This window comes from Molossus molossus, unplaced genomic scaffold (genome assembly GCF_014108415.1).
Source record: "Molossus molossus isolate mMolMol1 unplaced genomic scaffold, mMolMol1.p scaffold_m16_p_18, whole genome shotgun sequence".
Classification (NCBI taxonomy): domain Eukaryota; kingdom Metazoa; phylum Chordata; class Mammalia; order Chiroptera; family Molossidae; genus Molossus; species Molossus molossus.
Genome location: NW_023425353.1, coordinates 50,026,836 through 51,180,268, shown reverse-complemented (window position 1 = coordinate 51,180,268; position 1,153,433 = coordinate 50,026,836). Strand labels below are relative to the sequence as shown.

The 1,153,433-nt window shown below is 40.1% G+C and overlaps 1 protein-coding gene and 1 non-coding gene across 6 annotated transcripts; both read right to left on the bottom strand.

The window, feature by feature from the left end:
- Positions 1-172,735: 172,735 nt before the first annotated feature.
- Positions 172,736-172,808, bottom strand: TRNAK-CUU. Its single transcript has one exon. It is a non-coding gene; the product is annotated as a tRNA-Lys (tRNA).
- A 147,649-nt stretch (positions 172,809-320,457) lies between these two features.
- Positions 320,458-979,386, bottom strand: RBMS3 (RNA binding motif single stranded interacting protein 3). Of its 5 annotated transcripts, none has more exons than XM_036266543.1 (15): positions 978,713-979,143; positions 826,133-826,302; positions 776,060-776,118; positions 696,653-696,744; positions 562,216-562,373; positions 545,857-545,936; positions 451,127-451,233; positions 431,113-431,159; positions 421,153-421,249; positions 418,877-418,927; positions 381,253-381,363; positions 372,962-373,009; positions 332,128-332,208; positions 329,764-329,891; positions 320,458-322,078 (listed from the first exon to the last, which is right to left on the bottom strand). In XM_036266543.1, exons 1-15 carry the CDS (start codon positions 978,785-978,787, stop codon positions 322,072-322,074), a joined length of 1,311 nt encoding a protein of 436 aa, XP_036122436.1. In that variant the 5' UTR covers positions 978,788-979,143; the 3' UTR covers positions 320,458-322,071. The 5 variants fall into 5 exon arrangements, with proteins under 5 accessions (XP_036122436.1, XP_036122433.1, XP_036122437.1 ...); XM_036266540.1 differs by having other exon boundaries at positions 320,491-322,078; positions 826,133-826,305; positions 978,713-978,972; XM_036266544.1 differs by lacking the exons at positions 320,458-322,078; positions 372,962-373,009 and adding an exon at positions 434,222-434,260 and having other exon boundaries at positions 329,655-329,891; positions 826,133-826,305; positions 978,713-979,386.
- Positions 979,387-1,153,433: the final 174,047 nt, after the last annotated feature.

Below are 1,153,433 nucleotides of genomic sequence, written 5' to 3'. Positions count from 1 at the left end.
GTGAGGTCTACATCACTCTTGTCAACTGTGTGATGTGCTAAAATGTCTGGTTTTTTTTGCTTCTGAACTCTCATTATTAAGTCTCTTTTCTCCTCCTCCTCCTCCTCCTCCTCCATCTTCTTCTTCTCTCTCTCTCTCTCGCGCTTAAGCACATGTTGTTTCATATGAACTGTGCTGTTTGCACCTCTTCAAAATAAATTTCTCACAATTTATCTTTGGGAAACCACCCCCTTCCTATTCTCAGTTTATATTTTATAGGTGTCTCTGACGTCAGCCTGTGACTCTAGGAGAGGACACAAGATTCATGACTGATTAATGAGTTTCCTGGTTTTTCTCTAGTTACAAGCATTGGGTTAGGAGTGCATCTGTGGCCAAGCCTGGTCAATCTGATTAAATAAGCACCATCTCTGGTATATCAGTCAGAGTCTAACCAGGAATCAGATGTATACGGTAATTTGAAGAGAAAGATTTCCTATAAAGGTTTACTGTGTATTATTAAATGATATATGGGGAATTAACTAAAAAGGAATAAAAGAGAAATTTAAGAATATCCTAGGGCTGAGGGAGCATAGCCAAGAAAGGAACAAATTTGGTAGGCAGAAAGTTCTCCCCAAAGTCCGGATTCAGCCCTCACTGGAGGGGGCATGATTGTAGCTACTGGGTGATGAGGAGATTTCTTATGTTGCTCAGACTAGAGGTGGTCCAACTTGGTGGGCTGTGGCCAGCAAGCAAAGATCCACCTGTTGGGGTGCCCATGAAATTCACTAGGAAGTTGCCTATAGAAGTGGCTGTAGAACTTGTTGATACTCAAGCTGTAGGAGAGTTGGGTAGTGGCTTTGGAGTCCAGTGAGAATACCGAGAAGCTACACTGGAAGTTGATAGTAAGTGAGCTGTAGTACCTATGAAACTCGCCGTGAGGAAGCTCACTGTGTCACTATTAGAGTCGGACGATAGTACACTCCTGAAAGCTGCCCACAGGAGTGTGTTCTATAGATCTCACTCCTGGAAAGCCACCTGAGGGTATTACCCTCCACTGAGTTCACAGCATGCTAGCCCAACAACAGGAGCTAGACAGCCAAGCACGCTTCATCCAGGAAGAGAAGCCTTTTACTTCTCCAGGGTCACTCATGTACCTTCTACTGTCAAAGCCTAATGTCATTCTAGCTGGCAAGGAAAAATGTCCGAGTACCACAAGGAGGACGATGATGGCTGGATTTGAAGCTGAGAGGCAATGAATTATTGACACATCTGGGATTTTATTTAATACTAGAAAAGTGATACTCTTAGGTCTACTGACAAACACTCAGAGCAAGATGGTGGCCGTCTTGCCACCAGGAGGGGAAAGGCTACTTTAGGATAAAGCAGAAAAAAGCAGCACTGAGAGGTGGAGAGAGGTGAGTTCCTGACAGCATTGTTTGGGTGCTTGAATCCAGCCATGCCTTCAACCCACGTACACTTAGACTTTTGAGTTATGAAAACCGGTCACCCCCTGCCCTTGACTAAACTGGTCTGAGCTAGATTTTAGTATTTTACAGTCTAAAAGGAGTGCTGATCAAATCTTTAATAAATCTTGAAGTGTTAAGCTCAGGTCAGTGCTGTTTCTCTAATCTGGATATAGTGTGTCTCATTCTTTGACTCTGATTCCTGGATACATCATCACGGATGCTGAAGTGGTTTAGGATCTAAAAAGCTCTCTTTGGGCTGGGAGCTTTCTGGAACTTACAATGGATGCTACTTTTACATAGTATCATAAAACTTCTTAGGTGCAAACCTTACACTTCCTGTGCGATGCCCTTTGTGGGTGTATCTCAGGCTGTTCTAGTTTAATCATGTCATTCACAATATCATATTAATTACTGGCACAAATGAGGTTGAGGGGGTTGAGTGACAGGGAAATTGTCCCAGTAGCGACTGTCTCAATGAGAGATTCTAGGTTTGGGAGCTTGAGCTTTTGTTATTTTCGATTTTAAGTAATTGCTGGCTGGATGAAGTATTTAGAGTGAGCCAGGATACTGAACAAAACCCAAGGTATTACCTGGCCTTTTTGAACTGAATAATTTCAATGTGAAAGAGGAATGAATAGCTGTAATATGGTCCCATAAACTTAAATGCTTGCAATTGAAGAAATTGAATTGTTTTTGATGGGTACTTTTTCCTATTGCTGTTGAAAGGTAATTTGCTTGAAAGTCAAAGACAAGGGGAGAGAATTTTGTTGAACACGCGGAGAAATGGTTTCCAGGTGAACCGTCAGCTCTGCTCCATCATCTCAGTGTCCTCAACCAAGGCTGAGTTGTATCAATAGCAGTCGCTCGTGTAATCTGACAGGAGAGGCATTGCCTGGTGGAGAACATTTCCAAACACGTGATAGCCCAGAAACTGCTCTCAAATAACCTGGCACTATTCCCAGAGATGACAGCCTCTATTATATATATATACACACATATATATTTATACACACACACAGAAAGGAAAGATTTCTGTATTTCCTGTATTCCCACGAATTTAGTCCAAGTCACAAAGCTTGCAGCAGAAAGGAGCTGATGTTGGAAGAAGAAATAGAATTAAAATATCTATCTTATTAATATTGACAATTTTGAACATTCTTCAGAATCTTTGGTCTGAGTAGGGATCGAGTGTGAAATATGAAGAGAAACAAAGAGAAGGAGCGCGGCAAAAGTGGGGAAGAGCTATTCGAGAATTTTCCTTCTGCGTCAGGAAGTTGATATAATAAAGATGAGTAGAGAATTTCTTCTTTCCTGATACCTTTCTTTTAGAGAGAAAATCAGGGTGTCAATGGAAGCAGACTATTCACCTTGAGAACTCTGAAACATCAGGGTAGATGATTGGGAGCCCTTCATACGGGAACATAGACCTTCTACGAGCAATGATGCATATTCCAAGATTTGAGCCCAGAGCTCTCTAGCAGGAGGGAGATAAGTGGTTTCTCCAACCTGTGGGAAAAGAAAGTTCACACTTCCTTGGAGGGCAGAACATCCTTTCTAAGGAATGACTGGTCTTAAAGATATCCAACTAACACACCTGAATGTTGTATAATTGATGTTTCATAAAAGCACAGGCCCTTGGGGAGCTTGATCTAAGTTCTTGTAAAAGGAAGAATCTTTAAAATGAATCTTTAAAAGAATCATTTGGCCCTTGGGAGACCTAAGAGAACTGTGATTATTGACAAGCCTACCTACCTAAGGTAGGTTAAGTGAACTCTGCTCACTTTATTTGTCTTATTAAAAAACTAGGAATAGCCCAGTTGTCAATTATTAGATGAATAGATTTAAAAATGTGGTATATTCATCTAATGGAATACCATTCACCAACAAAAATAAATGAGATGGTGATGCATATTAAAATATGGATGAAACTCTAAATAATTATGCTGAGTGGAAGAAGGTATATGATTTCACTTGTATAAAACTCCAGAAATACAAACAAATGTATAGTTATGGAAAGCAGATCCATAGTTTCTTCAGTATTCGGGGAGGGCAAGAAAGGATGGGAAGGAAGAACTACAAAGAAGCACAACGAAATTTTTGGGAGATGATGCATATGTTGACTATCTGGTCATGGTGATTGCTTTACAGGTGTACACACATGTCAAAGATATCAAATTGTATGCTTTTAAACATTATAGTTCAATTATGCTTCATAAAACTGTTAAACATATAAACAAACAACTCTGCTTCCTCAGTGGCCAGAACAATTAATAGTGACTTTGAGACCATCTGGAAAGTAAAACTTCCAACTTCAGGAAGAGGGTGCATTTTATGGAGATGGTGAGGGAACTGGAGTGGTCCACTGGCAGAAGAATAGCCATGAAGAAGCTACAAGAGTTTCCACAGTGGTCAGAGCTACTGGGTTGGGAATCTTAATGGTGAGACCAAGTGAGATTTAGGAGCTAAAGCAACTAACTTTACTATTGCCATCCAAGTGCTTGGTTATAGGTAGGGCTTGAATTGCGGTCAGGGCTAGGAAAAGATTACACAACAAATGCAAGAGTGAGTGTGGTTTTGCCATGTATCACTATGAGGCTGGGATGCTAGGAAGAAACTGGAAGGTAGGAGGATCAATTTCATTGGTCTGGACCAACACCTAAGTTTGTTCTGGTTCAATCCACAAACAGCAAGGCCTTCCTCTTTGTCTTCATTTTTATTGAGAAGGCATTTACCAGTCAGGATTGTACTGTCCCAGGGACAGATGAAGCAAATGAAGAAGAAACATGACTATTTTCTATCCCATGCCATGTATAGAAGAAATAAGACTTCCTGTAGATCCAGAGGACTGAACTTAGAGTCCATGGGTAAAAATTATTAGGTGGTGGTAGCTCTTGATTTAATATGGAAAACTCATTAATAATAGTGGGTATGTTAAAAATAAAAGGGCTGCATTGTCATTGCAAAGCAATCTCTTTGTCAGCAAGATCATTGGAGCAGAATATTGTTTCCACACTTTGTGCTCCCTTAAACTAAATTATGTATAATTTGATTGATTAATTCAGGAACACAATCTGTACTACACAGAGCACTATTAGTCATAACATAATAACTAACTGTGTGCATAGGAAACACAATTGTCACAGGAAGCATAATAATACACAGATGTCTTAAGTGGCTGCTTGCTTACTTTGCATTGCAGTCCTTTGTTTGGTGTCAGCAATCACAAACTGTGTTGTAAATTTGTGTATTTTTGCAATCTCCTTTAAATTATGCTCATTTTTAAACTATGCAATACAGGTGATATGAAGGTATACATGGAACTGTGTTTTGCTCAATTCAATTCATTGCCTTTATGACACAATTTTTAATAAAGTGAAATTCATTATGATTACAACTCTAAGAACTCTAGTGTCACAGCCCCATAGAAGGGCTGATCACACTGGGCAATATGGACTCGATCTTCTAAGGTCATTGTCAGTTATTCAGTTGTCTGATTCTAACAATCTTAGAAAGATTAATTAATGGAGATGGAGTTCTTTCTATTGGGAACATTCTACTAATAACATCCCCTCTCCATTTTTTGTCTGGATTCGTCCTTATTATTTAGGTCTCAAGTCTGAAACTCTAGGAGTACATTTTGGAGAAAAAGGATCAATAGTTTGGTTTCAGCTGTGTTACAATTTTAGATGCTTCTTTGACACCTCAAAAGATGTGAGTTGGGCCCTGGCCGGTTTGGCTCAGCGGTTGGAGTGTTGGCCTGCGGTACAGAGAGACCCGGGTTCGGTTCCCGCTAAGGGCATGTACCTCGGTTGCAGTTTGTCCCCGGCCCTGGTTGGTCGTGCGGGTGGCAGCCACTCGATGTGTCCCTTCACGTCGATGTTTCTCTCCCTCTCTCTTCCTCTCTCTCCCTCCCGCTCTATCTGAACAAAAAATGGAAGAATGTCCTCGGGTGAGGATAAAAACAAACAAACAAAAAAGATGTGAGTTGGAGGTTGAATACCTGAGCCTGAGTGTAGGGAAGAGAGAGCACAGTGTAGCTGGTACATATTTATGTGAGATTAGGTGAGACCACCCAGAGAGAAATAGCGGAGGGAGGAGGGCAGAGGAAGCACTCTGGGCTTCTCTGACATTTAGAGATCTAATAGAGAAGACAGAGGTTGGACAGCCAGTGAGGTGGGAAGAAATCAGGTGTGTATCATGTCACAACTGTTTTGGGAATAAAATATTTCCAAAAGAAGAAAAGACTGAAACATAATTTCTGTGCTATTTTTTTTTTTTAACCAAAAATGCATAACTGAATCTAATCATGGGCAAACATCAAATGAGGGAAAGTCTGTAAAATAATAAATAGCATGGAGTCTTCAAATATTTCAAGAACATTTATGATAAGAAAGAGTAAGAAACTCTTCCAGATTAGAAAGACTAAAGAGGCATGACAGCAGAATGCAATGTGGGATCTGGGATTAGACCCCTATATAGAAATACTATTGTTTCTTTTGCTATTAAAAAAACAATATTGGTGAAATTTGGGCAAGATCTGTAGATTTGATAATATTTTTATATCAATGTTTATTTTCTGATTTTGATAACTACTGCAGTTGTGTAAGGGAATGTCCTTTGCTGTTAGGAAATTCACATGGGAGTATTTAAAGATAAAAGGTCTATGTCTGCATTGTGTTCTCAAATAGTTCAGAAAAGATAATATTTATCATCTATCTATCTATTTATCTATCTATCTATCGAAAGATAAAAAATGTGACATTTTAATTTGGAAGAATATAAGTGAAGGGCAGATGATAATTATTTGTACTATTTTTATCACTTTTTGCATCTTCAGTTATTTAAAAATAAAAAAATTCTGAAAATTTTTGAAAAATAGAGGAGAAAATGAAAGTATAGGCGTTTGTATCTGTCAATCACCATTTTATAGATGGAAAGATGTGGCCCTTAGTGGCCCTTAACGCCCATCATATGTTGCACATATGTTATTTAGTCTTACACCTGATTTTTAATCTTCTTTCTGCTTCAGAAACTTAGACCAAGGCCTTTAAACTCAGGTGCCTTAACCATTTTTCCCATGGAAGGATTTCCAATGATCTTGGCTAGAATTAAGCCTTGACGAAAGACTACTTCAGTATGGTTTATGGGTCTTTTCTGCTTGATATATCAGTTTATTAAAATGTCTTTCCTCATGAAGGGATTCTTTGATACATTAGAAAAACAATAGCATTATTGTCACCCAACCATTTCATTCCAAGAGCCAGAGCTATATATAAGTCATAAGAATGCATTCATAAGACTTAGAAAACACAGCTTTGTAGGACTGACAAGAAGACGTTTTAGTATCAGAACAAACGAGCTTTCTGAAGAGAATGTCTTTGGGGTCAAGAAAATGGCAGCTGGATCTGTAGGAAATTCATAGCAGCACTTTTCCCCTTTAACATTTACAATTCTACAGAGGCCAAAAATTACATCTTTGTTGCCCTCAGATTTCTTGGCTTCTCAGACATCTGAGTGATTGCTTAGTTGTCCCTCACCAACAAAGACTTAACATGTACCAGAGAATTTGAGAACAAATTCCTCAGACCTTCAAACCATGGATGACTAGAGAAGCCAGTATCTAGTAAGTTAGCCATAAAATGAACGTGAACCACAGAATATTTGGAAGGTTATCACAGAACGTGCCCAGCACCTGTGGAGCTTGAAGGACTTCTCTTCCAACAGAAAGTCTTTAGTTTTCAAGGGGTTCAGGAGACCCCTCTAGCTACGCTGCAATTTTTCCCTAGCTGGAGATTTCCTAATTCTTCTTAATAGCTAATATAAATCACAAAGTTTCATAATGGTAGACAGGCATCCTAGGGTTGGCTTAATGTGGATCATCTAACAATTTGCAGTACAACCTACTGGGTAACTCTGCATAAGTTATTTTGATCCGTTTATGCAGCATAATGATAATGGCTTTTGTAAATTGCTTGTTTTTCCTTTTGTGTGATAGATTTACTGCTCAGGATTCTGAGGGGACTCGGAGCCTCGTAACTTTGGAGAACTAATCAAGCCTCGCCCTTTTGTGTTAAAACATGAAAATTCTCATGAATCAGGAAAATGCCCTTTATATTTCCAGAGCTTATGCAATCACAGGGCACCCATCAAAATATCTGTCTGCTGAGAATATTTACTACTATTTGCTTCCTTATTAGCATTTCCTAACAGGGTTCTCATGTTGAATAGTAATTAATGTTTTATTCATGGAGAGTAATTATTTTAGTTGGATTAATAATCAGGCTTCTCCTAGATTGTTTTTCTTCTATTAACTCAGAAAAATATACCAAAATTAAAGAAAATAATAACTAAAACTGAAAGTAGGGTAGGCCCTTGTTTAACTTTACCCAAGGCAAATGAATGAAAGGTATTACACCTTTATCTACTTTCCTTAAAAATATCAATAAATATTTATCAAATAGTCGCTGGGTACCATTATATACACTCTGTGGGGGCAATAAAAAAGTGTATGATGTGGGCCTGGCTGGTTGGCTCAGGGGTTGAGCATCAACCCATGCACCAAGAAGTTCCCAGTTTGATTCCTGGTCAAGACACATGCCTGGGTTTTGGGCTTGACCCCCAGCAGGGGTCTTGCAGGAGGCAGCCAATCAATGTTGATGTCCATCTCTCATCGATGTTTCTACCTCTCTCTTCCTTCCTCTCTCTCTAAAATCAATAAAAAACATATTTTATAAAATGTGTATGATGTGGGTAGCATATTTTAAAGCTAAGTTTGCTACCCAATCATATCTCTCACTGTTCTTGGTAAGGTAGACTGGTTGGTTTGCTGGTAGAGTAAATATAGATGTTAATACCCGCATATAAATACACCATACTTCTGTCTTTGTAGTCATAAATTTCAGTGACTTTTTCTTGAAGGTACATCTTTGTCAGATAAATATCCCCAAATTGGACTCTCGGTCTAGTGACCAGGAAATAACAAGGAGAGATGAAATTAAAATTAACATGACATCTATTCATGAATTTAGCCTGTTGAAATGGAAAGAAACTTAAAAAGTTGCCTCATGAGCCCTGGCAACTTTTTCTCAGTGGTTAGAGCATCAGCCCATGGACCAAATACTCGCAGGTTGATTTCGGTCAAGGGCATGTACCTTGGTTGGGGTTTAGTCCCTGGCCCTGGTTGGGGTCGTGCAGGAGGCAACCAGTCAATGTGTCTCTCTCACATTGATATTTCTCTCTCTCTCTTTCCCTCACATTCATCTGAAGATAAATGAAAAAATATTCTCAAGAGAGAATTAAAAAAAAAAAAGTTGCCTTATGAAATACATTTCTTAGTTTTGAGTTTCTTCTTCAATCAATAATTGTCTTGACTTTGAGTAGTTGGATTTGATATGGCTTGGGATTGGCAACTCACTACCTCCTAAGAAATCTCTGTAAAAAGGCTTTTTCTTATAATTGAGATAAATAGTTTTATTATTGTATGACAGGCACTATTTTACCTTAGCTTATACTCTTTGGCTTAATGCCTAGATCTTGGTACCATAGAAAACAAGTCCAATTTTTTTTCATATGATACACATTCAAGTATCTCAGGATGGTAATGACACTCCTTTGTGCAACCTGTCTTCTCCAGGTTAGAGATCTTCCAATTTCACTGACCCTCATAGTCTGAAGTTTCTTCGTCATCATTTCACCCATTAACCAGTGTTTCTGGAACCCAGCTCCAGATACAGAACTGACTGTGTCCCTTATTTTTCATACTGTATTTCCGTGCGTGCTCCCTAAGACGTAAGTAGTTCCCGTTTTTGGCAGCTACACTATATCATTTATATTGATTTATTTAATTAGCATTTATCAAGAAATTACTATATACCAAGTACTCTTGTATACAAAAAATAAAATAAAAATGAAGCATGGCCTTGACATGGAGTCTGTATTTGTGTAAGGTCACCAAACATGATAAACTCATGACTAAGTATAACCCGCTGTGCCCCATGACCTGCTCTGGGAGCCTGGGAGAAGGCCTGGCTCCATGGTTGTGCTGTGGCCAGCAGTGAAATCAGAAGGCTGATCTCAGAGCCGCAGTGAACTGGACTCTAGAACATGACTGCTTCCGAGCCAAGAAGATGGCCGATGAGTTGGAATGTTCCAGGAAGATGCAAAATAGAGAAAAAGAAAAATTTGGAAATATGAGGTACATTTCAACGAAGGCAAATGGAATAAGAATCAGGGGTCAAAGTCTGAAAGAAAAGACAGTGGCTGGAAGGGCATGCTGGGGCCCAACAGTGAATTATGGAGAAAGACATTTAAAGTTTATACTGTAGGTTCTCACCACTCAACATGTGGTCTGCACCATCACCACCACCTGGGGGTTTGTTAGAATTGCAGTCTCAAAATTGCTGAACTAGAAACCACATCTTCCCAGGGTTGCCAAGTGGTTTGTGTGCACATGGAAGTGTGAGACACACTGTTAGAGGTGACAGAAGGCACTTTGTGTGGAGTTTGGGGCAGAAAAAGAGGTGAAAAGAAAAATGTACAATGTTTGGGTTTACCTCATTTAACCCTTACAATGAACTTCTATTACCTTCTCTCAACAGAGACTGAACTAGGTTCATTCTATCATTCAAAGTCATGATTTCATATGTGGCAGAGCAAGACTTTAGACTCTGGTGTTTCTAGATCCTAAGAATGTCTGGCTCCTTTCTGTGACGGAGGGATTTCATCAATGTCGACTATGAGAAAGTTCAATGTAAGAGAGTCAGTGAAAGGGGTTGAACCTCCTTCCTGTCCATTGTAAATTCCTTTTGCTCTTGTGAAACCCAAATAAGATGTTTAGGGAATGTGTGGAAGGGAGGTGCTTAGAGAATATCTCTTATTATTATGAACTGAATCCTAGAGGCTTCATTACACTCATCTTTGCAGCCTATGTTTACGTAACAAAGTATCTCTGTGCTCCCTTTTCCTTTTAATACCCACGTATCAGCTATCTGAGCTGTCACCCAGAGTGACTGTGGAAAGTCTGATCTTTTATTTTATCCCCTCTCCGAGCATATCTGAGAATGCCAGGGGGTTGCTTGCATGTTTGATGATTCCCACATGGCTTTCACTTGTCAATTTACCAGCCATCTGCTTCATATCTCCTTCCTCAGACTTGTTTCACCCTCATAACGGGGACAGGCCTCTCTATTAATTCTCCAAAGGACAGTTAAGGTCAATGTTTGAGAAAAAGAGCAGGAAATTACAATGCAGAGCATGTAGTTGGATCCTGAGCAAATTTTTGGTCTCTACCACATGGACCTTCTCTTCCTTTAACTTCAGTTTCCCTCACTGTTTCAGGGGCTAACATCACTGCTCTGCACACTAATGCAGTGCTGTGGTCACCGCCACTTTGCCCGAGACAGGCTCCCAGCGTCCTCTTGGGCTCAGCAGGGGGGAGAAGAATTCTTCTCTTCCTCAATTTGAGACCTTTCTTTCTTTCTTTCTTTCTTTCTTTCTTTCTTTCTTTCTTTCTTTCTTTCTTTCTTTCTTCTTTCTTCTCTCTCTCTCTCTCTCTCTCTCTCTCTCTCTCTCTCTCTCTCTCTCTTTCTTTCTTTCTTTCTTTCTTTCTTTCTTTCCCAGCATTTGTGGAAATGTCAGTGTTTATTTCCATCTCTATCCTAAGGGTATAAATTGGCCTCCACATCTAAATTAGGCAATTCTAATACTTAACATTTCATTTCCTATTTGGCTGATTCAAGCTCAAAAACGTCATGGGGGGAATACCAAGCTGAAGGTAGTTTCTCCGGCACTTCATTCTTTCTGATGTGGCTTGGTCTCCTAATCAGTAAGATGTTACTTTTTTGAAACGTGTACAAATTAAGAACAAATACCTTTCTTGAAAAGGGAAGTCTAAAGTCTAAACAACATTTAATATCTTGGGCTGAACTTCCCAGGGACAGTGAGTAGATATTTAAATTATGTACATCCACATACCTCAGAGGGCTTAGTAAGCCCATCCTACCCTATCCATTTTGATGAGCATGTGACATCGCTCATAGAACAGGTGTATTTATGAGTGGGAATATGTGTGTGTGTGTGTTTGTGTGAAGTAGGAACCACAAGATTAAAGAAAAAAAATAAATCCATCTACTTTCTATATTCTTTGACACCATGTTGACACAATAAATCATGGAATCTGGCAATATCTAAACACTGATTCATAGCTCCTGCTTGATTTAAAGGTCATTTAATTAGAAGCACTCTATATTAGCGGTTGAGGGACTGGTACACATACCCTAAAGACAAATTTTCCATCTACTTTGAAAGCAAAAACTTACTGCAATCCATCAATGGCACTGCAAGCTTCAATAGTTTTAATATTCCCCCCGCCCCATGAGTTCCCTTATTACCCATGCCCTGTTTGCTTTGGATACAAGATGAGGACTGCATTTATACCTCTGAAAATTATTCAGGTTATGTTTAGCCACAGAATAAGTTTTGTGCTTCCACTGAATGGAATCTATGTTTTAAATTTGGAATGTGGAGGAGTAGGGAGAAATGAAGGAATGATAATTTGTTGAGTTTTATGCTTTTCAAGACACATGCCCTTATGTGCCAAGAAGCTATGGGCCTTAGTCCCTAAGGGACTCACAGACAACACTGAGAATATAATTTGAAGGACCTGATGTATTCTTTCAAACTTTTCATGGACCCCTTCACGAAGACTCTTGGTTTAAGATTATTTCAGGGCAATGGGTATAAAAAGTATCTTGGTGTCGGCCAGTGAAAGAAAATATTGATGCCTTTAAGAAAGAAGATTTTGTGTCAGTGAAGAGTAATTTCCACCATTTCTTACATCATATACAAAAATAAATTCAAAACAGATTAAAGACTGAAATGTAAGATCTGAAATCATAAAACTTTAGGAGAAAACATAGGCAATAAACTCCTTGGCATCAGTCTTAATAACTTTTTAGATATGTTTCCTTGGGCAAGGGCAAGAAAAACAAAAGTAAATGAAAGAAACTACATCAAATTAAAAAGTTTCTGTACAGTGAAGGAAACCATCAACAAAATGAAAACCAACCTATTGAATGGGAGAAGATATTTGCAAATGATACATCTAATGTGTTAATATCCCAATTCTGTAAGGAACTCATACAGCTGAATTCCTCTTCCCCCAAGAAAGTAAACCTAAGCAATGCAATTAAAAAATGGGCAGAGGACCTGAATAGATGTTTCTCCAAAAACAACACACAGATGGCCAACAAATATAGGAAAAGATGCTCAACATCACTAGTCATCAGAGAAATTCACATAAAATCCACAATGAGATACCATAATACACCTGTCAGAATGGCTATCATTTAAAAATCAACAAATAACAAGTGCTGGCAAGGATGTGGAGAAAAGGGAACCCTCGTATACTTTTGGTAGAATTGTAAATTAGTGTAGCCACTGTGAAAAACAGTATGGAGATTCCTCAAAAAATTAAAAATATAGTTGCCATACAACCCAACAATACCACTTCTGGGTCTCCAAAGAAAACAAAACCACTAATTCAAAAAGATATATGCACTCCTATGTTCACTGCAGCATCATTTACAATAGTCAAGATATGAAATCAACTTAGGTGTCCATCAATCAATGACCGGATAAAGAAAATGTGATCTACAATGGAATATTACTCAACAATAAAAAGGAATAAAATCTTGTCATTTGTGGCAATATGAATGGACCTCCAAGATATCATGCTAAGTGAAATAAGTCACACAGAGAAAGACAAGGACCATACTGATTTCGTTTATATGTGGAACCTAAAAAGAAAATAAGAAACAAACAACAACAATGAATTAACAAAACAAAACAAGAAACAGACCTACAGATCCAGAGAACAAGCTTATGGTTGCCAACGTGGAGGGCACTGAGGGGATGAGAAGAAAAAAGATTATTCTTAGCATCACCTTCTCGCTTCAGTCTAAGGGACAGAGGAACTTTATCTGTTGCCATGATGGTGTTTCTGAGGCCAACCAAGATGCTGATTAGATTTATCCCTGTACTAGTTAATGCTGGACGCTTTCGGCTTGAATGGCCTTTGAAAGTGGATCGGAGCTGTATGTCAGTGGTTGGATACGGCTAGTTTCTGTGGTTTATTCTTCACAAGGGAGCCAAGGATAGCAGGATTTAGTTTTATTTCTCAGGGAACAGCTATTTCCTTCTTCACACACACACTTACTCCCTGAGTGATGGTGTGTGACAGTAACTCCTGCTCCTTGAACACTTGCAAAGTGTTTTATCACTGTAGCCAATGGAGGTTGTTTAATGGAGGCTTCTTCACAATTTATCTTTTCTTTTGGTAAAAGGATAATTTGAGGATGTTCTCCAAAACCTGAGAGAGAGAGAGAGAGAGAGAGGGAGCACATGAATTAGTCACATTAGGATTGTCAGTCTGTAGCTAGTAGGAGATTCTGTGTTTCTCAAAGTCAAAAACAGAGGGTAGGGCAGGAATGAAATCTTTTGTATTTTTAAGCCATTGGCAAAACATTCCTAGGTCGTGGTGCTTAAGCAGCTTAGATTTCAGAAGGTGTTTCTCTGAGGCATAGGTGTTTGGGAAGCAAAATTTTTACAAGAACCTGTAGGGGCATTTAACTCGATTAAATGCCACCTCCCTTCCAACCTTGAAAGCTTCGCTATTGCTATATCTCTGATAAAGAGGCATGAATCTATAAATTCTTCAAATAAAGACTCACATGTTAAAAATACAAAAATAATTAGTTCACGGAAGAGTGGCAGTCTGTGCTGTCCTGGTCCAAGTCACCAGCATGTCTAAGCAGGTCTGGAGCTGTGGTCTCCCAGGGGGTCTTCCCTTTTCTGCCTTTGCCCTTGTGAGTCATTCTCCACAAAGCAGTCGAGACAGCCTTGAAAAATGCTGTGACTGTCATCAAGCTGAAAACTCTCCAGGACTCCACATTGCACTTGGAAGCAAATCCAGTGTCTCCTGTGACCTGGGTGGCGGTTCTTGATTTGCCCTACTTCTCGGGGAGTTCTCAGTGCCCCAGCCCCACTGGCTGCTTGCTGTTTCTTGAACAAGCCAAGTTCATATTTCTTCTACTTGCTATTTCCTTTTATTGGACTGCTTGTCCTCTACAGATTTGAAAGCCTAGCTCTATCTTATTGAGGTCTCAGCTCAAAGTCATCACCTCCTAGAGACCTTTCCCGGAACATCCCATCAAAACCAGCCCGCTCCACCCTCACTCTGAGTCTTGTCATTCTGCTTGTTTTGTTTATATCACTTATCACTGTTTAAAGATACAAAATCATTTTATTTTGTTTACACGTTCTTTTTTTTTTTTTTAACTCTCTCAATAGGATCTAAGCTCCCTAAGAGGAATGTTATTTTATTTGGTTATATCCCCAGTCTTGAACATAGTGCTTGCCACAGAAATTACTGCTCAGAAAAGCTCTTTGGACTACTGAATGAATAAAAGTACTAGTGTTTAATGATATTTCTTTCACATACTCGATCTCATTATGGAATTCTGATGGACTGAAAAAAAAAAAGCCTATTTGTCGACTCCCTGACCCTCCCTTAGAGACAGTCTCTCATCTGAGAAGTGGGCATGCTAATAACAAGGGATGATACTTTTATTGAGTCCTTACCGTATTCCAAGCTCTATGTAAACATTTGCAGGTGCTATTTTGTTTGGTTCTTACAACCACCCTTTCCCACCCCCCATCACAACTAACCATTCTGAAGATTCAGAGAGATTTGGTCATTGCAAAAGGGCACACACAGAGCTGGGGTTGAGGCCTCATGTAAATCTGAACTTGAAACCCCAGGGTCTTAATAGATATACTAGGTGGTTTCACCATTCAGTATGGTCGGAAGGACAAAATGAAGCAACTGTGTTACTCTCATTGAATTTTTCACACGCTCTTGGAATTATGAACACATATTGCCTTCACCATTAGACTGGGAGTCACGAGATACAAACATGCCTTATGTCCCCCGTGTGTCTCCAGGACCCAGCGCAGGATTTAGCACAGAGCTCTGTCTCCTTCCTGACTCCTTGCTTCCTTCTCCTCGGGTGGCAGAAAGGGCACGTGTCATAGCAAAGGCATTCCCGTGGAAGGGCTGGGAGGCAGGGTTTCTGCTCGCTCGGAGCTTTCCCTGGTTCGGCCTGCTGTGGTCCACACTGCCGCTCTGCCAAGCGCTCGCTGGGGCTGCTCCCAGGCAGGGTAGGCTGAGTGCCGTGTTTAGATCACAACTGTAAGGAGACAGGAGCTTTAAAATCCTAGACAATAGCATTAGCTCCATCTGAAGCACATTGGGCTTGGCTGCATTAACTCCACAAGGGGCAAGAACAAGACCCCTGGACACACACTGTATTTAGGTTTCATGGTGTTAATTTCCCACAAGGGGACAAGAACGCGGATCCAGGACCAGTAGGTGCCACCTACTATTGAAGTTCTGGGGGGAAATGATTTAGTTCTTATTTATTTGCTTGGTTCTATATTCGGGCCCCAAAGGAAAATGTAAACAGCTGTTCTCAGCTGTGTGCTTTTTTGGTTTATTAATGTTTTAAGTGTGTAATTTGTGCAATATGTAATTTCTCTCTGGATCCTTTTATTTATATAGATAGTAAACAATACTGCGAGAGTAAACACACCAGGGTGTATTAATCATTCCTGGCGGGTAGGGAACTGCTACTCGTTTTGCAGAAGAAAGGGAATAAAATTGCAGGAACATTAAATGGCATGCCTTGGACCAGTGGCTCGAACAAAGGCCAAACCTCAAACCTCCCTCGTTAACTCAGTAATCAGAATCAGATTGTGTGGGAGCACGTTGGAAAGAAAATGAGGAAGCAGGCTACTTTCAACTAAAAGAAAATTTGGAGAGTTTTGAATTATTTACCTTGGCTGCCCTCTGTCCTCTAAATGACCTTGGCTGGACAGCCAGTTGGGATCCTTAAGGAGGATCTCCTATTCCCTAAGCAAATAAGACTTTCTGTGCAATCAGAGGAAGTTGAGTATTAGGGAGATAGAGGGTGTGCTAAACCATCTGCTTTTTTTTTTTTGCTAATTTCACTTTTTGATCTGCAAATGGCCATTACCAGGGAAATGAAAATAGAGTCACTCTGTTGTGGAAAGTTACAAACTATAGGAACATGTAAATGGATTCCTTTCTGTATGTTGAGATTTGATTGCATGATTTAAAATTCTGAAAATTCCACACATAAATCCTGAGCTGGTTTATTCCTGGCGCTGCGCAGAATCATAGGGCTGGATGGCGTGCTGGGGATTACCCAGAACCGTGCTCTAGTCTAACAGATGAGGAAACAGCCCCGAGAGAGAGAAAGAGAACTTCTTGAGGTAACAATTCCGCTTGGGAGTACGACTGTGCCTTGAATCCATTTTGCTTAAATCTTAGTACTCTTCTCAACTTTCGATTATCATTTCACATCCCCACCATCAATGATTTTCAATTTCTTGCATAAAGTCGTTCAACTAACGTACTTCAAAACACAGATTTTTGGACTCTTCACCCGCTCGTCTTTCCACCTTTGGCCATACTATTGTGTATCGGAAATTTTTAAACAATAAATAAGAAAATCTAGAGTAATAGTGTACCATTGTGCTTCCTTGCCTCCAGACCCCATTGTACAAAGTGACATCCTAATTTCTGGTTTTAGGGTGAAACCATTTCATAATGGATTTCAAGGTGAACCACAGAAAGAGTCCCAAGGCATTTCGCTTAATGGAATTGATTTTTCCGAGTTGTCTCTTTTGTTCTGAGACACCTTGGCAACACACTCAGTGGAAATGAGGATCACATTAGTATTAATTATGTATTATAAGCTGTAACCATTTACACAGAGAAACAACAAGAGCATTATTTGGGCATGTTTATTAATTTCCCCAAAGCTATTGTTTAGTACTTGACTTATTATCCACTAGTCACGAAAGGAGATCAGAGAACATCTACCTCCCATCAAGATGCAGTGAGAAAGTGTGGTTTTAAAATTTCTTCTAATTTTGAAAGATAATACTATGGTGTTTTACTTTAAAATTACATCTAGATCTCTCTGGAATTTTTTTCTTAAATGTTCTTTAGTGGCAACAGCTAAAATATTCAGAAAAGAAAGTCCCAGAAGAGTCCTGGGGGAAAAGAAACAGAAAGTTGTTTCTACAAGTGAAACTTCTTTGCTATGGGTACCAGACTTTTCCTTATAGTTCTGGTGAACTGATCACAGTGCAGAGAGTGAGCCCCACTCTGCAAGGACCACGGGGTCATTACCAACTAGGGGAGAATTGGTCCGAACGGCGATCCAGAGGTGCCCATGCTGAACTGAATTAATGATATTGGGGCATAATCATTGAATTTGTTGATTACTCATGTTCTTCTTATTTTCAAAAGGACTATGAGGTGACATAATGAATTCACAGATACATTGAGGGACTCATACGAGGAGCAGAAAGTTCACCGTCACATGGAGGGCTCTTCATGAACAGGCTGCCTGGCTGGTAGTTCTCAAGGGCCTGTCCCCACCTGGTCCCTCTGCAAACTCTGAAGAGTCCCTGAGTCTTTCTCTCAGGAAATGACCCCTATGATTCATGCCAGGACATGCAAGTCTTCTTTCCTTTCCTCTCCCAACTCTCTTTTAATTCAAAGTACAACTTCTACACAGCGAAATGCCCAGGTCATAAGTACAGCATTGGATGAGCTTTGACAAATGTGTGCATCTGTTTGACTCGGATTCCAGTGAGAATATGGAACATCTCCAGAAAGCTTCGCTGTGCCTGATATCTTCTAGGAAATAAATTGTGGCTCTTTAAAACAAAATAATGTATTTGCTTTTCTTGGTTACCTGACAAGACTTTGTGGCCTCCTTTGGCAGATGCCGGGAGTCAGGAATATGGGAAAACACCGTTTCCAGGGGCCTCGGCTGATTCTTCCATGATTTTCCGGGTAGTAATTGTCACTGATAATATTCAATAAGCTTTGAAAATAAGATGGCTGGTCGGAATTCCTACATTCTCAAAATAAAACTTCTATTTCACTTTCTGTAGGAGCAATGGGTTGATATATATGAAGCAGAATGGTTCCTAACACCAACCATGTTCCCCGGCTCCAAGACAGGACTTATTGGGAGCTGCCTTTTGATGTCTCTCCCTCTACTTAAGCAAATTCCCATCTCTCTCCAGGGAGTGAAGTTAATTTGAGGGAAAATATGCATTGAGGAAATCAAGTTTCACATGAGTAACCGGGCAGAATTCTGTGTTTTTGGCTTTGAAAAGTCTTTGCACCTGGTATGGCCTTCACGCCATGGAGGAGCCTGGTCGCATGACAGGCATGCTGTAAGTTGCTCAACCAAGGTTTTTTGGAGAGACTTTCAAATGCTCTAGTAGAGCCCACGTTGACGTTAAGGCAAGCAGTTACTTAATATGCTTAGTCTTTGGGGACCCGAGCAATATGTAGACATCGCCCACAAAATTCCACTCCCCCCACCAGGCCTGTGAAAGTACTCGTTAGGGGAAGAAAGAAAATTGATCCTGCTTTTCAAAATTAAAGATGCCTTTCCATACTAGGGCCTCCCGAGAAACATGAACTTTCTTTAACTACAGTAGTGTCAGCAGCGAAAGGACTAGCAGGGGAGTTGCTCTGACACAGGGCTGAGGTGCTATAGGTTATTTTAGATTAATGGGCTTCTCTGATTTCATGCCCAAAGTCCCCAACAATGGATGTGGATTTTCTTCAGTCCTGGAACCATCATACCTTCCCTAGGTCTGTTTCGAGCATGATTCTGCTGGTACATGTTGTCATTCCTTTATCTGGGACATATGTTCTTTTCTTTTCTTTTATGTTTTTTTAAAAATTATTATTGATTTTTTAGAGTGAGAGGAAGGGAGAAGGAGAGAGAGAGATGAAAACATCAATGTGAGAAACATTGATCGGCTGCCTCCTGCACGCCCCATGTTAGGGATGGAGTTCGCAACACGGACATGTGCCCTGACGGGAATCAAACCGGGACCGCTCGGTCCACGGGAGGATGTTCAATCCACTGAGCCACACTGGCTGGGCTTTTCCAAAAAATAGAAAAAATATCCTCAGGTGAGGATAAAAAAAATAAAAATAAAAATAAAATAAAAATAAAAGATGCAGGATGAAAGGATGATAGTTTCCTACTGGGAGACTGGTCTGACTAAAATTCGTTGATGGATTTGTAGAAACCCTTTGCATAACTTCAAGAACATGTTCATTCTCAAGTCACTACAACTATAAAATAACCCTGTTGAAGTTTTAGGAGAATGTAAGTATGAAGCTTTGAGAATATGATGGTATTATTTATGAGGTACCGTGGTGTAGAACACATACTGGACTGGGAGCCTGCAGGCTGGTGTTCTAGTCTTAACTTCACCACTAAATTGGAAGTCATTTGCAAAACAGGAGGATTAGAAAGAGATATGTTCTGAAATATTTTCCAGCTATAAATTTTTATGCAGACAGATAGCATAAAATCAGGTTCTATTTGATGAGGAAAAAGTTTAAATTTCAGCATTGGCAATAATGATGACCCGAAACCCACATAAAAACTTTCACCACAAATTTTTAATAGAACATGACTTCTGCATTTGGCAATGATGGAGTAGCTTATACAGGCCAATCGTTCTGCTTAGATGCCTATAAAAGCTGGGGAAATTGCACACACACAAATTAAAATCCCCAGCTGTCTGAAAGTCTTAGAGAGCAACTGTGATTTTAAAGAAAAGTGCATCATGGTGATGCTAATATTCCTGGTTCCTTTTCTCCTTGAGGTATTTACTAATTTGTAAGAGGTGTGCGGCTAAGAAGCCAACCAGAAAAAAGATAGCTCAAGCCTTCTAGAGTCTCACTAGCTTGAGGAGACAAAAACTGCTATTCAAGTTTATTAAACTAGTGGGAATTTGAGGGTCTACTGTCTCAGGAAAGAGAACTCCAGAGAAGTGATTTTACAACACAGGTTTTACCCTCTAAACATTTGTAAAATTATAAATTGCATGTAGTTGAAGCATACTAGAAAAGTAGGAAACGGACGCTAGCAGCTAAAATGTTAATTAAGCACAGCTTTTTTGGCAAACTCATGATGCTGATGAGACAAAAATGGAATTTTAGAGGACTTCAAAGGAGGTTCCTGGTAACTATGCCAAGATCTCATTTGAGATGCCTGGGAAGCTACATCCTCAGAATAAAACAATAATTAGAAATAGACCAGCTCTACCTGACTGGTGAGGCTCAGAGGTTGAGTGTTAACCCCATGCACCAAGAGGTTGCAGTTTGATTCCTGATCATGGCACATACCCAGGTTGTGGGCCAAATCCCCAGTCAGGGTCCTGCAGGAGGTGGCCAATCGATGTTCTCTCTCATCTATGTTTCTATCTCTTTCTCCCTCTCACTTCCTCTCTCTCTAAATCAATAAAGAAAAAGAAAGAAAGAAAGAAAGAAAGAAAGAAAGAAAGAAAGAAAGAAAGAAAGAAAGAAAGAAAGAGACCAGCCCTCACAAAGACAGAAATTCAGGCTTGAATCATCTCAATTCTTGATTGGATCAAGGTGATTTGCCCACAATCTACCTAATAGAAAAAAAAAAAAATACCTCTGAAGAAAATAACAGGACGTAGAACTTGTGCAATATTTTATTCACAATGCCCAGCATTCATTCGAAATTATAAGATATGCCAGGAGACCTGGGAAAATAAATATAAACTAAGAAAGTAAAACAATAGTCAAGGGAAACAAGCCAATAGGTGATCCATATATCGGAATTATAGTCATGACATTTAAAATAAATACAATTTCTTTGCAAGGTGATGAAAATATTCTAAAATTGATTGTAGTGATCATTGTACAACTAGATGAACATACTTAAAACCATTGTACTTTACATATTAAATGGGTGAAGTGTACTATGTGTGAATCACATTCTAAATAATAATTTAAAAAAACCTAGAAAACTAACCCACCAGAAAAATATAACAATATTAAATTTGTATAACCCAAAAAAGAAGCATTAAAATATATAAAGTAAAAATCAACAAAATTAAAAAAAATTATATAGACAAATTCACAGTCATAATGACAGACTATAACATACTCCTCTCAGTAACTAATAGAGCAGTTAAACAAAAAGTAAAAATATAAAAGGAAATTTATTAATTGATCTAATAGATACATATATATCACTATACCCAATAAAGCAAACATTTATATTCTTATATACTGAGAATGTTTAGCAAAATTGAACATATGCTGCGCTAAAAAGTAAGTCTCAACCATTTTGAGAGGATTAAAATCTAACATGTTATATTCTCTCTATTCAGGATGGAATTAAACTAGAAAAAAAATTATTAAAAGGTAAGTAGAAATCCTCAAATGGTAGAAAATATTTAAAAATAAAAAGGAGAAACATCTGTTACAAAAATAAATTCATTAAATAAAAAAAATAAATGCTTGTTTCAAATGCAAAAAAATATTTATACATAACTAATGGATCAAAGAAAAAAATCATAATGCAAGTAGAAAATATTTTAAGCTGAATAAAATAAAAAAATACATTACATTAAACCTTTTAGAATATAAGGTAAAGCTTTGATTAGAGGAGAATTTAAAGATGAGATTGGATGTATTTGAAATTAAGAGAGTGAAAGTTAACAATCTAAGTAGTGCTTCAAATAATTAGAAAAAGCAGCAAATTAGATACAAAGAAGGTAGAACAAAAATAATGATAAGAGAATTGATAACATTAATGAAAATATAATAGAGTAAAAATTTGTTTATTTGGAAACACTAAACATGATAAAACTCTGGTTTGACAGGTCAAGATAAAAAAAGTGAGAAGTAAAAAAATCACCACTAAAATGAGTAAAAGAAATAATATTATAAATACCATAGACATTAAAAAGCTGAGGATTTTATAAATAACATTATTATAATAAATTTAAATCCCTAGACTGAATGAAGAATTCTTAAAAAAAAACTTCCAAAAGTGACACAAGAAATAGAAAATTTGAATAGAATGTTATTTATTAAAATAAAATATTTAATGAAAAAAACCCAACAAAGAAATCATCAGACCCAAATAGCTCTGCTTAATTTTTTCCAACATTAAAGAAGAAAAATGTCAGTTTTATACAAACTTTAGAAAACAAGGAGCACTTTCAAACTTATTTTATATGGCCAGCGAAACTCTGATAGCAATTTCTAATGATGACATTACAAGAAAGGGTCATTATGAGTCAGTCTTTCTTATGACCATTAATAAAAACAAAACAAAACATAAACCTAAAAAACGAAAAATAAAATTTTTGCAAATGAAGCCCATTGATATATGAAAAGTATAACATCACAACCACATCGAGTTCTTTTCAAAAAAAGAAGGCTAATTAACATTTAAAAAATCATTTAATTCAAATTTACACATTAAAAAAAACAAAGAAGAAAATTATATGATTATCTCAATAGGTACAGAGAAAGCATTTTATGAAATTCAATATATATCTACAGCTAAAAAAACCTATTAGCAATTTTGAGTACACAAGAACTTTCTCAACCTAAAGAAATGTATATAATAATCTCTGGCAGGTGTGGCTCAGTTGGTTTAATGTCATACTGTGCACTGAAAGGTCACCAGTTCGATTCCTGGTCAGGGCACGTATCCAGGTTACTGGTTCCATCCCTGGTCTGGGTAAGTGCAGGAGGCAGCCAATCGATATTTCTCTTTCTCTCCCCCTCTCTCTAAAAAAATCAATAAAATCATATTTAAATAGATATAGCTATATAAAACAAAGGGTATACTTAACAATGAAATATTGAAATTATCGCATTAAGATTAGGAATGAGGCAAGGAAGGTCTTGATCACCAGTTCAATGGTAGGCAACATCCAAATGGCCCCCTAGTGATGCCTTGATCCTGGCACTCATGTTCCTGGTTGATCCTCTCCACTTGAGTGAAGGCTGGACTTGTGGATTCACCTCTAACAAATTAAATATGGCAGTCACGATGGGATGATACTCTGAGATTAGGTTATGAAAAGACTGTCACTTCCACGTAGGCTCTCACTCTCTCTTGTTCTCTCTGAAATCACTCTCCACAGGAGAAGCCAGCTGCCATGTCTTGACGTAGACTTGTGAAGATGTTCAAGTGGTGAGGGAGCTTGGCCCGCCAATGAACAGGTGAGTCAGTCTAGAAAGTAATCACCGCTTCCACCTTCTCCGCTGAAGTCTCCCACAACCACAGCCTTGGCTGACTGGTTTGATTATATCTCACGAGGCATCATAAGCCAGAGGCTCTCAGATAAATTTCACCCACATGCTTGGCCTAGGAAATAATAAACACTCGCTTTAAGCTACTAAGTGTAGAAATAATTTGTTATGCAATAATAGATAACTAATATGACTTCTGTTCAGCATTGTCTTGTAGGTCCTGGAATGCTCAATAGGATAAGAAAAGATACTATCATTGAGTATATAAAATAAATACATTTACTACAGATGTAGGCTACAAGGTCAATATATAAATAACAATCTCATTATATTTATATAGATATAGGCATAAGTATATATTAACAATGAACAATTCAAATATAAAGTTTGAAATAGATTTAAAAAGCACAGATAATAAAGAAACTAATAAATTAAACTTCATAAAAATTAAGAATTTCTATATCATTAAAAGAGTGGAAGGCAGGTCATGGGTTGGGAGAATGTATTCATATATATATATATATATACTCAATTAAATAATGTATTCAGAATATATAAAGAACACATATAAATAAAAAAAAAAAGAGAGTCCACCTATATAAAAATGGACAAAAGTCTGGAATAGGCACCAAAGAAAGAATATCTAAGTAGCCAATAAACATATGAAAACTTCTCAATGTCATTTATCCTCAGAGAAATGCAAATCAAAACCCTAATAAGAGATTATTATATATCTAACAGAATGGCTAAAATTAAAAAATATGTATAAAATATTCGAATACCAAATGATGGTGACAGTATGGAAAAATGGGACTTTTGTATATTGCTAGTGAAAGTTTAAATGAATACAACCACTTTATTTACTCTATTTTATTTTATTTTTTACTGAATTTATTAGGTTGACACTGGTTAACAAAATTATACAGGTTTCAGGTGTACAATTCTATAACACATCATTTGTACACTGTATTGTGGGTTCACTGCCCCAAATCAAGTTTCTGTCCATCACCATTTATACCCGTATACATTTATACCCGTATACATTTATACCCGTATACCCTCCCTCCCCTCCCCCTGTGATCAGCACACTGTTGTCCGCATCCATGAGTTTTGTCTCTTCTTTGCTCTGTCCTTCCTTTCCCACCCTCAACAGCTGTCAGCCTTCTCTGTCTATAAGTTTGTTTCTATTTAGCTTGTTAGTTCATTTTGTTCATTAGATTCCACATATGAGTAAAATCCTATGGTACTTGTCTTTCTCTGACTGGCTTATTCACTTAGCATAATATAACCACTCTAGAAAACTGCTGGCAGTATCCAAAGTATATTTATGCCTACCCTCCCACCTAGCAATTTCACTTCCAAGAGTATAACCTGAAAGAGAGGTTTATATATGTACATCAAAAGGCATGGAAAAGAATGTTGACAGCAGCCTTATAAAAAAGTACCACAGCCCTGGCCAGTTTGGCTCAGCGGTTAGAGCGTCGGCCTGCGGTCCGGAGAGACCGGGTTCGGTTCCCGCTAAGGACATGTACTTCGGTTGCAGTTTGTCCCCGGCCCTGGTTGGTCGTGCGGGTGGCAGCCACTCGATGTGTCCCTTCACGTCGATGTTTCTTTCTCTCTCTCCCTCCCACTCTATCTGTACAAAAAATGGAGGAATATCCTCAGGTGAGGATAAAAGAAAAAAAAAAAAGTACCACAAACCGGAAGCGATCAGTAATAGAATGGATGAATAAATTGTGATCTGGTCACAAAATGGAATACTATACAGTCAAGAAAATGAGTAATTACTGCTATAAGAAATAATATGAATACATTTCAAAATCATTATAATGACTGAAGAAGAAAAAAAAACAACACCTAGAAACAAAAGAGTCTGTGGCATTATCCCATTTTATAAACCAGCCAAAACTAATTTACAGGGTTAGTCAGAATAGTTGTATTCTTTGGCAATGATGTGGGCTGAGTATGAAGGAAGCTTTTGGGTTATCATAATATTGTAACATTCTATTTCCTATTGTGGGTGGTAGTAACACGAGTGAGTTTATGTTGTGGAAATTCTTTGAGCTCTATTGATTCATGCACCTTTCTCAATGTATGTTATACTTCAGTCACTGTTGACTAAAAATTTCATCATAAATCTCATAATTTTTCTTGTCAGGGTAAATACATGAAGCCCAGGGGCAGTGAGATCAGAATGCACGGTGTTGGCAGGTGAGGGAGCCAGTGGGGAGAAATTCGGGAAAAGTTGAGCCTGTTTGCCTGTCCCCTCTAAAGGGGTCAGTCACTATAGCCTCTGGTGGCCTTGTGGGATGCAGGTCAGCTTTGACGCACCATCTGGTTTTTCAAGGAAAGTCAGAAATTCACATTTGTATGTGAAATCTCCTGGCTTTTAATGTTGGCATCAAATTAGGATTTTTAAAACCGCTGTAGACTAAAACAAAGACATCTGCAAACTAGCTTTAGTCAGTGTGCAAAGTCAGGTCTAGGGTGTCAGCACAGAAACCTGAACCGCAGAACTGGAAGCAAACTGGATCAAATAATCGCTCACTCTCATCCCTAACGTGACACATTGTTCTTTGAAAATTTCACCCGTGTTCGCATTGACTAACTTTTCAAGCAATTTCTACTTTATAAATGTCCCTCCTCCCTCCCTGATTGTCACAGCTGTCCATCAAAGCCTTGTCCAGATGTCACCCCCTCTGCTATTTTCTTTGCTTTCTTACTCTCATGGGGAACGAACTGCCCCATAATCTAGACTCTGTGTCCATCTTCTATCATTAAACTTTGTGTAACATATTATAGTGTTTAAAAAAATGTCTCCGTATTTGGTTTGTAAATGCTTGAGAGCAACTGACATAAAAAGAAAATTACTTGGGTATTTTTTTGTTGTTGTTTGCATGAGGCAAAGTAAATCACTGTAGGCAAAGCAGAGCGCAGTAAGCATTTGACAGCATTGTCTCCTGTGCGGCGCAGGCTTTTAGAGCCAACGGTGCACCTGCCAGCTAGACTCCCAGCAGTGAGGTCCAGCTCTCTACTTCCTTCTTACCACAGGCTTAGCAGGAGGAGCTTCCTTGAAAATCCTTATAAAACAAAACCTTTGATTAGCAAGAAAGGACTATAGCACCCATTCATTTACTTGGCATAGATTTGGGAGATACAGTAGCAAAGAAGTTAGGAAAACATTCTGCCCTTGTGGAGCTTAAATATCGCTAAGGGGAGAGAGAAAATAAACAACTAAATGCCATTATCTTAGATTGTGCAAAGTAGAGGGAAGGAAGGAAACAGTACACGGTGACGGAGAACAACCTAGGTAAATCAAGAGCAGGTGGAGGAGACACTTTGCACTGGGTGCCATGGAAAACCTCTCTGAGAAGTCTTTGCAGCTGAGGTGAGAAGGAGTCAGATATGGGGAAGTTTGCAGACAGAACATTCTGAGTACGAGAACCGATGGTGCACAGCGAGTGGTTGCAGGAAAGGGAGTGAGGTCAGTGGGTGGGGCCCAGTGGCAATGTGAGAGGGAGGTGCCAGGTGACCTTGTATAAATAGGCAGAGCCGTGTCCCACTGGCCTGATGCCTTGGATTGTGTTCTAAGTTCAGTGGAGGCCCGCGTGTGTTTTTCTAAGATCGTTGATCACTGGGAGGAGCAAGGTGGCAGGGAGAGCAGAGATGGACATTCAGAGAAAGCGACTATTGCTCCAGCTACGTCGAGGGATGGTAACCGGCCTTGGTGAAGACAAGGGGGTGGATTGGAAGTACATCTTGGAGGTTGAAAAGATTGATTGTGCTGATAGAGTGTGGAAATGGGGGGATGAGAGGAAGGGAGGCCTATTTTTACTTTTGAACCTGAGCGAGTGTCCTTACACGGAATGGAGGAAACTAAATGAGCAATAGGTCAGAGATGGACATTGGAAGTTTGTTCAATCCATTGTAATTGGATGATGTCTGTTTGACATGCAAGAGTGGGTTACATGTACCACTGTGCTATCAAGGGCCTGGATGAAGGAGAAGGAGAGACAGGAAGAAGGCGTCCTACAAGGCCATGGACTCTGGGCATTTGCACTATTACTGGACAAGAGAAGGACCAAGCAGGTGACTTAGAAGGACAACCAGTTGTGTCAGAAAAAAGCAAGGCAGGTGTAGACTCACAGAAGCCCAGAGAGACAGTACATTATGGAGGAGAGAAAAATGAAAGTATAGTCTTTTATCAGTGACAACTCTATAACATGGACAATAGAACCTTACACAAATTCCTCGTCTTGTCCGGCGTGCCCTTGCCACCCTATCATCAACCAAAGGGACCAGCAGAAATGGGGTGAGGGTGGGTAGACTCACCAAAACATTGTTTCCAAATCAATACAGTGCTCTCTCTTCCCAAGACTACAGCTAATGAATACAATTTTGACTAACCCCAGGACCAGTATTTATTCCCTCTGGGTCATCTCAAACTTTTCGATAGTAAGAGAAAATCACAGGCTTTAGAATTATACACATCTGGGGTCAAATTCTAGCTGACTAGCTTTTAAAAATGAGTTATCCTTTGTAACTCATTTAAACCAACAGAACATGATAAGTCAACAAGGTAAGTTATAAAGCTTCCAGGAAGAGGCTGGTGGCTTTCTCTCTCCCTTCCCCTTCTTCACGGTACATGAAGTATTTAGCATTGCCCCTGGAGCCTGGGACATATTTTCCTATTTCATGAACTGAAACCTGTTTGAAACGAACTTTGAAAGAGTGACTTTGTGTGTTTGTTGGTAATCCTGGAAGGCCACAAAGCAGAAAGACTAGTCTCCTGTGAAAGGAGAGTTTATTTAGGTGTTCAGTGGATATTTTAGTCTTGGTTTCTAGAGATAAGATCCTACGGTGCCAGGTATGGTTATGATTATATAATGCTTTGTTGCTTCTGCACACACCGCAGTACCTTAGCATCGCCAGGCTGCAGAGGGGGACATGTTTTGGCCATCTGAGAAGAGTTATGAAACTGAACCAGAATCAGGCAGGCCACAGAGAGCTGCTGGTGGTGGGGAGAGAAATCCCAGTAAGCTTATTATTTGGGGGTCCCACCTCAGTCTTCTGCTGTAAATATGTTCTTCTTTTTAGAGAAGCACAGTCTCCCCAAAGTCCAATCCCACTCTAAGGTAATGTCTATCATTAGCTCCTTCCTGCCTTCATGCTTAAGGCTTAGAAAGCTCCCTACTATAAACATGATAAAACAAAGGGCTTGTTTTACATCTGGGCTGTTTTCCTAACTGAATTTCTCCCAATGAGTTTAACGAATGTTGATTCAATTTATAGACAGTGCTATTACTTCGATAGCCCCCAAGCCTACAAAACCAGGAGAGGAAAACACTCTTATTCCAGGAGGTAACATGTAAATGCACCTCCCCTCCCACGTGTTTTCATTTCTCCTGGACTGTGTGCCTTATTTTGTTCTGCCCACACGAAATGGACATGCCTGGTGCTGCTGCACGAAGCCAAGGCGATGATGATATTTCAACTTTGAAGTCTCTCCTGAGTCAGTGTGAAAATAAAGCCAAACTTATTTTTTCCCTGCTTGAAATGAGATCTGTTCCCCTGCACCCCCGCTCCAGTGTGTGCCGAATATATTTTAAATATTGAATCTCGAGGTTTCTGACCTCTTCTTTGGCTAGGAAAAGGCAGGGTGGGATATTATTTATATGATAATTTCGCTGTCCCCAAGCTGTTCTAGCTGGAAGGGTCCATCCGCCTGCCCAGCCTGGTGCCAGAGCTTGAAGGAAACCGTAAGAGAAAGAGAAACGAGGGTGAGAGCGTCCTGGAGCCTGGGGTTTTCTGGCCCTGTCATTCCAGCCCACTTTATATTGAGCAGACACGCCTTTTCAGAGAAATGAGCACGGATTCCCCATCCAGAGACACTCCCGACATAGTCCCGCAGCTGATGCGAGGCAGATGGGGTCTGGGGGAGGGGCAGAGAACAGTGCGAGAGAGAAATGCGAGAAAGAATGGAAGGTGGGAGGGCAGCTACTCAACAACCTTTCTTTCCCCATTTTTTTCTCACAGTGGGCACACTGGGAAGTTCTTCTCACATCATCTCCTGCGGGATACTTTTAGTGGTTCCCATTTAATATGCTTTCCATTACAGGATGAAGTGGGAGCTCAGGAAAGTTGAGGAACTTGCTCCAAAGCACATGCTCTTTAGGAGGTAGATCAATTTCAGCCTGAGTCAGCTATTTTTACAATAAATCTCCTCTTTCTCAGGTAGCATTCAAAGTGGATGGAAAGGTGAAGGAGAAAATAGACTGTGAAAAATGTAAAATTCTATCAGATAATATATTTCACATATTTAATACTTTTAAAAAATTGTGTTTGTGCCTAGAATCAAAATATTGGAAATTCAGTAAGGTATAAAAGAAGAAATTTAAGTGGTCTGTAATCTCAGCATCCTCAAATAATCACTATTAATTTTGGTACATTTTATTCCAGGGTTTGAAAAAATTTGGTATTCAGCTATGTGTATATATACACATATATTTTCAAAATTGAAGTCATCTATTTATAATCTGAGTTTTTTTGTTTGTTTTAATTTTTTTTTTTTTATCCTCACCCGAGGATATTCCTCCATTTTTTGTACAGATAGAGAGGGAGGGAGAGAGGAAGGGAGAGAGAGAAAAACCTCGATGTGAAGGGACACATCGAATGGCTGCCACCCGCACGACCAACCAGGGCCGGGGACAAACTGCAACCGAAGTACGTGCCCTTAGCGGGAACCGAACCCAGGTCTCTCCGGACCGCAGGCCGACGCTCTAACTGCTGAGCCAAACTGGCCAGGGCTGTTTGTTTTTTTTAATCATCCTCACCTGAGGACGTTTTTCCATTTTTTGTTCAGGTAGAGTGGGAGGGAGAGAGAGGAAAAGAGAGAGAGAAACATCACACACAACCAACCAGGGCCGGGGACAAACTGCAACCGAGGTACGTGCCCTTAGCGGGAACCAAACCCGGATCTCTCCGGACCGCAGGCCAACGCTCTAACCGCTGAGCCAAACCGGCCAACGCTGAGTTTTTAACTTAATATATCATGACCATTTCCTTTTGTCTATGCATATTCTATAGCATGATTTTAAATAATAGAGTTATTTATTCAATTTAAAAAAAAGTTTTATTGACTACATTCTATGCCCAGGCACCATGGAAAGACATAGGGATTCCCAATGGAAAAAAAAAAAAAAAAAGTGATGTCCTAGCTCTCAGGCAGGTAATAAACAACAAATAAGTAAATAAGATAAATACAGAATTTGTTCTATGTTCTACAAAGCATTTTGAAGAAAATACATGCAGAGACTCAATAGGAAATAACTCTATTTTTGTTAAGAAAGTCAGAGAAAGCATTGAGGGTGTAACACGAGTTGAGAATGAAGGAATTAAAAGAAAGCAAACAAACAAATTGCATTTCAAGCAAAGGAACAACAGTCCAGACAAAGGGCCCCCCAAGTGAGAAGACTTGAGACAGCGGAGATCTTGCTCTGTTCAAGGATAAGAAAGGCCTGTGCTGCTGGAATATTGTGGGTAGAGGCGGGGAGAAGAGATGAGCTAATGGGTGTAAGTTAGGAGGAGACCACACAGGGTCTTGTGAGCCATGAGTTTGGATTTCATTCCAAGTCCCACTGGGAAGCTATCAAGAGTTGCCAAGCAAGGAGAGACCTGATTTGATTAAAGAATTATAGGCATGAATTTCTCAGGGTCAGACTCTGGCCTGTAAAAATAGAATTTATTTCTTTACCCAATGTAATTTCTGGCTTTTAGCCTCAAGCTTGCCCAGCAGCAGACAATCAAATCTACCTAATTGCACGTTTCTCCCTGTTCGTTGCAGTGACTTTTCAGTAAATCCAGAAGTATGATTCAATCGTATTCTGTCCTTGCCTCTTCTTTTTTTAGGAAGAAGGGGCTTATGAACATTGAGTTGAAATGTGTGTACACGTGTCATGTGTGTACACCATGTTGTATATGATAGCAGTGGTGTAGTTGGCTCATTGCTTCTTTGATGGCGTTCCCCATCCCTGTGGGTGAATTGTCCACGTGTTCATGCTGGATGCTGGCCATCCATTTTGGCCCCACGAACATGGCTCTGGCTTCACCAGACTTCCAGTCACCAAGTACTTGCTCCTCTCAGAAGTCAGGCATCATTCACTCAGCCGGGCTTCCCTCGGACCTTCCATGACCTTCTGTCTGGTATAGGGAGGGATCAGTGGTTCTTCTGCACCTTTGTGAGGCCTAGGGCATGCGGGCTGCTCTAAGACCCTCACACGGTCCACGATACTTCTCAGTCTCTTTTCTAGGCTTCTAGTGACCTGCAGTTCCAACAAGCAGGACTATAGGTTCATTCTATTCTCTGCTTCCCAAATGAAAAGAAAGAGTTCCACTGGACATAGGCCGCAGGGCAGAGGCCAGTAGAGGTTAGAAGAATCCTCCCTTCTACGCATGATAAAGACTGCCATGTGCATTTCTCTAGAGCGCCCTCGTCTGGTCAAGGATGGTTCCACACATGATGACGGTGTGATGGCAGAAGCCAAACTTGGGAGCCCGGTGTCATAGAATATTTGACGTCGCTGTGGACCTTTGTACAGCACTGAGTACCCATCCCATGCAGCTAGCAAGGGAAGAGGGTCGGCAGGTACATGGCATGTACATTTGGCAAGTTTTTGAAGGGGGCCCCATAGCTTTTACTCCAAGCTGATGGCAGTTATTGGGTTTTCTTAGGTATCCTCCAATTACTTACTCCTTAGGTGGCTTTTGCCTTCCTTGCTAGGAAATGAGAATTTTGTTGTTCCTTTTATGCTATATTGTCACATATACTTAAAGTTTTGGCCATATGGTTATGCAATTTGTTTTTTGTTTCCAGTGCAAAATTATTGTCTCTGTATGTATATTTTCAAATTTGGTTGGGAAATTTCTTTTTAATATTCCTTGTTTATTTAAAATATTCTCGGTAAGTATCATCCTATATTTTTAGAAATGAATTTTTATCATCAATTTGCCAGATTTATAAAAAAACAAACATTGAAATTTTTTAATGGAACTTGTTTTCATTTTTAAATTTTACTTGATGAAAATTTATTTTCATTCCAGAATGTTGTGCATTTCAATATATTTTATTTCTATTATAAAATCATTTTGCCCAATTGTTTTGCTGAGCATATTTCTGGGTATTAAATACTTTGTTTTCCATTGTGAAAGTAATCATTTTCTACTGCAGCTATTGGTTATTACACGTGTATTTTTTTTCCAAGCATTTTCTTGATTGTATGAAATGTTCCAGCTGATTCTCTTCATTTTTCTAGTCAAAGGTTAGGAACTATAAATAATAATTATATTTCTTCCTTTGCAATGTTTAAACATCTTACTTATATTTCTTGTTTTATGTTATTGATTGAATCTTTTAAAACAAGGTTTAGGAAAAGGTAGTGGCAGTAGTTAAAATCTTTTTCTCCTTATTTTAATAAGACTTCCTGGTATTATATTCTTATATGCTAAGGTAGCTTTAGGTAAATGTTTCTTCTATTTCTAGTTCAAGATTTTGTGTGTAATATATTGGTATTCATCAAATGACTTTTTAACATTACCTGGTTTTTCATTTGATATGATAAATTATAATTTTTACTAAGAAATTATAATGCAAAGATAAGATTTTCAACAATGTCCTAATTTCTCTTAATGTATCACTTTTTAATAAATGACTGAATCCAACTATTATTTTAAGAGCTTAGTATTTATGTAGATAAGTGAGATTATATTTTTATTTTAACTTTTTATTGAAGTATAGTATTCATACAGAAAAGTTCACATATTATAAATATATAATGAAACAATCATTTGAAATTCATTCTTATTTTATTTCATTTTAAAATTTTATGTTTTAGTCTTCTCTGTTAGATTTTAGTCTCAAGATTAGACTCATTATATAAAATGAGCTATAAAGCTTTTCATCATTTTCAGTGAGGGAAAAAGTATATAATATCAAAACTTTCTGTCCCTTAATATCTTGAAATAACTAATCCATAATATCATATCTGAGCCCAGATCTTCTTTATAAACCTCATTTTTTTGGTAATATTTTCCATTTATTTCATAGCTATTTGTTTCATATTATACCTGTGTATAATTTGTACTATTTTGTGTAAGAATGGGTAATAAGTGTTATTTTCTTACACTTTGAAAGCAATATCCATTTCTCTGGTTATACCATATTTTTAAACTTAATTTTGTGAATTTATGTTTTCTAATCTCTTTTTGATATACATTTGCCAGAAAATTTTATTATTTTCCTTCAAAAACTTGTTCTTTGATTTATGTAATCTATTTATTTTAATTATATATTTTCTGCTTTTAATTTTATTAATTCCTTCTGTTTCAGTGTTCTTTCTATAACTTCTTTACTCATTTGTGTTTTTTTCTTATTTAATAATTAAAACACTTGCTCAGCCAGTGTGGCTCAGTGGTTGAGCATTGACCCATGCACGAAGGGGTCACTAGTTCAATTCCTGGTCAGGACACACACCCAGGTTGTGGGCCCGATCCCCAGTGGGGGGCATGCAGGACCAGCCAGTCGATGTTCTCTCTCATTGACGTTTCTATCTTTCCCTCTCCCTCTCTCTAAAATCAATCAATAAAAATATATATATATAAAAAGAAAAAAAAAAAAACATTTGTAACATTAAAATATCTCTGAGAGCATGTCATATGTTCATATATGAGTTCTAGTTTCTTATTTTCTAAAAATCCTGCAAAGGCTCTTGATATTGTCTCTGAATCAAGAGTTCAGAATGCTTTGAAGTTTCTAAGGTGAGTTCTAGTTCTTTTTAAACTTAATAAAAGGGAGACTCTTATTTCCATTTCACGTAATAGAAGTTCTAAGAGGGTTCATAGCCAACAAGTTGGTGTTCACATGGTTGTCCAAAGTCCCAAGATTCTTCTAAAGTTTTACATCAGCATCACTTCTCCACACAAATCCTCCTAAGTGGTCATGTGTCGTTCTCAGGGCATCACTCGGAAGGCACATGATGTCCATCTGACATTAGTTGTGATCCTCTAGTCAAGATATTATCTCATTTATCCACTGTATATTTAGGATTTTTCCCTCTTTCAACTAATAAGTCATGTATAGGGAGATACTTTAAGACCATGCAAATAGGCTGGCTGGTGTGGCTTCAGTGGTTGAGCACTGACCTATGCACCAAGAGGTCTCTGGTTTGATTCCTAGTCAGGGCACATGCCTGGGTTGCAGGCTCAATCCCCGGTAATGGGAGTGTAGGAGGCAGCTGATTGATGTTGATGCTTCTCTCTCTCATTGATGTTTCTATTTCTCTCCCTCTTCCTTCCTCCCTGTCTAAAAATCAATAAAAAGCGTTTTAAAAATAGCATGCAAATATCTTGGTCTTTATGAGAAAAAAAATTCTAGATTTAGTGTTCATTGATGGCTCTTGACTGAGAACCAACCTTTATTATAATCAGTGCACACTGACTGATTTTTAAACCGGTACGTTACAGATTGCATATGTACTAGTTATCTAGGCTTCGGCGTCTCTCTCCTCTGCTTCCAAAGGAATCTCCTAACCTGACCCTTTTCACTCCTTTGCCCCAACTATACATGACATAAAATTCTTTTTCTTTGTAGTCTTTCCTTTCCATCATTAATTTAAAATTCTATTAAGATCAAAGAGTCTCAAAATTACAGAGAGTGATACAATGAACTCTCATTTATCTGTCAAGTCACCTCAGTAGTTGCTGAAATTTGGCCCCATTTGCCTCATTTATTCTTCTCTCTTTATTTTTTAAACCTATCTCTTTCTATATTACATGCTTGAAATAGTTTAATGTAAACTCTGTGACTTCCTTCCTACATATTTCAGTATACACTATTAAAACATATGGACATTTTCTTAGTTAACGAAAGAATTACGTGGATGGAAAGAACCAGTAAAGTCCTTTGGTTTCCTGATGAAAAACCAGCTTTCAGTCTTTTATGAGTTCCTTTGCCGGACTCATCAAACTGAGCCCAGATAATATGCCTTGTGTTGTCCTCAGGGAAGATGCTTGACCAAACAGCAGTTCCCCTTCACCGTGTGTTTGGCTCAGATTTTTTGACAGAGGAAATACCAGCAGTATTTTAAATATATGTTCCACTGAGCAGAGAGACAGAGAGAGACAGAGAGAGAGACAGAGAGGGAGAGAAACACTTCCAGAAATATGACCCATCTAAATTACTATAATTGTTTATAATAAAATACTTTTCTCAGAAAATTTCTTTTAATTGATTCTTGCGTACCCATGTGCAGATACCTGTTAACAGATTGTTCAAGAATTACATGAATTGGCATTAGAACATGAAGTCTTATAGATCTATCAGGGAAGTCCATTGCCAAACTACTTAGCTACTTTAAACTTTCGTGCAGTTCAGGTATAACCAGAAGCTCCAGCGCCAAGCTGTATGACCTAGGAAGCCTATCAAAACCCCTGCCAAGGAGACAGGGTTTTTCAAGAGGGATGCCAGAAGAGGTGTTTTCTAATACTGGCACTCGGAATAGAGAGGGGCCAGCATAGTATCACCAGCCTAGGGATGTCGACCTGGAAAAAATCAAGGACCATATTGATCAGTTCTTATAAATCAATATATAGTCTTTAAGAAGAGGGGATTCATTTTGATGTTGGTTCCTTTTGCTGTGCAGAAGTTTCTTAGTTCGATGTAGTCCCATTTATTTTTTTCCCCTCAGTTTCTCTTGTCCTAGGCAATGTAGCAGTAAAAATTCCACTAGGTGTGATGTCTGAGATTTTTCTGCCTACATTTTCTTCTAGGATTTTTATGGTTCCATGGGTTACATTAAGTATTTTATCCATTTTGAGTTTATTCTTGTGTATGGTGGAATTTGGTGGTCTATATCTAGAGTATTCATCCAACTCAACAAAGGAAGACAAACAATCCAATTAAAAGTGGGCAGAGGACCTGTATAGACACTTCTAACAGGACATACAAGTGGCCAGGACACATGAAAAAATGCTCAACATCTCTAATAATCAAGAAGATGAAAATTACGCCCTGGCCGGTTTGGCTCAGCGGTTAGAGCTTCGGCCTGCGGTCCAGAGAAACCCGGGTTCGGTTCCCGTTAAGGGCATTTACCTTGGTTGCAGTTTGTCCCCGGCCCTGGTTGGGTCGTGCGGGTGGCAGCCAGTCGATATGTCCCTTTTATGTCAATGTTTCTCTCACTCCCCCCCCCCACTCTATCTGAACAAAAAAATGAAAAAAAAAAAAGATGAAAATTAAAATGACTATGAGATATCACCTCATACCTGCCATAATGGCTGCCATCAACAAATCCTCAAACAAGTGCTGGTGAGGGTGTGGAGAAAAGGGGACTCTAATACACTGCTGGTGGGAATGCAGACTGGTGCAGCCACTATGGAAAACAATATGGTGTTACCTCAAAAAATTAAAAATGGAACTTCCATTTGACCCAGTGATCCCACTTCTAGGAATATACTCTAAGAAGCCTGAAACACCAATCAGGAAGAATATATGCACCCCTACGTTCATAGCAGCACTATTTACAATAGGTAAGATCTGGAAACAGCCCAAATGTCCATCAGTAGATGAATGGATAAAAAAGCTGTGGTACATATACACAATGGAGTACTATGCAGCTGTAAGAAAGAAAGACCTCTTATCCTTTGAGACAACATGGAAGTATCTGGAGAGTATTATGCTAAGTGAAAAAAAAACAGTCAGAGAAAGACAAGTACCACATGATCTCACTCATTTTGGGGACATAATGAACAAAATAGCTGTCTACCGAAAGAGATCCAGAGTCATGGAAGTAGGGAACAGACTGACAAATCTCAGAGGGATGGGGTGGGGGAGGGTGGAAAGAGATAAACCAAAGAATGTATATGCTTAGTATATAACCAGTAGACACAGATACTAGGTTGGGGAAAGCAGGAGGGTGGTGGGAGCAGGAAGGAGGGGGTCATTGGGGGAAAAGGGGGACATCTGTAAAGCTTTCAACAATAAAAAAGGTTAAAAAAAATGAAGGGGGAATTCAAATGTTCTTCCTGTTTAAAGTAGTGGCTCTAATAAGTGATATTTGTTAGTTTTTCTTAATGTCTTCACTCAGTAAAATTAAAAGTTGCAAATCTTATGCCATGTCACCATTTTATCATTGTGGATTTTGCCTCTCTTAGATTCCTAAAGACTGGTGGCCTTAGTGTGAGAAATGTGATCGTTTTCAAAGTCTAGGGTCTGTCACCTCTAGCTCTGTGTCATCAATCTGCATGTCTCTTGCATGTCGCTCTATTACTTTTCTCCCTTCGAGGACATCTCTTTACAGAAAGAACTGTCCCCTGGCTTCATCAAGGGCCATGGGCAAGTGGCAATACAGGCTCCTTCGTCCACCCAGAGCCTTTTCTGGACTGGAGGGTATGAGTCATTGTACTGCTCCCTTCCCCGTGCAGGGAACAGGGCCTGCGGAGTGACGTTGGATCAGCGGCTGCAATGACAAGAGGACAGAGAGAAGGGGAGACACTTAGGATACGAACAGGTGACGATATAAGACAACTGAAATAGTACTCAAAAAATCTGATCTGAGAAAACTCTTTTCTTTGGTGGCAAAAATATGTCTTTTCATTAGAACATACTACTTGAACTCTCTCCCATTTTGTTATAGCTGTGCAATTTGGGGCTCATATGCAATGATCACAGTTAGCATAGATTTTCTGTTCTCTCTGTCATAGTCCCCATCATTTGATCCTTTTCCCTACTTCTAACTTTTACAGTGATAAACTGCATCAGGTTTTTTTTTAATTAATGGGTTTTAAAATATTTTCTCACCAAATCTTGGTTTCTGGATGGCATTGAATGAATAGGAAATTTTTACTTTTGTTCCTGTTTTCCTTTTAAACTTTTTAAAATATTTACTTTCTTCCTAGTGGGAAGAGAACATTTTAAACCATAAGAAGCAAATTCAGCTGTATTTTACACTATCCTATAATATATGTGATACTAAATTGTGGGCTCTCATAATCTCAAAGTATTTCAAGTAGTGGAATGATGAGTATCAAAGGGATTGTGTGTGTGTGTGTGTGTGTGTGTATGTGTGTGTGAGAGAGAGAGCAAAGGTGAGGGGGATAGGAGAGGGAGAGAGAGAGAATTTAGAGGGATAATTCCTTAGTCTTTTTTGTTTCCTTTTGTCAAAAAAGAAAACTAAGTTATTATGTCTGTAGTTTGTATGTGTGCCTGTGTGCACAGAGAAAGTGCCTTGTACGTAGGTGAGGCTTGTTCTGTGCAGGACAGCAGGCACGATGCTTTTTGCAGACAGGGAACACTTTGTAACGGGAGAAAAAGGCGAGGGAAAGTCACAGAAAGGGACTCGGTGCACCTGCTCTCAGCCCCCCACTGGCGCAGATGGCTCAGTACTGCGCACGGGGAGCATATGTGCCTATAAAGGGATTGCCTGTGTAAACATCCTGAGGTCCTCTGAGAGGCAGGGTGGCAAGGTCTGTTTGGAGTAAATGACCGCTCTTGTTTCCTGTGGTCAGAATTGGAAGAAAATAATCTGTTGCAGGAGTCCTCATCCCTTCTGGGAAACAGTGTTTCTGGTCTGACCAAGAGATGAACAGATTTGAGGACAGAAGCATGGAGAAGGTGGGTGGACCATTGTTACAATGACATTTCTGGCAGAGGCTGCTCATCACTGCCCAAAGCCACTCTTCTCTTGGTGGCAGATCATATCTCAGTATTTTCTGTCCTTTCATCTTAGTTTGGGTTCCCAGAAGGCGACCCTGAAGTGAAGATTCAAGTGCAAGAAGCTTATTTGGGAGGTGGTCAGAGAAAGACGAATGTGGGCAAAGCAAGTCCAACCCCACCCCCGTGTAGACCGTGCGCTGCAGAGTCACCTGATCGGAGGGACGAGGGAGCTGGAGTTCTCGCTGGTCGAGAGCCCCGAGAGACGGCGTTGCTTCCCTGGCATCGGGAGCCTGTCTAAACATGGACAGGGATGGCTCCCCGCCGCAGCTAGACGCGAGGCCCACATGTACTGAAATAGCAAAGGCCGTGAGAGTACTCGTAGCGGGCTCGCGTGTCTACTTTACCCTCCACGTGGAAGGAGTATGCAACCTGCCCTGTGGACTTCCAGCTTGGATATGCAATGCATCGCCGTCTTCTCTGTGTGAGGACTGTATTTCTCTACTCCATTGACATGAAACTTTGGCCAGTGAAATGTGAGCAAAATGATGCGTTCAAGTTTTTTTTTTTTAGCAAAAGCTTTAAGAACCACCACAGTTTCTTTCTTCTACTTTGTGCCCAGCAACACACCGAAGAAGAACTGCTCGTTAGGTCTGGGGCCTGAGATGAAGAACATATGGAGCTGAGTCTCAGTATAGTTAGAATGAGAAGGAAATAAAAATGGTGGGTTAAGCCCCAGCAGTTGTGAGGTTATTACGGCAGCATAGCTAGTCCATCCTGACAACTACCTGTACCTAAAAGCAAGTGGTTGAGGGGAAAAAAACAAACAATATGTGTGGTATTGGCTTTGTGTCTGGGCAGACAATGTCAAGGAAACTGTCATCCAACTTAGGCAGTAGTGAGACATTTGATAAAACTGTCAGCAGTAATTTGGAAGGCAGATAATAAGCTAAATGAGCGGGTGGCCTTAGGTGAAGAAATTGGCAAACAGAATCTTCATTCTCACATATGGTGCAACTGGCTGAATTTCAGAAGGAGGTGAGCTCAGAAAAATCACTGTTTTGCAAGTAGGAAAGGGAAAAGAGAAAGTCCAGAAATGTCAGGACTTGCAGTGCTGAGAAACCTTGGTTTGTAATGACAAAAACAGAAGGTCCCTGGTCCTCTAATGGGTCTCGGAAGCTACCGCAACTGCCTGGACTTTCTAATTCAGAGTCCTTTTCTTGGGGAAAGAAAAGCAAACTTTTATCTTTTTAGAGCCACTGGAATTCCTGGTCTCTATTACTAATATCCGAATGCAAATTTAAACTCATATGTTACAGTCCAAAGACCCGGAGGAGTGTTTGCTCCAGGGAACTTCGATGGATGACTCCGGAGAAACTGGTCTGGGTTTGATCAATGTGCGTTCACGTGGAAGGAGCTGGGGCTAGGGGTCGGCACTGGGTGAGAGGAAGAGCATGGGCCTTATGCCAGTGGATGCCGCACAGTGGTTTGTGGGTGGGGTGGCCGAGCAGCAGAACAATGAGCTGCCAGCTTAGCTACTGATTACCTGGAACACCTGCCACGGGCTGTCTTCGGGCTCACCAACAACGGCACGTAGTTGAGCTACTTGCCAAACTAGAAGAGGGATTTTATGTTGTCTGCCAATCAGTAGGAGAGATCCTTCAGGACTGAGGGGTCATTTTTCTCATATTTTCATAGCAATTCTTCCCACAAATATTTGTGGCAAAGGATGAGATGAGAGTTGTTGATGTCACTTTTGTCACTATCCACCTCTTCTTCCTCATCTATCCCTTTAGTGATGGAGTCTTCTTGATTGCCTTCTACAGATTTCTCTTTTGTTTTGTTAATCCCCTCCCGAGGATATTTTTCCATTGATTTTTAGAGAGAGGGTGGAAGAGAAAGAGGGACGGAGGGAGAGAGAGAGAAACAGAGAGAAACATTGATGTGAGAGAGACACATCGACTGGTTGTCTCCCACATGACCATCACCGAGGCCAGAGATTGAACCTGCAACCCAGGTACATGCCCTTGACCAGAATCGAACCCACGACCCTTTGGTCCATGGGCTGCCATTCTAATGGCTGAGCCAAACCAGTCAGGGCACATTCTATAGCTTTCTGATGAAAAGTATAGAACCCATGACATGGAGAACATTATGAAAATTAGTTTCAGGTTCTTGACAAACAAAGCAATGTTGTTCAGCCACAGATGGGGCCAACTTAGGGCAGCTGTGGACCGGCTACGGAGGCTGAAGTACACCTTTCCCTTTGCAAACAGTCTTCAGCTCTGGGCTGACAGAACTGTAAAAGTATGAACATGACTGTCCACATATGAGTAAACTTTCTTTTCTCAGGGTCTGTTAATCATTTATAAAGAATTACCATGTTTGGCCCTGGCCGGTTTGGCTCAGCAGTTAGAGCGTCGGCCTGTGGTCCAGAGAGACCCAGGTTCAGTTCCCACTAAGGGCACGTACCTCAGTTGCAGTTTGTCCCCAGTCCTGGTTGGCCGTGCGGGTGGCAGCCACTTGATGTGTTCCTTTCATGTCGATGCTTCTCTCTCTCTCTCTCTCTCTTCCTCCCACTCTGTCTGAACAAAAAATGGAAAAATGTCCTCGAGTGAGGATTAAAAAAAAAATATTACCATGTTCAGTTAGTAAAGAAAACCTCAATAAATTCCAAAAACAGAAATTGTGAATTCAATCCTGTCTGATTACTCAACAGTGAGACTTTAAAATGTTTGAATTCCATTTTCACAACATGTAAATGTCATTAAAAAAAAAGTCTAGATGAAAAAGAGAAAGACAAGTTCCATAATAAGCAGATAGAAAATATTGATCTTGTTTAGATTCTGATTCAAACAAACCAACTGTAAAAAATATTTTGAGACAGTTGGGTCAAATTAATTATGGACTAAGAATTAGATTACACCAACGATGATAAAGGACCGATTCTTCCTCCCATGATTTAAATGCTCATGATAAAAGAAAGCACAGTGGACAAGAGCAGAGGACTGGGCTGCCGTTGATAAGCCATCACAGCCTGGCCCTGCCACGTCTCAAACACCATTTATAACCATCATAACAGCGTATGTTCTAGCCAGGCTACTGTACTTGAAATTCCACAAACATACTCCCCTCTTTCAGAATTGACTGCCTTCGCAGGAGTTTGTCTGCAATCTCTTTAACCCTTCACCTGGCAAAACTACCCTCTAAGACTTAGCTCAAAAGTTGCCTTTATGTAGTCTTTCCTCAGCAAATGTGGCACACAGGTTCCGGTGCTACTACGTTTTTATAATCCTCCATGGGACTGGATTTATTTCTTGGAACATCTATTTTTTTTCCCACTGTGTCCTGTATATCCCGCCAGCCATCACCTTACTCTGTCTGTTTCCTTCAAAAGAGAGTAGTCTCCATTTATTTACCTCCCTTTACTCTGCAATTTATTTTACCGTTACGTACCCCCCCATCTCTCCAGTGTACTGATTAACAGTTGTCTCTAAATCTCCTAATCTTCCTTGACCTCTGTGTCATCTTTGAAAGTGTGCTCACCATCTCTTTCTGGGTCCAGTTTTTATTGATTGTCTCACTTTGACAAGTCTTAACACGGCTTCCTCCTAAAAGCAGATGATGAAACAAGCTTGTATGCCAGGAGATCGTTTGAGGAGGTGAGCCATGGCTGGGTGCGTCGGAAGAGTAGAACAGGCAAGAAGAAAAAGCCGATCCAAGGGTGCAGCCTGGACTAAGTAAATCACGGCTGTGGGCCATGGGCCTCCAGCTTGCTTAGAACTGTCTCAGAAGCTTTGCAGGTATCCCTGAGAAGGTTCCTCCTGAAGGCGGGGAGAGGAGGATATTTATCTACCAGTCCCCACCCCCTCTGATCGAGGACTGTTTCACAGCTAGGGCTGTGAAGGAAGAGTCGGGAGGATATGAGATATGAAAAGGGGAAAAAAAAAAGGTCAGGGGTGATATGCAAAGAGCTCAAGTAACATTAGTGACCAAAAGCCATTAGGTGTACAGTTGACCTCTTCGGAGTTGTCTTTGAAGGGAGTTGCTTGATCTGGGAAGCAGCTTCTGTTGCCCTGCCTTACCAATGAGGTTAAAAATGTCCCTTCGGCATCAAGCTGTCCAAGCCTAGGTCAAAGATAGTTACAAAACTTTGCTAGCAAAGCCAATTGCTAACTCTTGACAGTTTTGAGAGAAGCTGAGTTTGAGTACAATCCCTCATTCTCTAAGAAAGTGGATCAAAAGGAGTTATTTTTCAGATTAAAAAAAAAATAGCAACAGCTTTTTGTACATGGTGACGATCCAGTAGAAAGGGAGAATTCTTTGGAACAAAGTCCATGACTAGGAATGGGGATGGGATCTGGTACACAAGCTTGGTGTACGATAGGCACACACAATATTTTGTCATTCTTAGTCTACATGATCTCTCCCAATAAGCAGGAGCAATAAAACCAAACTGAACGCCCCCTCTAGATTCTGGCTTGCAGGAGGGCACCCACTTGTCCCAGAAAGTCACTTTTTAGGCAGCCCAAGCTCCAGTCGATTGTCAACAGCTCAGGAATGTGGACCCAGCATTGCCAGGTCCTTCTACTTTTCAAAAGAAGCCTGAAACCCTGATTTTATGGGAGAGCCTCCAATTTTTCAATGCTCACAAAGAATTCAGAATTAAATTTTTTTTAAAAAGCACTCTGCAGGCCAGAGCACATTAATAGATTGAATCGATTTGTGGTCTTTGCCCTAGGTAATCGCATCCAGGTTCGCTATTTTAATTAACATCTCCTTCTCCACACAGTAGCTGGAGTGAATTTTTAAAATACAAATCTGATTGTATCATTACCCCGCTAAAAATCCTTACGTGGCTTTCTTCTGCAGACTGGAGAAAGTTTAAACTCTATAAAACAGCTTTTGCATGATCATGCCTGAGCTCACTTGCCCGGTTTCAGCTCTGGCCATTTTCCTCATTCGCTCCAGCCAGTGGAACTTCGCATAACTTCTCAAGAGTGCCATGTTCAGCCTTGCTTCCTAGTCATTGCACATGCAGCTTCCACTGCTTGGAAACATCATCTCTTCATCTTTTCTATTGACTCCTCAGATCTCATCTTCATTTACTTCTCTGTAGGCTTTCTGTCCCAGCACCCTCCCTCCATGCCACGTCCAGACCAAGCCTCTATTCTAAATCTCTCTATGCTCTCATCACACCTTGCATTTCCTCTAAGGGCTCTGAGCATCCTCTACTGCATTTGCCTTCTTTAAAAATCCCTTAGACTCAAATACTTTTGGGGTGTAGGGGCATTTTCCACCTTGTCCGCTGAGTCAAGCTTACTGACTATTATGTGGCAGACACCAAGGAAATCCATGATCAAATTTGGTGCTATCCACAACTTGCCACCAGTCATCTGTCTCTCTTAAGCTCTTTAGAGCTCTTCTCCCAGTTATTTCTGGATATCTGAATGTCTACTGCATCCTCAAATTCGATGTTTCCCTCCAACTATTTTTCCTCTGAATTGATGATACGAAAGTCCACTCAGTGATATGGGTTAGAGAACTGAAGTAACCCTCGCCTCTCATATCAGGCATCACCAGATTCTGTTGAGTGTTTCTGGACCATCTCTTGAATTGAGCTATTGTTTTCTTTCTCATCACTACTGCCTTAGAGAAAACCTTCTTTATGTCCCACCAGTACTGTGTGTGTGTGTTTGTGTGTTTATATATTCAAAAACATCTCCCTATATCTATCATTCACTCATCTCTGCCTTTTAGTCTACTCTCAAATCTGCTGTCAAACCCAGTCATCTTTCCCTCTGCTTTTAATACTTCCTTGATGCCTCCTGGGTCTTTAGGTCTAGGTCAAATGCTACAGTAGATTCCTGCCATTCATTCCTATGCACCTATGATCTACTGTAGCTTAAATTTCTTCTGGCTTCCCACCTCACTGCCCCGACTTTACCCATCATGCTCTAAAAACATCAAGCCTCTTATCGTATTCTAAACATAGCTCTATACTGTTATTTTTGTCAAAATGCTGTTTAATATCTCCAGAGGAACTATTATTCATCTTTTGAATTTAGCTCAATACCTCCCTTTTCCAGGAATTGCTTCTTTAATATTTCCCTCACTTTTTATGAGCTGCCTTTGATCCTTGTTTATATTTCTTTCGTACTTATTTACACATCTGTTTCTTCCTCTAGACTCCGAGGTCTTTAAGAACAGAGACTGGGCTTTACCCATCTCAGTTGTCCCACTGATGAGCGCAGCAGCTGCGGCATGGTACCTGCCTTATCGACACTGTCTGGATAAATGAATGAATGAATGAATAGGTCCCATTCTTTGGCCACATGTACCTCAAATATACCATTGATTCTGAGAGCACTGAAAACCCTCATTTGTATTTAAAGCATTACCAAAGCATTTAGTTTTAACTTACCAGGAAACAATTAAACAGAAAGGATCCTATTCTTGATCTTGAAGTCAATAAGCATTTATCTGCTCATGTCTGCTGCAGAGTAACCAGGAATGTCTAAGTGAAATAGTGAGTAAAACCAGAGCTTCCTTTGCTGTCTTCCCAGCTTCCCTGTCAGAGGTTATTTCTTGTGCTCTGAAATGTTTTGCCTTCTAACCTTCTACCTGACACACAAACACTTCTCTATCATTTCTTATTCCCAAGACACACTTCATTTGCTGGTCTCTAACAGAATCATAGGAACTTTGGTCAACAATAATCTTTAGAGGATATTAAAATTCTTTTTGGAACTCTCGGTCTAAGAGGAATAAATCTGATGAGAATAAAGGGATAGAGTGTTTGAAATGGACTCTGTTCCAGAAAATGTGCCATCTATGTTCTGGGGAACCAGAGATGACTTCACATCACACTTTTTTAATAGTTAAGAAATAGGCAAAACCCTCAGACACTGCCCACGGCTCCACTGCTTGGCAGTTCGAGCCCAGTCTTTCATGCTGCCACTCACAGAGTCCCGCAAGGTGTCGGGCAGGGAAGAGCTAATAGTTTCCCACCACACTTCCAGAGGGAATTCTTGCCATTGCAATACCATATAGGACTTAGAAGTATAAATCTCTGGCGGTAAAATTTTGAACATGAGGTGAGAGGAAAATCACACGATGTCTAATTACAGGTTCATTATCGAATCATGGATGCCGAATGGTACGTAGGAGAAAACCAAGACAGACGGACTTTTTGTAAGTGTTCTGTTCAGAACTTTAGAAGGACTAGACGGGGGAGCACACGAACCAGCTCTCGTTTTCACGTGACTTAATTTGTGATGGCATCTCATAGGCCATCCTTCTTGTCGCCAGGTTAGATCTTCTTCCCTTTAGGTGAACAATACGTAGTGTGGGTGCCCTTTGGAGGCGATAGCAATGGTAGTGTCCCCCACAGCTGCCGCCTGAGAGGCTGCAAAGGAGGATTAAAAAAGGGCTGACAAGAATTCGGAGTCGTAGCTAATCGACAGACCTGGCTTTGTTCATCGCAGTGAGCGTCAAACTGCAAATGTTGCTGAGTGCAGTCCCTCTCTGGGTCCGCACACTTGGTTTCCAAGTCAGCGTAACAGCACTGATGCCCTCCCGGCACACACCTTCCCGCCGCTCTTGGTTTTCTCCTTCCTTTCTGTAGCTATTTCCCCCCATGTTTTCTGTCTGGGGTTAGAGTCAGGAAACTAAATGATAACCACTGCAAACTAATGAGATGCTAGGCACTGGGAAATACACACTATTTTATTTCATTATTAAACAAAGGACGGTAATGTCCACACTCCCTCTACCGAAAGGGAGACCGACACACAGAGATTAAATAATTTGCCAGAGATTTTAACAACTAGTAAGTATGTTCCAAGGACCACTCTATCACGTCTTTGACAAGATTATTATGTAGTGGGCAGAGACTTCGTTTCACCAACTCAGGTGTGCAAGAAACGTTAACTTTAGTTTTCCATAGAGAACAGAATTTCCACTATAAACCCTCCATCTGGCCAGTTAATGGAAACTTTCATTCAATCATGTCTGGATTCCTCCCCCTCATCCTTTCCTTGGAGTAGTAGACATTTACTTTGGCCAATTCCTCTCCTCGGTCCTTTTCTTGGAGCGGTGTCAAAGTGCGGGTGAGCTTCTGCAATAACGTCAAAGCCCCAAGGGAAGCATGCCACCTGGGCCATCGGTTTTCCATGCAGCCGCTCACTGGGATGTCTTCATTTCTGCTTGTCTTTAGGTGCTGATTCACGGGGGTCCTTCCTGAGTTGGCCCTAATAACCAGACTCTGCCCCAACAGCCAGGGTCCTTCGAGTCCCACGCTTTCTCAATGATCTCCCAGCCCCCTCTTTGGATGTGGAATTATTCTCCAGATCTGAGGCACACTAAACTGGGAGACTTGGTCTGACCACTGGGGACCCTCTGTCTATCATTTCCAGGCGCCCCGTGGATGCAAGCGCACTTCCACCGCTCCTAAGTGACAGTGTGGCAGTGTCCCCATGAGGCTGCCTCAACGCCACCTGCCTGCACAGACCACACAGTCATTTTTTCCTGCAAAATGTAGCATAGGTTTCCCTGCACTGGAACCTCCAAAATTATCTGAGGTTCCTGTTATAGCTCTGTACCCCAAATTGATCCCAGAGGAGGGGCCGGTGCCAGCCCAATCCTATCTCAGCAGTCTACATAAGCTCTCCGCCCCTTGATAACTCTGTTCAACCCCTGAGGTCGTTTAGATTATGGGAAGGTAGTATGTCCTGAATCTAGTTCTCATCAAATCCTCCTTTTCTCCCAATTCTGCAGTGTATTATATGCATATAACTAATTTTCCTTCTTAAAAATCTAAATTTGGGAAAGAAAAACATTTTATTTCTATTAGCATTTCCATCCCTTCCTGGAGAGAAGGATCAGGAAGTAGCAAGAAATACATTAAGGAAAAGCACATTGGTTAGTTTTTCAAAAATGTTATTCCACCACTTTCCACATAAAGGGATATTTCATAAGAAGCGAAGCCTGGACTGTGGTTGCAATGGAAGGGGCCAGGGGGGTTACAGTGCAAATGAAACAAAAATAAATCCTCGAGAAGGCTCACCGGCACAATGTGAGCCGGGAGCAGTCAGGAAGGGTTAACCTGGTCCACCCGGCGATGCAGCCCACGTAGGTGTCCGTCCGCTCTACTTAAGTACCTACGCTGGGTCAAGCTCAGCGCCACGGACTGTTGAAAAATTGCCTTTTATCCTCTCCATGAATCTACAAGACAGGTTTTATTATCTTCATTTCGAAGATGAGGAAAATTGAAGTCTAGTGGATAAAATGACTTGTTCCAACTCACCGCCCATAATATGTTCCAGAGCTAGAGAGATTTAGAGGAACAGACACCTGTCACACAAATGCTCCCCAATAAGAAGCCAGAATTCCACAACAGGAGGAGGACTATGAAAGGAAGAAAATGCTCAGCTCACTTCGCTTATGATAATGTGTAGAAATTTTAAAAAAATTCTTAAATCATTAAATCTAATGGAGTATGAAAAATGCATCATGATCAAATAGAAAGGAAATTTAGCATTAGAAGATAGAGCTGTGCTAATTACCTCCAGGGTTGGGGGCAGGGTGAGGAGTGGCAGGCATCCAGGGCGGGGTATTTAAGGAGCATGCGCTCTCAGGGCTGAGTGCTCCTTACATTTTGTGCCCTGAGCACATGACTGCCTTTCCTTAGTCCTGGCTCTGATGACCACATTTGGGATTGGGGGAAAAATAAAAATTCACATCACTGTCTCTTCTCCTGTGCAAGCAATGTTAAACCTCAATACCCTTTATGTGAGATCCTCAGAAAATAATGATCAAAAGGACAGTTATTTTTATTCCCAAAAGTTATACATTCAAAACTTACACATCAGCCCTGGCCAGTTTGGTTCAGCAGTTAGAGCGTCGGCCTGCGGTCCTGAGAGACCCGAGTTCGGTTCCCTCTAAGGGCGCGTACCTCGGTTGCAGTTTGTCCCCGGCCCTGGTTGGGTTGTGCGGGTGGCAGCCACTCGATGTGTCCCTTCACATCGATGTTTCTCTCTCTCTCTGTTCCTCTCTCTCCCTCCCACTCTACCTAAACAAAAAATGGAAAAAATGTCCTCAGGTGAGGATAAAAAAAAACAAAAACTTACACATCAAACATAATAGAGAAACTTTAGATTTTTTTTTGTTTGTTTTTAGAATACAGAAAAAGACAAAGAACCCTATTATCACCATTATTCTTTAACATGATTTTGGAGACTCTGTCCAACTGAAGTGCTAGAGGTAACAAACATAGGAAAGGGAAAAGATAAAAATACATTATTTGCAGATGACTTTATCATCTACATAAAACACTAAAAAATCAAGAAATTAATATGAGAGTTAGCAAGTTGTTTATCTTCTGATGAACAATAAAAAACTAATAGTGTTCTTTCACAGTAATAATGACCAAGAAATGATAAATAAAAAATAAGATACCATTCCCAATACTAACAAAAGGGCTGCAATATTTAGGAACTAGCTTAACAAAGACAACAAAAGAACCATGGGCAAAAGTTTGTTAGCTCAACTGTAAGACATCAATCAAAAGAGAAATTGGAATAAATGGAGAACTATACATTGTTTACATTTTCAATAATCTAACACTATAAAGATGTCCATTCTCCAAAAAACTGGTCTATAAATTCAATAAAATTCCAGCAAGATTTTTAAAAAGAAAATGACAAGCTTATTTTGAAATTAATAGAGAAGAATTGACATCATAGACAATATGAAAAATAAGAACAAAGTATAAGGGCTCGTGTGACAAAGGTCTTTGTGACAGTGTGGTGGGAGAGGATTTTATAAATAAGCACTGCTCCCCCTATGATAAATAATAAAGGAAAAATTAATAAGCTTGACTATGTCAAAATGTGAAGCTTATGTTGAACGAGGGACATAAACTCATTTGGCAGACAGATGGCATACGGGGAAATGATATTGGCAAAATGTTAAGAGCCAGGAAATATCAAGAGTTTTTAAATCAATAGGATTAAGGGGAGAAAAACACTAATAGAGATACGAGCAAAGGACTGAAATCGGCATTTGCCCAAAGGGTCAGTACTGGGAGACAGCATTGCATTTGGAGCAAAAGCCAAGAGCAGTAGCTTCTAGAGGCACACATTTAATTTGTCGTGGACTCTGAACGTAGTCGGCGTGTAGATGTGCTAATGGTGAATGCGGGCAGCTGCTTCCCCGTGGCGTGTGCTACAGAGACGGCGCTGAAAGCCACCCCTGCCACGACAGGAGGCTCTACTCTGAAATGCAGAGAGTGGACGGTGCAGGACCCAGCGCTCCCTCCTCCACAAAGGGTCCAGTTGCATTTTACTTACCTTTGTGCCTTATGTTGATTTAGTTTCCAAAGCTGGGTAAGAGTGTGTTAATATTATCCTGAACTACTTTATTTATTTATTTTTCTATTTTTTTTTTCCATTGATTTTTAGAGAGAGTGGAAGGGAGGGAGGGAAGGAGAGAGAGAGAGAGAGAGAGAGAGAGAGAGAGAGAGAGAGAGAGAGAGAAATCAAAGTGAGTGAGACACATCAATTGGTTGCCTCCTGCACGACTTTGACCAGGGCCCAGGATTGAACCTGCAACCTGCAACCCAGGTACGTGCCCTTTCCTGGGAATCAAGCCCACGACCCTTTGATCCATGGAATGATGCTCTAACTGCTGAGCCAAACTGGCCAGGGCTATCATGGACCACTTTAAATAAAAATCTAGGCAAAATAGACATGAATTTAAAATAGTTTTATGCTTTTTATATTATCCAGTTTATTTATTGATTATAAACCACTGAAGATAGAGACAATACCACATAAATATGTATATGCACATATATGTAACATATATGCTATATTAAATCATAATAATTCTATTAGATATAATAATATATTACTAAATATGAAAATACATATAATTATTTTTTCCCCTCAGCTCCCAATAGTAATGGAATTGGTGAATATATGGACTTACTTCCCCCAGGAAAACACTAGGTAGCAGCTCCTGAGAATCTAAGTCTTCTGTTTCTATTTTTTAAGATTAAGTGCCTGATATTCTCTGCCGGTGAAAGTGCAGGATTCTAGAGGAGAAGGTGAAGCGATGCCCGCAGTACACATTTTTGGGTTAAGTCTAAGCCAATTCATGTAAGCAATGCGTGGGGAACATGATTATCATTCTGGGGTGAGTGTCAAGGCCTGAGGCATTGTCCTGGGACGGACGAGGATGTATGTGGCAAGGACTTTGTAAAAGAACTTAAAAGTTGAACCAAAGGGACAAAAAAAAAAAAAAAATAGTGTTCCAGTTGTGAGCAGGTTTTGAAACTGAACTTGGTTTCAGCAGTCTCAGGCGGCCTGCTGAACACTGAACATGTGGAGAAAGAAAGTAACATGTATCCCACTTCCCATACTTATTAACCAAATAGCCTAACAAATGTAAACTTGTAACTGAAAAGCTTAAGTTGTACCAATGTGTGAAGTAAAGAAACATCTTATTTTAAAAGAATCTTGTGAGCATTGGGTCAGTGAGGCTCAGTTAGCTCCGTTTGGTCCTGGGCACCAAAAGGTTGTCAGTTCAATTCCTGGTCAGGGCACAAGCAGGCTGATCTCTGTTAGGGGGTGTGCAAGAGGCAGCTGATTGATGTTTCACTATCACATAGATGTTTCTCTCTCTCTCCTTCTCCCTTTAAAAATAAATTTTAAAAAAGAACCTTGAGCCTGGCTGTTTTGCTCAGTGGTTAGAGCATTGGCCTGCGGACCAGAGAGTCCTGGGTTCAGTTCCCGCTAAGGGTGCGTACCTCGATTGCAGTTTGTTCCTGGCCCCGGTTGGGAACTGGGGTCGTGTGGGTGGCAGCCACTCGATGTGTCTCTCTCACATTGATGTTTCTCCCTCTTCCTCCCTCTCTCCCTCCCGTTCTATCTGAAGATAAATGCAAAAATGTCCTCGGGTGAGGATAAAAAAAAGAAATTTGTGATTTTCAAAGATGATCAAGGTCCAGATTTGATACAGCAATCAAAAAGGGCTTGAACCCCTCTAGTGTGGCATACTTCCTTCCATAGGAAAGAAAACGAAAACCTGAAAAATAATTTTAAAGAAGTACACCATTTTTTCTCTCACATGTAATCTATCAACCCCATTTTCATTATATTTACAAATGGTTTCACTTTTCTTCAAAGACAAGATGCATTTAATTAATGTCTGTTTGGACATTAAGACCATAGCAACCGAAGAAGAAAAGAAGGAGGAGGAGGAGGAGGAGGAGAAGGAGGAGGAGGAGGAGGAGGAGGAGAGCAACAACAACAAAGCAACCATTTTGTAGCAGTTCTATACCTTTTGTTTTACAAATAAATTGGTTCATAGTTTTACTCTGTCAAAGAGCGAGTGTTTTCAGACAAAATGGGTGCAAACCCGCATGATATGACTGAAATCATTTGAAGATTTCTGTCTGGAAAACTATAGTGAGGATAAGTATTTGGAAAGCTGGTATTATCCAAACCAAAACAGTCTGACCCTGACTCCCCTCAAATTATTTCCACTAGATTACATTTGTCACTTGTTATCCAGACACATTTGTTTTTAAACTCCTCTCCCAAGGATATTTAGAGAGAGGAATGGGGAGAGAGAGAAAGAGAGAGGGAAAAACACCAGCACAAGAGAGAAACATTGATCAGTTGCCTCCCATTCAAACCTCGACTAGGGATCAAGTTCACAACTTGGGTATGTGCCCTCACCAGGAACCGAACCTGCAAACTTTTGGTGCTTGGGATGATGCTCCAACCAATGGAGCTACCCAGCCAGGGCTATACAGACATCATTTTAAACCACAATAAGGTGATTGGCTCATTTGCTATGTCTTTATAATGAATATTTTTACCTGAACAATCATGAGGAATTCAGTACTGGATAATATTTTTCTATTTGTTTCTTAGAAAATAATACAGATATTTCTCCCAACTTTTCATTAGTTGTACCTGTAACTAAAAAAGCAATTTGGTACCCCAAATGTCAGTATTAGGAAATGAGGCTTTACTCATTGGGGAAAAGACAAGTAATTTGGATAATTAAACTTGAATTTTGCCCTGGCTTGACCCCTTGTTAGCTGTGTGAACTTGACTGTCACACTTCATCTCTGTGAGCCTCAGTTTCCTTCCCTGGACAATGCTCACGTCACAGGGCATTTGTGAGGAGGGAATGATATCACACTCGTGGGAGGCTCAAGCTAGCCATGTGTGAGCTGAATCCTGTCCATAGACACGGTTTGCTGGGCTTATACAAAGTTTAAATTTTTTGACAACATTGAAAAATTAGACAATTCCGATTTCTGTCTTTTTGTTTTCAAACCGAACATTGCAAAACATGCAACTGGCTAGAACTGAGGATTGGCATAGCTACATTCCTACCACTGCCTTTTGTCTTGACTCATCCTACCCAGTAAATGTTCCCTCATAAAAAGAAAAAAATCTGGCCCTGGCCGGTTTGGCTCAGCGGTTAGAGCGTCGGCCTGCGGTCCCAAGAGACCCGGGTTCGGTTCCCGCTAAGGACATGTACCTCGGTTGCGGTTTGTCCCCGGCCCTGGTTGGTTGTGCGGGTGGCAGCCACTCGATGTGTCCCTTTCACGTCGATGTTTCTCTCTCTCTTCCTCTCTCCCCCTCCCACTCTACCTGAACAAAAAATGGAAAAATGTCCTCAGGTGAGGATAAAAAAAAAAAAAAAAAAATCTGTTAATTGATTACCCTGGTGACATCCTGTTAAAGACCATTTTCTTAGAAAAAGTGATCTTGAGCACAAATAAAAATTCAGTACACATTAAAGGGAACTAGTGAATGTTTGAAAAAGAGGAGAAAGTAGATGTGTACCTAGGTGATAGAATGTTTATATGTGTAACTGGATAGTTAAACACAGAGACAGGTGTATTTCATAGACATGTAAGACCACCATCACTTTTACAACTGACGTGTGATTTGGAGTCATCCACAGATATAAATGAACCATTTGCCAGGAAAATTAAGTAATCTATTTGAGACACTATGATGAGTAAATTGCTCTGTGGCTAGTGATTAGTAATAGCAAACGAGAATTTATCCCTGACACAGTCAGTGAGCATGTAGGCACCAAATGGTGTTACATAAAAGCTCAGCTGACAAAAACATACAGTGTCCTGATTCTTCTCAACCGATCAGAGTTTTCTCCAGCAGCCAATGCAAGAGGGTAAGAATAATTTGATGAATTCTAACTTTGGATTCAGATGTATTTTATCACCATCTCCTATCACTCCAGAGATCTATTTTTATTTTTTAAATACTTTTATCAAAGTATAAAATTATACAGAATATTGCACAAATAAGTATACAGTGATAGAATTCCCACCAATTGAGCACCCCCAGATCAACATCCATGAACTTATACTCAGAAGCACTGCAATCTCTGTATTCCCTCCAGATGCCGCCCACCCACCTCCGTCAAGGGTTTTAGTTATTACGACTTTAAATACTTTTGATTGCTTTTGCTTGTTTTTGAACTTCATATGCATGGAGTCATAAAATAAGTACTTTCTATGTGTCCCTCCTATATCAAAATATTTATAAGATTCAACTCTATTTTCAAGTGCATTTGTAAGTCTATTCACATTGCTAAATAGTATTTCACTGTGTAAAAATGCCATGATTTATTTATGTATTCTACTGTTAATGGACATTTGGGTGGTTTCCAGTATAGGGCTATTATAAGCAGGGTTTCTATAAATATCCTCGTACATTGTTTTTGGTGCATGCATGAATGCGTATCTTCTGAGGTTTCTGTATTCCTCGGGTCCACTCTAAGAGGTTTCCCGTCTAATTAGAGTGATGGGAGTCAATCATGGGGCTGTCCTCATAATCCTGTTTGAGGCAGAGATTGGCTTGGGCTTCCAGTATCGTTGAGTTGCGCTCCTGTCTGTGCTCCTGCTCATCATACGCTTGGCCTGCCTGGACCCTCTTCTCTGTCTTCATCTCTGCCACCTGACCTCTCTCTCATCTGACTGCTTGCTGGCTCTGAGGCACTGATGACATTTTTTGGGTCCAGATCATTCCTGTTCTACCCTTCTTGCCTCTCTTGTCATTGTTTGCCATCTTAGGCTAAAGTGCTCCGGTCAGTGATCCCAAAACAGTTTTTTAGACTTTGGCATATTGGACAAACTTCATTAAAAGAGCTACCATGCCATGTCCTAGCCACATGGGGACGGAGAGCAGAGAAGATAAGAGCACAGGCTATGGAACCAGACTTCCTGGGTACAGACTCTGGCTGCCATTTACCAGCTGTGTAACAACGGTGGGCAGATTTTCGCTGTGCCTCCATTTTTATAGTGATACAGTTTAGAAATGTCTACAATAATGCTTGTAATAAAATTCTCTTTTTTCTAACCTACTTTTATTCTTTTGACCTTACCTTGCCTTTCTGGGTTTGTGCTGATAACTCTCCCTCACCTTTGCTCGCCTAGTTCCGCGTCTACCTCCTTGCCCTCCGCAGGCATATCTCGATTAGCATTATCCTGCACGACAGTTATCCCTGCTGAGGCGTGGTAACAAGAACAGCATCTGTCTTCCGAACAATAGCATACTTTCCCACGCGCTTCTCCATTTAAGGCCCTGGCTGTATTTGCTTCCTGTTGCTGCTTTAATAAATTGCCACAAATATAATGGCTTAAAACTACATAAGTGTATTATATTCCAGCTGTGGAGGTGAGAAGTTCAAAATAGGACTCAAGGGCCGAAAGTCAAGGTGTCAGCATAAGATTTCTTCTGGATTCTCCCAGAAGCAGCGGTTTGCTTGCCTTTTCCAGCTTTACGGGCCTCCTGACTACCGTGGCTTGTGGCCCCTTCATTCGTCTTCAGAGCTCATTACTCCAACCGCTATTTTTGTTATTACATCTCCTGTCTCTGTCCCTGGTCCTCATGCCTCCCTCTTCCAGGAGCCCTTGAGCCTCTGGCAGGCAAACATCAGGAGAATGCTCTGGGTGTGGCAGTGCCTCCCACTTGAATGATACCACCTCGTGCCCAGATGATGAAGACTGCTGTCAGCAAGCGCCTGTTCACACTGACGCCCTGCAGTTGGAGGCCTGTCTCTACCTCACTGGAAAAGAAACAAGTCACTCTGGAGCATGTTATTAAGCGAGGCGAAAAGTTAGAGGATCATTTTTCTGCATGGAAGTGATTGACTTGTGCAGGAAAACAAAGCCCGGCTCAATGAGACGGCGTTTGAAAAGTGAAGACAATGAGCACACGTGCCGTTGTGCACATCGCTAACAAATATGTTATTTAGTAGGCTGTCCAGAGGTGAAAGTTAAAACAGCTTTGTGGGGTTTCTGCTGCAAACGTATAGACAGCTGTTAGAAGTGATGGATAACTAAGATTGTTTAGGGGGATCTGCTTCAGAGCACGTCTGAGGTCATCGGCGAGTGTCAGATTGATTTTCAATAAAAAAAAAATCACCGGAAATGAAGAAGATAGAACAACTTTTTACTGGGCTGTATTAATAGTGTAAAACATAATAATGAAATAGCACATACTCACATGCCGAGAAAAATAAAAATTTGTAGAGCTAATACCCAACAGCCCGTTCCAAAATACTTGTCACATTTGTACAAAGTTTTAAGAACGTGTCTCTACCATCTTAAGTCCATACACAAGCATGTAGAGAATCTAATAACAAAACGAAAAAAGAAAACCCCAACAATGTTGAACTTAAAAAGGGGATTTTATCCACTCTACTTTCTTGTCTTAAAAAACTCCCCCTCCTCCCTTTACCTCAACCATTTTTCATCTAACTCTCATTCTGTCTCCAGGAAGGTTGCTAGACTTTCTAAACAATTACCGGTTCTACCCACATTTATAATCCATAGTATTATATATTTGTGGATATATGTATATATAGTATATGTAATATAAGTATCAGTTGGGCTTACCTCCCAGGAGACCACATTGGGGCAGGTAGTTCTAAGGGTTCTGTCAGTGAGTTTGGGTCTGTCCATTCTTATGTTCTTTTATACTCAGCACAGAGCCTGGAATATAGGAGCTGCTCCAGAAATACCTGATAATATGGGAATAAAACCAGATCATTTTCCTCTATTATTAACTGAAGATAATGAGATAAGAAGTCTGGTGCTTTATCTGAAGACAGTAGAAATGACTGTTGGAACAAACACAGGAATGTAAGAACATATTTCTAGAAAAGAGTAAAAGGGCCCTGGCCAGTTTGGCTCAGCGGTTAGAGCGTCGGCTTGAGGTCCGAAGAGATCCGGGTTCGGTTCCCGCTGAGGGCACGTACCTCGATTGCAGTTTGTCCCCGGCCCTGGTTGGTCTTGTGGGTGGCAGCCACTCGATGTGTCCCTTCACGTCGATGTTTCTCTCTCTCTCTCCCTTCCTCTCTCTCCCTCCCACTCTATCTATACAAAAAAAAATGGAAAAATATCCTCGGGTGAGGATAAAAAAAAAAAAAGAAAAGAGTAAAAGGAAAACAACTAACGAAAAGCAGTTGGTGCTATTACTTTTTTCAAAATTCCAGTTCCCACTATAAAAAGCCGGTCAGTTTGCTCAGTGACATCCGCTGCCTTCGGTTGCATTGCTACCGGTTCCCCTGGTTCTAGGGAACGTCTCAAAGACAGGCCCTAGCCTTGCTGAGCCAGCCAATCCTCAGCACGAAGGAACCAAGACTGGAAACTCCCCACCGCTCCCTGGGCTTGCTGACCTCTGGGAGACCCTCCCCTGGGCACCGAGGCTCCGCCCTGTAATCCAGCCAGGTTATTCTCCTCTCCTGCAGCTCCGGGGCTAACAGTGGGCCTTAGATTTCAGACAGGTCATTTGGAAAATGATGTTTAATCTCACTAATGTCTAAAAATAACATTCATCTAAAGCTGGACAATGTTGTGGCGAATGAAAAGAAGTAGAAACATGAGAATCAAGAGCAGATAATGGCTTGGGGATGTCAAATTATAGAACTGATATCCAAGCCAGGCTTTCCTGTGGGCTGTGTGACTTCATCTGGGAATTCACATTTGCATTTTCATTTACATGGTTTCGAAATCATTACAGCTTTCTTTTTGTTCTCAATTTGAAAACGTACCTCTTACAAATTGAACTACTTGAAGACTTGGCTTTGAAATTAGAAAGAGAGTAAATTAGCAACTTTGTGGTAGTTTTTAAAATTGTCCACACATTTTTTTTGACTCCCCTCTCATCAAGAATTAGGATCCATGTTCCCTGTTCTTAAATCTGCAGGCTCTGGCTGCCTCACCATGGAGCAGAGTTTCTTTTCTTCTTTTTATAATCCTCACCAGAGGCTATGTTTATTGATTTTTTTTTTTAGAGAGGGGAAGGGAGAGAAAGAGAGAGAGAAAGAAACATCAGTGTGAAAGAGAAATATCAGTCGGTTGGTTGTCTCTCATATGTGCCAGACTGGGGATTGAATTTGCAGCCTGAGTATGTGCCCTGACTAGGAATTGAACCCACAACCTTTTGGTGTATGAGATGATGCTCTAATGAACTGAGCCTCCCAGCCAGGGTGGAGCAGGGTTTCTTGACCTCAGCACTACTGATGATGTGAGCCGCAAGGTCTGTGCTGTGAGGGGCTGTCCTGTGCACTGTACAACGTTAAGCAGCTATGCTGGGCTTGAACCACTAGATGCCAGTAGCCCTCATGCCCCAGTTATGCGAACCCAGAGACATGGCCAAATGCTCTGTGGAGGCAACTTTGCCCGTGGTTGAAAACCACTACAATAGAGTACGGTGGAAATGAGGTTAGGGAACTTTCTGAAGCTATGTCATAAAAGGTCACTTAGTCCAGCCAGTGTGGCTCAGCGGTTGAGCGCCGACCCATGCACCAAGAGGTCACTGGGTCGATTCCTGGTCAGGGCACATGCCCGGTTGTGGACCAGATCCCCAGTGGGGGGCGTGCAGGAGGCGGCCAATCAATGTTCTCTCTCATCGATGTTTCTATCTCTCTCTTCCTCTCTCTAAAATCAATACAGGAAAAAAAAATAAAAATAAATAAAAAAGGTCACTCAACACACTCCTGGTTCTCTTGGGATACTCATTCTGGAGGAAACCAGTTGCTGTGAAAGTCCAAGCACCCCGAAACTGCCGTTCCTGGAGAGTCTGGGTGCTGGGAGTGACGATCCCACCAGAGCCCAGGAGACAGGCCAGCAGAGTCTCACCCACTCTTGACCTGCAAAGTCTGTGAGAGCACACAATGGTGGTTGTTTTACCCCACTAAGCGTGGGGTGGTGTCCTACCACAGGAACGGACCTCGGAACAGAACCCCTGGAAAATGGGAAGAATGTCGTCTACTTAAGAAACAGGTTTTACTTGAATCACTTAAGTAGCAAAGACCCAGGTGCCCATAAGCACGTGCTCTTCACACTCAGTTATTTGGGTGTGCTCTCGTGGTATGCTGAGAAACTGGCATCTTAACCTTGTTCTAACCCCTCCCCCTGCCTTTTTTTTTTTTTCTCAAGAGAAAATATTTCAAAGATGTAAGAGTTAAAGAAAACATCTGGTTTATGGGAAAATTGCAAGAGCGTGCTTCTCCCTCCCCTGCTCCTACAACTCCCAGGGCGGAGCATCGGCGGCTCCTCAGACCTCAGCAACCAAATCAATAACAACAGGCTAACATAATCACCCTGGGAGAGGGCAGGCTGGGCCGTTATTACTTTATTAAGAAGGAGCAACGTGTGTGAAAAGACCGCATCCAGCAAGGCCGGGCCTCCGCATGCTGAGTTGGAGGAATTAGGATCACACCCCGAAATGGCAGGAAAATGAATGTTTGCTTTTTCTGCCTCATTATTTGCTTAGTGATACTTCAGCATGTCGCAAAGATAAATGCCTTGGCGGCGGGTCTATCAGTCTATCTGCCTTATTTGATTTTACAAAGAGGAATGTTCAGATGTTAAAATATTTGTTCTCTTTCACTCGCGATTTACTTCATTTTCTACACCAAATGGAATGACCCTCCGAGGTAAGATTTGGAGCACAGAAATTACTCGTTGTTCATCTGGCTCAGGTTCTGTGATAAGTTCTTGGCGCGTTTTCATTATTTTATAACCCCCACCCCCCACCCCCCGGAGGTGTTTTGAAACGAAACGATTTATCCCCATTCATGTTCCTCAAGAAGGTCAAGATAAAATGTTTAGAACTTCAAGCCTTCCACACCAGCACGTTTCCCCTTCAGTTTTCCACAATGGACGTTCAAGAAGCATCTCAGGTGTGGGGTGGGATGTCACGGGCCAGTTCACCCCCTGGCCCTGGTCTGTTTCCCTCTCGTCCTCTGTCCTCTGCTTTACCCAGCACTGCAGAGCTGAGCCTGCCCAGCCGCCTTCCCTGGCTCCTCTGCCCCCGCCTCGGCCTTGTTCGGCCAACAGGGGGCACTGGAGAGAAGGGAGGGGGAGGGAAGGGAGAAGAACCGGAGCATCTTCCCCTCTGTGCTCCAGCAGCACCCCGGCAGGACCCCAGCTCTCCTCTCCAGCGGCTGCAGCCATAGGTGGAGTTTCAGTCTAGCTCCGATAAGACCGTCTCCTTCGCTGTCCTTCCGGCCCCAGGGCTGGTACAGCTAATATTCCCGTTATTGAATTTCATCTGATGAGCAGCGAGATGCAGGTTCTGCTTTCCTCCCTGGACCCTGACCAATTCGGGGAGAATCTAGTTCCGAATGAAGCCCAGCCTGAGACCTGCATCTTACACACCAGGTTTTAATAGAACATTAAAAAAAAAAAAAAAAAGAGGAAAATTTGTATTATTTCTTTCTAGTTAGTTGATTGACTTTACAGTTTAGGTCAGAAACCTTTTAGAATAATATATTATCAAATCTAGAAAAAAGCAAAACCATGTTATAGTGACAGAAAGCCCATCAGTGGTGGTCTTTGGCCAGGAATGGGCGAGATTCATTGCAGAGCATAGGGGAACTTTTTCAGATGATAGAAATATTCTAGATCATGACTTTTTTCAAAAGTCATTGAACTGTGTATCTAAAATGGGACATTTTATTGTATGCAAATTATACTAGGGCTAATAGCAGCAAATATTTCCAAGGTTCTGTCTGTGTCATTTATTTCTATGGTATTTCCCTGATGATGGGTCTTTCCCTTCTTCCCTTCTGTATTTATTGATTTGAATACAACTGGAAGAAGAACAATCTCTTCTCCCATATTCATTGATTTATTCTGTTATTTATTGATATCAGTATGGATTCATGGATGTTTATTCCTAGGTTAAAATCCAATTTTGTTGCTCACATTTTCCCAGTGTGGGCTGTTAAAAGCCCCTTCAGGTGGGCTCCTGTGTTCTTTTAAGATCCCCCTGACCTGTTTGAGTATTTTCTTACTTTGTGGCGTCACTTTCTGTTCACGATGCCCCAGCCCTGGAATTATTCATTTCTCCAAGGAGCCCTGGTTGCTTTTATTTGACTACAGTGTTTAAAGACCAGTATCTGGGTGTTAAATAGTCTCATTGCTAGTGGGATGCTATTGCTCTGACCCTTGAAGCAGGCTAGTTATTTTGTGTATGTATACTAATCATGCATGGACACATCTCTATATTTTTCTACCTCGATATTAAAAACCACAAGTTAATACTGCTAGCTCTGTTTCTAGTCCAATGGGGCTGGTTTTAGGCTTCCCCTTTTCCTTATTTATAAATCCTTTCTCTAACACTGAGAAAGCTTAGCTCTCACGCTCTACAATCTATTTACTTTTTTGTTGTTGAAGTCTAGTGTAAACATAGTTTCAGAACTGCTACACATTGCCCCTGCTTAAAAGCTAGGACGGATCATTTACTAACGAGATTATGGTTTTTATGCACACTTATTTTTGTCTTTAGCTTTGCAGTATCTAGTCATGGTACCATTTTCCAAAGTGACTTTGGAAAGTTCTGTTCTTCCCATACCCTTCAGTGTGGTTCTGTTATTCGTGTGTAATTCACTTAGGCTCATTTGCTAGTGTTTGTATTCCACTGAGAGTCACCCTCGTGTCCTGGTTGCTTTGAATTATTTGTTTAATTTTGAGCTACGTGAAGGATATATGAAATACAACTGTGGTTCTAAGCATCAGAGTTATATCAAAAGTTATATTCAAGGAAATGTCTCTCCCTTTTCACTCCGCTACCCTAATTCCACATTTGCAACCAAGCTCTAGTGTTTAGTTTATTTTTCCTGAATTCCTTCTTCAAGAATGGAAAAAAACAGAGAATCATCATTGGACACTGGTGTGTTATCTTATATTCCTTTCTCCCATAAAGTGTAACATGCTACAGACAATACGTGTGGGCTTTGTCTTTTTTCACTTAAGAATATGTTCTGGAAATGACCCCATATTAGTTGGAGGACATTTTCCTCATCTTTAAAATGTCTCAGAGCTGCATAGAACTTCATGACATTATGCCTGGTAATTATTTATTGACTTTCAGACGCTATAAAACTTGCCTTCTTAGAGCTGGATAGTTTTGTATTCCTATAAATATTCTTAAGCTTTGTACTGGGGTGCATTTAAGTTACCTGGAAACAGTTTCATCCTTTAGAGTCTTGCTTTAAACTTTTGTTGGGCAGAAAGACTAAAAGCCCTGGTGGGCTGGGACCCCCTGGGCATTTACCCACTGCTCCAGGGAGAATGGGCTTTTCTCACTCTGGCAGATAGGAACTGGCGGGATTTCCAGACCTGTGATGTTTTGTGGGGTTCTTTCTGGAGTTCTGGTAATTTTCTCGCATGTATGCGCTGACCAGGATTCTGTATATTCAAGGGAGACACCCTGGGGAAACCCTTGCCCTCTCGTGTGTGCACCCATCTCCTCTCCAGCATGCTGTCTGCAAATTCTGTCCGCTTTGGTTTCCCCTAGGCTCTTACCTCCATCTGCTCCACTCGGAGTTCACCAGGCTGCACCTGGAAACAAACGCTCATGGAAGCAAGACGAAGCAATTGTGAGGTTCACCTCATTGTTTTCCATCACTCCGGAACCGCCGTCCTTCTCTACGTGATGTCTACTATCTCGGAAATTTTCATTTTGTATATTTTGTCCACTTTTTTTATTTCAGGAAGAAGGTAAATCTGATCACTGTTAATTCATCTTGGCTGAAAGTGGATATCTCTGTCATAGTAAGTGGAAAAGTTTTATTTTTCAATTTCAATTTCCAGTTGTTCATTATTAATATATATAAGTACAAGAGATTTTTGTGAATTGACTCTGTAGTTTGCAAAATTGCTAAACTCACTTATTAGTTGTAGTAGGGTTTTTTTTTTTGGTAGATTTTTTAGGGCTTTCTATTTTCTATACAGATCATTGTGTTGTCTGTGAATAAAGACAGATTTACTTCTTCCTTTTATTTATTTTTCTTGCCTTATCTATGATCCCTAGTACAATAATAAATATAAATGGTGAGAGTGGATATCCTTGCCTTGTTCTTAATCTTAAAGACAAAGCCTTCAGCACTTCACCTTTAAGTAGATGTCTTCTGTTTGTTTTGTTTCTGATTTTTCCTTAGGTTGAGCTTGTAATTGTAGCTTTTTGTGTTTTTATTATGAATGGGAGATAAATTTTGTTAAATGCTTCTTATTCATTTTCCAAGATACACACACGTTTTCTTTCTTTTTCTGTTAACTTGATAATTTACACAGATTAATATTTTTATAATAGTTTTATTGGGCTATAATTCATGTATCATACTGTTCATCATTCTGAAGCATACATTTCAGTGGTTTTTAGTATAGTCGGGAGGTTGTGCAATCATTACTGCTGTCTAATTTCAGAACATTTTCCAGTAATTGATTTTTGAATGTTAATCTAACTGTGCATTTCTGAGAAAAACACACTTGGTCATGATGCATTATTCTGTATATAAACTGATTCAATTTGTGAATATTTTCTTAAAGACATTCCAGTTTATGTTCATGAAGGCTATTAGTCTGTAGCTTTTCTATTTTTTTAAATTTTTTCTTTTTACTCTTTTTCATAGTATTTGGGTTTTGCTGGCCTTCTAAAATTAGTTTGGAAGTGCTTTTTCCTCCTCTATTTTTTAAAAGAGTTTGTACGTAATTAGTATAATATTTTCTTTTCTTTTACGACTTCGATAGAATTCACCAGCCAATTAAGTCATCAGAACTTAAAATTTCTTGGTGGGATCATTTAAATTAAAATTTTAATTTCTTTAGTAGATAGTTTATTTCTTTTTTTTTTTTTTTTAATCCTCGCCCGAGGACATTTTTCCATTTTTTGTTCAGGTAGAGTGGGAGGGAGAGAGAGGAACAGAGAGAGAGAGAGAAACATCGATGTGAAAGGAACACATCGAGTGGCTGCCACCCGCACAACCCAACCAGGGCCGGGGACAAACTGCAACCGAGCTACGTGCCCTTAGTGGGAACCGAACCTGGGTCTCTCAGGACTGCAGGCCAATGCTCTAACTGCTGAGCCAAACCGGCCAGGGCGATAGTTTATTTCTTTGTGTGTGTCTAGGGTATTTTTTGAGTAATTTGTATTTTTAAATTTAGGTTGTTGAATTTCTCGACATAAAACGATCCCTAATTGTGTAGTTATCTAATAGTGTGTTTGAAAATTTTTTCTTAAAACATAGTGGCTTAAACCACCAAGAATATATGACTTGTACCTCTAAAGGTTTCTGTGGACAGCAGACCAGGAGTGGTCTGACTTCACGGTCCCGGTTCAGGCTTTTCCATGAGGCTGTTGCCGGGTGCCGTTGGTGCCGCAGTCATTGATGCTGATATCGGGGATGGAGGATCTGTCTCCAACAGAGCTCACTCATGTCCCTGGCAAGTGGGTGCTGGCTACCTGAGGTTCCCCAAAATTGCCATTGACTTCTCTTAGAGAGAGGGGCTCAAGAGACTAAGGGGGAAGGGCCAGTGTCTTTTGGATCCAGCCTTAGAGGCCAGATATGGTCACTTCCGCCGCTGCTATTTGTCACACAGGTGAGCCATGATCTCGCACACAAGAGAATGCTGCCCTTTTCTTTTGGGAGTATCAGGCTTTATTCTCAGAGGCAGTTCAATTACTTTAGAGTCGACTTGATCCTTCGGAAGCTTGTTTTCAAGCTTTGAAATGTTATTACGGTGAGTCTAAAGCTATGGCTAACACTTAGCCGTTAGCCACATGCAGCTCTTTATACTTAAGTTAGTTAGTATTAAATACGATTAAAAATTAACTTCCTCGCCCGGCTGGTGTGCTCAGTGGTTCAGCGCCGACCCATGCACCAAGAGATTGCCGGTTCGATTCCCGGTCAGGGCACATGCCCAGGTTGCGGGCCTGATCCCCAGCGGGGGGCATGCAGGAGGCGGCCAGTGATGATCTCTCTCATCGATGTTTCTGTCTCTCTCTCCCTCTCCCTCTCTCTCTCTCTAAAATCAATAAAGAAAAATAAATAAATAACAAAAACTAATTTCCTCTGTCACACTAGCCATACTTTGAGCACTGAAGTGCCACATGCGGCTACTGGATGGCACAGTACAAATGTAAAACAACGTTGTTGTAACTGCAGTGGGTTCTCCTGGAGAGAGGTGGTCTGGAGCAGCATGTGCTCCAGGACTAGTTTAGTCCTGTTACTTGCACCATCATTTTCCTTGGATCTCTATCGAATGCCCTGGCATTCACGAAGGACTCTCCCCGCTGCCTCACCAGAACTCAAATCTACCAGCTTTGTGAGAGCCCTAGACACTGGTCAGTTTACAGATTTCCAGTCTTTTCTGCTCAGTCACACGGATTTTCACCTGACACATACGTTGCTTGGAACTCAGCAACAGACTTGAGACCCTCATGCAAATCTCTGAAGTTAATTCTCTGCATAGCTTCCTCCTTTCCAGAATTCTGCTCCACAAATTGCAGCTGCCTCAGCCTCCCTGAACTCTGACCTCTCTTGCCTCACCTCTGTCTGAAGCCGAGACATATGTGGGTCGCCCTCCCTACACTGCGGTCTGGACTGTGCTCCTAGGCAGACAGCTGTGGTGATTGTAGGACTTCCTTCATTAGGTCCCCTGCCTCAAGGATCCTGTTGCCCAATGTTGGAAGCTGTTTCATGTATTTTTGTTTTCTAGTTTTTATAGTAGGCAGACCATTCTACATTTTAAAGATCATAGTTATATATATTATATATATGTATATGTGTGTGTATATATATGTATATATACATACATATATGTGTGTGTGTGTGTATAAAATCTACTTTTAGATTTTTTTGGAACCACAAATGGGACCCCTTTTCAGTGAAAGCATATGTCAATCTGAACAATTTACCATGGGATGGGAAGACACTTTTGAGAAGTGTTGGTTGAGGTGATGAAGAGAGGGTGGTTAAAATAAAGATACACACACAGGACTTTCCTGAATTCAGCCTAAGCACAGAGGCATAATTGATACATCAGAGTCAAGAGGCTCATCTGTTTGATTGAAGTAATCAGGGTAAGTGGTGATGAAAGGAGACTTGACTTGGAGTGGTGAGCACACAATGCAATGTACAGATGATGTATTATCAAATTATACACCTGACACCGATATAATTTTATTAACCACTGTCACCCCTAATAAATTCAATAAATAAATCAATATATTCAAATAAAAAATAAAATGCATATTCTGGGCTCCCACCCAGACCTACTGAATCAGACTCTGAATATAAGACCCAGAAATCTTCAATTTTAATAAAATCTCCAAATGATTTTTTTGCATGCCAAAAAATTAAAAAAGAAGAAGTCATCAGGAGACCAGAATATAACAGAATATGAATAAAAACTGGTCTTCATGTAGATATTGAGTTTGAAGGAGCAATTCTATATGATCGGTGTTAGGGTGAAGCTGAGAATTTTATTAAAAGTAGAATAATGTTGATGTAAGAACATCCAAACCTGTAGAGAATTTTTATGAGTTTATTTGAGCCAGAACTGATGATAGTACTGGGAATCAAGATCTCAAATATCTCCAGAGGAGACACAGGGGTCTGGAAAAAAGGGTTACTTCTGACATTTCAAAGGTGTATTACCCTAGATGCACAAAAACAATGGACAGGGCTTGCTCAAACCTTTTACTAGAAGAGTTATAGGCCCCAGGGCATGCTAACTACCATGACCTGCCCAGTTAGGAACTTATGATCAGATCACCATAGGAGTTTACTTTTAGTCACTGGACTTCATCTGTTTTATTACAGAGGCCCCCCACCCCGACCCCCGCTTTTAAATCTGCAATAGATAAACCAATTGTGGTGTATTCATACCATAGCTTACTGTACACCTGTCCACGGTATGGACAGACCACACAAACACCATGTTGAGAGAAATAAAGAAGACAGACGTGAAAGAACGATTTTTCTTTTTCCTCTTTTGCATTTATCTTCAGCTAGAGCGGGAGGGAGAGAGAGAGAAACATCGATGTGAGAGAGACACATGGAGTGGCTGCCACCCACACGACCCCAACCAGATGGGGACAAACTGCAACCGAGGTACGTGCCCTCAGTGGGAACCAAACCCAGGACTCTCCGGTCCACGGCCAACGTTCCAACCGCTGAGCCCAACTGGCCAGGGCCATGACAGAATGATTTTTAAATTCCCTTTATATGAGGTTCAAAACTTAGCAAAACTTAGCAAGTGTATTGGAAGTTAGAATCATGGTTAACTTTGGGGAGAGGGGTAGGTATTTTGACTGATAAAAGATATACCAATACTTCTGGAGGTGTGGGTACTATTCTCTCTCTAGACCTGGACAGTGGTAACTGGGCGTTTACTTTGAGAAATTCATTGTGTGATCATTGAACTGCACAATTATGTTCTGTGTACTTTTCTTTATGTGTGACAGATTTAAAAACGAACAAGAAAACTTTTTAAAAAATATTGAATGACCTAAAACATTCAAATCCCTTATTTTTAAAATCAAAACAATTTTTCAATAAAAAATAAGTATAGATTTACCCTACAATGGAAAGCAATGTTAACTATTCAACTAGAACTTTGCAGAATGTTCTACAAACACTCTTTCTCCTTAAAAAAGACATATGAACAGAATGTGAGCTACAAATAGTTTCTGGCTATTAATTGAGCAATTTCAAGTTAATTGTTTATATTGATGTATTTTTTATTATTGTAATGGACAACCCGATGCATTTCTCATAGTAAAACAAAAAGAAATTTAAAATGTTGGATGAATGAAGAAGTTTTAGTTATTTTCTGCTGTGTCTCCAGTGCTTAGGACAATACCTAGCACATAGTGTTATGTAAATATCTGTTGATGACTGACTGAGAGAAAGAGTAAAGGAATATTTGAATAAAGTAAATGTGTATTTGAAGAGAAGATGATGATCTTATTAGGGTCTGGTCAAAACTTTTACTTCATGCCTATTAAATGCAGTGTTGCAATTGTAAACACGTTTTAACCTCCTGGGTGTTTGTCATTCTTGTTGCCTTGGGAACTGAGTCCAGGCAGAAAAAACAACACAGGCCAAGGCAAGGGTGTGGGGCAGCCTGGTTATACGTGGGGAAGAGTGAGTAAGAAGTTTCTGCTAAAGAGTAGGGGCAGCAGGGAAGTAATGATGGACGAGGATGGGAATCGTGGAATGGGGATAAAACAAATGGGTGATACTGAACATCAAATTGTGACTTTGCAGTTTTCATTCGAACTTTCCCACGCCCATGTTTCCTTTGTTCCACTTCCCAGTGCCACAGTGAAGGCCAGCAAAGGCCAATGAAATGACCTGGGTCCGTAACAATGTCTGCATAATTTCCCCCCAACCAGCAAGGTTTTCTCTGAAATATAACTAAGTAGAGAACAAGGAATCTTTTAAAAAAAAAAGGAATCTGATTGCTACTCAGTGCTTGAAAATATGACTCAGTCTTTTATTCATTCCAAATGGATTCACTTTTTGTTGTATAAATGTCTGAAGGTTGTGGGAACTTCCTTACCCTTAGCCTGGTCACCACTCTAAATTTCATGGCTTTGAGCCAGCCTGGTTGTGTTCCGGCTAGTTTGGCCCAGTCTCCCCATGCGTCTAAACAGCTGTCTAAAACAGTGATTGTCAACCTTTTTCATCTCATGCTGCATATGAACTAATTACTAAAATTCTGCAGCACACCCTGAAAAATATATTTTTTGCTGATCTGACAAAAAAATAGGTATAACTTTGACTCATTCACACCAGATGGCCGTTTTGTGTTGGCTGTTGTCATTTTAAAATTTGACAGTCTAAGAAAAAAGAGGTCAGTGCTTCTGCATAAATAGTCAGGTCTCGCACGTTTTAAAATTTCTTGGGGCACACTGGTTGAAAATCGCTGATCTGAAACAACAGAGAACCATCGAGTGCCACCTGGACTGCGTTGCTGTTATGCGTCTTAATGAAATCAATCATATATACTTAAGAAAAGGATTTTATAGATATAAAGCAAGCAGTACAAACCCAAGTGGTCTCGCTCCCACTGAGCAGTGCTGAATATGCAATTGCATTTTGAACAACAGGTATTTATAAACCGGGCAGAATGCTCATGAGAAAATAGCTCTCTAATTAAATAAAAGGAGAATCAGTGTTTCTTGTTGCAGAGATTGTTGGTGGGATTAAAGGATTGTTGCACCCAGCACACATAATGAGACCTGGCTGCCTGTCCTAGAATTCTGCAGCGCCCCCTGCTGAGAGAACCCAAGCCCTGAGACCAACTCAGCTTCACAAAATGGGAGGATTAGGACAGACCTTGACCATCGCTCCCCCTCTCGCTCATCATCAGCGCCACCGTGGAGCGCTGTGCTGTTTCAATACTGTACCAAGGTGCTGGGCTGAGAGACAGAGTGAGGCAGGAATCCAGTCCACAGGCTGGTGCCAAGCCATGCCCCTTGGTACCAAAAGAGTGCTTTGTTCTAAAGAAGCTTTCAGGACCGACAGGGGCTTGCCCATCTCTTGTACTGAAAGTCCTCTAAGGTTAGGGACTCTTTCAGCCTAGCTGAGGCCTAATGTCACAGCTCTAGTACCCAGTGCCAGGACCCTCTGCAGTGGTCACCTGTACTCCTTGAGGCATGAGCCTAGCACCCATCACCGATTTTGTCCTGCCTGAAGACCCCTTTCTCCAGCCGCTGGAACTGACGGCATTGTGAAGTCTGCCCATCCTCAGGACCCCCTGCACGCTGTCCCTTCCAGTTGACTCTGTGTACGACCCTGGGGAAGCTGGGTATTGAGTCTCCTGTGGGTGCTGGAGAATGCCATAATGTGAACACTGAACACTAAATCCCACATTTAACACAAAATCTAATGAGAGGTCAGCACATAAAAAGAAAAGAAAGTGAGGAAAACAGCTTATTTTTCAGCTGCTTCCACTAAATAAAGGCAAGACCTAGGGTGAACACACTTCCCATAGTTTGAATGTCTCGTACGAATTATGACTCCGGGTTTTACATCAGTATTCATATTTATGTATAACACGGTCCCTCCATGCAAGCTGGTGACCTCCCCCGGCTCTCGGCTCAGGAAAGCTGGTTTCTTCCAGTGCCGGGGGAGAAAGCGCTGTGGAGGGCTCAGTCCTGGAAGCTGCGGGAAGTCCGAGGTCTTTCCTAGTCCTACTTTGATTGCATGCGAATTCTGTCTTCCAACTCAGAGCCTACCCCTTGATATGAAATATGAATCTGTTTTAAATATTTTTAGATTTTTATTTACCCGTTCTTCTTAGAGATTCCCATCAAGACCTTGACTCTAATGCTCGTAGGCACGGGCGGGGAGAGAAGGCCATGTCCTTCATTCTCCTCTCAACACCTTCCATGTTCCCAGTAGCTCGTGTGATAGAAGCTCCACCCGGCGGGGTGTGGAGTGTGTTTAGGTTCCTTGTGAAACACCAGGGGATGTTTTCCTCAAAACACTTTCTTTGGGCTCAAGATGGCAGCCTGGTCTGAGGTTCTGCCCTGGGGATGTCTCAGAGGCCGGTGGGCTGGGCGTGCAGAAACCACAGAGGACCAAGAGAGTCAGAGGAGCAGAAGAAAACAGAACTGAGTCCAGCAGGCCATGTACAGAGATTGACTAAGAGATGAGCTCGCTTAACCTCCGTTATCCTGGACATAAATAAATGACCAATCCGAAAATTAGAGCTGGGGTAAGTTTAGGTCAAAACAATAAGCTAAATTTAATGACTGAGTGCCAACTGTATAGCAGGCGTCCTTCTAGCTTTCACAAATTCCTAGACACGTCGCCTTGCCCAGTCTTGGCATTTTATAAATAAGGACATCAGTGGGAGACCCCTCCAACACACAAAGCTGGGCCACCCTCACTGAAAAGGTGAATGAGAGATAAAGCCACCATGCAGGGAGGGAAAGCAGGGAACATGTGTGTCTCAACCTTGACACTTGGGTGGAGGGATAAGAACTCCTTCCCTGAGACCAGGCACCCCAGGTAGGTGGTCCTCATGTTTGTTTTCTGAATTTGCACAATCAATGTGATCCTAAGAACCTCAAGGAGAGACTCTAATGTCAAGGGGTCTGAGGCTGGGTGGCCCCTGACAGCTGGCATATAAAGTGTGGTCATCTTACGGAACCAACAGCAATGATGTGGTGCCATTGATTGGAATACAAGCCCTGATTTCAGTATATGTCAACAAAGACACTGAAGTCCAAGGCAGCCATATGTCTTTTAATTTATATTTATTTATTTATTTATTTATTTATTTATTTATTCATTCATTCATTCATTCATTCATTCATTCACTTTTAGAGTGGAAGGAAAGGAGGGAAAGAGAGAAACATTGATGTGAGAGACACACACATCGATTGGTTGCCTCCTGCACAACCCCAACCGGGGTCAGGGATTAAACCTGCAACCGAGGTACGTGCCCTTAACCAAGAATCAAACCCGACACCCTTTGGTGGATGGTAGATGCTCTAACTGCTGAGCCGAACCAGACAGAGCTGTCTTTTTCTTTAAAGATAAAATGCTGGCAGTGTTTTGAAGCATCTGCAGGTGACAGAATTCCTGTCGCAGTTTACCCAGAAATACAGCCTCCTGCACATTTAGAGCCGAGCTGTGTACATAAGGATCCGTGTTTAATTGTCCAAAGCGGTGGAAGGTAATTAAAGAGCATTTCCGCGTGTTCTGCTACACCACCCTATCTCACACGGAACCACTTTGGAAAGCACTGTTCCTTAGGGGTCACTATGGGGAACACTACTGGGAGCGAGTGTCTTCAAGTGGCTGCTTCAAGGAGACCCTCCCCATGCCTAGGCGGCCCTATTGGAAAGGATCCTCGACACCACAAAGCATGCAGCTCATTTCCAGCTTTGGATCCAAGGTCCTCTAACACCCTCAAGGAAAATCCACTTTGGACAGACCTGCAGGAGGCTTACTTCCCAAGTAGGTCAGCCGCTGAGAGGCAGCCTGGGGCGGGGAGGCCTCCTGGAGCTCTGGAGCCTGGGCTGCGCCCTCTCTGGCAAAAAGCAGACCCTGCACATGCTTGGCTCAGAGGCACACATCCTGGGAGAGGCCTGTGTGACTCCGGTAGCTCCTCTCTCCAGCTGCCATGGAAGGTCAGGCTCGCCTTGGGAAGTGGAGCCCAGAATAGTTAGATATTGTCCCCCTGGGAGCCCAGGTCCCCAGAGACGGCTATTCTGGGCATCCAGGCAATGGGGGCTGGAGTGCTGGTTGATGATACCCCAAGTGCCAAGACAGAAAGTGTGTCTTCCCGAGGTGAGTCTCCTTAGCATCTCACCCAGCACCTTGGACGGAATACCCTCCGGGGATGCTTTCTGAGTAAACGAGTACACAGACCTTCATTAATCTCCACAGAAAAGATATCCTCTCGACGCTCCAAATCGTTCTTTGCACGGAGTTCTTAATATAGTCGGTCACGGAGACTGCTTTTCTGCTCTGGCTGTCAGCAAAGCGGGGCTATTATTAGCACCGCTGAGTATGGCTCCACCTGGCACGGAGTTGGTGCGCTGTGGGCTTCAAGTCATCGCGCATGATAACAAGGGGCAGTGTGCCCGCCAGTGGCCCAGGAGGACGTGCTCAGGCTGTGCTCCTCTCTGTGTGCACGTTTTTGTCCCAAGTAGGATTTTCAAGTTGAAAACATGTGACTTGAATTGGAAACTAAACAAACAAGGAATGTTACCTCTCCTTTTGGCCACGTTGTAGATAAGGATAATGCTCTGAGATTCTTTCCATCCAGGAATAGAGTCAGTATATTGCTATTGGGCTTAAAGCCATAAGAGTTATTTTGTATTCCCTTTTTTTTTTTTCAATCCTCACCAGAGGACATTTTTTGCATTTATTTTCATATAGAGCAGGAGGGAGAGAGGGTGGAAGAGAGACAAACATCCATGTGAGAGAGACACATGGACTGGTTGCCACCCACACGACCTCAACTGGGGCCGGAGACGAACTGCAACCCGAGATACGTACCCATAGCGGGAACCGAACCTGGATTCTCTGGTCCGCAGGCCGATGCTCCAACCGCTGAGCCAAACTGGCCAGAGCTATTTTGTCTTTTCTTAGTAGGCGACTCCACCAGTAGAGCATGGGACAGTAACCATGGAGGGCTCTTCTATTTACACATAGGAGTGCCATTACATTCACAATCTTTTTTTTTTTTTTTTTTATCCTCACCGGAGGACACTTTTCCATTTTTTTTTCAGGTAGAGTGGGAGGGAGAGAGAGGAACAGAGAGAGAGAGAGAAACATCAATGTGAAAGGGACACATCGAGTGGCTGCCACCCGCACAACCGACCAGGGCTGGGGACAAACTGCAATCGAGGTACGTGCCCTTAGCGGGAACCGAACCCGGGTCTCTCAGGACCGCAGGCCGACGCTCTAACCGCTGAGCCAAACCGGCCAGGGCGACATTCACAATCTTGAGGGCATCAGTAGGCCTGTGTAAGTTGTAGCAGCTTTTCAAATAATTTTCAAGAGATGAGAGCCCTGTTGCATTTTGCTGAGAATGTTTCATTTTGCTTCTTCATTCAGATACACTGCATTGGCTTCCTCAGACTGGAGAGTGATACACCTGTTCTGCAAGGGGTCTGATGGCCACTACTTGAGCTTTACAAGCTATGCAGTCTCTGCTGCAGCTACTCAACTCGGCTGCATGAGAGCCGACACAGACAGCACGTGAATGAATGAGTGCGGCTGTGTTCCCATCAAACTTATGTATGGGCACTGATATTGGGATTTCATATAATTTGTGTGTACCATGAAATATTATTCGCCCTCAGGTTTTTTCAACTACTAAAAGTGCAAAACCATTTGCAGCTCACATGCTACACAAGAACAGGATAGAGCCTGCGGGCCTTTGTTAGCTGACCCCCTGCCTTAGACACTCTGAGCATCACTATGAAGGACGCCCTGGCTTTTTCTCAGTGGCTGACTGATCCTGTTCGGAGCTGTTCACAAGTCCACCACCTGGGGCCTGCAGCTCCTGGCACTGCCCTCGGCTGCTGCTGTCCAGCTAGCCCCACCAGCCACACACATAAAATAGTTGCCATCAGGCCCTGGCCGGTTTGGCTCAGCGGTTACAGCATTGGCCTGTGGTCCAGAGAGACCGGGTTCGGTTCCTGCTAAGGGCACGTACCTCGGTTGCAGTTTGTCCTCGGCCCTGGTTGGGTTGTACGGGTGGCAGCCACTTGATGTGTCCCTTTCACGTCGATGTTTCTCTCTCTCTCTCTTCCTCTCTCTCCCTCCCACTCTATCTGAACAAAAAATAGTAAAATGTCCTTGGGTGAGGATGAAAAAAAAAAAATAGTTACCATCAGGACACTTACAGAAAAGGTTTACCAATCTCCCATCTAAGGAAGCCAATGCAGTGTATCCCATTTTTAAGATAGGGTAGAAAAAACCCCAAATCTCTACTGTAGGGCATGAATCAGGCATCATAGAAGCCATCAAAGAAACCAGATCATACAGATCGGAAGCACAGAGAGGCTAACCTCCAATGGTGCAAACACGGACCAGTGGGAAATAGTAGGTGATAGGGGCCCAATCCTCTTCCGCCTGTCCATGGTTACACCGTTTCTTGTGCAACTTTTCTGAGACATCCCACCTGGCTGGGTGTTTGCACCTGCTAAGTAGAGTGCTGTGCTCAGCAACATTGTGCCTCTTCTAGCTACTGCTTACCTTAATTTCCCGGCTCACTTTCCTCTCTCTATACTCTTGTTGCCCTAGGTTTACAACTCCTAAATAAAGCATCAGCACTTGATCCTCGCCTCAGGCTCTATTCTCTAGGGAACCCAGCTAAGACAGTCTTAAGGACATATGCAAACATTTACTCAAAGTTTCCCAGTGCCTGCCCCCCCCTCCCCCAATGTCTTCCAATCGGTGTGCTCAAAATATATGGCAGGGATTACAAATTCAGCCAGGGCCAGATAGCTAATATAAATGGATAAGAGTGTAAGGAGGGGTTGCCAAACTGGAGACCCAGGTTTTATCTAAAGAGAGAGCTTCAGAGATGATAACAGCGTCAGGCAGGGAAGAGGACTCAGTAATCCCAGAGCTTTAGTTGTCAGTCTGGACATTTGTGTGTATTTTACTTTTTTTTCTTTCCTTTATTGATTCTAGAGAGAGAGGAAGGGAGAGGGAGAGAGAGACAGAAACATCGATGAGAGAGAACATGAATTGGCCGCCTCCTGCATGTCCCCCACTGGGGATCGGGCCCACAACCTGGACATGTGCCCTGACCAGGAATCGAACCAGTGACCTCTTGGTGCGTGAGTCTACACTCAACCACTGAGCCACACTGGCCAGGCTACTTATTTTTTTAAATGTTGGAAATTAATATTAAGATTTTAAATTATCAGTAGGTTAAATATATCTATCCATGGGCTAGAACTGATTTATGTAACCTCTTGCTTATCATCCAGGGAGGCTGGGCATACAGGGGAAAGATTATACAATCAAGGAGCAGCAATGAAGGAGAACTAGAGAGGATGTCACTGAGTCACAGGTGTGTCTCAGGTATGGCTATTTCTCTCTTGCCAGTTCCCCAGGAAAATAAACAAAGTGCTCAAGCATTGGCATTTTAGGGTTTTGTTCTGTTTCTCGGACTGTGAGGTTGTGGCCTATGACTTTCGGAGAAGCACGTATGTCCAGTCCGGGGATGGTGTTCAGGACACGGGTCAAGGCAGGGAAGGGCCCCTGAGCACCTCTCTCCAGTCTCACAGCCGCTTTGCCTCTTCCCTGTAACATGCCCAGCAAGGAGGAGTCTTGCTTGCTTGAGAACTTCTGCTCACCACAACGCCATACGTTTTATTATATGTTTACATTTGTATGGCTACGAATGTTACATGCAGCTTACATGTATTTCCTCTGCCTTTAACTCTGACAATATATTGATCCCCAGGTAATCATTTCAAATTTGCCTCATCTTGCTTCAGAGTCCTTTATATTGAAGACAGTTATTTTGCTTCACAAAAAAATGAATCTTCTTGCCCTGGCCAGTTTGGCTCAGCGGTTAGAGCGTCGGCCCGCAGACCAGAGAGACCTGGGTTCGGTTCCCCTAAGGGCACGTACCTCAGTTGCAGTTTGTCCCTCGCCCTTCTTGGGGTCGTGTGGGTGGTAACCAGCGATGTGTCTCTCTCACATCGATGTTTCTCACTCTCTCTCTCTCTCTCCCTCCCGCTCTATCTGAAGATAAATGCAAAAATGTCCTCCAGTGAGGATAAAAAAAAAAAATTAATCTTCTTTTAGGTTAAAACCTTCAAGCATTCTTCCCAAGGCATTCTTTCACGTTTTTTCACTATTTTGTTAATCTTGACTGAACATGTTCCTGATTGTCTAAACCTATTAGGACCTGTAACCCTAAATTGAAAAAAATATATTATGGGAAAAAACCTGATTAGTATAGAGTAAAATTAAGTGATCAGTTTCCACATAGAAAATATTAAATTTAATTTAGTTCACCTAATACTTCATGAGTTTGTCAAGTCTCCACATCACACTGCTGATACCTGTTATCCTCACCTGCACAGGAATTATTTGTATGCATTCTTTCTAATGTGCATGTTTTTCTGAATTTACTTCATGCCTACTCTGTTTTATATTTCTAGCCACATTTTTGTGTGTGTGTGGGAGGGAGGGAGGGAGGGAGGGAGGAAGGGAGGGGGAGAGGGGGGGTAGAGAGAGAGAGAGAGAGAGGGAGAGAAACATTGATGTGAAAGGGACACATCGAGTGGCTGCCACCCACACCACCCAACCAGGGCCGGGGACAAACTGCAGCCGAGGTACGCACCCTTAGCGGGAACTGAACCCGGATCTCTCTGGACCGCAGGCCAACCCTCTAACCGCTGAGCCAAACCGGCCAGGGCACATTTTTTCTTTGCTCCACTTGCGCCATCTACTATTTTACTTTAGTGTTCAGATTTTGCAAGTTGCCGCATGTACTTTTTAGAAATAAGACAGAGTATAAAGAAGTAATATGTGAAACACTATACCCAATCATTTTTGTTCTGCATAGTTACAGAGAGCAATGTTTTTTTCTCCAAACTAGACTGGATTAGAGATTCACATTCAGTATTCTTTCGGCAGCCTATCAATTCATATTTTTTGACAGAAATGAATCCCATGGAGATGTCTACTAGGTAACATGTTATTTGTTTACTGTATTTATATTTATATGTGTATGCAGTATATACACACTTATATATGTATACAATACCTATGCATTCATATATGGATATATAAACATATGTAGATTTATATGTATAAAATGAACATACATTTCTTAAGGCATTATCAAATTCAAAATTCTCAAGGTTTTCAACTCTCAGTTTGTTGCTTTAGAATGGCTGTTTATTGCCATCTGCTTCTGTCCCATTCTTCAAGTCTACGATTATGTTTTCATGACTCATTTTGTCAGATTCTCAAATGCTCCATCTTGTCTATATCAAAGCAGCTAGCTAGTCAATAACCGGGTCGACACCCATACCAAGAGTGTGGGCAGTTGCTCTTCTAGAATTTGAATACCACCAGGCAGGGACTGACCAGAGAAACAGAACCACTAGAAGTAATATAGAAGAAACTTTAAAAAAAAACAACGGTGATTTGACTTTTCACAGTTACGGGAGCTGGTTACGCAGTTCGCGCGTGGCTGTTGTGCTCACCCTGGCGCGGGTGTCTGAAGTCAGCGGGGAAGGCCTTCGAGAAGGAAAGACAGGTGTGAATTGGGAAATAAAAAGGACAAACAAATCCAGGAGGATGGGATGGAAGCCCCAAGGACAAACTGGAATCCCATCAGCCTCTGTGCTGACTTAAAACTTCACAGATGAGAGCGACCCGCAGGAGGAATTGGGGCGCCTCATTGCTTGCTGAGCACGCGTCTGGCTGGAGAGCCGGCACCGGCAGGAGGCGATCGGTGGGAGCTGCAGGTGCCTGCCTCCTGCCCAGGTGAGCTATCGGTGCCGGGCTCTGCACTCTGCACCCGGCACCCTTCAGAGCTGTGAAATAATATGCTCTTTAAAAGAACAAACAAGCCGGCTGGTGTGGATCACTGGTTGAGTGTCATCCCGTGCACCAAGAGGTCACCGGTTCAATTCCTGCTCAGGGCACATGCCCAGGTTGTGGGCCCGATCCCCAGTCGGTGGTGTGCAGGAGGCAGCTAATCTATGTTCTCTCTCATCTATGTTTCTATCTCTCTCTTCCTCTCCCTGCCTCTCTCTCTAAAATCAATAAAGAAATAAAATAAAATAACAAACAAAACAAGACAAAAGCAAACTGATAGAGGCAACATGGGGGTGATCAGAGGGGAAGGGAAGTGGGGGGAGAGTGAAGTGGTTAAAGAAGGTCAAATATATGGTGGGTGGAAACTAGATTTCCATGGTGAGCATGAAATAGTGTATACGGATCAAATGATAATGTTCTACACCTGAAATTTATATGATGTTATTAACCAATGTTGCCTCAATACTAATAAAAAGAATATGGTTCATGCTTAACTTCCAAACCCCGCCATATATGTTTCTTGTGGTCCATGCTAACCTGAAATCATGCATTGGAGGGTCCTGATGAACATGGTTACTGCCTAGCTAAATGGATGTGTCCATTAGCACCAATCTGCAATACAGATTACCACTCAAACTCGTTTTCCCTGCAGACAGCTTGAATTAAGAGTTTTATAGTGTTTCTTCCTGTCCTGAGTCCTTGTCAGGTATCTCTGGCCCACACCCCGGCCCTGTCCTGGGAGGGCAGGCATGATGGCTTATTCCTGGCCAGACAGTCTCAGGTTTAGAAACAGATCCCAGAGGCTGGGAGAACAAAGCCATGTTGGAACCACAGCCTCCCCCAGATCGGCTGTCTCCCCTCCCCCGCTGGGGCTGGGGCTACAGCCTGGTTCTCAGGGTAGTTCCCGAGTAAACAGCCCTCACTTCCGGGCTTTCTCTCTCCAGGGTGGCAGGGGGGTATGTCTCCCTCTGCAGCAGCCTTCCTGTGTTGACAACACGGTTTGTTCTTCCCGTCTCCCTAGGGAGAAGTCGCCTTATCTTTTCTGTGCAACGTATTTGGGAGAAACACATTCTCTCCTGAAGGAATTGATTATTGTGCTTCTTGAGACTAAAAAGGAAAGCCTTTCTGGATCCAAACGCTGACTTAAAAAATCGAAATTCCTTTACAATAGCAGGAGAAAGGACTATTTTGGCGGTGGTTGGAGATACATTTTGGATCATTGTAGGCACTCAAAATACAGTGTGTGTGTGTGTGTGAGTGAGAGAGAGAGAGAGAGAGAGAGAGAATAAGAAATAAAATATTTTTCAAGTGCCTGACCTAAATTTCTTGTTTTAAATGGCCTGGGAATTTATAGGTATTGGTTGAATTCAGGGGTTTTATGATAAACTTCAATGGGCACTGAAGTGCAATTTAATTAAAAATTATCACTGCACAGGAATTATTTGTATGAGAGGCTTCTAGGCTCAGGTGCACTGGATTTGTGACAATGATATTTGTAAGAAAGAAGTTAAAAAAAAATATATATATATATTTCCTTGTAATTGCAAGAGTGTGTGTGTGTGTGTATTTCCTTGCAATTATAAGGAAATTTATCATGAACTCTGTTCCACCTCCCTTTTACAGACGGGTTCCCATCTTCTCTTTCATTCACAACAGAGGGCAATGGAGAGATACAGAATTTCCTCTCAATAATACAACTCTATACACAGGACTATTGCTCTCTTTTCCTTCCTTGATGTTTTTTCTGTGAGGTTAATTAAGGCTACAAAATTGAGGAGAAGGTAGAGATGGCTCTGGTCTTTTACTGATTAAAATAACGTACAATTTTCCTCCAAAATTGAATTATAAAGTGAGGCTATTATGCACATTTTCACTATTGAGACACGGTCTGTGAACCACAGTCAGTTGTGTGTGTCTGTGTGTGTGCTCAGTGTCTTTGGGCTCAGTCTCAATTAAATAGGTGTTTATAGAGTCCTTTCCTATGTTGAAAGCATTAAGCTCTCTTTGGAACCAGAGATGTGTCGTCAAGAATCTGCTGAATGAACTGGTGAGAGGGTCATGCAGTTAGCCACAGCACGAGCAGAAGAACCAGCTGCGTGCAGCAAGGGCAAACGCAATGTGTGTGGGGGATCTGGAGAAAGAAGAAAGTAATTCTCTGATCTTTGGATTGGAGGGACCTATCGAGGTCAGGTTGAGTTGAGTTGAGCCTTGAAGACCAAGTGAAAGAAAAAAGAGAACAGATGGTGGCTAAACCGATTCAAAGGAAAACATATTGGCATGAGCTGGACCGAGAGTTTTTGTTTTATAGACATTTCTACATCATCTTGTTTTCTTGTTTTGGAAAAATTTAAAAGACTTCTCAGGTGTATTTTTGTCAGCCAAGATATAGATCAGAACATAGGATACTAGTGATGTCCAAGGTCTAATACTCAGAGCTAACAAATCCTGAGTACTTACTCTCCGCCAAGCACTTTGCAAGGATATTCCCATTGAACCTATGCAACTGACCTTCAAAGAATTTACTGCTATTATGTCCACTGGAGACTTCAAAAGATCAGGTAACTTGCAAAAGACATGGTCAGTAGGTTGTGTAGCAAAGATTCAAATCCTGGCAATCTGAATTTGAGGACTTAAGTTCCTAATTATGCCACTACACAGCCTTCACAGAGCACTTGATGGCCTATTATTCTAATGTAGGTAGATCTGATATTGCTCTGGCCCGAGCTATGGCTGCGGATGGTCTCCAAGGACACTCATGTTTCCTGGATGTGGCTGTGGACTAGGGAGAGTCACTTTGTCCTCTCTCCTCCCCTCCATGCTCTTCATCATCCATGGGGCCTCTCTTTTCCCTGTTGCCATTATGCCATAAGAACTTAATTCTTGCCCTGGCTGGTTTGGCTCAGCTGTTAGAGCGTTGGCCTGCGGTCCAGAGAGACCCGGGTTCGGTTCCCGCTAAGGGTATGTACCTCGGTTGCAGTTTGTTCCCGGCCCTGGTTGGTCGTGCGGGTGGCAGCCACTCGATGTGTCCCTTTCACGTCGATGTTTCTCTCTTTCTCTCTTCCTCTCTCTCCCTCCCACTCTATCTGAACAAAAAATGGAAAAATGTCCTCGAGTGAGGATAAAAAACAAAACAAACAAACAAAAAAAAAGAACTTAATTCTTGTCCCAGCTCTTCTTCTCAAAGCCTCTTGCTTTTTCCTTCTGATTCACATTAGAAATCATCTGATATTAATATTCCAGTAAGTTTTATGTCAGGTTTTATTTTTCAACGAACAGAAACATCCACACATCATAATGTACATCATGATTTCAGAAGAATCTTCGAAGATGCTATATCAAAATAGCTTACACTGCCTTTATCAACTTGTGTTTTCTAAAAGGGTGACTGGCACTAGCCAAGGCCTCAAGTAGTAATTTCCTAGGACGTGACATTCATTCTTTTCATTTTGTGCCCTGGATTCTGCATTCATTAAGAAAACACATGAGACTAGCACTGAGCAATTCATGTCAGATCCTCACTGCTCTGCATCTGTGGGCTAACATCTTCAATGTGTGATCAGAATGTGGGCCAGTCTTGCCCCCAAGCTTAGGTTTCTTCCACCAAACTGCAGAAACTCGACTTTGGAAAACCAAAAGTAGTCTTCAGAAGTTCCAAGGAGAAATAGGGTTTTTCTTTTTGTTGAGAAAAATTTTTGGATGATTCAACTTCACCTAAACATAACGGACTGAGGCTTGAATACTTCTCTTTACCAAATAGCATTGGCTGCGCCGTCTAGGAACCTGGCCATATATTGCACTTCCCTTGGCATAAACTGTTCATTTTTCTTGCAGGTGGAAAATTACTCGTATTAATACAGCCTTGGACCAGATAATGAGGTGCACTTGAGCCCTCCTAGTGGGAGCAGGGCCTAATTAGATTTGCAAGCAGCCACCTGCAGGCATAAATTGTCACTTCAACACTGTACGTGCAGGGGGACAGCACAACTTCTAATGCCGTTCAGTCATCCCTACGGACGTACAGCTTGGTTCAGGACTTGAATATGCGTACGTGTGGGAGCACTTGGTTTGTATGTACAAGAAGGGGTGAGGGGGAGCAGAGAAAGGCACCCCTCTTCATTCCAGCCCAGCCATAAAATTCAAACACCGAAACCCTGACAAATGTGTGTTCCCACTGAAATATCCTAGTTATCATTTCTTGCTCAGAGAATTTGGAACCAAGTTATATACTGAAAGATTTCCCTTGGCTCACACAGGACTGGGCGTGCCAGGAGCAGTCTGAGCAGTATGCTTGCCTCCTTAGTTTCTTGGGAAGTCATTCAAAATAAAACTAATTTCGTAAAAGATGGAGGGAGACTAAATAAAGGAAACGGTGAGATTATTTCTTCATTTGAATATTTTTCTGTGCTGTACCCTTTAAAAACTATGTCGCCTAACTTATTAATTGAAGTCTAATAGGAACCAGAGATTTGAAAGAGAGAGAGAGAGAATGAAACTGTTTGATCATTTTAGTTTGGGTTTGACAGTGATTAAATTCGGGGCACCCATGGAAGAGAATGCATTTGATAAAGATCTGTCACAAGAAATCAATATCATTCTTTTCTACCTTTGTCCTTGAGTTCATCTCTCGGTCTACTTTTTAATAACCTTCTCCTATCTAATGGTTTCCTCTTGTTTGGCAACATAGGAGTCATGCAGAACTCTGATGGAGGCATCGGGGACCCTCCTTGGCCTTCAGTTTATGCTGGAAAACTCTGGAGTTAAACAGAGACTCCTGGGCCCGGTGGCCTGTACCGCCTGCTGCTAGGCCGTGACACTGGAAATGTGCCGTCTCTCTGGCATCAATTTCATCACCGATAAAATGAAAATAATGATATATCCAACTTCATAAAGTTGTCAAGAGAATATAGTGAGCTCTGTATATCAGGAGATTAACTAGTATAGTGCCTGGCATATTGGAACTGCTTATTAAGGGACAGAAATGATTGTTATTACTTTCAAGACACCAAAATGAACACTTTCTTCCTTAATAGAAACATAACCTCTAAGCTATTCAGAGGTTCTGCTTTAAGCAATAATACATGTAATGGAGTTTGTAATTTTTATCATTGAGCTATAATCACATTCAAATACACTTACGTGTTTAGTGTGATCAGTGTATAAATTATATAGATGTATACAAGTGTTGTGTGTGTATATATGCACATTGCTGTGGTCTGAATGCTTGTGCCCCCCCCCCCCAAAATTAATATGTTGAAATCCTATCCTACAAAGGTGGTGATATTAGTAGATGAGACCTTTGGGAGGTGATTAGGTCATGACGGTGGAGCCCTCATGAATGAGGTTAGTGCTAAAGAAACCTTACAGAGCCCCCAGCCCCTTCCATCAAGGGTACAGCAAGATGTCTGAAACTCAGAAGGAAGCCCTTATTTGATGAAGCTGACTCTCTGATCTCAGACTTCTAGCCTCCAGAACTGTGAGCAATACATTTGTTTTGTTTATAAGCTAACCAATCTGTGGCATTTTGTTATAGCAGCCTGACTGGACCAGGAAATATATTATATATGTAAACAAAGATTTTGGTAGGTAGGCAGATTTCATACACACACACACACACACACACACACACACACACATACACACACACACACACACACATAATCTTCTCCACAAAACCAACATCCCAATCAGGATATAGACCATTAGCATCACTGTAGAAAGTTACCTTGTATTTCTTTCTAGTCTATACCCTTCTCCTCCAGAGTCAACTACTCTTCTGGTTTTTTTGTCCCCATGGGCTAGTTTGTTTATTCTTGAACTTCCATATAGATGGAACCATACAGTAAGCACTCTCTTGTGTTACTTTTTGGTCTGGCATTATTAGTTCTATATAAGCGTTTTTGAGATTCACCCATGTTGTTGCAAGTACTGGCTATATGTTTCTTTTCAGCCCTGAGGTATTCTGTTCTATGACTACACCACATTTTGTGTGTTCTGTTTATGAGCATTTGGGCCATTTCTACCATTGTTTGTACTTTAAAGCACTGCAGTAGTGATGGTGTTATATATACTTTTGCATTAGTGGTCTTTATTCTACACCTTAGAATATGTGTCACTTTCTAGGCATTTCCAACCTAATCTGTATAGGGTACAAGACTCTAATACATCTAGACTTTCTGCTTTCAAATGGGACTATATTTCTTTTTTATTACATTTATTGGGGTGGCATTGGTTAACAGGATTATGTGGGTTTGAGGTGTGGATTTCTATGTTACAAGATCTGTATTTTGCACTGTATGCCCACCACCCAAAGCCAACTAATCTTCCGTCACCAAATGGAAATTTATATTCTCAAAGATCGATCGGTAGATGATAGACAGCCCATGTGTGGCCGTCCATTCCTAGGGTCCTTCGCTGCCTGACTGCCGCCAGTGAGCACGGTCAGTTTGTCCTGACGGACCCTCGCTCAAGTGCTGTCAGAGCACTTGGAAGAACAGAGAGCTGGTGCTTGAGTTTGCTCTGTAGTTTATAAACTGTTGTTAGGCCTGTTTGGTTAAAAAAAAAAAAGTATGCATGAAAGAATTTGGTTTGGGTCTTGTTTTCACTGTAATCTGCTCATGACAATAGGGAACAAGGCCATACCCTCATGTACCATCTACAACTAGAAGTCACAATATTTACAAAAAGAGGCATGATAATTGGGAATGACACAATTAGCTTAATAAAAAAAAATATATATATAATTCAGGAAATGTAAGTGTAGAACAGAAATCATTGTGCAGCAAAGGCTATTTTTCCATAGATCCAATCATCTTCCAATGGTACCAGGTGAGAGTTTTTCTTTAGCAAGAGTTTATGGTTGATGCTAACAAATGCATATTAAAATTTAACTTTCTATTTCCAATTCTAAAAAACATAGTTGAGCCACAGTCAGTATGTGTCTGGAGAGGCTCACCTCTTGCTGATGTTCTTGAGACTTGATCTTGTAGGTCTCACGCCTCTTACGTGCCGCCATGCGCTTATGTCTTCTTTCTTGGCCAAATACTGTATTGAGTGTTATTTTGATCCTATTATATATGTTTAGAACTATGCCCTGACATGGTTTTATCTTATTCATTTTTGGATGGTTTTGTTATTTTTGTTTTGTTCTCTCTCTTGTTTCGGAGCCGTTCAGAAGCAGTGGGATTGTTGGTTGAATCGTGTGGGACTGCATTCCCCATCCAATCAAACTGAGTGTTTGCCATTCACAGACCCTCACTTCCCAATGACCTCATTTACACCAAAATTGGAATTTTTCTCTGACACAGTTTCCTGTGTTCTCAAAGAAACTCCTTTCCCCTATATTAATTGACATTCTTCTTTTGTTAAGACTTAAGTGGTGTTATGCTAAATTCTCAAGTTTTTTTTTTTTTCCAAATGCCAGCTTGAACCTTAATTTTAAAATATTGGAAGTACTCCCACAAATGAATTGTGTTCCCACAATTTCCTAACATCATGCGTTGCTCTCGTTTCACAGATGCAAACACAAAAACACATCCTTTTGTACATAACAATTATAAATACTTTCCCAAGGTCGGGGATATTTGTATTAGGAAAGCCTTATTTTACCAAAGAACAGGATGTTCTGATTAACTGAATATTTTGAGACGTTATCATAGGTACCTCTCCAGGTTCCCACTGGAAGCCTTCTGCTCTCTCTCCACTGAGAAAGACACAAACCCTAGTTTGTTCTCACTGCCTTTTAAACTGCCCACACCCAGGGGACGCATGTATTGGCTCATTGATTCACACATTGTGAGAAACAGAGATTTATGTTATAAGGGAAATAAAAAGTTTATGACTGAAAATTTTAAGATAGTTCCAATGTGTTAATTCTAGGGCTCCTTTCGCTGTGACCCTCGTCTTGTGGTTTAACCTTTGCTTTTGACTTCCATCTCGACATTTACTTCTGTCAGCTCTAGAATTTCTGTTTTTCATTACTGGCCAGACTCCTCTGCTAGTCAGTTTCTGTTGATTATGATTATGATTATTACTCTCTTTTTTTGTGGGGGCCAGGGCATAACTCCTTGCCTCAGCCAAAAGCTAATGTTGACCCAAAGAATTGAGCTCCAGAGCCTAGGTCACGCTGTTGACCAGTAAGTGTAAGCTCCTGTGTTGAGCTGAATGTTCTCCTTGTGTGAGAAGTTAATGGGTATTTTGGGAGCAAAAACAATGCCCTTTTTTATCTTCTACATAAATTATATATGTGAACAATATTAGGTACATTCTATGCTTCAAATTATTACACAATAATTTGACCTTTAAAATGATAAGAAAACCGGGAAGTTATAAGCAACTGATGCAATTATGACATCGTTGCTGTGTTACACCCAGGAGAGATTGCCTAACAAAGTTAGGATTATGACCTTCTTCACAATTCACCCTCTGGCTCAGATCCTTGTCCTGTCATCTCCCAGAGTGCCTGGTTAGTGACCCTTGGACTCAGAAGACTGTAGCCTGGAAGGGTTGAGCCCCACAGACTGTCAAGTCAAACAGAGAGAGCCAAGGTTTTCATCCAGCTGAAAATATCCTGGGTATATTTCTTACATGTTTGAGATTTGGTTATTTCTTTAATAAATGAAGATCCAGATAGCTACTTCCTAATGTGGCAGTAAAGACTAAAGAGTCTAATATCCACACACACACACACACACACACACACACAGCAGGTAAAATGACATAGAAATGGTTATGTCAAACTAAGGGTTATGAACAAACTAAAGGTTTATGTCTTTCTCAGTGAAGAGAGAGTAGAAGGCTTCCAGTCGGAACATGGATAGGTACCTATGGTTATCCTGAGAGTGATTATAAAGCAGAATTTATAGACAGAGGCATATTTGCTAAGAGATTCATATACTATTAACTCATACATGCCAGATCATACTTAGAAATGTTGTTGTGCAAACATAGAGGAGGGGCAGAGGCAATCTAGTATGCTGGTTTGAAATGTCAGGTTATGATAACCTACTGCTCCCATCTCAAAAGACGAATATACTTGCCTCCAGGACCACACAGGTGGAGACGGTGAGAAGGGGCATCTTTGATCTGAGCATTGATAGTATTTCCTCCCAGATCTCTCAACATCCCTCCTAACTGATAAATTCTTTAATTATATTATAACCTTCAGTTTGGGTCTAGGCATGTCTTGCTGGTTTTGGAGTTATGTTCTTTCCTTAAGATAGTGGTATATTTATTTCCTAATCTATTTGGGGGGGAAGAACGCCTCTGTTTATATTTATGTGCTAATATAGTTGGTAGACTCAGTATGGCAATTAGATTTCCTATTACTCACATACCAGAAAGTGTACATAGTGACTAAAGTGTGTGTGAGATGGTTCTTAATCATCTTGAGCAGGAAGGAGCAGCATGGTTGATGAGTGATGGGTGGGTGAGGGCGTGAGCAGGGCTCAGGGTAGGCACTGAGAGCCGAATCTTTGTTGGCACTGTTTTGAATCCTTCACTATCCCCGGGCACTTAAAAAAAAAATAGTACATATCTGATCATTGTTTACCTAAACATTTTCTTATTATTTTTTATTATTTATGAAAGCGTAAGGCAAAATATACAACATCATCTCGTTTTTTGGGCTTCCCTCTTAACTCATCCGTTACCATTTTCCTTGGCAATCCAGAAGCAAGCCAACTCCTAGAAGCCAGTCCACTGAGTGACCCTTTTGCCAAAGGCAAATGTGTTTGATGACCAGCTCACCACACTTCCACTTCCCAAAACAATTTTTGAATGGATTGTCTTTCATTTTTGCCCCCATAACAGCATGCCAAGGAATCTTCAATACATTTCTGCCCTTGATTCCTGTAGCCACTAGCCGGGAAATGAGAGAAAGGAGAGGCAGAGATTCAAGAGACTGGGACACAGGGGAATATTTCACAGGGGTAATTATTAGATGTGAACATGCCTATGAATGTGTTATTGTGCAGGAGGAGATTCTAGTGACAAGCATTCTTTACAGATTCAACAAATACACATTCTGCAGTGTTTTCTTGAATATCAGACTATTACAATGATTTATTTGCACGATTAATAATACATTCTTGAAAACTGTATTAATAAGAGTCTTTGTATTTGAAAATGCAGTCGTAATTCGATTCCCCGTATCCTCTGCAGTGTCTCTCTCTTCTTCCCCACGATCCCCCTCCTCTATTCTCACTTCCCTGCTCCCTCTCTTTCTCCAGCCTTTCTCTCTTTGCCCCTCAGCTCCATCTAGAACAGTGGGGCTGTGACGGAAACAAATTTCACGTTCCCTAAAATGCAGTCAGGAGGACAAAATCACCATTCATGAACCGCAGTGAGATAGTTGAAAGATATAAGTCAATTTGATGAATCAGTCATTTGGCAAATTGGCCTTTCACTAATTGACTTTAGGCAAATTGCCCACTCAGCAAATTGACTTTGGGTGAATTCTGGGAAGAGGTAGACTGGAAAAATCATGGAGCCTGGGCAAGATTATATTTCGTAATTGCTTTGGGGACCTAGGGTAGAATGTAGTTTTGTGAACGCGACAGTGACCTGACTCAGCTGATCATTAGCCAGAACATGTAGGTGCAGCTGTTACGTCCAGTCCCGACCATTGGTCATGACTCTTGCATCTTTGTGTTCACTGGGTACCACATCAATTTTACTGACTTTAGGAAATAAGAAGTGAGCCTGGCAAAATTTATGGGAAGTGTATGACCAAAATCACCTTTAAAGTCACGGGAAACAAAGATAATTAAAGTACCTAATTACTATGTTTGGCACATTTAAAAAAATGTGAAGCAGCAAATGCTTTCTGTTTGTTTAGTGGTCCTTTTTGAAATCCCAATGCGACAACTCAGCTTCAAAGAATTACCACGTTAAATGCTTTATTCAGCTTAAGAACCACTAGGAAGCAAACACTGTTATTACTCCCAGTTTACAGGGGAAACTGAACTTTGTGAGGTAGATTTGCTCCTAGTCTTTGGGCTGGTAAGTGGGGATTCAGAATTTGAACTAAGTAGCATCACTCAATCTAAACCAGCACTGTCCAATAAATATGTAGGGGGAGGGCAAAAGTACAAGACAATAATCAATAAATAATCATACAAGAAGAAACTCTGTTTCATGTACTCAGAAACCCACTTTTGCCTACCCCCATAAAATGTGAGCCACATCGGTAATTTTACATGTTTGTAAAATTAGTCATATTTGGAAAATAAAAAAAAAATAGTTGAAATTGATTTAATTTAAATAGTATATCTCATTTCATCTAATATAACCCAAACTTTCAATATGAAATCTATATAAAATATTGAGACATTTTTTATTCTTTATTGATTTTAGGGAGAGGGAGAAAGAGATGGAAACATTGATGAGAGAGAACATCGATTGGCTGCCTCCAGCATGCCTCCCACTGGGGATTTGGTTCACAACCTGGGCATGTGCCCTGACCGGGAATTGAACTGGCGATTTCTTGGTATATGGGTTGATGCTCAACCTTTGAGCCACACCGGCCGGGCCACTTTTTATTCTTTTTTCATATGAAATCTCTGAAACCTGTTGTATGTTTTATACCTACTGCACAATACATCTCTGTCTGGACAAGCCACATTTCACGTGCTCAGTAGCCACATACAGTAAGTGGCTATTGTGTTAGGCAATGCAAGTCTAGACCCTGGCTTCTGAAAGAGTGGTCCATGGACCAGCAGCACAGGAAGCTAATGGAAATTTGAGCTCTCAGACCCACCTGTTTCTGGTGAATCAGAATCTCCATTTTAACTAGTCACAAAGAGATCGTGTGCATTGCAGAAGCTTGAGCACTGCTCAGGGTCACATGCTCCCCGTTTTACTGCTGGTCCAGGGTGATCATTACTTCCTCCCTGCACAGATGTGTATTGCATGTCTATTACCTGGCAACCCTCTGCAAGGTAACATCATAGCAGTGTTACATTGTGAACACTACATTGGCTTTGGGAGGAGGTAGATCACTAGCTATGAGGTCTTAGGATTGTGCATATTTACTTAACCACAATGAGCCTGAATGTCTGCATCCGTAACAGGAAGATGACGCTGTTATCAGTTGTTTACTAAATATCATTCACCCCTTCCTTAGTTACAGACTCTCTGTTTTTAGGTGAGGACATTTTCTCCAGAAATAGATGTGTCTCAGTCTTCTTATGACTGAGTTCTCAACAAGATGTGAGCCCTAAGTGTCTTCTTTCTAACTTCTGGAAAGATTCTTTAAAGTTTCCGATAGAGTTGAGGCCTATGCCCCCTTTCCCTGATTCTTTATTCTTTTCACCTGGATTGTGAACATGATAGCTGGAACTCCAGCAGCCATACTGAACCATGAGGTCACACCCTAGGACGGTAAAGCAGAGAGATAGAATGCTCCCAAATTCCTAGTTACAATGGTGCCTCCATACAACCCTCATTGCCTTCTTTGTATTTTTTTTCTGCGTTGTACAGGTAAAATAAGTTAATATATAGAGAAAGCCTTACCTAAATGTGTTTTTTTTAATAGATATGGTAATGGCACTCAGGAGCTCAAAATAGAGGGTAGACTATTAATAAAGTAAATAAAAATTATAATAAACATTTATCTGGCACGCCATGAATTATTTCTTGCCTTGTGCATACAGATATAAGTGCACATCTTCCGACCTACTTAAATTCATGATCGTAAAATGGTGTAGCTAATGCTAAATATGGTTACGTCTACGTAAGACTCCTTCCTTGGCTCGGTAATGAGACATTGCCAGTGGCAAAGACGTTTCTTAGTGAAGTCTATGTTTATTGAATTTCACGCAGTGTCTTCTACCTGCAATCCAAATGTCACCTGGAGCCCCACCCAGGGAAATGAGGGTTATCTTGTCTCCAACCCCAGTTCCAAGTCCCGGGAAACCAAAGCCCTGCCCTTCAGCATGAGGCAGGCTCCACTTGTATGTGCTTCTCCCCTTTCCTTCCACCCTCCTCATTTGCCCCTTCCTGCTGACAATGTCAATGCTTCGTGGGTTTTTTTCTTTTAATTATTGGAAAAAACGGAGTCATAAACTTGTGGGGTTCCTCACAAATAAACACAACCACAGCAAAGATCCCAAAGGCTAAAGAAAAAGGCTGCTTCCTAGAACAGAATCATGGAGCAAGACGGCAGACAGCATCGCCTGGGGTGAGCAGAACTGGTCCATGTTCTGCACATGGCGTTGTTGCATCTATGAGTATATGCAAGTTATTGAAAGTTGTTGCATTTAATGTTTAGAAGAATCCAAAACCAAGTATATGAGTGCATATTATATATCATATAAGAAGACCAAAAAACACATATTTATTTCTGAAGACAATGTCCTCACCTAAAACTGAGAGTCTATAACCCAGGAAGGGGAGAGCAATATCGAATAGGCAACCGATAATAATATCTCCATGTTCTAGGTGAAGACATTTTGGGTCGCAGTGGTTAAGTAACTGCACAATCATGTTACAGCTAATGATCTACCTCATTCTATATCCAATGTACTTTTCACAGTGTAAAACACTGACACACACACACACACACACACAGAGACACACACACACACGGACATATCCCAAAATGTTAAGGTGGCTGTGAATTTGGAGGTGCTAGGTGATTTTAAATGTTTTCCTTTTTATTGTGGTGTAGTATACATTCACTAAAGTGTGTCAAGTGCATCGCAACTCATTTTTCAAGCATACATTGCCTGTGTCACCATCACCCAGTCAAGAGATAAGACATGCTGAGCCCACCCAGAAGGCTCGTTGGGTCTCCTCTCTGTCCAGACCACCCTGCCCCTGCCCCCCACACATACACCTGCCTACACCCCTGCTGAGAAAGCTACTCTTCTGACTCTTATTATTATCACAGGGGTGATTTTTACTTCTATATACTTTTGTTCACTTTTTTCAAATTTTCTACACTAAACAGATTTTTTTTTGTAATTACTAAGTCCAGCAAAGTAGACAAAATGATAGCTTTATCCAACCGTCTGGGTGTCTTATAAGAGTGAGGAAAGTAATTTTCAGAAATTCCCAAACAGGCCCGTAGCAAGGAGGCCTGTAGGGCAGTAGGAGGTGTGTGCCCCGGGGGTAAGGTGAGCAGAGGGCTTCAAAGACAGAGGGGTTCCTGTGTTGTAGGGGGGCCTGGCTTTCAGCTCCAGGGCTTTTTGCCGTGAGAAGGGATCTCGGGGCTGCGGGGAGGGTTTCATCGCTCGTAGAGTCCTTTTGCTTTCTAAGCAGTAAAATCGGATTACAGGTTTCCAGAATCTGATTCTCGCTGATCTATTTCAGACCCGTATATTTCAAGCCCATCATTATTCAATTGAGAGTTTGATGTTCCTGAGGAGAGGCAAATTATTGCCTCCAAAGAGCTTTGCTGGCAGAAAGGGAAATTTCAGTGTTACGGTGGCTGGCTAATTATTTTCAAGTCTGTAGGAGAGTCGAAAGCAGCAAGACAGAGAATCTTCACTGCATCTCTCAAAGCCTTCATTTTGGATGGGGGGGTCTGGTGACTGGGAAGTAGCAATCTTGCTACGATTGAAGTTAAATTGTTACTCTTCAAAGCACCGTCTCTTGAAGGGTGCACAATGGTGGAGAATTTGTTAGGCTCAGAGGAAAGATTTTAAAATGAACTACACTTTCCCGCCTGCTACCATCTTCATACTCTTCTGACGATTCCTAAACAGCAGTTTTTATGCTGACTCCTGGAGATACTTCTTCACTTTGAGATTGTCTGTCTGTCCCCAGATTTCAGAGGCAGAGGGGAGAAGTGCATTTTCTGCTATCCTAAGAAAATAAGCTCTTCGGTGAGTCCCACCTCAGCACCGTGGCCTTGGAAATTACATGTGCTAGCTGCACACTGAGCAGCACTCTCTCTAATATGATGTGAAAAATAGGTAATAATGAGAAAAACCAGCCGGGCCGATGTGGCTCAGTGGATTGAGCACCGTCCCATGGACTGAGAGGTCCCGGTTCGATTCCCAGGCAGGGTGCATGGCTGGGCTGTGGGCTCCATCTCCAGTAGGGGGCGTGCAGGAGGCAAGCCGATCAATGTTTCTCTCTCACATGGATGTTTCTATCTCTCTCTCCCTTCCTCTGTCTCTAAAAATTAAATAAAACATTTAACAAAATAATAAAAAATAATGAGAACAAACGGATTTGGAATCAAGCAGGACCCAGTTTAGCTGGTGCTTTAGGAGTTGAAGCCCTAGGAGTGTGTGTTTTCGCCTGTAAGTTAGAAATGATTCCTACAAGATTATTCTTACAAGAGTGCTTTGGAGCCACATCTTAAGAACAAAAAAGAATCTAAAGAATCCTATGGATACTCTAGAAGAGTTGGCTTCGTCTCTCTCCACCTTTTGGCAATGATCCTAAGGGAAGTAGGAGTCTGACGGAGTTGAGAACATGTATTTTGGAATTAGGCACAAATAGTTTCACATCGTGGGTCTCCCACATGTTTTCTGTGCCACCCTGGACAGGTTACTTAGCATCGCTGGCCTATGGAATCCTCATTTTAAGAAAACAGGATCGGTATTGATTACTAACTCAGGTTGTTATGAGAACTAAATGGTGTAAACATTTATAAGGGTTTTTTAATCATAATGCCTCACACTTAGAAAACAATCAATGAAAAATAGTTTTTGTTATTTAGAGTATACCTTAACTGCTACCATATTATTCATAAAAAATGAAGAGGTGACACTCATATGTTTATGTTACATTAATTATATAGAAATGTGATGACTTTTCTAAATGTGAGAACATTTGTTAGCGATGGTGCTAGAACCGGAGCCACGGTATTCAACATTGCTGCCCAATGTTTACCCCATTGACTCCTGAGATGTAACATTCTTTCTTAACTTGGGTGTTATCTTATTAAGAATCTATTATTTGACAAACGTCAGAGGGAGGGAGGGAAGAGATAAACCAAAGAACTTATGTATATAAGCATAACCAACGGCATAGATAACAATGCTGGGGGGTGGGCGGGAATGGGAGGAGGGTGTCAGTGGGGGAAAAGAAACATCTGTAACAAAAATAAATTAACTAAATAGAAAACAAAACAAACAAACAAAAAAGAATCTATTATTTGAATAAGTACATGGAATTCCTGACATTATCTCGACTAAATGATAGCTACTCCGGTCTCTAGGGGCAGAACCCCTTTTGTGGCTAAACCACAGAGGGAACAGGTTCAGAGATGACGACGATGGTGAAAATGCTGTGAAGTTCTGTCTCCAGTTTATTTCTTTAACACCAACATTTCCATCTTCATCCACTTTGTGTATTCTTCTTACTCTGTATTCTTCTCATCTTTGAACCCTTCTTTCTTTTTTTAAAAAATTCTCACCTGAGGATGTTTTTCTATTTATCTTCAGATAGAGTGGGAGGGAGGGAGAGAGAGAGAGAGAAGGAGAGAGAGAGACACATCGACTGGTTACCTCCCACACGACCCCCACCAGGGCTGGGGATGAACCGCAATGGTACGTGCTCTTGACTGGAATCAAACCTATGACTCATTGGTGCAGGGGCTGACGCTCTAACTACTCAGCCAAACTGGCCAGGGCAAGCCCTTGTTTCTTACATGTGTGGTCTTATTAGTTTATTGATACCCTAAAATGATGTTAGAAATTTTGTCTTTTTTATGAAGGCTTATGTTTTCTCCAAGAATAGATTCTTGCCATACTTGAGACCTTTTCGTCATTACTTTTCTGCAGATTTTTGGAGAGATGCATTATACCTCTCCCCCTCCCTTTTTTTTCTTTATCCTGGGTGCGCTTAACAGGGCCATGGTGTCTGGGCTTAATACAGAGCAGATGAATTCTTGTGATTCCCTCTTTAATCCAGTTTAGACCTAGGTTGTCCTGTATAATTTAAAAGTTAATGGTATTGTGTATGTAGCCTGAGGGGGAGAATAACATGGGGAGCAGCAGGGTGTTGGAGCCCGATCACATGAGCCCATGAGATCAGGTTATTAAATTTTCAGTATTTTTGTGAGTCAGTTGTTAAAAATACACAGCCATTATTAAAAATTAAATTATGTTCATTTACAAATAAATATGTTGTGGTAAAGGTTCATCTTTCCTGATGACTGTACTGTATTTTACCATTATCCATACATATAGTTATTTAGGCCAGTTTTTATATAAATTCAGAGATATCACATGTGTTGCTTGATGTTGGCCACAGTGAGAGTTTTTACTTCACGGAAAATGGCAAATGCTGTAAAATCAGGCCTGGATTTATTGCTTTTGTTTTTAAGATATAGACTCAATGAAGTGATGGGAGAATGCTAATCGTGGAGGTTAAACCTCAATGTGTTGTGCTTTATGCTATTACATTGCGATCAGCATAAACAGTGGAGAAAATGGGTATTTTTACTTGGTAACTACTACCCCATTCCGAAAGCTGTCCACTTTATGAATAACAAGTCTCTTCGCGGTTTTCCTTTCTTCTCGTTTAATAAAGTATCAATGAACATTCATGTTGGAACTATGCTCGTTTATTAGCTGCAACTATAGTTTGTCCGTGAGTCCAAGCGGTCAGCAGAAGTGGACAAAAGTGTACCATGGGAATTAATCGATTCTTTGGAATCTATTGCATATTTTATTATCCTGAAAAACTGGAGCTATTTGGGCTTCTGTTTAACTCTTTCACTGTCATTAATTATCTCATTTCTACTTGTTGTTTTTTTTTTTCAAATCCTCACCCGAGGATATCTATCTTCAGACCAAGTGAGGGGAGGAGAGAGAGAGAGAAAGAGAAAGAGAGAGAGACATTGATATGAGACAAACATTGACTGGTTGCCTCCCGCATGACCCAAACAGGGCTGGGGACAAACCACAACTAAGGTTCATGCCCTTGACTGGAATCGTACCCTCGACTCTTTGGTCCACGGTCTAACACTGTAACCACTGAACCAAACCGGCCAGGCTCTAGTTGTTTCTTTATGCTCCTTTTTAACTCCTCCTCTTGGTTCGTTCTCTGAGAGTCAGTCATTTTATCCCTAGGCAAAATGCCTGACTTACTAGGCAAAATCGTGATAGGTACATGCTAATTACTGCTTTTAACATTGGTGGGAGTGGGTGGGAAATGATTCTGATGTTTCTATTTGAACTGTGTGCAAATCCAAAACAGAAATCCAAAATGTCTTGGGAAAATACATCTTTTCATGTATTAAAACTTATTTGTCCCAAAGGAATCTATTTACAGATGCATCAGTGTTTAGCTCGGGCCTAGATATTTGGCCCAGATGTGCTTGTTAGCTTGAGTCTCAGCATCGGCCTGGACAGAGTCAGAGTGAAGACGCATGCGCAACTTCATACCTCCTGGTCCTTCCACGTGAGCGGTCGGAGGCGTGTGGGTGCAGGGCTTACCATTACATCGGAACAGTAGCCAGCTCTATAAAACCAGTGAGCTGTTTCATTCCGATTCATTATTCACACATGAATATTCACTTTCAAGTATAAATATGCATTCTAGATGCACCTTGAAGTGGAAAATCTTACGTGCTTTATTTATGATTGAACACTAGCAGTCATTTGAATATAAATGTACGTTTATTGTTCCAAACATAAAAATATCACAATAATTAAAAGTGATTTTGGAAACTGTTAATGTTGTATATCAAATATGGTTAAGAACCTTTAAATAGTCCAGTAAATGGGGAAGTAACTGATAGAAAAGATAATACTATGAGAGAGTATATTAGTGACATAACTTTGGAAGAATCTTATATTCTTCTTGGATCAAAATGTATTTATAAAAGTGAAATAATAATACAAGGCAGAAAAAAATAAAGTTTAAGTTACATTATACTAATCAGTGGGGAGGAAAGGAGAAACATCTGTAACAAAAATAAATTAATTAATTTTAAAAAATAAAAATAAAATTATAAGATTTTTTTTTAAGTTACATTATACTATTAATCCTTAGAGTATTATTTGGTGTACTAATATTCACAATGTTAAATGAGATCGTTTTAAGAACTGTTTTTACGTTTTCGCTTATTTAATTATACTTGGGCCACAGTCTGTCAGGAAAAAAAGAAAAAGTCCTATTGAGGAGTTTTTTCCACTTGGTGAGAATGACCATTTTCCCAACATTTTATCAAATGGAAAAATCAGGGGGACAAATGTCATGTAATTGTCACTGACAACGGAAAAGACACAAATGCTCTGAATGATTTGAGCATCACAAGAATGCAATTTTTTTCATACTCTCAGCTGCGCGTTTTGAAATGAGTAGAGCAATGTGTAATATAGCAGATTTACTAGCTGTGAGCAAAAAGAGAGACATTTCCTCATTCCCTTTACCCCATAGAATAGCTCAATGACATCTCAGAAACTTGGAAACGTCTTGTCTGCACTTGTACAAAATGTTCGGACAAGAAGGAAAAGCAACTCTTGCATGTTTAAGACAAAAGCTTCTTGAAATAAAGTAAGCCTTAATATTACATTTGACAAAGAAGAAAATCAAATGAACAACAGATGGCTGCTTGGAGAGAACATTGTTTATTTGTTGGAATCTACTAAAGAATAAAACCGATTCATGCTTCTTGAGAGTGCAAGCATTTCTTACCGGAATCATTTAAGAATAAAGAATATGCATCCCATTATTCCATTCCAGGAAAAGTTCAACTTCATGGGGAGCAAGTGTGGTGAGAACCAAGTGACACACCAAACTTTATGCCGTTTTCTCCATGAAATCACAGCAGCTTCCCAGTCGGCTTGTATTTCTCCACCCTCACGAAGCCTTCGCTGATGAGCACGTAGGCATTGACCTGTCCAATTAGTTATTCAGCATAAGGACAAACTTATTTCTGACTGAGTGGCAGGATCCATTAATTATAATAACTCATTAGGAAGGAACACTGGAAAATTTTAGAGCAGGCAACAGTGTTATTTGCATAGGGAAGTTATCACCATAAAAAATGTTTTTGTAAGTGTTCAGAAATGTCTTGTGGGTCTTTCTTCACTGACATTGGCTTCAGAGGATCTTCACAAAACAACAGAGACCCCCAAAAAAGTCAGTTACTTGTCTTATGTTGATCCTAATGAGAGTTTTAGCAAATTTCAATGGGATATAAATGAAACCTTTCCCTTTCAAAATGAGTAAGAAGAGAAAAGCAAGGAGGGTGTATCTACATTGATACATATGGTGAAACAATGTCAGATTTTAAGTTATTAGACTTTTGGGTATGGAATTCTAGCTCCGCCCCTTCTTGGCTGTGTGATATTAACACTTTCTAAACCTCAGTGTTCTCTTCTGTAGCATGGTCATAGAATTGACTGTGTAAGATTACTATGATTAAATGAACTAGTCTTTAGAAAATGTTGATCAGTTAGCTATTATTGCATGACAGCCCAACAGTCAACTTAAAATAAAGACCAGTTATTATTTCCCCTGCATGTGTGAGTTGCCTGGCATGGCTGCTGCCCAGGCCAGACGTGGGTGATACCACTGGGTTCACTCACATCTCGGCAGTCAGGTGCGAAATGGCTGGTCTAAGTGGGTCTCCCTCACAGGCCTGGAGATTTACCAGACGTCAGCTGGATATAAAGGTGCTTCAGGTATCTGGGCCACATATCTCTCATCTTCTAGGTGTCTAGCTCAAGCTTGTTCTCATAGCAGAGACAGAGTTCCAAGAGATAAAGCAAATATATTCAAGGCTTGTTGAAGCGTAGAGTTGGAAGTGGCCCATCGGTACTTATACCGCGTTCTTATGGCCAAAGCAAATCATGTGGTGAAATAGAGCTGCAGTGGAACAGGAAGTAGGCTCTCTTTCCTGGAGAGGAACTGCAGTGTCACACGGAAAAGATCGTGGAAACCTGAAGGTGCGAACCATTGGACTGTTTATGCAACCTTCCACGATGTGCAGCACAAAGGTCTGCACACGGCAAACCTTCAATAAAAGACTCCTATGTTTCTATTGTGGAGTAGGTTGGAGCGGTGGGGAGAGAGGAAGTAGTTGAGGGGGGAGGATGATGAAGGAGGGTGCAGGTAAGGGACCACAATGTGCTCTGGTCTTTTAGGGGGAAGCCTGAGGTCTGAGGGTTCGCTGGACACCAGCCTTCCCTGTCTCTCAACTTGTCCAAGTCACCAGATAGGATATTTGTATCCTTCTTGTCAAGAACAGAACAGAACAGTGTTAAAATATTAAGAAATCCTCAAATTCTCACTCTGTAGCTGAGCAGAGAATGAATGATCCTATATTCCCCGAGGAGCCTTTGTCACAATGGCAAAGTGATTCATCCACCTAAGGTCACGCGTAAATTGAAATCTGAACCGGGACTTCGAGGGAGTTGCTCTCTCCCAGCTAAGTGTTTTGACAAGGTGGGATGATCCGGGTTAATAGAAAAAGCCACTTACAAAGGAGATATTTTTTATCCACAGACTTTGCTAGAAACCTTAACATGAAGATTGATAGTGAGTTGGAAAAATTACAGAGTGAAAAAGAAAGGATTTACTGAAAGTAAGGAGTATAAATTGGTCTTAAAACACTTCCTGAGCTACCAAAGGGAGCCACTGAATGGGCCAGAGGGCAGCGGAGTGGAGTTGAGCAAATGGAAGAGGTACTTTAGGAAGAAGGAAACAGGGACCAAACTGGGGACGAAGAAAATTCATTACAAACATGTCACTCATTGTAAGTGAAGAGAAACACTGTGACCTTCTCCCAGCCAAGCACAAAGCAGCCTTATCTCCAATTCTGTTCCCACACATCCAAGGTACCCCTCCAGGCCTTTTAATGCCAAACAGACCCCTCCTCCTCTCTCTATCATATCCCTTGAAGACTTATTTTATGGACCTTTATTTTCTTGCCCTCAATTATAATATATTTAAGGAGGCATAGAAGGATCCATGTTTGTACAAATGGTCCTCCGTCAGAGTCCTTACCTCCGTCTGAAAGGGACCTCAGAAACCAGATGGTGCTGGCCAGACCTGTCCCCCTCCTAATTCTCTACCCCTCACAGCTTAAGGGTGTTTGTTGACCTTGAGACCACCAGAAATAATATGTCTGCTTTCTATACCAGTTTCCTTCAAGCATGAGGTTTCTAGGATTCCCAGGCCATCTGTCTTGCTCAGGCCTCCATGCTAATGGGCCCTACAGACTGGCAAGTATCTAATCTCTCAGCATTCTCTACCACCTTCCATATCTTATTTTTTCACCGCACTTATTATCAACTGTCCTATGTATTTTACTAAGTTTTATCTGCTAAGGGATGTGTTTAATATGTTTGTTTTCTCTCCCTGCTAGAACTTAAGTTCAACGAAAGTTGGTATGTCTTTTTTGGGTTTTGTTATATTCTTTGTGTCAGGAGAGTATATGGCTCATCGGAGGCATATAATAAATATTTATTGACCCGGCCAGTGTGGTTCAGTGGTTGAGCATCAACCCATGCACTAACAGGTCGCCAGTGCAATTCCCGGTCAGGGCACATGCCCAGGTTGTGGGCCAAATTCCCAGTGGAAGGCATGCAGGAGGTGGCCAATCGATGTTCTCTCTCATCGATGTTTCTATCTCTTTCTCCCTCTCCCTTCCTCTCTCTCTAAGATGAATAAAGTAAAAAAAATTCTTGGACTAATAAGTGTCAGCACACCCCTGTGCATATTTGAATTTGGGGTGAAAAACACCTATGAGACACATTATTATTTTAATATGAGTTATTTTATAACTCAGTGCTGGTAGAAAGACAATGGCTATTGGAGTCTGATAGAAATGTTTTTCAATCCTGGTAATGAAATATGAGTGGAAATGACTTGTGTTGCTTCCAGATGAAGCACATTAGGAGATGCTGCAATACTCTTTTCACAATGCATGGTGGTGAAAATGGATCCCCTACCTGCTTGGTTTCTTAAGTGACTACAGAAGACAGAGATCCCTGCTGACCCATTGTGAGCCTATAACATTTAAAGAAAAAAAAAAAAAACTTACATTGTGTTGAGCCATTGAGATTGTGGGACTTGTTTGTTACTGAAGCACAACCCAGCATACTCTGACTGACTCATATACTGTGTGGCTTTTGAAGTTACTCTAAAGATAATGATGCTATACTAGGCAAATAATGAGAACCAGATTAAATAAGTATATAAAGCACTTAACATGATCCTTTGATTAATAGTATGAAAATAATTGCATACAGCAGAGATCAAATATCTGCAACACAACTGTCACCAAGTTTTTGGGCCTTCTGAAGTCACTCCTTCATTTATTATCCACATAAAACAGTTCCAGTCTTTTCACCACAGTGAATGCAGAATGCATTGGCTCCCCCAGTATTCTTTCAGGATAATAGGAATGAGAGATATTGGACAATAATTACATTCTCCTGGTTGCTATTTGTCATTGCTGCATCCAAAATACCACTTTTGCACTTAATTCGGTCCCGTCCGCTCACCTCCTCTTGGATTTACCAGCTGTTTTGTCTTGATAAAGTTCATTTTACTCCAGTACAAAGATAATGCCTTCTCTCCTTCCTTGCACAGCTTCTAAAATCAATGCCCTCAAAGAGTTAAAGGACCTATTACTCAGAGAGGTAATATGTCTCTTGCTCTGTCTACTGCAAATCCTGCAATGAATTAAGCACATAAGCATTCAGTAACTACTCGTTGCTTACTTACTTGTGTGTTGTAATCTTTCGTCATTTAAGTCGGGGGTTAGCATTTTTCAAAGATCAAAGGCCAGGCATTAAACATTTTTGGCTTTGTGACCCATATAGTCCCTGTCACAAAAACCGAACTACTGCTGTTGTGGTGTGAAAGTGACCATAGTCATCATGTAAACAAATGAGCATAGCTGTGTTCCAATAAAACTTTATTTAAAATATAGGCAACTGCCGGCTTTGGTTCTCGGCTTGTTTGCTGACACCTGATTTTGGTTATTCCAGTTGCCTTCATCTTTCCAGAGGACATGTTCCTTTAAGACATACCCAGAGATGTTTTTCTTCACTTCCCTTCCTTTCTGTTTCTCCAACAACTGTGCAGGCCATCTGCTGTGCTGTAGGCTCTGTGTCACATTTTGATCTTAGGAGACACAGCCCCGCCCTCTGGGCTTTCCGTCCAGGAGGAGAATAGAGATGGAAACACAGACAACAATACGGCTTGGTGTGGGAAGCTTCGCAGCAGGGACATAGGTGTTGTCCTGGAGAGTTTATTTCACTCTTCAAAAAGCCTGAGACACATCAGGCTGCTGACCTCCCAAGCACATTCTCTCCAGCAGAGACTCAAGGAAGCCAGCATCTCCGTCTTTGACAGAAACTGAATTGTTTGTCTTTTCTCTTTTAATTACGGATTGCTTCTTCCCGTAGAAAGACAGCAAGTAAAAGGCATCAGGAAGCATTTCCAAACGCTTCCTTTCAATGCCTAAATGTTGCGTTTAAGTGACAAAACCCGGGGATGGAAGCATCTATCAGAAACTGTGGCTGTGCCTGGGAGATTTCAGCAGACCAGGGTCAGCCCGAAGAGCTCCCTGCATCTGTCACAATATCACCTTACTAGGGAGTTTAACCTCAGCAACTTACAAACATGAGACACTTGTTAAAGCACCCCCTCTTTTGTTTATGTATAGGCACCATAGCAAGCATTTTGTAAGGGTGAAGACCCCTCAGACGATTCTTCATTCATTGGGAGGTTGTGATAACTCCTAGAAAAACGTGGAGTAAGCTGAAAGGGGACCGAGACCGGGCACCCTGCCAGCGTGCCCCTCCCCCACACACCCTGCTTCTCCATGGCCATACCAGATGCCTGATCAACCTCGGCGGAAGGGCCAGGTGTCCTTTTAAATTTGAAATTACAAGCAGAAGCATAAGACGGTTCTTTGTCTTCTTTGAAAGGAAGGGAATGAAGAAGGAAGGGTTTAGAGAATAAAGAGGCAGAGGCCATGGACCTGATTTGGATAAAAACTTCTCAGCGAAATCCCTGTTATGAGGCATTTTCTCTTCCTACTCAGAGGGAGAATTGGCCTCATGGACTCAGGCCTCCTCCCTCTTTTCCGGACCACAGAGAGGTCCTCAGCTGATCAAATCCCTCAGAGAGCAGCCTACCCTCTGTGCTCCAAGGACACAGCTTGACCTCTCTGAGGGAGGACAGCCACACCTCCCTGGGGGACTGTTTCCTCCGGACTTTCTCTAGTGTTATGACAACGTCTTCAAAAAAGAAAGCTTGGACCTCAAAAGGCAAAAAGTCAACCTTCAGGTTTGTGTAAAGGAAGGAAAAAGAGCCCTGGCCGGTTTGGCTCAGCGTTTGGAGCATCGGCCTGTGGTCCAGAGAGACCCGGGTTCGGTTCCCGCTAAGGGCACGCACCTCGGTTGCAGTTTGTCCCCAGCCCTGGTTGGGTTGTGCGGATGGCAGCCACTCGATGTGTCCCTTTCACGTCGATGTTCTCTCTCTCTTTTTCCCTCCCACACTATCTGAACAAAAAATGGAAAAATGTCCTCAGGTGAGGATTTAAAAAAAAGGAAGGAAGGAAAAAATGGGTTAGTCAGGTGACCAGCATGGTTTTCATGAGCCAACAGCCACAAGAAAGACATGCTGGCCTCCACTGGCGGGATTCGAACAAGGCCACTGCAAAACGTCCTTCCAGACATGGCTGCAGGTGGGTCCACTCTCCTTCCAATGGCTCTGTCTGTTAAATAAAAATTTCAGAGGATCAGGTGTTTTACGTGTTTTATTATTGTGATGGACCTTAGCCAGATAAATTCCTTTGACCTTAATGAATGTTCTATAGCTAAAATACTGCAGAGACTGGCAAAAAGCCTGCAATGTATGTCTCCTGGAAGGGGTACTTCATTATTCACTTGCCTGTAGCAGCAATTCTGCGTGTGAATGAAGAACTCCTGTAACCTTACTGCGTTCACCTCTAGGAAGAGATGAACGGCAGGGAGGCGGGCAGGAAGGCTACTGCGTGACTCAGACCACAGTTCAGAATGAAGTCACTAAGGAAGTTTGAATTAGTCTTGGCCTTGGATTGTCTCCATCCAAATCAGCACAGTGTAACTACACCCATCCCACACCACACAGAAAGTCTCTGTCCGTGTGTTCCGTGTGCTGCCTCTGGACCCCCTTGCCATTTTTCACTTGTCCTTGGAATAATCCTTGCTCTCTGTGCATATACTTGGACTTGACCTTTTGGAATCTTCCTTGCTTCGGCCGTCCATCAACAGGGTCGTAGAAATGAGTTCCCCTTTTCTACACCACCCTGCAGAGGAGACCTGGCTCTTTTGTGCTTGCCTGACCAGACTGCGATACTGGGAGGAAAATCAGTCCAGCAAGGGCAGGCGTCCCCACCGGCTCCGGAACAGAAGTGGGGGTTTATTTCCTGAAGAAGGGCTGATTGTGCTGGTTTGGGGTGATTGCAAGAGCACAGGACTGAGAGTGGGGCTTTAGGCTCGGAGAAGGGGGTAGACCGCTCTCTGAGGGATTTGAGGCTGGTGTGGTTGAGCCATTTCAAATCAGAAATGAGAGAAAGGCAGAGCAGAGCCAGGGGGGAGACTAACAGAAATACTCAGGAGGACACACATCCTGGGAGGTTCCTCGCCTCTACAGGCAGAGAAAGCACAGGGCATTGGAGTGTAGGATTCCTTTGGGTTACGGGCTGGAGAGAGTATAGCTTGTGTCTCTGAAGACAAAGAGCCAGAAAAAAACCAGACTGCTCGGAATTAGAGCCTGTTTCTATTCTCAGATACAAAATGAGCTGATTTGTCATGTCTTTGCTTTCCCCCCAGCCCTGTGATGGCCAATTATCAACCATTTCGCATGACTACAATTTGAATGTCAAGTGAGGGAGGCCCAAGGAAAGGAGCTAATAATATTCTAATCATCTGAGCCAAGTTGGCACCCACTATATCTCCCTCTTTACTCCTAGGTTAGGCTCTGTCCCAAAATGACTTTACAAAGTTTACTTTACCTCTCTTAGCCTAAGTTTTATCTTCGGGAATGTGAAGATTGTAATGTTTATCTTGCAAGGTTGTTTAAGGTTGAGTAACAGAATGAATATGAAGGCTTAAGCCACAGTGACAGATGCAAAGGAAATGGTCCTGAATGATGCCAGCGTTAGGGACCTTCTCCAAGCTCTGCTGCTTACCCTTGGGTCCTGATCTGACAGCTCTTCTCTAATGTCTCAGGTCCTGTTGCTTGGAACCCAGCTTCTGCCTCAGCGTAGGCCCCAGTACAGGGACCAACATGATCTACAGAGGCAGAGAGTGCAGCGATGCACGGAGCCTCGGAGCCTCGGGGGTTGTGGGCGACCTCCAGAGCTGGGCAGTTCTTCTTCAGAGCCTCAGAGGAAACATGGCCCGCCAGCAACTGGGTTTCGGACTTCTCGCCTCCAGAACTGTGAGAGAAGACATTTCTGTGGTGTTGGGTCATCTAGTTTGTTACAGAAGGCCCTGGAAATTAATAGACCGTTTTTAGGGCGGGTCAAAGAGCTGGGAAATAGAACACCAAATCATAGGTCATGCAAATGGTAAATAAATCTCAGCGGCTATGTATAATTCAAAGGGTAGGTTTAAGAACATTGTTAGCAGCCGCTAGAAAGAAAGAGCCAATTCTGGATGGAGGTGAACGGTGAGAGAAGAGGCATCTCCGGTGGCCCGGCTGTGCCGGAGGGAGGGAGCCCACGCCTTGCAGCAGGCGAGAAACGAAACAGGGAGCTGGCTGTGTGACCTCCCGGTGTGTCCTGATATCTTGAGATCCCCACCAGAAGGGCTATTAGAACCAAAGGTTTAACACCCCATAATCGACGGAAACATTCCACTGGCAATGCCGGGCTGACTGATTCCACAGACAGAGTGAGGATGGTTTCTATAACTAGTAAATCTGATTTACTTGTCTCATAAACATTGCTCCTAGTTACTCCTTGTCTGAACGAGAAGCAAGTCTTTGAAATGAAACTGGAGCTTCCCTCAGCGAGTAAAGAATATGCCAGGACTAGATAGTACAGGGCAGGTGTCAACAGATGAGCACGGGACAAGTGGGGATGGGGGGCCCACTGCACTGACGAGCTGGTGCACCGGCTCCGATTCTACTGATCTATTCAGCATTTGAAACATCAAGCACTCTTTAAATATTTATTTCAATTCCTGGTTGCCTTGAGGCCTTTAATAGGCCTGAATAAATCTGCGAATACTGAAAATTTGTCAGGAAATGGACTATAGTGCAGAGAGCAAAAACTCAAGGGGTAGAGCTGTAACCTTTTACTTTATTTTGGCCAAAGCAAAACATTGCAATCTCGTCCTAGCATCACCAGTTTAAATGAGTTTGCTTCTCCATTTAATTAATCAGGGGAATCCCTCTTTAATTATGTGATAAAATCTGTTGCAAAGATGAGCCTTCTGTCCAGTCAGCAAAGTGCTAGAGAGTTGTTGTTTCATCCTTTTTTCTTAATCCTTCCGTGCGACTTGCACCTCTAATTGCTTAAGACAGTAATTCAAAATTAAGATTACAAACAGACTACTTGGATTCTTGAAACTTATTATTTTTTTTTTTTGTTAAATATGTTTTTTATTGATTTTTTTAGAGAGAGAGGAAGGGAGAGAGAAATAGAAACATCAATGTGCGAAAGAAACATCTATCGGCTGCCTCCTGCATGCCCCCTACTGGGGTCGAGCCGGCCACCCTGGGCATACGCCCAGACTGGGGAGTGAACAGTCCATGTGACGATGCTCAATCCACTGAGTCACACCGGCCAGGTGGATTCTTGAAACTTCTTACACCAATGAACACAAAATTAACTGCAAACAACATATATAATAAAAGTGACATTGACTCATCTTCTACTTCCACAATTCCACAATTGTTGTCATATCTGAGTAGTGTCTATATAACTTTTGATTATTTTTAATCAACTTTTCTTGCTTAAAACTGTTTACTCAGCAAGGAAACTATATATTACCAGCATAAATGAAAAGCCAGTACCCTGGGCCACTGGCATACAGCAACTATAACTATAAATGCCTAATTATTGAAATAAAACTGTTAATTTGTGAAAAATCTAAAATCATTCAGTATACCCTCAAGGGTAAGAGTGTCCCATAATGGAAACAGTGACCAAGAACACATTTTCTTAGACTAAAAGGCTAACAGATTCATTGCATTTACCATAGGCTGATTCTGCTTCTAAGCTTGTTATAAGCTTTAGTTTATATATTTCTCACTGCACCTATAGTCCTATTATCATCTTCAGTTTGCAGACACGACATCTCAAGTCACAAAGCTGGTGAGTAGTGGAGCTGGGATGCAGCCCCAGGCAGTCTGGCTCCGGAATCTATGCACTTAAATTAAAAAATGGGCAGAGGAACTAAATAGACACCTCTCCAAACAGGACATACAAATGGCCAAGAGACATATGAAGAAATGCTCAACATCACCAATCATCAGAGAGATGCAAATTAAAACAACAATGAGGTAGCACCTCACACCTGTCAGAATGGCCACCATCAACAATTCATCAAACAACAAGTGTTGGCGAGGGTGTGGAGAAAAGGGGACTCTAATACACTGCTGGTGGGAATGCAGACTGGTGCAGCCACTGTGGAAAACACTATGGTGTTACCTCAAAAAATTAAAAATTGAACTGCCATTTGACCTAGTAATCCCACTTCTAGGAATATACCCTTAAAAGCCTGAAACACCAATCAGAAAAAATATATGTACCCCCATGTTCATAGCAGCACTATTTATAATAGCTAAGATCTAGAAACCAACCAAGTATCCATCAGTAGATGAATGGATAAAAGAGCTGTGGTACATGTACACAATGGAGTACTATGCAGCTGTAAGAAAGAAAGATCTGTTGCCCTGGCCAGTTTGGCTCAGCGGTTAGAGCATCAGCCTGCGGTCCAGAGAGACCCGGGTTCGGTTCCTGCTAAGGGCATATACCTTGGCTGCAGTTTGTTCCTGGCCCTGGTTGGTCGTGCGGGTGGCAGCCACTCGATGTGTCCCTTTCACATTGATGTTTCTTTCTCTGTCTCTCTTTCTCTCTCTCCCTCCCACTCTATCTGAACAAAAAGTGGAGAAATGTCCTCGGGTGAGGAGAAAGGAAAGAAAGAAAAGAAAGAAAAAAGAAAAGAAAAGAAAAGAAAAGAAAAGAAAAGAAAAGAAAAGAAAAGAAAGAAAGAAAGAAAGAAAGAAAGAAAGAAAGAAAGAAAGAAAGAAAGAAAATAATGAACATAACAGTCTGAGGAATAGGGTAGTGCCAGAGACATGGAAGTAGGGTACAGACTGACAACCATCAGAAGGGGGGTGAAGAGATAAACCACAGAACTCATATGCATGTACACATAACCGATGAACATGGACAACAAAGCTGGGGATGGGGTGAGAAGGATGGGGAGGGGGATGTCAATGGGGAAAAAAGGAGAAACATCTGTAACAAAAATAAATTAATAAAAAAAATTAAAATTAAAATAAAATAAGAAGTGATGCCCTGGTGGGTTTGGCTTAGTGGTTAGAACAACGGCCCACCAATCAAAGAGTCATGGGTTTGATCCCAGTCAAGGGCGCGTACCTCAGTTGTAGATTCAATCCCTGGCCCTGGTCAGGGTTGTGCGGGAGGCAGCCAATCAATGTGTCTCTCTCACATCGATGTTTCTCTCTCTCTCTCTCTCTCTCTCTCTCTCTCTCTCTTTCTCTTTCTCTCTCTCTCTCACCCCCTCCCTGCTTTCCTTCCACTGTATCTAAAAATCATTGGAAAATATTCTCAGGCGAGGATTAAAAATACATACATAAATACATAAATAAATAAATAAAAGTGATTATTTCTTTAAAGAATGAGGAAAAGAACTTGAGGCAAAGAGTATTGGGTTGAAACTTAGAATCTGCATAGTTGTCATGAGCTGGCAAATTTGACATCTGGAAATGCCCTCTGGTATAGGCAAGATGTTGCAAAGAGGTCTGTGCCGTCTGCACTGATGTGCTCTTAAAAATGCCATCCTCACGCCAGCCTTCTGAAACGTCTCCAGGTAGAATGAATCGTGCAGTCCCATGACTCCTGTAGCACTGGGAACAAGAATGACCCCACATCAAAGCAACCCTTTGAGGTGGATATGGTATTATCACCCTCATTTTGCAGATAAGGAAACGAAGGCCCAGAGAGGCTAAGTAACTTGTCCCAGGCCACACAGCTAGCAAATAATAGACCAGGACTAAACCAGGCAGTGTGGCTGCCGGCCGACTCTTAGCCCCCATGCTATGCTGCGGCCCATTCCCCACGTGCTGACCCTCTGCCAGAGTGCTGACCCTGCTGGAAAATAGCCTGTGTCTGTAGCTGTGTCCTTTGCTCACTAAAGACTGCAAAGCCTTTATCTTGTTCACTCCTCTATTCCAAATGCCAACAAGGTACTGCCCATTGTTGGCTGCATAAATACTTGACGAATTAGTAAATGCCCCTTCTGTTGATTCAACCATTTGAACGATCAGTAAGGCTCCAATACAGGTACCAGGAGAAAAGGAACTCAGAGAAGGCATTGTGTGCAGTAATCAACAGCACATGCAAAGGCCCTGAGGCAGGAAGGAACATGGTCGGAAAGAAGAAAGGAGTAACAGATTATCCTGGGATTTCATTGGCTCTGGTCTCTTTGTCCTTGGTGTTCATGGATAACTTAGAATTGACTGCAATTGACAGGTTTTCTGGTGAATGTATTCTTTGGAATAAATTGCATTACATTATTTTTATGACATTAAAATCATATTCCAAATGGTTCCCTCTTTCTCTCCTCAGATGAAGACCATTCATATAATCAGGCTATTGACGGACTTTGAAAGGTCAACTACCCTGTCTTTTTCATGTTCAAAATGTTCTGAATCAAAAACTTTTAGAATATTAAGTCCTCTTTGAAGTAGAATGACCGTACCAAAGTACTCAGGTCCAAGGTTTGATAACTGCTGAGCTACCAAAAACGAGAATATTTTTTGAGAGGTAAAGAACAACTGCAATCATTTCTTTTGGAAATTAAAAGCAGAGTTTTCCTTCCAGGAATAGAGACAGTCCTTTATGTTCTATATTTTCACTGCACTGAGACAATTCCCATGGAATTACTTAGGAGAAGGGACAGATCCTGTTCTTTCCTTCGCTGTTAAAAATAGGTCAGGATATCAGGACTGAAGTAACTGCACATGTTTATCTTGGTGTCCAATTCATCGTATTCTATTTTACAGTCTTCCTGTTTGTGTGTCTCGCTCAGGGAACCACATGAAAAACAAATGCCTAGTGAGCAGGTTTTCCTCCGAAATAGAAAAGTAGAGGTGACACGTGTCCCTCAGCAAACATGCAGCCACAGGGAACATGGGAGGAAGGCAACTTTTAAACAGACTTTTTCAGAGACCTAGATAAACTGTGAGAATAGCTGGTGCTGTTTCTTGAGGGAAGTCATGAAATGTCACCGCGTTGAAATGAATAAGGATGTAAAGACGTTGCAGAGGGCACACTCACATCCCCTGCATATGACTGTACAATGCCATGTTCACCATCGCGAAGGGCTCTGTTCCAAAGGGAGAGTTGCAAATAGACAGCAGGGATCGTGGACACCTAGTGGGTTTCCTAGAGACAGCTGAGATGATTAAAATCCCCGGTAACTAGAAAAAGAAACACTGATCATATGTATGGCTTGGACGAGATTGTCGATATGTGGCTTGCAAACTGGGTTGCTTCTCTTTGCTCGAGTCTTTGGTAAGCAAGGCTATTCGGCGTTGGCTGGGACTCTATTCACAGCAACAATCATTTGAAAGCCTTCATATTTGATGTTACTTTGTATTTTATTTTATTTTCCTGGTGGTGACTTGGAAGACGAGTGTTGGATTTTGAAAATCTTTAGATCTTAACCAAGATTTCCTCAGCTGAGTGTGTTTTAAAGGTGGCCGAGCTTGGTGTTGGGCATTCTCTACTAAGTTGTATTGGGTGCTTTACCTGTGAGTCTCATTAATCATCTCTTATTCCTCAAAATAACACCACACAGTCTCCATCTTATATGATTATGGGTCATTACCTTTAAAATCTTATCTGGAAATTGTGGGATTTTTTGTTGTTGTTTTTTTTTTAACTTTTAAAAAATTAGATATAACTTCATGTCCGGCTGGTGTGGCTCAGCGGTTGAGCATCAACCCATGCACCAAGAGGTCGCTGGTTTGTTTCCCGAACAGGACACCTGCCCAGGTTGTGGGCCTGATCCCCAGTGGAGGGCATGCAGGAGGCAGTCAATCGATGTTCTCTCTCATCAATGTTTCTATCTCTCTCTCCCTTCCTCTCTCTCTAAAATCAATAAAGGAAAAAAAATTAAAACAAAAATAATAAAAAATTTGAAATAATTTCAGATGAACAATTGAACAACAATATTTCAGTAATAGTACAAAGAATTACTGTTTGCTTTCTACTCAGATTCCCCAAAATATTAACCTTTGTCACATTTATTATTTATTCATTCTCTTTTTCTCTCTCTCCTTCTCTTTCTCTCTCCCTCTCTTTCTCTCTCTCTCATAGACACTCTGTGTTGATATATCACACCACTTTAATATTAGGTTTTTAAACTGCTTCTAAAATTTTTTGTTGCCATTTCATTTTTATGGTCTAAAATGTCAGGCCAAGAATGAGGTAATTTATCAATTTTCAGAGAACTAAATACAATGCAGTCATCATTTGCTCATTCAGCAAATGCAAATCAAGAACTGTGGTAGACCAAAGAATTTCATGAGCAGGTCTAATGAGTACCAGGGGTAGGAAAAGATGAACCTAATACCTGCTCCTTTGTACTAGTGGGGTTTATAGACGTCTATGTCAAAGGAGAACCCTGGACATATCTGTGGTGTGCAGATATGTGTGTACTCTTAACCCTGATGGAGAGAGGCAGTAAGAGGCAGAATATAAACTGATGTGGAGGTGAAATCAATACTGATGCAGCAGAATAAATAGAGTTTTGATTAATGTAATTATTTTTTGAAATTCATTTTCAATAAACCGCCTGTGAAGCTAAGGCTGAAATACAAAGTAGCAGCCCCACACCCTGCCACCTTTGTGTTTTATGAACTCTGATATCTTTACACAAGCAGTGAGTGTGTGTGTGTGTGTGTGTGTGTGTGTCTGTGTTGGGAAGGAGGTAGTTCTGAACTCATATGTCCTGATAAGGACATTTTTTATTTCAGGATCAAAGTTATATTAATATTAGAACCTTGAATTTACTTAGCACTTTATCATCCTTTCATTTAGCAATTAGTTATTTAGCATTGACTGCTCTTGGATTTATTACTTCATATTTTACTTACCATAGTGACTCAAGTTCAATGTCATAAATCCAAGAAGCAGCAGAATGGGGTTAAAACTTACTTCTACCCACCTCCAAAGCCCACATTTTCCCCTTACCTAGAGAATGGTCACTTATTGCTTTGTCTGGCCCCAAACAATGATTCCTTTCTTTATGGGTAGCTGCTTCTCTTCCAATGTTGTGATTCTGCAGGGGGTTTCCAGTTCCAATGCTACAGGGCAGGCACGTGACCTAGCCTGAACCAGCCATTGCAACCATCTCCATGTGCCCTGGTACTACTGCAGAAGTAGGTAGGCAAATGGCCCAGAGCAATAATAGCACTTTCCTAAAAAGTTTACCTCAGGAGAAGGCAGGGAAGCCTTCCATTTTCCTTTGTCATATAGTTTGTAAGATATGACACTGAAGCTGTCTGTGGCCATGGGTTCGGGTAATGAAAAAAGATGATGGAGAGAATAGTCACTGAGAAATAAACATGAGATGGAGGTGCGAGGAAAGAAGGGATGGAGGGGTGGAGGATGAGGTAGGGGAGCGGTACTGGCAACCTGACAGTGTACTTGTATCCATCAGAACTAGATGTTTCTGTGATTAGTTCTTTCTGCCTCTTCCATGACTTCTTATGGGAATGAACACATTCCCTCTTTTTGCTTAAACTGGTTTGAATTCTGCATCCTGGCTTATATATCATTGGAAATCAACATGTAAAATGAACAGCCCTTGGAGCCCCCAGACTGCGTTGGACTCCTAGCCTAGAGGTGCTTACTAGCCACTTACACTTGGGGAAGTTACTTAGCTTCTGAGAACTCCAGTGTTCTCATCCACAAAATGGGGTTAAAATCCTTCTATCCCATCTTATGAAAAGTTTTACACAAAGTCATGCACGTGATACATTTGATAAAGGGCCTACTGATAGGAATGGTAATAAAAGATATTATATTTTTTCCCCTCCTTTCTAGCCCTTGGTGTCTTTTTTGTCTGTATCCCTCACAGCTTTCCACCATCGTTTCCAGCTGGATTCTTGAGAAGTGTCTGTTCAGCCGGAACTTGCAGCATGACTGTGAGAGTGTGTGTTTAGGTGAGGACTGGGGAGCAGTGGTCAGCTGCACACCTGAAACCTCACCATGAGATCCCCCCCCCCATCTCCCTCGTTTGCCTTGATTCCCCGATCACCCCTGAAAATTTTATGGGACACTCAACCAGGAAAGCCAACTGAGTATATTTCTGACAATGTAAATTGACTACCATTGTTGAATGATAAAATAGAAACAAATGTTACGGAAAATATTGCCAAATTATTTTACAAAGGAAGAGGGAAGGACAATGAGGGAGGTAAAAGCATATTGACCTGAACCATTATATATGCGTCCACATTCAACTACCTCATCACTGCCCTTAGAGTAAATATTGTTACCTGATTTGGTAGGTGTGGAAACTGAAGGTCGTAGAAGGTAAGTTATCTGCCCAAGACACAGTAGTAGTTTGACTTACTCCAGTGACCATGCCCTTCGATCAGACTTTCCCCCGGACCAATAACAAAATAAGTGACGAGTAGGAGTAAACCAGCAGTAGTGATAAGTCTTAGGAAAAGAGTTTTTGCTCACCAAAGAGCTTCTTGTAGAGTGAGGCTTTTCAAGATAAGAATAAAACCTGAAATTTCATTTCAGATACATTTCTTAACAAGTTGAATTCTATTTTACTCATCACACTTTCCCTCCATTTTAAGGCCATAATTTAAAAAAAATAATAAATTCCACTTGTTCAAAGAAACACCACTCTCTTCATATTGCTTTTAAAGACAACCAAATGTGGCTGAATCTTTCAGAAAGGATGGTGAAATATTGCCACATGGAAAACGTAGTGTCTCCTAGAAACGGGAAAGGTCTGTTATTATTATTATTTCACTCTTTCTGAGTCATGAACTCACTTTCCACATTTAGGTGTTATTATTTTATTTTCTTAGTTACTAATGTCCTATTGTAATGCCTACTTCAGACTCTGAAAAGCAAAGAACTAGAATTTTGTCTCTTCTCTTCATACCCTCTGTCTCCTTTCACCCACCCCCCAGCCTCACACCCACCCACCCATTCATTCCTCGCTATAAACAATAACTTCTAATAGCGAGTTTATTATGCCGATTCTCCACCCCACCTCAGTATTTTCCTGGGAATCTATTTTACAAATTCTTGCAATTTGGGGACAATTTTCTATATCAAAAAACTTGCGATTGGAATGCTATTCATGTATCCCAAGCCAAAAAGTCAAATTGCTTTGCAAATGGAAATGTCCTGTTCATTTTTTAATCTTGTTAACTGCAATCATAATAATAATCATTTAGATGCTTTTAGAATGTAGCATTTTATTTGTATACTTTTGAAACAGATTTTGGTCTCTTAATGGGCATAGTGCTTTCAAAGCTGGAGTCGGTGGTTTCTGGGTTTGAATTCTAGATTTTCCACCTCCGGTCGTGAATCTTCAGGCTACTTGCTTAATTGCCTGAATCCTCAGTTTTTTTCATCTATAAATCAGGAAAACAGTAATACTGGTCCCATAAGGCTACTGGGAGAGTTAAATGAGGCTATGGGTGCAACATACTTAGCAAAATGGTACATAATCAATGGATTTAGCTATTCTCTGTCATTATCTTCATTATTATTATAATGGGGGTTATTGATAAAATAGGTGCATGAAATAATAGACTCGTATGTACAAATCATTTCACAAATGATTTAAAGGGACCCGTGCCACCAGTGAAAGCTGTAAACACGGCTGCACATTGGCCATTCAGTGATTCGGTGGCTGTGGTGGTGAAAACGCTATCCTCGCCGGCGCACGTCTCCCCAGGGCTAAGCCCCGACTTCTGCACACAGAGCATGTGAAACATCCCCGCAATGGCTGGGCCGAAGCACTCGCTGGGTATTCGACCAGGACACACCCCCACTGCAAGCTCAGCGTGGCGTCGCCACCTCCATGGCTGTCGGAAGTCGAAACTCATGGAGCGTCACCTCATCCAATCATAGGTGCCGAAGGGACTGAAAGCCCTGTAGAGCACAGTGGGCGGAAGGGTCATCAGCAGGACGGAGACGTCATGGTCTCATCAAAGCTGTCGCATAAACATGTCCTGAGCATCAGCTACACCCCAGCACGGTGCCTGGTCCTGCGTGGGCAATGAGGCACAACAGTGTCCCAGCTCTCAAGAAGCTTATGCTCATGACCGGGGTGGGGGAGGGAGGGCCTCTAGGAAAGGGGTATCAGTCATACTGAGCCGCAAGCATCTTATATCAGTGACTTAAAACAAGCTGAACAGTGTATGCACAGGAGAGACAAAGGAGCATGTCCCCAGTGTTCCTCAATATTTGTTCATTAATGTCCACTTAAGGATGCTTTTTATTTTATTTTTTACTTTATTTATTTATTTATTCATTCAGGAGGGAGGGAGACAGGGAGGAAGAGAGAGAGAGAAACATCCACGTGAGAGAGACACATCAGCTGGTTGTCACCCACATGACCCCAACCAGGGCTGGGGACAAACTGCAACTGAGGTACGTGTCCTTAGCAGAAACAAAACCCGGGTCTCTCTGGTCCGGGGGCCGATGCTCTAACTGCTGAACCAAACCGACCAGGGCTCAGGAGCCTTTTTAGATATTTTTTTCTTATCATCCCCCCTCCCCCCCAATGAAATGTTCATAGCGCAGATAAATGGATGTCTGCTTATATACTATATGTATATATGTGCTTTATACATAAAAGGAGTAGGACATTTTTGCCTTCCAAGAGTCATTTTTTCACCCCACTGTGAGCAATACCCCCCATTCAGCATGCAGAATCTTACCTACCTGGGGGGGTTCATGATACTTGGGTTCCATCTTAAAGGTAGCAAGAGGTTCTCAGACAAAGAAGGAGGAAGAACATTCCAGTCAGGGGTAGTAACAATGGTTCCAGTGGGTGAAAGAAGCTTCTGTGTGTTAGAAACTGCCAGAGCAGTTGAATGTTGGGCTGAAGCCTGTGCACGGTGCAGAGGCAGCTGCAGAAATATGTTATGACTCGGAGCCATGGTGAGCTCCTCACCACAAAATCAACATGCCCGTTTCCTCTGGATCTCGCTCGCCTGCTTACACTCTGCTCATGGAAACAGCTTTGTTTACGAGGGCGACTGTCCCTCACTCTAGCCTTTAAAATTCTCCCACAATAGAAGGAGAGGACTCCTTGCAGCTAGGGGTTAGCAACTGGGGCTTGAGACCTGCTGGTCTTCTGAATGGCTCAGCTGGGAAATCAAGGGAAATGAATCATTGGAAACAGCTGTGTGGAGTGAACATGCTTTGGCAGTTGGCCATTGTTTGCCAGTAAAAGTAGCAGCAGCCATCAACCTGTACTGAATGTTACTCACACATTTGGCTCGGCCTCTGGTGAATTTCTTAAAAGCCAATATACAGATTCTTCATGAATTTTGCTATTAACGCGAAAGCCCTACCCTTAGACAGAGAGACACATTCGGGTTGCCTATCGAGACGCAGTATTTATGTCTCAACTTTTCTCACTTCCTTTGCAGTTTGAGCAATTAAGAAAATGATGCCAGGAAGTACAGCATACATTCTCTTTTGCCTGATTTTTGCATGTTCATACTTCCTAAACCAAAGATTTGGTCACCATGCTGTGGAAAACACGGGGGAGCCGGGGATAATATGGTCCATTTGAAACCAGGACTGTTCCAGAAAATTCTGGACATAAAGTCACTACATTTTAGGCTAATCTGGGACTTAGTAAAAACAATCATGTTACAAAATATTAAAATACTTCCCAGACCTACACCTAATTACTTCAATTTCCAGAGACATTTTAACCTCCACAAACAGCACAAATGCTTCCACTGAATTTGCAAAATTGAATTCCAAACCTGTTTGTAGATTTGGCTCCTATAATCTAACGTGGATTACATCTGTGACATGCTCTGGGTTGTCTATGTTTCTGTAACATGTGGAGAAGCAGGAAGCCCAGAACAGCACACTGTAGATCATCAACCAGATATAATTATGTTCAGATGCAATATTCGTTCTTCTGGGTCTCATTAGGGGCACTCTAATTAATTAAAGAACAACAAATGTCATTGCTCAATTTTTTTGTCCCTTATAGTTAAGGCTTTGTTTTCAGAGCATGGCCCAATCTAAGTGAAAATGATCCATTAATCCCATGTTAAATAGAGACAAATACTAACAATAAAATTAAACAGCGATGCTGTGACTCAGAGGTGAAACGAGGTCCGATGCACTTCTGTGATGCAGAAGTTTCCTGGGGTCAGAGCCTGCGGTCTGGGTGGGTGCTCCAGGTAGCTCTTTTCTGGCACCTCCTTCTGAAGCCACCACCAGCGACATTTAGATACTGACATTAGCGCTATAGTCAACTTCTCTTTCCCTAGCAATGCTCTCTTTTTTTTTAATAGATGGAAATTTTAAATTATGTTTTATTAAAATATTTTAGAAAGAAAGGAAGGGAAAGAGAAATAGAAACAGGGATGTGAGAGAGAAACATCGATCAGCTGCCTCCTGCACACCCCCTACTGGGGATCGAGCCTGCAACCTGGGCACGTGCCCTGACTGGGAGTCACACCTGGACCTCTCAGGCCATGGGACGATGGTGCTCACCCACTGAGCCACACCAGCCGGGCTACAGCAGGGCTCTTTTTAAAAAAAAAATTTTTTTCTTTATTGATTTTAGAGAGGGAACGGAAGGGAGAGGGAGAGATAGAAACATCAACCACTGGGCTACACTGGCCGGGTACGTGGGAAACTTTCTCCAGCTCAGGTTCAAGTGGATAACTTTGGGTCTCCATCAGCCTTCTGATACATTGATGCACTAAGATATTTTAAAGAGAGAATCAAAGAACCATGGGAACTGGAGGGAAGTCAAGGGACAGGCTGATCCGTGTTCTTGTTCTTTGCCTGTCCTGAGTGTGGGCTGGACTCGGTGACTCATTCTAACAAGCAGGATAGGACAAAAATGAGAGGATGTGAGTTTGCAATTAGGTTATGAGAAGAAAAGAAAGCCTTGGCCGGTGTGGCTCCGTTGGTTTGGAGTCTCTCCTGTGCATGGGAGGGTCACGGGTTCGATTCCTAGTCTGGGTACTTACCCAGGTTGTGGGTTTGATCCCGGGTCAGGGCATGTACAGAAGGCAACCAATGGATATTGCTCTCTCTTACTTTCTAAAATCAATTAAGAATAAACTAACCCTCCTCTCCACCCCTCCCACCCCAAAACCTATATCCTTGGGTGAGGATTGAAAAAAAAAAAACAACTAGCTTCCCTATTGGGACTCTCCCCCTCTCACCACGAAGGAAGCACCTGCCATGTTGTGATCTGCCTCTGGAGAGGTGCACACGCCAAGAACTGGTGCCTCTGGCCAGTAGGCAGGCTAGAACTGAGGCCTGCCACAGCCCTGCGGTGAGCGCCAATGGATCCCTCTGCCCCTCCCGCCCTTGTGAAAAGCACTGAGTCACAGCCCCCCCCACCCCCACCCCCACCCCCGGGCAGTCACACCCAGATTCCTAACCACACACACAGAAGTAATAAATATTTGTTGTTTGAAACAGCTAAGTATGACTAATATATTGGAAAAGGATAAAGATAATTTAATCAACTTGTTAAATCATTCCTCTCAAAGAGCATATAAAGCAATATTGTCTTAATAAAATATCATTTCCTAATACTTTTGAACATTGATTTCCTTCTTTCTCTTCATGTTCCGTAAGGGTCTGGCAATGCTTCTGAGTTAGGGTGACATTCACAGTGGCTGTCCTTGGGGATTGACAAATAATTCATAATATTGAAGAATTTGCATTATTCTTAAATTTGTATGTTTTTAGGGCTAGATGAAACATATGAAATGTGATAAGCCTATTTTCGTTGAAAATTCAACATTGACTGTTAGAATTATGAAGTTTTATTTTTATTTGATTTAAAAAGATATATATTGTTTTGCAATTTTTATCAATTTATTTTTGTTATAGATGTTTCTCTTTTTCCTCCAAGACACTTATATTTTTAATAAATATTTTAAATTCAGGTTTAAATACATTTTAGTGTAAAACTGATATTCATGAATTTTAATGGTATTTTGCTTTTCGAATTAGTATCTTTCAGGACATATGCATAATAATTTTACTATAAATTTTTTACATTTGTTTGAATTTACTTTTATGATAAAATAATATTTAAGATTGTTTATTTGGAATACAATTACATTTTATCTTGGGGATAATTAGAAAAAATTATGTCAAAGATTTTTGCTGAAATGAAGAAAAATATAATAAATGTTATGGAGTAAATATATAAAATCTTATTACTCTCTATTTGATTACAGTATTCAGTTAAAGATGGCTGGCCCATCAACACAACACCCAGAAACATAAATTAATAATTAAATTCAGTAACGTTTGATATTTTTTGTCACATAAAATCATAACTTTATACATAATTTTCAAGTTTGTCATTACAAAGATATGTTTCATATTAAGAGGTTGGAACGTATTTTATTTTATTTTATTTTATTTATTTATTTATTTTTATTTATTTATTTATTTTTTTATCCTCACCCGAGGATATTTTTCCATTTTCTGTACAGAGAGAGTGGGAGGGAGAGAGAGGAAGGGAGAGAGAGAGAAACATCGACGTGAAGGGACACATCGAGTGGCTGCCACCCGCACGACCAACCAGGGCTGGGGACAAACTGCAACCGAAGTACGTGCCCTTAGCGGGAACCGAACCCGGGTCTCTCCGGACCACAGGCCGACGCTCTAACCGCTGAGCCAAACTGGCCAGGGCGGAACGTATTTTAATTAACAGGTTTTTGAACTTATAATTTTAGAATATTTAGATGTATGGTATGTGGACCCCATCAGTATTCTTGCTCCAAGTCCTGCCAACATTAGGAACAAGGCCTTGAAAACCCTATTTAAAATTCCAATATCATCTACACTCTCCATACACACTTTTTTTTTCCTGTTAAGGTATGCTTTTCTTTGAATTCCTTAGCACCATTTCACTTGCTATACATTTTAATTTTTTTAATTTATTGCCATTTTCCTTTACTAGAATGTAAGATTGTTTTTATTTGTTCTGTTCATTGCTGTATTCTAAGTACCTAAACAACTTCTGAAACCTAATTCATGCTCAAATTCATTTATTCATTCTTCAAGCACAAAAATAATGATTAAACATTTTTTATGCTTCAGAAACTGTTGAATTCTATTAATTGGTACTTGAAAAATTAAGATAAAAAAGAAATGAGATGATCTGCTATATTTTTATTTTATTTTGTTATTTTATTCTGTGTAAGCCAGTTTATTGCTGTCTGAAATACTTAAAGTATTTAAATATTTATTTTTTAAATTAATTTTTTTGGGTCAACATTGGTTAATAACATATAACTTTCAGGTGTACAGGTCTGTAATCCATTCTCTGTATATTGCATTATGTGTTCACCACTCCAAGTGTAGTGTTCCATCACTATGTATTTGACTCTCTTTACCCTCTTCACACACACACACACACACACACACACACACACACACCCCCGCCCATGACCCTTCCCTCTGGTGTCGACCATGCTGTTGTCTCTGTTGATGAGTCTGGTTGTTTGTTTTGTTTGTTCATTTGTTGCTTTCTGTTTTATATGCCACATAGGAGTGAAATCATATGGTTCGTGCCCTTTTAATTAGAGAAAGGAATTAGTGAGGTCATCTCATCCCTGCTCAACAAGCTTCCTCAACGGGAGCATTAGAGTACAGCCCACCCGACTCCCTTCTCACTAGAGGATTCCATCCAACCACTTGCTTCAAGTCAAAATCATAACATTGTTTCTTTGTCACCTGTTTTAGAATACAAGCAGTGACTCATAAATTCTTGAATCCCTCCTGGCAGCAAAGTTGTCTCCGGGTCCACTTAGTTCACTGTTGCCTCAGGAATCACCGCAGAGTAAAGACGATGTGGACCATGCAGTATGTGGTACGTCTCACGGTGTCAGACTGCAAAGGCTTCACGGGGTTAAATCCTTTTTCCTCCACAAAGGGAATGCACACTCGCCGAGGATGTCAAAGGCTATTTGCAATTAAGCAAGGTCTTTTTAAGGCTACTCATATACTTTTGTCAAACAGAATAAGAACTGAGCTTGGTTCTAGAGCTAAGTACAGTATTGCCATCATTACCTCTCTTTGTAGAAATTCCAGTGTCACCTTTGAGAACAACAACCATTGACTCGACACCTGAGTTTTATTTTCTATGCTGCCACTATTAGCCATGTGACCTTGGAAAAATTACTGAAGATTATGCATGCAAAATGACATTGTGAATGGTCAAAAAGTTTTAAGAGCTTTCAAAATCGGAATTAATATATAAAATTCAACCTATTTATAATTTATATTGAGTATATTATATGTTGTATAGATTACATGTTATATATTCTCTATATATAATTCAATATATTTATCATTTACATTTAGCATGTTTATTTTACATATGTATTTTCTTTTGTAGGATTTTTATGTAGAAAACAAAAAGAGGGAAGAAATAAAGAAAGTCAAGTCTGCTTAAAAAATGAGCATCAATTGTCCAATCCATGTGATTGATAGTAAATCAAATAGACGAGAGAAAAAAAAACAATCTAATTCTGCATGTAATTGGCCATTCAGTTTAGTTAAATGTAATTTGACCCCACATATGGACACATGGAAGACCATCTGCCTTGAGGTCTGTTAAATTCCCTGATTGCTGGTAGGTTCAGGCAGCAACCTCTGAGAAGGACAGAAATCTCTGCAAAGAAGGAATCTGAAGGTCTGATGGGTAATCAAAGGCCCAAGTGGATGCACAGGGGTTTTCGACTCAGGCTGCTTATAATAGCAAGAAACAAGAAATAGCCACCTGTTCAAGAGAACTGGTTAAATACAATGTGATAATGAGAGACATCCATACAGGATGACTCTTGAGAATGATGTCATAGAAATAAGTGTTTACATGGGAAGATGCTTATGACATAGTCAATAAAAAGTTAAAGTTAATGGGTATAGTTGACATGATCCCATCTTCATAGTAAAAAACATGATGTATGAATTCACACAAATATATTTTTCTTTCTTTCTCTTTGTTCTGCAGTTACCTTTGTGTGGTGGGATTGTGGGTGATTTTAATTTGTTTCCCTATGCCTATGCTTATTTAAAAAATTTTCCACAATAAACATCACTTGAGCACTAATATTTAAATAATAAACAAATAATAAAAGCAGTGACTTGCTCTGCCTTCAAGCCTTAATACCTGAGAGATCTTCAGAGTTTTCTAGATCAAGGCTTGTACCCTAACAGAGAATAGATGATTCACCCTTTCTGGCCAATGGGATGTGACCAGTTAGGGATTCTCCTGGAAGTACAATTACTGGAGCCATTCAATTTGTCTGAATAATAAATATCCTTTTCTTTATATCTTGATGAATAGCTTAAGATATTCATTCATGTCTCATTCCTTGAATCAGCTAGCAAATATTTATTAAACACCAAGCATGTATTTTATTTTTATCATCTTATTGATGGTTATTTTTAAGGATATATAAGCTACATATCATTATTATTTAAGGATTATATATTAAACACCAACAATTTATTAAATGAGCTGGCTCTGTGCTAGGCAACAGGGTTAGCAGGGGTGAGCAAAAAGAACCTGGATAGAATGGTCCTTTGTTCTATGGGAGCTGAAAAGGTCATTGCTGATGTTTGAAGAAAGCTCAGATGACTTGCTGCTGAGTTGCTGAGCACTGACTAGACCACAGGTTTTTTAGATCTTGTGCAAAAGCATATTTTTTTTTACACCATACTGAAATAAAATAAAACCCAAACAGTCAATTTTCTCCTAATGTAAATTAAAACAGAAGTAGAAAAATAGGAAGAAAACTAATTCTCATCCCTAATTTCACCACCCTAAACGAACTACTAAAAAGGTGGCATGCCAGACGTGTTTCTATAGTTCTATGTGGATAATATAATTTTGTAAAAAAGATAAACAATTAGTTAAAATAAACTGTACAATAAAATGCATAAGAATTCTGCCTGTTCTCCTTAATATAAAACTAAGTCTTCATCTGAGATAAACTACTTCATTTCAAACACTTAATGAGTTATTAATAGTTCAGAAAGTAATAATACTTAGTTCTCACATAAAATGAGATTTCATATATAGACTACTAAATGTGTCATCACAATACTCACATTTTTGAGATAAGATGAAACAGGTAGGTATTACCTGGAAGCAACACACAGTACCTTCATCACAGTCAGAATCACACAATCCCTTCATCATATTTGGCCTCTAGGTTACGCTCGACACTCTTCATGTTGACAATGTCATGACATCTTCATTCTTTGTAGGAATCCATGTATTTTTCTTTATAAAGAAGACATATATTATAAAAAGTTAAAGCTAGTTGCTCTCTCTGCTCTCCCTTCTCTCATCCAATGTTTCCCCAGTGCTGTTGACTGAGTTTGCCTCACTCAAATAATAAAAGCCAAAGGTAGATAATTCAAGATAAGTGACAAAAGTACAACCCTTACTATGTAGGAATATTTAAAAATAGTTATTTATTTATTGCATTTTTAAATGCCCTAACTATGTAGTCTGTGCTTTTATGAGAGATTTCTTAAAGACACACACACAAAAAGATGTTTTGCTCTGATCTAAAATGTCTGGCAAGCAGCCACACATATATACACATATGTCAGGTTTCAGTTGCGATCACTTGGACTTTCAATACATAGATAACTGGCTAAAATGCCCTCCAGTTCCCTTGGATGAGGAGGTACCCAGTCTTCCCTGCATTGCTGCTGCGGGCTCCTAGGGCAGAGCTGGTATTCTCAGGACCACTACAGCCTCCCAGCTCCCTGGACCTCAAATGCATTCTCTTTCCTTCCTCTGCATCCATCTTGACTTCAACCCCAGTTCATTTTTTTTTTCATCTCAAAGAAAAAAAAAAATTGTGCCCATCTAATTAGTCATGAAAGTAATGAACTTCCCTGAGCTGGGGAAAGACAGCATCATTTAGAACACAAGAGCAGGAATTTGCTTTTCAGCAATGAAAACAACTTTTCAAGGGATGAGTAGACGTCACTCTTCCAAGTGAGATTTTATTGGCCACACTCAGTCCCGGTCTCCTTTGGTCTCCTCGTTCCTTCTGCTCCTCTCAGCTGTGCTCCTCTGGCCCTCCCGTCTGCATTGCTCAGGGGTTCAAACTTCGTCTGCTGTTACACAGAGCAACTCCTTCGCATTCCACACCTGTAGCCTTGACATCTGGTCCCACCAATACCCCTGCCCCCACTCACACCCCGTCTCCGATTTCCCTACAGGGTTATCAGTGCAATTCCCAGTGAAGATTATTCTGTCCCCCAAAGACCTGTGTGTGATTAAAATATAAATCTATTTATCTATCCACACAGATTTCTTTTCCCCTTTTTATCCTAAGATGCACAACACTCTCCATGTTTTAGCATCCCTGAAGTCCAGATAATTGTGTCTATACAGTAATAGTGAACTATTTTGACAAGCAAAGGAATATGGGTCTGGAGCTGGAAGGTGGTAATTAAAACTCAAACAACATTTTTCAAAAAGGAAATTAAATTTGCTTTTGTTCTCTCTGCTTCAAATGGCCAATGCACTTTTAACAGACCCAGGCTGGTTTCCTTTATCCCTGGAGGTAATTTATTTTTTTACATTACAGGGTTATTAATGGCAGGGTTATCATCCGCTGGGTCTTCAGTTCCAATGAGTCTTCTGTGGCCACTGCATCGGCACACCCATGCTCACACACTGTGGCTCAGTGGGAGTGGAGACCCCTCGGACTACAGGTTCAGCATTCCAGCTGAACATGGGTTTTGACGTTCACCTCGATGTAGCAGTTTCAGAGAAGAAAAGTCAGTGTATAATTAAACTTCAGGGCAGTGAAGCATCTGTAAAGCAACCAGAAATTAATGGTGCAGAATCTCATTTGGAAAATGCTAAAGTAGAATGTACAATCCTGTTGGAGAAAAATCTTTGAGAGGATCTGACAGCTGGTTGACCCAAGGGCTGGATCTATATAGCTGGAGACTCCTTACCCCCTTTGCTGTCCTTAGAATGTATGATCTACCCAATGTTCCCACAGTGAAAGCTAGTTCCCAGGATGAGCCTGGCGAGAGTAAGCTGCTGTTGAGACCATCTGGACTGAATAGGTGGCTGAACCCCGTTAAGGCCTCTAAATCAACTTTTAAGATTATGGTGGGTGGTCTGAAGATCTACTGGTCTTGCTGCTCCCAAGACAAGCCTTATAAGTAAGTCCCCTTGCTTGTTTAACCTGCCAACTACCAATCTGGAGTGGACAGACAATTGTTTTGCCCTCCATGCATACGCCAGTTTGTTAACCAAAAGTCCAAACATGTCCAGAGCTGTTGTAAAGAGATGTTGTATCTTTATGACCAAAAGTGGCTACCGGGTAATGAATGATACTAACTGTGACACAGAAAAACCCAAAACCCATAATGATATGACCCTTTGGAATAAAGAGATGGAAAGCCAAGAGGTGATGGCTGTAAGAAGGGTTTCATAAATGGCGAGAGGGAAGTTTGCTGTGTTCTGTGAGCTGAAGGTTGATGGGTTGACTTGATGGGCCCATTGTGGCAAATGCTCTCAGAGCTCCCGCCACATCCCTCAGACCTCGCTCATGCTGCAATCCTTCAGCCAGTGTCTGCATCTTTGTGCATGAGGGCTTATTTTCTCAAAACCACAGAGGACGTGATTCTGTCCAGAATCAGGGGTAACAAGCCAGAAATGCTAGGAAATTAACACTCCCTGGGAACAGTGCTCAGCCAATAACTCCGGAGTGGATGTACAAATACCCAGGCTCTCTCGCCATCTGTGGGATACTTCCAAGGCATATGTTTTCCTGCACTCACCAATGTTTTCTCCATGGAATTAAGCTCTAGCTGCCCACATAACAGGTGGCTCCATGACTATCCCTTCTGTTCACTTCCTGTCACCTGCTGTTCCCTGCAGCTCCCAGACAACTACTTGCACTGAGTCCTTGTTTCAGGCCTGTTTCTGGGGAACCAAACTATGGACTCACCCCCAGACTGGGACGTTTTGGTCTCCGTGCATGCTTTCTTTATAAACAGATGAATATTATCATCATTAAGTTTCTTTGTTGATGATCTTGGCTGCTAAAAGTGATTTGCCATTAGTTTTTACAATACCCATGTGCAACATCAGACAACCATGTTATGAATAAGTGAAGTGGAAATTAGCTGATGATGTCATTTTTTTGGGGTCTTATTATTTGTACTTGGCATTTGGGTTGAGCGACTTCAGAGTTTAAACCATACTCATTTCTGGTTATTTAGTTCAGTGTCTGTGAATTTACAGCTTTGGCAAGTGACTTATGTTTATTTTTAATGGCAGATGTTAATTAATCTTAATGTTAAAGTTTTTAAATGCTGAAATATCCATATTGTGTAAAATTTTATCATTAACTGGTAACCACGGTATGATCTCATATTGTTACTTCTCCCTTTTATTGAAAGAAAGGAAAAAAAAAACTAAGTTTTTATTATTTCCCCTCTACAAACAAGTCAGACATTTGGTTAAGATAAAAAATAACATATAGTAATGAATAATGAATGCTTTAAACTGAAAAGCTGATAACTTTATGATGTTCTTATCATCAATGGTGTTTTAAAACTGAGAAAATGCATGCATGCATTAAGCTAGAAATATGTGTTCATTATAAAGTTTCCTGAAAAAAATCCAAAAAGTATAAAGAAAAAAATTAACCACCATCCCAATATTCAAATAAAAATACTATTAATATTTAAAAATATATTTCTAAACTTCCCTCTCTCTGTATTAATACTCATATATATTGGCATAAGTATGATCATATAATACATATTGTTTCATAAACTATTATTTTTACATAATAATGCTTCATGAATGTTTTAACACAATTATCTCCTCTTATTCAAAATGGCAACATCTTCCTTGATGAGAGCAGATGCTATGCAGAGATTAGTAGGTGATCAAGAGTATAGTCTTTTATTTATTTTTTAATTTAAAAAATTAATGTTTTTTACATTTAATCACTTTTTAAATTTTATTTTTTATTTTTCAATTATAGTTGACATTCAATCTTATTTTATATTAATTTTAGATCACTAGTCTTGATTGAAAGACCATCCTGCTTTGAAGTAGCATCTCCTGCCAATAGAATTTGAAATGTCCAGCATTGTATTAATTATTTTTAGTTGCTACTTTTCAGAGACTATCCAAGCATGTACTACTCTATGCCAAGAGTATCTGAAAGGTACATTTAATTAACTCTCTAATACATCTTCTTTGATGAACAGAACAGGGCTGATTAGAGCTAAAACAAACTTAGTCTGAACTTTGAGGCTTATCTTAGCAAGATAGGCTCAGGCAGTCCCCAGCAGTGGAGGACTTAGGGAGCATGACAAAAACAAAGGTGGGCCATTCTGCCCCTAACTTACTGTGTAAACCTGGGAAGGCTTCTTACGTTCTCTGTGCATTTGTTTCACCCACTGCACCTAGAGGAGGTTGCGTCTTTTTTATAATCATTTTGTTTGTCAACATTGTATAAATTGACCAGTCTGAGCTCTGGCACACTGTAGTGAACATGTATGGTGTCTCTGAACCCAGCTTTTTTGCTCCTGTTAACACAACCCATCTCTTCCTTCTGGGGAACCACACCTTCCCCACTGTTCACCATGCAGCTTGTGTGGGGCTTGCCCGACCACCGGCTCCTTGGTGGGCCATGTCAACCAGCCCAAGCCAATCAGAATACCAGATCCTTTTGATCACAATGATTGTTCCCAGGTTGACATGTGACTCAAATCAGCCAATGGGAACTCTACTTGGGAAAAAGTCTCACCACACAGGTTATGATCTGGTAGAAGGTAAGTCTGGGGCTGCTGACTACCTTTCTCTGCCATTGCTTGGGGAGAATCTGTGGAGAATAAAGTAAGCAGTAAGGTAAATACGCAGGCAAGTCGAGCCCGTGGATTCGGATCTTTTCTGTGTGGACTTATTTCTGAAAGTTTTTCAGCAGAAAGAGTCTAGGGCTCCAGGGGCAGCAGGGACTCAGAAAGCCCCCGAGGCAGTGAGACAAGGAGGAAGGCAGACCTCAGGGAGGCAGGGTGCTCGGTCTCCGCTTCCATTCCAGCCACGATTGCCACATTGCAAGCTCGTGATAGGGCGGAGATCCACCTCCGTGGGCTTTGATGAGGACGTCAGTGCACGTGGGAATTGGCTTTGGAAGACCTGCTCCTGACTCCAGCCACCCCACAGACCGAGATTTGGGTGAGAGCCGAGAGAAGGTCAGGCTGTCACATGACTGCGTTGACGTTTCCTGCCAACCCGTTTCAGCAAAGGCTTCATGTTAGACTTCAAGGAACAATTTGGCTCAGTGGTTGGAGCGTCAGCCTGTGGACCAGAGAATCCCGGGTTTGGTTCCCGCCAGGGGCACGTACAAAAACAAACAAATAAATAAAAAATAAAACTGAAATAAAATTGTAAAAATACAGACATATGATATTTCTTGCGCACAAGAATTATTGAACTGAAAACCACGCCAAAAGCATAAAGTAGGTATCAATGCATGTTGTGGGCTGTTTTTTATTTTGTTTTGTTTTGTTTTGTTTTGTTTTGAAGGAAAGGAGAAGAGCTTTGCTATGTTAGGAGCAAAGTGCTAAGAGGGTACGTGATGAGCGTGGCAAAACCAGGGTTTGTGCTCGGCAGGGGAAGAGCTGATGCTTGGTTTGCTTCTTAGCACCTGCAGGACTCACGCGGGTGAGGGTGGTGGCTGAAGACAGCCTGAGAAGGACACACCACCGAACGGTCACTCACTCCGGGGATGGGAAGTGGCCTCCTGAGTGTAAATAGAGCTTAGAAAGGAGTGGTGGGAAATGGGTCGATTCTGAAGCGACTTAAAAGTTGGGCTAAAATTATGGAGTTCATTTAATAGTGTCCATGGACAGTTTCGCAGGTGGGAGTCATATGATTGCTCTTTGGTTCAGAATAACTTTGATCACACAATTTGGAATAATTGTTACTAAAGAGCGATCCCGGACCAGCAGCATCAGCTTTACCTGGGAACTTGTCTAAAATGCAAATCCCTGGGCCCCACCAAGGAGCCGGTGGTCGGGCAAGCCCCAGCTCTGCTAAATGAGAAACAGCTGTCTGTGTGTTTAAGAAGCCCTCCGGGTGATTATGATCCACAGTTAAGAATTAGTGGAAGTGAAGGGGAACGTGCCTTTCCTCTGAGTCACCTGATGAAACTTGAATCTCTCACCTTCAGATGTTTTCAGCCAAAGGTAATGCAACCAGCAGTGTGTTAACAGGTTGCTCCCCCCATAAACAGAGAAAGACAAATGTATTCCTTTGTGTATTAAAGTGCTGTTTTTTTGTTTTTTTTTCTTCTTCTTCTTCGCTGAATTTCCCACAAACTATACATAACACACTCCCACCCTCAACTGTTCTCCAGAGAAATAAAGTAGGTAGGGCTAAAATGAAGCCACAGGCTCCTCCCACCCCCAGACTTTCCTGATTTCTGGAAGGCAGGAGGCTCTCATTCTATCAACACCTGCTCCGGGGGCATGCAGATACCTTCAGATGGTGTTTCTGCGTGTCATTCAGGGAGACATCACTTTACTTTGGATTTCTTTGAAGGTGGTTTCAAAGTTATTTGTCCAAATGTTCTTGATATCATGCCCATAAGATATTGGCAAGGAGTAAGCGTGGCATGTTCAGGAATGCTGGGGTCCCAGCAGGCAGGCAGGGTTAGCCTTGTCTGAGTGCTAGCAAGCCCTGAACACGTTGGTGCACAGTGCTGAGGCTCGAGGTACAAGGCCTCGGAAGTCTTCCTGCACTAGGGGGCGTCCTGTGCTGTGGAGGCAGGACTGGGGAACAGAGAGCCTCTACTGTCCAAGTAAGTGTCAGCCAACACTACGGTCTCAGTAAAACACAGTGCTTCTGACCGCTGGTTTTCCAACTCACTGGCTCATGCACATTTTGTTGCATAGATTTCTTGTGAATGACATCAGATACTTCTGGAGCTTAGAGGGACCTCTAAGTCGTGAAGAACTCCCCCCGCTTTCTTCCTTGACAGATGTCCCTGTGGTCCTTAACACTTGCCGAAATGGGCCACACACCATGTTAAAGAGGGTAAGGCGTCAGGGTGTGAATGTGTTGGATGGTCCCGTGTTCCAAGCATGGTCTTAGTCCACCAAAGCAGGACTGCCAAGGAATCACCTGCGAACCAGTCTTGAGACTCTCAGCAGGTCGCCCATCTCACTCTGTAGAAGGGATCAGAGATGGCAAGAATGAGGTTAGAATGATGGGGCACTTCCTAGGAGAGGACTGGTGTGGTTGTTGTGAGCTCCACCACCTTCTGTTACATAACACAAAACACCCGTGTCATTGCAGGTAGGGATTCTCTGCAGTCAGTTATATACATCTAGACCAGAGTTTCTGAACCTCACACTAATGCCATTTTGGGCTGGATAATTCTTTGTTGTGGGGGCCCAGAAGTGCAGTGTAAGATGTTTCACATCATCCCTGGTCTCTACTCACTAACTGCTAATGGCAACTCACCCATAGTTGTGATGCTTAAAAATCTCTCTGGACATTGTCAATGCCCCTGGTACACAGAATTACACCTGGCTGAGGCCCATTGGTCTCAACTCTACCGTCTGAAAATTATTGTGTGCAGGTATGCAGTGTGCGTGCGTGTGTGTGTGTGTGTGTGTGTGTGTGTGTGTGACACTCGCTACCTGCGTACTGACCAGAAAAATGAGGAGACAGGTCTTGACCTACATGACTGAGAGACCTCAGAAAGCTGGCTGTTAAAATGGGATGCCAAAGATCCCCTTCATCTCCTGTGTCGCCTGCCTTGCTGCTAGCCCCCTCCCCATGGGTTACTCTAGACTGAGCTCAGACATTCAGAGCTTCTTGAGATGGAGGGGAGGGGAGGGGTTTGTGATCTAGAGATTAGATGGGCAGGAGGTGGGGAGGGAAGGAGACGGATCGCAGGGCCAGACTCTGGTGGCAGGGACTGGGTTTCTCTAAAGCAAGGCGTGAGGCTCCCATTGGGGAAGTTTTTAAAGGTACACATTCCAGGCCCAGGTATAGTAAGTGGGGCCCTCGTGAAGAATTTAACTTTACTTGTTGCTGAATGATTTCTCCTTGGATGATGGGAACTGTCAAATTCAATGTAGCCCTGGCCGGTTTGGCTCAGCGGTTAGAGTGTCGGCCGCGGACTGGAGAGTCCCGGGTTCGGTTCCCGCTAAGGGCACGTACCTCAGTTGCAGTTTGTCCTTGACCTCGGTTGGGGTCGTGTGGGTGGCAGCCACTCAATGTGTCTCTCTCACATTGATGTTTCTCTCTCTCTCTTTCTCCCTCTCTCCCTCCCGCGCTATCTGAAGATGGATGCAAAAAAGACGGAAAACAAAAAAACTCAGTGTAAATGGTAACTGTTCTCTGTATCTAAGTTGGTGGCTACCACGTCCCCTTAGCTCTGTCACCTTCGATGCCTGTGTGCTGGTGCTGTGGGGACTCAGGAATGGGGCAGGAAGAGGAGAGCTGCCTAACGAAGTCATCATCTGTCAGCTTCACACTCTCCGTCCTCTGTGACCCTGGGGCTGGGACACCTTGTTTCTGCTTTCCAGCTAGTTCCCGGGAGGCGGCGACGAGAGGGGGTCCTAGAAGGAGTCAGGGAGACGACAGGCTGGAGTTTGCTCCCCTAGCGAGTGTCACTTGGGCAGTGCCTCACCGTCGGCTGTGGTTGGTCTAAGTAGCAGCAGTCGGTTCCAATCTGCAAGTTTTCCCTTGTTTCCCAAATTAGCTTTACGGTGAAACGCTCCGCCCCACCGGAGTCGTCAGCCCGAGCTGCACGGTGCTCCCACCTCGGAGATCTGGTTTGATTCAGCTTCTAAACCCCTAAGGTGCAGGCGGCGGCCCGGGTCGCCCCTGTTTGGAGCTCTGGGGCCCAGCTCTGCCAGCTTCCAACAGCCCCGTCCTCTCTGGGACCCGCCCCACCCCCCGCGGTGTAGCTGATTGCTTCAGTGGCTACATCTGAGTTACCCTGGTTTCCCCTTTTGGAGTTTTAGTCCTTGAATAGGTGTTTAAGCACTCCTCACAGCACATTTGCATTGTTAGCATTACCATCTGTTTTCTGTTTTGCTGGACAGGAACAAGGTTGATCCACATCATCTCTCCAATGAGACCAGCATAGTGACAGCAGTTCTGCCCCGAGGCTGTTGGTGACCCAGAGTGTTTCCAGTGAGACCAGCAGAGCGAGCCAAGGACTTCTGAGGGGCTGACAGTGACAAGCAGTGCTCGTGAAGCCAGGACCACCCTCCAAGCAGACAAACTGGGAGCCAATGGGAAAGCCGCCTCCATTCCACATCTGTGGGGAACTGTAGGTTCCCTTTCCTTACAACAAAACGGAACCTCATCAGGTAGACAGGAGAGTGTCAGTGAGTCGCAAACTTCTGTCCAGATGTCTGTCTGCACAGGCCCATGTGTACTGTGTGTAATATGAAATTCCTTTTCTACTGTGGGCCTGGAACAGAAGGAGAGAGAGCAGAGGAAGGCTGACAGTCAGAAATCATGCAAAACCAGGAGACTTCTGTGCTTCGATTTTTAATCCCAAGAAGGTTGAGCTGGGCATGTTGCTGTATAGTCTTTCAGTCTTTTTTTTATCCTCACCTGAGGACATTTTTTCCTTTTTTTTTTTTTGTTGTTCAGATAGAGCGGGAGGGAGAGAGAGAGAGAGAGACATCGATGTGAAAGGGACACATCAAGTGGCTGCCACCCGCACGACCAACCAGGGCCGGGGACAAACTGCAACCGAGGTACATGCCCTTAGCGGGAACCGAACCCAGGACTCTCTGTACTGCAGGCCGATGCTCCAACCGCTGAGCCAAACCGGCCAGGGCTAGTCTTTCAGTCTTAAGGGCTCCCATCCCCTGAGAGGGCTCTCAGTGGGAACTTCCAGGGCTGCCTGAGAAATGGAGGGTCTGGGAGGCCTGAGGCCCCCGGCCAGGCCTGGGCCCCTGGACCCTGCTGCCAAGCCCTGTGGGAGCTGCTGGATTCCGTGCCCCCCCATCCCTGCTGTGCAGCTAAACCATCATGAGCTCATCCCTCCGGTGAGGGCAGGGTCGGAATCTTCCACCTTTCTCTGCCAGCAACATTAAGCCAGCTTTTCAGTTTACAAACATGTCACTTGAAATGTCTCAGGGCCCATGTTGAATATTATTGGACTTCACCAATCCAGGGTTTCCTAGACTTTCGGGATTAGTTTTCTCTTTCTAAAACCCTACCCCTATTAACCACAAACACATACACACATGTTATTACAATTCCATGGGGCAGGCGTCTAAATTTAGGATGCTGGTGACCCCTCAGACACCAGCACCAACCAGCAGTATGCCCTCACCTCCGGGTCTCATCTAAAATATTTGCCCAAAGACTGGCAATATTTGGGGGACGTCTCAGACCTGGTTAAGAATAAAAAGGCCGCCCTGGCCAAAGTGGCTCTGTGGGTAGAGCATCGGGGCATGTGCGGGAAGCCACCAATCAGTGTGTCTCTCTCACATCGATGTTTCTCTCTCTCTCTCCCCCTCCCTCCCTTCTGCTCTCTCTAAAAAAATAAGGGGAAAAACTGTCCTTGGGTGAGGATTAACCAAAAATAAAAGGGCCTTGACACACCCTGAAAATTGAGTGAGCCATTCTTCTGGAGCTTATTCTAAAAGGATTCAGGATGCAGGCTTCTGCTGTTGTGTAATTTTTCACCAGTAAAATCCTTCCCAGGCCAGCTTCGCAGCTTGCCAGCATCTGGCCCTGTGGCAACACTGTGAATTCCTCTAGTGGCAACACTGTGAATTCCTCCGAGGGCTTCAGCAACTCCTTGGCATTCAATTGTGCCTACTTCATTTGAGGGCTGAGCTGGACTACATTGCTGAGATTTTTAGGAGCTCTTTTGTGCTAGGGATAAGAAAGGAAACAGTTACTTTAAGGGCAATTAATGAAGGGTGCAGAGAATTCCATTCACAAAAAAAAAAAAAAAAATGTAAAGGGAAAGAGATTATTTGGCTGTGAATTCACTAGGTTCTTTCAGACTCTATAAATCTGTAATAACTTTCAAAATTCCAATTCCGTGCTGAAACTTAAACGGGGTGCATAAAGGTGATCTAATCTAACATTGCAGGCAAGAAAAATAAGAACCAAGGAACTTAAATGACTTATCTGAGCTCATTTAACTGGTTATCAGCAAAGCTACTGGATGTAGCATTGATTTCCAATAGATAATTTGTCTTAGGAACATCAAATATAATCCGTTGTTGAGCAGCACACCATATGGTAGGGGGGCTGTAATTTCACAAGCATTTACTTGGCATTGAACATTTAATTAAAAATTTGCATCAACTAGAAAGCTCCTAATGGAATATCTGGCTTAAGCTTCAGATGGCATGCTTTCACAATCCACCACGCTAATGACAAGGGACGTTGTTACCCAAACAGGTAGAGAGACACACAGCATAATTTCCTTGCTCAGGTGGGTGCATGTGTAATTGTGGATGCAGTTGTGTTTTTACCGAAATGGGATTTTCAAGAAGTGCAGATGATAGACCTTCAAGGCTATGTAATATCTTTTAAAAATGGCATGATCTCTGCTGCCTTGTTGGTATTTAATACAGGAGTTCAAATACCACTGCACGTTAATACATTATTCCGTTGCAGAAAGGAGATACTATACATGTGAGTCACGAGTTGAGTGCTGATCAGACTTGAATGTCAGCTGGAGAGCTTGTTAAAAACACAAGTTCAGATCCAGTAGGTCTGGGGGCGGGGGTGGGGGGGCTGAGATTTTGCCTTTGTGACAAGTACCCAGGTGATGGGGGTGCTGCTTCTCTATGGACTATACTTGAGTAGCAAAGATCTAGTAGGTTTGCATGTGAAGATGAGTGAAAGGTTGTATGTCCTGAAGATGGAACTACAGGCACCTACGCCTTATATCTGCTACTCACTAGATAAATAATCATAGGAAAACTCTTGAATCATTGTGAGCAGAGATTTTCTAGTGAGTAACATGAAATAATAATAGTGATACTTGCTGCAAGCAAGTAAGAAAGTATAGAGCCAAGTGGTTTTGAAAAGCCAAGACCATATAAATAAATGCTACCTACAGATGTCATCCTTCTTTGTACCTAATATGAACTCTTAAGGGAGACTACTTTATGGTTACTAGTTAGGGAAATGTTCCTCCATAAACTTGTAGAGTGAGCTTCTCTCTATCTGCACTTAATTATCACATTTCCAACAGTTTGATGGAGGGGAAGTGCTCTGTAGGAAGCACCAGCAAGCACCAGAACACATTTAGTTGTTATGCATTGTGTTTGGTCTTGTTGAGATTTAATCCAACCGATGATAGTCATAGCCAGACAGAAAGGACGCTGCACACCATCTACTTTATTATACTCAGGACTTTGGAAGTCTTTCCAGACAATGATGCTAATAATTCTTATTCCTAATGTCTCCATGCTAACCTACTGACATCCCAATGATGGGTCTTGAAAAGATGCCGCTGTGGGCTGTGCAAACACACAGTGTGTCCAAGTGAACTTCTGTGTGGTTAGTGGAAATCTCACAGCTTAGCAAACCTAGGGCCCCTGCTCATCAGGGCTTCCTTTCCTTCACTGGCAAACTAAGCAGGAGAGTGCATTCCCATGGGGCCACCCACAGGTGCCTCTACTAGGTAAACAGCAGGTTTGTAAAGAGCTCTCTGTCAGCTGCCAGTGAATGCTGATGTAAGGGACAGGTTTGTCTGTCAGACTGCGGTCCCCTTTCTCTCCCCTCTCCTCCACCCCGCCTCCCACCCCTGACGGAACACTGCAATATCATCAAAATAGAGACAATAAGATCACTCCAATGTACAGTCTGTCCTATTTAAATGCATTGGGACAGTTTCATAATAACAACTTTCAACAATCCATACAGCTAATGAAAAGGAGGCCACGCTTTATTCTAAGTGACCAGGTGACAGTGTTTCATTCACACACTGTATCAGCAATGAGCACTAATGCTCAGTGTTTATTTTATAAAACTTCGCAAAGAATAAAACAAGATTAATAATTTCTCTTGATTTTATAAAGAGAAATTTCCTCTATAATGTGCTTTACCAGTGCAGTATTTGTTCTTATACCTCATTGGGGAAGAGGACAACCATAGGTAGATCTTTTTTCAAATCTTAGCTCCTACCTCTTTCTAGCAGTGTGATCTTGGGCAATTTACTTAACTACTCAGTCTCTTCCTCTGTAAAATGGGGGTAACAGTAGTACTCATGGAGTCATTGTGAGGCTTAAAGAAGATACTGCATGTGTAATATTCAGCACAGGACATGGTACATAGTATATGTTAAAAAATGCTAATAATTCTTATTCCTATTGTCTCCATGCTAACCTGCTGACGTCCCAGTATTTCCTAGCGCCCAGCGGCACACGTCCTCTGGGTGCAGGAGCTTACAGAATCAATTTCTGAGGTTTTGTAGATGTCTGGACTCAGTCAATATTGAAATGCATAATCATCGGAGCTACTATTAAGGACAAGAGAGAGCTAAGTGTTCTACATGTGTGTATTCTGAGGGCAACCCTAAAATGTACTATCTTCATTATTTGACATGCAAATTAACACAAATTCTAAAGGCCACATGGCTCACACCTGCTTAGATTTACACCCAACAGCTGTACGCTGCTGGAGTATTTGGAGACTTTGTGGAGGAGGCGTATTTTTCTTTTAGAACAGTAGACTTTGGGAAGATTATAATACCTGTGTATATGCAAACAAGTTCTTCTCTCTAAAGGGGAGGTTTCTAATAGCCTCTCAGATATGCTTTGACTTATAAGAAGGAAGTTCCAATAGGTTTTCACTTTGACAGCAAAGATGTCTCTGCCATTCTAAAACATTTATCTTGATCTTACCTTCATGCATCAAGGCAAGCAGCCATAGTGTGATCTTAGAGGTCTTCTATGGTCCCCCAAATCACATCACCACTACTTGTTCATCAAACCCCAAGCCTTTAAGGCAGTGCAAACCCATTCTGTTACCATAGATTATGTTAAACACAAAAAAGCAGCAAAATGACACACTATAGAGCAGCGGTTTGGGTCGTGACGCCTTTAGAGGTCAAACGACCCTTTCACAGGGGTCGCCTAAGACTATCGGAAAACAGATATTTCCAATGGTCTTAGGAACCGAGACACCGTTGCTCTATCCATCCCCAGGTGAGTCCGCCCACGTGCAGATCCGCCCACACTCAACATCAGGAACTGTGTTAAAGGGTCGGCATTAGGAAGGTTGAGAACCACTGCCATAGAGGAAGCATTTGTGAAATTAGAACAAAACAAAACATGTCTTTTGAGTTCAATAGATGTGCAACTGGGGTCAGCATGGGCAAGCTGATTTTAACTTCCCCAAGCCTTTTAAAAATCAGTCTAATAATAATTATCTCATGGATCATTGCAAAGATCAAATGAAATAACATTTTAAAGCACTTTACTCAGTACTTGGAATATAGTACATGAACGTAAGGACCCTGGATACCTGTGAGATGTTACAGGATGCTCTGGGGATGAGGGAGATAGGAAGTAGAGAGAAGGTTAATAATAGGAAAAGGCAGGCTTTTCAAAACAGTTGACCCTCCTCCCTGAGCCACTCATGGGGAGCGCTGTTATGTATGATTCTTCACTTTCATGGGGGCATTTTCTGAGTGTGCAGAACTGATCCCCCCTAAGCAGTTTCCCTGAGTGACTGAGGACTATTCACCTGTTCTCGACTGAACTGATTTCATTTAGGCCTCCATCCTCATCTTTCCATCAAATTAGCCCTTGAAATGTCACAGTGATGTTCACATTGCTTAATTCAACAGCTCTTAATGAATTCTCAACTAACCAATAGCATTTGAAACTTTGATTCCATTGACATCCAATTGAACCTATCCTTGAATTCCTTTCTTCCTCTTTGGCTACACATTCTTAGTAATGTTTTGCTGATTCTTTCTTATCTCCGATCTCTTTACTGTTTGACTATTCCAGGATTCAGTCTTTAGTCTTCTTCTTTATTCTGTCTACATTCACTCACTTGGTAGTTGCATTCACTCTAATTGCTTGATGACCCCATCGTACCTCCAGCTTCAACCATTCCCTTGAATTGCAGACATTTTTTCTCCACCTGAATGACTTGTAGATATTTCGAGTTTAATTTATTCAAAATTAAACCCTTCTGATCTTCAACAGCGCTATATAGTCCCCCAATAGACTTTTTATATCAGTTAATGTCTGCCTTTTCCCCCAGTTGTGCATGCCTAAAACTTCAGAGTAATCTCAGCCTTCTCACTTTTTATTACATGGCACCTTCAGCAAACCTCTCCTCTGCCTTCAAACTACATTCTAAACGCATCCAATTATTGCTAACTGTACTCTGTCTACCCTGGTTTACCATCTCTCGCCTGAAATATTGCACCAGCCTTGAGATGGATACCTGGCTGTAGCCTGGCCGTCCGCAGTCTACACCAGTGAAGCAGCACACACTCTTCAAATACCTGACTTAACATTTAGTGTGATTATATTACTTTTCTGCTCAACCACTCCAGTGGCTTCACATCTCAGAGTAAAGGGCATGGTCTTTGCAATGGCCTGCTTCTCTGATCTAGTTTCCTCCCATCCCCTCCGTCTAGTTTCCCCCTGCTCTGGCCACCCCAGACTCGAGGTTCTTCACACAAGTACGTTCTTGCCTTAGAGCTTAGACTTGCTGCCTCTGTTGTCTGAGGTCCTCTTTCCCCGACATTCTCACTTCCTTTAGGTTTCTGCTCAACTATTGCCTCATCGGAGAGGCCCAAACAACTCTAAAATAGCCCATTAACGCTTCATCTTTGCACACTGCTTTGTTCTTCTGCATAATAGCTGATGTGTTGTATGTTCATGTTTGTTTGTTTGTCTGTTTCTATCTCCCTCCATTAGCACAAAACTTTCCAAAGGGCAGTGACTTTATCCAGTCTGCTCACTGATCTGTCTCTGATGCGCAAAACAGTGCCAGGCATATAAATGAGTGAATGAATGAATAAAATGAAGGTATGTAGCAGAAACTGGCTAGAGCCCCATAGAACCTATTTCTTATTTCTGGGAATATTTTTAGTTTAACATTCACTAGTAGCTTAAGTCTGAGTGGTGACCATGCCTGATTTTTATCCATCAGAAAGGTGTACTTTACTGTTCAATTTTATTGAGATCCTATTTTGAAAATGACAAAGCCAGAAAGCAAAGGAACTTGAGTCCGTGAACCAGCAGGTGGAAGGAAGCCTACTGAACCGCACTGTATGTATAGGAGCAAGAAATACCGCATGTTGCTTTAAGCCCCTAGAAGGTGGGAAGTTCTCGTTATAGCAGTTACCTTCTCCCAACCTTGAAAAATCCTATTAGAACTAGAAAGTATTTAGATGAAAACTAATGTAACTGGAAATACTGAGGCAGAGAAAGATTATATATGTGATTTCTCTAACGAAGGTTTGCTATATAAATTACTGGTGGCCCAGTTAAATTTTAATTTCAGATAAACAATGAATACTTTTTAGTATAATAGTGCATGAAATGCACAATAAAAAGGCATGAGTCGTGTGCCTGACATTGAAAGGTAACTAGGCATCCTGTAGTGTCATTTGCTAAATGTGGTCATCTTAGTCTAAGAAGACTTGGTGACAGAGTCTTGAACCAAAGTTTAATTACCAATCCAACTTCCTTGCCATTAGTCTACCCAGAAAATCACTGGTGCAGACGCGTCCGGAGGCAAAAACTCTCAAATTTACATCATCCATCTCCCATTTACAAAAATACCTAGTAACATTTAGAAGCCTTGAGAATCCCTTCTTCTCGCTCTTGCTTCCGGGAGAGAACTGGGGTTTGAATGCCGGATATGGCCCATAGCTGTGTCTAATTCTGTGTTCCTTGCCGCTCAGCTTTAGTATGAATATCCAACAACTTTTCACGGCCAGAAGTCATTATGACTAGATAATCCCACTGATAATATGGTAGGTCAGTTTAAAGGTTAGTTCCGTAATTTATAAGTGCCATAAAAATTCATTTGTTCCCGATGCTCATTTCCCACCAGAAATCTCAACCCTCAGTGGAGCTTTGGTAATCATCTCCATGGCAACCAGTCACCGCCTCCATCATGGAATGAGGACTGTGAAATCCCCGAGAAAAGATCCAGTATTTAAATAGACCTCGCTTTCAACCCAATAAAAAACAAAACACAAGCGAAACAAATATTCAGAGAATGGAAAAATATATATGAATAAATATGAAACTGAATGGTTTTTAAAATATTTGCTATTTTTCAAGGTCTCTATGAGAAGAACTAGTGGATCACTTTATGAAATTCAAGAATCCCAAATTTTCTCTTACAGTAGTAACCTGCACTCAATGATGACAGTTTTACTTCGTTAAAAGTAAAATGGCATAAAATTATGATGCACAAATGAACTAACATTCAGATGAGTAGAAGTTTGAAATGACCTGAAATGATCAAATAGTTCTAAAAAAAATGTATTCATCATTGCAGTACTTTTCACACATGTTTTTAAAATACCAATGTTTTACTTTGGATTTTAAAAGTACAGTGTTGTGCTTTAGACCAGGGCTTGGCAAACTGCAGTCCACAGGCCAAATCGTGTCCACTACCTGTTTGTAAAAATGAAGTATTTGGGAACACACTGCACCCGTTAATTTACGCATCCACAACAGTTGCTTTTGCTCCAGAACGGCAGAACCCATACTTGTGACAGACCAGAGGGCCAGCAAAGCCTAAACTATTTACTGTCTGGACTTTTACAGAAAACGTTGGCCAATACTTGCTTGAGACCCCACAGGGTCGATGTAGGACACTGTCTTCCTTAAAGTGTTTCACTTCGCCCTGGCCGGTTTGGCTCAGCAGTCAGAGCGTCGGCTCGTGGACCAGAGGGTCCTGGGTTTGGTTCCCACTAAGGGCATGTACCTCGGTTGCAGTTTGTCCCCGGCCCCTGTTGGGGTTGTGTGGGTGGCAGCCATTCGATCTGTCTCTCTCACATGGATGTTTCTCTCTCTCTCTCTCTCTCTCTCTCTCTCTCTCTCTCTCTCTCCCCTCTCTCTCTCTCTCTCTCCCTCCCTGCCTCTCTCCCTCCCATTCTGTCTGGAGATAAATGCAAAAATGTCCTTGGGTGAGGTTAAAGTATTTCACTTCAACCTTAAGACCTGTGTTCTTAAGTATACGTTAGAAGATGTGATAGAATGCCCCCAAAAGTTGTTCTGAACCAAAAATGTGAAGAAACTAGGTGATGGGATTAAGTCCTGTTCTGACATCCTGAGTGAAACCGGAGAAGGGATTTTTCTCACTAGGCTTCTGAAAAGCAGAGGATTAATTCTGAATTGAGAGACGGACTCACCAAGGGGGCTGGGAAGAGACGAGAGTAGCAAATGAGGAGACAGAACACAAGGACTGTCGTGAACTTGACTCTTCTAGGCGATGGTTCACCACGTGCGTGGAGTGTGCTGACATTCCGGCAGCCAAAGCAAGTTTCACAGTTGAGCCTGAAGTTGAACAGCAGGGGGCTAATGGGAGGATTGCAAAAGGCAGGGACACGGGAGGAGAGAGGAAATGAGTCCATGGACTCAGCCTACCTTTCTAACACAACCCATTGCTCGTGCATTCTCTAGACACACCTCTGGCTCCGCTCTCTCCTCAAGAAAGCTCTTACAGCTACATGCGTTCATTCTGGTCCACACCTCTCCGTTTCCCCAGCTGAGGATATACTTTGTGACATTAACTCCACCTTGTCGGGAAGATGCATCACTCACCTCTCCTAACTGTATGGAGGTAGCAACTCTCTGATTGTAAAGTAAGAATTTATCAACTCGATGTCAGCAAGTTTGCCAAAAAAAAAGAAAAAGGAGAATGTTAGATGTAACATTTTGTTGACTTTATGATTTTTATAGTCTGAACCTAAAAGCCTTAGAAAGTGTTTAATTTCTTCATTCCACTGTTGCCAAAGTTTTGGGGATTCAAAACGTACATCACATGCCTCTCTCTCCTGCGTACATGGAGTTTTTACGGCTGCTGTGCTAGTGAAGGTGATTGTGGAAACATTCCAGAGTTGGCAGTGGAGTCTGTTCACACGGGCTGTTCTACATATGTATAAAAATTCCACACTGCATGTGGGAAGGAAAGGGTAGGGGTGGGGAGAGGGGGGCACTCGGGGAGGGAGAAGAGAGGAGAGGAAAAACTCCATTTCGCTCTGGTGAAAATGCTAATTTTTACATGTCTCCCTGGCGGGCTGTGGCAGTCTTAAAATTATGATTTATTGTGGGGCTCCCCCTGGCCTGGCCAAGTGCCAAATGACTGTGGTTATCTTAATCAGTTCATCTCCACTTTGTGGAGTCCCCGTTCTCATTTGGAACCAAACCAAAGGCGATCATCCGTCTGCTAGGTTTGTCCAAGCTTTTGCTTTTCCTTGAGCTGAGAGCCCTGGGGTCTAAATTGGAATATTCTGTCTGCCCAGCCAGGAGGCATGACAGGGCCCACCCGTGTCCACGTAGAACGAAGGGCGAGAAGCTGCTTAGGTGACTGTGGCAAAGTGGACCTGCATGCGAAGAAGCCAGGCTGGATGATTCCTCTCCTGCTGTCAAGCAAACTGTGGTCATTTTAAATGACCCACGTAGTTCCAGTTCAATAAGCTTTTCACGGTCCTTGTATAACTACCAGATTCCATGGTGGTATTGGCCCTGCAGCTGGAATGTAATCAAATGAACGCTCTCTGTTCTGGCCCTTCGGCAAAAAGGCTGCTGTTCAAATGGCAGGTAAAAAGACATGGTTAAATGCTGGCATGAGATTTCCTTGAGGTTGATAACAGAATTAACTTTTTTTTTTTCCCACCAGCCCTGTTAATCAGAATCTTTGTACCACTGAGGCTGGCTAATTGCACACTAGGGGCAACTAAGATTAGATTTACTTAGTTCTTTACTGATTCATGCAAAAATGCTCTCTTAGGTGTGGCAAGGGGTAACATAAAGCCGAGGCCCTAGCCCTGGTCTCTGGGGCGCTCAGCTTCGAAGGGAGGACAAGGATACACGCATGGAAAGAGAACCAATGTTCAAAGGCTGTCCGTGGTGAGAGCAAGTGAATATCCTGGGAAATAACTTTTGGAAGAATTGGATGATGTCATTGTTTTTCATGCACTTTTACTTCTCTAACAATGTTTTTCAAATGTAACCGTACAGAAAGGCACTGGGTACAACACAGGCAGAAGTGGCTCTCCTTGAAATAGCCTCACCCTTGGCCCTCAAGAAGTTTGAACGGTTGAGGTGCCCCCGACTCCGGGCTCCAGGACACATCGTTACGCTGCATTAATCACGTATCCACAAACGTCTTCACTGCTGTGAGCTCCAGGAAGGCAAGTCTTCTCGTTCAACCTGCCCGCCCAGGGCAGGGACACAGCACATGAGGCGAATGAGTCCCGAACACCCCTCTCCTCATTTGGGACAGACGTTGCTTATTGATCACAAATCTCTCTCAGTCTGAGCCTAGGTTGAGCTTCAAAACCCTGAGCCCAGCCCTGGCCGGTTTGGCTCAGCGGTTAGAGCGTCGGCCTGCGGTCCAGAGAGACCCGGGTTCGGTTCCCGCTAAGGGCACGTACCTTGGTTGCAGTTTGTCCCCGGCCCTGGTTGGTTGTGCGGGTGGCAACCACTCGATGTGTCCCTTTCACATCGATGTTTCTCTCTCTCTCTCTCTCTTCCTCTCTCTCCCTCCCACTCTATCTGTACAAAAAAAACCAACCCTGAGCTCAGAGCTCTCAGCCGCCATCACTAAGCTTTTGTGTTGACCAAGGGGAATAAATTGACTTGCCCTACCTGTCCTATCCTTTAACACAATGCCCAACAAATGTTAGTTAAAGCAATTTATTAAAAATAAAGTCTTACAAAAATAAACATAATAAAGCCTTACTTTCATAGAATGGTGAGTAAAAACTGTAGCCACACATTTACAAGAGATGCAATGTGGTAAGAAATAAGCATAAAATATTTCTGTGTCTTGATACTTCCTCTGCCCCTGAAATGTTTGATATTCTTCAGATTATTTTCCCTAATGCAACAAATTGGAATCACCGGGCTTCGCTGAAGGAGGACTGCACACGAATGCTTATTCCCATGGGTGCTCCTGGCACCCATCACCCATGATGAGGTTGCTTGGCATGGCTGCAATCATGAACAACTTTTTTTTTTTAACTATTAAATCTAAAATGCTGTTAAACTAGCAAAGCAATGGGTTTCTGTGTGCTCTTGAATACCAAACAATACTTGGATATCCATATTACCTTTTTGGTTTATAAAAGATGGCTAAGAACTCAGACCCAACTAATACCCATTTACAGAGCAAGACTTAAGTGCCAGGCACTTTGCAAGTGTTTGTTGAATGAATGAATGAATGAATGAATGAATGAATACAAAGTTGCATATTTGTCTCTTTTTCAAAGAACTCATAATCACTGTGAAAAACAGATTATTAAACATCTAATGTCTATAGCATATTTTTAACCTCTTTTCTATTCATTTAGGCTACTCTGTTCGTCTTTTCTCTTTCTGTATTGATTTTAGAGAGAGAGCACAGGAGAGGGAGAGGGAGATAGACACATCGATGAAAGAGAACATTGATTGGCCGCCTCCTGCATGTCCCCAACTGAGGATTTGGCCCACAACCCGGGCATGTGCCCTGACCGGGAATTGAACCTGTGACCTCTTGGTGCATGGATTGACGCGCAACCACCACCGAGACACACCGGCCGGGCTACACTGTTGGTCTTAATTGCCTTTCTCACCTATCTTACTCACTTGGAATAATGCTTTTTATTCTTTGAAACTTAATTCAATGTTATATTCTCCAGTGAATCTTTCAACTGCATGTCAACTAATAGAATTTAATGTCATTTCATCTCTGTTCTCTTCATCCTGTTTTTCATAGTTCAGTTATTGCAAATGGTAGCTTTAATTATGGTTAATAATTTGTTTCTTTTCCCCAATCTGATCCTTCAGGGTGAGAATTCTATTTTTCTTCATTTTATTTTTCTTAACCTTGAGCGTCAGCACATATTATGTCGTCGTCTGGATTTCCCGGAATTCAAAGCCCGTAGCAAAGGCTTATGTGCATTCTTATCAGAAAGTGACATTTCATAGACTATGAAGGAAAGGGATAGAGGGACAGTGGAAAAAGGGAGAATTTGTTATAGAGTTGCTGCTGCTGGCAATCAAGTGTCAGTGATTGCTTGATCTCGCAAGATAGACTGTTGGGAGGTCATCTGAATAATACTTAAGATAGCCTATTCTTGAGGAAAAGGATAGGAACTTCTATTTACTGTTTTTTAATCTTTTGGGGGGGTGAGTTTTACCCCACTTGGCCTGAAGTGGCTCACAGGTGCACATGGTGCATGTGTGGAAGCCAAGTGAGTTCCTACAGTGTTTAGTGCCTCTGCCTTTCAGGGACAACCCACTGCAGGAGGAGAAAGGGGCTAAACATGGGTACGAGATGAGGTATGAGAAGGTTGCACCAGCTGGAGCGTGTGTGGAGCCATGCAGAGCTGGCCTACACAGTGACGACCCAGGGAGAAGTGAGACTCAGAGGATCTCAGGTGCCTCCAACGAGCTGTGTGATTCATAGCATGTATGTCATGGTATGTGCAATTGAGTGAACGTAAAGTAGCCTGTGGTGATACTCATAATGGGCGCAGTATACATACTCTGTCATGGGAGCAATTAGTACTGTAGAAAGTACCACGGTTTCACACTTTAAACAGAAGAAATTCCATAAGAAAAATAATGGGAAAAGCACATGGGAGTTCGGGAAATGAAGAAAATTCCATCTAACTCACAGTATGGCCTGATTATAAAAGGAATGAGGTTAGAAAGTTTATAAAAGTCCTTAAATTCATTCATTCAATAAATTTTACTGAGCATCTACAACGTTCTAGGCATTCTTCTGGTCACTAGAAAACAGTAATGGAACAATCCCCGGCTAAAGGGTTTGGATTTAATTCGGGAGAGATGAAAGAGCCAGAGGAGATTTCCCTTGCAAGATAGAAAATTAAACCCTGTAGACTGTAGGGCACAAGCAATGAATAGGCAATGCTCCCTCCTGGGCTTCACCTGAAGAAGGGCTACCTAATCCGGTTACACGGGAAGCACTATGCTAGGGGAATTTAGATGAGATGCTAATCAGGAAGTGAGTTTCTGCCATGGAGCATATGTAACCCTTCCAGCCTCTGCAGGTGATGGAGACACCAGGCAGAGAGCCCCACTTAGCAAGTGAGTTGCACAAACAATAAACAGACAACATTTCAAATAAGGTCCAACATTTAAAACAAATCACCTGCCTTTGGCAAAGACTATTAAAGATAGAATCTTCCACATAAAACCACTGATGAATTAAAAAGCATGAATTTTAAAGTAACCTTTGAGCACGTAGAAATGTGAGCAGCTAAGGTTGCTCCATACATTCAATAATGCCCCTTAAACCAAGAGCTAATGAATTCTAGACCAGATCGAATAAGATAAAATCAATGCAGACTATGCGTACAGAAGGAAGAAGCTACATTGCACCATAATATATAAAGAACTCTTACAAATCAACAATTAAAGGAACATGTGATCCAGTTTAAAAGTTGGCAAAAGATTTGAATAGACATTTCTCCAAAGAAAATATATTAATGAATAATAAACACAGGGGAAGATGGTCAACATCATTAGTCATTAGGGAAATGCAAATTGAAAACCATAATGCGATATTAGTTCACACCCACTAGACGATTATGATAATAATAACAATAGAAGTGCAATATAACAAGTGCTGGCAAGGGTGTGAAGAAATCAGCATGCTCACACATGGCCGGTCAGGAAGTGAAAAGGTGCAGACCCTTCGGAGAACAGTTTGGAAGTCCCTCAATAAGGGTAATCATGTGCTTTCTATTCTTACTCTTAGGTACATACCCACGAGAAGTGAAATTGCATAACCCCAGAGAAACTTGAACACAAATGTCCCATAGCAACATTAATCATTATAGTAAAAACTGAAAACCCAAAAAGCCATAACGCAGAAAAATTTCATCAGCTGAAACAAAGTATATATTAATATACTAAAATATTATTCAGCCATAAAAAGGAATGGAATACCGGGATATGCTACAACACTGATGAACTTTGAAAGCATTATGCTACGTGAATAAAGGCAGATACCAAAAGGCACATATTGTATGATCTCATACATGAAATGTCCATCATGGACAAATACAGAGAGACAGAAAGTAAATCAGTGGTTGCCAGGGGCCAGAGGCAGAAGATGGGGGAAGAAGAGGGTGTGATGGCTGTTTTGGGGGGTGATAAAACATTCTGGAATTCTATAGCAGTGATAGACATACAAATCGATGAGTATACTGATAAAGCACTGAATTGTGGGCTTTAAAAGGGTGACTTTTACAGTATGTGAGTTATAATTCAATACAACTGTTATTAAAATATATCATTCTTATTTCAGAGTGTAAGTTTTTTCTTCATGAATTCTTTCATGATATTCACAACATTTTGAGTTAAAAAGACTTCAAAGATTTGTTCTAAACCAGCTTTTACAAACTGATTGATGTATTTTATGATGACTAAACTGAGACAGAGAAAGCGTGCGCTCCTCACCCAAGGGCACCCGATAAAAGTGAGGACGCCGGGATCTAAAGGGGGTCTATGGATGCCCAAGACCAAGCTCTTTCTGGTCCTTTATGCTTCTCTCAAATACACAATTCATAGATCTCGTTTTGTTCTGGGAAGAACGAAGGTGGCTTACTATGAACTAGAGTAAGAGTAGAACCTGGCATCAAGACTACATCAAATAGAGTAAGTGCAGAAAGTCCTGCCTAGGGAAGAAAATACTCAAACTATGCAGGTCCTATAGCCTGGGAGTCTATGTTTTAGGAAATACTGGATTGGATTAAGGATCTTTTCTAGCTGTGGCTGTTTTTCTCAGTGGTTAGAGTGTTGGCCGTAGGATGGAAGGGTCCTGGTGATTTGAGGTCAAGGGTACATACCTGGGGTGTACGTTTGATCCCTGGCCCTGGACCGAGTCATGAGGGAGGCAACCAATCGCTGTGTCTCTTACGTTGATGTTTCTCTCTCTCTCCCCCTCCCTTCCCTTCCACTCTATCTAGAAAAATTAATGAAAAAATATCCTCAGGTGAGGACTAATAGAAACAAACAAAGAAACAAAAACCCCAAAATCAAAGTAAACAAACAAAAAGAATCTCTTCTAAAATTTACACATGACACTATCATAGACCAGAACAAAGGTGTATCTTCTCAGCCACTACCAAGATGTAGGTTGAGGATTTGTGCGCAGAGGGTCACATTGGACAGACACACAGAGGGATCTAAGAAAAAACCTTTTAGAACTGAACTTCTCAGCAAATAGGGGATCTAATTTACTGCCGGAAAACATTTCTAGAGCTCTGGTTACATGCTTTTCAGATCAACCAGGATGAGAACAATAAAAATTACTCTGGAGCCCTGACTTCTATAATATTTTCACTAAAATAAATATTAACATAGCCTTGAACTTCTTAAATTTCATCTGAAAACATATTATGAAGACAAGGTAACAGAAACGTGAGTCTCTGTTTTTGGTTCATTTTCAACATCAATTATAAATATAATCAATTCTCAGTTAAAAGTGATTTTTTGAAGGATTTGATGATTGAAGGTTTGATATTAAGGAGTGTGTTTTAGATTCATAAACATAGATTAATACATTATACAAAGCTTTTTCTAATTATGCTTGGTGATAATTTTGTTCAGAGATGCTCAAAGATTGCTATTAAGACCTGTTTATTTTAAATTCTGAAATAAACGGACACATTTCCCAGAACTCCTTAAATATTAAGAACAAAACACCTTGGTGGTTTTGAATTTCCTTGTACTTAACAGTGCCAAAGCCGCATCCTGAACACGGTATCAGATCATTCCTAACCCCCCAGATCATCTGTTTATTTTAAAGTTATCAAATTTTACAACTTAAATAAACTTGAGAGTGTGTCAAATTCAATCCACTTAGTCTAATAAATGCCATCCCGAAGCAGAAATGTTGCCAGGCAGGTGCAGCTCTACTAAAACCAGGAGCAGGGATTAGGACATGTCCTTTGGAACATTTTTCTTTCTGCTCCCCTGCTCGATTCATCAAATATTTGTTGCGTGCTTACTCTATGCCAGGCTCTGTTTTTGTTTATTTGTTTTGCCTTTTTGCTAAAAAATTAAGGAGGTGAAATATTCTCCACATCACTCATTTCCTTCATCGTCCTCTTTTTCACGAGGCCAAATTTATGAGCTGTTTGCTCATGATGACTCTAAAATACAAACACACTATTAAAACGTGGTGGGTTTTTGTTGTTGCTTTTTGTTTTTGTTTTTCCTTTTGGTACAAGCAGCACCATTAATTGAGTTGGAAGACCAAATAAATATTAAAATGAGATTTTTTGATATTCAAAAGGAATAAATGTGAAACATAAATAACTACAAACTATTCTTTCTGTATACTTGTGACATACGCATGTGTTTGAGACACTAGATCTGATGAGGAAGGATTCACAAATTTTCCATCTAACTTAGCCTTACTATTTTGTTTTGTTTGTTTGTTTGTTTTCTTTATTTGTTTTTAGAGAGAGAGGGAGAGGGAGATAGAAACATTGATGAGAGAGAACATCGATTGGCTACCTCCTGCATGCCCCCCACTGGGGGTCGGGCCCACAACCTGGGCATGTGCCCTGACCAGGAATCAAACCAGTGACCTCTTGGTGCATGGGTCGATGCTCAACCACTGAGCCACACCGGCTGGGCTGACCTTACTGTTTTAATGGTTCGGGACACTGAGCAAATGGGGGTAGGTGAACTTGGACATTTAAACGAGTGGTGAGGTGTGGAGGGATGGGAGCCCCCTCCTCTCTCTCTCCACCATGCACTTGAATGGGACCGAATGGAGATGAGGTCCTCACCCATCTCAGAACAAGCCAGGTTGAAACACATCCCGTCATATACTACATTCACCACTTAGGACAGCAGTTCTCACTGGGGCCTTGTGGATAGCATTCAGGGTTAGTTGTTAACTTGGTTTGAAAGAAAATTACGTCTTTCCTTTTACTCACCTTAAACCAAGATTCGGTATTTCCTTTAATTACAAATGTTGGTGAGACACCACAGACCTTTTAGCAGTACCTATGGTTTTTTCACAGGTATTTCTATATATTGCATTTCAATTATTGCAGATATTCTCAAGTATGTTTGACACTTAACACTACTCCAAAATTGCTAGATATTGTCATTCAGTGTATGAATATAAAAGCATATACATCACTATATCTCATATTGCCATTTCCCTCAGCTTTATTAAGGTATAATTGACAAATAAAACTCTAAGATGTTTAAAATGTTCAACATGATGATCTGATATACATATACATTGTGAAAGGATTCTCCCTATATCCCACAACCTCCAGCTCCTGGCAACCACTGTTCTACTCTCTGTTTCTTTGAGGTAGACTTCAACAACAAAAAATTCTACATATAAGTGATACCATGCAGTGTTTGTCTGTCTTTCTCCAACCGACTTGTTTCACTGAGTATAATGATCACCAGGTTTATCCATGTTGTCTAAAATGAAAAGATTTCCTTCTTTTTAAGGCTGAATTATACACACACACACACACACACACACACACACACACACATATTTGCTTTTTTGCTTTTGCTGTGCAGAACCTTTTTAGTTTAATGTTTGATATAACCATACTTGTTTATTTGTACTTTTTTTTTTTTGCCTTTGGTTTTAATGTCAAATCCCAAAATCATATCAAGACCTATATGAAGGAGTTGACTTCCTATGGTTTCTTGTAGCAGTTTTAATATTTTAGGTCTTATACTCAAGTCTTTCATCCATTATAAGTTGATTTTTTTAAATATAGTTTATGGTAGGAGTCCAGTTTTAATTTCTTGCATGGGGCTGTCCAGTTTTCCCAACACCATTCATTGAAAAAACTGTTCTTTCCCCACTGAGTACTTTGGCTCCTTTGTCACAAATTAATTGACCATATATGCATGGGTTTAATTCTGGATTCTCTAGCCTGTTTCATTGATCTGTGTGTCTGTTTTTAAGGCAATACCATGCTGTTTTGATTACCATAGCTTTAAATATAGTTTGAAATCAGAAAGTGTAATGCCCCCAGCTTTGTTCCTTTTTCTTCAGGTTGCTTTGGCTAGTTGGGGGGTCTTTTGTGATTCCATGAACATTTGAGGATTGTTTGTTCTATTTTTGTGGAAAAATGCCATTTTTATGGGGATTGCTTTGAATCTATCGATTGCTTTGGGTAGTATGGATGTTTTAACAATATTAATTTTTCCAATTTGTGTGCATAAAATATTTATTTATTTATTTATTTATATCATTTTCAATTTATTTAATTTGTCTTATAGTTTACAATGTACAGATTTTTTACCTCCTTAAAATTTTTCTAAGTGTTTTATTTTTTATGCTATTATAAATAGAGTTGTTTTCTTAATTTCTATATCTGATTATTCATTGTTAATGTATAGGAATGCAACTGATTTTTGTATATTGATTTTATATTCTGTAAAATTACTTAAATAATTTGTTCTAACCTTTTTTTTTTTTTTTTTTTTTTGGTGAAGTCTTTAGAATTTTCTATATATAATATGTCACCTGTAGATAGAGATCGTTTTATTTCTTTCTTTTCTATTTGGATGCCTCATTTCTTTTTCTTGCCTACTTGCTTTGGCCACAACTTTTAGTACTATATTAAATAAAAGTGGTGAGAGTGGGCATCCTTGTTTTGTTTCTGATCTTAGAAGAAAAGCTTTCAGTGCTTCACCATCAAATGTGATGTAAGCTATGGACTTGTCATATATGGCCTTCAATATATCCAGTTATGTTTTCTCTATACCCAGTTTTTTGAGGGTTTTATCATGAGAAGATGTTGAATTTTGTCAAATGCTTTGTTTCTATATCTTCTGAGATAATATATGATTTTTACTCTTTATTTTGAGAACGTGGTTTATCACCTATTGATTTGCTTGTGTTGAACCATCTTTGCCTCTCTAGAATAAGTCCCATTGCCCATGGTGTATGGTCCTTTTAATGTGCTGTTGAATTCAGTCTGCTAGAATTCAGTTGAGGATTTTTGCATCGATTTCATCAGAGATATTAGCCTGTATTTTTCTTTTCTTGTACTATTCCTCTCTGGCTTTGCTATCAGCGTAATGCTGGCCTTGTAAAATGAGTTTGGGAGTGTTCTCTCCTCTTCTCTTTTTTTGGAAGCATTTGAGAAGGATTGGTATTAGTTCTTTTTTAAATGTTTGATAGAATTCACCTCACCTTTCTTTTTATTATGGTTTTAATGACTGTATTTAAGTATAATTGTTTTCCTTTGTCATACGTATTTTATTTCTATTATTTAGAAACTGTTCTGTAGATCGATTCAAAGGCTTTACCAAACTGCTAAAGAGATCCATATATGCTATAAATAAATACATGAACAAATAAATAAATATTGAGAGTGAACAAAAACAAAAAACATATGGTTAGAAGTCTAAAAGGAACAGTACACTTGTCTACTTTCCCCCCAGATGTTTGCCATATAAAACTTTCCACATGGCTCTCCATGTACTGCATAGAAATCACCTGGAGAATCTTATTAAAATGCTGGTTCTGAATGCTCAGGCCTGTCTGGAGTGGCGCCCAGGAATTTGCATTTCTAAGTTCCCAGGTGAAGCTGATTTGCTGGTCTATGAATCATTCTGGGTAGTAAGGTTATGAGTCTTACCAAGTTTTAGCTTCTTCTCCTTTAAAATGTTTATCTGTTTTCTCTCACTCACCTCATACTAAGCTCCAGATGGTATTTGTAAAAGCTGATGCACATTTATGTCATCAGATTTAAGAGATGGTGTTTTCCAACTGGCTGCCAGATTGCAAGCGTTTTTCATCATCAGAACAGCAACTGTCTCTAAGAAGCTCCAAAGAGAAAGCTCTGCTACTGGCTCCAATAATCAGCATGAGGGCTGTGAGTACCCTCTTTTTATCGGGGACGCTAATGGATTTTTTTTTTTTTTGTAAGGAAATTTAATAAGAAGATGAGGTTGGTGTTACTTAGCTGAAAGGGTTTTAAAATAAAACTGGATAACCACATCTTCTCCCTGCCCTCTTTGGAAGGTCAGAGCTCAATGGGAGCTTTAAAACTGCTCTGTGCATTGTTCTCCTTAGCTAAGAATGGACTTGATTAGGCAAATGGCCTTTATGTTTCCACATTTCCTATCATTGGAAACTTCTGGAAGGGAAAGATCGTTATCAAAGCAATCAACCATTGTCACAGGTTAGTGGTCCCTGGTGGCTTTTCACAAAACTGTCTCTAGGGCTTTGGTTTCTCAAAGCAACTTGGGAAACATCTGGTCTATCCAGCCCAGCCTCCTCATGCTGCATTTACAATCACACTCACTTTTGGCCGCAGCTAATTACTGACTTGTTCATGCAGCAGTCCTTAAAGAGAGAGCCCTGGGCTCCTCTTCCAGACCAGTCTCTGGATGTCTCATTTCTCTGATCGGTATTCGTTCTCTTCCAACTCATTCAACAGCCCAGTCTCATTGGTGAAAGCAACTTGCCTCAGCCACAACATATGAGGTCGATTCAGAACTGAAAACGAGATGAAATTAAATCCCAGAAATTTAAGGATGGCCTGGGCAAGGGTGACTGTTTTCAGGAATGAAAATGAGTCATTCACACCTCCTCTTCTAATCCAGTTACCAGATCCTCAGTGACTCAAATCTCTGTTACCACCACCTCAGTCCAAGCTTCATATCCTGCTCCTCTCCATGTGGCCCGAAGTCCTCGGAGCTATATTCTCTGCTCATGGCAGAACCCTGCTAAAATCTTTTATGATCCTTTGTGGCCTGGACTAAAAGACCCTCCCTTAATGGAGCATCTTAGACCCTTGGTAATCTGGCCTTTCTTATCATTTCTTCCACTCTCCAACTTCAGTCAGCTCAAACTGCTCAGTTTCCCAGATGCCCCCTGCTCTTATGTTCATTTATACCTTTGCCCAGACGCTTCCTTTTTCCTAGAATATTACCGACCCCCCTACCTACCTAAAAAAGTCTGAATCTCTGAGTTGAGATTCTTGGTAAAAAGCTTTTGTTGCTTTTGCAAAGGAAAATTATTTTCCCCTCATGCGCATGTCTTGTTCATAGCCCCTCTGCAATTCTCATCACAGGCTCCACAGGCTGTTTTCTGTCTACAGGACCGCCCGCCACACTTCGAGGCCCGGAGCCCCTGCACTGGGTTTCATTCCTCTGTGCCGACTTCAATACAGCGCCTGTCACTTCATCAGTGTCCCTTAAACGGCTGATTGACCGTTTAGTTTATTTATTTCTCTGTGTTGTTATTAACTAACTGTTTTTTAAAGGTAGCAAAAAATATCTGAGTTGTTTTTCTTAAAAAAAAAAAAAAAACAACAACCGAAAGCTCAGAAGAGCATGCAACCATGTTGACACAACCACGGCTATGTGAAATAAGGGTCTGAGTCATTGTTAACAATGACTAAAAAGCAGAAATATTTGTTTGTGAAAGGACATCTGAGCAGTGATTTTTCATTCTCTGCCTGACATAACTAGATAGAATCATTTTACTAGAACCTCAGGTATTATTTCCCCAAAGATGACTGGCTTCCGTGTGCAGACAGGCATGTTGAATTTTGGAGAAGTAAATATGATCTGATTATTATTACTTGGATGCTTTTTCCTATTATTTTTCTCTGAAGTCACAGACAAAAGTCCCATCATTGATGGATCAACTTACTTGAGACAGAGAATCTAAACTACCTATTCTGGATTTACAGTGTGCAATGTATGTTGTATTTTCCTGTAGAGACAGCTCATGGAATTTCCATATTTGAAGCCCCTTGCTATTCTGAAATGTCATTGTTTATTTTATCTTTAATTTCTTCATTCTTTTTTTTTTAAATCCTCACCTGAGGATATGTCTCCATTGATTTTCTTTACTTAGAGAGAGAGAGAGAGAGAGAGAGAGAGACGGAGATATCAGTATGAGAGAGACACATTGACTGGTTGCCTCCCACACAACCCCCACTGGGGTGGGGGATCAAACCTGCAACTGAGGTACATGCCCTTGACCAGGAATCAAACCCTTAACTCTTTGGTCTGTGGGCCAGTGTTTTTCTGCTGAGCCAAACCAGCCAGGGCTCTACATTCTTTTTTAAGTATAGTAGATATACAATATTTTATTGGTTATATCAGTTTCAGGTGTACAATAGAGTGATTTGATGTGTTTACACTTTACAGTGTATTTCTTCATTCTTAATATCTCCACTCTTGTTAAACTGGAGTTCCCAGAAAGAAGAAAGGAAAATTGAGTAAGGGGTGTCCCTTCCTATTGCTTCTTCAACTCAGCAAGAAAGCTTACATATTTCATTAGTGTTTTGATATCGAACATTTATCCTATTGGTTAATCTACAGATATCTGAATTTCACGTGGTTCCTTGATCTACACAAAACCCATTTCTACATGTGTGGCCTTCTGGGCTCTCCAGTCTTGCTATTCTTTTATGCTCTGCTCCTACATGCATTCTGTTTTAACCCTCACAATGCCCTGATAGGTAGTTAGTATTGTATCTGTTATGATCCTTCCAGCGATAACTAAAGAAGACCTCGCTAGAATTAGCATAGCATTAAAGATGGTGATGGTCTCTTACAATGGAAGACAGAGAAGCAGAAGATTACTGAAGGAAGTGCCAAGGCTGGTGCACTGATGTACAACTATCATTCAAGAAACCCCATCTCTCCGTTATGCCTTCCTCTGTACATGTGCTTCCTTCTCAGCCTTGTCTGTCATAGTTGCAAGGTGCTTGCAGCCTGCATCACTGTATAGGTACAATTACTAGCAAAGGAAAGGAGGGTTTCCTCCCTTGGATCTCAGAGGTCTTCAAGCAGGCTGCCCTGAGGTCCCACTGGATCTCATTGGATTGAGTCCTCTGCTCGGGTGCCAGGTTCAGAGAATGCTGGGGAAATGAATACCGGCATTTTCGATCTGTACTGTGGGAGTAACCCTCTGTGGCAAAGATGGTGGATTGGAGGGACAGGGACGTAAACAGCAAGTATTTTATATGTGGGAGAAACAGAGAGGGAAGAAACTTTCCCCACATCACAGAGCTCGAAGTGGCTAAGCAGGGTCTCAAGTCCATGCTCTTTATAACCAAACCATAACATACTCTAGAGAGTCACTCTGAGATCCAGCCATCTCTTGGAAGACCTTGGGGATATAAAATGACCAAAGTGTGGCCTGAGGCTCAGCTCTGCCCTCCTGGTGTTTCCACCATTCTTCTTTGCCCCTCGGGCTCAGCACCAGGCCCCTTCATGGGGAAGGCAGAGGGTATGCTGGCTGCCTGTCCCACCTTCTCTCCCCAGCTTTCCACTTGGCGTGGACATATCTCATTTCCTTTGAGTAGCCGGAAAAGTCCATCAGCGCTATTCTAGAGACACCTATGATAAGTCCCTGTCAAGCATCAAAGAAGCTTCTTTGATTGTAATACTTCTTTAAGTTTGTCAAAGGCTACAAAGAAGGACATTTTGCTAAAGAACTCAAAGGGCTTCAAAAACTATCAGAATTTTCTTTGTGGTTGCTATTTCAGATTTCTTAAATCCTCATCACTGCACTTGAAGCATCCTTACAGTTTTCAAATGATCCTTTTGAGCACTGATAATTGGCCGAGACCTACCTAAGAGCTGCAAGGAAAGGAGATGGGAAACATGGCATCCGAGATACGGTGCGCATCGCGGAGGGCGGAGGCACAGTCCCGGGTTCAGTCTGCACTTCATTAGCAGTGTGGCACCCCCGCCCCAACTCTTCCAGGGCTGTCGCCGTCGCGGGGCTGAGCACGCTGGCACGGTCCAGGAACCGGGCAAACGAGGCACCCACAGCGCTCCGGCCACGAAATACAATATTGACAACCAGTCAGGAGAATCACATTTTCTATTTTTTAACCGCCGGGCTGTATTTGGCATTTTAGCTGAGTCAAGAAAATACGCAGATACAGTAGCGTGAGGGTGTGAGGACCTGGGGAGCCCAAAAGAAATTCGCTTCACTCGTTCATAAGTATATGACCTTGAGCCTGTCACTTGTCATCTCTGAGGATCAGTTTACTCCGTTGATTAACGAAAATGCTTCTGTTTTTTCACAAGTTTTTTTTTTGGTAAGAATTAAGATAAGTAAAATAAGAAAATGTCAGTTTTTACAAAACAAGAAAGTAGTAACACTTACTTCATTTTCCCCTTTCAACACTTTTCTTGTTCTAAAATGTGCCATTGATTTATCCATTCATCATTTTTCAATCACTCATTCATTATCTATTTAGTAAACAACCATTGTTGCCAAGTTTAAAGCTAAAGTTTAAAGTGGTTTGTCTCTGGTTTAACCACTACAAATAATATATAGTCGGTGTATCAAAGGGCATTTGGTATAGTCTAGGAACAGGGTAAGCAAACCACATATTAACAAATCAGCAACCAGATTAACAAACTTTTTTTTTTTTTTTGTACACACCTTTTTTAACATTTAGACTTGGGTTCCTTTAGGAAGGACATTTGGTCTTCAGTTAGCCAGACGCCCAGGAGTCTCCACAGAGGTCCGCAAAGGTAGGCTGACAGTTGTGAGTACATGAAACACAGTTTATTCTTGTATTGTTATTTATTAATTATTGTGTTATTTTCCATACGAGCAACTGTAAACCTGCTTGTGCCCACCCAGGTATGTTTCGTACCTGGGTTCATCTCCCACTTCCTTTCCTTTCCTGGACCCTAAAGAGATTTGCGGGTGTGAGCTGAATGTAAACAATGATAATGATAGAGTGGAAAGAGTATGAATGGACACAGTTCAACTTGCTAAAAAAATATTAGCCTAGTGTTGCTGGCTATGGTGTAAATAGAATAGTGGAAATGGTCCCACGTGTATCTTATCGATGGGACTGACTTTGGCTCCCCAACTTCTAGGTGCACACCCTACAGGAGAAGAAGGCAGGCAGGTGCTCCCATCTCTGTGAGAAACACCCACCTCTTGTATGTAGATATGAGAAAACTGGAAATCAAATTTTCAAGGGGAATAATTCCTGTGCAATATATTTTGGATTACTTTCCTAGAAAAAGTGTGAACTAGAAAACAAAATTTCAAACCATTTTAATAAAAAGGTATTTCAATTATCCAACAGCTTTTGTTTACGTTTTAATTTCTTTTTTTTTTTTCACCTGTCATGTATCTTCTTTGCACTACGTCATGATTATTTTCAGTCCTAAAAAAAAGGCCGAGTTGGCCTAGTAGTGGGCAGAGTTGGAAAGGAGCCCAAGTGCAAGACCAAAGTCCGTCCTGGTCCTGGGGGCCAGTGAGTGCGGTTGTCTGTTCCGGGTTAAATACCAAGCGGGACAATTCTGGGTCTTGCAGCTCACCGACACATTTGGGACAGTGACAGCAATACCACAAACCCCCCATTTAGTAGTCCCCAGTTCTCGGCAGGGGTCTCTTGCATTTGCTCTCTTGCCCATCCATTGCCCTGCCCAGCTTTGCCAGCCTCCCTGGGTCCACTTTGCCCACCTCCATGTCCGGGGATAGGTGCTACTTAGAGAAAAAAGGCCAATCACTAATTACATTGTATACAAAGTCATGCTCTTTAATAGGACTCTGCTGTATATATTTTATTTTTCTTTAAAAGGTAGGTAGGCCTTTGCATACTTGTCTTTCTGAGGTCAGGGACTTGACCTTGCATCTCCTGCCTTGTATCCTTTATGCCTCTTCTTCTCCAATGGATTACCTGTAGCAGTCAGTGTAACAGATATTCAGTAAGTGTTGGTTTGTAAGTCAAGTTGATGAATGATCAACATAGCATTGACATTGGAAAAAGGAATCAGCAAGTCTACATTTTAGTTATAGCCACATCCATGGCTATCTTCATGATTGGGGAAGTTACTAAATGACAAGTTTGTTTGTTTGTTTGTTTTTTAAGTAGGGATTAAAAAAGTGAGGATCATAATGTCTCCCCTAGTCACCACGCAGCGCTGTTGTGAAGATCAAGTCAGGCATTTAGTATAAACACATTTACACTAATAACACTATACAAATGCCGTGTGGACAAGTAGTTTTAATAATTATTGACAAAAATGAATTCTCGTTGACCGTGGCGGAAAGTGAGCAGAGACATCCCTTCTCTGGCTGGCGGGAGGTTTATGCGGTGACGGCCCGTGGTTTGCGGGCTCTATGGCTAAGTCATACAGATGTCCTCACAGTAGGGTTGGCTCCGAAAAATCATGTTTTATGTTATAAAACTAAAATAATTTCTGGGGGAATCACCAATAATAACCAATAATAATACACAAATATGTCTGGGGCCCAGAATGCAGATAGATTAGGAGGGAAGAGAGCCTCATAGGACAGACAGAGGTGACATGCCACAAACTGGGATTACTTGGGGATGCAAGAGTATCTCTGAAAATGGACCCTGAAGCTCTGTGAACAATAGAAATGAAAGTACTCCAAATATATAATAAAATACTCCATATCTATCTATCTACCTATTTATCTATACATAGGTGATAGATACATACATATATACATAGATGATAGATAGATCATTGAAAATATTATAATATATATAAAACAAAAACAAAGTGCTTCACAAGGTAATAGCCACAAATTATTCTATAAATGCAATCAAAATTCCTGGTGATTTATGTGTGGTCATGCTACATATTATATAATAGGTATCTTCATATACTGCTGGTGGGAGTAAAAATTAGTCAAACAACTTTGGAAAAGGATTTCCAGGAGTAGAAAATTTGATGATTATGCACATATGCAACACAATCTATGCCCAAGAACCTTCTGACAAAATTGTTTGCAAGAGCCTCAGTCAGGAAATTAACCAGGTGCACATCAACAGTGGAATCGGTACAATAATTGTGGTTTTGTTTTTTTTTTTTACATGAGACTATAGTGTTGTATTTCAGCCATCAATATAAACAAGCATGGATAAATCTTACAAACGTAATGTTGAGCAAAAGAATCAAGGTACAAAAGAATACTTACAATATGGTAAGGTTCATACAAAGGTAAAAAGAAAAAAACTGTATTGTTTTGGGATACATCTTAGGTGATATGTTATCGTGAAAAGCAAGGGAGTAATTCTTCACCAAGTGTAGTAAGATAAATGGTGCCCAGCGCCAAAGATACAACCATATCCTAACCTTGGAACCTGTTGATGTGACCTTCTTTGGAAAAGATGGCTTTACAGATATAGTTAAGGACTTTGAGACAAGATCATCCTGAATTGCCAAGTGGGCCCTAAATCCAATGACAGGTGTCCTAATACGAGACGGCCAGAAAGAAGGAACGGTTCGAGAGCGAGAACAAGCATGTGAAGCCAAAGGCAGAATTTGGAGTTATAGAGCCACGGGCCACGGGATGTCTGGAGCCACCAGAAGGGGAAGAGGCACAACCAGATTCTCAGCCAGGGTCTCAGAGGAAGTGCAGTCCTTTGGCACTTTGACTCTGGACTGCTGGCCTCCAGAATTGTGAGAGAATACATCTCTTGTTCGTAGCCACTAAGTTTACGGTGATTTGCTATGCTAGCCCCACGGATCAATATGCTAGCTGGTAGCTGATTATAATGTGGCGTTGAGGGCAGTTAGTGCGGGAGACAGCGAAGGGAGGAGATGCAAGAACCTCCCCCACACGTCTGAGGATGGAAGCTCAAAGGGAACAGAGAAGGAGAAGAAGGAAGGATCTAAAATTACTCCCCCAACAAAGGGAGCATGAGAGCATGAAAATGGAATAAAATGGATACAGAGGTCTCACACTTGGTATGATATGTCTTTTTAATTTTAGACATTTTAATAGATGTGTGATATCTCATCTGGTCTTATCTGCATTTCCTTAATGAGAAATTATGTTGAGCATGTTTTTACATATGTATGTTTCGATGTTGTTTAAGTATTTGTTCAAATTGGCTGTGCAGTTTCTATTAGCCTGTTTGGTTATTGACTGACACTTTCTGAGAGATATTAACGTATTCTGAATGCAAGGCCATTGCTGGCCTCATAAAATGAGTTGAAAGCATTCTCAGCTCCCCGGTGTTCTGGAGAAGATTGTGTAGTCAAGGGACTGGAGAATCAGGAAACAAATAGACATTGAGAACAGATTCTTTCAAGATAAAGAGGCGTTTGAACGCTCATGAAGGGGAATTAGCTACTTTCTGAAGCAATGAGCTTTCCATCGGTGAAATAAATGTAAACATATATTACTATAAAGGCTTTTTAACTCAGTGTTCAATAGATTTAAGCAACCATTTTATTTTAGTTTTTCAACCAAGAGTTGTATCACTCAGAATTTATTCTAGGTATTTTGGATAGGAAGAAATGTTCTTATAGGGGAAATATATACTATTATTAGTAAGCTGGATAAATAAAGATCAATAGAGAACCTCTCAGGACGACCAGAAGTTCAGAAACTTCGGCTGTCTAAAGAACCAACATGTGTAGTTCCTTGTAAGATGTCTGAAAGCCACAGGCAAAGCTTCGTGCTGGCCGTCAGCCAATGCCCACGTACCTACCTATAGTTGTCACTAGAGAATATAGTCTCCTCATTCCCTTCCGCTTTTACATCTCATGAAGTGCCTCTCACTAGACTCTAACTAGACTCATGCAGGCAAGGGACATCTAAGAAACAGTTTATAATCTTTATGCCCATATACAACATGGACATAAAAAAAGAAAAAGAAAAAATAGTCCCAAAAAACTATGATGAGCTTAAATATCAGTAATCAGTATCTACCTCCGAGCTCACAGTTTTGCATATCAAGTGCACTGGATACTCATGGGGGGAAAATCAGGAATTCAAATTTATCAGGAGGTGCATCATTCGAGTAGTTCACCCATTACCCCATCCACCCATTAGCCCACCCATCCATTCAGTGTTTACTTATCGCACAAACATGCTATGGGAATTCAGAGGTTAAGTCCTGTGCCCAGCACACGGGCAGTGAGTACCTAGGGCAGTGCACATACACAGGGCCGTCGAGATGATGGTGTCATCTTCCATATCCAGTGGCTAGAGCATTGGTAAGTGGTAAAATTGCACCTGTTACATACATTCCATTCCATGCCGACCTTGGTGTACCAGAGAATCACCACATTGCAGTGGAGTTCAGCCAGTGGAGAGTACACAACATTCTTCTCTGCTCCCCAGCTGTTTGTATACTTAGGAAGCAAAAGAGACAGGCCTTGAGGGAGATTACTATGGACACCGTTCATGGCTAACCTTTGCATATCTAGTACGTAGCACCGTGACAGATTCATGCTGAATCCTCGGTGGACATTTGTGGCATAGTACATGAGAAGAATGTGAACTGCTAGAAAAATCTATCAGAATCTTTATATTAGGAAACTCGTGGTCCATGTAACGGAGACTAATATGCTAGTGGGGTTACAATCCAATGAGCTTCATGCTATAATACCCATAAATAATAAAGAAGCAGAGCCCAGGCACACGGGCAGAGAAGCGCTCTGCCTGAAAATTTCAGAGACGGCTCCTTTGGGGCAGTGATAATGGCAATGGACCTTGAAGGATGAAGAGGAATTTGCCCAGTGATGGGAACGAAGGACATGACAGGCTGCAGGAACTGACTCTAAAGACAGATAGAGACGCTGAAGTCACACAAGTGTGTGGCAAAAGGAAGCTGATTTTTTTTTTCAGAGGAACTGGTGGTGTGGAGCCAGGAAATAAAACTGGACAGAAAAATCTGAGCCAAACTGGAAAATCTTCCATCTCATGGGAAGAAGCTTGGATTTTGTCCCTGCTCAGGGGTTGCAAGCAAGAGGGCAGGATTCCATTTGCATGATGGGTAGACGTGGCTGGTGACAGTGTGGGGAGTGGATCTGAGGGGAAGGAGATCAGCGGGCAGGCACTTGCTGGGAAACACGTCATGTATTCTAAGGAGTGATGGCAGAACGGAGAGAGAAGGCAGATTTAGAAATATTTCGGAAGTGGTCAAAGTGGTTAAAGGAGGGGGGAATATTGACAACCCTCAGTCTTCCAGGATGGACAATGGGCTGAATGGGAAATTAGGTCAGGGATCCACACGCGTTTCCAGTATCAAGTACTTAAGACCAGTTTGCGGGCTCTCAGGAATCATTCAACTGGCTCAGCTCCATCCTTCTTTCCTTTCGTCCACAAAGCCTCCACTGTCCATCACCCTGTGCCGCAAACTGCCCTGTACCGCAAGCCCCGGCCTCCACGCTCTTTGTCCTCGCTGTTCTCCGGAGGGGGTGCAAGCAGGTTTTCTCTCCAAGGGATGTGCTGCTAATCGCTATTATTTTTAAAATAAAAAAATAGAGGCAAGTTATCTTATTTTAGAAAACTATAGAGTTCTAAAGATTGTTGTTTCTGGTAGATACTTCTTGATGTCTCTCCACGGTGGTGCTTAGAAACCCTGCTGGACTCCCGTGGTCTCCTTGCATCTAGGAGGGTGGCAATGGCTAACCCTTATCCCTGACACACCTGTCTGTGTCATCATGACCCATTTCCCAGTTAGCTTCCACCCCCTTCGGATAAGGTCGGGATAGGAGAGTGGGTTGGGAGTTGTCTCTATTGGCTTTCAGTTGTCTCAAGTGAGCAATTAGCATTTCAAGGAATCTTATGGCTGGAATCTTATTCTGAAGGAAACCACAAGTATGCATTGGGCATAAGAAGCTACGCTGGGGGGAAAAATGAATGAATTGCTGAGGAAAGAGAAGAAAAGAAGTTGTTATTCGGTAAGTTTAGATTCTGTAAGCACCATAACAGCGAATGTTTTTGATAGGCAGCTAGAAATGGGGTTAATACTGAAACGCTGTGAATTTAAACAAGTGACACTGTGAGAACTGCTTCTGATCTCAATAGCATTCTATCAAAACTGGAGAATATGAAGATCTTTTAAAATGTATTTTCCTAAAGAACGTGATCCAGAAAGAACATTGAACTAAACATCAGAAGTAAGGTCTAGTCTTGACATCCACGACCCTAAATTCTGTAGCTTGGGACTATAGAATGTCCTGGTGTCTTGGTGGTCTCATCTCGGCAATGAAGAGGTTATGCTGCTATTTACACACTTACCCAGTTCTGAAATTCTATCATTCTATATTTTCATTTTTCTCTAGTGCTTCATTAAAATAAAGTGAATGAAAACCACCAGTTACTGCACTGCTATCTAGAATTAAGTTGTACAACCCATTTTTTAGGGAAACATTTTTCCCTTTTCAACTATAAGTGAGTTGAACTTAGATTTGGCCTTGACATACCCTGCTCCCTTATTTTTTATTTTGGAAATAAGCTCTGCTTTTTCCTGAAAGTTTAGAATTCCATGGTGACTGTTAACCCAGAAGCCAACAGGTGGCGCTGCAGGTCTGTGTCAACTTTACAATCACTGGCTTCTGCTTTTTATGGTAATGGAATATCTGCACCTCTGCATTTTTTTTTTTTTTTTCCAGTTCGAAATACAAAGGGCCCAGTGAAATAGCCTAATAAGCCTCCAATCGGTATAAACCCCAAGGATCAATAATGTGTGTTAGCTGCTTGCAAATGAATCTGACTGCCGTAAAGGAGACATTCCCCAAGTTCCCACCCCCATAAAAATGTACCACCAGAAAAGTTTGCTTCTTGAAGTGGCTGTGTGTACTGAAAGGGCAGTATTCCAGCCCGGGACCATCCAGTGTGATTCCAAACATGTCATGAGGGAGACCAGGAACGGTGTTACAGCCATTGAGGTATCACCATTTAGCCAAATGTGCAGTGCAAACCATTTTTAATTATAATTAAAATGGCCCAAGTCCACGTTCTCTGGAAAACATTAGCTCATTCAAGGTAAGTTCTAGACTCAGGCAAATCCCCAAGCCTCAAGTTCCCCATTTGTTGAAATCTATGTATGTGTGTGTATGTATGTATGTATCTATCCATCTATCTTTATAGTTTACCTGACTCTTGCGTTTCATATTCACTAGGGTTGTTTACAGTGTTGGAAACTCTTCCTGTCTGGCTTTCAGGATAAGAAATCAGCTCGGTTTATAATTCAGTGAAGCAATCTGGCAGGGCACCCTTTCATGACATCCACTCTGCAGCTTGGACAAGTTGTACCAATAAAGAACTTGTCCAAAATCCCTCTGCTTAAGATCAATAGCCTAACAAAGAGTGCAGCTGTTGAATGCACAGAGGCGCAGGGGAGCTCACAGTGCAGGACGGGGTGAGTCAACATCTGCGTTTCCTCTCTGTCATTAAGAATTGGCCTTCTTTAGGGAACTCAGGCTCGCTCTTTCTCTGCAGGATTTGTAACCCGACTTCCAAAAGGGACTGGTTCTGACTGCCCTTCTGCCTCCGACTTAGAGCCTTGCAACCCTTTGGACCCTGGAGAGAGGGTAACAGAGACCATCTTCACTCAGATGAACCCGTTTCCTAAATTGCTCTGGGCCCAATGGCTTAAGCAGCTGCCCAGCAGAGTTGAGGCGCATGGACTGGAGGTCTGAGGTAATGGTTCAGTTGATCATCCCTCTCCTGTGTCACCCCAGAAAAAGTGACCCTGTGGGAAGTTCCTGCAAAAGGTAATGCAGAAAGAGGATATTTAGCTGTCAGGTGCTAATTAATAATAATAGCTGATGCTATATATCAGGTCTCTCTCGCACTTCTTACCACAATCGTGATGACAGGTATTAGTCATTTCTTTTCCAGCCCAGAACAATGAGATTCAGATAGACTAAATTAATTGTCCAAAGTTATCATCTCAATAAGTAACCAATGTGGCCCAGCCGGTGTGGCTCAGTGGTCGAGCATTGACCCAGGCACCAAGAGGTCACCGGTTCAATTCCTGGTCAGGTCACATGCCGGGGTCGTGGGCCTGGTCCCCAGTGGGGGGCATGCAGGAGGTAACTAACGGATGTTCTCTCTCATTGATGTTTCTGTCTCCCTCACCCTTCCTCTCTCTCTCAAATCAATAAAGAAAAGAAACGTGCCCTGGCCGGTTTGGCTCAGCGGTTGGAGCGTCGGCCTGTGGTCCGGAGAGACCTGGGTTCGGTTCCCGCTAAGGGCACGTACTTCGGTTGCAGTTTGTCCCCGGCCCTGGTTGTTCGTGCGGGTGGCAGCCACTCGATGTGTCCCTTTCACATCGATGTTTCTCTCTCTCTCTCTTCCTCTCTCTCCCTCCCACTCTATCTGTACAAAAGATGGAAAAATGTCCTCGGTGAGGATTAAAAAAAAAGAAAAGAAAAGAAACGTAACCGGTGGGCTAGCTGCAGGTAGCTCACACCATTATATATGGTAGAACTAGGATTCGGTGTCAAGTCTGTTTGCCTTCCCTGCTAACGCTCTGCTCGTACGAGGCTCAAATGTATGACTGTAGCCTGGAAGCACAATGAGCGAGAAGAATATGGGACTTTTTAATGCTAAGCTCAGCTGACTTAAGCTAAACTATAACTCCTTAAGATGTATTATTTTATTAATACATTACTTTTTTGGTAAATCTGTTCTGTTCTTAATGGAGATATATAAAACAATTTAAATATAAAAAAGAGATGCAGTGCACAGCCTCATTGTTGCAAAACAAAGCAGCTTTTCAAACAGCCACGTGGGTCTGTGAAGTCTGAGTGTGGGGGTGGCGTCCGGCTCCCAGGCATGGGGTACTGGGCGCAGAGGAAAGGCACACATTCGAAACGTGAATCTCGGCGTTTTCTTCTCCATGAAGAATCATTTTTCTGTATTCGTTCCTGACGTTACGAGTAAAAACCCAGAGCGACCGGCCTTTCCATCTTCCCCGTCTCCCGCACCTGGGGAACGTGTCAGGGCGACGCAGGTTGTAAATGTTGGTATTGCAGAAAGAAAAATGGTGATTATTTTTCAGCTCAGCTGTGAATTTCCATTTGGGTGATTTAGTTTCAAGATTCTTCTGTTTCCTTACCAGATAAATTCTGTGGCAGCTAGAATGTTAATGGCCACGTGTAATTGAAAACTCCTATTAGCTTAAGCTACTCGAGGCTTATTTTTCTCAAGCGGCGGTCAGGTTCGAGGTAGGCGGTTGCTGGGATCGGCTTGGACGTGTCAGTGCTGACATTTGTGACTCCCTCGGCCTCGCCTTCAGATTTGGGCAAGAGATGGCTGCCCGAGCACTAGACAGATGTCCGCATCCGAGGCAGGAAGAAGACGGAGGGAAAGACATAAATCTGCCCTCCTGATTGGGAGAGTCAAACCTTTTCAGGCATCTGCTGATACCTCCTGGGCCATCACTGAGTCACATGGCCACCCCTAGGGGCAGGGTAGGTTGGGGAAGTAAGAGTTTAGCTTTCATGGCATCTCAGCGAAAGGGGGCAAGGGAAAAGTTCTTATTAGAAAGTCTGCCACACATCCCGCCCTGTGAGAGATGACTCGGGCAGTATGTGCCTACAAATGAGCAGGTACACATAATTTCTGAGTCAGTAGTTCCTAAAGAATGGGTAGTACATGCAGGTTGTCGTTCAGGCATTTAATTCAACGAATACTTAGTAATAGACTGGACAGTACAGATAGAGTCTGCTGATAAAGCACTAGAATGTCCCTCCACCCAGGCCTTCACTGGTTGGCCAGCTGGTGGGATGACACCTGTAGCCTAGGGCTGGCCAGGAAGGGTACAAGGGACAAGGCTGTGTGTGGCATGATGCCAAGAGCATGCTCAATTCCCTTCTTTCTTGTAGTTCTTCTGCCTTTCTAAGCAAATGCCTGAAACCTTAGTGGGGCAAGATCCATTTCAACCCATTTCCTGGCTCCATTGCTCCCTTCTTTCTTAGTCATTTGCAGTGGGAGAACAATTACCAGCATGGTTGTTCAGAGCTTGGAATGTGAAGGGGTCATGATTTCTAGAGGGAAAATATATATACATATGTTAATAGGTCCTGCAAATGAAACTCAGGTCCCTTTTTTCTGCTCACTGCACCTAGAGTTTACGGCTGTATGGGGAATTTTCAGCCAGATACGTCATGGAGATGTGGCCATGTTGTCCTCGCCGTGTGTTTAATTTATTTCTTCTGTGTAGCCATCCACCTTGCACAGACTCTCAGGATGTAGACTTAGCAAGAGATAGGAGACCTTCATTCTCGCTGTAGGTGCCAGTCCAGCTTTTAATGTAGAGTTTTCCACTGTAGGTACTAGGTTCTTTCATAGTTATTCATAAGGTAAGCCTGGTCCTCTTCCTTGGATTAGTCATTGTGGATATGGCTCCTGTGGGAATCCCCTGGAAAGAAAATTGGTACAATGGAGAAGGATTAGGGATTCCTAGGTCTCTTGGAAAATATCAATAATATAGCCCCAAACACATCCTCACTCAAAGTAAATTTGTACAAAGGACAAAAACAGGAAAAATAGGGAGAGCGGTCAGAAAAAATAGCAGTATTCTGCCTCCTTTTCATGCCTCTGCCTATCCCTTTCTTAGCTCCTCCCCAGAGCAGGAGGATAGTTCATCTGATTGGTCAGTTTCAAGACAGGATTCACTCACAATGGCCAGTCGGTAGTCACTGTGCTCTAACAAACAAACAAACAAACAAAAACAACCCAGGAACTCGGGTTCCAAGCTGCTTTTGTTCAATTCCCTCTTAGGTAGGAAAACTAAAATGTCAGAGAGGGTTCCCATCAGGGATTTTTCAGACTATAATTCTCTCCTCTGATACTATATATCACTGTTACTTCCCATTTTTCTCTTTTCTTTCCATAGAGTGGCCTATGTGTCATGCTCCAAATATACCTTTACACAGAGAACACTGTGTGGGTCCACCACGGCGTATGCAACTATTAATAAAGTAGTGAGATTTTCATTTTGCTGTTGTTCTTTGTGGCCACAGGATTCAACTATCTCTGCATTCCTGATTTCCGTACTCTACCACCAAAATCTCTTAACTCTTAGCACACTCTAGTCATAATAGTATCAACCACTAATTATTCAATGCCCGCCATGTGCGAGACATTAGGTTAAGTGATTGGTTTATCACTTTTCTTCCTTGTACCACTAGAGTCATTCCCGCCCCCATCCCCCACAACATGGCACTCATTGTGATCTGAGGTGTGTCTGACAGTGCATAAGTGACAAGATACAATGCACTCAGAGGTTCTTGGGAAGTCCCCATGACAAGTGTGTAAATAGACATATAGTGACTTCTTAATTATGCATGCAACGCCCATCACAGTGTGGCTTTAACCTACTCGCCAGAACTTAGAAACTTATGCTCTCACGGACACGTTTTCTTCTCCTCACTGTTCTTCACAAGTATCACTATTCCTACTCTCCTTTCTTCCTAATTGCCTTTGTGTTTTTTCTCCATTTTTCTATATCCTGCTCATTTTTCAAGGCTCACTTTAGGTTATCAATTGCTCTGAAAATTATTTTCTGATACCCCCATTACACAGAGATGCTTCCTGGCATTTCTAAGGCATTTAGGGGGTATAATGTGCAAGGAATAGTTTTTTATTTAGTGTGGGACTAAGTTTGGGTCTAAGCAAGTGAGTCCTAAAAACTTCTATGTCAGTGACTTGCATAAGATTTTTAATCACCTATGTCAGGGAAACGTTGTCCAGGAAAGATAAAACTGTAAACTAATAAATAACTTCACTGTTTGCTTGAGGAAATTCCTACAGATCAATTTATCAGCGACAGCAGTCTTCTGGGCAAACAGCTTGCTTAGCAAACAAAATTGTGTCTCTCAGCATGTATTTCAAGGGTCTTGCCTGACTGACAACCAATTCTAAACTCTTATAGAATGAATCTGGCCCAGTTCTAGTCAGTTACTTACCTCGAAAGACACCCCTTAGACGCCTTGAACCCAGACCCCAAAGTGCTGTGACTGTCACTTCCTGCTCCCCCTCTGGGCTGCTTCTGAAATCCCACCAAGATGGTGTTCTCTCCAAAGGCAGCAAACTCAAATAAGATTATTTCTACTGTATTAACCTATTTCTGATGCTGTTTTGAGGACCTCAGCACTGGAATCGTATGTATCTGAGAATATATGACGAGCTGGGGCGGGCTGTATATCAGAAGCCCATGGGAAGGAAAACCGAAGAACCTTCCCGGAATTGACAGTAAGGGAAGAGGGACATTGGCATGGCTGGTGTAGCACCGTGTGGGTGTGAAGGCTTCATCGGCAGAGGACAGGAAACCCCCGGTCTCTGAGAAGGGCCCCTGAGCCTCTGAGAACCTCCTCCTCAGCCTTTGTCCCAGGAGAGAATAATGCTCCTGGATAACAGGGAGATTTGAGCAAGCAGAGACAGGAAACACGCATACACCCTAGAAATTAGATGCAAACCTAGCTTTTAAAATAGGAGGTGGTAGTAGTGAGTGGAACAAAGCATTTGACTGAATACACTGAACTAAGTTAAAGTTCATTCTACTCAGTGAAATGAGAGCCCAGTTAGACACTGATTGCAACTGCAGACTATTAAAGCTACAGAAAAATAACTCCGTATTTTTTGTAAACTTAAATTCACGGTCTCAACTTTCATACCTGCGATCTAAGCATGGAAAACAACTAAACACGCTGTTCGTTAACACTTTCTGCAGCGAAGGTTTAGAAGCCCTCGGACGGACGATAATGCTCTCCGGGTGCCGTGGAATTTCATCCGGCGTGGGCATCGTCAGAGCCCTGGTGCTTCCCCCGTACTGGGCGCTGCCCGGAGGAACCCTATGCACTACAAATGCCTGGTACAACTGTGGAAGACACTCAGCAAAAATGCAAATGTTCACGAGTTCCTGCAAGCCACCCTCTGAAGACGCCCAGAAATGGGTGGTGAGGAGAGAGGTAAGGGGTTGGGAACCACTGTGTGGGTCCCTGATTATGTTGACAGGCCTCCCTCTAGTCTAAAATTCTGAAGCCTGGGGAATCTGGGTTAATAATATATCCTTTCTGAAAGGGTAAGCAAAAATTTTTTTCTTTATTGATTTTAGAGAAAGAGGAAGGGAGAGAGAGATAGGAACGTCAATGAGAGAGAACATCGGCTGGCCGCCTCCTTCATGCCCCCCACTGGGGATCGGGCCCACAACCCTGTGGGAGACGGTTTGCATGGCATCCATTTTGCAAAAATCTGCTCTGCCATCTCCTGCCCCAAGGCAGGATATCTCTGTCTGCATCTCTGCATACAATGTTTCTGCATTCCTTTAAGTAACCATTTACTCAGCCAGTTATGCTGTTTGTCTTTTGTTCCACCTGTGATATTTACATGATGTTTACTTGAAATTGCTTCGGGGTGGTCACCACAGACATGCTTGGCAACAAATGTTCTTGTTTTTCTGCTTCTTGCCCTATATATACTGTGGATCTCCCCAGAATAAACGAGACTTGATCAGAGCCCTGTCTTGTCTCCATTTCTTGTGTCTCTTGTCCCTCCTCATCCTCACTCCCCCTCTAGAGTCCTCGTTGATTGACCCGCGGGCCGGGTCAAGTGGCGCCCAACGTGGGGCTCGAACCCACGACCCTGAGATTAAGAGTCTCATGCTCTACCGACTGAGCTAGCCAGGGTTGGCATCTCCCTGCAATATATCATACAGGGGTTTGAGTTCTCCTTTACTGATTTTTAAATAGGGCATAAGCCAATTAATGTCCCCTAGCAATTTTTGAAAATCATTTAGGGTTTTAAGCTTGTCTAATTTTAGTTCTAATTTTTGACACAACCCGGCATGTGTCCTGACCGGGAATCGAACTGGTGACCTCTTGGTACATGGGTTGATGTTCAACCACTGAGCCACACCAGCCGGGCAAGATAAGCAAATTTTGATACATCCATGTAGGAGAACACTACTCAGGAAATGAAGAAGTTATTGATGCAGAAAACAATACAGCTGGATTTCAAAATCATTATGCTGAGTGAAATAAACCAGAGCCCCCCCACCCCCCAAATAATACATGCTGTGTGATTTCATCTATATGAAATCCTTTAAAATGCAAGCTAATCTATATACATTCTAGAAAATGCAAACTAAGCAAATTCTTGACTCCCTAGAAAGGGGTGAAGGGAGGTATGGATCACAGAGAGGCAGAAGGATACCTTTCAGGTGAACAAAATGCTTATCTTGATTGCGGTATTGCTCCCAGGGATGTATACAAATGTCAAAATACTTCAAATTGTACAGGTTAAACATGTGTAATTTATTGTACATTAATTGTCACTAATAAAGTTATTTAAAAATTGTCATTATTATTATTATTTTTTTGCCCTTGAATTGTCCCCACAGTTCAGTACTTTCTTACTATGTTTTATTGTTTTATGTAGTCTGATCAAATGTGGTCCCTAAAAAAAAGGTTTGGTGTCATACTCGATTCCTTAATGTGTTTAGAGCAGAATTATGGATGTTGCTTCAGAAGGTCTTTGTTCAATAATTAAATACTCAGTTTTGATTCTGTTTAATAAAAAAACATAACTTAAGGATCGTGATGCTAACAACTAAGCAATAAGTTGAAGGCCAGCCATGGGAAGCCGGGCTGGTCATGATGCCCAGCCAGGTGACAAGACGATGTAGCAGGGCTCGTGGAAAGTTGGGAAAGGCTGTGGGGACCTTGTCCTCTGGGGAATGCTTGAGACAAGGTTACAAAGGGCAACCCCAAAGGGAACTTCTAAAAATACATGTTTCCAATCTTGGGCATTGTTGTCCTCTCAAAATAACGTTTGCTTATCTCTTTATAGCTTGGGCAACAGGAACCAAGCTCCTCATGCAATTAATTCTGTATGTCACTCGGAAATAAAATTTAATCAATCTAGTCCAGTTTCCTAGTTTACAAAGATATCAGAAAGTTTGGATGTGAAACCTTCCAAGAGATAGGATGATACACACACACACACACACATTTGTGTTTGTAAATATGTCATTTGGATAAGAGTGTATATACCATATATGTATAATTTAAAAGATACAGATAAAATGAACACTGAACCAATCACCCAGTTTATGACAACATAGCCTTTAAGCTCCCTGGGTGTATGTACCTGATTGGTTCCTCCTATTCTCTCCTTCTAGAGATAATTAGTATCCTGAATGTCATTAATCATTCTCATGTTTTTCTTCATAGTGTTGTTCTATTTGTGTAGGAACCCTAAACAATATATCATTTCATTTTACCTGTTTTTAACATTTTAAAGAGCATTCAATCATGGTAACTCTATTCTCCCTTGTCTTTTTTCATACAATGTTAGGTATTTGTGATTTATTTGTATTGATATGTACAGCTATAGTTCCTTTATTTCAACAGCTCTGTAATAATCCATAAGTATTAAAGTCTATAGAGGTTTAGGTAGGTTTCATTTTTCTTGTTATAAATAATTCTGTTATGCATGTTTTTATATGTCTCTGTGTACAGTGTGATAAGTTTACTCTAGAGATAGAATTGCTGGGGTTATAGGATCTGTATATGTTGCAATTTACTAGATTATGTTAAATCATTTGAAAGTGATTTCCTCATTTACATTCCTACACCCAATGCAGTACTTCTCATTGACTCATTGTCTTGTCGATACTTGGTATAATCAGACTGTACTCTTTGTCAATCAGTGGTTTAATTTGCTGGATTTTTATTTTAGTTCTACATTTTTTGTTTAGTAATGAAATTAGGCACCTTCTTCTTTAAATTGGTCATTTGTGTTAGCCTTCCTTTGAAAAACGTATTCCTGTCTTTTGCCCATTTTATAGTAAGTTGTTTGTCTTTTTATTATTGATTTTAGGGATTCGTAACATACTTTTAATTATAAAGCTTTGTCAATTGTATTTGTTGGAAATATCTTCTCTCATGGCTTGTGTGCGTGTGTGTGTTAAGGAGTCAATTTTAATGTAGGAGTTTTAATTTAAGGAGTTAAATTTAATCAATATTTTCTCTCTCTTTTTATTGTTGGAAGTATTACAAAAGTCCCCTTTGTTCCCCCATTGACCCCCTCCATCTCATTCCCACCCCCCTCCAACTTTTCCCACCCTAATGTCTGTGTCCATTGGTTGTACATATGTGCATATAGTTCTTTGGTTTATCTCTTCCCACCTCTCCTACCCCCCATCTCTCTGAGGTTTGTCAGTCTGTTCCCTGCTTCCATGACTCTGGATCTGTTTTGGTCAATAGCTTATTTAGTTTATTATGTTCCACAGATACTAAATGAGATTACAGTGATACCTCGGTTCTCGAACGCCTCGGTTTTCGACCAAATCGGTATTCGACCAGGAGATTCGAGAAACTTTTGTCTCGGAATCCGAACAAATATTTGGAACTCAAACTTCCGAGATGAGCCGAGTTGAGCCGAATGGCGTTCATTCGGCCCAGCGCGCCTTGCTTGCGTCGTCAGTGTGAGTGCAGAGAGAGAGTCACGCTTTGTGGAGAGAGTCACGCTTTACACTGAATTTAACCCTTAGTCATACTGTACACTTTTATTTCTTGTTGAGACTTATGTTTTTCTACATATTATATACAAATTAGGCCAGTAAATAGGCATTTTCTGGGGCTTGGAACGAATTAATCCAGTTTCCATTATTTCCTATTGGGTTTCATTGCTTCGGTTTTCGAACAATTTGGTTCTCGACCGTCCTCCTGGAACGAATTATGTTCGAGAACCGAGGTATCACTGTATATGGTATTTGTCTTTCTCTGACTGGCTTATTTTACTCAGAGTAATACACTGCAGGTCCCTCTATGTCATCTCAAAGGGTAAGAGATCTCTGTTTCTTACAGCTGTATAATATTCCATTGTGCAAACATACCACAGCTTTTTTATCCACTCATCTACTGATGGGCACTTGGGCTGTTTCCACATCTTAGCAATTGTAAATAGCGCTGCTATGAACATAAGGGCACATATATTCTTCCTGATTGGTGTTTCAGGCTTCTTAAGATATATTCCAAGAAGTGGGATCACTGGGTCAAATGGAAGTTACATTTTTAACTTTTTGAGGAAACATCATATTCTTTTCCATGGTGGCTGCACTAGTCTGCATTCCCACCAGCAGTGTGCTAGAGTCCCCTTTTCTCCACATCCTCACCAGGACTTGTTGTTTGAGGATTTGTTGGTGTTAGCCATTCTGGCAGGTATGAGGCGATATCTCATAGTCATTTTAACTTGCATCTCTCTGATGATTAGAGATGTTCAGCACTTTTTCATATGTCTCCTGACCATTTATATGTCCTGTTAGGAGAAGTGTCTATTCAGGTCCTCTGCCCATTTTTTAATTGGATTGTTTGTCTTCCTTTTGTTGAAATGTATGAGTACTCTATATATTTTAGATATTAACCCCTATCTGATATATCAATGGCAAATACGTTCTCCCAGAGAGTGGGTTCCCTTTACATTTTGATGCTGGTTTCTCTTACCATGCAGAAGTTTTTAGTTTGAGGTAGTCCCATTTATTAATTTTTTCCTTTGTTTCTCTTGCCCTAGGTGATGTATCAGTGAAAATTCCACTATGTATGATGTCTGAGATTTTTCTGCCTACATTTTCTTCTAAGATTTTTATGGTTTCACAGGTTACATTTAAGTATTTTATCCATTTTGAGTTTATTCTTGTGTATGGTGGTTTAGTTTCATTTTTTTGCATGTAGCTGCCCTGTTTTCCCAACACTATTTATTGAAGAGACAGTCTTTTCTCCATTGTATGCTCTTGCCTCCTTTGTTGAACATTAATTGTGCATACTGTCTTGGGTCTATATCTGGGTTCTCTGTTCTGTTCCATTGATCTATAGGGCTATTCTTGTGACAGTATCAGTCTGTTTTAATCATGATGATTTCGTAGTATAACTTGATATCTGGTATTATGATCCCTCCCACTTTGTTCTTCTTTTTCAAGATTGCATGGCTATTCAAGGTCTTTTATGGTTCCATATAAACTTCTGGATTATTTGTTCTAGATCTATAGAATATGCTGTTGGTACTATAATAGACATTGCATTAAATCTGTAGATTGCTTTGGGTAGTATGGACATTTTAATGATGTCAATTTTTGCAATCCATGAATGGTATATGTTTCCACTTTTTAATTTCTTCCTCCATTACTTTTTTCAATGTCCTGTAGTTTTCTGAAAACAGGTCTTTTACCTCTTTGGTGAAGTTTATTCTTGGGTTGTTGCAATGGTAAATGGAATTGTTTTTTAGTTTCCTTTTCTGAGTATTCATTATTGGTGTATAAGAATGCCATCAATTTCTGGATGTTAAATTTGTATCCTGCTACTTTGCCAAATTCATTTATTAAATCTAGTAGACTTTTGATGGAGTCTTTAGGATTTTCTATGTACAATATCATGTCATCTACAAATAATGACAGTTTCTCTTCCTCCTTTCAAGTTTGGTTGCCCTTTATTTTTTCTTCTTTTCTGATTGCTGTGGTTAAGACTTGAATAAGAGTGGCAAAAATGGACATCCCTGTCTTGTTCCTATTCTTAAGGGAAATGCTTTTTGTTTTTGCCCATTGAGTATGATGTTGGCTGTATATGGCCTTTATTATGTTGAGATATGATCCCTCTGTTCCCACTTTGCTGAGAGTTTTTAATAAAAATGGGTGCTGGATTTTGTCAAATGCTTTTTCAGCATCTATTGGTATAATCATATAGTATTTATCTTTCATTTTTTTATGTAGTGTATTACATTTACTGATTTTTAAATATTGTATTAGTCTTGCATCACCACTTGGTCATGGTGAAAAATTGTTTTAATATATTGAGGGATCTGATTTGCTAATATTTTGTTAAGGATTTTGGCATCTATTTTCATCAGGGATGTTAGCCTGTAGTTTTCTTTCTTTGTAGTGTCTCTGTCTGGTTTTGGAATTAAGATTATTCTGGCCTCATAAAAAGAGTTTGGAAGTCTTTCATCTTCTTGAATTTTTGGAATAGTTTGAGGAGAATAGGTGTTAGTTCTTCTTTGAATGTTCGGTAAAACTTCCTTGTGTAGCCATCCAGGCCTAGGATATTGTTTGTTGGCAGTTTATTGATTACATCTTCAATTTTCTTAGTTGTTATCGGTCAGTTCATGTTTTCTGTCTCTTCCAGGTTCAATTTTGACATTTACTATTTCTTTCTTTCCACTTGCTCTGGGTTTTCCTTTTGTTTACTTTCTAGTTATTTAAGTTGTAGGAATAGATAGTCAAGTAAAAATTTTTCATGTTTCTTGAGGTAGTCCCATAGTGCTATGAACTTTCCTCTCAGGACTGCTTTTGCTGCACCCCATAGATTTTGTGTTGTTGTGTGTTCATTTTCATTGATTTCTAGGAAGTTTTTTTATTTCTTCCGTGATCTCCTTAATAACCCATTTGTTTTTTTAATAACATGCTATTTAGTTTCCATTTATTTGAATTTTTGAGTGTTTTTATTGTAATTAATTTCTAGTTTCATGCCATTATGATCTGAGAAGATGCTTGATATGATTTCAATCTTCTTGAACTTAGTATGTGAATTAGTTTTTGTCCTAACATGTGGTCTATCTTTGAGAATGTCCTGTGTGCACTTGAGAAGACAATGAATTATGGAGTTTGAGGATGTGATTTTCTGTAAATATCTATTAAATCCATTTGATCTAGTGCATCATTTAGAGTCTTGGTTTTCTTGTTAATTTTTTGTCTAGAGCGTCTATCCATTGATGTCAGCAGGATTGAAGTTCCCTACTATGATTGTATTGCTGTTGATTTCTCCTTTGAAGTCCTCCAGAAGTTTTTAAATATATTTTGGTCCTTCTATTTTGGGTTCATATATGTTTACCAAGGCTATAGCCTCCTGTTGGATAGATCCTTTCAATATTACGTAGTGGCCTTCTTTGATTCTTATTATGGCCTTCATTTTGAAGTCTATTTTATCAGATATGAGTATTGCTACCCCAGCTTTTTTTTTTCTTTTTCTTTTCTTGGAAAATTCTTTTCCGTATCTTTACTTTCAACCTATGTGAGTCTTTGGTTGTGAGGTGGGTCTCTTGTAAAATATATATATATATATATATATATATATATATATATGATGTGGATGTTGTTACATTTCATGTTTTCCCACAGCTCTCTTAAATTGTCCTCCTGTTTTTTTCATCGTTTTTTTCTTTTTGGTTCTCTGATTGGGTGATTTTTTTCTACCCTGTCTTCTAATTTGTTGATCTGATCCCTGGCTTCCTCTAATCTGCTTGTTATTCCTTCCAATGTGTTCTTTGTTTCTGCAATGTCATTCTTCATTTCTGTTTGGTGGTTTTTCATTTCCAGTTGGCTGATTTTCATTGTTTCCATATATTTACTCATGCTGTTGAGCTTTCTCATAATCATTACTCTGAATTCTACCTCTGATAATTTGCTTAACTCCATTTCATTTATCCCTTCTTCTTTAGGATGCTCTTGTTCTTTCATTTGGGATTTGTGTCTTTGTTTCATAATTTTGGCTATCACAGCAGCATTTGGAGCCTGCCAAATTTCCTCTGTGAGTGTCAGTGTCAGTGACTAGTTCTGATGGATTTGGATGAGTACAAAAGGGACCACACTAAACACCAATGTCTAGTTTTACTTTCCTGGGTAGAGTCTCAGGCCAAGTAAAGATTCAGTTATCCCAGAACTTTTTCCTACAGGCTATTAGTCTAGGTAACTTAGTAAGCCACAGGTTGTAGCCCTCAGCTGAATGAAAAATCCCTCAGGTGGGCAGAGTAAGAGGATTTCCAGTGGGTGGGGCAATTGCTTTGCCCTGGGCTAAAGCTGCTTTGAGAAAAAAATATTTTCTGCAGTGTGGTTTATTTGCTCAGTGCAAAAATCCAGGCCTTAGGATTCACTGCTCAGGCTCCAGAGCCAGAACATCCAACACTGAGAGTCAGGCCCAAGGCTTAAAGCCTTTAGAATCTTATCTCTGCATACTAGCTCACTGGTAGTCTCTGGCTGTTAATGAGCCTCAGGTTGCACTTCTCTGGGCCAGGTGGTGTTAAATTCGCAAGTGAGGGGCAGTTGCTTCTCCCCCAGGCTAAAGTCACTTTGATCCGGCTACTTGACAGAGATGGCTACTGGAGGATGGGGGAGGGGCTCAACATAGGAACTCAGGCCTCAGCCTTCACAGCTTTGTCCTCAGAGCCAAAGCCCCCAACACTGACAGCCAGGTCCAAAGCTCAAAGTTTTTAGAGACTCTTCCCTGCCTACTGGCTGGCAGGTAGTCTCTGGCTGTTAATGAGCTCAGGTTGCACTGCTCCGGACCAGGTGGTGTTAAATTCTTGAGGGAGGGGCAGTTGCTTTTCCCCCAGGCTACAGCCACTCTGGGAAGGGGTTCTTTGAGTAGGATGGCTACTGTCCTGTGGAGGGAGTGGCTCAGCATAGAGCCCTTGGTGGCATTGTTGCTAGCTTTCACCGCAGTGCCACAATCCCCTGATTCTCCTCACACAGTTCCAGTCCAGTCTGCCCTCCCTCTGCTGGAGCCCAAGGTGAGTGGCCATAGCAGTAATTTAGTTCACTGGCCCTTCAGGGAAGTGCCAGTGTTCCCTATGCCTCTCCCCACTGGACAAAACCCCTGCTCTGGTGATATTCTCAGCCACGTGTTACGTGAGTGCCTTTCCCTGTTCCACCACTCTGTGCTGGGGAACCACCTTGGGGTTTTAATGCCTGAGTTCTCAGAGGGAACTGATCACAGTTAAGAAAGCCCTCAGCTGCTGCTCATGAGCCCTCTCACACCTCTGCAGCTCCTACCAGTCTTGATTTGGGGTCCCCTTTATGTCCCTGATTATAAGGGTTCTCTTCAGCTGCTCTTCAGTTGGTTTTCCCAGATGATTTATCTTTATTTTAGTTGTAATTCCAGTTTGGTCCTGGGAGGTGGTCTGTGTAGCTTACATTCTCTCTGCTGCCATTTTGGATCTCGCTTTCTTTTCTCTTAAACTTTGTGTTTTTGCATCCTCTTATGAAATCCTTCTCTACCTGGAAGCCATAAACATTTTCGTATATATTTTGTCTGTAAGTTTAAAGTTTTCATTTTACTTTTAAGTTAACCTATTTAGAATTAATGTTCAAGCATTAGTTAATTAATTGTATGAGATATGAACCTAATTTCTGTTTTGTTTGTTTCTTTGGATAACCCATTGTCATAACACAATTATTTAATGTTTTATCATTTCCCCAATTATCAACAGCATGAATTCATATGTTCAGTTTACTTATGTGTACTAGTCTATTTGTGGGTTCTCAGATAGTCTATTTGTCCATCCTTGCACCAGTATTTACTTGTTATTCTTGCACCAGTATTAACTTGTCCTCCTTAGATTAATATTAAGTTTTTATTTCTGGTTGGACTAGCCATCCCACATTTTTTGTCTCTCTTACCTCTCTGTTATTCATTCAGTCTGTTTCTGTACTTCAAAATAATTCTTGCTTTAAGAAACTTTATTTCTCAAGATGTCATCAATTTATATTCTTTCCCAAAGAAAAGGGATTATTTCTCAACTATGAGAGACCACAGCCTTAGAAAAAATTATTCTACATTATTCTGAGTTATTTCACTAGTGCCAATAAATCTTTAGCATTGCTTTCATCTATAAGCAAGCATTTTGGTCCCAGGAGTAATTAACCTATTGTAGACCACATCTAAGACTTCATAAATTGAAAACACTTGGCCTGGATTCCTTGGTGAGTTTATATGACAAATATTCTGCATTAATAGAGGACGGCCAACATAAGGAATGGTGCTTCTTCTCACAAAAACATATGCCTGATTATGAAAAGAGTGGACTGGTTCACAAAAATAACTAGGGTCTGGAAAACAGAGTTTGTAGCTCTGCATCCCATGACGGTCTTTAAGGACATGTCAAAGTTACTTAGTTTTTTACTTCTTCATTCATACCTAGTGATTTATTATATATGAGATTATGTAAAGAAAAGGACATAATTGAAGTTGAGATTTAAGTAGTTCAACAAAGTCCACGTATTAGAAGAAAGACTATTTCACAACCGAGTATTGAAAGGGTAGGATCCTTTCCAGTGATGAATTTACCATACTTTGGTCTCTGGCCATTTTAGACTTAGAAGTTCAATATGTTCAAAAATATTAGATTTATCTTTGAGAAGTTAATTCACATTTAACTTGCTCACAAAGACAGATGTATAATACAGAATGGCAATGTATTAATTGACATTTGGCACAGGGTTTGTAATAGTTGCCAAATCAGATCTGGAACTTCTTTGCGAGTGTGGGGTATATTTAATCAATTATTAAATAAATAAATATTAAAAATAATTGTGAACCAAGCATGATCACAAAAAGTTAAAGTAGTTGTATATGAAAGCTTAATAATGCCAGGTGTATCAGGTATCTATTATGAAGTAACAAAGCACCTCAAACTAGTGATTTAAAACATCAGTGATTGTTTGTCACAGATCTGTAATTGGGGAAACACTAAGCAGAGACTGTGTGTCTGTGTTCTACATGACAACATCTGGAACAGCCTGAATGCTAGAGGGGATCTGAGGCCTGGGGGCTGGAATCATCTGCAGGTTTACCCATCCTCATATCTGGGAGCTGATACTGGGTGTCTATCATGATAGTAACTGGAGCTTTTGGTTGGGACACCTGGAGGTGGTCCCTTTACATGGCTGTTCAGCTTTCTAATCGTATGATGACGTTGTTCCAAGAGAGAATACCCAAGAGTAAAAAGGCAGAAATGCATGGCTTTTTTATGCAGTAATTTAACACTATGCTCTCCCAGGCGAGGTAGTTGGGAAGGTCTTCCTAGGTTCAAGGGGAGGACGTGTAGACCCCACTGCTCTTTGGGAGCAGTGTCACAGTAACATCGTAACAAAAACATACAGGATGGGATAGTGGAGTTATCTTTAGAACATACAACCTGCTACATCAAGCTGTCAGAATCTAATACATCCATCTTTCCTCATTGTGATATAACTGCAACTTGGGTCAACAAATGACATTCTTGCCCTATTAATTTTTAATGAATAAAATTGACATGACTGAATTGATCTTTGGCCACCACTCATTCAGAAAATATCTAGACTAGTGGAAAGGGCAGTGGGTAAATAATCGAGACATGAGTATCAGTCCCGACTGTTAATATCAATCTCTCTGAATCACAGTTTGACAATGAAGTTTCTTTAACTCTAAAATCATGTGACATACACATACAATTTGATGACTGAGTATCTTGTTCATTTAATATATTTTCATTTGTACATTCTTTTAAGGAAATGTTAACTTAGAGGAAGGTTGTTAAGAAGGATGGTGTGAAAACTGCTGAGAGATGTAAATTTAAAAATCTACAATGCATTGCAAGGCTGAAAACCTTCAAATGGCGTTGCAAAGTTTTTGTACTGGTGTTAGAGAAGAAACCAATTTCCCACTAGCCAATGAAGAATACAGGGCAGGAAAGTAGGTCTAGAGTTGTTCGTATGGAAAATAGTATAATACTTAATAAATAAGAATACACTCTGTTTCATGTATTCGCAACTATAAACCTACTTTTGCCGCACCCTGTATATGCAGAGAAATCTACCTGTTCCCACCTTTACTAATAACATCTTCTCTTAAAGAAGAAGATAAAGATAATTTTTAGAAATCAGCAGTGCTCCTTACTAATCACTCTATTAAAAATGTACTAAGCCTCCTTTGGCTTTTTGGGAACTAGATAATTCTTTGTTGTACAAGGCTGCCCTGGGCATTGCAGGCTGCTTAGCATCTCTCCCCTCCACCCATTAGATGCCAGTAACATCCCTTTTCCCTCTTGTGACAACCAAAAATGTTTCCAGACATTACCAAATGCCTGCAGCAAAAGCATTCCTGTGAGGAAGCCACTGCTTTGGGTTGGTCTGCTGGCATTCTGCAGATTTACTCTGCTCATTCAATCAGTCGATAGCTCAGATTTTGACAGTGCAGTGAGTCCTGGCCATTGTGACTGCTCAAAACTGTAGAACAGCGGTTTTCAGTACTCATAGCTTTAGTCCCCAAGATTCTGACTTAACTGATCTGGGATGTCACTGAGGCAGGGTTTTATTGCCTTTATTGCTATTGCTGTTTGTTGGCTTGTTTTTAGCCCCCAGGGTGATTCCAGTATTCCATGAGGTGTAAGAAACAGTGCTTTAGAGAAAGGCAAGCTTCTCACTCTGGGCCCTAGGTCTGTGGGCATTTGACTGTCACCAAAACACTGAGCAATGACAAGCTTTGACAGCGTTCCTGTCTTTTCCTACCAGCAGAGTCATTCCTGGCTCATCTTACAAGTCATCTGGCCATTGTCCCCAACAGAAAAGGGGACAATTAGATAGGCACAATTATCTGTGGATTCAGAGATCAATTCTAGATCTGCGGCAGAAATGGAAAGAGATCTGTATAATTAATCGGACAAAAAGAACTAATGGAGGAATTGAAATGCATAACAAATTAATGACAAAGATTAATACTCATGATGGTTGTCCTTTGTGTGAGAAGACCCTATTACTGGGTGATATTGATATCTATTGTTGTGGGCAAAGTTAGCAAGGCAGATGTGCCGCGTGCTTGGTAACAGGGATTACTTTCAGTGGTGCTGGTAATAGCATTGTGCATTTGTGTGCCCCTTACAATCAAGTAAGACTAAGATGGATTCGATAAGAAGTGGCCTGGGAAAACCTCAGAGCTTTCCTGGTGGGTAAGTTTCAAAACAAGCATTTCATTAGTCATAGATACTTGTAAGAATTTCTCAAGTACCAAGCAACAAAAAGACATGTTTGATAAGAACTGAAGTGTGCCGGTTCTCCAACCAGGTGGAAATCGTAGTAATGGCTGGATGCTGATTCCTGGAGGCTACTAAGAAGGGAAATTCCTGCACATTTAGAATTCCAGGAATCCCCGGGTTGAGAAGTAGAATGTTTCACACGGGTTATGAAGGGAAATGGATCACAGTGGCAGGAACAGCAGCTCTTCCGAGGAAGAAAGGAGCGAGGGCTTTCTTGAGAATATTAGGTAATTTGTTGCACATTGGTAGTAGGCTGTCTGATGTTCAAAGGATGAGTCTGTTTCAAGCAGGCAGTTCCACACTCTCCTCCATACCCTCTCCATCCTCTCGCTGTGTCGGTCCTTCCTGCACAGTGGTAGCAGCACCAGATATATTTCTTCAGGAAAGACAGAAATTCATAAATTTCTCAAAGAAACAGAAATCTGTGTGAGAGTGAAGCAAGTAGAGACACCTCATCCTTTCCCACGCTTCCCTGAAGGCAAAACCTGACTCACACACCATCCTCAGCCCTGAAAAGCATCAATGAGTTCCCACGTGTGTGCGTCGGTGGGAAAACCAAGTCAGGAGATGATCCCTGAAGTGAGGATTCTAAAAAATCACAGCATTTATGATAAATAGTAGACTTTAATTATTATTAGGTAGTTATCAAAAATTTAATGGCATAAAAGAAGGAAGATAGAAGTTGTAGTGAGTTCAAGTTTTTTTCTCCAGAAATTACAGTGTCACACTTTTGGCATCAAACTCAAGGGAGGCTTTATCTACTGGTGAAAGATTTCCCATAAGCCTGATGCTCTTGTCCCCCAGGAGGAAATTTTCTATTCTGTGTCTACTTGTTTTTGTTATATTGCCCTTGTCACTGCCCTGAGGTGGAGAAGAGTATGTGACCCTTCAAAGATGGCGAGAAAGCAGGAAAACCTTAATCCTTGTCCTGTATTGGATCCGGTTGTCTGTGTGTCATTATTGAATTAGCTATATCTTGGTGTCCTTCGGTCACTAAATGGGGATTGGCAAGACTCTCACCGATGTGTTGTTACTAAGGGTACTGGGTTTCTAGGACCAAAAAGAATATATTTAAGTTTAAAGGGCTACAAATCCAAGTTATAATGAGAGTTTAAAATCCTGACGGTGGCCTGGCTGGTGTGGCTCAGTGGATTAAGTGTTGTCCCATGGACTGGGAGGTCCTGGTTTGATTCCTGGTCAGGGCACATGCCCAGGTTGCGGGCTTGATCCCCAGTGTGGGGCGTGCGGAAGGCAACCGATCGCTGTTTCTCTCACATCAATGTTTCTATTTTTCTCTCCCTTCTTCTCTCTTTAAAAATCAAAATATCGATAAAAATATGTTTTAAAATCATGATCGTAATAAATCTGTTTTAAGGACATTTTGCTGCAACATGTGTATTTTTATGATTATACTGTTAGAAGATATTTTAGACAGCAACCAGTGTCCTTTCTGACTGGACATTTTAATAACTGAAGATCAGAACGATGAAGCAATTGAAACAACGCCAACAAGACGGAGGAAGGGACAAGGCTTGAATCCACTGACTCTTGTGTTCTTTTGGCTTGTACCCAACTGAGCTAATAATGTCTGGTAAACACGCAACACATCTGTTCAGGAAGTTCTTCTATTAATCAACCACTAAGTATTTCCTGAGCCTCCACCCACGATGATAAGAATTCCTGCTAAATTTAAGTTCGACTACCTGCTCTTACGTCCCACACACAATTCAATTAGGGAAGAGAGTCTATGTAAGGGACGCCATGCGTTTGCCAAAGGACAGTACAGCCGGAAGGACTAACTAATGGTGCAGACCACGTAAAAATTAAGGAGGTCTGTGGAAAGGGACTGGTGGGTGCCTGGGCCCTTGACATCATAAACCCTCAACCCTAATTTTCATAAGGAGAATGGTTTCTGTAGTTAAACTACTAGAAAGGTCAGCGTGAACTGGCACTGTCTCATCTAGTTTACCGCTTCTCTCTGCTTCTCAGCTCTGTTTTCTTCTACCGGAGATTGATTTTCTCCACAAAGCAGAATGACTTAATCCAGCTAGCCTTGGCCTAGCAGGGGCTCATCCACACACTTTGCGACCAGGAAGGAAAAGGCTCATGCTAGCAGCTTCCCTTCCCAGTTTTTAGGGAGAGCCTGGTGTGTAGGCTAATCGCTGTGATGCGGAGTGCGTGGAGGTGCTGCAGGTCTTCAGCTGAATCAAGAATCGTCCACTGTGGCGATGGAGGTGGAATCTTACCCGTTCCCACTGATAACACAGTGGTGAGAGGCAAGAGGTGGCGAAACAAGGAGTCCCCAGAAGGAGCGAGTGCTGTTCCCACAGAAAAAGGAGACAGGTGGCTTTATGGAAGGATTATTGTCGACCCCAGCAGAGAAGCGACGGGACGACTTGGGAAGGACTGTGGCAGGCTTTAAAGGGTGCCGAAAACTTAGAATTGCACAAAAAAGAGGCTGTCTGGCAGATCTAAAATTACCTGCGTTGGGACCTAAAAGAACGAAACATCATCACCAAAGGGAAATAATGGATGGAACCTGGGAGAGAGCCTGGACAGGAGCGAAAGTTTCCTACAGAGAAATGTCAGTTGTTACTCTTACTGATTCCTCCATATGAAAACCACGCGCATTCCCTGACAGGTTGGGGGGGAGGGGGAATTCAAGTCACCAGCTCTTTATTTCCTAGTCACAAATGACTAGATGTGAATGACACCTTTCTTTCTCCAGCCACGAAGTCATAGAAAAATGTTCTTGTTTGCGTGTTTAGGTGCAATATTAAATTGCAGTGCCTAGAAAAGTCCCCTGCCTCACCTCACCTAAACCCAAGTCGAATCCACGCTTTAATCTCCCAGCGATCAGAAGCATGATGACCACCTAGATGATCTTGACAAGGACAGGGGGCGGGGGTGTTCTCTGCAATTTCCTTTTTAGTTAGAAAAATTGGAATTCATTCATAACATTGCTTTTAATCTTATCTCCAGCCCCCACGAAGTAATCCTTGTAAGTAACAAATGCACTTAGCAACCGGAGCGGGAACTCTTGCGGACATTTCCTCCCCGCGGGGGGCAGGCACAGGGACTACACCGTGGGTATCGTAGGAGTGGTATTCATACATCAGATGCTTCTTGCAGGCTGGTTTTGGCATCTCAGCACCTTATAACATATTGTTTCTATGAGAAAATAAAATTAGAGTTGCCTATTGTCTGAACAACTATACAAGTAGGGGACTCTTGTGAAGGAGCATCTAGGCCAGGCACAGGAGTCTGATGCAGGAAGGAGGAGCCATTGGAAGTGTCCAATGGCAGCGGCAGAATGAGATCAGTATAATCGGCCACTTGGACAGGTCAAGTCCTGAAGACAACTGGGTGAAGAGACTGGTATCAGAATCAGCAGCAGTGGCCTTTCATCTTGCCTTTTTTTGTTTTTTGTTTTTTTAGGTGAAGGAAGAAAATTAAATGTATAGATTCTTCACAAAGGCCATTAGAAGTATGTTTGAGAAAACCAAGACCCCTTATTTCTCTATGGCCTGATAAAATCATGTCTCTAGCTTATGGATCGTAACTCTGTTCTTGAAAAAGTCTTCCTTTTGGAGTAGAGAAAACACAAGCATAAACAGAGGCTTTCTGTTGGGATCATGCTTCAGTGAAAAGCTTTCAAAGCTCAGTGGGCACCTGCTCGAGCAGAAATGGACACAGTGGTGGTTTAAGTAGAAGCATGTCCATTCAGTTCAATGCAGTTCAGCAGGAAATGATTATTAATAATTCCTGCATCCCTTACAATTTTGCTACCAGTTTCTAAAAATAGTGGAGGCACCTGAAGAAAAAAAGGTCTTGATCTTGCCAGAAATATTTCTTTCAGAATTATAGGTGGGGGTCTCCTTCCTATAGCTTCCAACAGACACTGGGTTTTATTGTAAGGCACCTGGTCTACTATTCACATCAGAGTCCCCACAGCAGCCGGGCTTCCTTACTCTGAAATCAGCTCAACAATAACGTATTCATGAATCTATGCATTTGTATTAGTTTCCTATTGCTGCTGTAACAAATTACTACAAAAGTAATTGCATTCTTTCTGGAGGCTGGAGGGGAGCGTCCATTTTATTCTCTTTTCCAGCTCCTAGAGGCTGTCTGTGTTCCTTGGCTCGCAGACCCTTCCGGGGTTTGCAAAGCCAGCACTGTAGCATCTCAGCACCTCTTTGACCTCTGCCTCTGCCATCATGTCTCTGACTGACCTTCCTGCTTCCCTCTTTCCCTTATAGAGACCCTTGTAATTACCTTGGTTGTATCTGGATAACCCAAGATAATCACCCCCTGTCAAGGTTCTTAAGAGCATCTGCAAAGTCGCCTTTGCAATATTGGTAAAATAGATGCAGGTTCTAAGGATTGGGACATGAGCACCTTCGTAGGGAGGGGGTATTATTCTGTCTACCACACCATTCATTTTTTTAAGTGCCTATGCTATTGATCCCAGTGAAGGAATACTGGCTGAAGAGTGTATGAATTCTTGTTCATGAACCAATTCGTGTGATTAAAGAAAATGTATTGGGTTACCTGGAGGGAGCAGCATTCGCATAAGCAGTTGGTTTGGGATCATGACTTCAAGAAGTGGATGCAGTAGAGGCAGCCATTCTATTTTGCTGCATTTTCTAGCTCAAAGTAAACAAAGGACAAGACTCCCTTCGCTTCCACCTACCTGGAAGGGCCTCTGACACCCCCCTTGCCTTCTCTACCCTGTGCATTAAGCTGAACATTTAGAGCTGTTTCTTTGCATATTTTCAATCAGCTCTTAAAATTCGCTAGGACAGGAATTAGCTGGGTTTCTGCTTTTATGGTTGAAAGTATATGCTGCATTTTTAAAGAGACAAACTTGGCAGTTCCTAAGCCAGTGTAATTCCACAGTGAAATAAGGGAATGTATTAGCCAACAGAAGGGGGGGAGGGTGCCCGCACCTCTGCACGCACCCGTGTTTGATCATCCATGAGACTGACGACTTGATGTTGGACAGTCACAGCCTGGGCAGGGGTGGGCCTTGGCAGTACCTCACCACATGGTCCCCCACCTCAGGTTCTGCACAGTCAGGGAGCAAGTGTAGTGATTGGAGTTTAATGCTTCTTGCCCAAGGAACATGTAAAAGACACAGTCCTAGTGCTACCAGAAGCTCAAATATTAACTGCAGCTATTTGTCCTTGAGCAAGGTACTGCCCTTGTGCCTCTCTTTTCTATTTGCAAAAAAAGGGCAGTGCCCACCGACGGTGCCTCTGGGGTCCTTTGATTCTCTTACTCTTAAATCGCTGGTAATTGTTGCTATAACAATAAATAGAGTTGTTTTAGAGTCAAAGTCCTGTGATAGGAGTTATAACAACAAATAGTAACAAATACTTGGTTTTTATTTTTTTTTTCACCTGCATATTATAGGCATGTAGTTTTTTTACAAATAAGTTTCATTATTAGTTGGTGAAACCCTGGACCTCTAGAAGTGTAAAGACGACAAATTTATCCCTTGAGAAATTAAAACCTAATTGATGAGGCTTTATAGGTAATTATGGAGGATTGAGGCAAGATTAGAGACTCCCCCTACCCAAAATTATCTAATGGAATTAATGAAAGTAAAAATAATTTTTTAAGAAAGAGAAATTCAATCATGATCACAGTCCCATATTGTAAGTATAATGAGGTTCCGACAAGGAAAGAACGAGAGGATTCTGAAATGATTTGGTATTGTTCCTAAACTTGACTCAAAACAGGAGTAGGGAGCTGGGTAAATTTTTAAAATATTGTTATTGCCCCAAAATTGGAAACAAAGAGGATATTAGGCAATATTCATATATTTTTCCTTTTATAGAGTGAAATGGCAGAGGACGTAGCAATGTCTACTGGATAAAGACAAACAATCACAGTGGACTCAGGAATTCATGATCAATTGGTAGAATAATCAGAATCTTTTTTTTTTTGGTGGTACGTGCCCTTAGCGGGAACTGAACCCAGGACTTTCTGGTCCGCAGGCCGATGTTCAACTGCTGAGCCAAACTGGCCAGGGCATGAATCTTAAACTATCAACCATTGAAAACACTTCCGCCATCACTGCTACTAGGTAGATAATTGATAACTTTTCATTAGAAGAAACTAGTTCCAGCTGATCTTTGCATTCTTACCCCCATGTCTTCAGAATATGGAAAATGAATCAAGCCTAAACCCAACGCTCAAGCTGTAGATGAGAGGGGAAGACAAGCATGTCTTAAATAAGGTGGGAGTAAAGGGGGTCTAAGAAAAGCCAAGTACACTAAATGAAAACAAATAAATCGGCTGGAGAGGAGAGCCTGCATTGAACAGGAGCAAAGTTAAAAGTAGCCTTATAGGAACTGTGTAAGTACTCAGCAAAAAATAGATAAAAGGAAGAAAAAGCAGAGGAATAGATTGATGCGAAAACCATTTTAGAAGAAAAAAAAAAACAATCCAAAAAAACAAATGAATGTGTTATGGTTTGTAATAATAAGAACATGAATTGAACAAAGACCTAGGTGAAAACAACAATGAAATGGGAAAAAAATGGATATTGCAGAATTGAGGCAACAAATTAAGAAGAAAAATGATTACAGTATAGACACAAATTAATTGAGCAATACATTAATTGTGTAAAACAACAGAAAACACAATAAACATGATTGACAATGGAATTACTGACTTAAGGAAAGTACTGAGATAATCCCAAAGGAAAATGACAGAATAATTAAACCAGTTCTAGAAAGAAAATATTACGAAAGGTAGAGAAACTGATTCAACATGAGAAAAATTGCTACCCCTGAATGTTCCTGATCAGGTAAGGAACATAATAAATGTAACAGAAAAGTGAGAATTTGATCTGCACATTGAAAAAAAACGAATTTGTTTTAGAAGAAAAAATAGATTCACCATGATGAACAGTTAGACTAAACTCACTAAACTTTTAAAATGTATTGAAAAAAAAGAAATTCATGAGACATTGAGACAGCAAAAGAGAGAGATGTTAACCTGGCTTTCAACTTTTCCACATTGATGTTCAAAGCTATAATACAAGAGTAAAGTCTATATAATTCCTAGAGAAAAAAAAAAAAAGTGACCCATGTGTACTTTGCCCACCCTGTTGTTATAACAGCACGAAGGTCACATACATTCTTAAACATGCAAGAACGTATAGCCACACTCACAAATTCTTTGTGGAATAAAAATATTTTGTGAGTTCTTAATACTAAGAGATTTTTTAATGAACTTGGAAATGCAGATAATGACAAGAAAGATCAGTTGAAATTAAATTCATAGAGAAATGGACTTAAGAAACAGTGGGAATTATGATCACGAAATAGAATGCATATATAATTCTTACTGTGAGAATGCAGGAGTCTATGCACACATGTGCACTTAACAGAAATTAAGTGCTGAGAAGAGGACTTGGGAGGAATTATAAGAGCCTAATTCCATCATCATTCATAACAAGGGATCTAAAATAGAAACATGATTTAGAAATACAAAAAGTTATCAAAATCTCAATTGTTTTACTAATCTTTTTTCCTAAGGTTTAAATTAAGAAAAATTTTAGGAAGTAATAAGTATTGATTAAGAAATATCCTAAATTTTAAATGAGTTTTATTGCATCTAAGTTTTTTCTTCTACAGTATGATAGTATAATTGCATCATTTAATATATGGATAATTATAGATCCTAGCATCCTTGTAAAATCCCACTCCATTAGGCCAATGCCCAGGGGCATAAGAGTGGCAGTCATTCAATAGGACTCCATACAAAATGCCAAATTGAGCCCTGGCTGGTTTTGCTCAGTGGTTAGAGCATACCCTCAGACCAAATAGTCCCAGGTTCGATTCTGGTCAAGGGCACGTACCTCGGTTGCATTTGGTCCCCATCCCAGTTGATGTGTCTTTCTCACATCAGTGTCTCTCTCTCTCTCTCTCTCTCTCTCTCTCTCTCTCTCTCCGCCTCCCACTCTACCTGAAGATGAATGGAAAAATATCCTCCTTTGGTGGTGAGGATTAAAAAAAAAACCAAATTGAGAAGATGAGTAATCATTCCTGTCTATAGTTTTTCAAAACAACAGGAAACTTGTGGCACTGATTAAGTAAGATGTAGATTCTAATTCAACAAATATTTATCAAGCATCTACTATGGACAGCTATTGTGATTCTATAGTAAATTCTGGCTTATGTATTGTTTGGTTTAATAATCAAAACAATAAACCAATTTATAGACTATATTAAAATAGACAGGAACAACCCTTGTTGACAACCAGGAGCACTTGATAATTTTCCACCCTTTCTTCACCTCTATTGAATGGTTTACTGACTAGATACACACACACACAGACATTTTTTCCTTCCCTTTAATCTAGCTAAGAGGGACCTAAGTATAACGTTCATAAGAATTAGTGACAAGCATTTATATATGAAATCAAGTATATCCTATAGTGCAGGTGATTTAAAAATCTTTAGGAAAAATAGTAACTTTATGCCCTGGTTTTAAACTCAACTACATGGTAAAATGACACACCACTAAAAATTCAAATTATTTAATCAAAAAGTAATTTATATACTATGAATCCATTTTCATAGATTGGAATCTATTTACCTTATTTTTTTTTAATTTTCTTTTTTTAAAATTAATTAATTTATTTATGTTACAGATGTTTCTCCTCCCCCCCCCCACTTACACCCCTCCCCCTCCCTCCCTGCCCTTTCCCCAGCTTTGTTGTCCATGTCCATTGTTCATGCATACATGCATATAAGTTCTGTGATTTATCTCTCCCCACCACCCCCTCTTCTGAGGATTGTCAGTCTGTACTCAACTTCCACGTCTCTGAGACTACTCCATTACTCAGACTGTTATGTTTATTATATTCCACAAATAAGTGAGATCACGTGATATTTGTCTTTCTCTGCTTGGCTTGTTTCACTTAGGATAATACTGGCCAGTTCCCTCCATGTAGTCTCAAAGGATAAGAGATCTTTCTTTCTTACAGCTGCATAGTACTCCATTGTCATTTCACCTCATTTGTAATTCATCAACCTAGTGATTCATTCAGAAGGTTGGAGAGATGCATGGAATGACCTTCACCTAAGGTTAAAGTTGTTATTTCCAAGTGGTAGAAAGTTTGATGATTTGTTTTAACATTTACTCTTTTTCAAGTTTAATATTTTGTTAGAATGCTCTGTAATGCTCATGCATTGTTTTGAATTGAATTGCATTCTCCCCAAATTCTCACGTTGAAGCCCTAACCCCTAATGTGACTGTATTTGAAGCGAGACTTTTTAAATAAATAATTAATTTAAAGGAAATGATAAGAATGAGCCTCGTCCACAGGACTGACGTCCTGCCAGAGCAGCAGGAGGCTCCAGGCAGGTGCAGACGGAGGCAAGGCCATGTGAGGATACAGCAAGAAGTCAGCCATCTGCAAGAGGCCCCAGGAGAAGCCAACCCTACTGGCGCCTTGGTCACGGACTTCCTACGCTAGACCCATGAGAAAATAATTTCCATTGTGTAAGCCGCCCACTTTGTTATATTTTGTCATGACAGTCAAACAGGCTAATACAAAAAGCTCATTTTACAAAAGCTCATTCTCATTCTCTTTCTCTCTCTCTCTTTTTCTCCCTCTCTCTCTCAATCATAGTTGATGAAAAAAAAAAAAAAAAAAAGCCTGAAGACCTTTTGAGGAAAAAACTGGACTGTAAATATAAAGATACAATTGTGATAAAGCCCTAAAGAGTCTGAAAGGGACTTGACTTTAGCCACACTTACCAAGACTGCGCAACTGGCCTCAGACTTTCTCAAGAACAGGCTCTCTCCTGAGAGCATTCTGAACTGTCAATTTGCAGTCGGGTCAGAGGTCACCAAAACAGCTACTCCTTTCCATAGGCTGGCGCTTGAGCTTCGGTCTTCCCAGGAACCAGAGAGTACAGTGATCTGTTTCTTATTTTTCAAGCTTAAGATGTTTTGGGCTGTGTGAAAGTGATGGTTTAACTTCAGATTGAACTGGCTTTCCCTGGAACCTTGAGAAAATGAACCCTAGGCTAAGCTATTTCTCCAGTTGTCTATTACAGAGAAGAGGCACGATAAATAGAATTTAACTCTTTCATGAATGCACTATTTTCCACAATATATGTCCCCTGATGCTCCACAAATACATGGTCTTAAAGTCAAATGCATTAGAAAAATATTGACTACAAACTCTCTCTTTTTTTTTTATCCTCACCCGAGGACATTTTTCCATTTTTTGTTCAGATAGAGTGGGAGGGGGAGAGAGAGAGAGAGAAACATCGATGTGAAAGGGACACATCGAGTGGCTGCCACCCACACGACCCAACCAGGGCCGGGGACAAACTGCAACTGAGGTACGTGCCCTTAGCAAGAACCGAACCCGGGTCTCTCTGGACCACAGGCCGACGCTCTAACCGCTGAGCCAAACTGGCCAGGGTTACAAACTCCTTTTAAATGGATTCCTCAGGACCCTTGGGCATAAGTTCAGAGCTCTGGGAGTTCTCTATAAGAGTTTTTTGATTTTATGTTTTTTTTAAATCATCATCAAAATTTTTACATTTTCTAGATTATGCATATGACCATTTTATAATGAAACTGTGTCACAAAAGTCCAGTGTCTGTTTTCACATTTCTATTAATTCAGGCCTATATCAAGATTGCATAATACTCTGGGATCAAAACCAATTAAATTCTAGCAGAATTTCCAAAACAGAAAACTAATCAGAGAACTGTGACATTATGAGACATGTGGTAGGAGATAACACCAACCTCACAATACCTGCCGTGTAGCAAAATGTACAGCATTCACCCTGAGAGGAGATTTGGTGGGATCTCATTTTAGCGTACCACCTTTGAATAGTTTATTAGCAATATAAGCATGTCTTTATTGATATCAAATACACCATGTAGCAATAGTATTAAATACACCACAAAGAATTTTCTGTTCCTGACTCCAGAAGTAATTACATTGCACACCCACTAAGGAAATAAATAATTAAGGACTTTCATTTTGAGAATTACCTTGTCAATGTTCCCCTATAATACCATCTATTTTTAAAATATATCTGCTATTTTTGCAGCCCACACATGCCCTCATTTACTCTTGTGATCTTTTATTTTTTTTTTCCTTTCTGGGAATTATAAACATAGAAGAAAAATTGCGAAATACGGTAGACCAGAAGCTCTCTCTGAAACGTAAGGCCTTTGTGCTTCAGAAGAAAGGGTGAGTTTGGGGGAAGGACACTATCTGGCAACCGTGTCGTGTTCTGTTTCCAGCAGTTGCTCAGTTATTTCCATGCTATGAAATTCAAAAGTTAATATAATGGAACTGTAGGCTGCAAGATCACTTGTACCCATTCAGGGTTGGCTTGGTTCCTCTTCCATGTCTCTGTCCATCAATCGTTTCTTTCTAATCAGTATCTAGGAAACACATAATCAGTATCTTCTGCTAGAATTAATTATTGGTCACATTCCTTGGAATTACTGGGTCCATACGTTGATCAACCAAAGATGTTTTATCCACCTTTGTTGTTGTTCCTAAGTGTTCTGAGATCTTCTTTTTCAAAACAGCTCCTCATTTTTGTGCAAAGTCCTGTTTCTTTCACTAAAAACACTGGCCCCTGTCTTCTGTTTATTTTTTGCTCTCTTTTCTGTTAGGTCAGGGGTTGCAAACTTTTTCTGTTAATAGCCAGACAGTAAATATTTTCAGCTTTGTGGGCCATATGACTTCAGTCACAGCTACTTAACTCTGATGTTGTAGTCTAGAAGCAGACACAGATCATACATACATGAATGGGCTTGGCTATTTTCCAATGAATCGGTTTACTAAAGGGGTAGAGGGAGATTTGTCAAAGGGCCATAATTTTCAGTCTCTGTTCTAAACTTAAGAAAATAATGAATAAAATGTTTATAATGCAGACTGAACTTAAAAACTTGCTGTGTCTGTAGCCATTACATTGTCAATAACATAGGAACTGGGTACATGTTCTTTGAGTGTGTGAAAGCTATTATCCAACATGGCAAAAAAGTCACTCATATTATTGAGGAATAAGTGAAGTTCCCATCATCTTTGTTGTTTTCCTTCCATTTCAGTGGTTAACAGAAATAAAAGTATCAACCAGTCCTGGGATCAGAACAACACTTGTTTGTCAATGACCACTGTAGGCTAGCTGTGAGTACAGGAGTTTGGCAGAAGTCTAAGAAAGCAATCTACGGAAATCAATCGGCTCTGTGGAACTTACAACAGAGTATTATGTGTTTAGTATTGAAAAATTGTATGCTACACCTCCTTTTTATCACTAAACTTATAATAAGTAATAGATGATAGATAGATAGATAGATAGATAGATAGATAGATAGATAGATAGATGATAGATGATAGATAGATAGATAGACAGACATATGCATGTGTTCTCCATTTTTGAGAACCATAATAGTCACATGAAATCTACCTGTTCCAGCAGTCTATAGCAATGATTGGTCTCTGGTGACTATTATGCTCAGGGTTTTGGTCTATGGGCCAGAGGAATCTTGGTAAAAATCAATCATTACAGAATGCTCTGGGGAACATATTATGAGGTGATTAAGCTCATGATTCTAATGGAGCAAACTAACCTGAGTTCAAATCTTAGTTCTACCTCTTAGCTTTGTAAGCGAGTATTATTAACTTTATCAGTTTTTGCCCACATTTTACCATTTATCAAATAACAAACAATGATATTATCTAACTCAAATATTTTTGAAAGGCGTAATGAGAAAATTTACATGAAGAATTTGTCATAGTACCTGATAAAGGCAGCCCAACAATATTAGCTATGAATTTATAGCAATTATAATTACCTAAATGTTTCAGAGAGTGCTAGTTGTCCCCCAATATCCACTCCTTATTTCTTTATTAATAATACAGTCTCCTGTGTTTAGCTGGGCACCTGACTTCTAGGAATGAAAACTATGTTTACCAGCCTCTCCTCTAGGTAGGTATGGCTACATGTTGGAAGAAGTGATATGTGCAACTTTGAGGAAGAGTCTTTAAACAACAAGGATGCTCCCCTTTTCATCTCTTCTTCTTTTCAGTTGACTGTAATGAAGCTGTGATGTCTGGAGCTCAAGCAGCCATCTTGATCCAGAAGAAGGTGGTAACAACATTTGGGGAATGATAATACAATCTAGTGGAAGGAGTGTAGATCCCTGATGGTCATGGAGCTGCCATAAAAGTTCTGACCTACTTACCTTCCATCTTTGTTAATGTAAGAGAGAAATGAACTGTAGAGTCATTGTCTTTCTGTCACCGACAGTCGAACTTAATCCCAACTGACATACTGGGCATGTTACGTGTTACATTAGCCAAACTTACCATGTGGACTTCGTGATGGCTCTTCACAATGTTCCAACCTGCTCTCATCTCCAAGTTGGACTTTATGTCTTTGTTCTCTAGTTTCTGACCCGTTCCTCTCATAACTTTGCTTTGGCCATGGTATATGCTAAGGTAATCAACTGTCCCAATTTTCACAGGACTGAAAGATCTCCTGGAACACAGGATATTTAGTGCTGAAATAAAGAACATTCTTGACAAACCAGAATAAGTTGGTCATAACAGCACATACTGAGTAGATTAAATAATCCTCCGATCTCAACCTCTTTCTCTCTCTCTCTGCAGTTTCAGAAGCCTGGGGTCTAGATTTTTCTCACAAATAGTGATAGTCCATCTAAAATAACTAGGAGTATGTTCCTCTAGAACAGGCTAGCAAAGTTTTTCTGCAAAGAAGTAGATGGTAAATATTTTAGGCTTGTAAACCCTGTGGTCTCTATAGAAACCACTGAACCCTGCTGTTATATCAAGAAAGCAACCATAGATAGTACGTAGTAGTGGGCATACCTCTGTTCCAATAAAACTTTATTTACCAAAAAAAAAGCAATGAGCCAGATTAGCTCACAAGCCTTACTTTGCTTATTTCTGTTCTAGAAACTCCCATGCAGTGTTAATGGCTATAGTTCTGGAATAAACTCTTGAGTTTCTGGCATGCAGATTAAAATATTAAAACTGATTCATCATATTGGACCAAAATCTCTCCCTAATAATTTTTACATATGGGACTCAGCTTTTAGCCTCTGGAACAAACAGACATCTGTTGCCTCTCCACTACTAAATCTTTTCACTTTTAGATAGAGCTACCATAAAATCCCCAATAGCTGGAACCTTCACATAATATGTTTTCCAGATTTCTTCATTTCTTAGTATTTCTCTTTGTGAAACATTTTTGAACCAAATTACATTCCTGACGATTGACCCTTTAGAACCACAACAAATGAAATTTTAAGTGATTCAACTGCATAGAACTACCCTTAAAAGGTAGTAACCAGAATAAAACATGATATTTTACAAATGATCCAATCCAGCTCAGAAATACTTACTATTCAAAAATAAAATAAAGAGGGAAAGTAAGAGTTCTCATTGGTTTTGTTTTAGTTCTTTTTTATTTTGCTGCAAGAGAGAAAAAAAAACAACTAGGGATTTATTTTCATTCTTAGAGAAGGAAAATGATGGAAAAAAAGTCTTAGGATTAGGGCAGCCAACACGGGTAAATGCTGAAATTAGGAATGAACAGGCACCCCGTGGCCCTGGGCAGAGGCAAGCAACCCAAGCCCCCAAATCCCCAGAGTTTTAGAGAAACAAAGCATTGTGGGTGTTTAGAAAGATCATTTAAAAAATTGTAACAGAAACCTTAGGAATTGGGAGAAAGGGGCTCAGGGGAAGCTGGGAAAAGACTTAACAGCTGTTTAAATGTACAAAGTTAGACAGAAATTAAAGAATTTGCTTTCTAATAGGCAGATAATTCAAAGAGTTATAAAGGCTTTGATCAAGGAGTTTTCCAGGATATTAGGACAGAAGAAGCAGCAGTCGGAGCCCGTAGGCTTTCTCGTCTTTATGGGCGTGGTGAGAGTTTATCGTATCAGGACAATCCTCAAACTCACCAAGCCCCCCACCCCCATCATCTCTCTAACCCTTTTGTCCACAATGTAACATTTTTTTATTGGCTTCATAAATAGCTCAGAAGTTCTGAGGAAATATTACTCATAAATATTGCTTATATGGCAAAACTATTAGATTGGACCATGTGAAATTTCCTTTCTCATAGCTCAAAACATTTTGAGTGGAAATTTGGCAATTTCCCATGGTCTAATTTACTGTAAGTTAGGGAATTGTTTTTGTTATTCAGAATAATAGTTTACAACTTGGACTGTGTAAGATAGTGACAGGCAAAGATGTTAACTAACAAATGTTAGTTTTTAAAAAAAATTTTTCCTTTTTATTGATTTTAGAGAGAGAAGAAAGGAGAGGGAGAGGGAGATGGAAACATCAATGACAGAGAACATCAATTGGCTGCCTCCTGCATGCCCCCCACTGGTGATTGGGCCCACAACCTGGGCATGTGCCCTGACCTGGACTCGAACAGGCGACCTCTTGGTGCATGGGTCGATGCTCGAACTCTGAGCCACACCAACCGGACAATGAATGTTAGCTTTATTTTGGGACTAGTTCTTAAATAAAAGCCAAATATGTATTTGCAATGTTAAGAGCCCAGAACTTTACAATTATTTTCTCTTTGTTTTAAGTAGCTGTTGGGAAAGAAAAACTGAAGAAGCGCAAGTAAGATTTTTGAAAATGCAAACTTAGTACATGGCAAAGAACATTTTGGGAATAAAGACAATTCTCAAAAGTGACGTGAGATAAACAAATGACTGTGAGAAGCATAATATTATTAGTAAAATCTGGACACGCCACCTGCCCATGGACCCAGAGCCATCGCCCTCCCCCCGCAAAGGGGGCTCTCTGAAAAGTGGGAATGTCTCAGTTTGGGCTGCTACCACAAATACCATATGTTGGGTGGTATTTGTTTTGTTTTTGTTTTGGGAGGCAGCAAAAGTTATACTCAGAAACTGACTGTTTTTGCCAGCAAATTATTTAGCATGAGTTCTCTGTGGGAATTATAATAACTTCACAAGCCAATAGCATACAGGGTCACAGCTCTTAATGAGTGAAATAAAGAAATAACATACTCCAGCCCTGGCCGGTTTGGCTCAGCGGTTAGAGCGTCAGCCTGCGGTCCAGAGAGACCAGGGTTCGGTTCCTGTTAAGGGCATGTACCTCGGTTGCAGTTTGTCCCCGGCCCTGGTTGGTCGTGCGGGTGGCAGCCACTCGATGTGTCCCTTTCATGTCGATGTTTCTCTCTCTCTCTCTCTTCCTCTCTCTCCCTCCCACTCTATCTGAAAAAAAAAACAGAAAAATGTCCTCGGGTGAGGATAAAAAAAAAAAAAAAAGAAAAGAAATAACATACTCCAAATAAATGACAGATCAATCACACTGTTATTCTAGGCAAGAGGACAGGAAAAGAAGAGAGTTTACGTTGTGACAGAGGTGTAACTTGCTTTAGGAGCCAGAAGGAAAGTCAAAGTGCCAGGATGCTGGGGCACGTCGCTAGAGAATGAAGGCACCGGCTGGTAGGTGGGCTGAGCTCCTCACCGGGCCCTTATGAGGTTCTCACCACGACCAAGCAGAGTGGCCTCGGACACAGTAGCAGCGAATGCCCCCAGGGTGTTCGGAGAATGTTTAGGTTATGGAAGCGTTGTATCACCCTCGCTGAAACTCCCAAATAGTCCTCACGGACTCAGTCTGATAGTCTGAATATCCACTTGCCATAGTGGATTCTGCACATGTTCTTATCAGTCAGCCCCAGTGGGGACCCTCAGGCTCCCGCTGCCCACCACCCAGCGATGTGGACAGATGCAGAATGTGACATCGGGCACAGCTTGCTTCATGTTACTAGCGAAGCAAAATTTTTGTCTTGGTCATAAATAAGTGGATAAAAAACAACTTCGCTTAAGTCGTAAACAGTAGACTTGAAATCACATTAAGCCTAGGTCCAAGCGGTGGCTTAAACAACAGGTATTAGTTTCTCAGAGTTCTGGAGGCGGTGAGGGAGCCAGGATGGCTGGGTCCTGGCCAGAGCCCCCCTCCTGGATTACAGAGGCCTCCTCTCTGCTGAGTCCTCCCATGGTCCGCGGTCCAGAGACAGTGAGTTCTGGTCTCAGCTCCTTATCAGAGCATCAGTTCTGTCATGGGGGCTCCGCCCTCATGGCCTCATCTGAACTTCCAAATAACATCCCATTGGGGATTAGGGTTGCAGTATTCGGGGTTTGGGGGACACAAACATTCAGTCCCCAGCAGTGAGTATCTTTGGTTTGATATATACAAGGACTGAAGGCCCAGAGAGCAATGATAGCTTTAGACATCAAATAGAGCCTCAGTCAATCTTGGGGACCTAGAAAAAGAATGATGACTATTGTATGCAGTGGATGGCCCAGAGTGGTGATGCTCCTTAGAAAACAACAGACGTATCAAAGAAAGAAAGAAGATCCGCAGCTTATCAAGCATTCGCTTCAATCCTCACGAGTCAGAGGAGAAGCGTGTAACGATTTCTTACAGAGGTCCAATAGTTACCAGTCCTGGAGAACTCTGCCAGCAGGCATTACGTCATCAGAAAAGTAAAATGTGTGATTAAAGAAGAGCTTAATCTGGTTTTGCTCAGCGGTTAGAGCATCGGCCCATGGACCAGAGAGTCCTGGGTTCGGTTTCCACTAAGGGCATGTACCTTGGTTGCAGTTTGTCCCCGGCCCTGGTTGGGTTGTGCGGGTGGCAGCCACTCGATGTGTCTCTCTCACATCAATGCTTCTCTCTCTCTCTTCCTCCCTCTCTCCCTCCCGCTCTATCTGAAGATAAATGCAAAAATGTCCTCGAGTGAGGATTAAAAAAAAAAGAGGTTTTCTTAGCCTGGTGGCCAATAAAAGATGCATAGACATAAATGTTTGCAACGATGTCCACCCACTCACTGCCCAGGAGAGAGGACTCCTGGCACAGCAATCTTATACCCTGTGGCAAGCCTGCGGCTGTCCACCACTCAAGTCCTTGACCCCTAGAAGGAGCTGTCCTTGTTTGAATCACTTGCTGACCCTACACTCCCTGTCTGTAACTTGGTACCTGGAGTGGTGTAAATTCAGGGAGACATTTTGAACTCAATTATCTTGTCCTCTCTGTGGTTGGAATCCAAATTTTAATGTAACCTCTTGATATTTTTGTTCTGTATTTTGTCCTGTATAATAAATTAAATTTTAATTTAACCTCTTAATATTTTTGTTGCTATGCTCATCTTGGTCAATAGGAGTCTCCTGCAAGTGAACTAACCTACACTTGATATGAAGAAGAAATAATTCTGGTTTCTAAAATGATAAAGTTTGGAGCGAGACTCAGAATAATAGGAACGTTAATGTGACTTTTTGCTCTCGGGTTTTCTAGAACGGTTTCCAGACTTGGTTTTCCTAGGAAAGGTGATCTGTAACAAGTGCCCAAACAGGGATGCAGTGAGAAACAGACACAGGGTTTCCCACTTCTGTTTTTCCCTTGGTAACACTATCAGGACAAAATAAAACAAGTGAAAACATCGACATCCTCTATCACCATCATTGTACACACGTAAAGATGCCATTTCACATGAAAAAAAGGCAACATGATCTTGGAATAAAGGGGTCTTCTCAAAAGATTATTGATTATCCTGTACCTTCATTTTAAAAACAGAAACAGCCTGGCCAATGTGGCTCAGTGGATTGAGCATTGTCCCACGGACTGAGAGGTCCCTGTTAAATTTCTGGGCAGGGCATATGCCCAGGTTTCTGGCTCGATCCCCAGTAGGGGGCATGCAGGAGGCAGCCATTGGATGTATCTCTCTCACACCAATGTTTCTCTCTCTCTCCCTTCCTCTCTCTCTAAACAAATCAATAAAAACATATTTAAAAAAAAAAAACAGAAACAAAGATATATTCATGAAAACTGAAGACAAAATTTCAACATAAAAATGTATGTTATGATATGCATTATATAGAATTTTTTTGGAAACAAAGTTGTCAATTTGCATGCTCATATTTGACAGTATAAAATGAAGTGGCGTTTGACTAATTTATTTATGTAATCTATTTCTATTACAATCACTACCCAAAATCCAGCTTCACAGATTATCAGGTGACGAATGGGAAGCAACACACCTGGCAGGATTTCCTTCGATTTGGCCAGTTCTGGGCTAAGCGAGAGAAGTGGAAAAGCAGTAATCCCCTGGAACCACGGCCTCTCCTGAGCCAATGGAAGGAGGCACTCTGGGGCCAACCCTGCCGGGGGACCTGTGCTGAAATCATGCGGATGGAGTCAGGGGCCAGGGGGAGTTCCCAGAAAAAAATGTGAATGGTCGGCAGGCAAAGCAACATGCGTCCATGAAGAAAAACTATCCGAAGTTTAGAAATAAAGCACAAAGATAATTGTGACATGTGATGTCACGCTAGGGCATTGAACTTGACAAAGGATCGTCTGATTGGCCACAGGAATGTAGCTTATTTCTGCTATGAATTAGGGCATATACATATTATAAATCTGTAACGTTACAATTCTGTGAAGATGTTCATTTTAGAAAATGAAAGCAAATTCTATCTTATAGATATGCAAAAGAGGTGCTCCCCTCCCCCATAACAATGCAAATGACTTTTGTCTATTAGAGAAGATAACATAGAGGCCGTTTTATTGTGTTGTGGAACAGTAATCAGTTTTGTATTTAATATATAAATATTGCTTGAGCCTGTGTTTCATTCAATCACCATACATTTATTTTCTCTTCGGAGGTAACACATGAATACACACTCATTTCCTCTTATCTGCGCTTGAACTGCCTTAGTCATCCTGCCGGCTGCCTCATTAAAATGTTGATGTATGCTTGCTCTCTGTTTGTATAATTGTGTGGGTTTTAAGAGACATTTTGAAAATTATATTTGTGAGAATCCACAGCAGGTGTGGACCGCTCTTGGTGACTACTCAAGCCAGAGCTGTGAGGATCGGGACTCTGCGCATTCAACCCAGGAACCAGTGACTGTTCGAGCAGGATCACATGAAGTAATAAGAAAGGCATCTTGGCCCACAGTTGGAAGCCATTATTCCCAGAAGACAGCTTTCACCCATATGAACCACTACTTATATTTTAAATTTTTGCAGTAACCCAGAAACTAGATCTGAGTTATATTTATTTCCTGCCTCTCCCAGCTACCCCACAGTCAACACGTCATTACACTCTGTCCTTTTAGGTTTAACTCTTTTTCTCTCATCTATTCCTTTTACATTCTCCTTGCCCTTTTCTTTCTGCTGAGACTTCCTTCTCCTTACCTCTTTTGAACTTCAAATTATTCAAGAACTACTCCCAGATTCATCTTTCTAAAGCATAGCTGGAATTAAGTCACTATTATATATACATTTGATGACTCCCCCCTCTACCTATAAAATAAAGCATGGCTCTCACGACAAATCATTTATCTTCCCAGATCATCTTCTTCATCATTCTCATAATCTAGCCTTGTACCAAATCGAAGTTCTCATGTTTCTTTTTTCTTTTCTTTTTTTTGTGGTACGTGCCCCTAGCGGGAACTGAACCCAGGACTCTCTGGTCCACAGGCCAATGCTCAACCACTGAGCCAAACTGGCCAGGGCAGTTCTCACGTTTCTCAAACACCCCGTGGACCTCCCTGCCTCTGTGCTCACTTTGGCGAACCTGTGCTGTGGGAAGAGTATGTGCACTTTGGCAGCAGACAGACTGTGGTAGGAACCCTTGTTTCTCTGTTTGTAAGTGGTCAGGCCTTGAGAAATTTGCTCACACTTTCTGGATGGCACTTTTGGAATCTATAAACTGGTGAGCACAACTTACAGGGTTGTGGTGAAAATTAAATGGCGTCACTGATCGATTCCTGTACTTGCTCATGAGGTTTTGTGTCAGTTCATCCACAGATGGGAAATGGCAGCCACTGTGTGAGCCTGTGCAAAGCCCTGGGTTTGCAAAATTCATAGATCAAGGTCCCTGTACCCATGCCCAAGATATACATATGCTTTGTCCTGGCCAGTGTGGCCCAGTTGGTTGAGCACAACATGCACCAAAAGTCACAGGTTTGATTCCCGGTCGGGGCCCATGCCTGGGGTTGCAGGCTTGATTCCCAGTAGGCGGCACACAGGAGGCAGCCAGTGAATATTTCTCTCACGTTGATGTTTCTCTCTCTCTTCCTCTCCCTTTCTCTCTCTCAAAAATTAATAAAAATACATTTAAAAAAAAAGATATATATAATTTACTTTAAAATAATTCAGCATAGCCCTGGCTGGTTTGGCTCAGCTGTTAGAGTGTTGGCCTGTGGTCCAGAGAGACCCGGGTTCGGTTCCCGCTAAGGGCACGTACCTCGGTTGCAGTTTGTCCCCGGCCCTGGTTGGTCGTGCGGGTGGCAACCACTCAATGTGTCCCTTTCACATCGTTGTTTCTTCCTCTCTCTCCTCCCCCACTCTATCTGAACAAAAAATGGAAAAATGTGCTCGGGTTAGGATAAAAAAAAAAATGGTTCAGCATAAAACAAAAGATAATCTCTGGATGCTGGTTGGATAAAGACTAAAAGGTGAGATTTGATCAAGCCTTCAGAAAGGTTTCTGTGGATTGTTCTTGTGATTACTTATTTATCAACAGATGTCTAGTTGATAAATATCTGCCCATTACAATCTTATGACTGAAGATGAGAAAAATGATGTAGCTCAATCTCACCCATTTCAGACTTTAGATGTCTATTTTTATTTACCAAAAAGTACCTAACACCTGCACCAGTGAAATTGGCTGGATCGTTTTTGCATCATTAGGACACTCATGGCTGAGAGGAGGAGATGGTGGGGAAGCCAGTAATTACAGTGGTGAAGTATTACAGGTTTATATCCAGGACATATGAGAGCATAGAAAAAGAATATTTAAATCAAAGAGGAAAGGGTCTTGTTGTGAACCAATTCAGCCCTGTTAGGTAATTCACAATTCCTCATTTCTTTGTGGTGAATATTGGTAGCCTCCACTGGTCAGCGTAGATGAAGGCTGTACAATCTGTGCCTGCAATCTCATTACCCAGTGATGCCTTTAAAAGACAGCAAGTCTGCCCGGCCGGTGAGGCTCAGTGGATTGAGCGTCGGCCCAGGGACTGAGAGGTCCTGCTTCCATTCCCAGTCAGGGCACATGCCTGGGTTATGGGTCCAATCCCCACTAGGGGGCGTGCAGGAGGCAGCCCATCAATGTATCTCTCTCACATTGATGTTTCTCTCTCTCTCTCTAAAAAAAAATTAATAAAAAATATATTTAAAAAATAAAATAAAAACATAAGACAGCAAGTCTGGGGCCTAATTCTGCCAAACATTTAAACATTTACTTAGAAGGCAGCACACACACACACACACACACACACACACACACATAATGGTTACATAGATGTTCTGCAAGGTGACATTCCTGTTCTCCATCCTTTCAGGCCCTCAGACAAGCACCCTAGTGTGAAGGAACCACTCAGTGACATTCTAATGGGATTCAGCTGAACTTGATCTGTTCAGGTAACAGAATTCCCCCCAAAAGGTGACATGCATGACCATGCAGTAGGCCCAACAGAGTATACTTGGCTAAATTCATGCAGTTCAGAGGTGCCTGTATGACAATTCTAATCCCACATATCTAGAACCCCATTTTATTTGACCGATGAAAAATAACTTCTGACATCCATTAACAAATGAGCAATCCCCAACCTCCATGATGTTGATCTGAGATAAAGCTGACGGTATTTCCCAGATGCCTCCCGTGTGGTGGGTGGTCCATAAATGTTTGAGTTAATGGACGTATAAGGAATCATTGTAACCCCGGCAGCTCCTTCTCCTTCAACGTCTTTCCCTGTGTCTTTCAAACTTCCTAATCGAATCCCTTCCGAGGCGGTGAAGAGTGAGAAAGAATCTAGGGGGGATACCTGAAAACAGCCTTCCATAAGGAAACACGTCTTCTGCACATTCTTGTTTTATCTGAAGAAGGCATGCTACTTTTTATTCTATGTAATATTTTAAAATAAAATTTCTCAGTGGTACCAAGTTAAACCACACTAGAAGTGAAGAAGAACAGGGGTAGCTTGGAGAGACAAGAAACTAGTTTTATGAAGCATGATTTTGGGTAGTCCCTGTTTAATGATATCATTCTCATGATATCATTCATCTTTTTTTAAATTAATTAATTTATTTTTGTTACAGACGTTTCTCCTTTTCCCCCCCACTGTTTCCCCCCTCGCTCTCCCTCCCCACCCTGTCCCCAGCTTTGCTGTCCATGTCCATTGTTCATGCACACATTCATTCATCTTTTAATCTCACCTGGGGAATCTGCTTAACAGTTCAGGAGGGGCCCTACCTTTCAAATTCTAAGTCAGGATGTCTCACCCCAGTGAGCACTTTTAATATAAAATTTAAGTAATTCTGATGCAGGTTTATGTTTTTACATATGTCTCTGTGCAGAGGGAGACTCCTGATTTTTTAACACTCAAATTACCAGACAAAGAGAAACAGAGCCTTAAGGGGCAATTCTACCCTGATGCCAGGCTTGGAGCACTTGGGCCTTAAACTTTGATAAACTCAAACATGTACTCTGGGTTCATGCTGATTACGAATCTTATGGCTCAAATTTCTCCTCAAATTCTAAATAATTGTCTATGTTCTTTTTCTTCTCACTGTTTATGATTTTTAAAAAAATTCCCAGAAGTGGTGTCACTTGTGCAGTGTTGCATTGTGGGTCTCAAGAGGGTACACAAGATTAGAGAACTAATTATACTCTTCTGGGAGTTCCCTCAGTACCTTCCCACCCAGTGATTGTCAGATAGATAGATAGATAGATAGATAGATAGATAGATAGATAGATGATAGATAGATGATAGATGATAGGTAGGTAGGTAGGTAGATAGATAGATAGATAGATAGATAGATAGATGGATGATAGGTAATAGATAGATAGATAGATAGATAGATAGATAGATAGATAGATAGATAATAATAGATAGATAGATAAATAGATAGATAGATAGATAGACCATTTCAATGATTCATGAACCTAGAAGCTACCCCTCTGTGGCTAGTCAAGCTCCTTTATTTCTGCACTTCATTCAACCTTGGCTTTGACACAGAAAATCCCTCAGGATCTTACTGAGATTGTGGTAAGCTTTCTACTTGGAATCATCCTGAGACCACTGGCTCATTTCACGACTGTCAGCAACTGAAGAACTGTCATCCTTCTGTATGACTTTGAAACCACCAGTGAGCCAAAGTTTTGTGCCTTCTGCTTATTACAAATCTCCAAAAACCACTCGGCAGGCAAAGCTACTGCAAGACATCAAGGCGAGGCTAGTGTTCCATTTATAGAACAGTATGGGCTTCCTCTAGGACCAAAGTCACACCTGTGTATTCACTCAATGAAATGGCTTAGAACCAGTCAATTGTGCTCTAAAAATGCGCTGCGATTTCACGTTTTCGCCATTATGTTAAAATGTCAGTAGTGAGGGACATGACTAGCTTTATAAGATGATTAACAAATCAAGAGAGAGAGAGAGAGACTTGATAAAGAGATCAAGAGACTTGCAAACGTCTGGTAGTATATTCAAAGAAATGATTAGAGTGTAGATATTCTACCTCCACATCCACTATTCTCTACACTATTTATGATCTTTCTCTTTCTGTCTCTGCCTATTTCAAAGGGTATTTGTAAATTGTACAGTATAAGCACAAAGAAAATAAGGCATATACTTATAAAGATTTAAAAAGAGTTTATAATCCTGCAGATGAGGAGAAACATACCAGGAACCTGGAAAATAATGGAACTTGAAATTTCAACAGAACAATACAGTTGGCTTTGAGCTTCCTGGTTATCAGCAGGAAAAGAAACCAAGGTGAATCATAGATGACTAATTGTTTGAGAAAATTAACTTTACTGTTTTTCAGGAAACAGTATGAATGTCTGGTCTAAATCCTAAAAAGAATGTATAGTAGGATCCTCATAATTAGAACACTACGTAAAATATAAAGCAAATCTTCAACAGTGATAATACAAGAGAAGCAAAAATGATCTTTAAATAAACATACTATTTAATGGTAAGGCATACTATTAAATGGTAATTCAGTAAAGAGCCTTCTGTAAGAGTGGATTATGGTTCTAACACTTCGTTCCACATTTGCCATGCAGTTCTTCCCACTAGAGGTGTTTTCTTCACAACCCCTGGACTTTGGGCTAAGTCGTGGACTGTCGTGACTGAAGGAATTTTAGCAGACTGAACGCAAACAGACACTTGCAATGTTCTTCTGCGGTGGATTTATTGTTGTGCCGCTTCTATCAGCATGAGAACATCTCCCAGCCACCCTGCAGGTTCAGGGGGAGGAGAGACTTGCAGGCCAGACCCAGATCCGTAGACAGACCTCCAACAAGAAGAACAGCTGCTACCCTGGGTCCAGTCAAGCCAGCTGTCCACCACACTGCCATGGTCATGCAGGACTGTGACAGTAATGGTATGACAATAAGCCACTGAGTTTTTGGAGAAGTTTATTAATATACAATTTCTAGGCAGTTTAATTTACCCTGTTTATGTATGCCATTCTATGAATTCTAAAAAATGCATAAAGATATGAAATCACCACCACAATCAAAACATAAAAAATTTCAGCACCCCCAAAAGCTCCTGTATTCCTCCTAGTAGGCATTCCCCGCCACCACACTCGGCCCCTGTCAATCACTGATCTGTGTGTCTCTATAGTTTTGCCTTTTGCAGATTGCCATAGAAATGGAATTATGGAGTATGGAGTATTTTGTGTCTGTCTTTACTTAGCATAAAGCATTTGAAATCAGTCATGTTGTTGCATGTATTGGTAATTCGTCCTTTTATTACTGAGTAGTATTCCAATGTGGGGCTGCTCCATGGTTGATCCATTCCACAGATGATGACCCTTGAGTTTTCAGTTTTGGTGATTATGAATAAAAGTATTACAAATATTCACATACGGATTTTAATGTGGACATATATTTTACCTTGGAGTAAATACCTAGGAGCGACATTACTGGGTCATGTGGAAATATATGTTTATAAGAAATTGCCAGACTGTTCTCCATTTTGCATCATCTCCAAGATCATATAAGTGTTCCAGTTACTTCGCATCCTTACCAGAATTTGACATGGTCACGTTGTCCAATTTTACTATTTCAGTTATTTAAACAAATGTGCAGTGGCATCTTACTGTAACTTGAGAGAGCAACATTTTCGTGGAATGTTTAATTGATACAAACAGTTAAGCCGATGGGATCCAAGTGCAACATTTCCTGGTGCTCTGAACGTCAGTTACCACCGCTATTGAAGTAAAAATGGCAAAAGTTAAACTATGCTCTAATTGTTAGGACTTCTCGAATGTCCAGTGATGCTTCTCTAGCCTCCAATAGACAGGGACAATGTGTCAGTTCTTTGGAATGCAATAACTACTGTAGGTTTTTGTTCTTTCTCTTTTTTTCCCTTGTTTTTTGTTTTTAAGGTTTGTTTCACAGACTGTATTTTTTCTTTTTTTGAAAGAACAGCTCGAGTTGTTTTATTACTTCTGCTTTCTAAACAGAAATAAAATCTCAGCTAGAACCAAACCTCCAGGACCAGAGGCATGGACCTAAAGTGAGAAGAAGTCTCCTATGTTTTAGTGTTTAATTTCTTTTCCACAATTCCAGGGAAATGAGGTGTCAAAAATGTGTTCTTTTTATTTAAAACTGTTGTAAAGGTAAGGTAGGTAGTGTTTCAATAGACACCCTGGAGCATGTATGTTTTAAATGAGCACTCTACTTACCAACCATGGGATATCATTTAGCACAATATCTGTTTTAATTATTGTCAGTTCTAAAGGAGATCAGCCTACAAAATAAATGAAATGGGATTTATATGTTCCCAATTAGTTTCTGGTACAGTAGTGGCAAAATTCAGGTCACCAGTATCTGGAACTGCAACTGTGACCCATTCTTTCTGCTGAAAGTCTGTCCCAGGCCTGTGGTCATTGTTGGTTTGTTTGTTTTTCACATGATAGACACCAGTCAGCCTACTACATTTATTTATTTATTTATTTATTTATTTATTTATTTATTTATTTATCTATTATTTTTTAATCCTCACCCGAGGATATTTTTTTCCATTGATTTTCAGATAGAGTGGGAGAGAGGGAGAGGGAAACATTGATGTGAGAGAGACACATCGAGTGGTTGCCTCCTGCACGACCCCAACCAGGGCCAGGGATTGAATCGCAACTGAAGTACGTGCCCTTGACCAGAATCAAACCTGCGACTCTTTGGTCCTCGGGCTGATGCTCTAACTGCTGAGCCAAACCAGCCGGGCCAGCCTGCTACATTTTAATATAGTATTGGTCTGACATTAAGTGAACATTCTTTCCGCCAGCCCTGGTGACTCTCAAGCAACCTAAAGTTTCCCTCTCGGTAACACTTACGGGGTGATTCTGGTAGGATATTTGTCCCAAGGAGGAAAAGATTACCGGAAAGTAAAAACTGTGTTCAAATATTATGATCCTGTCACCTGAATAAGAAGAAAACTAATACTTTCTGAGAGGGAAGCACTAGGGGGAAGAGGCGTGCTTTGCAGAGTCAGATTTACCTCCATATGAGGAATAACTGTCTTCATTATTAGACCTGTTGACAGCCTCCGAAGAAAAGGCTTTCCTGTGTTTAGTAATGTCTAGGAAATGTCTGAAATCACATCATCTGAATGGAAACTGGAAGGTAATTCTCAGCTCTGGGGCTCTGTGATTCTATGATTTGCATGTCAGGGCTAGAGACATAACCTTAAGATTACTTCTCCTTCAATGTCTCTTTAAAACAGCGTTCTACCTTCCCCATACCTCATAATATCTGTCCGTCTCTCTGTCTGTTTATCTCCATCTCTGTCTCAGCGTCTATCCCTGTCTCTCCTGTCTCTATCTTTATTTCTATCTCTGTCTCTATCTCTATCTCTGTCTCTATCTCTGTCTCGATCCCCTCTGGCACAGGTTGACAAAGGGGAGGGCAGGAGCATGGGGAGCTATTTCTTCCAGTAAATGTTGTTTTTCCCCCCAGTACATGTGTCGTTGTGAGTGACAGAAACCCAGTTTGGACTGATTATGCCCAACCTCCTGTCCCGGAAAAGGGAATTAGAAACCAGTGAAACCAGGGACTGGAGCACTGCACGGGCCTTTCCATCCCGTGCCCCTGCTTCCTTCTGGGCTGGGTGGTCTGATGGTCAGCTCCCTCTGCAGAGTGGGTCCCGAGGCTTCTGGAAGCGCCTGGATTTATGTCACAGCTTTACGCTTAAGAGAGGGACCGACCATAGTTCCTGTGTACCCATTCAACAAATCCTAAAACTAGAACACGGACTGAATAAGGTGGCCACTCCTGTGGCCTGAGGCGCAAGACATTCCTATAACTGGCCACCACCGAACCACATGGCAAGATAAAGCAATTAACAGACACTGCCGCTTTGAGTTCCTTTATATAAAAAAGTCACAACACTCTATATGCGAGGTACTGCTGTAAGTGCTTTGCAAATGTGAATTCATAATCCTCATATAATCATATGATATCCTATTCGTATTCTCATTTTAGAAATGGGGAAACTGAGGCACAGAGTGTTTAAGGGGTTGAATAAAGACGAACCGGACAGAACTGTTCACATTGCACGGCCTGCTAATAGCATTCACGGTCTGAGACTATTATACTCAGTGCTACTTTCTCCGTCTTCCCGTCTCTCCTCTCCTCTCCTTTTTCTTCATGGATCTTTCTCCGTCTGCTGTGTACGATCTGCCTGTTGCCCTGTCCGTCTCCCCCAATTGACAGAGGAATAATCTCTATCTGCCGGAGATGTCAGGTGCTGGAAAATATTGGCATTTCTCGAAGAAGCGATTTGTTTCCTTTTCTCGACTGGATCACGTGCAGCTAAGTGGCTTGACTTGTGCCCCCACTGCCCAGACTTCAAAGCGATGGCCTGTCAGAGGCGAAAGAATCTTTGAGAAATGGGCATTTTCTCTATGGAAATATCCCAATTTCCATTTCTTGCTGGAAACACAGCATTGCCCCAGAGACCTGTGGCCATCAGGAAAACTGACTGAGCTGAAGGGACATCCATCTCCATTCCCAGTGGGGACACCACCATCTTCTCTAACTTGTTTATGTTGAGTGATGGAAAAAAAAAAACAAAACAACAGAAAAAAACCCTCCAAGTAAACAAACAAAACAATGGCAGAAAACAATCTGCAGCGACTCATGCATCTTTCTCCATCCATAAATAGCTTTATATTTCTCTTCCAGCCGCAGGGCCGAGCCGCAAGGTAATGAGCCATCGGGAAAACCCATCTGTTGCTCATCAGGGGAAGGGCCGGATTTATGGAGGAAGGATCCGAGGCGTAAGCCCTGTTATTGTTAATGGGAGCTGCACATCTAATTGGTCATGCTGCAAATATGCCCTGTTCTGTTCTTTCACCGGCCAGATGGATGTGCTCAGCCGCAGGGCCGGCGGGAAAATGCGCCCCGAGAACTGGGAGTGGGCGCGGACACCACCGTCAGCCGGGACCGGCAGTTCTAATGAGGATGAATAGGGCCGGGCCGTGGGCCTGATTTAAAGATGGTTTCAAAAGAGCCCAGAAGGCCCACTATGGGGATTTCTAAATGGGCTGACATAGTCCAGTGCCCTGGTGTCGACAGTGCTGAATCGTTTCAACCAGGCCCCACCAGCCCCATCATTTGAAACACCTCTACCTCCCGTTGCCTTGGAACATGGCCTGTTGGTACTTAATAATTGCTCTGAGGCTTTCTCCCCGTGGTGCTGGGTAATGGCGACTGAAAGGCATTCCTCCTAGTGTCCTCTTACCACGCGCTGGGGAGAAAGCCCGAGCTTTCAAAGGCAGGTTCCGTGTCGCACGACCGGATTTCATTCCATCCTGTTTGCATTAGATTCGGGCTACGCGTCTCCGGACAGAAAGGAGGCTCGACCTTTTAACACAGTTTCTGTATGCTTCAGGTGCTTAATGCATGTTGAATAAAGGAGGATGAAATAAACTAACTGAGTGGTAAAATCTTGGCACGTCTGGGATGAAGGGAGTTGGAGAGGTCTCCTGCGTCAGGCAGGGTTCGCTAGCTACTATAACTAACGTCTCTAATGCGCTTAGTGCTTTCGTGTCATGGTCCCAGGCAGTAGATGTGAGGAGGGGACAGGTGGTGGTGGGGAGAGCCCAGGGCCCCACACACTCATTCTCCATCTCATAGTGCCATCGGCCTCCATACCTGGCCGCCAGGGTCACCACCGAAGGGCAAGAGGAGTGAGGATGATGGGTTCTGACCACGTCTGAGAGTGAGAGGCATCACTTCCACCGGCCCCAGTCCAGTCATCTGGTCTACAGGAATGGAGCAGGGGCTGGGGAAGGCAGTCTTCCCTTACAGCCAGGAGGAAAATGAGCTGCTTTGGTGAACACGTGGAACTGTTTGTCACTGTATCTGAAACCCTTGAATCCAATCCTTTATTTGACAGATGGGGAAACTGAAGGCCTGGGACGGGGTGATTTTCAACAAGTCATATGGTAGTTTGGTGAAAGTCAACAAGAATTCCAATTTTCTAATTTCTGAAACTATTATTGCATGGGGGAAAGAAGGGAGGGGAGGGAAGGAGAGGGCAGATGATGGGAGGGAAGGGGAGGGAGGCAAGAGAGGACAGGACAGGAGAGGACAGGACAGGACAGGGGAGGACAGGAGAGGACAGGAGAGGACAGGACAGGGGAGGACAGGAGAGGACAGGGGAGGACAGGAGAGGACAGGACAGGGGAGGACAGGAGAGGACAGGACAGGGGAGGGCAGGGGAGGGCAGGACAGGAGAGGGCAGGACAGGGGAGGACAGGAGAGGACAGGGGAGGACAGGAGAGGACAGGACAGGGGAGGGCAGGGGAGGGCAGGACAGGGGAGGACAGAACAGGAGAGGGCAGGACAGGAGAGGACAGGAGAGGACAGGAGAGGACAGGGGAGGACAGGAGAGGGGAGGGCAGGACAGGGGAGGACAGGGGAGGACAGGAGAGGGCAGGACAGGACAGGGGAGGACAGGAGAAGGGAGGGCAGGACAGGGGAGGACAGGGGAGGACAGGGGAGGACAGGACAGGGGAGGGCAGGACAGGAGGCAGTGGGACGTCCTGTAAAGAGCCCCCGAGAGGAGTCAGAGCCTCAGACTGGTATTCCTGGAGCTGCCGGAAGCTTGTCATCAGCTCGGCAGTCACTCACACTCCTCCTTTTCCCTCCTACAAGGTGAGGAATGTGAACAGATGATTGCTGCTATCCCATCAAGCTCTAAGGATCTCTCCTTCCACTGAGACATCAGGAAGAAGGAATAAAATGCACAAGAGAAGAAAGGCTCTGGAGGAGGAGAAGTTGGTAGGTGAAGGGTAGCAATGAAGCAGAAGAAAACAGGCAGACGCAGCGTTTTGGGCATCACAGCTCACGAGGACGCCCGACAGGCCCATCACCCTGCAGTGGGCAGAGGTCCTGAGCATCTTCCTGGAGTTCATCTCTCCCTCCTGTTGCCTCTCCCTGCCCCCACCCAACCCAGGCCATTTGCCAACCCATCAGAGCCTCATGGTGTGAGCCTGCGCTGCCTGAATGTCACAGGCTCAAGCACAGTCCGGCCAAGGGCAGGGCCAAGGGGGAATAGCCCCTTCCCTCCCCTCTCGGGAGCTCATCTCTCACCCATTTTCACCTGTGCGCGCTGCAGCAGGACAGAGATTAAGGTGACTGTACAGGAGCCAAGGAGACTGTCCCCACACAGCAGTGATAGCAGGCCTCCGCTACAAAGCTGCTAGCAGCCTCAAATCTCTTTTAATTCTCCTCCCTTTGGCTCACTCAGAGGGTAAAGGGATCAATTTCTGAAATCAGCCTTTCCCTTAAACACAGCCGAGTGGCAGCCAAATCATACACAGAGGTAATCCTTCAAGGAGTGGCGCTTCAGGCTCACCGAGCGCTTTCATCTCAGGATTCGAAAGTGCTTTTCAATCATTAATACTTTCTCTAAGCCCGCTGCTCCCGGAGCCACGTGGGTGCTGTGCAAGGAAGGACCGGCACAGGGCTCAAGCGGAGCTCCGTCGCATCCCCACCATCCACCGTTTCCATGGATATCATGAGCAGAAATAAAACATTGCTGTAAGCAATGGGTATCCTACTAAAACAGCTTTTTTCAGACCTGGAGAGGAATCAGTTACGACCTAGGAAATCTAGAATTTCAGATTCCACTCCCCTGGACCCCCCGACAATGGTGCTAAGGCTGGATCAGTCACTTACTATCTCTGAGGGTCTCTGTCTTCACCTTTGGGTTAACGTGGCACCACTTTCTAATCACGACAAGAGATGGGATACTCTGACCTCAGACTGAAAACTCTCAAACGGGTTTATATTTGTGGAAGGTATACATTTGCACTACACAATCAGGCGTGGTGGAAATAATCACAGTTCCTTATTTTGTAACCATCAACCTAGATCAGACTGCAGTCTTTATCTCTTCAGGCTGATGGAAAGGGTGGATGCTGTCCCCAACAGAGTTCGGGAACTCCCGGGGTCCTCTGCAGTGTCAGTCACTGTCCTGAGTCTATGGTTTTCCCCAATTCCCAGGAGGATGCGCACTGGCAGAGTTCGCTCGGTTTCCCCAGAGTGGCGGCTTGCTGCTTCTGCTCGTGGTCACAGCGGCTGGCTTTGCGAACCTCGGTTTCTGGGGTTCGCCGTGTCCACCAGGCAGCTCCACTCGGGTTGCACGGGCTCCCGGGACTGCTCCCAGCAGAGGGCGTGGTATGGCCTCCCGCTCACAGGATGGACTCCTTCTAACCACTTCTTGGGTTGGGAGCAATCTTTCTTCTCTCCTTTACTACATCCAGAGTCATACCACTATTTCTTTTCCTTCTTCACTTTACGCTTTGCTCATCAAAAGTCTGAGGAGAGGAGATACAAAGGCCCCGACGCCTGGTTTGAAAAGGAGAATAGAAAATTATAGAATGAAGAGAATGTCATAAAATGTGTTTTAATAATGCATCATCTGCCCTGGCCAGTTTGGCTCAGCGGTTGGAGCTTCGACCTGCGGTCCGGAGAGACCCGGGTTCGGTTCCCGCTAAGGGCATGCACCTCGGTTGCAGTTTGTCCCCAGCCCTGGTTGGGTCGTGTGGGCGGCAGCCACTCGATGTGTCCCTTTCACGTCGATGTTTTTCTCTCTCTCTCTCCCTCCCACTCTATCTGAACAAAATATCAAAAAATGTCCTCGGGTGAGGACTAAAAAAAAAAAATAATAATAATGCATCATCTTAGACCCTGTCACTAAGAAAACCAATACAGACCACTGTGGTCTCACATGACTGCAGAAACGAGGCTTGGCCACAAAGACGACCCGAAGCCAACCAAGGCCTAGCACCTGGGGGTCTTTGTTGTCTTTTCCCTGTCACCGTGGCTCACTGCAGATGAGGCTAATGGATCCTGAGATTTACTAAATCCTTCTGTGGCTTAAGCATTTTTGAGGGAACTTTCTGAAAAACTGGGTGAATGTTTTCTTGGTCCCGTGATAGTTAAAAGATCAAAGGTGAAATAGTTCATCCAGCCCGTCCCTCACTTGAAACACTTAATCATCTTCCATTATGATCCAGCACTTTCTCTTGAGGAAGTTCATTCTGATAACGGTTTTTGGACCAGATCTAAACTTCCTCCAGTTGATCACAACATCCCCTGGTCTAGAGTCACAGAGGTTATTGAGAAGGAAATTAACCTCTTCAAGCTTTCCATTATGTACCAGACATTTTTAGGGCACTTTTTATATATGCTTCATGCATATTCTGAAAGGTAGCAATTATTGTCTCTATCACAGAGATGCAGAAAAGAGTCAAGGTGATTAAGTGATTTGCCAAAGTCAGTGATGAAAATAAACAACAGTGCTCTGGTTCTATAGCAATGCCCTTCCCACCACACCAGGCCACCTGCCGTCGAACACATAGTAACCTCCAGGAATGTCACTTTCAAGACCACCGCCATGTCCCCACCAAATTTTCCAGATTGATCATTCTCCCGTCATTATTCTGTCAATAACAAGAGCAGCCAACATTTACTGAAAGCTTATTATAGTCAAAACCTCTGGTCAACACTTTACATGGCTCATCTCATTTAAATAGCTCAAGACCCCCACAAGGCTGGTACAATTGTACCTCTAAGACTTCTCTTTAGTCATAGAGTCTTCAACTACAGGGCATGTGGCTTGGTGCTTATGAGCCTCGACTCTGGAGTCAGACCACCTAGGAGTCAAAGCCAGCTCTGTGACCTTGGATGTTGTTCAGTCTCCCTAAGTCTCAGTTTCTTGTGTGTGGAAATATAGGCATAATAATAATAACCACTTCAGGGATTATTTTTATTTTGTTAATCCTCACCCAAGGATTATTTTTCCATTGATTTTTTATTTTTTATTTTTTTAGAGAGAATGGAAGGGAAGGAGGGAGGAAGGGGGAGAGAAGAGAGAGAGACATCGATGTGAAAGAGACACATCGACTGGTTGCCTCCTGCGGAATCCCAGCTGAGGTCAAGGATCGAACCTGCAACCCAGGTATGTGCCCTTGACTGGAATCAAAGCTGCAACCCTTCGGGCTGCAGGCCACGTCTCCAACAAAACCGGCTGAGCCAAACTGGCCAGGGCTTCGGGGATTATTAAGAGGTTGAACTACCATGATCCACGGAGAAGGTCTGGCATGTCATAAATGCCTCATAAATGTTATTGGGTATCTCCAGACCTTTCATTATTGTGGTTGATGACTCATAAAGCTACTCAATTTTGTTAGTAGCTGTCTTACAACAGGGCACCACCACTTAATCACAGTAGACCAGGGGAAGTTTGACAAATATGAAAGGGAGCGATTCAATGCACTCCTGGCTTCTGACTCCCTTTAGGAACCCAGCCTTTTCTGGCTTTTCAGAACATCATATCCTACTTCAGATACACACAGAGGCTGCATCGAGCTGGAGTTTCATCGTACAGAAGAATTCAGAAAGGTAGGCAGATAATGAGACGTGGCCAGAGTTACTAGTCCTGTGCTCTCACCCACTCGGTGATTAAATTAAGGTCTTGCGTGTGCCTCTTTGGCAGATGGTTGCTCACTTCTCCAGAGGAAGTCCACTACCTGATTGCCTTTGCAATTTTAATAGCCTGCACACTTCAAAATAGCTTATTTCCCCCTGTAGAGTGTGGTTCAACCCAGCATGTCACTACTTTCTTTGCAAAGGAGAAGGTGAGTGTTCTGCAGTTTTACCACTGTGGTGGAACTTACTAATAAAATCATCAAATTAAGGTTATCTTTCTGCATCCATTTTTTTAAAGAGACACAGACGTGGTTTATACCAGGAAGGGGCTTCCTCTGTCACCCTTGGCCCCAAATTTCCAGCTCTAACAGAGATGAGGAACACAAACTATGATACTACCAGCAAATAAACATCACTAGTGGTACTTTGGATTTAAACTCGAGCCTTTATATGTCTAATACAGAGTCACACACAGAGGCCAAACAGCAGCGCTAATCCAAACTTACAATGGGAATTGTTCAACTACAAAGTGAGGGCATCTGAGGACAAAATCCTCTGAATGACACACCCACTCCCTTCCTACGCCCTGGCCAAACTTCCGGAGGAAATACCAACTGTAACACAGAGCGGTTCAGAAAGTTCTTTTTGTTTCTTTTTCTTTGTAATAAAGGCTTTCATCTGTTGGAAGAGAAATGTCAGGATGTCAGATGATAACCACGAGCCTCTGGTATTTCTCCAGGGAAATAAAAATGTAAGAAATGGCAGTTGAAATCAAGCAATCCAACAACTACACACAAAAGAGATGAGTCTCGTTAAATTAACGCTGAGCAAAAGAAGTGAGACCCAAATGTGCACACCCGGTGTGATCTCAGCTGCGTAGTGCTTAGAGCAGAGGATGCTCATCTCTGGTTAGAGGTCAGGAGAGGAGTTGCCTTGGAAGAGACAGTGCCTGGACGTGAGCTCAGAAGCCTGTGGGGTGTTGGTCCCATTCCATTTATTGATCTGGATGTTAGTTACACAAGCGTGTGTACAATTGGTGAAGTGTAATGAAGCTAAAATTATTTGTGCACTTCTCTGTATGTTATACTTTAATGAAAAGTTCACTTAGAGTCAAGAAGTCCAAAACACTAGAAATGTATTCACTGGAAACTGCCAGGAAAATTGGGTATGTCAGAGGTAAGAATTTTAGTTAAAGAAAGCGGTGTTTAACACAGCCATCCCATTCAGAGAGCCAGAGGATAATGCGGTTTTTCTATTTCCCCTTCTCTATCTTCAATTTTTGGAACATGTTGCCTTCTTGAATTAATAAGCAGGGACTTACTATCAACATGAAAGAGCATATACTATTTACCTACTTACCGAAACAGCAGAAGTGTTTCTCCCTATCTTAAGAATGGACAGGTCATTAGATCCGTTTTCTGCAGGCTGAAACATTGTTCCCTTGGAACAGGAGGCCAGCAGTGATTGTATGTTTAATTGTAACCTACCAGAGTTTCATTTTTAGGCAATGTAATGCTGTCCATAAAACAGATGTCTCTGTAGATGTTTTTCTCCAAAGGAGTTTAGCATATTGGAGAGGTTACCAGTTTCTCCCACATCCAGGTGCTGTGGAGCCCGTCAAAGAGCAACAATTTGATTCAGTGCATTTAAAGATATAATTGGCTTTATTTAGCAATTCATGAACTGGCCAGCATCCCAAGGAGCAACTAGCAGGGTGCTCCAGGGGTTGTAAAAATGGAAGGCTTTCTAGAAAAAAAAATATTTTCAAAAAGGTGGGACAGAAGAGCTATTAACAAAAGAAAAGAAAGAACTATTTTTAGACCAGGACCTCTTCTTGGGTTTGGGGGGAAAGCAGGGGCAAACATTTTTATCAGGCAGATGGTCTCTCTTTTCTATGGCTCTGGTGGTGGATGGAGAGGGCCCACCTGACATATTTCCTTATGGTGTTGACCTGAACGTTTCAGACAGGTTGATCAAGATTTTGCTTCTGAAAAGTTGAAAGAGCAATTAGGTCAGGTATTAAATCTAGGTGTGGTCTCATGGGCCTTAGCATAAGTGACGCCATTTTGGGCCTGTGGTTTTTCTCATTAACAAGCCTAAAGCACTCAGCTAATTGTTCTTCTGGGAAACCGTCCTCATCCCTTGAGGTCTGGGCTGGGAGGCTCTCCCCTGAGCTGCCAGAGCACCTGCTAACCCATCACTGAGCTGAGCATATCCCAGCTTGCAGACTACATGTTTGTCTTTCACACTCCATGCGGGCAGTTTCGCTAGAGAAGAGGTACATGTGTTACCACCGTTACTAGTAATTGACGAGAAAGGAAGCAAAAGGGGAGCCAGACACTGCTGGGCGTGGAGACTGTTTGCTTCGCCAGGAAGCTACAGCTTCACACCCAGGGACCATAGCTTTGTTCCTCCAGAGGATTAACACTCCCTTTCCCCGTCCATGTGTGGGGTGGGGGAGCCAGGGGAGAAAGGAACACGCTCAATAAAGTCAAAATGGAGTAGCGGGAGGTGCTGGACCATAGAGGCCTGTCAGTCTAACCTGGGGAGAGATCACTGGCTCAGGAGTGTGTGTGGGGTGCTCCTGAGAATACATAATTCCAGGTGAACAAAGACGTGCACTGAGCTTGCTCTCCCTCTCTCCCGCCTTCCCCCTCCCCCTCTCTTGCTCTATTCCGCTCTCCCATCTCTCTCTGAGCCACATTTGCCCCATGCATTCTGTTCCCGTTATCTCCAGCCTGGGAGCCCGTGCCCGTGCAGGTCTATCGGCCACCTGGGGCCTGCGGCACACTGCGTGGCCCCCAAGGACTATGACGCAGAAGCTCTGGGCGCTGACCTTTGCCTTGGTTGGCCCTGCTGAAGGCAAGGTTGAACCTCTTCCATGGCAAGACAGAAGGAGATGGGACATCGGGAAACCAGGAGGGGAACTTCTTTGATTTTGCATCCCAAATAAATCATCCTGCCACATCCACACTGAAAGGGTTAATAATGTTTTAAAGAGTGAAGGCAAAAGCTTGCAAGAGGTGGAAACTGAAAAGTGCCTTGCTCGCATGACCTTTGCTCAGCCTTCTGTTGAGTGCAGATTATTGGATTATTTGCAAGACAATGAATCACCCAGTAGATGCAGGATGTGATACCAGACCAGTCCAACTGCAAAGTGGACAGTGGGTCATGCAGAGTAGGTCAGGACCTGCTGGAAGCTAGAAGCTGAATATTTAACCTACACCCCAACTGTTATTCGAGGCTGACCCCTATTCTGGCTCAGCCCACCTGCACCCAGGCACATGTAACAAAATTGTTTTCCTCTCCATTAGCCTTGCGTTGTGGATGTGATCTTCTGCCGGCTCGTACCTTCTACACACCACAATCTCCTGCGCGTGAATCCTTGAAATGCTTTTCTCGTGATTCTGTGTAAGAGTCTAACTCCCACCAACAACAGATGTGTGTTGCTCTGCCTTGTGCCCTCCGTCCACCTCGGCACTCACCTGTAGCTGCAGGGGACAGGTACACCTGACAGCTGCCCACTCCAAGTGCCTGAATCTCTGTCATTCTCTGCCTGAGGACTTTCTCCGGGTCTACAGGAACTTGCTCAGCCAGGCAGGACAGTCTGATGTGTGGGAAACTTAATAATGCACAACCAACATGGGCTAGATATTGATGGATAAATGCCCCAGTGTCTTGTTATCCACTTCTATATAACAAACCACCCCAAACTTACAGCCACATGACAACATTGGTCATCACTGGGAACTCACTAATCCTGGGAGTCAGGGATTTGGAAAGACAGCCCGGAGAGCTTGTGGGCTCCGTGGTGTCTGGGCCTCATTTTTGAAGGTGCAAAGCCTCAGAGTGGCTTGGAGATCGAGGGTGGGGATCAGCAGAAGGCTGGCCCACATTTCTGGCAGCTAGTGCTGGCTACAGCTAAGTCTGGCGGTAACACACCTGCATGTCTCAGCCCCATGAAATGTCTCTATGCGGGCTGGTTTCTCACAACAGGGATGCCACGTTCTAAGCATGAACCTTCTGAGAGAAAGAAGAAGAAGTCGTATTTCCTTTCATGTCCCAGCCTCTCATGTCATATGGAACCGCTTCCACGAAAGCCATAAGTGCTCCCATACTAGAGGAGGGGACAAAGACCCAAGCTCTTGAATCAAGGAGCACAAAGTCCTACTGCAAAAAGAGCATACAGGATGGGAGATGTTGTGGCCATATGTGAAAGAAAACTGCCCTGGCCGGTTTGGCTCAGCGGTTAGAGCGTCGGCCTACGGTCCGGAGAGACCCGGGTTCGGTTCCCGCTAAGGGCACATACTTCGGTCGCAGTTTGTCCCCGGCCCTGGTTGGTCGTGGGGGTGGCAGCCACTCGATGTGTCTCTTTCACGTGGATGTTTCTCTCTCTCTCTCTCTTCCTCTCTCTCCCTCGCAATCTACCTGAACAAAAAATGGACAAATGTCCTTGGGTGAGGATAAATACAAAAAAAAAAGAGAGAGAGAAAGAAAACTATGTCACACCCCGCTCCTTTGTCCCTCACTGGGACAATTGTGCAATATGTTCTAGATGATTCTTTCAAGTGTCCCCAGCAGGACTGAGTCCAAGCTGCCTGTAACGATGAGCCATTCATGAATTCACACATGGGTGGCTTTGTTAATGTCCTTGGCTCACTTTCTCCACTTCTCTACGATCTTGTACTTCCTGGGGTCCATCCGAGTCCCAGCTGTATGGACTGCCTCCAGGGAAACTCAAATACAAGGAATTCAGTCTTGTGACTCTATAGCCGAAGTCTGATACATCACTTACACATGATTAGTGCTTAAGAAAAGTAGACTGGATGTATGGAAACGCTCACTTCATGGATTAGGATACAGAGCAGCTATTTTTAGAGCAGAAAAAAAGATTTCATATTGACATTATTTTAGAATTTTCTTCCATCCACTGACCAGAGTTATTAAGTTCTTCAAGCATTGTTGAAGCATCCCTCAGACTATCTAGAAAGTAGGATCACACTCGGTCCATGTAGTTTGACTCCTACTCCATTACTGTCTTATTCCAACACAACCATTACCACCGCCTCCGTGCCCACGTGGACTTCCTCCTCGCCGGACATGGGCTCTCTGATACATCCACTGACCATCCCTCACTCCTCACCATATGCCAATGTGGTCTTTGCCATGCTGGGCCTACAATATCCTGCTCTGGGCACCTGTGGCTGCCCATACACACAAAGATGTCAACTTTGCCTGTTTTCTCCTAATGGCTTTTGAACTAAATCATTCAGGAAGGAACACAAAGGAAAGGAAGAGGAAGTATACTGGAAGAGACAAAGTGGAAATTTTTTTATTTTTAGAGGTAATCAGACTTCCAGAAATTGACTTACATGACATAGGAGATAGGAAACTAAGAGCCAAAGAATGTTATTTATTAACTTATAATAAGCATTACAATGATTTAAGGGACCAGTAACATTTATTCTGCATGATCGGCACATGCTCATTTTGTTGTCAGACTTCATGGGAAACCAAGTCATAATCGAACATCACATCGTGATTTGTCATGGGAAAGAGCAACCACAGGCCTGGAAGTAGGTAAGATTCGTTTGGTCATCTCACCGTGTCCATGTGGACCAGGCCTACAGAGAAGTCAAAGGGATGCTTGGTGAGCATCAGATTAGAACAAGAGCAAACAGATCAGTGGATGTTAGCCCGGGATGTCAGGCTGTCCTGGGAATATTTTATAAAATACTAATGCTGAGGCCCCTCAGAACAAGCAGCTCAGACTTCCTGGGAGGCGGGGACCAGAAATAAATATATCTATCTTTGAAACTTCCAAGTTGATCATAATGAACATCTAAGACTGAGAACTATTGAGCTAAATGTCTAAATGTTGAAATGCTAATTAACATCACTTTATGGTACCTTAATGCATCCAAATTATCTGGGGATATAAAACAGCTGTTTGGTTAAGGCCTTCCACCATGAAAGGAAATTCACTGCCAGAGCTTTCAATGTTGTGGTTTGTTTATTTGTTTTTTATTTTTATTTATTTTTTTAAATTTAATTTAATTTTTTTTGGACATAACTATTTATTCCCATATTTGTTTTTTAATATTCTCACTCTTCTATACTTCCGTGTCTGATGAACACCCTTCTACCTGCCCCAGCCTTTTTCTTAGGTATTGCTGAGCCACTAATTAGTTTGTAAGTGGTCCAGGCTTATTCAGAAAGACTTCACATACCTGGCTCACCATGAATGTGTTGATTTTAATAGGAGTATCAACAGTTACCATGGGGTGGCTTCTGTGTTCCTAGCTCCACAAGAAGTACTTTTTATTTTTTTATTTATTTTTTATTTTTTATTTTTTTATCCTCACCCGAGGACATTTTTCCATTTTTTGTTCAGATAGAATGGGAGGGAGAGAGAGGAAGAGAGAGAGAGAGAAACATCGACGTGAAGGGACACATCGAGTGGCCGCCACCTGCACAACCAACCAGGGCCGGGGACAAACTGTAACCGAGGTACGTGCCCTTAGCGGGAACCGAACCCGGGTCTCTCGGGACCGCAGGCCGATGCTCTAACCGCTGAGCCAAACCGACCAGGGCAAGAAGTACTTTTTATATTTATCTCATTTAAATATAAAGTACGTAAATATGCTCCCATTTTATAGCTGAAGCCGGAAGAGATGAAGTGATCCAAGGGTACTGAAAAACCAGTTTTACTCCAAATCCTGTTTCTCCGGTGTGTCACTCTGCCTCTCGTATTTTAACTTTCAAAGACCAATTACTTTGTCTTTTCATTTGCATAGTTTTTGGAGAAATTAGCCGTAACTGTGGCATTCGAGTGCTAACTGTGATCAGTGTAATGTGATTCACTAAAAACTGGAATTTAATGTGAGTCGGGGTAATTCTGGATGCCTGCCAACGGGACTTACTACCAGTGATTGAAAAGCCAAAGGGAAGCATTCATAAACAAGATTTATGTGCGAGCCCAGAAGGACTCCGCTCAGAGTAAAGCTCACGATGGCAAATTGGAAGGGAAAACAGAGGTGATCTAAATGCGGGTTCTCCGCACCATGAAAATACATCGTCAAGCAGCCTGAGTACAAAGGCTGGAAAGAAAACTGGCCTCGGACTTGGCATTTGAATTTCTCCCAAAAGTCACATTCAGACATATTGAAGTAATACATTTAAATATTACTGGAAAATGCCTACTTATCTAATCCTCAGGTCATTCTCCAGGTCAATGTTATTATTTATATCTTTCCAGGAGTCATTGACTGATTTTTATTTTATTTTTATTACTATGAGTCATCTCTAACCTGCATTGTGTGGCAAAGAGAACAGAGAAGGAAAAAACGAAGAGAGAATAGAGATGTAGGAGGCAAGAAAGAAAATAAGAAGCAGGATTTGGAGCTAAGTGGTGGACTCAAAGCATTAGTTATTACTTAGGAGGATATATCACAGAAATGGGATGTAGCCCAGCATCTATTTCCCTGTTGAAGAAGATGGGACGTTTGTCAGGTCATTAGTACTTGCATTTTATTGTTTTACTCAGAAAAAAAAAAAAGGGTAGTGTAATAAAAGAAATTTAAGATGGATAGCTGTGGCTGCCTTTATCAGTCTAGGTAAAGATTGCTCAAAATTCTAAATTTGCTTTGTTCTTTTTCACTTGATATTTGGAAAATAATAAATCACTTGGGGACAACTTAGGTAAGTTTCCTAGATGGCTCTATGAGTATTTTAATTAAATCATAGATGCACTAATTAGTCATCATGACCTTGGGATAACAGTCTAAAAGTCACTCCAGAAGATTAGAATACCCTAAGCTTTGTCCTTTTCTTCTTTTATTCCTCTCTCCAAGGACTTGCATGTTAGAGTTCAAGTCTTCCAAGCAATGGTCTCCAAAAATATTTGCTCATGCATTTCTTTTTCTTTTCTTTTTTTTTTTTTTTTTGGTTAATCCTCATCCAAGGAGACTTGTTCATAATTTTTAGATAGAGTAGAAGGGAAGAAGGGAGAGAGAGAGAGACAGAGAGAGAGACAGAGAGAGAGAGAGAGAGAGAGAAACATTGATGTGAGAGAGACACATCCATTGGTTGCCTCCCACACAACCCTGACCAGGGCCAAGGATTGAACCTGTAACCGAGGTACATGTACTTGACTGGGAATCAAACCTGCAAACCTTTGATTCACAGGCCAACGCTCTAACCACTGAGAAAACCAGCCAGGGCTCATGTATTTCTTTAGATTTAAAAAAAACCCCAAGTTTGTGAACATACCTCTAATATTAATAAATATGCATTACCATAGGTATACAGAACCTTAGGTAATATATATACCTTATGTAATATACATAATATTAAAATGGTAAGATTATAGATAAACGAGAACAAATAAAAGTCCTGTTATTTTAATTTGGCACTCCACTTTGGAGGCCTTTTCTTACACTTTAATGTGTATATAACTCATTTGTCAAAATACAGATTTTGATCCAGTAGGCCCGAGACGTGGCCCGAGAATTAGCATTTTTAACCAGGTGATACTGATGTTGCTGATCCATAGACCACATATTTAGTAGCAAGGCTCAGAATCAAATATCACATTTTATAAATTATTTTCTCTAGCCTAGCGTATTTCAGAAAATTTAAGAGCATATTCTTGGCCCAGGGAAATCTACCAAAGGACTCATTGTCATACCACTGTGGTTAGGCTGGCTTTGATTGAAAGGGTATGTTTCAAAATAGGTCTGTGCTTCGTCCAACCCTCTGACAGTGAGTTGGGCTCCATTAGTTATCCAGACAAATGACCTGATGGATAAACTCTTTTGGCTCTTGGTCTTCATACCATAGCTTCCCTCCTGAATACAGTGCCCTGAGCTTGTGTTGGGTAACAAGCTCCTTTTGGCTTAGTGTTAACAAAACTGGCACCAGGGTGAGCCACTGTCTTTGTGCAAAAAAAAAATGTAAAGAGAGCCCTGGCCTGTTTGGCTCAACAGTTGGAGTGTCGGCCTGTGGACCAATGAGTCAAGGGTTCGATTCCAGTCAAGGGCACATACCTCAGTTGCAGTTCATCCTTGGCCCTGGTCAGGGTCGTGCAGGAGACAGCCAATTGATGTGTCCCTCTCACATCGATGTTTCTCTCTCTCTCCCTTTCTCTCCTCTTTCCCTCCTACTCTATCCAAAGATAAATGGAAAAATATCCTTGGGTGAGGATTTAAAAGAAAAAAAAAGGAAAGAGGTACCAAAAACTCAGTAATCAAGGTAGATATTAATCTAATTCAATACTTAAATATTAAATTGGCAAACTACGATTGGTCATCTGTTTTTTGTAAGTAAAGTTCTATTGGTTTCCGTATTCTTTCTGTTCTACCCTGTTGAGTTCTGCACTGTGGCAGCTGTGGGCTGTATCATACTCTTCCTGATGTCCTCTGCCAGGTAATTACAAAAAGCAGCCTTCAGTAAGCTAGCATTTAAACAAAATTTGAAATCAGAATACACAGTTTTCAGAGGAAAAAAAAATCAAATCTTTATAGCATCAATACTCTGAATTATTAAAAGCTGAAAAGAAAGATTTAAACTTTTGATGTCTTTTAATGGAATTAGCCTGAAGGACTGAATAAATGGCCCCATTGATAAACATATTACCCTAGTTTCAATCTTAAATATTGCCTAAAATCTGTTCCACAATTTTTCTGCTGTAAGTGGAATGCAAGAGGTATAGGACTAGTTGGTATTTCTACCTAAGGTATAGAAAAACTACTTTAAAATATCTACCAAAAAAAAAAAAATCATTCAAACTCAGTCCTATGACATGTCTCAACATATCAGAGAATGACCTTAAAATACATTGAATCATCCACATGGAAATTTAGATGTCATCTTTAATTTCTTCTATTTCTATTTGTCCACATTGGTAGCTAAGTTATTTCAATTATATTCTTCAAAGGCTGTTTTTGAATCTGCTTTTTATCCTTTCTAATCTTTCTCCCACTAAACCCTCACCTTCTGCTGCCTGCAAGGTCTCCTCCAGAATCTAGGTTCCTCCAACGTCAGTTTTTTCTCCACATGGCTACGAGTCGTCCTTCTAAAACAAAGACCCAGTCATGTCATCTGATAACCTTGAAACTTCAGAAAGCTTTCTGTCTCTAGTTAGACTGCCTAGCTTTATCCTCCACAAGTTTCCCCTCACACATCGGGAGAAGCAGAGTTTGCTACCCAGAAATAAGCCTTTTGCAATATTGATTATTTTAAGCTGGTTACTTTTAAGACACGCAAAAAATCAGGAAGAAACTTTGACCTTACCCTTAACTGCCTAAAAGGAATTTTGATAGAGGACCTGCCCTAGGAAGGAAGCCATCATCACAGATAACTGTAGTTCAATATGAACCAGGTGTGCTGGACAGGGAGGAACATAGTCAGGCTCTTTGATCAAAGTCCTCTCTGTGGCCCATTGTAAAAGATGGCCCAGCAAAGGTTGTTTACCAAACATTTGCTCTTCCATCTCCATGTGAATTGCCTTTCTACCCTTTGAAATCCCAAACCACTACCCCCCCCCACCCCTCTCCTTAGCTCCAGAATGGTATATAAACCTCAACTGCCCAGTGTATCAATAGGTCTTATATTCTTATGGAACCCCTGCATGATAATACATATTAAACTTGAACATTTTCTCCTGTTAATCTGGCTCATGTTAATTTAATTATTAGCCTGGAAGAATTAGAAGGCAGGAGACAAATTATTTTGTGCATCCCCCATCCCCTACCCCCACTGTACATTTTCTGAAATCACTGAGCAAGATATACTCTCTTCCTCTGGGAAATCATGGATCTCAAGGAATATATAGACCTGAAGCCACTTGGGGCTTTTTGTTTTAATGGAAAGAGAGCCTATCTGAATATAAAACCAAAGGGAAAAAAGTAGAATCAAGTGAATAAAATGAGGCCGGAGATAAAGGTACAAAGGGGAAGGAGACAGAACTGAACAGCTGAGCGGATTGCTTGAGACTTGGAGGCAGCCATGCATGAACCAGCCCGCCTCTAGATACACATCTAGATATCTTTATGTAAGTCAACAGATTCCTTTTCTTTACCCAGACTAGTTCATGTTGGGTTTCTGAGATTTGCAACTCCTAACCAATACAATAAACCTGAAAAATGGAATTCTAGTGTTGTTCATGATCATAAAATTGGCATATGTAGTTTTCTGGTTTTTTTACTGAGTTTGGCCAAAATGCAGAGCTGAAATCAAAGTTCTTGAGGGGTAAAAGATTGGGGGAAGAAAATAATTAAGGACAGGTAAATTGTATTTATTCCCTATGAAGGTGTTTTAGTTTTTTGATTTACCTGCATTTTAGAACTGTCTAAAACCAACTAGATACCTATACTTACAAATATATAGGGCTCAATATATATGCATTATATGTATGAGCAGTAGAATGACATCAGAATGTTACCGGATCTCAGATCAGCAAACTCAGTACTTGAGTTCAGCAAAGAAAGAATCAGAGCCAAGACACTCAAATTATAAGAGAAAGTTTATTTAGAAAGTCACAGAGTTAGACAAGGTGCACCAGCTGGGCTGGAGGCAAAAATAAAAAGGGGCCCTTGGAGTTTAGGAAAAAGAAAGGCAGAGATCATGCCTGGGGGAAGGAGAAGGGGAGAGGTACCGGGCAGGCTCCAGAGAGAGAAAGAGCTGAGTCCTTTGTTTTGAAGGTTTTCATCTGGAAGTCTCAGGGTTGATTGGTCAGTGTCAGAGGGTCATTAGTCATGGGAGCTGATCTTGAAGTCAGCCATGGCATGCCCCTCCGGCATTGTTGCTTTTCTGGGCCTGCAGCTGAAACTCAAAGGAGACTTACATGTTATCTCTATGGCGTAGTGCTTAAGGGAGTGGTCATGCAAGGGCTTGTATGAGAGTCTTGTGTGGCAATTTTCCATCTATTTGTTCCTCCTCTAGGAGAGTCTGCCACAGGACCAGTGACTTGCCAGTGGAAGAAAGGTCAGGGGAGGGTCTGAACAGCATGACCAATGATATGAAAGGTCAAGGGGTGTAAACTGCATGACCGATGATATACTGGGGAGGAAAGGTCATCTTCGGGCAAGGCCCTACCCTATATTTGTCTGTTGCTAGGCACCTGGGGCTTTCTGTACTGGTGAACTTCTATAAGTGGCTCATCATTCCTACTCTGCTCATGCCTGTCTAACTGCCGGTACATGTGTACTCAACACAATTGAGAATGAAACAAAATAGCATGCATTTTCCAGAGCTAGTGACTTTCCTTGCTCTACTGGCTCTAATATTATTCAGAAGGGGAAAGAAACAAACAAGAAAGAATTTATCTTCATTACCGTTTTTCTACTTGCATCTTTGCTGAGTGGCACAGTGACCTTCCTACCACAGATGCTCATAAGCCACCGGTCTCTCAACATCTGTTAATGTTGTCAGTTTGAAAATTCAGAGACTGGATATACAGCTGGACTGTGCATTTATATGGTCACAAATGGACTCTCCAAAGCCAATGGGATTCATCATCTCAACTGATTCAACTGAAAGAAGCATATGCCTTTAGGCCATTTGCTCCAGCCTGAGCTGTTAGGGAATCTGGGATGACCTTTGACTTTTGACCCCCTCCGACTTGCTGATTAGAACAAATGCACTTGTGGAAATCAACAATAGCCGTTTAAGCAAGGCGTCCATCTTTATCCTAATTACTTTACTCTTTTATTCATCAGAGTCAACTACTTTAAAACCATACCTTGTCCTCTGAAAAACCTTTTCCAAATGTAACCTACAAAATGACCACAGCTCACTTACTAGCAAAGTCAAAGACCCTGGTGTTCTCTTTAAATATTCAAACACTAAGTCTACAGGAGAGGTTTGATCAAATGCTCTTGTATAGACTTTTATTGCATTTATAGACTTTCTATCACTGTTGATATTTCATCAGGAAAGAAAATCCAGTGCTTTCATTTTGGATATCTACAACTCAAACCAGAAATCTTTAAAAAGCAATACATGTTTCTTTTCATGAACAGACATTCTGTCCTTATCATAGGGTGGGTAATTCAGGCAACATGTTGGCTGTGCTAATACTACTGAGGCACAGACTGTGGTGACAGCTATCAGCAAGTGAGTTTGTGGACATGCCAAGGGTCACCCTCTACATATCTTCTTCTCTTAATTTCATTCCCATAGCTCTTAAAAAGACAAAAAGTCTCACCTCCCCTACGTGTGACTTTCTCAGCAGCTTGCTGGCCTGTTCACTAGTTGGGTTGATTTATGATTTAATTTTATGGATGATATCACACAATTATCTGCAGATGAAATAATCAGGATGAAGAGCTGCCAACCAACATTAGGACTGAAGCAGGTTCATCCAGCACCAGCTATTTTTGCACTGTAATTATTTTTTGTTTTGACTTCATAAATTGGTCCAGAAACACTAGGTATTCCTTTCCAGCAGGGCCTCATTTGTCTAACTCAAATGAGATTATCTCATCCTGGTCCCTGTATTTCCTCATATTTCTCTTATCACTTTGCATCCAACAGTGAGACTCATAAATGATGATTTGTGGAGCTAAAGATACACAAAATCTAATCTGCCCAGGTTATGGTGCACTCACAGCCATCTCAATGAATTGTGAATCTTGAAATTTTGATTTAGGCAAGCACTTTGGGGAGAAGCACAGGATGAGAGGAGCTAGTGAGTGATCTGCAAGATTTCTCAGCACTGAGATCAACTAAATAAACCTAACCAAGGCAAAGCCAGAAATGTGAGGCCAACTGTAATTACTATGTCTACCATTCACTGAGTCTTCCATTGCTATGGGATTCTGTGATCCCAAAAGACAGGTTTTTGTTTTGTTGTTTTAATTCTACACTGCAGTATTCTGAGGAATCAATTCAGCTAGGTATTCTCCATCTTTCTTGTTGGCTCCCCAACATAAAGAAAATTGCATGCTCATCTAGCCAGTATGGCTGAGTGGTTGAGCATCGACCCATGCACCAAGAGGTCACTGGTTCGATTCCCGGTCAGGGCACATGCCCAGGTTGTGGGCCCGATACCCAGTGGGGGGCATGCAGGAGATGGCCAATCGATGTTCTCTCTCATTGTCTCTCATCAGTGTTTCTATCTCTCTCTCCCTCTCACTTCCTTTATCTCTAAAATCAATAAAGAAAAAAATTTTCTTTTAAAAAATTGCATGCTCGTTCTAGCCCCAAAGCATCACAATAGCCCATAAATGCACCTTAATTGCAATGGTCTCGAAGTTGTATGTTGGTTCTCGCAAAATCATAGCACAACATTCCAGCTGCAAAACATATTGCTAGAGTTCTCAATGCTATTATTTATTTATTTATTTATTTATTCACCTAATACTTACTTTTATGTCAGACTATTTTCTGGCCTATAAGCCACATTAAGTTTCTTTAGCCAAAGAATAACGGAAATCTATGAAGTGTCTAAAGCAGGGATGGTAGAAGCCGGGGAAATGACATAATTGAGTGAGTTGTGGAGAAAGAATTGAAGCAGTCAGTGGTTCTGTAAGGGCGGGTCCTAAACCAAGGGGTGACTAACTGGTGTTTAGTCATTCCCTCCAGGTAACTGGGCATGGACTAAGGTCACTAGAGTGTGGCAAGACCGGCTTTTTCAGATTTCAGATGAACATCCTTATTCACCAATATAATTGCCTTTGTTTTGGGGTTGGGAATGCTGCAAAAACCTTCCAAAGCAATCTCAGAAACCTTTCGTTCAGTTTCTTGAATTATAAATAATCTCAATAAAATATTTTTTGTGGTGCAAAAGGAAGCCCGAAGAATTGTCTCTACCTGACACTGGACTATTCCACCAAAATCAGAAAGATCGGTACTGTTTTGCTGTAAGATGTCACCAGGTCTTTGGAAAAGTGTCTCAAACCAATGGTCAGGACATACAATAGTTCATAGTATTTATTTATAATCCTTTTTACTTCTGTAAAAACAGTAATAATGTCAAAGATGATGTAAATGATGTGTTTCATTCTTAATTTTAGTAGTTCAAGTCTATTTTTTTGTGGTGGTATCACTGAAGATTTGTCAAATTTGTTGTCACTATTTTATCTGGAATGCTAATTATTTCTCAGAGAAGATAGTAAGTCGTTTTACTTTACATACTTCTGCCCACTTGATGTTTAGAAAAAATTTTTCTTTCTCATGATATTTAATCCTTACCTCCTTAAAACTAGCATCATAGCTGTAGGAATAAAAATGAAGCCTGGAGCAAGTATCTCTGAGAGTCTTTATTTTACTACTAAATCAAATCAGTGGTCATCCCAGCCTGAAACATTTCGGGGTTTACACTCTTTTCGTGCATCCCAGAGAGGGAATGGCAAAACAATTCTCATGTCCTCAGTTACAACCCAATCTGGCAAACTGTAAATAGATGAGACAGGGAAGTTCAATGAAGGCTGGTGCTGCGCGGCCTCTTAGCTTTTGTTAGAGAAAAATGTGTTTCCTTAACTGTCTCAAGTGCAGAGATCCAAGTTCACTTAGAGGGAAATAGAGCATCGTTGCATTAATTCAGCTTCTCTGAGTTGGGCATAATCATCTTTCTTGCTCTTCCTTGGTGACTAGATGCAGATAAGGGTAAAGGAGAAAGAGAAAAAGAAAATAACATCAGAAGATATAAATGATACAAATTAAGCTTCGAGTGACTGCATAGTTATTGTCTTATAAAAAACTGTTCAGACTTAGTTTTAATATTCCATGTCACTAAATAAAGCGTATTTAAATTTGCTTTAATAAATTCATGTTCAATACGCTGTGGGCAAACAGAATGGGTGTACCTGTCCTTCATCTTTAAAGGGAGACCTGCTGACGTAGGGAATTGGTTTCTGCCTTCTGTGCTTTGTGAGAAACCAAACATCGGAAATGTTTCCATTCTGTGCGTTGTAAAGTAGAACGCTCCCCAGTCCGGGATGTTCATCACAGGTAGGGCCCACGGGCCTGGTAGAGATCACTGGTGAAAGCTTCTTCTAGCTAACTGTTCAAAGTGTCTGACACAAGAGAATTAGCTATTGCAGCAAAGAAAAACTGTTCAAGTTCCTCCTTCCCAAATCACAAACCTGTTAGGCAAATCCATGCCTTTACAGCAGAACTTCTCAGCCTCAGCACTATCGGCAACTTGGGTTGGATAATTCTTTGTTATGGAGGAAGGGAAATGTTCTGTACATAGCAGAATGATTAACAGCACCCATACCCTCTACCCACTATATGTCAGTAGGAATACCACCCCTCCACACACACACATACAGAATGTGACAAGCAAAACGTCTTCAGACATTGTCCAATGTCCCCAAAGGGGAGAAATTGCCTTCATTTGAGAATAACTTTTCTACCCGGAGAGGAACATCAAACTTATTTGTTTAAATCACTCATATCATTCTTTTTAAACCCTGTATGAGTTTGCTAGGGCTGCCATTAAAAAATACTGCAGAATGGGTAGCTTAAACAACAAATATTTTATTTCTCATAATTCTGGATTCTAGAGGCCTCAGATCAAGGTAGATTTGGTATTTCTCTGAAAGTTCTCTCCTTGGCTTGCAGATGGCAGCATTTCGCTGGGTCCTCACGTGGCCTCTCTCTGTGTATACTCATCCCTTGTGTGTCTCTCTCACTGTGTCCTAATTAATCTCTTCTTAGGAAGACACCATTCAGCCTGAATTAAGGTCCACCCTAACCACCTCCTTTCAACTGAATTACCTCTTTAAAGGCCCTGTCTCCAAATATAGTCATATTCTTAGGACCTGGGCATTAGAGTTTCAACATATAAATTTGGAGGGTGGGAAGAGTGAGGGGCACAATTCAGTCCATAACACTACCTTGTTTGAACAAGCAGGTTTTGTTTGGGGATGCTATTGGCTAGCGATACAACTTCTGGAAAAGAACAGGTAGATTGTTTGAGAAGGCGAGTATCATAGGCTCTGCTTTCTCAGCCTACCTCCCCGACCCTAGCCCTCGGCCCCTGTAATACAGCCAACTGATGAATGTTTCATCACCTCAACTCATTTTAATTCTAAACCAGCTGTTTTACAATGATTGTGGCCGAATAAGAGGGAGACTTCATTATCCAGAGATATTAAGTAATGCTAGGTTCTTTCAATATATCCTTTTTCTTGCTGTTCATGTTGGCTGAATAGAGATATTTGTTTTTACAAATATTTGCAGCAATTTTGGAATATCAGTCAAAAGACTAGAAGATTAAGTTTGGTTAAGATGAGATTCTTGAACTTCATTTTTTATAATTTTATTTTCAAAATCCCAAATCATGTCTCCTTTAGGTAACAGGCTTTCTAATACTAATGTGTTAATACATCAAATACTATCTATTCATTATATATGCTAAAAGATATATTACCATATAGATTATTTAACATTTTGTAGCACTTTGCAAACTAGCACAAAGTTTTCAAAAAGTGTTATGTTATGAGTTTAATCTGTTGTAGAAGAAAATGTTTGATGACCACTTGGCTATTGTTGCTCTAATTTATATTCTGAAGCCTCCAGGTAAATTGAAAATCAAAGTTGTTGGTTTTTTAAGTGACATTTTGAAATACAGTGTAGGTTCATTGAAAAGAGGCACCAAACTCATTTTCCATTCCCAACAGAAATTCCTAAATGGCAAAGGCCTTAAACAAAACAAATAACTGTAAGATGCCCTAATGGCAAAGTTTTAGGAAAATTCTACGTGGGAAAATATATATCAAAAAGTTCTCAGTATAATTAGAGATGTGACTTTTTGATATATTTCTCAGTTTACTATTTTTCTATAATGAGACTGTATTAATTTTGCAATCAGGAAAAAAAAAAAAAGTTCTCCATAAAGGCTTGTGATGGCTATGGTGGACTGGCTTTGAACAAGAATCGTATTCTGCTAGCGTGCCTCAGTGCACTACAGAGCCTAACTAAATAATAATTCCATTTCTCTGCCTTATAGCTAGAGTTCTAAGTCTTTCGGTTCAACCAACCAGACTCACATCATTCAAACAACATCATTCCAACTATGTCTCTGCCTCGCTTTTGTGTTCCATGAGATTTGAAACACAAAGGTGAGGCAGAGACATAGTTGGAATGATGTCATTTCTTTTTTTCTTCTGTAGCAGTGTTAAGATTTGCTGTCTTTGTGGGTGTCAAGAGGCGAGGTATGGGACATCCATTTTTTCCCAACATGTTTAGTGGGCATGACACAGCTCTGGAGACATGGCAGTGGTTTCCTGACCCCTGATACCTGGTCAAGTTGGTTTGCTTTCAGAGCTCACAGTCTCACTAATAGCTTCCTGCTGGATGTTACAGCTCCCCTGGTAAACTAAACCCACAGTGTTTTTCTGGAGTGCATTCATGGCACAGCCCAAGACCCAAGCTCTTTTACTAATTTTCAATTCAACCTAATTCTCTATATTAAATCGCTTTCTTCTTAACACAGCTAGAAAGGCTTATTTTTGTGTAATTGAAACCCAACATGCCCTAAGCTATAGGGTACCATTTAAAATAATTAGTTGATTACTTGTTTTCTGCATTTAAAAAAATTTTTCTTTTTTTTTTTAAATTTACTTTTTTATTAATTTATTTTTGTTACAGATGTTTCTCCATTTTCCCCCATTGACACCCTCCTCCCAAAGTTTATTACTTCTTATTGGATTGCTATTTCTTAAGTAAATTATACTGAAAAGATGTAAAAAATACATATAAACCCCTATTTCTTTTTTACCTCCCAGAGCTGATAATCTGGCTGTCTTCAAAGTAGCTAAAATGCAAGGAATGATGTATGTTTGCAGTTAGAATAAACCAGATTCTAACTCCAGTTATAAAGAAGTTTGTACCAGTATAAGTAGTATGTAAGATCAACATTTAGGATTCTCACGGTTGAAATAGGGAGACAGAATCAGAAGTCAAAAAAAGGAAATAAGAGAATTTGGCTAACTGAATGCCTATTGGAGGTAGAGTTAAGAGGTAAACTGGATAATGCACTTGAGAGATGGGGAGAATATAGATGAAGAAATGCATTTGGGTTTGAGATAAAGATAATACGCTCAGATTGAACATGTTAATTAAAGCCCAAGGTCTGTTCAATGGGATAGATATTTTCTCTAGGGATGGAAAAAGCTGAGCCAATTGGGAATAGGAATGAAAAGACTTATGGAATTATTCACCTAAAGAAAAGAGATGAGATCAATAACCAGGATCCTAGGAAAGGAGAGGTAGGGAAGAAGTCAAAGGTCAGCACATCAAGGAGAAGAAGCACGTGCTCAAGTATGGAGGGCATCAACCAACCAAAATGAGTCCAAGCAAGTGAACAGTGAGAGGGAGCTCATTGACAACCTGAGTGTGGGCAGCCAGGACGCTTCCTTCACAAGGACTCTGGTGCTTTTGTCCAGGGTACAGTCCTTAAAACCAGAAATGGACAAGATGCCAGCAGAAATATCTTGGAGGAGATATCATCAAAAACTGGCAGTGAGGAACTCTGTCTCTAGGGTGGGTAAGGTTACAGATTGACTTTGGATGCATTCTTATTGAGGTGACAGTTGACATCACTGATGGCGAGACACAGATAGAAAAAAGGCACCCTCAAATTAATGGGGTGGTACAGTAGAAAACTCAGTGGATGAGACTCAAAAGACGGATTCTGGGAGATAAAACGACATACAGGACAACTCCTTTTGCTGAGGGAAGACAGGCAGAACTGCGAGTAGCTAAGGGTGGTTGACAGCATCAAATACTGCCGGAAGGTTGAAGATGAGATCGTTAAATGACCGTTGGACATTGTTAATGAAAGGTCATTTGTCACTAGTGACTTTCAAAGAGAAAATTTAGTAGCATGGCCTGAGTAAAAGAAAAAAGCTAAGAGATTGCGGAGGTCACGGGTGGTATTAAAAGAGTCTATTTTGGGCTTCCAGTGTAATCAGCAGGCAGAGATCAAAAGTTCAAACTATTTTAGTTCATATTTTTTGGCAACCGATGCCCTGGCCTCCTGCATTTTCTTGCAATACTTTTTTTTTTTTTTGTCTTGGAATAATTGACTTCACTTTTCTCTTGGTTGAAAGGTAAAACCAATGCTCTTTAAAATAACATCTGATCTATTGGAGCTGGACAGGAGATGGAAGACACAAGAAACGGTGTTCTTGCCAAGATGATGGAACAGGGTGGTCTTTTCATGTTTCTAGGGCACACATCACAACATGCAAGAGCTCGAGAAGGGAGAATGGGAGGGAGTCTTCCAGCAATAAAAGGGTGAAGGGCACGTTTAGACTGTCAGGTTGATTTTTCTCTTAAAGGCCTCTAATTGCCTGCCCAATGATGAAAGTTTTCAGGTTAGTGAGGGGTGGGGAAGAATGGAGCTGGCAATAGATTGTAAATTTGGGAGTCAGGGAGGATATTACATTTCTCTATAACCTTGTCTAGAGTACCCATTTGGAGTCTGGCCAGGGACATACATTACCCCAGCTCTCATCGGCTCCCCCTTGGACAACATGAATTCAGACAAATTCGAAGTTTGACATTAGCCAGACTTGTGTCTGTCTTAAATTAAATTAACATAGAAACACAGTGCCCAGGCAATGAGTACTGAAAAGGAAGTTCTTTAATAGCTAATATTGGGAACTAAAGGTCAAAATGAAAAGTTGTATCTTTCTATATGTATATGCATATATGTATATGCAAGTGTATGTGTCTCTGTATATGTATACGGACATGTTTTGCTTGAAAGACTTTTCCTCCAGATTAGCCACAAGACAGACTCTTTGTCATCACTCAGGTACTGGTCCAAATGTCATCTCCTCAGAGCCTTTCCCCAACAATCTCATCTAAAGTAGCTTTACGCCCTCCCTGTCATTCATCAGAACATTACCTTGATTATTTTCTCCAAAGCATTTATCATTCTGAAATTCTCTTTCTTTCTTTTCTTTTCTTTTCTTTTTTTTTTATTTATAGAGTCGTTCCTGCTTCTCCATGGGAGACAGTTCCAAGCCACCCAGTGGATGACTGAAACCACAGATACTACTGCACCCAATATATACCGTTGTTCTCTTTCTATACATGCATATCTTTTAAAAGAAGCACTTTCCAACTTCTCTGTGGCACATCTGAACTGCCAGCATCACTACTCTTGAGCTTTGGGACCGTTATTAATAAAATACGGGTGACTTGAATACAAGCACGGCTCTCCTCGGCTGGGATGCAAACCACAAGGGAACATTTTCACATGGATCATGATTGAAACTGTCCCTTCTCACTTCCATGGCTTTCAGTGATTCCTACACCCCCAATGTGTTAGTAGTAGGTACAGACAAGGTAAGGAGAAACGAGTGGGCGATCTTGCAGTTTCCCCCAGCTAGTGATAGGAGAGAGGCCTTATCACAGGGGCCAGGATCACAGAAAGAGTACGGACTGAATGAATGTGTCCCCCACTTTACTGTGGAGGTCATTCTCAACTAAGAAACTTCTTTTTTTATTTCTCCACTATTTAAGATCTACTCTCAAAATTTACTGCCTAGAAGGCAGGACTATTGGTTTCAATGCAGCCCTGACTTTGGATAAAATCTGTCTGGCTTCTTATTGATGTTGTTTTCCAATTTGATCAAAGTCATAATTGGTAAAGAAAATACACCTAGATCCATAGGTTATTAGAGTTAAAATGGCTAATAGAACTTCCATTTGAGGGTTGTGCAAAGGGATTTTGCCGAAGTTAGTAGGTGTGTTCATAAAAAAAGTATCATCGTGATTAAGAGAGTCCCCATAACCCTACTAGTATTCACATAGTATTCTGTGCCTCGTACAGTTAACACAGAGGGGTTAATTTAGCCAAGGAGCACAATGAGTAAGTGGTTTAGTAACGTCCACACCTTGGCCATCCGTTCTCCAGTTTCCAGTATCAACCATCATACTCTTCCCCAGAGGCAGGTTTCGGGTTTCTTTCCGCTATTGCTCCTGAATTTTCTAAACCCTGAAGTCAAAATAATTAATACTCTATATTCACTTAGTGAAGTCCTCACTTTAGTTTAAGTTCTGCCCAAAGCAGGGACAGGCATGCTAGGCACACAGTGCAACACGCGTGGCTAATGTGACAAAAGTCACTTTGCATGGAAGCTTTTAAGAGCAGAAGAATCAGCCTGGCTGGTGTGGCTCAGTGGTTTGAGCATTGTCCCATGGACTGAGAGGTCCTGGCTCAGTTCCTGGTCAGGGCACATGCCTGGGTTGCAGGTTCAATCCCCCATAGGGGGCGTGCAAGAGACAGCTGAACAATGTTTCTCTCTCACATCAGTGTTTCTACCTCTCTCTCCCTCGGTCTCTAAAAAATCAATAAAAAACATATTTAACAAAAAGAGTAGAAAGAAGAATTGGCAGGCAGTCTGCTGAAGGGAGGGAAAGATTTGACTGAAGCAACAAATTTTGTAATTCCTCAACATTTTCCTGGAGGTAACTCAAGAACCACTGAGAATTTCCCACCATTTGATTTAGCTGAAAAGTGGGTCATATTCTGGAGCTCACCAGGAAGCTGCTGGGAAACTCTCACCCCCCGGCACGTCTGGCTGTTCTCGCCTCCAGAGAATAATGGCTCCTACTTGGCTTCCACCTTTCAGATCAGACGTGAGTTCCTTTCATTGGCAAATGCCAAACCTGGAACCAGACACTGACGAAGATTCTGGGAAATACGATTCCTACCCTCAGAGAGCAGTGGTGGATGGTACCACATTGACAACAGATAATCTAGTTTAGTTTGGGGATTATAATAGGAGCAAGACTCAACAAAATACTTAATTGCTGTTAACACAATGCCAATCCTAATGTTTGGAAGAAACCAAAGCAATTCACATATAAAACGAAGTTAAAAAACAAACAAAAAAGGCAGACGAAACGGTCTTGCTTTTATCTAACAATGATAACAGTATAGGTAAGTGAAACAAAAGTTTTAGGAAAAAGGAAGATTCATAGATAATTGTGAAACTGATCAGCATTTTAGAAAAAAAAATATTATGCAAATGTAAAAAAGACCAACAAGGATTAAGAATTAGGTTGATTATGAAAAATTCAAATATACATTTAACTTGAACTTTCAAAATATGCATGAATCAAGGCACACATTTTGACTGGATAGATGCCAAAGAAAATATGAAATTAAACCCCTAAATGCTCTGATGGAGCAACCATTTGAAATTGACCATATGAAAAGAATACATGACATTTTCTTGTACTTTTTAGTGAATATTGCAAAGAACAGGTTTTTCAGAAAATAAACCCTTGGGTTTAAAAAAATTCTCAAAACTAGGAAGACGATATTTAATTTGAAGCCTACCATGTATTCCATTATACGCTTTAGAAATGAATTCCTACATAAGTGGGAAGAATCTATATTTTGAAGAGTAGTTGTTGGCATTGTTTTCATTCTAGTGCATAATTACGTTATCTTTATTTAATCGTCCCCTCACTTTATACTTCCACTTTGACTTCTGTTACAAACTAATTCTACTCTTTGAATGAAGCTGAGATCTCAGATGGGTGTCTATTGTCTTCTTCTAATAACCCAAATAGGGTATCTCATTGACAAAATAAGATTGGAAACAGCTTCCCTTGAAAAAGGAAAACAGAAACCATCCAACTATGCTATACCATCTCTCTGTGTATGCAAGTAATCAAAAGGCAGGGTTCTTATTTGTTTCCATCAATAGGCTTTTAACAATGGGTTGGAAAGCATCCTCCTAATGAATAATGTAAGAAAATTTTCAAAATTAAATATTAGAAAACAGCTAATACTTGCTGAGTTACCATGTTTTGGGTACTATTCTACAGACTTCCATGCTCACTGACATAATCCTTCTGACTTCCCTTTGAATTAGGGGCTGTTATTATTATTCCCATTCACAGATTAGAAAAATGGAAGGATAGAGGATTTATGGAATATGCTCAGAGTTACAGAGTGATAAGTAGAAAAGCCATGATGCAGACTCAAGTATTTAAATTTCACAGTCTGCACTCTTACCCATAACTCTATCCTGTTTCTCAACAATAATAAACTCAAATAAAATGTTGTTAAGGTACAGAGAAGTGACATACTTCAGTTACACAACATAAAAGAGAGGAATACTATTGACTTTCCTAACTATTTACAGTGTTACATTGTGCCTTTAAATTCATAATCTCTCTCTCTCTCTCTCTCTCTCTCTCTCTCTCTCTCTCTCTCTCTCTCTCTCTCCCCCTCTCCCTCTCCCCCGCCCTCTCCCTCTCCCTCTCCCTCTCCCTCTCCCTCTCCTTCTCTCTCTCTTCCTCTTGCCTATGGATGTCTGATTGTTCCTGTGCCATTTATTGAACAGACAATTCTTCCTTCTTCTAATCAATTTCTCTTTCAATTTTGTTTAAAAATCAGTTGGGCATTTTTGTTTGTTTCTATGTATGGGTCTTCTATTCAGGTCTAATGATCTATGTCTCTGTCCCTCCACGAATACCTCATACTCTTGATTACTGTAGGTGTATTATAAGCCTTAACATTAGGTAGAGTGATTCCTCCTACTTTATCCACCTTGTTAAGATTACTTTAGCTATTCCAGGACCTGCACTTTTTCATATAAATTTTACAAAAATATTGACTATCTCTAGAAAAATAATCTTTCTGGGATTTTGAGAATTGTACTGAACCTACAGATCAGTTTGGAGAATTTTTATCTATAATATGTCAAGTCTTCCAATTCACGAACACAGTATATTTCCTTCTTTGCTTTAATAGCACTTTGTAATTTCCAGCATATAGAACCTGGACATTTTTTTAAGTGTACATTGAAGTATTGGAATGAGTGTAATTGTATTGTGTTTTAATTTTCCATTCTGTACTTTATTGCTAGTATTTAGAATAATTAATTTTTGTTTGTTGATCTTATATTTGGCAACTTTGATAAATTCAGTTATTTTAGGGTTTTTTGGTCACAGATTTCTTGATATTTTTTATGTAGCCCATCATATACTCTGCAAACAGGGAGAGGTTTATTCTTTCCTTTTCAATCTTTATGCTTTTATTTATTTTTTTCTTTCCTTATTACAGTGGCTACAATTTCCAGTATTATATTGCATAAATGTGAGAGCAGACATTATTGCTTTGTTCCTAATATTAGGGGGAAACATCCAGTCTTTTACTATTAAATAGAATGTTAGCTAAGGGGCTTTGTAGATGCTCTCTGTCAAGTTGAAGTAATTACTTCATTCTTAACTTTTAGTTTTAACATGAATGGATGTTAGATTTTGTCAAATGTTTTTTCTGTATCAATTGATATAATTCTATGATTTTTCTTCTTAGCCTGTTGATATGATGGGTTACACTAATTGATTTTCAAATATTGAGCTATTTTTGCATAACTGGAGCAAACCCCACTTGGCGATGGTGTACAATTCTTATTATTAATTATTGGCTTCAGTTTGCTAATATTTTGTTGAGAATTTTTATTAATTATGTATTTTTAATATGTTTTTATTGATTTTTTTTTAAGAGAGAGGAAGGAAGAGAGAGATAGAAATATTGATGTGAGAAAGAAATACCAATCGGCTGCCTTCTGCACGCCCCCCACTGGGGATAGAGCCCACAACTTGGGCATGTGCCCTGACCAGAAATTAAACTTCTCAGTCCATGGGATGACGCTCAATACACTGAGCCACACCATTCGGACTTGTTGAGGATTTTCAAATCCAAGTTCTTGAGAGATGTTGGTCTACAAGATTCTCTTTTTGTACTCTCTTTGTCTGGGTTTGTATTAGCAAAATAATGTCCTTATAAAATGCATAGGGATGTGTTTATTCCTCTTCTGTTTTCTGGAGGAAAGTGTGTGAAACTGTTGTTAATTCTTCTTTAAATGTTATGTATAATTCCTGGCGAAACTGTCTGGGCCTGGAAATTTGAGGTGGGGGTGGGCTTGACAGGAAGATTATGTATTAATTTCCCCCCAGCTTTATTGAGATATAAGTGATTATGTATTGTTTTTAGTTTGAGGATTTGATATAAATGTAGGCATGGGAGCGGGCAGGAGGGTGTCAATGAGGAAAAAAGGGGGACATCTATAATATTTTCAACAACAAAAAATAAAAGTAAAATAAATTAGTAAGATAAAATGAACAACAACAGCACCAAAAATAAATGTAGGCATGGATATGGAGTGTGATACAGGAGCAGCATCAGGGGCCCACCCTTTCCTCTGACCTCGTACAATTTCTGTGTAACAGTCTTCCTCCCCATGGCCAGCATCACATCTGTGTTCGGGGGCTGCTGAAAGTCACCGCGCGCGCAGGCAAGCGGGCCTGGTAGGGAGGGTGGGGGTTACCATCTCCCGCTCCCAGAAGTCCTTAACGAAGGACTCACAGGTACAGGGAGGGGTACAAGGACCCCAGTTTCCTCACTCTTCACCAGATAATACTAAAGATAGTATTTTGCATCATTTCTAGAGTCAGTACAGGATTACGCTCCAGGTGTCCTTATAACATGCCCTTAGTTTCTGCTTTTTCTCTCTGCATCTCTTTGCTCCACATCCAAGTTACTTCACTTCTAGATACACTGCTTGGCACTCACATCTTTGTGTCAGAGTCGGCTCAGGGCAAAGCCCCTTATAAGACGTATAATACCACATACACATGTCTTATGCACATAGAACATAGAAATTGCAAATTGATACTATAAATTGAGAATCAGAAAATTTTGTAAGAAAAATAATATGAAATTTATACTTATATTTAGGCTCTAGGTGTGTGTGTGTGTATGTATGTTGTGCAAAAATGTTCATTCTGTAAGATGCATTAAAAGTAAATTTAGTGGAAATAAATATGCTACTTGAAACTACATTTAAACAGAATAGCATTCCAGGGCTCCAACCATGCTCTTGGCTGCCTGAGGAAACTTATTCAGATCCTAGGGTGGAAATTTGCTGAGTAGAAACAAACATTTCTCTCTTTTCCCTCTTTAAATAACATAGAAAAAAAAAAAAACAATAACAATAACAACAAGGATGTATAGAGCACCAGTTGGAAGGCAAATGGGACTACTATTTAAAAATTATGAAATAATTTTTTTTACAATACAATGATATGAATTGCAAGCTGAAAATTTGGTATACATCTTGGCTGTTTTCTATAAAGGACAGCAGGAAAATGTGTATTGTAAGTAAATGTATTGTTAAAAGTAAAGACTTATTTGGGTGTCTCCTGCTTGAGCATCCTTATATAGAGAAGATCATGAGGTTCATGCTGGAATATTATGGGTTGGTCAGGGATGTTAGTGGTAGCTGTAATTTTTGGGTCCTGTGAGATGATTCTTGGGGAGATGCCAATCAATAGAATGGGTTAATTTTGGAAATTGTTGTTAATCTAAAGGGTTAATGCTGGGAGGGTAAAAATAGATATGAGAGCAAAAAGAGAGATACTTTGCAGGTAAGCAGAGAAGGAGAGAGAGAAAACATAAGGCAAGGAAATAAGGAACTTGGAGCTACCTGAGTCTATGCTGGAAGGAACTACAAAAGCTTTACCTGGAATGTCTATGGGCTAAGTATTGGCTGGAAATACTGTGATGACGTGGATGACCTTCAGGAACATGGTCTTTGAGGTGCATGCACAACTCCATCGATCCAGACCCCTTTCCTCTTACCACCTGACCGAGGGTTTGACAGCCAAGCTTCAGCCATAGCCTTTTATATGGCCTTGTAACCTGGACTCTTTCTCAAAACTTCTGACTTTCTCATCTTCTTTCCCTTAAAGAGTGAAATTTATATCTTCACTATAAATAGAATTTTTTATTTGTGTAGAATTAGAGTTCATGAGTTATTGCACGTGCATGAACTGAGTGATCCTCACAAGAACTCTATGAAGTAGGTCTAAGGGCTTCTCATTGCGGCTTTATTACAGACTAAAGAAAGGTAACTTATGGAGGGAATTCATTTTCAAATTCAAATGTCTCTGGGAATCAGTAGCTATATAATACCTCAGGAAGAAAAGAAATGCCAGGCAGGCACCTGCTTGACATGCACGTGGGAAGAGATTAGGGCACGGAGGATGAGCAAGTGCAGGAAGCTGACTTTGTAAACTTCATAATTTGCCTGGGACTGTCCCTGAGTGGATTCTAGTGCCTCAGGGCGGGAGCACGCTCAAGAATCAAACACTTTCATGTGAACTGCACACAAATTTCCCAAACATCTCTCCAGATTCCCTGTTCATGCTGTCTGAAGTTCTGAAGAAACACTCCCCCCCTTGAATGTCGGTAGTATTTAGGTCAGGATGACTTGGCCTTGTTTAATTCAATTACTGTCAAAGGCTTGCTTTCTCCACCTAGTGGCCAGCAAAGGAAGAGTTTCATCTCCGTGGCAGGAAAGAAAAGGCAACAGAACAAACATGTGGAGTAACGGCCACTATGATTTTTGGAGTATTTGTGCAGATACTGTGCTAAGGGCTTTATATGTCATCCCTGCCATTCCCATCTTACTGAAGCGAAGAGAAGTGACTTGGCTAAAGTGACTTGCCCAAGGCCACACAGTTCTAAAGCACACAGCCAGAATGCTAACCAATGGTGTGTTTCCAAAGCTTGGGCTCTGAGTTATTAATAAATTTGCTTGTAGAACACAAGAATGCTAGACATTCTGTGATCTTTTTTGAAATCAAGTCATATGACACATTTCAGTCATCAAACTTAGCAATGAGACCAGATAGAATGAGAAGATGACCTAGGACTGAACACTGGGACTCGTGTGTGTGTGTGTGTGTGTGTGTGTGTGTGTGTGTGTGTGTGTGTTTCTAAGGGGGGTAGTTTTTTTTATTTCAAAAGAACACTTTGTCAACTTTTATTATTAAGCAGTTATAGTATTGGTTTCTCTTTCTTTGAGTTGTCTCCCAAACAGAATACCTTAGAAGAGAGTGCATTTCAAACCAGTAAGCCACATAACACAGACTTAACAGATTCCACAAAAAGCTCACCAAATAAGAGGGTTGGGTGTGCAGAAAGGAATTATAAAATATGCAACAATAGACTGCAGGGAATGCGAGAGAGAGAGAGGCTGTGTTTCAACACACTCTTATGTATTAGAAAAAGCAGTGGACCAGGATGGCCCGCAAGCCATAGTTTACTGAGATCTAAATGGCAGTGCCAAATAGACGGATATTCTTGGATGATCAAAGAATTCCCTTTGTGACAACCCAGCTAATTCTGAGGCAAGTTTTACATTTTAAAATGTATCACCTGGGCCACATGCAGATATGAGCATAAGCCCAGCTAGGTCAGCTTATATATCTTCTTAGTTTTTGCTTTTGGAATATGTGGACACTTCTTTAAATTTATATAAAAATATATTTTAATGTACATTTTAATTATAAAAGACCCCAACATATTTTTTTTAATGTTTTTCACATGGGCCTTTGAAGTTACTGCCTCCAGATTGACCTTTCTAAGACTTTCGTACACTGTTTTTATTTACTGTTTATACCACACTGACCAGATTGTTTTTAAAGACAGCTTGTTAGTTTGATTTATAACAATCTCCTAGCTTTCTGCTGCTGTGAACACACCCCTCTAAAACATAATGGCTTCATAAAATAACAGTTGTGTCTTTGCTCACGAATCTGTAACTTGGGTGTGTTTGTGTGGAGAAGGCTCGGCTGGCCCGTGTGGCATTGGCCGGGGTGTCACGACTCGAATCTGGGGAATGATTTCCAGGACAGCAGACAGGTTGATGCGGGCTGTCAGCTGGAAACTGAGCAGAGCTGAGGGATGGGGTTTTAGTTCTTCTCTAAACTGGCCTGCCCAGGTGGCCGGGGCTACCTCGCAGCACGGTGGCTGAGTTCTAAATCCTCTCCCAGGAGAACACATCCGACGGAAGCTGTGTCACGTCCTAGGAGCTGCCTCGGACTACACATCATCACGTCTGCCTCCTTCTCACCGAGACAGGCACTCACACCTAATCTCAAGGCAGCGGAACATGGGCTCCGATCTCTTGTGGGTGAAATGGCATAGTTACGGAAGTGTGGACAGGATCGGGAATACTGTAGAAATGTTCCGTAAATAAAATTTGTTCATTTTATTAGAATTTGAACAAATGTTGCACGGAGAAAACTTTTTTTAACTAAATGGTATGGTGGCATAACACAAAGACAAGCAAGAGCAGCCACGGATGTGTACAGGAAACAGTAAGGTGGAAAAATATTAAATATCTCGTGATCCAGTGGGACTATAAGAGGTCTGAAATTTAAGACCATAGATTTCAAAAGGCAAAACTATAAAACAAAAATTTAATGCTTATGCTACTCCAACTATAGACACACTCTTCAGCAAAACTTTAAAAATCAGAATTATATGTTATCATACTAGATATTTGATTTCTAGCTTTTCCCTGGCCGGTTTGGCTCAGCGGTTAGAGCGTCGGCCTGCGGTCCAGAGAGACCGGGGTTCGGTTCCCGCTAGGGGCACGTACCTCGGTTGCAGTTTGTCCCCGGCCCTGGTTGGGACATGCGGGTGGCAGCCACTTGATCTGTCCCTTTCACGTCGATGTTTCTCTCTCTCGTTGCCTCTCTCTCCCTCCCACTCAATCTGAACAAAAAATGGAAAAATGTCCTTGGGTGAGGATTAAAAAAAAGAGAGAGAGAAGAGAGACTATCTATTAATCTCACACTTCAGAAAGAAATTGAAGCAAAGAGGGAAAAACAATTCTTCTAATTCATAGAAAATAAAATCTGTCACAAACAACAATAACAACAAAAACCACCAGTTCCAGACACAAATAGTACAGGGGGTACAAGCATCTTTAAATATATTCACCTATAGACAAGGGAGATTAGTTTATGGATGAAGAAATGAGTCATTCAACAACATTTATAGTATAACTGCTTTGTAACGAGTCCCAGGAATGGAAGCACAGAACACACAATGAGCCTTCAATGAGTGCGGTTCGTGCGTCAAATAGAAACGGAGAAAACAACTCCAATGCTGGGGGGGGTGGGGGACGCAGAAACAAAGAGTGATGTGCAAAATGCGAAATCAAGTCCAGAGAAATCAGAAACATTTCCCACAGGAAGTGATGTCTAAATAGACTCTTGTGTTGATAGTAGTTAGCCAGGAGCAGATGGGCACAGAGTACACAGGGAGCAGCATGTACAAAGTCAGAGAGACGCACACGTAAACAAACAGGGTGACGTAGCCATGACTATGTGACCACTGCCGAGCACACGCAAGGCTGCGGCAACCGGTGCAGCTGGTCACGTCCACATGGGCCCGACCGTGAGGGCTTCCACTTGCCACGCTATCTTTCGACGCAGTCTTAGAGAGATATGGCCCGATTTCAAGGCTAAGAAGTGTCCTGTGGCAGCCTGGAGCCACTGGGCATCACTGTTTAGAAACAGGAGCCTGCACTGAGGCAGAACAGAGGTGACCAATTCAGTGCATGTCGTTTATGGGAAAGACGTGACCAGTCTTGGTGAATGATTAGATGTGAAGAATAAAAAAACAGAATGATTAAGATTTCCAAATGTTTGTCCCATGTTGTATCCATCTAAATACATTACCTCAAACAAAAGCTGGATGGAAGTGAATTTCCTTGTGAAAAACTACTATTTCTGAGCCCCTAACTGGAGTGTTAAAGTGCTCTGTAGAGATGCGTGGCCTCAGGAGGCATAGAGGTTGGGATATGTTTAAGGGTGCAGCCTTTCTGCCGCTTGGGTTGCTACAGACAGTGTGTTAGTTTCTCAGGGCTGTGGTAACAAAGTACCATAAACTGGGTTTAAGTAACAGAAATGTGTCTCTCACTGTTATGGAATCTGAAGTCGTACATGGATCCAAGGTGTTGGGATGGTTGGTTTCGTCTGTAGATTCTCAGGGAGAATCTGTGCCAGGCTTCTCGTCTAGCTCCTGGAGGTTGCCAGCAGTCCTTGGTGTCCCTTGGCTTAGAGACACCTCAGTCCACCTCTGCCTCAGTCTTCCCATGGCGTTGTCCCCTGTGTCTTCACATGCCATCCTCCTTTCTGTGTGTAGGTATGTCCACATTTCCCTTTTATAAGGACGCCAGTCATTGGATTAGGACCCACCTGAATCCAGCATGACTTCGTCTCAACAAGGACATCTGCAAAGACCCTATTTCCAGATAAGGTAATACTCGTAGGTTCCAGGTGGACATTAATTTTGGGGAGACACTCTTTAACCCAGTGCAGGCAGGGAAAGGGGTTTGGATTCCATGCTCCCTTATCTTTTTGCATAAAGCTCTCTTATAATCCATCTATCTTTTTGTTGCGTACAAACTAATCTTCCAAGTCTATCATTGTGGTAGATTGCATTAATGGACTCACTTATTCCATTTCTGTGACTTTGTATTTCTTTTCACTGAAGTTTATTTCTCTCGCCATGACTTTGGACATGGCCAAATAGCTTAGACCAATAGAATTTATGGAAGTGACAGTATGCTGGTGCTGAGCCTAAAACTCAAGAGTTCTTGTACATTTCTGCTTGTTTTTTTCAATGCTTCTTCATCACCACTAGAAGAGCATGCCAAGGTTTCCTGTTGCTTCTAGATCTGCCTGCCCACTCTCTGCTGACCCTCACATAATCCACAGATTCATGAGGATACATGGCTGCTGTTTTTCAGCAATCACTAGCTGATACACTCGTCATAACAAAAATACATTCACATAATATTTACAACAATAACACATGCTTTTGGAGCACATTTTTTCTATAAATGCCATCAATTTATATTTGAAGGAATATACCTAAGAAAGGAGGAGGAACCCAATAATAATGCAAAAATGGTTCACATTTATTGAAAGTTTATCACATGTCAGGTGCTTTTGCTGAACACTATACATTAGTCTTTACAGCAATCTCATGAAGCAGGTTGAAAAGAGACAAATATGAAGAACCTTGGGCCCCTGTTTCTACCTGTTATTCAGAAGCTTGACAAGGAACTGGCTCATCATAACAGAGAATGAGCTCTCTTGACTCCTCCTTTCTAACAAGGTCATCTTCCTGACCAAGAGTCTCCATATTACACATGCCCCTTCTCTGTTCACATGCAGAGCATTATGGGACAGTCCTTTTAGTGGACCAGTCTTCATGGGGCATCCAGCCCAGGACATATGCACTGAGGGCTTTGTGCTCTGATACTCCACTGCTGTACTAAATGATATGGTGTTAAAGGTATGTGTGTCCATGCCTACATTGCTCAATATAGGAAATGTTGTTATCCCATTTTATAGATGAGAAAACTGAGGCTCAGAGGGTTTCATTCAACATCACATTGCTACTAGAGCTGGGACTTGAACCTAGGCCTCTCTGACTATAAATCCTGTGCTCCCAATTATACTCCATCCTCCTTTGCCCTGTGAATACTGGCTTTCCTTTTATGTTCAGTATTCTACTATCTGCACTTTACCCATCGGCCACAGCTCTCTCCATAGTCCGCCTCTCCCACCCTCCACTCCAGCCCTCCCCGCCGTGCCAAATAGAACAGAGACCTGTCATCACACAAAGTCCTGTGAATGTTGTAGATTCATAATCAGAATAACTGGTTTTTATTGGTTTAGCTACTAAGTTCTAGGGCGATTTTTTTAATACAGCACTAGCAAATGGAATATCTCCTTTTCTGTGGTTAAGTCAGCATCACCCAAAACAAAAACTGTTGTGTGAAAATTCCAGGAATAGTATTGGCATTAAAAACTTAGAATTGGACTATGGGAAACTTGAATTTTGCTTTCTCCAGTTGTATTACTTTTTTTAGAAAATGTGTTTGTTCGATTGCTAGTTTGGTTAATTAGTTTTGTTTTTTATTTTCTATTTTGGGGAAAACTGGAAAATAAAAATCAGTTACATTGTTTTCTGTATTTATGCGTTAGCTCAGGCATATTTTTCTGAGTTTTCAAAATCTGCTCATTAAAATAAAAATTGTTTTCCTTGAAACTTAAAAAAAGCCAAATCATTACCGGTCGAAATGTCAAGAGCAGATGTATAGTAGGTATGTTTCTCAGCAAACACTGGAAGTCTTAATTACCTGAGTCAATTGGCAGATTTCAACTCTAAACCAGGTGAAGAAGCTAAGTAGCATTTTCATCATTGAGACACTAAGAAGGTGTGATAGACTGAGCCAGCTGGATTTTGCAAGCTGTTGAAAATAGTCACATATTTTTGATTTGACATATAGTCTCAAATTCCTATTGCGTATCATTTCTAGTTTAACTAAAACTTTTCCTACAGAACTGATTTATAAAAGAAATAATACTATACACTTTTTCATTAAATGTATAGCTTTGCTTTGTTACTTAAAATAGAAAATTTCTATTGTCCAAAGTTTTTTAAAACTAACAGATGCGAAAACTAACATTTATTTAAAAACTATTATGTAGCAGGAAGTTTACTTTTATCACTTCTTTTAATTCCTTCTCAAATCATATAAGAATGTGACTGTAATCTGGCTTCCCACAGGAGGAAGAGGAAGCTCAGAGGTATCTATCTACTCCAACCCTTCAAACTCATAACTGGAGAGAGCAAAAGATTCTTATGCAGGTGTTCTTGTTTTAGATGCTGTTTTTCCTCAGAACTCTGTGCCTTTCTATATTGCATCAGCCTTGAAATGCCTTCAGTAAGAAGTCGGTAAATAAATAAATAAATAAATAAATAAATAAATAAATAAATGCCCCGGCTGGTTTGGCTCAGCGGATAGAGCGTTGGCCCGCGGACCAGAGAGTCCTGGGTTTGGTTCTTGCTCACGTACCTCGGTTGCAGTTTGTCCCCGGCCCAGGTTGGGGTTGTGCAGGTGGCAACTAATTGATGTGTCTCTCTCACATCAATGTTTCTCTCTCTCGCTTCCTCCCTTTGTCCCTCCTGCTCTATCTGAAGATAAATGCAAATATGTCCTTGGGTGAGGATAAAAAAAATAATAATAAAAATAAATAAATAAAATTTTATACCTCTTTTCTCTGATTTATTATCCCCCTTTTGGGGCTATAAAAATGCTCAGATATTAAAATTTGCCACCATAATTTGTATCTTGTTCTGTGCATAAAAATTTGGAAGGAATCCAAAAGCCTATCTATTCAATTGTTCCACCTGAGAAAGAATTTCTACATTACTCTTCTTTTAAATATATTTTTGATTGTTGATAGTATGACAGATATCCCCCATTTCGCCTTCCTATTGCCCCTGCACCCACTCCCTGCCCCTGCCCCACCTCAGGCCCTCACTATACTATTGGACTCTTCTGCTTTGAGGATTCCAAGTCCTGTTTTCTTCCTTTTAAAATATTTTTTCTTTTTTGATTTTAGAGAGAGAGGGAGGAAGAAGGAGAGAGAGATAGAAACATTGATGAGAGAGAACATCGACTGGCCACCTCCTGCATGCCCCCTGATGGGGATCGGGCCCACATCCTGGGCATGTGCCCTGACCGGGAATTGAACTGGCGACCTCTTGGTGCATGGGTCAACGCTCAACCACTGAGCCACACTGGCCGGGCCCAAGTGCTGTTTTCAAGGCACCTACCACATTTGTATGGCTGGTTAGGAAATATTTCTTCCTATGAGCCTGAATCTGCCCTCTCTAGTTTTTCTCATGGTTCTCACTTTCCGGACTTAGCATAGATGTAGACCTACCTGATTTTTTTTTCTGGCATGGACTAGAAATGGTACAGAAAGACTCACATAAAATGGATTGTACTATTTTGACTACAATTATATTTCTTTTTGAAATCACTACCTTGGTGTCTCTACTTCCCACGGTCTAGTCAAAGCTAACCTCCCAGGCCCGTCTTCCTATCTGTGCGACAGGTCATCCACGATTTCCCAAATACAGGGCGGGGAAAGTAGGTTTACAGTTGTTCGTATAGAAAATAACACAATAATTCAAAAATAATAGCACAAGATAAACCTTATGTTTCGTGTACTCACAACTGCAGGCCTACTTTTCCCCCTCCCTGCCTTTCTGCCCTTCTTTCATCTGCTCTGGGAAGGTTCTGTATTCCTTACCCTGCCTGGCAGAAACATGCCCACACATCAAAGCCATTTATAACCTACTCACCCACCAAAACGATCTGCATCCTTATCAAACTAATGCAATTATTTCTATTTTTAAAACTTCCATAGAGCTTGCACTTATTTTAAGGAACATAAAATAATCAAAACTGTGTAAACATCTTGTTTCTTCTTTGCTTACATCTGCTGGCACAGCCGCCTACCAGTGGAGGCTCTATCCTCAATGCTTTGCTCCTGCCCTGCGTATAAAACAGTATTCACCAAACATGCAGTTGATGGACTTTGCTGACTTACATTCACCATCATCTAGCAACAACAGAAAGCTGTGTTAGACTAGAGAGAAAAAGAACTGTAGCAAATTATCATGCTACAGTTAGATTTTTTTTTTTTTTTTTGGCTGTTGTTGAGTTAGCTAGTTTGTTGGTGACTTTCTAATTGTTCCCCTGCTGCTTAATCCAGGCCCACCGTTCTTTCTGCCTTTCTTGCAACACTGGATGAATGCAGCACATGGACCCCTCCCTGGCGGCCCGTGGCTGAGTCCATCAGTGAGACACAGCAGCCGGAGACGGGGGGCGGGAGGAGGCCGCAGGGGGGCTCTCCATCCCTGCCCTGCACTCATGTAGTTAGTACCTCCGGCAGCAGCTCCTGTCCTTCCTGACGGCCGCCCGCCAGGCGATTCCTCGTGGCTCCCACTCTCGCTGGGTCCCGGCAATGCTGTCTTCTGTCCTTTCTCTTTCTGTCCCTGTGGTGACAATAGCTTTCTGTTATCACAGCCTCATCAGTACTTCATTTCTTATTTTTTTACATCTCTGTCCACACTTTTGTAAGTAGTCTTTTCATTCACGTTTCCCATTGCACGATCTGAGGTGAATTCTGTTTCATGTTTGAACAATGATTGACATGTCAATTAAATGAGTGAATCTGAAGAATAAGACATCTTTTCTTTCTTCACCGTGGTAGAGCATGGACGTCTTTCCCCTGCAAGGAGAAACCTACACCTCGGAGGAGTTTTGAAGCCCGTCAAGATCATTATTAGGGTCAGCAGAAGTGAAGTTAGAATGGTAAGAGCTCCTGTCCTTCCCCAGACGGTCTATCCACAGGTCTGTAATATGTCGAAGAGGGAGGCCTCAATCACTGGCTAATTCATTCGTTTGAGAAAGAGATGGTATCAGAGTTTAGAGGTTTATGAACACGAAAGGAGGAGCGTCTGGACCCGGAATAGAACAGAGGAAGGGCAGATGGAAGACAGCAGGCGGGGACAGAGCTGAGGTCTGTAGCAAAATAAAGTAGCTACATCCTGAGCCCATCAGGTGACATAGCGTTGGTTTTCCTAATGGTCCAGAAGCCCCAGGGCCAGTGGAAAGCATATCCTATCACTGTCCCAAGCACTTTTGAGACCCAGGAATGAGGGAACATTCACTTGGAGAATGATACCAATGCTGGACGAAGGACTACATCATTCCACTGAATTTGGGGATGACTCTTTCATATCAGCCGGCACTCTCTCATGCCCTTGAACCCTTGGAGATGCCCCACTTCAACAACTATCCTGTACCCCTAAGAGAACAGAACTCGTCTGCTCCCTTGTTCAATTGTATGTCCAAGAAGATGACCACAGGAAGGTGTTGTTTCTGATTTTATCTCATCATTATTTATGTGCCCATGTCTGGGGAAGGAGTAAGGCTCATTTGGGTCCATCGAGAAGAAAGTAGGATACATGTGTTGCAGAGGGAAATAAAAAACTAGAGACTGTTTATAAAGTAATTCTCCTGAAAAGTAACTAAATCCAGTCCATTGCTGTGCCTACATTTAATATTTTTTAAACATCTATCTCATTAGGATTAACTCTGGATTCTCCTGATGCTTCTTAGCCTCAGAGACCTTCTCGTTTTTAAACTGATTACGTTTCATTCCAAAAATCACCCCTCTACATAGCTGTATCTTCTTCCCAAAAAGATTTTAGATATTCGAAGGAAGAGTAAACTTTTTTGAAATTATAAAATCATGGTAACTTTTACCATTTCTCATAGATCTTAAATTTTTATTTCCTTGATTTGTCAGGTTATTGTGGTCTATATTTTGTTCTAATATTCTATGTGACTCCAAAACAAATATAAACTTGGTAACATTTTTTTTTTTTTTTCTGGAAGATCTGGGGCAAAGGGGTGGAGGGGGTAAGGAATCCTATAGGAGGTGCTTCAAACATCTGGACCTCCAGGTGACATTTTTCTTCATGGGAACAGATGTGACAAAGTGTTGGCTTTCTTATTCTCAGTGAGTTCAGCCATTGTCACTGTGCTGTTTTTTGAAATACAGGCTGCATATCTTTCCTAGAGGAGGTTGCATAACAGCAACAAACACCTTGCTTAAAGTCTGTTTGCCTAATATTCCTATCTGTCTAAGCTCTTTGATAAATTAAGGAATAATATTTAAACACAGACAAGGATGTTGTGATTCTACCTTACTATAGTCCTTATAATTTCTACTAGAAACAGGCCCTCCTTTGCTGGAACTGGTGACTGCAGGGGGTCCCTAGTCTGCCTTGGGCACAGTCCCAGTATCTGTTCCTAATCACCGAGTGCAAAGTGCCAGCCCTGGGCTTTACCCCACAGAGCACTGAAGACCTCGCCCTTTGAAGTCTAGAGCTGGAGGGAGGACAACTGATATATGGATATTGCTTCTTGTCGCATTTAATAGGAAGTAAAAGCCAAGGGAAAGCCTTGGACGGCCCTCTGCCCTTTGTTTCCCCACAATTTCCATCTTATTGTGATTAAAGGAAACAAAGCAGTCTGAAAGCATCCTTCTTGGCAACAGCTAACTGCTAACTCTCTCAGGAGCGCTTGGGTTAACATCGGATAGAGGAAGCCATATCCTGTCTCTCTGGTGCACAAATCCCATTAGGATGTCAGCATTTACAGTCACTCTGAGCAGAGCTGACTCTTACTCACTTGCTGTCTGGTGGGGAAGAAACAACATGCCCTATGCAGTCCATAGGAATTACCTGCAGCTCATGGGGGCGTCGGAGGACTCACCATTAGCGACTGCAAACCTCCCGGGTTGCTTTTAGGTTCTCAGCCTCACTCTAACTCGAGTATTGACATTTTAAGCTTTCCTCCACTTCTTGTTGAACTTTCATGTTCTCTACTCTCCAAGGGACCAAAGCAAACTGAGAACTATTCACATGAAATGAGCTTAAAAAATCAACTTGTGGCCCTGGCCGGTTTGGCTCAGCGGTTGGAGCGTCCGCCTGTGGTCCGGAAAGACCCGGGTTCGGTTCCCGCTAAGGGCATGTACCTCGGTTGCAGTTTGTCCCCGGCCCTGGTTGGTCGTGCGGGTGGCAGCCACTCGATGTGTCCCTTTCACATCGATGTTTCCCTCTCTCTCTCTTCCTCTCTCTCCCTCCCACTCTATCTGTACAAAAAATGGAAAAATGTCCTTGGGTGAGGATAAAAAAAAAAAAAAAAAAATCAACTTGTGCATAGATGTTCAGGTACATCAGATCAGAGCATCATCAATCTCTAAAAAAGGGTATAGTCTTAGGATGCAAATGGCGAACACGTCCAAAGCTACTCCTTGGTGCCAGGACCTATTTTAAGATTTATAGTTAACATTTACTCATCGAACATAAATAAACATAGCTCTGTATAAATCAACATAGGTTCACATACATAAGCTCCATCAGATATTCTCTTTTAAAGACTGGCTTATAGATTTACTCAATGCAAAGTCTTGCATCCCCACGAAATTTTTAATTGAGAGACAGCAGATTTAAATGCAGAAAACTATTCTTTCCGATAAAAAACAGAAAAAAAAAACCAAAAAACCTCTAGCCAGTTAATTTCAGGCTCGATAAGTGTGAATTTGTCTAGTTCTTCCCAAATTCCTAAATTAGTTAACTCTCGATGTGATATGACTTGAACCAGGATTTTAGAGAAAAAGAGAAAATTGAGGTATGGAATTATTGTTTCTAAAGGTTCCCACGTGCCTGATCTTCTTCGAGATAAAACCTTCAAGAATCCGGGGTCCAGGTCAATTTTCTAAATTCAGAAAGTAGGCAACAACCTGGATATGACTTATAGGAAACCAAAAGCCTTCTCTCTGCCCAGGTCCTAAGCTGTTCCCCTGACAGTGTAACCATAATCCTCTATTGGACATACCATGTGGTTCGAACATTATATTCAGGGAGTTCTTACCTGAAAAAATTGTCATTTTGGAGAAATAAGGGATTGTGAAAAGAAAATGATTTTTTTAATCCTCACCATAGGACATTTTTGCATTCATCTTTAGATGGAGAGAGGGAGAAAGAAAGAGAGAGAAACATCAATGTGAGAGAGACACATCAACTGGTCACCACCCACACGACCCCAATCGGGGCTGGGGACAAACTGCAACCAAGGTATGTGCCCTTAGCGGGAACCAGCTCTAATCACTGAGCAAAACCAGCCAGGGCTGAAATATTTTTTTAAATTACTGGCATAAGCAGGAAAAACTAAAATTTGTGGAGAAATCAGGCAGCAACCTGAGGTCAAAGAGAGACTCGGTGAGGGTTTATGTAGAAGCGGGATCCAAAACTGACTTGGAGACACTGAAAACATAACCTATTCCAAATTTTTCTTTAGGTCCATTCTTATTTGGGGTGTTAAGCAGAACAGCAAGGAGAGAATGTTGCTATTTCTCCTCGGTCCACATGAACATTATGACAGTCTGTGGGCTCTGCCCAGGCATGTCGAAACTTGGAGATGCCCAAAGGGCTTGCCTCCAGCCCTTTCTGCACAGTGCTGACCTGGGACAGAGAACACTATGTACAAGGTAATAATAGGCTACAGCGTCTCATTTAGTGGCCACCCTGTGACAGGCTTCCTGACCACATTTTAGTCATGCTTCTCTGAGCTCTCTTTCAACCAGACCTCGACCTTGCCCTGTCCTGTCTTTGGCCTGCCCAGCACAGTCGTAACAAAAAAATCGTGCCAAGTCTTCCCCCATCCTTGATAACTGATCAATGTTTTTAACCCCCCAACTTTGATTACTGAGTCCTTGGCCTGTCTTTAGCAAGAATCCTGTTTGATCGGTTAACCTTGAAGTCTCCTCTTAGTAATTTTCCATCCACTGACCCCTTACCACGCTTCTCGGTTATGAACACTCAACTGTCATTGTTGTAGTCAGAACTGAACCCAGTTTCTCTCTATTCCAACACCCCTATCACAACAGTTTTCAAGAAAGTCTCGCTTGTTTTTAGTGTCAGTGATTTTTTTCTTGAACACTTGAGTCAAAAACCAGCATGACAGGTGAATGACAAGCTGAATTTGAGAGCAATGGCCTAGGACAATTAGGCCATCCTCCCTTCTCTATAAAATTTGGTGCCCTGCCCTGGCCGGTTTGGCTCAGTGGTTAGAGCATCAGCCCATGGACTGAAGGGTCGGTCACAGGTTTGATTCCCGGTCAAGGGCAAATCTGGATTGCAGGTTCCATCTCCGGCCCAGTCGGGGTTGTGTGGGAGGCGACCAGTCCATGTATCTCTCTCACATCAACGTTTCTCCCCCCGCCCCACCTTAACTCCCTCCCTTCCAATCTACATGAAGATCAATGGAAAAAGATCCTCGGGTGAGGAGTAACTAAAAAACAACAACAACAATAAAAACTCAGTGCCCTCTGTTGCCCCTTGAAAAGAACACCATCTCCTTGGAATCCACCATTTGGAGGGCACTTATCTGTGCAGCAGTTTTATGGTGTACTATTTTATTTTACTAGTCAGCCTAAATTGGCTATTAAAACACAGTAGCAGACACATTAAGATTATTGCTGCACTGCCAGGGGTAAAACAAAGAAGGAAAAGGGGAAAAGGAAAATGTCTTCTGGTCGTTGGCACAAAGCATGTCAACCCAGTCACGGAGGCCATGGCGAAGTCCAAGGGAAATATCACTGCTGATATGAAGAAATACCAGGAAAAAAGACTGGTCTCCTGAAGCAAACCCATCAAGAAACAGATGGCTGTGGTCCCATCGGAAAAATGTTCACTAAATAGTTATACTTAGAACTGAAATACCAAGAGCTGCTTAGAGGGAAGGAAGGCATGAATAAATAACACAAACTGATAACAAAACTCTCCCCTGCTCATCTGTTGTCAGAGCTGATTTCAGGAAAACCCTGTGACCAGCAGCAGTTCCTACGGTCCTTAGTTCAGATTTGAACACTCGGAACCGACCCCTTCCGCTAGGCACAGAGCGCTCAATCGCACAGAAACACCGACCCTTTTCACAAGGGTGTACGTTTTGGTAGTGAGACCTTCTCCAGTCCGCCCACACAACCCTGGCTGCATCCACTGGGGATTCTGCTGCCTTTTTTCTCATGTCTCTGATATGTTAGAGGGCCAAGCGGAGAAGAGTTTGCCTGAAGAGGGATCCTTTTCCAACCGCAGGGAAATACTAGCCTTGATTTCTTACAGGAAAGATTCTAATTTCATCAGGGAAGACTCTGTTTATCTAGTTTGAAATAACGCTGTAGACAGAATTTAAAATCTGACTTCTGACCCAAGGTCTACTAATGATGAGCTATCCTACATTTAAAGTGCCCTTGCACTTTGGTATGCCGATTCTACTTCTAGGAATTTATTCTTCAACTATTCTCTCCCACGTACATAATGCCATTTGGACCAAGATGGTGAATGCTACACTGTAAAAGCAGCAAGAGTTTGGAAACCACACACATTTTCAGCAATATGGGACTAACTATATCGGTTTTGGTACACCTATGTACTGAAATATTATGCAGGTACTGAAATGAATGAAGTCATTTTACATATATAAAATACTGTAAATGGGAAAATTAAAGCGCCAAACAGTGGGTATGCCAGAATTCCCTGAATTCGTGTTTACTATTTATCCCTTTAAAAAAATAGAAACACAACAAGCCTATCGTAGTGGTTGTTCAGGGGGAAGTTAGTTTTATATTTCATTCTTGGTATGTTTTGAATACTTCATATTATTCATTAACTATTCAAAAATACAAAAAACATAAAAAAGTAAAACATGACAATATTACTTTAAAATTACTGACTATGTAAAAAGATAGCTCCTTATTTGTTCTGTGAATCCTGGGTGATTTTAGTCCCCATATGCACAGGAGAAGAAAATGTTCGCTCAATTTCATGGATGAATATATTAGATTTAACTATACGTAATTGCTCATATTTGACTGTTTTTAAACTTTAAAAATAGCAAATTCATAAGATTCTACCAAGTAAATACAAAAATTATAAATATAACTTTAGCAAATAGAATTGACAAGATATATGAAATATGTAATATACTCTAACCACATAGATCTTTTAATGCTATGGAATGCTAAATAATTCAAACTCCAGAAATCCATATATTAAAGGAGAAATCCATATATCAAATAGAAATATATTCAAATACCTTTAATAAAAATTAACAGCCAATGTTCAAAAATGACAACTAGGTAAAAATTATATTCTATAAAAATTACTTAAATAAAAGCAAAAATAGTAAATTATTTAAATTAACATCAGAAACCAGATAGATGTTTTTGTTACCATCAATATTCATCATTGTCTTAGAAGGTCTAATAAAATAAGAATTTAAGTAGCTAGTGTTAACACTGAAAAGTAAAATTATATATTTTTCTGAAGATCTGAATATACATCTAAAAACTTCAAAAGACCTTAGTAAAATAAACAAACCAGAATTAATAAGAGATTTTGGTAAGTTGGCCCAATATAAGATAAATATTAAAAACTAACTAACAATGAATATCTAGAAATTAAAATGGGAAAATATATCATCAGTATAGCAACAAAAGCAAGACATTTAGGAATAAATTTAATTAAAATGGATCAGGACATATGTAATGAAAAACATAAAATATTAAAGAACATAATTGTTCCGAACAAATGGGAATATATTTAAGATTTTGAACAGCAAAACTTAATTTAATAAAAATGACAATCTTTCATAATTAATATGTAAGTGTAATATGACTGCAATTAGAATCCCAACAGGTTATTGTTAATTAGAAAAATGATTTTAGAGTTTATATAGATTGAAGGCCCAGGAATAAAGAAATAATTCAAAGTAATTATAATAGGAGATTTGCTATGTCAACTATCAGAATCTACTATAATCAAACTAAGCTAGTATTAATATAAAATTGAGTAAATGCAAAAATATAAAATAATAAAAAAATCATGATGGGATTCCAGTTATTTAATAGATACATTAAAAGTGGTATTCCAAATCATTAGGAAGATAATGTTTAATAATTAGTGCTGACACACTTGGATATACATCTTATTATATTAGTTGGTCTTTTCTTGTATACCCTATATTAAAATAATCCCAGATGTATTAATTGAATATAAAAGTATTAAGTAATCAATTTTTAGAAGAAAATCAAGATACCAACAAACTCATGGTGGAGATCATTTTAAACATGACAAGAAACACAGAAGCTATTTTAAAGCATATAATAGATGTATTTAGGCATAAAAATAATTAAAACTTTTGTATGTCAAAGAGATATTGTTTTTAAAAGTGAGTAAAGAAATACTTGCTGCAAGCATGTTGTTTAGGGAACATGTAAATGCCTCTTTAGAATGGACAAGAATCAGTTGATCCAATAGAAAAATTGGCAAAATCATGGCAACAACTGCTAAAATGTCACCTTATGATTTTACTATATTTCTCAAAATAAGAAAAGAAGACAATTGGCATTTAAATAGAATAGGCATTTGTTTCTTTTCCTCCTTAACTGGTCTTTTAAAGTATGTGCACTTACTGTTTCTAGATGCCGTTGGTTTTGAGTGGTCATTTGCATGGGGATACTCTGTGTATATTAGAATTCTTTGGAAGAGTAAATACAACAGTAGCCCAAGGATTTTTGTGAATGGTCTGCCACTTTTTCTGTCCTTCAAAATGCTTTTTTTTGGTCATTAATAGTCAAAAAAGGTTGTATCAGGCAAACATATTTTACTACAATGCTCCAGGTGGGCTTCATTTCATGGAAAAGAAAAAAGATTTATGGGTTTCTTGATCTGTATGTGTTTTTGCAAGTAGTATTTTTCTTCCTGTGACTTTGGAACATCAGCAGAGACAAATGACCAAAAATAAACCTGTCCTTCCCCAAATGGGAGGAAATGGCAGACAGTTAGTAAAAGATGGTTCCACAGAAGCTGACCTAGTGATTAAGAGCAGAGGACATTAGAGTTAAGGAGATTTGTGTGTTTTTTTTTTCCCTCACCCGAGGACATTTTTCCATTTCTTGTTCAGATAGAGTGGGAGGGAGAGAGAGGAAGAGAGAGAGAGAAACATCGACGTGAAAGGGACACATCGAGTGGTTGCCACCTGCATGACCAACCAGGGCTGGGGACTAACTGCAACTGAGGTACGTGCCCTTAGCAGGAACCAAACCTGGGTCTCTCTGGACCGCAGGCCGATGCTCTAACTGCTGAGCCAAGCCGGCCAGGGCAAGAGATTTGTGTTTTAATCCAACACTTAACATTTACAAGTTGAGTGACCTTGATAGGATTATTTTATATCTCTAAACTTGGTTTCTTCAATTATATAAATAAGGAAAATACTACTTCTTCATAGGATTGTTGTAAGGATTACATGAGATAATGTATGTAAATCTCTTAGTGGAAAGATTACCTGAAGTCAAAGTAGCTCTTATAATTGTGATTATGATACTACTATCGCTAGAAGTGTTACAGTTATAACTGCCCATGCTGTTACTATCTAGTGTATTTTAATAACTATATCTTTATTATATAATATGCAGTAATTTCTTATGCTATATATATATCTGAATGTAAATTATAAATTATATATAAATGTATACATTCTTATCATTTAACAGTCTTAATAGGCTAATCACATCACTATATAAATAACAAAATATAATTATAAAAATAAACTATTTATTGTCATATAAAATATACACATTTTATACACATACTGAATACATTCATGTTTATTTAAGAAACAGAGAGACTGGCCTGCCCTAGATTCCTTCTTCTCTGCCAAAGGTATCTTCCCAGCTCACGTTGCTACCTACTGCTATTGGTTTTTTACACACATTCAAACTAGGAAATAAAGAGAGAAAGAGAGAGAGTGAGGGAAGGAGGATTTAGAGAAAGACTAGCTAACGTGAATGTGTTTGAGCAGATGCTTTAAGCTGCTGTGAATTTCAGCTTCCAGGAACATGGATCCCTGAAGGAAGGTGGGGGAAAAGAGGAGAATTCAGGGTGAACCGTGCTGCTGACTCAGAGATCTGACAGCAGGTGGCAGAGAGGGGGACTGTCGGCATATGGATGGCATTGTCTATATCCAAAGCCAGCCTGTTCTGCTCGGCCTCCACAGCTGTTTGCAGCTGGCAGGAGGAAGTGTCATCGTGTGCAGAGGCTGACAGTGCCACCATTCACTTTGGCTGGAACCTGGGTTGGCCAGATCATTTAGGAGCCATGGGAACCACTGTTTGGCACCAGCATGTCCTGGTCTGGTTGGGGTAGGAGTGGGGGAATGATGGGGTGACATTTAGCCAACGGTGACTGTTCCAAAAGGGCAGAGAGAGGCTCATTTTCCAGTTTTGGGGGGAAAAGTCCCCTCACATATTTTTCAGGCCTGAAATGTAATGAGGTAATCTTTGTAGAACTAAAATAAGTCTCCAAGTAAACATATAAGAAGGATCCAGGCTTTATTTTTAATTCTTAATAGTAGAACACTTTTCAAGATAGTAACTATCTGTCAGGACTTCCCAACATCGTAATGATGGAAGTTGAAGAGACAGTTCCTGTAGCATCTATTTATCTGTTAGGTTCAAGTGTCTATATCAGGAGCAAGCTGAGAGGGAGCTCAGCCGATGTGAACACACAACCCCAAACCATCAGGTGCTGCAAGACAGCCATGGATGCCATCCCATTTCAGTAGACTATCAGGGTAGAATATGGTGTGCCCTCACCTAATTCCTGACAATACCAAAGACCCACTCCCTCTTGGATATCCTCCTCAAATACTTTTAGTTATTCTTTAAAAAAAAATTTTTCTTTATTGATTTTGAGAGAGAGAGACATAGAAACATTGATGAGAGAGAACACTGATTGGCCGCCTCCAGCATGCCCCCCGCTGGGGATTTGGCCCACAACCTGGGCATGTGCCCTGACTAGAAATTGAATTGGCAACCTCTTGGTATATTGGTCAACCCTCAAAACCACTGAGCCACACTGGCCAGGCAGTTTTAGTTACTCTTAAAGCCCTTACTTAATACATTGAATTGGCAAGATTGAGCCTCCAAAATTATCATAAAAGGGAGCTTCAGTCCATAAAAAATAGTTTATGTCTGTGGCTTGAAGACTTACACCTGCTACCTGAATATTTTGTAATACTTGGGAAAAGTAGAAAGCTAGTGAGACGACATTTTGTCCTAGAAGTAATCATTTTTAATATTACATCGAAGTTACTTTTTAACCAGTTTAGCCAATGATCAGAGCCCTGAGGATACAACTAGACACCCATTGGTTTTGTTTCTTCACCACAGCCCCAGTCTAGTAACCCTGTGAATTCATTTTGTCCCAACATTCTAATAGGGAGCTGGTTGAATTTCATTAGCTGTTCCAGTGACTCTTACATTAATTTCTTTTTTAAGGCATAAAAAAAAATAATGCCTTCTCATACAGAAATTTCAAATTCTTTTCTTTTAATCTTTTTAAATACGTTTTTTATTGATTTTATAGAGAGAGAGGAAGGGAGAGGGGGAGCTAGAAACATCGATGTGAGAGAGACGCATCAATCGACTGCCTCCTGTATGCCCCCCACTGGGGATTGAGCCTGCAACCCAGGCATGTGCCCTGCTGGGAATCGATCCAGGACCTCTCAGTCCATGGGACAATGCTCAATCCACTGAGCCACACTGGCCAGGCAAAGTTGCAATTTCTTTATCATTTTAAAACTTCTTCACCCTCTAATCTAGTTCCGAGAGTGGGGAGCAAGTCTCAACTTCCTAGATTGTTTTTCTATTCTCCTTTTCTTTCCCATATTGTACCACTTGGCTCTTCAGCAATGGCAGGACTGCTGGAAGGAGGGATAAGGGACAACTGAATTGCTTATTGTGTACATTTACAATTTAGTCCTTCTGAGAAAAGTCAATGTCCAAAACACAAACTCTCAGTCTTCGTAGGGCACTTGTGTGGGTTCTTAGACAATCTCACAGCTCTCAGGATCTGCCACTCACAGTGGCCTTTACTGGACAACTACTTAACACTGTTCCCCATCCCAGCCACTTCCTGTGGCCCAATACTCAGCAGGTCCTGATGGACAGAATCATTTTAAGACAATCCAAGTCCTCTGTGTGGTCCACACCTCACCTTTAGGAAGCAAATACAAATCCTGGGCCCATCACACTTTGGAAGCGCAGGCACTCCCGAGTGCTGCTGCCACCTCGTTCTGCAGCTCAGCGAGACTCTATCCATCCTCTCAAACTGAGATGTTTCAGTCATAAGTACTAGCCCTCTTCTTCCACAATATGTCAGGTTATCTGAGTGGTTCTTTTAAAGTCCCTGATAACTTATGATCAGAAAGAACACCTTTCATCCCCTCCCTCTGTACAAGCGGTTCTCAGCCTGTGGGTTGTGACCCCTTTGGGGGTCGAAAGACCCTTTCACAGGGGTCGCCTAAGACCATCAGAAAACACATATTTCCTATGGTCTTAGGAACTGAGACTCCGCTCCTCTATCCGTCTCCAGGCGGGTCCGCCCATGTGCAGATAAGCCCACATACAACATGAAGAACTGTGTTAAAGGGTCAGCATTAGGAACGTTGAGAACCACTGCTCTGCACCAACTGTTCATCTGTAATAAAATCTTGTACCTTCTAAAATCTCTCTAATAAATTCTTAGTCTTTTTCTTACGTAGGGAGAACTAACATTGGCACAACTGACCCTTTAAAAATGATACTCGATTAAGGTATATTTTACATACAATAAAATGTACCCATTTAAAGTGTGCAGTAACCAGCTTCATAACCACCACCAGAGGCAAAAATTTAAAAATTCCCTCATGCCTCTTGGTAATTAATCTTCAACTCACCTACCCCCATCAATTGGTCCCAAGCAATCACTAATCTATTTCTGTCACTAGTGATTCGTTTTACCCATTCTAGAATTTCAGATATATTGGGTCAATATTCTTTTATGTCTACCTTCTTTCCTTTCACACACTGTTTCTGTGACTTGTAAAAAAATAAATTAGTAAACAGAAACTACATTTGAAATGAAGTAGAGAGGCCAGAGGGGCAGCTCTCACATCCTACATTGACTGTAAAGCATAACAGGGAGTATTCTGTTTCCAACAGCCCTTCCGAGTTCCTCTTCCCCTCTATTAACGACTTTCCTTTGTTTTAGTGGATTTGCATGTGGCCCGCCATGGTTGCCTGTTTGGATTGCAATTCTTCGTGTTCCTGAACAAACCCATTTTGCTGGAGAAATAGTTGGCTGACTTTGTTTAAAGTCAATAGGATCATTAAGTCTTGTTGCATTCTTTTTCCAGTAGTCAGTTCATTTTTTATTAGAGTAGTGTTCCATTTATTGATATACCACCATTTGTTTACCCATCGCGTGTTGATGGTTATTTACTTCCACCTGTGGCTTTTAGGAGTAAAGCTACTATGAATATTTGTGTACACGTCTTTATATGGGCGTATGTCTTCATTTCTTTGGAATAAGTACCTAGGAAAGGAATTGCTGGGTCACAGGGTAAGTCTTTGTTTAGCTTCGAGAGAAGTGGCCAATTTTCCAAATTCTTGGTACAACTGGCCCAATTTACAAGTCCTACGGAGATGGTTTTTGTTCCTTACTCTATAAGGTGGGGTTGCTTAGGCCCTGTTATTCTTATTTGGGGGACCTTAGCTGATACTCTGAAACAACAACAACATTATATTTAATTAAAATCTAAAAACCTCAGTTTAACTTTATTCCCTTAAACTATCAGAATGGAATATTTGAGAGAGCAAGAGCCATGGCTTATGTATTGTGTCCTCCCAGGTGTAGTACCTGGTCATGGGGTTGTGCTCAAAGAAAAGAGTATTTGAACAGAAATGTAGTGCCTTTAGAAGCACTGCCCGCACACTGCAAATGTAATTATTTTAGTTATTATTATCATTATTATTATTGGTTATCTAAAATTTAATCATTTAAATTTGAAGCTAGCAAACTCCATAAACCCCAGGGAAAACGGTACTGCTCTCGCCCTGGCTGGTGCGGCTCAGTTGGCCGGGCGTTGTCCCGTGTCCCGAGGGAGTCCTGGTCCTCTGGTGATGTGCAGGAGGGGGCCAACCCATGTTCTGCTCTCACATTGATGTTTCTCTCTCTAAAAATCAATTTTAAAGAAGTCTTTTAAAAAATGACAGGCTCTATATTTATCATTTTCTCTCTGGTTAGTTGTCAGAAATCTTTACAGTTCCCAAGTCGAATGCAATAATAAGGCACACGGGGAAAAGATTAGTCCTCAAAAGCACATCATTTTCCTGTCTCTCTATCCTAGGGACGTCTGAGGCTGCGCCCTGAGTGTGGCTGTGCATCGGGATTGGCACCTGGCCAGTCCTTCCCAGACTGCAGCCGGGAAACCTCGCCGGGGCAGGGTGACCTTCCAGCCACCCCAAACGCCTCTCCTGCCCCGCACTGCGTGCTGGCAGGCTTGCTGGGCGGTGACAGGGCTCGCGGTTAGAAAGATGACTTCTAAACGGTATCTCTCTGCGTCCCCACATGCTTGTGTGGGTGACCTCTGTGGGCAGAGGGAGAACTGTGGCTACGCAGGAGTCAGAAGTTAGAGTCCTGAGGTTGAAGACACACGGAAAGATGAAAACGAGAACAGCGCTTTGCAGAGGGGAGCGTTTTCCCAGGTGAAGTCAAGGCAGCTCTGAATACACCTGGAATAGCTGGTTCTCATGTCAGCGGTAGCTGGGTTGTCAGGCCCGGTCCCGCAGTTCTCTGGTCCAAAGGATGCTCAAGCTTCTCAAAGATCACAGACGTCCTTGGAAATATGTCCTTAGATTTCCCGCCAGCCTACCTTCTCCTGTTCTTCCATCTCTGGTAATTTTCTGCTCAGCCCTCTGATACAGTACAACCCTCAGCTTTAGAATCGAGTTAAGAAAAGTAGTTCCTGAAGAGGCAGAAAGCCTTTCCACAATTCATCTGTCCAAATAAGCTGTCCAGTATCTTGATTTGACAGTTTCAGTCAAATGCAGCTCTTTAGTGTTCCATCATATAGAACGATGACAGATTTAAAAAAAAAAAATCAAAGATGCTTTTATCTTACAAACGCGGGGTGGAGGATGCTGACCGGTGATAAAACTGGCTGAAGTTCCCAGGGGAAACCCTGGAAGGTTAGTTACCGACTCGGCTTTCTGATACCAGATGAACGAGGGATTTAAAATAGCCCTACACCAAGACTTGTACAAAAGTATTTCATTCAGTGAATTGTGCAAAAAAAAATTGGTTCATATGTGAATTTATTAAAGTATAATTTCTACTTTGAACCACACTCTACATAGAGGTGCAAAAGGGTTAGGGGATCCAAAAGTTCATCTATTTAAAAAGGAATAAAATAGAAGTGTGTTTCGAGCCTCAGGATGGGGAGGAGGAAGTAAAATTAAAATTAGTGGAAACGAGAACAAAGAAAAAGACCTTAGATGAGACTTTAAAATCACTGTAAAAACTTCTCTGTGGCCCTGGCCGGTTTGGCTCAGCTGTTAGAGCGTTGGCCTGTGGTCCCTAGAAATCCGGGTTCGGTTCCCACTAAGGGCACGTACCTGGGTTGCAGTTTGTCCCCAGCCCTGGTTGGGTCGTGCGGGTGGCAGCTACTCGATGTGTCCCTTTCACGTCAATGTCTTTTTTTTCTCTCTTTCTTCCTCTTTTTCCCTCCTACTCTATCTGAAGAAAAAATGGAAAAATGTCCTCGGGTGAGGATTAAAAAAAAACAAAAAACTTCTCTGCGTGAAAGGCTGTTAAGAAAGAATGTGGTAAATGTGAATGTACTAAAATGGCTGGGTCTGGCTGGTGTGGCTCAGGATTGTACATCACCCCATGGACTGAGAGGTCCTGGTTCAATTCCCGGTCAGGGCACACGCCCAGGTTGCAGGCTCCATTTCCAGTAGGGGGCAAGCAGGAGGCAACATATTGATGTATCTCCCTCATATTGATGTCTCTACCTCTCTCTAAAAATGAATATCAATAAAAACTTATTTAAAAAAAATAAAATAAAAATATAACACAGCAAGTCTGGGGCCTAATTTTACTGAACTCTCTTAGAGTCTCTAGAAGAGAATACAGGCCCTTTGCGGCTGGTGTGGCTCAGTGGATTGAATGTTGCCCCATGGGCTGAGAGGTCCCGGTTCAATTCCTGGTCAGGGCACATGCCGGGTCAAGGCTTAATCCCCAGAAGGGGGCGTGCAGGAGGCAACTGATTGATGTTTCTCTCTTACATCGATTTTTTTCTCTCTCTCTTTCTTCCTCTCTCTCTAAAAAAAATAAAATAAAAATATTTTAAAAATAGTAATAAAATAAAATAACTGTGAATTATATTTGATTTTAAAAAGCAAGGTGCATGTAGTATAGAACAGAGGTGTGTTTTGATGATATAAACCATCTCTATCCTGGGCTTTTGCATGTTAAATCATAGTACTTGCAATTTTATGAAACTTTTTTATTTATCTAGAGATTTTAGAATAAATTTAAATGGCTCAAATGGTTCTGATTGATTTAATAAACTCTACTTTTGGCCAAATTTTAAAAGATTTTTACCATTATTATAAAGGTCTTGATAATATTCTCTTCACCCCTATCCTGAACATTTTGATGGGATGCATTTCTAGAAGTGGAGTTGCCTGTCATACACTTATGCACACTGTAAAAAACTGCCTGCATCCTCCCCAAACGATCTCAACCAATGCTGAATCAGAATATACTCCCACCAGCAGGCATAGCTGTAATTCCCCAAAATTCACTCCCTCCACTATCAATAGAAGGTATTTTCCCACTATTATACATTTGAATTTGCCTTTATGAAGGTAAATGAGCCTATTGCTATGCTTTGCCCATATTAACTTGTTTTATTTTAATTCTTTTTTTATCTGTTAAGAATTATATTTGGTGTTATTTAACACGCTATCCATCACAGAGTGTCTCTAGTAAACAGAGCCTTTATTTTTCCCGTGTGAAAAGAATTCCACACCCAGGCTCCATCCTTAACTCACGGCTTTTAATCTGTTGCTTATTTTTTTATTGCCCCATGTGGCCGCACCATTGTCAGCATCATAGATGTGCTCGGGACAGAACAAAAAAGCAACAGGCTGACACCTGCAGTGTCTGTCCCATTCCCTGGAGGCCCCTCCCTCAGTGACCCACTTACTTCTAATTGAACAGCACCATGTCACATGGCAACTCTTGTCTAAAACAGAGGCCAGGAAATTAAACTAGATGTACACATTATTTCCCAGAACCCCACCCCAAGTCCACAAATAAATAAAACCAAGTTTTTCATACTGAGGAAGGAGAGAACAATGACCGCTGGATTGGCCACCAATAGTGTGGGTCACAGTTTCAACACCCTAGAAGTACTAAGCTTGTCTTCACTTTAATGTGTCTAGGTTTTTTTATTCTCCAACACAAAGGTTTAAAATCACCAAAATTAGTCTTGCAGGAATATATGAAATGGGAAGACAAATAAAAGAAGAAGTGTAGCCAGACAATAAATCTCAGCTCCAGTATATTAGAGTACGGCAGTATATATAACACTTGCACAACTCCTTCATCCTCTATTGGCTCAAATTTCTAATTTGCAAAATTGTTGTAACCATATCTACCTTACAGAGTTCTTTTGAGATTAATAGTGAGCAATGCATAGTCACTCTCTATAAGTAGAAATCATCCTCATCAACATTTTCCTGTGATCTTACAATTTCAGAGTTGGTTTGCATATCATCAGGTGCACCAAAGTCACCCCGAAAGAAATGATGCTCTTTCATAGCAGCAACAACAACACAAAAATCCACTGAAACAAATCTGTGCATCACCACTGAATACAAATGCTGGAAGTTTTCCATCAGAGAATCCCTCGTAGCATTGAACACATTTTCGAATCAAATAAACCAAACCATGCTCATATATCCCCAGATATTTGCAGATATCCAAGAGTCAGTCAGTGTGCGTTTTTGTAGGAGCTGTTGAATTCTCAGAACTGCACTCAAGGTAGCTTCTTCCAGGGTTACATCTCTTCACCCCTCCTCCAAATTCCTGTTGCTCTTCTGTCATGTTGACCCTATCTGCCATTTTCCTCGGGATTTTCCTCTCCTCTGGGGAGCTGTGTTCTGCCTTGGGTGCCCTGAGGTCCGGGAGTCTCAGCCTCTCTCAGCCTTCCCTGGGAAGTGTGTCCCCCGAGGTACTAAATGCAGCTTCACCGGCCTCCCCTGCCTGCCCCCCTTGTTTGAGAGAAGCTGCTGCTTCTTTTACATCTGACTTTTCACTTAATGAGAAGCACTGACTCAGCCCAGTGGGAGAAGTCCAAGAACAGGCTTCGGTGGGGGGAGCTCAATGAGACAGAACAAAGGAACTTCTGGCTTCATTTAACCTTCTCTCTAAAACCAAGGGCAAGTGATTTCCTCCTGGAAGCAATGCAATCCAGGTGATACTTTCAGATATGGTAACTTTGTCTTTGAATGATACCACATCAAAAGGTCCTGTTGAAGGCTTCCTATCCTGTATCAGAAGGTCTGTGTGTGTAGGAGCGAAGGCTAATGAAAGAAATTCATATTCTAGTCAAAGCTAAAAGACAAATATGACTAATAGCATCTTTAAGAAGTTATTTAACTGTATTCACCAATATTTCTAGCATTAAAGATCTGAAATTATGAGATTATTAGCACTTCATAGGAATGAATTATGCTTTAGGAAATTCAATCAATAAACAAGCCCTCTGGATATATTCGGAATTTATTAGAAGTACACATACGTATATTAGATGTCAAGTGCAAAATAAAACGGGCTCTCGGATCTAATACATTATGAAAATGCACACTCCTTTTGGTGAAAAGGAATTAAAACACACTTATGCACACACAAACAAACAGCACATCTGGGAACTTGAATCTAGTGCCTTTCATTTGACGTGAATTCCTTGATGGATGTGCGAATGTTCTACATCATCGCCCTCAACCTGCTCCTTTTCCAGCATTGCTTATCTGAGAGGGATGCAACTACCTTTTAACCAATCATACAATCCAGAAATTTAGGATTTATTCTAGACTTCCAGCTATCACTTCCTTTCCCAAGCTACCAGTCCCCAATGCCTGCTCATTTTAGCTGCTTAGCAGCTCTCAAGTCTACGCCCATCCTGTCCTTCTTCCCTCCAAACTCAGTTCGGTTCCGCCCCAGCCCTACTCGTGAAAAGTGATGAATCCAGCAGGAGTTCTTTTCAGATGTTGCCTCTAGACTGGGCTAGAAACCTTTGTTATGTCCCTCAAAAGCACTAGGTCCTTATCTTTCATGGTTGATTTTTACTATATAAATAGAGCAACCAGTATATTTTACTGCTGGACGCAAGGGCATGGTTGATGTCTTACTTGTCTTTGAACCCGTGGATTCGATCCCATGCCTGGCACATTGAAGGACATTATTGCCTGAGAGCATTTCACGGGATGCTTCCTTTGCCTTTAACACTTTCTCCAAATAGCTATATGGTTACCGCTCTCTCTTCCTTCAAATCTTTGCTCAACTGTTATCTTCTCAACGAGGCCAACTTTGAGAGAGAAAAAGAGACAGAAAACCCAGTTGTAATCTACCCCTAAAACTGACAAACATGAGGCAAAAAGAAATCTATTCTGTAACCTCATTTGTGACTACAAATATAAATATCTTTAAAAGTACTAGTAAATACTGGAAGTCTTAGCCACAGCAGACATGAAGAAAAAATGAAAGGGATCCAAATTGGAAAGGAGGAAGTGAAACTGTCATTATTTGCAGATGCCATGATATTATACATAGAAAACCCTAAAGAATCCATCAAAAATCTACTAGACTTAATAAATGAATTTAGCAAAGTAGCAGGATACAAAATTAACGTCAAGAAATCAGCAGCATTCTTATACACCAAAGATGAACTCACAGAAAGAGAAACTGAAAAAACAATCCCATTTACCATTGCAGCAAAAAAACTAAAATACCTAGGAATAAACTTAACCAAAGAAGTAAAGAACCTATTTGCAGAAAACTACAGGACATTGAAAAAAGAAATAGAAGGAGATATAAAAAAGTGGAAGCACATACCTTGTTCATGGACTGGAAGAATTTACATCATTAAAATGTCCATACTACCCAAAGCAATATATAGATACAATGCAATCCCCATCAAAATATCAATGACATACTTCACAGAACTAGAACAAATACTTCAAAAGTTTATATGGAACCAAAAAAGACCCCAAATAGCCATAGCAATATTGAAAAAGAAGGACAGATTAGGCGGGATCACAATACCAGATAGGTATAAGGTTATACTACAAAGTGACTATAATCAAAACAGCTTGGTACTGGCACAAGAACAGGCATACTGACTAGTGGAACAGAATAGAGAACCCAGAAATGGACCCAAGACACTATGCTTAATTAATATTTGACAAAGGTGGCAAGAGCATACAGTGGAGTAAGGACAGCCTCTTTAATAAATGGTGTTGGGAAAATTGGATAGCTACATGCAAAAAAATAAAACTAGACCATCAACTTACACCACACACAAAAATAAACTCAAAATGGATAAAAGACTTAAATATGACCCATGAATCCATAAAAATTCTAGAAGAAAATGTAGGCAATAAAATTTCAAACGTCATACACAGCAGAATTTTCACTGATACATCACCTAAGGCAACAGAAACAAAGGAAAAAATGAACACACGGGACTACATCAAACTAAAAATCTTCTGCACAGCAAAAGAAACAACCATCAAAATGGAAAGGCAACCCACTGTATGGGAGAACATCATTGCAATGATACATCAGATAAGGGGTTAATTTCCAAAATATATAGAGTACTCATACAGCTCAACAAAAGGAAGACAAAGAACCCAATTAAAAAATGGGCAGAGGAACTAAATAGACACCTCTCCAAACAGGACATACAAATGGCCAAGAGACATATGAAGAAATGCTCCACATCACTAATCATCAGAGAGATGCAAATTAAAACAACAATGAGGTATCACCTCACACCTGTCAGAATGGCTGCCATCAACAAATCATCAAACAACAAGTGTTGGCGAGAGTTTGGAGAAAAGGGGACTCTAGTGCACTGCTGGTGGGAATGCAGAATGGTGCAGCCACTGTGGAAAACAATATGGTGTTACCTCAAACAATTAAAAATTGAACTGCCATTTGATCCAGTGATCCCACTTCTAGGAATATACCCTAAGAAGCCTGAAACACCAATCAGAAAGAATATATGTACCCCCATGTTTGTAGCAGCACTATTTACAATAGCTAAGATCTGGAAACCAACCAAGTGTCCATCAGTAGATGAATGGATAAAAGAGCTGTGGTACATGTACACAATGGAGTACTATGCAGCTGTAAGAAAGGAAGATCTCTTATCCTTTGAGACGACATGGAGGGTCCTGGAAAGTATTATCCTAAGCGAAACAAGCCAAGCAGAAAAAGACAAATACCACATGATCTCATTTATTTGTGGAATATAATGAACAAAACAGTCTGAGGAATAGGGTAGACCCACAAACATGGAAGAAGGGTACAGACTGACAACCCCCAGAAGAGGGGGTGGTAGTGGGGGGGAGAGATAAACCACAGAACTTATATACATGTACGCATAACCAATGAACATGGATAACGAAGCCCGGGACGGGCTTAGGGGCATGGGGAGGAGGGTGTCAATGGGGTAAAAAAGGAGAAACATCTGTAACAAAAATAAAATTAAAAATTAAAAAAGAATATTTACATTATTAAATATCCAAATATAAGAAAAAATAAAAAAATAAAAGTACTAGGAAACAAAATTCAACAGTATAACAAAAAATAATTCATTCCAAACTACAAAAATGCAGATATACTTATTATTTTATAAACTGATAATATATAACCACCCAGTAAAATTTGTAAAGTACAATTGTCTCAGTGGATGCTAGGAAAGAAATGGTTTAAATTTAATTCCAATTCCACATACAAATATTTAATAAACTAGGAATAGAAGAATATTTATTAACATGAAAAAATGGGCAAACCAATGAGTAATATTGTACCCGAAGGTGAAAAAACAAGAGATATTTTCATTAAAACTGTAATCAAGGTAAAGATCTATAATATTATAAATATTTCAAGTATTTTATGGCAATTAGAACAAAAACAATGAGGGAGGTAATAAAAATAAGAGGACAATTGGAAAGAGAAAACAATATTATTAGGAATTATAATATTGAATGTATAGAAAATTGATTCAATTCAGGAGTGAAAACAAAAATCAGGAAGATATATAAAATAATAATACTGTATTAAATACTTGAAAGTTGCTAATAGAATAAGTTTTAAATGTTCTCACCACAAAAAGAAATGGTGATATGTGAGGTGAGGAAGATGTTAGCTAGTGAAACAAATCAACAAGTTACACCCCAAATTTGCATGTTTTAAAATGATTGCTGATTTAATCCCTTCATTTGTTATTGGTCTATTCAGACTTTGTATTTCGTCCTGATTCAGTATTAGTAGGCTTATGTTTCTAGGAATGTATCTATGTGTTCCAATTTGTCCAATTTCTTGGCACAGAATTATTAATATTAGTCTCTTATAATTTAAAAAAATTTCTATGGCATGTGTTGTGAAGTCTCCTCTTCCATTTCTAATTTTATTTATTTATTTCTTCTCTCTTCTTTCTTAGTCTAGTAAAGGATTGTTGCTTTTGTCTATATTTTTAAAAACCCAACTCTTTACTCAATATTTATGTATAAATTTAGTCACTATTTTCTATTGTAATTATAATTATGCATTTCTTCTAGGAAAATTAAAAACAAGTAAGAATGGCTATGTTTAAAAATGAAATCATAAGGATTGGTGTCAAGCAGGATTTAATTACTAAATTATACTATCAAGTTTTATTATTATTATTATTAAGACTTTATTTGGAGGTCATTTCAGGTTCACAGCAAAATTCAGGAGAAGGTGCAGAGATTTCCCACATACCCCCTGCCTCCCACAAGCATAGCTTCCCTCATTTCCTCATTATCAGTATCCTCAACAGAGTGGTGACAACTGATCAACCTACACTGACACGTCACAGTCACACCAAGTTCATGGTATTATGCATTCTATGGGTTTGGACAAATGTATAATGATATATATCCATCATTTTGATATCATACAGAGTGTTTTCACTGCCCTAGAAATCCTCTGTGCTTTATCTACTCTTCCTGCCTCTCCTCTCGACCCTTGATCACTCCTGATCTTGTTACTGTCTCCATAGTTTCACTACAACGTTTTTATAATGAATTAACATAAGAGTTGAGAGGCAGATTTGTGATACAAACTAGTATCAGTTGGATACAGACTATGTTGCACTTAAAATTTAATACACTTTAATGAGATATAAAAATCAGTGAGAAAAATAGGTTATTTAATAAATATTTTCAGAATATTGATTTGATGTTATCAAAAATATAAAACAATATAAACTGACAATAATGACAATAAAATTTAAGTCCTCACTTTATATTAAAATGAATTTCAAGGTAATAAAGAGTCATAAGAAGTATAATGTACATGTGGCTATTTAATTCATCTCTATAGGAGGAAGGCTATAGTAAAGATATAAACAATGAAAGAAATAAAAATATCTTCATTTGAATATTAAAAAGTAAATAATTTTTACTTATCTAAGGATGTACCAAGCTAAAAAACAAATAGTAAATATATACAGTAAATATAGTGATGAAATCATTAGTATAATTTATGTAGAAACAGCTTATAGTGAACATAAATGTATAGCAAATTAAAATAAAAGCGATTTGCAATTAGTATTGCATAGCTGTCAATAAAATGTTGAAACTGTTTAATCTCAGTGGTACTGAAAGAAATCCAAATTAAATACAATTTTTCTTACTAAATTAAAACATTCTAAAGTGCAGCTTCAATAGACCATCATTGAAATATGCATCCTTGTATGTAACTGGGGTAGAAAATTACATACTCTTTTTTAAAGCAATTAAAATATCCCTACCCTATGACTTAGTAATTCCCTTTTTAAGAATTTACTTTTAAGGAAAGAGTCTGACATATATACAGATTGCTTATAAGAGTGAGGATTTAGCAATAACTTAATTGTTTAACCTTGAAACAGCCAAGAAAATTATGATACATTAACATAATGTAACATTCTGTACAGAGGTGACAATTTCAAAATGAGTAGAGGCCAATCTGTTAATATAAACGAGTAAAGAAGGCACATCAAAGAAAACCCTATTGACAGGTCAGAACACAGTCTAAATTACATGCTGCCACTTTACTCTGAGTATCATTTAGTTTCCTTTGGGGGATGCAGGCTCGTTTTTCTGAATTTTTCTATTTTTCTAGAGCAACTGGACATCTGGATTATTTAATGTTACATTGCTCGACATTTAGATTCCTAGAAACTAATTTGAACGTATGTCTATAAAAGAACGTTAAGTCTGCTGACTCAATGTAATGAAAGGAAGATTCTTTTCAATTATTTGTTCAATAGCCATTACTATTAATTGACAGGGACAGCTTGTTTTTATAACAAGAGGAAATGCCCATAATATAAGATGAAATAGGAGATCAAACAATTGAAGGCTGAAAACTACCTGTGGACGAATGAATAGTGATTCCTTTTCTGCAGTCCTGCCTGCCCTGTCTGGTATGAACGAGGCAGCTGCTCCACAAACATTTGGATGGTTGTTGAGAAATGGGATCATGAAGGCAGCTGTAAATAAAAATATATAAATTGAGTGATAGTAAATATAACACAATATTAATATCGATTGCTTCCTACTTTCTGTATTTGGTTTTGGAACCAATACAAGAAAGGAAGAGTATAGATTTATTTTACTCATTAATGTTTTATTTATTCATTTCATAAATATTTATTGAGGGCTTAGTATTGGCTAAGAACTATAATGGAGCTAGAGAAATGAAAAAAAGAAAAAATCAACCTGCTTTATGGAGTTTACATTCTAGTTGGGAAAGACTTGTAATAAGCAATATAAATAAGTAAACTCTAAAGAGTATTATGCACTAAGTGATAAGAAATAAGAAGTAAATATTCTAAAATTGGGATCTGAGATTTGCTTTAATCAGGTATGGTAAGACATACAGAGAAAGACATGATTGTCCTGAGGAAATAAATTTATACTCACAATTCCCCAAAAAGGGAGCACAGCATGCCAAACAGACGGCGTGGAGAAGCCCCCAGGTCCACCAGGAGGCAGAAGGGACCAGAGGGAGTGCAGCTTTTGTTGGAGTTTCCGAGGAAAGTCAAGGCTGGGCAGGACGAACAGTTTGAGACTGGCTAGCTTGAATAATTCCGGTGGGCTTTGGCCATAGGAGCCATCCCTAGTTGCCTGGAGGCTGGCCCTGGGTTGATTGAGGGCAGGGGAAATACGAACTTGCTGTGAGAGAATTTGACAAAGGGGATGGTTGGAGGTGTGGGTACTGGATTGGTTATTCCGTTCTGAAAGGTTTGCTCTGGGTGAGTGCTTTGTTCTCCTATGAATTGGCTGGACCCAGGAGGGGTTGTCGCTCTCCAGTAACTGATATCACACATGTCAGAGCATCAAGATTACAGAAATTAGAAAATATAACTAAAACAGTAAAATATAGCATTGAAAGGGGTAAAGATTGAACAGAGTGGATATATTGCGATTTTAAATAGGAATGTTGGGGTTAGCCTCACTGAGCAAATAGAACATTGGGAAGAGACCTAAAGCGGATGGCATGAGCCATTTGTGTATCTGAATGAAGTACTTTATAGGCAGAGGGAACTGAAAACACAAAGGCATTTCGGGGGGGGGGGTGCCTGACGGGCTTGAGGAATAAGAAGGAGGCTGGAATGACTGGAACAATATAAGTTCATGAGGACAGTAGAAGGAAATACAGTCAGAGATGTAATGGGGCGAGAGGGATGAGCAAGTACTACAGAGCCTTGTAAGCCATTTGAAGGGATTTGACTTCTCCCTAACTGAATTCAACAATGTACTTATATATACTAAATCATGCCAGGTATGGCTTATCCCAAGAATAAAAAGATAGGTTAAAATGAGAAAATACATTACTTCATTTACCGCATACATGGACTAAAAGGAAAAAAATGAAATTATGTCATTTGATTCAAAAGCTCATGATACATTCCAGTATTTCAGACTTTAAAAAAAACCAAAAACTTTAAAGCAAAATTTAAGATTAGAAGGGAACCTCTTTTACTTCATAAAGATCATGTACCAAAAATGTATACCACACTCTAATCTGAGCAGAAGACCTTAGATATATTCCGTTTAAGACTGACAAGATCAGTATGCCCACTCTCATTGTTAATGCTTAACATGGTATTAGAACACTGGCCAACAACATAAAGAAGGAAAAACAGAAAGAGTAATGGTAATATTTGACACAGAAGAAATAAATTTGCCATTACTTACAGAAATATTATCTGCCTTAAAACAGAACACAGGAATTATTCAATTATTAAATTTAAAAATAAAGTTCATCAAGCTGTCATGTACAACATTTTTAAAGATTAGGTATACAACACTTACATGGAGAATAATGTAAATACCTAATAAAGCATATAAAATATAATTGGAGCCACTGGAAACACAATTCTTGTCCTTTGATAAAAATGACTGAATATTATAAGAAGGTCAATTATATTTGACTGCAATATCATCCAAACATTTATTTCTAATTTTAAGGAACTTAATAAATTTACCTGAGAGAATTGGAATCCACTAATCACTAAATTAACCTTAAGTAAAAAAGAGAGAAAAAGAGGAATGATTTTAATCTACTGAATATTTATATTAGCCATGGCTTTAAAAATAGTGTGATGTCGGTGTAAGAAAATTGACCAATGGAAAGACTAGAGAGGCAAACACATATAAGTATAGTATAAGTTAGTATTCTATAATGATGGCACCACCGAATCAATGAGGAAAGAATTAATTACTTGGGAAAGATTTCTCAATATTAAAATAAAACAAAACTTTTGTTTACATACTACTGCACTGTGTAGATCTAACTGAAAAGCCAATGTAAATCTTCATAAAATTTAAAAACCTATTATAAGTTACAGGAAAGTGATTCATATATATAATGTCAGGTGTACAACCCACAGGCCAAAAAAAAAAAAAAAAGACAAATGTAAATCATATCAAAGTTAAGAATTTTTGTATAAAATTGGTGTCATAGTTAAAGTTCAAAGATAAGTGACAGGCCCAACTGTTGTGGCTCAGTGGATTGAGCATCGTCCCATGGACTGAGAGGTCCTGGTTCAGTTCCTGGTCAGGGCACACGCCCGGGTTGCAGGCTCAATCCTCAGTAGGGGGCGTGCAGGAGGCAGCCGATCGATGTCTCTCTCACATCAATGTTTCTGTCTTTCTCTCCCTTCCTCTCTCTAAAAAATTAATAAAAGCATATTTTTAAAAAGATAAGTGACAGAATGAGAAAAATAATTTGCAATATTTATAAAAGGAACTGTTATACATTTGTAAAAAGACAGAAAAAACAGGTGGAAAAAAGGCAAAGAACAGTTTATTAGATAGATAGTTTAGCAAAATGGGTATCCAAAGTTTAGTATATAAAATCACATTCAAAATTACTTTTAATCAGATACATTAAAAAATTTAAAAACAGTGAGATATTGCTTTATATCCATCAGCCTGAAAAAAACAAGAAAGCTGATGATGCTGAGCATTGGTGAGGACATGGATCCCTCCCACATTTCTGGTGGGACTACAGACTGCTGGAGCCATTGTAGAGAACAGTAAGGCATCAGCAGGCAAACTTAGAAAATGTATATCTATGCTATGTTCTAGAAATTCGATTCCTGGGCACATGTTTGTGGAAGTCAATGTTGTTCATCAGATATTCTGGCTCGCAACCTGCCAGGCACATGGTAGGACTGTTCTTCTTTTCTCCTTCACCTGTGAAGATGTGTGGTCAGGGTATTTGCTTTGGTCAATAAAACATGAGTAGACATGAGGTGTTTCACTTCCGATGAATGCTCTCGTCCTAATGCTGCAGCGGTGAAGATGCAATATGTTAAGGCGGAGTCTCTCTCAACCTGAATCCTTGAGTACTACCATGAGCGTACCCCCTACGCTGAGACCTGGATTGGGTCCCCAGCATGAGTGAGAAATCAACTTTCGTGCTAAGCCACAGAAATGATGAGGTTGTTTGTTATTGCTGCAAAAGCTGGCCTGTCATAATTGATACAATATCTCAAGGAATCTATAAGTACACAAGGAGATATGTATAAGGAGTTCTTCTTAGGGTTATTGTGGATTTGAGCCTCTGTCTTTGAGAATGGGGAACGGTGGTGGATACAAACTGCCAAGACCTAAATGTCAATGTGAAGCAATGGCTAATAGGTATAGGTAAGAACATGAATGGTTGTTATTAGACAAGTACTGAGTGCAAAAAAAGGAAATAAAATGAAATACATATGACAAGACTCTATATAATTTAAAAATACAGTAATATAAAACTATCAATAAACACTTCAGAAGAACATGTACAAACAGAAAGATATACATTTAAAGATTTCAGAATTGTCAAAAGTTGAGAAGAGGAACAAAAATGAGACAGGGTTATGAGAAGAAAATACATTAAAAAAAAATACTAACCCAGAAAGAGGACATGCATGAACTGATGACAACCATGTGGCCCAAAGGAAGATAATTATTAACTCAACTATGAAATCAAGATTTAAAAAAACAAAAAATGTGCCAAGCACACTCTTATTTTCTTGCCCCCCTAAATACAATCAAGATATATCATAAAATCAGATGACCACTTGATGTGATGGTTAATTTTGGGTGTTCACTTGACTGGGCTAAAAGATGCCCATCTAGCTGGTAAAATATTATTTCTATGTATGTCTGCGAGGGCATTTCTGGAGGAGATGAGCTTTTGACTCCATAGACTAAGTAAATAAGACCATTCTCACCAATGTGGGTAGATATTATCCAATCCACTGAGGGCCTGAAAAGAACAAAAAAGCAGAGGAAGGACGAACTTGCTCTCTGTTTGATCTGGGACATCCATCTTCTGCCCTTCATTATTGGAGATCTTGGTTCGCGGGCCTTGGGAATCTGACCAGAAATTACAACAATGCTCTTCTATCCTGAGGCCTTTGGACTTTGAACTACACCCTGGGTCTCCGGGGCCTCCAGCGTGCAGACCACAGATTGTGGGGCTTCTCATTCTCGTACTTTCATGAGCCAACCACTTATAATACATCTCTTTCTATGTCTGTGTATATGCTATTGGTTTTGTTTCTCTGGAAAATCCTGACTCATCCACTTGACTAAGATAAAGTTAACAATAGCAGATGGAGTAGAACTTCAGTATATAGGAAAATACGTTTTTTAAAAAAGAAAATCACTGATTCCCTCTGATGGCAAAGATATATATTCACGACTCCTAAAAGTTGACGCATCCTCACAATATATTTTCTTCTCCTTGAGAATCTTCCAGGAATAGACTTGTTCAATATACTTTCTAAAATATACTTTTAGCTATGGAGTTTATGGTAGATTGGATTGTTGTTTAAAACTATTTACTCTCTCCTATCCCCAACAATCTGTATTAGAGGAATGCTCTTCACTCTGACTTTCAACTTGGCCATGTAACTTTTTTCAGCAAATGGGATAGCAGCAAACATGACACAATCAAAAGCTTAAAACGTGCTAGCCTGAGTGGGTTTGATCTTTCACACTTCCACCTTTGTCATGGGAGATTTCCCAAGGGGCCTATGCCCCAAGAGGGATACGCTGGAGCAGACTGAGCTGTGTGGCAGGACCAATATGCAGCCAAGCCCAGCTGCATCCTTTGCTTAAAATAAACCAGCACAGCCAAGTCCAGTGTAAACCAGCAAAATCCTCACCAACTAGCAGGGGCATGTGTTGTTTTAAGCCATTGAGTTGATTTGTTACACAGCAATAGCTAACTGATACAGAAACTGACATTCACTAGCCCTTAATAGTGAGAATGCATTTCCTCTGAAATGAATTAGTTTCTCTCTTCAATCAGAGCATGAGTTCCAAAGCTAGATAACTCCTAGAAATGAAATCAATAGTATTTGTACATCTTTAGAATTCAACTCTCAAAATGAACCAATTTCCACATAAATAACCTCAGCATCATCCACAAGGAAAACTTCTATAACTATACTCCCTATATCATTAACATAAACATAACCCAGTACTATATCATCTGTATACTTTCACGGCATCAAGTAGTTTTCCTTTTTGCACAATTAATGTTTTTAATTATTTAGTTAGTTAGTTATAGTTCTTTTTCTTTTTCCTACTTTTCATAATTCAAAGCTTAACACAGTCTGTGTCTTAGAAAAGGTGCTCAATCAATAGTCATTTTCTCTGGAAATGACTCACTAACATTGCTCACAGGTTCTTTGAGGCTAACCCCAGACCTGAGACAGCATAAAATCTCCATGTGTCCTCCAGAGAAATTGTACAGACATCACAGTGTGGTGTGACATACATCAAGCTGTATGCCGCCAACCAAAAGATTAAATTATAGAATAATATATTAGAGCAGAGAAGGAGCTGGTTCACATCACAGTTTTCCCACTTAGGAACTAGCTGCATGACCTTGAATAAGCTCTGCCTCGCTGTAAATCTGTTTTCTCATCTACCAGTTGCAAATGTTAAAGGATATGATGAGATTTCACCATGACTACCTCTTGCTTTGCCCCAAACAATACTTCTTCTGAGGATGGCACCCATCTTATTTGGTGAGCTGTACTTTTCTCTGTGCTATAACCATCTGACTTTCACATGAGGACCAGGATTTTTTTACTCTTCTCACCCCTACATAGCCAAGCTTTCTCCTGGATTTTTTTTTTTTTAATTAGAAATTAGAGACAACAACATAAGTCAGCATGAGCTAACAGTGGCCCAAAGAAAAGCAAGAAGGGAGGCAGGGTGGAGTGGCAGTCTTGTTGGCATTCAAATTCCTAGTTCCAGCCCTGGCCAGTTTGGCTCAGTGGTTAGAGTGTCGGCCTGCGGTCCGGAGAGACCCGGGTTCGGTTCCCGCTAAGGGCATGTACCTCGGTTGCGGTTTGTCCCCGGCCCTGGTTGGTCATGTGGGTGGCAGCCACTCGATGTGTCCCTTTCACATCAATGTTTTCCTCTCTCTCTCTCTTCTTCCTGTCTCTCCCTCCCACTCTATCTGTGCAAAAAAATGGAAAAATGTCCTCGGGTGAGGATTAAAAAAAAAAAAAAAATTCCTAGTTCCAGATGTTCTGAGCTCAATTACATCCTTCCCCTGACTGCAGCTTGATTTTTAAACCAGTCCCTCCTTTTGAGCTTAAGTCATATAGAACTGACTTTCATCCATTTGGAATAAAAATAGTATAGGTTTCAAACAAGACACCTTTACGTTTTTTAGATTCTCCAACCTTGAAAGTTTTAAGAAACAGACCTAATACTGGGAGAGCCCCAGATGGTTCTCATCATACAGAAGACACTTTGAAAGGGACAATTACACCTACATCTGGAAAAACTGCTATACACATGGGTCTTTGGTCTCTGACTTTGGAGTCAGTAGAGTTTGAAAACACTTCTAAATCCAAAGCATTTTGCACTTGTAAAGAGTAATCATTATTTGGTTTTCAGTCAATCACTGAAAAGCACTTTTGTTTCTAGTGCTATTAATTCTTATAATTGGTCAGGTAGGCTGTGGCGTCACCTGACTGGGCAAGAGAAAGGGAAATGTCTCTAAAATGAAGTCCAGTCTCCGAGAGGAGGATGGGTGCTGGCATGGTCAGGCGGAGAGCTGACACGTAAGGCCACTGAAGTCCCCTGCAGAGAAAGCAGCCAAACTTCAGTGCCCCGGGCCTGTCTTCAGACTTTAGGTAAAAACTGGACATTTGGGGTGTGAAGCTTTGTAGTCATGGGTGCAGTGCTTTACGTGTATTTTGGAGCCACTGGGATATTTCTAGGGCAGACTGACTATGGCTCTGGAAATTGACTCTTCTACATACAAATTAGCTAATAAAACAAACAAACAAAACACCCATCATTTCTCTTGGTTTCAAGTCATGTGGTATCCTGAGGATCCATCTTGACAATTTGTTCTGAAAGCTCAGATGTATCCATGTTTCTTTATGTTGGTTATACCTTTACATTTTGACAGTACCTTTTTTTCCAGTTCTGCCTGTGAAATCACTAAAATATGCCACAGTAATGACTTGAAGTTTTTCATGCTATTCATCATGTATGCTATTCACTGCCAACAGTAATTGTGCCTCACAAATTCTTCCCCAGAATTTCAAAACGCAGTAAAAACATTCATCATCCAGCACTTAATAAGTAGATAGCACCTAATTAGTTTTAGTGTCTTGGAATGCTTTGGGAGGGAAAAACGGCTTATTAGTAGACGTTTCTAAACATTTAGTAAGGCTTACTATACCCTTGTGAGTGCTGTGAACCTGTTAGCATCTCAGTATGTGACGCGAAGAGATTCGGAATGACTTACCACACCACCATACAATAAGTTAGTAAGGCTGGGAGTGCATTCAGGAACTTTAATTTTCAGTCCATAGCTTGCACTGCAGGACTCCATAGAATTCTTTTTAATGGTGAACAGAGTAATAACCAAAGCACCCTTTAGAACCGTGAAGGGATCTGGTGCTCGATGCAATACCTTTTATCTTGTGTGCTTGTTACAGTACCTTTATCATGATTAATATTGACAGTTCAATCCCAAAATGAAACACGCAGAAGCACCAGGACGGAATTGCAAATTCTGGTAATAAACATCACTGGCAGAGGGCCTCAGTTTAATTAGCAAGTGAAACTCCTACATTAAAGTGGGTGCAAGCCTAGAAAAGCTTTCAATATTTCCACACAGGTCTGCAAGATTTAGGATTACCGAAGGCTGAATTTTTCTGAAGGTGATTTCCAGTTATAATGATAGAGAGGCATAGTCAAAGTTCCTTTATTTTATCAAGTATTTACTTAATTGCTGTTTCATATCCATGCAGGTATTAAGTTCCCATGAGTTAAAATGAAGCTGTTCAATACTTACCAACCAAGTCAGGAGACAAAAATCATCCAAACACAGTACCTCTAGTCTCTCAGAGAAATTTAGAGAAAAAGGAGGGAAAATCAAGTGCTTAATCCTTTTCTTTTTGTCCTATGAAGTAATATTTTTTTATTGTCTTTGTTCTGATACTGGAGAGTCATTCAATGGAGGCCCTAAAACCAGTGAAGTCATCGAATTTCTATATACTCAAAATCACACCAAATAGGCTCGCTTACAATATATTTGAATTTAGTTCTTCATGCGTTATGAGATATTTTAAAGAGATATAAATAATATAATGCAGTTACTATGCTAATTCAAAAGAAAATTTTAATACAATTAAAGTTATCCATGTAATCTTGGCCCATTACCTTCCTAACACTTTTCTTCCAGAAAAAATTACTATATTGAAATTGGCATTATAGCATTTCTCTGCTTTAGTGATATGAGATTCATATATATATATATTTATATATAAAATATATGTATGTATGTGTGTGTGTGTGTATGTGTATGTCTGTGTGTGTATCATTAATTTCACTGTAGTACTGCATTCTACTGCATGAATATACCACAGTTTATCTATTTCCCTGTTGATGAGTATTAGAGTTATTTCCATTAGAAGCTATTAAGAACAATGCTGCGAAATGAGTTAAGTATACAGATCTGCCTATATATATGAGCAAGAGATAATTTAGGGTATACAGCTTCTAGTGAATTGTTGTGTTGTAGTGTGTAGTGTGTGCCTGACTGCAACTTCATTAGTTTATGATACACCCTCCCAAAAGGTTGAACCATTTAAATTTTTAATACACATAGTATCATAAAGCTTGTGCATTTTGCCAATACCCATAAAATGGAGCAACTTTTCACATGTTTAATGGCCATTGTCTTCCTCTTTTGTTAATGGCCTTTATGCATCTTTTATTCCCATTATCTCTTGTTTTTTCTTCTTTTTATTGATTTTTAAGCTATATATGTATACTCTAGATACTGAAAAATATAATCCAGGTTAGATCATAAATATGAAGGGTTTCAATAGGGAGAGTGCCCACTAAAAATGTTTCCTTGAATGTCTAATGTGTTTTTATGTAGGGAAGAGAATATTTGGCTCTTTTGGGGATAGAGATATATGTATATTTGTGATAGATATAAAGAAAACTAAGAAGACAATGAATAGAGGCAATTATTAAACTTCAGGAAAAAGAAAAACATGAACAAGAAATACATCATCAGTGTACTTATGAAGATCAATTTTAAATAATATTTACAGAGTAATAATAATATAAATACCATTATTGATTTAACCAAAAAAAAAGTGGCATCATTTTCTTTTCAAGCAGGTTTGCTTGGGGATGTGGAATATACCAGAACAGCATCCTCATTTTTCATAGCACAAAGTCAGTAGAGAACTTACATAATTTTTTTTTAAAAATCAAGAAATAGCAGTACAAGTGTGACATTTAGAAACATGAGAAAAAACAACTGAATAAATCATTAAATTACTTAAAAGCATTTGTGAAAAAGCATCTACTACAGCTATTACACTACACAGTCATGACTAGTTGCCGCTTAAGGATCTACCCACCAATAATAAATTCCGGAGGGTTCCTTAAATGATGAACACATAAGGAACGACCTGTGAGACAGAATACGGGGGATACCATCTCCAACACCACCTGTAGGGTGTTGCTGAAAAGAACGTATAGAGAAGAGTAGGTAAGGCCTGCCCCCACCCCCGGCAGCAGTGGTGGTGCCTTAGCAGCTGAGCCCCACCAGGCAGCAGCAGCACCGTGGGACCCACACACCCCATCAGTACACCAACCAGACCCGTGCACCCCCGCATGCCTATGATGACAAGCAAACATGAGCTGCCAGCTGTCAATCCTCCTGGACCCACAGCAGACAAGAGGCACGGGCCCCAAGGGCTATGCATCGGTGCAGAGCTGCTGACTCCACAGACCCCACATCAGCCAAGAACCACCTGCTGCACTGCGGCAGCCACTGTGGTCCATTACACAACGGACCACTACACAGCTGTAAGAAAGAGAGATCTCTTACCCTTGGAGACAACACAGAGGGACCTGGAGAGTATTAGGCTAAGTGCAATAAGCCAGTCGAAGAAAGACAAGTACCACATGATCTCACTTATTGGTATAATATAATGAACAAAATAAGCCAATGAACAAAACAGATTCAGAGACATGGAAGTAGGGAACAGACTGACAAACCTCAGAGGGAAGAGAGGAGGGAGGGGTAGGAAGAGATAAATCAAAGAACTGATAGGCATATATGCACAACCAGTGGACACAGACAACAGTGTGGTGAGGGCAAGGGGAGGGTGAGGGGGGAGCAGAGAGGAGGGTGTCACTGGGGGAAAAGGAGGGACATCAGTAATCTTTTAACAGTAAAGACATATTTTTTAAAATAAATAAATTAAAAATTAAATATACAAAAAAGCATTTGCTTCTGAGGGATGAAATCGCAAGTAGGGTAGGATGAGACAGGAAGCTGTTGCTCTTACTATGTAAGTAGTATTAAACCACTTTTTGAATTTATACACGTATTACTTTGATAAAAATACAAATAAAATTCATAATATTATATATCATAATTATAAACACACATTTAAAAATAACATAGGAAGCCCATGACCCAAATGTTTAATCTGTTTGTATTGTATCAATGAGATTGTAATTGATATTTATTTTCTATTTAATACTTTTCTGAGTTTTCCAAAATATCTAAAATACACATATATCTGTTCTTTTAGCCGAAAGTTGGAGTTACTGTAACCACAGAAGCAGATCAACAAGATGCTGGATTGTTTTTCAGAGGCTACAGACCCAAACTGCAAGTCCTGTAGCGGAAGCATGCTCAGAAGAGAGAACCTGGACCTCCAGATGCACCTGGAACCAAAGCCCACTCCCACCCTCCGCCCCCGGAGCCAAAGGACCAGGACAGAACCAGAACTTGAACATCGAGACTGTTTCAGAAGCCCAGGGTTCGTTGTCCAGGAAGACCCAGTGTTGACGGCCCTTTACCATAAATAGCCAAGTTTCAAAGTCCTCCAATTAAAACTGACCCACCACACTTCCACACACCTGTTCCTCCAAAGCCCTAAAACCCTTTACCTAGACCACCAAGTGAGATGCTTCTGAGGCGGCCTCAGATCCCCCATCTTCTTGGTTGGCACCTTCTGGATCAATGAACCTTTGCTTACTCTAAACCAGTGGTTCTCAACCTTCCTAATGCCGCAACCCTTTAATACAATTCCTCGTGTTGTGTTGACCCCAACCATAAATTATTTTCATTGCTACTTCATAACTGTAATTTTGCTACTGTTATGTCTTAGGCGACCCCTATGAAAAGGTCGTTCAATTCCCAAAGGGGTCGCGGCCCACAGGTTGAGAACCGCTCACGGGCATTGTGCGTTTTGGCATTTCAAAGCAGTGGGCACACAGACTTTGAACATCGTTAAGTTTTAAGACAAAAAAAGACATCGAGAACAGGGCTGTCGTTCAAAGGGTGAGAGACATGAACCGTGAAGGGTGAGAGGAGAGGTTAAAAGCAGAGGACAACTAAGAGGCCATGGTGACCGCGCCAGCAGGAAGCCATGAGCGTGTGAACGCGTGTCCATGCACATGTTAAGGGGGTCAAATGAACATGGTTTGCGGAGAGACTGGATGTGGTGATAAGGCTGCGGGGTGAGTTTTGGGAGTCCTTAAAGTTTTTGGTTTGGACAAGTTGGGGTCCCTGTCACTGAGATAGAGACTTTGTTTTGTGGAGCAAGATGAATTTTGTTTTAGATCTATAGGGTCCTTTAGATATATCAGGTCCATATTAATCACGACAGTCTAAGTGCTATAACTAACAGCCCAAATTCTCCGTGGTCTAACACAACTTTATTATTTATCCCAGCAAAATATGATGTGACAGTCCCTGGCTAGTGGACTCTGTGCTACTACATTCCTCCGATGTCGTCAGAAAAGAGGGAGCTTGGAGGATCAGGCAGGGCATCATAAGGACCAGAAATGGAAGTGACACGCACTGATTCTACCCATACTCCACTGGCCATAAGTCTACCACATGGCCCCACGTAACGACAGAGAAGTCTGCTACATATGTGCCCGTATAATACAAACAAGAAAGCCACAGCTGGGGGGGCACAAGCACTGCTTTCACTGATATCCAGTGGGGGAAATTTAGGAGACAGAAATGTGAGGCTGAATCTCCGAAGTCTGAACCAGAGAAAAGACTAAAAAATTATCATTATAGTCATGGTACTTGAAGTCAGGAGGAGACTTACAGGAACTGTAAACTGAGAAAGAAGGAATAAGATGGATCTCAAGAGAAACTGTAAGTGGAGGTGGAGGAAAGAGGCGGACAGGAAATGGCTGGGGAGAGGGTGTGCAGCCACGTTGAGCGGAGAAAGGAAATCTACGACGCTGATGTGACAAAAAGGCAAATGAGATAAGGACTTGAAGGCATCTATTGACCTTGGCAATCAGAAATGCATTAGTAACTTGAACACGAGCAGTTTCCGTGCAAGTTTGAAGGCAGAAAGGAATGATCCCGGGTTGTGGAGGAAATGGGAATGAGAAGTATGGGTAATAAATGTCTGTTTCGTTCCTTAAATGCTTTGAAGGGAAGGAGAGAGAGAGCAATCAGTAAGAACAGATACATGGATGATGGAGAACTCCATGTATTTATTCAGCAGCTATTTTATTTCCTATTTTCATTTGTCAGAAATAATCATGACCGTCTAACTGGTGTAACTTACAGCCCAAATAGATTCTGACCAATGTGACCACACTGGGTTGATATAATTCCAATGCAAAAGAACATGCTGCTCTACTCAGACGGAATGTCCATATCAAGAGTTTTAAATTACCGAGTATAACTCGTCAATCCTCCTTACTTCTTATTTGAACTGCAGGCCCCAGTTTGAGAGTCTATGTTTCCCATTAAATTGCTCAAACGTGTCAAGGCAAGAGTTTTCATAATGAAATTCCTTAGGAAGAGAACCTAAGCTTTGTACAGTGCATAAATAGTCTAGAATTTGGGCAGGCTTAGAATAAGGAAAACATGATATTGTGGGGGAGGGTAGCTGGCCAGTATGGCTCAGTGGTTGAGCATCGACCCATGCACCAAGAGGTCGCCGGTTCGATTCCCAGTCAGGGCACATGTCCAGGTTGAGGGCCCGATCCCCACTGGGGGGCATGCAGGAGGCAGCCAATCGATGTTCTCTCTCATCGATGTTTCTATCTCTCTCTCCTTCTCCCGTCCTCTCTCTCTAAAATCAATAAAGAAAATTAAAATAAAATTTAAAATTTACGTCTGCTAACAAAATAATTCATGCTCCAGGAACTGTCTATTGAATTAGATATAAGGTAGAGCAAAAGTAGGTTGATAGTTGTAAGTATGCAAAACAGTTTATGTCTGTATTATTGTTTACTAATTATTGCATTATTCTCCATACGTACAACTGTAAGATTACATTTACCTCACCCTATATTTAAATGACTTAGTAATTCCTTAATTGTTAAGAGAACATAGAAACAGTTGCAATTACTATCCAGAGTCTCGGGGAAAGGAGGAGGGTCACTTGGGTTTCAGATGCCACCGGCTGTAAAGCTATGTTCTCTCTGTGAGACACTTGTCAGACACACGCTCACGTTACTATCCAAGGTGATGGCGGAAGCTGTATCAGAACTGGGCAGTGGCTTACACGGTTAGGAAGCATCTACTTTCTCCCCACATAGGACTCATCATTCCTGAAGCCTGAAAGCCATCCCTCCGAGAAGTCAGAGCCCGGAAATCCGATGCCTCTGTTGTTTTGTGTTTTGTTTTGTTTTTCCACTGTGTCTCCCAGCCTCACCATTGCAGAAGTCCCAGGTCACAGGCTGGGAAACGGACTTAGTACTCCTTCGTAGCATAACAAGAGAAAACAGGGGGAGGGAAATCACATCTTCCCATGAAAAATGATGATCAGCTGTGAGCCCTGCCAGCCCATGAATTTCAAATGGCGCTCCATGTTCCATGCACTCTTTCTGTTTTAATCAGCCGGCAGAAGGCAGCCATGGGGGTCATACTTCACAAGCACTTTGGCTTATTGAACACTCATAGGAGACTGCAAGCGGGCGTTCAGCTCATGAAATTTGCCCCTCGGAGTACAAAAGGCGTGCGAGTAAATCTGTCTTTCCAGGCCCAGCGTTTGAAGCAAATGAGAGGGTGGTTTGCAAGCATTTGATTGTCAGAGATTCAGGGCAAAGCCTGGCTTTTCAAAAGATGATAAACTGGGGCACCGTCTGTGCTGAGCGAGGCAGGAGTTGCTGAGTGCAAGGCTGGGTCGGATATGAAAGGACACCCAGCTGCTAGTGCTAGAGAAACACCTGGGGTGACGGAGCCTTGCTTCCTTGTAGCTTCCTTGGAAATTAGAGCCCAGGACAGGCCCACGGAGCCCACGAAGTCCAAACACTTGTCCCAGATGAATCGCAACAGGCAAACTTGTAAGTGGACTTGGTCGTGGGTGCCCGTAGAAAAAGCAGCTTTCCACCACCCGATTTCTAGAAATAATTTGGTGGAAGTACATATATAAATAGAAGATTGAGCCTCCCCCCTGCCCCCTTTTTCCCCTCCACCTCAATGGTAAAAATGTCAGACGGGTATAGATGCAAATGAATATCTTTACTATAAACCCTACCTTACTGCAAAATTGATAATGCTCATTTGTTGACCTTAGAAACCTACCCTTGCTATATAATACCATAAAACCTGGATTAGCTGCTTTAGGTTATCCTACGTACCCAGACTCACAAACATGGTTGCTGGATTGTAGTCTATGGTGCCCTCTGGTGGAAAGAAATCAATATCATGTCCCCTAATTCTATGAGCCAAGGGTCAGTTTTCAAAGAAGTCTAGATTCGGTTCCTGCAGCCTTTGAAAGTTTGCCAGGAAGTGGAAGTCACCAGGTTTTTTCATTGTTTGTTTTGTTTTTTTTAATGGTCAGAAAGTCCCTTACATTTGAATGTTGGTTTTTGCCAAACATTTAAAATTTATTTAATTCTTTTATATTTTTTAATGAGTTTACTGGGGTGATATTGGTTAACAAAACTGTACAGGTTTCAAGTGTACAAGTCAACAAAACATCATCTGTACACTGCATCGTGCGCCATCGCCCACAGTGACGTCTCTGCCGGTCCCTATTTGTCCCCCGTTCGTCCTCTTCCACCTCCCACCACCCCCTTTCCCTCCGGCTGTCACCATGCTGTTGTCGGGGTGTGTGTGTGTGTGTGTGTGTGTGTCTATTTTTTCTTAATCCCTTTACCTTTTTCCCACCTAGCCCCCAACTCCCCTCCTCTCGGACAGCTGTCTGTTCTGTGCATCTGTGCTTCTGTTTCTACTTTGTTAAAGTATTTTGTTCATGAGGTTTCACATCTATGTGAGATTATATGGTCTTTCCCTGACTGGCTTGTTTCACTCAGCATAATATTCTCCAGGTCCATCCATGCTGTGACCTTGGGCAAAATAGTTCACCTCTTAGAGTCACTGGTTATTTGTCTTTAAAATGGAAATGATAAAATGTTTATGTCAAGATGGTTGGAAAAATTAAATACAGATCTTCCAGAAAAGAAAAAAAAATTATATATATACATACATATATATATGCACACACACACATATATACATCTCGCATGCCTACAACATAAAAAGTAACTAAAACACATATAATACAGCTTTTAATTTACACATAGGTACCTCAGGAGCCCTTGCCAGGGTAAAGAGAAGTGACCAGTGACTCAAAGAGGTGAACAGACAGTCTAGAATAAAAAAAAGAACCAGAGTGTCTCTGAATTTGTGGACCGGCTGGAGTATGTGTGGGTGTGTGTGTGTGCAGATTTTCAACTCCACGCAAACTTTTCAAAGGCAGAAATACTATTTGTTTACATCATTTCTAGTAAAAGAGCCCATGTTTAACTAAGTTACCATCAGGAGAGGGAACCATTCTTCAAGGATCCCTTCATCTGTTTTTTTTGGGGGGTGGTATTCAAGGTCTACATAGTTCTGCTAAAAATTTTCCATCAAGGTTATTCTCCAAGTTCTCGTGAATGACTTTGAAATTCAAATTTTCCCATCACCTTCCACAAGGAAGGCTGAGCTTCAAAAGGCCGATTTCATGAGTCTCCTTTCTCTCAGCAGCATCCTTTCCCTGGCCTGCGATATATCTGAGTAAGGTCTGGCTTGTGTCGTCAGCTGGTCCTCTTCCTCCCATTTCTCAATGCTGTGCTCTGAGCTGTGGCTTTCCCATGGAAATGATGCCAGAGACAATGGCCCCGCATTCGGGAAGACGCAGGTCTGTGTCAGGGTAGTTTCTGCAGCCTTAATAAATACAGACACTCATTAGCTGGCCACAATTTCATTCTCCCCCTGTGGGCTGCATTTCCTGGCTCGTTACTGTGTCAACCATAGATTTATCTAATTACATCCCGTTGCCTTTTTCCTTTCCGCTAAGAGCTCAAAAATTAGTAAAGGGCTGGGACTCTGATAGAAATGTCTAGAATGGTTTCTTCGCACACATGTCGGGATGCGCCTGGGACGGAGTCAATTTGGCGTCAGCGTGGATGTTTGTGTGTGTGGTTGGCTGCTCTGAATATTCAGTTCGTCTCGGATTCTGATCTAGGGACACGTCAGCCAGTGTGGAAGGAAAAGGCATAGCCCGAGGACCTTAGACTTCCAAACTCAACACTATAAATTCGAATGAGCTAATCCAGTGTTTTGTCAACACCCGAGTAGTATTTCCATTTCTCATTAATTCTACTTATCTCACATCTCCTTGTACTTTCTCTCATGTGCTGCCGACCTTTATGCTTCCATGAAAAGATGGAGCTGTTTCCTACCTGAGCATAAACTTGCATTATATGAATTGACCCACTGTCATGACTTGAACCGGTATGTGTGTGGAGAAACATTATATAAAGCTGATTCTAATCAGGATTATTTTCGCAATTCTTCTTATGAATGAGAACCCCAAATGGAATGTGTCCTCCTGTCCCACCACCTCAGAGTGTAGTCCTTGCATCAGCATCACTCATGATGGTCTCCGGCCACCCCGCACGCTCCCCAGTCTGGACCTGCTGAATCATAATGTGCATATTATCAAGATTTCCTGGTGGTTCCCGGTCTTTAAACCTCTCAGCCCTGGTGCTTCCCATCCGAGGTCCCAGGCGATGGGAAAGCAGAGAGGCCATTCCTGCTGCGTGGGCTGAGTTCCTCAGCCGAGTGACTGCGGTCCATGGACAGAGTAAATTGTGGTTTTAGCTCACTCATTTTAAGGTAGTTTGCTTCATAGCAATAGCAACCAAAACTCCCTCTCCCTTCTGCGTTTGAATCCATTTTCTCAGAGTACAGAGTTCTTCGATGGTGTATATTATGCTCCGAAACAATCCCTGAAAATATATAGAATTTTGACTCTGAATAAGAGCTTACTTTATATTGAATCCAGAGTCCCCCAAAACGAAGTGATTCCGTAGAGGTATACTTGCATAACAGCTAAACTATTATTAATTATATTTTTCAATCACTTAGACTTAACCTAAGTGACATGAGCCACTCTATCAGAATTTGGTTGCTTAGTTTGACTTTTCTAATATCATCAATGTCCCTAAATATTAAAATAAAGACATACTTCTCTGTGTATCACCGAATAAGATGTTGCTTACTACCAGTGTTACTTGTATTCCTGTTTGGAAAATAATAGTTGGGTAGAAACCTTCTATAGGGTGGACAACCCCCTCTGGCCATACCCTAATTGTGATTTTGGCTTGTCTCATTTCTGAGCTCGACAAATAGAAACCTTTCCCCTATTTTTCTAATTTCTTTTCCTTATTTTGCTCTCCCTCTCCAAAAGCACTCATTGGTTTGTACACTTTGTCCACATTGCTGTGTTTTCCTCATTTTATGTCTACGGACTAAATGTTGTACCTTGCTTAGCTCCGCTTTAATAGAGTTTACCTCTGATGAAAACCGCTCCAGGGACTCTAGCTTAAACCCAGTAAGAAGTCAATAAGGCAGAAGTGACAAGTAGAACAAATGTCTATACGTGTGAACAGTAGAACGGTTTATATAAAAAGTCAAAATGATATTGTAGTGTACAGCGACTCAAAGTCTTGTTTGAAGGCATGTATAAGTTGATTAGCTGTTTATTACTGGCCCATCACAAGTACAAAACTGGAAAATCAGCAATTAAAAACTATATAGCAATTTGACAGAATCAGTGACTACCAGTTGAGTCTATTAATAGTTAAAATTGGGATTTGTATTTTGTGTCTTTTTTATTTTATCTTTTCTAGTTATGTCTTTCTTGTGTTTTATAAAATTATTGGTTTGCAAAAGACTAAAATTTTTTTAGAAAATCATAGAACTGGCTCTTTACTACAGAAACACTTTGAGAAACACTGTATAAAAAGATAAATAAAATAGAAAATATTCTTCTTCTTTTTTTTATCCTCACCCGAGGACATTTTTGCATTTATTTTCAGATAGAGTGGGAAGGAGAGAGAGAGAGAAATATCAATGTGAGAGAGACACACCAAGTGGTTGCCACCCACAAGACCCCATCTAAGGCCCCCAACCAGGGCTGGGGACAAACTGCAACCGAGGTACGTGCTCTTAGCGGGAACTGAACCCGGGACTCTCTGGTCCGCAGGCCAATGCTCTAACCGCTGGGCCAAACCGGCCAGGGTAGAAAATGTTCTTTTAAATGGAACTCAGAATATGGTAATAAAAAATTTTTAAATTATATAATGTATGAAAAAACTAGAAAGAGCCCAGCCAGTATGGCTCAGTGGATTGAGCACTGTGCCATGCACACTGGTTCGATTCCCAGTCAGGGCACGTGCCCTGGTTGCAGGCTCCATCCCCAGTGGGGGGTGTGCAGGAGGCAGCTGATTGGTGTTTCTCTCATCAATGTTTCTCTCTCTCCCTCTCCTTTCCTCTCTCTAAAAAAATCAATAGAAACATAAGTAAAAACTAGAAAGAAATGTAGACACCAACATATATTAATTTCTAGCATCAATGATCATCGAGTAGTGGATCATGATCAGAAAGTGCAGATCGTAGCCAGAAGGTTATCACAGAAGAAAGTGGAAATGCTTTCCCCTGACTCCTGTTCCCTATTCCTTGCTCTCTACTCTGAACTCTGGCAGAATTCCGGTCCCTGTAAACGCAAACACCACCGTATCCCAACAACTTCTGCAAATTGCTTCTGACAGAATTTATTCTATCAGGGTGCTTTCAATTAAATCCAATGCTGCTGGGCCATAATATATGTAAACCTTTAGGCAACGCTTAAACCGGAGCTAGGTTTTCTGCTTAGCAGACTCAGTAAGAGATCGTTCCTGCCAAGCGGCTCTGGTCTGGCTTCAGTAATAACCAAAGTGGTTCTCATAGATCACATGGGCTCATGAGATAACTCAGACGTGGAAACACACTCACACATAACTGATATTCCACTTTGCATCCATTACCGACATGTGATGTCACTACAGGAACGCTGGGATTTGATCTGGAATGTGAGTTGGAGTGTGGATGCTGATTCATCTGCTGCCGTCTTACCATCATGACGGTTTTAAGAATCGGACATTAGGTGTGCAAGAGACTGAAGACGGACTTGGTCTCAGACACAGGGTTTTAAAGTAATCCATAAGACTTTGTTAGGCCCTGGCCGGTTGGGCTCAGCAGTTGGAGCGTCGGCCTGCGGACCAGAGAGTCCCAGGTTCGGTTCCCACTAGGGGCAAGTACCAAAAAAAGAAAAAAGACTTTGTTAGAATTATAATGGACTTTAATAATAAAGGAAACTCATCTCCTTTATATATGCTACTCCATTCATTACAAAACTAATCTCCGTTAAAGACGCTACTCCTCCGTCCTGGGACCAGCTCGCGGTTGAGCCACATGGACGTCATTACTGTCTAAGGCTACACTGCTGGCCGGAGTAGATTTCCCTCAGTCACCCCTCAGTCCACTCGCGCTCGGGGTCCACGCACCCCAGCAGTGTTCAGTCGTCCTGCACCGTCTGCTCGAAGCTCACTTCTCTCTTACTCGGTAATACTGTGTTTCTCCATCCAGCTACAAACCATTTTCGCTCGGCCCGTTATTGGCTGCTTTTCCTCTACCTGTACCTGAGTGTTTGAGTGGTCGCTGCTTTTTCTTTGGCTCAGTTTCATGTCCATTTCCCATCCTGTCCCTGCCATCTTACGCTCATGCTGTTAGCAATCAACTCTCACCCGACGTACCCTTTTCAGACCTTCCGAGCCTGGAGCTCTGCATGCACCAGCCTGGGCAGGGTTTCATCTAGACGTCTTACCACCAGTTCCAACTCGAAACGTGTTACACTGACCTCATGAACTTTGCCACAAAAGCTGTTTCCCACCCACTCGTTTTCGGAACCACTCTACCCTCAGCGGCACTATCAGAACTTGGAGGATCTTGTCTAATTTGTATCCATTCAGACACAGAATCCTTCCAACTTTCTATCTCCATTCATCACCATGTGACACACCAGACAAGCTGAAAATGTCAGTGTTCTCTGACGACAGGCATATGTTCTCATTTCTGTGAGTGTGCAGAGTGACTGGCGTTCTGACTGGGGTTGGCTGGACTTAGTGGGGAGGCTTCGCTTCCGACTTCAAGACAGCTGGACTTGGGGTCACACTGAGCATGCCTCAGGTGTGCTCCATCTGTCCCCCATTCTCCTGGAACTCGAGGCCACCTACAGTGATGAGAGACGCTCATGAGGCTGAACTGCACCATCCCATTGGCTAAAGAAAATCACGTGCCAAGGCCAAGGCTGGCTTCCCCCAGTATGCCAAGGACAGCTGCTGTTCGTGGGGGGTTATGGACCTTTGGTAAATTTTAGAAAAGTCTGAGTCATGGCCCTAGGCTGGACACTTGTGTGAATTCACCTCTAAAAGTGGTCAGGGTCCGGGTCTCAGAGAATCACCCGGGTGGGGCTAGAGCAGCGTTAGCCAGATTGATGGAGACTCTGATTTGGCCCCTACCTGTGCCTGAGGGCTGGGTGGGGGGAGGACTCAGCAGAGTAACAAAGGCCCCTGCCAGCACCTTAGCCTTGGAGAGAGCTGTCTCTCCAGCTGTGGCCCTGAAGCCAGACAAGTGAATTCCTCCCCCTTTGTCCCTGGAACTTTCTGAGCAGCTGTCCCTTCTCTAGAGCTTAAGACAGTGTTTGTGAGCAGGTGAATCTGTGCCTCGGCCCTTTAAGAGGACATCGGGCCAAGTGTCCATCAATAGATGAGTGGAGTACTATGCAGCTGTAAGAAAAAAAGATCTCTTATCCTTTGAGAGGACAGGAGGGACCTGGCAAGTGTTATGCTAAGTGAAATAAGCCAGTCAGAGAAAGACAAATACCACATGATCTTACTTATTTGTGAAATACAATGAACAAAATAAGCTGGTGAACAAAACAGACCCAGAGACATAGAAGCGGGGATCAGACCGAGAACCTCAGAGGAGTTGGGGAGGATAAACCACAGAACTTGTATGCATATATGCATAACCAATGTAGGGTGAGGGGTGGGGGCATGGGGAGGAGGATGTCAACAGGGGCAAAGGAGAAACATCTGTAGCAAACATTTTTTTAATGAAAGAGGACACCAGGGTCTACAGCAGTCCCCTGTGTCACCTGAACTGAGTTCCTGCTCATTGTCACAGCCAGCGAAGGCTCCTCCTCCCACTGCGGTGCTTTGGTCCTGGGAGCCCGGTGTGGGGCTGGGGCACCCCGCTCTTCAGTGGGGACCTCCGCCACCAAGATACCCAGTTCTTAACCTCTCACTCGTAACTGCCACCCGTGAGCGTGGGACCAGCCCATCCACGTCTCCAGCCCTCCTGCTGGTCTCTACGTGGCTCTTTAAACCCCTAGTTACAGGAGTTAGTTACAGGTGCTTCTCACGGGTGGTTGTTCTATAACCCAGTTGTGATTTTACAGAAGATTCTGCTCCCTGCCTCCCTCCCAGCTTCTGGTAGCTTCTGGCAATCCTTTAGCCTACCTGGGTAGGACAGAAGAGTGACCACCTTGGAGGACGACTTTGTAATCACTGAAATATTCACCACGCTTGCGAGCTGGCCTGAGAGGTTTTTCTTCGGGGTCAGAAGGTGAAGATTAGAAATCGGCTCGAGACCAGTCGAAGCTGCCTGAAGACCCATCCAGTAACCTCACAGGAGCTTTTCCCATTGTGCCCTTATTGTACCAGCGACATTTCTGCCCAAGACGGAGCATGTCCGCCTTTCCTGTACACCTGATGCACAGACAGCCATGTCTGAGTACTGCAGATGCTCACTTCTAAACACGCCGCAACATGCGATGCACACCTAAACACGCTGCAACCCGTGATGCACGCCAAAACACACAACATGCAATGCACGCCTAAACACGCCGCAACCCGCGATGCACGTCAAAACACACCACAACATGCGATGCACGCCTAAACACGCCGCAACCCGCGATGCACGCCTAAACACACTGCAACATGCGATGCACACCTAAACACACCACAACATGCGATGCACGCCTAAACACGCCGCAACCCACGATGCACGCCTAAACACACCGCAACATGTGATGCACGCCTAAACACGCTGCAACATGCGATGCACACCTAAACACACCACAACATGCGATGCACGCCTAAACACACCGCAACCCGCGATGCACGCCTAAACACACCGCAACCCGCGATGCACGCCTAAACACACCGCAACCCGCGATGCACGCCTAAACACGCCGCAACCGGTGATGCACACCTAAACACACCACAACATGCGATGCACGCCTAAACACGCCACAACCCGCGATGCACGCCTAAACACACCGCAACATGTGATGCACGCCTAAACACACCGCAACCTGCGATGCACGCCTAAACACGCCGCAACCCGCGATGCACGCCTAAACACACTGCAACATGCGACACGCGCAACCCGTGATGCACGCCAAAACACACAACATGCAATGCACGCCTAAACACGCCGCAACCCGCGATGCACGTCAAAACACACCACAACATGCGATGCACGCCTAAACACACCACAACATGCGATGCACGCCTAAACACGCCGCAAACCGCAATGCACGCCTAAACACGCCACAACATGCGGTGCACGCCTAAACACACCACAACATGCGATGCACGCCAAAACACACCACAACGTGTGATGCACGCCTAAACACGCTGCCACCCGCGATGCTGTAGGGCCCAGCGAAGCCCTGGGGCCGTCTGCTCAGAGCGGCGCTGCCCAGAACTGCCGTGCTCGCTGGCCCGCAGTCAAGCTCCTACTAACAAAGTCAGCTTGAAGTGTGTTTTGGCTGACACCCACCAAGTGGCCGAGCCCCAGTTCAGTGAGGTAACACTCCTTGGCTTATAGCAGTGATTTTCCTCCCGTTTCATCCCACGGCACACATAAACTAATAACTAAAATTCTGCAGCACACCCCCAAAATATTGTATTTTTTGCCTATAACACACACACACACACACACACACACACACACACACACACACAAATAGGTATAATTTGGATTCACACGCACCAGGCAGCGACTGTGTTGACTTGCCAATTAAAAAAAAAAATGTATCTAAGGGAAGAGAAGTCAGTGCCGCGAAGAGTCAGGGACTGGGAGCTTCCAAATGCTTGCTGCTGGCTGGTTGAAATCGCTGGCGTATAGCCTCCTCTCTTCAGTCACTGCCTCTATCCCCATGCGACCCTCCTCCCTCTGTGTTTCCCTGTGCCCCTTTTCTAAGGGCACCAGTGATGTGAGGTTTAGCATCCGCCCTAATCCAGTATGACCTCATCTTAACTTGACTATGTGAAAGATCCTATCTCCAAATAAGAACCCTGAGAAAGTGGCCTTCCTCCCTGGAGTGCTGGCTGGGGAGAAAACAAAGTCTCTGCTAAACACCCACCCAGACCCAGCTCCCCTGTGGAGGGAAGAAGCAGGAGGAGGAGGAGGGGGGGGAGGGGAAAGAGGAGGAAGGAGAGGGGGAGAAGGAGGGGGAGGGGGAGGGGGAGAAGGAAGGGCAAGGGGGGAAGGAGGAGGAAGGGGGAGGGGGGAGGGGAGGAGGAGGGGGGGGAGAAGAAACTTTCCTTTTAGCCTAGAGGATAAAGTAAGATAAGGAAGCAGGTTGCAGAACGGAACTTTCTTTGAAGTTCCCTGAGCCTCCGGAGACGGAGACGTGTTCTCTTGTTCCCAGCCCGAGAGAGGAGGGGTCACGCTTCATGTCCCCCTGGGTGTTTCTGTTTGCTTTGATGCAAAGAGGCCATGCTAGGAGGCCACGCTAGGAGTCCACCTTTGGTCGGGAAGATCATCTCGGAGGATGCAACACCGCGCCTGCAGCTGGCTTGTCTTCTCTGTTCATCCTGCCTCCTGTGGTTGAGGAACCAGGACGCAGTTACCTGGGAAAGGGGCTTGAGCTGGAACATGTCACTGAATGACAAGCCTTTCCAGCCGTTCTCCTTAGTGTCTTTCGAATTCTTCTTTAGGGACTGGTGCTATTTGTTGTTGTTGTTAATCCTCACCTGAGGATATTTTTCCATTGATTTTTAGATAGAGTGGAGGGAAGGGAGCAAGGGGGAGAGAGAGAGAACCATCGAGACGTGAGACACATCAATGGGTTGCTTCCTGCACAACCCCCACTAGGGCTGGGGATTGAACCTGCAACTCGGGTATGTGCCCTTGACCAGAATCAAACCTACCACCTTTGGGTCCATAGGCTGACACTCTAACCACTGAGCCAAACTGGCCAGGGCGGGCCTGGTGCTTTTTATGGAACAGAGGGTCCCAGTGACGCAGGTGGGGCAGTCCTCTACTGTCCTCCTGGCTGAAGCCCCGTCTCTGTCCCTGACCAGGCGGCTGCTAGACGAAGCCTCCAGCAAGCAGCAGAGGTTGTATGAAGCCTCGAGGGACATGCTGGGGCCGGACCATGTTCGACGGATGCATGCGGGCACCGCGGAGAACCACACCGCTGGGGCCACCGGGATGAGGCTGCTCAGACCTTGGCCCACTACAGCGAGGCGTCGCTGAGGCCCCTGGCACACACAGGCCGTGGACACTTTTCTGAAACCAAACCAGGTGGCACACCGATTAGTCAGAGCCACTGTGGTTACTGCCCTTAATGTCACCAAGTTCACTTCTTCCTGTCCTGCCATGAGGGGCCCTGGGCCCAGAAAAGCCCAACTAACCGCCTTCCTTCTTCAGGAGGAAGTATCCCGGAGCTGCTCCGCTGTCCACAGCTTGGCCTGCGGCGACTGTGCCTCAGTGCGCTCGGCAACCCCTCGGGAATCACAGGGTGCGGGGTTCTGTGACTCCGCTTGGTCGGCAGCACAAAGGTAGTGACGTTCTCGACGTCTGTGGCATGCAATCGTCCTAGGACATGGTCTTCTTGTCATTCCACTCAGAGACGCGCATGAAGTGTTCACAGGCCAGATCCCCCCAGAGGCCTGGAGGGCTTGGTGGAAAGCGACTCCTCTCTTCTCTTGTGAAGCAGGTGACAAGCAGTATCGCGTCTGAGGTTCCTGCCCACCCCGTGCCGGGAACACGGGGGGCCTGAAAGTGACCATGTCCTCCCGTCCTTTCAAGTCACTTCCAGCAGCGGGGCTGGGGTCACCGGGTCATCGCCTCCCACCTCTTCACCCCAAGCTTCTGCAAGGGAACCTGCCCTCGGTACTGCTGTCGGCGCAGGGAGCTAGTAAGTGACATAAGGAAGTCAGCAAAGGGACCCAAGTCTTAATCAGCCCGAAGCTGAAGCGGGGAGCAGAAGAGTCTTCCATCGGGGGTGCTGGTGAAGAGACTCATTGCCACACTGCGGGGACAGCGCCTGGGAGATTCAGTCCTGGGAACAGACAGGACAATCTGCCCGGGGGCTGAAGGCCTGGCACCGAAGGGAGGGCAGGACATTCCTCCGCTGGGCACCGCACAGTACAGAGCAGGTGATGTGATGGAACCTTGATACGCGCCATGAGAACCAGGGTGACGACACAGAGGGGCGGGGCCCAGCCTGGGAAAGATCGGAAAGACAATCCGATTGGACAGAGGGCCTGAAACCCCAGTAGAATCTGCTGGGAGGAGGGCCCAATCCAGGCCCCGGAAAAGTGAGAAATTTGGGTTCCCAGGACACCAAGAGGAGTTGAGTAATTTTCACGGTGCTTTGTTCTTCACCTGAGCCAGGAAGATGAATGGGGGGTTCACTAAAGCCGGGGGCAGTGCTGTGAGCCGGCCCACCCTCCACGTCCCCCAGGGTGTATTCAGTCTCCGTAACTCACAGTGAAACCTCGCCATCACGCTTCAACTTCTCCACGTGTGCGCCTTTGAAATTCTTTTCTCCGGACACCGCAAAAGGATTTATTACTTTCACCGGCAACTCCGTGCCATGGTCTCAGTTCTCCTAAGCCCTCCCAAACGCAGAGCCCTGTCAGTATGTTGGCGGACCGAGCATCCCTCAGCCCTCCTGAGCCCCTGCTCCCATCAGCATCCTTCTGCGCGAGGAAATGGGAGCGTCTTGCACAGAGGGTGAGGACAAGCGTCCCCAGGCTGCACGGGCGAGGGGCAGCCAGGTACAGCTGGCTCAGGGTTCCCAAGTCACCGAGAAGAGTTGAAACTAAAAACACAGACACCAGTGTTGAGGCGTCAGGCATCTCTAGCCAATTTACGGGTTGTGTTCCTTGCCGTAGGTGGTGTTACTTAAGCCTCCCGCCCTGGGTATGAGCTCCTCGCTTTAAACCAGTTCTGACACCAAACGTCAGGGCACTCGTCAGAGCACCTCTTAATGCGTGGATAAGATGTTCCTTTGAGATGCCCCCTGGAGTGACCAGTCATGAGGACGTTAGCAATTATCCCACCAGGGCCTGGAAAGGTGGAAACTTCTCGCTGCCCCTTCTGAGGCTCTCTGGAGGATCTGGGGTGAAGAGGCAACTGGAGAGTTTACGCGCCTCCTTCTTGCCTCCTATGTCCTAGGGATTAGTACCTGATCAGCCCTGGCTGAGTGGCTCGGGGGGTTGGAGCATCATCCCCTACACAGAAAGGGTGTGGGTTTGATTCCCAGTCAGGGCATATACCTAGCTTGTGGGTTCGATCTCCGGTTGGGGCACATATGGGAGGCAACCAATTGATGCTTTTTTTCCCTCTCCCTCTCTCTCTCCTTTCATCTCCAAAATCAATAAACATAGCCTTGAGTGGGGATTAAAAAGAAACAAACAAAGAAAAACTACTATCTAATCAAACAGACTGCCGGATTCTGTGTTTGGATTGCCCTCCAAATCTAACACTCGTTTTTCTCGTGGACTAGAAAACATTTAAGCAACAATCTCCATATACATCTTCGGAGGGAACAGAAGGGAGGACGTCTTTTCCTCAGCTGTCAGGTCTCCTCTCGGCTTCTGAGCCTGGGGAGAGTCCCCGGGCCCCCTGCCCGGGGTGAGGACGGCAGCCTCTAACAAGGCCAGCAGGGAGGGCAATCTGGAGCTGTCCGACATGCCAGCCACCGCCACAGCGCCCGCGTCTGCGGCGAACACAGGGAGAGCTGTCATTGCTGATTAGGGTCAGGTGTGGGGATGTCACTTTAACACTGTTTTAAAACCATAGATTTTCACAGAGTATCTTCTTTCCTTATAGAACACTTAACCTCCTGTTAATTGCCCCACAGAGGAAGTTCCCTGGTGGCTCAGAGGCTGGACTGATTGGAAGTCAAGGGGTGGGAAGGCCTTTGGGGGCGACAGCACCGAGGCCTGGGCGTCCGCATCCCGCTTACCTGCTGGCCTGTTAGTTCAGTCCTGGGCAGGGGTCTCCGAGGGAGGTGGGCTTGCTGTCCTGCAAGGCACGAGTTCCTCCTTGGACGAAATGATGTTGGCAGCCGGTCTCTTTCCTGCTTCTATGCTGTTTCAAAGTGATGGGAACTGAGCTGTGTTACAGATAAAATATTTGTTGTTGAAGAAGAAGAAGGAGAAGGAGGAGGAGGAAGAGGAGAAGAAGAAAAAGAAGAAGGAGGAGGAGGAGGAGGAAGAGGAAGAGGAGAAGAAAAAGAAGGAGGAGGAGGAGGAAGAGGAAGAGAAGAAGAAAAAGAAGAAGGAGGAGGAAGAGGAGGAGGAGGAGGAAGAGGAGAAGTTAATCTGTAGGGAAGAGTAAAACACACAGGTATGCCTTAGAACATTGCTGGAAGTCCTTTGCCATCAGGGACAGGGACCGAGAGGCAGGGTCCACCCAACACAATCAGTACAGCATGAAGGAGGGGCGGGAATCCTGGTGAAAGCCACATCCCTGCCACCTAGACTCAATCCAAACCCGCAGAAACGTCAGTTGCAAAATATTTAAAGCACAACGCACACTTTAGAAGCTGCTGAGTTCACCAAAGCAGTCGTTTTACACTGATCCCCAAAGGCTGTGATTCCTTCTCCTGGGACCATAGTCGTAAAAGTGCTGTGTGTACTAATCCCTCCACCCCAAATGCTATATCAACCCCAAAGCATACACCTGGGGAACGCGGTAAAGAGACCTGGTTGATCTCCAGCTGGTGTGAAAGGTTTAGAGGCAGGAAGGAGGAAAGGAGGTGCGAGCAAAATCTCCCCAGAACGGAAAGCCCCAAGCAATTTAAAGTTACAGTCAGAAGCCAAAGAAGTTGCCACTTCTGGTGCTGGGCATGCGTTTAATTTACCCCATATGCCGCGCCCGTGTTAACAGTGGTGTGTGGCTAACTTCGGGCTCTGGGTGGCCTCCTAGTGAAGTCTGACACGGGCTACCCATGTCACCCAGTGTCTGAACGCGTGAGGTGCTAGCACCCCTTCAGGGAAGCCTTTGACCCAGCCTTCCCTGGGGCCTTAGCTATTGCTTTAAGAATGTGCCTGGACTCTCTCAAGACATTCCGTTTAGGACTTTTGCTGTGTTTCTTAGCGATAAAGGATGTTAAACATTGAATGGGGCTATCACGAGAATTCACACAATCTCTGAAACGAAAGATCTTTACAACTTGAATAATGTAACCTTACGTGTAGAACGATAGATAGATACCTTGGGGCTCGAAACACAAGCAAAATTGTTGGTCCTGTCTTCATGCAGAACACTGACCTTCTAAAGGCCAAGCCACCTGCATTGATATGAAGTAAGAGTCACGCAAAATCATTGCAGGTTGTTGGAGTTCAAGATAATTACCTTGGGGGGGTGGTTGCAGAATGGATAGAAGGAGCATGGGAGACCACGCCTTCCGGGAGCCTGACATTCTGTCTCTTGGTTACCCCTGTGTATTCAGTTTGTGAAAAGCATTGCATTGATCATGTATAATGTATGCATGATTCTTTATGACGTTATTGTGTTTTAGGAAAGAGAAAAAAAACAAAAACAAACAAAGCCAGTCCACGCTGAGACAGCAGACCGGGAGGGAGGGGCGCCAAGGCAGCAGGGAAGAGGCGGAGCTGCGGAGTATTTTACCACCACTCCCCCACACTCCTTCGACTTTCTCAGATACGTCAAAGGCTGGATCTCAGTCTTTAAATTTTTTTTTTCTTTATTGATTTTTAGAGAGATAGAAAGGGAGAGAGAGATAGAAACATCGATGAGAGAGAACACTGATTGGCCGCCTCCTGCAGGCCCCCCACTGGGGATCGGACCCACAACCTGGGCATGTGCCCTGACCGGGGATCGAACCAGCGACCTCTTGGTGCAGGGGTCGACTTGCAAGCGCTGAGCCACGCCAGCCGGGCTGGATCTCATTCTTATTTTCTAATGACAATCACTTGTCTTGGAGGAATTTGTGTGATGCAACTTGTTTATTGGTGTGACTATTCTCATCCCATCTACACCTCGGGGTAAACATACCTTATGGACTTGGGATCTGCAGAAGATTCTACCCCCATTCTTCAATCCTGTTTGCAGTTCCCATGTAGAGTAATCACACCTGATTGCTCAGACCTGGCCCCCTCTGTCAGCAGCTGCCTTTAGATTACAGGACGCTGTGTTGGAGGCTCCAACAAGGCGGAGTGTGTCTGTGGATCGGGTGATTTTAAAGGGTTATCATCTGAAGCTGTGGAGAGGGTTGGCTCAAGCAGCATTGGCTCAAGCAGCAGCTCAGTCTCTGTGCTCTTGTTCTTGTGGCCTCGGAGCACATGGTTCTAAGCCTCCAGAATCCGCGCAGCATTGCCAAGTCGCTGCCTGTTAACCTCGGCTCGACTCTTGTCTTCTTCCATCTTCTCAGAGGTTCATTGTGCCCTTGACTATCAGGTGTTCCTTTCACAGGAATCTCTTGTGCTTCTAAGGGGAAGTTCAGAACTGAAAAATTAAAATCAGGTATTGCTTTTGATTGCTTTACAATTATTAGAGGATTTGCACATGATCGACTCATTGCCCATTGTATCCGGATCACCACTGTGAGAAGTAAAAAGTATGCATTGTGACAAAGAAGCCGGAGCTTAGGGGCGGGGTGTGGGGGGTGCAGATGACATACCTAAAATGAGACTCCCAGATCTTTTCCATGCCTGCTCAGTACTTTTCCATATATATATATATATATATATATATATATATATAATCAAGAATAAAATGATAACGGTGAAATGTCAGATAATAGAAAAGTTATTTGGGACAAGAAATGAATCCCTTCAAGTCAGGTCAGTGGACCCAGCACCACACAAGAGGAAAATCTTCAGCTCTGTATGTAGCTGGTCCAAAGCTTGCACCATGGAAACGTGGCCGAGTCGTGTGACTTTCTCAAGCCCCAGTCCCCACATGTTCAAGATGCGGCCCGCACTTCCCTCGCATGATTATGAAAAGATCAGTGGTAATAAACAGTAGCTGTCACTAGAGCTATGACCAGCATAGCTGATTCTCCTCCCCTCACTGTGGGTGCTCCAGATGACTTGGGAAAAGGGCAGCCATGAAGCATCTGCTCGGAAAAGAGCCGCAGCAAGGGGCCTGGAAGATCTTCCGTGTGTGCGGGTGGGAGGAGACCTGACCGCATTCAGACCAGGCTGCGTCCCCATCCACTTGGCATCCGGCCATGAACAGGTTAAGCGCTTTGCTCAAAACGTTCCCTGGTCTTAGTTCACATTCCAGGTGCTGTCATAGCCCCTGTCCACTAGAGCAGGACATCTTTGTAAACAAGAACCTGTCTCCTTTATCTTGGCATCATTCAAATATTTATGGAGTGTCCCTGTGCCAGGCACTGTTAAATGAATGAGTCAATGAAAAGTTAAGCCTATGTATTTGGTAGATAGGCTTTTTCCTTCCAGAACAAATCACAGAGATGATGGAAACAGCCAGTTATTTCTGGGATGGAAAATGTGAATTGTGTTGCGTTTCTGTGACCAAGATGATTAGAATGATGTCCAATAGCCTCCTCTTCAGAGGTCATGTAGTCTCAGACCAAGTGGGATGACCTTGGGAAAGATATTAAAAAAAAAAAAAAATGTGGCCTGGCGTGGCTCAGTGGCTGAGCGTCAACCCATATACCAAGAGGTCACCGGTTCAATTCCCAGTCAGGATACATGCCCAGGTTGTGGGGCTGATCCCCAGTGGGGGGCATGCAGGAGGCAGCCAATCGATGTTCTCTCTCATTGATTTTTTTCTCTCTCTCTAATATCAACAAAGAAAAAAAATAATAAAAATTAAAAAAATGTCCTCCACATTGGCATTTTTCAGTCATTGCAGAAGACGAAACCTTAGAACCCAGAGGCTGAGATACGGGATATGTTTTTCAAAGTACACTCTCGCCCTTCCTAGATGTAGGTCCCTGGGTAGGTTGCCCAACTTTCCAAACCTCATCTGAAAAATGGAGACAATGACAGTACCTACCCAGAGCACTCTTGTGAGGGTTGTGTGAACCCAGCTACGTGGGCACATGGCCCAGTGCCGGGCACATAGTGAAGGCTCAGTGGTGGTGACTGTGGCTCTCACAGCAGTCCCTCAGGGTACTGGTTTTGTTTGGGGATACAGAATCTGGGATCCGGGTTTGGAATCCACTGGCGACTAATGCAGCAGCGCCACCTGGTGGCCACTTTATCACAACAGTAACCGGCATCATCCTAAGGGCGGAGACAGATTCTCAGAAGGAAGATGCACCCTGTGTCTCTGGGGGTTTAAATGAAAAGGCAGTCTTTTGATATATGAGAAACGTTTCCATCCATGTTGTAAATGACACTCCTTTGCAGAAAATTTAGAAATCCTCAATTCCTCAGAGATAAGTTTGAGCTGTACTACTTTTCACTTCACTAAGTTTGGAGAGCTGCTGAAAGAGTTATCTTTGTCAGCATCCCTTTAGAAAAACATTACTAAATGTGAACTTTATTGGAACGATTGAGAGTTGACACAACATTGAGCTCTTTGGGAGAAAAATGATAAAACATTAAAAAAATACATAGATATGAAGTCAAGAAATCATGGTTTTATATATATATATGTGTATTTATATATATATATATATATACAGATACACATATACATACAAAGGAGGCCGTGTTTCCTTCATTCTTTATTCTTCTTTCTTTTATTTTCATATATTGAAGCAAAGAATTTTTTTTACCAAAAGTCCATGGATGCATTTCAGAGTGTTCCCAAATGCCCTGCAAAAATGTTGTGCATATGGGTGGTGGTGGTATTATTATCTTTGTAAATGCCTGTAATTCCTAAAATACAAATGGTCAACATAAAAGAACAATTAAAAGAAAAAACCTCTGATAGAATGTGGGTAAAATTAAATTCAAAATCTCTATTTCGGTGTTATTTTCTTATACTCTCCAGTAATTCTGTTCTTTCAGCATCTCTTCCAACTTCCTTCTCTGCCAAGAAGTACCCGGTGGACAGATACTCGTATAAAAAGGATACACACACTCTCAGAACCTGGGCACTGGTGGGTTAGCTCTCTCTACACCCTCTTAGGTCCTTTAGTCTAGAGCATGAAGATGTCACAGGGGACATGGCCTTGAGGCAGCGGTAGCCTCCAGGTACAAGTCATACTCCAGGTCATGGAACAGGCGGGGCACGGGCCAAACCAACACAGGGTGGGGCTAACGTAAGTGTACAGTTGTATGAGAAGCAGCGTTTACCCTTGTATCATTTATTAATTATTGTATCATTTGCCATCTCAACAACTGTACACCTGCTTTGACCCACACTGCCTGCTGAAAGCACAGGGCTTGTTCAATCAACGTCAAGCCCACGGCCAGAAGCAAGGGGGAACCCATGGGGCAGGCGAGCTCATTGAAGGCAGCGTGCAAGAGGCGTGCAAGGACCGCGCGGGCCGAATGTTCTGCAGTGCTCCCGTCTCCTGCTCCTCCCTCTGCTTCGTCGTCCTTTCCCGCGCATGGTGAGCTACGAGCACCAGAGTCTGGGTTTGAGCAAGGCAGGCAACAGGAGGAAGGAGCCGACGAAACGTGCTCGCTCCCTCTCAGAGCAGGAAGGCAAGGAACGGAAATTCACCTGCTCCCTGGATGAGCTGCCGTGGGTTAGAGGATGACCTCAGGAAGACCTCAAAACTACCGAATGCCTCGTATTTCTCATGTAAATTTAGTGTATCATGACTACAGGGTGCTTTGTGTATATTTAGTACATCATAAATCTATAGTGTTTTCTTGGTCTCTTTTTTTTTACACTCACATGCTCTAATTATTTTATCTTTCTTAAAGGTTACTTTGTTGTGTTTAACACATCATATTGATTTTATTCATCTCATTTGTTTTCCTGTCTTCTAGATAGAGTAAGATGAAATATTCTTAAACAATACAGCCAATGCATATTAAAGCACAGCATATTTTTGGTCCTTGATTATGAGTTTCGAATTAGTTTGGATTGCTCTGGACCAGAGAAATATAGTTTCTGATTATTTGCTGACCATAGCCACCCACAGCTGATTTCAGTTGACCTGGGATTTAATCCTTTGCAGGGATAAAAAACACAGGTGTCAAACAAAATGTTTTTAGTGCTGCATGACTCTCTCTTTCCTGGCCTTCACACAAGATGCACCAAGGGGTTGCGAGGGTTAGGCAGGTTTGGATGTAGGAGCTGGATGATCGCTGAATCTCTAAGCCTAAAAACTGGGAAGAGTGTGAGAGGTCCTAGGAAGATGTAAATGGTCTAAGAGTGATTTTCTCATGCCTCTTTGCATGAACAGAATGCTCCCTCCTTTCTCACTTTTGTTTCCACAGATGGTTCTTGGAGGGATCCTTTAGGAAGCCAGCAGTATGCTTAGTATGTACAGACATCCTCCCACCCCTCCCCCAACCCATCTCTGTAAGAATGAAGAAGAACACAAGAGCCCTACTTGGTTGGTTTTATTTTCATTTTTTATTGAAAGCTTCATCAAAGAAAACAGAAGTTTAAACCTAACATCCACTGATCTACAGAAAGCCCAAGGAATGGGGGAAATGGTAGCTAATTTGACTGTGGTACAGATGAAAATATTAAAAATAAAACCAGAAACACCATAGAATTACAGAACTTTCCCAGACGGTCGGAGACAGCAGCACACAATGCTCTGAAATTAAGTTCAAAATTAAAGATGCTCCGGCAGTTCCATGAAGTCAAATATGGCCTGAAACAAGAGTTTTAAAAGAAGCTGTGTCCCACTTTTTTTTTTTTTTTAAAGAAACTGAGTATTTCATAGCAAGTACACTTTTACCTATATATTTTTGAAATGAATATTCCAATTCCTTCTTCTTCTTTTTAAAGAAATGAAAGCATTGATTTCCATAATGGAGAACATTTTTTTTCAAGTGTCTCCTTGAAATAGTATTTTCAGTTCCTGAAAAGGATAGAATCATTCCCTTTTGATATCTGAGGAAGTAACACATTTAGGGAGGAGGACAAAGCATCTTTCTTAATCATCCAGGACAAGAGGGTTCAAAATGCAAAGCATAATCCTGAAGTTACACTTTGGACACTATTTAATTTTGAAATAAAAAAAAAATGGTTATTTAAATAAATCCACTGATGTGTCAAGGTCATTCAGCCTTAACAAGCAATGCAAAGGCAAAGAAGACCCTAAAACAATGAACTTTTTAGGAGTGGTGGTGAAAGATTTAAGATAGGGATCAGAGTGTGTATTTAACCAAGAGCTGCTATTATATTCTCATAACTGAATTTTGAGTTGACCTTTTCTACTGGTTCAAGCTTCAAACGTGAATGAAACCAAAACAGCTTTCTTTTGAGGGAAGCCAAATTCTCGGCTAGTGTTTTCCTTTCTTTATATTCTGCAAGAATACAGCCAACTCTCAATTATTTGTGGTGGATGAGAAAGGGACATCATGGGTAATAAAAATTCAGTGGTATATAATGCTCTGACGTTAATTCTTAAAAGTGATTTCCATTCCTCCAATAAACCAATACTTAACAAAAAGCAAGATAGACTGATGTAAATTTATTTCCAACGAAGCCTTTTTCCACCCTCAGGGTGACACATTAGAAAAAGGAAATAGACCCCAAGTCCTAATAGTTGAAAAGAAAAGACAAAAGAAATCCACAAAACAGATAATTAGCCCTTCAGAAATTGAGAGGGATGGCATTTCTGCAAGATTCAGTCGCGGGGTGGTTCCTAACCGGAGTGAACAACATGGAAGGAACGTGAGACCCGGGCCCGCGGTCCTTCCTGCAGGCCCCAAGCTTGTCTCACCCTCTGCTTCAGCTCAACACTCCCGGAGCGGAAGCAGCATTTCTTGAAACCATTTTCCCTCCCAGAAATACAACGAAATGAATATCGAGAAGCCAGCATCGTGTGAGTGTGTGAGTGTGTGTGTGTGTGTGTGTGTGTGAGCATATGTATTGGGGTATAAAACAGATAAAAGATATCAACAGTCTGGGGTGAGCTTCATGCCCTACATCGTTAGAGGTTTCTGGGGGGCCACTCGGGGATCTGACATTTAGGTTTTGTAATTTCCTGAACCACGTGATCTACAAAGGACAGCCATGACCCAGAGCATTCGGATGAAAAGACTAATTGTGTATTTACAACTATTCGGGTGAACACTGTTCAATTTGACTTAGACTCGCCTGTCCTCCAATGCCACAGTGGGTGCTATTTGCAAAACGAACCGGCTCATTAATGAATCTCATCATCAGTCCGCCCCAGGAGGGGGCCGTGTACAGAATCGACGACCTGTTGCAGTGTCAGCAGCCCCCCGAGTGCAGGGACGGCGGCGGTCTCAGTGAGCCCGGATTTCGGAGCACGGCAGCCACCGAAACACGAACACCAGGTCTCATCCTTGACTCCCGATGGCCGACAAGAGGACAGAGATCGAGGGCCCGTGACACGTTTTAACTTTGTTTTGAAGCGATCCTCAAATGGGCTCAATGTTGTTCTACACATACCTCAGTATTATCTGTTCATTGGATTTTATATCACATGAAAACATCCATCACTGAAATCCACTTAAGAATTTCTCTCGGCTTCTCAGCTCATCTGCAGTGGTTTGTGTGCTCAAATGAAGCATGAGACTGAATTGTCAAATGTATTTTTAGTCTCTTCCTCACATTATAATCTGTCTAGACAGCGCATTGAAACTTCTCAATTGTGAAGGTCCTATTTAAATCAAACCTCACTTTTCATTAATGGAGATTTCAGGCCACTGGCAAAGGGACATAGGTATTTAATGGCATCCCAATTATTCAGATGAAACGTTTGCGTGTTTTTTGGTCTTACGTGAATTGAAAAGCATTTTAAAGCGTTTTTGCACCTGCTGCTCACACCCTTCCATCTCCAACATGAGTGCTCTTCACACCACGTAGGTTTTCATTAGAAAAGGGTGAAGGTGAGTCATATATGCTGTCAAATGTGGCAGATCCGCTGAGGTCACAGGAAGATTTGATTCAAGTGAAGAACGGAGACAATACCTGAACAACTGACATCTACCAAGGAAACAAACGAACCCTGATCAAACGGGAGTCGGCTAGAGGACTTTTTTTGTTTTAGAATATCATGTCACTTGGGAAACTCAAGACGTGCCAATGTTCAAGGACAGTCACCAGACCCTGCGAGTATCACATTAATCCCCTTGGGGTCTATGACATCGTCAGGAGACATGGCCATGCACTGAGGAGCCCCCAGCCACGAGGCCTACTTTGCCACCCCTGACAATACCTCATCCTTATTTAAAAACAAAAACAAAGTCAACAAAAAGCAAAAAAACAGCACTCCTCCACTGCCCATGTTACTAGAGTTTGGATGAGATGGTGTTTATCCCATTTGGATTCTGGCTTTAGTTTTTTCCCTAATGTTTAGGTTAAGTTTTGGCAATTAAAATTGAAAGGAAAAATTGAATATGTGAATAAATGCTTTAAAACCGGGTGAACCAGATACTTAAAAAAAAAATTATTACAGGCCAAAATAGGATTAAAATATCCAAAATATCTTTTGTTGATTAAATTAGGATTCTGATGTCCGCACACACTGAACACATGTTTTGGTTTGTTTTCTTTTTAATACAATGCAATGCTGTTTACCTGTTGATGCTTTTCCCCCCAGACATGACTTTTAAAAACAATTATTAGGTAAGATGACAGATGCAAATGTGAACATGTGCATTTTTTCCTTCTTTGTTCTTGTTTTTGATTGAAATAAGATATTTCATAGAATGGCATGTTATAAAAAATCCAAACACAAAAAACACACATGGATACATAAAATGACAGGTAATTTCCTTTTGCCTGAAGTGGCTTAAAAAAATTGAGATCATTGAAATTTCATTGTTGAAAAAAATGTTTCTGAATGTATAAATAAAGCAGTAGTTTTGAATAGAAACAGGAAGTTACCTAGGCACATTCATCAGCCACATGGTAGCTACCTCTTAGCCTCATTTTTGATTGTGTAAATGAGACTTTCTTTGTATTACATTAATTTTTTTTTTTTTACAGAAACAAAAGAAAGCATGTTGGTTTCATATTCAAATGAATTATGCCCAGGATAATCCTTATTTATACAAAGAGTTTAGAGAGTGAAAAAAAGAAACAGAAAATACAGTTTCCATACATGCTTGCTGATACCCCCTGAAACTTGGGGTCCACTTCTCAAAGATAAAACTTAAGCACCACCCTTAAAATACATGAGAGGCTGAAGGATGGAACAGAAGAAAGTAGAAACCTAGGATTCTCTCGAAAGCATGGAAAACCATAAGGATGGGTGCAACCCGTTCGAATTTCTCTGTAGCATGTTACATTTTCTTGGCTCTATTTTCACCTCAAATTTGACCACAAGGATATGGAGTCACTCTCTAGATTTGAATTTCCAAGACATGGTGTTGCAAATGAGAGAACCAGGTCAATGTCAACGCGAGGCTTCTGTTTGTAGGTTATAAAGAGTGAACAATTGACATGTTCATAGGAGTCAAACTCATTACTCATGTTGACCTCATGGGAATATGATTTATCTTTTAATTTTTGTTAAGTTTTAAAAGCCTACTCTGCTTTGACAGTGCACTTAACGCATGCCCCTCTTCTTCCTAGACTAAGACAGGTTCCTATGACTCAGTTTGTGGAAAGAGGGTCACTTATTCGATTCTAATAATCCATTCAGAAAGCAATTCCAGGGCGTAGTTCAATGGACAGAGTTCCCCTGTCCTTAGTTTCCGGTGAAACTGTGCAGGTGGGGGGTATGGATTTCATGAACCGAAGATGCAGAGACATTTGTTACATCCACTTAATTCATTTTAGAGAAAGGTCTGCATCATTCTCAATGCAAATATATCTCCTTTGGCTTTAATGATGGATCAAACCCAATTGTTTTGGTTCTTATTAATATAAATAATTTCATATAATTTCTTGATTGTCCACTAGCATTTTAAAATCTTACCTAAATTCCACTAGTAGAACCCTCAACCGTATTGGTCCTACTTGCCTCAGAGAGTTAAACTGAAATAAAAAGGTCTATTTTGTCTTTCTTCTGACAACACCAGGATATGGAAAAAAAAAAAGGGCAAAAAGAAGCTATCCCTTCCCACTGCAGAATCAAGGTGACCATTCATGGTGGATGATGACAAAAACTAAGGTGCAAAGACAGAATCAGGAGGTGCTGGAATTGGCTGAAGGAAGACTATTGTTACAAATACAATGAGACCTTTTCAGGAGACCTCTCACCACTTAACAGAATATCACTAAGCCTTTTTTTTTTTTTTTTACAAGTGACCCTTCAGACCAGGTTCAGGAAGTGTCTTTCATTCAAGATTCACAAAAAGAAATGTCAACCTGTTAAAAAAGTGTTTTAGCTTATTGGTGGCCATCAATACAGGTTCCACTATTCACGAGAGCTGGCGAGGAACAGGAGAAGCTCGTGGAATTCAGGGCCACGGGGCTCTCTCCCTTGGCATCCATGATCACAGCAGGGGCAAGCTTCTACTGACAACAAATGTACAAAAAAAAAATTTTTTTTTTTGGCAGTATGTAAAATACCAGTGGAAGGTAGTTTAAACAAACAACAAAGTAAGAACTGGTCCGGCCATGTCGGTCAAATAAAAATTTTAAAAGAAAAGTAAAGAAAAACAACCTCTATCTTCTGGACTGCAATAGGGTACCACTTCATCTTTGGTATAAAATAGGCCATCCATAGGCTGAATTTGATCACAACTAGGAAAGACTACAGAAATTGTCAACAATTTCTCTATCTATTGCTTTTTTTGTTGTTTTTTTGTTTGTTTGTTTGTTTTGTTTTTGCACTTTTGACCATAAGCTCCTATCTACTTAAGTTTTTTGTGTTTTTTTTTTAATGCTCATAAGCTAGGTTTTGCAATGTGACAAGCAAAGCTGACTAAAAACTTTGTAAAGCTCATAAAAAAGACTGCAGATAAAAAGCACTAATGCTTTCGCTAGCAATCACGCTTTGTAAATTAAAAAAATCTGCATTCTGCCCCCCCAAACACGCATTATTTCTAATGCAGTTGTTTTTAAACCAATCTTAATAACTTTACCATAAAATGTTTTAGCCTTCTAGAATGGTTCAACACTTAAGACAAAGTTCATGAAAAGTCCCAGCATTTTTCCAATTCTTGCCGTTGCCATGGTTTCTTTTATCAACTAATTTTCTTCAAATGAAGAAAAACATTTTCTTTTAAACTGTACAGTTTTTTTTTCACCCTAAAAACTCAGAGTCTTAAGCTTCTCGTACCAGTGAAAACTGGCACAATATTTCAATTCTTTCTTGATTTTTTTAACAAGACGTTGACAGCTTGCCTCGAGAGCCTTTGACGTCCTTAAAATTAAGGCAATTAAGATTCAAGATAAACCTTACCTAAATATTTCTAAGAAAAAAAATTAAAAAAACAACCCACATTTAAACAAGAAGAAAAAAAAAAAAAGAAAGAATAGCTTAATTACTGAGGAAGACAATTTGTTTCCATTTCTGCTTGTCCACCTCTTGACATCAGATTTTCTGTTAAAAAAAAAAAATCTATCTACACCTTCAGGTAAATTCTGACTTCAAATGTTCTTCCAGATAAAATGTGAACCTTCCATGTTTTTGTTTTGCTGTTTTTCCTCTTCTGGGATTTTTTTTTTCTTTTACTTTAATTTAAAAAATGATGGCAAAAAATAAAGTCAGACCACGTGAAGGACCCATTTGCACAGCACACAAAATGCTTTGTTTTTCGTTGGGTAAAGTACAAAATTAAAAATTAAAAAAAAGAAAGAAAGAAAGAAAGCATTCCATTGACACCTGTGCAACCTGGGAGCCAACTTCTTGTTCAATGAAGTCTCTTCATTCAAGGCAAAGTTTCGAACAGACATTCTTCAGTCTTGCTTATGGTCTGTGGAAACAATGGAATGAGACTGGTTATTACATCAAAGCAACTTTGAAACCTTCTGTGCTCTTTCCCAGGGAGGCCTCTTAAAAGCTACCAAGCTCTTTAAAAAGAGCAGTCATCAAACGTTGTGAAAGCATATTGGGCCGATTAAACTCTGCCACTTTCACACAAACATATATGTGAGCCAGAAAGTATGTTCACATTAACGATCAAGGCTTATAGGTCAAGAATACCTTTCCATTCTGAAGGAATAAATAGTACAAATACACCCCGATAAAAAATACTCCCTTTGTGAATGGAACCTGCTTTTCTGTGGCCTTGCTGATGCTGTAACTTTCCTAGAAATTCTTTGAGTGATTCTATCCCTTCATAACTCCCCTGGGATCCACCGTTCGCTCAGTCAACAAATGTGTGAGTCCCTGGTACACACCAAGATGCAGCAATGGGCTGTATGTCACCTACAGTGTTCACCAAGTGTGTTCGCATTAGCTTTACTGTCCTAGGTAATTAAGTACGGCCATTACAGGGCAATGGGGTTGGGGCGCTCTTCCTCTTATTCTTCTCTTCTTCCTTGCTCATTCACCTCATCAAGACTGTATTTTATACCTTCCAGAAGTCTGGCAGAGTGGTAGGCACGCAATAGGTGTTTAACTAGACAAATGCCGCTCTTACTATATGCACTTCGCCTAGCCCAGCCCAAACAATGTCTTCTGCTGCCGTCCCATCTGTGTTGAAGGGTTGAGCTTCTAGTGGGTTGACTCGACGCTTAGCTTTTCCACCCACAGATTAGAATTTTGCTAAATCATATCAGGGGTGGTCTATAAAAAGAAGAATCTTTGAACATCTAGAGGTCCTATGTATGTAGGTGAAGGGCTCTTCCCTTAGTGCTTTGCAGATTCTTCTGATGCCTAGTTGCTTAATTTAGTAGAACCTCAGGGCTGCTGGGTATGGTCGTACAGGGGGTGCACTGTACAAGAGGCATGGCTGAGGGCTGCAGTAGGACTAAGTTCCAGCCTGTTCCTAGTCTGTTCCCCAAACTATGAACTCTGGTGCAGGGCTGCATTCAACCTGAGAAGCAGGCCTTTTTCAAACTGACAAAAAGCCCTCAGCGGCATTTTAAACTATATGCGAGTTAGCCTGGGGTGACCCAGAGGGGTTTCTTTTGCTACTTTGCAAAAAAAAAAACCTTCATATGAGACTGCTATGACTCTTAGAATCCAGATTCACTTGTACCTAGAATCATGTAAGAAAAATGACTAGTTGGTAAATTGAATGTATCTATTTTTAACCAATAGTGTAAGTCTCTAGAAATACATTTTTTTTCCTGGTTTACACAAGAAAGTGAGAACTGCGATTTAAATTTTCATAACAGCAGTAACAATAAAGGGCATTTTATTAGTAGTAGTCATGGGAATCAAGTATATGTTTACTCTCTCTCTCTGCACCTTTGCAAAGTGTAGACGTACTCCATTTAGCTCTAAAAATCTATCTTGTGTACTTTTGCATTTTTGTTTATTTCTTTGATTATTCTTTGCTCCTTCCCCCATGTTCGACTCTGGCATTATTGTACATTGAGCAGAAAATGCCTCAAGTACCACGAAGGTCAATAAGAGCTGCCCAATGAACAGTCTCAATGGACTACACAGACATAGAATGTCCACACTGCTCAGGTGTATGGTCTTGAAGCATCCATACTTATGAGCTAGGCTGGAGCTATTGTCAAATTTCATAACCTTACACAAATGCTTCTACTAGCCCTTTTCCACCACTTGTTTGATCCTTCAGGTAGTCCTACTGCCACATGAAAACAAATGAGGAGGAGTAACTGATTGTACTTTACACTGTCATGGTTGCTAGCTGAAGTTTGAAGGGAAGAAGCGTTGCTGTTTATTAGAACTGAATTCACTCCTGTCTACCTTCTCGGTGTGAAAGTGCACATTTAAATAATAATTATGGATTGCACTGATATCCATGAAACAGAAGCTTTCTAAAATGTCAAGCCTGCGATCTTTACAAACAAGTTAGACAGTGAAATTATTTTAGAAATAATTATGGTTGCAGCTTAAGAAGTATTCGTGGGAAGGAGATAATGAGTATGAAAATTATTGGCACACTGTAAAGTACTGTGCAAACCGAATGAATTATTACTCACAAGCTTAAAGGACATGCACACGTGGTAATCAAGGATATGATTTGCACATCATTAATATACTTACAATGTATAGGGAATTGGTGTTCATGACAGTTCAGTCAGCCAGAGCAGACTTGAGAATAAAAAGACCTTGCAGTGTGGGGTTGAGATAAGGGCCTTCTAAGGTCATTTAGATGTTGGAAGACCAAGAGTTAGAGTCTAAGATCAGAGTCATTTTGAGCCTTCTCATCCTCCAATATCCCCCCCCCCCCATACACACACACACACACACGCACACACACACACACACGTGTGCGCGCGCACAGAAAAGCAGATTCTGTGGTCCAGAGTTTAGGAAAAATTGCACACTAGTCTCTCACTCCTGGATTACGCATAGGCAAACCAAGCATGTGATTAGGGCACCAAGAAGGGTATCCAATCCCAAAAAAACAAAACACTGTTTTTGAAAGAATGTAATCTTTTAAATTAGTATCAAAGTCAACATCGTGTAAACAATGCCAAATTTTGTTTGACCTCTTTAATAATGTAATATGTTAAAACAAATAAAACTCTTAGAATTCCAAACAAGGAGGGCAGGACACACTAATCTTTCAGAAGTAAAACATCTGAAATTTTTGTCTGGCCCCTAGGAGGTCACTGCCGTTAGCGTGCTAATAGCTTTGACCGGAACGGCAATCAAAGAAGATTTCCACCTCCTTCAAGCAGTTTCCAGCACGGCTTCTGCAGCCTCCCCAGCCCAATCCGGGAGCCAGGGCGCCGCGGTTAACCCTCCTTGGTGCCAGAGGTCTACTGAATCTCTCCCTCTAAAGAAGAGGAAAAGGAGACTCCAGAGGGTTGGGTGACAACTAGTCAGTGGCAAGAATGGCATCTGAATCAAGGCTTTTACGTTTGCATAGTAGAATCTACGCCCCTTGAAGACTCCTGGGTTTCAACTCGTACATATTTTTAAGGTCTGCTACATAGCACAAGCAAAAACCGATAACTCAGGCAGGCCCCGGAATTCCCATGGAACTACTAAAATAAACCACAGGCTATCTTTTTTTTTTTGTCTTTCGGGGTAGGAGTCCAGAGTCCCTTTCTGCAGTAATAGTCTCTTAACAATGGAAGAAAAGAAAAAGCATGAACACAAAACGTTTTTTTTTGTTGTTGTTTTTTTCAGCTTGGAAAGTAGAATTTGGAACATTACAATATTTACTGACCTAGGTCCCCAAAACTTATCCTGCAATCTTCCCCTGTGATGTTTCTAATTTACTTTAAAAGAACGTTAGTATAGACATTATGATGTTAAATATATGTGTGATGGGTTAAACTCCTTTTCAGGGGCACGCGGCTAGCTACCCTAATCAGAATTTCACACCCCACAGGAGGTCAGCCATCATTTAATGAGGAAGGCCAGAGGTTTGTACAAGCACTTTAAACTGTCCATATCTCAATTAACATAATGATTGTTAGAAATGGGTTGCCTGATGAAAGAGAGGGCATGGCAATTAGCATAATGATGATGGAAATAAGCGGCCATTTGTGAAATCTGGAGTACTCAAGGTAATACGGGTTGTGGAAAATATTTTAGAAATACTCAGCACTCCGCATGAACAGGAAAGATAGTTTTGTAGAGAAATGTGTAGCCTGTAACTTCAGGGATTTTGCTTGTGACTTGGCCTCAAAACAAGACTGTCTGAGTCGATTTCTTGTGGCCTTTACAAGGACAATGTAGCTCTGCCTCTAAAAAATGATAGAACCTGACCTGAGTGAATTTTCCCATGGTGAGTGTTTTTTGATTATTTGAAAGAATAGAGCTGGGGCTGTATCAGGTGTGTACAGAGCAAGTGGTACAAACTGTTGTGTGCCTCCTTTTTGATGAATGCTTCTTTAATAAGTGCCTGCGTGGGTTCTCTTGCATCCCCGAGTGTTTCCTAGCGATGGTTATATAATAAAAAAGAACCCAGGTGTTGGTATGACCCAGATGCTTAGCTCAATTCCCAGTGTCTTCCTTGAATGGTTCTGAAGAATCTCATGTCTTAAGAACACACAGATCAGCTTCCCTTAGCTGAAACTGATTAAAAGCTTAAGACAGACTCACATTCATTTCTCCCTTTTATAAAATTTCAGAAGTGGCTGTCATCCACCTATTTATTTGACTTAGGATACTGTCTTTGTTTTATTCAATATTTTATTGTTTTGCTGTTTAAAGTCGAACGCTCCTAACACTTTGTAGCACTGTTGGAAAGAGGAAGTTGAAAAGGTAAACAGGACGTGCTAACATTTTTCTCCAGGTTTAAAGAAATGTCTGGCCCTGGTCAGTTTTGCTCAGTGGTTAGAGCATCGGCCTGCAGTCCAGAGAGACCCGGGTTCGGTTCCCGCTAGGGGCACGTACCTCGGTTGCAGTTTGTCCCCAGCCCTGGTTGGGTTGTGTGGGTGGCAGCCACTCGATGTGTCCCTTTCACATCGATGTTTCTCTCTCTCTCTCTCCAAAAAAAAAAAAAAAAAGTCTGCAAGGCAATTCGGTGCCTTTCACACGCCCCACATTTGAAATGTCCCATGTTTCAGGGCGCTTCTCTCGGTCACGTCGCAGCAGCGAGCCCATCCTGTGGAACGTCCTGTAACATATGGTCCTGCATGCAGCAAAAGCAGAGGTGACGTCGTTTTACCTCCAAAAAATGGTAGAAACTAACGTGAGTGACTGTTTCATTGGTGAGTGTTGTACTATGCTTTTACTCCGATGAGGACATGGGATGGGGGACTTCTAGCCTTGCTATTCATTTTCTGTGGAGAGCTCCGCATATTCAACCATGAGAATCCATGGCTCAAGGCACATAACCACAGTGCCTCCAGTGTTAAACGTGAACACAACGTTTTTATGAGGTCAGATTCAGACTTCCTCACGTATTTCAAGGAATAAAGCTTCTTTGAATGAACTCATTATAAGGATCATTCAATTCCAAGTCTTTCTCCACAAGTCACGCCTCCCTACGCCCCGATTGGATCTCATCTGCCTCTGTGGTTTAAAAAAGAGCCCTGTTCATTTTTCCCCCCTTGCAGTCTATTTATCTTGTCCATGTGTAGATCTAAATCCTGTACTAGACTGTAAATTCTTGAGGTCACGGATCCTCTCTTTGCGTAGTACCTCACTTGTATAAGGTGCTACAGGTGAACAGGGCCTAGATGCGGGGTGGATTGGAGGACTCCCCAGAACCCACGAGAGGCAGAGATGCCCTCTCTGGGTCAGGCAGAGTTCTCATCTCTCCATTGGATCATGCAATGACCATGGCAAGGGGGGAGGACGCGGGGAAAGAGCATCTCATCATCTCATCGTGGGCTGACAGTAGGGGAGCTGAAGCTGATTCAGTCAGGCAGGGAGAGGAGGAGGTTCTGGACAATTGCAAGAGAGGAAAATCTGCATCCTGAAAGCCTCCATCGAAATACATCCCTCTCAGCCAAATAGAGGATACACCTGGGAGTCTGTACCCACTTGGTAATTGAGTTGTTGAAACAGTTATAAAATCCTGTCATTTCTTCTCTTAAATCCCTGCAAAGGTTTTCTAGCTCAGTTAGCATTAAACTAAGAATAACTACTCAACACAAAGTCAAGTATCTAAGGACCAAAGGCTCTATCCAAGCTAACCTACTTGACTTCATCTCCTACAACTCTGCCCTCTGTGGCCCTGTCCACCACACTTCAACCTCAGGTCCCCGTTATGGATCTTTGAATTTCTGTTTGCTCTGTCAAGAAGGTTTTTTTCTCCAAAGCTCTCCAAGATTAGCCTCTAATTATCTTTCAGACCAGGCCTATATGACAGTCCTCCCCTGATACAAATCTTTGGTATCTACACAGTCACTTTCTATCACAAGCATCTTTTTAAGCAGTTTGCTTGGAAATTCGGTTTCTTTTTGTTTATCTACTGATTGATCCATTGATTGAGTCTACTCCTAGTAGAAAATAAACTCCAAGAGTGGAGGAGGATAAATGTGATGAAAGCTTATTTATCATTTACCCAGACATCATTAAACTATTAGCAAGAAGGATCTAGGATCACTGGTTTCCTCGTTACACTTTCCAACAGCCAAGCCAGTTTCACCTACTCACCAAGCCTTGAAAAATGATTTTGGCAGATATAGTCTCTCTCTTCTCCCACCAGCATCCCTCACTGTGCTTCCACATCACCAATCTCTTCTCCTTTCTCCATTCAATCTGCTGAGCAGACTACAAAAATGCCAATGCGTTTGGAACCTAGTGCCACAGTCTACCATATTGTTTGATGTGTGTCGAAGTGATTCACGCAGGCTACAGATGAATTCTTAAAAAGGCTTGATATACTCTGGATCTTCTCTGAAAGCTGTTATGTGATAGTAATAATCATGATGATGATGATAATAATAATACCTTATATTTGTAAGGTTAAGTCATGTTCTGAGTACATTTAATCCAAAGGACTGACTTTAGAAGCTAAACCACATATAGAAGACTCCATTACCATGATTAATCTTTCAACAACAAACCAGTCTCTAAATGTGAATTGAAGGTAATGAGAAATGATGATCAAGAAATGGCTCAACACTATGCAGACAGAGCAGATCACTTGGAACTCTCTATTAACTGGGGCTTTGATTGTTACCTATGAGGTAGAATAGTTTGCATGGCAAGACATCTGTATATGAACTAAACTTCTGTTCATTTCTTTGGTCTCACTCAATACTTCTCAAATTTAATCTACATAATTACTCAACACAACGCCAACTGCACTTTTCTTAAGTGATTTAAGGATTTTCAAGAGTAATTACGACTATGTGATTTTTGCTTTGCCATTTATTCCTGAATAACACTCTACTCTCTATTGTTCTGTATTTCATAGTACCATTTTTCATTAATGATTTCACTGGGTGTTCAAAGCAACTCTGCAAAAAGAGTGTTACTGTTTTCATTTAAGAATGAGAAATGGAGACCAAAATGCAGGCTGACTATTTAGTTTCATGTGGAAATATTAGAATATTAGAGTTTTTCCATGGGTTCATATGGTAGGTTTTTAAAAATTCTTTGTTTTGTTTGTTTGTTTGTGTTTTTTGTGGTAAAAATGGCCGCGATGCTCCTTTCTGCATCTAAGCCTTTTCGTAATGGACCCTGGGCGTGGCATTTGGCCAAAAGGGTAGCAGCAAATGAGTCATAAACAGAATTGAAAAATGTTGGTCACTTGGACTTCCTCTCTTGTTCTTCAAGTTCTGAGACTTCCATGTGAACAAGGCTGCTGAAGGATCAAAACATGTGTCTCAGTCACTTCCATCACTCAACCAACAGCCAACCAACAGCCAACCAACACCGAGAAGCACAGCTGCAAAAGGGACTGGCAGCTGTTCCAGATGTTTGAGCAAGTCCAGTCAACTATCCACCTGAGGCCAACCCGCGTCATCATGAACTAAATGAATGCTTTTCACTAAGCTTGAGATGGTCTGTATTGCAGCAAAAGCTAACAGGTGCAACATGAGAGACTGAAGTCAAGATGGCTGATCCTGAAGGAAAGAACTCGGTATAGCCCGGACTTACTTAGACTGTTGGTAAGAATATGCAGATGCATGTTCATTGGATGTGTCCACTGCTATCTGTTGCTGCTGACCACTGGTGTCCTGGGATGAAGGTGCCACTGTCTGGGGAGAGGTATCAGCAACAACACCCTAAGGAAGCAAATATGAACACAAAGCTTTATTGGCTTCAGCAAAGAGCCCTCTTCAGGTGGACTGTAGAGAACACCCCTCTTCTGTTGGGCTTGAGAAAAATTGCACTCAGCTACATGAAGCCACAATAAGCACTCAAAGGAAAACCACAGAGCATATTTGGATAAGGGCTGAGAAATTCTCCTCAATGTGCAACAAGAAGTCCCGCCATCAGAAGTCCTTGGAGCAGTCAACTCGTCAGAAATCATTTTGCCCATACTTAGAACTTTTAAATCATAGTTGCATACAACCACACTAAATGGTCATTTATTCATGAAAAATTCATGTGGGATTTCTACAAAAAGTGTATATTCCAGCATTTTCTTGGGCTACTGCACGGTACCATGTCTATATGATCTGGCAAAGCAATGAACTCTGACCTTAATAAAAATCTACACCAAAGTATGGAATTCTTTCTAAAGAATACTGTTAAGGAGGTTTCCCTTCAGCAATTTGATGTGTTTTATTTTGTTTTGTTTTCCACAATATGACCTGGAATTCATTTAGAGGTTTCAAGAAAAGAGTCAAACAAACATCCTTAATTTTGATTTGTTCTTTCTCTTCCTCTTTCATTCTCTTGATCCTCGCAGATGCTAACAAGAATGAATTTCTAAAGTTGGTCATCTTTAGGGATGCATATTGGTTCCCAGAGACTCACAGTTGGTTTTATTTGGTAATTACTAGGCCTAAAAAAGGCATCTGTCTGAATATACTCTCCTGGTTTTACTTACAGCCTTGGACACCTGCTGTGATACTGGGTTTCAAAAGTTCTTAGTCAGCGCTCTGTCACAAAAGATCCATGAGTCCCTTAGAATCTGAAAATTTTATATTAATTCAATCTTTTTCTCCCTAACACTGTTTGGTGTTGTGCATTTTTTTTCCTGAACCTTCCACCAGTATTTACTTGTATGGATATTGGTGAATTTTCAGTAAGCATTTTTACATAGAATATGAATCAGTGTTTTTCCTTATAAACATAAATTAAAGGCAATATTTCAGAGTGTATTTTTATTTATCTTAATGAAAGACTTCTTTTTAAATCCCACACTTAACTATAATCAGACTGGTTTCAATAAGCCATACTGTCAAATGTGTCTCATTATTTTATAGCCATTGAAATACTCCAATTCTGTAGATGAGTGTACACCTTTGGTGTCCAGATAGACTGATGCAAATATGTGGCAGAGATTTGTGTTTAAATGTCCAGGTTGATAAATTTCTAATGTCCTAGGTGCTTTTTGATAGCCAAATATACCAAAGAAAATATGTTTTAATCAAATAGTATTAAAACTCTGAAAATCCTATTAAAATCTGCTTAATACTCACTGACACATTCTTTGGTGCCTACAGGTGTGGAACACATACAAGATTTAAAAACTGGATGTCTGTGAGTTCCTAAATTACGTGATAGTGTCCTCTTAAACATCTGTGTTTCCCAAACCTGGGTAGCAGCAGACATCTGTCACACATCAAATGGGTGAATGGATTAAAGAAGACGTGGTGTACATATGTAAACAATGAAATATACTCAGCCATAAAAAACAAAATCTTGTCATTTGTGACGACATGGATAGATCAGGAGGGTGCTATACTAAGTGAAGTAAGTCAGACAAAAAGGGACAAAACTATATGATTTCACTTATATGTGGAATATAAAACAAAAGAGATAAACAAACAAAACAAAAACAAACTCGTAGATACAGACAAGAGATTGATGGTTACCTGAGGGAGGGGGAATGGGAGAAAGACAAATGGGTCAAATACATGGTGACAGATGGAAACGAGACTTTTGGTGGTGAGCACCATGTAGTATATACAGATGTTGAATTATAATGTTGCACACCTGAAACTTATATGTTATAAAACAATGTTACCCCAATTTAAAAAAACACAAATTCTGATTCAGTCGTCTGGGTGGTGTCTGAGAGTTTACAGTTTTAAACAAGCTCCCCATAATATAGCAAAGAAAATATGTTTTAATCATGTTGTCTTAAAACATATTTTCTTTATTTTATGCACAAAGGAAAATTTAGGCGTCGCCAAGTAAAGACACATATTTTCATACACTGAGCTTGGAATTTCACATTTCAGAGCAGCACAAACATCACACATAAAATTCCTTGGGTTATAGGGACCACAGTACATGTGGTTGAGATGAAGCTCAGACCCTCTTTCTTTAGGACAGAGACAAACTTACTTCGATAGAAACAGCTGTCGGAGGCACAGGCGTGTACTGGGGAATGTAGGTCCCTTGCATAGGAGCGGCAGCAGTCATATACTAGAGAGAATCAAAGAAAAATGAAGGTGAACTTGGGATTGCAACCAACAAGAAGAAGGTATCACAAGAGCTGTGTGGCCTGTGGCCGGTGCATGGTTAAAGTTAAACTGTATTCTGACCAAAATCAAGGCAGTTCCTATGAGCACAGAATGACCTCTTCTCCCTAAGGGCAGCCACCTCCTCAATATCAGTACGAGTTCATTCATCCCCATTCGCTCACTTTGTCTTTGTAAACAGCCTATGTCAGATCTCAAATATTTCCCTTTCTTAAATAAAACAGATTCCATGAGGGCAGGGATGATGTCCCTTTTTTTCCTTTCTTTCTCCATTTTACTACTAGCATCTATCATATAGTAGGCTCTCAACAAATTATTTGTTGAATGAATGAATCATATTGTTAGTAATAATTTGTTATTAAATAAAAACAGGAGGAATAAGGCAAGAAATACTTATGTAGCAACATTCAGAATTGGCAAATATCATCATTGTGTAATTTTCACATCACTATTTCAAACAAATAAAAAATAGTGTTGCAGATAATATTAAAGCCTCCTTTGCCCTCCTCCCCCCCCCCCCACTCCCCACCCTTTCTCATGTCAGGATTTCCTCTGCAACTTGAATTCTCCAAATTTTCTTCATCTGAATAAACAATGAAACATTCCAATCATTTTCTTTTTCGCTAAGTTGTAGCATTCAGTAACATACGTATTGGGGATAATATGTATTTTTGCAATGAAGATAAGGAGCCCCAGAAAAATTACATGGTCACCTAATGGAAAGTATAACCAATATTGCTATTTCTAATACATGTTTCCCTAGGAAATTTGAAGTTCTACTCTTTGAGAATGAAATTTTCTATCGAATCAACCATATTTCTGAGTTTCTAAACTTGATGAACATCCCAAGACTTTAGAACCAGAACCATCTAATGAAGACCAGGTTTCTCAATTCACAAAGGTGAGAGAAATTATGGTTATGGAAAATCACAAGCCTGTGAACATTTATTCTTCTAAATTTGCAGAGTTCAAAAATTAAGGCCATGCATAAATATGCAAAACCTAAATTACTATGTTCTATGTATCTTGGTACTTTCAGAATCCAAGAGGCATGATGATTCTGAATAAAGGGAATATCTGAATGGAGACTAGCTCATCAGCTGTTGCTTAATGGTTTAGAGAATTATAGCAGTAAAGCAATTCTGGAATAAATGCATCTTCACTGTAAACTATGCACTGTTCTACTGTATCTGTTTGCTAAAAATAGACACAGCCTTAATGAAACAACTCCAAACCAAACAAACTGAACTGCTCTCTGTATTCTAGTTGCTACTAATAACAACTGAGTGCAATTCATATCTGTATTAAACAGCCTTGTAACTTGGACCAAGAGTGATTGTTTGAAAGGCCTGGTGATATTAGTAATTCAGCTTTATAGTTAAAAACTATCAGAGTTTTTGTGCCCTGTCCTCTGTGATCTTGTAGCATTTATCCCCCTTCTATTAAAATTGTCCAGACTATTATCCCCTTGAAGGCATGGGCCAAGTTTTACTTGTCTCTGAATCTTTTAATACACCAAATGCCTGGTTCTCAATAATTTATTGGTCAATGGCTAAATAAAAGGATATGAGTAGAAATCCTTACTCTTCCAATGACAAATATCGCATGCCTCTTAGCCATGGATAATTCTGAGCTCATTATATATATATATATCAATTTCGCCAACCCTATAATATGTTTATATAATGTTTAAATGCATACTCTGTCCAATTCGTTGTCCTTGTGTCCTTAAGCAGATGATAAGTATTCAGGCACCTGATTGCTATCCATTTTCTAAAATAAGTATAGAATCTGGAGTCACATTTCAGCAAGTATTATTTCACATCTAGAACCCCATGGCAGGTGTTTGCATTACCAGCAAAACTGCTTTAGAGAGAACACCGGGGATAATTACAGTCCCCTGACTATTTCAGACAGGTGGTCTGACTGTGTTATAGAGGTTTTAAATAGCCTTTGATTTAGTTTTCTCTACAATGTATTTTTATAGAACGCTAGGCTCACATGAGACAAAGCTTTCTGTGTTCCAATGCATTTAAACAATGCTGCATGCTATATTCTTTTCTTTGATACTGACATGTTAAAACACTCTTGAGAAATCACTATTTTACAGAAACTGAGTTAAAGTTGATTAAACCAGCATACCTAAAACTTTTTTTGGTAGCACCTAATAATTTTGCTTAGAACTAGTGCTCTAAAAAAACATACTTTAGAAAATGTTTCTTTAATTGAATCTTAAAAGTTGTAGTAGATCTGTAGCAAGTGAGAGCATATTTTTTTTTACCAACTATGAATTTATCTAAGCAGAGTCGATACTGTTGTGGCTCATGTTCTACCCTTTGGTCATGATTTTCCAAGAGTTATAACATGCTAGTAAAAGGACAGTCCATCATGGATTTGGTTATTTTCTCTTCCAGAGATAGTAATCCCAGACTTTGGGACTGGGCCCGGTAAGTGAGTATGAGTGTCCTTTGGATAAGATGATGCCATCACTGGCATCCATCTGCAGGACAGGACTTTGATCCATCTCTGCTCCACTGTCTACATCTCTAAGGAGATGGTTCTGTGAACTAGATTTAGGAACATGGCCTGAAGCCCTGGAAAACAGTCTTCACTAGCTCACAGGAGGATCGACCCCCTTTTTTAGACCCCTTATGCCAAACAGAGTTCCTAGGCAGTAGAGTTAATGAAAAGCACATTCTGTAATTCTTAGCTAAGCTTCGTCAAATGACTCTGCATTATTCTAAACCTCATCTGTGTTTTGCCCAATAAAACGGAATCAGAACATCTTCAGGCCTCCCATGACATTCAGTGAAATGTGAATATGACCTACGCTGAAGTGCTTATGGCAGAGATTCATATTCATCTTCTGTTTAGAACATCGCTGTGTGCTAGGCAGGGTGGCTCACCCATTTCACACACTGAGAAACTGAGACCAACCTATAATGGGGATACACTCCAGTTCTTCTGACCTGTAACTCAGCACACTTTTCAGTCCACTTCATTAGCTTTGAAATTAAATAAATAAGGTTGAGAGCTTCCTTTTGATCATTCCCATGTAATATAGATAATGTTTTTTTTAATTAATGGACTTGAATAACTACAGTTCTGATTAAGAAATATAATATGCCTATGATTAGCATTTTTATTATCATTTAATTTCCATATGCTTTTTATGTTACTTTATACTAAGAATAGCTGATTTTCTTCTAGAAGGGATACCCTATATGCTTAACTTATTACTTAACTTGCTTTCATGCTGCTATTCTAAAGAGAACCAAGAGAGATTTTATAGTATAAATGAGGCCAACTCAGTTCATTGTGTCTGTTGTATGTGTGTATATTTTAATGAAAAAACAAAAACAAAAACTACTTTCGGATTGCTCTTTTTTTCTTTGTCATGGAAAAGCTAATAGGCAGTGCTTGAGAACGTCATTTGAAAATTAGAAACAGACACTTATTTCAAACAAGTCGATGCTACGGAGTTTTATGCCCTGTAAGACTATTATCTCTGGATAAACTTTTGCAATAAACCTCTTCTGTAGTAGACATATGTTTCCTAGGATAAGCCTCACGAAGTGGCAGCCTTGTAAAATTAGGAACAAGTGCTTACAGGAAATGGTTACGGCTACGTGTGAGACCACCTCTCGGCTTTATGTAATTGGTGACAAGTAACCCTGAAATTTCTTTACAAGTGCGCAGTTTGATTTCCTTAAGAGATAAACTACAGTCGGACTTAATAATCCAGGCTGCACAAAACACACTTAGATCTGGGTGCTTCAGAGGCTGATTTCATTTTTACCAGCTGGCCAATGACACAGGACCCAGGGAAGGACCTACGATATGAAAAAGTCTGCCTCTCTGACTTGATAAATTCCTTTGGATTACTTATTAGAACCATAACAAGAATGGATATGCACCCTGGAAGCTAATTTCTTTTATGGATATTTCTCACAAGCTAGAAAAAAAATCTGCCATAATTCTTTCATGAGCAGAAATTATTTTGCATTTTTTGATGTGATGATGGAAACATGACAATGACATGATATAGATAAAATGAACATGTCCATACAATGTTTCTCTGTAGTACACAGTATAAAGTCTGACATGGTTTGATACATTGTATTTTTTGGTAAACATTTTGATGATTTTTACATATTCTGAAAGTGTCAGATTTTCACGTGTACACAGGAGATCTGGATAGCCATTTTCAAAGCCACAGAATAAATTCCAGACTCCATCACTTGCTCCAAGAAGTCTAGACACTGCATCACCAAGATATTTACACAAAGCGAGGAAAGAGTGGTGAAACTGGAGAGGAATTGTGTTTTTGCCTGTTTAAGTTAGGACAAACTGTTTCTGTTACTGGGGAATCATTGATTATCTCCAAGGAAACAAAGAAAGACAACTTAAAATTTTAGTTTTGGACTTACTTTTTCTTCTCCCACAAAAACAAAACAATTAAAAATGTTTGATGGGTTTCTTATGAGGAAATGTAGTTTGATTACTTGTTGAGTGAAGGAATGGCAAGAAAGTCCACACATGTCAATTTTTGGAATTTCTGAAAGTTCCCACATTTCAATTTTTGGAATTTCCTGAAATATTTGATCAAACTTGCTCATTTGGAAGGATCATTATACTCTTTAGATAGTAAACTGGTGTTTCTAGTCCCTGCTGTAACATTAATAAATCTGCTTAACAATTTTCAGCAAGGAAAGTTGTCCAGGCTCGATCAGCCCACGGGAAGGGTATAGGAAAGTTATAAAATGAACCTCAGAAAGGAAACTGAGCAAAGAAAGCAGCAGTTGTGCTAGGTGATGCTAGCAACGCGCAGTGGAAATTATTTTTAAGATCATGGGGTACAAAGTTTCTTCTAATAAAGGAAGTTTGAGGATATAGGGGACAGCCTGAGTTATGAGTCATCAGCGTTGGGTGAAGGGCCGAGGGAGAGGTACGGTGTTTCCTCTGCTGCAGTTCTGAGGGTATATTTGAGGGTGCAGTTTTGAATTTGTATATAATCTCAGTTGGGAAGCAATACTTGAATTTGGAATGGCAAATTTGTATCATTTTGCAAGCCTGCTTTGACTAAGTAGTATGAGCTGGAAGGAGTGTAATTCTTAGATTGCTTTCTAAGTCTTTATGTCACTCGATGAATGAAAGATAAAAGACTATCCCTAGAGGAAGAGAGCCTGAGAGATTCCCCGTGAAAGGAAAGAATGCCCACTGCGGTATGTAAGGCTGGGCCCCACCTGCTCAGTTCCTCCCATATCCTTCCTGCTTCTGTCAATGACACAATGGAAAATGAAGCAAAATTTCCATCCAGAGTAGTCACAGTGTAGGTTTTTATAATGTTTTGTTAGTATTAATTTATAAAGTAGACTATTTATTCTTTAAGATGCTAATATAGAAGTAACAAAGTAGACAGGTGCTGGTAATGGAAATAACTATCCCTGAAGAGTAGGTGGTAGTGAATACAGAAAGCAGCATATACTTCACACACCAGGAGTAAAAACACTCAAAGAGAGAAGAAGGCTGGTACTGGGCTTCATTGAAATGGAGTCCAGAATTCTTAAAATTAGGCAGCCTGTTTTATCCCATTCAGTTCCCCAGAATAGCATTGAACATCACCCACAGAGGTGTGTGTTACATTATTAAACAAAAAACCACAGATTGTTGTTGTATTCCGGGGTGGGGGCATTTTTTGTCGGCATACAGCAAATAGAGTAACAAGGGTGACTCTTGGAGGTTGTTCTCAGCTTGGAAATTCACAAAATCCATCTGTGAGTAGTCGCCACCCCACGTGTTAGCAAGCTGTGGAGGCCTGCGACACTTCAGAGAAGGCAGCTTTCATGGATGTACTGGGGGAAACAGAGCCCGTTGGGTTTGAGCATGTTCACAGATCATTATGGTAGCTATGAAAATAAAAGATAATGCTATGGAAATAGAGCTGATTAAGAAATTATGTTTGCCCTGGCCGGTTTGGCTCAGCGGTTAGAGCGTCGACCTGCGGTCCGGAGAGACCCGGGTTCGGTTCCCGCTAAGGGCATGTACCTCGGTTGCAGTTTGTCCCCGGCCCTGGTCGGTCGTGCGGGTGGCAGCCACTCGATGTGTCCCTTTCACATCGATGTTTCTCTCTCTCTCTCTCCCTCCCACTCTACCTGAACAAAAAAATGGGAAAATGTCCTCGGGTGAGGATAAAAAAAAAAAAAGAAATTATGTTTTAAAATTTGAATTAGAGACACTCTACATACACACTATGAATTATCTCCTTCCCCTCCTCGCACCTTTCTGTGATAGGTAAGATAAAATCTAGAGAAAGGTGGGAAAGAAGAGAGATACAGTGATTCACAAGGACAACTCACAATTACAAATAAATCAAATAAAACTTAATTTTTCATCAGATGTCAGATTGGAGGCACTATGAGAGCATGCCTGCGATGGTGTGGGGGGGATGAAAGACTCACCGAGTTAAATGAAAAGGGAAGTGGGAAAGTAGAAGAGATGATAAGACATCATGAACAACTTTATGTCTACACATTTGACAACTTATATTAAATAGACAAATGTGTTCAATAGCACAATTTAGCAAAACAGACAAAAAATAGAAAAATTCAATAGCTCTTTGTACTAAAGAAATTGAATTCATGATCCAAAACCTCCCCACAATAAAAATTTTAGCTCCATTTGACTTTTCTGCTGATTTTCCCAAACATTTAAGAGATAAATAATACCAGTTTTACATTTTCTTCCAGAAAATAATACAAAAGGAACACTTCCCAACTCATTTTATGAAGCTAGCATACTCCTTACACCAAAAATCGACAGGGACGTTACAAGAAGGAAAATCTACAGCCTAGTGTCTCTCATAAACATTTATGGAAACTTCCTAAATTTATTTCAGGATTAAAAAGTAGGTTTAGCATTTGAAAATAAGTCACCGTAATTCACCACATTGACAGAATAAAGAAGAAAACTATACGATCATTTCAAAAGACTCAGAAATATCTTTGATAAAATCGAATACCTGGATATGAGACATGTCTTGATACACTAGTAATCGATGGAGACTAGGAAAAGAAGGATATATACCAAAAACAAACAACTAACATCACAGTTAATGGTGACATACTGAACACTTTCTATTTAAATTTTGGAATGAGAAAATGATGTCTAATATCATAGGTTCTAATTTTGTTTTGGAGGTTCTAGAAGTATAATAAGATGAGAAAAAAGAAAGAAAGAAAAAAAGAAAGACAGAAAGAAAGAGATAAAGATGAACAAACTGTCGTTATCCACAGATGACGTTATTAATATATAGACATTCCAATAACATATTTTAAAAAATTGTTAGAATTAATAAGGAAATTTAGTAAGGTTGCTAGGTACAAGTTAAAAAATTATATTTGTAGCTATCGTAGCTATCAGCAACAATTAAAAATGAAATTTAAAATACTGTATGGATAGCATCAAACATATCAAATACCTAGAAATGAGTCTGAGAAAAAGCAGAAAAACTTTCATACTAAAGATGAAGAGTTGTGCAAAGTATTGAAGGAAACTGAGGCAAGTGTACAAGGGATCTCTCTATATTATTTCTTACAACTACATGTGGCTATATAATTATGTCAATAAAAAGTTCAATAAAAAAACAAAACACCAATAAAAAAAAGATATATATCTATATATAGTCACTCAGACACTTTCCAAAAGAGTGTATTTAAAATTCAAAGTGCCAATAATCATATGAATACATACCCTCACTCACTGGTCATCAGGGTCATACAAATGATCAGTATGATGATGTAACACTGCATTCCTACCCGGCTGGCAGAAATGGAAGTCTGACAATACCAAGTGTCGACAAGAACGCAGACAGCTGGTACTCTCGTGTGCTGCTTGCAGGAGTACACATGTGTGCACCCACTCTGCAAAACTGGATGGCAGTGCCAAAGAGCTGAACCTACCACCAAGTAATCCCACTCCTAGACATGTGAACAACAAAAATTCTTTCAAATATGCAGCAAGAGATAGGTAAAAAAATATTCAGAGCAGTATTATAATTGTTCCAAGCTGAAAATAACCTAAATTCTACTGTCAACCAACAGTCGAATTAATAAATTCTGATATATTTATACTGTACAATAATATATTTTTTTTTAAAATCTTGTTCTGCAAATATGGATGAATCTTATGGCTATAATGTTGGATTTTTTGAAAAGCTGACATAAAAGTCTTCATACTGTATGATTTCATTTATTTAAAGTTTAGAAACAATCAAAACAAATCTAGGAGTCAGGGTTGTGGGTACTTTTGTGTGAATAACAAACAGGAGGGAGGTCTCTGTGAGAACAGGACCTATCACATCTTGATCTAGGTGGTGGGTACATGAGTGTTTACACTTTGTCAAATTTACTGAGCTGTAAACTTAGAAATTGTACACTCTTCTGTTCATATGTTGTACTTCTATAAAAGTTTACAAAACAGAGAAAAAGATCAACAGAGAAAGGAAAATGTTGACCTTAGATCAGAACAAGGACAATGAATCTATTTAAACAAGATGGATTGAATGGATTCAAATGCGCGAAGGTTGGGACCTTTGTAAGGTACCTAGGTTGTCTCCTCATTGTTTCTATTGCTGAGCCAATAGAGGTGACAGTGGGACGTGGTGGACTGGGAGGAGGTGTGACTTGGTTGTCTCGGTGACTGGAGAACAGATGGACCGGCACGATTTCTAGGCTGTGCTGAGGCCCACTTCAGTTGTGTAGTCTCCGAGGGAGTGTGACACTCACCGGCACTGAGGGGATGTTTTACACTAGCCACACCCAGCCGCTCAAAGGAATGGAGCAGACTGAGAACTGGAGGCAAGAAGACAAAAGTTGTACCATCAGAGAATGACAGAGGGAGAGTGAGCCAAGGGAGGTTAGGGCCCATGATAAAAAAGTGGTTACAAGGCTCTACTCTGAGATCTAAGACAGGCAAGGCAGTGAGCAAATAAAGGAGAAGCTGATACTAACAAGTAGGTAATAAACAGATAGGCAGGCTTCATGGTGTCAAAGAATGATGGCCATACGGGTCATTACAGAAGTGTGCAGAAGGAAGGCGGTGGTAGGCAGGCTGGCATGTCTAGAATTGAACTAGTGTTCGAAATTCAGATCTAGAGATGGTACAGTGGTTGCTAATGACAAACTCTAGGATACAGTAAAGATCACCAGAAGTGAGGATCTCAGAGACTAAGAGGCCAAGGTACTCTATTGTAAAATTCCAGTAATAAATATATATTCTTAATTCACTTATTAAGAACATTACTCACATTTTATTGAGCTCTTATTATGAACCAGATATTAAGTAAGCATATACTATGGTATTAAAGCATGGATTGGAGGTTCCTACAGCCCAGGAGGAACACATTTTGTTGCTGACCCATGGGATGTCCTGGAGGGTTCATTTCTCCTTTCTGATTTACATATGTAAAATATTATTGCCACTTTTACATTCACCACAGTACCCAGAGCCAGAGTAGATAATTAAATCCAATTTAATCTTTTTGTATTATTACTACTTTCTTCTGGTAGTCTTCCCATTTTGTGCTTAAATTTCTTGCCTATTTATACCTTCCTTGTGGCTTCTTAACATTTTCTAGTAGTTTTGCATATTAGTATGATTATTACTGGTGAAGAGTGAAAAGTCGCTGTAAAGTAGTGATCTCTTCAAATGAGAGAGGCTGTTGGGGTCAAATAAACATTTATTTAAATCAGTCTCTGAATTTGAAAGTATCAAGAAGAAATAACTTTAACAAATGACTCACTGAATTATTATCTGGATAGTTCTTTCACAAATTTATATGAACACACAGTCCAACAACAAATGTCCTCAACCTCTTTGGGCTCATTTAGCTTTTTCTCTTGGAGACCAGGTTTGCTCCTTGATTTTTGAAAGGAAAAGGGGTTTTGTCACGAAGATAGACAAGTTAACTAAGAAATCCCCAGTATGCCTGGAAGCTTTGCTGTTTTCGATTTAAGTCTGTGACTAAAGCATTACATTGGGCTAGGTAAAGATGCTTCAGCCAAAGTGAAAGGGAACTCATCCAGGCTGCTGCCCACAGTAAATTCCATCTTCATACAAAACATTTCCTCTCCACCATCTCAGGCCCACGCACCATGAACGCCAATCTTCCTAGTGGACTAGGGTAGACAATAAAGGAAAGTGCTCAGGGTGCCCTTAACATGTAGTTTGAAAGAATTCAGCCTCTATAAGAATCATCAAACATATTCTTACTTAATCTGATTGTTTTTTAGTCAAGAGACTTTGACAGATAAAACTTGACGTACTCAACAAGTTAGACTATTCATGTTAGAGATTGAGCCAAGATGTGTAGGGAGTACATGAAGTTGAGTAGGGAGGAAGAAGGGAGAAGAAAGAAAGATGAAGTTATGTTCTAAATAAGGAGGAAAGAATAGAAAGCAATAACAAATGGAAAACTACAAAAATAGGATATAAAGCTATTTGAGAAAAATACTTCTAAGAACTGTATATATTTAGGAGGAAGAGATTTAAATGGTACTATTCTATGTGATCACATACAACTCTGGCAAGATAAGGGCATAATGAAGCAGTTTCTGCCAGGAGGCATGAAAGACATGTATGAAGAGTTCAAATTAAAAAACCAAAAAGGGCAAAAAGATAGAAAAAAACGACTGGAAGGAAACAGACTTTCTGGTGCCAGAGATCAGATTCCACTCCTTACCACAAAAATTGTAGAATAGTTTGTGGGATGACACCTGTCAAACAATGAAGAGACAAAGGATGTTATTTTGGGGTAAATATCAACCCACTGCCACTGAGTTCTTAGACTCCTTGTAACCTACAGCTGCCCGCACACAGCCAAGAGCATGCCCTTCGTCTTTGTCGAAAGAATGAATGAATGATTAAGCATTCTGGATGAAAAACTCAAGTTGTATAATTCATAGAAACTATACAGTTTTTCAGGGAAGAGCACAGAACTCCCAGTTCTTTGTTTTTTGTATTTTTGCCTGTGAAGGTTAATTTCATGTGCCAATTTGACTGGGCTAAGGATGCTCAGACAGCTGGTAAAACATTATTTCTGAGTGTGGGTTTTTTTTCCTGAAGAAATTGGCATTTGAATTGGGAGACTGAGCCCAGAAGGTCCCCTTCAGCAATGTGAGTGGGCAGCATCTAGTCCACAGAGGGCTTGAACTGAACAAGACGTGGAGGAAGAGTGAATTCTCTCTTTTCTTGAGCTGGGGATATCGATTTTCTCCTGCCCCCAGACATCACAGCTCCTAGTTCTTGGGCGTTCAGACCCAAGAACTTACATCAGTTGCCCCCAGATTCTCAGGCCTTGTACTGGCTGCTACACCATTGGCTTCACTGGTCGTCAGACCTCAGACGTGAACGGAATTATATCACCAGGCGCTCCTGGTTCTTCAGCTTGCAGATGGTGGATTATGGGACTTCTCAGCCTCTGTAATTGCAGGAGCTAATTCCTACAGTAAATCTCCTCTTCTATCTATCTATCTATCTATCTATCTATCTATCTATCTATCTATCTATCTATCTATCTCTATCTACATACCCTATTGGTTCTGTTTTTCTGGGGAACCCTGACCAATACAGTATCTATGCCATAAATAAAATAGTGAACAAAATATGATTATAGCATGTCTTCAGTGGTTTGGTGTTTATTTGGAAGCACATTATAACATAAAATAAAGCTAATAATTATTATTGAGAGAAGAGATGAGATTTTCCTAGACTCACCAAAATTCTTTGATAGAAAATACCTGACATTTGTGAAGACTCCTGAGTAGTGCCTTCAAATATCAGGAACCTTAAGTTAATTAGAAAGGTTATAGGTTTACTGAGGAATTCAAATGGCAAGAACTACCTCAGGCCTGGGTGACAGCATCTTACTTGTATTAAGCAAGAATTTGGTAAATGAATGAAAAATCACTTTTTTGCAAGGAAAACAGCAGAAACTCAGGAAGAATAGGTTAGCTAAGAAATCAAGTTTCTTTCTTCAAAAATTGCATAATTAGGTCTGGGGTAAAGGAAATACACTTAAAATTAAGACAAAAGGAACTCTGAACCAGAAAATATATCTGACATCCTACATGTATCTGAGAATAAATTGGATCCAATTGCAAACAATTTACAATTTAAAAGAAATCTAACTATATCAGGAATAAAAGGAGACAGGACAGCAAATGTAGGGAAAGAATATTGTCCTTGTTAGAGGCTGTGGAATGCTTGTTGAGAAGTATCTCAAGGTGAGGCTGAATACCAAAATCACTTAATTTGCAAATTGGGGATCAGGTAACAGAAGGAATTCACACCTGATATTCTTCATGAGAAAATGGTAGCAAGTGCACTGCCCAAGAGTATTGCTGCAGTACTGTGACTATGGCAGTAATGAAGCAGGAGTTAGAATTAATGACAAAATGCCATATTGAATGTTCAGGTTGTCAAGGAGATCCACAGACAATGGCAGAAAGAAGGGGAGAAGACAGCATCCGTGAACATTGTGATCGTTAAAAGGGGAAGGGATCTGCACAGTTCTAGAAGAGGCAGTGGTGATATAAAAGGCTGATAACACCTTTCTCCAGCTCCCTTGATCATACGAATAAGTGAAGTCTCTATTCGAGAGGGTAGTTGAGGAAGTACACATTCTTAGAACAAACCAGATCTTAGGTAAGACATGAGGAAGAGAGGACTTTTTGCACAGTGCATAAAAATGCAGAAACGTTTGTCTTTGGGTTTTCAAAAGTGCTTTCAGAGAGATGCAAAGGAAAAGATACCATGTGAAGTTGGTAACAAATGGATGATACACTGGGCAAGCAGTAAGTGTGCCTTGCAAATAATTAATGAAGGTAGAAGCCCCGACAAGACAATTAGGACAGTGATTCAGGAGATGAGCTTAAGAGGCCTATTAGCCTCATCTCCAAGTTCCAGGCAGGCCAGTGGAGACCGTAGATGGTTTCATAAGACTGATATATAAATGTCTGTAAGTAACGCTACCACGATTACTTGTTGGGTCTGTAAACATTCTTTCTTCTCTCCACCCCATCTGCTCATTGGTAGAGGCCCTTTACTCTTGAGAATTAAAAGAAAAACTTTACATTTGAATTCAAGCTCTATCTAAATTTAAGCAGCTGCTCTCTCTATGGAACTGGACCAAATGAATAGATCTTGAGAAACACTCATTAGAAACCACCTTTGGTATTATTATTCTTGACTCACTAGTGCTTTCATAATTTCTTAGTGGACAGGGAGAAGAGATACCTACTAATAACGTTCCTTATTTTTGGTATTGATCAGAAAAGCTTCTCTGAAAGACATTCAAACCTTCCTTCCATCAAATAACCTAGTGGCATAACTAAACTTGTTTTCTTCTGGTTTTGTTTCTTGTTCTTTGTGTTTATTTTTTCTGTCTTTGAGTACATTAATTATTTTTAAGACATTAACATGCTTTGAGACATTAACATGTTAACTCAGTATTTTTGGTGATTTTTAACTTGATGGGTGAATACTCTTATTTTATAAATGCATTCCATTTGCTTTCTTTTCTGGCATCTAGATGCTTGACCATAAACTAATTTAGGGTTGACATTAGAATGTCACATTAGTTTGAAGAACATTTAAAAAGTAAATTAATCTAACACTATGCTTCAAATTTAGTAAATTAATCATGAAGATAATGATTTTCTAAAGTTAAATCTATCTTTATTGTTGAAAGTATTACAGATGTCCTCTCATTTCTTCCCTATTGACCCCCTCCATCCTGTTTCCGTCCCCTAGCCTTGACTGCACTATTGTCCCTGTCGATGGGCTACGCTTATATGCATATCATTTCTTTGCCTACCCCCCTTGCCTCTAAGATTCGACATTCTGTTCCATGTTTCCATGTCTCGGGACCTGGAGAGTATTATGATAAGTGAAATAAGCCAGTCAGAGAAAGACAAGTATCACCTGATCTCACTTATATGTGAAATCTAATGAACAAAACAAACTGATGAACAAAATGGATCAAGATAGTGATGTTCATCTATTCTAGAGCAAAAAAGAAGATAAAAAATGAAAACCTCATGTTTTGAAAGGGTTGTTGATACATATTGCAAAAGGATTTTTCAGTTGGCACTGGTGTAAGATTGCACAAGTACCATTGAACTCCCCCCCACCCCCAAATACTCATTACCTAATAATAGGGTTTTAGAAATAACTTTTTATTTAAGATTTTCAAGGCAATGTAAAATAAAATTAATGTCTGTAAAATAATGTCAGCCAATGTAAAATAAAATTAATGTCTGTAAAATAACATCAGCCAATAAAACTAGAAAATATGTCTACATTGATTAGTTTAGCATGATGATTAAGAAACATTTGAGTTTTTACCTAGAAACCTTACTTACTTTTCTTGTTGTAAAATAAAATCACACACTCCTACTTTAAAGGTTTTTCTGGAAAATATTAGTGAAATAATGCATACAAAGTTCTTAACATAGGGCTGGGTACTCTTAAGAATCTAAAAGATGGGAAATATTATTATTGGATTTATTTTTATCTGTATTATTATGATGATAAGACAAAAAATTCAGCTGAATAGTTTTGCAGGACCGTCAATCAACTTAGGCAGGAAATGCTCATTTATTTTCTTTTAGAAATTGCACTGAGGACACTTGGGGTGGACAGTAGGACACTAAAGGCTTAGGAGACAGACACTTGACCTACATGAAGAAACAGTTATAAATGGGAGAAAGGGAGGAGCCTGTTCTTCTGAGGAGGAGTGAGAGAAACCTGCAGTGCAGAGCCAGGGGAAGGGGGAGGAGGGAGGTGCCTGAGTGAGATGACCCTCGATTTATGGAAGGGACGGGCGGGTGTAATCCCACTGCGCGGAAGATGCCAAAGGGCATTTTAAGCACAGAGATGCATTTTTTAAAAATCTTCACCAGAAGATATTTTTCCATAGATTCCTAGACAGAATGGGGTGGGGGAAAGGGAGAAAGAGAGAGAGAGATGAAGGACCCTTCCCGAGTGGGGATTAATCTCACAACTAAGGTAGTGTCCTTGACAGGGAATCAACCTGAGACTTTTCTCTCCCAGGGCTGATGCTCTAACTGCTGAGTCAAACCAGCCAGGGCCAGAGATGCATCTTTATAGTCAATTGACATTATTTAAATGCTCATTATATTTCCATTACTGAACACACCTCAAGTCTTTATTAATTTTACTCTGTGCAAACTATTTGTGGGAAGTCTGGAAAGGGGGTAAATTTCATATGCGAATCAATGCACTGTGGACTATAGAGAGCAGACAGAGGTGATTTTAATGCCCTCGAAAACTGAAATACATACTGCAGAAAGCCTTGGACTTCTAAAGGGTATGAAATTGGGGGTTCCAGACGATCTTATCTGATTTCAAAATACTGGGTGATCCAGTGATCTGGGTTACATTTTTAAAAGAATAAAGTGAAATTGCATGCAATGAATTCAAAAGAGCTGATGAGTTACCCCAAATCTTAATAATTCCCATCCACTAAAAAAATAAAGGGTTTGATCATTGAGAGAAGCATGTAAGAAGTAGTTCCAAGAGGAAATAAAACTAATAGATATAAAACATAAATAAAACTTTCTTGGGGAGTGGTAGAGAGGAAGTAAAGTAGCCAACATTAAACAGAAAGCAAAATCAATACAGATACTGCTCTACTCTTAATTTTTATCTCCTGAGTTTCCTTGGCCGGGTTCCCCTAGTCATCTGTCCTTGATGTCTTTATCCTAGAAGACTTTAGTTTCTTCTTAGGGTCTGAGCACACTCCTTCACTAACTCACAAGCTACTATGGACACTCTTTTCCTAGAACATTGACCATAGATTTTTCTAGGTTTTGATCCTCTTTTTATCTTTCCTTGGACCAAAGGAACTGCTTTTCCCATATATCATTCCAAATATTTATGAAAGCCAACCATGTTTAAGATGCTATGAGTGTGAGAGAGGCGGATGTAAATCAATCTCTTCCTTACTGAATTTCATGCACACGTATAGACAATAAAAATGTGAGTTTGAATTTCTTTAAAAATATGTTTAATTTTTCTAACAAATATTTTAAATAAGAGATGTTTTAACGGAGGGATTAGTGACTTAACTGTGACTCAAGATCAAAAATAAAAATCAATTAAAGGCATAAGTGTGAATATAAAGAATGATGACAATAGGGCCGGTGCAATGACCTTTTTTTCTTACTCACTTAGTGTCCATTTCTCCTTCTCAACGTTAACCTGCATTTCCTCTGGGAATTCTTATGCCTCGACCCCCTCTTTCCCAACCATATAGTTAGAATGTGATTGACTCCGCAGTTAGTGTATCCTGGTCCCTTGTCCAGAAATGGATGGAAATAACCCTAGCAGATCCAATGAGACTAAAAAAGATGCTTACTGGAACTTCTGATAAAGGGAAGCATTTTCTCTTCTTTTTTTATTGAGACTCTAGACATGGCCTTTTCTCTTCTCTTGCTGGTATAGTGTGAGTATGTGAGTTCATCACTGGAATAGCCACCCTGCTCCCATGACAAGGCAGGCCTGGGTTTTCCATATGTGAGACTATAGAGTGTGTAGAATACATGCAACTAAGTACCAAGAAAACATGTCTTTCATGAAATCATTTAAGCTAGCTCTTCTTATGGCTTTTCAGGTGCATGAATTAATAATTTTTTTTTTTTAATTTTTTGGTGTTGTACATATTTCTTTTTTTAAAAATTAACCATTTTGAGCTGAGTGTTTAATTATTCCTTGTGGTTGGCGAGGTCATATACATTTGGGAAAAAAAAGGCAAAAGAAAAAATGAATTAAAAAATATATACAACATCATCAGCTTTGATAGAATTGGCCCAAAACATAGCAGGGTAGAGGTCACACAGGAACTCTGGGTTACCTTGCCTATTAGGCATTTGATCCTTTCTTATCCTGTCGATAAAACTCAATTGCTCATGGAACCTTCTCTGACATCAACACTTGGCTGCTTCTTTTTAATGTTTTTCCAAATCCAATTTGTCAAATTACTTTAAATATTTTTTATTACTATTTACAGCATCTCAAGAACTTTTCCTAATTAGGAGAATCTAATTAGCAAAAAGTTTTTGAGATCTCTTAGGAAACTTGGATGGAGAATGACTGCCATCATTCTGCATCTGCCTTGCAACTAATGTAAAAACAACCTGCCACCATGCTGGGATTCCATCACTGCGTTAAATGCTAGCGCATCCAGAAATTAATATTTTGCCGTATAATCAACTCTCAAGAAAGAGTTCAGAGAATCCTGAGAAAAGGGCACAGTTCGTTTTGATGAAAGAAAGAGGAACTCTAAGATTAAGAGTTGATTACATAAACCCCAGAGGTATAAAGTCCTGAGATAAAGTTTTTAGAAAAGTCTAGGTGAAGAGAATATAGAATACAGTGTGACTATAATAGAAAGGGGATATTGAATGATCTGAAACTGTCACTTTATGTGTCCTGACGCTGCACATGCCACTGGAAATTAGATCTGATGTTTCCTGGCAGTTTCTGAGATCAGTCCACTTCTTCCCTGGTTGGAAGGCCCATCCCTTCCAGGGTTCCCCAATGTGGATTTCTCCAGGTACCATTGATCTCTTTTGTTCTGTGGACTCTGGAGACTTATTTTTTAACCCCAATTTCATACAGTGTTCATGACCCACCTATCTTATTTGTATTCGACACTTTGCATAATTACTGGCCTCTTATGGTAAACTCAACAAGTTATTGTAAATAACAAATGCTATATGAGAGTGAAACACAATCTAGATACAGCCAGGTCTCTAATAAGCATTGAAAGAAAAGTCTTTGCTGTGGAATCCTACTATCCAATATCTACCAAATGATATTCCACATACAAAGTCACCTCTGGATAAACAAATTTTAAAAATGATGGAATAACTTCCGGTCAAGATGGCGGGGAGGTAACCGCGGTATCCGTCCTCCCACAACCACATCAAAGTTACAACTAAACTACAGAACAACCATCATCCAAAACCGCCTGAAATCGAGCTGAATGGAAGTCCTACAACTACGGAATTAAAGCAGCAGCCACATCCAGACTGGTAGGAGGGCGGAGGGGACGGGCTGGGCCCACACCCACGTGTGGCGGATAAAAATCAGGAGGACACCTCGGCTGGGAAGGTCCTTCCTGAGGACTGAGGGGTCTCTGTCCCACACCAGGTGCCCCACTCAGGGTTCCAGTGCCAGGAAGAGCGTCCCCATAACTTCTGGCTGGAAAAACCAGCTTCCCTGAGCCTCAGTTCCCGCTGGTTTTTCCAGCGGGAACTGAGGCTCAGGGAAGCTGACGCGGCTGGAGCCCCAGGCAGCTCCTTAAAGGGCCGGCGCACGGACTTATCGGACTCTCTCCCTCTAAGCTTGGAGGGGAGGCAGCTCGAGGGGCGCCAGAGACACACAGGGAAGAACTGAGCTGTTTGGCACTGGAGCGAGGGCTGGAGAGGGGGCTTTCTCCGGGACAGACGTGCTGTCAGAGGCCTGTGTTCCTTTGGTGAGCCCTTCCAGGGGGCGGCAGACAGTCTCCATATCTGGGACTCCAGCAACCTGGCTCACACTGGTAGCCCCGCCCTGGTGACTCCCTGAGGCCCCGCCCCGCCCCACCCAACTTTCAGGCCCACCCAAGCTGTTGCCACTTGCTTAACCATAGGATTGGCCTGTCTTGGATCCTGCTTCAGGTTTTCCTAAATTCTTTCAAACGAGCAGCATCTGGTCTCAGCGAGCCCCATACCTCTCGTTAAGTAATACACTGAAACAAACACAGGGAGGCAGCCAAAATGAGGAGACAAAGAAACAGGTTCCAAATGAAAGACAGAACAAAACACCAAGAAAAGAACTAAGCAAAATGGAGATAAGCAACCTAACAGATACTGAGTTCAAAATACTGCTTATAAGGATGCTCAATGAACTTAGTGAGAACCTCAGCGAATTTAGTGAGGGCCTCAAGAGCATAAAAAAGAACCAGTTAGAAATCATGGATACACAGTTAGAATTGAAGGAGGCATTAACTGAAATAAAGAATAATTTACACAGCTTCAATAATAGAGTACGTAAATCCAAGGAGCAAACCATCGATTTGGAATATAAGGAAGCAAAAAACACCCAATCAGAACAGAAAAAAAAGAATCCAAAAAAATGAGGCTAGTGTAAGGAGCCTCTGGGACAACTTCAAGCGTGCCAACATTCGCATCTTGGGGGTGCCAGAAGGAGAAGAGAGACAACAAGAAATCGAAAACCTGTTTGAAACAATAATGGCAGAAAACTTTCCTAACTTGGTGAAGGAAACAGACATACAAGTCCAGGAAGCACAGAGAGTCCCAAACAAGATGAACCCCAAGAGGCCCACACCAAGACACATCATCATCAAAATGCAAAAGGTTCAAGACAAAGAGAGAATCTTAAAAGCAGCAAGAGAAAGGCAGCTAGTTACCTATAAGGCTGTCAGCTGATTTCTCAAAAGAAACTTTGCAGGCCAGAAGAGAGTGGCAAGAAATATTCAGAGTGATGAAAAGCAAGAACCTACAACCAAGATTACTCTATCCTGCAAAGCTGTCATTTAGAATCGATGGCCATATAAAGAGCTTCCCAGACAAGAAAAAGTTAAAGGAGTTCACCACCACCAAACCGTTATTATATGAAATGATGAAGGGTCTTTTTGAAGAAAAAGATAATATATATGAACAAACAAAATGACAATGAATACCTATCTATCAACAATGGAATCTACAAACAAAATGAACAGGCAGAACAGAAACATTCTCATAGATACAGAGAACATTTTGTTGGTTGCCAGATGGGAGGGGTGTTGGGGAATGGGTGAAAAATTTGAAGGGATTAAGAAGTACAAATTCATTGTTGGACTGACAAACCTCAAAGGGAAAGGGGTTGGGGGATGGGAAGAAATAAACCAAAGAACTTATATGCATAACCAATGGACACAGAAAATAGTGTGGGAAAAGGCAGGAGGGGGGTGGGAGTGGGGAGGAGTGGGGTCAATGGGGGAAAAATGAGGAACATCTGTATTACATTCTACATTCAACAATAAAGATTTTAAAAAAATAAAATAAAAGTGGTGGAATAAACCACTGAGACGGTATTTGTTTTTCTTGAGAGTGAAGGTTCCTTTTCTTTTCTTTTTCCTTCTTCTTTCTTTATATCCACTATTTATTTCCCTGTAGGACTTCTTAGTCTTTAATGTGTAAATATTTATTATGACTCTGTGAGAATCTATAAGGAAAACCAATACAATTGGCTCTATTTCCCAAATGTGCTAGACCTTAGAACTTTTTTATTTTTAAAGTAACACACTAACATCTCATGAGACTGAGGAGCATTCTCTAGGACCCTAGTTTTCAAACTTGGCTTTACATTGAAATCACCTGGAAAATTTTAACAACATACTGATTGATGTCTAGGTTCCAACTGCAGATAACCTGACTTAATTGGCCTGGGTGCTAGGATAGTTAACTCTCCCCTATGACTCTGATATGCTACAAAATTATAGATCTGCTAACCTAGGGTCAGTTAGGAAATGATGCATAAATCTATTTCCTAAGGACATTTATATTTCATATAAATGACCAAAAGATTAATAAAAATTTAGTGATGATTTATGTTGACTACTCTAAATTTCTATTCTTCCCTGGAGTTGTATCTTGCATTAAGAACATGGAAGTAAAACAAAAATAAACATATATCCACCTCCCACCCCTCAAATTGAAAATAATTGTGCAGGGTACAGGTGATAAGTAAATACACGCACAATAAAAATTCTTCACAATTCCACTACACAGGAGTCATTCTGCAGACACCAGAAAAGAGAGAGGCGGGGTGGAGAAAGAAGGGGAGAAGAGACAAGGGTACGACTGTTCTCATTAGCAATGAGTCACACAGTCTGCAGACATGAAGGTCAACCTGACTCTGAAACTGGGGACTCAGTGGAAAGCTTTGTTTCTAGCTTCTTTATTTTAGAAACACAAACAGGATTAGATGCTGCCAGTTACAAAAAGAGCCTTAATATCCAAGTATAGTGTAACCCTCTTAGCTGTGTTTAGCATCAGCGGAAAATAAAAAGGGCCAACTTAGTGTCTTAAATACTTGAGGTTCAAAGGAATGTGCTAGGAAGGCAGATGCTTCTGAGATGTGTGACCACTTTTTAATCTATATCTTTAGATATACATATATATAAGTCTTGGCCCTTTTAAAAGTAGAACTTTATCTTGTGACATTAGTAAGACCTCTTTGGAGTAACCGTTTAAAATATCAGAAGCACCCTGGCCGGTTTAGCTCAGTGATTAGAGCGTTGGCCTGCGGACCAGAGTCCCGGGTTTGGTTCCCACTAGGGGCACGTACCAAAAAAATAAATAAATAAATAGTAAACAAAATACCAGAAGCACATCACACCTACGAATTACTGCAGTTATGATAGAAACCACTGTGGTTCCCTCCTCTCCAGACTAACAGAGAGAATTGAGCTCTCATTCTAAAAGTATCTCTTGGGAACTAACCATGCCATGGTAGATACACACACTGTGCCAATGTGCTAATTCCCTTTATTTCACTTTCCTGGGAGTTCCTAAATATATCATTATAGGCCATGAATCCTGATAGTTTTGAGTGTACTGCATAACTTCAAATAGGGATTTATTTATTGCTCCCCAAGGGACCTACTATATTTATATTCCAACCTAAGAAAAAATTCTGTTGGTATGCTTACTTACTTATTGGTTAATCTTTGATGAAGGATATTTTTCCATTGATTTTTAGGGAGGAAGGGAGGGAGGGAGGGAGGAAGGCACAGAAGTGGGGAGGGAGAGAGAGAGAAAGAGAAAGAAAGAAACATCAATGTGAAAGAGACACATTGATTGGTTGCCTCCTGAACGACCCTGACCGGGGCCGGGGTCAAACCTGCAACTTAGGTACGTGCCCTTGACTGGGAATCGAACCCTTGACCCTTTGTCTGTGGGCTGATGATGCTCTAACCACTGAGCAAAACAGTCAGGGCAATTCGGTTGGTTTTAAAAAATACATCATGCAGGAGGAGGGAAATCATACAAGACAACAACATACAAGAGATTTGTGGAAGGAAGGAAAGAGTTTAAATAATAAAAAATTATTAACATTCTACATTTATTCTGCCATCAGTTTAAGTCCTTCCATTGGCTTAATTAATTTATCTTCCCTCCCTTCAAACACATGCCTCTGCCTGGCTGCCTGGCTTCGGGCTGTGATTCTCAAACTTGCCTGAGTATCCGAAGTGCCCGGAGGACTTGTTAAGGAAGGTACGGCTAGGCCCGCCTCCAGTGCTGGGCTCAGGTGTGTCCGGTGTGGGGCCCAAGAACTGTATTTCTGATGAATTCTCAGGAGGTGCTGATGCTGTTTCTCCAGAAACAGATTTTGAGAACTAATGACTGGGCCAGGTGAAACAGGTAGGTCAGACACTTGGAGTTTTGCAAGGAAGTAGAACTGAGCATGTATCATGACTATCCTAATATCTCGTCAAACTCTCGTGGTATTACCTCTATTAGGTAATATCATTATCTTCATTTGCAGAGGAAAAGGCAGCTCCAGAAAGGCCACATGGAGACTCCATGGGAGAGCTGGGGTTTAAATGCTTATCTTGTTCAAAGTCTGGGTTATTTCTCCGCTGGGTGCTGCCCGCACAGCATTGGGAGGGGTGAGGTGCATCTGTTGAGGTGTCAGGTATTCATGTCTTCTCCTTCTGTCTGGTTACTGAGGGGGGCGTGGTGGGGAAGGGGTGATGAAGGGAGCCCACTGCAGAAATGAACACAAAATCTGCACTGCCCCATCCTGGAACAAGGATGCATTGGTTGTGTCTCTTGCTTTAGCATTCATTTTCTTAACACAAAAATTAGAAATTATAGAAAAAAGACTGTGAAGCCGATGTGTTTTGCTTTGGCTGACTGGTGGTATTCCTAAGGAAAGGCATTTTGGAAATGGGCCCTACACACATATATGCACTTTAACATCCCATGGAATTAGCTCTACAAATGAACTTGATGTCTAAGTGGCTTGGGTGATAAATGCCAGTGATATGAGTTATAAAGCAAAAAGATATTGCCCTGGCAGGTTTGGCTCAGTGGTTGGAGCACCAGCCTGCGGACCAGAGAGTCCCGGGTTCGGTTCCCACTAGAGGCATGTACCAAAAAAAAAAAAGATACCTTATAAAGTACAAGCTATGGGCAAAATTATTCAATTGAATTCAAGAGATTAAAAAACCTTCAAGTCTTGCCAGAACTGACCAAATTCAAGACCATCCATCAAACATAATTCCCTAAAGGAATAAAAATGAACGGGAAGTTTTATCTACATGAATGTTAAAAGAATAATAATAATAATAAATCAAAGTAGCTGTTTATTTTATATTTATATTGTTTATAACGAGAAAAACCAAGGGGAATAACATCTCTTTGAGAGTAAGAAATTCAAGAAACTAAAATCCACAGACAGAAACAATCAAAGAGAAAGGTTTTCAAAAGACTAATTGATATTGTTATCCCTATGAATACTGTTAATCTGCAAAAAAATGTAATGTCATTTAGAAAACATTAGTTAAATCCCTTATGAACTGTCAGGATAAATTAGGACAAAACAAAATGAGAAAAAGAGAGCACAAATTTTTCTGCAAGATGAAAGGGTGCCTAGTTTGATCATGGTTGAAAATCCTATTTAAGGGAAACCAGCTCTCTGTCTGCTGGCTGGCTGCCTTTTTACAATAAGCTCTCATTATAATGGTGCATCACTAATGGATTGGGTATGGTGTTTTTCCACTTCATTAATGAAAAACAGCGAAAGGCCATTCCTTGTCTTGATTATCATTCACAATGATAGTGGGGCACCTGGAGGCATGTCTTCCAGAGAATCTGCAAAAGGCATGACACAGACACTGAAAAATTAATTCGGAAAAAATGAGTAAAAAATGCAATGTTTTGGGGGACCAGTATGTTTGCAGTGGTGGGCATGTGAGGATCTGGCCAATAAAATGGGTATAAAAGGACTTTTAGAAGGTGACTCTAGGGAATCAATTATAATAATGCTATTAAGGTAGAGGACCGTGATGGCTATCCAGGGAAAACAATGAGCAACATGAGACCTTCCAGATACCTGGCATTGCTAAAGCACAGTCACACGTCTAACAGTTAGACACTTGTGGGTTCCGACCAATTTGTAAAATCATTTCATGTAAGAATCTTTTCCTAATAATTCTTCTTTCTCCAAATCCTTCCACTTTTTCTTCCACTTTCTTGTTTGTGAGGTTTTTCTTTCCCACTCGGAAAGCTCTCTTCACTCATTCATTCAAATTTCCAAACTTCTGGAGATTTCTGAGTCTGTTTTCTTCTTGCTATTTTAATCTTCTGAAGGGAAGGTTAGGGTTCTGTAGAAGGTCTGTGTACCCCATCAGCATTTTTTTTTATCCTCACCTGAGGACAATTTTTTTTTTTTTTTTTTATCTTCAGATAGAGTGAGAGGGAGAGAGGAAGAAAGAGAGAGAGAGAAACTTTGATGTGAGAGAGACACATCGACTGGTTGCCACCCACATGACCCCAACCAGGGCTGGGGACAAACTGCAACCGAGGTACATGCCCTTAGCGGGAACCGAACCCGGGTCTCTCTGGTCCGCGGGCCGACGCTCTAACCACTGAGCAACTGGCCAGGGCCTCATCAGCATTTTTAAATGTAGACAACACTTATTCAACCAGAACATATTTACCTACTCAGATGCTGCTGGGTAATAAGGTAAATACGACTCTAGAAGGAAAGAAAGGTAATTAAATACACAGTGATGATTCCGTCGCTAAATGTGATGATGCAGATACTCCTGGGGACCTAAGAGAATCAAAAAAAGTGGCAACTGTAGGACAAGACAGAGGATGAGGGAGACTTCCAAGGAGAAGAAAGGATCTGAGACAGTCCCTGGAAAACAAGCCAGCATTAGCGAGTGGAAAAGTAGAGGAAAAAGCATTCTTGGCGGAGGGGCTGCTCACAGTTATCACGTCTTTATTCACTTGAGGACCCTGGAGGCTTGGCCCATCCTGGGAACTGAAGGAGCTCATTACGCCTGGAGCACTGATGTAGTAAGGGACAGGTCTGGAGAAGCAGACATGGGGGTCACGAAGGGCATGTCGTATTGTCTGAGGACTGAGGACGATGTTTGGATGGCTGTGGGAAGAGCTGATGCAAGCCATGCTTGTTTTAGAAAGATGGTTCTGGCGGCTGTAGACGCAATGGATGAGGGTGGGTTAGGGCTTGACTCGACAAGACCAGTCAGATGGATGTCATGCTAATCCTGCTAAAGGATGATGGTTACCTAGAGTGACTTGGGGGGCGGGGGAAGAAGACCTAAATTTTAGGCCTGTTAGAGAAAATGCAGGTGTCGGAGTAGCTTAGCATTGCCTCTACATTTTCCCTTCTCTATTCATTTGGAGTGAAAGTGAAGGGAAAGTTTTTCATTGAGGGTGAGTCCTTATTTCCACCGTTTTATTTTCCTCAGAAATTTGAACTTCAGTACCACCAGGGATGACAGAAATAGCACAGTCCTTGACCACCAAACCTCCAGGGACCTACAACCGAAACGTGGGGTGGTGAGGAATGTACAAGTATCTGTACTATCTGGTGGATGACAACACGTGCTCAGAGAGGACTTTAGGAGTTTGCGAAATAAGGTGACATCACATCTGGCCATGAAAATAAGAAGATTTATGGAGGCAGTGGATGTTAGAGCTAGGTAAGATTTGACCAACAGAAACTGTAGGAATGGCCAAGACGCAATTCAAGGAAGAAGGTCAGAATGAGTAAGGCGAGAAGGAAAACGATGATGGCCAGACCATCCAACAAATAATTGTGACCAGCGAAAGAAGAGAGTTGTGGAGAGAGACAGTCCTAAAAACAGTTGGAAGAGAAGCTTGAGGGTTAAAATGTGGCAGGCTTCCAACCCAAGGCTGATGAGTCCTTCTTAATTCTTGCAGCCTTTGAGTTGTGATACTTGACTGGGAAAATAATACATTAAGAGTCTCCATTTATAGGATTTATTTAATTATAGCTCACCTTGCTCTCAAAAAGGATTTAAGGCAGCTTCCAAAGTGTATAAAACGTAGGATCAAATAAACTTGAAAAATGAGTCAAAGGGAAAGTAAGATGAAGTCAGCAAGGCTAATAAAATAAATGTTATTGAAATGATCAGAATTTGTTAGCAACGAATTACATGATTCACTGTGTCCATTAGGTAAGAAAATAAACCAGATGCATAGAAGACTAATTCCCTATATGGAGGCAAGACAGACATTTCTCCCATAGGTCTGAAATGAGCAGATACTCAAATGAACAATAGCTTTAAAGTAAGCAAAGCAAGTTTCCAAGGGCTATTTATTACAGTGTCCTTCAAGCATAAGTGAATGGCATTGTGCCAATGCATACTTCAGGAAAAGCTATTTTTCAGGGAGTCAGTGAGACACAGTCATCCAGGTAAGACAGCTTTCTGAGATTAATCCAGGGATATAATTTAGAATAACCAAAGAAAATGGATATGCTGCATATAATCCAAATACTTCTCAAAATTTTTTATTTTGTTTTAGCCAAGTTTCTGAAAGGCATGAATAACTGTGACTTTGGAATTGTTATACTTCTTGACAAGGACTTGATATGCAGCTTTCTGTGCTGCTGATTACACATAGGCCTCTGTTTTAACCATCAACTGAACTTGGCATTGGACACAGAGTGTTGAATTAAACAAGCGAAAAAGAATTCAAGAGAATGCACCCATTCCGCCCAAAATGAGCCCCCCTGTATTTGGAGGTTAGCTGCAGGAGGCATAAGGTTCTTTTCAGAATAATTTTGGGTCTGCTCTCAAGAGGCCAGTGAGCAGTCATCACATGGGTTCTACAGTGTGACATCGCTGTCGAATGACATCGGTAAGCCACCCACAGCTTTGAGTGGTATAGCATTTCTGGTATGTGCAGGCATGCGGGTTTGCTATTAGAAACAACGACTTTAGATTCAGAGATCTAATCTGACCCTCTTGCTGGCAATACGCATACGGTGGGATATTTACCTACTAAGGTAACTAAATTTTTATGTGAAGACTATCCCCTTGCAGGTAAAGTTTAAAAAGTAGTAGTCTCAAAATGTATTCAGGCATTTATGTGAAGGCTGAATACAAATGGGAAGGGTCAGGTGGGTCTCTGGGAAAACACCGCAAGAACAAAGCGAAAGGTAACAAGAACCCGACCTGAACCGAGGGAAAAGCGCCGAATGGGGAGAACAGTACATTGCATATTGTAGAGGTAGAATTTACAAGAAAAAGAAAGTTTGTGTGTCGTGTAGGGAAAGCCAAAATGTCTCTGAGGTTTAAGCAAAATTTCCTGAGAGAAAAGTGCCTCATCAATTTACAAGAGATTTCTACCCTACTCCAAGTGCGACTGAATATTAAATCATATGGTTCTCACCCAAAAAGGAAGAGCTGTAATCCAAGCCACTGTTGAAGGCCATGATAATCATAAACTCATAGTTACCCTTTACTTATAAAATCTTGGCTTAGAGAAATAACTTAGAGAGGTATGCTTGAATCCCAGGGAAATCAGCAGAAGAAACTGAATTGGGAGGAAATAATATCAGTCTGCAATTAAAAATATGAAGTTTGAACTTCCATGGGGCCAGCCAAGAGTAGTGACAGTAGATGGGGGGCTTCTAAGAGGCTGCTAGAAACACAGGCATGGAATTCAAAACAGTGGATAGAATGAGCAACACAAATTTGGAGGTCATCTACGGACAGTTAAAACCGAGGCAGCAGATGACTTCACTGGAAAGAGAATGAAAATAAAGCAAAGTGATCTAAGACCAGCACCCTGTGAAACAAGATAGAACGATCAATACCTTTGTTCAAGCAGAAGAAAAGCGACGAGTGCATAAGTATATCCTGAAGGAGGTGCGTGTGGGATAGAGGAGTCAGTGCTGTAAGACCATCAAAAAGGTAAAGACACATGAAATCAAGGACACAGAAGAAAGGGTTAACATTGTTGAAAACAAGGGGCACGCTGGACAAATACAGGAGACTAGGAAGAGAGGGAAGTGAAGAAACAGACATTTGAAGTAAACAGGAAACATTTCTGGGAGGTCAGATCAGTTATGGTATCCACTTCTCACAAACGACGAGGCAGTCATCTTCTGAGCGTAAATGACAGGACTTGTGTTTGGGACTTGAGAAGATCAAAAAGTATAAAACAGCCAAAGGAGCATAAATATGAGTGAGGGTCCAGCTAGGCTTATAAAGAATCAATATGTAGAGGACACAGAAACTTCCTTACTGGTTGATTGTGACAATTACCTGTAACAAATCAATCTACATAAAGCACTCAGCACAGCGTCTTGAATATAACGTGTATCTAAAATTATTTTTGCAATCATAGTACCTTCCATATACACTCAGTGCGTTGATGAATGAAATACATTTTGACCGATCTCATGTTTGTATCAAGGTGATTCAATGTTCAGCTATATTTTTGTCAAGCAACGTTAAAAATTGCCCATTAGGTAAGGAAAGGATTCATTAAAATCTTTCAAATTATCTTTAATTCTCTGGTAGCTATTAGGAAGGTCAAAGCATCCCCAATTGAACAGTAGCAAAATTACAGTTATGATGTAGCAACGAAAATAATTTAATGGTTGGGGGTCACCACAACATGAGGAACTCTAGTAAATGGTCGCAGCATTAGGAAGGTTGAGAACCACTCTAAGGGGAGGGTCTACTCAATTTTTTAGCAATGACAACTCTAGCTCTGCCCTGTTCCGCTCACCTACTAGACTTATTAAGACACCCAATCATTCATCCTCCCCTCACCTCCTGATAGCACCCAATGCAAAATAAACCCTCACTTCCTTAAGCCCTCCCCAAAGTCACATTGCATGAGCTCAAACTCTATAATGAGCCCTTCCAAACTTCTCAGATGCTCTGTGGTTCACCTGATGTAACGTCTTTGTTTCCGTAAGCTAGTAAACCTAACTTTATTTGTCTCTAGTTGGTTTCTGGTCTTCTCTGGCTAGTTGGCTTTAACCTTCTAGAATAAGTATGTTAAAAATCACAGCAATTATTTATTTATTTCTTTTACCAATGCTATATATTTGCTTTGCTAAAGTAACTGCTCAATTATGAATGAAGTTCCCATTTCCCGAGTCTGGAGTCCTCTGCGCTCCCAGATTGGAGTCTCTTGGGCAGACGGCTGGACTCCGAGCAGGCACAGAAGGTAATTAAATCCATGCCTCACAGGGGCACGTCGTCCATTACTCTGAACCCAACATGGTTTTGCTGTCAAGAGAAATATGTCCATTGCATGTAAATTAAAGGGCACCACTGCTTTAAGTTGTGTTTTTTTAAATTTTGTTTCCATTTTTAAGGAAACTTGATGTGAAGTAATTACAGTTTTGATACGCAGTATCTGGGTCGGGTAGCTAAAGGTTTTTCAATCAATATTTTATCAATGCTAAATCACAGTGAGTACACCAAAGTGCACAGTTTACACAAGTGATTTTTTTTAAAAATCTGGTCTGATAAGAACTAATATACTACTTGTGATATATTCCACATTATTAAAATGAATAAAAGTTAGTGTTGGAAAAGAAGAAAGACCAGACAATATCTTGGGAAACAATGAACTTTGAAACAATATCATCATGATTTTGGTAGGAACAAATATTTTGTGATCTAGGGAAACACATACTAGACAATATCAATGTCATTAAAGTATATTATGTATGATTCCACTTTCAAGTATGTTAGATCAATTCCATAAGCCACAAGAGACTAGAAGTCTCTCGTTAAATAAACTGGGAAGATTTTCAGACTATTCCAAGTGCTGCATGCAGGAAGCATAATATATTATTTGAAAGGTGATTTTATTATGAAAATGTACAAAGCAGCAGTCAGGTTGTTGTGGAGATGTACCTTCGAGTAGGTGGACAATGAACTCCCATAAAATTAAGAGTTACTTTCGACTACAGAATCATTCAAAGATCTATGCCCCTTCTATAGAAAAAAACACTCATCTTAATTCTGCCTTAAATGCAGAAATAATGACTGGGAGTGGGGAAAATTATAGAGGTCATCTCTGCTACCACTACCACCAATATAATCATCACAGTCATTATTGTCTTGATATTAATATACTCATCTTTTCCTTCTATATAAACATTTCCTACAATTATGTATATTCAAAGACTGTGCCACTAAAATTTTAGTAAATTATACAAGTTTCAAAGCAACAGGTCAAAAAATTTGGAAAAAAGGAATTAAAGACACATGATAACCGATGCATTCTTTTCCGGCTTCCTTTCAGGCATGTGTTTTAGAACTCAGGATCACAATGATTGCTCAATTTTGTCACTTTTTTCTCTTCACATTTATAAATACTACTTTTTATCTTGCTAAAAAGCTTTAGCGTTTATTATGTTCATTCACCTAAAAATAGTATAATTGTTTAACCAATAGAGAAGACATGTAATGAACTCCCTCAATAGTTCTCCTATTTTTAGATAACGGGTTTGTAAACTCTATTTTAAAAGAATATTTTGGTTCAGTCAGTCTGTCATGGCAAACATAAGGTCAGTGATACTTCAAAAGTCCTAACATACTTCCCTGAATCTGGGGAAAGAAGGCCCCACTTGTTTGCTATCTATTATGAGTCAAGCACTAATAGGTACTTTAGATACGTCATCTCAATTAACACTTATATTAGTATGCATATGAAGATGCTAATGCTTTATTATCTGTACCTAAGGAAGGAAAATGCAGGCTAGAAAAAAGGTAAGTAGCTGTCATTGTTAAAGAATTATTAAATAATGGGACTAGGAATCACATAGACCCTCTTGACTCTGAAAGCCATTTCCAATTATTATACCAGGACTGATTCCTATTTAAAGTTGCATGTGTGTGACTGAATGAAAACAATCCCTGCCTGCAAATTTTTAGATCAGATGAGCACATAACCCCAGTCATCTTTCCACTGAGACTTTCTAGCACACAAACTTCCCTGAGCCCATTTGCATTTATTTATTTATTTATCATAGAAATTAGAACTTCTGTTCTTCCAGCTTGAATTTGTGCCAGGTTTACAGAATGAAGCACTATATTAAAAAGCACCATTAAAAACACCAGCAAATCAATAAACAGTTGAGAGCAATAGACCGAACATGCTCTAGGAACATTTGCAATGCACTGTGCCTGACTCCAACTGTCCCGATAACCACGGCCAAAAGGGAAATGAATTGAGTTATGTATTTTACACTGTCAGTTCAAAAGAAGTATATCCGTTCATCTGGAGAGATACTTGCCTTGGCACTGAACTCAAGGAGCAATTCATCATTTGCTTCTTTATATAAGGGACATAAGGTAAAATAATGGACAATTATTCCACTCTGGCATCTCAAAAAAGCTAGTGACATTGTGTGTCACATACTACCCGTCTAAGAAACAAGAGGTTAAAACATTACATTTTAACTCCAAGAAAGCATTTCTAGAGGGACATGCAATCTTACGGTTCAGGTGTTTTGCTTTCTGATAAACGAATTTGACACGGAGCCTAGAGGGATGTTAGCCTGTCTATCAGGCAGTATCTCTCCAGCATCAGACGTCTCTAGCACACCTTGGGCAAGTGCTGAACCATAGTGCATTCATGATTGGATTCTCTGATGGCAACCTCAAGTGCCCACTGTGTGCTGTTGCTTAAAAAGGGACCCGTGTGCAGTCAGTACCAGATGTGCTGATTCTTGCACATGCGATTAGCTTCCTTTAAAATAGACTGTTGTCTTGAAAATGCTCTTTTCCTCTGCTGCCCTTTAAATGATTGAGGTACTAAGTGACACCGGGTGCTGCTATGCTTTGCTCTAAGCCCATGGCTGCCACTCACTGAGCGATTCTGCTGCAGAGACAGCTCTGAGATGCAGCCTTGCCCTTTGATGTGTGTGCTGCATCATCAAGTGGAATTTTGTTCTGACTCTGCCACAGAAGGGCAGTCATACCTCCAGCCATCCCATGCCTGCTTATGCAGTGTTTGGTCTTTGGACAAAACCAGGAAAGCTTCCCTTTACCTTCTGAGTGCGAAGCAAAAAACAGGCTTCAGAAGCAGTTGCCCAGGGAGTAAAGGATCCATCAAGAATAACTTTCATGGACACTAATCAACCACCACCACAAGAAAAATACCAGCCCAGGTAGTGTGACAAAGATGTAAAATATATTTTTACTACAAATCTGTTGGGATGATGAATCGCCTACATTTTCTCTAAATTTCTATACATGCAGAATTCTAAAGGCCAGCAAGAGAATATGAAACAGGATATATATTTGATTTTCCTGGTTGATAACCCTCTGTTGCTGCTACATACAAATAAATCCCAGAAAAGCAATATATGATGAGCATGTAAAAAATATAAATATACTTAAAGAGTTTTAATATTTTAGTACTACTCACTCATGCTGTACCAACTAAAATACTAAGAAACATCTCAATCTTCATCCCACTGTCTTCTACCTCTGTTTTTCTGAATTTCATCTGCTTTTCGAGAAAGTTTTAAAATCACACAAAAATGCTAACTTTAAAGGAAAAGCACTTTATGCTTATTATAAAGAATGTCACTAATAGTATTGACTTGGAATGTTTATGAAAATAAATGGATTAGAGCAGGGGTGGGCAAACGATAGCCCACAGACCAAATTCAGCTTGCTGACTATTTTTATAAATAAAGCTTTATTGGAACATAGCCATGTTCATTCATTTACACATGGTCTGTGGTGCCTTTCACCCTAGAAGACTGATTTGAGTAGTTATGACATAGACCATATGGCCAGCAAAACCTAAAATATTTTCATCTGGACCTTTACAGAAAAATGAAATTGCTGAATTTGAAGATAGACACAGGAATTTGTATCCTCCAAGTCCCTCCACTCCCCCTTCACCATAAAAATGGGCTAAATCACAGTGATGTTTATATATCAGGACAGTCTATTTGCTTAAGTCCTCTTTGGTGATTAGTTACTTGCACAGAGCAATAAAAATTGTGGTCTTTTAGGAAAAGTCTTTAAGACCTGATTTTTGTAATTTGGGGAACAATATAAATATACCAGGAGGAACACAGTAACAGCAAGCACATGCCTATTTGTCAAATATCTGTATAAATATCATGTACTAAATCCCATTCTTTATTTTATAATAGTTCTTTATAACCCTGTCCTCTGTTAGTTTCTTGCTCTTTGAAGGCAAGGAATGCATCTGTTTCATAGCATCTAGACTTGCTTCCTTCCTTGTAGCTCTACAGGAGCTCATTAACTATTAGTTGCATGAATGAATAATGAGTAGAACAAAGTCTTCTTACTTGAAGTTATTGAAAAGAAAAAAATCAATTAATTAGTACACTTAAACAAATGCAATTTTGTAATCGAAGTAGATGCACAGTATTTGAGCAAAGAAATGAAACTGATGTTCATGCATGACTTGTGGGAACATATAACTCTGTGTCAAGTCTTTTACAGTAAATACAATTTAATGGCTAATTGTTGCTAATTGGAGGTACTAATAGTCCTAATTTTTAATTAAGCAATGGAAGTCATTTGTAATTAGCTCATGGTATCCATGAAAACAGATGTTGTTTAGAGTTGAAAAAAAATAGTTTTATTCTCTGAAGTAGTTTAAACACCCCCCCCCCAATCCAAACTATGGGATAGTTTTATAAACTAATTCCCACCCAATACAAGCCAGTATAAAGATAGGCTTTAACTAAATCTTTGGTACAGCATCACCCATTTCAAATTAATGAGGCTTTCTGATGCAAACTGATGTTATGGACTAGCGAAAACAATATGGAAAAACTGGCTACTATTTTAAAAGTGAATTTTGCCTTAATTGGGGCAAATGCATCTGTAAAGGACTTCCTTCATTTTTAGAGCATAATTCCCTGGTTAGAAATATGACACTTAAGGAATTCCCTTTGAATCACACTGAGTGAAACTGTATTGTGACTTACATATACTTTTCCTGTGAAATCTTGTCATACGTTGACTATTTTCAATCTGTTTCCCTGGTATGTAGAAAGGATATGACAAAGAATGAATAGATGTTCTAGAAGTTCTGTGGGTTCCTCTTGTGCATTTTTTAGTCCTTTTTTCATTTTTCATCTTTTCCAAAAACAGATTCAAATTTTGAACTCTAAGGATTTTAGAAAAGGTGAACAAATTTTGGTTCTACTTTGGTTCTCTGTCAATAGTTTTTGCTTGATTTCATGATAATGCCCTTCAAGGAAAGTGAGCTTAAAGCAACTGAGATACAATTGTGACAACATATCATTTTTAGTTTTCATATATGCCTCATAAAATCCAACTATGAAGAGAAAAAAAAATGATGTCTTCAAGCAGTATTTTTTTTCAAATTTGCTTAAAAGAGAAAGATCTAGGAAGCTCTTTTAAAGAGTTGTAATTGTTCTGAAAAAGAAAGACTAAAATGAGAACAGACTCTTGATTTTGCATAAAAATGTAGGTAGTTCCAACCTCTGTCCTCTGTTGTTGAAATAAACTGGATAAGGTGTAGCAAGGACTTGGACAAGGAGAGGCTGCCCCAGCAAAATAAATCAAAGACCCCATTTCCCAAACTTCAACCACTTTCTTTAGAACATCACCACTCCTGCCTTTGCTCTATCCTTTCTGAATTATTATTTTTTAAAATGTATTCACTGTTTAACTATTTACCTTAGACTTTTCCTAAGCAAAGTATTCCTTAAGCTACACATTTGGTGCACTTATTCTGTTATTCAAATTTACATTAAAGTAACTATGCAACTGCTGAAATAAAAATCAAAAGTCTGGGTCCCTGTACTCTTTTTTGTTTTTTATTATTTTTTTTTCTTTATTGATTTTTAGAGAGAGGAAGGGAGAGGTAGATAAAAACATCGATGAGAGAGAACATCAATTGGCCTCCTCCCGCATGCCCACCACTGGGGATTTAGCCCACCACCTGGACATGTATCCTGACCAAGAATAGAACTGGTGATTCTTGGTGCATGGGTCAATGCTCAACCACAGAGCCACACAGGCCAGGAGGGTCCCTGTACTCTTAACTGACCAAGAATAGAACTGGTGATTCTTGGTGCATGGGTCAATGCTCAGCCACCGAGCCACACAGGCCAGGAGGGTCCCTGTACTCTTAACTGACCAAGAATAGAACTGGTGATTCTTGGTGCATGGGTCAATGCTCAGCCACCGAGCCATACAGGCCAGGAGGGTCCCTGTACTCTTAAATTAATTTCAAGTATCATGGTGATACACAAATTATAAAACACTGATCTGATAACACTTTTCTGCCCTTAATTAAATCTATATTCCAAGAGTTCTGGAAAGAATTTTATTCTTAAAAATTCTTCATTGTTTTTGTAACATGTTTCAGAAGTATGTTCTATTAGTGATCCCCTATATTTTGGACATTTTTCCTGATAATTAGCCCACATTTTATTAATGTCAAAAACAAATAAAATAAAAACAATTTCAGACATAAAAATACCCCAGCTTATATTCACATGGCTTAATTTCCTTAACCTTTGTCATCTTCACTAAATCCACTTTGGCCTCCTGCTCCCATGACCTTGACTTTGCCAAGAAATAGTTTATTATCCAAAATCTGGAATCCCAGTATTCTACTTCAGATCACTTCATAGAGTACATTGATACCTCCAGTCTCTCTCTTCCCTTTTTCTCCTGGTCTCCTATCCTCTACTGCCCTCTTTTCTCTTTCTGTTCATCCTGAAAACTATAGTTTGTCACTCAGTCTCTCTCTTGCCAACACACATTGCCCCTTTTCTGACTCCACTCAGTACAACCTTAGCCTTGGATTAATCCACCTGTCTGCTTTTCTGGCTACTTATTACTACTGTGGAAAATCAAACAACTTCCCAGATTGGTATCATAAAAATCCATATCGGTATCTATAAATGGACCCCCAGTGATGCCTTCAAACTTTCTACGTATTGCTAGTTGGCTTTCTTACTCCATAGTTTTCCTAAGTTCTGCCTCCGTGCCATCTCCCATTCACTCTCAGCTGTCATTTAATACTTCACCTAAAAACAAATAGCATTTAGCATGGAGGAAATCCTTTGACTTCCTATTCCTACATTTGCAGGTTTACATGCACATATTTCATCCCCCCCTCTTGTCCTTGTCCTCCTACATTCCTAGAAGTATCTGGCTTCCTCAGTGACCTTGTTCTATGAATCATCTCCTTTATGAATTACATCTTCAAATTTAGAACTATTTCCTGGCTTCTTCCTATCATGAACACATATTTCCCATCTTTAAAAAATGAATAAATCAATCAGTTCCTTTCTCCATGAGTCTCCTCTTGAAAGCCAAATTTATTAAGTTTCTGGCATTTGTTACATCCACTTCCTTACAGGACATCCGCTGCCTTTGCCCTTCCCCGTAAAACTGCACCATCAGGTTGACCAGTGACCTCTCTGAAACTAAATCCAATAGCTTCTTTTCAGGACTCATCTTATTGGACAGGCCTCTCTTGAAATACTCTTTTGCGTTGGCTTCTTTTGAAAGATCATATTCTTGGTTTTCCTTTTATGTCTATAGTTGTCTTTCCCAATTTTTATTTTAGCTCCTTGTTGTTTGGTTTTTGGGGGACATTTTTATTTTCAAGGATCTGCCTACTCACCTTCATTCTAAGCACATTCTCTGGGTGACATGACTTAATTCCAAGATGATAACTCTAAAACCCACCCATACCTAAATGTTATTTTCTGAGCTCCAGACACACACATCCAAATATTTATTGATCATCTCCATTTAGATGCCTCATGGACACTTCAAACTCAACATGTACAACACTGAACTTGGTTTCTCTCCAGCTAAACTCGATTCTCTTTCCTCTGGCTTCAATCCTTGCAAATGACATCTCAGGCCATTGGATTGACAGGAACTTAAGAGCTATCTTTAATCTACTCTCTCTATCCTGATATCCTTTTAGTTACTAAGTCTTATGTATTGCACTTCCTTAATATATAACAAATTTGTCAACTCTCCATTCTCATTTTCACAACTTAAGCACATGCCAACTTGATTTCATGCTTGGATTCTTGAGTTCTGATCCCCATTTTCTAGTTCTGCCTCTCTCCATTGCATTCTCCACCCTGTATCCAGAGTGATCACGTCACCCTCTAACTTAAAACTTTTAGTGTACATCTTGTACATCTATTACCACCTGGGTAGAGTTCAAGTTACCATTTCTGGTGACACTGCTTATTTCTCTAGGCTCACTTTCTCTACTCCCCATCTCTCTGTGTACCCCTGTCCTGTTGAGCCATCTGCCATAACCCAAATTTGCCATACTCTATCATTCAAGAGTCTTTGTATGTGCTGCCTTCTTGGTCTGAAACTTCTCCTCTCCAACTTATTTTTTACTTGGTTAATCCCCATGTGTCCTTAAGTCTCTGTTAAGATGTTTCTTCTCCTTTCACTAACTTCTTCTACTTGTATGCTAGCTGTTTCTCCTTTGTCTCACCATTGCATCTTAGAACAAGAATGATAAGTATAGTTGTTACTAATAACATTTGAGCTCTTATTTTATGCTAGGATCTGCTTTAAGTAGGTTACATATCTTAACTTACCTAATTCTCACAACAACCATATTAGGTAACTATTATTAATTTCTCAAACAAGTAAACCAAGCTACAGAGAAATTATATAATTTCCCCAAGGTTCCACAATGAGAAAGTTACATAATTAGTGTCAGAACTCAGGCATCTTATTGGAGAGTTTACAAACAGTCCATATGGAAGCACTTAAGACACTGTTGTAATCATCTTTTGTACCTAACTTCTTAATTGGATCATAGGTTTTTAGAGGGAAGTTGCATCCCTAGCCCCCAACACAGTAATTGCCACTCCCAGTGAATATTATTTGAATACATTTTTTAAAGTTGATATGTGACTCAGAGAGGAAAGAGTCCTACAATCAGATTTACCCTGACCCAGCCTCAGTGTTGGCCATTGTAATATTTTTGCCCAAGAATGACACATTACTTGTTGTCATTTAATTAATTATTCCACACTGTTTTCTGTCTCCATGAGTTTACATATCCTATCCCATAAACCTCCTGAACTTCCCACTCTTGTCCAACTGGTCAACTCCTATTTTTTCTTTCAAATTCAGCTCAGAATTAAGTTTATTCCTGAGTGTTTATGATCTTTCTTTTCAGACTCTAGATTTTAGTTCCTCCATACTTTATACATTTAAACATCACAAACAATAAAACCACAACCTTAAATTAGACCATGATTTTTTTTTTTTTTTTTTTTTTTTTTTTTACCAGTGGTCTATTTTGTATTCATCGTGAACCACTAGTACTTGAGTGTAGTGCCAAGATTCAGAAGGTATTCAATAAAGGTTTGATATGTTGATTGAATGAAATTAGATTGGGTAGGTCTCTGTAGATTATGAAACAAATATCTTCAAGTCTGACACATTATGATAATTTAGTTGGTTCCTACACTGACAAAGAATGGATTACTATTTGAATTGTCCAATATTGACATACTGAGAGATATGGGAAGGAAATATTACAACACCTTTGCCTGCTTTACTTTCCTGATTTGCCCAAGGGTTGAGCAAAGGATATTCCATTTTTCAAAAGTCACTCAACTTGTGCTCACTAGACAAATTTGTAAATGTTTTTTAAAGGCAAGTCTATTTTCATTTAGAGGTAGACCGAAGAGGCCAAAGAAGTCTGTGCAAATTTGTAAGATGTCAAACCACCAATTCAATCTTAACAGGGGAAAACAACTGTCAAAATCTCCCCAAATGTTCTTTTTCCTGTCACTTCTATATTAGTCCCTTCTTTTGTATTCCACTGGTGGATCTTATCACTTTTTTTTTAATCCTCAATGATATCATACCTGGGCTTTCTAACTCTTCTATGTGATCACTGTTTCTTAGTCCTTAAGTACACATAAAAATGTCAGATTACATCTCGCAAAGCACTGCTTTAATTGAGACATTTCTCTGCTCAAGAACTTTCAGTGGCTGTTGTCTATGGAATTAGGTTGGAACTCCAAGCCAGATGTTCTGCTTCAGTTGATATGTATTGATCCTGACCCATGGCTGATATCTAGTAAGTGCTTTTGATGTTTTCATTGCTGTGTGTGTGTGTGTGTGTGTGTGTGTGTGTGTGTGTGTCTTATTAAAAGTAAAGTTAGGAAAACTAGTTGAAGGAAAGTTTCAGTTTATGTCTTTCCTTATTATTAATATTGATGAATTTTCAAGAGTAGATGTCTCTTATTAAACAAAGATGCCATATATTAAACCAAGTAAAGGCTACATTACATTAAACAAAGTATACTAAAGTAGCACATTGCTATATGCTAGGTAATACACTTTGGGAAGTGATGTTTTAATTAACGACAATTTATTGAGCTCCTCAAGAAGAGCAGAGTGACTTCATACCTGAAAGCTGACTCATTGTTTCTCAATTGAACTTGTAAGTTGCATATTCATCCATGAGCAAAATTAAACAAGTCCGCAAGACAGGAGGAAAGGATTACCCTTTAGATGCTGGGTTAAGCAAACCCAGTGGCCAAGAACATGATGCTCTCTGCTTGAAAACCACTACTCAGTGGCCATGCTCTACTGACTGATGGGCTGTTCCACTCTATTTCTGGCCTTCATCTCGCGCTTTGGATTTTATGTCCTCATCATCTAACACATGAAAGGATCAAAGAGTTCAAAGCTCTTTAGGCTGCCAGTATTTTCTTCAGTTAAAAAAAAATCAACAAAAATGAAAAATTGTGCCCGTTATCCTCTTCACAAGAAATCAAAGTTCAAAGTTGAGAAAACACAAGATCTGTGCAGTTCAAAATAAAAACCCACCTTTTCACATACATATACCCTATTATAAACTGCACCACCAAAGTTTATGAAACAACTTTAATATTGCTAATTGAAATCCTCAAGACACTAACGTATTTCAAATCAATCTCTGCCACTTCGTTGTACCAGTAGAACATTGGCAGCTTCTCTTTCAATATCCAAAATACCATTTTTGGAACAAATCTGAAGTTTTGATTCATTCAACAAACAATTATATTGAGCACCTACTATGGGTGAGACACTATGTTGGGTGCTGAGCAAGCAAAATGGGATGATTTTCTGAATTCAGGAGAATTCTGGTCTCTAAAGCAGTGCTTCTCAAACTATATTTTATTAATTTGTGGTCTCCTTTGATAAACCTAAATATCCTCTTCCACTTCTCAGAAATTCTGATGGACCCTTCTAATACTGAGAACCACTGATCCACAGAACAGACTCTGTGTTCTGCGTATCCTTCACAGACCAAATGTCTTTGAGCTTTTACTTTTTAATACACAAGCGACATATTTTTTCATACAAAAGTTGAATTGGAAATATATTTTTTGAACCATGCTCTGCCCATTCCTTCACCCCTTACCCCTCGCCCCACAACTGAGATTTGAATTCCTTATGCCCAGCCCGTTGAGAATCACTGCTTTAAAGAGTCTTGGAGAAAACCAGGCAACCTCCATCTCTCCCCACCAATCAAGTCTGAAAGGAATTAGAATTTTCCTACCTGACACAACAGCTGGTGGAGTATCATAATCCTGTCTTGGGACTGAATCTTTGAATGAAAAGAGCATGAGAAAGAATGCAATGAAGTACAAAAGAAAATAAAACAGAATCTTAGCTGTACAACTTGGAAATGCCCACTGTGTGCCATGTCATTGCCTAAGCCCCCTACCTCCAAGCTGTCACGGCACTATGACCCCAGCCTAGTTTACAGTGGATGCAATGGTCTCCATAACCACCACCTTGTACATGGTGTTAGGTCCCATGTGACCTATTAGGACAGTACATTCTGTCCCAGAACACTGTCATCTTCCTCAGTCTGTCATTATTTTGGTCACTTCCATGGGGTATCAATATGAAATGTGTCCCCTTTCTGGCTGTCCCAAAAGTTCTATAGGGCAGCCAATCTTGAAGGGGCTCAGGTCACAATATGAAACAAAGTCCTGGAGATAAAAATAAACAATGGAATATTTAAAAGAGCTAAATAAAAAATTTGCACATTCTCATACTCTCTGGGGGCTGATGCATTTTGATCGCTCAGCTCTGGCTCTGATCACAGGGGTTGTCAGTCAAGGTCAAGGAGCTGTGTGTTTTTGAACAGTGAGAGAAGGCGAGTAGAACAGAATCTACTCAACAGATCATTGCTGTCTTTGTCCACAGTGTCATAACATTGGAGGTGGCAAATAGTAGGGAAAGACTAAACTACATGGCATCCATTTCAAAATCTGGGGTTATATAGGACCAAACATATCTGCTTTTTCTCTGAAAATCAGAAAGAGGGTTTGGTTTCATACAGTTCCTTTAGCCAGAGATCTACAAAAGTAAAATTGGACCTGGCCTATGGCCCAAGGCCCCCCTTTTAAAAATGGACCTAATTGCCCTTGGAGGGGTAAACTGTGTCAATGGACCAAACATTGCTCACATTCAAATAAACTGCCCCAAAACGGTTAAGTAGATGTTCTGTGCGACCCTTATTCCATTTACATGATCATTATTTCTTTAAAAAAACTAAAACCTCAAACTTCATTTTTCCATCGACTTGAAAACTTCATTTGGACTATCAGAAATTTCTCCATTTATTCTCCTTGCCAAAAAGGACAAAGTTAATCGCTTTCTCATGAGAGGACAGATAAAAAGTTCAACATTACAAGGCACTTCGACCAGCAAAAGCAAACATCGATCAAAGATTCAAAAGCAAATAAACCTTAGGCATGAGTTATTTTGTTTCTACATCAGGTATGTGAACTAGTGAGTTGATTATAATCTCCAAAGCTAGAATAAGTAGAATAATTTTTATAGGGTCTCCAAATATCTTATTAATAGTGGCAGTAGTTCCTAGTACCTTTCAAAAAACTGCAATCATACATTACTACTACAAACAAATGAAAAGGTAATTTTAAGACCATACCTCTAGATATTTTTCCAAAAATGTATTTATAACATTTAAAAATAAAAAATAAAAGTAAATCATGCTTATTGTTGTATACTTGGAGAATGCAGAAAAGTATAATGATTGAAATATAAATTATTCCTAACCCCATCAATCCAGAAACAAACATACTTGCTTTGTATTTCTTACAGCCTTATTTCATAAATATTTTTTCATATTTGATATTATTCTGCACATGTGCAAATTTACATCCTGCTCTTTTGATTTAAGATGATAAATAATCCTGTTCCTACTTACTTTAATTTCTTATAACTTCATGCACTGTTACACTCTGATTTGTGGATGGCTTATGATTTATTTAATCATTCATCTTTATTAGACATAATAATGGACACTAGCTTGAATATTTTTGATGTTATAAAGGCTTTTCTGTTACTTTAGAATATTTCCATAAAATAGCTGCTAAAACTAAAACTTATTGATCAGTCAGTAGAGTTATTTTAAAGTGTCTTGATTGTCCATCTTGCTATCAAGCTGAGACTTATATAAATTTAGATTCTTATCATCACATATTGAGAATGTTTATTTCTCACACTTTCGTGAGTAGTGTATATTATTTTTATAACTTTATTGAATGGGTTATGTGTGAATGCCTTAGTGTGTGTTTGGTTAAATTACTATTTCTTTGGTTACTATTTTTGATGTTTTTTAGCATTTGATTTCCTCTTTTATCAACTATCTATTCAAAATCCACTTTTAAACAGCAAAAACTTAATATCTGCAATTAAACTTTCATAACACTTGACTTTCCCTTCATGCTTATTTATTTATTGTTTAAAGACTACCTTCAAAGTTCATTTATGTTACAAAAAGGTTAAACAAATTAAAAAAAAAATGATTCCTTTATCTACATTTCCAGTCTTGTATTTGACTAGTGTTTAATTGACATGTTTTCCTGAAAAACCACTTAAAGAGATATCCTCATTGCCATTTATGAATTTATGATATTACTTCCTACTCACGAGTCCATTTAACATTCTGCATCGCTCTTTTTTCTTCTTAGTCCTAATACTTATATTCATACGTAACAATTGAGAAAAGACCATCTCTAAGCAAATTGAGTGATTCAGGAATTTCACCTGATCCTGTCCACATGTTAGAGTGATCAAGGAGGAAGGGTGGGACTGGAAAATGTTAGCGAACTAGGGTGCGCAAATGGAGTAGAATGACAAGGTTATCTTTGTGAGTGGCCATGGTTACACCACAGGATCCAGTGATGTCACAAATCACCAGAGGTCTGGAGAACACACACAGAACTGCAGATAAGGAGCGTGCAGAACAAAAACTTTTTATTTCTTTCAACAGATTCCGGTGACGGTGTAAGCCACTGGTGACCACCAACTGAACAAATGAAAAGGAGATAAGAAACTTGTAAAACAAGATTGTCGTGCAATTTGGAGGTCCTCATAACACAGTAAAATCCCCAGTGGGTTCTGCTAAAGCTTACAATCGAGTGATAAGAAAGGATGGTTAACAGGGCTTTGGTTCTACCCAGGGTCTCCTATGACAAAAATAAATAAATAAACAAAAGTGGAAAAGCTAGAAAATTCTTCAAGGTCAGCGGAGCCCTGGAATAAAACAGTTACAATGCCTGCATAAAATTCACTTATTTGAAGGCCTTGAAGACTCTGTCTAGCTTAAAAATAGGTAGAAAATTGAGCAATAAACATTTGAGGTAGCAAATAGTAGAGAAAGGTCAATTAAGCTACATGGTATCCATTTAAGAATTGGGGGTTATAAGGGACCACATATATCGACTTTTATGAAGATGATAAAGAAGCTTCTCTCAATATGCTTCTCTACCCAGGGATCTTAGAAAGGAAGGTGGGACCTGGCCCATGGCTTAAGGCCGCTCTTCTAACCTGGACAATTGCAACCCAACGCCCCGTTAGCCCTGCCCACTGCCTGCTGTAGGTCATTCACTGCAGCTCTCTCGGCTCTGCCCTGGAACCTGTCTGTTTCTGGAGTTGAGGCTCCTGCCTTTATCGTGACCTGTCCCTGCTCACATCTTGTTTTGTAGAATTCCAGTGAGCTTAGATGTCTGAAAGCCACTAGAAAGTTACCGGTAAGAGAGAGACACAATCAGATGATTTTAGATTGACTGGCTGTGGCAACATGCTGGAGAATGGACTGGAGCCAGCTGAGACAGGACGCAGGAAGAACAGTTAGGAGACTTTTATAATTAACCTGATGAGGCCCAGGGCAGAGTGTAGGAGTGTGGAGGAAGGGATGACTTTGACAAATGTCTAGGAGACAAAATCGGTGGGACTTGCAAAGTAACTGTACATGGTGGTGAAGGAGAGAGCCCAGAATGAGTCCTAGGTGAAGCACGTGACTCGCAGGGCAAATGGTCATGGACATGTCTTGAGAGGAAATGAAAAGCAGGAACGTGTAATGGGAAAAAGGTCAGTTGGGGAGAAAGCTTGGGGAAGCTAATGTGATTAGTTTGGGTCATGCTCGATTTTGAGATATCGGAGGGAAATTTGCATGAGATCGTTAGCAAGTTCTTGGAAAATGGGTCTAAGATTTCAAAGAAGTTAGCCTTGAGGACTCAGATTTAAGAGTCTTTGGCATAGCAAGCAGAGTTCAAAACCATGAAAATAATGATACTGCTTAAGGAAATCATGTACAAATGAGAAGCACGTTAGAAACTGAAACCCTGTCGTAGCAGCCTGTGAATGAAAAGAGGCAATGTCCAGAGAGGTCAGCCGAGGACCAGGCGATCCTGGGCAGGGGTCACAATCTGAGAGCTTTTAGGACAAACTGGATTCAATGTTCAGACACAGGGACATTTTCCATTACAATCCAAATATTTAGTTTGTCTTAAGAAATTGGAAGGTGAGGCCACCCTAGGTCTGTGTGCCTATGTAGCAGTAGCCACCTGGACTTGAGCAGTGGCCGCGTTCTTTAGATGGGGCCTCGTGTTCCCGGCTGCCGAGGGGGCCACCTCCACCTCCTGTTCACCTAGCACTCAGGCAGAGGTGTTATTAGTACTGCATTAGAAATATATCTGATTTAGCCCTGGCCAGTTTGGCTCCGCAGTTAGAGCATTGGCCCATGGACCAATGAGTTGTGGGTTTGACTCCAGCCAAGGGTATGTACCTCGGTTGTGGTTCGTCCTGGGCCCTGGTGAGGGTAGTGTAGGAGGCAACCAGTCGATGTTTCTCTTTCACACTGACATCTCTCTCTCTCCCTCTCCCCCTCCCACTCCATCTGAAGATAAATGAAAAAATACCCTCGGGTGAGGATTAATATATACATATATATTAATTATATATATTATAATTCCAGTGATTTTATATATATGCGTATGTATAATTTAAAATATAATCTCCAATATGTACTTTTATAGTACATAAGAGGTAAATATAGACCAAATTTGATTATATATTTCTAGGCTTTTTTGCCTGAACTCAGCCAACTCAAGTCATGAATGCGACTTGGCTGGCTTTTGTGAACTTCTGGGTTTACAACCTTGGAAGGGCACGTTAGACACTGAGGAAGTGGAAACGTGGAAAAGAAATGTCATGCCAAACGAAACAGAGCAAGCCAGTGAGTTGTGTTGTGAACTCATTAACTTCCTACATCCCTTCTGGTGACTTGGACCAGAGTCCCACCAGTTTGAAGCCACTAGAGGTAGGGTGGTACGGGTGGCTCTTTTGATAAGCATCTGCTAGGTTTTACACTGTATTAGGGATGTCACATATATCATTCCCCTTAACACTGGCAATTCCCTGGGATGAAAATAATTTTCTACTTTGTAGAAGAGGAATTAAAAGTTCAGAGAGGTTAAATAACCTGCCTAAGCATGCATAACTAATAAGGGGCTGAGCCAGACTTTGAACTCATTTGATTCCAACTTCCACTGTTCCTCCCATGACATCATGCCACCTTCCCAGCAGTGATAAAGTAGTTGGAAAGAAGCAATAGGTGGGAAAGTCCGATAGCCACTCCAAATGCCAATCAAAGATTCACATAAAATGAACCGATGATGGCATATTAAAGTACAAGAGTGATAGTTCGAGAAAAACGTATAGCAGCATTCTGGACACTAAACAGTGTTAGTTTGTTGAATAAATCAACAAAGTAATATTGTTTTCTCTCTGCCTTTCCAGAACCTTATGAAATTTTAAACCTTTGCAAAACATCAATTTATACAAAGCTCATAATATATGTAAGCATTTTTTAGTACAAATGTGAAGGGGGAAAAGAACGGGGTGAAAAAGCTACAGAAAATTAGGTATTAAAAATAAGCCACATACTTCAAACTTTTGCTAAGAAAGGGAAGGCTTGTATATCATTCTTGAATAATTTGGCTATTGCCAGTGAGGTGAAATTGTTGATCTTATATGTAAATGTGTTCTTGTTGAAAATGCTCAAATACGAATCATAATATATATTATTGAATCAATACTTATTATAATCCTAAATCTGTTCTACAGATTTTAGTTTATTTTTCAGTTCCCTGAAGGATCCAGTCATAATCTCAATTGAACTTAACTCTTACAGTTTTTTTACTTTGCAAATTTGAACCTCAGCAAGTCAGCGGCTTTGCTTTTGATTCAAATGAGTAGGATTTATAGTGTTTCTTGCCTCGCTTTGCATTATAACTCCCTCTTTTCTCAGATTCCACATTGTTATTCAATATAATAAGACTGCAACACTTTATTATTGAGAGTGTACGATCCTTTAAGGAGATTCAAGCTGATTTGAAGGGAAATCAGTAGTGGGCAGCATGAGAAACTTCAGGCCCCCAACATACTATGGAGTCTGTTTTGCTGGTAAATGAGCAAAGTGACTACAAATAATCCTTACTCATTACTAAAAGCTCTAGAAATATTATCTTCAAATTCTATCTCCCTGATGAAAATTAGCTATACCACAGTGTAAAGTTCAGTGTCACCTTTGATATACTTTTAAAAATCTAGGTCATTCTTATAGCTGCATAGTACTCCATTGTGTATATGTACCATAGCTTTTTCATCCATTTGTCTACTGATGGACATTTGGGCTGTTTTCAGATCTTAGCTATTGTAAATGGTGCTGGGAAAAAGAGAAACATCTGTGACAAAAATAAATAAAAATAAAAATAAATAAATAAATAAATAAATAAATAAAGGAGAGGCCTCAGAAGACAACAGCCCGGCCAACACCTTGGTCTCAGGCTTCTGGCCCAGCAGTCATGGAAACATCTCTGCTGTTTAAGCTATCTAGTGTGTGGTGCTCATTTATAATACTCTGAGCAATCCAGTATACCTTCTTAAGATGTACATCCCAATTTAAGAAAATAAGCTGAGAAAGAGTGGCAAAAAAAAAAAAGTCTAGGTCAGAGACCTAAGAAATCATTTGACCCAGCCCAAGCCTTCAGACAAGTAAAGCATCATCAACTGCTTTTTATAGGCCCAGCAACTGATGCCCTAGAGATAGGTAATTTGTTTACATTAATACAATTAAATTTCTTTATTGAAACAAAGCAACTCTTTCCATTAGGTGTATGGACTTCCTTCCTATTCAGAGCAGATTACTGAGGCCTCAGTGGACGTGTCAGATACTTCCTACTCTCCAAAAAAAGGCTGTGTGTCAAGGAAGGCACTGCTTCTAGGCAAACTTTCCCTTATAGAGCTAGTGTACAATCTGTAAAGACATTGGAAGATGATGTCAGCATAATTGTGAAGGATCACAAAACTGGTGACTGTAAGACGTACAGGCTTAAAGACCTAGAGGCATGTAGTCAAAGGGGCCCCGTGCATCATGCTCAACACTTCAATCGGACAGAAAGGGAAATTGAGACTGGATGATATTAGAACTGGTAGAAATGACAGGGCTCAATCAAGATTTGAGTCTAGAGTTCCTGCCTTCCAGTCCAGTGTTCCTTCGATAACACTTAAGCTGCCTCAGTAAAAAGAAAATATATTTTTCTTTCTACATCTTTAAAAATTATGAATTATCTGCCTTGACAATTAAAAAAAATAAAAACTATTACTAATGGTGACACATGAGAGGTTGACTTTGATTTTTTTCACTGCTTTCTATAATGGTAATTAACAAAGTTGCAGTATTCCAGGTGGTTGTAAACATTTGCCTTCTCGACTATTTGGGGAACTGTCTTTGTATGGATTAATAAACAAAGTTTTGCTGATTTCAAATGCCTCACTGATATAAAATCAAGGCTGCAATAGGTATTTTCGATATGTTTTTGTTCCCTAAGGAAAAATAATGGCTAGTCAAAAATATCCCAACTTATATATTAAAAAAAAAAACCCCAAAACATCAAGTACATTAGATTCCTTTCCTATTTTTCAACATCATCTATGTCAATATATTCAAAAGAAAGATGAAAAGAACTCGATTATGTCAGGTTCTCAATTACTTTTTACTGACTTAAACATTGACAATAAATAAAAAGCCCTGCATATTAGTCATAGTCAAGGTTGGCCCCTCAACTTGTGAGTAACTCGGGAATGATGTATTAACTGAAGCAGTAAGCATCTGGGAGAAGAAAAACAGGCTAAGTAGATTAAGTTACACTGTCTAGATTTATGCAGGTGCATGCATAAAGACGCTTTTCCAAAAAGAGGCATTATACCTGGTGCATTGCATCTTAAGAACAAGAAGTAACTCGAATTTAAATGCAGCACAATACAACCTTCACGTTGTCCACGTGAGTAAACGTGTCCCGGAACTGAATGAGCACGCAGACGGCAGCGTGTTCCTACTGGGACCTGAAAGGTGTGTCAGTCAATGCTACAGCACCAGTTTTGCTGATAATACCAGTGAAAAGAGAGAGTAGTTCATTCTATTGAAGAAGTCCAAGAAAACAAAACAAAACAAACTCTTCAACTCACCGTTCCTGTTGTGCCCAACGAAAGATGGTTCATCTGTTGTGTCAGGGGGCCCATCATGTTTGCTGGCTGCATTGACATGGGATGGTCCATTGTCGGCGTGATCACAGCACCCTAGAAACACAGACAATGTCCATCTGAAAACTCGGGCCACCAGGAAGGAGACTTTTAAAACAAATAAACACGATAAACTGTGTTAACCTCCAAAGTGTTTACTTTTTACTGAAAAGGCTAAAGTCAACTATGTATAATTTTTACATCCATCCATGTCACTTTCTATTCATCTGAATGTTTAACATGAGCGACTTCCTTCCCTCCGATGTGATTTATTTGTGATGTGTCTAAAATGCCGGTTATTTGCAACTCCAATATTCAATGTAGAATGCATTCCAAGATATCATATATATCCCTTCTCTAATTGTTCTAAATGCTAACTTCTCTGAATAAAAAATATGAATATTATGGAAATTCTACAGTTTTTATTGATATTGAATAAGACATCTGGTTTACAACATTTATCCAGGATTTAGATGGATAATTTTGATCACCTCAATACAATCTACGGTGGGGGTGATAATGCCAGTCCAGATGGGGTTCCTTCACTGGATCTCTTGGAAGGGCATATTAAAATCTAACGTAAGCATTATAAAAAAACTAAAGTGACTACTTTCCATGTTTCTAAATTTGAATATCTTGACCTACTTTCTTTGTATCTTGACACAAGACAGAGGATACTAAACTTAAATGCTGGCCAAATGCAACATTGCTATAGTTTTTAAAAAATGTAGAAATGTCAAGTGTTTCATCAAGTGTTAGGAAACGCCTACTTCTACAATATGCTTTTTGGTTTATTGTAATTGTTGAGATGTAAGAAACACTAGACATTTAAAAAAAAAACTTCTGTCAATATCCAAAGTGTCACATGGCTACGAAAGCCCAGGGCCCGGCCACATACCCTCCCCTTCCTTTCCCTGCCTTACTTTCCTGACTCAATTGACTAACTTAGACAATGGAAAAATATTTTATAAAATATTGAAAATCTAGGGTTGGATGGAGTCTTGGATATTATATCATCCAATGCTTTATTTTACGGATGATGATAGAAGCAGGAGCTCACGCTGTAACAACTCATTGAAACGCTCGTGGTAATAACACGATTATGCATCCGAGGGCTACTTTTTCTGTAAACATTATTTTTTTCACTGTGACTTTTTTTTTTCCATATACGTAAGTAAACATTTTGAAGAAATAAAACTGGGACAGATTCATGTAGATGACAGGCTCTCAGCCCCCAAACTAATTACCCACAAGCAAATGTGCGCTCAAACACTTTTGCTCAGGGTGATTAATTCCTTATGTTATCATCCAAATCCAACTTCCCAACTGTACGTGTTAAAAGATCGGGCTCTCCCTCAGCCGTTTTTATGGACTCCTCCCCGTTCACATGGAGGGGGATCAGTGGTTGAGCCAAATATTTGGAAATGCTTAATGTACAGATTCGTCCCAAAGGCATTAGGATTTTTGAGCAAGAATCAATCAGAAAACATGTATGTTATTTTAGAGGTCTTTCGCTTGTAAATATACACAGTTGTGGATTTGCGTTGTTTGAATGTTTAAGCTTCTGTGAGCTGTCTCGTCAGGATGCTTCTTGAACAAGACGTACGAGACAAACTTCTACTTATAATTCAGAGACACCTCACTATTCTTCCTGCTGTCTGAATTTCTTTACGGAAACCACCTTTATTTTATATTAAAAAACAAAAAGCACTTCCTGGCCTCTGTTTCAGCTATTTGCTGTGCCCGACCAGAAGTAAACACTTTAGAAGGAACTGGAGTTCCTCTTACATCACTTAGAGAAAAACTATACAGAATAATCTCAGAGTTAAGACAAGTCCTAAAACATCATTTTTCAACCCCAAAGTGGCACTTTCACAATATTTTAATCCTTCGCAGGTGCAAGACTTCAATACTCTTCTTGAACTTGGGACTTAGTCTACTTTTTCAGAATATTGGCCCCTAGAGACTCTAACATACAGCTAAACTGTCCCAGTCCTGGAAACCCCTCGATTTCATCAGCCTGTTCTAGTCACATAAAGATTGTTGGTCATAAATCAGAGATAAAGACCAAACTGTGTTTGGTAAGAATATTTTCTTCTCGGTGCTCTAGGGGGTGACCTCATTCTTAAGCCTTTGTTTGGAAGGCAGCATGCAAACGAGATATGTGAATATGTGACAGAGGAGTCAACACCCATGCATGATAAGAACAGAAGGATTGAATGCCTGCATTTGGAATTAATTTAGGAGGGATTGTCTGGTCTCTTTAAGGAATCCTTTCTCAGAAAGTGTCTGGGGACTCATTTGCTGACAGATGCCACAGAGTGAGTGCCGCTTCTGTGTATCAACTAAACACCTGACAATCAAAGGGAAGAGTGGGAAGGGATTTGTCATAATTCAGATTTGTAAATAGCAACAACTAGGCTCGGAGTGTAAAACAATATAAGGGAAACATTCTTTTCCTAACAGACCCGTTATTGCAAATAAATAGACAACAGAATAATAATTCTTAGGGGAGGGCTGGTAAGAACATACGTTCTTGTTCGTCGTCAATAAAAATGGTCCACGAACAAAGGAGTCTTACAAATTATTAAGAATATAAATTCCCTTAACTGTCTCAAGGGATGGGGGAACTTTACAGCCAGTGAGTAAGTGGAACCCCTTGGAGAGACAAATTTTCTTGATGGTACCTTATCAGGGAAAGACAACTTCAAGACGCTAAAGTGTTGGTTACCTTCAACAAGGAATGCTGTTTGCTAGCCACTTTTCCTCATCAAAGAATGTGCCCTGTATTGTATAGGACATTTAAAAAGGAAGAGAAAAAGAACAAAAAAAAGGGAAAACCTATGACTGTTAAGGCCAAACGAGTGCCCTGAACTATCATTGTGCCTCATTAAATATACTGTCAGATCCGTTTCTACTCAAAGCATTTAAGCCATAGACTGAAGAGTGTTTTGTGACAGATGTTGCCAACACATTAAGAGTCATTTCATTTACTTGAAATGTATAGAATGTGCTGTCTGACGGAATTTGCTTGGCAAATGGCAAGGCAAAGGGAAACAGATTTTTCATTTTAGCATCTCCGGATGTCTGGGTTTGCTCAACGTTTAAGCTGCAAAGAAAAATACTATAACATGTTGTAATTCCAATAAAAAGCACAATGACCAAACAGCTGATGGAAATGTCTGGTCTGTTTTAGCCACTGCCTCTGCAAAACAAAGCTGCTCACACTCAAGAGATGTGGGGCGGATCTGGTCTCCCTAGTTCTGAAATAAACAATTTCAACAGTCATTTGGATAAAGTTTCCAAAGATCATTGATGTGGAGTAAACACAGCTGACCTAAGGCCAGGAAAGCATCTGTGTTGTTAACCTTCTGCCAATAGTTGAAAGAAATTCCAAGTCTTGGAGAGTCCATCAATATTTTAATTTCCCAAATGGTACATAAGATCACTGGCAGATAGGGGGACGCATGTGCAGGCTCCCTTCCGACAAGAGCACGCATGGCTTGAAGCCCACGTGAAACTCTTGCAAATTTGTCGATCAGTTTCCCCGAGTTCCCTCATTTCCTCATGACGGAGCCAACACCGCAACCCGAGTGATCCCTTTAGGATGTAAGTCAGACCGTGTCACTCCTTTGCTCTGAATGCTCCAAGGCTAGCTGTCTTACTCAGGGCAAAAGCCGACAGCAGTGAATGGCCTAACACGGCCCGAGGCTCATGGCCCTCTTGCTCCTTCTCTGATTTCGTCTCTTACCACTCCCTGCATGGCTCACTCTGCTTTGGCACACTGGCCTCCTTGCTGTTTCTCCAGAATATTCCTTCCTTCCTTTCCATGGGACTCCCCTTTGCCTGGAATGTCCTTCCCCAGACAATCTGCTCAGATGCCTCTGCTCACCCCCTCTTGCCTTCCTCAGTATCGCTCGCACAGAATTTTCCTCTCTGGCATTACCAGGGCCGCTAGGGGATGACCGAGCCTGCAGATTAAGTCAAAACTTCCAACCCAGGTTCTTGAAACGACATCCTTTGAGCATGTAGAGATCAAGCCTGGCCTAACGAGGTAATCATGCCCTTCAGAGTGTATGACAGTATCTGGCAAACAACGGGGAAGGCCTTGGACATGAAACTCATCATTATCATTAGTATATTTTAATCACAATTTATTGCTCATATTTTAATGTGATGATAGAATTGTATAATGATGAGTATTAGCAGAAAGGAAAATTGTAATTTGTGTAAATAAAGAATAGAGAAATGTAAAATGGGGGGGGGGGGCATATTAAAGTCAGGACATGGAGTGTAGTGAGAAGCAGCAGCTATATGAATATTCCTGGGACGTCAGTACCCTGGTCTGGTGACACTCCAAATTCTGCGGTGGGGGCCTGCAGCAGCAAACCAAGGATTCGAATTAAAATCAGAATCTCTGGAATCTGTGTTTTAGTATCTCCAGATGACTTTGATGCACCCTAAATTTGAGAAGTCTGCTTTGTCCATAAACTACTATTGTATAAACCAATGTTAACAGTTCTTAAATACCAACAATTGGTTTTATTTTATTTATGCTGTTTCTCATTTATTTTAAACCAGCCTTGTGATAGGGCTTGAGTCTTCATAGCAATAATCCCATTATATTTTGTTTAAATATGCAGAGAGGCCAACCCTACATTTTTGATGAGCTGAAATGGGCAATTCTCTGAATAATTCAGGCCTCTGTCTGATGACTCGTGTGCTTCCATTGTGTTGTTGCACGGGTGAGAATTCCCATCTGAGCTCTCGATAAGGCCTGAATTTTAAATCTTCAGAATGTAAAAGTGGGAAGAAAATGATTTGGATACTATACGGGAAACAAAGAAAAGAAACATCACCCCCTTTTTCCTTCTTGTTGTGTCTGGGTGCCTTATGCCAAAGTGTTTGTGGCCCACGTTATATACTCTTTTCCTACTGTGATTTATGCAAAATTACAGGAGTTTCTTATAGTGATGATTCAACATGACTCAAAAATATGGTTTAAGGTCATTTGTCTTTTTTCTCACCTGTATGGTTTTCTGCCTCTCTGTCAATTTTTTAATATTTCTAATCGAGTTGAGTCTGTGTACACCGGATTATTTTTAGCCCATGGAAAGTGGAGTACAGAGGAGGATGCGAGTTTATAGGAAAACAAGTGCATGTACATGGTTTCCAATAGCAAATATGATTTAATAATCTAAATGGCATAAAGGGCGTTGATTTAATCTGGGGACTAGTTATCCAAATGCAATATTCCTGTGCAACATTCCTTGCTGGATATGCAGAGATGTTTAATCTTTCTCATTTGTGATCTTGGCATGCCTGGGTGGTTAAATTTTTTTTTTTAGCAAAGGGGTTGTTGAGTGAGGTTTAAGAAGGGCTGCAGCTGTGGGAAGAGAACAAAACAGGAGCAGGAAAGCCTCCCCCACCCCCACCCCCCCACCCCCCATTCTCAGAACCACTCATGAATCCTCAACTACCTGGATACACTCCCAACCAACTTGTAGAGGGCACTCTGACTTTACAACAAATTCTGTCTGAAATCCCGAGAGCTGGGGCAGAGCTGGCAGAGAGCACTTCAACGTGGGAAGCATTTTGGAATGATCTCTGACACACACTGGCAGCATGGGAGAATGATGGATCACCACGGTGAGCAGAAGTCCGCCCCGCCCCTCGGTCCCCCTTTAGCACCTGATCTCTGCCCTCCCCTTCTTAGTGCCGAATTGCTTCGTTCATGTGATACCTTCCAAGAGGGCAAGGTTTATGTTCACGCGTCTTCTGTAATCCCTGGGAATAGGAATTACAGGTAATAGAATTTCAAAACAGTTTTGGGGAATGACTTTTCTATATCACTGCCAACACTAAGCAGCACTTAGATAAAATGGCTAACGCTTAGCAACCTTTTTTTATTTAGACTGTTCATTCTAAGGGGCCTGAGTCACGTCTGCTTGTTCACCACTGTCAAATCACAGTGTCTTGGAGCTGTCTGCAGTATGAGGTGTATAACACAGGCTTCATAGATACCGGCTGGAAGAATGATGGAAGAACAAAATTCCAAATCAAAAGGTGCTGCTAGTCAAAATGGAGCATTCCAAAGCTTTTGAGAAAACTCATTTTCACCTGGGGCAGTGTTAAAACCGTGGTTTGGCACACATATCTGTGCGTTTGTCAATAACTTCACCCACCATGTTCTTAAAAATGAGATCTGAAATTCACTCGCTGTAAAAAGTTCTATGACTACCCCCACAGCATGTCTGCGCAAAGTATTAAAGAGTATTTGCCCTGGCCGGTTTGGCTCAGCGGTTAGAACGTCGGCCTGCGGTCCGGAGAGACCCGGGTTCGGTTCCCGCTAAGGGCATGTACCTCGGTTGCAGTTTGTCCCCGGCCCTGGATGGTTGTGCGGGTGGCAGCCACTCGATGTGTCCCTTCACGTCGATGTTTCTCTCTCTCTCTCTCTCCATTCCTCTCTCTCCCTCCCACTCTATCTGTACAAAAAATGGAAAAAAAAAAAAAAAGAGTATTTGCCCAGGTACATATTCCAGTGGCTCTCAACCAGTGGTGATTTTGCTTAATCTAGAAGGGCCATTTGACAATGTCAGGAGACATTTTGGTTGTCGAACTGGGGAAGGGGTGCCGGCTGACACTCGGTGGGTAGGGGCCATTGAGGGCAGTGGCCATCCTACAACACACAGGACACGCCCCTGCAGCAGAGAGTTATCCAGCCACAAACATCATTCATACTGAGGTTCAGAAACCACGGAACATGCAGATAAATATTCATAAGCCCCATTTATACAAAATGAGAAAGATCTGAAGCTGCAGTCATTAGAAAATGGTACCAAGTATCTATCCACTCTCTTCTCCCTACAACTAATAGCAAGTTTTAGCTTCTGCATTAAAATTATAGGTATGATATAAACCAGTTTCTTAAAGACTTGATATCTAAATCAACTGCTTAAATCCTATCAGTGAAAGGAAGTAAGTCTGTTATGTGACTTTCAATGGCTATATGATTATTTTTTAGTTAAAATCTATAGTGCTATTTATTTTGGAGATACAGCTAACTAGGGTTGGTTTCTCTCCCTTAAGTTTAGACGCATTAGATTCAGATGGTACAATATTTGGACTGCTAGCTAGAGATGGGTAGCTGTGGGCTAAGGGTATGATGTTTAGAAGCAGGGCATTTTAGAACAGTTATATATATACTTTATCTAAAGAGAAAATATCTATTAGCTATAAAAATAGTGTTTTCTTTTTTTTATAAACATTCTTTTTTTTTTTTTTTTTTTTTTTATCCTCACCTGAGGACACTTTTTCATTCTTTGTTCAGGTAGAGCAGGAGGGAGAGAGAGAGAGAGAAACATCGATGTGAAAGGGACACATCGAGTGGCTGCCACCCGCACGACCAACCAGGGCCGGGGACAAACTGCAACCGAGGTACATGCCCTTAGCGGGAACCGAACCCGGGTCTCTCTGGACCGCAGGCCGACGCTCCAACCGCTGAGCCAAACCGGCCAGGGCTTTTATAAACATTCTTAATTTTGTGTTGCTTTTTTATTCAGTTATCATTGATTAGAATTGTTTTTTTAAAATATGTAGTATTAGCCCTGGCCAGCATGACTCAGTTAATTGGGCATCGTCCCTTGTACTGAAAGACTGCTGCTTTGATTCCCAGTTGGGGTACATGCCCAGGTTCTAGGTTCAATCCCGGCGGGGGGAGTACAGGAGGCAGCCAATCAATGTTTCTCTCTTCCTCTCTCTCTAAAATAATCAATGAAGAAAACTTTAAAAATATATATAATATTAAAAGAAACTAAAACCAAATTAGTTTTAACCATGGAGTCTCCTTTAAAAGTATCATAATTAAATACCAACTGTGAATAATTATTTCAATTATTGGTTAAGTACCTATTTATACAATAATGCCATTTTGAATAAGAATATAAATATGTCACATTGAAATATTTCTTCCCAAAGCAGGTACATAGATAATTAGCATTCTCAACAATGCTTTATTGAATCCTTACGAGATCTATGCTTAAAACTAAAGAAATCAGTTTGGCAGTGACTTTTGATGTTTTTAACAGCTTCTTTAAAATGTTAATAGATCAAAATGTAAATATGTAACATTATTGAGGGAGAATTGAAAACTTGAAGACATGGGGCCCAAAGGTCAAATGGTTTTGTTGACTTTAGTGCAACAGAACAATTAGTTCTTTGGTCATTAAACTTGTTAAAATTATTGAAAGAATTTCATTCTGCAGGTGGGTTACTATATTCTTTTCTTTTCATATTTCTACTTAATGAGATCATAGGTGTTGAGCCAATAGAAATATTAAGTGTGCAAAGAAGGATCCCAGGTCTTTAGTGAGCTTCTAATGGCTTCAGCAACAAAAGCTGAATTTATGTTCATTGACTTCCCATTCTAATCCCATAATCTAAAGAAGTGTGGCTCTCAGCACAAACGTGTGTGCTATAAAAATCCATGTGATGTGTTCTGAAGATATGAAGGAATTACACTATTTGTTTGGAAAAACTAATAGTGCAACTAGGTCCTTTGTCTTTACTTTGCAGGACTCTTATGGTTGATGCCTAAGAGTACAGTTTCAAAATCAGTTTGAAGAGATTTGAGAGGAAAAAATTAAGCTATGACACTTACCAAATGAATGGGTTAGTCATAATATATTTCACTATCTTCCCTTCTTTTTAAGATACAAAGAAAACTAATCTGTCTACTCCTAAAATATAGCACATAATAAAAAAATTATGTCAGAGATATGGAGAATAGCTCTTTACCATTTTCCCACCTTAAAGATAACCCCCAAAATATACATGTCCCTTTAAAAATGAGCAGAACTGATTTTCCTCTTCATTTTTTATTCCAAGAGGGAATATAAAGGAGGCCATGTTAAACTACCTTTTCTACCAAGGTACAGTATAGATCACATTTTTATAGCCGCGTTAGCACCTTGAAAGATATTATTTCGTAATAGAAATGTCACATATTTAGGACATTGGCACTGTTGAACCAATGACTGTTGTAAGTTAATGTATTGGAGGAGTTCAAGGGCACATAAGATAATTCAGGGATGGGATCCAACCATTTTCTATATTTGCTTGTCCTGTCCAGAAGAAATCACTTAGCCTGAATGAGCAGTAGGGTCGCCCATGAGCTGTGACTTCCTATTCTAGTTCCATATGACTTCTCCAAAAGAAGGCTCCTACAGGTAGATCTAGGATGGCCTATTTAGCACAGCACACATGCTCTATGAAGATCCCGGCTTCCCATTTACCCTCTAGTCTAAGTCCCCAAGACTATGCGCGTAAAGTCTCTCCTCCCAGCACACTGAACCCCTCGTCCTTCTCTGACCCATAGTGTCTTTGCCAGGAGTCTTGGGCCTGTACAGCAGGTTTGTATGTATGTGCTATGATTAAATGCTACATTCTAGGGAACATTTCCTGTGTCTGACCCAGGTTGTTGGTCTTTTGCTTCTCTCTTCTCTCGTGATATTTGGCACACACCTTGATCATGATCATACTTTATTTCTCCCCTGGATCCTAAGTTCACTGTGCCATTCACAGTGTGCATTCATTTTCCAATGGTTCTAAAGTCTAGCACAGTGTCTATCATGAAACAGGCTATAATGGTGCTGAATAACTAAATGAGAGAATGCTATTTGCTTATCAGCCAGGGCACCCATGACTTAATTTATTTATTTTTAATTTTTTTCTTTATTAATTTTTAGAGAGAGAGAGAAACATCAATGAGAGAAAACATGGATTGGCTGCCTCCTGCATGGCCCCCACTGAGGATTGGGCCCACAACCTGGGCATGTGCCCTGATTGGGAATCAAACCAGCAACCTTTTGGTGCATGGGTCGATGCTAAACCACTGAGCCACACCAGCTGGGCAAGGGCACCCATAACTTTAAAGGGATATAAAATCAGCAACTGCATGCTGACATCGGACAAGAGTATTCAATTGAAAACAAAAACCAAAAACAGAAGCAATCCCTTGATTGGATAATAGGATGGTCTTCAAAATCCATTCATTCAATGGCTTTGCTTTTCATTAAAAGTGACTCTGTCTGACCACTGCCAGCTTGATGTTTTGTCAGTTAGTACGAGAATTCCTAAGGGCTTCTTAGAGCCACACATTACTCAAGGAACTTTAATGTCGGAGTTTGCTACATAATTTCCATTTTATGGAAGACTTACCTATACCCATTACATGGTGCAAAATGTCCTTTATATATCTCAGCCAAGACCCTGGCACAAATGCAGTGTAAACTTTGTTATTAGGACTTTCCTGTGCCACAACCCGTCGTAAAAACATATATCTGCCTAGGGTTCTTCTCAAACCTTGCCATGTGATAAGAGGGAAAAAAAAAAGCTTTATTCACGTACACAGCAATCACTTTGTATACCTCCAAGTAGACTTCCCACGAACAGAAAGTTTAAAATGCATGTCAGAAGCAGTATTCCAGGCCAGTCTTTTTCCAAATGATAAGGCAAATAGGGTTCCCAGCAGATGTGTGAATATTTACAGGCAGCGTCTTTTGTCTGGTAAAAGGTTTAGTTCACTTTAACTAGCACTCAGGACGGGGAGCTGTCATAAACCTTCTCATTAAAAACTCCTTGCTGACAAATAGGCCCCCAAACCCGGCTGGAAATCATGTCCAAGGTCTTGCAGGATTCTACTGGTGAATGGGCCTGGGATATGACTCCTTAAATCCCAGGGGTGATCAAGAGGAAAAGCCGGCCGTTATCCTACTTATAGCCATTGTTTATAGTGCAAATTGCCTAAATATGTCACCAGGCACCTTGATTCTGCTGTTACTAGGAAAGCACTATTCCTTGTCCTGCAATTTGCTGCAAAATGTACTTTCTTTTGTGGTCCCTCAGAGGACATTTCTGGCCTATTTGTTTTCTCTTTTAAGACATTTTTAGAAATTTGCCTGGTTAGAGCTGGCAACTCAACTAGACCTAAAGATGCAGATGTAAAGTCAAGACCTGATTATAAAACAAATTTACTCCCTTTAAAGTACACTTTCTATGAGTACTATTGTCACTAGCATGTCTCAAACTCAGTATATATCCTATTGATGAACTGTTTGGAACTCGAACACTGAAATAAAATATGTCCCAGTGGAATGGCCGTCTTCTAAGATAAAAATTTACATATTGGCATCCAACCAAGATATAGTCTGAGGTCTGCAAGATGTCAATTTGTATATATAAAGTTGTCCAGCAGATCAGACAAAAGCCAATTTTATATTTCTCTTCTTCAGTGCCCTACTTGTAGAAACTTAAAAATAACATCTTTTATTTAACTTAAATTGTATTGCCCTTTCTCCTTGCTCTATCCATAAGGGTGACTTTTGCTAAGTTTAGTAGAATCACCTGAAACTCTCAGTACCTTGTTCCTCAAAGTGTGGCCCAGGACCAGAGAGCATCATCTGGGCACCTGATACAGAAGGTCAGGTCCAGCCCCACCCACTGAACCAGAAGCTGCCGTTCAGTGAGGTCCCCAGGCGAGTCATATTCAAGGTCAAGTCTGAGAATATTTGCTTTATTCCTTTACTGTTTATGTCTGTCATGGCTCTGAGTAAATTTTCTATTGCATTGCTTCAAAAGAGATTCTTGGTTTATTTTTAAATTATTTTGTTAATTCCCTCTTCAGTTCCTTTTGGGGGGCCAATCAGCTCCAAATTATCTTAGTGACACGAATATGCCTCTCACACATATAACTACAAACAGCTAGATATTTAGTCCAGTTCCTTAATGTTTGCCATAGGATTTCTCTCTTTATCTATAAAATGTTTACAAGACAATTTTCCTTTCATTTCCTCTGAGACATTTTCATGGCAACCTTCAAACTAACGAAAACTTCCCTTCTTTCCAAATATTCTGCTTCACCGAGTCTGAAATGTCTATTATGGCCCAGTTAGAAGAGCTGTTACAAGTATTAAGAGATATAAAGTAGTAAGAGTCAACATCTGTATACATATGCTATAAATATAAGGTGTTAGTATGATGTTAGAAATAAAATTCTAAAATACTGCTGCTTGTTGGGCCCGCATGGAATTAATCAAAAGTGCTGAAGTTAGTTTAAAAATTAAAATTTATACAAGTTCCTTGTTTTCTTGACCTTTTGTCTGAACTCCTGACCAAAATTCCAAACTGCTCACTGAATCTAGCATCTCAGACACTTCAAAACAACCATGTCCCACTCGCAATATGTTTTTCTCTTTCTATCCTCGGAGCTCATTCCTTCTCTGTTTGCTACCTAGAATAGTATGGAAAACTGCAGGTCACCTTTGCCTTCTCCCTCTCTCTCATCATTTTTAACAAACCCATAGTCAAGTCTTGCCAATGCTACATCATAAACGTCCCCAAATCCGCTCTGTCTTCCTTTCCAGTGTGGCTGGCTAGGTTGAACACCTTACTATCTCTCATTAAGATTGACCCAATTACTTCCTGTGGAGTATCTCTCAGCCGTGGCTGAAGACATTTATTTTTTTAATGCTCTCTCCATGTTATCTGTTCCCCACAAAGTGAATCCTGTCTTTTCAACATAGATTGGAAAAAAAAAAAATCCTACATTTCCTAGACTCCCTGGCTGTTAGACTTATGTGACTTCCAGTAACCAGAGTTATCTGCAAAGGAGTTGGATTTGGAAGAGAGTTTAGCTGACAGGTGGGCAGGGCAGGTGGCATCCGCCTTGCTGGCCGGGTGGCTGTGGCGAAAGTAGCGTGGTTTCATGTTTGCAGCCTTGGGGGGGGGTAGCAGTGGCAGTAGCACCCCTTTTGCTCTTGTCACAAGAGATCTAGACGTTTGCTGTCGGCTCATTATCAGCATTTATTTGCTATCAGTTGTCCTACCATCAAAATTTTTCTTTCTGTAGCGACATTGTGAAATAAAAATATATGCCGATTTCATTGGTTTTAATTTACTTTTTTAAGTAGATGGAATGAGAAACTAAATGATTACTATTCTTTTATAATAGTTCACTAAGGTGTTTTTATTATTTCCTACTGCTCCTTGAAAGGAAACAAATATGACTTTATGTCTACTAACTGGTATGCAAATTTTGAACTGTTTATCAGCATGTGGCCATGACGGTGTACCCTTTTATATACTATTTCAGACTTCTATGAAAAGTGACACGGAGCTACGAATACACTGAACTTATTGCAAACAACAACAACAACAAATGCTCCTTCTGACTTTTCCACCACCATCTGAAATTATGCTCTTGTCTTAAAGTTATTCAAGAGGACAATGTTCAGCCTCAGTTTTTCTCCCAGCTTTTCTCCCACGTTTCCCTTAGCACCCCTTCCCTTCCTCACAGATTACATGTGCGAGACGCAGGGAAATGAATGTTCAGCAAAATTAGGCGGTCGACTAGCATCAGACATTTTCAACATATACTTTTGCTCTATTTCATGCAAGAGCAAGTCTGAAGCCATCTGCCTGCCAACAACTACATCCTTCATTCCTGTTATGGAGACAGAACCCCCACCTCATCGTTAAAAGGCAATCTTCAAAGGGACATTGTTTTTGCTTATTCCCGTTGTGACAGATGTTTTATATCATCTACCTCCACATGTGAACTCTTCTGTAAGGGACTACCCACTCTCTGCAGCCAGCTGTGGAAATAGGTCCAGTGTCGTCTGTGGAAGCTGTCGTTCCATTCTTCTGACCTCACCAAAGACCACATCCAAGAGCAGGAAAAACAAACAGCCCTGATAACTTCCTTGAAAACATTTCCAGGGCAGAAGAGAGACCGGCTTTAGACAAGAACTCTTTACAAAGTATGTAACAAAAGAGAGGCGCACTTATTTGAAACACTCAAATGTCACCAAACTAGCCAATTGGGGTAATCCCTAGATTAAGGAATCATGAAGCAATAGCATCTGTGGGCATGATTCAGCTGAAAACATCTGGTTGACTCAGAACCACTTCAATTAGCTGGAGCATGCATCCATCAATCATTTCTTTTTCTTTTGATTGTATAAAGTTCCCACGAGGAAATGTTTACACCACCAACTCATCCAACTCTTTGAAATACTGTGAAGAGACTATAACATCTTTCTTAAATGGATAGACAATTAACTTAAATTGTTCTATGGTGGAATTATACCCTGATGTTAGAATATATTTTAGGAACAAAAATTAATCTGCCTTTTCAGAAGTCTTATAGCAGCTTGCTTGAAATTGACAACGCAAAACTTTTAGTAGTAAGAATGACACCACTCTTCAATATTGATGGGGCTGCTAAAATTGTGATATATATGCCAACTGTCTAAAATGTTAAAGCCTTAGTAACTTTAAAAAAGATCGTTTGTTGATATTTAGAGTTTAGGATCAAGAACATGAGTTCACTCATTCATTCACAAATACCTTTTGAGGGCCTGCTGTGTCTTGCCCTGTAAGAACTTACAGTTAAGTAGTTAAATGACATTAATGAGATACTTTTTAAAGAGTTTCAAAAATGTAATTGAACAAAGTGTTCGAGAACATTAAAATTTTCCATAGAAGTAAACCCCATTGACAATCACAAGCCAATTTCTGTCTTCAGTCATTCTAATATTTTGGCTGGCTGACCGCTAACGTGAGTCACAGGTGAGGTACATGACTTACGTGTTCCCTGTAAATTAAGGCGTAATCTCACAAGTATGGATATTTTGCTACAGCAGAAACTGTGGGGCCCCGGAAACGGCCTGAGATCACAGAGCATGAGGCTGAAGAATAGAATGTGAGAAGGCAACAGCTCTAAAAGTGAGAGAGAACCGTCCACTGCACACACATAGGATTGTGCTTCACAATGACAATTGTTTTCTTAGTTACCAGAATCAGAAAGGTCTCTGTAGGCCTAGGTCTGAAGTCTCAAGGGACGGAAGGCTCACCTCTGAAGAGCTGGCAGTAATTACAGGTGTGTTCATTTCTGTTGTCAATCATAGCTCACTTACGGGGAGAGCCTCTGCTCTCCTTAGCTCTTTTATTAATGCCAATTATCAACCCACTTGTTAATTAAGTGGTAATATTTTATTGTGTCATTCCTCCTAAGAATTCTGCATGCACCCCAGAAACAACTGTTTAATTAATCATTTTTCGAATTTGCATGGCAGTGGAGTAGCCGACACAGCTACCCACACATTCCATGCAGCAACCTTTCTGACTATGGTGGGCATTTTGTAAAATAAAAAGAAAAAAATTTTTTTTAATCTAATTACAATTCCATAGTTTCCTCACCGGACAGACCTAATAAATATTAATATTCAGTCATCTTGGAATAAGGTTAACTTTTAAAAAATTAGTTTTATCATCACACAAAATTTAAACTGATTTAAAAGTAATGGAATTTCATTGGTTCATTATAGTCCCTGTGGGTTTCTTAACTACCATTTCTTTTACATAACATTCATTGGGGGACAGTATGAATCGAGAAATCAATGATCAAAGTTAAAAATAAAAATTGTATCCTAAGAATGTATCCTTATAAGAAATGATTTTGTCCCACACTGCTTGGTACAGCTACATCGTAGACTCAAATGGGTAAAATGATCTATTTAAGATATTTTGGGGTGAAGGTAGTACACGAGAAGGTAATGGACAAGAATTTAGGAAAAATAAATACAAAAGAATAGAAACTATTTTTTTTTTATTTGCCATATGTTTTGAGAACAACTAAATGCAATGCTTAACTTCGCATTCTTTAAACACCTAAATTGTGGAGACCAGTATTCATATTTGTCAAGTTGTTCATACTACAAAATATTCAAAAGCCAAAGTATAAATGAGTCTCCTTCGATACAGAGGAGTAAGAGACATGCTGTTTCAATTCAAATACCAAAACGTATCAGTAAAAGTGACAGTTCAATTTTGTTTTTGGTCTGGTTTGATTTTAACCTATGTGTCTGACTTTCACCAGGCCAGTGAGGATCTTGCTCCTTACCACTGCCATACACGACCTGATTTGCAAATCTGATCTCCAGAGGTGGTGGAACATTTTTCATATAGGTATATAAAAAAATAGAGAGAGAGATGGGTCAGTAATGAAACAGCCAGGCTTTCTGAGGAATCCTAGGGCTAATGCTCCAAAATCAGATCAAATCAACCAAATTAGTCCATCATTTTTGCCTGGAATCTGGGAGTGGGTTGAAGCAGGGAGATCATTCAATGAAAAATGTGGAAACAAAGTTTGTATATATAGTGGCAGAAAAGCTGATGATCTGTAGAGCTTAAGGAAGCAGGTACAGCTGTTTCGGGCGAAGACTTGAGCAGCGTACAGCGGGGTTCTGTTCGTTAGGGAGATGGAGCCTGCAAGGACCGGGAGCCCCCGGAGCCCCTGCAGCTAGTTAGGGAATTCCCTACCTGCTCCATGGGGGATCCAAAGTATCAAAATAAAATCGCATCAAAACCTGCATATTTTGATTATAATTACTAAGAGACAGGGAACTGCAATGAGAATGTAGAGAAACAATTTAAAAAAATTATAACTGGCATTAGCAACTGTAGCAGTTAATGACTACAAGCTGTGCATGAAGCAGGTGTTACATTCACCTACCTATGAAGTAGCTGCGACCGTTTGCACAGTCTGAAGCAGAGATCTCTGGAGTTCTGACAGCTGCATTGTCCTCCCATCAAAGCTTTATTCCTTCTCTTCACTTCTCTGAGGAATTATTTATCTGACCCTTTATTTTACCTATCGCTGATTTCTTGGAAGACAGGATGCAATATCTCATGCAAATTCAATATGGATTGTATGTCCCAAGAAGAGTGGACAGGTACCCATTTTTATCTTTCACCTTTATAGTGAGGCAGAAGGTCAATGAAACCCACTGAATTTGTTTTCTGTAGTATTAACATTTCCGTGTTTGCCAAATTTGTCTTCATGTTATTACAGTAGTGTAGGATTTCATGCAAAACCTCCTTAGTAGTTATAAATTAATTAGAAAAAAAACTTAAAAATCATGTAGGAAATGCTTCATTTTTATTAATAATTGTTATATTTTTATTTAGAAATATGAGCCTATATGAAAAGAGGAAACAATGGGTTACCTTTTTCTGGTTTTAATTCTAATGACTATTTTGGGTTTTACTTTACACAATAGATACTATCTAATATAAGGAAAATGGCCAAATACTATTCTTTTATTCGATTTGGATTTAACTCAGAACTCCTTGGTCTTTTTGAATTAATATGTGGGGCTTGAAAAAAGTAAGATTCTGGTCTTCAGTACAAAATTAAATTAAATTATTATACGATGCTCAAATTCCTTCCTTCCTTCAGTAATAAAGTTCCCTACGTGTGGAAAATGGTAAAAGATTTCTGCGCAGAGTTTCAGACAGTGCTTTAATTGACATAGGCCTAAAGAAAATAAAGTGTTTTTTTGTAATATGCTCTCATGGAATGTTCTCATAGTGATTTACTATGTGCTTCTAACCCATCTGTTTTAAAATGGAAAAAATGTCATTAAATTGATAACCTGAAAAAACTCTACAATATTTATGGGCCATTTTCAATTATTATGCACATTAAAAGTTAGGTATATTTACCTCAGAAGTCACCAAGCATTATATAATTTTGAGACAGTGAGAATTAAATTCTGATACTGTTTGGTTGAATGTGCCTGTCAAAATCAAAGCTCTTAACTAAATCATGTAAATTCTTTCCACTTAAAATATAATGATGGGATTGTGAACAGATGAAAAAAAAATATCTTACTTCATACACTAATCTAATCAGCATTAATGAAAAAAGATAACTTACTAATATTTTGTATTCTATGTACAAAAGGAACCAATTATAGTTTTTTTATTAATCTGTCAACTTAATTTTCTCTGGGTTAAATTATGTAACCTGATATATATAAAATTTTAATGAAGAATCAAGCCACATATAATGAAACAGAATTGGTGTTAACTGGGTTGAGACGTACCTGTTTCAGTTCTGACACCAATTTGTGTGATATTAGAAAAGGCAATTAACCTCTCTGAGTTTTACTTCCTTCGTCCATACCAATAGTACCCTATAATATTCAGGTTTATGTTTTGTGATAACATATCTAATATTACCATAAGAAGACAGAGAGCAAAGGGCTTCCCCATAAGCTAAAAAGGCAGGGCATTATTCCAGAGATAGAAAACTGTGAATTAAAAAGACCAATTCACCTTGCTGATGCCTAGAATTCTCTAGAAGATTCACAAGCTTTCCATTGCACAGTAATAGAAAAAAATGCACATGCTCAAGTCTATTCACTGACAACTTCATCTACACTAAGGTACTAATGACCAGAGGACATTTTGAGAGAAGCACACACACCATTAGTTTGATGGAAAAGCTGTTTTTATTTCCTATAGTCCCTCTCTGGGCTCCCACCAAACACTCACACACTCACACACACACACTCACACACACACACACTCACACACACACACACTCACACACACACACTCACACTCACACACTCAGTCAGGGCTCACAGATATGTGCAACCAGAACCCCATGAATCTTTAATAAAATGTAATAAAAGTCATATTCCCTAATATGCTCATTTGATGTAGCTTTCTTCTCCAATACACAGTCAGTTTCATGGGGGCGGTTTACTCTGTGTACTCTGCACTGTATGCCCGAACATAGAGCAACGCACAGTGTCTGCCACACAGTGGCTTCTCTATCAATATTGTTTAAATACAAAAACAAAAGAGAGAAAGAATGAGCTTTTGGATTTAAGTATCTCGAAGAAAGAGCATTGTAGGGGAGAGGCGAAGGATGTCGCAAATAATGGCTCAGTTTCCTAAAGACAAATTTTATCTTCTTGACATTTTCATCAACATCTAACCTCCAATAATGAACATGGACCGTCAGCGTATTTTTTTATTACTTTATTCATATTTCCCCTGTTGGAATGTAAGTTCCATAAAGGAAGGAACCTCTGTTATGTTTTGATCAGTTATGTATTCCAAGTGCTTATAATGATGCCTGGCCAATAGCAGACACCTGATAAATGTTTGTTGAATGAATAAATGAATGAGTAAATGAATAAATAAATGACTTCAATTTTATTTTTCCAAATAAGTTTATTGCCTTAAAAGCAATTTAACATTATTAGTTTTATGGGGGGAAAATATTTACTTTTTTATTATTGCTATCATTCTTCCAAGATATAGACAACAGAAGATTTCTGATTCTACTGGAAATAGTCCAGAAATTAATCAATTACACAATAATCATATTTTGGAGCTCTTGACGATCCCTTTGGACGATTCTTAAACACCTTGGGATTAATAAAATGTAAAATGCATTTTATTCCCCTAAGGTAAATCATTAATTTTCAAATGCACAGATATTTTGTATGGAAATATAACCCACATGTTTCTGCCTCATTTACATGTTTAGTGTCCTATCACAACTGTAGTCAGACATATGTGATAATTAAAAGCCTCCTTTAGGAGAAACATGTTTCTGAGCATCCAGTCACTAAGTTTCTAGTGAGAGCAATATAAGGAGTATCCAACCACCTTCAGGTAGGTTCAAAATCATGATTGTTGAGAAATTTAATGATCAAAAATTTTAAAGTATGTGCTTTCTAATGAATATTCACTGGAGTTTATTAAACTGAACATAGTCAAGAGGAGAAGGTACACCTTCAATAAGTGCTGTGGGATTTAATCATTGCCTAATCCATTTAATCTGAATAAGACCAAAAGTAAATGGAAAGAAAAGAGAGAGAGCTCCATCAGAGATTAAGGGATATAGGTAAAAATAGACTTTCATTTTTGCATACTTTTGCCTTTGTTAGGAAATCGATACTCTAACAATTTATTTCATTTTCTAGGACAGTTGTAAGAAGAAACTGTGTCAGCCAGAACATTTTTCACCATACGCCTGGCCATGTGTAATCGAAATGGACATGATCAAGTGATTGGATCATTCTGATTTACGCGGGGCTGTCTACATAACTTCATAAGCAAGGTAATTGCTACTAACAGGGCAGTCTTGCTGAACCATGGCCAATCAGGACCATAAATACTGGGAACACATCCTCGTCCATCTCAAGAGGAAAGACAAGCTCCACGCTCTTGCATTAGAAGCTTGCTCCAGGTACAGACCTAAAAGCTCTGGCTTTGTTGTTGTTGTTGTTAGAATTGCAAAAGAAAAAAAAAAAAAAAAAAACCAAAATCTTGGAAACAGTTCCAAAGTCAGTAATTATATTATACTGACCAGAGGCTTATAATTGAACCATTAATCCTGTTGTATCACAGGTATTCCACTAAAGGACACTCCTGCTGACTGTCTGCCAATGAATCACCATTCTCACTAATTTTGGACTGAACCTTATTTTTAGAATAAAGACATGAAGGAACATTAAATCTTTGAGCCACCATCCAATTTGTAAACACTTGTCTAGAGATAGGCACATACATTGAAGGATTCTTGGGAAATTTCCCTTAAACTTTCTGGTCTTTAAAATGTCAAATAGGAAGGAGAAAAAACCCCAAGAAACAGCGTGTATACAATCTTCAGGGCATGGGAAAATCCCACAGGAAAATGTGATGTTTTTCAATCACGTAGCTCTCACATTCCCCTGATGAAGCCTTTTCAAAGTGGCCACTTAAAACACTGGAATGATTGAGTCATTCTGAGCTCATACTTTCATGATCAGTAAAAATGGTTCTTATTACCAGCATCAGCCATAACATTAGAGGAAAATACAGTTGAAAGCCCTCGGTGCCAAGCCTGGGATAATCCAGAAAAGCATGAAAATAATCTATTATTGTCAATAAAGCAACAAAAAAAAAAAGAAGAAGTAATTTTTCAGACACATAAAGAAGAGACCATCCTATTTTACAAGTGGTAGGAACCCCTCAGGGATCATGGCTTACGGTTTATCGAGTTCCTATGTTTACCATGACTAACAATGAGATAAATAAACCTAACTACACAGGGGCCTCGTTGGGCATTTTTATAGGCTTGAAAAGGAGCTGATTGCTTCGGTTTGTACCAGGCAAGGGGTTGCTGCTGGGTTTTCATATTTTGTTGCTCTTCCTCTCCCCAGATTAGTGGCTACAGAGGAAAGGACATTTAATGAATAAAATATCTTTCTGAAGTAGTATTCGGGATTGGGATGACACAGTTTTGCATGAATATAATGGCAATTTCTCGGACGTTTTTATGAACTCCTATACTTGAAAAGGGTTAGATTAAATGGCCTCTAAGGTTTCTTATAATTTAAAGCATCTATCTCTATTTTCCAACTTATCACTGTAGTTAGTTCCTTAATGGAAACACCGGGTACAATTGTTTGGTTGATTCAAAACGGCATATGTTATTCAATATAATTCGCCTTAAATGTATAGGTATAAGCAAAAGTATAATTAGGTTGCTAAATAATCTTGTTTGTAAGGGGCATAACTAAGCACTTGATTTAGTGCACTTAAGACTAGTACACTAAATATAATGCTATCATATGCGTATTATTTCATACTCCTAGGTCTAAGGGCTATTGCATATATCAAGCATGGTAATTATTAGTGAAAAGTGAACGGATTGCTGGGAATCTCATCCGTTCTGTGGGAATAAATGACTCCCAAATTCATCGCTGCCACTTCTGTACGCCAAAACTCTATTTCAAACTACATATAAAAAATCTTTATCTGGTTCCACACATTTGATATGCCCCAAAGGAACTCTATCTCCCCGATCTTGAATTTATTCCTTCTCTTCCACATACTAATTCAGCTTAAGGACATTACCTTTCTCCTAGCCATAGGCTAACATCTGCTAGAGTCAGATGTGACCCATTCATCCTCCATATCCTTTCTCTTCTCTTCCTCAATTTTTCTATTTCATCTCCATCATACCCGTCATTCTTTCTCCTTCTATGCTAATTTATATCATGAATTTCAACAGTGTTTAGTCATTTTTAATCACATAAATAAGACTTTGAATATGCTCATACAAACATATATTTGTATAAAATGTATAGGTCAGAGTTTTGGCTAAATAATATCTACAGTGAAGATGGGCAAATGTGAACAGAAATATATATACATGGCATCCATCCATCTCTGTCTGTCCATGTCATGTATGATATAAATTTTTCCTTAAAAGAAATTTTATATACACATCCCAGAAAGGTAGAAAGAAATAACTTTGGAGCATGACTTTAGAATCTAGGGACTTATACATGTAGCATGTAACACAAACTCAGCATCCTAATGATTTCCCAGTATTGATTGAAAATACCTCAGACACAAGACTGAAGAGGTAAGAGGCTTTCTAGGAAAGAAAGAATCAATTTTTAACATAGACCATTGTTATGAAGAAATAGTTCTAATGTGTATTGATTAAAAATCCTTTAGGATAACTCTTTGATAAAAGGTCTCTCTTCTGAATAGAAGCTTTAAGATTATTGTTCAGAACTCAAGTTGATAATTAGGCTGATTTCCTCTGTACTAAATGAGAATTAAACAGCCCAGAACACCAGACTTGTTTTAACATGGATAAGGATTAATCCTCTTTCTTGAAATCTGCTTTCCGTTTCCCTAGCTTGTTCCCAGATTCCGTGATGTGCAACAAAGTTATGCTTATGTCAAGTGATGTAAAAAGGAACACGCACAATACCAATTTTTTAAAAAAAATACACCAACAGCGTGATGCCAACTAAACTATTTGCACGTCTTCCTGCCAAATTCCCCAGGAAAATAATTTTCTCTGCTGCTGTTATGGTTTTGCTGTCCCTTCTCAAGCACGTCTTTCACAGTCATCTGACCTTGTTGAATAACTACTATGTGACGTAGGAGACATTTGTTAGGTCTGAAGCCAAATCATCAATTTGTGCAGATACTCTTTAAAATTCTCCTAGTCCATACCAAACAAGGCCATTCTGTTCATTCAGTTTACTACCAACAAGTACATTTTGCACCTGACTCATCTTGGCAACAGTACCAGGCTCTAGTACTGCTAAACACCACGAGCACTTCATGAGCCACCAAGCGATGATGGCTGATTGGTCCCACACCCACCATCAATAATCAAAGGCACAGAATGACAGGATCTCAACTGAGTACATGTTCAGGCTCTTCAGAAAGATATGTCTTCAGGAGAATTCTGCCACAAATTGCTCAGAATCACGTAGCACCCTTCAATGAGGAGGTAAAACAGCCTTTGTCTGGATGGTAACTCTAAGTTAGATGGTGTAACTTACAAAATCCCAGCTGAGAACTGGGAAATCTAAAAGAACAAACAAACTACATGCTAGACAATTGGATTTAAAAAGTGTCATTGTTGTATCATTGGGAAACGTATATATCTGAAGAATATTAACTTAGATGCTCTAGACATTTCATAACAAAGCTGAAAGTTAACATTTGTTTGTTTTTTATTGAGAGTTTATAAAAGAAATGACCACAAGAAAAATGTTTCTCTCTACGTGCGTAAGTGCTATCCAAGGTATTAGGATAAGAAATAAATGATAGAATTATAGTTTTTTTTTCTAGAATATAACAGCAGCAAAAACAAAACAAAAAACAAACAACAACAAAAAAAACCTTCTCCTGAACATCTGAGATGCTTTCCTTTTGTCAGAGGGTGAAAGAATATAACCAATTCTTTTTAACCATTTTGGCATTGGCTTCTGAAAACTCAAGACAAAATTTTAATGCCCTATTGTAGTAAACTACCCAGAGCCTAAATTTTTAACAAGTTTATTTCCTCTGCTATATGATTTTTGGTTGTTTTACTTAACTTAGCTGTCTTTGGAGTGTGTCTTTAACTGTGAGGACTCTCAGCTTCTTTCTAAGAGCAGGTGAGTGGAAACCCTGATCACTCATTCTCCTTGGGTCCAAAGGTGGTGGCTTTTCCTTTCTTTATTCAAAGGAGTAAACAAAAGAGATTTACTGGTAAAAACTTAGGTCACATAGGAAGTACAAACTAAACTTGTTCAGATGTTACACTGTACAATTTTCCAAGTTGGTTCTTTGAGTCAGTCTGAGAAGAGTGTTTTCCTTCATTGTAGTGAAACAAGGGTTGCTGGTTGCCCTAACAGGTAGATCTACTAATTCCTCATTTTCAGAAAGGAAAACTGGATGGAGGAGACATCAGCAGAATAATCTTCTCTATCGATAGCCTTTGCCTGTAATGATCAACCATGACCACCAAATGCATGAGCGTATTACAAACACTGCACTCTGAAACTCGAAAATGAGCATATAAGATCTTCCATCCAAACCCTTCCCAGACTTCCCAGAAAGTGGAGGACAGCAGAGACGAGGGAACAAATACACTCGATGAAAACAGTTTCTTAAATACATACTAGCAAATCTGTGGCTGAAAAGCAATGAGTATTCCACATTATGAACAAAAGAGAACTTTTCCTAAATTGTTTTTTTTTTAATTTTTTTTATCCTCACCCGAGGACATTTTTTCATTTTTGTTCAGATACAGTGGGAGGGAGAGAGTAGAAGAGAGAGAGAGAGACAGAAACATCGACGTGAAAGGGACACATCGAGTGGTTGCCACCCGCATGACCAACCAGGGAACCAGGGCTGGGGATAAACTGCAACCGAGGTACATGCCCTTAACAGGAACTGAACCCGGGTCTCTCTGGACCGCAGGCCGACGCTCCAACCGCTGAGCCAAACCGGCCAGGGCCTAAATTGTTTTTAAAAACCTACTGATTGGGAATGAGGTTCAAAGAAGAGGTACACTTTTGCCTTTCTCCAAAACCTGGGTCAGCATCCAGAAGCCTGTGGTGTCTCAAAATCTGCCAATGAGGAAATAGTCTATAAAGTGTAGCCTATCAACAAATATTTATTTAGTACCTACTCTGGGCAAGGAACAAAATGAAAAGGGAAACATATTGTGAATTATATATGATAAGTTCTTAAATAATAAAATTATACTCTAGTTGGGAAAAAATAACTAGTCATATACCCCAGGATTTTGATTATCTATCATCTATCTATCAACCATTTATTTATCTACCCCATCCATCCATTTATCTATCTGTGATGTGAATATAACTTGATTAACTTGTTTTTCTAGTATAATTAATAAACTACTTCTGAAAATTACTCTCAAAAAGGAAATTTTTTAAATTCCCTATTCTAAGATGACATCATTGGAAAATGTCTTCTAAAGTGATTCCACTGAAGAAAACAAAAAACAAAAACAAAACCTCATGTAGACAAATACGTTCTGGTGTTTTTCTTAGCATATCAATCCTATTTATTGTTGGAAAAGTTTAACAAGGAAGCATATGACAATAGTCATGTGGTAAGACACTAAGCATTCTCAGGATCCTGAGGATGGTGGGGATCCTACTTCTAGCTGGATGCTCAGAGAACTAGACCGAGCTTGGCCCAATGCAGAGGCTGTAACAATTATTTTATGACACTCAAGGGATATCAAAAATAGGTGTGCATATTACACAACTCTGAGTGACGAGCTTGAGAAGGGTCATGTTGGGCACTAATGAGAAAGCTTTGCCCAGGGATGTGGGCAGATATTTAGGAGAAGATGCCATGTTAAACAGGATTGAAGGGGGGCAGTCACAAACCCTAATTCATAAGAGACATCTTCTGTGGCATAACTGTTCAAGGGCACACTAGTGTCATGCTTATGCCTCAGCATTAGAAACACCTGACAGCTTGTGGGAACACCTTGCCCTCTCTCAGATGTTCATCAGATGTAACATGTGGTGTATGGACTTTCGCCTTGGCTATATCCTAGTGTTTGTGTTGCTAAGAACCCCCTTCCCACCTGTTCAACTAAAAAACTCCTTTACTTTTAAAATCAAGTTCAGGAGTCACCTCCTCTCAGAGGCCTGTCCTGTGCCTCTAGCCTCTACTCTCTGACACATGAGTAACTCCAACCTCTTTACTTTTTCCATACTTTGCACATACTTCAAATGTTATCCATAGCTGAATTATTATAAGTATTCATTTTATGATGGGGGGGTCATCTGATCAAGAGGAAAACAGATTGTATTCAAACAGAGAAAAAAATGTAAATTTAAGTCCTACTTTGGGTAAATATTTCTCTTAAGCAATAGAAGACAAAAGTCAAAAGGCACTTTATTGGTATGTGTGTTCGTATTTTGAAAACACTGATCTAAATTATATTATTTCTTACATTTTTTACAAACAATAAAATAATAAAATATTTTTGTAAAGCATACCTTATATATAATCTGTCCCCCCCAACTCTGATACACCCGAATTTGTTGTCTGATAAAACCCAAGGCAGTCAACACCATTTACCATAATCCTGAACTGTAGACATAGCACCTACACAGAAATAACTAGGCTCTTTAGGGCTAAACTACCAGAGATTAATCTTTCAAGCCAAATAAAGTGTCCCACTGACATTCTGAGGGCAAAAAAATGGCGAATAATATTTTTTTGTTAAATGTATTGGGGTTACATTGGTTAATAGGATCCTATAGGTTTCAAGTGTACATTTCTATGATGCAAGATCTGTATATTGCGCTGTGTACCCACCACCAAAGTCAAGTCATCTTCTGTCACCATACATCAGGCTCCCTTCATTCCCCACCCCCACCCTCCTCCTTCTGGTAACCACCGCACTATTGTCTGTGTCAATGTTTTTCAGTTTTATATCCCACATACGAGTGAAATCATATGGTTCTTTATTTAGAAATACTAACAATATTTTAACCCATTCATGACTATTTGTTTAACGAATGCCCACACACTTCACATAACTGTTAAAGTTCTAGATATGAATGGACATTTTTTTTTCCAATGTGCTATGAAGAACAAGTAGTTTCATAGACTATCTATAACCTCAAGCCTTCAGAGATTTCTTAGTAGTTTTTGTTGCCCTAGAAACACTTATAAAATAAATGATTTACCCTATTTCTGTATGATTGTGTTGTCCTGGTAACTTGCTATTTTCCAGATAGTTTGACATGGATTTTATTTTAGCTGCATACTTGTTTTCTCTAGAGATAACCCATAGAAAATAAGGTTTGGATACTTAATATTGTGTTTTCAATTAATTTTATTTAATGTGCTAAATAGCTATTAATGATGTAATGTCAATGTCTTTACAAAGGAACTGGTAATTCTGGTTTACTGATAATGTGATAATGAAGAAATTTTAAGGACTACCTAAGAATACACTGTGGGTCGTGTACAACTGGAACCTTCTCTCTTAGGAGCTGTTTCAGTCTTGTGTTCAGAATACTGTTCCTGAAGTTCTAAAAAGTAATATATTGTTCCTTGTGCTATTCTTACTTTTTTTAAAGGTCCATCGTAAGATAACATAAAACTGCATGCCAAAAGACAGATCATAGGCAGAGAGTTGGATTTCAAAAGATTCCCAATTCACCACTTATTCTAGCCACTTGTGTACTTAGAGGCAGGGGTCTTGTACATCAGGAAATGTTCTCTCCAAGAAGCTTTCAGAAGCTCTACTTAAAAGATGAACATTACCTCTGAAAATATTTCTGTGCATATAAAATGTCTTTATGTACAAAGGCTTTGCATAATGATATTTTTATAATGCAGCAAAATTTAGAAATTTCCATTTATGATTGATTCATCCATTACTCTACTGGAAATTATGACTTTCTAACACATATCAGTGACAGCATTTAGCTTTTCTGTTTTACATTTTCCAAACTGAACCTAAATTCTAGACAACAACATTAGGACTATCAAGCTAATAAAAAATGTGTAGTAACGTATGTCAGATTGACTTCAATAGGCCACAATTTACCTTTACAAACAAATATTTCTCATATTCTCTAACACAAACATTGCCCTTATTGCCGGGTATGTTCGTCTCTGAGCCCCAAAATAACTTGAAATGCAACTCTATACCCTGTGTGTGTTATTTTAACCGAAAGGGCCTCTTGCTTTTTCTTTAACCCCATAAACACCACCTATCCTTTGAACTCTTCTTTTCCCTGCCCTTAGCTGGTGATAGGTACCTTGTCATTCCAGTGTTATATACTTGCTAAATATCTAATACCCTTTCTGCTGTGAAATTTTAGGTATATCATCCTAAGCACATAACAATTATCTCCACAATTAGAGTGTATGTTTTAGGTCATTATTTTTCTTTCCCTACCCCATCTCCCATGCCTAAAAGAATCTTCTGTAGATATCTGATGCTTAAGAATATTTTTATTATTTAATATTTTTCATTAAAATATGAACTCAAACTTTTCAGTTTCCTAAAATGAATAGTCAAGAATGCTCACTCTCTCTTACCACCTTTTCCAACAAAGTACTGGAAATCCTAGCCAGAGCAATTAGGCAAAAGGAAAAAACAAAAAACAAACAAAAAAGTCCAATATAGAAAGGAAGAAGTAAAACTATTTGCAGATGACATGATATATATAGAAAACCATGGAGTCCACCAAAAACATTGATAGAACCATTAAACAATTTCAGTAAAGTTGCAGCATACAAATTCAAGGTATAAAACATAATTATGTTTATATACACTATTGTTTATATTAACTATCAGAAATAGAAATTAAAAAAATAATACCATTTACAGTTTTATCAAAAAGAATTATATATATACATATATATGTATATATATGTATGTATGTGTGTATGTGTATATATATACACACACATATATATCTATATATCTATATCTATATTTATATCTATATATATCCAGAGATGAAAAAAAAATTAAGACACAAATAAAGAGAAAATTATCCTATGCTAATGGATTGAAAGCACTAATATTGTTAAAATGATCATACTACCCAAAGAATCTACATATTCAATATAATCCCTATAAAAAGTTCAGTGGCATTTTTCACAGAAATAGAACAAATGATCCTAATATTTGTATGAGCCACAAAGACCCTAAATAGCCTAAGCAATTTGGAAAAAAACAAAGCTGGAGGCATCAACGTCCTAATTTCAAACTATACTACAAAGATATAGTAATCAAAATAATATGGTATTGGTATAAAAACAGACATACAGAACAATGTAACAGAATAATAGGCCCAGAAAATAAACCCATGCCTATATAAGCAATTAATTTAAAATAGAGGATCCACGAATACACAATGTAGAAAGGTCTTCAGTAAATCGTGTTTGGAAAACTAGATAACGACATACAAAAGAAGAAAATTGAATCCCTATTTTTACTGTACACAAAAATAAACTCAAAATGAACTAAAAATGTAAATATTAGACCTGCAACTGTAAAACTCTTAGAAGAAAACATAAAGAGTAAGCTCCTTGACATTGGTCTTAGAAATAATTTTGGGGGGAATTTGACACCAAAAAAACAAAGGTAACAAAAGCATAATAAACAAATAGGACACCAAACTAATAAGCTTCTGCATAGCAAAAGAAACAAAATTAAAAGACAACTTATTACATGAGATAAAATATTTTCAAATCATATATCTGACAATGGGGTTAATATCCAAAGTGTATAAAGAATTCATACCACTCAATAGTAAAAACAAACAAGCAAACAAAAAACCCAATTTGATTTTTAAAATGGTAAGATAAACTAAATAGACATTTTTCCAAAGACATACAAATGGCCAACAGGTACAGGTAAAAGGTGTTCAACATCATTAATCAGCAGAGAAATGCAAATCAAAACTGCAAGGAGATATCTCACCTCATCTGTGAGACTGGCTATTATCAGAAAGTCAAGAGATAACAAGTATTGACAAGGATGTGAAGACAGAAAACCCTTCTGCGATGTCGGTGGGAATGTAAACTATGCAGCCACTATGGAAAACAGTGTGAAGGTTCCTCAAAATTTTTTTAAAAAGAACTACCATATGACCCAGGGGCCCACTTCTGGGTATATAACCAAGGAAATGAAGACAGGATTTACTCTGGTATTTACTCCCATGTTCATTGCAGCATTATTCACAGTAACCAAATATGGAAACAACCTAAATGTCTGTCTATGAATGAAAGAATAAAGAAGATGTGAAATATATTTAATGGATATTTTATGATGGAATATTATTCAGCCATAAGAAATAGGGAAATCTTGCCATTTGTGACAACATGGATGGACCTTAAAGGCATTATGGTCAGTGAATTAAGTTTGCCAGAGAAAGACAAATACTGCATGGCATCATTTATATGTGGAATCTAAAATGAATAAATGAATGAATGAATCCACAGTATATAAATACATAAATTTGAACTCACAGAAACAGAGAGTAGCAAAGTGGTTGCCAGGGGCTGGCAGGGGTTGTGAGAAATAGGGAGAGACTGGTAAAAGGATTTTCAGCTATAAGATGAATAAGGTCTGAGTATCTAATGTAAATTATGGTGACTATAGTTGAAAACACTGTACTATATATCTGAAATGTGCTACGAGAGTAGAACTGAAATGAATTAACGTACTTGCTCTCAGGCACACACACGATATGTGACTTGATGGATGTGTTAATTACCCACACGGGGGGGGGGGGGGACCCTTTCGACCCTTTCACAATGTGTGTATGTACCAAATCACAGTAATTACACTTAAGTGTCTGACACTATTATTTTTATTTGTCAATTATACCTCAATAAAACTAGAAAAAGTCTTGAGTAAATGCAAAGGCATTTTTTTTCTTAGAAAAATGCAGTACTGTAAATGTGTCATATTCCTAAATTTCTCTTAATATAAAAATTCAAAGTGATCCCAATAAAGATTTTAGTAAATTTTTTAACTTCCCAAATGACTAAAAACCAATACTGTGGACACGTCCTGTCCAACATATATGATATTATAAAGTGAGAGTTAATACAATAGCAGGATAATGGTTTAAAAAAAAATAGATCAACAGAATAGAATAGGGTGAAAAAATACATCCAAAGATATAAAGAGATTTATTCTATGAAAAATCTGGCAAAAAATTTTATCAGTGGAAAATATATAGATGCTTTATATGGTATAAGTTGTTTATGCTAATTTGTTACCCGTTTGGGGAAGAAAAAAAGAGTTGGATCTTAATCTCATCCCATATTACAAATGAACTGAAAGAAACAAAAATTTAAAATAAAATATACTACAAAACACAATAATAAAACATATGATGGCACATCGTTGTATGTCAATTATATCTCAATTTTTAAAAGTTACTGAACTCAAACACAAAAGTAATAACAAAAAAACACCAAACAAACAAAACCATATGGTGTTTTAAATCTTATAGTTAATAAGGTATTTTGCATGGAGTCCAGATGCTCTAACACAGGGACTGGCAAAATACAGCCTAGGAGCCAGATGTGGCCCTCATCTGTTTCTGTAAATAAAGTTTTATTGGAACTCAGTCATGCCTATTCATTTATGTATTATCTATGGCTGCTTTCACACGACAGCCACAAGCATGCCTAGGTGTGACGACACACACCATATGGCTCACAAAACTGAAAACATTTATTATTTGGCTCCTTACAGATAAAGGTATTGACCCTGCTCTAAAGGAAAAAACTGGTAAATACTAAATATATAATAGTACGATTAAAGTTCTGTGTGATGAACACTATAAAATTAAATTCAAAGTAAACCGAGAAAATATCTAGATTGTCTATGACAATGTTAACTCCCTAATTGTGACAAGATCTTTTAAAAATAAGAAGAGATCAGTATCCCAGAAGATAAACAAGTAAAGGATCTTGGAGCTGAGAGAAAAAGAAAAGAAAATCAGTCAATAAACATAAAAAGTAACTCAACTCCTCTAGGACTCAGAGAAATAAAAGTAATACATCAGCCCTGGCTGGTTTGGCTCAGCAGTTGGAGCGTCGGCCTGCGGACCAGAGTCCCAGGTTCGGTTCCCGCTGGGGCATGTACCAAAAAATAAAATAAAATAAAATAAAATGGGAGGAAAACTGTATTTAAAAAAAAAAAAGTAATACATCAATAAGATACCATTCACTATTTATCACATTAATCAAATATTTGAAACTTGAGATTACGTAGTGTTAATTGAGGTCATAGGGAAGCACTCACTCACTCAAAGTGCAGTTGACAATAATCAAATTTTAAAGCATACATACCTTTCGTGCCATCAATTTATCCCATAGATATTTTCTCATACGTGCTCAATATTAGTCTTGAGTTTTTGAGCAATTGCTAGAAGCAACTTAAATGACTATGACTAGAAAATTAGTTAAATACCTTCTGCTGTATTTATATAATTGCATATTATGAAATGTTAAAAAAAATGACATAGACCTATATGTGACTCATATAATGGCATCCAGGACATTCTATTACATTGTACTACAATATTTGTATATTGATCTTGTATATATCTTAAAAATACACACATATGTCCACATGCACATATATAGTTTCATATGCATACAAAACTAGATGGTATATACTGATTTGCTACAATTTTCTCCTGGAGGGTAGAATTGATGAGTGGAAAGTCTTTTATATTCTATGTATTCTTATGAACTTAGAATTTCATCGTTTACACTTTTTTTTCTCTAAAGTCACTTTAGATTAGTCTTGAAAAATTATTGTCGCACTTGGAAGCTACATTTAACATTGGCAAAGCCGGGACTGTTTTTGTTTTTATAGTAGTGAAGACGTCTGAGACTTTTCCGTGGAAATGATTTGTTCAAGTTCACTGTATCCCACCTTAAAAAGAGGTGATACTCAAAAGCAGCTGCTCCTCCTAAGTTTATTCTTGCTCATTTGAATTCTCTTCTGCTAGAAACGGTACATATGGGTTAGACTTGCTACTGTTTGTTTTTGCTATGTAGTTAAAAACAACAACAACAAGATTTGGCCTTGAGATATTTAGTTATCTGGTTAACTCCTTAGATAGGAAAATCACTGACTTTGATAATGAAACTTTGAGGGTGAGGATTTTTGCTTAGCTCAGGCGTTGGTGTAAAAGGGCAGTATCTGAAAACCTTGCTCTCTGAACAGAATTCTAATGATTTAAATATTTTTTCCAAATTTGGTGGTGTGCTTTTTACAGAAAACACCCCTGCAAATCTGGGGATAAAACCTCTAAAATTAAGCCTCAGGCCTTACCAGTTTGCAGGTAAAGAATGGCCAAATCACGTATTCTGGAGCTTTCTCCAAGAGCCTTTTTGTAGAGAAGTTTATATTTACTCTTTAGCTGTAAACTTATGGTTTATTAAAAGTCATTATTTAGCCATGCACAGCAACAAATCATCCAGTGATTCAATCAGGGCACCCAGCATTTCTCAGAACGCCGTAATTAGATAACCAATTTGTAATTAAGTAAAAATGAAAGCTGACCTTTCTCCTTGAGATGAAATACTGCTAACCGTATGAAGAACAGAAGATTTATGACTCAAATGAGCCTAAATAAAATTTAAAAGAATGGAACTGTGCTTCTTCTTGGGAACTACCATCTTTCCTCCTTGTCAGCACAGATTTAACCAAATATCCGACGGACTGCAACACAGGAATTTCAATTGCGAATTCATAGGAGATCGCAACGTGACAGGCAGCTCCGCGGAGCAGATATGTGGTGCAATCCATCATCTAGTAAAATTCTGTCAGCGTCAGAGTACAGCACAGAACCCTGTGCTGGGACGCAGGGACAGATAGCCGATGGCGTCGACACAGTCAGCATTTTGCCTCCCTCCTCATTTCGTCCAACAGAGCTCTCCCAGTGTCTGTTCAGGGGAAAAGCAGCAAAGTGCACACAGAAACACTCTTGTTGCCCTAAGTGGGTCTGAAAATGTTCCCGGGGACTCGATCAAGTCCCAGAGCCTAACAACTGCCGAGAACTGTTTTCTCACACAAACACCAGGGTGATAGTTCTAACACAGGCAGGGAGACTTTGATCTCTTCTTTCCTAAAAGGAAACAAGCCCCTCGGAATCTTACTTCTAAATGCACATTACACGCAACTGAGAAAACTCAGTCCCCCAAAAAGCAGACTTGAATGGCAAGCTTCCTAAATGGAAAGGGGCTGGGCCGCGCTTTCTGTTCTCTCCCCTGACTACTCCCTTACCTTCTCGGCATCATTTTGTTTCTCTCTTACAGATGTTGCTACTCCAGTTTAACCCTTTTCCACCCTGGTGAGGACCAGATGCTCTGCTCTAAGACGTGTTCCAGGAGCAGTTTTCTCATCCGAAACCTGGGGAAGGTCTGAGAATCCTTTGAGTCAAGACTAAGCGAGAGCCCTGGCGGGTTTGGCTCAGCAGTTGGAGCATTGGCCTGTGGACCAGAGAATCCCGGGTTCGGTTCCCACTAGGGGCATGTACCAAAAAAACAAAAAACAAAAAAAGACTAAACGAGAACCTGCAAGGCTCCCAGAGCGGAAGTCAAGACCATTCAAAGCGATGGTGGGAAAATATGCCTGTAATACAGAGAGCTTATAAATGAGATTTTCTCAGAATGGTAGAAGACAAAACACAAGAGAGGAGACAAGCAGGAAGAGAATCTGAATTAGGGCAACACATTTGAGCTATGTTGATACTGACACCTTGAATTTATTTGTAAAGTAGATTCCAAGAGGAACCCAATGGGCCTATTTTTTTTTTAAGTGTTAGGCGTTGAATGGTTTATTAAGTTAATGAAGTAACAATCTAAGCAATTTGTCTTATTTAGAGCCTCAGAGGCTATCCCCACCAAACTCATTAGTAAAGTAAGTTAAGGGAGTAGTATGAATGTGGTAGAAACAGGTGACCATTGCTCATCTTCAATTTTTTTTCCATACTAACATGCATGTTATATCGTTAGGCTAATCTAAGGCATAATGTACGGTCTACTCAGATAAACAAATAATAATACTAATTTACTAAGTGTTTGCTATTTGCCAGGCACTATTTTAAGAGCTTTAATATCTTATTTTATGTAATGAACAAAATGACCAGTCATTTAGGTATTATTATGTCAATGTATAACAGAGGGTGGAAAGGTGGCTTCATGAGTTTAATTGCCCAAAGTCCCATAGTTAGGAAAAGGTGTTTTATAATCTCAAAGAGCTTCCTGGCCGGTGTGGCTCAGTGGACTGTGCGTTGTCCCATGGACTGAGAGGGCCCAGTTCCATCCCACTGAGGGCATATGCCTGGGTTGTAGGCGTGATCCCCAGCAGGGGGTGTGCAGGAGGCAGTTGATCAATGTTTCTCTCTCACATTGATGTTTCTCTCTCTCTCTCTCTCTCTCCCCCCCTTCCTCTCTCTCTAAAAAAATCAATAAAAACATATTTAGAAAAATATATATCAAAGAGTCTAACCAAGACTCCCTGCTATTCATCATGAAGTCATTCATTTTTTTCAGATTCAGGTGTTTTGTTTCTTGGCCTTAGATTGCTTAAGTTATTTTGTATTTAGGTATCATAGAGTGGTTAATTTAATCTTCACTTTGATGATAAAACTAAGACCAGTTGGGGTATTTAAGCAATCTAGAAAACCAGCAAGACTGTTGCAGGGCAAGATTGTAGTATAAACTCTGTGTTTCCATGACACTGTGCAGCCAATGTTTCTATGTAAAAGACAACAAAGTGGTGGGTGGCCCAGCTACTCCTTTCCCTAGGAATCTGCTCCAGCCACATTTGAAACCAAGGGGCCTCAATGCAAACGTGATGCACAGTCTGGTCATGGAGAGTGATAAGATGTCACTGAGCAACAGCAAGAAACATCCATAAGGAAAACAAATGCACACACACACATACATGCAAGCACGCACACACACACGTATTGCTGGAGTAAGATATATGAGAAATAGTGCATTAACAAATGGTGCTGAAGCTGTGCTGGGGTGAGGAGGTGGTAACGAAGAATTTTGCTAACATCCTGAGTGATAGTTGAAATAGACACATACAAACATCTTCTCTTCTCCTCACAGCTCTAGAAATACTGTGAAGTTGTACATACTTTGACATCTGGCAAAATATTCAGATTTTGCCAGATGTGCATTCCTTTTGGCCATAGTGAGATGATGCTTGACCTCAGTGTTAGGACTAAGCTAGCATTAGTGCTCTGTAGATGAACATTATTTTTTTTAGAAGGTAGTTGTTTCCTTTGAAAAAGTCTACTCTTTAGAACTTGGCAGGACATCATCTCTTTCCCTGCGTTGGCTCAGTCTGTGCTATACATTGGTTTGGCAGCATATATTGAATTCTACCTCATGACTTGGACAGAGAAGTGTATCTTGGATTCACTGTATATTGGTATGATTTACAGAACACAGACCAGATGCACTCAGGAAGCCCCTAAGGTGTGGAAATAAGAGCAAAGAGAGGAATTTGTGAAATACGTTCTAAAGTTTTGCTGTAGTAAGCTTACATATATTTTATTCTTTAAATAAAAAACAAACTATCAAAACATTAGGAGCAACATGGAATGTTCCTGGTTTAAAAAAAAAAAAAATAGAGGAAGTTCAAATATGAAAACCAGGTGCTGTGATCCATTGAGTCCAGGAAATGGATTCCCGTGCCTTTAGCCTCCTGGTCATTAATATGTGCTACCTTATTTATATTTAGCTTTTAAAAGAGTAAAAAAGCAGCATCGTTTTTTCTTTGTACAACACATAGGTCCAATAATAACAAAGATAATGGTAATCATAATGTCACACTTAAAAAATTATTTTCATATATGCTCTTATTTGATTCTCCCCCAAACCTTGGTAAGTATAGCGACAGATAAAGAAACAAAGGCACAGACGTGAACATACCCAGAAGACTACCCCGGAGACCATGTCACACAACTTTCAGTCTAGGGCTCCTCCCCTACCTCACACTCTCGTGAGTGTGTTGCTATTGAAATCTATCTTGTTCTTCTATAGAGCTAGAAAGCCTGGAAGAACTAGACAAAGACAAATGAACTCATTAGCCTTCAGTCTAGATGCTAATGGAATATGTAATATTTTTCACTTGGGACTGATGTAATATTGTTCCACAAAATGGGTAATCTAGCAAGTAGAAAATAGAGCCTGAATATTTTTGGAAGATATTTTCCACAAAAAAAAGAAGTGAAAGGCCCTAGTTAGTTAACATAAAATATATCTAGCAACCTTGCTATCTATCTATAAATCTCTATCTATTAATAGACAACTACCTTCCTATTTCAAATATATTGCTTTTAGTCAACACTTGGCCATGATACTAAAATTCACTCCCAAAGCACACCAAACTGCATGTGAAGAAAACAAAGCATAACAGAAGGAGAGAAAAACAGAAAGGCTTGCTTTCTATAATGGATCTAATTGTTCAGAGCTCTGAGTTTCTGCATGAAGTAGAAATTCCCTATTCATAACAAACAGTAGACATTAACTAGTGAGACTGTTATGGCTGATATTTCCTCCAAGAAAGTTTATTATCTATCATCTATCTATCTATCTATCTATCTATCTATCTATCTATCTATCTATCTATCATCTATCTATCATCTATCTATCTCTGTCTAGCTCCATCTCTATCTGTATCTATTGTATACGCTTTTGTAGAGTTTCAGGAACAGCTTTTTATCTGGAAAATATGGCTGCCTGAAAGAGGTACGGAATATAACAAAAGCTTTACCCCAAAGCTTCTACGCATTACAAAAGCTTGCACTTGCATAATAGAAATATTTAGCCTCAGGTGACTGAGAACACTTACTGTTGGTTGCATAACGTATGGCGGATGAGGCATCCATGAAGTGCTCTGGACCTATGCATCAAACAGCATTTATTAGCACAAAGCAATCACAGAGGGAACTTGGTTCTTGTGTTCAGTGGAGTCACACTAGGTCATAAAAAGTGGAGTCCATCTGACTTTACATCTAATTAGTGCTCAAAGCTGAGGACAGAAAGCACATCCGTGGACCTGATTAATTTGGTCCCTGAAACATGATAAAATGTAAACCAAATTCCTACTTCTCTGGAGCTGGCTGCAGTGCCCACATGGACCAGGCTGGGACCTGGAGCATATTTCGAGGATGGTGTTGGAGACCAATGTATTAGGTAGCCTCAGGGACCTCCTGTTGAGTGGTCAACTCCCAGGGGTACCCAGGCATTTAATGAAGAAACAAGAGTTTACTGCTAAGACTTCTTTTTTTCTGTCATTTCTTTTAACTTCAAATTCTCATCTTGGAAATAAGTCCAAGTGGTAGAAGTTGGGATAAGAATTAAATAGATCAACCAAAAGTTGGGGGAAATGCTTTGGGATAAACCCAAGTTAAGCAAGTTTGTAATTTTTCCTCTCTCTCGTGGTAATTGGTATGTAAATAAAAATGTGTGCTTGAGCCAACTGCTCTGAAATGATCCTCAGCAGCCAAATGAGGACGTCATCTTGAAGAGCTGATTGCCACACAGAGAATTTTGTCTTCAATATACTCACACAAACAAAATTGCCAATGCTGTTTAGATTTTTTTTTTTTTTTTTTTTTAAAGGAAGACGTGTTGAAAGGCAAGAATCAACAACATAGGAAATTGCTCTAATTCCTTTTATGAGAAAAGAGAGCTGGGGTTAAATTCCACTTATGAGCCCTCCCAAGTAAAATCACTTTTCTGTGGATATTTTATTCATGTCACTAAAGTGTTCCACACTGGGGCTCAATGGGTGGTCTTGGCTGAAACAGAGGCCAAGATTAGGGAAAAAAATGGGTAAGAAAAGAAAACAACCCACACACATATTACAACCAGGCAGGCCTGCGTGAAGAACAAAAAGCGAACAGCTCCTGCCCAGAGCCTCATGGGTCCCAGGGAATGGCAATTAGGGAATCAGCCATTCGGAGACCCTCGGATGCAATTCACACGAAAGTCTATTCTGTTCGCCCACTGACATGTATCAAGAATCTAAGTGCAGGAAATGAATGAAAATGAACTGCTTCGGGGGGGATCAGTTAAGGAAAAATGTACATAGTCTTAAGTTTGATGCTCTGACAACTGGGACATCCTGAAATGAAGGATGTAGTGGCTGAATAAGGTGACAACTGAATTAGTAGCAGTCAGCAACATTAGAATGTTACCCCTTGTGAAACCCCCACCCCCACCACCTGCAAAATATAGAGAAACACATGGCATGCACGCGCTTGCATTCTCTCTCGCTCTTTCTCTTTCTCCCGAGTTTTAAAAAAAATGACACTAGATACTCTGTCTCTGTAACATTGATAGCGATTTCTTTTTTAGAATTGGAAGGACTATCTGAAGAACAATATGTGGTAAAGAGAAGCAGGGAGTGGTAGCACATATTTGATAACTCAAAGAGATAAGATAAGAAGTCATTTTTAAGGGAGAAGTAGGTCTATGTCAATCCACCTGTGTGCACAGGGTTAACTGGCTATAACATCTGGTTTAGGACACACACTGAGTCTCAGATTTTCTTGTGTTTCAACATGTGGAACCCCTGAGGTCTCTTTTGGATCCGAAAATAAAGTAAGCACAGAAAGAAGGAGTACTTTTTTGCCACTTTGGTGATCTTTTCTATTTCTTGGGGAAAATGATTTAACATCTATCCATGTAGTTTTGCACAGATACACAGACAACTGTGATAAAATGAGATGATGATGATAAAACATTCTGGAGTAAGGGCAGGGGATGCTAGGCATGTGTTTTTAGAAAAGACACAATAGGAAGCGTTACAACCAAAATAACAGACAACAAACACAATCGTTTCTCAGTGGTAAGACAGCGGTACTTAAGTTGGCTGGAAAGTAGCATCATCATGAAAACTCAGCAGGAAGAATGGGAAGCACAGTGGATTTTATTACTCAGTGAAGGAGATGCAGACAAGCCCTTTACGTGTAGGCTAATTGGTAACCTGAGTACTATCGCATCAGGATGTGAGTCAAGTGTTCAAGGACAATTTAAACAAACTCTCCTGTGCCTTTGCCTTTAGGTAGTCTATTCCTGGCAAGAAAGATCTCTCCTGAGGTGCAGGTAAATCGGACATACCTGGTATGTGGAGACAGGGGAAGCAGCAATGAATGGCGTGATAGATGTCTGTGGAATCATGCGGTTGGTTGCAATACTGTACGGTGAAGAATAAAATCTGCAAACAGAAAACAACAACAGAAAAAGAAGATTCATAAAGCTGCTGAATGCCTGGCTGCTCAGCAAATGCTACCAAGCATTCTGGGAAAGACAGAGCTCCACCCTCACGCCTGCCCACCACTTTCAACAGGAGCACCCGGGAGACTTATGGTATTGGAGTCCACCAAGAGAAGTAAACCGTCCTGAACAAAAACGACCACTTGGAGTCCTCTTACCAAACTGGCCACACAAAATCTCTTAGGCCTGATGAGTGTAACTGTGTTAAACCAACAGGGGGAGAAGAGCCACAGGCACTGTTTCGTCTTGTTTTTTTTTTTTAAAGGTGATGCCTGCCATGTTAAAGCTCTTTGGAAAGAAAGGCAAAATGAGAGCTCCAAGTTCTATGAAGGTGGTTGATGTTACTCGTACACAAATTGCATCTCTCTTTTAATTCAGGAACGAGAATCAGCGCCAAGAGAGTTTGGGGAAACTTGTGCTAGGCAAGAGTCCATACCCTCATGCAAAAAACTAAGCTAAATACTTTCTCCGTGACAAGAAAAGAAGTGGACAATTTGTGTCTAGGTGGAGATAGGAGGATTTCTGGATTCAGACCTCGGTGGAGATCCTGGATATATGTGATATATTTCTGTAGACCCTGTAGAAAGCATTGAATTTCCTAGTCCTTCGGGGCCCTTCATTGAACAGTTATAGAATGATGCTGAGCAAGATCTGGGTTTCACAAATCAAAGGAGGATTATCTGTCCAGAGATCTGTTAAAAAATAGCTTCTAGACACTGAAATCAGTGACATACCCATCTTTGCTCAGATGATACCTTAGAGTCCACGAGTTACCTAATGCTCAAATTCCTCAGCAAAATTTCAAATCCTGTTTCTTCCTTCATGTCTCACTGGTAAGTGAAATGCTAGAGTGGCCAGCCAAAGAACAGACAAACCCAGGTGGCCTACAATGGAGCATTTCCCTGGTGGGAAGATGTATCGGAAAATGTGTATCAGGGATCATGAAATCATTATTTTACTTTGCCATAAAGTAAAGTAATGTTGGCAAGTCAACTACTACTTTTAATTTGAAAAACTGTATTACTGAGGTTTGAACTTTGGGAACAAAAGCTTCATTAGACCTTAGGAGTCACCGATACTTTGAATAGAGAGTCTCATGGGTTACCTTTCTAAAGATGTATTCCACAGACTCACATCAAATATAGGAGGGCCAGATTTCAACGTTGCCATTTAAGGAGTAAATTCTTTGAGTTTCTATTCTGTAAAAGTCTCCAAGCAAGTACTGAGGAACTATAGTCTCAGATTTACTTTATCTAGCTCTCAATAAGGATTATAACATCAAATTATTTTAGTTAAAAAATAGCTAAAAACTTACTCCCTTACATATTACATCCTTACCACTCATACCCACTGATCTCTAAATTTATAGCTGTGCAGTTTGTAAACAGCTATTGATTGCACAGCTATTAGGATGGCCATTTTTTTAAAACAACAATACTAGTGCTGGCAAGAACTCAGAGAAAGTAGAACTGCCAATCATTGCTGGTGGAAATGGTACAGCCATTGTGGAAAATAGGTTGGAAGTTTCCTATAAAGTTAAACATGCATATCACATATAAACCAAAATCCCACTGGTAGATATTAACTAAAGATAAATGAAAACATATGTTTGCACAAAAACCTTAATGAAATATTTATAGCAGGTTTACTGATACTTGCCAAAGACTGGAAACAAGCCAAATATCCTTGAACTGAGGCAATAAACAAACTGGTACATCTGTACAATGGGCCACTATTGAGCAATAAAAAGGAAAGAACTACTGCTACATTTAACATGATGAATCTTGAGTGAATTATGGTAAAGGAAAGAAGATGCAAAAGACTCTATGTTTTATAATTCCACTTATATCACAATATAGAAAATGCAAAACTATAAAGACAAAATAGATCCGTGGATGCCAATGGCTAGGGTTGGAGAATTTGGGGTGCTTAAATCACTATGTGTTTAACAGAACTCATAGAATTATACACTATAAAGAATAAATCTAGCCCTGGCCGGTTTGGCTCAGCGGTTAGAGCGTCGGCCTGCGGTCCTGAGAGACCCGGGTTCGGTTACCACTAAGGGCATGTACCTCGGTTGCAGTTTGTCCCCGGCCCTGGTTGGTTGTGCGGGTGGCAGCCACTCGATGTGTTCCTTTCACATCGATGTTTCTCTCTCTCTCAGTGTTCCTCTCTCTCCCTCCCAGTCTACCTGAACAAAAAAATGGAAAAATGTCCTCGGGTGAGGATAAAAAAATAAAAAAATAAAAAAATAAAAAAAAGAATAAATCTATAGTCTATGTAAATGACATCTAATAAACCTGACTTTTAAAAGAAGTCAATTACTATGTAAGAAAACACCCATCCTTCCACTTGAAAAAAAAAAATGTATTGAGCAGTTACTATGTGTACCAAAAAGGGGGAAGACTCTAAAACTTTCCTTAGAGTTTCTCTATTTAGCCTCTTACATTGACTCCTGTCTGTAGGTGAATGAGTCTAAAACCCTCAGTAGCTTTCCACGGCAATGACAAAATGTGAACTCCTGAGACTGGCTAGCACAACCAGACCAGCTACTGCCTACCTCTCCAACACCTTCTCCTCCCCTCCCCTCCTAGCCAATTAGGATCCAACCACAGCCTTTCCTTTGTCACATGACCCTGCCATTCTCACTCTCTTCTTGGATCACTGAACTTACAATTCTCTCTACCTAGAATGTTCATTTCCCTAAATGTCCCTAAGGCTACCTCTCGCTCATTATTGGTGTAACTCAACTTTCACTTCTTCAGGGAGGCCTATAGCCAAAGTAGTAATCACCATCTCTGTTCCAACTGTTCTCTCTTCTTTCCTCTAGTTGAGTTTTTCATTGCTCTTATCACTCTCTGAAGTAGTAATGACAAACTTTGGGGATCTAGGTCATGGAGTGAATGTTTGTGTCCCTCCGAAATTCATATTGACCTCTTAACTCCCACTGTGGTTAAACTTGGAGATGGAGACTCTAAAGAAGCGATTAAAGTTCAATGATCTAATAGGATTAGCGTCCTTATAAGAAAAGACACTAGACAGCTTGCTCTTTCTCTCCACACGTTCATGGAGGAACGGCCAGATGAGGACACAGTGAGAAGGAAGCTGTCTACAAGCCAGGAATAGAATCCTCATCAGAGACTGACTCTGCCACATCTCCATCTTGGACCTCTCGCCTCCAGAACTATGAGAAAATAAATTTCTGTTGCTTAGAGCCATGCAATCATTGGTATTTTGTTATGGAAGCCGAGCTGACTAATACAATGTATGTATTGACTATTTCCTCCTCTCAACCGGCAGCTTCAAGAATATAGAGGACCTACTGGCTTTGTTGTCTAGAACAACTGAGACACAGTGGATACACAGTAGCTAAAGGTTGAATGGATGGATACAGAGCAGCTGCGGAAATAAGCACAGGATGGTCAGTGCCAAGACAGGGGGAGAACTGAAGATGGGCCCCTGAGCTGGTAGGAAACAGGAAAAGAACCCAGAGAAGATGGTCCAGCACCACGTAATTATAAACGCTCAGTGGAAGCTTCACTAACACATACTTTCTGAGTGTGCGAAGGTAATAGTAACCAGGGAAAGCAGTCCTTTTCGCAAAAATCATGGTTTGCATTTGAAAAGCTCTTCTATGTATTTTCTTTGACAAATGTTACTTATGAGGCAGTGAACAGAAAGGTGTATTTGGGGTTCATAATGACATGAGAAGCACCCACGACCACTGCACAAACAGCTCTTCTTTACTGTGTGGTGCTTCACTTCTGCTAAAAGCCCCGTCTCAGCCTCTTACACCAACACAGAGCACTGCACGTCGGATTTTAGCGTGGCTGGTGCATTTTGTAAAATGTACCGACTGGAGTATTAAAAATGAAAGCAATAAGGATTGGATTGACAGGCAGAGTTTACAGAAAATTCTATGGGGAAAACACAGGGCAGAAACATAAAGAAGCCAGACAAGGAAACTGATAGTAACACAGGGAACCCTTGGGGGTAAACTGATGCATTTTTGTTCTATCTGCTCTAACCCTATCCATCAAACAAGAATGGTATTTCATACTGTCTAACAAGTCCCAATACTGCTGTTGAAGTCGGAGAGTCATGTAGACTGGAAAATATACTGGGAAGAACTGGGCTCAGCACACTGTCTTGATTCCCTACTTCTGGCATTCTGACAGAAGCTCTTCCCGAGTCCAGATATAAGCCAGAGGCATTCCCAAGAAGAACTTGCTTAAACAACGGCAAGAGAGGCCGCGACCGCACCTACGGCACAGAGACAGTGTCTGGAGAAAATGCACAGCACCAGGCTCCACAGAGAAAACTGCAGAATGAGTTTCTCAAACTCTTCACTCTTTCTCAGTCCCTGACATGCATCTGTCATGATTTAAAATGACTTCCACATAATCGGCATGTTAAAAAAAAAAAATCCAAATGAGTACTTCAAGCATAGCTGTTGGGGAGCAGGAAAGAGAAAATTGACAGGACCTGCCACCCTAATGACAAAACTAAGGTAATTCTAAACATGTGACTTGATGCTGTTTTCATTTACTATAGATGCATTTGCTTTGCAAATACTAGTATAGAAAACTGATAAATTCTTTAAGAAACAATTTTCCTGGGAAGAGTTGACTCTCCTACGAGACATTCCTTTGCCAAAATTCACATAACATCATGTGTATGACAAGTATTCCTTTAATACTTTGCCCAGCGGTTCTAAATTAGAAGGGATTTTGCTCCCCAGGGGACATTTGGCAGGAACTAGAGAATTTTTGGTTGTCACAACTAGGTTGCGGGTGGCGGGGGCCTGGGAGGGGGCTGTTACTGGCGCCTGGTATGCAGAGGTCTGCAATGCTGCTAAATATCCTACAAGGCACAGGACAGCTCCCACACGAAAACTTATCTGACCCAAAGTGTCAGTAGTTTGAGGTTGAGAGACTTTGCCTTAGGAGTATGAACTGTTTCCAGGGAGGTTCACATGAACAAAATACCAAATGTCAAAGTGCCTAAAAGAAGTGACCTAAGTATGGTCTGTGTCTGGAACTCTAAGCTGGCCTTTCAAAAGCGTAATACTTCAAGGAATGCAAAGAGTTACTTGGTTTGCTGGCATTTAAAGCAAGTGGCCTGTACAAGTCCAGAAAATGCAAGTCTGGGTCACTGATAGGACATCCTTTTGCCTGCAGAAAAGTCACCTTCAGGGGATTTGGCGGTCAGCACTAATATGGTGAAATCTTATTTCACTGACGATAAAAGTAACATGAATATATCAATAACCCCAGGGTAGAATGTTTTTTACAGTAGAAAAACCACACAAAATCCTATTTGCACACTGAAATAAACAGCACTGGCTTGTCTTCTCTGTCTACAGGCAATACTGTCCGTCAGAACCGTGAATACCATCCTCAGGGTAACACTATAGCATAAGATTAATAAGTTATCGGTCATTTTTATTGGAACGCCAATGTACCCTTCACATGAGATTTCTTTGCTAGTGTAATAAGACAAGGTTTCTGTAGCACTTCATATCGAGTATGAAACAGCCGGCAAACTAATGCTATAGAACACATTCTTTTTCATATCTCTCCCAATAATGCATTTTATTCAAATAAAATAATCCAAGAGGCTTCTACACAGCGTCCTGCGCCACAGTAAAAAGGTACAAGAACGATGAGATTATTTTGAATAGAGGGATGGATAATTTCCTACCTCCCACCCTCACATTTGACAGTGATGGAATTTCATATTGGACTGTCAAAAAAGCAATAGGGTGACAGTAATAACAAATGATAGAGTTATACTGATAACTCTGAACGAAGGGACACTTTTTCTTTCTTCTCATAAGCTCACCTACAGTAAAACATACTAAGGTTTTCATTTTTCCACTGTGACCCAGACACTTCTTCACCTTCACCTTCAAAGCCGTAGACAGAAGTGACATTGGCCTGACTCTTTAAAAGCGATATTTTGGACAGAGTCAAGCAGATGACAAAAGTGACATTTTCTTCTGCCCGAACACAAACAGCACAGATTCACCATGGTCCACATTCACAAATGCATGCTCTTCATTAGCTCAAAATCAAGCTAAATGTGGGAATATTTACTTCAGTCCCGTGTGGCTTATTAATGAGGAGGGTATGGAATTCAGAATATTTAACTCTTCACACACTTTGTGTAGCTACTAGGCACAACCCAGCTACGTATTTGCTTATGATACTCAGAACAGCCTATGGCTTAGAATATATGTAGCCATGAGGTCATCAAATTTGTGCTTCAGCTATGACGTGGGAATCTACAGGAGAAAAAGACATTACCAGTGTCCCATCAAGACACTTTCCGATCCCTCATCAAATGCCTCTCTTCTGTGGTCCTATGGCCTTAATTTTTTTTTTCTTTTGGAAAAGAACATACAAACATAGACAGTGAAAATTAAGACCCTATCACTCCTGTTTTCATTGGCTTTCCCCCAGAGAACCGCTCTCACCATTTCTTGAGTACTCTTTCAAAAATATTTTATACAGCGCTGGCCGGTTTGGCTCAGCGGTTAGAGCGTCGGCCTGCGGTACAGAGAGACCCGGGTTCGGTTCCCACTAAGGGCATGTACCTCGGTTGCAGTTTGTCCCCGGCCCTGGTTGGTCGTGCGGGTGGCAGCCACTCGATGTGTCCCTTTCACATCGATGTTTCTCTCTCTCTCTCTTCCTTTCTCTTCCTCCCGCTCTCTCTGAACTAAAAATGGAAAAATGTCCTTGGGTGAGGATAAAAAAAAAAGAAAATATTTTATACACATAGAAGTTAACCAATATACAAATCTCATATTACTCCATGCTTCTATTTCAATACCATTTCTATTGTATCTTGTACTAGAATTGTCTGCATGTACGTGGTCCCTGATATGATGTGAACATTTTTCTTTTTCAAATCTGCAACACCAAAATGATTTAAAATAGAGCAATAGATAGATACTCAAAAGAAAAAAAGTGTGTTGAACTGAACTGGGTCAGCATAAAGCAGTGTTTAATAATATTAACTGAGCAAGAGTGAGTTATAACTGTATCTTTGGATACTATGTGTTCCCTGTAAAACAGGACCAGTTTCTTCCCTAGAGTACTAAATATTTCTGTCTCTGTTGGTTACTACTCTCTATGGTAGGTTTGACTGCTAGATTGAATACAACAATATGAATAGAGAATAAAATACGTTATTCTGGACATTAGTGCTAGATTCCTTAATAGGCTAAGTTATCTAAATCAGATTCTACACCTCTAAAAGGCATGTGCCAATGGTAACTCAAGGGACAGTATGCTGAGAATATATCTGTGGTTATTTTGATGTCTTACTTACATAGAAATGATTGTTCTCTTTTATTCAATGTTACCATATAACCAAAGCAGAGCAAAATATTCCAAAATGTATCTATATGAAGTATGAAATGAATAAGATTAATTAGCTACAAATTTTTTTTTAATATTACTATATAACATTTTTACGTTCTTGTCACCAACAACACTTTGGATAGTCTACAGCTTCCGAAACTTCATTCTTAACCCAGGGTATGAGCAAGTCATGGGCAGTTTGGATGCTTTGAGTGAAACTGGAGGTTGTACATAAGGAGAATGGGATTAAGGTGTCACAATAGAGACAGAGCAGGTTGATGTCAGGCAGGGAAATGGTCTCCCTAATGCCATACTGTTACTATTGGCCCCACTTCCCAGAGGAGGAAGACAAACGACTTGCCCACTCTGGTGGATGACGGAATTCGATGCATATTTGGGCTGACTGGGCTGGAGTCTGCACTCTTCACCACTGCTCGTACTGTACTAATTGTGTGACTAGCTCTGCGTGGTATGCTGTGATGTTGTTCCTTAAATGAGAGCTGTATAAAAAGAGATAAAGAAGGGGAAAAAGAAGGGAAGTAAGGAGGAAGGGAGAGAGAAATCCTGGCATGCCTGAACTCTAGGCAGAGAGAATTCCTGAACAGCAAGACACAGAGATGTACGGTTGTGTGAGGTATTCTGAATCCCACCGACGGTCCGCTGTAGCTTCGGAACCGAACCGTGTAGTTCTCCTTGTGCCACTTTCGTTAGTAAAACCCACCAACTACTTTAAACCTGGCAGGTGGATGATTTCTAAGATCACCTTTTGCTTGTAAAAATTTATTCGAAAAGCAATGTGGACATGGTTTGGAGGAGAGTTACACTAAAGGCGGGTAAAAGCTTAGTGCAGGTAGAGAATGGTGAATGAATGAACTCCACAAGTAGCGGGGGGAGGGCTATGTGCTGAAGATGCAGTTAAAAGATAGATCGGATAAGTCTTAATGATTAATTTGATCATAAAGAATGTCGGAGAAAAACCAGAGAATGGGAGTCACCAGCCTAAATGGTTTTAGAGTGAAAAGAAAGAAAGAAAGAAAGAAAGAAAGAAAGAAAGAAAGAAAGAAAGAAAGAAAGAAAGAAAGAAAGAAAGAAAGAAGGAAGGAAGGAGGGAGGGAGGGAGGGAGGGAGGGAGGGAAGGAAGGAAGGAAGGAAGGAAGGACGAACTTGATATTTGTTTTTCATTTGCATTGGTATGGTTTATGGTTTATACTAAAAAGAGTTAATAAGGGTAATGACCTAATTGGGACATAACGAGTATCCGTAGCAATACCTAATAAGCTATTACACAGACACGTGACAGTGCTCTGTGTCTGGTTATGAACTCGAAGAACAGGCCTGGAGTCTTCTGCTCCAAAGAGCAAGAGAGGTGGATGAGATCTCCGGAGAGGAGATGGTGAGAAAAGACTAATCCCTGAGAAAGATGAGCAAACGTGGGCAGGAGAGGTGGAATGAGGAGACATCGAATGAGCAGTAAGAGAGGGCAGGAAGGAGGATCCGTAAAAGATGGAGTTGTGTGATCCAAGTGATACAATTTCAAGATGGTGTAAGTGGTTTTTAAAGAGTGCCACATGAGGCAAGATTTCAAATAAAAGGACTAAAATGTCCCAGTGACAAAGGGCAGATTTGGAGCTCGTTGGGGGCCTCAGCAAGGGAAATGCCTGTAAATTTGAGATTCATACTTTAATAGGATTCTTTAGAGAAGAATACAGGAAGGCAGCATGTATGGAAGAATGAAATTGTTTACAGAGAGAAAGAAAGGAGAGACCTGAGTATATCTGTAGGCTGAAAGGAATGGTCAGTGTACAAGAAGGTACAAGAGGGTCATAAAATCAATTGGCATCCTCAGCATCTTAAATAGAATTTATTTCACGAGGGAAATATTCATTGTTGTAAATATCTAATAAGCAGCAGAAGAGAGTGAAACATTTTTGCAACTGTTGAAATAGTTCAAAGAACCCAATGTTAAACTGTTAATGTAAGAAACAGATAGAGGCATGTCACATAGCAGGTGATTTAAGGTAAAGAGACATAGTCCATCTGTGTCAATGTGGTACAGAGAGGGTCACCTACAGGAGAAGGGAGACATGTTCACTCTCAGGCATGGCACCACCCAGAGTTCACTTTAGCTGCTCAGACTGGGAGCTGAAACTTCACTCGTTTCCCTGTAGGTCTGTAATAAATAAAAACAGTTCCAGAGACAACACACAGAGTTTAATAGGGGCAGAGGCACTAAGAATGGGTCACGTGGGAGAAGCTCTGAAGGCAGAATCACTCATGGGAAGACAAAAAAAAAATACAATGTTGAGAAATGGTTTGGTTTATAGTTTTTGTTTAGAGATCTCAAACAAATGACAGATCTGAACATTTTTCTCTGGGACTGAGTTTGGAGCTCGAAGACATCTTAGCAATTAGAACAGAGAAAATGTGGGTTACTTACCCATTTTGTATGGCAGCTGCGGGGTCATAGGTCAGAGCCATGCCAGCCTGTATACAGGAGGGGGAGGGGAGAAAACAGATCTTAACATTTTTATTGTGGTGGTCCAAACATTCACTACACACAAAGACTTTTATCTTTACTGTCCTTGATTTAAGTTTATTTTCTCCTATATATTTTTCCACCGCTACTGCCAAGACAAGCATTTTTACTACCCACACACAGGATCCACCAGTGAGTTGGGGAGTTTATATTATATATCCAGACAAACCAAGGAACAATGCAGCTTAGAGGATTTCCATTTCTACTTCATAAACCATCTGCTGTCTAATCTGGTATCCTTATAATTTCTCACTATTGTCAAGACCACCTATTGTACATCTCATGGCACTAAAAAAAAAAAAAAAGTAAGACTGAATCCTGCAGTCAGGATAAAAATAAAAGCTTCTTAAAATGCATTCGACCTTTTAGAAGAAAATGTTAAGAAATATTTATTTTAAAATAGATCGCATGCCTCAGGGGCATGTAGGTAATGAGTCACAGAGAGCTTGTCCAATCCATTGCTAGTATGTGTCCTACTAAAAGTGGTAGAAAAGTTAGGTCATTTACACTTGATGGAAATTCTAGGCCTTGTGGCTAATAAGGAGGTGGTTTTATTCTGTTTCTAAAGAGAGCACTACCCCTGAAACACTACACTTCTGTAATTGGCAGTAGTTTGAGAAAAGAACATAAACTTCCATGATTGCTGAGGCACAGCCTACCTCATCCCTTCCTCACAACACCTGTATGAAGTCAGCAGGAAAATATATTCTCCGTTTTACAGATGAAGACATGAAGCCTGCAGAGGTCAAATGACTTGCTCAAGGTCACACGTTTGGAGACAGAACCTGATTCCACCCAAAGTCTTCAGATGTGGGCTCCCTTCCGCAGCTCTTGACCCCAATACCTTGACCTAGGTACTGAATGAGATCTGAGGATCATCACTAACAACATGGGGGGACTTTCTCTGTGGTCATCTGGACAGACCACCCTTTGTGTTCCAGGGCTGTCAGCCTGGTTATCACTTGTGAGCAGAAAGAGAATGTAGAATGAAATTTAAAACTGACTAGGTTGTCTTTCTGGTGCATTGTTGTTTTTTGGTGTTTTTTTTTTTGAAATGTAAAAGTGAATTAGACCAATGACAATTTCCTCGCTTTGTCAGTGCCCTGTAATTACATGAGATGTAACCACTGGGGCACGGGGTGTACAAGCCCTCCCTTCTCATTTCTTTTGTAATTTCTGTGAATCTGTCACTGTTTCAAAATTAAAAGTAAGTCACAAAAGTAAATCAGCTTTGAGGACTCTTGTAAAGAATAAGAAAAATCATTACAACTTTAAAGAAAACTGAGAAAGAGCTTTTGTGTTGGTGTTTTGTCCAGCGTGGTTGAAGGTGGTTTCCTGTTTGGCTTGTTGAATTCCTCGGGCTTCCTAGGGCAGGGCCTGACGTCCAGTCTGGCCTGCTACGTTGAAGCTTAGACTATATGCATTGTCTTCTCTAAATAATACATTTTAAATTATTGCTGAGATTGGTATGAGGAACAAAACTGTAGAGCGAAATATGAATGGGATTAGCATACAAAGAACATATATAAATTGAAACAGAGTCTGCAAACAAAGGTAAGTGATGGTCAGAAGTTGATAAAGGTGTGCTGAGAACACGTTTAATGATCACTGCATCTCACTCATGTTAAAGAAATAGGCCACTGATAATAGGTTTCCTGGTCAACTCCACATTTTCTTCTTTCCTTTTACTTGGTTCCTGATACTGCTCAAAGACCAATGCTATCTAGCCTTTCTTGAATTATACACTGTTTTAAAAATCTACATCTTTTTTTCCTTTATTGATTTCAGAGAGAGAGGAAGAGAGAAGGAGAAAGAGATAGAAATATCGATGAGAGAGAACATCGGTTGGTTGCTTCCTGCATGTCCCACACTGGGAATTCGGCCCACAACTTGGGGATGTATCTTGACTGGGAATCAAACCAGAGACCTCTCAGTGCATGGGATGATGCTCAACCACTGAGCCACACCAGCTGGACTTTGTGTATAACTTTATACACTTTCTTGAACATTCTCTTCTTATGCTGTATTTGCTCTGGCAACTCTAGATAAGATTTTTTTTTTCATTTTCTCTCATATTTTACTTGAATTACTCATGGATTATACTTAACCAATCAATTCAACCTAGGAATTAAGTAATTACCAATAAACTCTGCCTATTTGTTGAACACATATCTGATGATCAGAAAGGCTAAGGGGGCCTCTTTCCTCTGTCTTAAAGCCCCTGCATCTTTCAGAAGATGGAAAAGAAATGAAAAATGGCAACATGGTTTAGTGGAGAGAACAAATGCTTTGGACCTGGGTTTAGGTCTTAGCTCTGTTACTTTCTAGCAGTGTGGCCTTGGGCAAATGATTTCACCTATTTGAGCCTCAGTTTCCTTAACTGTTAACTGGTAGAGTTCATACCTGCCTCATCAGATCGTTGTGAAGTTTAAATGAGATTACAATTGTAGAACGCCCAGCACAGTGCCTGGAGACAACACACATACATAAATATGGAGACACAGAGCTACATAAGGCACGTGCCATGTGAGCGGTACGAACAAGGTGCTGAGGACAGAGGCCGGGGCTGATTAGGGAAGCTACCTGGAGGAGGAGCAGCTGAGTGGAGCCTTGAAGGTGACTAGGACTTTCATAGATGGAGATGAGTGTGAAGACCTACGCAGGCTAAAGGAATAGCACGGGCAAAATATGTAAATAAAAAGGGCGAGGTGATGACCCACCTGCAGCAGAACTTTGGAGGGGAGCCGTCGGAAGTAAGACTCCAAAGAAAAGGAGGGAGCATCTGATGGCCTGGCTCCTCTGGGGGAGCCACTGGACACGTTTTGAGCAAGAAAATTACACAACCGAAGAAGGACTGGACAACCAGAAACACTATGAGCCTCCAGGAAAACAGGGTAAGTCCAGAGCAATGAGCCAACGGGAGTAGGCACTGGGGGACAGGGAGGTAGAAATACTCTACAGTGAGACTGTCAGTGCAAAAAGGTAGGAAATAAAAACAAGTTTCACCCACTTCATGATTTTGCCTAGAGACAGTCCTGCCTTTCAGTACCTTTGGCAAGAGAAGACAACATGAGATAGTGTCAAGTCATGCATTTGGAACGTTTCGGGTAACAAAACAAAGCGTGGGTTCAACAGAAGGCTGAACTTCACCTGTTGGCTAAATAGCAACATACAGTAATGAGCACCTGGTTTTCGCTTCATGTGTAACAGATTGCTGAGTTATAATTCTAGTATGGTCTTAATGCAGATTTTGCATTCAATTTCCTTTTGTTTCCTTCCACAAAGGTAAAAAAGAAAATCAATTTTGCTGCTATGTCTAGCTACCCTTATATGAGGCTGGAACCATGAAATCATCATTATGTAATTACCAAATTTTAGGGCATGTTTACAAACTCCAGAGTCACACAGAAAGTAAAATAACTTGGAACAAAATGGAAATGTCACACTACATATGCTGAAAAGGGATATTTAATCCTGTCAATCTTTCCAAAGGGGCTTTTAGATGCACAAATATCTCCCATTTCTCAAATTCACATTATTTGTATGCTGGAGGCAATTATAACTTATTTAAAACAAAAAGGGGCGTTTTCGTCATTTTTCAGCAACAGCTGAATTTTGGCTTAGTATTTCAGGCATCACAGAATATGTCTAGTCCTTCCAGACAGAATCCATAATATAAGAGCTAAATATTTTAAAAGAAGTTTAAAAATATGGCTAATAGGAGAAATTAGAGTATCATAATTATTTTTAATATTATAGGAAATTCAATGAGACACATCAGTTTGACTTTGGAGCTAAATATTTGATATTCATAACTTTAAATGATTAACAAGGTTCAATGGAGGGGTAATGATTATGGAAATACTGCTTAAATATACATATTAGGGACTGTAATGCTTGGCCTCATCTGAGGAGCAGAGGATCATTGGCTATAACAAAGCCAACGAAAAGGTAGGCTGATAGAATTGTTTTTATCACTTTTCAATCTATTTTTACACTGAAATGTGAATGGAGATCAGAAAGTTTGAGGCAGTAAACTTCATACAAACAGATATGCACCAAAATTCCTGGAAAATTGAAACACTGTTTAGCAACATTTCTCCTTTTTCTAAATTCTGCCCTGACACAAGAATCATCATAGTTGGGTGAGTTACCAATGAATAATCATAAGGATTTCCAATGTTCTACGATCAGCTGTAAAGCGACACTTCAGTAAATATGTAGCGAATGTTGTATATTTTAGAAAATATTATGTACTGAATTAGCACAAGATTAATTCGGGAAGGCAAAGACGAAAAGGATAATATAGTTTTCTCGATGTCATCTTTAAGGAGCTTATTTCTAGCAACCAATTGTAATAATATTTACAACTGTTAGCTGGTGATGGTAAAATCAATAAATAAAATAAGATGAATTAAAAGATGATGTGTGTAAAGGGCTCAAAAATGAGTTATACATGTGTAAGTGCTACTATTGTAGCAAAATTTCACTTAACTTTATTTATATTGACTTATCAGTATTTCTCTTTTGATAACATGTCCTTTAGGGAAGAAATCATGATAGAAAATTATGTGTACATGTGTCAACAAATCAAATTTTTAAAAAATGTAAATCTCTGACTAGAAATAAAGTCAAAAATGTATTTCAACAATGTTTTGTTTTGTTTTTTAATCCTCACCTGAGGTTATTGTTCCATTTATCTTCAGATAAAGTGTGAGGGAGGGAGGGGGAGAGAGAGAGAGGGACAGAGACACAGACACAGAGAAACATCAGCGTGAGAGAAGCACATCGATTGGTTGCCTCCCGCAGGACCCGGACCAGGGACATACGTGCCCTTGACTGGAATCTAACCCACAACTTTTGGTCTGCGGGCTGATGCCCTAACCGCTGAGCCAAACTGTCCAGGTCTCAAGAATATTAAATGTCAAAATGTTGGGGTACATGACTATAAATGACAGTTTTTTCCTTTCATATATATTTTTTTCTGACTCTTTTAAGTTGTACATAGTGAGAATTATTTTTATAACAGGGAAAAAAGCCTTTCTTAAAAATAAAAAATAAAAAAAGCACATCATATACTTCACGACTCGTTTAAAATTTTAAATTCATGTAGGAGTAAAAGGCATGTTATTTGTAAAAGAAGCACTGACCAGAGGCCCGATTTGGAAATATGCTTGTAAATGTCGGGAAGCATTTAGCCTTGCTAGATCAATGAATGCAGATGAGCTGGGGTGGGCTGGGCGGTGGGGTTGGCTGCACCCAGAAGGATCAGGGGCAGAGTACGCAGGAGCTGATGAATAAGAATAATGATGGAAACTCCAGGGTTCATTGTACAGCGTCTCTAATGGAAGCTAGTAAGAATTCACAAATCCAAATACTGGCTGAGAATCAAGGGTTTCCCATGTGATACCAGAAGTGTGGCTATTCGAGACAGTCAGAGTTGGTCATTACCAACTGAAATGACCAGAAAACCACAACATGATTAAAACCAAGTACTGTAAACCTTTTGGCCAAAGGAAAAGGGCTTTCAACCTACTTCCTGTTACGGGAACTAATCCTAGGAAACATGATGCTCGGGCAACGTTGAGGATAGGCCGGTACTGGAGCACTTACTGAAAGGGGACGGGAGGGAATGGACTTCTGGTCATCATCATAGGCAAGTGGTAGGGTTTCACCCAGGAAAGCTCAGCCACGGCCAGGCACAGGCAGCCGACTGCACTCGGCAGGGGTCTGCTCTCACTGCCGAAAGGGTGCCATGCGTAGCTAGTCCCTCTCTGAGGGGAAGACGAGGGACCAATGAGACAGTAGACGAAGAAACTGCCCAAGTCTACAAAAGACAGACTACACTGTACGGTCCTGAGATAAGACAGCAACACCCTAGCTAACTGTCCTATAAGATTCCCGCCAACTGGTGAAGTGGTGTGCACTACACTCCTTAATTTTCATAATTTCTGAATCCAAGGAGTACTTTTATTCCAAATTATACTTGATTAACTTGCATCATTTAACCAGTGATGTTCTTCGTTCAAAACTCCTTTCCTTTGGTGACTGTGAGCCTCTCCCCTAGTTTTCTTCTGACCACTCAGAGAACAATTTCTGCCCTGGTGCTGCATGTTCCATCTGCCTTTGAGATGCCAGCACTTATCACCAGGGTTCGCCGTTCTCCTCTCTCCGTCTGGATCACGATGGCATTCGTCTTCTGACGTCAAACATTATTTATGTCTCAGTGATTCTTGAGTCTTAGGCTCAAACTCAAGTGTCTATCCTGAATTCCAGACGTTTATTGCCAAGTTAGATTAGTAAATTCAATGTATGGTCAGTGTCTTTTTCGAAGTTACCATTTTTTGTTTGGGTGTGTACTGATATAATTTGGTCATAATATCTTCTCTTACCTTTGCTTGCAATATTTTTCTAATGCATCACCCACACCATTGCACCGTGAGAACTGCTCTTGAGGGAGGTACATCTGACCGCATTATGAACCTTTCTTATAGTGATATCCTGTTAGCTTTGAAATAAAACATGGCTCACAGAGCCCTTCATGATCAAGCGTTTGTTCACCAACTGACTTCCACAATCTTCCTGTGAAATTTTAGACCCCCATCCTTCACCAAATTCAGACTACACACACCCTGCCCTGGGCCTCTGGACCTTTGCTGCTGTAGTTTTGGGTTAGAAACTAATTGAAAATTCTAGTCTTCCAGCCTCAAACTAGACATCAAGCTTGGTAAAGCCTTCTCTCTCTTCTTGGAGCATTCACTGCTGCCTTTGGTCTGTCCCCATGACACAGGGCAGGAACTAATATGATCATACTTTGCTCTGCGTGCTTCTCAGCTAGGTTCTTGCCTGTGTCCATCAAGTCAGCACCTGTTCCTAGCCCAGTGTTTGGAATAGAATGGGGACTCAATACATGTGTATTAAATAAGTTAATAAATAGCCCTTGCCGGTTTGGCTCAGTGGCTAGAGCGTCGGCCTACGGTACAGAGAGACCCGGGTTCGGTTCCCGCTAAGGGCGTGTACCTCGGTTACAGTTGATCCCCGGCCCTGGTTGGTCGTGCGGGTGGCAGCCACTCGATGTGTCCCTTTCACGTTGATGTTTCTGTCTCTCTCTCTCCCTCCTACTCTATCTGAACAAAAAATGGAAAAATGTCCTCGGGTGAGGATAAAATAAATAAATAAATAAATACGTTAATAAATAAATAATTGACTTAAAGACAATTTTGAATTTGGACTTCAGTTAAATTTGTATTTGAAAATGAAATTTGAATGTTCCATTTTTACTTATTTTATTGGTAAACTTTCCTCTGAAAAACCTCGGCTAAACTCAAATGAATGTCTCAAGAAAATGTTTCAGCCCTTGATCCGTCAGTAGAGATGGAGAGAAGCAAGGTGATTATTGAGGTTGCTCAGAGACCTTGCCCACAGAGCAGGGAAGCCAGTGTACTTGAGACAAATCAGGAGCAGGAGCCTCGGAGAAGGAAAGGAGACCGCTATCCTCCAAGTTACTGACCAAGAGGACTGTTAATTCAAAGTCATCTTTAAATCTTCAGAAATGTGTCAAGCAAATAAGCTACAAGGGATTTATCACTTTTAAAAATAGCAGCAACAAAAAAGTCAACAAACAGAGAACAATTTCACCTCCTTATGTTTGGAAAAAGCACATCAAGGGGAGTCGTGTTGTTTATACTCTCTGTCATCATGGAATTTCTCTTTTTTGGCTTCTACTAAAGCAATCTTGTCAGACAGAGAATCTCTCTCTCCTACAGCAACACACAAGAACAAGATGGAAAGATGCAGACAGAATGAAGACTAAAGGCTGAGAAAGCTGATGCCGCATGGAAAAAGCACAGTTAAAAGGGAAGCAAAGGGAAACATAACAGCATTGTATGATGTAGCTGGCTAAGGTTCTCAAAGTCTTGAGGGAAAATGCAGTTCTTGTTTGTCATTAAAACTGAAGTCAAAGTAAGCCTTGATTGATAATCATAAAAGAAAGGAAATAACATGACCATATTTTATGTGTGTACTTCTATTTTATCTGTTTAAATAAATGAAACTCATAGATTCTAAGACATAGTTTCTCTCTCTCACATTTTAATATCTGTGAAATCGGGACTCACATAATGGACAGCATTTAATAGTGTGGCAATTCTCTCCTCTTTTTTAGTGACTTTTGAAACAATATTTGATCTTTAATTGATGTCTTAGAACCAATAATGTGATGGATATAGTGTGAAATATATAAAATGCTGATGATACTTCCAGGGCAATCCTGTGCATCTCGATATGAGCAAGTCCTAGGTACCTGGTTAATTCATTCATATTCATCTGGGTCCTAGGTACAGTTTGATGCTCCCTGGAGGTTTAAATACTGATGGGGACAATCCCGAGTCTGGTGGAAGCTGGGACTACCAGAACAATGGCAACAACCCCAGAAACCTCCCAGTTGATTGATGCCCCATTTAGCTGCCTTTACCATGGAGACTGAGTCAAAGGAATACAGGGTACATGAAGATCAACCACCAGCCTGTCTCCTCGTAACTGCTTGCCATCATCTGCCTAACTGTATGCCCCTCCTAAAACCCCCAATTCCTACCTCTGCTCCAAGAACATTGCCCCATCCTCCTCCTTGAAAATGGAGACTAGGCAGAGGTCTGGAGCTCATCATTAATCACATTATATGCAAAATTACACTATTATAGGAATATACAAGTTTTACTTTTTATCTTTAATGATCATAGGTGAGTAAATATTGGGCCCAGCAACTTTAAAATAAGAACACTTAACTGAGTAAGAAAGTCTTCGTGCTGAATTACTGAGAATTCAAGTTCTTGCACCAGTGAGAACATTTCTTTTGAGATTAAAAGGATCATTCACTTTGAGCCCATTCTCTAAATTACAGGTAAGGCATGTGAAATAAATAAAAAATACATCTGGTGGGCTGCCTGCCAAACCCAACTTGCGAGTGCTGGCATTAACCATAACAGTCAACTATTCTTTTTAAGATCACACATGTAAGGACTCTCCTTCAGTTCAAGGTTAAAAAGACTATTTGCAGAATCTGGCAATGATAGTAGATATATCTTAATTTTTTCCCAAGGTCTTATTAAGGACCAGAATTAGACAACTAATTATCGAGCACTGTGATACACACAAAATAGTAATGAACAATTCTACTTTCCTGAAATATCATCAAGGATACCCTGAATCTACATGTTATTACTAAATTTTTAAAATAATTCTTTAGATATACTATTACTATTTACTATATAAATATACTAATTCTTTAGATATGGTAGTTTCTCCTTAAGGTATTTTATTTCTAGTGGTTCACTGGGACAGTAGTTAAATTACATATGTCTGAAACATAAAATTTCTAATGTTTAGTATTATAAAATTAAATTACAGTCAGTATGGCTTCAAGGCTTATAGAAATAAAACATTCTTGAGCCTCATCGTTCTTAATACGTAATAAGAAGGATGTTGACTGGTGATTGATCAAATAGTTTGTGAAAGGCATATTCTTCTTCAGAAAAGATCAATCTGAAGGCTTGGAGGCCACTTGATTGAGTTGCATTTTGTCTTCCTCACTGTTAATCATGTCTCTGAGACTGTGCCTTATTTACAGTAGCACTGGTCAGAGTGACAGCCAAATGCTTTTAAGAAACACAACAGCCCTGGCCAGTTTGGCTCAGCGGTTAGAGCGTCGGCCTGCGGTCTGGAGAGACCCAGGTTCGGTTCCCGCTAAGGGCACGTACTTCGGTTGCAGTTTGTCCCCGGCCCTGGTTGGTCGTGCGGGTGGCAGCCACTCGATGTGTCTCTTTTTTTTTTTTTTTTTATCCTCACCCGAGGATATTTTTCCATTTTTTGTACAGATAGAGTGGGAGGGAGAGAGAGGAAGGGAGAGAGAGAGAGAAACATCGATGTGAAGGGACACATCGAGTGGCTGCCACCCGCACGACCAACCAGGGCCGGGGACAAACTGCAACCGGAGTACATGCCCTTAGCGGGAACCGAACCCGGGTCTCTCCGGACCGCAGGCCAACGCTCTAACCGCTGAGCCAAACTGGCCAGGGCTCGATGTGTCTCTTCACGTCGATGTTTCTCTCTCTCTCTCCCTCCTACTCTATCTATACAAAAAATAGAAAAATATCCTCAGGTGAGGATAAAAAAAAAAAAAGAAACACAACAAAATTTTCTGTTGAGAGGTTTTCCTATGGCTGGTGACCACAGGGATAGATGGCCTCTTTCTCTCCAGATTATCTGTAGCATGGTTTCCATTACTTCCACGGCCACCTGTATGTCCTTTAACATCAATATCCTCCATGTCAACATGGCCCATTCCGGTTACTAAAGGGCCAGGAGCCTTCTTCTCTTAGGCAGATAGGTGTGTAAATAACAGTGCTATAAATAATTGTAGACATAATTAATCGTGTTAGATGAAAGACTCTTTCTTGCTGAGAAAGGTATGTGAATCTTTACATTGGGCCAAATGTCAAATGATCTTTATGAAATGATTATAAGACAACTGGTCACTCACAGATGTGTTAAATTAATGAAAATAGAATCAGGGCTTTCCCCAAATTCCTTAGACAGTTTTATACTTGTTGGTTGAGTAAAGTAAGAACTACTTGATTTTTAAATCTACAACAATTAATAATTGGCTGTGACACACTCCTAAAAAGGACAATTGCCTCATGAATCAATACAGTTACTTTTGATACCCATGCAAATTGTTTTTTACATCAATGGGAGGGGCATAAACTTAACCAATAGACTGGATCACATTTGAAAACAATAATCATTGATTCTTGTTATTCGCAGTAATTATATTGTGTAAAGTCACTGTGATTGCTGAATTAGTGAATACTGAACTATTGTTCCTAGAGGAAATATAAGGGTAGGTTGCTGTAGGCCTCTGGTCAACACTTTGACTAGCTGATTAAAACATAATGTTGTTTTATGTGTGTTTCTGTCTAAAGACATCTTATTTAATATCTGTGGCTTTTGCAATCATGATTCAACCAACCATGAATCAAAGTCATCTAGGGGAAAGAAAAATTCCAAAAAGCAAAACTTAAATTTGCCATGCTCCAAGCACTGAGCTGAATCCATGCAAATGAAGTTATATGTAGGCATACCCTGCTTTAGCCTATATGCAAATATAGGTTATATGCAAATATGCTACTTTTATGTAAGGGACTTAAGCATCCATGGATTTTGGTATCCATGGCAGTGGAGTAGGGGTCCTAGAACTAATCTCCTGTAGATACACAGAAATGACTGTATATTGTTGATTCATTAACACTGAACTCACAACCAACAGCACTACAAGTCATGCCTGAACAAAACTTATCTCTATTTTTTTCCCTATATTTTCTTCATAAGGCACATCTTCATAGATTTCTTGCACTTAGAAACCTCAGAGAGCACTTCAGCAATACATGTGGGAGCTGTTTTGAACAGTGAATTCATCAACATTAAAGCAGAAAATATAAAAAATGTGAACTTAAGTAAACCAAGTAAAGGACACTGTTTACAGTTTGAGAGCTGAGTCGGAAGGCAGAGAAAGCATCATGTACTTCATCCTCAGCCGGGAGCACCTGTGTTGGGTGACCCACAATGTTCACTGCTTGCACCTCTGTGAGTGACCGCGAAGGCACTATGAGTATTGATTTTGGGTCTGCACATAAATTTTAGGCAGTAGATACATTTTCAAATATGAAGCCAAGACATAGCAAGGGTCAACTGTATCTTTTTTCAAAGTGATAATTCCGTGAGTCATTAATACCACTATTTGTAAGGATTCTAAAATTTCCTTACACAGAATTTGGTAACATGACCCTTGATTATATTGAAATATGGAAGCTTAAAAATTATTTACAGTCCTATGGAGCCAGAGTACATATAAGAAAATGCCTGTTTCCCAAATCTTTTATTATATCTAATAAGTCACCAATTACAGCATTAGCATGCTTCTTCTGTCAAAGACAATTTCTTTGAAGGATACTGGAAAGCATTTGAGCATAAGGAGTACTTTTCATAGCCACAAGGTTTCATAAAAACTTCTGGCACCCAAAATGTATTACCATGGTATCTGCCAGAATAGGTGGGTTAATCATTCATCTTCTTTCCCTTTAAAAACACCAACCATATAATTTATCAGTTCTCAATATTGGCTCCACTCAACCATTTTCTTGATATCTAGCAATAGTTCAAGTTTTCCTTGTCTTTTTCTCTTTTTCTTTTTCTTTCATCTTCTCTGTCCAAGTCTCCTATTCTTGCCAGCTTTTAGCTTTTATGATCACATGACCTTCAAGGGAAAATTGGCTACAAATTTAAAAAGCACCTAATGTTACAGTGCTAAATAATGCTTTATGATTTGAAATGTGGTCTAATAAAAACATTAATAAAATGTGGGTTAAAGTTAAAATAGTTTCGACTGGTTTCATAAGATGTTTTGTAAAAATAAGTAAAAAATTGAGCTGGAGAATTAGGTTGGCGGCAGATTTTCCTCTAAAGAAATAACTGAAAATGACTCCTGTTTGGAAAATAAATAGACATGGCACAACATAGGAAAACAAGGAATTAAACATCTGACTCATAAGGAACACATAGCAAAGCTGGTTTTCAGATTTAAAAGCCCTGAGTTCCATTGATGATATTATGACCATTATTATTATATAGCTGATACATGAGCAATTCAAGTTTTCCAGGCACAGTGCTCAGTACTTTACCTTCACCACCTCAATGAATCCTCCCAGTTACAAAATATATGCTTTTGACCATCCTCATTCTACTGCTGAGGAAAAGGGAACTTAAAGACTGAAAATGTTGCTGTGTTGTCACTTAGCTCAGAAGCTGTAGATTTGTGATTTAAATTCTAGAGTTTTTCTCCCTTCACCACTAAAGTGCCTTGTAAATTATGAAGAAAAGCAAACAGATGTTGACATACACAATTCCTTAAAACTCAGAAAGAATTACTATTTTTGGTGGGTATAGTAGGGAAGGACTCAAGATTTATTAAATAACACCCCAAAGCTCAAGCTGCTTCTCTCAACATGATTCTCTCTGCACCCCTCAACCAGCACCTAGGGGTGTAGAGGCTTCTATCAGCCAAGCATCAAGGTGCTTTTCCAACTCTGAGCAGAATTTCTGGTTTATAAATGCATATAAATCAAATTCCCAGTTACCTACCCTGAAAAACAAACACACAAACAAGCTATTAATGCTTAGTAACATGACTAATGTGAACTCTTGTGGCTGCTGTTTTTCTGTTGTTGTTATTCTTATTATTTTGGCTTGAAATTTTTTTCACTGTTCTACAGGTACGAAGCCAGTTACAGTCACTGGTTTTAGTTCCTGAACACTAAATAATATGCTATTCCACTTTTGATCTCTATAGACAGAGAAGATCTGTGCCATTTTAGGCTCTAAGGAGGTAGGAGATCTGTCTACATGTTGACATCGTGTCCATAACATAAAATCTCATGCCTCCCGCATGGTGGGCACTCAAGTGTTCACTGACTGATTTTTGCTTAAGCTGCTGCTTCTTCAACACTGCTTTTAAAAAAACTCTTCCGAACAGAATTGATGTCTCAAAAAGAACATTTCTGGAAAAAGGAAGAAAGCAAATTGGAAGCACTGGATGGTTCTTGCTCTGAATGCTTATATCTAATATACACCGAGGGCAGAAATCATACCTTGTACCTTATTGTGTCCTCAGGACACAGCATAAAGTCATAATCGTGGAAGGAACAAATGCTTTATGATTAACAAGGGTATCGATGATAACGGTGATGAAGACACAGTTAAAATTGATCATTGTAATGCCAAATGTGTGTGTATTCACCCTTTTCCAAAAAAAAAAAAAAACAACCAACAAATTACAAAATATCCCTCAGAGAAAATGTTTACTTGTCTAGAATTGGAACATAGGATGTAAGTATTGTGTGGAGTATGACTAGCTGCCAACTCAGATCTAAAAAGGTATCTTTGTCTCAATTATGAGTGGATGTAGACAGAGCGAATATTTACACCTGATGCCTTGAGGCACAACAGGGAGGAGAGTGGGTATTTGGAATCAGGGTTATCGACTTTGCCTGCACTTGGCTTCAGACATCATAATAGCACGAGAAATCCCATTTTCCCATATGAACTTTGCAGGTCTTCATCCACTCACTGGCCCTGAAGAGACCTTTTATTACTAGAGTCTCTAAATGGACAAAAGTTATACAACTTTACAGCACAGGGAAAGTCTTCATCCACCACTGAAAAGAGCTGATTTGAGGTCTGACAATAGATAACATTGTCTAGGTTATAGGTTATAACAGATCACTCAGCTTAAGTCAGCTGTGATAAAACAGATCATTTCAGCTTTCAGCTCACTAATAGTGGATTTGGTGAGTGTATTAATGACATCTATTAATTTAAGGATATTAAAGAACACTTTGCCAGTTTATTCCAGCCCTTAAAGGTTTTTAGACTAATATGTCCAAGCAAAGCCGTAGCATTTTATTATGCTAAGGGATGCCATTTCTGGTTTGCATGAATGACACCCCCCTAGTATTATGCAGTGCCTATACTATACTCCTGTCTCTTGGCAACTCCAAATACACTTAAATAAAATGTAATCAAGAAATAATATATCATCGTGTTTCATCTAAAACTTGACTTTTAATTGGAAATAGGTAAGAAATTCCAAACTTTAGTATTCCTGGAATGCATTAAAAAAAAAACAAACTACAAACTTACTGGTTTTTCCCTTCACTATAACCTGAAAACTATTCCAGGGGACCTGAGCGCTGACTGTTAATTAGTTCCATTTGTTCATATGAATATCTAGAATAGGAAGATAATCTTGCTAAGTGTTTCCATAGTAAGAAAAAAATATCTTCAGAGCATCAAAGAGAAAATATTTATTATTCATTGCTTTTAAATTGACTCTAGCAGAGATTTGTATATAAGATAAAGGCAATAAATCTAATTTTATTGATTTTTGTTTTTATAATAAAAGCTTGGTGTTGTTTTCACTAGATGTACGAGTACTTTGTTGGTTTTCTTGTTTAATTGCCATGTCTCTTGTTTCTGTCCATGGCCAAAACATTATTTCTTCGAAATGCAATTCCCAAAGCAATCATTATCAATGACATTTAATGACTCAATTAGTATAGGGCTTGGGAAGGTTTTTAAAAAGCTAGATTAGAGTTTTAAAGCCAGTAAAAAAAAATATTTTGTTTATAATATTTGCACTATTTAAGCATATTATCCCAGCATGAAAATTTGGAGAAATAGCACCAGCTACTATGATTTGAAACTTAGCATTTACTGATATTTGAAAATTTGGAAGAAAATCCAAAGAGTAGTCACAAGAGTCAATATAAACCAATGTAAAAGTCAAGAGCCTTTCATTATCATAGTAGAAACATCCATCCTTTGATTTGATCCAATCATTTTTACAACACAGTTCAGTATTTTTTTGATCAGCTTTTATTTTAGGAGGCAAAGCATATAAACAAATTTGGTGGCTTTTTGGTAGTCATTGAAAATAGTATGCTTGGGAATTACAGGCAAATGCAACAGGAGTTCCTCTTCATGCTCCTGGTATATTTTCGGACTCATTTTATGCATTCCTGATTCCAGACCAGTCATTAGGGAAACACTAACAAGATCCATTTGGATAACATATTGCCTGAAGTAAGAACTGAGAGCATGGAGTTAGATAAAAACAAATATCTGGCCAATGTAATATTTTGAGAGTCACAGAGATGAGAAAGTGAGACCATTTCTGAGCTAGGGGTGACCTTAAAACATTTACCACTAGTATGGCATAAGCACTGGCCAATCAGAATCTAAGTTCTGAAGCAGGATTCTGGGGAACTCCTGCTGTGCCAGCCAGCACCCCATTTTTGCTGGATCATGAGAGGTCTTGAAGGAGGCACCAGAGTGGAAGGGGCAATGGAGTTTCACTGACGGACCAGTGACAGTAGTTATGTAACAAATGCTACAGAAACATTTTCATATTTTAACAAGCTGCATGGCTTTTCTGGCTTATGGAAGTTAAATATCAGCCCTGTCTTTGGCTCAAGCTTCTCTGAGACAGTGGTTCTCCAAATGTGGTCTAACGCCCTCTAAGTGTTCTTGAGGTCCTTTTGCGAGATCCATAGTTCCTGCGATTTTCAATGACATGTCTGTGGTAAGCTAGAATTTCTTTATATGCTTAAACCTGCAACAGGTTGAATGCTGAAGCAAATATGCAAATCTGGTCATCTTTTACTAAGCTGGACATTACATGATTTTCAAAAATGTAAAACCATGTCATTCTAAAAAATAATTATCTTCGCTTTGTAAAATATAGTACTTTCAACAAAATACACTATTTTTGATAATGTGATGGGTTTATAATTTATTTTTAATGAAGTAATAACTAAGAACTATTAAGAGTAAAGGGATACTGAGACCAAGAATTTGAAAATTGTTGCATTAAGAAATGAAACAGTAAGAACTCCAGAGCACCAGGAAAGAAATGCCTAATAGCCCCAACCCCTGATCATTCTGCTCAGTTTAAGTTATCACTTGAGAGCTTACTTAAAAACTTAAAAATACCCCCTTTGTTTTTCTCTTATGCAAAAACATGTACAACCATAAATTTATATTTCAAAACCTCACTAATTTACATTAGTTTATGTGTATACGGTTTTCAGTATTGGATTTTTTAATTTATTTTTGGTACAGAATGTATTTCACTATACTATACTTAAAGAACAATTATCAAAATGTCACCCAGAAACAGTTTTACATGATAAACTAATATTTTAATTAGTCCATCAATTGTCTAAAATGCTTGCAATCCACTGGTTTCATATTTTAAGCATTTCATCAGAAGCGCTAGTCACACTATCATTTTTACCTGATCTTCAAAAGAAGGAAGTAAACGGCCTCAATATGTGTTATTATCTCAAATTCTGAAGCAGCAGAATATAAATTACCCTTCACTCTGTCTAAAGTAATGATGATTGAAAGGTTTACCATTATTGTATACAGTTGAACCTTGAGCAACACAGGGATTGAATGTCAACCTCATGCAGTAAAAAATTCACATATAACTTTGGACTCCCCCAAATTTATCTAAGTATCCATTTGTTCCGGGATCCTTCCCAACCCCCAAACACCAAAATCCACAGATGCTCAAGTTCCTGATGTAAAACGGGATAGAACAATGCATACAGTTGGCCCTCGGTATTTGTGGATTCCCAACTGCAGACTGATACTACCATTTCCATCTGCAGCTGGTTGAGACTGTGGATGGGAAACCAGGGAATATGAGGGATCAACTGTATATTTACTGGAAAAAAAATGTCTAAGTGGACTTGCACAGTTCAAACCTGTCTTGTTCAAGGTCGACTGTGTAACAAATCAAACAAGCAAAAACAAACACCCAAAATGATCTCCTTATAAAGCTGGGATGTGAAAGGTCTATAAGGTGAAAGAAAAACACCACCACCCATCAGAAACAAACTTCAAGGGAAGTTGCAGGTCTCTATCTTAGCACTGGATAAAGGAAGGGGACAAAAATAATAATTTCCCCTAAGAATCTGACCCACCATTCTTGCTTTGGTTAAAGTTTCAATTCATGCAATCAGTGTGGTCATTTCATAGGCCTCAGGCAGAGAATGCAGGTAGAATGCCCAGGTGACTAATAGGAATAAACACAAATTATCTTGTAATAAGGGCATTGGTGATATGAGGAGAACCGATTTCAGAAGTGTTAAAATGTGGAAAAACAACAACAAAAAATGTGCATCTTAGAAACAAAGAAATATAGCAATTACAATTTACTGGTATAAAGTTGATTACATAAGATTAATGTATATTATGTCAAACTTTATCAACCATACTAATATACTTCAATTTACTCCAGCAAATGCAATGCAAGGGGAAATGGATGCAAACAATTATATAAAGACAGACATACCAAGTTATCCAACATTCTTGGTGTGTCGACTTCTAAGATCACAATAACATTGTAAAAATTAGCATGCTCATCTCAAAACCAAGATATCTGCTAAGCATATGTTTAGTGCATGTCCTTTATTTTTCTGATTTCTTTCCTCTGAATGTGTCTACATACTTAGAATACATTTGTATTGGTCACAGATAAACTTATGAAGGTCCCTTGATTTTCATAGTTCAACAGGAAAATGTATAGCTCTTAAAAAGTAACTGTTGAAAACAAAGATTAGGAATGCACTTTTAAAACCTACATTTCAATTGTAAGGTGCTCTGGGTCCTAAACCTAACACCACAGTGTTTCCAGGCCCACGGCATGCACGTTCTTTCTCCTCATACTCTATCCGGGAGCCCCAGATTCCGTACACAGCACCAGGGAGGCAGCTCCAATTCTGCATTTCTCTCATGCCTGTTGGCTTGGTTTCTAGGAAATGTAGACTCAGGCGAGGTGTGTTATTGCAACTGATTCTTGAGAAGACTGAACTGAACTGAACTGAACTCCCAGTCATTAGTGCTAAATTACCTAATTCAGTCTTGAGGCTTTGGGGTTATGGTTTCGATCAAGATATCTTTCCAGCGGGCATTTGACCCAACCAAATTTTAGAAGATCGAATGAGTCTTTCTAGACTCTGGATGTTTGGTGCGGGACCAATGTGATAAGTGTTATCAGAAATCAGCTGTCTTCTGGGGACTGTGGAGGTGCCCACTGACCATTAACCTGCGCACTGAAAACACACGGGTCATTCTGCCTTTCTAAAATCGAGAATAATGAAACTGTCGCCTTTCTTACATTAGCTTTGGGCACTCCGTGGTGATTCTCTTTTTCTTGTCTTAAGATTATAGATTATACAGTACTTGAACATGACTATATTCTTTAAGAGGGGTTTTGAGACCTGCATGAAAATACTTAAAACAGATGACAGTCTTAGGAAGTGAAAAATGGCTCAAGAATTTGCTGAGAAAAATCCCACCCCCCACTTTTTTCCTTACAGCTGTCCTCTCTGTGATGAGAGTATAAAATGTTGCACCAAATAGGATGCCTCTGAAATGATGAATGGATGAAGGAGGTGCTTTGAATAGAAACCTCTTCCATTGAAATGACGGCCTTGGTACAACACGGCATTTATTCGTCATTCAACAACTTTGTTCCATTTCACAAAGATCAAAAGACCTCTCAGAACCCCAGATACCTCTTCTTAGGCTTCTTATAATAATACTAAAAAAATAACCAAATGAAATCATTACAAGTGGAACTTTAATCCATAAACTCACTTTTCTACCATTTTGTGTTAGGAAGGTAAATGGATAATTTATAGTTCTATCCTTTCCTCCTTGTTGTGAAAAACAAAACCCTGTGTGTACCAACTTTTCCTTCTCCTTGCCCAACAGACAATTTTATATTTTATATTGATATATGCACATAATACATATCAACACATTTAGGAACACATAGGCTTGTGCATAAATACACGTATGTGTGCCAGTAGAACACCTCAAACTAAATTTTTGTTCGCTTTCTAAAAAACACAAACTTTCAACTCTCACCATTGATTTCACTGAAAATGTTTTCTTAAGTAACCCCCACCCCCACCCCCGTTTTATAGCTGGTATACAATCACAGGTCAATTATTTGTGAATAAGTCTTTCTGTGAGTATCTGTGGGGTTCAAGTTTGGTTCAAGACAGAAGACTTACTGTCGGGCAGAACTGAGGTTGATTTTGAAGTCCTAGACCCTTTCTCAAGTAATCATTTTATCCTGAGCACATTAATGTAGGCCTGCCCACGTGCGCCCTGAGAAGCCGGTTGGTTTTCCACGGGACTTGATCTCCTCGTGGCCCCGGTGTCTGTCTTGCCACTCTTCAGAGGAAGGTCTGCTGCCAAGTTTGGGGCATAAGCCATCAGGACTCACCTCTCCTTCCCTGGGCCAAGGCCTTCCATTCTGGGTGTATTTGCTTTGATTCTGCCTCTTCTTTTGTCCTCCATCAGCGAATTTGCACAGTAAAGGCTCACTAGGGGCTGGGAAGATAAGAAACCAATCCTACATTAGCAAATCCCCCTTAAAAATAAGTGATTATTTGAGTCACAGTAGGGCTTTGTAATGCATATCTTTTGAAGTAGTCTTGCTTCTGGAGAGATATTTGGCCCCTTTTGGTCTCCACTCTGTTGGCCGCTGATCTAACTGGGCTTCAAAAAAGTACTGGCAGACCATGAAAGAATATAGCAAATATTGTTGAAAAAATAATCAGTTGAAGCAGAATGTGAACTTGCCTTAGAAGTAAAGAGGCAAGTGCCGACCCCTTCCAGTTATGTTAGAAACATATTCATAACCAGTATTTGTGTTTGGATAAATATTTCTCCCTCGAATCAACTGTTTTCACTGCGGCAACTGTCAAATTCTATTTTGGAAAGAGGTACTCAGGAGATTCTTTCTACAAAGGGGGCTATTTTGCTAATTGCAACCAAATTAGCTATTTTTTCTCATTATCCTCTACAATTTCATAAAGGCTAGAAGTTGATTATTCATCCGACCCCTTTCACTCCAACTTCCCCGTAAAATTTAGTGAGAAACCCGGGGAGACTAATGATTTGAATATTAAGTGAACCCACGTGAGAAAATATAGCCAAAGGATATAGCCCCACAAATGAATCATGGATGGGGGTGGACTATGGTCCTGAGTGACTATGTAGACTTATTTCCTAAGAAAAAGTGACCCACACTAAAGTCTGACAGAACTCCTCTTCTAACAATAACTTTTGCAAAATGAGAATCTTTTACAAACATGACGGCAAAATCAATGTTTGAGAACTGACACCCCTTCCACATCCCTACTTGACTGTGAAAACTGCCTCTTGTAATTGTCACAAACATATTTGAAAATGAATGAATTTGCCTGGCTGGTGTGGTCAGGATTGAGTGTTGACCCATGCACCAAGAGGTTGCTGGTTCCATTCCTGGTCAGAGCACTTGCCCAGGTTGTGGGCCTGATCCCCAGTGGGGGGCATGCAGGAGGCGGCCAATCCATGTTCTCATCGAGGTTTCTATCTCTCTCCCTCTCCCTTCCTCTCTCTCTAATATCAATAAAGAAAAAAAGAAAGAAAATGAATGAACTTAAAAAGAGCCATATTGGCCTAACAAACTTGATCAATGTACTACCATGCCTGGGAGGGGCTTTTGTTAGTTTATTTGATTGAATAAACTAAATATTAATTTGTAAGTTTGCAGTCTGAAAACCAAAATGAACCCTACCTCCCATAATCTGGGGGAAGGGGTGTTTTCCTAAAAATAAATTGTATTAATGGTCCTAATTCTTTACCCCACCCTGTACCCATTTTCTGTTTTGTTTTGTTTTGTTTTGCCGTGCAGTATTGTTGAGTCCTCTCAATCTGACTCTTGGTCTTAACCCATGTAAATTGCTTTGGCCAATGAGATATTAACAAATGAGACAAAAGAAGAAAATTTAAATATTTTTAAGCATTGGGGCTTGCTTCTTTTGCTTCTCTGCATGGCTACATGAATATGCCTCGCCTGGCCTGCTGGAGGATGAAATACAGATATAGATGAGTCATCCCCACCAGTCCAGCCAAGGCCAAACTAGATCATCCGCTGGCCAGCCCCCACCCAGGCACTTGAGTGAGCTCGTCTAAGATCAGCAGGGGTACACAGATCATGTGCAGTTGACCACTGAGAAAGGCATAAGCCCAGGTGAGATCAGCCAAGGCCATCCTTCTCATGCACTAAGGTTAAGAAATTGCTATGTAGCATTATTATCTTTATAGATTGACCCCCAAACCCACCCCTCACCATTTTCACTCCCAGTTAGGTTGCTTGCATTTACTGATCTGGCTGAAGCAAAAGAAACATCACTATAGAATGTTCACATTAGAACTAGTCTACATTCCTTCCCCAGGTGAAAGCCAAAAGGGTAGATGCCATCACTGGGCCTCAAAACTCTATGCATAAGAAAATTTCCTGTGAGATTTCAAAAACAGATATTTACATATATATAAATCATTCCTCACTAATGTATATTTTCTCTCTTAACATTATAAACATTCAAGGTACATCTATCCATTCAAAGGGTATGGTCATGCTAACATGTGAGTTTATCACTGGCAATAACACACATTTCTAGACAACCAAATCTAGAACTACGTTAAATCTCCTGCTGTAAAGAATTACAGATTCTACCCTTTAGGCTTTCTTTGAATAATGACTTTCACGAGTCATATTTTCTGCTGTCTGAAGCAAGCCTCGCTGTAATTTTTGTCTCCTAAGGCGGATTCCTTTAAGTGCACATAGTATGGTACAGACTCTGCCAATGGCTTTCCTGCAGGTTGTTCATGTCTTTAAAGGCTTTACTACATACTTTGGGTGCAGTCGATTATTAGGGGTGGCAGTTATTTCCTGGGATTGAGCTCTGGTTTCCTAACTTACTAGTTACAAGAGAATGGACATTATTAAAAAAAAACAAAAAACAAAAAACACCCCAAAACAAAAAGAAACACGTTTTTGTGATTCATTTTTCTCACGTATAAAATGGGGATGATAATGTTACTTACCCCAAAGAGCTGTCGTGTGGATTAAATGGATTAATGTACGAAAAGGGATTGAAACAGTGTTTGGTACATGAATGAACACTAAATCCATGTTAGCTGTAACTATCATTGACTCTTAGCATCTCTTCCAGCCACTGCCCGTTATCAGCTGTGCGGCCTGATCACCGGTCAGAGTCAGAGTGTTTCATCAGCTGGGCTTAATTTTCATCCGCTCTGTTCCTTTCTAACTCCATGGTGATTTGGCCTTGGATGTGTGACTATTCGCTAGGGATGACAAGAAGATTTGATCATGGAGAGGATCTCTGTTTCCAAAATGGTTCTTACTGACTCCAGCTTGTCGTTGGACCATCTGGCCACTCAGCCCAGCTCCCTCGAGTCTGGCTTCCATTACATGTGATGCAGGTCATGTTACTCTTATGTGGGTTAAAATGCAACTGTGTATGATGAATGTTCCTTTTCTTTTTATAAAAGAGATTATTATTTTTTGTATGACTCAATTGCAAAAAACCTATTGGCAATTTAAATTTATCAAAACTGTATTTACCTGCTAGAAAAAGTATTGTGCCATCCACGCAGGAATAGGTTGCATTGAGTTTTCTTTTCTCCAAATCCCGTATTAAAATATTTGATAATAACTGTTCTAGAACCAAGTTCTAGAAAACTTTTCTTTGTTGAAAGAGATAATCATAACCTTTAGTTTGTTCTCCTTAAATAATTTATACCTATAATTACATAGCTAAAAAGATACAGTTTTCCTAATTCTTTAGTTTAAATATGTATTAAATGTATATTGTTAAATATGTATTAAGTATATATTATTAAATATGTAAGAAACATATATGGCATATATTTATATAAACAAGAGAATTGATATATATGTGTATATATATGCATATATATGTATATATGTACACACGTGTGCACACATACGTACCTACATATTTACAAGACTTTTTTTGTGTAAACTTGGAAGCTATAGAATTAGGGGTGCAGCATTGGCAGGAAAACAAAAGGCAATACACAAATTGGTAACCTTGGGATTTCTTCTACACACTTACATCAAAAAGTTTTGCAGAAGCATCCTTGCAACAAAATTACCAAATGACAATATTCCAGTTTGTTAAGGATCAAATATAGATAGACTATGAGATTCTGGATTTTAAAACTACCTTGAAATTTTCCATTATATTTTTTCAAATAAAGTTTTTTTCCTATTACACTTGACACACAATAATATATTAGTTTAAGTATAGTGATTAGACATTTATATAACTTTCAACAAAGCAATCACCCCACATAAGTCTACTACCCACCTGACAACATACACAGTTATTACAATGTTATTGAGTATATTCCCTATGCTGTCCTTTTATCCCCGTGACTGTTTTGTAACTACCAATTTGTACTTCTTAATCCCTTCACCTTTTCACCCAGCTCCCCAATCCCCTTTATAAAAAATTATTTTTACCGCTAAGAGAGATTTAAAAAGTCATGAAGAGAGACTTGCTTAACTTTCAACTGAGATGTCATTGTGAATTGTGTTTACCAGTGTCTTAGAAGCCTCAATCTTAGCCACCCTGATATTCAAGAATCTTCAATAAGCATGGATGTCGATAATCACTTATTTATATTCACTGATGTTACTAAGTTGAAACAACTGCTGTTACTTTACTAATTTGGAGATGTTGTAATGTGGAAAAAAGAAAGGACCATAATGTTTTACTAAAGGAATACAAAATAAAATCTTTAAATGTGTCATTCAAAAAAGATGGATATAGCCATAATATTATCCTTGAATTCCAGGAATGTAATTTTGATTTTCAGTTTCTCAGGGGGGTATATTTCACTGAGAGTAGAAGAGATAACATTAGTAAATTAGGTGAATTAAAATATATATAATCTTCTAGTGATTAGGTGACTTCTAAATATTTCAAAATAAAATTCAAACTCGTTGATTAGAAGATGTTCCCCCACTCCTGCGTGGTTTACAGTCATCTCACCTCTAACCGCCGTTCCTCCTGTCTGGAATTTCCTGTCCTGGCTTCCCCACCCCGCCCCCGCTCCACACATACCCTCCATCTGGCAAACTACCAGTCGGTCAGCCTTCAGAATGTAGCTCGAATGTCACGTTCTTTGGGAAGCCTTCTTTGACTTGACTTCAGAGAGACATTTTCTAGTGCTTACTTGGCAGACTCTCCTAGGCTGAATGCTGTTTTTGTTTGTGCTAAGTTGTTTGACAGTAGCAATTAATTTCCAGGTTTGAGGGCGAAAACTAAGGATCCTAGTTGAGATGGGGGTGAAGCTTACCTATGCGTGTGTGCGCGCATGTTAATAGCACGTTACACACAGGCATCCATAATACTCTGAAGTGATGCCACCTAAAGTGTGGTCCAAGCTGTCGGTACCCGGGAGCCTGTTAGAAATGCAGACTCTTGGGCCCTTCCCCAGGTCTACTGAATCAAAATCCACATTTGAACCAGATCCCCGAGTGATTAGTGAGCACACTGAAGTTTGAGCAATGTGGACTGGATCATGACTGGCTCCCTAACAGGAAAAGGAATACTTCTTAGATATCAGACATGAATCCTTCTGAGTAATGAGATGATTTCAAAGGCACAGAAATATATTGTCTATAATTTCTTTATCGCGGTATTATGGTGTCAATTAATTTTGTTTAGTCTCTTTTAACAGTAGTTAAAATAGAATCTAAATGAAAAAGACGCCTTTGTGGAAGTGAAATACCATTAAGACCCACAGATTGTAATGTGCTAGAAGACATTATGGTCTATCAAGTAAATAGGGAGTATTTAAAATATAATTATAACAATGTATAGCAATAAAGCTGCACGATAATTATGAAGGAGTAATTACTTTTTGTTTGCTTAGCGGAATATTTCTACTCTTCCAAACTTTGTATTAAAAGTGAAACATCCGCCCTGGCCGGTTTGGCTCAGCGGTTGGAGCATCGGCCTGCGGTACAGAGAGACCCGGGTTCGTTTCCCGCTAAGGGCATGTACCTCGGTTGCAGTTTGTCCCCGGCCCTGGTTGGTCGTGCGGGTGGCAGCCACTCAATGTGTCCCTTCACATCGATATTTCTCTCTCTCTCTCTTCCTCTCTCTCCCTCCTGCTCTATCTGAACAAAAAATGGAAAAATGTCCTCGGGTGAGGATAAGAAAAAAATAAATAAAAGTGAAACATCCAATGCATGAACTGATAAGATATTCTATTGATTTACAGGACTTACTCTTTTATGCAAACAAACAAAACAGCAAATATTTTGCTCAGCAAAATTAATGTAACATATTTTATTTTGATTTTCTATTAAAACTTAACACATCTTCAATTTTACGAGCCACTAAGAATGTTCTTTAATACTGTATTCTACAAGTAGATATTGACATCTATTTTAACTGCTATTTATCAATAGCAGAATTCCTACTGTCCTTTAGAGATGTTGAACATTTTTTATTTTTATTATTCAATTAAAAAATTCTTTCATTATTTATAATAGATTATGGTGATGGTTTTAAAATATATCTCTTTATTATCATAAGTTAGAGTTCTGGTGGTTTAAATATAAATTTAAAAATTCCTCATCTCAGATTATAAATCTTACTTCAGAATAAAAGGATAAAGGTAGAGTGGGAAGGGCTGGGTGGGGAAGATAACTAATGACATGAGAGGCAGTTTATTGGAGGTCGGCTTATAAAATATCAGATTGAAAATAGGGGTATAAAATAAGGAAATTTAAAAAAAAGAACTGTAATCGAAAATGTGATAAAATTTCCATCTAGGGACTGCCTTTTTATGGGCATGTGAATCAATTTTCTGCGTTTGTTTACTTAACAGTACGTCTTGGAACTCTTTCCTGTCAATACATATAGATCTAATTCATATATATTGTAATGGCTGCTTTAGAGTCAAGTATAAATGCACCAGTTTTATTTTAAATGTTTTGCTGTTATAAAAACAAAGCGGCCGTAAACATCCTAGTATGTATATGTACACATAAGCAAGTATTTTTTTAGGATACTTCTGAGTAGAATTGCTGGATTAAAGATCCTTCACATTAAAATAATAATAATAATAGAAGACATTTAAGAATCCCAAACTACCTCTGTGCTTTTCCGGTCACTTGCATTTAACAAGCTGTTCATATGAAGGATTAAAAAATGACACAAATTGGAGGATGTTAATCAAACTCAGAAATATTTTAGCACATTCATTCATTTAAAAAAATGTATTTCGCCCTGGCCAGTTTGGCTCAGCGGTTAGAGCGTCGGCCTGCGGTCTGGAGAGACCTGGGTTCGGTTCCCACTAAGGGCATGTACCTCGGTTGCAGTTTGTCCCCGGCCCTGGTTGGGTTGTGCGGGTGGCAGCCACTCGATGTGTCCCTTTCACGTCGATGTTTCTCTCTCTCTCTCTCCCTTCCGCTCTATCTGTACAAAAAATGGAAAAATATCCTCGGGTGAGGATAAAAAAAAACAAAACTGTACCACCCTGACTTTCCACCCGGTGAGTGGTCAGTGTTGCGGTGGAGGATGACAAGTAAAAGGCTCTCCAATAGACGGCCACTGAGATGTGAATCAGCACTTTGGAAGCACAGAAAGGATGTCAGCTTCCGGCAGCGTGGTCGTCCAATACCCTCAATTCAGAGATCACGTCCAGTACCGCAGCGTTGAAACCCCCGGTTTACATGCACGGCCCCCTCTGCACCGACCGCCAGCTCCCAAATGAGCCATGAAGGACTGACACCAAGTACTCCTTTGTCTGGCTGATAAAGAGGCTGTCATTACATGTTGGCCGAATGAAAATATGAATGAATGAGATGGACACAATGATAGGATTTAGCTGAAATACTTCTAGAACACCTGGGCCATCTAGACCTGACGCTGGAAACTGGCAGCCTTACAATGAATGTGAACTCCATTCAGTTTTTGCTACAATTCGCCGCAGTAGTTAAGCTTCCTGCTGTCTTACACCTGACTGACATTCCTTCCTTCCTTCCATATGCAGACAGAAGTAGCCTGTACTGATTTGGGGTAAAAATGCAAGATAAAAGTGTATTTGTTGTGAATTCCATATTAGAACCATGTCCTTATTTTTCCAGATTTATTTCAAAGTATTTGTTTCTATTATATCCAGTTTTGTAAAGTCCTGACTTGTTTGCAAATGATTTGTTATATTTTCTCCCATGTATGGTCTATACATGATAGACTTCTTATGCATATATGTATGTATGTTCATGAGCATGACATCTATCTATCTATCATCTATCTATCTACCTATCTACCTACCTACCTACCTATCTATGTATCATTTCTCTTATCATCTATCTTTCTAGATAGAACTAGCAAGTTCTAAATTTAAACCACAATTTACATGGAAAATACTACATGAAGGTTACAACACAGAATTCTTATATTTTGGTAGCGTGAGCTATTTGGTGATATTCCCATTCAACTGCAGGAACCCTCTTTATCATTTAATTATGTCTTGTATACTATAATAAGCAAGGTGTAGTTATTTGGGCAGTCCTTAGTTGTAACAAACCTCTAGCCTGGAAAGTATATATAGCCTCTGTCATATGACCCTAGAATGTATTTAATTCAAACCTTTTACTTTGTGAACAAGGAAAAGAAAATTTAAATGAACACCAGTTACATTGTGGTAGCTGGTGGCAAACTAACACCCAGAACCGTGCTCTCTAGATTTTGCCCTCCAACTGCTTACTTTTTACCTTCCTTACCATCACGCAGTTCTTGTGATTGACTTCGTAATTTGGGGATGGAAGAAAAAATTGACTATTCATGAAGATATGATTCCAGTGGTTCTCTGCCCACAGGTTAGACTTAGACCCAAAACTAAACAACCGATGAAGTCTCCTACCATGATTTCCCTTGCCACGCTAACAACAGCTTGTTTGAACAGAACAGACAAATTTCATGGGTTGTATTTACAAGTGTCAGACACATGTATATCCCTATCATTTAGGCCCAAACAAGCACAACAATGTAAAACCCAAAAGTGAAAATAAATAAAAGGTTAATAGCACACTTCAGAGAAAGTGTAATTTGCATGTACGTTCCCAATTTTACCCCTCAGTAATGGATTAATGCTGATATTGACTTTCAAGTATAATTCTCCACTATGGGAAGCAGCCTTACAGAAAAGGAAGACAACCCACCGTGATGTTAAAAGCAGAGAACAGCTGTGTGCTGAGACACATAGCTGAGAAAAGCCATTTTTGATAAATCGTATTATGAAATTACTTCACACTCATCTCTCTGCTTTAAGTATTAAAATACCATTACTTTTTTATTTGTTAACAATTCTCTGATAATCTTTTCATTTAGTAAAGTATTATTTTTAAAGAAAAACAAAGTGTATCAGGGGAATAAAATTAACAGAGGACACCAACGTTTCGAGAAGACGGACCGTAAAGGATGCACGGAAGGTTACATTTGGTTCACATTATGGGGAATAGGACTGAAACATTATCTGTGCTGATTGAGGACATGTTTTGATACCAAGAAAGTTTTGATACTTGGAAAGTACCAGCAGTTCCAAGAAGCATGAACTGACTTAACCTGTAAGCAGCTTTCTTAGGTACCCAGCCACAAAGTGGGGGAACTTGTATGTGTGGAAGGCAAAACGTCAAGGAAAAGGCCCCTAAGGAAGGCTTTAAAAATAAAAGATTCTCATGTATTGACCAAGATGGGCCATTGTTCGGTCGCGCCTCATCCCTCTGTGCTCTGCATTTCAGCACTGTGCTCGCCTCGGGTAAGGCTCTCTGCACACCACTTGTAATGTTTATAGATGATTACATTCTCTGTGTAACATGACACATTCTACCAGAAAAGGGGACAAAGAACAAACACGGCTATCATCTTATAGTGCAGATAGCCATTTGATATTAAAAATAAACAAATAAATGAACAAGTGGAAGAAGAACACATGGAAAGTTAATAAATTCAAACTATATAAAAATTAAAAATAAAACGTGTGAGACTATTTCTCAATGCCCCTCCTCCATTTTCTTATAATTCCTTCCAGGAAAATGCATAAATATATATCGACTAATCCATCTATCTAGTGCTTTCTAAAAAATTAATTCCAGAGAGGGCACTATTGCTTTGTAGGTGGGTTTTGTTCTTTGTTTTCCTGAATTCTACATGAAGAATTTTCCATATTACCATAGATCACCCTTTTGAAATGCTGCTCAGTATGGTAGCATAATTACCATGCACCATAATTTATAAATGTCCATCAGTAGGGGACCAGCTAAATCTTATTAAATTTCCATAATGCCTTTCTGTGTTCTCCACTACAATGAGAATTTGATGCGACTGAAGTCAGGATCTGGGTCCTGTTCACCTTTGCCCAGCGTCCACCCCTGTGGCCTCGCCAAGTGGCTGGAAGTTAACACACATTTCATTATCTGTTGATCAAATTACTAAGTAAATTCAGGCCGATAAACAAAATAACTTCTGAAGATTCTTTATATTAATTAAATTTTAAATTATTAAAGAGTGAGGGCACAACCATTCCCTCTTTTAAGAGAGCAGAGAGTCCCATAATTTCCATATTTAAATATAATTAGCCAGGGTATTTGAAAAAGAAAAAAACAAAGCAAAAAAAAAAAAAAAGAATCCCAAGTCTTAATCTCAGGTGTAACTCTAATTTCATGCGGTTCTCATATTAACTGCCATAGGTGAAAACAAAGAGTGAGGAAAAGGTAGGGATAAATCTTTTAATAAAAACCATCAGGATTCTTCCCCGTGTCTATTTACAACCCACCACCAATGACAAAAACACATATGCACCCCCCAAGCTGAACTCAGGCTCAGGTCAAGAAAACATATCTCAATTTCTCACATGCTGTGCCTAAGCACATACTTCCTGTGCTGGAGGCTGAGAGAATTCCCAACATGCAGTGAACTGAGTTAGAAGAAATAAATAGAATTCCAGTTTTAAAGTGAAAGCTGTATATTACACTGTAGGTATCCGTTAACAAGCCTAGGGGTGTCAGTGGGGAGAGAACCTCACCTTTAGTGCGTGAAGGATTCACCGGGGAAATGGCATGGAACTGATCTTTTTCTAACTCAGGAGCCAAGATGCTGAAATTGTGACAGTTGGAAGAGTGCCTCATGTAGCCCGAATCACTTACTCATCAATACCAAGTGAATTTAATCCCGATACTAATAACTGAGTTTTTCAAAGACGTGTTAAAGACCACATATGTTCTGCAAACATCTACAGATAAATTAATCTGAGTCATAAAAATATATATATATATGGGATGCCCCCACCGACGGAGGAGTTTACTGTAAAAACAGTGCCTACAAACGGCTCTCAAATAGAAGATCCATTTGTTCTTGCTATGGAAACAAAGGGATAAAAGAGCTTAGGGCTAGACTACCTCCGGGGAAGGTTTGAGGAACTGTCCGCAATCCATTTTTCTTAGATAGGTACCAATTCTTCCTCTGGGACTGAACATTAAAGGTCTGTTATATGGATTCCAATTGCCTATAGATCTTCCTAAAAGGCCAACTTTATCATGTTAATCCCCTGCATGCTCACCTGCAGGATAAACCCAAGCTCCGTAGTACACAACCACCTCCAACATCAACCTAAATATACACACCTCCATCTCCACTTACAGGATGGCTCAAAACAGAGGGAAACTCTCAAAGCTTCTGCTTTGCTTACACCTCTTTTTCTGTCCGGGTAAGCTTCCCTCTTTTCTCAGCTCATCACTTTCACAGAATCTCACCTGATTTTTCCCTCAGCCCCTACCCCCCACTTCCAAGTTCTCATAGCTTGAATTTACCATTAATTTTTTAACGTTTTCTTTTCTATCATTAATTAATTTTTAATACATTCATTGAATGTATGTATTCATCCTTGCCTGAAGCACAGTTGAGCTGAATTTGAAACGTGGTGCTATTCACCGCGTTATTGTACTGTCCATGAGAGCTTCCAGCAGGGAATTAAAACGGATGCAGGCCTTGCCCTTACATAATGTTCTTTCTGATAGCAAAGCGGACATTAAACAAATGATTTTATTTTATTTTATTTTTTCTTTATTGATTTTAGAGAGAGAGGAAGGGGGGGAGAGAGAGAGAGGGAGAGAGAGAAACATCAATGAGAGAGAACATCAGTTGGCTGCCTCCTGCATGTCCCCCACTGGGGATCGGGCCCACAACCTGGGCATGAGCCCTGACTGGGAGTTGAACTGGCGACCTTTTGGTGCATGGGTCGACGCTCAACCACTGAGCCACACTGGCTGGGCTAAACAAGTGATTAAAAAAAATCACAAGTCAATAACAATCTCTTCTTTTATGCATCTATCATAGAGACATCTAACTTGGTATGTGTAAAACATCTCAGCTCATTCATATTTATATGACTTTCTCTACTAACTTAAAAGCCTCTTGAAGGTAGTATCTCTGTATTACTCATCTTGGTATTCCCAAAGCATGATGTAGTTCCTGGAACCCAACAGTTAACACACACACACACACACACACACACACGCACACGCACACACAGTTTTAGCAGCCTCTCTCCTTTGTAGAATGGAAGGCACTCTGGAAATGGCCCTGTGGCTTTAAGCCTGGAACCTAACAGTTCACACACACACACACACACACACACACACACACATGCACTGTTTTAGCAGCCTCTCTCCTTTGTAGAGTGGAAGGCACTCTGGAAATGGCCCTGTGGCTTCAAGTCTGCAACCTAACAGTTTACACACACACACACACACACACACACACGCACACACACATATATGCACCGTTTTAGCAGCCTCTCTCCTTTGTAGAGTGGAAGGCACTCTGGAAATGGCCCTGTGGCTTCAAGCCTGCAACCTAACAGTTTACACACACACACACACACAGGCACACGCACACACACACACGCACACACACGCACAGTTTTAGCAGCCTCTCTCCTTTGTAGAGTGGAAGGCACTCTGGAAATGGCCCTGTGGCTTCAAGCCTGCAACCTAACAGTTTACACACACACACACACAGGCACACGCACACACACGCACAGTTTTAGCAGCCTCTCTCCTTTGTAGAGCGGAAGGCACTCTGGAAGCGGCCCTGTGGCTGGAAGACAGCAGAGCACACTGGGACCGCTCATTCCGCAGGCGCTCAGCTGAATAAACCGTCACTGCCGTCCAATCCGGTGGGGCAGTTTACGTATCTGTCAAGTTTTAATATATTTCTGCACAAAAAAGCGTCTCTAAATTTCTTAGTACATCTTTGAATGTTTAATAAAGTTATAAAGACAGCTTTCTCACTTAAAGTAGGCACTGGAAACTTCTTCCCTGCTTCCTAAATATCGCAAATTCTACTAGTCACCTCTTGAACCTACTCTTTTTTTTCTTTATTGATTTTAGAGAGAGAGGAAGGAAGAGGAAGAAGGAGAAATAGAAACATTGATGAGAGAGAACATTGACTGGCTGCCGCCTGCTGCTCCCCACTGGGGATTTGGCCCACAACCTGGGCATGTGCCCCAACCGGGAATCGAACTGGCAATCTCTTGGTGCACGGGGCGATGCTCAGCCACTGAGCCACACCGGCCGGGCATGGGTATACTCTTGACAGAATCCAGGTTAAGGTGAGAAAGGAGGAAAAATGCATGGCTGATTTTTCACTTTGGCTTTTCAACTGGAATTGCTTTCTGAGAGTCCGAGCAAAATAAGTCATTGCAATTTAGCACTATGCTCATTATTTTAAATTTTAAAAATAAACACAATCAAAGAATTGAGTATTTTGTATTGAATACAGCATGTATTTCCTGGGCATGGTGAGGAGAACTAGAACACGTAGAAGCAGTCACCAACCAGGAATGTATAAAAGTTTTCCCGAAAGGAGTGAGTCATATCTGACACATTCTCACAAACTGAGGAGAGGAAAGGTATGATTTATAGGATCCTTTGGCTAATAATGGATTTTACTTTCATATTGCAATTTTACCATTTATTCATTATAAAACCTTGGACCAGCCACTTAAAATATCTAAAACTTACTTATACATTATGGTTGCCTCGAAACTCACAGGATCAAGTGACTATACATTCAGCAGTGAGCCCAAACCTGTCACATAGGAACTTATAGTGAATGTCTGTTGAATAAATCATTGGGAGTAACTGTGTGACCATTACGCAATATAGGCTGGAGAACAGCGTTTTATGAACCATGAAGCACACAACACAAATGTGAAGTATTTTTAATATTGTTGGGGAACATATAAAAACTGCTTTTGAAGTAGTCCTAGAGCCCGGCCTCTCTTTTATTCCCACATAGGAATCGTACAGCCAATTCCCCAAACTCTGCAGCCATCACAGTGATACATTTCAGAAGTGATGAGAGTTCAAAGGTTCTACTTTAAACTGTAAAACTTAAAGTGGTAAGAGGAGAGTGTCCTTTTGTACGTGGATTATGACCTGTTTTACCAGGGTCAACTTTGTAAAAGGACCAAAATATGCTACATCACTATAAACTACTCGGCTTGTTCCCTCTTGTAGACATAGCCTATGAGACACCCTGTCAAAGTTGCCACATACTAGAAAGGACAAAGTACTACCACTCTCTACTTTTTCCATTTTGAAGGCTCTTAACGAAATTTAGATAACCTCAAACCAACACCTGTCATCCTGTGTCTACAGAAATGAAAAAAGCATTCCTCTTACTATCTATGGTGAACTGCTCCTGTCTTGGGATAGCACATGGTAACCTTGGGCTACATCTGAGGCCTTCAGAGGCATGGACAGAACATCTTCTGAAGGAGGGTTGTGTCTAGAATCAGTCACGTGACTGTTCACACAGAAGCTGGTTCGAAGCAGAACATTCACATCTAAAGTCAATCACTTGGTTTCTAATAAGGAAAGTTGGTTCTGAGAAGTCTGATTTTGGATGGTCAGAAGGAAGAAACCCCTGCCTTTCTTCAGAAGGTAATGAGAACAAATATATCAAAGATTCTCCGGGTTGGTAAATATAAAAATGGAAAGAGAGTAAACTGCAATTTAAGATTTGATATAAATGTTAAGTTCTAAAGAACAAAAGAATGTTATTCAAGGTGAACTCTACAGTCACCAATTAAATAAAATCTCGTGTGTTTGACATTGTGCTAGATGCTTTAGAGCATTATCACATTTACTCTTCAAACGACCTCTTTTGAGTTGAAACCCATTTTGAGGTGAAAAACTACAGATCAGAGAGTTTAGGTGAATTGAGCAAGTATACATAGATAACGCCAGGATTTAATCCCAGGTCTTCGATGTTCTATAATTCATTCCATATTTCTTCCTGTATCATATTGTCCCCTCCTTCTTACTTCTTATCACAGTTATCACAATCTTAATTGATTATAGCCTTTTCTCAACAGTAGGAGCACACTAAGGATATTTATTCATTCAACAATTATTTATTGAGCACTGACTACCTGCCAAGCATAATTCTAGATCCTGCAGAACTGAACTAGGGAACAATCTCATGTCCCAGCTGTCGGAGACGTTCTATTGTCATACAGAGAGACAGTCAATAAATAAGCAAATAACATAAATTTCTTCTTTTGTGAGCAGTGCAGAGAAAAAATAGTCACAGCAATGTAAGGGGCAGAGGGTGACAGGGGAGGGAGTGATATTTTAGATACAGAAATCTGGAAAGATTTAGACAAAGACCTAAATGAAAGAAAGAAGAATGCTTTGGAGATATGTGGGAGAAAGGTATTCCAGAAAAAGGGGCAGAAGAATAAATGCCCGGAGGTAAGTGTGGGCTTGGCTCTTGGGAAGATTGGCAGTGAAGGGCGGGGCCTGAGTTGAGGAAGCAGGAGGGTGATGGAGGAGGAGATCAGAGAGCTAGTAGGGTTCCAACCTGACCCCGTTCCGTGTCAGAGTAAAAGGGGATTTGGTATCTCAAGAGATTGGCAGGGTGATAGCAAAGCATCCTCCTAAGGAAGACCCATCTCATGAGGTAAAAACCAAGTTTCAAGTGACAGCTGTCCCTCATTATGTGGAGGTACTTGCATTGCCAAACCTAAAGATTTGGGTTTTATTTCTTTGTAAAGATAGAACTATGGAATAAATGTTTTCATATTTAAATAAGAGTGTTCAAAGAGAGCCGATCCTTAGTCCAGCCAGCTGCCAATCCCCTAGTGACAAGGGGAACTGGATACAAATCCCCTTCAGTTAGGCTCAACAGGGTTGAGGGAAGCAGCAATAATGTTATCTCAAAAGAACCAGAGGTTCAATGGAAGAGAGATTGGAAGTAGAAAAATAAGAAGATGGCTTCCTTTGGGGGCATTTATTCCTGTACCTTCAGTGATCATTAACCAAAAAGTAGGGCAAATGTTTTGTAAATGATCATATTATTCTAATAAAGTTGGTCTCCTTCATGGTCCAGTCTCAGCATGGAATCAAGTGCAAAGAAAAACAATAAGGGACATTAAAAAGCAATTCAAATCTACCCTACTATCTTTAAAATATATATACAACATCAAGAAGATCCCATTAATAAGTATCCCTCTTCCTTCCTGTCCACTTTCTCTGAATGACCTATCTGCCCCAGGGCTGTCTTAGTCTCTGTTCCTCCTCCCCTTATTATCTACGATATAATCCTATTTTTGCTAGTACTCTTCTAAAAGATAATGTTGCCAGTCTGGCTCAGCTCCTCCCAGATTTGCAGCTCTGCTCACCCATTATCTGTATCAGGAAAAAAGAAAACACATATACAGTATTCTCTGGGAAGCAGAGGAGAGATAAAGGCTGCAAATACTCAGACCCTCCTGTGTTTTCTTCCCTAACAGAACTGATCATCCCTCTAATGTCTGAGCTGCTACCCCTAAACCCTTAAATTAAACGAGTCAAGGACTTTTCTATTAAATAAGTGAAATTCACTCTAACTCAGCATTGTTATTACAATAGTCGTCAAAATGGAAATGAATTGTAAACTGCTTCCTGCTTTAAATTATTTAAAAATATAAATGCGGATTCTTCGTTGGGGTTTATTGGTTTTGTTCACTTAACATTACTGGATTTCCCCAACTATTTTTTGACAATGGAGCAGCTTCATATAAACATCTGAGTTTGAAAGATAATTTGCAGCATCACCTGATTAACCCAAATGCGATGATAAAACATTCATTAAATTGGCCTACATTTATATGAAACACACATACACACACATGTTCCTTTAGTAACCAGGGTGGAAGATATTGTATGAGTTTGTATGTGTGTCTGCATGTGTGTGCACATACATGCTTATGTGTAAGAGAGTATGAAATAAGAAGGAAGAGATTAGAGTGTATGTTTCACCTATTTAAGCCAGCATTTTTAGAGATAAGAATATTAAATGATCTCTAAGAGGCTGCAAATATACTGACAAAGAGAAAAATATCTTTTGTGATTTTCTGATCAAATAAAAATTATTTCAATTACATTCCAAGTAGTAAATTTCACTACTTGGAAAAAATATATATATGTTTTATTGATTTTTTTAGAGGGAGAGAGAGATAGAAACATCTATGTGACAGAGAAACATGGATTGGCTGCCTCCTGCACGCCCCCTACTGGGGATCAAGCCTGCAATCTGGGCATGTACCCTGACCCGGAAGTGAACCAGGACCTCACAGTCCATGAAATGATGCTCAATCCACTGAGCCACACCAGCCAGGCCATCCCCATATATTTTTGAGCCTGACTTATCAATGGCATAAAACCTCTCAAATAGTTGTTTAAAAGAATCCAGTACTGCTCTTTCATCCTTATATGTCTGTTTTAATTTGTCTTTAAAAAACAAAAACAAAAAAACAAATAACTTCTCTTTAAGGAAATGTTCCAAGTAAAGAGGATAGTATAATGAATCTCCATAGTCTTTTCACCCTGTTTCAATTTTTCATCATATCCCAATTTGGTTTTACCTAACATTCCTGTCCCTTTTTAAGCTGAACTCTTTTTAGGCAATTCATAGAAATATATAAATGTTTTACAGAAAAGCTCTAGATTATTCTTTAGGGCTGTGGACTTCCCTTGGTCTGCCTTATTAGACTTTTTAAGTTCAAGAATTGTTCTAGAACTCATAGTTATCCCTGAGCAAAATCTAAAGCATATTATAACTACATGCATGAGCTCTAAGTCAAAGAAGAGACAAAATAGAAACCTCTAGGCGGCTATTAAATATGGTTATAACAGAATAGGACTTCATCAGAACAATGGCATAGTTCATAAAATACAGGCACATGAAGAAGAGTAACTACAGCATGTTGGAGAAGGCCCTACACATGCATTCCTGACAACTGTTGCAGTGTTCTGGCTGTCTGATGTGTAAGTCCTTGCATAGCTGCCTTGGAGGGACGGACTTCTCTGAACCGTCTTTAAACTGCCAAATCAGCAACTGAGAAACAATCCTTTTAGCTCCTTCATTATCACAGATGTAAAAAAACATCAAAGAAAAAGGTGAATGAAGAGTTATCTCTGTTCTGTATTGAGCACAGGTGTCCTGACTCTACAAAATATGAAGGAGAAAGCCCCGTCCCACTTTGTGGATTCATAGTTGTTGTACTTAAAACACAAAGCTAGAGGGGTCCAGATGCATCCCATTTACTGGATTTAAAATTACTAGTCTGACTGCTTCATGAGAAAGCGAATTTTAAGTGAGTCACTGCACTGCTACTTCACTTTCTGAACATGATGGCACTGGTCCAAGACTTAATATACAAAATTATAGATCGTGGCCCAGGGTAATTTTAATCTCTGCCCCTAATAACAGGCCTTCAGCTGCCAAAGGCAAGGGCTTTGTGTGCTGCAGTTGGAACTCTGACCCTGAGATACAAAGTCATAAAGAGTAAGTGCAAAGAAAGATTCCAGAACTTGCAGGAGTCACAAGAAAACAAACAGGGATCAGATCATTTATCCACACAATGAGCATCTTGTTATGACATTGTATCTCCGATCAGGGAAGGTAGGAACTCCTGTTCAATGTGAACTATTTATTTGGACACGACTGAAAACATAAAAGGCAAGTTTAATTCTTAATTCTAAATGGGCTTCATCCATTTACCTCTTAAAACAGGCTTTCCCAAGATTGTGTCAGGTAAGAATATCCCTGAAGTGACAAATGTATTTACTCTCTGCTGCTTGTTACCTGTATGTCATAAAATATGGCCTTTTGTACCTTTCACTGTTTCCTGAGTATACATCACATGAGCATGGAAGTGGTAAGTCATTGACTCAAAATTCTAGTCTAATATTTCATTTCATTAGGAAAACAGCAACATTGTTCTTTCTAAACTAAGGACACGACACGAGCCTATTATGAGTTAAAACTACTCTTTCTTTCTGGATAATCAATTAATTTGGACCTTGGACGAAACTTTAATTGAAAATAAATTTTCTGTTTTTGATCCGCAAGTAAAATTTATTTGCCTGGATTGATGTCTACCTTTGTAAATTTGATCAGATGTTTCCTTAGAGGACATTATGCACTTCTAAATTAAGTTTGGAATTTTGTTGTAACAGAGCACAGAAAAAGAAAGATACTGATTCATCCCATTACTGAATTGCATTCATAACAGTTATCCAAAAATAGGTACAATCCCAAACTAAAAGATGTTACTTGAAAGGTCAAATGATTTGCATATGAATGTCAGTTAGACATCAAGAGCATTTCACACATTACAGCTCCAAAGTGTAACTCTCAATACCCCCAAAGCGACAGGTTTTTTCCTAGCCTTCTCTTTCACTACCACCCACCCAATTGATCACGTCCTAAATCTGGGAGCCTACCTTCCTTGACCTCCACATCCTTACCTATCTTTTGACTACTTTCAAGACATATCCTAAATTTTTCCACTCTGTCCATCTCCTACCTCATCTCATTTGTTCAAACATGCCCTCATCTCTTTCTGGGACTCTGCAATAGGCCCTATTATTGGTTTTTCTTGAGTAGTCTGTCAGTGATCTTTCTAAAGCAAAACAGATCATGTACTTCTCCTGCTTGAAAACCTCTAATAGTTTTCATCAAACATAGAAAAAATACATCAAGTGCTTTTCATAGACAAAGGTCCCTACTTATCTCTATGGCCTCATTTCTAACCACTCGGCCTACTGCTCACTCTGCTCTAATTACATGTGAAGAGTCAAGACAACGCTTGCTTGTGGGCTGTGGCACTTGAAATTCTGCCAAGAATGCTCTTCCCTGAAATACCTTTGTGTCACTCAAACCTCAGCTGAAATGTTGAGGCTGGAATGTTCTTCAGAGAGGCCATCCCTGACCGCTCAATGTGAAACATTCACCGGACACTCTTTACCAAGTACCCCTGTCTCAGCGTAGTCAGAGGAATTATTAGCACCTGAAATTACACAGTTGATTTATATTGGCTTGTTTGTTGCCTGTTTTCCCCTTCACTGCCCCAGAATCTAAATTCCATAAGAGCAAAAAACAAAATGTTCTGGTCTTGTTTATTGCTTATCCCTAGCCTCTCGAATACATTACACACTAATAAATACCTATTGGGTGAATGCTTAATAATTGTATCTACCCGACACAAATGGAAAAATCAATATTTTATTAGTATATAAAGCTAAAATTAATCAAGAAATCGTAACACCATTAGATGAAAAGCACACACATGTAGGCATTTAAGTGGTTTTAATCAACTAATAGTAAAGTGAAGAGTCAAAATGTATAGTAACAACAAAAGCACTGTCTGTTTGGAGGATGCACTACCTAGCAACACTGTTACATTTAGTTCCTATAACAATCTGATGAATGGACCAACTTTACAGTAGAAGAAATGGAAGTTTGAGGGTTTTACAAGCTTGGCCAAAGTCATAGAGTTAAATGTGGATTCTTAAGTATAAACTGTACTGCTTCTAAAATAATCACAATGATGATGATGGCGACGGTAAAGACAATCACTAACATTTATTGAGCTATTCTAATTATGTACCAGGCATCTTGCCAAGTATTTTAGATGTTGTGAGAAAGACCAAATCGACATATATCCATGTTCCCATTCTTCATTATGTTTCCAAGTTCCCTTGGCCTGTAAACTAACAAATGCAACTATGTCACTTCTGACACCGTCTCCAGGGCTGGTGTGTCTCTCCGGCCTCTGTTCCCCTACCATCGTGTCCTTGGAGACCATGTGTTTTATAGGTGGTTCAGTCTCTTTTCACCCTGTTCTCTGAGTTACCATGTACAACAGAGCCCTCAACTAACTATATAACAGGAACCTAACTATATAACATGAACAGGAAATAACATTTTTTAGGAGTTAAGCCACTGAGATTTGAGAATTTATTTATTACCACTAAATGATACACCCTATTTGGACCAGTTCAAATACAGCGTCTCATTTACTTCCCGCACATTTCAATGAGGTGCATTATCTCCTCCATATTACAGACTAAATATGTGTTAGTAATATAAATAAATCACTCAAAGTCATATATTAGCAAGTGGTTAGAAACACCAGCCTATCTGAATCCAAAGCTTGAGCCTTCCATTGAAGACTGTATTCAGTCCTTTAGTGGGATTCATTCCTTCAGAGAAAATAATTTTGAATTTTTCAATAATAGTATTAATCATGTTGCCTCATGGTGCATAATCTCCTAGAAAAAGTCTAAATTAAAGGACAACTGAGGTCTTATTGTCTTACCAAGAAGTATGATAAAATTACACCTTAGTTTATGGCAACATTTCTGCACCCTGTGTTCCCTAACGGACCTTAAACACAATACTCTAATAACTGATTGTGAAATTTCATTGACAAGCCCACTGATAATTGCTTTATAATTTGTAATTTCTTCATTGCTATCCATTTTATCAGAGATCCTGGACTGTTCAGGTCCCCATGGGAGCCAATTATAGGCAAAGCAATGCAAAAAGTCTTCATAGCCCATCTCAGTAAAAGTGGTCAGTTATTTTACACTTAGAACAATATTTGCATAACTGGGGAATTTGTACCACACCTATTTGCATTCTTCCTGGTATAGACAGAAATACTACCAAGAGCAGAGAATATAAACCTACATATTTTTTATATAAACCCAAAGAAAAATACAGCCAAGTGTTATAATCCATCATTTACCCCATCCCTCAGAAGTAAAAATTATACTTTCTGTGAACAGAATAATTAAGATTAATCTTTAACATTTGGTTCTTTATAATCCCAGATGCATAAGACAAACAATAGCACAGAGAATTCCTTTTCCATTAATTATGGCATGAAACAAAACCCTTGTTAATGTCCACGCACTTGGTAAATTATTTGTATATTACAGCAAAAGGATTTTGGTTATAGATTGTGACGAATCAAATATACCTCAGTGGCTCTTGGAATAAGCAACTATAAGTTAAATACATACCTGTGAACGTCATTTCAAAATGTCCATATTTGAAGATCACACTTTGCTGGTAATATAAAAATCACCAGACTCTTGCATTGCATATATATGTAGGACCTTGTAGTTTAAATTTGAAACTAAATTTTAATACTACTTTCCAATAAATAGATGGGGTTCTGCACGTACAAATTTCAAGTACAAACTTGTTCTTCTGAATAAAGATACAGCATAGTGTCATTGGAATGTATCAGCAGTCATGTGACAAACAGGCAAGGCCTTTGACTGGATAGAAGTCACAAGGCACTCACTGTACGAACCGTAGAAGCCTTTCTGATAGGGCCAAGGGGTTGAATTTAAATGTGAACCCTATGTATCATCCAGCCTAAGTGCTACACTCTACCACAGATGCTTGGTTCTAGAGGCAACATTTAATGGCATGAAATAAAGAAAGAAATGGGAGGAAAAATGGTGTATTAGATTCTAACTGCAGCTTTAACAAATTCCCACAAACTCAGTGGCTTCAAACAATACACATTTGTTCTTTCACATTTCTGGAGGTGAGAACTCTAAAATCAAAGTGTTAGCAGGGCTGGGTCCTTTTTGGATTTTTCAGGAGAGCCTCTGTTTCCTGGACATTTCAGCATCTAGAAGCTGTTAGCATTCCTTGGCTTTGGGACCCTCCCTCACATACTCCAATATCTTGCTTCTGTTGTCCCATTTCCCAATTTTAACTGATCCTCCAGCCTCCCTCTTGTGAGGACTCTAGTAATTACATTGGGCCTACCATACAAATCCAGGATAATCTTCCCATTGCAAGATATTTTGCTTATTCACATTTGCAAAATCCTTCTTACCATGTAGGTTTCAGGCATTGGGACAGGGAGATATCTGGGTACTATTATTCAGCCTACCACAGAGAGCAATAAATAAAAGAAAAGGCAGAAAAGATGGAAGTCTTGCTATTATGAGTTTAATAATGATAATAATGGTAATAATAATAGCAATTATTATTATTCATTAATTCAGCAAATACTATGTATCTGAGCCATTCAATCATATCATATAAGGTCTGGTACACGGTAGACACACTGTAAAATGGTGAGCCTAAATTAGCTACATGGGTTGCGTATTCAAATGCTTGTGGTCTGTCTACAACGGGATGCCCAGAGTTAATATTGAGACACAAGTCATATTCTGAACACAGCTTTGATGAAAAGTCTTAAAAGAGGTTTTGTTAATTCAATTCCTTCAAAATGCAAGAAAAATCTTTAAAATTGGCTTTGGTTCCAGGATGCTTTTAATAATGACACAATGTGGAAAGTGTACAGAAAAAATGCTCGTTCTCATTAATGTGTCCAAAAAAGGAACATCCTTTTACTGTGTTAAGATGGAAAATATTGCGAAGAGTGAGTCAAAGGTGTAAGGACAACTGAAGGCCAAAGAACAGCCATTCTAGAACTTCTGCTCCTTTTGGGGATCTTCAGTTTTTGCGCTCGCTGACAAAAATAAGAAAAGAAGACACTACCTGGTTGGATAAAAAAGATAAGTAATTACTAATGTCTTCTCTTCTAGGCCTACGGGAAAATTAGAGTTGGATTTCAGAGTGTGTCTCTTCTTCCTAACAAGAAAATGGAAACACTTATGAAAGTAGAACAATTTTTGCCTCAAGACAATTCCTGGAATTAATATAACTTTAGAATTCATGTCTTTTGATACATTACTCCAATTATAGAAACCACCAATTTCCTGATGAATTTTAAAAACTACAGATAGTCTTAAAATAGTTCCCCATCTACATCTGAAACCAATGCAATATAGCATGCCAACTATATTTTAATAAATAAATAAAGTAAAAGTGATTAACATTGTCTTCAACCTAAAAAATAAATTTCTATGTCTAAATTCATTAAGTTGGGGACTTCCGGTCAAGACGGCGGGTAGATAAACGCGGTATCCGTCCTCCCACAACCACATCAAAGTTACAACTAAACTACAGAACAACCATCATTCAAAACCGCCTGACATCCAGCTGAATGGCAGTCCTACAGCTACGGGATTAAAGCAGCAGCCACATCCAGACTGGGAGGAGGGCGGAGGGGACGCGCTGGTCCCACACCCACGTGTGGTGGATAAAAATCAGGAGGACACCTCGGCTGGGAAGGTTCCCCCCTGAGGACTGAGGGGTCCCCGTCCCACACCAGGTGCCCCGCTCAGGGTTCCAGTGCCAGGAAGAGAATCCCCATCACTTCTGGCTGGAAAAACCAGCGGGAACTGAGGCTCAGGGAGGCTGAGGCGGCTGGAGCCCCAGGCAGCTCCTTAAAGGGCCCGCGCACGGGCTTACCGGACTCTCTCCCTCTAAGCTTGGAGGGGAGGCAGCTCGAGGGGCACCAGAGACATACAGGGAAGAACTGAGCTGTTTGGCACTGGAGCGAGGGCTGGAGAGGGGGCTTCCTCAGGGACAAACGTGCTGTCAGAGGCCTTTGTTCCTTTGGCGAGCCCTTCCCGGGGGCGGCAGACAGCAGCCATATCTGGGACTCCAGCAACCTGGCTCACACTGGTAGCCCCGCCCTGCTGACTCCCTGAGGCCCCGCCCCACCCAACTTTCAGACTCACCCAAGCTGTTGCCACTTGCTTAACCATAGGATTGGCCTGTCTTGGATCCTGCTTCAGGTTTTCCTAAATTCTTTCAAACAAGCAGCATCTGATATCAGCCAGCCCCATACCTCTTGTTAAGTAATACACAGAAACAAACACAGGGAGGCAGCCAAAATGAGGAGACAGAGAAGCAGGTCCCAAATGAAAGAACAGAACAAAACCCCAAGAAAAGAACTAAGTGAAATGGAGATAAGCAACCTAACAGATGCTGAGTTAAAAATACTGCTTATAAGGATGCTCAATGAACTTAGTGAGAACCTCAGTGAACTTAGTGAGGGCCTCAAGAGCATAAAAAGGACCACTCAGAAATGATGGATGCACAATCAGAATTAAAGGAGGCATTAACTGAAATTAAGAATAATTTACACAGATTCAATAGTAGAGTATGTAAATCCAAGAAGGAAACCATCGATTTGGAATATAAGGAAGCAAAAAACGCCCAATCAGAACAGCAAAAAGAAAAAAGAATCCAAAATGAGGATAGTGTAAGGAGCCTCTGGGACAACTTCAAGCGTGCCAACATTCACATCTTGGGGGTGCCAGAAGGAGAAGAGTGAGAACAAGAAATCGAAAACCTGTTTGAAACAGTTTTCCATAATGGCAGAAAACTTCCCTAACTTGGTGAAGGAAACAGACATACAAGTCCAGGAAGCACAGAGTCCCAAACAAGATGAACCCCAAGAGGCCCACACCAAGACACATCATCATCAAAATGCAAAAGGTTCAAGACAAAGAGAGAATCTTAAAAGCAGCAAGAGAAAGGCAGCTAGTTACCTACAAGGGAGTTCCCATAAGGCTGTCCGCTGATTTCTCAAAAGAAGCTTTGCAGGCCAGAAGGGAGTGGCAAGAAATATTCAGAGTGATGAAAAGCAAGAATCTACAACCAAGATTACTCTATGCTGCAAAGCTGTCAGTTAGAATCGATGGCCATATCAGGAGTTTCCCAGACAAGAAAAAGTTAGAGGAGTTCATCACCACCAAACCATTATTATATGAAATGTTGAAGGGTCTTTTTGAAGAAAAAGATAAATATATGAACAAACAAAATGACAATGAATATATATCTATCAACAATGGAATATACAAACAAAATGAACAGGCAGAACAGAAACATTCTCATAGATACAGAGAACATTTTGTTGGTTGCCAGATGGGAGGGGGTTGGGGGAATGGGTGAAAAAGGTGAAGGGATTAAGAAGTACAAATTCACTGTTAGACTGACAAACCTCAAAGGGAAAGGGTTTGGGCGTGGGAGGAAATAAGCCAAAGAATTTATATGCATAACCAATGCACACAGACAATAGTGTGGGAAGAGGCGGGAGGGGGGCGGGAGTGGGGAGGAGGGGGTCAATGGGGGAAAAATGAGGGACATCTGTAATACATTCAATAATAGAGATTTAAAAAAATAATAATAATAATAAATTCATTAAGTCGGTGTTTCCAGTAAATTGAGGTGGAGAAAAGGAGTATTTAATTAACATCACTACTAGAAGTACCAAAATGTTAAAAACCATGAGGGAGGGGCATAGTCTATAAAATTGGAGAAGTACTGAAATTACCAATCATCTGATTGAGGAAAATCAATAAAACACTGTGAATGTACTGATTGGGAAAAATATTTATAAGGAATACAACAATAAAATTTATTCTTTCCCAGAATTTTAAAGAGCTAGGAAATAGGAGCTTGTATTGATTAAATTACATTTTCACAAACCTTTTTCTTGGAGGGACAGCATATACTTGAAAATTTGCATAACTTTCAACACAGTTTTTCACTTTACAACAGCCATCTTTTTTTTTTTTTTTCCTCACCCGAGGACATTTTTCCATTTTTTGTTCAGGTAGAGTGGGAGGGAGAGAGAGGAACAGAGTGAGAGAGAGAGAGAAACATCGATGTGAAGGGGACACATCGAGTGGCTGCCACCCGCACAACCGACCAGGGCCGGGGACAAACTGCAACCGAGGTACGCGCCCTTAGCGGGAACCGAACCCGGGTCTCTCAGGACCGCAGGCTGATGCTCCAACCGCTGAGCCAAACCGGCCAGGGCTACAACAGCCATCTTTATGTATACCCATACATGTTAACAATTGTATATTTATAAAAATATTCACCTCAGCATTGTTTGTAAGAAAACAACTCAAGGCAATATAAGTATTATTCGCAGAGCACTTTATATAAACACAGTGCATTCACTAACATGGAATACTATACAGCTATAAAAATAAAATGTCTACCCTAAGCTAGCAATTCTCAACGTGTGATCTGTGTTTCAGAGACCTTTCAAGGAATTCACAAGGTCAAAACTATTTCATAATAATGCTAAGATAATATTGGTATTTTTGTTCACTCTTTTTTTAGTCTTCACTTTCCAGATACAGTGTAGTTGTCTTAAGGGCTATATGATGTGTGATATGGCAAATGAAGTAGATAAGAAAATCCAGCTGTGTTCTATTAGCTCAAACATTAAAGAGATTTTTAAAGATGTGACACAATTCCACCCTTCTCATTAATTCCTTTCGCTTGTTTGGAAAACATAATTATTTTTAGGAATGTTATTTAGATGAATATTTCAATGGTTTTATTATTTTTTTAAATGAATAAATATTTTTAAATTGTCAGTTTTAATTTCTAATGTGGTAAATATTGATAGTTATAACCAACATAAACAGAATTTTTTAGATAATTTATAAGAGTATAAGGGTGTTGAGACCAAAATGTTTAAAAATCACTGAACTAGGCCAATATGCTGTTCCCAACAGAGATCTCCAATCTAACCTGGCTTCCCTTACAGCTTCCTATTAAATGTACAGATATGTGTGTAGGTGGAAGGGGAATTGAGAAGGCTGCACACACAAACACATGCACAACAAAAATGGAAGTTATGATGAAGTAAAACATTTTTCTAGCATCATTTTCAAAATTAATAGTAACAGGTATGAATGTTCCAGACAAAATTGTCACAGTAATATTATATGGCAAAAGTCTTTGAAACATATTATTTTTATAATATTTTCTTTATATTTATTATCTATCTCTATAACAATTATTTTAGAATTTTAAACACAATTTTTTTCCAAGAAGTAATTATTTCATAACATCTCTAAAATACAGTGCTCAAAGAAAGAATTCTGTAACCTCCCCATCGCCACCCCCAGGCCTGGCCTGAGACCAATAACTGTTTTCATTTTGGTATCTTTCTTTAAAGTACTTTTCTATAATAATTGAATTATTCATGAAATAAAAATTGAGTTTATTTTTATTGCTTTTTAGGTAACATTTCATAAATATTTTCAGTGCTATTCCAATTATATCTTTAAAATGTTTCTTCATTAATACTTTTGAGAAGTAGAACACTATGAAACCTCCTAAGAGTTTGGTATTATTTCCAGGAAAATAACCTAAAGGCATACAATGAAGGGGTCTTATTTTTTTAAGAGACTAGAACACTTCAAGCAAAATATTGGCAGCAGATGTCGGGAGCTGTGGCTCAGACAACAGAAGCTGTTCTGACTATGAGAGCCACTGCAGAGAAGCCTGGTAACAGAGAATAAGCCATTAGGCCAAATGTCACCGCTGTCAGGAAATTCTTTGGGGAGTGACAGAAACCTCACAGAAATTTACACCTGTTCCCTGCACCACACAGGAAGAAAGCCATCTGTGCATTGGAGCATCAGGAGCTGGTTAACATAATTATTGGCTGTCACCAAATCAATGGCTGCAGATGAAGGACTTGGGCTACCTAGGAGGAGGTATTAGCAGATCTACTCATTTATAGTTGACATTACAGTTCTGGAATGAAGGATAATTATTCACTTTAGTAAGACCTTACCCTTTAATGAGGACAACTCACAAAAGATAATTCCAATAAAAGCTGTCCCCTTGGCAGCCATTATAAGAATGTTCATTAACATAAATTAGTGAATTTCAAATACTCTACTTGTCTTTGATTATAGCTATATTCTGAGAACTATCTAATGGGAACTCAAACTCACAGAATTTATAAACCTATTTGTTAGACTGTTGTACCAAACAATAATATTCTAGTTGACAATAAAAATATAAACGAGTAAATCCTAAGAGTTTTCATCACAAGGAAAAACATATTTTCTTTTTTTGCTTTCTCTTTTTATTGCATCTGTATGAGATAATGGATGCTAACTAAACTTCTTGTGGTAATCATTTTGCAATTCATAGTAAGTCAAAACATTATACTGTACACCTTACACTTACATAGTCATGGGTGTCAATTATAGCTCAATGAAACTGGAAAAACAAAAACCAAACGTATAATCCAAACCATTTCATACGAGAACAGAATAAAACGCCAAAATATCTGAATCAATCTGATGTGTGTTAGATAGTTCAGATTTTCTATTGAAAAATTCCCTGTGATTGATAATTGTCATAACACATTTTAAATGTTGATTAACAAAAAAGGAAATATAAACTTGACACTAACGGATGCCTCCATTTATATTCACTTCTTCTTCATTGATTTAATTACTGCATAAAATCAAAATAATAAATTGCCAATTGAACTTAAAAATAATTAACCATTCCAGATTCAGAAAATAGCCAGTACATAAAGCCACCCAATGTTAAAGTGCTGCAAAATGCCTTAGTTAGGAAAAAATATGGTTTTGTGGAAGAAAATAAATCAAAACATGCTTTTAAAAAAATGGGAAATGCACAATGTAATACATTATTGTTATCAGTTAGACTTCTTTTATAGTCTTTCAATTGAATATTTATGCTTGAAATATTCTATTCAGGTAGGGCTGAAATCAATAAAACATTGAAGAACATATTAATACTTAAAAGTCAGGTGGTGTCACCATAGATCAAAGTGTTATTAATGAATAATGGATAAATTTGTAGTAGGAAGTATTAGTTCTATTTTTACAAAGTGACCTGTTTCAATATTCAAGTATTCAGTAGGAGGGATTAACTGAGAGCTGAAAAAAGCCAACTCTGGGACATATCATGTAGAAAATGATAACTGGCACCCCTCACACACTGCAGGGAAGCCTGTGAGGAGCAATGCCTTCATCACGGCTCTATAGTATTTTCCTGTGTTTATAACTTGAAAGATCTCTGGCAATATGTGGGAATGCGGTAGGATTTTATTTAAAGGAAAATGACTAACCAGACACAGCCAGCAGGCACACAGGATCAAGGAGACACAAAACCAACATTTCTCAGCAGAGTTCACAAAAATGCTAATTTGGTCTTGGTGTCAAAAGTCACTATCATCGAGGCTTTAGATGTCACATTTCACATTTCCATAAAACGAAATGTGACTGCTTTGTTGACAAAAGTTGGGAGGACAATTCTGATGATGAAGACATTAAATAACTATTCTACCTTGACCTTATACAACATAGATGCTGAAATCTCTATTTACAGCTATTTTATTTTCTTTCTTGGAACAAAGATAGCATTGATTAGTGACATTAATTAAATGCATGAGCAACTCACACCAGGTCGGGGGAGGGAATGTAACACATCATACAACTTTGATTTAGATTTATTGATTCATATCTACATGTAAGGAGAACCCAGGGGTAAAAAGCTTAGGAAGTTTGACAAGCTTTATTGAATAAAACGGCAATCAGAGTTAAATGTTCCAAATATATACCAATTATAATTAAAGAATGAAGAAGAACAAGGAAATTAAACCTGAACACCTAAGACATAATACATAAAATTCACAATGAAACCACAGTAACTATAGAGTTTAAGAAATGTTAATAGTAACAGTAGAAAAAGAGTTAACAAAAATATTATTCCATGCTCACTAGAATATAACTTCAACAGACTCATGATCACTATGATTTTGGAGGAGATTCATCTATGTTAGAACAATCATTGCAGTGTGGAGACAAAACATTTACTAAAGCTTCCTGCATTAATGATGATTGGCCCAATCTTCTAATGTAATGAAAACTATTATTTGAGGACATCACTGTTCAAGGATTAGGCATTAAGGCAAAGACTGGATTTGGAAAGGTCTTTTCTCTTGCTTCTGCCCCCACTCAATGTCAAGGTCACCAGAATCTGGGGGTAGCAGGAGGACAAAGACCAGGCAACTTGCTCAGGTCTAAAGGTATAGGCTAGTTCTTCATCTTATATAAATTAATCAAGTAGTCTTTAATAGATTTACTGTCTGGCCATGAACTTGGTGTTGAAGAAAGTCCCATTTCTCTCTCCCTCTCTCTATTCATTGAGCACTTTTATATGTCAAGCACAGTGTTAAATACATTATGTGCATTATATTATTTAATCTTTACCAACACCTTATGAGGAATAGCATATCCTCCGTTGTACAGCTAAGGAGTTTGAGCCTGTTAGAGATTAAGGTTATTAACAGAAGGTCTTATGGCTACTAGGAGCAGGATCGCTATAATAATCTCCCTCCAGAGCCTGAGTTTTTCATCAGTCCATTAGATTTCCTTCAGTGAAGCGTATCGATAAATTTCACATCTAAGCCTAACAATTACTACTTTGGTTGTACTTGTCTATTTCAGTTTTTACATTATTTCAGGAGAAGACAAATATTTTTCATTATATTCCTCCAATTTTAATTTTTCCTTGCTTCCAAATTTTGAAGAAATATATTTCTTGTACTATTTTCATGGGAGGTCTTCATATGAATATTAATAAAGGAAAGCGGGTAATAGATAAGTGGTTGGGGTAGAAGACATTTGGGGGCAATCACTTAATCATTCTAACTATATTCTGCTCATTTTACAAACAGGAAAACTGAGGGTAGAAGAGATTAAGTAACTTGACTAAAGTTATTGGTAAACACAGAAGCCAGGATTCTAAGCTTATTTCAAATCTAGTCATGTTTGCTCCACTCTATAAAACCACGATTTAAATAGAGTGTTTGTGAGTCTATGAGAAAAAAAAAATTCATTTTAAGTATTTAACATGGTATTAGAGAGAAAAACAACATCTTCCTTTAATAAATCTATCTTCCTTGGTAAATATTCCCTGGTAAAGAGGCATACCATCTATATCTCCACTTCTACTCTGCTTTATTGCAACAGGAGGGAAGGAGACAAGCTGGGTTCTGATGATAGATTTTTAACTTTAATGGTGGTAGGGAGAGGGAGTCCCCATCTTATGACTGCTATCGTCTAAAGCGAGTGAAAAGGGATGTCATTTGCTGAGTGTCTGGGGAGGCAGGGAGGCAGCAATTTCAGAAGGGTGAAGTCGGAGAATCTGAGAATGAGGTACCAGTGAAAGTAGCAGGATTTTAGAGGAATCCCAGAGATGCAGAGGATGTTGGTAATCATAGTGTAGAAATCTGTTTTTCTCTTTTGATTTTTTTTCTTTTTTTTTACCTATGGCTTACGTGAAGACACACAGAAAGCAGGAAGCTGACCTCATCCAAGGTTGGGATTTAATCTGTGTGTGGCGCAGAGGACAAGTCAAAGCTAGTGGAGAGGGCGAAGAAAGAGGGGCGGATGGATTGGACATTCCCAAGAGGCTGGAGAAAGATTATTAATTGAACAGCTGAACTGGAAAAATAGAAGGTCTGGGGATGAGAGTAGGATGTTGACGTCATGATTTTGGAGAAGGAGCAGTTTTAAGAAGTTGTATGGTCTTGAGTTTAAGTCTGAGAATGAATGGTTAGGAGAAATTGAAGCTATGGCAGATAACGAGAGAAAGAAATTGAGAGGCCATGCTGTGGGCAGTCAGCACACCAGAATTCAGCACACAATGGTTCCAATAATAAATGGTTGCTGAGGACACGGGAGGTGATGGCGGGGACTGGGTTAGAACGGGAAACTCACCCAGATGCCAAAAATCTTTAGGGAGGGCAAATTTCTGGAGGTTAGTAGATGGTATGTGGAGAGGGTGATCTTGACAGCTTGCAGGAGGTTCAGAAAAAGCAGTGTTTACCAAAAAAGGAGGAGCAATAAGCCAGAAGGCACAAAAGAGCACGACATCCCTACTGCAGGGAGGATAAACGGAACTCGGCAAGGCTGGCCACGGAGTAGTACCTTTGGGGGAGAGCTGGAATTGAATGCCGGCAGGGGGCTGGCAGAAACTGAGTGAAGACTAAGGAATGAGGCCTCAGGGAAAGCCGCTAGGAAAAAGGACTGAAATAGGAAATTTCTGACCTACTGGGATTTAAATGGCACCAGGAAGTTCAGTCCCGGCATTCTGGAACAAGGGGGACTTAACTATTGATCCAGTGGCTTCCCATTCTCACCAGAGCTGACTTGCGTTAAACTTGATCCTATATGAAATATTACATCCCATTATACCAATTCTCTCACCTTGATAATTAAGGTTAATGTTTATTTTCAGGGTGAATGCAAAAAAGTGTTAATGCTCTTAGAAGGATACATCAATTTACTCCCTAGAAATAAAAGAAGGGGGAAAAAATCAGTCAAGCAGCCTCTGATAAATTAGGATCTTATATGGAATTTTTTTTTTTTTTTCCTCACCCGAGGACATTTTTCCATTTTATTGTTCAGATAGAGTGGGAGGGAGGGTGAGAGAGAGAAACATCGACGTGAAAGGGACACATCAAGTGGCTGCCACCCACGCGACCCAACCAGGGCCGGGGACAAACTGCAACCGAGGCACATGCCCTTAGCGGGAACCGAACCCGGGTCTCTCTGGACCGCAGGCTGACGCTCTAACTGCTGAGCCAAACTTAAAGGGAAATGATGCCTCTAACAGATTCATTAGACATTTCTGCTTTTTCATAGTAAAAGTATTTGTGAAGGCCCTGGCCGGTTTGGCTCAGCGGTTGGAGCGTCGGTCTGCGGTACAGAGAGACCCGGGTTCGGTTCCCGCTGGGGGCACGTACCTCGGCTGCAGTTTGTCCCCGGCCCTGGTTGGTCATGCGGGTGGCAGCCACTCGATGTGTCCCTTCACATCCGTGTTTCTCTCTCTCTCTCTTCCTCTCTCTCCCTCCCGTTCTATCTGAACAAAAAATGGAAAAATGACCTCGGGTGAGGATAAAAAAAAAAAGAAGAAAAAAAAAAGTATTAGTGAAGGATTTGAAAATATTTATTTTACTTTCTATGTCAGTAAGTTTTGAGTGAATTATAATAATTAATTATAGGAACTATATGAACCACAATGATTATTTATATATTTAATTTACATTGCTTTTCTGTGACTTTAAATAGTCTGTAATAAAGATCAGATTGTATATGTATCTTGAATTATGGATCATTTAAAAATTTGTTTGAGCCCTGGCCAGTTTGGCTCAGCGGTTAGAGCGTTGGCCTGCGGTCCAGAGAGACCCGGGTTCGGTTCCCGCTAAGGGCACGTATCTCGGTTGCAGTTTGTCCCCGGCCCTGGTTGGTCGTGCGGGTGGCAGCCACTCGATGTGTCCCTTCACGTCAATGTTTCTCTCTCTCTCTCCCTTCCTCTCTCTCCCTCCCATTCTATCTGTACAAAAAAAATGGAAAAATATCCTCAGGTGAGGATAAAAAAAAAAAAAAAATTTGTTTGAGCTATAAGTCCAGAATATTCAGAGCTCAAAAAAGATCTTGCACATCATTTTTTTCCTTTTCCTTTTATTTTATGGCCAAGAAAACCGAAGCACAAAGAGGTTCCACCACGAGGGGCGCTGTCCAAGGTAACTTTTTTTTTTTAATCCTCACCCGAGGACATTTTTCGATATTTTGTTCAGATAGAGTGGGAGGGAGAGTGAGAGAGAGAGAAACATTGATGTGAAAGGGACACAACGAGTGGCTGCCACCCGCACGACCCAACCAGGGTGGGGACAAACTGCAACCAAGGTACGTGCCCTTAGTGGGAACCAAACCCGGGTCTCTCTGGACTGCAGGTGGACGCTCCAACCACTGAGCCAAACCGGCCAGGGCTGTCCAAGGTAACTTTAAGAAAAAAAGTGGTATTGGAACCCATGCCCACAACTTCTACTGAGTCCTCATAATGAGAACTGCATCGGCATATTATGAGCTAACAAATATACCTGGCTCTCTAGTGCTTTCCTTTTTATTTTATCTTTTGCACTATTCAACCCGTAAATAAACGTTAAAGTGGAAAACATGTAGAAGCCATGTTTTAGTTTGTTCCTATCGGGAGATTGTTTGTTTAAATGCACTCAGAGTAAATTCGCTGCCAGTCAAAAGCTTTAACGGAAAGTGTTATTTTAAGAATGGTATTTTTTCCCGCTGATCCCTGAAGAACCAGATATTTAAACATTTATTGGTACAAGGTCATTGCTTTACTGAAATGGCTTTAACTTAACATAAGTCAACTTCGCACCTCTGAATATCCCTACTTGAAGGAAGGACAGAGAAATCTGAAGTTGAAGGTCAATCTAATTCTTGTCTGTCTACATTTATTGAGGTGATATTCCAGCTCCCTGTGCCTCTTTTCTGTTAGCTGGTTAAGATCAATTGGTACTGCAAACTGCTAGAAATGAACCCACGAGTGGCCAAGAGTCTGGACTGCAATGGGTTAGCGACACAGGTTGCTTTTGTATGTGATGTGTTCACTAGAAATCAAAATGAAAGGGTCCAACAGCCATAATTTTCAGTTAAGTACTAAAATTCTCATCAAGGGAAATTCTCCAGGGGGCTTTTGGGACCTGCGCGTGTATCACATACACGGGCGCTCTCTGTCCTATATTTCGTCAAAGCTTCGTGAACAAAGTGGTCTATTGACCACAATCAGGACTGAGTTTTGAAGTGTCTTTCCTTTGTTTCTCGGTGCTGGTGACGGCCTGCTCTGCATCTTAACTTCCCTCACCTGCGCTCTTGAGTTTATGTGTCAGATCGGCGTAGCAGGTGATCAAAGGAGACTGGAAGATGGGATTAAGTGGCTCGCCTGCCTGATGTCTGCTGCAGAATAACAGTTCTCTGCGCCGAAACTGAGATGCTCCATTGCTGAGTTAAACCTTGAACTTTCGCTTCGTGAACCTAGCTATGCTTAATCCAATTGTTAAAAGTTTTTCATATAGAAAACAGTTATTTTTAAGTTGCCCCCAGCAAAATATTTTTGAAAAACGCTCCAAGAGAAAAGAAACACGTGGAGAAAAAAAGACTGTCACCTACTGAAAATAGCTGTATAATTAGTTGAGGCACACATACGCAGGTAGCCCAAACAAACAGCACACCTGGCTAAGAAAACAGACTTCTGTTTAACTGAAATGGGAAGGCGTTCACAAGCAGCTCAAAAATGAAGCAACTTTTTAAAAAATCAATTCCCTTGACTAAAGCAGTGAAGAAGGACAGGAAGCTTCACATTAATTCTGCAGGTTCCAACCAGATACACGAGAGATGTGAGTTCCAGAAAGAGGGCTGAAATGCAGTCTCAAGGGAAATTTCCTCTTAGCAGAAGCAGTCTCCTCTTGAGGTTCCTTTCTACCTTGTCCTTGGCTATCCGTCCTTTGGAAACCATTCTCATACCCGTGTTCCTTCTTAATGGCTGATATTAAAATAGAGAATGCAATGGGCATTTTTATAAAATCTGTCATAAATGACTTCAAAGACAACTGCTTTGCCAAACTACAAGGTTTCATCAGCATCAGCAGATAAATAATAATAATAATAATAATAATGATAAAACAGGCTCAATGCATGCTCAAAACAGTTTCTCTATTTATTCCCCGAGATCTCCACTCTCACTCCCCTTTGGCTTATCTTCACAAGACTCCAAAATATGTTGAAGATAAAAAGAAGACTGTTGTGTTGGCAGCTCTGGAGCAGAGATGGCAGATCTGAGTCAGATGGCAGAGGGAAAAGAAATTCCACCAGAGAGATGAGAACAATATCTATTTTATCTTAGCAGGATGTTCAGCAGGTTGTACATCCAGAAATCAGAAAAGACACTGTAAATGAGCATTGTACACGAAGAACTTTGCTTGCTAACAGCAGGCTGATATCAAAGACACACAGCATCTCTTGACCCTTCTTTCCACTATGAGGGTTATTACTGAACAGACAATGATATTTAGGATAGGAAGAAAAACAAATGCTTCAGCATGTACACTGATTGCAGAGAATGCAGATAGTTCCACTCTGCTTTGCTAAGGCCATTAAAAACACACACGGAGGGAAGGGGGGAAGCTACTTTTTCACAAATTAATTTTCCTCCTCTAGACTGTGCAATTTCTAATCCAACATCTGTTACCATTGTTAGTCTGATCTGCCAGAGATTGCTCTTTTAAGTCCTGACTAGAGAAATGAGAAAGTCATAACTTGAACTCTTCGAATGTTAGATACTTTTTAAGTATACATTTCTTGTTTAAGGAACTAGGTCACACTGGGGACAATGCTGGTAATGAACTTGAGAGCAAGATGTATGTCCTGTTCTCTTGTATCACTTAGAGTCTGGAGAACAGAAAAGAACAGAAGACAATGTGTTTAATGCATTATTTTCTATGTTCTGAGTTACTGAGTTTTAAACACCCTTCTGAAGACTAACCATACCTATCAACCTAGTAGCATATACGAAGTCTCATTGGATATTGCTGAATGGTCTATTTGTATTAAAACAAAATAAGCAGCAATAATTATAATAATAAGCAGTTTGAGTTGAAGGCAAACAACTAGAAATGAACAGTTTAAGAGCCCCCAGAGGGAGAGAGGGTCGACAGCAGTAATTTCCAACCCTTTTCATCTACTGGTACACATAAACTAATACTAAATTTCTGCAACACACCAAAAAATATATTTTTTGTTGATCTGACCAAAAAATAGGTATAATTTTGATTCATTCACACTGGGTGGCTATTGTTGTGTTGGCCGTTGTTGTGTTGGCCGTTGTTGTTGTTTTATTTGACAATCTAAGGGAAAAGAGGTCAGTGCCCCGGACTAAATAGTCGGGTGTCGCATGTTTTAGAAATCCATGCGGCACACCCACTGAAAGTCATGGGTCTACAGGACAGCAAGTCAAGGATTCTTGGAGTATGCACAGTAAAATTTCATGAGGCTTGGAAGTAATATTTTCCATTAAAAAACAAACAAACAAACCCACAATGAGTGGCAAGAAAAAAAAAGAAAGTACTTTCTAAAAGAGCATGGCAAACAGATTTAGGTTGGTAGCTAACCACCTTTTTTTTAAAAAAAAAAAAATTCTTTATTGATTTTAGAGAGAGAGGAAAGAAGAGAGCGATAGAGATAGAAACATCGATGAGAGAGAACATCCATTGGCCGCCTCCTGCATGCCCCCCACTGGGGATCTGCCCCACAACCCAGGCATGTGCCCTGACCGGGAATCAAACTGGCGACCCCTTGGTGCATGGGTCGATGCTCAACCACTGAGCCACACTGGCCAGGCACTAAATACTTTTATTCAGAAATGTTCAGAACTGAGCTACCCCTAAAAAGTCAAGAGTAAAACCAAGGGAAAAGGAGAAAAGTGACTCGTGATTTCTGGGCGCTCTGAGGCTACCATCAGGCCAAGCACTTACTATGGTCCGAAACACTGGAAGAGACACAGTCTGCTCATTTCATTGCCACATGTCCTTCCCTATCAGCTCTTCGGTTTGTTTCTCCTAGCTTGCCATCTTGCTGACTAACTTGTAAGTTACCCAATGAATAGACTGAATTAGAATGTATTAGTTATTTTTCTTAGGTAGGTCATTTTGTTCTGACTTGTGCAAGATGTAGTGTTGTTATTGAAATAATGTATCACCCGTGGTTCTGGTTCTAAGAAACTTACTTACCTCGGTAACTCTAATCAAGGTAATACAAAATGTGAGAGGAAGCCTCTGTATGTGAGTCAGAACTGAGAGTTTCAACCCTGACTCAGTCACAGAGAAGCCATGTGATCTGGAGAACCTATTTATCCTCTTGGGTGTAAACATACATATTTATAAAATGAAAAGGAAAGATGAGATAAAGCATACGAACCCCACAGATCCCAAACTTCTATGAATCCAGGGTATTTATTCTAAGTAGGATATTTGGAAGAGAAAGCAAGATAGTCATTGCCACACGAAAACCACTGACCACAGACACTGAGAGCATCTTCCATTAGCTTTAATTTTGTTTTCACTACAAAGTGAACTGGACTGATGGCAGTTCGAATTACAGAGTATCAACAAGAATCTTCAAGGAGTACAGGAGATGGCTGAGACCTGGGACTTTATGGAAGTTTCCCTAGCAATCAAGAAAGGAGAAGTAGGTTCTAGCACCCATAACTACATAACAGAGGTATCATCTTAGGTCAGGCACTTACACTGCTGGGAATAAACACAATTCTTGTTGGAATGTAGGCAGCTATACTGGAGGTCCGTTCTCATTCAAAAATGTGACTCAGACCACTCAGTCCCTCCCCTGCTTCTCTTCCAAGCTGTGTTACAACCAAATTAACTTGATAAAGATGAGTAAGCCAGCCAGCAAGTACTCCAAAAGAGCAACCTGTTTCATCAGACCTTATCACTTACCACATTCCCCAAACAAACTTCGAATTCTTGTGACTATCTCTATTGCATTGCAGAGACAAATACATTTCAGAGAAGTGAAGTAATTGCATACTCAGATAAGCATCAAAGTGTAAGTCAGCTACCCAAATGGGCAACGTGGAAGAATTCCAAGGACTGAACATGCCAATCCCTTCTTTTCTTTATCATAAGACCTTCACACAATTTCACACCAGAAAAAAAATCTATTCCTGATTAAAGGTAATCCTAGTACATCTACTGATGCTGAAGTCTCCATGTGGGCAAACCTCGAAATCAGTTTGCAAATGTAACAACATATAACCAGTTTCAAAGAAATCTAGCTCAGAAAGCAACAGGATGAAAACTTCCTAGTATAAAGAAGAGAACGTTATGTTTGTTTTTATAGATACACCCACTGATTTCTGATGAACTAAGAAACTAAAAATGCACATCAAAGAATGTGTGGTTAATCTCACACCCAGCGTGTTTTATGATCACCGAGGCTTTTGTGAAATTCAATTACAGTGGTGCACCAAACACACTTGCATTGTTTTCAATTTCCGTGCTCTGTTCATTCTCATATCAGTACATCCCTCAGCACCTGCTAGTCATATAATATGTATCCTGAGAGTAAGATATCAGTGCGTTATCTTAAAACACAGTGTTTGCTGTTGTTGTTTGTATTTTTTTTTCTTTGCTTTTTCAATGGCTATCTGTTCTGATCCTTTCTCATTGTTTGCCAGGGATATAATTGGTAGAACATCCTAAAGTAGTGATTCAAATCAGAGATAAATGGAAAGGTCAGATGGAGGTAGTTTATTTCTATGATTATTTGCCAAGGATGTAGGCCATTAAAATCTGGGTGTTTCACTCTAATGACAAGAAACAAATGACAGCCTACATGAACTGAAGAGCCCCATAAAGGGGGTCATATTAGGTCCGTATTTCCTCTGACCTGGATGCCTTTAAAACTCCTGGGAATTATGCTGAGAATTATGTGTGTAACAATGCAATACACTTACCCTTATCCTATCATAACCACTTCAAAATAACTCCGTGTGGGTTTTTTTTTTTTCCTGTAGGATACTCTATGCATATTTAAACTGAGGGTTTAACATGTATGCATATATGTACATTTCAATCACTTGTAGTTATCTTGCCAAAAGTAACCAAAGGAAGTGTGTTTATAAAAAAGTATCTACTACATACTATCTTTTCATTGAAGCCATTTTCTTTTACATTCTACAACTTTATCTAAATATTTGAATTACTCTCTTTTAATGCCATTTTACCTAAATGATATTTCAGAGTCGTTGGTGTTAACACTTATTTCCCTAGCTCTTGAATGCAGCAATTTAAAAATTATAGGGTGAAAGCCAGGGGCACCCCAGAGGCAACACGATAATGCACTAGGGCATCTGAAGAATAAACAGTGGAGTAGCCCTGTCTTCTCAGTTTAATGACGGAGACAAGTTATGAGGGGAAAAAGGTCAGTGGTTAATATTCCCTTCACTGGAGATTTCCAAAGGACACTTTTCATGAGCCTTCACCACTGAGGCTTAGACAAAGAATGAGATTTGAAGGATCATGTCAAATGCAAGGTTACAATGACTTCCACATGAGTTTCCTCTATCCAGATACATCTACTTAGTTTATTCTCTGATTCATTTTGTCACATTTCATTCAGAGGTAACCCATCGTTTTAACTGCTTCTTTCTTTCTTTCTTTCTTTCTTTCTTTCTTTCTTTCTTTCTTTCTTTCTTTCTTTCTTTTACAATTTTTTATCAATTTATTTTTGTTACAGATGTTTCTCCTTTTTTTCCCTATTGACACCCTCCTCCCCATCCCCCCACCCCATCCCCAGCTTTGCTGTCCATGTCCATCAGTTATGCGTACATGCATATAAGTTCTGTGGTTTATCTTCCCTCCCCACCCCCTCTTCTGAGGGCTGTCAGTCTGTACCCTACTTCCATGTCTCTGGGTCTACCCTGTTCTTCAAACTGTTATGTTCATTATATTCCACAAATAAGTAAGATCATGTGATATTTGTCTTTCTCTGCTTGGCTTGTTTCTCTTAGGATAATCCTCTCCAGGTCCTTCCATGTCATCTCAAAGGATAAGAGATGCTTTCTTTATTTTAATAGATATTTTTAATTTTTTTCGGTCACAGTTCACATTCCGTATTATTTTGTATTCATTTCAGGTACAGCATAGTGGTCAGCCAACCATATACTTCACGAAGTGCTCCCCCTGATGTTGCCAGTATCTAGCGGGCATCATACACAGTGAGTACAATATTCTTGACTCTATTTCCTGTGTGTTCTTCACAGCCATGACTATCATGTAACTACCCATCTGCGCTTCTCCATCCTCTCACCTAGTCACTCAGTCCCCCAAACACCCTTTCCTCTGGCAACTACCAGTCTGTTGATCTGTTGATCTGTTTCTGGTTCTCCATATCTGTTGATCTGTTTCTGGTTTTTTTCTAAGTTTATATTGTTCTTTAGATTCCACACATAAGTGAAATCATATGGCATTTGTCTCTCCCTGACCGTCATATTTCACCTAGCATAATAACCTCCAAGTCCGTCCCTGCTGTCACAATGATAAGACTGTTCTTTTTCATGGTCGGGTAATATTCCATTGTGTAAATGTACCACAGATTTTTGATCCACTCATCTATTGACAGGTACTTGGGTTGCTTCCATAGCTTGGCAATTGCAAATAAAACTGCAATGAACCTAAGTGTGTATATAGTCTTTCAAATCAGTGTTTTGGGTTTCTTTGGATATAGTCTCAGAAGTATGGTTTAATTGCTGATTTCTTGGGTGTGCTAGCGAATCAGTTACTGCAAATATATTTTTAAAACCTCATATATTGCCCTGGCCAGTTTGGCTCAGCGGTTAGAGCGTCGGCCTGCGGTCCGGAGAGACCCAGGTTCGGTTCCCGCTAAGGGCACGTACTTCGGTTGCAGTTTGTCCCCGGCCCTGGTTGGTCGTGCGGGTGGCGGCCACTCGATGTGTCCCTTCACGTCGATGTTTCTGTCTCTCTCTCCCTTCCTCTCTCTCCCTCCCACTCTATCTGTACAAAAAATGGAAAAATATCCTCAGGTGAGGATAAAAAGAAAAGAAAAAAAAAAAACAACCTCATATATTGGTATATTTTTTCATTGTTTTGGCTATAAGCATACATATAAATAACTAAACATGTTTAGTTCATACCACTTTTTAAATTCAACATACCTCAAATATAGTTCTAGGGAGCTAGAAAAGTTTCCTTCTCAAACATGTTAAATTTTGAAAACATTGTGTCTCCCAAGGAATAAAAATATCCTCTCTGAAGAAAATCATGTGAATTCCTTTATTAGAAATCACTAAATACCTTGAGAAGAGAATGTGTCCCAGCATAATATTTTCCTTAATGAATATCCCAAACAATTAACATAATGTTTTTATCACAGTTATGAGAGAGAATAAAAAGAAATATATATATATATATTAACTTGCCTTCCTCTTTTTCGTTTTTAGTTATTTTCCATAATACCTTTTTTCTAACTGAAGAATAGACAAAAGCAAAAAAAAAAAAAAAAAAGTATAAATTTTCAAGGAAACTGCAGAAATCTATTCACTCACACATTCTCCCACTGATTCTTATTCATCCATTCGGCCAGCCAGCCTGCTCCCCAGTCACTCATCTATCCATTCTTTCAAGAGGACAGGCTGTGTCTTTTCACTGTTATTCTGGCCAATGCACCTCCTTGAAGAAAAAAGTCATGTTGCTGCAGCATAATTTCCACTGTGAACAATTTAAGTCTCTGATTGGGGACAGTGCTTAATGGGAAGATTTTTCTGGTTCCTGTATCCTTGTTCCAAGAGCTTGGAAACAATTTAGCAACAGTCTTTCTTACCATGTAAACAATTCTACTCCTTTCGTAAAGAGTCCCACTAAATCCCAAATCCTAATAACAATGTAGAGAGGCAGTGAGGAAGCTGGGGGAAAGGGCTGGACCAGGAGTCAGGAGAGCATCAACCTATTTCTCTCCATGAATCTTCAAAGTCTATAGAGATCCAGGTGCCAAAGAGGCTCTCTGGTTTCTGCTAGAAATCATTGGGTTTGATGTCTTCTCTAAATCACTGTCTTCTTCTAGACTGTGCTATGTCTAGAGAAGAACGATATTTAGAGATGTAGGAGTATACTTTCTGTAGAACAAGTGAAAGAAACCAGGTCCGTCTCAAAACAAGTTTTATCTAGAGGTCATGCAAGGAAATTACAGAAATGTGACATTAACTTAGGTGGGTCTTCTAAGAAACCCAGAGAAGGCGAGTTCTCTAGTGAAACCAGTAAGGGGGAGGGGGGGGCGCAGGATAGAGCAGGGGAAAGCTAAGCAAGAATGTTGTCTCAGGTTGGTGTCTAGTCTCAGCCTGACCCCATGGGGGGCAAGGGAGCAGATACGGCACCATGAAGTCATCCCTCTTTGTAGCAGGAGGGCTCGTCTTTTGACCTTCTCTCTGTCAGTGACTGACTGTTGACTGCCTCTAGGATAAGGGAATCATTTCCAAGGTTTTTCTTGGCAAGGTAAGGTAATTTTTAGGAGACAGGCACAAACATGAATGGTCAGAACCCACCGAGGCTAGCAGAGGAGTGCTGCAGCCTGGCAATAGGGGGGTGGGTAGGGGCACCAACAGGCTCCATTACAGGGGTAACCAAACTGACAGGGGAACATCATTTGCATCTAATATCTGAGGCTCAGTTTTTCTAGCTTGTTCTGAAAAGGTTGACCTCCCAGAATCAACAGCAATGGAAGATAAGGGTCTTGAGGACAACCCCGTGCCTGATGTGCACCAATAGCTCCAGTGGGCAACCTGGGAAATAATCTCACTCCTCTCAGAATCATTTATTCATCTGCAAAGTTTAAAACTCTTACTAAGCTTCCTCTGATTTAGCCATTAAAGCAAATTGTCTTGAGATCTTAAATTGGCCTGTGAGGATGAAAATGATGATCAAGTTTGACAACATGAAATAAATTTACAAGCTTCTAGATCTAATATAAAATTTGAAAGTCTGAATAGCAGATCTGGGAAAGGCCCCTTTGGCAAGATGGTCTGCAAACACTGGCAACGCAATCCATTTTCTCTGTTTTATCTTCCCTTCTGTCTGAAATGAGCTGTCCCTTCATATTACGAGGTTTTCTTAAAACACAATCCAAAGAAATATGAACTAAACACACTTTATTAAATTTCAGTCAATTGGAAGATAGTAAACTAAGACATTTTTCATTGCCCCAGAGTCTTCAAACTGTTTTTTAAATTAAGATACGTTTTTTTAATCTTTATTGTTGAGAGTGTTACAGATGTCCTCTCTCTATTTCCCCCCATGTCACCCCTCCACCGGGTTCCCCGCCCCGCCCAGGCTTTCACCACCCTATTTCTGTGTCCACGGGCAGTGCACATATGCATAAAAATTCTTTGGTTAATCTCCACCCCTCCCCCATCCCCTTCCCTCTGAGATTCCTCTGTTCCAACTCTAACCATCACAGCCATGGGTGTCCTGTCCCCGTTGTTCATCTTCACATCTCGTGTGTCCTCCCGTCCAATCACTGCACACTCTGGATCTCCGGCTTGAAAGGTCCCTGCTCCGTGTCTCTCCAGGACCACACCCAGCTCCTCTTTCAGCCCGCATCACAGGGACCCCAAGAAAACTCCTCTGCCTCTCCCCTGCGACAGGAGCTCCCCTTCACTTCACATACCACTCTCGTGTCATTTTCCACTTTCAACTCTAGGTATGCTGGTTCGCTACTGTGTTCCTTCTTGAATTGGCATAACAAAGTCCCCCAAACTTAGTGACTTAACAACACAAAGTCATTATCTCATAGCTCTGTAGGTTAGGAGTCTGACACAGGTCTCAGGGAGCTAAAAAAAAAGGTGCCACCGAGGCTGCATTGTTTTTTCTTTTTAATATGTTTTCATTGGTTTTTTTTAGAGAGAGGGGAAGGGAGAGAGAGAGAGATAGAAACATCAATGTGAGAGAGAAAGAAACAGATCAGCTGCCTCCTGCACGCCCCCTACTGGGAACTGAGCCCACAACCCGGGCATGTGCCCTGACCGGGAATGGAACCAGGACCTCTCAGTCCGTGGGAGGATGCTCAACCCACTGAGCACTCCCACTGGGCAGGGACCGGGTTCTTTTCTGGAGGAGCGAAGAGAGAAGCCAGTCCTTCGACATTTTTGCTTTCTGGAGGCTACCCACAGTCCTCGTTTCCTGTCCCCATTCTTCCATTTGCAAAGCCAGCCACAGTGGGTCAGATCTTCCTCAAAGCACATCACTCCGACTTTGTGTTTGCCCTTCTGTTCCCCCTTTTGAGAACCCTGTGTTTACACTGGGCCAACACAGATCATCCAGAGTAATTTCTCCATTAAAGATTATCTGATTACAGCCTAATTCTGTCTGCAACCTTAATTCCCCTTTGCCACTTAACACCTTCACGAGTTCTGGGGGTGAGGACTTGCATATCTTTGGGAGCCTTTATTCTGCTCGCCACAGTCATAACAAATGAGGCAACTTACCACCGGAGAATTCATAGTTCAGTGGGGTGAGAGGGAGATACAGGTAAGACAAGAAAACAAATAACCGAATGAATGATTAAAAGTAGTGATAATAATTGCGAAAGAAATGAGCTACATGAGCCGTTAGAATATGAAAGGGGAGGCCCTGTATAGATACACAGTCAGGGAGGCATCACTGAAGAGGTGATATTGAAACTGAGATCGGAGGGAGGACATCGGTGTCCTGTGAACTGCGGACAAGACAGATCCAGGAAAGGCTGGGAGAGGACAATGAAGCATAGCTTTTGACCAGGGTCACAGCACTCTGATAGAAATCTCAGTTTTATAGAAAAGACAGTGGGAAGTTGATAACATTTAAAACAAGGAGCTAGTATGTTCTGACCTGCATTTTGACAAAGATCAGATTTGTTTGTGAAGATTAGATCAGAGGAGCCAGGACTAGGAGGCACGCAAGGCGCCTAGGACATTGGAGGGTTTGGGAGAGCTTCCAACCATCAGCCACCACTTCGCACCAGAAGGTGTCTCAACTGTAACATGGCAGCCACGACACCACCACACAGGAAGACAGCAATGAGATATAAATAAAGGCCCATTAAGGTTGCAGAGTTTGCCCAATGTCACGTCGCAAATCAGTAATGGGAAATCAAATCGAATCCATATCCTCTTCATGTACTCGTTCCAGTATATTGTTTTACCTTTCGACTCTGAGTTTTTGGCCCCAAAGCCAATAATTTATGGCATAAATTGTCATTGGCTACATTGAAAAATGTAGGCACATCAAATAGAGAGTGGAGTGTTGGAAAGGAACTCAATCTAAAGCCAAAATTAATCGAAGTGTCTCGGAATCTGACATTGCTAGAAGAATCATTACTGTGACTCTCAATTTATTCCACCAAGAAAGTGCACTGTAATATGTTTTAATGCACTTTCTGTAGGTCTGCAATGCAAGTTTGATTTGTTTTTCCCAGAAGCAATTTACTTTTAAATTCCAAAGCCTCAGACATCACTGAAGAATGTTTTGGGCTACTTAATCATGGCAGCAGGGATTAAGCTGGGAAACTGACAGAAATAGTCCATTTAAAATTAGGCATTTACTAGTCTGAAGGAAGGGAAAAATAAAACTCTCAAATACTTGCAGTCACACACTCAGACTTAGGAAGTGGCTAATACCACAGAATGCTCTGATGAATGGCTTGTCTGAAAAAAAATGTGAAAAAGAGAAGCGTACCTCCAGGCCTGACAAAACACACACAAAAAAGCCTTAAACCCAGAGACTTAAGGATGCTCACCCTTGTGTAGTTTATAAAATAACAATCACATATAATGGGGGAATAACATTCCCTATGAGTCAAGTAACAGTGGAGTTCTGAGAAAAACAGCTAGAGATAGTCTATTTCTGATCATGTGTTTTCAGGTTTCTATAATCTAATGGCCATGAAAAGGGATACACTCTCCACCAAAATGTCATGTGGCCAGAAGCAACAGGAAAGAAAAATAACGCAAGAACTTAATAACCACACACATTCCCAGCCACCTTCACTGCTGTGACTCTGATATCAAAATTTCAGAAGGGGCATTCGTTGCTAATCTCCTTTTCAGCTTCTCTGAATTGCAAAATATTTTTATTGTCAGGGTTTCCCTTAATATTGTTCTGCTGTACTTTCCAGAGAATATAATTCTAGAAGAAGCTATCCGATATCTCGGCTCCACAGTGTAGAAACTGCTGCGTCTCTCACTACATAATTATGAAAACATAACTGGTTGAAAGCAGAAATGGAGGCTAAATTTACGTGCCTTCTTTAAAAGTCTATGCCTGCAGGCTTTGCATATTTAGGCACTGAGTAACTATTATCCTGTCATGAACTGGGCTCACGCAAACAACCCTGTTTACTTTGCAATAGCTTTGTAGACCTTATCTTGGTATAGAAACAAATCTGAAACACCATCGAAATAATCAGGATGCCCAGGAGGTTAGGCAAAATAGTGTTCATGGCTATGAATTAAAGAGATAAGTACAAGATTCTAGGACAATTGAAAATAGAAAAAAGTTATAGAAAAGGAATCAAGAAAGGTCATAATCTAAGCAAAATCTTAGAAAAAAATGAGAGAAAAATCAAATTGTGCTTAGGTGCATATATTTCATGAAACCTTACTCTAATTACCTATCAAGGATCAAAGTAGCAATATATTTGGCTGTTTGGATAATAAATTTTATTTTGGTAGATAAACATGCATTTTGCATTTGTGTGTCTTTAGGAAGCTAATCTATTCCAGTCACAAAATATCACTCTTCTAGCCACGGAATAGTCCTTTGAGAGAACTGCAGGATCTCCTAACATTGGCTCCCTCCAGGGAAAAGAATCAGTTGCAGAAAAACTTACTTTTATTGTATACTCTCTCGTACTCCTGAAATTCTGTAGCACCATGTGCATTAGCAGTTTAGAAAATATCACTTAATACTGTCTGTCCAGTCATAATTTATCTGAATTACGGGTAAAGAACTTTGAAATTGCAGATCGAAACCTAACAGGTAATAAAAAAAAAAGTCTTAGGGCAAAAGAGAAAACTTATAGTCTGTGTTCATAAATAGTTACATTTTGAATAAAATGCTATCTTTTCAATTAGCTGAACTGAACACAAGAAGAAAAATAAAGTCCCCATTCAGCAAATATAAAATGGTGCTTGATTAGATCACCGGACAAATTAGTAATGGAAATGATCAACTTCCATTTGCAGGAAAGGTCTGTGTTTTTCAACTAGAAAGAATTCAAATTTCGTCCTTCAATGATAAAGCCCTTGTGTTTTGACAGCATGACAATTAAATATATAAACCACTGTGTTCAAATTCACCGTTTTCTTTACCTATAAGGGGTAGAAATAAAGAGAATGGCTTTAATCCTTGGATTCTTTCCAGATTCACCAGAAAAGTTTGTTGAGCTCTGCTGTCTATGATTCCCATCTATTAGAATATCAAGCTTCTGAATATCAAGCACCACTCAGATCATTTGCACATATGCACAGGAAGAGAAGTTGAAGGATGATTACTGAAGCATTGCTGACAACAGTGGAAAACTGGAAATAAAATAAATGCTCATCATTAAAAGACTAGACAAACAAATTTACATAGCATGTAAAATGAATGAACTAGATCCATATGCACCAACCAATATAAATTTTAAAACCATAATGTTTTGTTGATGATGATAACCTATAAACATAGATGCTTTGAAAGCTGTGAATAATATTTTATTTATTGATTTTCTTCACATTAATTGGATTGATATAAGCAAAACACTAGTTATGCTTCAATCAACCATACTATAAATATTGATTAATGTCTTCACTTACACAAATCTAATTAGTATAATAATAATAATCAGTATGCCTTTTTTGTTTTTTTCTACATGCCCTGAAAACATATTATATACTCCCTTATTGGCATCATGCTGAATAACCTGGTTATTTTTATTGAACCTAACATGTTCTAATCTAATGCAGAATATGACATATAGCAAGTGTGCAATAAATCTTTGCTACGTGGATAAGTGGATGCATGGGTGGGATGGATGGTTGTATTTGTGGTTCAACACTATGGTGTCTCTAGGAGCACTCCTGAACTACACTGTTGAATCTACAATGACTACAATGACTCTATTTTTTTTAAATATTTCAGTTAATTTAAAAAATTATTTAAAATGCCTTATGCTTTTCCCCCCATAGCTTACATAGGCATAGTTCTCACGAGGGATATCATCTTCTAAAATGGAAGACGACATTTGTGTTAATAAATCTACTTTATAATATTAAGTATGCTGACAGAAAGCATTTCTTGTTCCTGGTGTTTTCTTTCCCAAATGCATGCTGATGTCTATCAGATTCAATCAGAAGTAATGAAAATGTAAGAGGACACACAATTATTACATTCAATTTGTGTCTTTCAAGATGTGCCTTTTTGAAACTTTAGAAATGCAACACATTTGATTTCAAAATCAATAGTAATAAAAGAGATAACTAATGAGGAATATTTAATATTTGCTTCATTTTCCATTTTGTCTATTTTCAAAATCTATTTATTGAGGTGTCAATTGGGACCAAACATGACATATACTTTGTGTCAATTATTATAGCTCACAAAAGTTTTTGGCTATGAAAATGACTACATTTTTAAAGTTTCATTATTTTGAAAAAAAAAAGAACTGTAAATTATGAGCATTTGAAAGAACATCTTTGTATTAAATCGTTTCCAATCACCACAGAAACCTTTTTGATTCCTGGGCTTGGCAGTGTTAAATTTCAACCAAGCAAACAACCGTCACAGGAATGCTTAGAAGTTGTGCCAATTAACAAAAATGTGTTGTTTTTTTATATCCAAATGATAATCACAGCAGAGGTTTGCTGAAATGTTCACCAACATCTGTGTTCTCTTTCTCCTGGGCATACAAACAGATTACATTTCCCTGCTTTTGTGTATAAAGGGGTTGCATCATAGGATGGAGTTCTGGCCAATGAAATGTGGGAGGGATGTTCATGGCTTTGGGTGTGCTGCTCCGGCAATGCTTTGTCTCTTCCTTTGCCTGCTAACTGGAAAGAAGAGGATCCAATGGAGGACTCAGAAGCCCTACATATGGTCAAGCCTGGATTCTTGATTGTGGGTATGAGTTAGAATCCACATACTCTGCACCCTCACTACACTGGACTGTGATGACTAAAATTTAACTTTTCCTGAGTTATGGCAGGGGACCAATAATAACTACATTAATAGCTAATGCACTATCTAATTTAATCCTCACAACACCCTGTTTTCAATTTTAATTTAACCCTAGTATAACAAAGAACAAACTGAGGCTTAGAGGGATTAAACACATTGCCTTCAACTTCTACCCAGATGTCAACCACAAAGCCCATATTCATAAACATTACAGTGCATTGTTTTCTAAGGAGGCTGGGGGATGAACAGGAGACACAACTACGGTTTACGTGTTTAGAGTTGTAAAAGGAAAAAGCTATCAATAATTATTATTACAGGGTGGTTGAAATGGGTGACCTCAAGGTTTAGGTGTGTATGGGAATTAGAGCACAGATAGGAGGCTTAAGAACCTGGGAATTAACATATATGACCAGGGTTGGGGCTCATTCCTGCATCTAACGTAAAATGATATGACAACTAGATCTGCTCTGAGCTTCTGCAGCAGTTGGAGTTGAGACACCAGGCCCCTCAGAAGAGTGCTAGGATGCTGGGGAAGGAACAGGAGAGGATTTTGAATCAGTTGTGCCTGGACAAATTTTTATGCCATTGCAAGAGTTGTTTTTACACTACTGCTAATAATGTATTTTTCCAAACATCAGTTCTCATAGAAAGAATCAACCAGTGCTTTAAAAATCCTTTTAAGAAGATATTCTCTAGGATCACGTGGATTGTAGAAGTGATGAATAAAAGATAAAGAGATTTTAGGGTTATGACCAAAACTCTCAAAGGCAACCAACCCCTGGAAGCCATTTTATTTTGGTTCATTTAGGAAGCATCAAGGCTGAGAGGCTCTTTTGGAAGAAATTTCTAATGATGAAAAGATGCAGAAAATGTTCTCTCTATGTTTATGTATAAAATAATGAACTTCTCTAAAACTACATATTCCAGCTCTAGATTTTCCCTAAGTTGGATGGGCAAATCAACGTGATCTAGCTACGTGTTAAATGCACTATTTCTATGACTTTTCAAGCCCAGTGACCAAAATAGAAAAAATATATTGTGTATACAAGGTGAGGCAAAAAGAGGTTTGCAGTCATTCTTATGGAAAATGATACAAAAATGAATAAATAATGATGCAAGAATAAACTCTGTTTCATATATTCACAACTATAAATCTGCTTTTGCCCGACTCTGTATGTAAAGATGTCCTTTGCAGTATGAGATCACACATATAAATAACTTAAGCCCTCAATTAATGTAAGTTTTTAAAATATAAATTTTGATTATTTTCATTGTAGTAATAATAGGGAGATGATCAAGCAAATGATGGTATATCCATACAACTGAACATTATACAGCCATTTAAAAGACTGAGCTGATTGTGTATTACATATCCTCAATCAAAATCCAAGCTGCCTGGACTTCCGGTCAAGACGGAGGGTAGGTAACCGCGGTACCCGTCCTCCCACAACCACATCAAGTTACAACTAAACTACAGAACAACCATCATTCAGAACCGCCTGAAATCAAGCTGAATGAAAGTCCTACAACTACGGGATTAAAGCAGCAGCCACATCCAGACTGTAGGAGGGCGGAGGGGACGGGCTGGGCCCACACCCACGTGTGGGGGATAAAAATCAGGAGGACACCTAGGCTGGGAAGGTCCTTCCTGAAGACTGAGGGGTCCCCGTCCCACACCAGGTGCCCCACTCAGGGTTCCAGTGCCAAGAAGAGAGTCCCCATCACTTCTGGCTGGAAAAACCAGCGGAAACTGAGGCTCAGGGAGGCTGAGGCGGCTGGAGCCCCAGGCAGCTCCTTAAAGGGCCCGCACACGGACTTACCGGACTCCCTCCTTCTAAGCTTGGAGGGGAGGCAGCTCGAGGGGCGCCAGAGTCACACAGGGAAGAACTGAGCAGTTTGGAACTGGAACAAGGGCTGAAGAGGGGGCTTTCTCCGGGACAAACGTGCTGTCAGAGACCTTTGTTCCTTTGGTGAGCCCTTCCCAGGGGCGGCAGACAGAAGCCATATCTGGGACTCCAGCAACCTGGCTCACACTGGTAGCCCCGCCCTGGTGACTCCCTGAGGCCCCGCCCTGCCCCACCCAACTTTCAGGCCCACCCAAGCTGTTGCCACTTGCTTAACTGTAGGATTGGCCTGTCTTGGATCCTGCTTCAGGTTTTCCTAAATTCTTTCAAACAAGCAGCATCTGGTCTCAGCCAGCCCCATATCTCTCATTAAGCAATACAGAGAAACAAACACAGGGAGGCAGCCAAAATAAGGAGACAAAAGAAACAAGTCCAAATGAAAGAACAAAACAAAACCCCAAGAAAAAGAACTAAGCGAAATGGAGATAAGCAACCTAACAGATGCTGAGTTCAAAATACTGCTTACAAGGATGCTCAATGAACTTAGTGAGGACCTCAGTGAACTTAGTGAGGGCCTCAAGAGCATAAAAAAGGACGAGTCTGAAATGATGGATGCACAGTCAGAAATGAAGGAGGCACTAAATGAAATAAAGAATAATTTACACAGATTCAATAGTAGAGTAAGTAAAGCCAAGAAGTAAACCATTAATTTGGAATATAAGGAAGCAAAAAAACACCCAATCAGAACAGCAAAAAGAAAAACAATCCAAAAAAATGAGGATAGTGTAAGGAGCCTCTGGGACAACTTCAAGTGTTCCAACATTCGCATCTTGGGGGTGCCAGAAGGAGAAGAGTGAGAACAAGAAATCGAAAACCTATTAAAACAATAATGGCAGAAAACTTCCCTAACTTGGTGAAGAAAGCAGACATAAAAGTCCAGGAAGCCCAGAGAATCTCAAACAAGATGAACCCCAAGAGGCCCACACCAAGACACATCATCATCAAAATGCAAAAGGTTCAAGGCAAAGAGAGACTCTTAAAAGCAGCACGAGAAAAGTAGTTAGTTACCTACAAGGGAGTTCTCATAAGACAGCTGATTTCTCAAAAGAAACTTTGCAGGCCAGAAGGGAGTGGCAAGAAAGATTCAGTGATGAAAAGCAAGAACCTACAACCAAGATTACTCTATCCTGCAAAGCTGTCATTTAGAATCGATGGCCATACAAAGAATTTCCCAGACAAGGAAAAGCTAAAGGAGTTCATCACCACCAAACCGTTATTATACGAAATGTTGAAGGGTCTTTTTGAAGAAAAAGATAAAAAATATGAACAAACAAAATGGGAATTAATACCTATCTATCAACAATTGAATCTACAAACAAAATGAACAGCAGAACAGAAACATTCTCAAAGATATAGAGAACATTTTGTTGGTTGCCAGATGGGAGGGGTTTGGGAGAATGGGTGAAAAAGGTGAAGGGATTAAGAAGTACAAATTGGTTGCTAGACTGACAAATCTCAAAGAGAAGGGGCTTTGAGGGTGAGAAAAATAAACCAAAGAACTTATATGCATATATGCATAAGCAATGGACACAGACAACTGTGTGGAAAAAGGCAGGAGGGGGGCATTAGTGGGGAGGAGGGAGTCAATGGGGGAAAAATGAGGAACATCTGTAATACATTCAACAATAAAGATAAAAAAAATCAAGTTGCCAAAAATATTTATAGTATATTTCAATTTATGGTTCAAATCTATATGTGTTTAATTTGGTATAGAAAAATATTTAGACAACATTTTACTCCATATACTTTAGAGTATTTTTTATTTTTTACAGTGAGAATTATGTAAATGAAAGAGAACTTAAAAACTATAAGGTTAGCCCTGGCCAGTTGCTCAGAGGTTAGAGCATCGGCCTGTGGTCCAGGGAGACCCGGGTTCGGTTCCTGCTAAGGGCATGTACCTTGGTTGCAGTTTGTTGCCAGCCCTGGTTGGGTCATGCAGGAGGCAGCCACTTGATGTGTCCCTTTTACATCGATGTTTCTCTCTCTCCCTCCCATTTTATCTGAACAAAAATGGAAAAATGTCCTTGGGTGAGGATAAAATAAATAAATAAATAAAAACTATAAGGTTAATATTTTTTACACTATAAAAAATAAATAAAAACTATAAGGTTCATATTTTTTAAACTATAATATTAGAGACTTATTTCCAAGGCCTTACTGTCATCTTCCTTTCATTTTAAACTAGCAACCAGGCAGACCTATTTTCCAAAAAGCCAGATAGATTTTTAAGAAAATACTCATTCTGAAATTTTATCTTCTGCAAGGAGGAGCACATAACAGACAACTGGGTATTAAATATCTGTCTTCCTAAGTTAACATTAATTATTTCTAAGGTCTTAGAGTTCACTAGAAACTTCCCTGCAGAAAGTAGAAAATTAGACATCAATTGTGAATCTCTGTATAGCACGACATGGTCCCCTGAGGGATCGATACATTTGAGAAACACATCCTAACTGATTCAATTTTTGGCTGTTATGCCAAGAATCTTACAAAAATATTACCTTTAATAACATGAATAAAGTTTTCCAGAGTTGGTTGCGAATTATTCACCATATTTTGAACTAGATATCTATGATGACCCACAAAAGATACTAAAATCAAAGAAAGACTGCTAAATTTATCCTAAGCAAATAATTGAGGACCCATATAAAGGTGAAGCCACAGAAATGTTCATCACAGCATCATTCATAATATTGAAACATAGTTCAGGTGCAATGGGAGGGGATTAGTTAAATATTATGTCAAATGAAACCATTAGGAGACCATATATATATGTATAGATAGATAGATAGATAGATAGATAGATAGATATAGATATATATAGATATATAAGCTTGTGATATACTAATCTCAAGAACATAGGCACTATAACAATCTATCATACATTAAACTAGCATACATTTTTATATATGCATATGTGTGTATATGTGGGAAAAATGTCGTTATCTAGTAAATTAGATTGGAAAAATATACATACACAAAAAATCAGTAATACGTTTCTATGGGCAAATTTTCTTATTACTTAGATGTATTTCCTGTTTGTTTCTAAACTAAATAATTAACATGTTATAAAAGACAAAAGTAACCAAAAACAAGGCTTAATATATTATGAATCTGTTATTTGGGAGGAAAGAAGCTTTTAAGAACAGTTAGAGAAATGTTAATTTGCTTACTTTAATCCTTATTATTGTCTTATCTGAGGATAAATGTTATAAACTCATATCTACATATGTATGTGTGTTTGTTGTATATTTGAAATGTCAGGGAAAAAAAGAAGTACCACAAAAGGAGACGTGAGAAATGCAAAATAGCTCCAAGATAGTTTGCATATTTCAACCATTGACTCAAGTAGAAATAATCTGCTATGACATATAAGTAGCTAATGACCCCTGGACAACACAAAAGAAGCCCAGAGTAAGTTTAATTTTAAGTTAGGAATAAAACTGGAGACACAAAGACTGGTAAAGCTAAAGAGATCACCCGTTTTAATTAGAAATTACTCATTGTGTCTCTTGTTCTTATCCACCCAAATCAAGACGCTGTCTTTATAAACAAACAAACAAACAAACACAGTGTTAGCAAGATGTAAAGACTTACTCTGTTAACTAAGTGTACACTCTAATCCAGGAATTACGCTATTTCTTTACATCTCTCACCATAATGGGCCATTTGACTCTGATTTAAAAAATAAATAGAAATGATATTTTTTGGATTTGAATATAAGCAAATCCCTGAATACACTATGTTAATACTACGGTAGAATGAAATAACACACAATTTGAAAATGTCTAACCAACAGGAAGAAGACGCAAGGCCCAAGATGGGGGTGGTAGCAGTGATGGAATCTTTATTTCAAACAGATGTTGCTTATGTGCCCTTGTCTCCCTCCCAAATTCCTGAGGCGAAAGTTCTTTTCTTCACTTGCTAGAAAGCATTTCGGCCCAACATTGCTGTCTTCGCAGGAAACATCAGTCCACTGTGTTCATCAGCACAGTGATCAGACCTTGAACGAGGCCTGCCCAGAGCGCGAGGACTCTCTCCCACTTTCGAGACAATCTGCGAGAACATTGACACGCTCTGGGAAGCACACAGACGTGAGCTTTGAAACGAGCACCTTCCCCATTGCGCGCTGGAGGTGAGGGGGCAGAAATAAAATGTAACTACTTCTGATATGGCAGTGCCATCAACATATATGCATTTCTTTGTGAAGACAGCACAGATGTGGGAAAAGATAGTTTGTCTTATACCTACTGTGATTCAAAATTATTATGAAAATATAAAGCTAGTAAATTTCTGAACATGAACGGAATTTTAAAAATAGTGAATTCCTCCTTTATTTCATTGGTTCACCAACACAGTTTTGGTCTTTCTTGCTCCCTTACTCACAGCTTCCCTCTTTCTTTTCTTTTTTCTTTCCTTTTCCCCTCCCCTCCCCCCTCCCCTCCCCTCCCCTCCTCTCCCCTCCCCTCCCCTCCTACCTGTCCCTCCTCCCCTCCCCCCTCCTCTCCTCTCCTCTCCTCTCCTCTCTTCTCTCTTTTCTTTTCTCTCTCTCTCTCTCTCTCTCTCTCTCTCTCTCTCTCTCTCTCTCTCCTTCTATTCAACTTTTGAAGTCTGAGATAGTGACAAATTTCCACTTTCTGGTCTTTAAGTTTTATCTTGTCTTCTCCATTAACCATTAGGAAATGAAGTAAATCAGTGCTTACTGGATCATTGGGTCATTCCATAAGTAAGGACAAATAAGGAGAATCCACTTTGAGGTTCTTTTCCATTACCTTAAATCACATTTGAGATCAATGCTTCTTCCCTGACCATTTAATCAATGTCCTTAATAGAACAAAATTCAGCAGAAATTCTTAAAATACCTTTCAAAATAAAGTTTTAACTTCATTAAGTATCAGAATTACTATCATCATCATAATGCTTTTCATTTTATTTATTTATTTATTTATTTATTTATTTATTTATTTATTTATTTAATCCTCACCTGAGGACATTTTTCCAATCCTTGTACAGATAGAGTGGGAGGGAGAGAGAGGGAGAGAGAAACATCGACGTGAAAGAGACACATCGAGTGGCTGCCACCCACACGACCAACCAGGGCCGGGGACAAACTGCAACTGAAGTACGTGCCCTTAGCGGGAACTGAACCCGGGTCTCTCCGGACAGCAGGCCGACGCTCTAACCGCTGAGCCAAACCGGCCAGGGCATAATGCTTTTCAAACCATGTTATTCAATGTATGGATCTTTCCTATTTTTCTTATTCTTTGCTCTCCTTGTAATTTAATTTTTCTCCAAAAATAGGACAAGTCTAAGGGATAGTGAAATAGGTAATCGGGTAAGCCATAGTGCGATGTCTTATTATAAGACGTCAGATCAATCAGATGTTAACCTATTAACTCATGATTATATAATGTGGGATTAAGGCATCAGTGGTATGCTTGGGTGCTCAACTGAATAGCTGATCAGAATATCTGCTGCTGGTATGGTATAAAAGTCTTCCCTGCAGGGGGAAATGGATGTGTTACACCATAACTTCAGCAATGCATTTTTATTTCGCCACACTGTGTTTCAAATTGCAAAATCCTTTGGCATTTTCCTTTTCATTTGTCACTTGGCTTTAGAAGGCGAGAGATTTCCTGGAGCACTTTCCATTGCGTGGTTGACAATATCAATTCTACATTTGATACATTAGCAGGCGAAAAGAAAGAGAGAAGAAGCCAAATTGGGTATAAATAATTAAATTTGCAAAAGGTCAGTGAGAAAGTGGAAGGAAGGAGAAAGGATGAAAACATTCTGGGGCTTTGATGTTAAACCACAGGGACATTAAAATATGAATATTAGCTGCTGACATAGCTAACAAAAGCAATGAACAAAAAATACCCCCAACGAGTGAGACTCTGAAGCCTGGTGGCAATCAAGTGGTGGCCTGTTAATTGTGCCAAAGGGAAATGAGTGTTACGTGGCACCAGCCTTAGATTCCTGTACCGTACAGTGGCTACCTGGTGTTGAAACAGCAAATTTACCCATATTCATAATTTTTTTTCTTTATTGATTTTAGAGAGAAAGGAAGGGAGAGGAAGAGAGAAATAGAAACATCAATGAGAGAGAACATAAATTAGCTGCCTCCTGCATGCCCCTCACTGGGGACATGGCCCACAACCTGGGCATGTGCCCTGACCAGGAATTGAACCAGTGACCTCTTGGTGCATGGGTTGATGCTCAATCACTGAGCCACACCAGCTGGGCCAAATCAACTCATATTTAAAAATAAAATGAACATGGGATGTGGGTTACAATGGCTCTGACAAATTTTGGTTAAAAGTGTGTGGAAAAACTACATTTGGTTTTGCATAATCCGAAACTGAAATTTGAAATTTTTAGAGGTGAGGAAGAAAAGGATTAGAATTTGAATGTGGGAAAATACTATGTTTCCCATTGCCAAGACTGATATATTTAAATCACACGTGCACACACACCCCTGTGCAGTGTATGTTCTTTCTACAGCGACATAGTTAACATACAAGCTGCTTAGTGTCACATACACTACACTATGGAATGTTTTCCAAGTCATCATATTCCCATCTTATTCTTTTCTTGATGTCTGCATAGTACTCCATTATACATTTTAATTTTTAAAAAAATAATTTTCTTATTGAGAGACACTTGAGTTTTTTTATATTACAAATAATGCTGCAATGAATATCTTTGTACAAATATCTGTATGCATAGTTGCTCTTTCTGTAGTGGGACAGAGCCTATATATAAAATTGTAGGGTCCATAGGTTGTGCATGTTTTAAAATTTAATACACAGTGCAAAATCACCCTTCAAGAAGACTTTATATCTGGCAAAGATCATATAAAATATTCAATTTAATTTAATTGCGTTGATTAATATATTAGGATCCCTGCTTCATTGGGAAAAGGATTTGGGAAAGCTTAAAGGCTAAATTCATGCAGGGCAGAAAAAGACAGTGAGTAACATTTATGTTATGTTGTGATATGAAAAAAGCAATCTTGATGCTGACAGTTTTATGTTCTTACTATTTTATTACAGGTGCTTTTAGTTCCCCTCCCTTTGGACACTGTAACACTGTCCTCTTAAGGAAGTAAGACATCATTTCTTCCTCTGCTTCTAAAGGTTTTCCTGTTTAATCGTCCATTTGCAAATTAAAGCATATATTTTCTCACACACCCACTTTACAGCTTAAAAATGCATAGAGTTAAAATCAATGAATTTTGACATTTGAAAGTGCATACAGATGTTCAGATATTTATAAATTTGACAAAAAAACAACTCCACTTCCATTGCTTTGCGAAAGAATCCAAATCCTTTTGGAAAAGCAAGTGCAAATACTTAATTTGTGAAAAGCAATAGGATTAGAAAGCATAGCTCTTGATTAATATTCAAGACTCAATGTAGAATAATCAGTAGGTGCCAAAAGAAACAGAAGTCATGATGTACTGGAATAAAGTGAGAAATAATACACCATGGTTCAGAAATCTGACATTACCTTGCAGTAATTATTAACGATCCATGATATACTAGGCTGGATTCTACAAACAGACATGGTGAAGAAACCAAAGTAATCATGATTTCTGTAGACTTCCTTGCACCATAAAGTTTCACATTTACTTGTGGACTCTGTGTTAAATCTTTGAGTGCAAGGATTACCCAAGCAGGTTTAAAAACTGGGCAGGCTTCCTTCATTATCCATCAACATTATACCAGCCGGTATGGTTAACAGGAAGTGCAAAACACTCCTAAATTTTGCAGGATAACTCTTCCACAAAACATCATACATCTGAAGCTCTCTTTTGTGTGTGACGTTCGGATTATTTGTTCCAAAAGACTACCTTTGTCTATCTTCTTTTTCATTGACTTACATTAACAAGAGGAGAGAGTGTGGATGAAGCATTCTGTCATGTGCTTGGCTTAAAACACCAGCACAGTTACAAGGTGCCATCAAAATGACAGGTAATGAAGGAGTGGCTGGGAAAAAAAATGAACTCTGCTCTTTTTAAATATGGTGATAATTCTTTCCCTCGGTTCTCTTTATTTGGGGTGGGGAGGGAGTTCTGATTCTTCCTGTGGGTATCCAATTCTCTGCCTGAGAAGAGAAATATGGCTCATGGATCAAAGCTTTGGTTTTTAAAAATCTATTATGCTCTGCAATGAAAAAGAGCAGGCTAGTACTCAAAGCCATCTTGCTCTTTATACATTTTGAAGACAAATTAATGCTGAAAACAGATATTAGAGGGCAGTTAAAGTAAGAGGGAGGGAATTCTCAGTCAATTTTGAGTACACATGAGGGAACAATAATCTCTTTATATTTGTCCATTTTTAACATCCCTTGAAATCCAACAATCTAGCCCTGTCATAAACACCACACACACACACACACACACACACACACACACGTCATTGCCAAGAAAGAATGACTCACCGTATTAAGGTGTGTTATTAATTCGAGTAGTTAAAGCAACTGGCATCTTTATTCATTTATTAGAAGAAAAACATTCATACATTCATTGTCAGTTCTTGAAGGCATCATGCAAATGGGGGTTTCATTCCATGCTCGGAAAACGAACAACCTAGATTTTTCACAGGGAAGAAATAAAAAATAGAGACTTTCCATGAAGAAGTGGCCTAGCTCTAATTGCTAGAAATAAACAGCAAGAGAAAGAAGCATTTTTAAAAAAATATGAAGCTCAGAGTGTTGGAAGCCCTGTCTTTGTATCATAGGTTTTACTATTTTGTAATGACCTGGTCCCCGTGGCTAAGGCGACTAAATGACTCCATTTTTATCATCATCAATGGGCCTTCCTTGATATTTTTCCAATAAAAGGTTAATTACCCCTTGAAGTAAAGGTTATAGTTGCCCCACGTGTTGGGAGGTATTTGCATGAGCCCAGTGAATAATGCTAATTTTGACTTCTGTAATCACTGTCACAACCACTATTGTACCAGCCCCTGGGAGAGGCGGGGGGCAAAAAGGGGTGGGGCTTCTGTCTTTAAAAATGGATGAGCAAGAACAATCTGGGCTGAGGATCTGGGGAAGCTGTACCCCCAGCCCGCCAGTGTAATGAAGTGCTTCTTATTTTTTGTTGTTGTTGTTGTTCAGATAGAGCGGGAGGGAGAGAGAGGAACAGAGAGAGAGAGAGAAACATTGATGTGAAGGGACACATCGAGTGGCTGCCACCCTCACGACCAACCAGGGCCGGGGACAAACTGCAACCGAAGTACGTGCCCTTAGCGGGAACCAAACCCGGGTCTCTCTGTACTGCAGGCTGACGTTCCAACCGCTGAGCCAAACCGGCCAGGGCATGAAGTGCTTCTTTACAATTTGGCTGTGTCTCTGGTTATCTCACAGACACATTACAGTTGTAAGAGTGATAACACAATAGAGTTGAATCTCAATTATTAGCATATGGTTTATCTAATTTGTAGAGTTTTTGTGATCAATCTGAAAACATATTCAGGCTTTGCTCTTCCAATTTACCAAGCTCTGGGTTGCCTTTGAGTTACTTGGCATGTATTAAAAAAAATCAACTCAAATAGAATATGTCTATATTTTGTGTAGCTAATTATAAATTATTCCGGCCTATTCTGTGGCCCTGTTTTCCTCTGTTAATTTCCTTAATCAAGTCAAAAACAGATTCTCAACCAATGGCTTCCAGGTTGAAGCCATTGTATAGATGTATCATTACTGTCAAAATGTTCTTCTCAATTATTTGTTCTTTTGTTTTGTTTTGTTTTTGTTTTATAGAGCAATGGTAAAAAGACCAATTTTACTCAAATCTAACATAAAGTAATTTACATACAACCTCATGGTCCTGGGCAAATAATTTAATTGGGCACAAATTTTCTTATCAGTGATGACAGTTTTGAATTAGGTGTTCGCCAGTGATTCTTATACACTTCTATTAGAAATATGAAACAATTTAAAAGAAAAATATACAAATAAGAATAAAATAACTTACTGTCTACTTTTTATGCATACAAATATTGCCAAATTAAATGTGATTCTACTCTTAATGATAATTACTCATTTGATAATAATTACAATAATTACCATTTCTTGAGGCCAGGTCAACAAGTTACCCTCAAATGTTTTAAAAATATGTTCTTTCTTCTTTACCTGAAATTTTTCTATAGCTTGAGAATGTTTTCTATAAATATGAAGTTGTGTCAACATGTTGATGAAATCTGTTTTCTGGCTCTGTCTAAGAAACACTACAGCCCATCGGTTTGCAAACTGTAAATACTACATTCAGGTGATGGATGTTCCTATCAATTGTCCCTTTCACCTCCTACATTCTTCGGCTCACAAACCTCCTCTCATTAGAAACCATTCATATAACACTACGGTGAGAGGTGATTGGGGGCAGGGCACTTTATGCTGCCAAAGGTAATGTTTTATATGTATTCAGTACTTTTGAGTTTTTTGTAAAGCATTTTTACATCATCTAATTTCAATCTAAAAAAACAAAGACAAAAAACAAAAACAAAAAAACCCAGAAAATATAGGCATAGCAATGGGATAATGCCATGTATTGTACAGATAAAAATACTGTTTGCTCAAGTCACAAGATAGAAAAGAGCAGAATCAAGCTGGAACCTGAATTTAATGATTCTATATAACTAGAGAAAAGGAAAGGGATTTGGTAGTATCTCGGATATGTCACTTCCTATGAGCCTCACTTTCTTCATCTGTACAACAGGAATATTGATTTTTTTTTCCTGCCTCAAGGAGTTGTGAGGATCTAATGGGATCACATGATAAAGCTATAATACTAGGGCTTTCAGATAAATCCCTTGATCATACTTCCAGAAAGTCTACCTTTCTGTCCTTCTTCACTGACCTCCCTTACCTCAATCATTAGTGTCTAGTACCTAGCAATTGTAGTGTTGGGTCTCAAAGGTACAAAGTGCCTAATGATAAAAACAAAATGCATTAACATTCACTGTGTAAATGATAAAAACTCAGTGAGTACTAGTTATCATTTTCTAAGACGTCAAACTGCCCTAACTCTACTAGAATGCTCAGTTCTCCATTAGTTTGGAATTCTCAGCCATTCTGACTTCTCACTCAGAAATTGCTGTATGAAAGTCAAATAAGTAGCACACTACAAATACAGCATGAACAAACAGATTGGGACACATATGCTCAAATATCTAATTATTGCTTCATTTTGTTGATACGTGGGAATTAATATTCATCGGACAGCTGTCTTTGAACAAGGCATGTTATAATGGCAGTAGGTTACATTTAGGTAAGTACTGTACTAGTCCAGCATCTCTGAAATTCCATTATCAAAATAATCAAAGAATTAGACATAATTTTTTCTTACCATGAAAACTGGAATATCTGTATACAACTGAGTATATATCCAATACCCATTAACTTAAAGGATAGTCTCATTGATAATGTAATTTGAGAAAAATAGAAAAAAAAAAAAAAAGCCCTAAAAGAATTTATTAAGGAAAATCTGTGGTTGGTGACATAGACATTGCCACTACCCAGTCAGATAGATAAATAGTAAGTGAACAATAGCCCATAGAGTAGAAGCTTGTGCTAATGCTTACTAGACATTTCCAAATGACTCCTGGCTTACACCTTGGTTCCTCTAAGGTTATAGTAGTTGAGCAAGAGTGTGATATATGGAAAGAACCCAGAAAGAGACATCAAACCATCCAGGTCTAAACAACCATGATGCTAATAATTATTTGACCTGCATATGATGCTTCACCTTCTCCAAAGTGGACATTATCTTGCTTGAAATCCAAGGAGAGTTTGGGATTTTTGGAGATAGAAAAAGAGGCTTTGGAAGGTTCAGACAGATTAACTTGAAACATCATGAAGACAATAGCAACTCCCATGTATTAAACGCAAGTAGGTGTTCCAATCACTACAACAACCCCCAAAGCTACATATAAATGACCCGATTTTACCAGTAATAAAGCTGGTAAAGAGAAGTGGTAGAACTTGAAACCAGGCTAGATTGGGTTTAAGGCCTAGAATATTCCATTTATGTTTTCTAAGACACAAAAGAAGAGCAGCAATTCCTGGAAGGCCATATGTCGTAGATTACATTTCCGAGTTCCCCCACACTTACATGTTGAAACCCGAATTCCTAATGTGATGGTATTTGGAGGTGGGGGTTTCGGGGAGGGTAGGTAGGTCACAGGTCATGAGCATGGAGCCCTCAGGATGAGATCAATGTACTTATAAGAAAGGACACACGAGGGTTTCTTTCTCTCTGCCTCATGGGGGTAGGTCGGGAAGGTAGCTACTTGCAGACCAGGAAGAGGACCCGCAGCGGGACCTGATGATGCTCGCACCCTGGTCTCCACTTTCTCAGCCTCCAGAACTGCGAAAAAGGCATGTTTCTTGTTTCAACCACCTAGTCGACGGCAATTTGTCACAGTAGCATGAACTAACACACCATACCTTATTGTGTATCATAGAAATAAAACCGTGAGAAGAATTCGTCCTAAAACATGTTTTTCTTTTACGGTAGAGAGGAATACATCTGAAATGTTTAGGCTTGGCTACATGGTATTTTCCTTAAGAAAGAGAATAAAAAGTTGATTAAGATCAACCATCCTTGGAACGAGCCACAGTGGGATCTCCAAGTGACTTGGGCACTGACTTCTAATGCTGCTTTTAAGTAAAAAACATTTCAAGTTTTGGTTTATGATTTGGCTTTCAATAAATAATGCAAAACTTGCTTATATTATCTTTCATTAGCGTGCTTACTGATTTATGCTATTTTTTAATAACAAGACTATAACACCCTATTTATTTCTTCATTCTGGTTATAGTTGTGTGGGATGCAGGGCGGAGGGGAGACGGCAGAAGTAAATGGGGACATGTTAGGGGCATTCTCCGGACAAAAGTGTCCCTTGGATTTGGAAAGTTTGATGAACCTTGTAATAGATCAAAATACTGTGATATGAAAAAGAGAAACAACTTTATGTTCTCAGTGTAATTTATATAAAGTAACTGTTAACCGGTCATCATTTAAAAACTTCTTTGGGGGGGGGTTGTTTTGATTTTTTACACTGTACTGTTACTAAAATATGAGCAATATACACAAATTGTTCTGGTTCCTTAGAAAATAATGTTACCAAGTTTTAAAACTGTATTGTTATGATTAGGTACTGAGATAAAACTATGTGTTGTGTAGTTCTTGTTTTAACCCCTGAGACCTGATCATCTCAAGATGTAGAGACTTTTTTCAAATAAACAGGAATAGTGAAGATTGCCAAATATTGCGATAAAGTTTTGTGTAGAAAATATCTTCTAAATTACTTTATTCTTTGGATTCTATGTCATTGAAACTTTAGGAAAGTTTCACACTTTTAGAAAAATAGGATTTTATTTTCACAAAAAAAAAAAAAAGAAAGAAAAAGCAAGTTCCCTGAAGAGAAGACTCAACACTGTGTCTTCACCTGCTCAACTCTTTTCCTGTCCTCTTCTTTCTTATCTTAATATTTCTAGGCTTAAGACATACATAACCATCGGGATGGGAAGGGAGAAAATACTGTAATAGTGAAAAATATCATTTCTTCCTCTAAAACCGTTCAGATGATCAGTTAACAGAGTTCAAAAGGGTAAGAAGCAAATAAAACAAGATATTTTTCCTTGCACTGCATGGGATGAGCTCACATTGATTAATTTTCAAGAAGTTAAAAGTGATTTGTATTCTGAGTTGGCCTGGACTCCTAGATGTCATTCAGTATACCTGGTAGACTTATTATGCGATGTGAGCAGAGGGAGCTAAAATGGACAAGCAATGACTCAAAACCTTGTTAAAGGTATTCTCGAGGAACACAGGCCGTAGGAAAAAGGTATCAAAATATTCTAACATCTTCCACAGATTTGCTGATATGACTAGAGCTCCCACTAGGCCCACGGGATGCAAACAGACAGCGGCAAGCTAGTCAGAAATCACAAAGAGTAACAAAATTCCAGGGTCAGCTTTCTAACAGCTTTTATTTTTGTTTCCGTCAATGTAAACGTTACATGTAAACGAGTGCAGCTCATTTTAATGAAGTGTATAGTTTAAATGTATTAAAATGAATTATTCAAGGACGCAGCAGGAAAACAACAGATGTACCCGTCTGAGGGGGGTCATGCTTAGTTTCACTTGATGAATGTTTGTTTTGTTGCTTTGAAAAATTAATGCCATGAAATATTTAAAATGGATAAGAAAGTTTTAAATTGACTTGGAGAAAAGGAGTCTTGCCTTTCAAGATTTTTTTTTCTTTTTTTGATATGCCATTGGCATTCAGCAGGACAGTATGAACATCGTTTGTCTCGTGCTAAGAAAGTTGCAGAGATATTTCCTAACGTGTGAGCGCCCACCATGCATAGAGGAACTGCATCTGAAGACAGATTTTGAAATGTGGAAAAGTCAAGCATGTCCTGTCAGATAAAAGTAAAAGGGTTGGCAGGTTGGAAATTTGGCGATTTGGCAGGGGAAGAGAGAGAGGGGATTACAGAGTATTTGGAATCAGAGTTTGAACCATCTGTGTTAGCAACTTCCTTAGCATTTTTCTCGGCTCTAAGCACAATTCAACATTAAATCATTTCTGTTAGGCACAGTGAAGAGGCATCCACCCTCATTTCCTTAAGGGGGACTGGCTGTTCCCATTGCTACATCAGTGGTGTATCTTAATAAAAAATTGTCTGTGAAATATTTGATAAATACTTAAAGAACGTACAGAAAAGGCTAATAACAGGAACTCCAACTGTAAGTCTCATACAAAGTAATCAGTGAAGCAATGAGGCAGCCCACATTCACTCCTGCTAATCATGACCAGAATGCTGGCGATGCAAAGGACACTCACAGGTCATCCCGTCGGTCCCCTCACCCCGCCCCCTGCTGGTTGACAGAGAAGAAAAAGAAGTACAAGAGACTTTAAGGACGGTCCTCAGGATTATATAACTTCCTAATGATGTGTCACAGATTAAAATCTAAGTCTACGGCTATTTATCCATTAATCATTTCAGTACACATTTGTTAAGCTTTTACTAGTGATGTAGTGTTAGGTTGGAAAAACAACAGCGAATAAACCTGAAAAGATCTCATGGAGTTGATGCTTTAGGACAGGGAGATGGGGATTCATTCGTAAACAAATCAAGCAGATATGCAATTACATGGTGACAATTAATATGGAAAGGGAAAAATGCACTATTTTGTCATGCCTGTCGGGTATGCCACTGACCAGGAAAACACTAAGCTACATTTTAAGTAAGTGCTCAGCCTTGAGGTTTACAGAGATGGAACTTGCCTCTGATGAACTTCCAAGATAGCGTATCCATTTCCCAGGGACACCGGCTCCCACTTTCTGCGAGAGCCCACAGATTCATCTCTCTCTGTTTTCCCGTGCCCAGAAAATCCTGGGTGGCTGACAAGCACTTACAGTCGTGGCAAAGGACAGAGAAAAGTACCAGCAAATACCATTTTGTTCACTGCCCTTTTCCTGTCCTTTCTTAATCCCCATCAAACAATAGACAAAATGATGAAAGAGGCAAGTAGAATAATACTCCCTATGATAACTCACACGCAGCCTGGGGAATCCGATGAGGTCCAGTAATAACAATATTAAAAATGCTCCTGTCAACAAACACCTGCAGCCTTGAATGAATTGCATTCATGAGTTGAGAGGGGGAAGCAGAGAGTTATGTGACTATAACACGCGTGCTTCTAAAGGGAGCCCTCGGAGAAAGAAAATGAATTTAATCGATTCTTTTTTTTTCTCTCCATCTCCTTTAGCAATGTTTTTTTCTCTCTGTGCCTTGCTCATTATCACACATGGGTGGTTGTCTACCGGGCACACGGCCATGTGTGCATTCTCATGATGAATCCCCTGAACTAAAAAGTTTCAGGGCAGTCAGAGAGTCTCCTCAGGGACAGTGGTGCTCATGAGGCTCATGATTCGCTTGTGGACCCAGCTTGCTACAGAGCCCTGGGCCTGAAAATTCATGTACATCCACGACGGATGCAAGGCCCAGATCAGATGGTTTTAAGATGCTCCTTCTCGGATCGGGCTCAGGGACAGTCAAGAGGAATTACCTAAACGAGAACAATCTATCAACAACATCTGAGTGCTCGGGGATCACACGTTACTAGGAAAGACCGAACAATGACCACATATTTTTGACCCAGCATATAAGTCACATTGGTCAAACGAAGCTTCAAAGAATGCAATTTGCTTATGCTTCTCATCTGATTATCAGTTTGGCTGAAGATACACTGGCTCGAGAGAGTTGAAGTTAACTGCATTCATAATGAGCCAGAATTATGTTTGTTATGCACTTCAAATCGAATCCATCTCTAAGGGAAGACAGAAGACCCTCAGCACAGCTGCAGCTGGACGTTGCAGCCACGTTCAAATTCAGGCCTCCCCCAGGGCTACAGGGCGCTCGTTGCATGTGGAAGTGAGCCTCGCTTCTCACGGAGGTCCACTGTCAGAGCATCTTGGCTTGGGAGTCAGTGCCAGACTCGTGCAGACAGCCCACAGATGAGGTTCATCAGAGATCCCAGAAACGTTTTGGTAAAATGAATCCTGTTTGAGATAAGTTCATGCACACCTGTGATAGAACACTCATAATGCCAGTCATGTCACCCTAAGGAGTCCTTGGGGAAAGAATCTATCTGTCTATCTACCTATCTGTCTGTCTGTCTGTCTATGTAACTATGTATCTATGTAACTATGTATCTATGTAACTATGTATCTATCTATGTAGCTATCTATGTATCTATGTGTCCATGTATCTATCTATCATCTATCTACCTATCTACCTGTCTATCTACCTGTCTATCTCTCTGTCTGTCTATCTATCTATCTATCTATCTATCTATCTATCTACCTACCTACCTACCTACCTACCTACCTATCTTTCTACCTGTCTGTCTGTCTGTCTGTCTATGTATCTGTCTACCTGTCTGTCTGTCTGTCTATCCATCCATCTATTGGTTTCTAGAGACTTCTTCTTCACATGGCACTTTGTTACCATCCCTGGAGATGATGATAAATTAGTAAGAGGCCTTGTGCTTTGCCCTTCCTTCACTCTTCCCGCAACCAAAATAAAGAGAAATAATTGATTTTAAAGCCTCTCATATATTCCTTTATCATTTAAAGAAGAACATATTTTCTCCAGGTAATTCTTTTTCTTTTTTGTTTTATTTTATTTATTTATTTATTTATTTATTTATTTATTTATTTATTTATTTATTTATTTTTATCCTCACCCGAGAACATTTTTCCATTTTTTGTTCAGGTAGAGCGGGAGGGAGAGAGAGGAACAGAGAGAGAGAGAGAAACATCGACGTGAAAGGGACACATTGAGTGGCTGCCACCCGCACAACCGACCAGGGCCGGGGACAAACTGCAACCGAGGTACGTGCCCTTAGCGGGAACCGAACCCCGGTCTCTCAGGACCACAGGCCGATGCTCTAACCGCTGAACCAAACCGGCCAGGGCTCTTTTTTGTTTTAAAGCATCCTTAAAGGATATAAGAAACAATTTGCCTCCCACGAGCAGTGGAAGCCTTCCTCAGAGAACACTGCAGACAGCATGAACGGCCCTAGGAGACCCGCCTAGACGAAGGTTCAGATGAGCCCTTGGCATCAGCATCCAGGGCTCAGCACTGCGCCCAGCGCAGACAGGGGCCTCCAAAGGCAGCTGTGGGGCCCATGAGACAAGCGCTTGCTTGCGTGTGTCTGAGAAAGGGGAAGAAAAGACTCAGTCCTCAAGCATCGACCTGCAGGCTGCTGTTTGCCTCACGTCTTTCTGATCTACGTGTATTGTAAATCAGCAGGACAATTTGGCCAACACTGAAAGACAGTCACTTTTATTAACTGTGTTCCCAAAACAAGGCACTTTCATCTCTGCTGGGGAATCAAAGTGCCCGATCAAACCACAAAACAAACAAAAGCAGTGACTGAGGGCCTCTGATGCTAACAGGCCCTTCTTTGTGTCATATCAAAGATGTGAGCTTCAGACCTAACTCTTATCAGAAAATCCTTTTTCCTGAGAACTTGCCATGTGCTGGTAGTTTACTGGATCTTTATGTGGATTATTTTGTGTAATCTTTAGCAGATGTCTATACCAACTCACAATCAGAAATATACATAAGAATCTTCACTACTTTGAATGCGTTCTCCATTTTTTCTATTTTCATAGATGATGATACATACCATCTATTTACATCTATAATGTTAACTAACATCTGTAATGTTACTTACAGTACATCATTAATCGAGAGTCGCCTGAATTTCCTTCTGGCTACCTTATTTTCCCCCCCAAGACTAACACACAACCTCTCACCAGGTCCTGCCTCTTCTCCCTCAACATTGTGCATACGATGAGCAGTATGTGAATATGCATTGGGATATGTCTGTATCTACTACCCCTCTGGCCATCATTAGCTCTCTCCTTTGCACAGCAATAGTCTTTAATGGTTGTCCTCTTTCTACTCGTTTTCCCATAACCCAGTTTCTACACTTGAATCAGCACAATCATTTCAAGGTATATATGGGTCATTCCTCTGCTTAAAATCTTCTCAACGTGCTTAGAATCCAGCCATGACCTTTAAGGTCTCTGAGGCCCGAGTGATCAGATGCAGGTCTGCACCCAGCCCTAAACGCTGGTCTGCTCCCTTGCTCCCTGTGTTCCGAGTGCGTTCGCTGTCCCCCAGCTGCTCTGACCCTGCTTCCTGCCTGCCTCGCGGTCTTCGTACACGGACTCCTTCCACCTGTAATGCCTCCTCCCTCCCACTCCTCACCTGTGCACGTCCATGTTCGGTCTCAAATGAAATAGTCAACTCCAGAAACCACCCCCCCCTCCTTTTTCTTGATAACTAAAATAGGTTATATCTTACTCTCTCTCATTGCATTCTGTTCTTTACCTTTATAGAGTTATCAAAATGAATAATTTTCCACTTGAAAGGTATTTGATTATCAACTGTCTCCTGCCCAGATATTAAACTTCATGAGTTCAGGGACCATGACTATTTGGTTTGCCACTGTGTTTTCAGGGCCTTGCACTGTGCCTGATTAATGCAGAGACTCGGTCAATATTTGCTGAGTAAAATAAATAAATTCCAGCATAGACAGTTTCACAGCAGCAATTTTCCTAAATATTATCGTCCTGTTTTTGTTGTTGTTCATTGTCTTGCCTAACCCAGCTGTTGTGGCCCAGTGGATTGAGCATCAACCCATAGACTGAGAGGTCCTGCTTGGATTCCCGGTCAGGGCACATGCTGGGTCCCCAGTAGGGGGCGTGCAGGTGGATGTTTCTCTCTCTCCCTGCCTCTCTCTCTAAAATAATTTAATAACATATTTAAAATAATAAATAGTCTAGCCTATTCTAGAAAGTAATTAGGGCTGCTAACAAGAATAGCTATCTCACACTCCAAAAGTCTTAATGGCAGAATTTCAGATGTCCTAAAACAAGGAAGAAGTAAATAGATATTATTGACCTTTATTTGTGATGACAATGATAAATATTACTGTATCAAATACTGAATACTTAGTAGGAGGTGGTAATCCTAGGAGGGAGGTGCTATCATTGTTCTAATTATACAAATGAGGGGCCAAATCACTTGCACAAGGTCCTAAACTAGTGGATGGTAGAGCTGGGATTCTGATCCAGGCGGTCTGGTTCCGGAGTTCAGTTCATGCTGCCTTTTTATTTTCAGAGCAGCAGATATCTGCACATGGAGCTGGAAGACAGTGCTAAAAACACTCTGTGTAGCTGGGCTGGTGTGGCTCAGTGGCTGAACATCGACCCACGCACCAAGAGGTCGCTAATTCGATTCCCGGTCAGGGCACATGCTCAGGTTGTGGGCCCGATCCCCAGTGGGGGGTGTGCAGGAGGCGGCCAATCGATGTTCTCTCTCACTGATGTTTCTATTTCTCCCTCTCCCTTCTCACTCTTTCCAAAAGCAATAAAAGGGAAAAAAAAAACCAACAACACTGTGTAAGGGTCCAAGTATGAAGTGAAAGCATGAAGGACCCTACACTTCAAAGGAGGCACTGCCCATGACATATGAGAAATGATAAGACATACATGAACTCCTTTGCTAGAAGCTGAGGTATACTTTGGTTTGAGTATCTCTTTTCTGATAACTGGAATTGAAACTGTGAAACAATAATAATAACTAGGAACTAAAGCAGGAAACCAAGGTTTTAGATATTGATCCATATCTATTTTCTCTTCCACTTTTAGACTAAGAATTCCACAGGTACAAAGGAGAAATCATAGCATTACATGGTAAACAGCTATGGTGATAAAACAATGAATTATAGTCCATGCACCTAATTTTTTTCTTTTCTTTTTACAAATCTGATTATAAGGTAGAGCCTGTTGATGTTTCTGTCAACTGAATACATTTAATAAACTACAACAGAATTTAAAATAAATTGGAGATTAAGATGTATCATTCTCTTTTAAATAAAAATATAAAATCTGGTCATTGTAGCGAAAAATAAATCGGTAAAGATTAAGTGCAAGAAAAACTTTTGTATGTTAGTGCCAATTCAAGTTTCCTATTTACGTGCATGGACGCACTTGTCACTGCTCTGTTAATGGAAATCTCTACTGGGATATCTACAAACAAGCTTTTAGTGGACCCCAGCAGGATGTCTTAGCAGAGGAGGAGGTTCGGTCTTGGTTCTCCTAGCTGAGCAGATGGAGTTGGGACTAGAAGACAGTTCTAGCCACTTAATGATGGGTTCAACTGCACCATGTCTAAGGTAAGTAAATCCTCCACTCTTAATGATAAACAGTAAAATCTATTCCTTATAGACTGGCCTGGTTCAAAGCCATCTTTAAAAAAAAGGATTTTCTAGGAGAAAAACAAACAAACAAAAAACACTGAGATCCGAATAGTGATGCCAGCTAAAGTACACCACCATTTGTCTTTTGACTTTTTATTTTTTAAATAACATCCTGAAACTCCAAAGATGATACATAAGAGGCTTTTAAGCATCATTTCAACATCTTTGGTCAGTCACTTTCATTTTGTAACATGGGCTTTCTGTTAAAACAGCAACACATTAAAAAGAGGATTGACTTCAAGGCTTTAAGATGAGATCAATGCAGGAAGTGGGAACGCAATTCCACTAGACAGCATTTACATAACACCCTTCTTTGAAAGAAATCAATGGTATTCACCTATTCACCTCACTTATGTATGAGAGGCTTTTTAAAAACAAACAAAAAAAGTAGAAGGACTTCTAAAAGCAGGATTCTTTACATGACTTTACAAGTGCAGAGGACTAGGTGCACATTCTATCAGGGGCTGGGATGCGAGAGCTCACTCTGATTTTCCCACCTGCCTGTCTCCACCCGAGGCTGAGGCTCAGGGTAGGGGAGGAGCCCAAGCTAAACAAACAGAAAGGGTCTGGGAGCACAGAGTCAGGGGACTCCAACCACAAAGAATTAAAAGCTTTGAAAAGTAAATGTGAATTCAATTTGTATTCAAAGATCATGCAATTTGGGAAATTTCAGTCAATATCAAAGTATAAATATTTTACCATGGAGGTTACAGAATATCTCAGTATTTTAAACTTCAAAATCCTTCTGACTCAAAAAAAAAAAAAAAAAGCAAGATATAAAAAAGCAGTCCTTTTGAAAATGTAGTAATTCTCCTGAATGCTTAATCACTTCCTGTAAAACACTTGGTAAATCACAATACCAGAGAAAGGGAAGGAGGGCTATCTCTTGGGTCATTTTGAGAATCTGAGTAGGCTCCTCTCCAATGGCACCCTTCTGAGAACTTTGATATGCAATGGAAAATCATCAAGGCAGGACTTTCTAATGACTACATGAGGAGTATAGGTTACAGATTACTCATGAATGAATCATGCTCTTTGGAAAATCATAAAGCCAAAATCCACAAAATACATTACTTCCATCTACACTAAGGGTAAATTGTGTCATGGAGTCCTCATAATGGCCTACCGCACTTTACAAAAGACATGTCAAAAAATTAAGTGGTATAAAGTATGGGGGGTTTAGAATGAGTCACCCCCAGATATGCCTCTGTGGTGGGCAGATTGTTTTGAGCTAAGGCAACTCGAGCTGCAGACTCAAGAGAAACGTCTGCCCCTCCCTTAACTACCTAGAAGAACTTGAATAGAGGCCTTGCACATAAGTAAGACATTGTCAGTGATAACTCTGACCTGTCTGTAGGGCAGGGCGAACTTCTGTTTACTCAAGGTCTGCTATCATCCTGCAATGACCTTTTGAAGGCTGCAAGTCACCTTACCTCTCCCTAGCTCAGGATGTCTTATATACACACATTCTCTTTTTATCTCTGATCCTCTCCTGCATGTGGGGGTCTCTGAATCATGTATGTGGGGCTTCCGTACCTTTGTGTAGTAAATTTGGCCATTTTCTCTTGCTAATCATTTTTGTGTTGTTCACATTAGAAAAGGATTGGAAGCAACCTAGAGGTCCATGAGTAAGAAAAAATTTAAATATTCATAAGAAGTATGGCTCATCTATCTGATGGAATATTATACAACCATCAAAAATAACGAGGCAGTTTTCTCTGTACTGTTAAGAATAAACTTCAAGGTACATGATTAAGTAAAAAAAAAAAAAAAATCAAGGTTGAGAAGAGAGTATATATTTGCCACCATTGGAATAAAAACATAAACGTATGCTTGGGATTCAGGAACAGTCTCTCGAACGTGAGCAAAGTTCCCACTAATTCTTCCAGGGAGAAGACCAGGGTGGCTGTACCACAGGAAAAAGAGAGAAATTGCTTTTCACTGTGAAGCTTTTGAATTTTGCAACTATTTGTAAATAATATCAACTCAAAATGGAAATTAAATAAAATGTACTTTAGAAGAATCTATCATAATTAAGTTTAAAATTTCTTAGGAGTAAAAATGGCTTCATACTTTAAAATTTAGTTTCAAAAGAGACAACTCAAGATCAGATAATGATTGCCTCGGCTATTAGACAGCATTAAGAATCCATTCCCAATTAATAGCACCAAAAAAAGACACCAATTTGGCATAAAAAACGGCTATATTATCATATCCACTTTCCAAAACCTGGTAAGAACCCAAATGTCCTTCAACTAGAGAATAATCAAAATGAGATAGAACAATTCAATGACATGCTATTCAGAAATAAAAAGGAATGGCTAAAGATACATTCAACAACATGTATGCATTGTAAATGCCTTATGTTAAGTGAAGAAGAGTCAGAAGATTACATACTGTGCGGTTCCATTTGTATAATATTCTACAAAAGGCAAAACTATAGAGATGGAAAACAAAGTTGTGGTTTCTGATGATTAAGAGTGGGAGGGAAGCCCTGGTCGGTGTGGCTCAGTTGGTTGGATCATCATCTGGGTTTGATTCCCGGTCAGAGCACATACAAAGGTTATGGGTTTGATGCCCAGTCCGGGAGTGTGTGGGAGGTAATTGATCAATGTTTCCCTCACATTGATGTTTCTCTCTCTCCCTCCCTCCCTCTCTCTCTAAAAATAATATTTAAAAATATATAAATAAATTTTTAAAAAGAGTAGGAGAGAAGGTTTGACCACAAAGGGACCACAAAGGAAATATTCTGTATCTTGACAAAGTACCCTGATAATATATCATTTACATTTTGGAGAAAGTGTGACTGATCTGAAAATTGTGAAAGGAAGAACAGCTAAACATTAAAAATAAAAATTTTAAAGTAAAATCTACCGCAGGGACTTTTGTTTTATGTGAGATAAAACATACCATAATGATTAGATAAACGTGTGTGCAAAGCGAGCACAATTTACGGGTAATTAAATCAGCATAGGAGAAGGTGACATCAAACAGTACGAATGGAATGGATTAATTTCTAGGTGCTGCTGAGCTGCCTTGTTAAATAATCAGTTTAGATACTCATTTGATGATACCAAATAAGCTAAGGAGGTAAATGCAGAGTAAAGTAAAAGACGCAGAAGCGAATGCTAATGAAATAGCTTACATTTAAAATGATCTCATAAACTGTACAACAGGAAACATTACTTCATATAAAAATGAAATTATTATTTAAATATAGAAGTAAATTTCAACAGGAAACTAAAATAAATAGGTGAGGAATGTGATAGAAAAACGCTCAATATCCTTAATATAGAAAGCACTTCATTAAAACAGAAAGATAAGCCCTGGCCAATTTTGCTCAACAGTTAGAGCGTTGACCCACAGACCAATGAGTCATGGGTTCAGTTCTGGTCAAGGACATGTACCTCGGTTGTGGTTTGTCCCTGACCCTGGTCAGGTCATGTGGGAGGCAACCAGGCAATGTAGCTCTATCACATTGATGTTTCTTTCTGTCTCTCCCTCCCTCCCATTCTATCTGATAATAAATAGAAAACTATCCTTGGGTGAGGAGTAAAAATAAATAAATTAAAAAACATAAAAATAAAACAAAACAGAAAGATTAGAGCAAATTGATTTGTTTAAAATTTTCACCTGACGGGAATGCAGACTGGTGCAGCCACTAAGGAAAACACTATGGAGTTTCATCAAAAAAATGGAACTGCCATTTGATCCAGTAATCCCATTTCTAGATATCCTAAGAAGCCTGAAACACCAATCAGAAAGACTATATGCACCCATATGTTTATAGCAGTATTATTTACAATATTTAAGATCTGGAAACAGCCCAAGTGTCCATCAGTAGATGAGTGGATTAAAAAGCTGTGGTACATATACACAGTGGAATGCTATGCAGCTGTAAAAAAAGAAGGATCATTTACCCTTTGAGACAGCATGGAGGGACTGGAGAGTATTATGCTAAGTGAATAAGCCAGTCAGAGAAAGACAAGTATCACATGATCTCACTTATATCTGGAGTTCAACGAACAAAATAAACTGATGAACAAAATAGATCCAGAGACATGGAAGTAGGGAACAGACTGATGAACCTCAGAGGGAAGGGGGGTGGGGGAGAGAGATAAACCAAAGAACTTATATGCATATATGCATTACCACTGGACACAGACAATAGTGCATTGAAGGTGGGGTGGGGGTTAATGGGGAGAAAAAAGGAGAAACATCTGTAATACTTCAACAATAAAGATAAATTAAAGAAACAAAAACAATAACCTAACCAGATAGAACTTAACCAAGTAGGTTTAAAATCAAACCCAACTTGACCAACCAAGCTCCATCTAGTTATGTTCGGTTTCAAGGGCTCAGCAGGATCTGATCTAGTCATCTCAACCTAGTATTAACCAGCACAAATCAGCTGTAATCAATTTAAATGCAAACATGATCTGGCTGGTGTGGCTGCCAGCTGGTGGAGCTCAGTGGTTGGGCATTGACCCATGCACCAAAAGGTTGTTGGTTTGATTCCTGGTCAAGGTAAATGCCCAGGTTGTGGGCCCGATCCCCAGTTGGGGGCATGGAAGAGGTGGCCAATCGATGTTCTCGCTCATCGATGTTTCTCTTTCCCTCTCCCTTCCGCTCTCTCTAAAACTCAATGAAGAAGAAAAAAATATATAAAATAAATGCAAGCATGTTAGTTGGTATATTTTTAGTATCAAGGATGTTCCAAAAGCATCAACCTAGTTCTGTGTGGTAAAGACCTTCCATCCTTAACCTAAAATAAACTATTTCAGGGTATTTTTATAACATCAACCATTCAGAAGCTCTGCTGATGTCACTTCACATTTGATTTTGACAGCGTTGTGATCAGAGACACAAGCAAAAAAGAAATGATGACATCATGAAGCAACATCGGACTGGAAAATAGATTTGCTATCAAAGCATTTCATAGATTCCTTAAACTTAAGAGCTACAACACTGACAGCTTCTTCTGAGAATATGTTATTTTTAAAAGCTGTACTTTAAACTCTTTCTATACTTGCAAAGCTAACATGAGTTCATTGCATAGTTGAAAATGGGAATTACCTGGTAGCTATTTTTTTTTTTTTTTATCCTCACCCTAGGACATTTTTTCTATATTTTGTTCAGATAGAGTGGGAGGGAGGGAGGGAGGGAGGGAGGGAGAGAGAGAGAGAGAGAGAGAGAGAGAGAGAGAGAGAGACATCAACGTGAAAGGGACACATCAAGTGATTGCCACCCACATGACCCAACCAGAGCTGGGGACAAACTGCAACTGAGGTACATGACCTTAGCAGGAACCGAACCTGGGTCTCTCTGGACTGCAGGCCGACGCTCTAACCGCTGAGCCAAACCGGACAGGGCCCTGGTAACTATTTATCACTGTTATTGCATCTCATGAAAACTAGGATGGCGAAAAACAAGGATCCTCCTTTAGAATGATGCTCGATTCCTCTTCTCCAGGAGGCGTTGGTCATTCCTCGTTGACCCCCATTATCTAGCCTCTACATGACATTTCTTCTGCCATATGTTTATCCCTCACCCCAAAAATGTGTTCCTATGTCTACAGTTATTTTTAAGACATTTGTGTTATGAATAAATTCAGAACACATTCAAATGTCTACTAATAGTAAGGACGTTGATAATTAGCTTCTAAAGTGTACAAGGTTTTGTGCCTTCAGTCTCTGAACTATATGGATTTTGTACCTTGTCACTGGAGGGTCCCGAGTCCAGGATTGTGGGTATTGTATTCACCCCAGCAGATACTACTTTCTCTTATGGTTTTGAGACTTGCAGCTCCTTTGTAACCACAGAAGGAACTCTGTCCAGTTCTTTGAATTAGGTACCTGTGGTAATTATATGTCTAAGTGGTACATTTCAGCCTAAAGATATCACTGATAGCAAGACCTTTTCTCTCCAGCATCTCAGGAATGCAAGGAATACAAACATTCTCAGGTGCCGCTTAGTTTCTATGACCTTTTGGTCCATCCAATGAAATGATACCACACAGAGGGGAAGAACAAACAAACAAACAAACAAACAAACAAAACCCACATCTGTAACTCATCTAACTGAGGCCTTTTAAATGTGCCTTTTCTTCTGTACCGAGCTCTCAATATTAACACACCATTCAGAATAGAAAAGAAAAGCACTCTACAGCTTGGTTTTTGAAGAAAGATTGTTTCTCTAGAGGAAGTTTCTATAAATAGGCTACCTTTCCTTTGTAACAAAAGAACCATTTATAAACACTAGTAGCAAAACCAAAGGTATGGTTTGCTGCACGTAGTGACCAAATATTTCCACTCTTCTGAAACTAGAATGAGTATGAAGGAAACAACTGCATCCCAAGGAGGAAGGCTTTGAATGGGCTGAAGGAATGAAACATTTAATGCAATACAGAAGACTGATATTCATTCTATTTAGCAAGTAAGAAAGAAACTTAGCCTTCCAGGTTTGGGGATGGAGGAAAAACAAGCGTGGGGAAGTGACTACATTTCTTACTGTTTTTTTCTATAGTATTTCTCCTCTCCATCTAAGAAAAGATATATAATTAGTATAACTAAGTGCTGTTTATACCTAAATAGGACTTAGTATTCATCAAGAACATTCTAAGATAGATCTATTATATTTACATTAATATATAACTCATTTAATCCACAGCCACCCCCACAATACTAGCACAGAGGGAATGATGATGATCTCCATTTTGTCAATGAAGAAACTGAGGCATAGAGAGGTTAAGGAATTTACCCAAGGTCACACATGTAGTAAGTGGCAGAACTAAATTCTGGGATCAAGCAGTCCACAAACTATGCCTGAGTCTGAGTCATTTACATAAATTCTGTAAGTCTCAGCCTCCTCATCTACAAAATGGAACAGTGCCCTTTCCCTATAAGTATTTTGAGAATGAAATAGAATAATCCATAAAGCACTAAGCACAATGTTAGGCATAGAGTAAACCCCTCAGCCCCCTCTCCCCCCACCACGTTACACACACACACACACACACACACACACACACACACACGTGTTCATTGATAGGATGTGGGGACAGGGGGACAGAGACATTTCCTGGCTCTAACTATACCCCCCCCCCCTCCAGCTTCATTGAGATATAATCGAAATGTAATGTTGTGTGAATTTAAGGTGTATAATGTGATGATTTGATAGATATATATTACTGCAAAAAGTATACCACCATGGCACTCCCTCTAACTATATCTTTTATAAGATATTGATGTCAAAACTAAAATTGAAATAATTACATATGAAGAGTAACGAGATAGTCACTATAGTCAAACAAACAAAAAGGAAGGAAGGAAGGAAGGAAGGAAGGAAGGAAGGAAGGAAGGAAGGAAGGAAGGAAGGAAGGAAGGAAGGAAGGAAGGGGAGGAAAGGAAGAGAAAATGAAGAAACTGGAAATGCTTAAATCCTCAAGTTAAAACAGGAAACCGAAAGACAGAAAGTTTCCTCTTTGCAAAAGCCAAAGGAATGTAAAATAATTCAGCTGACTCCAGGATGAATACAATTTTGTGCCAAACTAGAATAAGGCAGCAAGAGATTAACAATGTAATTAAAACATCTGGACGGAAATGTCTAGAGTGAACAAGTGACAAAGGTCAAGGGGAGAATCTCTTGGTGCTATGGATATAGGACTTCATTAAGCCATCAAGGGAAAAGGGTATAAATATTTATTCAAACAACAGTTCAAATCGATGTAAAGATGAATGAATTCATTCTGCTGATGGCAGGGGGCACACGGCCCCACGAACCGCAAGGACGGCGCCGGAAGAAAGCTTCCGGAATAAAGAGAGACCTCTGTGAAGACGAGCCCGGTGTTCTCCAGATTCTAATTAGGAAAAGAACGTATGTCTAATTGCTAGTGTAGAATTAATTGTAACAACAACAGGATGTTTGCTGTTCCAACACATTTATTTTATATTTCTCTTGCTTCTTTTAATTTTCATAGGCCATTACATTTTTTTTTTTTTAAACCAGAGACAGGAGCAACAGAAAGAATGTGAGATGGAAAGATAATTTAACTTTTATGTGAAAGAAAAGGATTCTTGTGGTTTTGATCATTATCTTCCATCCCAAAGTAAGCTTTTGAGATTTAAATATTTAAAAATTCACACAGAGGAACATGTTATATAAAATATTTCTATATGGAATCATCTTAGTTGATGGTATCTGCATTAGCTTTATAAGCATTTACTAATGGAAGGCATTATTATTAAGAGAGAATCAAGACAGTTTTAATAGCCCTGGCCGGTTTGGCTCAGCGGTTAGAGCATCGGCCTGTGGTCCAGAGAGACCTGGGTTCGGTTCCCGCTAAGGGCACGTACCTCGGTTGCAGTTTGTCCCTGACCTCGGTTGGGTCGTGCGGGTGGCAGCCACTCAATGTGTCCCTTTCACATCGATGTTTCTCTCTCTCTTTCTTCCTCTCTCTCCTTCCCACTCTATCTGAATAAAAAATGGAAAAATGTCCTCGGGTGAGGATAAAAAAAAAAAGAGCCAGTATTAATAGATCACATTGGTCAACTATTTTTAATTCATTTCAGTCTGCCTGTATGAAGCAGCTCCTACCTTCAGTTGCTTGGCATTGGAGAAGATATGAATTTTTTTTTTAAAAGGCATAGTTTTGTCATGCAGTGGGATAAAGTAAGTATATAGCAACTGCCATACAAAACTACCTATCACAATGGACACCAAGTACAGGAGAAAACAATTCACTGTGATGCAGTGGGAGTTAAAGAACAGAGGAGTCAGAAATCAGGAAACTTTGCATCAAAAATGTATTAATATTTGAGCAGGATTTCTTTGAGATAGGATATTAGAAAGAGAAGCTAGGCCCTGTGAAACGGAGGTGCAAAGGGAGGCCAAGAAATCATTACCAGAAATTTGAGATCATACATATTTTTGTAGTAATGACTCTCTGGACTCACATGGCCACTTTGGTCCTGTGAGAAGTGTGACCTGTGTTTATGAATCTGGGTCACCAGAGCAAGTTTTGGGTAAATATTTATCTGCTTCTATACTCCTTCTAATTATCCCAAAATACAGTCAAGCTCCAACCTGGATACTTTAAATAAATTGGATATCATTCTGAAATGAGATAAGGCAACTGTGTGCATAAGAATAGTCCTTACCTAGTTATAATGGAGGTATATTTCATATAGTCCATGTACCAGGTGATGCCCATCAATGATTGTACCTCATAGACTTCAACTGTTAAATTATATTTCCAGGTTAGAGAGTAGATGTTAAAATGAAATAATTCTCACGATGCTAATAAATACTCTCAATAATGGTAATAGCTACCATTTCCTGTCAGCAGTTTTGTAGAGTCCTACCCAATCTTTCCGTTAATACTAGCAACACTTTTGTAAAGGAGATATTATAAACATATAATGGAAAACATTAGGTTCCATGAGCAACCTGTCATGAGCCTCAATAACTTGCCCAAGTTCAAAGGAAGAAGAGAAAGAGCCCGAACTCAAACCGAGATCCATCTGCCCCAGTGAAAGCATATAGTATATGTTCTCCCACCAGTGAGGTTCACAGAGGGACACAGGTCCCAGCCATGAGGCTCTGTTAGAAAGCTTATCATGAACTGGATGGATGCTGCTGTCTAACATCATACAGATGCAGCAAAGGTGCAAAACACTTGTCCTTGGCATGAGAGAAATAAAGGGACTGTCAAAGAGTGTAGACAAACATTAAGTTATGTTGGTTTTCTTTGCTCCCTCTTGCATGCCCCCTACTGGGGATCGAGCCTGCAACCCAGGCAAGTGCCCTGACCCGGAATCAAACCAGGACCTCTCAGTCGGTGGGATGATGCTCAATCCACTGAGCCACACTGGCCAGACAAGTTGTATCTCTTTATACATAAATTACAGGAAAAATTTAATCTTAAATTCTTTCATCTATTGCATGGATTCATCGCGTTAAAATTACAACCACTTACTAAGAATGGCTAGAAAATTACCTTCCTTAGAGATCTTTCACATTAGGTTAAGAGGCAATAAGCTTAAACAAACCATGATTTGGGGACTCCATAACTGGTGAAATGACCATTTGGGAAGAATTAAAAATAAATTCTTTTACATGAACATTACTAGAGTACAGTGTTTAGTTAGTTCCATTTTAGTGTTTGCATGATTATTATTATGTATTTAAATTATTACGTGCAACATCCGGCAGACCTGGCAGCCTGCACCTGAGATGTGTACCACGTGGTGAAGAGCACTCCACGCCCTGCCGCTGTAATACGAGCACCGCATGAAACTAGCGGTGACCGAAAGGAATGACACAGAACGATTTTTATGACGATATCAACTCCCATGTCGTATCTGTTATTAGCCTTTTGGTTCTTGGATGTTTCTATGAGACCCTCCCTAAATGCTGGCACTCCCGATGTATACACAGTTGCATTCCCAGCATGCCAGCACACCACAGGATGTGTGTCTACATTGTCTCAGCACCACGTTCATGGACTCTGGCAAAGTAGATATTATTTGCTAACATAATGCAAATGTTCAGAATACTAACCATTACCTCTGCTTTTGAAAAGCAAAACATTCATTAAGATGTCAGGTACCTGCATATTTGTTTCAAAAAAAAAAGTGCTAGTGTAACTCATTTAATAGAAATATTCTTCCACTTCAAATAGCTTTCTAGAACACATCGAGGTTTTCGAAATAAGATCGGAAAAATGAGAGAATATTTTAAACTTTATCTTTACCTTGGCTAGCTTTCTTAGTCTTTCCTAGTTCTGGCAGCTTTCAAAATTATTGTTGTTTTGTTTTTGTTTTATTGAAGAAGCTCAAGACCTTTTGTTTCCACGGGTTATATCTATTGATGTCTACCACTTTAAATAATAAAATTGAGAAGTCTTAAGATATTTACTTAAAAAAAACACACACACACAATAATACTAAATCTATTACATGATAACGTAAGTGATGCATTTTTATATAAAAAAATTTAAAAGAAAATAAAGACAGAAATGACCTTGTTTTATATTTTTGCAAATCTCTGATTTCTGGCTTAATAAAAGATAGCCGGATTCTCCTATCTGCTTCTGTATTTATTTATTTTATTTTTTTAACTTTTTATTTATGTTTTTATTTATTGAGTTTAGGGAGAGAGGAAGGGAGAGGGAGAGAGCGATGGAAACATCAACAAGAGAGAACATTGATTGGCCGCCTCCTGCATGCCTTCCACTGGGGATTTCACCCACAACCTGGGCATGTGCCCCAACTGGGAATCGAACCGGTGACCTCTTGGTGCATGGGTCAACACCCAATCTGCTTCTGTATTTAATCTGTTGTAATATCACATATCATGTAGCCTCTGGGAAACTCCACTCTATATTCATGAGAGAATCCGAGTGAAAGAGGCAAATGATGTGTTAGTGTTATGAAAATATTTTGACCTTGCAGACCACCAGAAAGGATCTCGGAGACCCCAGAGGTCTCTGGATGACCATTTGGCTCAAACACACCATGACATTTTATAATGGTTACACTTAAAAATAGGTGAGTGTTAATATCTGAATTCAATGCTTTTTTTTGTTTGTTTGTTTGTTTGTTTTTTAAATAATTTTTGTATAAAATCCCAGTGTCTGATATGTTGGTACAATTTTGAGTCTTTTGAATGGACCTTTATCAAGACATATTATGATTAACTAAATGATGCTACCACCCAGTGACCTACTTGTAGGACACATTATCAAATTCTGTCTACCACTACAAATATCTTATCAATAATCTAACTGTCTAAGCTTTTTACAGAGAAACCTGTTACCTATCAACAACTGTTACCTCACTTAGAGTAATGTAGTATGTTTATCACCAGGGAAGTCAGCGTAGCTGTGGGGATAATGTAGGTCACACTCAGGGTGTTCTCATCAGCAGAGAAACAACTGGAATCGAGAAACTCCAACACCTGTTAATCAGCTTAAGGATTGCCCAACTGGATGTAAGTTCCTAGGCACTTCTGACTCTCCTTGCCCTTATGTCCAACAGGCTTCTGCAGCCTGAGGGCTGTCTACCTGGCAGAGAGATGGAGGTGCTGGATGATGGAGGTCAGATAAGCACTCTGGGAGCTGTAACATCTGCTCAAATACCAAACAGCTAGGAATCAAAACATTATTGAGTCAGTCTACTTTTGGACTTTTCATTAACTCAAGTAGTACAAGTGTTTGATAAAAACTTCTGGTCCACTATAAATTCCACTCTCACATCAAGGGGAAGTGGCTGTTTTCATATTTATAGCCTCCTAATCTTGCTACAGGTTTGAATTCTTATTTGACTTACTGGGGTCAATAATAATGTGCTCTGTGATCTGAGGGCCTACCCCCAAAGACTTTGTTTTTAGATGTTCAACAGTCTTCCATCCTAACATATTCTTAAGAGAAGGTATAAAGAAACTGTAAAGTGAAAATAATTAACAAGATTTTGTTTTTGTGTTTTGTTTGTTTTTTCCTGTTTCACATACAAGTGACCCACATGATTCAAAGGTTAAAAATAGGAGAAACAAAGAAAGTTCTCTGGGCTGTTTAGTGATGTAATTTAGAAATAGTTTAGATGGTATGCAGTTTAAGAAAGTTCTACAGCAGTGTGTTCATTTTCTGTTGCTGCTTTAAGAAATTAAAAAAAATATGTGGCTCAGTGGTTGAGCATCAACCCATGCATCAAAAGGTCGTGGTTCAATTCCCGGTCAGGACACATGCCCAGGTTGTAGGCCAAATCTTCAGTGGGGGGCATGCAGGAGGTGGCCAATCAATGTTCTCTCTCATTGATGTTTCTATCTCTCTCTCCCTCTCACTTCCTCTCTCTCTAAAATCAATAATTTTAAAAAATATTTAGGGACATAAAATTACACAAAGTACTATCTTATAGTTCTGTAGGTCAGAAGTCCAACAGATCGAACAGGGCCGAGTTCCTTCCTGCAGGCCTTTAGGGACAATTCAATTTCTTGTCTTTTTCAGCTCTTCAAGGCCAGCAATGGGGAGTTAAGTCCCTTCCAATAGCATCTCTAGTGTCCTCTTCTCCACTTTTAAGGACCCTGTGATTACACTGGGTCCATCTAGATAATTCAGAATAATTTCTCTATGTGAAGGTCAGTTTATTAGCAACCTTAACTTCAGCTGCAACATTATTTCCTCTCTATCATGTAATCCAACATATTCACAGATTCAAGATCCTTGGGGGTGGGGGAGCATTATGTTGCCTACCACAAATAAATATTTTCTTATTTAACAAATAACTATTAGTACTCTTCTGTGACATGTATTGGGTAAGATGCTTGAAACATAAAACAAACAGCAAGATGCAATCCTGGCATTCAAAGGGTCTGTGGGCTAATTGTTGAAAGGGAAAGAGAAACATCAAAGTTCTTTTTAGAAAAATGTCAATCTAATGGGACAAAAGTGTCTTGGATGTATTTGAAATTTAAAAAACTAATCATAAGCATGTCAATTTCCTATAAAGTATTTTCTTTTTCTCTACTGAAAATGACTAAAAGAATAATAAAGTAATTGATTCATTATTCATAGGTTTAAAGAAGAAATCAGAGAAAATAGTTACAAGATAAACAAACGACGGCTGGTTCAGAGCTTGCCTAATGAGAGTTTTCATTACTATTTTTCTAAAAATACATATTTTTTAATTTTGCAGATTTTCATTATAAAAATAGATTATAAATAATGGGTTGTGTGCATGGCAGGCTTCTTGATAATTACTTGGAGAGAGTGGCAAGTGTTTCATTTAGGATATTACACATTCATCCAAAAATTGGCTAGCATGTTTTAAATCAATCCTCATAAATGAGATTCTAGATCTGGAAATTCACTAAGCACTTAATTATTCAGAGTTTGGTTTCCATAGCTTGTATCTTAATTGGTCTTAAGCCACTCAACGCCCTTTGCTTGCTAACAGGACTCATTCGGGACAGACACTAAATGGTTGGACTACTCATTAGTGATGCTGACAGAAGGCAAATCCCAACATCGTCTTAGAAATAAAATTAAGGTTTCATCATTTATTTTGCAAGTTTTTACTGGGAAATCTTCAATGCAGGAGTTTTTGAAGACCTGAGGGTAGTTATTATTTTAGAAATAATATATGAAGATGGCTGATGCTTCTGGAGTTGCATAGAAAAACTTCCTTGTCTTTTTTCTCTATCCCATGAAATTATAACTGTGTAAAAAAATCAGGTTTTGGAGCCAAGAAGAGACTCCAGACAAATTCTGCTACTACTCATTGACGATTATACATAATTATAGAAATTATATAGCTATCAAAGCATACTGACCATATAATATTAATTAAACATGATAGATTTTATTATATAACTAGGAATATATATAATAGAAATAATAATATATGTACATATATATATTATATGTAATAGGAATAAGAAGCCAACATAGTATTTTCTCTAGGCATGGAGAAGCAACATCATACCGAAAAGGACAAAAGCATAGACAAAGAAACTTGTCTTTTCTGTTTATTCTCAAGATGGTCACATTTTTTTTTATGTGATGAGAGAAAAAAGGAGAAGGTGCTTAACTAGATCCAGTAGCAAAAAGTTAAAATCTAGACATTTCAGTATAAATTAGGAAAGACCATTTGACATGTCAGAAAGCAGAATTTATCACTGTGCCAAGAATGAGTTATTTAAAGAAATAACAATTAGACTGCTAGCATAAGCCCCGACAAGCAGTCTTGAAAGAAAATAAAACGAGGCATTTCAAAAGTAACTCGAATCTTTCTCGATCAAATTGTTTCTTTTTCTTGAGACTATTTAGCTCCCTCTCTTTCTGTGTATTTAGATTTACAGATGAGATTTTTTTTTCAAAAATTAAGAAAAGTTTTCTTTCAATGTTTGGCTCCAAATTTGTAGATGCTTGTTTAGCAGGGGCTGTGTACCAGCCACGCCCCATCAGGAATTTCATTAAAAGCAAATATGAGTATGAAGTTTATTCAGTTCATGGAATTGTGCATCAACTCCAAAGAATATTTACTGAGAATCTACACTGAGCTGAGCAACAGCCCTAGAAGCGACAAAAACAAATAAGCCCTGGTTTCAATGACTCAGAATCAAATAGAGAAACAAAGAATTACTTGAACACCGTTCGCGTGAACCTGCTCCTGTGAAGATGAGAACCTCAGACGAAAACAAGGGAAGTGTGAGGTTAAGTAAGAAAATCTACAATCGTGCTGAAAACCTCTCAATATTCTCATCAGAAGCCTCTGGTTTTCAACTAAAGAGCATCTCTCTTGCAGTTGGGCCAATGGCCAGTATTCTCACCCGGGAGCTCCTTGGCAATGTCACCGCGCTGCATTTACTTAAGACCCAAACCTCACAGGTTCCTTTCTCTGCGACCTTCATTCCTACGCCTACACTTTGCTGGCATGACTCCTGCCTAGTCCCTAACTCATCCCCATTTTCACCTACCATCCACCCCTTTATGGGCTCAATTGTTCTGACGTCAGCCATATGTCTCTGGTCCTTATCTTCTTCCCCACATCTCTTGTGAAGTTTAAGCCCTGTCTACCACCTACCTACTACCACTAATATTGGCCTTTATCACCCCTGATATGTGGTTCGTAAGTGCTGCTGCGAAAAAAAAAAAAAAAAAAAATCATGAAAACTACATATTTGGGCCATAAAATTCATTTCGCTACTTTGGCTGGGTCTACCTTCCCCTATGGCCAGAAGTTTTAAATCAAAATGTAGTTCCCTACCACCATTCCTCGAACACCTCGATTCGAGTTTCCCAAAGCCAGAGCCTGCGACAGGGTAGTTCAATTGGGACGTGATGTCAGGAAGCAGAGATGATGGAAAAGGAAAAGAAAGGTGGGAAGAAAGAAAAACCAATAAAAAGGTGCCTCACTGAGCTTGTTACCACTACGTGCAACCCCCTACGGAAGCCTGTAGAATATAACTCACCACTGTCCTTCCAAAGGACAGAGGCCCAATTGTATGTACTGACCCCCATGCCCACTGACTGACTGAGGGTTGTCTCAGGGAGTGATGACCACCAGAGTTCACAGAAAACTATGTCAGGTTGAGTGAGCTTTTATAGATTTTTGCCCTGAAGCAGAAAAGTGGAGAGAATCAATGGATGCTTAAGATGGTTCCCTTCCAGCGTGTGTGGGGTCTGCTCATCTCTTCTGCAGCTGCAGTCACAGGTGGGAGGAGGCAAGGTAGCATCAGGCACGAAACCCATCCCAGTCACTCCTGATCCCCTGCAGGTGACTCCCTGGACCTTCTCTCTCTGGCTTCTCACTATCCAGATTTGGAAATATAATCGTCTCTCCCTCCTTTCACCCTTATCCAATCAGTCACCAACTCATAATGTGTCTATCTTCACAGTGTCAGGTTCGTGTGGCTCCATCAGAAGGTTGAGCAATGACTGACCAAGTCCATGTCCATAGATTGACAAAGACTCTAAGACTACTGACCCTGAAGTTGTCAGGCTACTCGTAAAGCTCACTAATAGTATTCCAACAGTGTTTCATCGTGAGGCAGCTCTGTGATAGCTACAAAGAAATAATCTAGAAGGCATCACCAACGTTACAGATGAAGGCTTTAGAGAAAGTAGCTCCTACATATTGCGAAGGTCCTCTTAATGAGAAATCTAAACTGATACTGTTAGAGACTGTAGTTTGCAAAGTTTATTACGTAAATGATGTTTTAGTTTTACAGAGATGAAAAACTCCACATTAGACAGCGTTTCTCTTCAGTAAACCATAAAGGAATAGTCTTGCGAAACTGTACCATAGTATTTTTCTATTTGCTGCCTCTTACTCAGCTACAGTTACATGTGTGGACTTAACAGACTGATATCACAGAGAACACTCTGGTGTGAGGGTCTGCAACATTTACCCCTGATAAAAATGTATACATCTATTGCTCAATCATTCCGAATGTTGAATCATGTTTCTTAACATAAGTTTTTTTTTTTTTTTCAAGTACATTGTTGACATTTTACTCTGGGGGATGTTTTAAATTTAACAAACATTTTCTGTCTTCATTTTCTTCCGAAACTATCAGACTTCAACTATTTTCCTTGCTATGCTCCCATAATGTATACATACATATCCGCAATCGTACACATTTCTTATTTACCTAAGTACACCATAATAAATTATGTCAAAATATCAAGAAGACACTCAGTCTTATATTACTTATTAGAAAAATATGATTCCTCTCACTTAATCACTTGTCCAAATTTCTGTTGATCAGGGGCTTTGTTAAAAGGTAAAAGATCTCCAATCATTCTCAGCTTTCCCTCACCCTTCTCTACTTCTTGGAGTTCCTTTGGGATTAGAAATAATTATCTGAAGAGGATGAAAATCATACTGAAAGAGAGTCACTCGGTTTTCTTCCAGAAAGGCTGCTCCACTAAAAGGAACACATGCTTACAGGCAAAAGCCTAGTTTGCGAGCAAAACGTGATTTATTTTTCTACAAACTAGCCCGCACGTTCATCAATACATGTCCTTACCCGTGGAAGCCTTTTCCACATGGTGCATCTCTCTGCTCCGGGGGCTCTTTGAAAGCGAGCCTTTCAAGTGCGTGCCCTACAGATCCCTGAAGTGTCTGGAAACTTACCCTTTGCGTTTGGTTTGAAAATGGAACGCTTTGGGGCTGCAGACCATTGCTGAGCAATTCATTACGGGACAAAGAAATGTCTGGGGTTAGGCAGGCGAGCAACTAATGATCCTTCATTTTGTCCAGAAAACATCAAGATCGATCTGGAGGACATGCAACATTTATGGAACACTGTGTTGTGGTTTCCCTGTAGGGAAGGGAGAACGCGCTGGGTGATCCCGTTCTGAGGATGGCTGCAGTGATTGACACTGCTAACACGCATCGCTCTCATCTTCTTCCTCCCTGCTAGTCGCTAGAGCCACCTGGTCTCTGTTAACCCCCTGTACTATATACATGCACCAGAGGTGAAGTAATTTTATTTTTTAACAGGTATATTTAGCTTAATTGATTGAGGTAACCAAAATCTGGGGACAACATTATAAATCAAAGTGAACAGAGCTAGGTCTGTGAGGCTCACATAAGCATTAATGATCCAAGATGTATTTATTAAAATTGGATCTTTTATGAGCAAATAGGAGGAGCTTAGAGGAAGAAAGTGTGAGTCAAAAGAAGGATCTACACAGTTTCCTTTCAACTTACGTAATCTGTCAGGAATGAAAACCGAATTCCATCACGAAATCTATTTAATGAGCAAACTGCCCCTAGAATAATGCAAATCAAAATGGAGGCAGCAATATAAATGTGGTCCACGTCACATGTCCTTGCAAATCTTCTTAACTATAATGCTTTTGTTTGAAATGCAGAGCAATGTCAAAATTTGGGGTTGAAATTATTTTTCCTTGTTCTTTAATAGAAATGACACAGTAGAGGACTGGGAAACTAGTTCACTTTGCATCTCCGTCAAGAGGAATCATTGTCAAAAGTGACAGGAGCCAAATGGCACTACATTTGCTCAGCGACATGTACCCATTTTCCCAAGTCATCCCTGAATAGAGAAGTAAAGAGCGCAAACTTGGTACCAATTGCTCTCTACTTGTTTAGTAAGGTTAAGCGGGGCTGCAGTATGAGGAGAAGATAATTAACTTAAAATGCAATCTCTCCAACAGTCTTCTCAGAGCCCAGAACCTCAGATCATTATTGTGTCATCGGGGTCCCTTGATCACAAAACCTTAAAGCATTATCCTGAAACCATCGATGTGAGTTCTATAAAGCCACACACTCCTGAATCCAAAGATGCCTGATCTTTATAACGTGGAAGCCTGAGAGTATTTTAAACAAATTTTTGAATTCTATTTTAGTTGCAGGTAGGTCAGATCAATTATAGATGGTTCTAATTAGTATACCCAGAAGCAAGGACAGGGTCTCTAAAGCTACATTAGTATTGAAAAAGTTAGGAAATTTAGTCACTTATTTTGAAAAGGTCAATGCAATGGCGTCCATATTGATATCAGATCTCAGTGATATCCCACTCGGTCTTCAAGATGGAAGAGATAACTGGACTAAGGTGTGAGTTTCTGTGTGTGTAAGAGTTCAACCATCCACAACAAATAAGCGATGAAGACAAATAGAGGCAAACAGCACACACCTAAATTTGATTATACCTGTCTTGACTTACTAAATGTACCCAATGAGGGCATTTTACCACTGTATCTTCCAAAATTCTCACATCTTGCATGATCTCCTGTTTTATTTCACATCAAATTTAAATATCAAAGACTAAATATCTTCTGTTAGCCTTTGTTAAACTCCATCTGACTTCCAATGCATAAATAAGCAAATTCAAGTACCAATTATGATCAATATTGTACATTTAACTCTACTAATGTTGAGTGCAAATATCAGAAGCACAACGTTATATCTCTTAAGAGTTTTATGACTGAGAACAATTATTTTGCCTCTCATGTTCCCATGAGATAAATGTGAGTGAGAAACTCATAACTAAGTTCTTGCTATTCACAATGTTTCCATTGGGTGTAGCTATGATATTAGATAGGGTGATATCAGAGCTTGCATATTCAGGAAGAATGCCCAGACATTTGGGGCTTTTTAGTGACTTTATTTGTCTTCAGCATTAAATTGTATTAGTCAACTATATGTTTTATGGAGAATGCAAATAAAACAGTTTCAAATCAATCAAGTCAAGAAGTATTTCAATATCTTTTTCTGGAAAGAACGAAACCTAAAAAACTAAGACCTGTATTAAAACTTGAATAAACAATAATTTCTATATACTTTGCTCCCTCTTAATTGTTTACATAGCCAGATAATTCACATTTAGAAGAAATGCCTTCTATATAGATAGGCATCTGTTGGATAAAATGGAACAAATACAAGGAAAACCTTCTAACAACGCTGCTCCTTTCTTCAATGATGGGTCAGAACAGAGTGTCTTAAAGTGCTTTTTATGCTAAAAGCAAAAAATAAAAAAAGGATGTCTCCTAAAATGCAAGGGCAGCTTACATGCTGAGATGTAAATTGCTAACTCTTTTCTTAACAACACCATATGTCTCCAACAGGATCGAAATGCAGTCAGTTCTCAAGGGAACGGAACGCATGGAGCTAACCAGACCGAGGCACAGGCTTCACTGTGTGTTGACTCTGATTAACCAGCGATGCTACTTTGAGTTTTGCAGACCATCCAGTCTGAAGGGATCTCCTTTCCCAACATCCTCCCCAAACCAACCCATTCATAAAAGAACTCTGACCCCCTCATAAAATATCTCTCTTTGTTCAAACGTCCTCCTGTATAAACCTCAATATATTTTCAGGAATTAAAATGCTCAACCCCTGAACTCTCTAACCATGGATTTTAAGAAGTATACACATTACACAGCAAACACTAGAGAAATCCAGCTGAAAAAGATCAAAAGGAAAAATACTGTACGGCTGAAGGAGTCACATTGTTCCCCTGAGAATCACCAAAAATGAAAGAGCAACAAATTAGCCAACATGTATAGTCAGATATTTATCTACTCATTGTAATTATTTTTTAGCACCTCTGTAGATCTTTAATGTTTTCATGCATGAGTAAAACGTATTTTTAAATGTACTTACCAAACATTAATTACTTTCCATATATGCTACTACCAGGTTAATATTAAGGCAGACATTTGTGCTTAAGCTCTGACACATGTAATGTATTCAGTTTTTGTATGTTGAATGTAATTTTTTTTAATCCTAACTCAAGAATATTTTTCCATTGATTTTTAGAGACAGACAGACAGACAGACAGACATCAATTGGTCCATTGGTTGCCTCCCATACAACCCCGACCAGGGCCAGGGATTGAACCACAGCTCAGGTGCGTGCCATTGACCAGGAATCAAACTCACAACTCTTTGGTCTGTGGGCTGATGCTCTAACCACTGATACAAACTGGCCAGGGTGAATGTAATTCTTAATAGCATATAGTTACTTCATCTTACGATATATATACTTAACAATTTTGCTTTGAAAATGTTCAACACCCTGGGACAGTCTAGATTGGTACTCTTCAAACTCTCTCTGATGAGGGGACAGTTTTAGTGACTTTTTTTCAATATGTCACTAATTGACATGTTTGTAAACTATGAACTTATGCGTCCAGACTTTATGGGAATAGCAGATTGCTATAAAAGTTTCTAAGTGCTTGCTCTCGCGTTCTGTGCCCTTCTTGTCATGGATGGGTTGGATGGGTTCGGACACTGGTCTCCATCTGTGGACTCTTCTGTGCATCTCATTGTTCAGATAGTTTACAAATTAGAAATCAAGATACCAATACTAATGATGGGAGTCATCAACTTCCTTCATGTCGAGGGCATCTTTAACTATTCTTTGCTATCTTTTTCTTCTAATTCATTTTAGGGAATGAGCAGCAGAGATTCCAAAGAAAGGCCAAAGAAGAATCATCAAAAAGTCTGTGGTAGTTTTGAGAAAGATGAGCTACTACATAGTATTAAAAATTCTACATTTATGAGTGTAAACTTTCCCCTCCCAGTGACCCACCAAGGTTCTTACCTTGTGCTCATTCTGATCATAGCAATAAGCCTGGGCTATTGAATGACTACTTAATGGTATTTCTTACCTGGGATGCCAGGTGGTGTTTTCAGGTATTTTCCATTAAAATGTTGAATTACCACTTCACATTTTTCAGTAGACTCCATTCTGGAAAAAGAAGTAAACAGGGGATCATATACTCTTCATGAACTTGTGCATATTCAAGAAAATAAATAAAGAAAAAATAGGGAGATGGAAAAGCTTGACTTGAGAGTTTTACCAGAACTGTCAACTGTTACCATGACCACCATGACCAAGCCGATAGAACATCACAAACACATCATTGCTGAGAGTATTGCTGTATTAGAAGTTGCTTATGTGGATGGCTCTGTGCTGAGTCCCCACCAAGAGGCAAGACTAAGGTATTATCTTATGTAATCTACACAACGATGCTTGGCGTGTAAAAGTGCTCCATAAATACCTGCTAAATGTCTAAATTAGCACATTTGAAAGGTACAGGTTTTGTGATTGCTTTTCATGTCAGTGAGGGTGCTGAGGCTTAGTGAGATGAGCCACCTTGCCAATAAGTGACACAGAGTCTGGGTTTTAGCTGAGACCCATCTGACACCAAAGCCATACTGTAACGACTAAACTATACCGCTGAGGGACTTCACAAAACAAGTTGATGAGATGTGCTTTCTGTTATCCTCTTTCAGCCTCAATAATGATGATGCCCGGCCGGTGTGGCTCAGTGGTTGAGCACTGACCCATGTCACAAGAGGTCCCCGGTTCAATCCCTGGCCAGGTCACATGCCCAGGTCGTGGGCCCAGTCCCCCGTGGGGGTGTGCAGGAGGCGGCCAATCGATGTTCTCTCTCATCGATGTTTCTATCTCCCTCTCCCTCTCCCTTTCTCTCTCTCTAAAAATCAATAAAAAAATAATATTTTTTAATTGAAAAAAAAAAAAAAGATGAATGCAGCGGTGCTGTCGTCAGCATCATGGCACTTTTACTGCAACACCCCTGGTGGGGGATGCAGAAGAGAATTATCTGGCATCTGAAATGTGAGAGGAGAACACAAATATGCAAACCTCAGGGCCTGAACTTTCTCAATTTTGAATTTTGGACAACCTTCATTTTTTTTTTTTTTTTAATACTAGATACGATGTTCCTAAGCTCGGTTTGTTGTGCCAAATTTTATCATCACACATAGAAGCTAATGAATGAACATTCTGAGCTACAGCATCATAATTTCAATATTGGCAGTATGACTATATCCTGAGTGGTGGAGTATCGGCAACATTTTTTAAAAATAATCAATTATATCTGGGCTTTATTATTTTATAAAATTGGATAGGAAAGATAAAAATTAAAGGGTTTATTCTGATGAAAGGAAATTAAGGCCCACAAATAGCACACCAAGGACACAAATAAACCTAAGAAACAGAACACATCCACTAAAAGCATGTGCATGAAATGTGTGAAATCTGTCTAAAAGGCACAGTATCATTTACACGTTCTGCTGTGTTACTGATATGAGCTTCGCTGGAGGGGAGCCCTTTGACACAAGTTGTAAACTTTCCTACATCTAAAACGTAAGGGTGTTTTCAGGATCCTATTAATGACCATATTACGTGTAGAGGAGGCACGATAAGGAAAAAATATCTAAATAAATGCCCAACAAATTATACGTTTATCACAGCTATAGGAGTTGAAATGCGAGACAAATTCCAGAAGCCAGGGAAATGCTGAGAAGAGGGGACAGAGGCCAGAAGGGCCCTGGAGGAAGTAACGGGCAGGGGCCTGAGCGGGGCAGGAGAGAGGGCTGTGCCCTTTTAGATGGGGCACGGGAAGCCGACCACTGTGACTGCAGGAAAGATCTACCTGGGGAAGCTCCTGGAGAGAAGCTGAGAGATGCGCAGGTAAGGCCATGTGACTTAGCAGATGAAAAAATTCGGAGTTGGAAGTGGGGTACAGACTGACAATCCCCAGAAGAGGGGGTGGTGGGGGAGAGATAAACCACAGAACTTATATGCATGTATGCATGAACAGTGGGCATGGACAACAAAGCTGGGGACAGGGCGGGGAGGGAGGGGGAGGGGGGAATCAGTGGGGGGAAAAGGAGAAACATCTGTAACAAAAATAAATTCATTAATTAAAAAAAATTCGGAGTTGGTATCAGGAGCACGTTCCCTTTAGGACATTATAATTATTTTGACAAAATTTTAAAACTTTCTTTTCTGATGTGCGTTCATTTCTATGAGGCATACAGGATGGACACATTTTTCTGTACTGATGCACACACCGAATCTCTTCCTACCAGTCACAAGACCTGTGTGGAACCACACAGCCACACACTTACAACAAGCCTGAGTTGGCTTAGAACTGTGTTGTCAATATCTTAAAGTCCTTACTGATTTTCCAACGAGGGGTCATGCATTTTTAAAAATTATTTTAAATCCTCACCCGAGGATATTTTCCCATCTATCTTCAGATAGAGTGGGAAGGGGGAGAGAGAGAGAAACATTGATTGGTTGTCTCCCGCAGGCCCAGGACCAAATCACAACCGAGGTACGTGCCCTTGACCCGAATCGAACCCGAGACTCTTTGGTCTTCAGGTTGATGCTCAAACCACTGAGCCAAACTGGCCAGGGTGAGGGTCATGCATTTTTATGTTCTATAGCTTGTCCTCCTCTGACAAGAAAGTGCAGGAAACTAATTTGACATGAATAGATTAGTATTCATCAGATGGCCCAATGGCTCCACATAAGCTTTATTTTGAAAAACATCTGAAGAATGAATTGAATTTACATCCAAATGAAAAAAGAAACTCTTTAAGCTGAATAGGATGTACCCTTTAAAAATAAAAATATAAAAACAAAGATAGCATTTTCTTCACTGTTAATCACAAATTCCCCCACACCAGAAGATATTTGGATTAGAAATGCAAGATGAATCCTTCCCCATTCCACACATTTTGGAGCAGCTAAGTACAATTTTCCTAACTTTGCTAAGTTTTCCTTCTGGTGGAATCTTTTACAGTAAATCTTTCAACTTTTTTTTTTTTTTCCTAAGTAGGAAACTTCCATTTCTAGGAACAAAAGAATTCTAATTTTGTTCTTTCTCTCTTCCCACAAGATCCACGATTGTCTCTCAGGGAAAATAACCTTCCCTCCTAGCAGAGACAGGAATGGAAGAGGAAATGTAAGCCCTTAATTACTACAGATGTTACTTTATGGAATTTTTATTCCAGGAGAGCTGCAGAATAAAAATCCGATGCCCCAGAGTCCCTCTCCCTGTTCAAGCTCTCTCTGGGCTCTCATCTAGATAAAAGGCAGTTAAGAATCGAAAGCTTGCTTGCAAGAGTCCTACACACCAAATCCTTTCTCTTTGTCTTAAAATGACACAGAATTCTAAATGAAGACTAAAGCTAGATGTGAGTGTGTGTGTGTGTGTGTGTGTGTGTGTGTGTGTGTGTGTGTTGATTCTACACCATGTGTTTTAGGGAATCCGGACAAGGCTAAAGAAGAACATCAAGTGGCCAACCCCCTCGACCCACCTAAAATACTTTTGTTCTGGTTTGAAAGGCTCGTGTCTTCCCTTTTGATTCCGCGTGTGATCGTCCTTTCTTGAGACTGACAACCCCATCCAGCCGGACGGGGGCTGTTACCATGAACACAGAGACAGCAGTGTAGATTGTTCACTTTAGCCTCATTCCGATTTAACTAAGTCAGTGTCTACAGTGAGCCTTTCAAGACTCTGCTCCGAAAGAATAAACGCAATAAAAGTCTGTTTTCTATCGCTCCCGGCGCTCAGTGTCAAACCGCGTTACGCTGCACCACCCAGCAGTGACAATTTCATTTCAATACACGGGGCACATTTTAACAAGGCAAAGCGGTCCCAGCGAAGACGGCAATCGAGGAGCTGCGGGGGGGGGGGGGGGGGGGGGGCTCTGTGTTTCTCATGCGTTTTATGTGGGAACAGAACAAAAAGTGAGACCCCGGGAGCTGGGGGTGGGGGGCTGGGGGGCTGGGCCGGGGGCCTTGGGGGACTGCATTTGAATAGCTACCTCCAAAGAATGTGCCCATTTTCTTCTCACGTTTCACAATTAACTGCCTCGAAATGCCAGCTCGAGCTATCTGCAATCTGGCACACGCGTCGGTGGAAACTGACACTGGCATTATCAAGTGGGCCTGAAGGCCAGCGTGCCAGACAAAGCTGCCTGTCCATGCGCCGCGGGCGGCCGCGGAGTCACTACACCCGATCCACTCTTCCAGGGCACCTGAACCCTCCGCCCCCCAGCAGCTCACACGCCGGGCCAGCCATTCACCCGATGATACATTAATTAGCTTCTAACAAGGCTCTAATCACTGTATACAGCTTAAGGGTTTTCTGTTAGGGCTGATGTTTAAATATAAACACACATTAAAGGTCCCGTTTGACATTCTTTCTTGTCTCGGTGCCTAGGAACCCGGCTTCCTTCACTCAAAATGCACCACAGACTTGTAATTTTTTTCTTCCACTTTTTCTTTTCTTTTTTTTCCAACAGCTACGAAGAGGAGGTAGTTTCACCCAGGCAGATGACATCAGATGAGCCTGATATTGAGGAGTAGGCTGTACATGCCCAGGTGACCAAGTATTTTGCGAAACTATTTGCAGTTCACCTGTCTCGCCCCGGCGGAGAATCCCTCAGTGTACGACATTACGGCATTAAGCATTATTAACAATGTATTTCAAATAAACCCTCCCTGCCATTTATTATGGTTAATTAGAGGTTTCCACTATTGCGAAATTTTTGTGGTTTTGCGATCACAGGCTCTGTACGAGTGATTGACAATTTAGAAACATCTCACACTGCAAACCCGTTATCCCTCACTTCTGGTAAGATTTACGCAAGGGGTCAACGTTAAAGGATTTTTAAAAGTCCTGAAATGTGCACTACTGACATTTTGAAAACAAATTTTGTCATTTACTTTTTTTTTTTAATATGCTTTTATTGATTTTTTAGAAAGAGAGGAAGGGAGAGAGAGATAGAAACATTGATGAGAGAGAGATACATCCATCGGCTGCCTCCTGCACGCCCCCTATTGGGGATCGAGCCCTCCACCCAGGCATGTGCCCTGACCAGGAATTGAACAGGGACCTCAGTCCATGGGACGATGCTCAACCTACTAAGCCACACCAGGCGGGCATACTTCTTAATCCACCAGAACGGAAGGAATAAGAGTGAGTCCCAGGAACAAAGATGAGAGGATGAGTTGAGGTTTCTTCTTCGTTTCTGCAGTTTGTTTTCTTCCTCCCAGGTCCTTGACATTCTCAGGATACAAGTGTTATAAATGCCAGACAGTGAAGCAGCAAGGCCTTCCTGCCATCTCCCTTTGCAGAAACCCGACCTTTAGGCAGTATCTTGCTCAGCATTATCACAACACACTCCCCTTAGGAAACAGAGCAGCGGACGGTATTTGACCAATGCAAACCCACTCCCAAGTTTTGGAATCACATACATTCAGAACTGGAAACAGCCTGTGATACCAACTTCTACATTGCACAGGTGAAGTAACTAATGCCAGGAGCCTGTGGCTCACTTCCCCAAAGACTAGTTCGTGGATGAGCCTGGAACAGAACATTTGCCTCTTTCAGTCCAGGTGGCTTACTTGGAAGAGATGGAGTTCCACTCTGGTCTCATGTGTCTTCCCTTCTGATTTCCAATTCTGATCTTCTTTTGTCTGTTCTGAAGCTGGTTGGATCCTTCTCGTTCCATTCTACCCAGCCACTATTGCCTAGAGCAGTTGTTCTCAAAAATGGAGATATACCCTGCTATGACATGGCCAGAAAAACACTCCACCTCTCTTGTGTTCATTCCAAAAACATGTACATAATATGGATCCTCTCATGAAAAGCACATCAGACAAACCCAGATCTGGAGTCATTTTCCAGAATACCTGGTTAGAACTACTCAGGAAAGGGTAGGAAAGTCTGAAACACTCAGAGCAGAGCAGACTGGGGAGACATGACAACGAAATGCAAAGTGGTGCCCTGGAATGGATCCTGGAACAGGAAGAGGATGTCACTGAAAAAGCTGGTGAGATCCAATAAAGTCTGGAGTTCAGTTCATCATAATGGACTGATGTCAATTTCTAATGTACTAGCCCCTGGTGATGCAAAGTGTTACCAAGTGAAATTGGGTGTGGGGTACATGAGAGCTCTGTATTATCTTTGTAACTTCTCTGTAAAACCACAGGTATTCCAAAATAAAAAGCTTATTTAATAATGTCTGTACATTGAAATGATCAGAAAGCTATTTAAGCAAATACCAACGTCTGGGCCCCGACTCAGGAGATTCCGACTTCATTGCCTTGGCCTGACGTCTCGGCAGCTACCTTTCCAAGCCACCAGGGAGGGGGGGGGTGCCAGTGTGCAGGCAGGGGTGCACACCACTGTTCCGCAGTCACCTGCCAGCCGCCCCGAAGTGGAAAAGGGGGGTCAAATCAGGCCTTCGGGGACTTTTTTTGGACTGCAAAGATTTTTTTGAAAAAATCTGAAATAACTGTCAAAATGTAAAGTTGGGAGACTTCACATAAAAATGTGAATTTCGGATTCCTCTTAAAAACGAGATGATTTGAGTCATGTGTTTGCTATGGCAAGCATGGCACAATAAAAGCAAACTGGGTTTTTGTCTTATTCCCTGTCACAGAACTCTTCAACCCCTTGGAATTTCCTGAGTAACCGGAACGATTTTTTTGCTATTCTTGATGAGCCCCTTTTGACCATATCTGAGTTCACATTCATGAGATGACTCACGTTGGGACCCCCCGAAAGCTTCAGGTTGAGGCAAGTCAGCAGAAAGGCCAAGCGATCAGAGGGCTGGAGTTTTCAACTCCACACTGCAACCTCTGGAGGGAATGGAGAGGGGCTGGAGATTGATCCCTATCACCAGTGGCCGATCATTTAATCACTCATGCTGTCTAATGAAACCTCCATAGAAACCACCAGATGACAGGTTTCAGGAGCTTCTGGTCTGGTTAACACATTGATGTTCTGGGAGGGTGCTGCACCTAAGGAAGCCCTTAGCCACCCCCCACCTTCCTTGCCCTGTGCATCTCTTCGGGCTGTTCCTGAGCTGTATCCATTATCATATACTACTATACATAAGTAAAATGTTTTTGTGAATTCTCTGGGTTGCTCTAGTGAGTTATCGAGCCTGAGGGGGATCCTGGGAACCCCTGAATTTGTCGTTGGCCCAACAGAAGTATGGGTGGCCTAGGGACAGTCTCGTGGGACCTAACTCTTAAACCTGTGGAGTCTGATGATAACTCCGGGTGCTGTCAGAACCAAACTGAATTGCTGGACTCCCAGTTATTGCCAGAGAGTTGGAGAATTGGTGTGGGAAAATGACACATGTTTGGTGCCAGAAAAAAAATCACAGCAACCACGGCCTAGAGTTGAGCAGCTGTTTCTTTAAGCAGAGCCAGATTGCTCTCATGCCTACCAACCTGCATCAAGGGCCAATCCTAAGGCAAAGAAGCAGATGCTAGTGATTGCTGCTGACCTCGTGCAATTTTTTTTTGTCCCCACAATGGAGTCAAGAGAAAGAAAAAGTTAATGTATGCATGTGTAGCGGTGTTTTCTGTCCACCCCTCCTCTCTATGTCTTCTCTGCTCTGTTCTGCGCCCCAAAGAAGTGACCCTCCTACGGGCGGTGTCATCTTGGCTCCCCTCTCATTGGGTTCCGCCACGGGGGACTCAGAGGGGGTAGAGAGACATATGAGCAGTTCTTCCTCATTCTCTCTCTGCTTTGGCACTTGTCCTCTGGCAGGCTTGTGTCCCTCTGTCTACAGCTCATCACAGCCCTTCTCCAAGGCTCTGGTCCCAGGGGGCTCTGGGGACACCCCTCCTCCTCTTGCTCATCTCTGGGTGTTCCTTTGTCAGTTCCCTGAACTCTGCCCCCACTTCTGCAAATACTCCTTTCTTCTAGTCTCTCTAGCTGAATCATTGGGGTAAAATTCTGTTTTCAGCCCACACTAGAGTCTAATGGCTATACCATAAAACTATCATTAATCAATAAAAAAAAAAAAAAAGTTTATCCCGGAGGCTGTGTGTTTCAAGAAAACATAAGGGAGAAAAGCTTTCTTCCACTCAGTCAAGGAACCGCGCCACTCACTCAAATTACTGCCTACCTCCTATTGACATTCTCGTCTAGATACATCATAAACTAAATTTATCTTTTAGCCATAGAGTCCTGCTTTCAAAAGGAATTTGGGTACAGAAATGGAAGAGAATTAAATTTTACAAATTAAAGCTGAGATAAGGAAATAAATCAATGAGTATAGTATGCTCAGGTCTAGCGACTTCCTGCCATTAAAGGCACTGGAATGCATTATCGCTTTAATCAGTCTCTTTGAGCTGCAGTCATATTCCATTCCTAGATATGATTATAGATTATATCTCTTTTCTTTCCTCTATGATATAACAACTTTGCCTTTCTTCTGCTTCCCAAATATGTGAACTTGGCCTCACCACAGATCTTCTGTTCCCTTTTTCCTTTGCCAACGATGCTCTCTGCACCCCCAGCCCCAGAAGAGGCTCTTCCTGCTGGTTTCTTTCTATCATTTGCATCTCAGTTTAAATGCTCCCTCTGCAGGGGGCTTTCCTGTCCCTGACTTCAAGCCCCTCATTCTGCCATATTCTCTAATGCACCCCTCCATTTTATTCTGTTTTCCCAAACCTTTAATTTTTGATATGGTATTATCTGTTTGATTGCGTGCTTTTTGTCTCCTCAGTTCAGTACACTATCCATCCGCGAAAGTAGATATTTATATTTTGTGTCCACCTCTGAATTACTGCATCTAGAATAACTGCTGGCATATTAGTAGTGCTCAGGACACGCTTATTAGATGAACTGAATGAATAAATGAATGAATATATTTTACATATCAGGAAAGGAGGCTCAGAGAGATTAAGTAACTAGTAAAAGAACACAGTAGGAGCCGCAGAGCTGAGATGCACGCAGGTACAAGGAAGAGCTCACACAGGCCTGGCCCTCTGCACGGCCACCACCTCCAGGATCCAGGGAACAAAGCCCTCCCATTTCAGTTTCCCACAAGCCGGTCAAATTCAGAACTCTCCTCCCATTCCACAGAGGCAGTCTTGGGAGTCCGGTCACTGCAATTTTGTAATTATACAACAATAAAGTAGCTGTTTTCCCTCCCTCTTTAAATATGTAGAAAGGTATCGATACAGAAAGAATTGAGTCCAGTATCTTTCAGAATAATAGACTAGTGGATGCAGTTTAACTCATTTATTTGGTTGGTCGGTTTGCAGTTTGAAAAGCAAGGCTCTGACAATATGAAACTGAAAGCAGAATGTTCTGCTTTTTATATCCACAATCATGACTTTGTGAGGGTAAAAGAGAGAAATACAGAAGAAACAGGTGGAGGTAAACAAAGTGACATAAAACAAAGGTGGACATGCTGGAGGGAGGACCAGGATCTGACTGTCCAGTGGCTCCCACCTGCTGGCCATTGGGAGAGGAATTCAAATCACCGAAGGATAGCAGCCCACATCCCCCCGAATCTCAGCAAACACAATGGTAACCGGTTTCTGAACTTTGCATATCACTAATCACTAGGTTTACATTTTAGAGACTTTCTTTGCTCACATTTGCTTTCCTGGTTTCATGTGTTTGAGATCAGAATGCCAAAAGAATTGCCAAAAAGAGGAGGAATTGTTACCACAAATATGAACTCGACGTAGACATGATTAAAACAATTTCCAAACAATAAAAATACATTTTGATAGGCTGGACGGTCATTCTAAAGGAGCCTGAAAAATAATTTGGGGCACTTTGCTTTATAATGTTCAAAAATTCCTATATTTTCATGACGTTTATTCTGAATCAGAGTCCTCATTATATTTCACCCAGTGGGAAAAGACAGGGAGCAAGAAGATCGAAAGGCAAATCAATCAGATGTTAATGATATTCAAAGGTCTTAGGAGAAAATACAAAAAGAATACTTTTAATCTGCTATTTATATTGATTTTTAATAACGAGGCTGATATTTGTCTGCTGGTAACCACGATTCCTTTTTTTACGTCGTGGAAAGAAGAGCTGACATTATTTGGAAACCTTGCTCATTTGATTGCCAGAAGTGGGGCACAGGGCTGCCTCTGTGTTCAAAGTCATTCAAACAAAACTCCATGAGAATCAAATTAAAAGGACTGGAGAGGGGCGGAAAACTGCAAAATACAAAGGTCTCTGTGCTCTGCAGTCTCTCACACTCTTTAGCTCACCGGGGGACAGTAAATGCATTTCTTAAAGAGGTTCTATGTTCCCAGATGTTGAAGCTGGATTAATTGTGAGTGCTCACCCCCCATCCCTTCTCTACTCTGGGTCATTCTTTACCAGCCTCTCAGAATACTTCTCAATGTGATTTTTGTTAGACAAACCGTCTCAGGTTTCTGGGAATGGGAAATGGATAACAGGAACACAGGCCTGTCGCCCCCGACTCGGGCTGATTTATGCCCCGATCCTCACCCTCCGAGGTAGTCTGTGGGCACCCGCCAGCCCTGCAGTAGTGGGTCTCACTGACCGGCTGCATTCCCACCATAAACTTCTGTTTTCAGAGGTTTACGACTTGGCTATAAAACGCTGCCTGGAGGGGGGTGGGCCGTACAGAATTGGTTTAAGTTACAAGAGAGTTAAAAACATAAAAAATAAAATAAAACGTCTGTGAGCTCAGACACTGTCTAGTGGCCCTGGACGTTGGAAAGCCTGTAATTGTGCTGTCTGTGAGCCCCACCGGCAGGCGCCTGGGCGCTTTGAACTCCGGCGTTTTAAATATAAAATGAAGATTCTACTACCTTTACTTTGAAGAGATGGTTATCAAAGGAGATTAATGTATAGCTTTAGGGTGAGATAATAATGTGGGGTTTTCTTTCTAGTCAAAACAATGTGAGGATCTCTTGCACGTGAATTAGGGCCACATCTGGAGCTCGGAAGGGACCGACGCTAATACTCAACAGGAAGCTGATGGAAAAGTGATTCAGGTCTCCTGCGCGAGGTGGGCAGATGCACAGTTCCCGAGCACAATGACAGGCTAGCTGTTCTCCCAAGTGAATAGCATAGCCTTTTTTCTTTTTAATTTTTTACTTATTAATTTGTTTTTGTTACAGATGTTTCTCATTTCCCCCCCATTGACACCCCTCTCCCCTTCCCCCACCGCTCCATCCCCAACTTTGTTGTCTGTTCATTGGTCATGCATACATGCATGTAAGTTCTGTGGTTTATCTCTTCCCCCACAAGCCCCCACCCTTATTTGAGGTTTGTCAGCCTGAACCCCACCTCCATGTCTCTGGGTTAATTTTGTTTAGCAGTTTGTTTAGTTCATTATATTCCACAAATAAGTGAGATCATGTGATATTTGTCTTTCTCTGCTTGGCTTGCTTCGCTTAGCATAATACTCTCCAGGTCCCTCCATGTCGTCTCAAAGGATAAGAGATCTTTCTTTCTTACAGCTGCATAGTATTCTATATCCTTTTAATAATGCTGGAGGCACTGTTACCTTTTAGAGGAAGAAATAATTTGTGAACCAATAATGGTTGGGCTGACGCTACTACAGATTTCTCTACTATCTCAAAAGTGGTTTTTTTTTTAAATGCGATCTCCCTACTTATTGCTATAGTAAAAAACATGCGAACGGACAAAAACAAACAAAAAATTTAAAGTGATTCCATTTGTTCGTTGCCGAAAGTTTGGTGGAGGCCAACTGTGCACCAGACTCCACTCTAGGTTCCTGGAAAGCTAGGGAGACATGTAAGGTCCGGTCTCCATCCGTGAGGAGCAGGGAGAGAGAGAGAGCTCGTGATGAGTACACTTTGGGAAGGAGGACCAGGGTGACAGCAGCCTCAACGGCAATGAACTCCATCTGGAAAAATCTCCAAGAATGAGGCCCAGCAACTTGAGTTTTTATAGTCCCTCCAGATGCTTCTGAGACCCGAAGGCCCTTAGGTTCTCAATTTTTAGAGAGCATCAGAGATGCCTGAAAAGCTTGTTAAAACCCATTGCGGCACCTCACCGGCCCCACCCCCTCACTGCTGATTCAGAGGTGGGGCTCAAAAATGTGCATTTCTACCATTTCCCAGGTGATGCTGCTGTCCTAGAAACGACACTTTGAGAACCACTGTCTCAAGTCGTCCATTGCATGTGATCCATTAACTTCTCTCCCTAGCTATGTGCTGTCCTTGGAGAAATTCAGAAAATGGTGATGCAAAACATTTCTGCTGTGTGGCTCAGAAGGCAAGCTCCTGATAAGAAAGGCTGGAAACAAAGTATTATTTGTGAAAGCAGGAACGCTGTGCGATAGTAAATGTGTGACTGACCAGGCTGGCTATGGCAACGGCCACAACTGTTTACGAAAATGCAGAGTGAAGTTTAACGTGTGGGGAAGTAGGGATTTGCGCAGCTCTATTTACATATTGCGATAGCCAAAATTATTTTCTTACTCCATCAAATTGGTAAATCGCATGGGGTCCTGCTCCTTGGAGTTTCAGGCCTAAGATCATGGAGAATAAAATACTTACTTGGTGTCAGTTTCACCTGGCTTCTTACAAGCAAATTCAGATTTTCTTTTGATTTCTTAGGCATAAGAAAGCATTGGCTTGATATGAACCTAAGATTTCCTTCACAATCCACATGTCACTTTCTGAAACTGGGAAATGCACGACGTAGACTAGTAATTTATATTCAAAGCTCAAAGCTTTAAAATCTATTGCTTGAGGTTCAGTCATTCAGAAAGTTCATAGAAAGGTAATTATGCAACCTACCATTCACCCATCTATCCATCCAATGAAAAAGAAAATTTGACTTAAGTAAATGTTAAACCCAATGAGTGAAGATAGACCTAAAATAGTGAATTCATTATGACTCTGATAAATTCTATTTAAAAAGACACACAATTTGGACAAGAGAACCTAACTTTGTCTGTAGACTAGAGTTGGAAGTCAGTGGAGTTTTCGTTGAAGAAAAGACATTGAAGCCTATATCTGAGGGATGCGCAGGCAGAAAGCAGAGGAGAGTCACATCTAACAGTCGAGAAGGACAGCTTAAGCCTAGGATGTCAGGCAGAAGACAGGCTAGGAAGAGGAGCCACGTCAGAGATAATGATGTCGGGGATAATGATGTCGGAGGTCTGTAAATCCAGTTACTCAGGCCATATGGAAAGGAAGTCAACAGGCCTCTGACATGATCAGATTTGCATTTTTAAAGAATCTCTGGTGGCATCTCTATGCAAATGCACCGGAGTGAGGGGCTGCCTTCAGAGCAGACATAAAATAATACTTTAAAATCCCCATCCTTATTCAGTTCCTAAAAAAGAAAGAAACATTATGGGTTTTACTGTTTCATGACAACACATACTATGGTTATAGTTTTACCCCTTCCAATGTGCATTACTTGGTACTGCACTTAAGAAAAAATATTCTTCCTTTAGGCAAAGTCAACGTGTACAAAGAAGATACAGATGAGAGAAGTGAACAGCCCAATCTTTATGTTATGAGCTAAATTGTATCCCCTGCTCAAATTCACTTGATGAAGTCCTAACCCTTAGTGTCTCAGAATGTGACTGTATTTGGAGACAGGGCTTCTAAAGGTGTCATTAAATTAACATGAGGTCAGATGGGTGGGTCCTAATCCAATCTCCATAGAAGAGGAAGTTAGGACTCATACAAAAGCAAAGGCCAAGTGAAGATGCAGGGGGAAGAAGGCCACCACCAGACCCGGACAGGAAGCCAAACCCACTGACATCGTGACCTTGGAGCTCTGGCATCTAGGATTATGGGAGAACAGTTCTGTTGTGTAAGCCTCCCAGTCTGTTGTGGCAGCCCTGACAAATTAATACAGTAGATTAAAAAAAAATCCTTTGTTAAAAAAAATTACCATAGATTTTCTTAGAAAATGAATTGTGTTGATTTGAAAGATGTTGGTTCATTTCTCAGCAGGAGTGAAAATCAGAAGAAACTAATTTGCTCAGGCAGTGGTTCTCAACCTCCCTAATGCCGCGACCCTTTACTACAGTTCTTCATGTTGTGGTGACCCCCAACCATAAATTATTTTCGTTGCTACTTCGTAACTGTAATTTTGCTACTGTTATGTCTTAGGCGAACCCTGTGAAAGGGTCGTTCGGCCCCCAGAGGGGTCGGGTCCCACAGGTTGAGAACCACGAGTCTTTGGGGGGTGAGAAGTGGAGAAAAAACCAAGGGAATGTACACGCTGTGTGAAGCGTAACAGTGACTCCAGTGAGCTCCCACACTGGTCAGACTTCCAACTGCAGGTTGTATACCGTCCAAGAATGACTACATTGGCACACTTCAGACACTCAGGGGGTGTGAGTGGCTCTGCCTTAACCATGAAAATCAACAGTTCACAGTGTTCTAAAAACTTCAATGCATCAGGCGTACATTCAAGTCAGGAGACTTTCTTCATTTTGCTCATTTCTCTTCAAATCATCAAACATGTATCTTGCATATATCCACTAGTCTACTGGTCTACTACATGTAGAACATTGTGGGGAATATAAAGAATTTAAAGATGTGGTCTATGACCTCTAAAAAGTCAAGTGAGAAATCTGTTAACATTTACCTTACATTTGTTATCATTCTTTTAAAAAAATTATTGTTAACATTATTACTGATATCTCCCATTTTTCCCCCTTTTGCCCCCCTCCACCCAGCCCCTGCCCTACCCCAGGCCTTCATCATACTATTGTCTTCGTCCATGGGCTATGCATATATGAATACGCACTCTTTGGTTAATCTCATTCCAAGATCTGTTGCATGTGTCCATGGCTCTGGACCTATTTTGTTCATCAGTTTATTTTTTCATTAGATTCCACATATAAGTAGGATCATGTGATACTTGTATTTCTCTGACTGACTTATTTGCTTAGCATAGTATTCTCCGGGACCCTCCATGCTGTCTCAATGTGTAAAAGATTCTTCTATTTTACAGTTGTATAATATTCCATTGAATAAATATACGACAACTTTTTTATCTACTCATCTACTGATGGGTACTTGGGCTGTTTCAAGATCTTAGCTATTGTAAATAATGCTGCTATGAACATAGGTGGAGATATTTTTTCTGATTGGTATTTCAGGATTCTTAGTATATATTCCCAGAAGTGGGACAGCTGGGTTGAACGGCAATTCCATTTTTAACTTTTTGGGGAATCTCCATAGTGTTTTCCATGGAGGCTGCACCAGTCTGTATTCTCATCAGCAGTGTTCTAGGGTTCCCTTTTCTCCATATCCTTCCAAACACTTGTTTGGCGAACATATATTGCCAATGATACATCAGATAAGGGGTTAATTTCGAAAATATAAAAAGAACTCATACAACTCAACACCAGGAACAAAAACATTCCAATTAAAAAATGGGCAAAGGACCTGAAGAGATCGTTCTCCAAAACGGACATGCAAATGGCCAAGAGACAAATGAAAAAATGCTGAATGTCACTAATCATCAGAGAGATGCAAATTAAAACTACAATTTGCTGTCTTTCAAAGTGGGTTCACAGGAGTTGATTTGGAATGGTTTGTCAAGCCGACACACCTGTCTACAATGGCCTGACTTCCAGATGACACACATCCATCCATTCATCCATGTGAAGTCAGCTGGAGACACGCACACCCCACGCCACGGAGACACAGCTTTCACTTGTCTTGTTGGTGGTTGAGCAGTTTCTTTTTCTCTGTGCTTTCTTTAGCTTTGTTTTTCACAGCAGGTGCAACCATTTTAACTCTGTTCCTGGCTGAGACCGTCTTTTAGAAACATTCCCGTAAAGTTAAAGAGTTAAAGTAAAAACTAGTCTTCCCTTTCCGACAATGAAAAAAAGTGCAATCTGCTCCCCCCCCCCCCCCCCCCCAGTTGTGTAAAACATCAGAAACACACAGCCAGGGCCTCTTAAAGGCAAATGCCCCCTGACCTCCTCGTATAGTTTTGTGTTCCTTGGGACTTCTCACCAACTCTTGTGTCTCTGTATCTTTCTTCTCTCTTCTGCTGACTGAGAAATTCTATCATCTCATTCTTTGGAAATCAATGCAAAACCATCTGGTTGCTTTGTTCACCACCTGGGCTCTTTAGCTTTGGGGTGCTGGGCATTTATTATCCCTAGCAGAAATTGGCAGCATCTGATTTTGTTGATCTATAGGCATAGCGAAGACTGGGAACTCAGTATGCATAATTATGACTCCAGACACAGAGAAACACTCCATGTACAGCACAACATATTTACAATTACACTGGGATTCTTTGGCTTGAAGCAAAGATACATAGAATAAGTTTGATTAACTACTTTTAAAACATTCTATTGCTTTGGGCCCTAGTGCTAGAGAGGACTGGAATCGAAAGGAAATGCTGAGGACAGATAAGTGATACATAAAGCGAGTGTTTTACCTGGCAAAGCCAACGCCTCTGCTGACTCCGTTAGCATCTCGTAGTATTCTTGTGGAAATGACATGTCCAAAGGGTTTCAGCATATTCTCAAGTTCCTGCTCATCCATAGAAATGGGGAGATTTGAGATGTATAGATTTGTTGGGTCTTGCTCTTGTTGCTAAGGAAAGGAGAGAAACAAATGTAGTAAGTTCTACACATTGAGGAACTTACTGGCCAAATGGATATTCTTTGGATGAAACTACAGTCCAGATGCCACATCAACATGGTCTTGAAAGTTCTTTCACTAAGGGCACTGCTTCTTTTCAATGAATTCCCTTCTTGCTACAATGTTTCTTCTAGGAACAATATCATCAGTGAAAACCAACCTTTTTGTCCAGCTCTCCTGAGAAAAGACTAATAAACTTTTATTGCAATTGAAGTAAGGTAAATACATATATTCTTTTTATTACCACTGATGACTACCTCTACTGTTAACACTCAACTACCACCACCTCTCGTTACTAATGTTGCATTTACTGAGTGCTCATAACATGCTAGGCATTGTTTTAAACATTTAATATGCATTATTTCATTCAATATTGTCAATAGATATAATTGTTACTATTTTACACATGACAAAATTGATCCCTACCTTATCCAAGTTTTACAGCTCATAAGTGTCAAAGCCAGGGCTGAAATCTGGGGGTATGGCCAAAGTTTGTGAGCTTCATGTCTTGCTATACAGCTTTGCTCCAGACCAATGGGAAAAAAAAATAGTCCTAGAACAGCATCACTAGCCTCATCAATGCAGAACTTTCCAGAAATGCAAATTCCCAGGCCTCACCCAGACCTACTGAATCAGAGACATGAGGGTGGGCCAAGTAATCTGTAGTTTGAAAAGCCTTCTAGGTGATTTTGATGACTGCTTAAGTTTGGGAATTGCTGCCCTAGACCATCCATGAATATTTACATGCAAATGACCTGTGATACCTATCATTTTCTAATCCAGGAGCAAAAACTTATAGGAGCATTCTATAAGTTTTGCTTATAGAAAGAGAAACCAAGCAACAACTGCTAGCATTATTTCTATGTGCACGAATCTTCTCTATTTCACATAATGAATTAATAAATTGGACCTTAGTTGTATATATGACTCAAAATAAAATAAAGCCGTTAACCTGTATAATTAGTTATTAATATAAAAAGGTATCATATATTTAATTGAACCATTATATTTTAACCAAAACAACCTTAACTTCAAGAATAAGCACAATTAAATTGGAAAGAAAAAGAAATCCTGAAATCTATATAGGAAATGACATTATGTAATAGTAAAATATCTTTTGTGAAGCCATGGACATGGTGTCATATATTGCAGGAAATTTGATGTTTTAATCAAAATGAAGAAAACACAATAAGCAAGATTTCAAATATTACTTCAGGTCAAGAAATGACTTTGGTATGAAACTAATCTTCATTCTTTTTAGAACAGCTCTAAATATTCAGATAGGCCATTAAATTTCTATTAAACTTTAAGATATAAGATCTATTATTAGGTTCATTTTTTTTAAACAAAGCTGAGTTTTCAAACTTTTTTTTAGTACCAAGGAAAACAATAAAAATAAACATATAATCAATCAGAAAAGACAACACAGCTTCGCTATTTAGTAATAGTGTCAACATACCCACTGTAGTCTCTACACACACACACACACACACACACAAAGATACACACACACACCCCACTAATAAGTGGTATGATCATAGAAAAAATAAAAACAGAGATAATATTATGCTTTCCTAAATGATTATAATTTTTTTTCTGGGATGGTAAAAAAGAAAAAGGAAAGGTGGTGTTTCAGATACATAATAATGAAACTTATGCACATACAACTTTCAAATTTCACTACCCATCATTTAATTTTTAAAAAAAATGATTTCATGTTTTTTTAGAGAGAAATAGAAGCATCTATGTGAAAGAGAAACATTGTTTGGCCACCTCCTGTACGCCCACTACCGGGGATGAAGCCCATAGCCTGGGCATGCGTCCTCACCAGGAATGGAACTGGCACCTCTCAGTCCAGGGGATGATGTTCAACCCACTGGGCCACACCGGCCGGGCCCCATCATTTAATTTTAATCTTCACATCATTACTACAAAGGTAGCTGAGCAAACATCATTATATTTATTGGGTAATGAGGTCATGGAAGCATGAAAGATTCATCATCTTGTCCAAAGACAATCCAATGATTAGTGACAGAGTTAGAATTAGATTTAGTGACCAAGTCTCGTATTGGCCAGCCACTCAGCGTACTTTCCACTAGCCCAATGCTTTCTAAGTTTCATTCATTTGCATATTATTTGAGAAAAATTTGCCAACCATGTAATATTATTTTATTTACATAAAAGGTATTTTTTTAAATCAATATACCTTTGGGCATTAATAGATTTATTTCAAAATATAACTTTATGTTGGTATAACTAAAAAACCACTATCACTTGGCATATATAGGTTACTCTAAAAATAGGGAACAAAGCAATGTTACTAAATCATATCAACACTATTTGTTTGCAGAAGGCTTTGACCCCAGTAGTTGACTCTCCCTTAATTACAAATGAGGTTTGTGCCCTGGCCGGTTTGGCTCAGCGGTTGGAGCATCGGCCTGCGGTCCTAAGAGACCCGGGTTCGGTTCCCGCTAAGGGCGCGTACCTCGGTTGCAGTTTGTCCCCGGCCCTTATCGGTTGTGTGGGTGGCAGCCACTAGATGTGTAACTTTTGCGTCGATGTTTCTCTCTCTCTCTCTGTTCCTCTCTCTCCCTCCCACTCTATCTGAACAACAACAAAAAAAAAAAAAAAAAAGGAAAAAAAACAAAAAAAACAAATGAGGTTTGTAATTAAAAGAGGGTGAGAAGCAGCCCTGGCCAGTTTGGCTTAGTGGTTAGAGGGTCATCAGCAGACCAAAGGGTCTGGGGTTCGATTTCCAGTCAAGGGCACTGTCTGGGTTGCAGGTTCGATTCCTGACCAGAATCGATGCCTCTCTCACATCGATGTTTCTCTCTCTCACTCTCTCTTTCTCTCCTTTTCTCTCTTCCATTCTATCTAAACATTAATGGAAAAATATCCTCAGGTAAGAATTAACAAAAAGAAAAAGAAAAAAGAAAAAGAAAAAGAGGTGTGAGAAGCACACAAGTACCAGACAGTCTTTTCCCTGGGAAAACAGATTTGAGAAAGAAGCAGGAAAAGAACAGTTTTCTTAAGATGTGATTTTTGGATCCTGCACACCTACAGCAAGTCAAGTTTCATGAGAAATGGATACCTGTCCCTCAGCTTGGGAGTTTCTGCCTTAACCCAGAGCTTCTACAAGAGTAAAGTACAGCATGTGGCAGTCCCATGAGTGGACTGGAATTTGCACAGAATTTTGCACTCGTGTGTCCCTGGTCAGGCTAAATCATCGCAAGCAATCACCCACGAGCACCGTACCGACCTTTTCATTTTCTGTGGGCAGCAGTGCACCGATTTGCCCTGATTAAAATCCATTTCTAAATTCCCTTAGTGTAGAATGCACCGCAGCTTCTCAAAATGGTGGGCAATAAACATGCAGAGCTGAGTACATAAGGGATTGCCCAGTAAGCTGTGTTCGGAATCCAAATTCAAACAGTGAGGCCAACTCATTAATTTGTGTTTAGAGAGACAATAAAGCATTGGACAGCCATTCCTTAATTTGTATTCACAGAAAGAATATGGTGTTGGACAGTGTTATTTATTAAGAAATTCTGTCCTTTGAAATGCAGTCTTCGTCTTGAATATATTTGTTGACTTGACAACAGATTTTAATTTCTGCATAGCATCAACTTTAATATAATACATGCATTTGTAGTTTTACTTCCAATTTTATTCATGTAGCAGGTGTATGTAAATAGATGCTGCCTTAAACGATTCCTTGGTGCTGTGAACCAAAAGACTATTTTCCTCTTTACTTTTCAGAAAAAATTCTCACGTGCTCATTGCAATGTTAAAGAAGTTGCAAAAAAATATTTTTAACTTAAATTATTATGATAATTTAGCTCCAGAATGGATCTAAGAGGGCATTTTGCAATATGATCATTTAATGGATAGAACAAAACAGCACCTAGAGGCGTGGGTAGGACTTACTCAAGTTTGCCCAGCTAATCAGTGACACACTGGAAATAGAACTTATGTCCTTTTATACCTGGTCCAGTGTTCTTACCAATTCATTGCACTTCCTTGCTCTTAAAATCCAATGAATAGCAGACAGCAGTTTGTGATTCAAAGGAATATTAGTACAGACAGAAACAAGTATCTCTGTAGTCCTTGTTTTAGTCACTTTTGCTTATTCATCAATTAGCCTTAGTTACAGAGTGAAGGCTAAGGAAAAATAAAATAAAAAATAAAAAGAGTTTCAAGCCTTAGCCAGCATTTCATAGGTAGTCACTGAATGAATACTTATCAGCGTATTCATACATCTGTTACATTTAACTGACGCCATAAGTAATTCTCCCATTTTGGTCTGTTTCTTCATATTTTATGTGTACTGGAATATCTTGATTTATTATTTAGTTTTGTCAAAAGATGGTGAAAAGGTTAGAAAAGCACCCTCTTCATTGTTAATGAGAACAGAGACAAGGATATGCAATTATTTCCCCCTGAAATGACTTCACTTTTCTTGGATTTTTTGTAAATGCAAAGTGCCAAAATAAGACTTGTTAGCACTCGTGTACTTTTTAGCACTTTAAAACAACTTCAGACATTTCAAGGTAGCTAAGCAGATGGATACAAATGGAGGACAAACAATTGTTGCCCATATCTAGACCAAAGGTTATGTCTGGGGCTATGTTTTTTTGGATATGCCTCATGCTTATTATATGCACATGATTCTAAAAAAGATAGTGAAAAGAACAAGACTTCAAATCAATCTAGTAATACACATGCTTAAGACAACTACATCCAATACTCAGGAAGTGGTTTTTGGCACTAGTGATTGAGAACAATGTTTCTCAAGCTACCTGGGGTGGAGACCCATTGCATGTCCAATCTATCACAGACCAATATTTGTAAAATACAATGAAAAATAAAGTAAAACAAAAAGGTATGCAAAATGCAAGTTGCCACGTTTTATTATTACATCCAATGGACCGAAATTACATTTAGATTAAATGTTATGTTTATGTGAAACTGTTAGGAAAGGTTTTGGATGCTGACTCTGCATTTCTGTGCTTATTTCATTTGGTGATCCAAACTTTAAGTCTGTTTTAGAAACTATATTCCTATTCTTTTCCATCATGATATAATACTCATAATATAAATACTAGGTTGTTAGTTTTTGCTTATTTTATACACTCTCGAGTTCTTTTTTAATCACAAAATTGTGTGTAACCAACTTATGGTCGTTTTTGAACTGTTAGGCGAACAGAGACATTGCGAGATGAATTCTCCCAGCAGTGGTGACAGAACACCCAGGGAAGACCATGAGGAAGTTCGAAACAACTCGAAAGCAAACATGTGACTATAATTCTTTAAAAACACATAGAAAGAGGTGTTCTTTCTATGATAATAACATTACCATTATCATAACAATGAGATAATAACATTATCATCGCACGTAGGGAGAGTTTCATAGCATTCAACGTGTCTCAGGGTTATTTTATTTCATGTGGCCCCTTGTAACAACCCTGTGAAGCAGATAAGGCAGGAGTTATTATTTCCAGTCTACAAATGAGAGACCTGGTTCTGACATCTTAAGAAGGTCACCAAGGGCGCATGGCTAGTAAACAAATAACTGACATTATCAGTGACAATTTTTGACTCTTGTTCTTGCGCACCTTCTACCAGATGACACCAATGCGAGATTGCCTACAAATGCTGCGACTCGTTGGCTTTCACCGGTAGAAAATGGGGAGATGAAGGAGCGATTGTTTTTTAATGGAGCAGTCTATTTTAAATGTTGTAGCAATTGAAAAATTATTAATAATACCAGCGAGATATTTTCTCTCAGTCTGAAAATAGAAACAGGGAGGCGGAGCCTCCCGTATGAACAAGCTGAAAGGCATCTGAGGTTTCGGAACGAGTTTAACACCATCTTTGTAGACATGTTCTCCCCCTGGAGCAGCGGTCTCAGCACGCCTGATGCACGGCCCCAGGAGTTACAGCCCTGCCAGGTGCCACCTGGAAGAAGCCTGCCATCCGGGCCACCTGTGCTTCAGTACCATGCACGTGTGTGATGGTTAATTCTGTGCCAACTTCACCGGGCCACAGGGTGCCCAGGCATTTGGTCAGACATCATTCTGGATGTGTCAGGGAGGGTGTTCCTGGGTGAGTTTAGCACTGGACTCAGCAGACTGAGTAAAGTAGACTCCGCCCTTTCACCCGTGGGTGGGCCCCGTGCAATCAGTTGAAGACCTAACTAGAAAAACACAGCTGATCCTCCCCTGAGTTAAGAAAGAATTCCTTCTGCCTGATGGCCTCCAAGCTGGGACATCCGTCGATTTCTGCCTTTGGAGTCCCACGGGAACATTGGTTCCCAGGCCTCTGGCCTGCTGACCTTCACACCAGCATCATATCATGGGTTCTCCTGGAGCTCCACTTGCTCCCTGAAGATCTCAGGACTTGTCGCCCTCTGTAACTGTGCGAGCAGATTCCATATAAACACACACACACACACACACACACACACACACACACACACTGCGATGGTTCTTATTTCTCTGGAGGATCCTAACGAACACAACGTGTTAATTTTGTCAAATCTGTATTGCTCAGCTCGGACCTTCACACTAGGACTTCTGCACTCCCTGGCCACACGGCCACGGCCTTTGACTAGGGACAGAGTGGTGCCCAGCCTCCTCCACAGACTGGTGCCCTGGCAGCATGCACACAAGGCAATGCATTGAAGAGCAAAGGACCAAGTGAAGGACTGCCAAGAAGTAGGCTCCCCCCGCCTGAACGTTGACTTATAAATGCGTCCCCTGCCTTGTTTGCTAAGCAGTGAACGTGTCTGCCCTGTGTTTTCAGTTGCCTTCTCCTCCGCTCAAAGAGAGGGTGATTTCTCCTCCCCTGGTTTCGCAAGGCGATAGTTAGGAGCTGACTACCAGCTTTTCCTCCCAAGGCATCAATAAGAACAATTTTCTTAAAATAAACACCAGCAAGAACAATGTCCATCAGGGACACATATTTCGCAAGATACATTTAATTATTTCAAATATAATGTAAGCCCAGCATCGGAAATTGGCGTTCACGCGCTCAAGTCTAATTGGCGGGTTTACTTCGGGATAATAAACTCAGCAGAGGCCGGCCTCTGAAACCATGCCAAGTGCTCAGGACAACCGAGCCGCGGTCACCTGTGCTGTTCTTTCCGGCTGGTGTCAGCTCTCACTTGCAGATCACTGAGCAGCCTCACGTGGAGGTGAGCAGAGGAGTCTTGGGACTGGACGTGCATTACCTGTGGTCCTGGAACAGGTGGCCAGGGTGGAGTCCTGCCTCTCCTTGACTTCTCCCTCCACATGCACCTCATGAACTCGCGCTCAGTGTCACCAGCTACCAGCCCTGACGTGGTGCTGTCCCCTGTGAGAAAATGCTAAATTAACATTTTACAATATTGAGATCTCTCTATAGTTTTATTGTAATATATTACTGTATCACAGATATTTCTGGTCTTGTACTCAGGCTCCTGACAGTCAAAAAATGAGAACAGGAAACAAAACTATAGAGAACTGCTCAATATTGTAAACGAGTCACACCACATTTTCTGGGTCTAGTTGGCTTTTCTGAGGGGGCTCTCCAGGAATAGTTCTCTTATCAGCCTGCTGTGAACTCGGGGATGGGAAGTTGTCACATGATTCGTGGATAATGACCATGGTCCTCCTTCCAATAACTAGAATTATGAAAATTACATGAATGTGAGCACAGCTTTACTATGGTTCCCTGTTAAAATCTACTGGAAGAATCACCATAGCACGTATCAATGCAGAGCAGGCACAAAGCATTGTTTGTATGTTCTGTTTAGAATACGACAGCTTAGACTCACATCTGTATCTAGCATCCGCACAAACGTGTCCCTGGGATGGAAGATATTAGGGCCATAGAGTTCCACTCAAGGCAGCCACTTTCTGGGTTTGTTTTTTGGTAAATTTTTCTTTTCTTTATTGATTTTAGAGAGAGAGGAAGAAGGAAGAGGGAGAAAGAGACAGAAACATTGATGAGAGAGAACATCAACTGCCCGCCTCCTGCATGCCCCTCACTGGGGATTGGGCCCACAACCAGGGCATGTGCCCTGCCTGGGATTCGAACAGTGACCTCTTGGTGCATAGGTCGATGCTCAACCACTGAGCCACACCGGCCGGGCTCAAGGCAGCCATGTTCATTGTAGTCCATGTAAACGACACCCACCAGAGCACAGTAGAAATGGTGACCCGTGGAACTGTGCAACAGAGCTCATGTGGGCAATGCTGGGGCCCATGAAATTAGGGCACTCTGACAAAACACAGGGCAACCTGTGAAATCTGAATTTCCTATAAACTACAAATACATTTTTAGTATAAGTATGTCTCAAATAGTGCACGGGACATAGTTATTCCAAAATAATGATTGCTACATAGGATTAACATTATTATCAAATTGCATCCATTATTTTTTACAAGACAGAATTCATATCATTACCATTTTATGGTCCACTATCACATAATTTATTTTAAGTGTACTATGTGCCAAGCACTATGCTTTGAAGTTATTTAAATTCATTATGATTTTATTCCTTAAAACAACTCTTGAGGTAGATACAGTTAATGTCCTCGTTTTACATGTGAGAAAGCTATGCAATTGTCCAAGAGTACACAGCTATTAAGAGATCCAACTAGAATTCAAACTCCAATCTATTTGAATTGGAGGCCTGAGATTCCAGAGTAGGTGCAGTGTACTTAATTACTGGCTCACAACTTTTTCTGAGAGGTCAAGGTGAAGGAACCACCACTGGATGGATTCACACAGGAGTTCAATGTGTAAATCGACTTGTTAGAACAATCTACCTTTCTCAGATTGGAAATCACTTAGTCATACTGAGGGAATGAGTCAGCAAAAGAAGACCCAAAGTGAAGTCTTACCTACCAGGCTGGGACAATTATAGAAATAGAAATAATATAAAGCAAGAAACCACAGTTTTGTGTATGAAATGTTGCTCTTTGCATTGCGTTTTGCTTGAATCTACTTTTATTTCCAAATTGTCCAAAGTCAGTTTCACAGGAAAATGGCTTTATAAAAACATGCACAGTTCACACATCATAGAGGAAGAAGAAACAGTCAGCTCTATACCAGCACTGGAAAAAAAAAAAATCAGCTGTACATCTGAATCCTGTCTGTGTAAGTGAAGAATGGCATACTCTAGGTTTATTTAATACTTATCTTTTGGAAGAGCCGAAAGAAGCTACCAAACATTTGGTTGCTTATGATCCTTAACATCAGTTTGGAGAAAACGTGTGTGTGTGTGTGTGTGTGTGTGTGTGTGTGTGTGTGTGTGTGTGTATCTCACAATGCAAACCAATTTATCAGTGCAAGAATGCAGGGGGCAGGTAGGGAGAGGAACCTTACTGGGTGCTACTGTCTTGAGACCATTTCTTATACAAACATTGTGACCCTGGTAGAGAAACAGCAAAGAGAAGGTGCAATAATGGGTTCAAGGTGTTCAAAGGAGATCAACAAATTTGCCTTTTAAAAGAGAAACTTCTATCCCCATTTGTCAGCTTTTATTTGATGCATATATTAATTGCAATTTTTTAAAACTCAAGTGGGAAAGAGATACGTCTTATTTTTAATGCTTTTGCAAAGACTGCCCAGAAGGTCAATGAAAACGGAATGCATGCATCTCAGTTTCCCCTCAGTTCTATCCCTGGGAGACTCAGTCACCATACTTGAGAAATTGGAGGCACTTAGTGTCACAACGCTAATCTGAGTCAAAGTCACTTGTTGGTTTGCACGTCTTGAGTCCAGGCACTTTACTAAATGAATCATCCACTTATATTTGACATCATTGCTATTGACCATTCGTTTATTCACTCACTCCAAATTTAATGTTCTAGTATATATCAGCCACTGAGCTAAGTCCTGAGAATACAAACATGATAGGCTGATGACTCCTGCCTGCCATAGACAGTTGAGCCTAGTGGGTAATTTGCAATTACATTTCAATAATAAAGAACCACGTCTCCTCAGCCAACACATTAGTACAGTCAAGAATGTAGACATCTGCGTTGTAGATTCTCATATAGTCCAGCACCCAAAATTCTATTTTCCTCAAAATGGTGATTAGACTATCTAAATTATTTCAAATGGTGTCTCAGCTACATAACAAACATGAAAAATAATTCTTGAAATATAAAAACCCCTGGGACATGTGAAGTCTCAAGACAACCAAAACTTTCCATTTGGACTGAACTATTTCTATATTTTAATAGTAACACAAGTAATTTTATTCATAAACCTGCAGAAAACATTAAGTGGAGGATAATCTGTGAACAGTAACGTGGTAGCTATGACATTAACTACTTTATTAACATTTCTCAGCAAATTTCCTGAACTTTAAAGTAGACACAATAATACTAATAACCTCAGAGTGTGACTGTGAGAATTCCATGATACAATAAACTAAAAATTTAGCAGAGGGCCAGGTACATAGAAGCTCAGTGACTCATTTCTGTAATTATTATTAAATTATAGAACTAGATCTAAGGCATTTCAAAAGAATAGTCACTAACTGCATGGAAGTCATGCTCATAAAAAAAAATAATCATTGCTATTTAGAGTCTGTCCCACTGAGCTCCTCATAGGTGCAAACTTAGTAGACATTATATTAAGTTCCATGGAGGTGGGCATATTAAACTGATGATGAGATTCTAAAATGTGGGCACTTTATCAGCAAGAGAATCTAGGACTCACAAAGGTGGGGGAAAGAGAATGCTGTTCCTATCATTCAGGAGCCGAAAAGATTAATGCTTTATTACTGGGCTCATTAATCAAAACCGTGTGACTTTTTTTTTTCTCTCTCTCTTTTTTTTTTTTTTAAAGGAGCAATTCCACTGTTCAAGTCAATTAGCCTGGCAAAGAAAGCTATTACACCAAAGAAGCTTCCACGTTATTCAGACTTCCCTGGGAGTATTTAGAGTATAAAATAAATGCCATTATTCAGAAGATACCAAATTGCTAAGCTTCTTACATTCATACAATTGGGAACCTGCAGTACATTAAAATGCTGAAACTCATTAAGAGCCTTTTTCCTGCCAGCTTTAGAGTCATGGGCACAGTGAAGAACAATGAGCCCTCCCGGCTTCCGGGGAAAGGGTACTCCTCCCGCTCAGCTACAGTGAGCCGCCGAGGCCGAAGGGCACCTGCCCCGAGACCATGGCACCTCTGCTGGATTGATACCTGACACCAACTGCAAAATTAGTGACTATGCTGTACTACAGAGAAAAGAAGGCACAGTTGGTTTAGAGCCATCCTTTATCATTACATTGTTATAGCTCGATTCGAAACATTCGAGCATAAATATACAAAAGGTTAGTAATGATTTTAACCCATAAAATAAAAGAAGACTCTATAAGTCTCTCTTAGACAAGTGAATAGCTAAATACACGAGGGATTCATTAAGGTAGGATGCAAACTAATAAGTGTACAAGGAAGGTTGGAATTACAAATCATCACTTTGGCACCCATCACAGTAATCATGTGATAAACAGTCACTGTAGTTGAGTAATGCATAGATCAGTGATTCCAAAGTAGGGCAATCTTGTCCCCCAGGAGACACCTGGCAATGTATAGAAACATTTTTGTTTGTCACACCACAGTGAGGGGCTGTTGCTGGCATCCCAGATCATACAGGACAGCTGCCCATAAGAAAGAAGTATCTGTGAAAGAAGACATCTGTCATGCCAAGGTTGAGATACCCGGGTATCCACCCTTTATAGAAGAAGAAATATATATGTGTATATATATCTATATAATATATCATATATCTATCATTTAGAATGTTATATACATTGTCTATTTTATATATCTATATAATAGACTCCCAGTGTTGATTTTTATTAAAGAGAACTTAAATATGTACAAACATTTAATTATGAGATATAAATGCCTCTGTTTATAGCTTAAATTACAACTATTAAACCAAATACACTTTAAAATTGCATAAAAGCAAAGTTGCATAACTGATACAATTTAACTAAAACATTAACTTCACATCACGGATGATGTTGTTTGGTCAAATCTGAATTGCTACTTGCAGCGCGGATGTGCGGCTGACTGCAGCAGTGCCAAGCGTTTCGGAAATTCACTGGTTCTATTCTGCTGGCCACCTGACATCCTGATCCTTCCACCACTTTTATCTATTCGGATTACTGTGAAACCTTCCTCTGCGCATAGCTTGCCAAGCTAACAGCTTTCATTTGGCTTAAAAGCATCATTTACTGATTAGGTCTACCTCGTTCTTTCCTCATTAGCCCCAGACAGTGACAATAGGTCTCCTTGGCACTATGTGATTATAGACGTAAATACAGACACAGGCAGTGACATCAGCTACAACCAGATGACCTCAGCTATGCTCTCATCAACTTTTTTAAGAATGGAAAGTCCCAACTTTATACATTCTCATAGAGAACTCATGAGTCCTTTGAAATTATTTTCACAGACTCCGGTGATTAAAAATGCTAATACAATGAAAAATTGCCAGGGATTTCCATAGCTGATCTGGTTTTAAATTCAGAAGCACTGACATATTAGCTATATATAAGTTTATCTATATGGAGATTATACAGAGATACATATACGTATGTGTGTATACATGCACACACATACGCACATGAGCATGCTCTATAGTTCTGGACTAGTGAGTTCAGCTCCCTGATAATTTGTTTCCTTGTCACTGAAAAGAAGGAAACTGCTACTGTAGGGTTACTATGAGGATCAAAGAGACACTTTGTAGATATTAATTTCTCTGTCTTCTCTTTTTAAATCTTAAACTGCTATGCCTGCCTACATTTTCTTCTCCAGTAAATGGGAAACAAAATTAAGTACTTGAGGGAATAGGTAACTGCATCAATTTCAGAAGCTTACATTAAAGAAAGCATTAAATCAAAATGTATCTATTTACAGGTAATGGTATTTAATTTACTATCTGTGCGGCGTAAACTATCTGTTTAGCATACAGGAATCCAGAAATCAGAGATGAGAGGTAGGAAGGGCAGCAAGAACAGAAACCGTGGCTTCCTTTTAGGTTTTTTACTTTCCAGCTCCATTTCCTCGTAAACCTTTAGAAATTGCAAAATTAGGACTGACAATGGCTAAGTATGATACCTTTACACAGAGAAGAGATTAATGAATTTCAGCTTAACTGAAAAAAAAAATACTATGAAATTCATAGAATTTAAAACATTTTCCAGGCTGGCGGAAATTTCCTCAGGAAGGAAAGAGCTTCCTGGACACAAGGGGAAGCAAAGAGGCCAGTGGGCGGGGCCCAGGGATTGAGGAGGGAGTGGCATGAAATGACACTGGAAAGGGCCCCAGGGGCCAGACCGCACAGGGCGTTACAGGCCATGCTGAGCCTACATGCTGGGACCCGGGTTATGTTCCTCTGTGCAGCGGGAAGGCACTGAAGAGTGTAAGTGGGGGAAGCCATGATCTGACTTGTTGAGCAGAACTGTTTGTAAGAGAAGGAGCGTGCAGGAAGGGGCAGAGGTCCTGTTAGCTGGGAAGATGCCGCAGCAGACCAGGAGAGTGAGGGTGGAAACAACCGTGAGATCATGGCAGTAAAAAGTGGATGAAAACGTTCTGGGTTTCAGGTAGACTGCGCACTTTTTCATGGATGGGATGTGGGAAACTTGAGAATAAAAGGTTGAAGAATGATCTCAGGGTTTTGCATTTGCATCTTCACCCTCATAGTCACCTGTTATGATGACAGAAGACACGGAGGACTAAGAAATCTAGAATTCTCCTTCGGATACTTTAAGTGTGTGATCTGACTCATTTGGTCTCAGCTAACAGGAGAAGCGACGACGTATAAATGTAAACACTCAGGAACCCTGGCCCACCCTGCATCGTTCATAGGCCAGCTTGGCCAAGTACAGTGATCGAACTAAGCAGACAAGAAGAATATTCTCTTTGCCGGCAAAGGAACGCACACATTGGATCATAAAATAATATATTAAGAACCAAGGCACCTGAATGATAACAATGTCCAAGATTTTCTCTGAGGACACAAAAGATTTGCCCAAGCTCCCAAAGCAATTTTGTAGCTGAAAATTACATTCTCCCAGCATATTGAACTAGGGTTCAATATGTCTATCCTTATGAAAATTTTCCAGACTCTTATAAAAAATACTTGCACAGTGTACAAGTTCTCTTTGGGTTGTTCGGTTGTAGAACCTTGGACGCGAAGCATGGTTTGATCCTACCCCAGTACTGCTAAATCAGATCTCCAGCCCAACAAGATCCACAGGTGGATCCTGGGTGTGTGGGTTTGAGACACATTGTTTCAGAAGTTAAATCACCCTTGGCATCGGGAAGAACTATTTAGCATACCTCTAGGTTCACACAGGAAAATGAGGACAAAAACCGGCATTGTTCTCCCTCCGGTGATGAACTAGCCCACTGGAATATTCAGGGGAGAACGATGCCATTAAAAACAAAGACGATGTGTACACATACGTATTTGAAAATGTGTGCATGATTCATTGCTGAAGTTTCTAAAAGGGAGCTGAAGAATAGCATGCAGGATGGGATTGTAGACGACGCGTGATGATGGCCGGGTACCGCAGCCGATCTCCTTGGCTCTTGTGATTACAACACAACCACGGACGCTCCCAGGCACTGTTGCTAGAGCCACACCAGGTACTTGCAGGGGGTCTCTTTGCTCTGCGTTTTCCAAAGGTTGCTCATCTGTGCACCGGAACAGACCAAGGTGCAGAGGAATTAATACCCCAGGGGCAAACCAGTTAAGAAAGTATGGAAGCAGGAGAATAAATGTTCCAGCATCTCTGTCTGAAGTGCATTCCACATGGCTCCTCAAAGGTTCCCCAGTAGAACTGAGCTCCAATTGCTCACAGCCAAGATCTGCTTATTAGATCATTCTTTTTGGACCCTTCTGTCAACGTTGTCACATTTTCCCCACTTCTATTTTCCAGGATCATTTTCCCAATAAATTATATCCACTCAAATCTTTGGGAGAAAAAAACCCACTAATGCTATTTTTAAAGTGTATGTAATACAGATGTGTGATATAGTTGAATGCACGTGTGTACATGAAGAAAAATGGGAGGGTTTATTTGCAAAAATGACAAGGTTTGCTCTGGGACAGATTTGTAAGAGACTTTTATGGCAAACATTTTTGTATTATTATTGTTGTTGTTTTACATTTAATGTCATTTTTTATAAACTACAAAAGGGAAAATGGAAAACATCAGGAATGGAAATCTTTCATCTCTATATTAAAGACAGGGCAGCAAATGTCAGTTCACACAAAATTACACGATAGGAACTGTCATTGATGCTTGTTCCTCTGTGTTTCCATTTCCCATGAGACTGACTGGTAGTGACAATGGGTCCCTTTAAAAAGGGTGGCTCTTCATTCCCCCCAAGAAATGCAAAACGCCGGTGACAAAAGCGGAAGTCAAGGATCCAGAAAAGCCACAGGCATGACGAAGGGATCTGAACAGGTCAGTATCGACTTGCCATGCGTCTAAATCTGTGTTTGCTTCTCCTCCTTCACTGCGAAGTCTGCCCTAAAATCGCTGAGTCTGAAGTGGCCCATTCACAAGGTTCGTGCGAGACCCGAGAGTTCAAGCCCCACACTCTGGGCAGTCCGAACCGGTCTGCGGCCTCACTACTTATACATGGAAGAACTTTGACAGACACGTTAAAAGACTTTTAAGAATTAGCAACTTAGTAGTTCTGATTTAAAAAATACCAAGCCGCATAGATGTGGGAAAAAAAAACTGGAACTGAGGATTCTGTCGTAATTTTCATTTAATGCTACTAATGCACAACTCATATTTTAGCAATACTTGGGGTGGGGAAAGGGGCAGGAGAGAAAGGACAGGAGAGGGGCGCGTGGGGTGCTTATGAGATGACCTAAGATGCTCAACACCATTTACAGCCTAGGAAAAGAGCCCGAAGTGAGGAGAAAGCATGCTGCCGAAACCAAACAAGAACTAGAGTGATAAAAACAAAACAACAACGGTGTGAATGGCAAGCAACAAATAACAATGATATGATGACTGCCTCTTACTAAACATCTACTCTGTGCTGGGCAGTGTGCCTTGCATTTGCCCCAATACTTATGTTTGGCCTTCGAGGTGGGCATTATTGTCATCACTATTATACAGATAAGAAAATGGAAACCCCAAGTGGACAAAATACCGACCTAAAACACACAGCCTGCTGGTCAAGATTTGAACCCAGGCCAGTGACTCTGGAGTCCAAGCTTTTTTAGTTTTTTTAATTCTGAGGATATTTTTGCATTTATCTTCAGCTAGAGTGGGAGGGGGGAGAGAGGGAGAAATATCAATGTCAGAGAGACACACCGATTGTTTGCCTCTCACACGACCCCGACCAGGGCCAGGGACTGAACCGCAACCGAGGTACATGCCCTTGACTGGAACTGAACCTGAGACTCTCTGGTCTCTAACCACCGAGCTAAATCCTCCAGGGCGGAGTCTAAGCTTTTAAGTGGTGCCAGACTACCACCAATAACATAACTAGTGCCACCCCAAAATTAAAAATTATGTGCATTAAAATCAAATGCTATGGCTGAAATTAAAAGAAAAAAGTGTTTTATATATATATATATATATATAGAGAGAGAGAGAGAGAGAGAGAGAGAGACCTTGATTATAACTTCTTGACTTATAATTTTCATAAAGGTGATTGATCAAAAGAAACAAATTAGAATATACCGACCCAGAGTCTATTCATAAAGCTTCAGCAAACCAAAATCTACTAGGATATGTGGGACCAAAAAAATGAACAAATAAAAAGGCAAAGTGTAGGTACATTTTGGCCTGCTGCCATCAGGGAGGGTACTTCAAAGCAAAACAAGAAACAAATATCCTCCGCAATGAGAAAGTTTAAATACTATTCTTCCCTAGAAGGGGAGATCTGGTGGTTACTGAAATAATTCTTACAAAAAGTTGTGATACAAGAAAATATCAGTGGTACACATGTATACAGGGAAACAGGGAAGAATCATCTTGGTGCCTACACTACACAGAAGAGAACTGGAAGGTAACACATCAGTGTTTTAATACCGGTTATCTTTGGATGCTGGTGATCAGAGTACACTTTCCTCTTCCATCTTTCTTATCTGTGGTTTCAATTTTGTTTTTTAAATATACAAAGGGTAAGACTTGTTGCATTACCAAAACAATAAGCTTAATATAAATTCAGAGCTTAATTTACATGTGGTTTGTTTATCTTGAAAAAACCATAAGAGAGTCCTTTGCTTTTGAATAGTGCAGCAAGCAAACATTTGGGCCCAAGTATCTCTGCCCAGATACCTTAACTCCAGCAGCTGTGTGAGTATATCTAGAGGATCCATTTCCAGAAGCAGAACTGCTATATAAAAGGGAATATAAATGGAATATGTTTAGATATTCCCCCGATTTGAACCAGTGTATCTCCATCAGTATTTGTAGAAGGCCCATTTCTCTCATACACTTGCTATACTAGTGGGACCCATCGCTGTAATCTCTGCCAAGCTACTGGCTGAAATTAGGGTCCACTTAAAGTCACTGAAATTCAAATGTTATATTTCAAGATTCTTCCCCCACCTCCTCTTTTTTTTTTTTTTCTTTTTCACTTCCTAGGAATAATAAGGCAGAACAAAAGATGAAAAAGCATCCAGGGCTGGCGATTTCTGCAGGCCAAGTGAGCACACATGGAAAATGTGCACAAATACGATAAGGCATCTGAGGCACGAAACTGAACAATCCCCTCATCAAACAATTACAGTGCCCCAGCAGGTGGTATAGCCCCCGAAAGAAACGACTTGTTACTACACAACTGGCCTGGGGTCTCACCTCTGATCTTGAGACCGTTTTTTTTAAATTCTCAGTTACTATGTTTGTGAAATGAAGATAATGATGGAAATGGCCGTCCCCTGGGCAATGAGGATTCGGGGAGCTGCAGAGTCAACATGCAGGAGAACTCTCCGAGGGAAGATGCTGTCAACACAAGACAGAGGTAGAATGTGGGCTTAGTCACATGACTGGAAGCGAAGAAGCCCAGGTTCCCGGGAAGTCGCAGCACGTAGTCTAGCAAGATCTGCAGCTGGAGAGGTGTAGAAAGTTAGAGTCGCCAAGAGACACAGTGTGGCAAGCAGAGAGAACATAGGATTTGAGTAATAAAAACTCATTCACCCTGACCAGTTGCTTATTCCCCCTGAATCTTGCTTTGCTTAGCCCTAAGTGGAGCTCGCTGTGCCTACCTCCCAGGGCTGTGGGACGAGTGCGGCCAGGACGTTCACCCCATGCTCAGTGTGCGCATGTACGGGCACCCTCCAGCAGCCCCTGGACTTCCCATAGGTTCCTTAAAGACAGAGAGCTTGCCTGACTGGAGGACATTCTTTTGCAATTCGCAAAGGCAGGGAAATCATCTTCCGGAGCCGATTCTTAAAACCAAAGTTTCAAACAAAGCCACTAATTGGGCGGAGGCGGGGAGGCATGCACACTGAGGAACAGATTTATCCTCAAGAAGTTGCTCCTCTTATTCCTTTCCCCCCAAATCTAGAACAATTATCTACTATCCATGTAAAGAAATAACACAAGATCCCTTTGTGCTTTGTAACATGGAAGATATAACACACCCCCTAAATAATAAGACTCGGGCCCAGGAAGAAACATTCGCCTCCAGGCCTCTAACTGCTGTTATATTCATCCCGGGCCAAGTTTCAAGAACAGCCCATTCAGTGTTACCCCGTTTCTTTGGAGCTATTATTTGAGTGCCTGTGTGCATGCATGCCGAGATATCGAAGCCTACTCTAGACAACCTAAACCTACTTACATGTAAAATGTAAAACAAAACATCACAAAACAAAAACACCTGAAGTGGCTTGCTACATACACCTGAGCTCTGTGCTCCCAGGGAGAAGAGAGATGGATATTAACAGTCATCTAAATCCTGTGTTCCCTGCCCTACACGCAATCCCTTGCAGGGTATCATAGCAAATCTCACAAGTTCAAATTCCATCTGTAAGTTCTGTGGTCCAATCCTGTTCTTTCCTTTTTTCTCCAGGCTCATAGACCCAACTGCTTACTCAACATTTGCACCTGGATGTCTCACAGACTCCGGCCCCAAGCCCAACCTTCTTCCCAGCCCTCTACGTCTTACAGATGGTAACTCTTCAGTGACTCAGCCACAAAACTTGAAGTCATCCCTGATTCTTCTCTTCCTTTTATCTCTTGCATTTAGCCACTAAATCCTGTTAATTCTGCCTTCAAAATTATTCAGAATCCAATGACTTCTTTGTATCTCTACTGTTGCCCCTGGTCCAGTCCCCTCTCATGTCTAGCCGGGGTTACTAGAACAGCCTCCTAACAGGTTTTCCTGCTTCTACCCTTGCCCACCTATGGTCCTGTCTCAACTCAGCAGACCAGCTGATTGAGTAATCCTTGCAACACTCTAAATTTGGTCATATCCTCTCCTGCTCAAAATCTAACTGGCTTCCCATCTCACTCAGAGTCAAAGCAACTGTCCCTAAAATGACCTGAACACCCTACCCTGCTCTGTCTCCTCTGCCTCTTGCTCACTCTGCTCAAAACACCCAGGCTTCCTTGTTATTCCTCAAACACCCCAAGCATGTCCCTGGCCCACGGCTTCTACACCTGATGTTCCTTCCGATCAGAGTCATCTTCTCCCTGAAAAACCACATGCCTTTCTCCCTCAACTCCCTCCTATCTCTGTAGAAATGTCACCTGCTCAGAGAGACCACCCTTTACGTTACTTCAATTGCACACTCCCACGTTACGTCACTTCCTCTACATGCCTTATCTTCCTCCAGAACAACGCGGCACAGAAGGACGTACAATACTCTTGTCTTCTATTGCTCTCTCTCTCTCCCCATGAGGGTGCAGGCTTCACAGAGGAGGGCATTTATTTGTTCTGATCAGTCTTGCAGCTTTAGCTCCTAGAAGACACCTTGGCACGCAGTAGGTACTCAATATGCATTTGTTGACATAAAGAATGGGTTTTTAGTACAATTTGGGAGCATTGGCTGGTTCTACTGCTCTCCAGGCAGTGCACACTCTTGGAAGAAGCAAGGACACAGCATGTGAGCATGCACTGAAGTAGAAAGTGACTTCTTACTCGTGTGCATGGCCAGCATGCCTGACAAGACCGTGAAGCAGAGAGGCAAAGACTAGAGTCTTTTCCTAGGTCAGAAACTAAAAAGGTACAAGTATGAAGATATTCTTGCTTTTCTTATGGCATAAAAATGACCAGTCTCTTTTATAGAGAGACACCAGCATAAGATGTGGCCAGCCAGGTACGTGACATACTGATAACATAAGAAAAAAATACTTCTTTTTCTCCAGGGACTAGGCTGCTTGTAGCCTTCCACTGCAGAATCTTCTCTTAGACTCCAGGAGTAGTAGCCAGGTAGCTTAAGAGAATAGCACATTGTGCCTTATGATTTCTCTTTATTGTGAAGCAACTTATTTTAACATCTCTTATGGGTTTTAATTATTCTTATAGGGGTCAGAAGACAGACACTCAGAACAGGAGAGGGTGAAAGATTCTACCCAGACATGGAAATGAATGTTAATGAAAGAGAAAGAAAGAGAAAAAAAAAAATACCAAGCGATTTATAAGTTTTCTAAAGTCCGATTTAACAAGGAATTTGTAATTTGTGGCACACAGAGGTTTGCTCGAATTGCAGTGTTTAAGGATAACTCGATAGTCAATATACTCTAATAGATATTTGCAACAGCATTCAGTTGCTAGGAAGGTCATAAGTATTACTATTGCCAAAATCACATCCTCACGGAGAAAGTTATGGATGACTTTAAATCTCCTTTGGCAAAAACAGAAAACAGCCCTTTCTCTTAGATAATGAATCATACCAATAAATTAAAGGGGACACTTCTGATTCTCTAAGCTTTACCACGGGAGAAAATATTCTTCTATTGTACGTAAGCACGCGAAGAGGAAGAGGAACAGAGAAGTGATTACCCCAAAACACAGTGAGTCTGTTATTTACCCAAAGTCACCCAGAGATATATTAATTTTACACCCTTTTGATAGTTATGATAGTATTTACATTTGTGTTGGTAAATAATGTAGTTGCTTAATTTATTAATTTCCTTTTCTTTATTAGAGTTGAACCAGATATTTGTTCAATCACAAAAACAATAGCCAATCCTCATTATAAACCTGTTCAAGGTTTACAATCATCCATCCTATTTATTAGGTTAAGATCAGGGCCGGCCAAAGATTAGAGCCTGTGTATAAAGCCAACAAGAAGTGCGTGACCCTTGGAGGAGAGAACTGGATTCCGGCAAGGCTTTTGCCACGAGCCCATTCTGAGATCCTGGGTTAGTCATATGACCCCTCTGGGCTCTACCATTTCTGCACCTGTTTAAAATGGTTGAATTGGGTGGTCTCTAAGGTCTCTTTTTGTTCCAGATTCCATGACCATATTTATCAGGCAACCTCTCAGGGCATGCTCCAAGTTCCTCTGAGGTCAGGACCACAACCCAGTTATTCATATTCAGGCCAAATTCACAGACCCAAACACTGACGCTCTCTCCTCGAACATATTCAGGACAGCTCAGAGAGCCAGCAGACATGGAGAGAATCATTTCCAGAAATAGTCTAAGGGATGCACTCAAAAATGGGCCAACGTGACATGTCCAATTGGTAGAGGTGGGGTCATGAATCTAACCCAGCGCCAATCATAGGAAGGATGATGAGACTAACTAAGCTTTGGATGGGGATATAACGTGAGAACTGGCTGCTATCTGAACTAATATGCTGGGAAAGATGACTCAATATTTGGGAACAGTTATGGAAAAGCGTATGGTTTAAGGTATCCAGTTCTTGTGTATCTTAGCTTTCTCAAATTGGTTAAACATACTGAAGTACAACATTTTGGAATAAAATGATTGAAAATATAAGGGGAAACAACCATTTATATATTTTAGAACACTTAAAAATTTATATTAAATACATATAATAATCACTGCTGTTCATAACAATAAAAAGTTTTAGGTCATGTTAACAGCCAAATGCATGCCTCAAATCCTACTTTTTAGATGTTATTTTGAAAATATTTTTATTTATTTTTTAGAGAGAGGGAAAGGGAGAGAGAGAGATACAACCATCGATGTGAGAGAGAGACATAGATCGACTGCCTCCCACATGCCCCCCACTGGGGATGCAGCCCACAAGCTGGGCATGCGCCCTAACCCGGAATCGAACTGGGATGACATCAATCCACTGAGCCACACTGGCTGGGCTAGATGTTATTTTATATTGACCCATGCACTTTTTAAAAAACATTTCATTGTTTTCAAGGCAGAGATAAGAAAAATATTTTCTTTAAAAGAAGTAAATCTCTTTTATTTCAGAATGTCATAAGGTTAAGAATGTTAACAACTCATGGATGAATTTGTGAGAGCAAATGAAAATAAACTGGCTTCTAAAATTCGTATCACTTGACTCTTCCCCAGAGCAAATAAACATCATGAAAGTGGACACAATGTCTCTTTTCTTTACTATCCTATATGCAATGCCTGGCAGAGTGCCTAACACGTAGTAGGTGCTCAAATATTTTTATATGAATGAACCAGCGTTCCTTAGCATATATTATAATGGCTGAATAACAGTTACGCACACTGGAAAAAAAAAATAGAGAAATTAAAGCAGCCTCAGAAAGCGTAGAATGAATTCAGTGCCAAGTAATGACGAAGACACAAGGGACAGCCTGACACTTCTTAGAAGCTCTCAAAGAGGAGAGTCACATCTCAAACTCAATATCTGAGAATCTAGAAAAAAAGCAGTGATATTTATGGTCTGAAAGTTCAATTGGACGAAGAGAATTCGCTGAAATGAGACAGGTTACGGTTTCCGTCCCTGAACTAACATTCTGCGTTGTCGCTTGAAGTTGATTCTATTCCTTTTGACGACACTGAGCTGCCACTCACTACTGTCCGGTATTTTGGAGAGAGTATGGATGCCAGCATCCGGCTGTCTGGCCCTGAATAGTACACCTGCTACTTTCTAGCTAGCTGACTTTTGGTGACTTATTTAAACTTTCTGAGCTTTAGCTTCATATAGGTTTAATGTGCGCTTCCTCTCAAGACTTCTGGAGAAACAAAGAGAATATATAAGTAGAGACAAAAGTGTAGAGTCTGACAAAGAATATATGCGATGAAACTTAGCTTTTATTATCACACAGATAATGTTATTTACTACTGACCCAGCGAAGAGGAGAATATAGCTTTCCTAATTAATACCTTACTTCAATGAAAAACAGTCCCTATAAATTTACAAGTCTGAGTACTATTTTTGGTTAATCCTCACCTGAGGATATTGATTTTTAGAGAGAGTAGAAGGGAGGGGGGAAGAGAGAGAGAGAGAGAGAGAGGAAGAGATTGATGTGAAAGAGAGACACACCGAGTAGTTGCCTCCTGCACGATCTGACTGGGGCCAGGGATCGAACCTGCAACCCAGGTACATGCCCTTGACTGGGAATCGAACCTTTGCCCCTTCGGTCCATGGGCTGACACTCTAACCACTGAGCCAAACTGGCCAGGGCAAGCCTGAGACCTTTCAATTCATAAGTCTAAAAAGGCAAATATGTAAAAACTTCCAACAGTAGATAAACTGTTAAAAATCAAAATGGCTTAAAGGGTTGCTTCACTGAAAATTCTCATATATATAATGACTGTTTGAATAATTTCTCACGTAAGTCACCTCCTTCCATTTTATTTGCAATTGCTAAGGAAATTATGAATGCATCTGAATAATGGCAACTTGTTTTGCCCCCTAGTATCTTTCAATTATCCCTTCACTCAACTCACCTTATATTCACTTCATGTTCTTTTAGAATTCTTTGTTAGTGATAAAACACCAAAAATATGACTTTTATGCAAGTCAATGCTTTATTGTTACGATTATATATGATTATAGCTTTCTGAGGGCTAAATGTAAAGATAGTCTATTGTTTTCAATTATCCTCAGGCATTTTATATAAAAGTTATATTTTTAAATATGTATTCTGTATGGCATTTGTATTCAATGTGAAAAATTTCTTAGGGAAAAACATAAATGATTCTGGATAATTTATTGTTTTCATTTATCTTGGCCACCACTGCCCTCCATTGTAGATAATTGAATTGGCAGCATCAGTGAGTACTGATAATGAAGGCAATAATTCTTTAAAATAGTAAATCAAAAGGGAAGAAATGTTTAAAATTTATTTTTTTTAGAGAGAGGAAGGGAAAGGGGGAGAGAGAGAGAGAAACATCAATGTGAGACATTCATCAGTTGTCTCCTGCATGTACCCCAACCAGGGATCAAACCCACAACCTGTGCCATGACCAGGAATTGAACCTGCCACCTTTTGGTGTATGGGACGATGCTCCAACCAGTTGAGCCACACCAGCCAAGGCTAAAAGTGTAAAAGTTTTTTTAAAAGTCAAAAATTGATAGGGCCATGCACATAATTCAAAACCTGTAACACCTCTGCACACACAAATGCCAATACATTTCTCACAAAACAAAATACAGTCTTTTGATTTTTTTTCCAATCCCATCAGGAGATGACACTTGATCCTAGATGTAAAGACAAAGGCACTAGACCTTCCTTCAAGCCATTCACATAACATTTCTATTCTTTTAATGTTAGTTGGAAAGTTGTTTGCATTGCTAACAAGAACTACCCAACATAAATCAGGATTGTAATCCTACAACGTCACGTGCAATGCTACCTGCACACAGTCCAGTAAAGGATTCTGAATGTCCCTGGTTACTTGTTGACTGTAGGTTGGATTTCCTGGGAAGCTGAGCCTGAGGTGGATTTGAGAGTTCACTGTGTGTGTTAAGGAGAGGCTTTGGGATGGTCACTGGTGACAGGGAATGTAAGGAAGTAGGACTAGACAGAGGAAGGAGTTGAGTTGTGATGCAAGCCTGACCTTGGGTGGCCCCAGGGGGACCTCCAGAGCTGGAATGGTCCTTCGCTGTTCTGAGTTGAGCCAACATGGCCAGGTAGTAATACTACCACACCGATTAGTCCTTGGATGTGGTTCACCCCGAGAAAGGCATGACCTTGGACCAAGTGGCTCTCTGAAGCGGAGAGAATCCCTGTCCAGAGCTGACATCTGAAGTCTATCTGTCAACAGCCCTCTCAGTAGTTGGGTCAACAAGTTCTTCACTGAAGGCGTGTGTGGGTGGCATGACACAGTGTCACCACATCCTTCAATACTTTGAGTTTCTTAGCTCTCTTATTATGATTCCTGATAGATCTAGGAGACACAGGTGTAGGGACCTAGCCCATAGATTCTGTTTCTCACCAGAGGTGACTGGCTTGCTTGCATCCATCCACCCCACCACTGAGGGAACAGTGGCTGCTGCTAGAATCATCCCAGTCCCCTGAGGCTACTCTTGACATCTCAGTGGGAGCATCAAATCCAGATGATGACAATAAAGGAGGGATTAAATTTGCACAGCTTTCAATATGTTAGCAAGGAAAATTATTCATTTGCCACAAGATTTAATTCCAACGTTGCAGGGATTACACTGTTTATTATCTTATTTTTCTCCAATAGAACACCTGCTGCACTCAACAATTTGAGGAAGCTTTTAATATTCTTCCTACATTTACGGCCCAAAATAGCCATGCCTCTGAAGCGGTGGCTACATTATTTCTCGGGACCTAGGTCCCTGACTATTTAATAACATAATCAGTAGGCTTTAAAACTTTTCATCTGATATTTAAATGAAAAGTAGAGATCATCAGTACTGAAGGTCACGTTCCATCTCTCCTCTTGCCTCTTGACTTCTAAAGGAAATTGACCTCCTTCTTGTACAAAGTACCATCTCAGAGTGTCAAGTGGTAAAGAATTAAAAACAAAAGCAGCATACATTGCTGTCAATCAGTAGGGGCTTTGTCCTGCTCTTTATTGCAAAGGCATGATGCTCTCTCAATGGAAGAAGCAATCAGCCCATGTCAGGACTGCCACCAGGAACACTTGACACTGTCACACTTGAGGGCCATCCCATAGGCTGGGCTAATCACTTGATGTTCAATGGAACTTAATAATAAAACACACCACAATAAAAGTGTCCACCAAAAGCATCACAGCATATAACTATAAGCTCTTCTATGTTTTGTAGACTCTCTAAAATAAAAAACCTTGACCTGTCTTTTCTCAGATGGGCTTACTGGCACTTGACAGTCTTTCCATTTCTACCCTCGTTTGGAAGAAACAGGAAGAAATTGTCCCATGACAGAGAGAAATGGCAGGGGATCAAAAAATAAAAGTGTCTTTGATTTCTGTAAACATGAATTGTGTCTACTTTGGCCTTATGTGGGATTGAAGGAATAGAGGAGAAAAAAAGCAAGGCATACTTTTTTCTTACAGGAAAAATAGAAAAAATAGGTGTGTGTGTGTGTGTGTGTTAAAGACTGATTTAGTGTCTTTTACATTGGATATTTTTCTTTTGTTTTTACAGTGAATATAGTGTTAATGAACCTGTTGCTATATTTATGAAGAACAATTTTAACACTGAACTGCAGTTCCATACTAAACAGGTCCAGAAAAAATGGCTCTTTGGTAAAAAAAAAAAAGTTATGGAAATATTATTAATCTGGATATTATATCTAAATATTCTAGCAATGAGGATGAATATGTTTATTAACCCAATCAGCAGAATCGACCTGGGCACCAAAGTGGACTCTGGCTTATTTCACACAACTTACCTCACTTCTCACAATAATCATTTTTAAATATAGGAACTAAATAGGCTTTGCCATAATTGGTTTAAAATACACATGATCAAACTTTATACTTTATGGTTATTTGGGGGAAGAAATATTAACAGAGAAACATTTTCCAGATGTGAAAAAGTTACCTTCATGCAAGACATGAATTTCAAGGAGTACTTTTATGTCTCTTAGATTGTTCAACCCATACAATGGCAGAGACAATTCATATAATACACTTCACTGGAATTTTATTTATTTTTTAAATTAAATTTTTTTTTCTTTATTGATTTTATAGAGAGAGGAAGGGAGAGGGAGAGAGAGATAGAAACATCATTGAGAGAAAACATTGACTGGCTGCCTCCTGCATGCCCCCATTGGGGATCAGGCCCTCAACCTGGGCATGTGCCCTGACTGGGAATCAAACTGGTGACCTCTTGGTGCCTGGGTCAATGCTCAACCACTAAGCCACACCGGCTGGGCTCACTTGAATTTTTATTTATTTATTTATTTTTTTAATTTTTTTTTTCCACATCTTTATTGTTGGATGTAAAATGTATTACAGATGTTCCACATTTTTCCCCCATTGACCCCCTCCTCCCCACTCCCGCCCCCCTCCCACCTTTTCCCAAACTATTGTCCATGTCCATTGGTTATGCATATAAGTTCTTTGGTTTATCTCTTCCCACCCCCCCAACCCCTTTCCCTTTGAGGTTTGTCAGTCTAGCAATGAATTTGTGCTTCTTAATCCCTTCACCTTTTTCACCCATTCCCCCAACCCCCTTCCCAACTGGCAACCAACAAAATGTTCTCTGTATCTATGAGAATGTTCCTGTTCTTCCTGTTCATTTTGTTTGTAGATTCCATTGTTGATAGATATGTATTCATTGCCATTTTGTTTGTTCATACATTTTATCTTTTTCTTTAAAAAGACCCTTCATCATTTCATATAATAACGGTTTGGTAGTGATGAACTCCTTTAACTTTTTCTTGTCTGGTAAAGTTTTTATATGTCCATCGATTCTAAATGACAGCTTTTCAGGATAGAGTAATTTTGGTTGTAGGTTCTTGGTTTTCATCACTCTGAATATTTCTTGCCACTCCCTTCTGGCCTGCAAAGTTTCTTTTGAGAAATCAGCTGACAGCCTAATGGGAACTCCCTTGTAGGTAACTAGCTGCCTTTCTCTTGCTGCTTTTAAGATTCTCTCTTTGTCTTGAACCTTTTGCATTTTGATGATGATGTGTCTTGGTGTGGGCCTCTTGGGGTTCATCTTGTTTGGGACTCTCTGTGCTTCCTGGACTTGTATGTCTGTTTCCTTCACCAAGTTAGGAAAGTTTTCTGCCATTATTGTTTCAAACAGGTTTTCGATTTCTTGTTCTCTCTCTTCTCCTTCCAGCACCCCCAAGATGCGAATGTTGGCACACTTGAAGTTGTCCCAGAGGCTCCTTACACTATCCTCATTTTTTTGGGTTCTTTTTTCTTTTTGCTGTTCTGATTGGGCGTTTTTTGCTTCCTTATATTCCAAATCGATGGTTTGCTCCTTGGATTTACGTACTCTATTATTGAAGCTATGTAAATTATTCTTTATTTCAGTTAAAGCCTCCTTTGTTTCTAACTGTGCAGCGATCATTTCTGACTGGTCCTTTTTTATGCTCTTGAGGCCCTCACTGAGTTCATTGAGCATCCTTATAAGCAGTATTTTGAACTCAGCATCTGTTAGGTTGCTTATCTCCATTTCGCTTAGTTCTTTTCTTGGGGTGTTGTTTTGTTCTTTCATTTGGGACCTGTTTCTTTGTATCCTCATTTTGGCTGCCTCCCTGTGTTTGTTTCTGTGTATTACTTAATGAGAGGTATAGGGCTCGCTGAGACCCGATGCTGCTCGTTTGAAAGAATTTAGGAAAAACCTGAAGCAGGATCCAAGACAGGCCAATCCTATGGTTAAGCAAGTGGCAACAGCTTGGGTGGGCCTGAAAGTTGGATGGGGCGGGGCCTCAGGGAGTCACCAGGGCGGGGCTACCAGTGTGAGCCAGGTTGCTGGAGTCCCAGATATGGCGACTGTCTGCCGCCTCAGGGAAGGGCTCACCAAAGGAACAAAGGCCTCTTACAGCATGTTTGTCCCTGAGGAAGCCCCCTCTCCAGCCCTTGCTCCAGTGCCAAATAGCTCAGTTCTTCCCTGTGTGTCTCTGGCGCCCCTTGAGCTGCCTCCCCTCTGAGCTTAGAGGGAGAGAGTCCGATAAGTCCGTGCGCGGGCCCTTTAAGGAGCTGCCTGTGGCTCCAGCCAGGTCAGCCTCCCTGAGCCTCAGTTTCCGCTGGTTTTTCCAGCCAGAAGTTATGGGGACTCTCTTCCTGGCACTGGAAACCTGAGTGGGGCACCTGGTGTGAGACGGGGACCCCTCATTCCTCAGGAAGGACCTTCTCAGCCGCGGGAGCCTCCTGATTTTTATCCGCCACACGAGTGTGTGGGACCAGCCCGTCTCGCTGCCACGCCGCCGCCACCCCTCGCGCCGCCGCCCCTCCTACCGGTCTGGATGTAGCTGATTTTTTTTTAATTCCGTAGTTGTAGGACTTCCATTCAGCTTGATTTCAGGCGGTTTTGGATGATGGCTGTTCTGTAGTTTAGTTGTAACTTGGATGTGGTTGTGGGAGAACGCGATACTGCGTTTCCCTACGCCGCCCTTGACCGGAAGTCTCACTTGAATTTTTAAAGTGAGAAACACACCCCTCAGCATTTGTCTGCCATCTTAATGGCTTCGGGATGATAGCAAAACATAGAGAGCAAACCATCACTGGAAAAGTCTGCATTTCCTTCCCTTCCAATCCCAGAAAATGGATACAAGATAATGGATACAAGAGAGCTGAGGATTTCAGCTCTCCTAATACCATCTTCTATTCTTAGGATAATTCGGAAAAGCAATAATGAAAATGCTGCACACCAACGTTTCTGGGAAAAATCCATGACCAGTGTGGTTTTGCTAAATCATCCCTTCGTCAGATAGGAGCATTTAAATGATGATGACCATGCTTGTGAACATCCATGGTGCCACCCCGAAGATCTGTAAATGTCTCAAGATGTCACTGGCTGTTCTGCCTGAAGAGTTTCTTGTGGGAGAGTGGTGTAGTGGTACATGTTTGCACACTGTATAGATCCTGCCAAACCCTGAGTTGGAGATGTCTTTTATAGACAGCTCCTTCCCCCCACCCCTGTGCTGCTGGTGAGATAAACAAGAAAGCACAGACCTGAAAGTCTTCATTGCTTGTCACTCTTGATTGATGTCACGACCATCTGCAAAGCCCTCTTTGCAGAACAGAGCAAATCAGGGTTATAAATGCTTCAATATTTTCAGATATTTTTATTAGAAGTGGGGGAACTATAAGTATAATGCAGGAAAATACAACCCTGGACTGGAATTTATCGATGAGGGGGATTTCTATGACAATTTTAGGCACACGGTGGAATCACAACTGTTTATGAATTCTCCTCCTGGCATCAAGTGGCAGGGTTCTCACAATCAGTGACATATGCTTCCTTTGTTCCAGGGAACAATTTTTCTGTCACAACAGACTGAAAGCCGTCGGTCAGTGACATCATGTCCTCGCAGCTTCCGTGGCTCAGAGTTGCTGGAACCAGCTTGATGTGAGTGACAGCCACGGGAGGGAAGCCAGAGCCCTTGCTGGTACAACGGCTGCGTTACTGGAGAACAAGGGAACACCCGGCCAGTACCCCTTTCTTCTTGTTCCCAGGCAGTAAACGAACCTGAGATCACCACAATTCCTAGTTAGAACAATGACATGGACGGTGGACTTAGCATCACCCTAGTTTTCAAATCTGAAGACCAACACTTATTCCAGATCTCGGTCCATCCTTACCACAACCTTCTGATGTGATTACCCCGTGTTAATGCTTCTCTGTGAATTAAGGTTTACATGGGGTTATAAATAAAAGGAAAGGAGTCGAAGGATGTGGAGTTGATTCAATGTAAGGAATCATTAAAGAAAACGCATGGGATGAAACCAATGAACTATAATCATTCAAAACCAGAAAAACTGGTAAATTTTATATTTGTTAATTCCCATTTTTTAACACTTGTCATACCCAATTTCATGTTTTCACTCTTTGTGCTTAAGTGCTATACTTAAACTCTCTGTGCTCTGGAAGGGCCTCCCTGAGTCCGGCTTCAAAGAAAAGAAAGAGCTCCTACAACATGTGATATTTTATGTTGCAAGAGCAAAAAGAGAAAAGAAGACGAAAGTAAACTTCATTTGCACAATATGCCACTTTAAGGACTATGACCTGATCCAAAGGAAAAGGTGGCTGGGTGGGGAGATTACCCCCATATTCTTTTTTCTGCACAGGAATTACTTTTATTTTTTAATTGATTGATTTTACAGAGGGGGTGGAAGAGAAAGAGAGAGAGAGAAACATCCATTTGTTGTTCCACTCATTTATGCAATCATTGGTTGATTCTTGTATGTGCCCTGATTGGGGATTGAACCTACAACCTTGGCATATTGGAATGATGCTATAACCAACTCAGTTAACCAGCCAGGGCTTGAAATGACTTTTTAATCTTGATAGCGTATTTAAATGACACACTCTTGTGAATCACAGTTGCTAAGAATCATTCAACTCCTTGCCCGTCCATGTGACTATAATGATTGATCAATAGCAATATGATTGTCATTCACTCTGGTCACGCCTGAGAAAGCCATATCTCCATCCAGTAAATGAATAAACCTTACTGAAACCTAGTGTCTAGTCACAAACACAAGGGTAATGACACCAAGAAGCATGTCCCTTTGGAAAACCATGGTGGGGTGGGTGGATGTCTTATTTTAATTAATCAGTGATCATGTGACAAGAGTCTGTTAACTTTATAAACTTAGAATTAAGACCTAACCTTGCCAAGCAATGGCCAAAGTTTATAAATGCCACGTTGGCCTCTTTCATGAAAAAATAGTTCATCTTTATTGGTAAACTCTGCTAACTCTTCAGTAGAGCTAGTGTAGTAGCATGTTTGTTTGTTGGTTCTTGTCAACAATCTAAATTCTTCACTGAGATTTAACATATTTTTTAGTAATTATCTCATTCGGAAAACTTGTAATCAACACAGCGATTTGGAAAATAGTGTCAGCAATGTGAAAATCGCCGATCTAAAACTAACTGGATGCTCACTGGGTGCTCACGAGGTGCCAGTCACTTTACACGTGTTTTCCCACAACAGTGCCGCAAAATAAGCCCGATTATTCTCATTTTATATGTGGGGAAATGGTGACTTTGAGAGGATATGTCATTTTCTCCTGTTGGCAGAAATTAGTAGTTTCTATTGCTCTTAAGGGTCTATATTTACCTTTTAAAAAATGAGTGATATTTAAAATAAAATGTGGTAAAGGCTAAATTCATCTGTATTTATACACGGGAACACATTGAATAAAAAGTTCTATATATGACAGTCTCTTCCTGGAACATAAATGTATATTTTATCTTATTCTATTTTTAACATTAAATCAGAAGCCATGATTAAATGAACGTTTAAAGGTTACAAAGATCTTTCAGAACAAGACTAGGATCTGGAGTCTTGACTCTCAGTCTTCTGAATCTATCTCAGTGGGGTGAGTGTTTACCTACTTTACTCGTGATTGATGTGCTAGAAGTGGAATGAAGAAGAAGAACTCTTTGCTGTAACATGTCACTCACTACAGGGCAGGGCTTTTAGTCAACCATTTCTACTAATATTCTGGTCATTGTGGAGATGTTAGCGCCCATGTACTTACATGCACTAAGACAGAAATTTTCTAACCAGAAGACTTTGTAGGTGATATTCGGATGCCCCTCTGAAATAGCATCAGTTAAGAGACATGGAGACATGGAACAGTTTGAGGAATCTCAGAGGGAAGGGGCCAGGAAGGAGGTGGAAGAGATTAACCAAAGAATTTATATGCATATATGCATTGCCCACGGACATAGACAACAGGGTGGAAAAGGCCTGGGGTAGGGCAGGAGCTGGGTGGAGGGGGCAATGGGGTAAGAAAAGGAGGGACATCTGTAATACTCTTAACAGTAAAGATAAAAAAGAAGTATATAGCAACTGATCTCTTCAAAATGTTTGCTATAGACAATCTTTTTTTTTAAGAAATTAGTAAATTATTCATTTTAATTTTTTTCCTTTATTGATTTTGCAGAGAGAGGAAGGGAGAGAAAGAGAGAGATAGAAACATCGATGAGAGAGAACATCAATTGGCTGCCTCCTGCACGCCCCCACTGGGGATCAGGCCCATAACCTGGGCATGCGTCCTGACTGGGAATTGAACCAGCAACCTCTTGGTGCATGGGTCAACGCTCAACCACTGAGCCACATTGGCTGGACGACAATCTTTTTCTTTTAAATTGTTTTTGTTCCTCACCTGAGGATACTTTTCTATTTATCATCAGATAGAGCAGGAGGGGGGGAGAGAGGGAGAGAGAGAGAAACATCAATGTGATAGAGCCACATCAACTGGTTGCCTCCCACACCACCCAACCAGGGCCAGGGATGAACCACAACCAAGGTACATGCCCTTGACCGGAATTGAACCCAAGACTCATTGGTCCACGGGCCGATGCTCTAACCACTGAGCCAGACTGGCCAGGGCAACAATCTTTTTCATAATATTTTTCATAGTCAGCCCTTGTGTCAACCCTCCACTGAACTAACCCTCTCAAGCAGAACAGCGTTGCCTGCCGGCTTCGTCAGTCTCCATGGGGAGGGCAGTGCGGCCCAGTAGCGAGCACACCGCCTGAGTTCAGGTTGTGCTTTCAACAGCGACCCGTTCGTGTGGCTGCAGAAGTGTAATTCAGCCACACTTCGACTGAAGTGCACTTCACTATACATGGGGATGACTATAATAAACATCTACACACCCAAAGGGGCTGTTCGGAGGGTTAAAGAATACATTTAAACTGTTTCAATACAGCACTTGTCTCTCGCAGTCATCCGGCCCTGGCATCAACGTGAGTCATCATTAACCTCTCCAGGCTCTTAATCAGCGTCTTTAGCCTTCAGGTCCGCTACTGAGTAACTCATTCTCCAAGTTGCACTGAGTGGGCTTTTTTGGTTTTTTTTGGAGGGGGGGGGGGGGTGACATTCTCTACTTAAAATATTTTACCAGTTCTTCATCGTCTTAAGAAATAACTTCAAAAGGCTTAGCTAGATTAATAAGGCCCTTCAAGGTCTGGACCTGACTTCTACCAGTTCTTCTTCCTTCTCAAGAACACTGCTTCCTATCCCCAGAACACACACACACACACACACACACACAGAGTCACAATCTCCCCCTGGATCCTCGAGACAGATTACACACGGTTCCCGGCTTTGCCTTTTTCCCTTCTTTCTCTTTTGAACCTCTGAACCTTCCTACAAGGTATTTCCTTTTTACAGAACTCCCTCCACTCCCCGGGCTAATTACACCTCGTCTTCATGCTTCCGGGAAAATCTTCTAAGATATTGACTTATAATTCCCTTTTCTGCGCCTGCTTGTAACCGACTACCGCATTTCCCGTACATAAATTCTATCATTACCAATTAGCATGCCTGTCTAACTTCCGGAACTCTAAGATCCCTGAGAACAGGTATACTTTGCTATTTGGAGCTTATTTCTCAGGCTTCCCAAGCAAATATTTGTATAAGGAAATTTTGGGGAAATAGGCCCTGCAAGAGATGTGAAAGCATGTGTTCGAGGAAAATTCTAGAGCCCCATCAGGTCTCTTCCCAGACCCACCTGACTGGAAATGTGTCAAATGACACAATTTGGTGTTGATCCAGTAACGCATGAAGTAGAGAACGAAGTCCTTACTGTCCCTGTCTTCACTAAGAAATTACTCCCTAGCTTATCACAGCAAAGAGTCTCTGTAGTTAGATGTTTAACTGCAACACACCTGTAATTGGCCTAAGGGCACATAGTGAGAAGACAGAGAAAATGTCCCTGGGATCGAAGGACTCAGGGAAGAAATGCTATTCGGTGGTCACGCAGTCGAGTAGTGTGACTTTATTTAGGATATAGCCAAAATAACCTAGACTGAGTTTCTGTGTTAGAAGATCTCTTAGAAAGCTTAATATATATAAGGACTAGGGTATATAAGTCTATTTATTTCATCTAAATACTCACCAAATCCAGCCCCCTTGTTCAGTCTTAGAGGACGTATGATAAAATACTGGGTCACCATCACCCTTTACACACTTGCTCTTTGAAGTACTATCCAGGGACCAGCAGCATTGGTTCACCTGGGCATTTCCTAGGAATGCAGAATCCCTGGTCCTGCTCCAGGTCTACTGATTCATGATCAGTAGGGGGGGGTCTCATGGACAGGTAGTATAGGTGTACATGCACTGCTGTTTAGCGTACCAATCAGAATGCCTTTCCTCATTTGTAATATAGCAATATGCATCAGAAAGTGTAATATGTGTATACATTATGAAGAAGTTAATTACAATATGACAATATTATGCAGACATTCTGATGTTTATGGAGAATTTCTTTTGGCATAGGCAATACTTAAAACCAACTGCTAAGTGAAAAGTAAGACTATAGGAGTCTCTATATATCTTAGTAATAGTAATGTTTTCTGGGTGTGAGATTATAGGTGGTTTTCATGTTCACCATTGTACATTCCAAATCTTAGCCTTTAGAAGGGGGCTCTACATTTGGAATCCAAAGGTACACAGAGAAAAATTCTTTGTGTATACTAAAGGCTCTTCATTGGGGCAGTATTTTCATAATAAACAACTAGAAATAAGCCAATGGTCCATCTATTGTGAACTGATTTATTAAACTGTGAGATATTCACACACTGAAGCTTTAAGTGCCCAACAGAAATGAGTGGGGGATGTTTACATGTGTTATTATAAAGGGAGTTCCAGGATATGCTGTTAAGTGGGGAAAGCTAGATGGAGAAACTGTGATTAGTATGCTATCTTTCATCTGAAAAATGGACAGGGAGTATAAATACAAACCTCTCTGTGCTTATATTGAAAAAAAAGATAAACAGTAATTTAAAAAAATATTTATGTGTGGAAGGAGGAAATAGAATAGAGAAAAAAAGATAAAAATAAAACTTGAGTATACTTTTTGTAAATTTTACTTTGGAAGCATACTAAAATTTTAGATAAGTATAAGAAAATTAAATTAAATAAGCAATCTCAAACAACCAAAAGTAAAATAAACAAACCAAAGGAGGAAACAGTGTCAGAAGCACACAGAGAATAAGTACACAGTGAGTCTAATACACAGTAATTTTGCTGTAAATCTCAATTGAGATATTCCTTAAGAAAACCAAGAAAAGAGCTGCAAAAGCATTCAACATTTTCAGTATCATATTGTTGGTGGTAAGACTTTACTGTTGCCCTGGCCGGTTTGGCTCAGCGGTTAGAGCGTCGGCCTGCGGTCTGGAGAGACCCGGGTTCGGTTCCCGCTAAGGGCATGTACCTCGGTTGCAGTTTGTCCCCGGCCCTGGTTGGTCATGTGGGTGGCAGCCACTCGATGTGTCTCTTTCATGTTGATGTTTCTCTCTCTTTCTCTCTCTCTTCTTCTTTCTCCCTCCCACTCTATCTGTACAAAAAATGGAAAAATGTCCTCGGGTAAGGGTTAAAAAAAGGACTTTACTGTTATTCTGTAACTCATTTTATAAATAACTAGCAAGTTAATGGTTTCCTTAAAAGCCAAGATTTTTTGATGTAAAGAAGAACAATACAGATATAAGATCAATGAAATTAAATAAAAAGCCAACGGTCCTGAATTGGAAATATTTTTATGAAGTCATGATGTATTTTATCTTTAAAATAAATCCTGTTAGCCCTGGCCGGTTTGGCTCAGTGGTTAGAGCGTCCGCCTGCGGTCCAGAGAGGCCCGGGTTCGGTTCCCGCTAAGGGCATGTACCTCGGTTGCAGTTTGTCCCCGGCCCTGGTTGGTCGTGCAGGTGGCAGCCACTCGATGTGTCCCTTTCACATCGATGTTTCCCTCTCTCTCTCTTCCTCTCTCTCCCTCCCACTCTGTCTGTACAAAAAATGGAAAAATGTCCTCGGATGAGGATTAAAAAAAAAAAAATCCTGTTACTGTCTATTGAAAATGTCTAGAAACAATGACCAAACCAAAAACAATGAGCACTCCCAGTGTCCAGGTATTGGCTTCTAATTACCATTTCCCACTGAAAGGGACCAGAGTTCCTTAAAAAATAAGCTGACCCCACTGCTGGGATAGGAAAAGTGTAAAATGAGCTTTGAGTACCTTGCCCTACTTAAAAGCAAAGAAACTGGGATTTTGTCAAAATGACCGCTATGGACTAAATTGTGTGTCCTGCTCCCATTCATGTGTTGAAGCCCTGACATGCATTTTGAAGGTACTTGGGGATGGGGACTTTGGGAAGTAAATATAGGTTCAATGAGGTGTTGAGGGTGGTGCCCTTATGATATTAGTGTCCTTATAAAAAGAGACACCAGAGAGCTTGCATTTTTCTCTCCCATGTAAGGACAAAGAAGGAGGGACGGCTGTCTGCCAGCTAGAGAAAGATCTCTTACCAGAACACAACCGTGCTAGCTAGCATCTGGATCTCAGACTTCCAGGCCCCAGAACTGTGAGAAATTGCTGTGTAAGCCACCCAAGTCTATGGATGTTGTTATGGTAGCGTGATTAGACTCAGGTAATGATTCCTAAGTCAGTATGAAGAGATTCCCAATGACCTCCTCAAGTGAGACAATTTAATCATTAATAAAATTGTAACTGAGCCCAGTCAGTGTGGCTCAGTGGATTGAGCATCGTCCCATGGACTGAGAGGTCCCAGTTCAATTCCTGGTCAGGGCACATGCCCAGGTTTTGGGATTGATCTCCAGTAGGGGGGATGCAGGAAGCAGCCAATCTATGTTTCTATCTCTCTCTCCCTTCCTCACTCTGTCTAAAAAAAATCCATAAAAACATATTTAAAAAAAAAATGTAACTGCAATGGATTGAAACCACAAATATATCTATGTCCATGAGGTCAAAATGATTTCAAAACAAAATAAAATTCAACACATCAAAAGAACCTTTACTGGTCACCTTTACAAAATGTTAGTGAAGTACAATGTGTTTGATAACAAAGGGACATAATTAAACATTGATCCTGCCTTTTCTTTACATGCTGTACTAAACGGTCCCTGAAGAGTTGAAAAGTCATTTCTCTCTATACACGTATCCCAGCTAATGAATGAGAAAGAAGTAACAGCATTAAAATATTGCCATTTTTCCATTTCTAATAGATTAATAGATCTGGACAATAATCACCAAAGGTTATTGTATCACACACACACCAAATGAGACCATCAGACATTACATCCCTCCTGATGGGAGTGCATACCACCCCTTATGACGTCACCTTCCCAAACCTCAGAGTCTACTTGTCAATTCACCAGAAACACAGTGTGAGAGGAACATACTAAATTACACCATGGGGATGCTATAGAAAAATCCAGACTGCAGCAAACTCTACAGGACAAATAACTTGATTTCTTATTGTTAAAACGGAATTCTGGGTGTGGGAGAGAAGAGAGATGAAATGACCTATAAATAAGATCTAAGAAATATTTTATGTAACCACAAGTGTAGACATTATTTCGATGTTGATTCTTTGGATGTCTGAAACTTACAAAAGAAAATCGGAACATTGAATATTTAATGATATTAATGGATTATGAATGTAGATGTTAGCTATTGCATTGGGGCTTTTTTATTTTTACTTTTTTACAAACCCTTACATTTTAGAAATACAAGCAAAAATATTTACAGATGTTGAATTTACAAGTTACTTCAAAATAATCTGGAAGCAAATGGGGTGAATGGAATTCCACATGAAATAAGCTTGGCCGTGAGTAAATACTTCTTGGTTTACAGGAATAGGGTCTTCATTATACCATAATCTCTGCTTTGTATATGTCTTACATTTTTATAATAAACAGGGGAAAATGCTTAAAAACAATACAAAATGAGAACGGTATATAAATAGATAACTCACAGCATTGAAATAATACGCATGTTTTAAACAGATTAATATCGGTGTTCAGAGAAGTGTAAATGAAAACCAAAACTTATTTTTCACCCATAAAATATAAAGAAAAAAGAGAAATGTTTAAAAGCTAGGTTCTGTGTTACTTAATCTACTCACCTAAGATATAAAAACAAAACCAAACCTCAGTTCCTTCTATGATACGTTTGCCTAAGCAGACTGCTTCTGAATACAGATACAAAGGCCTCAGTAGGATGGGGATAATAAGTATCCTGAACATAGTTTAGAGCAAATATCCATGCCATCACTGATGTCAGTCCTGAAGCAACCACCTGGGTCCCTCTACAAGGTCTACGGTATGAGTGCTGCTATATATTTGCCAGTTTAAATCAGATTCACTGGAAGTGGGATATTTTTCTTTTCGTTGCTTCATGAGGAAAGCTGATGCTGAAGCCTTGCAGGATGATGTAATGAAGAGAAATGTAAACTATCCATACCGTGGTGATGGGCGGAGACAGAGAGACAGAGAGACAGAGGTCTAAACAATTTTGAATCCTTCATGTTTTCTCGCAGAGTTACGAAAAAGCACAGACAGCCTAGCTACAGAGCCAGGGGCTAAAGAAGATTCAAGGAATCGCATCCATCTTTGTAAACAATGGAGTTGCTGCATTGTTTGTTGGATTTATTGCTGTGCCAAGGTCATGTCATTACATTGTACCAGGCTCCACCCTTTATATAGTGTATCCTGAAAGTCTAATGCCATCATCCTTATTATCCCTGAACCAAATACAGCAGCATTTAAAGTTACTCATTTTATAATCTTTAATATGATATTCATTCTATCGCTTTATTGCAAAAAAATGTGTAATTACATTCAAAGTTGAAAACAATAATTAAGAGTAGGCTCTATATGTGTGTGAAATGCCTCCTTTTTACTAAATATTGGGATTAGCAAAGTCCGCATCGAGTTCTTCTAAAATTTCTAATGTTTTGAAAAAAATTGAATGGGAAGACTTAGAGATGGTATCAGTAAATGACAGCACTCATTTTTCCTCAATGTGTTCTTAGACATACATGAATTCTCTTCATGCTCACATGAAATACTGTTTCCACTAAGCCAATACCTTGACCAATCAATCACCTGTTAAAATAGGCATATTTAAATGAATAAACAAAGAAAAAAAGAGTGTTGAGGAAAAATCAAGTTTTTCCAAACACTAGAATTCTCCATTTACTAAATTCATGATAGGTTCATTGTATCCAGGCTGTAGAATTTACATGAAAAAAAAAAATCTGGTTTACAATACTTTCAGACACAAACTGTTCCAGTTTTATTATTTCAGTAAAAGCAACGGATTGTTGACTCTGTTTTCCTCTCTCACCAGGGATTATTACATTTTGCCAAGGTTGCATTTGCTGTGTAGTTAGAATTCTATGCATTACTCAGAACTTTCTGGACACTTGTAAAACTGAAGCCCCATGGCTATAAATAGAATAACAGGAGTTTGAAGAAGGAACATTAATTTCACAGGAATGTGGGCACAGCCACAAGCCTGTCCCTTCAGGGAGCCCACATAAAATGAAGCACCAGGTATGAAGATTTCTGCGTTGCTCTTTCCCCTCAGTTATTAAGAATGAGGTGCACATGGAACACATCGGCGGAATAACAATCATCAGCACTATAACAAAAGGACAGAAGCTGGTAGAATCTGCAAGTGAATGAATCATTAAGCAGATCAGGGAACAGAGTATTTATCTAAGTTTTTGTTTAATAAGTTTTCCTCCTTTGTAAATCAGAAGAATTGGTTAAAATAAACTCTGTCCCGGCAGTTCATGGATAACATTAATATGCAAAGTGTTCAGATGGGTAAATAAGAGAATGGACAGGACGGGAACCTGGGTGTAGCTCTGGTCATGCTTCCCCAAAGTTTCAGCCAACAGGTGGTGGTGAAACTGACCAATGTGATTGTCCAGTGGCTCATTAAATAGCAGGTGGACAAGGACTGATGGTTTGGAGGAAGTTGTCAAAAATGCCATAGGTGTGTTATAGCTTTTCTATACCATATCTATAAATGTTCCAAGATCAGATTTTAATATAAACTTGTTGTATCTTCAAGATTATATGCTCAACCTCTCCAAACTCAAACCAGTCTTATTGTATAAGTAACTGAAACATGCTTTTGGTGCTCATTTCTATTTCTTTATCCTTCCCACCACTGGGCTCACAGGCCCTGCATTTCTCTAGGTAAGGACTTCCCTGCTGGTCAGGGCTATTTTGTCCTTTGCCCTGGCCAGTTTGGCTCAGTGGTTAGAGTGTCAGCCTGCGGACCAGAGAGACCCAGGTTTGGTTCCTGCTAAGGGGATGTACCTTGGTTGCAGTTTGTCCCCGGCCCTGGTTGGGGTCGTGTGGGTGGCAACCAGTCGATGTGTCTCTCTCACATCGATATTTCTCTCTCTCTCTTTCTCCCTCTCTCCCTCCCACTCTATCTGAAGATAAATCCAAAAATGTCCTCATGTGAGGATAAAAAATATTTTCTCCTCGTCTGTAGCAACCTAGAACTGCTGAGAGCTAACAAATCACTCCGAGTGACCTTTTTCTAGTGACTATCAGGGGTTGGTGTATAAATACCCCAGCTCACTCGCCCCTTGGATGTGGCGTCTCAGGTTTGTGTCCTGCTTTGGCTCATAGGACTGTGATAGTGAGACTGAGTCCAATCACTCACAGTGGCTGTTGGTTTGATAAAGTATCCTTCCTTGCCACACTCCCTGACTTTCCTATTGGGGTTTCCTTTATGTCCCAAATAATCTACTTCTTCTCAAATCTTTATCTCAGCACCTGCTTCTTGGGGAGCCCAGGCTAATATAGCAAATATCATCAACTCTCAGGTATTATAAATAAAGTAATTTTACATACACCTCACTGTCTTCACCTCCTGGCCTCTGTTCAGAAAGGAGGAGCCAGCCGTCACCTGTCATGCAGTGTGGTGAATATAACCAAAGATCCCTCCTTCCCAATTCCCATACAGTGTGTGACACTGCTTCTTAAAGGACTTCCAGCAATGCAAATGTAATTGCTGAGTAGTTTAAATGATCAGCATCAATTAGCTTGCAATGGTAATGGCAGATATCATTTATCCAGCACTTACCATGTTCCCTGTGTACTAGGGGCATTTATTTTACCTGTGAGACAGGAACTATTATAGTCCCCATTGTAAAGATGAAAATGCTGTCAACCTAAGTCACAACAAGCCACGCAGCTCGTAAGGGGCAGAGCTAGGCTGAGTAGCCAGGACTGCTTGAATCGGAAGCCTGTAAGCTTTCATAATCAAGGTCATCATCCATCATTGTTGCAAATCAAGAACCTAAGGAAGCTGTTTCACAGAGGACAAGGGGAATTTTTAAGAAGTCAGTGCCTATGGGAATCTTTATTAAAGACAGGTAAGGGGGGAGGGTTCCAATCCTAGAGACTGGTCTTGGTTTAGGGGAGACACACAGCTAGTGACTCCTGGACCCAACTACCTGTCCCATCGCCATCTTGCTGCTCAATATGACCAACTCAGTCAGCAAAGAAATAGAAAACAAAATTCAAATTGAAATCAGTAAAACGTTGGTTATGTGAACCGGTTTATCTTTTGGGTAAAATTAAGTTTGGGGTTATTTATAAAACTAAATTAAGCCCTGGCCGGTTTGGCTCAGCGGTTGGAGCGTCGGCCTGTGGTACAGAGAGACCCGGGTTCGGTTCCCGCTAAGGGCACGTACCTCGGTTGCAGTTTGTCCCCGGCCCTGGTTGGTCATGCGAGTGGCAGCCACTCGATGTGTCCCTTCACGTCGATGTTTCTCTCTCTCTCTCTTCCTCTCTCTCCCTCCCGCTCTATCTGAACAAAAAATGGAAAAATGTCCTCAGGTGAGGATAAAATAAAACTAAATTAAGCAGAGTTGGAAATATACACAAGCAGAGTTTGTTCTCAAGTGCTGCCTATATGCAATGTTCTAACAATAAAAAGGACATTTGGTCAAATTTGGTGAAGTTTCATAACTTTCTGGAATTACTCTGATAATCAGTTCATTGTTGTTAGTGTCTCACATGAAATTGTTACCTGAGAGCCATTTAAAATTTACATGGGGGTAAAAAGGATTAGGCAAGAAAGGAAATCCAGCAGAATAAAGCTCTAGCAGAGAAGAACTAACATCCAAAGAGTTAAAATAATAATTAAGAGTAAGCTCTGTATATCAAGCCCCCTCCTTGATAAACAGTATAGATGACACAGAGTTCTAGGAAGTTAGAAGAGAACTTAACATTTGTCAAATGCCTACTATGTGTCACCCAATTGCCCACATTATTTCATTTACTCATTATGGGAATCAAATAAAGTCTGTATGATAAGCATTTTTTTTTAATCCTCACCCGAGGACATTTTTGCATTTAATGTCAGATAGAGTCAGAGGGAGAGATGGGGGAAGAGAGAGAGAGAAACATCGATGTGAGAGAGACACATCAACTGATTGCCACCCATATGACCCCAACCGGGCTGGGGACAAACTGCAACCAAGGTACGTGCCCTTAGCAGGAACCGAATTTGGGTCTCTCTGGTCCACAGGCTGACGCTCTAACCACTGAGCTAAACTGGCCAGGGCGTGATAAGCATTTTTTAATAAGAAAGAATGCATAGCTAAAACATGAAGCCGCATTATTTTGACTAACTTGTTTTATTTATTCTTTCTTAGACTACATTTTACATAACTAGATTACGAATTACTCCCTCCTATACAATCCATGAGACCCTAATATGAGCAAATCTTACTTTGGTAGGAGCAATAGTAAAACTCAAAAAGGAAGTTGGAATTTTTGGTGTTCTTTGAACACAAGTATTGTTTCAAACAAAATGATTGGTAAATTGGCTGTCAAGGTAAAGGAGTGAGTGAGCAGGCAGGGGCAGTGGGGGGCACTGAGAGCCCCCCCAGCCTGAAACAGCAGTGCCCAACAGCAGGCACATCAAGGTTCCAAATAACCACATCAGGAAGGTTTGCCCACAGATTCTCTGTGCCCAAGAACTGTCAACAGGAACATCAAGTCGTCTGGCTTGTTTTTGTTGTATTGTTTAGTATGCACCTCTTCCACTTCCCTAGATTTTTAAATTGAGGGTTGGATGTGGGTTGGGGTCAGGACAGTTTTTTTTGTTTGTTTTGTTTGCTTGTGTTAATACTTCTGCCTGTGCATCTACAGCCTTTAGGACAGTGACTTGCACAGAGAATGAGTCTGAAACACAACTGAACCCAATCTTTATGCAAACCCTGCAGTACTAGAAATTCAGAAACCACCTCCATTAATTAGAAATAAAAAAACTCAAGCAGGAAAATACTGTGACCACTTGCATATATATACATATTTCCAGACTAATTTTTAGCCTTTGTTAATTGAGTTCATCAGAACTGAGTACTTCTCTCTAAGTAGTTCTACAGCAATAACTTTTATTTTTTAAACTTATCTTTATTGTTGAATGTATTACAGATATTCCTTCTTTCCTTCCCCCAAAAATTCCACCCCCACACCCCCTGCTACCTTCCCCACACTATTGTCTGTGTCCGTCGGTTATACACATGTGTACAAAAGTCCTTTGGTTTATCTCTTCCTGCCCCACTTGCCCCCTTCCCTTTGGGGTTCCTCAGTCTAACAATCAGTTTGTACTTCTTAATCCTTCACCTTTTCCACCCATCCCCCCAACCACCCTTCCATCTGGCAAGCAACAAAAATTTCTCCGTATCTACGAGTCTGTTTCTGTTCTGCTGTTCATTTTGTTTGTAGATTCAATTGTTGATAAATATATATTTATTGCCACTTTATTGTTCATATTTTTGTCCTTCTTTTTTAAAAAGACTATTCACCATTTCATATGGTGGTAATGAACTCCTTTGGTTTTTTCTTGTCTTGCAATAACTTTTATTGATTGATTGATTGATTGATGTATTTATGTATTTATGTATTTATTTATTTTTCTTTATTGATTTTTAGCGAGAGAGGAAGGGGGGGAGAGATAGAAATATCGATGAGAGAGAACATCAATTGGCCGCCTCCTGCACGCCCCCTCACTGGGGATCAGGCCCACAATTTGTGCATGTGCCCTGACTGGGAATCAAACTGCCGACCTCTTGATGCATGGGTCAATGCTCAACCACTGAGCCACATTGGCCGGGCATAATAACTTTTAAATAAGGTTAACAAACTCAGCACTATAAAATGTTTTCAAAGTGGATTTTTTTTCTCATGGATTAATAGAGGTAAGAGATTTGCCTTTCTGCGAAGCTGTCTCCCCAAAATTGCAGAAAAGTGTGTTTTTGGAAGACTATAAATGATTTTGGGGGATGGGTGTTGGAAATAGAATTAAAACATAGTTTCACATTTCGGTTGAAATTGTGTGACAAAAAGATGACATAAGTAATCAAAATTTAGTGAAAACTGATTATCAGAAGCAGAGGCAATTCGAATGATCATGACAACCCATGGACTCCTGCCCTCCCTACACAAGGTGTCTTGGCTGATCTAATCACCGATTAAACTCTTTTCTCCACCGAGAAGGAGAGATTTATAAAACTAAGTAAACAATCAAGTGAAGTAAATTAGGCTCTTATATATGCTAATATTAGTTAATCCTCACAAAAATCTTGGAGGTAACATAGTCTATTCTATAAATAAGGAAACAGAGAACCAAGAAAATGAAGAGTTGTTTTCTAAGATCACAGTCAATAAACAGATCAGTAGGAATTAACTGGAGTGCTTTTCTTGCCCCCCCCCCCCCCACTCTCTATCATTATTGGATAACTATTTGCTCATGACTTCAGCTGTCCACTAGATATAGGGTTGTAAATGGTAATTATATACAATCTCAACACAGAGGACGGACCAAGGATTCAGCCATTTGGAGCATGTGAATACATTATTGGAAAAGTCTCTTTTGACGTAAATATACTAGGATGTGCTTTTGAAAGAAAATGTGGTTATTCTTTTCTGTGTAGACCATCCATAGTAGTTTCAACATCTCCTATCAGACAGCCAACATGTGTACTCATTTCTATGGAGCTACACATAAATAGGCATGCTCATAGAGGCACTCATGCATGTATATGTGTACATGCAGACAGTAAATGTCATTGTTCCTCAAGCATTCAATCACCTTAAAATACCTTTCTAACTATCTAGAGAAAAGTGTATTCACGAATCTAAGATCGATGCATTAGTGTGGGTTTTCCGGATACCGCATTGACCATCACAATCATGCATTCCTAATGAATAGTTTCTGGTGAGCAGATGTCTTTAACTTATTCTAAATTTGGGGGGAAGAAACAAACAAGGGCCTTGTATTTGTATGAGATTTCACAGTATTGACTTGTTATAGAGGAAAGAATCTCGGCAGAAGATCACTTTAGTCTCAAGATGATTCGCAGAAGTGTTTGAGCCATTGTGCTACATGTTATGGTACATGCTTCTGGAAAGTACATGTAAATCATGATGTTTACGAGGTGATTTGAAAAATATTAAATCAAGTTATCTTATAAGGCATCATTCCATGCCCAAAAATAAATGAGCACAATTCACTCTTTATAAAGTAAATATAAATACTAAACCTGAACACTCATCACTCTCTTAAAGAAAAGAGAACATAATTACCCTCAATGGTATAGTATGTTGTCTGCTTTGTACAGGACCCATCTTCACATTCAACCCCTTTAGAGTTACAAGTATACTAGGTACTATTATGCAGAAGCAATATAGCTATTTGCATTTAGTATTATTATTAGGTGGTCTGTGGAGAGGATCAAAGATATGATACTATCACACACCATTTTCTCTCTGCAGTTCCCCCACTGACGTGAGCCCTGAAAAGGAGGCTTTGGATCACATTGGACAATATCTAGGAAAGGATAGGATGGGGATATAAATAGTCAGTTCCTTGATTAGGCTACCAAAATATTTTCTTACTATAGAGGTTGCAAGAACAAATAGGGATGATTTTGTGTTTTTCCCCTGTTCTGTTATTTTATTTTATTTTATTTTTGTTTAATCCTCACCCAAGGACATTTTTCCATTTTTTTTGTTCAGATAGAATGGGAGGGAGAGAGAGGAAGAGAGAGAGAGAGAAACATCGACGTGAAAGGGACACATCGAGTGGTTGCCACCCGCACGACCCAACCAGGGCCGGGGACAAACTGCAACCGAGGTACATGCCCTTAGTGGGAACTGAACCGGTCAGGGCTGTTAGTTTATTTTTAATGTCAGCAAGTCAGGACACTCAAGTAAATTCAGATTCACCTCATTAAAGCTTTTAATGCTTATTGTTATGTCTCATTTGCAAAGAAGACCCCAGACAATGAGTACTGGCAAGTGGCACCAGAGAGCTAAAAATGGTAACTTTTAAAGTCTTCGCAAGCTGAGCTAGATGGTTAGATATGCAAGATAGAGGTAAAATAAAAATGTATGGCATTTTAAAGCATATAATAAAGAGCCATGTATAAATAAGATCTTTTTTAAAAAAATCGATCATGACCAGCTTTTGATAGCCATCCAAGGAAACTCCTAGGAGAAAATCCATATTGTTTTGTGTTGAAGAGAAAGACAGTTTCTATAGATAAAAACATGCTATTTACTTCCAATAAATGTCTTTTCCATTAGATTTAACTCTAGGGCAGAAGTATGAGTCTCTGTCAGAGAAACCAGACCAAAAACAAAAATTTAACCTGGCGCTTATACTGCTCACATGACAATCGAAAGGAGACTCAATAAATCACAAGTGTCAAGAATTAAGACATCTTGTTTATTTGTTTTCCTTTGGGGTATTTCTGTGGGGCTTCTTGATGTTCCTTCCATAGATGAGTGGAAATGAAGTGCTCACTGAGCAAATAATTGTCTATTTTGAAGGACCACTGATTGGTGTTGCCAGAAACCCACCAACAAGTCATGAGAAGAGAAATCACAACAGCATGTGCAATTATTTCTTAATAGGAGAGCAAACAGAAGGGTCACTTTTGAGTCGTATTTTGGGTCAGTTTAACAGAAGAGAAAGTTATTCCTCAGCTCAAGGGCAGGTATTTTGCAAGGAGGTACAGCATCCCTAATCGGTTAGTCCATCTTCTTCTTGGTGTTTTTGCATTTTGAAATACTGAATAGAATGCAAGAGAAAATGTTTGCTCTGCAAAATACTTACTGTAATTTACACCTTGAGATGAATGCTTTATTCTCCCACGTTTTCAAGCCGTTTCAATACAAGACTGTGATGTCAAATATGACTGGCATATGTGTGTAGTATCCCTTCCTGCCTGCACTTTCGTGGAGTTAGACTTGCCTTTCAAATCACAAGATAACAGAACTCGCTCCAGTGGATTATATTTTCTGGTATCTAAACCTCTACACATGAACAATGGTATATTTACCATTGTTCATATGGAAAATAATATCATTAATGAATAATAATACAAGAATTATTATTGCACTATGCAAAAGATTTTATTTACAGTTGTTTCACTTACAACTGTAAACCTACATTTTTTTGCCCCATTCTGTATAAACCTTGCTAAACACTGCCCTTGGGGGGGGGGGGGTTAAAAAGAAAAAAACAACACACTTTAAAATAGATGCTAACTGTCCGGCCAGTGTGGCTGAGCATCAACCCATGCACCAAAAGGTCGCCGGTTCGATTCCTGGTGAGGACATATGCCCAGGTTGTGGGCCTGATCCCCAGTGTGGGGCATGCAGGAGGCAGCCAATCAATGTTCTCTCTCATCGATGTTTCTATATCTCTCTCCTTCTCAGTTCCTCTCTCTCTAAAAATCAATAAAGAAAATTTTTTTAAAAAATAAAATAAAATAGATGCTAATTATAAAATAAAGCAAATATTTCCATTCTTTTTTATTGAGACATGAGAGAAATGTTTAGCTTAATGATTTATAGCAGCATAAAGATACATGAAAACATTCTTTTCTATCAGTGTTCATGTATTAAAATGAATCCAAATAGTCAAAACAGCAAGAAGGCAGAAAGGTACCCATAGGAGTTTCATGCCAGGGCACAAAGGTCAGACTGTTTGGACGACACAGAAGGACGACACTAGAACACTGGCATGTACCGTGCAGACCCTGAGGAAGTCTGAGTACCTAGCATCCACTAATGGCAACCACTGTCAAAACTCTCTTGGTGATTTGTATGAGAGATTATTTAGCACTTGAAATTTGTCAAAAGTAACACATGAGAGTATATAACCAATTTCAAAGATACAGCAAAAAAAAAAATGATTAAAGATTTCTAGGAGGTGAAGGACAATTTGAATCATAAACTTTACCTATAAAGTTTAAAATATTACATCATCTTACTTTCTTGTCCTCAAACATTATTTATATTATTATTCTATGTATGGTGGAGGACATGAAGAATAAAACTTACACCTCAGAATGTCTCAGAGAATCAGTATCTCAAGCGCTGTGTCTCCTTCCTACCCACTGTGCCAGTGGCCGGGTTTTCAAAGAAACAGGCGTCTTCTACCAACTTCCTTACAAGAAATTCTTAAAAAGATGTAAAATAAGGCCGCAAAGACCAAGAACGCTCTGTAATAAAACTTATTTTCTGTCTCTTTCTTGGTCTAATAAGCCAGAAAATAAAATATTTTCCAACGCGCTTCCTCAGAAGGTAAGAATTCAAGTTTACCAGCACATATAAACAGTCTGAGGCTCCACTTTGCCAGTTTAGGATAAACCTTGGATACATTCCCCTCTGCTTCCCTGGTGAAATCGCCCTAATGAAGTGTTGTAAAACTCACAGACAATCAACTCCTGCTAGGTGAGTAAAACAAATCCCCTGGGAATACCTACTGCTTTGTTATTTACTAGCCCTATTTTAAATATTCAGAAGGTATGGGTCATAAAATTAAGCTTGCGGCTACATTTTCTCATAAATTAATTTGTGCGTTTAGAAAAAACATTTTAAAGAAAAAGAACCCTAAATATTTTCTATCTAAATCCTTCTCGATAGGTCTGGTGAGCAAGAAGCAATGCAAGAACAAGGTGCGGATACTTTTTTAGAATTATGCATTTAGCTGTATTCGAAGATAAGAAGAATATCCAAGCGGCATTCTTATAAAAAAGTTTAGGTTCCTAAAACAACTCATCTCTTTAAAAATATATATATATATGTGACCAAATTTACAAACTCTAAGGGAGGCAGAAAATCAATATAATGAAAAGCAAAAGGTTTACCTCTGGATTTTGGCGCAGAGTTAATAGATGGCAGAGCTGCACAGCTGCCTCATGCAAACCCTGAATGTGATTTCCTTTCTACACATTTTCAGTTCTCTGAGTTCCCTTTTAAAAACAAATCTCCTTATCAGTCTCCATCAAGAAACTTTCTTTTTGACTTGACTATCTCCATTAATCAACATGAAAAAAATCTGAGACATCAAACTGAAGATGACATTTAAAATGTGGGAAACTATACTCTTCCGAAAGACGTAGGTGGGGACACATGCGGCCTTCGCAGATAGAGACCAGAAACATAATATAAAAGATGGAGGGGTGGGGGGAGGGAGACTCCTGCAATAATGTCAACATTAAAAATTCTAATAAGAAAGGCTGCTTTCGAAACAATGCTCAGTGTTACTCATAATAAAAGAACTCCTATCACCCAGAGCGCCTGTGCCCTTCACCTTGTAGGAGAATGTCAGGGAACCTCTGAAATCTTAGGGAACCACAAAAAGCAAGGACCTCTCTGTCCTCCAGAAAGCGGGGCAATGAAGCGAATGCGCATGAAACCATGGGAATGTAATTCATTGCTGGGGAACGTGGTCCTGCTCAATAAAACAAAAGGTGGGAGAAGAGAAGGGAAAAAGCAAGTGAGGGCTGAAGAAGTTATCTGGTCGAACAGGAAATTGGCCCTTGCAGGAAGGGCGGAGCTGAATGAAAGTGAAATCTGTTTGGACTTTGCATAAAACTGACAGTACGCCCTGCCAGTTTGGCTCACCGGCTGCAGCATGAACTGAAGGGTGAAGGGTTTGATTCCCAGTCAAGGGCACATATTTGGGTTGTAGGTTTGATCCCGGCCCTAGTCAAGTTCCTGAGGGAAGCACCCCATGTCTCTCTCATATCGATGTCTTTTCTCCCACCCTTGGTCCTCCCTCCACTCTATCTAAAAATCAACGGAAAAATATCCTCAGGTGAGGATTAATAACAACAACAAATAACAGTAACAACAAAAACTGACAGTAACTCTTCTAAGTCATGCAGTTTCTTTAAGTACCATTAAATAATAATGTGACCTGTGGTCTTCTCTGGCAAGAAAATATTAAAACACCAGAAATCTGGAAATATTCTAATATGTGCATTTATCATTCTCCAATCTACATAACTGACTTCAATTCCTGGGGCTAATGACCTCTTCAAAACTAGTTGTCACCACAATGAAAGAGGTGGCATATCATTTTATTATCTTTCACAACTTATTTCTAGCAAGTCATGATTCTGAAACTATTGGTATTGCCTTAGCAATCTAGAAAATGAGAATGCAAACTTTATGACCTCAGTTTTTTTTTTCCTCCCAATCAATGCTTTTGACAATAAAATACTTTACATTTAAAATGAAAAAATAAAAATAAAAACAAAATGTTTTCTTGTGTGTGCAAACTTCTAAAGCCTTTGTGTCTAATTATCATTTATTTATCAATTATTTCTCAAAATATAATTAGCTCAGTGCCAATATAATGAAGTAAAATGGGGATTAAATGAACACATTTCATGTCAAATATGGAAACAGTCATGCTTTGCTCTACAAATTTGAACTAAATGTCTTTATGTTGAAGGAAAAAGAAATCCTGTAGACAATAATGTTCAAATGCTTAGACATCTCTGTCAAAACTAAGCAAATAATATGATACACGTTATCTATGAACTCAATTCTTTGGAGATTCTATCTTTTTGATTATTTGCAGAGGATCATATGGCTTCTGATATTCATCAGGAGCATAAGACACATTCTGAAGGGACTGCACTAACCAGGAAGCTAGTTTCTCTAGGGACTTAGAAAAACCACTTTGTGTTTTTGCCTTTAAAGATCACTTATACTATCGGTAACTATTTCCTCAGTTGACACAATTTGCACGATTGTGCATGATGATGTGAGTGAGACCTGAAAAGGAAGGAAAAAATAAGAATCTGACTCCAAAATAAGCCACACATAAAGAAAATCCACAAAATATGCTGCACTTTCAAAATGCACAACCCCATTCTTTCCTGGTACTACTCCGAATGCAAAACAAAACAAATTATATAGATTTTATAGAGTGGAACGTCTGAAATCGAGCCTGCCATTGCATCTCAGAGAAAGACAATGGCCATGCTGACTGAGGGAAACTGGCCCGACTCCTTCATAGAAGAATGAATTAACTTTCCCCAAACCCCCAAATTTTGATGCACACAGAAATTGCAGGAAAAAAATGAGCAAAAACCATTAAAACTTGTTTAAAGTTACACCTTACCATTTTAGAGTTTTTATGTACCATGATGGCTGTGTCACATAATAAGAAGGTATATGTACAATTGTAAGCAAATGTAAGTTTTTATATTTAATTCCTTGTCTATCCTTACTCGTAATTCTTTTTCACTTAAAATGTTAACACTGTTTATGATATTCAGTCCAACAATGAATCTATGTATCAGCCACTTCAAAGACACATTGAACTTGCAATGATGATATAAAATAGTTCTTTATAGGGAGGGACTCATGGAGACCATATTTCCATTGGGAGACATGCAAACAGTTAGATTCAACTATGCTCTTTAAAGGGAAAGAGAAATAGTCAAGATGAAGCCAGTAAGAACTCAAAGGAAAAATCTACTTTGTTTGCCTAAGTATCCAGAAGAAGGCTTGGGACAGAGGTCCTCCTGAATAGGTTTTAAGTGCCAATAGGCATGAACCTTTCAGGTCTGCTTATCTGAGGTCAAAAGCACTTGCCATGGCAAAGGGCTTGCTCCTACCTCCAACAAGGAAGCCCCAGACAGGGACAGCTTTGCCATATGATTCAAAGTCGGGCTCTCTAAGTGCTTTTGGAGGATTGCTGGTAAAGTATGTCAGATGGAAAATCCACATTCGATCTTATTCACCCAGCTGCAGAATCGGGTGTTGGTGGTGGTGGTGATGATGTAGATGGTGGGGCGAGGAGAGTGTGACCGTGACAGGGAGTGCCCGCTGACGACTACCAGGAGAGGTCACTGGAGTTCTTATCAATGCAGGCAAGACCGAGCTGTGTTCTGAAACTGCACACAAGCCCGGAAAGAAAGCTCATTAAATGAATATACTTTTTTTCCCCTGGTCATTAGCCTCCTTTTTAAAGATCAAGTCCTGTGGCTCATGCCCATTGTTTTGCAAATGATTTCTTTCTAAATATATGTATATGCCTCTCTATATATGTACCCTACTTATTGGTCCATCTTCAAGGCAGGGAGGGTGCCAGCCAGCATTTTCCTTGTGTCAAATAACGACTTAAAAAAGGTTGCAGCGAATGTTCTTTCCTTTTAAAAAAATAAATAAATTATCTCTTTTGTCCTTGGATGAATCCCATGAAACAAAAAATAAATATGGACTTTCAATGAAAGGTAAACAACAAGCTAAATATCTTATCAAACATATAAAAGAAAAAAACTGAAAAACTCATAGCAAAAGTACTAAAATTCCTTTTATAAAAAATGCTTAACTGGAAATTGTTCTTACCATTAGAAGATATAAAAGTTATATGCACACATATACACAATTAAAGTATAAAGCATGGGAATAAAGCATGCAAAATAAATACACCAAAGAGAATTCTGTTTGGGTTTATCAAGAAACATGGGCTAAAAGGAAATGAGGAAGTATTATTCCTTGAGTTACACAAAGACCAGCCTATTTGCCTCATTTTGTGAGTGTGTGTGTGATTTGCCTCATTTTGTGAGTGTGTGTGTGTGTGTGTGTGTGTGTGTAATAAACCTTATATTTTAGTTGTTTGGATTTTGGTCCAGAGTTATACTTTTCTAGTTTTTTCTAATATTCTCTGATATCAGAAGCTATGCAGAATAAGGACATTCAAATTTTAGATAATATGCAATGTTAAAAATTGCTATCCTATGATAAAAGAAATAAAAGTTAGCAATCATATGTGATATTAAAAAATAATATCCCAGAATATAGGAAAGAAGCTTTTGTTCAAAGTGCTTTTATCTAGCAAACAAACAGAAAACTAACAAGCAAAACAATGTATTTCTTGAAAAATGTCCAGTCTACAGCTCCCTAACTATAATACTACACATAGTTAAATAAATCCACTAGAAGTGATCATTTACTGGCCCCAGATAGTTTTATTTGTTCTATAAATGCTATAACCATGTGGTAAAACTTCTTATCATATAGCTACCCACAGAAATACATTTATATACCACACCTTACAGAGCTGGATGGTTCTGAAACACTAAAGTGCATTATAATATGGCATTTGAAACTCTTCAGAGTGACAAGAATACTAAAGGCATCAAAAGTCACAATTTAAATACCGGTACTCATCTTGTAGGAATGAGGATTGCATTCATTTTATTTTATTTCTGAATTTTAATTGGTAGACTGCACGGATTAGTGCCATGCTATGAAAATTGCTGCCCGGGATATTACTAAGTATATCTCCGAATGCAATGAGAAAATTCTATGTAATGCAATATTCAAACCAGAATATAAACCATACTTTTAACACATCAGTGTGAATAATTAATTGGCTTCCGGTAAGAATATACTTTGTGGCTCCTCATGTTTCTTATACTATTCAGACCTTTCCTGGAACAAGCAGATCTCTCCTTAAAGAGCTGCATAAATCTAGAGAGGATCACGTAGCCCCGGATCTGTGATTGACACCCCAACAGTCCAGCCAGCAGCTCTGGGGAGAGCCAGTCTGCAGAACTGCTTAGTCATTCCTGTCTAGCCTTGTGATGCCCAAGTATCAGCTGCTGAGAAACCATATCATGAAATGTTAATTTGGCTCTTAAAGATAACACGCTTTTAAAAAGTGATAAGAAAGAAAAGTTGAGCTGGGTTCAGACAGACTGTCTCTGTTCCCAAGTTCTGAAAATGCACTCCCAGAAATATTTTCTGTAGCTTTATCAGCAGCAACATTCCTCAGTAAGCCTGATGAAATAAAAAATATATATATATGTCTCCCTTCAAGGAGATGGGGGTGCGCCCCCCACCATGTATTTCTGGTCAAGAGTTAAAGGGAGTCTTGATAAGAAAACTCACCCTCAGGGCATGTCTCCTTCAACTTCACTCTTTGCTAAAGTTGTTCCTTTAGCTTTTCCTCCTCTGCGGCCCCCCCTTCCTCACCCCCATTTCTTCTCTGCTGTTCAGTTTGGCAGCGCGTTTTCGGATGCAATCCTTATGCGACCTGCCATGTGAAATAAACACACTCTGTTCTCAGCATCCTCCCTTCTCTTGTCTATCCCCCTTGGAAAAATGTGATAACCTTTGTTTTCGAAAATACTACTGACTTGTGTGTGTGTTTGCTTTGAAAATTGAGTCTTTGAAAACGATCCTGAGCCAAGCAACTCACACTTGGGGAACACGGCGGTGGAGAGAGAGATCACACGGAGACCGCGAGCAACAGAACACAGCGTCTCGACATCTGCTGGAGTGTTATAAATAAAGCCGTCTAGTAAAAAGATGAAAGCGAAGCTTGATTCCTCACCCCGCCATCCTGCCCCCACATGCTCCGAATAATCTGCACTGACCCGGTATCTATTTGCTTTATAGAGAAAAGCAGTCAGGTTGAATTGGGCGCTATTATCCCATGGTGGCCATGATTCAAATATTTCACTACAGATGGTCCCCGACTTTGGATGGTTCAACGTAGGATTTCTCGACTTTATGATGGTGTGAAAGCAATATGCATCATAAATTCCATGAGATATTTGACACTTTATTATAAAATAGGCTTTGTGTTCGTTTTTGCCCCGAGTGTAAGCTATGTAAGTGTTCTGAGCACGTTTAAAGTAGGCGAGGCCAAGCTATGATGTTGGGTAGATCAGGTGGATTAAATGCATTTTCAACTTAAGATATTTTCAATTTACGATGGGTTTACTGGGATCTATATTTAGAATATTACATTTTGCATAGGAAGGGTAATTCCTGGAGTCTATCAGCCTTAAGGAAATTAGTGACACATTTTCATTCTTAAAAGGTATTTTTTAAACCCCATTTAGACATCTCCTCTGTGGGTATAATGGTTGCAAAGCAGAAATGTTTTAAAGTGGTACTGCCCATCTGACCTTTTCGATTGTCTGGTGCAATCTAGAAGTGCTTTTGGGCAACCACATGGAAATGTTCAAGAACATTCTGAAACCCAGGATGTAAAAGATGGTGTAGCTGTTGTCGCTTCTCAGCCGCAGCCTCTACCTGTGACAGACATCACTAAGCTACTGTGGTACTTTCCCTCTGACTACGGGCATAGCCTCAGGACCTTCAACACAGCACCATCAGCAACCGCCAGCTATTATCAGACAGTGTGGCTCAGTGGTTGAGAATCAACCCATGCACCAAGAGGTTGCCGGTTAGATTCCCAGCCAGGACACATGCCCAGGTTGTGGGCCCGATCCCCAGTGGGGGCCATGCAGGAGGTGGCCAGTCAATGTTCTCTCTCTTCAATGTTTCTGTCTCTTTCCTTCTCCCTTCCCCTCTCTAAAAATAAATAAATAAAAAGACTAAAAAATAAAATAAAATGCTGGGTGGGGCAAAAGTAGTTGTTAGTATGGAAAATAATACAATAATTAATAAATAATAATACAAGAATAAACTCTACATAGCTACTTTTGGTTTACTGTTGCACGTATGTAAAACACAGAGTGTATTCTAATTGCCTTCCTGCATCTGGCCATTCTTCCTTAAGATCAAGGACCATGGAGGAAACTGTTGATCAACCAGTGTAGTCTATTTTATTTAGTATTATTTTTTTTCATCTCTACCCTAGGAAAACATTTTTATCTTCAGATAGAGTGGGAGGGAGAGAGAGAGAAACATCAATGTAAGAGAGACACATCGACTGGTTGCCTCCCACATGACCCCAACCAGGGCCAGGGACCTAACTGCAACGGAAGTACATGCCCTTGACTTGAATAGAACCTGTGACTCTCTGGTCCATGGGCTAACACTCTAATTGCTGAGCCAAACCAGCCAGGGCTAAGTCTATTTACTTTTATTTTTAAGATATATTTTTAATTTTTATTTTATTATTATTATTTTTCTTTTATTAATTTGAGAGACAAAGGAAGGGAGAGGGAGAGACAGAAACATCGATGAGAAAGAACATAGATTGGCCATCTTCTGCATGCCCCTCACTGGGTACTGGGCCCACAACCTGGGTATGTGTCCTGACTGGAAATTTAACTGGCGACCTCTTGGTGCATAGGTCGATGCTCAACCACTGAGCCACACTGGCCAGACAAGTCTATTTACTTTTTATTGGACGTGGTTTTGAGGGGAGGGAGCTGATGAACTTTTGCTACATGTATCTTTGCATTATTCTACCAACTTTGATGAAGCATTAGAAAATTTAAGACATGATAAACTAAGTTCAGCATATGTAGAATGGCAATTAGACTGAGTATCATGTGATTTTCATTAAGAATTATAATAGAGAAAGATACCAGAGAGAAGGTAAAGATATCTGACCTCACAGTTACCATGCAACATCCTAGGGGAGTATCAGAAGTCCAGTGATGTATATACATGAATTCAGACATGTATACATTAACTTTTAGGGTGATGGCAATGCTTTCTACTTAGATATGGCTTTGGGTTACACAGGTAGATACTTTTGGCAAAGTTCACTGAATGGTATATTTAAGATCTGTATATTTCATTGTATGGAAGTTTTACCCCAAAAGAAAAAAAAATTTAACTCTAGCTAATAATATGCATGCTGAGTATGTAAAAGTGATGTGTACTGATGTCTGCAACTAATGTCTTACTGAAAAAATAAGATAGATTAATGAATTGACAGAACAATAGATCTATAATAAAATAAGTATAGTAATAGATTAATTGTAGAATCTAGATAGTGAGTTCACTGTGCATCATTTTCCATTTTTCTGTATGTTTGAAAATTTTCATAATAAAATGTGGAAAGTTACAATGTATACTTTATCTTATTGTGAAACCTTGAGATCACGTGGTCCTTCCTCCTGCTTTTTTTCTGATTGGGAACAAGAAACAGTTGTTACCATTTGCATGAAGTGCAATTGAATGGAATGACTTGCTCCTGAAATGTCTGGTTTTTTGCTTTTTGTGACTTTAGCCAGGGGAGACAAAGACACACTATTTTACTTGTATTCCACCATTCTCTTCACACCCAAAGCAATAAAAGAGGTCCGTGCTAAAGTATCATAATCCTGCACTTTTGTTAAGCAAAGCATCACTCAAATGCAAATATAAGAACACGCTTGCCCACCTTGATTAGAACATCACTGTGTTTATTGTTCTTTTTTTTTTCTTCAGAGCACACAGACATTAATGCTGATTCAGCAAACCCTGGCTGATAAACTGTGCTCTGTCATCCACACTGGGGATCTCAGAGTCTGAATGATGGATACTCTGGGGCACAAAGTTCTCAAAACTTGGGTCTTGGAAAACAAGTGCAAAATGCTCAGTGAAAACCTATTATCACTGGTAAAATTCAAGAGGAAACTCAGTGGTATTTCACCAGCAGTGGCCATCATCATCAAATTCACAAAAAATACATTTCAATTCTCAATCATACCTCTCTCCCCTGTTTTGTGGTTTAAGGGCAGCTGGGCACTGCCTGCTAAAACAAAGACACTTTCTAACAAGCAAAAAAAACAAAAACAAAAAAAAAACCCACGATATTTAACCCGTTCTATTCATTCTCATAGCAATGTGTGTGCTAATATGCTCTGGCAATAATTTATGACAGTTGACTAAAAAAAAACAAACACCCATATCTATTGTTATGTTTCCCCGCTTGCGCTAGCCTGGCTGTTGGAACCACAGGTTCCAAGGAACAGGATGATATAATATGTGCCTAATGAGAATGAATGACTGGACACTCTGCAATGTGCTTCAAGGGCTCACCGCTCAGCCTGGGATTCCACACTTTTTAATTTCCTTGTACAAACAGTGAACTGAGAAATGGGAAAACCCATTTGGCTTCTCCGAGTTAGAAATTAATTCCTAGATCCAATTTTGGGTGATTACATCTCCAGGTTGTTTCTATTTAAATATTTTTAAATGCACTGGAATGAGCTTCTTAATTATTATCTTGGCAATCGATTGTATGCAAAATGTACACTAATAAATGCTATGAAGAGGCTAGCTGACAAATACAAAAATGAAAGGCTTCTGCAAAGAAATATTTGACCTTGCTTTGACATTGTTTTTATGTGGGCATATGTTGCCACGAAACAAAAAATGAACACAAGAAAAGTCATGTATGTTCTTAACCAGTCAAGAACAATCAAGATCAGTGGTCTTCAAACTTTAGCATTAAAAAAGTCACCTGGAGGGCTTGTAAAATGCAGAATCCTGGGACTCCATCCCCAGAAAACACTGATTTAGCGGGTTCGGGTGGTGCCGTGAATTTGCAGTAATAACAAACTCTCAAGTGCCTTGATCATAGCACCCCTTGGAGCAGCGTTTGTCCAAATCTTTTTGATGTGTGTAAGCACAACAACATGGCTGTTGGAAAGTTCAGGAAATAACGTAAGATAACTGTTAATCTTTTGCTCAGCTTTTAAAGATACCCAGAAAGGTGACTTCATCAGATGAAGCAATAACCAGCCAGTCATTAATAGCTCCCACTGAGGGCTGGATCTCAATAAAATGGAGAGGCTGATGGACCCCAGACTCCACGTGCTGTACTCTTTCCCCTCTGAGGTAATATAAACTCCTTCCCCTTCAACAACCCTGCATCCTGTTACTCTCTCCCCATGTCAATCAAACTTTTTTAAGGCAACTCTGCTAACTCACTCTATCAAACTTTCAATTTTTATATCACCTCGCGGGGGATGGAATACTTCGCTGCTTAGTCAAAGCAATAACATTTTAATCATGGAAATGAGGCATCAGTCTGTGAGATAATGGGAAGCATTTACAAAGTAGGGGACAAGTAGCCATTCCCAATCCCCTGATACCACAGTTGGCGGCCCCTCCCTACAAGGGTGCCCAACCCAGCTTCCACTGTCTGGAGATTATTACTGATGCAACTGAAGTCAGTTCTCACTTGCCCTATCCTCGCCGGAGACAAAGAATTTCAGCTGGTTATTAATCTCTTATGTATCACATATAGTAGAGAGTATTAGATCTCCCCTCTGACTTTTCTTTCCCAAGCAAAATCCTATCAGCTTCCTCGGTGTTTGGTATAAGGACTGCTTCCTAACCCCTAATGCTATTTAGAAATTTCCTTTGAATTCTCTCAAAATTGAGTGCATGCAAGTAGCCGAAAGCCAAGTTCCTATGTGATATATATTTTTAAATCCCGTGTCTTTACTTTTCTCCCACCATCCCCAATCCAATAGAATATTTTATGTCAGCCAAAGTTGCAATGAATCATGTGTTGACAGCAGCTGAAGAATGGAAAAGAGAACTTTCACTCAGGCTGAACCCGGACTGAGCACACGGGAGAGATCGCCACCTGGGTCCTGCATGGACTAATCTTACTTTTCTTTTCTTTTTTTTAGTCCTATGGTTGCTTTAAAATAAATAATAGTAGCTAGCACTTCTGTTTATATTTCACATATAACTTACTCATAGCTTCAGGCAGGTTATTTATTTTGTCCTCACAACAACCTTGTAAAGACACGGAGACTCAGCATTTTTGTAGTCTGAGGGGGCTGCGGGGCTGGTATGCAACAGGCAGAGCTGTAGTTTAAATTATGCCTGACCCCCACTCTGAGGTTTTCCTATGACACCACATTAACTGTAAGAGTGCTAACAACTCTTATTAGATTATTCTTCATTATACCTAATTTCCAAGAATACTACCCTAGACTGCCTGTAGAAACCAAAAGATCATGTTTTCCCCAAAACCCCCGAAAAATAAAAAATTGGGACAGCTGAGGCTATCTATAAAACAGGGAAAACACCATAACTCCAGACAACAGATGTTGAAGTACATCTGCCAAATGCAGAGAAATTTGGAATCAGGGGTAGAATAGATATTCCTAAAAACAAGCTACAGAAATAGTGAACAGGCTTTAGAAAAATCACACTGAACAAAAATATCCAAACGTTTAACTGAACATTTAAAAAATAATACTTTCATAAACCTAAATCAAAGTGGAATGCCACATTTTAGGACAATTTTGATACAGAACAGTAAGAACAATTGAATTTCAGGGAATTTGAATGAATACTTGAGGAATACATCCAGAAAAATAAATTTCGATATCAAGTAGAAAGTCAGGATTACTATAACAAGACTAATACCAGAAAAAAGAAGCACACAAACAACAAACCAAGCAAGAAAGCCAAAACTAAACAATCAAACAAAAACCTGTAGTGCAATGAGTTTTGAAAGGGAAAATGACTTATAGAAATTTTATACCCAGTAAAGTTAGCACTCATTGTATAAACATAAAAAATAAAAAAAAGACATTCTAAAATATGCACATTGAACTGTATCATGCAAAATAGTGTAGTTTCTCTAAAAACTACTAGTTTATGAAATTTAGAAAATTATGATATAAATAAAAATAAGAATTCAAATATTTTATAATTATATAAAATGACTGAAGATGAATACTGACAGCAGGCTCCCCTTGAGTGTGAAGCAATTCCCTGCAGTTCAGGGAAACTCTCCTAAGAACAGGGCAGACGTGAATCAGTAGCAACCCAAACTCCCAGCAACTAGGAGAGGAAGGCACTAACCTGGCAAAGGGGAAATGGATGGGCACAACAGTACCCCCTACAGGAAGGGATTTAATCTTCCAACATCCCTTGATGCCATCCCTTTGCCTTTATTTTATAATGGACTCACTCCTCAGATATCCTCTTAAAACCGCTGTTCTGCAGGTAGCTGAGAATATTTGAACAAAACAGTCCCAGGTAGAAGGCCAAGAACCACTTAGGCTCTGAAAGTCTGAGTTCCAACGGATTGTTTTCAGATGTGTCCTCCTGTCCGTGCCTGTCATTTACCTCCCTTCTTCCAGCTTCATCCCACCCTTTTGTGTATCAACCTGTATCCCAGGTGCTTGGACCCTGAAACTCTATTTCCTGCCTTTGCCAGCTGTCTTCTGGTTAGGTCTGCCAGTGGGAGGTACTTTCTCTTGGCTTTGGCAGAGCCGCCAACATCAGTAGGCAGCTGCAGGTTCCAGCGACCTGCAGCCAGTCCAGTGCAGCTGCTAGCCCCAGCATGACTGCCCCACGTGGCAGGGCCAGCCCAGGCCAGCAGCAGCCTCTGGCCACTCTAGCAGAGGGACTGGTGGGATGCTCAGCAGCAGCAGAGTCTCATAGCAGTTATAGAGATGAGTGTGCCCCTGCAATGTTAACACCACCTCCTCAGCTTCGTCTGGCCAGCCTGAGGGGTAATAGCAGTTTCTTCTTATTATTAATTTTTGAGTTACTTTCTCCTTCTCTCTTTCCTCCTCCAGTCCATTTACATTTGTTTTTTGGTAAACAATTCTTGTATGAAAGGTCATAAGTCTCTGATACCTAAAGTGGTTTCTTTTTTTCTGTCTGAATAGTGCCTGGTAAAACATGAACACCCTCTGTCCACGAAGAAGCTAATATGATCTACAGTGAGAGTGGTACCAGAGAGACTGAATAAGTGGTTAATTGCATAGCTCAAGAACAACGAAGGATGTGTCTTGGGAGGTATCCTTATTCTGATAGGTTGGTTACTCCTTGTCCTGTTTCCTGAGTCGAAACTTGTAAAGACGTGATTTAAAGAGAATACTCTTTTTGTTTTGTGTTACAATTTTTCATGAATATGATACGCTGTCCTTAGAGGATTACTGAAATATTTTTACTTAATTTATATTCCCTTACCTTTTATCTTACACGTTTAAATTTACAAATATGGGTTTACAGATCAAAGTGAACAGAAAAAAACAGAGAAAGACCATGTCAAACCTGCAGGTCTCCATCAAGGACATTAATGTGTGCCAGCATGGTCATTTCAGAAGACTTCCCTTTAGAGTCCTGCCAGTCAGTGTCTTCAGCATCATTCCTGCTAGGACAGAGACTATGCATTTTGCATCTCTCCCCAACAACAACACGTAGTGTATTGTATATAACAAAGATTCTCTATGTATTTACTGAATAGGATCAATCAGCATTTCTCAAATTAGCTGCATCACAATCACTTCAAAGACTAGTTAAAACACTGGTTTTAAGTGGTAAGGCCCCATTTTCAGAGTTTCTAATTCAGAGGTCTGGGATGGGGCCTGAGAATTTACATTTTAAACAAGTTCCCAGGGAATACCAATGTTATTAGTCTAAGGATCACATGTTAAGAACCACTGGGATAGATTACAAAACCCTCTGAGAGTTAAATATAACCAAGTGATGGATTCTTACCGAAGAAAAGAGGATCTTTTCCAAACTATGTTAGTGTCAACCTGAAAATAGGTCGGGGACTCTATTTTTCAAAACTCTATTCCATCACATAACGAATTGTCCGACCTCACCCACTCATCACTGATGTTTTCCACGTGTTATCTTTCCAATTTCACTGGGAGTCGGGGACAAGCCCATTATTGTCCAGTTTCCTTTTTTGAAGCAGGGGAAAGATTTGTTTAAATATTAAATATTAATGTATATGTTCAGATAATTTCAACAATTGACTTATTTGAGTACAAGATAGGGCAGTAAAACCTTATTCGTTCTTATTTTCTCTGTTCAATGCTAGCAGGGTAATCCCTGATCTCAGTGGATCATTAAATTAGGTCAGTAGGGTTTAGGTAAATGATTGCATTTCAAAGTCAAAGAATGTTTTGAAGACTAATGATTAATAATTATGATAGACCAATTCCTATTTGTACAAGAATGCTAAATATTAAAACTATTTCTATACAAAGTAACCAATTTGAAAAAAAATTAAATATATTCTCTTGGCAGATTTATATAGCTATTATTAATAAAAACTTATGAAATTAATGCCAGTGAAGCAAATGACAGTATGTTGAATTATATTAATATTCAACTAATAGAGAGAATGATTAAAATATAGTGTTAGTTTTACTTAATCAAACATTAAATTATGTGCCATTTCTTTCCACTCAAGTATAAAAAAGAGTTACCTTTTCATCTATTCTCATGTAGGATTCTGTAACCCAAAAATACACATTTCTACTGATGTACTGAAAAAGTTCAAGAGCCCTGTGAAAATATAAACTGCAGTAAACATTCATTTATTCATCTGTTAAAAATATCTAAACAAATATTTAATGCCCACTAAGGGCCAGGAACTATTCTTTGCTGTGGGCGTATAGCAGTGAAAGTCACAGACAAAGATCCTTGCCCTCTAAACAGTTTAAAACGTGAGTTACTTACTATATAATAAGCCCTATGAAGAAAAATAAAGTAAAGGTGAGGATAGAAAGTTCTGGAATAGGAGTCAGGTAACCTTCAGGAGGGTATTCAGGGAAGTCCTTATGGAGAAGGGGCTATTTGAACAAACCTTGAAAGAGATAAGGAGGCAACTGGATATTTCTGAAAATACTGGTCCAGGAAGGGGCGATGCCATGTGACCGAGCTCTGCCCTAGGCGGGTGCCCACGGCGCTGCCCACACAGCAGGGAACTCGGAGTGAGAGTGACCGAGGAAGGCAAGGGGGCAGGAGAGAGGAAGAGGGGGTAACTATGGGCCGGGCATAGTCTAAGGCCTTGGAGATTACTCTGAAGACTGGCTTTCACTCTGATGGAGATGGGGAGCCATTGAAGGGAACTTTATTAAACATTAGATATGAACTGGTACTTGCAGAGAATGGCGCTGGTGTTTAAGATTAGAAATTTTATCTGCGCGGCACAGTGGCAAAGTTTCATAGAGAGTCCCTATCGCAGTACCAGATGTGAGTGATCATTAATTAATAATTTCTTTTTCTGCTTTAAGCCTATGAAACATTTGAAATGCAAAAGAGCAAGCTGTTTTTAACTGGCGGCTCATAAGTTGTTCTCACAATGAAATGGGTCGTGTGGAAGTTGTAAAACCTAAAAGTGAAACAGAGAAGGAGCTGCTTGCTGAGTTAGAGCAACTGTTTGCATTGCCATCAGTTCTGTTTGCAAAGAACAGGGCTACTATCAGAATGTTTATGTTCACAGTCTCATCCCCACAAACTGACGAGTTAAGCTGGGAGGGACCCAGAGTGGGAAGAGGAGAAAAAGCGATCCTAAATTCTTAACATCTTTCTTCGGAGCAAAACAATAGAATCATTACCTTTAGCTAAGGCTAAAATATGTAAACTGCTGCACTTTTAAAATATAGTAATGTTTTATAAAGAAAATTGATAAAGTTCAGTTACTGCATGAGTCACTGGTTGATATTTAATGGGTTGTTTTTCTTGGGGGCAATGTAAAACTTAGTTATTCTTCACTGGCCTCCTGTTTATAATGTGCCAGTAAAAATAGTAAGGAAGTGGTTCAATCCACTTAACCCACCACACAGCATAACTAGCTAAATAGTTATCTTCCAGAAATCTGGTAAGAACTGATTTCTTAAAGACTACATATGCCTAATTCTGGTTATTAGCATCCTCATTACTTATCTGTGCATTTTAAAGCTGGTATTACCTAGAGAACCAGAATGTTCATTTCTCTAAATATTATTCTTCACAATTACTTCTACCCTTCCAGCTCATACTTGGGTTTTAACTATTATTCCTTTCTTTTCCCTCTAGCTAGCCTAAATAAGAAATTTCTTTTCATTATCCTTTCTTTTTCTCCCCATAAGGGCTTCTCGCATTGGGCAGAAATCCAGAATAATTGTAAATGTATCCTCTATGAACTCTTTCGAATTCAGCGTTCAAAATAAACACCATTAACCTAAAAAATGGTCTAACTATCGTTCAAACCACATATATATACACAAATGGGCTTCAATTAATGGGATTAATGTTCAAAGCATTTAAGTATCTTCTAAAGACTTTCTCTCTTTTTTTAAGGTCTATTGCTCCAAAGTAGCACAAGATATTTTCTTCTTATGTGAGCCTATAATCAAACTGATGCTTGGTGAGAGAGACTTTCCTGCCTCAAGTCTATATTCCTGGAAAATGCATTATCATCCTAACTCCATTGGACTGATCTAACATATTTATAAAAAATCCTTCCCTCAACTTTGGGCAATAATAAGTCATATTAAATATATAGGTTAAGGGTAACCTTGATTACCAAATGGATTTGGCATGCAATCCCACTAAATATTAAATTTCTGGATCCACATTAGAGAAAGTATCTTCTTTCAGTCTTAAAAGTGGTGAAATTCATGGTCAGAGTGAGTAATAGATACTTTCACCACATTCAAGGGAGTTCACACTTACTAATAGATAATCCAATCGCAGTATTTAGCAGAAAACTGCTTTTAACAGATTTTTTAAAATTTATCAAGATTAAAAAATAGAAGCCATAGAAATTACCCAACTGAGTAATCTATTCCCTCCTCCAAATATTTATTAAGCCCCTTCTCCTCCAGGTACTGTGCTAGGCTCTGGGCACAGGACCATGAAACAACCAACTAACACATGAGCTAAGTAAAACCTTAAGATGCTCTTTATTTAAAATATCAACTTTCTATTTCATTTTATTTTTTCCATCACCAGTTACCCCCTCTACGCCCTCTTTCACCACCCTCCTTGTTCCCCCCTCCTCGAATACCATATTAAATTATCAACTTTTTAAAAAGAAATAACCTCTGAGTATCACCAGCCATAACAGATTTTGGAGATTCCCACCAAAACCATGGTATGGTTAGATGAATCACAAGAGTATTAGGTAGTATAAGTCTCCTGAGGCCAAAGGAGTACTCACATCTCCCCAAGCTGCGTCTGGTGACTACCCAATCTTCAGCTCATCCATCAACTCTTAAATGGTGCTGCATTAATCTAGGTCCCGAGAGAGACGGGTTTTTTTTTTTTGGGGGGGGGGGGGTCCTTTTGGAAGAATGCCATCAAATTATTAGAAGAATCAGAAAAAATTTTCCACTAAAGGCTACAAAAATACCTTCATGGCCACTTTCCTAATCAAAACTATACAACTTGCTTTCTTCCTATACCTCCCCAAATGGCATCACTGATAACCCAGAGTAGAAGTCTTCAATTTGCAAAAAAAAACAAACTCAATTACAATTGTTGTCATTGTTGTTAACGTTGGCTACTAAGGAATTCTAAAAGTTATTGGCCATTTGTGCACTTCATAGGGGATGATGGGCATTAAATCTCCCTCTCTCATGAAATAGTGGTGATTTAAAACTATCAGCCGTTTTTTTTTAATTTATGACGCTATAAATCACAGGGAGAAAGTGTGGGGAGACAACATTAATTCAGCACACATTTTTGAGTTCCTGCTCTATGAGAGCCATTGTATGACCAAGGGTGTTAAAGAAAATAAGACACAGCTTTTGTCTCCAAAGAACCATCCATCAGACAGAGAGCCCTCCGCTGTCCTCTGTAGCAAACTTAAAGAGGCAAAAACCCTAGACATTTATTAACACCACGTCAGATTTATATTCCCAGCTAAAGATATTCTCGAAAGAACCATCTATTTTATATCACTTATATTAATAAATAAAATGTAAAGATGGTGCCCTAGCAGCACAAGTTTTCTATGATCAGCCCTCTTCTCGAAATAGCTCTTATTTCTGTGTCTTAACATTCCCAAGTTCCCATGGAGAGGGAACTTCCGGATGGGTACTTTAAGAAGTGAGAAGAATCCCATGGGTAGAATTCAAAGGAAATAATTATTTGGAGATGGAGAGGGCCAACAAACAGATTAGCGTGGTCAGGGAACTTTGGGGTGTGAATTGTTCACTTTCAATACTAATTTTTTTGTAATGTTGGAATTCAATGTGTTTGCAGTTTGTGTTGACAGCTTGGTTCCAGCATTAATTTTTGGTCACTTTGAGAATGCCTCTTTTTTATTGTTTGTTTTTGTTTTTGACCACAAGAAGCTAGGTTTCCCCTACATTGAACATTTGAAATGGGTTGCATTAATATGTATAAAGCATTGCCCGTTTTTCCAGAGAAAAATATTTAAAAATATTTATTATCAGTTTATCTTAATGTTCCCCCCTTCTTCTCAGAGCTTAGAAATAGATAATATGAATTGGTACTTTTGCTTAAAACATTAGGAGATGTTGCTTGGCTGGTGTGGCTCAGTGGTCGAGCATCAACCCATGCACCAAGAGGTCGCCGGTTCGATTCCTCAGTGTGGGGCATGCAGGAGGCGGCCAATAGATGTTCTCTCTCATTGATGTTTCTACCTCTCTCTCCCTCTCCCTTCCTCTCTCTTTAAAAATCAATAAAGAAAAAAAAAAAGAAAGAAAACTTTAGGAGATGTCAAAATGTATAATTAGGCTCTCTTTCAATGCCTTTAATTCCAAAAGTGTCATGATTATACATTTTCATGTATTTATTTATACATATATGGCAAATAATAATCACAGTTATCGCATGCCTTTTTCCTCCATATGTTGTATGTTTAATAATACAATGTCATGAAGAGAACCCTTAAGTACAGAATGTTTCCTTAAAAAGGAAATGCAAATGCTATTACAAGATGTGTAGACAACTCCATTGGTAATTATGCAAAATAATAAACAGGGCTATCGGTTGTGAAGACTGAAAATACGGGTATTGAGGATGCATGGTGTCCATGGTACATTGTAACAAGATATAGGGGCTGAGACTTTGATCCGGGGGATTCTCTGGGCTCCTAGCTTCTGGGAGCTTCCTCATCCATCTCTTTGATTTATAGTCATTGTATCATTCCTTTCCATCGTACCAAGGATTTTGGCAGAACAAAGGGAAAAGAAGGAACCCAACCCTTTATGGGGTCTTCAAAGCCCAGCACACGCTGTTGCCAACATTAGCTAAAACCTTGACTCAGCTATATTTCCATCAAAATGAAGAAACTCTACTTTAAAGGAAGAGAAGAAAAAAGGAGTATTTAGTAAGATAATCAACAGACATGAAAGGTTTCAAAGTCTGCATAATGAATTAACAATGACTTAAGCAGGATAATACATTGCTAAGTAAACAATAGGAAAAGACAGATGCTATTCATAACAACAGTAGTGACCTAAATTAAGTGCTCTAAAGGAACCCCAAGATGCTGCTCTGAAAAAGAGATGCAACAAGCTTCACCAGAAACATGGTCCGAAAAAGACTAGGCAAACTTAAAAGCCAAGTATTGTCTCCATTAAAATGTCTAGTCTTTTCTTTAGCATATTGAAAATAAACAATGCCAGAACAACGCACGGCAAACAACAGTTGAAAAAACTTTGTAAAAAAAACAAACAAAATGAAAAAACCCAGCAAATAAATCAAAGTTTCAAAAAGTCTCATTAGTATTGCAACACAGCAACCCTATATCATTGGCCCTGCAAACTGCATTCCGGGACCATGACAATTCTTGACACAAAGCGTGTAGGATATGAAGAAAATTTTAGATTACTTCTTTTGTTTCTCAGACATCTGGTTCAACATCTCTTGCTCACTTATGGAAGCTGTTCAGATATTTTGCATCACGAAGTTCTCTGTCATCATTTGCCAGGAATCAGACGATCACATTCACAGAAAAACAGATAATCCAAGATTTAGATAAGAATATCACTACAAAGACTTCACTCCTTTATATTAAAAGTGTGCTTCATTCACCAGCAACGTTAACAGAATCTATAAACTTGTAAGAAATGCAAATCTCAGGCTTCATGGCAGCTCTAAAGAACCAGTCTCTATACTAACATAATATTCAGGTGACTGGTATGACCACAGCATTTTAAGATTGTTCTAAACTTTTTTCTTTTTTCTGTGTAAGAAAATGCTTTTTCTCTGTGTGCTTATCAGGTACTTCCTATTTGACATGAGTTGCCAAAAGCTCTTCACAAACATCATCTGATTGATCCCCATGACATCATGAGTTCTATTGCTGTTATTATCTTCATTTTACAGAAGAGGAAATGGAGTTTCAGAATTAACTTGCTGAGAATCACAGATAGGATTTGGTGTGCCTAGGATTCATATCTGGGTAGTTCCATTCATGGAGTTCTTAGTCACCATACCATAATGCCTACAGACAGATAATTATATTTCTTGTGACTTATTTACTTCTTAAAATGTTCCATTTTCATGGATTTTTGAATAGGAGTTTTGTCAAAGGTTAAATCTACCTTTGTTCTTATAGATCCTCAAATTGCTAATCCTTGTGACAAGCACCAGCTTGGGTGGGTACATATCTATCTTTTTGCTCTTGTCATTTATCAAACATTAACAGGCACACCATACACAATGTTGTACTAAAAGAGCAAGAACATTTGTATTGCTTTGTATGCATTGATTAGTATTGACTGCCTACACTAATCAAAGTCACTGTATAATTCCATAATATTTAATCATTTTATTTTTATATTACACATCACTCCCAAGAGAACCCTGCCTCCCCCTTCCCCCCTTGACAGTTTCAGATTCAAAAACTAAAAATAACAAACGTGTTTTTGGATTTCTACACAGGAATCAATGATTTCCATCAGGAGACATAGCTAAGGAAATCACAGACAGTAACAGGCTATGTTAGTCACTGTCAGCACTCATTGAGAACAAAGGTATTCAAACTCAAACACTCAATGGAGCAAAAACCTTCCTTCTAAGCAGCACGATGGAGAATGCATTTAGCGTATAGAAGGAACAGAAATGTTAAAACAACAAAACTTTCAAAACAGGGTGTAAATGGTTAACAGAAAACGAAGAAGCCAGCATGCTAGCTAAAGACATGTAAGAAGAATAAAAGGAATAGCAAAGTCTAACATCAGTGTCTTGTGTTCAAGGAATCAAATGTATCTAGCAGATGATAAAATACAAGAACAAATGTCTGAAGATATTTCAGGCTTGACGGTGATTATAGGCTGATCAAAATGATGTTCTCTTCTCGGGGCAGACTTGATGATATTGCCGAGTCCCTTGTGTGGCACTGTGGCTGAGTTCTAGCCAAGGGAATGTGAGCCCAAATGGCCTGTGTTACTTTCAGGCTTGGCTCACAGTGATCTTCCACGTGTGATTCACTCTATTGTTACCCCATTTGCCAATTAATGGTGAGGGCACAAGATGAGGGAGCCACAGAACGAAAGAGCTTGGTTTTCTGAATTAGCATGTGAAATGTCACCTAGAAGTATCATCGCGAAACGTACTGTTGTTGGGTTCATATAACAATATGTTGGGTATGCTTCAGTAGTCTACCCTAACTCATGCACCAGGAAGAGAGAGGGTCCCGTGATAAAGAGACAGTTTGACTAGAGCATAAAAATGGTTGTGAGCAGGGCCTTAGGTAGATCATTCACATGTTATTTTTCCATTCACACCTGCTTACCCTTCTCCAGTACATATAAACTCATACACTCACATAGTGAGGGTTTGCTCTCGTCAGGTTCCAGTGCCTACAGAATCTATACTCTCAAGCAAGCGGACTCCGAATGCCCAAAGCCACTTCATAGTTCACCACGGGAGATAGTCACGAAGAAACATTTTCAGCGTCTCCCTCCTACTTTCCTTTTTATAACTCACTGCAGAGGGGAAGCTAAATGGTCCAACTCTCTTTCCCTGAAAGCTCACATGATTCAAATGCTATTAGTATTCATAAGCCATAGTTCTTCCACCCAGCAAGATGCACATAACCAAATAACCTCATTAATCTTCACATGCACCACGATCCTTGATCTTTCGGAGGCAGAAAAACAAATGCTCTTATCCCTATTTCACAGATGAAGACACTGAGGAAGAAAGAGAGAGAAAGACTACAGAACACGAAAAAGGGCTGTCATTGAACTGCCACTCGAAGTAAAGCAAGTGGGTTCAGAGGCAAAGCCTTCATCTTCTGAGGTCGCAAGGTCAACGAGGCCAGGTGTTGTGTAGGTAGTACTGCCTTAAGAAGTAGTTACTAGTGTTTAAAGTCACGCACTTTAAATTCATGTATTTTGGCTTCTCGTAGAAAATCAGAAGATATGGTCACACCCATATTCCTACATTTCAGAGCACCTCACAGGTGTAGATGAGTACAGGTCTTCCTCTATCCTCCAGGTATCCACTCTACAACTTGCTACAGTGTCCACATGAAAACCTCATGACCACTAAAGACTGGTGACCCTAAAGGCATATGAGTTTGCCGCCCTATCATTACTATATGTCAGTAAGGAGTTAAAAATCTAGATTCTTCTGTTGCCAAATCCCTCCCTTACTACGTCCCGGGTTTATCATTTGTAAAGTGAATTTAAAACAATAAGAACTGGAATTACTGACAATGTCTTTCCTATCACTCTTCCCTACCCTCCCGTTTCAATATTGTGTCTACAGTGGCAGCTGTTCAAAAGGGGGTGGGGTAGAGCTACCAGCTCAGTGCTACCTGCAAAGTGACTCCCTGCCAATCTCCCTTCTTGCAGAGACTGAGGGGGGATGAAGTCTACTCAGAAGGGACGCAGAACAATACGTCCTTATGAATTCTTGAGCACACAACGGTAAGTATGGACTGAGTGACTAAAGACAATGAAAAATGTGGCTTGCCAAAGCAGACCTCGGAGTTGAGAACGGAACAATTTCTGTTCTATGAAAAACATCAGACCTTCCCAAGCATGGAACTGTGGTCAGGAAATGGGACTCATGGCAAAGTCAAAACAGGTAGAATGTTGACCGGATGACTGCCCGAGATACATAACGGTGCTTGCCACTGGTGGGCTGAGGAGGAGCTGCAAGGCTTATTTGGTGAAGGAATATGCACCCAACTGATTGGGCCAATATCACATGAAAGTGTTATTAGTGTGAGAGGATGATGGTGATCATTAAGGTTTAGGCACAAAGACTGTTATCACCTGAAAGCTATAAGTACACATCCTTATCCTGACCCATGGTTGAGAATCCTTTAGCTGAAAGAAAACAGTATTAATCCTGAAACTGCTGCCTCTCCGGCCTTGGGTGGCTAAATACACTTCAGAGGTGTTACCCTCAGCTCCCCACCATCCTTTAGACTGGAAACAGAACTGTGTGCTTCTCCAGTGAGGATGAGAAGTAATAGTAGTTGTAACTTTATCTTTGCCAAATTTTATATTAAATATTTGCTATTCAATGTCCGTAGTCCTCAACACAACCATGCAATGTAAGTGTACTTATCCCAATTTCAAAGATGGGGAAATGTCACTCGGAGGTTAAATAGCTTATCTGAGATCTCACAGCTAATAAGCAACAGACCTTTAATTAAATGTTAGGGCTGTATGGATCTAAAGCCTTGCTCCAATGCCACCATCTCAAAGATTTCTAAGCAAATCTTCATAAGTCAAGTCACTGTTTATGGAGGCTTTTCTATGTATTTTTTTTCCCACATAATGACTGTTTTCCAAGCAATAGCGCCAAGTGTGTTTTATCTTCTTAATCCACTCTTTCAGAGGGAATCTGACCACAGAGGTAATTTCTATTCCCCATTTCTACCTACGTAAAACATGCTGATATCCACCACCTTGCTTTCTACAAGTTCTCTCTTCCAAGCTCTTGTATATTCCGCCCAAAGAGAATCATTTGAAATTTAGAGGCCAGCCTCTAGAAGCAGAAAATGAGCACCGTGAAGTTTGCAGGTCCACAGAGTTCAGAAATTAACATGTACGCGAGTAGCTTGGTGAAGGGATTCGGTTGGGGCCTCGGCAGTTCGAGGTCTTCAGTCACAAAACGGACCTTAGAGATATTTGAGAAACAGAATTTCAAATATTTTGCCTATTCAAACACCATTAACCTTATTATTATTATTCTTACATTTTCATGAATTGATCTAGGTACTTCCAAAAAGAATTTGCTCGGAGAAATGTTAGGGTTGTCTCTTATTCTATGTGTCTGAGCAGCTGCATTCTGCCACAGGCTCCTAGTGAATGCCTCCTCCCCCTCGGATACATGGCAGCATGTAATTAATCATAAGGTCAGTAACAAGGAGCCTGACCCATTGATTTGTGATAAATACTAAATGGCTTGAGGTAGGCATGGGAATTAAACATAGTGTTGATTTCCTTATCTAATCTTCATTGTGTATCTGGTTTCCATATATTTTGACAAGCACCCCGGTAATAGCTTAAATAACTGCTACTCATATATGAGTTTTTTACTTTCTCTTTACTTCATTTCCCAACTCCTTACAAGATAGAAGGTTGTGGGAGAATTTAAAGGTTTTAATAGAACTTTTTTTTTTTTTTTTAATCCTTCCCCAGGATACTTTTCTGTTTATCTTCAGATAGAGTGGGGGGTGGGGGGAGAGAGAGAGAGACACTGATGTGAGAGGGACACGTCAATTGGTTGCCTCCCGCACAACCCGGACCACAGCAGAGAGCAAACAGCAACTGAGGTAGGTGCCCTTGACCAGAATCGAACCTGTGACTCATTGATCTGCGGGCTGATGCTCTACCGCTGAGCCAAACCAGCCAGGGCAAACTATTTTTATTATTAATGTAAGAATTTATATTTATAAAAACCAAAACTGGATAAAATCGGAGCTGAGGAAATTATGACTACATCCATCTCAATGGCTTTTACACATTCAGGAAGACCCCGGAAATCTGCCAACGCACTGACATTTCTACATTTCTTGATTATTTGGGATCAAAGACCTCTTCTGACTGCTACCATCATCAAAAAGGGGGGCTTCCTACTATCTCCAGAATTTTATGGAGACTACCACTACTTATCAGTGTATGTGTAGGCACAGGGTGGCAAAGCAGGTTTGAAGTTGACTACAAATAATTGATCAAAAATTCGCTCTTTCTTCTGAAAAGGCTAATAGGTATATAAGTACTCTAAATGAAATGATACTGTTTATTTCTAGAACGTGCCTGGCCAGTGTGGCTCAGTGGACTGAGCATCGTCCCATGGACTGAGAGGTCCCTGGATGATTCCTGGTCCAGGCACATGCCCGGGTTTCAAGCTCAATCCCCAGTAGGGGGCGTGCAGGAGGCAGCCGATGGATATTTCTCACATGGATGTTTCTATCCCTCTCTCCCTTATTCTCTCCCTAAAAAAATCAATGAAAACATATTTAACAATAAAAAAATGAAATTAGGATGCATTCAAAATCAGGATATAAGACAGGATAATTTGTATCTCCGGCTGAGGAGAATGAGATTTTGCTAAACTACCAACCACGCCACCTGCCATCGCTGTCATCATTCAGCTCTTTGCTTTGGAAAAGAGGAACTAAGTAGTCAATAACATGCATATCACTGAAGTTCTGGGTGGAAATATGACAAAAGAGGTCCACTATTTAGGATTATGCAGATTACTATTTTAGGACTAAGAGTGCTTTTGAAACTAACCAACTTTCGATCAAAACTGGTATGTGTGTTTGCATTTGTGTGCATATGTGTTTCCTTAATTTTGAAAGCAAGACACAAATCAAAATAAACTTTGTTTTGTATGACTTCTGCATTTTCTCGTAGAAACCACAGGTAAACTTTCTACTTTCAACTTATCGTGACAGGCGAATGACAGCTTTCTTCAGTTGTGCCCAAATCTACCCTTTTACTTTGTTCAAAAAACAATAATCACACTCAAGACCCTAGTCCCAGCCCACCAAAGAAACAAATTGTCTTCTGTAAACAGTCTATTCTGAATATATATTTTGAGTTTCCTCTGAGTTTTTAATCGCAAAAGTTAGAAGTTCTTTCTAATTACACATAAAGTTCACAATTGGAAAGAGGGTGTCTGGGGGGGGAGAGAAACATCTGTAACAAAAATTAATTAATAAAAATTGAAGAAAAGAAAAAATGAAGTGCGTATCCACTGTGTCTGATATGAATGAATCTCGACAGGCAGGGTAGAGGTCTAAGCATGAGCCCGCTTCTGATTTGCAAGTCTTGGAATCAGTCAGCTCTGATGCAGGAGAAGCACTGGTTGTTGAGACACAGAAGTTGTAATTAAGTGAGCCGTATAGCCTTTCATGTGACAACTTGCTGGCCAACTGGTTTGATGAAGTAATAGATATGGTTTTGCATTTTTTTGCAAGGCAATATACCAAAAGAAATCAGCAACTAAGGGAGCTGAGATTGATCTTGGAGTATAGAACCATACCAAGGCTTCAGGCTCTATAAAATAAATTGTATTTAAACCCTCGCCAATAAACCAGCATTCTTAAATACAACATGATGTTTAATAAATTCCTGACTTGGTTAAGACCACTAGATTTTCCAAATAAATGTATGATTGAAAGATCAGAAAATCTTACAAGAAAATCTTACAAGAAAATCTTACAAGAGTGCTGCTTTGACAAAATAGATACTTTTAGCTAGCATAACTGAAAGGCAATTTTAGTGTTATCTTTAAGTAAGTTAAGTGGTTTCTTACCCAGTAATTAAATTGCCTTGTCTAATTCTAGTCATTTGTCCACTAGGCAAGTACCTTGTCAAACCCTACATATCGTTGACACTTTGCCATATGAAAACTACCTTTTCAAGTAGAAAGAGCAGGGTCAACTTGACTTACCTGGATTTTAAGTATTGGCTAGACTTCTCCTAGAAAGAGTTCAAATACACTAACTTTTCTGGGTGTTTGTTTTCCTATTTGTAAAGTGAGAAAATACTTGTTCCTTTTAATCTCTCAGACAATGCCTCTAAAATAAAAGAATAGCATGCATGTAAGGATGCCAACTGAAACACAGGGTTAAGCACCTCTTCTCTTTACAGTCTTTGAAATGCTTGAGTGCCTAAAAGCCAACCCCACTGCGAGGGGCGTGGCCAGTGGGAAATCAGCCTTTCTGAGCAAGAGTGCTGGGCCTTGCCCTGGTGACTGCACCACTCGATCACAGTGGTCTGGGTCCGAGTTCACAATGGAGTCTGCGGCATCCATGGCCATGAAGGTCATCTACATAATCACCAGTTGTTGTTTTTTTTGGTGGTACGTGCCTCTAGCGGGAACCAAACCCGGGACTCTCTGGTCCTCAGGCTGATGCTCAACCGCTGAGCCAAACTGGCCAGGGCATAATACTCACCAGTTTTAGCAAGAGACTACCCAGAGGATCTCCACATTGGATACTGAAAAATACACTCACATTTTTATCGTTTGGTGATATATCAATATACATAAAAAGTAGTAAAAAAAATGCTTGCTGATGGAAGGTAAGAAGGTAGGTGAGTCAGTTGTCCTTGTCTCTTGAACGACAGCATGTCGCTCCCACCTGTTCATTTGTCTGAGAAACACTTCAGACTGTGAAAGCCTGAGGCCCAAAGTGACTTTGCAGCTGCCTCGAAAGTTCATTGTGCTTCTTCAGTTCCCACATATGCTTATAATAAACACCCATCGCCTGTGACATTTTCCCCCTTATAAGTTGTAAGAATCCAAGTAATACACACCTTCGCAGGCCACAAATCATGTATTTACTACACTCGACTTGTTTCGTTAGGTACAGTAACATAAGAATGTGAGTTAACAAAACCGTTACGCGCTACACTTTGAGGACTCGGCCTGAAACACAATGATAAATTCATACGACATTTGCACAACTCCCAGTGAACACTGTGTCCCCAGAGCAACATAGCATGATGGCTTGGGCTTCGGGAGAGAAACTGTCTTAATGATGGTTGGGGGTGAGACACTCGTTTATGTTTGTTGTCATGTGAACATATAGTCTCTTCAGAAAGTAAGTGAAATACAAATTAAACATTATTTAAAAGTAAAGAAAACATGACATGGTAAGGTATGGGGGTTATAAGAAGGGATGGAGGGAATGTGAGAGCAACAGACATCGAGAGATTTAGACAAAAGAGGTTTTATTCCCTAAAAATCAAACTGAGTTCTGAATAGAGAATGAGGACAGGCACCATGTCCGTTAGGTCAAAAGGGCTACAGGCAATAAAATCAACATTTGAATGATTTCATTTAATCGCAATTAGAACTCATGATGAGGTGTCATTATAAGTGTGTCCCTTCTAAAAGACTCAGCCACTTTCATTGATGTAGCTGTTTCTGTAGGGAACCTGGGACTGGAGGGCCACAGTGGCTCTGTTTCTAAGGCAGTGTGGACACTCTGCTCGGTGTTTATCAAGCACTGAAGGAAGGTGTTCCCCAGCGTCCTGTCTGTGGTGATGGACATATTCTATACCTGCACTGTACAGTCTGGGAGCCATGACTTACATGCAGCTAGTGGCCACGTGAAATGTGACTAATGCAACTAAAAAAATTGGATTTTTAAGTGTATTGCAGTGAAATTAATTTAAATTCCAATTTAAATAGGCATATATGGCAACAAGTTGGACAGCCCAGATTCAAGGGACCATCACAAAGGGCACTCGGATTACATGTTACCGTATACAATACCAGTGCATGTTCAGCAAGATTGCCTGAAGCGATGAGAGGCATCGTAGGGCTTCGCACAAATTCCCAAAAGTAGGCCTTGACAAAGAATCCCGTAAACAGACAATACACATTTAAAAGACTATATTGGGTTTGGGGGAGGGATTGAATACTGGCCAGTAATAACTCACTCAAATTGCCATTGTTTAAAAATATTATCAAAGACACTGAACAATGCCAGCGTGGGAGTTCTGCCATCCATATTGCCAGACAACTAATATCCCCTTGAACATTTCCAATTGTGTCTGAGAGAAAAGCAATCACAGGCCTGTGGTAGACTCTGCCTCAAAACTGAAACATGTTACATGAATTGACTTTTTAAAAACAGAAACCAAAGTAAAGGTGATAGGAAGTAAACAGCATTAAGAATGATACAGTACAAGGGAAGGTCCCCTACCCATCAAATCAGAACTCAGAATCGTCGCTTCATCAGGATTTAACTCAAGTTCAAAGTCGATAGCTAGTACAGAAACTAGCTCCGTCGAAGGCAGGCTGATAATTCATATATGATAACAATGGAATTTATCACTGTTTTTCCATAAAGACCCTTTTGTCCTGGGAAATTCCTTGCACAGCATCAGACACCCTGGCAAAAAATGAATAAGACACCAAATCCATCTCATTCAGCAGATATTAATTTGAACGGAGGCATCCACAATGTATACTGATTTGCAGATCATAATCACTGGGTAATTCAAGATCTAGGGTTTAAAACAGAGAAAAGCAAGATAGAGAGGACAGGCTGATCACTGTGGGACTGGAGAGGGGCGCTGGGTGGGGTGGGTGGGGAAAAAAAGAGAAAAAACTTATGGACACAGTGTGGGGATTTCCAGGGGGAGGTGGAGGAGGGTATAAGAGGAAATAAATGGTGATACAAGGAGGCTTGCCTTGGGGTGGTGAACACACAATACGGTGTACAGATGACGTGTAGTGGAATTGTACACTTGAAACTTATATAATTTTGTTAATCGGTGTCACCCCAATAAAGTCAATTTAAAAGAAAAGAGTGCCACATTTGCAAATACCTAGAGGATCCACTGCTCAGTTAAACTCTTAATATGCAGTCTCCTCTGTGCTTCTGCATTCCTGAATCATTTTCACATCTACTGAGAAATCGCCTTCAGAAATGTAAGAACTGATGCTCTTTTTATTTGTGCCAATTACATACGAAGAGGCTGGAAACATTAAAGTCATCACTATAACATAATATTGTTCTCATTTTGATTCTGTAAGAAGTGAGCCTTGGTTAAACACATTTCTGTAGGGATTAGGTAGCACAGTATTAACTTCCCATAAATGTTTTCGCATTCTCAGATAAGTGTTGTTATATAAACGGATGGGATATTGCCATGTTTAAATATAATTTCTATTGGTAAACATTTCAATTAGTGACCCAGAGAATCCATTTCCTCTGGATTGAAATACACATTCTGACGCACAGAAGCACTGAGGAAAATGCCCAGCATGAGCTCCTTCTCAGATGTAGTCCGACTTTCTTCTGTACTTGGGAGTCAGACAATCATAGTGCTTGCATTAAGCGACTAAAATTTGTATCTTATATTGGGTAATACTCCCAAAGTTGGCTTTATTTATAGTTTTATAGAACTCCTTATTTAATAAACTCACATCAATCGTTTTTGTGAAATCTGAACCTAGAACAAATGAGGACACAGCATAATGAGAAGAAGGACAGTCCGGCTACGTGCTCCATCCCAGACACACCAGTTTCTGGGCTCACCTGCTTCAGACTTGAGGCTCAAACGTACCTGTGATTTAGTAACAGTCTCCGTGTGTGCACAGAGGCACATCCAAACAACGAAGCCCCTGGGGGCGTGTTACTGCCCACAGTTACAGGAATTAAAATATACTCAAGTCCACAAAACATTGCAGTTGAGAGAGTGCAAATTGTGGTTGAAACCTGCTCAAATTTACAACACGACAATTTCACAGAGCATCTCCCGTTTCCCCTGTTTTATAGTGTTCCGCCTAATGTGTTGTGTTATGATTGCTCGAGGCTGTTTGGGAAGCCCATTTATCATGGATAACTTGGGGGGAAATTACTACATTATAAAGCTATTAGTGACTGGAATTCCCCTCTATTAGATTCAAATACTTAGATTTACACTGACCAAGCAGCGATTTTGAAAAGTTGGGAAAATATTCACAACATGGGGGTAGAAGAACAAAAGGCCTGGCACTCGTAGAACAGTTTTTCAGGGACACCTCCATTCTAGAGTGTCAGAAACGCATGCACCTGAAGAGCATCGTGATTTCTAGGAGCAGCATGATGTTATTCTAAATGCAGGTTTTCAGAGAAAGAACATGGCAGAGTATTAATTAGTGTGGCGGCAAATTCCTGCTCTCCAGATGTGCCCCCCCTCTTTTTTCCCCCTTCATCTTTACTTTCCCTATTAAAACTATGATTACAGAAGTGACACGTGATCGATAGTGCCCGGATCTTGACCTTCAGAGCCACCGAATGATGGTCTCTTTTCTCTTGCCTTTTCTCTACACGGCCTGTCTCGAAAATCGCCCATGTCAGTAGAGAGATGACATGCAAAATAGTTCATAAGCGACAGCGCTTTCCTGGTAGAAAAATAACTTTCTTAATCTCACTTCCTCCCCACTGAGATTGCAAGGTACTCCAGGATTTATCCCTGGATGAGAAAACCAGAAAGGGGTGGGAGGATGCACCCCGTCCTCTGCTGCATTCTGAGAGGAATGCAAGAAGCTTGTCGAACTGAGAACGTGAGGCTGACTTGAGACCAGCTTAGCAATGAAGGGGAAGAGTAGGGAAGAGGGGAAAGAAAACACAGGCCTGAAGAACCTACTTGGGGTAAGTCATCAAAGGACTCGCACCAGGGGGAGAGCACGGAGCCCAGGCGGCCACCCTGTCCCTTCCCGAAAGCCCCCCCCATGTGCCTGCTAATGCACAGGAAATGCGATTAGCTGCCTGAGAAAGGCCTAGAATTACTCCCATTCTGACTAGATTACGGGATAATTAGATTCGTAGCACTCTTCCCTGACTGTGGCTGTCAGGTTAAATCTGGCTGGTTCTCTTCAGATAACTGTCATGTCCCACAATAACCCACAGAGGCAGACACAGTGAGGCTCCTTTTTTTTTTTTTTTATGTCCAGAGAAAAAAAGTGCCCACCCCCCCACCTCCCACCCCCGATCATAAAACATGAGGAATGTTCAGTGGACTTCACTGTTTATTAAAGTGGCCGGTCTATTTGATTAGGACGGGCTGCCAGACAAAGCCCTGCCGGACAGGCTTGATCTGTGTTGGTCGCCGGAAATCACCCAGGTTGACCAGCTACCTCTGGGGTCCGCCGATAGAAAAGCGGCCTGGAATTAGCAGAGAAGGGAGCTGGTGGCTGTGTTGCAATGCTCGGAGCCTCTAGCCTTTTTCCGTGTGAATGAAGTGAACCGAGATGTTGAACACCTTCTCTGGGCACAGTGGAAGCCTGGGACTTTCCCCCTCCCAGACAAGAGCAAATGCACCTGTCACCAGGCACACCACGTTGCATCCCCAGTCCTCCTGGGAGGAGAAAGGCAAGAAGGTCCCAGTTTCTCGCTGAGTTCCCACAGTCTTATCTTGTTGTCCCCACTGAATGCATTTGTTTCTCTTAGGGGGCAAGCAGGGTCTGGGGCCGGGCCTCCTCGGATGTGACAGACACTCTGGCCGCTGGCAGGAGATGCTGGGTGATGGGGACTAGGGGGACAGGATGACTTTACGTGGTGCACATGAGAATATATATTAACCTACTTGTGGTCAACATGACTGATTTTATATTTATGATAGAGATATATACAGTTTCCTTGTAAAAGAAACCTTCACAAAGAAACATGGGAAATTAATGTAAAGAAAAGTAACAGGCACATAACGCAAAATCACCAATGCAAGAAGGTGAAAATGGAGACCTCTGAGTGTAAATGAGAGGAGAAGGAGAGCGTGAAACGGCTCTGATGAAGCCCAGGATCTCAACTCGGGCACGTCGGTGGGCTTCACGGCAGCCTCGCGGGTTATACCCACTCTGCGTGACGGACAGCAGGGAAACCGCGGCAGGGACCCATCACAGCACTCAGGTCAGCAAGCGAGAGCCGTGACTGTTTCTCATATGGGAAACTGGAGGTCTTTAGCACTTTAGAAAATGCTCAAGAAATGTCAGTTCCCTTTGGGTGGGACTTGTCGAAGCTCCCTGTAGTTTGGTTCCCTCCCACAAGGGGACCGGTGGCCAGGTGTGATCCCTTGGCTTCTAGGATTAATATGCATCTCCATGGCCCCCACAGGAATCATGCACGTCCCACTGGGCCCTGCCCCTCTTAGGCACCACCCGCTTTAGCATTAGAGCCTTTACATTTGTCAGCCCAACGTGCCTGCCTTCAGCAGGTGCCCAACACATGTCACCTCAGTGAATGTGACACTTGAAAAAGTATTATTTAAAAAAAAATTTTTTTTCTTTATTGATTTTTAGGGAGACAGGAAGGGAGAGGGAGAGATAGATAGAAACATCGATGAGAGAGAACATCAATTGGCTGCCTCCTGCATGCCCCCCACTGGGGATTTGGCCCACAACCTGGGCATGTGCCCTGACTGGGAATTGAACCAGCGACCTATTGGTGCATGGGTCGATGCTCCACCACTGAGCTGCACCGGCCAGGTGAAAAATTATTCTTTAAAATACTCAAATAGTCTTGTAATATACAAGAGAAAAATAAATGACCCCATTTTTTTCAATCTCAATAGAGTATAAACACAAACAATAAAAAATCTGCCATTTTTTTTGCAAAAGGAGAGAATGTATCTATTGTTTACAGAGTATTTCATATACGATTAGACGTGGCATTTCGCACAAACTTACAAACGTTCCGGAAGGCACTTTAGCAATATAGAATAAATACACATTTAACAGATGTTAAAAGTATACAATTTGGTTTAGTAATTCCCATTCTAGAAATTGACTCTGAGGTAATAATCATGGATATGCACAGATATTTAATTATAAAGATAGTGCAGCCTTCTTAAAGTATCAATAATTTGGAAACAGCTAGTATGACCAACAATATATTATTTAAATAAAGCATGATGTGTCATTACAAATAGAAAAGTGGCCCCTGAAAATGATGTTTTTGGAAGAGAAAGTGATTTAGTTTACATAAAGTTTAACAATCAGATTATAATACAATATGTATAAGACAATCACTTTTTGTATATTTTGTTTAAACAAAAGAGGAAGATGTAAAGGTACCACAATGATAGTATCTCTTGTCTTGAATGTAAGAATTTAGATGATTTTTTTCCTTCCTAATGGTTTTTCCCCCCAGAAGTTTCTATTATGGACAAATACCCATCAAAGTCCATTCATTTTGTACAATTGACTGCAGGCTTTACTAAGCCCTTTACATGCATTAACTCATGTAATCTTTACAAACACCCTACAAAGTAAGAAGCATCATGTGCCCCCTTTGCACACGAGCAAACCGCTGCAGAGACTGGCAGTAACTCTCCCAAGGTCACCCAGGAGTAAGGGATAGAGGTGGCCTTCAAATTCAGTTTATCTGACGGTAGAAACTGCATGTTTTGGGGCTAAATACAATACTGTTTCATAAGTATCATTCCTTAAATAGGGAAAAAGTTACCCTTAAAAGAAGGAAAAGAAGCCACAAGTCACTATATGATTGATAGCTAAAAGAATTGTACAGATGAATGTAAAATCATTAAAATGTTTCCCCCCACTTTGAAACAATGGAATCCACGCATGATCCAACTGTTCAATGTAAGTTATTTTGTGTCACATCAGCCATCCAGAACCCGGGGGTTTGGCTTTACTTGTGATAGACTGACCAACAAGGGTCTTTCAAATGCTAACTAGTGTAGCATAGCTCTGGTGGCTGTATGATTTTAAACTGAGTATTAGATTTGCCTTACTTTTAAAATCAACTTTTAAACTAGCTTATTGAAAACACCTGAAAGTTATCTTTATTTCCCCAAAGTTTAATCATTTTTTCTTTTTGTTATACAGATAATATATGCTCAATGGAAGAAAGCAATAAAAGAAGATATAAATCACTTATAATCTCAACATGCAGAGATAATCCTTCTGATGTTTGTTTTTTAGGTCTCTCTCTCTCTCTCTCTCTCTCTCTCTCTCTCTCTCTCGTGTGTGTGTGTGTGTGTGTGTGTGTAGCCAAAATGTCAACTGCACGGGACTACCCAGATCTACATTTCCGGAGTCACTCTCCATATTTGCGAAAATCACTGAAATGGCTACACATCTGCCTCTATTCCTGTGTCATTCAGATTTGTCATGTTCTCGTCTCTCTGCCTTGCACCAACATGTCTGTGGAAAGTCGCTGTGCCTTTTCTCTCAGGTCCTCCTAGAGCATGAGTACTGATGGGGAGGCATGGGAGGGAGTTATGTGGCAGTTTGGGACAGCACTGTATAGACAATCATTTACATTTTAACAGTGGGCATCCCCGGTCCTATGTATCTACGTTATCCTCACCACCTGGAACACCTCACTGAATAATCAATCGTTTGCCTCTTCAGTCTTCAGTCTCTTCTTCCGTCTCCCTTCCTTTTCCTTTCGAACGTATCTGTCCTTGCCCCAAGCTATACCCAGGGAACTAAAAATTCCTGCACCCTTTTCACTTATGATCTGTCTCCCGCTGGTCCTCCTCTAAAGCAGACTGTGAGCATCTCCATTTGCATCCCAGCACTTTGGAGAACGAGAGGAGGACGTCCGAGGCCAGCTGTCACAATGACACTTTTCATTTACTGTGTTACTTTCTGAGCACAGTGTATAGAGAGTACTTTTTATCATTAAGTATTTAATTGTGCCTTTCCTCATCTTACTGCACATTCTCAGATTATAATGGCCAAATAAAAGTGTAGCTTATAGTGTGATGTTTCCAAAGTTCGCAGAATGATGAGAATCACCAGGAATATTTATTAAAAAAACACAATCTTCAAAAATTCCCCCTTGCATATTTTTATTTGTTAGGTCTACGATAGGATCTAGGAATTTCAATAAGTGTCTCCAAATTATCTTTCCTTTATATGAGCAGTTCCCTTCTCTTAGAGATGAAGGTCATTTGCAACTTCTTGCAAAAGTAGATAAATAATATTGAATTCTGTAGCCTTTCACACAGAGATTAAATTATATCAAATAGAAATTCAGCTGAGGTAGACCATCTAAACATACCTACATCCAGACGTTTTTCTCCAAATTGGATTATTCCTTACAATGGCACTTTTGCATCTTTATATATCAACTGGAGTAAGTAACTTCAACAAAAACCTGCAAGTCTTCAAAATGAAAGACAATAAAAGAAACTTTTAACTTGAGACGGGGTTGTTCTGATTCATAGTTTTAGCAGGTACAGAAACCTGAACGTGTTTTCCAATTTCTCATTGCACACTGGCATACATTAAGAAAATTTATATGTTTAAAGCAATATCTGGTAAACAATACACTTTGAAATGATTTGCAACATGAGAAGCAAACAACCAAAGAGTCTAAGCATTTGACTCAAAATAGATTTAATTTGGCAATGTCTACATAACAGCACATTTTTCAACCTTTCCTACCATATATCAAGTCAAGAAATGTCTATGAAAAAAATTTGGAGTAGGAAACAATATGAAATGTGTTGACCTGTCTCTTCCTTGCATTTCTTTGCAGATTTCAAATGCTTCATAAATCATTCACTTGAAAGACAATGGCATATTTAAAGAATAATGCTATCTTTTGGTAGTTCCAGGATGAGGGAAGAATTTGGAATTATACCTCAGCAGTGACTGAGACACTGATCAATAGCTTCTGGGATGTGTTGGGTAACAGAAAATGATGAAGATAAACTATCAAGTAATTTTGCAGCTGTGAAGGAAAATCTTGTAATCGACATGATTCAGGGAGATTAAAATAATCAGGATAATATCAGAATATCAAAAGTTATTAGTTACAGCCTTCATAGATTAATGACTTTAAATATATTCATCATCTACTCTAAGATAGGCTCATAATCTATTGTTTACTTGGACTGAATATTTTTTTATTTAAATTTTTTCATCTACACATGTCCATTCATACTTTTTCTTTTTTAAAAAACTTGAATTTATAGGTGTGACATTCGTTAATAAAACCATAAAGGAGTCCATGTGGCAGAAAGAGACCTGACCTTCAATGATGAGCATACGACAGAGTGTGCAGATGATGTGTTCTAGACGTGGACTGAATTTTAATACATGGTCTCACTCCAGAAGAATCAAACGCCTTATGATCCTGTCCTGGCAGTTTATCTAGACAGTTACAACAGGCAGAAAATTACCACTGTTAAACACACCAGCATTTTGTTTGCAGGTATATTAAAAAGTGTGTTTGGGCTCTGCCATCTTTCTGTTTGGTGTGAGGGCAGCGACTTGATCTTCTTGTGCTTTCCAAGAACATCCTCAAGCTGCTTAGCATACCTACATGCACCTTTGCCCACATGTCCTTCCAAAACAAACCTAGTTCTCTTAGAAAAGCTTTCTTTCCACACCCCACAATTCCTCTGAATGGTGTGAATGTTCAAAAAAAGATGAAGAGCCCGTCTAGTGTGGCTCAGTGGTTAAGCATCAACCCATACACCAAGAGGTCACCAGTTCGATTCCCAGTCAGGGCCTGGGTTGGGGGTGGGAGCAGTGTGGAAGGGGTCAGGGGGGGAGAAAGGGGAGACATTTGTAATACTCTCAAAAATAAAGATAATTTAAATACATACATACATTAAAAGATACCACTAAAGGTAATGCCTTTAGCCTAAGATCCATCATGCTGCCCATTACTTCAAGAACATTGCTTCTTCAACTTGCCTGATGACAAGAACAATCTGAGATGCTTGTTAGAAGTTTGTCGCCCGGGTTTTAATAAACAGAATCTCAAAAAAATTTTAAATCTACATTTTTATTAAGTACATATCTCTTATAATCAGGCAATTTGAAAAACACCGAGTTATAGAAAATAGCGGGGTTCTGAAAAGGTTGCATTTGAGAAAGGCATAAAGAGAAAGAACCTTTTAATTTCTCTTAACCAACCTTAACGGAATTAACTGGATTGCTGGGTCTTCTGGATGGCGGTGGGCAGAGGACATGCACACAGGCTTCAGGAGGGTTTGGAAGTCTCTGCCCCCGGACACCTAAAATCACCAAGAAATCTGCCAACCACAGAACTCTTTCTTGCTGCCTTGATTTACACAGGCACCAACAGAAAACTGCAGCCCCCTGGGATGTCACTCTGACATCTCTTCGGATTAGCAAATTAAGGACAAATAAAACCACAAATAAACAACAAGAAAAACAAAATCAAAAGTGCTGCTTCCCGGTGAAGCAAACTTTGAGTGGCATCGCTGTGAATGAAAAGGTAGGGATGCTCCTTCGTGAGAAAGTTTCTCCAGCCTCATTAGGAGCTTCCACACTGCTAATCACCTACAACTGAAATCAGAAATGGTTACATTTCCCACATACATAACATGTTGCCTGTTGCCTGATACTTCCTTGAAATGACCCTTTCGCTATTTTACATAACCGGGACAAATAGTGTCTGCTATTTCTGTGCGGAAGAATCTTTTAGCCTTAGTTCAGCCAGTTACTTGACTCATTAGAGAAAATAAAAGCTAATTAAAATGGGGATCCATCTACCTGTTTGGGAAACCACTTTCTATGGCAGAAAGACTGAAGGAAGTAACTGCGTTCATTTACCGTGTGAGGTCCTGCTGTGCTAATATACTTACACCAGGGGAGATGCTCCCTGTTAAAGTATTTGCAACCCTAGCGCTCACACAAAATATCTTCGCCTTTACCAGACAACCAGAAACCCACCAAATGCTTTACATTTCTTGTTCAAGGGGCAAATTTGTTGGGCGTTCTGTAATTCAAAAGCCAAGACAAAATCACAATGAAATCCTAAACACTGTCCCACCCCCTTACACCCACCCCTCTCCCCCCTGCACAAATAGTTACAGGTATGAAGCATTCAACATTCATTTACTAGTCTTAGTGAGTTTGATTTCCTTTGGGAAACTTTTATTTGCACTTTATAACTATCATGAACTTCAAAGGATACTGACAGTTCCCAAGTTATTAAGTAAAAAGGCAGCCAACTTTTAGTTGGAGTCACAGCAAATTAATTGTGTCTTCCAAGGCCACACTGGATCATTTCCTGAACTGGTGATAATAAATAGCCCTTATTCTAATATAAAAACAAGTGAGTATTATAATGCTTTTCTCATTAAAATGCTCAGAACTGGGCAGGACCTATACTCAGTGTAAACCACAGATAATTTCATACATGGTATGATGCTATTTATCTACACAATATACATTCTCTTTTTCTTTTTAACTGGCAAAACAAAGAAACAACAACAACAACAACAAAAACACCTGAGTTTTTTCATGGCAGCAACAAACCCTTCTAAACATTTTCATTTCCCAGCATCCTTTGCAATTAGGGTGGTCCAAGACATTGTTTGACCAAGGAAGAATAAACTGACAGGTTATGGGGTTTTTCTAAGCATCCTTTTTCTAGCTATGGATGCTATCTTTTTCTTGCTTGCTTCCTGTTCTTCGTTTCTGCCTGGAGGACAGACGTGAGGTTTGAAACACAGGATCTTGGGAGAAAAGGCTGAAATGTACAATTGATAAGGGTTCCACCTTAAAACTGCATCTTAAAAAGATACTAGTTTCAAGAGTACAGGAATCGTATGGGTCCTGTTTTATATGTATCCCTAATGCCTAGAACACGGATGACAAGAGCCAAATGCTTAGAGACGCCTGTGGAGTGAATGATCATCCGTTAATTAACGTGGCTGCAGTAAAGGGAGAGAGGCTGAAAGCAGACGAAGACAAGGATCAGAGCGACATGAGGAAGTCTGCAAGTTAGCCCTTAGAGGCGACTGTAAGAATGTTGGCTTATTCTGAGATAGAAATCTCCTGTATGGCTTTTTGCAGTGGGGTCAATGATCTGACCCAACAGCTTTTTAGAAAGCTCTCCATCCACTGCACTGAGAGTAGACGGAAGAAGGCAGAAGCAGAGAGAACCAGGCCGCGTCCGAATCCAGGTCAGAGATGATGTTGGTTTGTGCCAGCACCTTACCTGTGAAGAGGGTGAAAAGAGGTACAATTCTGAATAAATTCTGAGGTCAGAGACATGAGGATTTCTTAATGGATTGAGTGTGGATTTTTTTTGAGGAAGAAAAATAATGACGCAAGGTATCTCCCAAATTTTAAGTCTAAGCAACGAGGAGAATGGGGCTGCCTTCAGCTGAAACGTGGCAGCTGCAGGAGAGGATCTGTAGGGGGGATTAGGGGTTCAGCTTTGACAGTTTGACTTTGAAGTATCTAATAAGCATCCAAGTGCCGACTTCAAGTTGGTGGTAGTATCTCAAAGACTGAAATTCAAGAGAACGCTTTTCTATGGAAATATAGTTACTGGGAGTCAGTGACATATAAATATTTAAAGCCATGAACTAGGATAACAGCACTACAATAGTTGAGAGTAGAAACCTCTGAAGGTTTTTAAGTGCAAGGACCATGGACCCAAATAGAGAATTAGTAAAATTTGTCAGGCAGCCCTGGCCCAAGTCGCTCTGTTGGTTGGAGCATAGTCCTGAGTTTGATTCCCTGTTGAGGCAAATCCTCAATTCCAGGTTCAATGCCTGGATTCTCTCTCTCTCTCTCTCTCTCTTTCTTAAAAAACAAAATCAATAAGAACATGTTCTCAGGTGAGGAGTAAAAACAAACAAAAACTTGTTAGGCATGGCAGTGGTTCATAAGGTTATCTGAAAGGGATACATATGGAAGTAGAACTTCTCTTTCAAATTCTGCTGCAGTAATCTAGGTAAAAGTGAAGAAGACCGGAACCAGTGAACCACCACAAGGCAAAGCTCAATGTGCAAATATTAGTGACACATTGAATAGTGAGCGTGGGTGATGCCTTGGAAAAGGCCTTATTTTTCTAACCTAAATGAACAGATTGTATGAGAAAAGGTTATTATTTTCATGACCGTTCCCTCAGAAACAGACTCTGACACAAAGATTTAAGTAAAAGTAGATGATTTTGGAGGTGGAAATACCCCGAGAAGATAGGAAGAGGAAGTCAGGGAAGGAAGGAAAGTCATCAAGGGGTACATCATCGAGTCCATCAGTATTGTGGACAACTGGGCAGTTGTCAGAGGCAGCAACTAACCTCAGGTATTACAACATTGCTGTGAAAGTTCTTTGTGAGAAATTTAGCAGGTGAGCTGTCTCCATTGTGCTCAATGCTCTTAGAAAAAAATGAGATAATCGAGTGGGATAATTTAAATGAATCTTTCATATACAGAGATCTCGATAGTCAGCAGATAAAATGTGGAATGGCTATCAGAAACCACTGTGTCCAATCTCAATCCAGCCAGGAAATCAGCCAAGGGCACGAGCTGGAACTTTTGGTCTGATGACAGCAGTGTGGCAGGGATGTGGCGTAGTCACCTATAGATGCATCCCTCTCACTTGCTCCTGAAAACTGGAGCAGATAAAGAATCCTCCCTCTACTTGCACTCTGGGCAGAAATCTATTGCTCAAGGCAGTTTTCTGGTCAGATCAGGTTTCTGCCATTGGTCAAACTAGCAAATGTCCAAAAAAAAAGCAATTCGAAGACACAAAAAAGTGCCCTTTGGTGGTTTACAACACTGAGCAGAAATAACAAGATAGTATCTAGATGCCCAAGACAGTAGCAAATTTGGATTTAGCACTAATTTTGATTCTGGATTCCAAAACATAAGGCACTGAAAAGGAAACAGGAACACTATATTCTGTAAAAATAATTTCGTATGCTACAGTCTTCTCCCACCTCATGATGCTATTGCTGCACAAGGGTTCTTAATTTAAAAGCATAGGGCAGAGTACAGTTTAAATGGGATGAGCAGTAAGAACAAGACTATCCACAGTTAACACTATTATCTAGAGGAACTATGAAGATGTAATGCCTTATGCCTACTGTATTTATATTCCTGCTATTGCTCAACTGCATTTCCCCCCTAATACCAACACTTCCTTTGAGGAGGTTATCTGTAGGTTAAGTAGAGAGTTGGAATCAAGGTACAGAAAGCTGACTCTTTTATTTCTTCCATCTTGAATGTCCACATTTCAGGTAGCCCTACAGAAATTATGTTTTTTATCTGAGTATGAGATACATGGGGATGAAAGTAGCTGATGTGCTCTGAATGTTTGTACCCCCGCCACAAACGCATATGCAGAAATCATAACCCCAAGGTGATGGTATTAGGCATGGGGCCCGTGGCAGGTGTTGAAATGATGAGGGGGAAGCCTTCGCGGATGGGATTAGCGGTCTTATAGAAGGATCCCCACAGCTCCCTTTAGCTGCTTCCTCCTGTGAAGATGCTGTGAGAAGTCCCCGAAAAGGATCCACGAAGAAAACCCTCACCAGAACATGACCACGCTGCTGTCTTGATCTCAGAATTGCCACCAGAACTGGGAGAACTATATCTCTATTGTCTAGAAGCTCCCCAGTCTGTTATGTTGTTATAGTGGCCCAGTGACTAGGACAAGGGCTACGGATACACAGATACTTCGAACCTGAGAACAGAAGCAGAGGCAGAGAGCACAGTGAAAACCTATAGCTCATGTCCCTGGAACATTCCCAAGTATGATTTCTAGAAAAGCAACTCAAGATTTACTTGGAGATCTTTATAAAAGTGCTTTTAGCACACAGTAAATCTTATTGGAATCAAAATGAAAACAGATATGCCAGTTATTCAAAAGAAGACTAAAAAGCATCCTTAGAAACTATAAAGGTGCAGGGAAATAAGAAGGGGAATGTGGCCTTGCTATTGTCCTGTCCCGAGAAAACCTCTCAAATTCAATGTTAGGAGGAACGCACTTGAAGGTCCATTCTCTGCTTATTAAATTTTATACATTCATAAATTGCATTGCAGAGGAGTTACCTTTCAATGTCTTTGAAATGTGCTAAGACCCACTTCAGTCGCTGCCTGGCTTTTGGATGGCAAAACGCTATTTACAACACTGAGCATTTTCAAAACCACCACAAAATTCTCTGACAATTATCATCAAAAACACTAGCCACACTGAACAAGGGAAGAACAGAATTCCCATATCCAAGAGACTCAAGTGCCTAAATGCTTAGCAGCATTCAGTTTTGAAATGAAAGAATTTGAAAACTTTCTGGTATGACAATAAAGAAAACAAAAGTAGCCTAAAAAAACAAACAAAAACCATAAACAAAAAGAAACATCATTATCAAGTAATGAATCTTTTTTTGCATTTATCTTCAGATAGAGTGGAAGGGAGAGAGGGAGAGACAATGATGTGAGAGAGTGTGGGGCCGGGACAAACTGCAACCGAGGTACGAGGTACGTGCCCTTGGTGGGAACCGAGCCCGGGTCTCTCTGGTCTGTAGGCCGAAGCTCTAACCGCTGAGTCAAACGAGCCAGGGCTCAACTGTTAAGTCTTAAAGGACTATGAGCATATTCAGTCACAGACACTAAATCCGCTCCTATTTCTCTTAGCCTCTTCTGCCACCAAGACATTTAAGGAAACAAGAAATTTCATGCAGAACAAAAATAATCTCATAAAAATCAAATTTTTATTTGTCATACTGAGTATTTAAATAATCAGACCTGTGAAAGTTGCTAACTCCTTGTACCTACATCTCTGCAAAATGTGGTTGATGTGGAATTTCACTCTACTTTACTGGAATTATATCGAGGGAAATCTCACCAAAGCACATGCCTAGACTCTGAACAGAATTGGCTCTCCCGAGAAACTGAATAGACACCAGTCTGTACAAGGTAAAAAAAAAGCATCTGATCTAACTGCCATTCCTTTGCAAGGAGGTGTGAACAGACCTCCCTTCCCAGCTCTTTGTTCTGCTGGCTGGCGTGCGCATGCCTGTGTATGTACCTCGTGTTCCTCTCTGTGACTGGGAAGTTTCCCTGCCCGAGCAGTGGCCATGTTGGATGAGGGGGGAGGTGGTCCGAAGATAATTGCGTCTTGCCTCCAACTCACCTAGAGTGAAGAGGTTTTAAAAAGTTAACCTTGCCTCCCCTTTACTGTTTAATTTGCACAGATCATTAGCAAGTGAAAGGGGTTCTGCAAACAGAACAAAATAGATTTTCAGATAGACAAATAGTAATTTACAAGGACTAGAAAAAATACACCTCTAGACTGGGCTATTCATTGCACAAAAAATCTCATTATAAATGAATCAATAAGCCACTAGTGATACGGGACATGTGTGATTATTTTGTTCTACTAGGATTCTGGTATTTGACCTATGGTGTATCAACATGCCTTACTGAAGAAAAGTAATAATGCTCTAAAACTATTGGGAAAAAAAAAAATCTCTGCTTACATTTATACAAATGTTAATCAAAATCTTACCTGAAAAATTGAACCTCTTCTTTCCTCTGTGATTGAGCTATCTGGTCACTTGATAATGTTTATTATTTATAACGCTTTATCTGATGCAGACCCTAATACTAACAGAGAACCAGTTAAAGATGGAATGATGGTATCCAAAGTCCACATGTCGGAGACAGAGAATGTGCACAAGTAGATCCGGGCAAAGTTATCCTGCAGCTCTATCATACTGTAGTGGGAAGCCGGATTTTTTTTTTGTTTTTTAATAATTTTTTAAATTGATTTAGAGAGAGAGGAAGGGACAGGGAGAGACAGAAACATCGATGAGAGAGAACATCGATTGGCCGCCTCCTGCATGCCCCCCACTGGGGATTTGGCCCACAACCTGGGCATGTGCCCTGACCAGGAATCGAACCGGTGACCTTGTTGCATGGGTCGACGCTCAACCACTGAGCCACACCGGCCAGGCTGCAGTGGGAAGTTGTTAAAAGTAGAGCCTTACGAGATGCTCTTGTTTTTATCAATCATATATTTCTGTTATTTAAACGTAATCTTTTATTACTTATTATCTTTACAGTAATAGATATCATGCAACTAGTATAGACAGAAACAGTTTACTTTCTGAGTCACTTCTACACTGGATCAATACCAATTTAACACCTTTAAAAACTACTCAGAGTCCTGAGCACTGGAGAATAGTAGGTCCTGAGATAAGAATGGAATTAAATGTTTTTCTGCTGCTCAATGAGAAGTGACAGCGACCTGGAAGACCAGCAAAATAATGGTTTGAGAACCAAGCCACACATAAGAAAACTTCCTCTCCAATCATTTGGTAACCCAGGACCACAGTTTAATGCTCCTTTTATTAAGGAGTCTGTAATAAATCATAAATCATTTTATCGAATTCAGCATTTTTTAAAGTACTATTATCCCCCAGTATTTATTTAAAAATTGCCTGAGTGTAAGAATCATTAAGAGTGATGATTAGAAGTATAGATTTGCAAGCTTTGATCTTAAGAATTTGGATTCAATGGGTCTGGCGTGGGGTTCAGGAATCATATTTCTAACCGTAAATGCAGGTGATGGTATTTACAAGTAACCCAGTTGTTCCGCTCTATTGGAATGATTTAGAAAGAATTTGAGAATGTTCTCTGAATACCTAATTTGCCCTCTCTTCCTTTTTTTCCTTCCTGTTTTTACTAATGTCCACGAAGTCGACAAGAATCTTCGGAGCACCGTGCACGGCGGGCACTGGGGAGCGGCAGTGAATTCGCATCTAATTCTTGCTTCCAGACTGCTCGTTGCCGATTATTGGAATAATGAAAATTTATAACACAATAAAATGCACGTGAATCAATGGCGATAAAGTGCATTTCTTCAAAAGTCTCTCAGCTTGAACAGCAGCTGTGAACAGCTTTAACACTGAGCTCCAGTGTGTCCACCCTAAAGAAAGAAGAACAACACTGGAACGGCACCGGCAGGAAGTCCAGCTTGCATTCTGTAGGAGGGACTTGGACCGTTCCGTCCTCTATGGAAGATGGGAGGCTTTTCCCAGATCCTTCAGGAGTTGGCAAGATGAAGAAGCGAGAAAAATCAAAAGGAAAACGTAAAAAGCCGGAGCCTGTGGCTTCCAAGTTGCAGTCACGTTCTGGAAGAATCTGTGTACTGCATTCATTTTCTGCCTTTCTATCTTTTCCTGTTTCATAAAATGAGAAACTGACGATTTCCTGTGACCTACTATGAATTTAATACATAATTAACACCAGGAAGGATGCTGATCCTTTGATTTGAATTTCCAGGACGTGTACCTCTAGTACAAGCCTTATTAGCACTTGCACTGGGAGATACATGTTAGTCTAAAATAGACAGACTTACCTGGCCAACCCTATTTCAAGCCATAATATAGTGTCGGAATTAACCTTTGTTGAAAAGTGGGACTGAAAAGCCAGGTAGGAGAAAGAATAAAATCAAGTCCTTGACCTACTGCTGATTCACCATCTGACCTTCGCCAAAATTCAAACCCTTGATAGAAGGAATAAAAAAAGTTGAGAACACAGCCATGGAGTTATGTCAGGTGAATTACAGGGGTGCGCAAAGCAGGTTTACAGTTGTGAGTGTACAAAACACAGTGTTCATACTTGCATTCTTATTGATTGATTATTGTATTATTTATTTGTATTATAACTGTAAACCCACCTTTGCCCACCCCTGTATATTACGAAATGAGCTATATGAATGTGCCCATCATCTTCATAAGTTACTTTTATTTTTTATATTGGTTTTAGAGAGAAAGGAAGGGAGAGGGAGAGAGAGAGAGAAACATCGATGAGAGAGAACATCGACTGGCCGCCTCCTGCACGCCCCCCACTGGGGATCAGGCCCACAACCTGGGCATGTGCCCTGACTGGGAATCGAACCAGTGACCTCCTGGTGCATGGGTCGACGCTCAGCTGCTGAGCCACACCAGCCGGGCACTGATTCATTATCAAGGCTTAACAGCTTTACCGATTTTAGCAGTCTCCACCTGGAATCATCACATATAAAAAGTTCATGTGCAGAGAAAACACCAGTTTAAACTGAACCGTTGTTTCACAGAAAGAAGATAACACATTTTGTACAACTGCTTAGGGCAATGAGGTTTATTCATAGTTATTATCCCCAATAATGCTTTCAGACAAGTTTTATGGATGAGACTGAGGCTCAGAGGAGTTAAATAATTTGCCCTCATTAAAAGAGAGAGTAGATAGAGAAATATGAACTCAACTCTGCCTGGCTCTGAAATCTATGTACTTTCCACTCTGAATTTTTCAAGCCTTTACTTTAAGTAAAAAGAAGGAAGTTCTCATCATTAAGGTGTGAATTACTTATTTCATCAATTCTAAAATGCACATTTCCCCTCACATTTTAATGGCTCTGAAATTAGGATGCTTCTCAAAGTAGCTGCCAACCAGGTACAATTAGGATGCAATTATCAATTGAGCCTCAAAATGACTAGGGTGCTGACTTAGAAGAAAACCTCAGAGACATCAGCAGAGCATCCTTCTAAGTGATGCTATGTCAGCAATGCTCAGGGTGACATACAGGAGCATGCTGTAAAAAGAACATGGGCTATGACAATTCGTACTCATGAGGTTACCCAGAGTAGATTCTGATTGTTTAATTGACTTATATTTTTTCTTTTTATGAATGTACAGGAATGTTTTTTTTTTCTTTATTGATTTTTAGACAGAGAGGAAGGGAGAGGAAGAGAGAGAGAAACACCGATGAGAGAAAACATCGATTAGCTGCCTCCTGCATGCCCCTCACTGGGGATTTGGCCCACAACCTGGGCATGTGCCCTGACTGGGAATCGAACCAGCGACCTCTTCGTGCATGGGTCCATGCTCAACCACTGAGCCACACTTACTGGGCAGAATTGATTTTTAAAAAAATCTATGCTTAAAGATACCTAAAAGAGCTCCATGAAAATATTTTATAAGATAGTGTTGTCTCCTTAAAAGGTAATGCTTTCTTTCCTTGTGATGTATGGAATAATGAGGTACTACACGAGATGGAATACATGAATCGGGCCCTTCATACTCTCTAAATACACCCGGTTTAAGGAAAGATGCTAGTGTACTTGTTTAAGCTGCTGGTACTCTCTGATGGTTGAGATGTGGTTAAGACTCAGCTCCCCGGAGAGACCACCGCCTCTCTCAAGTTCACTCCCACTGCGGTGGGTGGAGAAACTAGTCCGAGGAGAAAATCACTGACATACTCAGTTCCATGTGAGGAAAACCTCCATCCCTCCCTTTCTCTAGGGGAAATGTTCCAATTGCTTTGGCATTAACTGTGGACTTCGGCCCATTTTTTTTTATTGTTCCTTTGACAAAAATGTAAGACATAAAACAGCTGAGGCAGCCCCTCCATTTCATTTTGCTAGTGAGCATGAATTAACCAACTACAGGAGCGAGCTGGGAGCTCCCTCTCATAGAGTACGTGCTGCCCCCGCCGTCCTACCAGAACAGGGGCTGGTTCCACGTTTTGTTGATTCGGACTGCAACCCTGGGTCTCTACCCAGGCGTGGAAGGGGCCTGCCAATCATACAACCGATGCTCATATAAACAGCCAGGGGCCGGTTCCACGCAGAAGTGGGGTCTCTTCCCACATCATGCAGTAGTGGCCTCCGCACTTTAACTCCTTAGAAACCTAGTTACCCTTCATCTTTGCTACGGCAGAGGACCGTGAGAAATATTAATGGGATGTGAGACAATATCAACGCCCCATTTTCCAAATGAAAAAAACAAACACAAACAAGAGACCGAGATAGACTAAATGACTCCACCAGGATCCCTAGTAAATGACATGGCCAGATCATCTACCTATCACCCTTCCTTCCTTCCTTCCTTCCTTCCTTCCTTCCTTCCTTCCTTCCTTCCTTCCTTCCTTCCTTCCTTCCTTCCTTCCTTCCTCCCTCCCTCCCTCCCTCCCTCCCTCCCTTCCTTCACACATAGTCATAGAGTATCTACTATGTGAGAACCCAGGGTGAAGAAGACATAATTCCTGACCAAGTAAATTGACCAGGTACAGGGGCAGGTGGATAAGTAAGCAGGTGATCATAACACAAGCTACATAATGACCTGGCAGCGGACATACGGGGGCAAGGAGGAAAGACAGTAACGTCAGCCGGGAAGGCTTTCCCGGAGCAGGAGGCACTGTGCTCACCTGACACATGCTTTGGAGCAGCGCTTCTCATCTGGGGACATTCAACAATGTATGCCCACATTTTCATGACTGTTGGGGGAGGGCACTGCACTACTGGCATCGTGTGGGTACAGGCCAGGGACGCTGCCGAACATCCTACAATGCACAGGACAGTCCCCCGCAATGAAGAATATTCAGCTTCAAATGTGACTGGTGCTGCTGAGGTTAAGAAACTTGGCAGAGTAGGCAGGCAGAGGGGTGTGTGATTGTGGGCATGTGAGGATGTGTGTGTTAAGAATACGATGTGCACACACACACAGGTGAGTGACACTGATGTCAGCATTTTAATGAACATTACTGCAAGAGTGGTGTGTTTTTTTATATTTTTTTAAATTGATTTTTTAGAGAGAAAGGAAGGGACAGAGAGAGAGAGAGAAACGTGGACGTGAGAGAGAAACATTGATCAGCTGCCTCCTGCACACCCCTTACGGGGGATCAAGCCCACAACCCGGGCATGTGCCCTGACTGGGAATTGAACTGGGACCTCTCAGTCCATGGGACGATGCTCAATCCACTGAGCCACACCAGCCAGGCATGCAATACATGTTTTTAAAAATAAAATAAATTTAAAAAGAAAAAACAAAGAACTTCTACCATGTGGATAGTTCCTGAAAGCTACTATTCAATCGAGGACACATTAGCCCACTCACATTTTCAGTAATGAGAGAGGTAAATATACTTATTACCGCTTTTCAGACGAAGAAATCAAGACTCAAAGAAAAGAAGTGTCAGAGCTAGGACAGCAACCCAGGCTTTGTTATTACACGTAATAGCCACAAGATAACCCGCTGTCTCTTGGGCGTTACCAACTGTTCTGTGTACTTTTCATGTATTAACCTAGTGCTGTCATTAGTTCCATCTGGACAGAGAAACAGAGGCACAGAGATAAGTAACATCATCACTGATTCCGTGAGAGATGAAGCTGTGCTCTCAGGTACTCTGGCTCCAGGGTTCATGTTGTTGACCTGAACAATATACCCTCCTCTGCTCGCTGAATTACACTGAGTGATGCTCATTAGATGTTGAAGGCACATCCCAATCTATCCTACTGCAAGTACTTTGTGTTTTTAATCCTCATACTGAAATATTCTCATCTGCTCAAGGACTGACAAATAAGAATGTTCAAAATACCATTCAGACACTAACAATAAATCTGCTTGGTCACCACTCTGGATAAATAATTATTTCCTAATGTTTTAGTTGTGGGTCACCTGCAACACTCATCCTCAAATTGTATCTCCAGTGGGCCAGAATGGCTAAAACTGATGTCTAGAATTAAGAAGGGCTTTTTGTTGCTTATCACTAAAATTTTGCGATTAAGTTAATATCCTGGAGCTATTTCTTTTTCAGACTTTAGGAGAGGTACGTATCCCCAGGATGGATGTCTTCTTATATCTCAGCAAATGAACTGGTTTGGTAAACTTCTCAACACCTGGGCAGCTCATTTGCCATTCTCAAAGAGTTTATACTTTGTAGATTAAGCAAAAAATGGTGGCTAGAGGCCACAAATAGCTGCTACAGCTGATGAATGATGGTCTATGGGAGCTTCACAAAGAAATGACGTCTTGCATCAGATTGTGTCCCCAAGGATCAAGAGTTTTGCTTATGCGTGCTGTAAGTTGGTTCATGGGGTCTGTTACACAATGCCATCTATATATTCCTTTGTGCCACCGTTTTCTTTAAGTGCTGAGAAATTTAAATGATTTGTAGTCAATAGTTTAAGCCAAGGGAAGACCTGATGTGACCGAGAGATATATTCCTTTCCTTCAAAAGGTATCACCATATGCTGAACATTCTTTTGGAATCAAAAATATGTTCATATTTATGTATGCTCATAGATGAGCTCCATTTATTCGTTTGTGTTTTTAAATAAAGAGTATTAGAAAGGAAAATGCACTGTAGCCATTGGGGACTATTAGCTTATACTACACTTTCCTCTTACCTCCCTCCGTTTCTCATTAGTCAGAGAAAGAGTTCAGAAAATAATAGTAAAACATAGGAAGAGGAGGAGAAAGACAGCCTCTGGTCAATCAATGTTCACAGACCCCATTTTCAGGATATTTAACAGTGAATGTTCAGTATCTTCAGGATTTCTAACCTGAATATAAAGAAAATAGCAAGGACCTCTTATTTGACTCTTTAGAGCCTCGCTTTGTACCATTAAAGTTCTTACATGTTATGGCTGTACAAAATTCAGGATTGTTTGTGTGTGTGTGTGTGTGTGTTTTAATATTATGGGACTAGAGTTCTATATCACAGATGAAGGGAATAAACCAGTAAATAAGCTCTGTTTGCAGTCCTATTTGACGAGAATTTAAAAATGTCCTAGGCTGTTTGCAAGTAACTTTGGGTTCCACCCTGGAAAACTTTCTAAAATATGAGATCTCAGAGGACAAATTAGACACCAGTGTAGCTCCAAGGACTTTAAAGTTGAAATAAAAAGCCTACAGTTATAGCCATATTGGATGTCTGCTTCCCCCCCACAATTCAAGTGAACCAGACTCCACAAAATTAATTTATTGCAGCCACTAAGGTAAACACTATGGTGTTTCCTCAAAAAATTAAAAATTGAATTTCCATTTGACTCAGTAATCCCACATCTGGGAATATATCCTAAGAAGCCTGAAACACCAATCAGAAAGAATATATGCACCCCTATGTTCACAGCAGCGCTATTTACAATAGCTAAGATCTGGAAACAGCCCAAGTGCCCATCAATAGATGAGTGGATAAAAAAGCAGTGGTACATTCACACAATGGAGTACTATGCAGCTGTGAGAAAGAAAGATCTCTTATCCTTTGAGACAACATGGAGGGACCTCGAGAATATTATACTAAGCAAAATAAGCCAATCAGAGAAAGACAAATACCACATGAACTCACTTATTTGTGGAATATAATGAACAATAGACGGAGAGACATAGAAAGGAGTATGGTTCAAACTGACAAACCTCAGAGTAGGAGGGTGGGGGAGGATGGATGAGATAAACCAAAGAACTTATATGCATGTATGTGTAACCAATGGACATAGACAACAATGCTGGGGGTGGGGCAGGATGGGGAGGAGGGAGTCTACGGGGGGGGGGGGGGACATCTATAACAAAAATTAATTAATAAAAAATTAATTTATCAGACATATCATATTAAAAAACCTAGCAGGCAACTGGAGATAATGTTGCAGCAACATCCTATAACACTTGAGTTTCATCCACATTGTGTTGCCCATTGTCATCTAGCCACTGATCCATTCGTAAATGGCCATCTATCATCAAGGAGGCGTTCCATTTTCCAATAAGGTGAAGAAGGGTACTTTTCTTCTTGGCGAAACTTTCATTGTTGTCTCTAGCACAACTCATACATCTTCAATATAGCTTTTATTAAAAAAAATGAGTTTATTATGTAACACCGCAGGTCACTGGTAGAAGGAGGGAGGAGAAGAACGGATTTTTATAATGCTTATTCATTGTCTAGTACTCCGTGTACATTTAATAGAGTTTATATTCTATTATGACTAGATTTAAATTAGTTATGTTAAAATAGGATTTTAATAATAAGGTAAACTCCTTAAAATAGATTTTTCCATTACTTTTCACAGCAATTTTATAGAGCAGGGACTACTTTTTAACTCCATTTTACAGATGAAGATGCTGAGGCACAGGGAAATGAACTAACTTGCCTCAGTTTCCACAAATGTAGAGCTGAAAAGTAAACATGGGTGTTCTGGTTCCATAATTGTGCTCATCGTCACTAGCGTAGTTCTTCTCCATGCTTAGGAGGACCTTGATGGTACTTACTCTTTATACAAGCTCTTGGTTCCTCCTCAGCAGTTTCTATTTTTTCACACCTTGGATGTTTCCACATGGGACAGAGAGGTGAACAGGTCAATTTCATTGTCGACTTCATCCGTTAGGAGATTATTCTCCTGGATACTGTTTGCGAGCCCAATATTTAAAGCTGTCTCCCAATATGCCTTGATGCATTTATTTTATGAACTATGATTAGGTTCATATTATAAAAACTAATTACACATGCACGCTCTCAACAACACTGTCTTGTCTTCTGAACTCTATTCTGAGAATAGGCATAGGTCTTCCTGGCACCATTACATCATCCCATGTGCTTCTGTTACTTTCCTGAATTATTACTGTCTGAAGTTATATTTTATTATTTATTGATTTTTTTTCAGGCTCTGTCGCCCCTTTCTCAGATGTTAGACCCATAAGGACAGAGACATTCTCTGTCTTGCTCAACCTCATCACCAAGACCTACAGCATCTGAATCACAATAAATATTTGTAGAAAGAGTAAATTAATATATTCATTGGTTTTTCCATAGAATTCCAGAACTGGAAGAGTTTAGAGATCATCAGATTCTTTCATTTCATTAATGAAGGAATTGTAGTCTGATAAATAAAGAACTCAAAAGCCACATCTTCGTTTCTATTTCTTCTATAGGACCTTGCACGGTGGCTGGTACAAAACGGGTGCTCTGAAAATCTACGTAGGCTTGCCCGGCCAGTGTGGCGCAGTGGTTGAGCATCAACCCATGCACCAAGAGGTCACCGGTTCAATTCCTGGTCAGGGCACATGCCCAGGTTGTGGGCCCGACCCCCTGTGGGAGGCATGCAGGAGGCAGCCAATCGATGTTCTCTCTCATCGATGTGTCCATCTCTCTCTCCCTCTCCCGTCCTCTCTCTCTCAAGTCAATAAAGAAAAAAAAAAAAAACAGTATGCAGGCTTTACAGCAGCAAGGCCGAGGCTAGAGCGGGTATCTCCACTTCATAATTGGAGCTCATTTCAAACAGTATGTTTTCTAGTTTTCACAGGTACATGATTCCTTTTGAATGAAGATTTTCTCTGCCAAGAGATTTTTCTTTATTTTGATAAATGGCACAGTGCTTACTTTTTACTGTCACAACAAAGTAGAATCCCTGAACCACACAACCCTAATCTTGGCCAAACAAAATGTTATTTTTATTCCAGAACTTGATATTAAGTTGTCAGGAGACTTATCGGATAGGTTATAATTTGTCCTTCTCAATTAATGGAGGCGAAACTCCATATAAAATACTATAGGTTCTCTATTGAAATGACCCCTACCTTTTGTGTTTATTTTTTTATTAATGACACAGAGACCACCAAAGTTAATTCACAGACTCCCCGCCATTAAGAAGCTCTATGTGCCCATTTTATCTTGCCTGCTAATTGCAGGGCATCCTTCTGAAATGCAGACTATTTCAGTTTTTTAAAGTTCAACACGTATGACTGCTTCAGGACCTACAGAGTTCAGTTTCCATTCCGGCTTTACATTGTTCCTGGAGTGGGTAGGCGTTTCAAGTTCTACTCCACTGCTTACGATAGCAGTTGCATTTCATAAGTGAAATTAGCATGTTCTCTTTGACCCCATCGAAGCACAAAGAAGCAGGGATTTGCAGTAAGGAGACATGAATAAATAATCTCAGAAGACTTACCAAAACAAGGACCTGGCTTTCAGGGACACTATGTTGGTTTAATTCTCATGGAGGGGACAGAATTTTACAGCAACCCAAACAGCTCTGAGTCCTCTAGGTATGTTTACAGAGCACGGGAAAGAGCAAGTCATTTAAAAATAATCATTGTTGCCCTGGACAGTTTGGCTCAGTGAGTGGAGCATCAGTCCATGGATAAAGGGTTTCAGGTTTGATTCTGGTCAAGGGCACATACCTTGGTTGTGGGTCTGGGACCTGTGGGAGGCAACCAATTGATATGTATCTCTCACATTGATGTCTCTCTCTGTCTCTCTCCCTCCTACAATATCTGAAGATAAATCGAAAAGTATCCTCAGGTAAGGATTAAAAAGGAGAAGGAGAAGGAGAAGAAGAATAATCAATGTTAAATTTCTTAAACTTAGATGTATTCAGATGTTACAATAATTAATATGTGTGTTTTATCACAATAAAAAACTAATAAAATAATTGGGTCATCAGAGTATTTCAATTATGAATAAAGCTACCCAATATGATTCCCTAAAATGATGAAAAGGCTAAACCAGTTACTTTAGATTACTGGAAAAGCAATTCAAAATAGCCAGGGACTTACTCCTGGGATGACTTGTTAGTACATATCTCTAAGAAACAAAAGTTCGCCAAGTGCCTTTTTCCTCCCTAAACAGAAGCCCTTTAAATAATGCCAAAGTTAACGTAAAAATTGTTAAAAATGAAGTTTTAATTAAGCCACACTGGTTTAAATGCAGAAATGGAAATTAGGTGTGCAAAGATAATATACCTACAGGTATTTTTTTCTGTTCATTGATTTTTATAGCATTTCAGTCTACCTCAGTTAAAGAACAATGACCTATGTCACCTGAGCTTTATCCTAACTGCAGCCTCTAAAATTTTTTTAGCTGTGACTTAAGGCGGCTGGTGTCCGATAGCTGGTTCAGTGGGGAAGGACGTGGAGACTGTGAAGCTGAGCATTAAACAGAAATCATCAACAGTGGACGTGGAGACTTCTTTAAACATCATACAAAGAAGTCATTGGAAATATCCAACCGCAGAAAATATGTAACCTGGAATGTATTAAAAAATTTGCTTTAGTATCCAAGAATGCTTAGGAATGGGCACATACGTGGATGTCAATAAAAATAAGAATGATAACATGCAAATCTAGCTATTAAAGGGCCCAACTGAGGAGACAAAATTTCATGATGGTAATAAAAAGTTATTAAATCCACTCTTGCCAATGTGGTATCATCAGATTTTTCCATTTCTTTTTTGGGACTGTGAAATCTCTCCTTACCCTTATTTTCACTTACAGCAAATTTTTCTCAGGGTTCAGAGCATTTGGAAATTTATTTTTCTACCCCCGATTTTCATGTTTTAAGATCAAAAGTTCGTGGGCTCTTAGTAAACACAACTCAATGTACCAAAGTTTCCTGGGAGAGTCAAGTATTCAACAGATAATACTTAAAAAGGCAAGAATAAATAGCCTCATGTACAGGAATGCTTCTCTGTATCAGAACATACTACATCCAGCAGTTTAATGTAAGTTGGGTATAAGCTGGATTCTATCCAAGGGCTTTTTCATAGGTGGTAAAAGAACCCAAACTTGGTTTAATTAAAATACAGTCCAGGAGCAAAAATTCCGTTATCAAATCCTTCAGTACAAAACTTCTGGAGTGCCTACGTGAATGAAGTGAGTTGTATTTCATAACTGTCAGAAGTTAATTAAAGAAATATTCCCATTGTATATATGGATACACTGAGGCCTGGTGAGATAAGAGCCTGGACCTGGTCAGCAGAAGGCAAATCCTTCCTCCATCTTCTGCGTGCTCTCCTCCCACACTGCCCATCTGGTCTTCACAGAGGTCTCCCAGCTGCCGCCTCTACCTCTCCCGTTATTGGGCTCAGAAGAAATAGACAACATGGTCTTCCCCAAAAACCCACAATGCCATGTCTATCATGTTGATGTTAAGCAATTTACAACTGACCTTCATCCCAATAAGCAAATCACTTTTTTTTTTTTTGCAGTCCCCCCCCTTGAAAGCTATGTTTTTAGATGTTCACATTCCTATTATTTTCCAAGTATCATGTTATGCACAAGTACATTTTTTCTTCTCATACTTCCCACACGTTTCACAAGATCTTTAAAAAATGCATTCCCTTCATTTTTCTTTCCTTCCCTAATTTTGTTTGGGCTTGGAAGTAATCACCACTTCTCCTAGCAGACACCATTCCGCAGGATTTGTGTGCGTGTGGTTGTTGTCATGTCCCTGCTGGGATGGGAGGGAAGGGAAGCAAATTAAAGCGGCATCCAGCTGCTCACTATAAATTGCAGTGGTAGGTATTTGCTAAAATTATTGTGGTATTTACAAATGCTTGTGGAGTTATCTGACATTCCTAACAGAAATCCCTAGAAACCAAAACATGTTTTGTAATATTGTGCATCACTGGAAAAGGAGCCTTCGTTTTCTGTCCAAGTCGGCTGTTTTGGACGAGAGGATCCCGGGTGCCTTATCATTGTGCCATCCCCCGATCCCTGGGCACGAAAGGGCAGGCCAGTCAGGAGCTGGCAGGGTGGAGGAACTTGGGCTTGGCTCTGTACTAGTTTTTAAAAAGTTTTTTAAGTCACTGAATAGCTAATACATTGATAACGCTTCAAAAATCAAAAAGTATTAGGAGGTGTTCTTTGATAAGCCTACCACTCCTGTCTCCTATCCATCAATCCAAAACAGGTAACCAGTATGTTTACAAAAAGCACTTCTGAGTTGGTTTCACAGTATTGTACAAGGAAATATAAATATGTTCTCCGTGCTTTTTCTAACATAAAAATGGTATTATTTATGTAATGAATATATATCTATATCTATATCCATCCATCCATCTATCTATACACATACAGACGTGTGTATATATATATGCATTACTTAAGTAATACAAGCCGTGTGTGTGTGTATACACACGTGTGTGTGTAAATATACAGATAAATAGATACATACACATATACCCCCACACATACCCATGCAAATGTCCCTTAGATAATACAATGTTATCAGTAACCAGAAACCTCTGAACTCCTTATCAGTTACTACCCTCCTCCCAAAGGTAGCCCCTATGCTAACTTTCATCACCACAGCCGTGTTAGCAGTTTTGAGTTTATAGAAATGCAGTCTTATCATGTTTTTGTGTGTGTGCTTCATTTCTCATACTAACTTCTTATCATGAATGATCTCATTTAATTATTAAACTAACACTGCAATATAGACAATATCATCCTCATTTTACAAATCACCAAAATGAAGTTCAACAAGGTCGAGAGATGGACCTAAGGTTGGAGCTAGCATTAAAACCTGGGTCTCTCCAACATTAAACCGGTGTTATTACTGGGCAATGTAGCCTTACAGGAACTTGCTTTTCCAGGCCCTCGAGTACAAGAATTATTACCAGAGAATGACCTGGAAGTGGTCTCTCCTGCCTTCTTCTGTCCTTAGCCATCTATCCACATCTTCACTTATGTAGTGATCCCCTCCCCCCCCCAGCCCCTCCATGCACTTCAGTGAAGAGTGACAATTACTTTCCCTCCAAATATATCGGCAGGAATCTGGAGTTATACTGTTAAAAATTAATCTTCTTGGGACTTCTTTTCCTATGTATCTTCCCCATATATCAGCTTAGATTTTGAGTAGTTGACCTAGGGGTTTGGGGTTTGTTTTTTTCTTTAATATTGCATATTCTAAATTTTAAATACTGTTTTTTTCTACATAATTGTTTCTATTTATTAAATAAAGTTGGCCAAATATCTATACATGTATTCTCTTTTTTCCCCCCAGAAGATAGAGAGTAAATATACCGATTAAAAAATAAATCTCTAGGGAAACACAGCAGATACTCTTATTTTGGGATGTGGGAAGGGATATTTCTATGCTCAGGGCTCGACCTGACCCACAGGGAGCATGTCTGGGAGCAGGGAGCAGCTGCAGACAGCACAGGACACTTCATGGAGGGAGCGCAACGGTCTGTGCCGACTGGGCTGCTGGTCTCACAGCGTATACACCTCTCAGCGGGCATCGATCTGTACCTTTCAACAGATGTGGTTTGTTGTCATACGTTCTCCCCAAGAAAGAAGACTTTAAAAGAAAGCTGGAGGAGTACTGGCTCTATTGTTCTCCCCTTCCCTCCATTAGCCAGCCCCCATGTTCTCCTTGCTCCGTCTCCTCGTCGTGCGAACGAGAAACCACAGCTTCTACAACTGCCCAGTCTCTCTTTTTCTCAGCCCACATTGCTTGGTTCCCTAAACCCTACATTTAAAAACCCCCAAAGCAATGATTTCTATTGTGCATTTTGAAAATCGTTCCTCCCATCATTCTATGGCTTTTTCAGTGAAAACAAGCCCAAAGTAAAGACAAATGACAGACTTTCATTTATACGAGGGGTTGGTAAAAGATAATAAAAATTTTATTTTAGTTCTGAGTTTGCCATTTCTTGTTGACTGTTTCCGGGTTACTTAGGACATGGAATTCAGAACGACAGAACTGCTAAAGATGACAACGAGTCATACATAGTCCATATACCTAATTTACGATAATGAATTTGAATAAAAAGTGTCATTACTTTCATGTGTGATCCAATATTACACACGAACAATTATTCTGGGACTTAATTTTCTCATTTCTATATATTCTTGAGTAAATAATCGATAATGTCTTTTGCTGTAATAAAAAAGCACTTCAAAGAAAATGCTGGAAACCCAAAACATAGTTTCTTTGGCCAGCAATTCAGTCATATGTACTGAATGACATTCTGTTCACCCAACGTAATATTTGGTGTAAGGCAGCTTATATATTACATATATACTAAAAGTATCAATTAAATAAGTTGATGTAAAGCTACTTCAACTATATCTTTTTATAATATTTGAATAGTGTTAATCCAAATGTAGGTACACTCTGTACACATCATGAGAAAAGCAGAAATTTATAATTTAGCTATTATTTTTATATCTGCTTACCATAGACTTATCAGATATACTATTAAAAATATAAAATTTGATTTAAAATATATCCTGTTCTACTGTATCAATGACATGCATGAAAGTTATTTACATGATACATCTTTTTGGGGATTTGTTCATTTTTAATAGTCTCTCCCTCTCTTTTTTTAATGCTACCTGTGGTCCAGATGACTCATACAGATAATCCCATTTAATATAAAAAAATTCTATAATATATATTTAATATTATTATTGTCCTCATGTTATAATGAAGAAAGCCAAGCTCACAGATGCTCTTTAGGGCTGAAGGTTACACACTTCAGGCTTTGAAGCCAAGTGGTCTACTTTGAGGGTTTGATCAGCTCTCAACTTCTGCAACTGTTTGGAAAAATCCTTCTTTAATTGCTTTTTACTTGTAGCTCAGGGAGGAACTCAGTCATGGAATGTTATGCTGGAGGTCGCCTCCAGTTAGAACCATTCATCAAAACGTGGAAGGGAAATCTGGACTGGGGAAGAAGGAGAAGGTGGAAAGCTGACTCAGTCCAAGTTCAAGATCGGTTATTAATGTGCAATGTCACTGGGTACAATCATTAAACTTTTTTTTTTTTTATCCTCGCCCGAGGACATTTGTTGTTGTTGTTGTTGTTGTTCAGATAAAGTGAGAGGGAGAGAGAGGAAGAGAGAGAGAGAGAGAAACATCGACATGAAAGGAACACATCGAGTGGTTGCCAGCCACACGACCCAACCAGGGCCGGGGACAAACTGCAACCGAGGTACATGCCCTTAGCGGGAACCGAACCCAGGTCTCTCTGGACCACAGGTCGACGCTCTAACCACTGAGCAAAACTGGCCAGGGCCAATCATTAAAGTTTTCTGAGATTCAGTTTGGTTTTCACATTGGGATTATTGGACAACTAGATCTCCGAAGCACATACTATCAGAACAAAACGATCAATGCCCCAATCAGTCCCACATTTTAGGTGGGAAAATACTTTTGTCTGTGTATGCTCCACACAGCTTTATAGAATACTCATCTGTATAAGTTCTAGGAATTTTTATTGTTCGTAAAATAAGAATCTTGTGAAACATATCTATGCCAAAGTCTCACACGGTTGTTTTCTTGGAGATCTTCATCAGACAGTTGCCTGATACACTTTTGCTGATATTCTGTACAGGCTTATAAATCATGCCACCTTCTCAGAAGTAAGACATGAGCACAACCATGAGGCAGTTCCTAACAATCAATCAATCAATCAAACAAAAAAACATACCGACTGTTTCAACTGAGTCAGGAGAATGATTAAAAAAATTAATTATTGCTAAGCAAGACTAGCTATATAATTTGTGAGGACCAGTGCAATATGAACATAAGGAGGCCCTTGCTCAAAAATTGTTAAGAATTTTAAAATGGAGATAAAAGAGCATGAATCATGGATGGGACCCTACTGGATATGGGGCCCTGGTCACACACCCATGAAGCCAGCCTTGGTGCTATTAATACAAGGCAAGGGGAGGAGAACATGCAATTGACTTGCATCAAATTCCCTATTTCGATGTCCTTAAAATTAATCCCAATCATTATGCTATAAAATAAATCTGATCCCTTTTCTAAACAATTTAAAAATAATATATTAAGGTCACAAAAGTGGTTGTTTGCAATGATGTCAAAAAAATTATATGTTTGAAATGTAATTCTTCATTTCAGCTTTGGTTTACAAAATGTGACAACTGGTTAAAAAAGCTAAAGTAATCACATGCTACCCATTAAATCAAGTTTGTAAACTCCAAACTCTGTGTAGTTTCTTCTATCTTGGAGTCTCTTTCACTGGCTTTTTTTTTCTTCTTTTTCTAAAGATAAGCTCTAAAAGAGTCCTTAAATTAGCTCCCTTACAAGACAACTTCCTTCTTTTGCTGGTAGAAGAAAAACTTGGCAAATCTTTTGTAGCCTATTGTCGTAACTACCAACATTTTAAATGCATATACCCTCAGACCAATTCTATGCATGTATCCTACAGATGGAGTTTTAGAAGACCATAACATCCACAAGCAAAGATAAAATTAAGGTGTAGTGTATTCATGAAATAGAATTCTACACAGTGATTACAAACAGACTTTATACATGCTAACATAACAATGTCTCCAACACATATGTCAAATAACAATCTGCAGACCAGTTTCTACAGGTATACATTGAATAAATATAAAAAATATATATCTACTTAACTATTTGCCTATATAGATGATCATCCTTTTGATTTAACTGGATAGTATATTGTTATTCATAATAATAACAAAATAATCAATAGTTAATTTTGAATGATTCTTCAGTAAGATAGGTGCTCTTCTAAGTTTAAAATGCCAGTTAATCCTCACAGCAACCGTATGACATAGGTACATAATTATCTTCATATTACAATGGAGGAAATTGAAATATAGAGGGGTTCAGTGACATGTTCAAGTTTATACAGCTGGTAGATGAGACCCAGGAATTAGACTCTAGTCCTTGTACTCATAACCCCTGAGCTGTGCTAACTCATGTGTGAACATTGGACATGCACAGAAAATATCTGGATGTGTGTATGTATGGCTTGTTCACAGTGATAACCTCTGGAGATGGATGAGGAGTCAAGGTTTACTTTATATTTCATACTCTTCAGAATTCCTAATATTTTTACACTGAAAATACACTCATTAAGTATATGTTTTAATGCACAATACGTGTAACACCTCCAGTTTCCTACCCTGACACCTGGAATCTAAAAGTTGTCTATAAGGGTAGAGCTGCTGGCCTCCAGTTCCAGGCACTGAAAGGTTAACTTCACTTACAACCTTGTGAAGATTCTTTAACTTATCAATACGTAAGTTCTTCTGGTCCATAAGATTGTGTTTTTATTGCTTTGTAGAGTATGCAATTCCATAAAATACATATCAAACTCATTCAGATGACCGGTCATTTAGCTGACTGATGTACTTACGCATTCTGTCATATACTGTGAGCAAAACACAGCCGAATTCAATCAGGCTGCTGTTTATAATTTAAGCGAGGGACCTCTAAATGACTCCTTTTTGGTATGTTTCTAAAAAGGTCAGGCACCAACATGTTTTACCAAATAAAACTCAGGTTTAAAGAATATGCCTTCTAAACTGATTTTTACTACCTGGACTGTAATAAGTTTTATAGGGCTTCTTTGTGAAATTGCCCTGACAATTTCCATTTCTAGTTGCTTCAATCATATTAACAGAAGGTAAGGTTCACAAATAGTAAAATATGTCATTGCCCTGCATTTGGGTTTGGGAAATAGATCCCATGAGTGACACACATGCAGACATAATGTTTGGCATTCCCACTCGTGTTTGGTTTGGCATATCTCATTGGGGTCAGGACAAGATGCCCTACCATAGGCGGAAGTATTTCATTACTCAAGCAATAAAACAAGTCTGCTCCAAAGACCTGAAAAAATTCCATTAAATATATTTTTTTAAAAAGGATGGATCTCCCCTCCCACCTCCAAAGAAAGGCAGAAAGGTCAGGGTTGTGGGGTAGAAAGTATATGTGTAGAAACATTAGTTCTTGTGTACTTAAAAAAAACACATAGGTGTAGAATTCCACCAGAACACATGAATCCTTTACAGAATCATGCCTCCTTCCAAAATATGGTGCCATGTTCTATTCACAGCTGTGTTAGCAAGAGTAAGGGGCAGAAAGTGTTTTCTAGAAAATTAAAATAAGGCCACATGGTTTCTGAAGGTTCACTAATACAAGATCCATAATCTATCATTTGTTTTATGGGTCAGTACATATTTTTTGAGCCCCTACATGCTAGACATAGAGCTAATATGAAGGGAAAGACCAGAAGTAAAGAGCCAATGTCAAAATGGTCTGAGTCTTTTGACAGGATAATTATAGGAGGCTGGGAAGGCTCAAGGAAGGGACATGTGACTGAGCATGAGTAGAGGTACTGTCCCTCCAAGTGGTCCTGAAAGAAATGTTCTCTGCAGAGATTTGAAGAATGCTTTTGTATTCCATGGGGTGGGGGTGGGGGGGTGAGAACAAATGTTATGCATAAGCCTAGACTTGTGAAAAAACATGACAAATTGTGGTGAACGCTGTGCAAGACTTATTTCTTGTGGGCATTTACCCTTATATTCATTTGCCCGTTCTCTAGCTGATGTTTATGCATGAGCCTGTCACATTCATTCTAGACTGTACGAGCACTAATATTAGTGTCCATAAGTATGTTGGATCCACTTTCCTCAGTTAATATTCCATGTCCACCCTGGTGGTTGTCCTCAGATAAAGAAATTTAATCATGTAGAAAATATTTAAAATACAGTTTTAAAAATAACATTTTAGAACAGGCCTTAAGTCCCAGTAAAATTGATTTTTAAGAATTTGCATTTCTGCTTATGAGAAGAAAGCCGCATTTTCATAGCTGCAAACATGCAAGCAGGATTCGGTCACGTAAAGAGGAAAGATCCATTTGCCACTCAGAGCAAATGCACTTTACCAATTCTGTGACAGGGACATGGGTCCAATAACAATTCATGTTCCTTATCTGTGCTTCTTACTGCTGACTGGATGTCATCTTACATCCAGTCAGGAAGAAAGCTCTGCACGTCTTGATGTTGACATCTACACATCCTGTATCCGAGTCCGAATGACCATGCATTACCACGCTTAACAAAAACTCTCAAAGACAAGTGTTCCTTCTACAAACCTCATTCAATCAGTCACCCATTAACTCAACAAATATTGACTCAGCATCGACCAGGTGCCAGGCCTTTGACTAGGTACAGGGGCAACAATAACCTCCCTGTCCTCCAGGGTCTGTTGAGGGGAGGTCCGAACACTGAGCATTTCCCACTGGCAGGTGCTAGTCTGTATAATGATGCTGGTTGTTAGCATATTGAGACACCTCCATACCTCTTGGGAAACAGCTTCTGACCCAACCACCACACTCTATCCCCTCATCATCACCCAGACTCCCTGGTTGCACTGACTCCTCTTCTAAAATCCCTAGAATCAACTTGCCATCCTGTTAAAATCTGGCACAGGTGAGGGGCATCCAGGACCGGTTCTTCAGCTCTTTGGTCAGGGTTTGGGATTAATGGTCAGTGACAAAGACATACTGGCAATTAAAAATCATGACTGTCATTCCTGCAATACAGGCCACCACTCCAGTCCAGTCTGCAGACGAGGACCACGTGACATAATGTATGTTACCTATCCAAGGGGACTTACAGAACAGAATGCAGAGGAAGCATTTAAAAACTCGCAGCAATTTGACAGACTGGTTATATGTCTGTTAAAACTAAAATAACAGAAATGGAGCTTGTATTTTGTATGTCGCGGCTTGCTTTTATTTCAGTTTTCTGATCATTCATTTTTATTATAGCTTAGAAAAGCACTGGTCTACAACAGATTGGAAATAAAAGCAGCCAGCCCTGCAACAAACAGTTTGGGAAGCAAGTACTCTGCTAGTACCAACACTCTGCAGTGAATGCTTATAAAGAATATGCATAAAACACATAAAGAATGCACAAGCTAAGCATTGCATTATCATAAAGGAAGAGTCCTAGCTGCCCTCTAACATCGTGCCTTACCTAGGGCCACACACACACACACACACACACACACACACACACACACACACCCCGCATAGCCGTTAAGCATACTGAATGTCTCCCCTGGTTCAAGAAACATTTAAACTTCCTGCCTCTCAACTGTTCTGGTTAAAGTATAAATTCAGCAGTGCTTTGTCTAAGCCGTTCTGGTGAATGCATAAGCTGCCTGTGGTAGCCTTGAGTATGTTCTTCCAGTCTCGGCTGCTTCTTGCGGTTTGTATGTATAAAGAACATATAGAGCCCTGGCCGGTTTGGCTCAGCGGTTAGAGCGTCGGCCTGTGGTCCAGAGAGACCCAGGTTCAGTTCCCGCTAAGGGCATGTACCTCGGTTGCAGTTTGTCCCCGGCCCTGGTTGGTCGTGTGGGTGGCAGCCACTCGATGTGTCCCTTCACGTCGATGTTTCTCTCTCTCTCTCTTCCTCTCTCTCCCTCCCACTCTATCTGAACAAAAAATGAAAAAAAAAAAAAAGAACATATATAAAACCTCGATGTTAGCAGGTTGGGAGGCTGGGTGAAAAAAGTGAAGGGACTAAGCCAAAAAAGAAGAAAAACACAAGTCATAGGCACCGACAACCATGTGGTGATGAGCAGAGGGAGAGGGGTGGAGGAGGTAGACAAATTGAAAGGGGATGAAGGGTGACGGACAGAGACTTGACTTGGGTGGTGAGCACACAATACAACCCACAGATGATGAATTATAGAATTATACACCTGACACCTATATAGTTTTATTAAACAATGTCGCCCCAATAAATTCTATAAAAATAGTAAAAAAATAATCACCCTAGATGAGTAACGCATATAAATGAAAGTATACATTCTGTCATGCAAATAATAACAGAACCAAACACCAACCTCCAGGGGATTAGCCTAGGAAGTTCTCTGCAAAATTGCATAGCCTTGACTTTAAGTGGTATATAACCTAGAAACAATGAAACTAAGAATGTAAGAAGAGATGTAAGAAGAAATGTAGCATACCTCACCCCTTAATATCCCATTAGCATTATTACTCTTACTTTTAAGTCACTCTTTTTTCCAAATAATTCTCAATTATTTGCTTGGAAAGATTTAAATTTCATTTTAATTGAGGGCACTCTATCAAACATTAAAATACATTCACAAAAATTAAAACCACTTTAAAAGGTATCTCAATCTGTGTTGTGGTTTCATGGGTATATTCAAATCCTTAGATGGAGGTAAATAATGAAATACTTAGAGATACAATGATATGTTGTTTAGGGTGTTTCAGTGGGGCCAGGCAATTGAGAAAGGGCTTGGATAAAGAAAGATGAGCCCTGGCCAGTTTGGCTCAGCGGTTAGAGCTTCAGCCCGCAGACTAGAGAGTCTCAGGTTCAGTTCCTGCTAAGGGCACGTACCTCAGTTGCAGTTTGTCCCCGGCCCCGGTTGGGGTCATGTGGTGGCAACCACTCAATGTGTCTCTCTCACATCGATGTTTCTGTCTCTCTCTTCCTCCCTCTCTCCCTCCTGTTCTATCTGAAGATAAATGTAAAACTGTCCTCTGGGAAGGATAAAAAAAGCAAGAAAGATGGAAAGGGAAGATGAATGTTGACGTTAGGTGAGGGACATATTGAGGTTGTCACTCTATGTTGTTTTACCATTTTCTCTGTGCATATTTTTAAAAAAGTTCTATAATACTTAAATTATAGGTAAAAAATACATAAAATACATGTATGCATATCTTTTTCAACAAAGCTTCTTTTTCCATGAAATCAACAGCAAGAAGTCAATGTTTCAAATGAATGATAAACTAAAATTTATGTCATAACTCACAATTAAAGAATTGATTTTTATAAATTTTAGTTTTTAATTTGATGTGATTGGTAACTTCAGGCAAAGAACAATGTGTAAAATACAAGAGTAAAACATGAATATTCTGAAAGTGGAGTCAAAATGTAAAGAGCTTACATTTTCTTTTCTTTTTTTTCTTTATTGATTTGAGAGAGAAAGATAGAAACATCTATGAGAGAGAACATCGATTGGCTGCCTCCTGCATGCCCCCCACTGGGGATTTGGCCCACAACCTGGGCATGTGCCCTGACTGGGAATTGAACCAGTGACCTCTTGGTACATGGGTCGATGCTCAACCACTGAGCCTCACTGGCCAGGCTAAAAAGCTTACATGTTCTCTCTGGCTAAGGTATTTGAAAAAATTCAAAATCTAGAAAAATAAATTTATTTTTTTCAAATTGTATAGCAAATAGAAGGAGACTTTAACAGTTAAATTATAATTAATTTAAAATTTTAAGAGTTTAATATTTATATTTTTCTACACATAACTATCTAAAACTTATAATAGACAAGATAAATTTACAATATCTTGGAAATGTACCCAATACAGTAATTCTGAAATCCCAAACAGGATGTTTAGCATTTTCCAATACATCTTATCACACAGACTTTAATAGACTCTTGCATTGAGTCAAGCTGTGAAAATAATATTATATTTTCTCTTTCAGATTATTTTATTAATGTATCTTATATGATTTGCCTATTACTTGGATTGACTATTACAGAACAGTTGTGTTTTATGTGAAATAATTCGGCCCTAAATTAATAGGTTGTTTTTTTTTTTTTCTCAATTTAGAGAAAAAAAATAACACATGACGGATAGAATGTTTTCTCTCGTGTATTTTTTTCTTCATCGTTGGCACCAGCAACATTTGTCTGCACATGAGCTCTCGAAGATGAAAGAATGAATAAACAAATAGAAAAGGAACCGTACCGAAAAACTCAGAAACAGATGTAAGTGTTTACTCTGGCTGTTGGTTTTCCTCATGTCCACTTACGCCTGGTTGTGATTTTAGACTGCATACAAAAAACACAGTCATATGTTCTGCTCGTAAAATCAACCCCATTTATTACAACAAATTACACTCGGCAGCTTCACATGGATGCTTTGTGCTTCAAGAGGCTGAGGAAAGATTCCTATAATATGAGCAAACCACCTTGGACTCCAGCTCTGATGCAAAATTCTGTGTGTTACTGAAACCCTCTGGGATCTAGTAAGACTTACGTGGAGGTTCAAAAGAAGTTAAACACACTTAAAAACCCATGAGAACAAAACCCTTTGGTATGCAAATGACATGACCAGAATGTCTATCAGCTTGTCAGCCGAGTCCTGACCCGGACACTTGGATACACTTTGATGTGAATCAGGTTCCAACAATGCAGTCTAACCATCAATTGCATGCCAGCCAAAAGGAGTGCTATAACACCACTGAGTCCATGTTGGGCAAAAACTAGGAGTGAGAAAAGACAGTTATCCTTGATCCAATTTATCATTATGCAACCCAACGGTATCAGACACAGGTAATTCACAACATAATAGTATTGATGCATGATTCAATGCAACTCCTTTTTCCTAAGAAAGGTCAGTTATCGCAAACTGTGAGTTTCACCAAAACTAATATCTTAACTCCTAAGAAACCTCCACACTGCCAAGAAGGAAAAAAGGAAACCTATGTTGTTTGATACCTTAGCCAAACCAGAAAGAAAGGCAAACAGCAAGCAGACCTTACAACACAAAAACTGCTACAGCAGACCAGCTCCTAACTAGATAGTTCAACATCTTTGGAAGTTCAATGGGCATGCTAGCAGTATTTGCATAAAAGACATAAATCATCGAAGCCTGCACACTGTGTATCAGGCATTATGCCCATCCATTAAAGTCAGGATATTAGCCTGGCCGGTGTGGCTCAGTGGATTGAGAGCATCATTCCATGGACTGAGAGGTCCCAGTTTGATTCCTGGTCAAGGCACATGCCTGGGTTACAGGATTAAGGCCCAGGAGGGGGTGAACAGGAGGCAGGCAGTCAATGTTTCTCTCTCTCATCAAAGTTTCTATCTCTCTCTCCCTTTCTCTCTCTCTAAAAAGTCAATAAAAACATTACCAAAAATTTGGAATATTAAATATTATAGAATCTGAACTGCAAGACCAAGTATAATGGACATCCATGTTTTATACTTACTGGTTCTTCAACTTGTGAAGAAATGTTATATCATTTTCCATTTCTACTTTCTCTATATTCTTTTTGAATAACCCTAGGTAGTATTTACATCCAATCTCAATCCCATTTCCTCTTCCACAAGGGTCTGCCATAAAGTACATGACCTACATAGGGTCCCCCATCCACAATGTAGTCTGAAATCATCAGCATATAGAGCAGCAGTTCTCAACCTGTGGGTCATGACCTCTTTGGGTGTCAAATGACCCTTTCACAGGGGTCACCTAAGACATAACAGTAGCAAAATTACAGTTATGGAGTAGCAACAAAAATAATTTTATGGTTGGGGGTCACCACAACATGAGGAACCGTATGAAAGGGTCACAACATTAGGAAGGTTTGAGAACCACTGGTATAGAGTAACATAGAGCGTTTATAAATTCACTTCATTTAGAAAATGGAAAACTCAAAGACATTCCTATAACACTGCACATATTAATCTGCAGATTGAAATGTAGAACAGTTTGGAGATGGGGACTTGCCTATATTAAACCATTGCACTGGTGCATTGACCTTTTCACTATCAGGTCAATGTTATCAACTTTTAAACATTTTTAATACTTTTCATATTTTTTTTTTGTTTAAGAATTTATATTCTGCACAGGTGTTCCACTTAATTTATAACTTTTTTTGGATTGCATTTTAAATAAAGAAAAGCAAATGAGGACAAACAATTTACAAAAATATAAACCGAATATAAACGTGACACTTAAATATTTAGAGAAGGAATAGTACCATAATCTTCAGTGCAAGTTACAAAAAGCAGCTACGGTACAGATGCGTGCACACCCAGAGGGAAAGGAGCTAGATCGAGTCCCCTGGAAGGAAAAGGAAGCAAGGTCATTAGAAGGTTTAATTTTGCTTTATTTGGGGGGAGTATGCCAGCATAGTCAAAAACACCAAAAACAAAAAACAAAACCCCATTTCCAAATGCACCTGAATTTTAATTTATCATCATTTTCTATCCTTTTTCAAAAGACATGCTGGCCAACAAGTGTCAGTCAAAGTTCAGTTCTTCTACTGGTCTACCCCTAAAGGAAAACTGATGATCACTAACTACTGACATGGTTCTTAAACAACAAAGGGACAGAGGCATTTCCTGAAAAATTCAAACATTCATAGAAAAGTATTAGAGAAGAAACTACTCATATAGATCTCTGAACTCAAATGGAAAGAAATTATAGCAATCAAAAATTTATTATCTGGGCCCATTTGTAGGGACAGCAATATAATAAGTATTTTAGACTATTGGTTTCTATTTTTCAGCATAATTAATTGTTCAGCCTCTGCAAAAGTGTTAACTTCTTGGAGTTGTGCAACAAAAATCTGAAGATGGACCACACATGAACTCTGGCCCCCAGATGAGTAGGTCATAGGGCTATACTGAAAAATAGAAGTAGTATAGAGACTTAAGATCAGACTGTGATAGAAATTCAAAAAGAAAAAGGTATAATAAATTGTTGTTAAGTATGACCTGACATTAAAGGAATTAAACATGTTAGTTTCCAATAGGTCATCCTATAGTTTCTTGTCACTTATAAGATGCAACATGATAGATAGTAGATAGGTAGATACATACTATTTTCTTGCCATATACAACTTATAAAAGTAATAATCAAGGGAAAAATTAAGTTGAATATTAAAAATGCATTGATGACATCACAATGACCTGGAAATTTTATTCTAAACTAGGGTTTCTTTCTAAGATAAAGGGGGATAAATGGTAATGGAAGGAGACTTGATTTGGGGTGGTAAGCACACAATACAATACACAGATGATGTACTATTAAATTATATACTGTAAACCTATATAATTTTATTACCAATGTCACTCAATAGATTCAATAAAAGGAAATAGGATTTCTCAACCTCAACATTATTGACGTTTTAGACCAAATGATCCCTTGCGTGGTGTGTGTTTGACTTGGATAGGGTGCTGTTCTCTGTGTTGTAGGGTGTTCAGCAGCAGCCCTGGCCTCTATCTACCCACTAGATGCCAGGAGTATCCCTCCCCCTAGTTGTGACAATCAAATATTGTTTCTAGACATTGCAATTGGGAAACACTGCTATAAAGCATCTTGCAGATATTCACTTAGATCCCACTACCTCCAGGAAAAGATTTGTGAACATTGCAGGTAAGATATATTGTCTGCACTATGTGCTCCTATATATACATCTCTGGATAACTGTGTATCATGTATAATAATCACCCATTTACTTATATGTAAATTCCATTCCTATGGACTGTAGATTAACTTTAATCTTTAACTGTGTTTTATACACTGTTGGTTCTTCTCATACTAGGCACCCTGTGCATATATATTGAGTAAATCAATGAAGGAAGGTAGTAGCTTAACTGACCAATATAGCAGGGGTAGGCTCTTTCCTGTATCATAAGATGCCAGTCACACCTTTCCCCCATTGTGACAATTAAAAAGATCTTCACACATCATCAAATAGTCCCAGGGTTGGGGGAATTGCCTCTGGTTGAGAACCACTACTCTAAAAGATTGTACAGAGAAATGGAAAATATTTAGTAAAATCTAGTTTTGTTATAAAAACAAAGAAATATTTTGCAGTACTTCTACTGTTTTACTCAATTAAAAGACCTGTAATATAGTAATGGTTTTAGATTCAGACATAAGAGGAGATTCTGACATTCAGTTGGCTGTATGCCCTTGGTTAAGTTCAACTTTTTGAGTTTTAATTTATTCATTTGTAAAACTGGAACTATCATAACCACCAACAAATTTCTTTCATTCAACAGATATTTATTATTACCTGCTACCTGCTGGGCAGACCCTGTTCTTGGTTCAGAAGATATACATTGGTGGTAGGAAGCATTAAGGTCTTTGCACGCATGACTTTTATACTTTAGAATGGGAGAGGGACAGTATTTAATTGTCTCTAATATAAAACTGAAGCTACAAATTGTGAAGACAGGTTCTATAAAACTGAACAAGATTATATGAGAACATATAAAAAGAGTTGTATGACTTAGACTGGAGAGTTATTAAGATTTTCAAAAGGAACTGACATTTGACCTGTTTCTTAAAGGATATGTGAAAGCAAACCATGAAGGGAAGAGGAGGAAAGGGGTGGGAAGATTAAATAAGGCAGAATGTGAGACCATAGCACAACTGCCTTGATGCTCTGTAGAAATAAATGCAAGCAATGAATTATAAATAACCAACACTCTTACTGACAAAATTAACAGATAGGAATAGAACATTAAGCAAAGTGACATTTAATCTTTCTCACAACTAAAGGACAGTCACAATTCATTTTAAAGAATTCTAAACTAATTAAGATAATAGTGTTATAAGAAAAGCATGATAGCCCTGGCCAGTTTGGCTCAGCGGTTAGAGCGTCGGCCTGCGGTCCGGAGAGACTCGGGTTCGGTTCCCGCTAAGGGCATGTACCTCGGTTGCAGTTTGTCCCCGGCCCTGGTTGGTCGTGCGGGTGGCAGCCACTCGATGTGTCCCTTCACGTCGATGTTTCTCTCTCTCTCTCTCCCTTCCTCTCTCTCCCTCCCACTCTATCTGTACAAAAAATGGAAAAATGTATCCTCCGGTGAGGATAAAAAAAAAAAAAAAAAAAGAAAAGCATGATAGTAATAGTGTTAAAATAAAAAGATCCTTTTGCAACTAGAATGTTGGTGCCTTTAACATCTTGAATTTCTGGATATACAATTTTCCAGTGTATTATATATTATGGCTACATTCATCAGTTAGAGAACAATATGGATTAGCACACAGTCTAGTTAATAAAGCTCTACTATGCCACTGTGCTAACAGTTCCTATAAAAACTCCGGCCATCAGTTAAATAACTCATTTGCCTGAGAATAGAGCATTTACCATATGCATGAGTTACTAATTTCCTGGACATTATCAACCATGAGCTGGTTTCCTGTGTCCCAGCAAATGCTGAGTTGAGCTTTGATTGCCAAGATTGCACATTTCAAACATTAATTTATGGACCATTTCCTCTGTCTAAGATATAATAACTCACTCTATCTGTAGTTCATCTGTGAAATACATATGAGAAAAGGCCAGAAAGATCAAGAGAACACAAATGTATAAAGAAGAAAAGCTAACAATATACTAATATAATTATGCTGGTGAAACTATTAAAATTCTGTAAACATGGTTGACTATAGCAAAAGTATGAATAGTACAAATCATTAGGAAGCTCCCACACAGTATTTAAAGATTTTCTTAGAACTTAGAGTATATCCAAATGGATAACCATTGCCAGTCCACTCCTTAGTCTACAAATGTTGCTCTTGGCTAACTAGAATTCCCAAGTTGGGGAAGGAATCAACCTGATCCCTCTTATTACTGCTCATAAACTTTCCTGCCTAGTTCACCCATAAGATGACCTCATGACATGTTTAAAACAATTAAAAGTTACATCACCAGACAAAAAAAAATATCAAGCATCTGAATTAAACAATTAAGTGACCAGTGCATTATTTTTTCACTTTCCGTATTCTGCCTAGTGCAGGACAGTGCTACTTACTTGTTTACAATTAGAAATTATTTGCACAGTGAAACATTTGAACAGTATAATAGGGAGGTAGTTTGGTTTTTAATATTGTGAGTATTACTGACAATATGTTTTAAACACTTGTGCTTTCATTTTTAGCATACATAAGGAGAGTTCATCATTTGACCTTGGCATTTCACTTTATTACTATCAATATTTCTAGAATATCTTTAGGCTTTCTTCCAATTCAAAAGTATGTCTCTACATGGAAACTGTTCAATAAGTTTCAAACTTGATAAATACTGTTATTCATTTAATTTCAGACATCTCTTTAGAACCTAATAGTTTACTGAACACATTATAGTAGGAGGGCTCCTAACTTCATAATTTTACAATGTCATGTATACTTTCAGCATGTGAATCACCACATAGCATTATTTGCCTTAGTTAAATTTTGCCATGGTTATCAGACACACATAATAATAATACTAGGGAACTTTATTATCACACTTGCACACTTGCAAAATCAGATAGATCAGCCAAACATAAAATGAATAAGAAAACACTGGAATCAAATTATATCTTAAATCAAATGGACCTAAAAGACATATACAGAATATTCCCTCTGCCCGATCAGTGTGGGTCAGTGGTTGAGCGTCAACTCATGCATCAGGAGCTCACTGGTTTGATTTCCGGTCAGGGCACATGCCCAGGTTGTGGGCTCGATCCCCAGTGGGGGGCATGCAGGAGGCAGCCAATCGATGTTCTCTCTCATCAATGTTTCTATCTCTCTCTCCCTCTCCCTTCCGCTCTCTCTAAAACCAATAAAGGAAAAAATAAAAAGAACAATGCATCCAACTGCATCAGAATGTACATTCTTCTCAAGTGCACACAGAAATTCTCCAGGATAGACCACGTGACAGGTCACAAAATAAGTCTAAGCAAATTTAAGAAGATTGAAATCATACCAAGTCTCTTTCCCAACCACAATGTTATGAAACTAGAAATTAATAACAGAGAGAAAACTGGAAAATTCAAAAATATGTGGAAATTAAACGATACACTTCTGAACAACCAATGGGTCAAAGAAGAAATTAAAAGGGAAATGAAAAAATATTTTGAAACAAACAAAAATGGAAAATCACATACCGACATTTATTGGGAGCAGCAAAAGCAGTTTCAAGAGAGAAGTTTATGGCAATAAACACCTACATTAAGAAAAAAAGAAAGACCTTAAACAACCTAACTTTACACTTCAGGGAAACAGGAAAAGAAGAACAAAATGATCCCAGAGTTGGTACGAGGAAAGAAACAAGATCAGAGCATGCATAAATGAAATGACCAGAAAAATAATAAAAGAAAGATCAATGAAACTAAGACCTGGTTTTTAAAAAGCTAAACAAATTTAGAAACATTTAGCCAGACTAAGAAAAAAACAGAAAAGTCTCAAATAAATAAAATCATAAATGAAAGAGGGCATTTATAACTGCTACTATAGAAACGCAGAAGATCATAAGATACTGCTAAAAACAATTATATGCCAATGCATTGAATCACTTAGAAGAAATGGATAAATTGTGAAAAACATACAACCTATTAAGACTGAATCTTAAATAAACAGAAAATCTGAAAAGACCAATTACCAATAAGAATATTGAATCAGTAATCAAAAACTTCTAAACACAGGGAAGCCCAGTGCCAGATGATTCCTCAGTGAGTTCTATCAAACATTTAAAGAAAAATTAACACCAATCCTTCTCAACTCTTCCAAAAATTTGAAGAGGGAGAAACATTCCCCAGCACATTTTATTAAACCAGAATTACCCTGATAACAAGCTTAATAAAGGCACTACAATAAAAGAAAACTACAGACCAATGACCATGATGAATATAGAGACAAACATTCTCAATAAAATGCTAGCAATAATATTCAATAGTGCATTTATGGGCTCATACACCACAATTAACTGGGATTTATACGTGCAGTGTAATAATGTTTCAACATACAGAATTCAATAAACACGATATATCAAATTAGTAGAATGAAGACAAAAATCATATATTCATCTATGTAGGTGCAGAAAAAGCATTTGACAAAATTCAATATCTTTTTACAATATAAACTTTCAACAAATTGAATACCGAAGTTACACACCTCAACATGTGGGACATGTATGATAAGCCCACAGTTACCATCACACTTAAAGGTGAAAAGTTGGAAAATGTTCCTCCAACAGCACGACGAAGCAAGTGTGGGCACGCTCACCACTCCTAGTCAACACAGTTCTGGAAGTCCTAGCTAAAGCAATTAGGCAAAATAAAATAAGGCATCCAAATTTTTAAAAAGTAAAATTCTCTCTGTGTAGTTGATAATCTTATATAGAGAAAATCTTAAAGACTCCACACTAAAAAAAAAACAAAACAAAAAAACAAACCTGTTTGAATTAATATACAATTTCTGTAAAGTTGCAGGATAGAAAATCAAAACAATGGAATTAGTTCCATTTCTATACACTGACAACAAATTATCTGAAAAAGAAATGAGGAAAACAATTCTCTTCACAATAGTATCAAAAAGAAAAAAAAGTAATAAAATTAACCAAGAAGATGAAATACATCAATTAGCCACCTCCTGCATGCTCCCAACTGGGGATCAGGCCCACAACCTGGGCATGTGTCCTGACTGGGAATCAAATCTGCAACCTCTTGTTGCATGGGTCGAAGCTCAACCACTGAGCCACACCGGCTGGGCCATATGTGGAATCTTAAAAAACAAAACTCATGGAAACAGAATAAAATTGTGGTTGCCAGGGGATGGGGGAGATGGGGAGGTGTTGCTCAAAGGTTACACACTTCCAGTAATAAGATGAATATATTCTGGAGATCTAATGTATAGCATAGTGACTCTAGTTAATAATATATTATATACTTGAAAATTGCTTATAGAACAGATCTTAAGTTTCACACCACAAAAAAGAAATGATAATTATGTGAGATGCTGGCGATATTAGCTAACCCTACTGTTGTATGCATTTTGCAATATGTAAGGATATACCAAATTGTCACCTTGTATACCCTGAGCTTACACAATGCTATATGTTAATTATATCTCAATAAAGCTGGGGAAAAAAGAAACCAAATAGCTAGGCCCCACTAGAGAACAATATTAGCAGTTTTATGATTTCCATGGAAAGAATAAGGCTTTGTGACCACATAGGTTGGGTTCAAATTCAAGCTTCACCATTGACTACCTTTGTAAACTTAGGTCAGCCCCTGTTTCGTCATCTATAACATGGGAATCATACCTACTTCACAGGATCCTACCAGGGATTAAGTGTGATAATAACTACTTAACTTATTCACTAATATAGACCAGATACTCAATTATAATTTCTGTTATTCTGTACATCTTCTTGTATGTCTCCTTGCCTTTTTTGGAATAGATACAATTAAAATGAAGGAACTTTCAACGGGAAGAACAAATTATTAAAGCCACGAATGAAGACTGTTCATTACTAGATTTCCCAGTGGTATATCGAGAAATGAGATATTGACTGAGCTCAGCCTGTGGACACGTTCTCTTCGGGGAGGCAAGATGAAAGTGTTAGCATTTCTTGCAAATGGAAGAAAACTTGTATTCCACACATACCCTAGAGTAAAAAAGTGTCTTGTCACCTGATGTAAATGCCAACTTATGACACAAATAAAAGTGAATTTTTTGTTGATTTTTGTTTTCGTCAAAAGTAAGGAAAGCAGCAAGTTATATTCGAGTTCCTCCCCACCACTACCCATAAGAGGACACAGTGGAATCCTTGCAGAAGCACAGAGTGGTACCCACAAGCAAATTATGTAAATCATTTGGTAGAAGCTAATACAAATATTTAACTTCAGAAGATTCTGCTTCAAAAATTTCAAATAGTTAACAAGTAGGATTAAGATCAACACTGACAATTTCAATATTGGGTTTTCAATCCTTGCAGTCTGCCTTAGGATCAGAAAAAAAGGTAGAGCCAAGTTGACAGAGCCAACAAAGCAGACTTTCATAAATATTTTACAGATATATTAAAGACCAACCACTAGTATTGCTTTTACTAACAAATTCAAAAATCTCAGCCATGAGGAAAATAACACTTAGTGTTTGTTAGAGATGTTCTCCTGTCCAAACCATGTTCCAAAGGAGCACGTGACACACACGTTCAGTTCAGGAAATGAGATAGCAAGGTTTTCATTACATGGCATCAGTCAACTAAGAGTAATGAACCGTGTTAAAACCAACACTGAAATGCCATTCGTTGGAATTACAGTCTCTTAACGTGCATTCCGTAACAGTGGTATAGGATCTTGACCCATCTTTCCATCCAGCAGTACAATGGAACAGTACAATTTGCAGTTAAATATTGAAAGTATTTACTGACTTAATTAGGACTTGGTTCATATGAAAACTATATTCAGAGAAATGCACCATTAGAACTACCAGAAACTAGAAAAGTCCCACAAAATGTAAAGGGAGAAGGAATGGTAGTGCACTTTCTATTATTAAGATGAAAGTATAGATAAAAATATAACAAAACCTAATCCTATTAGTTCACTAAAAAGCCTGCTGTATTTTGAATTACTGCAGACATTTTTCATAACAATCTCTTAAGTATATTATAGTTTGCTCTCATAATTTTTAAAAACTTTATCTTTTTTATTGAAAGTGTTGCAGATGTCCCTCCTTTTTTCCCCATTTGACCCCCTCCTCCCTGCTCCTGCTCCCCTCTGCCTTCATATCCATTGGTTATACATAGATGCATGTAAGTTTTTTGGTTTATCTCTTCTGTTTAAATATCACTCCATCACAGAGACTCCTTGATCATTCTATATAAATGTATGCTAGCCCAACCTTCAACCATCATCCTCAATTTCTTTGTATTTTGTATCTCCATCCTGCTTTACTTGTCTTTGAACCATTTCTTACCACCTAACACATCGATTTGTTATTTTCTGCCTTCCACTAGGAGAATGTAATCATAAAACTTTGGTTCAGTGATATGCTTTTAGCAAATAATCTTTTTTTTTTTTTTTTTTTTTAATTCTCATCCAAGGACATGCTTAGCAAGAGAGAGAGAGAGAAACATCGATGTGAGAAAGAAACAGTGATCAGTTGTCTTTCATATGTGCCCCAGCAGTAGAATAATTTTGGTACAAAGTAGGCTTTCAACATGTGTTGAGAAAAGAGAATTAAAAAAAATTCTACCTAAATTCTAGGCTATAGCTCTTAACTACCTAGGAAATATTTGGGGATATATAAATAATAGTATACAGGTTTCTCTGATCTTTTGATCTTGTTAGAAAAGAAAAACACCTGGACATTATTTTTGGAATATTAAAATCCGAAGACAACACTTGTCTACCATTACATAATGTATTGATTGAGTTTCCCACCTTATCTCAGAAAGCAACATCTTTCCTATTATTCACTGAAGTTGCCCTTGAATAATGCCTCTCTCTTTCCTACATGAGAGCCTTTGAGAAGCTTCCCTGTTTGGCAGGTTTACCAGTAGGTCCCACCTCATTGTAATAACCCATGAACACTATATATCCTTTTGACCAGATATACCTAGGAATGGTAAACGCAGAACTGTTAATATCACCTTAGACCATAAGAGTCTGTCTGACATAGCCTGGCATGTGGCTCTGCATTCAGAAGAGTAGCTTTGGTAGACACAAGGCACATCACGAGGCTAGTGGTTAACCTCAACATTTTTTTTTCTAGAATAATCTGTGTAATAGGACCTTCTTTCAATAATGAAAATTTTACTACTACAATATAACTGTTAGAGATCTGCATTAACCACTGAGGTGATATATTTTGTAATTAATTGTGTGCTATATTTGAATTTACAGAATTTATTTCCCTATATTTACTGATTTTCCAGTTTTTATTTCTTCAATATCAAGTGAAAAAAATCCACTCATTTTGATTTTTTTTTTTTCACAAAGAGCATTACTATCAAAGTCATTTGCCCAGCCGATGTGGCTCAGTGGTTGAGCGTCAACCCTAGCACCAAGAGATCACCGGTTTGATTCCTGGTCTGGGCACATGGTCAGGTTGTGGGCCAAATCCCCAGTGCGGGTGGCATGTGGGAAGCAGCCAAACAATGTTTTCTCTCATTGATGTTTCTATCTCTCTATCCCTTTCACTTCCTCTCTCTCTAAAATCAATTTTAAAAAAATTAAAATCAATACATAAATAAAGTCATTGATTTATAGGAGAGAATTCCTTTTCTCTGGTTCCAATCTGGTTCTCTGCCCTAGTTGACATGGTATTTTTTATATTATCCTTGATGTGCTTGACATTTTCTTGAACATGTGCTCTCTTTTATAATTGCTTAAGTTTAACTTCTTCTACATATCCCATAGTGTGGTGAATCACCTTTGGTAATTACAATGACAGTCCTAGTTTTAGACCTAATAGAACTTTATATAAAGGCCCTGAGAAGAGGGTGACTTCTTCTCTGTAGGCCTTTCGATTAGAAAAATAACATGTTCCATTTACTTCTGTTTGGAATTGAAAGAGACCTGCTAAGCTTGCCATAGCTCTAGGCTTTGCAGGTAATAATTGATGATTTTTCAATATATAGAGCCATTCTAGAGCCTAGAAATTTACATCCCAGAAAATGCAGCTTCTAAAGCTATGCAACTCTCCAGTAAGTCCTCAATCAGAAAATCGGGAATGATGGGCAAGGGAGATCCCTCTAGATGGCAGACAGAAGTTATATAATTGATTAACCAAAGAACTTACTGTCCTGACAAAGCTAGAATTCAGTTCCTGCCCAACAGTATTTGATATGTATAAGCAATCAGTGATTTCCACTTGTTTCCCATTATTTCTGTTCCTACGTGGTAGTCTTCCTTCAGTTTCATGCATCCTGTGTTTCTCTAGCATTCTAAGTTTGGGGAGTTTAGACAGATCATGTCTTTTAAACTTATTGGTCACAAAACCCTGAGGGCAGCTGTATCTGGGCCTGTTGGAAATGATGGCATCACTGGATGTGATTAGAGGATGAAGCTTTAAGGTAGGTTCCCTTGGGAAAGGAATTAATGCATGCCACCAGAATGTATAAATGGGAAGAATGGTGTTATTGATGTTGGATGCTGCAAAAGATGGACTATTCTTAATTTTCTCTACTAGAGTCAAAGAAGCTAAAATAGTCATCATCCCAGACTCTCTTGCAGCTAAGGGGAAAGCCATGACTCAGTTTTGGCCATTGCTATGTGAACACAAGTTCCTGAGTTACAATTCTGGGAAATCTTTTAAAAGGACCGAATCAACCAGAATGGTCCTTCAGCCTTTTGTCCTTTTCTTTAGAAAATTTTCTTTATTAAATTTATTGAGGGGGTACTAGTTAATTAAATTACATGTTTTAAGTCCTGGCTAAAATGGGGATACAATAGCCGGAGCTTTAGAAATAAATAATATGTATGGATGAAAGCCACTCATAAAGAATGGCAGAGCAGTCTTGATTTTGATGTTCACCCAAAGCCTTTGCCCTACACTGCTTATCTATGGTTGTCTTATTACTGAAGAAAATAAACACCTCCCAAGGTTAGACTATTGCTAACGAGATGTCTCAGCTTTCTTATTTTTAAGCATACAGAGACATGTTCTTTAGACAATGGCTTTCTTCTAAATACCTTAAGTTTGGCAAGAATAGTAATGGCCAATATTGTTAATCCAAAGCTATAGCACCCAAGGAGATAGACTAAGTATTAAAAATCCAGAATAAGGAAGAAGTTTAATTCAATTTTGATTCTTTAACACCTAGTAAAATACCTGGCATTTAGCAGGCAATACAAATGTTTATTGATTGACGCTACTTATTATATTTCTCAAGAAACTGTTTGGTAATAACATAACACTTAAAACATGTTATAGAAAGTTCAGCAACAAATGTGAATTTAATGCATAACGACATTTACTAGTAACTAATTTTATTGAATTTTGGTACAATCTAAGCACTATGCTAAATTCTTTGTGTATTTTAAAAATTAATCACACAGCAGTCCCATAATGTAGGCATTATTATTAGAGACTTTCAAAGATATTGAAATAACTTAGCCAAGGTCATATAGCCTGGTGATGTCTGAGACCGTTTCAGGGCTAAGTATCTCTCCCTCAAAACCTATGCTCCTAACCACTGTGTATTTCTAAAATATTCTAAATCAGCTCGCCTAAAAGAAACATATCCTTTGATCCCTAAAAAAAATTTTTTTTTTTTTTTTGGCAGAACAGCAAGTATACAGAAAATGTTAGTCCGTGTTAATGGTTATACATTATTAATCAATTACCACTTACTGGATGATTCATTGTTTAATTCCTATTTGTTGACAAATTGGTTGAATTTTTCATATGCACACATTGGAATAAGTTAGCTAAATAAAGCCATTCATTTGGAAGGTTTCATGTTCACTCCAGGTTGCTACTGGGAACCTAGATTATGTGCAGCATTTTTTGCTGTAAAATCCTGGAGGTGTTAAAGTGTAGCATCACGACCTGCATAGTAGGGTATTGATAAAAACAAGGATACAGCAGGCAATTCACTGGGCACTTAAATGGCAAAAAATATATTGTACAGTTTCACACACCCTGCAGATTGCAGGTTTATATGATAATAAATAATAGTTATCACCATGACAAAGGAAAAAAAAAACCGCGATGAAACCCAATAGCTCAGTGAGAAATCTGCTAATACAGGTGGTCAAGCTTGTTCCATTTCATTGTCAGAGGGAGGCTATTTATTTGCTTCTGGGTAGTTAAATTACAAAGTCACTTACTGTTGAAAGTTTTCCAGTAGGCAGATGTAGATCTAAAACTCTCAGGTTTAGATTCAAAGTTTGTGAGAAAAAGTGGAATAAGAATTTATTCCCCAGACAGCATAATTGGTAAGGTAGAAATCTTTCAGCAACTCTAGAAGTAAAGTAAAATAAAGCAAGTGTCTTTAAACATTCCATTTGGAATCTCCTTACTGTGGACACTGAGCATGAGCAAGAACCAAAGCGCTAGCTATAATAAATAATTTTCTTAGAAGTTCCTTAACATATTTTCCCTTTTATCACTTCCTGTTTAGGTGAGATGTCAGTGACTGTGTGTGTGTGTGTGTGTGTGTGTGTGTGTGTGTGTACGGGAGAGAGTGAGAGAGAGAGTCCTTGTATAGAAGAATGATGAGAAACAGAGGGAAAGTATTCATAATGGCTCCTTGGTATTTATACAATTAATGTCAACTTTCTTTTCCTGTTGTACAAGATGATAATGGCTTTTATCTAATAAGTACTTTATATGTATTCTCAGAACATTTGAAACAGTGGCGATTATACACACTGTATTCATTATTTCTAAATTGTCACAAACTAGTAATTTCCAAAATTTGGTAATTTACCAGTAAAATAGATCTAAAATATTCCAATAAAAATAAGCACTTGCATAATCATTTTATTGTCAATAGGTGTTGCCTTTAAGTTCAAATTTTTATTTTGCATATTCCTAACAGCTATAGTCTATCACTTATCTCCTAGGCATAAGTCACTGCCTAAGTTGCCAAGTAATTTAATTCTTTGCCAAGTAAGCTTTAAACCAAAACATGTACAACATTTTCTTATTCATTACAAATATTAACTTCATCCATCTTAGCTCATGACCAAATCCAAAGCTTCCAGGCATAATCCAGATGAGAAATACATTACACAGCTGAAAGAATTCAAACTCTAATTTATACTGCCTTGAAAAACAATTAATGAGTCATAAAGGCCAATGAATCTATCAAAGTAATCTATATGGGAAGTGACCCACAGCAAAAGGTTGACAGATATTGGTGGTATCAGCTTACGAGAAGACAACTAAAGATGAAGAACACCAAATATCCACCTCTAGTTATCTGAGCTTAAACATGGAAAATGTTATCGGTGAATGTTAGCAATCATAACAAAACTCCAATGACTGAAAATGCAATGACTTGGTCATTATATCACTCAGCTGCTATGGCAATAGTTAAGGGTATATGGATGTATATACATGAATATGACATAAATGCATTTCAAGGCCTGCTGGCTCTCCTACCTAACTTTTGAGAATGAGAGAGAAACAAACTCAAATAGTAATAGTAATCACACACAAAACATTTAAACACTTAAGTTGCATGTGAAACAAATGCAATATGACTATTATTTTAAAGCAAATATGTATGAAACATATAATATATGTATGTTATAAATGTCTTTAAATTTTTACTCAGAAATAGTTATAAATTTTCAGAAATTTGCAAAGAGTTTATAGAGAGATCCCATGTACCCTTCGTCCTGTTTTCGTGAGTGCATGTTATATAATTACAATACAATATCAAAACCAAGAAATAGATTTTGGTACAATATATGTATATAGTTTAATGTCATTTTATCACACCTGCAGATTCTTACTACCAACCACTACAACCAGGATACAAAACTATTATCAACAATTTTCTTTATTTTCTTGAATATAAGAATGCATTATGCTTTCAGATAGAAAGTTCCAGACTATTTGGCCTACATACTAATAAATGAGTGTTGAAAATTATTAATATCTAGGAAATTATTATCTAGGTAAACTCTATTCATAAAAGCCAAAGTGGAATCCTAGCCAAACAGATAACAAACACTTTGGTTAACTTCATTTCCCTGCACAGATAAGACAACCTCATCATTCAGTAATCAGCTCTCCCTCGCATGAGGTGAGCGACTTTTGAGCACTCTTTATCAAAGACAACTTGCTGAGAACTGGATTGCCCAATACTACTTCCTGTTAAAAGTCCCAGCTAGACACACACTCACACACACAACACAACACACACACACACATCTTTTTCAGGCAAAATAGAGCACTTCACAAATGCCCTTCAATCACTAGTGAGATTAGCATAACAAAAGAGCACATTAATAAATATACCCGAAGAAACAAATAAAGCAGCCAGATTCTTCCAAGCCAAACTTATTGTAGGGTTTTTTATTTTCCCTAACAAGTAAATATAATCCAAATTATTGCAAACTGCAATTCTGACTCAGCTCACAGCAACGAAGATACATGTGATCACACATACACACATAAAACAACCTAAAACATCAGTCTTACCTTGGCCATCTGTGCCTGCACGCCATTTGCCTTGAGAGATGCTACCGCTTTCTGCGCAGCTGCGGGACTGTCAAAATCCACGAAACCATAACCTGGGAAAACACAAACTCCTTGTTAGCACTCACAAAGAGCTGCGTGTCCACCACACCGAGAGAATGAGTGTGTGAGATCACACTTGCTTGCATGACTCTGGTTGAACAAAGAGGCTCTCAATCGATGGTCCTTACCATGTCCAAAAAATTACAATATCACTAAAAATAAAATAGTAGACCTTATGTTCTAGAGATAGCTTTGGAGAATGAGTGTGCAAACAGCAACCTGATTTAGATGAATTTGGTGTGTAAGGTTATTTAACCTTGTTTTACTTTCCTCAATGGATTTGCCCTAAGGATGAGAAACACAAAATGGTGGAATATATTTTTTAAAATTCCTCTCTAAAGTTAATTTTCAAAACCTCAAAAAAGTTAACGTTAATAAAAGCCATGATAGAACTTGCCTAAAGATACCACCGGCAACCTCATCGGTCCTTGGCACACAGTAGGCAATCAATCAATACATGCTGACTGTAGGAATTAGTAGAGGTTGTTCATGAGAGTTAGGGTTTGAACGTAGCTCCAGTTGATTCCAAAGTCCATGTTAATTCATTATAGGACCTTATCTCTATCAATCACATCTTAAATTATTTTGACTTTAAAGTGGTTTGTGATAAAGAGTAATGACATATATATCCAAACTTCTTTTAAAAACAAGGAACACATTTTAAAATAAGTAGACACTTTGAAAACTCCCATGCCACTTATTACTGGAGGACAATCTGAAAAGGGTCCAAGAGTTGCCTATACTGTTTATTGATTGTGTGTGTGAGAGTGTGTGTGTGTGTGTGTGTGTGTGTGTGTACATGCACAGAGATACAGAGTGAGGCCAAAAAAATAGCCAGTAAAACAGAATAAATGAAAAGGGGATTTTGCACGCCCATAAAATATCTGATATGAGTCCAGGACTTAGCCTAACAGTAATGTAATCTGCTAAGAACATTTAAAAATAAAAATGCTCAAGACGGAGTAAGAGGGCAGCTTTGTTTGGCACGTCTGAAAGCCCACCGTGTGTGACCTACGCCTGTTCTCATCTGTTTGGCGGGGACCGGCTCTGGACTCCTTGGCTTGTTTCATTTAGAAGTTTTGAGGTGAGCGACAAAGGCAAACCTACTCACCATGCATTGTGACCCCCCCACCCCGCCCAAATAACCAAAGAAATGTGCGAGAGAATTCAATTATCAGGTTGTTTCTTTTAATTAACTTTTTAATTTTCTCCCCTCGAATCCCTCCGTCTTTTTCCTCCCAGCATGTTATCCTAAGATGAACTTGTTACCCAGCAGTATACCATAAAATGCTCTTGAAACGCCGGGTGGAGGAGCGGTGAAGTTTGTATTTCTAATCCCCAAAAAAGCCTGCTCCGAAGTACTCGTAATTCTTCTTTTCCCATGAAATTCAAACTATGTGAGTAACATGAGTAGTACCACCCACTAAGATGAGTAAGCCAGGCAAAAAAAAAAACAAAATGCAGATGGAAAGGGGGAAAAGAACCAGAGTCAAGCATTAGAGTGAGGGGTGGGAAGCTGAACTAAAATGTAGACGTTTTCTCCCAGGCGTCAGGATGGGTGCTGGGTGGTGGCCATGTTGGCACCTGGTGAAATTCTAATGGCTTCATGTTCTACTGTCCTCATGTCCCTTCATGTGCACACCTGAAGAAACCGAGGCTTGGGAGAGGCGACACATCACAAGGTGCCTAGCTGGCAGATCCAGGACTTGAAGCCAAGTCTGCCTATGCCCGTCCCGAATATACCCTACCGTAAACTGCTCTATGCCCTCACTTTGCCACCCTCCAGTGGCCCCTGACGTCCACTACGGGGACAATGCAATTCTTGAACTTCCCTTTGATTCGGAAGTTAGTACACGGAACAATTCCTTGAACGAACTCAGTGCAGCTTGCTCGGTCGGCATGTTGGTGAGGGGAGTGGTGGGGTTCTCAGCAGACCTGTGGAGCCGGGTACCCCCCTCCTCATGCTCTGGTCAGCCTTCCCCGTCCATTCCCACGCTCACTGTTTCATTCCACAGTGGAACCCCTGTCAGGCCCTTGGCCGGGCGCCCAGCAGGTGGCTCCAGTTCCCGTCCTTGTACGGTACACAGTCGAGATGGGGGATGGACACATAACCCAACCTATAATGACAGAATGGCTTGTCTCCCGTGGGGAAAATATAAGAGTATATAATGTAGAATCTAGCTGTTATTGTTTATTATTGAAAGTCTTAAGGAAGCAGTGGTATGAAAGGATCAGCATTTCCTAAATCGTCGTCACTCCAGCGCTTCTGAAGAGTGGAGGGTTGTGGAGAACGTGGGCGGCAAGACTGGAATCAACAAGGTGACAGAGAGGCGAGCAGCAGCTGGCAATCAAGTGAATGGAACGAGACGGATGCTTTGAATTATACTTTTAACTAAGAGGCGTCGGTAATGGATTGACTTGCTTGGAGCTACGGTGGACCTGGAGAATGACTGTTCTTTCTTGGCATAAGCCACTGGGTGGGTAGAGATGTAATTTACTGGAATGGGGAGACTAGAGGAGGATCCAACACAGGAGAGGGACGATGAAAGTGTCCGTCTAAGACATGTTGAGTCAGAAATGTCTGGGAACGTCGAAGTAAAAATGTCAAGTAGCAGTTAGAGTTTTTAGGCTGTTGTACGAAACAGGGAGTTGGATTAGAATGCAAATGAGGAGGTCAACACCATAAATATGTTATTTACAGAGATGGAAATGCCGAGTGTAAGTAGACGCAAGGGCCCCGGGGTTAGAGTTTGAACAACTTCAGCATTTAGGTGTCAGAGATTGCAAGGAGGCCGAAAGAAATGAGAGAGGAAGAGGACATGAAGAGGGAACAGAAGTCTGCCAGTCACGGTGAGAGTGTCCAAGGAGGGAGAGATGGGCTGTGCCCAGTGCTGGAGCGCAGAGGAAGACGAAGCTGGGGAATGCCCAGGGTGCGAAGGGACATGGACGTCACCGCCGTGGTCTGCTTCAGGTGGTGGGGACTGAGGCCGGCCTGAGAAAGGGTCAGGGGAAAACGAGGCAGAGGGAGTGCTTACCCGCCTCCGCCATGATCTCGGTTGAGATGGAGAATTAAAAAACAGCGTTAGCTAGTGGGGAGTATGAGGTCTAATGAGTTGTTTGTAATTATTTAAAGAGAGAAGATAACTGGTTTTCAACCTCAGCTGCACACTAGAATCACATTGGGAGCTAAAAAAACAAAAACAAATGACCAGGACTCATCCTCAAGAAAATGAAATCAGTATTTTTGGAAATGTGTCCCAAATGTTTACACCCACACACGCACACACGCACGCACACACACATACACACGTGTGTGTGCGCGCGTATGCCTGTATGTCTATTCCCAGTTGATTTCATTATGATGCCGAGGTATAGAACTACTGAGTGTTTATTCATGTTATTCAACAAATATTTATTTGTTGCACCTGTTAAAGGACTGTTCTTGGTAAGTTTGAATATCTATAAAAAAGATCAAGCAGAAAGCAAGAGATTAAAGCTACAGGAGAGCAAAGGGATATTTATGTAATGATATCCTGAGAAGGTGAAGGGATAAGGGGATCTAGAACTTATATGAAACACCGTCCTTTGATAAAAGAGGGAGCCTTCTTCCACCCATTGTAACTGGAAGAAAAGAGAGTGACCCTTGGTTACCGGGTGCTATTTCTTGTGTGTTCTCGGGTACTGGGACTGCACCTAACACACAGCACATGCTTGATACATGTTTGTTGAAAGTAATTAAAAACATGTTTAAAAGATGCTTCAGTCATTCATGGGACTACCGTGGGCATGAACTGGTAAAAAACGCCTGTTAATATCTTAGACTTGAAAGAACACTGTAAATGGCACGCGGTCGTGTTCTGGTTCAGCCCTGCTGGGGGCCAGAAAAGCAGCCCCGATTTCAGGACTCACGGCCTCGAGTCCGGTGCAGCCTCTTTTCTCCGGATTCCACCCTGTCCCTCCACCCACCGAATGTTACCCAGGATATTACACAATTATGATGCTGACGTCCAGGGCTGAACTCCAGTCCAAACAGAAGAAATCTCTGTGAGGCCTGAGACTCCCTCAGCATGCTCTGAATGGAGGGAGGGACGGAGGGACTTGGCGAAGGGTGTGTTTCTGAGGGTTGTCCTGCCAGCAAGGCGAGAGACTGGCCCTTCCTACAAAGCATGTCCTTTGCTGAAGGCTCCGCACCAACAGGGGAGCTGAAACCAGATGGGAAAAAATACATTTTATGTATATATGTATGTGTGTATTAAAAATACATTTTATGTGTATATATATGTATGTATTAAAATTAAAATGAAAGTTATAATATATATATAAAATACACACAACTCATGGATACGGACAACAGCATAGTGATCACCAGAGGGAAGGGGGCTGGGGGGAGGGAGAAGAAGGTAAAAGGGGGATAAATGGTGATGGAAGGCGACTTGACTTGGGGTGGTAAATGCACAATGCAATACACAGATGATGCATTATAGACTTGTACACTTGAAACCTATACAATTTTATTAACCGACGTCATCCCAATAAATTCGATTAAAAATAAATAAATAGGAATAGAAAGAAAAGAAATATATAAAACTGGCAAAGTAAATTGGGAATTGAAAGAATGAACATTACAAGAAGGATTTAGCACCAACCAAGCAGAGTTTCTTATTCGCGTTATTTTCCATTAAAAATATATTTCACCACAATTAAAATAAATAAATAAAACAAGCCACCAGAACTGAACTGTTTCACCGACTCCTGTGTTCTGCATACACACTCACACTAATTAAAATGAAAGTTCCGAGGTAAAAGTGTCCCAAGCCACCCGGAGAAACACTCTGACTCTAGAAATAAACACCGCATTCCTGAGTTTTATGTGACAGCACCTACCACATCACAATCAGAAGAAAACAAAATGAAATACAGAGCCGCCCCTGAAGAATAACAATGCATTCAACTAAGGAAACAAAGCAACTTCAATTTGGTTTCAATTTGCTTCCCTTAATGACAAATAATCAAGTCTGGGAACAGGAACCTCTGTAGCTACATCTGGTGAGGGGCAGGGAGCGGAGATCATTTCAGCTCCAGCCAAGACTGCTTTATGGTGACGCTAAAACCCCGGATAAAACACCCGTGACTGGTAACCATCGCAAACCCAGCCCAAGTGGCTGGAAGCCCACGGGTCTCAGGCCTCAATTACATAATTAAGCTTGGCAGTAGGTTCAAATGAATTAAAACTGTATGTCACTGTTTTCTCCACACACCCCGTCCTTGTTTTCCTTCCTGGGGGGTGGGGGGAGAAGGCCAGCAGTTCTGCAATTAGCAAGAAGCAGAGCAGTGAGAAAGAACCAGCTCTGTTAATTAGGTCATTCCCCAAACGCACTCAATCCATCAGCAGATAGTATCAATCCTTCTCTGAAACACTTTCAACTTGGTGTGTTCATTTCAAGTTTTGCTATTTTTGTGGCATTACAAGCCTGATGACTTTCTTAAAAAAAGATATACATTTAGAAACTGTAGCAGAATTTTGCAAACAATGGTATTGCCCGGGGAGTTCCGCTTTAGTTTTCTCTATCACCTTTGTGGGCAGCTTCTTCTCTGTGACCTTGGCCATCCAACCGGACCACGGCGTGGCAATCCATAAGAATTTTGTTACACGTTTCATATTTTATATGTCAGTGTTGCTATTGGCTCTTTATATTCTCTATTTAAACTGCTTACCTACTTACCCATGTTGGGATTGTTCTTTGTGGGGGGGGGGGGGATGATAAAACCAGAGCCCCGGCTTCAGACTGCAGATGGCACCTGGGCAGCCGAGGGAGACTTGTTCTCCAAATGGAACTGCACATTACATTTCACATTTGCATTGCTCTTCCACTTCAGAGTGACTGTCATAAAAGCCCACTTGAAACAGACGGTTTGATGTCACACCCAACTTCTTCCAAAGACGATCCAGCTGTGAGTTGGATGCAATTTTTAAACAGAGTAAGTGAACACTTTGTCTAGGACTGATATGTTCAGCTGAAGTTCTGCTCAAATTTAGCAGCTGAAGATGTTTAAGAATCGCCCTTCCATAAATTCCTCCTCTTTCTGTTTAGGTTGTCCAATGGTCCATGGCTGCTGTCCGGGCTCAGAGCAGGAACACTGAGTGGCAGGGAGGTTAGGGTGGTCTGCTAGACAGGACGAGTGATTTGCACACTTTCCTGGAAGTGAGGGAGTCTAGGTTGCCTGCACGTCTTTCTATTTCTGCTGGATTTCTCTTGCATCCCTAGACTGCTGAGTTACTGCTGAATGTATTCTTATTACTGGATTTCCTAGCTCTTTGTTGAAAGACAGCATTGATAAATTCCTCGCTACTTTTAGGCTTAGAAAACCAAATTAAGAAAAAAGCCCACTCATTTCTTTAGTACTGTCTTCCTTTGCATACCTTTCCTGTGGGTGATCATTATAATGAAGCAAGGATACAACAGAGGAACCAATACAATAGCACCATGGCCTAACCTAGATATGTGAAAAATAAAGCCAAAAGAAATCCTGTTAGCATGCAAAAGCCAGAGACAAGACTGCTTATTTTGAGGGGGAATAAATCCGAACCATTAAATCAACTGTGCTTTGAAACACCTTTAGAAAATAAGATGCGTATACAGAAAAGGACAGCATATGTACTTCTAGGCAAAGGGTTGCTGCCCCAGAAAACAAATAGAGGCCAATAAGATGGGTAACAGTGTCCTTTATATAAGATTCATTCTATTGCTTCAGTATATTTCCTAAATGTTTCAGCTTTATTAGTTGAACATTCTGACATTCTAGAAACACCCATTTCTGGCATAGGATTTACCTGTTATGAGGGAGACTTCTTTTTTTTTTTTAAAAAATGTGTTTTTATTGTATTTTTTAGAGAGAGAGGAAGGGAGAGGGAGAGAGAGAAATATCGATGTGAGAAACATCGACCGGTGGCTTCCTGCACACCCCCTATTGGGTATTGAGCCCATGACCCTGGCATGGGCCCTCACCAGGCATTGAACTGGGACCTCGCAGGCCATGGGATTATCCTCAATCCACTGAGCCACACCGGCTGGGCATGAGGGACACTTTAAAAAAAAATTTTTTTTTTTATCCTCACCCAAGGACATTTTTCCATTTTTTGTTCAGATAGAGTGGGAGGGAGAGAGAGGAAGAGAGAGAGAGAGAGAGAGAAACATCGACGTGAAAGGAACACATTGAGTGGTTGCCACCCTTCACGAACCATCCAGGGCTGGAGACAAACTGCAACTGAGGTACATGCCCTTAGTGGGAACCAAACCTGGGTCTCTCTGGACCACAGGCTGACGCTCTAACCGCTGAGTCAAACTGGCCAGGGCATGAGGGACACTTTTGAACCATGATGTGATTTCCCCATTATTATTACTATTGAATTTACTGAATCTTTACAATAGGCAAGGAAGATAGCATGCTACACACTGCAAGAAAACAAAGGCACTCGAACATGGTTCTTCCCGTCAGCGAGTTTATGCTCTAGGAAGTAGGGTGGATAAAGAAATTTAAATACAGCGGAGGGTCCTCATGCACGTAGAGGTTAAGTCAGGTGAGTATATGTAAAGTGGCATATTTTCATTCAGTTTAGCATGCATGGTTTTGAGTGTACGGTTTTGCTCATCTGTGCTGAATACCTGAGTCAGGTCTCCTTTCAATGAATGACATGATGGTAAAATTGCCCACATTCTAAATTTACATATGGATGCATTATTCTGTCTTTCTGTTCGTCAGTTTCTGTGCACAGTAGAAATAAATTAAGATAAATGCAAGGTATAAAGAGGAATTAGTACCACATAAAAGGTAAAAAAAAAAAGGTACTAGTATTCTCAAATGGCAAATATTTCTTCCAGGTGGATGTAAACTCAGGACATTTTCTGTGCAAATGACAAAAGTAAAGATGAGGAAAAAGAAATTAGGTCCTAAATGGCATTTCCCAGCAAAATAAAACAATTACAAAGACAGACAAATTTAGGGAGCAAACGCTTGTAGTACGCCATTTGAAAATGGGACACTTTCTCATTCCATTTATGTTGCACAAAAAGTCTTATTAAACCAAACACAAATTCCAATCCCCAAACTCACTTCCCTGTTTACCCCATTCAACTGATTTTTAAATCAGAGAAATTGCTTCTTTATACTGAATAAAGTCAAAATTAGGATCAGGATCATTATTTGGGAGCTTAGAGAGATCACTATGCTTTCTTGAGATTAAAGAATCTCACTGATTCACCAAGGTCTTCAATTAGACCAACCATTATTTTATTATAATATTTATTATAATATTGCAGAGATTAAGGGAACCAACCGTCTGCTTGACTCTAAATGGGAGGTTAACCTCTGTGAATCATCTTGCAAAGCTTTCCTTTGCTAACAGGCAGTGTTCAAAAATACAAATGAAAAATGTGTCTTATGTGAATCACTGGTCCTATGTGTCTCTGCCATCCAGTGGAGCGGGAAGTACAAGTACGTAAGGCAGCGTGGTTGCAGAGTCAAGCCAGGGTATTGATAAAACAGTTCCACTGAGTGTGTAATTACAAGGGAAACCAGCCATAACTGAATGTTCTGTACGTCTGCCACAGAAGGGTAGGCACGAGGAACTATGATTTCATTCCTGAGGTCTTCCTTCTCTCCCTCTCCTCCTGTGATCTTACAGACGGGTACAACTGGGACTGTCCCTCCATCAGAAGAGTAGGAAATGATGGCCTCCATGAGTGAGGATCAGTGGAAGTAAAATTCCCCCTCTCCCACCCTCCAGGTCTTGTAATCCACATTCTCACTCAGTGGCTCTAGCCAATGGCCTGGGAAACATGTTTGTGGTCTTACACATCCTTTTACAGCAGAAACATCCTCAAACCAGCACCCATCCATTTTTACAGGATGGACATTAGAAGACAAATGGGCAACCACTCGGAGGGAGGGACGCGTTGAGAGTGTAGCTCAGTGCCAAAAGGAAGAGGAAGAGAATCCTACATATGGTCCAGCCTTCTCACAACCGTGCGCTACCTGTGAACCTCCGTCTTTGTTACGTTCTAGACCTTCCTCCTGTCGACTTGTCACTTCATCTAAATTTCTGTACAAAGCTCCGTGGCCCTTTGAACACCATATTTTCCTGGGAAAAGGCTCCATCCATAATTTCCTCCTTCCAAACCTTTGACAAAACTCACTTTTAAACCCTTGGGAAGCTTCCATTTAAGTGAAGCTATGCGTTTCCTAATGTATACCCATATTTTACTGGATACAGCCTTAAGCCATGTGTTTATCGGCCCTATTCCAAATATTTCAACTAAATGTCCACACAAGTACTGTTCCTATATCTATGCGAAATTGTGGCTTTTACATGCTCTTGGACCCCAAATTACCTCTCTCCATCCCAGCTTGTATACCAAACACAATCCTGGTTTGGTATTAGAATTTTAAAAATAAACTTAAGTGTACAAGTGGGCAATTGAAAGTAACACACACACGGTTAAAAATTACATTAAATTAAATTTAAAAGCCAAGCCAAACAAAAGAGTATTCAGTGAAATATAAGTCCCCTTCTACCTAGACCTTAGTACTCTGGTCCATCTTCCTAAGAAACTGTCCTATGATTCCTTCTGAAGTCCTAATATAAAAAAGCAACTAGGACTAATTCTTTAGATCTTATAATTGTGTTTATTAGAAGCACTTAAGGATGTATAGAGTAATAAAAATAATTCCTTCTAATTTTAATGTTATATACAAATTTATTGAAGAAATTTTAGTCAACATAGAATTTAGACATGCATGATCCTACCCCACCTCCCAAACATACACTATTAATTCATTTATTTCTCTTTATTTTAACCAAATGGTATCAGATTATGCACACAGTTTTATAATTGGCTCTTTCTCTTCATGACTTATGTGGCTACCTTTCCTGGCCAATAAATAAGGATCTCTATAATCCCATCAGTTCATTATCTTCAGCATCCCAATTGCTCAAATCTTTTTTAAAGATTCCTAACTTGCAAAAATGATTTTATTCCAACTCTTTGAAAGATTTAAAAATTAATAAAATAAAAATAAACAATACGTTTAAAGCTTCCAGGACTGTAAAGAGTGATTTTCCTAAGTTTTTTGTTTCTTTCAAAGATATTTTAAAAGTAGACCCTTATGAACTGCAATCCAAAGATATCAGAAGCCAGTTAAATGGAATTAAAACAATACCCTCCTGAAATACAGGGGGAGGGGAAGCCTTTTCCTTCTCGTCGTAATTAAGTTGGATCCATCACGAAGACATTTTGAAAATACATCAGGACTTTAGGAGACAAAATCTCAGACCGGTGATTCAGAAAGGATACCAAGAGTTTAAATAGTCACGTCATTCTATTCGCGATTATGCATAAGTTCAAAGTGGATTTCTTTCAACAACGACATGTTTTCCCCAAGGAGATTTTCTATAATTTAGAAATTGGTGTGCTAGCAGACAGAACCAGTTCTTTTTTCTCTTTAATAACTGGTGATCCATGACTTACAACTTAGGTCTCCTCTACGTTGGCAGAGCTTGCTTAGCTTGAAGAATTCTAATTGTCTAAAGAGAGTAGGATTTCGTGATCCTAGGACATGCTAGTTGAATTTAAGGAACCGTGACCAGGATGTTTAAGTACAGTTGTCCTAACTAGAATCAGGATCTGGGTCACTGGGGAAATGGCTTGGTAAGCAGAGACCCAAAGGGCCTTATCTGCGAGGTTCTCTACTGGGCTACTTATACGTGCGGTCTGTGGACCAGCAGTGATGTCATTACTTGAGAGTCTGTTAGAAATGCAGAATCTCACCCTAGCCAAGGAGCTGAGTTGGTTGGAGTGTTGTCTTATACACCAAAAGGTTGTGTGTTCATTCCCCAGTCAGAGCATGTATGGGAGGCAACCAATGAATGTTTCTCACATTGATGTCTCTCTCTCTCATCCTCTCTAAAAATAAATGACAACTCATCATCAGGTGAGGATTAAAAAACAATATGATGTTTCCGCAAAAAATTAAAAATTGAACTGGCATTTGATCCAATGATCCCACTTTTAGGAATATACTCTAAGAAGCCTGAAACAACAATCAGAAAGAATGTATGTACCCCTATGTTCATAGCAGCACTATTTACAATTGCTAAGATCTGGAAACAGCCCAAGTGTCCATCAGTAGAAGAGTGGATAAAAAAGCAGTGGTACATGTACACAATGGAGTACTATGCAGCGGTAAGAAAGAAAGATCTCTTATCCTTTGAGACAACATGGAAGGACCTGGAGAGTATGATCCTAAGCAAAACAAGCCAATCAGAGAAAGACAAATATCACATGATCTCACTTATTTGTGGAATATAATGAACAAAACAAGCTGAGGAATAAAATAGACCCAGAGACATGGAAGTGGGGTGCAGACTGACAAACCTCAGAAGAGGTGGACGTGGAGGGAAGGAAGAAACAAACCACAGAACTTACACCCACGTATGCATAAACAAGGATATAGACAGTAATGCTGGGGGGGTGGGGCAGGATTGGGAGGAGGGTGTCAATAGGGGAAAAAAGCAGAGACATCTGTAACAAAAATAAACAAATTAAAAAATTTTAAAAAAGGCAGAATCTCCAGCCCAATTCAGATCTAAGGAATGGGGCGCTACACTTTGACAAGATCTCCAGATCATACAATGCACTTCAGAAAGTGAGACACCCTGGTCTGCAACAAGCCACTTACGTCTGGACTGCCCCTACTGTTCTCATAAAATTGCAGAGAAACTGGGGATCTTAAAAGCCATCTCATCCAATCTCACTCTGATTTTCAAAGTTCCCCACCATCTCTTTGCCAAACGCTCACGCAGGCTCCACCTGGACAGGGCGAATGTTAGGGAATACACAGTCTCCCAGGGCAGCTCACACTACACAAGTGAATTTAATAGAAAATTGGTGTAGTTGAAGGACAAAGATGTTGGCATCACACAGTCTGAGTTCACGTCTTAGCTCCTCTCTATGTGATACGATGAGTCCAGTGGCACAGAGCACTCAACAAGAATTAAGGGTAATGATACTATTACCTTAATTATATGTTGGCTCTGAGCACTGAATACATTCCATTGCCTTTAAATCACCTGGCCTCGTGCTATGGCCCCCTTTCTCCCAAACTCCCTCACCCTCTTATGAATTCAGGGTGCTGAATTTCAGCACCCTGATTTAACCCACACGCCTTAAGTATATTCTAACAGACAAGGCAGACAAGTGTAATCCCTTCTCTGCATAACAAATCTCTATATTTTAAAACACAGCAATCTTCCCCATCTCTATTTGCAAAATGAATATTTGAAAATACAGGACTGAGGCTATTTTTCCATAATAGCCTATTTCAGAACATGCGCATTCCTTCCTTCTCTCTTTTATGTCCGTCCTTTAGAGATATACCTAATTCTGTTTAGTTACACAGTTCAAAATTGCCCCTACATCAATATACCCTCTTACAAAAAGGAATGTCCATTTGAGGAAGCAGGTAACCCATATGAAGCGTGATTATGCAATAAATTTGTTATGCAAATTACAGTGAACATTTTATGCACACTGAATAAAGAATCAAAAAGTCTCATAACCCTTAGAAAATTAGAGTTAGCAAGCGCAGAGGCTGATTTGCCCTTGAACACAAAAACTGCTCCGAGCAGACATTCCCCCGTCATTTCCACAAAACTGAACCATTTCCAAAGGTTTCAGATTAAAATATGAAATCCCCTAGGAGTCATAAAGATCCGCTATTTTTATAGGAATAATTTGGAGTCACAATGTTGAAGTCTTACAAGTTGGAAGGAATTGGTGAACTTCTGTGTCATATTTTGAAAAGCTAATATTCCAGGGAATCAGCCAGTTGAGAACACCAAAAATTGCCTAGGGAGAGGGGACAAGGGAAGGTCTGGAGAAAGGCTTCTCAAGAGAATCACAGGAGGGCTGATTTATAGAGCTTGCCCTCGGAACCCTCCAGACTGGCAGCTACACCACAGACCACTGTGTTCCTTCTAATTTCTTCACTCCATGTAATAATGGGACATAAATGCCACTTTCTTATTACACTGCCGTAAGCACCTCATTGAGGCTTGCCAACGCTGGTTCTACCACTGGACTCTGCAGAGAAATAACAGACCATTTCGAAAGATCATGTACCACCCAAAGTCCAGTCTCTTTCCAGCACCGTATATTTAACCCCCTTTACCCTTCTCTGCCCCTCCCCCCACATTCCCATCTGGTAACCACCATACCAGAGTTTACTGTATCTATGAGTTTTTGTTTGTTGGTTTGGTGTTGTTTGTTCATTAGTTGTTTTCTGTTTTATATCCTGCATGGGCGTGAAATCATATGGTTTTTGACATTTTCCATCCGATTTACTTTACTTAGCATGAGAATCTCAAGGTCATCTGTGTTGTCACAAATGGCAGTAGTTCGTCTTTTCTTACGGCAGAGTAGTAGTTCATTGTACCATATCTTCTTCATCCAGTCACCTATTGAAAGACACTTGGGTTGTTCCAGGTCTTGGCTACTGTGAATAATGCTGCAATGATCATAGGGGTGCATATATAGGTTTATCGATACATATCAACAATTTTAGATACCCAGAAGAAGGGTTGTTTGGTTATTTGGTAACTCAACACATAATGCAATCGATATACAGATGATGTATTATTCAATTGCGCACTTGAAACCTATATAATTGTATCAACTAATGCCATCTAACACATTTCACTAAAAAAACAACAGATAACATAGAGGGTCTGTTTGGCATTTACAGTTTTAAGAACAGGGAAACCATCATAGGCATTTCATGAAGTCAGTAAGAAAGTGCAGGTGTGAATAAGGTCAAGTGAAAACCCATTTTGCTCCCAATTGTTACACACGGAGCCTGGCTGTGGCCTCCAGAGCCGAGAATACCACATTCACGCATCCACCCTCAGAAATCAATTTTGTTTCCTGTTCATCCTCTTTGGGAACCAGGCAAGATGTCAAAAAGAAAATAATGCTATTGATCTCACAAATGCTCAGGGAGGTGTTTTTATGAGTTTTGAGGTGGGTGCGATGGAGAGAGAAAAAGAAATCAGGACATAGATTCCCTCAGAAGGAAATGTTCAAGCCCAATGGAAAAACAGCCAGTTTAACACCATGATGCTCATTAAAAGCTGTGCGTACGTGGCCCGCTTTTCACAAGTACAAACACCTACGGCACGTACCTTGTGGAGGGAAACCTTATTCCTTAGTAGGGTAGAGATAATGAAGACGATGCATTTGAGCTTTCATGTTCTTTTTCCCTTTTTCTTATTTTATAGTGTTTTAATAAACTTTATTGAAGTATAATTTACATATGATTGATGCCCATTTCAGTGTTCATTGGGATGAGCTTTGACAAGCATATTTACCTGTAAAACCACCATAAAAATCAAGCTATAAAACAGGTTCCTCACCCACAAAGCTTCTACACATCCCTTCAGGGTCCCATCCACACAACTCCCGGACCCCGGCAGCCACTAATCTGCCTTCTGTCATTAAAGATGGATTTTCCCTGCTCTAGAATCTCATGCAAATGGACTCACAGAGTATGTACCCTTTTTTTTCTCTGCTTTTGTTTCTTGCTCAACATAACGATGACATTTAGAGATGAGGAGAAAATGGCATTCTAGCTTAAGCAAAGATTTAGGGACAGGTAAGAAAGGGGTCAGTTCAAGAATGTAACATAGACCAAATGTAAGACAGACCACAGAAGAGGGCAGACGACTTGAACCAATTGTGCATCGTATGGAACTTCTGAACGACTCTCACGACTCTCGTGCTACCTCCTGCTCCGTCCTATGCTCTGGCCAAGCTGCCCCGGCTCCTGCACCTGCTGGTCCCTCTGACTGGAGGGCTCATCTCCCAGACCCACAGACGCTGGTTCCCTTCTCCATGAGCCTCCATCACCACCTGCTGGCAATGACTTCACGGCACTGGGCACAACCTGGGGTTGCTTTGTTTACAAGATTACTGTATTTTACCCTAATACAGCATAAGAGCCATGATAATGGAGAACAGAATGGTTTGGTTCATAACTGAACAAATCACCAGGAGTGGCTACCCTTTCTGGTTCATATTAGTCACTGAGAGAGTGAGTATGTGAGCGAATGAGTGAATTCGTAACAGATTCAAAACCTCAGCTTTTATCCCGTCACAGATAGAACTTCGGGTGTTCTAAGCCACACAACTCCCTTTGACAAACAATTCCTCAACCTTCTTCTTTTAAAATGCCTTTTTATTCCTTAAAATTGAAGGCACAACACAGAGTCTTGTCAATTTACACTGCGATAACTTGTCACTTAATACCGCGATACTGACCTGATCTGTTTACGCACTTTGGGACAAAACAAGGCAAACGACTTAACCCCCAGCAAGACCTGGTAGAACTGGATGTAAAAGTCACCATAACTAAAATGACAGTAATTATTAGCATAATAAGGCTGGATTCTCTTTTCTAAATATGTCAAATGTGCACTGAAAGCAAGGATATCAGGGGCTTTGGTGTTAATGCTTTGGCTGATTTTGAGGAACTGGAGTTTTATGCCATTGGATTTTAAGGTGAGGTTAGCACAGGGCTGCTTTTAGATCAATACATGACTTTGTGTCAAGGGTCTGCTGGTTGCTTGCTGAGTTTATTGTGACCTCTCAAAAGTACCCAGGAACAATATTGCTCAGCAGAAGAAAAAAAATAGGTGAGCTGATGCCCCCCCCCAAAAAAAACCCCACAAAAATGATATTTACAAAGAAGGGCAGTTTGGAGAGCACCAGGACTCTGTAGTAAAACAGGACAATCGCAGCCCTGGCCGGTTTGGCTCAGCGGTTAGAGTGTCAGCCTGCGGTCCACAGAGACCCAGGTTCGGTTCCCGCTAAGGGCATGTACCTTGGCTGCAGTTTGTCCCCGGCCCTGGTTGGGTCGTGTGGGTGGCGGCCACTCGATGTGTCCCTTTCACATCCATGTTTCTCTCTCTTCCTCTCTCTCCTTCCCGCTCTATCTGAGTGAAAAATGGAAAAATGTCCTCGGGTGAGGATTTAAAAAAACAAAAAACAAAAAAAAAAAACAGGACAATCGCAAAGGTAGCGAAATTCCTGTTTTCAAATCCTGCTCTTCAAACTTGACCTTGGAAATGTTTTCAAGCACACAAACATTCACCACCAGTGGCCCAAGCAGCTTTTTCCCTTTCTGACACAAAAATACCACATTAATAACTCATTTTCTATAAGCTTCTGAAAGCTCTCCTTTCTCTGCCTCCCAAGGTCCTTTAGCCACTTAGCAAATACCACATACAAGGTAAATACATGTTTGGGAACATAATTTAAGTTTTCTTCTCCACACTGCGGGTGAGGGGAGAATACAATTCTTTATTCTCCATTTATGCCGCTTTCTCCTGCATATGAACAGGAAGCCTGGAATTCCCTCTGGGCTTCACAAACACATGGAAGCAAAAAATAGATCCGTCTGCCCAGAGCTTACTTTCCTTTCTGTCCTTAAGAAGAAGGAAAGGATGAAAACAAAATAAGGTGAAAGAAAATTCCTGTTGCCCCAAGCTTCCTCTTCTAGGAAGAAAAGCAATGAGAGTTTCAGTAACACCAGCTAATTTGAGATTGCTTTTTAAAACAGTCTTTTTTTGGAAACGACAGACTGGAATTGTCTCTAAACACAAAGTGATGGCATGATCTTTCCAGGAGCTGATCTGCCCAAGCTGACAAAACATCACAGCAGGGTGACTTCCCTTCTGAAAGAGAAGCTGGGGCTGGGGACTAGTGTTCCTCACCTGTCCCCGATGAGCTTCTGCAGGGCAGTTTCAACTTCCTGGTTTGAGGTGTATACTTGTCAAAATCCAGGTAATAATAAAAATAAAAACTACATACTTTATGCAATGCACTTTATTAAGCTTTTATCCACAGTTTATCTCATTGAAATCTCACAACTGTATATAAGAATCATTACTCCCATTCTGCACATATAACCTAGTCTCAGAGAGTCGAAATTATCTCATTGTAAATATAAATGAGTTGCATAAACAGTAGGAAATTGTGCAGCGGGGTTTCTGTGTGATAGATCTATTTTAAAATAGCAATTATACATTCAGTAGCATTTTCTAGAAGATGTGCTTCAATTATAATTTACATGACACGTGCAAGGGTTTAAAAGAATACTTCTACTGAGCTTCAGCATCGAGAAAAGTAACTAGTACGATGCACACGCTCAATAAATATCAATTGAATCAATGAGTGAAAATAGGATATTAAAACATTCTGTTCTTGTATAAGTGTGCTAGAGGCTCTTCCTTTAGTAACAAAGATCAAAGATGAAAGAATTTCCACATTGATACATCCTGGTTGAAGGTTCAGATAGGCGTTAACTCAATACTGTGTCCTCACCACCTGCAGGGGTGCCTGAAATATGACAGACACTCAAGAAATATTGATTGAATCAATGAATGAATAAATGGCCTCTAAAAGGATAAAAAAACACACCGAGGATGGTCACCAGTCACTTTGGGTAATTGACAGTAAGATTAAAGCTCTCTGAAAGTTTTAGGGGGTGTTTTATCACTTGATATATGTATTTCCTCCTCTACATCTTTCAAAGTAGTAGAAAGAGTCCTGGCCCAGATGTATTACACGGCAGCCTTCTTTCTTGTAGAGCTTTAGGCTGCTTTGCAGGAAGGCTCTTAGCAATGGAAGAGAGGAGAGACTATAAATGGGAAAAGGCAGTCCTGTGTAATGACCTGCTTTTCCCGAGGTGTATCTGATGGTCGCCGCAAAGGCCAGGATCACAGGAGACCTGGTCCCACACTCTCTCTCTTGGATCAAGCCGTGAAATTAATAACCTTATAAACCCCTTGAATTTATGTCTTTGTTTCTCCTTTTTTCCCCACTTCTAAGCTTTTCTTCTAGACATATCTCTATCCTTCAGTTCTTTAAGTCGCATTGTGAAGTCCAAACCACAAATGAAACTATTTAGATAAGTTGTTAGTATCTCAAGAGTGGCTTTCCCACCCTGGCTGGTTTGGCTCAGCGGTTAGAGCATCGGCCTGCGGTCCAGAGAGACCCAGTTCGGTTCCTGCTAAGGGCGCGTACCTCGGTTGCAGTTTGTCCCCGGCCCTGGTTGGGTCGTGCGGGTGGCAACCATCGATGTGTCCCTTTTAGGTCGATGTTTCTCTCTCTCTCTCTCCCTCCCACTCTATCTGAACAAAAAAATGGGAAAATGTCTTCAGGTGAGGATAGAAAACAAAAATGTTAAAGAGTGACTTTCCCTGAAGGAACCATATTTGCAACATGTGATGAATTTCCCTAGAAACTAATTTGGTGCTATGCTCACAAGCAGTCAATGCTCATGATGGATGAGCATAGGATAGAGGATACAGCTAAATTGGGATACGTGTGTGAAGAAAAATCTATGGGAAAAAAAAGCAACAGTAGACCCTCCCTGCATCAATTAAGAGCTGAGGGTAGATCGTCAGGAAGTCCATCTAACCAGATACTTGAAATTCTGTGCTGAAAGTAAGCTTACACCAAGTAGTACAGGTGGGAGAAGATAACAGAGATAGCTCCCATGTGTAGAGAGGGTGACCTTTCAGAACCTCGACTAGAGGTGACAAGTCATCACTTTACACAAGTGACTCCATAGTCAATGTCTTGGCTTCTTCCTTATTGATCTGTGGCCCACGCAGCAGAGCCAGCCAGAGATATGATCTCAGCATTGCACTGTTTTTAATTCATTACGATGTATCTTCAAATTTGAGAAATTTCAGATAAAAATCAGATTATCAGCTTCTCTTTGATAATCAAAAGATTGGGATGCAATGGGTCTGTATGAACGTAGCTGACTGTCACTGATTAGGGGCTGCTATCTTCTTTAGTTTAGACACAGTTGTGTTAGTTTGACAAAGTGCTCATTTAGCCACATCTACTTCCAATTGTTACCTGGAATACTCCTAGCTGATGCCAATAAGCAGAAATTATTTTTTGAAAATGAATTTTTGATATTCTAACACCTCCGGGTGTGAAAACTAAGAATTATAGGATAATAGAATCATGTCCAAGAAGAAAAGAAACTTTGCACAAGATTTTCATTGTTATCAATGAACTCTACATTATTATTCCCATGCACTGGGTCAACAACCTATTTTATTGGAATATGTATATGCATATTTTAACTTCTTGCCCAAATATATGTCACTGTTTGAGAAACAACCTGCAGAACAACTCGGTTAAGCACTTGAATTCATAACACAAGGTTTGGCATCACATGTTGGTTATTAATTTCTGTACTGTATCTCCATTTCCTCGATGGAAAATGGAAATAATCAAAGTGCCTATTTACAATTCATAGAGTTGTTGTAAACATTAAACTAATTAATATATGTAAATCACTAGAAGCAGTACCTTGCAATGTTGTCTTTTTGTCAGTAAAGACGTCAAACGTCTTTATTTAAAATCTTTTTTTTTTTTCAATTACTTTATCATTTACAAAAAGTCATGACCCACAAAAAAGTCACAGTGTTGCTTGTGTTGATTACAAGTTCTTGAGACCAGTATTTAGGTGGAGTGGGTAGACAGCCAGGGTTAATTCCACTCCATTCTCCTCTAATTTACCGAATGAACTTGAACGTCATTTTAAGGTAATCAGTCTGTTTCATTGTCTGTATTTATTAAGGGAAAATAATAATGTTTTTAAAGTGCTCTAATTTTTTAAAACATGGCACTCCATATTGAACTATTTGTTTTTTGTCATCTCATTAAGGTATTTTTTTAAAACATAGTTTATAGAATAAAATACCATCTTAAATTCCAGTCACCCCTACATTCTCCTTCTCTTTCAAAATCATGACATCTTTTATTTATATTATATGTTCCTGAACAAACTGTTTAGGGCACTTGCTATATGTGCATGCAGTGTTGAAGGAAAGCTTTTTGTAACCCTCACATGAAAATATCAAATTTTAAATTTTATTAATCATTTTCCCCTATTCCTGAGACCTTTGTTTTAACTTTTCATCTTTGTTGATGTGTGTATGTGCTCTGGGAAGCTTACTGTTTATGTATGTGTATATTATGTATGTATTTTCATTGCTAAATTAACCAAGTATTGCCAAACATTTTTGCATATTTTTATGTAGCTCATATAGTTGCAAACATAAAGGGCCATAAGAAAGCCCATGATCTTAGGTAGTAATGGGATGGCATGTAGCCATTACAGCATAAAATAGATTCTTAGCCACAGAATATAATTAATTTTAAATTTCCAGATGGGCTCTTATTTTTAGCATACAAATTTTTGTTGTTGGAAATATAATGTCATCAGCTTCCAAAATGTGGGAAACTCCATCTGGCATTTGTATCTTTCTTTGAGAGGGTCCTTGGATTCTTCCATTGTTATTTTTCACACATACTGAATGAAATTCTCACTCTTGGATACATTTAAATAATGATCATATAGATCCACAGTCATCTGTGAAAAGTGGTTAAAATATTTTTGGAGGCTGGAATAAATGAGGAAACTGTGAATTAATCCTGGGCTGAGTTTGTATTATTTAAAATAAAACACCTTTGCACGTCACAGAGTGTCTTGCACCCATTAGGCACTTTATCAAATTTGTTGAGTTGAGTACTTAGGGAATAACAAGTTTCGGTTCACTTAAATAAAAATGAGTATGGCCCTGGCCGGTTTGGCTCAGCGGTTAGAGCGTCGGCCTGCGGTCCTGAGAGACCCGGGTTCGGTTCCCGCTAAGGGCGCGTACCTCGGTTGCAGTTTGTCCCCGGCCCTGGTGGGTTGTGCGGGTGGCAGCCACTCGATGTGTCCCTTTCACATCGATGTTTCTCTCTCTCTCTCTCTGTTCCTCTCTCTCCCTCCCACTCTACCTGAACAAAGATTGGAAAAATGTCCTCGGGTGAGGATAAAAAAAAAAAAAAAAAAATGAGTATGGCCGTGGTGGCTCAGTGGTGGAGCCTCGACCCATGCACCCAGAAGTCGCCGGTTCAATTCCTGGTCAGGGCACATGCCCAGGTTGTGGGCCCAATTCCCAGTAGGGGCATGCAGGAGGCAGCCAGTTGATGTTCTCTATCATTGATGTTTCTATCTCTCTCTCCCTCTCCCTTCCTCTCTCTCTATAAAATCAATAAAGGAAAAAAAAATGTTTTAAATAAAAATGATAATGGCCTTTGAAAGGAAGCTCTTGCTTTAGGTTCACCACTTAGAAAAATATTAATTAATAAGTATTCAATTTATATTAGTCAGTGGTTCATTAATTCATTGATTTTTTAAATTCACATTCAATAAATGCAAAGACTGCCTAATGTCACTGTGTGGACCAGTTTTTCCTTAGAAGACTAAGAGATGTTCTGTACTGTTTGGTGGACAAATCCATTTGGAAAATACTGAAATAAGTAATATTAAATGAACTTTTTTAAACATTGAGATTTTTGAGAGCCTTTCAAATCTTAATGTGCATAGTCAATTTTTAATAAGTGATATAAAATGTGATAGACACTTCCATAGTGTGATGATGAAAGAATTCACAGATGGCATTGGGTTTTAATGGTATTGGGGACTGGTCGGACCTTCATGAAGGAGACAATATTGGAACTAGGTCTGGGGAGAAATTATTTTTCTTTTTCCCCGACAGAAAAGGAATGCTTGTTCATTTAGAAAATACAGAAAGTTATAAAGATGACAATAAAAATGAACTATTAAGGACATGGCCTTGAGGCAATCGCTATTAACTAATTTTGAAATTCCTGACATTCTGTTTATTTGACATCTATCCTGTTTAAACCGTATCTCTTTATATAGTTAAAGAACTATACGCTTACTTATGTGTGCAATATTGGCATTTTCTACAGCATTAAAATCTTCAAAAATATTTTAGCGGTTACAACTATGTAATCATTTCAATGTAGTTGAGTATTTCTGTTACTTTCCTTTCCAAATTTTAGTTAATATAAATTAATGGTTCTCATTGTGTGGTTCCTAGACCAGCTACATCGGCATCACCTAGGAACATCTTAAACATGCAAATTCTTAGGAACTACCCCGGCCTCCTGAATCAGAAACTCCATGGGGAGAGCCGAGCATATAAGTAATTTTGAAATCTTTGCATGTAATTGTGATGATTCATTGTACTTAATTTCACATGCCAATTATTTCAGGTTATTGATACTTGTAATATTTCATTCAGTGTCTAACTTAGACACATAGTAAGAGCTACTAAATGACAGCTGCTCTAAACTTGCTTCCTTATCCTTTGAAATTTTGTGATGCAAATAATTCTATGGGGCTAAATTAATATTAATTCCATTAGCAAAAACCTGTGTTTTAATTCCTTGATGGATTTTAGTCTTTCTCTTTGCAATAAAAAAAAATTATCAAGACATTAAGAAAAACCCCAAAAACACAAATTCAAAAGAATATATGCACCCCCATGTTCATTAAAAAGTTGTGCTACATATATACAGTGGAATGTTATTCAGCCATAAAAAAGAATAAAATCTTACCATGTGTGACAACATGGGTGGATCTAGAGTATGCTAAGCGAAGTAAGCCAGACAGAGAAAGATACACATCATATGATATCCCTTATATGTGAAATCTAAAGAACAAAATAAATGAACAAAATAGAAACAGACTTATACATGCAGAGAACAAACTGAGGCCACACAGGAAGGGTGTTGGAGGATGGGGTAAACAAAGGTAATGGGGTTAAGAAGTACTAGTTGGTAGTTACAAGTAGGCATGGGAGTGTAAGGTAAAACATAAGGAATATTGTTAACAATATTGTACTATCGTGCCCGGTGGGCACTTGAATTATCAGAGAGAACGCTTTGTAACTAAATGTCTGTCTGTCCATCAGTTACACCTGAAACTAATACAAAAAAGTGTTGAATTGAAACTGTAATAAAAAATTGAATTAAATAAAAATTTGCCTTATCTACTCAAAATATACATTCAAAATATATGCCTAATTCGCTTTTGAATAGTTTGCCTTGATCATGGCAAACTTCTATAATCTGCATTTCTTTTTTTAAATTAATTTATTTTTGTTACAGATGTTTCTTCTTTTCCCCAATAAACACCCTCCTCTCAGACTCCCCCCGCCCCCGCCCATAGCACTGTTGTCTACGTCCACTGGTTGTTCTTATATAATCCACATTTCTAGTTCTCTTCTCTCTCGTCTCACCCCCTCAGAAGGGTCCTTCAACGGCATCTCTAATAGTTATTTCTGTCCTAAATCATCTAGTTTCCTTCCAGACACTATAACTCTTAGTGTGTATCACCTTAATTTCTCCTGTATTCCTTCCATTTCAGCTGATATCACTTTCTGCTGTTCTGCGTGCTGTTACGGGAGACGCGATGGGGAGGGATCGATGCCGCAGTGGTTTTCCTTTTGGATTGTTATTCTTGCTGTCTTTATCTCCCCAGCTCCATGTCATCCCAGCTTGCTACCTTGGCCTCACATCCTGTCCTCCTTTTACTCCATCCTGTTGCCCCTTCATCTCAGCTTACTCCGTTCTGTGGCTTTCTCTTCCTGTTTACCAAAGCAGTGTCCTCTTAAATCAGATTAAGTATGACAAATAGTCTTCTGAATTTTTTCTGGTTCCTGTTATAAATAGCGTTCAGAAGTCTGCTCTTCCTCTCGTCTTCAGGATATTATTTCATTTCATTTTTGTCACAGGATGGTTTTGGTAGGTTACATTTTCTTTTCTTTTCTTTTTTTTTTCCTACTTACCCAAAATAAGAAGAAAAAATTCCCAGATTTTGCATTTATAAATAGAGCTAGTGGATATCCTTTGGCTCAGGATTCTTCTTTAAATACTTAGTTAAAATTTCCGTCAGGTCTGCAGGACAATAGCTGGACCACCCTGTGTGTAACAGTCAGTTGTAGATGCTCTGGGCAGAGGTTGTCTCTTCCACCCTCTGCTGTTCATCGGGGTCTCCACCCACCAACGCAGTAGAACCGTCCATCCTCAGCATGACCTCTGCTACCTCTCCCTACCTTCCTACCCCTAGCATTTTACTTACGGGATCTAGGCCTCCAGCCAGAGCTTGGTCTCAGCAGCTGTTTCCACATCTCAGAATTCGAATTGCTTTTGGTATAGAAAGACCAAGTCTGGTAGAAATGGGTTCAGGACCTTGGGCCCCTTAAAAAGCAGCAACCACACACAGGCAGCCTGGCTTTGCTATTCCTATAAACCACAGTTTCTGGATCTCCTGTGATTTCAGGTTGATGAGGGTATTTTGTTTCATTATACTTACCCTTCTCAAGTTATTTGAACAGCTTGGCAGATTGATTAGCCCCGAATATATCTCTAAAAGGTGGGCAACAGGAAGAGAGGCCTTACGTAGACGTGCTGACCTCAGTTTTCCCAGAAGTATGTTCTAGACCACGTATTTATAAGAAAGCCATTTATTAAGGAAGTGCTTTCAGAAAAACATGCGTTGGAGGGACAGAAATAGGCAGTGGACTGGAAACCAAGCAAGGGGGTTGATTTCGGAGAGAGTTTCATGAAGGGGCAGCTTCGGCCTAAACCCTCAGGGAGTTCAGGTGTGTAAGTCACTCCTCAGGGTCGTCCTACCCAAGACGGGGAGCAGAGTCATTGGGTAGGAACCTCCGGTGGGGAAGGAGGAAGCTCTTAAAATCCCAGGCACTTTTGGCTCTTGGACCTACAGGCAAAGCAGCACCAGTAGCCTAAGGACCACCCCAGGAGGAAGAGTCACAGATGCTAAGTTGGCAACGGCACACCAATCTGGGCAGGGGTGTGAGAACAGGAGAAAAGGGATCGGGGTGAGCACTGACGGCGTCCTCTCTACCTTGTCCATTACCATTCCTCTTCCCTCCACCCACCCCGCACCCCCGGGGGCCAGGAGAGCTAATCATACCCACAAAAAGGTTGTTAGTTCCTGCCTCAAGCCATCAGGTAACAGTCCATTGATTAAAGAATGGTTCTGAGATGCAATTTTATCTTCTGAAAGCAGACGGTGTTTTTACATGGTCATAAGCTTTTTCTTTTCTTTCTTTTTAGAAGAGAGGAGTGAAGACGTTAAGGTGTTTTATTTATTTATTTATTTTTCCTTTATTGATTTTAGAGAGAGAGGAAGTGAAAGGGAGAGAAAGATAGAAACATCGATGAGAGAGAACATCGATTGTCTGCCTCCTGCATGCCCCCACTGGGGATCGGGCCCACAACCCGGGCATATGCCCTGACCAGGAATCAAACCAGTGACCTCTTGGTGCATGCGTCATTGTTCAATCACTGAGACATACCAGCCAGACATAAGCTTTTTCTTTATGTAAGTTCATGGTCGCGGACAAACGACTCCTGATGGTGGAAGAATAACAACATGCAAACTGAAATCTCTAATGTGGCTAATCACTTTGAACACATCTTCATACTAAAACATGTTTTCACAAATGATATATTTGAAATGTAATTTGGTTTAATCTTACAGTTCATCAAAACACCTGATTTAGTTATAATAGTGTATAAGAATGAATTACTGTTATTAACATTAATTTTGAAATGGTTTTAAAACTATATCTTGTCTTTTTAAACTAGGCATTTTTCTTTAGCATAGTGGGTCATCCATAAATATGAAATCTAAGTGAAGCGGTAACAACAGCCTAGTGTTGTTATGCCTCAATGAGAACAAGGTGAAGGGCAACCCATGGAGAGGAGAGGCAGGGAGAAGGTCAAACCCCTCCCTACACTGGGAATAATAGTGTTAAAATGCAAGTATCTCAAATCCCTTGTTTCTCATAGAAGTAGAAATGTCCTAAACAACTCAGGAAATAAACACAAACTATTTCAAGATACTCTAATTCTTCCTGATCCCCAAGTAGACAGAGGACTTTGCTTGTGTATCGTCTCATTTTGGTTTGGATCTCCAGGTGTAGATTTTGCTCCTCTGTAGAAAGAGGAGAACACTTGAAAGAATAAAGCTGATCCACTGTTTCTTCAAGAGTTGGGGTGAAGTATTTTTGGAGAGTCTGAACTGTCTTCTTTGTGGCATGTCACTTGGTGAAGAATTGGAGTGTTCTATTCATATTGATCATGCTGTAATCACCAGATACTCTGCCCTGTGCACTAGCAGACTGAGAACTCAAGATCAAGGATTGAGCTGAATTTAACTCTGATTTTCCATCTTGTAAAAAGTAGTCTGTCAATTCATATTTGTGGAATGAATGGATGATTTTAAAAAGATCTTGCTCTTTCTTCCAATAGCCTGGGTCTGACACTCTGCAAGGTGACTATATATTCATGATGATTACAAATGAATGAAAGAATAAGTTAATAAAATGTTCTCAGACTAGTGTATGATCTTTCTAGCTGGGATGAGGGTCTCCAGTCTACCTCTCCAACCAAAGCACGCTTCATTTTAATGCCAGCGACTTTCTTCTGAAGCATTAATCTAATCTTGGTACTCTTATGCTCAAAACTGTCTTCTTACTTACAGATGAATCCCCACTTTTCAGATGGAAGCCCAGTTTCTGGAATATGTGACTCTGAATTCTTTTTCCCATCGCCTATTTGTCCCCTATAAACCACTGTCAGACGACTCACAGTTACTTATATCTGTAAATTACTTTTACATCCCCCTTTCTTTGCTGTTACTTTTCTGTTGGCTTCAAGCGCCCTAATTATCTTTTTCCCCTGTCTAGATTTTACTCATCCTGCAAAGCCTCACTTGAAAAGTCTCCTCTTCTGTGGCACTTTGCTCCTACACAGGCAGAAATAATGACTCCTACCTTGCTCTACAGTGTCACTGGCCATGTTTTAGTCGGTGGCTACTTATTTATATGGCTGCGCATCACCTTTATTCTTATGAACTTTTGAGCCACAGAGTGAGCTTATTATTACTGTTATATCTGCCCTTTACTCTCACGTGAGCAGCATCGACGGCTACTGTTCACTGCATTGAGGCGATTTGCTGAGTTCAGAATTTTATAATTTATGGTATGATTTGACCAGGAAAACCTGGAAACAAGCTAAATGCCAGACAATAAGAGAATGGCTAAGCAGTTTATAGTATAGGAATTCACTGAATCAGGTTTCTAGTAAAATTACAACTGTGAAAATTAGTTGCTACATGAAAATATTTATGTAATGTCAAGTTATACAAAACTGATCATGAAAAATACATGCATATCACAAACATAGCTCTGCAAAATACATTTGCATATTAGAAAAGATAATAAGGAATTAGAAACAAGTAAATACGATTGATACCATAGCATGGAATAATGACGGGTACAATTAAATCCCCCGTTATTTTTCTGAAAATGCCATTTATGCCATGGAAATAAGAAAACAAAGCTCATAATAAGGGACGCTTGGGAAAAGGGTACAATAATGATAACATGTTCTAACATTACGAACTCACACTCAGACCCTGTATCTAGATTATAACAGGATGACACGCTGAAACATCGAAATCCCCACAGTGGAACAGTCAGGCGCTAGGGAAGCAAGGATCAGGGACAAATGCTATTTTCCGTTGAATCAGCCAGTTAATGTGGGTATTAGGAGAAAATTGCTGCACACTGCTCTCAATCTGAACAGGCACGGTCTGTAGTAAAGTAAATCAAGGCACGGGTGACAATTAAAATACTGATGTTATGCATTTGTGCACAGAAGTGTGGTGGTGTTGGTCACGAGATGCCCACTCAGGACTGCGGGCTTGCTCCGCAGCTGTTACGGTGCTGGTGACTGCCAGCTGCCCAGGAGGCCCTCTGCAGGCATTGACCACCTAGGAATACACAAAACTCTTCCATTCTGAGGTGTTGAGAGTTGTAATTATTTGTTTTTCTTTTTTCTTTTCTTTACACAATATACAACAAAAATTGTGACAAAGGAAAGATTTAAAAAAAAAAAAAAACCATTGAAATAACACAACGGCTCTTCACATTTTGCGGAGAGGTGACAATCGCTGCATTTAATACCAACTAACTTTATTCTCAGCGTACTTTAAAGAGAAGTAAAATGACTCCTCTGCACACTTCAGGAGATTGTTCAAATCAGATAAAAAGAAGACCGAGCCATTTCCAGAGTCATGCTTCGGGGAAGATTCCATAGCACAAAGACTGTTTTCATTCAAGATTCGTGTCTTTCCTTCTTCTCCTTTTTTTAAATGCATGCCCTGACTACGGATACCTGGTCGGGAGGGATGAATGTGGCAATTTAGATCTCACAGCTAACCTCTTGCAATTTTGGAATAATAACTCAGCTTCCAAAACGGGCAGGAATGTGAAACATTGAGATAACACAGTCTTGAGTACAGAAATACATTTTCTTCATAATGTTCCGACCAGACTTGTCCACCAACCCTAGCAAAAGTAAACATTCCTTTCACTCCTGGAAACTCCCCTTTCAGTCCATGCAGCCACAGAGTGCTGTGTAAAGATCTCCACTTTAAATTCTAATATTCAACAGTCCACTAATTAGCCCCTGAAATGTACTCAAAACTAAAATCTAGGCTAGATACAAACTTGTCATGTAGTGTTTCATTTTTATAAGGATTTATGGCCTTGCATTTTTTTTTTAATTTGGGGATATTGCAAATATACCTCATTAAGAAAAACTAACTTTCTGAGAAAGAAGAACAAAGTTGGAGGTATCACACTATCTGATAGCAAACTAAACTGCAAGGCTATAAGAATTAAAACAGCATGGTACTGGCACAAAAACAAACTATAGATCACTGGGACAGACTAGAGATCCCAGAAATAAACTCCTTCCTATATGGTCGATTAATACATGACAAAGGAGGCAAGAATATACAATGGGATAAAGATCGTTTTTATAAACGTTGTTGGGAAAATTGGACACACACATACCAAAAAATGAAACTGAACCACATTCCTACACCATATGCAAGAATAAACTAAAATGAATTAAAGACCTAAATATAAGACTTAAAACCAAAAACATTCCTAGAAGAAAACATTGGCAGTAAAATCTCATACATTTCTCTTAGCAATATTTTTTCTGATATATCTCCATGAGCAAGGGAAACAAAAGAAAAAATAAACAAATGGAACTACATCAAACTAATTTGCTCAGCAGAGGAAACCATCAACAGAATGAAAAGGCAGTCTACTAAATAGAAGAAGATATTCGCCAATGATACATATGATAAGGGGTTAATGTCCAAAATTTATGAAGAACTCATACAACTCAACTCCAAAAAAACCAAACAATTCAATTAAGAAATGGGCAAAGGACCTAAATAGACACTACTTCAAAGAGGACATACTGATGGCCAATAGACATACGAAAAAATGCTCAATGTCACCAGTCATCAGAGAGATGCAAATTAAAACCAAAACGAGATATCACCTTAACACCTGTCAGAATGGCTATCATCAATAAGTCAACAAACAAGTGTTGGCGAGGATGTGGAGAAAAAGAAACCCTCATGCACTGTTAAATGTAGATTGGTGCAGCCGCTACAGAAAACAGTATGGAGGTTCCTAAAAATTTAAAAATAGAATTGTTTTGTGATCCAGCAATTCCACTTCTGGGTATATATTTGAAGAAACCCAAAACACTACTTTGAAAGAATACATGCACCCCTATGTTCATTGTACAGTTATTTACAATAGCCAAGCTATGGAAGCAACTCAAGTGCCCATCAATGAGGAGTGGATAAAAAAGTTGTGGTACAGACATACAATAAAGTACTACTTGACCATAAAACAAACAAACAAAAAAATGAAATCTTACCATTAATGACATCATAGATGGATTTAAAGAGCATTATGCTAGATGAAATAAGTCAGTCAGAAAAAAGACAAATACCATATGACTTCACTTATATGCGGAATCTAAAAAACAATACAAACAAACAAAACAGAAACAGACTGATGGTTGCCAGAGAGGAGGGGATTTGGGGATTGAGTGAAAAAGGTGAAGGGATTGAGAAGTACAGACTGGTCATGAGGATGAAAAGTATAACGTAGAGAATGTAGTCAACCACACTGTGATAACTACGTATGGTGCCGGGGGATACTGGAAGCATCCAGGGAACACTTTGTAAAGGGTATGGTTGTTCAATCACTATGCTGTATGCCTGACACTAATACAAAATAATACTGAATGTAAACTGTAGTTAAAAAATAATAATAAAAAACAATAACATGCTGACACGTAGATAAAGTACAATATACTATTATTTGAAATTATTTTATAATGTTCATATAGGCAGTGCCTTTAGAATTAGAAACTTGCTGTCATCAGTTATCTCTGACTCAGGTAGGAAAGAGGGGTCAAAGTCTCCCACGACACCTTCACCTCCATGCTGGAAAGAGCCTACTCCACAGAAAGAAACATTCATTTCCTGTTACCTGGCAAAGCATTGCCTGCATCCCAGCCTGATGAAAGTCTGGACTAGAAGCACAACATCCTCCTGGAAGGCATCACCATCGTGTTACTAGCCCAGACATCTATTTATAGTTTGTCAAAAATTTAGTTCAGGTTTTTAAGAAACCACCTTTTTCTTCCCGACCTGGAGTAACATTTCAATTTCTTCTAAGGTGAGCACACCAGGCTATTTGTTTGCGATGCACATGAGAAGTTACAGACGTACGGTTTTATGTACTACCGCTTCACCATTTTCTTACGCCCACTGATCTCATTAATTAGTGTCAGCTAGCCATGGAGACCATAGAGCAAGTGTAGTGAGGCTGTGCAGGGAAGTGATTGGATGACAGTCTCCGTGGGTTTGAATCCCAGCTCCGCCCCAGGCCAGCAGTACCACCCTAGTACTGTATTTCCCCTCCCTATGCCTCACTCACTCTCTTCTGTAAAATTAGTGATAGTGAGTAATAACATTACTTACCTTCTAGGGTTGTCATGCGGTTAAATGAGTGTGTGTGTGTGTGTGTGTGTCACCAAAGAGTGCCAGCAACGTGCTAAGCACTAAATAAAGCCTTTTAAAAAGGTTGTGATTGTTTTCTGGCAGCTTGTTTTATTCTGGTAGAATTTATTTTGAACCACTGGACAAAGTTTTCCTTAGGAAAATTGACATTTCAGGACAGGCTTAAAAAAGAGTTCATACCGAGTTTTATTTTACAGTATAAATAGAAAAATGAGGAGGGGGTTGGCACAGATCTGGGAATTTGCACAACTCTCCAAGCTTTCTCTATAATTGCTAAAAAAAAAAAACAACTCCCTCTATAACTATTTTACCACATTAGATACCAAACTTGTGAAATGCATCCTTTCTTGAGAAAGTCCAAAGACTTTCTTGATTGGCAGCGGCCCCTGTGGTATAGACACAGGAAGACGTTTTATTGTTGCTTCAGAGAGGCTAAGAGGAGCCTAAACTATGATGTTAAATACAGCAAACTACTCCTTTATAGGAGGATTTGTATGGTGATGGATCTCTTCAAATCAGAGCTGAATTCCTTTTTTCTTGAGGCACTGGAAGTGTGAATCTCCTTTTTGAAAACTAAATTAACAGCAGTAGAATATTTACAGAAATCTATCATATTTTAAGATTTTATTGAAAGTATCTACTCCATCATAATTTAATAATATTGTTAGTATTACACTTTTTTTTCCCCCAAATTGAATTGCCTTTGAAGTTTTTTATACTGGTTAGGAAAGCAAGATACTATAGTATATGCAAAAAACTTCATAGAGTATTAAGAAAAGGAAATTATTTCTAGTATCATAAGCTAGAAATAAATGATCACCAAACCCAGAATTATGTGATACTTAATGTTTTATATTTCCTTTTTTTCCCCAATTAACAAGGTATTATGGATATTATACCATGTCAGTACATATAGACAGATGGTATAATTTTATTGGATATGTAGTATCTCCCTGTATAAATAAACTAAAATTCACATATAATGTGTTTCTTATTGAAAGGCTTTTCACATGTGACCCCTTTGTTGTTATGATTTTTAAAAAGTCACAATAAATGTCTTTGTAGATAATATTTTTATAGATTGTCCAAATATTCCTTGAGATTAAATTACTAGAAGTGAGATAGCGGTGTCAAACGTTAGGCACTTTAAGTCTTTTGCTATGGTCTCAAAATTGCCCACCCAAAGTGTTGTACCAGTTAGCACACCTTCACCAGCATGTATAAACAAGGTGCAGAAAACTACAGTTGTGGGCCAAGTCCCACCCACTTTATGTGTCTACAAATAAAATTTTATTGGAATACAGGTACACCCAAAAGACTGGATCACAATACTAAAATATATGTTACATGGCTCTTTATAGAAAATGTATGCTTACCACTGATAATTGACCATTGTTTTGTCATAATGAGCTGTCATCAAATACACACACACACACACACACAGTATTCCTCCCACATTTTCCCTCATCTAACAATATTCTCTTCAGTGGAATGTCTAGCAATTGGAAAGCACTGTAAATTTGTACAAAATCATAAAAACAGCCTAACCTCTTTGTTTTACAGACAACTGACATTCGGAGAATATGACTGAGGTCAGAGATGTCTTATAATTACTACTGCAATCAACTTCAGTGTTGGGACTATCACCTTAGTGATCTTTCTGCTACATCCAAATGTTTCTAAGGAAAAGGCCTTCTTAAACAAAAACTATCCGAAGGAATTTTTTGCTTGATAGCTTATCTGCTAAGAAACCAGATTTGCAACATTTCTCAAGAGACCCTGGACCTACTAGATTTCATCATTAGTGAAAGAAAAATTCAAAATAAATCAGTTAGTGACATCCAAGATCTTACTCTTCCCTTACTTTTCTCTATTTTCCTTTCTTTCCACTACTCTGATAATTATTTATGTGATATTAAACTCTGGCAAAAATAATACTGAATTAATTATATTTAACCCCCTGCCTTTCAGAATCTGCTCGGAATACTAAAGTTATAATATGAAACAGTATTTCATTGATTTTCTTCTTCTCCTTCACGCATTGTGTTAGGGTAGCAACGACAACTTGGCTGATAGTTTTCTTAGCATTATAAACAATAACATTACTTCTAAAAGCATTCACTCTTTCCATAATGATCATCAGAATAAACTGTTAAATGTCAATAAGATGACAAATAGTTATTTGATATCACATAATAAGTTATTTGATATCCTTCCAATCCCTTTATGTCCTAATACTTATATCCCAAATATACAATAATTATGCATATTTTCTATTTTTAAAGAGTACTGCTGCTATGCTAAAAAAGCGAGAAGTATAAAAAAATTGCTGAATGCTGTATCTTTAAAAAGAAACTTAAGCCATGCATTGCAACATTTCCCACAACAAGTCAGAAAATTAACTAAGTGATTTGGGTCCTTTTATTTATTTGGTAAATATAAATTGTCATATCACATGAGATATTTCTCAAAACATGTTTCCCCCAAAATCAATCTCAACTATTCAACGATTGTGGTTTTGTTGACCATTTTTTTCTTGCTTCATATTTTTCTTTTCTGGTTTTACTTCAAATTGAGTTCAAAAAATGTAAACCTTTGCCCAGTGCGTGCAGGGGGTCATGGGTTTATTTTTTGATAGTGACATTAACCTCCAAGCCATAACTTAACAGACGTGTCTCTCCAAGATCAAGGACAAACATGGTTTTCAAGCTGTCTGTTACTCCATGTGGCAGCTCTCTCCTCTGGCCACATCCAGGAAATTCAAAGAGAGGATACTGTCCTGAAGATTCTTTCCCACCGTGAACACACCGAGTGAGGCGTTAGCCTGTCTCTTAAACTTAAATCATTTAAAAATATTTTGACGGCTTCTGAGAATTCTTATGGACTATTACATTTTACCTTTACCGCAGAGGGTGAGCAGTATTTTACAGATTACTTCATCTTTTGACAAAAGGCAAGAAAAGAAGTTCTGTCTTTGACATATGTGCCCTAGGGGGATGGTAAAATAAGAGGAAGAAGAATTATTCAAACTTTACGACTGCCAGCCCGCCTAGAAAAGGCTCCACACTTATTAGAGGGAACAGAGCAGTTAACTGGGAGAAATCTGTCACCAATCTTGCCATTAAAATTGGCAAGGGTGATTCTTGATTTGGGACAAAGGATACCACCTACTTGTCAGAATAAATGACAGGCAGTCGGGGACGTGAGGCTGCACTTCTGGGAAGAGAGCTGAGCCTGGGATATGTATTTGGGAGTATTTCACATAGAGAAGATGCTTGAGGATCTATTTTATATTCATCTGGTGTTTAACACGGAAATTTAGGCCCGCCCACCTAACGCAGTTACAAGTGACATGGAGGGTGAACTTGGTTATTCATGTGCATGTCCCTGGGAGCCACACAATGGCTGTGGCTGTCTGTCTATTTCTCAGCTCATTTCCCTGAAATCATGTGCAAGTGCAGGCAATTGAATGAGGATTAGTTGCTAGCATTTGCATGAGATTAATAATGCAATTTGGCAGAGTAGGAACACTTCTGAGAAACTTCACAAATTGTGAAGAAATTGAGCCCTATGTCAAATGGAGATGAGCCCAAAGATGCATCTCTATTCCTTCTGACAGAGACACTATGGAAGTGGATAGAAGTTCCCAGGCATCAACCAAGACCCACGGCCCTGTGTCGGTGGCATCACTGAGTACTGGCAGGAAGAGATAAATCCACCTGCCTGGGGACAGTTCCAGGACACGATCTGCTAGATAACTAAGGTACATGACATAACATCTCGGGCCTCAGTTTTCTCACCTATAAAGTGGGGATTCTAACTTTTCCTATGTCAAAGAGTTATTATGAAGCTATACAGAAATCATGTACATAAAGCCTTAATCCCAGAGAAGAGCACAGACTATGAGCAAAATAAACGTTAGCAGGAGAACCGGTAGAGCATTCTAGATACTATTCAATATGCTACAAACACAACAGAAAGATTAGGTGGGACTATTGATTATTAAACAAACGCCGGGCAGGGTGCAGCATCTTATATAGTAGAGTTAAATGAAAAGAACTAAATTAACCACCTAATGGAAACTTCAACAAGTGTGACACAGAGCCAAATTAGAGAAAAAGGAAATTGTGTGGTCATATGTGTCAGGAAAAGTATAAGAGGTATATTCTCCTTCCAGTTCATCACATGGCAAACACTTATTTCTGTCCCCAGTCACTTTAGCTTTAAAGAATAGACTGGAAATAAAAATGTTCCACTCACAATGTACTAGGAAGTATAACCTACAGACAAAGAAAGATGTTAGTATAACTCAGCTAAAATGAACACTAAACCTTAAAGATGTGTAATAATTAATTTAGAACACTGTATGGTTTGTTATAGGATGTGTTTCCTCTTTGCTGTGAACGAGACACGAAGGAAAGGGACAGACTGTTTCCAAGAGGCATTTCGATGAAATGGTGGGAGAGTGTGGAATGATCCATGCTGCTGAGGTTTAGACCAAACTATGGAGAAGAAGATAATGTTTCCTGCCCTCAAACTCCTTAAGGAATGAAGAGCTACCTCTTGTGAATAATTCCAATGCAAACTTAGAGACAAGAGCTGAGATTCTCTACGAGGAAATATAACTGGACATTCAAGGATTTGAGAACTTCAATGACTTTGAACTGGGTGCACGTGGGGCCCTCCTGATGTCTTATCAGTCTTTATACCTCCTGGAGAACAGAGAATCACTTTTCCCCTCTGGAAACCCAGTGAAAGCCAGCAAGTAGGCCAAAAGGAGCATCAAGAAACTCAACACAAGGCAGAGCTAATGTATAAAGAACCTGATACTTGATATCTAGATGACCGAGTTCTACTTATTCTTATTTTACTCGCAGTTAAAATGAGCGTGGTTATCTAATTTTCAAATCTTGACCACGTCAGATATAACTGAGTAGAAGGGGCTAGAGTGGCCACAGGGCTGGTCACAGGAACAGAGGACTCACAAACTCCAAAAGCACAGGAGCCGGGCGGCTCCTTGCATGGATCAGACGTCACATGGCCCGCAAAGTGCTCTAGACTTAGCATGGGATTACAGAGAATAAAGTCTAATAACCCTAAACTGCTAAAAGAGTGCATTTATTTGGCAACTGCACCTTTCACAAGCAAGAAAGCGTGCAACTGAATGCGTAAAATATTTTCATTATGAATAGTTACCTTTATTTGCTGAAACAATAGTGTGTTTTGTCTCCAAAAGGGTAAATCCTCAGCTGGGGAAACCCACTATTCACCCTCAAACGTTTCCTGCAGATCCGAAACAAGTATGGGACTGGCTGCCAACTGGAACACCTGGGTCAGAAGCCCAGACTTCAGCCATGATTCCTGTGAGCAGAGCCATTCATCTGGGCCTATCTGCTTCGATTTGCAAGTTAAGGTCGGTGGCCAGTGGGGAAGTAAGCATGAAAAGTCAGGAAGATCACTTTCATCGTGAGCACCGATGTTTGAGGTGACAGTGCTGTGATGATCTTAGATATTTTAGATATATTTTCTTGTGTAATCTCAATAATCATGAGATTTAACATTCTTCTCATATAGGTAGAAAACAAAACAAAACAAAACGGGAAGGTCACAGAGGACACACAACTTGACCGAGGACACCCAGCGGAATAGGAACCCAGGTTGGCTGGACTCTGTGCTGCTTCCCAGAGGCATGTGCCTCTCCCGACCACAAGGACTAAGTGACCAAGTCACTGCTGATCTTCTCTTTCAAACAGGATGGCATTTATCAAAGTAATCCTGAAAGAGATCGAGGCCTGTAATTTTGGAACATGAACCTACCCTTCGTACTGTTTGTAAGCACCTGACAAATTCAAACCCACTGGCTTCCAAGCAGCTCTTACTTCAAGAAATTAAGAACATTTCTTTTAGAGTTTTCTGCCAGGAAAAACTTGGGCCTTGCCTGAAGAACTTCCTCAGTTATAATAGGGATAACAATGGTCCTTATTTGTGTCTCTTTTTGTTTGGGTTACCAGGAAGCTTAGCGTTCAGTAACAGTATATAGTTCCTTCCACTTCCTGTCAGTCTCTGGTTTTCTATTTCTAATTCAAGTTTATTATACCCACTATTGTACAGCATATGCTTTTATAAGTCACCTCAAGTCTTTGTGGGAAATCCAGGGTACATAACTTGTACAGAGGCCAAACCATTTATAAATGTGTTTATGTATGTGATGGCAGCATAAATGTTACAGTCTTTGATTGACTTTCTGGGCACCCACATTTATATTTATTCATATTCACCACGTAAAACCCAACATAAGTCTACAGTGCTTGTCTATATGTGATAACCTGCCCAAGAATAACAATCATGCACTGCGTTTAGGGCCAAGCCTATACATTGAGTTAACGTAATGGGTACACTCTATTTTCCTAAGTGTCAGAGAATCATCTGCCCCGTGATTGCCAAATCATGTAAACCTGGATGCATATACATAAATGCACAAACCGAACAGAAGACTAGAAACGCTTGCCAGTGCCGTGTATTAATACTCACTCATGATTCGTGATCAAATGGGAAAGATTCAAACTCATGGTCTCGGAGGAAGACTTTGTCCTCGTGAAAGCTCCTGGTTGGTTCTTGTGAAGATGGTGTAAGACTTTCTTCCCACAACTTTCATCCGAGCAATTAAGTTTAAGGTATTTTGGCCACTTCTTAGGAGTTCAGAGTATTCACCAGCAGATTTTGACTTCATCTTGCTGTTGCCAAGGGGACTGATTTGGAAGCCAGGACATTCTTCTATTAAAATACTTCTTCTTTCCAAGTAAAATAAATTAATATTTCACCTAGTCAAGAAACTTTGGGGCCAAAGCTAGGGCCCTGACAAACCATTTTAAATTCCACTTAAACTAATTAAAATATGCCAGTGGTCCACTTTGCCAATATAAATATGTTTTTAAATGGGGAGAAAGAGAAATAATTTCCAAAGGTTTTAGGGGTAGCAATTAGTGATGAATAAACTAGAAGCTTCATCTTTGTACTAGAAAATCTGTCTTTTATCTTTCATCTTTCCTCTCTTTCCATTCTCCCTCAGCAACAGATCTAGAAACATGTTTGTGGTTTTATTTGTTTGTTTTCAAATATTTTTTTCATTTTTGATTTTAGAGAGAGAGGAAGAAACAGGGGGAGAGAGAGAGAAACACTGATGAGAGAGAACATCGATTGGCTGCCTCCTGCATGCCCCCTACTGGGGATCGGGACCACAACCTGGGCATGTGCCCTGACCAGGAATTGAACCAGTGACCTCTTGGTGCGTGGGTTGACATTCAATCACTGAGCCACACTGGCTGGGCAAACATGTTTGTTTGTTTAGATTATTAATGTAATAATAATCCAAATCTTTTTGGGAAAATAAATTTGAAAATTTAAGAAAGCCATGATTCTTCATGTTTCCAAGAATGGAAGTACATATTACAGCAAGTATGAAATAAGAATTATTATTTTTCTTTTCCTTGCTTTATAATAAGTGTCATGGACTGCATGTTTGCCCCACCCCCTAATTCTATGTCAAAGCCCTAACACCCAATGGCATGGTATAGGAGGGAAGGTCTTTGGTTGATACTTAGGTCTAGATGAGGTCATGAGGATGAAGCCCCTCAAAAAGGGGGTTTGTGTTCTTATGAGAAGAGAAAGCGACTAGAGCTAACTCTCTTCCCCATGGAAGACTACAACCAGAAGATAGCTACCTGTGAGCCAGGAAGAGGGTTCTCACCAGACTCCAGTTCTGTAGGCGCCCTGACCTGGGGCATCCCAGCCTCCCTAACTGTAAGAAATAAATGCTTGTTGCTTAAGCCATCCAGTCTATGTTATTTTATTTATGTATTTATTTTTTTGGTATAGCAGCCTGAAATGGCAAAGACAAATACTCTCTTGAGAATTTAAAGGTTGTGAAAGTCTGAGTACACTATCTTTAAAGTCATTTCAAATTGCATCTCTGAGACACATTGGCCAACACCTTTAAAGCAGCCCAATCCTCATATTTCTGGTTATCACCTACTTTCAGGGGAGAAACTGCTTTTGTCATCCTAAGTGGTAAGAGAGACAGGCACAGAATGTGACAATTCATTTTCTCTCTCTATTTACAACTTAGGGTGGCATCACAGTGAAATAATTAATTGACCTGCCCAGCAAACAAATAAATCACACACTCAATGTACTGCTTGAAATTTGCAGCTCATTTCTGCAGCTCCGCTGTGGAGCACAGCTAACGTATGAGGTCAGTAAGCTCTTCTGACATGTCTCCAAGTCTTCCTAAGCCCTTGCAAGGTTATGGTGTTGAAATATGACAGAGATCGTGGCACAGTTACAATAGCATATGTTCCAAATCAGTAACTATCAGAGCAGAGCACACAAGTACAACAGAACCAATGTGACACGGGGTCAAACCATGAGGAAGGTGAAGAGGAATGATCTTAATTATTCAGTAACCCTGGAAGCAATTATTAGTATTATTATTTTTCTGTTAGTCTTTAAAAAGTAAAACTATGCTGATCTAGCATATAATGAATGCTGGCATCACTTGGTTATTGAAAACAAAACACACATAAATACAAATGTTATTCCCCTTACATGCCCAAGCATCCAGTTAGCAAGATTGCCATAAATGACTGTTGGGCCCCTACAGTGTATGTATAGAGCACCCATGCCTACCGAGAGCCTCGTGACACTGTCTTTCTTGGGTAGTCTCTATTTGGGAAAATTATACACATCAGAAAGAAATTTGATACTACCCACAATACTAACTTTCAAGTGGTTCAGAGGTCAATCCTTGGCAGGACTACATATGTCCAGCTAATTTTGTAGAGCTTCAGATAAGAATTAAAGATGAAGAAGTTTAAGACACTGTAGAGACTTTTCATACAACTATTTTTGCTTATTCTCAAATATATATAATCAAATGCTGCTGAAATGTCAAACCAATAGGTTAGACATAGACCAGAAGTAGATCACTTAACTAGTAAGAGGGAAATAACTCTAATAGCATTCTTGCTTGAATGCTAAAGCAGCCTATGAGGTGAGTCATGCAGTCCAAACCCACCACACTGAATATCTCTTAATCAGTTGCCATTCCACTGCTATTTATAGCAGTAGAAAGAGAGCAATGACATCAACCATTGATCTCATACTTAAACATCTTATTAGATAGACATCTGTTTTATGGGTCTCAGAAACTCTTTCTGACTCGAGTGTCAGAGGAAAGTTTGTGGAAGGAACTATGATATAGACTAGGTTTTGCCAAATTCTAGCTCCGAGGACTCCAGGTCTGAGGAAACTCCAATGTTCTAAATCTTCAGACATCTCAGGAGGGTGGAAAAAGTTAATCAGGAGAATTGCTTATGCAAAGGGAAAATAAACTAGCTGGAGAAGGCAATTAGCTCTTATTTAACCACAGTCAAAGAATTTGAACAGTGGCATGTAATGAAAAACTTAATGGAAGTGATCTTTATAATTTAGCAAATGAGATTACTGAATGATGCATTTACAATGTCATGTAAATCGTCAAGATTCAAACAAATCACTAAGTGACATTTGTAAAATCTTTGTATCTTTATCATGACATAGTTATTACTATCTCTCAAAAAGAGGATCTTTCTTATTGCCTTAATTCACCATTGCTCTGTAACTCCCTAAGGAAAGTTAGCAAAATTACATGAACCCCTTTGTCTGACAATGGAATGTCCTTAAGAGAGAACCACTAGGTAAATGATCGTGTATGTTATGTGCTAAATTGCTTCATTATTTGCAGTCAGTTTTATTCATAGGAAGAAAATACACCTTTGATATTTAGTTTGGCAGTTTGCATAATGGCAGCTGCCAACATATATCATAATGTTGACTGGATTTTTATTTTCTCAATTTGTGCAGGACTTTCTTTTCTTTAAATACTTCCATTTAATTAATAATCTGTCATTTAAAAACATGTATAAGTAATTAATGTGTTACAGTTAAAATTCTTTCCCAAGTTTTTGTGACGACATACAATACGAGTGGATAATATGTCAGTTCTGCTGCTGAAAGCTTGTGGAACCATACTTGAAGGTTGATGGATAATCAAGGCTTGTTTAAAAGGTAATTAATTTGTCAGCATCTCAAAGATTTGAAATAAACTCTTCTAAATTCCTACTGCTAAATATCTCCATGATCCAAGAGTTTAAACTAACTTCAACCAAATGCATACATCCATGTTTATCTCCTTCCTATGATATGTGTATAAGAAAGACATTTTACTTATTTTTCCTATTAAAGTATAAATGTATATATAATTATAGAATGAGAGATTTCTCCCCCCCACTTTTATTGATTTTAGAGAGAAAGAAAGGGAGAGGTAGAGAGAGATAGAAACATTGATGAGAGAGAACATCAGTTGGCCACCTCCTGTATGCCCCCCTCAATGGAGATCCAGCCCACATCCTGGGAATCAAACCAGCGACCTCTTGGTGCATGGGTTGATGCTCAACCACTGAACCACACCGGCAAGGCTAAATTGGTTTTTAGAGAGAGAGAAATGGAGAGGGAGAGAAAGAGAGCAAAACATCAATCAACTGCCTCCTATACACCCCCAGAGGGGACCCAGCCCGAAACCCAGGTATGTGCCCTGACTGGGAATCAAACTGGCAACCTTTTGGTGCATGGGACAATGCCATCCGACTGAGCCAAACCGTCCAGTGCAGAATGAGAGATTTCTTAAAAGAGTGAGGTACCTTGTACCCTTGTTTCACTCAATTGAAACAAATATGAGGGGAAAACCACTTCCTAGCTGCCCACTTTTGGATGCACAGGTATCCAGCCAACCTCTCTTTTCTGTTGGCAAAAACTTTGATTTTTTTCAAGGATAACTGATTGACTTTCAAACAGAATGTGCTTAGTGGCAAAGGCTTGCTCAGGATGTTGCTGGAACATGACCTGTGTCCCTGGACTGCTAAGAAGAAAGAAATCTACATCTTTCAGAGACATTTGCTGCCTCTGCAGGTGGCAGGTGACACCGTGTGAAGGTGGGACAGGACATGGGAGGAGAAATAGAGAACTAAACTCATGAACTTCCAAGGACGTGAGCTTGGTCTCTTTCCTTAATTTGAGCCATGACCTTTAGTTATTCTTGCATCTATATTTCCATCAATAAAATAAACATAAAAATACTGTCCATTTAGGTCTGACTTAAGGAAGAAGCCAGAATGTTGGTCAAGAACCTGATAAATACTCGCTTGGCTTTTTATCAGAGGGCATTTAATGCTCGACAGAACAAATAGATTAGAACCAGATTTTCTTAATCTCCATAGCAAGAACTGAGCAGAAGTATAAACTCCAAAGAGGACATTTAATAGATAATAGTAGTTAAAAATAACAGCATTAAAATGAAACTGGAATGAGGATATCTAATCCAACCATATGGGCCTAAATGCTTCTGGCCTGTGATTACCTCTAATGAACCGGCGTAAAACATGCCCATGTACAAATGCAAAGTATGAAAAGGCACCTGAGAGAAAAGTAACCATTAGAAGCCTCTGAGGTTGCAATTCTAAAAATAAAATCTAAATGGAAACCTCAAAAAACAGAAAGTAAACTTGCACAGGTTATCCGGTGGCTTGATCCATGCAAACAATGTTTTGGAGTCCTGTTTCCCTAATTTTGGTCACTACACAAAGTAAAGACAAGAGGGCCATGCACATACATGTGCTTTATTGTTTCCTGTTAGAGTGATTTTGATGTGTTTTGCACTAGCAATGATATTTTATTTTTTTGAGAATCGGGTCTCACACTTCTTTCTTAAGAGCTTATAGTTTTTCTCAATGAGAATGTTATGAAGAACCACAGCGTATACAATAGGTGCAGGGGTCCCAGTGCTGAGCAACAGGGGGTCTGGACCCTCATTCACACAGCTCCCCCATCTCAGAATGGCATGTCACCTGCATGAGTCCTGATTTTCCAAGGGACTCTTGTTTTAAAACCTACTAACCCGAAAAGCACCATTAATATTAATAGATCTGTGGAAGTATATTTACATACATGGTCTTTCAGTCTAATACTCTTTTGTTGATAGGGTGAATGAAAACTTAAAGACTTCAAAGTACTTCAAAGTCGTCTGTCTATTAATAATGAGAAAGCAGAAAAGAACTAACATTTATTGAATATTTTTAAAAATTTTTTCTCCTTTATTGATTTTAGAGAGAGGAAGTGAGAGGAAGAGAAAGATGGAAACATCGATGAGAGAGAACATCGACTGGCTACCTCCTGCAAGCCCCCCCTTTGGGGATCAGGCCCACAACCTGGGCATGTGTCCTGACTGAGAATTGAACCAGCGACATCCTGGTGCGTGGGTCGACGTTCAACCACTGAGCCACACTGGCCAGACCATTTATTGAATATTTACAATATTAGCAGGTACTGTACTAATTTAGGCCTATTACAGAATGGCACTCTCTCTGTTATTCTAAGGAACAAAGTAAACAGACTGGAGACCAAAATAGTTAGTTGACCAGACTTCTAGAAGCATGTACAAGTAATGGAAAAAGAGGGAAAATACTAGGGAATTGCTACGTGACTACAGGCAGCTTACAACAATCCCCCAATGAGCTAGCCAACTGTAGTTCAGACCCTAGTATCCAAGATCTATTTTTGCTTCTAAACTTTGTGTCCAAATTTGATCAATGCTGAGATGGATAGAGGGTTAGCATTACAGTCATTACCAGGCCAACATTCTACACGAGCACAGAATTACATTTTCCTTGCTACCTCAGCAAGAATATTTGAGATGCCCAAACACCAAGCAAAGGGTGCTTATTAGCAACAAAAACATCAGAAGCTGGCACCCAGGACATGTGGAATATTGGTGTCTCTTATTCTATAAATACCCTAACTATAAAATTCAGCTCCAAAGCAGATCACAAGACTTTGTTTTTTTCCCCCCTAGTTACATTATTTATGTCTCCTTACAAGTGAAATGGGAAAAAGAACAAAGGAAGTGTTTCACTTTGTACAAGCATAAAGTTGGGGGACATCATCACCAGGCAGTCTGTCATTTAAATTAAACTGAAAACAACTCAGGTAAAGCGCACAGTTGAAGCCCGTCTTACGCAGCATCAGGACAGAACTGTGCTTCTCCAATTTTAGTGTGCATACATGTCATCTAGGGATCTTGTTAAAATGTGCTGCGGACTACACTTTCACTAATAAGAGACTGGACCACCATTCCCCAGGTACTGGCCCCAAAACACTCAGCCTCCATCCCTCAGAAGACGGCATGGTTACATTTTCATTTTTCTAAATTCTCAAAATTTAAACTTTGAGTTCTGAAAATAAATAAATAAGTAATCCCTAGGAAAAATAACTTAGTAAGCTCTTGAGAATAAAGATCATTCTGTTTTCACCATTTAGACTTCAATTTTTGATCAACAAGATGTTTTTAATTCGAGGTTATGGAGACAATTATTTAGATCAGACCATTAAAAATTTTTTACGAAGTATTTTCCAATATCAACAGCATTTCACTACGTCATTTCCTGTATTAATTTTCTATAGATAGCATCAAAGTCTTTTCATTTTAACTTCACTGACACCATTTTCAGCATGCGTCATTTTTATTCAAATTTTACAAATTGTCTTTTTCTTTTTTTTTTAGTTCAGATCAAATTTTATCATTGTGCATTTTCTTTTGTGGCTAATACTTTAAGGCAGCAATTCTCAACCTGTGGGTTGCGACCCCTTTGGGGGTCGAATGACCCTTTCACAGGGGTCACCTAAGACATAACAGTAGCAAAATTACAGTTATGAAGTAGCAACAACAATACTTTTATGGTTGGGGTCAGCACAACATGAGGAGCTGTATTAAAGGGTCACGGCATTGGGAAGGTTGCGAACCACTGCTTTAAGGGATCCAAATATCTGGGGTAACATTTTACACTTCCGAATTTGGACTAGGTTATTTGATTCTTCTGGAAAGTTTACGATGTGCTATGTTGGCTGTTGTCACAGAGGGTGTTGTGTTCGTTCATTTCCATCAGAGTATCTGTCGCACATTCTATGAGAGACAGAGCTTGCCGCAGCAAATGACCTGAGAAAGGAAAGGCGCTCAGTCTGGGCACACAACAGGGTCTTCTTGGAGGAGATTTGAGAAAAGGAAGAGTTTTGAGATGAAAGAGCAAGTTGCAAGCGTGTAGGGCGGGGCGAGGCCGGGAAAGGATGAGAAAACGTCTGAGGCAAACAAAATATGTTGAGCTGACACTTCCAGATGGGAAGTGACATCGATTTTCTATCCATCCTGTAGCATACATTATTTTCACATGTTTTCTTTTCTTCTCCCATAATTATCCATCTGCATGTTTAAAAGGTTAATGGAATTTTATAAATATTGCCATGAGTCCCATTTACTCACAAAACCTTGTAATTTCACAGCGACATTATTTGTGAGTTGTGCTTCTGGTCCATCACATTGAAACTAGAAGTTTTAATTTCTATTCTTTGATGAAATACAATTAGGGAATTAATCCTTAGACCTCACTTAAGCACCCACATATGTAGTAATCATGATGTTTTACTAATATCCCTCAGGGGAATGGCCCAGATGAACAATTTGAAAATGAGTCAGTATACACTGTGTTTCAAATTTTAAATATCAAGGCTGGTCCGAGTGCAGTGGTGTCTTAAAAAATCAAAACGTCTATGGCATGTATATATTCTCTATACATTCCGGATTCCTGTTTATGCTCTCTTTCTAACAAAAAGTTCTTTTTGTTAAATTTATATTAAATAAGGCAGCTAAAGTTTAGGAGATGTATTACATGACTTCTTGCATTTTCAAAAAACCTAAATTTGGGGGAACTAATAAAAGACAAAATGTATGCAAATTAGTGGTCATTGCTTTCCTTCTTTCTCCCTACAAATTTGGCATCTTGCTGTTCCTTTTACACCCAGACGGTCACAACTCACATCTGTGTTATTTCTAGAACGGCAGTCATTGTTTGGAAGATTAGATTCTGTGCAGCAGCGAGGCTGCAGGTCTGATGGGGCTTCAGAATCTTCTGTCTCGGAGCACAAGTATGCTGGTCTAAGGAACTATTTTAGACCAATCAGTACAGTCCCACAACTTCATATTTTGGTGGCTTGTTTTTTTTTGTTTGTTTGTTTGTTTGTTTGTTTTTTTACTCTCATTGTCAATCATAAAATATGAGTAGCAAATCAATGCCAGAATCTTTTATTTTTTTTTTCAGAGACCATGAGAGCAGATGACTCTTCTACCATCCAAACTCTCTTCAGAAGGCAATTTTCCAAAGTTTTCAGTATGGTATTCTATCCTAAGTGTGGCTTTGTATCTCTAAGTCAAAAGATACTTTTGATTTGGAAATCAAATTCTGGAGTAAGCGTACAATGTTTATAAAAAATAAAAGTATTTAAAAAATCATGGAAATGCAGTTATCCTTGAGGTTCAGGGGCAATCTAAGTGTTCAATCTCTTACATCTGTATCACAGATACTTGAATAATGCGTGTTAGTGTGATTTATACAAAGTTTTGGAAGCTAGAGTACCATATATGCCACTTAAAATAAAGTTATTTGTTAAACATGTGAAAGGTGCAGAAATGTTTCATATTTTTTAAATACTTGTCATTGGTTTATACTTCTTTGCAGTAATGATGGTGAAGACAATCACTAGTGCTTGAGTGTTTAAGAGAAAGCAAAAGAAGAAAAAAAAAAGAAAAACACTAAAAATGTATCAGGATCATACTTGGTATTTTTCTGTGGAAGTTCTAGATGTAATTCATGGCGGTGTCTGTATTCAATCCCAGAGATGTCACCAATTGTTATTTCTTTGAGTGACATTATGTCAAATAAGAACCAATGAGTTAAGGAGGTAGTATCTTAGGACTCTGGATAGCAGATTTATGCAAAATGTGGAAATTAAAGAGCAGACTTTTCGCTAGAAATTTTGATACTCCTCACACATGCGGATCCCCCAGTGACCTGGGGGCCAAATTTCAGACTCAGATTCACTGTGAGTATCTGAGTTCAGGACAGTTGTTCCCTCATCTGCCACTTATTTACCCAGGTCAGGGCACGGCACTAGATTTGAAGAGAATTCTAAATCCTACGTTAGGATTTTACTTGTTTAAATGGCATTAGACAGGATTGTACCAACCACAATAACCTACATCATGCAGGTGTTTACACTATGTAAGGGGTCCATCACTTAGACTGCCCCCGAACCTCAAAGAATGTTATCAATTGCATTTTCATGATTATTTCATACTTTTAATTTTCATAAATATTTTATGCTTACCCCAGAATTGTCCACTCAAGTTAGGAGTGTGGCTAGTGGAAGTAAAAGGTGTAATGATGCATATTTGTGTTGCTGCTTTAGTATTACCTACCGTGGTTCTCATTAGAGGAACAACTGCCCCTCTTGTTCTGCTCCACCTACTGATGACCATGTGAAACAATGATGTCACTCACTGGGTATTCCCATGCATGGTGACTAGGTGGCCTCCAGGAAGATGCCTTTAAATTGTTCAGAGTCAGCAGCAGCTCTGTCTTTGTTCAACTGCTCTAGAAAATCCCCTGTGCTTCTCTATAAACACATAGGATAAAATATAAGTATCAAAACAGCTAATAAAATACTATATTCCATTTCAGACATCACATGCTAAAAGGAACCTGACAACTAAGTTTCATTAGTAAAATAATAATCATTGCTGTTGAAAACTTGGAAACCAGGCAAGGTGAGGGATGGCAGAAAAAAAACACTTAGCAGGAAAAGAGATAAGAGGGGTAGACAGAAAGAGAGGGAGAGAGAGAGAGGAAAGGGAGAGAGGAAAGGGAGAGAGGTGGGAAGGGATGGGATGAAATGGGCTGGGGAACATGTGGGCTACCTTCAAATATTAGAAAGGTCACATCAGACTTACGCTGTTTGCTAATGAGAAGAATAAAGATCTAAGCGTGGAAATTATAATGAGGCAGAGTTCAGCTCTCCAAGTATTGCAGTGATATCCCTATTATCTTGCTAAGTATTAACAAAAAACAAAAAACTGGAAGTCCCCTCACATGACTGCTTAAAAGATGCATTTGTAGTTGTAAATCTGGGTCAGCTCACTGCTTTTCGAACTTTAATTTGCACATGAAATATTGGAGGTCTTGTTGAAATGCAGATTTTGACCAACAGGTCTAGAGAGGGCTCCAAGTTGACTATATCTAATAAGCTCCCAGGTGATACCCATGCTGCTCCTCGAGGCCACACACTTTCAGTAGCAAGGGACCCAGTGATCCTGAAGGTGCTTTCCCACTGTCAATATTGAGCATTTCCTCAGCCAGGTAGTAAAAGAAAGAAAACCACAAGTCAAGAGTTCGCTACACTGCACACTCAAATTTCATTGATGAAATGGCTAAACCACCCTGTCCTTTTAGAGGCAGAAAATAGCTGGAAAACAACACTTCAGAGATAATAGCATAAGCACTGGGATAATGACACTAAAATGCCCCCAAGGAAAATTGGCTGCAGTTCCCGATTCAGACCCAGCACTGTCAACTGCAAGGAGCTTGAAACCAGATGTAACCGCTAATATTGAAATTGAACCCTGCCAGCTAATAGCATGTCCACACAAGCCAGTGTTTAGGGGACGAAGATGGAAGATTGAAGAACTCCTTGATGAGACAAGGATCGGAATATGTTGTATCACTGAGCTGCAGTGGGAATGGAATTACAAACCAACACACTGAGCTGCTCTGTCTTCCTTTTGACCTTTGGACTCAAGCAAACCCAAAACGGAAAGAGAACTGGCATTTTGGTTGCATCTCATGCTACTTTTAATCAGCTGCAAGATATGGCCGCCCTTGAGAACACTGCTCCTTATTCTGTGCAAACAGCTTGACCACAGGCCAGCGGAGAGGCTGTCACTCGGTCAACAGGAAGTGAGTGTGGACAAAAGGTCCAAGTTTAGGAATGCCTCTCCGGATTTTATTTTGATACAGAGCCTAGTCAAACTCAGTTTTTGAGGCCAGAGCCAGAATAAAAATGAGCTCACAGGCTAACTGTGGGCTTTCTTTTTTTAAAAGTAATTTTTAAAGTTGCAGTCCTTACAAGAGTCGTACCCAGAAATCCAAAATGGAGAAAAAGCCAGAATGCAAGAGAGGGATATGATTTCCTTAATTAAATGTACTTTCCAATTACATGTATAATATGTTAATTAATGTTTTGATCAATAAAAGAAATTTGTTCTTCAGATACTTTCTTCTGCTCTTTGTGGTCACAAGAGATCGTTCTTAAGAATTTAAAGAGAACCATTCATATTTCCAGGCTAAGATGTTTTGCAAAATCAGTGTACAGTGTGTATGTTTTATTTATTTATTTTTTTATTTTTTATTTTTTTGGTACATGCCCCTAGCGGGAACTGAACCCGGGACTCTCTGGTCCACAGGCCAATGCTCCAACCAATGAGCCAAACCAGCCAGGGCCAGTGTGTATGTTTTAAAGGAGCACCACCATGCCTTAGGAATCAAAAGCAGCAGCTGCATTTCCTTGATTTCTGCAGGATTTTGTATTGTAAGGTATTGAGTTTCACTGAAACCTTCATAATCTTTGTAGCCAGACACAAGTTCAAATCCCCTTTCTGTCACTTACTGGGTATGACATATGAGTCTGAGTTTCCTCTTATCGAAATTGGACATGATACTAGTTGAAAAAGAACAAGTAACAAAAAATGATGCAAAAAATGAAATGCGTTGGACAGTTTTATCAGAATGCTCATGGGGTTGCTATGGGCACTCAAGGAGATCACATATGTAAAACTTTGTAAGTATAATAAGCCATTAATGGTAGACTGATAATGGAAAGTAGCTACCGTAAGACAATTTGCCTCATTAAAGTTAACTTTCCAGGAATCAAACTGATTCTGTTCCCAAGAATATAGACTCAATGACACTTCCCTAGATAATACTGGAGTCATCTAAAGAAGGTATCTCTAAATATCTGTCCATAAAAATGTTGCCTTCCAAAAAATGTAATATTCAGCTACAGAATTGAATATATATACAAATAGTCAGACTATGGGAGTTGAGACATTTGAAACATAAAAAAGAAAACAAACAAACGCAAGTGGTTATACACGTTTAAAAATCTAAGTGATTATGACAGAATATTAAAATCATGAAAACCGTTTTTTTCAAAGTGTTTCATGAGCACTTGCTACATGCAGTGCCCTGCATGAGATGCTTGGAGAATTAGAAAGGCAAACATCTTGGAAGCAGAGGCATGTGGTGGTTAGAAAAATAGACAATGGAGCTGGACAGCCTGGGTTTGAATCCAGGTTCTGCCATTTACTCATTGTGGTACAGGAATTACTGTGCCACAGTTTTCCCATCTGTAAAATGGGATAATAGTTTTACTTATTTCACAGTGAAGTAAGCAGTGACTCTGTGCCCAGTACTATTCTAACATCTGCACTGCCATAAAACAGGAGAAGTGCGAATGAAGGGCCATGGGAGTTCTGAATACAGAGGACCCCTCATGTGTGCTGGTCAATACTCTGTTGACCTGTAGAACCCTTCTTCTGCTCTTTGTATCTGGGGGACTACATTTCCCAGGCTCCTTTGCCAAATGGATCCTGGTATGCCTAGCCAATGGAAGGCACTGGCAGAGGAATAAAAGCATGAAGAAGAAAAGAGGATGTATCTTTTTTTCTCCTATAAAGTCTCCTCCTGGTCCTAGCTCCCACCAGACACCCTTTTTGTAGTTCTTGCTTTCACTGAATGGCCCCAACTTCTGGGTTATGGAAACCCCGCCTTCTTCCACCCTTGTCTAGACCTAAATTGCTAGCAGTTTCCTGTAACTCTACCTCCTCCTTCTTCCCCTCCAGACCTAGATGTGTTAGCAGTTCTTTACTGTCCTAACCTCTGGGTTACCCCTCTAGGCTGTGTTTAGCTTCTTAGCTCTTCCATTTCTAGGAAAACAATCCCTCTTTATGAACCGCCTGGAGGCATTTCTGTTTTCCTGACTGGACTGTGATTACACAATGCAATAAAGCAAGCCGAGCCTTGTAAAATGGGTAAGACTCGGTTCCGCTGAAATGGAGATAAAGGACATTCCAAATTGACGGCATGCCCAAACCAGATTAAATGCATCATAATCTTAAACTTTCAACAAGGAGGTCAGCAATAGTCATATTTTGTTCAATATGCAAGGTTGGCTGTGCCAACCTGATGTATCTGAGTTGTTAAAGAGTTCTAAACCTAGCCTATCAGGATTCGAATTATGGTTCTGTCATTTATGAATAGTATGCCCCTTCTTGCCTCAGTTTCTGCCTCTGAAAAACAGAAATAACAACAGCATTGATGCTACAGTGAGGGTAAGTGAATTAACTTATATAAAGAACCGAGAACAGGGGCCAATAAGTGCTCTATATTTTATTGATCTCATTAAAAAAGTAGCACACAGTTCAGGCGGTGTGGCTCAGTGGTTGAGCATCGACCATGGACCAACAGGTCGCCATTTGGAATCCTGGTCAGGGCACAAGCCTAGGTTTCAGGACTAATCCCCAGTGGGGAGTATGCAGGAGGCAGACAATTGATGTGTCTCTCATCGATGTTTCTCTCTCTCTCTCCTCCCTCTCTAAAAATCAATAAAAACAGATTAAAATATTTTTCAAAAGTAGTAAACAGATTTGTCAGCACAGATTGACATATAATGAGCTCGATTTTCTGGCATTTCAGTTCCAAAAGGAAGCTTAATACCATTAAGTGTGGGATTGTTTTTAGAAAGACAAGCTTGCTGGGGCTGGAGCCCTAGCTACAAGGATCGCGGCTGTCTCTGCCTGATTCAGAGGAGAAGACCAACAGGAGGGAGTGAGTGAGCAGAGATCCAGGACCTGTGATTTGCTGACTTCCCAAGTAGGGAAGACTATAAAAATTGATATTTTTTAAAGATATGAATAAATTATTAAGTCACAGAAACAAGAAATAACTGTACGAGGAACTATCAGAAGTCACAGGATCCCAACACCTCCCTGAGATCTGGACATTATGTTAGGTTCTGAGGATACTACAGTGAACAACTGTACCGTCATGAAGCTTTACTACTTAATATAATGTAAAATATTTAGTACAATAAAGGATGGAATGAAATGAAATAGAATGAGTGTGTTATGAAAACAATAACAAATTGGGCTAAGAGTGAGAAAGTGACAGGGTGCTATTTTAGATATCACTGTCGTGGAAGGGCCTCTTGGAGAGATGACATTTGAGCCGAGACCTGAACACAGTAAGAAATGACCCAAGGCCTCTCTGTGGAAAGCATGTTACAGGCAGATGGATCAGTTAATATTCGTTTTGACAAGAACCTTGACCTTAGTAGGGAATATGTTATGAGTCCTTCCAAATTTAGGTGTCTATAATATAAGAGCCTTCAACCTATCCCAATAGAATTAAACACGGATGAGTCAAGATGAAAATCCATGCGGAAATATAACATGAAGCTTCAAAATCACAAAGATATCAGCACTTTCAGCCCTGGCCGGTTTGGCTCAGGGGTTAGAGCGTCGGCCTGCGGTCCAGAGAGTCCTGGGTTCGGTTCCTGATAAGGGCACGTACCTCGGTTGCAGTTTGTCCCCGGCCCTGGTTGAGTCGTGCAGGAGGCAGCCACTCGATGTTTCTCTCTCTCTCTCTTCCTCTCTCTCCCTCCCACTCTATCTGAACAAAAAATGGAAAAATGTCCTCGAGTGAGGATAAAAAATAAATTAAAAAGAAAAGATATTAGCACTTTCAGTGTTCTGATGAGAAACAGCAAAAAAGCATAACAACACTTTATATTAATTTGTACATAGAACATATACATTCTCTGAATTTAAACTATTTCCACCAACAAGAAGATACACTCTAATTTTTCTTGCTTTAGGTTAGCTAAGTTTGTTTTGTATAAATCTTGCACCGCCTTCTTTTAGCCCATTGTGGAGATGGTATGCATTTGCCTTCTTGAAAGCATCTTCTGAAAGATAAACTAAGTAACAACCAGATTATCTCCTGAGTCTAGAAAACCAGTAATGTTCAATAAAAACACGGCAAACACCACAAATGTAATTTTAAATTTCCTAGTAGCCATATATAAAGAAAAAGTAAAAGCAACAGGTGAAAATAATTTTAATGTTTTGTTTAGGCCAACCTAACTAGCATGTTATCATTTGACATGTAACCAGTATTGAAACTATTAATATTTTTTTAATACTAAGTCTTCAAAACCTGGTGTGCACATTATACTCACAACACATCTCAATTTTGACTGGCTGCATTTCAAGTGTTCAGTAGCCACACTTGGTTCATGGTTATTGTCACTAGGTCCAGATGTTTAGAATGAAAGTATCTTCATAATATTGGTACTAGGTGGCCATATTTAGCATGTCATAAAGCAGGGTGTCGCCCTGGCCAGTTTGGCTCAGCAGTTAGAGCGTCGGCCCACGGTCTGGAGAGTCCCGGGTTCGGTTCCCACTAGGGGCACGTACCTCGGTGGCAGTTTGTCCCTGGCCCCGGTTGGGGTTGTGTGGGTGGCAGCCACTCAATGTGTCTCTCTCAGGTCAATGTTTCTCTCTTTCTCTCCCTTTCTCCCTCCTGCTCTATCTCAAGATAAATGCAAAAATGTCCTCAGGTGAGGATAAAAAAACAACAAAAAACAAAACAAAACAGAAAGCAGGATGTCCATTTAAATTTAAATTTTGTTTAAACAGAGAATAACAATTGCACAGAACACATTTATACTAAAAGTGCTTATACTAAACATACTTATAGTAAAAATATATTCATTGTTAATTTGAAAGTCAAATTTACCTATATTGTATCTGGCAACTCTAATTAGAACAAAACAGTCAAGCTTTTGCTCATACACTCAACAGACCAGAGAAAGAAATTCTAATGAAGTAAAAAGAAAGGCTATGCCCTGGCCGGTTTGGCTCAGCGGTTAGAGCGTCAGCCTGCGGTCCCGAGAGACCCCGGTTCGGTTCCCGCTAAGGGCATGCACTTCGGTTGCAGTTTGTCCCCGGCCCTGGTTGGTCGTGCGGGTGGCAGCCACTCGATGTGTCCCTTCACGTCAATGTTTCTCTCGCTCTCTCCCTTCCTCTCTCTCCCTCCCACTCTATCTGTACAAAAAATGGAAAAATATCCTCAGGTGAGAATAAAAAAAAAAAAAAGAACGGCTATACCTGAGAATGCCATTGTAAAACTCCACTGTGATATCAACACAATGGTTTGATATTGGGGTGGGGATTAGCTCCAAGATTGAGCAACAGTAAAATGTGCCTCCTAAAGCCATCTAATCTTGTTGACAGAAAGTGTGAAAACAAAGCAGGGAATTTGCAGGTAAAAACCAAATAACCAAAAAGCGGCCAGTCTGACAGCTGCGACCTCTCTGAGTTCTCTTGGTGGACCTCCGAGCCTCACACCCTCAGGAGAAGAAGGGCATCGTTCTGAGTGGTGTTCAAACTGCGTCCCTCCCTTGAGGGGGTCACAGAAGTACTTGGGGGCGGACATGTCTTCACCAAAGCTTCAAATGACTGCGTTCCGTTTGTTCAGACATGTCACATTCATCCACAGCTTTATTGTAGCAAATAAAAAGGTTTAAAAATCAATAGCTTCTAAGATATTCCTCAGCGTCATAATTCTGCAGCGACACATAGGTTAAGTATGTATGAGTGCTTTTAGTTATTTTTTTTACACAAACAGTAACAATCATTTTAACAGCAAATCAAAGACATTTTTTCCCCATCATCCCACACTACCCACTCAAATGATAATATTGTCATGTTTGTCGTCTCCAGCCAGTGCTTTTCCTCGTGTATATAAACTGCAGTCACAGCAGAGGTTCACTGTATTCTCACTTTTCATTTAATATTATATCATGAGAATTTTCCCAAGATACAGCGTAGCCCTCACGATTATTGTGTGCTAGTATTTGATTCAATCAAAATATCTTTAGGGTTGATCGCCAATATCCACTATGACTTTCAAATCTCTGACATCTTCTTCTAATCACACACCTGTATTTTTGTCTACTCAATATCTTTAGTTTGTCATCCAGATTTTTCCAATTTAACCATTCTCAACACAAAACTTGTGTAACCTTTGTAGTAGTTTTTCTTTTTTTCTTTTGAGCATTTTGTTTCTAAGTGAGTGAGCCGAGGGCAGCTGTCCAGGCCAGAAACCCAGGGGTCATTCTAGGCTCCCTCTTCTTCTTTACCTTCCTGTCTTCCACATCCTCTCCATCACGTGACTCGGTCAAATGGACATTCTAACACTTCTTGAATCTGTACTCTTTTCCATTCAGAAGGCCCTTGTTTCTTCTGCCCTCATACTTTCTCATGTACAGTTCTGCAGATGACTTTCTCCTCTTGGATTAGTTTCTGTCCCAAGATTGCTTCCCAGGAGATCATATATCTATGGGTACCTTAAAACACGGGGACATATTGCTTTCTAAAAGAGTTGTACCAGTTTGCATTGCTCTGTCACTAGAAGTCAACAATTTCATTGCAACATTGTCAAACCCAGATATATACGCAAGGCAACTGGCCCCTTCCTATCTCTCTACCTCAGGCCCCATCAGCCTTGCTCAGTTAAGTATCCCTATCATTCTCATTTTGTTTTTTGTTTGTGAATATCATAATACATTTCTTATGGGGGAACTGAATACTCCATTAATTTACACATAAAATCACAATGTCATCTTTGTCACCTTACAACACAGTATGAGTGGACCCCTGCCTTCAGCAAATTGCAAACTGAACAAGCTTATAAAATCTCACAGGTTTTGAAAGATGAACAAAGGAAGTGGTACAAAGTATGTTGACAAGACAAAAATGGTCACTTAAACTTTAGATGTTTCCTGCCAAGGTGAAGAGAGAGTTGCTAATTGACCTTGAAAACTATAAATATTTTTATGGTCTTTTTTGGTAAAGGATGCGTCTTTCATCATGGCCCCTTTTTACTATGAAAGAGGTCAAGAGACTATATCCATACACATTTATTTACAATTTATTAACAATGATTCTGATACTCATATCATTACCTCTTAACCTTTCAGTCTGTTTCATCAACCACTTAATTTTTCCCAGATGTCCTAGAATTATACCAAACTCAATATATCCTAATCAAATGTACTATTTTGTCCATAAAACAAATCTTCCTTTATTCTCCCCATCTTTGTTAAAACCATAAGCACTGACCCAGTTGCTAACGTCAGAAATGATAGCATCTTCCGTGATTCCTCCCCTTCCCAGCAGGCCTCATCTTACTGGTGCCCAAATCTTACTGAGCCTCATCTGTAACATTTGTCCCCAGTTTATCTCTTCTAATCTCAAAGCTCCTCGTCCGTGACCTCTTCAACTCTCACAGAGACCAATGTAATATCCACCTTTACCGAACTCTCTGCCTACCAGTACCTTATTTTATTAGTGGATGGCAATGTACCCAGTTAGAAAAAACAATTTCCAGCCTCACCTGAGTAGCACAAATCCATGGCTATGACACAGCTTGGGGCCAATGACATATAAGTGGAAATCTGTTGAACGAGGACATATGCAATGGCCACCTGTCTTCTGCCCTTCAGCTTTCTCCTTTTCCTGCCTAAAGGCAAATGCAATGCGAAAGTGGAGCAGCTCTCTGCACCACAGGCAAAAGGCCTGGAGAGAAAAGGCAAACACCAAGGACCCAAAGATAGGGCAGTGTTAAATCCCTGATGATGGAGTCAGCATATGGGCTCTGGATTGCCTGCCTTCCTTTGATCTCTTTCTTACACTATGGAGGGAAATAGTTTAAGTCACTGTGCAGCCAATTTTTATTCTGTTACCCTAATGGGAATGCAAGGGAAAGCATTTATTCTCCAGCCCTTCTCCTGCATCTAGTTTACCTGCTCCTCCGTCATTTCGAATTCTTCTACTAGAATTGACCTTCCAAAACACAGCTCTGACCACATTATTTTCCTATGCCTGTAAATCTCTCCTTGGTCCCCATTGCCTTTGTAATATGCTGTTAGCTCTTTTATGCAAGAGACTTCAAAATAAGACTCCAGCTTGCACTTTGGGTCACGTCACTTCCTGTCCCTGAACATGCAAGCCCTCCGCTTTGAAGACCTCAGAAAAATGCCACGCACGTCCACAACTTGCTGCCATGGCCGCGTTCTTTCCTCTCCTGGTAAATCTTTCTCTGCCATCTCGGCCTGTGAAACTCCCAGGCATCCTTCAGAATCAAGCTCAAATACTGCCTCCTCCCTAGAAGCTTCCTGTGTGATTCTTCCAGACTTAGGGAAAATCTAACCAGTTCTTCATTCTTGCCTAAGAGCACTTTATTTGTGGCACTATTGCTTAGCTTTGTTAAGAGCTGGTAATTTGGAACTGCCTGGACTCAGGCTCTGAGGTTTGGAGGCTGAATGATCTTGAAAACAGAGTCTGGGTATCCTCACCTGTGAAATGCGAATAACCTTAAGTTAACATCGACTCATCGAGGCCCTGGGAGGATGACATGCGTGGAGACATGTGGAGTCATTAGAAGAAGATCTGACAGGGATGAAGTGCTCACTGGATATTATTATTAGCTATTATGCTCATATCATTTTTTAGTTATACAGGTATAGCTTCTGCCTCTCCTACCCTCTGAGTACTTGGGTATAGGCAATATGTCTTTCCTATTTCTTTTTTATTTTTCTTTATTTATGTTAGAGAGAGAGGGAGAGAGATAGAAACACTGATGAGAGAGAACATTGATTGGCCACCTCCTGTATGCCCCCCACTGGGGATCGGGCCCTCTCTCACTGACCCGCAGCAGCCGGTGCGATTCTACGCTCCCCGTTGTGGCCTACTGCATCGCTGCCAAACCTCAGAGAGCCTCTAACATGTCAGATGCTATGCTGGGCACGAGGATAGGAGAAGCGATAAGACCCCGAGGCCTGGGGAGGGGAGCCCAGGCAAGGAGTGTTTACAGAGTGACAAACACATCCTCTTTCCCCAGAGTAGGGTCTTGTCAAAGGAAGTGACGGGGGTTGACTTCTGTGGCCACGTTGGGCATTTCATCCTGCTCAGGTCTGAAACTGCAAGACGAGAAGCAAAGTGTGGCATGAAATTCGGAAGGAAGAAAACACATTTTTATAAGCCTCACTGTGGCCCGGTAATCTTTTATTTCAGATGGAAGGGGGCGGAAACGGGCGAAATGTGGTGTCGCACAAAGGGGAATTTTACAGGCTCCCTGCCTGCTTCTCTCACAGGCTCTGCCTCCTGCCCGCACCCAGGAGAAATGGAAAAAACATTTATAGAAGTTACTAAAAGAACTGAAGAAATCCTGGCAGGGTAATTAGTGAATGATAGGTCAGTCACTCCTGTAAAAAAAAAATCAAACGTAAAAACGCATGGCTTTGTCAAGAACTGTGAGGTTTTTAGACTGGAAGCAATTTGTACAAAGACTATTTTGACCATACAACTTCCTAATCGCAGTTCCCATAAAGTCTGGGTGGGGGCCAACTGGAATGATCCGCCTCAGCTGCACCGATAGCATCCACAGAGGAAATACAAGGATTTTAAACACTGGAGTCATTTCCTTTGGGTCTCAGCTCTTTGAGGACAAAAATTCCTCTTGGTCAGTGATATCTCCAGCTCAATTCTTGCAGCCTCGCTTAGAAAAATAACAAAATCTGTTCCCTGAAACACTTTCCAATCAGACAACTACCGCTTTCAACTCCAAACATTGAAGTCCAATAAAAGACTTTCCTTTGCCTGAGGGTTCTAGGAAGACTAACACCTTTTTAAGGTTCAGGCTGCTCTCTAACGAGTTACATAAAAATCCGCAACCTGTGTAAATGTCAGATGTGAAAGGATGTGTTTGGGAAAGAGACCCGTGTAATCAAATCTCGAGCTGCTCCTTTGGAAAAGCGGCTGAGAGGTCTGGCTGCAAATAATAGGAACCGTTTATGACACATGGCACAGCCGGGAATAGCAAGTTCTCTCTCAAGTGGAACCTTAGCAGCTTTGGAATGGTTACCTGAACGTGTTGAGAGCGGAAAAGCGGCACTTTCCAAATATATCCTCCAGCTAAGGGCTTTTGGAACAGCTACAACGATTAGAGAAAAGATGGGTTGTCAGAATAACCCTCGGCTCATATATATGCATTCAAAATGCCAGAGGTGGAAGCCCACGGCACATGGTATTGTTCACATGCCACGGACTTTGAAATATTAGACAGCCTTTGTCCAAGATTGATCTACAAGGAATAGGCAGGAAGAGAGTGCTCCCCACCGCTGCTGCTTAGTTGATTCTAGTTTGTATCTCTCGGTAAGGTCCTTGGTGTTAATTCTCAAGTCCTTAGGCCAGTTTCTTGGAGGAAACACAAAAACAATAAAGCAGGCTGGATCACATATCAAGTGGAAAATATAAATAAGTGGACTTACATTCATATCTTGATATCAAATCTTAAAGTTTTAAGAGTACCTAAATTACTTATCCAAGGTAAACTTGTGGACAGTCTCATGGATTGTAATTATTAAACTTCAGAACAATTCAGGCAGTATTTACAGTCTCTAGATTATAATTTAACGCAAACGATAATGTCAGGACAATCCGAACGTGCTTATTAAATTCATTACGTGCTGCAGCTAAAGAATACATTACTTGTTTTTTTACTTCTCAAATACTCATATTCAAAACTTAGAAATATGTAATGTACTTATTTCCTAACCAGCATAACATACAAATGACAGAGCAATTCTCCACCTGCTCAGTGATTCTAATGACTATCTGTTGAGAGATAGGAACAAGGACCTTTCCATGTTGCAGACTTTCCCATTTTTATCTTCCCCTTGCCTTTTATTTTCAATGAATCTGAATGAATAGTTCTAGGAATTATAAGAAAAGGGAGGCTTTTACTAAATGTAGCAGTTATAGCTAATGTTTCTGAAACCAAAATGTGTGTGTGTGTGCGTGTGTGTGTGTGTGTATAAAATACCATAACAGAATTTTAAATGCATGTAAATTTAAAGCAAATGTTACTGGAAAAGCTCACCTTTTACTTTCCGACTTCCGCTCTTCAAGGAATTCCAAAGTCAGGAGCATAGTGAAGCAAAGTGACTCAGACCGCGAGCAGATATGAAATTTCTGTTTGCAGTTAAGTCTTCTGACGCATGTGTTTTCATTCTTTCGGGAGACACAGTGGACCCCCTCAACTTTTAAGTCATTATATGAAAATCCCATTTTGTTATTATTCTTATAAATGGGAAAATTATTGAGTAATATTCTCCAAATAAACGCCCAAAGGGTGTTATTCTTTATATGTGATGGTCCTATGAGTAGGGCCCATAAATTCCAATTTTTTTATGTCTACCAATTCAAATTCTTTATCCAGGTTTCCGTTTATAACCAAGAGCAGACGTTGGCAAAGTGTTGGGCTAAATATAGGGTTGAGGTCTTTTAACATGGACTAGTTCGTAGACCAAACACAGAGACTCACAGAGGGAGGCACCAGCTCCCAGAGGAGAGGAAAATCTGCTCTCACATACACTATGTACTAAATGTTAAAGTCACACAAAACCCCCGAGCACAGGACTAGCTGGATGCTGTCCTCTGTTCGAATACAACAACGAGTTATTAGAATCACTGTTAAATTTGGGTTAAACTTATTTTTAGAAACCAACTTCTCACTTTAATCAATTCTCTGTTGAAAGATGTTCTCCTTTGTCATTAACCAAAGAGAAACCCCAATCCGTGCCTGGTAAGATGTTTGTAAAACACACGGCACAGAAGGCAGCACGCGGCGGGAACTCGATACCTGGTGGTTCTGAACAAGACACATGCATTCTTGTCTGTGAATGATGTAGGGAAAAACATGCCAGCACAACCAAAGCGCTGCTGCAAATAGTCAACGACGTCTTTAGGTGCTACATTATCTGAGCGGGGCAAAGAGAATTCACAGAAGAGAGCCTTTACCAAGAGCTACAGCAGAGAGGGCACTGGTGCTGGCGAAGCAGAGTCTGAAGTTACCTAGTGACTTCAGTCTGGCTCACCACGGAAGAAGGCGACAGACACGATCTTCTGGGACGTGGGGGTGAGTTGAGTCAAGACCTGAGCGCGGTATAAACATGTGTTGGGAGCGCGTAGTGACCGCCTGCTAAACCTTAAGGTACGTGTTGACACGGAATGAGAAATACCATGAGCTGAGACGCATTTTGGGGGCCCTTTAAAGCCACACTGAGGAGTTCAGGCTTGATACAGAACAGAAGAACGAGCCACAGACAGGTTTCGGCAGGTAAGGGGCACGAGTGAAGCGCTGTTTTAGAAAAAGGTGAGGGATCTGCGAAAGAACCCGAACCCCAAATGTTCTTCACGAGCACTTGTGCTCACTGCAGCTGGGTGAAAAGTGGCTCCTGTTTTATCCTGGTTTCTAATCACAACCCAAATCGCACACATGATGATTTCTTCTTGCTACTTCACGCACTGAGAACCTGGGATGTGGGTGAGCCATTCATGATTTCATTTGATCAGACAGTCACTGGATGACTACTTCATGTGTCAAACATGTGCCAAGCACAAATGAACAAGAATTAAGCAAGGTACAGTCCCCCCCCTTTTTTTTTATCTGAAGAAGTATATAATTCTTGCTCTTGATAAGGCCTTGGTTTAAGAGGAACATGAAAGAGAAAAATCACTGATTATACCCAGTTTGTTAAGGGTTAGCTAGACTTTTGGGAGAACTGAGAGTTTTATTAAGCTACGTAGAAGAAGGATATCTAAGTCAGCCTCAGCAGGAATAGAGGGAAAGAGATAGCTTTGAAGACTTGATGCTCCTCCGCTGAGTCTTGCAAGACAAGGAAGAGCAGAGACGAGGCAGGGGAGGGACGAGATGGAGTAGCCAACAGCTTGAGAATAAACCCAACCTGGATGTACAGCCCATAGCTGCTGTATCCTGGTTGTGAAGATGTGGACAGGTCCCTTGCCTCTTACACCTGTAAAATGAAGTTGAAAACTAGAACAATTTGGAAAACAGTGTCATAATATATACAAATCTCTTAGCACAATCTCTGTACATAGTAAATGCTCACTACGTACCAGATTTTATTATGATATGGGGGGACAGGTGATGCTTCAGGTGAAGAGAACAGGCACCCAAGCATCTTTGCCTATGATGTGGAAATAGTTACGCATGGTGGGAAGAGAGGAGAACTGACCATCAGTATGGCCGCATAGGTTGCTCATTATACAACTCCAGTGCTGGTTTTCACCTGGACTACAGTGTGAATATTCCTTCAGTCTCAGTTGTGTAGGGCTCACATTGTACAAAAGTGTAGTTGCCCTGTTGTTAGAGATGGGACAGTCCAGATCATGAAAGGCCTTATACAGTGATACCTCGGTTCTCGAACATAATTCGTTCCAGGAGGACGGTCGAGAACCGAATTGTTCGAGAACCGAAGCAATGAAACCCAATAGGAAAGCGGACTCCACAAAGCGTGACTCTCTCTCTGCACTCACACTGATGACACAAGCAAGGCGCGCTGGGCCGAATGAACGCCATTCGGCTCAACTCGGCTCATCTCGGAAGTTCGAGTTCCAAATATTTGTTCGGATTCCGAGACAACAGTTTCTCGAATCCTGATTTGGTCGAAAACCGAGGCGTTCGAGAACCGAGGTATCACTGTATTCCATAATAAGTAGTTAGAAGTCTCTCACTTTTGACATCTCATTCCAAACGACAGAAACCCAAAGATTTACACGTGTAGTTGAATTTTAATGAAAACATTCATCCTTAAACTGTCTCATTACTGAATAAATAAATGTTTTCCCCCTTGATGCATTTCAATACTGTTAAATTATTTTCACATTACTCATTATTGTTGTTTTTCGAGATATTTGTTATCTTTTAATGAATTAACTGAGAAATCCTTATTAGCCCTTGTTATGTGCTAAGTCTCAGTTTTGCAGATATAGTAAAATAGGGTCCCTTATTCAAAGAATTTGTTGTCCAAAGGAGAAGACATAAATGTGAGCCAATTAGGATACCTACCAAGCAAAAATATCTTCAGCGGTCATCATAAATCCTGTTTTGAACTAGTCATTATCAGAGCATACATAGATTTTTCTATTTTTCTTTTTTGCACTGTAGTTAGTTTTCCACACTACCTCAGAGTCTTAACAATTACTTTTTAAGTGGTTGTAAAGTACTCCTTTGCTTTAACTGGCGTTAAGTCACTTCTCTTTCTTGCATATATATGTTATTTTGGAGATTTCAGCAGTAATACAATGCAAAAATTACATTCACGTGTCTAGATTTTCCACACCTAAAATATTATTTCTTTAGAAGAAATGACATGATTGGGTTTACTTGCTCAAGGGGTTAGAAAGCTTAGTAACTCTTAGTATGTGGTCATAAAAAAACCACTTTTGCTTTTCTTTCTTTCTTTATGTTGCTTTTCTTTCATTTTTTAAAATTTAATTAAATTAAATTTTTTTCCATCACCATTTCTTTTTTTTTTTTTTATCCTCACCCAAGAACATCTTTCCATTTTTTGCCCAGATAGAGCGGGAGGGAGAGAGAGGAAGAGAGAGAGAGAGAGAAACATCAATGTGAAGGGACACATCGAGTGGCCGCCACCCGCACGACCAACCAGAGCCGGGGACAAACTGCAACCGAAGCACGTGCCCTTAGCGGGAACCAAACCCGGGTCTCTCTGTACCACAGGCCGACGCTCCAACCGCTGAGCCAAACCAGCCAGGGCCCATCACCATTTCTTTTAAATAGAGCTGACAAATAGGCATCTCCACTGTCCCTCTAAATTAAAATTTTTGTTGAATTTTTACCGATCAAGTATCAATAATTTAATCAATTATCAATAATTTGCACTTTATTTAGGTTCATGTTTTATGTCTTAAAAAAAAAAAATCCTAAGAGCTCACTTTAGCTGCTGCTCCCTGGGCCAGGGACACAGTCAAGTTCTAGTGACGCACATGTTACCCAGGAGGTCAACTTTCCCCCTGCTGTCCAGGACAGCGCAGACGTGTGTGTTACCTGGGCAAAACACCAGTCCCAGATCCTGGCTAGAGAGAGAAGCATTTCCTCTCTAAACTTCCAGACCAAGTTGGCAGCTCTGGAGTGGATCTCAAGGTCACAGCCGCTGTGTTTCCACATGTTTGCAGTTAGCTAATGATGGCTGGGGATTCTGAACAACCATCTACAAATTGTTTAGAGAACAAAGCCTGAATGAAACCAGTTGCAGCACAGAGCTTCAGGTAATGCGTTAACCGTTGAATTAAAGCCAAATGAAAGTGTCTTGACACCGCCCCCCCCCATTATTTGTCCAAAAAATTCAAGGAACTCCGGCAATGTCAAGGCTAACTCTGGAGGAATATAGATGCCATGAGACAGAATGTTACAGTTCCCAATGCCTAGTGACTTCATAGCTGCCTATGGACAACACGTACCCATGCTCTACCTCGGAGAGAGTTAATTTGGGATACAAATATGCGATAGAGGCCTTGCTATTATGGTACTTCCTACAAAAACCCATCCATGGAAACAGACTAAATGTCAAGGATTATTTTGGAGAAGTAAAATGATCCCTCAACAGTCCCAACAAGTAGGATCTAGTTATAAGATCAGCATCTGGAAGTAGAACATCAGGCCTGAGACACATCTCTCTCACAGACCAGCCAAGAAAGGCATGGAGATACAATCCACACATTATGAAACTTCAGACTCAAACTTGGGCAGGGGATTCTACAGGGAAGTTGAGGTAGTAAAACATGTGTCTGTGGAAAAGACCTGTTGACAAAAAACTAAACAAAGATGTTCAAGGTTTCTTTAAAACACAAGAAAATGAGAGCCTGCAGTCAGAGTTAGAGATCTGACGGCAACTTGAAACAACAGTAAGACATTTGAGAAAGAAACAGATTGAAAAGGAAAGAAAATAACAACAGATCCTAGCAAGCATTTGGGTGTTTTTCCATAAGAACTGGTTCATGGATAAACTCTAAACACTGAAAGTCTTTTCTTTTGTTGAAACTTGATCATAGCTACAGAATCCAAATAGAAAATAGTTTTTTATTCCTGGGTTCATCCATCAAGGAGATAATGACCCCAAAACGCTTTGCACTAGAGAAGGGAAGGGAGCCTGGGTGAGTAATTGGGATAGAGCAGCCTCTTCAGAGATCTTAACCTTATTCCCAGGAGCAGCCAGGCAGGCAAGCCAATCCAAACTGAATAAGACAAAAGTGAGCTTTTGTTATGAAACGCGACCACACAGACCTTTGAAGAAAGCACGCGCCTCATTCTGAATCCTGAGCTAAGAGAAACCGTCCACTGCACTCTCTCTGTCTGCCACCCTCCACAGTTCTGGGATATTTGCTCATAAAATCGATGAAGCTGATGCTCACGTTACAGCTAAAACATCTAGAAGGCTAGACATCTGTCAATCTAACTTCAGTGTAAAACTATAGTTAACAGAAAACCATTCTTAACACACACACACACACACACACATATATAAAGAAAATTACTCTGAATAAAACAAAACAAACAAAATATTTTCAAAGGGTGCCCCAACTTTCAAGGCACGATCTGCATGTTCTTTTACATCTCTATTAAATGAGAAAGCGGATACAGACTGACAAAGCTCAGAAGATGAGGTGGGGGGAGGGGGGGGTTGAGATAAACCACAGAACTTATATGCATGTATTTGTAACCATGGACATAAACAACAATGCCGGGGATGGGGTGGGAGGGATGGGGAGGAGGGTATCAATGGGGGGAAAAGGAGAAACATCTGTAACAAAAATAAACTAATTAATAAATCCTCCAGCCAATGGAGAATTCAACTGGGCACAAAATCAAAACATAATAATAATAATGAATAAAAAGAAAAGACAAAATGGAACTGACTGCCAGATCGGTACTATTTATAGTGGGTGGGCAAAAACCACTGCATGTTTCTCTCAAACTGTCCACCTTTACACAAACTCAAAACATTGCGCCCTGGCCAGTTTGGCTCAGCGGTTAGAGCGTCGGCCTGCGGTCCGGAGAGACCCGGGTTCGGTTCCCGCTAAGGGCACGTACTTCGGTTGCAGTTTGTCCCCGGCCCTGGTTGGTCGTGTGGGTGGCAGCCACTCGATGTGTCCCTTCACGTCGATGTTTCTCTCTCTCTCTCCTTCCTCTCTCTCCCTCCCACTCTATCTGTACAAAATATGGAAAAATATCCTCGGGTGAGGATAAAAAAACAAAACAAAACAAAAAAAACATTGCACTTATACCTGCTTGGCGTTAGTAACATCCAGGGTCATTCACCGCTGGTCTCACGCATGGGGATTTTTGAACGAGGAAGAGTGAATTATGCACAGATAGGCTTTGGCAGACTCCGATTTGTATGTGAATAATGCCCGCACGATGCTCGAGACGTTACTCAGCATCTCCAGGTTTGCTTTCTCATCAGTAAAATGGGGATAGTAAATCCTGAAGTTGGCTGATATGCACGGAACAGTGGTACAGACGATTGGAAGTTGAAGATATGTATGCCTTTAGGGGCCAAGCAGGTACACAGGTAAAGTGGGCTGGTTTTAAGAAAATAGAGTGGTTTAGGCTCCTCTCGAAAACATTCACATCCAAACTGGTTTAAGCAGGGCTGCAGCCAAACGTTTCCTTTACTAGACAAATTTGCCCTTTTGATGAATTACAGGGATGTTCTGAGAGACAGCTAGAGGCTCGTAGGCTGAACAACTATTTGAACAGGGCTGAGTTGCACAGCCTAACAGTACAGATAAATGTGCTGCCTCCCTAGCCACCGCCTACCATATTTCTGAGGCTCGACAGCTCCTTGCCTACTCGTTCCCCAGCTCAGACTGCTGGGTCTTCTTCTGTCCTAGGCAAACAGACCAAAGATCCCATTGCTGACTCCTGTGTTGGGGTTCACTTCCTTATTATTATCTTAATTTAATTTTTTGGTTCACTGGCTGATAGGTTGGTTGCAAGTAGGTTAAAGAGTTTACTTTCTTTGCTTCAGCAAATTCAGATGGAAACGCAAGATAAAATGTTTGGTGGAAGTCTGACAGGACTTGGTGTTACAAAGACTGGGCTCCCAGAGGTACTAGACGTCTTCCCAAGACAGATAAACTATTCTCTGGTTTGTATCATGTTTGATGTTTTCACTAGCTCATGTACCATGCTGAGTTTTTTTTTTTTCATTTTATGTCTCTATTGATTTTTTTTTTTTTTGAGAGAGGAAGGGAGAGGGAGAGATAGAAACATCAGTGAAAGAGAAACATCAGTCGGCTGTCTCTGGCACACCCCCTACTGGGGATCTAGCCCAAAACCCGAGCATGTGCCCTGACCAGGAATCAACCAACGACCTCTTGGTGCATGGGTCAACTCTCAACCAACTGAGTCACCGGCCAGGCCATGCTGACTTTTAATTGTTCACAGAAGTTCTTACAGAATGGAACAGGTGTACCTGGAAACAACACTACATATATATTTTTTCTGTATTGATTTTAGAGAGAGAGGAAGGGAAATGGAGAGATAGAAACATCGATGAGAGAGAACATCGATTGGCCACCTCCTGCATGCCCCCACTAGGGATTGGGCCCACAACCTGGGCATGTGCCCTGATTGGGAATTGAACCAGTGACCTCTTGGTGCATGGGTCAATACTCAACCACTGAGCCACACCGGCTGGACAACAATACATATAATTTTTAAAAAAATTTTTCTAACAAGAAACAGAGTTACAGAATTGGATCTCCACCAGCAAATTTTGAAAGACACACAGAGAGAAATGATAGGCTAAATTGGACAACACAATAGAATGTATGTAGTTATAACATAGTCCATATTACTAGGATATAATAGGTCAAAATCCAATGATGCAAAGTAGCAATGCTAACTTTTCACACAGATCTCAAACATACAAACGTGTGCTTTTATTTGATAGTTATATATACAGTTTTAACTCATTATTACTTGTCTTACATTCTCTCTGCATAGAAGAAAACCCCAAAGGCCTTGACCACTATCTAAGGCAGAACAACCTCTCCAGTACTTCTCCGGTTTATGTAACAAAGCAGAGACTTAGTTACAAAGAGCTATGGGGATTTTATTTCAAATCATTTTATTTAAAAACACATGTATAATATAATTATCTCATAAATATTTTGCCCCTGTTACACACACACACACACACATACACACACATTGATATAAACATGTAATTATATATGTATAATAAATATATCAATAAATACATTTATATATAATAAAAGCTATATATGTGTCTATATTTCACTTGGGGTTACTTTCATTTGTTTTAAAACAATGGTTAGAAATTAAGATAGATTGGGGAAATTCTACTTATATATATGAATATTGGCTTACTAAGTTTTTCTTTAGTAAAAAAAAAATATCTGAAAATGATATATCTGATAAAGGGTTAATATTCCAAATACATAAGAAACTCATACAATTCAATAGTTAAAAACAAACAAACAAACAAAAAACCCAAACAACCCTATTAAGAAATGGGCAAAGGACCTGAATAGATATTTTTCAAAAAAGACGTGTAAATGGCTAACAGGTATATTAAAAGATGCGTGAAATATCACCTTGTCCCTTTTAGGATGGCTATTAAACACACACACACATACACACACACAAGAAAAAAACAAAACGATAATTGCTGGTGAGGATGTGGAGAGAAGGAAACCCTACTTTACACTGTTAGTGGGCATGTAATTTGGTACAGCCATTATGAAAAACAATATGAAAGCTCATAAAAAACTGAAAATAAAACTATTTTATGATCAGTAATACATCTTCTGGGTGTTTCTCTAAAGGAAATGAAACCAGTATCTCAAAGAGATATACTTGCACACCAATGTTCATTGCAGCATTATTCACAATAGCCCTGACACAAGCGTCCATCTGTGGGTAAATGGATAAAGTAATTGTGATAAACACACACACACACACACACACACACACGACTATTGTTCAGCCTGAAAAAAATCCCTGCCATGGGTAAGAACACAGATGAATCTGGAGGACAATGTGCTAAGTCAAATAAGTCAGACACAGAAAGAAAAAAATTGCATGATATCACTTACATGTGCAACATAAATATGTCAAATATATAAGAGCAGAGAGTACAAAGGTGGTTGTCACAGGCAAAAAGCTGGGGAAATAGGTAGATATTGATTTAAAGGTACAAAGTTGCTATCTGTGTAAGATGAATATGTTTAGAAATCTAATACACAGCATAAAAATTAGTTAATAATACAGCATTGAATACTGGAAATTTTTTAAGAGTAGATTTCAGGTGCTCTCATTACATATACAAAAGTGGTACCTATGTGATGATATCAGTTTGACTATAGTAATTATTTACTATGTATATGTATGTCAAATCATCATTGTGTACACATTAAATACATATAATCTTAATTTAGTAATTAAAATGTCAAAAACTTTTCCTCTAATCAAATCATTCTCAATTTCATCACCTGTTTCTCTAATTTCTTTATATCTTATATATGAAATTAGAAATTTTCTGAACTTTAACCCTTGAAATCAAAACTATCCCAGGAGAACCCCTGAGAACCTTTTTAACTATAGTGCGGTTTTCTCATGAGCCTCTAAATTCTAGCTCATGATTCCCTTTTTCAGAAAATAAATTTGTTTCTTTCAGTCATTCCTTCAGTAAAAGGCTACAGTTTTCATTTTAATTATCTATGGAAACAATGGTGGCCTAGACATAAATTCCAAGATGCCTTATAGTATATTTCTCATGGGATGTTGCCACTCGATTTCCCTTAGAACGATATCAGATGTGTTTATTTTCCACGCCCCCCTCCAGTCCAGTGCCTCATGTTTTCGTTAGCAGTTGCTTACCTAAAATCTTCAGTTTCAGCTCCTGTTTTCCCACGCCAAGCCCTGAGAACAGGGACAGCTGCGATATCTGCAGCTTACGCTTCTTATTTCTTCCGGAGAGGCACTGCATCTTTATTTTTATTATTATTACACTTTTTTGGTGAGCTTGTTGGTTTGCTTTTTTATTGTGATAAAATAACACAATATATCATTCTAACAATTTTCAAGTGGATAGTTCAGTGGCATTAAATATATGCACACTATTGTACAACCATTAACACCATCCATCTCCAGAACTTCTTTGTCTTCTCAGACTGAAACTCTGTGTCCATTAAACACTAACTACCCCTTTCCCCAAAATGCCCAGACCCTGGCAAACACCATTCTGCCTTTTGTCTGTATGAACCTGACTACTCTAGGTACCTCATATAAGTAGAATCATATAATGTTTGTTGTTTTGTAACTAGATTATTAAAATGATATTGTGATAAGTTTTCGCAGTCACAGATAACCTAGTGAGGTGATTGCATTGTAAGGTATATAAATGTAGACTCATTATATTGTATACCTGAAACTAATATAACATTGTATACCAACTATACTTAAATTTTAAAAAAAGAGAGAGAGAAATTGTATCTTTAAAAGTGGCATAGAGGAGTTTCAAAGATACTTCATGAATACAGATTTCCTCCAACTCAGAGCAAAAGGATCAGTAGGTCTATCTTGATGCCTAGTAATTTAAATAAACTTCCATTTTCTTAACAGAAATAGTACAAAATAAATGCAAACCTTGCAAGTTTCTCTTATTCCACAACAGGGAGAAAACCACGCCAGTTTTTAAAAAGAGCGTATGAAAGAGGGACTTTATGTCACCAGTATTTTACAGCAAAAGAGACATTTGACACCACTTATAGCCACTTGCAGAACCGTAACAAATGATACATTCATCCTTCAAATAAATTCCATTTAGGTTTTTATAGTTTTGGGATTGGGATTTTGTTTTGTTTTGTTTTTAGCCATGTTCACGAGGCTTCTATTTTCTCTCTCTTTCATACTCTGAAGTTCGAATTTCTTCACTGAAGAAGAAAAGAGCTATTTTAATACAAAAAAAAAATGAATAACCAACAAATCAATAAGAACGATGGCAGCCATCACATCGAATGACAGTTCACCAGATCTTAAACAACATAGGCTTTTACTGTGGTTTCAAACACAAGGAAGCAAAACATCTTTAGGTTTTTTTGTTTTCTTTTTATCTTTGAACTTATAAAACAACAGAGTAAATCGTATAACAAAGGGTGATCAAAAAGCATTACATTTGCAGAACCTTTGCAAGTCCATTCCAATGAATTCTACCACCTGCTACTGTGACGGAATGTGTGTTTCCTCAAAGACATCAGGTTTATAGGTCCTGAAAAAATCCTGAGGGCTCTTGTATAGCCCATAACAAAATGTGTGAAAGGAACATTCTTTAAGTACTTACACTTTTTGCTAGCAACAAAGCTAGTCTCATTAAACACTTGCCAATTCATAAAATACACATTCCTTGATCACGTAATATGTACTCAGGACTGCATTAAATTATATAAGATATGTAGGAACTCTAGACAATACAGTTCCTATAAGAAGTAACCCAAGTCCACAGCCATAGAAAAATTCACCTAATGTATGTGACAAACACATTCCTTGTACTTTTGAAAATACCTTTTTAATCATGGGTATAGATAACTTCATTTGACAGCTGAGAAAACAGATGTTTAGAGATGCTTTGCAATTTGTCCAAGAAAACTTAGATTATTTGGGAAATTTGTTGGCATAGACTTTAATTGGAAAATTCTTGAAGAACTAAGTGGAGTTTAAAAAAAAAATCTATATTTTTTGAAATGCTATGTTTGAAAAGATATTATTATGTTATTGCAAGTTTACTTAAATTGTAATAAACTGAACACACCCATATTATATTTGCCCATTTCACTTATATGCATACATGCACAACCAATGGACACAGACAATAGTGTGGTGAAGGCAGGGGGCGGGGGAGCAGGGTGGAGGGACCCAGTGGGGGAAAAAAAGCAGAAACATCTGTACTACTTTCAACAATAAAGATAAATTTAAAAATAAAATAAAATATGTAGTGCTATGTACAATTTCCCATATATTTATAAAATCACAGAGAAGTAAAAACAGATAACTTCAAAGCAGTAAAAATAATAATTCTACACTGATAAATAAATATTCTCAGTTACGAATGTTTACTTTTAAAAAATGACTCTGGGAAACATGTGTATGTGGATGCCTTTGGTAGCCTCAGTGTTTTTACAGACCTAGAAGACATACCCAGCCCTGTCTGTTCTTTCTATTGATGTGACATCAAAGGATCCCAGAGAGAAAGAAAGGCCTCTGGAATCTAAGTAACCACTCTGAACCATCATGTTTCCTCCAAACCTGGTCAATAGATTCTCCCACCAGAATCCTGAGTAGTTAATAAGCTAGATGCAGGATGCAAACTAATCACAGCTGCTTGAGAGATAAGGTAGCATTGAGTATTTGCTCCCAGATGATGCTCAAAGGAGGTAGTGTTAGGATAGGATAGGAAGAGTCTACTGAGGACTTCTTGAGAAGGTGAATTTTAGAAGAAATAGTTGACATAAGCTAGTAGAGGTATGAAGAGAGAGCATTTTATGTATATTAATATAAGTCTGATTTAATTTTTTATTTTTTTATCATCAGCTAGAGTGGGAGGGAGGAGAGAGAGAGAGACAGAGAAACATCGATGTGATAGAGCCACATCGACTGGTTGCCGCCCGCGTGACCTGACCAGAGCCGGGGACGAACCACAACCGAGGTACACGCCCTTGACCAGGAATCAAACCTGCAACTCATTGGTCTGCAGGCTGACGATCTAACCACAGAGCCAAACCGGCCAGGGCAATGTAAGTTCGATTTTAAAAACAAGGAATTGAAAGACAGGAGAAGAATATCTGGACAAAAGAATTTAAGTTATAAGGCATAGATTAGTTAAAACTAATCTTCAGATTATGGGTAAAAGCAATATAACTCTACCATTTCATTTGTTATATTACACTTCATAAAAATTATTTAAAATTTTTTCCAATAAAATAATTTCTGAAAAAGAGTTAAACAGGTAGGTTATAGTATTAAGTGCAGTCAAATATAAATATATGTTTAAAACAGCAAGGCTACACATTATGGTTAATCTTTGTGGCTAGTTTTACTTTTGCCTAATATGTGTATTAACAGTGATCACAAGCAAATACTGAGTAAATACAGGGTGGGGCAAAAGTAGGTTTACAGTTGTTCATACAAAAATAAACTCTGTGCTTCCCATACTCATAATGGTAACTCTACTTTGGCCACAACCTGTATATAACTATAAAACACTTTTATGTATTTCCTTTATTGATTTTAGAGAGAGAGGAAGAGAGAGAGAGAGAGAGAGAGAGAGAGAGAAGCATCGATGAGAGAGAACATCGACTGGCCCCCTCCTGCATGCCCCAAATTTGTGCCCTGACCAGGAATCAAACTGCTGACCTCTTAGGGCATGGGTGGATGCTCAACCACTGAGCCACACTGGCCAGATATAAAACAATTTTATAAGGAAAAATGTGCAGTTGTGTAACTTCTAAAACATGTTCTAAGTACATTTTTTCCCTTTATTACAAAGATTTCTCAAAGCTAACATAGAATAATATTAATACTAGAACTCTCTAAAATATTTAATATGCTAAATTAGAAATAATAGATGTGGGTGGGATGCAAGACAGAACAAAAATCCTTTCTTTTAGATGCTAAGCTAGAGTAAGAGTCTAGAATTTCGATTAATATAGCAAGGTTAACGTTGATGCTTTTCCCTTTCATCTCTAAGGAGACCAGTGCATATACTATGCCACATGTTCAACAGTTTATGAAAAATTGAATTCATACCATTTCTTTGGAAACAAAATTAATAAATCCTGTCTTCGTAATATTCGGTTTTGATTGCAAAGTCTTCGTCTGGAGGCAAAGTTGCAAATGATTCAGAAGCAAGTGTCTAGGAAAAGACTAAATCCAATTTGTGTTCTCTAATTACAGGCTCAACGATCTCAGTAATTTTTTTTTTTTTAAGTCACCTCACAGATCCTTTCCACTCTTTCCTTAAAAAAGCAAAAGTCAAGACTAACTCAACTTCTGGCTATTAATTAAAGAATCAAAGGTAAAATTTTCTCCTAATTCATTGCTGTTTTCATCTAATGTTATTGAACAAAGACACTCAGATGTCATAGAAAGAATGACCAAAATATAAACACGGTTGAAACTAGCTCAATTATTCCAAGGACTATTTTGCTATTTTTTTCTTCTTCTTCCTGAAAAGACAACATAACAGATTCGGAGAAATATAACATTAATAATAATCTATCATCCATATTCCCACCTCTTCAAAATAAACATTCTTGTTTTGCTTAATATTGCCAGTATTTTATACAATAACCACATGAGGTATTGTTGGGCATCATCCATGTAGTAACTCATTTATTCATTAATATTATTCATTTATATTGATTTATATCAATATCACTCCTATATATGATCACTTCACAGATGGAGAAACTGAGGCACTCGATGACGCTGAGTAACTTGGCACAGGTCACACCTCTACCAGGTGGAAAGGCAATGTTCTAACCAGACAGTCTGGCTCCACCACAGACATAACCATAAGCAATAACGACTCTCAAATATCTCCATAGGTCCATATTTATTGCACACATTATTTTACCATCTTCTCTAGTTATTTAACTTCCCATAATAAACATTTTCATAGCGGACATAGTTTAATCCTCTTGACTATCATCGTGATGGCTATATAATAGTTTTATGTGCTCCATTAGCTAGTTCGGGACATTTCCTGTATTTGTTCCAATATAGAGAATAAAAGTGGATGAAGAGTGTGCATTTACACACACCTAAAACAATATGTTTAAATAAAATACCTGGGACAACATTCTCAGAAGGATTACTAATAACAATATAGTATGTCCTTTATTGCTCTCTCCATACTGACATTTTTATTTTTTTAATTAATTAATTTTTTGTTACAGATGTTTCTCCCTTTTCCACCCTTCTCCTCCCTCCCCACCCTGTCCCCAGCTTTGTTGACCCTGTCCATTGTTCATGCATACATGCATATAAGTTCTGTGGTTTATCTCTACCCCACCACCCCCACTTCTGGGGATTGTCAGTCTGTACCCCACTTCCACATCTCTGGGACTACCCCATTCCTCAGACTGTTATGTTCATTATATTCCACAAATAAGTGAGATCATGTGATACTTGTCTTTCTCTGTTTGGCTTATTTCACTTAGGATAATACTTTCCAGGTCCCTCCATGTCGTCTCAAAGGATAAGAGATCTTTCTTTCTTATAGATGCGTAGTACTCCATTGTGTATATGTACCACAGCTTTTTTATCCATTCATCTACTGATGGACATTTGGGCTGTTTCCAGATCTTAGCTATTGTAAATAGTGCTGCTATGAACATGGGGGTACATATATTCTTTCTGATGGGTGTTTCAGGCTTCTTAGGATATATTCCTAGAAGTGGGATCACTGGGTCAAATGACAGTTCAATTTTTAATTTTTTGAGGTAACACCATATTGTTTTCCATAGTGGCTGCACCAGTCTGCATCCCCACCATACTGACGTCTTTAAAGGCTCTACCGACTGAGCATGATGCTAAAGGACAATGGATGAACCAGCTGCACAGACACAAGCATTGGATGGCCCGAGTGTTATCATGTTTGCTCCACGAGGAGATATAAACTATCACTGCAAATTGCTTTCATCTGCATGTTTTCAGTCTTTTACCCAACACCCTGAGGACACTATTCCTTTGTAGCTCCCACATGTTTTTGTATGTTCTTTCCCTGACATCCCTTCTGCCACTGGAACTGTGAATGGGAGTCCCTCCTGCTCCTAATTCCACATGGTTTCAGTCCTACCTAAAATCTCCCATTTAGAATCTCACATCATAAACGTGTACAATAAATGCATCTTCTTTTTCACCATGGCCTATGGACCTCTGGTGTCATTCTTCCTATTGCTCCGCAAAGACCTTCTGGATCAGTCACGGTTTCCAATATTACTCCTGCTTTAATCCTTGATTGTTTGGATAAGTATTTAGATGGTTGTTTCAATGCCTTGTCTTAGTTCCTTGAACTCCTCTGGGGTAGCATATGTTTCGTCCAGCCTCAGCACCTTGCTCCCGTGGTCACCATCAGCAACTGTTAGCAATTATTCGTACATGTAATAGCAGTCTCTTCCTAATCAGATGTGGTTTCTCTTTGCAATCATTTCAAGGGCCATTTTTTTTCTTGAGAGAAAATACTCTAAATAGGACTCAGAATATAATTAAAATTGGATTTTCCCCAAAGCGTGAAAGTGATAGTGGTACCTCTCTGATCATCCCTGTGTGCTTGATGGAGGTCCTGATTCAGCTCACCGCCGCGACCAGGGCTCCAAACGCGGAGGCCAGAAAGGGCCGCTGGACGTTCTCATTTGTGTGTAGTGACCACGTGATGACCTCGCCTTCTTCACACCGCCCCCAAGGCAACAGGTCTAACAGCCCTCTGCCCTCCCACAGAGTCACCCTTTGCTGCCTTTCTAGTAAATAATTGTCTTCCCTTCCTCCCTTCATCCACCCTCCCTGTCTTCTTCCTTCTGGTCTTTCTTCCTCCCTCCCTTCCTTCCTTCTCTCCCACCCGCTTCCCTCCCTCTTCCTTCCTCCTTCTTTCCTTTTCTTCCCACCGTCCTTTTTTCCTTCTGTAGTTATTAGTGCTTATTGTGTTTGAGACCAGGAGTCTCCAAACTACCTTTAAAATCCATATGACTGCAAATAAAAACAATCTGGAGCAGTGAACCAATAGTTACATATCTGTTTAAAACATACGCATTTGTAAAATTATACTCATATACACATAAAACATGCAGAAAGTTGATATGAAAACAGAGACATGCTTTACTAGCATCCCCAATAGGCAATCATGCAAGACAATGTGGATAGGAGTGTTAGAATTCGAGGTAACAACACCGGAGTATTTGTTCCTATCAGCACCCATCCATTAAAAACAATTACTTATGGAAACTCGAGCCACCGACTTCAGCTACATCCCTCACTCTGCAAACCTCACAGATACACAAGAGCATGGTTTTTCAGGTTAGCAATGTATACTGTGGTTATCACCGGTGTTGTATAGTGACGAGAGATATCTGCATCCTTGAACAAAACTTTGCCTTCTGAAGGATCTATTCGTACCCAGCACTCCAATGATCAGACGCGTAATGAGATCTACTGAGGCTCATAGGTATTGCTTGTCTGTGAAGCATTTGCACTTCTGATTAGCTCTCAATCAACAGTATTGAGTGCCTTAACTGGGTGCCTCCGTTTTCTCGTATAGATATTTTACCCAAAGACTAAGGAAATATTTGGGCATATCTAAAAGGAAGGGAATGAGCATTGTGATGCTTCTAACATACCATATGCTTATCGCAGGCCAAGAGTAAAGAGTACCCCCTACTCACGCCCCAGCTTTGCGTCTACATGTTCTCCAAGATCCAGCTGTCAGCGGCCCAACCTAATGGACTCAACGCCAATCCCCTTCCACAAGTTACCTGTTTGGTGCTATTATCTATTCCTTTGATTTCAGTCACCACCTGTAGCTCTGAGCTTTCGTGTACCATCCTCTTCGACATCTCCCACGTGGATGCTGTGCCAGGGCCATTAACTCAGCACGCATGTCACATACATAACTCATCGCCTTCCCTGCAAAACCGACTACTACTGTCTCTAAACTTCTTCCTCGGTCATGAAAGGTTAACACGCGGGCTTCATTTTATGTATCCCTTTCTTCTACCCTTGTATTTCACTTTTATAGGGAATATTCAGTTCCACCCTCGCAAACATCCATGGTGACACCCCCTTTCCATTTCCCTAACAGTGCCTGAGTGACTGCCCTCGTTTTCCTCGTCATCTATAGGACTCAAATCTATGTTGCTCTTTTTCTGCCCTCAGTTTCTCTCTTTCGTGATTTGATTTCACTGACCTTTGCTAAAGTAACTTTTCTAAAACACAGAATCATATCATGTCTGCTCAGAAAAGACTATAAAGGGCTTCATGCAGAATTAAGTTCAAAATATTCGGGGTATCTCTTTTTAAAGCCTCCAAAATCGTGATCCCCTTCCTCTTTCTACCAATATCCCTACCTGTGCATTTTTCTCTTCTAGATATGTGAGTTTGATCGATTACCTTCTGAAATTATCCTATGCATCAACCTTTATCAAGCCTATCTTTGTAGTTTGCTTTCATAAACTGAATTCCCCCCAAACATGTCTCCCTGTTTTCTATCGACAGTATTTTGCCTACACCCCTCTTACAGATACCTCTGTTACACTCTTACATGTATTATTAGGCTGATATACTGATCCTAATAATTTATTAGTATTAGTATTTATTGATGGTTTCCTTTTCAACTGGAAACTGAACTAGTAGATGGCAGAAACCTTGTCTAACTATTTTTCTCTCCCAGTACCTGAATACGTAAGTCATTTGTAAGTTTATAAAAGAGACAAAGTGGTTTTTTTTAACTGCTGAATTGATCTGACTAGCACTACCCATATAGGCTAGAGTACGCCTGCAGTGTAGAAGTATCCATTCCTAAAACCTGTGCACATTATATTTATATGTGAAATAGAGGCAGTGTTTGGAATAATCTTCGCTCCACCATACTTCTTAATGTCTGTATTATAAAAAAAAGACTGGATTCCAGGAACAACAAATAACATGTTACAGGAAGCATTCCAATTTCCCAGTAAGAACTGAGTCATGTAAGAGAGACCATATAGATTTCATAAATAATAGAATGAAACCCTTACAAGTATTCTATTCCAAGACATGAAGGAATATGAGCCACAGATATAGTCAAATAACTTCAGAAATAGTGCCCCCTCCAAAAAAAAAGAGCCTTAATTAGATACCACGTCTGAGATCCAATGAGGTGCTTGTAGCAGAAGCTCAGACACAGGCCCATCAGGAAATTCATTCCTAGTCAACCAATGTCGCGAAAGCTTTAAAGAACAGATCAATTAAAATGTGTTTTGCATGAGAAACTTTTCCCCAGAGTTCCTCATTTTTATATAGGAAATCAATTTGCATCACTGATGATATCATTCATATCAAACAAACCAAAGTTGTTAAGAGGTAATTTAGTTTTATGCTGAAGCAATTTGGTACTTGTTCTGATTTGTGATTTTCATTTTGTTTGTTAATGAAAAAAATTAATGAGCAATGCTACCAGAAATACAACTCATCAAAGCCTCGGCACTTTTCTAGGGCTTTGCCATGCACGCGCATGGTGCTCACTGGGCCGCAGGTGTCCGGGGCTCCACCTCGGGGAAACTGTCAATTGAAGAGCATAGGCCAGAGCTAAAGCTACAGATGCCCGCACACATACCTTTGCACTGATTTGTGTTTTTGTCAAGAATTGCCTTTGTAGATACAATTTTTCCATACCTGAAAGAGAGAGAGAGAAAAAAAAAAAAGTTACCGTAGCCCAATGAAGACACGTAAAATACCACGATGAACATGGCTGCACACACATCTGAGCAGGAATCTACCAAGAAGAAAGCTCTGATCTCCCATTTCACACCTGGATGATCTCTATTCTCCAGTTCTCCCCTATCACTCGAGAAGGTGCTTCCCTACGTCATCACCGGCGGAGGCTTCCAAAATAACCCTGCCGGGCCGTCTGTCACTGTGGCCGAAAGGGGACTGAGCGTGAGCAGGATGGAGGGAAATCACACCCTGTGGGTACGCGGAGAAATCGCAGGGACCTCGGGGCCAGGCTGAGCAGGCGTGCCTCCAGCTCCGCACTCTCTAGAAGTGCAGCCCTGGGCAGTTCAACTCAACTTCTCCAAGCCCATTTTTCATTTGTCAAAAGTGAGAATCATAATGCTCGCCTTTCAGGATGTGAGAGGGTTACATTGAAAAGTTGAGATTTCCTATCAGTGCTCCTAGAGTAAATGTAAATAAATAAATTTAGTTAATTATTTTACTACCAAAATATATTATGCTGTAAGTTACTTGAGGAAAAGGACTGAGTTTTTCATTCTCGATGCCTGCCACCAAAGGCAACAGAAGTTCAATAAATGGGTGCTATAAATCAATATATTATCCACCGGTACTTCACCTGCAACAATGTATCTACCATAAATACCTATATGCATCATAAACATAGTCACCGTTGTATCATCTCTTGCAGGCCATCTACCCTAGGCTTTGTTTTTTAAATATCGGTAATAGAAAGAATAAAACTCAATTTCCTTGAGCCGGTTGCCATCCTGAAGAAGCTGATTTTCTAAAATTGTGTTCTTTGTTTTAGGGTTCCATGAAGAATGCTTCTGAATCAACATCACCAAATGGAGAAGTGATAATGCAAATTGAAGTGCCAGGTTTATTAACAACTTACATTATGTTCAAGATTTCAGCCCTGGCACAAAATATTTGACAAGTTTTCTTTTAATTTTGTGTTTCTACACGTAAAAACTGATGACAAATATTCAACGTTCCATGTATTAGCAAACGGAGTTCCCTATTTACAATGATTTCTTTTACACTTACAATCACCTTTGACTGTATCAATAATTCTTCGGAGTATTTTGGTCATTTCCTAAAATTCTAGTGTTGATGATGGAACACTGTTGGAAATGCCTTTGCCTGTCTTTTTTAGATGTTTTAACTAAAGATGGACGAAGGATTTAGAAATGGACGGATTGAGTGTCGTTATGAATGTGACAGCCCAATAGCCTTGAAAGTCATGCCAAAAGTAGCTGAGCTATTAATAGGTTACAATTGAAAGAGGAGAATTTTTATGAGATCAGATGCAGAGGTCCGAGATAATTCCCACCGATCACCTACAAGTTCCCCCTTGTCAAAGCAGTCAGAATTGGGACAGAGTTGCCCAGTACTGAACTGAGCATCTTTTGCCAGAATAACCCCGATGTTTCAGCTCCTTGCATGCCTAGTACCACTCATTTCCTGCACCGTTACGATGCCACCCCTGCAGTTAACAAATCAACGATCTCTAGGGATGAAAGTGTCTATACTGTTCTGAAAATGCAGGAAGTAGGGTCTACAAGGTCACCCCCTTGATCGAAATGGCATATTTGTGAAAGTTACATCAGAAACTTGAATATGAACTTCTGAAATTTGGTGAAGTGCCAACTATTACGTCATGATGTCTGTAAAAGGGGCAAGGTTCATATATCAAATCTTCTAGTTCCATCAACTTCCGTTCCTTTGGAAAACCAGGTATTAGGTGCCAGAATGATACAGGGTAGCAGTCAAAGGAATATACTGTGACAACAATTTGCCACAGCGCAAATCTCGATTCAGCCCTGGTATATTTGGTTGTTTAAATCTCATGTGTTCTTTGCGTCATTTCATCATCTATAATAATATAAATCTATTTTTAAATATGTATTGAGGTTATTTATTTAAATTTATATACATCTATTTAAACATGTAAAATGATGATACTAGTCTCCACCTCACAGGGTTGTTGTGAGGATTAAATGGGGTTTACCAAAAGTGCTGGTAACAGTGGCTGGCATGGAATACATGCCCATTACCTGTTAGCTCTCCCTGCAATGACCCCGTTCCTGTTATCTGCTATATAAAAATGTCCAGTCTTTGACATTCTCTAGATGGGGAAGAGGTGAATGGGGGTAGATTTTCTGTCTCAAATGACAACGTAAAATATTACCACTTAGACTGTCAAAATCTTCCCCTAAAAAATTTGTCAGGTAAAGTTATTTGCAAAAAGGATACTTTGCATTTACAGTTTATATTCTAATTTGTAATGTTAGAGATTTCATTAACTGTGTTCTCGCCATATGCAATCACACAAATGCCCACAGGGTCAGAGCTTTGGGGATGGGATTAGCACCACTGAAGTCTACTCCCTCATGCTATCATCCTACAAGCCCATTTCTAAAATGCCTTGCCCCTTACCTTTTCACCCCCAAAAATACACAGCCTCTTTTTAAAGCTCAATTTCTTTCCAAGAGTTTCTCTTTTAGGAAAATAACCAGCAAAATGACATCCTATTTGAACAGTCTCTTTGGTTGACAATGGTTCCTGGTACCTATAATCATACCCATTAACCACAGTAATGTTTGCTCGATTTGGGCTATTCAGGCAAGTAAATAGTTGCAAAACGATATGTATCTTAGAGTAGAAGACACAAATGTAGAAGAAAGGGAACATTTGCTGAAACGTTTTTCCCACACAAAGCACCATTAATATAGTATGAAAGAACTAAAAATTAGAGAAGAAAAAATAATTTAGAGCTTTTATAACCATCTCACCTCAGACTCACAAATCCTTAAGACAAAAATCCTTCTTAATCAGTTGCTAAAGCTACTCCTGAATTGTTTTCTATAAGTACCTTCTAAATTAAACTTTAGTACTATCTTTTAAAGAGGAAATTAAAAATTACTATATCTTATAAGGAATAACACCTCACAATGAGACTTTCAGCCTATGGTGTATGTATTGTCCTATTGTATCAATATTACAAAGATATCTTCATTAAATGTTATCTAAGTAAAAAATGATTATAATACTTTTACAGTCCCCTCCCAAGAAATAGTTTCTTTTGGAAAGCATTTGTGAATATCTAAGCAAGCAACTTGTTTCTAAAAACACACACACACACACAATTATTTCCCAGAAAGTGTTACAATACTACCAAAGCGGAAACATTGCTTACACACACACACACACACACACCAAAAAATAAACTATACTATTTCTTGATTTCCTGATTCCTAATTATACTCGAGGCAAGACTTTCCCATGGCGCAGTCACAAACAATGGAACACAACTTGGAGTACTTGACCCCGCCCTGACTAGAGGGGCAGGAATTTCATTCCTTGGCTCAGTTAAAACATTCTGCGTTGCCAACTATTTCACAAAGCTAGAATGTGCTTCAAACCACAAAAGGAGGTATTTAATGGGCCACTAGCTCCAGTTCATGTCTGTATTCTCACTCAAACAGCTACCTTCTGCATGACTGGTGCTGCGTTATCCATGCTATGCAAAGTCAACAACCAATGCAGGTAAATAAAGTTTAGCTTTTTTTTTTTTTTTTTTTTTTTTTTTTAGTGACACAAAAGTCACTAATATAATATCCCTGGGAAGAATTATATTAAAGCTCTCTTCCTGATGTTTTGTTAAAGTATACTAATAAACTCAAGTAAAAACCACTGTATGGATTAAATATACATTTTTACCTACTCTGAAGAAAAAACATATTTCTGAGGTTAAAGGTATTCCTAAACTTAAATTATCTTACTTCGTCTTCCCAGGCCTAGGGTTCCGATTAAGACCCGAAGTGTTCGTGAAGCCTTTCTTCATGCCACCCATGAGTAGAAAGCAAAAGCTGATATTAGGAAAACATGTGAGCAAATTACTGAACGATGCCTGGAAACAGACACTGGAGTGTGGGTGCCTGCGCTCCTGGCCCCAGAAGCTCTCGGGTACATCAGATTCACTTTGCTACACTTTCATTTCCTACAGCTAGAAGAGATCAAACATTACCCGCAAAGTCCTTGGGGGCTTCAACTTCCTGGGGGAGACACATACACAAAGTGAGCACATTTTATAGTCCAAGTTTTCCCATCTGGGCGTTTTTTACCTCTTGCAGCCAATGGCAGAAGCACCTAACACAGGATCGCTAGGATGCGTTTTCGATGTTAAAATACGCAACTGTGCACCGCATCTCCATAGTCAGCCACTACCCCGAGTGTCCGTGCTGGCTCCAGACATGGCCAGGTCCCAAACAACAGTTTATTTCACTCTAAGTGTACCCTACAAACAGTAGCCAAACTATAGTAACTACCCACTATTTTTTTGATCTTTTGTAACTAAGTTTTTTAAGTTTGTAAGTCCATGTGCCGTCTAGCAACTCTTTAAAGCAAAGGAAAAAAAAAAAGAAAAACTCCAGGAAACACACAACAGTATGGAAATTACCACAGGGAAGAGGAGCTGGGGGAGGTAGAAGAAGGTAAACGGGGAATAAATGGCAATGGAATGGGACTTGACTTGGGGTGGTGAACACACAATACAATATACAGATGACGTATCGCATAATTGTAAAAAAAAATTAAAATAAATAAATAAGCTTTTACTTTAGCTTGTCAATACAAGTTTTACATGGCACTTATTAAAGAAATAGTAAATTCTTTCTGGCATTTATTCTCTTAAACAGCATCAGATTCCAACTATATTTGTTGATATACATGATTATTCTACATACAAGCGTAATTTAAACTAATGGCATATTTTATTTTCCAAAGTTAAAGAGAAAATAGAGCTATTATGGGTCTACGCTTCATGAATTATGAAGACATCAAATTGATGGCATCTTTCTATAAAGAATTTATTTTTAAATCCTTTTGCTGAATCACCCACTGTGTATATTAATTCAAAAAATACAGGCAGAAACTGAAAATAGAGTCTCTGCAGTCAATTAACTCCCAGCTAACTCATTATTCACATGCCTTCCATATTGATAGCAAACTAGAAAAAGGTATTCCATTTATTTAATGCATGAAACATTATCCTTTTAGAAAATGTGTTTGTTTGCCTACTTCTAGATGGCTCGTTCATTCTTTGGCATGTGGAGATGCTAATGGGAGGCCAAATAAAACAGTTCTTCTAGGTCCACCGAGCCTAAGGCTGCCAGGTTGTGACGGTGGCAATGATGTCTTCCAGCTGCCCTTTTTCTGTCTAAATAATGAAGGTCCTTCAAGGGTAAGCCCACATCCTCGCTGCCATGTCCACCAGCTGTTTCTCCCGAATCCCAGTAGCTACTGTGCTCACAGCCTGCATAAAATCACCTAGCATTTATTATGATGATGATGATGATGATGATGATGATGATGATGATGATTATTTTGCTATGTAATAAAACTGTCTGCCCCCCCCCCCAGGAGACTGTCTTTTCAACCAGACTTTGATTTTTCAAGAGTCTAGACACTGGTTTATGCTTTTCTGATCATTAAATATCCAATATAGAGCTTGCTATGCAGAGTAAACTTCTATAAAAACCTGTTGATTTTTAAATAGTTTCTTTTTTAATTTTTTTCTTTATTGATTTTAGAGAGAGGAGGGGAGGAGAAAGGGATAGAAACATCGATGAGAGAGAACATCAATTGGCCGCCTCCCGCATGCTCCTCACTGGGGATCTGGCCCACAACCTGGGCATGTGTCCTGACTGGAATTGAACAGGCGACCTCTTGGTGTGTGGGTCGACGCTCAACCACTGAGCCACACCAGCGGGGCATTTAAATAGTTTTTTATGGGCCTGACAACCTGTCTCGTTCAGAAACACCTGCTGATGACTGGCCTGCATTTACATGCGAACGTGCACTCACACATATGCACACACCAGGAACTGAGCATCTGCTACGTGTCAGTCACTAAACAGAGCACATTCGATATTTTATTCCAAATCCCTACAACTACCTATAATGTTGATATTGTCATTCTCATTTTTAAGATAGAAAATTAAAGTTAGCTATATTAAGTTACTTGCCCAAGTTGAAATAAATATCAAGTCGTAGTGCTTAAAATTTAAACTCACTTGGTTACAAAATCCCTACTCTCTCCTTGATATTGCAGTCCTCGACCGGGCGGCTGTTGTCATTTTTAAATTTGACAATCTAAAGTAAAAGAGGTCAGGGCCCTTGCAGCACAGCCACTGAAAATCCCTGCCCCGGAAGGCTGAAAAATGACCACTGTTCACTGGAAACCGTGTCGCCAGACATCCATCAATGATTGTTAGAGCTCATTCCCAAAGCAACTTATTCTGCAAAGAAGCTTACGACTTCACATGCTGCCCCTCTAGTACATCTGTGAGCCTCACATCAACTGAACACATAACAGGAAACGGCTTCCTCTTTGTGGCAGAGTTTACACTTGCTGTTTAGGGAAGACATCAAACCTCAAATTCTGAAAATCCTGATATCACAGGTTGCCTCAATAGTAATATCAAAACACGGCATCGAGTATAAAGCACACGTGATCGTTTTGAGGGCCATCTTTTTGCAGCAGTGAAATTTAGCTCTTTAGAGAATACTCTTGGTTTCCACTGTATCCTTCAGTACTGAGGTGCACAATCAGGTTTCCAAAAAAGTTTTGTGATGGTACCGTTGCTATTCATTCCCAATCCTGACATTGGTCACTTAGCTCCGTTCTAATCTCCTCCTAGGTTTTCTTTGTCACTACCCCTCATCCTCCTCGACCCAACTCAACTGACATTTTTTCTTTTCCCCAAGAAGCTCATTTCCATTCTGGTTATGATCTAACAGGCACTGAGTATAGCTTTATTGAAGAGTGCATTGTATCATCAATTGTATTCCTGATGTGAATGCAATATTCTGTCAACATTGTATTGTATTTTACTGTATTGCAGCTTTTCCTATCCTAATATGAGTTATTCAAGGGTAGAGTATAGGTCTTATTTATTTTATACCCCTGGCCTTAAGCACAGGGCTCACTCAATAAATGTTTATAGAAAGAAAGAAAGAAAGAAAGAAAGAAAGAAAGAAAGAAAGAAAGAAAGAAAGAAAGAAAGAAAGAGAATGCCAAATATCACACTCCTCCTCAGGCGAGACAATCAGGCTGGCAGAGAGAGTCAAGCATGCCTAGGCACAGACACATCTCCCCGTGGCACATGGCCGGGCGCATATCCCTCTGATAGGGATACATCACTTTTCATATCTTACCTTGAGCACGTTTACTTCATTTCATTCAAAAAGAAAGTGAGCTATAACTTCACTCAAGAGCCAAACTAAAACATAGTTTTGAAGTCTTTCTTGTAAAAATTTTAATGCATCACATTATTTTAAATCTACAATGACACTCAGGGAAAAATATTGACATAAAATACGGAAAGAAAAATGTCATATATAGCAGCCGTTCTAAGCTTTTCAATGAACACATGGTTTTTACTATTGGTATGAGGAAGAGCCTCATGCTAAGAACTTGATGATTTATTTCCCAAGGAGACTTGTCTTTAAAAGAATGATAGTCTTGCCCTGCTGTGGAATCTCTCTGAGTGTCATATCATTTAAAAAGGAATTTCTGTAATTAAGTAATAAAAGAATACCACTGCTTCATTTAAAATAATTAGAACTCACAAAGGAAAAACCAGAAAAAAAAAACATAATATAGAAAGAAGTAGTCCAATGAAGGTAATTTTCATTTTTTAAAAGCTCACCAGAACAGAAAGCAGATAAGATAAAAATCAAACCCAATTTTTATGTAAATTAACCATCTTCTCTTAAATTCCCAGAATGTATACAACAACATCCCAAATGGATGAGATCACAGCCCTTTTTGTCAACACATCGATCTCTTTGCATTAAATTTTGAGAAGTATATTGGATAAAACTGTTCTGTGTCACCCCAGAAGATTCAGTCCTTGAACTACTGCAGGCAACACACCGTCTAATGGATATTCCATTAATTCATGCTAACGAAAATCAATGGTATAGTCCAATTAACTATTTGAAGATTATTTGCTTTACAGATTCTCTGTATTACCCACAGTATTTTTAAAACTATATGTAAAATATATATAACTGCCACATTCGGTAAGTCCAAACACAATAAAACAATGCATTTTAAGCATTCTAGCTTAAGGATAGGCTTATAGTAGACAGTCAAAACTGTAGTTGCTGGGGTGATGATCAATCTTTCATCACCAAATGGGCAAAAATTTTAGGCTGATGTTATAAATAGATTCTAAAAAAAAAAAATAAGAAAGTTGAGTAAACTGCAAAATTCATGCAATGCTATCTCAACTCAATCATCAGTGGCTTCTGGTTCATTTGCCTTCACCCTCTCCACTCTTAGAGTAGTTATACAGTCACACACCCGAGTGCATGTCTTTCATTCCAGTGGGAAAGTGTTTTGCATGACAAAGAACACCTCTAGCACACATTCTTAGTCTGTGCCATTTGGCAAGGTCACAGACTGAAGGGAAAATGCAAGAAATATTCAGCTGCTCCCCACATGCCGGAAAGATGGTCAGACCTTGTTACCGATTCTTTTTATCAGATCAACACCTATTTAATAAAACCTGAATGTAGTGTCTCTAACTTCTGCTACAAGGCCCTGGATGCTGCTCTCGGTGTGACATACTACCTGATCACGACCCACAGCCTTGTCTCATGCTGTCCTGAACACTATGAATCCTGTGTTCAAGCACACATCATGTCCTATAATACTTGGGGGGAGATTCCATGGTTTATACATATTTATGGAGCAAAGAGTATGTACGTCTAATAGAAACACAATGAACATTTGATGATGTGGTAATAGTCATCCAGAAAAGATAAAACCAGCTGTCCTTACCTGTGGTGTAAAATAAGAAAAGGAGAAACCTTTGAAAGTTAATCACTTACTGACAAACACATTCTTGGCTGATTAATCATTCTACGTATTTTATGAGTTTATTGGTGCCTTGAGAGTCCATTACAGACATGATTCACACCAAAATTAACTCTTTATTATCATTATCATATGTATAATGCTACTCAAGTGGGCTGCAGAATCATCTCAGAAAAAAGAAAAATCCAAGTACGCTGATAGTAAAATAGTCCTCTGGCCCTCCACAGTGCTTTCTGTAATTCATTTATACTCTACCCGCCCAGGAAGAGAGTAAGCTCAGCTCCTCAACTTGAGCTCCCCCAGGCAGCCACTGTGGGTTACCGGGTTTCTAGGATGCTCCCTGCTGTAATGGATGCATTTCCATCCGCCATGAATTCTCCTTCTCTCCTTCTGCCTCTCTACTGGCAGTTCCTTTGTCTACTTCCAGGTTGTTGGTCCCCACTAAATGATTTCACTCATCTTTCTTCCAGATGCAGGAGGAGCCCCTCCCCCTCACATGATCTCCATCACCGCTCTGGCCCTGCTGCTTGGTGAGCACAGGCTTATTTCTGAGAGTCAGTTGGGAACAGAACTGCTTCCGTGTTTGCAGCACCAGTCACAGTACAGAAGCCAGCAGAGGACAGGTGTCCATCCAATGAAAGCTGATGAACTTCCATGATGAAGATGCCAATCCCTATGTAAGTAATCAGCTCAAAAGAAAACGTAAACTTGAAATTTTTTCTGCTACACCAACGACATATGAAGTTACTAGGTAGGCTGTGTTTCTTTTTCCTTGTATTACAGATAGTTTCTAAGAATGTTCGTTAGCTGCCTAAAATGAAAAGCAACTCAAATGGACAAAAGCAATGTAATAGACAAATAGACTGGCTTTATTCAAACAATGGAATACTATACTGAAATAGGAATGATGAACTATAGCTACAAGCAGTGGTATGAATAGATCTCCAATGTTGAGCAAGATGGGCAAAGGTACATTTTAAATGATTCTATTTATATTGATTCATTTTTTAAATATATATATTTATTTTTTTGAGAGAGGAAGGGAGAGAGAGATAGAAACATCCATGTGAGAAACATAGATCAGCTGCCTCCTGCACGCCCCCTATTGGGGATCAAGCCTGCAACCTGGGAATGTGCCCTGACTGGGAATCAAACCAGGACCTCTCAGTCCATGGGACAATGCTCAATCCACTGAGCCACACTGGCTGGGGCAAATTATTCTATTTATACAAATTGATGTATTGGAAATCAGAATCAAGTTACTTCTCTTTGGCAATATTAACTAGAAGAAACATGAGGGGGTATTTGTTGAGCTAGTCATGCTGTTTCCTGAGGTGACTGCTGGACATATGGGTGCATTCAGGTGGTGAAAATATTCCAAGAAGCTGTACAGTAATGATTAGTTCAATTGTCTATCGTATAGTATTTTTCATTGAGACCTTCAGAAAATAATAGCATTGGTGGCAAAAGCTAAAAATATTTTTTAATGAAGAGGAGACACAGACATGGATCAACAAGAAATACTTTCCATCCATCCATTCTCGCAGGAAATTCTGTTGTGTTTAAAGTCTCTAAAATCTTTAATTGAGACCCAATTGCCACTGTCTGAATAAAGAAGAACTATACAAACAAAATTACAGATTAGAGGTTCCAACAAATTGTCAGCAGCACATTGCTTTTAATTGTGCAAAGAGACTTTTTTTTACCCATTTTGAAAGGATGGCAATTTGGTGGGAAAAAAGAGAAAAAAACAACAAAAACTAAGGCTCCTATATAAAATTAATTATAGCAATAAAAATAGTCATTTTGAAAAGTGGCTAACATGCCATGTATTCCACATATATGTTTATTTCCTGCACATCAGCCTGATTCCATCATCACGTGGATTCTTTTTGAAGCTACGTGGTTTTCCCCAGTTGGATTAGCAATGGTTGTGCTGTGGATGCAAATGTGCATTACACAATGGGGATTCACCTACAGACAAGATGTAAGGCAGTGTACTTTGCTCGGGAGGTGGCCTCTTGGTCACTTGTCTTAACTTTAACTGCCAGTAAGCCAAAGTAAAAGTTGGTATGTTTAGATGGTATGTAGTTTTCTTGAGCCATGGGAATATAATTGGTTCCACTTTCCTTTACATTAAAGTGTAATGAAAAGCCACATTTCATGCCCATAAAATTGAAATTCTATTAACAGTCTTCAGCCCCACTCCTCACTTGAGTACTGACATTTTAATAAGTTGATTATTTTTTCCATTATAGAGGAAATATGTCTCATAAAGTCAGTTTGAAAAATGCAGAAAAAATATGTATAATCTCATCCCACCAACACTTGCTATGTTGGTTAATTTCTTTTTTCAAAACATGGTCTTTCTTGTTTATGTGTTTCACTTAATCCTATCACTTATATGATTTTGCACTTTTAAGGACTTTCTACATGACTTCTAAGAATAGGCAATACAAAAATCAATGTATATAACATAAAAGTGCTTGCAGTACTATCAGAATATTTGAACAGTGTAAGCCATGCTCACAGAAAGCTGGTATGAAAACAGTCATCACCATTGCTAGATGGTTTATCATTTACAGACTTACAAAGGAATCTTTGTTATTGTTGTATTATTTAATGAATGAATGAATGAATGAATGAATAACTTATTTTTTGTGAATAGTTACCAACTACTGAAGCATGTCCTCAGAAAGGTACAGGTGACAGCTTATTTAGTGCATTCTTGCTGCCTCTTTTATTTCAAGCACATCATCAATCCAGGGTATGTTAGCATATCAAGAGACGCCCAAAGAATAAAGGTGTGGTCAGCTGAAACCTCTCAGTGAATATGTCCGCTGTTATTTTAGAATTAGAATTGCTAGTGATCTATTGAACTAACACTATCACTTCCTCCTGGAAATTACATGTTTCTCAAAAAAAAAATATTAAGAAACATGGAAATCTGTGTTTTTGTGCTTGTGTGTGGTTTAGAAAGGACTCTTTCTATAGCCGCTACAGTGGGGTCCCAGAGAGAAAAATTTCATCTTGCGTGAGAAATCACTAATATTTCTGTTTGAAGTTAATGATACATTGACTTCAGTTGCTTATTATAAGGCAGCTGAAGATTTTAGAGTACTTGCCATCAAATTGCATTTTAAAAACACAGACATTTTATGTATTTATTTTTATTGTTGAAAGTAGTACAGATGTCTCCCTTTCTCCCCATTAACCCCCTCCTTCCTGCTCCCACCCCCTCCTTCCTTCCCCAGCTTAATGTCAAGCAGCGTGGTATAAGGTCAAACAGAAAGAGACTTCATTGTGTGCCATGAAGTCACTGGTGAATTGACAAGAGCTGTTTGAGGCACATATATATTCAGAATGAGTTGAGAACCCAAGACATAGAAGCAAATAGGCTCTTTGAAAGCTCTTTGAATCCGGTTTTGAAGTGGAGGAATCTGGATGACTTCTGGGGGAAAGATTGAGGATATTTTACTTACTTTATAACGGCAATTAAAAACCAACATCGACTTTCCTTTTAGTTTTTATTTTATTTTTCATTTATCTTTATTGTTGAAAGTGTTACAGATGTCTCCCTCTTCCACATCACTTTCAACACTATTTTCTATATTGTACTCAAAAGGTAAAAGTTACAGGTCAGTCACTGATATATATATATATTTTTTTATCCTCACCCGAGGACATTTTTCCATTTTTGTACAGATAGAGTGGGAGGGAGAGAGAGAGAGAGAAACATCGATGTGAAAGGGACACATCGAGTGGCTGCCACCCATACGACCAACCAGGGCCGGGGACAAACTGCAACCGAGGTACATGCCCTTAGTGGGAACCGAACCCGGGTCTCTCCGGACCGCAGGCCAACGCTCTAACTGCTGAGCCAAACTGGCCAGGGCTAGTCACTGATATTTTTAATTTGTGGTCTGCTTATATCCAAACCCTGCCTTGTTTTGTGTTCTGATTTATTATAACTCAGAATATTGAATTTATTACATTTTAAATGGAAAATAAAAGAATAGGTTTATTTTAATATTTTAATTGTACATTGAATTATATAATGATTTTCTATAATATACAGGGGTGGGCAAAAGTAGGATACATTATGTAAAAGATAAATCATAAGCAAGTATATGAAATAATAACAATAAGAAGAAGACAAATAATACAAATCAGTAGCCTGGCCGGTGTGGCTCATGGGATTAAGCCCTGTCCCGTGGACTGAGAGGTCCCAGTTTGATTCCAGGTCAGGGCACACGCCCGGGTTGCTGGCTCCACCCCCGGAGGAGGGCGTGCAGGAGGCAGCCAGCTGATGTTTCTCTCTCACATGGATGTTTCTCTCTCTCACCCCCATCCCTTCCTCTCTATCTAAAAAAAATCAATAAAAATATATTTTTTAAAAATCCCCAAAGTAACACAAAATTAATAAATAAATAATAATACAAGAATAGATTCCGTGTTTTGTGTACTCACTAATATAAACCTACTTTCGCCCACCCCTTATTAGTATATTAAATTACATCTTAATTTGTATAAATATATTAATAAATATCTATGTATAAATGAATATTGACTATATGAAATATTATTTATAACATATGTGAAAACCATAAAATATTATCGATGAACATGCATCACAGGGCTTGAGAAATCACTAAGTGGCCGTAACTGTGAAATCTCTGGCTGGCCTCCCTCTAAACCGACTTCCTACACTTTCTTTCACAGACGACCTCTACCCTGCATTCTCTAACGAAATGCCCCTTGTTGTTGTCCATTATTTTATCATCCGTATATGATATACATTGTTCAGTTTTGCTCATAAAAGCACCTCACTTAAAAGAAACCATAGTTTCCATATTTTACTGCAATTTGCTCATTTTCACTTTACATTTTAAGTTAAGAATTCAACCATCTTGGTGCAAGAGACCGTGCTTTAAAAAAAAAAAAAATGTTCACTGAATTACACGGTTCCTTTGAACAAATAATTCATAATGATCAGAGCTCCTGTCTATTTTCACTTAGGTCTATCCATACTCCTCCCTTTATTTTTGCAACTGTAACATCGCTGTCATGAACATGTTTATATCTATTTGCTGGTATAAACATGCGAGCATTTGGCGAGGCTCTGTGATCAGGAGAGGACTGCAGAGTACACGGAAAAGTTTCCCAAAGTGCTGCGTCTCCAGAAGACCATGATTTCTCCACTGCCTTCCCAACGTTTAATGTGTAGACTTCTTTAATATGTTCCCAGACTACTGAGTTTAAAATATTATCATTTGTTGTAAAAATTCTAAGTTTTAGAGATTGTACACACTGCATTACTGAAACCAGACAGACAACTCTCAAGTAGGCGAAGTTTCTAGGCATGCCTTCCCGCAATTGAAGAGAATCAATGTACTGTAACTTGGTTAACTCATGAACTAGTTCCAAGATATGATCTCATTTTTAGAAGAGGTGGCTATAATATTATGTTTCACTGTGTCTCTATAACTCACCATGCTTTGAAGCAGAATCTCCAATGTGTGTGTGTGTCTGAATACAACACAGGCAAGAACAGAAGCTGAACTTGACTAGAGAGCATCCATGTTTCCAAATACTTCATCCTTAGATGGTTCTGTCTCTGGATTATTTTGGTCAATTTGAGGTAATATACATGAGTTCTGGAGAAGACTCTTCTAGCTTGGAAAACCGACACCATACAAAATAAACGACTAAAGAAGAGTATTCAACTAATAAGTATTTGGCAGTCAAAATGCAACTCTATTTCCTGGCATTACCACAGAGACAAAATGAAGAGTTGAAGAAGTAAACGTTCCTTTTACTTCAAGCCATTTCTCCAACATTACGAAAGATATTATAGTACTGTCTCTACTGGAAAGCTCTAAAACCTAAGTCCTACAAAGTTACTGTATTCCACCAAGGACTCAGGATCCACCAATTAACTTATTCCCAATCAGATGATCACCACATGACGTTTCTTCCAGGTGTGATGGCTAGATAGCAATCTAAGCCTCTCCAAGGTAACACATGAGTGTTGTGTGCAGGTCTCTAAACAAGCTCAAGTTCTATGAAGCCACACACTCTCGGGGGGGGTCTGCCACCAGGAAAGTGGGAGGACCACCCTTCTGGTTCACCCTTCCCTTCCGAAGGATGGAGAATTCCAAGAGCATCCTGCTGCCCCAAGTTCATTACCAGAAAATCAATAAAACAACCCAATAGATGGGATCTTGTATGACCCTGAAGTCACTGCCTCTGTGGTGTATAGTTGTGTATTATACATACATGAGATCACATTAATGGAAGGAAACATAATAGCCGAAGGTATTAGTAGTACTCCTTGAAAGGTTCAACATTAGCTGAAAGGCAAAGAGATTAAATATTATTTATCCCTGTACCCTAGTAACATCCTATGTAGGCCCTCAGTGCCTTAAGTTGATAGTATCCTATCTGTACCTATTTGTTGGAGTCTTCTTCTTTCACCTACAAAAGGCGTCACATGTTTAATTCTCGCGTTCATGACCTTGCCATTCAAAGTGCAGGCTACGGAGCAACAGCACTGAGCTCACCTTGAACTACTCAAAAATGCAGACTCTGAGGCCCCACCTAGACCCACTGCCTCGCAATCTGCATTTTGACAAGCTCCCCAAGGTTTTACAGGCACATCCCTGTAGTCCATACACTGTTTTATGACAGGTGCACAAAAGTCATGAAATCCACACATTCTTGTTGAACCAAGAGGCGCTAGAACAAATGAACTTCGTATTTCAAGTCGAGATATCTCGTAAGTCAGCAAAACTCTGCATCTGCTAAAGCTCGCTAGCGGAAGGGTATGTTTGAACTTCGTGTGAGACTGTTGTTCTCTTCTCCTTTTGCAAAATGTTTTACAGCCTTCTGCGGACGAGTTCTCGGAGCCTATCGCTAATGCTTGCAGACATCGCCCCGCAGGGCAGGGTGTGGGCAAAAGGCACTGGGGTGTCATCTGGGGAATTCTGTGAGTACGCGAGGAAAAGCAAAGCCTGGCTTAGAGAACGTGAGAGATCTGCAGAAATGTAATGATACATTTTCACTTGGCCTAAAGGTCCCCCTAGCCTTTGGTCAAACAATTTTAGAGTAATCTAGTAGAAAGGGGATAGGTGTTATCAAGTCGAAATCACTGCCAGCCTATGTAAATACAGACAGAGACGCAGAGCGTTTCGCTGGCACGTTGTATCCGTATCAGTAAACACAATGGGAATAAGACAATTAAGCAAACGTTCAAACTGCACAGAGAGTTAAAATTACAGTGCAATTATTACCCAAATCAAAGATTAAGGGGGGAAAAATAAGGCCAGCCCTGTCTGTATATAAACAGTGCTTAATTTGTGATTGTGTTGAGCTCCGCGTGTCCGCGCCTTGTGCCTGACAAGCCGTTCAGCCTCCTGCTTCCTTAAGTAGGTTTCACTGTTAAATTACGTTGAGAATGAACCAACATGCCAGTGCACCATGATATTAATCTCCCAAGCATTCAATCACTTCACAATGCCATCATTATTCTGGAGAACTCTGCTTGTGTGCAGTGTGTTCATGTTTTCAGATGTTTCATTAAGAGCAATTTTATTTCAAAAGAATTCAAAATGCACGAGCTAAAAAAAATAAATAAATAAGTCTTCAATATTTAATCTTCTCCAAGGAGGCCAAGGGAAAAAAAAAAAGATAACCAAACAATCACTAGGTCTGTGAATTCAAAACAATTATTTAAAATTAAAGCATTCTGGAGGGTTCATGGAGAGGCCACTTGAAAGGAGACTGAACGCTGCTTTTGGGAGGAAAAGCACCAACTTCCAGGTCTGGGCTCCGTCGGTTGCCACCTTCGGCTGCGGCGGCGATCCTGGCCTCTCTCCTTCCCGTGACATAGCTCTGGTCCTTAATTGGCATTGGTGTGCAGCAATGAGTATAATCACTGCATTCGAAATGGGCCTCTCTTCAGAATACTGATTTTTATAGTTCATTAAAAGCATTTCTCAAGAGGCATTCAGATTGAATTCTGACTTCCAGGATGACCACAAAGGAACGGTTACAGGCAGAGAGGGAGGCCCTGCGGGGGAGTCACGCTGCTTCTTGACTCGTATCCAGAAGTCGTGAGCCCGGTGTTTCCAGGACCTGCTGCTCACGCAGCTGTCTGCATGGCCGAGGGCACACGCCAGTGACCAAGTCTTTTTCCTCTAGGCAATTGCACCACAATATGCCCAGGCCCAAATTAGGCTGGGATTTCAGAAATCAAATAGCAAAGCATACAGCTCATGTCCTTTCAAGTGATTTCAGGATCTGCTTGGCTGAAAGAAGACTTAGGAAAACTTCCCTTGAAAAACTCAGTAATATGAACTAGTTGCTTCGGAAAATAAATCTTCTGTCTTTGAAAACACCTTTTTCGGGACTTTACATAAAGCATTCCAATTAAAGAGATTTTTTTCACTAGACCTGAACCTATAAATACAAAGTGTGTGTTTCTGAAAGGCCTCTGGCCCCAGGGGGCTCACTAGATATGCAGAAAAAAATGTTTCAAAGCAAATGCATATCCCCCTCTATTTTGGTCCCAAACCATAAAGCCTTTTAAAAAGATAAAGGGAGACCACCCAATAGGCCAGAGATAATAGAAGCCATCTCTCTAGGGGAACATATTAATAATTTATTATGAATTATGTAAGCGCTATAGTGTTCCTATGTCTAAATATACACTTGTATGTTAGAAAGTCATTAAAAGATTGCCTAAATATTAATACTGAAGCATTACGCCAAGAAGCGGGCTCAGTTAACTCCACTATAAATCCATTTGTTGACATTTATGTCTTCTCGTCACATGACTTCGGCTGTGGCTTGTCAGAAATTAGGAAAAAGAACCTGTGGGCTGTGCGTTTTCCGCTTCCTGTCTTCGAAACTCTCCGTGTTGCCTCAATTGTTCCAGGAGAGGAATGAGATCGGACTAGATAGGCAAATGAAGGTTTTTATCAGTGTCGTATTTATGATTTACTAGTCATTTAAGTGTTGCATAACTATAAATCTGGCTTCTCCTATGTTCCAATAATTGTCCTAAGAAGACAGAGCTGAATCAGATGTGAGTTTTGACCCCAAAGTGCTTAACCAACTAAAGCGTGATCACAAACACGAAAATAAGTCAGCCTGATACAGTGCTTGTGGCACAAGAGGCTGTGATGAAGTGCACAGAGTGACACATCCTGAGGGAGCAGGGTGAGCATGGGACACCTAGGCTGGGGGAGAGAGACAGGAGGGGATCGAGAAAGACAAGCGTCATCGGTTTCCCAGAGGAAGTGGCACTTGAGCTGGATCTCAGAAATTTGCGTTTTTTTCCCCTGATGACCAACGTTCAACCTGCGACATTCATTGATAGGCTTGTGGACCAGCCGGTCACAGAGATTTCAATCTGTCAGCCAAATATTCTAAATATTTCTCTTTTTCCTTTATTGATTTTGGAGACAGAGGAAGAGAGAGGAAGTGAGAGAGAGAGAGAGAGAGAGAGAAACATCCATGAGAGAGAACATCAATTGGCCGCCTCCTGCATGCCCCCCACTGGGGATCAGGCCCACAACCTGGGCATGTGTCCTGACTGGGAATAGAACCGATGACCTCTTGGTGCATGGGGTCAATGCTCAACCACTGAGCCACACAAGCCAGACCTAAATATTTTTTCTTTTGTGTCTGTTAAATGCAGCAAGTACCACAGAAGATATTAAAAAATAATAATAATAATAAGGACAAGGTCTGGGCTTTAAATTGCTTGTAGATCTGCTGAGACTAACCATGGCCTGAGCAACTCATCTGAATGCTGGGCAGCCTGACAATCTGGTCCCCTTTCAAACTCAAACGTGATATTTAAAGGAGAAGCGGGGTTGCCTGGAGGAAGAGAGCGATCTACAGTCTGAACTCTACTATCTTGAGCAAGTGAATCTTTAGACAATCTTGAACCGAAACAAACACAAAGGACTCAGATACCTTAATATGGCTTTCTCTGAGGTCCCCACCTTTCCTCATTAAGTCAGATCCCTTCGGTGTATACGCGAACAATACCCTGTAATTTTCTTCCGTAGCTTTTCGTAGTTTCCTGTCTACCTCCCTTCATTAGACTTAAAGATTCATAAGGACATCATTATATCCGTACTGTTGTCCTTTGATGCCCCAACACCTAACACAGCACCAGTCACATAATAAACACTTAATAATAATAATGATAAATACAAATTTGTTGCATGAGTGACTAACACCTATATCTCAAAAGCTATAGCTATCTGAAAAGAAAAATAACAGGTTTAATATAACAATCCTGGTCTTAGTTTTCTTAAGTGGTTTTGTGTTTCTGAGCAAAAGCAATAAATAAAGAGCCCTGATCGACAAACCCTATCCTCCCACCTTATGGATTGATCATTCTCAACAACCGAGCTGCCGTAGCAATCTATGAATATATATTTTGGCACTGCATCAAAAACAGCTTTATTGACACTGTTTAAACAGGAGGAGCAGTAAAGAACATTATATCCAGTCTAAGGGCTGGGCAATGCTGGGAACAGCAGAACAGTATCCCAGAACTGATGTGCAGAAAGCCACCAAGCCCTGGCCGGAATGGCTCAGCAGTTAGAGCGTCGGCCTGCGGTCCGGAGAGACCCGGGTTCGGTTCCCACGAAGGGCACGTACCTCGGTTGCGGTTTGTCCCCGGCTCTGGTTGGTCGTGCGGGTGGCAGCCACTCGATGTGTCCCTTTCACGTCGATGTTTCTCTCTCTCTCTCTCTTCCTCGCTCTCTCTCCCACTCTATCTGAACAAAAAAAAAAAAAAGGAAAAATGTCCTCAGGTGAGGATAAAAAAAATAAAATAAACGAGCAGCAGAAGTCAAGGAGCATATACTATGCCATCCAATTAGCAGGTAATAATAAATGAGAGTGCACACACAAGAAAGTAGCCAGTGGTTCATCGTTAAATGTTTGGAACTGACGACAAGATCAAAGCATAAATGGAATAGATTGAAGACAGCCGGTCTAAAAGGAGGGTACAGCCTGAAACTGATATTAACCCCACTGAGAAAGATCTGCAGAGGAAGGAGCTTAACCTAAAAATGATTCTGTCCTTCAGGATGCAGATGAACAGTGGTACTTAGGACAGAATATTCCGTGAGCGCCATTCTTCATAGTTTATAATGCACTTAAATCCCTTTGCCTCTTGGAGCACTATCAGCCCATCTTAAAGAGAAAGAAATAGTGACTCAGAAATTTAAGCAACTTGCCCGCCATTTATGAGGCTAATAAGGGGCAGATCTGAACTCAAAAGCTAGGCTCCCTGTTTATATTTAGACTTCCCATTGCTACAGCCCCAAATTGTGCAGATTCACAGATACTTCGTAGAGCTGCCCTGGCATAATATTGTAATATTACCTACATGTGCCCTCTTCCAACCTGTGTGCATAAAGCAGCTTTTTTGCATCTGTCACAGTTTGTTAACACTTTGGGAATTGTGTGAAACTAGGGATGCCCTTTTTCGTTGTGGTTGCTGTTGCTGGCTGCATGACGGGGAGTCGTGGGGAGAGGAACAAGGCTCATGAAGGTGAAGCCCGATGAGCTCAAGCAATGAAAAAGAAGAGAAAATTGAATGGTAAGAAGTGTCCCCTTGAACTCCGTGTCGGGTTGGCCTGACAGCTAGGAAGCACGTTTTCTGGACTATTTTACAAGGGAGTTTTCTGGGGCGGAAAATCAGTTTAGGATGGGGGAAGTCAGAACGCACGGTGAGATTATAAAAGAAAAGAACTTATGTGGAGATAACTGAATATACCTTCTCCACCAAATGAATGAAGGACAGTTCAGAGTCCAGGTGTTAGGAAACTAAGATCAGTCAGAACCTCTCGGGGTCCCCCAACAGAAATTATTAACTCCTGAGAATCACTGTCCTCTGTAAGTCCTTCTGGAGTTTGTCTCTATCCTTGATCACCCCTTCCAGGATTATTCCCAATTATCCAGCTGTCTCCAAAGTGGGGTATGAGAAAAATTATTTAAAATTTCTATTTGAATTTAGTTTGAATAAAAAATATAGAAGAATATACACATTGCTAAGTTAAGCACTAGTCAATATTTACTATACAGATGGACACCAGAGCCCTCACTCAGTTCTTATGGAAGGAAGTCAAGTATCCCTTAGGCTGGTGGTACTCAAGCATTGGCCACGAGGACCAGCAGCAGCATGGGGTCATTAAAGTGCAATTCACATGAAAATGTCAATGCAATTCATCTCATCCAGACACTCTGACTCAAAATCTGGAGAAAGGGGCGGGAGGAAAGGGAACACCCGGTCTGTTTTTAACAAATTCTCCAGGTGATTTCTAAGCACACTCATATTTAAGGTATGTGAAATGTTCTGTGGGACTTTACATCAGTGGTATTTTATTATTTTATTGCATTTTATTTACTGTGACCCACTTTAGGAAACAATTTGAATCCAGGGTTCAATATATACACAAACATCCATATACAGAAACACAAATAGATGTGCACCCACGCCTGAAATACACCTTTCACAAAACAACACTGATGCTTACTGTGTATAAAACACTCTGGCATTATGCATTGGACTCTATTCTAGTCTAACTCTGACCCACCAGACTGATAGCACCACCCACTGATTGTAACCGGCACATCGAAAAATACTCTTCTATTGTGTATATTCAGAAAAGATTTCGGGAGCGTACACAGGCTTCTACCAATAGTGCATCGATTTTATTTAGCCTGGAGAAAAGACCCAAGGGCACTGACAATTACCTTGTTATATTTGTGTAAGCCTGTTATCCTGAAGAAGAATTAGCTTTGCTCTGTATGGCAAGATGTATTCTGACTTGTTACAAGAAAATACCTCATAAACTGTGCGAGTTGATGAACAGTGACATGTAATAGATGGAGGTAGGGAGTGCGTCTCATTAGAAATGTTGACGCTAAGCCAGTGGACCCCTTGACAGTTTGGTTTCAAATGGGACCTGAGCTTTAGAAAATGGCTGGGACTTGATGTGTCCTAAGGCTCACTCCAATCCTGTGATTCTCTGGACGCGGGCTTCACTTTCGCCCGTGTCTGGTATAAATTGTCTGCTGCACTTACTCAAAGCGCCTGTATGACAGAGATGTACCAGAGGCAGAAATGCTTTAAGTTAGAAATCGTGCACTTATAAGTTAGTGTGTCACTGTAATTATTCCCTTCCCTTTGTTCCTCCACTCCCCTCTGAGGGCCTCATGGGCTGAGTCTTTGCTCTAACCACTTTTGATTCCCAGCACCTATCACAGAAGCTTCAACATAGCCGGCGACAGTGCGTGGGAGTTAAATGAGCCTAAGACTAAATGAATGAATGTCTCTCATGATGACAAGCCCCTATGCCCAAGAAGAGGAGGACAGTTTATAAAGAATATAATTTATCTTGATGGCACCCTAAACAAGTAGAGATGACAAATAATGCCATTCGTTCTTTTTCAGATGAATGTTATCTGCTGCTGTAATTGTTCATCTGGTAGTAGGAGAGAAAAGAGAATGAAAACCAAGCCTTCAGACTCTAGACCAGCTGTGCCTGGCGATGCTCCTGAAGAGCAGCCCTCTCTCTCCCTGCGAACAGCACTGGGTGGCAGGGATGCTCCTGGGCTGCGGGGTAGGGATGATGGTGGGGCCAATCGAACCAACCTCGTCAATGTCAATTTTCTTTCTAATGTTAATAAGGAAAAGATATGTGTTTATCAATAGACCTTGGAAAGTGCCCTGCACATAATAGGGTCTTAATAGCTCACTTGTCTGGGGGGGAAAATAACCTGCAAGTTCTGATCGTCTCGTCCCAACAGTTCCTTCAGCAGACAGTCAAAATAACTGACCTACGGGAACAGGCTCAGAAGAAGGTCTCAGACTGCTGTCACATTGTTGACTTCACCACCCAGGCTCTCTCCCACATGACGCGATGGGAAAATTAACTGATTATAAAGAAACATTTAAGGGAAATTACATAGGATAAGGCATGGCCCTGTTTATAAGGAGTTACATAATATTCTATGCTGAGCTGAGAGGATGGTGCTCATATCACCCTGATTAGCCCCTTTCATCCAAGTACTCAAAAAAGATACAGGCACTTGGCAATACTCAATGTATATGGTTTGCAAAACAAAACAACAGTTTTTCTTTCAAGTGTCTTATCAAGAGTTTTAGAAGGTCTTTTATTATTTCTGCATGTGTATTTCTATGTAATTTAAAGGCTTAACCATGAATAATCATGAATGTATATAGCTACATAATATACGGAATAATTTATATCTCTGATTTGGTATCTATTTTAGCACTATTCTTTCTCCAAAGGTCTTCACAAGACTGTGTAACTCTTATTGAACTCATTCAACGTATACTGAAAAGTAGAGAGTGGTAAATAAGATACAGTCCTTGTCTGCAAGAAGCTTACAGTCCAGTTGGGGGAGAGGTCAACAATTTAAAGATGTAATTATAATACACTCTGGATTGATTTTCTATGGACTAAGCACAGGGTGCTATGTGAGAAATTCCAAAGGCCATGTGGCCTAATCTGAGAGGGGTCAGGAAGGGCTTCCTGGAGAAACTGTCATGTGGACTGACACGTGAGCAGGTGCAGTAGGGGTTACTTTGGTAGGAGGGTGATGGGGAAGGGAGCATCCCAGGTAGAGGTACCAGCAGGCAGGTAAGCCTGAAGGCAAAAGGCAATGTGGCAATCTTGAGGTGAGCTTATTAACGCTGAAATAGAGTGCAAGGTGAGAAGTGGGAAGAGCTGAGGATGGAGAAGGAAATGGGGACCTCCTTAATCCTAAGTGGCCTTTATGACATGCAAGGACAATGGGAACCCTTGAAGGTCTGGGCTCAGAGGTGAAATTATGTGGGTCACACAATGTGAAGCTGACTCTGGTTGTACTGTGGAGTCCAGCTGGAAGGGCCTGTGTCAGGGCAAGGAGAAGAGTCGGAGGCCTTCTCAGTAAGAGAGCGCATTAACCCAGATGAAAATAATGGCAGGAGTGATGAAGGGCAAAGGATGAACCCATTCAGGAGAAACCCAGAAGAGAGCCATGAAAGGACTTGACAACGGGTCGGATGTGAAGGCGGAGAGAGACAGTCAAGGACATCTCCCAGATCACTGATGTGAGTGAGTCAAATCCGCCACTCCGCCAGCTCCTCCCACACGATCCACACACACTGGTCAGCCTGCACTGCAGTGGGACTCTGGCTGTGCCCTGTCTGCTGCTCACGCTTGATTTCCGCCTCATCATAGGTGAGGTCCATCTCCAAAGACACGCTCTAGGTTTTCTCACACTGATTACATCTTTATCACTCTGTTGTATACAACTCACTGATCTACGTGTGTGTGTGTGTGTGTGTGTGTGTGTGTGTGTGTGTGTGATGAGAACTTTTAAGGTTTACTCTCTTGGCAACTTTCAAATATGCAATACAATATTAACTATAGTAAGCATGCTGTATATTATTCCCCTATGACTGACTTATTTGATAACCAGAAGTTTGTACTCTTTGACTGGCTTCATCCATTTTGCCCATAGATACTTGTTTAATGCCTTTTCCATGCCTCCTTTTACCCCCGTATTATCAGGGCTATGGCAGGATATATGCCTCATCATGTTTTGCTTTTATCACCTTCTACAAACAAACACGTGGTTCTTTAATAGAACAGATTTAAAGATGTAAGAGCTTAACTTTTTTTTTTTTTTTACTTTCCCCAAATACTTATGCATGCACAATATTTGAATAATGTCTTGGAAGTACAATACCCATTTTTTTCTATTAGCAAAAACTCGATCCCTATGAAATGGCCATTACTTTTCTATGAGTCCTTCTGGTACTGTTCATAATCCCACACAGGATGAATAAAAGAGGCATGTGCTATATCCATGGCACATAGTGGATTGGATAAATTGCAGAGGGAAGTTCCCCAGAGTGAATTATCATCAATAATACATGCATATCTATATTCCATTCTGAGTCAAGCTCATTGCTGCTGCTGCAAATCCATTGTGCAGAGATGTGTGCTCATGCTGCGCCTTTATGCATTCAATACTTTATTTTTGGTTCCATTGCATTACCTTCTAGATTAGAGCAGATTATCGAGGGTGCAGAGTGTCTTCTAGAAAATACATGTCTTTAAATGGTCTCATTTTTCTTTTCTGAATTAAACCCTACAGATAAATAAGGAATGCCTTAGATGTCACATAATTTTAAAACAAAATGTCCTTCAATTGAAAAGTCTCTAACCCCTTTTATAAAAAATCCCACAGAAAGGAAGTTTCCTAATTCTATACCCACCACACATACAACTTAAACGAAATGGTGACTGTCACAGACTCCGTATTTGTGAATTTACCTACGTACTAGAATGTATCGTAACCCCAAAAGCAATGCTTGCAGTGGTAGTTGCATGGCCACTTATGGACACGGACCACGAGGTGGATAATTTGAGTGGCCTGAAGTGGATGCTGAGGTTGAACAGGGCAGTGCCCTGCCTCCCGTTCCAGCCTGTGCACTATAAACACACGTCCTCCTTGTGGTCCATTTAGTGCCGCAGTTTTCACATTTTTGTGCCTTTTTTCCTGTTGAAAATGGCCCTCGGCCTAGTGCTGAGGTGCTCTCTAGTGCTCCGAAGAGTGAGAAGGCTACAATGTGCTGTGAAAATAAAAATACAATAAAGACCAGGCTTGAAAATCCCCCAAACACACAAAACCTTTGAAGCCACAGAAGCAAAATCCAATCTAGTTTATTTCATGAACATGAGTAAAACTTAGGGCATTTCTTGAAATGCCTCTGATCATCAAAAGGAACTTGTCATCTTTCCAAAGTGGTCTACGAGGATCACTTTCAACCAGTCGTCTGCTGTGGACACCCCCGCTGTAATCACCAATCACCGTAAATGTTACACAACTTTCTCATTTTCACTTTGTGAACCATCCTGTTCCATGCCCCTGAGCTCCGTATCAGCTTTGAATTTGGAAGTCCCCTGCTGGCTCCCACTGTTCCTATATGCACAATATCCTCTTACCAAATACTTTCTCTCCTGATCTGGGGGTTTTCATTTTGCTATTTCTGGATTTTTAACAGTACCTTAGAGAGAGAAAAAAATCTGTTAAATAACCTTTGTTCAGGCATAAGTTATAGTGCTGATGGCCATGAAGTCCATGTTCATGATTTAACAATAGATAGTAAACGGGCATCTTTAAACAGAAATGCACATAAAACAAGGTCGTGTACTGATCGACTGCGGCACATGTTGTGGTCAGAGTGTTGCAGAAACCTAACTATGCCTTAGGAGCAAAGATTCCATGTGTGTAAATTCTGTGTTCACAGTGACATTATAGAAACAACTTCTACAGCTAACATAAACTGACTGTACTTCTGTACCTGAAACTAAAAACGTTCTTGCCCTAAACAAGGACCATTTTACTTCACTATATAATTCAATGTCACCGAAATTAGAACGCATACAAGAATGGACAGGGAACGGTGCTCTCTTCAGAGTGCTCAGTCTAGCCGGAGGAATGAATAGATGAAAATGAACTAGAACGCAGGGTGGTAAGAGTGACAATGTCCCAATGAGACAGGATGGGGACACTGATGCCTGTTGTGGCAAATGATTCTGTAAAACTTACAGAAAGAACGAAAATGCACGATGCAATGCAGCTGAGTTGGTTTCTCAGGTATGAGTGGGAGTTTAGCAGGTAAAGAGGGATATGAAGACTCAAACACAAATTAGCCGACTTTGAATTCATGAACAAAAAATGCCAAATGCCAATGTATTATTTTGACATTGGGAATAGATCTATAAATAAGAAAAGCACTCATATCTAAATTGCAAAATTTAGTTTTAAGGGAAGTATTTATTAATGAAACTGATAACAGAATTATCCCTTACAATATCCATGCAGGCTCGCTTTATCTGTGACCAAACACAGTCTTAAGAATGGTTGTACATGGTAAGTTACAACAATGGTTTTTTTTTGTTTTTTTTTTGCCAAGTGACCAAATAAGTAAGAAATGTCAGTGGACCTGATTAAAAATAAAAAGGGAGAAAACAATTTTTGCAATTGGCATCCAACACTGGAACTATATCTCCCTTTTATTTACTTCATCTACATTCAGTGATAGACATGCTAGTCTTATGCTTCATTCCAGAAAGTGATCAAATATTAAGAATAAAAGACAAGTTTCATAGAAAGTATCCTGTCGGTACTTGTCCTGTGTAGTGAGGCGGGAATCCCAGCAATGAGACACAATAAAGTCCTTGTTCCTCTGTGCCAGTGTTTTTAATAGATCCACCATTGTAGTAGACTTCAACTTTCCCCGGGAGAAATCACAGGCCTCCTTTGAGAGATGCGGAGAATTACCCCATGGCTGTGTTCAAATTGTCAGACTTCACTTCGAACCACGGTGCATAGCTCTCGAAGTTCCAGGGGATCCGCACGGAGAGCACAGAGCTGGAAACGGCCTGACGGTGTGTGCTACCGAACAGTGGGACCATCATCCCGCCAGAGTCGCTTGCCCACTCCCACCCCGAGGCGACGAGAGGGGGACTGCTTTCCAGAAACTGTGCCCAGCTCCTGCTAACTCAGTTTAAACTCACCAGCAGCTGCAGCAACTTGCAGATGGCACCAGACCCCAGGAGGGGGGACACCTACGGGGGGAAAGGGCCTCCCCAAAAAGCTGTGCTCTCTCCCTTCCAAAGGCCAGCATCAAACCATCCTCAGGGCCCAGAAATCCTGGCAGGAAAGGGAGCTTTAAAAGCCTAAGAAAGCTACATTTTCCACTTTGAAAATGCAGAGAAAGTTCCGTGAGACCCTGCTCACCCACTGCTCACCCAGCGGCGTCAGCATCGATTCTGGCTGCAACTCCTGGGCTAGTTTCTCTGCGCTCACTCCTCCTGCCTGTTTCCTCTCGACAAGCTTGCTCACCAGGCCCTTCAGCCTTAGTTCGCTCACAAAGGACGGCGCAAGTGGATGCCAGCAGGTCCCAAGGCAGATGCCAGCAGGCTGTCACTTCTTCGGGCCTGGCTGGAGTGGGATGCCAGCAGCTTGGATCGGTTGGCCCTCCTGCAGCCAGCCTCCGGTGCCAGCACGCTCTGGCCAGTGCCCCACGGGGCCGTCCCAGCTGCCAGGTGGGCTCTCAGCGTTCGGTGGCTCTGAGCATCCCACTCCAGACAGACACCATGGCTCGGGACGCAGGCCGGACGACCTGCTGGAGACCACGCTGTCCGGGGCAAAGCCCCCCGCGAAGCCAGAAGGGCACAGAGCCAGAAAGAGCCTCGAGGGCTCAGTTGCTAACTGGGCTGAAGGCTCTGGCAGGAGAGGCACAGCCGAGCACGCTGCTCCGATGCGCTGCAATGACCAGCTGCTTGTCTGGATGCTCGCTGCCAAACAGCGACCTTGGCATCCGGCCTGCGGGCAGGCACTGTGACTGAAGTGCTGCAGTTCAACAATTTCGCCAGGGTGTGCCAACCCGGCTACAGAGAGCCCTCCGCAGCCTAACGCCCCGTCCAGCGGTACCGGCTTCCTGCGGGAGGCTTCGCGCAGCGCTGGGGCCCCGGGAGGAAAGGCTTCCGGAGAAGGGGCTGGAAAGCAGTCTACAGGCACCGCTTCTCTCTGGATGGCTGGAAAGAAAGACATCAGCCCTGGCCGGTTTGGCTCAGCGGTTAGAGCGTTGGCCTGTGGTCCAGAGAGACCTGGGTTCAGTTCCCGCTAAGGGCACGTACCTCGATTGCAGTTTGTCCCCGGCCCTGGTTGGTCATGCGGGTGGCAGCCACTCGATGTGTCCCTTTCACATCAGTGTTTCTCTCTCTCTCTCTTCCTCCCACTCTATCTGAACAAAAAATGGAAAAAGTCCTTGGGTGAGGATGAAAAAAAAAAAAGGTAAGACATGGAAGACTGGCTAAATTTGGTGTCCCGGACACAGCTGCTATTGTCCCTGAGGCTTTTGTCTTAGCAGCAAGGGATGTAGGGATTAAAGAAGTTTTCAGTGGATTTTCATGTAGATTTTCTCCCGTTTATAAACATATTAATAGCAAGATTACATGTACTGGGTTGCTGTAGACCCAAGAATCCATTAGAACATATAACAATTTAAAAATCATGTTCAGGCTATGGGAACTTCACCCAGAAAATGTACATTTGAGTGTGTACTTTCAAAAGTTTATGTTTATCAGTGGTTCTGTAGAACCCCAACTTGACTTAAAGTTCTTCTGTTTCATATGAAATATTTGGTTGGCCCTGGCCAGTTTTGCTCAGTGGTTGGAGCATTAGCCAGTGGATCAATGAGTCTCAAGTTCGGTTCTGGTCAAGGGCACATACCTTGGTTGCGGTTCATCCCTGGCCCTGGTTGGGTCATGCAGGAGGTAACCAGTCAATGTGTCTCTCTTACATCAATGTTTTTCTCTCTCTCTTTCTCCTTCCCTCCCACTCCATCTGATGATAAATAGAAAAAAATACCCTCAGGTGAGGATTAAAAAAATTAAATTAAAATATTTGGTTGGAGCTACTAGAGAAGGACAGAGCTAATGTGTATTTCTCTCCACTTCATTGCGGGTTTTTGTGAACCATCACCTAGATCCCCTACAGAATATCAAGCAAACAAAGGTCAAATAATCTGGTAGGACATTAATGATGACTAATTCCTTTGGCTCAACAGCTCAAACTGTTTCTTCTCTCCATCTCTTCTGGACTGGTTTCAGTTCTTTTCACAAAATACACTCGAAGTTTATTCACTCACCATGGTGCTCGTAACTGGTTTATGGGCATTCTAGGTGTCAGGAAAATGTAACTGGTCATCATGTTGACGTTTGGCATCATGGAGCTCCCTTGGCCTAGCTATTTTAAGAAATCTGATCTTTGGTAAAGCATATGAGGATGTCCATAATTAGAATCATATCACAAGCTCTAAAATCAGGAGGCAGCTAATAAGCCACTGGTCCCTCACACCATTTCCATTGGTCTAGATGGTAAGAAAACATCTCTGCGCCTTGTCTACTTAGAAATGATCCCCACACCCCTGGGTGTTGTTGGACATGAAATATACAACAGCAAGATAAAGAAGCTGAGGGTCAACTTGGAGGGACCCTTCCTGTTAGGAAGCTAATTAGTATATACATATCACAGTCAAAAGTATTATCTCCTTGCAGAGGAAAATCCCGGTGTCTGTCTGATGTCATGCCTACATGTATAACTTGACATCCTGTAAACACAATGAACACATCTGGATCCAGAAAAACATCTCCTCTGAAAGAGTCGTAGCTCAATTTGTCTTTGTTTCCCCCAAATACCCCTCCTCTCTCTCACTATTCAATGAATGACTTTTGTTCAGGGTGAATGGAGGGGGTCAGCTAACTGTGCCAATGCACTTGAGTCACGCCAGGATTTGTTCACACTATTCCCACAGGATATGCTGCAATGACATGACAATGGTATGCCTGCAGAGTCTCAGGAGAGCCTGCCTTGGAAACAGTTGCTTATATACCATCTAGGCTGGCTAGTAAGGAAAAGCTAGGTACCTGTCTATTAGCCCATCTCCAATGAGACAATGTGGGCATGAGATACCTGGTGCCCTGCCCATCCCCTCCTATCCAAGGGGAAAGATACAGAAAATACCAGCACCCTACCTCCTATAGAAGTTTAGTGCAAAACCCACCATGTCTGCCCTCTTGAAAAATGAGGAGACCTGATTTACTTGCATGTATGGAGAAAACAAAACAAAACACCTTGCAAGCAGAGGACTGAGGTCATTGTGGTTAATACTGAATGTTGTTTGGTTCTGTATTGAGGAGAGTCTAACGTGCTAATGGGAGGGGTCGTATGCTTGGTCACTGTCTTCTGATGTCCTGAAATGTTGCCCTTCCTGTCTTTGTATTAAAAAATGGGAGGCTATCACTGATTTTGAAAAGTAAGGAAGACCAAAAAAAAAGTAAGACAAGATCCAATAAGAATTTCATTCTTGATCCAACTTCTTCATCATCACCTGACATCCTTCCAACTATCTGCCTCAGTGTTTCTCAGTGATTAAAAGGTTGGTCTCAGTTTTTTTTAATATACAAAGAGGGATTAACACAAATTAGTTGTTCTGTGAAGTTTGGTCCTACAGATGCAATTTCTTCCCACTCTGTCCTAAGGGTGAACATGATAAGAGTTTAAGATGTAAGAAGGATCTGGGAATTAGTTCTAGCAGTTAACAGTATTTCATGCTACAGATTGTTATTGGGTATTTGACATGTGGCAGGCATTGGGCTAATTGGTTGGGGATAAAGTGAGTACAAAGACATCATCCCTGCAAACACAGAAGTGTTAATAAGCATATAGACAGTGGTGTGTGTGTGTTATATGCTGATGGGTACTGGCCAGAGTACTTGCTTAGAAACACTAGCCACAAGTTCACTGCACTAGATTTGGTACATGAAGTACATGCTTTCCTTATTTCTTCATAATTTTATTTTCTTTTGTTCATTTGTTTTCTATTTATCACTGTGATTTATGCTTAGGGCTTCGACCTTTCAGCAGGGTTCAAGGTTACCTCCATGCATAAGGCACACAAACAAAAGTTGATTGATACGTTTGCAGTATGTTTGATGTTTTAGCAATTAGCCTCAACACCAAGCAGTTCTGTGCACAAAGGGATCATGGGATTTTGAACTTAGGGGAAACCACTGTCACTAAAATCTAGATAAAACTGAGTGTCTTGCTTGAGAAGATAAATTACTAACTCAGTACGACTAATTAGCACGTTCATACGTATTATATTGTTCAGTAGCAGAAAGCAGGCATCTCAGAGAACTGGAAATCAGTTACATGTGTTATAACAGGAGCCTAGAAGGCCATACAATCATAGGGGCAACTGAGGCAGGTGAAGGGACTTGCCAAGGCCATGATGTCTGGTGACAGCAAGGAAAAGAGTTCTGGTCTCCCAGTTACTAGCAACTGCACTGGTGGTCAGTCCTGAACAATGTTTTCCAAGACCCAATGTATGGTTTTCAAATATATTCCCAAATGCTCCTTCCTGGCCAGTAGGAGCTCTGGGTGGCGGATACCCACCCCTGATCTGAGACTCCCCTGCCGGGACCACACCAGGGAGATGCTAGGTTTACCGTGGCTTGTTGCCTTCTTGGCACTAGCTTTGGGGCTGCGCTTTTTCAGCTTCTCTAAGTTTCCCAGAAAACTCTCAGTTAAGTGAAATAGCATGAAATAGGCTGCTCCCATTTCCGTCAACCCAGGGATGTGAAACTGGACAGCTACCACAACTGTGGGCGAAGACTGAAACTCCGGAGCACGCTGGAAAGCCTAGCCCCATGTGCTATCTCACTGGACACAGCATCTCAAACTGACCCACTGGTACCAAAGCACAAGTGCACAGGATACAATAGTAGAGCGAATGGTTTTTCTGACTTCCTTGTCTCACGCTAAGATGACGGACATCTGGTATCGAAACGACTTTGGTAAAAATGCTAGCGATAACAATGTATGCTACTAGGTCGATGTGCTAGTAAATAATACGAGGTGTTTGGTTAAGTATCATCATTTAATAAAATTAAAAGTTGGCAATAGCATGTTGACCGTTCTCCTTCTTGTTTTTTTTTTTAAATCTGAAAGTCTGTGAATTGTTTTTTCTGCTCTACCCAGAACATTTGGCAGGGGATACATCCAGTGAGTGATACGGAAGGAATGAAACTCTTTCGAAGGGCATTTATGCCTCACTAATAACTAGGAAACAGTAGCTTTTCTTTGAAACACAATTTCATATTTTTTAGATACATCATCAATAGTCTGAGAATTTTTCATGCTTTTTTTTAAAAGGGAGGAAAGACATTAACACAAACAAAACACATCTAGCTGAAGTGTTCTACTCCAAACTAGACACTCAATAGTATTTCTTTTCTTTTTACTTTTTTATTATTTTTTTTAATCCTCGCCTGAGGATATTGTTCTATTTATCTACAGATAGAGTGGGAAGGAGGGAGACGGAGAGGGAGAGAGAGAGACATCAGTGTGAGAGGGACACGTTGTCCGGTTGCCTGCAGGACCCCGACCAAGGCCAGGGATGAACTACAACCGAGGTACATGTCCTTGACTGGAATTGAACCCGTGACTCTTTGGTCCATGGGCCAACCCTCTAATCACTGAGCAGGGCCAGGGCTCAACAGTATTTCTGAATTAGTTAAGAGTCAGGTGCTACGCTAACTGGACATTATAGGTATATTGCTTTGGCAGATTTTTGCAATTAATTACTTTTCTTGAGGTTGCTCAGAAAGTCATTCCTTTGTGTCCACTGACAGGCATCTCTGAGGCTCAAGTTTGTAATATGATTTGGTGTCAGCACGAAATGATATAAAAGTAATTTTCCTCCTCTCCCTATATCTATAGGGATTGAAATACCCAAGTTCTAGGTCACGTCGTGTTGAAGAGAGTCTGGGTGCACAGTTCATGTTTATCCGACAGTAAACCCGGTGGAGTGGGAAAGCAGCTCACCGCCTGGTCGGGAGTTCCCATCCAGCACTTTCAAGAGATGCCACTACTTTCTGACCTTCAGCAGTTATGTTGCCCTCTCTGTGTCTCAGTCCCTTAGCTGCGGAAGAGAGGAACAGTAGCTCACTGGGAATGGGAGAGGTTGATAAGGAAATGAAATAATACAGCAGGTTCTCTGATAATGCGGTTCTAGTCAGGGTCGTTTGGTTACAGCACTGACAGGGGAAACATTGATTCCTTTCAGGAGCCGCCATCGGTGTGGATTTGCATATTCTCCCCAGGTCTGTTTGGGTTCTCTCCGGAGGCTCTGACCTCCTCCCGAAGGTGTGCAGGTGAGGGGAGCTGGCCTGTCCGAGCGGTCCCACTCGGACTGTATGTGGCTGTGTGCCGTCCCTGCGATGGAAGGGCGGGCGTCCTGTGCAGGGCTGGGGCCCACCTGTGCCCTGAGCTGCTGGGAGAGGCTCTGGCCGCCCACAGCCCTGAACTGTAGGTAATAAGTGGGTTAGAAAATCATTCTCTTATTTGGTTTTAGAAATCTTTCTCTCATATATATATATATATTTTTTATTAATTTTTTGAGAGAGAAAGGGAGAGAGATAGAAACATTGATGTGAGAGACAAACATTGATCGGCTCCCTCCTGCACGCCCCCTACTGGGCATCGAGCCCACAACCGGGCATGTGCCCTGACCGGGAATCCAACCGGGACCTCTCAGTCCATAGGACGATGCCCAAACCACTGAGCAACACCAGCCAGGCTATACATTTTCTTTTTTTTTTCTATCCTTACCTGAGGACATTTTTCCATTTTTTGTTCAGATAGAGCGGGAGGGAGAGAGAGCAAGAGAGAGAGAGAGAGAAACATCGATGTAAAGGGACACATAGAGTGGCTGCCACCCGCACAACCAACCAGGGCCGGGGACAGACTGCAACCAAGGTATGTGCCCCTAGTGGGAACCGAACCCAGGCCTCTCTGTACCGCAGGCCGATGCTCCAACCGCTGAGCCAAACCAGCCAGGGCGCTATACATTTTCTTAAATGTATATATAGCTCATATTTATCTCAGTGTTTAATAATAAACGTATTTTGGGTCTCTTTTTAGAAGTTTGGTGATGTTTTGTTTTTTTGTGTGACCAAAGACCACAGGGGCTTAACTCTTGCTTATATCCATTAGCTTATGGAAGGGATTGTCAATGTTTTTCATCTCATGGCAACACATTAACTAATTACCAAAATTCTGCAGCACACCAAAAAGTGTATACGTTGCTGATCTGACAAAAAAAATAGGTACAATTTCTATTCATTCACATGGGACAAGTATTGTGTTGGCCATTGTCATATATATATATATATATTTTTTTATCCTCACCCGAGGACATTTTTCCATTTTTTGTACAGTTAGAGTGGGAGGGAGGGAGAGGAAGAGAGAGAGAGAGAGAGAAACATCGACGTGAAGGGACACATCGAGTGGCTGCCACCTGCACGACCAACCAGGGCCGGGGACAAACTGCAACTGAGGTACATGCCCTTAGTGGGAACCGAACCCGGGTCTCTCAGGACCGCAGGCCAATGTTCTAACCGCTGAGCCAAACTGGCCAGGGCCATTGTCATATTTTTATCTGACAATCTAAGGGGACAGAGGTCAGTGCCCTGACTAGTCAGGTACCGCACGTTGTAGACATTCTTGTGGCACACCAGTGTGCCGCGACACAAGGCTCAAAATCACTGGCTTATCGTAACAATGGTTTCATTTTATATGTTGTTTTGCTTAAAACTGCAGTTTCCAAAAGCCAATCAATGATGCTGAGTACAGTTCTGGTGAGCAGAGCCCCGGTTTGCCTGGAACTGAGGAGTCGCCAGGATGTGGGAATTTCACGATGCAAATGGGAAATTTCAGGACAAGCCAGAAAGAGCTGATCACTCCACCTGCAAAGTGATGGTAACAGGATCTGGCTCAGAGGACCCTCTAAAATGTCAGCCCTCGTGGTCATTGTCCTTATCACTGGGATTCAAACATGCAATAACTATGAATGCATTCATCTTGCACGCAATGAGTGTGAAGCTGTAACCTAATAAACACTGCCCTTTCTTATAGTTAGAGTACAACAGGGTCACACACACAGGCAGAGAAGCAAGAACCCACAGCAAATCTCGTTTGGCTCAGACAAAATGATCCTGATACGAACGTGTACCCTGGAAATATGCCTCCTTTGCCGTTCTCAGAAGTGGTATCCATTATTAGTGCAAGATGACTCCTCTTTTAAATTTTGACACTGGGGGAGTCGTTAACAATTCTCCGATAACCTCATTATCCAGTTCTTCCTTACTCTGCATAGAGCTTTTCTCTGGTTTGTGGTCAGGCAAGTATCCTAAGGACACTATCCAATAAAGCATGTGGGTAATTGTAGAGATCTCCAAGTTCACTGTGTGATTGTGCCACGGTTCTATGTTGAGACATGCAGATCCTCTACCGATTATGTCTCTGGCTTGCCCTGGGATGTCTAAGCAGGATTCAGAGAAACAGGTCAGCTTGAACTTGGTTGCTTTCCTAAGATTCCTGTGCAAGAATCAGCAAGCTTCAATTTTTAAGGAAACAAATCAATGTCCGGCTCAGTTACCTTTGAAAACGTCTGTGCAGGGCAGCAATCACTGATAAACAAGGTCTGTGTCTTGAACAATGAAGGCAATTGCGTTTATATAGATAGAGTCTAGAAGCAAAGGATCAGCGAACACCAGAGCTGGAAAGGACTTGGAATGATGATACGTTGTGATATACAGTTTCAGTAGAGAGCTCGAAATTGTTGAATCAAATGAACACTAACTACACACAGAATGTTCATATTGGGAGCAAATTCATTTCAGTTTTTAATGGGAACATTTTTATCAGCATAACACTCACTCCACGTCAGGCCCTAATTTAGTGTTTTTCATGTATTAACATGTAATTTTCTTAACCCTAAATGGGAGGTACCATTACTATACCCACTTTACAGATAAGGAAACTGAGGAACAGAAAACTAGTGCAACTTGTCCAAGGACCCATGGCTGATAAATGAAAGCTTTGACAGTGGAGCCCACAGAATGGTTCTTATAATGAACAAGGCTATCTGTCCTGAGAACTGGAATAACAGGATCCGTATATTTTCCGAAAAAGAAGTCAACTGAAACCAAGTTTGACGTGCATCCGAATTTATATATTGATGAAAGACTATTTCAATAATCGATATTATTTAAGCATCTGCATCACTGATTCTAACTGTAGTGCAGTTATTTAAATAAATAAAGGTCCATCGTTAGCAAAAAATGTTGTTAAATGGTTTCATACACTGGGAAAACCCTTTTTAAACATAGGCTTTATATGAAAATTTAGTTCATAAAAACTGATTCAAGCTAAAACCAAACTCAACCTGTTCATTCAGCAATAAAATCTAAGTGATATCAGATAACATTAATTTATGCACATTTGACTAAGATTACCAAATATGTTTTAAAAGCTTTATTGTATCCAAGAGTTAAATGTTTGGCATCAATTTTATTTCAAAACTTTCATTTTATTTTTAAGATGCATATCATTATGCCATATTTACACGCTATAACTATAAATATTTTGAATTCTTTTGCTCTACATTCTAATTTCCATCTTTTAGATATAACCCAAATTGTATGTGTTTATCTTAAAACTGTGACTGTTTATAGTAAAAATATACCACTACACAACAGATGGCAATACAACTGAAAATAGTACAAGATAATATAAGAGTTCATGGTTACATAGAGATAAAAAAGATAGGACTTATATAAAACCTAAAATATATGCTTTGTTTGAATGCTGAACCCTTAAAATTACAGGTGAACTCCACTTAATTTAGTCCTGTTCTATGAATATGAATGGTAGTAATGACTTTTGACATTGCATAAGTGAATAACACTAACTAGCATTCACTAAGGGTTTAATATGTATCAGTCCCTAATGGGCTCAGATGCTTTAAATGACTCAATCAACCTTCACCAACCAGTAAGTGGTTGAATAGAACCCATGACTGACTCAAAATTCTCTACTATTCTTGTGGTATGATGCTACCTCCTTGCTTTCTTAAGTAGGCTTACTTTAAAGTGTACAATTTCCTTGCCTGTGATTGTATTCATAAACAGCTTTTAGGATGATGGAAATGTTTTATGTTTTGATTGTCGTGTTGGCTAGGTAGGTGTATATATTTGTCAAAACGCCTCAAGTCCTACACTTAAAATGAAAGTATTTAATTTTACTCCTCAATAATGTTGATTTAAAAACTAAACAACACATCTATTTACAAAATGTTCAGGGCCATATTTATTGCACAAAATAAAGTTCTCATTTATCAAGAGACACTACAGTGTTAGGGATATAATGAATGTGATCAGATAAAAAGTAAAGCAGATGTGTTTTAAACTTTGTCTTAAGAATAAATTGTAACTATAACTTATTCTCAATCATATGATTCAATAACATATGCAGATCAGACTACCGCCAATTTTCAGATGAAGAGCTGTCATGTATAATATGACAAGTACACAGAGGCATAGTTCTGGGGAACCCTTTCATGAGTGTTTTTCATCAATAGGCTCTTCTATTGTGTCCCCCGAAGTCATTTGGTGGCAAAGAGAAGTGTGTAGGAAAATTCCAGAGCCAAGAAACTTCCAGCAAACACCAGTCAATAAGCACAAGTTACTTTGCAGTACATACAGAATCAGCAGTCACTGGCCCACTGTGATCTGTTTGACAGCCGAAACTTTATGGCTCAGGCAAGAATAAATGGTTATTCCCTCTCTTAGTAGCCACACCGAGCGAGTAAGCAAAGTATTGATCTTTACATAGTTCTTTAAATACATGGGACTCATTTCATCCTGAGATTTCCCTCCAAAACTCTCCTTGGGATCTGCACAGCCAGAAATTTCCAGAGTCAAAGCATGTCTTCTTTCACTCCGCTAATACAGCTTGGAACGCGGTGTCTCAAACAAACTCCTGCTTCCTCTGTCTCCCACCATGAACGCAAAGTCTACCCTGGAACAAGCTTATGATATAAATCCAATAAAATCATGTTGATATTACTAAAGAATGCAGGCTTTATTGGGTCATTAAATATTGATCAGTTACCACTTAAAAACCTGGAACTGTGCTACGCACTGATGTACAAAAATGAACAAGAGAAATCTACTGTCCTTGGAAATTTATGGTTAAGAAAGGTGAGAGGGAGAAGAAAGAAAGAGAATGAAAGAGGCAGAGATAGAGATAGAGAGGGATAGAGAGGAGAGAGGGAGGGAGAGGGAGAAACAAAGAGAGAGAGAGACAGAGAGAGAGAGACAGAGACAGAGAGAGAGAGACAGAGAGAGAGAGCGCACAATTGAAAGAATAAACCAGAAAATCAATGGGAAAATTTCCAGAAAAGATAACCATTTAGATATAGTTTGGGCACAAAGGAGAGACGGGCATTTCTGTTTGGAGGGACTGTCAGGTAGTGAACCTGGAGAGGCCCCCTAACTGGTTCAGCATTTATCCCTGTACAAAGACTGCCACCTTCAAGCTGGCCCGTGACCTTGATGTTGCCAAATTCAAACGTTAACTCTTCTGTTGGTACATTTCTTCACTTCTCAGTAATATTCAAAACACTTGCTTATTCTGCCTTCTTGCGATACTTTCTTCTCCTGGCTTCTATAATATTACCCTTTTCTGCTTTTCTGGATTTCCTCTGTCTCACTGGTTATTCCTACATGAACTGTTTCTTGGCTTCTCCCCCCTCCGAACCTCAGACTGTTGAGTTGCGTGACTATTTCTCTTTTCTTGCTATCTATATACCCTGTGCATGGATCATAATTAAGAGAGGCGACTGTTAAACTAAACTCCTTAATGTAAACACTGGACTTGACAATTACCAGGTATGTAACCTTGGGAATGTACTTAACTTCTTTGTGTCATTGATTTTTCTACTGCACAGTGGGGTTTGTCATAAGGTATAAATGAGTTAACGCATGTTCTATGAAGCATTTAGATGTAGAATATTTAGAATCATGTTTAACACATATTAGGCCCTATATTACTGTAGCAGCACAATGTGTTTAAATGTCATTTATAATGGCCAGTGATGTCCTTTCTATATATTTTAGTCTAAACTCTGCTTTGAAAACCAGCCACATATCAAACTGCCAACTTGCATCTCATTTTTGATGTCCAAGAGGCTCTAAAAAATAACAGGACTGAGGAGAACTCTTGATGTATCTCCACCCCAATTGCTCCTTCCACAATCTTCCTTATTCTATTCAATGATTCTATACTCTCTCTAAATATTAAAGCCAAAATCTGAGACTAATCCTTTATTTCTGTTTCACATAACCTTACTGCCATGTTCAATTCATCAGTAATTTCCACCAAAACTATCTCCAAAATATACCCTGAATCCATCACAACTACTTCCCTCTACCATGTAATCCAACTCCAACCCATTTCCACCTCCTTCCGGACTTCAGCAATGGCCTCTTCGCTCATTTATTCATCTCTCTCATTCTCCCCTAAAATCCACTCTCCACATAATACCAAGAATAACTTTTTTTAAAAAAAATACGTAAATTAGGAAAAAAATCCAAACTCTAGGTAACAAAACTTTGCTGATTTAGTCCTGGTATAGATTTATTTACTTATTTAATTTCATTTTTTACTATTCCCATCTCTCTCTCTTTTTATTTAATCCTCACCCGAGGATGTTTTCCCACTTATCTTCAGATAGAGTGGGAGGGGGGAGAAAGAGAGAGAGAGAAACATCGATGAGAGACAGACACATCGATTGGCTGTCTCCTATGTGACCCTGACCAGGGTGGAGGACCAAATCGCAACTGAGGTTCGTGCCCTTGACCAGAATTGAACCCACAACCCTTCGATCTATGGGCTGACACTCTAACTGCTGAGCCAAACTGGCCAGGGCCCCATCTCTCTTTACTCACTATTCTGTCTGATCTTTGTGTTCCTCAAATACATCAACTTTATTTCCACCTTTGAGCATTTATACAAGCTCTCTGACATCTGTCTGAAGTGCTCTTCTTGAATATTATATCCCTGACCCTTTCTTGACAGTGACATTTCATCTCATGGTCACCCAGTCAATAACAACGTCCCCGTCTTTACATACAAACTCCTTTCAAGGCATTTTAATCTTTGTATGGCATATTCTTATGTTATCTTCTTTAATTATTCATTCATTCATGTATTGTCTCTCCCCACAGAAGGCAAATTCTATGCAGAGACTTACCAGTCCTTAAGCTATCTGCCATGCTGGCGAATAGATGACATTCAATAAATACTTTTTTTTTTTAAAGCAAATAAACTATGGCAGTTCTGAAACAGAAGAGATGTTGGACATCATAAACACCAAGAAATTGGAATATGCACCTTGGGAACTGTTTCTAGGTTGGGAAAGACTAACTCCAAGTTTTATGTTTTTTGTTTTATTTATATTTTCAAATGTGTTTTTATTTATTTCTTTTAGAGGGAGAGAGAGATGTGAGAGAGAAACATCCATCGGCTGCCTCCTGCATGGCCCCTACTTGGCATCAAGCCCACAACCCGGGCATGTGCCCTGACTGAGAATTGAATCCAGACCTGACAGACCAGGGGACGATGCTCAATCCATTGAGCCATACCAGATGAAATGATGATGATGATGATGATGGTGGTTATTATTTTATTTCAATGACTGGATGGATAATGGTGCCTCCTACTGAAAAAAGAAACAAGTCCAAGAATAATGTTTTCAGGACACTGAGTTTCATAGCTCTTAAGATTCAAATTTGGAATTGTTCGGGGAGTAAAGAGATATGATCCAGGGCTAAAAGAAACATATCTGTATGGGCTAGAGATATAGATTTAATACTCATCAGAAGAGCTGAAATGATTACGTAGAGAAGAACAGACAGTTTGTGAAGTGAGAAGAGAGGAGGTCAACACTGTGGAAAACACCAAAATATTCAAGAGGCCAACAGAGGAAAAGAAGCTAGAAAGATGAATCTCCAAAAACTAGGAGACCGGAAAACAGGGACAGGGTGGCCAAGGAGGAAGAAAGTTTTGAGAATAAAAGAGAGGTCAACAGGGTCAAGTACCAGAGAGATGAAATACAGTAAGGACTAAAAAAAAGTCAGCTTTATTAGAAGATCACCAGGTACCTGAAAACCAAGATGTCATCTGAAATTGCCAGAGACCTGCCCTTGAACCCCAAGTTTCTCAAAATGTCACACACACAGCAAATCTGCTTGGAATTGAACTTCTCTCAGACCTTCAGAACTCTACTTAACTCATCCAGAGAGAGCTGGTCATATCCTTCCCCATTCCCCCTCTTGCTATGTCTGCTACACCAACATACCAACCCAAGTTAATGGGTGCTCTCAGTGATTTTACTTCTATTTTTCTCTCTGCTTCTAGGATAAATATGAAGACGCTTTACCAGCTATCAGCAATTTAAATAACTAGATTTTTAAAAATCATGGACATTCAGCAGAATCTTCATCCAAAGTAGTGAAAACAATAATGAATTAATGGTCAGTGAATCAGTGGGACAATAATTTCCAGGATGTCTCCTAAATGCTGATTATTTTTTAAGATTTACTAGATGTATATTCACTAGGATATATTAGTAAGAAAAATATGAGAATACATATAGAAAGAAGTTTAATAACCCGAGTCAAAATAGGAAGGGTTTCTTGCTTAATCATCGATTAAATGCAAACATTATTTAAAAGTATAATGTTGAAAAAATGTTTGGCTTACGAAAATTACGTGGAAAAGGAAAGTGAGATCCTTCTCAGCATATTCTTCAAGTGCTTTTGGAGACCCTATTCCAGGGCTTGATTTTTCACACCTAACTCTAAGCATCCCATTCTGTAATCAGAAAGTCCAATTCATTCTAAAATTATCTTAATAAAATTTATTTTTAAGTCTGACGGTGAATTCAAATCAAATTGCTAGCTCCTATGAAATTTCTAGATTCTTTGAAGGTCAGAGTCAGGAAGGTAAGACGGAGGATTAAATTATGTTTTCCGATTAGTGTGGGCAGCATTTGCCCAAGGGATTCTCAAACTTTGTTCCATATTAGAATAACCTAAGCAAGCGTTTAAAAATGTCAGTGTCTAAGCTGACCCCATACTAGTTAAATCAGACTCCCTGGGAGTGAAATTCAGGCATCAGTATTTTTTAAAGCTCCTCCAGGGATTCTCATGAGCAGCCATGGATTTGAGAACTCGTGACTTATGCTTCCCTTGTTCTCATTAAATGGATGTTTTAATGGTTATGAATAAGGGCTTTGAAGTCAGAGCCGGGTTTTGAATCCTGGTGGCTGTGTAAACTTGGATCAGACCCTTAACCCTTTGAGCCTCGGTTTACTCAACTATCACTCGGTAATTCCTGCTCCCACCTCATAGGGTTGTTCTGAGCATTAACTAAGGTAACATCAAAACTTATCAGCGTCCATAGCATGGGATACATAATAAACGTTGTTAGTACAAATAACCGCAACCTTTATTTTTAATAAGTAGCTATTAATTACATACTATGTCTGGTTTACAACACATACTTGGCAAATATAACGGTACCTGAGTCTGAATCACCATAGGTAACCAAGTGTCAACTCCATGCCAAGTCAGCGAACTCAGACATCTAGTTTGGGCCTTCAAGGCACCCTCTGTCATTTAAGTTACACAAGGCAGGGTTCAAAGATCCTCAAATTCACTTCCTACTCACACCTGCCACCACACGAATTTATGACACCTCAAAAGCAGCTGCGTAATTTGAGTCCGACTTGCAGAAGCAAGCTCCTAATAAATTTCCCTGCGTCTTATTAGAGGGAACTTTTAAATCTTCCATGACACGGTAAGAAAGCTCAAAAAGGTTCCCGTCAGATCTTTCTTATGTACTCGGGTGCTCGGGAGTGCATGATGACTTGTTTTCCTTTGTTGTATCTGAACAGTCTGACAGATGACTGTGACAGGGTTCCTTTTACATTGATAAAAGATTTGATTGCGTTGGTGCATTTGTCAGAACCGTCTGGCACCACGCAACGTGGACTCCGCAGCCGGAGCGGGGCTGGCACGGGGTCAGCTGTCCCCACGCAGCGCGCAGCTCACCTTAAGGAGACGTCCTGCAGCGGTGGGGGCAATGCCAGGGGACCAGCCCAGCCGAGGCTCAGCTCTGGAGCACAAACACTCCTACTTTGTTCCCTTTTCACTGTGGGTGTTTCTCATCTGTTGTTAAATGTGCAAGTGACATTTACAGCTTCCGTTTAAAGGGAGCCGTGCTAGGTGTCTGAGCTTGAGCGAGGAGAACACTGACAGAGAAAATCGAAGGGCAGGGCAGTGGACTTCCTGGGCTTCTGGCGGTGAATGGAAATGCGTGTGCACCTACCCAAGAGGGTCCGCCTCGTTCTGCTCCAGGCTGCCTTGGTTCATCATGCCACTTGGTAAGACCAGCAATTCACTCTAGCTGCAAGGTGCTCGTGTGAGCTCCAGAGGGGCTGATCACGGAGGCGTGGGGCAGCATCCAGCTAGGCCTTCCTAAGAGCACTGTGTTTGTCAACATGGGTAACTCATGAGAATGATTAGATAGGAGGTGTTGTTCGCATGGAAAATAGAAACAGGAGTGATTTTTCTTTCCGTTGAAACTTCTGTCCACTATGTTAAATGTGTGGTTTTATTTTTAAGAGCAATTTCAATGTGTTTCAAGGGAATGCTTACAATAATATACTAGAAGTTTCCCATTTCTTTGAGAGAGGAAATATAGCTTAATATGTAAACAAAATAATTATGTCACGAAAATTTTATTGGGTCTAGAAAAGTTGCAATACTCTTTCTTTATTAAGGCAAATCTATCTTCCCCAATTCCATCCCTTCTTCTTGAAATAAGCACAAAAGGCATATATAATCTAAATATTGTACCCATGGTCTGCCACTGATAACCCATCCCATGAACATAACTTTGTGTAATCAGTTGGAGTTTAAGTTTCCACTATACAGTTGACCCTGGAACAACATGGGTTGGAACTGCACAGGTCCACTTATATGCGGAATCTTTTCAATAAATATATTGGAAACATTTTTTGGAGATTTTCTTATTACTGCCAAAGCAATAGTATCAATTACGCTACACTACCAAAAAGCAGTCATATTGATGCTTCTTGGTTATCAATGCATGAATTGTTACACCTGTAAATAAATATGAAATTTTTTCACGTTATCTTTTCATTTTTGATGTGTAGTATTAGTTATACATATATCATCTACAGTGTTTTGCACCATATATGACAATATTGATATATATACTGGCAGGTGATTTATCTCGTAAACAGATGAAATAAGCTTATGGTAACAATAAGTACAGGAAAGAACTTATGTATTTTCTCTTCCTTATGATTTTCTTAATAACACTTTCTTATCTCTAACTTATATTACGGTAAGAATGAAGTGTATAACACATATACAAAATATGTGCTAATCGACAGTTTATGTTATTGGTAAGGTCAACAGTAGGCTATTATTAGTTGAGTTTGGAGGAGTCAAAAGTTATCTGTGGATGGGTACTCGACTGCATGGTGGGGTCAGCGTCCCTAACCCCCATGTTTCTCAAGGGTCCGCTGTATTTACCTTTAGTGCTTTTAAGATTGTACCCAATCCGTGTTTAATAGTAAATTAATGACCCATTCATGACTGGGTAAGAACAACTAAAAATCAATGATTGGGGCCTTTTTGTGTTACTTCACTGTTTGTTTTTGGAGTTCATTTGGTTAGTTATCTCTCACATCCTTGCTTTTTAATAAAAAATAAATAAATGCATATGAAAAAAATACATCTTTCACCACACATAATTGGTCCACCACCACAATGACGAATTTTCATGCCTGCTTCTCTAACCATAAATTCTTCTTCTTCCAGACTGTTTTTGACCTATTCCTGCTCTGATCATTCCTTGATCTCATGGAATCCTTCCGACCAAGCAATTGGAGTTACCTTCTGGAAACAAGTTCCATGTTCCCTTCCTGTTTGTGACAATTCAGTGACTTTCTCCATCGCTCTTAGGATAAAACAGAGCTCCTAATGACGCACAAAGGGATCGCCTGTTCCTCTCCATGGTTCCAGCTCATCCTGCCCCTCACTCCAAGTCCCTCCCTGCTCAAACCACATCGGCTTTGCCTTCAGCCCTTTATCACGGTCATGCTCCCTCCAGCCATTGGTTCTACACGCATGGCATTCCTTCCACCCGGAATGTTCTTCCCTTCCTTCCTCACTTAGTTAAACCTCTTCCTCCTCTGATCATAGCTCAGCTGTCACTTTGTCAGAGATGCCCTTGCTCATTGCCCTACCAGGTATAATCTCGCGGTTTCAAAGACTCTTAGTTCTATGCTCCTGTATTGCATTGATAGTTGCAATTTTATATCAAATCATGTGATTATTTCATTGATGTCCTATTTTGCCGAGGAGACTATAAGCTCTACTAAAGCAAAGCCTTTCTCTAAATTTATTCACCACTGAATCTTCAGCCCAGTATCTGGTAAGTAACACAGGTGGTCTGTAAATATTTCTTTCTTGCTATCTTTGTTGTTGTTGCTCATCCTTACCTGAGGATATTTTTTCCATTGATTTTTAGAGTGGAAGGGAGGGAGGGGATAAGAGAGAGTATGAGAAAGGAACATTGACATCGATGTGAGAGAGACAGTAATTGGTTGCCTCCCATGTGACCCCAACCTGGGTCAGGGATTGAACCTGCAACCCAGGTACGTGCCCTTGACCTGAATCAAACCCTCGACCCTTTGGTCTGATGGCTGATGCTCTAAATCCTGAGCCAAACCAGCCTGGGCTCTGTAAATATTTCTTAATTGAGAATACAATTAAGTTCCTTGAGAATTCTCAAGATGAAGACATTACAAGGTATTTCCTACAAGACACACAGTGTAATGTATTCATCCAAAATGTAGTTATAATTAGAGATTTTCCATGGAGTGAAGTCATTCTTCATGTCTATTAGTTTTCAGTCCTGTCTTCATTTTTTAATTTTTTTGTTTTACTAGCAATCTACACATAGGAGCTTTGGTGATGAATGTGAATGGAATACTTTAACAGAATTTTCTCTCAGATTTTTCATTGTGAAATAATGCAATTGCTCTCCTTTAATATAATTTTCTTGCTGTTCATCAGCATTAACATGGATATTGCATTCAAATACCAGATAATTTGATGTATCTATGCCCTTTTTTGTAAATCTCTATTTTCTATCATTTCATTACTATAGATATTAGCAAATAGTGCATTTTCCATACCAACTCTAAAATATTTACAATTTCACAGGAAGAAACAGGGGAACTTGATCCTGATGGCAAGTTTATTTAAATCAATAAATATTATCTCTTTTATAAATGAAATTGCTTTAAAGGATCAGATGAATAATCAGAAGCGAAATGATCTGCATCTTTCGGAGACTGCTCATGTAAACCCGCAACGAGCAATGTAAGAGGCCAACACTACAAGAGAGGAACCAGAACTTTACACACGACCTGTTGTCTTGTACCAAAGGCACCTCCAGCCATCAGGTGTGTCACACAGCCTTATCGCTTTAGGACGTGGCCCCAGTAACTCTGCACAAGGGGACCAGTGAAAGATGTAATAGGTGGCCCACAGCAGGCTTCATTGCTCACTACTGAGGACCTCAAGAAAATAACAGAATTTCAGAATGAAAACGTTTAAAAGATTACTGAGTTCACACACATTATTTTATACATGGGAAACTAATGTTAAGGGGACAAATCATTTGTCTAAGGCTATTACCCCGTTGATGGCATAGCCCGGACTGAAACCCAGACTTTAGTGCACAGTTATTTCTACTCCATCTCATCGCCCGTTCACATTAGTTCTGTAAGATCCTCTAGGAAAATGAATCTGAGTAATAAACCCCAGGCCTAGACCACTTCAGTAGCTAGCAAAGCCATAAACATTTTTGCAATAACAATAGCATGAGCCACATCTTATTAGCTAGCAAAAATTAATATGAGCAAGTAACCATTACCCTCTGTGCACTTAGCATTCTTTAAATTTCTCCAGTACACATTAGACATATTAACAAAACGTATTTTCTCAAAAACAATGTTTCTATGCCACTAAATCTCTTTGCTAAATTAAAAATGCCAATGCAGGCTTTTAGGTAACACCTTCCATGTGTACATTTCTGGCAGCATCTTTTTTTTTTTTGCAGAAGTAGATATCGATACAGATTTTCATAGTATAATGCTGTATTAGTGGTTCATAAAACAGCTCTCAAAAAAAAAGAATGAGATAAAATTTTTGAAAAGCCCTGATTTGGATTTGTAAGGCTTCCTTAATCCTGTGATAGAAATACTCCCACTGTGGCCTGTAAGAAATCACTCCCAGAATTCCAGGGTATTTAACAATTGGCTCTAGCACACCCATCAGGGGCAGGTCCCACCCACCACTGATACTACAGGGTAAGCTACTCTTCTAAGAGCGAACTGAGCTCAAACAGAGTCAATGATCTGCTTCAACATCGTACAATGGCTGTGCAGGTTGCAATACACAGATGTCAACTCAGCAACCTTCACATATTAAGTGACACTTGATGCATTAGAAATAGTCAGTGGTCTTCCTATTATTGAGAGAGATGTGCATCCCCCCCAAACCAGCAATACCAACAACACCACGGAGCCCAGGAAAAACGCCTATGCTTGGGCTCCACCCCAGACCTAGTGAATCATAATCTTTTTGGCCCTCAGAAATCTGTGTTTCAACCAGTGCCCTGACTAGTATGGAGCAATGGGAAACAATGTTTCTTTACTATCCAGTAATTGTTTTCATGAATGAGACTCCTATACAAAACAGTTAATAGCTACTTTTATGTTCACATCTGATGCCATTGCAGGTGATGCTTGGTCTGAAGCTTCTAACGACAAGCCTGCAATCTTTCACATTTTCAAAGACCTGACTTTTCAAAATGGTTTAGATTTCCTAACAGCAAGAACAAAAACAAAGTCAGTGATTTACTTTCTAATTCTCAACCTCAACATTTTATAGACCAAAACCTGAGAGATATTCACATGTCTTAGCCCTGGCACATTTTGTTTCTTTTCAAAAACTGTTTCTAAGTAAATATTTTTTTTCCAAGTGCCTCCAACCTAATCCACACACTGCCTAGTCCACTGGTTATATAGTAATGTATCTGTGTTTTGGTTTATCTGCCACTTTCTGTTGTTTTGCTATTTGTTCCCAATCTTAAAAACCAGAACAAAGGCAAATAAATACTGTCTGCTTTGTTTTCCTCGTCCAATATTTTAGAAGTTGGAAAATTCACAAAATAAATATCCTCCCAACCTTCTTGTAAAAGCATTGCAAAAGAGAAAAAAAATTGAGTAATAGTTTCCCCTAATTTAAAAATCCCCGGCCAAGGCGCAACCAAACAACAAAGCGCTGTGCAGATGTTGCTTTAAAAATCATTAGACAGCCCTGGCCAGTTTGGCTCAGCGGTTAGAGCGTCGGCCTGCGGTCCAAAGAGACCCAGGTTCGATTCCCGCTGAGGGCATGTACCTCAGTTGCAGTTTGTCCCCGGCCCTGGTTGGGGTTGTGTGGGTGGCAACCACTCGACGTGTCTCTCTCATATCGATGTTTCACTCTCTCTCTCTTCCTCTCTCTTCCTCCCACTCTACTTGAACAAAAATGGAAAAATGTCCTTGGGTAAGGATAAAAAAAAATAATAATAATAATGAAAATCATCAGACAATCATCTAAACATACAGGTCTACGATTCTTAATTCATTATCCATTGTTAATTTTATTTGGAGGGTAAATTTAAATGTTTGACTTGTTTTCAAAGAAATAGGAGCGTTAATAATATGTGTTGGTAGATAACAGAATCATGAAACCATTTTTGGAAGGGCGTTGAATCACTACCACATTTCCAAGAAAACATAAGGCTACTCGGCGAGTCCAGTTCTTGGCCTTGATGGAACATAGCTTCACTGGGCTTGCAGGCAGATATCTTCAAGGAAACGAGAATGTTCCTTATAATTCTCCGATTACCTGGCTCCCGTTGAACTGAGATGTACCAAGAACCGGCCAGAAAAGCTTTGCAACACAGGAGACAACCATCCTGAAATCTACCACCTCTTCTGAGTTTTTGAGATTCCCCCACTAATACTTCTGCAAAATTAAAAGCGGCTTTTTGCATGAGATTCATCGCTGACTCCACCGGCCACAAAGTTTGAGGGCCCAGCTCAATGCTTGCCCATCATCCCCTTGGTCGATACATGCGTATCAGCCCACACTCCCGTGTGTATCTCGTTCAAGAACCCCCACTTTTACACCATAAAGTAAACACTGCATTCCCTAAAGTAAGCTGGACTTAGATCTCAAATTTATACCACAGAGCCTTCCTCCCTGAGACACCAACGAATGAATGGGTTATCGGGTACTGGAACCGAGTCCTGTGTGGTCTGAGCCCAGGCGGGCGAGCAGGTGGGTGAGAAACGGTGCAGAGCAGAAGGGCACTTACGGTTGGCACAGCTTGATTAGGTCCTGGTCAGTGGTGCCTGGTGGGAGGCCTCGAATGTACAGGTTGGTTTTACTCAATTGTTCCCCGCTGCTGTTGTTGCTGCTGTTGTTGCTGCTGCTGTTTGTGCTGGGGCTGGGAGGAGCCATGGGGTGGGGAGCTGGTGCATAGGACTGCTGGAAACAGAAAAGGCTGTTACTGGAAAAACAAAGCCAGCACCTACTCCCAGGCCAGCAGAGCACCTCGAAAGCCACGCAAGCGTCTCGGCCTCTCCAGTCCACACATGCACACGCATACTTACACACACATCGCTGCCCTGTACACTTCTGAGAACCCGCGATGCCTTTCCCCGTCTCTGGCTCTACATATGGACCAGCATGAGCGGGTCACAAATAGAACATAAAGGAGTTCCCAGGGGCTCCTGACAGTAACCTATGGCTCCCGGGTGTGTCCACTGTGATTTTCCTTAGAAACCTGTGAAGTAGCATGTTATCTCCCCCTGTGACAAAAGAACACAGGTGACTCTGGACACCAAAGCTGTGCCTGGCACACTTTTAATAGCCAAGCATCTTTGGTTTGGCTCTACCGCGTTCCTTCCTTTTCTCCAAAGCATCTTCCTTCTATGGGCTCCCCAGCATTGCTCTCCAGCTCAATTCCTGGTCCGCAGAAATCACTCTGGGAAGGGAGATTCTATGAATGAACAGATGAATGGCCCTACCTTATCCGTTCCCCTCCCAAACCTGCTTCTTCATGGTGAAGAAGACTTTGTTCGCAAGTCTCAGCCACCATCTCTCCCTGCAGCCCACATCCCTTCATTTTCCTCGACTCCAGTCCCCGCCTGGGCTCTATGACAGTGTGGACAGGATCACTGCTCTTGGGGCTGTCCTGTTCGTGACAGGGTGGGAGCGGCCCCCTCGGCCTTCACCTTCTCCCACCGGATTTGAGCAGCATCCACCCAAACATGTCTTCACACACTGCTCAGTGTCCCCTGGGAGTAAACTCTTCCTCTGCAGAGAACCACTTCTCTCAACTGTCACACACTTTTAGGACAAAATGCAAATGATGAAAATGACCGCCAGCAACTTGCAATTTACAGGGTGAGGATCTTTATCATTATACATGCCCAAATGAGTAGAACAGTCTTTGCCCCACATTTTAGCACTCTGCAGCCTTGCTTCCTGCTCTAACCGTCTGGGTACCATGTATTTCCAGGATTTCCGATTTGGCCCAGTCCATACTTCCAACTGACTTTCCAATAAGACGAGACCTCTTAGATGCAGTTTGTCGAAATGCAACTGGTAACATCTGCTCCCATCTCCCAACTTCCCACCCATCACAATGACCCCCGTTGTCCCCGAGTCGCTGCCATTCTTCCGGCCTCCACACTGGGAACCTCAGTCTTAGCTTTGTCTGTCCCCTCATCCTAAATCTCAAGATCCAGTCAGCGACCCAAATCTTCCAGGGGTTTCTAGAATCATCTGTGCCTCTGCATTCCCACTTTTTCCTTAGGACAGGGTCTGAAGCACATCCTCTATAAAGGACTCCACATCTCCTCACTGCCCCCCCCAGGCTCTCCTCCTATTCCCCAGAGGTTCTGGGGGTGCAACAAACAGGCAAATGCAAATACAAAGTGGCCAAGGCTGTATTAGGCAGTTTGTTCAAGGAATGGGGGGCGGGTAACAGGGCAGAAACAAGAGCGGACCCCAGAGCCTCCAATTCCCTCCTTTGAAATAAACATTCTCTCAATCGTTTCTCTAGTATTAATTTGTTACCAACATGTTTGATGTAGAATTCTAAAATGAATGACACAGGAGAATAATTTCTGTTCCCAATATTTGAATCAAAGGGCACGTATCCGTTGCCTTTGGGAATTTAATATCTGCATACAGATCCTTGGTTCGCATGAAAAACTATTCCTCCTTGACCGAAGAATTGTGTTTCAGTCCTGGAGTATTCCCAGAACACCGTAGCTGTACCTCCTTACAAGCCCTGCACTTCGTGGGTGTTCATCCTGGCTGAGGAGCACCCTGGTCTCTGCGTCTCACAACAGGACAGATGGAATTTATCTTTTCCTTCCCATGTGCTTTCTTCTCTTAAATTTCCCAGGGCATTTTTTTTTTTTTTTTTTTTTTACCACTTTCACCTCCTTTCCCTCTAAATTCTTTGAATTCCATTCTGTACTCGGGCTTCTTTTAAAACGAGGCTTTGTTTAAAGCAGTTGTTCTTACTGCCCAGACTTTTAAACCACCGGAGAGCCAGAAAGAGGTCCCCAGCTTTATGTATCATAGATCCGATGGGCGAGTTCAGACTGGGCCTTGGACTGATCAAACAGGAAAGCACCAACTACAAGATGATCAATATGTGTTTACTTAATTCTTTTGTTTTCCCTCAGGGGTCTTTGCAAGCGTTTTACACAACTGGAGCACCATTTAGTAAATTGCATGGTGCCTAAAACAATAAATGTGCCCTGCAAAGGGCCCAGTGAATTCACAGGGGGCGGGGGTGGGGGGGTGGAGGGGAGGGGCTGGTACTAAACAAACAGCCAAAAGCAGACCAGAAGACCAGAGCTGGAACGAGGGCAGCAACCTGTGTGCGTGGAAACAAGGTACATCACGTATAAACAGGAGAGGGGAGCACCAGACCGCTGCAGAGAAAGGCTGGATTCCCAAAGCCCCTTGAAGAAGCCGTACAAAGGTGGTTTCTATGTCATGTTCTTGTTTGTGAGTTCTCAAAATTCTGCTGAAAGGGGTTGACTCGCTCAGTGCTATTGAACCAATTAATCCATCGATTTTAAGACCCAGTGCTGACACTCCTGCTAATTCTTAATATTTCATCTGCGTGTTGATGATACACTGAAGGATTCAGGTAGCGGTCGGCATTGTAAATCATTCTTTGGTTTTGAGAATTATAAATTCCTTCCTCTCCATCCATTTTCAAAACACATCTTTTAATCAACAAAACATTGGTTGAAGTTTCCAGGGATGCCTGACAAATGCACAGGCTAAAATGAATCAATTTGTGAAAAGCAGGAGAGCTTTTCTATGCTCTGGCTGCCAAAGACAAATGACTAAACTACAACATCTTTAAAAAAAAAAGGAGCATCCATAATCTTTAGGGGTCAATGGGTCACGGCAGCCACTTTCCTGATTAGAAGTGGTTAAATGTGACTGATTCCCTTCTCTATTCTTGGTCTTTAAATGAACCTGGAATTTTATCATTGATTAGCTTTTAAATCATTTTGAGGCACTGAGGAAGACATTTTAAAATGTTAGTAGAAAAATATTTTCTGTCAGATGAAATTGACTTTGCTATATAGCTCAAAGTCGCACTTTATAAATCCTGTTTAGGGGTGGAGGACTGACGGTCGGGGATGCTGAACTCTGTGACACTGAGCTGTAACAGGGCTGGGAGTTACCATGAATTTGCACTGTCAGTTGGTTAAAACTAGTAGAAACAGCAGATTTTTCAAAAGAGGGGCTTGGGATGGCAGTCTGATTGAAGGAGGAAGATAGACAACCTCTCTAGAAGCTGAAGCTGCCTATGCTTGGCAAGCATGCCGATTTTTCTGATGTTTATTCATGGTGGCATGGCTGGGAGGGTCTGGGAGGGATTATGGGGTGGGGGTTGAAGTTTTCTTACTCACTTGTTGGGGCTGCTAAATTAGTGGATCAGTACCAGTGCTCTCTTTAGAAAATTAAGCCAAATGACTTGGCATCCATTTTTGAAGATGTTATTCTTTTGTTGTTGTTGTTGTTGTGAATCTTCACCCCAGGTTATTTTTCCATTGATTGTTGGAGAGAGTGGAAGGGAGGGAGGAAGGGAGAGCAAAACATCGATGTGAGAGAGACACATCGATTGGTTGCTCCCTGCATGAACCTGACCAGGGCCAGCGATCAAACCTGCAACCCAGGTGCCCTTGACTGGAATCGAACCCACGACCCTTTGGTCCGTGGGCTGACACTTTAACCACTGAGCCAAGTTGGCTGGGACACATTTTTGAAGATGTTATTCTTAAGATAAAGATTCTACTAATCACAGGTAACATTTAATGTATGCTTGCTAAGCATTTTTAAAAATTGATTTTAAAGGGTTAGGAAGGGAGAGAGAAACAGAAACATGGATTTGTTGTTCCACTTATACATTTATTGGCTGATTCTTGTATATGCCCTGATGAGGGAACTGAACCCACAACCTGGCATATTGGGATGATGGTCTAACCCACTGAGCCACCCGGCCAGGGCCTTGCTGAGCATTTTACATGTTGTCTTTATAATAGCCAAACCAGGCAACTGATATTTTTTTTTCTTTATTGATTTTGAGAGGGAGAGAGAGATAGACCCATCCATGAGAGAGAATATCGATTGGCCACCTCCTGCATGCCCCCCACTGGGGATCCGGCCAACAACCTGGGCATGTGCCCTGACTGGGAATCCAACTGGTGACCTCTTGGTGCACGGGTCGACACTCAACCACTGAGCCACACCAGCAAGGCCAGGCAACAGATATTAATCTCAGTTTACAAATGAGGAAACTGAGGCACAAAAAGGGCAAGTGATTTTCTCAAGGTCACAAGGCTGGAGCCCCAATTTGAACAGAGGAATGCTGACCCCAGAAGCCATGCAGTCTCCACAATGCTCCGAACTTCATGTCTTAACGATAGGGTTGCCCAGCAACATAGCCAGCGTGCTGGCCGCGGGCCCTGGAGGGTGACTCTGCAGCTCTAGAGAGCCAGGCGTGAGCGGGAGGAAGGAACACCGTTGATGAACAGGGTGCCGTCTGCACGAAGGCTAACGAGCCCTTCCCCTCCATCAGAACTTAAATAAAGTCCATCTTAAAATTTAATTTCAGAGGGGAAGTGACCGTCAGAAGCCAGCATGTTCTGAGTTTTGCAAATAATGTCAAACAAGAGGGGCTCATTTGTCAAGATTCATGGTTTGTTATTTAATAACAGGAAAATGAACTGGCTTGTACATCATCCCAAACAGCTGATTCATTTAGTGTGCTTTGTTAATATGCCTCATTTTTCAAGTTTGAAAAGTGAATCAACCAGGTCCTCCTACATGCTTATAAAATGCGTGGTTTGTGCATGTAGGTTTGAGGAAGGGTCATTGTCTTTTTACCCCCTACGTACTTTGGAGGTGAACTGGAGAGGGCTGTGAATGGGGTTTTTGTTTGTTTTCACAGAAAGCATGTGATACATCCAATGAATGTTGTTCACACATCAGTGGGGTAAAGTAAATCATTAAAAACCATGTTTTATACAATGCCAACGACACTAGACGAACCATTGTCTGAAGGCAGGGCTGTGATGTTTACACACCAGCCAGGTCATTTTAAATCAGGGTTCTCAACCTTGGCATGTTGGACAGAACAAGTCTTGGTTGGGTACCTGACCTGTGCTTTATCGAACCTTTAACAGCTCCAGTGTCTTCCACCACCAGATGATAGTTGTACTTCCCAGTTGCAACTAAAAATGTCTCCAGATATTGCCAAATGCCCCCAAAGAGGGTGAAATTGCCTCTGGTTGAGAATCACAACTTCAAACAGATCCAGCCACTCTCTTTGGTAGACCAATCCAGTACCCTCAGTGCATAACGATACTAACCCAATGTCCTAAATACAATGTCATTGAAAGACCCCAGTTCAGCCTCATACCCCTGAGTCCACACAGCATCACCTCCCTGCCTCCACCCTCTGCCACGAAGATGTCAATAGGCCACATTTGACTTGCAAGCAGAATAGGCCTGAAATATACTTCTCCCTCTGATTGAAAACACAACTCTTTCGCAAAGAGAATTTTAAATATTTTTTGCATGCAGTTCCCCTTGGCTGGGAATCACAGAGCCTCAATGCCAAACTGCAGTTCATTCTATTCCTGGCATCTGGCTGCTGGCAGGATCTTGAAGCAGTTGGTCCGGTGGATTCAGAGTAGCCTTGGACTCCGCCAGGCAGCAGTCTGTTTTGCTGATGGGCTCCCCAATTTGTGTTTATTCATCTCCAATGCCATAGAATTTGTACTCTTTTACCCATTCAAGGGTAAAGCCCTGGATAAAGTCCCTCATGGGATTGACATGCCAACTCTTTCACCGTCCAAAAATGAATGTAAACCACACTCCTGTCTTAAATCATACATTACTTAGCCTGCATGTACGCATGTAATCCATTGCTCAGTGGATAATGCTGTTGCAGGCTATTGGATTCCTCTCCCAGACGGTGTCATTTCCATATAACCTTGCTTGTGCAGACCTCCCTTCTAGTATCCACATGACAGGGGAGAGTGGACACGGCAAAAACTGTGGCAATAATAGCCTCAAATGAGGGTGACTATGAATATTGTGCATGCAAGCATTAACCAATGCAGCTAAATTAATATCCAAGGCAAGCCATGCAATTTTAGCCCGAGTTTCATGAACCACATACTTTATCGCTTTGCAATTTTATACTAGGCAATTGCCTCTCCATTATGTAGAATATGACTATAGAAAACAATTGTTTCAATTATGCCTTTCATAATAGAGTTTGGTAAAAACCTGCCCCACAGCTCAGATATGGAAATGAGCACTAAAGGACAAAAGTCTGCACAAAAGGCAACCATTTGTACATTCTCACCAACTGGTCTAGGTAATAGCTACTGTCAACAGCGGTAATGCGGTGCTTGAGAACTCCAGATTGCCCGCTGAGAATCCTGCTTCGCCACTAACTAGACACATAAACCTCTAGTCACAAGAGAAAGAGCGATTCTGATGATCTCACCGCATAGGATCATTGTGAGTCCTTACCATATACATGACTTATACAATATTTAGCAGAGTGCCTGTCACAGGGTCAATACTCAACAAATATATTTTGTTCCTGTCAAGTGCATCAGCATCATCAGGAGGCAGAGCCTTAAAATACACATTTGTTCCTCTTACCCCTAGTGGGAAAATGTACCTTTAAGGGAAAGCTACGAGTCAACCATTTATTCTAGAGATGAACTTATGTCATCAGAACCGTGGGTTGCCATTTTCATCAAGAACCAAAAGGTGATAACTAAACAATGAAGAAACAATCACTGTGGATGGGATGGCTAATTAGTTTCAAGGTATTTACCAATCACTACCGGAGTTTTATTAAAATTCTGTGAGGATGAGATTCGCTTTTGCTCTAAATCTTAGATTTGGAAAAACTCAGTAGGTTGCATAATCACATGTTGTCTGTAGTATTTACAAATAAGCTTAATCTAAAGTTGTTGAATTCCATTCAGGGGTTTAGATATCACATGACATTTTAAAAGGCATGTACTTAAAGACACAAATACATTAGTTACTGTTTATTTTAAGCACCTATAAACCAATGTCATCAATAAATTTACGAGCCAGAGAAGAGCAGCTGCTATAACTGATGCTGATAGCCTTTTCTGAAGATTGCTCAGTTTCCCAAATGCCAATGGCATCTGGTGTTTGCCTAACCCATTTTCATCTGACCAACTCTCGATCTCTCTCTCTTTTTATTTTTGAATATTTTTTCTTTATTGATTTTAAAAAGAGAGGAAGGGAGAGGGAGAGAGAGATTGAAACATCGATGAGAGACAATGAGAGAGAACATTGATTGGCCGCCTCCTACATGCCCCCCACTGGGGATTTGGCCCAAAACCTGGGCATGTGCCCTGACCGGGAATCAAACTGGCAACCTCTTGGTGCATGGGTCGACACTCAACCACTGAGCCACACCGGCCAGGCCAACTCTTGATCTCTTTATAAAACAAAACAAAATTAAAACACACTTCAAAATATGAGGTGGGTGTGGCATTAGTTTAAATAGTCTGGTCTATATTTTGAAAATAACCCAAACAGCTCATGATTCCAATATAAATAATTATTGACTGGTCTTGCAAAAAAACAAACAAACAAAAAAGTCATGATTGGTTCCTTGGATGGAGAGCAACATGTCTCCTACACTAGAACAGTAATTGTTAGACTTTTTCAGAAATACCAAACGTGACTGCAATCCCTGTATGAGACTTCTATTTTGTCTTTTCCCCCTGGAATTCTTGAGAGATCTACTCAAATGTCTGCTTTATGATGGGCTAGAATCACTGGGAAAAGAGTCACAATCCAGAACAGCTCACCATCAACTGTTTGTGGAGATCTCTGGGCTTGCCAATGCTTGGCATCTCAATTCAGAATGTAATCAGAAATAAAAAGATCTAATGAAGAGTCAAACAATGACACTTGATTCACATGCTTGTACCTTATAAGATATGTTTACCTAAAATTTTAGTTTGGTTGTTTACTCTATCATCTCTATTTTTTACTCTCTTTCTGTTTTATAATCTTCTAAGTTTCAAGTCCAATATACTCTTTATTTCCCTAAAATTACAATCAGTACTATTGCTAACAACAAATTCCCCTAGTTTTATCACGTAGGCTGGACTAAAAAGAATGGAAACTAAAAGATGTAGCTCAAAGAACACCGCCATGAGATAGGCTGACATAGTATTTTATTGCAACAAAATATACATATCCAAAGTTTTCTCCTTCATTCTTGAAAACAGATATAATGAGCCACAATTCCACTCAATCTACTACTTTTCATATTAACTGATCACATTATTAATTTGGCTACTTGTAGCTAACGGTGATCTAAATAACTAATTTTGTGTCAAACCATCTATAACAAAAATTACTATGAATAATGGGCAGCCAATCAAAATACCAAATGGTATAAGGCTTTTTTGATCCACTGAATAATTTTGTTCAATTAAATCAGAATTTATTTTTTTCTGAAAGTGAATCTGTGTTGACTCAGGAGCAATGCAATAATAGATAAATAGCATTAACATCAAATCTAATTCCCTTGTCCAAGCTTCTCCTACCTCCATTGTGTCTCCAGCCCATGTCTAACTCTGTTGCCGTCTACTTCCCAGAGCTCATTCACCTTGCATGCCACACCACGGCTGTGTCTGCACCTGTACCTGATCCTCTCTTCCTCCCTCCACCTGGAATGCTGGGCTGCATTTCTGTATTTCTAGGGTGACCCCAAAATTTATCTTACAAACACCTATGAGACGCTTTTGAGAGCAAACGAGGGGAATATTAATAATTAAACCAGAAACCAAGATATACATTGAGACCGTCCAAGGCAAATTAGAATATGTGGTAATCCTATAATTACTTTCTATTTATCTAAGGCTCAGTCATTCCTCCAGGATCACCCGCAATTCTATCCTATTTCATGGCATTCTCTGCTTATTACTTTAGATATATTTAATGGTTATCTTCTCTTCAGTTTCTACATCACTGAAATCTACAGAAGGTTACAAAATTATTACCAAGAATAGCAACGGCTCATGTTTATTGAACATATACGATATGTCAAGCACAGTTCAAAGAGCTTTATACTCATCGATGTATTTAAGGCTCGCAGATCTTTTGGAGGTAGGTATTATTATTGTCCCCATGTTGAAAATGAGAATACAAGATTATACTGAGACTCAGGGAGGTTAAATGACCTTCTGAGGTTGTTCATCTACTCTGCATCCAAGGCCTGAAGCTACGCAGTCTTCAGTCCAGTTAATGCCACATTTAACTCTAGATATGTGCCGTTTGATACAGTAGCCACTAGTGACATTAACTACTTAGATTTACATATAATTAATTCAAATTAATTAAATTAAAAATTCAGGTCCTTCATCACACTAGCCACATGTTCAAAGACACATGGCTAGTAACTGCTCTATTGACAGGCAGACAGAGAATGTTCCTACCATCGCAGGAAGTTCTATTGCACGGTGCTGATGGAGGTCATTATTACAATTACAAGGCATCGTCTCCCCACACCAGACAATACCTTTACAGTATCTAAATGTGCTGAGCAAAATAACGGTCACAATTTCTACGCTGCTATTCGTAGATGTTTGTACTGCAATTGATCTCCTTTCAGTAGAGATCACATGTAAGTGTTTTCTCCCCAGCGAGTGGGTCTAGATTTTGGCATATAAAGTCTCTCTTTCAACTGATACCTCCTCCGACTCAAAGTGGGCATTTTAAAAGGAGATGTTCAAGAAGTAAACTATAATTTGTGGGAGAAACAAGATGAATTTTAACAGTATTTAGCCAATAACAAAGATTTCATCTGTACCGTAAAATTGCTAAATACCAAGAAAAGAGAGCAATCCAGACAAACTGCTGGTGAGGGGTAAGTGTCCGTGTTGTAGGCAGGCAAGCTTTCCGCCTGAGTAGGAAGCTCTTCATTTTTAATATGATGTCATCTACTTTACCTGCACACCCCAAAAGAAGAGCTCTCCTGCCCCACCATGTAACATGTTATTCTCTCAGCTTATTTCTCTCTCCACTGAACAAAGGCAAAAAAAAAAGAAGAATACTTTCTTACAGTGAACTACTGGGTCAGCTGCGAACATTCATAAACAATAACCTATATTCCATGACATGAAATAGCCAATTTATTCATATATTATCGATGTAGCAAAATTAAATGTGAACAGAACCTACACTTTGAAAGTCCTAAATCTGAACTATTTAGACTGCAAAACACAATAATTTTCTCAAAAAGACAATGTCAGAGCACAGATCAAAATGTGACAGCAATTAATACATGCAAAGTAATTGCTTCATTATAAAAATTGGAAGGAGCATTTGCACAGATAATTTTCTGTAAATATATTTTCAACATTTATTATGTTTTGGGCCATGGGATGGTAACTATGAGAATAAATTAATGCTCAAGGTGAAAAAGAAAGGATCATGCCATAAAATGACAATTCGACATTTTCCATTGTTAGCAATTTATTACAATCTTTAAATCAGAAACTTATGAAATACACATTCAAAAGTCTACTTCTCATAATTATAAACCTCTACAAGGACTGCTTTTTCAGTAAATTTTAAGTCAATCCACCTCGTACCTTGGACAATCTCCAAGACAGGATGAATATACCTCGGTTTTTTTGTTTTTTATCCTCACCTGAGGACATTTTCCCATTTTTTTGTTCAGGTAGAGTGGGAGGGAGAGAGAGAGAAACATCGACGTGAAAGGGACACATCGAGTGGCTGCCACCCGCACGACCAACCAGGGCCGGGGACAAACTACAACCGAGGTACGTGCCCTTAGTGGGAACCGAACCCGGGTCTCTCTGGACCACAGGCCGATGCTCTAACCGCTGAGCCAAACCGGCCAGGGCTATATCTCGTTTTTGATGTATCTCCTCTGTTGTGTGATTATTGGAGATTCTTTATGCCCAGTGATATTTGCCATAATCAAGAGAATGAATTACCCCAATGATAAGACAGTTCTGCTTTTCCTTCTCTGAATTACTCTTGTCCTTATCAAATTAGTGATCAGGGGTTCAGAGACTTCCAGATAAAGAGTAATTTGTCCTTCATTGGGAGACTCCAAAAGCTCAAGAAGAAAGAAGTGTTACTGTTATTGAAGCTAAGAGCATAGATCTTGAGGCAACATCACCCAGGTTCAAATCCTGCTTTATCACTTACTGTCTGTACAAACTCGGGAAATTACCTAATCTCTTTTGCTTCAGTCTCCTCTATAAAACTGAGGACAATAACTACCTTAGAAAATTGTTACACATTTCAAATAAGTGATTATGTGTAAAGCACAAAGAATACAATCTGGAACACAGTAAGCAATCTAGAAGTGCTTGTTGTTGTTATTATTATTATTATTATACAAATCATAAAGCATTTTTACAATACTCATTGTTATCATCACAATAACATTCTTTTGAGTAAGAGGTATATTGTTGGGCCATTGAATGATCTAGCGAACTCTGGTTAGCCTGGATTAAAATCTTACAGTACAAAGTAAATCGCCCATGTTTACCAAACCAATTCTCTAGGTTATAAATAAAGACATGCCCTTCTTCAATGAGACATTAGGTTCAGTTAGTATATTTTAGCTACTGACACTAAGTTATCTCCAGATAAACTGATGACAAGACCCTCAGAGGTATTTTTTTAATATTAAAATTTTTTTTTCTTTATTGTTTTAAGAGAAGAAGGGAGAAGGAGAGAGAGATAGAAACACTGATGAGACAGAAATCAATTGGCAGCCTCCTGCATGCCCCTACTGGGGATTTAGCCCACAACTTGGGCATGTGCCCCAACCGGGAATCGAACTGGCGACCTCTTGGTGCATGGGTCAATGCTCAACCACTGAGCCACACCAGCTGGGTAAGGTATTTTCTTTTTTAAATAAACTTAAGTTTTCACAAGGGAAGTCATTCTTAGAATACATAAACTCAGGGAAATTATCTATAAATTATAAAAGTACTCGTTGAAATAAGATGTACCATTGCCAAATATATCTTATTCTCCTGATAAGTAGGCAAAGCTTATTAGTCAAATAACACACTAATGACTGAATTCCCATGCCCTCAACTAACAGGTCTTTTATAGATAGAAAATAAACTATACCAATTTCAAAGCTTCTAACACTAAAAATAATTAGGTTTTTAAAAATTGCTTCCTGAAAAGAGATTTTTGTAGGTAAACAGTTTCTTCAACTGTTTATTTCATTCTAATGATCTCTCTAATTTCTAACAAGTTGTATGATATGTCACCTAAGATAACCACCAATGGTTTATTATATAAAAATGAAATAATCAGCCCTGGCTGGTTTAGCTCAGTGGTTAGAACATCAGCCTGAGGACCAAAGAGTCATGGGTTCGATTCCAGTCAAGGGCACATACCTCAGTTCAGGCTTGTCCCCGGCCCTGGTCAGGTCGTGCGGGAGGCAACCAGTCGATGTGTCCCTCTCATGTCGACGTTTCTCTCTCTCTCTCCCTCTCTTTCCCTCTCTCTCCCTCTCTCCCTCTCTCTCTTTCTCTCTCTCCCCCCTCCCTCTCTCTTTCTCTCCCTCCTTCGCACTCTATCTAAAGATAAAATAGAAAATTTTTCCCCGGGTGAGGATTAAAAAAAAGAAAGAACCATACGTTTATGCAGTCCAAAGAACTTACTATCCATTTCCGAAACTGCAGAGAAAGATTTTGTCTTGCTTCAGCCTAGAGTATCACGGGTAACTTGACAAACAGAAAGAAAGCCTTTCTAAACGATAATCGCCAAGAGTTTTCCAATACTCACCAGCCCTCTCCGTTCTCAAAAAAGCCTCCGTGTCTGCTCTACGCAGTAGGAGGCTAATTGGCTGGAATGGGGATCGAAAGAGAAAACTAACTCAGAATAAGTACTACGTTGGTATTCCAGGTCTCTGAGGAAAAAAACAAAAAAAAACAAAGCAAAGCAAAACAAAACAGGAATGTATAGTTCTGCTGAGTTCTGTCCTGTAAAGACTTCTATTTGGCTGTTGCTAGCCTAACAGTTCAGCACCTGGGACGTTCCCGAGAGCTGGCCGTCAGCGGTAAGAGCCCGCTCCAGCCCCTCACCGCATCATGGGATGGAGGTGACCACAGGTGAAATGTGTGCTGTTCAGTGGCACAACGCCCTGGAAGACGTAAAGAAAGGAAAGGGTTTTAAATGTATGAGTAGTAAAGAAGCAGCTAGGAATACCCTGGGAAGACAGAATAAATATTTCTTGGTGGCTCTGTTTCCGTTGCTAGGACCAGAGGGCACCAGGAGAGAGTGTGTGGGCAGAATGTGCGGATTGATTTAGTAAATCCCCATGATCTCATGAGCACAGGAAACATAAGAATTTCTTAAAGAGATGGGACTCAGAGAACCTCTCTGTTCATTAACCAACAGAGAGCCCCTTGCAAAGAAAGTATCACTATGTTATTCCTTGCAGTACGGACCCTCAGGGCCCACTTGAAACTCTTTGAGGGAAGATCATTAACACCATAAATTTGATCACATCTTAAGCAAAGTCAAAGCAGAGCGGCCCAGATTTACAGCTCCTTCTGGTTTTCCAAATAGAGTAAAATATTTTTCCATAGATAGATTTCCTGAAGCTGCTGACTTGAAGAATTTCTGCCCAGAATTTTGACTTCAGGGAGGGATCTCATTAGAGAAAAGTTATGTTATCCAAAGAAAGACAAAGGCTTCTAATTTTTAGATAATTAACAAAAAGTTAATCCATGCCACAGCACTTATAAAACCGAATGTGTAGTCATTCCCTGCATAACTATGTTTTGGTCAATGATGGGTCACATGTGCACTGGTGGTTCATAAGATTATAATGGAGCTGAAACAAATTCCTATCACCTAGTGACGTCGCCTTTGCAATGCTGTAGCATCAAGGTTGTCAACTCTGCAACAATTGACAAGGTGGTGGTGATGTTAACACCTTGAACCTGAGTGAGGATGGGGATGACTGAGGAGCTCCTAGAGGTGGTTACTGTGGAAATAACCAATGAGGAGCCACTAGATCAGGAACAGGAACACACAGCTGAAGACGAGGCAGAGAAAAGGAAACTGCAGGAGAAGGAAAAGAATCCTCAAGAAAATTCACAGTAAAGGGTTTAGCGGAAGCTTATGCAGACATCAACAAGCTCCTAAAAAAGTTTGAAAACCTGTATCTAAAATGTTTTCCTTAATCAAGAGGACTGTTCATGGTACACTATCTGCTTACAAGCAAATCTATGATGAAAAGAGACACGAGGCGAACCGCTAGGTACATGTTTCTGAAAAGTGACACCTCCACAAGCAGAGTCTCAGGCAGGGCCTGCAGGAGGTTTCCAGAAGAAAGCACTGTTACCATGGGAGGTGCCGGCTTGTTGCTTACTGTCCTGAAGACTGTCCAGGCGGGCAGGGTGTGGAGGAGGAAGACGGTGATGCTGGTGATCCCGATCATGTGTCTAATGGGTGTTTGTGTCTTAGTTTCAAACAAAAAGTTCAAAAAGTATAAAAAATTACACAAAAGCTTATAGAATAAGGACATGAAGAAAGAAAATAGTTTTGTACAGCTAGCTGTACAATGTTTCTGTTTTAAGCTGTTTTATTACCAATACAAAAATTGAAAAACTAAACAGTTTATAAAATAAAAACTTTATAGTAAGCTAAGTTTAATTTATTATTGAAGAAAGGACATTTAAAAATAAATGTGTGTAACCATGTGTACAGGGTTTGTAAAGTGGACAGCAGTGTAGAATAATGTTCTAGGCCTTTACATCCAATCAGCCCTCACTCACCCACTCATCCAGAGCAACTTCCCATCGGGAAGCTGTTCACAGTCAGTGTGCCACACAGGTGTGCCATGTTGTACCTTTCATACTGCATTTGCACTGTATCTTTTCTATGTTTAGATACGTTAGATACACAAGACCTCACCATTGTATTACAATTGGCTACAGTATTCAGCACAGTAACACGCTGTAGTTTTGCAGCCGGAAGCAATGGGTTGCAAATACAGCCTAGGCGTGTACTAGGCCATACCACCTACGTTTGTGTGAGCGCCTTCTGTGATGCTCGCACAAGGACAAAAGAGCCTGATGCATCTCTCAGACGTATCCCCATAGTTAAAGGACACATTACTAACTAGAATTCATGTAAATTCCACAATAACATAAAAGCTAAATATTATATTATATTTAAAAGATGAAATATAACCAATGACAATTCCTCCTTGAAGTCCTAAGGAAACAAAAATAGAGGAAAAGGTCATGTAGGTGACGTGAGCATAAAGTTCTCCGCAAATATAATCGCAGGACAGAAAGCAGAGAGCGCGAACATGGATATCCACCCCAACGTGGTCTGCACTTACTTTCATCAAAGCGAACAATGTGTGCAATGCTGTGTGCAATGCTGATTCCTAAGGGATGCCTGTTTATTTCACCGTAAGCTCTTTTCTTCACAACCAATAAAGAACAACATATTTTATAACTCACAGTGATCGCATCAGAAAGTATCAGAAAGAATAATAACGCAGACTGGTCAAGTTCTATAAGCGGAGTCTCAAAGACAGTAATGACTGGGATTAATTTGATTGCTTTTTCTTGTGGTTTTCAGAGATAGGTGATAATAAAGATGAAAATAAAATGAAAGAAGGGAATAACAACATAAAACTTTCTACCAGAGTGACTGCTTTTACTCAGATGAGTCTATTCAAGACTTTTTTTGGGGGGAGGGCACAGGATTACTTTCCATCCAGTTCCTACAGGCACCCACTGGTGTTATGTTCCGATTTCAGCGAGGACAGGAAAGATTCCCCAAGTGCGGACCACACTGCGGGGCGGCTGCAGAAGCCCGGGGCCCAGCACTCCCGGCACCGGTGACTGCTGCTTGGGACAGTGTGACAGCACTACAGCGCCCACCGTCCACTCGCCCTGAGGCCGCCTGCGCTGTGTGGGAAGGCATGTTTCTTTCATGTATGTGCATTCCACCAGTCATTCATTTCAATCAGTACTAAGGTTTCTGGCAAGGCCAGTTAGTGTCATATGTTAGCAATTTGTAAACACAGACAGACAGACAGGCAGACATCTCTAATCTTGGCTACTGGTTTCTGTTACGGACACAATCCAAAATCTTGTGCAAGGGCACAGACAATGGCCAAAAAGTATACATATGTATGTTTCACACGTGCTTTCTCCTGTTAAGACTGAGAATGGCATGACCCCATGTGTCCCATTTACTTTGAGCTACTTATACCCTGGCAGGTCAAATAAAGGAAAGACGTGTTTATGAACAGGATAAAAATGAAAATTATGGTTGTAGCTGACATGCTAGTTTCATGACCAGTCAATATCTACATGTCTTATCCCTATCTGATCTCACAGATTTTTTTTTTCTTTATTGAAGATGCAGAGAAATGGGGGGAAATTAGGAAAATGATAACTGATTTCCAAATGTGTTCATTGTATAAACTTAAGTTTCAACGTGTGGTCTCCCTGTGTATTAGAATGTATCTTATTGGTTCCATTATAAAATAAAAATAATTATTTTACATTTATTTTGCTGGCGATGGAGTATTCATAATGGATGGACATGTCTCTCCATTGGCCATCCTTCAAAATCCTCTGTGTACATTTGAGCATACTTTTCTGAATGAAACTAGTTAGAATTCCTAAAACTCTCTAAGTGGGATAACGTGATGGATCGAGATCTTCCTAACTTCAGTGTGTAGACTACTACAGTTTTTATTTAAACCCATATTTCTGACTTGAATCAATTCTAAAGTCCTACTCAAATATATGTCTTAAATACTATGCTATGCAGAAATACAACTCTTTTTAAACCTGAATTCTGGTATAGGGTAATTAGGGAACTAATATCATAGTCCACTAATATATTAACCACACAGACAGTCTCTCGTGATAAAAATCAGAGAATTAGGACATTCTACAGCTGGAGGAGTCAAGGTAAAAGGCTGGCCACCGTGACAGCTGAAAGCAGTAGGCGCTGTCTTAGCCTGTCCAGGCTGCTCCAACAAGATGCCACAGACTGGTATCCATCAACACAGAATTTCACTGCTCACAGTTTTGAACGCTGGGGTTTCTAAGTCCGTGTGCCAGCAGGGCCAGGTGAAGGGCCTCTTCTAGGTCCAGACTTCTCACTGTACCCGCCCACAATGTAAGGGGTGAGGAAGGGGTCTGTGGGGTCTCTCTTTACAAGGCCACGAATCTCGCTATCTAAGCAGCTCCCAGAGGTCCGCCTCCTGGTACCACCACACCGGGCATTAGGGTTTTACCTGTGAGTTTCTGGAGAGACACAAACATTCAGACCACAGCACATGCTTTACCCTAAAGTGGTCTTCACGGATGGGTGTGGGGTTAAGATTATGTACTTGATTGTGAAAGTTAAGGTCCAACCCCCAATGTCAGACAGATCCAAGTTTTGTAGTACCCAAAAATTATACATAACTTTGGGGGCTCCTTAATGAAAACAAAGTAAAATTGATAACATTAGTCATAAAAATGAATATTATGTAGAATGAAAAAGAAGCTGCAATAAATCATCGACTTTAAAAAGCTGACATAAAACAAATATCATAAATGCTGATAATAACAATATTAACTCCCTGACACACTTTGCAATAATTCCCCCCCCCCTTTTTTTTATCTGCATACACTTTGATTGCCCCGTCAAATAGCTACTGCTATTTCATAACATTTTCCTTAAGAGAGAATAAAAAAGATAACTTTGTTTTGTCTTTTAGTGGTTGATAGAAATGTATTTTTTTATTGATAGTGTAGCATAGTTGTTTTTTTTGTTTTCCTTCATTTTTTTTCTTCATCGTCACAACCCATTAATAGTAATGGCTTATAAATTGTTAGGATAGTAAATTTTGTGACAAAAAATAGCAAGAATTCTGCATGAAGTTATCTTTTGGCTTCAGATCTTGCAAATGTTTTTCTTCCACATACTCTCCCATAAATGTCTGAGGTCACGTGTCAGAGGCCACACACCTGTCACAATAGGGTCTGGGGCAGCAGGTTCCTGCCACGGTGCCCAGGACAGTGGGCAGTTGGCGTGTCCTTGGAAACAATTCTTACACAGAACAGCAAGCGATCACACAATCACATACCGTGAAATCCAGATTAAATGAATCTCCACCTTCCTTCCCTGTAGCTTAATTCCAAAATACCCACCACCACCTGACAAAAAGAAAATTACAAAGGGTGGTTGGAATGGAAAGGGACAAGGGTCTTCACCAGTTGTGATAAAATTATATTTATTTTGCAAATTTTCCAAACCCACAGGCCATGTAAAGGCATGACTAGGCAATGGACAAATGTGGCTTTTGTGGGGCTAAGGTTTATATAATTTGGATATTCACCAGCAACTTTTAAGGAGGAAAAAAAAAAATGAAGAAAAGATTAACTATAGGATATTAAATAGGGTGGAAACGGGGGGGGCTCTAAAGCTTAAATTCCATCAGCTTCCAGGCAAATCTGCTGCCACTGACCCCAAAACCCACCTCTCCCCTGTACTAACAGGTGACTGAAATTCCACTTCTCCTCCATACCAACAGGTCACCCCCCATTTCTATTTTTTTTTTTTTTATTGTTGTTGTTAATCCTCATCCAAGGATATTTTTTCCCATTGCTTTTTAGAGAAAGTGGAAGGGAGGGAAGGAGGGGGCAGAGAGAGAGAAACATCGATGTGAGAGAGACACATCAACTGGTTGCTTCTCGCACGCTCCCTGACCAGGGCCAGGGATTGAACCTGAAACCCAGGTATATGCCTTTGACTGGGAATCAAACCTGTGACCCTTTGGTCTGTGGGCCAGCATTCTAACCACTGAGCATACCATCCAGAGCATCATCCCCCATTTTTAGATAAAAGTACTTTGTGTGATCGTTTGCTTGTGCACTTGCTGTTTTTTCTGCCTACAATGCGCTTTTCGCCCACATGTCTTGGTTACCTTTTCTGGACAATTTTTCTGATGGCTCTGTGTGCTCAAGGGCACCTCCAAGTGTTGACCCAGATCATGGCATGAACATTTTATAGTACATTGTGCCTTGAAGGTTCGACTTCAATTTAGCAGCCATTTTCCAGAGACCAACTGTGTATTGGTCCCTTCACATCTGAATACATCTGCTTTTTATTTTCATGGCTATGTTTCCTTTAGGCTCCTGCTTATGCTTCCTTCTCAGTGTCTCTCACATCTGTCTTTTCCATTCGTCCTCCTGCTTCTATTCTTGTCTGGAAGTACTTCGCATATGGATTAATGTAACTGTCTCCAAACTGGGCTTCCTATTCCCAAGCTCCAAACCCTCTCATCTATCCAACACACAGCCTTAAGCTTTATCTTCCCAAAATAAAAAATAATTTTTATACTGCATCCCCATATTAGAAAAGAGAAAATCCTAAAATGCTCTTCATAGTCTGGAGAGGACATTCTTTGGACTGACATTCAAGGGCCCTGGACCATTTTCACAAAGTCTTCTTACCATTAGCCCTCAAAAAATAAATTATTTCTAAATATTCATGAATTGTACTGTCTCGTGTCTGCAAGTTATTGACATTTTGCAAATTTGTAATAATGTAACTTTTTCTAAAAAAGACAGAGAACTATTGCTTTCTAATGTACATCTGAGTAGCTATTACTCAATACAGGGTTTCGTTTCCAAATTGTCAGTTTCTACAGTTTGCTTGTTTTCCACTCAAAAAACATCCAATGCAACTGGGCACTTATGAGGGTCCTGTTGAGTAATATCGTCTCCCAGGGCCAAGATGTATTTGCACAATTCCTGTTTACAAAGATGTGACTTCCACAAATCAGCATTTAGCAGAAAGAATGCTCCACCATGACCACTCACATCTAAATGGCACAGGAACTGCCCTCAGCATCCACTGGACATCTCCTCCTCCTATTCTGTTAGGGGAGAAGGGAGGGCAAAGCCAGGCGATCAATGTGCCAGTGAGTCTCACGGCGGTGTAGAGGGACCTATATTAAAGGAGTTAGGCAAATGTAAGGGAAATTGACTACGCACGAGATGATGGTTCGCTGTAGCGTAAGGGTGTCCCAAACATGGCCTATTCTTGCTTTATTTACGCTCCAATGCGTGACTGATAGCCTTTCTCATATTTTGCCTTGCTTTTGAAAGCACAGTTCTCTTGCCTTATTGATCTCCTTACACCCTTATCATTTTTCCCCTGAGTTATTTGGCATGACGACAGCGGTGTGCCGAGGCTGATTTAACATCATCTCCCAAGTATGCAGCGCTGAGCTCAGAGTCGAATATTTTAAGAGTGAAACACGTAACATGTCTGTCAGGCAATGATACAAATGCAGTCCCTTGTCAGAACTAATGAATGAGGTAATCCCGAGTATGGATAAATAGTAGGAAGATGGAAGATGCTAGAAAAGACATTTTTCCAAAAAGCATTTTTGAGTAATTAAATTATTTGAAGAATAAAGACGGTCCTTTGTTTGGGTTCTAACTCATCCCCCCCCCCAAAAAAAAGACCTTGGTGGTGATCCCTAGAGAGTGAAAATTGCAATGAGAAGCAGGTTCAGCAATGTACATCAATGAGAGCGGGTGGTCCTTCAACCATGGCCTGTCTCATGGGAAGGACATATTGTTCTCTAATATTTTATAAAATTTGAATCAACCAGGTAGTCCCTCTTCAGTTATAGTCCTATCTTTATTTTATTTTTTTTAAAAACCTCATTACTTTATATGGCAGCCACAGAATAAACCCATAAAAGACAGGGATGGTTCAACAATAACTAGAAAGGGACACAGGTCATTACTAGCTCAACCTTAAACCTGGAAACAATTACCTACACAGTGAATGCTATTCCAAAGGTGGTTGTTTGTACTGAGTGTGTATAAGCACATTCCCAAAGGGGAAGGGTATGGACGTATAGATGAGTCTAGGTGTGTGTGATTAGAGAAGAAAAGCCTATGAGGAGAAAGGATAAGGGGAAGGAAGAAAGAGAGAAGGACCATGTTCCCAAGGAGGCATTGATTATCCTACTGGGAAGAAAGTCTCTGACTTTACACAGGATCTACTTGGTTATTTACAACTATGGATATAACGTGTTGATCAGTGATTAAGTTCTGTGAATGGCCCTTGAATAATCAATTCTCTTCATCTGAAAACAGAAATGAAAATCCAGTACTTAGGATCCAAAATAAAAATAACCTGGAGGTCCTACTTAGTACATCTGAGTAAAAGTTATCACTAATCTCATTTAAACTTGCATGTTCCTGGCATCCTCTTATACCTACATTGCTACTACCACATTTGATGCCATCTCAAGCAGCACCTATGTGACCATTACAGACAACCAGAAATGTACTTATAAATCTGAGTTATTAAATCTTTATTAGGATGTGAATGCACGTAACAGCCTGGTACTCTCATCAAGATGATACTGGATTTCTCCTGATTTTCAGCTGCAACTCGTTTTCAACAAGAGGAGAGAAACCTCAGTGTGCAGACAGGGCCATCTATCCTTGTGTGTGCCATCTACCCCAAGAGTGGTATCTGAGAATGTTCTGATAAAGAAAGGCATTTGGCAAAAGAATGATCTACTGCCTCCTGACCCATGCAGTTGCACCCTGTGGGATGCTCTCCCCTTGGTTTCCCCAGTAGCAAAATCTATTTATCCTGACTCAAATTTCACCTCCTCTGAGAAACCTTTAGCACAGGCAGATTTATCTCCTCCCTGCTTAAGGCTCCAGGGAACCTTTTCCACATGCCTCTGCTGGTGATAAATACTGTGTGTGATATTCCGTCATTCAAGAGCTGTATCCACCCCGGGCTTGCAGAAGACTTGAGGACAGGGTGTGTGACGAGACACACCTCTGATCTTCAGCACTTACATGTCGACTTAGCAAAGACCTTTCAGTTGGTACTTCATCATCTGCTGGATGTTGAATTTCACCATAAAAATCTTGTCAACAATGATTATGCTTGGGCGATCCAGGGAAAATCCAGAAACCTAACCCCCAATTATATTCTTAGCTTTATTAAATAAATGTAGGTTGTGTTATGCGGTTCTGAAAACATGGCGACTTGGGAAGAGGCTATACTTGCCTTTCTACTTAGGAGGACTTGTGGTAAAAGCAGAGAAAGGAACTATGGAAAAGACGTGTCCTTCCTCATCCTTCTGCAGCTCCCCGCCAAAGACCCGCCAGCCTGCTGCTAACAGGAGGAGAGCTGTCCGGGCCCAAAGAAGGGAGCACAGGGACTTATGGAAACGTGTGTGTTGACCATGACCAAGGAGAGTACCCGCATTTTTCAAACATAGGACAGTCATCCGCGTCTGTCAAAACCATGAGAAAAATGAACTCCATAGTTTGGGTCTCAAAATATATGTATAAAGTGAATTTTGCCTGATACAGAAATACAGAGGTAGAGAGAGCTCATAAGATTTTTTACAAATACATGTAAATAAAGGTCTTTTCTATTAGTAACTAAACGTATGTATGTTTGACTTAAAATTCTTTTTTTAATTTTTTTTTCTTTATTGATGTTAGAGAGAGAGAAAGGACAGGAGAAAGAGAGAGAGAGAGAGAAACATCAATGAGAGAGAACATCGATTGGCCGCCTCCTGCACACCCCCACTGGGAATCAGGCCCACAACCTGGGCATGCGCCCTGACTAGGAATTGATCTAGTGACCTCTTGGTGCATGGGTCAACGCTCAACCACTGAGCCACACCAGCAGGACTTGACATAAAATTATTTTGCCTATTCACCTTGAGACAATTTTCTTTGTAATCTCGATTCTACTATGGGTATTGAAGCAATTGTTACAATGTAGCTTTGCAACTACTCTGGTAAATCATTTCTCAGTACCGCATCCTTTGAGAGACATGGGACACGCACGCTTTTCTGTGTGCTCCACATCAGATTCGTGTAGGTGTTGGGAACAATAAAAACTCTAATCAATTCCGTTGCTATTTGCAAGTGGTGAAAGAAGAGATCCATTCTTTGCCAGAAAAGCAATATATTTGTTGCAAATAGCCACCAACTTCAGCAGAGAAAATTTCGTGCACACTGAAGAGGGAAACTGCCAAGCGAAGAACAGAGCATCTGCTGTGGACAAGGGTATAATTATCTCGCTCATCCAAACACCGTTGGGCATAAAAGTTTTACTCTCTGTCTGGCAAGATGCTGGGCTCAGACTTTTAATGAAACATTATTAGCAAATAATAACTAGTTTGGGCGCCCTGTCAATAACAACAGTACGTCTTTTGGACCATTTCCGGAAAAAAATGAAAAACAGGATGAAATTATGAACCATTTAGCTGCCAAAATGATCAAAAGCGTCAACCCTGTCCTGTCATAAACCTTTCATAGACCTGCCATAGGCTTGAGAATTTATCAAAAGAAGAAATGCTCTGTCTGGTTCTAGATTTTGATTTATTGTACATTTCTGCGGACTCTTGCTGATCCTTAAAGTTTTCTTTCTCCACGTGGGGAAGCCATCATTATTTCCATGCCACCTTTTCTACATTCAGAAAGAAACATGAGCAGACCTTTCCGGTAGACCAGATGGGTGAAAGGAGCCTGTTGATGATGATGAACAGATATCAGTTATCAAAGGGAGCTGCGCTTCTGATCCCACTGTTCTGTCCCCTGGGGATTTCAACCTGGGGTGGGCAGGAGACTTGAATCTAATCATAAAATCATCAAAGAAATGAAGGTTGGACTTCCTTTTCCAAATGCTTACATGCAATTGTTGTGTCATCTTTAAAAAGAGAAGGAGAAGGAGAAGGAGAAGGAGAAGGAGAAGGAGAAGGAGAAGGAGAAGGAGAAGGAGAAGGAGAAGGAGAAGGAGAAGGAGAAGGAGAAGGAGAGGAGAGGAATCATTAAACAATTTCCAATAAATGCCTTTGATAGGCAAGCCTGCTAAAATAACACCAGGCCACTGTCTTTCTCAAAACCTTTTGACAGCTATCAGCAACAGCTGACAAACTGTAGCTAATCTAAAATCATGTGTTTTCCTGTGAGGACCGGACCACACACATGGTATTCAAAAAAAATGCCATAATTTCCCCAACAGAAGGTTCACCATGTTCCATCTTCTAGGTTTAAAAATAACGTGTGAATTTTATTGAGACTAAAAAGCTTTGCCATCTATCTAAATTTTAGCCTTAAATGTTAATTATTTGGTACCTGAGGGAAGAGAGATCAAAATGAATGTCAGTATAAGAAACAGAAGTGACAGCGTCCTCCAAGGTTGGTGGTACCAGACACTGGCATGAACTCATCCATCTGGGTGTCTCAAGGACATATTCCCAGGTGAGGATCCAAGAGGGAGAGTGTCACAAAACTGACAGATGGGCTTCCCTTGCCCAGACCAGCCTAATGGAGCTTTTAGGCAATTTGCATACTAGCTGTCAGTGACACAGGTATGTGTCAAGGACTTCAGAGAGGCCAAGAGAAGCCTTATAGAGGACACAGCTTTATGACTGACTCATGCTTGTATTTCTTTGTGTAGCCTGATAGGTGATACTTGTTAGGAGGTTGGCACTTCTTTTTCCCCTTCTGAGTTCCAGTCTGCAGCAGTTTAGTGTAGGTTCGAGCCACTGTAATTTTATCCCAATAAAAGACTAATACTGAAGTCTTGTTCTTTCTGTTGGTGAGTCATACCCAAAATAGCATTCACATGGCTTCACCTTTTATTACACATACACTGAAAATATTAGCTTTTGTTCCTGGTATTATAGTTAACGATTTGAATATGAAAATGTTAAGTGCTACCTGGCTTTATCACAACCTCACCATCTGAAATAAAGAAACAGAGCCTGCCAAAGCTAATGTGAGTATTTCCACTGCTCATCATATTCTGGAAAGGTTCATCTGTCCCTGAATCCTACAGTCCATGTATGACTGTGCTCTGAGTACTGAAGTCATGCCCCAAAATAAGAAATCAAAAAAAATTAGTTAAAGTAGCATCACATTACGCCTTACACATATCACCCACTCACAGCTTGCTCTTTGGACCTTGCCCACGTAAATCATCTGCCAGTTTTGGTAGGGAGGGACATTGGTAGCTCCAAATGAACCACATCTTCCTAAACTCATGCTCGGTTATAGCACCCTCCTACATTAGCTCTGACCTTGATCACAGACTTGCTTTGATCAACAAACATCCACAAGTATGACACGAGCAAAGGTTTGATGAGCACTTGTCATTTTGCAGCTAATTCTCTCGAGATGCTCCATCATAAAACCCAACCACTGTGCTAAAAGAAAACAATTCCAGAGCAGAATTTCTTGAAGTTGATTTCTCCAGATAAACTTTAGGGACAACAGTTTGTACTCGATGTAAGGAAGACTGTGTTAAGAGATAGGACTGAAACATTTGCCATTTCAGTCACAGAATACCCTGCGAGAGAGAGAGGTTACATGGAGAGCTCCTAGGCCTAGAGGATGAGATAACATATGGGAAAGAGACCATGTAGAGGGGGACCACGGTGCCCCGACTGAGGTGCCTTCATGAGGTCTCAGATCTGGGGAGCCACGTGAGGCCAACTAGCTGCTACATCAATTCAAGGAATCAGACAGTATCCAGTTAGTCAACAATTTAATGAATAAACAGCAAACCATGATTGCTTTAGCCATTTATCTATTGCAACTTATTATGTAGAAACAGATAATTGAATCAGTCGCTTAAAAAGGCATCATTTTTTCTGAGATACTGATGGACAGATAACTAACTTGCTATGCGACATTTCATCTGCCAGAGGCTGTTTTCTCGTCTATAACATGAGCAAGTTAAACTAGATGACCTCATGGTTCCTGCCATCTCTGAAAGTCTATTTCATTCTGTCCTGGGATTAAAATAAAAGTTGTTAGGGACTTGACTGCAACAGCAAACTAATTATGGAGCAATGCAACCTTAAAGGAAAGAGATTTTAGTTGGCAGCCCTGGTCTAATATAAATCCACCAGATAACAAAACATTTTGTTGTGTGTGTGAAAAAGCCTTCTAGCTCAGCCTCTGATAGCTGAGCATTTTGATGCAGATTCTTCAAATGTGTGTATATTGAAGAAAACAGCAGCAATGACAATTGTTTCATATAATGACTACACCATATAATGACATAGATGCTTTCAAAAGAGGTAGGCTAAGCTGACGTAATGTTCCATGATTTAGGGGGGAAAAAAGAAAACTATAATGCATTTTGATGACATTAGAGAGTCAACCTATTTACACTGTTCCAAACATTTTACAGATGAGGAAATTGAAGCATAGAGAGATGGGGTGCCCAGCGGTAGGTGGGGAGCTGGTCTCATTGTCTAGGCAGCAGCTTCCAGACTCTCTTCTTTCCCATAAACACAAGGCTTTGACCCTTATGGGAAATAAACGCAGGACTGTCTTGTTATTTGAACCAAATTCTGACCAACTGAGCAAATGTATGTGATAGGTATCTTAAAAGAGTTAAAGCCTTATGTCAGAAACTGCTTAGGATGTAGAGATGTTGCTAAGAGAAAAAGACCAACCTAACTCAAAAGAAAACTGTAATTCCAAAGCACACCCTTTATTTACTGATTTTTCAAAAAGTCATCTATTAAGACTATTTTCCTCTAAGTTCAGCAATGTCTCTTAAAATATTAATATTTATTCACCGGTTTTCTTCCAGTAGTAATGTGAATTATCTTATTACTACCTACCCAAATTAGGATAGTTACGCAAAAACATTCCAACGACCTAATGCAATGATGCTGCTTTGTCCAGATTAATCTTGAGACCCTAGTTCATACTGACTATAAAGATGATGGTACTAAGAGGTAGTTTGGGGAGGCGTTATTTCAGAAACGGATGCAAGTGAGATGCTCAAGTCTAAGTCGATGATCCCTTAGGGCGCACAGAGAGGAGGCTGCAGCAATGTGTAAGTTCCTGGCTAGACGGGTGGACCCTGAAAGCATCCTCCTAGACCAAGATTCTTTGACTCTATGTAACTCGGTTACATTCCTACTATATTGTAATGACCTATATTAAGATTCGTTAACTCTGTGTATTGAAATAAAATTATAATAAGTATATTGTACCTATTTATACTATGATTCTTCGACTATGTATGTTGTAATCAAATTATGATGAGTGTATAGATGAGGAAAACTGCCTCTAATGTTCAGCCTCAGAGCACAGTGGTAAAGAATGGGGACCCTGGAAACAGCCAAGGTTTGTATACATGCTGCTTCAAGGTCACAGGGGGAACTTTCCGAAGTTACTTAATTTCTCTGAGCCTCAGTTGTGATGTCTGAACACTGAAATAGTACCAAACTCCAGGGCTATCATGGCAATTGATGGATCGAGCAGATGTAAACCACTAAGTGTGCAGTAATTGCTACTGTTATCATTTGTATTATAGTTGTTTATAAATTTTTATTGAACTGAATTTGAATCGACATTGGTTCTAAAAAATGTACCTGACAGTTTCTACATAGAAGAGCTTCAACCTCAAGATGTTGCTTAAAAGACTAGCATGTGTGTCAAAGTTTCATAAACAGGATTTTTTAATGATGATCAAACTTACAACCTTAAGGTCATTTTGTTTGTGGCAATAAAAACCTTGACAGAGCCCTGGCTAGTTTGGCTCAGCGGTTAGAGCACTGGCCTGTGGACCAAAGAGTCACGAGTTCGATTCCAGCCAAGGGCATGTACCTCAGTTGCAGGTCGGTCCCTGGCCCTGGTCGGAGTTATATGGGAGGCAACCAGTTGATGTGTCTCTCTCACGTCGATATTTCTCTCTCTCTCCCTCTCCTTCTCTCTCTTTCCCTCCTTCCAACTCTATCTGAACTTAAATAGAAAAATATCCTCCAGTGAGGATTAAAAAAAAAATCTTGATAGAGATAAGTGATTGTAATACAGACAGCATATTTTATTTTAAATTTAAAAATTCTGCCAATTTTAGCTATAGTTCCATGACTGAAATGAAAAGTAGAATTTTAAAGGTACAGTATCACATTTTGCTATTTATTTATTTATTTATTTTTGTTATAGATGTTTCTCCTTTCCCCCCCACTGATTCCCCCTCTCCCTCCCCACCCTGTCCCCAGCTTTGTTGTCCATGTCCATTGCTCATGCATATTTTGCTATTTCTAACTGAAAGTCAGTAAGTAAACATTTAGTTTAATAAAACAAAATTATTAAAATAGAAAAGTGTGTGTGTGTGTGTGTATAAGTACACACAGTGGAGGGTCTGGTTAAGGGTTATAAACAATAGTTTTTAATGCCAAGCCCAGTTTTGGCTCATGATGCATATACTACAAATATTTGCTGAAATATTAAACGACAGGGCAACAGGGTAGAACTGAAAAAAATCATGTGTAATGAACGTTTGGCTTGATTATTCAGGGGGAGTTTTGATGTGATTTAATGAGCCAGACCACCCCTCATCAGGACACAGAAAGGGGCCTGGGTTGTCATTTAGGGACTGTCGCTGTTTAAAAAGAATGCATTGCTCTGTGTCACTTTTAAAGATTACAATCACAGATTTCATTTTTAATAATTTCCTTAACAGTCACTAAAATTATCACCCCACCATGTAATCTGTTTCTTTCACACTGATGGCACTCCTACTGTTTAAAACTAATTGCTTTTCTACATTATCTTAAGGTCGGGCGCAACAGAATGAATTTGGAGATGGCATGACTGTGAGCCACAACTGTTTAACACATCAAGAGCAGATGACAATACCACAGAACGCCCCTTCAGAAATGCACCAAAGATATCTAGTTATCTAGTTTAATTTGCCTCTAGGCAAACATCACAGTGACTGACAGTGGAACTTGAAGGTTTGTTAAACACAGTCTGGGTGCTTATTTGCATCTCTCCGGAAGGCAGTCTAGAAACTCATTTTTTTATTTTTTTTTACTCAACAGCTAGGATATACATCATGACAGCTTGGCAAAATTCATGTCTGTGTTTAGTTAAAATTTTTGTGGCAATATTAAATATTCAATTGCTCTTTTAATCTATCTAATCGAATCCACTTCTTTCAAGAGGATAAGTAAGTTCAAGAGTTGTGGAATGTCTCTGGCTTTTTCCAACACGGGGCAGTGGGAGAGGTAGAACGACACAGTGTATTGTCCAAATCAATCACCAGGTCACAAGGGCCACCTTGAGCGATTGCAGAGAGAGCTGAAATGGCTGAATGTTCCCCACTGCCATGGGTGACAAATGAAACAGACAGTTGAACAATAGCCAGACAACTTGCAGACTGGCTTAAGCAAGTCGTATTTAAGCAGGTCTGTGTGACTCACTCACCCACCTGGTTCACACTTGCCCTTTCTCGCCAGACCCGAGACACATTATGAACACATGTGTGGCAAACGGCACTTAGCGATGTCAAAGACGAATGACGCTCACTACAATAAATACGTACTCTGATTTACCACATAACCCATTTAAAAAATGGATGAGAATATTTATGGATTCAGAAGTACTGGTTGGAAAAGTATTTAATTTTTCAGACCTACTGAAGAAGGAACAATTCTTGAAAGCGTGACTTGGCAAATACATTTTCTGTGATTTTTTTTTTACCATGAGCACAGGACCATACCCACTGACTGGAAGTTAGCATCCATAAGCATAAACAGTGATCTGACTATCTGTTTTCTCAGAGAAAGTTTTGACAATCTGGGATTCTCAGACAGCACAGAGGTTTCCAAATAACTTCTTCGTGAAGAACACCTGACTTTCCCATTAAGATCTAACTTGCTTTTGGTTTTCTCAAAAGAAAAGAATTTTTTTTTTTTTAAATCCATGAAAACTTGCATTGTGGTAGAATTTAAAACACATTGTAAAAACATAAACTCTAGCCACAAAACGTCCAAATGCAATTTACCCATCGTTATTGTGACTTTTTATCCTCATCCAAGGGTATTTCTGCATTTTATCTTCAGACAGAGCAGGAGGGAGAGAGGGGGGAAGAGAGAGGGAGAAAAATCGATGTGAGAGAGACACATTGAGTGGTTGCCACCCATACAACCCTAACTTAGGCGGGGACAAACTGCAACCGAGTTACGTGTCCTTAGCAGGAACTGAACCCAAGATTCTCTGGTCCGCGGGCCGATGCTCTAACCGCTGAGCCAGACCGGCTAGGGCATTATTGTGACTTTTAACTCTAGATACATGTTTTCTTCCATTCCTACTTTTATAACCGTTCATTAAAAGTCCACAGTTGGATGCCTAAGACTACAATATCAAGCAATTTTTAAAGTTACATCTTTTGTTGCTGTCTTTGGGTAGGTAATTCTTCACTACGGGTATTGGGAGAGAAGAGGAAGCTAATGTGTCTGGGTTGCAGGTACTTTGCCATAGTGAGAACTGTCCTACTTGTAATTCAATCCCCTCCCTCTGTTAGTCTCTCCCCTCTGTTAGTAACCCAAATTGAAGTGTTATTACTCAGGGCTGACCTGCTAACTCATCTTCATTACATAACCAGCACGCTCAGGGGACAGCAAGGGGCAGAAAGGGGAAGGGTATCACTGGAAAGTCCAGAGCTAGGCAGGCAGTGTTGTCCTTCCTTAAAGGATTTGGTTTAAAAAAAAAAAAAAAAAAAAAGTTTTTTTTTCCACCCTGAAAAGGGTGCTATAATTAAGAGGCAACACTGCAAAAATTTGCCTGTAAATCCTCAGCGAAAACATGCTCTTCACTCACTTACATAAGTAGGGCCTAAGAGAGACCATTTAGATCTTAGGCTGTGTATATGACAAATGTCTCCTAACTAATAAAAAGAAAATACTATCAAGAATGGTAGAAACATAGGATTTCAGGAATCATCTCATGTGTTCCCACATCATTTGAAAAATGGGGAAAAGCATTTCTGAGAGGTAAAATCACTGTCCCCAAAACAAACAAGGGGGCACTACATCAGCAGTACTCAAGGTGTGGACTGCCATCCATCCGCAACCAGTGACCCGTCTGCCACAAGACGGATCACACAAACTGAGAGCAAGCACTTCACATTTTCATGCCAATCTGACAGTGTCACAACAGCCAAGCGTCTGGTTTTGCACTTAACAAGAGTATCAGTCTGTAATGGATTGGAAATAAATAAGAGGCGATCTCCCTCTGGGTAGTCTGGGAGCCCTGCTGGAAATCAGCCCTGCTAACTCCCAGAACTTGGTCTCTCCTCTACATTCCCATGTTCTTCACTCGGATCCAGTCTCTGACGGCAGCACGTAATCCAATTTGGAAGAATGTTGATATCAGATACAAACTGAAGTCAATGAAAAGGGAACTTAAAACTCAACTGAATTTCTATTACCAAGAAGTTTCATATGGGAGAAGGGAGAAATCACTGAGCAGTTCAGGAACTGCATAGCACAGTCTTTGGGACAGATTTGTACACTTTAAAAATGTATTTATTGCCCAGCTGGTGTAGCTCAGTGGTTGAGCATTGACACATGCACCAAGAGGTCGCTGATTTGATTCCTGGTGGGGGCACATGCCTAGGTTGTGGGCCCAATCCCTGGTTAGGGGCATGCAGGAGGCAGCCGATCGATGTTCTCTCTCATCGATGTTTCTATCTCTTTCTCCCTCTCCCTTCTTCTCTAAAAACCAATAAAAAAAATTTTTTTTTAATAAAAATAAAAATGTGTTTATTATGTTCCCCATAACAAACTTGTTTCTTTATTCATAGAGGTTTTCAATCTCATGTTTCTACTCACATCTGAACAATGACAGAAAGAACATACCTAGAAATGCATGCTTTTGCCCAATTTAAATTGCGATCCCTTGATCCCTTCCCTGCGCGTTGTCTTTTCAGAGAATTTCCAATGCGCGCCATACCGCCCTGGAAACCGAGTTTTCCACAGCCCTGGAATGTTCTTCTAGAAATCCCACTGTTCCTTCAGTTTGACCCTCCCCGTGAGCCCCGCAGTGGACTGGGCCTGACCACGGAGGTACAGGCACAAACCCTACATCGGCTCTCTTCCAGCTCAGGAGCCAGGGTGATGAGACCAGAGCGACACTGGCTGCTCAAGAGGTTCAAATCCATCTCCCTAGAGGCAGGTCTGGTTTGGACGCTGCACAGCATCGCTTCCTTTAGACACACCTCAGCTTAAAGTGAAAGTGGAAGTCCACACACCCTGCTCTAAACAAGCCTCTTAAACAGATGAGACCAGTAGCTCTTGGGAAAAGGAGCCCATCCGTCTGTGCGGTGAGCCTTATTTCCTGTTGACCTCAGCTCAGGTATGGCTCAGCACTTTCCTGCCTGCGGAAGGAAATAGATTCAAATACAGCCACCGTTCTTGAAGAACTATAGGGAAGTAGGAGACATGTTTGTTTATTTTAATGACTAACTTTGTAATCTTCTACTTGGCTTGAGAAGAGGCCACAAGTGATTCATTTGTGACCAAGAGCTCAACACCCCCTTCCTTTTATTCTACCATCTTAAGGCACTGGGATCCTCTTAGCTTTTCTTCTTTGCTCTAGGGCCTTGTACAAATTAAACGCTCTGTAAATAAAGTATAAACAGCAGATAACTATTGCATGAGATCACAGCGTCTTTTGTCTCCCTCTGTTTGGAACGGCTGAGTTACTTTGTGCCAATAAACTCTAGTCCGTCATCATAGCCCTGCATCTGCATTCTTCATCAACACAGCTCGAATGTTCTCTGGTGCAAGCTTCTGCCCCACAAATTGCAAACTTTTGCAGAGCACTGTCTTTTCGCTCTAAAAATATAAAATCTAATTCCAGTTCCACGTCCATGAAAACGCTATATTTTGGAGTCAGTGCAGGGTGTAGAAGAGGTGTTTCCAAACTCTTCTGATCGTTGACCAGTTATGCTTCTGGTCAAGAATATTCTGCAATCAAATGAGAAAACATTCCACGCTCTCTCTGAGAAGATCGATATAGCTAACTCACTGTCACCACTATTAGAACACAAGCAGGGTAGTCAAAGCCCATCTCACCACTACCATATAACGTTACATCTTTGGGTTTTGGCGTCGTAAAAGCCTACATCATTGCTTACCGTGTTCATTCAAGGAACATTTCTTGAACACCAACTCTCTGCAGGGAATACAGAAAACAAAAACAAAAAAAAACTCCACAATCCCTTTAAATACTTTCACTGGTGTTTAGAACGAGTAAGCAAGCTATTTGTATATTTGGCCTAATATGTATGATTCTGCTGGAGTCTTGACCACTACCTTGAATTCTTGGTTAAAGACATTCTGGGAAGGTCTTTCTTCATTAGGATAATGTTTCCCGTATGCCTGTTTCCTGTGATCCGAGGACCATAGGATTCACTATTTTTTTTAAGCACATGCTCAGAAGCCTTCTTTTCAGTATGCAACTAAGGGCTTTTTTTTTCTTCTTCCTCATCATTGTCAGTGTAAAAAGGCAATACTGTAGCATAAAATAAAGAATTCTGAAAGTGGCAATCATCCACGGGTCTGAACAACTAACACACTGCGGCTCGGTCCGTGCTGTTACCTAAATTACAGCATAGGCAGCTTCACTGCCGTTCTTGACATTTTAAAATGCTTTACTCTAAGGCAACCTGTTCAAAGCTGTCTTTCTTTAATTTGAGGCAATTTTCCTTTTCCAGTTTTAAAAAATTAACGGTCCTACCATGACCATGGAGGTAGGAAAAAAATAGTAGCAGTGGTCTAAACACTGTGAAGGATAACATTTCAACACCGGGGTTTTTCTGTCAAGGGAGCTTCTCTGTTTAACCAAGTTTAAAGAAAATTCAAGTTCAAATTCAAGTTCAGTTTTACTCAGAAGCAGTATTGGAAAGGAAGCAGATTTCTAGCCCTGTTCCTCACTCAGAAATTCCCACTGACGTCGTTCTACACATCTATGCTCCTTTATGACACTAAAGTGATTATCACTGTTTAAATGAAAAGCCAACCTAATCTTGCTATATCTTTTTCTTCCTAAAACATGCCTTGGGTTTAAATAAGCAGCAGTAACCGCCAGCAATACTGCTTCCTGTAGCTCTGCACCAGTGAGAGCACGGCATGCATACCTCTCATGATGAAAAGGGGGATGAAGCCCTCTACCCATCTGAGTTTGGCTGGAAAATGCAAACACTGTAAATGCAGGAAGCCCGGGTTGGATTTCACATTTTTTTCATAGAGGTACATGTACTAGTTTGTCACTTCATCTTATCAATGCTTTGATGGAATCTTCTTAAAATACATTTTAAATCAATGTTAAATGATAGAGTGTAACCTTCTTAATAATTTGTCATTAATATAGGTTGTCTTTGACAATGAGTGATAGATATATTGGAAACTCTATTTTATTAACTTATATCCAATATAGTCTATTACTAATAATATACTTTGTTTTTAGAGCATTTTATGTTCACAGCAAAACTGAGTGGAAAGTACAGTTCCCATATACTTCCTGCCCCTACACATGTAAACACTGTCTCACTAACAACATCCTGCACTGCAGTGGTACATGTGTTACAAGAGATAAGCCTACACTGACACATCAATATCACCCAAAGTCCATAGCTTATTTAGTATTTATTTTAATCTTCACCTGAGGCTATTTTTCTTCTTTTTTTTAAATCCTCACAGGAGGATATTTCTCCATTGATTTTCAGATAGAGTGGGAGTGAGGGAGGGAAGAAGGGGGAGAGAGAGAGAGAAACATCGATGTGAGAGGGACACAATGATTGGTTGCCTCCCGCACAATCCTGACCAGGGCTTGGGATCGAACCACAACTGAGGTACATGCCCTTGACCGGAATCAAACCTGCGACTCTTTGGTCTGCAGGCCAACACTCTAACCACTGAGCCAAAACCAGCCACGGTCTGAGAATATTTTTTCATTGATTTTTTTTTTTTTTTTTTAAGATAGAGTGACAGGGAAGGAGGAAGGTAGAGAAAGACAGAAACATCGATGTGAGACAGACACATCAATTGGTTGCCTCCTGGAGAGCCCCAACTGGGGCCGAGGATTGAATCCACAACCAAGGTACGTGCCCTCGACTGGCAATTGAACCTGTAATTCTATGGTCTGTAGCCCAGCACTCTAACCACTGAGCAAACTGACTAGGGCGAAAGTAGATCAGATTTGAGTTCATCTTGGCCTTCTGCCTTTGTGGTATCGCACAGCACAGTTTCCCTGCCTTACACATCACCTGTGCTTCACCTGTCCATGTCTCCCTTCCCCCGCCAACCGCTGATCTTTTCGCTGCATAGTTTTCCTTTTCTCAAATATCACAGAGTTGGAATCACGGAGTGTGACTGTCTTTTCAGATTGGTTTCTTTCACTTATTAATATACATTTAAGTTTCTTCCATGTCTTTTCATGGTTTGATAGCTCAGTTCTTTCTGGTAGTGAATAATATCCCATTGTCTGGAGATATTACAGTTTATTTATCCATTCACATACCAAAGGACAACTTGATTCTTTCCAAGTTTTGGAAATTATGAATAAAGTTGCTTTCAACTTTTGTGAAAATTTTATGTTTTCATTCATTTTGTTTGTTTGTTATGTTTTTGTTTTGTTCTGGGTACATTGCGGAAAGAAAGGAAATCACGAGATCAGAGAGGTATCTGCAGTCTATGTTCACTGCAGCACTATTCACAGTAGCCAAGACATGGAACAACCTAAATGTGCGTCCAAGAATGGAATGATGAAGAAAATGTGTGTGTGTGTGTTTGATGTATATGTAGAGAAATATGATATATAGATAAAATAATTCAGCTATAAAGAAGGAAATACTACCATTTAAGCAACATGGATGGATCTCCAGGGAGTTACACTAAGTGAAGTAAGTAGGATAGAGAAAGAAAATACTACATAATCTCACTTCATGTGGAAACTGAAACCCAAGTCCCATTGGATGTGGCTGAGAGAAACGGGGAGACACTGGCCAAAGGTTAAAAACATCCAGTTATAAAGTGAGTAAGTCCTGGGATCTAATATTCATTGGTAACTGTAATTAATAAAGCTCTGTTACACACCTGGAGCTTGCTAAGAGAGGAAAACATAAATGCTCTCATGATGTACACATAAAATAAGTGTAGCCCTGGCCGGTTTGGCTCAGCGGTTAAAGCGTCGGCCTGCAGTCCTGAGAGACCCGGGTTCGGTTCCCGCTAAGGGCACGTACCTCTGTTGCAGTTTGTCCCCAGCCCTGGTTGGTCATGCGGGTGGCAACCACTCGATGTGTCCCTTTCACATCGATGTTTCTCTCTCTCTGTTCCTCTCTCTCCCTCCCACTCTACCTGAACAAAAAAATGGAAAAATGTCCTCGGGTGAGGATTAAAAAAAAAAATAAGTGTAATTATGTGAGGTGATAGATGTGTTAACTAAACTTACTGTGGCAGTCATTTTACAACATACACATATAGCAAATCATCCTGTTATATACCTTAAATGTACACAATGTTATATGGTAATCACCTCAATAAAGCTGGAAAAATGAAGAGATGGCACAGACCCTGTGACAGGTACTGAAGGCTGAGAAATGAACGTTATTATCTTTCCTTGTATTATCTTCTATTTCTTCCACCATCCTTTCTCACTTGTTTCTATTCTAGTGTGTTCACCTGGGTTTTACAAAAATCTCTTTTCAGCCATGATGACATCAACCCTTCCAACTGGAGATAACTTCCTTCTAACTCTTCCTCTAACGTTCCCTGGTCACATCTAACCTTGGTCAGCGCTGGGCCGCATGGACTCCCCCTTCCATACCTATTCCTGCCTCTGCTGCCTGCTCTCTTGCTCTCCTGTACTTTTCATCTCTCTCTTTCCCTCCGTTTGCTCCTAGCAGCACGTTTGTGTCTCTCCAGCGTTTGATACCTTCATCGGATGTTGCTTTCCTCTCAAGACCTGTTCCCACCTTCTTTCTTTTTTTAATATGTTTTATTAAATTTTTAGAGAGAGAGGAAGGGAGAGAGAGACAGAAACATCAATGTGAGAGAGAAACATGATCGGCTGCCTCCTGCACGCCCCCTCCTGGGTACTGAGCCCTGACAGAAACCGAACCAGGACTTCTCAGTGCACGGGACGGCGCTCGGTCCCACTGAGCCACCGCGCTGGGTACTCCTTCTTGCTTTAACTACTGAGCATCCTTGGAGTCATCCACATAGGTTTCTTTTATTTCCTCAATGTCCTCTCTCACCTCAGACTTCTCTCTGAGTTGTGCTATAAGCATTTTAAGAACATTGGAGCTTCCCGGCCCTGGGACCTCTAACCACCCAATCCAGTGGAATATTTTCAGCTGTCACCTCCCTCAAATACTGAAGTATGCCCAGGCTGATGTGACTCCGGTGGTTGAGCGTCATCCTGTGCACTGAAAGATCTCTGGGTTGATTCCTAGTGTGGGCACATACCCAGGTTGTGGCTTCCATCCCAGCGTGCAGGAGGCAACTGATCAATGTTTCCCTCTCTCTCTCCCCCCACCCTATCCCTTCCTCTCTCTCCAAAATCAATAAAAAAATATTTTGAAAGCATTTGCACTATATATCATCTAACATTTTTGAAACTATGTTCCTGGATTCAAACATTCCATTCTTCTGCCCTCCCTCCACAACGTGTTTGACTGCCCAACCCTTCCCCTTGGGGGTACCCCTTCCTTGTTCTCTCCAACCTGGATGCAGCCAGAAGGGCACATCTCGAAGGCTCCATTCTCAATGATCTTCAATAGCCTCTCGTAAAGCTTCACCCACCATGCTTGGGAGAGTGACTCCTAATACCAGATCCAAAGTAGACCTATATTTTCTATCACTTGCTATGGATGCTGACTGAAATAAACATAACGTAATTCAGTATCTTCTTTAGGTATCTTCTTTAGATATACCTAAAGGATTGGACTCAGTTGGACTCACCATCAAATTGTGCTCTGTCCTCCCCTCAGTACACCGGCAGCGGAGGTCAAGAGCTGTAACTGTATCTTGCTCTCGCCCCCTCACTTCACTGGCGCTGCCCCTTCTCTGAGTGAGTTCAGAGCAACGCTGGGTATGTAAGTATCCTATCCAAAGCCATCAGTGTTTTCCAATTACACCGTGAACTGCATAGATCTTTTTAGTTTAGTATGCACTTATTCTCCAAAATTATCTTTGCAGTTCATGGCTCTTGTATTTACAGCCCGCACTGCGTATTCCAAAGAAATCTACTCATTCTCCCTCAGAAATGCCATGAACTCATATTTCCCACCATCAGCACCACCGTTTTCCCTGTAAAACTTGAATACATCTGTCAAGATCCATCTTAAATGAATAAATGTCATATCAGTGAAAAAGAACCTCCTCATCTGACCAAATACGATCTCCCAACCTGCTGATCCCTACAGACATTTGTTCCATTTGGGGCTGTTCACTGTGCTCCACCTGGTCGGAAATCAAGGCGTGTGCTCCTCCCACTGGCTACTCAGTTACAAACTCCTTGATGAGAGGTACTTTGCCTCATTTCAGCTTTTCTTAACTTTTATTGTGGTAAAATATACGTAACATAAAATTTCCTGTTTTAACCACTTTTAAGTGTAAAGTTTATTGGTACTGAGTACACTCACAGCAGGGGGAAACCATTCATCTCCAGAACTTTTTCAATATCCCAGATTGGAATACTACACCCATTATACTGTAACTGCCCATTCTCCCTCCCAGACCCCAGTACCCACTATTATACATTTTGCCTGCATAAATTTTATTACTGGAGGTACCTCCTATAAATGGAATCATACAACATTTGTCTCTTTGTGTCTGAAATTTCATTTAGCATAATGTCTTCAAGGTTCATCCACATTGTAGCAAGTGTCAGAATTCCTATGGCACCAAGCGCAGTGTTTTGAACTTCCTGGATGGTCCATCAAGAGTTGATGAATTCAAATCTTTGACTCAGAATTAAATAAAGACGGCATCTACTTGTCCGAGTAGGTTTATCAAGGTTTTCCTCCCGGAAGGGATAGGAAATAGACATCAGAATAATTTAACTACTGCTGTTACTAAATATTCGGCTTGTTACAACAACTTTTCTGCTTCTGAAGTTACAAAACCTTTTCTCCATTTGTTTGAAATCTGAATATAACAACCTCGTACGTATATAAGGTTTGACTGCCCCTACCCTGCCTCCACAGAACCTTCTTCCTTTATAATCTATCCACACAACTATTCTTAAATATACACATATCTGCACAATTCTTTGGGGACACGTGGAAAACACAACTGGTTGGCTGATTCAGTCACCATTCTTCATTCTACTTGTCTCCCTGCTTAGCAGTCGTCTAGCTGGGAGTGGTTTTGGGGACAGCCTGACCAACAAGGCATAATTGGAAGTCAGCTGAGTGAGTATTTGGGGGAAAAAATCTTACTCGTCTAATCAAGGTAATAGACTCAGCTGGCACACATCTTTGGCTTTTGTTCATTTCCCCTTGGCCTTAATGAGGCCTTGAACATGGACAGGATGCAGAATACTGATGTAATCAGGGCATGATCTTGGAGGTTCTGCAGCTATTTTGAGATCACGAGGTTACAGCCAACTTGCTATGGGTATCTGAAACTTCTGAACAACAGCTCACTCCTGTGGGGCTTCTTTTACCCTTCTTTTATAAAAAAGACAAACTTCAAGTTTTTTAAGTTCCTGATAGTCTTTTCCTTGTAGCCTTATAGCCAAGAGCATTTATGTCTTAATCAGGATGCTCAGTTAAACTGCACATAAGCACATAGATGCAAGAAAATGAGTTTTGTTAAAACTACCTTCAAATTCAAGTGCTTTACTACCAAACTGTTACTGATCTGAGCCACCTGTGAGGTGAAAACATATAAATATGTGTGTGCATATTAATGTATATATACACATATATACCTACTATTATACCTGACTATATCTAGATAGATAGATAGATAGATAGATAGATAGATAGATAGATAGATATACATACTAATGTAGGACCACAGCTGTTTGAGATTTAAGCTTTGTCTGCTTATTTGTTCCAAATAATTATGCCCTGTAATTTATGAAAGGAATTTAAAATTTTCCAGAACAAGAAAAATGGGGTGAGACAGGACTAGAAGGAGAGAGGATGCTCAGTATAGTAGGAAGAAGTGATTTTCCAAGGCTGGCATTCGGCCAGAAACACAGCCCCGTACTGGCAGCCTGGGAGCACAGGAAACAGAAACACCCTTCTGAGGAAATCTACAAAATGATTCACACTCTCTGCAAACATTTCCCAGATGGACAACAGAAAACCGTAAGAAAAATACCTAAACTCTCCTCTTCAAAGCTGAGTTCCAAGGGCCTAAATCATATTCTCTCCTTTCTAAGTGTCCTCCGGAGTGCTGACAAACCGTAAAACACAGACTGGTCGAGATTCGCAATTCCTGGTCTTATTCATGTTAGGTAAACATTCGTCGGGTCCCTTGACGCTTGCAGCATGTGACATTCTTGGAAGAGAGGGGTCTTTTAAGAACCGAAAATACTGCTTTATTGCATATCCATCTTGACAGCATTTCCAGAAGTCCTGGTCACGTACTTTCATGATGGGCAATGTCCGTGTGTTTTGGCTAGAATGCTATCAACAGGGAAGACATGCGAAGTATCTCTTCATCACTAATTCAGGAGAATTTCCAAATCAAGAGGAGTAATTCTGGCTTTTACCAGCCCAGGGTCTTGTTATTATCAGTTAAAAGATTAGTTTATGTATTTGTTCCAATAGTAGGCACATGGTTCTAGGAAGGGTACTTGATAAGATAGTGGCCACCAAGATCTTACTGGGCTACTTCTCGAGCACTAGAGAGAAAGGAGAGAGATATGTCTCACTCATCCATGAGTTTATGCAAACAAATTGCATTCATCCTTCTCATTAACTCAAATAAGCTCTAGAAAGATTGTCTTGGAGTTTCGGACTCCCCATAAAGTAAAATTAAAGATATGACATACTGACTAAACTAACAATATAAATAGCATTAGACAGCAGTCGGCATTGGAAGGGTTGTTTTATCTGTGTGATCTCATTTTATCCCCTTAAAAATCCTCTGAATTAGTATTGTCATTTCCTTCATTTGACGGATGAGCATTCTTTGGTTCAGAGAGGCTGGTCTATGATGTTCACCCAGCTAATAAGTGTTGAAGAGGGGATTTAAACTCAGGTCCGGTTGGGTCTCCGGGCTTTCCACTCTCATTCACAGCACGGAGAGTAGCTATGTGTATAATTTCCCAAAGGCCACGAGGAGAGCAGTCTCTCCCACATCCTTCCTTCCTCACCACAGTGTGAGCACTTGGTCATCATGGAAGCTTTTTTTCTATTTATTCTGTCACTAATCCCAGAGCAAGATCCTGTGGTTTGGGGATTGCCCGCTACAAGCTCTTTTGTGGCCAAAATGGAGAAGGCTTGGACCAGAAGAACTGGAAGTTGTGGGGGCTGGGGGAGGGAGGAAGAGGCAGAGGAGAATGGAGACAAGGGAAACGAGGGAAGGGGAAGAGTTCGGGCGTGTCTGTCTTAGGTGACCTCTTGCTTCTCCTGAGGACCAGAGCCACTCTTCCTCGCTCGTTCCAAACTAGCCAAGGGCACGCACTGCGCTGTCCATGCTGAGTATGAACGGTGTGAGTTGGGGAAAACTATTCAACAGAGTAACCACTTGAGACCAAGGTCAGTCTTTATAGCTCCACAACAAATGGAGAACTAATTTACAAAAAGGATCCCAGGATTTTAAGGAAGAAATTAGTCTTTGAATGTGAATAAATTCTACTCTGGACCACGGGAAACATGTTACTAAACTATATGCTATGAGCGCCTCACTAGATGTCTCAGATCACATGACCAAAAGCTCAGGGAACGGGTACTTTGCACACAACACACACACTCATAACGTGTCAGGTCGATCTGGCAACTGTGTATGTAGACATGCGTTTAGAGAGCACCAGTTGGTTATCTCCCTCATAAAGAGATTTGAAGAGCATATTGAATTTGTGTTCCTCACACATATGGAGCCCAGACATTTGAAAATGTACTTTGCACAATTTCATTATTAAACACTCAGCAGGCCTCAAAGACAACTGCATTTCATTAATAATAAATAATAAAAAATGAAAACGCAGAAATGTATTAACATATCAAACACCTCCATGTTGCTATTTTTATGCACCAAACATTGCACCTTCCCAAGAGACCAAGTCCCTGCCTGATGGTAAGTTAGGTATTTAGTAAAGAAAACAAACTCCGATAAATTAAGAAATCTCAACTGCTGCACTAAATTGTAACCCAGTGCCTCATTCGTTTGTAATGGTTTTTGCGGACATAATTTCAAACACAGAAAAGTTGCAAGAATGGTACAAAGAATACGCAAGAATAGCCCTCACCCTTTCCTCAGACTCACCGGTCACAGTTTGCTCCCTCTGCTTTTAGCTTGCTGTTCTCTCTGTCTCGGTCTCTCTATCCGTCCATCCATTCATCTCGAAACATTTTTTCTGAACCATCTACAAGTAAATTGCTAAATCATGGCCCACTAGTTCTAAAAATGTCAGTGTGAATGTCTTAAGAATAAGAATATTCTCCTATATAGTACAGTAAATAACACTGATGCACTATTTTCACCTAGAACCAGTGCCATGTAACCACAGTGCAGTAATAGTATATTTCCCCTACAGAATAGGAGCCAGTAAACAGTGCATTTAATTATGTCTTTTCAGTCTACTTTAGCCTGAAATACTTCTTTGGTCTTTTTTTTTTTTTTCTTTTGTTACAATGAAAATTTTGAAGAATAGTTGCTTTGCTTTAAGAGCACTCCTGATTCAGGTTCTGCATTATTCCTGGCTGGAACCTCTGCACAAGTGCTATTATATCCTCTCAGGGTATCATGCCAATAGGTACATGATGTTCACTTCCTCCTCATTGGTAATGTCAAAGTGTTGGCCAATATTTCAATTCTATAGTTGGCTTTTTTAAAAAAGCTTACAACTAATAAACAAGCTTTGAAGAGGTACTTTAAGACTATGCAAATATCTTGCCACTCATCAAAATTTATTCCCTAGAGTTAGCATCTATTAATGATTCTTCACTTTGATCTCAATATGATGATTTTCCCATTCTGGCTCCCCTCTGTATTTGCCCCGTTCCTTGTCTCATTATTTATGTAAGATAAAAATGGTGGAGAAGAAAAGAGACTCAACATAGATAGAGAACACTTTATTACTCAATGGGAATTTGATCATAGACATGTCACCTATTCTCTGAATCTAAGTTTTATCATTAAAATAATGTCAATAACATTTTTTGAGAAAAAAAGAATGGCACATGAACATACATTTGAAAGTAGACTGTTTTATAAAAATATAAGGTATTGTTGAATGTAAACATGCACTTAAATGTTCATAGCTCTTATGATAATAATGTGAAATGTCATAGCCCTTTCCAGCTTTAAGAGTACTTTGACATAAAGTAACTTTTTATTTTACCTAATGAGAATGCTGAAAATTAGCAGAACAGGCATTAACCCCATTCAAAGATGGGGATTTGACCCTAAGTATTTCTTGTGTCTACTGATGCTATGCTTTCCAATATCCTGCGTGTCTTTATATAAATACCTACATAACACAGACACACAGCTATTCTGATGCACATCCATGTAGTTATTGTCAACATGCAAGTTAACACCTAATTCCAGAAGTCTGGTAGTGGAAAAAGTTACAGTAGAACATGACCCACAACGGAGAAGACGGGTCTTATGGTAACTGGCTTTTTCCTGATTCTTTTCACATTTGAATTAGAAAATGATCAGGAGGATTTGAAAATATTATGCATTCTTCTCTACAGACTGACCCCTGACCCAACATACAACTGGCCAGAATAATATTGGGAAACAGAGATGGGATTGAGGGAAGGGGCAGGAGGGGCAGTTTGCAAATTAAAATAGGGTATTCTGGGTAGACTTGATTGAGGGTAATATTTGAACAAAATCTTGAAAGAGGTGTGGCTAACTAAGGGACCGGCATTTCAGCGAGGGACTGGGCAGTGCCAAAGGGCTGAAGCAAGGCCACGTTTGAAGGTCAGCAAGGAGGTCACTGTGGCTGAAGCAGGGTAGATGAACCAGAACAGTAACAGGAGATGCTGTCGAGAGGTGAGGGATGCGGAGACCATGGAGGGCCGTAGGGGCCAGTGGGAGGGCTTTGGGAAATCAGAAGTTACAGGATCTGACTGATATTTTAACAGAATCACTAGGGTTGACGTTTTTGTTCTATGTAGTAAGCCTGGTTTTGCTAAATATGATTTGAATTGGGTATCTGTGTAGTTATCACCCACCTTATTCTCTCCTTATCCTAATTATATCTATGTATCTATAGATCAATTAACAGACAGACAGATAGATAGATGATAGATAAACAGACAGATAGATAGATAGACGATAGATAAACAGACAGATAGATAGATGATAGATAAACAGACAGATAGACGATAAACAGATAGATAGATAGACAGATAGATAATTTCTTCATCTTTCTTCTCTGTTCACCCAGAGTACTTTGAAAAGTCCCATTCCTCTTACTTACTACATTATGGTCTGTTTATTTAGATACTGTATCATATCCTGGGTAAATGAGCCCCTTGGGGGTAGTCCCATGTATTTCCAAATACTCGGAATCCAATAGTTTCCGTGTCACAGAAGAGGGCTTTATAATATTGCATGAATGACTATATATAGAATACATCTGTATATATTTTTATACAGCATTTCTATTAAAAGTCATGAAAAAGATTCTGTTCTGCTAAGATGTAAATGAAAATACAACAACATTACAAAACCAAACACCCAGATTATTTTGAGGATTATCACTGAAAAACACTAAATTTCAAATCAACTTTCAGGTTTTGCAAAAAGGAAGGACGACTCAAATAAAGTATTTTAAAAGGTTCACCTCTTCTGAGACATGATCAGAATGCAAAGAGACAGAGAGCTTAATATATCCCCTTGTACATTTTCTCCCATAAATATATATTGGGAGTTTACGATTCAATATTTTTCATGATAGAAAAATAAAGTGAAAACTGCTGCTCATATCCTGGGATGCTGAGACATCGTTTCATCCCCATCTGAGTACTGACTTGCAAAGATGTAGCTTCACCTTTGTGGTGTAGTTTTCCAAAAGTTTGCTCACAGTTAAATGAATCTGGGGAGACAGTGGCTTTTTCAAAAAAAAAAAAAAAAAGGATGGGGGAGTAAGGAGTCAGCAGCGAGGCGATAATGAGCCTTCGCTTTGGAAGAAAAATTATAATAGGGAAAAGAGAAGGCTCGATTCAGGGTCCTCTGCAGATGCCAGGCCATTATGCCTGCTGCAACGAGAGACTGCAGTCAAGTGATGCCTGGGGTGACCTCTGTAAAGGTCGCAGCAGATTCTCTTCTCCTACCCTCGCCATCACAGACATGTAGTAATGACTGATCACATCAAAGCAAAGCATATGCATACGTAACATTTCCCCTACTGTGGCGTCATCGTTCGTTGTTTAAAAATCTGTACTTTAATAAATTACACAGAAGAGTACCATCTACCAGGCAAAGATTGAAAAGCTTTAAGGAAGGCACATTATCCCATTATAATAAGTAGGAAAGGTGATAAATTACATTTTATTCATTCATTCACTTTGCAAATATTATGTAAATACTTTAGTGATCATAAACCAGGCTCTAACATAAGAGCTGGAATACAATGGTGAAAAAGACCAAGTCTACTCTCATGAGTGATGCTTTTCGAATGGATGAAACAGAATAAACAAGTAAGCCAAACATAAGATCATTTCAGATACAGGGATACATGTTTCCATTTGGTTACGTTAAGAGTCCATTTAATTTTTCCTCCATTTATTTTCTGAATTTAACTCTCTGTATCATAGTTATAACTCATTTATTATGTAAAAGTCAGCTCCACAGTTACCCTTCCCATTTAGTTGTCAGTGGTAGCATTATGCGATTACTTGATGTTTCTGTGGACAGTTTTGCAAAAAATAATTATATATGGAGAATATATCTCCTTTTCTTTTTTACGCTTCTTTCTCAAATAGGTTTTCCACAAAACAAAATGTAATTAAGAAGATGACTTCATGGAAGTCTTTGTATTACCATTCCAGAACAAAAGAAAGTGACAGTATGAAATTCACAGATCACCTCAAAGTCCTTAGTCATTCCATTTTGTTCATCCTATTTTACAGTTGAGGAAGAAGTGACTGAAAAGTTGAAGCGAACTGAACACCTTTTTTCCAGAGATCTTACCATACCTCCCTTCCCCCACCCTTCCCATACAACTTCCACAAATATAATTTGGGTCACCAACTGACATCAGATTTAAACAGCATCCCAAGAAAAGTTCTACGGTCATAGCCAAGACTACATCCACAGCAATAATTACTTTTGTACTTGTGTCTCTTCCTATAAATTTTCACCAATCACAATTTCAATCTTTCTACCTTTTTCTCAGTTGAACTCCTCCTAGTAAAGTCACAGGTTGTTTTGTTCTTGTTTTACGCCTCCTGCACGCCCCCTACTGGGGATCAAACCTGCAACCCTGGCATGTGCCCTGACCAGAATCGAACCGGGACCTCTCAGTCCATGGGATGGTGCTCAATCCACCGAGCCACACCAGCCCGGCAAGTCACAGGGATTTTTTAAAATCCAAATTCAATAGCATGTGTAAAATATTTTCTTTGACTTTTTTTCTATATTCTTGCTAGTAGCTCTGCCTGAATTGTTGCACCTGTTTTTCTCAAGGTTGTGTTTCATTTCTTCTCTTCCTTTCCTCAGTTTTTCACATCTTTCAATACGTCCCCTATCTTTGCCAAGCTTATATTGGATGCTATTCCATCAGTTATCTAGAAAGAGTTTTTAACAAATGGTACGATGTTGGGAGGTATAACAGGAACTCAGATGGCTAACCAGGTGGGTTAGGAAATTCTGGTTTAAAGGAATTTCAGCAGAGATGTTTACTGCGGTGGTACCTCTCAGAACCAATGACATACTAATGTACTCTGTGGCTCTTAAAAGAAATGGTATACATTGTATTTAATAAATTCAAAAACCATGCCTTTTTTTCTTACAAAACAATTTTGAGGTAGAGATGCTTTATAATTGAATCACAGTTTAACTGGCAGCAATTTTTTCCTGGCAGAACAATAAAGAATGCTCCATATCGCAATCGACAGCATCTTGGATGTAATAAAATACATTAACAAGCAGTATCGGCGAGGCTGATTTGACTATGAATTTTTTTTAAAGCACAAAAATATCTCTTTCAAAATGTGGCAATAAAACATATTTGGGGAAATATTGTGTAAAAACTGTATTTCCTAAATCTATTTATTTCAGAACAGTGACATTTCATCCTGAATTTGGAAATCCCCAAGCTGTCTAACAAGGCAGGGTAGATGGAGGTGGAGGGATTTTTTTTTTTTTTGCAATCTGCAATTTTCAAAGGAATTTTTAAAATCCCCATAGCTTTATTACTCATTCAGAATGGAATTTGATATAAAGCCATGCGAACTTAAACCAAAACGCTAGTTTTTAGCAGGGGTGGTACCAAAGGGCATTTTTGCAGGAGGCCTTTTAAAATCTCTGACTCTCCATCAACCCTCCCAATGCCCATCAAGACCCTCCAAAGTCACCCCAGACATACAACCTAAATACACAGACAGCGCCAGCCCCTTTCAGTAGCCACCCCCACCCCTTCGTCCTCCAACCAGCACCTGTCACCACCACTGCCCCGCCCCTGGAGGAATTCTGGTGCCACTGCCTGTAAGGACTCACGCTCCCCATGTCAGCACGACCAAACAGCGGAGAACAAACTAAACCACAACCTTCATTTAGTGGACGAGAACGGAGGTTGCGACCACCCAAAAAAACTTGGGATTATTGCTCTGTCACCACAGAGACACTGAGACCCAAGAAAGCCACCTGTGCTAATCACATCTACCACCATTCAGCTCGATGCAAAATGCATCATTGACTAAACACGAGATGCTGAATCAAGGGAGTGAGTGAGAACTTCCCGGTCTAGTAATCTGACTGTGGAGTTGGAATGTATTTAAAGGCGCCCAGCCCACAAATGGATTGTGGCTGAGGGTGTTTGGAGGGTTGTGTGTGTCCCTCAACAGTCCAGTTGTGACATAACGGGGTACTTACAGGCCAGCGCCCAGGGAGCCAGGCAGGGCCAAATGCATTTCTGTAGCGAAAGAGTGGTCTTTCCTCCACTTTTTCCTCATTAAATTTGTAAACTTGTCTTATCAGAGATTGAAATCACTATTAGAGACATCTCCAGGGTAGGCTGCTTTAACACAGAAAATAAAAAAAGTCAAGCTAATGGCCAAGCAGGGACGTGGGAACCCGTGGCTCAGAAGCAGACCTGGGAAATCAGAGGGGAAGGGAAGGCGCTGCATCTTTTGCGCATTTTTTCTTGTCTAGAGGGAGAGGCACACTGACTCTGCTGTTATTACTTCACTATTTTTCCCAAGGTAGGATAATTCTCTGAAAGAATTCAATTAAACGACGCTTTTAAATTTAAAATAAAATCAAACGAGGATTTAATTTTTAGTTAAGTGCTCTCTCCCTCTACCCAACTCCTCTCAAATGCTCAGACCAGCAGGGCGGGAGGCTGCCTCAGGACGCGTCTGCGTGAGAGGGAGGGAGACGTCACTCTGCAAGCTTTGTCTGTAGGAAAAAGTGGCAGCAGAAGAATCCTGTCACCCCGCAGATTGGGAAGAGGGACACAAGAGGATGTTTGCTCAATGCAAAATCACAAGCATCTCTTTAGCTGGCCTGTCTAGAAAGCACACTGGGGTTTACTTTCACAGTGATAAAAAAATAAAATAAAATAAAAGAAAAAGACAAACAGTCAAATCTAAGCTTCAATATGTGTGATTCATTCAACAAATATGTATTGTGCACCTGCTATGTACCATGCGCTCTTCTAGGTACTTGAAACCCAACAGTAAACAACACACGAGTTGGGGTCTTACTGAAGCTTACATTCTATAGCCAAGAGTGAGATGATTTAAAAAAAAAAAAAACTTTAAAAATCTATATATCTATGTATCTACATATCAGAATGAGTGATATGGAAACCTAGGAATAGAGAGAAAGTGTGTATACACACACAAATATCCATATATAAGTATATACGTACACTTAGAAATGTATATAGTTGGTTATGAAAATTCTCTCTAATGGGGTGGCATTTAATTAGAGACCTGAAAGAACAGAAAAACAGATGCTGGATTTGGGAGAGGCAAGAGGGTGGCCCTGGGGTCCTCACAGCAGAAGGGGTAGATTGTCAGGACTAGGGTGCATGAATTAGGAAAGAAAAAGGTAAGACAGAAAAGTAGTGAGTCCTCATAGCTATTTATAAAATCTTCTGCTTACACTTTTAATGAGATGAGAAGCTTTGAAAGGTTTGGGGCAGGAAAAAAATGGCATGCACTGATATATATTTTAAAAGGTTTACTCTGGCTGCAAGATGGACACCAGACCATAGGGAGGCAGGGATATAAACAGAGTAATTCATTTGCAGGGTAACGTAATCATGTAGACAAGGAATTATGTTGATATTAAACTGGAATTTCAAAGTTATGTTGATTTGAGCTGCGGTTATAGCTATGGAAATGGTGAGCAATGGTTAGAGCCATTTATATTCACTGATAAATTCTGTCTGATACGTGGGAACAAAAAAGGTTTCCCCTGAGTCAATTGGAAGGACCGAGTTGCTCTGAATTGAGATTGTAAGGACTGAAGGTAAAACAAGCTTGAAGGAGAAATAATGACTTGCTTTAAAGAATGTTAACTTTGAAATTCCAGTTTAATATCTAAAATGGAAATGTTGATTTCCAGGTTTTATAAACACTGGAGTTTAAGCCCTGTAATATACATTTAGAAATCATCAAACTATGGATGATATTTAAAGAGGTGAATTTTGAGGAGCTCACTCAGGAAATGAGTGAAGACAAAGACATCCAGAGACTGAAGGGCTGAGCCCCAGCGTCCTCCAATATTGAAATAAGGGAAAACCAGCCAGGTAGTTGAAAGAAGCTGCTGATGAGCTAGTAGGGGCACAGCGAGAAGGATGTCCCACCAGCATGAAAAGAAGGAAGTCTTCTTTTCAAGAAAGAAGAGCTGATCAAGTGCACCAACTCTTCCCAAGATTTAAACATAAAATGAGAAATGGAAATGGTCCATTGAAGTGGCCAACACGAGATCGTCGGTGACACAGACCGAAAAGGGTTCTGCGGGTGTGGTGGGATGGAAAGCACAGGAGACCTTGGCAACAATGAGAAGAGACTTGTCTTGTAGGAAGTTCTGCCATGCGATGGGGCAGAGAGGTTAGGCAGTCGCTGGAGAGGAAATGGAGTCGAGAACTTGCCTTTTTTCCTAAGAGGAGAAACATGACAGCATGTTGGTATGCTGACAGGAGTAGCTCTGCTGGAAGATATTATGGTTGGGAGCATTTTAGAGGTGCTCCTTTGTTTGCTTCTGTGTTTCCAGTGACACAGCAAGTCAAGTGGTCAGCGGGAGTAAACATTGAGGAAGAAAGAGGAGATGCGTAAACAAAGCAGTCACCCGAGTGGGAAAAGGAATAGACCAGGAAATGGAATGGTTGGGTGAGTGCCCTGAGGGTCACTTGAGGGTGGTGGTCATAAATTTAAAGTGAGCTCAGTCATCCTGGTGCTGTGCTGTTTTACAACCAGGTTCAGGTGTGTGCAGGCAGGTTGAGAGAGAGAGAATAATAGCCCGGATTAGGATTTTGCCAGAGTAATTCAAAGGAGAAAGAATAGGACCATAAAATGTATACAAGTGTATATAAGAGAGAACGAATGGTTTTCCATGAAATCTAAGCAGAGGATGGAGGAACGTGGAGACACGAGGAAACTGAACGACAAAGGAAAAAACGATAGAAGCAATGGCTCATCATTCCTAAGAGATGTTTTTTTAAAGAATTAGAATACCCAAAGCTAAAAAAATAATAATAATAATAAGTGACTCAAAGTAGGACCCCTGAAATTAGAATCACAGAGGGTTGCCCTGGCTGGTTTGGCTCAGCGGTTGGAGCATCGGCCTGCGGTCCGGAGAGACCCGGGTTCGGTTCCCGCTAAGGGCATGTACCTCGGTTGCAGTTTGTCCCTGGCCCTGGTCGGTTGTGCAGGTGGCAGCCACTCGATGTGTTCCTTTCACATCGATGTTTCTCTCTCTCTCTGTTCCTCTCTCTCCCTCCCACTCTACCTGAACAAAAAATGAAAAAAAATGTCCTCTGGTGAGGATAAAAAAAAAAGAATCATGAGGGTTTTCAGTAACTGCTGGTGGCGAGACCCAGGATATGGCCATCAAATGGAAGATGAAAAGCAGAGAAGGAGAAGAGGACAAGGAGCCAGGAGGCCAGGCCAGTGGAATCCACAAGGTGGCCGGCCCCACGTCGAATACCCTGAGTGCCCTGGAGAAGGGGGGCCCCTGCTCCGTGGAAGGCGTGCAGGCGCCATGGCATGAAGACCCAGCAGATACAAAGACGGGGACTGCTTACAGACCAGAGTGAGAATGATCCAAAAACGACAGCAAGGGTGGCCTCCCCGCACCTGTGGACCGGGCGGTGGCTTTCTGCAAAGAGCATCGTCTGAGATCTCCGAGTTTGAGTTGGAAGAGTTCAAGAGAAGCTTGAGGCTCAAAAGAGATTTTGTTTGTGATTCTGTGTGTTCCAGAGGACCCGGGAAGGGGGGTATGGATGTGAAGCCAGGAAAAGGAGTGGACGGAGCTCCGAGGGATTCGGGTCCCCCGTTCACTAGGCGGTCTCGGGCCGTCGCAGTCATGGGATTAGCCGTGGAGGTGGGCTGGGCAGCCCCTGCCTCTCCTCCCTGTCACACGCGGGGGGCAGCAGGAAGCAGGGTGTCAGGGATGGGGAGGTTTGTTCAGCAACACATCTCTCCTTCTGTTTGTTTAACCCCGGGAGCTGTAAGATCATATATCTCTGCTCAGGAGCACCGACTTGGCCAGCTGGAGCTGCGGTGATGGGAACCTACGCTGCCACTTTTCATTTACCCAGAACAAGGGAACGTGAGCCACGGCAAAGCACGTCTCTCCCCCTGCTCACAACACTGAGGATGTCAGAGGCCCTGGGGGCAGGGCCGCAGAGTGAAGAAACCACCCCTTGGGCGCCCAGCTCGGAACCTCCAGTGCCCAGGTCTCCTCTCTGCCCTTCCCACCTGGGCTCCGGAGACCCACAGAGTCACACGTGCTCTGTACTATGGTTAAGGCAGCAACTTGTTGGCCATGGTAGCAAAACCCCTCTCCCTGGTTTATGACACAGGTAGTTCAATAAAAAAACTTCAGACCAGGAAGTCCTTTCTAGGACCATTTCCCTTCTCTTCCTGCTCCTCCCCCCAAATCCTGGCAGGTTTATTTAATATGTCTGGAGGTTTTTTGGGCTTATCTGTTTTGGTGTGTATGTTTTCACTCTTCAAGCAAAATTAGAATTCCATCTTTGTATTTAAAATCTTTTCTGTTTATCATTTCATAGTGACTGACCACCTTAGGGCGACAGTTCACTCCAAAGATTGGTGGGTATACAAATATTCATTATATAGCTAACATGTTGTTAGCAGTTGTTCACTATGGCCTAGGTACTTAACACCTTATTTAATCTTTACCTTATTTAATCTTTATAATAATTGCAGGGGGTATCTGAATAATATTACCATGTTTTTGAGTTGAAGACAATGAAACATTGATGACTTATGACCCTGGGACCATATGGTTAGTAAGTAGCAGAGCCAAGATTTGAACGTGGGTAATCTGATTCCCAATCACAGATATCCTTGGCTACTACAATATACTGCCAGATACTGGGTTAGTTGCTAGATTGTGAAATAGATCAAGACAACTGACCTAAAAGGGCTCACAGTCCAGTATGGAATGAGATAGTTTAAGCTGACAATATCCCTTGATTCTTCAGTGTATACAAACACAGTTCAGTGTGAATTACAATACATTTAACTAGCCATCTGCATTGATTTTTAAAGCGTGCTTGGAGGCTAAGAGAAACCTTTCTTGGCAAATCAATTTCCAAGAATCCTAGAAGAAAGATGAACATTACAAGTAACTCTGCAGCCTCTCCTCATATTAAAGGGGTGGGTAGCATCAGCACACACTGATAGCCGAAAACCATGCACGCAGGCAGACTGCAGGAGGACAAGGTGTCCACTGGAGCGCTTCCCACACAGAACCACTGGTTGTGAGAGGAGCCTGAGCTACTCCCAAAAATGGGGTATTTCCATGTAAGCTTCAATTCTTATTGAAATCCCCTAAGCTGAAACTAAAACACAACTTTTACTTATTTATAGACTCCAAATAGTAACAGTTATTTTGGCAAAGATCTGCTTCTCATTGTAAGTAGCATACTAAAACTAAAATGTGTTGTTATTTTGACAGAATATATCGACGACAACAGTGTAGCCCTGGAGGTTGTTCATGGGGCCGGAAAGGTCCGAGCACTGGTGAGGGTCTGCTTCCTCTTCAACAGCTACGCCCTGCACCCTAAATAAGAGGGCAGATTTCCTCGCCGTGTTTTGTTTTCTCATCAGAACAGTTGCCTCCAATGTGTGTGGATGGATGTGTGTTGTGACTGTGCAGTGTTTTTCTTTTTCTTTTCTTTTTTCATTTATCAATCCCAGATTTTCCTAGTTTGCTTAAATAGGGTTAGTAAAAGAAAGAAGAAAAGTACAACAGTACTCTCTAGAATGCTCTCTATCTCAACTCCATATTAAAATCACAAAGAATACGTTGAGTTAATTTGTTTAAATGGTGGCAATATAGAATTACCATAGATCTAGAGTCTACGTTAAACTTGGAAAGGTCTAGAGTAGATCATACTGTCCTTTAGGAATTACCACCTCAATCCAAACCAATGTGTTGTTACCAGGGCCTCCAGGAGCACATGTAGTCATCCAATAAGGCTGTTTGATTTTCAGTGCTCCCACAAGTTACTAGAAAAACTCTCAACACTTCACAGGGTTTGTTTTCATGACCCTTTCCTCTCCCTCACACACGATAGGCAGTTTTCCTAAGTGAGCCAATTTAGATAACAGAACAACAGACAACTTGCAACCTTGAAGAAGCAGAAAGTATAAATCAATAAACACAAACCCATGCTTTTACAGTCATTACTGTATATACGAGACAGTCTCTGTCGCCGTACACGAGAGAGAAATTGCTTCTCTATTTGCCATGAAAGAAACTACCCAAGGCAGATGTCTGTCAACTATCAGCATCAGTCGCTGGCTTATTTGAAATAAAATGTTCATTGTTTTTGACTAAGACAACATGAGAACTGCATGTCTTTCAAAATGTCTCCACTTTTCCCTGTGTGTGCGACTTGTTTGTAGAAGCATCTGGACTTTGTATCATAAGCTTTCACAATGACTTCATCAGGGCTCTGATTTTGTTCACAGTTGAAAAAAAAAAAAAAAAGACAATGCCCATCTAGTGGCAATATTCGCTTGTAATATTTTCTCAGATTGAGGGATAAGCAAGGAAGGAAAAAAGGAAGAAGAGATGGAGGGGCAGAGGGAGGAAGAAAACAGAGAGGAAGAAAGGAGGGAGGGATGGGGGAGACAGGAGAAAGGAAGGAAGGAGAGAGAGAGGGAAGGAAGGAAGAGGGGTGGGAGGGGGGAAGCAAGTACAGGGGAAGGAAGTACGGGGGAAGGAAGGAGGAAAGGAAGGAGAAAAGGAAGGGGGAAAGGAAACTAGCTGTTCCTCCACCAGGCTGTGGGAACCGCTTTGTTTCCTTCAGGAAAAGGATAGGAATGTGGTCCCACAGCCCACACAGAATACCAAACCCATGAGGTGACGCTGATAACAGCGACCACGAAGAAAAATGAACACATCACTTTCCCTCAAGTACCACATGTCTGTGTTCTGAACAAGATGAACCTCTTCAGTTGGAGCAAGAGGGCAGGCAGAATACGGTTTAAGGGTTATCATATTGGATTAAGAGATAAATGGACAATGTGTTGCTGGCTCTGATTTGCCACATAGCGTTCAGAGCACCATTACTTCAGTTCCTTTTATGCTATTTTGAAGAGAGTGTGTCTCCCTCTTCCCCACCCATGGGGATAACATTGCTCATCATGTTTCTGCCCCTTTACTTTACTTTCAGATCCTCACGCTCTTTTGCTCTTTCTCTCTTGTCAGAAATGCCTTCCTCGGGGTCTCTGTAAAACTAATTCCTTCTGTCTCTTCAGGTCTCAGATGACAGGTCGTCTTTTCGGAGTGACTTCCTTGGCCATACTAAGTGAAGTCTCCCCCATCTGAAATTATTTATTTATGTGTCACTGTCTACCTCACTATGATCAAACAGTACCAATAATCTTCACTGCTCAATCTCATATCCATTTTGGTAGCTGGCATGTAGAAAATAGTCAATAAATAATTATGGCTTCACTGAAGTCTATTTCTCAATTAATCTAAAAACAAAGTTTAATCGTCTTGTTTGGACCTTTTTTTCTTGTTACTCTCATTTCTCCACCTTCAAAACATGCATTCTGGGATTCACTCATTCGCTCAACGTTTACCAGGTTCTGGGTACATATCAATACTCTTAGGCTCAAGGAAATGAAATGACACATTGGGTGATTGCTTTTAAGAAGTGGAAAAATAAATCATGAACATGGCCCTTATAAAATAGGACACGTGAGGGCTTATGTCTGTGTGCGTACGTGTGTGTGATACTCGGGAAACTCAGAGGATAACACAGAGAATGGTACCAGGAATTTTATTACAGTGAATTCAAAGAAGGCTACACATTTGAGATTGATCTTGAAAGAAAGACTCTAGGGCAATAACATAAATGAAAACTCTGGAAGAAAAAGAGTTGACCCAGCAAACCGGGTTCAAAGAAATTATAAAATCAGATGAGAGATCTTATTCCAAATCTCAATTGAGCTTATTTGGAAAATAAATTATATTCATGTATGAATGCATTTTGATGTTACCCATTTTTCTTTTGTTTTAATTTTGATGTTGCACTTAATGGTTAAGAATGATAAGATTAGAAGTACCACTTTAAGCATTCCAATAAAATTTTTTCTTAGCAAAGACAGAATATGCAAACACATCAGATCTGCAACTAAAAGAATTTGTATCAGAAGAAAAGTTATGTTAAAAATAATCACCTAACCATATGTATTTGTATGTTTATTATCTTTACTTGTAACAGCTAATACCACTTGGTTAGCCGGTAAAGTATGAATATTTTACAGTTGTAGATTGATACACTTTTCAAAATTATTTCATCAACATTATCTCATTTAATCCTCATAATACCTGATGAGGTAAACAGACTGGTATTTTAATCTCTATTTCAAAGACATGTGAACTGACAGAGAAATGTCAAGGGACTTGTCCAAGGCTACAAAGCTAGTTAGAGACAGAGAAGAGATGAGTTTTTTCCACTATAGCTTTGCTTTCCCTAGCAACTAATGCCGAAAAATAAGAATCAGGACTTCTGTATGTTGAGGTTATAATATTTGAAATAGGATAAATCTATATGCACCAACCAGAGATACATGCAACGAGAGTCACTTTTATTCCAGTAAGATACTTGAAAGACCAGACTTTAAATAATTTGATACCATTTTAGGACTACCACCACTTTTTGCTGCTGGATAAAAAAAACCATTGCCCTGGCTGGTTTGGCTCAGCGGTTAGAGCGTCGACCTGTGGTCCAGAAAGACCCAGGTTCAGTTCCTGCTAAGGGCGCGTACCTCAGTTGCAGTTTGTCCCCAGACCTGGTTGGGTTGTGTGGGTGGCAGCCACTCGATGTATCCCTTTCACATCGACGTTTCCCTCTCCCTCTCTCTCTCTTCCTCTGTCTCCCTCCTACGCTATCTGAACAAAAAATGAAAAAATGCCCTCTGGTGAGGATTAAAAAAAAAAAGAATTAAGGTTGCCAGAGGGGAGGGGGTTAGGGGTCTGGAAGAAAAAGGTGAAGGGATTAAGAAGTACAATGTGTTAGTTACAAAACAGTCACGGGGATGTAAAGTGAAGCAGAGGGAATATAGTCAATAGTATTTTAATAGCTAGGTATGGTTCCTGGTGCGTACTAGAATGATTGGGGTGATCATTCTGTAAATTATATAATTGTATGACCATTATGCTGTATCCCTGAACCTAATATAAAATAATATTAGCAATTGACATTCAGTTTACTTTGAAAAATGAAATAAAAATGAAGCCTTTAACATATACGCTTGCATCAATGAACACCTGAGCCAGTGGAGCAGTTCGCTCAGTGTCTGTGTTAATGGACTTCACTCTGGTATAGCACCAAGGCTAGGCAGAGGGTCACTGCGCTTACTGCGGTGATTGGTTGTGAGGGGGACACACGTGCTCCAAGCCAGGCAAGTTGAATTTCTCCCTGGGGCTTTTGATTGAACTATTGGGAAGGAGTCCCTCTCTGGTTTGGTGAGGAGCATCTCTGAGAATTATGCAATCCTGATGATCTTTGGTCAACACAGAGGTCAGGGAGGAGTCACTAAGAAAGGGAACACAGGTGAGTCATGTAGGCAGCAGGTCAACAAGGGGAAAAGGATATTGATAGGGAGGTGGGAAGCAAAATTAAATCTTAATTTTGAGTAGACTAGTGGTTTCAACCTTGCATCCATGTTAGTTTCATTGGGAAGCCTTAAGAACGCCCAGTGTCCAGGCCTCACCCCAGAGCAATTAATCCAGACTCTTTGGTTCTGTTCATGTTCCACGTTCAGGTCCATATTCAACACAGCTGCTCATCAGAGGTACCTGAGGTCTCCTGGCTTTGGCAAAGGTTTTGTTGCTATAACAGGAGTTGCTAATTAACTGCTAAGAAACATAGGCACTAAGAAAAAAAGCCAATGGAGGACCAATAAAGAGGCTGATTTTGGCAAATAACATGGCATTCAACACATTGTCTTTTGAACTGCTCCTGTGAAACCTTCAGAATGACCCCCTTGCTGCTGCTTTGCATGTGGGTGGGAGTAAGGTCAATTGAACTTGGAACTGGAGAGCCAGTTCCCACATCACATCCCAGAAGGCAGAGTCGGGAAGACGTGCAGTAGCACACCACCACAGCCTTTTCACCGCACAGACAGACGCATGTAAATAGCTTCGAGAAGACAGAGAATAACAACACGCAGTAAAGGCATCATCAAGTGGTGAATTTTGAGCATTGCCTTTTTCATACAATCATTTAATTACAAGTTTCCACAATGCAATTTTTGATAATGACTGTGTTTTAAAAAAGCTTGTGAAATTTCTGCAAAATTGAAAAATCAGCTCTCTTAAGCTTGCGGGAGCTATCTGTAGGTCACCATTGATACCTTCTACCACTTATTGTACCCTCACTACAACACACTCACACTTACTGAAGGGCTGTTTATCCAGGTTGTGAACGACTCTCCTTCACAATGTTGGTATCTTGTTCTTACTGACCTTGCCACGATGGATCCATTCTGATAGGTTGCTACACTCAGATGGAGAGAAGTCAGAATGGGTGTCGTCCTGGGGCTTAAGTACTCTCCCATCCCTGCAAGTCCATGGTGTCCCACCCACTCCAGTGACAAACCCTCCTTCCAGCAAGTGTGCCTCCATTCCGGGTTTCTTCCCTCTACATCCTGCTGAATGCTGTGATGCTGACCACCCACCTACAAGCAGAATTATTAAGGCTTCCACATTCACAAGGCAGGATACTAATAGACCATTGGATTTACACCATAGTGCCTCCAGCTTCAAACATTCCACAGTCATTTTGAATGCTAAAAAGGCTTTGATTACTTCTGAGAACACTACCCTCCCCTAGCCTACCCTTTCAAACAGCAAAGCCTAGAATTTCATTTCCTGCAAACAGGCACTCAGAAACCAGCTAGATGAATATCAAAAGTGCATTCCCCTAAATGACTAGCCTCTTTCCGAAAGGATCCCTCAAGGCTCAATTATTTGCCACTTCTTTGCTTGGCTTCATATGTTAGCATTCCTTCCCAGTCTCTAGAGCAAATCATAAGGACCTTAACCACTGATAACAGTCTGCAAACAGGGAAAGTGATCATTACTATTTCTTTAACCAACACCAAGGGTTTCCTTCCCACAAGGTCTGGGGGCCAAGTCTGACTCTTGTTTCCCTTTTCCATCTTCTAGCTAATTGCTTCAATTTGTTCCATTCCATTCACTTTCTTTTGCTAAATCACAATTATTCATCACATATGTGCAGCCAGGAGGTTAGGGAGAACACCCATCTGGTATTACTGGGAAGCCAGAATTTCTTTTAGGGGGAGAATTATCCTTGGCATGACCCAACGTTACCCCTCCACTTATTTTTTTTTTTTTTTTTGCCCAGTTTCAGAAGCTGCATCTACCAAGATTAACAGTTGAGAACTGGTTGGATTGCAGAAGGAATCCAAATTTAACACACAAGAGGAACGAGGCATTGCTACCTCATTCCTGTGGCCTCCTGATATGAACTCTACGAAGAGAAACCCCACACCCTGATACAGCATTCTGCTTTATGGGATTATACTTGCAGAGAAAGCTGTGTGTTCCTATCTGTTAGAATTTTTCCTACTAGTTATTGAAATGTATATTTGGGCTTACTAATGTATAAACATGAACTAGAAAGGGCTAACATACTTGCACCTACCATATTATAATGGCTTAAGGTGCATTTTTTTCTTCATCGAAACATTAAAATAAGACTATAAGGTAAGTCCTAGTACCATTTCCATTTTATAGATGGGTACACTTGAAGACAAACCTTTTTATTTTTTTTACCACAATGGTAACTCTAGGCAGAGGACGTTAATATCTCCATCAACAGTGTCTCTTTCCCGTCCCAGAAGGAAGAGGCGCCTGGTCTCCCAGAGACATGTATCACTAGAGGAACAACAGTGAAACTGGTAGTAAAGAAACAGAAATCCAGTAGTTGGAAAACACTGCCATTTTAAAAAGCAAGTGGACTTATTTTGTTGCTTATCAGTTCATGGAGACGTTGGGAATTTGGGCTCCCAACCAAGCCATTTAAAATTTTTTTCCTTACAATAATTCCCAGCTGAAAAGTCTGAAATAGTCCTGTTTGATTACTCACCACATATTTGTTTATTCATCATACTTTAGCCAGCTTATCTTATTAGAAATATAACCAATAATAAATCAATTATGTTTTCAGACATATTTAATCCTTTCTCTTGAAATGAAAGTGATGTGTTGGCAAACTTTTACAATTAACTTGATTATATTTACATTTGCCTTTTAGTAGTAATCACTGGAAGGCTATATGTGGTCTACGATCCTCCCGATTACTGAATACTTTTTGGCTGTGTTTTTTTATTCTATGATCTAGAATAGTCATTTTTTAATCATTGATACATGCTTGTTACATTAAAAATGTTCAAAGGGTTAATGAAGGAAGGAACAAAGGAATCTTTTCAATGTGATGAGGCTGTGGGAAAATAATTCACAAAGAATTTTTCTGTACTTGGAACTGATCAAAGAAGAGCCTAGTTCAGGGCTAGTCACGTTTGCTGGCCTGACCTCCTTTCTCTTCAGAGCACCATCTTCATTTTGGACATTCCCTGCAAGACCTAGATGAAATGTAAAGCCTTCCTTGAATCTACCATGATGACATCATTGGTGCCATCCCCTGTCTCCCTTTCACATAACACACACAGACACAAACTCACACACTCACCCTCATATGCACTCACACACGCTCGTGCACACAGGCAGACAGCGAATCACTACCGTGTTTGAATGTGGTCACTGTGCATGCCATCACGTGGTTCCCTAAGAGCAGGGGACACATGTCTGCTCACTCAGTAAAGCACCTGTTTCCAACGTAATCTCACAGAGAGATATTTAAATCGGATCCTGGTGAACAAGCTTGCCTGCCAGGCGAGGACCCACTTTTGCATTCTCAACACTAGAGACTGCCCCAACCCACTGGTAAAACCAATCGAATGTCTTTGTTTCCATTTCAAAGACGAGCTATTTAAACTCATCACCTTGTACCTGTCTCCCCTCCCCACCCACACCCCTGCGCCTTCCAGGGAAACCCTCCCAGCCTTAGACCACCAGGTATGTTGAGACAATTCTCAGGTTGGCTGGCAAGAACACAGGTGTCAGTGAGCCATATGTCTGAGGAAATACTTCCTACTTCACAGACAAAATGCCAGCATTTTTCTCAAAGAACTGTAAGGGCGCAGCATCGTGGGAATGCCCACTGAAATCAGTGCTGGAGCCCTCAGCAAACAAAGCAGCATAAAAACAAAAACATGAAAACGGCGTCAGCAATCATGACATTCAGACATTTTTCTACCTCTCTTTTCAAATGTCATCTCCTGACAAATGGATCAGCCACGGGAGGAAGCAAAGTTCCCGTGTGTGAATCCCTCCAGCCCCTGCCACATCGGACGACTTCAAACAGCCGTCAGTAAACAGCACTCTCATCGCTTCAGCCCAGACTGAATTCTAATCAAGGTCTTTTAAATGCCATTGAACAAATCTATATACTATGGATTGTTTCTTGTATGCCTCTGGCCAAATGCGATTCATTGGGTCATTTATTATTTTTAGAAAATCAAAACAGTCTGCAGTAATAGTATAAATTACAGCACCTAGAGAAGAGGGCTCAGGCATCCTCAGTGATTTAATAATAGAACTGAAAAAAGCTTTTAATTATTCCTCCTCTGGTGATTTATTAGCCAGTCTGAATCTAGGAGTCACATGACGAGAAGAGCCAGGTTTATATCACCATTAAGCAACAGAAAGAGTCTGGTCGGGATATGCCTTAGAAGCCAAGTACTAAAATTCAAGGGGCTCCCGGTCAGTGTGGCTCAGTGGTTGAGCACTGACCCATGCACCAAGAGGTCGCCGGTTCGATTCCCGGTCAGGACATATGCCCAGGTTGTGGGCCTGATCCCCAGTGGGGGGCATGCAGGAGACGGCCAATTGATATTCTCTCTCATTGATGTTTCTCTCTCTCTCCCCCTCTCCCTTCCTCTCTCTCTAAAAACATCAATAAAGAAAAAACTAATAAATAAATAAATAAAATCCAAGGGGCATGCATAGTTGAATCCAAGGAGAACTAAAATATGGAAATTAAAAGTCCAAGAGATTGTCAAAAGCACTATACCCACCAGGAGACAGGAATCCTAAGACAGGTTATCTAACGTGAAAATGAATGTCCAATCCGAAGAGTACTTATGATAAAATATTCAAGTAAATTTTAATTTAAGACATGAGATGTAAGGGTCAGTTATGACTATGCCCCAGGCAGGTTCACAGGCTCAACAAAACCCAGCAGAATCCACGAATGATGTCATGATCCACTTGCCTTCTCTTGAGAAAAGTCCATGAGGAAGGCAACAGGGAACACAGCCAACAACGTAGCTGCTGAACTTCACTTCTGTAGATAAGTCAATTAAAAAGACTTCCCAGAACCACATGTCATAAGGCCTGTCTGTCCGTCATCACGGAATGTATGAAAGGAAAACCACAAAGCAATTTCTCTGGGCTATTTGTTAAAGAGACATAATTTTAGGCTTCAAGAAAATGACATCTGAAAGGAAAAACTGGCGCCTGCATTGTATCTTCATATTAATTAAGCCAGAGCCTTGGAGGGTAGGAATTGAAGTTTCAGACAGAGCGGCTTTTTGACTGAGAAAAGATATCTCTATAAATCAGGATTAAAATTGAAAAGTGTGATAGGAATGACTGCCTGTACAATCCTGACTGTCACCATTGGGGGATCTTTTTGCTAAACAGAAATGAAGAATTTTAGCTATATTTACCTCCAGGTTCAACAATCCATTCATTACAAGTTCCCCCCATAGTCTCTCCCTGCCACTAGCTCTGGACTCTGGGGCACTTTTTCACTGGTCAGTCCTATATTCCCTTCCTCCTAGATTTTACCCCAACCATCACCAAGATAAGTGGAAAGAATATTTCAACAGTTCCGAGTTAACCCAACTTCCTTTTCTTCCTTTCTCTCTCCCCTCCCTACCTTCAACCAGAGAGACAGAGAGAGAGAGAGAGAGAGAGAGAGAGAGAGTCTGTGTGTGTGTGTGTGTGTGTGTGTGTGTATGTGTTACAAAGAATGATACAGGTTAGAGACAATGGCTTAAAAAATTCCATCTGAACAACTGCAAACATGTGTGAGGCTGAAATAAAAAAGGTGATACAAATGGGGGATGTCACAGATTCAAGCAATTTAGAAAAGTCCTTGTATTTTTTTCTCTATTTAAACTTAAAATGAAGTTTTGATTTTTCAACAGCCTCTCCTGAACTTCCATTTTTCAATAATGATGTGAAAGACAGCTCAGACTGAAGCTCTCAGAACTCATTAATTCGACTGACAAATATTTCTTGAGCCCCCTGAGTGCCAGGCCATATCCTAGGCACTGGGGGAAAGTGAAGGCAAATTCGCTCTCCAGTCGTAACGATGATCAATGAACAGAGATCAACCTGCTCCACTTCAGCCTTCCACAGTAATCCTTCCGGGTTATCAGGCCGACTACTAACATCTCAGCGTGATGGTCCAGACAGCCGAATCAACTCCACATATTCATACGTGGACTTTGGTGGCTTTTACATCTAATGATAAAATGTTCGATTCCATTCTAATTTCCAATGGCAAGCTAGCCCCAGCTGAAATTTCTCCACTTTCATAAAAACTTAACTAAATTGATGGCCACTGACGTATTCCAATTCTACATACAGAAACATTTTGTGATTCTCTGTTATAGAAATTGAAGAACTAACTGGTTATGGTTTCACTGAATTCCATGTTCAAAGTGATCTCTATGTTTAAAAGAAAAATACAGCAGGGATCATCTTATTTCCATCAAAGTTGACATCTTGACTGTTGTTTTGTGGATGTTTAAATATATTATTCTCAATATTTCCTTTCATGTATTGACTTCGAACAGAGGGATAAAATGTAATAAAATAAAGAGCACTATTGTTCTTCCTTATTAGTAATGATCTAGTTGTAGACAAAGTGCATTGCTGTCTTTTATTTTTCTAGTTTCACCATAAATAGAGAGTATTGTCTTTCTATTTTCTTTAAAAAATTGACCTCATCTTTTCCTCTAAGGGTAATGTATGTTCCTTGCAGGAAAATATGGAATATATAGGAAGTCATAAAGAAATAAAAAACAATTATATTCTTATAAAGCAAACACAACCATAATATGTAAGTTATATTCTTTAATTTTGATATGCTTTGTTTGTTGGCAAATCAAATAATCAGTTATTGTGTTTTCCTAATTATAAAGGTAATACATGTTAATAACAGAAAATATGGAATATAGAGAATTTTGTAACAGATAAATAAGTCATCTGACTCTAACATTTTGGCATACTACCTTTCTGCATCAACTCAAAGGTTTTCCCTCTGTCTCCTCCTTTTTGCCTCTGTCTGACTGTCTGGCTCTCTCTCTCACATACACACACGGTATATTGCTTTCTTAAGATATCATCATTGTTTTTCAGGTTATTAAATTCTTTTCTTGAACATAAGTTTTACTGGAGGTATACTATTTCAGCATATATACATAAAACAATGAAATGTTTACATATCAGAATTAGTAAAGTTATTTTTCTATTATAATTATTAATAAGATGAACAGTAATTTTTATTTAAGTTTACATTATGTTTATTCATAAAATAGCATATCATAGCAAATTTTTAAACATACGAAGGCTCCACATAAATATTATATATTCAACTCAGGAATAATTTTTACATAATTTTCACCAGAGAATATCTACAAATTGTAGTCTTTTTCTCTGTGTTTTCCACATGTTTCCAAATATCATTTTATTTTTTTATATGATACATTACCCACCATTAGATATCTAAATTGCAAATTAACCTTTATAATTGTTTTGATTATTTGATCGAGGATTAAAATGCTTTTCCAGTAAAGACTGGTTTTCATTTTCATTTTAAAGTTGTAGATAAAGAAACAATGGAAAAATAAACCTATGCATATCTGGTCAATTAATTTATGACAAGAGAGTTAAAAAATATATAATAGGGACAGGACAGGGTCTTCAATAAATGGTGTTAGAAAAGCTGATAACATAAAAGAATAAAACTGCCTGGCTAGTGTGGCACAGTGGACTGAGCATTGTCCAATGGACTGAGAGGTCCTGGTTCGATTCCCAGTCGGGGCACATGCTGGGGTTGCGGGTCTGATCCCCAGTAGGGGGCGTGCAGGAGGCAGCCGATCGATATCTCTCTCTCATATCAATGTTTCTATCTCTCTCTCCCTTTCTCCCTCTCTAAAAATCAATAAAAAACATTTTTTCAAAAAAGAACAAAACTGAACCACACTATTTTACACCATACATAAAAATAACTCAAAATGTACTAAAGACTTGAACATAAGATCTGAAACCACAAAACTCCTAGGAGAAAGCATGGGCAGTAAGCTCCTTGACATGGATCTTGGCGGCGATTTTTTTTTTTTTAGTTTGACACCAATAGCAAAAGCAAGAAAAGCAAAAAGAAACAAGTGGGACTACATCAAACTAAAAAGCTTCTTCACAGCCAGGTAGACGGAAGGAAGGAAGGAAGGAAGGAAGGAAGGAAGGAAGGAAGGAAGGAAGGAAGGAAGGAAGGAAGGAAGGGAGGGAGGGAGGGAGGGAGGGAGGGAGGGAGGGAGGGAGGGAGGGAGGGAGGGAGGGAGGGAGGGAGGGAGGGACCTGATTCAGTTCCATTTTTACAAAGTGATTTTTTTAAATGTCCCAAATGTAGAAACATACTACAATGTGGAATATTCCCCAAGCTGAAAGTTGCTTCAACTCTTACTTCATATCCTTTCCTTAAGTAATAATCCGGTAAGAACCATCCGCTGCTTACCAACGTTAAGGAGACAATGCTCAAGAACTGGAGAACACTCCATGGGAGTGGTGGGTTCGAGAAGTCTAGAAATCAAACACGGGGAATTTGTAAGAGGGAAAGTTAGTAGCTAACTTTTTTGAATGTTGTTGTTTTGTTTTCCTGTTGAGGAGTGGAGAAAATATAGTAGACAGTCTGTGTACTTCAAGGCAGAATTAGAAAATCAAGTTTTGCAAGGACGCCCTAAGCAGCAGACATGGCACCCCAAGCAGGAATCAAGGAATAACATGCAGATAGAGGTAAAACACAGAAAGTATATCATTTCCAAGAATATGAGCTGGAAGGAAAGAGCACATAAAGAGATTTAATACAAAGAAACACTATGCCTTTGTTTCATGCTTATTGCATTTTAGGTGTATATTTTTCTCCAATTTTGAAATTATTTTTAAAGATGCAAGTGTTCAGCACCATAAATGTCTTTTCCTCCTTTGATACAGAGAGGGCGCAAAACCCATTGCAACAAGATTTGAGTGATGGGAAAATGCTTTATGATGCTAAATTGCTAAAGTGAATGCCAATTTCACGAAACTGTAAAAGCGATATGTATATACAATATAGACCTTTCCTAAATCTTTTTCATATTCTTAATTTGGAAAGGCACAGCTCAATGATCCATTTAAACATTGATGCTTTTCGAAGCTGTCCTCACAAATACCTTTCTATTCATAGAAATTGCCATTTGGCGCAGCCAAAACCTGTTCCAAAACTTCTATTTGAAAACCTCAATTTACTGTGGTCAGTTCCGTACAAAAAATAGATGCTATTGCATGTTCTTGATACTGGTATAATGGAAGCTGAGGTTAGACTCTAATACAAAAATATAAAAATGTATTTTATGTGATCTTCCGTTTCAGCCCTTGTGCTATCTCTTTCCATTAATTAGGTCTTATCTTTTTGCTGAGTGCTTAGAAATTGAGAATGAGGGCTGTGTAGAGCTACACAATCCAAACTCCACAAATTATTTTAGACATTAGTGACTCCATGAACTCATTATGCTGGCAAAACTTGGGAGGAAGGACTAGGTCGACAATCCCAATACTTCAAAGCTAGAGGAAAATGGAAAAAGCATAAAAGGAAACTGCACCTGAAGCTTAGAAAGCCAGCGTACAGAGAAGTTTAATTTATTATTCCAATGACTTTCACAGCATGAGCCTCTCACCAGGAGAAACACACGTCTGTGCATCTAATAAGGCTGCAGAGAGTCGGCTGTTCCTGGAGGACACTCATGGCTTTTTCCGAAGCATCCTTTTAATAGATCGAAAATATACACTATGTGAAAAAGGCTCAAGACTGATAGCATCTCAGCTGTTTGGCTGCTAGCTACCTTCACATGTATTTCTCAGAAATGAAACCGGTTTGGGGCAGCAAGCGCCAGTGAAAATATTTAGGTTGTTTTTGTTGAATACCTATTCATGCTTTGCTCTTGAAGAGTGAAAAATCCCAGATAAAACTGCTTAGTGACAATAGATGACTGAGGTCTGCTACAAAAAGGTCCCTCAGTTTGATTCTCTCCATGCATCAGCCTTCTCTGACTTCTACATCCCCAGATCATGGCCAATGTTTCTATGCAGCTGTAACTGTTTACAGACAAATACACAGAAATCTATTTTCATAGAATAATGTGAGTATTCTATACGCATCATTTAGCAAGTTTTTTCCTTCCTTTTCTCAATGATATGTCTGAGATTTTTCAATGTCATATATATATATAGTTGTATCACATTTAACCAATCCCCTTTCACTTCGCGAGTTTAGTGGTTTCCAGTGAGTCTACATTGGACATCCCTGTGCATATATCTTGTTCAGGTGCACATAATTCCTCGAAGTAGAAATACTGGACCTAAGACACATACATTGAAATTTTTGAGATATTTCCAAATGATGATCCAAAAAATCTTTTCTGATTTAGACTTAATAGTATGAAGAGTAACAATTTCTGCTCATTATTCCCCTCTCAGGAGACATATATTTTATATTTTTTTATACATTGGCAGTAAAAGGATTTCTCATTGTTGTTTTTAATTGGAATTTAACTTTGTAGTAATGTGTAAATAGTGTCCCTAAGTAGATTTTTTTTTTTTTTGCATTTTGATGTTTTATAAAACCCTGGGTTACAGAGCCACTCTATATATGACAGTATATAGTTGGCAATTGAAAAACACAGGTTTGAACTGGATGAGTCCACTTGTATGCAGATTTTTTTTCAATAAATACCTGTATTGTTTTCAGTCTGTAGTTGGGTGTCTGTTAATGCAGACAGCCGGCTATATGCATTTGTCTTTGCCTCTTTAGTTAGGAGATTTGAGCATCCATGAATTTTGGTGTCTGTGAGGGTCCTGGTACCAATCCCTGCAGATCCTAAGGGCATCTTGTTTTGGCGGGGTCAAAAGTTAAATGTGGATTTCTGACTGCACAGAAATCAGCACCTCTAACCTCCACATTGTTCAAGGATCAACTGTATAGTAATCAGGTCTTGCTAATGTCTTTCTGGTTATTGGTGGTGAAGATACTCATCCACAAAGTAGGCAAGCCGCAATAAGGAACAGTCTATTCCTAAATCTGTCTAGGCTTGTTTCTTCCAAATGTATTATATATTAAATGCAATATGTACCAGTACTTCTAAGTAGTAAGCAGCTTTAGAGAGTATAATGAGGCACTCTCCAGACTTAGGCCAGAGAATGAGGAAAGACCAAGTGCAACTAAAAAGGCCAAGGGGTTAGGACATCAATCAGAGTTGGATGCTGAAACCAAGATCAAATATTTGGAGCAAACTTTTATCTGGGCCAGTCCAACTTTAAGAGCAGATGAGAGAAAGAGTTTCTATTTGGCCCAAAATGTAAAAACAAGGGAATCACTCACATATTCCTTTGTACACAGTAGAATATCAAAAACACTGATGATTAGTGACATCTCTAATAGGACTCTATCCAAGGACTAAAGAATTGTGATACAATGGAATTGCCCCTTATCTAAAAGTCCATTCTAAAGTCTGTATGTAAGTTCGAGTATAGTCAAAATTACACTTAAAAGTACCGTGAGCCCTTTGTTCATGATACTATAATGTAGGTTATAACTGTGGCAGCATCAACTAGTTTCCCCGTTCAAAACTAGATATTTATATGCAATTACTCATATATAAGATCTTGTAAAAGACGTACCCAACGTAAGACCAGTCCTTTTATAAATTTCCAAACCAAATAATACCCAACATTTCTTGAGTATATTATCACACTTGGTCTTCCCTGGAGCTTGATGTAATAGATGCTATCATGAACTCTATTTATAGGGAGAAAATGGAGCCGCTTATCACACTGAAAGTATTAGGTTTCTGAACACATACACTCGTTAAAACACACATATATCTTTTCCAGTAAATATTATTCACTATGTAAACTTAGACTGATCCTATGAATATGTACAAATTACCCACTTATTTATTTTATTTTAATTTTCAAGCCAGATCAAATTACCAACTTTTAAAGAGACACAGTCCTTGACATAAGTGGTCTCAGAACTATTACAGAAGCCATGCTATTTTCATAGGCATATTCAGGACAATCGTGAATACTTATTTACTAGAATAAAAGCCACTAGGATAACACGTTGGCTAGTCTTGACAAGCAGAAGGAGGTTAACTAGCACTCTGAAAGTAAAAAAGACTATTATTTCTTTAGAGGCCTTGTTGGCCCAATAAATCACCTTAAGAAAATATTCTATTGAGGGATGATTATGGCCTAATTACTTGACAACTGGTTGTCACTAGAACAAAAAGAAACATAAAGTATTTTTCCATCAATACTTTATGGAGAAGGTTGTGAAACCATAGCACACACTAGCCATTCAAAGAGAAGAGACAATGCAACTGTGAGAGCAACTGTCAGTGTGAGACCTGCTTCTCAAGAACAATCTGAAAACACCCTTACATGACTGTTCAATGCTATGCGTAAACTCCACTTGCCCTGGTAGCATTTGATCTGCATTTTTCTCTGTAGGATGTATCGACCATGAAACTGACTAGTGGACCTGACAAAAATAAAAGTGATTGTGAGTACAGTTCTTTCAAGCAACTTCTGTTTTTCATGAGGTTCACATAAAGTTCTAGAATAGGAAAAATTAAGCTATCGCGATAGAAATCCTATCGGGACTTGCTGAAGGATGGGGCTAGGGAGCACTGGCTGGAAGGGGGAATAGGGGAAGTTTCTGGAAGGACAGAACTGTTCTATATCCTTACTGGGGTGGTAATTACAGGTGTAGACTTCAATCAAAAGTCACTGTATACTTAAATCATCAAACACATTGTATGCTTAAGATCTGTGCTTTTTGTTTTTTGTAAATTATGTTTTCAATGCAATTGCCCATGAGATTTCCTCTTTGGAAAACAAAGACATTGCCATTTAGCCAAAGTTTTCTCTTTGATTTTGGAAACAAAGGAGCACACTGTGGAGTTGCAGTAATGAGTAGTATGTTTCTTCTGAGATGTGACAAATATGCAATCATGTTCCCCAATTAAATAAATACAAGTGCCATCAGAAGGCGACCAGAGCTTCTGTGTGTTTTGTTTGTTTGTTTGTCTTGCACTGTGCCTACCTGGCTACAATAGTGAGTAGAAAGAATGTTAGGAAACTCCGAGTTACTAAGAATTGCCATTTGTCATTAAAATACTGAAGTGCATTGGTGACAAATGTGAATTAAGCAGAGGCATGTGTTAGAAAAATATGGGCTTGTTTTTCTGTATTGCCTTTCCTTAACTCAGCTTCATCATCTCAAAAAATGTATGAAGTCTGTTTATTAGGGAGGCATAAAAAAGGGGGGGATTATAGAGGGAACATTTCATTTTAACTCACTTAAAAAAGACAAAGTTATGTATCCCCCAGCCCAGGCCTGGTAAAGCATGACACTGGAAATAGAAAGGAGGCAGATCAGCATGAGAAAATATAGTCAGGCAGAAGCCCATGTTGTTAAGTGAATAATTACAACACAGGTCAAGAACAAGATGGTGTTGTGGATGAGAGTAAGGGTTTTGCAACCAAACTATGTGGTTCAAATCCTGGTTTGCATGTACTGGTTGTATAATTTTGGATAAGTCGTTTCAATGCCTTGTGCTTCAGTTTTCCATTTGAAAATGGAATGGAGAAGTGGTATGTATCACATGAGGTTTTATAAGGATTAAGTAAGCTAATAGAACACAGTCAGTGCTATATAAGTAACACAGGGAGACATGTGGCCACCAAGGGTAAGTGTAATTGGCCAACACTGGCATTGCCAAAATAAGCAACATCTGGGCAAGAGTATTCCTCTTGGTCAATAGCCACTCTGCTAGGGATCCTGGTGTTGGCAATGATGCATCATGATTGCAGAGCTGAACACTGGTCTATAGTAGCATCATCTATCTCTTCTTGTGTTAGCTCCATGTCCCTAAAAACTTGACTTTCTATGCAGTTGATGTATATATATATCTGGAGACAGAGAGGCAGACCCAGAGAGAGAAAGGGAAAGATAGACAGATGATGTGACTGTGAGAAACAAAGATATGGTCTGCTCGAGAGTTCTATTTCCTACCATAAATTAAAAAATTTTATTATGGTAGGCTATTTGTGGACATAGAATACTTGTGGAAATTAATATACACATATATGCAAATATGCATATACATTTATGTGTGTGTGTATATATATGACATATCTGCGTAGAATTAAAGAAAGAGCAAACAATGTTCAAATGTGTATTTCCTAATTCTACAGTTTGGATAATAACACTAAGAAAAGCATAAAATATCAAAGATTAATCAATACATTGTAAAAGCAATTTTAAGGAGTATTTCATTAAAAAAAAAACAAAAAAAAAAACTTGCCATTGATTAAAAGTTAGAAACAAAAACAAAAGCAAAAATAAATAAATAAATACAGGGTGGGGCAAAAGTAGGTTTACAGTTGTTCATATAGAAAACAAAACAACAATGAATAAATTATAATACAAGAATAAACGATTTCATGTACTCACAATTGTAAATCTACTTTTGCCCCACCCTATAAAAACAAACAAATAAAAAGGCACTTTTCCTGAAGACTAGAATTGCTGGGGAAACACCAGGATCTAATACTAATTGGTGTCAGTTACTGTAATTTCAAACATCATAGAGTCCAGATGAAGAATCCATCTATTTCAAAAGGACTTTTGATTCACACTTAAAATAATTCTGCAAATTTTTAGTAATTGATGAAACTGTTCTAGTAAGAAATTGCATATATATTAAAATATAAGCGTTGATCTCTCCTCTTCCTGGTTTGTAATGTTATCTTGTGGACTCTGGTGGAAATTCCCAAGGAAGAATTCATTATTTTGTTTTAAAACATTATCAGCTGCTTTTGTTTTCTTAAGTTGTGTGAATATTTGAATCCCATTAGCAAAATCATCAAGTAAAAAATATATAACTTTATTTGATTTACTACACAGAGATCCAGCGATGAATGATTAAAACATTCGCACCAGGACTGCTGCTTCCGACGGCAGATGAAACATGATTTCAGAATCTCTCTTCCCATAAACCTAATTATAAGTGAAAGGGGAGCAGAAAGGCGCAGCTGCAGGAAAGCAAAAAGAAGCTGGTGGCCATTTAAGAAATAAAGGCTTCTATGAATCTATGCTCCTTAATCTGTATAAAAAGGCACAGAATTGAAATCAACTATTCATATTAAAATAACCTCAGTAATAGAAATATCTACTTTCTTTACACATATACACACATACACACAGTCAATTATCATATCGTTGTTAATAGACAAACAAGCATCATTCATATTTTAATCAAGAATAGGACAAGAATGTGCTATAATTTTACATTGTTCTATAGGTATTACAAATGTAATCACATAAGAAAAAGAAAAATTATAAAAATGGGGTATTAGGAGACATATTTATCATTAATCCTAGATGATGTGTTCATGCCTCGAGGAAACACAAGGCTATCAATTTAAAAATATATTAAAAACACTAAGATAATTCTATAACAGAGTGATAAAAATGATGATTTTAGTAAGGAAAATTTAATGAAGACATAAGCCAGTTATCAATAGCAAGCAAAAACAGAAAATACTAGGTATAAATCTAAAAGAAATTCACACTACTTATGTGTAAAAATTTAAAAATTCTACTGTACCCTAGCATATTTTGCTGAATGGATACGCCATACAGTATGAAAGGAAGACACGAGGGTAAAGAGGTCAAATTGTTCAAAATTAGCCTATAAACACAATGTAGTCCCAATTAAAATATCCATAAAATAGTGTGTGTATGTTTGTGACATGAACAAAATGTTTGTCTAAAAAAAAAAAGACAGACTTGAAAATAATTTTTGAAACTGAAGATTAGAGATGGAAGGATAGTCCTAAAGGGTATATAGAGAATTATAAAACTATAACTATTCAAATTATTTTTCTAGGGAAAATATATATAGTATATGGAATAAAATTAGAAGAATTCAGAAATATAGCCAAAATGTATGGAAATTAAATCCACAGTACAACTAAATTTCAAATCACTGTAGAAAGAAGAATTATTCGAAAGCTAGTGTTGGGCCTGGATGATTGTATTTTTAAAATTATACACACACACACACACACACACACATATACGATATATATACACAAATGTACATATGTACATATATCATAGACAGGTATGTGTGTATATGTATATGTGTATTTGAATTTCACACCTTACACTAAAACATAAAAATAAAAGCAAATTGTCTAGAAGAAATCATGGTTATATTTATTCATAATTTGTTAGTACTTTAAGTAGCTTTAAACACTTGGAGAGCCAAAAGAAAACCTTAGATATCACTACACAAACATTTTAAACTTCTTTATGGCAAACATATAAAATGAAAATGTAGAAAGTAAATTGGGAAGAATATATACAATGCTATGTTAGATCCTGATATTATTTTCTTAATTTACAAAGATCTAAAAAAAAAAAAAAAAATTTTGTAAAAGGATATACAATTTAAAAGAAAAATCTGTAAAGCACAGTAAGTTTCTAGAAAAATATACAAATGATGGATAACTATGATGTAACCTTCTTCCCAATGAAAGAAATGTATAACAAAACAATGAGATTGTATAGTTCACAAATTCAGATTGGCAAAAACATTGGAGGTTTAGTAATTAAAATGCCAGAGACGTTATGATAAAACACAGACTCAGCTGCCTTGGTTAAAGTATAAATGTATGGATCATTTCTCATGGGCAAGTCGGAAGTCTCTACTAAAATAACACAAAACTCAGGGTTCCTTTGATCTAGTGCAACTCAGGAATATAGCCCAAGGTTCATAAATATCTATGCATAATAATGTTCATCCCATCATTGTTTGTGGAATGCACTGATTAACATCATTAGCATACATCAATAATAAGGAATACACTATTGATATTTTTAAAAATCAGGTAGAGCTCTAAGAGAAGCAGAAAATTGAAGAACTGAGGGAAGAAGGAAGAAACCAAGTACACAAGCTGTTATCTGCATATTATAAAATGATAACTTTATACACATTAGCAAATATAAGGATGTACACACTCTGCTCCAGGAGGACAGGAAAGAAGTTTAAAAGTAGTTAGATTTGGAAAGAGCAAAGAGGACATAGAATAGAAGATGTTTATTTCTCTTTCATAGCCTTCTATTCTATTAATTTTTTTTTTTTATCCTCACCCGAGGACATTTTTCCATTTTTTATTCAGACAGAGCGGGAGGGAGAGAGAAGAAGAAGAGAGAGAGAGAAACATGCCGTCAGCAGGAACCAAACCCGGGTCTCTCTGGACCGCAGGCCGACGCTCTAACCACTGATCCAAACCGGCCAGAGCCTATTAAATTTTCCTAAAATGCATATTTTGGTTTTATTTTGTTTGCTTATTTTTTTCAAAAGATATTATCTACACAGATGGAGAATTTTTGGTTTCTTCTTTGTATTCTTCAATAGTCAAGAGAAAAAAAAAACTCCAATTTTATAATTGAATTTATTTCTCCAAATAATCACTTACCATCTAAAAGAAACTAAGCTACTCCATGTAGGTGATGCTGATGGAGGTTCAGCCTAGATAACCACCTTGTCTTAGAGCAGACCATCAACTCTGTCCCAGGAGGGCAAGGTTTCAGTCTACCCATCACTATCGCTCTTGTACCATCAACTCCAGTGCTTTGCATATAAGATGTTCAGTGCAATATCGTCAAACAAAGATATTTTAAGATTGATTTAGGTTTTCATTTATTTTGTATGTAGTAAATTACTTTAAATTTATTTATGAAATTTTTTGTTGCATGCACTTATAAATCCAGGCCTACAAACATTTGTAAATAAATTGCTAATCCCTGAAATGAATCAATCCCAATTCAATTGATTGTTCGGTTGGCAAAAATAAAACAAATAATAATAATCAACAGTGCTAACTAATAGGAATACCTATCCTTTAATTCTTAGCCACAATTTCATGACAAATAAGAAAAAAAAATCCTTTACTTTCAAAAATCTTTAAAGTGAACAGCCAGAATCATATGAATAAATAAGGATTTACCGATGGATTCACAAAGAGAAAATGGGATAATAAGTTCTGAAGGCTATTGGAATGTAAATCACTTGTCGCAGTATGTTAAATTAGACTCTTTTAACTGTGGTACCATGATAAAATTGGTAGAAAATAGCAGAGTAAGTTGTAAGACACAAGATCTAATAGCATTTGCAAAATGTCACTAAGGTTAAAAAAGCGGTATATACCTAGGAAATAGAGATGTATGAAAAACTTGTGGAAAAGATCTCTTTACAGAAAACTGTTCTGTGCTTACCCCTCAACTCAAGTCAAGAGGAGGATCTTCAGAAGCCCCCCTCAAGGGCTGAGTGTGTTCCCTCTGAGCTAATAAGGCCAAACGAACTGAGTTTGTAGGAATGTGGAGGGCAAAGGGAGGAGCTAATGAGCTTCTTGGGCACAAAGTGAAAGACTGTGGGTGTGCTGGTGGGATTGGCCTGCATACTTGGACGTTGTGGGAGCCTAGGATGTGTCTTCCCTGAACAAGGAGGAAGGTTACAGAGGAGAGAGGCAGAGAGCCAGCTCAAGATTTTATGTCTCTGTCCAGGAGAGCCAGCCACTGGGAGGCTAATGAGACTGTGCAAAGAGAATCTACAGATTGGACTTCCAGATGACCAAGGAGGGAGCAGATAGCTGGAAAAAAGTATATGATCAATGTCAGAGTAGTGCTTCCAAATATTCACAGTAGAGGTCTCTGAAGATCCTAAGAAAGTTCTCAAGACAGAAACAGACATGGTAAGAGAACACAAAGCTATCTCAAGACAGAGCTCAAGTAAGAACTTCTCTGACTGTCTCTCTTCCCCCCTCTCTCTCACTTGGACACAAGCAGGATCAGAAAAGAGAGTCAACAGGTGGACTGCGGGAGGGGAAAGACAGAAGAAGCATCATGCTTCCTTCCTTACACTGAAGAGTCCATTCTTGAGCTGCAGGAAGGGCCACATTTTAACATTAACCTACATTTTTATTATAGATGGACTATCGGATGAGAACTACGCCTTCTAATTTCTGAATCACGCCTGGTTAAAGTCAATCCCAAAGCCCTAGAACTTCGCTTCATGAGGAGAAAAGTGGAGCTCGGAGAGTTTAAGATTCTTGTTGGCAGCCCATTGCTACTCAACTTATTAATGAAAAGCTGGGACTATAAACTACACTTCCATGATTGTATTGTACCCCTTAAAAAAAAAAACAACAAAGAGTGATTTGATTGGATTTTTTTTTTTAAGAAGTAGAGTCAAGAGTGAAAAGTTCCCACGGCCTTCGGTCTACCACAAACACGCAGTGCTATAATAAAGCCTGTTGGTGAGCTGCATAAATTAACTTTCATTTTCTGGAGACAGTAACACAGTGTTTTGTCTGACTATATGTACCATGAACAATGTAGCATTTTATACCATTCCTTTTATGCACAACCCCAGTTGCATATTATTAATTTTCCTGACTAGATTAAGTCCGAGAAATGATTTTGCCTGGAATGTTTTAGTTCAATACGCCCTTTGGGAAATTATTTTCAGCCTTAATTAGCTTAATTGATAATACAACCAAGAAACTTGAAATAAGAGAAAAACAAGAATATTGAGGGAAAAAATAAGGCTTCCAACTTTATTAATAAGAGACCCTGAAACTCGGTGTATTGCAAGTATGCACAAATCTGGAACACTCTTATCATCATTTACTGTCCATGTATACAGTCGACCTTACTCAGCACAGTCATGTGTTGTTGTTGTTGTTTTTTAATACTTTGAATAGGCTATAATTATAATACCCAACCTAAACTTTTTAAAGGCTAGTATTATCTTAAATGTGTCAATGTTTCACACTGCTAGAAATTTTTAGCATAAATACTGCATTCTCTCCACTTTACGGGTGGCTGTAAAAATTGGTTTTGTTTGGAGAAATAAACAAAAAGTTTAATTCTGTCCCCACCCTGTACTCCTCCCACTTTAAACCATTTGAATTGTAATTCCATCCAAGTTCCCCTTGGACCTTGGTTTATGAATTTCAGAGGTAAAATCTTTGTCCTAGCCTTGGGGACTGTGTGGAATCCACATAATTTACTATTTCCTGTGATTTGTCAAAATGTCATACTTCCCAAGAGGATTTTTCCCCCATCATGAACACGAACACACACACACACACACACACACACACACACACAGATCATAAATTAATTATTAAGAATATACAAAACAGGCTATAATTTAGCAGGATTACAAGTGTGTCTAGTTTCATTAAAATTAAATTAAGCAGATCCCTAGACCACCCTCTCTCCTATTAATTTTAGTCTGCATTCTGTGTACAACAAATTGAACCTATTTATTATCTTTAAAAATTACAGCACTTAGCTACACATATTTGTCACTTGAAAAATACTAATTTGCATTAAAATTGAAAACGCTAGAAAGCTTACACCGGCTTTACAAACATTCACAAACAATTTCAGATCGTCTTTGAAAAATAAATAAATGAATGCGTTGCCCAAATGGGCATGATGTTAGTTTCCCTACTTTCCTCCTCTCTCATCAGCCTCCAGAGTCCTCATGTTTCCTTTCGGGCACCAAAGGAATTCCCAGCATTCTTGGTGCAACTCCTTTTTCATGTAGCCGAAGGCATTAACTGCAAATCCACTGCTTGGCTTTATGGAACACAAAGAGAAAGAAAACCTGAAATCTGGCCAGAACTTAGTTCTCGTAGTTTTAATTAGAAAGTTATGGTTAACAGCTATGGAGATGTGCTCGCAGGCCAAGGCGTTCTTCTTGGTGATTTAAATGTGCACTCAGGGTTCCAAGTTCATAATGTTAAAAATGAGCTTTCCGAGGAGCTCAGAGGTTTTACAACTAAGTTGTGTACACGAGGAGGTCTGAAAAGACGCCCCTGCTAATGCTCACTAGCAGTCCACGGATCACTGAGTCCATGACCATCTGGGGGTTCTGACCTACGCAATGCAATTGCCCTTCCCTGGAATTCACGGGACAACAGACATGGCCAACAAAACTAGACCATGAGCCAGAGGCAAAACTTCACAATCGTATCACTTTGTCATCTTCAAAAGTATTGTTTTGGCCCTGGTTGGTTTGGCTCAGTGGTTAGAGCCTCGACTGGAGAACCAATGAGTCACGGGTTCGATTCCAGTCAAGGACGTGTGCCTCGGTTGTGGTTCGTCCCCAGACCTGGTCAGGGTCGTGCAGGAGGCAACCAGTCGATGTGTCCCTCTCACATCGATGTTTCTCTCTCTCTCCCTCCCTCCCACTCTATCTGAAGATAAATAGAAACGTATCCTTAGGCGAGGATTAAAAAAATAAATAGCATTATTTTGGCTAAGTCAGCGCACACACAGATATTGAGTCCCTACAATATGCTGTGTCTTCTGCTGGTGTTTTTGAATCTCTATCCCCCTTACGGAGCAGCAAGCTAGTGAGCATGTGGTCCTTTTGCTTGAGAATTAACTTATATTAGTTTGCACCGGCTCTAGAAATGCAGTATTCTCTTTGCCATTTGAACATGGCTTCCCCCATAAGCCCAGTCAGCAAATCTGCAAAATGGATCTGGGAGAGAGACCCAAGTACTCACAGAAAAACCACCCATGTAAAAATAACCTACAGTGTTTCACGTTGTTGTTTCCCCTTGATAAAAGAATATTGACAAAATTTTAACATACATCTTCACTTTTCCCTTTTCTCTATCAAAAATAGGGCTTTTCCTGACCACATGTACAGTCTGGGGGTATGACCAAACCATATTTCTAATTAGATTGAAACATTTTTCTTACTTTAAAATCATCACTTTAATGATGCTGTCAACATCTGTATTGGGACTTCAATCGAACCTGTTTCCTTATGGGTCTCCTCTGGCCATGGATTGTCAGCCTGTCCCTTAAAACACCAGCCTCACCGGAGCCTGATAACTGGCATTTTCAAGGGAGAAGTTTGGCAAGTTGCATTCAAGCACAATGAGCTTACACTTGTATGAGAAAACCACATGCAAGTCAAATAAAAATGCAGATGGAAAGAGCTCTCTTCTAGGGAAGAGCTTCCTGTGGAGAGAGGCATTTCTGTGTCTCAGAGAAATCCCCATAAAAGCAGTAGGAGAACTCAAGGTTTTAGGTAAAGAACAGCTGATAGCAAAAAAAAAAAAAAAAAAAAGTGGAGAAAGAATGGGAGAAAAAAAATATTCCTCTTCCTTCAAAAATTCTACAATATAGGACTTTGTGTTACTACATACTCCTCAGTCAAGAACATTTCAATCTGCAGCATTCCTGCAACAAGTAGATAAACCATGAGTTTTCAAGGGACAACTGATCATTCTCAGTCTTTCTGTTCTTCTAAGGAAAATTATAGACAGGACTGTCAGGTAGACTTCATTGAGCAAAGAATCCAAATTGCTGGCCCTTAGTTCACGAGAGCATTGAAAATAATAAAGGAAGTCCAGATGAATGAGAAGACCCCAGAAAATAGCTCATTTCCACCATGAGTAACAAGGTTGCCTTGAAGGAAGAGAGTGCAGCAGTTAATTTAACTTCAGGGTCTTTAGCAAGACAAATACTGCTGCCATCACAGTTGGCTAAAGGGTGTTTGCGGGATCGCTGACATTAGACATTTGATAATTAACCATGGCACAGCCCATTGTCAAATGACTTCTTGTTGGGGTTGAAGTTCCAGAAGAAAAATCTGCAGGTGCTGGGATGTAAAGACAACAGCCTCAGGGGGTATCTATATTCTCTTTTCTGGAGAATTCCATTATGGAGAAATTGAAAATAATCTACTTTATTAATTTCTTCTGTGACTAAATGTTGAAAAGTTTAAATGATCTTTTTTTGGGACGAGGCAAAGAGAAACATATACATGACTATGATGGCTTATGCTACTTCCAGGAAAGCAACAGTAACCATCTCAATTCCTTATCCTGTAGTTTAGGGGCCAAGTAAATACTGATAGCAAACAGAAAAGAGAGATGTTACCTTTCTAATGGGTAGCCTGGCTCCACATAATAGCTAATTGATTTTGGACTGCATTTAAGACATTAGGCTCAACAAAAGGATTACCATTTATAGACACCATAATCCTCATGAAACGAAAAACAATAGCTATAATTGGGAACTTGCCCTCCATCAGCAGTTCCCAAAACAAAATTCAGAACTGGTGAACTGAATTAGAACCAGGGACAATTTCATTTTGCCCTTGTTTAGGTAAGGGAAATAGAAGTTTTTAGGAGATGGTGTCTTTTATTCTTTCCAAGATTCAAGCGCTTGCTACCGTGGGGAAAAAAAACCCACAGATCACATTGTATTGAGAGCATGCGAAATGGTTTAGCACTCCATGCGGATGAACACAGCACCTGGACTACAGCATGCCTTTAAGATAATGGATGGAGAAGAATGATAAGAAAAGGCACTCCTTTGCAAATAGGAATGAGAGTTTAATTCTTTTGCTTTAATATAAGGGGAAAGAAGAAAAGAGAGAGAGGGAGAGAGGGGGGAAGGAAGGAGGAAGGAAGGAAGGAAGGAAGGAAGGAAGGAAGGAAGGAAGGAAGGAAGGAAGGAAGGGAGGGAGGGAGGGAGGGGTGATTTCTTCTGTCTGGGAGCAGTATTAGCAATAGCAAACTTAGGAAAGAGATCTAGTTTCAAATCCTAGCTTTGCCACCCATCATTTTATGACCTCAGGCCATTACCTGCACACACTCCCCATTCCGTGGCTGTGAAGCAGGAACTCTGCCATTTGTGCTTGCAGTGCTGTTCTGGGGCAGCATGTGTCCTTGCAGTGCTGTTCTGGGGCAGCATGTGTGCTTGCAGTGCTGTTCTGGGGCAGCATGTGTCCTTGCAGTGCTGTTCTGGGGCAGCATGTGTGCTTGCAGTGCTGTTCTGGGGCAGCATGTGTGCTTGCAGTAAAGAACAAGAGCAGTGGAGGCAGAAGGACCTGTGAGCAGTGCACCACTTCTTATAGCCAAGTGGGGAATGGAGCAGATGGTCTCAGTTCGGATCTAGGCTCTGCCCCTTACCAGCTACGACCTCAGGATCAAAGGCAACAGAGAAGTTCAATTTACACCAGTAGAACTGATTGTTTGTTTTGAGAAGGAACTGTTAAAAATAGAGGTGTGTTTGAGGGGCAATGAGTAGAACCAGTTTTCCTGGGCACCTTCAATTCACCAACATGCCAAAAAGACCTAATATATATTCCAGTGGGGGAAACATCGTCTTTGTTGTTGTTGTTGTTGTTGTTGTTGTTGTTGTTGTTGTTGTTAATCCTTACCCAAGGATATTTTTCTATTGATTTTTAGAGAGAGTGGGAGGGTGTGTGTGTGTGGGGGGGGGGGTAGGGGAGAGAAACATCAATTGGTTGACTCCTGCATGATCCTGGCCAGGGTTGGGGATTGAACCTGCAACCCAGATATGTGCCCTTGATGGGAATTTAACCTGCGACCCTTGGTCCACAGGCTGAAGCTCCAACTGCTGAGCAAAACAAGCCAGGGCAGGAAACGTCCTCTTTTATCTTCAAAGTTAGCAGAGTTTTTCGGTCATTTGATATTATATACAAAAGAAGATCTTTCCATAAATTAGAAAGATATATTAGCCATCTACTTAAGAGAAAATAGAGGCATTAATTGGATAAGTAAAATAATTTTTCAAGTAGTAAAGTTCATTTTGAAAGTTCCTAAAATTATTCACTCAGACTAAAACACTTAATTTTTTAAATTGCATTGTTTTTCTTTGTCAATTAAAGTGGTTTGTTTAGACTTAGCAACATTAATCAATGTTGGGATGACTAGATTTCAGTAGAAAACACATGGTATACTCGGGTACTTGCTACATTTTAAGAGAAAAAGCAGTCTTCAAACGGCATCATTTATGTTCATTTCCATAAGATAGTTCACTTAGGTCAATCATAGCCTGTATTGGTATTGGATTCATGCATGCTCTCCCTAAAGTCATTTTATTACTTGATTAGATAAAATTATGGATACAAACATATTACTGAATCCAGTCACATATACAAGTAAACTTCTCATCACTTCAGAAATTATTCTACTGAATAGTAATTATATAAGAAACCAGTTGCACTAAAATTCTTTCCTAATAGCCCAACTTTTAAAATAGCTTAAATATTTAATGTATAACATTCATCTGGTTAGAATTTCAGTCTCCACTTTAACACAAGCCAGTAAATCAATTTTTCCACCAGTAAATTAGCCCCCCATTGTTTTTTTTCCTGGCTTCACAAGACTTTCTTTATCTTGCAAACTTAGAATCATTACATCAGAATTTTACATTAAGAAGAGGCTTCATGGGGGCTTCTCCAACTCTTCCTCAAATGCATGAACTCTTTCTATAACCTGTGGAAAATTTCCTGATTACATCACAATTTATAGATTTTTGAGCTTCACTTACCTAACTATGCACTTGGTCAAAATAAGTGCAGAGCATAAGGTTCAAGGTATCCTATTTCTTACAGCAATGAAAATGAATTTCTCACACAGTTGTAATATCCCAGGCATGTAGCTAATTGGTCCATTGTATTTCTGTGATCATAATCTTAAGTTAGCTATTCACTGTACTGTAATCCGTAAGTATCTATCTTAAAAGATATTTTTCCTAATGATTATTATATTTCAATACCTTATGCAACTAGAGATGAGACAGTAGTACAGGTGAACAGACAACAACGGGTAAAGCACAGGTAAATTAATTTTTTGCATATTTCAAATGCAGAAAAACAATCAACTAACAACATACTAAAGCCAATAAAAGATTCCGCATTTTCTATCCATTGGAAATGGCCTTCGAAGTTGATTTTACAATTGGTCATCTTTTCAGTACACCTGTGAGTGATGGAGTGAAGCAGGTGCCAAAGCCCCACGACTGATCCACTAGCTCAGTTGATAAAGCAGCCCACTATCGCCCTGGCTGGCTTGGATCAGCAGTTAGAGTGTTGGGCTGTGCACCAAAGAGGTGCAGGTTCTATTCCGGTCAAGGTCACGCACTTTGGTTGCAGGTTGATCCCCAGCCCTGGTCGGGGTCGTGAAGGCAACCAATCTCTTTCTCCCTCTCTCCCCCACCTCCCCCTCTACCTGAAAATAAATGGAAAAATATCCTCATGTGGGGATGAAAAGAAGAAGAAGAAATAGCCAATTATCAACTTTCTGTGCACATCTGAAGTCTCCATTCTTGGAAATGACTCAGAATTCAGCACAGTCTCTTTTCAATGTATTAAACGTTATTACTACAAAAGTGCATCTGCCTATCACACCAGGAGTCGGTATTACTCTCAGACTTCTCTAGAGTCACAACGTACCACAGCTGTATCCCCAGGGATGTGATCGTACCAAGCACATGAGGTTTTATCAAAATTAAACAAGAGGGGTGAAGTTACAAGACAAGACAAAGGGAAAAAAATGCCTCTTCAGCCTTAATCCAATTAACTGAAAGCCAATTAGCGGCGTTTGGCAAGGGCCCTAAAATGAAGAGCTGAGTTCTACATTCTCAGAATGAGAATAACTATAGTGTCCTTCCTGTTGGAGGGTAATTCTTATTTTAGATGCTGGGAGAATGAAGAGAACAATGCTGCTCATGCTAAACAGGTAGAGACTTGCACAGGACTATAAACTACTCAAAAGTGTGTGCTGTTAGTTAAGGGTGGTAACGGAGGGAGGAGCCAAGTGGAAATGCCATGGTCCAGGGGCAAGAATGCAGAGCTGGAGTTACAGGTGCAAAACTCTCCTCCCCGATGGGCTCCTGAGGAAATGAGCAAGCTCAGACCCGTCGCCTTAGCTTCCTGAGCCTTAATAACCTTGTTGGTCAAACGGAGAATATATTACATGATTTACTAAATACAGATCGAAAGAGATAATAGAATAAAAAGACTTGGAACAGGTAAAAATATTTTGTTTGAGAGTGCAGGGCACTGTGGAAAGAACTTGGATTTTAGAGTTAATAGAAACCTATGTTAGAAGTCTCCAATGTGTAAAAATGGGCAACATAACAACTTCCCTGAATCTGTTTCCTTCCTGAAGAAGGAGTAATACTATCTACTTCACAGAGCTGTTAAGACTAAATGAGAGAACATGTTGATTCTTTAATCATATCTGTTATAAATAATTTCACTGCTTATTTATTTTTTTACACACACCTATATAAAAGCTCTACCTGTTATCTATCTATCTATCTATCTATCTATCTATCTATCTATCTATCTATCTTTTTTCCTCTAACTAATCAAAAGGATCATTGCTAGTGGTTAATTGCTAGTGGTTAGTCTTCCCATTCACTACGGAAGAGTAGTATGGTACCTATGACAATAATATCTCACAGGCTGCAAACTAATCAATATTTTTAAAACAGGATCAAAAAGCATCAAATAAAGATAGACTTTTATCTACTTAAAAGGGATTTACTTTGCTCTAATTTCTCTTTTTAAATGACACAATAAAAAGGGATAATCAAGAACACAGAATGCATTTTATTTGTTACCACTTCTGTGATGCGACTACAACACTAGGATAAATTATCTAGTTCAACCCAAAACACAAACAATCAAAAAACACATAAAGGATACTAAGATGTTTGACATCTCCTAAAAACTGAAATTGGTTTTAGGAGACTCTGCGATAAAACGAGCTTTGTTTTGATATGATTGATTCCGGCAGAGGGCATGTCTCTCTCCGAAGGACACAGCTTTTGAACAGGAAAAAGAAATGGGCATGTTGCCAAATCTCATTAGCACAGACTGGGAATTAATGCTATATAATTGTATTAACCGATGTCACCCCAATAAGCTCAACTGAAAAATAATAATAATGACAAAGAAAAACAAAAGAACATGAAGAAGGGGTAGATTTTGAGACACGTTTAACTTTCAATTGATTTGGGCACTGCTGGGGAAGGGAGAGACCCTTAATACACAGTGTCAAAAAAAAAACAAAAAACAGACTTTATAAAGTTGCATTCCACCGTAACAGCACTACAGTGGTGGCACACATCGATGACAAAGAGGACAAATATATTTTGAAAACAGTAAGAGGAAGGCAGGCGTTGTGGGCACCAGCCCTGTGCACAGGGCTCCTCACCTAGAAGGATGTTGCCTTTGGTTTAATTCTCGGCTCTCGCCATCTAGAAATTCTCAATACTTTTTGACCAATTCTCATGTTGTCCTGCACCCTGCCAATTACGTAACCATTCCTGAGAGCAGACCGACAAACTCTGCTACAATCTCTCCCTATCTGTAGTTGGAGTTTCTCTGATCTAGGCTTGGCCCCAGCACTTGGGGAACGCTCTTTCGACCTAAGGAATCTGTCAGTCGAGAGCAGTCTCAGCAAAAATGAAAGATAATGTCCGACGTCCTGCTCTAGCTTATCTCGTTGCACCATTCTCCCCTTGGGGGTCACTGTCTCTGGTGCTTTCGTCTTCCTCCGACCTGCAGATGCGCTCCTCACCCTACTCCAGAGCATCATTCAAAAGCAGAACTCCATGCCACCGATTGCTTTTCAGTCCATAGTTTGTCTCTCCTCAGAGCATTTTATTTCAGGTTCCCGTCTAATTTATTCAAAGTGTTTCTCTCTGTAAAAGGAATTTGGGGCGTCTATGATTTGTCAGGAGCATATTTAAATAGGGGTTCTTGCTAGAACTCTTGGGATTTACTTGTGAGACAACTGCCTGGTTATTAGCACTGGCCCCTCACTAGGAGGATGGACTTGCCTGAGGACATCGTTCTGTTCTTTTCTTAAAAAAAAAAAAGTGCCCTGGCCGGTCTGGCTCAGCGGTTAGAGCGTCGGCCTGCGGTCCGGAGAGACCTGGGTTCGGTTCTCACTTGCAGTTTGTCCCCGGCCCTGGTTGGGTGGTGCGGGTGGCAGCCACTCAATGTGTTCCTTTCACGTCGATGTTTCTCTCTCTCTCTCTCTCCCTCTCTCTCCCTTCCACTCTATCTGAACAAAAATTTGAAAAATGTCCTCGGGTGAGGATGAAAAAACAAACAAACAAGTGATGAGGTTTACTTGTGGCCTCTTTCACCGAGCTACTAGGAGTTAAATAACAGCCACGAAGCTCTCCTCTGCTACTGCTGAATAATCGTGATGAATGCCTGCAACATAGCACGCCCCAGCCATTTTGGACAAGAGATCAGAAGTTCAGATCAGAAATTCTGCATCTGGGGGACCCCGGCCACTTCCAGGCGGTCCCTTCGCACAGGAAGCAGGGACAGAAAGAACCACTGATCTCTTACTAGGCACACTCCAAAGCCCTTGCCCGGAGACTTTTTTTTCATTTGCAAACGCCATTTGTCTTGGTCTTTCTTCAGCCAGACAGGGATAACGAAGTGAATTTAGTGTTGGGTAATGAGGGCATTTAGAGCTTGAGGAATGTGGCTTCCTCCTTATCTCCAGCAGAATTACCGCCCAGGCTGCAGAGAAAGCCGACTTCCCGGACTCACGCCTCCTGCTCCACCTTCGTGCCCAGGAGTCAGGCCGGGTGGGAGGACACACGGGCGAGAGGATCGGGGTGTCCTCTGGCTCACCATGGCTGACCTCGCAGGGGCCCTGCCGGCACAAATGCCAGTTTGTAGCAAGAGTGGCAGAGACAAACAGGGGAGTCGGTCCGTTGACATTAGCAAGGAAAACACTAGCCAGCAATCACATCAAAGCAGATGATGCTGGTCGACTCATGCAGGAAGGTTGACAAAATTGGGTTTCCACTACACCAGATGTGCAGAATCATGGCTCACATAGGGCTTGTTTAATAACTGGATATTTGAAAAGAAATTAAGTATGCCAAAACAAAAAATTAAAGTTCTCGCAGAATAAAAAAGAAAAAAGGAAGGAAGGTAGGATGGAAAGAAGCCTGTATATTAGACCAATAAAATCTAAATAAGTAGATTAGTCGTTTTTAAACAACTGCTGCGCCCCACTCACAGAGTTTCTGATTCGGTTGTTCTTAGGGGGAGTCTGAGCGTTCCATCAAGTTCCCAGGTGATGCTGGAGCTACTGGTGGCCTGCTACACTAAGCCTGGATAGGAGAGGTTCTATTCTATATTTGACAATGGACATGGCATTGTGCTGAAGGCAAACCATTTTTTCTCTACTCGTTTTTTGAGCTGCCATTGATGTCCATCTGTAGACTAGAAAACATTGTATTTGCTTTTGTATAACTCACAGATGAAGTAGAAAATACATTCTGAGCCTCATTTCTAATATTTAAAATACTGGCATTGATATTTGATAGCCGCAAGATAAAATGAATGCAAATCAAAGACAAAAAAGATGTGAAGCCTGTTCAAAAAGCTGAGCGTGTGCCCATCGCAACCCAGAGGAATGAGTGTGGACCAGAGTGTGTGGATTTTGTTCCCAGCTCCCGCCCCCTTTAACTGGCCTGCGGTGCTGGGTCCATCGTTTAATACTGTGGGCCTCCGTTTTCTTATCTCAGAAATGGAGAGGCGAGAGAAGACTGACGTGTCTTCCATGTGTACCCTTCTAACCGTGGTTATCAGGCAGTCAGTGGAGTTGTCTGTTTTTCAGATTTCTTGCTATTTCCTAAAACACAATGACCAGATACCACTTTCCACCATAAATGTGTTTTAGAAAGATCCATCTTGACAAACACGTTCCTTAACTGTGCACCTGGGAACACTACGCACTAGCAGAGACAAGCAGTATGGTGACGTGGTGCTGTATTTGTGTTTTAGGTTTATGAAGTGGTCTGAGCACTTGGTGCTGTGCAGCTAGGGATGGCATCAGAACACACTGTGGAAATCTGAATGTAATTTCCCTTAGCATATTACTTAAGATGGATCACCTGGGCCACACAGTGACTGTTTCTCTAACAGGAGAAATAGTTTTGATCAACTGGAAGAATTTTTCAATTAATCTAGTGATAGCAATGTTTTCATTAATTTATAAAGATCTCTCTAAATTTCCATCAATGTTAAGTTGAATTATTTTCCTTAATCATCTCGACAAAATAACAAGAGAGATAGGTTTGGGGGATTAAGAATAATCAAAGAGCCCTGGCCGGTTTGGCTCAGCAGTTAGAGTGTCGGCCCACGGACTGGAGAGTCCCAGGTTCGGTTCCCGCTAAGGGCATGTACCTCTGTTGCAATTTGTCCCCGGCCCCGGTTGGGGTCATGTGGGTGGCAACCATTCAATGTGTCTCTTTCAGGTCAATGTTTCTCTCTCTCTCTTCCTTCCTCTCTCCCTCCCACTCTGTCTGAAGATAAATGCAAAAGTGTCCTCGGGTGAAGATTTAAAAAAAAAAGAATAACCAAAGATAGCCCCGCTGGTGTGGCTCAGTGGATTGAGTGTCATCCCATGAACTGAGAGGTCCCTGTGTGATTCCCAGTCAGGGCACATGCCTGGGTTGTGGGCTCGATCCCCAGTAGGGGGTGTGCAGGAGGCAGCCAATTGATGTTTCTCTCTCACATCAATGTTTATTATCTTTCTCTCTCAAAAAAATCAATTAAATAAAATTTATTAAAAAGAATAACCAATGACATTATATATGCCATTGTTCCAGGGTTAATTTTAGAGTTTTAGGCAAGCTACAATGAAATTATGACAGCATTTAAAAACAAAAACAAACAAACAAACAAAAGTTTCAGTTTTTCTAAAACTCTATACTTTGAAACATCAAATAGTGTTAGAAGACTAGGAAAAGGAGTTTTTACTACTCATTTAAATATAGATTTGACCAAAAAGATCAAGATTTTGCCACTTTTTCCTTCCCTAAGAGTGAACACGAAAGCACAGCACACGGTGTCAGGTCTGGGATTGAATATCTCTGCTAGTATTTATCAGGCAGTTTACACTGGGCAACTTGCTACACTTTCTGAGCTTCAGCTTTCTCATCACGGGATGACTAATAACTCTACGATGAAAGAAGAAGATGTATATAAAGTCCCTTTCCTGATGCCTAATGCATGGTCGTTGATTAATAAATTATGGGAGTGGTTATTATTCTTAGACGAGCTCAGCTTTCCCAGAAGGCTGGCTACGTTTTTCTTTACGTAAAACTACGTAAGAAATTGGCATATGTCAACAGACCTTGACTGATCATTTCACTTTGGATGCTGGCATTAGGGTTTTATATGAAGTTTGGCTTGTGACACATGTGGTTCCATGCTCACAAACACAACTACGATATTATATTTGGGATGAGAAAGCATCCTTCAGCAAAACAGGTTGTACGTGCACGAAAAGTACATCAGCGCTTACGCTTGTGAAAATTAACAGAAAGCCTGTTTCAAACTGTGCTTACCCCACAAAACATGAAGAGAATGTCAAAATATTTTTTCTTACTTGGTTGAGCACTATTTTTAGATAAATTTTGAACAGGGAACACATATTTGCTAAAGACGCTGAATTCATTCCAGATGGGGGCTTTGCTATGAAGTTAGGGGATGCAAAAAAAAAATCTGTTTTTCCTTTGTTACAAAAAACCCAGAAAGGCGGATCAGCTGAAAAATTGAGGTTAGCCAAGCCCAGACCTAGAATCTCCATGAATATTTTATAATCACTTTTAATACATTTAGAACAGAGCTTCCTTCACAAATAAAATAGAAGAAAAAACAAAATCCAAGCGAGGGAGGGAGGAGGCGAGGAGGGAGGGGGAAGAGTGGAGAGGAAGGGAGGAAGGAAGGGAGGGCGAGCTGGGAAGAGGAGGAAAGAGGGCCGGGGAGAGAACTTCAGTGCCTTTCGGTCTCCTCTCACTCCATTGAAAACCTCCCCGAGTGAAAACGTATCTCCCTGCTGAGGTCTGAGCTGGGTGGCTAAGCTGCTCTGGCTTTGGCATGCTCCAACTTCAGACGTGACAGACGCTGTACAATGGGCAGTTCCCGAGTTACGAGCTTCTCCCACATACCAAATACATTAAGTAGCAGCGGAGTGCTTGGAAGAGCTCTGGCACCCGGCCACTCTGTAACAGGAACTTGCTTGGCAAAGAGCTGCTCTAAGCACATTTGCTGTGTGCATATTTGTAGCCATTTCTTCCCCTGTTAGCCGCCCCTGGAGCTGACATGGGTGGGCCCGTGCTTTGAGGATGTCCACGCTGAACCCAATGCTCGGGGCGGACCTTTCGGAATCTGCCACATGGGGTCCGCCCACGATTGCTGCTGATCCCCTGGCCACGCCAACGTGCATTAGCTGTGTCCCCACGCCACGCAAGATTGTCTCCTGCGCTGAGCTGAGACGTATGTTATATTAGTAAGCATGATCACCGAGATGGAATCAAAACGTACACACTGCTCCGTCACAAACTGGCAAAATCAGATACGTTCGGCTTTTGTGGAAAGAATGAAAACAACACTGAGTGTAGTCCAGTTGTCGCAGTTAACCCTTTAAATACGCGTCAACGTAACTGGGGAGCAGGCTTCCTTTTCCAGTATGTTCACAGCATAGAAGGAGGGCCCAAGGCAGGAGGATAAAGCCTGCTATTGCACATAACTGAGGCGTCTTACAAACAAGAGTATTTGTCACCAAACAATGCTGCCATTGAAAAACAATTCCAACCTATGCACGAAAAGATCCCAGACACCAATCCTGCATTCAATTTGATCCTGGAGTTCTATCATATTATTTCATGCGAAAAAATTATATACTCAATCTGTCTGACAGCTTTGCATATAAAGAACAGTTTCTGCATGACAAATGCGGTGAGCTTATTAAGTTACCAATACACTGCCAAGCCATACTCTCTCAGCGACAGCCGACCCCAAATATTTTCAAATGATTTTTTTAAAGGGCAATGCGGAAAGCCTGAACAACCGCATGTTCTGACTTTAATAAAAGTCACAACTACCTTGTATCTAATTAGAACAAATCATCCATAAGCCTCATTTAGCCCACATTTAGTCTGTCACAGACTTTTGTTTTTTTGAGGAAGTTGGAAATATTAGTTTTTGATTTATCATCTGCTGCCTCACAGCTGAAAACACACACACACACCAAAAAACAAAAAACCCAAAAGTATTAAACTGGATATAAAAACAGACCACTTTTTGTTTCTTAAAAGTACAGAGATGTGAGAGTCTTTACAATATACTTGTATGATGGGAAAACACAAGCTTCAATAATGCAACAGATTAAGAGAATGAGAGGAGGGTGTTGATGGGGGGAAAAGGAGAAACGTCTGTAACAAAAATACATTTTAAAAATGATGAAAAGAATACTTAATCAAAATTGGGTATAGAAAGTAATTTAAGCAGACTGGTCTCATTTCTTCATATTCGTGAAGACACCTTTACGCTTCCTATTTATATGAAATGTTTGCATTACAAACAGAAATTGTGAAAAGCTTAGATGATAATCCCATATAATAAATATAAAAGGACTCATTCTATTATCAATATGACTAAATAGCAGCACTATTAAGAAGCACTTGCTAGGTGTTGGGTACTATGCTAAGCAATTCAGACATAAATGTTTTTTTTTTTCATTCTCACATCAATTCTCTACTATAGTTCCATTGAGCAGATGAGGAAAAAATAAGATAGACTATAACTTGCCTAAGGTCATGGGGTAGATGCAAACCCATGTCTCTCTGATTAGAGAGCACTGAGTTCTCAGTCCTCTGTTACCTTATCTCCCTGCTGCATGAGATCTGGACCAGGAGGGATGTTCCTCACATACATGAAAACCACACAGGGTTGTCAGGCTCTCCTATGATGAAATGTGGGTCACAGCAAAGACCATAGCCTAGTCACACGAAAATAACAAAGACTTTGCCTCTGTTCTTATTCAACAGCTATGCAATGGAGACAAAACTCAGCCACAGGCATCACTCTTTGTTGAATATTTTAAAACTCTCCACCCCAATTACAGGGGAACTTGCCAACGGGGAACAGAGGCTACTGCTAAATCGTCTTAAGCATAACTTCATTATCAGTGTAAGAGGTAAGTTTTCCAATAGACGGAAAGTTTTGTCTTTTTTTATTCCCTTCCCTCCAATATGGCCTCGAGTTAAAGAAGAATGGATTCACAGACTGGACTGTTTTGTCCTCATGTATACTATGTTATGTAGCCGCATGACTTCTCCGAGTCACCTTCCCTGCACTGGACGGTACATGTGCCACTGCTTTGTAAACGAGCAAAAAGCCTTGGGAGAGTCCGGGATGCCAGTGGCTGCTGACTAGCTCACCTTTGGTCATAACATAAGGGTGGGTAGTAGTTTTATGGTTGTAATACAAATAATACAATAATTAATAAATAAGAATACAAGAATAAACTGTTACATGGACTCACAACTGTAAACTTACTTTTGCCCACCCTATAATAAAGGAAATAATCCAGCAGGAAAGAGGCAGGCAACTGATGTGAAAATAGACTAAGTTACAATTTTAGGGTTTTTCAAGACTATTTCCTTCATTTCTCTCTAACATAAAGGCAAGATATGCAGATATTACTATGCACATAGACTATATACTCACTCACACACATCTACATTTTTAAAAGGTTATCAACCAAATAGGGGAAAAAGACATCATCATTGGGTAAAAGGTTAGGTTTTCCTGTTACTAAAATTTTTCAATATTTATTTCCCATTACTGAATTTTGTTTTAATATTTAAGAGAGTAGCACAGACAACAGTAATAAGCAAAATCATATGGCACTCTACAATTAGGGTATGAAGTCATCCTCGAACAATGCATTATTTAATTATACTTTGAATTCTTATTTCAAAGTCAACCAGCTAATGATTGCAGGAACATGCAACATAAATATAACTTCCTTATACATTTTTCAGCGGTATCAGTTACGTATTTGAAAATAGCTTTCTGTGCTCACAAGAAATATGGTACTAATGCCATTAGATCTTTGCTTATCTAATCAATATTAATTTAAAAAAAAACATTTATCAACCAACTATGTGTAAGGCGTGGTCAAAAAGAGGATATGTACCTGGATATTTCAGGTGCTCACTGAAAGAGTTTGGAACTGAAGGAGACATTGACGCTATAATGAATATGCTGTTCTAAATTTCAGAAATAGCTTTTGGAACATTCTTGACCAGACTTGTTGTCCATAGGGCCCCCAGGCTAATTCAACGTGACATTCAGAGCAGCTTTCATTATCCAAAAGATAGTCATTTCTAAGATAAAGCGTGTTTCTCAGTTAATATCCATAAAGTATTTCAGAATAGACAGAGACAGAGAGAAAGAGAGAGAGAACGGACTGGAAAAAAACAACCTTCTCTTTGTCAATAAAACCCATGGGAAAGAACACAAGGAAGTAAGAGAATGATCATCACTGGTTCTTGTTATTTTCTCCCAAAATGCAGCAGTTCCTTCTTGCCCTTCCTTTGGTCTTTCGTTATTCTGATATTACCTGGTTTGGGATAAAATCTTGTTGGAAATCTTGTTAGAAAGATAAACCAGACAGTGTTTCAGGAACTGAGCGGAAACAACATGGCTAAGTAAAGTGAACCCACCATAAGGACGTCCCTGTGAACCTCAATATCCTTCTGTCCTTTCATCCGCAGAAGGCAACCAGCAGCCCTGGGCTTGCTCATGGGCGTTCTGCTCACCAGGAGCGTACAGTCCAGTTCCAGAGGGAGACACGTGTATTGGAGCCAATATGAAGCCTTTGCTCCAATGGACAGACAAGATGCTTGAAGAAGCACAGGACTGCTGTTGCAATGAGGAAAACTCCAGGGAAAAAAAAGAACCATTTATGGATGAGCCCTGTTCAGACTTAGAATACAACGCATGATTTCCTCGGGCGGGATCGGATGTGTTGATCATGGGAAAGGCATCCGTGGAAATCAGGCCAGTTAACCACACGAGGCCGGGGAACCCGACTGCCACACTCTAGGTATTGACGGAACAAGGGTCCGTGTCTTGAGCCTGGTTCTTTAGAAGCAAAGCCCAGGATGAGAATTCATTGATACGATATATTAAAGAATTACTCCCAAGCCTTGGCCGGTTTTGCTCAGTGGTTAGAGCGTCGGATCATGGATTTGATTCTTGGTCAAGAGCACATACCTGGGTTGCAGGTTCAATCCCCAGCCCTAGTCACACATCGCTGTTTCTCTCACATCGATGTTTCTCTCTCTCTCTCCCCTCTCCTTCCTCACTTTCACTCTCTCTGAAAAAATCAATGGAAAGCCCTGGCCGGTTTTGCTCATTGGTTAAAGCACTGGCCTATGAACCGAAGAGTTGTGGGTTCGATTCCCGGTCAAGGGCATGTACCTCAGTTGCAGGTTCAACCCGTGGTCCTGGTCGGGGTCATGAGGAAGGCAACCGATGTCTCTCTTTCTCTCTCTCTCTCTCTCTTTGTCTCTCTCTCTCTTTCTCTCTGTCTCTCTCTCTCTCTGTGTCTTCCTCCCTCCCACTCTATCTAAAAGCCAATGGAGAAAATTCCTCAGGTGAGGATCACAAAACAAAAACAGAAGTGTTTCCAGGATAAAATGGGAAGGGAGTGGAGGGCCAGGTGACAGGAGAGGGGAGGGGCCCGGCTGGAGTCCTGAGGGGGTGCAGTGCTGGGAAGGAGCGCTGTGGTTTGGTCCCACTGGGGGGCTGTGGCTGGCAGGCTGCATGTTCCGGCCTGTCCCGATGTAAGGCAAGGGCATGAGCTCTCAAACATGCCAGAGAGGGTATGCACCTCTAGTCACCTCCACAGTCCAGCAGTCCCAGGACCCTCCTGGGAGCCAAGTTCAAGTGCTGGCAGCAGAAGCAAAGCATCTAGAGGCTGGATGATGTGAGCACAGAAATGATCAAAGGGTTTCAAGGCGATACGGGCAGAGTGCCAATACCGGGTACTGCACAGACAGACAAAAATGGGCAAGGATGCTCCTTATCCAATCACTACAACCAATTCTTTCCTGGGACAATTTCTGGATCACACTCTCCTAGGACAGGTCCAGCCAATGCCCTGGTCCCAACACTAGCACAGACATGCCAAGAGAGCCCCCTAAATCATTGCGTTAACCTGAGGCTACCATCAGAGCGCGCGGAAAGAGAAGAATACCACTGGCTGTGAAATGCATATGTCTGCAAAGCAATTTCATCCCAGTGGCATGAGCAATTCAATCACCACCCCGATGCTGCAGATTTAATAGCTTAATTTTCTGTGGACTGACAATGTCCATCCTAACAAGCCCCTTGCAGAACGCCTCAGGACAAGGCTGCACAACATAGCATTTGGTGCCGTGTGCTTACATAAGCATACCCTCTAGGAGCATTTCACAGGGTGGGCAGGGAGGAACGAGCTAGCAGGGGAAATGTAAGCACTGCTTCAATATTTAGAGAACATAAGGTATTATTATAGGATTAATAAGCAAGGCTAGTTCAGCAATAGGGAAGGCTGCCAAGGGAGGCTGCGGAATTGCTATCACTGGAGATAATGAAGGCTGAGAATAGATACCCACCCAGAATGGATTTTATAGACAATAAAAATCTATCCCATTATTCTAGGAAGGGGATGAGCTATGTGTTTCACTGTAGGTCTCCTCCAGCCCAAATAATTTCATAAATTAGATAAAGCAGATTCGTTTAAAATATTACTCATTAAGTATTACTTATTCCGAAGTGCATCCAGCGCGGGGGTGGTTGAACGCAGAGGCTCTGGCGTGAACACAACTGGAATGATAAACCACGGCTAGCACCAACAAACAAACACCCACTCTGCAAACAGGAGGAGGGAATCCAGGAAGGCAAGATCTTCACAGTGTGCAGAAACAGAGACCAAAATACCACATGGTGGTATATTTGAACTTCAGGTATTTGGGGGCCTGGATGAGCGACAGTTGCAAGTGTTTGAACAAACACTGTCTGATGCTTACGGTGGAGAGACATAGCGCTCTGTATACATGGTCTATTCCGGCAATAGTGCCTGGTGATGTCACAGAGGATCATGTGGATTTCACAAAGATTTCAATAGCTTCATAGGACAAATTGGAACGAAAAAAATTTTTTTTTAATATCCTGCAAATGTGACAAGGGGTTCACGTTTTCTCAATCTGACCATGGTCTCTTTAGGTCGGGAACAAAATTTTAAAATTTCATTGGTGACTAGAGTATCACCTTATCACTCAGATGCTGGGGCTGGGGCAATTTGGCATTCTGCCAGCCTCAGTGCATGGCAGGCTGAAACACTTAAGTTTCTTTGAATGAGTAAACTGAGACAATGATAAATCTACCTATTAAATACTCTGACCAAAGGAGGGGCATAGGATAACAGATTTTCCTAAACCTTACCACTTTTTTATGATTCAACTCTATGACTAAACTCTTAATAGACTATTTCTTTTGTTTTTTCTTAATTTGTTCTTTATCCTCACCTGAGGTCTGTTTTGCATTTATCTTCAGCACAGTGGGAGGGAGAGAGAGAGAAACATTGATGTGAGAGAGAGACATCAAGTGGTTGCCACCCACACGACCCCAACTGGGGCCAAGGACAAACTGCAACGGAGGTACGTGCCCTTAGTGGGAACTGAACCCAGGACTCTCTAATCCACAGGCTGACGCTCTAACTGCTGAACCAAACTGGCCAGGGCTCTTTTGGTTTTATTCTAAATCTTTTAATAAATCCTCTTGCTGGAAAACTAATTCTGTGGTTTCCATTGTACATGCATTGGACACACATGCTAACTATGGAATCATCTGTGATTTTTTAAATTTTAGATTCTGATCCTGGAGCAACACAATAAATTACTGGAACCTCTCAACTACCCCCCCTTCCAAATTTTAATTACACCATAAAATCTGGAGAATTGCATACACATTTTAAAGCCCATATGCTTATACTTGTCATTGGTTCATGAAAATGTGGGTACAGTTATGCCCTGAAACCAAAAGGGTGATCTTAGGGGAAAAAAAACTGGAGAAATTTCAATTGGATTATAGAAAAATTAAAAATAAAAAACATCTATATTTCCTATACATTGGCATTGAACACACCATTAACTTACTTTTCAGTGTGAACAAAATGATATTGGTCTGAAATTCAGAAAATTAATAAAATCATAAAACCTTAGCTCAGTCTATATTTGATAAAGGTACCCCAAATGATAAACTACAGCCAAACATTAGAACTTTTAGATCTGACCAGTCTTGCATTTTTAAAAAATATTTATTTAGTGCCTCTGTGTGCAAAACACAACACTAGAAACTGAGGATCCAGGACAGGGTTGAAGACCGTCCCCAGCTGTACGGGGGTTTTGGGTTAGTGAGGAACAAAGACCAATTAAGTAATCATGTAAAAATGTGAACTTGAAATCGTGACAAGCTTTAGAAAGTCAGCAGGTCCATGAGCATCTACCCGGGGGGATGTGACCCAGCCGGGGGGTCAGGAAAGGCTGGCATGAGGAACGGAGAGATGAACAGAAATGTTAAATAAAGAAGAAAACACATTCTAGCCCATGAAAATACTAGTGGCATTAACTGCCAAAAAATGTGTTGGAGGTGGAGGGGAAGGAGGACACAGTGCAGACGTCTTCAGTCATCTAACCTTTGCATGGAACCTGTGGAGAGGAACCGATCAACCCCAGTTCTGGGATGAAGACCTGGGTGGTGGGGGATGATAGAATTGAAAAGGAATTATACAATACTCAGCACTCATTTTCTGTTTACCCTCGCAAGCTTTCAAATTTCATTCCGGCTCACTCATGTTTACAGAAAACAGATCTATCATTTGTTTCTAATCACCGCCTCAGCATTCTCTAAGGCTTTTCATTTCAACATTTAAAGTCAGGTCCACTGTCCAATACTACTGGTTTCAACAGAAAGTTTGCTCATTAAAAAAAACCTAACGTGTGCCAAAGATTTGCGAGTCCTACTGAACCGCTGAATGTCCGACACTGTTGCCAAAGATTTGCGAGTCCTACTGAACCACTGAATGTCCGACACTGTTTACATGGAGGGGCCACTCTGAAAATAACTGATGGGTGGTTGCACCATTAGGAAGACAAACTGATGTTACAATAGGCGAGGCTAGAGTAGGTCCCACTAAGTGAGCACAGTGCCAAATGATGCCATTTAATATTCTTACTTTGGTCATGAATGATCATGTATTGATCAAAGAACAAAGAAAGCACCCAAAAATGAAGACACGGGGACTCAAATTGTTTTCTCTATCTTCTAAAAAACACTCCAAAGTGATAAATAATTGGTCCTGGGTGCTAATTTTAATTAACTGAAAGGCAACAGTAAGCCACACATAAATACTAAATTTTATTATGAGCTACAAAATAGGGAGCCTAATCTTTGGATGGGGTAAAGCTATAATGACTAAATCAGGCCCCCTGAGGTAAAACTCTCCAACTCCAAGTACCATTAGTAATATATCCATGCAATCAACAGTAGCCACATACCACCCAAGAATTCACAGTCTAGGAGAAGTATTTACTCCAACGTAATAATTTAATATTTTTCAACAAAGGTAAATGTCTAACTTAGATAGCCTAGGCTAACAGGCTATTATTTTCCCAGACTAGAGAAAATAATAGTAATCATATTAAGTACCAGGAGGAAAAGTGAAAAAGGGATGGGGAGAAGTAACGGGAGTAAACCTCTCATGTATCATCCAATCCGAATCGTCATATTTATTTTATTTGAGAGCACGCTACTCTGTCTATGGCATAGAGACAGCCTGCTTTTTATCATTAAATATGAATTTAGGACTCCACAGCCACAGGAAGAACCAAGACATTTTTTCCCCTTTATTGATTTTAGAGAGAGGAAAAGAGAGGGAGAGGGAGATAGAAACATCGATGAGAGCAAGTATCAATTGGCCACCTCCTGCATGCCCCCCACTGGGGATCAAGCCCACAACCTGGGCATCTGTCTTCACTGGGAATCAAACTGGTGACCTCTTGGTGCATGGTTCGACGCTCAACCACTGAGCCACAAGGGCCGGGTAGGATTAAGACATATTAAGGCATGATTAACAAAAGACAACACAATTCATACTAGTGCACTGTCTTCATCATAATCCAAATAAACACAAATATGAAACAAAGGAGAACATGTTTATATAATGCTGGTGGAATGCATTCAAAACTAAATTGTATCCTTATTGCAAATAGTGAAGAAACTAGAGTTTGCTTTAGACTTTCAACTTGAATGTCATAATGTAAAGATACTTGTTTCTCTACTCCCAAGATCATCTTTAACATGTGTAAAAAAGAGATTTTTGTTAACCTTCTTCCTTAGAGAAAAGGAGTCCAAGCGTAAAACTGAAAGATGACGCCATACCAATATTTACTAAGCACAAAACTACAGGCCAAACACTGGGCTAAGCAGAGGGAATACAAGGTAACCAAGACTTTTGTTTCTGAGCCCAAGAACTCACTGGTTAATAGGGGAGACAGTCACATAAACAAATATATGGAATGTACCCTAAGAGCAATGCTTCTAATCAGGGTAGGTAGGTGGAACCATGGAGCCATGCGCAAGAGAAAATTAATTTGGGGAGGCTGACCAGAGCTCCAGAGGCAGATGTGTGTGGAAGACACAAGGTAGAGAAGGTCTCCTTGGTAAGTAGAAAGTCGTGAGCGAAGCCATGAAGGCCGACTGCAGGGTGGAATTTGGGGGAGAGCAGTTACAGAGTGTCTGTGGAAAGCATCGGTAGCTGGATGAGGCTGAACTGCTCGCCATGCCAAGCAGTTCAGCACCTGTTCATTCTGGAAGAGTGGAGAGAGATGAGACGTGTGACGGTTCATTTTATGTGTCAGCTTGACCGGACCAAGGGATGCCCGGAGAGATGGTAAAACAGTATTCCTGGGCGTGTCTGTGAATGTGTTTCTGAAAGAGATTAGTTATCATTTGACACAGTAGACTGAGAAAAGAAAACCCGTCTTTACCAACGGGATGGCATCACTTAATCAGATGGGGGCCCCAACGGAAGAAAAAGGCGGAATAGGGTGAATCCTCTCTCTCTCCTTGACCTGCCCTACATTGCACCCCATTTCAAGAGCCTTCAGACTGGGGGTTATACCACCAGCTCCCCTGGTTCTCAGGTTTAAGACTGAATTATACCACCAGCTTTCTTGGTTCTCCAGTTGGTAGAGGGCAGATCACGAGACTGCTAGGCCTCCCTAACCGCCTGGGCCAATCCCTATACTAAACCTATATATATGCACACCATTAGTTCTGTTTCTCTCGAGAACTCTGGCTAATGCAGGATAAATTTATACAGGAGTACCATGATCCAAACTGCCTTATAGAAAGATAAACTTGGGAACCATGAGGACATTAGAGCTACCGAGAATACCTGGAATTCAGAGTGCATTCTCACAACACTGTAATCCCTGCGGTAGTATATGAGGGCCCCATCCCCAGCTATGCGCAAAGTTAATAAAGCTCGGGTGGAAATATAATTCAGGAGAATTGCCACACCTCACAGTACTACCCAGGTGGCCCAGGAAAACGGATGAAATAAGACTCCAAGGGTTTTTATGGCACAGAAGAGAAATAAAATAAAACTTAAAGGGCATAATACCGCAGGCAAACTGGTGATGGATTTTTTGATGCCTTGACTAAGATCAATATTCCATTGAAATACATAAAATTGCCAATATTCGAAAGGTTTTCTTGGTCTCTGAAAATGATGCTTGTACATGGTTCCAGCCACGAACAACTACTATGCTAAAAGGGCATCCATGAGTTTGGACAAAGGTATCAAGCATGTCAATTCTTTATATTTTTTTGCACTTAATGTCAGTAGGTTTTTGTTTGGTTGTTTGTTTATTTTTTGTTAATCTTCACCCAAGGACATTTTTTCATTGATTTTTTTTGATAGAGTGGAAGGGAGGAAAAGAGGGGGGGAGAGAGAGAGACATCAATATGAGAGAGGCACATCGATTGATTGGCTCCCGCATGACTTTGACTGGGGCTGGAGATCGAACCTGCAACTCAGGTACGTGCTCTTGACTGAGAATCAAACCACAACCTTTCAGTCTGCAGGTCGACACTTCAGCCACTGATCCAAACCGGCCAGGGCTAATGTCAGTGCTTTTCTTTCAACTGAATCTTACTTTGGTTTTCCAGGTTTACATTGTAGTTAGATTTTGAATACATAATATAGTGACATGTTTTTAAAAGTTAATAAATGCTATAAGGTATAACAATGAAATAGCCCCTCCCACTCGCCATCAGCCCACCCATCCCTGGACACTCATGAATAGCTTACTGTGTTCCAGATACGCATTTCTGTGTGTCACAAGTTACAGTAACACAGCAATCGGATCTTACTCCCCACCACCACATCTTTCACAAAGGATACACAAAACACAAATTTTTCTGCACTTTGCTTTTTTCATTTAACAAAGTATCTTGGAGATATTTCCTAATACATAGAGTGCTTTCTGACTCTCTTCTAGAGTTACATAGTATTCCAAATTACGGAAATACCCTAGTTTATACCTGTCCTCTGTTGATGAATATTTGAGTTGTTTGCAGTATTTTCTTACTACAAACAATGTTGCTATTAGTAATCATCAGCCTGCATCCTTTCCCCTGTGTGCAAATAGATCTATGGCATAAAATCCCCATTAAGTCTGGATCTAGTTTTCATAACAATAAAACATGTATAAGAAAGATAGTAACAGAAAATAAAGACAGGCAACAATGAGAAGAAGTAGAAGGAACACAGGCAGACTAAGAAAGACAAGAAGAAGCAAGGGCTGAGAACGGAGAAAGGAGAAGAAAATAATTAAAAGTGGGGAAAGCATCTGACTTCTGCGAGATCTTCTGAAGGAAGTGATTAAACCCTAGTGCAGGGGCTTAATGGAAGGTCACGTGGGGAACACTGACAACTCCACAATGCTGGGAGAACATAACAAGGAAGTAACTCTTCCTGTCCAAACAGTCCTACCCGCTAGAGCAACACAGGAGAAATGAGTTCCAAGGCTAAAAATACAGCCTGGAGAGGCACACGTCTCTGAGCAGAACCCAGCACGTGAGCCATCCAGACAGAAGCCACAGGTTTTGATAAAGACTGATGGTTGCCAGAGGGGAGGGGACCTGGGTGGAAAAGGTAAAGGGATCCAGAAGTACTGATTGGTAGTTACAGAATAGTCCCAGGGATAGAAAGTACAGCATGGGGAATGCAGTCAATAATACTGTAAAAAGTATGTACGGTGCCAGGTAGGTACTAGAAATATGGGGGGGGGGGGTCACTTTGTAAAGTATATGAGTGTCTAACCACTATGTGTACTCCTGAAACAAATACAAAATAAGATTGACTATAAAATGTACACATTTTTGATTAAATAAATAAATAGCAAAGAGAACCAACTAACAAGTAAAGACCTGGCTCTTAAGCCAACATTATCGTATTAGTAAAAACTGTGCGTAATCTATAAATAGTCAGGAGGCCTCAACTCCAAGAAACTCCCAAGACAGTGCAAACAAGAAACAACAAAGAAGCGATTGGATAAGGAAAGAACCCAGACCGGACCAGCATTCTGTGCCTCTTCGCTCAGCCAGTGACTGATGGTTCCAACTGAGTTCCTCTGAGGAAAATGAAAGGTTGAAGTCCGCGTTCATGACTTGCTTTGTAGAAGTGCATTTAAGTTCATCATACAACAATATCTACGTTATTCTCACTCCAGTGACTTTCTCTGTCCTCTTAATAAAGTCTAGAGTTAAAAAATAAAAACAAATTTTTGAAAAATATCTACGTATTGTTAAACACTGTGCTTTATCTTGCAGTACGTTTATTTCCATACAGAGTGGGCACATCCCAGAAAATGGGACCCATTTCAGAACCCTGTTTGAACGAGGGTAATATCTGAGTGGGTGTGCTCTTTTATTGGCTTCATTAGCATTTTCCAAAAATGCCTACAACAGCATAATGCCTTGAAAGCTCATTTCATGCCTGAAGTTGCTGCTATGCTTAAATGGAAGTCATGGGGGAAATGATAAAAGCAAAGGACGCATGAATGATATTAAGAGATACTAAATAGTTGACTTTTAAAAAATATGTTTGTATTGATTTTTTTTTAAGAGAGAGGATGGGAGAGACAGAAACCTCAATGTGAGAGAGATAGATCCATTGGCTGCCTTCTGCATGCCCCATGCTGGGGATCGAGTCTGAAACCTGGGTATGTGCCCTGACCTGGAATCAAACCAGGGCGTCTCAGTCCATGGGATGGCACTCAGTCCACTGAGCCACACCAGCCTGTCAAATAGTTGGTTTTAAAATTTGATCTAGAATTCATTCATCTAAGTAGGAGCTGACTTTCAGAAAAGACAGAAGGAAGAAAAGAGCCAAGAGCACCACAGATATGTTACATATAACCTCTGCTCTGTGTTTCTTTCTAGCGTTAATTTTGCTCCAGATGCTGGAGTTAAGCATGCGTTTTAGGCTGTGTAAAGGTCAGAATAATGTAAATAACATAAAGGATTTGAATCTCAGCATTTTCCAATGTCCGGTTACCCCAGGCACATGTCTGCCAAATTCTCAACACTGCTCTGTCAAAAAAATCAAAAGATGAAAGGAATAGTAAGCTCCTATACAGTTTTCTTTTGTTTTTACTACGGTCATTGTATATAATTTTGCAATTACTATAATGTCTAAGTGTAATGCATGTCTATTACAAAAAAAAAAATCTACTTTGTGTGAAAAAAATAAACTGAAATATGTTTATTTTTATTTAGAAAAATTATTTATTAATTTTTTTTTTCTTTATTGATTTTAGAGAGAGTGGAAGGGAGAAGGAGAGAGAGATAGAAGCATCGATGAGAGAGAGAGCATCGATGACCACCTCCTGCACGCCCCCCCACTGGGGATCAGGCTCACAACCTGGGCATGTGCCCTGACTAGGAATCGAACTGGTGACCTCTTGGTGCATGGGTTGACGCTCAACCACTGAGTTACACCAGCCGGGCTAGAAAAATAATTTATATATAAACTGTGTGATATCATGAGAATTACTGACATATATAAGATTTTTGATATCAGAGCAGCACCTTCAAAAGTAGAGATTTTGCGAATGACATGCTTGCTATCTGAACCTCAGTCTTTCTTGATGTGCTCCTGACATGAACAGCACCAACTTCTGCTTGGTTCTGAAGGCTAAGGCTAACATTTTATGGTCTCCATGGAGGTGCCAAGTCCAGTTGTTAGCACATGGTATGCACTTGAATAATACTTACTAGAAGAATGAATGACTTCTGGCAAGAAATGTCAAAAACATAATCTTCAAACAATGGGCTGCTCCAGGGTGCTCAGCAGCCCCACAAATTATCCACACTATTCATTCAGTGGCAAAGGGGTGCCACTCTATCTTAAGTAGCTAAAGAGTTTATGATAATCATTTATTAACCCTCTCTATGGCTTAGAGTTTAAATACTTTCTAATGCACATAAAAATCAACCCCAAGGAACCATCTACAAACCCCTTGCTTATATATGACATATTTCCTGAAATAACAAGACCAGTAGCTGGAGTATGGCCATTTTTTCTGACATATGAAAAATTATTAGCATGGCAACCGAACTGATCTGGGCAATTTGTTTAAGAGAATTGTTGTTTGAGAGAATTGCAGTCCCGAGTAGCAAAGACTAAGCTTTTCTATGTATAAAATGCACTCTTTACATTCACCAGATCTATCTGAATGTGAAAAAATAAACTTTTTAATCATGTCTATGGTATGTGGACGCTTAGGTGACAAAAGTTCCAGAATACTACTGTATTTTAAAGCATCCAAAGTGATTACAGCTTAACTAGAATTCATGGATGTACAAGTAAGTAAATACAACCTCTGGGAAAATTACAAGCAAAGAAACAGGAAACATGTTCACTCAACTAGACACTCTTCTACACCTAGTTGCTCGTCTGGCTCTTGGAGGGAATGCAATAAAATATTGGTTGACTCAAAGTAAAAAGGAGGCAGGAAAGATGGAAAGGAAGAAAGAAAAAAGGAAAAGAAAGAAGAACTCTTCACAGAGAGCGTACCATGTAGAAAAATCTATACAGCACTAGCCATAGTGCCTGGCAAAATCTTTATTAATCGTTTTCAACTTCTTCGTCATATGTTCCTGGGCATTCTTGTCATTAAAGCCCCTATTATAATTCATTATAATATCTAATTTATTTAAAGTCAATAAATAATGATTACACAGTATTTCTTTTTTTTAAAGGAAAGCACTTAGAGCCCTTTTCCATTGCAAAAGGGGAACAGCAGTTAGAAGAGAGTAAAGAATATGCCAGTGACTTGGACTCCAGTAGTTGTAGCCTTATGTCAAACACCTCTAGCCAACTTGATGGCTTTTACCTTTATAAATGTATAAAATGCTTTTACTTATAATCATGTAACTAATTATTTGTACCCACGATGGGGCTCTAGCTAAAAGGCAGAAAGCATGTGGAACACTGATGTTGAGATTCAACTGACATTCATCTTACAAAACCCATCAAGGGGACCCCAGTAACTCCATAGCCAACTGTAAGAAGAACAAAATACATGTTGACGTATTTTCAATCTGGGCCTTCCTTGCTAAGGAATAAAGAACTATACACACCAGCGATGTGTAAGAAGTTGAGAAAGCTCACAATCTGTTCTTTATCTCATTACTTTGAATGAACAATTATAATTATAAAATTCAGCAACACAGAACATTGTATTAGACATCTTTCTGTGGTCAAATTATGTGTTAATATTTTTCTTAAAAACTTAACTTTGAGGTAATTAAACAGGGTACATCATTTGTTAAATGGGGAACGGTAATACTGTGTCTTGTTATTTCACTTTATTATGTACCAGATAATGTCAAATTGATTATCTTTAATACCTAAGGAAGTTCCCAGGAGCACATATTTCAATGAAAAATGGCTAATGTATAATAAAAGTTTGGAAGACATGTATAATAAAACACAATGCAAAGTGACTATTTGGAGGCTATTCAAGCTGTAAGTGAAGGGAAAGCTCAAAGGAATGTCATCTTCGGAGTCCTGCCCCATGAAATGCAAGGGAGCTCTAGAAATCATTTGGTACCTGCATTGGCTAAGTAGTTTATATCTTAACTCAGTCTATGCCTCAATATATAGTGGTATTGCAAGGCAGGACGGAGCTCAAAGACTTCCCCAAGATCTGAGAAATGAAGAGCGTTGGAGCCATGGTTTATATTCTATCCTCTCTGATTTCAAAGTCTACTCTTTCCAATATGTAACATTCTATTTATCTTACCTTTATGTGAAAGGGTATTTTTATCTGCCATTTCAGTATCTAGTAATAGCCTTTTAATTAAAAAACACACACACACTACTAGATTTATTTATTCAAACTCTTAGTTCATATCTAAAAGTAGCATCCTTACTCCAAAGCATTTTTGATGACTCCAAGTTGTCTGAGTAGCAAAACCATGACACTGCTAATAAGTAGCTAACATAAAATAAAAAATCAACTTGTTGGCAAATGCTTCTTTTAAAAATATTCTCCTATAACTACATAAAACTCTTTGATTATCATTTCCAGGAATTAAGCATCTCCAAGTGATGTATGGCATGTCTGTAAAATTTCTCCGTTATAGAATAAATGTCTCTTTTTATATTCCATGGAATGCTTCTAAGAAGGAAGATAATCCAGTTTATTAAACAACAAATGGCCACCTTTACCTTTGGAGAGCTCATTTTTGTGAAATTCCTTGAGAAAGTTTTCAAGGAGCTTGATATGCAAGAGTTAAAACAAAATCAGGCATTATGAAACTCTAAATTTATCAAGTCCTCTCATTTTGTAGAACCTCTGTCCCCTCCCATCCATGGTCACCTGTGGTCTAACCTCAGAGTGAAAGTAAGTCCTTGCTATCTAACAGTAATCCAGGATCTTATGCAAAGGTGGTCTAGAATAAATTTTTTTAAAATGTCTCATTTGAGAAAGTGAAATTTATGAATTTAGAGAAAAAGAACTCAACCAATCAGTCAGTTGCTTCCTTTTACATAGTAAGGACTGAAGTCCAGAGAGGTTAACAAATTGACTTGAGTCCAGTCGCGGGCACTGTAACGTGAGTCATCAGAATCTCAAACCTGGTGTCCTCTGCCACATGCCTGCCAGAAGAGCAGTGCGAGAAGTTTAAGAGGGCAGGTTTACTGGGGGGAGGGTGCTCACTGACTGCACCATTACCTCCTAAACCTCCCCTGACGGCATCTCTGCCACTGTTTATATACAGTCAAACAAGGATAAATCAAGGAAAAATTGTTCACAAGGACTAGGTAAACTGGGCAGGGCCCCCAGAATTTAACAGGGGAAATACAAACAAAATGAGATTAAGAAGAAGCTATTCTCCCAGCAGTTGGTATGTGAATTGCATTTAAGGAGAGGAGGCCTGCTTTGGCTGTGAAAAGCATGCATAGTCCCACGGAAATGGCCTGAATGGGCAACAGTGTGACAGAGTTGGCATGATGCAGGTATGCTATGGAATGAGCAGGGTGAATTCTTCCCTTAACCTGAGGTGTCACATTTCCTAGCTGAGCATCAATACCTTTTGGGATGTGGCTCTCGGCTTTATTCTGAGCTCCCACTGCCCAAGATATGCTGAAGTATTTGACGTTACTCACATACCTGGTGCTATCTCCTGTCTCCTTGACGTTGTACAGGTCACTGCTATCTCATTGTTCTTCAAAATTCAGTTTAAATACGGGTTCCTCCACTTTATTTTCCCTCAATCTGATTTTGATGCCATTATGCTCGATTAGCATTCTGTTCGTGCTTCTACTGTAGCACTAATAAAAATATAATTATTGTCCGGTTGGAGTGGTTCAGTGGTTGAGTGTTGACCCATGCACCAAGAGGTCATTAGTTCGATTCCCAGTCAGGACACATGCCCAGGTTGTGGGCCCGATCCCCAGTGAGGGGCATGCAGGAGGCAGCCAATCAATGTTCTCTCTCACCAATGTTTCTATCTCTCTCTCCCTCTTCCTTCCTCTCTCTCTAAAGTCAATAAAGGGGGAAATATTTTTAAAATATATATAATCATTGATATGCATATTTATCCCAAGCTTCTGGAGGTTTTGGAATCTTGCTTCTTTAAACTTTGTATCCCTGGCACTCAGCACAGTACCTGGCCCACAGTTGGCTTTCAATAAATGATGAAATGCGAATGAATTAATGAAATGTCCGAAGAAAGGAGGTATTCCATGATTACCTACATAGGTTGTGACTTTGGGCAAAACAAATTCTATGTGATCATCCAAAGCAATCATTTAGAACTAATTGTCAATCAGAGCCAAGGGATGACTTATTCCATGGGAAGTGGCTCTTAAATCTGATGAGTTCAAACAATGAGGACATTATATTTTGAAAGATTTACTAAAACAAGGTATCGGCCACATGACAAATAAGGCCATCCATGTTTCCTATGCAGTGTGTGTGAGTCTCCCTATTACTATTGCTTACAGCACCCAGGTTAGACCCTTCTGAAACTTTATGGATCATCATTTCATATGCAACTGATGCCCAAGTGACCTCAGTTTCTACATTCTTAGTTCACAAGATTCCTGACTGCCTGTTTTATAGCCCTAAGAAGAAGTTAGCCAAATTAAGTCATGAGGGATTATTTTACAATGAGTACTACATAAAATACAAGCTTTACTTTGAAATAGAGTAATTGTTATGAATGTCACAGATGCCTGGTTTTTCTAGTTAGATTGACATAAGCAGAAGAAAAAAACAAGAAATTAATACAGAAGACTTGCAGGACAATAGAAAAGTGTTTAGCAGGATCCCAAATGGGGTAATTTGAGCTTCCCCATTATTACCTTGTATGTACCTACAAATCAGAACAAGAAAGGAATTCTTGAAAAAAATTAACTAAGATGAAATAAGATATTGCATTCATCTCTGAAATTCAACTATAAAGAGGTTAAAGCTGCCCTGTAAATTCCAGATAAAAGGCTCATAACTCATTTCCACTGGAGGGTAATAAGACAAGCTGTTCTTTCCATGAGTGGATATTGTAAGGAAAAAAAAAACAAGTGTAGTCTTGTAAAAAGAAAACTGAAGGTGAGTAAAACATCATCCTGCTACCTCGGAGAGATGAACTATGTAGTTTCAGTGATATGACATCACTGTATTCTTTGATCTTTTATAGTCAATAGGGCGACATATTCCTTCTCAAATCTTTAATACATATATATAATCTTTTATATTTTATAATTTCTTAAGGGTTTTATTCATGTCTAGTTTTCTTTATTTTCATTTATTTCTGCGTATGGGTGTGCATTATAGGTATTTATTAATTAATGCATTTTTCTATCCAATTAATAATAGCTTATATCTGCTTTTCCTCTGTGGCTTCTGAATGGTTGCAGATTCATTACACATTCCTTAGCCTGTCACACTGGAACAGAAAGAGTGAGATTTTCCATTATAGATGATTTAAAGCTTTTAGGTTCAGTTAAGGCCTAAAACCAGAGAGGGGGACTGAACAAGACTCAATCTGCTACTACTGATCTCCTAAGGAACATCCCACCCAGGACACGCAATGAAATATATGGGTGAAAAAATAAAATATTTCATTCACCACATCATGTTTGCTTTCTGAATATATCATTGCTCAAATCTATCATAGCTTGATTTAGTTAAGCCAAAAAACAAATTAGTGACTCACATAAGTTTTTTTAGACAAGAATAAATGTCGCAGTGCTCAATTGCATAGGCATTCTACCATTGTATTTTGATTTAGGACTTCTGCATGTTGGATTGAATTTTTTTCTTTTCTAAACTCCTTTTATCGCTAAAGCCATTTTTTTTTAAGTGAATCTCAAAGAATAAACTAAATCTGGTCTATGAGCAAGGTAACAATAAGTGTACACCAAATTAAAGTCTTAGACAAACTTTATTTTGGTATTTAAATATATCCAATATTCATGGTTCAAATTACAATCATTAAAATTTCTACAGGTGAGAAATAATAGTGTTAGCATCTTTCTCTCTTTCAACCAATGCCTCTTGAGTGCACAGGAATTAAAGTTTAAGCCACATAGTAGCCACTTGGTCTCATTTCCAAGAACAACTTAGTTCAGAATAGAAGATTTTAGAAGTTAACACTAACTATTAAATAGTGTGGCTCAAAATACAGGTGTAAGTAAAATACAGCCCAGAGGCTAGCCAACCCGTTTTGTAAATGTAATTTTACAAGAACACAGCCATACCCATGTGTTTAGGTATTAAATAAGGCTGCTTTTATATTCTAAGAGCAGAGATGAGTACAGTGCAGTGTCCATATGCATTAAACCCAAAATACGTATTATCTAGTCCTTTACAGGAAAGTTTGCTGGAGATAGTAATGACTACCATTACAAATTCAGACTAAAGACAGTTCAGAAAAGGATTACTTCTTCTTTAGCACAGAGGCACCACTTGAGATTTTGACCAACAAAGTCACAAATAAGAGGCATATGGATAAAATATATTTGACACGTTTAGAAAATAGTATCAAGTTGTACTTTTTGGTTAGATGATGGGCTGCAAAGTGATTTCAGTGAAAGTGAAATATCTGGTATCCAGCTAATTCACACCAGTAAGGTCATATCAGTTGTTCATGGCTGGAGTCAGTGGTCATGACACATTTTCTGATAGTGCGTTACCAGTTCTTAAATAGTCTGAATAGCATTGCTGGTAGTACATGTCAAAACCTATGAGATGCAGTCAACAGAGTATTCAAAAAAAAGATAATTGTCTAAAATCAGTTCATAATAAATAATAAAAGATACACCATTTATCTCAAAAATCTAGGGAAAAATAAGTCAAAATAAACCCAAAGGATTCATACATTATGTCATATATATGTCATGTAGAAAAATAGAAAACAAAGATAAACAACAGAAAAGCTAAAAAAAAAAAAAAAAAAAAAAAGTAAATTGGTAGAGATTTATCAGTGATGGTCTCAGAGCAGAAGAGAATACATGTACACTGGTCTATAAAAATTTAGATGTCTTTTTGACTCAGCAATTCTACTTGTAAGATTTGATTTCATGGACATGCTTCTACACATGTAGCAAAATACAGTGACCAGTGTGTTACTTCAGCATGATTTTATCATCAAAATTGAAAACAATCTTAGTGTTGACTAAGTCTAATGCCTAATAGAACATCATGTCACTAATCTACTATAAAGTTGAAAAAGAGAATTATGTAGATCTATGTGCTTTTACAAAAAAAAAGGATACTTATAATTTGGTGGGAAAAAATAAGTTACTGAGAATATCTACAGTCTTACCAAAATTTTCTTAAAAATTATATATCGATATATGTGTGTGACTAAATGTGTATGTGTGTATGTTCATGAGTGCATGTATGTCTATGTATGAGAAAGGAAGAAATAAATGAGAATGAGGTTCAGAATGATATACAATACTGTTAAGAGCAATTGACCACAAACAACCCAGAAGAGCCAAAGCAATTTTCAGCAAAAAGAACAAAGCTGGAGGCATCACAATACCTCAATTTATAATATACTACAAAGCTATAGTAATCAAAAGAGTATGGTTTTGACATACAAATATACATATAGACCAATGAAACAGAATCAAGAGCCCAGAAATAAATCCACTCATTTATAGTGAATTGGTCTTTCTCAAAAATTCCAAGAACAGATAATGGAAAAAGAACAGTCTTTTTAAATAAACTGATGCTCAGAAAAGTAGATTTCCTCATGCACAAGAATGAAATTGGACCCTTAACATCCAACATAGACGCAAATCATCTTAAAGTGGATTATAAACTTAAAATCTGAAAACTGTAGAGCTCCTAAAAGAAAATATAAAGGGAAAGCTTCTTCACCTTGGTGTGGACAATGATTTATTTTTTTTTATATGATTCCAAAAGCACAGGCAACAAGAGCAAAAGTAGACAAATGGAATTGCATCAAACTAAAAAAAAGTTTCAGCAAAGCAAAGAAATAGAGTGAAGAGATAACCTACAGAATGGGAGAAAATGTTCGCAAACCATACATACAAAAAGGGGTTAATATTCAAAATATATAAGGAACTCAACCCACTCTATAGCAAAAAAACTAATGAGCTGACTAAAGCATAGGCAAAACACCTGAATAGACATTAGTAAGAAGAATACATGTAAATGGGCTGTGTGAAAAGACTTCCTAATTATCAGAAAAATTCAAATCGGTGAGATATCACCTCACATTGGATGATGACCATTATCAAAAAGAAAACAAGTTCCGGTGAGGATGCAGAGGAAGGGAACTCTTGGGCACTGTTGGTGGGAATCAATCCAAATTGGAAAACACTATGGAGGCTCCTCAAAAACTAAAAAGTAAAAGCACAATATGATCCAACAATCCTACTTCTGGAAATGTTTTTTAAAATAAAATATATTATCTTGATGATACTCCCATGTCCACTGAAGCATTATTCACAATAACCAAGATATAGAAACAACCTAAGTGTCCATAAACAGATGAATAAAGAAAATGTGATACACACACACACACACACACATATATACAACACACACACATATACACAACACAAACACATATATATACACACACATGCACAGTAGAAACTTATTCAAGATTAACAAAGAAGGAAATCCTGCCATTTGCAACAACATGGATGAACCTGGAAGACATTATGCCAGGTGAAGTGAGCCAGGCACAGAAAGACAAATACTGCATGATCTCACTTATATGTGGACTCTAAAATAGATGAACCTAGAAATAAGATGTTAGTCAAAGGCTATAATGTTTTCATTATGCCAGGTGAATAAATTCTGGAGATCTCATGCCCAGCCTGATGACTATAGTTAATAATACTGTATTGTATACTTGACATTCGCTAAGAGAATAGATCTTAAATGTTCTTGCAAACACACACAGAAGAATAGCTATGTGAGGTGATGGATATGTTAAATATCTTGATTGGGATAATCATTGCACAATGTATGTCAAAACATCATGCTGTACACTATAAATAACTGCTTTTGTCATTTATGCCTCAATAAAGATGGGGGAATGTAATTGAACTTTGGTTCGTAGATTTGGAGTAAGGAGCATTTTGACATTTTACGCTATATATTTCTGTTTGATTTCTTTTCAACCAGAATAATATTCCTCTTTTTTTTTTTTTTTTATCCTCACCTGAGGACATTTTTCATTTTTTGTTCCCATAGAGTGGGGGGTTGGGGAGGAAGAGAGAAACATAGAGGTGAAAGGGACACATCGAGTGGCTGCCACCCGCACAACCCAACCAGGGCCGGGGACAAACTGCAACCGAGGTACATGCCCTTAGCAGGAACTGAACCCGGGTCTCTCTGGACTGCAGGCCGACACTCCAACCACTGAGCAAAACCCGCCAGGGCCAGAATAGTATTCTTTAATGAGAGAGAGAGAGAGAGAGAGAGAGAGAGAGAGAGAGAGAGAGAGAGAGAGAGAGAGAGAAAGAGAAACACAAGGAAGAACATCTCCAAATATGCATCTCTTCTAGTTCTCTAGATATAGGACAATTACATTAAAGTTTATGAATCTTTTAAGGTTACTGATAAATATTGCCCTATTGCTTTTTAATAGTGTCAATAGAATCTAATTTATATGTTTTATTTTTCAGGTTAAATTTCAAGTTAGATTTCAGCAAGGGCTGTGATTAGACCAGAGACTCCAACGCTCTTAGACCTGAAAACATCAGATCATAAACATTCAAGCTCTCTATCTCTGACTGCAGGCATTTAGAATGTTTTCCATTTCGGGATTCCCCAAAGAGAAATCCAGATAGAGGATCCAAAGTTCTTTTGGCATATTTCTTACTGATCCCACATGCCAGCTACTGGAACCACTTTACGATGCAAAAGCACATGCCTTTTTGTGGCACTTTAGGAAATAACAACTCTAATTGAGGAAAAAAAATACAATAGAGGACAAAACTTATGGAGACTTATGTATGATACAAGAAATTAGCATTAAAAATAATTCCTTCAGTTGATAAAATGTATTTGAGATAAAACTTGAGACCTGAAAACAAAGGCGAGGGCCCTTGACAAGCCAGCTCCCTGGCAGGCTTCGTGCATACCATGTCTGGCTCCCTCCAGCCCTACGCAGCTGAGGGAGCGGACAGAACACAGTGCTAAAACACAGGGGGTCTGTAACTACGCCTAGATCATGACCATGGTTTCCTGACTGTAAAGCGACAACTGTATCCCACAGTTATCTTTTGTAAACCCCCGCCTAGACAGCAATAGTGGGAATCACGGACTCTGCGCCATGCTAACTTGACAAGCCTCTAGCCTTCTAGCTTTATGATCTTGGAAAATCTCCTTAAACACTCTGTGTACCTCAATCTCTTCATTTGTAAAATGAGGACACTAACAGGATAGTAAATCCATGTCATATTTTTAATAGGATCTAAATATTCAATCCCATAAAACGTGAGAAGGGATCACTGTGAGATTAATGAAATGACCAGAGCTGGCTCGCTGGTCGAGAGTGCCAAGGACCCTGGAGCCAGCTGCCAATTACACTACATCCAAGTGGGACAGGGACAGTGTCATGGGGTTTTACCATAAGGTGACTATGAGGACCCAGTTAATATGTAAAATACCTAGAACAGGGCCTGGCATGAAGTAGAGAGTATATATAATGCTAGCTATTGTCACTGTTACTGCTTCTGTCACCACCATGACCCCAGTCACTGCTGCATCATCACAATGCATTCCACCAAAGAGAGAGAGATCTGCCAATGACCAATCACAATGCATTCCGCCAAAGAGAGAGATCTGCCAATGACCAATCACAATGCATTCCGCCAAAGAGAGAGATCTGCCAATGACCAATCACAATGCATTCCACCAAAGAGAGAGATTTGCCAATGACCAATCACAACGCATTTCACCACAGAGAGAGAGAGAGATCTGCCAATGACCAATCACAATGCATTCCACCAAAGAGAGAGAGAGATCTGCCAATGATCAATCACAATGCATTCCACCAAAGAGAGAGATCTGCCAATGACCAATCACAACACATTCCACCAAAGAGAGAGATCTGCCAATGACCAAGCAGCAGGAGGATGATAAGAAGTAACAGCAAGGAGATTTTCATGTATCTCTTCAAGAGTTATCCCTTTAGGTTATACTGATTACTCTCTAGTGATCCTAGCTTCTTCTTGCCAAAAGCTGTCAACAAATCAACTCTGGGAGAGAATAGAACTGAGACTTGAGGCTGTCATTCAAGGAAGGATCTCTATAAAAAAGGTTGGACTTGCATTAAGCATTCTATCCATCTGTTCACCATCACCTGATGATACACACTGATTGCTTTGGAGACGAGAGCTGTCTTTCCTGTGGTTTAACAACTGACACCCTGAAGTCTAGGTGCCATTAAGCTGCACAATGGTATTCCTTAGAGGGAGTTTTTGGACTCCTGGGAGGAAGAAGTTCTGCTTTTTGACTAAAGAATCTGAGAGGTGTTGGTGGTTCATATCACCTTGACTAACGAATGTCATGATGTTTAATATGACACCATTGCAAGAAAATTCTGTCACCACAGACACCGGTGACCTGTACCTCAGCCTTCCTCGTTCAAGTCAGGAGTCCTAGTCTGGAATTTGGAAAAACTGGCCACGCATAGCTTTCATGCCCATCGACATGAAAATGAGTCTTGGAAAATGTGACTGTTGTGAAATTATCCTCATTTCTCTACTGGAGGCAATGCGTTTCACAACATGACGGAAAGACCGGGCTGAGGGCAGGGAGGGTTGTTGCGTGTTTCCCACCTCTTTCTTGCCGTGTGCTAAACAAGACCAGATGTTACAACAAAGAAGTGAAACCTAAGTCACACTGCGTTTGATTTGTGGGACCACCCTCACTTGAAATGCCAGCTCATCATTCCAGAGTTAGAAAAATGATGTGTAGAACAAGCGAGATAAGAAATGCGGACATTCCTTCAAAAAAGTAATTAATTATGTGATCCACAGATGGTAAGAAAATGCCTTCCAGGTCAGCACTGAGAAATGCAGAGATAATTTGCTAAGGGGTTAGAACAAGGGCAGAGCCTCATCACTCTCCTGCCTCTGTCCTGAACCACTGGGGTGATGAGGATAGCGCTGCGGGGGTACGATGTTAAGGGGAAAAGCAGAACTGAGCCCACCAGACCCAGGAGAGGAGAGTGAGCAGATCAAAGGCAAGGAAGGGATCTTGGGATTATCTAAAGTGTCCACAGTTTCCCAGGAATAGCAGTTCGGCAAAAGGTCAATACAGGGAGTAACAGCACATGCACATTTAATTTATGGGAATTCAACTCTATGTTTGTAAATGTGCTGGCCTAAGGGAAACTTGAAAGAGAAGGAAGGGAAACAAAAGGAGAGAAAGGGGAAAAGGGAGATGAAGGAACAGAAAGAGAGACCTGCAGATATATAGAGGAAGAGACAAGACACACAAGGGCAGATGAAGAGACAGAGAGAAATGGACACAATACGAACAAATTCGTGATTTAAATTTGTGGTCACTTACTATGGCCACCACCATTCCACTAATGAATTTATAACGGAGGGTGAGCGCTAGTCTTGAAATGGTCATTCGCCTTCTCCTGGTCATTCTTGATTCTCTTCTGTCTCTGTGTAAGTGGACTTCTTGCCAAGTTGAGAGCAGTTCGAGTTTAAAAAATAGAGTCTATAGGCCTCAAAAAAACATGGCCCTTAAGTACAAGTTAATAACTTTAGCTTATGCTCAACCTAAGATATAAAATGCTGGAGAAAAAAATAAGTGGTTGTTTTAGATTTCAAATTCCTGCTATGTGTCTTACAGTTTTGAATATAACACTGGAGGTGTTATTCTGCACAAGACTGTGATTACGAAGTTTGGGAAGTTGGGTGTATCCAATTTAAACAGGATCTTTACCTTCAGATCTTCTCAAAGCCTTTAATACACCGATGGTCGTCGTGTTCTCTGCAGTGTAGCTGGACTATGCAGTCTTTCCCAAAGTGACTTGTTTAGAGAGCCCTTTCTTTTAGTGTCTACCTCACAGCACAAGTGTACTGTGGAGTGTACTTTAGGCATCTCTGACCCAACTCAAGCTCTCTCCTTTCCCTATGCCAATTTTCCGCTAGCCAAGTGTATAAGCCATAATCAAGCAAATCTTCCTAAATGCAAATTTCATCGCCTGTTCCCATGCTTGTTACTCTACCGTGGCTTCCAGTTGCCTACACAGTAAATCTCAAACTTCCCCCAAACATCTGAAATAAATGGGCACCCTAGGAACATGTGCTATATTATTCCCTGGCTTCGTATGTCTCCAACTTCCTGTGGAGTTTATATATTGTGACAAGAGACACAGGTTTAGAATGCTAAGTATTTATTTCTCAATCAATCTGGTACTCAGTGCCCATCACGTGCACCTCAGCCCAATTTCCCATCCTACCTGGTGCCTTCTTTCCTTGAGTTCTGGCTATGGGGCAGAAAGCAGTCTACAGAAACTTTCTAGATTCTTCAGATCTGGATTGATCAGAGATTTCCATTTTAATGAACAGAAGAGCCCTGTTAGAGAACTGGAGAATGATATTCTCCTGACAGGGCTCTCTGGAGATCATCAGAGACCCTACCAAGTGCTCCTCAAATCTGTTCGCACATAAAAGATAATGCTGAGCTTTGCTTATTAACTCTGTCTATCTACCACTACTATGCTCAGCAGCACCATTACCGGACAGAATCGGGGATATGATTGGAAAAGAAATGCCTATGGCTTGGACCACAGAAAAGGCAGCACTCAGGAGTGATAACCCAGTGGCAATGTGGATGTATACCATCAGACATAGATATGGTCTCACGGCTCACTGGGAGTTGCACTGTGCAAACTAAAAGGTTTTATGTTTTGTTTTGGATTGCTTTGCTTTGCTTCACTCTTGTCAAATAATGGGAAAACTCAGTGGAGATAAAACACTAGTTAATCTATGTAATAAAAACAGACTCGCACATGACCATCACAGTCATAAACATAAACAAATATGTCAACTGTGGCTCCCCAAAGTGCCACATGACAGTAAATTTTCATCACATCAATTCACCCCAAGGAGTTCACTTGAGTGATTTTTTTCCCCTCCAGCTTTAGCCAAATAACAATAAGGAAAGGTAGGGCTGGAGGAGATCACTCCTATGACTTTGTTTCATGTTCCTCAAGAAGAAGAAAATAAATCTTCCCATAAAACAAAAAATATATATATCTTTGTATTAAATGCTCACACACAGATATGGTCTGCCTGCTTCTCATTCTTCATCACAGTTGTAGAATGTCACTAAAAATCAAGGCTTTGTTTTCTTTTATATTTTTATGTGTAAAATCTTGGAATCAAATGCATTTAAGCATTTCAATGGAAATAATCCAATTCCGCCACCACATGCATTTCCTGTGCATGTAGTAATAGTTCCCTCTGTTTTAAAATTCCTTAATTATTGGAACTATAAAGCATAAAGTTTTAGTAAGAAGAAAAATTTGCCTTTGCCTCTTCAGATATGACCTCTCCCAGGCCCTTGGCTCACTTGCAGAAGATGACTTACTTCACTGAGATTAAAGTTTTCAGACATGATCTATTTCTACTTGTCCCAATGCAAAATTTATTTTTGTCCTCAGCTACCCTTTCTTTCCTCCATCCTTGGAGAAAGGAGTGATTATAAATTAAGTTTTCCAAGGCTACTTTTCCCACCTGTGCCCCTGACCTGTCAATATCTGCCCTCTAGGTCCAGGGTCCATGTTTACTGCATCTTTCCCATGTCCTCACATCTTCATTGCCACCTTTTCTTCAGCTGAGATCATAAATATGCTCAAATATCTTAAACTCTTTCCAATACATGAAATCACCAAATACCTCTCTAGTTATAATATGGTATATTCTCTTTGCTATCATAATACTCATTTCTGTTTCTTCCATCTCTCGAATTCTTGCTCCTTCATTGACTGGCTCCTTAATATTCTATAGGATTGTGTCCTTGATATTTTTTCTCTAGTTCTACAATCTCCATTTTAATTGTTTGCTCAAACAGCTACAATGATTACATGCAAACATCAGTGAAATAATGACAACTATAGTACCTACTGCATAAGTTACTGCAGGGATTTAACGAGTTGGTGCAATATAAAACCTTCCTAATGTGTTAGTTGTAGTTGTTACTGTTATTGTTATTAAAATGATTAAATCTGATTCTTTATTCTAGATCTTGATTATGACTCTCAATACAAATTTCTAACGTTTTCAAGGCTCACAGAAAAACAAACACTTCTAAATTTACATGTCCAGAACGTAACTCACTGTTTGTCCCCACGACTTGTTCTTTCCTCCTACACTACCTTTCCCAGGTGAGAATGTCCCATCTGAAGTGTCAACCAGGAGGAAGCATTTGACGCACCTTTGAAACCTCTCTATCCCTTACTGGCAGTAAACAAACTACCACCCAATTTCTGCCAATGCTCCCTCCACAATACCTCTTCACTCTCAGCAGAACTTTCCAAAGCCAGAATTTCAAGCTTTCTCTACCTCGGATACTTCTATAACTTCTAATATGACTTCCTGCTGCCAAGCTCTGTCTTCAGCATCCCCATCCCAATAGACACTAGAATAAGTGTTCAAAACTATTTTCTGATCAATTCATCCCACATTGAAAACGAAAATTATAGCTCATGATCTCCATGAAAAGATGTCAGCATCCTTATGATGACATCTCAGATCTTCCTGATTTCTAACCAAACTTTCTTTTCCAGTTTTTTTTTTTTTCTCCCTATTTTCTACTACTCTGCTATCTGCCTCCTAAGTGCATACTTTCCAACTCCAGGTCTGTGGCCAGCCCATCCCTTCAGACACTGCTACACAATTCTATACAATCTTCAAAATACATCTCAAACAACATATCCTCCATGAAGTTTTCACCAGTTATTCTAGACTGACATAATCACTGAACTGTGGCCCTGGCAGGGTTCTGTCCCCGCTGTAGAACTAAACTTATCATATCACATACTAGGTATGCGTGCTCCTATCTTAAATAATCTCCCTAAATTATATACTGGTTCTTAGTTGGTAATTTATCCACCTTATTCACCCAGTGTTGACTGAGTCCTTGCTACATACCAGACACTATGATAGACTCTGAAAGTAACTCTGTTTCCTCCAATGAGCCAATCCTTCCAACCTAGCAGAGTGCCTGGTACAAGGCTAAATAAACATTTGTAGGATAGAATGTTCCCTAATCTCACAGGTGATATAAAGACACTGTGAACTCAAACACTTCTCCAAATCTCTATGACAAGCTAGAACTTGATGAGGAGTTGAACTCAACATCTACCAGTTTTAAATATTCACTTCAGTGGTCAGAACACACTGTCCTATGGCTACTTTTTAAAAGTTTTATACTACTTTACAGGTCTGCAAAAATGCTACTACACAAATTCCTATATATAGGCTTGTGTTTTATTTACGCAGTGAAGAATTTGGCACATTTTCAATAAATTTAACTCAAAGGCAAAGTGTGAGTTGCGATGTTGTAATTTTCTTCATTCATATCATTTACATATTTATTCATTGAATGATTTATTCATTCCCTTATTATTTATTCATTTAAAAAAAAACCTATTATATATAATATTAAATGTCTTATAGGAATAACAAGATCATTCATCAAGCAGCAGTTGATTTATACTCTTTTTCTGCACCCCCTCAAATCATAGACAAGCAATTAATCTACAAAGGCTTTTATTTTCCACATTGGCAGAATGAAACTGCTTTCGGATTGCTGTAATGAACATCTACCCCAAAGATGGCATACTTCCCTTCTTTTCTCTTGAAGTCCCACCACCAAAGGCAGCCACATCTACCTGTAGTGTTCAGCACTCTACATGGGGTTTCTCCTCTGCTCTGCTCAGCTTCATCTCTGCACCAAACAACAGACACCACAGCCCCAAGGAAACACAAGCAGTGTACTGTGATGAATCACCTAAATCCTCCTGGGTTTCCCTGCTGGTTCCGAGCACAGTCCTGCCCTCCAGGGAACCCCTCTCCCAACAGAGACCACCACTTCCAGCCAGACAAGCACGGAAAGGAGCAGGAGCCACTTCATAAGTAGAGAAGCGTATGCCTACTCACTGCAGCAGCAGCTATAAATGAAGTCCTCAAAACAGGACTAACATGCACACATGATTGCTTATAAGCAATGCAAACACATTTGCGCTGCAGAGAACTCCACCTTCCTCCAATCCTCTACTTGTGGTTTCTTTAGAAAAGCACAGTGCATTGATTAGCTCTCTGATCAGGCGTGGGGCGGACACTCGCGCAGGTGGAGACATTTGGTAGAGGAACAGAGTGAAGACAGAGAGGAGAGGATGCTTCAAGGCTGCCTGAGTTCGATGAATGAAATGAAAATACTGGCAGCAGAAGTAGTGGCCACTTTAAAGAAGGTCAACGGATGAAGCAGACAATGTGTATTTAAAACAATTAATTTCTTCTTAATTGTGAGTTGTTTTGTTTTTGTGGCTTTATGTCTACCCACAAGTCACAGCGCTCTCCTCACTATGTGCTGTATAGGCTACAAAATGAGTAAGACTCCATGGAAGGACAGTGGAAATAATGCAAAAACAGGAGAAGGAGATTCGTTTTTAACCTTTGAAGCTACAGTTCTGAGAGGTAGAATAGTAGCAGGACACAGAAAATGGAGATGGGGCAGGAGGACCTGAGAAAGAGACCAAACGAAGAAGACAGTATAAGCAAAGTCAAGGCTACAGACCCTCAACACGATCAGCTGAAGGGGACCCTCTGCTAAGGGAGACTACACTGTTTGAAAGTAACCACTGCTTCTTCCTTACGTAAATATGCACATGACATCGGTCTGGTTAAGGCAGAAATGAAGAAGGAAGGGAGAGACACATTTGAGGTTCTGCTGTATTTCCCCATAATACTAAATATCAATTTTTTGCCTTATTATTATTCAATATTAATTAAATATTTACTCTGTATTAGTTATTAGCGTTCCATGGCTGCAAATAACAGTAATGGATTCTTATTAACCGAAGCAAAAAAATAAAAATCTGACTAAAGCAAAAGCAACCCCAAAAAAGCAGGTACCTTATAGGGACCAGAAAAGCTGTGGAAATGTAAGCTGAGGGCGTCAATAGTCTTTTTATTTTTCAGTGTTAAAATTACCATGGATAAATCAAGATACATACTCTTAAGAAAGGACACTTGCTTTTCTTAGGCTGGGTCAAGAGTCTATTTTGTGTCTATGTGTCTTGCCCTTTGATAATCAATTGAACTAAAACCATATCCAACAGAAAGAAGCTTAGTTTCCCCATAAGAAATCTGGATTGCACTTAGGAATGAAAACAAGGAAGAATAGATGCTGGGCTAATGAAATCAGATGTCCACACCATGTAAATTTTTGAACAGAGGCTTTCTAAAGGTCTAGGAGGAAATAACGAAAAGAAGTGCCAAGGGCCACATGGGCAGGAGAGTGTGCCACGTGTGTGCACCATTGCTTCTATGTGCTTTTAGAACAACTCCCTGGACCACCGAGGTTCATGTACTTTGTTTTTAATTCTTTAGCTCTGACATTATTGCAGATGTCCCCCATTCACCCCTCCTTTGCTCACTTCCATCTAGCCCCCCTCCCACCCCCTACCCCCTGGCCCTCACCACACTATTGTCTGTGTCCATGGGCTATGCATACATGTTCTTTTTTAAAAAATATGTTTTCATTGATTTTTTTTATAGAGAGAAGAGTGAAGAAAAAGAAACATCAATGAGAGAAAAACATCAATCGGCTGCCTCCTGCACACCCCCCTGTAGGGTATCAATCCCGCAACCCGGGCATGCACCCTGACCGGGAATTGAACCGGGACCTCCCAGTCCATGGGACAACACTCAATCCACTGAGCCACCCTGGTCAGGCTGCATATATGTTCTTTGGCTAATCCCTTTAACTTATTGTGGTTCATGTTCTTTCTGAACACTCTGAATGCTGAGTTTTAGTGGGCTCCAAACTCTAGATCTCTATAGTTTTACTATTTTGATAAATTCCTTCAGGTGTTTTTAAAATGAAGAGCAAAATTTCCCTAAACAATTTTCTCCAGAAAACTACTTTACTTGAAAAGAGAATGTAGATAATTCACTGCAGGTACCATCAATCCAATCCCGGTAGAAGGGAAATTCAGAAATATCTTTAAGAGTAAAGATGAACATGCCATTTTGATTTTGTGCTCAGGTAAACTGGCGTGTCTCCTGAGGATCACCAGGCTGTGGCAGGCACAGCTAGCAATGACAGTGTCTTCCTAGCTGAGAGAGGTGGGTGAATCTGGCCAATGTATTTGAGGTGAGTAGGTTCATTATTGCTACCAAAGACAAAGGAAGCATGATCCTGGCATATAATCTGGCACAGAAATTGAGAGAACATAACCAGATACAAAAGTAAACTTGAGGTGCTCAATAAATATTTGTTAATATTACGTGCCACCTGCTGTTCTAGGCTCTGGGGTTACAGCAGAGAATGGCGATGTAGTTGGATGTGTCTTTGTGAAAAGAGGCTCTGTGTTTCTTAGAACAGTGTGATTCAACTTGTGGTTTGCAGACCAGCAGCATCAGCATCACTTCAGAAATCATGAAAAATATTCCTTGGATTCCACCCTAAACCTATGGAGTGAGAATCTTCAAAAAACAAACAAACAAAAATGTCTTAGCATCAATGTCTTAGCAAGTTTTGCAGAGGATTCTTAAGTGTGCTAGAATTTGAGAACCAGTACCCTAAAATACAACTTGAGGAAAAAAACTCCCACATAAAATAATAAATTGGTCAGTCAAATAAATAAAAAGTAATCATTTAAACAAGCTCACCAACCAACAAAACACATCCATCTGTCTCATTCTTTCTAAATAAAGCTTTTCAAAAATGGGTCCACACAGAAGAATCATCGCAACAAAATAAAAGATCCATTGCAATAGAATAGAAGATTCATTGCAATAAAATAGGAAGCGAATGGCAGAGGACAACTGCATGGAAGGGTACAATTTAAACCTGAAAAAGAAATTTCAGACTTTAAGATGGGTTAAGCTTCTGCTGGCCAAGTGTTCTAAACTGTGAGGTGTGTCACTCAAATACTCTTGCTAGTAACAATTTTTCTTTCTTAACAATTGAAAGAGCCTCATTGTGTTGAGGACAATCTCAAACCATAAGCAAAGAAACACATGGTGTGGACAGGATGGGAAAAAAGTAAAGCTCTCTTTACTAACCCCCTCTACAGTCAGTTCTTTGTCCTCACGTTAGACAATCTCATTCTCACTTAGCACTCAACGGTCACCTCCGTGAAGATGACACCCACTCTCTAAGTCTGCCATTGGATTCAGCTCTTGCTTCAGCTCTCTCTTCCATCTTGCCTAAACCACATCTCCACCTGGTATCCCCCTGTCACCTCAAAGTCGTCATGTTTAAAAAGGAATCATCATCTTCATAGTCAGATCATTCTCAGGCGCCTGTCTCCCGTCCTGGTGTGTGCGATACACCACACTGGCCTTTCTCTGGGCCCTGATGTTCTGTGCCTTCCTCCCACCCACCCAGGTTGAGCTTGACTTCCCAAATGTTACTTTTCTGCTCTGCTGCATCTCGTAAAATACTAGTAATCAATGCAAGGTGCTCCTTTACCGAGTACATTCTTCTCTCCCAATCAAACAACCTGTAATGGGTTTCTTCTACTAATTGCATCAAGATCCTTAACGTGTTTGCTTGCTTCCTCTTAATCTGTTATTATTTTTTTGGAAAGAACTTAATTTCCGGTGTTAATTGTTGGCAATGATCATCAATTCATACTCAAAAGCATTTAAAAATATCTATAATTTCAAAAACCCAGACAAAACTTTTCCTATGTTTTCCTAGAAACAAACATGAACATAAGCATAAACACGCACACAGACATATACACAGATTTTTAAAGACTGATTTTAAATCATATTATAACACTGTTTTTCAGCTTTGTTTAACCTAGCAATATGTCACTTTCCCTAGTCAATATATCCATATTCATTGATATCATGGCGGCATAGTGGTTCTATGTAAGGGTATAACATCATTTATTTAATCTACTCCCTATTGATGGACCTTCAGATTGCTTACAGTCTTCTCTACTAAAAGCAGTGCTGTAATAAGCACCCTTGTGTATACATACTTTAACCCCTTAGCAGATATTTCCAGAATTGAACTTGCTGTATAAAAAGTCATGGACAGCCCTGGCCCATGTAGCTCAGTTGGTTGGGCATTGTTCCATGCACCAAAAGGTCCGTGGTTCGATTCCTGGTCAGGGCATATGCCCGGGTTGCAGCTCAATCCCCAGTGGGAGGCATACAGGAGGCAGCCAACTGAAGTATCTCTCTCTCCCTTTCCCTTCCTTTCTCTCTAAAATCAATAAAAACATACTTTTTTTAAAAAAAGTCATGGATTTTTAAAAATATGTTATTTATTTTTTTAGAGAAAGAAATAGAAATATCAATATGACAGAGAAATATCAATCAGCTGCCTCCTGCACACCCCTAGGAGGGATCAAGCCCAAGAAATGGGCATGTGCCCTGACCAGCAATAGAACCGGGCCCTCCCAGTCCATGGATTATGCTCAGTTCACTGAGCCACACCGGCCAGGCAAAAGTCATGGACACTTTAAAAGTTTTAGTGCCTTCTTTAAAATCGAATACAAACTCTAACTATCTGCTAATATTCTCCTGAGCATGAACATGGTGTGGGAGTGGCTGTCTCCTTACAATTCAATCTACTCTTGTTGTTAGGAAATATTTATTTTTAAAATCTAATAGATGAAACTAATATCTCACTGTTATTTCTTTAATCATCGTTAGCTCATTTTAAAATTTGTGTCCCTATTTTTATTGGAGTCTTTTTCTCTTTTTCTTATTTGTAGTAAAAGCATATTTTATATCTAGAGTATTAAACTTTTGTAATTTTATGCTGAAAATCTTTTTTTAAGTGTTTATTTCCTTTTTATTTTACCTTGGGTTTTATTTAGTTGGGTTTTGCTAGATGAAGCTTTATAAATATTTCTTTAGTCAAAATGTGGGAATTTCATAAAAACAAGAATTTTAAATCTATCATTCCTTTCATTTATGGTTTTACCTTTGGAATGAAGCTTAGGGAACCACTCCCTGCATAAAGATTAAATAATTACTCTTTTTTTTTTCTTTTCTGACCTCTTAAAGCCTTTCAGTAATTGCTGCTCTCGGGCCCTCCAACCTATTCCCTCCCCAACTGATTCTCTGTTCCAGCCGAGTCTGTCTTCTCTTCTCAGCATCTGTCTCCCCATAATTCCAACCTCAGGCCTCTGTTGTTTCTTTTCTTTTTTAAATTTTTTTCCCCTTTATTGATGTTAGAGAGAGAGGAAGGGAGAGGGAGAGAGAAATACTGATGAGAGAACATCATCCATTGGCCGCCTCCTCCATGCCCCCCACTGGGGTCGGGCCCACAACCTGGGCATGTGTCCCCACCAGAATCGAATTGGTGACCTCCTGGTGCGTGGTTTGACGTTCAACCACTTAGCCATGCCAGCCGGGCATGTTTCCACTCTGACTCCAGCAGGAATACCCTCTCATTGCTCCCTGATTTAACCAACAGGCCAAATGCCCGATTCCTTCTTCAACCTCAAAAATGACCCAAGACTCTTGTCTTCCTTAATGGCTCCTCTTGCCCAAACAACCTCATTTCTTCTCATCACTTCCAGTGTCTCACAACGTAGAATTTAATTACTTCCCTTTGTTCCATGTGACATCTCTGCTTCCTCAAATAAATTACCAACTTCTGAACAGCAAGAATCACATTCTCTCTCTGTCTTGTCCAACTCACCCCATACAGTGCTGACCAAAGGGAGACATCCATGAGCATGCATTGATTGATACACTTTATTTCACATTCTGAAATTCTGAGTTCCAAATCCCTTCTTAATAACTACAAAGTATGCTATAAATGAGAACAGTACTGGACTGAAAGGTATCATAATTCAATATTGCACCAACACTGAAAAATCTTCTTTCCCGAAATGTCTTCAGGCAAACACATACAGAGGTAGGGAGAAAGGCACATGTTCTCAGACACTTGTTTTCTGGTTACCTCAATGTTGGCTGAGAGTAAACATGTGAATAAGCAAGCAGAAAGCAAATACATTACCTCCCCCACACCAAAATGCCAAATATTTTGAGGAAATGTTGCCTTTACATTTTTTCTAGTGTTTTGTATCTTTGAAATTGAAAGTGCAATGTTACTTTGAAATTAAGAAAACCATAAGAGAAACTCAGATAAGTATGGAGTAGGTTTCACTAAATTTTATAGTGAAGATTATAAAATCAATTAAAGGATGTTTAGCAAGTGAGATCATTGATTCTTCACTCAGTAGGTACTGACCAGCACTATGTTCAAATCAAGCTGAGGACCGTACAAAGAGAATGGAGGTCAGGATTCTTTTCTCCTGGCGCTAATGGCAGATAACAAATGGAAGAAAAAGTGGTTCAGTGTCCAAAGGGTATTTATCAGAGAGTGTTATTAGGGTTCGGGATATGGAACAGCAGCTTTCATGTACTCAGTTGGTTTTTTATTAAGCACCTACTATACGCTGGGCAAGTACTGAAAATCACACAGCTTGAATCCTTTGAGATAACCCTTGTGTTTTGAGGATGAAGAGCTTGGTGAGGGTAGCCTTTGAAACTGGAAGATGATTAAAAGGTAAAATCAAAGTTTAGCAATGGTACATATGACCATGCTTGAAGGACAGTTGAAAGCTCCATGCAAGCTAGAGAAAATAAAAGAAAACTTAATTCCTTCATTCCCCAATGAATAATCTGGAAAAGTATCAAGTTAAAACCCAATACCACACCCAGAGCTAGTGCTGGCCTCACTCAAAACATTTTTAACCAGGAAGAATATGTCTAGGGAAGCAAGAGCTGACTCTCTATAAACTGCATGACACCCCTTTACTTCCACTAAGTTAGTTACTTTAGGGGACAAAAGGCATCCTGGGAACTTGAACAAGGAAAGCACAGTACTGTGAAATACAGCAGTGTCAAAACCAGACAACTTCCCAGTAGGTTCATTTCAGACTGCAGAAGGAGAGTTCTGTGGAACACTGAGACAGACTCGTATTGCTTTCCAATCAAAACAACAATAAAAAAAATCATGCAGGAGGTATAAGATATATTGAAAGCAAAGCTCTCTACATAATTTCAGTCCAGCTGATTGCAGAGGTGGATGCCAGAGAAACATAATGGAAGCTCAGAGAAATGTTTCAATGACTAGCATTGATCTAAGCTATCACAAGGATTGGTGCTCTATTATATTCATGTATCAAGTCAATTTCCGGTCTTTCAGTCACCCTCTCCTTACCATTATCACTAATAACAATCTCTTGGAGTTGATGGTTCTTATTTATATTTTATCATCTTCATAATATGTTAATATATTGTCATTCTCTATAGAATATTGAAACACATTACTGCCAGACTAATATTGATTGTCAAGACATTTGTATAAAATAACTAAATATTCTTGGGATGGGAAGAGATGGCAGGAAACTGAAATATAAAAAGACAAGGTAACCCTGGGGAAATGGTATTAAAGTAAGTTGTAGAATAATAAAGTGTGCCTCTGACAACCACCGCTAGCATACTCCGCGTCTCTTCACCTAGCCAAAGTGCTGATTTCATTTCTGACTATTACGTTCCTTTTCCAGACTTTGTTAGAATGATTCATACTTATACTAAATATACTTAAAGTACAATATACTGTTGATGTTTAAGCATGGGGGGAAATGGTGAGTACTACAGTTGTAAAAAGAGAACATGCTAAATTGTCTCTGGTGTGTTGACCTAATTCCCCTACGCCGTCTCACACACATCAAAGGGAAAAAGAAGCATCCTTGCAAGTCCATGTTTAGGAAAACTCCTTGAGTTTCCAAAGAAGTGCATGGAACATGGCTGTCAAACTCAGAAAGGTGTGATTAAGTTCTATAAAATGTGAATATATAAAAAAGGATTGAGTGTTAGAATTACTGTCCTCGGTCTAACTTTTCTTATAGAAAGAGCTCACTGTTGAGTCTCTATCATCTGCTCCCTTCTAGACAGATCTTGGTTAGGACTCATGTCTATGTCTGTGCAGCGTAACACCTTCTGTAGGCAAACTTCTGTTTTATTCTTTTCATATCCATGTTTTGACTTTAATTAATATGGGTAATGGGAAACAGAACAAACACATAAGAAAAAAGAAATTAAATCAGATTTCACCTAGGTTCATTAGATTTTACAGAGTCACTTTTTTTCAGCTCAATTAATAAACCATGACATTGTCTCTATGGTCAGGTAGCACCAAGCACATCCAACAGATGAGGGTTCTCACAAAATACAAGTTTGCAGTATTCCTAAGATAATGTAAATTTTAAAAATTCTGATGCCCCAATTCTTGGGACAAAATATTTGATCTGGACAAAAAATGTCTCAGTGGGATTCCAATCAATTAGGAAGCGTCTGGATGCTTGAAGCTGTCAAGCTGTCCTTGCCTGTTGTTGCTCTTTCATCTTGGAATATGAGGTGACAGACCAAGGAAATCCACCTGGAACACAACTGCACCCCACATTAAATGGATGAGAAGCAATGAAATGGTAGCACCACAGACCCCAAGCATCTGTTGGGATCCCAAAGATGGTGTCACAAAGGAAATGAGACATTTCTGCTCCTGCCAAATGTGAGGGGCTCTCTATCGGCTCCAACCTCAACTGGGAAGTTCCTTTTTCCATCTAAAGGAGCAGACTATTGTACTTATTTCCAAAACACAAAGGGGCAAGCCAAGCACAGGACACAGTCTCTCTGTTGGGAATACAAGCAGAGATGGCAATCCTTGTGTAATAAGAAACTCATCGATGCATTGTTCTTCTTTTTTTCCTAAATGTTTGTTTTGTTTTTTATTTTATACTTATTTTTTTTTATTGACTTTTTTTTTTTTTTAGAGAGAGGGAGACACGAACATTAAGAAACATCGATCAGTTGCCTCCCATACACCCCTCAACCAGGGACTGAACCCGCAACCTGGGTATGTGCCACCCCTGCCTTACAGGGAATCAAACCTGTGACCTTTTGTTGTATGGACAACACTCCAACCAAATAAGCCACACTGGTCAGAGCTCATCGATGCATTTTTTAGCATTTTAAAAGGGAGCAAACCTGCTTAGAATATCATTGAGTAAATTTTCAATATTTAAATGAGTACCTTGCACATATTTTGCAGTATTATTTATAATAAAAAAACAATGGCAAAAAACATCCATTCTCATTGATGCACAAATGCTTGTATAAAACATGGCATAAACACACTAGAAACAGTGACACTGACAGTACAAAACAAGAGTACGTGTGTCTAAAGACCTGGGGAGAATTCACTAAGTATCCTTTTCATTGAAAAAACAAGGAAAATAACTTATTCAGTATGATTTCATATGCCATTGATCTGATTGTATGCTTGCATGAGCATAAAAATGCTACAGGACACATATGATGTTGTTATTAATGTTAGTATTCATGAGAGTTCTTCACAGAATGATGTGGTATGCTCAAGAAGATTATTAATATTTCCATTCATATATATCTTGAATTGTTTTACTACATACAATCAGTATGACTTACTTTGCAATAAAAAAATTACTAAATGTTGTAGAATTAAATTCATAAACTATTTTCTACAAATGGCAATAAGAACTTTGATGCAAAAAAAAGAGAACATGATAGACAAAACAATGCAAACATAAGAGAACAAACATAAAAGAATCAGCACAATTTGGAAAAATCAAGAGGCACCCAAATCAGAAACACTGTTTATTTTCTTAGACAGAACTGGGTTATTGTTTTCATGCATTCTTAGGTGAGAAAGGCTTTGAAGTTTACATCAGAATCCCATCTTATATCATCTATAATTACTTTAGGCATCTCTTCATACCTGCTTAATTGTATAGGGAAACTGAATAGAATTTTCCTTCTGAAACACAAATATTGCCATTCTTACCTGAAATTTGAAGTAGTCTTCTCAAAATTTTGAGTTTTATAAAATCCATGTCAGTATTGTTGTGTACTGGCATGGGTAGATTACAGATTACTATGATATTCAAGATCTTCTGTCTTGAATAAACAAAATAGACAAAAGGGTGTGCCTAACACTCAACCCATTTCCTAGCTCCTTAAACTAAGTTCACCTCCTTATATGCCCAACTCTCTGCCAACTCAAGAAAGGAAGCCACATATACAAGCTGATATTCTTGGCAATTGCTCAGGAATAGCCTCCAAACCACTACCACTACCATTTAGCCCTAACCTACTTGCTTACACTCATCCCCATGTTCCAAATACTATTTGAAATCTATTTCTGTCTCTCCCTGAATTGGCATGAGCTCTTGCCAGTATTTTGGAATGCAACACTGTGACAGCTTTTCTTTTCTTTTCTTTCCTTCTCTCTCCTCATTCTATTGCAGTTTCTAACTTGGTTCACCTTCTGCTATCATAGTGTATCTCATTACCTAGACATGTAACCCAACTCCAGACAACTGTCCTAGGGTACCTAGCTCAGGAGCCCCCTTATTTCATGGGGGAGGAGGGGTGGGGCAGAGAGAGATTGTATCAATCAGTATCTGTAAAGAAAGATACACCAAGTGACTTTTGACGTAGAGCATTACAAAGGTGAAGATGACCTTCAGCACGTCTGGTTTAAAACCACTGACTGGAGCAATGGAGTAATAGATGAGGTACACAGAACAAGACGGGAATCATTCTGAAAACCTTTCATTATGCACTCGGTCCGCATCGGGCACTCTACTGGACACTAAAAGGCGAAGACCCTGTGGTCCTCAGTGGGTTCCCAGAATAACTCGGACACAAATATGATCCCTATCCAATATATTCAAAGAGCCAAAATAATAAATAAAAAAATAAACATTACAACCAAGCAAACAAAAGAGAGAGAAGAAAGTTGAAACCTAATCTCACTGTACCTTGAAAAGAAATGGAAAGAAATAAAAAGCAATAACTAGAATGTTAAGAGGGGGCTAAAAGCTAAGAGAACAAAAAAGAGGAAGTAGAAACTTAGGAACCACAGGCAAGTAGACAAAGAAGTCAAACCCCGAGGAGAAAACCTGAGGACAGCAGAAAGGGGGTAAACAAGAAAGAAGATGGGGAATAAGAGCTGTGATACAGAAAGAAAGGAATCAGTTCCCTGGGAAGGACAATCTGGGAAAGGCAGAAAGATGTAAAACATACAACATAAAAGCAAGGTCTCTTCAAAGAGCCATTCTAAATGAAATAAAGACGGAGATCAAATGAACTTGGCCAAAAAGACGGGTCATGAGTAATAACAATAATAGCTAACTTTCTTGGACCTCTATTGACATAAGCTCCTCGATAACCATGTTGAAATCTAGAATCTCTTTCACCAGGTCCCGCACTCTAACATATGCTCATAATCCTCAATCCCCCCCGCTCCACGGGCCCCTGGGCACATGGTTGGCCCTCGAGCACCACAGCTGTCTGGTTAGTGCTCTCCATGGTGTGATTCTCATGCAGGGTGGCTCACTGGTTTATAACTCATGCCATTAGTTCCCCTTTCAAAGCGAGATCCTGACTTCACCGAACAATACAGCTTCACTCATGATTATATTTTTGAACATACATGAATCTTACGTGAACATTTCATACACATAAATTTCAAAATACATATCAAAATTTGATTCTATGCTAAAGACATTCTGAAAAGTACTACTGTTCCTAGTCTAAGCATCACATTGCTTTCATCCCGGTCCTCCCTAAGAACCAGCGACAGGTAAGCCAGATCCTCGGGAGCAAGTACTGGAGGTTACTCCATGCTCTGACGTGTGAAGACGTAACAAAGCACTACCTTGTCTTCATTAGCATTGATTTTTATTTTTCACAAGACACAAAAAGCCTCAGCCACATGACCCCTTCATATCAAGTTTTATTCGTGCTATAGTTTTTTCCAACGATGGTTCTTCAATTTGTGAACTATCTACTTCTTGCCAAATAGTTCATAACCTTTGCCTCGGAAAGGAAAACAAAAAGTCAAATTCCAGAAATTTTCCAAGGTAGATTAAGATCTGATACCCTTAGCCTTCCTTTCTTGGGGGGGGGGGGGGTGCGTGTGTGTATGTGTGTAACTTCTCTTTGTTTTATCTTTCTGGGTTATTCTTACAAATCACTTGTTAATTAAAATTGCTGTAAAACTGGAATGTAATTTTTCTACCATGTTATTGACAGCCTCACCACTAAAAGTTTGAGAGTCATTAGAATCTCCACAGTATAAACAATTAGTGTGAAGTTATTTGGGAAAAAATTAGCATCAGTCAATCAAGATTTCTAAAGGACACTATGAAGGATATCAGGAAAATGAGTAGATACCTAAATTGCATAATATATTATCAGTATATTTCCAATTATGGAAGGCTGTTACACTTTTGAAAGAAAAGTGAACATTATTATCACCTCTATCTTGGTGAGTCTCATCCCTTTTGATACCAATTACCAGAAAAAACAAAATTACATTAGAACGGGAAAGAACAGGTATATGTCTCCTTAAGACCGGTTTGCTCCTCCATATTTCTCTGTGGCGATTTAGCCTTTGAAAAGATCAGGGCTACTGGAATCATCCCTAAAGTTTCCAGAGCGTGTATGTGTGTAAGTGTGTGTGTATGTTTTATGTATGAGAGAGATAAGTCAACGCTGACTCACTGAATCTGCTAATGAAATTCAGTGAAATCTGGCTATAGTGCTGGGAAGAAAAATGGAGTAATTAGATGAGGAATCGAAATATTAGGATGTTATGAGAATTCTCCCTCCGAGATGGGGGAAGGAACACATTTTCAGGTATGAGCACATGCACGGAGCTACAGTCAGAGAATTCCCTCTTGATTAAGATTGGAGGAGATGGCCATGCTTTGGCCTGGGATCCTGATTTTACTTGAATGACTGGAATAACAATGACCACGAAGAAAGCCAGTGAGCTTGGCTTAGGGCTGGAAAGTAGTCGTCTCTTCAGGGGGCCCAACCACTCTTGAGAGTAATGGTGGGTCTGGTGTGAGTGTGCACACATATCAAGATATGTACTCTGTAAGGCTGAGAGGGACCTCTGGACACAGGAGAAGTTATCCCAGGTGAAGAACTATGGACACTAAGGATCGGATGCAAGAGGCAGTTTTAACACATGTAATAAACCCATGACCCCAGTTAGAGAGAGAAGGATTTAGAAGGATTATGCCATAAAATAAATATTGTGCCACTGGTTTGCCTCCTGCTTGTACCCCTGAGCTGGGAGCCCAGGGAAACACCTGTTACATTCAAGTTCTTTTTCTTTCCAATTGGTAAACAATTCCAACGGTTGCACAATGAAAAAATTCTGTGAATCTGGCACCCAGATCGGGAACTCTCAGTTACTTTCACTGCCAAAGGTCAATCCAATGTGTCTGCTTTTGACATAGTTTAGCCAAAGAATGTTAATGACATTTTCCGATACGCTCTGCTGTTCTACCATGTGCTCTGCCCCGGAAATTTGGGATTACTAAAATTCAGAGATATCTTGAATGCCAAAAGGCCACAATAGGTAGAGAGATGGCCATCTTTTTAGACTCTCTGACTACTTTAGGAAACCAAAAGAACACAGATAAGATGAGAAAAATATATTGCCTCCAAACTAAAATGAAAACTGCAACATGAATTAATGAACGTTTGTTTGCATATCTACAAAACATCATGCATTGTCAACTTTATTCATTGCTCTTCTTGGTTCTCTGATAACCTTTCTTTGTACTTCCAGAGGATCTGCAGATAATATATATTGTTTTACTTTGCAAGAACACCCACATATGCAAGATGATGGCCCAAAATTTACAGGCACACATAAATGAATTTACTTGCACTCAAGAGAGTTTCAGCAGCAAAATTATAAAAACTCTTTCAATATTTTATTGCAAAAAAAATCTAATTTGATGTGTGGAAGGTGAGTGCATTTAATAGGCTTGTTAGAATGTACGATGTAGACCTCCAAGAGTATCCAGAAAATATGGAGGTTTTACAATGACCCTTAGCTTCATCCATTGTTAAAGGAAGCCACTAACCTTGGAGAAAAATTCTCCCACCTTCATTGACCTACTCCATCTGACTTCTTTCTTATCATTTTTTAGCTGATGAACACAGTTAAATATGAGAACAAGCCAGAAAGGGAAAACTTCCCATTGCTAACATGAAGTCAAGTTGCCCTAGTAGTTAAATAATCAATTTTTAAGGTATTGGTTAACTAACTTTTTGGACTAAATTGGGACAAAAACAACATCAACATTATATGCTTTTCAGAATTTCCTGCCTTCCTTAGATTAAAACACAACATCCTTAGATCTAAAAGTGCAGTCTGAGTTGGTGTGCTTGGCAGAGGACTAGAGACCCAGGCGACAAAAGCCAAAGCAAAGTTAATCTAGGAGCTGACACAACCCTGAAAGCGATTAATATCAAGTCAAAAACAAAACAACAACTATAGTGTTTTCCTCATCTTTCAGGAAAAAAATTAAGCATACCATCATATGGTTGTGTGTGTGTGTGTTATCCAGGAAAACAGTCTCTGAAATTTTATTCCAAGCTTTGTACACACTTCTTCAAATATTTCATCTACTCAAAAGTATCTGGAAGTTTAAAAGTATATTTGCTTAAATTTCAAGCTACCTTAGCTTTAAGTTGTTTTCAGGGTGCCACCATCCAATCTGAGTGAATGATAAGTTGTTTTTTAATTTACTTTTTAAAATTTTTTTCTTTATTGATTTTAGAGAGAGGAAGAGAGAGATATAAACATCGATGAGAGAGAACATGAAATGGCTCCCTCCTGCATGCCCCCCACTGGGGACTGGGCCCACAACCTGGACATGTGCCCTGACTGGGAATCGAACCAGTGACCTCTTGATGCATGGGTTGACTCTCAACAACTGAGCCATACCAGCCGGGCTGAATGCTAAGTTTTAAAAGGGGCAATATAAGGGTTTACAGACATAGATAAAAGCTTCAAATGTGACTTGCACACATAAGAAAAGCTTTCAAGGTATCTTAACCAGTTCCAGAAAACCAGATAGTTAGCACTCTGTTTTCCATTTTCCTTTTCATTAAATTGTCATCAATCAGCAATTTAACTAAGATAAATAGACAGCAGTACACTAGATAAAAATAGGAAGACTTCTCAAAAATCCCCATTAAATTCTATACATGATCCATATTCATCTTGAAAAATAGCAGCTAATCAGGTGATCACCAAAAGATCATCTGCTCCTAGCATAGTGAGGGCCATATATACACATTTCTTAATCCTACAATATAAGGATAGGAGAGCTAATTCTAAAACAAATTAAAAATCAGCTCCTAAAATGATTACTCCCAATCTGTAAAATATCATAAGATTTATTTTTCTTTTACTATGCTTTATTTTCACACAACAGGAAAAAACACTAGCATGGTTGCCTTGACTGTGCATGTAATCTAGTCTATTTATTCTATTTATCATTCATAACAGCCAATTTCAAGGTTCTATTTACTTTTATTAATTCAGCTAACAGGGGCTTTGGGGGACTCAGAGGGTACCTAGCAAGAAAAAGAGGAAAAGATAAACCTCTTTGTTTATATGTTCTGGAGAAGTTAGTATTTTCCTCCTACAATACCATACCCTATGGTTACTATGATATTTTTCCCCCACGCTTTATAGACCATCATAAAACAATTTGGAATTTGAAGGTTTTGCAAATTCTAGTCAAAACGGCATTTCATCTAACCATCGCTATTTCCATATTTACACTAGCTTCTAGATTAATTCATGGAACGAGGGCGGTTGGGATCTTAATGAGGCAATTCTGCTTCCTTCATTACCTCAACTGGTTTGGCCAAACATGCATATTCAGCTCTTATACCACCTGTAGAGAGAGTTAAGTGAGGAGAAGTAAGCCTACACTGCCACTATTAATTTTTTGGTAAGCCCTAATTTTACCCACTCAAATGAGAAAACCTACCACCACCACCAGGCCAGCAACGATAGTGACTAACTGATGCCTGCTGTTGTCCCGCCCTTGGAAACTGTTCCCCGCCCACTTCCAGGTGATGGATGTGTTTCTCTCTGTGCACTGGATTTAGACTGTTAAGTCTGTCAAATCACCAGAGTTGACAAAGCAGCATTTGATTGGCCCTGTAGAAGGCACTGGGGAGGGGAACAAAAACTCATCAGTGTCACAGTACAGAGGTCATCTCCCCATACTACTAATATAGCAATGCAGGCACACCTATCTCAAAGTGAGATCCCCAAATGCTAAGCCTGGAAGAGAGCTGAGAAAACATGACTTAGAAACCAATTCACTGACACACAAAACAGAGAATTCCCCCAAAGTAAAACAGAATCCATGTCTTATCATTTATTATCCACACTCTTGAAATGTGATGTCTATTAGAGATTGATGTCCTGAGTTACAAAACTTTATCCAGATATCTGATTCCATATGGTATACATTTCCTGACTAATAAATCTACATGGGGAAAAAAAAAAAAAAAAAACACCTCAATTTTAAATGTGAACAAATTCTCTGCCAACATCAACTTGAAAAGGAAAAATTAAAAATTGCAAACAATCCAAGTTACCTCTGTCTACCCTTCTTTTTTTCCTTTTTAAAACTGCTCTTTAGTGGCTGAAATCTGAAAACCAACCGCCAAATCCATAGACCTTTTCATAATTCTAAAAACAACTTACTAATAAGTTGTTATTAGTATTAGTAGTCCTATATGTTAGGACTTACAAGGCAATATAACTCTTAATGGCCATGTTGTAAGCTTCCCGCCACAGGAGAACAAAGACCAGGACGATTTGCCAGACAGGAAATGCCCGACACCAGGAATCAAACCATACGAGGAACTAAAACTGCCAAAGAAGCACCTGATAGCACATCCACATCCCTATAGACACAACCCCCCATCCAAACCCACCAACCAATCCCCAAAACCCACTGATGACAAAAGCTTCCTGCCAGTGGATGCGTATAAGGATGAGACCCCAGCTCCAGGGGGCTGCTGTCCTGGACCCATTACTCCTTGGCTAGGTGCTGTGTAGTCCTTCCCTTTGGATTTTCCCAGCCCCCATCCCCTTGTTTTAAAATAAATCCAATTTTTCTTTATTCAAAATCTGGGATTGATATTTAGCCTGCCCAGGCACCACCAACTTTAACCTTTCATTTGGTGGCCCATACAGGGACACCCAGAAGGGAAGCTTTGCCTTCTTCTCCTCCCCTCGATCTTGCTCCCCTTTCTTTCCCCAAGCCCCTAGAGACTCTTAGTCTTGGGGTCCGGCACCAACCAAGTCCTCTCGGACTCCCAAGTGGTGGCAGGGGTACCAGATCGTCAGACCTCTGATTCCTACTAACAGTGAGTCACTTCATTCTTGGGAAGAGGGCACTGGGGACTGGGACTCTCAGCTCCCCACGGGGCCAGCACTTTTGGGCACAGGTCAGCCACTTAAAAGACACTAGGGCAGCTGCCACCAGGAGACTCCTGTGACAGGGTAAACGAGTTCAGAATGAGCAAGATTGCATGAGGCAGTCGGCCAGTTTCAAGCAGATGTCCGAGAAACTGAGGTACACTATGGAAAAGCAAACATTCACCCAAATCCTGGCACAGAACAACCTGCAGGATTTCATTTCGAGAACTGTGAGTCTTGGCATTGCCAATTCTGGCATCTTGGGGGGAGAGAGCTCACTTGTTGACTGGCTGAGACACATTAGGGTTTCACTGGCAAATCCCAGTGCTGGGTCTGACCAGTCTCACTCATCCTAGGGACTAAGAAGGACTAAGTTGTGAGATGCTCCTATTTCTTCCCTAGCCTCTGGGGGACTGACTCAATCCAACCTGAACCTTTTTCCGGTGTGGGATGCCTCCTACAATAGGTTTCATCACAAGGAGAGAGGCAGCAAGCAGGTTGGGACAGGGGCCCTTGGCTTCTCCCTCTCAATAGGCAACTGTCCCTTCTGGAATTGCTTTGTCCCTAGTACCACCACAGGCAATTCAACGTCTACCCCTCCCAAGGTCTCTCCCCTGGCCTACCTTTTAAAGAACCGTAAGACCCTCCATTTACACGACAGAGGTAGACCTGAAGGCCTCATTTTCTATGGCAATGCAGCATGGCCACAATATAAATTAGACCATCGGGAGATCTGGCCTCCGAATGGCACCCTGGATTACAACACCGTTCTCCAACTGGATTTACACTGCTGCCGCCCAGCAAGTGACCCAAGATTCCCTGTGGTCAGGCCTTCTTCTCGGAGCTGCGCCGTGACCCTGCACTCGGCTCCTCCCACCGCATCCTTTATGCCTCCACCTCCAGCCCCTCAAACCACAAAAAACATTTTGACCCCAGTGACTATCTGTCCTTATCTCTTTCACCTCATGAACCACCCCCTTAGAACCCAAACCCACCCTCGGCCCCCTTACCTATATGTCCTTCCCCCACTAGCACAAAACCCTTTACCCCGGGATTCGCCTGCTCACACTAGGTCAGGGTATCCCTGTCAAAGGACCAACTCAGAAAAGCTCAAACATTACCAGAGCTGGTCACTTCCCCTCGGGTGCTTGCGGGTGCCTGCGGCATGGTCAGAGTGCACACTTCCTCTTCCATGGCAGATCTCTCCCAAATAGAGACCAGTTAGGATCCTTCCCTGCCAACCCATCCAAATCCGCCGAAGAACTGGAATATCTCACCCTTTCCTGTGACTTAACTTGGAGAGACATTCATGTGATCTTCTCCACCTGTGTCACCCCAGACACGGAGGAGAGAATATACTCAGAAGCCAGAGGAGTAGCTGACACCACGAACAGGCAGGATGACCAAGCCGCCCCCACCCCGGGGAAATGGCCATCCCTACACGGGACCCCAGTTGGGAATACCAGACTCCCCACAGGAGTGTCCCAACCAGAAAAAAGAGAGCATGTGGTATTCTGCCTCCCAGAGGGCGTGACACAGACTACTCAAAAACAAGTCGATTTCAAAACACTTGGAGAAATTTCTCAGGGAAAAGATGAAAATCCCACTCTCGTCCTCACCTGACTCTCCCAAGCATTTCACCCATACGCGAGCCCAGGGTAATTCTCTCTATAGCAGGTAAGGAAACTAACTTAACAGACATGGGGCCACTTACTCTCCGCTCCTGAGTTTGCAGGACCCCTCTTCCACCCTCGGCCTCGGTTGTAGGGGGTTGTAGAGGTTGACGGCATTCTCTCCCAGCCTTCACCCACCCATGCGCTTGTGCTCTCTGGGAGGTCAACTTTTCAGCCACCCCTTCCTTCGTTGTTCTTCCCACTGCCCTGCCCCCTCCTAGGGACAGACCTTGTTCAAAAGCCAGGCGCCCGCCTATCTTATTCCCAGTGGATCATCGAACCTCTTCCACAGGCCTCCGGCCCCTCGACTTCTAATCCTCACTTCACTGTGTCCCCAGTTGCCTCACAGGTTGCCCCCCAGGTATGGACACTGATATGCCAGGGAAGGCATCCCACCTGGTCCCCATTTCCATCAGATTAAAGAACCCCACTTTCTTCCCATCCAAACCACAATACCCCATTAAACCCAGGCTCGTCGGGGCCTAAAACGACGCCTCACTAGATTCCCAGGGACAAGATTTCTTGTTCCTACCAGTTTCCCATCTAACAGCCCATCCTACCTGCCGGAAAGGGAGACGGACCTGCCGCCTCCTTGAAGACCCCGAGCGGTCATCCCCATACGCCCAGGCGTCCCCAGGCCCTGCCTCGGAGACCTAGACTTAAACGGTGCTTTTTCACCCACCCACTGTCACCCGAGTCCTGCGACAGTTTCACTTTCACATGGCCTCATCCAGACACGATTTTCACAGCAACTCCCTGGGAGAGTCCTCCCTCGGGGACCCAGGGGCAGCCCCACCTAGCTTCGGATCTGCGACCTCTCCACCTCCCCATCAGCATCGTACACTACGGCGGCAACCTTCTCCCACGTGCCCCGACTTCTCCGCTCCCCTTCCCAACGCTATTCCCCTTTTACATTTCTTAGCGGAAAATAAGGAACAGGATTACGGAGTGTCCCCTTCCAAACCCCAGCCTAATCAACAGTCTGCCGCATGCTTAGGTTCCCGTGAACTCCCGACCCGCTCCGCTCCGCTCTGCCCAGCACGCGGGGGTCCCGGGCGCGGCCGCTCCTCGGGGCAGGCGGGTCGCCTGCGCTGTCCTAGGCCTTGCTGGCTACTTGGGATCTGGGTCCCTAACTGCGGACTAATAGCCAAACCTCTATGGAAGCCCTGAAGGGCCGAGGGCAGGAGCCTCTGCTCTGGCATTCTGTCCCCAAACATCCTTCAAGCCTTGAAAACAGGCCCTCACGCCAGCCCCAGCCCTCGTCCTCCCTAATTCACGCAAAGATTTTCTCCTTTACACCGAAGACTAGGGAGAAGCCTTGGGTTGCTGGGGCAGAAACATGGACCAGAGCTCCGGGCAGTAGCCTGTTTCTCGAAGCCCTCGCGACACAGCGGCCAGAGGGTGGCCGGCCTGCTTAAGGGCCCTAGTGGCTACTGCTGTCCTGGTGCAGGGAGCGGATAAACCGACCTATGGACCGAAGACAGAGGTCTTTTCCTCCCACTGGGCAGCTGGCCTGCTAAACAACAGTGCCCTTCAGTTTCTCACCACGGCTAGACTGCTGCAGTACCAATGTATCCTGTTAGGGGGCCTCCACAGAAATGTACAGAAATCAAATCTGCTGAAGCTGCCACACCGCTACCCACTCCAACGTCACGACACAGTCACGCGCAGGAATCCAGACGGCGTGCCTTCGTGAGACCCCACCGAGCGAGCGGACGCCCTTAGGTGACCCAGACGACACGTGGTATAGAGACCGGGGCAGTTCCATTCACCAGGGAGAAAGAAAAGTGGGGTTGGCCATAAGCACCCCACCCAGGTCCCTGAAGGCTTTCCTTCCTCCGGGCGCTTCGGCCCCAAAGGCAGGATGAAGAGCGCTAACCTGGGCCCTTACCTGAGGACAAGGCGAGGGAATGAACACCCACACGGATTCTAAGTGTGCCTTCCCGTGCTACATTCACATGCCTATCTGGGGAGAAAGGACTTCAACCAGTCAGCATGCCAATCAAACATGTCACCCTCATCCTGAGGATGGCTTGTTCTTCTCAAAGATCGAGAGATTTTCACTCGACTTCGTAACTCACTTCATTCAGGGGCGCGACCCTTAGCTACTCTCCTCCTCCCTCCCGTACCCTGGGATAGAGTAGGAGATAAAGTCACTAACAGCACAGCAAACTGTCCCGTCTGTAGACAGTGAGTCCTCAGGGTGACCCAGGACCCCCTCCCTTTCCACATACCAGCTGAGGGGACACGTTCCTGGGCAAGATTGGCAAGACTTCATGTGCCCCAACACCAAAAATATAGATACCTCTTCACACTAATAGATGCCTTTTCAGAATGGGTAGAAGCATTCCTCCCCCCCCCCCCCATCCCCCAAGTCAGAAACAGCCTCGGAAGTCACCGAAATCCTTATAAAAGGAATAATCCCAAAGTTCGGACTGCCAACATCTCTCCAGAGTGACAATGGACCAGCTTTTACCTCCCAAGTCACTCAACAGGTTTACTCCACCTTGGGCATCACATACCGACTCCACTTAGCTTACCACCCCCAACCTTTGAGGAAAACAGAAAAAGCCCTAAATAGACAATTCACCAAGCTGTCCACAGAACGTAGGATGGCCGGGTCTTCTTCCCCCTGTCTTATATAGAGTGAGGGCTACCCCTAGAGCTCCCCTTTTTCTCAGCCTCTTTGAACTTACATATGGGCACCCCATCCTTTTAACACAGGAATTCTCACAGAACCCCCACCGTTAGGTGATTATCTACCATCTCTTGCACTCGCTCGGACACTGTTCTGAGAATATGCAGACCAATACTTGCCCGCCCCGATCAAAACCTCTGGCACGCCTCTCAAACTCTAGCCTGGACAATGCGTACTTTTAAAAGACTTACCAGGACAAACCAAACCCTACAACCACCATGGGAGAGACCCTTTCAAGTCCTACTAATTACGCCCCCCCCCCCCCACTGCCAAATTAGCAGGTCTCTCTTCCTGAATTCACCTCCTCCCTCTGAAGCTAACTGAATCACCAACCCCAAGGACACCCTCTCCAGAACCAAGAAAACTGACCCCACAGAATACTCAGGCACAACAGGAGAAGCAAAGATCAAAATCTCTTGGATTTGACAAGGGAGCTCGACAAAACCATGAAATAAAACTCCACAAGAGGAGTTCGCCACTTATTCTAAAACATTTCAGGACCCTGAGGGTACTTTATATGTTCTGGTATCTCTGGGTAATCATTCTCTTCATCTTCCTTGTAGTTCTTATTCTATCTTTCTATGAGTGTCGCCATAATCCTAAAATAATTCCCAGGGATCCCATTTCTGCCCCTCCTGGGACCCTGAACTACCTTCGAACTAATCTTCTGCAGTCTTATGGAAGCCAGGGCAGGAGAATTATATGAATCTGTTACAGGTCCTTCAAAACTACCCTCCAGATTCAATCAAAAACTTAACCGAAGAACAAGCTCTCTCTCTCATTTGCACCCTAGCTTGGGACCAATTTCTTCAAGGAGATTTCCAGGATTACACATACCAGGAAATTCAGTCCTACCTAGAGACCTTCTAGAGACCTCCTCCTCTAAGATGAAAAGCTCCCTCCTTTCTCTCTCCTTTCTTTTAGCATCTACCCTCCTGTCAGTTCTTTGCACAGCAGGAGAATGGGATAACAATTCCCCAGTGAGCACATCCAGAACCAGAGCAGCAGGGGAAAACCAAACTGGATGCTGGATATGTCATCCTAACCCAGAAATCCCCTCTAAATACAATACTGTTATCCAAGCTCACCCTGTATCTAATGACTCCCTAATTAAAGCTAGGCCCTCTTCCCACACTCTCACAAGACCTTTCCTTTCCCTCCAAGAGAGGTGGGAGACCCTCCCCCCTTATGTTGCTGCCTGACACCCATCACCCTAGACACTGTCAACTACACCAGTAACTCCCTTCTTTGCAATAACACGATAGGGTGCACACCTTGCTGTAACAATCCCCATGCCGTCAGCATCGATCCTTTCAAGCTACTCAGCTTGGTACAAAGTAAGGGCAGCTCACTGCTTGATCTCAGCCCCGATGAGCTTTTCCAAACCATTAATTGGACCAACATCACCTGTCAGCCAATCTATGACAATCGCACTCCAAATCCAACCCACTGCTGCTATGACTGTACGTACAACCCAGACACAAACAACACTCAATGCAGCAGCTAGCAGTTAGGAAAACCTTTACAGGCTACATTACCTCAATTTTTAAAACCTCCGGCACAAAAACAACATGATACCTCCAAGCTAGGTCCATTCCAGAACTCTCTCTCAACCCAATTACCATTTTCTTAACAAATAAAATCCCTCTATTCCCTCTTATACTAGCACCTCCAGGACTCATTTGGCTATGCAGAACACCCAACAACTTTTTTTTTAATCTTCACCTGAGGATATTTTTCAGTTTATCTTCAGATAGCGTGAGTAGGAGGGAGAGAGAAATATCACAATGAGAGTGTCACATTGACTGGTTGCCTCCTGCACGACCCCGACCAGGGCCAGGGACGAACCGCAACTGAGGTGATTGTACCCTAGGAGTCATTGCATCAGTGGTCACTACTATTATCAACACAAGCCAACCAAAACACAAACCCACACCAGGACAAAGGGAGCCTTTAGCCTAGTCCTGGCAGGGGTCATCAGGACGATCTCAGCCGTAGCTCCATGGGGAGGATTCCCCTACCATGAACACACTCTAACAGAACTTGCCAAAGCAATAGCAGAAATATCCAGGCACACTCTAGATACCTTAACCAGACTCTCTTGGTCCCTAGATTCCCTAGCCACATAGTCCTTGACAACTGTTTAGCCTTTGATTATCTCCTAGTAGAACAGGGAGGTGTCTTTGTAGTCATTAACTGAACTTACTGTACCTATATTAACAATTCTGGTCTCGTTGAAACTAACATAAAGAAAGTCTATGAACAGGGAGAATGGTTACACAAATATAATCAACAAAACCAAGATATTGGGCAATCCCTCTCTCCCCGGTTACCTAATATGACATGGCTTCTACGTATTCTGGGTCCAATAACCTGAACAATTCTCCTCCTCTTTGGACCATGCATCATCCATGTCCTCCTTTCCTTACTCCAAAACCATAAACGAACTATTACGGGCAAACACATAGCCTTGACCATGGCCCATAGAACTCATCCCTACCCTTATGCCCCAATTCCCCAACATACTAACATGGCTTAGGGACAGCTCTACACCCACAAACCAGCAAGAAGCATCTACAGAAGAAAGAGACCTCCGCTCCAATTCCAAAAGAAGAATTATTTACAAACAGAAAGAGGAGGGATGTGTTAGGACACACAAGGCAATATAATGCTTAGTGGCCATGTTGTAAGCTTCCTGCCACAGGAGAGCAAAGATCAGGAGGATCTGTCAGACAGGAAATGCCAGGCACCAGGAATCAAATCATACAAGGAACTAAAACTGCCAAAGAAGCACCTGATAGCACATCCACATCCCTATAGACCAAACCCCCCTGCCCAAACCCACCAACCAATCCCCAAAACCCACTGATGACAAAAGCTTCCCACCAGTAGACCCATATAAGGACGAGACTCCAGCACCTAGGGGCTGCCGTTATGGACCCAATACCCATGGCTCGGTGCTATGTAGGCCTTCCCTTTGGATATCCTCAGCTCCCATTCCTTTTTCTTTAAATAAATCCAATTTTTCTTTATGCACCATCTGGGATTGCTATTTAGCCTGACCGTGCACCACCGACTTTAACCTTTCGCTATAGATTTATAATCTCTAAAAAACTAAAGATTGTAGTTTTCATGGACAAATATTATTTTAAGAAACTGTAGTTAAAACATCTCACAAGAAATAAAGACCTCTTTAACATCCTTGCCAATCAAATAGAAGCAAAAGTTGTGTGTCCTTGTACAACCGTGTAGTTTTCAACACTGTCTAAAGAGCAATGTTCACACAAAACTGATAACATTTTCAAATATCTTCAAAAGGAATCCTACTGTGGCCTGTTTTCCTCTAAGTTGCATGATCACTTTTTTTGATTCGGAATATACGTGGCCTGAGTTTTTCTTACAATAGTTCCACAGAAAACAGCAAACCAACAACAACAACAACAAAAAAAAAAAGGAAAACATTTATAATTTCAAAACAGGATTGAGAAATTCACTTTGCTCTTTGAATATGTGCTCCATGGGAATAATTCTGATCTTCTTTCCATTTGCATTGGTTTTGGACCCATCCAGTAATTCCGTGTTTTCTAATTAAATGGCACTGCATATTTAAAATAAAAATCGGTATTATATTTCCGTTTTCACCATAAGAAACTCTATTTTTAATGATATCCAAAATGGTTCAGCATTTTTCCGGCTACTGAAAAAAAAGAGCAACATACATCCTTGACAACACATGAGTCTGTTTCTGCTCTCGGTCTCCCTTCAGGTCCATCTGCACTCTTGCTGTGCAACAGCTATAGCATAAAAATGTCTATTCTCACATGCTTTTGATATTACACTATTTAATCACATACAGCTGTGGCTTATGAGACTGTTACAAAACACAATTTTAATGTAGTACTCGAAGCCAATTTTGGATAAACATCAACCATTTACTCCGAATAAGAAGTCCAACACTCAAAAGAGTTTCATTTAAAGAAAAAGACTGGTTTTCTTAGAATTTGGCGTGGGCATCATTGTGACGGAGCCCTCTCTCTGCCAAAAAAAGACTGATAATGTCAGAAAGAATTGTGTAAAATCACATTAGTGCAAAAATAAAGCATGCCAGAATTCCCGGAGCCAGAAGGACCTGGAATGAACTTCACGTTCTCCCTTCTCTTCTTTTGCCCCCTTCCCTGTAAATCGCCCCAAACTCCACTTCTCAAATAGATTTTATTACTTCATGGAAATCACTTTGAGTTATAATTCTGTTATTCTTTTTTTTGCAAATTGAGAGAAAGTGAAAGAAGAATGCGTTAGAAAGACACAATGAAAAGCATTATACAGGGTGTTTCCTTTAAGTTTGGAATTATTCTGGAGAAAAAACATGAGCTTTTTACATGTAAAAGTACCCCTTTTACATGTAAAAGTAGGCACCGAACTTAGTGTTGTGAAAACAATGACCACATTACAGAATAGATAGGACAATCCCAGTGACAGTAAAGAGTTGTTTAGGGGAAAGTGGGGGGGGGGGGAGAAGGAAGACAAACAGCTGAAAAGGAAGGGTGGCCCCTTGTTTCTATTTTTCTCTTATTAAAAACAATTAAAATTGTATACATTCTCAAATGAGACAAACAAGATGTATCAGAGTCTCATGCTATTATATTACATGCCACCCCACCCCGCAAAGGGAAAGACATATCTGGAGTTGTACCTAAAATTTCAATGGCTGAAAGATTTTTAGAAAACCAGTTTTGTATGTTTCAGCCTTTCAAAGGGAAACAGAACTTAGGAGTTTTCAAGGCTGTTTTAAACCTGGCACGTTACCAACTCTGGCTATCCGTGCAAATCTGGGCAGGAAGTACTAAGGAAATTCTAAACTCATTCCCTCCCTCGGCAAGATTTTCTACATTTTCATGTGCAAGAAGTGTGTTAAGGGATTGTTTTGTTTTTGAAGGGTCCGTACATTCACATCTTGAAGAACAGCCCTCGCCCCCCAGGAGCCCCATTCTTCCTCTGCTACTCCTCGGCCCTTGTTTCCAAGTGTTTGCTCTTTCTGGGCACAATCCACCAGGCTCCAGGGTTCAGAGGAGAGCCCCGGTCCAGGCTGCAGATGTCAGGGAACTGAGCCTGAATTCAGTGTGCAGTTGATGAATTACTCCTAACACCTGACCCCAACTTCACACCAGGCTCTGAGCACAATCTGAGTACCACCCGCCCGAGAAACCCCATCAGGGTCCCGTAGTCTGAACCCTTTGCTTCAAGATCTTCTGGGGCAGCAGGTGGGAATGCAGTAGACCGATATCAGAGCGATGGGACCAGAAACTAGCTGTGCCCTGGGTTGGTCAAGACATAGTGAACTGGTAAAGATGTGGAAGGGGAAGAAAGACAAGCTGATGGGCTGGTGCAAATTTTAAAGTTGGACGAAGATGACTGAAGTTTTCCAAAGATCACATAAATAGGAGAGAAATATCTATGTCTCATCTGCGGAGTATCAATTCACCAGGCTGTGATCATGTTTTACTTTTTAGCTTTTCTAGTTTAACTAGTTTGTTTTTCCAAGAACCCACCCCCACTCTGCCGCCACACATCCAAAAAATACCTCAAATTCAGACTGAAAGTCACTCTGGATCTCAAAATGCAATAGCAACAGTCTGATTGCTTTGAATGGGCTGTGACAACATTCTGGGGATATATTAGGTTACAACTCAATCAAACATCGTTGTGTAAGTTATCACTTAGCTAATGAACAATTTTTGGGGTCCCCTTTCTCTAAAATCTGCCGATTATTCTGGGTGGATTCCCAACAGCAAATTTCTTTTGATAAAAGTCATGCTTTTAATCCAGTTATGTCTCTTATTTAAATGTTATGGCATCTCACCAAGATTTTTTCATTACTCCTTAATCAAAAGCAATATTCTTTTTCAAAATTGCCCCTCTTAGTAGGAAAAAAAAAATGATCAAAAAGAAAATTAACAAATGACAACTTTTGGTGTGAGGTCTGGGAAAGTAAGCATACTATAACAATATTGCTACAAGGTATAGCTACAAGCCAGCCAGCCACTGGGTTTTAATTTTATTTAATTTTCAAATAACTTTTTCTAATAAAATATTTTAAGCATCTGGAAAATTATGCAAAGGGACAAAAACATAAATATCTTATTTCTATTTAAAAAATATTTAGACAAAGTTGAGAGATTGGTTTTAATGTCATGGAAAATCAGAGGAGCAGAGAAGGCAGGGAAATGTCACAAGTTTTTTTACAAACTTTAAATACATTTGAATAAATGGAAAACACTTGCATTTGTTTTAAAATGTCCTTTTCATTTTGTTTTATCACAACAAAATAGCAACTGTATCTAACACACATATTGAAGCAAAAAAGAGAAAGTTCAGCATTTTTGCATTTACTGAATGAATACCATAAACATTTCAGTTCTTTATAATCCCATGAAGATTTTCCACCCAAAACTAATGTCCACAAATGGCTTTTGTAGATTAGTGAAAAACACCTGAATTTAGAGAACAGTTGAAGTTATGATATCACCAGAGTATGATCTTTGTTGTCAGCCACATAATTCTATCAACCGTAAGTATCCTTCATACATCAGCATCATTATAAATAACTATGATTTTGAAATAGGATTATAACTACAAGCCAAGTCTAGAACATAGTTGATTTTATGAATTCCACCTAGACTTACAAATAAATACAAGCAGCATGTAGGTCCCTCAAAATTGTTATAGGTTATATTTTAAGATATGTGTAGAAATGGCAAAAACTGATACTGAAATAATCCAGTGGTTTTCATGCTATTCTGGGGCAGGAGAGTACTTTTTTCCTATAGTATTCACACTGTCAGAAAATCTCCACCTTTTAAAATATAATTGCACATTGACTTTTTCTCCCATTCCTCGTATGACCAAGTTTCGAAACGGGGCAGGCTTTCACATCTTCAGCTTGCAAGGATGTTATTAATGCCTGTCATTTCAGAGCCGCCGTAACAATATTCGACAATTCACAGCACTGCCGAAATTTTACAACATAATAATCAATATGAACTACCATGATAGCAAAGTAGCTAATCTTATATCCCCTACCACCCTGATCTGATTACCCCAATATCAGCTTAGGTCCCCTAATGGATCTAACTTCTTTTAAAATGTTCCAGAAGTTGATGGCTTTGACTAGTTTGAAAGTAACAAGATCCAGATGCTGCCTGTCTACACAACACTAAACTACATAGGACCCCAAAACAGCTCTCCTCTCTTCCCTCACCACTCCACTTTCCCCTTTACCCCAAACACACACACACACGCACACGCACACGCACACACATGCATACACTTTCCACCAGGGTGGCTCATCCAGCATCCTGTATCTTTAATATAATGCGCATGACATTATTTCCTGCTAGCAGTAGGTTAAAAGAAATCTCAAGCAGCAAAGCAAGGATTCCATTTATTTCCATCTAAAGTTTCTTTTCCGAATATACTTCATAGTAGAAAACAAGGACAAGAAGAGAGTGTGAATTTTGAAACATTTGGAAAAATTTAGCCGAATGAGTAAAAGGGATGGAATGTCCGATATTTTTCATGCAACCCTTGAGTTTGTTGTTTTTGTTTCTTTGGGGGGATGAGAAATGACTAAAATTTCCCCTTTTCCACTTGTCCTTGTTTTGCCATTTCCTCAAGGAAGGCAGGCAGCATTCCCCTCCCAATCCCCAAAGAGTTAAAACTCAAGGCACTGGAGCAGAAGGGCTGGTCTATTTAAGCAGCAGCAGCAGCAGCACAAACTAAATGCTCACAAAGGCAAAAAGCAATGTGAGTCGACCTTGGAGGGGCAGGGCGAATCACAGAGCGATGGAAAAAGAAAGGGGGGGAAAAAAGCAACGATCTTTAATATAATATTGAAAGTCTGCTGCCTGGTCTGGTACACAAATAGGCATTGTTTGATGAGACAGAATAAATGAGAGAGAACTACAGCATGAATTACCAAAGCCTAATCACATCAAGAAGTCCTGGTGACAGCCCAGATCACTCAGGCACGCCTTGTGCACTCTCGGCATATGTGTCTATTAGAAGACTATGGAGTCTGGCTAATGCAATACAAAATAATATAATCTGGAAAGGAATAGAATCCGTGCATGCAAGGTGGAAATGCTACCCACATATTCCCTCAAAATCAAGTCCAATTTAATTGACAAAGTGGAACAGTGATATCACACCTGAAAGTCCTTCATGTGTGAACTGCAGGATAAACTTCACGGTTGGCACTGCCCACTGCTCAGTTACGTGGGCTTCCCACTGGCCCCCTAATGACCATTTGAGCACACACATAAAGCCTGAGGTATTTAACCAATTCACATCCAATTACCATCAGTTACATTTCATCTCGTTTCAAGACCCAGGCCTTCTGATGGCAGCCAACACAGGCAGACAGAGCTACTAAAAGTCAAGAACATCTATGGGTAAGCTCCACCATTCAGTCTGTAGCATCCCGATCACCCTTCATACGAAACAAAAATACGTAAGGCAAATTAAAGAAAAATGTCCCCAAACAAACTCCAAGAGACTTGAGTTAACTGTCCTATCCCTCCCACACCCTTCTTTTATTCTACACTCAGCGATTAAAAGTTTGAGTTACCCCCACCCTGGTGTGTCCTATCCAGTGGGAAAAAACCTTCTTAGAGTCACAAACAAAGACCAGCTCACCAGAAAAGCCCCTGAAATTGTATTCCTGTGCCTGATAATCACTGTTAGGACCTCCTTTGCAACAACCCTGCCCATCTGCAAAGGACTTTACAGATACCGGGAACACTTACGCTGCCAAATAACAACAAAAGAACTCGAGTGAAACTATGATCTCTCCTTAAAGAGAAAACTACAATTCCAGAACTGCGTTCTTCATATACACTCGACTGTCTTATTAACTCCATTGGGATGTTACTAATTTCAAAGAAGCAGGACTAGGTGATGGGGGGTGGGTGGGGGGTGGTTAAATCATCATTCACATGCCTATCTGTTTCCCATCCCAAGTGCAGAAGGATACCGCACGGATTGCCAGACTGTGGCTCGAGCCATACCTTGGTTTGGAGATAATGAGGATAGTAGTAAGTGTACTGGGGGTACATTTGTGGCTGATCCAGGCGTTTGCCCATGTAGCTGGAATGCTGATCTCTGGAGCAGGGAACTGGATGATAGGGTGTAGTGCCCCAGGCCGAGCTTCCTCTGAAACCACTATTCCTGACAGTCCCGATGACTGAAGAGGCTTCTGAGATTCCTCGTCTTCCACCACTCGCTAGTTCCAACACAGCAAGAATATAAAAAAGAAACACAGCAAAAAAAAAAAAAAAATAGGAGCTGGGGATCGGTAGGAAAAATAAAACCACACACACAGCTTCCCCAGATCTTGTCTGCCTCCTCCCAGCCGCCGGGGTCCACTTGGGATGAGGCAGTTCGTTCTCTACCAGGCTGTCTGTAGTGATGTCAATTTGCCAGCGTTTGTAAAGGGGAAAAAAAAAAAATCAAAGTCCTTCCAGCATAACTCCGAATCCTTGCAGATCAGCTTCCTGTCTCCTGTTTGTCTCTTTCCTCACCTTAAAGAAAAAGCAAATAAAAAGAAAGAAAGGAAGAGAAAGAAAGGAGGAAAAGAAAACAGGGGGGGAAAAAAGAAAGAAAAAGAAAGGGGAAAAGAAAAAGGAAAAAAAAAAAAACCTTGCACAGCTTAGTTGCTGCTGTCTCCCTCCCAGAGTGACATGGTGATCGGGGCTTGTCCTGTCCTTTCATTCACTTCCCCTCCTTCCAGCCGGTGGGTGGAACCGAGAGAGCCTCTCCAGGGAGCAGCGTACGCAGTCCAGAAGGCTGCAGTATTTCCTCCAAGAAAAAAAAAAAAAAAGGCTGCTTCAACCCCTGCTGCAAGCAAAGTTCCGATTCCCTCTGCTGGCTATCTCAAATAGCAAAGCGGTTTTTGCAGAGAAGCTGCTGCGGCTGGAACTGAACCGGGCGACTCAGATGCGGGCGGTGGGTGATTTCTTATCTTTCCCTCCATCTACTCCACGGAAGAGCTGCCTTCTTCCCTTTTCCTGCCAAGTTTAAAGGTAAGCCACACGGCTAAACAAAACAGGGAAGACCACGGGAGGGAGGAGAGGACAAGGGAGGAAGGAAGGAAGGGAAAGGGGGGGAAAAAAAGGAAGAGGAACTAACCTTGCTGGTTAAAATGCAAAAAGAGTGTCCCGGATGCTTTCAGAACCTGTTAACACACTGAAGCCAGATGAATCCAAGACCTGGTTTAGAAACTAACATTTTACTTCTCGGAGGACATGCAGGATGCTAAGTGCTGAGGAAATTTTGAGTCTACACCAGGACCACTGTTAACAAACTATGCATCACAGATCACAGTGACCAACTTATCCCAGCAGAAATAATCATTCTCATCGTTACATCCGAGTTGGAAATAGCTAAGCGATGTTCCCTCAGGTGTATCAACTTCTTTATGAATAAAAACACTGGCTCTCCCGTTGTCCTTCTCTTTATGATTATTTTGATCATGGATGTCCTCACTGCTTTACTGATATAACACACAAAAAAGAACAAAAATCATAATTACTTGGCAGAGTTTCCCCCACCGAGAGTAAGTAATGTTCTGACATGTCCATCAGCTGCTGCATTATAATACAAATTGTTTCCGAGAAAATATATTTCCTTAAAGGGTCTCTTTTCAAGGCTGGCAAGGCTAAAATTAGCCTCGCCAGCTGTGTTTTGCTGAGAGTGCTCACGCATGCCCAAAGGCGGGCAGGCCAATGCCGCTGCCTCGCAGAGTCCGCTCTGCTCTCCCAGCCCAGAGTCGCCTTTTCAGAGAGAAAGTTCCTGGTACAAATCCAGCTTGCTGGTCAAGAGCAGAGAATCTGGACCGAATGCACAGTGCTGTGTTCAGCCACACACAAGCCCCACCACCCCCGAGGCCAGCGGCTTCGCGCAGGGGTCTGGTTTCTGGAGGCTGTGAGTCTGTGCATGTTCCTTGGAGAAAGATAAGGGTGGTGAGTAAATAGTTTTATGTTTGACTTTCGACAAGAACAACAACCAGAAGGAAGGAAGGAGGGAGGGTGGGAGAGTAGGAGTAGGAGGCCCTGAGAGCCCTCTAATAAAGGGAATGACATCAACTCCTCTGATGTGTCAGTGTGTTATTTTGGGTCTCAGTTGTCCCTTCTGGAAAATGGAAATACTACCAACTTACCTGGCTGAAGGTGGTACACTGAATCAGATACTAAACAAAAATCCCGCTGATTTAAAAATTCTTCAGCGGCATCTCCTTGCTTGGGCAAGAGAGTCCTGACTCCTGGAATTGTTATCAAGACACTTCAAGTCCAATGTCCTTCTCCAGACTCAGATGGTAAACTCTTCCCCTTCCCTTCCGGACCCAAGTCCCACTGAACTGCTGTTAGGACTGGAAGGTGCTCTCTCAGGGCCCCTGTCATCCCTCGGCCCAGTGTTCTCCCAAACCCACCTCCATCCCCTTACCCTCCAGGCCACCCTGTAGGTATCAGCATGGATATCAGTCCCTCCCAGCAGCTCCCACTGACGCCCCTGCTCCCCACTGCACCTCACATCTGCACTGTGCGTGTCCTGCGTAACAACCTGTTAACTGCATGTCGCTTCTACGACGCTCTGACAGCATCAAGGGAAACAGGGAAGTGGGAGTTCCCATCACTATGGCTCACCTTCATATTTCCCAGTGGATACTGAGTAACTCTTTGATGAATGAGCCCTGCTGTTTCTGCTCAGTGGTTAGAGCATCAGCCCGAGGGCCAGTGAGTCACGGGTTCGATACTGGTCAAGGGCATCAAACCTCGGTTGCAGTTCGTCCTCAGCCCTGGTTGGGTCATGGGGGAGGCAACCAGTTGATGTGTCTCTCTCACATCAATGTTTTCCTCTCTCTCCCTCCCTCCCACTTTATCTAATGATAAATAAAAAATTTCCTCAGGTGAGGATTAAAAAATTTTTATTTGACGAATGAGACATCTTAAATATGATCATTCTAACACTACTCATATTCTTATTCCAGTCCATTTCTGGGTGCAGGGGGTGTGGGGATACACGGATCTGGACAAGGCCCTTCTCTCAAAGACTGTGTGTCCTAGGAGGTGAGATACACAAAGGAATAAGCGCCCTGGCCAGTTTGGCTCAGCGGTTAGAGCATCGGCCTGTGGTCCAGAGAGGCCCGGGTTCAGTTCCCCCTAAGGGCACGTACCTCAGTTGCAGTTTGTCCCCGGCCCCGGTTGGGGTGGTGTGGGTGGCAGCCACTCGATGTGTCTCTCTCACATCGACGTTTCTCTCTCTCTCTCCTTCCAGCTCTATCTGAAGATAAATGCAAAAATGTCCTCCTGTGAGGATTAAAAAACAACAACAACAACAAACAAAAAAAAAACCCAAAGGAATAAGCAAGGTAAATAGGCAATATAAAATCAGGTGACATTTAGTGCTGCTACAAAATATATGAGTAAGAATCACAGGGATTTCATCTTAAATAGGGTGGTTGGAAATGCTCTCGAAGGAGGAGCTCTGGGATCACAGAGTGGGTGTGAATATGCCCTGGGTGTTGTAAACCCTAAGAATACCCTGTGAGCCTTGGTTCTCATCCTGCCCTGATGTATCACTGTGCCCCCGTTCACCTCCATCCATCCAATGGCACTACCCACCTCACACAGTACCTATGAGAAGTCACTAAATAAACATGTGACGGATTTATCATACTGTGGAACACATTGGATTTGCTAAAAAAAAAAAAAAATGTCAGCTTGCATCTGGGAGGAGAGCATTCCAGGCAGAGGGAATAGGTACTGAAAGTCGGCAACAAGAGTGTGTCTCTGGAACATGGGAGAAATGGTGCAGGGGCTGGAATGGAGCAAGTGAGGGGTGAAGACTATGAAAACAATGCTAGAGAGCACCCTGGAGCCAGCCTGTAACATCAGTGGTGAGCACTTGGTGCGGAAAGCTCAGTTAGGGACAGTTGATAGTATACAGTGAGGACTCTATCCACATATTCTCGCTGTAGATCTAGACATCTTCAACGGTAGAATGCCATCCTTCTGAAAGACCTATTGAGGCTTCTCCAAAGTCTAAGACCTATACGAACAGGATCCTAGACTGCCTCCACCAATACCATCAGGACATCAGTATTCTTTTATTAGTAAGTGATCTAGGTACTCCTTCAAGGGAAAATAATGCCATCTTATTTACAAAGAAAAGGCAAAATAACTCTTCAGCCCAATCTATAGTCCACGTACAGGTATCAATGCTATCAGCAATTTCTACGCAAATTGCCACTTTCTGAAAGGTCATTCTATTGTATCATATTATTGCATCCATTGTCACTAGACAAAACAATTCATTGAACATTTAAAGCTTTTCTTAAATAATGCAAAGATGGTTTGTCACTTGTGAGAATTGTAAAACCCATGTTTTATTTATTAAAAAAAAAAAAAATTTTCCCCTCAGGGATACCAGTAGCCATAGCAATTTGGGAAGGAAGATACTCATGTCGGAAATAGTTTTTATATCATGTCCGCTCTGTTGGAGCAGTACTGCTTTCCATTTGAATGGTCAAGTGAAGGTAGGAGGTCACTAGTTTAAGATGCTCTCAAGCAGAAGTCAGCTGTGGCCCATTTGCCAACTCCCCACCGTATTTCGTGCAGACTCAAGAGCAGCACACGGCAGCAAAGGCCGTGGACTCTGGCTGACTCACGTGACTCCAGCACAGACGGAGGGCTGCTCGGTCCAGACAGGTTCTTGGCTGACAGGAGTGACACAGCGGCCGGAGGTGACGTGATGGCAGTGAGACGAGGGTCAGTTGGGTAGAGATGAAGCCTCTCGTCCTATTTGCCCTTGACCCACCCACTCAAAGAAAAACTGAATCCTCTCTTTGGGAGGTTTATTTGTTAAATTACAAGGACTTAGTCAAACACAAAGGAAAAGAACAGTAGAGATATAAGAAAAACAACAACAACATAATGATACTATCCTTGAAAACACGTGTACTATTCTATCTTTAAAATGACATTCATGACCTTGAATTTTTTTTTTTTAATTTGGCATTATCTTTCTTCTTGATTCAAAGTGGTGAATTCCTTTTCAATATAGCAATTTCCAAAGGAGTATCATACCTAAAAGTTGGCTTAAAAAAAAAAAAAAGACAAGATGGCAGATTGCAATTTCTAACGTTAAAGTAATGTTACAACTTTCTTTTCTCCTGCTGACTACTGACCAATTGTTTAAGAAAACACCTGAGGCAAATTGGGAAAAAAAGAGACTAGGGATTCAACCAAATTTAAATTATAATTGAATGCAAAAAAATTAATGTAGATAAAAACAATAAAGTTTGGTCTTGGAAGAAAATGTCAAGCATCAAGAAAAAATTAGAATGAAGTATATGATTCTAGAGCATTAATCAAGTATAAAAGCAAGAATATATATATATTTAATCCTTACTTAAGGATATGTTTCTATTGATTTTTTTAGAGACAGAGGAAGGGACGGGGAGAGAAAGAGAGAGAAACATCGAAGTGAGAAACACCAATCAGCTGCCTACCATACAATCCCCGACTGGGGATGGAACCCACAACCTAGGTATGTGCTCTGACTGGGAATCAAACCTACAAACTTTTGATGCATTGGATGACACCCCAGCCAACTAAGGCACCTGACCAGGCCAAAGAAAGAATAATTTAAAACAATAAACATTAACTTCACCAAAGTTTTATTAAGTATCTACTATGTGCCTAAATAATCGAGGATGCCTATATCAATATTCTCACCCTTGTCTTCAAATATACTTAGCAACTCAGTATCTATTAATCATCAAGCGTTCATAAATGCCCTTAATGTGTTTTCTCATAATTTGAGTACCAATTTGTAGCAAGAGTTATTAAATAATTTTCTTGAAGTTGACTCATTTTTCTTCTGAAATGTACACATTATTATAATTCTTACAATCCTATACATAAAAGTTGATGTTTATTTTGTTTCTATTATCTTTGCAAAAAAGATATAATACCCTCTCACTTCCTATATACATTTTCTTCATAGCACCTAATACTTTGCAGGCACATCAGGTTCTCCTTTATCACTAGGATTACCAGGACATACTTCTCTATTTCAATGAAAGTAGGCATGACCTCCCATCCAAGAGACGTATGAAAAAAATGCTCAACATCACTAATCATCAGAGAGATGCAAATTAAAATGACTATGAGGTATCACCTCTCACCTGTCAAAATGGCCACCATCAACAAATCATCAAACAACAAGTGTTGGCGAGGGTGTGGAGAAAAGGGAACCCTAGCACACTGCTGGTGGGAATGCAGACTGGTGCAGCCACTGTGAAAAACAATATGGTATTTCCTCAAAAAATTAAAAATTAAACTGCCATTTGGCCCAGTGATCCCACTTCTAGGAATATACCCTAAGAAGCCTGAAACACCCATCAGAAAGAATATATGTACCCCTGTGTTCATAGCAGCACTATTTAGAATTGCTAAGATCGGAAAATAGCCCAAGTGTCCATCAATAGATGAGTGGATAAAAAAGCTGTGGTACATCTACACAATGAAATACTATGCAGCTGTAAGAAAAGAAAGATCTCTCATCCTTTGAGATGACATAGAGGGCTCTGGAGAGTATTGTGCTAAATGAAATAAGCCAATCCGATATCACATGACCTCACTTATTTGTGGAATATAATGAACAAAATAAGCTGATGAATAAAACAGACCTAGAGACATAGAAGTAGGGTATAGACTGACAAACCTCAGAGGACGTGGGCGGGGGGAGGGAAGAGATAAACCAAAGAACGTATGTACATATATGCATAACCAATAAACATACACAACAATGCTGGGGGGTGGGCCGCTGGATCGGGAAGAGGGTGTCAGTGGGGAAAAAAGGAGAAACATCTGTAACAAAAATAAATTAATTAATAAAAAAGAAAATAAATAAAGTAGGCATGACCATATGACTTACTATACCCAATGAAATATGAAGCAGAGCGACAACCGTAAATGCTTTTCACTGTTGTTATTTAATTCTACAGTCCACTCTTCTCTGATGGAAGGACCCGCAGATATAGCGGAAACATCTGGGAAGGCTGAGCACAAGTGCCTTAGTCACCTGGACCAGCCATTGATTTGTCACGAGCGAGAAATGAACATTTATTGTATTATGCGATTAAGATATGGTCGCTTAACCATAGCACCACCTATCCTACCTTACCTAATATGACAGTACTTGTAGTTTGAGTCTGTAATTGTTGGTTTCCTTGTCTGAGTGTCTCTCCCACTAATATCTAATGTCCAAGAGGGCAGGGAATTTCTTTATCATGTCACTGTTATATCCTCACCACCTTGAACAGTCCTTACGATGTCATACACAATTAAAAAATGTTTGTTAAGGAAATGAATAAAGTGTTCACATAAAATCATCTCATTTATCTATCAGTGATTAATGCCTGATACTTTCTGACATAATAGATGAGGAAATGAGTCATGTACTCAAAAAGCAAAAACTGTTAAGTTTTCTGGGGGAACGGCTGTAGTGTTGAATGTCTAAGGGAAAGAAATGCTTTTCTGTCTGACTGTTGGGAGTGAGCACTGGGGTGTGGGGTTGACTGATTAAGTCAGAAAGAAGGTGAAGGCAACAAGGAACCAAACACAGAGGGCCTAATACATACTAGACACGGTGTGAGACGTTTATAAATGCTTCCTCAGTTAAAACTCATATGCACCTCCAAAGTAGGTATGATTTTTCAGAATTGGTTGTTGAGAAAATTGAGAGGGAGGGGTTTAACCACTCTGTCCAAGTTCACATCCAGTTATAACATGGTAGAGGGCTATTTGTGACTCATGTCTGTAGAAAGCCCAACCCCAGGCTTTTCCCTAAGCATCGTTTGATAGAGATTATAAACGCTTTATACCACAATTGGATGAGATCATCTTTGTGTTTAAAACAGAAAATTTACAGTGTACATGAAAGTCTTAAGTAAGTCAGTGTGTCTTCATAGAAACAGATGGCGTTGAACAGACAGACAACTGGAAAGAAAGAGCATGGCTTTCCATCAAATGCATAAACCATTTGTACAACAGGTGTGATGGCGAATGGTAGGTGTCAACTGGGCTGCTCTATGGCGCCCAGTTGTTTGATCAAACATGAATCTAGACATGGTTGTAAGGTATGTTTTAGATGTGATTAGCATTCAAATCAGGAGACTTGGAATAAAGCAGATTATTTTTCATAATGTGGGCGGGCCTCCTTCAATCAGTTGAAGGGTTTAAGAATAAAGACTGAGTTCCTTCAGGAAGAAAGCAGTTCTGTCTCCAGACTGCCTTTCAACTCAAGACTCAACATCATCTCTTTTCTGAGTCTCTAGACTACCAACCAAACCTGCATTTTGGGGGGTGTTGCTGCCCCACAATCACATGAATCAACTCCTTAAAATAAATCTCTCTCGGTATGTGTGTGCGTGTGTGTACATACAACAGATGAATAAAATAAAAGGAATATGGTAGTAATGAAGGTCAGTGAAATGGAATATATTCCTAATAAATGTCTATGTGCTTTTTAATACAGTTTAACATGTATAGCCTTAAAAGTCTTCATTCTTGTAACCCAGTAATTGTAGTTCAATGAATCTAAAATTGATCATCATTACATGTTTAAAAATAAGAAATTGGAAAAGCTGGAATGTCCAAGTCTAGTTCATTAAATAAACTTACTGTAAGATATGATTCAACCATTATAATGATACTTAGGAACATTTTAGCAATTTGGGAAATGCTTAAGTTGAATAGCTAATGGAAAAAGTCAGAATACAACACTGTGTATGCTTTCAACAATGAAATAAAAGCACAGACAAGAGACTAGAAGAACCACAGCAAAATAACAACAGTGGAACTTTTTCCACAGTGATGGAGTTATTGTTTAATTTATTTCTCTTTTCTGTAAATACTGACATTTTCCCATGTGTCTTAAAATGAGCATATATTTAATTATTTAACATAAATGTCATTTTAAAATAAATTTTTAAATAAGTATATTTCTAGGCATGCTTTTTCTTATTAGTTGACAAGAAATATTTAAACACCCCAGAGGTGAAAAGATCAAAATAAATTATATGTGCCTTGTAAGCAGCCATTTTATTCTTCCCTAGATCAGACATCAATTTAAGAAAAGTTTAAATCTTTCTTTCTTTAAAATCTAGGGGCACTAATTCTACATCAAAAATGTCAAAACCCTCATGTAAGACCTAAAAACAAACATTCTCATTGAATGAAAAGAATAACAACTATCAATGACATATCTTTGAAAGGATTAATATAAACCTGCATAAGTATCCAAGACTTCCTTTTTTTAACATAAACGAATTCTGCATTTGTACTTCTAAGTTTCCATAAATTTATTTGTATAAAAATATTGACATACTCATGTCAGCTTGTTGAAAATATGTTGTAGGAATAGGGCCTTTTTTTTTTTTTTCTCTCCCTGTATATTTCCATGCAAAGGATTCTACTATTTGCAGCTCATTGAGCCAATTTTGTCGCAATGTAGCTGTTACATTCAAATGGCCCTGCTCACCAGTCACCTTGTGTCCTGCCTGGGCTGTCAGTGAAAAGTCTCAAAGCAGAAAAAGACGAATAGCTGCTTTGTCACATGAAAAACACATTTTTTTCTAAAGGAATATTATCACTTTTATTGACTATCCAGCTTCTAGCTGTCAATAGCTAAGTAAGTCGGATCGATATGACCAGATTTGATCGGCTAAACTAATCCTTTTCTCTAGGAAAATTCAGATTTGCACAAGTTCAGGCTGAAAGCTACTACTAATTGGAATTACCTGATAAAACACAAGACATCTGGTTACATTTGACATTCAAACAAATTTTAATATAAGTAGGTTCCAAATATTGCATATGGCATGACCCATGAAATATTGGGGTCATACTTATAAAAAGTATTTATTGCCCTAGCCGGTTTGGCTCAGCGGTTAGAGCATCAGCCCATGGACTAGAGAGTCCCGGGTTCGGTTCCCGCTAAGGGCACGTACCTCAGTTGCAGTTTGTCCCCGGCCCTGGTTGGGTTGTGTGGGTGGTGACCACTCGATGTGTCCCTTCACATCAATGCTTCTCTCTCTCTCCCCCTCCCATTCTATCTGAACAAAATATCAAAAAATGTCCTCAGGTGAGGATAAAAAAAAAAAAGTATTTATTGCTTGTGTGAGATTCGAATGTAGCTGGGAGGTCTGTATTTTTATTTCACAAATCTGTCAAGCCTGCTCCAAACTAAGGTCCTGCAACACCCTGCAGGCCTTTCAGAGGACACAAGAACTGGCAGAATTCAAATCTAATGACACCTAGCCATGCTGAACATGCTTAATCCTTCTTACACTCAAACCAGGTGAACCACAAAGTCCCCATTACGTCTCACTTAAGAGACTTCAGCCACAGTCATGTCCTCGGTGAGAATCCACAGTTTCCAGGAGCTCTGTTTCTGTTGTAATTGAGAACTCGTTTTTGTTTTTGTTGTTTTAGTACGGGGAAAACACATTCCCCCCCCAGAACGGTTATTTACCGCGATACCGTGCTTGTGAAGAACGACCAATGCCCTGATCCCCATCCCTGACGTCAGAAAGGTCCAGTTTAGAGAACCAGACCACTGTGCCAAACACAAGAGAGGAGGAGATGCAGGGCACAGCGCGGGCCACAGCGCGGGCCACAGGCTGGTGCCGGCCATGCCTCTCCTGCCCATGCCCGTGACCAGTAAGTATAGGCATCCAGATTAGTGACCAGCAACTTTGTCGTGACTTGTCAGAAGAATTTTATGTCTTTTGTCTCTAAATAATAAAAGTTAGGACTTTTTTTTTTTACTTTATTGATTTGAGAGAGAGAGGAAGTTAGAGGGAGAGAGAGATAGAAACATCGACAAGAGAGAACATCAATTGGCCATTTCCTGCATGTCCCCCACTGGGGATTTGGCCCATAACCTGGGCATGTGTCCTGACCAGGAATTGAACTGGTGACCTCTTGGTGCATGGGTCGACACTCAACCACTGAGCCACATTGGTCGGACAGACTTGTGTTTTTAAAGTCTGTTTTTTGTTTGGTTTTGTTTTTGCATTTTACTTTTCTCGTCATTTCTAGCGTATTTTATAAAAATATTAGGTAGGGTTGGTTGGAAAGGAATAAAAAAACAAACAAACAACAGTCTTTCATGACAGAGAACTTGAAAAGTCTTGATCCAGAAAATGTACAATTGTCTCATCTCCTCTCGTTTTCTTTTGCACGCTTCTAGTGGTAAATAAGTTGCATTGATGGTTTTTCTGAGCGCAAGTCAGAGAATGATGCAACCCACCTGCATTACAAAGGAAAAACTTAATCCCCTGAAGTTTACCTTTCTTGTTTTCCTAATGCACTCTTTTCTGTGCATATTCCTTCCCCTGTAATCCTGACCACTTTCCTGATCCCCGGGAAGATATCAAAGACTACCAAACCCAGAGCCAGGGCGGGGGGCCTCTTGGTGGTGAGAGACTGACCCTGGCAAGTTCAGTTCCCCAGCAGGAGGCTCCGTTAGCTCAGGTGCAAAATCAGGACTGCAGTCGGGTCATGTAGGTCCGTTTCTGACTCTAATACTTTGCAAGGCTAGGAAGCACCTGCTGAACTAAGGCGAGGCTACATCTTGTAAGGTCCAGAGACACCAGGGTGGTGCCCCTGCGTGGACGGTGAGACTCAGTCCAGCAGACCAGGTTGACATTCTTCAGCCATGGGCTCCAAGTGACTGCCAGCCATTCCCAGCATCTGCATACTGGGAGGTACCAACTCCAAAAATAGCCCCACAAATGATAATTTGCCTTCCAGAGATGACGTGAACAGCCTGACACTTTCGCCCATGCCTCCGGAACAGTTCAGTGCCTGGAAGGCCAGCACACCCTCCGTGCCCCCCCAGCGTGCAGAATGTTTATGCTCATTATGCAGTCAGGAAACATCATTTTTCCTTTTTCTTTAAGGAAGTTTATGACCGAAGGTAATGGTGGAACATAAATGCCCTGACTGTTTACTGAGACTCGTAAATGCTAAGAACACAGACAGATAATTGTCACTTGGAGATTTGTTCCTGTGGTGGAGAATCTTCGTTTTTAGCAATTTAACGACTAAAAGTTTACCCACCTTGAGGAGAATTATTTAGGAGGAAATAAAACTTAGCGCCCATCTCATTCCCTGCTCTGCCAATTTTCATCCTTTCGGAAAACTGGCTTTCACATAAAATGTGCAGAAGGTAGCTTGCTATACGGGGCTGGTAAAATTAAGAAGTAATGAGGACGAACCAAACCTCTAAATAATAATGCCAAGTTCCTAACATTAGCAGAGCCTTGGATCAACGGTTAACTAATACTGTTTTCTGTTTTCCCCCGTGAGAGAGAAACTTTGTTACTTACAAATGATCAAGGAAGAGAAAAAAACAAGAAGAAATCTGTATTGGCCACTTAGTTTAAAAAAAAATGGTACAGCTCAGATCAGACCATAGCATGTGCAACCAAACGCTCACACCTCGTGAGAATTAAGAACGCTGTCCATTTCTGCCTAGCGTGGGTGTTGGTGAGGCTGAGCTCATCTTAGGGGACTTCCTGGGACTGTTTGGCACCGCAGGGTGGAGAAACCAGTGTGAAGTCCCTGGGACTTTGGGACTCCTGACCCCCTATCATAACTGCCACAGAGACAGGTACATGGTAACATCGTGGGGGGTGGGGTGGGGCAGGGAGCGGGACAGAGAGGCTACAATTCAGCGTGCAGGTGGCTGGCCTGTGGCTTCTTCCCTCCCATAGTGGACAGCTACATGACATGTGACCATTAACCTTGTCTCACACCCTCCGGCCATGGCATGGCCAGTCTCTCAAGATCCCCAAAATGCTACCTTGGCAAGCAAAGAGAGTTAAAAGTGAACAATCCTAATAAAGGGGAAAAAATGTAATACTGAATAAGACCCCTAACTTGCTCACCTCTTTTCCTTTCTCTCTACATCCATGAGTTAGGGAGTGGGAGCTTTGCAGATGGGCACCGTGACGCTCAACAGTGCCTTGCAGGAGGGCACGGAGAACACTCCCTGGGACCTGCTTCGGGAGTGGCCGAGGAAACCTAGGGACTTCAGCCTCTCTCTTAAAAGCAACAGCTGGAGAAGGAGACCTCTGAACTGGATGCTTCTCATTATTCCTCCCTTAGGCTGGAAACGCTGTTCTCGGTCCATAAGAAAAGGGCAGATTTGCCGTGGCCGGTTCGGCTCAGCGGTTGGAGCATTGGCTCGTGGACCAGAGAGACCCTGGTTCGGTTCCCGCTAAGGGCACGTACCTCAGTTGTAGTTTGTCCCCGGCCCCGGTTGGGGTTGTGTGGGTGGCAACCAGTCGATGTCTCTCTCTCACGTCAATGTTTCTCTCTCTCTCTTCCTCCCTCCCACTCTAGCTGAAGATAAATGCAAAAATGTCCTTGGGTGAGGATAAAGGGGGGGGGCAAATTATTCAGAGGAACAGAGGGAAGCCCGTGTTTGTCAGTGTGATGGAACCCCCTCAAACCGCGGTCTGCTATGAGAAACCTTCCTCTTCATCTCTCTGACTGGGGTGTGGGGAGTTTGTGCCACTGTTTGAGCTCATTTGCCTGGAGACTAAGATTCCTCTATTCCCTCCAGGAGACAGGTACTCATGTGAGCAGGCACAGGGGACACGAGCAGAGGATCACTGTGCTAGAGTGGACCCATGTATTCCGCAGGCAATCATCACACAGTAGCTCCTAAAGGCCCCGGTCCAGCTCCAGCTTATTTACTTTTGCTGCAAACTCTAAAATGTGGTTCAGTTTCTTGGTACAGACACAACACGTGTGTCAAAGCCTCCAGAAAATCCACAGAGCGTAGGTCCACAAGTTTGTAATGAAAGGGTACATCTACAATGACCAGGGATAAATGCATCGCATTCTACATGTTGGGTTTGGGAAATCTCTTTTTGCCAGTCTCCAGATGACCAATTGACCACTAGACTGCATTGCATTATCCTTGCTAAGAGGAGCTGACGTAGAGAAACATTCACGGTCCCCATCCATAAACATTTCTTTCCTCCCCAAACAGGAAAGGACTGAGCTTCTCAAGGCTTTAATGTTATTGATTTTCCACCAAAGGGATATGATTTTTATACCAGGTAGAGTTGTCCTTTAGCATTTTTTTTTTTTTTAAGTGCCTGCCTTTGAGAGGACTCCTAGAATGAAGATCCTGACCCCTTGCCCTTGTTAAATATCTGGTGATCCTTTTCCCCAGCAGATGGGAAGGGCCTCCTGATATGCCCCTGGCCTAATTTCAATTTGGGTAATTGCATCCTGTCGGCTTGAAATTTCCCCATCAGTTTCCTCGGCCTGGGATCTGGTGCCTCCTCAGCCCTGAAGCGCCTGGTGTGCCGTTGGGGGCTGGGCAACAGCTGGTGCATTCCGGACCAGGAGTGGATGCATTTCAGCGGCAGGTGCAAAGGTTTTTTTGGCCAAATACAAATTCTAAGCTAGGAATAAGCTTTGTGGATGCTTTTTATTTTTTCAATGAACGTAAGTCACTACCAGGTTACCAAACACATAAAAGTATCCAAAGCATAAATGTGAACTGGGAGGAAAATAAACCCACTGTCACTAAAACCAGTACTTTGTGTGATCATTTTGCACTCTGTGAATCTTATCAAGCTTGTAGATTTGAATTTGGACAAAAAGGATAAATAATTCATGTAAGGCAAACAACCCTTCCCCTTCTGAAAGAATTTTACACACACACACATACACACACACACATATGTATATATACATATACACTTATGCATGCATGCGTGTGTGTGTGTGTGTGTGTGTATCTATCCCACATGTTACCTCCCTCTAGAGAGTCTTCCTCAGTCTGGAATAAAAGCAACTTTCCCCATGAAACCACAGTAGGCATGTTACATACACTTCATTTGAGTGAAGAACACTTTTAATTGTAATGAGTTTATCTTCTGCACCAAACTAGACTCTTAAAAGGTATCCTATCCACTTCTGTTTCCTCCACACACCTCGAACATAATATATGCTCAATAAATAAATTAAAATGCATAGGCCAAACCTAATTAGCTTTAAGCTCTGACCCCCAAAATGATATTCCTAAGGGTTGGCTATAAGTTAACGTGTATTTTTCATGGATACAGACATCTGGACAGAACCCCAGAGATTCTGGTGGCTGGTGGCACATCCCCTTGGCCACCTCAAGTCTAGGAACAGTTTCATGCAAGCTTGGGCTCACCTGGCATTCGGTGCCCCCCTCCCCCCCCAGGCAAAGGCCCAAAGCCATCGGCCACAGGTGGCTTCAAGAACTGCTGGCCCTCCGCATGAGGGGGCCTGGAGGTGCATGGAGACTGCACGGTGGCAGCTCTAGCCCAGTGGGGGACAGGAGCTGCTAGATAAATGCTCCGGTCTCCCAGCCTTCCGGCAGATGACTCTGAAGTCCTGCACCTTCTCCGAATGTCTCAGTGACACTGAACCCCACTGACCAACTTCAGCTTTTTTTTTTCCTCTGCCAACTTTTTAGCAGTGACCTTGATGACACACCGTCATATTGGACTTTCCTAACTTCCACTCTCCCCACGCCCAGCCTCATGGAATCACAGCCCAAACACGCTATCGACAACCCAGCCTTTGCCTCAGTCTCTGACCCCTCGGGGAATCACCACATGGACAGTCACACCAGCAGCCTATCCACATAAAATCGTAGCTGTTCACCCGCCATCGGTTTTCTTTTCCGGCCATGGAGCAGATAAGCAATACATCAAGAGTGTGCATATATATAGGGTGTACCCAAAAAATGTATACACAAAGAAAAGTGTAGTTACAAAGCTAGTGTTTATTAAAACACATTACATTTTCAAACCGTAACAGAATCTACAGACACCTGTATACAATTGGGGGGACACTCTGTAGCTCCAGGCTGAGTGATTTCACACCATGACACCAGGCAGGAGGGAGAGCTGGGACCGAGCCTCGATGTGCATTCTGAAATACTATTTTACCTCTGTTTTATCTTACCAGTGACTTGGGAGACATTCCCAGAGTCTCATCACTAGTGGAAAAATCCAGATTCCGCCTTATTCTTGCCCCTGCAGGTCACCATAAATTAGCTTAAAGTTCCCAAGCCTCTGTATGACTCAGGCTGACTTGAATCCTAATTTGTACTATGCGGCAGTCTTGAGGATGCCATCTGCATGCCTAAGACTCAAGCTGCTTTGGCCCTTGGGGTGTAAACCGATGTTTATGCAGCAGGGCCTGGCACTGCCATCCTTGCCTTGTGTAGATCATCAGTGGGCAGTGCCCCACCTAGAGGAGGGCTTGGTGAATATCAGTCACAAAATCAAGTTCATGAAATCAAGGGCAGGGTGCCACAGAAGAAGGGCAAGCCACCTTGAGTTGCCAGTTTCCTACTCATTACGGCGTTGTTATCCTGTTGGCCACACGGGGCAGTAAGATGTGCTGAACAAGCGGACTCAAGGGGACTCTCCCCAGTCCTTTTTATTTTTCATCCTCACCAGAGGACATTTTTCTATTTTTTGTTCAGATAGAGTGTGAAGGAGAGAGAGAGAGAGAAAGAAAGAGAGAGAGAGAGAGAGAGAGAGAAACATCGATGTAAAAGGGACACATTGAGTGGCTGCCTCCCGCAGGGCCCAACCAGGGCCGGGGACAAACTGCAACCGAGGTACGCGCCCTTAGCGGGAACCGAACCTGGGTCTCTCTGGACCACAGAACAACACTCTAACCGCTGAGCCAAACCGGCCAGGGCTCCCCGGTCCTTTCAGGTGCTAATGTTTGGACCTATAACTTCCATGAGGTGTTCAAACAGAGACAGAGCCTGACGTGGCGGCCGGACCCGGGCAAAGGCGGACAGAGGAGCTCAGGTTTTCAGTTCATGGGAAGGAAACCTTAAAAGTTATATTAGAGAAGACTCTTGAGGTACCTGGATCATCTTCTTGGGTTTTTGTACAATGAGTAATTATATATGATTATAAAAACCCTATTTTTTTAAACTGTGAAATGTCAAAATGCAAAATTGTATAAAAACAAAAATTCACACATTTTATCCCATCTGATCCTATCACCCAGAGTTAATTGCTCTTCATAGTTAATCTATTTGCTTCTTTTTTCCTATGAATATATGAATATTTCTTTCTGTCTCTCTGTTCATATATTTGAGATCTGAATGAAATTTTTATATTTTTGTGTAGTTTCTTCTGACAACCTATTGTGATCACTTTCTTTGAAAATGCCATTGAATCAGAAATAATATATGGTGATAATAATTTGAATCTCTATTTATATACTATGTATAGGTTTTTTTTAATGTTTGTTATGACAAATGTGACTATAATTTACAAATGTGACTAAAATTTACATTTGAATCTTGGGGGTATCTCCATCTTTGGTGTGGATTCTGAAACTCCTTCTGTAGTAAGAGGCAAACACCCCACAACAGATGATGCCAGGGCCAATCACTTCATCATGGCCACCCATCCTCAGTGTGTTGACATCTGCCCTCATGGTCACAATGTGTTATCCTCACCCACCAACGTCAGGAGAGAGCTACGCTTTCCTCCTGTATGGTAGACAAATGTAAGAAACCTCTACTGGAAGATCCCGCCCTTATTAGTCTCTTCCTCAAGTGTTATTGGACAGAATTGGTCACATAACATTTTCTAAGCCATTTACCAATGAAAGAAATGGAATCATTATGATTGGTTTAGACTCCTCAAGATATACTGCCCTCCTGAGCCTGGGGAAAGATCATTTTCTCAGAGTGAGTGGTTGCATAGGCTGCAGAGTGCAGCATGTTCTCCAGACCAACCTGGAGCCCTCCAGAAAAGATGGGAAATTCAAGGAGAAATAATTTGGGTAGACACAACGCAATGTTCTCCAATACCAAATGCATTTGTTTTGATACCCTCTCACCTACATTATCATATTCTTTCCCGTGATAACATTATCCTGACCTCCTTAATTCACCATACAGACTTTTTATTCATCAAATTTCCACGGGTTATCCATGGATCTCCAAGAAGATAACTAAAAATAACGTGAGCATGACAATGAGTTTAATGTCTTGCCCCTCCTTGGAGACATCTCTTTTCTACAATAGAGTTCTTGGATGTAAAAACATCTTTAAGATCTACAGAAACAAAGCAATAATGGTTGTATGGACTCAAGACCTAACAGGGTTCTACTACCTCCTCACCTCATCTCCTACCTTGACCCTCTGCTCACTCTGTGACAGTCGCACTGGTTCTGTGTCATGACTCCAACAGGCCAGGGAATGTTCAGCTCAGAATCTCTGTCTTTACTTCCCTCTGCCTAGAACAAGCTGACTTCAGATAACCACCTGACTTAGTTTCTCACGTTCTATAGGACTCTGCACAGAGGCCACCTGATTAAATAGTTTTTTTTCCTGATCATTTTATATAACATAGCATCTTCATTTCACCCTTCATTCTATTACATCACATTATGCATGTTTCTGGCACTTACAACCACCCAATAAGGTGTATATGTGTTAATTGTCTTTCTCCTAACCCGACAACTAGTGTTGATGTTCACCATTGCTTCCTTTGAGCCTGGAACAGGTGTCCAGTACATAATGGGCATCTCATAAATATGTGTACAATGGGCTGTTGGTTGGATGGACATTTTGGAAATGGGAAACTTAGGTGGTCATGTTCCTCTTGCTTAACCTGAATCACAGCGGAAGTTAAGTGAGATATCTTTATGATACCAAGTAGTACCCACAGTGAGTCCAAGCCAATATTTTCCTTCAGTATTTGTTCTTGGCAAGTCCTGTTCCAGGATGACTTGTATATGTTGAAATCTAAACAATATGTATCTAATATCAAATAAAAGGCAACTCAGAGTCGTGAGATTCATCGTATTATCTGTAATAGTACCTAATTAATCAAGTGCTTCAAATCTCATTAGAGTTATTTTGCATGCCATAAATAGTCATACAAACTTATCTCAAAGCCAGGAGAAAATAAAGTCATCTAAGCATTCAATAATACCTACTGTATGACTTGGATTTTGTACTGGAGGTGGTAGTTGAAACACACACACATGCGCACAAATTGTTTCAGAGACTCTCAGGCACAATGGCGATATTTTGGACATAATCGCCAACATGAAACGATGAGAAAGCCTGTAGCAGAGTTCAGAAAAGGACACTAGGAATGATCCAGATACACCAGAAAGAGGAGTGACTTCTGTGAGCTATGGTAAAAATATACCAGATTGAAAGGAAGACAACGGACCACAGGGACAGGCAGGGGAGGGAACAGGCTGAGATAAATACGAAACCGGCTCCATGAGATCCGAGTAACACCCACTGCCTGTGTGGGGGCAGTAGAGGGCGGTGCACGTCTGGACCCTGCAGTAATCTCTGGGAAGGCCATGAAATGCTGGACACCGTAATGAACAGCCTGTCTAGGCCTATTTTAGGTGAGCATAGACCAGTGAGTGGGGGAGGCGGATCAGGGGAGCTTCTAGGTTAGAACAAGCGTACCCTTGCTTAGCACAGAGCTCTGACCAGCTAACTCTTGTCTTCCTCCCCAAACTCAGAGCATAAACTCTTTGGCTAATCTTCCAAGCACAGGAACTCCGAGGGGGCAGATGAAAGCCCAGCGAACCTCTGGGGAGGGCAGCCTTGGCCCATCTAAGGCCGTTTTGTGTATTGGCTCATGTAGTCTATTCGTGAAGTGCCATATAACTTTTGTTTTAAGTAGCATATTCCCAACTAATATTTAAGGATATAGGGTATCCTTATGTTATGACACGTTATATTATGTGCAAATGTATACATTCGTAGGTGCTGTAGAATTACACCTCAAAATATCTGATGCACACACATAAATCCATACAAAAGTATTAGATAGATGCACTCCATTGTGGTAACAGTACCAAAATCCCTTGTCTTTTTCATTTTTCTTTCTATTTTATATGTTATAGGAAAAGAAATTTAACTAGTCCTTGGTTCCAAATATTTACAGAATCTGAACATTATCTGCCGTGGCTACTACCACAATCATTTGTCACCCAGCCCACTGCAGTAACCTCCTACTAGGTCTCCTGCCTCCCATTTTTGCCCACCGTGTGCCATATTGTCTGTTTTCTAGATAGCAGCTAGAGTATACTTTAAAAATTTTAAGTTACGTTCCTCTGCTCAAAACTCGCCGGTGGCCGCATATCACACTCAATACATAAGACCCCATTACCTTTCAGACTTCAGCTCCTTCTACTGTACTTGTTCTGGTCCAATCACACGGGCAAGTCTTCCTCAGACTTGCCAAACTTTCTCTTCACTTTGCACAGGCTGTTCCCGCTGCCTAGAACACTCTTCCTTTAAATAGCAGCATCCTCGAATTTTGAATGTCACTTTCTCGAGCAACCCAGCCATTGTACCAAAATACATCCCTCTCCTCCACTCGCTGCAAGATCTTCCAACTCTCCTTCTGAGGGTCATGTGGTACAGATGCAGGGAATGAGATGCTCATGAAATAGAATGTGAATGGTACCCTCTAAAACTGCATGCAATGTTAAGACCTCGCTTTATTTTTCTTCAAAGCTCTTATCACCTTCTAACATACTGTATTATTTACATTTTTTATTGTCTGTCTTTTCCATGAGATGGTCAGCTCCATGATTATGCAACAGTAACTTAAGAAGTAAGTTACTGTATGACCTGGATTCCATGGGCTACATTTCACTCACACACACACACACACACACACACACACACACACACACACGAAATGTCTATTTTGGTTACTGCTCTAACTTCAGTTCTTAGAACAATGCCTGGCACATGGTACATGCTAATAAATGAACAAATCATAAGGTGCTAGAAATAAACGTGATTTTTATTTTCTTCTATAAATGATCTATTGTTTCCCTGATTATTTCTAAAATCAGAAAAAAGCTATAAAAAGTAAAAATGCATGCTGTTACTCATGTCATTGCTCTTATTCTTAGCCTGCAAAATAAATTTCTATTGAACTCTAACTAAAGAACAAGAAGAATATCTGTTTAAACTCTTGTGGAATCAAACTCCCAAAGAAACATATTTAATATCTTCAGTTATTTCCACAGGTTTTTCCCACTCCCATGATTTTGGTGTAGTTACTGATCAATCATGATGGTGGAAGATGACCCAATTTTAGAACATCTGAAGCTATTCAATTTCTCTATGATACAATTCCATCGTGGGCCAAGCAGAATGGTCCAACAGAGAGAAGCTTTCACATTCTCTTAAAAGGTTATCCGTTTGGCTTTCTTTTGAGATATTGTTTCTTAGGAGAAAATTGAAGTTTATATCTAAAGACAAAACTATGTGATAAAAACTTTCTCTTACCGATCCTTCAACCCTCACGTGGGAAGGGGGCCAATTCCAAAGACTTAGATTTTCGGTTCTAAAAAGGTGAATGATTGCAAGTACTTGGACCTATTTTGAAATCAGCTTTTAAGTATTTTTTAATCAGTTTAGGCACCAGACAATTGAAAATTTTGATGATTTCTAAAACATCTCACAGCTGACTCTCTGACAGCAGTAGGTAAAACCCAGCCAGCAACAAAAACAATGAATGAGAATGGTTTTCTTTGTTACTCTTACCTTTATTTAACATTATAGCCATTTCCTCTGGAATAAACAACTCAAAACAGCAAGGACATACCCTCCATAGAGGAGAAAATGAATCTGGTCACTAGAGATCTGACCCACCTTTAATCCTTTAATAATGGCCGAGGAAATAATTTATCCCTTGCTGTTATTTTGTATCTGCAGTTCAACCAAAGACATCATTGTGTCCTCAGCAGGGGCAGTGATTTTTATGCTAGCCTCTGTGGGTAGCTTTGTATAATGTATATGGTTTTTAAATTTTGGTAATAACAGCTAGCTGGCGAAGGCAGTAAGCCCCCCACTCCTTTTTTTAACACAGACTAAATGGAGAAATCTCTCATATTTCAGTTAACTAGCTGAACCAAATCTGAACAAGTATAGCTGTTGCATTTCATATGGCTGCTGCTCAAACGATTCATTTTAAAAATCTTTTATTGTTACTATTTATAATGTTCACACTAATAATGGAGTATTAGAAAAACATCAGCTGTGATTGAATTTCCCTTTACACCACCCAAAATCGTGCTTTTATCAAATGAATGGTGTTGTCCTCGGCTTTTTACCTCTTGAAAAGTGACAGGTGCCTGGGAAGCAGGGAAGGAGGAGTGAAGAGGATGTGAGATACAAAAATAAAAAATGCATGAGTGGCCCTGGCCGGGTTGGCTCAGCAGTTAGAGCGTCAGCCTGCAGACCAGAGAGTCGCGGGTTTGGTGTCCACTAAGGGCACGTACCTCGGTTGCGGTTTGTCCCCGGCCCCGGTTGGGGTGCTGTGGGAGGCAGCCAGTCGATGTGTCTCTCTCACATTGATGTTTTTCTCTCTCTCTTCCCCACTCTCTCCCTCCAGTTCTATCTGAAGATAAATGCAAAAATGTCCGCGGGTGAGAATAAAAAAAAAAAAAAAAAATGCATGAGTGGCCCCATTTATCTAAAAATCTTTTGAAATAATCAAAAACTTCTTTGGTTTGATGCTTTATGCTGAATATTTAAAAACACATTCATAAGAAAACACTAATTCTAATATTGTATATATCATTCCAGAAAATCATAATAGTCATTGAGTAACTATTGATATGTAATTAACTGTTCTCAGCTATAACACATAATGTTCCTCTATGAGATTATCCTAGAGTTGCCTTTGACCAATGTACATTTTAAAAAATGTATACAGATTCTATCGAAAGTCCATCCCTGTGATTGATTAGCAGTACAGGTAAGTCTCACCAACCCTTGTAGGTACTATATTAGTTTTTGAATTAGTAATAATCATTTTTTGTTGTTGTTGTTAATCCTCATCCAAGGATTTTTTTCCATTGATTTTTTTCAGAAAGCATGCAAGGGAGGAAGGGAGGTGGAGAGAGAGAGAGAGAAACATTGATGTGAGAGAGACACATCAATTGACTGCCTCCCACACACTCTCTGACTGGGGCTGGGGATCGAACCTGCAACTCAGGTACATGTCCTTGACTAGAAATAGAACCCCTGACCCTTGATGCACAGGCTGATGCTCTGACCACTAAGCCACACTGGGAGGACAGTAATAAACATTCTAAATATTGTAGAGTTAATTTCAAAAAAGATTAAATTAACTAATAATCTAATATTATAAAATTCCAAACATAAACTTCTTCCTTCTTGTCATCTGGCCTCAGTCAACATTTCACATGTACTTTAACCTTTTTTATTCCCATGTCTCTGAGAGCAGGTGGATCACATAACAGACAATATGAAAGTTGTACATTACAGTTTAACAGTGAGAATTTTGTTTTCCTTCCTGGAGAGCAGTAGAACATAAAATAATGATGTCTTGCAATCAGCGCTTCTTGAATTCAATGAAATACAGTCATGAATGTTGTTTCTCGACTCATGAACAAGATTTGTTGGATGATAGTACACCTGGCTGAAAGTTGGTTCAACAGACATTCTCCATGATACGCCACTGAAGTGCCCGAGCTCATACACACAAAGCATGTACCACAGGACTTGGCAAAAAGTGAGCTCTTCACAAATGAGCTCTGTTCCCTCTTTAACATCTATCAAAATGTATGTGTAGCAGATGCTGTTTTGGCCCCTGCCAGGTTCCTTTCCCCAGCTTGGGTTTCCACACCCCCGTTTTTTCTGGGGGTGTATCTTTAGCAACAGGAACCACCTCACCCAGAGTTGCCTAGGAGGTTATAACTACCCTCCTTTTGGGGTGGCTCGTAATCAAAGGTATAAAAGCCAAGCTCTTTGCCTTCACACTGCCGAGCTTCCCCTGGGAGCAGGCGAAAGCTCTACTTCAGAATCCATGCCTTTGCACACCCTCCCCTGGTCCACTCGGCCTTCTGAACTCCCCTAAAGATCTCTCTCTGAAAGCACCCCTCCAGTAAGTCCCTTACACAAGAATCACCAACTCTGCTTGTAGGTAATACTACCTAAGGGTACATTTCCTCGGGTCTCAGCTGGGTGTGGTGTTTCTACTCGTTTCTACAATTTACCTGGCCAGCATAATCCTTTGAAAACAACCAATTGAACCTTGGGAAACTAGAACTATGTATTTATATATCAGCCTTCAGGGTCTCAGAGGACAAACAGGTAGGTAAATAAACAATCGCAAATTAGTAAAACGCACATATTAAAAATGTGCCACCGAAACAGAAGAAAGAGTGAATAACTGGGAATTCACTGAAAGGTGCATGGAGAACATAGGATTTCAGTTCAGTCATGAAGACATGAAGATGTCTGAGATTTGTTTCGGTGACATGGAGGAGGAAGCTGAACCAAAGAGGAAATGCCATGTGCTAGCACTCAGAAGTTCGAGAAAGCACGTTGTGTTCACAAATCTGCAAGCAGTTTGGTGAGCAGGATACAAGATGCAAACTGGGATAGGAGGAGTGAGTGTGTGTGTGTGTGTGTGTGTGTGTGTGTGTCTACACATAGAATTGCATACAATTTATAATCAATTAATTACATATGGAAACCAGTGACACATGAGTAGAAAAATTACATAATTTGATTTTTTAAAGTTGGTTGTTTGACTTAATGTAACAAGAAAAAAAAATCTCAAAAAGCACCCAAAGGTCTAAAAATTGGATTTTAAAAAAGGTCTCTAGAGGCATCTCATCATCACACAGATGTATGTTGGGGTTGTCCCATTTCCTGCACACAGCTGGCAAGCCACACCCTTTAGGCATTTGGAAGGGGTCGAAGAGTATAAAACTGCGAGAGAACGGCAAAGGTAAACTCCCGAGGAAGTAACCGGCTCACTCCTCTGTGGGGCCCGTGCCCTGCGACAGGGTCCCTCTGCAAAGCATCTCTGGCTTGTACAGCCATTTCCATGTCATGGATCCCTTGCACCTTTTCCTTATATTAAGGGACATGTATTCTTTGACTCTTCTGTAATTCACCGTTATGCTTTTGAGAAGCTCACAGTAAAATCTTTTTTTTTTTTAATCCTCACCTAAGGACATTTATTTTTTCCATTTTTTGTTCAGATACAGTGAGAGGGAGGGAAGGAGGGAAAGAGAGAGAGAAACATCAACATGAAAGGGACACATCGAGTGGTTGCCACCCGCACGACCAACCAGGGCCGGGGACAAACTGTAACTGAGGTACATGCCCCTGGCGGGAACCGAACCCGGCTCTCTCCGGACCACAGGCCGATGCTCTAACCGCCAAGCCAAACCGGCCAGGGCAACACACAGCAATCTCTTACAATAAATATCCTGGGGAAGAAGCAAGAAAGCTCTAAACCCAGATGATGATCTAGGGAGAGAGAAAGTGGAAGGAAACTAGGGCGGAACACCCAGTGAGTTATTTGGTAAAAATAAAATAAATACAAATCAGCTATCCTTTGGAAGTTAGACAGAAGAAAGTTCCAAATACCTCTGTATACCACCTTAAGAGTTCTCATGCTTAGAAACGCCTCAGTGTTAGCACACTAAGACAGTCTTCAAGAGCCTGACCTTCGTTAAACCACAACTGTGTATCAATTCCCAAAACTCAATCCCAGAAGGGCAGATAAGGAAAAGGGAAATAGAGACATAAACGAAAGCTATCAACCTGACCCGTAATAGTAAGACATGAACATTTAGCCTGGATCTGCAAACTAAGAACAAAAAAAGGCACTGTTTTTCCTTTACAAGATTTTATCGTTCGCCCTGGCCGGTTTGGCTCAGCGGTTAGAGCGTCGGCCTGCGATCCTGAGAGACCCGGGTTCGGTTCCCGCTAAGGGCGCGTACCTCGGTTGCAGTTTGTCCCCGGCCCTGGTCGGTTGTGCGGGTGGCAGCCACTCGATGTGTCCCTTTCACGTCGATGTTTCTCTCTCTCTGTTCCTCTCTCTCCCTCCCACTCTACCTGAACAAAAAATGGAAAAATGTCCTCGGGTGAGGATAAAAAAAAAAAAAAAAAGATTTTATCGCTCAACTTCTGCTGTGCTAGGGCAACACCGTGGCGCGGAGGCTACTCTACCTGTCCCCTAGGTGAGGCCACTGTACCATCACAGTTATGAAACCAGGTCCAAACCCAGCCGGTGGCGAAGCTTTGCCCTCCTGCCCCGAATGAGAAGGTTCAGCTGTGAGCTCTACCTTCCTGTTCGAAAGAAGGTTTGCTGAAGAGTAGAAACTTTTCTTGCAAGGAGAGAGAAAAAACGAAAGCAAAGACCTATTCTGCCTTTGACCACAGGGATGTGCCTAGCGATGAGTCCAGTCCTGAATGTCCAGTGAGAGACAGCAGACGGCTCATGACTGACCCAGCTCCCCTGTCCGGAGCTGGAGCACCCATCCCCCAGCTTTGTGCCTTCAGCATCACTCAAGGCTCACAGTTGCCGGCCTCTGGATAATCACCCACAGCCTCACTTTCCAGGGAGAAGTATGGATTTTATAGCTTCACTTGGGCTTCAGAGTTCCCGATGACAGGCTAGGGTTCAGTTTTCACCCGAGAACACACCCTTGCTGGACTCTCCCCTTCTGGGTTCTGCCCGCTTCACTTCCTTTAAAGTACTTTGGTTTGGCCCTGGCTGGTTTGGCTCAGCGGTTGGAGCGTCGGCCTGCGGTCTGGAGAGACCCGGGTTCGGTTCCCGCTAAGGGCATGTACCTGGGTTGCAGTTTGTCCCCGGCCCTGGTTGTGGTTGTGTGGGTGGCAGCCACTCCATGTGTGTCTCTCACTTCGATGTTTCTCTCTCTCTCTCTTCCTCCCTCTCTCCCTCTTGCTCTATGAATGCAAAAAGTGTTCTTAGGTGAGGAAATAAATAAAAATAAATAAATAAATAAATAAATAAAGTACTTTTGTTTGTTTCCCTGCAGTAAATCACTTAAATCCAAATCCCTGCCTCAAGATCTGCTTCCAGGGGACCTGACCTAAGACAAATGGGTTAAAAACAATACATCTGGTTTCAAATAAAAACTGACAGCTGAGATGTTTTAGCAAGAAAAGAGGACACGAGTCCATGATAATAATCCTAACCCTAACAACACTGGCAGAAAAAGAGATGCTTCTGTGTGAGTGGGTCTCAGGATAACACGGTGGTCCAGCAGAGGGGTTGTGCAGTAATTATCCGTGACAACGGCAACATCGCATCAGCGAGGCGGGCGGCTCATCTCACACTGTTTCCCCTGCAGCTGTACTGACAGGAATACGTTTGTACCACCTATTTGCACGCCATGAAGCATGTGACCTTGAACAAAAGTTGCTTAAGCTCTCTGATCCTCAGTTTCCCTCTCAGTGAGGTGAGTTTAAGATTGCCCTGTTCCAGTCATCATCATGAATATTAAATGAGAGGCCCCTGCCCAGCAATTAGCACAGTACTTGGTTCTCTCCAAATACCAATTCCCTTCCACTTCCCTGCCTGTCACCGTCAATTAATATTTCTTTTTAATGCGCTGTATTGTGCCTTAATCAACACTAAGATTTCATCTGAGTCTATTCTTTCATCGATGCTGAAGGTGATGGGATTAATATGAGGGGCTGTTTCTCGTGCTTCTGAAAACAAGGTATGCAAGACGAGAGGGATTAGCTCAGCTGCTGTAGTGGATGTCTGTGCTTTGGCCTGCCCAGCATCCTCTTCATCTTTCTTTGTGTGTGTTTGGCAATAGCATGTTAACTTTCCCCTGAGGAACCCTCATCATTTCTAATTTATTTATTTGTTTTTTAAAAGACGGTCTTTGCTCATATAAGGATTAGGTATCTGACTCAATTGAACCAATTATATTTATTTTTAAAAAATGTTGGTCTTTAAAGACCTTAGGATGGAAAACGTTTGGCATTTCTTCATCATCACAGAGATGTCCTGAAAAGAGCCCTCATTTCTCAAATTCAGCTCTTCTCTGGGAGGGCTTTGGTTTTTCAATGTACACGCCATTTCAATGCATTGCTTTTATTGTTCTTCACCACAGGAAGTTTCTGTTGCCTGCCATCACAGGACCTCCATACAGTGACTCTTCAGAAAAAACAACTCATAGTTTCCCCCCGAATCTCAAAAGATGGAACTATGACTTAACATTCTAAAGTGGAATGGTTGAAAGAAAAGGCAAGTAAAGAGAGCATTCTCAATTTTATCTGAAGGGATCTTTATCATTATTGTTCATAAATATGTTTGCCGCATAGGATCACTTGCTAGTTCTGATGCAAGGGGATTGCATACCTGAACTAACCACTTTTCACACTAGAAATATATTACACACGCCCCAAAACTCAGATACTCTTTGATGCACTTTCAGATTCCACTTATGTGTTTTATAACATAAGCCCTCACTCAAACTAAATATTAATATATTAGCAGACTTTAGATCCCTACTTTCAGGTGGAAAATATAAATGTCAATGACACTGTCAACTTATGACTAAGCTATGACAGAACAGAAGAATATCCTAGAGCTTCTGATTACAGATCAATTCCTACAAAACTAACAATGCGCTGTTCCACAGGTTATGTCCTGGTATCTATTACTCATCCGCCAAATGGGAATTAATATGATGGCAGCAAACCCTGAGTGACACCAGGATAATTCTCACCGGTAAGAGGAGCATCCCCTCCAGACATGCCCTCCATCCTTCCAACTCACATCACCAATACGCGATCCTGCCCTACAGGCCACTGTGCTTAGACTAGATCGGCAAAGAAGAGACCAAGGCCTCAGTGCAGCTCTTAGCAGGACAGCTCCTGACCCATGAAAGGAAGACCCAAGGTGTTCTGAAGACCAAGTACAGGTTTCTCAGGTGCTGGGACATCCTCAGTAGACCTCACTTTGCGTTTATGCCAAGAGCTCTGAGTTCCTCTACCCATTTCCTCCCACAACGCTGTCTCTCACAGAAGCTGTTCCAGACCGGGCCCACCCTGCTGCAGACGTACTCATTCACGGGCCAGGTAGTCCTTGCTTGGAGGCTATGGGCAAGGCTGCCAGACAGACTCCATGATACAACAGTGACCAAAACTGACGAAATCCCTACTCTTATATTTGGCAGCGGGTGAACGGAGTGGGCAAAAAGTGAGTAAATAAATAGACTAGACAATTTCAGAGAGTCATGAGCTCTATGAAGAAAATAAGTTAGTTGAGAGGGACTGGTCTGGAGACAAGAGGATGGTCAGGTTCAGATTGGGTGGCCTTGCAGGTGAGGGAATCAAAAGAACTGTAGACAGTGACTTAGATTTTGTGGGAAGAGCAGAGGTCACCAACCTATACCCACAAAGCATTGATTATTTCAGGGCGTGTCCCACTGGTTTATATCCACCTGAAACACACCAACCCAGAATATATTAGTTAAAAAACAAACCCAAAACCTCAAAATCTCTTTGAATGCCACACATTTTATCTTGGTTGTGGTACGCTTTGTAAACATAAAGGATAAAATGACTTGGCTACTCGAATGCTTTGTTTCTTGAGAAGAAATCATTCCTTTTCCCCCCCTTTAGGGTATTGATTACTCATTAATCCAGCAAAACAAAGGATTAATTAATCTCCATGGTTCAATGGAGAATAAATTAGCACAGTTTAAAATGGGCCTGATTCAATATTACAAATTGGAGGAAATGTTCTGCTCTCTCTCCCTTCACTTCTCCAAACCTAGTCTCCCGAGAACGGTATCGGAAGGCTGAATGCAGTTTGCACGGTATTTTGTATTTGGCCCCTTCTTTAGAATTCAGTTGTTTGAAATACTCATTTCTTTCCCAAACCCCACTTTCACTATTTCCAAACACAGAAACAGCACCATTTTTAAAACATGCTTTAGATATATCACTTATCTGAAACAACCTATTTTTATGTAGAAAACAATTTGAATAGCCGGTTTTTCAAAACTGAAAGTAATACAAGAGCCACATACATTCAGGCATTTACATAATCTGATTATTTCCCCTGGCACATGAAAAGGACTCATACATATCATCCTGTTCGGTCAGAATGCCTCCGGAAACAACAAAACATGTACGAGGTGCAGTCTCCCTGAGCATCCTCAGGAATAAAAGATGGTATGTTTTCTAAAGTCATATATATATATATATATATATATATATATATATATATCGTTGTTGTTGTTGTTATTATACATCGAGTTTTTCAGAGCTATCAAAGAAATAAAATGTTAGAATGCATTAAGGAGTAGAATCTACACTTGTAAATAAAATACCATTATTTGAAAGGTCTTTATCTAGAAGATAATATCCCCCTCAGTGCCCCCTCCCCAGTTTTGGTTGCAATTATGTCAGTTTAAAGGAATTGTGCATCTAGAGTTGGCCTCTGGATTCTTAGCCAACAAGCTCACAGAGACGTAGCATCTGAAAAGTAAAGAAAAAACGTAAGACTAGTCTTGTTCTCCTCTAAGTGTACCTTTGTTGTTACATTTTCTAAGACAATGATTTCATTCTTTGCTTCTCTCTTTAATGAAAAATAATAATTTTCAACTGTGAGTTTTAAAGCCATTAATGAAAAAAAAATAGCTCTTTTCTATAAAGATTAAAAATTAAATCTTATACAGGGTGGAGCCCATGTAGGTTGACAGTAGTTTGTATGGAAAATAACACAATAATGAATAAATAATTATAGAAGAATGAACACACTCAACACAACTGTAAACCTACTTTTGCCCCAGTCTGTATAATATATCCCCGCCAGTCAATATTTATTCTATAACATAATATCAACATAGTATTACATAGTGTCAGGGGGACACGCTTGCTGTTGCCGAGGGACATGACGTGGTGTGTCCTGACAGTTTGGTATGACTGAAAGAGTTCAGGTCCAGAATGAACCTATGTGCTTTCTCATCCAAACTCCCCCTCCCCACTTGTTTGGCTCAAACTCCTCCAGTTCCCAGGCCGCCAGCCTCCTCACTTGGAGAATGGACGGTTCAGATCAGAGGAACTTGAAGATCATTTCCAACTCTACAATGGTGTGACTTAATAGTTCATCTGACCACTCCCACGACATAGGTAAACCGACATTGGCTTTGGAGCCTGTTTAGAGACCCGGCACTGTTGGCCAGACAAAGATTCCGAGGAGGCCGGCCGGCAGTGAGGCTGGAGGCAGGCGAGGGACAGCATCGCCATCCCCCCAGGCCACCCCAGAGTCACGGGACCTGGAGACCAATATCCGTTAGGGCCATTCCTTTGGAAGGAGGATAATGCTCACTAAAAGTTACCCTCTATGTGGCTTTGTGCTCAGATGGACCTGGGATCAGAACAGGTGCGAGGGGCCTACCCCGGTCAGGAGAAGACTTCCGAAAGCCTCAGTCTTCACATCTGTAAAACGGATATGGAAAATCACACTTCCCTTCTTGAGTTTTTCTGACAATTAAAGAAATGGTGGTTGAAAAGCTCTTAGCATTGTATCTTATTATTTTTAGCAGTTTTTATAAGCCTGTCTGACCTTCAGACAGCAAGACTCTGCCTTGAGGTTCACCTGCACCAGATGTTTCAGAAACATTAAATCATTCTGACAGCAAGTCCAAAGACTTCCTCAATAGGTAACAATTTACTTCCTTAAAATTAAAGTCAAGTGTGTGTGTATTTTTTTTTATTAAAACAGGCAAAACAAAGGTAATAAGATTCTGTTCCTGCTTCAGCTGAGCATCAAGTGAATGTAATTATAGCCGCGCTCCATAAATCTGAGCCATTTTCAAACTCCACTGGTAAACAGCATCAAGTGGTGTGCATTGCACATGATACTGCACTGTTTGGGCCACAAATGATGTATGAAGACAGCAGCACTACCATTCAGAGACCCTCTTTGAGACCCTCAAAACATGCACAACAGCTTCAATGAACAAACTCCAAGCTTGGAATGCCCACAGCCTTGATGGGTGGCATTGGTCATGCCGGGCAGGCCAGCCTCTGCTTTCTGATCTAATCAACCACAGAATAATTGTGAAGCCAACAGCTGCGTCAGAGCAATAGGAGAAACAGCTTCAGAACAAAGGAAGACCCATCTCTCCAGGACACCTCCCTCTGGATCATCCACTAAGCTTCAATGGAATGTGTAAATATTTCATCCGCTATTTTATACGGCATTCCTCTGCCAATGTAGACGTCTGACCCATTACTTTAAAAAGCACATTAATGTCCCCTTTTAATGGTGTCTCCTCTAACTGCCCGCCTCCCTTACTTAATGAGCCTTCGGGGGATTGGAACCCTGGGGAGAATCTATGTCTGTTCTGTATAACATCAAAGCGTATCAAAATATAAAGTCGTTTGTTTTCATTCCGTGGAAGTGTATTTCCCCAGGACAGCTGCTCTCGGGCATGCTTTCTTTCATGTATGATATCTGTGAGGAACTGCATGACTTCTGGAAAACATGGCATGAGGAGGTAATGGGACCCTGCACTTCCTGTGCCTTTTGACCCCTGAAGGGAGCAGGGGGAGAAGTGGGTGTGGAGGTGGGAAGAAGGGTGGAAGAGGGGAGCAGGTGTGAAACCCCTCAAAGGAGCTGGGGGTCCACCCTCGGGGCTGCTGGTCCCTTGCAATCTCCAGTTGGGCCAGGGGCTTCACAGTGAAGGGACGGCCAGACTTCATTTGGCCAACTCGAATGGCTTACTTTTGTCTTTGAAAATCATAAGAAAACAAATTCCAGAATTCAAGTGGAGTTGAATAAATGCGATATATAATTAAGCATGATCCCTATTTGTCGATTTTCACTTTTTAATGGTCACCATACTTAATATTTAGAAATATATAGGCCAGAACACCACAGGCTATTCTCCAAGTTAGGAAACTGAGGGTTGAATATATATTAGTTACCCATTTTAATAACATGATAACTATGATTTTCATTAACCTCTAGACATCTTCTCAGGTGAATTAGCTCAATATTTAAAACAGCGGGACTAATTGTTTATGTGGGGGAAAACACAGTGAATACATTATTTTTTCTTCTGTTCTCAGGTATTTTAGATCCTCTCAAGTGTTCCTGATCCCCTAACTACAAACAGAGCTGCAGGTGAAAAACCAGTGCTTCAGAATGAGCGTGCATTTTTATCATTAGATGAAAGGTTCCTATGAGGGTAAGTCCCTGGTCAGTTTGCCCCCAGGCCTATATCTTACAGTCCCCCACCCTGCTGGAGGGGAGACTGGGTGCACAGGCTGTTTCCCAGCCTCCGGGGTCTGCCGGCTTCTGTGTGGCCTCCATCATGCTGGACAGTGGATCCCAAGAAGGAAAAAGTAGTTTCTCCCCCTTCTCTGCTTTTGGAGGCTTTTCCAACAGCAAGTCGTTTCTGCCAGTTTCAGCTTCTATTCCTTGACCCTGGTCTGGGGCTCCAGTAGCGAAGCTTTTTCTACTTGCCCTCATCCTAGGCACGATGGTGGCTTCCTGCTGGGAATGATGTCACAGTGCCCTATCCGGCTTCTCACTTCCTTCATGACCCTGTGTAGACAATTCCCTGGACCAAGTTCCTTTTTTTTTTTGTAATTAGCATAGATTCTGTATTTCTGCTCAGCTCTTCACTGATACAGCTCCAGAGTAATCTATAGACAATTCTTTTTGTCTTTAATTCATTCAACAGTATTGAGTACCTATACGCGGCAGGTGCTATTTTAGTTGAGACATGGCAGTGAACAAGGCAAGAAGCGCATCTGTTCTCATAGTGTTTCGTAAGTTTCAGGAAGGTACAGAATAAACACCAGTGTAGACTAACATCATACTGAGTGACAGGCAGAGGACTAAAGCGAGGTGATGCTGTGGGCGAGGGACTGAGCACTACTTTAGCTTGAGAGTCAGGGAAGGCCTCCTTGAGGAGGTGTCATTTGAGCTGAAATGTGAAGGACAACAAGGGACCAGCTATGTCATGAAGAGGAGAAGGAACACCCCAGGCAGAGCAGAGAAACGTGAGAGGAATGAGCTTAGCCTGGTGAACAACAGAGAAGCAAGAAAGGAAAGCTCAGAAGGGGAGGCAGAGGTCAGGGATGGAGTCAGAAAACTGATCATGGAGATAGGAGTTTGAAGTTGATTTTTCTAAGTGGATTTGGAAGCCAATGGAGAGTTTTAAGAAAGAGTGGGGAGCATGATTTAAATTGTAGTTTTAGAAAATCACTATGAATACTTTTGATGGAGTCAATCATAGGAGGGCAGGAGTGGAAGCTTCTAGATGAGTCACCTCTATTGCCAGGTGACTGACAGTGGTGAGTGGATGAGGGTGGTAGCCATGGAGAGGGAGGAAGTGTAACAGCTGTCAGAAAGCCAGGAGAAGGTGGGGGTAGCTTCCACCTCCACTGCAGCCAATTGGGTTCTCCAAACATCCTTTTCTATTCATATTATGTTCTAAGTCTTCTTCACAGAGCTATTGCTAATAGACTCTCTACAGGTACTTGTTTAAGAGGAGGGACACACGTATTTTCTTCTGTCCCTCTCACTGTTGCTAGCTTTCCTAGATTTCCAGAGTGCTATGCACCTTCAATGTGAAGTTCTTAAAGGGAGTGGGCATTTTTTAATGCACATTCTGTGCAGTGGCTACTCTCACATTATTTGACCAAGGAGGCAAGAACATACAATGGGGTAAAGACAATCTATTCTATAAATGGTTTGGAAAAATTGGACAGAAACATGCAAAAAAAAAAAAAAAAAATGAAACTAGACCACCAACTTACATCATATGCTAGGATAAAACCCAGAATGGATTAAAGACTTAGATGTTAGTCAGGAAAGCATAAAAATCCTAGAAGAAAACAAAATCTCAAACATTTCTTGTAGCAATATTGTCTCTGGTATATTTCCTAAGGCAAGGGAAACAAAAGGAAAATAAACAAATGGGACTACATCAAACTAAAGAGCTTTTGCAAGGCAAAAGAAACCCTGAACAAAATGAAAAAAAACCCATTGAATGGGAGAACATTGGTACATCTGATTAAGGGGTTAATTTTCAAAATGTATAAAGAACTTATACAACTCAACACTAAACAAATAAACAACCCAATTAAAAAATTGGCAAAGGACCTGATAAATATGTTGATGCTCAACATCACTAATCATTAGAGAAATGCAAATTAAAATCACAATGAGATATTACCTCACACCTCCAAGAATAGCTATCATCAATAAACCAACAAACAATTAGTGCTGGTGAAGATGGGGAGAAAAGAACCCTCGTGCACTATTGGTGGGGATGCAGAATGGTGCAGCCACCGTGGAAAGCAGTATGGAGCTTCCTTGAAAAATTAAAAATAGAACAGCCTTATGACCCAGTGCTTCTGGGAATATATCCGACGAAACCTGAAATACTAATCCGAAAGACTATATGCACCCGTATGTTCACTGCAGTGTTATTTACAATAGCCGAGACCAGGAAGCAGCCCAAATGCCTACCAATAGATGAGTGGATAAAAAAGCTGCGGCATGTTTAAACAATGGGATGCTGCTTGGCTGTTGAAAGAAGGCAATCCCACCTTTTGCAACAGCATGGATGGACAAGGAGAAGAATATGCTCAGTGAAGTAAGCCAGTCAGGGAAAGACAAATACCATGTGAGTTCACTTATATGTGGAATCTAATCAACAAAATAAACTGACAAAATAGAAACAGAATCATAGGGAAAGAGAACAGACTAACAGGTATCAGAGGGGAGGAGATTGGGGGGGCTGTGTGAAAAAGGTGGAGAGATTAAGAAGAAAAAAAGCCACATAGACTCTGACAACAATATGGTGATGACCAGAGGTAAAGGGGGGGGGGGTGTAGAAGGGGACAAAGAGGGGGAAATAGTGCTGGAAAGAGACTGGACTTTGGGTGATGAGCTCACGATGCAGTGTGCAGATGATGGGGTACAGAGCTGCACACTTGAAACCTGTATCATTGTATTAACTAATTCACCCCAATAAATTCAATAAATTAAAAAAAAAAAAGAAAGAAGAGGATGTTCAGCTCTATGTTTAAATGACTACAAAATGTAGATTGTTTTATGGATAATGTCAAACATTTTCTTGAAATAGTGCCACCAACTAATCCTGGGAGAGGAAACTGATATGCAAATATGTATGCCAGATAACACGCTAGATCTTGTTGCCCTTGTTTTGCCAATTCATCCTCAGGAGTAAGCTTGCTTTACATACGAAGCGATGGAGACACAAGAAGGGTCTCTAAATTTCAATAGTTCGAATCACAAATTTAATTCTCAAAGTTAGTATGTACCAATTATCATTTGATTCTGTATCCAAGTTACTCTAAAATACATACACTTCCCAGCCATGCCTTGAAGCTTCCCAGAACATACACTTCAATGACAAGTTCTAGACTCATTGTACTTTTCCTTGACTATAAACATGAAAGGGAATGGGAATTAGTATACACAGACACTTTGTTTTCATCTCAACCTGAGTAAAGGTGGGGACAGAACTAGATACTTTTTCCTCTTCCCTTTCAGTTAGAAACCTTCTGGAAAATAATAAATCATTAGTGATATAGTACATGTAAGTGTACCTTTAAAAAATATTTCATAGTCTTCTCTGTAAAATTCTTTCCTGTATTTTTTAATTCATTGAAGCGATCCTTGATGTTTGGTTGGTATTGTTAAACTCATTTAAAAGTTTAGCACTGTACACTTAAACCCAAAGATGTCGACAGATTTATGGTAATAGAAAATTGGTCCATACAATGAGGGCAATAAAAAAGTTGGCAGGAGTAGTAGATACACATTATTTCCCATAGGTCAATTACAGTTGAGGAAAATAATAAGTGTTGAGTGTTCTCTGTAAAAATTCCTGAGAGAAAGCAGAATTGAATAAGACACGGCTCCTATCCTTAAGTGCTTATAATCTATTTAGACTTTAGCTTTTGATCTGAGAATAATAGCAAGAAATATTTCAACAAAGTTTCTTTCAGCACATTATGTTGGGACTTAAATTCCCTCAATTTGTAATGTCATGTAATTTCTTCAATCATCCTCAACTTCCTCAGGAATTCAAAAAATGTTGAAAGCAAGTGGTGGAAGTGGGAGCCTTAAATAAAAAATAAAAGTAAAAAACAAGAGGCATATTTTCTTAGTGCGAGAAGTTTTATTCATATTTCTTTCTAACAAGTCAAGAATATCACAAACTCATGATTAATGCAACAATAACCAGCTGTAGGCAAAGGGGAAAAAAATGACCCTCATACTTCAAATTTCCTCACCTTTCCATTTTAGAAAATTATTTGCTTGTCAGTTCTTTGATTCTGCTTATTTTGACACTTTATCTTCCTTACGGCATTAAGATCAGTGAATAGATGAAATGTTTATAAAATATTAAATATTTAATTGTCAAATACACACATTTTCCCTCAAGGACCTCCAATTCTTTAAAATAATGACTCTTCAGCTATCATAATATCTTTTCTTGATAAGCAAAAGGCCAGGGGTTTTGACCTTATGAAGGGATGAATCTTAGCTACACGGACAATTTGAATAAAACTTTCCAGGGTGACACAAAAGAATGACACGGAAGGGGTGTAAGAACAGGAGACAAGGAGGGAAAAACAAATGAATTCCTGAATTTCCCTTCATTCTGGATTATAAGTTCTTGAAATTTCCCTCCTCCTATCCCTTTATAAACATTCACACCAGTTGAGAAATCAATAAATGCAAGAATACTGAATGGACATCTTTCAAGAAAAGATGATATTTCAATCTAATTTGCTTCTGAAACTCTCCAGATCTATGAATTTAGAAAATTCTCTGGTACTCTGTATGCCTTAGGAAATGAGAGCCTTGAACTAACCCCTTTCTAGCTCTAAGATCTCACAATTCCATGATTGGAAGTTAATAGAATAATATTTCAAGTAATCCATCACACAAAGTACTGGGTATAGAGTATCTCTACGGACCTAGGGAGAATTTAAGATTATCTGACACAGATGAACAGTTTTCAAAACAAAATTAGATTCCTTTTTTATATTCAGTTGTGTCTGTGTGTCTCTGTGCGCATGCCTTTACATGAAAAAGAATAAAGGTGTACCATCTCATATCCTGCCATAAAGTTAATTTAAACATAAGACTATTGACAATTGACTCTTGGAACCTAAAATTCCCAGTCAGCTGGCTGAGTCCCCAAGCATCTCAGTAAGCTCTCAGTAATAGGAACAAATATTTTGTGCATTTGAATTTTTGGTCCCCACTTACTGTGTTGTGTTGAGATTTTACGTGTGTGTGTATGTGTGTGTGTGTATGTGTGTGTTTATCTCAGCAAATACAAAGTCAAAGGCGATTGCTTCCTATCTTGTGGTTTTCAGTGGATTCTGTGTGAAGTATAAAAAGATTTTGAACTGTCTGTGGAGGGGTCAGGAGACAGGCTGCTATTTCAAAGACTCCATTGGACTTTCTGGATGAGTCCAGATTTTTTCTGCTGTAGAAATATTTCCTGATCACTGATTTCACACCTGCAAGACACTGGCCAGCCAGTCCCGAGAGAGCATCATTGAAAAGCCAATCAGATGTAATAAATTAATATTCAGATGTAATAAATTAATTCTAATACCTAACCTTTGGAAATTCTCATAGACACAATGCAAATGGGCCCTCTAAAACAATTCTCTATCCTGTTTTTTTTCTCAGCATTTTTACAGACAAGAGTCTTTTCCTCTCCTCTGTTGAACAAGGAAGAACAAAAGTAGATTCCCCAAAGGAGGAATCATTCGTACTAAGTTTCTTTATGTAGGTCACCTCTGATGTGTTCCTGGTTGCAATTCAACTGCTAAATTTCCCATGTCAAGCTTTCAGTTCTGATGGCTCTGCACATAAATTCTATTGCTTTCAAAAAGAATAATTGTTTAAATTCCCTGTTTGAATGTTGACGAATTCTATGTGTTCGACAAATGCCCGATACATTATAGGTTATGTTAGTAGCATAATACAAGAGGTTAGAATATTTTATTCTGAGCTGTCTGTGTGTGTGTATATTTTAATATGTTAACAGAATGTTTCTCATTAAACAAGTGTCTAATATAAAGAGGGAAACAATCACCAATATTCAAATAGATTATAAATGCGTGTCCCTTGTTGTCCCCAGCCTCCCGTACGCCAGGCCAGGCTCCCTAATATTTCCCCTTCTCTAGATTTTGTCTTAGAAATATCTCTTGAGCTGATGATCATCTCACTATTTCAATTGTTACTGTTTTGGTTCAAGCTTCTGGCATGCCATTCTCCACCTGCACCCCTCTGATCCATCCCCTACTCTACCACTAGGTCTTTCTAAAAACTACATTCTGTCAACTCACCTCCGCTTAAGAACCTTCCCTGAAAAAAATTCAGAACTCTCACACGGCATATAAAATCTCTGATAAGCTGTTCCCAACTTATTTACTCAGCCTCAATTGATTTGTATGTTTATTTAGTCACTCAGTAAGAGAATAAAAGTGTCCTCACTGAAAAATGCAGTGCCCCACTAGAATGTAAGCTCCACGAGTAGATTCTGTTTATTTTATTCACTAATACTTAACAAATATCTAGAACAGTATTTGGCATTAGGTAGATGCTTAATAAATATTCTTAAAATTAACACATAAGCAGTACTATCTGGGTACTTATTATGTACCTCATGGAGGGCCTGGAATTGGGAATCCAGCGATGAAAGCCATTATCTCTAGTCTTAAGGGGCCACCCAGGTAAACTGATATGTACAAAGAATTCAGCTTGCATTTGTAAATATGAGTCTGGTTGCTGTAATGATTAGCACATAAAAAACAGTGTGATAGTTCATTCATCTTTATATTCTTTGTTGCAAACTAAGGGTTTACTAAATGTCTACTAAATAAATTAAGCTAAGGATGCAATTACAAAAGAATAATGGCCGCTCCAAAGATGTCCGGGTCCTAATTCCAGGCACTTGAGAATATTTTAGATTACATGACAAAGGTTACAAATCTTCAGATGTGACTGAGGTTAAGCAATCAGATCTAGAGATGAGGAGATTATAGTAGATTATCCAGGTTTGTCCGACCTAATGACATGAGCCTTTAAATGTGGAAGAGGACAGCCCAGCCGGTGTGGCGCAGTGGTTGAGCATCGACCCATGCACTAAGAAGTAAGAAGTCACCAGTTCAATTCCTGGTCAGGGCACATGCCCAGGTTGTGGGTTCGATCCCCAGTGGGGGGCATGCAGGAGGCGGTCAATAGATGTTCCCTCTCATCAATGTGTAAAAATAAATAAATACATACCTACATACCTACATAAGGAAGAGGACATCTGTAAAACTTTCAACAATAAAGGAAAAATAATAATAGAGTCCGAAAAAAAATGTATCAAGATAAGAACATGGTCAAACTACGCACTTTTAAAAAGACAGTTCTTTGCTTTGGGGTTCAATAATAAAATACAGACATTCTGTTCATTTTAAAAACCAGTGGAAGAGGAAGGAAAAAGAGTGAGTCAGGGAGAGAGAACTGCTAAAAAAGTTTTACGAGAGAGAGAATTGAGGGTCAATGCACTATTGCTGTCTTTGAAGATGAAGGAAGGAGGATGTGAGCCAGGGAATGCGCAGACCCCGAGAACCTGAGAACAGCTCTCCGCTGACCGTCAACAAAAAAGGGAAACTTCAGGACTGCAATAGCAAGGAACTGAACTCTGCCGACAGCACCAATGATCAGGAAGGAGCCTCGGGGAAGAAATGTAGCCCTGCCAATCTCTTGATTTTAGCCTGGTGAGATGCTTATCAGATATCTGATCTACAGAACTGTAAGGTAATACATTGGTGTTGTTTTAAGCCCCTAAATTTGTGGCGATCTGTTATGGCAACAGTAGAAAAGTAATACAATATTCACCATGTCCTTGGAAGATTGGCCACAACGAACCTCTGTCTTGGGTTCCCGTGACCAGAAGGAAAATGATTATCCCTGCCATTCTGACAGTACAATCTCAACACTTTCTTGCAAAAGACATGCACCGATTAAAAATTAGGTACTTTTCCAGATAAAAGTGTTCTTCAGCAGTGAAATTAAGATACAACCATTTTCTCAAATGACGATGGCTGAGTGGATCATCACAATTAGTCTCCTAGGACTTCAAGTATTACTACAAAAAGAAAAAAAAAAGCTACACACGTGTAGCCTTTGGAATGTGTTTTCGCATCTGTATGCCCTTGAAGACTAACTTTGACATCTGGGACAGTTCTGAGTTACAGTCTTCCCCTCAGCCCAGGAGTATCAGAAAAGGACCGCAAACTATGGTCCATAAACAGTACTGTGAAGGTGAGAAATCACAGGGCACTGCCCGGCAGGTGTGGCTCAGTGGATGGAGTGTTGTCCCATGGACTGAGAGCTCCCGGTTCAATTCCTGGTCAGGGCACATGCCCAAGTCGCAGTCTCGATCCCCAGTAGGGGGCGTGCAGGAGGCAGCTGATTGATGTTTGTCTCTGGCATCTATGTTTCTCTCTCTCCCTTCCTCTCTCTCTAAAAAATCAATAAAAACATATATTTAAAAAAACAAAACAAAAGAAATCACAGGGTATAAATTAAATAGGACATTTTCTTAGCTATGAGAAAACAAGCTGGCACAAAGCTGCCATTTACATCCATGTGGATCACTCATTTTATAATGGGCAACTTATGGCTAAAACACAGGCCGACTCTGCTCACAAAGCCATATGTTCCGGCATGGGGTAGTGACCTCTCAGGGGGAGGGGGCCCCTTGATGACGACACCTGAGGCTGAGGACGTTGTGCCAGGCATCGCTCTGACAGGTAACCCGCACAAAGCCTGCTGTGAAAGCAGCATCTTCTGAGGTGTGCTGGGCCCTAGACCTCATTTCGTAGTTTCCTCGCCAAGAATTCTCTGGGCAGGCTGCTTTCTCCAAAAAAGAACGGTGTTCTCCAATTCTTGCATGGTGTCACATATTCTAACTGAGTGGCTCTGGTTTGGCCTGACACTGGGACGATGTATTGGCTTTTTATGTCCTTATAGCTAGATCTAAAAAAAATTAAAAATGAGGCAGAGACCTGGGTTTGCTAGTATTATAGGGGTAAGTGAAAGGGTCTCTGTGTCCCACGCTCACTAACCTAATGAAAGCTATTAAGTCTCTGTCCCAAAGAGAAACAGAAGATGATTTGGAGAGTTCTAGGCAACCTACATGGTGCATACTACAGCCTTTTCTCAGGTCAGAATGCATGAAAACAGAAAATTCACCCAGAATCACTCTCTTCCTTGAAGAGTGGACTCCCCTCCACAATCGCTCTGCTTCGGGGCTTTTTTCCTGCTTTCGGTTAGTTGTCCTTTATATTTTGTTGAGAGTTTATGCTTACTATCGGAAGAAAGTTTGGTCTAACTTGAACTACCCTGTCATACTGGACACAGAACTCATCACTCCCTTCACCTTAGTCAAATGTGATCAGGAGTCACTGGTGTGCCCCACACATGTTCATCGTACATACACAATCATATACTCCAGTTTTCTTCGGAGGGTCCAAACTGAAGCCTTTGTCCTGACACACCACGCAGTTCGCCATTGTTTGTACTGAGCTAATGTAGTCTGGCTACAACAGTATAAAATGTATAGTCACTCTACACATAAGACATATTAGAAAGAAAATTATATCTTCCAGAAGATAAATCAAGAATAAGGACTCATGAGATAGCAAGAAAAGTTGCTTCCATATCTCTCTACCTTTTACCAAAGGAAAGAACATTATGTCTGAAGACACCCTGGGGACAGTAACCTATTTCTATGTTAATTATGATAATACTCTGCCTAAGCATTCTTTTGTCAAAATGTAATCCCATTTTCTCTCATTTTGTACTTTGTGTAAATTGCTAGTGTGTTTCTTTCTTTCTTAAAATTACCCTTTACATACTGCAAGAGAATTGGGAAATCACCTCTCAGTCATATTTTGCAGACTGAGTAACCCCAATACCTCTTTTTCCAATAAGTACTGTTTAACTTCAATTAAATCAGTATATTTGCCGTCCTTCATTTTAAACAGCGTTGCAAATCACTTTTGGAAAATCTAAGCCTGACCCTGTGACTCAACAATTTCACTCATAGGTACATACTCAAGAAAAGTAAGTGCCTATGTTCACACAAAGATAGTGACAAAAAATACTATTAGCAGCTTTAATCCACGTATCCATCAACAGAAAAATGGATAAATTTGAAAGAATATTCAGACAATAAACTACTACGAAGCTATAAAAATGAAAAACAAAAAAACAACAGCACCAACAAATATGAAATGAGAAAGAACATGGATGAACCTCAAAAATATACCAAGTGAAAGAAGTCAGACTACAAAGAAGGCATTTCTTATGAATCCACTTAGGTGACATATGAACAGAGAAAACTAATTTATGATAATGGAAGTAAAAGTTTGGTTACCACTAAGGCTTGAGGGTTGAAGTGGTGTTTGCTTTGGTCTAGAAAAGGATGAGGGAAGTTCCTGAGGCATACGAAAGTATTCAATATTTTGATGTGGGTGGTGGTAACATGGGTATACATGTAAACAGTCATCAAGTTGTGTGTATGTGTACGTGTGTATGTGTGTATACACATACACATATAATGAAATACAAAGATGTATTTATATGTGTATAGATATATGTGTGAATGTATGTGTGTGCATAAAAATCAACGCCAAACATTGCTTCACAAAGAAAGCCTTCGATGATGAAAGACCCCAAAACTTAAATCTGCAGATTCTTAACTTCCTAGTTGCTCTTTGTATGACAGAATAGACTGACCTTCTAAGATAAGGTATATAGCAAGAAAAAGCCTCTGGGATGCCTGTAAAATAGGGACTGTTCTACAGCAGATACATGAAAATACCAGCAAGATACCTCCAGGTAGGAAAGTCCATCTGATGGGAGAATGCTGTCCATGAATGCTTTGTATCAAGTTTTCAAGTGACTTAAGAGTCATTAAAAAATAAACAGTAATTAAATGTGCCAAGTTGGCCTGGCCAGTGTAGAGCAATGGATTGAGCATCATCCAATGGACTGAGTGGTTCGGTTTGATTCCCAGTCAGGGCACATGCCCAGGTTGTGGGCCCGATCCCCAGTGGGGGGCACGCAGGAGGCGGCCAATGGATGTTCTCTCTCATCAATGTTTCTATCTCTCTCTCCCTCTCCCTTCCTCTCTAAAATCAATAAAGAAAAGAGAGAGAGAGAGAGAGAGAGAGAGAGAGAGAGAACTGCTTGCAATTGCTGATAATACAAAACTCTTGCACAATTTCCCAACTGTTGGAGACACTATTACTGTGGCTTTGTATCCTTCATGCACCTATAACTGACAGGACTAATTTGAAAATTGGTGTATCTACTGAGCAGCTATATATATTTCCTCTTGTGAGCCCATGATTTCTATCCAGTCTTTGCTCCCTGACATATAGAACCCTGATCTTTATTCCAAGAGACACTTAATTGACTTTCCTAATAAAAGTTATATTTCTTCCCAAAATATTTCAAGTATTATGTTCTATGCGAAAAGTTTTCACTAAGCATCCACTCAGAGATTTTCACAACATTCTTTTATATAATAGAAGATGGAAAAGAGGCTTTAAGAGAAAAAAATATTGGGCCAAGAAACTTTGAAAAAATGAAGCATATACTATTTATAATATCTATGTCCACATGTGCCCTTAGTGATGGAATTCAGTCCTATGGTTTTAAAGAACATTTATAAGCTGATGACTTCTAAATGTTTAATCTACAGCCCAGACTTCTACCTCCAATTCCATACTCAAATGACAATGATGATAACAGCTAAAAGTATTTAGTGATTCAGAACAGGGCTCCCCAAATGTGTCACTTTGGCATGTGGATTATTTATTTATTTAAAAAATCTCCACTGAGGACATTTTCACTGATTTTTATGGAGAAACGAAGGGGGAGAGAAAGAAAGGGAAGGAAACATCAATGTGAGAGAGAAACAGAGATCGGCCACCTCTTGCAGGTGCCCCAAACATGGCCTGGGATTGAATGCACAACCAGGCATGTGCCCTGACAAGGAATCAAATCCGGGTCCTTTCTGTGTACAGGACGGTGCTCCCACCAGCTGAGCCACACCAGCCAGGACTGGTATGTGGATTATTTTGAGCTGAAGGCAACTGAGATCCTGCAGACTCAGGAGAAACTTCTGCCCCTCCCTTAACTACCTAGAAGAACTTAACTTGAAGGCTTTGCTCATAATGAAAAATGTCACCAGAAATAACTTTTCATGACCTATCTATATGGCAGGTCATAAAACTACTGAACAACTGCTCTTATTGTCTTGCAAATTGCCCTGCTCCCTTCTGAAGCCTTAGGGTTCTTACCTCAAACCTTAGCCCAGAAAGTCATGTATACCTCATTTCCCCTTTCTGTCTCTGAAACTCTTCTGTTTGTGGGGTCTCTGACTCTTTCGTGTATGTTTGGTTCCCATACGTATACATGTAATTAAATTTGGTTATTTTATCTTGTTGATCTGGTTCATTTTGATTTATTAGACCAGCTGAAAGAACCTAGATGGGTAGATAAAAAGTTCTTTCTCCCCCACAGTTGGTATGGTCAGCAGGATACTTCACTGGCTTGGCACTGCTCACCTAAAGCTAATGTAGTAGTAAGATCCTGGAATCTTAATTACAGTTGGCTAAAAGATAAGAACTCTTGCAAAGTTAGACTCTTCAATCTCTACCTCTGTTTGGTGGAAGTGGGATGGTGTGAGTCCTTTATTTCCTTTTGTAGAGCTAGTTCCTTGGGCTTATGACTCTTGGTTATTTGGTATGAGTGCTTCATGGTTTTTACTAATTCTTTTCCTTCTAGAGATGGTAAAAAACAGAGCCCCACATAGTTCTTGTTTGCTGCCAGGTGGTGGATTCATACGTGTCTGGTTGGGCAGCTGAGTTGATCCAAACTTAGGAATCTAAAAAAATGGGTAAACTTTTAGAAGTCACCCTAACCTGTTCAAAAGGGGGAAAACACGACTGATCCCCTATGTTTTGCCATGGTTGTATCTAACTTGAGAGTACACTTTCTGGATCTTGTGAGGGATGCTCCTTTGGGGATGTCTCTTTGTCCATAGTTAAGCCATAAAAAGGCATATTGGTATTAGTTGCTATGGAGATCAGTAGATCCTGTCTTTAATGGCTAGACATTGGATCCTTCAAATCGGAAAAACTTCTAAATTAGAAAATTTTTAGAGAGCTCTCGTCAAAACAGCTGCTTTATTGGTAAATATGGAAAGACCAAATTATGAGAAGTGGATACAAAGGTATATAATGGCCTCAAGAATTTTCTTTAAAAAATGTTTGATATAAATAAAACAGACATTGATGGCGTTAAAATAAAGATTTTGATACACAGCACTATCTAAGGCCGAGTATTCTAAAGCAACCCTCTTGATTCCATAACATTGAAGGGCCCCAAATAAGTCTGGTCTCTATACCCCAGTTTGGGGAAATTTGAAAAGCCAGGAGGCAGAGATTACAATGAGAAGCCTGACCAGCAATCACTTGAGGCAGCACTTAGGATGGTCAATCAAATTAAAGATTGATCAAAGGGCCAGAATACCTTGGCTTGACCCCTCCCTGGGGACTCAAAGCCCTTTTACATAGGAGTGAACAGAATAGTCAGAGGACAGAGAAGAGATGTTATGTTCCCAGGACTCCTTGATGTGGAAATCGCATGAACTATTGTACCAAAACCCATTGGTGAAGCCCTGACTGAGACTACAATTAAACTACAAGAATATAGAAATGTAAGGATTGATAAGATTATAAAAATTGGAATGTTTAAACAGGCTTTATGTAAAGAAGTTATATCAACTTTACCTGAACGCTTTATGGAAATAGATATTATGTCTGCCCAAGAACACTTTCTCTACCCAGTATTATAAAACAAAAACCTGTTGATAAAGTCCTAATAAGGGATCTAGTAAAAAAAAAAAAAAGAATAGACTTAAGGTAAAAGTTCATAGGCGAATTGGTATATTTAAACAGGTTTTATGTGATTATATCTTTTTTATCTGATGGTATGATGGAGATGGACCCCATGTTTCCCTAGGGAACATATCCCCTGGCTAATAATGTAAAACAGAAGCTATATAATCCACCCTTCAAGCAATATTAATTAGGCATGCTAAAAAAAACAAAGAAGAAAAGAAACTAAAATTGCCTGAGCCCACACAGTATGAATTAGAAGCTGGAGGCTAATCTTCAGAGGCTGATAGGAACAGATTTTTTAAAAGGCTTGTAAATGGGATACTTTCTCTGCGCCTTTATAATGTAGATTTTCTACCCCCATCTTCTCAAGGACCTAAAAGCCATTCCTTGAAATGCAAATGATTCTTATAAATATAAATATAAATATATATACCCATATGTGTATATTTATGTATGTGTATGTGTGTGTGTATAGTGTGTGTGTGTGTGTATATATATGTGTGTGTATATGTATATGTGTGTGTGTATATATATGTGTGTGTGTATATGTGTATATATGTGTATATACATATATGTGTGTGTACATATACATATGTGTGTGCGTATATATATGTGTGTATATGTGTGTGTGTGTGTGTGTGTGTGTGTATATATATATTTTTTTTTTTTTTAGAGAGCCCAGAGGGAAAGAAGCAAATTAGGAATAATATAATAATATAGTTAAGACCAGTAAATCAACCTATGATGTCACTTAGGCTGCAACACATTATTTGAGAAATGGAGTTCCTTATCTTACAGAGCTTTGCAAAATCAGAAGTGCAGCTCTAGAAGCTGCTCATAGCCCACTTATCTTCACCATCCTCAATTCTTAAGACTAAAGAGAAATAAAAAGAAAGAGAGCGTTTTGAACAAATAAAAATACAAGGTGCTCTACAGTTTCCATAAGATTACTTGTCAAGAACAAACACAAAACTTAAATATATTCTCCACAAATATTAATAAAAGCTTTAACCATCTAAATATATAATGGTTCTTTTATAAAGTTTACATTATCATACCCATCTTATAGCTAAAATTTTAAAACAAAAACTATTTAAGATTTCTGTTTGCGTTTGTCTATGTGTCAATGAATATTTATGGATATGTTACATATATGTGTGGTATTTTCTACGTTCAATTGGTATTGCTAATTTGTAAAATAGTTTTATTTAATTGGTTTAAATAAACAAGAACTTATATAAAAATTATCAAAAATATAATAGAAATCAATCCAAATGATTTTCAAGAACTGGGGAAAATATTCAGAATTAAAGCTAAATTAAGTTTGTTGGTTTATTTTAAATATATATGGCTTTAGAGTTATTCATTCATAGCGTATAGTCATTTCATTCTATCTGGCTATATTAGTCAAATAAATTCTTGTTACTGCTTGCAAAATTTGTCAGCCAGAAATAATAACTTAAGATGATGACTAACATGGTTTAATGTCTAATAAAATTTTCAGGGGTAATCTAAACATAACTGTCGCGATCTAATACATTAAATAAATGTGCACAGAATCAAAGGTATTAGGTGAAATTTCTTAGCATTAATTATGTTATGGTATACATATTTAAAAATAGTTTCCCAAAATCTTTTTGGATTCATTTAGCATTTTGCTACATTATGTGAAATGATGAATCAAGTTAAATTACTAATTATCCAGATCATTTCCAAATAAAAAGTACTGAAACATTAGTTACTGAATATAGGTGTATCTATTATTTGGCTTCTATTTACAGACAAACTAAAAATATAAATTTGGATCTATTAGTAAACAATATTGGAAGATTACACTGTGACGAAGTGTTCCTATAGCTAGTTATTAACAGGAAAGAGCAAGGGAGGTCAGACGTTGCTGAGCATGGTCAGCTGGGGAATAGAGGCTTGTTTGTTTCACCAGGAAGTTACTGTTCTACAGGCGCCCCAGGGAACCACCAGTCCATTCCCTAAGATCACTGGGGGAAGGGGCAAAACAAAAGGGGGCAGGTAAGCACATGCTCAATAGAAGTCAAAATGATGTGGGCAGAAGGGTGCTTGCCCATAGAGGCCTGTCAGTCTAACCCGGAAAAGGGATCATTCGCCATCTGGGGGACCCATCAAAAGCCTGCAAAAGCTTGGAAAGCTGATTGGTTATTTTAAAAAGCACGTGGTTTCTCCCAAGCCTGAGAATATATAATCCCAGGGGAACTCTCTCTCTCTTTCTCTCTCTGATCTGCATGGTCCCCATTTTTTTGTGTCCTCTCCCACCTGGAAACATGTGACCAAGTTGGTCCAGTAGCCACCTGGGGCCCACAGAAGACTATGTGGGCTGCAGGGACCAGACTTTAATGTAAAACAGAAACTCTGGACACTGGCCTTTGCCTTGGCCTTGCTGAAGACAAAATCACATTTTTTCCAGGGCAGAATGGAAGGAGATGGAACACTGAGAAACCAGGAGGAAAACTCCTTCGATTTTGCATCAGGAATAAACCTAGACACACCACATCTGTGTGTGGACCCTTCAAATGCTTTTCTCACAATCCCACGGAAGAGCCTGTTTTCCACCGACAACAGAAGCACATGTTTCTGGAAATTATAAAATGTATTTATCAGTTGATCAATCCAAAGAATACTGGTGAAACATACAGTTTATAATTGGTTACTTCTTAGTTTTCACAAGAAGTTAAATTTCTAAGGATTAAGAATTCTAATATATCCAATAAGGGAAACAGCTCTGTGTACAAGTAGAATGTGTTTGGTTTAAAAAACATTTGTACAGGTTTATAAAAAAAGGAATCTTGAGAAAATAATTGTATGTGACCAAGCTGAATAAGATTAAAATGATTTGCTATAACAGTGTTTTTAAATTAAACTTTAGTATAAAACTAAAGCATAATATTATTTTATCTCCTAAAAGGACATGGTTTCTCTATACTACTGATATGCTTCTGAATAAGAGATTATAAAAAGAAAGCAAAGATTTTGTATTTTATCAAAATGATTTCTTGTGTTCTTTATCATCTCTGATAAAGAGGTTTTTATTACTTAAGTGAACCATATCTTAATTTAAAAAAAAAAAACAACTAAATTTTGCTCACAACTATATAACCTTCTGTATCTACCTTTGAAATCTTTTATTGTCACTGTGGTTAAACAGATAACTTAATATTGTTTCACATTGACTTATAATGCTATTTGACTGTCTTAAAACCTCTTTGATATTTTGACAAACTTCCCCAAAATAATTCTAAATAGTCTCAATGAACTAACTTTTAAATTTTTTAGAGGGTTCCTGAAACATCTCAAAGACTTGCTCTCTCTACTTATGGAGTTGTCATAGCAATTAAGCTTATTCGCTATGCTAACTTACATGGGGAGGGTTGCTACATAAGTGATATTAAACCTTCAAGTATAATATTTATATGGACATTATTAATATGTGTTCTAGAAATTGCATAAAATCCCTAAAATTCTGATGTTTTGTTATAATGCTATCATTTGTAATTCTAATTACTGTCTTAAAATGTGTGTCACAGAAATAAGCAAGTTTCCTTTTCAACTGCATTGCATTCTCATTAGCTCTTTAACCGTGCCATTTTAATTCCTTTTGTCATTTACACTTATTCTCTTATTCTGATGCCTTTGTAAATTTGTTTTATCTTCAGGGAAATTTATGAAAAGCACTCTGACACAGGTTTCTGATAACTTTCAGATCATACCACTGACATGGGGAATAATTTACAGAATTCTAGGCAAAAAACTGGACCCATAAAACTGCTAACAAAAAGATCAAGATTAACAAGCATTCATAATATGGGACTGAATCAACTGATGAGAATGACTACAATTTTTATGCTTTTTTGTTTGAAACATTACTGGTTCTTTATTTTCCAAATTTAAGAATGCTTTTTCTCCTAAACTACCTATGACTTTAGAGAAATTTGGTAAATTATACCTTTGCAAGTAGAATTGAAACATTTATTTTTTTCTCCCAATGTAATCCCTTCATAATTCAGAAACTCTCAGTGAATATTATCATTTTTATGGCAATACAGTTATTTGCGTAACTTCAATAACAATCTGTTCTCCTTGTAAAATGACATACTTGGGAACATTGGTTATATTACCAACGTTTTTAATGAAATGTCATGTATGAGAGAAACATGCATAAACTCAGATATGACCAGACAGCTTTATGGAACTAAGTTTGCCTTATGAAAGTCAATAAAACCCCTGAAAATACTGACCTGGTAGCTTGCTTGGTGAGTTCCCAGCAGCCTTACCAGGTGAGTAAGGAAGTTCACCTTCTGGCAGATGTAGGAAGCACAAGGTATTTTTAAGATCTCAAGAAAAGCCCTGGCCAGTTTGGCTCAGCGGTTGAGCATCGGCCTGCGGACCAGAGAGTCCCAGGTTCAGTTCCCGCTAGGGGCACATACCACAAAAAAACAACAAAAAAAAAAGATCTCAAGAAAAGAGGTGTACAGACCCAAATCTATATATATTGCAGGTGAAGTCTCATGGCAAATCATTGACTGTTTTTCTGGCCACAAGGGCCTTTAAAAGTTCAATCTGAGATTTCTTCCAAAAAAGTTCTGGCAAACAGATTTTAAAGAGCTTATATGGTTAATTACTATTCTTGCTGCACCTAAGTAAACAACTTAGGCCAAGTTTATTTAAACTAAACTTATTTTGCAAACAAATTAGTCTTAGTTTGGCCATCCTTGGTAAAGATGGGGGAAATATTAGAGAGAAAAATTATGTTTTTCACCTTTGTGGATAATACACCTTTGTGGATATTATATTCTAGTTCTGTTCATTGTTTTATGAAGTTTTGTTCCAATCTGTAAATTAGACTGGATCCTGAATTCTTTTAGTTTCTTCAGATATTTGGCTATAACTCTCTAAACTAACATTTCCAATGTTTCTCCCACTTTTGACTTGGAATCATTAAGAACTAAAACTGCCCTTCAAACTGAAGCTAGATCACTCGATTTACACTTCAGGGACATCACCACAGTATCTCCTGTTTGGACAAATTGCAAACCAGGTGAATCTATCAGATTGTCATTGCCTGTCCTCATTCCATCTGAAGACATTTCAAGCCAGGTATCTCGAAATCTCAACTGGCTGCCTTCAGAGCTCAGAAATCAAGTTTGATCCAATAATTAACCATAGTTTTCCTTTTCTTTCCACTGAGATGCCTCTAAAATACCTAATTGCTGACACCATAGGCTTAATTTGTGGAGCCCAACTGCATCACCATCTTCTGAAATGAGATACGACTCTCTAATTGAACTAATCTGTTCTCAGTACTAGGAGAATAATTTAATGAGATGGACAATATAGCAACCCAAATACTGGGGTATAAAACTTCTCAGCAAATTTCAAAGACTTGTCCACAGGAGTTTATGCTAGGCCTCCCAAAGCTGTGCCACTTGGGCATGTAGATTATATTGAGCTGAAGGCAACCAAAACTCTGCAGAATCGGGAGAAACTCTGGCCCCTTCCTTAACTAGCTAGAAGAATATAAATTGGCACTTTGCCCATAATAAGAATTATTACCAGAAACAAAATGTTATGACCTATCTATATGATAGGTCAAACCTCTAATTCCTGAAAGTTTGTTCTTCCTTTGGGCATACAAATTATTCTCCACCTGAGGCTCTAACCTCACCCATCAGTTCATGAAGTCACCCATACCTCCTTTTACCTTTCTATCTTTGAACCTCTCACGTATGTGGTGTCTCTGACTCTTTCCTGTACATGGGTTCCCTTACATATGTACATAATTAAATTTGCTCATGTCCTTGTTAATCTGTCTCATGTTGATTTGATTACTAGACCAGCTAAAAGAACTTAGAAGGGTAGAGAAAAATTTAATTATCTCCTACTCTCTAGACATCTAACAATTCTAACAACCCTATGGGGTAGATATGTACTATTATTGTCATTGTAAAGATCAAAATTAGAAGCACAATGAGGTAAAATCGCATTTTGAAAGTACCAAGTCAGATAGTGAGTTGAAAAGGCAGACAGGTTGAACCCAGGAAAGTTGGTTCAAGATTTTATGCTCTACCCAATTAAAAAATGGGCAGAGGACCTGAATAGACACCTCTCCAAACAGGACATACAAATGGCCAAGAGACATATGAAGAAATGCTCAACATCACTAATCATCAGAGAGATGCAAATTAAAACAACAATGAGGTATCACCTCACACCTGTCAGAATGGCCGCCATCAACAAATCATCAAACAACAAGTGTTGGCGAGGGTGTGGAAAAAAGGGGACTCTAATACACTGCTGGTGGGAATGCAGACTGGTGCAGCCACTATGGAAAACAATATGGTGTTACCTCAAAAAATTAAAAATTGAACTTCCATTTGAACCAGTGATCCCACTTCTAGGAATATACCCTAAGAAGCCTGAAACACCAATCAGGAAGAATATATGTACCCCCATGTTCATAGCAGCACTATTTACAATAGCTAAGATCTGGAAACAGCCCAAGTGTCCATCAGTAGATGAATGGATAAAAAAGCAGTGGTACATATACACAATGGAGTACTATGCAGCAGTAAGAAAGAAAGATCTCTTATCCTTTGAGATGACATGGAGGGACCTGGAAAGTATTATCCTAAGTGAAAGAAGCCAAGCAGAAAAAGACAAATACCACATGATCTCACTTATATATGGAATATAATGAACATAACAGTCTGAGGAATACAGTAGACCCAGAGACATGGAAGTAGGGCACAGACTGACATCCCTCGGAAGAGGGGGTGGGGGGGTAGGGGGGTGGGAAGAGATAAACCACAGAACTTATATGCATGTATGCATGACCAATGGACATGGACAACTAAGCTGGGGACGGGGCGGAGGTGGGGTGGGGTGGGTTGGGGGGTGCCAATGGGGTAAAAAAGGTAAAATATCTGTAACAAAAAAATAAATAAAAAATTTAAATAAATAAATAAAGATTTTATGCTCTTAGCCATTATGTCACAATACCCCTCATATCCACCTGTGTCCTTTTAAACTCTACTCAGATATCTAATAGATATTTTCAACTTAACATGTCTAACCCTAACCCCTGGGACTTTCCCCAAAACATGTTCTGTCCCCAGTTGCCTACTGCTGTAAATGGTGACCCAATATTTTCAGTTGTGTAGATGACAAACGCTGGCATCGTCTTTGACCTTGTCTTCTTTTGCCCACCACATCCAGTCTACCTAGAAATCTTGTCACCGCTATCATGAAAACATCCAATTTCCAACCACTTGCCACTGCCTCGAATGCTGCTGCTTCGGCTACCTTCCTCTCCACTTAGGTTGTGACATTAACCTCCAACAGTCTTCACATTTCTACCCTTGCTCCCCTAGACATCCACGCTCTCTGGAGAAGCCACACTGCCCTTTCTAAAATAGAGTTAGGTTATACAATGTTTTTTGTTTAAAATCTCCATTGTTTTTCTATTTCATTCAGAGTCAAGCCCAAGTCCCCCCAATGGCATATAAATTATTACTTCTCTATGCCTCACTTACCTCCACACTTCACACTCTTTCAGCCACAAGGCTTTCTTGTTGCTTTTCAAATACTCCGGGCACAGTTCTACATCAAAGCCTTTGCACTTTTTCTTTTTCTTTTTTGCCTGAGATGTTTTTCTGTTCTCATGGCTAATGTCCTGACCTCTCCCAAGTCCTGATCAACTGTTATATTCTCAATGATCCCTATCCTTATTGAGAGTATACTAGTTTACATCCTACCCTCCTCCATCCTTTCCCAATCTCCTTTCCCTTCTCTCTGCCTTTTCTTTTTCTAAGTATGTATTCTAATTTAACATATATTGAATTGTCAGTTTTGTGCAATGTCTTTCTTCCTCAGCTAGAGTATAACCACCATGAAGTCTAAAATTGTCTTGTCAATGGCCATATCCAAGTCCCTAGAATGCTTTCAGCCTGTTGAACTAGTAGACAATTAAAGGCTCTGAGAAGTCCTTTATAATAATTCTGTGTACTTTTTGCTTAATCTAAAATTTTTCAATTATGGATCACAGACCCATTTTTCCCATAAAACACCCTTTAAAATCTCATGACATTAATGCTTAAGGAAAGGCTTTGGCCGATGACTGCTGTGGCGGATATGGGAAAAGCACTCATAAAATTTGTAGGTAGCTTTCAAGGAACAGCGAAAAACACTTAGGATATAATTTAATAGAATTTAAATTGTTGCATATATAATTACCAAATAACTATCTCTGATGTTATATTGTTTGCACATAATGGGAATCTAGCAAATATTTTGCTCACAAATTTATTTGATAGACCTTTCTGAATGATTCCAATAGTACACACTATGGAAGCTGTGTTTTATATCAAAACTTTAAAACTCCTTAAAGGGGCAATTAAATTAAGGGATCATTGACAAGAAGTAGCAGGCAAGGAAAAGCCAAAAAATTGTTGATGTATATATATTATACAATGTATTTAAATAATTCTTTTTAAATTTATTGGGGTGACACTGGTTAGTAAAATTATGTAAGTTCAAGTGTACAATTCTAAAACACATCATCTGTATTTTGCATTGTGTGCTCACTCCCCAGAGTCTAGTCTCCTGCTATCACCATGTATCTGGTCCCCTTGACCTTCTCCAACCACTCCCTACCCACGTTCACCTCTGGTAATCACCATACTATTGTCTGTGTCTATAATTCACTCTTAAACAGAAAATTAAATGTAATTTTCAAATACACCATATTAACACTCAAGGAATATTTAAGGTAAAGAACTTCGGGCCAAGATAGATGAGTTTATGTTTTTGCTAACTAGCTGTGGGGCTTTGGGCAAGTTACTTCATCCAGCTTTAATTTCTTCATTTGTGAAATAAGGAGGCTATAATAAGTCTCACATTACTTTCAGTTCCTTTCACTTTTTTAAAAAAATTGAAATCTGGTAAGAGGTAATAATCACTAATTATTTTTGTAGAAGAGAATTAAAGTGATTATTTTAAATATCTTTCCACATGATTCTTCGGTAAGTATTTGTTATGATTTAAGTTGTTATGATGTAACAATAACAATATAAGAAAGCATGTGTTTGGATCTCTGCATAGAAGCTATTATAAGGCATGCCAAATCTTGTGTGTTAAGCCATAAGAATGGGTTTGTTGCTGCAGCATGATCCAGGTAGGCTGAGGTACCAGATGACCAATTCTCGCCATTCAGGTAGAGGAAAGAAGTAAATTGTATAATGATTCACTGAGCATGCTTCAGCATTTTTAAAATAAAATATATCAGATTAGTTTTTGATAAATTATATCATTTTCAGGTAATTCTATGATCAAACTCAGGCTTGTATAGATATTTCAGATGACTTTTATGACAACCAGAAATGTATACTAGTAATCTAAATTCTGTGGTTTTGAAGCCACTGCTAAATTAAATGGGTAAAATGTATAGAATAATAGATATAAAATATAATTTTTTGAAAGAAAGGTTTAACTCTTTGATATCAAGGAGATATATATATATATATATATATATATATATATATATATATATATATATATTTATTTTAATCCTCACCCGAGGACATTTTTCCATTCTTTGTACAGACAGAGTGGGAGGGAGAGAGAGGAAGAGAGAGAGAGGGAAACATCGATGTGAAAGGGACACATCGAGTGGTTGCCACCTGCACGACCAACCAGGGCCGGGGACAAACTGCAACCGAGGTACATGCCCTTAGCAGGGAACTGAACCCGGGTCTCTCCGGACTGCATGCGGACGCTCTAACCGCTGTGCCAAACCGGCCAGGGCAAGGGTATATTTTTGAACTATCCACATGTCAATGACTAAATCATTACATCATTACTCTGTAATACAATGGATAGCTATTAAAGAAGATATGCATATATAATTCTTTTCTTTAAAAATATGTCTTTATTGCTTTCAGAGAAAGAAGAAGGGAGAAGGAGAGAGAAAGAGAGAAACATCAATGTGCGAGAGACACACCATTTTTTGCCCCCCTATGATCTCTGACCAGGAAACAAACTCACAACCTGGGCATGTGCTCTGACTCGGAATCACACTGGCAACTACTTGGTACATGAGATAACACTAAACCAACTGCCACACCAGCCAGGGCACATATATACTTCCTATGCTTTATGAAATACAATGGAATATTCCATTTTTTTATAAATAGGATAACTGTGATTCTTGCAAATAAAATACACATGAAAAAGAATCTGTAGATTTTATACACTTTTCCTAGGTCTTAGTACCTATTTGGAAAGTGATTGAGGTTCACCTACATAATTTTCTGTATCAGAAATTACTATTGATCTGTAAATTTTCTAGAGACTGGAATATTTTGTTTTATGTATTATATACTGGCATATGGCAAAAAGGTAAAAATCACAATAAACAGCCTCAAAAAGCTCACTATCTACTAAGTTCTAAAAAACAAAACAAAACACTGATCCATGTTATCTACTGTTATTTAATTCTAGAAAACTACATTTATCTCTGTGATGTTGATATTTCAGTAATTTAACATAGAAATAAGAAAACTGAAACCATAATAGGAAAATTAAAACTAATTAGTCATAAAACATTGAAAAAATCAAAGAAGACTTAAATAAATGGAAAGACATACCATGTTTATGGATTATCAAACAAAATATTATTAAGGTGACATTTTATCCCAAACCAATCTATAGTTCAATGTAAGGTTAATTAAAATCCCAGGAAGATTTCAATGTAAAAATTAAAAAGCTGGTTCTAAAATGGAAACGAAAATGCAAAGGAACTACAAAAGGTGAAACCATTTTGAAAAAGAGGATCAAAGTTGGTTGGCTAAAACTGCCAAATTTCAAGACTTACTGTAAATTTATAATAGTCGAGATGATATGGTACTGGATAAAGAAAAGGTATATAAATTAATGGAACATAACAGAAATAAATTCACATGTATATGGTCAATTGATTTTTGACTAAGGTAAAACGGCAAATAAATGAAGAAAGGATAGTCTTTTCAACAAATGATGCTGAAACATTTGGGTATATATATACAGAAAATGAACCTTGGCCCTTATCTTGGACTTTGTACAAAAATTAACTGCATATGTAAAACATAAATCTATAAAGTTAGTATATGTATATCAAATACACTGTATACCTTAAATATTTATAATTCTTCAATTGTCAAATATATCTCAATAAAACAACTAAAAGCAAAGAGAGAGAGAGAGAGAGAGAGAGAGAGAGAGAAAATTCTCATGACAACAATTCCTTAGCTACACCACCAAAATCATGACACATAAAATAACAATATAATATTTGGTCTTCATTAAAATTAAAAACTACTCTCTGAAAGATGCTAAAAGAATGAAAAGACAAGTCACAGATTGAGAAAAAGTATTCACAACTCACATATTACTAAAGGACTTGTATTCAGAATACATAAGGAGTACTAAAATTTGATACTAAGTAAAGAATAGACACACAATCTGAACATACACTTAACCAAAGAAGATATATGGGTGGCAAATAAGCCCATGAATAGCTGCTCAACATCATTCATCATTAGAGAAACATTACTTCAAAAAACTCCCCAATATAGTAGCATTAGCATTTGTTAGAGGAACAAAAAGAGGGGGAACAAAAGACATGTAACAATAGCAATTATTGATGAGGATGCTGTGCCTCTAGAACTTTTACATGTTGTTGGTGCAAATGCAACCCGGTACAGCTACTCTGAAAATCTGCTTTGCAATTTCTATAAAGTTAAATATTCTTTTAATCATATGACCTAAAAATCCTATTCATAGGCATTTACACAAGGGAAATAAAAAATTAGGTTTACATGAAAACCTGTACAAACGTGATTATAGTAACCTTATCCAAAATTACAACAAACAAATAACAAACAAACAAAAACTGACAACCAAATATCCTTCCACTGGTAAATGAATTTTTAAAAATCCTACAAGAAACAGTGGTATATCCATGCAATAGAATATTACTCAGCAATAAAAAGGAATGGACTACTGATACATGCAATAACATGGAGACATTTCAAATATATAATGGTAACTGAAAAAAAGCCAGATTTAAAGTGCTACACATTGTATGATTTTATTTATATAAATACTCTGTAAAAGGCAAAAGTACAGAGACAGAAAAAATGACCAGTTGCTGCCAGGAATTGGCAGCGGGAAGAAGGGTTGAGTTCCGAGGGGCATGAAGAACTTGGAGGTGGTAATGATTGTATGATTATGCACATTTGTCAAAACTCACAGAACTATATGCTGAAAAGGCTGATTTTTTTTTTTTTTTTACTGTACATAGATTATATACCTTGGTTTAAAAATAAAAAGTAATTCACTTTTTAATTCGTAGGCTTTTCTTGAGTTTATTCAAACACAAGAATACAATAAATCTAGTAGGAAAACGATTTTTCTAAAAACAGTAGCACAGTCGTTAAAATAACTTTGAGCAATTCTAGGAGTAAAATCCAAAGCCCAAATGTTAGCAAGTTTGGAAAGATAAAAAATGGATATAACTGTAAGTGTAAAATGAGATAGACTTTGAAAGCCACCTACAATAAGATAAAGAGGGCAAACTTCCCTCCAACACAATTTATTCTGAATCTTTAATATTTATTGAGATAATTCAATAAAAATTGTTCTGCTCTTTACAGAATACATATGAATCGATAATAAACCAATATCTGTGAATCCTGCCATTAAATATGTTGTTTTTATAGAAGAGCTACACAGTTAAATACTGCTTTTGAAAACCAGAGGAGGTCTGGTAATAGAAATACAGTTGGGAAGATAAGGGTAATGGGGAGAAATACTGCGTGTTAGGTAAGAACTATCTGATCATGCTCCTTCCCTTATCTGGGCCCTTCTCTGACAGTGCAGGCCACGCCACATTACGTACAGGAAAACTACAAGCCAACGGTGAGGCACAAGGATAAAGGACAAAGTATTCGTAAATAGAGAAAGGCAAGTCTATATAATAAAAAACCATCATCTTTGCTTGAAAGGTAACCATTCTCTTGGAATCCTCTTCCCTTTTTATTGGATTTTTCAAGTCATTTGTACATATGAATTATTCAGAGTTTTCAAAAGAATAATACAGGAAGGACTATACTCTGTGTAATATAAATACTACTCATAAAGAAGCAAAAAAAAAAAAAAATCCTAAGATACAGGAATATATTTGCTTCTTATATTAGGAAATCAGGATATGATCGTTTACATAGTCAACAACTCACTAGAAAAAGGAGAGTCTTCAAGAGTCTTGCGTATTGTGTAACTCTGATGGCTGAAATTACAATTTGCCATCAGTTCTATGCTAAAAAGAAAAAAACCCTGGTGGTTTCCCAGCTCATGCTCAATTAACAGAAAAACTGTCTATATTGCTGTTGGAGTCATTTTCTTCCAAATTATGTTACTTGAAGATATTTCCAAAAAAGTGTCATCCTTACACGATGATCAAGCAATACATAATTTGCTCCATGACATGCCACTGTGTTGGTTGGCACCAGCTGAGATGGTAGAGATTTTATTCCTTTGCCCCTCACATGATGAATCTACCCACTGAATCTTAAATTGATGCTCTGTTAAGGTGATTAAAAATATTAAATTTTCAAAGAGTCTCAATCAAATGTTTTCTTACAAAAATAGCATGTATTTATACACTGAAAGCACAATGTAGACATTTATTCATCATTAGTTCATTCATTCATGCAACTAACATTTATTGAGCACCTAATAATATATCCCAGGCACTGTTTAAGGAACTGGAGCAAAACAAACATAGGTCATGCCTTCTAAAAGAGGACACAAACAATAAAGAATATAAAACAAACCAAATTAAAAAGGGATTAATAGAGAAAATACATATATTTACTGGAAAGTTTGGAACATCTAACAGAAGCCCAGTTTAAGTTCTATACCTATGCACAGCCAAAGAGTTTTATTATTATTTTTCACACTTCCAGTAAAAGGCATACAGAGTTAACCAAAGATATTCTGCTTATGCCTCCCATGATTGTTGCTGAATTCAAATGAGATTCAAATGTGCTGACCTGTCACTAGTTTGCAACAAATCACTCTGAATTATTTTCATCTTTCATCCAGGACTACTAAAAATTCTGTTCTTTTATGCTTATACATTTGTATGGATAATAAATTAGATGATTTTCATTTGTGTTACTGTTGTCATTTGAATTCAGCTATGTATATTTGTTCTCCCACTTCCTGTAACTACTCTGCAATAAACAAGAGAACCCCTAGCAAAACAGCTTTCTCTTAGAGACTCACAGTCTCTTTTTATTAGAATAACAGAATTATGAGAGGATTAAATAACCAAGGCCAATCAATCTATATTCTGGTTCTGGCAGCATCAAATGACCTATATGTGTTCACTCTCTTCTACCTTTCCTATGTCCAATTCCACAACCCAACCTTGTCAAAGACGGGGAGGTAAAAGGAAGGGAATTGTGCCTTCTTTAAATCAGATACCTAATATGTGGCAGCTTCTGAAAGCTATCACAGAAATGCTCTATTTGACCTGGTCAAATTTCATTTCTCTTACTTTTATCACTCTCAAAGCTCATGCAACGTGTTTGCAATAGAAACAAGAAAAAAACAAAAAAATGTACTGCCCCATTGGCTTGGCAGATTAAAAAAGTGGATTGATTTTTATACCTTTGAAATAAGCAGCTGGCTGGAAGGCTCTTTCTTCCACTTTCTCTGTTTAAAGATTCTTGTACTCTTTGGACTCAAATTTAAGTATTAGGTTGCATAAATATAGAACACAATTCTATTCATGATAATGAGAGCGGCGAACATTTACTGAGCACTAGGGGTGGTGCTCAATGATTTGTGTTGATTATCTTATTTAATACTGAAAAAAAAAAAAACTATTATCACAACTTCTCTTTCCTATTTGCTTATAAATTGCTCTCATCTTCCTGAACCCTATACTTGTACGCAATCCACTGCTTTCTTCACTTCATTATTTGTCTTAGATCTCATGGTTCATTATTTTAAAAAGGCACTGGGTGAGCCGTAACAGCCCTTGCTGCTTACTCAGAAAATCAAACGAGTAATGCATTTTCCATACCTGAGAAATGGAGCCACAGAAAGACAGCTGGGTTCCACTGTAAATGGTTGATCACCAAACTCAAACAGAAACATATAGTACTGGCTGGGAATCATGGTCCATTTCTTTGATCAACTCAACTTCTCATCGTCTGCAACAACTTCAATCTTTTCTACTCTTCTAAAAGATCCAAATTCTAACCCTTCTACTCTTCTTCCCCCCCTTAATCTCAGAGGATTATGTTGCTTTTTGCTTTAGTGAGAAAAGTTGTAGTGACTAGATGCAAAGCCCTCAGCTACCATCTACTAAAACTATAAATGCGACAGCTCCCTTTTTCTTTGATCTTCATGATCCCAAATAAAGAAGCTCTCTAATTGCAGATATATAAAGATTTTAAAGATATATTACACTTTAAACTAAGGGGAAATTTTGTGCATAGTTTGTATAAAAATAGGGAAAATGACAGTATTCTTATTTGTTTATTTTTGCATAAAGGACATAAGCACACACAAATAAAAGCAATGACCATGTTGGTGGATACTGGGAAGTGGGCTATAGGAGAAATAAATAGGTGTGTGACTTATCACAGTATATCTTCATATGCTTTTTGATTTTTAAACCATGATATTGTAATAGTTATTTAAAAATTAAATTTTAATTGTTCTATATGGATTTACTATGATGAATTTGTAAGAAAAATATGCAGATATAATGTAAAACATTACTTGCATCACGGTTTGATTTATGTATTTGCTCTATCACATTACTCTGTCATTTTTCCAACAGCTACCTTCTGCAACCAAAATAAAATCAAACTCTTTATCAAGGCCTACACGGAGAAAAATTTATCAAAATATATTCAGGAATTTTCCTAGAATGGAAATATGATTTTTTTCCAATTTAAAGCATTTACTGAGTTCCTAGATAAATGGATGAAAAACATCCATAACAATTCACATCACTGTGGAACTTCAGATCATATAAAAAGTATTGGGAATTAGATGTCATCTAATTTCTGAACATCAAAATTCAGTGCTAGAAAACAATGGTAAAATACATTCAATATTCTAAGAAAAATGATTTCCAACTTAAAACTCTATATCCAACCAAACTCAATCAGATATGAACCAAACACAAAGCAAAATTAACCTCCCACATGCCCCTTTATGGGAAACTATTGGAAGCTGTATGCCACCACAATGAGGTAGGCAGACAAACGAAGACACTGGGCCAGAAGGCAGTAGATTATGGGCAGAGGGGAACCCTCATCATGACTTGTAGAAGGAGATCCCAGGAGGCTGGCTCTGTGGTTGGTCTTGAGAACAATGCAGATTAGAACAGGAAAACTACCAAACAGCAACTAAAGAGAGATTAACTTCATGGTACATAAAAACTTATGCAAAAAGATATAATTTTAGTATATAACATGGCTCAGAGGGGCTATAATATGAACATTGAATAATGATCTAACCAAATATTAAGATAAAGCTGTATTGGGAGAAGTATCATGTGTATGGGGGTGTGAGAAAGTGCCAAAGCTTCAACATCTGCAATGGAAAAACAGTAGATGATATTCAAAATCAAAATACCAAGAACTAGAAGTATAAGCATATTACTGAGAACTGAATAGATACATAACAAAGAAACCACAGGAAGATCTCCAAGTAGTTGCCTCTGGAAGCAGAAAGCAAGGGCAGGACCGGAAACTGCTGCTTTCCCTTTAAGAAAGACTGGATGAATCGAGAATATGAATGGCCATAATAAAGTTGAAAGTTAGAGAAGGGAAGCAAAAAAATATCTTTAACATCTAAACTCGATGTAAAAAAATATTAGTCAATAGTTATTATCTATCATAGTTAAGAGAGAAAGGAGACAGTCAAAGAGTTATTTCTTTGACATTCTGAGAATGATACAAAAGTAATCAACTATCTGCTAAGATCTACAATTAATATTCTTAAGGGGAAAAGATCAGAGGTTTATTCATTCTCCATAACTGTTTTCCAATTCATTTTCCATTCTTAGGCAGAAGCTCTCGCTCAAATTAATGGTAGTTATTTGAGTGTAAGTAAAGGATACATTATTCTTCCACAAGCCAGAAGTACTTAGTAAAAATAATGTGGAAAGGGATTATTGCTGAATTAGAAATAATTCTTCATGACCAAATAACATTACCAAAAATAAAATAACAAAAAAATCTCATTATTTCACGTCATTTTTTACAGCCTTCGGGGAGTAAAATGACACTTCCAAAACTTTCATAAGTTCACAAGCATTTTATGTGTTACTAACCTTCAATTTTACTGGAAACACACACCATGATTCCACCTATTTATATCTTATTAGTGATCAAAATGTTTTTATCACCAATAGATTTATTTAAATCATCAATGAACCCACGATTTTAGCCACAATATTACAGTACTTATTTTAAAAATAACTACTACATTTCTTGACTTTGTACCCAATGAACAATGAGACAAAAGGACTACAGTTGAAAAGAAAGGGAAAAAAAAGACTTTTTCTTCTAAATTAATATGAGTCATTAAAAAGCCCTTTCTCCCTTAAACATTATGAGGGTTTTGTGTTTTGTGGTTTATTTATTTATTTAGACTTGGGTCATTGTTTACTATAATTGAAGCTTATTTTTTTATTAAAATAATATTATTTTATTTTTACTTATAACATTTTCTAAACTGTTTAATTTTGAAAAATACAGAAATATTTAAAAAAAAGAAAAAATCACCAATATTCTCTCCTACTGCTCTAATACTGATGCCACGTGTTGAGAAGGTAGAACCATCACTGCCAATATACAGAAGTAGGATTAGTGATTAATACACCTTTTGGTATTCAATCACTAAGATTTCAGAGATATTTTATTACTATAGTGCAATGCAGTTGAGTCTGATAAATACTACCCCCAACCCTAGCCCCTTCAACTCCTTCAAGAGGAAAGAGGGAGGGAGAAAGGGAGGGAGGGAGGGAGAGAGGGAGGGAGGCCAGCCGCCAGCCTGGATCCATGGATCTGGTAAGATAAGACCTTGATGCTAACATAACAGGGCCATATATGCTAAATCATATGAAAGCTTACGTAAAGACTATCCTAGTTGTAGTGCTATAAGAATAAACCAAAACCAAAAACCTCTGAGAGATTATGGCAGACCCTACTAAAATGATCAATAATTATAAAAATAATGGCCAATACTATCTGGGAGAGCATATTCTGCCAGATCCAGGTCTAAGCATTTAACACGTGTTAATATTTAATTTGCACAGCTTTATGAGGCGGGTACTAAAATTATCCCTATTTTACAGATGAGAAAACCGATACACAGCATGGCACATAATTTTGCCAAGGTCACACAGCTAGTGAAAACAGACCTGGGATTTAAGTCTAAGAAATCTGACTCCAGGGATTTACTTCTTCATATGAAAACATGGCACATTAATGTGGTCGACTATAAAATGGATAAGATATACAATAATTTGTAGGTTACACAATTCCATTACTTGTATTTGCATCCAGCTTTGATTTTCTTATGTTCCTGGCAGGTCTCCCTGTCAGAGAGCAGATGGGTTTCTAGAGGCAAAACAGTAAGTGGCAGAGGCCGAACAAGACGGGAAAGCAAGGGTCTCTGTCCCACCTGCCAGGCCACCTTCCCTGTCGGGAGAGAGGGGAGGATAGCCGATAAGAGCTTTGAAGACTTACAGGCTTAAGTAGACATTTATCTTTCACTACAATTCATAAATAAACAAGGCAGACGTTCTGGAATTAGTCAGGTGCCTCCTGTCAAGATGCAAAGATGTCGATTGGTGAGACCTTAGAATCCTTCCAAGACAATGCTGAATTGAAATGGAATGGCATTTTTATAACATCAAAACACTGCACTTCATTTTGACCAGATTTAAGCAAACTAAGCATGTTAGGAATAAACATATGTATTTCCACTTTTCTCAAAAAATAAAAATGCTTCAAAAAATGTATATGTGGATATTTTATTATCAGTTCGTTTGGGAGTTGCATCCCTCCCACTTTATAATGAGATTTTTTTTTGTTTAAGAACTGCCTTCATCCTTGCTGTATTTTAATGATCCAAGCTGCTTAAGAATGTGCAAAAAGCCAACAATTCACAAGGCTACACAGGGTTCCTTGGGTAGCTAAACATCACGTGCCAGAACATTTCAGAAAACCATTTTGTGAAGATCCTTCCCGTTGAATAGTAGAAAGGTTCAAATTTAAGAAAAACTGATAATAAATATGTTTTGACTTCCCCGATTTATGTAAAATGGTGTTTGGCAAACTACAGTGTGCAGGCCAAATCTGGCCTGCCATCTGTCTATGAATAAAGTTTTATTGGAAGACAAAGCCATTCACTTATTCATTGTCTATGACTGTTCTTCAACAGCAGAATGGAGTGATGGTAGCAGACCATATTGCCGGCATGCCTAAAATATTTACTGTCTGTCCATTCTACAAAAAAACTGCCCAACCCTTATGTTGACAACATAGGCAAACTATATCTATGACTCCAGGTCAAAAGTATTCGGCCTTGTAATACTGAGAAGCAAGGGGGTCATTTTCCTGACTCGATAATGTTCCAGCAGCTGCCTGTATAAGCCTTCCACCACATCTCTTGTTTTTAAATGATTCTGTGTGTGTCTTGTTACCATGATATGTACATGGTTCATTTGAAAGAGCACAGAGTCTTCACCAGGTCCTAAGATAATGTGTGATCAAACAGTAAAAATACTTGGTTCTGAAACATAACAGTGATATTTGAGGACAGAATGCCCGTCAACACCAGTGTGATGTTCTGATGAATATTTATGAACACCTCCACCTGGCCTTCAAGTTTTCCATGCTTCAGTGCTAATCTATTTGCATCTGCATGGAGGGGTGTGTGTGTGTGTGTGTGTGTGTGTGTGTGTGTGTACGTGCGCGCACGCATTGGGAAGGTTGAAGAAAGGGAAAACCTTTCAGAGCCCACCCCTTGCAGGATAAGCAAATACACTGAGTTCAAACTGTTGTCCTCTTTTCTCCTTTTTATGAAGCCTGGCTGCAGATCATCTTTGGACCCTAACTCTAGCACCCTCTTCCAATTCTTGCACACTCACTGTCTTCATTCATGTAACTGTCTCCCCCTTTTTCCTGAAAGATATTTTTTCTATTTCTCTCAGCTCATTTCCATCAGTACACAAGCATGCTGTATTAATGCCTTCTAGTGTACATTAATTTCTTTCATTCTACGTACAATACCACTCATTGAAAGTCCTTTCTGTATTTGTCCCCTTCATTTACCCTCTTCCATTCTCTCTTGAATCCATTCCAATCAAGCTTTTGGGACCCCTGCACCCCACACCATTGAAACTGCTCTTTCCAAGTCACTAAAAACCCTCACAATGCTAAATTCCACATTGTTTTCAATGCTGATTCTGTTCAACCTTTCAGTAAAATGTACAAATGTCTATTAATACCTTCTCTTTTTTTCCCCTCTAAATAAGTTTTTATATATTTGTGTGTGAGAGAGAATGGAAGGGGGAGAGAGAGAGAAACACCGATATGAGAAACATGGATTGGTGCCTCCTGCACGCCCCTTACTGAGGATTGAGCCCATAACCCTGGCACGTGCCCTGACTGGGAATCGAACCAGGATCTCTCAGCCCATGGGATGATGCTCAATCCACTGAGCTACACTGGTCAGGCAATACTTTCTCTTTATACCACTTTCTTTGCCTGACTTCTAGGTTACTATGCTGTTATGGCTTTCTTCCTAGCTCCCTGGATATTTCTTCTTTGTTCCTCTCATTGGTCCAGCTTCAATTCTCTGATCTCTTAACATTACAATGACTATTTCTTCAGTAGACCTCTTCTCTTTTTAATCTTACTTTTTTTTTTTTTCTACAGTCACTTTCTAGGTGAACTTATTCAGTCTCATGATTTTAGAAAATGTTGTTATCCATCTTAACAAACTCTCCTACTGGTTATTAATTTTCAGCTGGCCTGGACAGCAGTATGCCTTCACTGCCTTGCATGGGTGTTAGGCCAGCTCTCCCCCACTCTGCCGTAATCTAGTCCACAGGGACCTAATTTGTCTGGACAGTCTATAGATCACCACACTGGTCCACCCCACGGGTGGCATCATGCTGATTGGACCTGTAGAACAGAAAGTAGCATGAAGTTTAGATGCCTTCATAAGACACACAAATGCCAGAGGGTAGACAAAAACTAAACAAACAAACAAACAAACAGCAAACAAACACATGAATCCACAGGCCCACTACCTCTGTGAAGTTTCTGGGACTCCAGTGGTCTGGAGCAAGTTGAGATACTCCCTCAAACATGAAAGACAAATTGTGCCAACTTGTACTACCTGGAATTAAGGAGGCATAAAACTAGTTTGGTATCTTTGGATTTTCAAGGCAAAAATGCATCAAATTGTAGTATGCTTCTCTAAGCCATTTAAAGGGTACCTTCAAGGTCTCTACTTTTGAGAGGGACCCAGAGAAAGAGAAGATTCTGCTGCAGGTCCAGCTGCTCTGCCATTTAAGCCTATGACCCAGCAGGTCCACGGGAGTTTAAAGTGTGACAAATATGCGTGTTTCACAGACCCGTGAGGAATATGCAAAAGGATGTTCATGAAGAAGACCTTTAAGATGTCAGAGCAAAGGTTCATCTTACTCTACAGAGAATTATTCTCTTTTTGAGAAGCCACTCCTACATAGCACTGGGCTCTCGTGGATATGTTACACTTGACTGTGAGTATGTCCACCATGTCCTTTGACCTATCATGCCAGAAGGTTAGGCCTGTGCACCAGGCATCCACCAAGTGGAAATGGGATGTAAGAGATGGATCTGGAGCAGGTCCTGAAGGAAGAGCCAAGTTATGTGATCAAGTGATTCATGTAACACCTACTCCTGCTGCAATGTCTCTTCTTCCTCAATTTAGACCTAAGGCAATGTGGGAAGTTCATATGAACAGTTAAAATGAGGATAAAGATGTGGGCTTAGTTTACAGCATGATATGCTGAAAATAACTGAACATAGATTGCTTCAGCACCATTGCACAATCTACGGTAGTTCTTAATTTCTTTTTGTTTTTTAATCTTCACCCAAGGATATTTTTCCATTTTCAGATAGAATTGGAGGGAGGGAGAAAGAGAGAGAGAGAAACACTGATGTGAGAGAGACACATTGATTGGTTGCCTCTCACACTACCCCAACCAAAGTTGGGGATCAAACTGCAACTGAGGTACGTGCCCTTGACCAGAATCAAATCTGTGACTCTTTGGTCCGAGAGCCAACGCTCTAAGTGCTGAGCCAAACCAACCAGGGCAGTTCTTAAATTTTTTTAAAATAATTTTTCTTCATTGATTTAGAGATCGAGGAAGGGAGAACGAGATAGAAACATTGATGAGAGAGAACATCGATTGGCTGCCTCCTGCATGCCCTTCACTGGGGATCAGGCCCACAACCTGGGCATGTGCCCTGACCGGGAATCAAACCAGTGACCTCTTGATGCATGGGTCGACGTTCAACCACTGAGCCATACCAGCTGGGCTAGAGTAGTTCTTAAACACAGAGTGAAAGGGAAACATTTTGTTGGAAGGAATTCAATCAGTATTTTCTGTTGTCCCTTTCTTTAGATTTTGAGATGGCTAGTGAAAAGGGTCTATACTGATTTATGGACAGTGACTAATAGTTTGGCTGAATGGTCAAAGACTTGAACAGAATTGGAAAGTTAATGACAAGGAATCTGGAGAAAATGTATGTGAATAGTTCTCTGAGAAAGGCTATATGAATTATAACCAAATGTCATGTCCTATCGAGGAAGGCACTCAGTAGTTAGGTAGCAATAAGATAAAGAAGATATATTCAGTGGATGTCAATCAGCCTCTTTCTCTAGCTTTTCCAGCTCTTGCTAATGTATTCTTTTAAAAAGTAACCAAAACAGCAGGGTACCCATCTGTTCAAAAGCACGGATGTCCCTCCGCAAAGCTGATTAGGCTCTCACCATTAGTGAGCCACTAGCCTACAAGTACCAGAGACCAACACAGAGCTTCCTATAAAACACCAATCCCAGGAAGACCACATGGCCACGTGGCAGCAAGTTGACTACATTGTATCCTTCTGTCACAATTGGAGAAGTGACTTACCTTTAAAGGTGTCAACACTCAAAGATACTGATTTGCCTTTCCTCTCCACAAGGCTTCAAACAGCATCACCAACTCACAAACCATTGCTTCTGAGTAAGAAACTCCTTTTACAGCAAAAAGCCCAGCAATGGCTCCATGCCCATAGGATTCGCTGGTACTAACACAAACACTCTTATCTAGAAGCAGTTAACTTGATAGGTCAGGAGAACAGCCTATTGAAGACTCAGACATGGCTGTGTCAGCAAGCCACCCTCCAAAACTTTGGAGTATCACTCTACCGGAGGTGGCATAGCTTTGAAAGCAGAGGTCAATACACAGTGTTGTTTCTCTCCCAGCCAGAATACTTATGGTGAAAGTAGGCACAATTCTTCTATTACAACTTATATCCCTTCATAAAATACTTGTCTTCTATTCCTCCAAATTTGGACTCTGCTAATTTAGCTGCCTTACTTCTCAAGGGAAGAATGGTTTGACAAGGTCATGGAACAAGAGTTTCACCAAATTAGAAACTGACATGATCACCAGGCCATTTTGGGCCCTTGGTGCCACTGAAGTAATAGGCAAAGGTGATTAAAATATTGGTTGGTAATTGAGTTGATGTAATACAATGGAAGCAGAGAGGAATACACCGGGAACCAGGAGAGTTTCTGATACATCTTTTAATAATTTTATGGCCAATAACATTGCTTATGGAAAAGCTACGTGAAAAAATAAATGCATAGATATTGAGAATTCAAGCCTTTCAAACTTTCAGGGATGAAGGTCAACTTTAACCCTCCAAATTATAAACTGTTGAGATGAAGGGCTGGCTGATGAAATAAAACTATGAAATGGGTCACAGAAGAAGGAAGTTATAAATGTCAACCACAGCCTTGCTCAGAATACACACCCTTTACCTTGGCTGGCCAGTTTCAAGATCTGCTCCCCAGTAGCCTCTGGGACTGGTGTCAACATTCCTAGAATTCCTGAGCACTGTCCTGCTCAGCGCCACTGCAGTGCTGGGACTTCTGCTGGCTCACTCTTCCTTTCAACCTGGTCTCTACTTAAATGTCCCCTCATAAGAGGGCTTTTCCTGACCACACACTCAACATCCCTTGTCATTTCTCTGTAACTCTTACCTGGCTGTACTTCGTTTCTTAGCACATACTACCACCACATGACAGATCAATCCATATCACCTACACATGTATTAATAGTATTGTTTAATACTTTATTTTATGTATTCATTAACTATGCTACTATAATGATTTTTAATAGTGGTATTTATTTATTTATTGTCCTTCTCCTCTATCCAGAATGAAAGATTGACAAAGGCAGAGATGATTTTTTTTCTTAAATATGATTTTATTGATTTTTTTATAGAGAGAGGAAGGGAGAGAGATAGAAATATCAATGTGAGAGAGAAGCATTGATTGGCTGCCTCCTGCATGCCCCCTACTAGAGATTGAACCCGTAACCTAGGCATGTGCTCTGACTGAAATCGAACCGGGACTGCTCAGTCCATGGGACAATGCCCAACCCACTGAACCACCCTGGCTGGGCAAGATAATTCTTTTTTTTATCATGGCTTTATGCCCATTGCCTACTGTGACATCTGGTATATAGTGCCACAATCAGTTTACCTTTTTATGTAGCAACACCCACCTACCCTAAGTACACTTTTGAAGCTAACAAGGACTCACTGCTGTCATAGGTTCAGCTCCTTGCTATATTTGACCTTAGTGAATGAACACAGTATCACTTACAGCTCTGGATTTCTCATATAATGATTGACACACATGCAACTTTATGAAGGAAATGCCTCTCTTACAGGGCCAAATTTAACCCTTGATGATTTGTTTGCCTTTTTCAGAGTATTTATTCACTTACTAACTCTTGGACCAAACCCAGTAGAAATGAATGAAGAATTAGGGTCCCATCAGTATTTAAAGGTCAAAGACTTCCCCTCAATATTATCATATGGTCAAGTCTCTGGTCTATAATTTCACCTCCCTCAGAAAACATATGCCACCCTGCACTTCTACTCCTGACTCGACCAAAATCACGGCCTGGTCTTTGTCACAGAATGAGGTTGTACCTGTAGGAATTGTGGGTACATCTGTTCTCTTGTGATGTTGTTTTCAACACAAAAGATGCCCATACACCATTAAAGACTCCACCCTAATGATTCCACGTGTCCATGTTCTGCAGAGACAAAACAAGGATGCATCTGTTATATCTAATGACTATCAAAGTTCTTTTGTAACTCAAGGCTAATGTAAAACTACTCAGAGAAGAAATGAAAAAATCAGGGGATAAAAATGCAGAGTTAACACACTTCAGCACAGGCTGCTGGTTGCCCCAAATATCTGTTCTCTTTTTACACAGAATTCGATTTTTATTGGTTCATGGTCATCAAGATGAAAACTTAACTTTCAGCCTTTCTTTGTCAGAAAGTATTGCCATGTGCCAATGGATGTGAGATGTGATGCATCAACTTCTGAGTTATTCTTAGACTTTCATATGTGATCAAACGTAGTCATAAGTTGCTGTTATTTGGGGCATCTCTCGCAACTTTCAAACTGATCCAATACACCGAGAGGGCTTTTGCGGACAAAGCACAACATTTAGTGCCCGCTCCTTGTGTAATACAGTATAATCTTTAAGACCAAAGGCGTGAATCGCTCTCTGGGTTTGAATCCTGGTGCAACAATTATTGGCTGTGGAACTTTGATCAAGTGACTTGACTTAACTGTGCGGTATCTCTCTGTGCTTTCAATAACACCAGGACAGTACCGGTGCTACCACACAGATTGCTGCTCAATGCAATAAGCATTTAGCATGCTTAGAACAGAAGATGGGACTCAGTAAGCATTACCAATCTATTTATTTAGAAATGGCCCAAGGCCAGTCATTCATTCAGCCAAGTTTTCATCATCTCAGTGAAGCTTTCTCTGTGTCATACAAGTTTTAATTCTCTTAGCAGCTGGTATAACAATTCCTGCTTGAGGGAACATTACCTTTGCTTAGAAAAATGTCTGATAAGCCCAGTTGGGCTAGATGAGTCTATTTGCTTGGAGTGAGTGGAGTCTGATGCCAAAATTTTTAAAAGGAGATTTGATGACTCTGAAGACAGCCATGAGAGACATTTCTTTGATGCCGGGGTGAAGAAAGAAAGAAGGAGAGAGAGGGAGGGAGGGAGGGAGGAAGAGAGGGAGGGAGGGACAGAGAGAGAGAGAGAGAGAGAGAGAGAGAGATGGGGCCATCTACGAAGATGGTGTAGACCATGTGATACCTCTTATCCCTTCTCTTGGGTCACAAAATACTCAGCGAACTTACTCAAAGTCAGAGAAACTGATACCGAATATTTTTTAGGAAATTGATGATGATGAAGCTGAATTTCCTTTTCTAATGGATATAATATAAAATAGAACCCATATAAACAGGAGCAGAGAATGTACGATCGTAGAAATATGTTTTTAAACATTCTAGGGTAAGTCTTTAGGAACTGGCGTTGCGTGGACCTGGGCGGTCACAGTCCAGGTGCACCTCTGCTTGCTGATGGCCCACCTTTCCCTCACCTCCACCCCAGCAAAGCGGGCTCGTTCTCCCTGGAGTTCCCAGTTCACCACGCCCGGGCCTCTTTGCTATCCACTATTACGTTGTACTGAGGATTGACATTTGTTTCTTATAATTTTCTCCCCTACAAGAATGTAAATTCCTAGTAGTGGGGATTGTGTTTTATTTATGCCTGTATCCTAATACCTTGCTTATTATTATTGTAAATGCTTATTAAATGGGTGAGAAAAAATAATCTTTGATATCCACTTTTTTACTCACACTCACGAACAAAGTGAAGAGGATGGTGGGTACAGCCACCAGTGATAAGTATGGTATAGAAAGACAAAAAGGAACTGCAATTATTTTATCATGTGCCTATTGGGAAGATCATCTACATGTTACATTCTGTCAATCAAAATAGCCAATGGCTAGTCAGTTTTTAAAAGGCAGGCATAGCTTAATAAGAAGGGCTCAGAATTTACACAAAATATGTAACATATATGCAGTTATCTTTAGTTTCTATACTAGGTCATCCCCTATGTAGATCATGACCTTTCCACCTCCATAACTTTCTATGTTCTCTTTATTTATTCAGCTTTTTTTTTAAAAAAAAGATCAGTAGAAATCTTGCTTTTAAAAAAAAAAAATACAGAAGCATATGTTAGTCATCTGGGAGTGGAGAAGGTGGTGGGAGATGTTTAAAGGGTGTACAGATAAGGAGAACAAAGTCTCTCATCACTATTCATACGGTGTCCTTATTTCAAGAAACCAGGATATTTTAAGAGATTGGAGTCTAGTTAACACTTTGTGTTTCTAACTTCATAACCATTACGTTTAATAACGTGCATATTAATCTGTCAGTCTATATATGGGTGATGGGCAGGTTCACAAGAAAACAATTGAAAGTGTAAAACAAAATTTTAGGAAAATAATAGAAAGTATGAAACAAAATTTTCTTCTGTGAAGGAAGCTGGAATTCTTTTGACTTGCTTTGTCCCCGTTCCTGCCAACTCCAAATGGAAGTAACAGAGACTGTTAATGCAATAATGATCAAATGCTTTAAACACGATTTCCCCCCATTATTCTTATTTCAAGTATTATATTTTATTTTTTGAGTTTTAATATATTTCACACGGGGGTGTCCATTGGGTCCTTTTGATTTTAAAATCTGATAGAGTTCATCGATGGCAGAGCAAATGCAAATAAAACGCATTGCAACTTGGAAAGGACAGCATGTGTGGCTTCCGAACAACTTAAGGTGACAGCGAAAGCCCTGGTGTATTATGCACAGAAAAATCTCATTACTTTCTATTGATGGATGGCATTTCTTTGCAAGGCTGTTTTGCTCCTTAATAAAATGAGCAGAGGTTCTGCAAATCCGAAATGTTAAGGTGATGGAGAAGGAGACTCCGATGGATGCACAGCAAATGTATGGAGATTTAGGCAGGCACACAGGACAATGGAGGTTGACAAAGTAGCATGAAGAATACAGATATCCAATCACGTCGTGTATATTGATTTAGTTTTAATCTGTAGCACAGCTTTTCATTTATGACACCTCACTCATCACTGCCACTGGAATGTACCACTTTAAATTTTTCTTCAATTACAGTTCATATTCAGTGTTCGTTTATATTAGTTTCAGGTGTTCGGGTGTATAGCACAGTCATTAGGCCATCACATACTTGACCAAGTGGTACCCCCATTATTTCAAATACCCACCTGACACTACATAGTGATTGCAATACTATTGACTATACTCCTTATGCTGTAGTTTACATCCCCATGACTATTTTGTGACTATCAATTTGTAATTCTTAATTCCTTCACCTTCTCCCCCCCCCCCGCCGCCACCCACCTCTTCCCTCTGGAAACCATCAATCTGATCTCTGTGTCTCTCAGTCTGTTTATATTTTCTTTGTTCATTTCTTTTGCTCTTTAGATTCCACATATAATTAACATCCTATGTTATTTATCATTGTCTTTCTGAGTTATTGCACTTAGTATAATACCCTCTAAGTCCATCCATGCCGTGGTAAAGATTTCATTCCTTTTTATGGCCAAGTAATATTCCATTGTATGTATGTAGATACCATGGCGTTTTATTCATTTATCTATTGATGGGCACTTCAGTTGCTGTCGTTTCTTGGCTATTGAAAATCACACTGCCACGAACACAGGGGTGTATATATTCTTTCAAACAGCACTTCTAAATTTGGTGTTAGAGTTATTATTGACTCCACAGACCCTGTGCCAGTCACATACCAGTTGCATTTGAAATCATTAAAGATTTGCCAGGAATTTCGGGGATGGTGGACAGATGGATAAAAACATGAATAGGAGTAAAAGAAATGACCATTGGGGGGAGGAATGACAGAGCAGGGCTGGAGGAACAAAACGAAGCATGGAGAAAATCAGCCCATGCCATGCTAGGAGGATTTCTGCAAATGCAACGTATCCAGAAGAAACAAGTTTGGCTGAGATACACACACAAAAGTTACATTCTTTGTTTGCTTAACTGACTTTGGTAGATAGACCACTACTGATTCATTTGATTGGTGAAACTTTAATTTCTTTGTAACAGCTGTGTTTATAGCATCACCCAAAGCCAAAAGGGTTAAATTATAATGTAGGATCTGAGTCTGATGAGAGTTCACTGGAAAGCTTAATTCTATTTGTCCAACAGAAATGGGAAGGATTAGAACAAGGCTTTTTACTTTATCCTGATTAATAAGGGGTTTGTTCTGATTTTCTTGATGTTATCCTTTAATATCTATCAGTTTCCCGATACTGCATCAGTTTTTAGCCTTTAAGTCTAGGTTTCCTCATCTATAAAAGGCTGATAACAACAGCCTCTATCTTGTAGGTAATTAGTAGAAGGAAGTGAAGTAATATTAAAAGAATGTTTTTTATTGCCAAACATAATTAGCACTCAATAAATGTTAGCCGTTATTCCTGTTATCCTACGGTGCACCTCAGACACAACGTGTCCAAGGAGAAAAGGTTCCCATTTGGAAATGCACCATATAAGAATGAGTTTATCTGTTCAAATGCCAAAAGGATAAACTGATATTTATTTAATTCCTTACTCCCAAACCCTGGGTCATCTCAAGCAAACTAATTAAGCCTCCTGGTTTTTTCTTTGTCTGTTTTTATTTATCACATCAGAGAACCTGTGTACTTCATAATATTTTTCTGGATAATTATGAAGTAATGATTTGAAGTAGTTTAGGAAGTATCATGTATTTATGCCAGACTAAATGATAATGACCTAGAAACATATATAGCATTTATAAATAGCTTAGATACAATAGAGAATTATTTAAATCTTTACCATAATGCTAACAATCTTCTGATTGTAGCCTACTTATTGTGATTAATTTTATTATCTCTATCTAAATGTGATAAACAGATAAAATAATATGCTCTTGAATCTTATACTGACACTAATGTAATCCATGAAATAAACAGTACAATAAATGCAAAGCACCTGTTTTAATAAAATAGATTTTCATGTGATTTAAAAAAAAAAATCATCTGGCTTTCTATGACTCTTTGGGAATTGTTCTTATCATGAGAACATAAATTCTAATGTGTGCTAACAACAGATAAGTTTACAGTGCATTTTTTGAAATATATACAAATAAAAGACAACATTGTAAAGGCATAGTAATAGTTTTCTTTCAGTGTGATTTTCAGAAAAAGCTAACACCTACTCTTTAGCCATCAAAGAAAAAGAACTCCAGGGGTGCCAAAAGGAAATCCATTTTTCAGCCTCAAACAAGGGAGAAACCATCTGTGCTAAATCATAAAACAAATGCACTGAGAGTTTATATCAATATACACATGGGAAGGAGGTTATTTACTTTGTGGAGGAAAAATCCTCGTTATATTTAATCATGTGACTTTCATGGGCAAGTTGACTCTTAGACCATTTCTATGTTTTTAAAAAAATGCTTAAAATGTTCATTGTAGAGAAACATACTCAATCCAATGTCAACTAAACTCCTCAAACAGAGCCAACCTCAGGAACCTCCTTATCTCTATCCAACAATGTTCAGGATTTAAATTCTGAAAGGGAGTAAGAGAAAATGAGTTGTTCGGGTATGCACGTCTTTCTGTGTTAATTCTTTATCTCCAGCCATCTTTCACCGGTACTGGTTTTGAACAGTAACTGATTGTGCCTGGGTACTCTCAAAGTCTAACACTATATTAGCCAAGAGAAAATACACAAAACATGGAAGTAAGAAAATATTTGGAAGATGTGATTATTGCTCTTTAAATTAGGTTAGTAATAGAATTTTTTCCTAATAGATAGGGTTGGGTATTAGCAATATAAAAATAACAGAAAAATTCTTTGAGTTCAGTATGATGCCAGGATTGAACCCATCCAAAGGCATCTGGGCCTGAGAATGATAAAGGGCCCTCATTATAACTCTCTTCTATAGCAGCAGTCCAAGGACAGCTTTCTGACAAAGTCACAAACCGTGGTTGACACTTGCGATAGAAAAGGTAAATAAGAGAAGGCTCCCTGAAAAGGAATTGCAATAGGATTCAAAATATGTTGCTATAGCTTGAAAATAGAGAATGATTTTCTAATTAATAAGCATTTATGGAGGGACAGGAGCTGGGATGGGGGTGTCAACGGGGGGACAAGGATACATCTATAATACTTGCAACAAAGATAAATAAAAATATGCACTTAAATCGAAGTTTTCACATCCGCAGAAATTGTTATAAGTACTATTTTAATCCATAGTGTTAGCTTAAATAGGATGGGTGAGGGCAAAATGGGTCTCTAACTTTAAAAGATTATGAGGGTTAGCTGGAAGGAAGCACTTTCTAGAATTGAAACATTTCTCAATCAATTTAATGAATAACAAAATTTTTCTTGAAGTTAGACCCAACAATAGGAATAGCCTGTCTTGCATAAATAGGTTAAGAGAAAAATGGAAAGAAAGAGACACAAAAGAAAATTATAAATTTTTGGAGTTTTCATTAAACATGGGCCAAATGTATTTCAAGAACTCTAATGGTCTTTGCCATAAGAATCTGCATAAATGAATTCTACACCCGGGGTCTACAATGCATTCATCAAAATCTGACACATGCTGAGATAAGTCTATAATATATATTCATTCTTTGCATTTAAAAATTCATTCCATCAGAATAACTTTATATTTCTCCACTAGTTTTATGAACACTTTACTACTCATTTCCATTGTGTAAATGAAAAGCCAACTTGTTATTTGGCTATATGCAAGATTCATAAAGTTTTATGTCTAAAATAACAGCACTTCTAAACTCCCCTTCCTCATGCACCGTTGGATTCCGTGGAATACCTGACATTCCCCCACATCTCCTTTATGATCTGCAGATGGGAACTTTCCGTATCTACCCTGACAGCCGAGAAAGTTACACAAACTATCCCAAGGAAAACTTCAGTTGTCACTCGGCACTTCAGTAGCAGTTACACGTGGAATGCCTTCCATGTGGGAGTTACCTATTGGGTACCTCGGAGGCGGCTGTGCAGTGCTCAGCACATGGGCCCAGTGCTACCTGCACTTCACGAGCATATGAAATCTCTCACTTGTCCAAAGCCGCTTAAACTGAGTTTCCCCTTTGCAACCCCCCGCCCCCAAAATCACTTTTATTGTTCTAGGAGACATCTGACTATTTGTTAAAAGAACAAACCATGACAGTTGAGAATTTTCTTTTTCGTGATGTGAATACCCATAAAACTGTAGTTTTCGGGGTGCTTTCTTTTTTATTTCATTTCTTTAACTTTTTACTCTCATATAGTTTGGGATGACTATCTCAATTTAACTTCTAAGGCTAAAATAAATAGTTTTATTTTTTTCTTTATTGATCTTAGAGAAAGAGGAAGTGAGAGGGAGAGAGAGAGATAGAAACATCAATAAGAGAGAACATCAACCAGCCGCCTCCTGCATGCCCCCCACTGGGGATCAGGCCCACTACCTAGGCCTGTGTTCTGACCGTGAATCAAAACAGTGACCTCTTGGTGCATGGGTCGACATTCAACCACTGAGCCACACTGGCCGGGCCTAAGGCTAAAATAAAGTGATGCACATACCTTGACTCCTTTATCCTCATCAGAACAGACATCTATACTCGATCACAGCACTTGTTAAAATGAATCTAGATGTGATCTTACAACTTGTTCACACAGCGCTTCAAGCACGGCTATCTATTGGCTAGCTGAAGAGATGAAACCTCTTTAGCATGTCTTACTGGAGAGTAAGATCCTTGAGAACACAGCTGACATCTTCTCCTCAGACTTAAGCACATTGCTTTGCACATAGCAGATATTCAAAACAAGGTAGAAATCCTAGGAGCATGGACCTTGGAGAGAGCCATGGTGATTCATTTACTACAACTGTCTCACGTTACAGAATGACTGATGGTACGTGGAGAAACTGGCATCTGCTTTGCTGATTTGTCTGTTTCACATGACCTTCATATACATGGCTAACTCTTAGCTTTCCAAGATTCTACTAATGTAGTTTTTCTTCTGTAAAGTCATCCCTAGTTAGAAAACTCAAACAATAAATCATATTTGGTGCTTTCATGGCAATTTCCAGACTTTGTTTTACCCACATCTTGTGACTCCAATGATCTGTAGGTGATTACTTCTTATGAATTTCTGCACCCAAACATCTGGACAAACATGTGGCATATGGCAGATGTTCAATAAATATTTGTAAAACAAATAAATGAATATATAAGCCATTTTCAAATAGAAACAACTTATGTTTTAAAAGAGTACTGTAAGGCCCTGCCTGGTTTGGCTCAGCGGTTAGAGCATCAGCTCCTGGACCTAAGGGTTGTAGGTTTGATCCCTGGCCCTGGTCAGGAGGCAACCAATTGATGTGTCTCTCTTACAGATGTGTCCCTCTTATATCAACGTTTCTCTCTTTCTCTCTCTCTCTCTCTCTCTCTCTCTCTCTCTCTCCCTCTCCCTCTTCCTCTCTCTCTCCCTCCTTTCCACTCGATCTAAAATTCAACGGAAAAATATCCTTGAGAGAGGATTGAGAGGATTAACATCAACAACAAAATATTGTAAGCACTTTGTATTCAAAATGCATCCCCCACCGCAACCCCAAAAAAGAAACAAATTTAAGTAAGAATATGTAGTAGCATACTATATAATAACAAGCCTGTAGCAATGTTTTGATACAGAAGAGGATGAAGTTGGAAAGGATTACTGGAGAAAGTGATATCACCACTGAGTTTAATATTAAAGAAATTTTAAATGACTTCCTTTGTTCCCAGGAGAAGTGCATCATTTGATTCACAGAGTCTTAAAGTTCACCAAGTCCAAGGAAGTAATAACAATGTATCTGCTTGGAAGAAGACAACAGTGGGAACAAAGGGAGCCATGAGAATGACGGAGCAAGGACAGGGACAGAGGAGGGAAGGATGAGAAACGGGATGCGACGCAGGAATGCATCAATGAATAAATCTACAATTCTGTCTACACTTTTAAAATGCCTCTTTGATCCTAGAAGAATTATAGGAAAAGATTTGCAAGAAGCAACCTAGGAGGAAGTTTAGAAATTAGGATGGTACAGGCATGATGGAGAACTCAGAATAAACGGATTTTACAAAGAGAAGGAGGTAAACTTAATAGCCAGGTGCTAAATTGAATCAGAAAAAAAGATTCTAATAATGTGAATATTTTCCCATTAATATAACATCAAATATTACTAAGTGCTTTCACTTGTGTTATATTCAGTAGAGAAAAAAAATACCAAATCAGAATTCAGAAATGATTTTGCCCAGATTTGGTAAATGGATAAGCGGTTGAGTCTGGACAAAAAGTAGGTTTTCTGACACTACTCATTACCCTGCTCGTTGTACAGTGTAAGCCTTACAAGGGATGGTGGTAAAGAGGAGATAATAGTATATTAGTAGAGATTACTTGGTCTAAATGCCTTTGGCTCTCTCCTAAAAAATATTTCTCAATTTTTTCTTTTAGCCATAAAAGGTATTTTGTCATCTCCCCTCAAAATAAGTACAGAGTTCTCCCTATCTTTAAAATAAATCATTATTTTAAAAATGTTTTTGAATTTTTCATGCATTTAGTAGAATGAGGAAGAACAAAAAGGAGCCTTTGTATCCTGAGGTGTATGTATCAGGTGACAATTTCAAAGTTTCACTAACCGGGTTTCCCCAGTAGACACTTTGCACAGACAGCGACACACCGCAGGGCTTCCTGATCTCTGATAATCCCTCCTCGTTGATGGAAAATAAATCAGTGGACAGTTCTTCCACATACACGTTTCATGTTGAGGCACTTTTGTATCCCAGGGTTCAAGAGTGAGCTTGTCTCTGTCCTCCTCAGACAGACAGAAGATGCCATGAGTAAAAAATAAGATGAAAGGAAAAGAAAGACATCGAAAGAAACTTGAATGATAGGGTTGGAATAGGGCTCCCTGCTATCTTTTATCCTTAATTGGTTGAGGATTCCAGTGGCCTGCCTAGGTTTGAGGGAAAATAGACGGACGGCTTTAACCTATTCATCTGTGCTTCAGAATAAGCTCCAAATTAAATAGCTAAACTTAAGGGAAGTTCGATTCCAAGAAAACAGAGATGGGAATGAAGATAGGGGCACGTTGGACAATTATGAACTCTAAGAACAGCAGGCTAGATGGTAATAAAAAGGAGGCATAGGTTATCAAAAGGTTCGTTGGATAATCCTGTGAGTTAAATTTGGAAAAGGCTGCTGTACATTTTAGAGAGGGGAGTATTTGAGAGCCATTTGTTCAAATAAAATGATTTGTATCAAGTTTCACAAATGTCCTTGCATCACAATAATTTCATAATTGACAATGATTCACGTGACTAAAATACTGAATATAAGGAGGAAGCATATCACCCGGCTGGAGTGGCTCAGTTGGTTGGGTATTGTCTTGTACACCAAAAGGTTGCCAGTTTGAGTCCTTCTATGGGTGCATACCTGGGTTGTGGGTTCAATCCCTGGGGAAGGCACATATGGAAGGCAACGGATTGATGTTTCCCTCTCACATCGATGTTTCTCTCCCTCTCTCTCAGCATGTACTCAGGTGAGGATTAAAAATAAAAAGGGCAAAGCATATTTGTAGTAGAAAAAAATTTAATAAAAATATTTTAAATGTCTCATTAAATATACATTAGCTTGAGATGAGCAGATAAAAAAGCTGTGGTGTAGTCACACAATGGAATACTATGCAGCTCTAAAAAAAGAAGGCTCTCTTCCCTTTAAGATGACATGGAGGGACCTGGAGAGTAATATGCTAAGTGAAATAAGCCAGTCAGAGAAAGACATGATCTCACTTATATGTGGAATCTAATGAATAAAATAAACTGATGGAAAAAATAGATCCAGACACATGGAAGAAGGAAACAGACTGATAAACCTCAGAGGGAAGGGGGGTGGGGGGCCAGAAAAATATAAACCAAAGAACTTATATGCATATATGCATAACCAATGGACACAGACAATAGTGTAGTGAAGGCCCGGGTCAGGGCAGGGTGGGAGCAGGGTGGAGGGGGTCAGTGGGGGAAAAAGGGGTGACATCTGTGTATATATATACACACACACATACACATAAATATGCATTAGCTTTGGAAGCATCTCAGTGGTTTCGAGCTGTCAGAAATTTTAAGGTGGCCGAGCACATTCTTTTGTACCATCTCATGCATGGGAAAGAAAGCAAGTTCTCAGTGTTGACTGAGAACTTGGATGAAACCCTGGGGCATCATAGCTGGAGGTACGCCTTTATGGCCAGACTCAGGTGCAGACCTGACTCTGCTGCGTCACTGGCTCTGCAATCCTGCAGAAGTTATTTGAGCTCCGTGAGACTCCACTTCATTGTTTCTAAAAGAAGGGATCATAATATCCACTTCCCAGCATTTTCGAAAAGATTAAATGAGATAATGTATCCAAAGTACTCAGCAAAACCTCTCCAGGCCGAATGGGCAAAGACATTCAGGACCTGCATACTGTCCTCCGGTGCCCCCCCTCCCTGCTCACCCACCCCCCTCCCGGTCTCAGTCACCGAGTTTGTGGCAGATTCAGCTTCTCTCTGCTCTCTGAACACACTGACCCTGACTCTGACCCATTGTCCTCCGGGGAGTTTTCCTTAAGTCTTTGCGGGGCTGACTCTTTCCCTTCATTCAGGTCTCAGGTGGAATTTTAACTTGAGAGATGGTCTTTCTCTCATCATACTGCCTAGGAGATCTCCCTCCTTCTGTTGTTCATCTGAATCCCACTGGCCTTTGTCGATTTCTCTGTTGCCCTCATCACTGTGTTGTTATTTATTTAGCTGTTTACATGTCTTCAGTCCATCATGCTATACTAGAATGGATGCTCCATACAGAAAGGAATCTCATCTGTCTTCACTAATATTCTAGCACATTTGAAAGAGACTGGCTTCATGCTTACCAAACATATTTTCTCTTTTCCAGGAATGATGGCAACTCCTCCCAGCTTTCCACAGAACCAGCATGACCATGAGGCCGAGTCCCACCCAGCAAATGCAATGTGGTAGCTGTGATGTTTGGCCCTTCAAGGTCACACCCACAAAGCTCTCCCAGTTCTGGTTTTCTGTTTTCTCCTCCCTTCCTTGCAGGTTGGATGAAGAGGGTCCCAGGGATGATCCCAAGGCTCTAGGGGATTTAGAAGTCGATAGGCATAATGAGACTGGCACCTTAGTCACCCTGCAGAAAACCTTCACAGGTTTCTCTATAATTTAGCCTCTGAGATTTGGAAATTTGTTTGGTACAGCAATCAGCCATATGCATACCTGAATGAACATACTGGCGGGCCTAGAAAACTGCCTTGCACATAGTAGGTACCATGGGCTGAATATCTGTGTCCCCTCAAAATTCATATGTTGAATTCCTGTTCCTCATGTGATGGTATTTGAAGATGAGACTTAGGAACTTAGGAAGTAAATAGGTCATTAGGTCATGAGGATGGGACACTCGTGGGATGCATGGCCCAAAGAAGATACCACGCCCCTCCCTCCCGTCCAAGCAGCCAATGAGGAAAGGCCATGTGAGCACACCGGAGAGGAGAAGTTGGCCTCTGCCACAGCAAGAGGGCTCTCATCAAATCTGACTTCCAGCCTCCGGAGCTGTGAGAAACAGGAGCCTGTGGTTTCCCCCACCCAGTCCACGGTATTCTGTGTCGCAGCCCAAGCTGGCTCAGACAGCAGGTGTTTAACAAATATGCAACAAGCAGTGGTTAAATAAGCAAAATAATTAAATTAATGTCACGTTGCCATATGGTATCATGTCTCTGTCCCTAAACCTTATTGCCCCAAAGTGGGTCAGAGAAGAAATCACTCGATGGTAGGAAGTCCCATCTCAGTGATGCTGGCAGACCCCTCAGGGTGTGTACAGCGAGGGAGAGGGCTGGAGGAGACAACCCTGCCTGGGTTTAGCAGTTTAGTGACTATTAACATAAAAAAGAAAATCAAAGAGATTTTGGTGTACAGTGTTCCTCATTCCCTGCACTGACATTTGCTGTTTGGGATCATAAAGAGAATGTGAAGGACTCATAAAACCCTAAATGAATTGTGCCATAAATGTTAACTGCCACCCATAGCCGCGTTGAACACCACTCCAAAGCAATGCCGCTACAGGGTAAATCTCTGCAATGCGATCTGAGAGGGGAAAGCAACGCCAATGTCAAGGCCAAATGTGTACCATTAAATATGTATGCCCCCCAGTGGATGCTACATTTTCATTCATGTCTATCAGTGAAAAGCTTTGCCAACAAAAGTTATATGTGTTTAAATAAAATAGAGTTCCCCATGCTGCAAAGACTGCTTCACAAAATATCCCTGTGCATTTTAGTCATGAAATCCAAAAGTGACAACTATTAGTCTTTGATCTTTTCTCTTTCATAATGAGCCAGATGTCCAAATACAGGGTCGAGCAAAGTCCATCCTTCGTACCCTTGGGCCTTGATAACAAATGCATTTGGGAGATTGAACAAATTCATCATCACAATTTAAGAAGTAGAAGGTTGTGTCAGGTCTTTATTATTAGATATGCCAATTATTGATCACGGGGAGCAGTTGGTTAAATTTTTAAAAAACGTTTTATACGAGTAGAGTTGTTGGGTCATATGCCACCCTTACTTTTCATCCTTTTCTGCAGACGCCTTTAAAAATTTTTATTACATGTGGTGTACATGAACTCAAAGAATCCTAGTAATTGCTATCATCAGAGTGCTCTCCTCTGCCAGATTAAGTCCAGGCATCCAGGCCATTCAGACTCGGTGAATGGGTCTGCAATCCCTGTACTGAATTGCTGCCAAATGTACTGGCGTTGGAACCCCTCAGATGTGATCGTTAAGTTTTGGAGTGGTAATCCTTTTTCATGTGCCACTGTTGAATCGGAGGAAGGCAAGTACTGAGGCTTTAATTTTTAAGAAATAATTTACAAATATATGAAAGTATAAATCATATATGCAAATACCTGTATCTCTATCACCCAGCTTCGGAAACAGAACATTGCCAGGAGACGCGAGGTACCCAAGTACCCTCACAAATATTCCTTCTTATTCTGAATTTCGTAATTTCCCTGGGTTTTATGTATGCTTTTATTACATTCTGTCATTAACATAATATATTTTCACTAAAAGCTTATGACAGGGATTAGAATGCCAAATGGGTAATACCTGCTAAAAGAATTTTTGCAGTAATAAATTAATAAGCATTCTGTTGTGCTTAGTTTAAATCTATTGATTTAAAAATATTTAACATGCAGTGGATCAGACAAGATAACATTGCATCCTACTGTTTTGAAAATCCCTTCTTATTTTAAAACATCAAAACTAAAAGATCTCAGGCAGCAAATTCAGACAAATCAATTCATTTTTAGCATAGTCAGATTTGTGATTTTTCAGGTGAAGTCCAAAACAAATATCCATAAAAATACCAATTTGCAGGTGATATGAATATAATTCTATTGCTTTTATGATGAAATTACAATGCAGTACAAGGGCAAACATCTCTTCAGTTACATTGCTTTATATTATCATTCTACTTATATTCAGGGAAAGAGCTAAATTCTTACAAGATTATAGATGATTGTTTAAATGAAAAGATGGTTGGCCTCTCCAGGGATGAGAGAAATGCAAATTAAAACAATAGTTTACCATTTTCACCCAGATTAACACAAGTGTAATTGACTGATGGTATTCAAAAGAGGCTGGAGTACTGGTAAAGCATACCCCCCAGGCCCTAGGGAGGAGTTTACATTAAAGGGGGGTACTGTAAGGTTCTGTTTCTGAAGGGTTTAGAGGTTCTGCTGTGTTTAGATGTTCTGCTGTGTTTACAGGTGCACATTTTTGTTTGTTATTATTTCTCTTTAAAAAATTTTTTTTTCTTCATTGATTTTAGAGAGACAGGAAGTGAGAGGGAGAGACAGAAACATCAATGAGAGAGAACATTGAATGAAACCTCCTGCATGCCCCACACTGTGCCCTGACTGGGAACTGAACCGGCGACCTCTTGGTGCATGGGTCAATGCTCAACACTGAGCCACACTAGCCGGACTATTATTTCTCTTTTATTAGTATTTAAATACACACCTACATCTGATGAGCTGTTAAAGAAGAAAAGGCATCCGCAACCGAAAAGTATCTGAAAGATAAACAGCCATCCTCATCGCTAGGGAAGTAAGACGTTGGGATTTTTTCTTTCACTTTAATGCATAATCAAGAAGTTTGAATGTTTATCCCAAAAGAACCTGTGCTAACATTGTGATTGAAAAGACTCAGCCTTAATGGGTCTTTGCATAGAACAATCAGGGAGCAGCTCCGATGAGCTGAGCTGATAGGTGGACGCCACCCAAGTTCACCGCCTGTGATTACTGAAAAGCTGGTCCTTAAGACACTGCGTTGAAAGTCCCTCCGCAGAAATGACTGGTAAAATTTACCTTCGCTTAAAGGGAGAGGGGGCCTAAGAGGAAGCATTATTGTTTTTAAGCTTACTATTCTCTCTTTTCCGAAGGGATTCACTACCATGGAAGCATAAAGTCCCAGCTCCACAAGTTTATATTCAGGAGGCTTCATTCACAAAGATAACAGACAGCAGACATATCCAGTAACTTATGTCAGCCTAGCATTTAGAACAGTGCTGATCATAACCCAAAACCCTTCCATCTCATGTGCCTTTTTGTAATCACGATGCCACTTTTTCCCCCCTTATCATATTTAAAGTCTTCCCATGTGTCAGAGTCTTTGTTATAAGGAGAGTTGAATCTCACCCCAGTGGCCATAACCAAATTATGCAAGATGCCGTGATTACCAACTAAAGTCTCCAAAAACAGTTTATTTTTACAAGGTAATAGTTTAGTGATGATTTTTAAATGCACTATTTTATGTGATGCTATATTACATGTAATCAATTGTAATACACATTTTTAAATGATCAAGGCAGAAGATTTTTTTTTTTTTTAAATCACACCTATAAAACCGAGAGCTGTTGGGAGTTAGGTTTGAGCAGCATGAGATCCTACCCGGAATTTCAACAGCGTCTTATGAAATCCGAGCTGTCATAGGAGGTATGGACCAAGCCCAGATGGATGGCTGAATCCATTCCCCAGACCATGTGTTTGCATACTCAGGACTAAGTAACACCAAGCCATTCTGGAGATGGGATATGGGACTAGCAAAGACAGGAACAGCCAAGACAAAGTGGGTGCCCTGGCTGGGAACTCAGCAGAAGGTATAAATCAAACTATGTGGGGAAAATAAAGGTCAAGAGGGAGGGAAAAGCAGAACAAGATTCTTATTTTTCTTCCCCCCTGGAAAACACCGCCTTGGGGGAGAAAACCACATAAAACAAACAGCATTTAGATTTCGGGTCTCACTAGAAATGACTAACTCTGGGCAAAGTTATAATGCCTTACTGGTCCTGGTCTACCAAAGCCTGAAGTTCAACAACAAATAAAGGTAAGAAGTCGAAATGTCCAGGCAGATACAGATAAGGATTCATGAATGAGAGGGGCTATCAATAATTTCAATGCTCTGCTCATTTTTTTAAATGGACTGTTTGTCTTTCTTTTGTTGAGTTGTGTGAATACTTTATGTATTTTGGAAATTAACCCCTTATCGGATGTATCATTGGCAAATATGTTCTCCCATACAATGGGTTCCCTTTTCATCTTGATGCTGGTTTCTTTTGCTGTGCAGAAGCTTTTTAGTTTGATGTAGTCCCAGTTGTTAATTGTTTTTCCTTTTTTTCTCTTGCCATAGGTGATGTATTAGTGAAAATTCTGCTAGATGCAACGTCTAAGATTTTGCTGCCTACATTTCTTCTAGAATTTTTATGGTTTCATAACTTACATTTAAGTATTTTATCAATTTTGAGTGTATTCCTCTGTATGGTGGAAGTTGATGGTCTAATTTCATTTTTTTGCATGTACCTGTCCAATTTTCTCAGCATCATTTATTGAAGAGACTGCTTTTACTCCATTGTATGTTCTTATCTCCTTTGTCAAATGCTGAGTCCCAGAGACCTAAAGAGGATGCCATGCAAATAATGTGAACTGGGAGTCTGTAAGCATTCTCCGATAATCCAAATTGAAATTGATTTCCTCCTTATTGTAGTGTAACTTCTATCCATTAAGTGATTCTTAAGGGGTAAGCCTGTGTTAAACAGTTTTGCATATATTATCTCATTAAATTCTCACAACACCCTCAGGAAGTAGCTTATAATTTACCTGCTTTATAGAGAAGGAGGTGGACTCTGACAGGTTCAATACCTTTGCCCTAGGTCATCCAGCTACAAAGCGATACAGCTGGGGTATGTACCCAAGTCCGTCTGATCCCAGAGTCCAGATGCTCATGCCTTACACATCTGCAGCTTTCTCAACCTACAGATTTCATGGGTCTACATTTAGTATTTAAGAACCACTGGTTTGAAACCTTGCTACCATCATCCACAATCAGTCTGTTTCCTCAGATCTCTTCTCCAGCTTTTATGCCACTTGAAAATATGGACACTTTATATTACTCTCCATGCCCTTCCTCTTCTACCCAACTTTCCTGTCGTTGAGCCTACCCACCACAATGTTCAGGTTACAGAATGCATTGAATGTTTGCTGAATGAACACATGACCTCATTCAAAGTTTAAGAGAATTGAGGCTTCATGGCTGGGACTCAGCTACTCTAGGTAGCCTGTATAAGTATTAGTCAACCAAAAAAGTACCGTTAAGAAATAAGCATATGTTAGTGAAACAAACCTTTGTCCCTGAAAAATTATGCAAATACAGGAGAGAACTTTAGGACAATAAGACCAAGAGTATTCTCCTTGAGCCATGTGCAAAGGAGCAACAAACCAGCCACACAGTAAGTAGGAGCATCACAGCTGATTCCATTTTGGTTTTATAATACTGCAGTAAAAACAGGAATTGTCATTTAGTGTGTGATTTGTAAAACTGTGTTCCAAGGAGACTTACTCTTCTAGGGAGATGCCTCAGGGCATGCTGGGAGAGGCAAAATAACACAGGTATGGGTCCCTATCGCAGACACTGTTGGTTGTTTTCCCGATAGTTGTTTTCCTTTTTCTGTCCTAGTGGAACCCTGGATTTGTTTAGGTAACAATATGACTAGCCCCAGGGAATAAATTATTGTTTGTTTAAACCAGTGCTTTGCAAACGTTCATGTGCATACAAATAAACAGGGGACCTTGATAAAATGCAGACTCATGTTTAGCATGTCTAGACTAAAATATTTCTAACAAGCTCCCAGGTGATGCTGACACCATGAGTCCACAGCTCACAAGTCAAGTCTGAGGTTCTAAACCAGTGATTCTTTAATATGATTGCACAGTAGAATCACATGGGTAAAGTCCCGATCTCATTGATCAGGGGTTAAGCTTGGGATTCATTATATATAAAATAAAAAGATCCAAAGTTATTCATTTATTTTTTTCTTTATTGATTTTAGAGAGAGAGGAAGGGAGAAGGAGAGAGAGATAGAAACATTGATGAGAGAGAACATCGATTGGCTGCCTCCTGCATGCCCACTACTGGAGATTTGGCCCACAACCTGAGCATGTGCCCTGACCAGGAATTGAATCGGTGACCTCTTGGTGCATGGGTTGATGCTCAACCACTGAACCACACCAGCCAGGTGATCCAAGATTATTTAAATGTGTATGGTTTGGAGCAATATTGGAAGGTCTATATATTTTTGCCTCTTATTATCCCAAAGTTGAGTAGGAAACCAGCTGTGGTCAGTGGAGTACAAGGGGAAGTCTACCGAAGGACTTAGGAGGAACGTCCTCCGCCTTGAGGAAGCAGTGGTGGAAATCAAGTCCCTGCTCTCTTCCTTCCTTTTGGGGGGAATGTGGAAAATGAAGTGTGTGCAGTTGGGGGCTTCATCTTGTGCCAAGGAAAGGTGACATCACAATGCACTGAGAAGAAAGACAGAGAGAGACTCTCTCTCTTTGATGATGCTGATTAACTGCTGCACCCAACTGGGAAATATCTACTGTTCCCTTTACGGTTGCTGAGTAACAAGCTATTCCCAGTTTAGCGACTTAAACCACAACCATCTGATTATGCTCACAGTTCTGAGGGTCGGGAATTTAGACACGACACGGTGGACATGTGTCTGCTCTCGCCTGTCTGGGGCTGTAGGTGGGAAGACTCAAATACCTGGAGGCAACTCAAACAGCTCGAGAATGAAGGCATCTGGCAGTATTTTCACTCACGTGTCAGACACGTGGTCTGAGAAGACAAAAGCGGGGCTCACCTGTAACTACTGAGCAGAGAGCACTTACACATGGCCTCTCCAGGTGGCTTGGGTGTCCTCACCAGACGGCGACTTGTTCAGAGAGACAGTGCCCTGAGAGACCGCGTTCGGAAACGAAGCTTTTCAAGAGAGCTAGATAGAACAGCATGGCCTTTTCTGACCTTGACTCGGAAATCACGAAACATTACTTCGGCCACATTCTACAGTCACAGAGTCCTGCCAGATTTAAGCAGAGGGCATTCAGGTGTGGGATAATGCTATGTCGCACTGCAAAGCGTGTGGGATGGGTGGTGGCATTACTGCAGCCATGTGGGCAAATATAAAGGTCTACCTCTACATCCAGACTTTTAATAAAAATATGTTTTTATTGATTTTTTAGAGAGAGAAGAAGGGAGAGAGACATAGAAACATCAACTGGCTGCTTCCTGCATGCCCCCCACTGGGATCAAGCCCACAACCCAGGCACGTGCCCTGACCAGGAATCAAACTAGGACCTCTTAGTTCATGGGACAGTGCTCAATCCACTGAGCCACACTGTCTGGGCTGCATCCAGACTTTCAATGAAGGCTGTTACTATTCAACTATGTTTTTAAGCCACTGTCAGTTGGATATTCTGTTATCTGCAGCATAAGGGTCCTAACTGATCAAGTCCCTTGCCCCAACTTCAACAAAGTAACCATATTATCACCCACTCTGTATATTTAGTCTTGTAGGAGATTTTGTGGGCGAAGGGGGAACGCGAGCCTTAGACATGATGTAATGTGAAAGAGACAGAGATGTGCAATGTCTTGACCTTGAGCAGCTGGGCAAGGTCTGGGGCAACCAGAGTTCTGCAGCCTCAATGAGGTTACATAAAAAAGGTTTAGGAAAAATTAACATTGAGTAGTGGTTTTCAAACTCCTCACATGTTCCTGAAAGAGTTTTGAAAATTATATACCCTCCTTCCCTTTTTTAAGTTATCTAAAATGTTTGTTGTTATGAGTTTAAGTAATTGCAGAGGATGTAAGTTTCAGACTATGATACACGACTCTTGTCCCTTAGCGCACAGGTGTGCACACGCACAGCTGGGGAAGACCGGAAGCCCCATTGGTCTGTGTTGCCTGATTAGTCCTTACATGAAGCGTCTCCTTTGTTGGTGTCCCCGGGGAGGTTTTTATACCCCGAGGCAATAGACCGAAGTAAGATATATATGCAAGGAATATGCTTTCTATTGTAAAGAGCTGTGGTAGAGAAACCATGCATTTTCCAAACTTAAACATTTTTGAGAGTAAAAGGGGACACTATTAATAAGGGCTCTAAGAAAGGAGCATAAATCAGGGAAACTGAGCTATACTGTGACTTGAGCTACTGCAATATTAGCAAGTTATCGGACTCATCGGTTTATAAAAGAGAACTCATGGAGGCTGAAGATCTGGTCATTATTTCACTGAACGCTATTCATTTTCAGTACTCCTTGAAAAGTTTTCAGTAGCCCCAAGACTTTGTACAGATCTATTATTAAGCTAATACTCAGCCATACCGGTTGTTAAAGTATTAGAACACTTTCACACATATTGGTAAACAGAATAACAGTAATTGGGATAAACCACAAAAAAAATAACCAATAATCTAAATGCCTGCATTTGTGCTTCATTTGTCACCAAGCAGGCTGTGACTCCAGCACATCTCTGCGGCGTGGGCATGGGCACTGGAGCACAGCGCCAGGGAGTCTATTGCGGATGACTTGCTACTGATTTCCAAAGTTAGTAGGTAGGCTTGAAGCATAAAAGTCCTTATTTAAACCAAGGAACTTCTGTCCATATATGAATAACCAATGGGCACCGCCAATAGTGTGGGGAAGGCAGCAGGGGGGCGGGTTTGGGGAGGAGGGGGTCAATGAGGAACAAAAGGGGGGAACATCTGTAATACACTCAACAATATAGATGAGTTAAAAATAAAAGTCCTTATTTAGGAGAACGGACAGTTACAACCTCTCCCAATCCCTTCTGTAAACTCCCAAAAGAAATGTGCGTCCCTGTCCCTGGGGAGAAGTAGGGTCTGGGTTCAGGAAGCAGCTGGTAAGTTACAGGGTGCCATGGATATAGACAGTTGCCATGGAAACAGACAGCACATGCCTTTGTTGTGAGACAATGTCCCCTCTGATAGCTTTGTTAACCCTTGTTTTATTTGACCACCTAACTCCTGATGGAAGGCAGTGGTCCCTGTGCTTTGTAAACATGTTTCTAGACAGGGAATACCCTGGAAACCTGTCCAATGACCAAAAGACACAGTCCTCTCGCGAGATAGTACTGACACTGCCCCCTCTTTCCCTTGAAGCTTTATGTCTACCTGGCTGGGTAGCTCAGTTGGATAGTGTCGCCCCCATATGTTAAGGTTGTGGGTTGGATCCCCCATCAGGGCACATACAAGTATCAACCAATGAATAAATAAATAAATAGAACAACAAATTGATGTTTCTCTCTCTCTCTCAAATCAATCAATAATGAGAGAGAGAAGCTAGCACCAGGCTGCCCACTCTCCCTCCCCTACCTGCTCCTCTCTGGGAGAAGAGACAGGGCCTTAGCAAAAGCCTCTCCTACCTCCAGGCAGCATCACCCTCCGAGCACACTTCTCATTACCTTTTTTATTTTCTTGATCTCTTCTTTTCTTTAGCCATTTCTATGTGTCCTCATTATTAACTGGACCCAACCTGCTCACTGCCTGTGGTTGGCAAAAGCTGTCTCCCAATTAGCATCGACGGGGCACAGAGGCATACTGTGCTTCCTCACTGGAGAAAGGGGCGGTAAGACACAGGGTCCTGGCCTCAGACATGAGGATCAGTCATCCCCATCGCTTTTCATCCTTTCCCACTTTCCCTCTCCCTCTATCATCTCCCGAGGATCGCCCAAATGATCCCACCGCTTCAGGTGTGAGAAAGAGGCCCGAGTGAGCAGATGAAGGGAGAGCGGAGCTATGATGAAGAGCAGCCCAATGAACCTCCTTCTTTTATGATGACTGTTGTCCCCCAGTCACTAAACGACTATCAATTCACAGGAAGTTGTTGGGAATTTGATGCAGTTCCCATCAAGTCATGAAGCTAGCCGGGTTACCATGTAGCTGCTGACCAAAGTATAAAATGAAAGATCAAAACCAGTGCACTAGTCAATACAGTATTTGGAAAGCCTTAGAATGATTTTGTGAGCGAAACGTGTCCCCAAAAATATGACTAGGTAAGAAACGTCTATCATATTAACTTCCTTAGACAATAAAAGAGCATGGTCTATTTAATATTCGACTGACATTATCAGTTATGTAACTGCACGACTTGAATATTTTGAATATTACTTTTTGCCATTTTATTTCTTATGTTGAAGAGACTGTCTGAGATGCCTGGACGTGCTTTCTTTATTGGCATGGTTTCTTCATTTACTAGTGCACTGGGTTACACATTAGCAGAGTTTTAACAACTTTGTCTTTACTTTTTCAAAAATCTGTATTGCAGTGATTATCAAGGTAATTTGAGAAGCAGGAAAGTGGTGTGTTTCAGAAAAATCAAACCTATGTTAGTGAATGTCAATAATTTTGAATTGCCATGGGGTAGTGATTTTCAACCAGTGTGCCACAAGAATTTTAAAACATGCAACACCTGACTACTGAGTCAGGGGCACTGACCTCTTTTCCCTTAGATTGTCAAATAAAAAAATGACAACAGCTGACACACAAAAAAGCCATCTGGTGTGAATGAATCAAAATTATACTTATTTTTATTTTTTTTTAGTCCATATTAGCAAAAACAATGTATTTTTTGTGTGTGTGACCATTTTAGTAATGAATTTATGTGTGCTGTGTGGTTGAAAAGGTTGAAAATCGCGGCATTGGGCATCCTTTCCAGTCTTCTATCATTCAAAAAACCTCTCTCACCGTTTCTCCCTCAGTGAGAAGTCTCATCAGTTTTGCAAAGCCCTAAATAATCACCTACTGGCTCAGAAGTTAGCCACTGATTCACCAGATATTGTCACTGTGGTAGGCTGAACAACTGTCCTCCCAGATGTCCATGACCTACTCCCCAGAACCTATGCACATTACTTTATGCAGCAAAAGGAATTTTGCAGATGTCATCAAGTTAAGGATCTTTAGATAGGGAGGTCATCCTGGCTTACTTGGGTGGGCCTTTAAATGTAATTGAAAGTATCTTTTTTTTTTCTTTTTCTTGCGTTTATCTTCAGATAGAGCAGGAGGGAGAGAGGGAGCAAGAGAGAGAGAAAGACATCGATGAGAGAGACACATAGACTGGTTGCCACCTGCACGACCCCAACCAGGGCTGGGGACAAATTGCAACCGAGGTACGTGCTGGGACTCTCTGGTCTGCAGGCCAATGCTCTAACCGCTGAGCCAAACTGGCCAGGGCTGCAAGTATCTTTATAAGAGAGAGCTTTGACCACGAACTTAGAAGACAGCGTAAAGACAGAGAAGACATGGATTTGAGGATGCTATGGGGTAAGCCGTGCAGATTAAAGAAGGGTCCAGGAGCCAAGGTTTGCACGGAAGGTAGCACTAGAAGCTGGAAAAAGTAGGGAATAGAGTCTCCCCTGGAGGCTCTGGATGAAGTGTGCCCTGCCTACACCTCGATTTTCAGACTGTAACCTCCAAAACAGTAAGAGAATAAATAAATGTGTGTTGTTTTAAGCCCCTGAGTTTGTGCTAATTTGTTACAGCAGCTACAGGAGACTAATAAAATTGTTGTACAACAGGGCTCTGAGAAATCCTTACCTGGTCAGCAAGAGGCAAAACTGTATTCTGAGATTTCTATATGCTACCAATGTCAGGTTCACTAACCGGACATTCGTGGGGTACCTCAGCAGGAGGGGAATGGAAGCAGACGGGAGCTCTCTGCATCACATACACTGACTACACAACACCACATTGGCTGACACCCTGGTAACCCCAGGAAATGAGCTAAAGAGCTGGATATCTTCAAACAAACTAGCAACTTAGAAAAAGAGGCCAGAATCTCACAAGGCTGGCAGAGCATTTATAGTGTCATTAAAGGCTACTAAATTACATGACTCAAGAAAATCACTGGGAGTCTATTCGGACAGGACGTCCGTTTCTGTGGTTTTTAACCACAGAACCTCTGTGGATCGCACACTGCGTGGCAACTGTGGAATCTACTCTCACACTCGGGCCCTAAACACTTCTCTAGCAATTGGCTTGCACTACAGATCCAAGCAGTAATCACGAGGTATTCACACTCTGAGCATGTTGTCCTCTTAACCCAGCTCTCAACGTCCCCTATACTGAACCTCTGGTCTATTTTCAGATAATATCCTTCCTTTTACAAGGTGGTAGGAAACGTAAATGAGCACTGATCCGGGAGTCAAGAGTTTAATGCCATCTCCTCGGGCACGGGAGGAAAATTGGAAAGAAATATTTAAATGTTGAACGAATGGAAGAATGTGAAGTAGGCTTAAAATTGATCCTCGGAGTATCCTTGAAATCAAAAGTACAACACCCGTGACTATTTATTACAGATTTTCTCATCGTTTCCTTCTGCTTTCACACTTGACTCCATTCAGTCTCTGTGGTGCGACAAAAGGAAGTAACACTTTCTAGATTGTGAAGCAAAGTGGCTAGACACCCTGTAATTATTCCAGTGGTTTCCAGGAGAGAATAGAATCTATTCTTCATTCTTATCCCTAGACCTAAATCAAGTATCTTATAAATACAAATACTTCTCTAAAGTGTCACATGCACCTTTGAATTAAATGATTACAACGAGTTCTAGCTGGGGTACAACCATTGTCCTCAACATGTAAAGAACAATACAGGAATTCAGTGGAAAGGAGCGACTAATACTGTGGACAACAATGCTGGTTGGAGGCTAGGCAGCCAATGTTTGAATCTCAGGCCCCAACACTAGCTGTAACACTAGGCAAGATAATTAATTCACTAGTCTTTACAATGATGACAATAACAGTATCTACCTCCTAAGGCTATGTTGAAAAAATATATATATGTGTGTGTGTGTGTGTGTACATATATGTATATAAAATTTTTGTGTGTATAAAATTTTTTATGTATGTAAAAATTATTTATACACACATAGAATTATATATATAATTTTTTTTCATGCAGTTGAAAATCTGCGTACAGTTAGATTGGCCCTGCACATGCATGTAGTCCCAACCCAAGAGAGAAAACACCACATATATAGTACACATAAAGGTGTTTAGTGCAGAGCTGGGAAAATGTGCTAAAAATGTAAGCTACTTTTAGATGACCTTGAGGCCAGTAAGAATAAGAATTGAAATATTTCATTAAATTATATTTGTCATAACTAGCTTGATAAATAATGACTGAAGGAAAAGGCCAATAAGGTATTTTAGGTATGGAACTAGTTATTACAGAAAATTTTATTCTTGGAAAGAAAAATTTTATTCAAAATATATGTGACTTCTTTCTTTATTATTATGAAAAAAATGCCTATATTTAGAACATCAAATGAACTAAGGGATATGCAAGAAGTCTTCCTCTTACTGCAGAACTTAAGTCTGCATGCATGTGCGTGCACGTGTGTGTGTGTGTGTGTGTGTGTGTGTAATACTCTCCTAACGACTCCCTGATTTCCTTCTTGTTCCTCTACCAAAAATTTTTCAAGCAGCCCGAGTGAGTCCTAAAAGAATTAAATTATGTCCTATAATTTCCTTGCTTAAAACATTCCAATGGTTTCCCACCATACTCAAATAAAATACAAACTCTTTATTCCAGATTATAAAGTGCTACATATGCTAGCCTCTGCCCTTCTGTCTGACCTTACCCCCCTCTGTGCTTCCCCTGCTAAGCTCCAGGCACACTGGCTTTCTCTGCGTGATGAACATTCAGGCTCAGCCCTGCCTCGGGTCCTTCGCACACTTTTCTCTGCTTGGGATGTTCTTCCTCCTGAATTCTTCATCGTTGCTTCTCCTTTTTATTCAGGACTCAGATGAAACCTGGCCTCCTGAGTGAGGACTTGGCTGACCATACAACTTAAATAGTTACCCAGTCATTCTTTATCGTTTCAACAAATTTTGAGACTTTGCATAGCATTTAACATGAACGTATAATTTTCTGGCCTGTTTGCTCCTTTTTATTTATTCAGATGCTTATTTACATAATTACCAGCTTTCTATTCACTAGAATAGAAGTTCCATGAGAGCAAGACTTGGTCTTATTCACTCCTTGGCTCTCCTGCCAAGAAAAGGGTAGAAGAGAAAAATGCCTAATGATGCTTAATAAATTGTTGTTGAAAGAATGGATGAATAAAAATAAATAAGGGTTGCTTAGGTTCTTTTTCCAAGTAATTTAAAAACTCTTGCTAACATCGTCCTCGTGCATACATCCTTGTACATGTCCAATATAATGTCAAAAGTTTAATTACTGAGTCAAGGGTATGTGTAGTTTAACTTTTGACAGTTATTTCCAAATCACCTTTTAACAGAGTTATACCAATTTACATTTTGAGTGGATTCCTTGAGACTTCGTTTAAGTGTTTTTATGACATGATATTGGAAACACGTTTTCTCAATTTGGAAGCGTGGACCACTTTATAATCCCATAACCTTGGAATGCAAGCAGAATAGCCAAAGTGCAGTTCACATGGGCCTTGCGGATGGCTGCAGAACCTGTGTCTACAGTTCCTGGCAGTGGGAAGAGGCACTATAACAAGCATGCACGACTTATTTTCAAAGGTCTCTCATTACCCAGGAGTCTTGTGTGTGTTTGTTTTTTGCAGTAAACAGAAGTCTTCCTAATCAACATTCATTATGATCTTTCTGAAGTATGCAACTATAATTTACAAGAACAAAAATCTTCATTGTCTTACTAGGACGCTAAAAAACATAATGGCAGAAACAGGTGCCCTTTTCTAAAAGGTTCTCAAATTCCCTGAGTTTACTTTTCCCCACTCAAGCTTTATTTCTCTTGCCCTTTGCATCATCTATGCCCACAACCCCAGAGTTCTGGGTAGCAATGGGAAAATACCCTACTGATGAATTGACATGAAGATGTTAATATCTCTTTACCTATAGCAACAAAGCCACTGATGAATTTGGGGACACATAGGCTCCATGGACTCCTCTCTTCTATTGTGGAAGACACCTACTCTCTCAGTACAAAAGCAACAACTAAATTCATAAGCAACAGCCAAGAGGATGCCAGGAAATAAAACCAGAGACCCACATACACTCAGCCTCTACGCCATCATTCCGAAAATTCTGCCAACCTATTTCACCTAGCGATAACTTGAAATAAAGCATCAATTTTCAGCACAGATCAGCCAAACATGTCATAAAAACACTTAAGACACTCTCCATGCTAAACTCTGTCACTCAAGAGTAACATATTCTTGCCTTAGAAGAGTTTAGCATTAGAAAGGTTTCCCCATTAATAGAGAGATACCAATTCTGAATTCAAAGTGTACCTGATAAAGCATCCAATGGTCTCAATACGGAAAAGCTGGGTACTTACAGCAGGGTGCCCAGTACAGTAGGTGTAGCTGGCATGGGCCTGGTAGTGCAAGCTCGCTCTTGGAAAGGAGTATGTATTCCAGGCTGGTTGGCTGCTGTTCCACTGGGAGCTGAAGCCAGGACTCATGGTCAGTCTAGACTTACTCGTTTGATAGGCTCTCACGGTAGAGCTAGACTATCAAGAAAAAAGAAACGCAATGTAAAGACAGCTCTGCATAAAACCCAAGTCAGATACACACACTCACACACACACCCAGCATGCATTCTCTTGTATGATCATAGGTAGAACTCAGCTGGTTAAAGGAAATGGCTGATTTCTTAAGAGAAGGCACTAAATGTTGTTCTGACTATGATAAAAATGTTTTCTCATGATTAAAATTTTGACTGGATCACAAAGCACAAAGGCTCATTGAAAGTGATCTTATTAAAAACAGTTTTTTTTTTGTTTTTTTTTTTTTCTGGTTGTAACATGCAACTCATCCTTCAGCAATGAAATGTGTTTCAGTGGCGACAGCAACAGTGATATTTTCAGTTACAAAAATTTTCTTTCATCCCAGTATTCACCTTAGAAAGTCACCATCAGCCCCATCTGAATGCAATAAACAAAGATCAGGTCATGACAGTTGGATTGAGGCACAAACTGATTCCTGACACTAAAAGATCTTCAAGTACCGTGAGTCTATTGCTCTCCTCGGGGAGACACCAGCAGAACTCTAGACATACTCCAAGGTGTCACCTGTTCACTACCTAAATGATGGAGGCTTTGAAATTGTCATTAATCCCCAAAAGGGCCCTACCAGTGTAATGAAAAACAGAAGAATAGGAAAATACCAATCAATTTGACAAATGTTAAATATATCTGCTTGTTCATAATTGTATATAGAGTAGAATGAACTGAAAACAAAACTAACTTATATCTTCTGACCTTTCTGTTCTCAGGCACCATGGCATATAAAGCATATAATAGTTGCTTTCCAGAGAACACCTTCTATCATCAAATTCCAATAGCTACTTACCCACGTAGCACAGTGACTTTCACAATAAATTCTATTTATAAATCTATGGACACATGCCAACTCAGTCACTGGGAAATGTGCTAATCTATTGCCATTATATTCAGGAACCTAGTGAGGAAGAAACTTTCATCCCAGATTGTGTTTCCCATTGGGCTAGATTCTAATACCATTAGACACTTAGAGGAACAACTTTTATGAAGACAGATTTGGGTATCTTGGGGTAGCCAAAAGAAACAAGGGCCTCAGCAATTCAAAGGCACTAGGCAGGGCAATTTCTCTCATAATATACTCCAAATATTTGGAAAGGGAAAAGAAAAACTAAATCCGTAATGTATTTGGTAAACTACTTAAAACATTTAACCCCCAGAACTGGAGAGCACAGCTTTGTTAAGGTAAACACATTTATTTGATATCTGTTATTACTCTCATCCCATCTTCACCCTAACTACACGTGCTTTCCAAGTGTTCAGCAGTTCAATGAGATGTGTAGGGACAGCAACAGAAAGGTATATAGCACTGTATACCTGCCTAGGACCAACCTGTGCTGGAGAAGCAATAGTGGGCTTTTATAATATTTGAATATCTGTGCTTGGTTCTAAGTATGGAAGCTTAGTATTTGTATTTTTTTAAATCCTATTATTTGCACTACATACACAGTCACTTCAAAGACTAAATAAATACGTCTACCCATAAAACTACTTTTGGCCCTAAAAGTGTCTTTGTGCCTGTTCTGCATCTGTGTTCACTTACCGCTCTCGCTAGCTCGGTTGATTCTATAGGTAGCTCCTTCAAGGTCCTTAAATTAGCCCAGGGACCTTAAAGTTCTTGGAAAAGCAGACAGTGTATGCCTAAGTCAGTTTGTAAATATCCTCATCTCTTAGTTTAATTACGTTCCCAAATAGGTTCAGTCTCTTCTCAATGATTTTACTCATGGTGGTCTTCATGCAAATTCTTTGTTCTCCCTTGATCCGCTAAGCCTGTGCTCACGTGGCGTCTCTTACTTGGTCTCATTCCTAATGCCTCAAGCTGCTGCTGACCCCTTGCCTTTCTGCTGTCAAGAAGCTCTCACGGTGCAGGTGCAGCTCAAACACTTCTTCATGTTATTATGTTGTTCTGTATTGTTATATGTAAATTTCAGCTCTCCAACCAGGCTGAGAGCCTAATGAAGTCAAGACCACGTGTTGTCTTTCCCACGTCTCCAGGAGTCCTCCTCCTCGACAGTTCAAGGCATGAGCAGTGCTGATCCCCATCTTCTATCCTCTGTCTCTTTTACTCCATGACCCTTCTGAATGTACACTCTTGTCTCACCTACTTGCTTATCTTTGTTTCTGTTCTCCCAAAATGTGGTCTTTTGCCAGGGCTTCATCTTCAATTCTGTGTTCTTCACTCTTTTAACTTTCTTCCTTCGTGATATTATTCATGGCCAAAGCTTTAAGTTTATTTCCAAGAAGGTGATTCTCAAATGTACTGTAACAGTACAAACTGTCCTAAATTCCAGTCTCAAATATTAAAACATCTGCTGAATATGGATATATAACTATCACAGATGGAACCAAAGTTTAAATTCCTGTGTATAAAATCCAATTAATCAATTGCTTCACTCTACAATTCCATTTCACCTTAATTTCTTTATTTCTCATAATGCGAGGATAAGATTTTGAAACCAATTGCCTAGAAGCTTTAGAACTACTTGGACTCACTTATCTGCCCAACATTCAATTATCAGTATCACCAAATTCTATCAAATCTTTTTAGTAGTTCTTGAATTCATGCTTCCCTGTCTATCCCCATTCCCACTGCCCATTTTGGGGATTTTATCATTTTATAACAGTCACTAAAACAACCTTCTACCTTGAGCCTAGATTGATCCTCCACAATGACACTATGTTTGTTTTCTGAGAAACCTTTCTTTATTGTGTTGGTCGCTGTTGAAGAATGTTCAATGTGTCTCCACTACTTATGAGGAAAAGTCCAAACTTTCTAGTTGTTCATTTGAATCTTTTTAATGTGATCCTAACCTACATTGCAAGGCTTATTTTTCATTCCTTTCCTTATAATCTCAAGCTCCAGAAAGATTGCTGCTCTAAATATGATGTGTATGGGCACGCCACTGTCACAACCGATCTACTGCCTAGACTGTCCTGCCCTCCTCCCAGTCGCTCTTCAATACCCCTACCTTTCCTAGAAAATCTGTTCCGACTCTCAGCCACCAACCCACAGGGACTTTTGCTTCTACTTGGCACTGACATTACTGATTTCCTGCCTTTTTCATCTGGTCCTTTCATCATTTGTGTGGCTACCCAGTTAATCAATGCCATAACTTCATCAGCATGACTCATCAATGTCTTAATTAGTCGCTTGCACAACAAGTATTATGGCCCAACACGCAGCTTTGGGGGCAGGCATCTCAGTTGTGTTTTTCATAAGGAGCTCACAATGCAAGAACTTGAGTACCAGTAGCTCATTTTGGAAGAGATCCTAGAGAAGATCAGTAGGAGAATGGGAAATGTGACAGAGGAAGAAGGAGCCAATAAGTTTGCTTCGTTGAATAAATTATTACTGTGGAGAACTAAGGCTCTATTCCTTTGGGGGACTCCCGGAGTCGGTGTATAACATGCCTCAGAGTTATTCTATTCAAAGTGCAAGAAAGTAGGGGTGTTTAACCTCTGATTCCCATTCATTATTGAGTGAGAGCTGCTCCCAGGAGCACTCATTCCCAGGCATCTCTGGCCTACACCCCCACAGGCCAAGAGAAAGCTCTCACACAGAGAGTCATAAGAGATTGTTGCTATGCTCTGGGCAAGTAAATGCCAAGAGGTATTTGCAGGGCATTGATAGCATGGATGACTCCCTGAATTTCTTTGTGTCTGCCATGGAACCCTAGCTATTTGCATTTTCTTCTTTCATGATTGAGAAGCAAGAGCTCAAAAATATTGGTCAAATTGGCTTTACTTCATTATCATGAAGGACTTGAGTGAGACAAAAGAGGATATTGGGATATTAGTAAATATAGTGAAAAGGTGCTCAATATCATTAGTCACCATGGAAATATAAAATAAAGCCACAATAGATACCAGTTCATACCCACTAGAATGGCTAAGGCTGACAATAGTAAATGTTGATGAAGTTACTGAGGACCTGAAACTCTCATGCATTGTCAGCAGCAGGGTAAATGGTATGGGCCCTGCTTGGTAGTTTCTTATAAAATTAAACATACGTCCACCTTTGACAAAGAAATTCCAGTTAATTAGCTCAAAGAAAATATACTGACTCAAAAATTTATTTTAAGAATGTGCTCAGTAGCCTTATTCATATTAGTCCCAAATCAGAACTTACTCAAATGCCTATCAACAAGATAATGGATTAAAAATATTAGAGCCCATTCATGTAATAGAATACTATTTGGCAATAAAATGCAACAAACTTCTCATATATACAATTACACATATTTATCTCAAGTTTGTGCTAAATAGAAGAAGATCAAGAACAGAAGAATAGATATGGTATTTCATTTATATGAATTTCAAGATGAGGAAAACATATATAATAACAGAAATCAAAATGTGTTTGCTGGGAGAGCGAAGGGGAATTGATTAGAAAGGGAAATAAGGTCATTTTCTAGGGTGATGGGAATCATCTTATTTTGGGTGGTCATTACATGAATGCATACATTTGCCAAAACTCATCAAACTGCACGCTTGGGATCTGTGTGTTTTATTATGTCCATATTGTATCTCAAAGAAAAAGATATTGCTATTGCGCAAGGTTGATTCTGAACTTTTCATGGTGATGGAAGACAGAGATGGCCCAGAAAGCAGAAGTCCAGTGATTCAAAAGTCCTAATTTTTTAGACCCCCATAATTGGCTAATCTGAGTTCCGCTATCTTTTCCCTATTTGGCACACCCTCGGTGAGCAATGCCAGGGAGCATCCAACGGCCAAAAGGCAGGCAGCCAGAGAGAAGAGCAAAGAGTCTGGATAAAGAGCCTCTGAATAAGCAAGAGCTGGCAGCAGCATCTGGCGTCTGCCAACCGATCTGGGGGCAGGGCTGTTGGAGCAAGAAAAAATGGAGCACAGCACATAACAAGGGCCCTGTCACATGCTTCCAGAATTACAAAGCTCTAGGGAATACTTGCTGTTCTCTCTACTTAGTCAGCACTAGCAAACAAAAGGAAGAGAGAGGGAGGGGCAGGAAAAAGCTGCACTAGAAGAAAAAGTGCAGTGATGAAGAAGGGCATAACTGATGCTACGATTTCCAGACACAACTGAATCAGTCTACCAGGGGATACTGAGACATAACACTGACATGCAATGTCCTACCTACCGACACGGATGGTCCTGAGTGTTTTACATTTGCACTGTGATGACATCTATTATGCGTAACGATTTCATAAGGAAGTTACTACTATCTGCATTTTACAGGTGAGGAAACTGAGGAAGAATGACATGAGGTAACAAAATGTAAGAATATATAATTACTAAGCAGGTGAGGTGATTCAAGTCCAAGCAGGGGACTCCATAATCCACGCTCTTCACTACACTGTCTTATTCGGGAATTTCTATAATGCAGAGTCTAAGAAAAAGACTCCTTTGAGTATCCAGGGGGAGAATGGGCAGGAATAATCGCAAGAATCAGGAGGGAAGAACAGTCAAGCTGGACCAGAAAACGAGGAGAAAGCGATATTAATGTGTTATTGGGATCTGTGGAATAAGGTAAAAAGCAGTGGATCCCGCTGAGACTTCTGAGAAGTACTCGAAGTGTCATGCGGCACTGTCCATGACAGATGGCAGGCTGCAGTGCTTGTGGACGGGAAGCCCTCTAGGAAATCGTCCCGGGCAGCACTTCCAAGCTGCGTGTGGACACAGGAGAATGCGCTCTCCTGGCATCAGAGGAGGCCCTGGGGCAGAAAGTGGGGAGACATACAGGTACTACGATGCTGTGAGTGAACAAGAACTCTACGTGATGGTCGCAGATGAAATCAACTGGGCCAGAGATGGGGTTGGTGAATGTGATGTGGTAACCAGAGACAGCTACTACAACCCCCCCCTCCAACCCCCCGGAGAACAAATACAATAATGGGGATCATAATAGCGATGTTTACAGAAAGCTTGCTGCTATGTATCTTTCATGCATTGTCTCTCTGAATCCCCTGACCCAGCCAATGGCATAGGTGTTGTTATCCATATTTTATGGAAGAAACAGTGACACAGAGTTTCGGAATCTTGCCTAAGTACACACGGGTAATAAAGATACAGAGCTAAGAATTCAACATTCAAAGGATTTAGAAAGAGGATTGATTATATGCTTGACAATATATCATCTCCAAAGAATAAAGTTTAGGAATGAACCACACATTGCACTCTGAACAAGAGATTAAGAGAGAAACCACTATAGGAATACATTAATATAAATATATAAAGTCAACAATCCAAAAGAGCACAAAATCGTTGCGAGATGCAGGCATGAGCACCAGCCACTGTTAAGGAATAATGCCATCTTTCCCTGGTGGTAATATCATTATCACATGATAATGCACTAAAGTTAACCCAAGTTCAGTTATTAGTGATGACACCATAGCCAACTCAAATTGCCCACATTTGTTTCCTTTAGAAGCTGCCCAATGAATCTCCTCTGCAGAAATTGCAAGATGATTCTAGAGTAAAGTCAATACATTTTTACTGATATTAGTTTAAATATATTCCAATGGTAACCTAAAAATACTGCTTAAGGTAGTCTTAAGGAGAATGTGTATCTTTTAAAATAAATGCTATTAAATTATATAGAATATGCTACAAGTACTAATGGAGCAGAGACTCCTATAAGAACTATTGGGTAAATGTGTTTTAGCAGCCCAGTGGGTCTTCCCACACTCCTGCTAAGCATAGCATGTGCCTACAGGGACCTGGTTATTCCAGGTGACCTTCCCAAAATGGGTCAATAGGTAGTCATCTGACCCCACCTGGGCCAATCCGAGACTTCTCCTGGAAATTTGGCATCTCCATCCAATGACTCAGATCTCCACTGGACACTTGAGCTAAGAGGCGATGGAAAGGAAGGACTGAGGTTTGGTTCCACGAACACAGAAACAAAGCCCATCTGGGAAGAGGCGAGGGAAGCAAAAATGAGAGTCACAGGGGAGGCGAGAAAAAGAAAGTACAGATAGTAACAGAGACAAGAGGAACTCTTGCTTGAAGCAAAGAGAAGGAACATTTCAGTCCTGGATGAGTTTTATAGCCTTTGGCTCCAAAGACTAACGGCTGGTTGGATTCCTGATCCTGAGTTCCAGAACATAGTCCTGCCTCCACATGCTACATCCTTCTTTCCTGCTTGGTGCTCCTGAATATAAATTGCAATTAAGTGACCACTGACTCTGTAAAGTGAATACAGCAGATGTGCAGAAAGAAGCAGAGGGGAGAGACAATACGGTGCAAGTGGAGAGAGAAACCAAGGGCTTTCTGGTTCCCATGAGACGGGTCCTAGGATTCCCCCTTTGCCTTCACTCGTTTGAGTAGATCTCGCCTAACAACCAAATGGTTTCTTTGTGGACACTGGCATTCTTTCTCTTTGTCCATGTACCTTCATTTTCACCCGTAAAATGTATTGACTAGTCTTCTCCTTAGGCTTTTCAATTTATTCTTAAGATTTTTAAATTCATGTTGAGAGAGAGGGAAGGGAGAGGGAAACACCCACACACTCATCTGCAGCCTCCGGCACTCACCCTCCCCGAGACCAGGAACCCACAACCGGGCATGTGCCCGGACCCAAAGCAACTGTGACCTCCGGCTAGGGTGCCTTACGCATTTTAAACTAACATTTCAAGTCGACATTAGAGATTCAGGGACCCAAAGTGAATATTTTAAAGTTGTTTCAGTTCTAAGCACGAATCACTTAAGTAAAAATGAAAAGCGTGAACCAAACATTGCACAGAAATGTTGACATTCTGGGCCAAGTAGTTAGTGTAAAACGTGGCAAAGTGCACAGGAGAAAGACCAATCAGCAGATTGTTAAAGATTTAATTAGAAATATAACAAATCTAGCTTCTACTCCTGAAAACACGGTGCTGCCAAAGGTATCCACATCTATATTTTTTTTGTTATTCCCTTTATTCCCATCATTTATTTTATTTTTAGCATCACATTACAAACATTGTGAAATGGGAGAATTAGAAAACGTTTACGTACACATATACATGTGCACAGACACACACTTAAAGGTACATGTGTACACACACTTAAATGTAATGTTTGTACACACACACATACATTTCTTAATACCCACAATGAACTTTTTGGTAAGCATATGTCAACCTGAAGTTCACAGAGAGGTGAAATGACTTCCTGTGTGTGTTTATTTCCCGCACTGCCCACGAGGAAGTCTAAAAAGAACAGTTTCTACCCAACAGCTCTCAGAGTTTCAATAGGTTTTTCACCGTTCCCTCCCTACCCCATGCCCCAAGCAAAGGACACTCGCTGTGTGGTTTCTGAAGATTTCCCTTAGAACCAGCTGAAAACATCTGAATGCACAGTGCAACCCACACCAAACCCCTCTTTGCACCCTGTGAGGGACAAGAGGTGACTTTGTTCATTTATAAAGGCCCGAGAGAGAAGAGAGGGAGAGAGAGAGAGGAAAAAAAAGACCTTATGGTATAAAAAGCGTCTTTCAAATAAATCCTTTTAAAAGGATCTAAATCGTGACACTCGAAACGAAGGAGGTTGCAGAAGGAAAAGGGGTGAAACGTCTCCGTTCTTACACCCATCGCCCGGAGGAACAGTAAACCGGCTCCTCTCTTCTGCCTGCCTGTTACCTCCTGGAACCTTCTTCAGAGAGGCCTCTCTCGCTTGGTCTCTGCGGATGCACTTCTTGAGGGAAAAGGAGGCTTTTTCAAGATGGTTATTGTTTTGCTCCCCTGACATGGGGACTCTCTTATTTTTTCAGCGTTGCTTTTCTCGTGACTTGTCAATATAAAGCACCTGCGTGACCTTTACTTATCAGAGGCCCTTTTTATAAAATCATCATGAAACATGGTGCTTTCTGACATTTAAGTCTGTTTTTACAGTCTTGCTTCAAAACTTCAACATTCTGTGTGCGCTGCAGACATGGTTCAGGGCTCTTGCCAGAAGACGGGTGCTTTCCCAGCCCCGATGGAAGCCATCCCTAAACCAGCCAGGGGATAGCAGCAGCCTCCCCTACTCACGAGTGAGCGTATGACGGGACCCGTGGTCACCAGACGCACCCCGATGGGGATGCTCTCTCCCAGATCCTGGGAACTGCCACTTCATGCCTGGTGAACCTCTATGAGGAAAGAGTAAAAAGTAGCTCTGTCCACTATTAAGTGCTAATTATTATAACTGCGTACGGTACTTTAGAGACTGGAAAGAGGGTTTCTGGCGTGAATGTGAATGGAGAGGACATTTCACATTCTCGCAGTTGCTTTTATATACTTATCTGGGAGAGGATCGGGTCATTCGAAGCCCAGGGCTCTGCTCTCTCCCAGCTCGGTAACTTTGGTCAAGTTCCATACCCTCAGGGTGCAGGTATGACAGCCAAGAGTTCCAAGAGGAGAGAGTGCTGATAGAATGACTATGCTTTTTAAAATTTATTTCCCAAATGCCTCAACTTTTCTTTGTCCCCTATATGGCAGAGTGGTCGAAGGACCGGGGCTACCACTGCACCTGCTGGGAACAGGAATATTCCTAAGCAAGACACTATAACTGTGTTTTGAAGCCCCGATGTCAGAATTCCTAAGGGTCCGGTGGAGCAGGCTGTGACTTAGCCCTATCTGGTATAATTGGGCAGACAGGAACACACTCTATTGCCTGGTGCTAAAAACTGCCCCCTGGTTCTCTACCTGTGCAGCCTGAGCCCGTCCTAAGGAGAGCGCACTGTTGCTAGACCGTTGCCAGCCTAGAAACGCCATCTGCAGTCCGGACCTGCACAGAGGCTGAACCCAACGTCCTCTGAAAAGGTGGAAGAGTTCTGATCTAAATGCAGAGTGAAAGAAACAGTAGCTGAGGGTAAAAGAATGAATGCATGGTTACGTAAAGAGGGAAATCCAATATTACATCATAAACACAAGAGGCTCAGAGCAAGAGATGCCAGTGTCTTTCAGCTCAATTACAGCAAACGTCTGGAAGGGTGAAGGCATGTTTGTCAAGACCACTCTGGCTTTTTGGAATCTGATAAGATCAAATGAACTTTTCAAAGTTGCCTTCCCACCCTGTGCCCCAAGCAATGGATTCATGCTGTGTGGTTTCTAGAGACTTCACAGAGAACGCACTGAACCAGTGTGGCCTTGCCCAGGGAGACATGTACATGATATGATGATGGCCTGGACCAGTAATTAATGACTGAATAGGATTCTATCCATGTGCCAGTATCTTATGAGTTGTATATCATTTTGCAATCAAGGAACGGTGGAGAAACCAGGGGTTGAGCTGTGCAATAACAGAAAATATATATCTTGGTTTCTGTCCCTGTTTCCTGGCCCAGACCTCCTAAATGCTTTGGAATTTCCTGGGTGATAAGGGTGTCTTTTGTTCTAACAAGATGTGGGGCTGGTTACCGCAAAGCCCATGATTAGAAGTTTAGAATTTTCAGCCCCCCTCCCCATTCTCTGCAGAGGGGAGAGGGGCTAGAACTAGAGTTAACAATTGATCATGCTTATATGATGAAATTTCCATTAAAGTCCCCCAAGTAAGGAGTTATAGAGGGGGAGCTTGCAGGCAGGTGGTCATGCAGAAGCACCTGGACACCTGGATAGAGAGCACAGGTGCTCCGCATCCCTTTCCACAGACCTTGTCCTATGCGTCTTTTCCACCTGGGTGTTCTTCTCTGTCCATTTTTTTTTTTTTATCCTCACCCGAGGATATTTTTCCACTTTTTGTACAGACAGAGTGGGAGGGAGAGAGAGGAAAGGAAGGGAGAGAGAGAGAAACATCGACGTGAAGGGACACATCGAGTGGCTGCCACCCGCACGACCAACCAGGGCCGGGGACAAACTGCAACCGAAGTACGTGCCCTTAGCGGGAACCGAACCCGGGTCTCTCCGGACCGCAGGCCGACGCTCTAACCGCTGAGCCAAACTGGCCAGGGCCATCTCTGTCCTTTAACATACTCTTTTAGAATAAACCAGTAATCTAGTCAGTGAATTCTTTTCCTGGGTTCTGCGCGCTGCTCTAGCAAACTAACTGAAACCAAGGAGGGGGCTGTGGGAACCTCTAACTTACAGCCATTCTGTCAGAAGCCCAGGCGACGACCTGGACCTGAGACGGGCATCTGAAATGGGAGGGGGGGGGGGGGAGGAAGAGGTGCAGGCTCATGGGACTGAGCCCTTAACCTGGGAGATCTAATGCTGTCTCCAGGTAGACAGTATCAGAATTGAGTCAGAGTGTAGGACACCCAGCTGGTGCCACGGAATTGCTTGGTGTGGGGAAAACCTCCACACATTCAGTGACCAAAAGTGTCCAAAGTGAAGTGTTTTGTGTAAGGAATAAAGGGGAGACACACACAGAACAAGTGTGTTTTCCTACTCAGCCTTCCTGTGTCTCAGTTTCCTTTTCAAAAAAGTTGAACCGGTGACAGAACCTACCTCATAAGATTGTCCTGAGGATTAAATAAATTAATATAACATTTAATAGAGGGTCTCATGTTCATCAGATGGTACTGATAATTGTTATTGAAATAAAATGCTCCTATTTAAAACACACACACACACACACACACATAACTTTGGGACTAGAATGTATGTAAACCTTCTTTTATTCCTTCTTTTCCTTTTGTCTTCCTTCTGTCCTCCCACTTTCCATTCCTCCCTCCCTTCCCCCAATTCCTCAAAAAAAAAATAAAAAAAAATCAACCTAGCAGAGGCTAATTCCTTTATATTTGAGTAATTGATTCTAATACTTATTTTTCTTTTTCACACTAAAAATCACTTTGCAGCCCGGTCCTGGCTCAGTGCACACTCGATGGGCCCCGGCACACGACTGCCCCTGCTTGAGTGTGCGGGGGTTAAAGTCACGCAGGACATCCCTGGAGGATGTTCCCACAGCCCCAGAGTGGCTGAGGCTGGAATGGGCCGAGTCCCTGAAATGAAAGAAGTAGCCCATAAAAATGACAACAGGATAAATGAAAAACGAGTCTTACAAGTTGTTTAATAGCTTAACGTCAAGAGGTAAGCTGGTTTATCTGTTTTAAGAGGAATTTCAATGCTACACCGCAAGTGATGCTCGGGCAAGAGTTAATAATCTTCTTATCTCTGCAACTGGAACCATATTTAACATGCAGTAGGTGTTCCAAATGAATCATCCATCCATCCATTCATTAAACACTTACTTAATGAGGGCCTACAATGGGCCAGGTCTTGTGTAGAAGCTGGGACTACAGCCATGAGGAAAAAAAAAATTAATAAAGGTTAATAATTAGCCAGGGAGACAGGTATTTTAATATGTACATAATAGTGACATAATTGCTTTAATATAGAAGTAGACAGTAAATGAGGATCTAGAACAGCGCCCCCACCATCACCATCACAAGGCTTCAGGAAGGAAAGTGCAGAGCAAGGTGTGTACTCTGCTGGGTGTAACCTGGAAGAAGTGGTATCTAAAATAGGAGCGAAAAGATAGAGAAGAGTGTTCCAGATGAAGAGACACTGCGCATACTGAAAGAACTGCCCTGGCTACGTGGAGGTTTAGGGAGCGAGATTCTTGTGGGAAGTTCACTGGGTCAAGAGTTTAGAGCGAGCCCTGGCTGGTGTGGCTCAGTTGGCTGAGCATTGTCCCAAGCACCAGAAGGTCACTGGTTTGATTTCCAGTCAGGACACATGCCTGACTTGTGGGCCTGATCCCAAGTAGGGGATGTGCAGGAGGCAGCCCTAATTGATGTTTTTCTCCCATGTCAATATTTCTCTCTCTCTCCCTCTCTAAAATCAATAAAAACATATTTTAAAAGAAGAGTTAAGGGAGAAAGCAGTTCTCTGAAGGTTGTTCTTCAGGGGAAAGGACTCAAGGAACTGAGGGGAAAATAATAATACCTGGAGAGGTAGAGAGGACACATGTCCAGAGGATTTTAGAAATTTAAATTTTCACCCAAGGACATAGCAAGGGTAACCAGGGAAATATTTCACTCAGGTGGGCGAGTGATTGTATTTGCATTTAATAGCTGATAACCTGGGAGTCCCTGGAAAATGGATGAGGCAACGTCAGACCGAAGGGTGGGGATATGATTTTAGGAAAGGCATTCAGTGGTGCAGAAGAGAGGTTATGGTGGCCTGAATCAACACATGGATTTGAGATACATTTAGGAGGGGCTGCCGTTAGGACCCATGGAGAGGAGAGGCGGCAGGAAAGATGTGAAGAACCACAGACGATTCCCAGGTGATAGAAGACACGGCCATTCATTCTAGGGAGCACCGAAACATGATCATCATTATGAGATAGGATGGTGTAAAAGAACAAATTCAATTGTGAACACACTGAAGCTGAGATGTCTATGTGTCTACTGTGTGTAGGACTGTGGATTTAGCATTCAGCAGAAAACTCTAGGCTAGAAACTTAGAATTCATCAACTAAAACCATGCAAATGGACTGAGTTTAAAAGGTATAAAGCTTAAGGCTATCAGCAAAGATATTAGTATAAGCTTAAGGTGATGAGCTAATTCAATTAGGTCTAGTATCCAAAAAAATTAAATTCCCATCGGCCAAAGACATAGGAGTGGCTTATTAGTGGAAAATTCTATAAAATTACTGCTCCATACTGCAAAGTGTGGCCAAGTACCAGGAGAGGTTTGCCTTTGGCATCAAGCTTTTTCTAATATTAGTACCACTTATTGAATCCCTACTTCAAAGGACACAGACCATGGGGAGTTTTCATTCTAAAGCAAACAATGTAGTCTCTACCTGCCATGAAAAAAAATCATCACAGATTGAAAAACTGAACTCGGTGTCAGAGAATTAAGGCTAGAATAACAATTGAATCCTAGTAAAAAAAAAAAAAAAAAAAAAAAAGATTATCATCACCTAAGAACTGCCCTAACTTCTATATAGTTTCGATTTCATCCTCTCCAGGAAATCCTGCCAGAAATGTTATCTTCTCCATATTGTTACAGTTTATGCTGTTGAATGTCACCATACATTTGGCACACACTATTTCATCAGCTAACTAAATAACAGGTATTTATTGTTACCTTACTATGTGCAAGGTACTGTGCTAGGTCCTACAGAAGGCTCTGGGAACTGACAGATTCTCACCCTAAGTAAACTTTCTATTTGAATATAACAGTGGATAATCAGTAAGGTTTATTTTCAAAAATGCCTTTATTAACCTCTTGTTATCAAAATCATACTAATTTTTCAAATGTTTTACTGAAATGTGCCCTGGCCGGTTTGGCTCAGCGGTTGGAGCATCAGCCTGAGGACCAGAGAGCCCAGGTTCAGTTCCCACTGGGGGCACGTACCAAAATAAAAAGAAAGAAATGTGAGCTATTCTGTGAAGTCCTACCCAACCTGTAGTCTTGCAGCAGATATTAATTACTCTTTTATATTTGTTATCACAAAATTTTGTAACATACTTTTTGCATGTGTGATAGGAATATCTAAGTTCCAACGTGTTAAAATATGTGTTTGTACAAGCATTTATATCATACCATATCACACACACCCACACACACACTCCACCATCTTTTAGACTAGGGGTTGGCAAAGTTTTTTCTGAAAAGGTCCAGATAGTAAATATTTTCATCTTTGTGGCCCGTCTAGTCTTGGTAACAACTATGCCACTTGCCATTATAGGGCAAAGCAATCTGTAAAGGAATGGGCACGGCTGAGTGCCAATGGCATTTTATTTGTAAAAGCAGGCAGTGGCTAGGGTTTGGCTTGCCGCAGTTCGACAGATTCTGTTTTAGACTGTCAATTTTTTTACGTAGCTGTGTACTTTTCCCAACTACTTGCATAATGCTGCGAAAACAGAATGCACTGAAAGCAAAGGCTTTGACTCCATTGCCATATTTCTTTATGTGATTAGAGAAAACAATTGACTTTGAAAGTCAAAGGGAGAAAAGATCACCAAGATGACAGGACTATGAAACAGTGGTATTGATGAGATTGACAGAGAAGTAGAAAAAACTGTTTTGGCATACAAAATATATATATACCTTTTGGTATTTTGCTCTATCTACCTACAGAATATCCAACTGGAAATACCCTACAGAATAAAGATGGTCAAAGCTAAACCTAAAGTTAGAAAATTAGCCTGGCCAGTTTGGCTCAGCGGTTAGAGCGTCGGCCTGCGGTCCTGAGAGACCCGGGTTCAGTTCCCGCTAAGGGCGCGTACCTCGGTTGCAGTTTGTCCCCGGCCCTGGTTGGTTGTGAGGGTGGCAGCCGCTCGATGTGTCCCTTTCACATCGATGTTTCTCTCTCTCTCTGTTCCTCTCTCTCCCTCCCACTCTGTCTGTACAAAAAATGGAAAAATGTCCTCGGGTGAGGATTAAATAAATAAATAAATAAATAATAAAGTTAGAAAATTATAGATTAGAGAAGCATACTTTTGACCATGCACCAAAAATAAGCAAATAGTTGAAATTATTTTACAAGAGATTTCTGAGGAACCAAGTAAAAAAAAAAAAACAAACAATAAAAATAAGCAGAAGGTAAAGAGCAATAACCCGGGGTCATCTAAAAAGAAAAGTCAATTTTCAGGTATAAGACTATAGGTTGAATTGTTCTCCCTCCCTCCCCCACCATTCATATTCTGAAGTCCCAACCCCCAAAGGTGACACTATTTGGAGGTGGAAACTTTGGAAGGTAAATAGGTTTAGATGAGGTCATGAGAGTGGGCCCTTATGGTGGGTTTAGTGCTCATATCAGAAGACATACCAAAGAGATTCCTCTCTGTCCCCCCTCCCCCAGCACTCACACACATAAGGACACAGAAAGAAGGCAGCCACCTGTAAGCCAGGAGGGGAGCCCTCATCAGGACCAAGTTGCCCTGCACTTTGATCTTGGACTTCCCAGCCTCCAGGACTGTGAGAAATGAAGTCCTATTGTTTAAGTCACTCAATCTATGATATTTTGTTATGGTAGCAGATGAATACAAAGGAGAAAGTGGGTTAGTTAATACTAACTAGTACATTCACCTTTCAGGTAATCTTGCTAACTAAGTATAATTATAATTTTTACTTAAAAAGTATTCTGCAACCATATCTCATTCTAGAGTTTTAAACACACAATAATAACTTCTCCTATTTCTTGGCTTCTTTTTTCTCCAGTGTTTGCCACTAATCCAGTTTACTTGTTATCTTGTATCTCATTGTATACAAGATAACATTTCAAATATGGAAAAAGTGATTCAAAGGATTTAGGTGACTACATATAAATTCATATATGTGTATAAGTATATAATATACTACATAGGTGTATAGCCATGTAGCTCATAATTATATTTTGGCCAATGATGGATCACATTTATAACAGTGGTCCCATAAGATTATAATGGAGCTGAAAAATTCTTATTGCCTAGTGATGTTGCAATCTTCGTAATGCTGTAGCACACCAAGCTAATGTGTGTATCTGTGTCTCAGTTTTTAATAAAAAAGTTTAAAAGGTAAAACAATGATAATAAAATAAGCAGGTTAAATAGAAAAAATACTTACAGGATAAGGACAAAAAGAAACAACATTTTCTCTACTGCAACTACTGTGTTTGTGTTTTAAGGTAAGTATTATTGCAAGAGTCAAAAAGTTTAAAAATTAAAATACGTATAACATAGAAAAGTTATAGTGAGCTCAGGTTAATTTATTATTGAGAAAATAAAATCAGTTAAAAATAAATTTAGGCCCTGGCTGGGTTTGCTCAGCGGTTAGAGCATCGGCCTGTGGTCCGAGAGACCCAGGTTCGGTTCCCGCTAAGGGCACATACCTTGATTGCAGTTTGTCCCTGGCCCTGGTTGGGTTGTGTGAGTGGCGATTACTCGATGTTTCCCTTTCACGTTGATGTTTCTCTCTCTCTCTCCCCCTCCCACTCTATCTGAGCAATGTTGAAAAATGTTCTCGGGTGAGGATAAAAAATAAAAATAAAATAAATAAATAAATAAATTTAGTGCAACCTAAGTGTACAGGGCTTATGAAGTGCACAGCAATGCATGGCAGTGCCCAGGCCCTCCCCTGCCCTCCCCACTCACTCACTCACCCACCCAGAGCAGCTTGAAGTCCTACTAGCTCCATTCATGATAAACGCCCTACACAGGTGCACCATTTTTATCTTTTCTACTGTATTTTCACTCTATCTTTTCTACGTTTAGATACGTCAATACTTACCATCGCGTTATAATTGCCTACGGTGTGCAGCATAGTGACACGCCATACAAGCTTGCAGCCTAGAAGCAACGGGCTGCACCGTGCAGCCTAGGTGTGTCGTAGGCCACACGGTCTAGGTTTGTGTAAATGCTGTGATGTTCACACAAGGACCAAATTGCCTAACGAAGCATTTCTCAGAACGTATCCCCACTGCTGAGTGGCACATGACTGTACATAGACATTTGTATTTTTGTAATTATAAAATAGTCACGATCCACCTAGAGCTGTCCATAATGATGGTCTTCTTCATCTCTTCCTTTAGATATAATCTAATGAGATTTTGCTCAGAAGTCTATACAGCTTCCAGAGAACAAGAGAGAAGTGAGCAGGCTCTTAGAAGAGTATAAGAATAAGAATCAAATAACTTGCAAAAAAGCACAGTTCACTTTATATACATGGGTGTATACATATATGTATTTTACATATAAACAAACACACATATGTACAAACATGTACAGAGTGAATAAGAGAGAGAGACCGAGAAAGAGAACATGCTCATCATTGCCCAGCACGTTGTGTACATTATTTAATTCATTTTCACAACCACCATCCAGGAGGCCATTACTGGGGACTCTGGGCTAGAGCTCATAGGTGGTGAAACTAAGTTTCCAAAGTATCTCCAGCCTCAGAACACATACTTTACATCCTTTTTGCTACATTGCCTTCTACTCAGGGAAACAATCTCAGCTGCAGAAATAGGAGAGGTAACCAGAAGGGTGGGTGTGTGTGTGTGTGTGTGTGTGTGTGTGTACCAAATGAAAGAGAGAGAGAGAGAGAGAGAGAAACTTTATGGGAAAGGGCCTTGTAGAGCCTTGTTTCCATTTGGGGGCTTATTAAGTGGGGGAACAAGCTTCTATCAGCGATTGGACAGTGATGATCCTGAGAAGCATGTTCAGTACTAATTGGTTGAGGAGCCATTGTTTCCTAATTCCTTGACCCCTCGCTGGTCCATTATTCCATTATCTTCCCCGGGAGCCATAGTTTCCACTGACATAATGAGGAAGGTGTCTGGCCTGAAGGTCATTCACCCTCTGTAGCACACTGTTGGCCAATGAAAGGCAAGTAAGGAGAGGCTACTTCTAGAACATCTGCATTCAGGTTGCAGATATGAACATGAGGGATGACTGGAGCTTAAATGAGGATCTTTCGAGTGGAAAACTGCTTTTAAAGTAAACTAGCAATTGTTTGGTTGTTGAAATAAAACTGGCAGAGGAGTTCTCGTGATGCCTCAGTCACTGCACATGGAACAGATGGGGTCTCTGTCGGCAAGGCGGGGACTTGGCAGAAGTGAAACTAAGAAAGAGGAATTGTCAGATCCTGGAGCAGCACCGAGACATCCAGGTAAGTGCCTGAGAAATGCCTGGAGAGCCAGCCCATTACGTTAGAGTTGCTGTGTGAGTAGGAAAGACAGATGGGGATTATCTGTATTTCCATAGTCAGAAAACTGCCAATATTGCAAAATGGTTTGCAGGCTACACATCAGTAACCCTTTCAGGTAGAAGCCTTGATTTGCAAAATTGATTTTGAAGATTTTCATTTTTTCATTCTTCTTTGGGAATGTCTAAGTAGATAAAGCAGATTGGGTTTTGCAGTCATAAAAGGAAACATATGTGTCCCAATTAAAGAAGCTAATCTCACATTTCCTGTCACATTGGAAGTCATGACCTTGTAGGATCAAATCCATAAATTCAAAAAAAAAATGTATGTCTTCAGTAAATCACAGTTTCGATTAGGCAAGACATGCAAGTGTGTTTATGTGAGTTGAAACGCAAGCAGTCTTTAAATTAAAAAGCAGCATATAGTTGTTTCACTGAAATATCACTAAAGTGAAGAGTCTATATGTGAGTCCTGGTATTTCATTCCCTCCAGGATCTTCATCACAGGAAAATGTATCATTTTATTGTTCATTGTTTGAAAACAGTGAGCTTATAAACATCCTCATTCTCGACCCCACCCCATCACTACTTCCGCCAACCACTTGGACCTTGTCATTCCAAGCCATCGTCCAGGCCTCAGGATTGGCATTTACCGAGGGTTTCCTAAATGCATCTCAATTCAACCTTACACATTTTTTTTTTTCAAAGTCAGAATTTCATGTGGTGATGTCACACAAAGAAAGAGCAGTTGGAAGTAACAGCCACAGTTCTTCTGATGGCTTTCAAGACCTTGCCTGATCTGAACTTCTCATACCGATGGCCTCTCCCCCGCTCTTCCCCTTCATCACTTTGCTCCTGCTGTAGTGGTCTCCGACACGTACTCAGCACGCCCTTGCCTCAGACACTTAGCACGTGCTATTGCTTCATCCTGAAAAAGACTCCCTCCCTTAGGAACCTTGCAGCTGTGTTTAAATGTCATTTGCCTGAGCAGCCACCCCAACCATCCTATATATGCCATTATCCTGCGGGGCAGGCAGAACTCTAGGGTGGTGTTCAATATCCCCACTCCTTGGTGTGCATGCCTTGCCTAATCCCCAAGACTGTGAAAATGATGGATTTTATTTCCCGATCTCAGCAGATCTGACCAGATCACGTGAGCCCTTTAATTGGGTCTGCAGGCCAGAGACAGAGGAAGTCAAGTTTCACACTAGCAGAGAGACTCTCCTGCTGATCTTGAAGAATCACAACAGCCATGCTGTGAGTAGGACTATGGGAGGAAATGGTGCATGGCTTCTAGGAGTTAAGGATAGCCCCTTGGTAGACATACAGCAAGAAAACAGGGACTTTTGCCCTACAAATGCAATAAAATAATTCATCCAGCAAATCTGAATGAGCTTGGAAGAGGACCCCACACTTTAGAAGCAGCAGCAGCCCTGGCAGACACCTTGATTTCAAGCATGTTAGACCGTGGGCAGAGAAGCCAGGTATATACCATGCTAGACTCCTGACTAAAGGAGGCTGGGAGATAATAAATGTGTCTTATTTCCACCTGCTAGGCTAGTGGTAATTTGTTACACAGAAATAGAGAACAAATACAACCTTTTTATTGTTTTCCAAAGCATTTATCCCCACCTGGCATATTACATATTTCCTTTTCCTTTCTTTCTTTTTTAAAATTATCTGTCTCTCCTCACTAGAATGTAAGTTCCATGAGGACATGGACTTTACCAGTTTGTTCATTATGGTACCCCCACATCCTAAAACCGTGTCTTCTACATGAGGGACTCGTACTGAATATTGAATGAATGAAGGGAACTTTGCATTTGAGGAGGGCGGAACCTTGCTTCAAAAAAAAGCAAGGCAGACCCTGGCTTCTGATGACGCTCAGAAAACGTGGGCTGGTCCCTTTCCAGGAGATTGGCTTTTGTCTCCCACACTTTCACATCTCCTATTCCTCGCCCAATATCTTTGGGAATAGGCTGACATGCACCCTTGTGAATAATGAGACTCATCTATATCACTGAAACAGGTGCTAGGAAGTAAGTGCAGATTCACTGAAGAACTCACAGGAAATCTCAAGAGCAAAAGTAAAATCTAAATCAAAACTAGAGGAAGATACTACTTTACATGAACTATTAGCATTACTTTAAAAAATATCAAAATAACAAGGTAGTAAGAATGCGAAGGAATCTAACCCCATGTGTTGTTGATAGAAATGTACAATGGACAGCCGCTATGAAAAACAGTATGGCGCTTCCCCCAAAACTTAAAAATAGAATTACCATAAGATCCAGTAATTCGACATTTGGGTATATAATGAAAATATTTGAAAGTACGGTCTCAAAGAAATATTTGCACTCCCATGTTCATAGCAGTATTATTCATTATAGCTAAAATGTGGAAGAAGCCCAAGTGTCTATCTATCAATGAATGAATAAGCAAAATGTGGTTTATACACACAATAGAATAGTATTCTGTCTTAAAAAGGAAGGGACCTCTAACATATGCTAAAACATGTATTGACCTTGAGGAAATTATGCTAAGGAATATAAGCTAATCAAACAATATGTACTTATACTACTGAACTGTACACTTAAAAATGGTTAAGATGGCAAATTTTATATGTATTTTACCACAATAAAAATGGAGAAAAAAACTCACATAAATCACTAAATTTTTTTTTTTTAAAAAAACCACCAGATGGAGTGATACTTTAAAAAACAGAAGAATGGATGAGCAGGAAACCAGTGCTGATAGGAAAGTCAAGGTTAAAACCAATAAAACGGGAAAAAATAAATATTTCATATGAGACAGGGAATAATCCACCCAAAAGATAGACCTTAAAAAACTTAAGCAGACAATATAATTTAAATGAATTTTTAAAAATATTTTTATTGATTTTTTTTTTAGAGAGAGAGGGAGAGGGAGAGAGAGAGAGATCAGCTGCCTCCTGCATGCCCCCTGCTGGGGATCGAGCCCACAATCCAGGCATGTGCCCCTGACTGGAATGTGGGGCCAGCAACCTCCTGGTACACAGGATGACATCCAAGCAATGAAGCCACACCAGCCAGGAATGGAAATGAGTTTTTAAAGCTAAAAGAACATACAAAAAAAGTAGACAAATGCACAGCTAGAGTAGAAAATTTAATCTTGCCTTTCTAAAAAATTGACAGATTAAATAAGTTAAAAAAAAGTAGCAATGCTATAGAGGATTTGAAATATAAAAATCAAGAGGCTAGATTAACATACATCTACACATATCTAAATGTGTTATGCTCCAAAAATAGAGTACATATTTCCTTACAAGACACTGATTAAAAGTGACAATCTAAGGTCACCAAAAAGAAGTCATTCTCAGAGGCCATAATGGAAAGAAAATAAAAATTAACACATAAAGATTTCTGTCCTCCCAAAATCAAGCAAGTGAAACTAAATAAAACAGAAAGAAGAAATTAACGAGAGAAAATTTTTGAAAAACAGTCCCAATAAGTAGAATTTAATGAGGTTTAAAGTCAGTTTTCTAAAAAGCTCACTAAAAGAAAGAAAAAAACTGACTTTTGAAAGTATGATGTTCCAAAGAGAGAATGCTGCAATAAATCGATTTGAGGGGAAAAAAATAAAAGAAGACAACTTTAGGGGAAAATGGAGGGCAAATAATTGTACTTACAGAGGGCTATTTGAATAAAAATAAAAGGCATGTGAAGAAAGGAAGAAAAAAATATCTTTAAACGAATATATTAAAGAGCCAATATTCTTTGGGAAATATACATTATAGATATATATATCATGATTGGCTCACAAAGAAAAATGAAAGGCAAGTTCTACCTTTAAAAATGTTACTAGAGCCCTGGCCGGTTTGGCTCAGCGGTTAGAGCGTCCGCCTGAGGTCCGGAGAGACCCGGATTCGGTTCCCGCTAAGGGCGTGTGCCTCAGTTGCAGTTTGTCCCCAGCCCTGGTTGGTCGTGCGGGTGGCAGCCACTCGATGTGTCCCTTTCGCATTGATGTTTCCCTCTCTCTCTCTGCCTCTCTCTCCCTCCCACTCTGTCTGTACAAAAAGTGGAAAAATGTCCTCGGGGGAGGATAAAAAATAAATAAATAAATAAATAAATAAATAAATAAATAAATAAATAAATAAAAATAAAAGTGTTACTAGACCCAAATAGATTTAGGTGTGGGATTCATCAGGCTTTTAATGAATATACTATCTATTTCATATACATATAATTATATCCATATGTACATAATCCTGCAAAAGATAGAAGACAAAAGAAAACTACCTAACACTTTACATAGGTTGGCCAAGTAGGCAGCTGAAATACTATTCAGTTGTGAACATAAATTCAAAACTACTAAATTAAATATTGAAAACTCAATCAATCTGTGTTCTAAAAGAAGACCACTTCAAGATAAAGTAGGTTTCAAATAACTAAATCTACCTAACATAATCTATCTATTGCTGCTTATCAACTGGGTAACTTTGGGTAAGTCATAGACCAATTTGTACTCCAGTCTCTTCACAAGTAAACTGGTAGTTTGAGAAGTTACTGAGAGAATGAATTTAAAGCCCCTAGAATAGTAACTAGCCTAAAGAACTCAATGCATGTTAATCTTTATTATTTCTGTTGTTTGTTATTAGCATTATTACATCCATAGTGGAATGAAAAAAGACATGCAGCATATGACTAGTAGGAAACACACTTTAGTTAATAAAATATGTACAAGGAAACTCATATGTTTTGGCTAAATATAACAAATAATCCATTTTATTCAGGAATTAGATAAGAATTTTTCTATTTGTTCAGCACTGTATTGGACATGCTAGCCAATCCAATAAGACAAGAAAAATATTATAAAAATAAAAAACATAAAACTGTCTTTATAGCAAGATAACATATCCATCCCCAGAGGGATTGACTTTAAAATTATAGAGATATAAAGAGATTTCAGCAAGGTAAATGAATTCAAAGTCAAATTACACAAGTTAAGAGTTTTAATAGATAGTCACCATTTCAAATTAGAAAATAAAAAACAGAATATATTTAAAATACCAATAAAAAGTAAAAAAAAAAAAAAAGCCCTGGCCGATTTGGCTCAGTGGTTAGAGCGTCAGCCTGTGGTCCAGAGAGACCCAGGTCTGGTTCCCACTAAGGGCACGTACCTCAGTTGCAGTTTGTTCCTGGCCCTGGTTGGATCGTGCAGGTGGCAACCAATCAATGTGTCCCTTTCATGTCGATGTTTCTCTCTCTCTCTTCCTCTCTCTTCCTCCCACTCTATCTGAATAAGAAATGGAAAAATGTCCTCGGGTAAGAATTAAAAAAAAAAAACAAACTCAAGAAAAAAAATCCATCAGAAAGTATATCATGCTTTTATAAGACAAAACTAAAATACTTTACTTTTAATAGATCTCAACAAACTAATTATAGTAGTCACATGGAAGAGTAAATATAAAAGAATTTTCAAGCAATATTAAAGAAAATAATAATGAGCAGACACTTTTCCTATTAAATATAACATGATAATATAAAGTGTGACTAATTTTAAAAACAATATGATATAGGTACAAACATAGTTAAACAGGTTATAGGAACAGAGGAAAGTTTGAAGTAGCCTATATGTTCATGAGAATGGAGATTATGACAAAGATGACATTTCAAATCCTAATGAAAGTAATTGTGTATTGAATAACTAGTATAGAGACAATTGTCTATTTTTTTATAATGCTTTTTATGAAAAAAGTAAAAACAGGATAATTTCACTATTATAAAAATGGCCATTGGGTTGAGCATCATTCCGTGGACTGAGAGGTCCTGTTTCAATTCCTGGTCAGGGCACATGCCTGGGTTGCAGGCTCGATCCCCAGTAGAGGGTGTGAAGGAGGAAGCTAATAGATGTTTCTCTCTCATGTCAATGTTTCTCTCTGTCCCTTTCTCTCTCTCTCTAAAAAATCAATAAAAACCATATTTTTAAAAAACCTGATATAGTCCAGCTGGTGTGGCTTAGTGGCTGAGCGTCGACCCATGCACCAAGAGGTCGCCAGTTTGATTCCCAGTCAGGGCACAGGTTGTAGGCCCAGACCCTAGTGGTGGGGGGCGGGGGGGATGTGCAGGAGTCAGCAGATCGATGTTCTCTCTCACCAATGTTTCTAACTCTCTCTCCCTCTCCCTTCCACTATCTCTAAAAATTAATAGAGCAAAACATTTTTTAAAACCCTGATGTATTAAAGAACTAAATTTTGTATGTAAACACAATAACAACGCCCAGAAACAAACCAAAACCACCACCACCGTCAACAACAGTTGAAGAATTGATTTCTCTCTTTCCAAGTTGGGCAAATTGCCCAAGTGTGAGGTGATAATGATCACTCAGCCTTCATGACTCTGAAAATTCTTTTTGAGTTCCAGGCTAAGAGGATGACAAAGACGTCCTGAGTTTACCTCCCTCCATGGACACAGTGAATCTATAGCTACACAAAGAGCAATTCTCTCTGAAAGAAATTTAGAAACAAGTGGGTGAGTCCTACTCATCAAGTGAATGAGAAAATACCCACATTGCATGGGTCTTGGCATGACTGGGAGCCACTAAGAACAAAGACAGTTACTCAGTAAGTCCAGTTTAGTGTGTGAAATAGATATTTCCATGTACTCCTGGAAGGAGTATAAAATGTTACACCTATTTTAAAGAACAGCTTGGCAGTTTCAACTAAAGTGAAAATATTTCATATTCTATGAAATAGGCATCCATTCCTATTATTATATTTCCATAAGAGAAACAAACCCACACATGAACAAGGAGGCATGTACAATAATTTTCAGTGTGGAACTGTTTTTAATAACAAAGATTAGATATCATCTAAATGTTAATGAACACGGAAAATTCAATAACTACATTCCGTGGCAGACTGTGCTTGCTGCCCATCAATTAGCCATTCCTTTCTTCTTCCTTATAATCAGAGCAGTTTTGTTTGCAACAATATGTAAAGTCTCAATGATAGATCATTATAGGTCTAAGCCAGGGATGACTACTTGGTTCCCCTTCACTGAACGTTCATGTTCCTGCCTTCCTTTGTAGCTGGTGGGAACTGGCCCAGTTCTCATGAATGAGATGTAATGGGCAGTACGCTGAAGGGTCCTGGGCTTCCAGATCAAAGGGAAGTTCTTTTGTCCGGCCCTCTTGCTCCTGCTTTCCAATGCAGTATCCACTAGTGCCTAGTGTGATGTAGTCGAAAGCATGAGGGCAAGAAGGCTGATGTATGAGGATGGTCAAGAAAGATACAAAGAGCCTGGGTCCCTGGACAATATTGCTGAGCTGCTGCATTTGCCCTGGGAAGACCTAATTTCAGTTTTCTTGTAAGTGAAATAACAGATGTCTATGTTGTTGAAGCCATAGTCAGAGGAGTTTTGGTTACTCTCAGTCAGATGTCCCTATTATACATACTAAAAATACTATGAGGTAGTTTTAAAGGAAATCATATAAATCTGTATTATCTGATACACTATTAATTGCTACGGCAAACTGTAAAATTATATACATGTGTTTGTGTATATTATGAAAACACTTTTGATTGTGCATATACCTCCATATCAATATCTATAGAAATGTTTAGGAAAAAGTCTGAAAGCAAACATACCAAAGCTCTAACTGTGTGTCTGGGGAGGTGGACCAAGTTGAAGATCAAGGTCCAGGTAGAGATCTAGTCACTATAATTACGATTTCTTTTACAACTAAAAGTAAATAAATAAGTTTAAGTGAAATAAAATAATTTAAAATAAAAAATAATACAGAGGCAAAATACTCATTTTTTTTTATCAAATGCATTTTTTATGAAGTGCATTAAATGGTCATAAATTTAGAATAAATCATAAATTCAAAGTGTTTTTAGTATCTATTCATATTTAAAGTCTGTGGAGGGTGTGTGTGTATTATTTTCACACATCTTCAACTATCCTGTGGAAAATAGATTTATTTTACTAAACAAAGATACTAGGAAATGCATGTCCGAACAATTTAGAGATATATGGGAAACAGATGCTTCCACACACAAAAGGATTTACTTCTCTGCAGATGTTGCCATGGAAGATCTGATGTTGTCCTGTTGTTGTGGCGAGTGCATTATGAAAGAGCGGCCCAGCGGTGCTGCGATCCACAAAGACTCCCTCGCTAATGGAAACCCACAATGTTTTCCAGAATCCACCACCACAAGATAGCAGATGGTGACGGTACAAATTATAGAAAATTGTTAAGACATCCTCTGTTGAGTACATTAGAACATTCATTACAAGGTTAATCATGGAGCTAGACAGACATGAACAGATAGACAAGAGGAAAAGATACACTCAAAATGAGATTCGAATGAGATGGAAAGCCAACTGGTGTGACAGATCAGCAAAGCCAGGGCTATGACTCCGTGGAAACATAAGAAACTTAAATTTATAAAGGAAAGAATGCGAGCTCTTTTTCAAGGTGTGCCTCGGTGCGGAGGGCTGGATAGGTATTCAACATTTATTGTCCACGGCTGTGGACCACAGAAGGTGCTGGAGACTTGGAATTCAAAAGTGAAAAGGCCCAAACTTTCCTCTTATGAAATCACCATCCAGTGGTTGCAATCAAATAACACCCGTGTGATGCGTAGAAGGTGACTCAACAAGCAAGGTGGAGGGAGTGGCCCAAACTGGGAATAATGAACTTGGCTGGGGAGAGGGGGACATGAGGGGAACAGTGATACAGGACTTGGGTGGGTAGTGTGGGGAGCAACCAGAAGTGTCGACAGAACTGAGAGAAATCAGGCCCTGCTGATGCACAAGAGAGAGGAAGCCATGCTGGGGCCCGTGGCTGTAAGTGGCCAGAGCCCAGCTTGAAGGGCTGGAGGTGCCAATGCAAGGTGCTTGCCTCGTGTCCTCGGTGTTGGAAAGCAGCTGCCATGACATGGCCAGACTTGCATTCTGGAAATTTTAGAGGTGCGCAGGGGCAAACTGGAGACAGGGAGATCAGTTAAGACACTGGGTGCAATAGTCAAAGCACGCAACAGTGAGGGTCTGAGTTCATGTACATATTAAGTGCTTTAAAAATATGTGGTGAACAAAATAATCTGAAGGCTATTCTACCATGTTTAATTTTTAATTTAAAAGAAAAGGAGGAAAGAAGAGAAGGAAGGAGGAAAGAGGTCACAAAGGGGGAACGAGCCAGTCTGCAGCATAACAATTCCAGTGTCCATAAAGGGTTAAACATTGGGATGTCCAAATCCCCAATTTTTCTTAGTGCGCACCATATTATTTTCTAGTATTCTTATCTTCTTTTAATTGGTTTTTCCCCTTCATGGCTCCTGGAAATTTCTCCTTTCTTCTCTTGGGCAGACTTATTTCTATATTAGTGACCTACTTCAAATTCTTCTTTTCACATTCACAATGCCCTGTCTCTTCTGAAAACAAAACTAGGCATTCTTGATTCTATGATGCATTATATTTTTTCTAACTATTTTATGTGCTCCCATTGCCTTCCTAATTAATGTTATGGTTCCTAGAAGTCAGAGAGTTCTAATAATTTATAGGCATTTTAGTACCTACCAAAGTGTTGAACCCAGGGAAGCATCGAATTTAAGAGCCATAAGGGACCTAAAATTGCCTTATAAAAATCTCTTGTGTTATAAGTGAGGAAACTCTTACTCAGAAAGATTAAGAGTCCTACTCAAGATTATACTATTAAAGAAAGAATTAGGATTAGAACCTTGAATTTATTGAGTGAAGCATTCTATGTACCAAATCATTTCATTATATTAGTATTTTTGTATCAGAAGACCAAAGAAGATCATCTGGAATTTCAAGCCAGAATGCACTTCTAATAAAGTGCTTATTGGACGAGAAAGGAAAGCAGGTGAAGTCTGCATCATAGGCTGTTAGTCCATTAGGCAAAGCTGAGCCCTGGGTTCTGCAGAGATCCACTGGGAAGGTTGCTAATGGAAGTTGTAAGAGATATTGTACCCGAAAACTCCATCTCCTGCCTGAAGACTGAGAGGACTTGTGCTAGATGTATCCAAATAGGAATGGGTTCTGAACATTTTATAAAAGTGGTCATGACCCAGCTCATGGAAAGTTCCAAAATGAGGAAAACAGAGGACGCTGTGAATCCTGAAACACTCAAAGAAAATACTCTCTCTCCCGAAAGCATCAGTTAAACTAATTGCAAAGAACTTAGGGTCTTGTACTCAAATTAAATATTCATAGAACTCCATTTACGTGCTGCATTTAGAAGTGAAGAGACTTTAAAAACCCTTCTGCATTCCCAGTAGTCAGCTCATCCATTAGAAATGTGATACCCACTCTAACCCACAGGAACAGAGAGCCAGCCCTGGAGGCCAGCTGAGCTTGGGAGCTTTTTCAAGAGCTGCAGGCAGGAGCTTGAGGATGCTAAGTCATTCTGGCAGCAAATCTCTGGCCTGCTCACCAGTGAGGTTTATCACCAAGTAGTTAAGTAAACGAGAAGGAATGCTAAGGAGGATAATATGAAGGGGAAGGTCAATGTTCCACAGTGACAAAGAGATTATTTTCTTATTTGGTCATGACAGCTGATTCATATATGGTCGAGGGGGAAAATATCTAGCACCCAAGGGATTTAAACATAGCTTTACATTGAACTTGCTTACAAATGTGTTTCTATGAAGATGACTGGCTGCTGTAGAGGCAGGTGACTTTTTTCCCATAGTGTCCACCTTGCATTTTGTTAGATGAGGGATCAGTCAGCTACAGGTCTGTGAGCCCCACACGGCCTGCTGCCTGTTTTTGTAAATAAAGGGTCCCTGGAACACAGCCACATCTGCTCGTTCTGTAGTACTGAAAACGTGATGGTGTTGTGGAAACAAAGACGGTATGGCCCACACATCCGAAAGTATTTACAATTTGACCCTTTACAGAAAACACCTGGCAACCCCTGCTTTCGAAAGCTGTCCACGTTCTAGACAAAGCTCAGACTCTTTATGTGAACAAAGCCATACGTGGCTTCGCGGTACTGAAATGTGTTAATGAGACACGCATGCACACACACGCGTGAGGTACACTGGGAAGATGATGCGAGAATGAAGAGAACAGAGGATTCAGTGAAGTGAAATTTTCTTACAGCCGGCTTCATCTGAAAAGGCATAAACACAGAGAGTTTTTGAGCATCACAATGCGGCCGTTACTGAGCAGCCTGGTGTTTGGTCCTGTCGTGGCAGGACAGTGAGAAGCCAATTCCTGGGCACGTGGAACGGGGAAACCGAGACAAGAAAAGTAAACGAGGCCGAACAGTTTGGGCAACTTACACCCAGCTTGTGACTCGTGAGACCTTCCCTTCCATAACCAAGGACAACTTGAGAGCAAATGGTTTATACCCTCCTCCCTAACCAGAGAATACGTGGCTTAAATCACCCTGGCCTGGGAAAATGGAGAACAGACCCGATTAATGCCATTTTTGCCAGCTAAACCCAAGGATAGATGAAGTTGGAGAACAAACACCACAAACCCTCTTAAACCCAGACAGGCCTACGATACAAGCAAAACAGTAAAACAAACCAAAGAATAATCCAAAACTCTCCTATACACTCATTTTGATGCATCAGCATATTAAAAAATGCACCCGGAAAGCTGATGAATATTCATTCTACTGAAACCCTCCCCTGAGAGTCTTGCCTGCAGGAAAAAAAAAAAAAAAGGATAAAAAGCCCTCAGGACAGAGACTCAATGCAGGCTTGTTCTACAGCATACCTATGCCCCGCCCTGGGCATGAACTTTTATTTCTAAGAGTCTCCAAGAGACTCAGCCAGGGGAGCAGTGGGCAGCGGCAGCACCACCCAGGTCACCCCGACCCTGTCCCCAAGGCCGTCTTTTCTCTGACTTCCCAGTGAGCTAAGAGCCAAAGCAGAGCACTGACCAGGCTCTCCCTGCGTCCTTCCTTTCTTTCCCCGTCCCCAGCATTAATAAACATACTCTCCAACCCATCTGGACTCAGGCTGTGAAATCCTTCCTACGCAAAGTCCAGGACCCACACACTGCCGGCCGGCCTGAGGCAGACCTGCTCTGGGCCAGTCCCTGGGTCCCTGTCTGGTAACACAGTCTCCTTGACTTTCCAGCTATTCGTCAGCATTTTCTGAACTCACTGGTAGAAACCATGTTTTATTCTAGATTCCTCCACCTGAAGTGGGTGGGGAAGAACAATTCGTGGTGACAAAATAAATTGCTTGGGTTAAATCAGTTTGTTATGTACCAGATGGGCTGGAAACCATCCTTTATAACCTTTCTCTCTGTCCTCTGAACACTTTCTTATTGGTTCAGTGTAAGTCTTCCATGACACATAAGAAATACCTATGTTGTTTCATTTATTATTTACCTGACATGTTGTTAGCAACTAGAGTTGGAAACCAGCTCAGCACCTAGTTTCTTAAGATAAGACCAGGCAAGTGGACCAGAAGACTTAGATCAGCATGGTGATTAGGTACATAATTCTTACTGGAGTTTTTCAACTCAGATCTATCTGGAAACAAGAACGGGTGGAAATAAATAAATAGCCACACTGAGGTGTGCTGTATTTATGGATGTTTTCTTGCATGGCCGAAGGAGAGGGCAAGCCAACCACATTCTCTCCAGGCAAGGAAGAAAAGTGTTCAAAGGGGAAAAATCGTATTTGTTCCTCTGCACCTCTGGAGTGCTAACTTCTTAGATGACCTGGCAAGAGTCACCTCCATCATCTCTTAGGCAGGGAGAATGTGACTTTTTATAAACAGTAACCTTATTTAACCCAACCCTACTTTTGTTTAATCACAAACAGATACACATTCCACTGATCTTAAGATCACACATCACTTCTCTAAGCCTGGTTGAGGTCAGCATTTATTGAGTTCCTACTTGGCTTGGACACTATGATTCCAATGATGAATGAGACTAATACCCTGCCCTTGACAAACTAACAGTTTAGTAGAGGAGAAAGATATTCTAATATTTTGAATATATATTCAACAGATCATTTCAATACATTGGACATATATTCCTCAGATCATTTCAAAATTATATAGTAAGACCTAAGGAACAGTTTACAAATTGTAATCCTGTCTTTACTAATTTTTGCTTCCTAAATAGGAAGCAGGCACATGAAATCGCTGAATTAAAGATATGCATTAAACTGATGCTTTAGTCCTTCTTTGTTCTCAGCCTGAATATTAGTGAAAGTAAAAGCTCTAAATGCAAAGAACAAATACTCAGCGTTGCCTCCTGAACATGGCTTTCAAGACAAAAATGGCTCTCTCTTGACTTTTTATTCTAGAAAGCTCAATGGGTGACGAGTTCCTAAAAACCAGGGACTGTATATATTATCTGTGCATTGCCCACAGCATCTTGCCCAAGGTCTAGTGAACAAAAGGAGATACATGCCAAAGGCCCCAGAGGAAGCAAATAGCATAATATGGGTGTGCTTCTCAACACGGGTGACTTTTCACTATATCCTCCTCAGGGCTAATCCTAATGAAGAAGAGGAATCCAGTCCCCAGGGATGGGGGCCATGTGTCCATGCATCTGACAGTGCAAAAACAGAGAGCAGCTGAGCTTGGTTTTGCTCAGCTGCCCGAGCACATAGAAGAAATGGATTCCATGCCGCTGCCAATCAAGGCTGCAGAGAACCAAGAACTCCTTGGCGTAGGTCCTGCCTGTGTCTGGTCCCATCTAGTGCAGCGGACTTGAGTTTCTTACAACTTCTCTTATTTGAAGCTTAGTGTTCTCTTTTCATTAAAATATATATATATATATTTTAATAGAATAGGTAAAAACGATTGTACTGTAAGGCATATTTCCAGTTGTAAATATTTTTAGTAACTCTTCAGTGTTTTCTCTCCATTTTCTTTCTTCTTCTTCTTTTCTTTTATCTTGTGTGTGCACACATTGGTGTGAGGGGAAAAAAAGAGTCAGTGCTTGTCTGGTGGATTTATTTTTGAACCATTTCTTTCTCTTCGTGTTCTGATTTGAATAATAAGAGATGAAATTGGAAGGTGGAAATAACCAGGGGAGGAAAAAAAATGAAATGTAAAAATAACAAAGATCATTTAAACACTACATAGGTTTTTATTACTAGATCACAAATTTGATTAACTCTTAAAAATTACACTAAAAAAGAGTCTTGCGCCCTGGCCAGTTTGGTTCAGCGGTTAGAGCGTCGGCCTGCGGTCCGGAGAGACCCGGGTTCGGTTCCCGCTAAGGGCACGTACCTCAGTTGCAGTTTGTCCCCGGCCCTGGTTGGGTCGTGTGGGTGGCAACCACTTCAATGTGTCCCTTTCACATCGATGTTGCTCCCTCTCTCTCCCCCTCCCACTCTATCTGAACAAAATATCAAAAAAAAAAAAAAAAAAAAATGTCCTCGGGTGAGGATATAAAAAACAAAAAAAAGGGTCTTGCAAGCAGTTCAAGTACACACATACATGACCTCCCCAATTTCACAGGTTCATAGCATTAATTTCATCATTTGTTCCTGCAAGTCCAGATTTTTTTTTTTTTTTTTTAAATCATTTGAATCCCTTTCAGTAGGAATAAAGATGTAGACCCAAGAATCTAGGGTGAAAGGTTCAGTGTTGAAAACATCTTATTTGCCACTGCTCCTGGTGTGCTTAAAGACTGACTTCCTTTAATCTGACAAAGAATTAGCTTTACGGGGTAAAAACAAACAAACACCTGAATTACATGTATGTATTGTCTCATGCAAATAAGTATTCACTCATAAAAATCACGCATTTAAGAAAATGATTCAGACACCTCTCAATACGTTTTTCACATTTCACCCCCTGGGTCTGATACACTGAAAATTCTAGAAGACATTATTCTATCATTTAATTACTCTAGGAGAGGTTCCAGCCCCTGACCTGTTCTTCTGTCAAGCTCTGCCCTCGGAACAAGAGAAACTGAGACCTTATATACAATTTGGGTTTTGTAATAATGAAATAGGACTCTACCAAATAAGAATTTGTTTTAAAAGAATGTAGTCATACTATGAGCAGGAAGCGCATCACTAAAAAGCCATATTTTGGGGTTCATTTCCAGATGAACGATGGGGTGCAGGAGAGGGTAAGGGTCGTCACAAAGCCGGTGGGAAGGAGAAGGCTGTCAGGTGAGCACCCCACAAGGGCCCCACGGCAGTGCTGCAGCCCCGTGCTTCTCAGGTGGGACAATTTTGCCTCCTTGGGGATACTGGACAATGTCTGAAAACATCTGTGATTGTCACTACTGGAGGTGGAGAATGCTATCAGCATTCAGTCGACAGAAGCCAGGGACGCTAAACTCCTACTCTGCAGAGGACAGCACCTACAATAAACAACCGTCCATCCTCAAGTGTCCATCAGTGGTGTCGAGATTGGAAACCCTGTGCTAGCCCTGGCCAGTTTGGCTCAGTGGTTGGAGCATCGGCCCGCAGACCAACATGTTGTGGGTTAGATTCCAGTTGAGGGCATGTAACTTGGTTGTAGTTCGATCCCAGCCTTGGTTGGGATGGTGCAGGAGGCAACCAAGGGATGTGTCTCTCTCACACCGATCTCTCTCTCTCTCTCCCTCCCTCCCACTCTCTCTGGAAATCAGTGGAAAAATACCCTTGGGTGAGGATTAAAAAGAAAAACCCTGCGCTAGCCCACAGTCCAGAATGTTTTGGGTGTTGCCACACACTTCTTGTCATGTGTCATATAGTCATCCTATAAATGGAAGCGAACAAAAATGAATTTTTTCCATTATTTCTGCAACACCTCTTAATATAACCAGAGGTCCCCTTGGGTGTTGCATAACTCACACTGTGGGTTAACAACTCTAACTCGGAGCGGACCCAGTTCAAGGAAGACGTTTTGGCATTTCTCAAAGAATTTGGAGGAGTTGCATTTCATTTCTCACTTTACTGCCAATTCCTCAAAAGCCTTAAAAAAGAACTTCAAGTTTAGAATACACAAGCTCATAGTCACTTAAAATCAGAAAAAAAAAATTATCGTTTTTCACCTCTAATCACAGAAGAAACATTTTTTTAAAGGTCAAAGATTCTTTAACTTTTGATCTTATCTTCTTGAGGAATTTTCCACAACCAAAAGTCTGGGGTTGAAGTAACATATTAGGTTAACAAAGTGCTCCTTAATTTAGCCTCATAAAGCATAGAGGGTGGCAAGGCACTGGCACACGTGTGCCCCAAGCCAGCGCTGTGCTGCAGGGCTGTTCAGAGCCCTTCCTGTGCTAACACGCCCTGAGAACCTCCAGCGGCGGGGCATCCCACAGGTCTCCTAACGCACTCTCACTACAGAAACCTTTATTTGCCGGACTTTCAGGGCATGTGAGTTCCACAGTGTGTACCTGCAAACACCGAATGGTGAACCTGGCCTCTTCCCAGGGAAATCCCCCTCTGTGTGGAAGAAAAGGGGTGGCCACAGCCAGCTTATCTGATGGAGCTGTTAGCAAGCCTGTTCCTCATTTAACTGGACCACGCCAAGCCCGTGCAAACGGAGCTCACTAGGTGGTCCTGATGGGTATGGACGGAGTTGTTCTCTCCCTCTTGAAGAGCTGAACCCTTCCAGAGGCAGCCGGTCGCACCCTGTGGGATGCAAACCACCCTAGGCATCTCTGGACGGGCGGATTTGCGATGTTCTGTCTTATGTAGAGAAACGTTTCCAACTTATTGTCAATGTAGACTTAAATCAGTGAAGCCACAGGCAGCACCAGGACACATGTCATCAGGCCTTTCAAAAACAGCTTTATTTCTCCGAAGTCAAAATGACCAGGGAGGTTTAAGTGATTATCAACGCAAATAGAAAAGTAGGTGCCATAATATTAATATGCATTTGTAGTGCCCCCAAAGACTTACTTCATTAAAAAGGAATTTTCATGGATGAGGATGGATATTGTATCCCATATTAGACAGAGTAAACCCTGCATATTTTTCTAAATAGGTTGCCCTTTATTTTCATGACAGTAGCATTCATCTGTGGTACAATGGACATACGCTATTAGGCACATTTTCAGTTACTGAGAAGGATTTATTTTGATTTGCCCATCCTCTTTCCTAGATCTTCTTCTTTTATTTTTTTAATTGTTTTTTTTTAATCCTCACCTGACCATATGTTTTTTGAGAGAGAGGAAGAGAGTGGGAGGGAGAGAAACATTGATGTGAGAGAGAAACATGTATCGGCTGCCTGCTGCATGCCCCCCACTGGGGATCGAGCCCACAACCTGGGCATGTGCCCTGACCAGGAATCAAACTGGGACCTCTCAGTACATGGGATGATGCTCAAACCACTCAGTCACACTGGCTGGACTAACATGAGATTCCTATCGACTGAGCAAATCAGCCACATATAGGAATATAACTCATTATACTGGGTGGTATATTTAAAAAATATAGCATAGGTGTTTACACCCTAATATTGACACAAATTTTAAAATTATAACTTTCCCACAGATGTGAGGCAATACCAAAGGAAAAGTAGAGGAACAACAGAATTATATTTAATTCAACATTTTTTTTTTATTATTTCAAATATAGAAGTGCTGAGATGAGGGAAATAGATGATCCCTTATTTCCAAGAACTTACTTATTTTTATTTTTTCCTCCTTCCTAATTACACAGTTGTCTCCAATGTTGGTAGTCTCTTTCTCCCTTCTGATCCATTCATTCATTCATTCATTCATTCACTCACTTGACATGGTTTGAACACCTGCTAGGCATTCCACTGTGAGGAGTGTAGTCAGTGGCATCAAATTTATGCTAGAAAAAGGATTAGAAAGCAGTGGAGATGGATCTGATTCATAGAAGATCATGGCAGCAAGTTCAGGTGAGAAGGACCAAAGCAACCACTTCTGGACAAAGAGATGAGCTGCAGCTCAATAAATGTTTTCAGTACTTAAACCAAACTTTCCTGTTCACACAGTTGAGAGATAAGCAAATCAGAGCTGGAGAGCCAAATCCGGCCAACTTTCTGTTTTCATACTGCCCATGACCTAAGATTTATTTATTTGAGAGTTTCTAAATGGTTGGGGGGAAAAGTCAAAAGGATAATAATATTCTATAGTCCGACCGGTGTGGCTCAGTGGTTGAGCGTCGACCCATGCATCAAGAGGTTGCTGGTTCGATTCCTGGTCAGGGCACATGCCCAGGTGTGGGCCAGATCCCCAGTGGGGGGCATGCAGAAAGCGGCCAGTCGATGTTCTCTCTCATCAATGTTTCTATCTCTCTCTCCCTCTCCCCTCTCTCTCTCAAATCAATAAAGAAAAAAATTAAAATTAAAAAAAATAGTATTCTATGATGTGAAAAGTATATGAATTCAAATTTCACAGGGTTCCTAAGTAAAGTTGGACTGCAGCACAGTCCGCCCATCTGTGTACAGGTTGCCTGCAGTTGCATTCTTGCTCTAAGAGCAGAGCTGAGTACTTGCGACAGAGTCATGTCTCACAAAAGCTAAAATGTTTACAATCTGGTCCTTTAAGGAAAAGGTTTGCCAACTTCAGATATAGTTGGCCTGAGAAAAGCATTACATGTCAACACTGTAACTTCAAATTTTGTGCTGTTAAAAATGATCGGTGAGAAGGTTTTCTATTTATCTACCAACATATAAAATAGGCTGGAAAGAGACCCTCTAACTCCACACGCAAGTATGTGGAGAGAGAATAAAGGAATCACAGTAGCCTATGCTTTTTGGACTCCAATTATAAGAAAAAAATATATATCCAAAAATCATTAGACAATCCATCTACCCACTTGGGTCAGCACTGTGTTGATCTAACTAAAATACAGAATCTGGCTTTTATGACGAGTTTAGAAAGAATTTAAAAAGAAATAAGAGAGATATGGAAAGCTAGAAGTAAGATAGATGGGCAAAGTTGAAGGAAATCAGGATAACTCAGTGAAGAGAGAAGAAAGCCCAGGGTGATTTACTGCCAGACTTTCAGGCGTAAGGAAGGCAAAGCAGAGACAATGATCTTGAGCGCTCTAGTTGAAGGGGCTGAGCTCACGCATCAGGGAGACTTCGTTGATAAAATGTGTTGTGAATCACAAAACTGTTATCTAGAAAGACAACTGTTTCTTCATGTCCGGAAGCCTTCAATAAAACAAAAAAGATATTCATCCATGCTATCCTTTAGAGAAAAATCCATGTAAATAAATAAGCTATATTAAGTGACCTCTCAGGATGCTTGATTTTCTAATTATTCTAAGACTATTTCTTAACATCTAAAACTGTTAATAATCGTTATTAGCAGTTGGGAGAAGAAAGTTAGAAGAGATGAGCACATACATGAAGAGTACCGTGTCTGCAGATTGTCCCTATAAAATGGGGGTGGGGTACGGGAAAAGCCTCCGTAAGTATCTTTGCTGCATGAGCTTTCAACAACTCAGATCAAGATGCTTCTTGCCAAAGGTAGAGCTCTCCAAGAGGTACTGATATTTTTGGCCTTGGTTTACACTGATCAACAAGCATATGTCTATAGGGATTAAATTAATTAGAGGAGATTTGCTAGATCATGTTCAAAGACAATAAAATTCCACAAGGTTTGGAGGCCATACAAGTTGGAGCCCAAAATGGTACACCTTGGGGGAGGATTAAGAGGAGCTAATTTTGTACCCAAAGGACTGTCATTTTCTATCCTCCTGCAAAAGGGGGTCTTTGCTTCAACACGTTCCCAATTGGAGAACTAGGTTAATTCTTAAAGGGTTATATGTGTGAGGAAATGTCCTATAAAATTAAACTTAAGTGAAAAGAGGGGGGAGGGGAATTGCATGAAGAAGCCTGAAATGTAAAAGGCAAATGGTTTCTTAAAAAAATGCACTTCAAATGTCCAAAGTAAAGGGAGAGGATACTGAGCTATTTTCCATTTTTTAAGTTCTAAAAACAGGATAAGAGAACGGTTTGCATTAATTGAGCTATGGAATACATTTACAGAGGGAGAGGGCTGTTAAATTTAGAGTAAATTATTTTAAAAGCTATAGACTTTTAAGAATTGGATTCTTTTCAACTAGGATGGCCGTATAAGAGTACTTCTAAACCAGGTAAGAGACAGGTCTACAACTTGACAAGCCTTCTTCCAACCCTAGACAACCTACTGAGCAGGTAGAACAGAAAACTGCCCATGCTCTATGACTTAAGGGTTACTCAGAGGCCTCTCCAAGCTCCTGTCCCTCTCTGTGAGAGTCATTTAGGGAAGGGTCTCCATATTTGCATTTCTCCCAAGTTCCCAGTTGATGCTCCTGCTGCCGATCTGAGGACCACACTATGGGGACCACTGGTCTAATGCTCTCTCTTTTTCCTTTCCATATAATGGAAGGGAAGGCACCCGACAGACCATAGTTCCTAATCCGCCACCGTGAACCTGAACATTTGTACATAATGCTCCATTGGCACTTCCTATAAGACTTGTAACTAATTAGTGCAATCGAGTCTAGTCATGGTCCATTCTATTTTAAAAACACAATAAAGCCAGTCTGTCCAAGTCCCGAGAAACAAATTACTGGGAGATGTATTTGTCTGGCTGAGAGCTAAGGGTGAGCGTTCTAGCTAGGTTTCTCTTCCTACCTTCAGTGCCACAAAGACCATGAAAAACACCCAGATAAAGCTTCTCAGGTCACAGCTGGCACCAAGAGCAGAGCACAGGCAATACAAAGGAGACAGAGAGGGAAGGACACACACCCTCACGGAGCTTGACTTGGGAACTAAAATCTTGGGAATGGGGAATGCAAGGCACTCACTAAGACCTTGAACATAACCAAAATATGTATGCCAACGTGTGACTATTTCAAACGCTAGTTTCCCCAGGGTTCAGATACACCCAATGACAAGTATCATTTAGTTTACTTTCTGTTCATAATAATCTACAATATTGTTGTTAGATCTGTGCTAAGTACCATCTCTAAGATGTCACCAGTCAATAATTGAGGACTAGGCAAGAAGCATACTCTTATAGAAAAGATACAATCTGATAACATGAGTCGATTGTATATATATATAAGTAGAACCGTTTTACATGTAGTAAGGGTCTTAGCTAGTCGAAGTAAACATAGAATAAGTCATATAATTAAGTTAAATAATTTTAAGTTAAGTAACCTAACTACTTAACATTGGGAAGTTTTAGGGTCAACGTAGTAAAAAGGGCCTGTGAGAAACTGAGACACAAGAATGTTATGCTCTGTGGTGAGGGCAACCCTTACTTTTGTTGTTGTTGTTGTTAATTCTCACCAGAGGATATTTTTCCATTGATTTTCAGAGAGAGTGGAAGGTGGGGGAAAGAGGAAAAGAGAGAAAGAGAATAAAAACAACATCGATGTGAGACAGACACATCAATTAGTTGTCTACAGGATTCAAACCTGCAACCCTGGTACATGCCCTTGACTGGAATCGAACCCACAACCGTTGGGTCCACAGGCCGATGCTCCAACCACTGAGCAAAACTAGCCAGGGAAGCAACCTTTGCTTTTTATTAAATTTGGCCCCTTATTGCTTAGATCACTTGAGGAAAATAAGAACAAGAAAGAAAGATGAGAGGGGCAAACAAGGGAGAGAGGGAAGGAAGGAGAGAGGGAAGGAGGGAGGAGAGATTGATTGATTTCTCTCTTTAAATGGGAGGTGCTTTTAAACTCCGCACTCGGAGATAGCTCTGTGAAGGTCCAGCCTAAATAACTACACGGCCAACTGCTGAGAATTCGTGCACGGGCCAAGGCTGTAACCCAGGCATGGTATCTGCAGCGCCTTCGTGTATCTCATTCAGTGGATTTTAGCCAGCTATGGGAATGAGACATTTTAGTATTTAAATACATTATTTTATCTTGTGTGTTTTTTTCAAAGCATCTGACTTCAATTTCTTGTAGACTTAGACATGTTAATACCTTGTGACCAAAATTCTACAGAGCCTGTCTCATAAAACATATTTAAATGGTTACACTTCCCAAAGGTAATTAAGAATTGCCAAGAACTATTAACGAGCACAGCTAGGCCTGAGTTTCCCTCAATTCTAGAACTGTGCGGCACATCCACTTCAAAGCTTGTATACTCATAGAAGTTTAATAACTCTGCTGACTAGAGAGTAGAACATCTCACATAAAGTGAAAACAGACTGGGAGATAGTAACACATGTCTCTGTTGTGAAATGCAGTGGGGTTTCAAGCTCCATCTGTTCCCAGACTTGAAAAGGCTGGGGTTTTGCTCAAAACCACCTCAAAAGATTTGTGTGTTATACTAACAGAACTGGGCCAAATAATTCTTTATAAACAAGTCCCTGCCCTCATAACCAAAAAAAACCAAAACCCAAAACAGTAAGAATGCTCCCATTTTCAACAAAACACCATTGGCCCCTGGTAGATTGTCACTGTTTATCTTTGCAGATACATCGGTCACTAGAGCAATGAGCTAATAGCCCGTTTTCTCAGTCTGCAAGGATCCTGTCACGACTCTGCCCTTGAAGAAAGGTGGATTGCTCTTTGGTTTTCTCACCAAACTTAATTCACTTTCTTGCAATTTTCTGCAAGGAAACACTGCAAGGCAAACATCACTGACCTAACACCAGGCTAGTCTTCCTTCGTGAATATGCTCGTTTGGAGCAGGAGCACAAAGCCTCAAGACAGCTCGGATCTGGCCCGAGTCCCGCAGTGAGGCCTCTGGTGTTGGAAGAAAACCTTCAGCTGTCTTTCAGATGTGTTCTTCTATCTACCCCTACTGTCTGCAGCTTGAAACAGAAGGGAAGCCCATTAAAGACCTGTCTTTTGGGCACTGGTGTAAAACATCTTTGCTAACCACAATGTACAGTCAATAGAGAATGTCCTGTGTTTATTGGGGATAAGTCTTTTGAAATTGTGCGGCATATGTCAACTTTGATAGTAGAATTAATGAGACTTACAAACCAGTCTTTGTCAGGATTAATAGTCGAAATTGTAGCATTAGCGTACACACTCCGGTTTCTCTTTGGAATGTACAGATCTTCCCCCGGAGATTTGGGGATGTGAGTCTGGTGCTGGACTTGTGTAAGCAGCACGTGTTAGGGCTCAGCCAAAGCCCTGGCATGATGCATTCAGCCGGCTTCTGCGTATCTGCCATAAAGTGACGTAAGAAGGAAATCATGGTTTCTGCTTCAACACTCTAAATAGCACTCTGGAAATAGCAGGAATTTAGTTAATGCCTGGTAAGAGGAAGTGTACACATAACTTCTTCCAAAGTACAAAGAGAGAGAGACATTTAGCACGGACTCTCGATGGTTTTGCTTGTGTAGTTCCTGAAGACTGACTCAAGTATCACAAAAATGCGATGCGGTTGAAAAGGAGAAACGGTCCCTTGGGTCCGAGGAGGCAGATGATGAACGCATGGGGAGGCCGTGAGGCAGCAGGTCTGAAGAAGTGGACAGGCGGCTGCACGTAGGTCTCGCCCAGAACTGAACAGAGGGACGATGCACTAGACACAAGGTCCAAGGCAGCGTCTACAGCCACTGAGGACTAGGACCCAGCAGTGACAGAATAGTCAAGTAGACAGGAATCGTACAAGCAGTTGGGGGAAACCAGAGTCAATTAAGACCTGGGACGGGGACTAATGGTGGAGTCAAAGGGCGTGCACAGGGTTGAAACGCAGTTACCTCTGCATATCTGGAAATCAGATGCTAAAGCACTCGTTGCAAACTCAGGTGACTGCAAGGCCAGTCTGGTGACCTGAAGCTAGGAATGTGGTGGCAGAGAGTCAGACAAAGGTAGTAGTAAGGCCTCTGGCCAACTCTAAAGAAAGAGACTCTCATTCCATTTTCAAAACAGATCTGACATTACATTCTGGCATTACATGCAACCTCCCATTTTGCGTTCCAAAATGGGCACTGGGGTAAGAGAATGAGGTAGGAGGACTGGAGTTCAGCTGGAGGGTTGGCGGAGTGGGATTAGCAGTTTACAGTTCAAGCCGAGGAAAACTTTACAGTAAATCAAGACGTGCATTTACCAGCTGAGAATGCAGCTGAAGAAAACAAGTCATTTCAACCAAAACACAAACTCGCCTATATATGATATGGGCTACAATTTATGCTGCAGCAATCTGAGGTCTAACTCAGGAAAAAGCACTGTAAAGAGGAACCACACAGCATTATAAACTCCGCGCTGGCCCAAGGGTGTGGAAAGTTGGTGGGGGATTGAGAAACGTGTCGATGGACAGAGGGCTGAGTGGGCAAGGGCATAGTGAAGGACAGGATAACGTTCAAAGAAGCCAAATATTAAGGCATGTTGAGGCAGTCACGTTACAGGACAAAGAGCAATGTCCGTGTCACGAGACTAAAAGAGGTAACAGGGAATCATGAAGACATAATGGGCAGCAAACAGGAATGAGTGTTCACATTCGTGGAGTGACGTGTTACACGGAATGCACCACCCTGTGGCTGTGTGCAGGGGTGGGGTTGGAACTCCAGTTCTCTCACTCGCTGGGGGACCTTCACCAAAGTAGCTAACCTTTCTGTAGCTCATTTTCCTCCCCTGGAAAATGGGGATGATCATAAAAATAGGACCAACTCACAGGACTGTTAGGAGGAATGGAGAAGCCAGTGTGGCACGTAGTTAAGTTTCCTATAAGTTTAAATACAACTGTGCTGGGTACTTTATAAACATTCTTTTATATAATCCTATCAACAAATCTGCAAGGTAGCATTATTCCCAGCTAACATTTTACAGATGAAAAACTGAGGTTCAGATGCTATCAGTAACTTTCTAAGGCTCACAGAGCTTCGCAGGGATGGAATAGGAATCTCACATCTGTATTACGTCACACTTCCTTCTGCCAGCTCCAGGGCCTGATGCCTCCTGGCTCCTTCCAGAAGCCCTCCTCATTTGGGTTTCTGTTCCTAACAGTTTCTTTTCCTGAATACTATTTAACATTAGAAACTGACAAGACCCTTTACCAGGACTGTGAATCATTGTTAAATCACACCTACCCATGTTGGGAATTAGAAGGCAGGGAAATAGCTTTCCTCATGAATATTCAAATAAACTTTAAGTGAGATCTACATATTTAAAACAGGAATTAAAAGGGAAGGGGGTAGGGGGTAAGAAACAATATACCAATAACTAATGGACACAGGCAATAGTGTGGTAAAGGCCAGGGTTGCAGGGGAGGGGAGAGAAGAGTTGATGGGAGGGGGAAGGGGGGACTTCTGTAATACTTCCAATAATAAAGATTAATAAACAAAACAGGAATTAAGAGGACATGTGAGCCTTTGGCAGAGAAGGGAGGGGTGTTAGATATAAGTTCATGGAAGCCACCCCCTTGACTATTGTGAAATAATTGTAGTGTTAGTGCCTTGATAATTTTTATCTAAATGTGAGCCATGCATTAGAAGTTAAGGGGGGGGGGGGCATGAAAATGCCTTTGTTTTTTTTTTTTTAATAATTATGAGAAACTAAGGTTTAGATTTGCTTTTGTAGGCAAACCAACTGCCCATTGCCCTAATACCACATCTGGAAATCCCACGTTCTGGCACGCAGGCGTCATGGACGGGCCTCTGGAAAAATCTCTTGCCAAGGAGAATTGCAGATTGTCAGCCATTCATGCCGAGCTTGGAATGTTCCTGTCCCATTAAAGTTTCCAAGGCATTTCCCCTCAGCACTTTACAGGCGCCCTGGGCAGGCCTTGCCCAGCGCCCAGGACTCAGAGAATTTTGGAAAAGCAAAGCTTCTAAAGCGAGCAGCTAGAAGTGAACGGATGGTGAGAGAGGAAAGAGAAAGAACGTGACTGCATAAAGCTGTAGGGAGGTAAGTTTGAACAGGCTACTTAGAAACAAGGACCGAACATGGGAGGCAGCGAGAAGAAATAAAAGAAGAAAGTGAAAAGTTTAAACACGCAGCTAAGAAACAGGAAAGCAAAGGAGGAAAAGGATGAACTATAGAATTAGATGTCATGCCCTGGAGTCTCAGTGTGCGTGGACAATGGCGCTTTCCAGAAGGAATTCTCCACACCGCCTCCTACCCCAAGGTGGAAAGTCTTCTAAGGGAGGGAGAGAAGCAAAGGGAAAGGCTGAAGAGGATTCATTTGTTAAGATGGTCTCCCCATCGACACTCCATGTGGTTCAGGGTTTATTCCCAGCTGCCCAGGGCGGAGGAAATAAACAAAAACGTAGGAGACTCTGTAAGCACTTTTACCCGGAGTTCCAAGCCATCTCTCCACCACTCGAATGGCTGGTCGTGCTCCGGTATCTAAAACAGGACACAAGGGGAATGCAAGTATATAGGGAAGAAAGCAAGAACCAACTTTTCCTCTTTTCTTCTCAAGCTCAAGTCCCGTTTGGCTTCCACCTTCCCTGCCCCCAAGCCACACCAGAGGATGGTTCTAGCACTGATGACACCAGCCCCGGGACCGCTACAAGGGGGCCAGAGTCTCCGTCCCTCTTTTTCTTTGCCTGCACTCCAAGAACAGGGACAAGGTTTCTAGTCGCACCCGGGAATAAGAGAAACAGTGAAGAAAGAGTCTCACACGTAACTTGTCAGGGTTGACCCCGGCCGCCCCAGGCAGGGGCTCCTGAACGGAACTGGATGCTGCAGTTGTGGTTTCTGGAGAGGTTTTCTGCAGTCCGTACAGTTCAGACGTTGTGCTGCGCTTGTCCCCTCCCTGTGACTTCAAAGCCTGCCTGTTTGTGACATTCGCAACTGCAGAGATGAAAGCAGGGAGGAGGTCAGTCTGCAGTGCGGGGACGGGGGCAGCAGTCACGTGGCGCTTTCATCCGGAATGAGAAGACCACAGAGAAGGACACAAATCACTTATTGTACATGGAGCCAGACCATCCTAACTTGGGAAAAAGAAAAGAAAGGCCACCCAGTATATGTTTCCCTTCTATTAGGAGATGATATTTGAATGAGATGGAGAGATTCCACCAGATTCCTCACATGCTGGCTTATTTATATATTTACTTATTTTGAAAGTGCAGCGCTTCAGTGATCAGAAGGACTTCTGGCTGAAATTTCTATTGCAAAACAGGCATTACTTTTTTTTTTTTTCTCAAGTCCAAAGAAGCAGTGTGTTGACCTCCAGCATGTTCTAGCTTATTTGTTCTCAAACCCTGTTGAATAGCATGAAATTAAATTTTAGTCCAATCACAGGAACTGGGAGGAATAAAATCCTACAAATGACCTCACATTGCACAGGAAAATAAACTACGGAACTAAGCACACGTATTAGCCCGCTCTGTTTTAGTTGCAAATGACAGAAAATCCCAAAGCAAAGTGAGAAAGGGAAATCATCGCCTCTTGTAACTGTCAAGTCCAGGAGGAGATAGACTTCAGGTATGGTTTGATCCTGGCTATCAAGGGAGTGACAGGAGTGGGTTGTACCCTCTCTGTCACTCAACTGCAGTCCCTCTTCACATTGGCTTCTCTATTCGTCAACCTCATGATGGCAAGACAGCTGCCAGCAACCGTAGACTTTCACCTTTATTAGCCTAAGTCCAATGTCGGGGAAAAAGTGAGTTCTTAGCAGAAGCCCCTTAAAATCCCAGGTTTCACTCTGATTGGATTGACTTGGGCCACGTCACCCTTGAACTAGGCACTGAGGTTAGGGAAGTCCTAGGCCCTGAACAGGCAGGCCTGAGTTACAAGTTCCCTTCTCTGAGGTCCACACAAATCTCAGAAACTGAAGACTAGAGATTTCTAGAGGAAACAGTAAGGATTTTACCCAAAGAAGGGTAAATGGAATCTGAGCGGGGAAAAGAGAAGACATACACTAATGCATGCAGTAGACTAATTCAGAGACTCCCTGCTCACACACATGAGTATCATTCCTCTACCAGTACTCCAAGGCAAGTGGCAACAGGCTCCCAAGGGTTTTAAAGCCAAAATTCTATTTTCCTCTAGACTTTTATTAAGGTAATCTGCTATTATTTTATTTTCCAAACTGAACGCCTCAGTTTGGTTTGTCAACCATCAAGACGAATGTTATTTCTGCAATACTGGTTTGTCAACATGCTGCCTTTCCCCCAACAACTGGGCCACAGGCCAATAAAATAGGCCAGAAGACACAGTGATCAATTCCTCACCTCCACTCACTCCTTAGCAGTGACCAGTTGTTGAGTCCCAACCATGAGCCAGATGTTGTGCTGAGTACAGTTGACCCTTGAACAACAATGGTTTTAAATGTGTGCGTCTAATTACACACATACTTTTTTTTATAAATACTGATGTACTTTCTCCTCCTTATGATTTTTTAACATTTTCTTTCCTCTAGCTTATTTTATTGTATGAATACGGTATATATTACATATAACATACAAAGTATGTGTTAAGTGTCTGTTTATATTATTGGTAAGGTTTTGGGTGAACGGAAGGCTATTAACAGTTAAGATTTGGGGGGAGTTGAAAGTTGCATGCAGATTTCTGAATGTGCAGGTGTTTGGAGCCCTAACCCCCATGTGGCCCATGGGCAAACTGCACTTCCAACACAAAGTCTAAGTCTCAGACCATGAGACTTTATGTCACTTGTCCAAAGTCACACAGTCTGTAAATAGTAGAGCCACCATTTAAACCAAAATTTGTCCAATGGCCCCTTAGGCTTTTTTCTTGAACTAAGCTGCCTTGCTCTCATTGAGGATAATTCTGCCAGGAGCATCTTCTTTTTTACTTGGAATGTAAACATGTCCCGTTTTATGAGTTTCCATCTTGAAACAACTTGCAGACAATCCAGTGCATTTCTTCCGGAAGCAGTGCTGTGTGGGGCTGCCCTGTGTAACAGTTCTAGTCCATCTTAGAAATCGGACTTTCCAACACTGAGTATGAATGAACTATTACATCCTGTTACTACTAAGGTGAAATTAGATGAATTATTCACTGTTTAATATAGCAGGCACCTTTTCAGTTCCATTCCCATTTTCATAGTGCCCACTTGGAAGTCCCTCCAAATCCATCTGTTTATAGTCCATCCACTTCCATATATCCAAGTCTTATTCATTAAAGATCTATTTCAATACACTGGTATAGTCCTCTGGAAGATCATTCTGCAACATATACTAAACGTCTCAAACAAAAGCATACTCTTTGTCTCAACAATCCCACTTCTTGAAATTAATCTTAAGAATATACAAATATGTGCATAGAGCTAAATAAATAAACATACGCATATATTATATCATTCACTTTTAGAGTGAAAGAATTTGGAGCATCCTCATTATTATATGGTAGGGCATTCATTGATGAATTTGTAGCCACCTATTTTACCAAGTAACATATAATGATGATTAGAAACATCATCATAGAAGAGTAGTTACTAACACGGAAAACAATGCACAGATTACAGCACTGTGTATGTAGCGATGCATCCAATTTTAAAATACAGGCTGATGGGCCCTTGCAAGTTTACCCATGCCACTTCTCCATCTGCCTCTCTGTCCCAAGAAACTGATTTGCATGCACTATTCAATGGGTCCTTCTGACCCCCGTTTTCCAGTTGGGTGCAGCCAGTGTGAAGCCCCAGTGCAAGATCTGAGACTCAAGGGAGAGGAGGAGATCAAGAATTTGTCCTCTTGATTCTCTCCCTACCAACGGGCATGGGCTGCCCAATTCTCTCGAATGAAGGACACTGCTTCTCCCAAGGTCACATTTTCCCTAATCACTCTCATCCTAGGCTTTCGTGACCTCTCTCCTCTGACCCCTCCTCTAGCAGGCCTAAGTTGTTTACAGCTGCTTTACTCTACGAGAGGTAATGGCCACCTCTGTGCGTCCCCTTTAACCCACTCCTGTAGCTGGACTCGCCATCTGTTTCCTCTCAGGACCTGGATGAACAATACAAATGCAAACACGTTCGCTCTCCTAACAGGGAAAGATAGCTTACAACAATATTTTGAAGAAAAAAAAAAAAACAAAAACACCACAATGTCTATCTTGTTTCGTGGTGCAACTTACGAGTAATCTGATTTTTTTCTTCTTTACCCTTTTCTGTACTTTCCAATTTTGTATAATCAAGATATAATGTTTTCAGAATTTGAAATCACTACAGGTATTATGTTCTTACAAATCTAACTGATGACAAATGTTAGCTCTCCAGTAAATCTTTCCCTGATTACATACCCTCTAAACTTGCCACTTTCTAAGATGAAATTTTCCATTTATTTTCTGTGCCGCCTATATGACAGCAGCAACTTGCTGGTGGTGAAGTTCGTGTGTGTACTTATTTATACCAGCTTTACTCAATGGGACATTTAAGATAGCACAGTTTGTATACAGCACTTTTTTTCTTTTTTGAGATTAAAATCTCTTGAAGGGCAAAGGCCATGCTTTATGCTCTCTCTGTCCCCTACTGTACCTATTACACAGTAGACAATCAATAAACATGGTTGAAATAAATGAAATTTCTAGAAGAGATTTAAAATCTCATTTCTGTCATTTCCACTTCCTTCCTATCAACTCTCCTCCATAAGCAATAAAAATGAATTATTTGAATTCAATTTCTCTACAGATCCATCTTCTAGTGAAAGTGCAAATCAGGAATGAAATAGCTCGAGGCAAGCAGTGAGCCGGACAGAGAGGGAAACAGAGGTTTGGAAAAAGCCACTATGAAAGTACAGTAATGAGTTCTTGGATAATCAAGAGGTGGCTACATTTTAAGACTGAGCTTTCTCACTAATAACAACTCTTGCGATGGAAGTATCAGACTTTTAAAATGTATTATTGGAGGAAGGGATCTGAATCACAGTATTGAGATTAATTGGGTTATCATTATTCCTTGTGGGAAAGAAAGCGGCTTGACTCAGGTCTGCCTTATAGAAAACCAAATTTTGACCTGCTTCCTCAAAGCACCATTTTTTAACATACTATTTCTACTTTTTCCCATCCTCCTACTATAAATAGAGGCAGTGAGTCTAATGAGGTATTTGAATAGTCATTAAGTGCACTCTTCTAAGTTCAACTTCAGCAATGGTTGAAAAATGTACCCTGGAACAGAAAAATGATGTGCTTGGAGCCTAGTGGTGGCTAGCTAAGGGGAAAGAAAGATTTTCACCATCCTTCTGGAGATATTCTTGCTGTGGTCCCCACTTTTTCTATTAAATCCTCACCGAGGATATTTTTCTATTTATCTTCCGATAGAGTAAGGTGGAGGGAGGGAGAGAGAGGAAGAGAGAGAGACACATCGACTGGTTGCCTCCTGCGTGACCTCGACCAGGGCCAGGAATGAACTGCAGCTGAGATACATGCCCTTGACCAGAATCAATAACCGCTGAGCCAAGCTGGCCAGGGCTGGTCCCCACTTCTGAATATTCACACACCTATGGGATGCCACTACTTCCACAGTGGTTGCAATAGGAAACAGGTACTGGCACAAGACGCCACCTGGCCAGACACGAACCTGATGTCATAAGCCAATCCACACAAGCTACCAGGAGAAGCAGCTCTGTGTCTCCTGTTTCAGGGAGCCTTACCTCCAGCAGAGGCACTTTTCATTGACTCCATGATGGAAAAGGGTGGGACGACTTATCTTCAGTATGCCCAAGAATTTCTGGATCCTGCTCTCTTGTAAAAATGTATTTTCTTACAATCTGAAGTCACACATTCCTGGTCTCATCCTTTGTAATACAATTGCCTGACAGAGTTTTCCAGACCACATATCCCTTAGTCACCTAATATAGGCTGCCATATGGCTTTTATTATTAAAATAACACTATCAAGAAGAGGAAGCCCTGGGATCAATGACAGACATTGAACATGTCTAGGTGCAACCAGTACTCCAGATTCATCATCTTGAGCTCTGGTTGCATTCCTGCCTCACTCCAGTTACACTGTCTGCTTCCTCATGATATCCATTCTCCCAAATTCAGTCATTTAAACAGCCTATTTTATTCCTACCAAGTGTATACACAACACAATGCATACATTTTCCTCTATAAATCATTTTACTGAATGCATTTGCTGTGCTTAGTTCTTAACTGACAGGTTCTCTATTCTAATACAGTACGTTTCCTTCCTAACCATTCTTATAGTACTTGGCTACCAAAGGCTTGTCACTTTCCAAAGCCAAAGATACTCCAAGATGTATAATTCTTCACTGTCCCCTCCCCCGTGCTCTCAAATTTCTCCTTATTAAAATCTTCACTCAGAATCTGATCAGCTAATTCACATTGAAGTATAAATAGTTCATTTAAAACAGACTGACAAACCTCAGAGGAGAGGGGCTGGGAGGGGTGATGAGATAAATCAAAGAACTTATATGCATGTATGCGTAACCAATGGACAACAATGCTTGGTGGGGAGGTGGAGTAGGGAGGAGGGTGTCCATGGGGAAAAATGAGAAACATCTGTAACAAAAATAAATTAATAAAAAAAGTAATTAAAATAAAAAAAACAATGGGTCCCATCTTTCTAGATTTTTCCATTCTAAAATACAAAATGTTAAAGGTAAGTGAACAAATCTTTTAAGGTAGAATTTTAGGCAATAGTGTTAGGTGGTGCATTTGGGAGCAGGCAGATGAGAGGCTGGTGGTGATTTTATTAATCCTCACCTGAGGATATTTTTCCTTTGATTTTTTATTTTAGATAGAGAGGAAAGAAGTGAGGGACACACACACACACACACACACACACACACTCTGATTGGTTGCAACCCAGGATGTGCCCTTGGCTGGGAATCAAACCCCAGACCCTTTGGTCCATGGGCCAACACTCTAATTACTGAGCCAAACCAGCCAGGGCAGGCTGGTGGTGGAATTTTCCCAACCCTAGTATATATGTTCACAAAGGTCCCCATCAAATTCACCTCTGTGTCAGTCTGCCCTACATAGGACTAACAAGTCATAACACATCAACAACTTTTATTGCTATTACTCACACTACCATTTATTAAGTGCCCTTTCTCTTCGGAGTTGTGATATGAATTTTAAAATTCTTATTTCATGTTCACAACAATCCTGCAAAATTGCCTTATTATTTTCACATTATGGTGAAGAAACATAATTTGGTCAAACCATAGAGCTAAATGAAGGGCAGAGCTGAGATGTTTCATTCATTTAGCTCTTATTCTCTCTGGTGATCTCAACTAGACTGAATATTCAAGATATTTATTGGATAGACTCATTCTATTCTTTATAATTTTGTATTTGCTTTTCTCAGCATTCTCTGGTCAATATTCTGAGGGTCAAGTGATTCAGTGCGCTTAAATATCTCAGGTTTTTCAGTAACCCCATTGTTAATCTTGTCACTTAGACTCCATGAAAAGCTTACCTGGGATGGATTTTTCTATTGAAGTTTTTTCTTCCCAGCCCTCCCAACTCCTGCCAAAATATACTGAAGGGGAAAGTAAGGCCTGTGTTTATTCCAACCTTCTTACTAATCAAAAATGAATCAACGGTATACTATTTTTGGATCTGTCCTAGGTTGACGATGTTTGGAGAAGATGAATGCTTTCAGACAATACTGGAAAGAATTTAAATTGATGAATGTTTTCTAAAGAACAATTAGACAATATGAACGAGGAATTGCACTTCTCAGAACTTGTTTTAATTAAATAATCAGAAGTACACCTGATGATTTATATATGACTATATCTATCTTTGTATTAGGAAAAATAAAGAACCTAAATACATAATAATAGGGAGCAACAAATAATACATTTTTATGACAGAGTAATATACAGTAATTTGAATGTTTCTAATAATACTTAGTGAAATAAAAAAAATGCTAAAAAACAAAAATAAAAAAGAATAATAAGAGAGAAAAGCAGCTACAAAACATATGCTTCAGAGAAATTTAAATTTCGGAGAATTGGAGATATTACACCCTAAGATTCATCGTAGTTATAGCTAAGCAATGGGAGTGTGGATATTGTGTTGTTGCTATGTTATGCTTATTAATTTTCCCACACGTAAATATTACTTGGAATCAGAATAAAAGCAGTTACTTTTTAAAATAGAACTCAAAGTATACTTTCACTTATACCTAACAGGAATGTTCAGGTCTTCTTTTGTTTTAAACCAACTTCTACCTTTTACAATTTGACTTTGAGTCCTTTCAACAGTTTACATACATTTTAATGTATAGTCCTAATAATTCAATTCTGGCCTCCATTGACTCACATCAGACTTCTCCACTCATTATTAACTATTAGCTCCAAGGTATAGAAAAATTAATACAATATAATTAAACCATTCAAAGCCATGTCTATGAATTTGAAATACATAATGTTAGTGAGTATAAGTTACACTTATCTCCTTGTTGTTACAAGTTCCCTCTAAGCTATTTATTAAAGACAAAAGGAGTCTATAAGGAATAGAAATCAGCAACAGAAATCTCACACCTTAGTACATTAAGGAAGAACAATGAAGGGATAAAAAGTCACATTAATAAGTACAATCATCTATGGCTTTTAATTGTATACTATTGATCAAGGATCATAGAATCACAGACTAGTAATGGAGAAAAAAAAATGTAAGTCACTTTGTCCTACTGCCTCCACTATAAAGGAAGAATCTGAGGTCTTGAAAACGGAAGTGGTTAGTGGCAGATTTAAGCTCTAAATCCAGATACCCAAACACTCATGAATGAAGGTTCCCACCTCACTACTCCATCTCATGGGTCCTAGAATTCTTCCTTCTGATCAATATGTCACTCCAGTGGAACTTACACAGAATGTTGGAAAAACAGAGGCGTTTCCAATGTAATGTATAGTTTCCTCACTATAGTCCAGTAGTGGGAAACATTTGAAAGGTGAAGTGTATCACAGGACACATATATCTGCCCTGTCGTTTTTGAAATCAAATCCCTAGCTCACATTCTATTTACCTCTCCTTCTCTATTTACCTCTCCTTCTCTGTAAGTGATCATCATCACCATCATTAGTATCTTTATTTTCTTGTTTGATAGTTCAACTTCTTAAATACTTCATGCATTCTCTAACTCTTTTTAGTGTCTTCTGTTTGGAGTTACAGACTTGAGTACCCAGCTCATTAATGCTACTTAAAACCTGTAAGAGCTTGGATGAGCTACTTAACTATCTGAGCCCAAGTTTCGTCATCTTAAAAAAAAAAAAAAAGACATAATAATGTCTTGTGTCCTCTACAGTTCTTTGGGGTATTTAAAGAGGAAAAGGGAGAGAGAGAGAGAGAAAAAAAAGAACTTCACAATTTAGCTGGCAATGAGTTTTTCTCATTTTTCCTTTGGTTTCAATTCTGTCTCTTTCATTGTTACTTAAGATGAATACTGTTACTGTGCTTTTAAAATGTATGTTCATATCTAAGGAATCCATTGAGAAGAAGTGATGCTTTTTCACCTGCCTTAATCCATAGAAACATCTGTTAGGATAACTGACTCAAATCATGTTATAGACAGGAGATTGCTACCCAAAGATTTTTTTTAAAAAAGACATTTTTTTAGAAGCCTAAATGTTTGTTATTTTACATAGCTCCGCTCCATGGAAATGGCTATATTTTCCAAGTCCCTTCTTTCTTAAAATAATCAGCTCCCCAAAGCTTTGGAATATAAATCATTTAAAAATTCACGCTGTTGAGCTATAAGGATGAAAGAAAGATCTTAGAGCTTGGAGAGAGAGAAAAACATGTGCAAAAGTGGGGGGTAGGTCATGGAACTTGATCTCAAAGAGGCAAAATTATAGGAGTACAAGAGTGCAGAGTCAGGGGCTGAAGTTTTAAAAATAAATTTTATCCTCCATAAAATAATATCCTGCTGCAAGCGAAGAGAGTCATGTCCCTTTATTCAACTCCGAGTGTCTGATATCATGGAGACACAATTTATATTCAGCGCACTGAACTCATAATTCTAGGCAGAATTCCAGCCATATTAATCTGTAGCCAGAGACACGGTTCTAAATCGTAATTGTAGGACACTAAAATGTGCAGTCAGCCTTAAGGATATGAATACTCAACCAAAAAAAGTGCTTTTCATTTCTAGATAATCATATTCCGGAATCCTAACTTTAGAGTGGAGTCAGAGGAAAAATATTATTAAAGATTGAATTAGAGCTTTTTTAATGATATGTATATAAATATTCATTTAAGTTGCATGAACCTGCCTGCAGATCTGTGGCAGGCCTGACCGTCGCGGGCCTGCAGCTGGCCTGGAGTCTGTGGGAGTGGGGTCAGGGAGGCAGGCTTTCCTTCCTGTTTGCCAGCGCCGCGTGCAGCTGAGCAGGGCAGGAGGGCTTTGAAGGGAGGTCTGTGCTGGGAAGGGTGACTTGGCAGCTCCTCAAAGGTCAGGTGTGAAAAAGCAGCTAAAATTTTTCTTCTTTTATATTGTCATTTGCTTCAAAAATGCTCACACTTTGGAGAAAGTTGAGCAATTTTATTTTTCCTCAAGAGTTGACTCACTTAAGATATGTCGTAGGCACCTACTGAACAGAGTGAACAGGGCAGGTGAGGTTCTGGACCTCAGGTAGCTTACGTTCCTCCACTGTTCTGTACTGAGCACTGTGATCAGCCAGGAGCTCGACCGGGTACCCGGAACTGTGGATTTAAAGATGGAGCAACAGATCCCTGTTGCCAAAAAGTTCACGGTGAGCTTCAGTCAACAGACTTGTGTACGAATAATAACTCCATGGTGAGATAAATGCGAACAGTTGTTTGTACAAAGTGAGTCTTAATTATCTACACAATGAAAACAGTGCCATTTCCCCTCCCACATTTCTAATAGCTTTAAAAGAATTGTATTTGTTGGGTTTCAGTCAGTTGTTGAATTTATGAGCTGGGGAAACAGATACTCTGGTAAACTAAAATCAATAATTTTATACAGAGAAAACACTAGACGGCATTATATTAGGGCATAATAGCTACATTTTCTCTCTTCTATTCTGATGGAGTATATTGTAGCAATGTATATAATAAATGATCATACCAAGGCCATCGTCAAAAAGTGTTATTTTTCCATTACAAGTGGTTGTGCTGTTTTAAATAACACAGTTTATGGGAATGAAATGTTAAGGTTATAAGGCTTACATATTGGACACCACCCACTGAACTACAATATATTGTTTTTCTTAGGACCTGTGAATTTCCTGTAAATTGTTAAAAGCAGATCACAACAATATTAGGACAAATATGTTCTATGGTTAGTCTCTAACTTAGTTTATCAGAAAATAGTATTTAGAAAAATAAAATAATAAAACTCTTATTAAAATAAAAGTCATATAACTGAAGGTTTGTGCACTGGTTAGATTGAATGTCAAGCCAAAAAAAAAAAAGTCAATGCTGCTATCAGGAATGTAGAAAGACATAATTTTTGGCTAATGTTACTATATATTCCTTCCTATGTTCTCTAATTTTTAAATAGGCAGTATACACAGCCAGAATTAACCTTTATAGGAATGATCACATAAAACCCCCAATAAAAAAAAAGTTGTTATACTATCCATTGTATTTACCATAAAAAGGCAGTTATAATGTTCCATTAGTTCTAAAGTGCTATTAATTGGATGATATGCCATTATTTAATAATTATATGAAAATATTAAAAGCTGTCAAATAAAAAATAACACAAGGTTTTATTATCCACTAGAGTCTGTATTTTATACTTATAGAAAGAGCTCAGATTTACTTAGACATCTAATTTTAACTCTATCACTTTTGTGCAACCATAAAAAGGAAAACATAAGTGAAATAAAAGTATTTTCAGTATTCTATCATAGTTTGATTCAAACTTTTCTGCATCATTTTTTATTTAAAGATATTACTACCCAAGTCCTCTGTACGAATATCATCCTCCAAACCAACAAGAGGGTTAGTGATGCAGCTTTTCTGAAGAGGATGTTTTAGTAGCGAGTCTGGAAGCTTTTTTCCCAAGCTTCTGACACTAATTCTGCCGGTCTTGGTGCTGACTCATTGTAAATCTCAACAGCAGGTGTGCTGAGAGTTTTAAAGCAACTAGCAGGATTCAGGTCCTCAAGCAGTCCCCCTCCAACCATCCTTAAAGGTGTGTAGAATGAAACATTGAGAGTTGAAGTCTACCTGTACCTCTGTGGCTGGATCACAACCAAGTTTGCTCATGAGCTGGCCGAGACTGTTGTCTGGCCAAAGAAGATTATAAAATGTCATGCCTTGAAGGGCACATGACAATTCTGGAGATGTTCAGATGTGAAAACATGCAACTCAGAATCCTTGAAACTCAGCAATCCCCAAATTAAAGTATTCACAATAGCAAATTTCTCTGACATTCTTATTTCTATGTTAATATATTATATGTAAACCCTGACCCTGTGGCTCAGTTGGTTGGAGTGTTGTCCCATATATCAAAATGCTGTAGGTTCGATTCCCGGTCAAGGCACATATTCTATCCCCTTTCAGTTACGAATGGAAGGGAACTGACTGATGTTTCTCTATCACATCGATGTGACATCACATCTCCCTTCCTCCCTCTCTAAAAAAAAAAAAAAAAAAAAAGTTAAGAAAAAAAATATCCTTGAGTGAAGATTAAATATATATAATTTATATATTAAATTACATGTTTATTATAATACAATAAGGTACCACTGAATACTTTATATACTGTTATCAAATCTGGACTTCCCATCTTTCTTATTATAGACCATTAAAGCAACGATGATATTTTCTCTAAGGAGTCAAAAGAGTAATTATTCAAAATGTACAAAATATTTTATTTGAATAAAATATGATTATATATTATTAAAGGCACATAAAACAGAACCTGGAAAGGGAGGAAGGACTCTCTTCACCCATCCTTGACCTATAAAAATATAAAACCTGGGAACTGGAAGGAGCCAATGAAAATAGAATTAAGCAAGGGCTTTAGGGGTGGAGAGATTTGTTACATTTTTTGCAAAATTCCTATGAAAGCAATGTTTCCCTCCTTTTTAAGTTTCCACAAAGATGCACCAGTTCTTGAACAACACCATACAGAACTTAGAGAAGGAAGAACATCCATTTGGAATAGCAGGGCAATTTAAACGATACATAGTTTGATAAGTTTTCAATAATGAAGTTAGAGTAGAGACATTTCCTGTGTTTAAATTCCAAGGCACATACTTGACTGTGGACAAAGAGTATTCTAATAAGTTTATTTGCCCATTAGCAATATTTTTCTGACATACATACTAAATAGATCATATCATAGAGGGGATTGTTTTCCACATGTTTAAAACCTCTAAACTATCTCAAGGGCAATGGCTATAGCACCTTTAAATTCCTACATTACTAATAATAATATGTGCCACATAATTAACACTTAATGATATAGTCCATCATACTAATTTTGCCGGACCACAATGAATATGTGCAAGAATAAATGAACGATGAGGTCAGAAGATGAATTTAAATCACGAGTCCTATTTTTCCCCTCAATAAATGTTAGTGAATATGCTGAAATAATAATCCAAATCCTCAATAGAAATTCAGTGAAGCATTTTCTAAATTGATAGAAATTTTGTGGATTTAAATTTTGTTCTAGCAAATAATAGGCTATTTTAAAAGATTTTCAAATGTGTAGATATAAGACACCTAACAAGCAACAAGAACTAATAAATGTGATAAAATGTCACTTTAAAGTATATTAAATGTTTGTAAGTTAATATATGTAATATTACATATAATTTTATTTGTGTTTTATAAAACACATGGATATATATATATATATATATATATATATATATATTTATTTAAATCCTCGCCTGCGGCTATTTTTCCATTTATCTTCAGTAGAGTGGGAGAGTGGGAGGGAGGGAGGAGGGACAGAGAGAGAGAGAAACATCGACGTGAGAGAGACACATCAAATGGTTGCCTCCCAAACTACCCTGACCAGAGACAGGGACTGAACCATGACTGAGGTACGTGCCCTTGACTGGCATCAAACCCACGACTCTTTGGTCCGCAGGCCGATGCTCTAACCGCTGAGCCAAACCAGCCAGGGCCACAGTTATATCTTTTAATGTCCATCTCCATATTCCTCTATCCGTCTCCCTTTCTCTACCAACCATTCTCGTAAATCATGACGCTCCCACGGGATTCAACTGCTCCAGCCCACCCGTTCAGGAGTGTGGCTCTGCTGCCTCGTGTACCCAGGGCTCCGGACAGAGAGCAGCCCCACAGCTAGCATTCAAAATCATTTGCTTTTCACCGATGTAGCTGCTGCTGCAGAAGCGAAGCCGTCACTCATGCCCCCCTGCCAGCATGTCATCACGCCCGAGCATCCCTGGCAGTGGAAGGCAGCCACGTGGGCAGTGCTTTGCACAGGGCCACCGCGCGGGGGCTGTGGTGAGGAACAGTTGTCAGTTGTGTTCTTACCCAATTAAAGCGACGAATGCCTTTCAAAACGAGACGAATCATGAATAAAATAAAATCTTGAATGTACTTTCTAAAACAGCTATACATTATTGTGATATACATATGTTATTTTAGCATAGTATCCTCATGACAATAGTTTAAGCCAAAATTCATAAACAGCTTCCCATAATTATATTCCAGGCTAATAATTTAAATGGTGAAAAATACATTGTGAAAAATAAAGACAGTGTTAAAGAAATATTTCACTCTCCTCGACAACATTATTGATGCAATTATTGCTTCAAATAAAATCACTAAAGTATTTAATTAAAAAATAAATTATCTTTAAGACTGCTAAAGTAGTTATCACAAACTACTATGGCAGGAATAAACTCTTTCTCCTGAAATGTGTTATGTTTGGTAATTTATTTTGAACAAATCTTCCACATGTGTCTACAGAGAAAGTTTCTGTTCTGAATTAAAACTCATTTAAAAAAGAAATCTAGGATATACGATTTAATAGAGTTAGCTCTAGTAGAACACAAATTCCAGCAGCTGAAAAGATGGAAATTGCAAAACGTACTGATTATTCAAACAATGGCCGAATCAAGGTGAAGAACAGATACATTTTTAAAAAATTAGATCGGAAGACAGTTATATTGATTTAACAGTTTCCTTCTGCTTTCAGATATTGTTTTAAAATTTATTTTTATGGAAGCCTTTGCTTCTACAAAATATTTTATTAAATTAATAGAGGTATCAATAGATATCACAAATAAACCGTTATAGAGGACTATGTTAGTTCACATAAAGAATATGCTAGTAGGGAGTTAGACTGGGAGGAGGGGGGCCAACGAGGAGGAAAAAAAGAAGGACATCTGTAATACTTTCAACAGTAAAGATAAATTTGAAAAAAAAAAAAGAAAAGAAAAAGAGTCCTGCCCTGTCTGGTTTGGTTCAGTGGTTAGAGCGTCAGTCGCGGGTTTGATTCCGGTCAAGGGCACCCACCTCAGTTGTGGTTTGGTCCCCAGCCCTGGTCAGGGTGGTGCAGGAGGCAGCCAATAGATGTGTCTCTCTCACATCATGTTTTTCTCTCTCTCCCACTCTATCTGAAGATAAATGAAAAAATATCCTCGGGTGAGGATTTAAATAAAAAAGATTCCTGAAAATTGTATTAAAAGTCTAACACCTGGACATACGCTCCCTAAAAATGTGAACATTTTAGAAGGCTGTAGATTAAAATGTAAAATTTATTTTTAACCCACAGTTCCACTACTGACTTCACTGTCCTCTCTTCAAATAACTGCTAGTAACAATTTGAACGCATCCTTGCAGTTATGCATATACCTATGTGCATATATCTCTTTCACATTATTCTGTGAACTGTTTTTGTCTCAAAAATAGAATTCATTGTTTTGGATGTACACATAGATACTAATACATTCTTTTTGAAAAACTGTTGAGTATCCTGTGCCCCAGTATTTATCTATTTATTTAACATTCATCTACTACTTGAAATTTAGCTCATTTCTTGAAATTAATTGTTACGAATAATTTATTTTGTGATTATGCAATCCATCTCTCCACATGGCATACAAAGAATACCCCAGTAAAAACAATGAAAAATACATGATAACATGTTATTAACATGTCCTTGAATGCATCGATTATCTGCCAGTAAAATAAGAAATATAACCCTGAGGCCAGAAACGAAGAATAATCTGGTGCTGTGAAGTTTTGGTTTCTGTCCTCCCAGAACTCCTAAATTGAAACCCTAATCCAAACTATGATAGTATTTGCAGATGTGGCCTTTGGAAGGTAAGTCATGGGGTGGGGCTCTCAGGACGGGAGTAGTGCCCTGATAAGAAAGGAAACCAGAAAATGTCCCCTTCCTGCCTTCCTTCCTCCCTCCCTGTATCATGAGGACATACCAGAAACTGGATAGGCCCTGGCTGGTTTGGCTCAGCAGTTAGAGCATCGGCCTGTGATCCATAGAGACCTGGGTTCAGTTCCCCCTTAGGCACGTACCTCGGTTGCAGTTTGTCCCTGACCCTGGTTGGGTCTTGTGGGTGGCAGCCACTCCATGTGTCCCTTTCACATTGATGTTTCTCTCTCTCTTCCTCTCTTTCCCTTCCACTCTATCTGAACAAAAAATGGAAAAATGTCCTTGGGTGAGGATTAAAAAAAAAGAACAACTGAATAGGTCAGGACTGTGATCTTGAACTTTCCAGTGCCCAGAACTATGTGAAATCAATTTCTATTGTTTAAGCCACCCAGTTTCTGCTATGCTTGTAATAGATAAGATATCTAGCTTGTACCTTGTAAGATTTTCCAAACTAGGAATTTGAGCATCTACCACAGACAAAATCTAGGTCCTTAACTAAGTGAATGGTCTAATAGGACGTGCTATGTAAAGCTAGAAACTGAAGGGCATAGGTACCCGTCCTCATAAAGGTGAACTGGCTGGAAACTGTCAGTGCTCCCTGGTAAATGACAGAAACAAACAAAATTCCTTTCTAGGAAAACACATGTTCACTTTTTTTCTTTTTTTAATCCAGAATAATTTTCTTTTTAATGAGCAATTTACACTTCCAGTTTCTAGTTTCACATGTAAGAAACGTGGAAAGTGCCACTGGGTCCTGACAAATAAAAAGCTGAACAGATTGAAAAACCAGCAACTCTTCTTCTGTTTCCCTACACTAGCAGCAAAGAATTAGGAAACAAAATCCCAACGAATAGATACAAATAAACTGGCAAGGGTGGGAGTACAGACTACCTGCTCAACTGGACAATGTCTCGTCCCTTACCTCCAGCCTCCAGCCACTCAACAGCAGGGCGATCCCGGACTTGGGGGTTACCATTTTCCAGTTCCTCTGCCACCCCTAAGGGTGGTTAGCCGGTGTTACAGTGATTAAATTCTAATCCCCTCCCCATTTTTCTTTTTTCTTTCTTTTCTTTTTTGCTCTTGGCTCTTCTCCCTCTTTTGTACCCACCAGCACTACATTTCTTGGGTTGAAATTATCCAAGTACAGTAGTTTCTGTGGACACTGACTGATACAGCTTCTTCATTCCTTTCAAAATCAAGACAGTAACTGATCCAGTAAGCTCACTGCTCTTCTGCTGTGCTTTATCCGGCATCTCTCATCCTCGCCTTCGGTCTGAGATGATGTGAGAACAGGTTGTTGTAGTGTTACGCATATTTGTTTCGTATTCAACATCAGTTTGTTCTTCCTGAACCAAACAGCTAGGCTCGGATGAAGAGAAACAACAGTGACTGGCAGCCCCGGTGAAGCAGTCATTCACCCAATGTAGCCTGGACTTAGTAAAGTCTATCATAGTGCGGACCAAAATAACGTGCATATGTCTAAATATATGTATATATGTGTCTACATGCATATGTATATACTTCATATGCATGTATCCATGTTGTCTGTGAATGTGCGCGTTCATTCTTTATTTTGTTGTATTCATGTACATTTTCATATAAACTGTCCTTAAAAATATTATTTAACTATGAGGAAAAGCCTATAGTAGCTTTCTTCATTCCTTTCTACAGTGAGTCTAAAACTTATGAATTTTTTTTTTTAAGAAAACTAGATTATCTCAGTATTTCTATGTTGAGTCATTCAAATATACACGTCAAGCCATTTTAGCATCTTATTCAAAACCCCAAATTTTAATTCTCTGTGAGAATAGTTTCCGCTCTGAGGCCAAATAAAGATTAAAAACCCCTTTGTCAGAACAGAAAGAAGATTATCTCATCAACTAACTATAAAAATAACTGAACTAATTTAACTCAGACAATGAGGGAAGTTTTTGGAGCAAGTTGGTAATAAACTTGAAAAAGTGTAGAAAATAAAATATTTTTTAAAAAAGTATCACAGAAGTGGAAGTAGATAGAAAGGAATGCATCAATTTTATTTTTGAATTGCTTTTTATTTTTTGCCTAAAGCTTTACCTCCCACAGGGAATACATGAAGGTCAGTGACTTTCTCAATTTTTACTTACGCAGTAATATTTTCAACAAGGTTGCTTTTCAAAACAAACATAGGTTTAAAGCAATTAGAGAATACATTGTGATAATGTGAAGTTAAATTATGAGCGTAGAATACAAAGCTTCATTTTTTTATAACTTAATTTTTGTAGATCAGTATTAAATTCTCAGCAAAGCTGAGGGGTAGATACAGAGATTTCCCATATACCCCCTGCTTCCACAACAGATGTATAGTCTCCACTTATCAACATCCCCCACCAGACTGGTATATTGCTACAATTGATGAAGCCACGTCAACACATCATGATAACGAACCCAAAGCCCATAGTTTACATTAGGGATAACTCTTGGTATTGTACATTCTGTGCGTTCGAACAAATGTATATAACATGTATCCATCATTAAGGTACCATGGAGCCTTTTCACTGCCCTAAAATTCCTCTGTGTTTTCTCTGTTCAACCCGCTGCCCCTACCTCTGCCAACCCATGGCACTACCCATCTGTTTACTGTCCCAACAGTTGTGTCTTTTTCAGAATGTCATACAGTTGGAATCATACAGTATGCAGCCTTTAAAGGCTGGCTTCTTTCACATAATAATATGCATTTAAGGTTATTGCCTGTCTTTTTATGAATTGATAGCTTATTTCTTTTTAGTGTTGAATAGTATTCCATTGATTCTATGTACCCGAGTTGATCTATCCATTCGCCCACTGAAGAACGTCTTGGTTGCTTCCAAGTTTTGACAATTATTAATAAAGCTGCTATAAATATCTTTATGCAGGTTTTCATGGAGACATAAGTTTTCAACTTCTTTGGGTAGATATCAAGGAGTATGATAGCTTGATTGAATGGTAAGAGCATTAATGTTTTATAAGAAATCACTAAACTGTCTGCCAAAGTGACTGTACAATTTTGTATTCCCACTAGCAAACAATGAGTATTGCTATTGCTCCACATCCTCGCCAGCATTTGGTATTGTCAGTATTCTGGATTTTCCCTAGTCTTCTAGATTTGAAGTGATATCTCATTGTTAATTATTTAATTTTTGTTTGCCTTATGATATATGTTATGGAGCATTTTTACATATGCTTGTCATCTGTATATCTTCTTTGGTGATAATTTTGCTGTGCAGAATATTTTAGTTTTATATAGTCCCATTCATTTATTTTTGCATTTACTTCCCTTGCCTTGGGGGTCAACGTCATAAAATCTTCTCTAAGACCAAAGTCCATGAGTTTAGTACTTATGGTTTCTTCTATGTAGGTTATAGTTTCAGAGCTTATATTTAGGTCTTTGATCCATTTTGAATTAATTTTTGTACATGGGGACAAACTGCAGGCTAGTTTCATTCCTTTGCAGGTAGCTGTCCAATTTTCCCAGCACCATTTATTAAAGAGGCTTTCTCTTCTCCATTGTCTGTTTTTGGCTCCTTTGTCAAAAATGATTTGCCCATATACATGTGGTTTTATTTCTAGGCTCTCAATTCAGTTCCATTGGTCTGTGTCTCTGTTTTTCTGCCAACATCATGTTGTTTTTATTATCCTTGCTCTGTAATATAATTCTAAGTCAGGTAGTGTGATACCTCCAACTTTGTTATTTTTATTTTTGTCAGGATTGCTTTGGCTATTTGAGGTCTTTTGTGGTTCCATATTTATTTGTTAATTTAATATAACTTCCTTTGTTTAAAAGTCCACTGAATTCATATTATTTTAATTTCAGGGCATCCTTAAATAATATTAAAATTAAATAAGAGAAGCCACTATTTAATGTAGAAAAAGCAACTGGCTTATATAAAGTATCTTTTGTAGACCTTGGACTCCAGTACAAACTGTGTAGTAAACATAAGCTCTGGTCAGGGAAAAGGGGCGTTTGTTCACTCTTCAATCAAGGATGTTCACCATCCAGTCAAGATAGACCTGCGCAGTCGCAGAAGTTAAGGTACGTTGGTATGCGACTCTAAAAGCTGACTCGGGAGCCAGTGGGTGAAGTTTCAGATCCTTGACTCACCACATATTGACTACATGACTCTATGGAAGTTATTTAATTCTTCGAGTGCCACATCTTCTTAATAGTTAAGAGGAATAATACCTATTTCAAAAAGTCATTGTGAGGATAAACGAGTTAAAACTATGTCCATTGTGAGGACATAGTTCTCAAAACAATGTCTACAACATAGCATATATTATGAGTCCTATTATTAAGTAATGTGAAATACAAAAATATACCCACATAAGTAATCCAGGCATACCACCAAATCACAAAAGTTTTCAGACTCTGAAACCTCACTCAAGTGAATGTCAATATAAAAAATTATGTCATTTCAAGATGTTACAGCGATTAGCTAAAAAAACAAAACAAACAAACAAAAAAACAATTTGTATGTTTGTGGGAGGGGGAGAAACCGTATATGAATTTTACCAGCTATGAGCCCATTTGTTTTTTCTGCCCTTGGTGGACACACACACACACACACACACACACAAATATGAATTTAAATGTTAATTGATTTGTTTTGACCTGTTACCAGCAATAAACAAACAAACAAGACCAGGATCATTTCATTTATGTGGATAGCCTACGCTCTTCTGTCAGGAAAATTAAAGAACTGTTTGAGAAAGAGAAAGAAAATAAGAAAAGCATTGACCCCTGTTCCCAAAGCAAAGTGTGTGTCAAATGTACTTCCCTCTGATTAGTTCTACGTCTATAGCTGGATATGTTGTTTACGAGGTACACTAGGAGGTTAATGGATCAAATGAGCAGATGGTAATATTCCGGAAAATAATGATAACCCTCATGCCACAGCCAGGGTCTCAGCCTGGCTGAATGATATGGTAGATCAGCAGAGGGGAATTGTTCCTAGGGGGACACAGACAATCTGTAGTGTCGTTTCCACTAAGTGGCCGAATGATCAGCTGCTACACCCACACACAACTTACACAAGAACAGATTGCATAAAATACACCATTAAAACAAAAATTCTGAAGAATGCCCAGGGACCATTAATTCTTCAAGTCAATAACCGTCAACATCATGCTGAGCAATATTGCACACTACTTTTCAAAATATGTTTTGCTTAAAATTAGAAGTTCATAAAATCATCTTGGGCATTATGTGGACAATTTAAAAACACGTGTTTATGTTCTGTGCATAAGAAAAACATAACTACAAAAAATTATTTCACAAATAGTGCTTAAGGAAAGTAAAAGTATGTAATTTAAGTTAAAAAAAATTGATTTGGGTGAGAATTGGACAAGTTCATTTAGTTGTATCCCTTCCCCAAACTCCAATAAAATGATGGTGAATGGACGTCTTAACAGAGACGGACGTACAAGGACAAAGGAAGTGCAGAGGGGAATATAGCTACAAAACTTTGATAGTTTGAAAGCAGAAGGACTAGGGGAAGCTTGCTCACTCAGTCCCGGGAAGTCAGAGCTGGGGAAGCTCTCAGGAAGCTGAGAAACAACCCACTTTCACTACAGGTCAGGAGCTAAGAGGAATGCAAACGTCTGGAAGCCAAGTGACAGTGAAGACAAATGGAGGAATGTCCTGTAATTCACTCAGGAACTCGGGTTCCAGATTCTTTCCTTCTTTGTACCAGGCAACTGCCCTTCTGAACCCACAACCTCGGTATGTGCCCTGACCGGGAATCGAACCTGCAAACTTGCATGAAGGGGCCGCTGCTCCACCCAATTGAGCCACCTGGCCACGGCAGCAGAGATGATCTTGATGTTTCCCTAATGAAATAGGCCTGGCAAACCACATTTGTAAATTATTTCCTGAATATAAGAATTCTTCCACTGACATCCTCCTCCCCTCTGTAACAAAAATAAATAAATAATAAATATAAATAAATAAGAATTCCTAACCATCTCTGGAACCACACTCTTAATTTTGAGTGGGTAAAGGAGGATAGATAGTCATTTGAGGGGAAAAACTCTAATGGGCAAAACAGAAACCAAAACACACAGGGGGAAAAATGAAATCTGGGGGAAACAGAGATGACGCACGGAAAACTTCGAAAATAGTGTTAATATCCTCAGAGAGACTAGGAAATATTTTATTCATGAATCAAGAACTGGAAGATGTAGAAGAACATTCAAAGAACAAACAAGGGCTTTAAAAATTAAAAAAATATATCACAGATACCTTTGTTGGCCAAAGTTGACCTTGAAAACTGGTTGTGAGCTGTGTAACAGTTTAACAAAAGCCATCGCCTTTAAACTTAAAATATAAAATACTATTTTCTATAGTTGTTACTTCACTTGAAAGCATTTTGGTATAAAATGAATTACTAAGTTTTCTGTTAAGTGAAAATACAAATGAAAAATTGTAATCATTCATTTAAAACAGCAGAATGTGATGATCCCTGTCCAGGAACATTGCTCAACAAACATTGAATAGCCTCAGGGTTTCTCTTGCTCATTCAGCCTAATGATTTCATGTATAATTCTCTATTAATTGCAACTGTTTTGGTCAGTTATTAAGACTTTATTAGTAAAGAATGTGAAATTACAGAGATTTCATTTGATCTGTTCAAGCTAGAGATTTAAAGAGACTCATTTTATTCCTGGTTTCATGATATCCATCAGTTATCAAATCTCCATTTAATAAACCATTTATAATCTCTTATTCAAGAATCTTATGTGGGTCATTCTCAACAAAAGTCTTTGCTTTCACTGTTTCCCGTTTTTAAAAATGTAAGCAGATTGTCTCTTTGAAGACTCTATTTCTTTCCTTTTAGATTTGTTTGCCTTTTGAGTTCCACTTTTGTATTTTCTGTCTTTGACGACCTCAACTGGTATTCATTCTAAGTGATCCGACTTAAAAAATAATCTGTAATATATTTGAGTTTACAAAACTTAGATATATTTCCATTTTAAAAGTAAGTTAAAATACATGTAAACATTAAAATAAAATTTCATATACAAAAAAATTAGGATAAGAACATCTTCCAAAAAATAAAACAGATGTAAAAATGAAAATATAAAAGTAAATATAAGATGTTTAAAAACTGAATCTAGAAGGTTGGACATGTGAGTAACAGCAGTTCCAGAAAGAAAAACTGAATTAAAAAAGAATAGGAGAAAAATATCATTACAAAAAGTACAAAAATAATTTCAGAAATAAAGAGCTTAGCATTTCCAGGTTTGTTTGTTTATTTATTTATTTAATCCTCACCTGGAGACATTTTTTCATTTTTCGTTCAGAGAGAGCGGGAGGAAGAGAGAGAGAGAGAGAGAGAGAAACATCAACGTGAAAGGGACACATCGAGTGGCTGCCACCCGCACGACCAACCAGGGCCGGGGACAAACTGCAACGGAGGTACATGCCCTTTGCGGGAACCAAACCCGGGTCTCTCTGGACCACAGGCTGATGCTCTAACTGCTGAGCCAGGGCAGAATTTTCTAGACCACACATATGATAGCAATGCGAGAAAGAAAAGTTCAAAATCCTAAAATCTTCCACAAGAAAAAAAAAGTTAGCTTATAAATTGATCCAGAATCAAAATAGTATCACATTTCATAATAGAAGTACAAAAGCCAGAATACAATGGAACAATGCCTTAAAAATTCTAACGATAAATTATTTGCAACCTAGAATATTCTATTCAATCCAACTTTTAATCAAGTGTGATGTAGAAAAAGACATTTTCAGATACGCTTCACTGCAAAAAAAAATTTATCTTACATCAACTCTTTACCACAAAGATACTGGAATTTTTATGTACTCGACAAAAACAAGAAAGTACACCAAAAACAGGGAAGACCCAGGATCCCAGGAATAGGAGATCCATCACTAGAGAGACACAAGGAAAGTCCTCAAAATGATGGTGATGGGTGATCCGAAGATAACAGCTTTCAGTATAGAGCAAGCAGTATAGAATGAAGAGGTGGAAATGCTCTGAGAGAGATATCTTAAACAAGATGAAACTAATACAGAGCCCGATGGGAGTAAACATAAACCAGTGAGGTAGTTTGGGGAGCTAAATTCATGGCACATACATTATTAAGCAAGTGGGAGGAAAAAACCCACAAAGATTAACTCCAGGAAACATCAATGGCTGAAATCATATTATTGGCACAGCTGTGAAAATAATATAAACACTGCTGGGCCCATGTGGGTGTGGCTCAGTGCACTGAGCATCGTCCCATGGACTGAGAGGTCCCGGATTCGATTCCTGGTCAGGGCACATGGCCTGGGTTGCAGGCTCGGTCCCCAGTAGGGGGCGTACAGGCAATCAATGTACGTATCTCCCTCACATTGATGTTTCCATCTCTCACCCCCTTCCTCTCTCTCTCTCTAAAAAAACCAATAAAAACATATTTTAAAAAATAAGAATCATTTAAAAAATAAGAATAATATAAACATTGAACATAGACCTACTCCAAGTCATGAGCTATCTGTACTGGGGAAATGAGAAACGGGTCCCTGTAGGATAGAAGTAGGATGGGGAAAGGAAACAAAATCTTCTCTTTCTGAACAGAGACACCATGTGCTAGAGCAGTAGAAACAGCGGACAAAGCCCGGTGCACCAGCCCTTGTGAATGTAACCATGTGCCCTCAGCTGGGACATCGACGCGCTCCCCACTGAGGTTCTCTGCTCTTCGCATGTCAACTTCAGTGCTGAGTTCCCCCTCTGCAGTCTGCATATACAAATATCAAGCTCAGCATCTTACTTAAGGGAATTTTCTTGGTGTTCAAGTATTTCATGAATTAAATGAAAGAGGGAAATATGATGTGCTCTGTCACAAACCCACCTTAGTAAATATGTGGGGGAACTATGTTTTCAGCAACTTCCTGATCCATTTAAATGTCAAAATACTTTGTGTTATAGCTATTCTCCAAGTTTCTGCCCTTTTCCTTTCTCCAAATTTTAACACGTTTCCATTTATGGGAAAAATCAGGTGAAAATGATCGTGAACAATCTTTCGTTGTACTCTCCTCATGTGCTAATTCACCAGATGTGGGAGACTGTTTGCATGGCATCCATTTTGCAAAAATCTGCTCTGCCATCTCCTGCCCCAAGGCAGGATATCTCTGCATCTCTGCATACAATGTTTCTGCATTCCTTTAAGTAACCATTTACTCAGCCAGTTATGCTCTGTTTATCATTTGTTCCACCCGGGATATTTACATGATATTTACCTGAAATTGCTTCAGGGTGGTTACCACAAACTTATCCCTTGGCAACAAATGTTCTTGTTTTTCTGCTTCTTGCCCTATATATACTGTGGATCTCCCCAGAATAAAGGAGACTTGATCAGAATCCTGTCTTGTCTCCATTTCTCGTGTCTCTTGTCCCTCCTCATCCTCACTCCCCCTCTAGAGTCCTCGTTGCTCGACCTGCGGGACGGGTCAACCAGATATGTGTGCAACGTGACAATTCTGATACCGTAATTTTAGAGATTCTATCTTTTTTTTTCTTTTATATGTAAACGTGATAATTTCTGAGAAAGTTATTATTGTTATCAGGGTGTCATACCAGAAATTTCTTTTCGAATGCTAGTTTCCTATTGTGAAGAACAAAGTCACAAAGAAGCTTACTAGAAATTATTTCATTCCTAGACACCAGAAAACAGTAAAACAAGTACTTTGTGGGTAGGATGGTGTGTTCTTAAACCTACATTCTTCCAATTAACATAACTTTACTGTCTATAGACAATGAGAAAGTGAAATTAGAAGCAATGAATTGGGTCAGTTGTATTAACTCAATAGAAGACATGCATCCTCAGATACTTCATTCTGGTCCAGTGCCGAAACCGGCAGTAATTTCTCCCTCAGGACCTTTCATACAAAGCAGGGATGGATACACTATGGTCTGTTAGCCAAATCTGGCCTGCCACCTATTCTTGAAAATAGTTTTATTGGGATACAACCATGTCTATGTCTTAATGTGGCTGCTTTTGCACTCCGGCGGCAGACTTAAGGAGCTACGACAGAGATGGTAGAATAAATAAAGCCAGAAAGATTTACTTCTGAGCCTTTATAAAACATGTGGGCCAGTCTCTGTGTAGTCAGTAGAGAGGAAAAGAGGAAGCACAGGGCAGAGATGGGTAACTAGCTATGAGATTCCTTGTTTTTCCTTTTTCCAAAATACAGACTAAACTTTGTAACGAAATAGTTATCTCAACTCCAACACGCATCTCCAATTTTCTCCAAAGTCTCAATTAAATGATAGTAACGCTTTGTAAAAACAATTCATCCATAATCGCACAGAAACAGGAAGTATGCACACAGCAAACAAAAAAAAGATGTCGACAAATGTCTGCAAGGTAGTAGTCAGATGGGTTCTATCGATGTGTAAATCAGAGTAAACAGAAGAGACTTCGGTGGAGGTAGGCAGAGTGCTTTTGGGTGAAGCGCCCCGAGGAGGCACGGCACGTACAGAGAGTACAAGTGAGCTGGGGGTCGGAATTCGGGTAATTAATTAAAGGACTCACTGTGCACAGCTGGGGCTGGCCAGCCCCTTCACTCTCCTATTCTGCTCAGCTGGCTGCAGCAATGAATCCCATCTTAACCCTCAGGTAGGGCTTTCTAATGAGAAAAATGTATTTGTAAAGAGTCCATTAGTGTGTATTTTAGGACTAGAGGGAGGTATAAAACAAGTATAACGTCACTGGATCAGTGGCGTAAAATAAAGAAAGGCAGCTGGATCGGGAGATGGCAATAAATTCCAGTGTGCTTCCCCATGTAGACGATCATGGACATTTAATACTGCCGTGAGTCTTGAGAGTGTTCTTTCTGTTTCATTGTCCCCCACACTGTGAATACTGCTTACTGCGGTACAATATTTAAAGCCCTTATTTCCGAATCTCCATTGCAACCAGAAGGCAGATACATGACCAGTTCCCCCAGTCAGCTGTATCTCTACAACACTGGATTTGTACGTGACCCACCTGAAGAAGCAGACGGGCACAGGGCATCTGTCATTCTGCGGCGGGAGGGAGCAGACGCAGTTACTCTAGGGTCGAAGTGCCAGTAGCTCCCTGATCTTCCAGTGAGTTTCTGGCAACTGTTTTCTCCTGGCCGTTGCTTCTAGAAACTGATCCTTCAACTCTCTCAACAACTAACTGAGTGAGCTATTCGATATCTCTTAATAGATCAATTCTTGATGAAACTAACTGGAGAAAATTCTTTGTTCTTCACCTAAGAATTCTAACCAATAAAACCTAAAAATAAAATGTTCTCTAGCTTGGTAATGATGCTGACCCTGGGCCTACCTATACACTGTCTGTCCTCACACCCTAAAAGGAAATTGCACAAAAACAGAGCCCTTTGCTTATCATTTCTCTAATAAGTTCTCTCTGGCTCTCTGGAACCACCTTCTACTGCTCAAAATACCTGAAAGTTCTCCTTCCCCACCTCCCACCCTATTCTCGTGGAATCCACAATGCTTTTCTTGTTTCAGCTTCTTAAAGCATCTAATTAATTATTGCTATCCAATCTTTTAACTGAACTAAATCTTGACTTGTTCTCCTCCAAAGTCCTTGGAGAAAGCACAGACCCTCCTAGCAAAGGCCATTTCCTCTGTGGACGCCCAGGCTCCCCTTCCTGGCACGTCAGTTATCCTACCCCACTTGCATTTTCAGCACCCCCCCACCCCACCCCAGCAAATGCTTTCAGTTCTCTTAAATGCAACATTTTACTTGCTCTGATTGTTTTCAACTTAAAACAAACAAGAAAACTCCTCCTCCATGCCACCTCCCTTTCTAACTACTGTTCTCTCTTCTTCACGTGCAAGCTGCTCGTAGGCATTATCTTTGCACACTATGCCTGGCTTCTCTCCTTCCGTTACTTACTCGACCCACTTCAAAGACACTTCTTTACCATAAACCTGAGGACATTACTCTTGATAAGAAAACATGCACTCTGATACTATAACAAAAAAACCATTTAATGCAACCTTGTGTTAATGCGGGTATCAAAACTGAAAGGTCACAAACAAGCTCCAATCAATGAACTATTTTTTCAATCTTAAACTTACTTGACCTTCTGTGACCGTATTTTCTTTTGACTATTGTAACAAAAAATTATCCTGGCTTTTCTCCTATCTCTCAGGCCAGTCGTTTTTCATTTCCTCTGAGGATTCATATTTTTAGTTTCCAAAGCTCCAAATTCTTTGCTTCTCAGTAACATTGTATATGTTGACTCGTTCCCCTAAATACCCTCTACTCTTCTCTTTGCAAGGAAAACTTGTATACATCCTTCAGGTGTCATTTAAGTCTCACTGCCTCAGATAGGACTTGTATTAATCCCCAGCCTGAAACTGTAGGTCCTGCTGTCTTTTTCTTTCTTTCTTTCTTTTCTTTTAATATTTTTTCTTTATTGATTTTAGAGAGAGAGGAAGGGAGAGGGGGAGAGAGATAAAGAGAGAGAGGAAGGAAGGAAGGAAGGAAGGAAGGAAGGAAGGAAGGAAGGAAGGAAGGAAGGAAGGGAGGAAGGGAAGGAGGGAGGGAAGGAAGGAAGGAAGGAAGGAAGGAAGGAAGGAAGGAAGGAAGGAAGGAAGGAGGGAGGGAGGGAGGGGAGGGAGGGAAGGAAGGAAGGAAGGAAGGAAGGAAGGAAGGAAGGAAGGAAAGGAAAGGAAAGGAAAGGAAGGAAGGAAGGAAGGAAGGACTTAGGACTAGGAACTTTTTAGTTCCCTCTATTGTAATTCAACTGGAGAGAGGGGGGCATGCATTAGGCATACTAATGTTTGTTTTATTTTCTATTGCTTTCTGCATCAAAGGTCAACAGACATGTTGGGGGTGGTGGGAAGATATTAAAATTCTCTGCATTTTCTGCTCAGCTTTTCTTTAAACCTAAAACTGCTCCAAAAATAATGTCAATTAATTTAAAAAATTAGAAAGGCATTACAGCTTAGTAATGAAGACCATGGGTTATAAGTCAGACTGCCTAGTTTGAATCCCAGCTCTTATTTAGAAGCTGTGCGACGTTGGCAAAGTTCCTGAAACTCTTCCTAAGGGTAGCATTCTTTTTGTTTGTTTTATTTTGTTTTGTTTTAATGTTTTGGTCACTACCTTACCCACAGCACCTAGAAAAATTCCTGGCCCATAGTATGAATTCAGTAAATAACTACTAGATAAATGAATGAATATACTTTTAGAAAAATCAACCAACAAGCTTCAAACTTTGCAACAACCTTTTGTGGTAAAATTGAGAGTTCTCTGTTTATACGCAACCCACATAATTTATTCACTTGCCAGATGAACAGCCAATGGCAAATGCTTATATTCTAAGATTTTCTCCAGTTCATGTTTCTGTCTCAAAACTTTTCCTGCTTAAAGCCAACAGTGCAAGTTTTCAAATCCACCTGGAGTTTCCATCAAGAAAGCACTTCTGAATAGAAACAGGCACTGATCATGTCTCCATGGACAAAGTGAGTACTCCGATTTACTTGTTTGCTGTAATTGGGTGAAACAACAAATTTTTGACAAATACCAGCTGTGAATGAACCACTTAGACCCAGTGTCCGGCTTGAAGAAATCCTTGGTACCACCCCACCAACTTAAAATGTCTCAGGGAGACAATCTACTGCTGTTGTCTATTAATATCATGTGTATGACTCCCAGGAGAATAGAGAAATATAATTGATGTCTCTCCCTGGAAATTAGGAGGAGCAGAATAGCTAATATACAGGAGATTGCCCAGACCCAAAGTATGTTTAACGAAACTTGGCAAAAAAATAAAAGTTGGCAAAGGAATCAAAACATTCTTACTATGCAGGTTGGGATCATGCTGAATTCATGTCAACAAATCATAGTTCTCCAAGGCCCCGCTTAGCAAATTTATGTTGTTTAAGAAAGTAAAGCAATGTGCTATAGACAGTACAGTT

Bases quoted from the DNA above. Each gene is read 5' to 3' on its own strand.
- RBMS3 (XM_036266540.1), bottom strand. From the start codon at position 978,787: ATGGGCAAACGCCTGGATCAGCCACAAATGTACCCCCAGTACACTTAC. The intron at 776,119-826,132 runs GTAAGTGCCCTT...TCTCTCTTTCAG, and splicing joins CTAATCAAGCTGTGCCAACC to GTATGGAAAAATTGTATCTA. The intron at 451,234-545,856 runs GTAAGAAATACC...TTATCTTCCCAG, and splicing joins AACACCACCTGGCATCCCAG to CCCCTAGTGAGCCTTTACTG.